The sequence below is a fragment of the Parambassis ranga genome, chromosome 21 (assembly GCF_900634625.1).
Source record: "Parambassis ranga chromosome 21, fParRan2.1, whole genome shotgun sequence".
NCBI lineage: Eukaryota > Metazoa > Chordata > Actinopteri > Ambassidae > Parambassis > Parambassis ranga.
This window is the reverse complement of record NC_041041.1, coordinates 5,632,463-6,782,900: the sequence shown is the minus strand read 5'-3', so window position 1 is coordinate 6,782,900 and position 1,150,438 is coordinate 5,632,463. Positions and strand designations below refer to the sequence as shown.

The 1,150,438-nt window shown below is 40.7% G+C and overlaps 94 protein-coding genes, 17 long non-coding RNA genes and 5 pseudogenes across 140 annotated transcripts; 35 read left to right on the top strand and 81 right to left on the bottom strand.

Annotated features, from left to right (window-relative positions):
- Positions 1-22,649: 22,649 nt before the first annotated feature.
- On the bottom strand, positions 22,650-23,802 carry LOC114426762 (trace amine-associated receptor 5-like). The gene is made up of 2 exons (XM_028394369.1): positions 23,627-23,802; positions 22,650-23,460 (listed from the first exon to the last, which is right to left on the bottom strand). Exons 1-2 carry the CDS (start codon positions 23,800-23,802, stop codon positions 22,650-22,652), a joined length of 987 nt encoding a protein of 328 aa, XP_028250170.1.
- Positions 23,803-26,253: 2,451 nt separating this feature from the next.
- rubcnl (rubicon like autophagy enhancer) lies at positions 26,254-32,667 on the bottom strand. The gene is made up of 17 exons (XM_028394368.1): positions 32,573-32,667; positions 31,630-31,723; positions 31,160-31,538; positions 29,819-30,066; positions 29,606-29,706; positions 28,977-29,283; positions 28,873-28,906; positions 28,691-28,796; positions 28,475-28,611; positions 28,327-28,391; positions 28,170-28,209; positions 27,987-28,064; positions 27,639-27,759; positions 27,438-27,499; positions 27,210-27,363; positions 26,785-26,875; positions 26,254-26,505 (listed from the first exon to the last, which is right to left on the bottom strand). Exons 1-17 carry the CDS (start codon positions 32,573-32,575, stop codon positions 26,417-26,419), a joined length of 2,109 nt encoding a protein of 702 aa, XP_028250169.1. The 5' UTR covers positions 32,576-32,667; the 3' UTR covers positions 26,254-26,416.
- Positions 32,668-34,610: 1,943 nt separating this feature from the next.
- lrch1 (leucine-rich repeats and calponin homology (CH) domain containing 1) lies at positions 34,611-82,330 on the top strand. Of its 4 annotated transcripts, none has more exons than XM_028393185.1 (19): positions 34,611-34,958; positions 53,605-53,749; positions 56,342-56,468; positions 56,651-56,756; positions 60,403-60,539; positions 60,903-61,033; positions 63,111-63,198; positions 63,773-63,878; positions 64,382-64,497; positions 65,292-65,362; positions 65,554-65,640; positions 65,757-65,834; positions 65,969-66,005; positions 68,465-68,537; positions 69,358-69,480; positions 73,600-73,709; positions 73,864-74,001; positions 74,080-74,157; positions 78,359-82,330. In XM_028393185.1, the coding sequence occupies exons 1-19, from the start codon at positions 34,733-34,735 to the stop codon at positions 78,464-78,466; spliced, it is 2,085 nt and encodes a 694-aa protein (XP_028248986.1). In that variant the 5' UTR covers positions 34,611-34,732; the 3' UTR covers positions 78,467-82,330. The 4 variants fall into 4 exon arrangements, with proteins under 4 accessions (XP_028248986.1, XP_028248984.1, XP_028248987.1 ...); XM_028393183.1 differs by lacking the exon at positions 78,359-82,330 and adding an exon at positions 76,306-78,350; XM_028393186.1 differs by lacking the exon at positions 69,358-69,480.
- Positions 82,331-82,763: 433 nt separating this feature from the next.
- On the bottom strand, positions 82,764-85,549 carry esd (esterase D/formylglutathione hydrolase). The gene is made up of 9 exons (XM_028393704.1): positions 85,452-85,549; positions 84,870-84,944; positions 84,701-84,789; positions 84,483-84,581; positions 84,098-84,222; positions 83,890-84,009; positions 83,665-83,763; positions 83,419-83,586; positions 82,764-83,129 (listed from the first exon to the last, which is right to left on the bottom strand). Exons 2-9 carry the CDS (start codon positions 84,935-84,937, stop codon positions 83,049-83,051), a joined length of 849 nt encoding a protein of 282 aa, XP_028249505.1. The 5' UTR covers positions 84,938-84,944; positions 85,452-85,549; the 3' UTR covers positions 82,764-83,048.
- A 43,386-nt stretch (positions 85,550-128,935) lies between these two features.
- Positions 128,936-161,986, top strand: htr2aa (5-hydroxytryptamine (serotonin) receptor 2A, genome duplicate a). Its single transcript, XM_028393993.1, has 3 exons — positions 128,936-129,368; positions 150,433-150,633; positions 161,130-161,986. The coding sequence occupies exons 1-3, from the start codon at positions 128,936-128,938 to the stop codon at positions 161,984-161,986; spliced, it is 1,491 nt and encodes a 496-aa protein (XP_028249794.1).
- A 12,532-nt stretch (positions 161,987-174,518) lies between these two features.
- LOC114426637 (interferon-induced protein 44-like) lies at positions 174,519-179,072 on the bottom strand. Of its 7 annotated transcripts, XM_028394165.1 has the most exons (12): positions 178,984-179,072; positions 178,799-178,850; positions 178,178-178,210; positions 177,815-177,847; positions 177,452-177,484; positions 177,089-177,121; positions 176,954-176,987; positions 176,285-176,486; positions 175,833-175,985; positions 175,588-175,756; positions 175,222-175,322; positions 174,519-175,151 (listed from the first exon to the last, which is right to left on the bottom strand). In XM_028394165.1, the coding sequence occupies exons 2-12, from the start codon at positions 178,815-178,817 to the stop codon at positions 174,990-174,992; spliced, it is 972 nt and encodes a 323-aa protein (XP_028249966.1). In that variant the 5' UTR covers positions 178,818-178,850; positions 178,984-179,072; the 3' UTR covers positions 174,519-174,989. The 7 variants fall into 7 exon arrangements, with proteins under 7 accessions (XP_028249966.1, XP_028249968.1, XP_028249967.1 ...); XM_028394167.1 differs by lacking the exon at positions 177,089-177,121; XM_028394166.1 differs by lacking the exon at positions 177,815-177,847.
- Positions 179,073-192,434: 13,362 nt separating this feature from the next.
- Positions 192,435-196,522, bottom strand: LOC114426653 (interferon-induced protein 44-like). The gene is made up of 9 exons (XM_028394192.1): positions 196,482-196,522; positions 196,297-196,348; positions 195,864-195,875; positions 195,735-195,768; positions 195,100-195,301; positions 194,784-194,936; positions 194,515-194,683; positions 192,845-192,945; positions 192,435-192,766 (listed from the first exon to the last, which is right to left on the bottom strand). The coding sequence occupies exons 2-9, from the start codon at positions 196,313-196,315 to the stop codon at positions 192,605-192,607; spliced, it is 852 nt and encodes a 283-aa protein (XP_028249993.1). The 5' UTR covers positions 196,316-196,348; positions 196,482-196,522; the 3' UTR covers positions 192,435-192,604.
- A 5,569-nt stretch (positions 196,523-202,091) lies between these two features.
- LOC114426668 (interferon-induced protein 44-like) lies at positions 202,092-203,184 on the bottom strand (annotated as a pseudogene).
- A 3,255-nt stretch (positions 203,185-206,439) lies between these two features.
- LOC114426659 (uncharacterized) lies at positions 206,440-209,022 on the top strand. Its single transcript, XM_028394203.1, has 8 exons — positions 206,440-206,493; positions 206,822-206,839; positions 207,015-207,043; positions 207,602-207,652; positions 207,823-207,865; positions 208,077-208,190; positions 208,349-208,546; positions 208,635-209,022. The coding sequence occupies exons 2-8, from the start codon at positions 206,830-206,832 to the stop codon at positions 208,841-208,843; spliced, it is 654 nt and encodes a 217-aa protein (XP_028250004.1). The 5' UTR covers positions 206,440-206,493; positions 206,822-206,829; the 3' UTR covers positions 208,844-209,022.
- Positions 209,023-247,014: 37,992 nt separating this feature from the next.
- LOC114426643 (interferon-induced protein 44-like) lies at positions 247,015-256,987 on the bottom strand. The gene is made up of 10 exons (XM_028394179.1): positions 256,959-256,987; positions 256,774-256,825; positions 249,766-249,798; positions 249,403-249,429; positions 249,268-249,301; positions 248,603-248,801; positions 248,151-248,303; positions 247,906-248,074; positions 247,561-247,661; positions 247,015-247,490 (listed from the first exon to the last, which is right to left on the bottom strand). The coding sequence occupies exons 2-10, from the start codon at positions 256,796-256,798 to the stop codon at positions 247,329-247,331; spliced, it is 903 nt and encodes a 300-aa protein (XP_028249980.1). The 5' UTR covers positions 256,799-256,825; positions 256,959-256,987; the 3' UTR covers positions 247,015-247,328.
- A 4,004-nt stretch (positions 256,988-260,991) lies between these two features.
- Positions 260,992-267,474, bottom strand: LOC114426666 (interferon-induced protein 44-like). The gene is made up of 9 exons (XM_028394210.1): positions 267,399-267,474; positions 267,262-267,300; positions 267,101-267,145; positions 266,980-267,013; positions 266,388-266,589; positions 262,193-262,345; positions 261,948-262,116; positions 261,593-261,693; positions 260,992-261,522 (listed from the first exon to the last, which is right to left on the bottom strand). The coding sequence occupies exons 5-9, from the start codon at positions 266,442-266,444 to the stop codon at positions 261,331-261,333; spliced, it is 672 nt and encodes a 223-aa protein (XP_028250011.1). The 5' UTR covers positions 266,445-266,589; positions 266,980-267,013; positions 267,101-267,145; positions 267,262-267,300; positions 267,399-267,474; the 3' UTR covers positions 260,992-261,330.
- A 7,536-nt stretch (positions 267,475-275,010) lies between these two features.
- LOC114426662 (succinate--CoA ligase [ADP-forming] subunit beta, mitochondrial) lies at positions 275,011-280,811 on the bottom strand. Its single transcript, XM_028394208.1, has 5 exons — positions 280,622-280,811; positions 279,441-279,583; positions 278,588-278,708; positions 276,949-277,037; positions 275,011-276,650 (listed from the first exon to the last, which is right to left on the bottom strand). Exons 1-5 carry the CDS (start codon positions 280,779-280,781, stop codon positions 276,576-276,578), a joined length of 588 nt encoding a protein of 195 aa, XP_028250009.1. The 5' UTR covers positions 280,782-280,811; the 3' UTR covers positions 275,011-276,575.
- A 19-nt stretch (positions 280,812-280,830) lies between these two features.
- LOC114426639 (interferon-induced protein 44-like) lies at positions 280,831-283,621 on the bottom strand. The gene is made up of 6 exons (XM_028394172.1): positions 282,969-283,621; positions 282,228-282,429; positions 281,777-281,929; positions 281,532-281,700; positions 281,177-281,277; positions 280,831-281,106 (listed from the first exon to the last, which is right to left on the bottom strand). Exons 1-6 carry the CDS (start codon positions 283,130-283,132, stop codon positions 280,945-280,947), a joined length of 951 nt encoding a protein of 316 aa, XP_028249973.1. The 5' UTR covers positions 283,133-283,621; the 3' UTR covers positions 280,831-280,944.
- A 47-nt stretch (positions 283,622-283,668) lies between these two features.
- On the bottom strand, positions 283,669-284,176 carry LOC114426685 (uncharacterized). Its single transcript, XR_003669385.1, has 3 exons — positions 284,166-284,176; positions 283,981-284,001; positions 283,669-283,782 (listed from the first exon to the last, which is right to left on the bottom strand). It is a non-coding gene; the product is annotated as an uncharacterized LOC114426685 (long non-coding RNA).
- A 7,937-nt stretch (positions 284,177-292,113) lies between these two features.
- On the bottom strand, positions 292,114-296,205 carry LOC114426654 (interferon-induced protein 44-like). Its single transcript, XM_028394193.1, has 9 exons — positions 296,169-296,205; positions 295,984-296,035; positions 295,548-295,559; positions 295,418-295,451; positions 294,784-294,985; positions 294,461-294,613; positions 294,193-294,361; positions 292,524-292,624; positions 292,114-292,445 (listed from the first exon to the last, which is right to left on the bottom strand). The coding sequence occupies exons 2-9, from the start codon at positions 296,000-296,002 to the stop codon at positions 292,284-292,286; spliced, it is 852 nt and encodes a 283-aa protein (XP_028249994.1). The 5' UTR covers positions 296,003-296,035; positions 296,169-296,205; the 3' UTR covers positions 292,114-292,283.
- Positions 296,206-302,474: 6,269 nt separating this feature from the next.
- LOC114426651 (interferon-induced protein 44-like) lies at positions 302,475-308,365 on the bottom strand. Its single transcript, XM_028394189.1, has 9 exons — positions 308,356-308,365; positions 308,171-308,222; positions 307,468-307,497; positions 307,328-307,361; positions 306,660-306,861; positions 305,989-306,141; positions 305,744-305,912; positions 305,389-305,489; positions 302,475-302,641 (listed from the first exon to the last, which is right to left on the bottom strand). The coding sequence occupies exons 2-9, from the start codon at positions 308,187-308,189 to the stop codon at positions 302,480-302,482; spliced, it is 870 nt and encodes a 289-aa protein (XP_028249990.1). The 5' UTR covers positions 308,190-308,222; positions 308,356-308,365; the 3' UTR covers positions 302,475-302,479.
- Positions 308,366-310,658: 2,293 nt separating this feature from the next.
- LOC114426892 (uncharacterized) lies at positions 310,659-318,642 on the bottom strand. Its single transcript, XM_028394574.1, has 15 exons — positions 318,515-318,642; positions 316,868-317,063; positions 316,265-316,364; positions 315,951-316,113; positions 313,374-313,502; positions 313,176-313,203; positions 312,828-312,911; positions 312,691-312,729; positions 312,524-312,589; positions 312,403-312,436; positions 311,811-312,012; positions 311,377-311,529; positions 311,126-311,294; positions 310,902-311,002; positions 310,659-310,820 (listed from the first exon to the last, which is right to left on the bottom strand). The coding sequence occupies exons 1-15, from the start codon at positions 318,629-318,631 to the stop codon at positions 310,659-310,661; spliced, it is 1,743 nt and encodes a 580-aa protein (XP_028250375.1). The 5' UTR covers positions 318,632-318,642.
- med4 (mediator complex subunit 4) lies at positions 315,030-322,625 on the bottom strand. 2 transcript variants are annotated; one of them, XM_028394200.1, is made up of 8 exons: positions 322,500-322,625; positions 321,686-321,752; positions 321,240-321,410; positions 320,897-320,954; positions 320,712-320,798; positions 320,499-320,630; positions 320,108-320,317; positions 315,030-315,041 (listed from the first exon to the last, which is right to left on the bottom strand). In XM_028394200.1, the coding sequence occupies exons 1-7, from the start codon at positions 322,571-322,573 to the stop codon at positions 320,145-320,147; spliced, it is 762 nt and encodes a 253-aa protein (XP_028250001.1). In that variant the 5' UTR covers positions 322,574-322,625; the 3' UTR covers positions 315,030-315,041; positions 320,108-320,144. The 2 variants fall into 2 exon arrangements, with proteins under 2 accessions (XP_028250001.1, XP_028250000.1); XM_028394199.1 differs by lacking the exon at positions 315,030-315,041 and having other exon boundaries at positions 319,036-320,317.
- A 1,119-nt stretch (positions 322,626-323,744) lies between these two features.
- On the top strand, positions 323,745-336,685 carry LOC114426656 (integral membrane protein 2B-like). 2 transcript variants are annotated; one of them, XM_028394196.1, is made up of 7 exons: positions 323,745-323,984; positions 333,935-334,066; positions 334,364-334,438; positions 334,772-334,921; positions 335,074-335,184; positions 335,364-335,514; positions 335,808-336,685. In XM_028394196.1, the coding sequence occupies exons 1-7, from the start codon at positions 323,901-323,903 to the stop codon at positions 335,894-335,896; spliced, it is 792 nt and encodes a 263-aa protein (XP_028249997.1). In that variant the 5' UTR covers positions 323,745-323,900; the 3' UTR covers positions 335,897-336,685. The 2 variants fall into 2 exon arrangements, with proteins under 2 accessions (XP_028249997.1, XP_028249998.1); XM_028394197.1 differs by having other exon boundaries at positions 334,367-334,438; positions 335,808-335,949.
- Positions 336,686-338,118: 1,433 nt separating this feature from the next.
- Positions 338,119-350,010, top strand: nek5 (NIMA related kinase 5). Its single transcript, XM_028394145.1, has 24 exons — positions 338,119-338,243; positions 338,614-338,749; positions 338,864-338,960; positions 339,040-339,137; positions 339,339-339,422; positions 340,717-340,787; positions 341,274-341,360; positions 343,182-343,236; positions 343,537-343,650; positions 343,721-343,807; positions 343,916-344,009; positions 344,455-344,549; positions 344,644-344,702; positions 344,970-345,137; positions 345,389-345,467; positions 345,629-345,742; positions 345,846-345,926; positions 346,022-346,108; positions 346,414-346,494; positions 347,042-347,119; positions 347,203-347,377; positions 347,479-347,592; positions 347,674-347,785; positions 347,872-350,010. Exons 2-24 carry the CDS (start codon positions 338,627-338,629, stop codon positions 348,182-348,184), a joined length of 2,466 nt encoding a protein of 821 aa, XP_028249946.1. The 5' UTR covers positions 338,119-338,243; positions 338,614-338,626; the 3' UTR covers positions 348,185-350,010.
- On the bottom strand, positions 348,589-353,040 carry LOC114426631 (GDP-Man:Man(3)GlcNAc(2)-PP-Dol alpha-1,2-mannosyltransferase-like). Its single transcript, XM_028394159.1, has 6 exons — positions 352,915-353,040; positions 352,472-352,693; positions 351,842-352,044; positions 351,527-351,695; positions 350,735-351,408; positions 348,589-350,317 (listed from the first exon to the last, which is right to left on the bottom strand). Exons 1-6 carry the CDS (start codon positions 352,968-352,970, stop codon positions 350,034-350,036), a joined length of 1,608 nt encoding a protein of 535 aa, XP_028249960.1. The 5' UTR covers positions 352,971-353,040; the 3' UTR covers positions 348,589-350,033.
- A 2,812-nt stretch (positions 353,041-355,852) lies between these two features.
- Positions 355,853-362,968, top strand: lcp1 (lymphocyte cytosolic protein 1 (L-plastin)). The gene is made up of 16 exons (XM_028394157.1): positions 355,853-356,010; positions 358,867-358,965; positions 359,132-359,280; positions 359,367-359,490; positions 359,594-359,726; positions 359,818-359,899; positions 359,971-360,136; positions 360,296-360,438; positions 360,532-360,627; positions 360,815-361,010; positions 361,097-361,175; positions 361,307-361,421; positions 361,542-361,675; positions 361,835-361,955; positions 362,051-362,175; positions 362,278-362,968. The coding sequence occupies exons 2-16, from the start codon at positions 358,902-358,904 to the stop codon at positions 362,408-362,410; spliced, it is 1,860 nt and encodes a 619-aa protein (XP_028249958.1). The 5' UTR covers positions 355,853-356,010; positions 358,867-358,901; the 3' UTR covers positions 362,411-362,968.
- A 220-nt stretch (positions 362,969-363,188) lies between these two features.
- cnot11 (CCR4-NOT transcription complex, subunit 11) lies at positions 363,189-366,954 on the bottom strand. The gene is made up of 7 exons (XM_028394162.1): positions 366,031-366,954; positions 365,609-365,773; positions 365,257-365,409; positions 364,711-364,913; positions 364,366-364,568; positions 363,837-363,933; positions 363,189-363,631 (listed from the first exon to the last, which is right to left on the bottom strand). The coding sequence occupies exons 1-7, from the start codon at positions 366,347-366,349 to the stop codon at positions 363,434-363,436; spliced, it is 1,338 nt and encodes a 445-aa protein (XP_028249963.1). The 5' UTR covers positions 366,350-366,954; the 3' UTR covers positions 363,189-363,433.
- A 380-nt stretch (positions 366,955-367,334) lies between these two features.
- Positions 367,335-386,450, bottom strand: LOC114426633 (abl interactor 2-like). Of its 2 annotated transcripts, XM_028394160.1 has the most exons (11): positions 386,317-386,450; positions 380,197-380,364; positions 376,943-377,119; positions 376,593-376,610; positions 375,971-376,074; positions 372,728-372,880; positions 371,884-372,008; positions 370,911-371,075; positions 370,732-370,812; positions 370,444-370,629; positions 367,335-370,358 (listed from the first exon to the last, which is right to left on the bottom strand). In XM_028394160.1, exons 1-11 carry the CDS (start codon positions 386,431-386,433, stop codon positions 370,183-370,185), a joined length of 1,470 nt encoding a protein of 489 aa, XP_028249961.1. In that variant the 5' UTR covers positions 386,434-386,450; the 3' UTR covers positions 367,335-370,182. The 2 variants fall into 2 exon arrangements, with proteins under 2 accessions (XP_028249961.1, XP_028249962.1); XM_028394161.1 differs by lacking the exon at positions 376,593-376,610.
- A 498-nt stretch (positions 386,451-386,948) lies between these two features.
- On the bottom strand, positions 386,949-389,848 carry tmem237a (transmembrane protein 237a). The gene is made up of 10 exons (XM_028394173.1): positions 389,779-389,848; positions 389,571-389,699; positions 389,330-389,432; positions 389,004-389,158; positions 388,288-388,408; positions 387,980-388,171; positions 387,811-387,884; positions 387,653-387,740; positions 387,375-387,496; positions 386,949-387,016 (listed from the first exon to the last, which is right to left on the bottom strand). The coding sequence occupies exons 1-10, from the start codon at positions 389,846-389,848 to the stop codon at positions 386,949-386,951; spliced, it is 1,122 nt and encodes a 373-aa protein (XP_028249974.1).
- Positions 389,849-395,691: 5,843 nt separating this feature from the next.
- enox1 (ecto-NOX disulfide-thiol exchanger 1) lies at positions 395,692-462,317 on the bottom strand. The gene is given in 18 exon segments (XM_028394156.1): positions 395,692-397,355; positions 398,197-398,282; positions 400,445-400,544; positions 401,083-401,139; positions 402,387-402,494; positions 403,220-403,440; positions 403,595-403,712; positions 405,225-405,331; positions 408,750-408,962; positions 412,358-412,591; positions 412,665-412,842; positions 412,844-412,872; positions 413,472-413,639; positions 419,788-419,925; positions 420,722-420,861; positions 440,259-440,291; positions 459,739-460,034; positions 462,241-462,317. Coding segments are annotated over 15 exon segments (2,001 nt in total). The 5' UTR covers positions 420,834-420,861; positions 440,259-440,291; positions 459,739-460,034; positions 462,241-462,317; the 3' UTR covers positions 395,692-397,223.
- lacc1 (laccase (multicopper oxidoreductase) domain containing 1) lies at positions 462,109-465,453 on the top strand. The gene is made up of 5 exons (XM_028394164.1): positions 462,109-462,753; positions 462,876-463,054; positions 463,129-463,294; positions 463,399-463,624; positions 463,749-465,453. Exons 1-5 carry the CDS (start codon positions 462,255-462,257, stop codon positions 463,945-463,947), a joined length of 1,269 nt encoding a protein of 422 aa, XP_028249965.1. The 5' UTR covers positions 462,109-462,254; the 3' UTR covers positions 463,948-465,453.
- A 2,651-nt stretch (positions 465,454-468,104) lies between these two features.
- Positions 468,105-476,875, bottom strand: lmln (leishmanolysin-like (metallopeptidase M8 family)). 2 transcript variants are annotated; one of them, XM_028394154.1, is made up of 16 exons: positions 476,509-476,875; positions 475,341-475,441; positions 475,215-475,245; positions 474,781-474,863; positions 474,450-474,567; positions 471,981-472,159; positions 471,628-471,733; positions 471,423-471,517; positions 471,204-471,321; positions 470,860-470,967; positions 470,587-470,774; positions 470,343-470,475; positions 470,102-470,261; positions 469,572-469,702; positions 468,976-469,186; positions 468,105-468,890 (listed from the first exon to the last, which is right to left on the bottom strand). In XM_028394154.1, the coding sequence occupies exons 1-16, from the start codon at positions 476,647-476,649 to the stop codon at positions 468,793-468,795; spliced, it is 2,001 nt and encodes a 666-aa protein (XP_028249955.1). In that variant the 5' UTR covers positions 476,650-476,875; the 3' UTR covers positions 468,105-468,792. The 2 variants fall into 2 exon arrangements, with proteins under 2 accessions (XP_028249955.1, XP_028249956.1); XM_028394155.1 differs by lacking the exon at positions 475,215-475,245 and having other exon boundaries at positions 476,509-476,521.
- A 4,915-nt stretch (positions 476,876-481,790) lies between these two features.
- On the top strand, positions 481,791-486,467 carry LOC114426647 (interferon-induced protein 44-like). The gene is made up of 8 exons (XM_028394184.1): positions 481,791-481,906; positions 482,304-482,327; positions 482,425-482,458; positions 483,807-484,008; positions 484,858-485,010; positions 485,172-485,340; positions 485,928-486,028; positions 486,107-486,467. The coding sequence occupies exons 1-8, from the start codon at positions 481,885-481,887 to the stop codon at positions 486,275-486,277; spliced, it is 876 nt and encodes a 291-aa protein (XP_028249985.1). The 5' UTR covers positions 481,791-481,884; the 3' UTR covers positions 486,278-486,467.
- A 1,196-nt stretch (positions 486,468-487,663) lies between these two features.
- Positions 487,664-489,079, bottom strand: LOC114426682 (uncharacterized). Its single transcript, XR_003669382.1, has 4 exons — positions 489,051-489,079; positions 488,398-488,436; positions 488,071-488,304; positions 487,664-487,873 (listed from the first exon to the last, which is right to left on the bottom strand). It is a non-coding gene; the product is annotated as an uncharacterized LOC114426682 (long non-coding RNA).
- A 5,005-nt stretch (positions 489,080-494,084) lies between these two features.
- Positions 494,085-622,458, top strand: LOC114426641 (interferon-induced protein 44-like). Of its 2 annotated transcripts, XM_028394175.1 has the most exons (8): positions 619,001-619,103; positions 619,337-619,357; positions 619,469-619,502; positions 619,848-620,049; positions 620,243-620,401; positions 620,687-620,855; positions 621,654-621,754; positions 621,840-622,458. In XM_028394175.1, exons 1-8 carry the CDS (start codon positions 619,082-619,084, stop codon positions 622,050-622,052), a joined length of 921 nt encoding a protein of 306 aa, XP_028249976.1. In that variant the 5' UTR covers positions 619,001-619,081; the 3' UTR covers positions 622,053-622,458. The 2 variants fall into 2 exon arrangements, with proteins under 2 accessions (XP_028249977.1, XP_028249976.1); XM_028394176.1 differs by lacking the exons at positions 619,001-619,103; positions 619,337-619,357; positions 619,469-619,502 and adding exons at positions 494,085-494,159; positions 494,497-494,521.
- On the bottom strand, positions 499,948-502,448 carry LOC114426661 (uncharacterized). Of its 2 annotated transcripts, none has more exons than XM_028394206.1 (5): positions 502,264-502,448; positions 501,414-501,489; positions 501,197-501,298; positions 500,860-500,969; positions 499,948-500,604 (listed from the first exon to the last, which is right to left on the bottom strand). In XM_028394206.1, the coding sequence occupies exons 2-5, from the start codon at positions 501,487-501,489 to the stop codon at positions 500,569-500,571; spliced, it is 324 nt and encodes a 107-aa protein (XP_028250007.1). In that variant the 5' UTR covers positions 502,264-502,448; the 3' UTR covers positions 499,948-500,568. The 2 variants fall into 2 exon arrangements, with proteins under 2 accessions (XP_028250007.1, XP_028250006.1); XM_028394205.1 differs by having other exon boundaries at positions 500,754-500,969; positions 502,264-502,423.
- LOC114426624 (uncharacterized protein DDB_G0283697-like) lies at positions 505,679-908,726 on the top strand. The gene is made up of 27 exons (XM_028394144.1): positions 505,679-505,965; positions 507,419-507,477; positions 508,761-508,925; positions 509,266-509,341; positions 509,462-509,554; positions 509,965-510,065; positions 510,765-510,938; positions 511,269-511,344; positions 511,460-511,561; positions 631,938-632,038; positions 632,380-632,598; positions 633,173-633,248; positions 633,558-633,658; positions 634,004-634,243; positions 634,794-634,869; positions 675,784-675,885; positions 676,557-676,657; positions 677,007-677,228; positions 677,733-677,808; positions 902,700-902,798; positions 903,284-903,360; positions 903,706-903,924; positions 904,748-904,921; positions 905,251-905,326; positions 905,439-905,540; positions 906,614-906,829; positions 907,005-908,726. The coding sequence occupies exons 2-27, from the start codon at positions 507,454-507,456 to the stop codon at positions 907,217-907,219; spliced, it is 3,303 nt and encodes a 1,100-aa protein (XP_028249945.1). The 5' UTR covers positions 505,679-505,965; positions 507,419-507,453; the 3' UTR covers positions 907,220-908,726.
- On the top strand, positions 520,472-532,231 carry LOC114426649 (interferon-induced protein 44-like). The gene is made up of 8 exons (XM_028394186.1): positions 520,472-520,623; positions 521,010-521,033; positions 521,131-521,164; positions 522,540-522,741; positions 530,484-530,642; positions 530,801-530,969; positions 531,491-531,591; positions 531,677-532,231. The coding sequence occupies exons 1-8, from the start codon at positions 520,602-520,604 to the stop codon at positions 531,836-531,838; spliced, it is 873 nt and encodes a 290-aa protein (XP_028249987.1). The 5' UTR covers positions 520,472-520,601; the 3' UTR covers positions 531,839-532,231.
- Positions 532,723-534,821, bottom strand: LOC114426672 (uncharacterized). The gene is made up of 4 exons (XR_003669371.1): positions 534,729-534,821; positions 534,060-534,098; positions 533,733-533,966; positions 532,723-533,535 (listed from the first exon to the last, which is right to left on the bottom strand). It is a non-coding gene; the product is annotated as an uncharacterized LOC114426672 (long non-coding RNA).
- On the top strand, positions 542,915-547,871 carry LOC114426678 (uncharacterized). Of its 3 annotated transcripts, XR_003669377.1 has the most exons (4): positions 546,724-546,762; positions 547,197-547,299; positions 547,401-547,560; positions 547,776-547,835. It is a non-coding gene; the product is annotated as an uncharacterized LOC114426678 (long non-coding RNA). The 3 variants fall into 3 exon arrangements; XR_003669378.1 differs by lacking the exon at positions 546,724-546,762 and adding an exon at positions 542,915-542,929 and having other exon boundaries at positions 547,401-547,871; XR_003669376.1 differs by having other exon boundaries at positions 547,401-547,871.
- Positions 557,947-575,013, top strand: LOC114426650 (interferon-induced protein 44-like). 2 transcript variants are annotated; one of them, XM_028394187.1, is made up of 8 exons: positions 557,947-558,169; positions 558,429-558,458; positions 558,567-558,600; positions 558,925-559,126; positions 572,901-573,059; positions 573,232-573,394; positions 573,975-574,075; positions 574,171-575,013. In XM_028394187.1, the coding sequence occupies exons 1-8, from the start codon at positions 558,148-558,150 to the stop codon at positions 574,330-574,332; spliced, it is 873 nt and encodes a 290-aa protein (XP_028249988.1). In that variant the 5' UTR covers positions 557,947-558,147; the 3' UTR covers positions 574,333-575,013. The 2 variants fall into 2 exon arrangements, with proteins under 2 accessions (XP_028249988.1, XP_028249989.1); XM_028394188.1 differs by lacking the exons at positions 557,947-558,169; positions 558,429-558,458; positions 558,567-558,600; positions 558,925-559,126 and adding exons at positions 571,375-571,469; positions 572,104-572,127; positions 572,227-572,260; positions 572,540-572,741.
- Positions 578,360-578,919, bottom strand: LOC114426683 (uncharacterized). Its single transcript, XR_003669383.1, has 3 exons — positions 578,844-578,919; positions 578,628-578,728; positions 578,360-578,404 (listed from the first exon to the last, which is right to left on the bottom strand). It is a non-coding gene; the product is annotated as an uncharacterized LOC114426683 (long non-coding RNA).
- Positions 595,386-599,565, top strand: LOC114426646 (interferon-induced protein 44-like). The gene is made up of 8 exons (XM_028394183.1): positions 595,386-595,608; positions 595,868-595,897; positions 596,006-596,039; positions 596,353-596,554; positions 597,105-597,263; positions 598,179-598,347; positions 598,794-598,894; positions 598,985-599,565. Exons 1-8 carry the CDS (start codon positions 595,587-595,589, stop codon positions 599,153-599,155), a joined length of 888 nt encoding a protein of 295 aa, XP_028249984.1. The 5' UTR covers positions 595,386-595,586; the 3' UTR covers positions 599,156-599,565.
- Positions 600,967-604,224, bottom strand: LOC114426660 (uncharacterized). The gene is made up of 5 exons (XM_028394204.1): positions 604,096-604,224; positions 602,773-602,848; positions 602,569-602,670; positions 602,115-602,342; positions 600,967-601,954 (listed from the first exon to the last, which is right to left on the bottom strand). The coding sequence occupies exons 2-5, from the start codon at positions 602,846-602,848 to the stop codon at positions 601,731-601,733; spliced, it is 630 nt and encodes a 209-aa protein (XP_028250005.1). The 5' UTR covers positions 604,096-604,224; the 3' UTR covers positions 600,967-601,730.
- LOC114426687 (uncharacterized) lies at positions 613,037-613,547 on the bottom strand. The gene is made up of 3 exons (XR_003669387.1): positions 613,518-613,547; positions 613,170-613,271; positions 613,037-613,054 (listed from the first exon to the last, which is right to left on the bottom strand). It is a non-coding gene; the product is annotated as an uncharacterized LOC114426687 (long non-coding RNA).
- LOC114426669 (uncharacterized) lies at positions 627,405-629,557 on the bottom strand. Its single transcript, XR_003669368.1, has 4 exons — positions 629,409-629,557; positions 628,629-628,667; positions 628,299-628,535; positions 627,405-628,134 (listed from the first exon to the last, which is right to left on the bottom strand). It is a non-coding gene; the product is annotated as an uncharacterized LOC114426669 (long non-coding RNA).
- Positions 638,444-753,281, bottom strand: LOC114426642 (interferon-induced protein 44-like). 2 transcript variants are annotated; one of them, XM_028394177.1, is made up of 9 exons: positions 641,826-641,923; positions 641,359-641,397; positions 641,220-641,240; positions 641,100-641,133; positions 640,594-640,795; positions 639,544-639,702; positions 639,175-639,343; positions 638,757-638,857; positions 638,444-638,664 (listed from the first exon to the last, which is right to left on the bottom strand). In XM_028394177.1, the coding sequence occupies exons 1-9, from the start codon at positions 641,842-641,844 to the stop codon at positions 638,500-638,502; spliced, it is 909 nt and encodes a 302-aa protein (XP_028249978.1). In that variant the 5' UTR covers positions 641,845-641,923; the 3' UTR covers positions 638,444-638,499. The 2 variants fall into 2 exon arrangements, with proteins under 2 accessions (XP_028249978.1, XP_028249979.1); XM_028394178.1 differs by lacking the exons at positions 638,444-638,664; positions 638,757-638,857; positions 639,175-639,343; ... (4 more) ...; positions 641,359-641,397; positions 641,826-641,923 and adding exons at positions 748,790-749,360; positions 749,462-749,562; positions 750,022-750,187; ... (3 more) ...; positions 752,900-752,935; positions 753,142-753,281.
- LOC114426652 (uncharacterized) lies at positions 654,368-661,139 on the top strand. Its single transcript, XM_028394191.1, has 8 exons — positions 654,368-654,440; positions 656,907-657,013; positions 658,082-658,207; positions 658,467-658,488; positions 658,616-658,675; positions 659,422-659,502; positions 659,616-659,849; positions 659,984-661,139. The coding sequence occupies exons 1-8, from the start codon at positions 654,428-654,430 to the stop codon at positions 660,199-660,201; spliced, it is 861 nt and encodes a 286-aa protein (XP_028249992.1). The 5' UTR covers positions 654,368-654,427; the 3' UTR covers positions 660,202-661,139.
- On the bottom strand, positions 661,419-674,537 carry LOC114426681 (uncharacterized). Of its 2 annotated transcripts, none has more exons than XR_003669380.1 (3): positions 674,409-674,537; positions 672,578-672,667; positions 661,419-662,068 (listed from the first exon to the last, which is right to left on the bottom strand). It is a non-coding gene; the product is annotated as an uncharacterized LOC114426681 (long non-coding RNA). The 2 variants fall into 2 exon arrangements; XR_003669381.1 differs by having other exon boundaries at positions 672,578-672,952; positions 674,409-674,474.
- On the bottom strand, positions 687,430-688,907 carry LOC114426636 (GTPase IMAP family member 4-like; annotated as a pseudogene).
- On the top strand, positions 692,558-696,541 carry LOC114426644 (interferon-induced protein 44-like). Its single transcript, XM_028394180.1, has 8 exons — positions 692,558-692,719; positions 692,911-692,946; positions 693,036-693,069; positions 693,834-694,035; positions 694,837-694,989; positions 695,148-695,316; positions 695,774-695,874; positions 695,970-696,541. Exons 1-8 carry the CDS (start codon positions 692,692-692,694, stop codon positions 696,138-696,140), a joined length of 894 nt encoding a protein of 297 aa, XP_028249981.1. The 5' UTR covers positions 692,558-692,691; the 3' UTR covers positions 696,141-696,541.
- On the bottom strand, positions 697,038-699,181 carry LOC114426670 (uncharacterized). The gene is made up of 4 exons (XR_003669369.1): positions 699,125-699,181; positions 698,470-698,508; positions 698,162-698,395; positions 697,038-697,964 (listed from the first exon to the last, which is right to left on the bottom strand). It is a non-coding gene; the product is annotated as an uncharacterized LOC114426670 (long non-coding RNA).
- On the top strand, positions 702,812-706,702 carry LOC114426645 (interferon-induced protein 44-like). The gene is made up of 8 exons (XM_028394181.1): positions 702,812-702,881; positions 703,073-703,108; positions 703,198-703,231; positions 703,996-704,197; positions 704,999-705,151; positions 705,310-705,478; positions 705,935-706,035; positions 706,131-706,702. The coding sequence occupies exons 1-8, from the start codon at positions 702,854-702,856 to the stop codon at positions 706,299-706,301; spliced, it is 894 nt and encodes a 297-aa protein (XP_028249982.1). The 5' UTR covers positions 702,812-702,853; the 3' UTR covers positions 706,302-706,702.
- LOC114426674 (uncharacterized) lies at positions 707,199-709,308 on the bottom strand. Its single transcript, XR_003669372.1, has 4 exons — positions 709,252-709,308; positions 708,634-708,672; positions 708,326-708,559; positions 707,199-708,128 (listed from the first exon to the last, which is right to left on the bottom strand). It is a non-coding gene; the product is annotated as an uncharacterized LOC114426674 (long non-coding RNA).
- LOC114426680 (uncharacterized) lies at positions 717,033-727,980 on the bottom strand. Its single transcript, XR_003669379.1, has 6 exons — positions 727,779-727,980; positions 727,011-727,089; positions 718,695-718,773; positions 718,499-718,574; positions 718,071-718,253; positions 717,033-717,925 (listed from the first exon to the last, which is right to left on the bottom strand). It is a non-coding gene; the product is annotated as an uncharacterized LOC114426680 (long non-coding RNA).
- LOC114426686 (uncharacterized) lies at positions 718,092-725,420 on the top strand. The gene is made up of 3 exons (XR_003669386.1): positions 718,092-718,159; positions 721,166-721,172; positions 725,410-725,420. It is a non-coding gene; the product is annotated as an uncharacterized LOC114426686 (long non-coding RNA).
- Positions 746,572-747,856, top strand: LOC114426677 (uncharacterized). Its single transcript, XR_003669375.1, has 4 exons — positions 746,572-746,613; positions 747,189-747,227; positions 747,300-747,533; positions 747,732-747,856. It is a non-coding gene; the product is annotated as an uncharacterized LOC114426677 (long non-coding RNA).
- On the bottom strand, positions 786,684-796,471 carry LOC114426626 (enolase-phosphatase E1-like). Of its 7 annotated transcripts, XM_028394146.1 has the most exons (20): positions 796,307-796,465; positions 795,668-795,724; positions 795,238-795,332; positions 795,014-795,055; positions 794,567-794,642; positions 794,155-794,255; positions 793,501-793,716; positions 792,922-792,997; positions 792,509-792,609; positions 791,854-792,072; positions 791,274-791,349; positions 791,058-791,159; positions 790,607-790,704; positions 790,003-790,078; positions 789,787-789,888; positions 789,336-789,433; positions 788,732-788,807; positions 788,576-788,635; positions 787,802-788,017; positions 786,684-787,604 (listed from the first exon to the last, which is right to left on the bottom strand). In XM_028394146.1, the coding sequence occupies exons 2-20, from the start codon at positions 795,684-795,686 to the stop codon at positions 787,396-787,398; spliced, it is 2,058 nt and encodes a 685-aa protein (XP_028249947.1). In that variant the 5' UTR covers positions 795,687-795,724; positions 796,307-796,465; the 3' UTR covers positions 786,684-787,395. The 7 variants fall into 7 exon arrangements, with proteins under 7 accessions (XP_028249947.1, XP_028249948.1, XP_028249951.1 ...); XM_028394147.1 differs by lacking the exon at positions 795,014-795,055 and having other exon boundaries at positions 796,307-796,463; XM_028394150.1 differs by lacking the exons at positions 792,922-792,997; positions 793,501-793,716; positions 794,155-794,255 and having other exon boundaries at positions 796,307-796,471.
- Positions 835,642-837,158, top strand: LOC114426664 (interferon-induced protein 44-like; annotated as a pseudogene).
- Positions 838,045-840,154, bottom strand: LOC114426671 (uncharacterized). Its single transcript, XR_003669370.1, has 4 exons — positions 840,098-840,154; positions 839,443-839,481; positions 839,137-839,370; positions 838,045-838,938 (listed from the first exon to the last, which is right to left on the bottom strand). It is a non-coding gene; the product is annotated as an uncharacterized LOC114426671 (long non-coding RNA).
- LOC114426684 (uncharacterized) lies at positions 855,533-858,534 on the bottom strand. The gene is made up of 3 exons (XR_003669384.1): positions 858,457-858,534; positions 857,691-857,769; positions 855,533-855,593 (listed from the first exon to the last, which is right to left on the bottom strand). It is a non-coding gene; the product is annotated as an uncharacterized LOC114426684 (long non-coding RNA).
- LOC114426676 (uncharacterized) lies at positions 863,566-864,740 on the top strand. Its single transcript, XR_003669374.1, has 4 exons — positions 863,566-863,624; positions 864,180-864,218; positions 864,291-864,524; positions 864,722-864,740. It is a non-coding gene; the product is annotated as an uncharacterized LOC114426676 (long non-coding RNA).
- Positions 866,468-870,385, bottom strand: LOC114426648 (interferon-induced protein 44-like). The gene is made up of 8 exons (XM_028394185.1): positions 870,252-870,385; positions 870,010-870,045; positions 869,887-869,920; positions 868,406-868,607; positions 867,674-867,826; positions 867,350-867,515; positions 866,791-866,891; positions 866,468-866,694 (listed from the first exon to the last, which is right to left on the bottom strand). The coding sequence occupies exons 1-8, from the start codon at positions 870,271-870,273 to the stop codon at positions 866,536-866,538; spliced, it is 873 nt and encodes a 290-aa protein (XP_028249986.1). The 5' UTR covers positions 870,274-870,385; the 3' UTR covers positions 866,468-866,535.
- Positions 874,459-882,030, top strand: LOC114426675 (uncharacterized). The gene is made up of 4 exons (XR_003669373.1): positions 874,459-874,517; positions 881,341-881,379; positions 881,452-881,685; positions 881,884-882,030. It is a non-coding gene; the product is annotated as an uncharacterized LOC114426675 (long non-coding RNA).
- On the bottom strand, positions 877,926-884,563 carry LOC114426667 (interferon-induced protein 44-like). Its single transcript, XM_028394211.1, has 4 exons — positions 884,144-884,563; positions 883,578-883,678; positions 883,051-883,480; positions 877,926-877,936 (listed from the first exon to the last, which is right to left on the bottom strand). Exons 1-3 carry the CDS (start codon positions 884,208-884,210, stop codon positions 883,310-883,312), a joined length of 339 nt encoding a protein of 112 aa, XP_028250012.1. The 5' UTR covers positions 884,211-884,563; the 3' UTR covers positions 877,926-877,936; positions 883,051-883,309.
- LOC114426655 (uncharacterized) lies at positions 896,180-908,726 on the top strand. 3 transcript variants are annotated; one of them, XR_003669367.1, is made up of 8 exons: positions 896,186-896,266; positions 896,441-896,483; positions 897,296-897,412; positions 897,562-897,625; positions 897,753-897,857; positions 898,813-899,046; positions 899,211-900,118; positions 908,272-908,726. XR_003669367.1 is itself a non-coding variant. In XM_028394195.1 (7 exons), exons 1-7 carry the CDS (start codon positions 896,256-896,258, stop codon positions 899,441-899,443), a joined length of 780 nt encoding a protein of 259 aa, XP_028249996.1. In that variant the 5' UTR covers positions 896,180-896,255; the 3' UTR covers positions 899,444-900,213. The 3 variants fall into 3 exon arrangements, 2 of the variants coding, with proteins under 2 accessions (XP_028249996.1, XP_028249995.1); XM_028394195.1 differs by lacking the exon at positions 908,272-908,726 and having other exon boundaries at positions 896,180-896,267; positions 896,469-896,483; positions 899,211-900,213; XM_028394194.1 differs by lacking the exon at positions 908,272-908,726 and having other exon boundaries at positions 899,211-900,213.
- A 2,081-nt stretch (positions 908,727-910,807) lies between these two features.
- On the bottom strand, positions 910,808-919,857 carry LOC114426630 (TGF-beta receptor type-2-like). The gene is made up of 8 exons (XM_028394158.1): positions 919,657-919,857; positions 916,683-916,830; positions 915,268-915,479; positions 914,453-915,189; positions 914,227-914,364; positions 914,007-914,148; positions 913,705-913,832; positions 910,808-913,544 (listed from the first exon to the last, which is right to left on the bottom strand). The coding sequence occupies exons 1-8, from the start codon at positions 919,709-919,711 to the stop codon at positions 913,362-913,364; spliced, it is 1,743 nt and encodes a 580-aa protein (XP_028249959.1). The 5' UTR covers positions 919,712-919,857; the 3' UTR covers positions 910,808-913,361.
- Positions 919,858-920,078: 221 nt separating this feature from the next.
- Positions 920,079-923,018, bottom strand: LOC114426663 (TGF-beta receptor type-2-like). The gene is made up of 4 exons (XM_028394209.1): positions 922,876-923,018; positions 921,501-921,648; positions 921,148-921,350; positions 920,079-921,073 (listed from the first exon to the last, which is right to left on the bottom strand). Exons 1-4 carry the CDS (start codon positions 922,928-922,930, stop codon positions 920,952-920,954), a joined length of 528 nt encoding a protein of 175 aa, XP_028250010.1. The 5' UTR covers positions 922,931-923,018; the 3' UTR covers positions 920,079-920,951.
- Positions 923,019-923,038: 20 nt separating this feature from the next.
- Positions 923,039-926,357, top strand: LOC114426658 (alpha-aspartyl dipeptidase). 2 transcript variants are annotated; one of them, XM_028394201.1, is made up of 9 exons: positions 923,039-923,169; positions 923,607-923,791; positions 924,350-924,438; positions 924,843-924,917; positions 925,044-925,123; positions 925,223-925,396; positions 925,896-925,955; positions 926,033-926,115; positions 926,193-926,357. In XM_028394201.1, the coding sequence occupies exons 2-9, from the start codon at positions 923,697-923,699 to the stop codon at positions 926,257-926,259; spliced, it is 723 nt and encodes a 240-aa protein (XP_028250002.1). In that variant the 5' UTR covers positions 923,039-923,169; positions 923,607-923,696; the 3' UTR covers positions 926,260-926,357. The 2 variants fall into 2 exon arrangements, with proteins under 2 accessions (XP_028250002.1, XP_028250003.1); XM_028394202.1 differs by lacking the exon at positions 923,039-923,169 and having other exon boundaries at positions 923,574-923,791.
- Positions 926,358-927,420: 1,063 nt separating this feature from the next.
- On the bottom strand, positions 927,421-950,799 carry itgav (integrin, alpha V). The gene is made up of 32 exons (XM_028393039.1): positions 950,223-950,799; positions 947,755-947,885; positions 941,729-941,820; positions 941,138-941,252; positions 940,856-940,917; positions 940,510-940,558; positions 938,857-938,979; positions 938,592-938,636; positions 938,382-938,425; positions 938,020-938,076; positions 937,156-937,208; positions 936,504-936,579; positions 936,294-936,423; positions 936,060-936,157; positions 935,829-935,922; positions 935,679-935,724; positions 935,232-935,339; positions 934,882-934,937; positions 934,642-934,796; positions 934,234-934,371; positions 934,087-934,154; positions 933,834-933,978; positions 933,653-933,745; positions 933,423-933,502; positions 932,475-932,555; positions 932,197-932,302; positions 931,834-931,992; positions 931,620-931,751; positions 931,374-931,487; positions 931,171-931,278; positions 930,887-931,006; positions 927,421-930,768 (listed from the first exon to the last, which is right to left on the bottom strand). Exons 1-32 carry the CDS (start codon positions 950,387-950,389, stop codon positions 930,676-930,678), a joined length of 3,138 nt encoding a protein of 1,045 aa, XP_028248840.1. The 5' UTR covers positions 950,390-950,799; the 3' UTR covers positions 927,421-930,675.
- A 5,668-nt stretch (positions 950,800-956,467) lies between these two features.
- On the bottom strand, positions 956,468-957,433 carry LOC114426891 (olfactory receptor 6K3-like). The gene has a single exon (XM_028394573.1). The coding sequence runs from the start codon at positions 957,431-957,433 to the stop codon at positions 956,468-956,470; it is 966 nt and encodes a 321-aa protein (XP_028250374.1).
- Positions 957,434-960,021: 2,588 nt separating this feature from the next.
- Positions 960,022-961,743, bottom strand: LOC114426878 (olfactory receptor 51L1-like). The gene is made up of 2 exons (XM_028394539.1): positions 960,844-961,743; positions 960,022-960,054 (listed from the first exon to the last, which is right to left on the bottom strand). Exons 1-2 carry the CDS (start codon positions 961,741-961,743, stop codon positions 960,022-960,024), a joined length of 933 nt encoding a protein of 310 aa, XP_028250340.1.
- Positions 961,744-963,278: 1,535 nt separating this feature from the next.
- On the top strand, positions 963,279-964,205 carry LOC114426877 (olfactory receptor 4A15-like). Its single transcript, XM_028394538.1, has one exon. The coding sequence runs from the start codon at positions 963,279-963,281 to the stop codon at positions 964,203-964,205; it is 927 nt and encodes a 308-aa protein (XP_028250339.1).
- Positions 964,206-967,570: 3,365 nt separating this feature from the next.
- On the bottom strand, positions 967,571-968,518 carry LOC114426876 (olfactory receptor 51L1-like). The gene has a single exon (XM_028394537.1). The coding sequence runs from the start codon at positions 968,516-968,518 to the stop codon at positions 967,571-967,573; it is 948 nt and encodes a 315-aa protein (XP_028250338.1).
- A 1,369-nt stretch (positions 968,519-969,887) lies between these two features.
- Positions 969,888-970,805, bottom strand: LOC114426875 (olfactory receptor 6N2-like). The gene has a single exon (XM_028394536.1). It carries the CDS (start codon positions 970,803-970,805, stop codon positions 969,888-969,890), a length of 918 nt encoding a protein of 305 aa, XP_028250337.1.
- A 2,117-nt stretch (positions 970,806-972,922) lies between these two features.
- Positions 972,923-973,843, bottom strand: LOC114426874 (olfactory receptor 6N2-like). Its single transcript, XM_028394534.1, has one exon. The coding sequence runs from the start codon at positions 973,841-973,843 to the stop codon at positions 972,923-972,925; it is 921 nt and encodes a 306-aa protein (XP_028250335.1).
- Positions 973,844-976,092: 2,249 nt separating this feature from the next.
- On the bottom strand, positions 976,093-977,013 carry LOC114426873 (olfactory receptor 6N2-like). The gene has a single exon (XM_028394533.1). It carries the CDS (start codon positions 977,011-977,013, stop codon positions 976,093-976,095), a length of 921 nt encoding a protein of 306 aa, XP_028250334.1.
- Positions 977,014-978,730: 1,717 nt separating this feature from the next.
- On the bottom strand, positions 978,731-979,666 carry LOC114426872 (olfactory receptor 6K3-like). The gene has a single exon (XM_028394532.1). The coding sequence runs from the start codon at positions 979,649-979,651 to the stop codon at positions 978,731-978,733; it is 921 nt and encodes a 306-aa protein (XP_028250333.1). The 5' UTR covers positions 979,652-979,666.
- Positions 979,667-985,894: 6,228 nt separating this feature from the next.
- LOC114426871 (olfactory receptor 6N2-like) lies at positions 985,895-986,830 on the bottom strand. The gene has a single exon (XM_028394531.1). It carries the CDS (start codon positions 986,828-986,830, stop codon positions 985,895-985,897), a length of 936 nt encoding a protein of 311 aa, XP_028250332.1.
- A 6,204-nt stretch (positions 986,831-993,034) lies between these two features.
- Positions 993,035-993,961, bottom strand: LOC114426870 (olfactory receptor 6N2-like). The gene has a single exon (XM_028394530.1). It carries the CDS (start codon positions 993,959-993,961, stop codon positions 993,035-993,037), a length of 927 nt encoding a protein of 308 aa, XP_028250331.1.
- Positions 993,962-996,974: 3,013 nt separating this feature from the next.
- LOC114426486 (olfactory receptor 10K1-like) lies at positions 996,975-999,668 on the bottom strand (the record flags this gene model as incomplete). Its single annotated transcript, XM_028393919.1, has 2 exons — positions 998,743-999,668; positions 996,975-996,996 (listed from the first exon to the last, which is right to left on the bottom strand). Coding segments are annotated over exons 1-2 (948 nt in total), but the record flags the coding sequence as incomplete, so codon positions are not given.
- Positions 999,669-1,001,748: 2,080 nt separating this feature from the next.
- Positions 1,001,749-1,002,675, bottom strand: LOC114426868 (olfactory receptor 6N2-like). The gene has a single exon (XM_028394528.1). It carries the CDS (start codon positions 1,002,673-1,002,675, stop codon positions 1,001,749-1,001,751), a length of 927 nt encoding a protein of 308 aa, XP_028250329.1.
- A 1,750-nt stretch (positions 1,002,676-1,004,425) lies between these two features.
- Positions 1,004,426-1,005,346, bottom strand: LOC114426510 (olfactory receptor 6N2-like). Its single transcript, XM_028393966.1, has one exon. The coding sequence runs from the start codon at positions 1,005,344-1,005,346 to the stop codon at positions 1,004,426-1,004,428; it is 921 nt and encodes a 306-aa protein (XP_028249767.1).
- A 998-nt stretch (positions 1,005,347-1,006,344) lies between these two features.
- On the bottom strand, positions 1,006,345-1,007,265 carry LOC114426470 (olfactory receptor 6N2-like). The gene has a single exon (XM_028393901.1). The coding sequence runs from the start codon at positions 1,007,263-1,007,265 to the stop codon at positions 1,006,345-1,006,347; it is 921 nt and encodes a 306-aa protein (XP_028249702.1).
- A 1,851-nt stretch (positions 1,007,266-1,009,116) lies between these two features.
- Positions 1,009,117-1,010,070, bottom strand: LOC114426867 (olfactory receptor 10K1-like). The gene has a single exon (XM_028394526.1). It carries the CDS (start codon positions 1,010,068-1,010,070, stop codon positions 1,009,117-1,009,119), a length of 954 nt encoding a protein of 317 aa, XP_028250327.1.
- Positions 1,010,071-1,012,068: 1,998 nt separating this feature from the next.
- On the bottom strand, positions 1,012,069-1,013,025 carry LOC114426865 (olfactory receptor 10J4-like). Its single transcript, XM_028394524.1, has one exon. It carries the CDS (start codon positions 1,013,020-1,013,022, stop codon positions 1,012,069-1,012,071), a length of 954 nt encoding a protein of 317 aa, XP_028250325.1. The 5' UTR covers positions 1,013,023-1,013,025.
- A 2,091-nt stretch (positions 1,013,026-1,015,116) lies between these two features.
- Positions 1,015,117-1,016,034, bottom strand: LOC114426863 (olfactory receptor 6N2-like). Its single transcript, XM_028394517.1, has one exon. It carries the CDS (start codon positions 1,016,032-1,016,034, stop codon positions 1,015,117-1,015,119), a length of 918 nt encoding a protein of 305 aa, XP_028250318.1.
- Positions 1,016,035-1,017,176: 1,142 nt separating this feature from the next.
- LOC114426416 (olfactory receptor 51E1-like) lies at positions 1,017,177-1,018,106 on the bottom strand. Its single transcript, XM_028393807.1, has one exon. It carries the CDS (start codon positions 1,018,101-1,018,103, stop codon positions 1,017,177-1,017,179), a length of 927 nt encoding a protein of 308 aa, XP_028249608.1. The 5' UTR covers positions 1,018,104-1,018,106.
- Positions 1,018,107-1,018,798: 692 nt separating this feature from the next.
- LOC114426862 (olfactory receptor 4M1-like) lies at positions 1,018,799-1,019,740 on the bottom strand. Its single transcript, XM_028394516.1, has one exon. It carries the CDS (start codon positions 1,019,723-1,019,725, stop codon positions 1,018,799-1,018,801), a length of 927 nt encoding a protein of 308 aa, XP_028250317.1. The 5' UTR covers positions 1,019,726-1,019,740.
- A 1,455-nt stretch (positions 1,019,741-1,021,195) lies between these two features.
- Positions 1,021,196-1,022,152, bottom strand: LOC114426413 (olfactory receptor 51E1-like). The gene has a single exon (XM_028393800.1). The coding sequence runs from the start codon at positions 1,022,150-1,022,152 to the stop codon at positions 1,021,196-1,021,198; it is 957 nt and encodes a 318-aa protein (XP_028249601.1).
- A 948-nt stretch (positions 1,022,153-1,023,100) lies between these two features.
- Positions 1,023,101-1,024,042, bottom strand: LOC114426861 (olfactory receptor 4M1-like). Its single transcript, XM_028394515.1, has one exon. The coding sequence runs from the start codon at positions 1,024,025-1,024,027 to the stop codon at positions 1,023,101-1,023,103; it is 927 nt and encodes a 308-aa protein (XP_028250316.1). The 5' UTR covers positions 1,024,028-1,024,042.
- A 1,181-nt stretch (positions 1,024,043-1,025,223) lies between these two features.
- Positions 1,025,224-1,026,201, bottom strand: LOC114426859 (olfactory receptor 6N2-like). Its single transcript, XM_028394514.1, has one exon. It carries the CDS (start codon positions 1,026,199-1,026,201, stop codon positions 1,025,224-1,025,226), a length of 978 nt encoding a protein of 325 aa, XP_028250315.1.
- A 5,023-nt stretch (positions 1,026,202-1,031,224) lies between these two features.
- On the bottom strand, positions 1,031,225-1,032,196 carry LOC114426858 (olfactory receptor 6N2-like). The gene has a single exon (XM_028394513.1). The coding sequence runs from the start codon at positions 1,032,194-1,032,196 to the stop codon at positions 1,031,225-1,031,227; it is 972 nt and encodes a 323-aa protein (XP_028250314.1).
- Positions 1,032,197-1,033,877: 1,681 nt separating this feature from the next.
- On the bottom strand, positions 1,033,878-1,034,888 carry LOC114426856 (olfactory receptor 4D6-like). The gene is made up of 2 exons (XM_028394511.1): positions 1,033,983-1,034,888; positions 1,033,878-1,033,901 (listed from the first exon to the last, which is right to left on the bottom strand). Exons 1-2 carry the CDS (start codon positions 1,034,883-1,034,885, stop codon positions 1,033,878-1,033,880), a joined length of 927 nt encoding a protein of 308 aa, XP_028250312.1. The 5' UTR covers positions 1,034,886-1,034,888.
- Positions 1,034,889-1,036,987: 2,099 nt separating this feature from the next.
- On the bottom strand, positions 1,036,988-1,037,923 carry LOC114426429 (olfactory receptor 4D6-like). Its single transcript, XM_028393825.1, has one exon. The coding sequence runs from the start codon at positions 1,037,918-1,037,920 to the stop codon at positions 1,036,988-1,036,990; it is 933 nt and encodes a 310-aa protein (XP_028249626.1). The 5' UTR covers positions 1,037,921-1,037,923.
- A 1,239-nt stretch (positions 1,037,924-1,039,162) lies between these two features.
- LOC114426415 (olfactory receptor 11A1-like) lies at positions 1,039,163-1,040,089 on the bottom strand. The gene has a single exon (XM_028393805.1). It carries the CDS (start codon positions 1,040,087-1,040,089, stop codon positions 1,039,163-1,039,165), a length of 927 nt encoding a protein of 308 aa, XP_028249606.1.
- Positions 1,040,090-1,044,434: 4,345 nt separating this feature from the next.
- Positions 1,044,435-1,045,364, bottom strand: LOC114426443 (olfactory receptor 11A1-like). The gene has a single exon (XM_028393847.1). The coding sequence runs from the start codon at positions 1,045,359-1,045,361 to the stop codon at positions 1,044,435-1,044,437; it is 927 nt and encodes a 308-aa protein (XP_028249648.1). The 5' UTR covers positions 1,045,362-1,045,364.
- Positions 1,045,365-1,046,749: 1,385 nt separating this feature from the next.
- On the top strand, positions 1,046,750-1,047,676 carry LOC114426482 (olfactory receptor 6N2-like). Its single transcript, XM_028393915.1, has one exon. The coding sequence runs from the start codon at positions 1,046,750-1,046,752 to the stop codon at positions 1,047,674-1,047,676; it is 927 nt and encodes a 308-aa protein (XP_028249716.1).
- A 2,489-nt stretch (positions 1,047,677-1,050,165) lies between these two features.
- LOC114426855 (olfactory receptor 11A1-like) lies at positions 1,050,166-1,051,093 on the top strand (annotated as a pseudogene).
- Positions 1,051,094-1,052,971: 1,878 nt separating this feature from the next.
- LOC114426430 (olfactory receptor 11A1-like) lies at positions 1,052,972-1,053,898 on the top strand. Its single transcript, XM_028393826.1, has one exon. The coding sequence runs from the start codon at positions 1,052,972-1,052,974 to the stop codon at positions 1,053,896-1,053,898; it is 927 nt and encodes a 308-aa protein (XP_028249627.1).
- A 946-nt stretch (positions 1,053,899-1,054,844) lies between these two features.
- Positions 1,054,845-1,056,044, top strand: LOC114426854 (olfactory receptor 11A1-like). Its single transcript, XM_028394510.1, has one exon. The coding sequence runs from the start codon at positions 1,055,118-1,055,120 to the stop codon at positions 1,056,042-1,056,044; it is 927 nt and encodes a 308-aa protein (XP_028250311.1). The 5' UTR covers positions 1,054,845-1,055,117.
- A 4,513-nt stretch (positions 1,056,045-1,060,557) lies between these two features.
- On the top strand, positions 1,060,558-1,061,484 carry LOC114426428 (olfactory receptor 6N2-like). Its single transcript, XM_028393824.1, has one exon. It carries the CDS (start codon positions 1,060,558-1,060,560, stop codon positions 1,061,482-1,061,484), a length of 927 nt encoding a protein of 308 aa, XP_028249625.1.
- A 4,801-nt stretch (positions 1,061,485-1,066,285) lies between these two features.
- On the bottom strand, positions 1,066,286-1,067,200 carry LOC114426608 (olfactory receptor 4B1-like). The gene has a single exon (XM_028394124.1). It carries the CDS (start codon positions 1,067,195-1,067,197, stop codon positions 1,066,286-1,066,288), a length of 912 nt encoding a protein of 303 aa, XP_028249925.1. The 5' UTR covers positions 1,067,198-1,067,200.
- Positions 1,067,201-1,068,900: 1,700 nt separating this feature from the next.
- Positions 1,068,901-1,069,828, bottom strand: LOC114426853 (olfactory receptor 11A1-like; annotated as a pseudogene).
- Positions 1,069,829-1,070,666: 838 nt separating this feature from the next.
- LOC114426852 (olfactory receptor 11A1-like) lies at positions 1,070,667-1,071,593 on the bottom strand. The gene has a single exon (XM_028394508.1). It carries the CDS (start codon positions 1,071,591-1,071,593, stop codon positions 1,070,667-1,070,669), a length of 927 nt encoding a protein of 308 aa, XP_028250309.1.
- A 2,884-nt stretch (positions 1,071,594-1,074,477) lies between these two features.
- LOC114426851 (olfactory receptor 2T27-like) lies at positions 1,074,478-1,075,416 on the bottom strand. Its single transcript, XM_028394507.1, has one exon. It carries the CDS (start codon positions 1,075,414-1,075,416, stop codon positions 1,074,478-1,074,480), a length of 939 nt encoding a protein of 312 aa, XP_028250308.1.
- A 5,810-nt stretch (positions 1,075,417-1,081,226) lies between these two features.
- Positions 1,081,227-1,082,398, top strand: LOC114426847 (olfactory receptor 10AG1-like). Its single transcript, XM_028394498.1, has 2 exons — positions 1,081,227-1,081,270; positions 1,081,432-1,082,398. The coding sequence occupies exons 1-2, from the start codon at positions 1,081,227-1,081,229 to the stop codon at positions 1,082,396-1,082,398; spliced, it is 1,011 nt and encodes a 336-aa protein (XP_028250299.1).
- A 2,162-nt stretch (positions 1,082,399-1,084,560) lies between these two features.
- On the top strand, positions 1,084,561-1,085,502 carry LOC114426846 (olfactory receptor 6N2-like). Its single transcript, XM_028394497.1, has one exon. It carries the CDS (start codon positions 1,084,570-1,084,572, stop codon positions 1,085,500-1,085,502), a length of 933 nt encoding a protein of 310 aa, XP_028250298.1. The 5' UTR covers positions 1,084,561-1,084,569.
- A 4,212-nt stretch (positions 1,085,503-1,089,714) lies between these two features.
- Positions 1,089,715-1,090,641, bottom strand: LOC114426844 (olfactory receptor 52A5-like). The gene has a single exon (XM_028394494.1). The coding sequence runs from the start codon at positions 1,090,639-1,090,641 to the stop codon at positions 1,089,715-1,089,717; it is 927 nt and encodes a 308-aa protein (XP_028250295.1).
- Positions 1,090,642-1,096,268: 5,627 nt separating this feature from the next.
- Positions 1,096,269-1,097,210, top strand: LOC114426843 (olfactory receptor 11A1-like). Its single transcript, XM_028394493.1, has one exon. The coding sequence runs from the start codon at positions 1,096,278-1,096,280 to the stop codon at positions 1,097,208-1,097,210; it is 933 nt and encodes a 310-aa protein (XP_028250294.1). The 5' UTR covers positions 1,096,269-1,096,277.
- Positions 1,097,211-1,099,410: 2,200 nt separating this feature from the next.
- Positions 1,099,411-1,100,337, bottom strand: LOC114426842 (olfactory receptor 13C2-like). The gene has a single exon (XM_028394492.1). The coding sequence runs from the start codon at positions 1,100,335-1,100,337 to the stop codon at positions 1,099,411-1,099,413; it is 927 nt and encodes a 308-aa protein (XP_028250293.1).
- A 4,813-nt stretch (positions 1,100,338-1,105,150) lies between these two features.
- On the bottom strand, positions 1,105,151-1,106,065 carry LOC114426141 (olfactory receptor 13C2-like). The gene has a single exon (XM_028393332.1). It carries the CDS (start codon positions 1,106,063-1,106,065, stop codon positions 1,105,151-1,105,153), a length of 915 nt encoding a protein of 304 aa, XP_028249133.1.
- Positions 1,106,066-1,109,555: 3,490 nt separating this feature from the next.
- LOC114426841 (olfactory receptor 6N2-like) lies at positions 1,109,556-1,110,470 on the bottom strand. Its single transcript, XM_028394490.1, has one exon. It carries the CDS (start codon positions 1,110,468-1,110,470, stop codon positions 1,109,556-1,109,558), a length of 915 nt encoding a protein of 304 aa, XP_028250291.1.
- A 5,432-nt stretch (positions 1,110,471-1,115,902) lies between these two features.
- Positions 1,115,903-1,116,817, bottom strand: LOC114426143 (olfactory receptor 6N2-like). The gene has a single exon (XM_028393333.1). It carries the CDS (start codon positions 1,116,815-1,116,817, stop codon positions 1,115,903-1,115,905), a length of 915 nt encoding a protein of 304 aa, XP_028249134.1.
- A 3,621-nt stretch (positions 1,116,818-1,120,438) lies between these two features.
- LOC114426144 (olfactory receptor 6N2-like) lies at positions 1,120,439-1,121,353 on the bottom strand. The gene has a single exon (XM_028393334.1). The coding sequence runs from the start codon at positions 1,121,351-1,121,353 to the stop codon at positions 1,120,439-1,120,441; it is 915 nt and encodes a 304-aa protein (XP_028249135.1).
- Positions 1,121,354-1,125,502: 4,149 nt separating this feature from the next.
- On the bottom strand, positions 1,125,503-1,126,417 carry LOC114426557 (olfactory receptor 6N2-like). Its single transcript, XM_028394050.1, has one exon. It carries the CDS (start codon positions 1,126,415-1,126,417, stop codon positions 1,125,503-1,125,505), a length of 915 nt encoding a protein of 304 aa, XP_028249851.1.
- Positions 1,126,418-1,128,250: 1,833 nt separating this feature from the next.
- On the bottom strand, positions 1,128,251-1,129,165 carry LOC114426622 (olfactory receptor 6N2-like). The gene has a single exon (XM_028394140.1). The coding sequence runs from the start codon at positions 1,129,163-1,129,165 to the stop codon at positions 1,128,251-1,128,253; it is 915 nt and encodes a 304-aa protein (XP_028249941.1).
- A 2,872-nt stretch (positions 1,129,166-1,132,037) lies between these two features.
- LOC114426618 (olfactory receptor 52K1-like) lies at positions 1,132,038-1,132,949 on the bottom strand. The gene has a single exon (XM_028394136.1). The coding sequence runs from the start codon at positions 1,132,947-1,132,949 to the stop codon at positions 1,132,038-1,132,040; it is 912 nt and encodes a 303-aa protein (XP_028249937.1).
- Positions 1,132,950-1,137,219: 4,270 nt separating this feature from the next.
- Positions 1,137,220-1,138,167, top strand: LOC114426839 (putative gustatory receptor clone PTE01). The gene has a single exon (XM_028394488.1). The coding sequence runs from the start codon at positions 1,137,223-1,137,225 to the stop codon at positions 1,138,165-1,138,167; it is 945 nt and encodes a 314-aa protein (XP_028250289.1). The 5' UTR covers positions 1,137,220-1,137,222.
- Positions 1,138,168-1,141,020: 2,853 nt separating this feature from the next.
- LOC114426233 (MAGUK p55 subfamily member 4-like) lies at positions 1,141,021-1,148,434 on the top strand. The gene is made up of 19 exons (XM_028393496.1): positions 1,141,021-1,141,042; positions 1,141,474-1,141,595; positions 1,141,669-1,141,746; positions 1,141,881-1,141,964; positions 1,142,040-1,142,171; positions 1,144,565-1,144,646; positions 1,144,733-1,144,818; positions 1,145,005-1,145,076; positions 1,145,171-1,145,367; positions 1,145,528-1,145,586; positions 1,145,898-1,145,915; positions 1,146,160-1,146,201; positions 1,146,485-1,146,559; positions 1,146,777-1,146,944; positions 1,147,139-1,147,219; positions 1,147,448-1,147,541; positions 1,147,639-1,147,747; positions 1,147,859-1,147,993; positions 1,148,073-1,148,434. The coding sequence occupies exons 1-19, from the start codon at positions 1,141,021-1,141,023 to the stop codon at positions 1,148,253-1,148,255; spliced, it is 1,839 nt and encodes a 612-aa protein (XP_028249297.1). The 3' UTR covers positions 1,148,256-1,148,434.
- Positions 1,148,435-1,150,438: the final 2,004 nt, after the last annotated feature.

The following is a 1,150,438-nucleotide window of genomic DNA, read 5'->3' as shown; positions in this document are numbered from 1 at the left end:
AAAGCCCTTTTCCTGATTTGGGGGAATATTCCTGTTTTGCTCAATAGCGCCACCATTATTGGGGGCAGGACCACCAAATCGTCATCACAAGTTTAGAACGCCATCATAGTTATACTACACCCATTAGTTTGGTGAAAAAGCAATTTTCCTCATTTGGGGGGAATTTATATTTCCTGTTTTACTCAATAGCGCCACCATTAATGGGGGCAGGACCACCAAATCGTCATCACAGGTTCAGAACGCCATCGTAGTTATGCTACACCCATTAGTTTGGTGAAAAAGCAATTTTCCTGATTTGAGGGGAATTTCCTGTTTTGCTCAATAGCGCCACCATTATTTGGGGCAGGACCACCAAATCGTCATCAAAGGTTCAGAACAACATCATAGTTATACTACACCCATTGGTTTACTATAATGGCGTTCTGAAATATATTAGAGACATTATTTAATATTTCTGTAGCATCATTATTTCGGTATTGCACTTTGTAGACGTTCCGGAGACGACCAAATCTACTTCTGCTCTGCACAGAGGCACATATAACATATCTAGCGCAGATGATAGATGTTTGGACAACATTCAGGCTGTAGCTTGTTGTCTACAGTACCATGATAGGACACATGCATTTTCATGACCTTACAATGTGTCCTTTATTGCAGACTGTAAGTAAGCACACCACAACTCTGCAAACAGAGAGGGTTTTTCCAGAAGCCTCCCATTACATTAAAATGATATGTGTGACAGGTTTCCTATCTGTAAGAAAAAAACAATAAAACAATGAAAGTTGAAAAACTTCACAAACAGGTCCACATTTAATTAACTTGGACTTTGTCACATGTTGCAATACTTGTCAAACTTTCATGTTATTCAGTCAAAACATCATGTTTAAAACTTTTTTTCCCAGCAGCTCCCCAGATATGTGTGACAATAAAAGTTGATGTTCAGAGTTTGGAAAGTTATAAAGATAACTTTTGTTAACAGCAACAACAAAAACAAATTAAGTAATCTCTCCAAACAAACAGTAATTAGTTGGGAGATGAGTTGTTGCACCTCAGAGATGATGTGCTCATTAAAACTTCACACTTCACAAACAGGTCCACATAGAATTCACTTGGACTCTGTCACATGTTGCAATACTTGCCAAACTTTCATGTTATTCAGTTCAAACATCATGTTTGAAACTTTTTACTCAGCAGCTACTTGTTACTGGTTTTATGTGTGTATGAAAAAAAGCAAGAATACAACAAAAGTTGATGGAAACAGTCCAGGAAGTTGCAAAGATGCTGCTGTTTGTATGTATCATCCCTTATCCCCCACATGCTTTAATGCTACATGGATTCATGACCACAACTGAACGAAGTTCTTGACATGTTTCATGAGTGAGGCCTTACTGACAGCTCACATTCACACATGCACACAAATAAAATGTAATTTTTATTTTTGCACAGACACACATGCTGCATCTTGTGGTTTAATCATTACCCATTTTATATTGTGCACATTTTGGACATCTTTTCTCCATAAAACACTGTTTATGAAAGTACGCCTTGCACACTGTAAGAGAGAGAGAAGATATTAGTGGAGTTACTTGTATTTTCACCACAAACACAGTTTTAAAAGATCTGTGTCATTTCTGTCTGACCTGTCCCCACCTGATCTTAGTAGCAAGCTGGTGGCACGCATGGCTGCAGCAGCTTACGACTCTCAATTTCAGTGCTCTTTTTGTTTTCTTTCTTTATTGTTTTTTTCTTTTAGTGAATGATTGGCACTGTGAACATCCAGTACACCCACCAGATGCTTTTGGATATCAGGAACCAACATCAGATATCTGTTTATATTTTTTATGTGTGTCTATGCAGAGGAGGAGGAAAGTCAGGCATCTAGTGACCATCTACAAAGTGCAACTAAAATAATGATGCTACAGAAATATTTAAAAAAAGTCTCTAATATACAATGTTGGACCACCAAATCATCATCACAGGTTCAGAACGCCATCATAGTTATACTACACCCATTAGTTTGGTAAAAAGCAATTTTCCTGATTTGGGGGAATTTATATTTCCGGTTTTGCTCAATAGCGCCACCATTTTTAGGGGCAGGACCACAAAATTGTCATCACAGGTCTAGAAAGCCGTCATAGTTATACTACACCCATTAGTTTGGTGAAAAAGAAATTTTCCTAATTTGGGGGGAATTTATATTTCCTGTTTTGCTCAATAGCGCCACCATTAATGGGGGCAGGACCACCAAATCGTCATCACAGGTTCCAAACGCCATCATAGTTATACTACACCCATTAGTTTGGTGAAAAAGCACTTTTTGTTATTTGGGGGAATTTCCTGTTTTGTTTAATAGTGCCACCATTATTGGGGGCAGGACCACCAAATCGTCATCACAGGTTCAGAACGCCATCATAGTTATACTACACCCATTAGTTTGGTTAAAGTACCAAACCAATGGGTGTAGTATAACTATGATGGTGTTCTGAACTATATTAGAGACATTTAATATTTCTGTAGCATCATTTTTTCGGTTTTGCACTTTGTAGACAGTCCCTAGACGCCCGACTCTCACATATAAAATATCTAGCGCAGATGATGGATGTTTGGACAACATTCAGGCTGTAGCTTGTTGTCTAAAGTACCATGATAGGACACATGCATTTTCATGACCTTACAATGTGTCCTTTATTGCAGACTGTAAGTAAGCACACCACAACTCTGCAAACAGAGAGGGTTTTTCCAGAAGCTTCCCATTACATTAAAATGATATGTGTGACAGGTTTCCTATCTGTAAGAAAAAAACAATAAAACAATGAAAGTTGAAAAACTTCACAAACAGGTCCACATTTAATTAACTTGGACTTTGTCACATGTTGCAATACTTGTCAAACTTTCATGTTATTCAGTCAAAACATCATGTTTAAAACTTTTTTTCCCAGCAGCTCCCCAGATATGTGTGACAGGTTTCCTGTCTGTAAAAAGAAAACAATAAAAGTTGATGTTCAGAGTTTGGAAAGTTATAAAGATAACTTTTGTTAACAGCAACAACAAAAACAAATTAAGTAATCTCTCCAAACAAACAGTAATCAGTTGGGAGATGAGTTGTTGCACCTCAGAGATGATGTGCTCATTAAAACTTCACACTTCACAAACAGGTCCACATAGAATTCACTTGGACTCTGTCACATGTTGCAATACTTGCCAAACTTTCATGTTATTCAGTTCAAACATCATGTTTGAAACTTTTTACTCAGCAGCTACTTGTTACTGGTTTTATGTGTGTATGAAAAAAGCAAGAATACAAGAAAAGTTGATGGAAACAGTCCAGGACGTTGCAAAGATGCTGCTGTTTGTATGTGTCATCCCTTATCCCCCACATGCTTTAATGCTACATGGATTCATGACCACAACTGAAGGAAGTTCTTGACATGTTTCATGAGTGAGGCCTTACTGACAGCTCACATTCACACATACACACAAATAAAATGTATTTTTTTATTGTTGCACAGACACACATGCTGCATCTTGTGGTTTAAGCATTACCCATTTTATATTGTGCACATTTTGGACATCTTTTCTCCACAAAACACTGTTTATAAAAAAACGCCTTGCACACTGTAAGAGAGAGCAGATATTAGTGGAGTTACTTGTATTTTCACCACAAACACAGTTTTAAAAGATCTGTGTCATTTCTGTCTGACCTGTCCCCACCTGATCTTAGTAGCAAGCTGGTGGCACACATGGATGCAGCAGCTTACGACTCTCAATTTTAGTGCTCTTTTTGTTTTTTTTCTTTATTGTTTTTTTTCTTTTAGTGAATGATTGGCACTGCGAACATCCAGTACACCTGCCAGATGCTTTTGGATTATCAGGAACCAACATCAGATATCTGTTTAGATTTTATATGTGTGTCTATGCAGAGGAGTCGAGCGTCTAGTGACCGTCTACAAAGTGCAACTAAAATAATGATGCTACAGAAATAAAAAAAAAAGGCTCTAATATACAATGTTGGACCACCAAATCATCATCACAAGTTCAGAAAGCCATCATAGTTGTACTACACCCATTACTTTTGGTGAAAAAGCAATTTTCCTGCTTTGGGGGGAATTTACATTTCCTGTTTGCTCAATATCGCCACCATTATTGGGGGCAGGACCACCAAATCATCATCACAGGTTCAGAATGCCATCGTAGTTAGACTACACCCATTAGTTTGGTGAAAAAGCAATTTTCCTGATTTGAGGGGAATTTCCTGTTTTGCTCAATAGCGCCACCATTATTAGGGGCAGGACCACCAAATCGTCATTACAGGTTCAGTACGTCATCGTAGTTAGACTACACCCATTAGTTTGCTGATAAAGCCCTTTTCCTGATTTGGGGGAATATTCCTGTTTTGCTCAATAGCGCCACCATTATTGGGGGCAGGACCACCAAATCGTCATCACAAGTTTAGAACGCCATCATAGTTATACTACACCCATTAGTTTGGTGAAAAAGCAATTTTCCTGATTTGGGGGGAATTTATATTTCCTGTTTTGCTCAATAGCGCCACCATTAATGGGGGCAGGACCACCAAATCTTCATCACAGGTTCAGAACGCCATCGTAGTTATACTACACCCATTAGTTTGGTGAAAAAGCAATTTTCCTGATTTGAGGGGAATTTCCTGTTTTGCTCAATAGCGCCACCATTATTGGGGGCAGGACCACGAAATAGTCATCAAAGGTTCAGAACACCATCATAGTTATATTACACCCATTGGTTTACTATGATGGCATTCTGAACTATATTAGAGACATTATTTAATATTTCTGTAGCATCATTATTTCGGTATTGCACTTTGTAGACGGTCCCGAGACGACCGACTCTACTTCTGCTCTGCACAGAGGCACATATAACATATCTAGCGCAGATGATAGATGTTTGGATGAAATTAAGGCTGTAGCTTGTTGTCTACAGTACCATGATGGGACACATGTATTTTCATGTCCTTACAATGTGTCCTTTATTGCAGACTGTAAGTAAGCACACCACAACTCTGCAAACAGAGAGGGTTTTTCCAGAAGCCTCCCATTACATTAAAATGATATGTGTGACAGGTTTCCTGTCTGTAAGACAAAAAAAACAATAAAACAATGAAAGTTGAAAAACTTCACAAATAGGTCCACATTTAATTCACCTGGACTTTGTCACATTACTTATACTACAATACTTGTCAAACTTTCATGTTATTCAGTCAAAACATCATGTTTAAAACTTTTTTTCCCAGCAGCTCCCCAGATATGTGTGACAGGTTTCCTGTCTGTAAAAAGAAAACAATAAAAGTTGATGTTCACAGTTTGGAAAGTTATAAAGATAACTTTTGTTAACAGCAACAACAAAAACAAATTAAGTAATCTCTGCAATCAAACAGTAGTCATTAGAGAGATGAGTTGTTGCACCTCAGAGATGATGTGTTCATTAAAACTTCACACTTCACAAACAGGTCCACATAGAATTCACTTGGACTCTGTCACATGTTGCAATACTTGCCAAACTTTCATGTTATTCAGTTCAAACATCATGTTTGAAACTTTTTACTCAGCAGCTACTTGTTACTGGTTTTATGTGTGTATGAAAAAAGCAAGAATACAACAAAAGTTGATGGAAACAGTCCAGGAAGTTGCAAAGATGCTGCTGTTTGTATGTATCATCCCTTATCCCCCACATGCTTTAATGCTACATGGATTCATGACCACAACTGAAGGAAGTTCTTGACATGTTTCATGAGTGAGGCCTTACTGACAGCTCACATTCACACATGCACACAAATAAAATGTATTTTTTTATTGTTGCACAGACACACATGCTGCATATTGTGGTTTAAGCATTACCCATTTTATATTGTGCACATTTTGGAGATCTTTTCTCCACATAACACTGTTTATGAAAGCAGGCCTTGCACACTGTAAGAGAGAGAGAAGATATTAGTGGAGTTGTATTTTCACCACAAACACAGTTTTAACAGATCCGTGTCATTTCTGTCTGACCTGTCCCCACCGGATTTTTGTAGCAAGATGGCGGCACACATGGATGCAGCAGCTTACGACTCTCAATTTCAGTGCTCTTTTTGTTTTCTTTCTTTATCGTTTTTTTTCTTTTTGTGCACGACTGGCACTGCGAACATCTAGTACACCCACCAGATGCTTTTGGATATTAGGAACCAACATCAGATATCTGTTTCGAGTGACTTTCACCACACACACAACATTTCAGAAGACATAGCGAGATCGCCAGGCCCTCCGTGGATTGTTATCGTGTCTGGGAGGTGGCGCAGATGGAGGAGGGAGAGGAAACAGAAGCAGGGCTGCAGGTCCAGCGCCATGCTAAGGCTAAGAAACTACCAACAGTACAAGCGGTTCGGTAAAGTTAGAAACAGACTGACAGATTGAACTTCCGGGTTCAATAACTCACGCATGACACATGTGAGGACATGATAATGCATGTGTCCCATCATGGTACTGTAGACAACAAGCTACAGCCACAATTTTATTCAAACATCCATCATCTGCACTGGATATTTTATATGTGTGTCTGTGCAGAGGAGGAGGACCATCTACAAAGTGCAACTAAAATAATGATGCTACAGAAATATTAAATAACGTCTCTAATATACAATGTTGGAACACCAAATCATCATCACAGGTTTAGAACGCCAACATATTTATACTACAACCATTAGTTTGGTGAAAAAGCAATATTCCTGCGTTGGGGGAATTTATATTGCCTGTTCTGCTCAATAGTGCCAGCGTTCCCATGTATTGCTGTAACATTGCAAATTACTATTTAATTAGTATTCTCCACTATGAGATCAGTAAAGGACTCTTTTTTATCTTTTAGTTTGAAATATTGGTGTGTGTCAGTCTTCATCATAATTTCACCATCATCCTTCCACAATTAATTAGAAAAATAGAAAAAAAATCTTTAAATACAAATGTAATTTTGTCAGAATCTGACATAATATGCCTAATAGGTGTATACCTAACGACCCCCTACATCTACATCATGTCATCTACCTACTGCAAAGGTCTCTGTCACCTGGAGAAAGCTGGGAGCACTGTGAGGATCATGTTTGATTTTTGTGTGTTCAACACCATCCAGCCCACTTTCCTAGGAAACAAACTTGTGTGGACAGGGGTAGACGACCACCTCACATCATGGATACTGGACTACTTGACAAATACACCACAGTTTGTAAGGACACAGGGCTGTGTGGCTGACGTGGTCATATGCCGCACGGGAGATCCACAAGGAATTGTCCTTGCTCCCTTCCTTTTTACACTCTACACTGCAGACTTCTGTCACCTCTCACCGAGCTGTCATCTACAGAAGTTCTCTGATGACTATGCAGTGGTCGGCCTTATCACAGACAAGGATGACATGGAGTCATCCATGACTTAGTAGACTGGTGCAATGGAAACCGTCTCCAGATCAACGTAGCTAAAACCAAGGAGCTAGTGGTGGATTTAGGGGACTGGACATTAAGATAGTGGACTCTTATAAGTACCTGGGTGTTCATCTGAACAATAAACTGGACTGGTCTGACAACACAGCTGCACTTTACAGAAAGGGCCAGAGCAGACTCCAGCTCCTTATGACACTGTGGTGGCATCTGCCATCTTGAAGTGGTCTGCTGGAGCAGCAGCCCCTCAGCAGCAGACAGGAAGAGACTGAACAGACTTATAAGGAAGGCCAGCTCTGTCCTGCGGAGCCCACTTGATCCAGTGGAGGAGGTGAGAGATCGGAGGATGCTGGCAAAGCTTTCCTCCCTGATCTAGAACACCACTCACTCCATGCACAGCATGGTCACATCACTGAGCAGCTCCTTCAGTGACAGGCTGCTCCATCCACACTGTTTGAAGGAGTGCTATCGCAGGTCCTTCCCTGCTTCCCTCAGACTGTACAATCAGGTCTACTCACAGTGGATTATGTGTATATGTATGTGTACATACAGTATGTATGTATGTATCCCACACTTAGCTAAAGCCACACTACTTCCTGTATAATAACTTGGATCTTGTCATACAGTGCAATAAATGTAAATAATTTATTTTTACAGCTCTTATGTATATAATGTAAATTGTCATTTTCACCACACTGGATCATAATGTGCAATAACAATTCAGTACTACAAGTCATTTTATTCTGTTATTTAATCAAGCATTCATCTATCTTGTATGCATTTTTATTTATCTATTTTTTAATATTTTATACAACCAATCAGAGGAAGACTCTGTGTCCCTCATTTTGTCCACTGTCTTGCAACCAATCAGAGGAAGACACTATGTGTGAGCAAATCATAATCCAGCTCAATCCATCTGCAATTATGAACTGCTTGTTGCAATTACCTTCAGTGTTCAGTGCTCTATGGTATGAAGAGTGGAAGAGTGAAATGGAGGACAGAAACACTTCAAGACTTCAGATATTTCAATTCTGATTTGCAGTTTTGCCTGAGGTCTTGGTAAGTTGTGTAATCTTTTTTATTTAAATTGAAAATTTGATTGAAATACTTGTGTACCTCTGCACACACAAATACACATAGAGTACGTATTAAGCTTGATCTGGTTAATTGAAGTGGCTTTATGCTTTTGTTCACAATGTCTACCAAACGTGAATTTAGTTCTGTCTCTCCCTCTTTGTCTAGAAGAAAATGGGAAGATTCAAAAAAGGGCACAAAGCCCAGAGAAAAGACTTGTGGACAGAAGCTGGAGGAGTAGAAGCACTAGTCAACACATTTAAAAGGGCTGACATCACAAATCAGGATACAAATTACTCCTCCAAAGTCTGGACTGAACTCTCAATGATGATATTTGGTCATGATCACAACAATAACAACCAGCACTGGCTCTGGGTCATTTGGACAAAGAACAGGCATGGAGTAAGGGACTTAATCATGAAAAACAATCCTGAAGAACAGACACAGCAAGAACCATTTAAAGAGGACAGTGGCACAGAGGACCCATCTCAGAACATAAATTACAATCAGAATGACAATAAAAGGCAGACAAAAAATGAGAAGACATCAGGTCAGAGTGAGGCTCGGCCCAAGAAAGACATAAAAGGAGAAGAAAATATGTTAGCAGCAGACAATGTGTTACCTGACAATGAAGGGGTCTCAAAAAATCAACAATGGAGAGAGGTGCCAGTTGTTTCCAGAAGATTCAAAATTTCAGTTAACAGCGAGACATGGAAAACCATTGCACCTTTGCATGGCTCCACAAAGCTGAGACGGCCATGGACTGACATACTTTACAGGAGTTTCAGAAAAAAGAATCCTTGCTGTACCCTTGCATTCAAGAGCCAAAACATTAAAACTCCACATAAAATCAATAGTCCCTATTTAAACATTACAGCAGTCTGCACATTCCCCACCTGCAATTCAAAGTATATTTTCAAAAGGAAATGCAAGCCAGAAGAGAACACTACTGTCACAATTGCAGTGCTACAAAAAGGGACAATCACCCACAAGATAAATGAAAGGAAATCCAGGCCAGCAATGAGGACCAGAAGAGGGAGAATTGCTAAAGCTCTCCATAAAGGTGTTAGCAATTTTTTTACAGTAAACCTAAAACAACACCAGCTGCTGAGCTAAAAGGGGGAGACATGACCCGCAGCCTGAACAAAAATGTGCTTAAAAATATACGTTCGGAAGCTGGAAAAAGGGAAAGACTTCATGAGGATGTTTTTATGGAGATGTATCTCACCCAATCTCTCATGAAGGAATGTGATTTCAAGTACCACAAGGTGCCTGGATATATACAGCACTATCAGGTTGATCCTTTTGGAGTACATATGTACACCGAGACTGGAGTCAGCATCCTTATGCAGCACCTTAAAAGGGGAAAAAATGTAGCTCTATATCTACATGCTACAGGGAATGTGGTATCCAAGGTCCCTAATCAAAGTAAACGACTGTTATATTATACCCTAACCCTTCCAGGTTGTGGTCGAAATGCATCCCCCCTCCCAGTCTGTGAAATGCTGACAAATGAACACCCCATACCAACAATCACTTTCTGGCTAATGCAGTTCCTCAGAAAAGTCTCACAGTACACAACCCTGAAAGTAAAACAGGTTGAAACGGACTACAGTTGGGCACTACTGCAGAGTGTCCTTTTATCATTCAATGGGGAGAGCATCGACAGCTATTTAGACAGAGCTTTTGCAATCTGTTACAAAGGGAATACAGAGAAGGACATGAAAACATTCACAGTCTTACACATATGCTCTGCACATGTGATCAAAGCTGTTAGTAATGCAATTGGAAAAAAAACTGCAGATAAGGACCTGAAAAATTTTGCCACATTTGCATTCGCCAGGTTACAAAACTGTACTTCAATGGCTGCAGGACTCACCATCGTCCGTTCTCTCTGTCATGTCTTAACAGCCAAACACAACAGCAGTTGTGTCCAGAAAAATCTGGAGACGTTGCATGACTTAATTAAAACAAACATCATTCCAGACATAGAAGAAACAGGAAACACTGACACACCCCTAGTTCTGGAAGATGATGAACAAAGAAGAAATGTCAACACCATTGTTGGACGATCTCCCTTTACACATGTGTTTAAGAGCATCTTGGACGAAGTACAGATAGAAATGGAAGAGGATTCAGAGACCTCACCTCCTGAGGACAATCCATACTTCTGTCCTGCAATCCTCGATGTTCTCTTTGAAAACTACCTTGGCATATTTCCCCTTTGGAGTGGTCTACTGTTGGGAAAAGTGAAAAGGTATGCATGTGACCAAGAAAACCAGATCATCACAACGAAAACCAGAGACACAAACTGCCATGTGGAGAGATGGATTGGAATTGTTAAACATTGTATTCTGAAAAAGCAGAGGCGCCTGAGGCCAGCAGCATTTGTTAGACGAATGTATGGGTCCTTACAGGGAAGATACAGAGAGCATATCATGTATCATAACTTCTCTGAAAACCTGGTCTTTGAAACTATGCTGCCAGATATAAATCTGTCTCAGGAAGGCTGGGCAAAGTGTGAAAAAACAAAGCCCAGCACTGGCAGGTCTAAATTTTATACTGTCCCAGTCAGTGTACCAAAGGACAAAACCACTTTGCTCAAAAGAAAGAAGAAAGAAAAGAAGAATACTGACAAGAGGGGCAAGAGCAAAGAACACACAACTGAGGCATCAAAGTCAGCTGCAGAGGTACTTTTGTAAAAATAACAAAATACTTTTATAAACACTACAATTTACTGACGATTGGACAGAAACTACAATGCAATACTAAAAATATGAAAACAGAAACAAATTGCCAGCTCCCAATAATGTTCACTCAGAAGAGGTCTGCTTGAATTTCTCCTCACTAACATAATTTTTTGTTTTTGCTATTTAGGTCGATGTACTCTGGGCTAGCAAACCAACTGAAGTTGTTGTGGCTGTTGTACGGTACCCTGAGCAGAAGCAGAAATTCACCCTGCGGCACTATGAATTTCAGAGCTTGAGGCCTGATGAGCTCATCAATGGAGAGGTAGGCATCTACCTCACAATTACATTTGTGTGGCATTAAAATTTGTTTAATCATGCAATCTTTCCAAAAGGTAATGGAGTGCTACATTAGAGCAATCCTCAATACCAGTGATGCAAGAGTTTATCAGATGAACCATTACACAATAGGTGTAATTCTCTATGGCACCAGAGAGCAGATGGCCAGGCAAGGGTTGAAAAAGGTGAGTGCAACTACACTTCAGTATTGTGGTGTGGATATTGGTGGGATGAGACACCAGCAAATTAAGAAAGATAAAACATGCACTATAAATACAAACTAACACCAGACACAATAGAAATCTTTACAGGGAACTTCAAGGGTGACAGACCTGCTGGGATATGTTGATAATCATTAGTATTGTTGTAAATGGGATTTTTGTAATAGCCTGGGCATACTAGCAGGGAGGAAGGGAAGATAAGTGACCTGCAGATGCAACATTGTTCTATTTAAAGTGAGCACCACTTACTTCAGTCCAGTCAGATTAGCATTCAGTATTCTACATGTAGACAGGATGCAAAAAAGCAGTCAAGCACAATAAAGAGTAATGATACTATGAGGAGTTTTTTTAAATAGTATATTTATAATCACAGCATCATGTTTTTGTAATCCTGCGGAGGAAACATCTATGCTATGCACAATGTTTCAGGTCACATTCGATGACTATGATGGAGCCATTGGATTTGTCAATGTAGGAAATGTGCACTGGAAGTTTGTGGTAAGTATACAGCCATTAATGCAACAGCGATTCTTTTTCACTTAATATATATTTTATTTTATTTCTTTCTTTCATTTTATTATTATTTTGCATTATTTTATTATTATTTTTGTTGATTGTATGATTACACATGGTATGACTTAATGATATATATATATTTTTTAAAACAGTTTCTGCATGCCCTGTCAAACCACATTTTTGTAGTGGATCCCATGCAAGTGGATGAATCGCATGAAGTGGAGGACAGCAAAAATGCTGCCTATAAATTTGGGTAATGTTAAGGAGATTAGAGGAAGCATACACTAAGGACACCTTAAAACAATACAGCATGTAACCAGTGTAGACCAAAAAGTATTTTCCATCTATCCTGCAGGCAGTATTTCAACATGCGCCGAAACAGTCTCGGAAAGGAAGACTGGGTTAACATCAAGTGGCAACCTGGCAAAATAACCCACACTTTCCAGAGAGACAATACAAGCTGTGGGATCTTTGTAATGCAGGTAATGCTTGGCAGAGAACAAGATTTTTGTTATATATTGTATACCAAGAAGTATATAATGTCTTGTTATTCTTCATACAGATGGCCAAGCTGACAGTGCTACAATTTCCTGAAGTACCCCAGCTATTTCACATAGATTCATCACAAGAATCTCTTCAAAACTTGCGAAGAGATATGGCAGAAGAGATTATCAAGGCATCAGGTATCAGGTGTCATAATATATGATTATATTGGGCACTTACTCCAAACTATGTTGTAATACCTTTTATTGTCATTATCTTTCATTTTTTAGATTCCAGGGAAAGCTTCTGTTCCTTCTGTGGAAATGAAGACTTGCCAACAACAGCTGAGGATGCTATTTGGGTAGGAACTATTCCTTCATTGTTAAATGTCAAATGCTAATCCAAGTGTTGGATAATTTATACTCACTAGAAATGGCCAAAATTCCAATATAATGTTAAACAAACAGGATTCTTTACTACTTTCAGTTTTCAGTTAGTAAATTAGTAATTCTACTGTCTGTTTTTATCCCCTTATAGATCCAGTGTGACACATGTAAACGGTGGTTTCACACACACTGCCTTGGACTAAATGCTGCACAAGTTCCAAAGGAAGAGACCCCTTGGAACTGTGACTTGTGCAATATGTCACACTACATAAAGACATTTTTGTGACTGTATTTATGTATTTGTTTCTATTTGTTGTAGAATAACCACCAGGAAATGATTGTGGAAGAATGAAGGTGAAATTATGATGAAGCCTGACACACACACCAATATTTCAGACTAAAAGATAAAAAAGAGTCCTTAATAATGTTAATTTGCAATGTTACAGCAATACATGGTAACACTGGCACTATTGAGCAGAACAGGCAATATAAATCCAAATCAGGAATTGACTCTTCCCCTGCTCCGGACAGAGGCACATATAAAATATCTAGCGCAGATGATGGATGTTTGGGCGAAATTTAAGTTGTAGCTTGTTGTCTACAGTACCATGATGGTACTGACCTCATGAGGTCATCCATAGAGAGGAGGTGCAACTGCACCAACAGGTGAGCAGGAAGCTGCTGAAACTCAGCCACCAACCTAAAACACAGATACAGATACTTGTGTTGGTTGTGTTTAAAGCTGCAGGCTGACAGCAGCTTCTTTATGTCCATCAGCTATTCCTGCATTTCCTAAATGAAAAACACAGAATGTTATGAAGTTCACATGAAACTCCGGTTCTTTGTTGTCAGTTGTTAAAATATTCTACATTTTAAAAGACAACTGCTAACACTAAATATTCAGAGAGTGACAATGACATGTAACTAATAATTCTGATTGAACTCACCCTGAGCTTGTCCAGCTCTTTCACTCTGCTGTACAGCGTCTTACCAACACAGCTCAGGTCAAACAATGGCTGATGCCAGACTGAGTCCAGCAAACATTTAGTGAAATCACTCACAGAGTACCTGCAGTATTAATGATATTCCATCAATAATCCTTGGAATTGGTTGTGTGAAGTCTCTTAGCTCCAAAATGACATTTCTTGTTTGATTAATCTGTCTTAATCAGTTGTCAGAAACCAGAACTTAAAACAAGAAATTTAATAATGTCTCCTCTAATTTTTTCAATCTGTTGCCATAACAACAGATGGAAGTAACAGTAATGGACAACAGTTTCATAGTGATTTTCTGTGATTTTCTTTCTGAAGTCCCAGCAGGACAGAACTCGACCAGGGATCAAGGACTCAAAGCCACTGTGGCAGCAGTCACAGAAATACCTGCCAAACAAATGCAAATAAATGACCATTACATGGTGTATGATTTTATTGCAGATTGTAAGTAAACACACCACAATTCTGCAGAGAGGTTTTTCCAGCAGCTCCTCATTACATTAAAATGATATGCGTGACAGATTTCCTGTCTGTAAGAAGAAAACAAAACAACAATAAAAGTTGAAAAACTTCACAAACAGGTCCACATAGAATTTACTTGGACTCTGTCACATGTTGCAATTCTTGCCACACTGTCATGTTATGTTATTCAGTCCAAACATCATGTTTGAAACTTTTTACTCAGCAGCTACTTGTTACTGGTTTTATGTGTGTATGAAAAAAGCAAGAATGCAACAAAGTTGATGGAAAAAGTCCAGGAAGTTGCAAAGATGCTGCTGTTTGTATGTATCATCCCTTATCCCCCACATGCTTGACCTAAGTCAGGCCTGAAAACTCTACTGTTTACTGCAACTTTCTCTTAAATTCTTTAACTGCACTTTTCTCACTTAATCGTCCTGATTTTATTGTGTTTTTTTATTATTTTATTCTTTTTATGATTGTAATTTCCTTCTTAATTTAATGTTTTAAAATGTTTTTATTCTGTGATTTTATCCTATGTAAAGCACTCTGGATTGCATTGTGTATGAATGGTGCTATATAAGTAAACATTGCCTTGACTTATGTGTGACAAGTTCCCAGTCTGTAAGAAGAAAACAATAAAAGTTGATGTTCACAGTTTGGAAAGTTATAAAGATAACTTTTGTTAACAGCAACAACAAAAACAAATTAAGTAATCTCTGCAAACAAACAGTAATCAGTTGGGAGATGAGTTGTTGCACCTCAGAGATGATGAGCTCATTAAAACTTCACAAACAGGTCCACATAGAATTCACTTGGACTCTGTCACATGTTGCAATACTTGCCAAAACTTTCACGTTATTCAGTTCAAACATTATGTTTGCGACTTTTTACTCAGCAGCTACTTGTTACTAGTTTTATGTGCGTATGAAAAAAAGCAAGAATACAACAAAAGTTGATGGAAACAGTCCAGGAAGTTGCAAAGATGCTGCTGTTTGCATGTATCATCCCTTATCCCCCACATGCTTTAATGCTACATGGATTCATGACCACAACTGAAGGAAGTTCTTGACATGTTTCATGAGTGAGGCCTTACTGACAGCTCACATTCACACATGCACACAAATAAAATGTAATTTTTATTTTTGCACAGACACACATGCTGCATCTTGTGCTTTAGGCAGTACCCATTTTATATTGTGCACATTTTGGAGATCTTTTCTCCACAAAACACTGTTTATGAAAGCAGGCCTTGCACACTGTAGGAGAGAGAGGATATTAGTGGAGTTATTTGTATTTTCACCACAAACACATTTTTAACAGATCCGTGTCATTTCTGTCTGACCTGTCCCCACCTGATCTTAGTAGAAATATGGCAGCGAGTGTGGATGCAGCAGCTTACGACTCTCCATTTCAGTGCTCTTTTTGTTTTCTTTCTTTGTCGTTTTTTTTTTCCGTTTTGCGCGCGATTGGCACTGCGAACATGCAGTACAACCACCAGATGGTGTTGGATATTGGGAACCAATTGGATTCGAAGTGACTTTCACCACATGCACAACATTCTAGAAGACATAGCGAGACCGCCAGGCCCTCAGTGGATTGTTATCAAAAAGGCGTCACAGACGGAGGAGGGAGAGGAAGCAGAAGCGGGGCTGCAGGTCCGGTGCTATGCTAAGGCTAAGAAAACAACAGTACAAGCGGTTCGGTAGACTTAGAAACAGATTGACAGGATGGAACCTGGTTCAATAACACACATGACACATTGTAAGGACATGAATGCATGTGTCCCATCATGGTACCGTGGACAACAAGCTACAGCCTAAATTTCGTCCAAACATCCATTATCTGCACCAATGTGTCCTTTATTACAGACTGTAAGTAAGCACACCACAACTCTGCAAACAGAGAGGGTTTTTCCAGCAGCTCCCCATTACATTAAAATGATGTGACAGGTTTCTGTCTGTAAGAAGAAAACAATAAAACAATAAAAATTGATGTTAACAGTTTGGAAAGTTATAAAGCTAACTTTTGTTAACAGCAACAACAAAAACAAATTAAGTAATCTCTGCAAAGTAGTCAATAGAGAGATTTGTTTTTGCACCTCAGAGATGATGTGGAGAGTCAGGCATCTAGGTGCCATCTACAAAATGAAACTGAAATAATGATGCTACAGAAATATTAAATAACATCTCTAATATACAATGTAGGACCACCAAATCATCATCACAGGTTCAGAACGTCAAAATAGTTATACTACACCCATTAGTTTGGTGAAAAAGCAATTTTCCTGATTTGGGGGGATTTTTACATTTCCTGTTTTGCTCAATAGCGCCACCATTATTAGGGGCAGGACCACCAAATCATCATCCCAAGTTCAGAACGCCATCATAGTTATACTACACCCATTAGTTTGGTGAAAAAGCAATTTTCCTGATTTGGGGTGAATTTGTATTTCCTGTTTTGCTCAATAGCGCCACCATTATTGGGGCAGGACCACCAAATCGTCATCACACATTCAGAACGCCATCATAGTTATACTACACCCATTAGTTTGGTGAAAAAACAATTTTCCTGATTTGGGGGGAATGTATATTTCCTGTTTTGCTCAATAGCGCCACCATTATTGGGGGCAGTACCACCAAGTCGTCATCACAAGTTCAAAACAACATCATAGCTATACTACACCCATTAGTTTGGTGAAAAAGCAATTTTCCTGATTTGGGGGGAATTCATATTTTGTGTTTCGCTCAATAGCGCCACCATTATTAGGGGCAGGACCACCGAATCATCATCACACATTCAAAACAACATCATAGCTATACTACACCCATTAGTTTGATGAAAAAGCAATTTTCCTGATTTGGGGGGAATTCATATTTTGTGTTTCGCTCAATAGCGCCACCATTATTAGGGGGCCGTACCATCAAATTGTCATCACAAGTTCAGAACGCCATCATAGTTACACTACACCCATTAGTTTGGTGAAAAAGCACCAAAGCATGGCGTTCTGAACCTGTGATGACGATTTGAATGTCCTACATTGTATATTAGAGATGTTATTTAATATTTCTCTAGCATCATTATTTCAGTATTGCACTTTGTAGACGGTCCCTAGACGCCCGACTCTACTTCTGCTCCGCACAGATGCACATATAAAATATCTAGTGCAGATGATGAATGTTTGGACGAAATTTAGGCTGTAGCTTGTTGTCCACAATACCATGATGGGACACATCTATTTTCATGTCCTTACAATGTGTCCTTTATTGCAGACTGTAAGTAAGCACACCACAACTCTGCAAACAGAGAGGGTTTTTCCAGCAGCTTCCCATTACATTAAAATTATATGTGTGACAGGTTTCCTGTCTGTAAGAAGAAAACAATAAAAGTTGATGTTAACAGTTTGGAAAGTTATAAAGATAACTTTTGTTAACAGCAACAACAAAAACAAATTAAGTAATCTCTGCAATCAAACAGTAGTCATTAGAGAGATGAGTTGTTGCACCTCAGAGATGATGTGCTCATTAAAACTTCACACTTCACAAACAGGTCCACATAGAATTCACTTGGACTCTGTCACATGTTGCAATACTTGCCAAACTTTCATGTTATTCAGTTCAAACATCATGTTTGAAACTTTTTACTCAGCAGCTACTTGTTACTGGTTTTATGTGTGTATGAAAAAAAGCAAGAATGCAACAAAGTTGATGGAAACAGTCCAGGAAGTTGCAAAGATGCTGCTGTTTGTATGTATCATCCCTTATACCCCACATGCTTTAATGCTACATGGATTCATGACCACAACTGAAGGAAGTTCTTGACATGTTTCATGAGTGAGGCCTTACTGACAGCTCACATTCACACATACACACAAATAAAATGTAAGTTTTATTTTTGCACAGACACACATGCTGCATCTTGTGCTTTAAGCATTACCCATTTTATATTTTGCACATTTTGGACATCTTTTCTCCATAAAACACTGTTTATGAAAGTACGCCTTGCACACTGTAAGAGAGAGAAGATATTAGTGGAGTTATTTGTATTTTCACCAATAACACAGTTTTAACAGATACTTGTCACTTCTGTCTGACCTGTCCCCACCTGATCTTAGTAGCAATATGGCGGGGCGCATGGATGCAGCTTACGACTCTCCATTTCCATGTTTTCTTTCTTTGTCATTTTTTTTCTTTTTGTGCACGATCGGCACTGCAACATCAGTACACCCGCCAGACGCTGTTGGATATTGGGAACCAACATCAGATATCTGTTTCGAGTGACTTTCACCACACACCAGCATTCCAGAAGACATAGCGAGACCGCCAAGCCCTCCGTGGATTGTTATCGGGTCTGGAAGGTGGCGCAGATGGAGGAGGGAGAGGAAACAGAAGCAGGGCTGCAGGTCCGGCACTATGCTAAGGCTAAGCAAACAACAGTACAAGTGGTTCGGTAAAGTTAGAAAAACAGATTGACAGATTCGAACTTCGGGCTTCAATAATTTACACATGACACATTGTAAGGACAAGAAAATGCATGTGTCCCATCATGGTACTGTAAACAACAAGCTACAGCCTAAATTTCGTCCAAACATCCATCATCTGCACCAGATATTTTATATGTGCCTCTGTGCGGAGCAGGAGGAGAGTCGGGCATCTAGGTACCATCTACGAAAAGCAACTGAATTAATGATGCTACAGAAATATTAGATAACATCTGTAATATACAATGTCGGACCACCAAATCGTCATCACAGGTCCAGAACGCCATCATAGTTATACTACACCCATTAGTTTGGTGAAAAAACAATTTTCCTGATTTGGGGGTAATGTATATTTCGTGTTTTGCTCAATAGTGCCACCATTATTGGGAGCAGGACCACCAAATTGTCATCACAGGTCCAGAACGCCATCATAGTTATACTACACCCATTAGTTTGGTGAAAAAGCAATTTTCCTGATTTGGAGGGAATATATATTGCCTGTTTTGCTCAATAGCGCCACCATTATTGGGGGCAGGACCACCAAATCGTCATCACAGGTTCAGAATGCCATCATTGTTATACTACACCCATTAGTTTGGTGAAAAATCAATTTTCCTGCTTTGGGGGAATTTACATTTTGTGTTTTGCTCAATAGCGCCACCATTACTGGGGGCAGTACCATCAAATCGTCATCAAAAGTTCAGAACGCCATCATAGTCACACTACACCCATTAGTTTGGTAAAAAAATTTTCCTGCTTTGGGGGGAATTTATATTTCATGTTTTGCTCAATAGCGCCACCATTATTGGGGGCAGGACCACCAAATCATCATCAGAACTTCAGAACGCCTTCATAGTTATACTACACCCATTAGTTTGGTGAAAAATCAATTTTCCTGATTTGGGGGGAATTTATATTTCCTGTTTTGCTCAATAGTGCCACTATTATTGGAGGCAGGACCACCAAATCGTCATCACAGGTTCAAAACGCCATCATAGTTATACTACACCCATTAGTTTGGTGAAAAATCAATTTCCCTGCTTTGGGGGAATTTACATTTTGTGTTTTGCTCAATAGCGCCACCATTACTGGGGGCAATACCATCAAATCGTCATCAAAAGTTCAGAATGCCATCATAGTTACACTACACCCATTAGTTTTGGTGAAACAGCAATTTTCCTGATTTGGAGGGAATATATATTGCCTGTTTTGCTCAATAGCGCCACCATTATTGGGGGCAGGACCACCAAATCGTCATCACAGGTTCAGAACGCCATCATAGTTATACTACACCCATTAGTTATGTGAAAAATCAATTTTCCTGATTTGGGGGGAATTTACATTTTGTGTTTTGCTCAATAGCGCCACCATTATTGGGGGCAGTACCATCAAATCATCATCACAAGTTCAGAACGCCATCATAGTTACACTACACCCATTAGTTTGGTGAAAAAAGCACCAAAGCATGGCGTTCTGAACCTGTGATGACGATTTGATGGCCCAATTTGTATATTAGAGATGTTATTTAATATTTCTGTAGCATCATTATTTCGGTATTGCACTTGTAGACGGTCCCTAGACGCCCGACTCTACTTCTGCTCTGCACAGATGCACATATAAAATATCTAGCGCGGATGATGGATGTTTGGACGAAATTTAGGCTGTAGCTTGTTGTCCACAGTACCATGATGGGACACATGCATTTTCATGTCCTTACAATGTGTCCTTTATTGCAGACTGTAAGTAAGCACACCACAACTCTGCAAACAGAGAGGGTGTCCTAATCATGTTTGAAACTTTTTACTCTGCAGCTACTTGTTACTGGTTTTATGTGTGTATGAAAAAAAGCAAGAATACAACAAAAGTATTCCATATATCCATTTCATTTCCACAGGAAATATAAGTATTTAGGAACTATTTACAGTAGTTTGAGTGGAGTCATAGAGGATAAATAAGCATTATGAGAACAGAATTCCATTTATAGACTCTTAAATATGCTGCACGTCACACTTATGTGTTTATGGACGTTTTTTCAGTGACTGGATCCGTGTTATACCTGTTATAGTTCAGTTTGTGAAGTTCACTACAATCTATCATCACAAGTATCCTGGGATTTCAGAGGGGCAAGGGGTCATAGCAGCTACTTTAGCTGGCCATACCACCACCACACGGCTCAGACTATGTGCAGTTATATGTAGTCTGGCTTATCAAACCTCACACAGGTTGGACAACCTCACAAAAGTTGCCAATGTCTATTTAATTTTCATGCCACAGACATGACTCACAGATTATCTGCCAGCACTCTTTTCATCTACCACATGATTGCAGCAATGTTTCCAGCAGTAAAGACCGTGTTCTTGAATCAGGGGCCAGCTATGCCTGGCAGTATTTGATTGTGGTGCTGTAGGGCCTCTAGTGGTGGGCAGCAGTCATCATCTGAAGGTCTTATTGTGTATATGGGACTTGAGGTTTTACCTTGCAGAGTGATGGGAGGCCTTTGTACATTTACAAGTAGAGAAATCAAAGGACCAAAATGCTTCTGCATAGAGGAGTCACAGGAAGGGAGTACGAGTGTGAGAATGTAATAACATGCACAGATGTTACAATAACACCAAATAACTATCAGTTTTAAGAACAATTCAATTAACTTAGCTGTTTTATTGTGCATGCCGAGCCATATTTGAATGGCCTTCAAAATTGGACAACATCGTCATACCATTTTGAAACAATCAGTCTACAAATATGTCTTTCAAAGGATCAGGCCCTGTAATTAGGATTCAGCTTCGACCTGTCAGTAAGCAGCACTAAGTGAAGCAAAGTCAAACTGTCCACTTCCACAACCTGATACAGAATTGTGTAGTGAGAGCAGACACACATCTTTTCTCAAAGTTCAATACTTTTAAAAGCAAACTGTACAGATGCAGGCTTCTTCACAACCTCTGTTCAAAGAGAGTGATAGTTTTCTTTTTTTGGTGGCATTGCAGTATGTTGCCACATGCCGCACACAAAAATTGGTATTATTTATGTGTAATATGCTTTAATGAGCTTAAGTCCTGCTTTTTGAAAAAGCCACAAGCGGCCTTTAACCAAGAACTACCCTATCCACTGTCATCTTTCAGTGAATTCTGTCCTGCAGTGTTATAAAGTGCACATACACTGTGTTTTCTTAGTTGTGTGAGGAGTGAGCAGAACAGAATCTAAATATGACAAAGCTTTTAATGAATCATTTTTATTTGACTTTTTCATCTAAACCCAGACTGACCCATATTCATGCTTGATCAAGACTGGGCAATTCTTGTCTGTTTTTAAGCTCTTGGTCTGAGCTGTAACCTGCTGTGGGGAAGGTATGACAATAAAGCAGTGCTTATGACTGTTGTGTGCAATAACAAAGCTGTGAACAGAGAGAACATGGGCCACAATCAAAGAGTTAGACCATTAATGATCAGAATTAAGAGCTTCCAAAATCAAGAGGAAGCAACAAATATAAATCAGTACAAAATGTACTTTTTTAGGATTTGTATTGAGTAAATGGAAATCTTTGTGGAGCAGGCACTGTCTCCTGTGTCTGTGTCTATAGTATGTTGGCCACACGGGAGCCCGGCTGCAGAATCTGCAGAGTCATGACAAGTTTAACAGCTTTTCTGAACCAGCGGTAGAACAGTGCATAGATCACAGGGTTTAGACATGAGTTAAAGTAAAACAGAAAGACCAAAAAAGATGCAAATGAAGTATTGACCACACTGTCCACAGCAAGAGTGTAACAGTAAAATGGGCAGAAACACATTATATACACAACCACAAGAACACCCAGAGTCCTGGCTGCTTTCAGCTCAGACTTCTTTGTTGTCACTGAAACCTGCAGACTGACAGCTGTAACATGAGAGCGCATGGTACGAGCCTGAGACACAGCCACAACAACGACTCTCAGATACAGAAATGCGATGATGGTCATTGGAATAATGACGGATAAGAACAGGTCAACAGTTCCTGCAATGTGATCAATGACTAACACACACTCTCCATGGCAGGATTTAGTCCTGCCTGGTTGAATCAGGATATCCTTCATGTAGAAAAGGCTGTAGAGAGCAGCACAGAGCCAACACACACAGACACACACTTTGACTCTTGTCACAGTAACTCTGGTGGAGTAATGCAAAGGGTCACAGATCGCCACATAGCGTTCAGTTGATATGAGAACAATGTTTCCTATAGAAGCACAGACAATATTTCCGTTTAGATAATAGTAAAGAGAGCACATGATATCACCGAGAACCCAGCAGGAGGTTTTTCTAAAGATTTCTATCGGCATCAGCAGGAGGCCCACAAGAAAGTCTGAGACGGCCAGAGAGATGAGGAGGATGTTAGTGGGAGTGTGGAGCCGCCTGCAGGAGAGAAGCATCAATTACACATTAATCATGTCTATATGAATAAAAACATGACACTGGTGCAGCTACAGCAGTAGAAACTTTACAGTTATGATTCAAATACATCAAAGAGTATTGCTGATCACATAAAGACATAAATTTCAGCTAAGAAGGTAATCTCTGCCTGAAGTGGGAGACTGAGATGATGACGAGCAGATTGAGAGATACAGTCATCAGAGAGACCAGCGACAGCATGATGTTCAGCAGCACAGCTTCAGTCCAGGGAAGTGTCGGCTTCCTGCAGGAGGCATTTAGGAGTTGTGGGAAGCAGAGCGCCACTCCAGCCTGAGCCTCCATCATCAGGACTCAGAACTCTTTGTAGCATAGCTTATTTATCTCTTTCTGTGATCCCTCCTCTCCAACTGTCTCTTTACAACCAACGTGGCAACGTCCAGGGCTCAGACTTGAAGCCAATGCAGACATATTTGCAAATCACACTGCAGCCACTAGGGGCTGGCTCCAAGAATGAGTCAATCCCCGATTGTCATGTTAAAATGGACAACTTAACAGCAGAAATAAACCTGTTTACAGCCTGGCTCAAAAAACAGTTTCTGGCCCAAAATTTTGTGTATTGATTTGCTGCACCCTTCAAAAGGACACAGCCCTTGAGTCTGGCAGAAGCCAGATCCCGTTGGTTGGACAAAAGGGGGATGGTGGTTTCTGTTGATCTTTGAAGTAGTGGTTTGTTTCGACACCAGGTGCAGAAACCTCCACAGGTCACTGATGTTACCTGGAGGTGGCTGTGACAACCTCTTAGGCCTCAGCCTCTCAGGATCTTCTTGATAGAAGAGATTCAGAGAGACGAACATGATTGGCAGTCATCCAGGAATTCACAGAACCATCATCTGTTTCAGTCCTTTCAGGCTGTCAGTGGCAGTAAATGGAGTGGATGAGTTGTAGACAAAGTTTCACGAGGAACCACACCCACCTGTCACTCATTGTGTGGAAGCCAATGGGAGGACTGCTGATGCCAGTGCAGACCCTGAGGCCACATTCAGACAATAGAATCTGGAGAAAGTGCAAGTCATCAACCAGAAGGCTGCTGCACAGACTTCCTGCAATGAGACACCCCGCATTGCTGCCCAAGATGTAGTCACTGCCCTGGTAGAGTGACATCTGATTATCATGCGGTGCTTATGACTTTTCCGTGCACTGAACAGAGTGAATGTGAACCCTAATTGACCAACAATATGCAGTTAAACCATTAAAGGTAAAATCAACAATCTAATTAAGGTTATTCAATCTGTTTTTAATTCATTAAGTCTGTGTCTGTAAATGCAAGGGTCACAGGGTTCATTGATGAGTTAAAGTAACACAGAACGACCACAAAAGAAGTATTGATCACTGTTATAAAGGCATAACAGTGATATCAGATACACAGCCACAATGACAACCAAAGTCCTGGCTGCTTTCAGCTCAGACTTCTTTGTTGTTACTAAAAACATGAAATGTGTGCCAACATTCCCAGAAGCCTTACCAAGGCCATCCCTGACCTACATGTGGAGGGATGATGTGGTTCATGTGCTAGGTGACAAGTGACAAGGCCTTACCAAGGGAATCACCTCTGACCATAGCTAGTGAACACTATGACTACAATGAACGACTGCAGGACATCAGGACCGTACAGATATGAGGTATTCATGAGAGCCTTCCCTACTTTCCACTTCAAAGACAGCATCAATTGAAGGCCTACATAGGTCTGATCTTCATAGTCCTTGAATGTCTATAAAGGACCTCCTGTCCTGTTGTTATATACAAATCTTTACTCTTTAACTGTTGTAGTTCAGTTCACTACAATCTATCATCACAAGAATCCTGGGATTCCAGGGGGGTAGGGGGGGCATGGCAGCTACCCTAGCTGGCCATACCATACCATATTGTACACAAGACATGAGGATAATCTGTTCACACACACATGAATGTGTGCAAGCAGGTAACTTAATTATATCAATTAAAAAGTTAACATGGACGTCTGTGGGTATTGAGTTCTGAGAAAACAACTATTGCACCAACTATTGCATCACATGTTGGTGTGGTGGCTGCATCATGTATTGTTTTTTAACACCTTTGATTGCAGCAGCACCTCAGAGGTTGAGATGTCATCATCAGAACCTCATCAATGCAGGTGTGAACACTTTCTGTCTGGAGGGGGTTCAGAGTGCTGCCATTAGGAGCAACTAATGGGTTGCAAAACACAGAAAAGCTCATGGGACTCAGGGAGGTGTGTGTGTCAATTTTTGATGGTAGTGGATTAGAGGGTGGGTATGTCTGTTGGGTCTGTTAATGGCAAAAACAACAGCAAAAAAAATTAACAAAGTAATATTTCCAAACAGTGAAGTTGTGCTCATTAAAACTTCACACTTCACAAACAGGTCCACATAGAATTCACTTGGACTCTGTCACATGTTGCAATACTTGCCAAACTTTCATGTTATTCAGTTCAAACATCATGTTTGAAACTTTTTACTCAGCAGCTACTTGTTACTAGTTTTATGTGTGTATGAAAAAAAGCAAGAATACAACAAAAGTTGATGGAAACAGTCCAGGACGTTGCAAAGATTCTGCTGTTTGTATGTATCATCCCTTATCCCCCACATGCTTTAATGCTACATGGATTCATGACCACAACTGAAGGAAGTTCTTGACATGTTTCATGAGTGAGGCTTTACTGACAGCTCACATTCACACATGCACACAAATAATGTGTAATTTTTATTTGACACACATGCTGCATCTTGTGCTTTAGGCGGTACCCATTTTATTTCCACAGGAAATATAAGTATTTAGGAACCATTTACAGTAGTGAGTGGAGTCATAGAGGATAAATAAGCATGATGAGAACAGAATTCGATGTACAGGTAAGCAGCGCTTTTACCGTATAGACTCTTAAATATGCCGCACATCACACTCGTGTTTATGGACGTTTTTTCCTTGACTGGATCCGTGCACACTTTGGACATCTTTTCTCCACAAAACACTGTTTATGAAAGCAGGCCTTGCACACTGTAAGAGAGAGAGGATATTAGTGGAGCTATTTGTATTTTCACCACAAACAGTTTTAACAGATCCGTGTCATTTCTGTCTGACCTGTCCCCACCTGTGTCTCACTGCTCTTGAATCAGCAGTTTAAAAAATTAAGTGGAGTTCATACTTTGCGTCTACCTTTGATTTCAATATCAATGGCTGAGTACTGGCATTTGTATTGATGTCCTTGCTGTTTTGTTTTCTCACCATGAGCTCACATAACCAGGACATCACGTGAGTAAAGAGGTCTGTGCTTACCTGTACACCGTTTACATATGTCTCTCTGAAAAGGGAAAATTATCTCTTTTTCGCGGCAGAACTCACAGATGAAACCTCGAGCCAGACACAGCTGTGAGACAGAACAAACTATAAATAAAATACAGAGGCTGGATTCCACTCAATTATCATTCTGACATATATCAAAAGGTACATCAACAGGTTTTGCGCAATCGCCCATGCTGCCAGCAGGGGGAGACACATTTTGTAATTTCTAGCTTCAAAAATATTTTATTAGTCAGGGGTAATAAAAATGGGTTTTTAATAAATGGTCTGCATTTATAAAGAGTGTTTCTACTCACTCAAATCTACACAAACCACTTAACACTGGTGCACGTGTACCCTGACCTACACCAGGGTTTCAAGTGCTGGTGGGCATAATCATGGCAATAACAGAATACACAGACCTCACAGTGTTCAACATGTTCGATGGCAGCATGCAGCACCGCTCGGGCCTGTGCCCCCAAATGACCTTTCTTCACCCTCATGAGGTCATCCATAGAGAAGAGGTGCAACTGCTCCAACAGGTGAGCAGGAAGCTGCTGAAACTCAGCCACCAACCTAAAACACAGATACAGTCACAAAGCCGCTTGTGTTGGTTGTGTTTAAAGCTGAAAGGGGTAAAAACACTTTACCCTCCAGATAATCTGCAGGCTGACAGCAGCTTCTTTATGTCCATCAGCTGTTCCTGAAGTTCCTAAATGAAAAACACAGAAAGTTCACATGTAACTCCGGTTCTTTGTTGTCAGTTGTTAAAATATTCTACATTTTAAGACAACTGCTAACACTAAATATTCAGAGAGTGATGTGTAACTAATAATTCTGATTGAACTCACCCTGAGCTTGTCCAGCTCTTTCACTCTGCTGTACAGCGTCTTACCAACACAGCTCAGGTCAAACAATGGCTGATGCCAGACTGAGTCCAGCAAACCTTTGGAGAAATCGCTCACAGAGTACCTGCAGTATTAATGATATTCCATCAATAATCCTTGGAATTGGTTGTGTGAAGTCTCTTAGCTCCAAAATGACATTTCTTGTTTGATTAATCTGTCTTAATCAGTTGTCAGAAACCAGAACTTAAAACAAGAAATTTAATAATGCCTCCTCTAATTTTTTCAATCTGTTGCCATAACAACAGATGGAAGTAACAGTAATGGACAACAGTTTCATAGTGATTTTCTTACTTGCTGAAGTCCCAGCAGGACAGAACTCGACCAGGGATCACGGCCTCAAGGCCACTGTGGCAGCAGTCACAGAAATACCTGCCAAACAAATGCAAATAACCAACTATTACATGGTGTGTTTTATTGCAGACTGTAAGTAAACACACCACAACCTTATACTGGGTAATAACATGTTATTATCACCTGCCGAGGTAGTCACAGTAACGGAGTTTTTTGATGTACTCTGCAAACAGAGAGGGATGCAGAGGTCACACTTTGTTTATGACTGTCTGTGCTGGCCTGTTCTGTCTTTGTGTTTCATGTGTTGGACTTTTTGTGTTTCCTGTAATTCTGCACTCACTTGGTTCTACCTCTGTACCACAGCCTGCACACAAAAAGTGTTGCAAAGCCACAATGTCACTTCGTCTGGAGGAAGAAGAGACAGACAGTGAGCTATTAACATATTAATCACAGTAAATTTTCTGGCCCCCGTTTCTTGCTCTGATGACCTGTGTGTTGGCTGAACGGTGAAGATGATCTGGAAACGTGGAGGCGCCCAGGTCAGAGATCCTCTCATCCTGGTCCTAAGTCGGATCTCCTCCGTCAGGCTGTTGCTGCTCACTGCCACCTCGCCAGTGCCTGGCAACTGGTGACCATAGAGAAAAGTGGATAGCAAAGTCTTTATAACGTAATAATTTTCTGAGTGGCTGGGTATGTGTGCTAACCTCCTGAAGGGAGCTACGGAGGCTTAGCCTGCCACGCCGAGGCTGATGGGAAGGAAGCCAGCTCCTCTTGAACTCCATCACCAGCTGCTGGGCCAGACACTCCGCACTACATTATGGGATGGTGCAGTCAGACATCACAGCTCAGTGGAATTTACTTAAAGTAATTCATTGTGTTTTCTTACTTTCTGGGCAGCAGTGTGTTGTTGACACCACAGTCTGGAATTTAAACGTACAAGTGAGAATAAAATAATTCCTACTTTCTGTCATGGAGAAGGTATCTTTTTACCTTCAAATCCACTGTCAGTGGAGAGGACAGAGAGCATCTTCACTTGAGGTTCAATCTCATCGCTACCTGTGTGTGCGTCTCTGTGTGACATCCCCAAGTCTTCATCTGAATGCTTGCTATCCTCCTCTTCACATATTTGTCTGTGTGGCCGACGGGCCTGTGAGGAGTCCGTGTGTATCTGTGTACTTGTCTTGCAGTGTGTGTGTGCTTCCTCCATCTTGGAGGTCTGCCCATTGAAGCTCAGAGTCCACTTCACACTTTCCAGCACCTCCAGCACCATGTCTACCACAATGAAATGGGAATTTTCCTGTGCACACAGACATCATCATTAGCATCTGCACCATTGTTGTGTTTCTAAGTAAGTAAGGGCCTCTTTTGTGCAACCTGCCATGTTGGCTGGCTAAATGTTTGTGGGCTAGAAAAATTCAAACTAAATGAGAAGTGTTCTTTTCAGATCCTCTCTCCATTTGGAACTGCTACTTCCAAAAGTGAGTGAATCCCCTATAGGACTTAATGTTAAAAAGTTCAGCCTGACAGCAGAAAAAAAACCCTGTTCATTGGCTGGTGCTATGTTTTAACTCAGTGTGTCAGTATTTACTGTATAATGGTGCTAGAATTCATTAACGCACCTTTTCCAGCTCACAGCTGGTCCTGAAAATGCCTGCAGAGAAATCTGGGGTACTGCTGCACCTCCTCTCTTTGGTGTGTTGTGTAGAGGTGGAGAGCAGGCCTGGGCGCGCACACACACACACACACACACACACACACACACACACACACAGGATAGATGTTAAGTTTAACAAACTACCTACAGCTGGACACACTACTGAGAGCACTTTCACCTGTTGTCCGAGCTGCACTGTGGGCAGTTAAGCTCCGGCCTCTGTGCTCGTCAGCTGCTCCCTGTTGTCCACTGTAGAGGCCAGTCAGACCACTTAGGAGCCGGTTAAGATTTGATATTAAAGAAACACAGCGTTGCTTCTCTTCTGCCTGGGCTGGGGACGAGGAAGGTTTGGAGCTCAGATCTTCCACACTTTTAGCTGATAGGCTCCTCTGATCCAGAGATGGTGGCCCAGAGACCCGAGCTGAGCTATCAGGAGTGATATTTGACTTTAGTCACAGCAAACAGACGTAAGGGTGACAAAACAATATAATCCATCAGGGCTGCCAGTTACTGTGGTTTGGAGGATACTGAATTGATTTGGCTTTGGGATTTTCCAGCAGAATTGAAAATCACTGTTCCTCCTTTTCACATTAAGGTAAATCTTACAAAGCTTCTTTATTTATCATCTCAGTTCCTGTTTCATGACATAAACCAGCAAGTATCAGAAACGTAAAACTAAATTCAGGCCTCTGCAAACACCTGTCCACAAGCTGCAGACATGTAGCTCAAAGCACAGCACAAAGACACACACAAGAGTTTTCCTTTTACCAGCACACTTCATTAAAAATACTGTGGCACCACCTAGTGGAACTACCAAAGAATTACAGGCAGCAGCTTTTCTTTTTATCATCTATTTTATATTTCATCTATTTATATTTATACTGCAAATGTTTTTTACTCCTTTTTTATATTACTTTTTGTTATTATCTGGATTGCTTTTTTCCTTTTTTCTAAATCTTAGGATTTTTATAGCAAATCAGAATTTTCACTTAGCTTTTGCATACCTCTACCAAACAGTCTGTCCACTCTTAATTAAGATCTATCTAAGACTTTAAACGTCATGTTAAGCATCACGCTGAACTTAAACCCTTCGGGTATAAAATGTTAACACTTGAGCATTTTATGTTATTCAACACTTCTTTGAGGTGTTATCATATTTAGCTCGAGAATTCTTTAAATTAGAGTGAAGAAAGTGCCTTTTGAGGTTACTGCTACCCATGACCAAAAAGTTGAATCCAAATGAACACTTGAATCAAATAAATAAAATTAAATAAAGTCTATTGTGTTTCCAAGAAGAGAAAGTACTTATGCCAAGGTGTACTGAGATACTGCACACACAGCTTGTGATGTTGACCTGTGCACATGTTTTTTTAGTGCGTGACCACCAAATTCTGAACAATTGAGATCTTTATGTTAAGATCTTTTTTAAGTGAAGTTTTGTTAAAGCATACTTAAAATATTGTGTTTAGACAGGCCCAATAATAATAACAAAGTCAATCACATTAGATAGTGACATTACCTTGGGGTATCGGCTTCCCCTCCGTGCCAGGAGATGGGCCTGTGGTGTTTGGAGATGACCGGACTGCTCCTGGGAAGGTGGAAAGTTTCATCCTCTGGGCGCAGAAATTTCTCTTTACTCCTGAATGACTCCACAGGTTCAAAGTTATTTTTACTGCCCTCCTCTCTTTCATCACTGTGACTTGGGTGTGGGTTCAACTGGGATAGGCAGGACCGTCTGAAGCCTTTGCGATGTTTCCTCTTGCTGAAAGTTTGATGAGGGGAAACTTCACTTATATCAACTTCTCCTCCAGCTGTTTCTATTGGTGACAGGGTTAGAACTGGGATCGAAGTTCGACAGGGTGACAGCTGGTTTTGAAGCAAAAGATTTTCTGTAGTTTCTTAAGAAAAGACAAGAATACAGATTCATGAAAAAACAGGCTGTAAAATACATGAAAAAGGACGAGGAAGTCAAAGAATAGTGGATCTTACCTGCTGCAGGAGTCGGTGGCTCTGCGGAGTCCAAACACCAGCTGGCATGGCTGAATCTGCAGAGAGAGGCGGACATACCACCGCAGCTTCCCATCTGTGCAGGAGAGACAAAGTTTCCTGATGACTGCAGCTTTATTACAAACTTCCTTACTCAAAGAGCTGTAAGGAAACAGCGGTTTATTGTGAGTTTATCAGCACTCTGGTGGGTCTGCTTGGCCTTTCAAAGCAACCGATCAGTACCATAAAACAACCCATCAGCAAAAAAGTCAAAGGCTGAAGATCATTGCACACAATAACACTGTGCGAATGTGTGTGGACATACATGTTTAGGTATGATAGTAGTGGGGAGATTTAAGACTTTTATACTTTTCTAAATTATCACTGGAACTCCCAGTGTGGAGCAATTCAAACGTTTGTCAACATGCCAGAGGCTGGTGTTCATCCCATGGTGATGAGGTTAATGTCTTTAAATGTACACTTTTTACACTCCACTTCTTTGTCTAGATTAACTTATATTAAGTTTTGGTGATTTCAGTTGCAACAAGCTGGGGGAGGTTTAGGCATATTTAGGGACACAACGGTATGTAGAGGCGCTTGAAATGCTGCTCCACCACCTGACCACAGCCACCCTAATTGATTAAAAAGCTGAAATTTTCTAATCTAATCTAATACAACACCGTCAGTCTCAAAGGTCCTCAGTTAACCTCATTTTAAATAGCACAATTACACTATTTTCTATGTGTTTGTCCTCAATATTTAGCCAACAAACACATATAAAAAGCTTATCTTAATTTAAACAGCAAACAGTTTCCTGTTTGAATGCAGAAGCAGACTCTGATTGTGAGTGATAGCGTCTTAAAGATTTCCTGTTTCAGTTAGAGAACAACACCAGAGAGCAGAGGCAGCACTGACCAGAACACAGAGATCATCAGGCTATACTCACCATTCTGACGCCGAGTCCAGTCTTGTCTAAGCCTCTTGGCTTAGACAAGTCTTCATCCACAACACGCTATGTAGCTTCAGAAAGGAAGAGAGGCGGCAACTTATCACAACTTCCTGTATTCAGTAGCGCTGTGTACTTTCTGTGGCTGAGTCAATTTTTTTTTTTTAACACAGGAACACAGTGGCCAAAAAACTCTTGATACAACTTTTATCTGGTGATTCTGTAATGCTTAAATTATCCTAAATATACTAATAACTAAAATGCATTGTTATAAATAGAACTACAGAAATTTAAAGTGCCATATAAATAAACAAAAAAAGAATGATCAAGGATGAAAAAGTATATTTTAACTTTTAATATTCACAGGAGTTGCATGTTACTTTCAAATGAGCATCTTCCTCAATTTAACAATAAAACAACTGTTCAGCAAAAACCATTTGCATCCCTGCACTCAGCAGACTGACTTACTGTCACGTCAGCTGGCGGGGGAAAGAGGAAGTTATAGTTAAAGTCGAGTATCAATGTGTTTGATTAAGCTTAAATGAGAAAAAAACCAGAAGCAGCTCAAATTTAGCCTTTCTGCAACTGAAACATAAACAAAGACAATGTTCCTGAACCGGGCGGGTGTTTTCAGAACCGTGAGGGCATTATTGTTTAGTCAGAACATTCTGAGGATATTTGGAGGTGATTTAAAGGGCTCAAATCAGGACATTTATTATCAGGCTAAAAGAAGGAGTCTTCTTTGCTTTTGTTGTGTCTGTTGCTGCAGGCCCAAGAGTGTGAAGTCATTTGGTCACATGGTCCCCGTATTGTAGAATTTCCTTCTCAGTGAAGAAATTCAGAATAGACTTCTTACACATAAGGCTCTACATGGACAAGCTCCACTTTACCTTCAGGAAAGGTAAAAACCTATATAAATAAAACTGAATTCAATCTCAGTGGGTTTTCATGATCAGCTGACAGTGGATTCAGTCATTGCTGGATACAAATTCAGTCAAGTTATGTTTGTGTGTCACTTTCGGGGAGGCAGACTGTTGTAATTGGGGACTAAAGCTGTGTCCCCCAAATGGGAAGAGACTGAAAATGTGTGCAGGCCTGTTAGCTCTTCCAACAGGGACACCCAGAATGGTCACATTATAAACAGACATTGTGATGACATCATATGAAAGTGAAGATATGTTGATAAAGTGAAGCATGGCAATTAGGTCAACATTACAGTCAGTCTGTGGGGTGTGTTATGTGATAAGTCAGCAGAGGTCCAAGTACAACTGTGGGTTGGCACACATACCGTTATCACTGATCAGCACTGTATATCTGCTGATGCTAGCCTGTTATGCAATCAGCTGAATCAGCACTGCTGCTCCCCCATGGAGCCCTCTCACTATCACACACCTCACCCCTCTCACCCACACACAGGCTGCAGAAGATGGTATAAATAAAGGTTATTTAATAAAAAATGTGCTTTCATATTACAGCATTTGGCTAAACTAATATTTGCAGATTGTGATAATAAAAACACTAAAATAAAGGCTGCTATCCCAGGATACCAGGAAACGTTATGCATCCTACATTATCAATCAGGTGTAACGGCATTTTGTGGAAAAGCTATAGTAAATGTTGACATGTTTTTTTTTGCCCAGCAGAGGATGCTATTCCTCAAGTTTTTGCTGCGGTTTTAATTTCCAATGAGCCCAATGAGCATCCGCAGCGAGAAAGCTGCGCCAAGTCAAAAGAAATGCAAAGTGAGACCGGAAACGCAGAGGACGAGTGCAGCTCCAAAATTAAAATACTAATGTATTTATAGATATTAACAACAAGTACTGTATAAATAGTGTTACACATCTACAAAAGCACATAATTAGGTTGATACATCTCTTTAAACTGCTCGAACATTTTAATGAAAAATATTGCTTCTTTCTTCACTGTAACGTTGTGCGTGGTGTCTTATTTTGAAGGTTGGCGCCGGATGTCGAGGCTCGCGTGTGTTTTGACGTACCGACGCAGCGGCGACAACTAGGGAGGAATGTGAACGCGCGTCACGGGCACGCCTGGGAAGTCAAGAGTCCCGCTGTTCGCCTTAACGTTAGCTTACTCCGCGCTGTCTCCCGGAATATAACCAACCCACACACGCAGCGGTGAAAGGCGGAGAGGTGGATAATTATGGCGACGTTGGGACCGGAGTCGGCTCGCCCTCCTCTCGCCCAGCTCGGCTCTTCTCCCTCGATCCAGAGTCACATCGGCAGCGCAAACCTGCCTCCTAACCGGGGCTTGGAGCGGGCGCTGGAGGAGGCGGCGGCCAGCGGTGTCCTCAACCTCAGCTCCCGAAAGCTGAAGGAGTTTCCCCGGACAGCCGCCAACCACGACCTGACCGACACGGTGGAGGCAGGTAAGGATATCCCCTGGTACATCTTCTCGGCCAGCGTTTGTAACCCGGGAGAAAATACCCGGTGCTCGGAGGTAACGGACCCCTGCTGTAACGCGTTATAGCTGCGTGGTCACATCCCTCTGTCGCCGCTGTACTTTATTTACATCGCGGTGTGTTTCTTAGTGTCTGTTCAAGTAGCCACCCCGGACCTGGTGCTGTGTATTTGAAACTTTCGCTTTATTGTAAAGCAGACGCACTGCTGACCTGAACCTCACCGCAGGTAACAGTGTGGGTGACTAGGCTCATCTGTCATTAGTTGATGGCTTTGTGGGTAAATGTGTTTCTGTCAAGTCCTGACTTGTGTGGAGCGCTACAGTGGAAGTGGGCATTGGAGTGTTTATCAGGGATATGACTTTTCAGTGGGCCTAGAGTGGAAATCCCCACCACTTCCTTTTAATCCATTTTCAGTAATACAGCGGCATGGTCAGCAGGGTGAATCCAGACACGCTCCTATTGTGCCGTTGTATTTTGAAAAAATTGTCTTTTGTCGCAGTTATAAGTAGAAGATGTTCCTGTGGCATGAACATGACATGGCAGTGTTTTTCTTAAAGCACATGTTATTGTGTATATCAGGTGTCCCAGACACAATGAAGTCTTAAAGTCTACCTGTACTGTGGTGGTGTGGTACTGCAGCCCGGTGTCCTGAGAAAGCAGGGGCTATTTCACCTTCTAAAAGGGTGGTGCTGTTCACAGTGGCTTCTCCGTCTCTCTTTTCTAATAACGTATCAGGTCAACGCTATTACGGTGTTTTGATCTAAGAGCAGGGTTTATGTCCGGTAGATAGTAAAGTCCGGGGTTGCATGGTTGTTGGTCATTTTTAATCCCTGCAGCAGCACTGATTTACTATTTGTTATTTGTTTTCACTATATGCTCAGGCATTACACGGATCCATAGGGTTAAGCTGATTTTGCTTTAAAAGTGCAGGACTTGGCAGTACGCTGGAAGCATCACACTGTAAAGGCTTTCACACTTTTCACTTTTATCCGATGGCCTGGTTTATTTGTACAAAATTTCAAATACAATAATGTATTTTTTTTCTGTATTAAGAGGGACACCGGCTCTAAACAGACAGACTTCATATGGCAACACAAACTAAGAAAAGCTGTTTCTCCTCGCAGCAGCATTAATAAGAGGCTCTGCTGTGTTACAGACTGAAAAGCCTCAGTGATGTCATGCTGCTCCAAACTTTGTTTATGTGCACTAGGAAAATAATTTGGCTTACATAACCGCAGCAGTTCACGTTTACAGAAACACACACAAAGCAGTATGAAGTAGAATTATGGAAACAGCAGTAAAGTGAGTGACCTTGCTCAACAGGTTTACAGTGCCACTGATAAAGGCTAAATGCTTTTGCATCAAAGTTTCAGGATACAGTCTGCATTTATGCTTCTCTCAGCATGCTGACTTGCTCATCAACAATTTACCTGAACACTGACAGGATTTCAGGGGGTTTTAGCAGCTTTTGTCCACAGCTGTGAGTGTTTGATTTGAGATTTGTTGTTACTTGCAGCTGGATGGCTAAACATGTTGATTTTGAGTCACAGAGTCTTAAATGTGTTTCTCAGCATCTCTGCAGCAAGGCCGGTTCTACGCAGGGGCAAGAGGGGGCAGTGCCCCCTCAACTAAATGTCTTGACCCCTCAATTTTTAGAAGTTGAGAAAGCACATGTAATATACTCACAAATTTATTATATTACATGGTGACAAAATGATAAGCGGTAGTGGAAAAATCTGACAAAAAGGGTCGCTTTTTACCATCCTTCCCTCGTGTCTGTCCGTCCGCTGTGTCTATTCACAGGCTGCAGCGCACACACAGACTCACACCCTGAACCCTCAGTAAACATCCAATCACCCTCCGTATGCAAGCGAGTCAAGACGTAGCCTAACGGCGTAGTGTCAGATTTCAGTGTGGTTACGAAGAAGACTTTGAAAAAGCTGCAGTGTTACAATGAGCACAGAGATGTGTCCACGTCTGCTGAATGTGACAGACTAAAGACAAATGAACACTGTCTGATGGACCCCTACATAAAGCCCCGCCCCAGACTGCAGTTCTACACTGTTCGTATCATCACAGCAGTTTTTACTGCTTTTGCTGCTTTCAGCAGGACACAAACACTGTAATGCATCAATTTTCAGAGCTTTTAAAAAGTGTGGTGCTGCTCCTACCTGTACTAACAGTAGTAGCAATATTACTGCCGCTAGTACATCAGACAGCTGCCATTACTACTACTAGTCTTACTTTAGATGAAACTTTTTGGAGAATTAGACCATCCAGATAAATGCTATGTTGTTGATTGATAAAATCTGGATGAAGGACATTTTATTTTATTCTATTTATTTTATTTTTATTTTTCAGTTTCCCCCCTGAGGGGTTGCCACCTTACTGTGGTCAAGGGGGTGGGACACCCAAGCTGGACAGGTCTGAAGGCAGAGGCCTGACAAAGTGCAATCCACTTCTCCAGGCTGGCTTTTAACACAGCTAACAACCAAATTCAGCAAGGAAAATACTGTCACTATAAGAACAGAGAAAAAAAGTGCTTTAACATCAAGTGTACACATGATGCCCCCTTCACATTTCTGACTGTCTAGAACTGGCCCTGCTCTGCAGCAAAGGGAGGGAAGATAAAGTTAGCATGACCTTTTCATTCAAAGGTCAGTCCTAAGGCATTTATTAGTTTCTGATGATGTAGTCAAACATTTCAGACCTTATTTTTTTGGGACAAAATACAAGGAACAGTGTTGCATTACGTCAGTTTCCTGCTACCCAGCCTTGTATTAGGGGTCTATGGTTAATTTGATTTTCACTATTTGGCCAAAAGCAATAAAACAGATGCTACAGATGTTAGATGCTGATAGTTCACTCATTCTTTTTTTAAATTTAAAGAATTATTAACTAATTATTAATGCTCTCACTCAGCTTTTTAGAGTAATAGACAGATAATATATCACTGCTGTTCCTCTGGGAGAATGTGTGCAGCCTGCACTTTTGAAATATATTTACTGGTTGTTTCATTTAGAATTCTAGGGTTCATCAAGCTTTTATGAAACAGACCCTCAAAAGCTCAATAAATGCAAAACATGCAACCACACACAATTCTCAAGTCGCACTTGGCAAAATAACCTCCAGAACAGACATGCGTGAATATCACTGACATGCTGACAGACACACTGGCTGATAGTAGTAAATGACTGTGTGCTGAATCTTCATTGGTGAAGATGAAGTCGTCTCTGATCACTCGACAACTACCATCAACCCCCATGAAATGAAATTAGATGAAAGAGAACAGAGTGAGTCACTGTGATGGATTAACACATGGTGAATGTGCTCATGTATACACACACACTGGAGCAGTCTCTCTCTCTCCTCTATTTCTCTCTCTCTCTCTCTCTCTCTCTCTCTCTCTCTCTCTCTCTCCTCTATTTCTCTATTTCTCTCTCTCTCTCTCTCTCTCTCTCTCTCTCTCTCACACACACACACACCCACAGGCACCCTCACTGTGCTTCAGCCTAGTTTCATATCAGCAGCTACACAAGCCTCAACTTGTAGTGAACCACAAATGGGAGCTGGTTTCTTTTTACCTTCCTCCCACTAACTCATTCTCGTAATGAGAGGTGGGTTTTTGCTGGAAAAGAGCTGGTTTTAGAATGTTTATAACTGTTCCCATGGGATGGGTTTAAATACAACAGTAGTTGTATAGTTTAACCTCCTTTTGCAATTTGGATTTGTTTCTACCTTATTTCACATTTCTCTGCTCAGTAACTTTTCATGTAAAAGTAACTTGCAGGTTACAGTTATACGAAAAGGGAAACCAATGATAATAATGGTATTAATATTAGCAGGAACAACTAATGACATGAATAGGACATGTCAGAAGATGTGGAACACTTCTCAGCTCACCTCAGGGAAACAGGAAGCACAAAGATGACATCTAAAAGCATATATTGGACTATTGTTACAGGTGGGCCCAGAATAAGCACACAACCATATATCAGTATAGAAAACAAACAACACTACTGTGCACACAAACTAAACTGTGCAGACCTGGGTCTGTTACTTATAGTCAGTTTGCGAAGGAGTCTGTTTCTCTGGAGCGGAGTGTATTCAGTTCAATCCTACCAGATTCTGAAGTTGTTCAGGTCACAGCTCTTCCTCAGGAAGTCTTCCTCAGCATCTCTTGTACTCCTCTGTGAAGTCCTCCACAGTCTCTGCTTATTGCGAAGATCTCAATTAACCAAAAAACATGACCTATGGATGAGGTCAGAGAAGAATTACCTTATGTTAACTCTATGAACATACAATAAACTTAAAACTTATTATCACCATCTCTGTTGTACAATATATGTAGTCCTCCTTAGTATCAAATTTTAGTTCAGAAACAAATGCAATGCCTAGCCTAGAGTCACAATTATAGTAAGAACTCTATTAGCATACCAATAAAACAATATAGATCAAGTCAGAAAAGAGACCCAGTCACTGATGCTCCTCCCTAATGTCTGCAGTCTGCAATAATTATCACTGCTGACAGGGAAAATCTACCAGCAGAATCAACACATTGAATGAAAGTGTTTATGCGTCACAAACCGTGTCTGCTTACGAGCAACATGTCTTACAACCAACAACATATCCCGTTTGGAAAGTTTAACAAGGCTAGCAGAATCAAATGGGGATTTACATGACAACATTTAGCACATAAGCTAACGGACTTTAGACGCTAATTTAAATGCATGCTGGCGAACCTTCAGATGCTAATTTAGCCGCGTGCTAGCGGGCATTTAGACGCTAATTAGCTACAACTGTTAGCACACTCACCGGGGCAATGCATCAGCACACAATCTGGCAATGGCGTCCTTCCTACTCTGCGCACAGGCTGCTCCGACGACATTTAGTCCACACCGCCGTTTAATAATGTCACATAATGCATACATTAATAAAAGGAAACGCCGTATTAACTTTGTACTTTTGTACCGGTTTCCCTCGATTTTTTAACCACTGTTGCTGACGTTACCGGACTGACTCTAGTCTGTGTTTTACTTCCGCTGGCGTGACCAAACAAGGTCAAGGGGAGGGCTAACACGTCTGATTGGCTAGATGAACGAAACCTTCAGTTTATTGAGTATTTCACATTTTAACTGCAATAATTTGAGCATACAATCATTAATTTGAATGGATACTCTATTCATATAGTTATTTATTTGTCTGTCCTTCATTTAGCTTATTTCCCATGTGGGTTACGTAAACATCACAGAGCCATGTTAAATGAGATAGGTTGAAGAAGACATATGAACATAAATAATTTATTGTATTAAGACTGAGAAAATGACTAATTTGAACTTTTGTGCATGGTGAGTTTAAAGGCTGAGGCATAAGCACATGTGGAGTCAACAACATGCTGACTGCAGATCACTGTCTATGTGTGATTTACAAGAAGGACATAATCCTTCTTTTTTTTTTAAGTTGGATTGTATTTCTTGCTTCCAGGAACAGAAAGGGTGAAGGAAGTTGACTTCCAAACTAATCCAACCAGTTTGTCTGTTCTCACATGTGTGGTGGTAAGAATGGGAACTGCCAAACCATGACATTATATACACATGACTGTATATGTTTTTCTTGGGATCCTTTAATATGGTAGTAAATGATGATAACATTCTCAGGGGAGATGATGAATCTAGTAAGAGGAAGGAGCATGAGCAACTATTTGGCACCCACATATATATTTCACTTAATATCAAAGAAAAATTACAAGCAATAGCCCAGATAAGAGTGGCTTGAATCAGAGGTCGGATATTTGATATAGGTTTAAGGTGATATCTTCAAATGCTGACCACATGTGGAGTGTTCTGTGTGAGTCTGCTGGTGATCATCAAATCATCATCTGCAGCAGTTGTTTTTAGCAGCAGACACACACAGTGTGTTCCTGCTGAGTTGACAATTAACAGCATTTCTTTATCTGCAACACTGAAAGGTTGCACCCCTAATTCTCCTGATGAGGGTAAAATATTAAATATCCACAGACTGCTGAAGCAGCAAGAGAGCAGATAAAGGAGAGTGCACAGCATGTGCAACCATGCGTGTCTGCACAGCTTGCATGCACACACATGCCCTTACTTTGTTTTTTTAACATGTATGTATGTGTTTTTTTAATCTGTAACTAGAAGACCAACAGTGTAGTAGCCAGGAGATAAACTGTAAATGAAAATCTCTTTGAAAATGTTAGATGTAATTGGAATAACTAAAGTAATGAAGCTTCTGTATGTAAGAGATCAAACACATACAGTATGAACTTCTGTCTTACCTGCTACATTTGAGTCCTTGTCGCCTAATTAATGATCATGGAAGAAATAATTCTTGTAATAAAATACAAAATTCATTCATTTATTTTTCATGGGACATTACAGATGCCTGGGGGCACCTGTTAATGTAGAGTCCTGAGAGTGAATAATGCATTCGCAATACTTACTACATACTAAAACTACTAGAAAAATCACATTTAAATATTTTGCCCTAGTCTGTTATGGGTTTTTCAGCTTGTGTGTGCCCATGTCCCCATTAGCACAGCAGCAGACCCCTTCCCACCACGTTCCCAGGTGCAGACAATACACATTTTTGCAGCGTTTGGCAGTTTTTCAGTGGACACACACAGTGTTCAGCTTCATACTGTACGTGTTTGTGTACTGTACTCAGCATATTTTTAGGCATTTAAAATGATCTGTCTTCCTGCTGCCATGTAATCATGGGGTCAATACAGTACAGTTAACATACGTGCAAACCCACTCTGACACCTCTTTACAATCAGAGTGGAGTACTGGTTCCAACAGAGTCCATGAGGCTTTTTTGTATTCTATTCACTTCAAGTTGAAAATCTCTTAACATTTTTTTGGAAGGTGTTTCTGTCTTCGCCATTGTTCTTTTCAAGTAATCAATCATATGGGCAAAAAAAGAAGCTTGCTCTAGCTGTGTGGGTCTCTGCTGAGCTGTAGGAGGAGATGAATTACTTCAACAAAGACAGACACGTGCATTTGTGGAAGCAGATCATCCGGATCTGAATGTTGCTGACGAGCGTAATGCTTTCTGCCTGAGAGCTGCTGAAAAGTATTTTTTTACAGTACACTTAAGGTCCTTTTATTCAATCTGCAGCCTGACAGTAAACCTAAACATATGTCATAAAGAACTATCTACAGGCACAAGAACAAGTAGTCCTGCAGCAGATGGCCTGACACACACACACACAGAGATACACACACACACCCCACAGGCCCACAGAGCCCTGATCTTAACATCACAGAGCCAGTCTGGATTACATCAAGATATCCACGTATGATTCTTTTTCCTTGCAGCAGTTTCTTGTGGAAGTCACAACTCAGCAGCAATAATACATGTGCAGTGTTAGATGCAGTGTGATGTAAAGCACACACATTTTTAATGTGTGTGGATGGATACATAATGAGCGCCCGAGGCATGATTTACCTCCCCTGGGTTTACCACCGTTACTTCCTCAACCTCACTGCTCTTCCTTCCCATTCATGTACTTCACACACTCACATCTCACACACTCACACTCACACACAGGAAGCTGTGGATTTCCAGGAATGTGTTGGGGTGTCAGGTTGGAGGAGGGTCTGTCCGCTTTGTGTTCCTGCCACACCTGAATGTAATGACAGCTGGCATGGCAACACACATACAATAGCTCAAAACATCTTTTTGAATGTAACATTTTTTTTAAAGAAAGAAATGTACAAATGTATCAGTGCAGATGTTTTATTGTTGATATCCTGTTTACACATGCTGCGTGAGTCTGACCCTGACCTTCACCCTCATGAATACATCATTTAACATCACCTCTCACGTTAATCTTCACATTAAACCCCTCCACATTGATTTGTTCACAGCAGGCTGTAAGTGGGAGGGCCAGTGCTTCATGCATAGTGAATGAAGCAGTTAATGGAGCAGTTAATGGTTTTTCTCTGAGGAATAGACAGCTACAGAGACACCAGACAGAGTCAGAGGAGAGCAGCAAAGAATGATGGTCAACTCCTTTTCCACAGACCTACATTATTGGGCTATAATAATACAACAGAAATTTGATCGAAACCTTCAAGCAGTTTCAAATACATAGTTAAATCTTATAATCTGTTTTTCTTAATTTTTCAACAAAGAATCTGCCAAAAATGAAGCATCTGTAAGTGTATACCACACAAAGATACTTAGCCACAGTGACTAAAAATGTGACAGGCATCTAGAAACTGGCTTGGGTTTAAAGGGTTAAAAAAGTAACTATTTTGTGGTTATCTTCAGGTTTTGAACTAAAGCAGAAGCCAACCTGAGGATGGGTGTAGTTGTGATTATCTGACACTGTAAGGTGGAGTAGCGAGATGCTGGTCTTCCCTCCAGCACAGAGACAGGAAGTGACCGCTCCCCACCCAATTGTTTTCAGGAGGCAATGCCTTGGATTTTTTCCTGTCAGGGAAGCCGAGGATCTCCCACCTCCCAGAGCTGTAAAGTACCACTACAACTACAGCTATGCTTATTTTGTTATTCAGGCCTACCAAAGTTAGGCAGTGTCTTATCCGGCTATGGAAGCCTGAATGTTACACAATGCCACAGATTTTATACGCAAACAGGCAGGAGGTCCTTAAAATCAGTAGGATATGCCTTTTTGGGAGCTTCTCTACATTGTTTTGATTTATCCAGCAGCTGTTGAGATATTTCAGTCTGGCTTAAAATGCAGTTACTGTCATATGGAGATTTATTAGAGGTCTGATGACACTACATCAATCTTAAATCATAATGTTCACATTTTTAGATCTAAGCCTTGTGCAGGAACATTCTTCTGACTCCTTTATTTGAAGGTGGTCTTTGGGCAGAGGTCAATAGATGTAAACTTAACTCTACATCAGAGGAGGTTATGCCTTTGCAGTGGGAAACCTGATCACTGAGCACAGCAGGAAGTGGTCTTTGTTTTTGATATCTGACACCAATGAACCGGGCTGTGACCGCCGGCTGCCACATCGTTTTACACACTCAGACCAAGACGATGACGTGAGGCATTACATCGTATGTTTGTACGTGTAACTTGAGTATTTTATGGTGTTGCAGTGGTGCAGTTAAGGATTGAGGTCATAACTTTGTGTCAGTGTTTGTGCCTAAATGTTCTTTTTTATCAGTTTCTCATCTGCTGCAGCTGTACTCTGCTAAGATCAGACAGCCTCTCTGAAGTTTCTCTGTGGAGCAGAAACTCCACTCCAGACTTCTAACTCGAGATGTAATCCTACATCTCCTCCCTCTTCAACACATGGATCCATTAGACGCCAGTACTGGAAAGTTACCTTTGAGTTTTGGTGCACATATTTATGTTAAGATCAGTCCACATCAAAACCCATGACTTCCCCTGTGGTGATATACAGCTAGATTGTTTTATTGATTGATTTTTGAATAAGACTCACCAATAAGTGAGTTATGGGCCTGGAATTATGTTTTTAATATGAACCCTGTGTTTAAAGATCATTCTTTCTTTATTGTGTAACAAACATACAACATACATGTCTAATGGATTGGGGAAAGAAAATGAGTTCATCTCCTGTATTTCGGTTCATTCTGACAGACACTGAACCCACCGAATAAATAAACAGGAACAGTCTCTCATCCCTCCAAATGTAGGCCAAATTCACCCCCAAAACACACACACACACACACACACACACACACCTCCATCTTCCACTTAAATCCTTCCAGCATCATACTGGCATCCAGACGCGCACACACATCCATAACCAGTTCGTTGTGACAAGCGCACACACTTTCCATATCCTTTTCCTTCAGGCTTATCCTAATTCACCATGAAGCACATGCCAGCATATATAAATAAATGTTCACATATGCTCAGATACACACACACACACACATGCACGCAACAAAATAAATCCACATCCAGACGGATGAAATGCAGTGGCTTCTCTGCTCAGACGTAAACTCGCTTACCCAGGTGTGACACTGTGATGGTGTTTACACTGGGTATTTGTTTGTGATGATGCACTTAATGAGAATTATTGCAAACAGAATTAGAAAGCTTCTGGTTCCACAAATCTTGTTTTTTTGCCTTCATTATGTGCATATCATTCATGTTGATATCTCTTCATAGAAATAGAAATGACTCATTCCTGTAAGTACAGTATGTGAGAGTCTGTGAGGACCACAGACCCTGCAGAAGTAATAATATTTAGATTTTTAAAGGCTTCATTACCCAGACTTTATGTAGTCGCAGTAATCGTGTTTGTGTGTCTGTGTGGCTGGTGTGTGTGTGTGTGTGTGTTTTGATGGGAGTGGGAGGTATTCTGTGAGCACGCCATCCCCTGCAGCCCTGCCAACGGCCACACACAGACACACACACACAGTTTGGTGATATGCTGACAGCAATGAAAGATGTGGGTCAGTGGTGGGGGGGTTTGTTGTTGCATTTGATGATGAGGCGTGTGTGTGTGTGTGCCAGCAGCAGGGTGGTGTATGTTGACAGTGTGGCTGGTGAATTGCCAGTTTGAGGAAACTCCCCCCTCTTTAATCCTGTTAATGCCTCTCTGTGCCAGCTCTCTTCCCCTTTTCCCTCTGGTGGTCTTTTTTCCCTTTCTTTCTATTTTTAAATGTTGCCCCCTCCATCTCTCACCCTGTTTGTTCTGTGTCACTCTGTTCATCGGTCTGTCTTCACTGTAAATTCTTCCTTCCTATCCTTTTGCTAAAATCAGTCTCAATCAATCTCACTTGGATGCCTTTGTGGCACATATTTGTCTATTTAATCACCTTTTGTTGGTTGGTTGGGTTGTTTCTATTGGTTTTTATGGAAAAGCAAGCCTTTTCTTATCTGTAGCATAAAGGTATTCTATTTGTTGTTGGTTTTCATGACTTGACTAAAGACAACAACATGTTTGTGGTATGTGTCAAAACAACAGTGAAAATTAAAATGCCATTTTTTGTTTGCAGATCAATATTTTGTATACATATATATATATATATATATATTTGTACAATAATTTGTCTGTGGCTATAACCCCACCTCATAATCATAGCCCCGACCCTGTAAATCCACTGTATGACTAATCCATGACTGTCTGCTGGTCACTGGGTCAGACAGACAGACAGAGAGAGAGATCCCCCCAGCTTTTTATGCACACACACACACACACACACACGCTGCTTTTGTGTTGTGTGATTGCCAGATGGAATGCAGCTGAGGCTGTACACTGCTGCATGTTATGGACAACTACAGTACATAGCATCTGTACATCAACGGTGTTTATGTGGGGTCCCCTTAGTTCTAAAGTAGTTGAATGGGGTCCAAATTACACTAACTAATACAGTGACCAGTAGACAGACAGTCGCTGTTTCTTATCAGTTGTCTCACAAAAAGGCAGTTCATATTTGATTAAGTTTGTCTTCAAATACAACATACAATTAAATTGCAATGAAACATGCAAAATAACCTATAGACAGTTCAGGTGTGGCAATGCTGATTATAGACCTGAAAGACTTTGGGCATTGGGGAGATAACTGAGGGTTTTATCCTTATATCCCCCAAATGAAGTACAATCTCATGTTGTTTCTGTAGCTACTGTATTTTCTAACACTGTTGAGCTAAGTTATGACTTGTGTGTACATGTGTGCACATGAAGAAGAACCTCTTTCTGGGTGTTCTCCTTGCGTCCTAATTTTCTATTCGAGGAGGCAGGAAAAAAGTGGGACGAGCAACAGAGCAGCAGGAGGATGGAACATTGTTCCCCACTGTGACATGAGTAAATTATGAGACAACAAAAACAAACACACTGATTGTTTTCTTTAGGTTTGTTCTGTCCTTAAAAGGAATTAAACCTCTTTGTCTGTGTGTGTTATAGTGAGCTGTTGTGCACACACACAGAGAGTTAAGTTGAGTACGGCAGTTTGAGTTGATGTGGGTGGATGTTCACTTGAACTACTCGTGCTCTGTTATATAACAGGCAGTTCACGTCAGTTGTTCTGGAGAACAAAACATAGAGATTCAGAGACAAATGAAGTGAAGCGGGACGGGGAGGGTGACTGTCTAAGAGGGAGGACGGGGAGAGAAGAGTGAGACCTCCAAACAAGCTCTCATTTCAAAAACACAAATATTGTAGTATACATATATAGTGAGCTTTATTCAGTACTCAATTCTTTATGCCATGGTAAAATAATAATTATGGATTTAGTCATTCATGTTATCATTTAGCCTTGTCTTCATTCAGGGGCTGCATCTGATAAAAGATGCAAACTATGACAGCGAGGCATCTTGTAGACCTTCAAAATTGCGCCAAGCGTTAAATGAGACAACAGAGATTTAGCCTATAGCTTCTGCTGAATGCTGCACTACTGGAAAAACAATAGTGTAGACAGGAAGGAAGTGTTTTTTGACCTGTAAACAAGACTGTATGTCTGACTGTAGTGTTAGCAAAATGTGCGCAATTTAGCAGCCGTGCAGATATATGGGTGTAGTTCTGATAGTGGTAACTGTATGTTGGCTTCCAGACACAGCTCATTTCTCACTTTTTTCTTAAAGATAAATCAGAATCAGAATTAGAAATACTTTATAAATCCCAGGGGGTATTTCCTATAATGCTTAAAGGGATGAAAACAGGAAGTTTACATCGTTTCAGTGTGTTATGCTCTGGACCTCTTCACTTGTAAACCTACATTATGTCGAATAAGTGCAATGGGAAACATATTGGTTAAGCTATCAGCTAATAGCACTTGCAGTGCACTCATTGCGTAGTGCTTAGTGCATTTATTTGACATAGAAGCAAATCTGTGGTGATACTCAGCCATGCTTTGCTTTTCAATGATTTCCAGACAGATTTATGGATATTAATTAAAAATGCACACTGTGTCATTCAAACTCCAGCTGTCTTGTGTGTGGAGCAAATTTCAATATTGAACCTGTTTTTAAATCCTGCTCCTTTAGCATGATTTTGCCTTCTATAAGCACATTGATAAGCACAATTCATTATAACTGTCACAGTGAGAGGAAGTCCTGATATGAAGAAGGTCAGCGTGGTCTACACTGTTTTTTTTCTACTGTTACTTCTGTCAGTAGACGTCTCTGCTGGTAGTAGAAATGGTTTTTCAGAGGCCAAATAAACACATGAGGAATGTTCCAGTAGCACAGGAAAACAGTTTGGTTGGTGTGTGTGTGTGTGTGTGCGTGCACATTTTCCTGCCATAAACAGACCTTATAAAGCCAATCTCAAGTGTTTTAATAGGCCTTTTTTGTGAATGTGTGTGAGGTTGCGGCAGATGGACATGGGTCGAGAAATAGGTCACGCAGAATTCTTGTGGGAGGACAAGCCATTCCCATACACACACACACACACACACACACACACACACACACACACACAATCTATGTTTAGACCTGGCAACACAGACTGCAAATATGCATTTTTTGCTCTCAGATAAATATGAGAAACACACACACTCGTGCCCACATATTTGTGTAGCCACTGATGCATATATCATCACACACATGGATGTATTCACAGACATGTAAGTCTGCATCGATGCAGAAAGCCTTACATGGTTGTCATAGCGACTTCAATTTCTGTTATCCTGCTTTTATATCTTTTGGTCTTTTTTTCTTACCCTCTGTTGTGTAACAAATGTATTTTCTGCCTTGTCTTTGTTTAGTCCTTCTGTTGTTCTAACATTTTAATTTAACTTGCCCAGAAAAGACAGGTTTAGCTATCACAAATGCAGCAGGTTCTTCCTTTATTTTCCTCCCCAGTAGCACCTTCAACATCCCAAACCAGCTCCACCCGTGAGAGCAAACTGTTTCCTTTTCAGTCAGCAAGTGGTGAGAACATTGCCAAGAAAAACTACTTCTGTCTTTGGGAGGACTCTCATTTCTTACATAAAAATGCCTAACCTTAACCTCACTCCAACACATAACCAACATTTTATCCCTCAAACATTTGGTATGTGTTATGGGCTGTAGGACCAGCCAACATATCATCATAGCTTTATGTTAATACTGATAGTAGTAATAGGTGGATAACTGTATTCTAGTGAGATTTATTAGGTCATGAGATCACACCATGATCCATCTAGCTGAGTTTGAAGCTATTGGTCTGTGGTGATCCACAGTGTCCTGTGCAGTTCTGCTCTCTCTTGAGATTAGTGCTAAAAGTAAACAAGTAAGTAACTGTTGTGTCCGCATATTACCTTAGTTTGTTTGAAAAGTGCCATTTCATTTGTGTGTGTGAGTGTGTTAGCTGACATGTGTGAGTAGTTATGTGTGTGAAGCAGTAACCGCAGAGCCACTGCAGTCTTCACTGTGGTTTTTCCCTCAGCTGTATAATCCCTGACTCTTCATTTCCTCTCCTTATTATTCTCAGGTTTGTTCTCATTACTCCTCCTCTCCTGTTATCTCACTATTTGCTTTGCTTTTTAGTTACTGTGGTCACACTTTTGATAGTTTTTGAACTCTACAGTTTTTGTTTTGAGATTGTATTTATTTTGGTAGTGTTGCTTTGTACTATTTTTGTACTTGTGTGTGTGGAGTAAAGCCTGTCATTACTTTACTGCAGGGAGGAGACCTGCCTTTTCCTGTAGAACCAGAGGATGCAGCTGCAGCACACACAAAGTGTAGACTTACTTTAGAGGTCTCCAAACAACTGACTCTGCAGAATCTAGATTTTAACAAATTGGAACAGCTTATTAAAAAGCTGAAGAAATCTTCTAAAAAATGACCAGTGTTTATGTAGCTAGCACCCTCCTGTGCTTGTATGAACCTGTTGCCATGGCATCCAAGAAAATGGAGTGGGTACCTGTTGCAGTCGGACAACAACACCAGCTCATAATGCTTAATCAACACATACAGTGGTTATCATATATACACTTTAAATAGATGTGAACTTTGTCTTTCTTTATCTTCTCTTTGATTTGACCTCCATCCCTTCCTGTTGTCCTTCCTTCCTTTTTCCTTCACTGTTGTTGTTAGTTGACAGAGCTCTGTGCTAATCAGTGGGCAAGAAAACATTCTTGTGTCTCAGCTGCTCAGCCTCCACATTCCTGCAGTGTTTGTACAGTGCATGTCTTTGTACAGCAACTGTTCCATAATTGCTGCTGGTCACACAACCACAATAAATGTGCCCTGTGTTTTTGATTGTCTGTAAATCATAGTTAGTTTGGTTACTAGACCTGGGTTAACTAATCTGGTGTTTGTGCTAGATTCACACGTCTGGTTGTGTAGGCTTCAGTGAGCCCATTACCCCAACTCAGGTAATTTCCTGATGATACTACCAGCTAAGGTGCTAAATAGTTGTATTTTTGTGGTCATTGCCTAAAGGAGCATGTGTGTATTACACCTTTTCAACTAAACATAAGCTGATTTAAGTTTGGTCTAAAGTTCATGTCGTCTTCTGGCACATTCTCTTTCAACTTCTGGAAGTCTAAGATCGCACCTTGGCAGCAACACAGTGACATTCTTCATTACCCTGCTGATGCCATTTCCTGCTCATAGGAGAGGGAGAGTGTTGCTATTAACACAGGAAGCCCCACGCCTGCCTTACAGGGCGTGGTGTGTATATTTGTGATATTTGTATTTACAGATAAAGGACTTTCTTTATCCTCATAAAGAAGACAAACATGTGGACGGCCATCGTTATCAGCAGCTGGAAATCAAACCTGAAGCTGCTGTGCTGCCATCTGATGCTGCAAGTTCAAACATGTTAACTGGAGAGAATTTGGCCTCTTAACTCAGCTGGCGTCCCATGTAAAGGTTTTGAGATTTAGAAGTTGTGGGAGAATCTCAGAGGTTACAGGAGGACTGATTGATTACTGGTTTGATTTCCTAGATGCCCTGCTATTTCCTGTACAGCTTCTAAAAGGGAATGGGGGCTTTCTGGGGGTTAGGGAAGTAACATAGACCATGTGGAATTGGTTAGGCAGGTTATTTAGTTGTTGTGTTAAAGGTAGGGTAGGAGATTTTGAAAACTTAGTGAGAGTCAGCCATATTTTTAACGTAAACACACGCCCCTTTCTCTTGGAGTTCACCCCGAAGCCACGCCTCCCAACCAGTCTGTGACTTCGGCCATCATGCACGTACCTATCTGGTGCAGGAAGAGAATGACAACCAGCCAATACTCCGCAGTGGTGCGCCTCGCTGGATTGGCTGATGTTTTTAGCGTTTTATAGCTTCCACAAATGATTCATATTTTTCGTTTTAAAGCAAAACTGCCGAACTAATTGGTTGCTATCGGATTGTAAAGAGAAGTTACACTAATTTAACAAAAAGCGCATCAGAATGAAATCTCCTACCCTACCTTTAAGGGAATAACAAAAACAACAACAAAAAAACAATCAATAAGCAACACTCAAATAAACAAGTAACACAAAAAAGAAGCCAGGCTTACTACGGCAAAACAGCATGTCATAACATGACAAACAAGAGTTCAAGACAGCAGCCTCAATTTAAAAATACTGAGAACAGTCACACTAAACGATTATGTCACATTTTCCCTCTTGGATGACTCCACTGACTTTATTTAAATATAGTACTGTCTGATAAACCTGCTGAACCCAAAATATGCAGGCAGGTTTGAAGTGTGGTATTTAAAGTAAATCCTGCACAGTATTACTGTGACAAACTGTCAGAACATGAACAACTCCAAGACTCTGATGACCTATGCTTTGTAAAGAAAATAGAACCAAATAAATACTGATATTTCATGAAAAAATGAATCATTTATTCTAAAAAGCATAAAAACGGGAAAATCACAACAGGACTACACATGCCCATGTGGCTTTGACAGTAGTAGTAGTAATAAAAGTGAGTGAAACAAAGAGTGTGTGTGTGTAAATGACCTGAGGCTTTTATCATCACATCATGTGCTGACACATTCAAATGTAAACTGACAGATGTGTGTCTGTGACATCGAGGTGTCCCTAATGTGTCTCTCTTCCTCTGTCTGTGAGGTTTTTAAGGTCACAGAAGTGTTCATCCCACATCCCACTTTTTAATTAGGAGGTCAAAGAGACTTACAAACACACGCATACACACAACTGTCATGACTAGCTGTATGAGTTGCCCTGCTGCCCTTTGCTTTTAGGATGAAAGTAGGACTGACTGGCTGTTTGTTTTACACTCACATTGTTTTAAACAGGTTTCAACTGTTGCCTGTGGTGTTGATGATCTTATGTATCTGTGAGTTTCAGCAACAGGAACACCTTTGCTCATGGCGATCAGTGGCCTCTCAGTCTAGTTTGATTAGTTTTGAGAGTAAAGGTAAAGGTCTGTGTTTTTCTAAACATTTGTTGATTACATCTGTTCCTCTATCTGCACCCTGAGGCTTTGCTCTGTAAATTATAGGTTTATTTAGGGAAGATACTGAACTAAAGCTGAAGGTCAATCAGCACCCTACACCACTAATGTGTCTTCTCATGTTTACTAATGACTCCACAACACTAAACCTGATTCGTATGAAAGAGGACGTGCTGCATCTTAATTTAACTTTTAACTCTTGACTCCTTATACTGAATACTACTACTTTTTCTATGATTGTTGCCACCAGACCATATGAACTCTTGTTCTTTGTTTTTGTTCCCTTAACAAAGAAGAAATGTTTCTTAGAAGCCTGAGAGTTCAGCTGCTGCAGAACAATGTGGAATAATTGTCCTGACATTTCTAGGCCTTATTTGGCGGCAGCTGATAACTAATGTTGATGCTATTGTTGCCAGGCAACAGCAGGATGTGATGTCACTAATCCTGGCCTTAAACTGCTGACCTCTGCCCCTCGGACAAATACTGACTGCCCTGAATCTGACAACAGTTGTCAAACTGTGAATTTTTGAACCCCATATTTTCAAATGTAGGATTTGATGTCCAAATGTACGTCTTACTAATTGTGTTAAAGTACTCAAAGAGATTGTGTTAGTTCCATTAAGGGTTAAGGACTTTTTTCAATGAAAATTTATTCCAAACAGTGGAAAAATGTTTTAAAACAGCTTGGGGTTCAAAGGGTTCAACAGCTAAGCAGATTTTATCAGAATGTTGTGTCAGAGGAGAGTCAATCGTTGGTCTGACTAAATCCCCTTTTTTTTTGCATTCATACCGTGTGATCTCATATTATCATATAATGACATACTGCAGTGTGGAGTCTGCTGGAACACTCACTGAGACATTTAAAAAAACTTTCACAACCAATTTACTATTGCAGCGATCATTTGCAAATATAACAACTAGGATGATTTACTGCAGTACAGAAGCTATAAGAGGTCGCCCTAAGAAACAATCACTGACTGATGTCGTAGACCAATCAGCATCCTGTAAAGTTGGAGAGAAGTGACTGTTCAAAAAGCCCTTCCTTGTGTGCTAGCAGTTCTTTTGTTAAATATAAACATGTTTTTATCTGCATAGTTTCTGTTCAGATGTCAGAAATCTTTCTCCCATTGTGGAACTAATAAAGGATTATCTTATCTCAGTACAATTTTAAGCCATTAGCTGTGTTTCAATGATTAAACTTGCCCCGGAGATAAGGTGTTAAAAACACATCAAGCAGATGCATCCCTGTTTGTTCTTTAGATGTCATCTTCTGATCTATTATTTTTTATGCTGCAGATCTGTCAAAGAACCGACTGACTGATGTCCCCTCGGAGGTCTGCCACCTGGTTGCCTTGGAGACACTGAACTTGTATCATAATTGCATCAGGACCATCCCAGACAGCGTCATCAGCCTGCAGTCGCTCACCTCCTTAAACCTCAGGTATACACATCGACACACTACTGAATTTATAGTGTGAAACAGAGGCTGTTTACCAGATTCTGCATCCTCTGTTGCATTCTGGGTACTATGCATCAGTGTTGTTTATGAACTGTAAGCTTATTTCCCTCTCAATATACACAGGCATCCTTCTGTTTAAGTGCCAAAATTAAACAGTCAGCTGAAAAATGTTACGTTCATAATATTTTTTATGTGTACTGTTCATTTTTCCAGAAAACTCGCTTCCATTAGTTCCACATATCCCAAACATTTTTGCAATAGAAAGAAATAAAGTTGAGCTTCAGATACACACTCTCGTGCAAAGTGAGACGTTCTTTTCTTTCATGCACTATTTTTTTCATTTAAGTGGATGAGAATTGCGTAAGAGAGTGTCCTCACAGAGATACAAAGGCACACGTGTGTGTAGCTGTAGTCAGAGTTGTGCCTGCATGCTCTGAATACAGCACTGAATCAGAGTGACGAAGCAAAAATAAAACGGCATTATTGTGCTTTTAATGTGAGCAGACTCTGGCATTGTGTGTTGGCTTAGGGTCGCAGCGCTTCCACTGATCTGCCTGTCACTGCAGGTGTGTATGTGCGTGTGATCTCTAACTGGTGCTGTGCTGGTAGAGGAGGTCATGGATTTGTGTGTATGTGATGCACCAAGCTTGTTAAATCCAAAGCATGCCAAGTGTCAGCACACACAGCTGGTGTTCAGTACACTATAAGTTGACTCACACACACAGAGCTTCACACACAGTGCGCTCTGTCACACACACACACACACAGCTTCACACACAGTGCACTCTGTCCATGCTGTGTTTAAAGGTCAAGGTGTTCCTGCTGTCTCTGCTCTCTGCCAGAGAAATATTTTTGTCTCCTGATTTATTTTACATGGACCACCGCAATATCAAAGCTGCGTGTGCAATGCAAACATTCCTGCAGATCCTTTACTGCATTCTGTCGTGTCACTTTTGTTAAAGTTTGTCGCAACTGTCAGGCTTTGTTGCAGCATCAGCATCATTTACACAATGCATCTGATGCTCCTCATTATCTCAGCTATGAAACCACTGCCTGAAGCACTCTCTGTGTTACTCTCTAGTCCTGTGGACTCTTATTAGCTGCGAGTGCAACATTTGAGGAAGTGATGTTAAACTACAGCCAGTTTATTTTCCAGCTGCTCCAGTGCAGCCTGAAATAAAACTGCATAGGCACAGTCTGACAGTCTGCCATGTTTCCAGTCATGGTGCTGTCACAGAGTGCATTGATAATTTAATGCAAAATCACACTTCTCCTCTCCAGGAATAAAGAGCAGTTTTATTTTTAGGGCCTTTAAAGTCAGACAGCTCACATCTGAAGTACTTCTTTTAGTTAGCTGTTTTTTTTTCTTTACACAAGGCTCTATTATTGTTCTGGATTTTGTATTTGTTTTATGGTTATTTGACAGTTTATGGTCTTAATCCTCTGCTATTTATTAACATTTTTTTAAAAATAACACAGATTCCAGCCATAGAAGAAACAAAGGATTCCTCGTGTGACCCACTGTGTTGATATATTGACATGAATGGAAGTAATAAACTGACCAACAGATGGCGATAAATACCCAATAGGATTTTCAATTTGTTAACAAAAACATAATCAAAAATAAAAAAAACTTTTTTTAAAGTGAGATTATTACAGATATTTTTGCACTTTCTGAAGGTGGAATATGGAAAAATGGAATGTACAGAAATAATGCAGTCTCACTGTCTGTGAGTGTGCATAGCTGGATTAACTCACTTAGAAGTTTCTTGCAAGCTATTTTCAGAGCTGAGTCAGAGGGGGTTTCAGTTTTGTGGTGAAACTGTGTGTGTCCAAACAATATGTGTGTCTTATGTGTGCTTGCTTGGTAAGAGATTAAAGACACAATTTGGTTTGCTTTTAGTCTGTCTGATTTATTTATGCAGGACGCCTGCTGTGCTGCACAAGCAAAACATATATTTTAAAAAAAAGACAGTGATGTTTTAACTATGAGGAACTGTTCCCCGCTTTTAATGCTATATAAACTATATTACAGTTACAAACACCACACTGTCAAACACAACAAATACTTCAAATGCCACACGAATAAAACAAAGTTGAAGTGATCTGAAGCCAAGTTGTCGTATTTCTGTGTGTGTGTGTTGGAGCTTACTTTTACATACACACACAGAAACAGACATGCAGAGTAAGTGTCTGTGTGAGATATTTCTTCCCATGAGGCTCATAAGTTGAGTTCACATGGGGTGAGTTCACACTCACTCTGCAGTGAGTGTGAATATATAATCACAATAACATAGTCTGTTAACGTCTCTACATTTCATTTTAATCATGCAGTTTTTTCTTACGGAGTTTACTGCTATGCCCTCTTTTTCACTTCCCTTTACGCATTCGATTATAGTGTTATTTGTTTCAGACGAGAGCTGTTTGTGTTTGAATTTATTTCATGCCATAATCACAACATGTTGAATAAAAACAAGAAAAACAAATCAATTTTATGAAAAAAATGTTTTTTGTTATGTTGAAATTCTAATTCCAAGATTTGTCTTTTGTTAATGAATGGTGTTTGTGTTGCAGTCGTAACCAGCTGAGCTCTCTGCCAGCCTGCCTGTGTGGTTTACCTCTGAGAGTCCTCAACGCCAGCAACAACAAGCTGGTCAGCCTGCCAGAGACCATCGGACAGCTGCACAGGCTCATGGAGCTGGTAGGACTGTTTATATGATGTTTGTCACCCGAGTCTCGTCCTGAGGCAACCTTATCCTTACTAGTTTTACTGCACCAAATGTTCTGCTAAACTGGGATGTCATTTTCTGACATAATATTAAAAATGCAAATATGTGCATGAATAAATGTTACTAACATGATGGCTGTTCTTGCCCTCTGCAGGACATCAGCTGCAACGAGATCACAGCTCTTCCTCGTCACATCGGCCGACTCAAAGCCCTGCGAGAACTAAATGTCCGCCGAAACCTTCTCTGCGTCCTGCCAGAAGGTATAATAACAACAATAATAATACTAAAGGACATTTTTCAGGAACTGTAAGCAAAAATGGTGCAACACTCCATGATGTCAGCCATAGTGTGGACGGTCACCCCATCGCCATTTAGAGTTTGACGAAAAACCTGGTTGATACTAATATAGGAAAAGATGTGGAGCATGAGAGGAGCTGACACACACCTAGCAGCCATTCAGTTTGAGGAACTGCAGTTCTTGTAGTTCTGCATCGATTTCATTTCAGCCCTAGTAGTTGCTACTTGTGGTGCTATTCAGCCCAGATTGGTCCTTTTATCCTTCTGAGCTGAAGACTACTAGCTTAAAGTATGTTCTTGGGTTACGTTGCGACAGCACACAGTAGGTTGGTAAGATTTGTTTGGGTGTGTAATTTAGGCTAGACTGTTGAACTTTACTATTACTGGTGTTGAGTCTTATTGAAAAGTCGAGCATGATCTGCAATCAAACATAGAAATGGAACAATCCTTCCCCCTTTATGAGAGAGGGGGGAGTTGCCTATAAGACCACAGAGTCCTCTAAATGCACTGCCCCACCCATCCCGTCCCCAAAAATATACTTAACCCGCAGTGTGACCGTCAGGCGACCTCCAGTCCCCAAAGGTTTGACAACAACAACTGCAAACCTCTGGAGCTCATGTGGAAAGACATCACCCAGTCTGACTGCTGATCGGCTGAGGCCGCAATCAGCCACACCAAAACTGAGTTTTAGAGTTAATAAGAATGGTCCTGTTAAGTTCCTTTTCATTTGAAAACTGAGCAGGCAAAAGCATTTAAACAGTTTCTGCCTCTGTTGTCAGTCGTCCAACATGGTGGTGGGTCTTTGATAAACAGACCGGAGAACTGTCAGGCTGCAGATAGTCCATCAGAATGATGAACGACTGCTTTCTGGGTGATTCGTCCAGCTTTACCCCTGTGCCTCAGCTCTTCCAGTCTGTTTGGATTTATCGCTCTATTTTCCTAACTTGGCATATGCTTGTCCTTTATTATTATGACTGTCCCTTAGACTGACTGATGAGCTTTAAACTGGCTCTACAGCCTGATGCTACAGCGACAGGGAGGCTTAGACCAGACAGACTGGACGGCAGCCCCAACAATGGGAGGGATGTTGTTTTTGATTTAATATCCGTTGAGCCTGTGCAGACTTCATTGCTGCTCCGGAGAGTCCCTAAGATAAGACCACCATGACTGTTTTATGGGTTTCTTAAGGGCCGGCCAAGCTCAGAGTAGCAAGTCGGTGAAATCTGAACATCAAAACTTAAAGTAAAATCATCACTATTTTTTTTACTAAGTTCAGATCTCACACAAACAGCTGATCCTATGGCCCTGTGAAGCAGAGTGAAGCTGCAGTAATCTCTTAAGTTTGTACCTCACAGTTAACACAACAGTCACCTTAAGAATTAAAGCACATACTATGACCAGTAAAAACAATCACATTAGTCCAGTTCTTAGATCTCCATATGGCTTTTCTGAATTAAAACACTGCTACTGGTATAGAGGAGGTGTTCTCTAAAATACCAAAACACAAAGAAAAACTGAATCAGTGTAGACGCAAAGCAAGAAACTAGAATTAAACAAACATCATCTATTATCATACTTAGTAGAAATATGACCAATTGAGTCATTCCATTACCCCGCCAGCAATAAGAAGTGGCTAGAATCTAGGAGAGAATTGATGGAAACAAAGCAGCTACTATGACCACCCTCACAGAACAAAACCTTTCTTCTGGCATGGCATCTGAGCCATGTCCCCAAACTATCCCCACACAGTCCTGGTAGAAACCTTTGTAGCGCATGATGCACTGGACGTCTGTGTAGCTACAACAGCTAGCTGGTTAGCATGCTAATTCAAAAGTTATCACTACAGAACAACACAGATGTGGAGACCTAAGGTTACAGCTTCATCCTTTGTCATTGTCAGTGTGGTGATGCTGGTCATGCTTATTATAGTCTGACTGCTTTATGATAAAATTACTATTTCTCTTGTGTGTTTTTGGCAGAGCATTTTGTCTTTAAGTTGTCCCAGCTGACCCCGCAGCAGCAGTGATGATTGCCTACATAAAATATTCTAGTGTATTTTTATCCAGAAACCAGACGAATGCTTTGTGGTGTCGCAGCGCTCTCCATCACTGCCGACATTATTACTGCCTATGAAGCGTTTTAATTATGAGACGCTGTCAGGAAGAGTTTGTAATGATCACTGTCAGAAATGATGGGGTCTTAAACGACGCGTCATTAGCAGTCAGCAGGATATGGTTTCTGTCCACAAACCCACACATCAGTCTGAGGAGCTTAATGCTGAAGACATCATGTAAACACACACACACATACACACACATGCAGGCATCCAGCAAAGTAATGTTTTGCCTAAAAATACAACTATGAAAAATGTTTACAGTAATAAAGCTAACACACATTTTCATTTTCAGTATTTGTCTACATTGATTACTTTTGCATATACTTATGCAACAGTAATCATATCATTAGAGTTGTTGCTCAGCAACTGCAGTTGTAAACAATTAAAAGAGGCGTTCCTGGTTTCTCAGGTATTTTAGATTTAATGGGGAATGAACTTCACGAGAACAGAAACGGCTCAGCTGCAAACAATTACACACCTCCTCTGAACATAACAACAGCCACATTGTTCTGTCTGATGGGAAACATGTTGGCGGATTGAGCCATGTGAGTGTGTCTGTGTAGTCCACTACAGATTAACACAGTTCAGCAGCTGACTTTAAACACTTCATGGACACATTGTTTGAATCAGTCTTTGTGTGGTTGCTCCTTGTAATGTAGTGTTTGTTGTAAAACACAAGTGTGTTTGCACATCCTTTAACCTCACCCTGTATACCATATGCACAGCTTTTGTCCTCAAATTCTGTAGCTCTCTGAATATAAATCAATGACATCAGGGAGGTGTCTGATCAGTCTGAGGGTCTGATTCAGCCTGCAGCACCATGAAGTGTTCCAAAAGACTAATAGACTATTCCTAGGCACAAAAAGAACTGACGGTCCAAACATCAACAAGATAAAAGACAGTGACTGAATTAAATGCCCTAGGAGTAGAAGATCCTTCAGTAGAGCCAAAGCTCCAAAGGGATTTAAATGAGTCCTCTATTCTGTAAGAAGTGGTCTTAAATGTTCCCTGAATATCATCATCTGCAAAAAATGCAGTGCAAAACAATGCTTCATGTTTTCTTACAGGCCCCTCAATCCCGATCACAAAACTAAGCACCATTTCCACTGCTGGAACCTTCCTTGCAACTCTTTAAGGCTGATTTTGTGGACACTTACTGTCAGAGATAGTACTTCTGAGTAACCCTGAACACAGCAGGACAAGGCTGATTGATTCTGGTTAAAAGCAAAGGAAAACAAGGCCTAAACCAGTTCCTGTACTGGAACTTTATTTAGACCTAGGTTCCTGCAATGGAATTTCACAAGTAGCAGAACTGAGCTTTGATGAGAAATATTAATATCACAAACAATTTCTCTATTTACATGCTTTGTCCTAAGTGTTTTTAATCTAACACCATGTTGTAAACATTTACTTTGTGATGTACATGCAGTGGTACATCTGATGTGAAAACCAGCTGTTTAAGTGTTTGTGTGTGTGTGTTTTTCATTTTTCAGACCTGGCTGACCTTCCTCTGGTGAAGTTTGATTTCTCCTGTAACAAGGTGTCCACCATCCCAGTGTGTTACAGGAAAATGACACAGCTGCAGTCGCTCCAGTTAGAAAACAACCCACTGCAGAGTCCACCTGCACAGGTACACACACACATGAACACATATATAGAAACGTCTCAGTATGCATTGCACTGTGTACAACTGTGTATGTGACAAAGAAAGTTGATTCTAATTATATGCTGTGGTATGTACTTGCCACCCAAAGCCAAAAATTATGTAAGGCATTATTTTTGAGGGCATCGTCACTTTACCTGACCTGAAATCCTATTCTACAGTGAACAAAGCACTATGGTAAGCACTGTGTGTGCTTACCTATGAATATGTTAGGTACCAGCTGCAAGAACTACACACATCATTCTGACTCAGCAGTCAGAGCGTACATGGAAATATATAAAAAGAAAACACTTTTCTTAGAGCTGATTTATATCGTTTCTCTTCCTTCAGATCTGTATAAAAGGTAAAGTTCACATATTCAAATATCTGAGCATCGAGGCATGTCGCAGTGAGAAGATGCCTGACTCTCTCTACCTGCCTGTCATGGAGCGACTCAGCTTATCACGACCCACCACCGGAAGGTCAGTGAAGCCCGAGAACAAAGTCTTTGTGCAATCTGTTGAAGCCAAAGTGTTTGGCCATTGTGGGAAGGTGAAGCCAATATATATATTTTTGTCTGTATAATGTTACTGTATGGTCACACACCCATGCATCATTCTTGTTACACTTCCACAAAGGTGCTGCAGCTGGTTTATGGTCTCCTAGACAAGCTGAAGAAGATGTATAATGTAAAGATTTCCCTCATGTAGCCCAGTTTATTTTTGGTTTGTTACTTTGACAATTAGAACGAAGGGTATAGAATCAAAAATGTCTTTATCACAGTTGTTGACATTGTCTACATCAGTTCAAAAATTTGTTTTACTGGAAAGCTATGATTTAATGCCACCTGAGGGCCTCCAGCATGCCTGCTAGACCAACTTTTCATCACCTCAAAGCTGTTTATTTGGTTTGGTTCTACTGCCACTGTGTGCTGTGATCTAAGCTTCCTTGGTTTCTCAATCTTGAGCCAAATCTACTATTAGTCAGCTGAAACCGATCCATTCTCCGTCTCCCTGCTGGGTCATGCTGACTGTCTGCCACTGCAGTTCAGTGAAAGGTTAGGCCACAAATCCAGTCATCAGTGACAAAAGAAATTGTGATAGATGAATGAAGGGGATGCAGACGTACATTTAAGGAAGTGAGTAATTGAAGACAGAGTAAGTCCAGCTGAATGAAGGAGGGGTAGGCGACAAGAAAATCTGGCTGCTTCAGGTTTTCTGTCAGTCAGATGAAACTGAGCCGAGCTCTCAGAGGAGGCTGAACTCCGTAAGTCTGCACACATAAAACACTCCCAGTGTGTGGGGTGAAGAAATGGTCTCTGTTCTCTGGTGGAAAATACTCACATATGCAGCAGTGCAAATAATACACATTATTTGTCATCTTTTTCCTGAGCTCCCTTATTTTCTCCACACTGTAGTGCATAGTAAAATATTTCTCTTTTGTAATAGCCACATATTTGTCATACAGACAGACCAAAACAGTTTTTGTAGCAGGCTGCAAAAATGTTTATTTCTGGGGTAAAATTGGATTGGACATTAATGTGGAGGACTAATGGGGACTGGATTACTTTTGGAGCCAGCCTCCAGTGGTCTCTTGAGTAACTGCAGTTTTTGGCAGTTACCTGTTAGCTTCAATTCTCAGCCCAAGTGGTTATGAAAGACAACATAAGGCTCCAGGACACCCATAATGCAACAATCTTTGTAGTTTCTTAGCCTCGACTCATTCATCTGCATCTCTGTCTTTGCTGTATCACTGCTTCAAATTCTCTTTTCTCTTTCTCTAAAATGTCCCTTTCTCTTTTAAGTGGTCAGTTCATTTTTATAGGTTTTGTTAGTGGAGGTTTAGACATGATGATGCCCAGTAACTGTTTTAGATAAATGGTCTGTGGAAGGATAAATCAATGTGGTTGTAAATGGTGTCGTTATTCTATTTTTCTCTTCGGAGAGCAGATTGCTGCTATTTTTAAAACTCCATTAACATCAATGACCTTAAAAGAAAACTGAAAGGCTCAGTTTACCATCGACACTGATGAAGGAAAAGAAAAGAAAAAGCAAATAACAGGGTTAAAGATGTTCTATTTGCATCTACTGACAGAGGATCACAGTTTCATGGTTTTATCTGTCCACCCCCCCTGTTAATCTACCATTAATAAGTCATGGATAGATGAATGGAAGGATGGATGTATAGATAGATGAAGGAGGTTAGTAAATTCCTGCAAACTGAGGTCTGCTAAAGGTCCCAAAGGTCATACTTTTGTGAACCCTGCAGAAACCCCATACATCCATCTACTTCAGCGTCTGCAGGTCATGTCAGAAAGGTGAGCCGTTCAGATCAAGTTCTGTCACAGTGAAACACATGTGAACAGATACAGTCCTGAGCAAGAAATCAGGATTTAAATAGCGGTGTGAACACATCCTGAGGGAGACAGAGAGAGAGGGAGAGAAGAGGAGGGAGTTAGGCTGGCTGATTCACTGTGGCTCTCTTATAGCACACAGATACACACCTCCTGTGTGTGTGTGTGTGTGTGTCAGATGTGTAACCTGTGTTGTGTGTCTGCAGTGTGGAGGACATGGAGCAGCAGAAGAAGCAGGACAGCGACTCAGGAGTCGGCAGTGACAATGGAGACAAGAGACTGTCTGCTACAGAGGTACAGTGTCTGTGGGTGTGCAATGTGTGTTTGTGTGCCTTTATGCCTGTGTATTACTTTATCTAGATGCTATGCCTATTTCATTTACATGTTTCTATGCATTTTTGTATTCAAACAGACAGAGCAATGGTCATTTCTGATACTTTATCTGTTTCCTTTATTTATTGTCAGATTTCTAGCTGTATGTTTTTTTTCTGTTTGTATATTTATGTCAATCACAATTGTTTTTTTTTATTTCTGAGGTCTTTCTGCTAAGCTAAGCGGTCACTAAATTGTTACATTTTTATTGACTTCTATGTTGTCTTATTACAAGAAAACTGTAAGATAGAAGATTTATTTTAAATTTAATATCCTGAAATTAACTTATAACATCTGTTTGTGCTGAAGTTATACCAGGTATGTGTTAGAATTAAGGTCTCTTCTGCTAACGTTAATTTTATATCTGCTAATCTAAGACCAGAACATGCTTGGAGATTGACCAGTTATTTATAGTGATATATATATTTTTGCATTACATTCAGGCTTTAGTTTCAGCTCTAAATATGTTTATTGTTTTTGGGGTGGTTTGTTGCAGCCATCAGATGAAGACAGTCTGAGTCTTAATGTGCCAATGAGCCACATCACTGAGGAGGAGGGGATCAGCAAAGACGACTCCAGCGAACACATCAGCTCCCTGTCAGGTACTCAGACACACACAGTCTCACACTGATAGCAGACAGGATGAGGTGGTGATAGACAAACACTGTTGCAAAACTAACCCTTTCTCAGGAAATCCTCTTGATAATTGTGATTGACGTTTGTTGTAGGTTTGCTTCTCTAACCCGTCATCTGAGTGTCTGACAGTATCTGGGCTGTTGAACTCTATTAAGGAACAGCAGCAGCTCCCTAGACACACAGTTAAAATAGACTTCAATCAGCCTTAATCAGGTTAGAGCTGATGGAGGGTCACATTAACTGAGCTGGAAGGAGTGAAAAGAGGGAATGTTACACTATATTGATTGAATTACAGTCATTGAATGCGTCATACTATGATGCATTCACGGACAGGTGAATTAATGATTATTTTTGTTTACAGTTTCTGGCTACCGTTCCTCTGATGATTAAACAGGCTGCCTCATATGCAGCTTTTAACATAGTGGTTGTTGATTTAAGATTTTAAAAATTCATGGTTTTTCCATAACAGCGGACCCAAACTCTGACTCGGTGCGTCTGATTGAGGAGAGCCCTACAGAAGCCCTGAAGGACCAGTTCAGCTACAGAGACTCTGGACTCAGCTCTCGCTTCCTCAGCTACATCAAGGCAAGTTGTGATGTTGTCACGCTTCTCCTCCTCTCTGTGTTTATCAAAGATTGATGCAGTAAATGCTTCACTTCATGAATAATGCCCCTCTCAGACTGGTGTTATGTAAAACTGTCATTTTAGGCTCCTGGAGTCTGTGCTTTGTTTTAAATGGAGCCTGCAGCCTAAACTGTTACCTAATGGCCGTTAAGTTTTAGACTTTGTAGAGTTTGTTGTTAGTGGATTTGTCATTAACAGGCTCAACAGTGCAGCAGCTACACTGTAAAACATGTGGTGGATATAAGCAGCAGCAGATGGCTTAAGTGGAAGAAGACACATGGAGCAACTAAGCTTAATAAGCTTATTAATATATAATTTATAACACTTATATATTTATAACTACATATTTTAGTTCCACAGTTCCTCTTCATATCTGTGCCAAACTGTAGTTAACATAATAACAGATAACACACCAGATATTCTGCCCTCTGGTCATTTTTATTAGAACTCTTTAAATTTTACACATTTGTGGTGTAAAAGTTATATAAGTTTTGTATTGTAATTGTAAAATTGTAAAACTACAGATCTTTTCTCAATCTTGACGATAAATATAAGAGAATAAGTTTGTTTTTTTCACATTCAAGACAAATCAGAAACCAAAGAGTGCTGGTGGTGTTTGTTACAATGTCCCTGTTGTATGGGGAGATAGTGGTAACATCTCTGAATTTTGACCAATGGCAGAGCGAGTCTGTGGATCATGTGACGGCTGCAGCTGGTACTGATGTGTTTGTTTGTGTGTATGTGTGCATGTGCAGGGTCGGACAGCAGCAGATTTCGACGAGCCCCTCAGGATAGAAGAAGACTCACACTGGCCAACAGAACAGACGTAAGTTCATCTATTATTGAAGTACAGTGGAATTTTTGATGTACTAGTACATACGTTTTTCCACTTAAAGCTGCTTTCTACTTTTAGTCCCACTATATTCAGGAGAAAAACGGTTCCTATTTAACAGCCTGTTTTAAAACGATGCTTCTGGTTTATTATGTATAATCAGGGTTATGTGTTTGTGGTTTTAGGTCAAAGGTCTCAGGGAGCACACAGCTCCACATCGACATGATCAACCAGCTGAAAGAGGCTGTGGAGCTCCTGCAGGACCCCAGCAGGTGATAAGAACACCTGTGTATTTCAGTATAATAAATACTATACTGCGTGAAATACAACATCATAAAAGAAAAAAATGGAGTTTAATTTGTAAACCAAACATATTTTTGGTCATCAGAGTGAACTCACAGCAGGAGGATCTGTGTGGAGTCCAGCTCTACCCAGTGGAGATGGTCACAGTGGATGAGTCACTCAAGTAAGATCCATCTGTCTCTGCCTTAATTTCTGCTAATGGAGTTATGTCTATCACAGCCATTCAATGCAGAGTTCACTCTGTAAACAAAATGCTCACCTTCATATCTCATTTCTTATTCTGCTGCTTCTCTTCAGTGGACAGGACAGTGATGACGGCACCACGACGCCAAAGGTACAGTGTACAGAATCTATAAATCAATAGAACATAGAACAGCAGAGTGTCATCAGCATGCAAGATAATAACTGACACCAAATTGTTACGATACCTCTTGTCTGGAGAGATTTGTACATACACAGTTAGAAAGTGACAAATGCCTGCCACAATCCTCACACTGTCTGTTGGTTTGTATATTGATTCAATTATTGAAGGGAACAAATTCAGAAATTTTTTTAAATCCTACGTATAGTGACGTGAAATGTAAGGACATTTCTCTGCAGAGCGGAGCCGGCTCTGAGTGGGACAGGCTAGTAAAGATACTGAAGATATTGTGTCATTATCTTCAGTAATGTGCAAACAAGAGGGCAGCAGTGGTCATTCAGGATCCAGCAGATAAGGTCACAACTTGTCACTAACAGGCGCACAACCCCTCTCTCGTTCTCTGTACACACTCATGCACACTCACCTCCTCCCAGGTTCCATTAAGATATACCTGAGGGCCAAAGCACAAAACCTCCTCTGTGAAAACTTTCTCAAGAAAAAGTAAAAAATCGTGTTCTTTTTTGCAAAATGCTATATATTAAGTATACCTAATATATAATGCACATGTTTTGGACCATATCACTAACATGTAACACATACCAACAAGGTATTGGTTCCTTTAGGTAAAAAGGAAACTTTCTAGGCTGGTTTTTATTTACTACCCAGAAGCAGTTGTAGCTTCAGTTTGATGCTCTGTTCCAAACTAAACATAGATACCTGAATATGTGTAGGGTTTAGTTACCACAAATAAAAAAATCTTTTCTCCCACTCAAACTAAGGACAAAAAACCCTTTAACACAAGTGTAATCTGGATCTGCCCATTTGGAGCTGCCTCCAGTCTGCACAGAAGTCCTTTTTATACTATCTGAATATTATCTCTTGGTAACTATAGTCGAGCGGTAGTTCAAGTACAGTAGGTCCTAAAGCATTTTGGATCATTATAAAGCCTGTAAGTGTGTAAGTAATACAGAATAAACGTTTGATGCGTTTTGTGGCAGCGCTTGGAGGAAGGTGGCTATGAGTTCCAGAAGAAGAGACAGATGATTCTAGACAAGGCCAGGTTTGAGGCCCAGCTTGCATGCCGGGAGTATGAGTGGCAAATGTCAATCAAGGTAACCATAGCAGCAGACCATCCATAGGCTCTGTCCTGCCCCTCAGAGTGAGCTGTCTGCAGTCGTGCTTCCTAGTGAAACGACGGCCTTTTACTCGTGTGTCTGTTTGCTGTGAGTTACTGTGTTATTGCCACACCGTGCGTTCACATGTGTTACGTTTCATCCAGCAGCTGGTTACACATGTGAACAGAGTGGGAACATGTTCTTTACGGCTGAATCGTTTACCAGTCACTCCCAGGCTCTCCTGAGAAATAACTAGAAGCTCAGAGTTAATAAATATTTTCTTAGCTTGTGGCTGGTGAACAGGCAGTTTCCTGTCCTGCATGTCAATGTGTAGATTTATCTATAGAAGTGGCTGATGTGTGATTTTGAGTCTTTGTGTTCCTATTTGTTTTAACCACTCACTGTTTCTTTACACACAAACCAACTAGGAGTAACATGTTAATTAGCAGTGGAGTTTAACACACTTTCAGTCCTAATGCCAAGTTAGGCTAACCTAATGGTCTGGTCTGGTTTGAGCCACTTGAAGAGTTTTTGTTGCTCGTCTGAGCCATAACTCATCTAGCTAGCAGCCCACAGCTCATCCAGCTTGAGCCCTCCTGGGCTGCGGTCCTTTTTGGCTGCAGATCTTTGAAGCCACCACCCATCCAACTTGCAACTCTTTCAAGCTACATCTCATCTGACTTGCAACTTCTCTGGTCCACATGAATTCCAGATTGCAACCAGCTCATCTTGGCCAAAGCTCTTCTGGATCTTACCTTGTCTGGGCTGAAGATTTTCTGGCCCTCAGTTTATCTTGGTCATAGCTCATGAAATGATAAATTGGCCTAGATTAGCTGTGAAATGTCTTTGAAGAACTCTAACCAGTCAGTTTAAGTTACAACATGATCTGGATGAGTGAGAAAACAGACATATTCTCACTTCAGGTCAAAGCCCACATGTAAAAATCTACCGAGTAAACATTATAGAACACCACCTTCAGACTTAAGTTCAGTGTTTTCTACAGAAACAGCTGAAGACTGAAGTGTAGATTTAAAAGAAAAAAAAAAAACACATCTCCTTTGTTGTCTCTTAAAAAGAGCACAGCAAAGAAGGGAGGGAGAAGGTGGAGTCCTCTTTGAACCATTATGGAGGTTAACTTTAGGTCATTGAATCATGGTAAAAAGGCGCATGTGTTTCTGTGTACTTTAATACCTCTGTCGAGTTTTTTGTTTGTCATCATGTCTTTGCAAACTGTACATATAACACAGAACAGAAAATATCAAACATCTGCACAGTGAATCGTCTAAAAACTTACAGTTTATATTTCTGTTGCTGCAGAGACACGATCGATCTCCAGTCAGCGGACCTCATTCCTTCTCCAGCCCGCCGTTTGGACTGAAGCCTCGATCAGGTGAGTTGAGTGTGTGTCCGGCAGCCGGACTGCCAAAGACACAGACAGGTCAATACAGTGGTTTTTCTGAACATTGATTTATTAAATGAGTGAATCTGAACCACAGATTGTGACACTGTTGAAATGAAGCAGCCAAAGTCTTTTAAAATTTAGACATGATTTTAAGGTGACAGGTTGTTACTGTCACTGTTGTGTCAGTTGATAACAGGTTAAAAGAATACATACTGTATGCTAGTGTTAACCGATATCGGCTTTATTTGTAGAATCGCAGTAAACTTCAGCTTCATGCTTTTTTAGTTGGCAGCCATTCAGCTTTTGTTTGTTAACCATTGCCAGTGTTGCTAACTGCTAATGAAGCTAACATGATGCTAACAGCATGTCAGAGTGATCTGTAATGTGAAATGCCACTAATCTTTTTTTTTTTTTATTTTGTGCTGTTTTGTGTTGTGTTGTCATCTCATTTTTTTCCTCCTTTTCATATTTTCCTTTTCTGATATATTTGTTCAATTCCGGCTCCTTCTTTTATTTCTCCTGCATGATTTTGGATGTTACAACCACAAACACATCTAACCTGACCTTCCTGCATTTTTGAATCAATATCTGCTTTATTGATTCCCTGCCTACTGATTTTTCTGGAACTTTCTCCTGGTGTTTTATGGGATGTTTTCGTGGAATGAACTTTGCCTTGCTGTACTTGGTTGACTTGGTCCAACCCCTCCCCCTCCCCCAATCAACCACCCCCTCCACCACCTTCCTGCACTACACACGGCTCCACCCACACTTCCTGCGTTTCTGGTCACTTCACACTTTCTGGTTGTAGCCCCGCCCTCGCTGCCCTGCTCGCCCCCTCCTTCCTGTCTCGCCCCCTCCCTCCTCTCACAGGCCTCGCCCCTCCATAGAGATACACATCGTAGCCATGACGACGGAGGCATGCACAGCCGCGGTAGGTTCCTTCTTTCTCCGCTAACCGGCCAGATCACACACATGTGGACTCCTTTCTCTGTCTCGGTGAAGGGCGCAGTAGGTGTTGTGGTCATGTTTTGTAATGTGTTGGATCTGACAGAGACTCACTAGCTCCTCCACCTGGTCTGGAGGCCCAAAGGAACATGTTAAGCGATTTATTTGTAGCTCACTGACAGCTTTCTTCTTATTTCAGTCCACCACTGTCACTGTGTGTTTTCTCTGGCCATATGTCAGTGCGTTTTATATTCGCTGCTGTGTGCATGTGTGCACTGTGCGTGTGTGTAGTAGCAACAAACTCTGATCAAAGTGGAGCTTCACCACACTCCACTTTCATCTCCAGCTGTTTGTGTGTGTGTGGCTGTGTGTTTGAGTGGCTTCAGCTGGTAAAAGTTAAATCTAATGTGTCTGTGTGTGTTACTGCAGCATGGTTGTGTGCACATGTGTCAAGAGTCTTTAAAAGAGTAATTACAGGGTTTCTAAAAAGTCTGAAAGTTGCTTTCTTTGTCATTAAAATGCATTAATGTCACTTCAAAAATCCAAAGACTTTTAAAATAGTCAATTTTGAATGAGCGAAAGATTATCAGAAGCAGAATTATGAGAGGGTCTTCAATGAGATTTTAGACCACAATCTCTGTGGCTTCAGTGGCTTCAGATTTTCAGCATATAAAGATATTGTTTTCCATTGTAACATTGTGATATTCTACTCTGTTAGCCCTAAGTCTTTGTCCTGGTTTCCTTCCTGAGAAATGGTTTGCAGATGATGCTTGTCCTCTGGGACTTCTGCTGATTGGAGGTTTCCATTCTTTATTTATCAGACTCAGTTTCTGAGATGAAGCTTCTTTTTTTGTCAGTCACTGAGCAAAGCTTGGTGTATGGATCTTATAATGATCTGCCTGATGGTGCATTGGAATCAAGTGACCCAGAAGTATTTGAGAGCTCCGTGCACTGCCTCCTTAGAAGCCTCCAGTAAAGCTTAATGAAGACTCTGCTGCTTTAATGAGCAGTGTTCTGTCTGAAACACGAGGTAGAGCCATGTGTGTAACAAGTGAACAATGGCTGCAGGTTGATTTCATTGAACCTCTGATGAGTCGATTACATCATCTGAATGCTGTGAAAAGATTTATAACAATGTAGCCTGCATGTGTTTTGTATTACATCTTAACACACTGTGAGCGATCAGAAGCCATATTAGGAAAGTGTGATGCATCTCCAGTTGTGCCTGCTGTTGTGTTAAACATCTGCACTATGAATGAGTCTGGGTTTTGTCTGTGTGTGCTGGTGTGTGTCTATTTTTAGCGCCTATATTTTAAGTGCTGGATAATGGTCCCTAAAGGAGTATCCTACTTCCACTAGAATGGAGTCCAAGATTTTAGATGGATCACAGCTGTGTGTGTGTGTGTTTGGTACTTGTGTCTGTTGTGAGGACCAGTCCCTGTTTTCTATACTGGCGATGTTTTGTTCGGCCCTCAAAGGCCTCAAAGAGAACTCTTTGAGGGTTCTGGTTAAGATCATGTTTGATGTTTAGTCATGATCATTAAGGTGGGACAGGATGCATTATGTCAACGAGGGTCCTCACAAAGGTAGAATGATGGGTGTGCTTCCTCTTAGGGCGAGCTGTGTTTTAGTCAGATGGTCCATAAAAGGCTCTGATCTGTTGGGCGGACTGTGAGCTGCTAAACTGTTCACACACTCACTGTAATAACTTCTGAATGTTAACAAAAAGTTTTAGGAGTTTGGTCATGTTGCAGGATCATCAGTTATTATGACATCACTTGGAACTTTTGTGGATGTGGCTTTCTAATTGTGTATTTTTTAACAAGCCTTCTCTGACCTCACCATTGTGTTTTGACTCGCAGTAGGAGGAGTTTATCGTGTCTCGAGTCTGCCAAATGTGTCCACAAATGTGGCATTTTAGGACACAAGAGCATGTGCTGCTTCCCAGCACTGGATGCTCAATGGGGTTGCCATTATTATGTATGATTATTTATGATTGAAACCCCAAGAAAAAACAAATCTGCCTGCATCTGATTGGACAAAGGCTTTTGTGTGTGGGTTACACTAATTTTGCTGTACCTTACTTTTACCAATAATGTTTACTTGTTCATATATTTTCATATGTTTGTGGCCAGAGTATCAAAAGGCAGCGAGTAACACTAGATGATTTGAATAAAGAAGCCACAACTTCTGATTTATTTGTTCATTTCTGCTGCAAAGTTATATGAAGATATTTTAATGAGGAAGGAATTTTTTCTTGAAGTAAGTCCACATCTATGAGGAGTCTTGTGACCCGATGCAGTCAGAAGTCTATAGAGATCAGCTTGGCATTATTACAATGAAATATTTTAGCAGCACTGATGGTGAATTAATGGTGCTTTTTAAGTCCTGTTCATTGAATTTTTACTTCAGTTATCTGACACACATCTGCAGCATAGAGCCATGTTCTCCTCATAAATCAGTCCGTCTCTGCTCCGCCTAAGGTGATCTCACTGTTTGACGTGATAAGAACATTTCTCTTTCCTCTTTGGTGTTTTACAGGAACGCTCTCCCTCTGAAGCCGTGTATGTTTCTACATGATAGAGGCTTACGTGTGATGCGATTATGACTAATGGTCTATAATGGGTTCAGGCCTCAGGGAAAGTGACATCACACTTCCATCATCACTGCTCCTGACCTCATTAACAACCAATCATCACCCTGTGCATGTGATCAGTATAAATGTTTTCAACAGAAAAATTCTTCTCTACGATTAATGTGCAGTGAAAAGCTGGAAGAAAAATATTTGTGAAAAAGACACAAAAACAAGATGCACAGATGGCATACACATTTCTAGAGAGAAGGATGAGAAGTAAAGGGAGCTTATAAATGACTTGACATCGAAGATAAAACTATTTACCCCTCATTTATCTCCCAATTCTGTTCGCCCTCAGTCTCCCAGAGAGACTTCATGTCAGTCAGGATTATCCATCAACAGTCAGACAAACAACTCATTAATGAGTGTGTGTTCTTCAAATATGGCAGCGATTTGTGTGCGTGTGTTTGCACAAAGGTTCAAATACACACAAAAATTATTTGTATCAAAGAGAATTTTCACAGAATTTTCACAATTGAAAAAATAAAAAAAAATGTGGACAAACATGACGTCCCTAAAGGTTTTCTGAAGTGGTGCAACCAGCCTGCTGCTCTTATGTCCCCTACTGCTGAGACTCTTTAGCTCCCTTCTGTGGCTGCTGTGTGGAACTGCACTGACACTGTTCAGCTTCATTCAGGCAGAATTATGTGTAGAAAATAGGGCAGCGAGGAGGTGAATGATTCAGGCCTCAGTAGAGTGTGTGTGGGTGTGTATTTTGGATCAGTGTGTGTGAAGAGGCCAATCATGTTTCACACTTGCTTTCCTCCTACACACCGTCAGGGGGAAGCTGCTTCTCTGAGCCTCACAGCATCTGCAATTCCTTGTTGTTTTAGGTACTTGTTGTTGTTTGTTTGTTTGTTTTTGTCATTATAGTGACATAAACATATTTTGGGGACTTTGCTAAATTGAAGTTAAAGCATTTCTCTGCTTTTGCTATTTTCTCCTTGGAAACAATGACATATTCCTGCACTAGTTCTTTTAGGTTGAAACTTAAAAGTCACAGATGCCTGTGATAAAGAGTCATTCATCATTTTCCAGCCTGTTTCTCTGCACATTGTCTTCACATGACCGCCCTGGTGACAGACTGGAGCTGTGGCTGCATGAGTGAATGCTGCGCTTGCATAAGCCTTCTGCATCATTTATGGTAGAAATGCTTATTTCTGTGTCAGTGAAGATCTGCACTGGATTAAGTAATGTGTGTTCGACCAAACGTTACTCAGATGTTTTCTGCATCCCGCAGCTGCTCACGCTAAATCTGTTACCTTAGAAACAGATATTACTTATTTCTGTTAAAAAAATCTTAGTTGTGTTTTAAATCATGTCGGGTCTTTGGCATCAGAAAGATTCTCTCAGACTTTGTTCATTAACACATTTTCTCCCCCTGAGCGTCCCCACTGTCTGAGTGTATGTCAAAGTCTGATCCCTTTAGTAATGTTACCTGTCTTGTTGTTGTTGTTGTCGTCACTGCAGTGTTCCTGCGGAGCCACAAGAGTCTGGAGTCTGTGGATCCTCAGTTCACCATGAGGAGAAAGATGGAGCAGCTGCGAGAGGAGCTGGAGCTGATGGAGCAGCTGAGAGACGTGAGACACAGTGATTAAAAGACGATTCTGCTGATTTATAAACATGAATAACTTCTGTCTGCCAATGTCTGCCATACTGATGGTCTGTAGTATGCAAGTCTTGTAAGAGTTTCTCACTCACATCTGTTTCTTTTTACTCCTCATCCTCATTCAGAGCATTGAGAGCAGGCTGAAGGTCGTCCTCCCTGAAGACCTCGGCTCATCTTTAATGGACGGCGTTGTGCTGTGCCATCTGGCAAATCACATTCGCCCACGCTCTGTTGCCAGCATACACGTCCCCTCACCTGCAGTGGTATGTCTAACGAGGAAAAAAGAGCTGAGTGTGAGTTTTTTGAGATTTTTGTGTTAAAGTTTTGATTTTTGCCTCCAGCCCAAACTCAGCATGGCCAAGTGTCGGAGGAATGTGGAGAACTTCCTGGACGCCTGCAGAAAAATAGGCGTACCTGAGGTAAGACACGCTCTTCATTTACAATAACCTGTTGAGAACAATACAAGGCGACTCTGAACCGGGGGTTGATTTCAAGTTTCATTTCACTTTATGCCGAGATCATTTATTCTAATTTTGAGAAGTAAAAACGTGTTGATCAAATGGCAGCAGTTCCAGATATTTTGCAGATCAGTCCAACCTGAAAACACCCCCCAGTTCTTCAGAGAAACTCTCGCCCAGTCTCAGTTATTGACTAAGACTAAAAAGGAAGTGTAAAAGTGTCCTGCAAAAAATATCTCAATGAGATTGACATTGTTAGCAACATTAGCAGCTAGATTCTTTGCAAGACACTAAACATCAAACCAGACATGGGAGAAAGGCTGGCGGTTCTATACAACAACAACATATGTATAAACTCCTGCTATCAGGATTAATAACAAACATTAGTACTTTTCTGCAAACATCTGACTAAACTCGAGAACCACTCAGCTTTTCCTCAGGACTGGTTTAGTTTCCTCCTTTTTGTTGTCATGGCTTTTAAACAAGTTTAACATTGACACATAATGCTGATTCATCACTGCTGTCATTGCTGCCTGCGGCTTCCAGCTCCCTCCATCATGACAGGAGTCAATCAAAACATCAGCTTCTGTCTGAGACAGAGCTGCCTGGTTTATTTTGTGTGTCCGTGTGTGTGTGTTTGAGAAAGACTACATATTACAGGGGATCTTACTAGTAAAGTCGCTCTTTATTCAGGACATGTATCTGTCCATGTACTGTTCACACACTTTGACTGGTGGGACTACAGGAATAAGAGGAAAAGCACCGGCTGCTACTCTTTGGCTCTTTACCTAGCTGGGTTAGAGCTTATCTCCTGTTAAAACACAATGGGCAAAGAGGTGCGTTCACAGGCTGCTAGGACTATAATAATAATATAATGTTGTTCACATATCCACTAATAAACCAGAAATGCAAATGATGGAAGATGATTAACCCTCTGAGCTCCAAAAACCCTCTGTCAGGTTTGAAATGTATGCTTTCTTTAGAAAATACTCCAAATGACAACCACTTATCACTGGATAATCCAACTTCCTGATGGATCTTGAAAGCATCGTACATGTCCAAAAATATAAGATACAAAGATACATTCTTTACACAAACAATGTTCTGTTTAAAAAGTTAAACAAAGAAAAATTTAACATCAGAAACACACTAAAAAACTTGGAATTCAGAGGGTTACATCATTACAGGATTGTTTCTGTTTTATTTATTATAATTGTTTTGATATTTATGTTGTATTTTTTTTAAATGTATATTTTATTTATACAATGTTTTTTGTTAAAAAAAGATGTCCCTTCTTTGTTTGGAGCCGTTTTATCTGTTTGACCTTTGACCTCCATCGCTGCTTGCTGCTGACTGTCTCCAACCTCTGTGTGGATGTTGCTAACTAGCTGCTGCCTACTTACCTGCTGCCTGTATGTATATATCTGACAGCGCTTCTCCGAGTTAACGTGCTTCTGTGCTAACATGCTGGCCTGCTGCACCAGCTGTCCCACCTCTGCTTCACCCTCCCATCTCAGGGCTGCTTACTGGGAGAGGAGAGAGGATGCTTCACCATCCTCTCAGTAAGCAATCCCTCCTTGCTGCCATGGTAACCCTAGGCCTGCATCCGCCTCTCTACCCACCAGCTCACACTCTTGTCTGTGACCTTTGACCTGTGTCCATTGGTTAACCTCCTGCCTTTTCTTTCTCTTTTTTACTTCCTGGCTGGATCGCAACATGTCTTCCTCCTCTTCTCGTCTTTTTCTGGGCTGTGTCTTTGTTTTTTCCTCCTCTTTTGCTCCTAAATGATTTTTTTTATCTTTCCTTATCTGTAATAATTTATATCCTCCGTTTTTGGTTACCCCTCCCCCTTTTTGTTTTTTTTGGAGAATATTATTTTTATTATTTTTTTGTTTCCTTCCGCTTCCAACTTTTTTCTTCCTTGTTTCCTGCTTACACCCTCACTTTCTTCTCATTTCATTATCCTCTATTATTTACATTCTCCATATTGTTTTTCCTTCACTCCCATCCACTTCCTTGCATTATTTTTTCCCCTTCCTACCGCCTCCTCCATTTTTTTTTTTTTTTTTTTTTTTACATTACTATCCCCGTTCCTAATGGGGTCACCAGTCATCCCTTTGTTCGCCTTACGACATCATCCAGTGCCGCCTGCAACCAGTCCGCACAACAGTTCGAGCACTGGTTGCCTTGGACACAGCTTCTCCAGACAGGAAGCCAGAGAAGGCGATCTCTGCGTCAAACCCTGCCTCCCTGCCCCGGGCATCAGGGCCACCCTCGTTGGTGTCTGTCACCACTCAAACTCCGCCTCCCAGCTGGCAGATCTGGGACATTATTGGCTCGAGCCTGGTGCACATCCTCTGCCTAGTCCTGCTGTTCGTGGCCTATACTTGGAGCGAGTTGACGTAACTGTGACGACAACTTCCAGTCTGTCACCTGCCAGCCCCGACCCTCCCTCCGCCCAGGCTCCTCCTCCTCTTCCTCCTCGCTGCATTTATGTCACATGGCAAAAATCTAAATTAAATGCCTGTATTAAAAGATCTGCAGTTACACTGACAAGTGCTGCTTTCAATGCACAGAATAACATCTAACTTTGAATATTTCTGAATTCTGAACAAATTTTTTCATCCCTGTCCCATGTGACACAAATGCAGCATCAGCACGAGCCGATGCCGCTCTCCCCTACCGTGTCGCGTTTGTGTCTTTGCAATAAACTGACACAGAAACTCTGAAGCAGCAGCAGCAGGACGTATGGAGCAGCAGGTTGTTACTTGAAATCACTGATGTCTTATCAACATGTCGTCCAGCAGAGACAATCAGAGGACTGAGAGAGTTTAGTGATCAGGCTGATTAGTAAGATCCAATCCGACCTTTGTTCACTCTTAGTTCATTTAATTCTATTTTATATGTATAGAATCTGTTACAATTAGACTTGTCTTTATGCACTTAACAGGAACCCAGAGTCTGACCCCTGAACTAGCAGTTAAGGCACCAGTTGCAAGAAAAAAACACACCCAATGTTGAGCAGGACCCTGAGCAGTTACAGTTTTAGATGACTGATGTAACGTTTATGGATTTATGTCATTGAAAACTGCAAATCAGCACAGAAAAAAACAATGGCTGGTTTGTACAGGCTTCAGCTTTCTGGGGGCGCAAGAAGGACATGGTGGGATGATCACGAGTGTGGAGTGCTCTTTCTCTCTACATGGTGAAGACAGCAGAGCAAGCATGAAGGAGCCTTTAAAATGGGTCGGCCTTGTTGACCTTTAAAGGATGCAGTGGATATGCACTGAGGCACAGTTAGTCTGTTGTTCTGCTGCCAAATGCTTCACCTGAGTCTTTGTTTTATCTGATGGTTTCCTGCACGTCTGAAGGTCAGACTGACTATAGTTCAAGACTTTAATCTGGACTGTGTAAGCACATGTATCCTGAAAGGAGATGCACATGTTGTTTTCTAAAGTGGGATTATACACTGAGCAGGAGGCCATTGTAATATGATTTAAAACTGTGTTTTGTGTTGTTATTTGCCCAAATACAAGGAGTATGACGAATATTTATTTTAAGAAAATTGCACAAAATACACAAAATCTGAAGGGCTACAGAGACTACAGAGGTTTGTGAAGTTAGCTATAAATTAGCCAGTATAAGCAGTTTATGTTCAGGAGTTTGAGATGTTGCGGATTAGCACGTGTTTGTAGTGTTGAGAGGAATTAAAGAAACTTTGCCCAGTGCAACTTTAAATCACAGTTGGCTGTCAGATTATTTTCTCCTGTCAGATTAGTTCAAACTGAATGAATACAGGCCTGAAAATGTATATTATTCCCTGTTTGTTTATTTTCTGATGCCACAGCCTCTGCACAGATTTCCTGTAAAATGTATTTTTTATGACTAGTGTATGATGTTTGTTAAAAGCTGAGGTAATAAATGCAGTTTAGGGATGTTTTCTGCCCTGCAGTGTCGTTGTTCAGGCAGGTGTAAGAAAGCATTCACTCCATGTAAGTGACATAGAGAACAGCTTCCTCTTTACAGTTCTTATATTACCACCAGGAGATCATATGTTGGATTTACTAACACACTAAATACTGTGTGTCTCCTTTCTACCTCTTTGTCTGCTGTTGTCTCTCCTCCTCCTCCTCCTCTTCCTCTCCCGCCTCTGGTCTCCCAGGACAAACTGTGTCTTCCTCACCACATCCTGGAGGAGAAGGGCCTGGTGAAAGTGTGCATCGCGGTGCAGGCTCTGGTGGATGAGGCCTCCTCCAAACACCTGACGTGAGCAGCAGCAGAGATGGGACAGAGCTTTCACCTACTGAGACTCACACAACCAGATCAGAAGCATGCTGCTGTAACACTCCTCTGCAGCCGTGTTTTTAATATACAGTATTTAAGGATGCAGAGTGGTGATACGGTAACTGAACCCATCAGTGTTGGATTTATTAATAATTCATAAAGTTCTGGGTGATTTAAGGATTTAGAATCACGTCAAGCAGAGGGACTGATGGGAGAGCAGCATCTGACTGAGTGACCATAAATCACTTTTATTCAGGTAAACACATGGAAGACATAGTAACTAACTAAAGGGCAACAATACAGATTCCACATTTCTTAGTTTGCGACTTGACTTTGAAATTCTTACACTGAAGGCAGAGAAAAGTTAGATTTGTGAGAGTAAAGTCAAAATATTTTGAGAAAAAAATGAGAAAAGTCAATTTTATGAGGAAAAATCATGAGTTTTAAGGTTTATTATGATTTATTTAAGAAACAAAATGTGAATAAAGCTGTAAATTTAGATGACTTTATTCTTATAAAATTATGAGGTTTATCTTTAAAAAAACACTTTATTTTTTAGTATAATTTTTGTTTGCTTCATTCTTTTAAAACACTGCAACATTTTTCTTAAAATCTGCACCTTTTTTTGGGATTTAACTCTGGATTAGAAGTGGAGTTGACAGAGCTGTCAGATAATATTTAGTCCAGTGTAATGACATCACGCTCTCTATGCACATTTACACAAAATACTTTTTTAAACCACCTCTCTATAGATTTTTTCCCCAGTGAGGTTTCTGATGAAGTGTTTCAGTGTGCAACCGTCACGAAACCAAAATATTCTAACGCAGAGGGAGACAGCTTTTACCTACCATTTGTATTTAAAGAGGAAGATATTTATAATAGAGAGGCTGAGAGGTTTGAGTTGTATAAAGTTAAGGAGAAATAGCCCAAAAAATAATTTTCTCTAATATATTTTAGGCATAATTGTGTAAGTTTTCCAACATTTTAATGCACGTCCCTAAAGTGCTATGGGACACTAATCTGTGTGTTTATGGGATTGTTTGGTCCTTTCTCACCTGCATCCTATCATGTTTTGAGACTTTGTAAGTGATGCTGCTTAATGTTTGTATGGAGTGCAGTCTGCTAATGTGCCAAACACACGTCACCATATTTCAAAAGGCAAATCACACTTTAAACACAGCCGAGGTCATAGATGGATCACTGAACAGGGCCAATGCTAAAATTTCCAAGTAGCCGTTTAGTCACTGTGAACTCATTTTTTGTCCTTCACAATTAATGCTATAATTAGAGATAATTCTACCATGTCTGTGTGGAGGAAGAAAATGAAGGGAAAAAAAGTTGCATTTCTGATGACTTCACTGATTTTAGAAACATTATTTTAAGTGCCCACAAATATTAGATATTTATCAAATAAAATTGATAACATAAATTATCTATTATCTATTATTTTACAGCTTCAACAAATCAGATTTTCCTGCAGCCAAACTTGTGTGCCAAACATGATGCATTCAAGGACCATTGGAAAATTTAATTTGTGGCAATAATCCCCAGGTTTTGAGAAGAATCAGAATCAGAAGAAGAAAAAAATAAAACAGGGCATTGAAGACAGGAGACTAAATCCAGACAAAATAACCAAAACATGCAGTCACCACAAAAAAATGGCCGATAGATCAAACAGTGGAAGGAATGAGGGGCCTCATTCAGCAATCTGTCCATGACTGACAGCATCACGCCTGTGCTAGTGACACCTGCAAGTCTTTCTATTTACACATTAACACTGATTCTCTGTCAGCATCTGTACTGCATCGCAGTAAACGAATATCAAAGTCTGATTTTTATGTCAGAATGAAGTGAGTGTGTGTGTGTGTGTGTGCTCAGAGGGGTGGGGCAGCAAGGATGAGATTTCATGCAGTCACACCTCCGGCTCACACAGTCTGGACTGGGTAGGGACTGCTAAAAATCGAGTTTTTTCTTTAAATTGCTGCTTTTGTGGATAAATTAGAAATTTGTTGTTGGGTGTTCAGACCCGTGAGCTTCAGGAGCTGTTGCTGTGTGAGAGTAGAGACTGTGACTCAGGGTCAGTTTGGATTTACTACACTGTTGATGCCTCATTCCACAGCCTGCTACGTCAACCGTATTTCTAAGTGTGTGTCTGAAAAATTAAGGTGTTGCATTATGTGGCAATGCAGACCTGGCACATAGCATGGTTTTAAAGGGGCAGTATGCACTTTTTTTTATCATCATCAGGTGTCCAACGTTAGCGCCTTTTGAAAAATTGGACTCGTGAAATCAAAGCAGAATCATGGCCTGTGGAGCCACTTCTTCACCAAAGAGGACGAGGAAGTAGAGTTTGAGTTAATGTAAGCACAGCAGCCAGCTGCATTTTGATCAGCACCTAATGAGATGAATGGTGGCACGCTGAACTGACTCTTAGCTCCATCTCAAAGATGCAGCACTCTCTAAACTCCCACAAAGCAGACTAACAGCATTTTAAATCAGAGAGGAAGCCTTAGATGGCTGGCTGCTGATTGTTTTTATCAACACAGGTTGTTGTTGGCATGCAAACTTCAGTATATCTCTGCACAAACACAAAGGCATTATAGTCATCATGGTGTAGCTGATATGTATTATTTTGTTGGTTGTGGTTCCTTTTTAAACCAGATAATTGTAACGTGTGTAAGGTGTTTTTTTAGGGCTGATTACCCACGAACAGTTGTTGCCATGGAAACGTCATGCCAAAACTCCCGATGTGAAAGTATAGTGAGTCACTGCCCCTGTAAAACCAGCGTGCTGACCAGTGTTGTGTGAACACATGAAGCAGCGGCCTGTATGAATGATCAATGAGGAGATTTTTTTTCTGTTCAGCTTGGTATCCAAAGCTACTTAAACAGTCAGCAGTAAAAGCAAAGAAAAATCAGTAAATGCTTCCACTGGATCGATTTGACAGTTGCCAAAACAAACTTTTTTTCTGTCTTGTGATAAAACTTTATTTAAAATTATCTATTTATCACAAGGATTTTTTTTGTCTTAGAATAGAACTCAGTTTGTTCATGTACTGTATATTTCACCAGAAAACACTCAGAACTTTAAACACCTCGTCCCATAACAGTAACTTGATTAAAAATTAATTAAAAGCTCACATTTCAACACTATAGGCAGCTTAAACTGTGCCATGATGTTCTGATAACAGTATTATTATTTAAAAATCTGTGAAATAAAAAATGAAAAATGTCTCCCAGACACTTCGCACATTCCTGATCTTTGAGAAAATTCTGCATAAATAAGGGAGACAAATGAATTTAGTTGATCTTCTTCATGAATCAGATATTTCCACAGTTCTACAATCATCACGGCGTTTCTGGGGGAAAAAGCAATAAAACCCAAGCAGCTGCTTCGCCGACAGAATCTGCACTTTAAACTTGTGTATTGATTTCTTTGTTTTGGCAACTGAGAAAATCTTAAATGACATTTAAGAGGAGAGTTAACGTTTGAAATGTGACGTCGGTGTAAATAGTGTAAATGTGTGCGTGTCTTCTTTTGTATGAATATTTTGTCCAGAAACAGCCTGTATTCACACTTTTGTACTTTTTCTGACTGGGAGCAAATTTATTTTTATGTGACATCTTTTCAGGTTTGTTGAACATTTTTGGATGTAAAACACCCTTTTGTAACTCTTTGTGAACGTTTTTTGTGTAATTTGTTGTACAGCAGCTCAGAGCTACATGCATGAAACGTACCTGTAACGTCGCCTTAACTGCTGTGAATACTGTAAATACTGTACTGTATCACTTTATCAGTAAACACCTCACTTGTCCAAACAAACAATTAAACTGCTTCATGATTACACCATTAAACACATTTACACCATAATTTAAAATATATAGTCACATCGAAATCATGCTCCATTTGCTTTTTTAAATTCAGCTTATCCCATCATTTTATGCCTTAATTTTACTATGATAATATTTATTAAATTATATATATATTTTATATATATTATTATATATATATTTATTAATTACAAAATTAAAGTAATAATAAATTGAATATATATTATACAAATAAAATAAATAATATAATATATATAAAAAATATATTTGTGGGTTTGACATCTGATGATATTAATTAAATACATTTTTGATTGGAACAAAATACTTCTGATTTTAGATAATAACCATACATTTATAAATACTTAAAGTTAGTTAAAATTAGGTAGGATTATACTATTTAATATTAGTCTACTAGTCTATGTTGACAGCTTTAGTGAACACAACACAATAAAATAATTAACTTTACTTTTTATTCTTGCTGCACAGACAAATGCAGAGAAAAGTCCACATGATCACTTGACATGTAAAAAACACAGTAGCCGTAGCTACCCCAAAAAAACTGTTCCTCTTTTTGTCTGAAACTTCAGGTAAGTGCTGTTTAGACTGAAGGCACGCAGGTGTCTGTCTGTGTAGCAATGGTAACAACCTGCTTTGTTTTAGTGATTTCATTGGATTTGATTCTGTGGGAAGGAGGCTGTTAGTGTGAGAAGCGGGTTCACTGAGAAGCGGACGGACAGCTCAGGCGTTCAGGTACTTGGCGTGGTGCTTGATGTGGTCATTGATGAAAGAGTAGATGAAGAAATAGCTGTGGTCGTAGCCCTGCAGGAAGACACACAGCGCCAGAGTTAAACACATCGAGAAATTAGTTCAAAATCCTTACATTATTATATAATCAGCTGACATACACAGTTTCCTCTAACTGTAGATGTACCGTGTTAGTACTGGTAACACAGAGATTGAATCCGGGCAGTTACTCTCTAAGGATCTCTATAGCATCTTAAAACAAAATCTAGAATCTAAACACATAATAAGTTTAAGTATAAACTAATTAGTTTCAGATTCCAACGTCAACCTGTGCTTTAATTGTGATAGTACTATAGGAACTAACTGGCTGCAGCCTAAAAACGACGGGGATTTTCTTCTCGGAGCAGACTGCGATCAGGTTGTCAGGCAGCAGCTGGCTGGCTGACAGGAACTGGTCATCTCTGCCCTGATCGATGAGGATGTCCAGCTGAGGGCCAGAGTACGATGCCGCCAACACAGTGGCATCATATGCCTGAGGGAAACAAAAAAATTAGAATATGAATTCAATCACCTTACTCTGTCAGGGAAACAGCTTTTGCAGTGGTCTTACCTCCCAAGTGGAGCGGTCAGAGCCCAGGTACCCTGAGAAGGCTTTCTGTCCCCAGGGACACTGCATTGGGTTACAGATGGGGGCGAAGGCAGACACCGCCTGCAGGAGACATCACCATCACTAACACACACACACACACAATACCTTCGACTACAACTAGAGGAAGAGCTCTGCTGGAAGATTAACTGCACAGAAAACCAAAGAACATGTCAGAGGATCCAATACCTTGTATTTACCAGGGTTCTTCAGGGCACAGATGAGTGCCCCATGACCGCCCATGGAGTGACCACTGATGGACATCTTGTCTGGGTCGGTGGGGAAGTTAGCATTGATCAATTTAGGGAGCTGTTGGAAAAAAATATTCACAATCATCAGTGAGCGTGAAACGAACATGTGCTTTCTTTGTTAATGAAATGACAGAAATCTGCAGTGCCTCCTCAGTGATGTAGGAGTACATGCAGTAGTTAGTCTTCCAGGGTTCCTGGGTGGCGTCGACGTAAAAACCAGCTCCAGTGCCAAAGTCCCAGCTCTCGTCTTCACCCTCGATGCTACAGCCGCCTAAACCAGGAGAGGAGGAGAAGGTTTCAGCGCTTTCAATGTGAGTGTACTCCACTTATTCCAGTAAAGTTTGTGTTAAGGAATACAGGCTGAACACAAAGTGTTGTGTAGTCACAGGGAAATCAGAAAACTCACAGACTACCGATACTGTTATATTAGCTGCAGGACATACACGACATTTGAACTGTAGCCTGAAGACAGCGTGACTCATTAAGCTGCTTTAATTGTGCTTATGATCTACTAAAGGTGTGATGTCGTACGTGGACTGGTATCTGGAGCTACGATGATGAGGCCATGCTCTGCAGCAGTGAGCTGACTGCCAGCTTTGGTGATGAAGTTCTGCTCCGTACATGTCAGGCCTGCAGAGAGATAAAAGATAAACCAAGAAATAAATAAATCTGCACACACACACACACACTAAAAACACTGAACAATAATCATTTCCTATATTTATCATCTAATTTGCCTGGAGACTCACCAGAGAGCCAGTACATGACAGGACACTTGTCTGTCTCCGCTTTGGGAGGAAGATAGACTGCAAACTTCATCTTACACTTCAGCTCAGTGCTGCAGGGAGAAAATACAAATGTGTTTACTTTTATACACTTACAGACTCACTGGGACATGTGAAACTCTTCTTCTCTCACCTCTCATGTTCAAAAACCTTCTGGAAGCCACCAGCGCACTTGTTGGAGGACACTTGTGTGAGGGCCATCTCTGATCTGCCAACAACACAACACAGAAAAGTGAACACAGGAGGTTTACTCCATTCATGACCTTTCATAAAGTATATACATGTTTTCTTAAATCAACAACTATGTTTAGCCTTCGTTATTTACTATGAAATCATCATGTTACAGTTTAGACAAGCACAAGTCAATCATTGTTATACCAATACCTGAATAACTTTTGCAGTGATGCATACAAACGAACGCCCATTAATCCACACTGTGAACAGCAGGTTGTACTTTCAACATGCCGAATAGCACACAACAGCTTTATAAACTTAAAATGCATTGTACATGCTAAACTAGTGTTCGTCTTCTAGGTCAAACTAGTCTGAATTAGAAACAGTGTTTGGCGTGCACCATATGGGGGCGTGCAGAGATTAGCAAAACAGTTAGCTCATATGAATGTGATTTCAAGTCGTTACCTTCTACTTACAGAGGCCTAATTTGCATTTCCTAATTCGTGTTGAAGTCAAAATACAAGTTTCTCTCGGGACATACCTTTTAAAATCACTGTATCTCGATGCAAATGTGTGCTTTGCTAACTTCCCCGCCGGGTGCAGACAAGAGCGTCTAGAGTCCAGCAACGTCTGAGTCAACGTGGTGACGTCAGCTCTGACAGCTCCACTGACGAGCTCGGTACGTACAATACGTACCGTGCGCTCCTAGACACTAGATGGCGCCGATTTCTTTCTGATGTTCCGTCATGAAAAATGTTATTTACTTTTTTATTAAAATTCTTAGGATCGTGTACAAATACAAATTGCTATATTTTATATTTATATTCACAACAACAACAATAATACATGAGATATAATCAATTCATATCAATTTTATTTTTTTTAAATGGTGTATAAAAAGATTTGGCAATATCATATATAATATTGTGAGTATTTTTCAACATATTTCTGTTTTAAAAATAAATCGATAGTAGGCTATTTCCAGAATAAATATACATTGATTATGTTTTACAATTAAAATGAAAAATCAGATTGGACTGATATCATTCATGTAAAATATTTACATTGGAGTATCAAGAAAAAAGTGAGAACATGTTTGCATAAAGCCTTCATCCATGACTGAGAAACTTAATGAGATAGACTAAATATTTCAGCTCATATATCATAATGTTCAAAGAAAATGTTAGATATGAGTTAAGCCACTTGACGGAAGACCTGTTACATATGTCACGGTTGAATGCTGAAAATTTGCAATTACACAGATAATTAGGCTTTAAATAAGTAAGTAACCCTATGAAGCCTCCTGTATTCTTTTATGCAGCAGTCTGTCTTCAAGCATGGTCACCTGTAACCATTGGTAACCACATTTCTAAAAAAATCTACTCATTGAAGCAAATGTGACAGGGAAAAATTAAATCACTGTCCTACTGTGACTTGTTTGCATTCAGTCAACAGCATCATCTCTCTCCAATAAAGCCAAACTTTGTTTATCTGTTTGTGAGTCACTCTGTTTCTCTGCATCTCTGCCTGTGTGTTTTTTACACCAGCCGCCTCACACTGTCAGTCTCCGTCTCCTCTGTTCGTCTCTCCATATCATTACTTTCCCCAGCAGCCTTCACCTTTCTGGCTGTGGCCACAGAGCACAATTTAGATTGTAAATTATTTATTAATTTATCACACAGTGATATTTGTGTCCTGCCTCTCTGTCTGTGCAGCTGCTTCCTAAATTAGACCATTTCAAATCATCCACTGCCCCCGCGGCTGCCCGCCCACCCACCCACCCTAAAAAAACAGATTAAATTCACTCAACATCCTCAAACACACTCCCTGCTCCTGACATGATTACGGTTACGCCTGCAGACATGCACCATGTGCACTAAAACACAATTTGTCACACATGACTATTTTTCTGCTTATAAAGGCTGTCGCTCACACAGTCCATCAGGTGGCAGCGGCAGTGTGCAAAGTGCCCACGAGCAACGGTAACATTTCCAGGAAAAGTTGTATTTGTAGAATAATGGTGTGTCTTTCTTTAAAAGTTTGCAGAATAAAGTTGATATATTTTGAAAACCAGTGGTAATATTTAAACATTTTAAAAAATAAAGCTGAAATATTTAAAAATACAAATGTTTTATGAACACATCATATCAGAATAAAAATATGAAAAATATAACTATGAAGGAGATGATAAACATAATAAATATGTCTTTTTGACCTATTAAAACAGTTGGACACACACACACACACACACACACACCATTGTTATCGCATGTTTCCCATAGTGGCCATTAGCAGCTTAATGGATTCTGCTGATTAAAATCACAACATCCTGTCAGGTGCTGACAGACTAATCATTGGCTCCTCCCATTCATCACACACTTGAGCGTGTGCTCATGTGGAACAGTCATACTGTGTGTTAACACAATGAGATTGTGTGGGACAGCACAGACAGGGTCCAATGTTTAAGATTCGATAAGTTCAACAACTGTTTCCTTCTCCCATGTGCTTTAATATTGACTAATGTCGATATCACTAAATTTACAACAGAAAGTAATTAAAAAAAAGCATTAATTGCCTATATTAATACATATCTGTTAAATAATTATGACTCATTTGAGCAAAGCTATTTAAGTACTGGAGGACAACCAGTACCACCAACAGACTGTTAGCATATAAATGATACATTAAAAATACATAATTCAGTTTTTTCTGTCAAAAATTAGCGATTAATGACTTGACATGTGACATTTTTAATTTTTTAATTTATATGCAATTTCAATCAATTCAAAAGTGCTTTTTAAGTGGCCATTCTGTATGAAACATGTAAGTGTTCTGTTATTCCTGTAGTACACACTAAACTGCACAAATACAGCGGTAGAGACATAAAGTGATCACACAGAGAGTCACAAAAGACACTAACCAACCACAGTGACATAAAACAGCAACAAAATTATAAACAACTGCAAAATAAAAGCAGAAAACAAAGAGGGGAAAAAGTGATGATAAAGAAGCTCATGGCACCCGCAAAGGGTCAGAAAGGGCATGAGGAAACACAATCAGCAAAAATACACAAAAAGAAGAGACGAAAATATCAACAATGATAAAAAAAAATGACTAAAGCCATCATAAAAGAGAAAAAAGAAAGCAAAACAACTAACAAAAGGTGCAAAACCATTAAGTTAAAAGAGTTAAAAGTAGCTAAAAGTACACACAAACAGAAACAAAGACCACAGCACCCTATGGTGCAAAGAGAATAAGCACATGTACTGATAAAGCTGTGATGAATCATCAGTCAGTCAGAGGGGACTGATGGGATTGGTGACTGTACTGGAACAGGATGCGTTCTGTCGCCGTATCATCAAAGTCACAAAGCCTTTGATGCAGCATCCACAGCTAATCAGATTGGAACAAATACTAAATAGGTTGAGGCTCCTGTCTGAGCGCTCAGCCCGGCCCGCTAATTACATGTTCCACCATGTTAATCAAATAACACGCTATCACTTTACCAGCAGGAGCCAGAGCGAGACGCAGCGCTGAGGGTTTTCCATTCACAAGGTTGAACGTCTGCCCTCATAACTGGCTTCAGGGATATGAAATAATGGACGTCTACCTGTCTCATCTCTTAAAACCCTGAGAGGTTTTTACACACCATTACCAGTCAGTGCAGTGACTTCACATGCATTAGGTCGTCTACTTACTTTTTATATTTCAATTAAGAGGATCACACACAGGATCAGACAAATGAGATTCAATAGGTTTGTGCAGCATTTAGCTGCCATTTACCTGATGTTGTATTATGTGTGAATGGTGAATTTATTCACAGCAGGATTTTTTAAGCTTTTTCAAGGCTGCTTCAGGCTACTCTTCATGTGTAACCTCCTGAATTACAGCAGAAAATACAGTGCATGCAACTGCATCTCTGCCTGTCTGCACGTATTCTTCAATTTTACTGGAGGAGTTAGTAGGAGTAATGGTCAGGTTGGAAGCTCTTCAATGCTTTCATGCTTTATCACAGACCAACCGCTATGTGCTGAGGCGGAGGAAAGCAGGAGTGTCAGTCATTTCTTCCCTGAGGCGCTGAGATGCTCCTGATCTGAGGGGGGGGGAGGAACCGTCTCAGAGAGCAGCGCCTGGAGGGAGCACACAGAGTTCTTCACTCTAAAGCATGAGGGTAAATAGGACTGTTCTTAATCTGATGTTTGTTTGGTCAATGGAAAGACACAGCTGGTGGGTAATAAACATTTCTCTGGCTCTGTAATAGTTCTTTGGTTTTAGTAAAAGTGTCTTTAACACTCACATTTTCCACAAGATACCTGCTAGATAGCTTTTAAAGCTCCTCAGTGGTGTGTTGCGTTTCCTTTTTTGGCGATTTGTAGATCTGATTGGTTGAAAGCAGCCGTTAATAGAATGCCAGATAACTGGTTTGTTGTTTTGGCAATACGGCTAATTGTGACCGTATGTTATTTTTAGAGTAACTGACAACAGATTCGTTATATCGTCAGATTCGTTAATATTTGCATGGGCTTCATGTCTTAGAGGTTGCTGCTTAAGAGACAAAAAATGACCATAAGGACACTAGAAACAACAGAAAAGTGGCAAAAGTGGCTGCACAGAGAACCAAAACAGCCGTGAAGAAGCCGAAAGCAACACAAAAGATTCTGAAAAGAAGCACAAAGATGCAGAATTTACAACAAAAAGACAGAAAAGACACAGAAAAAGGACTTAAATGAACACAAGAGGACAGAAAGTGATGACAAGATAACTCAAAACGACTGAACGATAACATACAATTCAAACAGTATTTCTAAACCTTTTCCTCTAAAGGAAGATATAACACAAAAAATAACTATAAAGATGCTGCAATTATTTAAAGACCCTGACACGAAGTATTTTATTTCTTTTCTAACAACACACTGATCCTTTGCCTGGTAGAAAGTGTGGTTGACACTGCTCCTTGTTGGTTTTACCAGGATAAAACTGTATTTTGTTGTCACCCTGGTGAAAAGATTATTTGACAGCTCTGATATTAGGAAAATATACATGTTGTAATTAAATGTTTGACATTTAAGGGGAACCAGGGGAACACATTAAGTTGAGGAAATGTTATAGAGGGAAGTAAACAGAAGATGGAAACAACAACTGTGCACCTATTCAGAAGCTGAATGATAAACAAAGCACATATAGTATGTGACCTGTTCAACTCCTCTTTGGCTGGGTAAACAGGAGGATGCTGTGGCTCTGTACCAGATTCACTGGAACCACAGGCTTGTTTACAGTGTTATAGTTGAACAATCTGTTTTCTCTTACAAGACACTGCATCTTCTTTGTCTCAGCAAAGACAAAACCACACAGTTCCCAGCATGCTGCTTACACTGCTGTGTTGAATTAAGTTTCTTGTAGTGCTGACGTAGTTTTGGTTGAGGGGTTCGTTTGTGGTTAACCTTTAGGAGGAGGGACTTTGGTCTGGGGGAAGATAAAGTTTAGGTAAAGGGTCAAAGAAACAAAAAGAGTTCTCACACGAACAAACTGCCCCAAAACTTACACACTCCATTGACGGGTTTGTCCATCATAAATTTCCCACTGGGGCTCGATAAAGTATCTGTTGCAGCTTTGACCGTTTTTTTGTAGATGTTTGTTGTTTCTTTATGGTTCATTGCATTATTGTATCTTTGCGGTTCTTTGATTTGCTTCAACAAAAACAGGAAACAATACCCTGCTTATTATTTCAGTTATTTCACATATTGTTTTGGAGTAAAAGAAAAAAACATGACATAACACCACAGACATCCTCCATTACATCACAGTTACCGCTTGAAATCTGTCTGTTAAGCTGCAGTCCAATGGCCGACACATTACATCAGGGTTTGTTTTGTGTTGTCATGTTTTCCCAGCAGGAGATGCAACAACACAAAACTGACAAAAAATTATACAAAGCAATAGAGGTTAATTGTCATAAGACCCATCAGGATCCGATGTGTCTGTGCTAATCAATGCTGAAGCTCTGGTAATTGATCAGAGCTGAAGACAATCCTGTGATGCTCATCTGATTACTGCCTGACAAACAGGATTAATGTGAGTGACGCCACTGTTTGATCTGAATACCTCAACACCTTCAGAGCCTTCAGATCAGAGGTGGGAGTCAGCATCCCACTGGCTGTTTGGACAGATCTGATGATGATGTATACAAATACGATAAATATGATAATTTGTTGTCTTGAAACACACCTTGAAAATCACCATTAAATACCAGTGTACTTAAAGGTAGGGTAGGAGATTTTGAAAACTCAGTGAGAGTCAGCCAGATTTTGAAAGTAAACACACACCCCTTTCTCTCGGAGCTCACCCCCGGCCATCATGCACGTTCCTCTCTGGTGCGCGCAGAGCAGGAAGAGAGCAGCCAACCAGCCAATAATCCACGCAGGGTTGCCTCGCAGGATTGGCTGAAGTTTTTAGCGTTTTATAGCTTCCACAGATGATTAATATTCTTCGTTTTAAAACGAAACTGCCAAACTAATCGGTTGCTATCGGATTGTAAAGAGAAGTTACACTAATTTAACAAAAATGCATCAGAATGAAATCTCCTACCCTGCCTTTAAAACACAATACAGGGTGTGAAAGAAATCAGTTGGCTCAAGTGATATGATAATTTGAGATCAGTGGTTTTGAAGTCACACTCATTGGGCTATGACAGAAAGTACATGTTGCGGAAGATGTGTGAGGCGGCTAAATCCTGCCAGGATTATTTATAAACTCATATATATTCATGTTGTTCCTCGTAGCAGATTCACCAGTGTGAGCTTCACCATTCGCCCTAGCTGATCTCATGTGTATGGGTGTGTGAAGCTTAATTTAAACTACATGTTTTAACTAAAAAATTAATAAATAAATGAATAAATTTTGGCTGTGTTGTAAACTGACAAGTATAAAACAAACTACTGTGCACAAGTCAACCTTGTTTGACTAGTGCGATCAGAGTCTACCATGGCTCAGGCAGAGAACAGATTCCAAAGTAACTTGAATCATGACTCAACACAAAAGGTTGTGTGAGAAAGAGTGGGATCCTTGTGTGAGCAGTTTTCCTACTTTGGCTACAAGCAAGCTACAAGACACTGTGTCCAAATGAATTTATAATATTCTTGTTTCCAATTTCACATTCTACTGCAGGCAAAGTTACCCCTATCCTTGAAAATACTCATGCATACAGAGACCCAAGCTGTGGAAACAGGAGACGATGAGGATGTTCTGTGTTTGTCTAGCCACACTTGGAGCTGAACCATGAAGACCACATGGTCACACAGGCTGCTCAGACAGTAAAACAATGTGTGCTGAAATCCCTGCTGAGTTCTGTACTTCAAATAGCCTTCTCTTTTAAAAATAAATAAATAAATAAATAAATAAAAATATTAAACATGAGTGGGTGAGGAAAATCTGTGTGTGTTTTCAACAGTCAGCCTCCTTCACACTTGAGTTCTAACTGATATCTGAGTAGTTCTGAAGGGCTTTGACTTAAATGTGATGAGAATGTTACAACACTTTGGCACAGCGTTGCCAGATGTATCACCAGGAAATACAACATGAAGTCCTTATTTCAGTCACTGACAACGGAACACAACGGACAAGCGCTTTGAGACAATTTCTGATTGTAAAATGCGCTATATATATAAAACTGAATTGAATTGAACATTTGTGTGTATTTCTCCGACTGTATCTCCATATATTGATGGGGCGGGCTCGCTGTGATGCCAAAAAAATGGCAGCAACACAACAGTAGTGATATTCCATGTTATACCAAATACAATAATGAAAGTTAAACTTAACACCACCAGATGAAAACAAAACAGGGGTTCTGGGGGACTTGAACCTCAGACTCTGTATCAGTTAATAATCAAATAGCATCAGGGAATACAATCATATATTCCATTACATAACATAATGTTGTATGTCGGGCAGTACGTCCATATATTTTCTCAGCTTAAACGTAGCGTGTCATGGTGTTTTTTTTCTTGACATGTTGGATTAGACAGAATTTCACAATGAGCCAAGATCCACAACTCCTGTGTCTCGTATAGTCTTGAAATGCAGAGCAACAGAAACAGACAAAACAGCTGCAAAGGTACGTTAAATGACTAAGCAACTGACATGAAGATACTAATAAAATTACACCACAAAACAATTTCAAGGACTCAAAATTAATAAATAGAGACATAAAGCGATGCACAAAATTACAGCATGCCCATCCACACACACTAAAGCTGGATCCATACTCCGCGAGACAAAGAGCGGAGAACGCGCTCCACGGGTGGTAAGAGATACAAAAAAAAGGTCTTTTCCGCACTGAGGTACCATACTCCGCGAGACGCGTGTGTGCAGAACTCCTCATACGGCCCGCCCACTAAACTATAAGGAAAGACTTTACTGAGTTTTTTAACACACCACAAGGACTTGTGCCATGGCAAGAGGGTATTATACAGAGAGGGTGCCTGCAACAGCGTGAGATGTCCGGCGATGAGTTGTGAAAATGCGACATTAAAAGTAACAATAGCAAAGATTCAGTGTTTGTGCTAGCCTTTATGACCACATTTGCACATCTACTGTGTTCCAATGTGCCTGCGACACTTCAAACTGTCCGGTGATGAGCTGTGAAGATGCGACATTAAAAGTAACAATAGCAAAGATATACAGACATTGTTAACGAGCCTGTTATGCCCGGGTATGTAGGAGTATATAGAATGGTAATAACAGTCACCATCTGGTATGTGTGAACGGCTGTCTGGAGTTATTGGTGACAAATCACCCTGACTTGCCTTTCTTTCTTTCTTTTATTGCTCATCATGCAAACCAGTATGGTCTTATCTAAATCTGTTGAATCAGTGCTGTTTACACACCTACCTATATACCTGGAGAGGCTCTTGCGCTTCTCCACTTTCATCACGCCCACAATAAATTCCGACCAATCACAGCATGGTTGCCGCACAGCCTTGAAAGACAAAGTTCGGCCCGGACCCTGTGCACAAAAGTGCGGATCAGCGGGCGGTCAGAGACAAAAAATGACGTCATTTTGTGGGCGTAACGTCTGCAGGGGGGGAAAATGTCTTTGTCTCGCGGAGTATGGATCCAGCTTAAGCCAGCCATGGTATGTAAAAGGTCAGGCCACCTTCTTCCATCACTCTGTGGTCCAGTTTTGATGCTCACATGCCAATCGTAGTCGCTTTAAGACATGGGTCAGCATGGGTGGCTCGGCAGCACCATGTGTTCCGACAACTTTTCTGTCAGAACCAGCTTTGATGTCAGCACTTTGAGCTACAGCTGTTTGTAGGATCAGACCACACGGGTCAGCCTTTACTTCCCACATGCATCAGTGAGCATTGGCTGTCCATATAGTGACCACAGCAGAGCGGGAACTTAACATTAGAGCTGCAGTTTTGGCAATGCTTTGACAGTCATCTTGCCATCACAATCTGGCTCTATGCACAATTCCTGCCGCTTGTCCATTTTTTCAGCTTCTAATATCAACTATGAGAGCAAAATGTTACTTACTGCCTGCTATATCCCACCTACTAACAGGTGCCATGATGACCAGATAATCAGTTATTTCCCTGTCTTTGCTTCCATGTTGATATTTGTGTGATATTTAAAGAAACTCTCTGAAGGTATTTCTGAGATATTCATCATTTTCAGGGGCCAAAAAATAAAGAAGAAAAATAGTCTTTCAGGTTCATGAGGCCAAAACATCATTTAACCTCAAGTGAATGGATGTATGGAGTAGAAATGGTTGTGCAAAATGTTCCACTGTGCAGCTGTAGAGCAATTATATTAGCAGGACAAAGTTTGGAAAATGTACAACGGGACGTGGTTTTCCACTAGTGAAATAAAAAGCTTCCAGTCTACTTCTATTTCCGAACCTCAGCTCAGTGAAAATTCCTTTTTGTCACAGGATGTGATGGATTGTTTCTGAGCTTTATGAACCATAGGTGTAAAAACACATGGAACCGCCAGCCACGTTGTGTGTGAGCAGTTTCTGGGAAATCTGGAAGAATCTGAGGAGAAACTCGCCGTTAATAAAGAAGACCATTTCCTCTTTCTCTGCCTTCATTTGTCTCCTATTCCCACAGAGTCCTCCCTCTCTCTGATGCCCTTCAGACCATCTAAAAGATACTAACAGGGTCCTAATGAACTGGATGGTGGAGGCAACATGGACTCCAGCCCAAAGGGACTTGTTATAGTCCAACGAATCCTCCTTAACTCATTACAATATACATTCAGCTGCTGTAGGACTCATTTCTGTCTCCTTCCTGTACTGCAATGATTAATGGCTGCTACTGCTGCTGCACTATTAAAAAGAATTTCACAGAGGAATGATGAAAATAATCTGACAGCTGGGACAAAACAAAAAGTTACATGAGTTAAACAGACAGAAAAATAAAAATGCAAATACCCCATTACATTCAAAGGATCATTTTGAAGTCCTGATGTGTCTATGCTGTAAAATGGTCAGTTCAAACTTAAAACAGTAGTAAAGGAACCAGATGGTTCACGATGGGTTATAATCACAGCTTATCTCAGTATGTAAAAAATGTTCACAGCAGAAATGAACATGTTCCAACAGCCTGGTACAAAAAACATTCTGGTCTCAAGTGACAAGTTCTCTTCTAGTTGGTGAATTTTTTTTATAACTCACTCGTTTTAATCATATTCAGACTTAAAATTACGCAGAATTATGGGCGTTGCTGCTTTGAGTGACAGGCGGTTGCCGTATCACATCGCAAGTTTCCTGCTTCCGTGATCGCCCGACCTCCTAAACTCTGCTCGTGCTCCCCCTCTTTGTCCGTATTTGGAGTTTTGGCAGACGTGACGCGGCCAACATGGCGGCAATCGGAGTGTCCCGGAGTGACATCATGGAAGCGTTGCCCAAAGTTTTTACTGTCAATTGTGTAGACAGAACAGCGACAATGCAGATTCACCTCTCAACCTTTACTGCACTTTTCCATCATGGCAGTGCTTGCAAGAAGGAAATTTTGGCCTCACTTTCGTACAATATGCAGCACTGTTCGCCTGTTGTACTGTCACTCGTCATGCCAGATGCTATTCATATACTGACCTGAGCATTATACATTATTTGACAGTCCAACTCATTGCAATGCTGTGAGAATGCATTTGATGGTGTTTCACACAGACATTGAATGGGAGGCATGAGAATGACAGGTCCTATGGACATATAGCTCTGGGCTAGAGACATCTCTAATTCAAAGCAATGGTGCAGGGTTACTCTATAGTAGCAGCAACATGCCCACACGTGCAGCACAGTATCTCACGTGGGATGGAGTAAAATGTCTCCACATGATAAATGACCAGCACAGGTGAGGTAAAGTGTAGAGACACTGGTGATCCAATTCTGTTACATGGTTTAAGTCTGTGTCAAAAATAAACCAGTATTAACGATCCACGTTTTATGGAGTAATTTTGTGAGCTATATGTCAGCAGAATTAAAGCTGAGGTGGCTGCAGGTTGAATGTATTAACGGTGGATTTATTTTCCAGTGGGTTGCACTGCACACAGACACGGCATTTGTGCAGGAAAACAACGCCCGATTCTAGGAGTTCTAAGTGAATTCCAGGGAATCTCTGTGGGGAGATGAACAGCACGCTTCAGTCTGAGGTGGGACTGGAAAGAAAAAGCTTGTTAAATTCTGGGATGATCTGACTGGACTTTCCATCATTCTGCCTCTGACGGGCTTTTCTTCCAGCAGCAGTCACAGACTGTTTGAGGAGCTGGATCAGAATGACTGGATTCACAAACATAAATCACCGGCTTCTGATTTCTGAATGCCTCTCAATAAGCCTTCTCTGGTTCTTTCCATCCTTCTTTATCGAATCCCTTATGTAATGATTTTCCCTATTGTTTTCTTTCACCTTCTCCTTCTCTCCTCATCTTTCTTTCTTATCTTTCAGTCTGCTTGCCTGTGTTTCTTTCTTGCCTCATACTTTGTCTTTCTCTTTTTTATTATCTTTGTTATTTGTCTTCTTTTTTTCCCCCTTTTCTCTGTTCTTTCCATCCCTTATCTTTTTCCTTCACTTACCTCCCTTTTCTCTCCTCTCATCTTTTCCTTTCCTTCCTCAATGTTCTGCCTCTTCTTCTTTCTTTCCTTCAACCCTTTGTCTTAGTTTGGATCCTTTCATCTAAGAGTTTCATGCTTTAACAGCACAAGATTAATGATCAAATTACATGGGGGAAAATGGCAGAAAAATATCTTACATCCAACAAAATTCATTCTTTATTATTACTGCTCATGGAATTTTTGTTTAATTTTGTAAAGCTTAAAACTTATTCTATATAAATATGGAGAAATCTATTTGTACCATGTCATTATTTTTTATATATTAGTATCAAGGTCAAAACTTCTTCGTGTTGGTAACTAAGTATGACTAAGTTTATTTTAGGTTTAAATTTTTACGAGTGGTACAAGTACGAAAGAGAGCTGTTTATGTTCCTGTTAGAAAACACCACCATGTGCAAGAATTCTAAGTTTGTTGCCTTTTTTTGAACATGTTTAGAGATTAAATCAAATTCAACAGTTTACTGATGGCATCTCAGAAAGGAAATCTCCTGCAGGGAAGCATGAATGTCATGCTGTAAAAATGAGACATCAAATATCATCATCTGCACACCACAACACTTTCAATAAAAGTTCTGACCTTTTCGCGACCTTTCGCCGTCCCCCATATGTATTCAGCTCAGTTCTGTCAAGGAGGAGAACAAAATGGCTCCAGATGGTGGGTTTGGTTACAGTCGGAGAGCCAGCGGAAGCTGAGCCAAACAGAGAACATGGTCAAAATATAAAACATAACAGAGTGTCTAGCAGGCTTTAATTTCTGTAACTTATTGAGTATAAGAGGATTTGAGTTCCTGTTAAAATGGAAATATTTGTAAAACCTAAAAGAACCCTAAAAAGTGAGGAAATGGTAAAGCATACACAGCTGTTCACACTGGGGAAATCAATCTGGCTAGAGCGGGATTCAGGCCGTATCTGGATATATCCTGATTGTTTTCTAGCCGGATTGTCTCAAATATGGCTCAGGTCTGAACGCAAATGCAGCTAGAGAATCCGGTGAGCAACGTGATACTTCTGCTTCACGGGACCGTGTCCGGGTTGTGTACAAAAGCTGTATGTAAACAACAGCCGAACCCGAGTTTATTTTCCACAGGGCTACAAAGGAATAAACTGGGACGGGACAAAAAAAAAAAACGCATGACGCATGCGCACGTGGGGTCCTACCATGGCCTGAAGGGACTCTGTATATTACGAGGCGCCACCTAGCGGTTTGGAGGACAACAAACAAGCCGGATTAAGCCGGATTGAGTGCGGACACGAGTGTGTGATAGCCAGATTTGAAAATAGGTCTGAATGTATCCAGTTTAAAGACTATCCAGATACAATCCTACTTTAGCTGGATTAACTTTCTCCAGTGTGAACGGGGCCTCAGCTGCCACGACCCTGCTGCTATCAATGCAAGTCCAGGACAGCAAGAGAAAAAGAAGTGACAAGTTGATCAAGGTTGCAGAAGACAAACTAATTTTTCCATCGTCACAAAAACTAGGCTGAAACAGCTACAATATGAGAATGACATCCAATAGCAGTTGTGACACCTGACATAGGGACAGTAAAGGGTATATCACTCTGGATTGTCATATACTATATACTTTAACATATACTGTAACTACAGTCTGAACTTCAGGTTGCTTGGTCTCACACATGCTTATGCACACTTACACTCAGCAGGCTGACCTTTGCGCAGGTCACTCCTGCCTGCCTGTCTCAGCTCTCATGTCGCAGCCAATTACAGCTGCTTCCTGCTCGTCTGACAGGATTTGAGCAGCCAATCATAGCCAATCAATGTCAGACAGGAGCGAAGCAACAGCAGCTGTTGCCATGGTAGCCAAACGCCACATCAAGACAAACCAGACCTCAGCCCATTTAGCCGTAGACACACACACTGTGTGGATTTACATGAGCACAGTTTATTGTGCAGACTGTCAGACGGTCGTATTTGCTCTCTGAGACGCTCCTTCAATCCTTCTCCATTTGTCTGACTGACAGCTTGCTCTCCAGCTCTGAACGCGCTCCCTCTGTCAGAGCAGTAGGAGAGAATAAAAATGGTATTTCATTATGTTGGGCTTTAGCGCTATGAACTCAGCGGAGTCACATCCAAAGTTCCAAACTGCCTGGAACTGGCCTTCACGATTTATTGTATTGTTATCGCAATGTGAACGTGCTTGATAAACACATTGCAAAGGCTGGTCCAAAATGTGATAAGTTTTGTTTACATGTGCTGTGCTCATCCTGACATTTGGCCAATCAGATGCAGCCCTGGACACATAGGTCATGCATGCACATTGTTCAGATCAGATGACCATTGAAGGCTGGCTCTAAAAGTGAGTCAGTCCCTACAGACCTCTAGCTCGTTATATAAAAAAAAATTGCCTCTAGAGATACTTTCACTCTATAGATAAAATCCCCTACATTTATTTATATTATCTCCTTAAAATAGGCTTAAAATTATGCATAATTAAGGGAGTGGATCCTTTACAGGTTTTATGGCCTATATTTGAACCAGGCACCAAGGGGAGACTGATATATTTAGACTTACTTCTGGGGGCGCTTGTCAGTCTTTGTGGGCTGCAGTCTATAATTCAGATTAATGTGACTAATTCAAAAGTAATTTGGTCTGGAACATTTAAAGAATCTTAGTGTCACTCCACCAGAGTCCATAACAAAAGAGCTCAATTTTACGTAAGAAAGACTAAAAAAAAATGGTAAGGGCTAAAATGCAAGACAATAACACAGTCAAACCAGAGGAATATACTGTACATACAATATGCATACCAAGTGGATAAGCAACACTTGCAGAAGTACAAACTTAGATCGACGCCTCTCTATGCAAACAGAAAACAGGTTATTCAGCAGGAAAGACAGGGAAAGTGAAGGTTTGTTCGAATTCATTCGTTTTTGCCGTGTGTTTCCTCATATTTGTGTGTTTTTTGTGCATTTGTGCAGGCTGATGACAGAGCGAGTGTTTGTTTGCAAAGTGTGTCAGCCTGTTTGGGGAAAGTCCACATGGAAAGTCTGTTTTCTGTGTGAAGAATTTATTGCTGGAAATACAGAGGCTGCTGTAAGGGACGGGAATAAACTTGAGTGTGACAGACAGGTATTTCATATCCAGATCAGCCACACAGAGCTCCATTCAGCTGTCAGAGACACTCAGCCTCACATGGTACAGTCAGAATATTAACATCACTGCAGCCGGGAAAAGAGGAACCGCTCTACCTCAGAGTGGAAAAAAAAAGGCTAGGCATTTTCTAAGACATTAGCATGGTTTCAGAGTCTTGCTTTGCAACTTTAGTTTGATATAAACATACAATTTTTGTTGTGTCATATTTAGGTTTGTTGAAATGTGTAATTTTGTAAGGTATTATATATTTGCTGGAGCCTAACACATTTATCAATGGGCCAGCGGTAGGGGACACCCTGGACAGCTCCATCGCAGGGCTGAAAGCAACCCTAATCTTCATAATAACACAAACTGTCTTGGATGCTTCCCATTCTGTCCCTCCAAAGGCAGCAAGGTGCTGTGGAGCACCAACACTGTCTCTGATGATATATAATAATTTAAAACAGTCTGTTTGTCTGTGTGGTGTCCCAGAAACGTGACGGGCAGAGAGGATGACATTTATGGGGTTTGTAGAACTTCTTGAAAGAACTTGAAATAGTCCAGGAGGCAGAGATGCATCGCTCTTCTCTTATCTAAATCTGCAGACAAAGCCTGCAGTGTTTCACACTTTTGTGATTCTAGCACTGCAAAGGTCCTACTGCTGAGTGTGTGATTCTGTCTAATTTTATACACATTTTATGTTTTTTAATTGCTTGCAGGTTTGCAGATCGTCTTTGAACCACATATTGTGAAGAAACACCAGATGGAACACTTTTAATTTTTAATTATGCAGAAAAACAGACTTGTTTTCATTTCCTACCATAGTCGTATTTTCGGTTTTCATTATTTTTATGTAATTTTAGTAAAGATGTATTTCTGTATGGAGTTTTGGGGTTTTCAGATGCCCTGATAATAATCCTGTTTCTTCAATCATGTCATTTTCCAGCTGTGCAAAATGTGACTTTTGATTGAAAATGGATTAGGTGGAAATGGTTTTTGCTAGTCTGGTGAAAACAAACAGGATGATCAAGCCCCGTAGGACAGCTGCAAACACCACATGTGTGTATATCGTCTATATCACAACAAGAGGCTGCTGGGTGTTGTCGTGACCTTCCCTGGTCACCCCGGATTGTCAGATTCCGTCTCCTATATTCAGAACATTGAGTGAAAGAAAATACCCTGGGTTTTGTAGTTTCGCCTTTTGCAAAAGGGAGAACACTCAGTGAACACAGGCCTTTCAGTCTGCTTCACTCCCGTCCATACGTGTTCTGCCCCTCCCTAGACACAGGCATGTTTTATTGAAAGTTGAGGTACATTTGCATAATAGATAAACAATTCTTCAAGACCCTCGTTGGTATTCCCATATTGGGACATGTTGCCCTTTTATCCCCACCTACTAATTATCATAATTGGTCTAACATATTTATGACTGTGAAAACACTTTGTCCCTTCTATGTTGGATGATTTATCTTACGTCCATGCCTCCTAGTGCTTCGGCCTTCACCGCATCAAAGAGTTCCTCCCTAACTCTCTGTAAAAGTTATAGATGTGTTTTTCTCTAAGTGTAAGCTTATATAATCAAATACATATGTGGTCTATATCATGTCATTGCGTAAATAACCTTGTATACTTCACAGTGTCCATGTTCCAAACATGTGGAATCTACAGGACTGTACTCAGTCAGTTCAGCTCACTTTCTCGTATGTAGTACCCATCACAGCCACCAGGCGACCGAACTCCAAAAGTGAGTCAGTCTGATCCACATAGAGTCCTGTGGTCAACTGTCCACAGCACTAATGTTTACAGCCTCGTACAAAAACAGTCTCTATAGATAGGTTATATTAACGCTTGAGCTTTCACATAATTGTAGGTGAGGCCATAGATGTTTGTCATCTCTTATGTTAGCCCTGTGATAGACTGGCAACCTGTCTAGGGTCAGGTGTACCTCACTTCTTCCCTACAGCAGGGATAAGCTCCCCCTTGACCTTGTATTATAGGACCAAGTAGTTAAGAAAATGAGTGTCCATGTGTGATAGTAAAGAACATCGATATAATAATAAAGAAATATATCATAAGTCTTTTACAGTTACCTTTCCTACAGAACAGGCCTATACCTTGTTCTTTTACTAAATAAACAGCCTTATGTTATTTTATTATCTTATTTGTACGGCGGCACATCACAAGATGCACACAGCAGGAAGTAAAACCTAAGGTGGAACAACACCCTGCATCCCTTTGCTCAGAGGTACAGACTTATTTAGGAAGCAATTTTCCAAACAAAGCACAGAAGTGAAGTATGTGCAATTATTTCAGCAAGAGGCTGCGAGAGCAGCAGGATGATTAATGGTAAGAGTTTGAGGTTCAGTCACAGGCGAAGCCGAACATTGCAGGGTTATGGTGGTCTGTTATTCTCTGGAGGTTTGGAGCTGCAGAGTAACTAAATGATGCTTCTGCTTGTTTAGTCTACACTCTGGGAACTTGTTGCAGTCCTCAACTTGATGGCCGCAGCAGCCCAGAGGGCTCGGATGGTAAAAGACTTGTCAGAGATGTATTTTGGTCCCACAAGCAGCACAGGCAGCAGCACTTTAAACTCTGACACACTGACAGCTCCTGTGTTACTGTATGCTTAGTTTTCTCAGTCTTTGTTAGAGTTGAGATATTTCCTGTGTTCAGCATTCACCTAACAGGCATAAAAAATGTTTTTTCATGTCTTTCCAGGACATTAATTCTCTGACTGTGGCTCAAAGGCTATAAAGAGGAACTTGTGTCTCCCCTTTCTGACAGTGAGAAAAATTACAGTGTTGCTTTAATAAATTAGACAATAAATTATCGTCTTATAACTGTGGAAATGTATTTTTGCTCCTGAGCTAGTAGTGTTGTGTTTATTCTAGTGATTGGAAAAGGAAAGATGGCTGTTACTGGGCATTACAAATGCCATCGATTCTGTAAAAAAATCTTCTGCGCTGCAAGACGCTCCCAACATTCAGGCCTCCTGATAATCAGCTCAGTCTGTTTTAGGCTGAGTCTCTCGGCCTCCCGTGGAGCTGTGCTTGTGTTTCCAGCACTCGTCAATTGAAAAAAAGAATAATCTGACTCTGGTGTCACTTCATTAGTTCGCCTCACACAGAGACAGAGTAAGCCTTCAGCAGGGATCTGTGTATGACTCACATGTGAGAGTGATGATGGTGAAGGGCAGGCGCACATTCGCCTCTTGTTACACACTCCTTGTGTTCATTACAGTGCATGCAAAGACTGCCGTTTCTTCTTATTACCATGTTTTTTGCATTTAACTGAGCTTGAAGAGTTTTTTTTTTGCTTTTAAAGGAAGGGTTTAGATTATTGGTTTTATATTAAACCTGCTGATTGTGGACAGTGAAATGTTTAGAAATACTACAGATGATAAAATGCTGTCTTTGAAGTTTAGCCCTAAACTCAAACACTTTTCTATGCTTATGGAGACACTGATTAATGGATGCCAATTTTATCCACCATTAAATGACTTTCTGTGTGTTATTAATTCAGCTTTACTTTATTAGCTCGTTAACATTTATTAATTCTGCTACTTTTTCATTTGCTCTTTAATATTGAAAAGTATCAATAAATTATCTCATGTCTACATAAACTGCGCATTAATCATGGTAAAAGGAGAAGTCCATCTGAGTCTGATATAAAATGCTTTACATAAAAGGGATTTGCAAGAAGTGCTGTTTAATTATTCAGAGGTTTAATTAAATATAGAGAAGCACTGGAGCAGGCGAATGAGTGTTTTACTGACAAAGAACGCAAAAACAAAAGGAGAAAAGGACATAAAAATAAGTGGCCATGTCTCAACTGACACAAACTGCAGTTCCTGGAATGGCCACCTGAGGCTGGCTTCAACAGCAAGTCAGTCCCCAAAGACCTCTACGTTTCAACCTCTGATTATCATCTGTGTACTCCAGTTGTTGCTTTCAGAAAGCTATGGGTTTCCAGGTGATGACAGCTGGGATAATCCATAACCTGCTTGATCTATATTATATGGACAAACGTATGTGGACACCAAGCTGTCATACGTGTTAGCTGGCATCCATTTTTTGGTGACCTGCCCAGCCCTTTCAGCATTTGTAAAGACAAATGGAGAGTGAGGAGGTCAGGCAAGATCATAAGAAAATCAGGTGAGATCATTTCTCTCCTTTTTTTGTGCCATTTTAAAAACAAAACTGACAAACACACAAGGTCATCAGCCAAATACTTATTACAACCAAGTTTGATAGTTCAAACATTTTCCTCTGGTTTGATTGATTATCAATTAAGTCCTACAGTTAATAAGAGCGGTCATGTTTGCGTGGCCTCTGGATGGCAGTGATACATTTTTTAGAGTCAAGAACCAGGAAAGGATTGTCCACTTTCACTCAGGTGGTGAGTGATTCACCGGCTAGTGCTACTGAAACAAGAACCTTCCTGTTACCCATAATGCTAGTGTTTAAAACACTTGCTACTTACGGTGCATAGCATCCCTTTCCCTGAAGTTCAGCTCACTATATCCTGTGGCATGATCTCCCTTGTGTCACTTGTAGCTTTGCATTGATTGTTGATTAGCTAAGGCCAGCTACTGACAGACCTCTAGACAACTAACACAGTGACATCACAGTCTTGGACATGATGGTGCCATACATGTTATGAAGAAAATGCTTCACAGATAAATCCGTCATTATTTTTTAGATAAGTAATCAAAAAATGAAATTAAAACAAACCAGCAGGATGCAAAAGTTTCACACTGTATATATTCTCTATTGAGAATGTATTTGAATGCCTTTCTTTCTGAGAGCCACTTCCAAAAACACCAAAACCCAAACTCACCTCCAAGTAATCATAAGAGAAAAAGTTAAACGACCGTGTTGACATTTCCACAAGGTGCCAGATCCCATGCTGGGTATTTTAGAATGAGCATGTAAACGGGGCCCCCTCACCCACATTGTCTAACTGTTTTTTTTTCCTGCAGGATCATTACCAACAGTGTCTGAGTCTGAATCAGTCCTGTGTTAAAAAAAGAAGAGGTTAATTACTCTTCTTCTTCTGTCACATGTTTACACAAACATAGACACATGCTCAAAGGCACACGGTGAGCCACCTGAAGGGTTTCACAGTCTAATACAGAGTTTGACTGACGGATGGTATTTGGGAGCGTGAGCCAGGGGAGAGAGGCACAGCAGTCAATATTCAGGATGAGAGACGGCGAATCACGAAAACACTAACAGCACCGACACACACACACAGCAGCGCAGGCACACATCTCCACAGGGAAGGAGTGGAGATGAATATATTTTTTGACTTCACCTTCAGGTTTATGTGTTTTTTTTCCCTCTAAAGCTGACATTTTAGATTTACACTCTTCATGTAAGTATTTACATATAAATGAAACATGTCCATAAACGCATCACAAGGAGCCCTACAAAATTAATTACTTTCCATCATTTACTATATGATTTCACAGGTTATCTGCATTCCTTTTAAATTAAAACTAAAACTAAACAGAAAAATAGCACAGCTTGCAAATGCTCTAGGTTGTAAAGTATGGTTGAAATTTACTCTGAATAAACAGGACAGCAGGGTAGAGTTAGAAAACAGGGTTATATTATCCATATGTATAAACTATACACACTTCCTTCCTGAAGTAACGTTCAGAATCCTACCACATCGACAGCAGGGTAGATGGACCATGCAGGATCTCAGTCCAAGTGCTCAGACAGGTAGCTCGCCACTCTCCATCAGGGGACAGAATCCAGGGCAAAGCTAGGTCCGATCCAGCATCCAATAATCCAAGGGAGTCAAAACACCCAGCCTGTAACATAACAGGTGGCTTTTAGCATATGCATATCTTATGTTACTTTAACTTTGTATTCCTTTTAACTGTACAGTTTACCTCAAGTTCAATATCACATCAAGTACAACACAACATTACCCACATAACCCATGAATGTGGGATAATTGTAGCATCAAAATGTTGAAATATAAATTATTGGCTCAATATTGTTTGTCATAAAGCAGGAAGGCATCACGAGGGAGCACCGTGAGGACCAGATGGACACTGTCCACCACCAGGTTTGTACAAAACAACTAGGTAAGGTAGACTGAGGACACCTGATATGTGGAGGTTGTGAGAGAGTGATGGGTATAGCTGATCTGTCCATGTCAGTGTTCTGAAACACTCTTCACCTTCCTGTACTCCTTACCATACCCTACTATATACAGTACATGTGATGTAACAGGATGCAAGTTACTGCATATATATCCATACACTGAGTGGCAAAATGGAGCTTTTGGGACTTACTGCTCCATGGGACTCTATTCATTCAGAACTATCTCCTATAAAACAAGAAGTTGCAGCCTGTCCAGGAAATTGTTTGGTTTGAGAATTGATGTTGACATTTCCTTTCACACCAAAGTCAGATATAGCCCTAACCCTAAATATAGCCTGATCTCACCAATAGAGTTCTGAATAGAGGATAACTAACTTTTAGTGAATCCAAATATAAGAAAGTTTTAACACGGTCTAACAAGATGGTCTCACTTTTGGAGTCAGTCTCTGTGGACATTAGAGGAACCGCTGTTACGCCACTTTATTTCTCACCCTCTTCATCCGAGTATGATTCCATCCAGGGTCCTAATAGTGTTAAAGTCTAATAAAAGTGAGCGCCAGATGACAAATTTGAACTTCTTCCAAATATCAGGGAGAAAAACTTTTCCTCTTTTAAATGGCAGCCTTTAGAATGGTAAGAGTACCGTATATACTGCAGTGGAAACAGGTGAAGTGAAGATAAAGAAGCAGCGAAGTGTGACAGCAGAAAAAGGAAGAGGAGCGGAGACAGGAGACGGTTCTGCGGAGGTGCTGCCAGGAACTAATTCTGCTTAATCTGTCTCACCTACAGCCGACGGAAACAAACTGGCTAATGGGCTTAGAAAGCAAAGACAGTGTGCATGTGTGAGGGGGGGGGAGTGGGAGAGAGGAATAAGTCGAAACAGGTGAGGATCAAGATCAGAGTGGAAGAAGAAAGTGCAGACTTAAAGAAGGATATAAACAGAGGAAGAAGAGATAGACAGACTGAGGCGACTGTAAATCACAGAACAGAAAACGACAGATAGAAGGAAAGTATTAAAGTCTTCTTGAGCTCTCTGTGTTCACTCTGCCTTAGTCATTATTCTGCAAAGTGTTTTTAACAGATTTACAAAGATCAAACAGGTGTGGCTGCAGGTCTCTGGAGCTCCTAATATGTGTTACAGTGAAGTTTTTTGATCGTCACAGCTGAGTAATCTCATGTGTCACCATCTTGGCAGCACTTCAGTTCATCCTAACTCCCAGTTAATGGGTTTGATATTAAAGGTAGGGTTGGAGATTTCATTCTGATGCACTTTTTGTTAAATTAGTGTAACTTCTCTTTACAATCCGATAGCACCCGATTAGTTCGGCAGTTTCGAAAATAAAACGAAGAATATGAATCATCTGTGGAAGCTATAAAACGCTAAAAACATTAGCCAATCCTCCGGGTGGACCCTTGGCTGGTTGTCACTCTCTTCCTGCTCTGCGCACCAGAGAGGTATGTGCATGATGGCCGAAGTCACAGACTGCAGCTCGTCTTCAGGTAATGCGTCCATGTGATTGGGAGGCGTGGCTTCGGGGTGAGCTCCGAGAGAAAGGGGCGTGCGTTTTCTTTCTAAATCTGGCTGACTCTTACTGAGTTTTCAGAATCTCCTACCCTACATTTAACTTCAATCAATCATTACAAAATCTCTTCACTTCTGATCTATAGACACAGGACCCACCACTGGGTCCTGATGCACTGATAAAGGTCATGTGACACACCAAATGACGGCTCAGTGAACTTTTCTGTTTCTTAATGGGCTTAAATATCAGCTCATTGGTCAGCAGTAATACATCAGGCACGGCAGCTCTAATAGAAGTGCTTTAATAAATACTCTATGGACACACAGTGCCATTATTCTTCCATTTCACAGGAATAAAACCTCTGTGTGGTCTTTAAGCCAGCATGCAAACCTGGAAGAATTCCCCAACCGGTCATTTTGAGAATACAGACGCACGGTCGTAATGTGTGACTTTGGTAAGGAGGAAGAATTTTGTGGCTGAACATCAGGGTAGCGCTTGCTGCCATGGCCATGAAAGCTGCTGGGCCAATGCCAAGGCCGTTATTCAGCCCCACGTTTCTTTTCTCCATTCACCCTCCCTTTTCCTCCTGTGACTCATGCAGTCATCAGGTATGAGTCAGACAGCCACATGCGCAAGCACCGACAGTCGTGTGCAGCCTGTGGACACACACACACGTACAGATAGAGCAGCGAGGAAACACAAAAGGTGACAGAAAACAAACAAATGTCCACATCAGTGCAGAACATCTCTGTTTATACTACAAAGTATGATGTGTTTGTGTCAAGCCATTAATGTCTCATGAAGGCTCAAACCTTCACTGATTACAGGAGATTCACATAATCTAAAAAAGCTGCAAGAACAAAAGAGAAAAACTAAAAAAAAATCTTCTGCACTGATGCAATTAATTAAATTATTTCCTCTGGATATTTTTAAGCCAATTAATCCAGAGTGCAGTGCTGGGACCTTCTGGTGGTGTAATGCATAATACATTGGGGATATAATGTGTCAATCCCTCTTTCTTTTGATGTCTGAGCTGTTCTTCAGGATGCTATCTGTGTGCAGTTCCTCCATCTGTTTCTCTCTGAATCTCAACATTTTTCAGTAAAGCTGATAACTTGCAGGGGGGAAGTTTCAGCAGACACTCTGTCAGTGTCTAGAAGCACAAACAACACAAATCACAGGACGAATGCTTGACTTCTGAAAACAACTTGATAAAACAATAATCTCTGCGGGTGTCTTCAACAACCTTATATGCTTACGTTTGTTATTAACTGCACAAAATGATGTGTGCAGAATAAAATGTAGATCCTGTGTCCACCTCATACTATCAGTCCCACATTCAAACCGGCCTGTGTTGCACTTTGTGTTTAACAAATGTTAAATGCATGCTAACACAATCGACTATATGGCGAACACGGTAACACTGCTAAACATCAGCATGATGCTTGTATTGTCAAGGCAACAGAGTCATAGCAGAGCTGTTCTATTTACACTTATTTGTGCTATAGCCCTCAATGAATATGAGTTAATGGAGCTAAAATACTTATTTACACCTGCATGTGGACAATGTTGTTTTGCTAATATAGTGTCAGTTATGTATAAGAACTTAAAGCTTGAAGGTGATTTTTTTCCAGATGTATCGTTTTAACCTCATGAACGTTATTTTGGGGCTCCATGTGGATCCCTTTGATTCATAGAGAAGATTGAAGCAAGGCGTCTGGACGTGTAGAGTTTTCTTGAAGACGTTTCGCTGCTCATCCAAGCAGCTTCATCAGTTCTAACTCTTATATTCAGTCCAGTGCAGTGAGGAATGATCTGATCTGTACATTGGAAAAACAACCACTCCACAGAAGAATGGCTCAGCACAGAAGAGCCACCTCCTCAGGACGAGACCCAGCTGTTCACCTCCACCTCAAAGACAAAAGACACTCCTTTGAGGACAACAATGTCCACACTTTAGACAGAGATGAAAGGTGGTTTGAAAGAGGAGTCAAGGAAGCCACCTTCCTCAGACATCAGACATCATCTTTCTACCACATACAATGCAGTGCTTCCATCCATTCCCAGGAAGTTTGCACATACTCACAGTAAGAACAAAGGGCTGTCAACCAGTCCCCCTCCAGCAGTTAGACACACCTGGCCCAGGCAGCCAGATCATCACAGGTAATTATGGAAACATTTAGTGCTTTAAGTTTTACCCAGACCCACCCACTGAGGTCAGTAACCACATATAAACCATGTTTCCCCACCAAACAGTTAGAACTGATGAAGCTGCTTGGATGAGCAACGAAACGTCTTCAAGAAAACTCTACAAGTCCAGACGCCTTGCTTCAATCTTCTCTACGTATTATTATTACCTGTATGACTGAGAATCTTCATCAACATCCCCTTGATTCTGGACTATCAAGTATGAGGATCAGGGAGTTCTCTTGGACCTTGACTAATGAGTCTTCCTGTGTAATATCATCAGTAAGCAGGAAGTAGACTAAGACCTTACTAGAAAGAATGTCGAACAATAGTGTCCAAAGCAGTGTGTGTGATGCTGACAGACAGAAAAAAGTAATATATAGAAACAGTGGGTTGATTTAAAAGTGTGGGTTGTTGCTAAATGGCTTACACTACATACAAGTCATTCTACTGGGAAAAAAACATAGTTTAAAAAAGTACCATAACGCAGATCTTCTCGATGCATAGCAGTTGTATACATATGGTTGCTCCCTAGCTGCTAGCTGCAGCTGTCCCTTGTGGCACAGCAGCCAAAGAAAAATGACTCCATCAAGGAGAAAGTTATCAGTCTAAAAAACATCAAACATTCCCATAACTGTCACGCTACTGAGATCACATGGTGCTGCACTGCTTACTCCATGAAATGTATCAGCCCACACACACACTAAAAATCTTACAGCCAATAATCAGTAGCCAGAGGCACCATGGCAGTGTTTAAGTTCACTATGCATGAGACACACTTAGATTTATCAATTCTCTTTCAGGTCAGACTATGATGATGTCGCTGTCTCGATGGATGGATGGGTTTGTATGATCTGCTAATCTAAAACACAGCACGACAATAACTTCTGTCACAGCAAACAAACCCAGTGGATGAGTCACGTTGCCACAGCACATTTGAGTCTGTGACGCAGAACCGAGTGCCGATTCTGATCTATTAGAAGCTAGCCACCCCACAAAGATGCAGGTAAAGCAGGCAACTTGGAGGTATACATTTAAATTGGAGTCAGAGCGGAAGAGAATCCAAGATGAACAGATGTGTGTCAGCTGTGAGCTATTATTAATCCTGCGGGGAAGTGAGGGCGGCTGATTCCTGCAAATAACATATCTCTTACATAAGAAAAACACTTTAAAGGAAGGATTTCTGCATCATAGCTATCACACCATGTGTGTGTGTGTGTGTGAGGGTCTGGCCGGCGACCTCTTCTTCTGAAAATCCTTTTAGGAACCAGTCAGGGGACCAAAAAGTGCTTCAGTTCCATCTTCCTCATTCTACAGCTGGAAAGCTCTCTGATGTGTCTTCATGACACCAGGATCTCATTCGTCATCTCATTTTCTGCTTCACTGGAAAACATTTAAAACTCTTTAAGATGTTGATTAAAACGATGCAGAGGGTCCCGCAGTTCAAAAGATTTCACTCTCACTTCGCCACTTCAAAGACACCAATTTCTCTCCTGCTGAACACTGAATCTGTGCTGGGAGATCAGTTTATTAAAATTTATAGGAGTTTGGTGGGGAGAAGGCAGCATCATACCTTCATTTTCCACTTTAAGGATGAAGTGAATACATTTTAGACTCAACCTGACATTTTTTGAATGAAAATAAACTGGATTTTGAAAAAAAAAATTACACATAAATGTATAAAAATATCTCACATTTTTACAAATAAAATTCTCTGACTGTGTGTAATTGAATGACTGAATGGAGGAAAATTGTCACTACAAGCCTTTGAAATGGTTAATATATCCGGCACTCTGCTCTTTATATTACATTAAACCTGTGTTAGCTGAGAGAACAGGTTTGTGTAAATGTTTAAAGGTCTTAAACCCAAACATAACGCATAACGCGTATGATTTCATTGTTGTGAAAATTGTCTGTCTTCTGACCACCTGTGTGTTGTATTGTTGTATTTTGTCGCTTTGATGTGAGCGTATCCATGGATCAAACTGAGGACAAAGAGAACCTCCATCAACATTTTTATCATCGCATCATTAAACACAACATGATACCTGCACCATCTCCACTCTGCCTGCTATTAGTGCGTGAGCTGAGAATTTAATTAAATCAGAGACAAAATGAGGACATTCAGAGCCATGAAAGGGGAGAAAGTGGACTTCACTTCGCTCTTGTTCTCCTGCCTCCTTTAAACTACACCATATTTCATAATTACACTTGTGCCTGGCTGGTTTTATTGGCTGTTGTAATTAGCTTGGCATATTGATAGAGCTTCTGCGTGAGTGTTGCTAAATAACAATGAATACTGAATTAGATTTAAAAAAAAAAAAAAAAAAAAAAAAATCAATGGGCAACAAACTACACACTCAGAGATAAGAATGGAAATAAGCAAAAAGGTCATACTGCATATACTCGCAGGTGATTTGTAGCTGAAAACGTGTTGTATACTAGAAAATTAAATGTGTGCGATGCAGAGTAAGAGTATGCCAGAGTAAGTTGGCTGTGGGCTTCTCTCAGTTTCCAGCATAAAAGTGAAGGTCACTGGGAATAATTTTTGAAAGACAAATTATGTAAATAAATGAGGGAAGAGGGGAGCAGGAGATTGACAGGCGGATTGGGGCGGTAATAATGAGGTCATTACTCAGGTCTGTTGTGATCAAGAGCTGAGCCCCAATTTACTGGTTGATCTACGTTCTTACTCTCATCTATGGCCAAGAGCTTTGGGGTAGTGACACAAAGTGGCTAGAATGATCTTTGTTGCAGGGTAGATGGAGCTGCTGCTCCACTGCATTTAAGATGAGCCAAGGTGGTCCAGGCTCCGGGTAAGGATGCCCACTGGACACCTCCACATGTTCAACTGGGAGGAGATCCTGGGGCTGACCCAAGATGGGGTAAAGATGAGATGAGATAAATAATCCCAAAGGAAATTCTTGTGCCAGAGGGTATCAAGTTATAGTATAAAATACAGTTAAGTACAGGGTATAAGTGTCACTAAAATCCAAATCAGAGTACAGTACGCAGTATGAGCACAATATACAATGCATGGATACAAATATAGACCAGTGGAGGGAATGACAGTGATACATGACATGATCATCTAGCTCTTCTCCCTACAGAAAGAGGAGGAGTTATACAGTCTGAAGGCCACTGGCAGGAAGGACCTCCTGTGGCACTCTGTGCTGCTCCTCTGTAGTCTGTTGAGTCTGTTGGTGTCGGCCAAAGATGGGGATTTTATCTCTCAGCTGGCCTGGGAATGCCCTGCCCCCCCCCCCCCCCCCCCCCCCCAGACGAGCTGGAGGAGGTGGCGGGACGTGTGGGTTTCTGCCGCCCCCAGGGCCTGACCCCAGATCAGGGGAAAAAAATGGATGCAACTGATCGAACAAGATTTAATTAGGAAGCTACGAATCTGTCACAGTTTTTAGATACTAGGTGCATCATCATTGAATAAATGTCCTCCAAGCTATTACAGCAGTGATATTGTGTTTTTAATAACAAAAACATAAAGGTCTGTTTTGTGCATGAATGCATCATTAAATTGGAGAACTGTCCTCCTGAGGAGACTTTATGATAATGCAGCTTTGCATCACAGTTATCATTATTCTTACAGTGTACTAGTAAACAGTATACATAATATACCAGAAGCATCCAAGGTCCCCGGCTACACTCAGAGCATGACCTCACTGGCTGCATTTATAATTTTCATAAAAGGTGCTTAAATTTGAATTTGCAGCAGGACTCGGTTCAGTCCTTAATGGATTGTAAACAAAAATAAGAACGTAGATGACTCAGCTGTGATGCCATATTTTCACAGTTTAAGTAAATAGCATGCATCTTGCAAATATTGAATGTTTGGCTGCATTTGTTGTGTAGAAACAGATTACAGATACAGATAAATTATGTAAATAATGTTAGCGTCTGTCTCTCTCCCTCTCACACACAGACACAAAGTGCACAGAATCATAAAAAGATTATTTAAACATCACCCAAAAAAGTTTCATTTCTCAGCAGCAGATTTGAATTTAGACACTCAGAAACTGTGCTAAAGCTTTTATGCAATCCTATCAAGCACCGTGCCTTAAATATCCTTTTAAATAATGTGTTTCAGATACACAGCAGCTACGCAGCTGCTGAGGAAAACAGGCTTTTTATACAAAAGGTTTTTGTTCTCTGAGCTCTATCAGATTTAAGCGGACGGCAGCAACCAGCTAAATACACAGCAAATATTTAACAACATGTATATAACATGTGTGGTGTGTGTGTGTCTGTGCAGTCACTGAACTCCTGTAAATCTGGTGTCAGCATTTCACCTGAGTGACAGCTTTAATTGGCTTCAGGAGGCAGAGTGAAGGCAATAAGGTGAACACACACACACACACACTTTGTGCATATGAGCATGTGACAACAGAAACGTGAGCTGATGAAAATGCAGCAGAGGAGCTGAAGATGAAATGTGGAGCTGAACCTAGGCGCAGCGTCAAGGTCACAGTAACACCGACAGCCGCTCATTCTCCAGCTTCCTTTGACACAATGTGTTTGAACTAATCAAGTCCTTTGAAAAAAGTCTGTCAGGATCTGATATTTGCCTAAATGTTAAATTAAACACAAATAAAACCGCCACATAATAAGAAACCCTGACCTACATTTCTCCTTCTCTTCTTTGACACACACACACAGACACACATGCACATTTTTTTTTTGCCTCCGCCCTCCTCTGTGAGAGTCACAGTATAAAAGACTCTTCCAGCAGCATTGATTGGTGATGCATTTTAAGCCTGAAGGATAATTTGGGTTCAGATTGTGTCATAAAATCCAGCAGGTTTCATGGCTAAAGCAATTTTCCCACTGTAGCCTGTCAGAGGAAATAAGCTGCTCATAACGGGACAAAAACGTCCTCCACATGGAGTATTAATGGACTTTCATGTGTTTTTATGAAGTGAGGTATGCTGGACACGTACACACACACACACTCACAGTCTGAGGAGACTGGGGGTCTTCTCTCGACTCAAACTGACTTCTGTCATTGTATATTTAAAAAGAAGACAAGACAGACTTTTGCTACATTCTGCTTTACAAACTTTTCTTTCCAGTTTTGGTCCGGACACACTGGGCTGTACTGTCACGTTACATAACACAACAAATCTGGTCATTTTCAATTACGCCAAATACGACAGATGGTCATGCTTCAGCCGCAAGGCCAGGATGGCACATCTGACCCCGATGGCGTGGATGGATGGCTTTGTGTTAGTGCTTTATGACCCGTTACAAACATCACTGTCAGTTTCACTTGTGGTGAGGGCTGGGCATTAGAGGGCGCTCTCAAGATGACAATGAACGGTACCCATACGATTCTTTGTTACAAGTTTTTGATATGAATCCATGGCTTTAAAAATCTAGTAAAATCACACACCACACGCCACATGGCACGTTACAGCATCTGCCATTTTGATTTAAAGCATCCGGCGAGCAGCAGCATCTGAGCTCCTATAAATAGATTTATATCTGAGTCTAACTTTGGGTGCCATCAAGGAAAGGTCTCCTCTCACAGACCAATCAGTCACCCTAACACTTGATTTTGGTAAATCTCTTAAAATATCACAATCAATCGGACTGAAGATACGACAGAGCGCAGCAGGTTTTCTGTGGAAAGTGTTAAAACCTCCTCGGCAGCTTTCAGACCACAGAGGACAACAGCTGAGATGTACCACCTAATAATGAAAACTTATCAACAGGGAATTTACAGGACTGTGCTGTGACCAAGTTCCTTCATAACATTATTTTCTGGAAGCAACTTCTCATATCTGTAAACGGTCACGTTCTCAGGACTCATGGAAAAAAAAAAACTACTTTCAGTTTTCATTTCTCACTTTATCCACTGAGGCTTGTTGGGTGAAAGAATTTATTCTGCATGGTGTTAACATGCAGTGTGTTCAGATATATAAGTTTTCATGTTTATATGTGTTTATCGCTTAATAATGTGATTTTCATAAGTGTTTATGTGTTAGGAAGTTTTATAGAAAATCAAAGTAATTTGAGGATACTGAATGTATTAATAAGTAATTTCATAGTATGTCATATAACGTTGTTTTCTGCAGTTCAGGCTGTGGCAGATGAGATCAGTTGTTCTTCTGCTCTCTGGAGAGAGCTCCGGTTGGTACGAGATGGTCATAAATTCAGACTAAGGACAGCAGCACCTTTGACCTGATAAAAGCCAGATTCTAAAGGAATGTGTTTTTCTCCTGAGTACCCAGTTTTATGGTCACCCCCAGATTGGACTCACAACCTATGAGATTTAAGGAATTGGAGTTTTACCTTATTTGGCAGTAAACACTAATGGTCTAGTTGCTGTATGAACCAGGGTCTGCAGGGGGGCGGTAGATGCCCCTGTGGGCCGGCAGGCAGGAACGCCCATGGGGTATATCAATGTGTGAATTCCATGTCCAGTGGTTGTTGCATTGTTCGTTGTTGCTGTGTGGTTGTTTGTTCTTGTTGGTTGTCCTGTTCTTGTGTTGTTCTTGTTTGGTTCTTTGTGTGCAACAACCCAGAGCTCTGCGACTCAGAATTTGCCTCATTGTTTAATAAATTATAATTTTGAGACCAGAATTTATCCGCTCCTTCCTTACAAACTAATTCAGGGGGTGATCAGAAGGAAACAAGGGGATTTTCACCCCGACAATTTGGCGCCCGAACAGGGACTTGAAAGGAGTGTGGGTCAAATGACATCTTGCCTGACGGAGTGACTACTGGCTGGCCAATAATAACAAGGTAAGCAGATACCTGTTTAATCAAAATTCTGCACATTGGACAATCTAAATTAAGTAGTCACTGGGATGGGTACGGTGTTTTAGAGTTCAAATTGTAAGAGGCAGATTGTAAGTCTTAATAAGTGAAGTAAAATGAGATGAAGTAAAAGAAAATGAGATGAAGTAAAAGAAAATGAGATGAAGTAAAAGAAAATGAGATGAAGTAAAAGAAAATGAGATGAAGTAAAAGAGAAAATGAGATGAAGTAAAGGAGAAAAAGGAAAAGTGACACTGAGAGAGATATTAACCAATTAAAAATAAAAAGAATAAAAAAAGGGTTAATACAATAACGTGAATGAGCGTTATGTCATTGGGAGTGGCATCCCCCACTATGTTTGGACGCGAGCATAGATAAGCTCGGTTGAGAGCCCGAGGGAATTTGATGACCCCTGAAAAGAAAGAATGGATTGGCAGTAATAGAATCAAAGTGTGTTAAATGAATGAAAAAGTGAAAAACTTGATGTAAAGATTGGGCGTAACCAGAACAAAAGCGGATTGGCAAAAATAACGATTGATTGGCAATAAGTTTAAAATGTTTTAAAACATTGGCAATAAGTTTCAAATATAGGCCTAGGTAAATTGAGAAAGCGCTGTATTGTTAAGGAAAAGATAAACCGGTGATTTGTTGTCTTGTCTTGTCGTGGTTGTTTTATGTACTCCGCGCTGTCGGAGAATTGTTGTGTTTGAAACTGATTCTGCGCTGGCAGAGAAGTGAGTTTGTACAGAGTGTTTGTTGTAAGTTGAATGAGTGACATGTGTGTGTGAAAGTGTGTTTAAGTGAAGGTGTGTGACTCTGTTGCCAGAGTCACAGTGAGGGATAGAAGAAGGCACATATAGAAGGTACATTTTTAACATACAGCAGGTACGCAAGAAGGATTTGGTGAGTGGTAATCATGTCTATGTGGAAGACAATTGATGAACAGATGAGTAAGATGTTGAGCCATTGCTGCGGACAGGCAGGACCAGAGGGACAACAGAAGGCTGCAGCTAAGATGGAAGCAGCAGTGTGTACAGCAATGACAGAGCAGGGAGTGAAAGGAGATGATAAAAAGCCACTAAAAAGTGTGATTGCAACAGTGGAGAAGAGAGTTAAACTAGAGAGAGAGAGAGGAGGAGATTATTAGATTATTAGTGTTAGAGACAGTTGAGTTGAAGGAGGCAGTGCAGGCTGATGAGGAGAGACGTAAGATTCTATATCAGGCATATCTGTGCTGCATAGATGATGATTGTAAGGAGTCTGGTAGTACCACTGACATTAAACAGGAAGTAGAGAGCGAGGGAACTCAGGGGGCGGAGATACCGCCTCCCTATTCACCAGCCTCTGCTGTAGCTTCTGCTTGCCTCAGACCCCACTTCCTGGGATGTACCCCATCATGACTGTCCCTGATGGGAGGGGGCGAGTAACAGACAGACAGATAGGAGTGAACTCTAGTCAACCTGGTGCCCAGCAGCACTGGTATAGACAGGCAACAGAGGAGGGGCTTCCCCTGTTGCTTCAGCAGGCCCAGAAAAATGACCCTGATTTACCAGGAAGTGATTCTATTGCTTGGGAGAGACATGTTGTACACCATATGAATCTACACACAGACACAGAGACCATGGAGATGAAAAGGCTGCAGACACAATTATTAAAGCTGCAGTTAGCTCAAGCTAGAAAGAAAGCAGCATATCAGAGGAAAATGAAGAAATACACCCCTGCATCACAGAGGGTGGTTCAGCCTCAGCCTGCTCCCCCACCTCAGCCACAGTCCCCAGTTGTGGGAAATCTTGATATGTATTTAACCCCATTTTGGGTCACCCGCCCCCACTATCAAGGTGGGTGGGGTCAATATCATAGAGGAGGTAACTGGAGGGGAAAAGAGGGTGGCCGTAGGGGAGGGGGGCATGGAAAGGGTGGATACAGCGGTTTGAGTGGAGGTGACTGCTTCTATTGTGGAAAACCTGGCCACTGGGAAAGAGACTGTCACTACAAGCAGCCCCGTCAGTGACCTCAAGGGGCTCCCTGGTATCCTCCCCAGGGAAATGGCTGTCAAAGATCACACCGGCATCTCAAATCATTTCGTTGGTTGGCTTCTTTTGGGAAACCTTTGCCATTCACAGAACTTGTGAAACTGTGTTAGCAGCACCACAGACATTGTTTCATTCGCTCCAGCTCATCACCAGTGAATCTGATGCCCAGAGACTGGAACCTCCATTATGTGCTCCCCAGATGGATTAATAGTGACTTTTCTTACTGGACAGACTTTTTATGCTCCCAGAGTGTTGGAGTAACTGGACAGTGGCTGATGAGAACCACTATGATACAGATGTCTTGTGAAGATATCTGCTGGACTCGTTTTTACCTGAGTCTCCTTAAGGGGGCGGTCTCCTCAGTCTATTCCAGCTGTGGAAACCCTGGATAATGTCTTTCTGACCCTATAGGCTGTCCACTGATCCCTGTAGGTTATTCTCTTCTATGACAGGTGTGAGGATCTCTTCTATCAGGAGAGGTTCTACCTCCTAATGAGAGGGACTACATTGGTCCATCACAGCAGATAAATTGTTTGTGACTGAGGAGGGAGTAGCTGCTGACGTATAGTTAACACCAGAACAGTTTTAAATGGCTCAAAATGGCAGATAATAGTGTGCCACTTGTTTGCTTAGTCATTGTACCACACATAATATTAAAGAATTAAGCTCCATGGTTAGGAAATGTAAAGCTATTTCTAATAAATAGGCACAGAGGATAGGTGTTTAGAATTCTTCATCCTTTAAAGCTTATTAGGTTGCCATTCATACAGTAGAGGCATAATAAGGCTCAGGAGATGTTAGCCACACTACCACATAACATCTGGTCTTCATCATTTATTGATGTAGGTTTTGTGCCTCCTGTACTCTTGTCTCTTTCATTGTCTCAACTTCCATACCGATCTGGCTCACCTAGATTACTTTTTATCTTGATGTTTCTGAAACAGGTGGAGCTGTGAATGGTGTTCTGTTTCAGAAAAAAGAGGGTGAGACAGGATTAATGTATTTGAGTTTTAAACCGGACAATAAACTGTTTGATTAACTATTACATTCCACAGCATGGATTCCCAGAATGGATCTCATTTTAAGAGTAGACCTGGAAAAGGTGGAGCAGACTTTAGGCCTAAAACATAGGTATGGTGCAGTGTATCACCCACAGTCACAGGGAAAAGTGGAAAGGATGAAACTACAACCTAAAACAAAAATTGGCTAAAATCTGTGCACAGACCAAATTTATATGGGTTCAAGTATTGTCTATTGTATTGATGTTCTGTTAATCACGCCATATAATGTACACCCTATGAGCTTCTTACAGGTCGACAGTTTCCTGGACCAGCTGGCCGGCTGAGACTGAAGAAGTATGCAGTATGGTATTAATATAAACCATAATATAATGAATTTAAAGCTTTGGTGCTAGTATTTGTATTAAAGGAGAAAGGAGAGATGGAGAGTCCAGAAGGAGCCACACACAGCTGAGTGGGTCCTCCTGAAGGTGATAAAGAGAAAGTGGTCGGAGCCAAGGTGGACAGGTCCTTACCAGGTGGTGGAGCGCACCTCCCACGCGGTGTGGCTGAAAGGCAAAGGAGACACCTGGTATCACTGGAGCCAGTGCACCCCAGCTACAGAACCAGGGAGAACGCTGAGCGACATCCAGCAGCAGCAGGAGGAGGAGAAAATGAAAGGGGCAGAATAATCCCCTGAAACCAGGAGTGTGACCAGTAGGTAGTCTACCCTACTTGGTTGAAGAGGATGAGACGGTGAATACACATACATGAGCAATCATCAGGATCAGCGTGGGACTAAGAGTGATAGGCGAAGTTAAGCGCATCACTCCAACTAAGGGTGATAGGCGAAGTTAAGCGCATCACCCCACCAGGAGACGAACCACAGTCATCAGTAAGGTCAGCTGTCGAAAGGAAGGTCTAAAGTTTCAGGAGCAGAGGTTCTAGTTCCTGTATTAAGAAAACTCCGGCTGACAAGATGGGACTGTGGGGTAACTGGAGGGTGTTGGGAGCTTGTGTTTTCATGTCAGTAGTTATTGTATCTTTGACTTTATTTTTGTGTGAACATAATTATTTTGTCAGTTTTCCAGGATCCAATGGTAAGTCAAATCCAGGGCCCAGCACACGCAGGGTGAGGAGAGCACCAGGGACAGGAGGAGATGCATGTGTGAGAAACGGGGGAGGTATAGAGTTAGACTACTATAAGGGTTCAGAGTTCTCTTTTATCTTTGATTTGTGCGCAGTAATCAACTGCGGGGGACATAATGTGTCGTGGAGACAGTATGGCGTCTATGTTTGTGGATTGGGGTGGCAGCACACAAATTGGGCACCTAAAAAAGCTAAAACCACCTCAGGCGGGCGGATCTTGTTCAGTGGGTATTTCCATATACAAAGAGATTGGAGCTGCACGCAGAATCCCATTATGTTATCAATTACTGGCCTGGACCACAACCCTTATGTTAAATCTTCCGGAGTGCCTGGCCAATGTTGGGACTCCTAACCCGACATTGTAGTCCATAAGCTCACCCCGTTTGCTGTATTAGCGTAATCTACTGGATATGAGGATGATAATATTTGGCTCGGATGGTAAAACAGGTGAGGGAGCAAAATATGTCAGGTTGTGTTGCCTGTGCATCAGCGAGGCCCCACCTGTGCACTGAACCTGCCCCATTATATCCAGACGATGCATGGGGATTTGATTTCAGTACAGGACCGGATGACTTTGGATATGTTATTGGCAGAGAAAGGAGGTGTATGTGCTATGTTTGATGAAATGTGTTGTACGTTCATTCCCAAAAACACTGCTCCCGACGGTAAGGTCACTAAAGCTTTAGAAGGTTTGAGAACTCTTTCCAGTATGTTGCATGAGCACTCAGGGATAGATAACCCCCTGGACGACTGGCTGATTAGGGTGCTGGGACCCTGGAAGGTGGTAGTATGGTATGTCACTAATCACTTCTTTTGCAGCATTCTTGGGTATTTTGACTACATGTGGTTGTTGTTGTTATATTCCCTGTGTGCACTGTTTATGTAACAGGTTAATTGTGTCAGCAATTGAAAAGAAGGATTCAGGTTTTCATTCTCCTTCATATCAGATGCCTCTGCTGGCAGCAGAGGTGCCCGTGCCAGGTGACGACGAGGAAGATTTGTTGTGAGCTCTTATAAGAGCTCAAAAGAGGGAATTGTTGGGTGAAAGAATTTATTCTGCATGGTGTTAACATGCAGTGTGTTCAGATATATAAGTTTTCATGTTTATATGTGTTTATCGCTTAATAATGTGATTTTCATAAGTGTTTATGTGTTAGGAAGTTTTATAGAAAATCAAAGTAATTTGAGGATACTGAATGTATTAATAAGTAATTTCATAGTATGTCATATAACGTTGTTTTCTGCAGTTCAGGCTGTGGCAGATGAGATCAGTTGTTCTTCTGCTCTCTGGAGAGAGCTCCGGTTGGTACGAGATGGTCATAAATTCAGACTAAGGACAGCAGCACCTTTGACCTGATAAAAGCCAGATTCTAAAGGAATGTGTTTTTCTCCTGAGTACCCAGTTTTATGGTCACCCCCAGATTGGACTCACAACCTATGAGATTTAAGGAATTGGAGTTTTACCTTATTTGGCAGTAAACACTAATGGTCTAGTTGCTGTATGAACCAGGGTCTGCAGGGGGGCGGTAGATGCCCCTGTGGGCCGGCAGGCAGGAACGCCCATGGGGTATATCAATGTGTGAATTCCATGTCCAGTGGTTGTTGCATTGTTCGTTGTTGCTGTGTGGTTGTTTGTTCTTGTTGGTTGTCCTGTTCTTGTGTTGTTCTTGTTTGGTTCTTTGTGTGCAACAACCCAGAGCTCTGCGACTCAGAATTTGCCTCATTGTTTAATAAATTATAATTTTGAGACCAGAATTTATCCGCTCCTTCCTTACAAACTAATTCAGGGGGTGATCAGAAGGAAACAAGGGGATTTTCACCCCGACAGGCTCTGAAAGAACTCCATGTGCCTGGGGGCTGAAAGAATCCCTCCAACAATGAGAGCATGTAATCCCTCGCATGAACTCAGTATCAGCTAAACGTGTGTTTACTTCAATAACCAGGCATGGAATTGTGAAAAAAAAAAATCCTTTATGTCCAGCTCTGCTATTCTAAGAATAAACATGCTCACAGGGTTAACTGACAGCGAAGGAAATGTGCATTTATGGCACATTTAGTGCATGTTTTCGCAGCATGACCACTTGTCTGTAAGATTAGTGGTTTTAGGATAACAGCAGACTGCTGCCGTCTTCCCTCCGTCCTTATTTATCTCTCTCTGATTAAAAACATATTCTGTTTCACGCATACTATTTTCTTCCTCTTCCTTATCTTTGATTTCTTGCTTCACTTGAGGTCAGACATGTGGGTGATTTCCCTGTGTCTGATACAATATCTGAGAGAAAAGAGGGCCTCACTAGCAGGAGTTGAGCATCAGCGTTTCAACTTGTGATTATATCAGATTTCACTACCCTGACCAAAAAGCAAGCAAAGGAATTCAAAGAGCTTGTTATGTTTAAAGGCCATGTGGACGACAAGTCATGCTATGAGTCTTTAATTGTGTTGTGTGTCAACAAAGTGATAAAGTAGCTCAAAAACCACAACTGTAACATTTCAGATCAGCACCTTACCTTCTAGAAGAAAGGTGGAGGTGAACAGGTTGGTGGTGTTGATCCGCCCGTCCTGCAGACTGGACGGTCTAATGGAATCCAAAGAACTCCCACACTGTTAAGTTAGTTGTTTGCAGGTGCAGGTGTAGCCTGTGCTAACAGCTAGCCAGTTACAACTGTGTCTTCTTCTTCTCTATTTTATACTCTCAAGCAACATTACACTGAGTTACTGCCACCTAGTGTCAAAAAGTGAAAATGTGCACACACTGAGTTTATTTAAAGGTAGGGTAGGAGATTTCATTCTGATGCACTTTTTGTTAGTGTAACTTGTCTTCACAATATGATAGCAACCAATTAGTTCACCAGTTGACCGCTGCAGATAAGAACTCCACCAGCTGTCCCTGCCCGGTACCATGCAACTCTGCAGCACTGTCCATGCAAAGAGGAAGACTCTTACTCCTACCTCAATCATCTGCTCTGCTCATAACAGTGGCTTCAACAGTCCAGCATTAGGGTATGAAGTCCAGGACAAGCATGAGAAAAATGAAGTATGGTCTTTTAGTTTGAGTTATGTGGCAGAAAATAGGTGGAGAGAAACAATGTGAGCTGCACATGAGCTGAGAGGGTTAACAGGTGTAGCAACACTAACATGACTGATCTCAAGCAGCCCAAAAGGAAAAAGCTTTATGATCAGTGTAAACACTGTGCAAATACACACACACAAGTCAAATAATAGTATAAGAAGTCTCACAGCCACAGTCCATTAGATATTAGATGTGCTTTAATGCCATTATTCCTGCTGGCGTTACACAACATGACACAACAAATGAGATGGAAATGCAGAGAGACGGAGCGATAGAGAGGCTGAAAGACAGTCAGCTAGAAAGAGAACAAAACCAAGTAAATGACGGAGAGCGTAAGAGACACTTGGAGACTCAGCGAGTGAACAAGAGAGACAGTAATTACCCTTCTGACAGAGCGGGAGCATAAGGAAGAGATGGAGAGAGAAGATGAGTTAAAGAAGGAGATGGACTGCAAGGAGAGATTCAATCTGAGTCATACGGAACACTTAATGTCCATGATGTAGTTTTAAATAAAAACTTCCTCAGTGGAATAACATGCAGCACAGAAAGAGATGATATATTTGTAAGGTGGTAAAAATTACTGTATATTTTGACTTTTTAATGTTTTTTTTTTTACCATGCAGCGAAATTTAGTTAATGTCAGGTCCATGTCATACAGATACATGACAGCTAGTTGACCAACTACCCACCAGTTGAAAACACAGACTGCATATAAAGGTGGATGAAATGGCTCTGCCTCCACATATTGTGCAAAGTTGTGGGCAAAATAATAAAATAATAATATAGTCTGTGGAGCAGAGGTCAAGAGGTGAAGCTGCACAGTGTCAGGGACAGTCCTACATCAACTTTTTGCTTAGCAACTAATTAAATATGAACATTTAAGGTTTGAAGTCCTAAACCATTTCTAGATCCATGTTTCCTCCATGTTGGTGGCAGCGCTTATGACCTATAACACTGCAACCAGCCACACTGTAGAGGCAATAGAGACACACTGTCCTCACTCTTGGTGAGCTGCCATGCTGTCCATCTTTATATACAATCTATGGTTAAAAGTACTTGTTACAGACTTTTTTGGTATTCTTCATGGCTAAAATCCACATCACAGAAGGCGATACATAAGTTTGTATCATGGGTCATCACAGCTATATAATCTGGCATCATCCACTCAGTTTGTAGCCTTAGTGCTTTGCCGGCTCCTTCTAACTCAGCTACACTTTATGCATTTGGAGTTGGTTCATTTGTAACATCAGCTGGCAAAGCAGATGCCACGTTATGCATTTTACAAGCCAGAAGTATATCATGTTTATTTTCTTTGAACATGAAAGTCTCTGGTGATTGACTCGCTTTTTAGAGCTTGCCTCAAGTGGTGAGGTTGATTTCACGAAATGCAGTTTTTTGGCGCTTTTGCTCTTTGAATCCTGCATAAAAATGTACAACAGGACCAGAAATTGGACTCTCCACAGATTCACTCCTTACTTTGTTGTCTCTTGAAGTAACCAGCAAGTGTCTCTGATAAAGCCTGCATGATGATCACAGACAGGTTAATATGATTATGACCAAGAGCACACTTGCTGTGTAAACACATTTAAACACCCTCACTGACAGTCTTTGCTAATTGTTAATTACTGCTGTGCTGCTGACATTTTTCTTTCGTTTCCCTTTAGGAGAAGCTAAAGCCGTTTTATTCGGCAGAACAGCTGCTGAAATAAAGGACACGTCTTCAGTAAAGCAGTTAGAAAAATTACATGGGAGATTATAAAACATTTCTTTCTGTTTCTCTCTTTGTCTGACTGGATCGCTTTCTTTTGCTTCACCCTTTCTCTGACTCACTTAATAGATGGTCTCTGACGTAACCACCATCTCATGTTCATCCTTTATTTTCTGTGCAGTTGCAGAAAGGAACATTGGTAGAAATGAAATTTTAGTTAGTGTAGTCTTTCTTAATTGTGTTTTTACTAATTGGAATAAATCGTGTGTATTTTTGCATCAGTCAATGCTGCCCTCTCTCTCTACAGCAGTAAATAATGAATTAATGTCTGTAATTGGATGATTTTCTCTCCATGCCCTCCTCACTCACTGCCAGGTTATGAGTCATTATTACTGCCTTTAGTGTGAGAGGACAGATCCATTATGAAGAATTATTTAGTGTTTACTTTTCACAGCAGTGTGGCCGCCTGTATACCAAATACACAGTTTGGTTTAGAGCCTCAGATCCTCTATCCAATTATAAGTCAGCACACGTGTGCACAAGTCTCTTTAATTAATCAATGGCACAATTCACACGCCGGTATGATAAATGGAGGGCTTTTCTGAGTTTTAAAGGTTACATACTGTATAAAAGAATTTTTTAAAAAGGGTGCGCCAATTAACAGGTCACAAATTTCACAGAAAAAAAAAAAAATTAGACCCTTCCAGACTGTAAACCTGAAGACCTTTAGTGTCCATTTTCCAGATTAGGTTCTTTAGTGAAAGTTGGTGTGAATGAGACAAGGCCAGACAGTGAATCATGTTTTAGAAGGGGCAGGAGCTGTAACCATGGTAACCTAGGTGCAAACCATAATCCTGTAATTTCATTTTTTTTAATCCAACCACGGGATTCTGTGCTGAAACCCAGTCAAATAGAGAATGAATGTGTTTTAAAACAGCAGGAAGAAGCTGCGTAAATGAATAATGCATTTCAATGTAAAGTGCTTTGAGTGCCCAGCAAAAAAAATGCTATATAAGACCAATGCATTACTATTATTATAATAGCAGGAAAAAGCTAAAGTAGAGTGCCAGTGAACGGCCAGCATATTAGCATTCTCCATCCCCCTTTGAAACTCCTTTGTTGCAGGTGTTGGCCAATTTGATAATGACAAAGGATAAAGGAATGACTGATGTCTCTGTGGAGAACTTGGGAGATATATTTCACTACACCAGGGCTGACTTCCATTGCTGACAAAAAAGCATGAAAATGTCAAAATGTGCAGTTCCTCAAGTGGCCACTTGAGGGCTAGAGGCAAAAGCAAATCAGTCCCAAAATTATCACAGGAGAACTTTTCATCACATCACAATTGTGCGATCATTTTTTTTTTTAAATATACTGTGCGTCAATAACATGTCTTAGTTCCTTATCTTAACTAATTACTTTAACACGGGGGCAGAGATACTAAAATCTTCTGTGCAGCAACTTCCCCCAGCTCCTCCTCGGAGTTCTCTACCCCCTTCCTGCCAACTCTGAGATATAATCCTGAGATATAATGTAGTCCTGGACCCTGCCCAGCTGGTCGGCCTGAATGGGTATCCTTATTGGGTGCCTGAACCACCTGAAATTGTTACAATATTGAGGCGGAGAGCAGATACTTTGAGCTTAGAGATTTCCAGACTTCTTACCTGAGAGTAAACCCAGCCACCCTGCAGAGAAAACTCATTACAGCCTCTGTTGTTGGTTTTGTTTTAGGGACTGACTGGTAAATCTCCATCACTAAGCTTTGTTGTGTGAACTGTCTTGCTGTATCAGAGTATGCTACATCCAACAAAACATTAGAGTGAATGAGGGAGTTCAGTCTGAACCAACAGGGCTTACAGACTGAGAGGGGAAGAGGGGAAGGTGGAAGAGAAAAAGACACAATAAATGGGAGTGAGAACAAGAGACACTTCAGAGGGAGAGAGAGAGAGCCAATACGGTATGAGGGAGAGAGAGACCCTGGATAAAAAGAGAGAGAGAGAGCAGGAGATCCAAGTGAGAGAGCTGCAGAGAGAGAGAGAGAGGAGCAGCGTGTAACAGCGGAAAAGCACTCAGCTCCTGATCACCAGCGAAGACGACTCAACAACTCAACGACACTCTGGAAACCTAAAAACCACATGAAACCTCTTCAGTCTGCTGCTGGTTTACAGGAGCTTTCCTCTTCATCATCCTCATCCTCGTCTACTTCTGCCTCTTTTTTTAGTTTCGGGAAAGTGACAGGACGTGGAAATGTACTAAGACGGAAAGATGGAACCAGATCTGTGTTGGTTCTTGGAGAGTGACTGACATTTTCCACTGAGGGCTTCTGCAGGCAGGAGGAGGAACAATATTAAAGGAATATTTAAGATCTCTGGAGGTCTGACATTGTTTTTTTGTGTGTGTGTGTGTGTGTGTAGGTAACACAAGAGAGGAGAAAGTTAGTCTCTCTCTCTCTCACACACATGCAAACACACACACACGTCACATACCATCATGTTTATCATCCATCTCTGTCGGCATCTCTCTCACAGGTGCAGGAATGACTTCAGAGGAGACAACAAGGACACACACACACCTGACAACACACACATACAGGCAGTACATTACATCTCTGAAGGAGTGTGAACCCAAACTCACTCCTGAACTGAAAGTCATGTGTCTAAAAATGCAAAACACTGACAAAGACTAAAGGTTGTCCCAGACTTTACTAATATTTTGAACATGAGCGCAGCTTCGGCGAGCCCGGACTTCAAGGATGTGAAACCTGCAGCTGCCTTTGCTCCAGCTTCAAATGGATTCTATAATCAGAAGATTAGAAGACTGTTTTTTAAGCTGACTCAACACATGTGAGTAAAAAAAAAAAAAAAAACGTCTGGTTTTGGATCTTTAAAGCAACTGGAACACTTTTGTTTGTTTTTCCAGGACCACGTGACACAGTGGCGGTATAAACTAAGCAATTAAATTTGTATGCATTGTCCTTTGAGATGGAACAGCTGCTCTTTTTGTTAGGCTGAATTCAGCTTCATGCTATTTTGGTTCCCCGTGTGGAGCTCATCTGTTGATCCTTTGACAGCTTTCTGAGATGATGGAGTAAATAAGTGATATCGAATTACCGTTCATTACCTTCGTGATGAATGGTGTTGTATCTGTTGTATTCACCTGAGCATGGAAGCAAGTAAATGATGCCCACACTTTCCTCCTTCCTACTCTACGCTGACCCATTTTCCAGGCAGCACTCCTGAGGTGTTTGTCTCCGTCGACGCCATGAACCTGCGAGCTGGCAACGTGTCAGAGTGGATCTCTAACACAATCAGATCGGTTACCGCGCTGGAGTCCAACCCCTGGCCTCCACGTGGGTTCGAGGACGGCACGCTCAGAATCGGTAATGCATCGACCTACGGGTGCCACGGGAACGGCATTGACGTGCCGCTGGGAAACTCGTCGCACCGTAATGCTGGAGGAGCTTATGGAGCTCCATGCCCTCCCTCGGAGATGCCAGTAGAAAAGAACTGGGCAGCTTTGCTGATCTTAGCCGTCATCGCTGTCACGGTCATGGGCAACATCCTGGTGATCCTGGCGGTCTCCCTGGAGAAGAAGCTTCAGAATGCCACCAACTATTTCTTGATGTCATTGGCAGTTGCTGACATGCTCCTGGGCATCTTGGTAATGCCGGTTTCCATGGTGACCATTCTCTACGGTAAGCATTGTGCGACACTCATATTGGGCTTTATTAGGTTGACATTTGGTGTGTTGCTGACTGGAGTCCAACAGGCACACTTGGATGGATGAATTGTTAGATGACTAAACAAACTGCACCTGCCTGCATATTTAAGCCTTCATTCACTCAGTTAAATCCGATACAGAAAAATGTGTCTGGATCATATGTTTCAATGCTTAGAATATGGGGTAATGTGACCAGTCAGATGTAGTGCATGTGGACAGATGGAGAGCAGCAGCATGGATGTAGGTGTCCCCTCTTGTTGTTATTGACAGTGATATGTGTGTGTGTGTGTGTGTGTGTGTGAAGTGCTGCATCATTGCAAAAAGAAAAGTGGCAAAGCAGACACATGCACAGAGATGAAAGGACCAGCCAGATGATGATCAATGATTTGCTACAGGCCCATATTAACCCTCCCAACCACCCACTTTATACACACACTCCATCCATGTCATAAACATGTCAGACCATTCCTGCTCTGCTGGAACAAAAACATGTATTGATTAGTTTGTTATTGTTTGATCAAATGAGGTGCGTGTTTCTATTTTTCCAGCTCGGTGCATTCATAGCTCACTTCTAAACTTACACTGATGATTTCTGCGTGCCAGACGGAAATGAATCTGCAGAAGGTGATGATGCAGCTGACACTTGATAACAGTTTGTGTAGGCTACAAGCTGAAAATGTCAGAAAACATGTTCATTCAGAAAATGGCCCCGCTGTGTGCTGTGCTGTGATATTGGGGTTATTACTGCTGATGAATCTATGTGAAGGCGGCTGGTTTTATAGCCTGCAAGCAATGTATTCTGATCTCACCTACAAAGAAAATGTACCAAGTCAGCAAAGAATACTGATGTGAACACTATGTGCTATAACAATGGCACAGAATTTGAGGAAAAATTGTTATTGTCACCGATAGATCAATCACTGATAGATTACATCGATTTAATGCTGTTTAATTGTCACTAATTTGTTCATATAGGTATGGACAAACCTTCTGCAACATCCTCCACATATTTCTAAAAGGAGGTGTTGAGTCAGTGTGGGAGGTTTCAACCAGCTGGCAGCATCTGAGTCCACCTAGATTTGCAGTTAATCCAAGTACGGGCACAGAATAAGTCAGATTACTTTAAAATTTTGTAAGTAGTCTGTCAACATATTTATTTCTGCTGTAAAGTTGCAAGCTTTCAACATGGAGATTGCTTTAGCAGTCAACCCTCTTGTGGTCACTTGAGGAATTGCAGAATGACACCTGAGCTTTAACAAAGCTTCCCTGCTTCCTCTTAATAGACCCCTGAATATGAACCTCTGTTTGGATTGTCTGCTAATATTCTGTGTATAAAAGAACACAAAAGAGACAGAGACTAAAAATGATGACACCGAGCCTCTTTCAGTCTGTGGGGCTGTTACATGTTTGTGCCTGGAGGCCTGTTGTCTTATCATCCATCCATGACAGTCAGACAAACAGCACCTTTGCCCCAGCTCTCCTCTATATGTAAGTACTGCTGTCACTCTCCTGGTGGTTCAGGTGGCTGCTGATTAATACTGTTTCCTTTTCTCTCCTGTCTGTCACTGTCTCATTCACACACACACACACACACACACACACACACACACACACACACACTGATAACCTCCCAGACATACGATGCTTCCACCGCCCTTCACTGTTGCCCATTTCTAGCTGATCCTCAATCTTCTTCCCTCTGTCTCTGTAAATGTCACGAGCCGCTGCTCACATAAGAAGCTTTAAGCCCTAAGTAGCAAATTCATTTGCATGAGAAGGAACGCGGTAAATTAGTCAGAGGGGAAGAGCGCTTCCAAAAGAACGACCTGCAGTGCTTATTACTCGCCTTTAATGAGAAGACAAAGGAACTCATTAGCTGCGCTGACGCCAAACACAAACACGCACCGCAATTATTTTCCTGTGTTGGTACACGGCTGTTCACTTAGTGATTCAGAAACCAAACACAGAGCTGTTTCAGGTCCAGAGGGCATGATGATGATGATGATATCACCGCAGATGAACGATCTATGTGTGTGTGTGTGTGTGTGTGTATAAGATGTGTAGAAGATTAAAGGTGAAATCAAGAGATGAGGGTGTGAGTGGTTATTACTGAGGTCACGGATCAGTTTGTGCCACAGAGCTTGACGAGATTAGATTATTAATGGGGTCATTAACGAGGTTATGGAGCCCACTTTTTTATAAAGTGACATCACAGGCATGGCTGCATGTGTCCTGGTATGAAAGTCCTGCAGACCTCCTCTGCTGAAACAATATCTCCTCTTTTGTTGTGACTTTTTTAAACCAACATTATTAGAAGTTCATGATTATTGTGGCCAAAAGAGATTCAATCTTACTGTAACACATATGTTATATCTGGGGTATAAGGGACCTGTTTATATCCTCCTCTAAAGGGATGCCACAAACATAATATAACATAATAAATAATACATCGTGTGAATTTAAATCTACTTTTATCATGAATGAGAATATTACCAGAAACATGGAGGAGCCTAGATTTTGTCAAAATCTGGCTCTTGCAACAAAAGTGCAGTCAGTATATGTCTGAATGAGGGTAAAAGTGTGACCACAGGAAGAAGCTCAGGAGATCTTGCAGGCCTAAATTTAGAGCCTCCTGAGCCTTACCTGCTCAAGTATGTTACACCTCTAACCAGGTTTAAGCCCCTACCCAGCAGCTACTGGAGATGACAGAGGGAACAAACACCAAAGAAACATACTGATCTGTTAGTGACATCACAGACTGCAGCAGAGCCCCTATTTAGATATATATCGGAGGACTCCTGCTGCCATCATCAGAAGATCTCCTGTCGCCATCCGTTGTAATTTTAACTGAGCACCCATCAGCAGAGTGGTATTCAGCTCTGTTATACCCTTGTAGGTTTTGTCATGTGGTCATGGGGATGATTTTATGGTCTGTAAAGGCTGCCAAAAGGAAGCGGTGAATGATTTTTGGTTAAAACGCTCCGCCGGACTGTCGCTCAGGAGGCCGGGGGTTTATGTCTTCTGTCAGGTTGTGGCTGTTTCATGAGCCGTCACTTAACATTTCTTTCACTTTGCGTCTCATAATCCATCCATGCCTGCTAAAATGTTACCGACCAGGGATTTCAGAAACCCTCTATGCTCCTAAAATGTCATCATCACTTTTTGCTGTTGATATAATCTGACTTTAGAATTCTTTCTCTCAGCAAACATTACATTAAAGGCCTGTTCTCCTCAGAGTCACTCTTATTTCCCCTGGCGCAGAGATGTCTGATATGAAGCAGTATATCAGCATGTCACATACATATCAGCTTACCAGCCGGATGCCAATACTTACAGATTTGGCTCTGTGTGTGTTGGCGGGCAGCCCAGTGATGACTTAGAGATCCAGCTCTGCCCTATTTGACTAAAACAAACAGTTTAAGGTCTCCTGGGAAATTAGGGATTAACCTAGCATTGTGTCTGTGTGGACACAGTGGACAAAGACTTCGTTTCCTGTCCTTGTTACATGGAGGACAAATACACTTAGCAGTTTTGCTTTTGTCACATGGCCCCTGGGGATGAGCTGTCAAAATAACGCAGACAGACTGATGTGATTTTTCACCTTGCACAATCCTCCTGACGCTCCATTCAGGGCTTTAAAGAGCTTGAATAACTTAGGGTTTCACTTGACTAGAGTCTGCCCCCCTGATAGTTGAAGATGTTCAGGTATCTTAAACAGAAAGCGACTGTCACCAGCTCAATTTAAACAGATTGTTCCTTCTTATTTAGAAGAGGTTCTGTTTTTTTTCCTCTCGTGAGACTGACTGCACACAAATGCAAGTTGAAGGTTTTTCAGACCCAGGTCAGCACACAGCAGACTTTAGATGTAAACGCTGCGCTGGTTTTCTCATAGTTTATCATATTTGTTGTTGCAGTTCATGTGAAAAGCCAAAAATAGAATTCTTGCCTAATTACCAAACTTGAATACTAAGCAGCGAGCTAAAAAACAGAAACGCTAGAGATGTTGATGTGTGATTTCTCTGACCTGGAAACAGACTTTCACTGGAGCAGGAATAAAAGTGTCAATTGGTCGGTGAGTCCACCAGACAATCTTTTAAGAGTCAGATACAGACACCAGACCCGTCCAACAGAGGAGAATGACTGACAAGCAGCCCCTGGTCTGAATAGTAGTAAGGAGTTCTTATAGTTCAATAGCTTCTATGGCCAGATCCACTAATGGCTTTACAGGGTTCACACAAATGTGCGATGGAGAACAAGTCAGGAACCCATGAGGAATGAGTAGCAACTGTGTATTTTGTGTGTTTGTTGTCCTATTTAAGCCATGCGGTGTTGTTAAAGGGCCATCTTCACCTGTAACCCCAATCAATGCGTGTCATTCTATGGTATAAAGTGACACATTAACGGCTGAAGTGCTGTGATATTTATACCACAGCTCCAATCAGCCAGAGTGCGTAGTGTATGCTGTTTGATTTCAGAAACCTCTCCACACACTCCTGAATGAAAACAGAGTTTGCTCTGAGCATAAAGCTTAGCCCCCCTGACCACCGACACCCACTCAGGACGTGGCTTTTGTGATTCAGTTGCTTGGTAATCAATGCTTTGGTGCAAAAAGCCTTTGGTCCTTTGGTCACTAGAGGCAACAGAGAAAAAACAGAGGACCTGTGGGAACACAGTATTCCAGTCTGAGCTCAGTGGGTGCTGAGTCCTCTACTTCTTCAGCTCTTTCCTCCACACAACATAACTGATTTAATATTGTATTGATTTTATTTTTTCTTTTCAGAATTTTAGGTTCATTTTCCTCACTCCTCATTGTTCCTCTGGGCTTTAATGTCTTTCCTCTTGGTAGACTCCATTCATCCATCACTCCTGTCTGCCTTCCCTTCCTCTGTTTCCGTTGCGATAGCCTTCCTCTCAGAGGGTGTCTGACAAAACAAAAAAAAAAACAAAACAACAAAACAAAACAAAAAAACATTTCTGAGGCAGGGCCTTCAAATGTTGTCTTCTTCCTTTGGACGGGCAGATGAGCAGGATGAGGTTTACTTAAAAGATTAAAAGTCTGTTCTGTGGATCCCTCCGCTTTACAGTTTTAACATGTTTAATCCTGTGTTAGAATATTCTGTGAGACGCGAACGTATATGAAGCCAAAACAGAAAATCTTCATTTATTTACTGCTTGGATGTGTTTTACAAGCGCTTGTTGTCACCTGAGATCGCCTGTCAACAGATGGCTTCTACTTTATTTGCACTGAATCCACTAGCAGATTATAAAAAAAGCACATTTTCTTTCCAAAGTTTCACCATTCATCACGGCTAGAAACAGGCAAACGATTCCATTGGGAAAAAAACATCAGGATTTCTCCATCAAACTGACTTTATCTACATGTGTAAAGACTCTAAGCACAACTAGAAAGCCAAATATGATCACTACATAAATTCATTATTTTTGATTTTTTTTGATTATTTTTGCTGATTTGTGCTGAAATACATTACGTGTTTTAGTTCTCTCTACTTCTAGGCATGATTGTGCTGTTTCCATAGAGGTGGAGGACTTTATATTGCAGTGAACAATGAGCCCAAAGCAACTTAAAATGTGACAGGAATGCAAAAAACAGAGGTGCTGCTGCTATACAGCTGCTAAAAGTATGATAATAATATGCTGATTTTGATCCATATTTCACAGGTGATGCAATGTTTACTTGCTGTTGATAAAAAAAGGCAACAAACCCCCCAATCTCACACACCACTGACGCAATCTCATTAAAAACAAGCAAGAAATCAACAGTCTGAATGTGTTAAAATTCTGTACTGTAGCCAAACTCCATCTGTAGCCTCTGTAAATCACAAACTTTAATCAGTCCCTCTGCTGCCTGCTGCTTCGTCTCAGCATCACTTGATTGACTTGAACATTAATCAAGAGAAATAATGGGCTGGAAACTCCTATCGACACATTCAAATTCTTGGAAATATCCCAAGTATGTCACTGCAGAGAATACAGCCTGACATATGTGGCTCATGCCTTCATGCAGCCCTGCAATGCCACCATTGTTCCAGCTTTCCTCCAGCTTTAATGCTCCAAATATTCATTATCACCATCTCCAGCCCCTCCACTCTGCTTGGTGTTGGACAGATTGACATTTCTGTCTTTAGTCCCCTGCCAGCACAGCAGCTAAATATGCAGGGACTACAATGAGACAAGTGCTGGACAGGTGAACCAAAAGGCAGAGGCTTAATGACATCAAACTGAGACTGAAAAGGTTAAGTAGATGTAACAATGCTCTGGAGCACTTCCTATCCATATAAAGGTTTCTGACAGGCTCTGGACACAGTTTACTGTAATAATCTGAGCTCGCAGTTTAGTCTGAGAAGTAGGGTGGGCGTAACAAGTCTTACGCAACAGTAAAAAACTCCTCAGACGTTGTCCTGGCGACTTCCTTGATGAGGCAGTTCAGCGCCCGGAGCAAAAATAACCCCTAATTCCTCTCTTGATGGAAGGAGGGATGAGGAAGCAGAAAGTGAGTGAAAGAGATGTGAGATAGAGCCCCAAGTGGAAAATAGCCTGTGTTGTGCTCATCCATTTGTGTTCAACTGCATGAGATAGAGAAGATTTTTCTTTTTTGTGTCTGTGAGCCGCAGAGAGAAGCACAAAGCAGCATGAACAAAAACACAGCAGCAGCAGCAGGCAAGCGTTCAAATCACCGGCCTCACTCTTCCCCCCCTCTCTCACTTGACCAGATGGAACAAAAAAAAACAGATGCAAACAAAAGGGCAGAGCCATTATCAGCCTCTGTTAGCCAGATGTGAGGAAGCAGGGCAAAAGGTCAAGATGTAATAGGAAATGTCAAAATAAGAGCATGTGGGGTGGTCAGCACAAAGAGTACGTAATGAGGAGAGGAGGGGAGCGTGAAGAGATAAAGGCAGGTCCCGAAGTCATTTAAGGCTAAACAAAAGCTAACATCTTATGTAATATAGCGTTTAATGCAGAAACAGACAGCCCTGTTCAGCCAAAGAAGGACTGATGGTGTCAATCTACAGCAAACCCTGTGGATTAAACCTAACCCTAATTTATAGAAATCCATGCCTAACCATAACCCTAACCTATAATGGGTTGAAAAGTAAAATAAACGAAAAACAAAAACATTTATCATTTCACATAATTCAAAAATAATTAAATTCTGAAAAAAAAGGTGCCAGATTGTAAATTGCAGTAAGAGTAAAATATGAGATTAAATAAAATGTAAAACTAAGACAAAAAGGAAAATTGTGTTTAAGTCAAAATCATGCGATGAAAATTCCCAAATTTTGCTGCTGACTAAAAGATTTTAGAGAAAAAACTAAGTTATTCAAAACAGAAACTACACATTTTGACTTTTTATTAAAAGAAGATCCAATTAATAATTATTTATTAAATAATAAATAATGGCAATAACAGATTTAAAAAAAAATAAATTTGTATCTTCAATGTCAAAACTCTTATATGAAAATTAGAAGAAAAAAATTGTCCACTGTAAATTTCATCTAATTTTCACATAGTTAATAAACTCAAAATCTGTAAACTTTGTATCAATGGAGTAAAATTCAGATGCTAGAAACAAGTGTGTTTATCAAGTAATATTGGATTCACATCATAAACTCGTTGCCTTCACTTTTAAAAACTTTTCTACTTCTTTCTTGTGAGCAGCGTATAATTAATGTTGAATAATGAGGGCTTATGATGACACGCCGCCTTGGCACGCTGTAATTTAGATTGAATGAGTTTGCTTCAGTCTCAGGGGAGGAAACTTGGACTTGGATGAAAAAATCTAAGTCCACTGAAGACAAAACACCATCATCTCCCATGTGCAGGCGTCACAGTGTTGTAGCTGTGTCTGAGTGCGGCCACAGGTGTTCAGACCTCTGAGGCCTTTTTTGTGTTTATTGCTGTGACTTTACTCCACCTTCGTTTTGCATCGCTGCATGGCTCTCTGCTGTCCAGCCGTGTGTTTCTTTCACAGCTGCTGCAGCTGTCCTCTGTTCCCCTCTTCCAATTACCGTCTGATGCATTATTAAAATAAATTACTGCAGCTCTTCTATTATTTTTGATTATTTTTCCCAGTGATTAAAAACAAATCTTGTTTCAGTGCTAGTGAATATGTTAACTTCACATGTTCCCAGAAAGTTCTTTTTTAATGGGTTTTCCATAACATGAGTTAGTGCAGCAGCATGGAGCTTGTTACTGCTGTAGAATAATTTTATTAAGTCACTATTTAATGTCTTTACAAGATTTGATGCTCACATGCTGCAGAAATATTCTCATGTTGTTTTTGTTATGGCAGCTGTTATGGGATATTTAATAATAGAAGTGGAATGGAAAAATCTGACTTAAGAGCAGCAACTGTTCCAAGATGCACTGAAGTAAGTCCATGCATCCATCCGTTTTTTTTAACCCGCTGCAGGGCAAACACACAGAGACAGACTCATGCTCACACATACAGCCTATTCACAGTCCCAGATTAACTTAACATGCACGCCTTGCAAGTGAATCCACTGTGATGTCTAAAGTCTGATTTTTACACTGCAAGCTATGTGGTCATATGCTGTGTGCACAAATAAAACTACACATATCGCCCTCCCAACAGCTCCCTCTGTTGACATTTCCTCTTGGTTCCTTTGCTAACATTGTAACTGATACTAACAAGGCAGCAGCAGGTTATTTCTTGCCAGATATTCTTGCTATCTGTGTCTGCCATATGTGCCCACCATGGCATGCCGGCATCTCTCCCAACACTCTGTCAAGGCTGAAATTCCGTCCACCTCTGAACTGGGTTATGTGGCATCCGCCAGATGCAACACATGGTTATGTTTATGCTAATAGAACACATGGGATGGTCAGTCTCAGTGCTCTCCAAGACCACCAACAACCCGTCACAAACTGATCAATGCCAAATGACCAGATCACTGTCATTTGCCTGTCAGTGGTTCTAATGTTGTGGGTAATCGCTCATGGAGGAAGATGAGTTAGGGAAGAAGCAGCTAGAGGAGCTTCCCTACAAAGCTGCTTTTAAAACAGCAGCTAGTGGTTCATTATATTTGAAATACACAGCAAACCGATCTAGCTGCTTTTTTTAGAGTAGACTTGGTCTCTGCACTAATTAACAGTGACAGAAAAGTTTGCTGTTTGCATTAAACAAACATCAGTTGCAAAGTTTGGGATGTTTTCAATAAATAATAAATTGGCGATGTTCATCCAGTAAACTGACGAATGTGCCTACAAACAAACAAAATGAAAAAAAAAGTAAACTGAAAATTAAATCAAGTTTAAAAAAATAAAGGTACAACAAGACATCACATACGGGTCAAACACACATGGACAGAGACCCCGGGGCAGAACCAGAACATGCTGCAGGGATTATACAGCATATCCCATCTGACCTGGCAGCTTATCCTTCTGCCACCATGAGCTCGACCTGGCTGGATAGATGGATGAATGGACTTTAAACCTCATTCAGTGCCTGAAAAGGAGGAAAAAAGAGAAGAATAAAGCCTGGATAATATGAGGAGTGTACCCTGAGGTTTTCCTGAAAAAGCTAACAGAGTGGAGTTGAGCCCATTTTGCCTGGTAAACCTCGCTCTGCAGAGCAGTGAGTTTATCCTTAAGCGATCTCTTCCTGCCTTCAAATATTAATTAGATTTCTGTTTCATGAAACAGGATAATCTCTCTATGAATATATTTTGAATGTGAATTATTCTTTTTACCTTTGTTTTCATGTGCCAGTGTTGTAAGTGTGTACATGTGCACTCGCGTCGTCTGATCTCACTGTGTTCATCGTCAAAGCGTTTCATGTGCAGAGCAGATTCTCTCCCGGCTAATTAAACGTCTGTTTAATTCTTTACTGTTTTGCTCTGAACTGTTCTACAGAAAGGACAATTACAGCAAGGCCGCCATGATGACAAAGTTCCCTACAGCAACAAACACACACACACAAACTGGCAGATGCACACAGGAAGCTGGTTAGGGAGGACAGAATACACCGAAACACTTGTTTTGTTTTGCTGTGTGTTGATAGTAAAACCGCATGGTTGCCTTCCAATAGGTAAAAGTGGCAAATTTACAGTTTCCCAATCATAAATAAATAAAAAGCTCCACCAAGAGACACACGACAAACATGAATAGATGATAAAAAATGCAAAATATATTAGAAACACACAATAAAAAGTGCCGGTTTTCTTCCTTCTGTCATGAGAAACACATTCCTGCATTATAAAATGTAAGCTTTCCCTGGAAACTGTTCTAGAGTATGAAATTGGCATTCGCGTGTAAATTACAAGACCCCTGTATAAAACACAGACTTTACCATAAGTGGCTGTGAAATCATTTTCTTTGTCTCCACTCTGACTAAGCCAATGGAAACTGATGTGATTAGATGAGACGGCTGCTTGACAGACAAATGACTCTTTTTGTAACATTATCAATGGAGCCGATTATGTGCTGTCAGAACATAACACAGACTGAAACAAAGGTGTGGAAGCAGAAGAGAGAAACCGCTGTGAATTAGCTGCACCTCGTGCTACATCCTATTTATGGGAGTAATTTAAAATCACAATGGTAGTCTTCTGACAAAAGGTCAAGAGTGCTACGTCACTGTAGCTGAGCAGGTTGAATGACAATTACAGCTACAGCTAGCACCTTGTATCACACCCACAATAACTTTAAAGCTTTAAGACGGGCGGGTAGGAAAAATAAGAAAGATGAAGAAGTACGATAACTAGGAAGGTAACAAAAGCTCATCCTCACCAGGAAAACATAACATGAGGTCAACATTTAAAATAAAAGTTAACAGCTTGTGGTGTCAGGGGGCTTGAACCTGAGACTTCTCTGTCCCCCACCTCAGATGATGTTAGGCAGTACAATCATATGTCAGATTAATGTTAACGTTGTCAGGTGATCCCTATGTTCTGACAGGGGAGGGCAGGATAAAAACTTTGTGATCCTCAAAAGAAACAAGAAAAAGCAACCAATGAACGAAGTATCTGGCACACGCAACGCTAACAAAGTTATTCACCACTGAGATTAACCTACACAGTCTCAGGCTATCAAAGTATCACTTTACATTGAAAACATTGGATTGAACACAATTTGCATATTACTTCTGAGTCATTCATTAAGTGCCTGCTGTTGCAAACCACCTTTGGAAGCCTGAACGTGTGCATGAAGCGGTCAGTGTGGGTGGGAAACATGAATCACAGGAGCTCACGGCTCTCATCGCGCTGATGTTTATACGTCTTTGTTGTGGCTGCAATCAACGCTCACTGTGTACTGATTACAGTCATTAGAGCTGTTATTTACAGTTACATTAACACTCAGAGCGTCAGCCCTTAGCACTCAGGAGAAAACTTCTTCACGTGGACCAGCAGTCACTAATCGTGAACATCAGCAGTCAGTGCTCGGCTCCATAAATGTCAGATAATCCGTGGTGGCTCCAACCTGTACTGGACTCTAATGGACAACACAGCTCCTGTTTTTAGTTAAGATGTCTGTAGTCTATATTCTGTGTTCATATTTAAACACACAGACGTCAGACTTTATTTAGAAGCTGTAAAAAGTCCACTATTCACTAACTTTCAGCAAGAAAAATACAGTATCTGGCTTGGCACTTAAACGCTTCATTATGTTCTGCTCTGTCTGGTGTTTGCTTCAACTGACCGAACATGACACCGTCAGGCTAATGACAGCGAACCAAAACAGCCCAACTTTGCAAAATAATGAGATAAAACTTAATTTAGAGCCCGGTGAAGCTGAGGAGAGCTGCACATCCAGTTAATAAACTCATAAATGGATCTAAATAAAAATGGCGTGTGTGCACTGAAGGTGTTTCACATTTGTTCTTCTGGGATCATTGATCAATACATTACTTGTTCATTTGATTAACTTCATGTCTAATTTTGTTAACCAAAGTGTTTGTAAGTGCTCTTCTTATGAGGAAAACCGTTAAAGGTTTAATGTGACTTTGCTATGAGGCGAAGTCTTTCATTTTTCTGAAGACTTTAATACCAGGCCGGTTTGTGTTAGCGCCTTTGTGAATGTTTTCATTTATCCTTAGCTCGTCCTTCATCTGTAAAAACCTTACCCTTCCCTCAGTCATTATGAGACCTTTTATTTAGTATTCAGGACTTAGCTGTAAGTCAGACATCCTCAGTCTCTCCTGACTTTATCTTCACCTTAACTTTCTCTTTGTCCTCAGGCAGCTGGTGTGACACATTAATGTCGGTAAAAGTCAGTGAAGACAAGCGGAGCAGACAGCCCCTAACAGGGAGGCAACAGCAGTGTTTGAATTCGTTTTGGCATCTGAGGTGAGACCTATGTAGCGCCCTCCTGTGGCCACATAAGAGACTCAAGAAAATGGTGGAGAAACTAGTTGCAGATGGAAGAATTTCTCCACTGGATGAACAGAGCCTATTCAATCTCCTGTGTTTTCCCCTCCTGCCTCTTAAAGCCCCTCCCCCCTCTGCATCAACAGATAAACATTTTATTACGAGGCTGCTTCAACTCGAGGGATTTTTTTTTACTGCGGCTGTTTTTAAAGTCGTTTACATGCTGGAATTCGTTAGCATTCAGCACCAGCACACTCTTGTGAGTCGTCAGCGCTCCGTCACAGATGTCGAGGTCGCAGAAATCTAAAAGGGCATCAGATGCCAAAACACAATCAAGATGTGACAAAAGCCTGACAGGCTGATCGGCTGAGGGATTAGTATATTGTAAAGGAACCGGTGTCAACGTGGTAACAGTGAGCTTTACCAGATCCTGCTGCTTACTGGGGCAAATACAGACATTTACCATCTCTGTTCATTTTCTGGTTCTTTCACTATAACTGTTCATTCACTTGGGTTCAGTCTGGTTTCAATTTTCAGTGCTCACCCTGTATTATGACAATAATGACATTAAGTAAACACAATCTCACCAAACCAAGCCTCCTGCTTAAATCCTTGATCCTGAGTTAATCCACTGTCCGCTAGGCACATAGATCCACACTTTTAAATGATGACAAAGGTAAACTCCAACCAGGAAAGGGCCCACACGCTGCTTCACCTGCTGGCATCCAACAGAAGGAGTCCACCTGTGATTGGTGGAATTGGACACAGGAGAGGTCAGCGTGGGAGCTGGCTGAGTCCGAGCAGGAGGAGGATGTGAGGACATCTGGTGGCCAGGCAGGATATGATGAAGCATAGAATAACAAACGTGTACTTATTATTATTAGTCTTGTGTGGTGTGCAGCCTTGATGTGGGAATGTTTTGGCCTTTGTTTCGTTTTCCACTTCAGCTACTCGCTGACGACATCTCAGCCTCTTCTCCGCTCTCATTGTTCTACTTCCATCCACATTGATTCTCCCTTTTGTTGCTGCCATCATCATTTTGTTGTTTGGATTCTGACTCCAGCCGGCTGTCTGCGCGTAAACTCACAGAGACGATAACACTTTGGCAATTTGCCCAGCTCTTCTCTCTCTCTTTCTCTCTTCGCAGTCGACTCTCTGCTCTCTATTGTTCGGCTTCCCCCTCGTGCTGTCATCCCGCTGCCTCAGGAGAACGAGCGCTCTTGAAAAACCAACACAATCAACTTACTTTATCACCACAAACATACTTTGGATGCAACCCATGGAATAATTACTCGCACTTCACACGCACAGCTGAGAGTTTCTTTTAGTCGTGCTGGGTGCTGTGGTTCTCTGCAGGGGAACAATTAGAAAATATATATCTGCAGCGCAGCATCTTCGCAGCATCTTCCTGCCTAGAGACGGAAAATAAAACAGTATTTAAATGTAAAGTTGTCTTGCAGCTTAGTCAGCAGCATGAGCGTGCTTGCAAAATGAGGAGCAGGCCCTTAAGAATACAATTCAAAAGTTTCTGTGTGTAAATATTGACTCATTGAGTACAGATGAATGATCCAGCATGTGACTCATAGTGTGAGGTCACAGCTGTCACCAGCTTTTAGGCCTTGATAGAATTTTAACAGGTTGAGCTAAAATTGTCCAGCATACAGTTCCAATTTTGTTCCAGACTCTATAAATGTTACACAATAGTATGTACTGTTCAGTTGCTAAAGGAAGATGCTACAGGAAAGGTTACATATATGCAATGGGTTGTGGAAACAGAAATGAATCTCTCTTATTATTATTTTTAAAACTTTATTTAAGAGAAAACTCAAGGGCAAAATATGGAAAATACAATGACTCACTCATGTTCAGTATTTAGTCAGGAATTAGAGAACTTGATTCATGACTCATGACAAGTATGCAGCATATAAACAATAAGGCAGCTCCACTTGAGCTCTTATGTTTGGCTTTTCTAATGCTGATATTATTCCTATTGGTGCAGCTTCTGCAGTTGCTGTTCCGGTCTGTCGTAATAAAGAAAGAGCTGTGGTCATGAGCTCTGGGTAGTGACTGAAAGAATGAGATCGTGAATACGATTGAAGGGTTGCTGGGCGCTCCCTTAGAGATAGACCGAGGAGCTCGGCCACCTGAGAGGAGCTCAGAGTAGAGCCGCTGCTCCTCCACATTGAAAGGAATCAACTAAGGTGGCTTGGGCATCTGTTTCAGATGTCCCCTGGACGCCTCCCTGGGGAGGTGTTCTGGGCAAGTGACTTAGGAAACGGTGGAGAGACTGTGTCTCTTGGCTGGCCTGGGAACGTCTTGGGATTCTGTGTCCGGTGAGAGGGAACTCTGGGAGTCTCTGCTTAGACTGCTGCCCCCGCAAACCGGCCCCGGATTAGCGGTTTGAAGATGGATGGATGGATATTATTCCTCAATTTTGTTTCCATTCTTGACTTGTTTCCACATTTCTTGATCTAAACCCTCATGGCTCCACAACAGTAACTGATATCCTTGGTTGGATCAACTTTGAATTTTAAAAATAAACACACACGCCACCTAACAGCATGAGCTTCCTGCTTCTGCGACTGCCTGCCTGCCTCAGCTACACTCACACTCCACCTCTTTGCCAGTGAGTAAAGAATAATCGTACACAGTCAAAGGGTCCAACCAGCAGCCTCCTGCAGGTCATTTTACTCAAACAAGCCTATATACAGTTTTCTAAGTCAGAAACAATCAACTCAACTCTGCTGCATGTTCTCAGTGTTACACCACTGTCTGTAGTATTGAGGGTACGTCAGCGTAAAGTCCTCTGAGTGTGTGTTCTTGGCTTCATCTCCTGACACCAGGCAGAATTACTTATGATCTAAACAAGTCAGATTTTGCGGAAGAAGCTGAGCCAAGCCTGGTTTGAGATTTCTGAAGTGTTCTGATTCAGGTGTGTGTAACGTGAGTCACTGATAATAGTAAGACTCCATGCTGCGTGTGTTTGTATGTGATCTGCGCGGCTCCACAAACTCTCCTCCTCCTTCTCCAGATTCCAGTCTTCCCTCTGCTCCTCTTTCATCAGATGTGTTCGTGCCCCCGCGGGAGCTCATTTTCCTGCTCTCCATTTTCACTCTTCTTCTATCAATTATTTTCATATTTCTTTACTTTAGAAAGCCTGCACAGTTGGCCATGAACCAGGCCATCTCTGAGCCTTTGCATGATGATTCATCATTTTCTCTTGCTGTTCAATGTTCTTTTTCTCCTCTTAATCAGGACTCATATCCACAGTCCCCATGAAGACGAAATTCGTCTTTTGATGCGATGATATGTAGAAATATTATTGTATATATTGTTTTAGAATGGGTTCATTATTTTGTTTAGTACAATCCAGTGCAAATTAATGCTAACGATCGTAAGGATTGTATTGGAGGAGCAGAGAAAACCCTACATGTCCACTTGCCTCGTTTCAACCTTTTGAATTACCAGAGTTTTTCAATGCTAGTAATGCTACACTTAGCCAACCTCGTGGCCAGCTCATTAGCCATGTAAGCATACTCTGCTAGCTGTAACTTAGCGATAGAGCATTGATTAAGCGTGATTCTGAACTGTACATTAACCCTTTGTTTGCATGCAGCAATCCTTACATGCATAAGGCTGCAATTAGGACTACTTTATTAAAATAAGCATCATACAGCACAACATGCCTCCTCTCAAAGCTCCAGCTAAAATATAAACTTTAAAAAAAAGTCACACTCATTTCTCTTCTATATTTTAAAAATGAATGAGCTTTTGTGTGTATGAAAGAGTCATCTGTGTAACAGCTGGCACATGTTCGGGTAAACTTCACTGTAATGAGTTCCAACAACAAACACTGAAGTAAAAAGGACATGTGGTTAGCACAGAGCTAAAGTTAAGATGACAAAATGTGGGTTATTTCACCGGAAAACCTGCACTGTGGTTAACAGTCTGCGGCAATGAGTCCGTGCAGTCACCCAGATTTAACCTCCCTCAGAGACGCCCGGAGAGATCGAATCTCTTCATGTTTGTGTCCATCAGTGAATCGATCCCCTGGTCCTCCTGTTGTTCCTCTCTCTCCATCAAAAACTCTAAAAAGACTTAAAAGCCTGACCCACTGTTCACCTCAACAATTATAACAATGACAGCACTGGAATCAGCCTGCTATCCCCGCTGGATGGCAGGGTAAATGTTGCAGCTGTAAATGTTTGATGAAAGCTTTTTATCAGAATGAAAATAATGTTTGCTGTTATTTGATTAATAAATTGGTGGTTGTGGGTTTTTTTAATTGCGCATTTAGAGCAGAAGTGGACAGACAGTGCGGGGGATGAAGGGCAGGACTACTCACCACTCTGCCCAACACATGTTTGAAAGTAAATTTAAATTTGATGTGCAAAGTCCTTAAAAGTCCCTTTCATTCTTCTGAAATCAATTAAATTAATTTTATTGTGAGGTTAGCTTGTCTGCGGGGACTGACTCACTTTTGGAGCCAGCCTCAAGAGTACACTCACGGAACTGCAGTTTTTGTCTGTCCTCAGCATTCTGTGAGGAAGTAGCAGCAGCAGGTCACAGAATCGGACTCATCTATGCAGCTCCTTCCAGGCCCAATGAGGAAGTGGCAAACACTGCAGTTCCCCCTGTAGCCTATGGGGGTTAGCTCCAAAAAGTCAGTCAGTCAGCAAAAAATATACATGTTTACAGCTTTGCGCAAAGAACATGACTTGGATTGCAGCTATTATTGTTTGACCAGTCGTCTGTCACCTGGACAGGAGTAAAAGTCTGAACTCTTGTGTGGAGCTGACAGGGTCTAATTGGTGTCAGGCACTGAAAAACAATGTCACAGCTGCAGCATTTCTCCTGTGGTCTGATTCCTCTGAAGGTTTTACAAGCTGGTGAAGTGGCAACATCGAACTCCCGGTGGCTCTTTAGGAAGAACAAGGCTGAGGTGACAATGTCAGAACATGTTGAGTATGAAACCATAGCAGCAGCTTCATGTGGACAGCTCTCTCTGTCTGCAGCAGCAGCAGGCGTGGGAGCAAACAGTCACATCTCAGCAGGTCCTGAGGGACGTTCTTTCTATTTTTTGGTGGATTTTGTGTGTGTGTGTGAGGTTGTATGGAGGAAATCTCTCAGCGAGAGATAATTCACTGTGGTTCCAGGTCATTGCCATCAGAGGTTGCAGAGCCGGTAATAATGTGATACTTTATCAGTCCCTGAGGGGGAATTGTCTTTTCTCTTTGTGCCTCTCTGTGGGGATCTGAGAAAGGAGGATCAGCTGCAGAGAAACATTGCTTTGGTGTATTTAGGTAAAAACAAGTGCAAAACCCACAAAGTTTTGATTGTCTATGAGGCCAATTATTTTAGTTCATCTAATAAAGATCGACTGAGGACACCGGCTCAAACACAGCTCCACTTTTGTAAAGATGGGAAACATTTCTACACTTTATACCAGAGACTGCATATAAAGATGGACGACATGACAGCTCCCCAAATGTGAGTCCGAAACTTTGCCCCCTAGTGGCTGGCTGTAGTATAGGTCATAAGGGCCCACCCACTCTAATTATTTGGACTCACAAACATATACAAATATGACAGAGATGTTTTACATTTATTTTTGTAATCCTTCTGATGCCGCGATTACATTTATTAATTTATATTTTTTTGTGTTTTGCAATCAAACAACATAGTTTTTGATTATTATCTTACCCTGCCATCCCTGTAAGGTTCTAATGCAGATGGGACATTGTTCACTTCCTTTGCATAGAGGACAGACCTTTGACAGAGTTCATAAACCATTAAGCACACAAAGGGAACATTATGCTAGCACAGACCAAAGCGTCTAACACTGTATATGCTGGACCTCGAGTGCAGGAAAAAATGGAGGCCATAGAGCAGCAGAAAGAAGGCTGTTTATGACTAATGTCAGAACATAATGGGCCTAACTAAGAGAGAGGTTTTAATGTAAAATAGAGTGAAAGAAACAGCACAGACAAAAATAATTCTAGTGCAAGTTCAGGGTCAGACAAGGACAGTGATGTAAAACAAGAAGGACAAATATGCAGAAATAAGGGAGGAAAGCAGAGAACAAGAATGCCAGCAAAGAGGATGAGGAGGTGGTGACCATGGCGACGTCGAACAAGTCGGATGACTCATCACCTCCTCCCAAATAATAAAAGCCTGGATCAGGTCGTCCCTCACCTGTTGCATTATAGGAGAATGGCAGAGACTCAGGAAGAGGAGGAGGAGGAGGAGGGTGGGCACAAGCTCCATCGTGGCCCTGAAGACGATGGTGATGATCTGGCTCTAATCCTCTCAGTTATGGGTCTATTTTTGTCAACACCCTCAGGATTGATTCTAGGGGAAAAGGTGGCACCTAAGCTGCAAAAAAAAAAATCTCCTTAATGCAGACAGGGATTTGTCTTCTTGGACTGTCTGTGGATTCTCTGAAATGAGCTGATTCACTGAGTATCCTTGAATTCTGTCGTGTTGCTAATGCAAAAATACAAGCCCTTAAAAAGTCTTCCTCTACATTACATTAAAAGGGTGTTTCCTTCAGCTTCAACTAGGACAAGTTGCTGTTGGACATAACTAACGTTTTGTAGTCACGATGACAAACATAACAGACGATGGCAGACAGCAACTAAAGAGACTTACATATCAGAAGGTATCACATTCCAGGTACCATTTCAAATCAAGCATGTTAGCTAATAAAAACTGACACAATACCAAATAGCAAGACAACAGCCATTGATTCTACAGTAGAGGAGAGCCAGGACAGGAGGCTGGGTGCAGTACAGGTTATAAACCTCACTTACTCCTGGTTAGTGGATCAGACACAGACCTAATTCACTACTAAAGTACTCCTCACATCGCTTTTTTCCAATGATGATTTATGGCTTGTTGGCTAGTTTTATATCAAAATAATCTGTGTGTAGATGGTCAGCCGCTCAGGAAAAGCTTTGCTGCTGGTTCAACATGGAAGTGGATGAGTGTTGGTCGGAACAGGAATGATCCAGCTTCACCTCTCGACTATTACTAAGCGGTTTCTGGTTCTAAGATGGCGTCTTTTTCCAACTCTGCAGCGTCCACAGTTATTTTGGCCAAACTTACATACAATGGTTGGAGGTAGACCTGTATTGTCCATCTCCGTGTACAGTCTATGACAGCAGCAGATACCTATGGGGCCAAAACTGCAATTTTAATTTTTCAAACAAACAACCAAAATAGATAATTACACTGATACTAAGTTTGGTCATCTTGAACAGACCCAACAGACACTAAAACACAAATATGCTATCTTATTGTCTCCATTAACAAAACTCTAATAGTGTACTCGTGGTCACAGTAACATGTCTAGGTCCCTCCTGTCTTTCTGTTGTGCTTTACTGCTGCAGCCTCACAGAGCTGCAGGTTCTTTTAGAATCTGTTTTTATGAGGAAAGCAGTGAGGCTCTTTTTTCTCTTCCTTATCTTTTCCACTCTGACTTTATCCTTGATGTTTTCAGCGCCTGTGTGATGCTGTTTGAACTGCATCATAGGAAATGGCCTCTATGAATGAACCCACCTTGATGCATAGAACATAAAGAGCCTTCTCATATTCACAATATTGTATAATATAATTTTCATCAGCAGCTTCAAGACCAATTTACAGGACTATATTTAGAGACGCAGGAGCAGCATGCTGTGTGTGTGATGCATGGTTCCAGCCCGTGCACCTGCAGCTCAGACAGTGGTGGATGTAGCTGGTGCGTGCTCTCAGTTTGTGGTGGGTCTAAAAGCCTTCGGCCTTGTTCCATCTGTGTGACTCATTCCATGTATTACCGTGTGGTCACTGTGTAATTAGCTTTTTAGTAGCTACCAACCGCTGAGTGCATGACAAACACAGTTACAGACAAGCTAATCATTAATTATTACAGACTGTAGTTTGACTGAAGACAAACACAGATGTCCCAGCATGTTGTTAGTTTCTACCAGACACTACAGTATTTACCATATGTTTGAAGACAGAAAAAAACTAAAAAAGCAACACTTAATTGATGCATACAAGGCTTGAAATCCACTTAAATCTTTATTATAGAGTGCTCTTCCTGAAGACAAACAACAACTATTTTTCAGCTCTGTACCTCTGGGGCTGAACAAATGCAGCTATGATGGAAGTGCCAAAAACTGCAATTTCTCAAATGACTACTTAAAAAAGGCTGGTTCATAAAAGTGACTCAATTCCCACAAACCTCCATTCTAAGGGCCTGGACTCCATAGATTTTCCATAGGTGTGTCTATGAGCGAGAATGATGTCTGTATTTGTGTTGTAGCCCTCCAACAGACTGGCACCATGTTCATGGAGCTCACTGACAGCTACGTCAGTTGGAGTATAGTCCAGCCCCCTTGCAGCCTTGTACAGAATAAAGTAGGTGGAGAGGTTGGGTGGATGGAAAATAAACCGCCCCAAAACAATAAATATCAGACCCAGATTGTTTCTTTTTTGTTGCAAACACACAGATCTCATTAAGCCACTCCAGAGTTCTGGAGCAACACCACCTATTTCTATGAATATTCAGTGGTTACACCCACCCAAACAGGCTACACTGGACTACATTGCACTGAAGTTTTGTCCCATGTGATAATGGGTGCAGAATGTATTTGTCCAATCAGTACTATTGCCGATTCACCGAATTATTTCTCTCTCTCTCTCCAGATTACGGTTGGCCCCTTCCCTCTGACCTCTGCCCCATCTGGATCTACCTGGATGTCCTCTTCTCCACAGCATCCATCATGCACCTCTGTGCCATCTCACTGGATCGATACATTGCCATACGAAACCCGATCCACCACAGTCGCTTCAACTCCCACACCAAGGCCCGCGTCAAGATCATGGCCGTGTGGACGATTTCAGCAGGTGAGTGGACACACACAAAAACACAGCTACACATTCATATTGTCTCAGTAACATGATGAGGTAGCACCTGGGCGTCAGGTTTAATACCGAATATCATTATATAGAAATAATGATGAGATCTGATGGAGATGAATCTGAGGCTGAAGAATGAGAATGACCATGCAAGCCAATTACGCATCTGAAGAGATGTTCTAACTAATGGGGGGATCTCACAGCTCTCTCAGCTACTGCCACCCTGACTATATAAACACACAAGTAGAAAATTACACTCTGCTACACTGCATACAATATATGAGCTGCTCTGAAAGTTTTAATATTGTTTTGCTTTATGCGCAGCCACATGACAACAACAACTCTTATTTTCCTCGTTACTGCCTTTACACATTGTTCTTGTTCTCTTCACCAGAGCTTTTTTTTCACAGAAACCTTCAGGTTGTGTTTAAACATTACAAGCAACACTCATGCAGTTCAGAAAGGTGATGTTAGAATAAAGAAGACAAAGCAAGCATTCAAAACAGAACAAGCCTCTAATTAAATGAAATGTTCGGGGATATGTTGGAGTTCAAGAGGTTTGGTCTGTGTTTGTTTTTTTGAGGATATGAGCACACAGAACAGAGGGGAAGGGAACAGGTTTACATTTCAAAAGGCAAACCTTGTGTGCCCACATTCAGAGCGGCCTTTGGTTGCTCTGACCATGAAGAGATTCTGTTATACACGTTGCTTGCTTTCAGCCTTTTGCATCTGTTTGCTTGATTTCTCCTCCCTGTGCTCACATTAGCTGAGCTGACCCAAATAACAAATTACGGACTCTGCAGCTAGTTGATGTCATTAATGGCTTGTTAATATGATTATAAATGGTCCCTGACACAGAGTGATCACCTCAAACTTTGTTCCATGTTAATGTTGGATCTGTTTACTGTCTTACCACTAAGTTCTGCAAAGCTTTTATTTCTGTTAGCTGCAGCCGGTTCATGACAATAAAGTGAACACAGGCTTCACTTCTGACGTGCTGACTGTTGTACAGAAGAGAACCTGTGTGGCTGTTCTGTACTTCCTCTTATAGTTTTAAAAGCTATATTGCCTACATAGCAAATGGAAAATACTGCTATTTATAACCAAAACATATAAAATACTGCACTGAACACAGCTGGAAACAGTGGTGGTCAAGGATAAAAAAACAAAGAAAAAAAAAAAGAACTAAATTTCCTGTCCTTTGAGTATTTACCTGTGTAAGTGTGAATGAAAATAAAGAGAGTGCACTCACTGGGATGCCAGTCAGCCAGTCAAGGCACACAAGTGATGTTTATGACTTGGTATAATTTTCTATGGAGGACAGGGAACAATCAGGTCCTGATAATTGGCTTCTGCCTGCCTGGCCCATTTCCAGCTGTTCAGGTCAATGGGCCTAGATGAGCAGGAAATGTAATGATGGGCCTGCAGTGATGGAGGTAAAGCAGCGTACAGAGTACCTCTGCACGGACGTTATTTACACTCACTGAGTGAAAACAGCATCAAGATTTCTGCACAAATCTGCCATTGCAAGTTTCAACATCGCGCTCAGATCTGGGAAATGAATAGCCGCTTAAAAATGAAGGCAGCAAAAATCAGCTGTTAAGCACAAAATTAAGATTAAGATTAAGATTACCAACGACGCTGGCTTTTTCTTTAAAAATGAGGTTCACAACTATGCTGGAATGTATGGTAAAGCTACTAAAAAGCACATTTCTCACCCGACTTTCAGAACTTTGGGGTTTTGTATGTTTACTTTTTAACTAGGTTTAACTTCACTTTTCTTCAGAAGGCTAAAACTATCTTCACACCACCTGTGCTGCTGACACTTCAACATGCCTCCACCACAAGAAGATATTTATTTTTATATTATTTATTTAAAAGGAAAAAAATCAGTGGCCCTTTGCTGCGTTGCCCACGCCTGATCAAGCTTAAACACACATGCTTTCATAATAATTAATAATTAAAATGAAAAATGGCAGAAAGGTTAATTCTTCTGCAGGAGGCAGTTTAGATTTTATCATATTAATAGATGGCAGAGAAATTACTGCTGGATGTCAGAGCCTAATGATTAACAGCAGACATAACTGAATTATCCTGATTTTACGTGATAAGAAGAGTGACGCAGACCTGGTGGGGACACAGCTTTACCAAGAGCTGTCAGAGAATAAAATGTCTTTGTTCACATAATTATGAGTTCTGCAGCAGAATTTAAAGTTCATAGAAAAAAACTACCCTACTGTTTTTGTCACCAAACCAAATAAGCCTCCCTCATTGTGTTGACTCCAAACATTATTGACCAGAAACAAAGGCACTAATTTATCTGGAGCGAGCTGTCAGCCTCGCCTGAGGTCTCCGAGCTCCTCCCGAGCTCTGCGTTTGCATCCACTTCATTATCGCGAGTGTCATCGTGTGCTGCGGCTGCTAATCACGACTCATGCCAGAGCTGCTGATGGCTAATTTAGCTTTCCTTCCTGGTCCAGATCCAAGACATGATAGCTGAATCTTCCCACTAAACTAATGCAGTTATTTCACTGAGATCCACTTTCTTCTTATTTTACCTCAACACAAACAGAATTTAAGTGGCAGAAAATGAGGTATAGCAGTGCAGATATGACCTTTAATGCAACAATGGCAAATTGAACAGCCTAAACAGAAAGAAAAAAAACCTTATTGGAGTTTTATAAAACCTGCTTCAGACATTCATACAGAAAATAAATTCCAGAAAGTAATTTCCAGATATTTGTCAGTAATTGCTTTTCTTCACTTTATTGTATATTTCTACATTTAAGGTTCCAAAAACTCACCTTTCACACTAACAAGATTCTGTAAAAATAAGAAGATTCTGCCCTTCTCCACACGACCTGGAAGCCACGATTGACTGATGACCAACAGTCACATGATAACATGTCTTTGTGTATTTAGCTGATTTACAGGCTTCTAAAGTTGATGATTGGAGTAGAATGAAAACACGGTTTGTAAAGACTGTAAACATATGCAGTGAATGCAGAGCCCTCTGACACTGCACACACTGCGATACTGCTTTAAATGAATCATCCATCACATATCGGTGCCACTGGGCACCTGTCTGATAGCGCTACATTCATTCTGAAGAATGACAACAAACCAGAGCAGTGATAAAGACCTATATGCTGCCACAAGAAAAACCAGGCGTACAGTAGCAGGTGGTCTGATCCCCACAGAGTCCTGATCTCATAATTTCGATTATACAAAGAGACAGCGGACACGGTATCTACAGAAGAAGTGTACTCAAAGATATAATTGTTTTGTTCATGTGCAACTGAAGCGTCAAAATACAAATTATCTACAGCTGGTAACAGACCCTGCTTCTTGCTGATACAATGCACTGAAAAGACTGTAAAATGTTGCTTAATCTGTTTTAGATTAGTGCTGTTACATAATCATGTCTGAGGGTTGACCAAACATTATTCACGGTGGTATTTTTTTGAGAGCGTGCTCACTTCACTTTTACTGCCTAAAACTGTTACACACTTCTGTTTATGCAAACACCTCAAGGCAAAACCTTAAAAAAGACTCCACAGAGTCGACAGGAGGACGCGCTGACTAATGTGATGCAGGCATGGCGGGCAGCAGGTCTCACCCTCAGGCGCCATGGCAGCAGCCTCAGTGCCACGCTACACTACCGCCTACAAGCCCAATGAGATCATCTGAAGGTTCACTTAGCAGGGTTTAATTTTTATTTGCACCGCAACTTGGTTTCCCCCCTCGGGTTTGTCAGGAGGAGGAGGAGGAGGAGGAGGAGGGAGTGCTGCGGTTGCATCACAGGAGTTTGGTGGTTGGTGTCCAGTCATGCTTGTTAATGTTCCCGCGGTGCGCCATGTTTACGCTCTGATCTGATTAGACGTAACATGAGGACTTACACACTGTTGCTCTGAGGAGAGGAGAGGGGGTGTGCATGCACTCACTGAAACGCATGAATGCATGTTTATGGTGTGTGTGTGTGTGTGTTTGTGTGTGTGTACACATCTCCAAAATTACATAATCCACAGTGAAATCTTCACACGTTTTCATCATGAATTACTCTGCAGTGCAGCAAAGTCTGTCTAACTTCATTCTGATGCACTATATTAATTTAGTTCATATTTTACAATCATTTCTGCAGCTACAAGAAGGAAGTGCATTTGTTTACCCTCCCATTTAAACCAGGTCAAAAGTTATTATAAATTTATAAAGATCATTTTTTTTTCTTTCTTTGTAATTCTGCGTGAGATTTGTGGAGGAATACAACTGTAAACTGTAAATAAACACAGATGACATGACAGCTTTCTTAAAGTCAGACCAAAATGTCTGGATTGCCCCCTAGTGGCTGGATGCAGTATAGGACACAAGCCCCGCCTCCTCTCTGTTAGGTTCGGTTGACCGTCACAGTTAAAGGAGCCAGAAGGATGTAGCTCCCAGTGACAAACAGCAATGAACTCCACACACCTGTGCGAGTGTGCAGAACAAAGACATCTTCAAACACTCTTGTGAATCTCCAGCGGTGCCTGTTGCACATGAACACGACGCATATTGATCCACTGGAGTGGAAACGTCCTTCGACACAAACCACATTCATTACAGACCATTTCCTGCGAGGCTTGTTTTCACTTTTCTGCTCAGTGAAGTCTGAGGAAAGACATCTGCGTCACTCAGGAGGCCCGTTTTTTATTTATTTAGTTTTTCTTCCTAACTTATATTTGTTTAAATAAATAATCACAAGGGAGGAAACTACCGACCGAGCTGTGGGACAAAGAGACAACACTGTGTTTAAATGTATTTAGACTGAGAGTTAAATAAAGATCTGCAAAACACAACAAATTAAGTTACTGTCCAACAGCTGAAAATGTGTCTTAAGACTTCCAGCACTGGCGCTCTGTCACCAAAACAACATTTGTCACTTGTGATCCGAGTGTCTTACAGCACTGTCTTCAGCAGGAATTAACGCTCTAATCCGAACAAACCCTCTAAATACACAGCCTGGCAACATGACAGAGCTCGAGGGAGGAACTGAGTGCGGAGAGAAGAAAGTCTATTGTGTGTCTTTTTATTTTTAAGTGTTCATGGTTGTGTGGGTTTTAAGTGCTCATCCTTCTCTGTACGACCCAGAAACTGATCATCTCTTTATCACAACCAGCAGAATTCACCAGTTCTTATCAGGATTTGGACTTGGGTACAGAGCCCACGTTGTTGCCTGAGGGCAGATCTGGCACGGGTGAAAATTTTAGAACTAAAAAGTGAACATTTCTCTGCAGAGTTTCTCAAAAAGGATTTTCAGCCATTTTCTGTGGAAGCTTTTTTTACTCACCACAGTTGGACTGTAAACACTCTCTTCTTCCTCGTCTTTCTTGTACCTTTCACCTCCACTTCACTTCTCACACTTCACACCGGTTATGGACAATGGTTAGAAATGACTGCTTTTATCAAATGACTGCAGCGTAATGAAAAGCACTTTAACAGTTACAGGCGTGAGTCATTTTGTGCTTTCAAAGTGAGGAGTGCAGACCGACTGAAATGCTGTGCAGTCTTCTCCTGAATCTGTCTGCCTGGAGGAAGTCTCTCTGTGTCCTCTCTCATCTCTGTCTCATGTTTTCTCCCACTTTTATCTCCTCCATGTCAATGTTCTTTACTTGTGTCTAATGTTTCATGTATTTGGGGCTGAGGCTTTGGCATCCGGGAGACACAGAGGAAGACCAAAAGTGCTGACAGAAATTACCTTTTGATGTCTGTGATTCAGTGTGATGGATGCTTGAGGGGGCTTTCTGAAACACACAGTGAATCCAGGCACTCGTATCAACAATGTCACCTCCACAAATAACATCTGATGTGCCAGAAATGAAGCAGACAGCAGTTTAAGGCTACTAATGATATTTTCTGTCTCTTTGTATCTTCTTCCTTTGTGTCTTCTGTGTTCTGTCAGCCTCAGATAAAAAAAAAAATATGCCTGTGCCTCATCAGAAAAATGAATCACCTGCTCTGTCACATTGACAGCAGACAGCCTGTATTCACCATCACGTTTCATTTTGTAATGAGGAGCCTGATGGCACCTCAACATTTACCCTGAATATTATTACCATGGAGGTAATAACAGGGTCTCAAAGCACTTATCTTAGTGATGCTGTGGTTTTTTATCTGTCAGTCAAACACTGTGGGCGGGTTAGTGTTTCTGTGGCTGGGTACACACTCATGACTTTCCCAGTCTTAACAGGTTTTCAAAAGACTAGGAGGACACAGACAGACACAGACCGGCTTCACCAGATTTTTATGACAATGGGGGTCACACATCAAAACAAACAGGTTTGGATCAGGTAGTGGAGGAGTCGATTATTTTCCTGTGTCCCACCCTCTCTTTTCATTGGCTGTTGGCAACACGTGTTTGCAATTGGGTCGGTGAACAGTTCACACTGCCACACAGCATCCAGACTTGGCCCAAAAATTCAAACATGTTTGATTGACTGCGACTGAGGTCGGGTCCGTTCCCCTCACACACTAACAGATTTTGGTGCCAACTATACATGACAAGTCCAACTAGAGCAGACTGGTTCAGACTTCAGAATCTGGGTAAAATCGTGTAGTGTGTCTCCAGCTTTACCTGCAGGTCACAACTTGTGTAAAGTGTAAAACGATCGCAAATACGAAGAAATATGAACCAACCAATGAGACACAGAAAATACTCAGAGAAGACAACAGAACTGACCACAAAGACACAAGAACCAGCGAGAAACAGAAACGGGAAGATGGATAAGATGGAAAAAAAAATCACTAAAAAAGATATCTAAAAAAGGATCCAACAACACAGGATCCAGAACGAGCCAAGCTGATGATAAAGACACAAGCCAACAGGAAGGAGACTGCAGAGAGACTGCAGTGTTCCAAAATTAGAAGAAAGAAAAATGATGAGAAAAGTGATAAAAAATTAACACAACAGAAAAAACGATACAAATGGCTGTGAAAAGAGACAAACGAGCCACAAAGAATTTCGGACAGAAAAAGCACCACTGATTACAAAGACTATATGTAATGGAAGAGAGACTGCAAAGTCATAAAACATTTACGTGAAACAGAGACAAAATGGAGAAGCACAAAGAGACAGAACTGATTGAAAAACATGGTAAATAAATACAAATAAATGGATATTGACCATGAAATGAACACAGTTGTCTGCAAGGAAACTTACAAAGGCCAATACAAGATGCTAAATGGCTGCAAAGAGCTGAAAATCGACCACAAATGGACTCTGAACTGTCAGAGCCAGTCTGACCACAAAGACAGAGGAGTGGATAAAGACGACTCAGACAGAGACTTAAAGACTAAACACACAACAAAGACACAAAAAGAGATGCAGAATTAACACAAACGGAGTCCACCTGACTCCTGCTTAATCCAGATATGGGCAAATAAAGGGGCAGTTTAAAGTTAAACTGGTGAGTTATGTGTATTATTTTTCTTTCTGTACCACTCGGTAAACATTTTTCTGTGCATTTTCAACATTGAGGTCTTTGGGGATTGACTCAAATTTGGATCCAGCCTCAAGTGGACACTGCTGGAACTGCAGTTTTTGGCACTTTTTTGCACACACTGGCTTTAGACCTCACGCAGTAAAATACAGGAAGTCTAGACTTGATGCAGTCATGTGCAGGCTGTTATCACAGATGATATACAGATATACAGAGCATGCTTCACTTGGAGCCTTCTGATGTGGGAGGATGACAGGCTTCCCTCCCACACACACTGACTCACAGCGTCACCATGTGTTTTTGTAGCCATTTTTTCCCATCACAAATAAACCAACACATTGATCAGTTCATATTTCAGTATTTTCTTTCAAACTGCACAGAAAGTAAATGTGTGTATAAACACACCATCCAGCTGCTTTTAGGTCAGACTACCCAGACTTAATGAGAATTATCCCGGCTTGACCCTCCTTCTCTCACCATGCAGCAGCATTTAAGCCTCCCCTCGCTGTGCCCTCCTCCTCCTCATTCTCCTTCTATCCCCATCCTTTTCTCTCACTTCCCTCCTTTTTGCTATGAGCTGGTAATGAGAACCCAGCGTGAGGAAGATTGCTCAGTTTATCTCCTCCAACCACAAACACCTGCTGGTATCATGGCAGTTCATTCATACAAAATATATATATATATATATATATATATATATATATATATATATATATATATATATATATATATATATATATATATATATATATATATATATTTTTAGCAAAAATATTTTGTTATACACTCAACAAAAATATAAACGCAACACTTTTGTTTTTGCTCCCATGTTTCATGAGATGGACTTGAAGATCTAAACTTCATTCCAGATACACAATATTACCATTCCTCTCAAACATTGTTCACAAATCTGTCTAAATGTGTGATAGTGAGCACTTTTGCTTTGCTGAGATAATCCATCCCACCTCACAGGTGTGCCACATCAAGATGCTGATCTGACATCATGATTAGTGCACAGGTGTACCTCAAACTGCCCACAATAAAAGGCCACCCTGAAATGTGCAGTTTTGTCTCACAGCAAAATGCCACAGATGCCACAAGCATTGAGGGAGCGTGCAATTGGCATGCTGACAGCAGGAATGTCAACCAGATCTGTTGCTCGTGCATTGAATGTTCATTTCTCCACCATAAGCCGTCTCCAAAGGCGTTTCAGAGAATATGGCAGTACATCCAACCGGCCTCACAACCACAGACCACGAGTAACCACACCAGCCCAGGACCTCCACATCCAGCAGGTTCACCTCCAAGATCGTCTGAGACCAGCCACTCAGACAGCTGCTGAAACAATTGGTTTGCATAACCAAACAATTTCTACACAAACTGTCAGAAACGTCTCAGGGAAGCTCAACTGCATGCTCGTCGTCCTCATCGGGGTCTTAACCTGACTCCAGATCGTCGCCGTAACAGACTTGAGTGGGCAAATGCTCACATTCGATGGCGTCTAGCACGTTGGAGAGGTGTTCTCTTCACGGATGAATCTCGGTTTACATTGTTCAGGGCAGATGGCAGACAGCGTGTGTGGCGTCGTGTGGGTGAGCGCTTTGCTGATGTCAATGTTGTGGATCGAGTGGCCCATGGTGGTGGTGGGGTCATGGTATGGGCAGGCATCTGTTATGGACGAAGAACACAGGTGCATTTTATTGATGGCATTTTGAATGCACAGAGATACCGTGATGAGATCCTGAGGCCCATTGTTGTGCCATACATCCATGAACATCACCTCATGTTTCAGCAAGATAATGCACGGCCCCATGTTGCAAGGATCTGTACACAATTCTTGGAAGCTGAAAATGTCCCAGTTCTTGCATGGCCAGCATACTCACCGGACATGTCACCCATTGAACATGTTTGGGATGTGCTTGACCGGCGTATACGACAGCGTGCACCAGTTCCCACTAATATCCAGCAACTTCGCACAGCCATTGAAGAGGAGTGGACCAACATTCCACAGGCCACAATAGACAATCTGATAAACTCTATGCGAAGAAGATGTGTTGCACTGCATGAGGCAAATGGTGGTCACACCAGATACTGACTGGTTCTGAGTCCCCAGACCGCCAATAAAGCAGAAACAAAATGCACATTTCAGGGTGGCCTTTTATTGTGGGCAGTTTAAGGTACACCTGTGCACTAATCATGATGTCAGATCAGCATCTTGATGTGGCACACCTGTGAGGTGGGATGGATTATCTCAGCAAAGCAGAAGTGCTCACTATCACACATTTAGACAGATTTGTGAACAATGTTTGAGAGGAATGGTAATATTGTGTATCTGGAATGAAGTTTAGATCTTCAAGTCCATCTCATGAAACATGGGAGCAAAAACAAAAGTGTTGCGTTTATATTTTTGAGTGTATTTGACTTTACCAAAAACAGAAACAGGAAATTCAATCTATTATCACCTTTCAGGAACAACACAGATATAGAATTAATAATGAGGCTTAGTCGAAATTAGAGGGAAGGCAGGTGGCTAAACGGCACTGTGCTCCCACACCATGACAGACTGACGAATGGAAAAATTTTATTTTAACCCCAGACTTTGTCTGTCTATGTTTAATAGTGAATGGTCAATGTCACATTAATCTGCCTGTCTATTGAAATGTTTGTAGAATGTTAAGATTTAAAGTGTAGTGCCTGTACTCGAGGTGGAGGAGAAGATCAAGGTGAGATCAATGCTGGAGTGAGAATAAAAATACATTGAGAGCAGAGCTGAGACGAAGAGGTGAGGATGAGGATGAGCAATCAGGTGCATCAGCTCCACCAATAAGGCCTGAGCATAGGAGAACACACGAAATAGCATAATCATAACAGATGGATTGATGAAGTATGTGAATGCTTCCACTCACCAGCCGGCACTAATCTTCTCTCAGTCAGACAAACACTAATATTTACACGAGTCACAGATTGTTCTCAGTTTGTGATTTCTTCTCTGCTGTGTTATTCTCTCTGCAGGGATATCCATGCCGATTCCTGTGCTGGGACTCAGAGACCACTCCAAGGTTTTCAAAGATGGCAGTTGCCTGCTGACAGATAACAACTTTGTGCTGGTCGGCTCCTTCGTGGCCTTCTTTGTCCCTCTTACCATCATGGTCGTCACCTACTTCTTGACCATCAACGCCCTGCAGAACGAAGCCACCCTCTGCTTGGACCAGCTGGTACCACGGCCCAAATGGAGCACAACCTTCACCCTGAGCTTTCTGCCGCAGACCTCGCTGTCCTCTGAGAAACTCTTCAGGCGCTCCATAAGCCGGGAAGCTGGAGGCAGGGGGAGCAGTGGTGGACTGGGCGGGGCCCGCGGGAGCGTCTCCGGCTCGCTGTTTGGGCGTCGCACCATGCAGTCAATCAGCAATGAGCAGAAGGCATCCAAAGTCCTTGGGGTGGTGTTTTTTCTCTTTGTGGTCATGTGGTGCCCCTTTTTCATCACCAACGTGTTGGTGGTGGTGTGCGACCCAGCCGTTTGTGACGCAGCAGTCATGGGAGGCCTGCTGAACGTGTTTGTCTGGGTCGGATACTTGTCCTCTGCAGTCAACCCGCTGGTCTACACGCTGTTCAATAAAACATACCGGGCTGCGTTCCTCCGCTACGTCCGCTGCCAGTACCAGCCAGAGAAGAAACCTCTGCAGCTCATACTGGTGAACACCATCCCGCCACTGGCTTACAACTCCACCCAGCTTCCACTGGGAGACGTTGGGAAGCTAAGAAACGGAGCAGTGCACTCCAGCAGCGATGAGAAGGAATATTCTTTACCGGGGCAGGAAATAAATAAAAAAGACAAAAACCACGGAGATAAAGACGAGAGCTGCGTCTGAAATCAAACATTTAAGGTCCAGCTGGTGAGTGGAAAAAAACTTTTCACCTCTGCAGTCCAACTGTGATGATAGAGGAATTTAAAGTGCCAAAGACAAAGTGCCTCCCTGTCAGGATTTTAAATTCAGAGCAACATGAATTCTACATTCAAACATTTATCTGGAAAGATTTATACTAATTTTTGTTGACCATTTTCATATTGGCCAATAGATTTTCTTTTGAATATGAGAAACCAAAATCTGTTACCCGATTTGTTTAAAACTAACAAATTATAACCTGATCTGTTAAATTTTCTCAGTACCTGCAGCTACCTAAACTGTTTATCTAATTACAGGCAAACTGGTGACATTATAACATAGAGGTTTAAGGAGATTGACTCACTTTTTGGCCAGCCCTCAAGTGGTCATTTGAGGAACTGCAGCGTTTTGGTATTTCTGCTCAGTCATATGGGACTAATCTAAAAATAATGTGACGCAGATTATCTCCACACTGAAGGACTTTCAGTGTGCTGTCGATTGTTTAAGTGTTGGATGCACAGTCTGCTATTTCTGCCACATAATGACCTCAATTAAAGACTATTAGACTATCAGCTGTTTTTAGAACTAAAGGTGTGAAAGAGACCCTTCTGTTTTTATGGTTTTGCGAAGACATTAAAAAAAAAAAAACAATATTGAGATAGACCCTTTATATATAAATGTATTTTTAAAATGAAAAAGATTTTGGTTCTCAGTTCCCACTATCAACAATGGAGATCTGTTGGCCGATAAGTACACACAAGCGTTTACCCCAAAATATGACCAATAAACTCAAATTAGTAGTCTGCACACTGCCAGAAAAATTGAAATTGGTCTCACAAACTTTTCGTTTTTCACACAATGAGCATATCTTCAAATGGTTTGAGACAGGCACGTGGCTCCTACAAAAAAGCGACTCCTATTTTGTAATAACTGTTCAGGAAAAAAGGGATAAAACAACAACAAACTTCCTCGAATAATTTAATTTTTCTTGGATGCTCAGCTGAGCCATGACCTCAGCTCCCCCTTTCATTTTGACCAGCTCGGGTGGCTTCTACCTCCCGTCGTACTTTTGGGTGGATCAGCGGGGATTAGACTGGATTTCCTGCCACCTTATCAGATGATGGTGTTGAGGAGGGAGATCCAGGATGAGCCTGACACACCGGGAGTCCAGACACTGGCAGAGGTCAGATAAGCTGCCAAAAATACAGAGAAAGAAAAAACCTGCTGCTGCTTCTGTAGAAAATAATAGAAAGAAGGAGAAAATGTATGGAGAGAGGTGGCGTAAATAAATCTATATTTGTATTTTGTGCAGATATATGTGAATAAATGTATATGACTGTTCAGGTTTAAAAGATTTTATTTACAGGTGAGCAGGTGATTATTGTACATGATGCAGTATGAAGACTGTAAAATGAGATTAGGGTGGAGAGAAATGAAGACGTTTCTATGGTCATTTTTTTTTTTATAACACATCAGCACAGTTGAATTTTTTGCAGTCTTTACACATCACAACTAACAGGCCAGTGGCTGCTTAAAGATTGACTTAAAATTTGGCTTCATCAAACAGAGCCTGAAAGTGTATTGATGTGCCACGGATGTATTATCAAAGCTATATACGCTGATGCCTGAGCTGAGCTGCAGACATTGACTTTGTCCTCTAATGCTCGATTTATTCCTCAACATCGAGCCAGGAAGCCAGAAGCTGAATTTATCGATGCCTTACGTCATTGCCTGACATCCATCTCCTCAGAAATTTAACTACACGTCACTGCAACACTGATGACAACAGCTACAACAACAACAACTCATTCAGCCTCAGACAGTCCAGTACCGCTACAACTCAGATATGAGCCACTCAGACGTAAGAATTTCCATACAATGATGTGTTTGTAGGTGTATACCTATATGCACCTACAAACACACCAGGTGTTCTCATTTGGCAAAACCATGAATCAAGTTCCCTACTCTTTTGCTTTATACTATTTAAGTTATATTTATGTATAAAAGAGGAAAGAATTGTATTAAATATATACATTTTGAGGGCCTCAGAGTAGACAAGGAATAGTTTTGTGGTTTAACAAACAGCTTTCAAATGAGTACAGTTGATCTGAATGAATCTAAAAATATAAAATGTTTGATTCACACCATGTAGTGTCACTGATATTTAACGTTTAACCACATAAAGTGAACAAAGCTCACGATGTGTGGACATGAGGTGCACAATGTGCTCCAGCTCTGTTACTACATCCACAGCTCGACCGCCACGTTAACCCCTTTTCAGAGCGTCTGTTATGAAATTATTTTGTTTACATTTAAATATAAATATAACACGTTTACTTTTCATGGCTCTATTAGAATACATTTTTAATTTTCTTTATTTATTGACATAAATGTGGACAAAAGTGGGAAAACAAATTGTTGCTGTTGTTACCTTTAAATACAGAGATGTCTCGGGGTCGTCATGCCAACAATAGTTTTTATTACTTAAAAACATTTATGATGTTTTTTTGTCTTGTTTTGTTTTTGTTTGTTGTAGTTTTTTTTTTGGACTTGTGTCAAACAGTGTCCACACAGCAGGGGGCGCTGCAGAAAGAAGAAGTAAAATAGTAATGTAAAACAAAAATGTCACATTTGGCTGCAAATTTGAAAACAAAGAAAACTTGGCTTTGATAAGTGGAATGTAGAGAACAGGCTGAAAGTATCTCAGGGTGCAGTTAAAATGAAGAGACGAGGCTTTTTGCACTAGATGTCAGCGACAGTCTCCTGTTTGAAAACGAAGCAAAAAGCACAAGGTGGAGCCGTTATTTACCGTCAGTACAAAAAGCAGCAGCCGAGGAAAATGGATTCAGCTGCGCGTGAGACTGCTTTTAAAGAACAGTAATGAAGTAAGAGAAACATGAGCTCAGCGGGGGCCTGCTTTTAGCTCCACAGCAACATTCAGCAGTGATGCACTTTCTTCTGCCTGCTGAGTGGAAGCCTGTATCCACACACAGAAACAAAGAATCCGTTTTTTTCTGGTCAGCTGTTAATATGCTGAACTCTAAGAAGAAATCAGCGGGCTGATCCCTTTATGTTCAGCGAGTGAATAGGTGCTTATGAATCCCGTGAAGGAACAGAGACAGGGGACAGAGGAAAATTAGGTTTCTTCTTAAAATCCTGGTCTTAAATTAATTGTTCTTCTATTTTCTTCACACTACAGGGGGTGCTGGAGCATGTCCAACAGTTTGGCAAACACATATAGACAAACTGTGGGGCTGCGTCCAATAAAGGACACGTATTTCAGGCTACTTCAAAAATTCATCCAACTAATGCATCCTTTCTTCTTGTCTTAACAATAAAATCAACATTTTGATCTTTTGCAATCCAACATATCCTGTGACTCATCGCATGCTGGTAAAAGCTGGACTCTTTTTACAATAAAATACAAACAAACAAACAGCAGACTCTAACGGCCAAAGAGTAAACTCTGAATGTAAATATCAACTGCATGTTGCTAGGCAACACGAGATGCACATAATAATATTCACGCTAGGGTGTTCCCATGATAAGGTGTGACATTTGAGGTCTGCACCTGAACTCACAGCAGTGTGCTGTGTGGAGGACGCAGCCCCTAAAGTAATTATTTCAAAAAACTATTGTGACAACCTTTTCAGACAAGAAAAAGATGTGGTGAGTCAACGAAAACAAATTTACAGCTGCTGAAAATATAGGAAAATGAAATGAAATCAACATCACATGGTCTAACAGAACATTTGATCGTATCGCCTGATGTCATCCAATCATGGGACATGATTGCAATGCAGCAGCAAAATGCCATGTTGGGAGACAGGTCAGGAAAATTGGGAGGCTGTCATTCAGGAGTCTGGGGTTCAAGCTCCCCGACACCGTGAGCTGTTCTGTTTTCACCAGGTGCCAGGTTTTAGTTTTATCACCACAGTAAGACCAGGATGTAGAAACTGAATTTTCCTCCCCCCTCAGCCTGCTTTGCGTCAGTGCGGACATGGTGGGCAAAGTACTCTCATCATGTTTTGTTGGTCTGTTTTTGTTTTTTAATGACTCGGACCCTCTCAGATGATGTAGCTGCTCTGTGTGTAGTTCTGTTGCTGTTGCAGTGCTGTGAAGACCACCAACACCTTCCTGCTGATGTAACGCTGGTCTCTGGTTTGGAGGTGTTTTTCTAAACTAGTGTCTATTTTGGAATTTGATGTTTGATGGTGACAGTCACGTTTCTTTTGTATGTCAACTGTTTCTGTTTCAGAGTAAAGACACAAACTGGAGATAAAGTCTGTGTGTGAGTTTTAATTGGTTATGTCTGTCCTAATAAATCAAGAACATTCCGTTATCATATGCGAGTTTAACCCTGGCAGCACAGATCCCTCCTGAGCCGGACGCAGCTTGTTGTGATGTGAAGCAGCATCACATTCCTGACAGCCGAACACTCCCCTCATTCACATTCACGAAATAAAGTGGGTCACTGAGAGAAACAAGCTTAGGAAGAAAATCAGAGGCTGTGCTTGCATGGAAAGCTGCTTCACATTCACCTGGTTTCTCCAAACATCTGTGTCACCTTTCTGAACCAAAACTGGAATATTTGTGTATTAATAATTTATGTTTCCTCAGCCTGAAAAGGATTTTTCTTTTCTTATTTTTTTTCTTCCTGGATGAAACACTTGAAACAAGAGCTCAGTGAGAGGACAGCAGCATGACCGTCTTACAATACAAGATGATGTTAACAAAAGACAGTCCATAAAATGATGAAAGTGCTTCAAGAAAACAAAAGTTGTGCATATTATTATGAATTGAACTGAAATGAACTGTGGCCAGGAGTTCTGTGGACCCATCACATTGGAGATTCCAGCTTAGCCCTCATTGTAATTGTACTATATAGTAGAAAAAGATCCACGGAGACAAGGCAGCACATGTGGTATACAGGGCTAGAATTATCCTGACTTTCCCCTCAGGATCAATAAAGTATCTATCTATCCATCTATTTATCTATCAACAAGGCATATAGGAGTGTTTTGTCTTGAAAACCCTGAACCTAAGCCACATTCTTTATACAATACAACCAGTTGTTTTAATGCCTAACCCCAACCATGAGTAAAAAAGGAAGTGAAAGTTATGTTTAACATGGACATATCAGATGTGTTGCTATTAGCAATGAAGAGAAAAAAATCTAAGCTCTGCGGCTCACATCATAACAACAGAAAGAACAAAGATATTTATATCACTCTTTAATTAACACAGAAGTTATCAGTGCACGACAACTGTCTTTAAAAAAATCCCAGGACTGAAAGCTGCATAACATCCAGACAGGACGTGTTTAACAAACAATGTCTGACTCACTGCTCATTAATCAAAGTCGTGGCTGTAACTATGGTTACCCCTTAGCAGACTGCAGCCATGATGGTTTTATATATAATAATGCCTTGGTGATGGGAGAACATTCAGTTTATGTTTTTATGATGTAACGCATTAATGTTTTTATCCCCTTGGGAACGTGAGCTGAAGTCTATTCAACACCGTTTTGTAGTGATTGTGTGCGTGATCGATGACCGATGATTTTCTACTAATGAAGCTGGAGCTTCTGTTATGGAAAGAAAAAAATAAGCCTCATATTGTCCTGATCTGACTCGCCCACAGCGAGTACTGTCCAACCATCCAATTTGTCGCTGTGAAGAATTTATCTTTGCCCATCTGTCTTCTGCTGTTTAAAATAGCACAAGCACCAAGAGCGGCACACACACACACACACACAAGCTTTCATCCAAGCATTCACGGCACCAAATGATTAGTTTTCTTTAAAATACTCTATCTGTTATTGTCAACATTAATTATGCTGTCCTCACCAAAAGGTGCCATTGCAGGCAGTGTCCTTTGAGCTAGACAGCAAGCAGAACAGGAGAAGCCTCCGAGGGTCAGACATTGTGATGAGTTGACAGGCTAAGACACACACAGTTGTTTCAAAAACACAAATATTTCAAAAAGCAATAAAGAAACTATAAACCTACAAACTACTCAAAAACATAATCCTACACAAAAAAGGCAGCCACACACACAGGACTACATGTTGATGAAGATTCTCAGTCATACATGTCATTTTCATTCAGAAGGTTAAAGTGAGGCAACCGGAGCGGCGACACATATTCAAGATAACACTACATGACGTTCTCATTAAATTATTCCTAATAATATAACCAAAGCAAACAAATAACAGAATAATATAAACATGACTTACAGATGGTGCTGTTTTGTGGTGTTGTAGTACAAGGACTAACCAGATTGTGCTGTGGTGTGGTTCACTGTTCAGGCCAGAAGAACTAAAGCACAAACAAACACACACACAAACTGTTTCCTGGTTTTGACTTCCTATTTCCTGTTTGATAGTTCACCTGGGACCTATTTTTCAAAGTGCCACTAGGTGGCGATCTAGAGAGTGAAGCACAGCACATGAATAGTTATTGCTGTGTTTCTGTATTTCTATCTCTTTGAGGAGCAGGCTGTACATAGAGAGGGCTCTTGAGAGGGAAGGTATTTTAAAAGAGGGTCATTTTTAGAAAAAACTTACAAATAATAAAGGCCATTTAAAACATAATTGATGGATGACTGAGTTCACTTAGCAGGTCCTGTAGAAATTTGACGTATTCAATTCCATTCACTTTTATCTGTAAACAAAACTGTTTCTAGGCACTAGAAACTATATAGTCTGTATGGATGACATGACAGCTCCCCAAAGGTGAGTCCACACATCTAAAGAGCAGCGCCTCCTCACCAGGAAAACCTCACATGAGTCTGCAGCCAATGCAGCAGCTAAAGATGTATGCAAGAAGTTAAGCAATGGGTGTGTAACCAACATGGCAACATGATGGGAAACCCAGAGCCTGACCCCCATGCAGGGAGTACAGAAGGCAGCGCAGGAAGAAGACTGCATCCCAGATCACTGGACCATAGCTAAAGACTTTGCTTTGGTGATGGCAGTCCTGACTTTTATGGCTTTAATGAGAAATTCCACACAAGTGAGTGACTTCAACCATTGGGGATCAAATGTTTTGGTTTGTTGCTGCAAAAAGATCAATGAAAATGAGTGAACAGGTGGGTCTTTTTACACTCACAGACATTTTGTGACTGGTTCTGTTTCCAGCTGTGTCAGCTATTAGTGCTGAGGAGTGTATAATCCTCTGGGTGGGTCATAATCTACCAACCTGCATTCAGTGTGTGCAAATTATGGTCGTGAAATGTCAGTCAGCATGACTGCTGTGATTGGTGCACCTGCTGCTACACACACACACAGTTATATCCCCTTTCTTTAAAGTGTGTTTGTTCCGTTTGAGCCATAAATTATTCAAACAGTCAATCAGTTAAATATCTTTCCTCCCTGGCTTAAAACATGTTGAAATGAGGCAGAAACGGAAACATGGAAGAACTTCTCGCTTCACAGTAACCAGTTCACACCCTATAAAAATGAAATAAGTGAGGAAATGAGTGTCTACAGTGCAGAAGTGCCACTGTCCCCTTACTCATTTTCTCTTAAGGATGCAGCAGTATCTTAGGAGAGGTCGTTATCAAGCACGCAGAGTTTAGTTTAAGTGGTTCTAGTGAGCATGAAGTAATTAAAGGATTCCTCACAAATCCCTTCAGAGATAGACGTAGGCAGAAGAGGGGATTAATGACAAATCAGAGAAGGGGAAGGAGGGGGAGATGAAACGAGAGGGGGGAAAAAGGCAAAATGTACCATAAAGACAAATATCAGACGAGAAACCCTCAGGAGGAGACGAGAAACAGGACGAGGAGTCAGAGGAGGGCAAAGAAGGAGAGGGTGGTGAGATGAGCAGAGATGACACTGGACAATATAAGCAATTCTTTGTCAATATATTTCATAAATGATATCTGACAGTTTTCATGCCACCCGTCCTTTTTTCCACATCTTTCCATCACTCTCCCCTCCCACAGGATGAGCTGACTGTGGCAGACATCAGAGAAAAACAAGCTGTCTGTTGTTCCCTCCGGAGTCTTGTACAGAATTGTAAATCAATCTCACCGTCTGTACATGGACTCCCAAAGCCAAAGAGAAAACTCAGTGTCTGCATCGGATTCTGTTTAATATGCAGAACGTTTCAAGAGTAAAAGATTTTTTCTTTCAAAAAAAAATCTATGTGGTCTAATGCAAGGCAATGTGACAGTTATGGGGGTGTTTCAAGTCTTACTATGGCGGGAAGTAAACTTGTAGATGCTAATAGTTACTTTAAAATGTAGTCCTGATCGGGAACAGACTGAAATACACAAGGTACAAGACACAGGTGAGAAATAGGGCAGGGGAAAGCAATCACATAGGAGGGGAAAGACTAGGAAGTAAAACAGACGAGGATACACAAGGAAACAGGACTTTCAAAATAAAACAGGAAAAACAAGGAGTCTCGCTCTCCTATATCTGACATGATTTGTGACTGAAAGGCAGCTGTGGCCACATACCATGCTAGTTAGCTCGCAGGCTAGTTACTGTGTCACCTTTGTCACAGAGGTGCATCACTAACATTTATTTTTAAAAAACATGTCATGTTATATTGTTTAACTTAAGTGACATCTTCTTCTGGTGACTGTTGAAGCAAATACGTGTTACTCTAAAACAAAAGAACAACTTTCACGTTTTAGAGGTCACGATGCTGAAGTCATCCAACATGGCGGCACTGTGATTACACCTCTCCTGATGACACCCTGAAGTCACACAGTCAGATGTCAATAATTACAGTGTTTGTTTTCATCTTGTTGTTCGGCTCTGTTTGTCTGATCCTCATCGTTTCTCAAAACCTTTTAACCAAAACAAACAGATTAAAGCTTTTCAATCCTCCTGTAGGCGACAAATCTAGCTAATGAATTACTTGACTGAACACAGCAAAGAGAGATACATTTGTATTGTGTCTTGGATTATGAGTTTATCAGAAGGTTTTTTTAGGTTAAATATTGGCTTTGAGCGTCTCGCTGTACTGAATCCCTAAGGTCGCGTTTTCGAACAATATAAACAATGACAGAGATTTCAAAGTGAACCAGAGGGCGTGTCGGCAGGAAGAACATTTTACCCATTCACTGCTGATCTCATCTCTGCCTCAGCCTTTAGGCTCTGTGAGGCTATTGATCATCATCTGCATGTGTGGTTTGACTGCATTCTTCGCTATGTCCTCTGACTTAAACTAAATTTGTGGAGCGGCTGTTTATCACTGTGACATTTACGTATCAGCAAAAGTTCAATCATCACTCACAGCAGACGGCAGATTGATGTCTGACTGCCAGGAATTCATGAAGTGCTGCGTTGCTACTTTAAATTGTATGGAAGAAAAAATTCAACATGACAAGAGAACTGACTCATTTATGAAGTCAAAATTAACTTAAAAAAAAAAATATTTCAATCAGGAGATCAAGTTATGAAAACATACAAATTTATTCAAATTAAGTTCAAATAGAATGTGTTTTGCCGTTTAGACCCCGAAGTAAGATCATCCATGAAGAGGGAAGAAATGGAGGTGAAGCAGAGAAGGGAAGAGAGATTTCATTTCACCACCACCAGATATTTTAGTCCTTGAAAATGGACTGAAATATGTGGCCTGAAGAAATAAAGGTGTCTGAAGGTGTCAAACCTCAAAATTCCTGTGTGATGGCCCACCTTAGAGTGGAGACATTAGCGGTTGTACTGGCCTCCTGGATGGATTGGATGACACAGCCCAATGTAACCATGTGTCATCCATTGGGGATGTATTATCAACAAAATGTGGCGTTGTTTGGTCAGGATGCATCAGAACGTTTGTACCAGATTTAAAGGAATAGACAACCTGAAAACAAAACATAACGGCATGAGAATGATGAGTCACAAATATGACTTAAAACTTCAGCTCTGAAGTTTGTGTGTGTGCAGAAATAATTAAAGGGAAAATCAGAACTGGGAAATGGTGCTCAGTGAAGTCTGGAAGAAGTTCAAGGACAATTTTAAGTGTTGATTATCACATTTTCCATCAGAGCATCTCTTCATTTGTACACGTGTCCCCAGAGAGACCTCCTCTTCACACAGCTCTTATCATCCAAGGAGGGAGAATAGTAAGCAAGGCGAGGTGGGAGGAGGAGGAGGAGGTGGAGGAGGACAGAATGACATGTGCTTTAATAAAACAACACATAAAGCATAAAAAAGTACAAAGGGAGAGCTCGCCTCACTAAACTGAAGCTCTCACACCCACACTCACCCACAGGCACACAGATTCACAGTGTGTGTATGTGTGTGTGTGTGTGTGCTTCTGATTACTTTTTCAGTTTACTTTAAAGTTTGTCAGCAGGTGATGTGGACAGGCAGGTGTGTGTGTGTGGATGGGGGGGGGGGGGGTCTTTTAGATGTGATGACAAGAAGAAGCACCAAATCTTTTATGCACATATTTTCCAGAATTTGTGACAGCTGAAGGGAAACTTTAGCCTTGTAAAATATACTTAGTACTGCAGAAGTGTCCTTTAACCTAAACTAGGTTAAACTGGGTTGTCTATCCCAGCTATACGGGTGAGAGGCGGGGTACCCCCCTGGACAGGTCCGCAGTCCATCACATGGCAGCACACAGACAAGCAACCATTCACACTCACACTCTCACCTACCGGCAATTTAGAGTCACCATCTGAGCTAACCTCAGCATCTTCAGTGATTTTTTTATTTTTGTTTTTATTGATTGTAATTAGCTTCTGTCAGACAGTGACTGACAGACGGTTCAGCCAATCACTTGCCAAGTATAACTATAAACAGCACTGCAGGCTGCGGTTTGTCTTTGGGGATGAGCTGTCCCTTTGACATACAGATTGCAGCCTTTGTTATAATAACAGGGCAGGTCTCTGTCATCTCAGGGTCCCTCTGGCTCTTCTTCCCTGCTGTGACTTACCACCAGACTACATTCAGCCTGCCATTTTTCCCCTCCTCCTTCTCCCACAATTCATAGCATTACTGCCCACCTGTGACTCTTCAGCACTGCCTAGATGAGTAATGGCCTAAAAAGGCCTAGAATGCTTTGCACTTAAGCCAATTAAAGCCTTTTGAAGGTACGTATGAACGTATGAAAACAAAGGAGTAGCACATCAGAAACACTCTGAGACATCTCAGAGGAATTACACTGCAGCTTGCAAAGAAACAACTCATATCTCAAAAGTTCACCAAGAGTTTAAAGCAATGCAAAAATCAACACAAAGATTCACTTTGCTGCCGCTAGTCCACCGAGGATGACAATCCATTTCACTGAACTGGTGTAAAAGTTTCTGTAAAGCCTGATGTGGACATTCCCAAAGAAAGAAAAGAGAGAGGTTGTCATGGTGACTTTCTTTTAGTCTGCTGCTAGGAAACATGTGATAATTGGCCCTGATAAATACAAAGAAATAAAAACAGTGCAGAATTTAAAGCTTACATATGCACACACACACCATTATTTATACAACTGAGGGATGCTCACTGTGCTGTTGGACTGCCTCAAAAGCTTAGGTTTTCTGAAGGTGCATGTTTCCACTGAAGAAGCACTCGACTCAGAGGCTCATTCAAGGTTGGTGCAAACTTTGTGGACCACAAAGGATACTCATCCTCCTGAGGATGCAGTCACACACTCACACACCCTGACCTGCATCATGTTCTGTTATAATTATTCTTCCCATTAACCACTCAGTCTGTGCTGACTAAAGGAAAAGGCAGCCTGCACACAGGGAACAAAGTCCATAACACAGACAACAGGTGCACGGGGAGGATAGAGCCAGGCTGGAACGCTGGGCTGCTGATTTAGAGGAGAAACAGGTGAGCTGATGGGAACACTGGGAGCAGGTGAGGAGGTGGGCGTGGTAGACAGATGACTTGAGAGCAGAGAACAGAAGGCATGATATTATCAATGAACCCTCAGATTAAACTGATATCACCACTGTGTATGCATGTGTTGGTAAGAAACCTTCCAGCAGTGCATCATGTTTGGTGCACAGTTCAGTCTATATTACAGCACCAGCCAACTGTTAGCTCACCCCTCCCATTATAGATTCATAGTGAAGATATCAAACCCGTAAAGGAACATAATATGAAATTGTGCACTTAACATAAAAATGTTCATAGTTTTTCGCCCATCCGCAACTATATATGTGTTCCTCATCGATCAGCTCCTTTGCTTGACCAAAAATAATCAAAATATGGTTACTTCCTGTTTGAAGCATTTGAAAAAGCAAACATAACACAAAGCCTCAGATCAGAAAAACTTGAATTAGTCATTAAAACTTAAAAATGTGCGGCTCATTGTTTAAAGATGGCGGTTGAGGGGCTCAATATTTCAAGAATTAACCCCTTCAGAGGGCCTTCTTGATGGGTCCAGCTGGGACTGAGGTTGACAGAGAATGTGAGATAGAAATATGATCAATCATCCTGATCGCATTGATTATTTGTTTTACTGCAGAGTGAGCCGCTTCTTAGTCGATTGTCTTTGTTCACATTTAAAATAAAAGAGTTTAATCCCTGAGGAAAACTGATAAAAATATGTATCCCAATTATTTAAAGACTGCAGTATATACTTTAATATTTAAAAAGATAGTCGCACTTCCACATTAAAATGTTGTGATTGGAATTTAATTTTTGGGGCACACATCTGTAAGATGGTAAATATTACACGCTGATGAATGATTGACACATTTAGTTATTTGGTATCCGAGTCAGAAGTTGCTTTAATTCAAAGATATCAAAAAGATAAAACACAAAACACTCAGCCAAAAACCTGACACAGTCCAATTCAACAAATAGTCTGAGAAGGTTCTTATTTTTGGTCATTTGCAAAGCTAAAAGCTAGCCTATTTATTCAGATTTAAAACAAAATGTACATATGTGTGCATGTTAAACATCTCTGCTTCGATGAACTCAGTCACTACTACATGCATAAGTAAAAGCAGCCTGCTATTGTTTTACATGTGGTTATTATGCTGTTTGTCATGCAGCCCTGCAGCAGGTTCTGTAGGTTTACAGTGTGTTCGCAAAGTCCTCTCCAAAGTCAATGATAGCTCTCAGTGCACTCAGGATCAGAGTGTCGACATCATCATTCAGCAGGGTTTCTGTACAGTAGTTCTTCATAGGAAAGATGCAGTTGAGGGGAATTCCCACTTTTCTGCTGAAATCCTCAATCTAAGTTTGAAATAATGAAGGTTTCAGTTTAAGTTGTGTTCAATTGTTCAATTGTTCAGCTGAAACTCACCTTTGTCTTCAGATATTTGCTCTTGAATGTGTTCGTCAGATCTTTTTCAACTTCCTCACAGGCCTCATCAATTTTTGTGAGGACAGCGATCTGTGGAATACCTGTAGATACACAGATTGACTCAGATATTGTGCCTGCATTGACTTAGGCCCAGTTCACACTGGAGAAAGTCAATCCAGCTAGAGATGTAAGCCAATCCGGCTAGATCCATGGATCGAGGTCTATCCGGATATATCCGGATTGATTTCCCCAGTGTTAACGGGGTCTAATTACTGACCCCTGAGTGACAAATATTTGAATATTATGAAATGATCATGATGAAACTATCATTAGTACTTTAACTTTAATCTATTAATCTGGTCTTACCCAAAGCACTGGCTGCCTCTCTAATCTCCCTTATCTTTTGCAAAAAACCATCTTTCATCTCTCCTACATTAGCCGAGTAGAGACAGACCAGAACATGGACTCTGTCATCGGGAGAGGGTTGAGAGACGTAGCCATGGTCACTAGGTGTCAGTGGAGATACAGAATTGAACTGCAGAATGAAAAGATTTAAATTATAACTAATGCATGTCTGAGATTTACACATGCGTTAGGTGTGACATTTGTACCTTGTAACCCTCCTTTACATGTCCCTCCAAGGCCAGTTTGATGTCCTTGACATGGACTCCTCTTCCTGTTCCTTCCTCCAGACCCATGACATCATTAAAGACAAAAGGATAAATGTTCCCTCTGCCTTCTCTCTGGATGGTATGAGTTTTAAACTGAAACACACACACACAAATGATTGTGGTGCACCTTCTGCAAAACAAATTCTAGACCAATCAGCCTCCTGTGACAAGCTCTGACAGTTATAGGTGTGTTTTAAGTATATTCAGAGGTTCAGTTTTTGCATGTGCAAATATTTTGGTATTGCTTTAATGCTCATATTTGCCCTTCGGCATCATCAAAAGTCTGCTGCTCTCTAGCTTTCAAAGATCTTTATCAGCTTGGTGTGAGTGTAGTGCACATGCAACACTGAATATGTGCCAACACATAAGTGGATAGACATGAGTTTACACACCTTTTTAGTAAAACTGATTTCAGAGTTGTCTGAACTGGCCAAAGCTGGAATCACAACTTTCCTTCGAACGACACTGCTGACAGAATTGATGAAGGTGGACTTTCCAACACCAACTGGACCATGGAGGAGAACTCTGATGTGTCTGACGGCCTCATTTTCAGGTTTATAATTCTTCACATAATCCAGATCACTCGCATTGTTTCTGTAAAAATGTGGCAAAGATTCAAGACAGACGTTTTCACAAAGTTACTGTATGTGGGGAAAAAGGCATGCCTGGTCTACATGTCATCTCAATGATCAAACTGTCAATATCAATAATAAAGGAGTGACTAAATGAAAGAATGTGCCAGTAAATGCATAATAATGTGGGCAATGGCCAACATAAAATATGAGATTAGTTTACATGTAAATTAAGTTCTGCATTTATTTAAAGTTGTACTGATGTGCTTAATATTTTTATTCATGTGTTTTTACATTTGTTTTTTTTATAATAATACAAAAACACCAATAAATCAATACATTAACTCCATACAAAGTTAAAAATGCTTTGACAGAATGTCTGCAGCTTTCAGGTCATCTTCAGCAGGTCGTCTTATCACTCTGTCTGTATGCAACTTATAACCATATATTAATTAAGTAATGTGTCTACAAATGAAGTAATTAACTCACCCCCATGATACCTGTCTCCACGGAGTCCTAAGAGCTGGTATGACAAAAATGAAGATTTAAAGCATTTAATTTTCTGAAGAAAAATAAAATAATATTAGGTCATGAATTATTAACAGAAATCATGTTCTAACTTACTGGGTGGAGAAGGTGGTGGTCGGGTTGCAGGTTCTATAGAAGAAGACAAATGCAATTCATTGTGAAACAAAAAGTAATTCATTGTACAGTTAAAATAAATCATTCAGGATTATGTTTTAAAACAAAAGAAAAAACGAAATCTAAATTAATTACATAAATAATATACAGTAGCAGTCAGGCACAGGCAAACCAGGCAAAAGAGAAAGGGGCCCTCCCCTTTCTCTTTCTCACAGGGGACAGTTCCCCTCTGGGTCTCCCAAATGGAACGGACAAGTGTTGTTGATTTAAAGCATTTAATTTTCTGAAGAAAAATAAAATAATATTAGGTCATGAATTATTAACAGAAATCATGTTCTAACTTACTGGGTGGAGAAGGTGGTGGTCGGGTTGCAGGTTCTATAGAAGAAGACAAATGCAATACATTGTCAAACAAAAAGTAATTAATTGTACAGTTAAAATAAATCATTCAGGATTATGTTTCAAAACAAAAGAAAAAACGAAATCTAAATTAATTACATAACTAATATACAGTAGCAGTCAGGCACAGGCAAACCAGGCAAAAGAGAAAGGGGCCCTCCCCTTTCTCTTTCTCACAGGGGACAGTTCCCCTCTGGGTCTCCCAAATGGAACGGACAAGTGTTGTTGATTTAAAGCATTTCATTTTCTGAAGAAAAATAAAATAATATTAGATCATGAATTATTAACAGAAATCATGTTCTAACTTACTGGGTGGAGAAGGTGGTGGTCGGGGTGCAGGTTCTATAGAAGAAGACAAATGCAATACATTGTGAAACAAAAAGTAATTAATTGTACAGTTAAAATAAATCATTCAGGATTATGTTTTAAAACAAAAGAAAAAACGAAATCTAAATTAATTACATAACTAATATACAGTAGCAGTCAGGCACAGGCAAACCAGGCAAAAGAGAAAGGGGCCCTCCCCTTTCTCTTTCTCACAGGGGACAGTTCCCCTCTGGGTCTCCCAAATGGAACGGACAAGTGTTGTTGATTTAAAGCATTTCATTTTCTGAAGAAAAATAAAATAATATTAGATCATGAATTATTAACAGAAATCATGTTCTAACTTACTGGGTGGAGAAGGTGGTGGTCGGGGTGCAGGTTCTATAGAAGAAGACAAATGCAATACATTGTGAAACAAAAAGTAATTCATTGTACAGTTAAAATAAATCATTCAGGATTATGTTTTAAAACAAAAGGAAAAACGAAATCTAAATTAATTACATAAATAATATACAGTAGCAGTCAGGCACAGGCAAACCAGGCAGCCGACCGGGGCAGCATTTTTTCATGACACATGGGAGGTGGCCTTTCTCTTTCTCACGGGGGACAGTTCACCTCTGGGTCTCCCAAATGGAACGCACAAGTGTTTGTGCAGGATTGCTTTCATTGTTTTGCAATAACATGGCTGCTTGAGTCAGAATTCTGAGAAAAAAGTTAGAATTCTGACTCTAATCACAGAAGAAGCAACCTTTTTTGCCAGTGGCCCTGATCCTCTTCTGTCATATAAAATAAAATAATATGCAGCAGAAAATAAGGAACATAGCACACAGAATTAATCAAGTAAAATCAAGTAAAATAATAATAAATTACATATAAACAGTCAAATTTCAAAAGGCTAATGAATTGCTGCATCATCTAATAGAGATTAAAAGCAGCTAAATGCTGTGCATGTGGTTTCATGTAACTTACTAGATTCTGAACCACCCATGGCTGGAGAAGAATAGAAATTACAGTGAAGTCCCTGAAATAAAACCATTATGAAGTTAGTTACTGCAGGTAACTCACATCAGAACTGGTAGATATCAATGAAAATACATGTATTCTCAGAAATGTTGAGCTTAATAAATATAAATATGTTAGAGAAGAAGTCTTACCTTGATGATGCTGATGCTGATGTGAAAAATGACTGAGGGATGCTGCAGCTAGAAACCCTTTTATAGAGCACTCTTCCACTTCCAGTTTCTATTCATTATTTTTGTATCTAGGATAAGTCATGTGGTTTACAAGAAATCCTGGTGGGAGGTGAAGAACGGAGGGGAGGGGGGATCTTTATCCAAGAATACTAAAGGTGTCACACAAATGCCTTAAACAACATGTTGCTGGTTCATAGTAGAAGAAAACAGAGTTAAAGTAAATGACACGTAAACAGACACATTTCAAATGACTAATGCATCGTCACCATTAGATGATGTGTTTCATAATGGAGATGATGTTGATGAAGACTCTCAGTCATCCAGGTCATATTCATAGAGAGGAGCTGTACAGTTTTCTTGAAGACGTTTCACTGCTCCTCCAGCAGCTTCATCCCTTCTAACTGTTTGGTGTGGAAACATGGTTCTGGGTAAAACTCACAAAACAATGGTTCTAATTACTTCATACTTACTGTTGGTCTGACTGACTGTGTCTGGTGTGTCTAATGACGAATGGCTAACGGCTATGAGATTAGAGAGCCCATTGTTGTTGCTGTGACCCCCCCCCCCCCCCCCCCCCCCCCCCACACACACACACACACACACACCACCACCACCAAACAGAACACTTTACAAGTCCAGGCGCCTTGCTTCTAATGCCTTAATGGAGAGGATGCAGCATTTGATTGACTGGTTTCCATTAGATGATGCAGATGCAACATCAGCTAATGGAGATGATGCAGCATCTTTAAACTGCAATTGAAAATGAAAGTGAAAGTTTGAGGGTGCTCTATAAAGGAGCATCATTCCACTTTTACTCTTCACTCAGCAGCAGCAGCAGCAGCTCTTCAGGCATGGTGTAGGAGTCACAGAGCATGTGTCTGCATGTTTACTATGTGATTGGCTTTTAGTTTCCACTTTGATTGTAAGATCATATTTTTGTTTTATTGTGATATCTTATTTTATATATTTAGATTATTTTTCTTGTTGCAAAGCCAATACAACTCTTTTCAATACAAATGTACGAGTGCCAGTGTTTCTTTTTACAGTCTAAATGCGTGTTGTCATTGACAAGAGTTAAAACACTGTTCCTGTTTAATCTGGTGCCTGGTGATGACTATGGACATTTGCTATACATGATTGCTTCTGCTCACTGTCTTCACAAGCTAATAGTGTTTGCCATGGGGCTCTAATATTCACTACTAACTGTGGTCCCCTCACTCACCACCACTCACAATATTCTTCATTGTAAAGTTAACAGGACGTCTTTACATGCTTCAGTCATTGGTACATGTTCATTTACAAAACCATTCTGGGTATCACTCCTCCCTATCTCTCCTGAGACACTGAGAACTGGTCTGAAACTTATCCCAAAGTTGTCTTGGGTGTTAATGTTTTCTACCATGAGACTGTGAATGGGTTATTGTCCTGTCAAGAAAACAAAGATGCAGTCAAAGTAGTAAAAGAGCTTCTGGAAAAAAAAAACTCAAACTCCTCATCCAAGTGGTGTCTTTTGATGTAGTCACACCAGCTGACAGTGGCACTGGTTGTTGTTTTTCTCGGCTAAAAGCATAAACCCTGATATCTCCCTAATTAATATTAACATTCCTATTTAAAATGTTTAAAATGTTTTGAGTAACACAGACAACATCTGTGAATGAAAACATGTAGTTTTAAATTAAAAACAGAAACATGTCCTGGATATGATGGTTCTAGAACACATCATGTGTGATGTAGCCTTCAGTGTGAAAATATAAAAACAGTAACAGCATATATGTCTCAAATAAAATGTTTGACTGCAAAGCTGCACAGAGACTGCTTATTACAGCATGTAACAGTAACCTGTTTAACACTGATCCCTGAGGAGCCAAGAATCCGCCACTGTTCATGAATAAAAGCTTCAAACCACTTTTTTGTTACTTGTGAGTCTTTGTCATGTTGCATGCACAGTGGACTGGCACAGCTTTTGTCATGTGTCCTATAGGAACCTGCAGACTGAGTCACAGATGCAACACACACCTGCAGCTCTGCATGTCAAGGTGGAGATATTTCACTAACACAGCAGCCCAGAACACAGTGGTACAACCCTCCAGGGCCAAATGTCAGAATAATGAGTGCTGTTGTAGTAAAATTAATCTTGATCTGATGTACATGTTCTCACATTGTAATTGTCAGGATTGATAAGCAGGAGGACACAAGTGCAGGACAGCAGGCAGCAAGGTGGACAGACAACACACAAGACAAACACCAGCACCGAGTGAGGGGAAGATGCTCATGATACACAGAGGGAAGGGAGAGACAATGAGGCACAGGTGAGAAACATGAGGGAGGAGCAGGTAATAGGAGGAGGAGGGAGCACACAAGGAAGGGGAAGACAGGACACCTGAAAAGAGAGGGAGGTCAGTGATTTCAAAATAAAATAAGAAATAATACAAACACAACAGAACTACAAAATAAAAGCCCTGGTACATGGTGAAACCCTGACTAATGTTTTTCAGTATTCACACACACACTGAATTCACATTCAGTCCTCTTCACCAAAACACAACCTGTCATCTCATAGTTTAACAGATCTGTGGAGGTTAAGTTGTCATGGTGACACTGCTGCAATGTCTCCATTCAAAGTATCACACACTCTGACAGGGGAGAGCACTAAGAGGTTAATTAATGTGACACAGGTGAGAACAATAAGGTTGAGGCAGGCAATCGATAAGGAGGAAGTACAACACACAAAGATAAACAAGGAAAGCAAACAGGAAACAACCAAAACAGGGCAAAATAAACCAGAAAAAACCAGGAACATCAAGGATTAAATGAAAACCAAACCAGCTGAAGCAGCGATCATCACAGTGATGATGCAGTCCCTTTCTCCAGACTAATATCTTCTTTAAAGACAAAGAAAAAGGTCCTCTCTTTTTTCCTTTTAGATCGTGTCAGATAGAGCAGTCACACTCTAAATTTCTTTACTTGAAACTGGCTGTGTGTCACAGAAGAGGAAGAGGAGCAACTTAATGTATCAGGGGAATGAGGCCTGCCAAGAGGCTGAGGACCAGACTGCACCAACACAAAGGGCGGGCCAAGACTAAAACACGGTGTCGCCCCCGCTATAGTTGACCAATCAATTGTTACTAAACCTAAGGAAGATCTGCATCCTTCTGGAAGGTTGGTTACAATTAACTGCTTGCAGCCTGTGCTTTTCCAAAAAGAAAAGGTCTTTGTACAAGCATGATTGCTTGATGCACTATGTACAGCACCAACTAACCACTTCTCCCTGCACTCAACTGTGCAATACCTGTTTGTTATCATAACTTTACTGTACGTTTTATTGGTGGTAAATGTTATGTATCCTACTCTAATGTTACCTCTATTGTATAATGTATTGTTAGTTTACTTTATAATGGAATAGTAGGTTATGTATTCTGCCGTTCATGTGCAAAAATCTCGCCATCAAAACAGGGCTCCGCTTACATCAGGTCAAAGACTGTATCGATGCCCCATCTTCCAAAATGTTTTTCCCTGAGCAAACCTGGTGATGAACAGCTGATCATAATTAAACGGATTTGACGTCACTTTGTTGATAATTAACTACCGGTGCTTCATTCTATTAATATACACAATGTAAATAAAGATTACAACATAAATAAATGGCTCTAATACCATGTACACTGCTCAAAAAATAAAGGGAACACTTAAAAAACACAATGTAACTACAAGTCAATCACTCTTCTGTGAAATCAGCCTGTCCAGTTAGGAAGCAACACTGACTGTGAATCAGTTTCAGCTGCTGTTGTGCAAATGGAACAGACAACAGGTGGAAATGAGAGGCAATTATCAAGTAGTGTAGTGCAGCTCATCCAGCCGCTCATCCAGATGCTGTGCGAAGGCTGTCCCAATTCGCCAAAATTCAAAGGGTCCTTAAAATGCGTCCTCCTTTTGTCTGAATTCAAGGATGCATCGCTACCATCCTTCGTGGCCTTACATATCCCAAGATGCTTTGCGGGCCTATTTTTTTCAACAGTACAATGACGGACAAAGCGAGCGGCACCAGCAGTAGTGCCGAAATCACATTTAAACGTAAGTAAAGGGCAGTAGTTTGAGGGATTTTTAAAATGCTAGTAGTGATAGCAGCATTAAAAAACATGCAAAATTATCGTTATTACATCAAACGGTCATTTTGCCTGTTGTCATTTTGTTGTAGGAGGAGCAGAGGGAAACAGATGAAATCTTACAATTGATAACGGAGGAGATGAGGCTGGAGAGGGAGAGAGAGAGAGAGAGAGAGAGAAAGAATGGACAGACTTCAGCTCATTGGAGAGGATGGTGGACAGGCTGTGATTTTTGTTTGATGTTGTGTTATTTAAATGGTTACTTATTAAATTGTATATTACATTGTTATTGTCTTTGTGTTCCTAAACTCTTCTCACCTTGTTACATTATGTGTTTTATTACCTATTTATAATTTAAGTAAACTTTTGAGCTTCTCAGTGACAACAGTAAATCATTTATTGTTCTGTTATGTACAATGTTTACAAAGATACACTTTGAACATTTCTAACTATTTACCAGTAGGCAATATTAAAATGTACAGTTTATTATTTATAAAAGATCAGCAGAAAATACTATTTACAAATGTGATGGAGCTCAGGAGGGGAGGGGAAAAAGGGTGCCAACAATGCCACCCAGGGAGGTGAGGGCCTCAACCCGGGAAATGAAAAAGGGCACACAGGTTTGACTCACACACAGGGCAAGGGTCGGGTACCATAAAAAGAAGATTTAATTACAAAAAGAGTAGGATCCATATACCATGTTTAAAATTAGTTATAAAATATGTTGCCAGTTCAGTAGGTGAGATGGGTTGGGATGGCCCTGCAAAATAAATAAATACTGACAAGACTGAGGCTCACCAAGGCAGAGGGACAAACCAAAAAGGAATCAAACTACACCTGTGACACTACACTACACATGACTGTAAAGTTTCTATTGGATGAAGTATGTAGGAGATACAGTCACAAACACATCTATTTCCTGTGTGTTGGCGAAGGGTCAACTTTGTGGTGGCGGCACAGCCAGACCGTGTGACGAAGTGCTGCGTTTTTGATAACATCTGGTCCCTAATGCCTTAAGAGTAAACAGATCAAGTTTCAGATGGATTGGACAAATCCACTACAAGGAGTTCATAAAAGTGTGGGGAGAAAAAAATGCAAAATGGCATGGTTTTTCCAAAATGGCGGACTTCCTGTGCGTTTTAGAGGATACCTCCAAGAGACTTTTCACGGCTACAGGTGTTACATATGTGTACCAATTTTCGTGTGTGTAGGTGAAAGTGCAACCCACATGTCAAAGTAGGGGGCGATGGAGAGCCATGTGGCCACGCCTGCATGTGCATATAATTATATCAATCTGTTCAGAATGACAGGCTCAGCATGCCTGATTTTTTTGATCCACACTGGATGAAGTATGTGGGAGATACAGCCACAAAAACATCAATTTCCTGCGAAGGGTCAACTTCGTGGGGGCGCCACAGCCAGACCGTATGTGCTGCGGTTTTGATAACTGTTGGTCCTTGACCCCTTAAGGGCAAGCACAGCAATTTTCAGCCCAACGGAGCAAGTCCCTTAGGGGGAGGGCACAAAACCGCGGGAAGTGCAAATTGGAACATGGCGTGGTTTTTGCAAAATGGCGGACTTCCTGTACGTCGTGGAATTTCCGTCCAAGAGGCTTTTTTTCTTGTCACAAGGCGATACATCAGTGTACCGAGTCTGAAGTCTGTAGCACTTGCGGTGAATATTTTCACACTTTAGGGGGCGCTGCAGAGTCATGTGGCCACGCCCACCAATGGTGACAGTGGCAAGTTGCGATTTTCGTCGGGGGATTTTGTGCCAAATTTGGTGAGTTTTTGAGCACGTTCAGGGGGTCAAAAATGCAATGCGGAAGAATAATCAAGTATAATAATAATAAACGCTTGCATTTCAATAGGGCTCTTGCACCATTCGGTGCTCGGGCCCTAATTACTTCAACAGAGCGGTTTTCAAAGCAGCTTAAAACATGAATAGCTATAAAATATGTATCCTCACCCTCCAAAGGTGATGATGGTCAGTACATCTCCTCCAGGACAGACAGCTGGTCCTGCCAGGGAGCACCACTGGCTCCTCCAACCAGCAGTAATTCTCTGGTGTAGTGACATACCAGAGGCACAAAGGTGACGTGCAGCGCTGATGCTTAATGACACATTAAAGCAGTGGTTTCAGGGTTATTTGCAGGGTTCTTACACATTTAGCTATTTAATTTAAAGTATTAAAATTACAAACAGACCCTGTATGAAGTCCTACAATTGAATAAAATTAAAATTTAAATTTAAATTACATTTAATCATATTTGTCAATCTACTGGTTATATGGCTAGCGTTTGCTCAGTAGCTGGTATATTAATTATGATCAATAATATGGGTTAAATAACAGCTTAACGTTACCTCCCCACTGCCCTCTCCCAGACTGAAGAAAATGAGCTGTCACCGGTTTTGCTGCTGCTGGAGCCGCCTCTCTTCCTCTTCCTCCAACAACAAATAAATATATTAAAAAATTCAAAATTTCTAAATTCACACTGTTGTCCCGTGTCTCTGTTGTCTGTTGTCTCATTTGTTGTATAGTCCGTATTGTGTCGCTGTTGCTGCTTTTGTTTTTCCTGGGCTTGGGGGCAAAAGTTATGACGTCGCGCCACAATCAGGAAGTGCTTTGAAGGCTAGACTGTCCCATTTACCAACGGTTGAGGATCCTCAGGAGCAAGATCAGGAGCATCCTCTCTCAGAGTGATGCTGAAAAGCTCATCCATGCTTTTGTCACTTCAAGACTGGACTACTGCAACTCTTTATTGTCAGGATGTCCACATTACTCCATCAACAGTCTGCAGCTGATCCAGAACGCAGCAGCTAGAGTTCTGACAGGAAGCAGCAAAAGGGATCATATCTCTCCTGTTCTAGTGTCTCTTCACTGGCTCCCAGTGGATTCAAGAATACACTTCAATATCCTTCTTCTAACCTACAAGGCTCTTCATGGACTTGCTCCATTGTATCTGCAGGACCTGATTGTACCATATAAGATAAGATAAGATAAGATAAGATAAGATAAGATAAAACTTTATTAATCCCGAAGGAAATTCTTGTGCCAGAGGTATCAAGTCACATTAAATGCAGTTAAGTACAGAGTATAAGAGTATAAGTGTCACTATAATCCAAAATAAGAGTACAGTACGCAGTATGAGCACAATATATGATACATGGATACAATATGGAGATGTAAGGTGCTAAGTAAACATAAACATAGACAAGTGGAGGGAATGACAGTGATGCCTGACATGATTATCTAGCGCTTCTCCCTACAGAAAGGGGAGGAGTTATACAGTCTGATGGCCACTGGCAGGAAGGACCTCCTGTGGCGTTCTGTGCTGCTCCTCGGTAGTCTCAGTCTACCGCTGAATGTGCTCCTGTAGGACAGCAGTGTGTCGTGCAGGGGGTGAGACGTGTTGTTACGAATACTGAGGAGTTTCCTCAGTATCCTCCTCTCTGTCACCTCCACCACAGACTCCAGCTCCACTCCCAGCACCGAGCCAGCCTTCCTAATGAGCTTGTTGAGTCTGTTGGTGTCGGCCGTCTTCATCCTGCTGCCCCAGCACACTACAGCATAGAAGATGACGCTGGAGACCACCGAGTGGTAAAACATCTGCAGCATGGTCTGGCAGACGTTAAAGGACCTGAGTCTCCTCAGTAGATACAGGCGACTCTGTCCCTTCCTGTATATTGCCTCTGCATTTGTGGACCAGTCCAGTTTGTGGTCAATGTGGACACCCAGGTATTTGTAGCTGTCCACAATGTCCACGTTGGTACCCTTGATGCTGACCGGGTTTGGGAGTGTCTGGTGCTTCCTGAAGTCCACCACCAGCTCTCTTGTCTTTGTGACATTCAGCTGCAGGTGGTTCTGTCCGCACCACTCCACAAAGCTGTCCACCACACTCATATACTCCGCCTCCCGACCTCTGCTGGTACAGCCCACAATGGCAGAGTCATCCGAGAACTTCTGCAGGTGGCAGGACTGTGAGCAGTGTCTGAAGTCCGATGTATAGAGTGTGAACAGGAATGGAGACAGTACCGTGCCCTGGGGTGCCCCCGTGCTGCTCACTATTGTGTCCGAGACGGTGTTCCTCAGCCTCACAAATTGTGGTCGACCTGTAAGATAGTTAGTGATCCAGGTGACCAGTGGGGTCTCTACCTGCATGTCCAGGAGCTTCCTATTCAAAAGGGCAGGCTGCACGGTGTTAAACGCACTGGAAAAATCAAAGAACATGATTCTAACAGTGTTACCTGCCTCCTCCAAGTAGGTGTGTGCTCTGTGCAGCAGGTAGATGATGGCGTCCTCCACTCCAATACGGGGCTGGTAAGCAAACTGCAGGGGGTCCAGCGATGGTTCCACAACAGCACGCAGGTGTTTCAGGACCAGCCTCTCCAGAGACTTCATCACATGTGAAGTCAGAGCAACTGGTCTGTAGTCGCTGTGTGTGCTTGGATGTTTGGTCTTGGGCACAGGAACAAGGCATGTTGTCTTCCACAGGGCAGGGACAGTCATCAGGCTCAGACTCAGGGAGAAGATGTGCTGGAAGACCCCACACAGCTGTGTGGCGCAGTCCCTGAGTACTCTGGGGCTGAGTCCGTCCGGTCCTGCAGCTTTTCCCGGTCGTAGGCGACTGAACTCCCTCCTCACATCTTCTGTGGTGATGGTAACTGTGGACACAGAAGAGTAGAGAGAGAGATCTGATGGGGGAGGGTGGGGGGTTGTTAATGGAAGGTGGGGTAAGGGGGGCAGGGTGATGTTATTGATGGGAAGGTGAAACTGGTTAGTATGGTTAGGGGGAGGGGGAGGAGGAGGAGGTACATTGTTGTTATCGACAGGTGCTAATGGTGCATCACAGGGAGGGGGAGGGGGAGGGTGGTCAGGGAGTGGACTATCAAACCTGTTGACCAGGTTCAGCTGGTTGGCCTCCTGCATATCTCCATCCATCAGCTGGTCAGAGATCCTATTGTGGCCGGTGATGGTTCGCATGGCACTCCATACCTCCCTCAAGTTGTTCCGGGCAAGTTGGCTCTCCAGCTTCCTCCTGTAGCTCTCCTTGCCCTCTCCAATCTTCTCCTTCACCTCTGCCTGGGCCCTCCTCATCTCCTCTCTGTCTCCCCTCAAGAAGGCTGTCTTCTTTCTGTTGAGTGATGCCTTGATGTCCTTTGTCACCCATGGTTTATTGTTTGGAAAGCAGCGTATTGACCTGGTGGGGATTAGTGAATCTGTGCAAAAATTAACATATTCTGTGATACAGTCTGTGAGTGTGTCTACATCCTCACCGTGGGTGTCACAGAACACATCCCAGTCAGTCACCTCAAAACATCCCTGCAGGGTCTCCAGGGCTTCCGGTGTCCACCTCCGTACAGTTTTGGTGGTCACCGGCTGCCGCTGTACTGCTGGTATATACTGGGGTTTGAGGTGGACTAGGCTATGGTCTGATCTGCCCAAGGGAGGGAGAGCTATGGAGCTGTATGCCTCTTTAACATTAGCATACAGTAAATCTAGAGTTTTATTTTCTCTTGTTTTACAGTCCACAAACTGCTTGAAAGTGGGCAGAGTTGATTTCAGATTAACATGGTTAAAATCGCCAGAAATCGCTATGAAGGCATTAGGGTGCTGGGTCTGAAGCCTCGCGGTCACAGAGCTGATGACGTCAGTAGCCCGCGACGCCTCAGCCGAGGGAGCAATGTAAACAACAGCTGTGTCCCAATTCAGGGTCTGCATCCTTCGGAGGACGCAGCCTACGCGGTCTCAGGAGGCCGCGTCCTCCTGAGGATCCTTCGGAGGATCCTCCACCGTTGGTAAATGGGACGGTCTGGCCTTCAAAGCACTTCCTGATTGTGGCGCGACGTCATAAATTTTGCCCCGGGAAAAACAAAAGCAGCGACAGCGACACAACACGGACTACACAACAAGCGGGACAACAGTGTGGATTTAGACATTTGGAATTTTTTAATATATTTATTTGTTGTTGGAGGAAGAGGAGAGGCGGCTCCAGCGGCAGCAAAACCGGTGACGGCTCATTTTCTTCAGGCTGGGAGAGCGCAGTGGGGAGGTGACGGTAAGCTGCTGTTTAACCATATTATTGATCATAATTAATATACCAGTTACTGAGCAAACGCTAGATATATAACCAGTAGATAGACAAATATGATTAAATGTAATTTATATTTGATTCAATTGTAAGACTTGATACAGGGTTTGTTTGTAATTTTAATACTTTAAATTAAATAGCTACATGTGTAAGAACCCTGCAAATAACCCTGAAACCACTGCTTTAATGTGTCATTAAGCATCAGGTCTGTCACTGCACCAGAGAATTACTGCTGGGTGGAGGAGAGTGGGGCTCCCTGCAGGACCAGCTGTCTGTCCTGGAGGAGGTGTACTGACCATCATCACCTTTGGAGGGTGAGGATACATATTTTATAGCTTTTCATATTTTAAGCTGCTTTGGAAGCCGCTCTGTTGAAGTTATTATTTTTATTTTTGCCCTTTTTAAAAACATCTTTAGTAACATGGCAGCCGCCGATCGTCAGCTCTGCAAACCCTGATGGACGATGTGGTGGACAGAGGAGACAGGCACCCCCCTCCCCCAGATGATGTCCCACTCACAGCCAGAGGACTCCAAGGTCTTCACCGTGGCATCATCCAGTCCAGCAGCACCAAGGACTCCTGCTCAGCCAAACATTTATATATATGTTCTTTGTGAATAGTATTTTCTGCTGATCTTTATAAATAATAAACTGCACATTTTCATAATGCCCACTGGTAAATAGTTAGAAATGTTCAAACTGTGTCTTTGTAAATATTGTACATAACAGAACAATAAATGATTTACTGTGGTCACTGAGAAGTTGTTCAAAAGTTTACTTAAATTATAAATAGGTGAAAACACATGATGTAACAAGGTGAGAAGAGTTTAAGAACACAGAGACAAGAACGATTTAATATACAATTTAATAAGTAACATTTAAATAACACAGAACATAAAAATCACTGCTGTCCACCACCCTCTGTATGAGCTGAGGTCTGTCCGTTCTTTCTCTGCTCTCTCCTCTCTCCCTCCTTCTCTCTCCTCTCTCTCTCCCTCTCTCTCTCCTCTCCCTCCCTCTCCAGTCTCATCTCCTCCGTTATCAATTGTCAGGTTTCTTCTGTTTCTCTCTGCTCCTCCTTCAACAAAATGCCAACAGGCAGAATGACCGTTTGATATAATAACCATAATATTGCTCCTCACGTGAACTATACTTTATACTATACTACAGTAAACAGTCCAGAAACATTCAATCAAAGCGTTTAGTTTTAGCGCCTCGTATCAACAGGACGTCATGTTTGTAAATATAAAACTCATTTTTTTAATGCCTTTTTTAAAACTAGCATTTTAAAACTCTCGAACTACTGCTCTGTACTTACATTTAAATGTGAATTCGGCACTCCTGCCGCTGCCGCTCGCTTGGTCCGTCATTGTACTATTGGACAAAAAGTAGGCCCGCAAAGCATTGTGGGATATTTAAGGCCACGAAGGATGGTAGTGATGCGTCCTCCAAATTCAGGCAAAAGGAGGACGCATTTGGAGGACGCATTTGAAGGACCCTTCGACTTTTGGCGAATTGGGACAGCCTTCGCGCAGCTTTGTGACGTAAGCGGCCTTAAAATGCGCACTGCGAAGGATGCAGACCCTGAATTGGGACACAGCTAACGAGTACAATGGCGTGAGAGAACTCTCTGGGCAAATAATATGGACGTAGACTTACCGCTAGCAGTTCAATGTCCGGGATGCACACACGCTCCTTTACCGTAACGTGTCCAGGGCTGCACCACCAGTTGTTCACGTAGAGCGCAAGTCCCCCTCCTTTCTTCCTGCCGCTCTCGGTGCAGTACCTGTCCGCCCGTACCAACTGAAAGCCGGCTAAACTCACGGTAGAGTCCGGTATGTTTGCGTGCAGCCACGTCTCTGTAAAGCACATTACAGACGCCTCACGAAACACACACTCGCTCTTTGTGAGAGATGTTAACTCTTCCATCTTATTACCCAGTGATCTAACATTACCCATGACGATAGAAGGAAGATACGGCTTGTATCTTCTTTTCCTCAGCTGTCTTCTTTTGCCCCCTCTGCTTCCGCGTTGTTTCCTTCTTAGTTCTTTGGGGATTTCGTGTCGCTGGCCATACATCCCGCTGTGCTGGAGATTCATCAGCTGATCCCTGGTGTAAACAATGGAGCCCTGGCGTGTTTCCGTCACGGCCGAGACGCGGCATGATAAAAGTGCTCCAAAAGCGATGAAGACCACGAAGAAAGTCTGAAAAAGACGCATTATTGCAGTGCCTGACCGCTTATACTTCGATTTAGTACGAAGTAGAGTGTTTAGAGTAGGAATAAATTACGAAAAACAACTTAATACACCCGCGGTGTGCGGAGCTTCTCTGGCTGGCTGCTACCGCGAGGCCGCGCCGGAAGCTGATATGTTCTTAATAGGACACTCAGATCTCTGAGTGCAGGTTTACTTGTTCCTAGGATTCATAAAAGTAGAATGGGAGGACGAGCTTTCAGCTATCAGGCACCACTATTATGGAACCAGTTACCAATCTGGGTCCGAGAGGCAGACACTGCCTCCACCTTTAAGACTTGGACTTAAAACGTTTCTGTTTAGTAAGGCTTACAGTTAGCCTTAGACCTAGTGTGTAGCACAGCTATGCTGCTCTAGGCCTACGTTGTCAGGGGGCACAAACATGATCCACTGAGCAGTTTCCCTCTCACCCTCTGACCTCTCCTTTACTCTCTTTAGTCTGGCTCACACTGGTCTCAAGACCTGCATGCTGACCTGCAGTCCGGCCTGTGAAGTCTGTCTTGCCCTACATTGTCGGGGGGCACAAACATGATCCACTGAGCAGTTTCCCCCTCACCCTCTGACCTCTCTTCTACTCTCCTTAGTCTGGCTCATACTGGGTAATATCGTCTCATAATCTGTGTTTACTGTCTTCCTCGTAGTTCTGTGCCTCGCTCTCGCTCTCTCTCTGTCTCTTTACAGGTCTCAACACCCATGCTGACCATGCTGACCTGCAGTCCGGCCCCTGAACTCTCCTGTGCTCATCGACTTCACTAGCCCCTGCTGCTCATCTTTGCTATCAAATTACTATCACTACTTATGGACTGACGATATATATATAGATATCCATTACAATGTAATCACTGTTTCATCTTGATGTCATGTTTGCTCTGTACTGTACCATGTTATTTTGTCCCCAAAGTATTACACTATGTAATGAGATAAGATTTTCAACTGGAATATTTCATTAATTGAGATCTAGGAGGTGTTATTTTAATGTTCCCTTTATTTTTTTGAGCAGTGTATATTGTTTTATCTTATCTTACTTTTTGCTACTGCATCTGTGTAATAATACAATTTCCCTAATGTGGGACAAATGTTTTCTTAATTTTTATCATGCAATATTTCCCATGCAGCCCTGCAGCAGGTTCTGTAGGTTTACAGTGTGTTTGCAAAGTCCTCTCCAAAGTCAATGATAGCTCTAAGTACACTCAGGATCAGAGTGTCGACATCATCATTCAGCAGGGTTTCTGTACAGTAGTTCTTCACAGGAAAGATGCAGTTGATGGGAATCCCCTGGCTTCTACTGAATTCCTCAATCTATGTTTCAAAGAAGAAAGATTTCAGTTTGAGTGTTAAATTGTGTTTATTGTGTAAACAGATTTGTCTGAAACTCACCTTTTCCTTCACATATTTGCTCTTGAATGTGTTCCTCAGATCTTTTTCAACTTCCCCACAGGCCTGGTCAATTTTTGTGAGGACAGCGATCTGTGGAATACCTGTAGATACACAGATTGACCTTTTTCTCAGATTATGTTAAGAATAGCTCATCTATTCAGAAACATGTCTGACATAAACCATTTCTAACTGCAATTCGCTGGAGTCAATTGACACGCCTGCGCGTCTTTTTCGCATGGCCAATTTAAGATGACGTAGCAGCAAGACACAGCGTCGCTGACGCAACCAATCAGAAAATGTTTATGGCACCACGTGGAATTTAGTTGCTAAGGGAAGATTGTGGGAGAAACGCCGGCGAATGACAGACAGTGATAGCAATAGCGAGTTTTGACAATGGACAGATTTGTGATATTTAGCGTGTTTGGAGTGTATAGCTAGTGTGTGGTGAAGTGTGTTCAGTGTGATTTAGTCGTTTTATTGTTTTGTGCGCCATGAGACGGCCTTTGAATGTGGAGCAGGCAGTGCGGCTCTTCTTTGAACTGGAAGGCGCAGAGTGAGACACGTGGACAGCGTCTGAGTTTGATGACGTCATCATCCGTCATGATCCGATGACACCCTGGAAGTGTCAGGCCTGTGATGTGCCCCTCTGTGTTGTGGTGGACAGGAACTGCTGCTGTACAAAAAACGAGGCATTTACTGCATTCAAGGGTAAATAGTTGTAAATAATTTTGTTTTTTGCTACATTTGTACATAATTTTTTAAATGTACAATTTGCATAAGCATTCTAAGTTATAAAAATAATTTGTTAAACATGTTTGGGGTTTGCACAGTAAAAAATCTAACTTTTTCCCACTCTGATTTTATATTATTTTAGGTCCAGTGTGTTAACACAGTATGTCAAAATGAAAAAATAACACCATAGTCACACTTGTGGGGTTGTACTGAAAAGAATGACACTAAACAAAGCAAGGTGAACCATTTTTAAGCTGAAATATAAAGATAAAATTAAATGTAGTCAAAACGGACCATTATACACATGACTCCAGAGGGCTAAATTAGACTTAGGTTATCACATTGTTTTAGTTCTGGTGGATCAACTTTACAGTTCATGTTTCTGTTTCTGCTGAGACTCTAAAATTATTATTATTTTATACATAATTGATACTTAATTTGTTCCTAAATTGACTTGATGATCCTTGAGCCACAAATATGTTTATTTACAGCATATTGTGATGAAGTTGTTATTAATTTGGTATTTTATTTATCTGTTGTAATTAATCCCTCAAAACCCGCCTAATAATGACTGCATACTATAACATAATATGTTTCTGCTCATGTTAATTTGTGTTTGGTTGGTGCATTCATGGCACTGTATTGTCATTTGGGGGCAACAGTGGTAGTGGCAGTGGTATAGCAGGGTTGTCCAGTAACCAGAAGGTTGGTGGTTCGATCCCAACTCCTCCCTAGTAACTGTTGTGTGTTCTTGGGCAAGACACTTCACCCTAGCCTGCTAGTCATTGTATGACACTAAAGAATTTCCCTCTGGGGTTAATACAGTATCTAAAATAAATATTGTTATTGTTATTATTATTATTGATATTATAATTATATTATTATTTATATTGTTGTTGTTGTTAATAATAATAATAATAATAATAATCTGCTCTCACCCAAGTCACTGGCTGCCTTTCTAATCTTCCTCATCTCCTGTAAAACTCCAGCTCCCATGTCTCCTACATTAGCCGTGTAGACACAGACCAGAACATGGACTCTGTCATCAGGAGAGGGTTCAGAGACGTAGCCATGGTCACTAGGTGTCAGTGGAGATACAGGATTGAACTGCAAAATATAAATTGTTAAATTAGATATTACTACAACTAAATTACCACTTAATACTAGCACAATTTCAGACCTGCTTTATTCAGGTGTTCATTTGTACCTTGTAACCCTCCATCACATGTCCCTTCAAGGCCAGTATGATGTCATTTTCATGGACTCCTCTGTCTTTTCCTTTCTCCAGACCCATGATGTCATTAAAGACAAAAGGATAAAAGTCCCCTTTGCCTTCTCTCTGGATGGTATACGTTTTAAACTGAAACACACATAAAAAAGTTATGTACAACACTCAAAAACAATAAAAGGAAAACTTAAAGCAATTTCAGTATACTCAAAAGGCTATCTGCTGCTTTCTAGCTTTCAGAAATATACATAGCTAGCCTATATAAATATATATATATATATATATATATACATACCGTTCTAGTGAAACTGACTTCAGCCGTTCTTGCACTGGTCAGGGCTTGATGGGCCATTTTCCCTCGAACGACACTGCTGACAGAATTGATGAAGGTGGACTTTCCAACGCCAACTGGCCCATGGAGGAGAACTCTGATGTGTGTGAAAGCCTCATTTTCAGGTTTATAATTCTTCACATACTGCAGATAACTCTCATTTTCTCTGTAAAAATGTGGCCAAAAAAAGGACAGATGTTTTCACAAAGACACTATATGTGGGGGAAATAAGGCTTGTCTGGACTCAGTGATAATGAATAGGCATCAGCCTGTTAAACTCAATAATGAAGGAATGACTAAATGAATATATGTGCCAGTAAATGCACAATTAATGCAGGCAATGGCCAAAATAAAATAGTTCTGTAGCCTATTTACATAAAATTGTACTGATGTGTGTAATTCATGTATTTTTACATTTGTTCTGTATTTGTATTTTTATAATACAAAATACATTAATACATCAATAAATCAACTCCATATAGAATGTCTGCAGCTCTGGTTCCTAAACACAAAGATAAATCAATGATCATCCTATTGCTCTTGATTTTCTACTATCAGCAGCTAGTACAATGTCAACACAAATTAAGTCATTTACTCACTCCCATTCTACCTGTCTCCATGGAGTGGAAAGAGCTGGTATGGATGAAAGAGGAAACATTAAAGAGTTAATTTTTTAAGGAGACAATAAAAATAGTAATGATAATTACAGAAATTATGGTCTAACTTACTGGAATCAGGTCCTACAGAGAAAGACAAATGCAGTACATTGTAAAGGTTAATTGTACAGTTAATAATTCAGGATCAGCAACATAAAGAAATCTATCATATCAATTCTAAAAATTGCATTGCATTATGCATTCATTTTTATTGCTTAAATGATGATGATTAGGGCCACTGGAAAATAAAAAAGGTCATGGGTTTGAAATTAAAGTCAGAAAAAGCCATGCCCTTTTTTTTTTAGTGGCCCTGATCCTCTTCCATATTATAAAATAAGATGATTTTCAGCAGAATCCAACAGTGAAATACTAATAAATAGAAAAAAGCTGAGTTAATGTAAACAGACTCATTTCAAATGGCGAATGAAATGCAGCAGCATCTAATGAGAATAAAAGCAAGAATCGTGTGTGAACTGTGCTGTGCGTCTGGGTTCATGTCACTTACTAGATTCTGAATCATCCATGGCTGGAAAAGAATAGAAATTACAGTGAAGTCCCTGAAATAAAACCATTATGAAGTTAGTTACTGCAGGTAACTCACATCAGAACTGGTAGATATAAATGAAAATACATGTATTCTCAGAAATGTTGAGCTTAATAAATATAAATATGTTAGAGAAGAAGTCTTACCTTGATGATGCTGATGCTGATGTGAAAAATGACTGAGGGATGCTGCAGCTAGAAACCCTTTTATAGAGCACTCTTCCACTTCCAGTTTCTATTCATTATTTTTGTATCTAGGATAAGTCATGTGGTTTACAAGAAATCCTGGTGGGAGGTGAAGAACGGAGGGGAGGGGGGATCTTTATCCAAGAATACTAAAGATGTCACACAAATGCCTTAAACAACACGTTGCTGGTTCATAGTAGAAGAAAACAGAGTTAAAGTAAATGACACGTAAACTCATCAAAGCCACAAAAACAAGATCTACTAACAACAAGAAGAAGGACAACACCCGGCGGAGAAAGAACATCTCCATTCCATCCCGGTTCATTTCAAACCTATGACAACACTGAGACAGAGACTGGTTCGCCCTGTTAGATCCCGGGAATAATCGTCAGCTCTCCGTCTACATGGGGTCCTGGTGCCTTAGTCAGAAGGGTATTACCCTAGCATGAATTCTAAAGACACACTACTTAAGCTGAGGGCGGGGTAACTCGCCTGGCTTCTAACCACTGTTAATCCTGACGTCTGCCCTGCTTCCTCCCTCGCACTGATGCAACCACGCAGGTAGGCTTACCCGTAGCCGGGACCGGTGGAGGGCCCCCGTCAGTTGTGGTGGCTTACCCCTAATGGATCTGTGCACTTGGTACGTGCCAGGTTAAAATTTAATGGCTAGGAAAATAAGCCCTAAGGACATAAATGGTAGTGGACTCCTAAAAACTAGTGTGACCCCTAGAGCTAGATGTTGGAACACGTCAAAAAAGTCATTACCTAGAGTTTTACTTCCATGAGACTGTGGTGTACTATCACTAGGGAAAACAGGAGAATTCTGAATTTTGAAATATTTATTTTGTATGCAGGTTCAGCAAAGCAACAGCCCTTGAATTCAAATCAGGTAATTCCAAAAAATCCAAAAAATCATCAAAATTATCTAGATTGTAAACGCAGCGCAGTCCTCGTCCGGTGTAGAAATCCCGGGTTTATAGTCCTTTTTGCAAAGACAACCTATAATAAATATAGACAAGTGGAGGGAATGACAGTGATGCCTGACATGATTGTCTAGCGCTTCTCCCTACAGAAAGGGGAGGAGTTATACAGTCTGATGGCCACTGGCAGGAAGGACCTCCTGTGGCGTTCTGTGCTGCTCCTCGGTAGTCTCAGTCTACCGCTGAATGTGCTCCTGTAGGACAGCAGTGTGTCGTGCAGGGGGTGAGACGTGTTGTTACGAATACTGAGGAGTTTCCTCAGTATCCTCCTCTCTGTCACCTCCACCACAGACTCCAGCTCCACTCCCAATACCGAGCCAGCCTTCCTGATGAGCTTGTTGAGTCTGTTGGTGTCGGCCGTCTTCATCCTGCTGCCCCAGCACACTACAGCGTAGAAGATGACGCTGGAGACCACCGAGTGGTAAAACATCTGCAGCATGGTCTGGCAGACGTTAAAGGACCTGAGTCTCCTCAGTAGATACAGGCGACTCTGTCCCTTCCTGTATATTGCCTCTGCATTTGTGGACCAGTCCAGTTTGTGGTCAATGTGGACACCCAGGTATTTGTAGCTGTCCACAATGTCCACGTTGGTACCCTTGATGCTGACCGGGTTTGGGAGTGTCCGGTGCTTCCTGAAGTCCACCACCAGCTCTCTTGTCTTTGTGACATTCAGCTGCAGGTGGTTCTGTCCACACCACTCCACAAAGTAAGTAGGTGTGTGCTCTGTGCAGCAGGTAGATGATGGCGTCCTCCACTCCAATACGGGGCTGGTAAGCAAACTGCAGGGGGTCCAGCGATGGTTCCACAACAGCATGCAGGTGTTTCAGGACCAGCCTCTCCAGAGACTTCATCACATGTGAAGTCAAAGCAACTGGTCTGTAGTCGCTGTGTGTGCTTGGATGTTTGGTCTTGGGCACAGGAACAAGGCATGTTGTCTTCCACAGGGCAGGGACAGTCATCAGGCTCAGACTCAGGGAGAAGATGTGCTGGAAGACCCCACACAGCTGTGTGGCGCAGTCCCTGAGTACTCTGGGGCTGAGTCCATCCGGTCCTGCAGCTTTTCCCGGTCGTAGGCGACTGAATTTATTAGATGTTTTAACAATTTATTAATCATTACATCATGAATTACTGTTAATTTCTATGTTAATACTTCAGCCCATAGCCTTCTTTAAGGGGAAGTTAATCCTGAGATCTCAACTCCACTTGACAACCCGAAGGATGAGACTCCCAGGGAGAAACACAGAAATGTGATATATGCAGTCCAGTGCAGTGATGAATGCTCTTATCTGTACATTGGAGAAACTAAATTATGCAGCATTTGATTGAGTGGTTTCCATTAGATGCAACATCAGCTAATGGAGATGATGCAGCATCTTTAAACTGCAATTGAAAGTGAAAGTTTGAGGGTGCTCTATAAAAGAGCAGCATTCCACTTTCACTCTTCACTCAGCAGCAGCAGCAGCTCTTCAGGCATGGTAGGAGTCACAGAGCATGTGTCTGCATGTTTACTATGTGACTGGTTTTCAGTTCCCACTTTGATTGTAAGATCATATTTTTGTTTTATTGTGATATCTTATTTTATATATTTAGATTATTTTTCTTTGTTGCAAAGCCAGTACAACTCTTTTCAATACAAAAGAGTGCCAGTGTTTCTTTTTACAGTCTAAATGTGTGTTTTCATTGACAAGAGTTAAAACACTGTTCCTGTTTAATCTAGTAAATATCTAGTATTTGTAATGACCAGCTATCTGTTAGGGAGCATATTCAGTATGTTACTAAAATACGAAAGCTTTCATTAGGATTTTATTACACAAACCAGGCTTGTTTTCCATCTGTGTGAAACTGAAATTAGTGGAAACAACCTTTTTGCCTGGTGATGACTATGGACATTTGCTATACATGATTGCTTCTGCTCACTGCGTTCATAAGCAAATAGTGTTTGCCATGAGGCTCTAATATTCACTACTAACTGTGGTCCCCTCACTCACCACCACTCACAATATACTTCATCTATACATGCTTCAGTCATTAGTACATGTTCATTTACAAAACCATTCTGGCAGGGACATGCAGAGACCGTTGGACGGGCAGGTGCTCAAAGTGAAAATAGGGCACATGGACCATGAATTTGAAACACCATTTAGGACATATAAAGATAATGTGTTAAATTGAATTTATAAGCTGTTACAGTATTGGGAGGGGGAGGGGGGTCTAGGGGTCCTCCCCCAGAATATTTTTCATGAAGTAGAAGCCATTTCCTGCATTCTGGTGGATTTCAACACCTATTTTACCGACAGAAGTAAAAGCTTAACTCAACAACTATTACTGAGAGATTCAATAATACCTCCTTATTTATTTTAAGCAATGATGACAAATACAAAACAAACTGAAAAGAAAACAGCTCTGTCAACCAAGATTATTATAATAAAACAGGTTTACATCTGTTACTTTCTACCTCTGTGCCACCATGACTATAGGCCTAACCACAAAAGCTACATTTCTGTTTCACAGTATTCCCAATGAGACCTTCAGCTGGATTGTCAGATCTTAGAGACTTCACAGAACAGATCAGATTAAACAGATGGGGCACGTTGTGGATCATGTGACTGACCAACGTAGATCTAAGTTATTATCGGTCCATTTACTATTATTTTGGACCACAGAGAGTGGTCACACACAATAACAATATAAAATAAAATAAAAATTAACTTTGACAAAATGGCACTTTGGGCCTCAAAGCTAAACGGGCGGGTGCTCTAGCAAAAGGCTAAGTAAAAAAATGAAGAAATCTATATGTAAAAAAGAAGAACTGTTAGTTCAGCTTTCTGTTTTTGTTCTAAGGCGGAGAAACAGAAGGATGTCCAAGGTCAACCTAATAATGGTATGTTCCTTCTTACTATTTTAAGGTCAAAATATTTCATCTATAACAAACTAAAGACATTGAAGACACAGTTACCCTGTGAGAGTGCTAAATGAATGGTTGTGGTTTGTCACAGTCAGCTCCACCCTGGGAATATATGTTTTCTCTGGGTGCTAGCTGCTAGCCGCTGACTCCATTTTCAGTCTCCAGGCTGTATGCCAATCCGGTTTTTACTGTTTGTTGTTTTGTCATTAATCAGAACTCAATGCGCATGCATTGTGTGTTTTCTTGTCTTGTGTCGCTTGTGTCGTTTTCTTTTTTTCAGTTCAAAAAGCAGTTTATTCCTTTGTAGCCCTGTCGGAAATAAACTCGGGGCAAAGCTGTCGCAGTTCAACAGTTGTTTACATTTACAGTGACAATTATTATTAAAACAGCCATATTAGCCAATTATGATAAATGATGCATTAAAACTGAAATGTTACTCTCACCAACTGAATAAGCTGCCACCACTTCCTCCAGAGGTAAACACACTTTCATACTCCTGTATAGTGCTGTTTCAATCACTTTACATGTTGTCAATAATAATCAATTTCTACACACAGATTTTATGCTGATGTAGGTCACAGTGTTACTATGAAGAAATGTAAAAAAGAACTGTTAGTTTAACTTTCTGGTTTCGTTCTAAGTTGGAGAAACAGAAGAAGGCTGTCCCAGATGACCTTTATAATGGTATGTTCCAGCTTATTATTTTAAGTTCACAATATTTCATCTGTAACATGTTGTTGTTTTGTCATTAATCAGAGGTGACCATGAAACAATTTTTAAATCAAATCCTAATCAGATGAAAAAAATAAAAAAGAAGTTACTGAATTACAGTTACTAGTCACACCTGCTGGTGGCTGTTGTTCTTTTTCTGCTGAAACACAGAAAACATTTAAATGGTTCATCTTACTTATTATCAAGTATAAAATGTGTACTTCAGTACAGACATATGTACTAATGCATAAAATAAAAATGTATAACTTGATACTTCTAATTGTATATTAATGTGTGTCACATTGCATAATAATGGTTTGAGACAGTTTGATAACTGTCATTTATCAAACTATCATAACATTCTATTAGTCCTGAAACATGTCATGTAAAATGTTTAATTTAGTGGGAAACTAACAACACAATGTGTTTCAAACAAATTTTTGAGGGCACAGTGACTAAAAAGGTGTGCAGAAAATGCTTATATTACTGTGTGTATGGGCCACAATCAATCATCAATGATCAATCATCCTGATCGCATTGATTATTTGTTTTACTGCAGAGTGAGCCGCTTCTTAGTCAATTATCTTTGTTCACATTTAAAATAAAAGAGTTTAATCCCTGAGGAAAACTGATAAAAAGATTTATCCCAATTATTTAAAGACTTCAGTATATACTTTAATATTTAAAAAGATAGTCGCACTTCCACATTAAAATGTTGTGATTGGAATTTAATTTTTGGGGCACACATCTGTAAGATGGTAAATATTACAGGCTGATGAATGATTGACACATTTAGTTATTTGGTATCCGAATCAGAAGTTGCTTTAATTCAAAGATATCAGAAAGATAAAACACAAAACACTCAGCCAAAAACCTGACAGTCCAATTCTAAAAAAATCTTATTTTTGGTAATTTGCAAAGCTAAAAGCTAGCCTATTTATTCAGATTTTTAAAAAAAAATGTATATATGTGTGCATGTCTCTGCTTCGATAAACTCAGTCACTACTAGATGCATAAGTAAAATCAGCCTGCTATTGTTTTACATGTGGTTATTATGCTGTTTGTCATGCAGCCCTGCAGCAGGTTCTGTAGGTTTACAGTGTGTTTGCAAAGTCCCCTCCAAAGTCAATGATAGCTCTCAGTGCACTCAGGATCAGAGTGTCGACATCATCTTCCAGCAGGGTTTCTGTACAGTAGTTCTTCATAGGAAAGATGCAGTTTTTCCCACTTTTCTGCTGAAATCCTCAATCTAAGTTTGAAATAATGAAGGTTTCAGTTTAAGTTGTGTTCAATTGTTCAAATGTTCAGCTGAAACTCACCTTTGTCTTCACATATTTGCTCTTGAATGTGTTTTTCAGATCTTTTTCAACTTGCCCACAGGCCTGGTCAATTTTTGTGAGGACAGCGATCTGTGGAATACCTGTAGATACACAGATTGACTCAGATATTGTCCCTGCATTGACTTAGGCCCAGTTCACACTGGAGAAAGTCAATCCAGCTAGAGATGTAAGCCAATCCGGCTAGATCCATGGATCGAGGTCTATCCGGATATATCCGGATTGATTTCCCCAGTGTGAACGGGGTCTAATTACTGACCCCTGAGTGACAAATATGTGAATTTTATGAAATGATCATGATGAAACTATCATTAGTGCTTTATTAATCTGGTCTTACCCAAAGCACTGGCTGCCTCTCTAATCTCCCACATCTTTTGCAAAAAAACATCTTTCATGTCTCCTGCATTAGCCGAGTAGAGACAGACCAGAACATGGACTCTGTCATCGGGAGAGGGTTGAGAGACGTAGCCATGGTCACTAGGTGTCAGTGGAGATACAGAATTGAACTGCAGAATGAAAAGATTTAAATTATAACTATTGCATGTCTGAGTTTTACGCATGCGTTAGGTGTGACATCTGTACCTTGTAACCCTCCATCACATGTCCCTTCAAGGCCAGTTTGATGTCCTTGACATGGACTCCTCTTGCTGTTCCTTCCTGCAGACCCATGACATCATTAAAGACAAAAGGATAATTGTTCCCTCTGCCTTCTCTCTGGATGGTATGAGTTTTAAACTGAAACACACACACACACAAATGGTGCACCTTCTGCAAAACAAATTCTAGACCAAGCAGCCTCCTGTGAGAAAGATCTGACAGTTATAGGTGTGTTTTAAGTATATTTAGAGGTTCACTTTTTGCATGTGCAAATATTTTGGTATTGCTTTAATGCTCATATTTGCCCTTCGGCTTCATCAAAAGTCTGCTGCTTTCTAGCTTTCAAAGATCTTTATCAGCTTGGTGTGAGTGTAGTGCACATGCAACACTGAATATGTGCCAACACAAAAGTGGATAGACACGAGTTTACACACCTCTTTAGTAAAACTGATTCAGAGTTGTCTGAACTGTTCAAAGCTGGAATCACAACTTTCCTTCGAACGACACTGCTGACAGAATTGATGAAGGTGGACTTTCCAACACCAACTGGACCATGGAGGAGAACTCTGATGTGTCTGACGGCCTCATTTTCAGGTTTATAATTCTTCACATAATCCAGATCACTCGCATTGTTTCTGTAAAAATGTGGCAAAGATTCAAAACAGACGTTTTCACAAAGACACTGTATGTGGGGGAAAAGGCATGCCTGGTCTACATGTCATCTCAATGATCAAACTGTCAATATCAATAATAAAGGAGTGACTAAATGAAAGAATGTGCCAGTAAATGTATAATAATGTGGGCAATGGCCAATGTAAAATTGTTATGTGACGTGTGGGGTTTTAATAGGACCCAGGCGCAGACAAAAATAATGTTCAACAATAGGAGCTTTATTCAAAGCTAAATAACAAAAGCAGTCCAGAGGAGCAGGTAAACGAAAGGAGGGCTACTGGAAACAGTGCCAGACAAAAGGTAAAAAGTACAAAATAAACACAAAAGAATAAACCAAACCAAACCTGAGGATGATCGGGGAAACATGAGGAAACACGGAGGAAGAAGAAGGACGAAGAGGTGGATCACAAGGGAGTACACACGGGGGTGCACACGGGGAATCACAAGGGAAGAACTGACAAAGACAAAGGGAAGGCACAGGGCTTAAAAAGAGGAGAGACGACACAGGTGAACACAATTAGGGAGGAGCTGATAATCAGGGAGGAGGCTAGAGGAGGAGAGAGGGAAGGACTGAGGAGCAGAGAACAGGAGGGAGGAGGAACAGAAGGAGAGAGGGAAGGACTGAGGAGGAGCAGAGAAAGAGGAGGGAGGAAGAGAAGGAGAGAGGGAAGGACTGAGGAGGAGCAGAGAAAGAGGAGGGAGGAAGAGAAGGAGAGAGGGAAGGACTGAGGAGGAGCAGAGAAAGAGGACAAACACTGAAAACTAAATAACAAAATAAACAATATAATAAAAGACAAGGAGCCAAGACCCTGGCTCATGACAAAAATATGAGATTAGTTTACATGTAAATTAAGTTCTGCATTTATTTAAAGAGATGTGCGTATTTTTTTATTCATGTGTTTTTACATTTGTTTTTTTTATAATAATACAAAAAACACCAATAAATCAATACATTAACTCCCTACAAAGTTAAAAATGCTTTGACAGAATGTCTGCAGCTTTACCTTGAACCTAAACACAAAGATAAACCAATTTCATGTGTCTACAAATGAAGTAATTTACTCAACCCCATTGTTAGAGCCATTTATTTATGTTCTTTATTTACGTTTTCTATATCGATAAAATGAAGTCTAGTAATTGGCAAAGTGACGTCAAATTAGGATCAGCTGTTTTATCACCAGGTGAGGGGGGTGGAACAGATGCTTTGTTTGCTCGGGGAAAGACATTGTGGAGGATGGGGCATCGACACGGTTTTTGACCTCACGTAAACTTTATTTAATTTTGTGGAATCAAATTGAAGCCAAATAAAACAATGGATTGAGCCGAGCTTCAGTTTGTCATTTTTGAAATGTGTGTGAGTCAAGGAAGCGGAGCCCTGTTTTAGTGGCAAGATTTAAAGAACATGAACGCCATAACACCCATGATACCTGTCTCCACGGAGTCCTAAGAGCTGGTATGACAAAAATGAACATTTTCATCATTTTTTGAAGAAAAATAAAATAATATTAGGTCATGAATTATTAACAGAAATCATGTTCTAACTTACTGGGTGGAAAAGGTCCTCGTCGTGGTAGGGTTGGAGGTTCTATAGAAGAAGACAAATGCAATACATTGTCAAACAAAAAGTAATTAATTGTACAGTTAAAATAAATCATTCAGGATTATGTTTTAAAACAAAAGAAAAAACAAAATCTAAATTAATTACATAAATAATATACAGTAGCAGTCAGGCACAGGCAAACTAGGCAGCCGACCGGGGCAGCATTTTTTCATGACACATGGGAGGTGGCCTTTCTCTTTCTCACCGAGGACAGTTCCCCTCTGGGTCTGTCAAATGGACGGACAAGTGTTTGTGCAGGATTGTTTTCATTGTTTTGCAATAACATGGCTGCTTGAGTCAGAATTCTGAGAAAAAAGTTAGAATTCTGACTCTAATCACAGAAAAAGCAACCTTTTTTGCCAGTGGCCCTGATCCTCTTCTGTCATATAAAATAAAATAATATGCAGCAGAAAATAAGGAACATAGCACAGAGAATTAATCAAGTAAAATCAAGTAAAATAATAATACATTATGTGTAAACAGACACATTTCAAAAGGCTAATGAATTGCTGCATCATCTAATAGAGATTAAAAGCAGCTTTGAACAATGCTGTGCATGTGGTTTCATGTAACTTACTAGATTCTGGATCACCCATGGCTGGAGAAGAATAGAAATTACAGTGAAGTCCCTGAAATAAAACCATTATGAAGTTGAAGTCACATCAGAACTGGTAGATATCAATGAAAATACATGTATTCTCAGAAATGTTGAGCTTAATAAATATAAATATGTTAGAGAAGAAGTCTTACCTTGATGATGCTGCAGAGAAAAGGGATTGAGGATTGTGGCAGCTGAAGACCCCTTTTTATAGAGCACTCTTGCACTTTTCCTTTCAGTTTGTATACCAGGATAAGTCACATGGTTTACAAGAAATCCTTTTGGGGTCTGGGGGGAGGATTAATTATTTGTTTAAGGATGTAAAAGGTGTCACACAAATGCTCTGCTCATAATTCATATCTACAGTTGTGATGTGATTTCTCAGAAATTTTGAGATGAATGTGATAGTGTAAATAATGGTAGGGGAAAAAAATATTATTTGAGTTCAAAATGTAGTGGTTTGAGTTTTGAGAAAATGAAACTGAAAGTTTTCCTATGCCCTATAAAAGCATGCTGTCGTTCAGTTTCCACTTTCATTCTTCACTCTGCAGCAGCAACAGCTCTTCAGGCAAGGTAGGTGTTTCTCTTCTGAGATAGATAGATAGATAGATAGATAGATAGATAGATAGATAGATAGATAGATAGATAGATAGATAGATAGATAGATAGATAGATAGATAGATAGATAGATAGATAGATAGATAGATAGATAGATAGATAGATAGATAGCATTGAGAATAAAACATTGGAAAAGCTAAAAGTAACACTAAATCTACTAAATTAGCAATAAACCGAGATTTGGCATTGAAAAAATTCTAATAATATTATGTATTTTTTATTGATTTATTTCTTCTTCATGTCAGTTTTCATCTCTCTTCATCTTCATCTTCCTGATTTTCAGATCAAATCATGGCTGACAGTAAGAGGAGCCGACTGCACACGACAGAAGCACCACATTTATTTTGTTATATGTACACTTTTAAAGCAATGATTAACTTGTTATCAAAGCTCTTCCTGTAATTCCTCACATCTTTCTACACACACACATACACAGACATCTGTCTGCTTGTCTAACACCAAATCTGTTTTCCCAGATTATCCATCCATGGATCCATCATCACAGGTAAGATAAGATAAGATAAGATAAGATAAGATAAGATAAGATAAGATAAGATAAGATAAGATAAGATCTGAGAGCAACACAAAGTCCCTTATACATATACCTTTCCATGTTTTAATAATTTTGGTTAGCGAACATAAGGGAAGTGTTAGGACATTGAAATTACATTCAATAGAAATGTTCATTAAAGACACATGGATGAACTGATTTTAATTTGCTGGTCAAAGGTTATGGTGATATTAGAAACATGTTTTTGTTTATAACTGAACTGAAAATCTGAACACATTTTCTTTGGAATTCAAATAAATTCCATCACAGATCAAGTGATTCAACATGGTGGTCAGACATCACAGCTCACTGGACAAAGTAGCCTATATGTATTTAGCCATAGCTCAATAACTCCCCTGATAATTGCTAAGGGCTACTAATTATTAAAACAGCCGTATTAGCCAATTATGATAAATGATGCATTAAAACTGAAATATTACTGTCACCAAAAATGAATTCATGAGTTCACTTCAATGAAGCCCTGTGATGTTATATCTTTGTGTCTGTGACCAGGGAAGACCTGAGCGTCCTGTTTCCAAGCAGCTGCCTCCACTGCCTCCAGAGGTAAACACACTTTCATGTATATACTCACACATAATGCTGTTTCAATCACTTTACATGCTGTCAATAATAATCAATTTCCACACACACATCTTAGCTGATGTAGGTCACAGTGTTACTATGAAGAAATGTAAAAAAGAACTGTTAGTTTAACTTTCTGGTTTCGTTCTAAGTTGGAGAAACAGAAGAAGGATGTCCCAGAAGAACTTTATAATGGTATGATCCAGCTTATTATTTTAAGTTCACAATATGTCATCTGTAACATGGTTTTGTTTTGTCATTAATCAGTGATCAGAGGTGACCATGAAACAATTTTCAAATCAAATCTTAATCAGATGTGTCTTGTGGTACATTTTATTTTTAACACTGTCACCTTCTGTCTCAGACATCATGGCCTAAACATACACCTCTGTTCTTCACTTTACAGCTGTAGGCGTTAGTTTGAAGCACTATCAAGACTACAACAAGGACCACAACATCAAGAAATTCTTTGATACTTTTAAATCCTTTATAGATTCAAAACCAGATGTGTCCAATGCAGGTGTGTATATCTGTGTAGAAAGACTCACACTGGTCTTCTAATTTTGCTGAAGTGACTCTTCATGTTTTGCAGCTGAATCAAAATGGTGGAGGTTTCCAAATGTGTTCAGTTATGTAGGTGAGTGTCTCAGCTGATTTTTGTTGCATTTTGTTGTATAGGAATCACAGTTAGGATCCACACAGTGACTACAGGGAACACATACGGGCCTGATAAGGCTCTGCTGGCCCAAGTGAAGGACAGTGGGCGTATAACACTAGAGGAGACAGACATGTCCAGATGCCATGTCATCATTCTCTTCTGTCAAATCAGCTCTCGTCCTGGATCAGATGTGCAGTATGCCATGAGTGACCTTCCAGGTAATACAACAGCTTTAGTTTCCTGTCATTTAGTTTCTGTATTTCTGGATCACCTCACATTCTTCTCCTTCCTCTGTACTGTCAGCAGGTGACAAACCAGTCATCCTGGTTCTGATGCACCACTCCCGAAAGGCCTACTACACAGACACTGAGAACTGGTCTGACACTTATCCCAAAGTTGTCTTGGGTGTTAATGTTTTCTACCATGAGACTGTGAAAGGGTTATTGTCCTGTAAAGAAAACAAACTTGCAGTCCAAAAAATAAAAAAGAAGTTACAGAAATACATTAGTCATTAGTCTACATTAGTCTAGTACACTAGTCACACCTGCTGGTGGTTGTTGTTCTTTTTCTGCTGAAACACAGAAAACATTTAAATGATTCATCTTCCTTATTAGTATCATGTATAAAATGTGTACTTCAGTACAGACATATGTACTAATGAATAAAATTAAAATGTATAACTTGATGCTTATAATTGTGTGTCACATTGCATAATAATGATTTGAGACAGTTCGATGTATAACATTCTATTGGTGCTTAAACATGTCATGTAAAAAAAAAAAAACGTCATGTCCTTAAACATGTCATGGGAAACTATAACAACATCTAAAACTCATTTTTGAGGGCACAGTGACTAAAAAGGTGTGCAGAAAAGGCTTATATTACTGTGTGTATGGGCCACAGATGCAGCACAAACCTACACCTGCAGCTCTACATGCCAAGGTGGAGAGATTTCATTAACACAGCAGCACAGAACACAATGGGCCTCATTCACAAACAGTGTTCTGTGCTTAGTCTGTGTGTATGGTCGCACAAATCCAGGATAATTTGTTCTTAACAAATTTAGAACTGCCTTAGGTAAGCAGCTTCCTTAAATTGGTCGGTGCGCAGGTTTCATGACAGTCCCCGAGCAACAGGCAAGTAATAAGCATTTTCTGCACACGTTTTTAGTCACTGTGCCCTCAAAAATTAGTTTTAGATGTTGTTATAGTTTCCCACTAAACTGAACACATTGCATGACATGTTTAAGGACCAATAGAATGTTATACATCAAACTGTCTCAAATCATTATTATGCAATGTGACTCACACATTAACACACAATTACAGTGGGGAAAAAAAGTATTTAGTCAGCCACCAATTGTGCAAGTTCTCCTATTTAAAAAGATGAGAGAGCCCTGTAATTTTCATCACAGGTATACCTCAACTATGAGAGACAAAATGAGAAACAAAAATCCAGAAAATCACATTGTAGGAATTTTAAAGAATTTATTTGCAAATTATGGTGGAAAATAAGTATTTGGTCAATAACAAAATGTCATCTCAATACTTTGTTATATACCCTTTGTTGGCAATGACAGAGGTCAAACGTTTTCTGTAAGTCTTCACAAGGTTTTCACACACTTTTGCTGGTATTTTGGCCCATTCCTCCATGCAGATCTCCTCTAGAGCAGTAATGTTTTGGGGCTGACGCTGGGTAACACGGACTTTCAACTCCCTCCAAAGATTTTCTATGGGGTTGAGATCTGGAGACTGGCTAGGCCACTCCAGGACCTTGAAATGCTTCTTACGAAGCCACTCCTTTGTTGCCCGGGCGGTGTGTTTGGGATCATTGTCATGTTGAAAGACCCAGCCACGTTTCATCTTCAATGCCCTTGCTGATGGAAGGAGGTTTTCACTCAAAATCTCACGATACATGGCCCCATTCATTCTTTCATTTACACGGATCAGTCGTCCAGGTCCCTTTGCAGAAAAACAGCCCCAAAGCATGATGTTTCCACCCCCATGCTTCACAGTAGGTATGGTGTTCTTCGGATGCAACTCAGCATTCTTTCTCCTCCAAACACGACAAGTTGAGTTTTTACCAAAAAGTTCTATTTTGGTTTCATCTGACCATATGACATTCTCCCAATCCTCTTCTGGATCATCCAAATGCTCTCTAGCAAACTTCAAACGGGCCTGGATATGTACTGGTTTAAGCAGGGGGACACGTCTGGCACTGCAGGATTTGAGTCCCTGGCGGCGCAGTGTGTTACTGATGGTAGCTTTTGTTACTTTGGTCCCAGCTCTCCGGAGGTCATTCACTAGGTCCCCCCGTGTGGTTCTGGGATTTTTGCTCACAGTTCTGGTGATCATTTTGACCCCACGGGGTGAGATCTTGCGTGGAGCCCCAGATCGAGGGAGATTATCAGTGGTCTTGTATGTCTTCCATTTTCTAATAATTGCTCCCACAGTTGATTTCTTCACACCAAGCTCCTTACCTATTGCAGATTCAGTCTTCCCAGCCTGGTGCAGGTCTACAATTTTGTTTCTGGTGTCCTTTGACAGCTCTTTGGTCTTGGCCATAGTGGAGTTTGGAGTGTGACTGTTTGAGGTTGTGGACAGGTGTCTTTTATACTGATAACGACTCCAAACAGATGCCATTAATACAGGTAACGAGTGGAGGACAGAGGAGCCTCTTAAAGAAAAAGTTACAGGTCTGTGAGAGCCAGAAATCTTGCTTGTTTGTAGGTGACCAAATACTTCTTTTACTGAGGAATTTACCAATTAATTCATTAAAAATCCTACAATGTGATTTTCTACATTTTCTTTTCTTATTTTGTCTCTCATAGTTCAGGTATACATACACTCAACAAAAATATAAACGCAACACTTTTGTTTTTGCTCCCATGTTTCATGAGATGGACTTGAAGATCTAAACTTCATTCCAGATACACAATATTACCATTCCTCTCAAACATTGTTCACAAATCTGTCTAAATGTGTGATAGTGAGCAACATCATGATTAGTGCACAGGTGTACCTTAAACTGCCCACAGTAAAAGGCCACCCTGAAATGTGCATTTTGTTTCTGCTTTATTGGCGGTCTGGGGACTCAGAACCAGTCAGTATCTGGTGTGACCACCATTTGCCTCATGCAGTGCAACACATCTTCTTCGCATAGAGTTTATCAGATTGTCTATTGTGGCCTGTGGAATGTTGGTCCACTCCTCTTCAATGGCTGTGCGAAGTTGCTGGATATTAGTGGGAACTGGTGCACGCTGTCGTATACGCCGGTCAAGCACATCCCAAACATGTTCAATGGGTGACATGTCCGGTGAGTATGCTGGCCATGCAAGAACTGGGACATTTTCAGCTTCCAAGAATTGTGTACAGATCCTTGCAACATGGGGCCGTGCATTATCTTGCTGAAACATGAGGTGATGTTCATGGATGTATGGCACAACAATGGGCCTCAGGATCTCATCACGGTATCTCTGTGCATTCAAAATGCCATCAATAAAATGCACCTGTGTTCTTCGTCCATAACAGATGCCTGCCCATACCATGACCCCACTACCACCATGGGCCACTCGATCCACAACATTGACATCAGCAAAGCGCTCACCCACACGACGCCACACACGCTGTCTGCCATCTGCCCTGAACAATGTAAACCGAGATTCATCCGTGAAGAGAACACCTCTCCAACGTGCTAGACACCATCGAATGTGAGCATTTGCCCACTCAAGTCTGTTACGGCGACGATCTGGAGTCAGGTTAAGACCCCGATGAGGACGACGAGCATGCAGTTGAGCTTCCCTGAGACGGTTTCTGACAGTTTGTGCAGAAATTGTTTGGTTATGCAAACCAATTGTTTCAGCAGCTGTCTGAGTGGCTGGTCTCAGACGATCTCGGAGGTGAACCTGCTGGATGTGGAGGTCCTGGGCTGGTGTGAGGCCGGTTGGATGTAATGCCATATTCTCTGAAACGCCTTTGGAGACGGCTTATGGTGGAGAAATGAACATTCAATGCACGAGCAACAGATCTGGTTGACATTCCTGCTGTCAGCATGCCAATTGCACGCTCCCTCAATGCTTGTGGCATCTGTGGCATTTTGCTGTGAGACAAAACTGCACATTTCAGGGTGGCCTTTTATTGTGGGCAGTTTGAGGTACACCTGTGCACTAATCATGATGTCAGATCAGCATCTTGATGTGGCACACCTGTGAGGTGGGATGGATTATCTCAGCAAAGCAGAAGTGCTCACTATCACACATTTAGACAGATTTGTGAACAATGTTTGAGAGGAATGGTAATATTGTGTATCTGGAATGAAGTTTAGATCTTCAAGTCCATCTCATGAAACATGGGAGCAAAAACAAAAGTGTTGCGTTTATATTTTTGTTGAGTGTATGATGAAAATTACAGGCCTCTCTCATCTTTTTAAGTGGGAGAACTTGCACAATTGGTGGCTGACTAAATACTTTTTTTCCCCACTGTATAAGCATCAAGTTATACATTTTAATTTTATTCATTAGTACATATGTCTGTACTGAAGTACACATTTTATACATGATTCTAATAAGTTAGATGAATCATTTAAATGTTTTCTGTGTTTCAGCAGAAAAAGAACAACAACCACCAGCAGGTGTAACTAGTTACTGTCAGGGGTTGTGAGATGGCGGACACAAATGCAGACTTAGCCGGAGGTGAAAACAAACTCAGTTCCTTTAATATAAGCCAGGGTTCGGTACACTGGTGATCAGTCCACGAGGCAGAGGTATCCAAAAAGGCAAAGGCAAAAAACAGTAGTCAAATCCAATCCAAGTCACACACAAGAGAATCCAAAACTTACTCGAAAACACGTAGGGAAAATCACAAGAGCGGAAAGGCTACTTGGACAGCTGTGTCGCATGGCTCACAAAAGACTCACAAAACGAATTGGCAACAAGGGGCAGGAAACACACAGGCTTTATACACAGGAAGACAATTGGACACAGGTGAAGCACATTAGGGCGGAGCAGGTAATCACAGGAGGGGGAAGGGAGCACACATGAGGAAGGGGAAGTAAACAGAACTGAAACACAAGGGGAAGATCGAGTTTCAAAATAAAACAGGAAGTAACTAGTAAAACTAAAACTAATAAAAACAGAAAATGAACTACAAAATAAAAGACCTGACTGAAACCATGACAGTTACTGTAATTCAGTAACTTCTTTGTTATTTTTTCGACTGCATGTTTGTTTTCTTTACAGGACAATAACCCTTTCACAGTCTCATGGTAGAAAACATTAACACCCAAGACAACTTTGGGATAAGTTTCAGACCACTTCTCAGTGTCTGCATAGTAGGCCTTTCGGGAGTGGTGCATCAGAACCAGGATGACAGGTTTGTCACCTGCTGACAGTACAGAAGAAGGAGACGAATGTGAGGTGATCCAGAAATACAGGAACTAAATGACAGGAAACTAAAGCTGTTGTATTACCTGGAAGGTCACTCATGGCATACTGCACATCTGATCCAGGACGAGAGCTGATTTGATAGAAGAGAATGATGACATGGCATCTGGACATGTCTTGTCTCCTCCAGTGTTAGAAACCAACTGGACGTTTGGGCCAGCAGAGCCTTATCAGCCCCATATGTGTTCCCTGTAGTCACTGTGTGGATCATAACTGTGCTCCCTATACAACAAAATACAACAAAGCATTACCAGTGCACAAAAATGGGATCACAGCCAGCTACACGTTGGCTTTCATCGTCTTTCAATCCAGTTGTTCTCAGAAATGAAATAACCACATGCTCACTGCAACAAATGTCTCCACGTTACTTCAACACGCCCCATTTCCCAGCCTTTTCATAAGGAAATGCGGACGCACACAATCATATCAAGCACTGTTGCATTACAAAAAAACTTTTATCGATCAAATAAACGTGCATGTCGACATAGATGGTAAATAATAATATAATAGTGATCGTTTCCTAAAAAGGTTTATTAAGGGCCAAATCGCTTAGAGAAATGCGTGAATTGTCAGGGAGAACACAGTGAACACAGGCCTTTCAGTCTGCTTCACTCCCGTCCATACGTGTTCTGCCCTTCCCTGGACACAGGCTCGTTTTATTGAAAAGTGGAGGTACATTTGCATAACAGATAAACAGTTTTCCAAGACCTTCGTTGGCATTACCATATTGGGACATGTTGCCCTGTTATTCCCACCTACCAATTATAATATTGTTATTTATGACTGTGAAATGTTTATGACTGTGTTTTCCTCCTATGTTGGATGATTTACCTTACGTCCACCTTCACCCCACAAGGGGTCCTGGAATGTAAACATTCTTCCTGACTCTCTGTAAGAGTTATAGATGTGTTTTCTCTGAGTGTAAGCGTATATAATCAAGTACATATGTGGTCTATATATCATGTCAGTGAGTAAATAACATTATATACTTCACAGAACAATAAGGTTGAGGCAGGCAATCGATGGAATCGAGGAAGTACAACACACAAAGATAAACAAGGAAAGCAAACAGGAAGCAACCAAAACAGGGCAAAATAAACCAGGAAAAGTTCAATTTCACTAAAACAACCAGGAACATCAAGGATTGAATGAAAACCAAACCAGCTGAAGCAGCGATCATCACAGTGATGATGCAGTCTCTCTCCAGACTAATATCTTCTTTAAAGACAAAGGAAAATGTTCTCTCTTCTTTCCTTTTAGATCGTGTTAGAGCAGTCACACTCTAAATTTCTTTACTTGAAACTGGCTGTGTGTCATCTAAACATCACAGTAATCCATCCAGGCAGTTACTGGATACTGAGATATTTCAGGCTGGACACCCCATCATGACAATCAGCAATGGTGAAATCCATCTACAAGATGAGGCGTGTTTGTGTTGTAAATGAAGAAGAACGATTCAACAAAAGGACAACAGAAAAGGAAGAGGAGCAACTTAATGTATCAGGGGAATGAGGCCTGCCAAGAGGCTGAGGACCAGACTTCACCAAAACAAAGGGCAGGCCAAGACTAAACCATGGTGTCGCCCCCGCTATAGTTGACCAATCAATTGTTACTAAACCTAAGGAGGATCTGCATCCTTCTGGAAGGTTGGTTACAATTAACTGCTTGCAGTCTGTACTTTTCCAAAAAGAAAAGGTCTTTGTACAAGCATGATTGCTTGATGCACTATGTACAGCACCAACTAACCACTTCTCCCTGCACTCAACTGTGCAATACCTGTTTGTTATCATAACTTTACTGTACGTTTTATTGGTGGTAAATGTTATGTATCCTACTCTAATGTTACCTCTATTGTATAATGTATTGTTAGTTTACTTTATAATGGAATAGTAGGTGTTGTGTATCTGTGTTGAGGGTGTTGGTGTTCTGTGTTTTTGGGGTGTTGGTTGTTCCTTTTTCCCGTAGGGGGCGCTCGGTCCCCATGGTGGGAGCGCAGTGGAGCTTGGCTGGAGGCGGATCTATGACACCTCACTTCCTGTCGGTCCTCCTTTAAAGCTGGAGCGCGACTTATCTTCGACGCTGGATTGTCTCCTTTCGTGGTACACTCTTGCCGCAGTTCTTAAGAAAGGAATTCTTTGATCAGTCGTTTTTTGGGAAAAGATTTTGAGAAAGACTCACGGTGCTCTCTGTTCTGTTTCAGGTACGAACTTTGGATTCATTGTACTCCTCCAGCCAGTTGCCTGCGCCTCGCCACCTCATCTTCATAACAATTCTGTAACCACTTGTAAATATTAAAACTCACCGTAAAACGCCACCCTCTCATGTCCTGCTTTTGGGTCCTACACTGAAAGCCTTACAGTACAATCCAGCCAGCTATGGACCCAGCGGACACTGATCCAATAACCAAGGCCCTGAGTGCCCAGGGCATAACCATCGGCAGGCACGAGACTCAGATTTAGGAAATGGCTGAAAGCATTCGCGGCCTAACCCACGCTGTCAATAGGATGCAGGCCCAACTCACTCAGCTGACTACTCGTCTGCTAGGCCCCGAGGAGGCCTCACCGGCACCTGGTCCATCGTTAACTCCAGCCCCGGCATCTACACAATCACGTGAGCCAACTGTTCCCCCACCTGAACCCAACTCAGGGGATCTAGGGACTTGTAACCGCTTTCTTTTTCAATGTTCGATTCTGTTTGGTCAGCAGCCAGCTCAGTTTACCTCAGATAATGCTAAAATCTGTTATATGGTGAACCTATTGAGGGGCAAGGCTAGTGATTGGGTAGCGGCTCTGTGGAAAGGGAATTCCCCTGTGTTACACTCTTTTGATTTATTTGTCACCGAGATGCGCAAGATTTTTGATCACCCAGTTCAGGGTCGCGAGGCAGAGGAACGTTTGCTGAGTATCCGCCAGGGGGCTAGATCAGTGGCTGAGTTTGCGGTGGACTTCCGCATTTTAGCTGCAGAGGCTGGGTGGGAGGATCAAGCGTTACGGGGGATTTTTTATAAGGGACTCTCGGATAGAATTAAGGATGAACTCTCACACAGGGACGACAGCTCCTCCTTTGATGCGTTGGTTGCTACCGCTATTAAGTTGGATAACCGTCTTAGGGAACGGGGTCGAGAGAAAGGAACTCCCCAGGGAGCTGGTGTCAATCGTCCATTTACTCGAACTGGCCCTATAGTTCCGGTTTCTACCTCTCATGTTTCTCCGGTAATTACGGATGAGGAGCCCATGCAGTTGGGCAGAGCTAAGCTGTCTCAGGCTGAGAAGCTCCGTCGCTACGAGGAGAAGCTCTGTTTGTATTGTGGAAACGCTGGCCATTTCAAATCCGTCTGCCCAAACTCTCCGGCTCACCACCAGTAGAGGGAGCTCTGGTGAGCCGAACAGCCTCCCTATCCTCTCCTGTGCAGTCAGGTTCAATTGACTCTACCTGGTGTTCTCCTTTTTCCTTCTCAGACCTTGTCGGTTTTGATTGATTCCGCTGCTGATGAGAGCTTTTTGGATGAAGGGCTGGTTTCTAGTTTAGGATTGTCGGTGGAAAAATTAGAAACAACGAAATCCGTTAGTGGCCAAAATGTGGCCATTCAAAGCATTATCTCCCATCGCACCGTTCCTGTGACATTGCTTTTGTCTGGTAATCATAGGGAGACTGTCAGGGTTTGTGGATGATGTGGACACAGTCGCAGAGAGCAGAGCGGTTAAAATCCAAAGAGTCTTTATTTAAAGGCCAGGAGGGCAAAACAATACAAAACTAAAAATCACACTTGTAGTGGCAAAACTGGGTGAGGCGAGAACAAAACACTAAACTAGCAAAACAAGAACAAAAAACATGACATAACCTGGATCACGTGGCGTAGCGTAGCATGGCATGGCATGGCAAAAAATGGAGACAAGACCTAAACACAAGCCCCTTGAGTGATGACGAGACAAACTGGCAGAGAGTGCAGGGAAGACAAAGACTAAATACACAGGGACCAGGGAAGACAACGAGACACAGATGACACACATGAGGGCAGGGCTGGTAATCAACAAGGAGGGAAAACACAGGAAGCAAAACTCAAGACAATACACAGGGAGGACAGGGCTACCAAAGTAAAACAGGAAACACAAGACAAGACTAGACAACTAAACAAAGACCCAGAACTACAGGAAAAATAACTATAACTAAACACAGATTAAACTAAAAACCCAAAACAAGTAATCAAAACCATAAACAAACACCAGATCATGACAGAACCCCCCCTTCAAGGAAGGCCCCTTCAAAGCCCACCAGCGAAGGAGACCCTCCAGGGTCCGGGCGGAAGACCACCAGCGAGGACGAGGCCGCGGACCCTCCAGGGTCCGGGCGGAAGACCACCAGCAAGGACGAGGCCGCGGACCCTCCAGGGTCCGGGCAGAACACCAGCGAGGAAGACGAAGCAGAAGACCCTCCAGGGTCCAGACAGGAAGCCAGAGCCGAAGACGAGGCAGGGGACCCTCCAGGGTCCAGACAGGAAGCCAGAGCCGAAGACGAGGCAGGGGACCCTCCAGGGTCCAGACAGGAAGCCAGAGCCGAAGACGAGGCAGGGGACCCTCCAGGGTCCAGACAGGAAGCCAGAGCCGAAGACGAGGCAGGGGACCCTCCAGGGTCCAGACAGGAGGCCAGAGCCGAAGACGAAGCAGGGGACCCTCCAGGGTCCCGACAGGAAGCCAGAGACGAAAACGAAGCAGGGGACCCTCCAGGGTCCCGACAGGAAACCAGAGCATGGGACCCTCCAGGGTCCCGACAGGAAACCAGAGCAGGGGACCCTCCAGGGCCCCGACAGGAAACCAGAGCAGGGGACCCTCCAGGGCCCCGACAGGAAACCAGAGCAGGGGACCCTCCAGGGCCCTGACAGGAAACCAGAGCAGGGGACCCTCAGGATCAGGGCTGGAAGCCAGAGTTGGGGGTTCCCCAGTGACTGCACCAGTCGCTGGGGCTGAGAGTCCTTCTGGGTCAGGGCATGGACCCAGATCTGATGACCCTCCAGGGTCAAGGCTGGATGCACCCCCAGCATCCAGACAGGTGACCTCCAGTATCTCTGCCACCCCTGTCATGGCAGGAAGTCCTCTGCGGGGGGCACTGGAGGTCTCTGTGGCAGGTGACGCCGTCTGGAGCCCGCCCTCTGGCCGAGACGGGAGGAGCGACGCCATCTGGAGACCGCCCTCTGGCCGAGGCGGGAGGAGCGACGCCGTCTGGAGCCCGCCCTCTGGCCGAGGCGGGAGGAGCGATGACGTCGTCTGGAGCCCGCCCTCTGGCCGAGGCGGGGGGAGCGACGCCGTCTGGAGCCCGCCCTCTGGCCGAGGCGGGAGGAGCGACGCCGTCGTCTGGAGCCCGCCCTCTGGCCGAGGCGGGGGGAGCGATGCCGTCTGGAGCCCGCCCTCTGGCGGCACCGGAAGGGATGGCGTCATCTGGAGCCCGCCCCTGGGCGGCCCCGGAAGGGATGGCGTCATCTGGAGCCCGCCCTCTGGCGGCCCCGGAAGGGATGGCGTCATCTGGAGCCCGCCCCTGGGCGGCCCCGCAAGGGATGACGACATCTGGTGCCCGCCCCCGGGCGGCACCGGGAGGGATGACGACATCTGGAGCCCGCCCTCTGGCGGCACCGGAAGAGATGACGTCATCTGGATGGCTGATCAAAAGGTTCACCCCTGTGCTTTCTTCTCTCGCCGACTCTCCCCAGCAGAGAGGAACTACGACGTCGGCAACCGTGAGCTGTTGGCTGTGGTTATGGCGCTGCAGGAGTGGCGGCACTGGCTGGAGGGAGCGGAGGTTCCATTTTTGGTGTGGACCGACCACAAGAACTTGGAGTACGTTCGCTTTGCTAAAAGACTCAACCCACGACAGGCGAGGTGGGCACTGTTTCTCGGTCGCTTTGATTTTACACTCACCTATCGCCCTGGCTCTCGGAACACTAAACCTGATGCCCTGTCCAGGCAATTTTCCCTGGACTCGTCCCCCACAGAAACCCCCCCCATCATAGCCCCTTCCTGCATTGTTGGAGCCGCAATATGGAGTATTGAATCCAAGGTGAAGGAGGCACTGAAGGAGGTGGAGATCCCCACCGAGTGCCCTGAAGGTCAGCTCTTTGTACCCACTGATCTCCGACCTGCCGTGCTACAGTGGTCTCACACTTCTAAGGTCAGCTGCCACCCTGGCATGCGCAGGACGCTTTACCTCCTTCGGCAACGGTTCTGGTGGCCCCGCATGACCGAAGACACACGGGACTATGTCAACGCCTGCTCTGTCTGTGCTCGTGGGAAGTCCAGTCATCGCCAACCAGCGGGCTTGTTGCAACCCCTCCCCATCCCTCACCGACCCTGGTCTCACATCGCGGTGGACTTTGTCTCGGGACTTCCTGTTTCCCAAGGTAACACCCTCATCCTCACAGTCGTTGACCGTTTTTCTAAGGCTGTACATTTTATTCCTCTCCCCAAGCTACCCTCTGCCTTGGAGACGGCAAGCCTTCTCTCGGACCACGTTTTTCGCCTTCATGGTTTACCCCTGGACATTGTGTCCGACCGGGTTCCACAGTTCACATCTCAGGTTTGGTCCGCCTTTTGTAAATCCCTGGGTGCATCGGTCAGTCTAACCTCCGGTTATCATCCCCAGTCAAACGGCCAGACAGAACGTACTAACCAGAGCCTGGAAACCGCCCTCCGCTGTGTGGCTGCCCGTAACCCTTCGTCATGGAGCTCTCAACTAGTGTGGGTGGAGTATGCACATAATTCCCTCTCCAATTCCTCCACAGGGATGTCACCTTTCATGGCTGCCTACGGCTTTCAACCCCCATTGTTTCCAAGCCAAGAGAAGGAGGTGGCTGTCCCGTCGGTGCGCGCCCATCTCCGCAGGTGTCGCGGAGTCTGGCGGACGGTTAGGGCTACCCTCATTCGGTCATCGGCCCGGTCCCAGCGGGATGCCAACAAGATACGTAGGCCGGCACCCAACTACCAACCGGGCCAGAAAGTCTGGCTGTCCTCACGTGACCTCCCTCTCCAGGTCTCCTCCCGCAAGCTGGCTCCTCACTACATCGGGCCCTACACCATCGAAAGGATCATAAATCCCTCCTCGGTGAGACTCAAACTGCCTTCCTCCCTGCACATTCATCCCACCTTCCATGTCTCTCTGCTGAAACCGTTCACCCCCAGTGATTTGTGCCCACCTCCTGACTCCCCACCTCCCCCCCGACTGGTCGATGGACACCCAGCTTACACTGTCAAGGAGGTGCTGGACGTGCGCCGCAGAGGGCGTGGATTTCAATATCTGGTAGATTGGGAAGGATATGGTCCCGAGGAGTGGTCCTGGATTTCCCGCAGCCTCATTCTGGACAATGATTTATTGAAGGACTTTTATACCAGGTTTCCTGGGAAGCCTGGCCAGACGCCCGGTGGCGTCCGTTAAGGGGGGGGTACTGTTGTGTATCTGTGTTGAGGGTGTTGGTGTTCTGTGTTTTTGGGGTGTTGGTTGTTCCTTTTTCCCGTAGGGGGCGCTCGGTCCCCATGGTGGGAGCGCAGTGGAGCTTGGCTGGAGGCGGATCTATGACACCTCACTTCCTGTCGGTCCTCCTTTAAAGCTGGAGCGCGACTTATCTTCGACGCTGGATTGTCTCCTTTCGTGGTACACTCTTGCCGCAGTTCTTAAGAAAGGAATTCTTTGATCAGTCGTTTTTTGGGAAAAGATTTTGAGAAAGACTCACGGTGCTCTCTGTTCTGTTTCAGGTACGAACCTTTGGATTCATTGTGCTCCTCCAGCCATTTGCCTGCGCCTCGCCACCTCATCTTCATAACAATTCTGTAACCACTTGTAAATATTAAAACTCACCGTAAAACGCCACCCTCTCATGTCCTGCTTTTGGGTCCTACACTGAAAGCCTTACAGTAGGTTATGTATTCTGCCGTTCATGATGTTTAAAAATCTCGCCATCAAAACAGGGCTCCGCTTCCGTGACTCACAAAAATTACACTGAAGACTTGGCTCAATCCATTGTTTTATTTTGACTTCAATTTGTATCCACAAACAAAAACAAATTATATTTACATCAGGTCAAAGACCGTATCGATGCCCCATCTTCCAAAATGTTTTTCCCTGAGCAAACCTGGTGATGAACAGCTGATCATAATTAAATGGATTTGACGTCACTTTGTTGATAATTAACTACCGGTGAAAATACCGCTTCATTCTATTAATATATACAATGTAAATAAAGATTACAACATAAATAAATGGCTGTTCAGTAGGTGAGATGGGTTGGGATGGCCCTGCAAAATAAATAAATACTGACAAGACTGAGGCTCACAGGGCAGAGGGACAAACCAAAAAGGAATCAAACTACACCTGTGGCACTACACTACACATGACTGTAAAGTTTCTATTGGATGAAGTATGTGGGAGATACAGTCACAAACACATCTATTTCCTGTGCGTTGGCGAAGGGTCAACTTCGTGGTGGCGGCACAGCCAGACCGTGTGACGAAGTGCTGCGTTTTTGATAACGTCTGGTCCCTATTGCCTTAAGAGTAAACAGATCAAGTTTCAGATGGATTGGACAAATCCACTACCAGGAGTTCGTAAAAGTGTGGGGAGAAAAAAATGCAAAATGGCATGGTTTTTCCAAAATGGCGGACTTCCTGTGCGTTTTAGAGGATACCTCCAAGAGACTTTTTTTCACGGCTACAGGTGTTACATATGTGTACCAATTTTCGTGTGTGCAGGTGAAAGTGCAACCCACATGTCAAAGTAGGGGGCGCTGGAGAGCCATGTGGCCATGCCCGCATGTGCATATAATTATATCAATCTGTTCAGAATGACAGGCTCAGCATGCCTGATTTTTTTGATCCACACTGGATGAAGTATGTGGGAGATACAACCACAAAAACATCAATTTTCTGTGTGTTGGCGAAGGGTCAACTTCGTGGGGGCGCCACAGCCAGACCGTATGACGAAGTGCTGAGGTTTTGATAACTGTTGGTCCTTGACCCCTTAAGGGCAAGCACAGCAATTTTCAGCCCAACGGCCCTCCCCCTAGGTCCCCTAGGGGGAGGGCACAAAACCGCGGGAAGTGCAAATTGGAACATGGCGTGGTTTTTGCAAAATGGCTTTTTTTCTTGTCACAAGGCGATACATCAGTGTACCGAGTCTGAAGTCTGTAGCACTTGCGGTGAATATTTTCACACTTTAGGGGGCGCTGCAGAGTCATGTGGCCACGCCCAGCAATGGTGACAGTGGCAAGTTGCGATTTTCGTGGGGGGACAATTTTGTGCCAAGTTTGGTGAGTTTTTGAGCACGTTCAGGGGGTCAAAAACGCGATGCCGGAGCCGGAAGAATAATCAAGTATAATAATAATTAAAGCTGCAAGCAGCGATGACGGGCCCTCGCAGCCCTTGTGGTCCGCGGGACCAGCAGCCGCCGCCTCCCCTATCGTCCCACGACCTCTCTCCCAGCTGTACCGGCACGAGCTGTGGTCTGCAGGGCAGAAGAGTACAGCAAAACACACATGTACAAAAGACAGGTCCTCCGGTCAGTAGGTGGCGTAGGTGACCGTAGCATGTCAGCATGTCAATCTGTGCAGCGTCCGATGTTAAGCATGACTGTAAAGTTTCATCCACATAGGATGAAGCATGTGGGAGATACAGCCACAAATACATGTATTTCCTGTGCGTTGGCGAAGGGTCAACTTTGTGGTGGTGCCACAGCCAGACCGTGTGACGAAGTGCTGCGTTTTGGATAACTTTTGGTCCCTGACCCCTTAACGGTAAGCACACCAATTTTCAGCCGTATCAAGCAATTCCACTAGGAGGACTTTGCAAAACTGCGGGGTGTGCAAATTGGAAAATGGCGTGGTTTTTCCAAGATGGCCGACGCCCTATAGGGGGTGGAATTTTTTTTCCAAAGGCATGTTTCTTGGCATGAGGCGATACATCAGCGTACCAATTTTCATGGTCGTAGCTGTTACGCTGAATATTTTCAAATTCCAGGGGGCGCTATAGAGCCATTTTGCAAGTCACTGTCATGGCGACAGTTTCAGATCGCCATTTTTCGCGAACCAGAACTGTGTGCCAAATTTGGTGAGAAAAAAAGAGAATAATAATAAACGCTTGCATTTCAATAGGGCTCTTGCACCATTCGGTGCTCGGGCCCTAATTAAAGCTGCAAGCAGCGATGACGGGCCCTCGCAACCCTTGCAGTCCGCGGGACCAGCAGCCGCCACCTCTCCTATCTTTCCACGACCTCTCTCCCAGCTGTACCGGCATGAGCTGTGGTCTGCAGGGCAGAAGAGTACAGCAAAACAAACATGTACAAAAGACAGGTCCTCCGGCCAGCAGGTGGCGCAGTGACTGTAGCATGTCAGCATGTCAATCTGTGCAGCGTCCGATGTTAAGCACATCCACATAGGATGAAGTATGTGGGACATACAGCCAAAAATACATGTATTTCCTGTGAGTTGGCGAAGGGTCAACTTTGTGGCAGCGCTACGGCCAGACCGTGTGACCAAGTGCTGCGTTTTTGATAACTTTTGGTCCCTAAGCCCTTAAGGGCGAGTGCACCAATTTTCAGCCGTATCAAGCAATTCCACTAGGAGGAGTTCACAAAACTGCGGGGTGTGCAAATTGGAAAATGGCGTGGTTTTTCCAAGATGGCCGACGCCCTATAGGGGGTGGAATTTTTTTTCCAAAGGCATGTTTCCTGGCATGAGGCGATACATCAGCGTGCCAATTTTCATGGTCGTAGCTGTTATGCTGAATATTTTCAAATTCCAGGGGGCACTGTAGAGCCATTTTGCAAGTCACTGTCATGGCGACAGTTTCAGATCACCATTTTTCGCGAACCAGAACTGTGTGCCAAATTTGGTGAGTTTTTGAGCACGTTCAGGGGTCAAATTTGCGTCGAATGACGCGGAAGAAAAAAAGAGAATAATAATTAAAGCTGCAAGCAGCGATGACGGGCCCTCGCAGCCCTTGCGGTCCACGGGACCAGCAGCCGCCGCATCCCCTATCGTCCCACGACCTCTCTCCCAGCTGTACCGGCACGAGCTGTGGTCTGCAGGGCAGAAGAGTACAGCAAAACACACATGTACAAAAGACAGGTCCTCCGGTCAGTAGGTGGCGTAGGTGACCGTAGCATGTCAGCATGTCAATCTGTGCAGCGTCCGATGTTAAGCATGACTGTAAAGTTTCATCCACATAGGATGAAGCATGTGGGAGATACAGCCACAAATACATGTATTTCCTGTGCGTTGGCGAAGGGTCAACTTTGTGGTGGTGCCACAGCCAGACCGTGTGACGAAGTGCTGCGTTTTGGATAACTTTTGGTCCCTGACCCCTTAACGGTAAGCACACCAATTTTCAGCCGTATCAAGCAATTCCACTAGGAGGAGTTCACAAAACTGCGGGGTGTGCAAATTGGAAAATGGCGTGGTTTTTCCAAGATGGCCGACGCCCTATAGGGGGTGGAATTTTTTTTCCAAAGGCATGTTTCCTGGCATGAGGCGATACATCAGCGTGCCAATTTTCATGGTCGTAGCTGTTATGCTGAATATTTTCAAATTCCAGGGGGCACTGTAGAGCCATTTTGCAAGTCACTGTCATGGCGACAGTTTCAGATCGCCATTTTTCGCGAACCAGAACTGTGTGCCAAATTTGGTGAGTTTTTGAGCACGTTCAGGGGTCAAATTTGCGTCGAATGACGCGGAAGAAAAAAAGAGAATAATAATTAAAGCTGCAAGCAGCGATGACGGGCCCTCGCAGCCCTTGCGGTCCACGGGACCAGCAGCCGCCGCATCCCCTATAGTCCCACGACCTCTCTCCCAGCTGTACCGGCACGAGCTGTGGTCTGCAGGGCAGAAGAGTACAGCAAAACACACATGTACAAAAGACAGGTCCTCCAGCCAGTAGGTGGCGCAGTGACCGTAGCATGTCAGCATGTCAATCTGTGCAGCGTCCGATGTTAAGCATGACTGTAAAGTTTCATCCACATAGGATGAAGTATGAGGGAGATGCAGCCAAAAATACATGTATTTCCTGTGCGTTGGCGAAGGGTCAACTTTGTGGTGGCACCACGGCCAGACTGTGTGACGAAGTGCTGCGTTTTTGATAACTTTTGGTCCCTAATGCCTTAAGAGGAAGCAGACCAAGTTTCAGGTGGATTGGAGATATCCTCTAGGAGGAGTTCGTAAAAGTGCGGGGAGTGAAAAATGCAAAATGGCGCAGGTATTGTAAAATGGCGGACTTCCTGTGCGTTTTAGAGGATACCTCCAAGAGACTTTTTTTCTTGTCTAGAGGTGATACATATGCGTACCAATTTTCATGTCTGTAGGTCAAACGGGGAAGCAGATCTCATTCAAGGGGGCGCTACTGAGCCATGTGGCCACGCCCAAATATGACGATGAGGTGATATGAAAAGGTGTACAGGGGCTGATGTCATGATAGAGTAAGAGGCAGGTAGGATGAACAAATCAAGAAACACAGCAGCTTTCTCTATGGTGGCGAAGGGTCACCTTTGTGGCGAGGCCCCGCCCACACGGTGTAACATCGAGCTGTGTTTTTGATAACTTTTGCTCAGCCATGTCTTCAAAACCAGGTGACAAAATCTCAGGTCTGTCAGAGTATTTCCCTAGGAGGAGGAGTTCAAATACAAGGTGTGGAAAATGGAAATCAGACTGAACATAATTCATACTGCCAGTAGGTGGCGCTCTGAGAAAATCAGCTCATTAGCATATCAATCTGTTCAGACTGACAGGCTCAGCATGCCTGATTTTTGTCATTGACATTGGATGAAGTATGTGGGAGATACATCCACAAACACATCCATTTCCTGTGCGTTGGCGAAGGGTCAACTTTGTGGCGGCGCCACGGCCAGACCGTGTGACGAAGTGCTGCGTTTTTGATAACTTTTGGTCCCTAATGCCTTAAGAGTAAGCAGACCAAGTTTCAGGTGGATTGTAGAAATCCTCTAGGAGAAGTTCGTAAAAGTGCGGGGAGTGAAAACTGCAAAATGGCGCAGTTTTTTCAAAATGGCGGACTTCCTGTGCGTTTTAGAGGATACCTCCAAGAGCCTTTTTTTTTGTCTAGAGGTGATACATATGCGTACCAGTTTTCATGTCTGTAGGTCAAACGGGGAAGCCGATATTCATACCGCCAGTAGGTGGCGCTATGAGAGTTTGTGGGCATTAGCATATCAATCTGTTCAGAATGACAGGCTCAGCGTGCCTGATTTTTTTTCATTTACATTGGATGAAGTATGTGGGAGATACACATCCATTTCCTGTGCGTTGGCAAAGGGTCAACTTCGTGGTGGCGCCACAGCCAGACCGTGTGACAAAGTGTTGCGTTTTTGATAACTTTTGGTCCCTGACCCCTTAAGAGCGAGTGCACCAATTTTCAGCCGTATCAAGTGATTCCACTAGGAGGAGTTCGCGAAACTGCGGGGTGTGCAAATTGGAACGTGGCGTGGTTTTTCCAAGATGGCCGACGCCCTGTAGGGGGTGGAATTTTTTTTCCAAAGGCATGTTTCCTGGCATGAGGCGATATATCAGCATACCAATTTTCATGGCCGTGGCTGTTACGCTGAATATTTTCAAATTCCAGGGGGCGCTGTAGAGCCATTTTGCATGTCGCAGTCTCCACGACGGTTTCAGATTGGCATTTTTCGCGAACTGGGGCAGTCTGCCAACTTTGGTGAGTTTTCGAGCATGTTCAGGGGGTCAAAATTGCGCCCAATGACGCGGAAGAAACATAGGGAACAATAATAATTAAAGCTGCAAGCAGCGATGATCGGGCCCTCGCACTCCGCGCGACCGCCCCCTCCCTGTCACGCCGTCCCTTCCCTCCTCTGCTCCCCCCACTAGCTGCGGTGATTTTGCCAGCGGTGGGAAAAAGCCGGCAGACAGAAGCAGAGATGTGTCAGTACAACAAATCTCTCAATATATGTAAAAATTGTTAGTGTGCAGTAACCTCCTCTTTACAGTAGGTGGCGCTGTCCACAGATGTCCACACGGGGTCGGGGTCGGGTCTGTATCACATGTAAAAAATTTGAGGATTTTAGGAGCATCCGTGGTGGAGTTATATCAGTTGCAGTACCGTATGTGTCCACTGGGTGGAGCCAGACACCATGAGAATAGTGGAGACCCGTCTGTGCATCAAACCTCAAAAAACATTTGATTCATACATGAAAAATGTCCAGAAGCAGTTACTTCCGGTTTCCTGTAGGTGGCGCTGTGCAGGTGACTCATGAGCATGCAGACGTGTGGGGAGACGGACCGTTAGGACATGAAAAAAATTTGAGGACGCTAGGACGATGCACGGCGAAGTTATAAGCAGTTGATGTTTCATGGCGAATGTTCAACAGTCGCCACCGCCACGGGCAGCATGATACAGAAAACCACACAGGTGTCTCTGTGGGACGTCAAATCTGTGATCCTCATTTCGCTGTGTAATGACAGGGAAGGATTAAACAGAGTGCATGTCAGTGAAGAACATGGCACTTCCTGTCTCCACCACAAGGGAGCGCCATAGATCATGATGACATAGAGACGTTCAGGGAGGGGCTCTGACCATGTGCAGAAAGTTTGAAGCCGTTTGGAGCAAGTATGTAGGAAAGAGAGCTGTTCTTGTATGAATGGTGAAGTGACGCCACAGCGGCCACGCCCTTTAACTTAGAGAAAAGCTTTTGATAACTTTTGATCAGCATGGTCTCTAGGTGACAGCGACCGAATATGAAGTCAATCGGTCGAAATCCCTAGGAGGAGTTCGTCCGCATACCAAAGGTGGAAATCGCTGAAATTTGACCGCCTAAATCAAAATGGCTGACTTCCTGTGTGGTCTAGATCAATGGTGCAAGAGACTTTTATGTGCGCCTGGACGTGTTCTGTGTGTGTGCCGATTTTTGTCTTACTACTCCAAAAAAACCCCTATGGAGAGGGGTATTTTAAAAATTCAAGGGGGCACCATTGAGCCATTTTGCCCCGCCCACTTACGAGACCCCCATCAGTTGCTAGTACATGCCCCCGAGAATGTGTGTATGAATTTTCATGATCATAGAAGGTCGTTAAGGTCATTAAATACTCAAACGTAATCTCACGGCGAAGGATCGACAGTTGGCGCCCCGCCACATGGACACCATTGCACGCAGCTTCACGGCCTTCATAGTGTAGCTTCACCAACTAGTTGGGAAGGTTCTAGAGGTGAAATGAAGTTGATGCTGTCAACTATGTAGGAGCAGTACACGTCAGAGTAAAAAGAGGCCATTTCCTGTTACCAGCAGGGGGCGCCACGAGTAATCAGAATCAGAATCAGAATCAGAATCAGAAATACTTTATTGATCCCCGGGGGGAAATTGAGTAAGTAAGGGTAAGGGTAAGTAAGTAAGGGTTTCAACAAATGGAGGTGTTCAGGGCGGAGCCCTCGTCATGCTCATAAAGTTTGAAGACGTTTGGACGTTTGGATAAAGTATGCAGGCGTGAGAGCCGTTCAAAGTTACATGGCGAAATCATGAATCATCGCCAGACTTTGGCGAGCCACAGAGGCCACGCCCTGTAAGTTAGAGAAAAGCTTTTGATAACTTTTGATCAGCAGGTCCTTTAGGTGACCTCCAGCAAATTTCAGGTCAATCGGGTCAATCAGCTCTAGGAGGAGTTCGCTCACATACCAATGGTGTAAATCGCCATTTTCCATCCAAGATGGCGGACTTCCTGTTGGGTTAAGGTCATGGTGTCAAGAGACTTTTTGGTGCGTCTTGGTATGATAAACGTGTACCGATTTTCGTGCACCTACTCCAAACTAAGCCAAATGCGAGGGGTGTTTTGAAAATTTCAAGGGGGCGCTGTAGAGCCATTTTGCCCCGCCCCTTTGCAGCGACCACAAAATATCAAATTTTTCGCCACCCCTGATGAGTGTGCAAAGTTTCGTGAGTTTTCGTACATGGCAAAGGGGTGAAAAATGCAGTTAAACAGGCAGGCAAATAATAATAATAAGAATAATAATAATAATAATAATAAACACAGCAATTACAATAGGGCCTTCGCACCACTCGGTGCTCGGGCCCTAATTAAAGCTGCAAGCAGCGATGATCGGGCCCTCGCATTCAGCGCGACCGCCCCCTCCCCGTCACGCCGTCCCTTCCCACCCCCGCTCCCCCCACGAGCTGCGCCAATTTTGCCAGCGGTGGGAAGAAGCAGAGATGTGTCAGTGCAACAAATCTCTCAATATATGTAAAAATTGTTAGTGTGCAGTAACCTCCTCTTTACAGTAGGTGGCGCTGTCCACAGATGTCCACACGGGGTTGGGGTCGGGTCTGTATCACATGTAAAAAATTTGAGGATTTTAGGAGCATCCGTGGTGGAGTTATATCAGTTGCAGTACCGTATGTGTCCACTGGGTGGAGCCAGACACCATGAGAATAGTGGAGACCCGTCTGTGCATCAAACCTCAAAAAACATTTGATTCATACATGAAAAATGTCCAGAAGCAGTTACTTCCGGTTTCCTGTAGGTGGCGCTGTGCAGGTGACTCATGAGCATGCAGACGTGTGGGGGGACGGACCGTTAGGACATGAAAGAAATTTGAGGACGTTAGGACGATGTACGGCGAAGTTATAAGCAGTTGATGTTTCATGGCGAATGTTCAACAGTCGCCACCGCCACGGGCAGCATGATATAGAAAACCACACAGGTGTCTCTGTGGGACGTCAAATCTGTGATCCTCATTTCGCTGTGTAATGACAGAGAAGGATTAAACAGAGTGCATGTCAGTGAAGAACATGGCACTTCCTGTCTCCACCACAAGGGAGCGCCATAGATCATGATGACATAGAGACGTTCAGGGAGGGGCTCTGACCACGTGCAGAAAGTTTGAAGCCGTTTGGAGCAAGTATGTAGGAGAGAGAGCTGTTCGTGTATGAATGGCGAAGTGACGCCACAGCGGCCACGCCCTTTAACTTAGAGAAAAGCTTTTGATAACTTTTGATCAGCATGGTCTCTAGGTGACAGCGACCGAATATGAAGTCAATCGGTCGAAATCCCTAGGAGGAGTTCATCCGCATACCAAAGGTGGAAATCGCTGAAATTTGACCGCCTAAATCAAAATGGCTGACTTCCTGTGTGGTCTAGATCAATGGTGCAAGAGACTTTTATGTGCGCCTGGACGTGTTCTGTGTGTGTGCCGATTTTTGTCTTCCTACTCCAAAAAAAACCCCTATGGAGAGGGGTATTTTAAAAATTCAAGGGGGCGCCATTGAGCCATTTTGCCCCGCCCACTTACGAGACCCCCATCAGTTGCTAGTACATGCCCCCGAGAATGTGTGTATGAATTTTCATGATCATAGAAGGTCGTTAAGGTCATTAAATACTCAAACGTAATCTCACGGCGAAGGATCGACAGTTGGAGCCCCGCCACACAGACACCATTGCACGCAGCTTCACGGCCTTCATAGTGTAGCTTCACCAACTAGTTGGGAAGGTTGTAGAGGTGAAATGAAGTTGATGCTGTCAACTATGTAGGAGCAGTACACGTCAGAGTAAAAAGAGGCCATTTCCTGTTACCAGCAGGGGGCGCCACGAGTAAGTAAGGGTTTCAACATATGGAGGTGTTCAGGGCGGAGCCCTCGTCATGCTCATAAAGTTTGAAGACGTTTGGATAAAGTATGCAGGCGTGAGAGCCGTTCAAAGTTACATGGCGAAATCATGAATCGTCGCCAGACTTTGGCGAGCCACAGAGGCCACGCCCTTTAAGTTAGAGAAAAGCTTTTGATAACTTTTGATCAGCAGGTCCTTTAGGTGACCTCCAGCAAATTTCAGGTCAATCGGACGACAGCTCTAGGAAGAGTTCGCTCACATACCAATGGTGTAAATCGCCAAAATCGCCATTTTCCATCCAAGATGGCGGACTTCCTGTTGGGTTAAGGTCATGGTGTCAAGAGACTTTTTGGTGCGTCTTGAAATGATAAACATGTGTACCGATTTTCGTGCACCTACTCCAAACTAAGCCAAATGCGAGGGGTGTTTTGAAAATTTCAAGGGGGCGCTGTAGAGCCATTTTGCCCCGCCCCTTTGCAGCAACCACAAAATATCAAATTTTTCGCCACCCCTGATGAGTGTGCAAAGTTTCGTGAGTTTTCGTGCATGGCAAAGGGGTGAAAAATGCAGTTAAACAGGCAGGCAAATAATAAGAATAATAATAATAAACACAGCAATTACAATAGGGCCTTCGCACCACTCGGTGCTCGGGCCCTAATAATAAACACAGCAATTACAATAGGGCCTTCGCACCACTCGGTGCTCGGGCCCTAATAAACACAGCAATTACAATAGGGCCTTCGCACCACTCGGTGCTCGGGCCCTAATAATAAACACAGCAATTACAATAGGGCCTTCGCACCACTCGGTGCTCGGGCCCTAATAATAATAAACACAGCAATTACAATAGGGCCTTCGCACCACTCGGTGCTCGGGCCCTAATAATAATAAACACAGCAATTACAATAGGGCCTTCGCACCACTCGGTGCTCGGGCCCTAATAAACACAGCAATTACAATAGGGCCTTCGCACCACTCGGTGCTCGGGCCCTAATAATAATAAACACAGCAATTACAATAGGGCCTTCGCACCACTCGGTGCTCAGGCCCTAATAAACGCTTGCATTTCAATAGGGCTCTTGCACCATTCGGTGCTCGGGCCCTAATTAAAGCTGCAAGCAGCGATGTCGGGCCCTCGCAGCCATTGCGGTCCGCGGGACCAGCAGCCGCCACCTCCCCTAACGGCCCACGACCTCTCTCCCAGCTGTACCGGCACGAGCTGTGGTCTGCAGGGCAGAAGAGTACAGCAATACACACATGTACAAAAGACAGGTCCTCCGGCCAGTAGGTGGCACAGTGACTGTAGCATATCAGCATGTCAAGCAGTACAGCGTCCGATGTGCAGCATGACGGTAAAGTTTCATCCGCATAGGATGAAGTGTGTGGGAGATACAGCCAAAAAGACATGTATTTCCTGTGAGTTGGCGAAGGGTAAAGTTTGTGGTGGCGCCACGGCCAGACCGTGTGACGAAGTGCTGCGTTTTTGATAACTTTTAGTCCCTAATGCCTTAAGAGTAACCACACCAAGTTTCAGGTGGATTGGAGAAATCCTGTAGGAGGAGTTTGTAAAAGCGCAGGGAGTGAAAAATGCAAAATGGCGCAGTTTTTTCAAAATGGCGGACTTCCTGTGCGTTTTAGAGGATACCTCCAAGAGACTTTTTTTGTTGTGTAGAGGTGATACATATGCATATCTATTTTCGTGTCTGTAGGTCAAACGGGGTAGCAGATCTCAGTCCAGGGGGTGCTGCTGAGCTATGTGGCCACGCCCACATGTGACGATGAGGTGATATGAAAAGGTGTACAGGGGCTGATGTCATGATAGAGTAAGAGGCAGGTAGGATGAACGAATCTAGAAACACAGCAGCTTTCTCTATGGTGGCGAAGGGTCACCTTTGTGGCGATGCCCCGCCCACACGGTGTAACATCGAGCTGCGTTTTTGATAACTTTTGCTCAGCCACGTCTTCAGAACCAGGTGACAAAATTTCAGGTCCGTCAGAGTATTTCCCTAGGAGGAGTTCGTTCAAAGAAGAGGTGTGGAACATGTATAATCAGCCTGAACACAATTCATACCGCCAGTGGGTGGCACTATGAGAGTTTGTGGTCATTAGCATATCAATCTGTTCAGAGTGACAGGCACAGCATGCCTGATTTTTGTCATCCACATCGGATGAAGTATGTGGGAGATACAGCAACAAACACATCCATTTCCTGTGCGTTGGCGAAGGGGCAACTTTGTGGTGGCGCCATAGCCAGACCGTATGACAAAGTGCTGAGTTTTTGATAACTTTTGATCCCGAAGGCCTTACGGGCGAGTGCACCAATTTTCAGCCGTATCAAGCAATTCTCCTAGGAGGAGTTCGCAAAACTGCGGGGTGTGCAAATTGGAACAAGGCGTGGTTTTTTCAAAATGGCGGACTTCCTGTACATCGTGGAATTTTCACCCAAGAGGCTTTTTTTCTTGTCACGAGGCGATACATCAGTTTACCAAGTCTGAAGTCTGTAGCACTTGCGGTGAATATTTTCACACTTTAGGGGGCGCTGCAGAGGCATGTGGCCACGCGCGCCAATGGCGACAGTGTCAAGTTGCGATTTTCGTCGGGGGACAATTTTGTGCCAAATTTGGTGAGTTTTTGAGCACATTCAGGGGGTCAAAATCGCGATACCGTGGGTGGAACGAGAAATACGTATAATAATAATAAACGCTCGCATTTCAATAGGGCTCTTGCACCATTCGGTGCTCGGGCCCTAATTACTTCAACAGAGCGGTTTTCAAGCAGCTTAAAACATGAATAGCTATAAAATATGTATCCTCACCCTCCAAAGGTGATGATGGTCAGTACACCTCCTCCAGGACAGACAGCTGGTCCTGCCAGGGAGCACCACTGGCTCCTCCAACCAGCAGTAATTCTCTGGTGTAGTGACATACCAGAGGCACAAAGGTGACGTGCAGCGCTGATGCTTAATGACACATTAAAGCAGTGGTTTCAGGGTTATTTGCAGGGTTCTTACACATTTAGCTATTTAATTTAAAGTACTAAAATTACAAACAGACCCTGTATCAAGTCTTACAATTGAATAAAATATAAATTACATTTAATCATATTTGTCAATCTACTGGTTATATGGCTAGTGTTTCAGGAAGTGCTTTGAAGGCTAGACTGTCCCATTTACCAACAGTTGAGGATCCTCAGGAGGACACCTGCGTAATATTACTAAGATCAGGAGCATCCTCTCTCAGAGTGATGCTGAAAAGCCCATCCATGCTTTTGTCACTTCAAGACTGGACTACTGCAACTCTTTATTGTCAGGATGTCCACATTACTCCATCAACAGTCTGCAGCTGATCCAGAGCAGCTAGAGTTCTGACAGGAAGCAGCCAAAGGGATCATATCTCTCCTGTTCTAGTGTCTCTTCACTGGCTCCCAGTGGATTCAAGAATACACTTCAAGATCCTTCTTCTAACCTACAAGGCTCTTCATGGACTTGCTCCATTGTATCTGCAGGACCTGATTGTACCATATGTTCCTAATAGGACACTTAGATCTCTGAGTGCAGGTTTACTTGTTCCTAGGATTCATAAAAGTAGAATGGGAGGACGAGCTTTCAGCTATCAGGCACCACTATTATGGAACCACTTACCAATCTGGGTCCGAGAGGCAGACACTGCCTCCACCTTTAAGACTAGACTTAAAAATTTTCTGTTTAGTAAGGCTTACAGTTAGCCTTAAACCTAGTGTGTAGCACAGCTATGCTGCTCTAGGCCTACGTTGTCGGGGGGCACAAACATGATCCACTGAGCAGGTTCCCTCTCACCCTCTGACCTCTCCTCTACTCTCTTTAGTCTGGCTCACACTGGTCTCAAGACCTGCATGCTGACCTGCAGTCCGGCCCATGAAGTCTGTCTTGCCCTACATTGTCGGGGGGGGCACAAACATGATCCTCTGAGCAGTTTCCCCCTCACCCTCTGACCTCTCCTCCACTCTCCTCAGTCTGGCTCATACTGGGTAATATCGTCTCATAATCTGTGTTTACTGTCTTCCTCGTAGTTCTGTGCCTCGCTCTCGCTCTCTCTCTGTCTCTTTACAGGTCTCAACACCCATGCTGACCATGCTGACCTGTGCTCATCGACTTCACTAGCCCCTGCTGCTCATCTTTGCTATCAAATTACTATCACTACTTATGGACTGACGATATATATAGATATCCATTTCATCTTGCTGTCATGTTTGCTCTGTACTGTACCATGTTTGTATCATGTTTGCTCCTCTCTCTCTCTCTCTCTCTCTCTCTCTCTCCTTCATCCTCTCTGTCCTGTCTCCCTCTTCTTCTCCTCTACCTGGCCGACTAGCAGCAGGACTGGTTCCCCCTTAAGTTGACGGGTCCTGCTCAAGGTTTCTTCCTCTTAAAGGGAGTTTTTCCTTGCCACAGTGCTCTTAGGGGGGTTCGGGTTCTGGGTCTCACGCTCTGAGTTTCTGTGAAGCGCTTTGAGACAATTTCTGATTGTAATATGCGCTATATAAATAAAACTGAATTGAATTGACACGGCCCTCTGAGACCGCGCAGGCTGCATCCTCTGAAGGATGCAGACCCTGAATTGGAACACAGCTATACAGGCACACACACACTACTGAGCCTCATTTTGACTTGCCTTGAGGAACTTCCACTCAAGTTGGATCAGCCTGTAATGTGATTTTTCACTTTCATTTTGAGTATGGTTCCAATTCCAAACCTCCATGGGTTAATAATTTTGATTTATATTGATCATTTCAACATTTTTATGTTATTTTGTCCCCAAAGTATTACACTATGTAATGAGATAAGATGTTCAACTGGAATATTTCATTAATTGAGAGCTAGGAGGTGTTATTTTAATGTTCCCTTTATTTTTGAGCAGTGTATATTGCTTTATCTTATCTTACTTTTTGCTACTGCATCTGTACAATAATACAATTTGGGACAAATGTTTTCTTAATTTTTATCATGTGATATTTCCCATGCAGCCCTGCAGCAGGTTCTGTAGGTTTACAGTGTGTTCGCAAAGTCCTCTCCAAAGTCAATGATAGCTCTAAGTACACTCAGGATCAGAGTGTCGACATCATCATTCAGCAGGGTTTCTGTACAGTAGTTCTTCACAGGAAAGATGCAGTTGAGGGGAATCCCCTGGTTTCTGCTGAATTCCTCAATCTATGTTTCAAAGAAGAAAGATTTCAGTTTGAGTGTTAAATTGTGTTTATTGTGTAAACAGATTTGTCTGAAACTCACCTTTTCCTTCACATATTTGCTCTTGAATATGTTCCTCAGATCTTTTTCAGTTTCCCCACAGGCCTCATCAATTTTTGTGATGACAGCGATCTGTGGAATACCTGTAGATACACATATTGACCTTTTTCTCAGATTATGTTAAGAATAGCTCATCTATTCAGAAACATGTCTGACATAAACCATTTCTAACTGCAATTCGCTGGAGTCAATTGACGCGCCTGCGCGTCTTTTTCGCATGGCCAATTTAAGATGACGCAGCAGCAAGACACAGCGTCGCTGACGCAACCAATCAGAAAATGTTTATGGCACCACGTGGAATTTAGTTGCTAAGGGAAGATTGTGGGAGAAACGCCGGCGAATGACAGACAGTGATAGCGATAGCGAGTTTTGACAATGGACAGATTTGTGATATTTAGCGTGTTTGGAGTGTATAGCTAGTGTGTGGTGAAGTGTGTTCAGTGTGTAGTGCAGTGTGATTTAGTCATTTTATTGTTTTGTGCACCATGAGACGGCTTTTGAATGTGGAGCAGGCAGTGCTGCTCTTCTTTGAACTGGAAGGCGCAGAGGGAGACACGTGGACAGCGTCTGAGTTTGATGACGTCATGATCCGTCATGATCCGATGACACCCTGGAAGTGTCAGGCCTGTGATGTGCCCCTCTGTGTTGTGGTGGACAGGGACTGCTTTTTGAAGTGGCACAAATAATTTGTGTGACACCTGTACTGTGTATAATACTTGTAAATAGCTGTACAAAAAACGCCTGAGGCATTTACTGCATTCAAGGGTAAATAGTTGTAAATAATTTTGTTTTTTGCTACATTTGTACATAATTTTTTTAAATGTACAATTTGCATAAGCATTCTAAGTTATAAAAATAATTTGTTAAACATGTTTGTGGTTTGCACAGTAAAAAATCTAACTTTTTCCCACTCTGATTTTATATTTTCTGTGTGATTTTAGGTCCATTGTGTTAACACAGTATGTCAAAATGAAAAAATAACACCATAGTCACACTTGTGGGGTTGTACTGAAAAGAATGACACTAAACAAAGCAAGGTGAACCATTTTTAAGCTGAAATATAAAGATAAAATTAAAAGTAGTCAAAACGGACCATTATACACATGACTCCAGAGGGCTATTAGGACCCAAAGTGCCATGAATGCACCAACCAAACACAAACTAACATGAGCAGAAACATATTATGTTATAGTATGCAGTCATTATTAGGCGGGTTTTGAGGGATTAATTACAACAGATAAATAAAATACCAAATTAATAACAACTTCATCACAATATGCTGTAAATAAACATATTTGTGGCTCAAGGATCATCAAGTCAATGTAGGAACAAATTAAGCATCAATTATGTATAAAATAATAATAATTTTAGAGTCTCAGCAGAAACAGAAACATGAACTGTAAAGTTGATCCACCAGAACTAAAACAATGTGATCACCTAAGTCTAAAAACGGTGCTCTACAAATATTAAAAGCTATTATTATTATTATTATTGTATTGTTATTGTTATTATTGATATTATAATGTCTTTTCCTTTCTCCAGACCCATGATGTCATTAAAGACAAAAGGATAAAAGTCCCCTTTGCCTTCTCTCTGGATGGTATACGTTTTAAACTGAAACACACATAAAAAAAGTTATGTACAACACTCAAAAACAATAAAAGGAAAACTTAAAGCAATTTCAGTATCCTCAAAAGGCTATCTGCTGCTTTCTAGCTTTCAGAAATATACATAGCTAGCCTATATATATATATATATATATATATATATATATATATATACATACCGTTCTAGTGAAACTGACTTCAGCCGTTCTTGCACTGGTCAGGGCTTGATGGGCCATTTTCCCTCAAACGACACTGCTGACAGAATTGATGAAGGTGGACTTTCCAACGCCAACTGGCCCATGGAGGAGAACTCTGATGTGTGTGAAAGCCTCATTTTCAGGTTTATAATTCTTCACATACTGCAGATAACTCTCATTTTTTCTGTAAAAATGTAGCCAAAAAAAAGACAGATGTTTTCACAAAGACACTATATGTGGGGGAAATAAGGCTTGTCTGGACTCAGTGATAATGAATAGGCATCAGCCTGTTAAACTCAATAATGAAGGAATGACTAAATGAATATATGTGCCAGTAAATGCACAATTAATGCAGGCAATGGCCAAAATAAAATAGTTCTGTAGCCTATTTACATAAAATTGTACTGATGTGTGTAATTCATGTATTTTTACATTTGTTCTGTATTTGTATTTTTATAATACAAAATACATTAATACATCAATAAATCAACTCCATATAGAATGTCTGCAGCTCTGGTTCCTAAACACAAAGATAAATCAATGATCATCCTATTGCTCTTGATTTTCTACTATCAGCAGCTAGTACAATGTCAACACAAATTAAGTCATTTACTCACTCCCATTCTACCTGTCTCCATGGAGTGCAAAGAGCTGGTATGGATAAAAGAGGAAACATTAAAGAGTTTTTTTTTTTAAGGAGACAATAATAATAGTAATGATAATTACAGAAATTATGGTCTAACTTACTGGAATCAGGTCCTACAGAGAAAGACAAATGCAGTACATTGTAAAGGTTAATTGTACAGTTAATAATTCAGGATCAGCAACATAAAGAAATCTATCATATCAATTCTAAAACTTGCATTGCATTATGCATTTATTTTTATTGCTTAAATGATGATGATTAGGGCCACTGGAAAATAAAAAAAGGGCATGGGTTTGAAATTAAAGTCAGAAAAAGCCATGCCCCTTTTTTTTTTTTTTTTAGTGGCCCTGATCCTCTTCCATATTATAAAATAAGATGATATTCAGCAGAATCCAACAGTGAAATACTAATAAATAGAAAGAAAGCTGAGTTAATGTAAACAGACTCATTTCAAAATGGCTAATGAAATGCAGCAGCATCTAATGAGAATAAAAGCAAGAATCGTGTGTGAACTGTGCTGTGCGTCTGGGTTCATGTAACTTACTAGATTCTGAACCACCCATGGTTGGAAAAGAATAGAAAATACAGTGAAGTCCCTGAAATAAAACCATTATGAAGTTAGTTACTGCAGGTAACTCACATCAGAACTGGTAGATATAAAATACATGTATTCTCAGAAATGTTGAGCTTAATAAATATAAATATGTTAGAGAAGAAGTCTTGATGATGCTGATGCTGATGTGAAAAATGACTGAGGGATGCTGCAGCTAGAAACCCTTTTATAGAGCACTCTTCCACTTCCAGTTTCTATTCATTATTTTTGTATCTAGGATAAGTCATGTGGTTTACAAGAAATCCTGGTGGGAGGTGAAGAACGGAGGGGAGGGGGGATCTTTATCCAAGAATACTAAAGGTGTCACACAAATGCCTTAAACAACATGTTGCTGGTTCATAATAGTAGAAGAAAACAGAGTTAAAGTAAATGACACATAAACAGACACATTTCAAATGACTAATGCATCGTCACCATTAGATGATGTGTTTCATAATGGAGATGATGTTGATGAAGACTCTCAGTCATCCAGGTCATATTTTTCTTGAAGACATTTCACTGCTCCTCCATCAGCTTCATCATTTCTAACTGTTGGGTGGGGAAACATGGTTTATATGTGGTGGAGGACCTCAGTGGGTGGGTCTGGGTTAAACTCACAAAACAATGGCTCTAATTACTTCATACTTACCTGTGTTGGTCTGACTGACTGTGTCTGGTGTGTCTAATGACTAATGGCTACAGACTGAGACTAGACAGCCCTTTGTTCTTGCTGTGAACATGTGACTTGGAGTGAACCTTCCTGGGAATGGATGGAAGCACTTCATTGTATGTGGTAGAAAGAAGATGCCCTGCAAATGTTTAGCTACCCCAACTGGGCACTCATCAAAGCCACAAAAACAAGATCTACTAACAACAAGAAGAAGGACAACAACCGGCGGAGAAAGAACATCTCCATTTCATCCCGGTTCATTTCAAACCTATGACAACACTGAGACAGAGACTAGTTCACCCTTTTAGATCCCGGGAATAATTGTCAGCTCTCCGTCTACATGGGGTCCTGGTGCCTTAGTCAGAAGGGTATTACCCTAGCATGAATTCTAAAGACACACTACTTAAGCTGAGGGCGGGGTAACTCGCCTGGCTTCCAACCACCGTTAATCCTGACGTCTGCCCTGCTTCCTCCCTCGCACCGATGCAACCACGCAGGTAGGCTTACCCGCAGCCGGGACCGGTGGAGGGCCCCCGTCAGTTGTGGTGGCTTACTCCTAATGGATCTGTGCACTTGGTACGTGCCAGGTTAAAATTTAATGGCTAGGAAAATAAGCCCTAAGGACATAAATGGTAGTGGACTCCTAAAAACCAGTGTGACCCCTAGAGCTAGATGTTGGAACACGTCAAAAAACAAAAAAATCATTACCTAGAGTTTTACTTCCATGAGACTGTGGTGTACTATCACTAGGGAAAACAGAAGAATTCTGAATTTTAAAATATTTATTTTGTATGCAGGTTCAGCAGTTTAAGCAAAGCAACAGCCCTTGAATTCAAATCAGGTAATTCCAAAAAATCCAAAAAATCATCAAAATTATCTAGATTGTAAACGCAGCGCAGTCCTCGTCCGGTGTAGAAATCCCGGGTTTATAGTCCTTTTTGCAAAGACAACCTATTTTCCAAACATCATCATACTGCAGATGTTTACTAACCAATTGTACAACATTTCGTCTTACTGCAGATATATTTTGACCAATGGTCAGCATAATGATATCACACCCTTTTGAATATGCATTTCTTCAGAAAGATAATCTGAGAGATTCATTTGATTATTATATATTAGATGTTTTAACAATTTATTAATCATTACATCATGAATTACTGTTAATTTCTATGTTAATACTTCAGCCCATAGCCTTCTTTAAGGGGAAGTTAATCCTGAGATCTCAACTCCACTTGACAACCCGAAGGATGAGACTCCCAGGGAGAAACACAGAAATGTGATATATGCACTCCAGTGCAGTGATGAATGCTCTTATCTGTACATTGGAGAAACTAAATTATGCAGCATTTGATTGAGTGGTTTCCATTAGATGCAACATCAGCTAATGGAGATGATGCAGCATCTTTAAACTGCAATTGAAAGTGAAAGTTTGAGGGTGCTCTATCAAAGAGCATCATTCCACTTTAACTCTTCACTCAGCAGCAGCAGCAGCAGCTCTTCAGGCATGGTAGGAGTCACAGAGCATGTGTCTGCATGTTTACTATGTGATTGGCTTTTAGTTTCCACTTTGATTGTAAGATCATATTTTTGTTTTATTGTGATATCTTATTTTATATATTCAGATTATTTTTCTTTGTTGCAAAGCCAGTACAACTCTTTTCAATACAAAAGAGTGCCAGTGTTTCTTTTTACAGTCTAAATGTGTGTTGTCACTGACATATTCAGTATGTTACTAAAATACGAAAGCTTTCATTAGGATTTTATTACACAAACCAGGCTTGTTTTCCATCTGTGTGAAACTGAAATTAGTGGAAACAACCTTTTTGCCTGGTGATGACTATGGACATTTGCTATACATGATTGCTTCTGCTCACTGCCTTCACAAGCAAATAGTGTTTGCCATGAGGCTCTAATATTCACTACTAACTGTGGTGCCCTCACTCACCACCACTCACAATATACTTCATCTATACATGCTTCAGTCATTAGTACATGTTCATTTACAAAACCATTCTGGCAGGGACATGCAGAGACCGTTGGACGGGCAGGTGCTCAAAGTGAAAATAGGGCACATGGACCATGAATTTGAAACACCATTTAGGACATATAAAGATAATGTGTTAAATTGAATTTATAAGCTGTTACAGTATTGGGAGGGGGGGGGGGTCTAGGGGTCCTCCCCCAGAATATTTTTCATGAAGTAGAAGCCATTTCCTGCATTCTGGTGGATTTCAACACCTATTTTACCGACAGAAGTAAAGGCTTAACTCAACAACTATTACTGAGAGATTCAATAATACCTCCTTATTTATTTTAAGCAATGATGACAAATACAAAACAAACTGAAAAGAAAACAGCTCTGTCAACCAAGATTATTATAATAAAACAGGTTTACATCTGTTACTTTCTACCTCTGTGCCACCATGACTATAGGCCTAACCACAAAAGCTACATTTCTGTTTCACAGTATTCCCAGTGAGACCTTCAGCTGGATTGTCAGATCTTAGAGACTTCACAGAACAGATCAGATTAAACAGATGGGGCACGTTGTGGATCATGTGACCGACCAACGTAGATCTAAGTTGTTATCGGTCCATTTACTATTATTTTGGACCACAGAGAGTGGTCACACACAATAACAATATAAAATAAAATAAAATAAAATAAAATAAAATAAAATAAAATAAAATAAAATAAAATAAAATAAAATAAAATAAAAATTAACTTTGACAAAATGGCACTATGGGCCTCAAAGCTAAAGGGGCGGGTGCTCTAGCAAAAGGCTAAGTAAAAAAATGAAGAAATCTATATGTAAAAAAGAAGAACTGTTAGTTCAGCTTTCTGTTTTTGTTCTAAGGCGGAGAAACAGAAGGATGTCCAAGGTCAACCTAATAATGGTATGTTCCTTCTTACTATTTTAAGGTCAAAATATTTCATCTATAACAAACTAAAGACATTGAAGACACAGTTACCCTGTGAGAGTGCTAAATGAATGGTTGTGGTCTGTCACAGTCAGCTCCACCCTGGGAATATATGTTTTCTCTGGGTGCTAGCTGCTAGCCGCTGACTCCATTTTCAGTCTCCAGGCTGTATGCCAATCCGGTTTTTACTGTTTGTTGTTTTGTCATTAATCAGAACTCAGAGGTGACACTACAGTTTAAATCAGGCACCAGTAAATGTGTTTTGTGGTAGAATCTACAACCTCCACACATTGTTGAATAACACCTGTCTTCTGTGTCAGACATTATGTCTTAAACATGCAACTCTGTTCTTCATGCATTTTTGTTGTATTTTGTTGTGTAGGAAGGGTTAGGATCCACACAGTGACTACAGGGAACACATACGGGGCTGATAAGGCTCTGCTGGCCCAAATGTCCAGTTGTTTACTGGAGGATACAGACATGTCCAGATGTGAAGTCATCATTCTCTTCTGTCAAATCAGCTCTCGTCCTGGATCAGATGTGCAGTATGCCATGAGTGACCTTCCAGGTAATACAACAGCTTTAGTGTTCTGACATTTAGTTTCTGTATTTCTGGATCACCTCACATTCTTCTCCTTCGTCTGTACTGTCAGCAGGTGACAAACCAGTCATCCTGGTTCTGATGCACCACTCCCGAAGGGCCTACTATGCAGACACCGAGAACTGGTCTGAAACTTATCCCAAAGTTGTCTTGGGTGTTAATGTTTTCTACCATGAGACTGTAAAAGGGTTATTGTCCTGTCAAGAAAACAAAGATGCAGTCGAAGAAATAAAAAAGAAGTTACTGAAATACCAGAAATACCATGAAGACAGGTGTGTTATTCTGTAGTCACACCAGCTGACAGTGACACTGGTTGTTGCTAAGAACAGAAACACTAAAATGTTGCTAAATAATATCATTCCTATTTATAATGTGTTTTCTGTAACACAGACAACATCTGTGTATTAAAAAAAGTGTAGTTTTAAATTAAAAACAGAAACGTCCTGGATATGATGGTTCTAGAACACATCATGTGTGATGTAGCCTTATTACAGCATGTAACAGTAACCTGTTTAACACTGATCCCTGAGCAGCCAAGAATCCTCCACTGTTCATGAATAAAAGCTTCAAACCACTTTTTTGTTACTTGTGAGTTTTTGTCATGTTGCATGCACAGTGGACTGGCACAGCTTTTCTCATTTGTCCTATAGGAACCTGCAGAATGAGTCACAGATGCAACACACACCTGCAGCTCTGCATGTCAAGGTGGAGATATTTCACTAACACAGCAGCCCAGAACACAGTGGTACAACCCTCCAGGGCCAAATGTCAGAATAATGAGTGCTGTTGTAGTAAAATGAATCTTGATCTGATGTACTGGGATCATGTTCTCACATTGTAATTGTCAGGATTGATAAGAAGGCAGACACAAGTGCAGGAAAGCAGGCAGCAAGGTGGACAGACAACATACAAGACAAACACCAGCACCGAGTGAGGGGAAGATGCTCATGATACACAGAGGGAAGGGAGAGACAATGAGGCACAGTTGAGACACATGAGGGAGGAGCAGGTAATCACCAGGAGGAGGAGGGAGCACACAAGGAAGGGGAAGACAGGACACCTGAAAAGAGAGGGAGGTCAGTGATTTCAAAATAAAATGAAATAATACAAACACAACAGAACTACAATATAAAAGCCCTGGTTCACGGTGAAACCCTGACAGTAATGTTTTTCAGTATTCACACACACTGAATTCACATTCAGTCCTCTTCACCAAAACACAGCCTGTCATCTCATAGTTTAACAGATCTGTGAGGTTAAGTTGTCATGGTGACACTGCTGCAATGTCTCCATTCAAAGTATCACACACTCTGACAGGGGAGAGCACTAAGAGGTTTATTAATGTTACACAGGTGAGAACAATAAGGTTGAGGCAGACAACGCCCCCCCCCCCCCCCCCCCCCCCGCCCCCCGCACATGCTTTGCCGATAACTAACTTACCGGTACATCACTCTATCAATATATACAATGCAAATAAAGATTACAACATAAATAAAAACCACTAAGGTGGTGCCTCGTAATATACAGAGTCCGTTTGGGCCGTGGTAGGCTCGCATGTGCGCATTCATTGTGTGTTTTCTTGTCTTGTGTCGCTTGTTTTTCGTTTTCTTTTTTTCAGTTCAAAAAGCAGTTTATTCCTTTGTAGCCCTGTCAGAAATAAACCCGGGGCAAAGCTGTCGTAGTTCAACAGTTGTTTACATTTACAGTGACAATTATTATTAAAACAGCCATATTAGCCAATTATGATAAATGATGCATTAAAACTGAAATGTTACTCTCACCAACTGAATAAGCTCAATTAAGCTTTGTGACGTTATATCTTTGTGTGTGTGACCAGGCAAGACCTGAGCATCCTGTTTCCAAGCAGCTGCCACCACTTCCTCCAGAGGTAAACACACTTTCATACTCCTGAATAGTGCTGTTTCAATCACTTTACATGTTGTCAATAATAATCAATTTCTCTACACACATTTTATGCTGTAGGTCACATTGTTACTATGAAAAAATATAAAAATTAACTGTTAGTTTAACTTTCTGGTTTCGTTCTAAGTTGGAGAAACAGAAGAAGGATGTCCCAGATGACCTTTATAATGGTATGTTCCAGCTTATTATTTTAAGTTCACAATATTGCATCTGTAACATGTTGTTTTGTCATTAATCAGAGGTGACCATGAAACAATTTTTAAATCAAATCCTAATCAGATGAAAAAAATAAAAAAGAAGTTACTGAATTACAGTAACTAGTCACACCTGCTGGTGGCTGTTGTTCTTTTTCTGCTGAAACACAGAAAACATTTAAATGGTTCATCTTACTTATTATCAAGTACAAAATGTGTACTTCAGTACAGACATATGTACTAATGCATAAAATAAAAATGTATAACTTGATACTTATAATTGTGTGTTAATGTGTGTCACATTGCATAATAGTGATTTGAGACAGTTTGATTTATAACATTCTATTAGTCCTGAAACATGTCATGTAAAATGTTTAATTCAGTGGGAAACTAACAACACAATGTGTTTCAAACAACTTTTTGAGGGCACAGTGACTAAAAAGGTGTGCAGAAAATGCTTATATTACTGTGTGTATGGGCCACATACGTATGTGTATGCATGTGTTGGTAAGAAACCTTCCAGCCGTGCATCATGTTTGGTGCACAGTTCAGTCTATATTACAGCACCAGCCAACTGTTAGCTCACCCCTCCCATCCAATGGATCAGATGGCTCATTGTTTCATTGTTTCATTCTAATCATTGTTTAAAGATGGCGGTTGAGGGGCTAAATATTTCAAGAATTAACCCCTTCAGACGGCCTTGGGTCCAGCTGGGACTGAGGTTGACAGAGAATGTGAGATAGAAATATGATCAATCATTCTGATCGCATTGATTATTTGTTTTACTGCAGAGCGAGCCGCTTCTTAGTCGATTGTCTTTGTTCACATTTAAAATAAAAGAGTTTAAATCCTGAGGAAAACTGATAAAAAGATTTATCCCAATTATTTAAAGACTTAGTATATACTTTAATATTTAAAACGATAGTCACACTTCCACATTAAAATGTTGTGATTGGAATTTAATTTTTGGGGCACACATCTGTAAGATGGTAAATATTACAGGCTGATGAATGATTGACACATTTAGTTATTTGGTATCTGAATCAGAAGTTGCTTTATTTTAAAGTGAGGCAAAAGGCAGAAAGATAAAACACAAAACACTCACAGTCCAATTCTAAAAAACAAACAGTTTGAGAAGTTTCTTATTTTTGGTCATTTGCAAAGCTAAAAGCTAGCCTATTTATTCAGATTTAAAAAAAAAGTACATATGTGTGCATGTTAAACATCTCTGCTTCGATGAACTCAGTCACTACTAGATGCATAAGTAAAATAAGCCTGCTATTGTTTTACATGTGGTTATTATGCTGTTTGTCATGCAGCCCTGCAGCAGGTTCTGTAGGTTTACAGTGTGTTCGCAAAGTCCTCTCCAAAGTCAATGATAGCTCTCAGTACACTCAGGATCAGAGTGTCGACATCATCCTCCAGCAGGGTTTCTGTATGGTAGTTCTTCACAGGAAAGATGCAGTTGAGGGGAATTCCCACTTTTCTGCTGAAATCCTCAATCTAAGTTTGAAATAATGAAGGTTTCAGTTTAAGTTGTGTTCAATTGTTCAAATGTTCAGCTGAAACTCACCTTTGTCTTCACATATTTGCTCTTGAATGTGTTCGTCAGATCTTTTTCAACTTGCCCACAGGCCTGGTCAATTTTTGTGAGGACAGCGATCTGTGGAATACCTGTAGATACACAGATTGACTCAGATATTGTCCCTGCATTGACTTAGGCCCAGTTCACACTGGAGAAAGTCAATCCAGCTAGAGATGTAAGCCAATCCAGCTAGATCCATGGATCGAGGTATATCCGGATTGACTTCCCCAGTGTTAACGGGGTCTAATTACTGACCCCTGAGTGGCAAATATGTGAATATTATGAAATGATCATGATGAAACTATCATTAGTGCTTTATTAATCTGGTCTTACCCAAAGCACTGGCTGCCTCTCTAATCTCCCTCATCTTCTGTAAAACTCCACCTCTCATGTCTCCTGCATTAGCTGAGTAGAGGTAGACCAGAACATGGACTCTGTCATCGGGAGAGGGTTGAGAGACGTAGCCATGGTCACTAGGTGTCAGTGGAGATACAGGATTGAACTGCAGAATGAAAAGATTTAAATTACAACTATTGCATGTCTGAGTTTTACGCATGCGTTAGGTGTGATATCTGTACCTTGAAACCCTCCTCTACATGTCCCTCCAAGGCCAGTTTGATGTCCTTGACATGGACTCCTCTTCCTGTTCCTTCCTCCAGACCCATGACATCATTAAAGACAAAAGGATAAATGTTCCCTCTGCCTTCTCTCTGGATGGTATGAGTTTTAAACTGAAACACACACACACAAATGATTGTGGTGCACCTTCTGTAAAAAAATTCTAAACCAATCAGCCTCCTGTGAGAAAGCTCTGACAGTTATAGGTGTGTTTTAAGTATATTTAGAGGTTCACTTTTTGCATGTGCAAATATTTTGGTATTGCTTTAATGCTCATATTTGCCCTTTGGCTTCATCAAAAGTCTGCTGCTTTCTAGCTTTCAAAGATCTTTATCAGCTTGGTGTGAGTGTAGTGCACATGCAACACTGAATATGTGCCAACACATAAGTGGATAGACACGAGTTTACACACCTCTTCAGTAAAACTGATTTCAGAGTTGTCTGAACTGGCCAAAGCTGGAATCACAACTTTCCTTCGAATGACAGTGCTGACCGAATTGATGAAGGTGCTTCCAACACCAACTGGACCATGGAGGAGAACTCTGATGTGTCTGACGGCCTCATTTTCAGGTTTATAATTCTTCACATAATCCAGATCACTCGCATTGTTTCTGTAAAAATGTGGCAAAGATTCAAGACAGACATTTTCACAAAGTTACTGTATGTGGGGAAAAGGCATGCCTGGTCTACATGTCATCTCAACGATCAAACTGTCAATATCAATAATAAAGGAGTGACTAAATGAAAGAATGTGCCAGTAAATGTATAATAATGTGGGCAATGGCCAATATAAAATATGAGATTAGTTTACATGTAAATTAAGTTCTGCATTTATTTAAAGTTGTACTGATGTGCGTAATATTTTTATTCATGTGTTTTTACATTAGTTTTTTTATAATAATACAAAAAACACCAATAAATCAATACATTAACTCCATACAAAGTTAAAAATGCTTTGACAGAATGTCTGCAGCTTTCAGGTCATCTTCAGCAGGTCGTCTTATCACTCTGTCTGTATGCAACTTATAACCATATATTGATTAAGTAATGTGTCTACAAATGAAGTAATTAACTCACCCCCATGATACCTGTCTCCACGGAGTCCTAAGAGCTGGTATGACAAAAATGAAGATTTAAAGCATTTAATTTTCTGAAGAAAAATAAAATAATATTAGGTCATGAATTATTAACAGAAATAATGTTCTAACTTACTGGGTGGAGAAGGAGGTGGTGCAGGTTCTATAGAAGAAGACAAATGCAATACATTGTCAAACAAAAAGTAATTCATTGTACAGTTAAAATAAATCATTCAGGATTATGTTTTAAAACAAAAGAAAAAACTAAATCTAAATTAATTACATAAATAATATACAGTAGCAGTCAGGCACAGGCAAACCAGGCAAAAGAGAAAGAGAAAGGGGCCCTCCCCTATCTCTTTCTCACGGGGGACAGTTCCCCTCTGGGTCTCCCAAATGGAACGGACAAGTGTTGTTGATTTAAAGCATTTAATTTTCTGAAGAAAAATAAAATAATATTAGGTCATGAATTATTAACAGAAATCATGTTCTAACTTACTGGGTGGAGAAGGTGGTGGTTGGGGTGCAGGTTCTATAGAAGAAGACAAATGCAATACATTGTGAAACAAAAAGTAATTAATTGTACAGTTAAAATAAATCATTCAGGATTATGTTTTAAAACAAAAGAAAAAACGAAATCTAAATTAGTTACATAAATAATATACAGTAGCAGTCAGGCACAGGCAAACCAGGCAGCCGACCGGGGCAGCATTTTTTCATGACACATGGGAGGTGGCCTTTCTCTTTCTCACGGGGGACAGTTCCCCTCTGGGTCTCCCAAATGGAATGGACAAGTGTTTGTGCAGGATTGCTTTCATTGTTTTGCAATAACATGGCTGCTTGAGTCAGAATTCTGAGAAACAAGTTAGAATTCTGACTGTAATCACAGAAAAAGCAACCTTTTTTGCCAGTGGCCCTGATCCTCTTCTGTCATATAAAATAAAATAATATGCAGCAGAAAATAAGGAACATAGCACACAGAATCAATCAAGTAAAATCAAGTAAAATTAAAGCTGCAAGCAGCGATGATCGGGCCCTCGCACTCCGCGCGACCGCCCCCTCCCGGTCACGCCGTCCCTACCCTCCTCTGCTCCCCCCACGAGCTGCGGCGATTTTGCCAGCGGTGGGAAAAAGCCAGCAGACAGAAGCAGAGATGTGTCAGTACAACAAATCTCTCAATATATGTAAAAATTGTTAGTGTGCAGTAACCTCCTGTTTACAGTAGGTGGCGCTGTACACAGATGTCCGCACATGGTCGGGGTCGGGTCTGTATCACATGTAAAAAATTTGAGGATTTTAGGAGCATCCGTGGTGGAGTTATATCAGTTGCAGTACCGTATGTGTCCACTGGGTGGAGCCAGACACCATGAGAATAGTGGAGACCCGTCTGTGCATCAAACTTCAAAAAACATTTGATTCATACATGAAAAATGTCCAGAAGCAGTTACTTCCGGTTTCCTGTAGGTGGCGCTGTGCAGGTGACTCATGAGCATGCAGACGTGTGGGGGGACGGACCGTTAGGACATGAAAAAAATTTGAGGACGCTAGGACGATGCACGGCGAAGTTATAAGCAGTTGATGTTTCATGGCGAAGGTTCAACAGTCGCCACCGCCACGGGCAGCATGATACAGGAATCCACACAGTTGTCTCTGTGGGACTTCAAATCTTTGATCCTCATTTGGCTGTGTAATGACAGGGAAGGATTTAACAGAGTGCATGTCAGTGAAGAACATGGCACTTCCTGTTTCCACCACAAGGGAGCGCCATAGATCATGATGACATAGAGACGTTCAGGGAGGGGCTCTGACCACGTGCAGAAAGTTTGAAGCCGTTTGGAGCAAGTATGTAGGAGAGAGAGCTGTTCGTGTATGAATGGCGAAGTGACGCCACAGCGGCCACGCCCTTTAACTTAGAGAAAAGCTTTTGATAACTTTTGATCAGCATGGTCTCTAGGTGACAGCGACCGAATATGAAGTCAATCGGTCGAAATCCCTAGGAGGAGTTCGTCCGCATACCAAAGGTGGAAATCGCTGAAATTTGACCGCCTAAATCAAAATGGCTGACTTCCTGTGTGGTCTAGATCAATGGTGCAAGAGACTTTTATGTGCGCCTGGACGTGTTCTGTGTGTGTGCCGATTTTTGTCTTCCTACTCCAAAAAAACCCCTATGGAGAGGGGTATTTTAAAAATTCAAGGGGGCGCCATTGAGCCATTTTGCCCCGCCCACTTACAAGACCCCCATCAGTTGCTAGGACATGCCCCCGAGAATGTGTGTATGAATTTTCATGATCATAGAAGGTCATTAAGGTCATTAAATACTCAAACGTAATCTCACGGCGAAGGATCGACAGTTGGCGCCCCGCCACACGGACACCATTGCACGCAGCTTCACGGCCTTCATAGTGTAGCTTCACCAACTAGTTGGGAAGGTTCTAGAGGTGAAATGAAGTTGATGCTGTCAACTATGTAGGAGCAGTACACGTCAGAGTAAAAAGAGGCCATTTCCTGTTACCAGCAGGGGGCGCCACGAGTAAGTAAGGGTTTCAACATATGGAGGCGTTCAGGGCGGAGCCCTCGTCATGCTCATAAAGTTTGAAGACGTTTGGATAAAGTATGCAGGCGTGAGAGCCGTTCAAAGTTACATGGCGAAATCATGAATCGTCCCCAGACTTTGGCGAGCCACAGAGGCCACGCCCTTTAAGTTAGAGAAAAGCTTTTGATAACTTTTGATCAGCAGGTCCTTTAGGTGACCTCCAGCAAATTTCAGGTCAATCGGGCTACAGCTCTAGGAAGAGTTCGCTCACATACCAATGGTGTAAATCGCCAAAATCGCCATTTTCCATCCAAGATGGCGGACTTCCTGTTGGGTTAAGGTCATGGTGTCAAGAGACTTTTTGGTGCGTCTTGGTATGATAAACATGTGTACCGATTTTCGTGCACCTACTCCAAACTAAGCCAAATGCGAGGGGTGTTTTGAAAATGTCAAGGGGGCGCTGTAGAGCCATTTTGCCCCGCCCCTTTGCAGCGACCACAAAATATCAAATTTTTCGCCACCCCTGATGAGTGTGCAAAGTTTCGTGAGTTTTCGTGCATGGCAAAGGGGTGAAAATGCAGTTAAACAGGCAGGCAAATAATAAGAATAATTAAAGCTGCAAGCAGCGATGATCGGGCCCTCGTACTCCGCGCGACCGCCCCCTCCCTGTCACGCCGTCCCTTCCCTCCTCTGCTCCCCCCACGAGCTGGGACGTCAAATCTGTGATCCTCATTTCGCTGTGTAATGACAGAGAAGGATTAAACAGAGTGCATGTCAGTGAAGAACATGGCACTTCCTGTCTCCACCACAAGGGAGCGCCATAGATCATGATGACATAGAGACGTTCAGGGAGGGGCTCTGACCACGTGTAGAAAGTTTGAAGCCGTTTGGAGCAAGTATGTAGGAGAGAGAGCTATTCGTGTGTGAATGGCGAAGTGACGCCACAGCGGCCACGCCCTTTAACTTAGAGAAAAGCTTTTGATAACTTTTGATCAGCATGGTCTCTAGGTGACAGCGACCGAATATGAAGTCAATCGGTCGAAATCCCTAGGAGTTCGTCCGCATACCAAAGGTGGAAATCGCTGAAATTTGACCGCCTAAATCAAAATGGCTGACTTCCTGTGTGGTCTAGATCAATGGTGCAAGAGACTTTTAGGTGCGCCTGGACGTGTTCTGTGTGTGTACCGATTTTTGTCTTCCTACTCCAAAAAAACCCCTATGGAGAGGGGTATTTTAAAAATTCAAGGGGGCGCCATTGAGCCATTTTGCCCCGCCCACTTACGAGACCCCCATCAGTTGCTAGGACATGCTCCCGAGAATGTGTGTATGAATTTTCATGATCATAGAAGGTCATTAAGGTCATGAAATACTCAAACGTAATCTCACGGCGAAGGATCGACAGGTGGCGCCCCGCCACACGGACACCATTGCACGCAGCTTCACGGCCTTCATAGTGTAGCTTCACCAACTAGTTGGGAAGGTTCTAGAGGTGAAATGAAGTTGATGCTGTCAACTATGTAGGAGCAGTACACGTCAGAGTAAAAAGAGGCCATTTCCTGTTACCAGCAGGGGGCGCCACGAGTAAGTAAGGGTTTCAACATATGGAGGTGTTCAGAGCGGAGCCCTCGTCATGCTCATAAAGTTTGAAGACGTTTGTATGAAGTATGCAGGCGTGAGAGCCGTTCAAAGTTACATGGCGAAATCATGAATCGTCGCCAGACTTTGGCGAGCCACAGAGGCCACGCCCTGTAAGTTAGAGAAAAGCTTTTGATAACTTTTGATCAGCAGGTCCTTTAGGTGACCTCCAGCAATTTTCAGGTCGATCGGGCAACAGCTCTAGGAGGAGTTCGCTCACATACCAATGGTGTAAATCGCCAAAATCGCCATTTTCCATCCAAGATGGCGGACTTCCTGTTGGGTTAAGGTCATGGTGTCAAGAGACTTTTTGGTGCGTCTTGGTATGATAAACATGTGTACCGATTTTCGTGCACCTACTCCAAACTAAGCCAAATGCGAGGGGTGTTTTGAAAATTTCAAGGGGGCGCTGTAGAGCCATTTTGCCCCGCCCCTTTGCAGCGACCACAAAATATCAAATTTTTCGCCACCCCTGATAAGTGTGCAAAGTTTCGTGAGTTTTCGTGCATGGCAAAGGGGTGAAAAATGCAGTTAAACAGGCAGGCAAATAATAAGAATAATAATAATAATAATAATAATAATAATAATAATAATAATAATAATAATAATAATAAACACAGCAATTACAATAGGGCCTTCGCACCACTCGGTGCTCGGGCCCTAATAATAAACACAGCAATTACAATAGGGCCTTCGCACCACTCGGTGCTCGGGCCCTAATTAAAGCTGCAAGCAGCGATGATCGGGCCCTCGCACTCCGCGCGACCGCCCCCTCCCCGTCACGCCGTCCCTTCCCTCCTCTGCTCCCCCCACGAGCTGCGGCGATTTTGCCAGCGGTGGGAAAAAGCCGGCAGACAGAAGCAGAGATGTGTCAGTGCAACAAATCTCTCAATATATGTAAAAATTGTTAGTGTGCAGTAACCTCCTCTTTACAGTAGGTGGCGCTGTCCACAGATGTCCACACGTGGTCGGGGTCGGGTCTGTATCACATGTAAAAAATTTGAGGATTTTAGGAGCATCCATGGTGGAGTTATATCAGTTGCAGTACCGTATGTGTCTACTGGGTGGAGCCAGACACCATGAGAATAGTGGAGACCCGTCTGTGCATCAAACCTCAAAAAACATTTGATTCATACATGAAAAATGTCCAGAAGCAGTTACTTCCGGTTTCCTGTAGGTGGCGCTGTGCAGGTGACTCATGAGCATGCAGACGTGTGGGTGGACAGACCGTTAGGACATGAAAAACATTTGAGGACCCTAGGACGATGCACGGCGAAGTTATAAGCAGTTGATGTTTCATGGCGAAGGTTCAACAGTCGCCACCGCCATGGGCAGCATGATACAGAAAACCACACAGGTGTCTCTGTGGGACGTCAAATCTGTGATCCTCATTTCGCTGTGTAATGACAGAGAACGATTAAACAGAGTGCATGTCAGTGAAGAACATGGCACTTCCTGTCTCCACCACAAGGGAGCGCCATAGATCATGATGACATAGAGACGTTCAGGGAGGGGCTCTGACCACGTGCAGAAAGTTTGAAGCCGTTTGGAGCAAGTATGTAGGAGAGAGAGCTGTTCGTGTATGAATGGCGAAGTGACGCCACAGCGGCCACGCCCTTTAACTTAGAGAAAAGCTTTTGATAACTTTTGATCAGCATGGTCTCTAGGTGACAGCGACCGAATATGAAGTCAATCGGTCGAAATCCCTAGGAGGAGTTCGTCCGCATACCAAAGGTGGAAATCGCTGAAATTTGACCGCCTAAATCAAAATGGCTGACTTCCTGTGTGGTCTAGATCAATGGTGCAAGAGACTTTTATGTGCGCCTGGACGTGTTCTGTGTGTGTGCCGATTTTTGTCTTCCTACTCCAAAAAAACCCCTATGGAGAGGGGTATTTTAAAAATTCAAGGGGGCGCCATTGAGCCATTTTGCCCCGCCCACTTACGAGACCCCCATCAGTTGCTAGTACATGCCCCCGAGAATGTGTGTATGAATTATCATGATCATAGAAGGTCATTAAGGTCATTAAATACTCAAACGTAATCTCACGGCGAAGGATCGACAGTTGGCGCCCCGCCACACGGACACCATTGCACGCAGCTTCACGGCCTTCATAGTGTAGCTTCACCAACTAGTTGGGAAGGTTCTAGAGGTGAAATGAAGTTGATGCTGTCAACTATGTAGGAGCAGTACATGTCAGAGTAAAAAGAGGCCATTTCCTGTTACCAGCAGGGGGCGCCACGAGTAAGTAAGGGTTTCAACATATGGAGGTGTTCAGAGCGGAGCCCTCGTCATGCTCATAAAGTTTGAAGACGTTTGGGTAAAGTATGCAGGCGTGAGAGCCGTTCAAAGTTACATGGCGAAATCATGAATCGTCGCCAGACTTTGGCGAGCCACAGAGGCCACGCCCTGTAAGTTAGAGAAAAGCTTTTGATAACTTTTGATCAGCAGGTCCTTTAGGTGACCTCCAGCAAATTTCAGGTCAATCGGGCTACAGCTCTAGGAAGAGTTCGCTCACATACCAATGGTGTAAATCGCCAAAATCGCCATTTTCCATCCAAGATGGCGGACTTCCTGTTGGGTTAAGGTCATGGTGTCAAGAGACTTTTTGGTGCGTCTTGGTATGATAAACATGTGTACCGATTTTCGTGCACCTACTCCAAACTAAGCCAAATGCGAGGGGTGTTTTGAAAATTTCAAGGGGGCGCTGTAGAGCCATTTTGCCCCGCCCCTTTGCAGCGACCACAAAATATCAACTTTTTCGCCACCCCTGATGAGTGTGCAAAGTTTCGTGAGTTTTCGTGCATGGCAAAGGGGTGAAAAATGCAGTTAAACAGGCAGGCAAATAATAAGAATAATAATAATAATAATAATAATAATAATAATAATAATAAACACAGCAATTACAATAGGGCCTTCGCACCACTCGGTGCTCGGGCCCTAATAATAATAAACACAGCAATTACAATAGGGCCTTCGCACCACTCGGTGCTCGGGCCCTAATAATAAACACAGCAATTACAATAGGGCCTTCGCACCACTCGGTGCTCGGGCCCTAATAATAAACACAGCAATTACAATAGGGCCTTCGCACCACTCGGTGCTCGGGCCCTAATAATAATAAACATTACAATTACAATAGGGCCTTCGCACCACTCGGTGCTCGGGCCCTAATAAACACAGCAATTACAATAGGGCCTTCGCACCACTCGGTGCTCGGGCCCTAATAATAATAAATTACATATAAACAGTCAAATTTCAAAAGGCTAATGAATTGCTGCATCATCTAATAGAGGTTAAAAGCAGCTAAATGCTGTGCATGTGGTTTCATGTAACTTACTAGTTATTGCCCACCCATTACCCATGGCTGGAAAAGAATTACAGTGAAGTCCCTGAAATAAAACCATTATGAAGTTAGTTACTGCAGGTAACTCACATCAGAACTGGTAGATATAAATGAAAATACATGTATTCTCAGAAATGTTGAGCTTAATAAATATAAATATGTTAGAGAAGAAGTCTTACCTTGATGATGCTGATGAGAAAAATGACTGAGGGATGCTGCAGCTAGAAACCCTTTTATAGAGCACTCTTCCACTTCCAGTTTCTATTCATTATTTTTGGATCTAGGATAAGTCATGTGGTTTACAAGAAATCCTGGTGGGAGGTGAAGAACGGAGGGGAGGGGGGATCTTTATCCAAGAATACTAAAGATGTCACACAAATGCCTTAAACAACACGTTGCTGGTTCATAGTAGAAGAAAACAGAGTTAAAGTAAATGACACGTAAACAGACACATTTCAAATGACTAATGCATCATCACCATTAGATGATGTGTTTCATAATGGAGATGATGTTGATGAAGACTCTCAGTCATCCAGGTCATATTCATAGAGAGGAGCTGTACAGTTTTCTTGAAGACGTTTCACTGCTCCTCCAGCAGCTTCATCCCTTCTAACTGTTTGGTGTGGAAACATGGTTTATATGAGGTGGAGGACCTCAGTGGGTGGGTCTGGGTAAAACTCACAAAACAATGGTTCTAATTACTTCATACTTACTGTTGGTCTGACTGACTGTGTCTGGTGTGTCTAATGACGAATGGCTAACGGCTATGAGATTAGAGAGCCCATTGTTCTTGCTGTGAAACCCCCCCCCCCACCACCACCACCACCACCAAACAGAACACTTTACAAGTCCAGGCGCCTTGCTTCTAATGCCTTAATGGAGAGGATGCAGCATTTGATTGACTGGTTTCCATTAGATGATGCAGATGCAACATCAGCTAATGGAGATGATGCAGCATCTTTAAACTGCAATTGAAAATGAAAGTGAAAGTTTGAGGGTGCTCTATAAAAGAGCATCATTCCACTTTTACTCTTCACTCAGCAGCAGCAGCAGCAGCAGCAGCTCTTCAGGCATGGTAGGAGTCACAGAGCATGTGTCTGCATGTTTACTATGTGATTGGCTTTTAGTTTCCACTTTGATTGTAAGATCATATTTTTGTTTTATTGTGATATCTTATTTTATATATTTAGATTATTTTTCTTTGTTGCAAAGCCAGTACAACTCTTTTCAATACAAAAGATTGCCAGTGTTTCTTTTTACAGTCTAAATGCGTGTTGTCATTGACAAGAGTTAAAACACTGTTCCTGTTTAATCTGGTGCCTGGTGATGACTATGGACATTTGCTATACATGATTGCTTTTGCTCACTGTCTTCACAAGCTAATAGTGTTTGCCATGAGGCTCTAATATTCATTACTAACTGTGGTCCCCTCACTCACCACCACTCACAATATTCTTCATGGTAAAGTTAACAGGACGTCTTTACATGCTTCAGTCATTGGTACATGTTCATTTACAAAACCATTCTGGGTATCACTCCTCCCTATCTCTCCTGTCTTTTAAGAAAATGCAATCCCAGCTTTGACTACAAGTATTTGTTTAATTGGAGGAACTGAAGAATATGTGATTCAGTTGAACCTCATTTCTTCTATAACAAAATAAAGACATTGAAGACACAGTTACCCTGTGAGAGAGCTCCTTCATGCTTTGTTGTATTTTGTTGTATAGGGAGTACAGTTCCACACAGTGACTACAGGGAACACATACGGGGCTGATAAGGCTCTGCTGGCCCAAATAAAGGACGGTGGGGGTCTGAAGGAGACAGACATGTCCAGCTGCGATGTCATCATTCTCTTCTGTCAAATCAGCTCTCGTCCTGGATCAGACGTGCAGTATGCCATGAGTGAGCTTCCAGGTAATACAACAGCTTTAGTTTCCTGTCATTTAGTTTCTGTATTTCTGGATCACCTCACATTCTTCTCCTTCCTCTGTACTGTCAGCAGGTGACAAACCTGTCATCCTGGTTCTGATGCACCACTCCCGAAAGGCCTACTACACAGACACTGAGAACTGGTCTGAAAATTATCCCAAAGTTATCTTGGGTGTTAATGTTTTCTACCATCAGACTGTGAAAGGGTTATTGTCCTGTCAAGAAAACAAAGATGCAGTCAAAGTAGTAAAAGAGCTTCTGGAAAAAAAAACAAACTCAAACTTCTTGTCTTGGTGGAAGCAGAGGTTGAAGAGTCTTTGGATGTAGTCACACCAGATGACAGTGGCACTGGTTGTTGTTTTTCTCGGCTAAAAACAGAAACCCTAAAATCTCCCTAATTAATATTAACATTCCTATTTAAAATGTGTTTTCAGCAACACAGACAACATCTGTGAATGAAAACATGTAGTTTTAAATTAAAAACAGAAACATGTCCTGGATGTGATGGTTCTAGAACACATCATGTGTGATGTAGCCTTCAGTGTGAAAATATAAAAACAATAACAGCATATATGTCTCAAATAAAATGTTTGACTGCAAAGCTGCACAGAGACTGCTTATTACAGCATGTAACAGTAACCCGTTTAACACTGATCCCTGAGGAGCCAAGAATCCTCCACTGTTCATGAATAAAAGCTTCAAACCACCTTCCTGTTACTTGTGAGTCTTTGTCATGTTGCATGCACAGTGGACTGGCGCAGCATTTGTCCTATAGGAACCTGCAGAGTGAGTCACAGATGCAGCACACACATGCAGCTCTGTACAACCCTCCAGGGCCAAATGTCAGAATAATGAGTGCTGTTGTAGTAAAATTAATCTTGATCTGATGTACTGGGATCATGTTCTCACATTGTAATTGTCAGGATTGATAAGAAGGCGGACACAAGTGCAGGACAGCAGGGTGGACAGACAACATACAAGACAAACACCAGCACCGAGTGAGGGGAAGATGCTCATGATACACAGAGGGAAGGGAGAGACAATGAGGCACAGGTGAGACACATGAGGGAGGAGCAGGTAATCACCAGGAGGAGGAGGGAGCACACGAGGAAGGGGAAGACAGGACACCTGAAAAGAGAGGGAGGTCAGTGATTTCAAAATAAAATAAGAAATAATACAAACACAACAGAACTACAAAATAAAAGCCCCGGTTCAGGCTGAAACCCTGACAGTAATGTTTGTCAGTATTCACACACACTGAATTCACATTCAGTCCTCTTCACCAAAACACAGCCTGTCATCTCATAGTTTAACAGATCTGTGGAGGTTAAGTTGTCATGGTGACACTGCTGCAATGTCTCTATTCAAAGTATCACACACTCTGACAGGGGAGAGCACTAAGAGGTTTATTAATGTTACACAGGTGAGAACAATAAGGTTGATGCAGACATAGTAGTTTAGTAGTACAGTAGTTTACATTTACAGTCACAGTTATTATTAAAACAGCCATATTAGCCAATTATGATAAATGATGCATTAAAACTGAAATGTTACTCTCACCAACTGAATAAGCTCAATGAAGCTTTGTGATGTTATATCTTTGTGTGTGTGACCAGGGAGGACCTGAGCATCCTGTTTCCAAGCAGCTGCCACCACTTCCTCCAGAGGTAAACACACTTTCATACTGCTGTATAGTGCTGTTTCAATCACTTTACATGTTGTCAATAATAATCAATTTCTACACACACATTTTATGCTGATGTAGGTCACAGTGTTACTATGAAGAAATGTAAAAAAGAACTGTTAGTTTAACTTTCTGGTTTCATTCTAAGTTGGAGGAACAGAAGAAGGATGTCCCAGATGACCTTTATAATGGTATGTTCCAGCTTATTATTTTAAGTTCACAATATTTCATCTGTAACATGTTGTTTTGTCATTATTATTATATTGTTACTTATAATTGTGTGTTAATGTGTGAGTCACATTGCATAATAATGGTTGGAGACAGTTTGATGTAGCTGGGACTGAGGTTGACAGAGAATGTGAGATAGAAATATGATCAATCATCCTGATCGCATTGATTATTTGTTTTACTGAAGAGTGAGCCACTTCTTAGTCGATTGTCTTTGTTCACATTTAAAATAAAAGAGTTTAATCCCTGAGGGAAACTGATAAAAAGATTTATCCCAATTATTTAAAGACTGCAGTATATACTTTAATATTTAAAAAGATAGTGGCACTTCCACATTAAAATGTTGTGATTGGAATTTTATTTTTGGGGCACACATCTGTAAGATGGTAAATATTACACGCTGATGAATGATTGACACATTTAGTTATTTGGTATCCGAATCAGAAGTTGCTTTAATTCAAAGATATCAGAAAGATAAAACACAAAACACTCAGCCAAAAACCTGACACAGTCTAATTCAACAAACAGTGTGAGAAGGTTCTTATTTTTGGTCATTTGCAAAGCTAAAAGCTAGTTTATTTATTCAGATTTAAAAAAAAAAATTATATGTGTGCATGTTAAACGTCTCTGCTTCGATCAACACAGTCACCACTAGATGCATAAGTAAAATCAGCCTGCTATTGTTTTACATGTGGTTATTATGCTGTTTGTCATGCAACCCTGCAGGAGGTTCTGTAGGTTCGCAGACGGTTCGCAAAGTCCTCTCCAAAGTCAATGATAGCTCTCAGTGCACTCAGGATCAGAGTGTCGAAATCATCATCCAGCAGGGTTTCTGTACAGTAGTTCTTCACAGGAAAGATGCAGTCGAGGGGAATTCCCACTTTTCTGCTGAAATCCTCAATCTAAGTTTGAAATAATGAAGGTTTCAGTTTAAATTGTGTTCAATTGTTCAAATGTTCAGCTGAAACTCACCTTTGTCTTCACATATTTGCTCTTGAATGTGTTCTTCAGATCTTTTTCAACTTGCCAACAGGCCTGGTCAATTTTTGTGAGGACAGCGATCTGTGGAATACCTGTAGATACACAGATTGACTCAGATATTGTCCCTGCATTGACTTAGGCCCAGTTCACACTGGAGAAAGTCAATCCAGCTAGAGATGTAAGCCAATCCGGCTAGATCCATGGATCGAGGTCTATCAGGATATATCCGGATTGATTTCCCCAGTGTGAACGGGGTCTAATTACTGACCCCTGAGTGACAAATATGTGAATATTATGAAATGATCATGATGAAACTATCATTAGTGCTTTATTAATCTGGTCTTACCCAAAGCACTGGCTGCCTCTCTAATCTCCCTCATCTTCTGTAAAACTCCACCTCTCATGTCTCCTGCATTAGCCGAGTAGAGACAGACCAGAACATGGACTCTGTCATCGGGAGAGGGTTGAGAGACGTAGCCATGGTCACTAGGTGTCAGTGGAGATACAGGATTGAACTGCAAAATGAAAAGATTTAAATTACAACTATTGCATGTCTGAGTTTTACGCATGCCTTAGGTGTGACATCTGTACCTCGTAACCCTCCATCACATGTCCCTCCAAGGCCAGTTTGATGTCCTTGACATGGACTCCTTTTCCTGTTCCTTCCTCCAGACCCATGACATCTTTAAAGACAAAAGGATAAATGTTCCCTCTGCCTTCTCTCTGGATGGTATGAGTTTTATACTGAAACACACACACACAAATGATTGTGGTGCACCTTCTGTAAAAAAAATCTAAACCAATCAGCCTCCTGTGAGAAAGCTCTGACAGTTATAGGTGTGTTTTAAGTATATTTAGAGGTTCACTTTTTGCATGTGCAAATATTTTGGTATTGCTTTAATGCTCATATTTGCCCTTCGGCTTCATCAAAAGCCTGCTGCTTTCTAGCTTTCAAAGATCTTTATCAGCTTGGTGTGAGTGTAGTGCACATGCAACACTGAATATGTGCCAACACATAAGTGAATAGACACGAGTTTAATTAATAATAATAATAATAATAATTGAAACCTTTATTAGTCCCACAATGGGGAAATTGCTCCAAAGAGCACCATACACCAGTGAGTACACTGGAGGCTATGCAGGTAAAGTGTATTGTCCAAAGACACACAACAGTGACTAGGGAGGAGTTGGGATCGAACCACCAACCTTCCGGCTACAGGAAAACCCTGCTATACCACTGAGCCACTGCTGCCCACAACACACCTTTTCAGTACAACTGATTTCAGAGTTGTCTGATATGGCCAAAGCTGGAGTCACAAATTTCCTTCGAAGGACACTGCTGACAGAATTGATGAAGGTGGACTTTCCAGCACCAACTTGACCATGGAGGAGAACTCTGATGTGTCTGATGGCCTCATTTTCAGGTTTATAATTCTTCATATAATCCAGATCATTCGCATTGTTTCTGTAAAAATGTGGCAAAGATTAGAGACAGACATTTTCACAAAGTTACTGTATGTGGGGAAAAGGCATGCCTGGTCTACATGTCATCTCAATGATCAAACTGTCAATATCAATAATAAAGGAGTGACTAAATGAAAGAATGTGCCAGTAAATGTATAATAATGTGGGCAATGGCCAACATAAAATATGAGATTAGTTTACATGTAAATTAAGTTCTGTATTTATTTAAAATTGTACTGATGTGCGTAATATTTTTATTCATGTGTTTTTACATTTGTTTTTTATAATAATACAAAAAACACCAATAAATCAATACATTAACTCCATACAAAGTTAAAAATGCTTTGACAGAATGTCTGCAGCTTTCAGGTCATCTTCAGCAGGTCGTCTTATCACTCTGTCTGTATGCAACTTATAACCATATATTGATTAAGTAATGTGTCTACAAATGAAGTAATTAACTCACCCCCAAGATACCTGTCTCCACGGAGTCCTAAGAGCTGGTATGACAAAAATGAAGATTTAATACATATAAACAGTCAAATTTCAAAAGGCTAATGAATTGCTGCATCATCTAATAGAGATTAAAAGCAGCTAAATGCTGTGCATGTGGTTTCATGTAACTTACTAGATTCTGAACCATCCATGGCTGGAAAAGAATAGAAATTACAGTGAAGTCCCTGAAATAAAACCATTATGAAGTTAGTTACTGCAGGTAACTCACATCAGAACCGGTAGATATCATCGAAAATACATGTATTCTCAGAAACGTTGAGCTGAATAAATATAAATATGTTAGAGAAGAAGTCTTACCTTGATGATGCTGATGCTGATGTGAAAAATGACTGAGGGATGCTGCAGCTAGAAACCCTTTTATAGAGCACTCTTCCACTTCCAGTTTCTATTCATTATTTTTGGATCTAGGATAAGTCATGTGGTTTACAAGAAATCCTGGTGGGAGGTGAAGAACGGAGGGGAGGGGAAATCTTTATCCAAGAATACTAAAGGTGTCAAACAAATGCCTTAAACAACACGTTGCTGGTTCATAATAGTAGAAGAAAACAGAGTTAAAGTAAATGGCACATTTCAAATGACTAATGCATCGTCACCATTAGATGATGTGTTTCATAATGGAGATGATGTTGATGAAGACTCTCAGTCATCCAGGTCATATTCATAGAGAGGAGCTGTACAGTTTTCTTGAAGACGTTTCACTGCTCTTCCAGCAGCTTCATCCCTTCTAACTGTTTGGTGTGGAAACATGGTTTATATGAGGTGGAGGACCTCACCCTGACAGTAATGTTTTTCAGTATTCACACACACTGAATTCACATTCAGTCATAGATCCTCCAACAGATCTGTGGATGTTAGGTTGTCATGGTGACACTGCTGCACTGTCTCCATTCAAAGTATCACACACGCTTTGACTGATTTCTGTCCCTTTACTACAAAATGTCCGGTTGTATGAATTCAAGCTCACAGCACTGAATTAAAAGAAGTTAGAAATTAAAAATACTATAAAACGCAACAACCACTCTGCCACAAGCAGAAAACACTCATCACTAAATTATATCACATTTATCTGCAGACTCACTGCCCTTACTTACCTGGAGGCATTGATCAAAATAATCAACAATCAACATACCATATGAAGAGAAGCCAATTCCAGTTCAGCACTGTGGAGCTGAGTTACCACTAGCTGGCTAACCAATCCTGCCTCGTCTCCACTGGCTAACAGAGAACAATGATACATATTTGTTTTGTCCAACCTGGCCACTGTTTGACATACTACACATGTTTGTAGCATGGATCATGTTGATAAATGAAATGACAAGCTAACCAAGAGAACTTGGACAAAATAGAAGGTAATGAGGAATCTGTATGGAAAAAGTTAATATTTTTATTGCTGTGTTATTGTTTATGTTAGCCACATTGAATAGTATGAATTATGATGATTATTTTATTTCAGTTTTTCAGTCATTTGTGACATTTGTCAGTGAAAGCTAAAAGCTAGAGCATGCATTCAAATTTTTATAAACCATATATATGCGTGCATGTTAAACGTCTCTGCTTTGATGAAGAAGAGGACCCTGAGTCAACTACTAGATGATACACATATGTAAAAATCATGCTATTATTTTACATGAGGTTATTCTGCTGTTTGTCATGCAGCCCTGCAGCAGGATCTGTAGGTTTACAGTGTGTTTGCAAAGTCCCCTCCAAAATCAATGATAGCTCTCAGTGCACTCAGGATCAGAGTGTCGACATCATCATCCAGCAGGGTTTCTGAACAGTAGTTCTTCACAGGAAAGATGCAGTTGAGGGGAATCCCCAGGTTTCTGCTGAATTCCTCAATCTAAGTTTAAAAGAAGGACGTTTACACTGAGTGTTAAATTGTGTTTATGGTGTATTTGAAACATGTTCAGCAGAAACTCACCTTCGTCTTCAGATATCTGCTCTTGAACGTGTTCCTCAGATTGTATTCAACTTCCTCACAGGCCTCATCAATTTTTGTGATGACAGCGATCTGTGGAATACCTGTAGATACACAGGCCGACTCAGATGCTGTCCCTGCATTGACTTACTGACCCCTGACTGACGAATATATGCAGAAATTATCATGATGAAACTATCATTAGTACTTTATAAATCTGGTCTTACCCAAGTCACTGGCTGCCTCTCTAATCTCCCTCATCTTCTGTAAAACTCCTGTCCTCATGTCTCCTGCATTAGCCGAGTAGAGGCAGACCAGAACATGGACTCTGTCACCGGGAGAGGGATGAGAAACGTAGCCATGGTCACTAGGTGTCAGCGGAGATACAGGATTGAACTGCAAAATGAAAAGATTTAAATTACAACCGAGTACAAGTACTAGTAGTTTCAGACATGTATTAATTAGGTGACATTTGTACCTTGTAACCCTCCATCACATGTCCCTTCAAGGCCAGTTTGATGTCCTTGACATGGACTCCTCTTCCTGTTCCTTCCTCCAGACCCATGACATCATTAAAGACAAAAGGATAAAAGTTCCCTCTGCCTTGTCTCTGGATGCAATGAGTTTTATACTGAAACACACACACAAAGATTTATGTCCAGACCAACCAGTCTCCTGTATGGAAGCTTTGCCAGCTATAGGTGTGTTTTACGTACACTGAAAGGTTCAATATCTGCATGTGCAGAAATTTTTTTTTATTGCTTTCAGGCTCATATTGGCACTACAGAGTCTTCAAATCTGCTGAGTGTTGTCCACATGCAACACAGCTATGTGTGTGTGTGTGTGTGTGTGCCAACACATCAAGTGGCTAAACATGAGCTTACACACCTCTTTAGTAAAACTGATTTCAGAGTTGTCTGAACTGGCCAAGGCTTGATTGGCCATTTTCCTTCGAACGACACTGCTGACAGAATTGATGAAGGTGGACTTTCCAGCACCGACTGGCCCGTGGAGGAGAACTCTGATGTAACCGACAGCCTCATTTTCAGGTTGATAATGGTTCACATAATGCAGATAACTCTGATTGTTTCTGTAGAAATGTGGAAAAATTCAAGACAGATGACTAAATGAATGGATGTGCCAATAAATGTAAGCAATGGCCAATACAACATATGACAGTTTATATGTAAATAAAGTTCTATTTATTGTACTGATGTATTTTCCTTTGCATTTGATGCATATTTGTGTATTTTTTTTCATTTGTTCTGTATTTGTATTTTTATAATAATACAAACTAAATTGATAAATCAACTCCATACAAAGTTAAAAATGCTTTGACAGAATGTCTGCAGCTCTGGTTCATAAAGATAAAGATAAACCAATGTCGTGATCATTATCACCATCTGTATGCAACCTATAACCATATATTGATTATCTACTATCAGCAGCTAGTACAATGTCTACATATGAAGTCACTCACCCCCATGACTCCTGTCTCCACGGAGCTCTAAGAGCTGTTATGGAAAAACCGCAGGTTTAACGCATTGAAGGAGAAAATAAGTCATGGGTGAATGATTAACAGAAATCATGTTCCAACTTACTGGATGGAGATGTAGGTGGTGGTGACGGTGATGGGGTTGCATAATCTGTAGAGAAGACTGCAAGTTCTATAGAGAAAGACAAATGGCGCGTGCATGTGTGTGTGTGTGTAATACTAATAAGAGGATTATGGATTATTAACAGAGATCAGGTTCTAACATACCAGGAGTTGTGCATGATGACGGTGCTGGTTCCTCATAATCTGTAGAGAAAATTTCAGGTTCTATCAAGACACACACATGCTGTGTGTGTGTGTGTAAGAGGATTATTAACAGAAATCATGTTCTAACCCTAACTTACCAGGAGGTGGGTATGGTGCTGGGTTTTCATCACCTGTACAGATTTCAGGTTTTTTTTCATCATCTGTAGAGGTGTTATCAGGTTCTATAGAAAGACAAATGCCATGAGCACACACACATGATTTATTAAAAAAAGGTTACATGTATGTTAACGTATTGACGTCATCACAACATGAGACAGCAGCAAAATTCCAAGTAAGGAGGTCGGTTTGGGATGGTGGTGGTACATGCAATGTGGATGGCTTTCTGGGTTCAAGTCTCCCTGACACCATGAGCTGTTTGGTTTTTGTATGCTAAGTTTAGTTTTTTACCCTCGTGTAAGTTTTTTAATTGCTGTTGGATATAGCATAGAAACTACCGGTTAAGTTTATGCATTACAAACAAGTGGTTAGGTAAAGATCAACTTAAACCACACAAACCTGTAACAAGTAGAAGTACTCCATTCGAGTGGTCACCATTTTCAGCTGCGAGTCCCTGTGCAAATCTTCACACGGGGCCATGTGTTCATGTTCACCTCATGATTTGTTTTCTTGTGACCATGGCTGTCTGCAACATAGAAGATGGATAAACTTTCTGTGATGTCACTCATAGGTTTCCATCTGTCAAAGCAATCGCACCCTAAAATTCCCATCACTTTACGCAAAGTTGTCCATGTTGGTTTCCACTTCTATAAAGGAATACAAAGCAATGTGCTGAATGTTTAAGTCAGTGTTGTTATATGCGCCGCTGAGACAGAAGAGGACTGCTCTGACCAAACTCGAATATTGAATTACACAAGTAAAGGATTATTGAGAGGTTCCCGTATTAACCTTGTACCATAACGTTTTAGGTCTGTCTTCGGCTTGTATGATAAATATTCTGCACATGCTGAAGAGTTTCCAGCCTCATTTGTTTGTGCAGCGGTCCTGATGAAAGCCCCCGGGGCTGCTTTTAGGGCACAGAAAGTGAAAAAATAAGTGTTGTTAAACATTGAACTGTCGCACTGATGGAACGCTTCCCCCTCTCACTGCAAATGCAGCTGCTGTGAGCGTGTGTTTCTGTAACATCCACCTGTGAATCTGGTTTTTATGACTCCAAACCCCTCCGTGACAAATCCTCTGTCCCCCTCTTTCCCCTGCATGTCGGTGGCTCTACAGAAATGACTTTCTGTCCTTCCAGTCTGTCGACTTGGTGAACGGAGCAGCTTCAGGGTGTAATAACTCCTGAATGAAGAGCCGCTGGGGCCAGAGAGCTAATTTTAACTCTTCACATAATAGCAAGAATTTAAAGTGGGCGAAAGTGAACCTGCATGGCCTGCTGAGGAGCTGTGACAGAGACGCACAGCGGGGCACAGGGAAGCAATCGCGGCAAAGTTCACAGCCATGTGAGTGATGTGCTCTGATATAGAAGTGCTATTCCTGGAAGGCACAGGCTGAGTCACACTTCAGACAGATAACTTTTCTTTCTAATCACCCAAGGAAATCTATATGTTTATCAGTCTGATATATGGGAAAAGGAACGTCCTGTTAGTATTTCTTTAAACCTATCGCAGTCACTGCTAAGCCCCAGGATGTATGGCACCTCTACAAAATAGTGTCAAGGGAACTTATTTAAGTGGCAAGCACTAACATCCTGTGAAAGAAAACACCAGAAATACCAACTGTAACACTCTGAGTTTTACATGGACCTCTTATCTGACCGCATCTGACATATAGAGGCACATACAGACGACCTCTATCCTGTTTATTGAGCAGACTGAACACTCCGTCTGTCATATTGATAATCGTTCAGCTCTATACTACTTTACCACAATAAAACTACACAGCCTGTCCTCCTTATCAGTTTATGCTATTATTCCAGCCTCAGACCTGGTACATATCCAGGCTATATTCTAGGGTCATGGAGTTCAACCGATTTAAAGAAGTGCTGCTGCTCCAAATCAGTTGAACCCCAGAGGGCCTGGAGAGATAGCTGACTGATGTATGAAAAGGCCCTTCATAAAGCCAGACCAGTTTATTATAATTCATCAATAATAGAACAACCCACGTTTTCAAAGTCACTAATGACCTCCTCATGGCATCAGACCATGGGCTTCTCTCTGTTCTTGTTCTACTGGATCTCAGTGCTGCCTTTGACACCGTAGATCACAGCGCTGCAGATTCTCAAGCAATTCAGGGAAATCAGTATCCACATCAGATGTTAAAGTAACAAAAGGCCTATATGGAACATGAAAATGGAATTGATTAAAATTCATACGCATTAATAAGCAACATACTGCAGTTCACTTCACAGTCACATTGTTGTTATTAATAAGAGATCTGGCACCATTCCTACAAGCTCCCATGACATGTTTTGTCATGGAGATTGTGGTAGAACACCAGGCAGTGCGTGCTTGGGTGTGTGACAGCTCTATCAGCGGGCAAGTCATTCATCTATATTTATAAATGCAGGATCCACCAACCCTTTTCTTCCTCTTTACACTGAGGAGAAGAGAAAAACAGCGGCGTGAGTCATCACCACTCCTCCACCTGCAGGGATGGAGACAGAGCGAGCAAGCCTTTCTGATGACCAGAGAGAGAGAGAGAGAGAGAGAGAGAGGGAAAACGATGTCTTTTCATTGAGGAACAGGTTGCTGGTATTGAAGGTGACGGCTCACACACACACACTTCATATTTGAATCAACACCCGAACCTTTGATGAGCCCAAACACTCTGCATTATGATAATAAACCTGCTTTTGTTGTTTTTAAGGAGCAGTCTGGTGGTTTTCAGTGTGCTCTCAGCACAAAAAACCTCCTGAGATCTTCATGTTTTTAGCAACATAGCTCTTCGACTTAATGTGAAATGGAGTGTGCCAAAAGCTGCCATTCTTCAAAGGTCCTCAAAAAAGCCATTCAATCATCCACATCTGCTGCACTCACGTTTGGACATGACATCACAACACTGCGCTTTGACCTTTGACCCTCTTGTTACATAACAAGTATAAAGAAATAATGAGCAGAGGATCGTGGGTAAGAAGAGCCAGAAAAGCAGCCTAAGTGTCAAAATCACTTGATAGAAATACCACATGTGACGTCATATATACTAGTATTATTTCTGTGGCTGATCAAACATACTGATTATAAACTGTTATTTTTTTAAATGGCTAAAGTTCATAACAATAAAGGAGGCTTCTACCTGCTGACGGTCCCATCACCTGCAGGTGGTTTGTGGGCGGGGCTGAAGTGTCAGTGTAACTGGAAGCACCTGAGCCTCTCCATCTGTGCTGCGTTTCATATCAGCTCCGACTTACACAACAAGTTTTATAAATAAAACAGCAAACATGCTGCCTGTCTGAAAGAGGCCGTGTTCATTCATTTAGAAGTTTTAGTGTTTTAGTTTGATGATTCGAAGCAGCATCATTTAGTGAAGAAGAGGACTCTGTCTTTCTCTCCCTTTAATCAATTCAAATCGACGTGACACTGATGAATCTAATTTGCTGATGCAATATCAGACAGATGGTTTTATCCTATCAGCTGGGAAACATCTGCTGCAGTGTCTGCTTTCTTTTCCTACACATCGCCGTCTGATCACTGGCACAGACACGATGAGGAGATGAAACGATCTCTCACCGCAGACCAGCAGAGCTCCCTGCTAGCACGAGATGGGACTCTCACGATGTGGCAGCTCGTCTACACTATCAGTGCATTGAAGAAATCATCTGTGCTGATAACAAACCAATGAACCAGGGCCTCTAAATTTGTGCTTCATAGAAATGAGCGTTCGGGCTGATTAAACCTATCCGTAGCAGCTTAATCATTTTGTGGTTTGGATAAAATGGTGTCTGTAGAGACATTTGCACCTTGGTACTCCAGCACTAGAGCAACTTTAACAATAGAAAAAAGAGCAAGTTACCCTTTAGCCAGCCCCTAGAGGCCTGTTGTAGGGCAGACAGTTTGGAACAGAAGAGCTTTTTTGGTGGTTTAATGTTGGATAAAGGTGCACAGACAGAGGTGTTTGGCCTCATCTCTTCTTGTTTTGAACAGAGATACAGGCACTGGCTGACTCCCTAACACTGAGGATTCACTGTGAAACAACAACATCACTCTTTTCTGTAGGTACACACAGGCCTCTATTACATTCAAGGAATATCTCTGGTCTATACTCATGACTGTAGGCATGTACGTGTAGCTTGAATCAAAAGTGTGGCATCTTAACAACTCTTACAAATCAGAGGGGAGCACCGCAAAGAGCAGGTGATGGGGAAGATCTTCCCTCACACAGCCTCTTTAACACTAATGATGTTTTACCATTATAATGGGTCAACTGAACAGGACTCCTGCACTGAATGCAATCCTGTACCTTACTGTCTGTACAGTCACACAGAACACAGAACTTCCCAGCTTAGTCTGGAAACTTTTCATTTCCAACACAGTATGTCTGTGAGCTTTTTCTAAAACTGACCCAAAGTCCGCATTCCACTGTGACCCACCCACCTCACAGAGGCCGACTGGCCTTATCACAAGTTAAGTAAATGAAATGGAAGCAGTAGAACTCCCATAAACTTTGAACCTTATCAGCCGGGAGCAAACAGCCTCCGAGCCGCCTGCATTCACGCTGCAAGACCTCCATCAATGTCTGCAAACAGGCAGATACAGAGGAGGGAGAGGCTGCACTGGGGAGATGAAGAAAGGAGATGTCAAGAAACCATTTATCTGAGAAAAAAAAATAATCACATTAACAAGAAGTAGTTTGTAGTTTTCAGGGCGAATCAGCTGATGTTTCAAAGAAAAAATTTTTGCTGTCAACAAGACTGTCAGGGCTGTTAGTAACAAATGTAAAAGCATGCAATGCACATTTGGTATTCTGTATATTAGCACATACACTGCCCCAGTTTGTAGTTTAACCCCAGTGCATTCTGGGTGTTAAACTTCTGTAGCACCATTTAAAAAAACATTTCACCTCTCTGCTCAATAGTCCCTCAAGTTTTAGTCCAGCAAGCTGAGAGCACAGTCTATAGAACACAGTTGATGTATGGCTAGATAGCTCATTAGCAGTTAGCCTAATATTTTTGAATTTAGGAGTATAATGCACAGGAGTTATGCTCCATGATATTCAATGGAGCTGAAGGTCTACAGGGATTGACTCACTTTTGGAGCCACCCTCAAGTGGCCAATCAAGGAACTTCTTCTGCTTGTATTTCAAGATGGCAGCAGCTATTCCTCCTGCCATATTTTACTGTCATATAGTTGAAGGAATTAGAAAATATAGGTTAAAAAAAACATGTGGAATTGAGCCATCTGCAGCATCCTTCTCTTTAATGTGTTTTGACTTGTGTCTTCATTCAGAGTCTCATTAGAGAATTTGAAAGCATGTTTTATTTACTGCAACAAAGTTTGATTTATCTATAATGTAGACACCAGCTGTGCTCAGTGATTTACAGGCAGACATAACTTTCAGTGAATAACACAAAAATGATGTTAAATATGTATCAGTTCTATTTGAACTGAAGAATATATTCTAAGTTTTTAACGCTAAAAGGTTAATGGCTGCTCGCTGTTCTTCTGCTGCTGGACCAAAGCCAGTGCCTACCAGCCGCTGGCTCTAGATTAAGGTTTTGCATGCGAGCAGAGTCGCCATCAGCTACAGCTGGGAGAAGAGGTGGGAGTCCAGATATGATCCATGTTGACACTTCAAAAGATCAGTGGAGGTGGAAGCATTTCATTATTAGTGGTGATGTCACCATGTTAAAATAATGCATTACAGGAATTTATACTTTTTGGCAGTTAGAAGCTAAGAAAACATGTAGCCTAAAAATTATCTGAAATAATTTTTTTTTATGTGTGCCTTAACACGGCAGAAAACGATGTAATGAAACATCTTCTATATGATCAAAATCCTCTCTTCTAGCCGCAGGATCAAAAGTTGTGCCTCATACAGAGGAAATTGTGGAACAAAAGGCCAAGCAAAGACTTCAAAGACATAATTTGAGTAAAGATCTGAACCCAGCAGGGAGTTCTCTGATGACTTAACCCAGCTTTTCATCTTCTTTGCTGTGACAGGAGCATCAAGCACTCAGAGGTCACGTTTCAGTATTAAAACGCTGTTTTCATGCAAGTTCACAGCCGACATATCAGCAGACACCTCTGGCCATATAAAACAGTTTGTATGTCAATGGCTCTGACCTTCTTGCCTTCACAGGAAGTGGGAGTGATGGCCTTATAGGCTGCTTTTGATCACATAAGAGGCTCTATGTGTGTCTATGTGCTCACTTTGCATTCTTTTAATGTTTGTTTGTAGTTGTATTATGTTTCTGTAATGTTTAATGACTTTTAACATAAAGTACATTTAGCAAGTAAAAAATGCACAAAGTGCTATGTACACAGATGATTCTCATCAATAGCAATGTCACCGAGTAGAGAAAACATTTAAAGTCTATGATAATTGGCTTGAGATTCAATTTCAAAAGCAGATTGACAACGTTTTGGGCAAACTGGAAAGATGTAGGTCTGTTTTAGGGAAATTGATACAAGATTACGCCACTTCACGAAGTCAGACAAGTTTTAAATGTTCTGGTTATGTCGCATTTAGAATATTGTTTTCCAATTAGGTCCAGTGCCTCAGCAAAAGAAAAAAATGACAAGAAAAAATGACAAGTGGTCCAAAAGGAAGCGGCATGTTGTGCTTTAAAGCATTTGTATGTAACTAAAGTAAGAGATACATTCAGTGGGTTGTGTTGGCTAAGTGTTTGACAGAGTGCCGACAGTTATTATTAAGAATATACTGACATTGTGTATGAGAGGTTTTCTTCTCATTTTGCTCAACACAACTATCAAATAAGTGTGTAACTGAAAGACGGCTCATGCTAATAAGGAAGCCTATAAAGAAAGGGCAAGTCAATTATAGTAATAAAGCAACATGATAAGGGCAGACCGCGAACATCTAAATAATCAATGATAACAATGCCGACACAATCGGTTGTAAACTTTATCTGTCTTTATATTTAATCTAACTTTATCTTTTAATTAGCAACATTAGCCATATTGTCTAGAAGCAGGTGTAAATTCTTACTTTAGTTTATTTCCACACATTCCTGATCCTGATCCCCTCTTTGAGGAACAATGGTTAAACAGGAAGATGGCTCTTTTTATGGCTCTGCTTCAGCTGTGTTTAGTCTTTAGTAAAGACTCTTTACTTAAGAGTTAGGTAAGTATCTTGACTCTTTAGTTGCCCCCCCTGTGGTTATGAGGGTGGTCAGGGCTGCCTGATCACCCTCATAACGATGGAAACTGCACCTGGCACAAACTAAACATTATCCACCTTTTTTTCTGTTTGCATTTACTTGAGCAGAGTTTGACTCATCAAGTGTTCATTTTTTATAAACACAAACAGAGTCAACAGCATTTTAACCCGCTGTCACTATACACCCACTCCTGTAATCAAAAGCCATTACAGCCGGCCTGCATGACTTCAAACATAACCTGTAATCAGAGCGTGCTCCATCAGAGTTGATGCAGTGCACAGATGGAAATATGTGAACAATCTGCTGTAACAAAGATCCTTTAAATAAAAAAAATAAATAAAACCTGCTTACCCAGCTGTGTCCCCAGTGTATATCCTCATGTCCAAAAACACAGGCACCCTGGACAAAGCACAGACATTCTGGTGTTCTCTGTATTTATTATTTTTTCTTGCTGTTGTACTCTTAACAAGGAGCATAAATATTTTACATAACGAGAACATCAGTTTGGTTATTTACAAGATAAAATAAATGACTTACAACTCACAATGTGTTCGGAGCTCTGGAGGAGGGGGGAGGAAGAGGAGGAGGAAGAAGAGAAAAATAACTACAGCCACTTTAGTGTTTGGCTGAGAGTACACATCCAACCGTACAGAAACCAAAAAGGAACTATAGAACATGGCTGCCGTTCTGTGGCGCGATGGCAGACTGAACATGCACGAGGCCTGTTTGACTCTGGAGCAGCTATATTTTCCAAAAAGCAACCTAATAAATAAACAGAAATTTCCAGTGTCTCACACAGGCAACAGTCCATTTCTTGTAACTTTAAAGATCCAAAGAGAGGAAAAAAAGCTGCAGCAGTAGTTTAAACAGACACCTCCACAGAGGGCTGCATGTGATAAGCTGTATGGTCTGGTTTTTAGTCTCTCTGGTGAACATCAGCTCAACATACGCTTCAGACATTTTAGGGATAAAAGTAGTTTTATGAGCATTTTCAAATGGTGTACAAAACATGTGGTCAGTATATCTGAAAAAACACTGCGAGTGGAAATAAAGATGGATGAACCTTCCATGGGTGTCGCCATCTTGGAAGTGCCTACCTCTGCCTAAACCCTGTAGTAAAGATAGCTGTGATTCTTCTACATGATCACCCACACACAAGTTTCACTGCACCTGAGATGGAAAACGCAGAGAAGGAAGCCTGCATCAATCCGATACACCACTACTCAGATTCCAGACAAACCAATATGGACATGGCTCACTTCATGTGAAGCCTTCAAGTCAACCATGGTGATCGAGTCCTAAAGTGTGAGGATGTGTATTGTTCCGTTATTAACAAGAACACTGAGACTCTTTCCTAAGTGCGAAGCTGCAGCCTGTGTGTGTGTGTTTTCAGCACACCTTTACATAATACTTAGAGACAACACACCAGGAAGGCACTCATGCAAAATGGTGGGTGTTTATGAAACTGGTGAGAATGCAGCTCTTTAGCTCTTTCCTGCAGCGACTACTCTACTCTCTAACACATCATTCCTCATCTGTCGTCTGAAATCAAACAGAAAAAGTACTTCAGCTCCTCTGTGTTTCTTTATTTTTTCTGTTACTTAGGTCAGACAAAATGTTCCCAAAAGGTACCAAAGTAAAAAAAAAAAAACAGACCAGCTCACCATGAGCCTTCCTGTCAGAGAGGAAGAGAGTGAAGATTTGTGCGTATCGACTCAAGTGCAACATAGGATTGTAAAGTCGGGTCGAGGTGAGACAGGACACAGAGATACCAAGCATGCTAAATAAAAACAACTGGGTGCCAACTCTGTTCAGTGTGAAACCTGTTCAGATATGTGCCATTGCGCCACAGAGTCTAATGGAGGTCAAGAGGAAACTATGTGTCCTCTCTGGAGGTTTTTCATCTTGCTGTCGGTTTTGGGAGTGGTGGGTGTCCAGGAGAGGGACGTGATGGAGGAGAGGGGGTGAGGAGGATTCTTTAGATGGGCAGCTGGAAGCTGATGTCCACTTGAGCTTCCTTTGCCAGAGTGACGATTTCAGAAAGCTTTACAACCTTTGAACAGACGGAAGAGACAGAGAAACTTAAAACGTCTGTAAAGGCATTTTTATCAATATATAAAAAAAACATTTCTGAATAAACAGCACTGTCCTTTTAAATGTATCTAAAAATACATCTGAAGACACTCAAACCTCACTGTGACATTAGCACACACACACACACCCTCTACGTCCACATGTACAGCACACACACACAGGTGTACTTCAATTCTTTTTAGACCACAATGCACCTGTGTACCATGTAAATCACATCAAATTTATTATGTTGATTGTGTGTGTCATCATGTGTGTACCATTTTGGCAGCTTCATCCAGGTCGTCGCAGGCCAGGATTTTCAGCGGACTGGCAGCGATCAGAGCTTTGGCATCGTCCACTCTCGTTCCTAAAAACAAATCAATAATTGTATCCAACTTGAGTTTCGGGAAAGCGGAACAAAAAGTTTAGGCTGTTATCCATTTTCCATAAAACAAAAATAGTATGTGTGCGTATTACAGTCACATTACTGCTAATAAGACAGACTTTCAGACAGTGAGGCCGAGCTGCTGCTGCTTCCGTAGTTTTCAGCTTTAACAGCAGCTGTGGGAGGAAGGAACAACCTCCAGCAGATGCTTTTCAAACTTGCCATCATGGCTCGCTATGTGGCCATGGCAACCACAGACCGGAAAAGCAACACAGGTGCTGATTCTGCAGGCTGTGTGCCAGATTCATCAGTTCATCAACACACCCAAAATGAGGTGACGCTGATTCAAAGACCTTCGATCTGGAAGAATCAGACTTTGCTTTCCAATTGCCCTTGAACACATCATGTGTGACCTATGTCTCAAAGTGTCCAAAAGCTGGAAGGAAAAAATTGAATTTCATTCCATACTGATACATCATGCACAATGACCTGATCAAAAGCAACACAGAGTGTTTGGTGTTTCTGTTTGTTTGCTCTCAGGCTCCCCATACTGAATGCACAATACCACATAACTTGTCGTGGAACGACACTCTCCCATAAACAGTGTTGCATATTTATTTTATTTCTAATTCAAATGGCTCTAGTGACCTTTGTCGGATGTGTGCCTTAAAGCCTGTTGTGTAAAGTTCCCTGTGTTTCTCCAAGAAACACTTAGTTACATAGCAGAAGTGACCACCCACATGAGCTGATTTGCCATCAAAATGCTTTTGTAAGCATATAAGGGAAAACAACTGCATAGTCGCACTTTAAAGAAGAAATATATGAAACTGAAGCTCATCTAAAGTTTTATTTATATAAAATGTGCTGCAGTTAAAATCTTGGCAGCAGGATCCTCAGCAGAGGCAGTCTGAGGTGACACTGTCTTGATTTCAAAATAGAAAACAGGAGCAGAAAATGTCGCCCTGAGGAAAACTGAGAAATGTCAGCTCCGTTTAGGCTCCAAACACCCGACTACACCATTTCACTGTGCTTGCAAATTTCGCCGTCCTGAATTGAATTAAGAAGCAAAAATAAAACTGGCAGCCAGCTGGAGTTCTGTGGAAGGCCGGGTACAGACAAAAAGGACGACCTCCCCTGACAGTACAGTGCCTCCTAAAAGTGTGTATATCACAATAATCCACAGCTCGTTTGGGTTCGCCGCTCTGTGCATGTTTTCAGGAGCCAGACTTTGAAGTAGAAAGCATCAAACGAAACAGACACAAGTTCCCCCCTCAGCGCTGCCAGCTGCTGCCTGTTAGCTGCAAGTGAGAAGTGCTCGTTTAGAGTGGTGAGGCTGAAGGCTGTGCTCCATCCAGCACATAGCAAACTTTTGATTTTAGGTGTTTAGCCATGAAACACATAGATTTGTTACAAAACCCTATCCTGTTTGTCTTCAGTTTCCCTTTTTGCTGCAACAACATTTTAGTAGGACACCTGCCTGTAAGGAGACCCGGGTTCCAGACCCACACTGGTTGTACGACTGTGTTTTGTACCTTGTAACCGTACTACGATGGGGATCTTGAGGTCCAGGTCTCTAACAGCCATGATGATGCCCTGGGCAATGACATCACACCTCATAATGCCTCCAAAGATGTTGACCAAGATGGCCTGAACCTGAATGAGACACGCATTAAAAACATACATTAAACTCAGACATTTTTTGGCTTCAATTATAATACTGTATTATAAGTTAGTCAATCATGGCTACTTTGTTTCATTAAGGATTTCTTACAGAATGATGTTGCATTCTGCATGATGCAAATGTGGGAGACATTAGAATTTAACCGGGTTTGATCAAATGTCACAATTTTAAGATTAGATTCACTCAGTTCTATGACATACATGATGCATTCAAAGACTGTCTCAAAGTAAGCATGCATCTAAACTAGTATTTGGGTTTCAGAGGCTTCCATGATACTTCCTATTTCCCTGTCTAATGGTAACGACCAGCGAACTGGTGCCACCTGCTGTTTGTACCTCTTATTGCCATCATGTAATTTTAGATGATCAATTACAACAGGGGCTACAACTTCTAATTGCTTTCTTATTATTGTTTGGTCAATAAAAGTCTCAAATAGCTGAACCACCTCTGAAAAGTAAAGAGATGTTTTACAAGCCTGATTTACATCTCAACTATTTAATCTTTTCATGCCCTTTAACTAGCTGAGCTGGTTGTCACAATACCACAATTTTAGCTTGAAAAATGACTAAAGCACCTTTTTGAAAAGGATAATTGGGTGTGCAGCTTGACTTAGAACTGCTGAAATCAACACAACAAGACACCAAGAAAAAACAAGGGGGGCACAGAGTGAGAGCCAGCGGTAGCAGCAGCAGGTGTGTTTTTACCTTTCTGTCAGAGGTGATGAGTTTGAAAGCCTCTGTGACCTGATGAGCTGTGGCTCCACCTCCTACGTCCAGAAAGTTGGCAGGCGTGCCACCATGAAGCTTGATGATGTCCATGGTGGCCATGGCAAGACCGGCTCCGTTGACTAGAGAAGAAAAAGCCCATTGGTTAGCTCAGGCAGGTGCATGATTTTATTTTGCTGATCTAAAGGTAAAAACACTCTCTGTTAAACAGACTGGTATTAAGCATGACTATATGGTTAGAATAAAAAGCTGAGGCTGATGCTCTTCAAACTAGAGAAGCTCAGGGATGCACCTCACGACAGTGACAAGTCTGAAACTTTGCTGAAGATTATGTCAAAACAAAGTTTTTTTAAAAAACAGGTCACTAAAGCTGCACTGACTTCAAAAATCCACACTCTGCACTCTGCAGTAAGACAAACTCATCCCTCATGGTTACATGTTGTAACACATCATGTCAGCTATGAATTTTTAAACCCACAGTTGTCATCGTCAAAGCCCAGTTCAGCCGAACGATGAAATAAAGCATGATGTGGTACTGAGAGAAGCGTTGGGGGGCTGTCTCCTGACAAAACAAAGCCATATAACAGCACAACTCAACACAGAGAGCGTGCAAGTAAATCCAGCTGTCTGTAGGGAGGAGGAGGGGGAGGATGAAGAAGGATGAAGACGAACACACTAGCGGCGATAAAGGCACAGGCCACGCAGAGAAACTCTGGCTTGTGTTGCCTCCATAACCACTTCCTGTTTTGTTGTGCAGCATTTGTATTTGTAATTACAGTTATTACCAAAAGGCCACAGCAATTATGAGGCTGTGTTTAACAATTAGAACACAGGAATCCACCAAGTGCATTATGGGAAGAGTAGTATCTGCTGTTGTTGGGGTTTGACTTGAGGCTGAATCTGACAACTGCTTCTGCTGCTTCAAATGTGACAATTTAAATTTTGTTTTGGAATTACTACTCTTAAAATTAATCCTAGGATTAGAATCTTGTCATATTTATGTGAAAAAATGACTTGTCAAGAGCTTTTATTTTAAACCCCCACAATATTCCAACTTCTCTAATTTACTACAGAAAAATCACAAGGTCTGAGGGGCTGGAACCAGCAGATATTGCTTTTTTTTCATACATAACTAATTGAGATACTGTCATGACACTGACCCAGGCAGCCGATGGTTCCATCCAAGCCGATGTAGTTGAGATCAGCCCTGGCAGCCTGGCGGTCCCGGGGGTCCTCCTGAGTCCAGTCCTGCATGTCAAACACCTTCTTTTGTCGGTATGCTGCATTAGAGTCAAAGTTGATTTTGGCGTCCATGCACATCACTGCAGACAAAGATACACATGAGGTTCTGCCATTAGAATATAAAGTCTCTGCTTCGATGAACTCGGTCACTACTAGATGCATAAGTAAAATCAGCCTGCTATTGTTTTACATGTGGTTATTATGCTGTTTGTCATGCAGCCCTGCAGCAGGTTCTGTAGGTTTACAGTGTGTTCGCAAAGGCCTCTCCAAAGTCAATGATAGCTCTCAGTACACTCAGGATCAGAGTGTCGACATCATCATCCAGCAGGGTTTCTGAACAGTAGTTCTTCATAGGAAAGATGCAGTTGAGGGGAATTCCCACTTTTCTGCTGAAATCCTCAATCTAAGTTTGAAATAATAAAGGTTTCAGTTTAAGTTGTGTTCAATTGTTCAAATGTTCAGCTGAAACTCACCTTTGTCTTCACATATTTGCTCTTGAATGTGTTTTTCAGATCTTTTTCAACTTGCCCACAGGCCTGGTCAATTTTTGTGAGGACAGCGATCTGTGGAATACCTGTAGATACACAGATTGACTCAGATATTGTGCCTGCATTGACTTAGGCCCAGTTCACACTGGAGAAAGTCAATCCAGCTAGAGATGTAAGCCAAACCGGCTAGATCCATGGATCGAGGTCTATCCGGATATATCCAGATTGATTTCCCCAGTGTGAACGGGGTCTAATTACTGACCCCTGAGTGACAAATATGTGAATATTATGAAATGATCATGATGAAACTATCATTAGTGCTTTATTAATCTGGTCTTACCCAAAGCACTGGCTGCCTCTCTAATCTCCCTCATCTTTTGCAAAAAACCATCTTTCATGTCTCCTGCATTACCCGAGTAGAGACAGACCAGAACATGGACTCTGTCATCGGGAGAGGGTTGAGAGACGTAGCCATGGTCACTAGGTGTCAGTGGAGATACAGGATTGAACTGCAGAATGAAAAGATTTAAATTACAACTATTGCATGTCTGAGTTTTACGCATGCGTTAGGTGTGACATCTGTACCTTGTAACCCTCCTCTACATGTCCCTCCAAGGTCAGTTTGATGTCGTTGACATGGACCCCTCTTCCTGTTCCTTCCTCCAGACCCATGACATCATTAAAGACAAAAGGATAAATGTTCCCTCTGCCTTCTCTCTGGATGGTATGAGTTTTAAACTGAAACACACACACACAAATGATTGTGGTGCACCTTCTGCAAAACAAATTCTAGACCAATCAGCCTCCTGTGAGAAAGCTCTGACAGTTATAGGTGTTTTAAGTATATTTAGAGGTTCACTTTTTGCATGTGCAAATATTTTGGTATTGCTTTAATGCTCATATTTGCCCTTCGGCTTCATCAAAAGTCTGCTGCTTTCTAGCTTTCAAAGATCTTTATCAGCTTGGTGTGAGTGTAGTGCACATGCAACACTGAATATGTGCCAACACATAAGTGGATAGACATGAGTTTACACACCTCTTTAGTAAAACTGATTTCAGAGTTGTCTGAACTGGCCAAAGCTGGAATCACAACTTTCCTTCGAACGACACTGCTGACAGAATTGATGAAGGTGGACTTTCCAACACCAACTGGGCAATGGAGGAGAACTCTTATGTGTCTGACGGCCTCATTTTCAGGTTTATAATTCTTCACATAATCCAGATCACTCGCATTGTTTCTGTAAAAATGTGGCAAAGATTCAAGACAGACGTTTTCACAAAGACACTGTATGTGGGGGAAAAGGCATGCCTGGTCAACATGTCATCTCAATGATCAAACTGTCAATATCAATAATAAAGGAATGACTAAATGAATGAATGTGCCAGTAAATGCATAATAATGTGGGCAATGACCAATATAAAATATGAGATTAGTTTACATGTAAATTAAGTTCTGCATTTATTTAAAGTTGTACTGATGTGCGTAATATTTTTATTCATGTGTTTTTACATTTGTATTTTTTTATAATTGTTAGGGTTTTGGCCCGCTGGGCCTTTTTGCTGTCTTTTTTTTTCTTTCAGGCACGCCAGGGCGCTCGGTGGCAGCAGCAGGTGGGGTGGAGTTCAGCAGATGATTCACACCGGAGGGTGATCCTGTGATTAGTCCACCAGTACTTAACACCTGCATCTGGCCCAGTTCGCCGCCAGTTCTTCGTCAAATCTTCAGCGGTAGTACTGATTCTCTCCTGTCTTCTTCTGTAGAAGCTTTGTTATTCACCTGGCTTTTTCCTGTTTCGACAGAGGCGCTTCCTCCCTGTGGCTGCTGCTCCCCTGGCGTGCCTTCCTCCACAGCAAGTGGCTGGATCTCCTCAAGAAGGACGTTTTGAGTTTGAATACAATCGAACAGTGTAATAAATCTAATTTTGTTTTCTGAATCCGCATCTGGATCCTCCTTTTACCTGAAACTCCCAACAATAATAATACAAAAAACACCAATAAAGCAATACATTAACTCCCTACAAAGTTAAAAATGTTTGACAGAATGTCTGCAGCTTTACCTTGAACCTAAACACAAAGATAAACCAATTTCATGTGTCTACAAATGAAGTAATTTACTCACCCCCATTGTTAGAGCCATTTATTTATGTTCTTTATTTACGTTTTCTATATCGATAAAATGAAGTCTAGTAATTGGCAAAGTGATGTCAAATTAGGATCAGCTGTTTTATCACCAGGTGAGGGGGGAACAGATGCTTTGTTTGCTCGGGGAAAGACATTGTGGAGGATGGGGCATCGACACGGTTTTTGACCTCACGTAAACTTTATTTAATTTTGTGGAATCAAATTGAAGCCAAACAAAACAATGGATTGAGCCGAGCTTCAGTTTGTCATTTTTGGAACGTGTGTGAGTCAAGGAAGCGGAGCCCTGTTTTAGTGGCAAGATTTAAAGAACATGAACGCCATAACACCCATGATACCTGTCTCCACGGAGTCCTAAGAGCTGCTTGAGTCAGAATTCTGAGAAAAAAGTTAGAATTCTGACTCTAATCACAGAAGAAGCAACCTTTTTTGCCAGTGGCCCTGATCCTCTTCTGTCATATAAAATAAAATAATATGCAGCAGAAAATAAGGAACATAGCACACAGAATTAATCAAGTAAAATCAAGTAAAATAATAATACATTATGTGTAAACAGACACATTTCAAAAGGCTAATGAATTGCTGCATCATCTAATAGAGATTAAAAGCAGCTTTGAACAATGCTGTGCATGTGGTTTCATGTAACTTACTAGATTCTGAACCACCCATGGCTGGAAAAGAATAGAAATTACAGTGAAGTCCCGGAAATAAAACCATTATGAAGTTAGTTACTGCAGGTAACTCACATCAGAACTCGTAGATATCAATGAAAATACACGTATTCTCAGAAATGTTGAGCTTAATAAATATAAATATGTTAGAGAAGAAGTCTTACCTTGATGATGCTGCAGAGAAAAGGGATTGAGGAATGTGGCAGCTGAAGACCCCTATTTATAGAGCACTCTTGCACTTTTCCTTTCAGTTTGTATACCATGATAAGTCACATGGTTTACAAGAAATCCTTTGGGGGTCTGGGGGGAGGATTAATTATTTGTTTAAGGATGTAAAAGGTGTCACACAAATGCTCTGCTCATAATTCATAATCTACAGTTGTGATGTGATTTCTCAGAAATTTTGAGATGAATGTGATAGTATAAATAATGGTAGGGGAAAAAAATATTATTTGAGTTCAAAATGTAGTGTTTTGAGTTTTGAGAAAATGAAACTGAAAGTTTTCCTATGCCCTATAAAAGCATGCTGTCGTTCAGTTTCCACTTTCATTCTTCACTCTGCAGCAGCAACAGCTCTTCAGGCAAGGTAGGTGTTTCTCTTCTGAGATAGATAGATAGATAGATAGATAGATAGATAGATAGATAGATAGATAGATAGATAGATAGATAGATAGATAGATAGATAGATAGATAGATAGATAGATAGATAGATAGCATTGAGAATAAAACATTGGAAAAGCTAAAAGTAACACTAAATCTACTAAATTAGCAATAAACCGAGATTTGGCATTGAAAAAATTCTAATAATATTATGTATTTTTTATTGATTTATTTCTTCTTCATGTCAGTTTTCATCTCTCTTCATCTTCATCTTCAGATCAAATCATGGCTGACAGTAAGAGGAGCCCACATGACAGAAGCACCACATTTATTTTGTTATATGTACACTTTTAAAGCAATGATTAACTTATCAAAGTTATCAAAGCTCTTCCTGTAATCCCTCACATCTTTCTACACACACACATACACAGACATCTGTCTGCTTGTCTAACACCAAATCTGTTTTCCCAGATTATCCATCCATGGATCCATCATCACAGGTAAGATAAGATAAGATAAGATAAGATAAGATAAGATAAGATAAGATAAGATAAGATAAGATAAGATAAGATAAGATAAGATCTGAGAGCAACACAAAGTCCCTTATACATATACCTTTCCATGTTTTAATAATTTTGGTTAGCGAACATAAGGGAAGTGTTAGGACATTGAAATTACATTCAATAGAAATGTTCATTAAAGACACATGGATGAACTGATTTTAATTTGCTGGTCAAAGGTTATGGTGATATTAGAAACATGTTTTTGTTTATAACTGAACTGAAAATCTGAACACATTTTCTTTGGAATTCAAATAAATTCCATCACAGATCAAGTGATTCAATATGGTGGTCAGACATCACAGCTCACTGGACAAAGTAGCCTATATGTATTTAGCCATAGCTCAAGAACTCCCCTGATAATTGCTAAGGGCTACTAATTATTAAAACAGCCGTATTAGCCAATTATGATAAATGATGCATTAAAACTGAAATATTACTGTCACCAAAAATGAATGCATGAGTTCACTTCAATGAAGCTCTGTGATGTTATATCTTTGTGTCTGTGACCAGGGAAGACCTGAGTGCCCTGTTTCCAAGCAGCTGCCTCCACTTCCTCCAGAGGTAAACACACTTTCATGTATATACTCACACATAGTGCTGTTTCAATCACTTTACATGTTGTCAATAATAATCAATTTCCACACACACATCTTAGAATAATATAATAGTGATCGTTTCCTAAAAAGGTTTATTAAGGGCCAAATCGCTTAGAGAAATGCGTGAATTGTCAGAGCGACATGACTGTAATCAAATTGGCTCATTCATTTCTATTGGCGCTCATGTCCGTGCTGTCCACACGTATTAAAAACGTGGTGTCCCTACGAAAATGCCCCGCATTGACTTTCTATGGAGACAGTTTTCCGTGGTGCCTGCACGTAATTTCACTACTTTTTGTGTCGGTGTCACGTAATTCAGTGTTAACAATTCGTGTGTATGTCACGTATTTCTGTGAGATCAGGTTGTGGATGATCCACTTGGTTCACTGGAAGCATTGGGAACCTGCACAGAAAGCAGAGACACAGACATACACACAACAAACGAGTACTGGCACGTAACAGATAGAATCCGCGGGCCATAGAAAATCCGACCACAGACCGCAGTTTGGTCACCCCTGGTTTAACAGATCTGTGGAGGTTAAGTTGTCATGGTGACACTGCTGCAATGTCTCCATTCAAAGTATCACACACTCTGACAGGGGAGAGCACTAAGAGGTTTATTAATGTGACAAAGGTGAGAACAATAAGGTTGAGGCAGGCAATCGATAAGGAGGAAGTACAACACACAAAGATAAACAAGGAAAGCAAACAGGAACCAACCAAAACAGGGCAAAATAAACCAGGAAAAGTTCAATTTCACTAAAACAACCAGGAACATCAAGGATTAAATGAAAACCAAACCAGCTGAAGCAGCGATCATCACAGTGATGATGCAGTCTCTTTCTCCAGACTAATATCTTCTTTAAAGACAAAGAAAAATGTTCTCTCTTCTTTCCTTTTAGATCGTGTCAGATAGAGCAGTCACACTGTGAGAGTTTACCGCTAAATTTCTTTACTTGAAACTGGCTGTGTGTCATCTAAACATCACAGTAATCCATCCAGACCGTTACTGGATACTGAGATATTTCAGGCTGGACACCCCATCATGACAATCAGCAATGGTGAAATCCATCTACAAGATGAGGCGTGTTTGTGTTGTAAATGAAGAAGAACAATTCAACAAAAGGACAACAGAAGAGGAAGAGGAGCAAAGACCTTTTCTTCCAAAAAGAAAAGGTCTTTGTACAAGCATGATTGCTTGATGCACTATGTACAGCTAACCACTAACTAACCACTTCTCCCTGCACTCAACTGTGCAATACCTGTTTGTTATCATAACTTTACTGTATGTTTTATTGGTGGTAAATGTTATGTATCCTACTCTAATGTTACCTCTATTGTATAATGTATTGTTAGTTTACTTTATAATGGAATAGTAGGTTATGTATTCTGCCGTTCATGTTGTTTAAAAATCTCGCCATCAAAACAGGGCTCCGCTTCCGTGACTCACAAAAATTACACTGAAGACTTGGCTCAATCCATTGTTTTATTTTGACTTCAATTTGTATCCACAAACAAAAACAAATTATATTTACATCAGGTCAAAGACCGCATCAATGCCCCATCTTCCAAAATGTTTTTCCCTGAGCATGAACAGCTGATCATAATTAAACGGATTTGACATCACTTTGTTGATAATTAACTACCGGTGCTTCCTTCTATTAATATATACAATGTAAATAAAGATTACAACATAAATAAATGGCTCTAATACCATGTACACTGCTCAAAAAATAAAGGGAACACTTAAAAAACAATGTAACTACAAGTCAATCACTCTTCTGTGAAATCAGCCTGTCCAGTTAGGAAGCAACACTGACTGTGAATCAGTTTCAGCTGCTGTTGTGCAAATGGAACAGACAACAGGTGGAAATGAGAGGCAATTATCAAGTAGTGTAGTGCAGCTCATCCAGCCGCTCATCCAGATGCTGTGCGAAGGCTGTCCCAATTCGCCAAAACTCAAAGGGTCCTTAAAATGCGTCCTCCTTTTGTCTGAATTCAAGGATGCATCGCTACCATCCTTCGTGGCCTTACATATCCCAAGATGCTTTGCGGGCCTATTTTTTTCAACAGTACAATGACGGACGAAGCGAGCGGCACCAGCAGTAGTGCCGAAATCACATTTAAACGTAAGTAAAGGGCAGTAGTTTGAGGGATTTTTAAAATGCTAGTAGTGATAGCAGCATTAAAAAACATGCAATATTATCGTTATTACATCAAACGGTCATTTTGCCTGTTGTCATTTTGTTGTAGGAGGAGCAGAGGGAAACAGATGAAATCTTACAATTGATAACGGAGGAGATGAGGCTGGAGAGAGAGAGAGAGAGAGAGAGAGCAGAGAAAGAATGGACAGACTTCAGCTCATTGGAGAGGATGGTGGACAGGCTGTGATTTTTGTTTGATGTTGTGTTATTTAAATGGTTACTTATTAAATTGTATATTACATTGTTATTGTCTTTGTGTTCTTAAACTCTTCTCACCTTGTTACATTATGTGTTTTATTACCTATTTATAATTTAAGTAAACTTTTGAACTTCTCAGTGACAACAGTAAATCATTTATTGTTCTGTTATGTACAATGTTTACAAAGATACACTTTGAACATTTCTAACTATTTACCAGTGGGCATTATGAAAATGTACAGTTTATTATTTATAAAAGATCAGCAGAAAATACTATTTACAAATGTGATGGAGCTCAGGAGGGGAGGGGAAAAAGGGTGCCAACAATGCCACCCAGGGAGGTGAGGGCCTCAACCCGGGAAATGAAAAAGGGCACACAGGTTTGACTCACACACAGGGCAAGGGTCGGGTACCATAAAAAGAAGATTTAATTACAAAAAGAGTAGGATCCATATACCATGTTTAAAATTAGTTATAAAATATGTTGCCAGTTCAGTAGGTGAGATGGGTTGGGATGGCCCTGCAAAATAAATAAATACTGACAAGACTGAGGCTCATCAGGGCAGAGGGACAAACCAAAAAGGAATCAAACCACACCTGTGACACTACACTACACATGACTGTAAAGTTTCTATTGGATGAAGTATGTGGGAGATACATTCACAAACACATCTATTTCCTGTGCGTTGGCGAAGGGTCAACTTCGTGGTGGCGGCACAGCCAGACCGTGTGACGAAGTGCTGCGTTTTTGATAACGTCTGGTCCCTAATGCCTTAAGAGTAAACAGATCAAGTTTCAGATGGATTGGACAAATCCACTATGAGGAGTTCGTAAAAGTGTGGGGAGAAAAAAATGCAAAATGGCATGGTTTTTCCAAAATGGCGGACTTCCTGTGCATTTTAGAGGATACCTCCAAGAGACTTTTTTTCACGGCTACAGGTGTTACATATGTGTACCAATTTTCATGTGTGTAGGTGAAAGTGCAACCCACATGTCAAAGTAGGGGGCGCTGGAGAGCCATGTGGCCACGCCCGCATGTGCATTAAATTATATCAATCTGTTCAGAATGACAGGCTCAGCATGCCTGATTTTTTTGATCCACACTGGATGAAGTATGTGGGAGATACAGCCACAAAAACATCAATTTCCTGTGTGTTGGCGAAGGGTCAACTTCGTGGGGGCGCCACAGCCAGACCGTATGACGAAGTGCTGCGGTTTTGATAACTGTTGGTCCTTGACCCCTTAAGGGCAAGCACAGCAATTTTCAGCCCAACGGAGCAAGTCCCCTAGGGGGAGGGCACAAAACCGCGGGAAGTGCAAATTGGAACATGGCGTGGTTTTTGCAAAATGGCTTTTTTTCTTGTCACAAGGCGATACATCAGTGTACCGAGTCTGAAGTCTGTAGCACTTGCGGTGAATATTTTCACACTTTAGGGGGCGCTGCAGAGTCATGTGGACACGCCCACCAATGGTGACAGTGGCAAGTTGCGATTTTCGTCGGGGGACAATTTTGTGCCAAGTTTGGTGAGTTTTTGAGCACGTTCACGGGGTCAAAAACGCGATGCCGGAGCCGGAAGAATAATCAAGTATAATAATAATAAAAAACGCTTGCATTTCAATAGGGCTCTTGCACCATTTGGTGCTCGGGCCCTAATTACTTCAACAGAGCGGTTTTCAAAGCAGCTTAAAACATGAATAGCTATAAAATATGTATCCTCACCCTCCAAAGGTGATGATGGTCAGTACACCTCCTCCAGGACAGACAGCTGGTCCTGCCAGGGAGCCCCACTCTCCTCCACCCAGCAGTAATTCTCTGGTGTAGTGACATACCAGAGGCACAAAGGTGACGTGCAGCGCTGATGCTTAATGACACATTAAAGCAGTGGTTTCAGGGTTATTTGCAGGGTTCTTACACATTTAGCTATTTAATTTAAAGTATTAAAATTACAAACAGACCCTGTATCAAGTCTTACAATTGAATAACATATAAATTACATTTAATCATATTTGTCAATCTACTGGTTATATGGCTAGCGTTTGCTCAGTAACTGGTATATTAATTATCATCAATAATATGGGTTAAATAGCAGCTTAACGTTACCTCCCCACTGCCCTCTCCCAGCCTGAAGAAAATGAGCCGTCACCGGTTTTGCTGCCACTGGAGCCGCCTCTCTTCCTCTTCCTCCAACAACAAATAAATATATTAAAAAATTCAAAATTTCTAAATTCACACTGTTGTCCCGTTTGTCTGTTGTCTCATTTGTTGTATAGTCCGTGTTGTGTCGCTGTTGCTGCTTTTGTTTTTCCTGGGCTTGGAAAAACAAAAAGCAGTTATGACGTCGCGCCACAATCAGGAAGTGCTTTAAAGGCTAGACTGTCCCATTTACCAACGGTTGAGGATCCTCAGGAGGACACCTGCGTAATATTACTAAGATCAGGAGCATCCTCTCTCAGAGTGATGCTGAAAAGCTCATCCATGCTTTTGTCACTTCAAGACTGGACTACTGCAACTCTTTATTGTCAGGATGTCCACATTACTCCATCAACAGTCTGCAACTGATCCAGAACGCAGCAGCTAGAGTTCTGACAGGAAGCAGCCAAAGGGATCATATCTCTCCTGTTCTAGCGTCTCTTCACTGGCTCCCAGTGGACTCAAGAATACACTTCAAGATCCTTCTTCTAACCTACAACGCTCTTCATGGACTTGCTCCATTGTATCTGCAGGACCTGATTGTACCATATGTTCCTAATAGGACACTCAGATCTCTGAGTGCAGGTTTACTTGTAGTTCCTAGGATTCATAGAAGCAGAATGGGAGGACGAGCTTTCAGCTATCAGGCACCGCTATTATGGAACCAGTTACCAATCTGGGTCCGAGAGGCAGACACTGCCTCCACCTTTAAGACTAGACTTAAAACTTTTCTGTTTAGTAAGGCGTACAGTTAGCCTTAGACCTAGTGTGTAGCACAGCTATGCTGCTCTAGGCCTACGTTGTCGGGGGGCACAAACATGATCCACTGAGCAGTTTCCCTCTCACCCTCTGACCTCTCCTCTACTCTCCTTAGTCTGGATCATACTGGGTAATATCGTCTCATAATCTGTGTTTACTGTCTTCCTCGTAGTTCTGTGCCTCGCTCTCTGTCTCTTTACAGGTCTCAACACCCATGCTGACCATGCTGACCTGCAGTCCGGCCCCTGATCTCTCCTGTGCTCATCGACTTCACTAGCCCCTGCTGCTCATCTTTGCTATCAAACTACTATCACTACTTATGGACTGACGATATATATAGATATCCATTACAATATAATCACTGTTTCATCTTGCTGTCATGTTTTCTCTGTACTGTACCATGTTTGTATCATGTTTGCTCCTCTCTCTCTCTCTCTCTCTCCTTCCTTCATCCTCTCTGTCTCCCTCTTCTTCTCCTCCTCTACCCGGCCGACTAGCAGCAGGACTGGTTCCCCCTTAAGTTGACGGGTCCTGCTCAAGGTTTCTTCCTCTTAAAGGGAGTTTTTCCTTGCCACAGTGCTCTTAGGGGGGTTTGGGTTCTGGGTCTCACGCTCTGAGTTTCTGTGAAGCGCTTTGAGACAATTTCTGATTGTAATATGCGCTATATAAATAAAACTGAATTGAATTGACACAGCCTTCTGAGACCACGCAGGCTGCGTCCTCTGAAGGATGCAGACCCTGAATTGGAACACAGCTATACAGGCACACACACACTACTGAGCCTCATTTTGACTTGCCTTGAGGAACTTCCACTCAAGTTGGATGAGCCTGTAATGTGATTTTCCACTTTCATTTTGAGTATGGTTCCAATTCCAGACCTCCATGGGTTAATAATTTTGATTTATATTGATCATTTCAACATTTTTATGTTATTTTGTATTACACTATGTAATGAGATAAGATTTTCAACTGGAATATTTCATTAATTGAGAGCTAGGAGGTGTTATTTTAATGTTCCCTTTATTTTTGAGCAGTGCATATTGTTTTATCTTATCTTACTTTTTGCTACTGCATCTGTGTAATAATACAATTTCCCCATTGTGGGACAAATGTTTTCTTAATTTTTATCATGTGATATTTCCCATGCAGCCCTGCAGCAGGTTCTGAAGGTTTACAGTGTGTTTGCAAAGTCCTCTCCAAAGTCAATGATAGCTCTCAGTACACTCAGGATCAGAGTGTCGACATGATCATCCAGCAGGGTTTCTGTACAGTAGTTCTTCACAGGAAAGATGCAGTTGATGGGAATCCCCTGGTTTCTGCTGAATTCCTCAATCTACGTTTCAAAGAAGAAAGATTTCAGTTTGAGTGTTAAATTGTGTTTATTGTGTAAACAGATTTGTCTGAAACTCACCTTTTCCTTCACATATTTGCTCTTGAATATGTTACTCAGATCTTTTTCAGTTTCCCCACAGGCCTCATCAATTTTTGTGAGGACAGCGATCTGTGGAATACCTGTAGATACACAGATTGACCTTTTTCTCAGATTACGTTAAGAATAGCTCATCTATTCAGAAACATGTCTGACATAAACCGTTTCTAACTGCAATTCGCTGGAGTCAATTGACGCGCCTGCGCGTCTTTTTCGCATGGCCAATTTAAGATGACGTAGCAGCAAGACACAGCGTCGCTGACGCAACCAATCAGAAAATGTTTATGGCACCACGTGGAATTTAGTTGCTAAGGGAAGATTGTGGGAGAAACGCCGGCGAATGACAGACAGTGATAGCGATAGCGAGTTTTGACAATGGACAGATTTGTGATATTTAGCGTGTTTGGAGTGTATAGCTAGTGTGTGGTGAAGTGTGTTCAGTGTGTAGTGCAGTGTGATTTAGTCGTTTTATTGTTTTGTGCACCATGAGACGGCCTTTGAATGTGGAGCAGGCAGTGCGGCTCTTCTTTGAACTGGAAGGCGCAGAGGGAGACACGTGGACAGCGTCTGAGTTTGATGACGTCATGATCCGTCATGATCCGATGACACCCTGGAAGTGTCAGGCCTGTGATGTGCCCCTCTGTGTTGTGGTGGACAGGAACTGCTTTTTGAAGTGGCACAAATAATTTGTGTGACACCTGTACTGTATATAATACTTGTAAATAGCTGTACAAAAAACGAGGCATTTACTGCATTCAAGGGTAAATAGTTGTAAATAATTTTGTTTTTTGCTACATTTGTACATATTTTTTTAAATGTACAATTTGCATAAGCATTCTAAGTTATAAAAATAATTTGTTAAACATGTTTGTGGTTTGCACAGTAAAAAATCTAACTTTTTCCCACTCTGATTTTATATTTTTTGTGTGATTTTAGGTCCATTGTGTTAACACAGTATGTCAAAATGAAAAAACAACACCATAGTCACACTTGTGGGGTTGTACTGAAAAGAATGACACCAAACAAAGCAAGGTGAACCATTTTTAAGCTGAAATATAAAGATAAAATTAAAAGTAGTCAAAACGGACCATTATACACATGACTCCAGGTGATCACATTGTTTTAGTTCTGGTGGATCAACTTTACAGTTCATGTTTCTGTTTCTGCTGAGACTCTAAAATTATTATTATTTTATACATAATTGATACTTAATTTGTTCCTACATTGACTTGATGATCCTTGAGCCACAAATATGTTTATTTACAGCATATTGTGATGAAGTTGTTATTAATTTGGTATTTTATTTATCTGTTGTAATTAATCACTCAAAACCCGCCTAATAATGACTGCATACTATAACATAAGTTTCAGCTCATGTTAGTTTGTGTTTGGTTGGTGCATTCATGGCACTTTGGGTCTTAAAAACGGTGCTCTACAAATGTTAAAAGCTATTATTATTATTGTATTGTTATTATTATTATTATTATTATTATTATTAATAATAATAATAATAATAATAATAATAATAATAATAATAATAATAATAATAATAATAATAATAACAATAATAATAATAATGATAATAATAATAATAATAATAATAATAATAATAATAATAATAATAATAATAATAATAATAATCTGCTCTCACCCAAGTCACTGGCTGCCTTTCTAATCTCCCTCATCTCCTGTAAAACTCCAGCTCCCATGTCTCCTACATTAGCCGAGTAGACACAGACCAGAACATGGACTCTGTCATCAGGAGAGGGTTCAGAGACGTAGCCATGGTCACTAGGTGTCAGTGGAGATACAGGATTGAACTGCAAAATATAAATTGTTAAATTAGATATTACTACAACTAAATTACCACTTAATACTAGCACAATTTCAGACCTGCTTTATTCAGGTGTCATTTGTACCTTGTAACCCTCCATCACATGTCCCTTCAAGGCCAGTATGATGTCATTTTCATGGACTCCTCTGTCTTTTCCTTTCTCCAGACCCATGATGTCATTAAAGACAAAAGGATAAAAGTCCCCTTTGCCTCCTCTCTGGATGGTATATGTTTTAAACTGAAACACACATAAAAAAGTTATGTACAACACTCAAAAACAATAAAAGGAACACTTAAAGCAATTTCAGTATCCTCAATCCTGCTTTCTAGCTTTCAGAAATATACATAGCTAGCATATATATATATATATATATATATATATATATATATATATATATAAATACATACCGTTCTAGTGAAACTGACTTCAGCCGTTCTTGCACTGGTCAGGGCTTGATTGGCCATTTTCCCTCGAACGACACTGCTGACAGAATTGATGAAGGTGGACTTTCCAACGCCAACTGGCCCGTAGAGGAGAACTCTGATGTGTGTGAAAGCCTCATTTTCAGGTTTATAATTCTTCACATACTGCAGATAACGCTGATTTTCTCTGTAAAAACGTGGCCAAAAAAAAGACAGATGTTTTCACAAAGACACTATATGTGGGGGAAATAAGGCTTGTCTGGACTCAGTGATAATGAATAGGCATCAGCCTGTTAAACTCAATAATGAAGGAATGACTAAATGAATATATGTGCCAGTAAATGCACAATTAATGCAGGCAATGGCCAAAATAAAATAGTTCTGTAGCCTATTTACATAAAATTGTACTGATGTGTGTAATCCATGTATTTTTTACATTTGTTCTGTATTTGTATTTTTATAATACAAAATACATTAATACATCAATAAATCAACTCCATATAGAATGTCTGCAGCTCTGGTTCCTAAACACAAAGATAAATCAATGATCATCCTATTGCTCTTGATTTTCTACTATCAGCAGCTAGTACAATGTCTACAAATTAAGTCATTTACTCACTCCCATTCTACCCGTCTCCATGGAGTGCAAAGAGCTGGTATGGATGAAAGAGGAAACATTAAAGAGTTAATTTTTTTAAGGAGACAATAATAATAGTAATGATAATTACAGAAATTATGGTCTAACTTACTGGAATCAGGTCCTACAGAGAAAGACAAAGCAGTACATTGTAAAGGTTAATTGTACAGTTAATAATTCAGGATCAGCAACATAAAGAAATCTATCATATCAATTCTAAAAATTGCATTGCATTATGCATTTATTTTTATTGCTTAAATGATGATGATTAGAGCCACTGGAAAATAAAAAAAGGTCATGGCTTTGAAATTAATGTCAGAAAAAGCCATGCCCTTTTTTTTTTTTAGTGGCCCTGATCCTCTTCCATATTATAAAATAAGATGATATTCAGCAGAATCCAACAGTAAAATACTAATAAATAGAAAGAAAGCTGAGTTAATGTAAACAGACTCATTTCAAATGGCTAATGAAATGCAGCAGCATCTAATGAGAATAAAAGCAAGAATCGTGTGTGAACTGTGCTGTGCGTCTGGGTTCATGTCACTTACTAGATTCTGAATCACCCATGGCTGGAAAAGAATAGAAATTACAGTGAAGTCCCTGAAATAAAACCATTGTGAAGTTAGTTACTGCAGGTAACTCACATCAGAACTGGTAGATATCAATGAAAATACATGTATTCTCAGAAATGTTGAGCTTAATAAATATGAATATGTTAGAGAAGACGTCTTACCTTGATGATGCTGATGTGAAAAATGACAGAGGGATGCTGCAGCTAGAACCCCTTTTATAGAGCACTCTTCCACTTCCAGTTTCTATTCATTATTTTTGTATCTAGGATAAGTCATGTGGTTTACAAGAAATCCTGGTGGGAGGTGAAGAATGGAGGGGAGGGGGGAAGTAAATGACACGTAAACAGACACATTTCAAATGACTAATGCATCGTCACCATTAGATGATGTGTTTCATAATGGAGATGATGTTGATGAAGACTCTCAGTCATCCAGGTCATATTTTTCTTGAAGACATTTCACTGCTCCTCCATCAGCTTCATCATTTCTAACTGTTTGGTGGGGAAACATGGTTTATATGAGGTGGAGGACCTCAGTGGGTGGGTCTGGGTTAAACTCATAAAACAATGGCTCTAATTACTTCATACTTACCTGTGTTGGTCTGACTGTGTCTGGTGTGTCTAATGACTAATGGCTACAGACTGAGACTAGACAGCCCATGTGTGTGCTGTGAACATTTGGCTTGGAGTGAAACTTCCTGGGAGTGGATGGAAGCACTGCATTGTATGTGGTAGAAAGAAGATGCCCTGCAAATGTTTAGCTACCCCAACTGGGCACTCATCAAAGCCACAAAAACAAGATCTACTAACAACAAGAAGAAGGACAACAACTGGCGGAGAAAGAACATCTCCATTCCATCCCGGTTCATTTCAAACCTATGACAACACTGAGACAGAGACTGGTTCACCCTGTTAGATCCCGGGAATAATCGTCAGCTCTCCGTCTACATGGGGTCCTGGTGCCTTAGTCAGAAGGGTATTACCCTAGCATGAATTCTAAAGATACACTACTTAAGCTGAGGGCGGAGTAACTCGCCTGGCTTCTAACCACCGTTAATCCTGACGTCTGCCCTGCTTCCTCCCTCGCACCGATGCAACCACGCAGGTAGGCTTACCCGCAGCCGGGACCGGTGGAGGGCCCCGTCAGTTGTGGTGGCTTACCCCTAATGGATCTGTGCACTTGGTACGTGCCAGGTTAATGGCTAGGAAAATAAGCCCTAAGGACATAAATGGTAGTGGACTCCTAAAAACCAGTGTGACCCCTAGAGCTAGATGTTGGAACACGTCAAAAAAGTCATTACCTAGAGTTTTACTTCCATGAGACTGTGGTGTACTATCACTAGGGAAAACAGGAGAATTCTGAATTTTAAAATATTTATTTTGTATGCAGGTTCAGCAGTTTAAGCAAAGCAACAGCCCTTGAATTCAAATCAGGTAATTCCAAAAAATCCAAAAAATCATCAAAATTATCTAGATTGTAAACGCAGCGCAGTCCTCGTCCGGTGTTGAAATCCCGGGTTTATAGTCCTTTTTGCAAAGACAACCTATTTTCCAAACATCATCATACTGCAGATGTTTGCTAACCAATTGTACAACATTTCGTCTTACTGCAGATATATTTTGACCAATGGTCAGCATAATGATATCACACCCTTTTGAATATGCATTTCTTCAGAAAGATAATCTGAGAGATTCATTTGATTATTATATATTAGATGTTTTAACAATTTATTAATCATTACATCATGAATTACTGTTAATTTCTATGTTAATACTTCAGCCCATAGCCTTCTTTAAGGGGAAGTTAATCCTGAGATCTCAACTCCACTTGACAACCCGAAGGATGAGACTCCCAGGGAGAAACACAGAAATGTGATATATGCACTCCAGTGCAGTGATGAATGCTCTGATCTGTACATTGGAGAAACTAAATGATGCAGTATTTGATTGAGTGGTTTCCATTAGATGCAACATCAGCTAATGGAGATGATGCAGTATCTTTAAACTGCAATTGAAAGTGAAAGTTTGAGGGTGCTCTATCAAAGAGCATCATTCCACTTTCACTCTTCACTCAGCAGCAGCAGCAGCAGCAGCTCTTCAGGCATGGTAGGAGTCACAGAGCATGTGTCTGCATGTTTACTATGTGATTGGCTTTTGTTTTTCACTTTGATTGTAAGATCATATTTTTGTTTTATTGTGATATCTTATTTTATATATTTAGATTATTTTTCTTTGTTGCAAAGCCAGTGCAGCTCTTTTCAATACAAATGTACGAGTGCCAGTGTTTCTGTCTAAATGCGTGTTGTCATTGACAAGAGTTAAAACACTGTTCCTGTTTAATCTGGCGCCTGGTGATGACTATGGACATTTGCTATACATGATTGCTTTTGCTCACTGTCTTCACAAGCTAATAGTGTTTGCCATGAGGCTCTAATATTCATTACTAACTGTGGTCCCCTCACTCACCACCACTCACAATATTCTTCATGGTAAAGTTAACAGGACGTCTTTACATGCTTCAGTCATTGGTACATGTTCATTTACAAAACCATTCTGGGTATCACTCCTCCCTATCTCTCCTGTCTTTTAAGAAAATGCAATCCCAGCTTTGACTACAAGTATTTGTTTAATTGGAGGAACTGAAGAATATGTGATTCAGTTGAACCTCATTTCTTCTATAACAAAATAAAGACGGACAATGAAGACACAGTTACCCTGTGAGAGAGCTCCTTCATGCTTTGTTGTATTTTGTTGTATAGGGAGCACAGTTCCACACAGTGACTACAGGGAACACATACGGGGCTGATAAGGCTCTGCTGGCCCAAATAAAGGACGGTGGGGGTCTGAAGGAGACAGACATGTCCAGCTGCGATGTCATCATTCTCTTCTGTCCAATCAGCTCTCGTCCTGGATCAGACGTGCAGTATGCCATGAGTGAGCTTCCAGGTAATACAACAGCTTTAGTTTCCTGTCATTTAGTTTCTGTATTTCTGGATCACCTCACATTCTTCTCCTTCCTCTGTACTGTCAGCAGGTGACAAACCTGTCATCCTGGTTCTGATGCACCACTCCCGAAAGGCCTACTACACAGACACTGAGAACTGGTCTGAAAATTATCCCAAAGTTATCTTGGGTGTTAATGTTTTCTACCATCAGACTGTGAAAGGGTTATTGTCCTGTAAAGAAAACAGAGATGCAGTCAAAGTAGTAAAAGAGCTTCTGAAAAAAAAAAAAAAACTCAAACTCCTCGTCTAAGGGGTGTCCTTTGATGTAGTCACACCAGCTGACAGTGGCACTGGTTGTTGTTTTTCTCGGCTAAAAACAGAAACCCTAAAATCTCCCTAATTAATATTAACATTCCTATTTAAAATGTGTTTTCAGTAACACAGACAACATCTGTGAATGAAAACATGTAGTTTTAAATTAAAAACAGAAACATGTCCTGGATGTGATGGTTCTAGAACACATCATGTGTGATGTAGCCTTCAGTGTGAAAATATAAAAACAGTAACAGCATATATGTCTCAAATAAAATGTTTGACTGCAAAGCTGCACAGAGACTGCTTATTACAGCATGTAACAGTAACCTGTTTAACACTGATCCCTGAGGAGCCAAGAATCCTCCACTGTTCATGAATAAAAGCTTCAAACCACCTTCCTGTTACTTGTCAGTCTTTGTCATGTTGCATGCACAGTGGACTGGCACAGCTTTTGTCTTATCGGAACCTGCAGAGTGAGTCACAGATGCAACACACACCTGCAGCTCTGCATGTCAAGGTGGAGATATTTCACTAACACAGCAGCCCAGAACACAGTGGTACAACCCTCCAGGGCCAAATGTCAGAATAATGAGTGCTGTTGTAGTAAAATGAATCTTGATCTGATGTACATGTTCTCACATTGTAATTGTCAGGATTGATAAGAAGGCGGACACAAGTGCAGGACAGCAGGCAGCAGGGTGGACAGACAACATACAAGACAAACACCAGCACCGAGTGACGGGAAGATGCTCATGATACACAGAGGGAAGGGAGAGACAATGAGGCACAGGTGAGACACATGAGGGAGGAGCAGGTAATCACCAGGAGGAGGAGGGAGTGCACGAGGAAGGGGAAGACAGGACACCTGAAAAGAGAGGGAGGTCAGTGACTTCAAAATAAAATAAGAAATAAACACAAACACAACAGAACTACAAAATAAAAGCCCTGGTTCACGGTGAAACCCTGACAGTAATGTTTTTCAGTATTCGCACACACTGAATTCACATTCAGTCCTCTTCACCAAAACACAGCCTGTCATCTCATAGTTTAACAGATCTGTAGAGGTTAAGTTGTCATGGTGACACTGCTGCAATGTCTCTATTCAAAGTATCACAAACACTCTGACAGGGGAGAGCACTAAGATGTTTATTAATTTTACACAGGTGAGAACAATAAGGTCTATGCAGACAACCCCCCCCCCCCCCCCCGCACGTGCTTTACCGATAACTAACTTACCGGTACATCACTCTATTAATATATACAATGCAAATAAAGATTACAACATAAATAAAAACCACTAAGGTGGTGCCTCGTAATATACAGAGCCCGTTCGGGCCGTGGTAGGCTCGCATGTGCGCATGCATTGTGTGTTTTCTTGTCTTGTGTCGCTTGTTTTTCGTTTTCTTTTTTTCAGTTCAAAAAGCAGTTTATTCCTTTGTAGCCCTGTCGGAAATAAACTCAGGGCAAAGCTGTCGTAGTTCAACAGTAGTTTACATTTACAGTCACAATTATTATTAAAACAGCCATATTAGCCAATTATGATAAATGATGCATTAAAACTGAAATGTTACTCTCACCAACTGAATAAGCTCAATTAAGCTTTGTGATGTTATATCTTTGTGTGTGTGACCAGGCAAGACCTGAGCATCCTGTTTCCAAGCAGCTGCCACCACTTCCTCCAGAGATGTAAACACACTTTCATACTCCTGTATAGTGCTGTTTCAATCACTTTACATGTTGTCAATAATAATCAATTTCTACACACATTTTATGCTGATGTAGGTCACAGTGTTACTATGAAGAAATGTAAAAAAGAACTGTTAGTTTAACTTTCTGGTTTCATTCTAAGTTGGAGAAACAGAAGAAGGATGTCCCAGAAGACCTTTATAATGGTATGTTCCAGCTTATATCCAACGTATATTTCATCTGTAACATGTTGTTTTGTCATTATTATTATATTGTTACTTATAATTGTGTGTTAATGTGTGAGTCACATTGCATAATAAAGGTTTGAGATAGTTTGATGTATAACATTCTATTAGTCCTGAAACAGTGACTAAAAAGGTGTGCAGAAAATGCTTATATTACTGTGTGTATGGGCCACATGCGTATGTGTATGCATGTGTTGGTAAGAAACCTTCCAGCAGTGCATCATGTTTGGTGCACAGTTCAGACTATATTACAGCACCAGCCAACTGTTAGCTCACCCCTCCCATCCAATGATTTTCTTTTTTTATTATAGATTCATACTGAAGACATCAAAACAGGAAAACAGGTAAAGGAACATAATATGAAATTGTGCACTTAACATAAAAATGTTCATAGTTTATCACCCATCCGCAACTATATATGTGTTCCTCGTCGATCAGCTCCTTTGTTTTACTAAAAATAATCAAAATATGGTTACTTCCTGTTTGAAGCAGTTGAAAAAGCAAACATAACACAAAGCCTCAGATCAGATGGCTCATTGTTTCATTGTTTCATTCTAATCATTGTTTAAAGATGGCGGTTGAGGGGCTAAATATTTCAAGAATTAACCCCTTCAGACGGCCTTGGGTCCAGCTGGGACTGAGTTTGACAGGGAATGTGAGATAGAAATATGATCAATCATCCTGATGGCATTGATTATTTGTTTGACTGCAGAGTGAGCCGCTTCTTAGTCGATTGTCTTTGTTCACATTTAAAATAAAAGAGTTTAATCCCTGAGGGAAACTGATAAAAAGATTTATCCCAATTATTTAAATACTTAATATATACTTTAATATTTAAAAAGATAGTCGCACTTCCACGTTAATATGTTGTGATTGGAATTTAATTTTTGGGGCACACATCTGTAAGATGGTAAATATTACAGGCTGATGAATGATTGACACATTTAGTTATTTGGTATCCGAATCAGAAGTTGCTTCATTTCAAAGTGAGGCAAAAGGCAGAAAGATAAAACACAAAACACTCAGCCAAAAACCTGACACAGTCCAATTCTAAAAAACAAACAGTTTGAGAAGTTTCTTATTTTTGGTCATTTGCAAAGCTAAAAGCTAGCCTATTTATTCAGATTTTTTAAAAAAAAAATGTACATATGTGTGTATGTTAAACGTCTCTGCTTCGATGAACTCAGTCACTACTAGATGCATAAGTAAAATCAACCTGCTATTGTTTTACATGTGGTTATGATACTGTTTGTCATGTAGCCCTGCAGCAGGTTCTGAAGGTTTACAGTGTGTTTGCAAAGTCCTCTCCAAAGTCAATGATAGCTCTCAGTGCACTCAGGATCAGAGTGTCGACATCATCATCCAGCAGGGTTTCTGTACAGTAGTTCTTCACAGGAAAGATGCAGTTGAGGGGAATTCCCACTTTTCTGCTGAAATCCTCAATCTAAGTTTGAAATAATGAAGGTTTCAGTTTAAGTTGTGTTCAATTGTTCAAAATGTTCAGCTGAAACTCACCTTTGTCTTCAGATATTTGCTCTTGAATGTGTTCTTCAGATTTTTTTCAACTTCCCCACAGGTCTGATCAATTTTTGTGAGGAAATGAACTTGGGGGCAAAGAACATGGACTCTCTCATCGGGAGAGGGTTGAGAGGCGTAGCTTCCTCCAGAGGTAAACACACTTTCATGTATATACTCACACATAGTGCTGTTTCAATCACTTTACATGTTGTCAATAATAATCAATTTCTACACACACATCTTAGCTGATGTAGGTCACAGTGTTACTATGAAGAAATGTAAAAAAGAACTGTTAGTTTAACTTTCTGGTTTCGTTCTAAGTTGGAGAAACAGAAGAAGGATGTCCCAGAAGAACTTTATAATGGTATGTTCCAGCTTATGATTTTAAGTTCACAATATTTCATCTGTAACATGTTGTTGTTTTGTCATTAATCAGAGGTGACCATGAAACAATTTTTAAATCAAATCCTAATCAGATGAAAACATAAAAAAGAAGTTACAGAATTACAGTAACTAGTCACACCTGCTGGTGGCTGTTGTTCTTTTTCTGCTGAAACACAGAAAACATTTAAATGGCTCATCTTACTTATTATCAAGTATAAAATGTGTACTTCAGTACAGACATATGTACTAATGCATAAGATAAAAATGTATAACTTGATACTTATAATTGTGTGTTAATGTGTGTCACATTGCATAATAATGGTTTGAGACAGTTTGATTTATAACATTCTATTAGTCCTGAAACATGTCATGTAAAAAGTTTAATTTAGTGGGAAACTAACAACACAATGTGTTTCAAACAAACTTTTGAGGGCACAGTGACTAAAAAGGTGTGCAGAAAATGCTTATATTACTGTGTGTATGGGCCACATACGTATGTGTATGCATGTGTTGGTAAGAAACCTTCCAGCAGTGCATCAAGTTTTGTTGCACAGTTTAGTCTATATTACAGCACCAGCCAACTGTTAGCTCACCCCTCCCAGCCAATGTGTTTTCTTTTTTTATTATAGATTCATACTGAAGACATCAAAACCGTAAAGGAACATAATATGAAATTGTGCACTTAACATAAAAATGTTCATAGTTTATCGCCCATCCGCAACTATATATGTGTTCCTCGTCCATCAGCTCCTTTGTTTTACTAAAAATAATCAAAATATGGTTACTTCCTGTTTGAAGCAGTTGAAAAAGCAAACATAACACAAAGCCTCAGATCAGATGGCTCATTGTTTCATTGTTTCATTCTAATCATTGTTTATAGATGGCGGTTGAGGGGCTCAATATTTCAAGAATTAACCCCTTCAGACGGCCTTCTTGATGGGTCCAGCTGGGACTGAGGTTGACAGAGAATGTGAGATAGAAATATGATCAATCATCCTGATGGCATTGATTATTTGTTTGACTGCAGAGTGAGCCGCTTCTTAGTCGATTGTCTTTTATTAAAATAAAAGAGTTTAATCCCTGAGGGAAACTGATAAAAAATGTATCCCAATTATTTAAAGACTGCAGTATATACTTTAATATTTAAAAAGATAGTCGCACTTCCACATTAAAATGTTGTGATTGGAATTTTAGTTTTGGGGCACACATCTGTAAGATGGTAAATATTACACGCTGATGAATGATTGACACATTTAGTTATTTGGTATCCGAATCAGAAGTTGCTTTAATTCAAAGATATCAGAAAGATAAAACACAAAACACTCAGCCAAAAACCTGACACAGTCTAATTCAACAAACAGTGTGAGAAGGTTCTTATTTTTGGTCATTTGCAAAGCTAAAAGCTAGTTTATTTATTCAGATTTAAAAAAAAAAAATTATATGTGTGCATGTTAAACGTCTCTGCTTCGACACTACTAGATGCATAAGTAAAATCAGCCTGCTATTGTTTTACATGTGGTTATTATGCTGTTTGTCATGCAACCCTGCAGGAGGTTCTGTAGGTTCGCAGAGGGTTCGCAAAGTCCTCTCCAAAGTCAATGATAGCTCTCTGTGCTGTCCTCACACCACGTAACTATATAGAGCTAGACAGCCACCGAACAAACTGAACAAAGGTCCCCAGACAAGGCTTGCTTTTCTTGGTTTTACTGAAGATCTTTGATGAACAATGTTATTTTTTGTTTTTGTAAAAAGACGAATGTTTCCCAAGGCACATGCGCTTTTAGCCACATTCAGCGTTTGCATGAGTCGTTTTCTCCCTTATTTTACTGACTTGTTGCTCACAACATTGCCGGAGAAAGTACAACAAAGATATGTGCCAGGTAAGAGCGCTCACTCGTTCGTGTTTCCAAACACACAAAATCAACAAAGAGGGTTTGTACAAAAGATGTCTCACTCTGATCAAATTTCAACCCATAAAAATATTTTAAACAATTTTAACATGAATTTACTTCTATTAATTAACTGCTAAGTTATTTAAACCTTATTTATGCAACTTAATTCCACCATAAACTAATGCCTTTAACCTAAAGGCATCACACTCTCAGTGCATTCAGGATCAGAGTGTCAACATCATCATCCAGCAGGGTTTCTGTACAGTAGTTCTTCATAGGAAAGATGCAGTCGAGGGGAATTCCCACTTTTCTGCTGAAATCCTCAATCTAAGTTTGAAATAATGAAGGTTTCAGTTTAAATTGTGTTCAGTTGTTCAAATGTTCAGCTGAAACTCACCTTTGTCTTCACATATTTGCTCTTGAATGTGTTTTTCAGATCTTTTTCAACTTGCCCACAGGCCTGGTCAATTTTTGTGAGGACAGCGATCTGTGGAATACCTGTAGATACACAGATTGACTCAGATATTGTCCCTGCATTGACTTAGGCCCAGTTCACACTGGAGAAAGTCAATCCAGCTAGAGATGTAAGCCAATCCGGCTAGATCCATGGATCGAGGTCTATCAGGATATATCCGGATTGATTCCCCCAGTGTGAACGGGGTCTAATTACTGACCCCTGAGTGATAAATATGTGAATATTATGAAATGATCATGATGAAACTATCATTAGTGCTTTATTAATCTGGTTTTACCCAAAGCACTGGCTGCCTCTCTAATCTCCCTCATCTTCTGTAAAACTCCACCTCTCATGTCTCCTGCATTAGCCGAGTAGAGACAGACCAGAACATGGACTCCGTCATCGGGAGAGGGTTGAGAGACGTAGCCATGGTCACTAGGTGTCAGTGGAGATACAGGATTGAACTGCAGAATGAAAAGATTTAAATTACAACTATTGCATGTCTGAGTTTTACGCATGCCTTAGGTGTGACATCTGTACCTTGTAACCCTCCTTTACATGTCCCTCCAAGGCCAGTTTGATGTCCTTGACATGGACTCCTCTTCCTGTTCCTTCCTCCAGACCCATGACATCATTAAAGACAAAAGGATAAAAGTTCCCTCTGTCTTCTTTCTGGATGGTATGAGTTTTAAACTGAAACAAACACACACAAATGATTGTGGTGCACCTTCTGTAAAAAAATTCTAGACCAATCAGCCTCCTGTGACAAGCTCTGACAGTTATAGGTGTGTTTTAAGTATATTTAGAGGTTCACTTTTTGCATGTGCAAATATTTTGGTATTGCTTTAATGCTCATATTTGCCCTTCGGCTTCATCAAAAGTCTGCTGCTTTCTAGCTTTCAAAGATCTTTATCAGCTTGGTGTGAGTGTAGTGCACATGCAACACTGAATATGTGCCAACACATAAGTGGATAGACACAAGTTTAATTAATAATAATAATAATAATAATAATTGAAACCTTTATTAGTCCCACAATGGGGAAATTGCTCCAAAGAGCACCATACACCAGTGAGTACACTGGAGGCTATGCAGGTAAAGTGTATTGCCCAAAGACACACAACAGTGAGGGAGGAGTTGGGATCGAACCACCAACCTTCCGGCTACAGGAAAACCCTGCTATACCACTGTGCACCTGCTGCCCACAACACACCTTTTCAGTAAAACTGATTTCAGAGTTGTCTGATCTGGCCAAAGCTGGAAGAACACGTTTCCTTCGAACGACACTGCTGACGGAATTGATGAAGGTGGACTTTCCAGCACCAACTTGACCATGGAGGAGAACTCTGATGTGTCTGACGGCCTCATTTTCAGGTTTATAATTCTTCACATAATCCAGATCACTCGCATTGTTTCTGTAAAAATGTGTCAAAGATTAGAGACAGACATTTTCACAAAGTTACTGTATGTAGGGAAAAGGCATGCCTGGTCTACATGTCATCTCAACGATCAAACTGTCAATATCAATAATAAAGGAGTGACTAAATGAAAGAATGTGCCAGTAAATGTATAATAATGTGGGCAATGGTCAATATAAAATATGAGATTAGTTTACATGTAAATTAAGTTCTGCATTTATTTAAAATTGTACTGATGTGCGTAATATTTTTATTCATGTGTTTTTACATTTGTTTTTTTATAATAATACAAAAAACACCAATAAATCAATACATTAACTCCATACAAAGTTAAAAATGCTTTGACAGAATGTCTGCAGCTTTCAGGTCATCTTCAGCAGGTCGTCTTATCACTCTGTCTGTATGCAACTTATAACCATATATTGATTAAGTAATGTGTCTACAAATGAAGTAATTTACTCACCCCCATGATACCTGTCTCCACGGAGTCCTAAGAGCTGGTATGACAAAAATGAAGATTTAAAGCATTTAATTTCCTGAAGAAAAATAAAATAATATTAGGTCATGAATTAATATTATAACAGAAATCATGTTCTAACTTACTGGGTGGAGAAGGTGGTGGGGTTGCAGGTTCTATAGAAGAAGACAAATGCAGACAAATGCAATACATTGTCAAACAAAAAGTAATTCATTGTACAGTTAAAATAAATCATTCAGGATTATGTTTTAAAACAAAAGAAAAAACGAAATCTAAATAAATTACATAAATAATATACAGTAGCAGTCAGGCACAGGCAAACCAAGCAGCCGACCGGGGCAGCATTTTTTTCATGACACATGGGAGGTGGCACAAGCAAAGTGGCTGCTTACTGAGCAAGTGCCTTGCACAGAAGCTGTGTGAGAAAGAGAAAGGGGCCCTCCCCTTTCTCTTTCTCACGGGGGACAGTTCCCCTCTGGGTCTCCCAAATGGAACGCACAAGTGTTTGTGCAGGATTGTTTTCATTGTTTTGCAATAACATGGCTGCTTGAGTCAGAATTCTGAGAAAAAAGTTAGAATTCTGACTGTAATCACAGAAAAAGCAACCTTTTTTTGCCCGTGGCCCTAATCCTCTTCTGTCATATAAAATAAAATAATATGCAGCAGAAAAGAAGGAACATAGCACACAGAATCAATCAAGTAAAATCAAGTAAAATAATAATAAATTACATGTAAACAGTCAAATTTCAAAAGGCTAATGAATTGCTGCATCATCTAATAGAGATTAAAAGCAGCTAAATGCTGTGCATGTGGTTTCATGTAACTTACTAGATTCTGAACCATCCATGGCTGGAAAAGAATAGAAATTGCAGTGAAGTCCCTGAAATAAAACCATTATGAAGTTAGTTACTGCAGGTAACTCACATCAGAACTGGTAGATATCAATGAAAATACACGTATTCTCAGAAATGTTGAGCTGAATAAATATAAATATGTTAGAGAAGAAGTCTTACCTTGATGATGCTGATGTGAAAAATGACTGAGGGATGCTGCAGCTAGGAACCCTTTTATAGAGCACTCTTCCACTTCCAGTTTCTATTCATTATTTTTGGATCTAGGATAAGTCATGTGGTTTACAAGAAATCCTGGTGGGAGGTGAAGAACGGAGGGATCTTTATCCAAGAATACTAAAGGTGTCACACAAAGGCCTTAAACAACACGTTGCTGGTTCATAATAGTAGAAGAAAACAGAGTTAAAGTAAATGGCACGTAAAAAGACACATTTCAAATGACTAATGCATCGTCACCATTAGATGATGTGTTTCATAATGGAGATGATGTTGATGAAGACTCTCAGTCATCCAGGTCATATTCATAGAGAGGAGCTGTACAGTTTTCTTGAAGACGTTTCACTGCTCTTCCAGCAGCTTCATCCCTTCTAACTGTTTGGTGGGGAAACATGGTTTATATGAGGTGGAGGACCTCAGTGGGTGGGTCTGGGTAAAACTCAGAAAACAATGGTTCTAATTACTTCATACTTACCTGTTGGTCTGACTGACTGTGTCTGGTGTGTCTAATGACTAATGGCTAACGACTATGAGACTAGACAGCCCATTGTTCTTGCTGTGAACCCCCCCCCACCACCACCACCACCACCACCAAACAGAACACTTTACACTTCAAGAAAACTTTACAAGTCCAGGCGCCTTGCTTCTAACGTCTTAATGTAGAGGATGCAGCATTTGATTGAGTGGTTTCCATTAGATGAGGCCGATGCAGCATCAGCTAATGGAAATCATGCAGCATCTTTAAACTGCAATTCAAAACTTTCCTGTTACTTGTGAGACTTTGTCATGTTGCATGCACAGTGGACCGGCACAGCATTTGTCATTTGTCCTATAGGAACCTGCAGAGTAAGTCACAGATGCAGCATACACCTGCAGCTCTGCATGTCAAGGTGGAGATATTTTACTAACACAGCAGCCAAGAACACAGTGGTACAACCCTCCAGGGCCAAATGTCAGAATAATGAGTGCTGAAAATGAATCTTGATCTGATGTACTGGGATCATGTTCTCACATTGTAATTGTCAGGATTGTGCAAGTGCAGGACAGCAGGCAGCAGGGTGGACAGACAACACACAACACAAACACCAGCACCGAGTGAGGGGAAGATGCTCATGATATACAGAGGGAAGGGAGAGACAATGAGGCACAGGTGAGACACATGAGGGAGGAGCAGGTAATCACCAGGAGGAGGAGGGAGTGCACGAGGAAGGGAAGACGGGACACCTGAAAAGAGAGGGAGGTCAGTGATTTCAAAATAAAAGGAAATAATACAAACACAACAGAACTACAAAATAAAAGCCCCGGTTCAGGCTGAAACCCTGACAGTAATGTTTTTCAGTATTCACACACACTGAATTCATTCAGTCCTCTTCACCAAAACACAGTGTGTCACCTCATAGATCCTCCAACAGATCTGTGGATGTTAGGTTGTCATGGTGACACTGCTGCACTGTCTCCATTCAAAGTATCACACACGCTTTGACTGATTTCTGTCCCTTTACTTCAAAATGTCAGGTTGTATGAATTCAAGCTCACAGCACTGAATTAAAAGAAGTTAGAAATTAAAAATACTATAAAACGCAACATCCACTTTGCCACAAGCAGAAAACACTCATCACTAAATTATATCACATTTATCTGCAGACTCACTGCCCTTACTTACCTGGAGGCATTAATCAAAATAATCAACAATCAACATACCATATGAAGAGAAGCCAATTCCAGTTCAGCACTGTGGAGCTGAGTTACCACTAGCTGGCTAACCAATCCTACCTCGTCTCCACTGGCTAACAGAGGACAATGATACATATTTGTTTTGTCCAACCTGGCCACTGTTTGACATACTACACATGTTTGTAGCATGGATCATGTTGATAAATGAAATGACAAGGTAACCAAGAGAACTTGGACAAAATAGAAGGTAATGAGGAATCTTTATGGAAAATGTTAATATTTTTATTGCTGTGTTATTGTTTATGTTAGCCACATTGAATAGTATGAATTATGATGATTATTTTATTTCAGTTTTTCAGTCATTTGTGACATTTGTCAGTGAAAGCTAAAAGCTAGATCATGCATTCAAATTTTTATAAACCATATATATGCATGCATGTTAAACGTCTCTGCTTTGATGAAGAAGAGGACCCTGAGTCAACTACTAGATGATACACATGTGTAAAAATCTGCTATTGTTTTACATGAGGTTATTCTGCTGTTTGTCATGCAGCCCTGCAGCAGGTTCTGTAGGTTTACAGTGTGTTTGCAAAGTCCCCTCCAAAGTCAATGATAGCTCTCAGTGCACTCAGGATCAGAGTGTCGACATCATCATCCAGCAGGGTTTCTGTACAGTAGTTCTTCACAGGAAAGATGCAGTTGATGGGAATCCCCAGGTTTCTGCTGAATTCCTCAATCTAAGTTTAAAAGAAGGACGTTTAAGCTGAGTGTTAAATTGTGTTTATGGTGTATTTGAAACATGTTCAGCAGAAACTCACCTTCGTGTTCAGATATCTGCTCTTGAATGTGTTCCTCAGATTGTTTTCAACTTCCTCACAGGCCTCATCAATTTTTGTGATGACAGCGATCTGTGGAATACCTGTAGATACACAGACCGACTCAGATGTTGTCCCTGCATTGACTTACTGACCCCTGACTGACAAATATATGCAGAAATTATCATGATGAAACTATCATTAGTACTTTATAAATCTGGTCTTACCCAAGTCACTGGCTGCCTCTCTAATCTCCCTCATCTTCTGTAAAACTCCACCTCTCATGTCTCCTGCATTAGCCGAGTAGAGGCAGACCAGAACATGGACTCTGTCACCAGGAGAGGGATGAGAAACGTAGCCATGGTCACTAGGTGTCAGCGGAGATACAGGATTGAACTGCAAAATGAAAAGATTTAAATTACAACCGAGTACAAGTACTAGTAGTTTCAGACATGCATTAATTAGGTGACATTTGTACCTTGTAACCCTCCATCACATGTCCCTTCAAGGCCAGTTTGATGTCCTTGACATGGACTCCTCTTCCTGTTCCTTCCTCCAGACCCATGACATCATTAAAGACAAAAGGATAAAAGTTCCCTCTGCCTTGTCTCTGGATGCAATGAGTTTTATACTGAAACACACACACAAAGATTTATGTCCAGACCAACCAGTCTCCTGTATGGAAGCTTTGCCAGCTATAGGTGTGTTTTACGTACACTGAAAGGTTCGATATCTGCATGTGCAGAAATTTTTTTTTATTGCTTTCAGGCTCATATTGGCACTACAGAGTCCTCAAATCTGCTGAGTGTTGTCCACATGCAACACAGCTACGTGTGTGTGTGTGTGTGTGTGTGTGTGTGTGTGTGTGTGTGTGTGCCAACACATCAAGTGGCTAAACATGAGCTTACACACCTCTTTAGTAAAACTGATTTCAGAGTTGTCTGAACTGGCCAAGGCTTGATTGGCCATTTTCCTTCGAACGACACTGCTGACAGAATTGATGAAGGTGGACTTTCCAGCACCGACTGGCCCGTGGAGGAGAACTCTGATGTAACCGACAGCCTCATTTTCAGGTTGATAATGGTTCACATAATGCAGATAACTCTGATTGTTTCTGTAGAAATGTGGAAAAATTCAAGACAGATGACTAAATGAATGGATGTGCCAATAAATGTAAGCAATGGCCAATACAACATATGACAGTTTATATGTAAATAAAGTTCTATTTATTGTACTGATGTATTTTCCTTTGCATTTGATGCATATTTGTGTATTTTTTTTCCTTTGTTCTGTATTTGTATTTTTATAATAATACAAACTAAATTGATAAATCAACTCCATACAAAGTTAAAGATGCTTTGACAGAATGTCTGCAGCTCTGGTTCATAAACACAAAGATAAACCAATGTCGTGATCATTATCACCATCTGTATGCAACCTATAACCATATATTGATTATCTACTATCAGCAGCTAGTACAATGTCTACATATGAAGTTACTCACCCCCATGACTCCTGTCTCCACGGAGCTCTAAGAGCTGTTATGGAAAAACCGCAGGTTTAACGCATTGAAGGAGAAAATAAGTCATGGGTGAATGATTAACAGGAATCATGTTCCAACTTACTGGATGGAGATGTAGGTGGTGGTGACGGTGATGGGGTTGCATAATCTGTAGAGAAGACTGCAAGTTCTATAGAGAAAGACAAATGGCGTGTGCATGTGTGTGTGTGTGTGTGTGTAATACTAATAAGAGGATTATGGATTATTAACAGAAATCAGGTTCTAACATACCAGGAGTTGTGCATGATGACGGTGCTGGTTCCTCATAATCTGTAGAGAAAATTTCAGGTTCTATCAAGACACACAAATGCTGTGTGTGTGTGTGTAAGAGGATTATTAACAGAAATCATGTTCTAACCCTAACTTACCAGGAGGTGGGTATGGTGCTGGGTTTTCATCACCTGTACAGATTTCAGGTTTTTTTTCATCATCTGTAGAGGTGTTATCAGGATCTATAGAAAGACAAATGCCATGAACACACACACATGATTTATTAAAAAAAAGGTTATTAATTTACAGGTAAAAATGATTATATTCAAAGCCACATATACTGTAAACATTCAAATATACAGTTATATTAAGGCCTGGAAATGAACTATACCAAAACATAACTTGTGATCAAGAACAATGAAGGATTTGTCTTGTCTAGAAAAACAACATGTGGGAGGAATGACGTCTACCAAGGGAAATACGATTCCTCAAACCTGATATCCAACCTGTATTTTGTTTAGACAACAGTTTTACCTGTGAGAAATCAAACACCGTCTCCCTTGTGATTTAACCATTGGGGTGCTCACTGCAGCACGCATGCACACACACACACTCTCCTCTTCGATTTCTCCTGCAGCTTAAACCACACAGTTGGAACATCTCCAGTCTGTTTTGTGACTCATTTCATCTTCTATTGATTGTACCTTGACAGCCTGCTCCATCTTAATGCCCTCCACAATGTCGATGGGCTCCTTCACAATAGCATCTGGATTTTCCGCTGCGACATCTTCAATGTTCACACCCCCCTGTGAGCTGCCAATCAGCACAGGGCCCTGTGGGACACAAATGGAAGGAACGGGAAGTTAAAATACTCGACAGTAACTGCAGTATTTCAATTATAAAACCCGTGTAAATCAAGCATCTATTAGACAGGATTTCTCAGCGGGGATGTAACATTACGTGCCACCCACCCACACCTCCTTTTTGTCAGTGAAATTATTGCTCCTGCACTTATTTAAATTTATGTATGAAACCCATACATAACACCTCTCAATACACAGCCAGAAACTAGAAAGGAAGAATGATTTGATGATCCTTGGATGCAGAAAATTTCATTATTTTTATAACATCTTAAGCCTTTGCCTTTTGAAGAAAAAAAACAAAATCAAAGAATTTTTTTGTGTGTTATATCACACAAAGATATGTTTGTTTATGGTTTGTTTACTTTGTGGTGCAACAAACCCACTGTGACTATAAATGTGGTGACTGCAGATGCAATGGCTGTCATTGCAAAAATGATCTATTTACAGTGACACAAAAAACATTGTTTCTGAAATCAGATATTCCTCATTTTAACTTACAATATGACACAAACTATGTCTCAGTACTAATGTGTAGAGAACATTAGATCACAAAGCACATTTAATGAGAGGCTTTGCTCCAAAGACTCCCACCTGAGGACAATTTCTTTGTCTTTGCTCTGCTGTGGGCGAGATGATTACCACTAAGAAACCTCATCTCTGCTGAGTATCATTCAGTATCCATTTCTCTATATAGTAATAGCATGTATAAATGATCATGTATGATAATTATATAGTACATACATTTAACTGCTCTTATATGTAGTTGATACTTGAAACCTCTTCTTTCCTCTTGCAAGACTGGATTGACTAAATTTATTTTTCCAGTTTCAAGCTAGCTGGAATGGAATTGTTTTCTTTACCTTTGTAACACTGTGCTGCCATCTAATGGTGGAGATCAGATAAAATCTGAGACAACAGCAGGAATTCCCTTTCCTAACTCCTGTGTGAGCATGTTTCATTGAAGAACACATTCCCACCATTAAAATGTGTAGTTTTCTTTAATTTATCATCTACTTGTAGCTACAACAGAGACACTTACAAACATCTAATTTCACTCATCTCCAACTTAGTAGTTAAGAATTTCAGAAGCTGATACCCGTCTTAATTTAGGTGAATGGGTAACGTGCTTCCCAAGAGGTTAAGGAAAAGACAGTTAAATGATGTCAACATCTGGTTGCTGAATTATAAGAGTACATGTGCCATTTTAGGGTAGCAGAAACAAGCTGGAAAATAAGGAATTTATGCAAGGACAAAAAATATATGCATCCTTTAACTACTGTACTATCACATGATGTGTAATAACTAAGCTGATGAGACATCAATAAGAGCTGAAGATTCAGACATTCTATGCTTGTTTGCTTAACACTGAAAAACAAGATAACGACCAAACATGTTACATGATGGTTTGATTAAGGTGGAATTTTCTGTTCTCTCTTGCTGTTTATTGTTATTTATGTCTGTGTGTCTGCTTGTGAGGGGAAAGGGGTTGATGTCATGTGTTGTCTTGGTCTTTAATACACAGGGAATAATATATGTCTGCTGCGAAAGATGAAGCAGGTAGAGGAAAACGTCGTAAACAAAAATTACAGGCGTTAAAGTCATAAGTAGTAGTGTAGTGATAAGAAAGACTTTATTTCCAGTATAGACTGGAAACAGTTTGTTGTTCTTTTATAAATGTTAGACCTTTGTGCAAAAACGGAGAATTCATTATTTTGAATTCACAGAGCCTGGTGGCCATTTGACCATAGTTATTATTGCTTCAAGGAATTTGTTTAGGTTAAACTAATGACTGTTCTGTCGTTCTACACCACTCCCTCCATCTACATAAGTAAAGAGACTAAGAATATACCCGTGTGTCCTCTTTATTCTATTGGGAATCGTTGTATTAAGTTCTGGCCGACACACTGTCAGTCTCACACACAAACGTGACAAAGTGACAGAGCATCACTGCCAGAGCAGTACGGCTCTGCGGCTGACTACAAGCAGGTTTGGTGGAGCTGCTTTATCATTGGGTCATCGAGCTGTCTCAGTTTGCTGCAAAAACAGACCCGCTGAACTACATGGACAGAAGTTTGGACTGCTGTCTTTATTAACTACATAAGTAAAGATACTTGTACTTTTAATACTCAAGTACAAAACATATTGAAAACTTTAATACATTTACTCGAGTATGATGCTTAAAGACTTTTACTCAAGTCATTTTTTGGATAGAGTATCTGTACTCATTTTTTGAGTGTGCCCGAGACAGACAGTATACATTAATTTAAGTTTTATATATATGACCATATTTATTGTTTTGAGGACCCTTCTCCTTGGATTAATGGTATCTCAGGGAAACAGAGCATCCTGCCCTCAAAGAGCCTCACCTATGGATCAAAAACTGTGCAAACTATTCAGCACAAATGAGTGTGTCCTCACCTGATAGGATCTCTCCATGGTGATCGCAAAGTAATACTCTCTGCGTGGGTACCTGCGCTCACAGATGAACACTTGGTTGCAGATACGACCCGCCTCCCCAGTCTGCTTGGTGTACAGCTTTCGACCAATCATCTGAGACGAAATGTCTCTGGCCTCCTCTGGCCTGGAAAGAGAAGAGATTACAATGGGGTTTTCCATGCCTACATTTATGGTTGCAGAATGCCATGTCATAAACATTTTATAAATGAACCCTATATTAGATATTATCTATCTATACAGAATTGAAACCAATGAATTATAGAACGATTACTTACGAGTAGACGATCCTCACTCCTCCCTTCAGTCCACCCTCAAATGTCCCCTTCCCTCTTCCACCAGCCAGCACTTGAGCTTTCACCACCAGATCCTTTGAACCTATCAAACACAAACACACACTTATGAGTTCTTTGTCAATGTTTGGCCCCACACACATCAATATGAGCATCTGCTGTTTGTTTTGTACATTAACTCATTACTTCACATGCGCCTTAGTAAGCACAACACCATTGTCGTATTAGAGTTAAAGCGGGTGTGTGTTGTTTTCAGCTAGTGCAACTTCTTACTATCCTGGAATTGAGAAAGTTGAGGCGTCAGCTGACACCACTGAAGCAGCAGGAGGCTATATTTAGATTGGGTGTATGTGAGTGAGTATGTCTATAGTGAACACAGACACACATGCACACAAAGGTCATAAGAGGTAAGAAAGGGCTCTGTATATTTAGGTCCTTAAAGTTTAAACTGTAGATGCTGAACCTCTGTCTCTCTACAAAAAGGTGTTTTGACACCAAGACTTGTTGATATGGTTAAAAATAATGACTACGAGAACCATAAAATTGAACATGTTGTTTGTAACTTTGATCAAGCTGAGCACAGCATACCGATCTGCTTAGCCACAGAATAGGCCTCCTCCGAGGAGCTGGCCACCATGCCATCCGGCACAGAGATGCCAGCCTCTTTTAGCAGGCCAATGCTCATGTACTCGTGTAGGGAGAGGTTCCTCTGCTGCTGCTGCAGATGGGGAGGTTGTAAATGAGACACATGGCCAGCAAACAGACCTGAAGTACCACAGAGAACCTGGAGACAAAGGGGGAAGCAAAAAGAGGAGGCAATGAACTCCCACCAAATGATGTAACCTGTTGAACAAATAAAGTCCTCCTTTTACAAAGCTTTAAATACAGAACAAAGCTGAGTGTCTTCCATTTAACAGAGGAAAAGTGTTTACAGTGACTGCCAACCGTGGGGAATCGTTTAAGGATGTGAAACAAAGTGTTTCTCAAACACAGTTTAAAATAAGTCAGCTGACCGTCATAAAAGAAAAGTAACGGCCTTACAGCTACTGTATTATTGATCAGAGCTGCAACAATTAGTTGATCAATAGAAAACAACCAGAAACTATTTTGTTTATTTGTCATGCATTTTCACTCAAACCTGAGTGTTTTTTTGAAAAAAAAAGGATATCTGAAGATTTTGCTCTTTCTCGACATTTCATACCCGGAACAACTGATTAAACGAATAATCCCCAGAATGTATTTGTACTTTACATTTACATCAGTATCTAAACAGCAAACACATTAGGTACTAGGTGTGGTGTCCAATTCAAAAACATAGTTTGCATCTATTTTTAGTTTTAAACAAACAGCTGTTTTCACTCGTTTTAGCCAATCAGACCTGCCTGCTTACATGAAGTTAGGTTTCAGAGAATGATTTAAGAGTAAGGAGGTACATTAAACACACACTATTATCTTGCTTGCATTGGTGCAAAACAACATCTACATAGCAGTAAACATAAGTCAGCCATTTATAAGAAGAATGCACGTGACAGGTAAATGACAGCTGCTGCGGGTATTTTCTCTCTGCAGCTGAAAGACAGTTACAGGTTATTTTGTCAAGGTGTGCAGTGTTTACAGAAACGAGATGAAATGACTGCATGCGGGTTTTTTTTTATTACATTTTAGTGGGGGCCCCAGTAGCAGATGCCCGCTCTCGCCGGTTGTTAATTCAGCTATGGGTCTCTCCCTTGGTTTTCGTGCCGTATTGTGTGATGTGGTGACAGCTTGTATCTGCAGTGAAAGCTTTTGTTTGTGCTCATTGAGGCTGAGCGGATTTGTACTGATAACTTTCCAAGAGGACTCAGCGAAGCTGCAGGACAGATGTAATGGCGCAGAGCTGTTTGTGGGATAACAACTGCCGGTGGAGGTCAATCTGATCTTCGCTGAGCATATCTGCTAAACAACGCTGTTTTTATCAGTACGAAATACTGTGCGATAGAATGGACTGAGGCCCTGGTGATCCTGTGGGTGTTCATTAACGTTTCTATAACTGTGACAGCCAGCTACGCTAACGCTAGCTCGGTGCTACTTAGCATGTTAGCCAAAAACAACGCAAACTCAATGGAGATGAGCTAATGTCAAATTTGACCCTGTTGGCTTTTGGAGAAGTTGTGTTTATCAGTAATGTGTTTGACTGTCAGGGATACATTTTTCTAAAAGCCAAACACCTTCCCGTCAATATAAATACACACTCACCTTGGAAGCGGAGCTAATAGTGTTTCTGGCCCCTGAAGTTCTCAGGCTAGCCGTCAAACGGCCGCAGATCAGGGACGTCGCCATGTCTCCTTCTACAGTGGAGTAAATAACGCGCATGCGTAGCGAGCCTCAAAGTCGGCTTCCCCTATGACACATTCAAATGCTATTGGGAAATATATGTTAATTTTACAATGAATGCTTAAACACTTTTTTTAGGCTCGAAGTTGTTCTCTAAACATATATGAGAAGTAAATGCAAAACTCACATGTGATGTTTAACACCATGAGGGGACAAAGATTAGTTTAACAGTAACACACAAAATTTAGACTACACAAAAACTTACCCACCCTAAGAACTCCTGAAAGCAGCACAGAAAGAGGTTGTAAATATAGCCTCATTCTGACCTTTAGCCCAGTTTAACACATTTTTAACTCTCAAACACCTGTAATTTCATCATTGAAGTTATTTAGTGAGATTGTGATTCTAGGCACTTGTAGTATACAAACAAACAAACCGCCAAACTTATTCAAAAAAGTATTTATTTACAAGACTGAGTATATACAAACTTATTTACACAGCATTTGTCATGAATGTCACACAAACCTCCCCTTCAGCACAACAGTCAACTGCAACAGACAAAAGGTCACACAAATCAATTCAAATGTCACCAAAAATCAAAAAACTTGCCATTTGCAAATTAGTTTGTTTAAACTATACAAGGGTTTCTCAAACTGGTGTACATACATGTTGTTAAAGGAACAATCTGACATTTCAGGAAAGCAGAAATTAATATAATTCTCTTATCTGTACAGTAAATACTGAGCTACAGCCAAAATTGCCAAAGACAGGAAATGGGTGTAAAGAAGGACCAGCTAATAAAATGGTAAAAGTTTTGTTTTTCCAACAAGATTAGCTGTTTGTGAAGCTAATCTATTAGTTGTTTATTGATTATCACATCCTTGCTCTACATAAATCAACAAAATAAATAAGTCAATTGTGGCCTGGCTGCAGGTTCATTCCGTATTTACCAGACAGATATAACAGCAATTATTAATCTCCTTATCCAACTCTGAGAAAGAAAGCGAAACATGCTTTACAAAATGCAGATAAACACAATGACAGATTCACCTTGATGAAAAAACACAAAATCTGACACTATGCTCTTTTAGTTCTTCCAGGATAGAAATTCAGGCACACCTGAAACTTAACTTGGGCACAATGTAAACAACACTTCTCAGTCTGATAATAGCCACAGAAAGTGCTTGAAGCTGCTATGACAAGACTTCATGAGGGAAACTACATGCCACTCATACAAAATGTCCAAAATAAAGGATGGACTTTATTTATAAGAGAGGACATTAAAGCTCTACGAAGACTTTATATTTATTTTTAAAATCACCGTCTGTTACAAAGATGACTCCACTAAGGGACGTTTAGTTACTGATGGCTAGTCATGGTTAAATAGCTGAATTACCGTAACAGAATTTGATTAATTTTTTTATCTAAAACACTAGTTTGATTATTGCTTATGAGTCTTTATTTAGGCTGCATTTTAGGTAGATATGCTAGCTCACATGTTCGCTCTATGGTGACCTCTCAAACGCATGCACACTTAGTCTGTCTCTGTCTTTCAGTCTGAGTCACTGCTGCTGCTGGAAGAATCCGTCGACATGGCCTCCACATCATCCTCGTTCTCCTTGTTGTGACCTGGCGGCTCCAGCCCAAAGTCGTTGCCATGGTGAGGAGGCAACATCCCCACTGAGATGTCCGAGGACTGCCAAGGGTAGTGAGGCGCTAGGATGTCTAAGGAGACATGGGAGAATGTGGTTATTCTCCGATATGTGATCATTATTTCTTTGCTGGGAGCACTCAATCTGTTTTATCCATTTTAAAATGTGTTCAGTGTGTAAGATAAGATTCTAATCTTCTAACCTTACGTAAAAACCTTGTTTGACTCATTCTTAAAACTATCAGTTGGGCTTACCAGGTAGCCTTCCTGCAGCCAGAGCGTCACCTGGAAGATGTCCATTTACACCATTGGTCGGCAGGTTGGCCATGTGACCCAGCATTCCGCTGCGCATTTCCAAATCAGTGGGATAAGGTCTGCGTGGATCACCTGACATCAAAATGTGCATAAACAGTTAGAGAACAAAGATATGGCTTTCACAGGCAACCAGCAGTAACTTATGGTTCCTACCTGGCACCCAGTTGAGAGGAGCACACACAGCATTGCTGGCACTGATTCTGTGGGCATACTTAATTATTTCTTCTGATGAGATGCTTCCTGAAAGACGAAGTACACAACCTGACTTTATAAAAAATCTCTGGAGACAAAACCAGAGTTAACATCAACCACAACATTCATCAGGAGTGTTTGCTCACCTTTCCTGGCTTTGTCAATGGACTTGAGTTTCTCTTTTGCCTGGTAAACAGCAGTGGCCTTAAAAAAAAGACACAGAAACATTTTAAATAAAACCTACAGTCATCTGAGTCAAACAGGTTTCAGCACTGTACAGTAAGGAAGACAAGGCACTGGAAGTGGAATAGTGTGTCTCTACAATCATGAATAAAAACGTCTTCAGTCGAGATTGGAACTTCCAAGGGACAACTCCAGCCTTCTTGCTTTTATGCTCTTGAATAAAAAACTCTGGTTGACTGAGGAATCTTCATTAAAACATGAATAAAATCTCAGCAACTGTTAGAAACAAACACAACTTAAACTTACCAGAATGTGTTCAGCCTCCTTGAGCTGTTTCTGGAGCTGCTGGATGTCACTGTCTCTCTTCTCCACTTCCTTCTCCAGCAGCTGCATCTCCTGGTGAACCTTCCCCTGCTGCTGAGCCACCTCCATCAGCTCCTGAAACTCTCTGTCCCTTTGCACCAGCAGCTCCAAGATCTGACCACAGGACATTATATTTTTTGAATGGTTTACTTGTATAAACACATACACAGAACAGCCCAGTATCACGCTCCTTCACTCACCACTGTATGTTCCATGATTAAACTTTATATACAGATTACTGTAGTTCAAATGTAAAATATTTAAAAAAATACAACCAGAAAGTAAAAAAAACAACCTCAATAAAGACATAAACTCAGGGATTTTTAAACTTAATACAAAAAAAGTACAAATAACCCAAGCGGGTTTATTTCTTTGCAGTGTTGTGTTACCTGTGTGTCCTCTCCTGGCTGGGGTAGTTTCTGACTTCTGGACAGAGCCAGCATTTCTATCAGCTCACTGTAAAACACACACACACATACAGTAATACTGTGCAGAGGAGCAAGATACTACAAAATCTAATGAGCTTGTAGTTGTTTTTCATCTCTTCTTGTGTTTTTAACATCTTTTCACACACTGGGCATAAAAACAGACAAATAATTGATCAAAAACATGTACAAGTAGAGCCTAGTCCAGCACAGTTAGTTTGCCACCATAGTTGGCTGATTTTCCCCACAAATGCAGGATCACTCACTGCAAACTATTGCGGTTGCCCCCAGTAAGTTTCCTGTTGCCCACTTTTGAAAGTTGTTTTTGGTCACGTTGAGTCTGTGTGGCGTTTTTTTAAATTATTTTGTATTTCTTTGTGGTAATTTCATTACTGTTATTCTTGTTTTGTCGACGCTTGTATGTTTTCGTGATATAATCAATCTGCTTATTAAATTAAAATGATATCTTAACCTCAGTTGCGAATCTGAATCGCCTCACAGGTGAAAGATATTACAAGGAGGCTGCAAACACCCCATAGACATCAATATATGGTTATATGGTTAATAACAAACATTCTGTGTTGGTCAGATTTACTATTCCAGTTATAATTTCCTATAGAAGAGCACAATGGTTTTCTCTGTGCCCGGATATTAATACAAACTGTAAATGCCAATTCTCAGGCTCTGACTTGTCAAACAAAAAATAACAGAGGAAACATTTCCTGTGTAAAGGACAACAAAATTATAGCAAAATAAACTACATAAAGTTTGACTTTACCGTGATAAAACTTCCAAATCATCCAACACAGAGAGCAACCGCTCTTTCGTTGATTTCTCTGCCACCGCCGCCATGTTTAGTTTTCTCCAGCTTCTTCTGCGCAGGTCAGGAAGTATTCTTCTTCTTTTGTTTTAGCAATCAACAACCAGCTTAGGCGCATTAACGCCACCAACTGGACTGACATGTGAAACAGGACATAATGTAGAAAACTCGTAGTTTTTATGTGAATAATATATCTATATTTTAATGTTGTATAGAACATGAAGTATTACGTGTTCATTTTTTTGAGTTGCAGTGTGTGACAAATTTTATTGAAGAGTAACTGCTCAACTTTATTTCATAGCTATATATATTTATGACTGTATATAAATGTGACATTATCACACATGTAAGATTAATGAAAAAAGATGAAAGATCACTTCTGTGGTTCTCATTATGAAAAAAAAACACATTTTTATTGACGTTGTAGCGCCTATATATCCATAAATTTAACATTTATGGATATAAATATTTAACATTACATGATTATGCAAGCAAGAGATGAGGCTTTACTAAAAAAGGGCATTTACTGAAGCAAATGTAAGTTTGATTGCTGCAGCTGAAGCATTGCTCTGAATTGCTGGAGAATCAGAGCAATTCATTTGTATGGCTTTGTATGCCTCTGTGTCCGCCTGTCACCATGGTAACAGCAGAGGAGACCTCAAAAACCACTCCTACTTTGAGAGCCTGGCATGCAGAAACGATTTGGAATTAGAAAATTCTGAATACAAGTTTGATAGAGCAGCATCTAATGAGTGTTTTAAGACTAAAATGGAGTCTGTAGCTTGAAATTTGTAGGAGGAGATACATTTGGCAGATGACTCTCGTTGAAGGGCTCTCACAGACTCCCATGTTAAAAATGACACCGAAATTGCTTAATATTTGAAAAACTATCATTTTTTTTTAAAAAAAACTTGAAGGTGACCCGGAATGTCCTCTGTGAGATGAACATTTTGATAGTTGAATGGCTGAAATCGGTCAATGTATGCTGAAGATACGCTGCGCCAAAAAAGGTACGAAAGAAGAAGAAGAAAGAGGGTGAAGAACAATAGTTTGATTGCCTAGCAACGGCAATCAAAGGAATTACATGATTATGCAAACAAGAGATGAGGTTTTATTATCTTTCTATTACAGGAACTGTTAGCACACGCCAAAAGCTGTTGTGGTTTTATTTTGAAAAACCCAACGGAAGTCGCTCTAGGTCTCTGCTGGCTTGATCTAACATTCTGGCAACAGATCAGACTTGGCCGGAGTGAAGTGCGACTTTTTCACTTCGGAGCAAATTTGTTCTGTTTTTGCTTGTCTTTACATCCGTTTCATCGTATTTTCTGCTTTTGGGAGGTTGTCAGCGTTTGTTCCAGGATGGTTAAAGTGTCTTTTAACGCGGCTTTGGCACAAAAGGATGTGAAGAAGGACGCCGAAACTCTTATTCCCGAGGAGGACAAAGTGAGTAGAAAATGGCTAACTGAGCTAACGCTAACTCAGCTTTCAGCTCACTGAGATGAGACGCAGTTTATATTTGATGTGCAGGCAGACACTCGCACTAAAAACCAGTGTCACAGATGTCTAACAGAATCTAATTAGTAGCTCTCTTACCTTAAATGCCTCATGAGGCGTTTAATGTAGACGTTGTATATGGTTTTCCTGTTTATAACACAATATTTCTGCTTTTCACCGAATTCCCATGACCTTTTAGGTTAAAAAATCTCCTTCATTCTCCCCTCTACTTCATTTAAGCAGTGGCATTATGAATAGAGGATTTAAATGCAACGGTTTCATGGCATTTAAAAAAAAAATCAATACATTTTGTAGCAAGGTTTAAGTTTATGATGCTAAGTGTTATTGAATAGTGGAAGACAATGCTCCCACTAAATGGAAGTAAACATGTGCAAAGCAAAGGTTTCACTTTTGGACTTTTGGTTTTCTATGCTGCTCTGTCTCATCCCGTGTTATCATTTTGATTAGAACTTCCAAAGTGCGTCACTCCTGCAAAAGAGAAAGCACACAAAATGGGGAAGTGCACTTTCCCCACTCCACATTTTATCTGCTTTTAATCCTCTGCAGTTCTCAGTAAAACACTGACATTATGAGCATTGCAAAATAAAGAGTTGAACCTTTAGGTTCATAAAAGAGGATGCTCACTTCCTCTTTTGGTGGTTATGTACACAGGTTTACAGATGGTTTATAAATATAAGGCAATAATGGATTCATTTAACATTTGCCAGAAAGGTGTAACTGAACTACATTGCTGTCATTGTGTGTGAGTTCTGTAGTTGAGTAACTCTGCTGCTGGTTTAGAGCTGACTGCTGAGGCATGTTGTGACTGAGGGTAAAGTCCTGGTTGTTGTCTTGCTCTGTCTCCACCCTGTCGTGAAAGGAGCGGCATGGTTTCTCTTTCAGGCTGTTGAAGGAAATTTCAACTCTGCATACTGAGAGGCAGATGTGTTAAAGTCAGAAAATTGCATCTTCTGTAAACAAGTTGCAAAAGAAGTTACAGAGATATAACTGAAGTGAAATAACCTTAAGTGTAATTCTGGATGATCAGCTCTTGATCTTGTTTTGACTGTGTCATGTCTCATATGTGTGGAGTAGGTCAGAAGAGTGTCTCTAGTTCACTGCATGTGTGAAAGGTGCAGACTTTCTCACTGTTGTCTGGTGGCAGCAGACTGTACTGTGGTGGCGTGTTGTGGTTTTCACCTCTCTGTCTAAGTTTCACTCTGAGTGTTATCGTGCTTTTGCGGGCTGAAGTTTTCCCCTCAGAGGAATGAAGTTCACAGTAACACAGCAGATTCTGTACTGTGGGTGGGAGCGGGTTTTTGAACTTGTAGAAGAAGTTGCATCTGCAGCAGAAAACTAAGCAGCAGCCCTTTTAATGAGGTCTGAGTCCTTTCAAATCCCTCACTAAACCTCTTAACAGAACTGTTTAGTCCAACAGGAATACTCTTCCTTTTGCGGCGCCTGAGCAGCACATGGTTAATTTTAGTGAACCTATGCTCATTTTTTTGGTATTTAAAGTGTGTATTCTTGTTTAGATGGTATACAGACGGTTGGTGGGAAATAAACTGGTTCAGCTCTGCCTCAATTTGTTTGATGGTAAACTGAATGGTGTGAGGTTTCGCGTCATAGAGAGAACGAGACACATAAATGTTCCTCTGGTTTGTTGGAAATGATAACAGTTGAAGTTTTCAGGTATTGTATAAGGGAACTTATTAATATGTATGTTAATCTACAATGAAAGTAGTTGTCACAGTAAAGTGTAGCGTTCTGTTATTGATTTGCATACTGAGAACGCTGTTTAGACAGAAAGGTTACCGAGTTCAGTCCATCTTAAAAGAGATCAAAATCATCACTCGCTACAGCTGACGTCTGTCCTAAAGTGAGCTTATCATCCACTTTCCTTCATGGAAACTTTCCTTCTGCTCCGCTTCCGGGGCAGGAAGCAGCTCTGCTGGTTGGACTGCACAGGTCCAAACAGGAAGCAGCAAATCTTGGAAAAACAATGAATGACTTTTATATAAGGAAAAAAAAAGTAATATTACCTTCTGGAGTTTCAGCTGCAGTGTTTGCTCCACTTTTAGACACAAAATTATTTTTAAATTCGGAACATTTTATCCATTTTCATTTACCTATTTTCTTCCCATTTGTTGTCTGATCTTTGGGTGATATTTGGCAGCTAAACAATAAATCAAGTAATCAATTAATCTATAACTCATTGCATACATGCATAGAAAACTGTCTTTACCCCTATCAGGTCCTGTTTCCACCTCTGTGTCTCATTGTTTACTTGAACAGCACTTTTTTCTTTTGTAAATGAGAAGCATGCTGGTTATTTTTTTTTTTTTATCCGTGTTGATTAGTTAACATCAGAGCCAAGTCATGTGATGGAAAAATAGCAGACAGGAGACTGGGACTAAATTAGAGGAGTGTACCTGATGACAGACAAATGATGTAACAGTAGAACTCTGTAGTTGAAATTGTGGAGTGATGGCTTGCGAAGATGCCGTCTGAATAAATGTGGGTATTTTACTGATGTCTTTGCCTGTCATATTTGAGAGTTTCCTTTCATTTCATTAGTGGATTCTGCCCAGGGTAAGCATTCAGTGTCAATGCAGGAAGTATAGTCCATATCGACCTTATGCGATCCAGACGTTTTATTCAATTGTTCCATTCCTGTTTGTCTTTGAACTTCTGTTGTCTCTTAATTGTTAAACTGAAGGACTTGGCTCACACAAAAAGGCTGCGAATGATTTAACATTTACAAAAAGGGTTGACATGCTTCCACGCACCAAATGTTTTGCAACTAGGTCAACTGACAACGTTTTAATTGCCAGCCACTTTTTTGTTTGTTTCAGTTTTGCTTCCTCCCGTGTGCTTTCACTCCATTATTTACTGTCATTCATATCATGTTTCAGTTGATAGATGATCTTCGCCCCTGAGAAATTTAAACAGCCACTTTTATATTGGATTTCATATCCGAGAATGGGCAGTTAAATTATTTCCCCAGTCGTTCATATGCAGGTTGCTAGGAACAGACCAACGCACAGCCTATGTGCTTTCTGTAGTAACATAAATATTGCATTGCAACGACTTGGCTCCACAGTGGCTAGTTGGACATGGGTGTATTCAGGGAAAAGCTAAACTAAGCATGAATGCTTAGCCTAAATATTTAGCTTGATCTGTTTTTTTTTTTCCATCTATTAATGTCTTAGCAGCCGCTTTTAGTAGCAGATGGACTGGGTTTAGCTGATTGTTAAACCTATTAAAAACTGCCTGCAGAAGATTGATTCTGCTGAAGGAAACTGTAGGCACTACAATGCAGTTTTTGTGGCTTGTGACTTGATATTATCTCTGCGAAGAGGTTTTCTTTTTGGTAAGGCCACATGTATGTGTGTGCACTGTTAAACATTTCCTGCTGGGAGTCTTAAAGTGGTGATTAGCTGCTGAAAATGTGGAGCTGATTAACATAAAATTGACGCACGATGCAAATAATGTTTTCAATATTAACATGCCATGTAACAGGAACAGTTCGTGTGCGTAGAACTGCATTACACATCAGCACTCCTGCGTAACAGTCTTTAAATTATGTCGAAAAATAAGACAATTATAAATAGAAGACATTAACATGATTAAAGATGGCCTTAGATAGCGGGTAGAGGAAAACCACAAAAATAATCTCCAGTTGAAGGTTACCATTGGAAAGCACCTGGTTTTATCTTGCTGCATGTTAACACATCAGACTGGCTGAGCCAGCAGCAGCTGCATCGCTCAAGCCTCAACGTTGAGACTCGGTGCTGAAGCTGCGCTGCTGTATGACAGGGCCATGTGAGTGGTGCACAGTAAAGATCGCTTTTCACAACACTGTTCTCAAATGAACTCCAGCTGTGGCAGGTTGTGGAACATGCATGTGTGTAAGCCCCTACTGTATTGTTTATAAGAGGAAGCAGGTACACCGTAGTTGTCCTTAGCTGGCTTAATGTTTTAAAGAGAGAATGTTTATATTGAGTATATTGATTTGAAACTTCGGAAAGTTCCTCAAATGGTCGCCTAAAGTCGTCTCCAAAAGCTAGTCAAGTCAGTCCTCAGAGACTTCTATGTTAAAAGGTCCAACTAAACTGCAGCAATAAACATTACAGTTTACAAATCACTCTTCAGTACAGTCTATGGTCTTTGGTGCATGTTGATCTTTAAGTATTTCAGATATTTAAGCAGTGCTAGCCATAAAGAAACTTCACATGCTGTCTCAGTAGAGAGGATGTTGGCTGATGTTTGAATAAGCCATGACAGATTTAACCAAGCGTACTTTTTACTTGAAAGTTGTGGGTAACTGAAACGGTTGAATGCACTCTTTTCTTTTAACTTCTGATGTTTGGTGAGCTATGGTTGAAGTTGTTCCACCCACACACAGAAACAGAAATGTCACAGATGTACAGAGATTAGAGAGGGAACTATAACTAGAATACTGATGCCCTGCATAAGTGGAAGTCAATTTCAGAGAAGCTGCATCACTATTCCAAAACTAGGTACTGTAATTGTGTTGCTTCAGGGCCTGAAGAGGCTCCATCTTCATTCCCACCATACGTTTGTACAAAATCTGCTCACGAGTCAAATTTATTGCAAATGTTTTGGATTTATCCTGCCGTCACAAAACACGAAGTCAACTGGACACCATCTCCGAACTGACATCCAAAAACATATGACAGTATGTCAGCAGAACGTGAAAAATCTCACGATACAACTGATTGTGAACATAATCACAGGGACATCCTTTGTACCCCCCACTATTCTCATACATACATCTTCATTTAGGCCAGGAAAAATAAATATTTAGCAGCAGAAGATCATTAGAAGATGTTAAGAAATTCAGCAGTTTTAGGTTTTGGTGTCTAACAGGCAAATCCGGTGTTGATTTTTCTGCATTGAATTTTGGAATAAGGCCTCAGGCACATGATCACAACAAGAAGTGTCTACATGTGGTTTCTTTCTACAGTCAGCTGCAGGGTAACACCTGCAGTCAGCACATCTCGATACAGCTTCCTTCCTGTGATAGTAGGCTGTCTCTGTGTATATTCGTACCCGCTCAAGCATCTCAGACTGTAAAACCACATCTACTCCTATGATCACCTCAAAAGAAGACACACTAAAAATCCAGCCTTGGCAACAACTTCGTTCTATGTAAAAATAAAGGCACTTTAGTGTATTTCAGAATAATCATTTTATTTAACCTCCCTTATTTCGCTCTTGCTGAACAATTCAAATTTTTGCATCCAAAAGATGAAAGTGTTAATGTAATGATTAAAAAAAACATTTGGCCCAGTGAGCGTCTCTGAAGATCACATCAATTGCGTTCAGCCTTAACACACAGCATTGTTTTAAAGTTAAGTTTGGCTGTCCAATTAGACATATTAGCCACCTACTTTTGCTTCATTGTTAAAAATTCCACCGTGAACACACCTTGTTTTCTCTATGCTTTGAGGACGAGCCAATGAACGTTGAACCCCGTTTCCTTGTTACTTACGTCCCTCGGCTGCTAACGCCGCTTATTGCCTTTATGTTTCTGATCTCTGATGAAGCATGTGGACTGCTTGAAAAGGATTACAGTCTAATCAGTGAGATAGAGACTGAGTCAAAGAGCTTTAGCTGCCTCCCACCGGGCGCTGCCCGACCACTAAAACTCAAGAAGAGGGAGGATTAACCAGCCAGGCAGACACCCTTCACCTAGAGCAGAGCTGCTACTCTTTATAACCTAACAGCTGCCTCATACCATGATGATATCAGTGCAATCATTTGACCAGTTCTGTATTGACTTTGTCAGTGTATTTTCAGATCCTGGTTACGTGTTTAAAATCCAAATGTTGTAATAGTGGAAGATCAGGACTATTTTATAATCCCCTAATTGGATTTGTAGCAAATAGATTTCAGCCCTTGCCTCAATCCCTCTGTAAGTCTACCAATAAATCTACTTTTAGGTCTTTGAGAGTAGCACAATAGGAGGAAACTCAATCAGCTCTAGCCTTTTAATGAGGATATTCTTTTTTGTCATATATTTCTTAGCATCTTTCCTTCCAGCTAACTTGACCCAGTAGCCACCTTCTCCCAGAGAACTGAATGCTGCTCAGACCAGAGGATGGTGTTTCATGTGTTAGCGCTGGTAGACTGAAATTAAAACTCTTCGAGTCACTGATACTCACCTGTCTCTACAGAAACAGAAACACAAGCTCTACTCAGGTGGACCGATGCTCAGGTTGATCCACTTAAGACATTTACTATAAGACTGAGCCATGTTTAGGATCAGGGAAACCAAAACATTTTACATTTACATTTGAAATAAAATAAGTGCTGTCTTTACATAATCGGCTACCATGTTCTAAAGCTACTTTTGGCACAGATGTAATCCATGTTCACTGTGAATAACATCAGCTAATAATATCCTGACCTGACACAGAGATAAATAGTGCAAGAGACAACAAACCTAATTACCTAGAAAATGTTGGTCCTTATTGGATTCTCCCGACTGGTTGGTTCATCTGAAAGATGTACACAAAGATGGTGATTGATCCCTGTTGTAGTACATATCATCTGGTAAATGCTTTACCAGATGACCCTCTATCAGAGTGTAAACCAGCTGCCTCTGTCCTCACCACAGTGATTCCGGTGACTGCCAGCTACGACACAAATAGGATTTCAACCTTGCTAAATGTATTGCGGCATTGATTTTCTTGATGAGGTAGCTGACTGCGTGTTCTTACTTTTTGACATTATCTGTTTTTCAACAGTTCAATAATGAACACGACACGTTTGCTCTGAAATAGGGCTGCAACAAACGAGTATTTTGCTAGTCGGGATACTCGTCGATTATTTTTTTGATTATTTGGGTAATCTGATCACAAGTAAATCGTTTTGCCATAAATACGGCTGCAGCTGATAGCTGCTTCGCTGGTGGGCGCCTACTTTGGCCCGCTGCTTTGTCATTGCTTCAGCCCGTGACTGCCTTCATGCCCGGCACCAAAACTGTGTGTGTGCTGATCACCCCACTGCACCACAAGCCAGAGAACCAGTCTCAATGACGTCACTAACGAGTCATCGAATACTAAATTAGTCGTCGATGCATTTTGCCCTCGAATAATTGTTGCAGCCCTACTCTGAACACTGATGGATTTTTTTTAATTATGATGCTAGCTAGAAGGACCTCATTTATCTTTTTTGTGCATTTCTGACTGTGAGTGATGTCTGCATACCTCACTGTGTTGACAGTGGAGTGTTGTAATAAATGTGTGCGCCTGTGTGTGCTGTAGTTATGAAATGTCAGGACCTGTTTTGTCTTGTTGTAAGTATTCTTATCTGTTTGCTTAGAACACGTCTGCTTTACCGTCCTGTTTTGCATTCAGTTCCCTTTTCTTTTGCAATATGCTAATACATTTTTTGGGAAGTTGAGTTTAGCCATCCAATTAGACATATTAGCCATGTATGTTTTGCAGCTGATGGACAAAGGCCCCAGGAAATGTTCCCTTTTTGTGTCCTTTAGTCAGCTAGTGGGCTTGTCAGACTGACCACATTAGATCAGCCTGTCTGCACTTTGTTGAAGGTTTTGCCCTTACTTCCTCTTGTCCCTTATGTTTGGCTCACATTTTGCCACACATTGTCAAACATCTGCTTTTTGGTTTGTGTTTTTGTATTATCCCCACCCAGAAAAAGCATTACGTTGCATTAATTCTTTCCGAATGTTGAGCTAAAAAAAAAAAAACACTGCAGTTTCTCTCCTGTAGCCAAGATGTTTATTCTGTTTTGTTTTTTATTGTGGTCAGAAAGCGCCGACTCAATTCCCACATTTATCAAGTTGTAAACAGTGTGGACATGCTGAAATGCATTCTCTCAGATGGTACTGCTCTACTAACCAAAGATGAATGTCAGCTGTCCTGAGTGCAGAAGTGTTTTGCTGCTGATGTCAGGAGTGAGTGCTGTTAGAAAAACCAAAGAAGACTTTAAAAAGCTTTCTGATGCAAATTGTGTTGTTCCATTTTGATGTTTATTAGCATTAGTAGGTGTAGCAGTTCTAGCCATGCTGTAGAAATGACTTTGTAGAAATGACTATGACTTTACAAGTTTTAATTTTAACTCTTTTAAAAAAGAGGAAGTAGGAAGTAATATCAGCAATAAGCAGATTTTCAGCTCTGCAAACGTTACAAAAGTAACAAAGTGTGCACAGTGTTCTCTTATGGGGATGAGCATTTTGTGTCGTTTGTAGCGTTAGCATATTTTGGCTAGCAGGTGTTTTTGGTCCACTTGTAAGGAACATAACATGTTACTGCCATGGAGAAAATCAATTAATGACATCTTTCAATCTGCATTGGGTGATTAATCAAAAGAGAGTTTCTTTAACATGTAATACTTAACTGGAAGGGATACAGTAACAACAGCTAATATTCTAGGAGAAAGACATCAAAGATGTGTCTTGAAAACAAGCTGGGAAATTCTTAATTCTGTTTTTCAGAACTGAAGCCACATGGTCTATTTTCAGACTTTAAAAGTTAAAAAAGGAAACCACAACCAAGCAGCAGAGCTGCAGAAACGTTCATGTTAATCATTCCAGCATGTGAAAGGTTTTTTTTTTGCAATTTAGCAGGAGATGGTGAAAGAGAGAGACTTGTTGAGGCTTGTTCTAAAAAAAAAAAAAACCTTGGTTTTTATCAGAGTCCACCGACTGCTGATAAGCCTTTGTTTTTCTTTTCAATATTTACTCCCAATCTTCATTTCTGCTCTCAGAATCTCACGTTTCTTTGGTGTGCACACAATACATTTGTTGTATTAACCATTCTTTTCCATAAAAAAAAAAAATACATTGGAATAGAAAGGCAACTTGACTCTACAGCCATGCTAGCATAGCAGTCCTTTCAGGATTTTAGCTAAATGCATCGATACATCACATTGATTATGTCATGTATCAATGTCATTCCGTCCACTGGTCTATAATTGTATTTATTTAGCACCTTCTCATCTCTTATATTACAGCCATACAACACATACAGTGCTCAGTCATATTGGTTACTGTACTTCTGTTTTTTAAGTTTTATCTTATGCTGCTGCACTGGTAAAAGGTAAAATTCTTTTTTTTTTGTTTAAAACCAAAATACGACTTCAGCAGACAATTTTTTTTTACCTAAGAAAACAGTTTAACACGTACAGTTTAACATAAAGATGACCACGCACTAAAATACAGAAACAATGCATTTAAAACTAAAATCTTATCGATATCTGTAAGAACATCACCTTATACGTAAAATTTGAGAAGTCAGCAAAGTAGTTCCAGCTGTGACTCTGATGTAACTGCACATCACCTCAGCACCGGCCAAACTGCTTTTGTCAGATTTAAGTGACAGCATGGCTCCAGTGGCACACTTTTGCTTTTTCTTTACCGGTATTGTTCAGTTTGCCTCCCTCTGTGATTTGCATCCTGATGAGTCACGCCGAAGCTCTGTGTGTCTGAAAAGGGAGCCTCCTTCATACCATCTAAAGACGGTCTTTGTTTTCATACATAGACACACAGTCACACACACTCCTGCCTCACGTCACACCCTGGCCCATGGCTGTTGTCACTCTGGAGCATTTCCAGGCCCCCAGCAGGTCTGGCTGTTCTGCTGCAGTCTGGCTCTGAGATCAGGAACTCTGATGATAGTAGAGATGGGTTCAGTTTTTGTTAGATTTAAAGCCACTTATCAAAGACAACCATGTTAAAATTATGTAAAAGTAATTATACTTTACCTGCATATTTCCAGTTTGTGTGTCAGAATCCTGTGAGGAAAGATTGGCAGTTGCAGCATTTGCTTTAAAAGTATCTATATGTAGGTCTATGCTAAAAACACAATCCCATTTAATTGGCCACTGTCTTCTCTCTCCTGCAGGATGCCGAGGCTGCTCTCATGGTGCGTCACCAGTCCCGGGCCTGGTGCTGGTGCATGTGCCTGGGTCTCGCCCTCATGCTCTCTGGGGTTGTGGTGGGAGGAGCCTACCTGTACCGCTACTATGTCCTAGAGGTGAGCAGCCAGCCCCAAACAAAAGGGTGGGAAAGTACCTAATGTGAACGATAACCAAATATCCAAGTGTTTAAATACAACACGGAGAAGAAAGCTTTGGCAGGCCATGTTAGGGATTTAATATTTGGTTGTTGTTACGCCAGGACCCCAAGAGTTTGATGGAAGCAGATCAGGATCTGAAACACCCGCATCACAAGCATAGAGCTGATTATATAGAACAGTACTAAAGTATTAAATAATATTTAAGTAATGCAGAGACGTTAGTTTGTCATGTTTCCCTTCTTACCTTTTCCCCAGCAGGAGGGCCAGGTGTTCGTGTGTGGCGTTAACTACCGCGAGGAGAACTTTATGATACATGAGGAGGAGGAGGAGGTAAGATGCAGTTCATTTGTTTTTAATCATTACAGGTTGAGTCTGCAGTACCAGCAGAGTTCTGTATCTCTCCCCCTTTTGAGGTTTTGTAATCTTTCACATAATCTTATAGTCAGTTTTGCACACTCGCTAATGTCAAATATTTCTAAATACTCTGAACAAATATATATTAAATGATTAATACATACCAATATATAATTAATATATCAATGATGACGTCAGTGGTTCAAGCAGTGTTGCCATATTTTCAGCTCGGGCACGTCCTTTGTTCAAACCACCGTCGGTGAGTAATTCCTGGCGGTAACTCAGCAAACTCACAGATCTTATCTTTAGGTGGAGGTGGAGCTGCAGAACGGGTTCCACCTGCGGCAGCTGGAGGAGAGGATCAGAGTGCTGGAAAGGGAGGAGGTGGAGCTCATCAACGTGCCTGTGCCCGAGTTTGAAGACGGAGACCCAGCAGACATAGTCCATGACTTCCAAAGGGTGAGGCACCTGCAGAGACAGAAAAGACCAGCTAATTTTATTCTGTCAGTCAGAATATAATTTTCATTCTCTGTGTTAAACTCGTACATGTACTCATGTACAGTACCAGGGCAGGATAATAAGTGGCATGTTTTTTTTGTTTTAATCCTTAGATGCTGACCGCTTACCTGGATCTGAGTCTGAACAAGTGCTACGTCATCCCGCTTAACACCTCCATCGTCATGCCTCCCAGAGACTTCTTGGAGCTGCTTGTCAATGTCAAGGTAAGATATGGCTTTCCTGCAGGCTGATGTAGCACCTTTATTTACCTGATTTACCCTGACAGTAACACGGGTGTGTTGGTCGTTGTGAAATTGATGAGAAATTAGTTTAAAATCAGTTGAAGAAAGAAATTAACATGTTTATAAGAGTTTAAGAGCTGTGTCATTCCTCCTCTGTCCAGGCTGGCACCTATCTGCCTCAGTCTTACCTGGTCCATGAGGAAATGATGGTAACCGAGCGCCTGGAGCATGTCGACCAGCTTGGCTACTTCATCTACAACCTCTGCCGTGGCAAAGAGACCTACAAGTTGCAGCGCAGAGACAGGATTCTGGGTAAGCACACGAAGACCCTCAGACATTGAGAGATTCCTTCTTTGTAGTAAACATCTGGGGACCTTCAAAAAAGTATTCCACAGCACCATTAATGTCAGCATCACAATCAAAGTGGTGACCACTTGTCCTTCTATGTCCTCATAAACAGACTTGTACTTGTAGGACTTGTAGGACATACAGTCTCCGTCACTTCAGCCACAAACATATCAATCGCCCCTTTTCCTTAACCCTGAAACAAAGTGTATTTGTACAAAATGCATCATTATAATCTATGCTCTGTGTGTGTCTCACAGGTATGCAGAAGCGTGAAGCCCTGAATTGCCACAAGATCCGTCACTTCGAGAACAAGTTTGTGGTTGAGACTCTTATCTGTGAGCCTTAAGATGCCTCGTCGCCTCACACCTGCTCTTACAGTCACTGGCGTGCAGTGAGATTGTTGTTAAATCCTCACCTGTCTTTTTTTTTTCCCCTGTCCTTTACTTCAGGTAGTTTGAATGAGTGAGTGGAATAAAATGTGAAGCTGTTTGATAATAGTCATTGATTGTGATAAGAAAAAAAAAATAGGTGAAAAAAAAAGTGATTATTTTTCCACTTTCTGTATCGGGGGAATCTTCTGGGAATCTTTTCAGAAAATAACTAGCTCAAAGTCAGCTGAGTATCCAACAAGTAAGTTATTTTAATCAGCATTTATTGTAATAGATAAACACGGGCAGGTTTACTGGCTGCCTCTGCTTTAGTTTAAATATAAAGTTTCAAGAGAGAGGGCAGCTTTTATACTGCTCACCCTGTGCTCTGAAACTCATCAGTCCAGGGTGACTCTTTGTTGGCGTTTTTGCGTTTTGTCTGCTGTAGCTATTAATACACTGCACCTATTGTTTCTTAACTGGAAAATGATCTTAAAGTAAGAGTGTGGGGGCGTGGTTCTCTTCTTGTTTAGCTTTAAAAGTTCAGCGTGAAACCAGAAAAGAAACAAATTTAAATAGAAGGGCGAGAGCTCACAGGAAAGCACACGCTTATGTTAAAATCTTTTTCACAGGGGTTGTCTTTGTTTTTTTTTGTTTTTTTTGAATGTGTAATTTTTGGATAACTTTTCTTGTCAGACTAATTTGTGTATATAATCTCTTTAAAGATATGATCAGACCAACACAATAAAGAAAATGGGGAAAACAAACAGTGGGTGCCATTTTGTTTTTCTGTGTTTTAAGTCTTAAGGCTTCACTGATGTCCTAGAAGAAACTGTAAGGTTAAAGCTTTGTGGACTTTATAACACTGCAACTTCAATTAATCTACTCTTTGCTACATATTTCACTTGATCTAGTGAAATGACTTAATACTTGTGTACTTTTACTGCCGACAGTACTTAATTTAAAACAGAAACTGCTATAAGAGTGCAATAATACTTCAGTACTTCTACCTGTTTAATGATGTGTACACAGAGTTGGTAATACTGCCGTGAAGGACTGAAGTAACACAGGACGTACTGGCTGCCATGTTCATTGTTGCGTAGTCACCACATGCAACCATCACCTCTGAGGATCAGCTGTCACAGCAGGCTCTCACCCAGCGTGTCATTTGATCAGAGTGGAAATTTGTCTGTGATTACATCACTAATCAGAGGGCCTTGCACAGAAGCATCATGGGAAATGGGCCAGGTGTTTAGCAGTGGATGGAGGGTCACCTTGAGGCACACTGTCCTATAACTGCAGACAGAGTTTACATCGCACTCAACATTAATGAATGATTAGGAGGACTAGGAAGAGAGATCACTTTTAGCATCAGTATTGATTATATTGATCTCCTAATGATTGTGCCTATTAGTCAAGCTCTTCCTAACTGATCAGGTTTGATGTCAGGGCACCTACACGTTTTTTTTTTTGTAAACAAAGACAATATCTTCGTACATATTTCAGCCAGTTTTTAAACTCGACATTCACTGCCCCTGTTTTTTGTCGTTTGTGTCATTCTGAAAAAAATAATTATGTTGCACACAAAAGATGCTAGAAGACATCTCCTAAAAAAGTAAAAAGTAATGTAACAGTAATAGACCTGTGATGATTTAGGTGGACTGTTGTTCACCCGTCCTACCTGTAATCGGAGCTGAAGGCTTCATAGGGAGTGCAAAGACCTGATCCTTATTTAAATCCCTAGCATGGCGGCAGAGGTTTGCTGCTTTATTCACAGTCACAGATCATGTTGCTGCTGTCAGATTTTAGCCATCACACCCCAGAATGATATTCCAGGCAGCCGTATACAGCTATTCAGTGTCTGTCGCTGCATCTGGGAGGGAAAAAAAGAACAAATATAATACTTGCTATTGATATAAGCTATGTTTAGTTGTGTTGATTTAATAAACATTTTTGTTAAGCACCACCTGATTACCAATATTTAATTATATCAGCCTCAGGTCCAATAAATGTGAAGTATTAATTTACACAAATGTTTTGTTGACCCACTGTAAAATAGAAAAACACAGAATCTTAAAAAATGTGCTGTCAATACTGTGTAAACTCAATGTTGTTAATATTCTGGAAAGGTAGTTTGTTGTTTAAAAAAATAAGACAAACGCAACTACATCTCCCAGAATTCTTTATCTTCGCACATCGCGCTTGCCATACCTGAAACGCCTTTTTCCTCTTATAGAGTTTTCAGACACTCTTACGACTTTAAAAGTCGTCGTCGTCGGTTTTGCTTCAGTATGTGACTTCCACGTCTCTCAACTTTCTTAGAAGGTAAGATTAAAGACTTTACTTTGAATTAAAATATACGAACTAAAACGAGTGTTTTCTTTATCGACATTAACTCGAGTTAGCATGCTAACTGGTAAGCTAGCAGCCTGTTCTGTCGTCTCCATGGCAACGGGCTTGCTGAAATGGATTCCTAACCAGACTTTAGCCGAAACGACACATCTGAAAACGTTTCCCTACTTGCATCCATATTCAATAATAAAAAAAAATAAATTTGTTGTAATTTTAAGCATAAAAAAATAAAGAAAAACTAAATGGTGTATGGCAATGACAATAGCTTTAAGACATCCCCAGCAGCTAAAACTGTTTTACCATCATATTTCTGTGTAAAATGTTATTCTGTGGATGGTTACAGTCTTCCAAGTGTTATGAACAACTATGAGGTCATCCGTCAGATTGGAGAGGGTGCGTTTGGGAAAGCCTTCCTGGTCAGAGACAAAGGTGGAGGTGATGGCAGACAGTGTGTGGTCAAAGAGATCAGCCTCAGGAAGGTACAACAACATTTTTACCATCTGCAGGGAATCACGCTGCTTCACAAAACTATGTGAAAAGAATCAAAGAAGACTTTCACATTTTAGTGCTGAATTGTTGCGTTTGCTGCCCAGATGTCAGCGAAGGAAAAGGAAGCGTCCAAGAAGGAGGTGACACTGTTGTCAAAGATGAACCATCCGAACATTGTCGCCTTCATCGGGTCGTTTCAAGGTGAGCGTGTGTGTGCAAACCTCTGGGGAGGAGATGTAATCTGTGAGGTCTGTTTCAGTGTCACCTCATGTCTGTTTAGAGAGGGGCAGCCTGTATATAGTGATGGAGTACTGTGATGGAGGTGATCTTTTGAAGAGGATCAACATGCAGAGAGGAGTTCCTTTCACTGAGGAGAAGGTACACCTGACTAATAATCACTTAAACTATTCTGGTTTTATGTTAAGCTGGATTGTATGAGGTATGTCTCAATATAACAATGTGACTTCTAGAATAAAGAAAAAGGTCCTCATAGCACACAAAGTATGTATCTATACACACACAGCTGTGAGGACACTTTACTGCCTAAATATGAGTAAAACTGAGCTGTATGTCTCTCAGATTGTGGACTGGTTCGTTCAGATCTGTCTGGGCCTCAAACACATCCACGACAGGAAGATTCTGCACAGAGATATCAAGGCTCAGGTACCTGACCAGTTTCACTGCTGCACACACACACACTCACACACCATCAAACTGTTAGGCTCACAAGATCCCTATAGTTGGTTAATGGCCAGTTAACAACCAGAAACTGTGGGATGAAGGGACAGGGTTGTGAACAGGTGAGAGCTGTTGCCTCACTAGTTGACTAGTTGACTAATTGACAGCCCATCGTTAGAGTTTGAGTGGGAGTGAAGTCTGCTAGGAAGGGATGAATGGACAGAGTTGTAAACAGGTGAGAGCAGATGCCTCAGCCCTCCCCCTCTGTTTAGAGAGGGTTTTTCCAATTTCACATAGATGGCTTCTTTGACTCCTCTTTCATACCATCTGTCCTCCCTGTCTAGGATTTGGACATTATTATCCTCAAAGGAATGACCACTGTCTTTGAGGTGGAGGTGAACTGCTGAGTCTTGTCCTGAGGAGGTGGCTCCCCTGTGCTGTGCCATCCTTCTGTGTAGTGGTTGTTTGGTTTCACCAATATAGAGATCAGAGCATTCCTCACTGTACTGAACTACATAGATTACATTGCTCTGTCTGTCCCTGGGAGTTTTGTCCTTGGGGTGGACCAGTTTTTGTCTCAGTGTAGAGCTGGGTTTAAAGTGTACTGGGATCTGATGTGCATTGAAAAATTAGAAAAATTAGAGTGGTATTGATTTTGTTTTTGGCTGAGTTCAGACCATAGGTTGCAGGACTCCTTGTGGCTGAAGACAGTTCATCACAACAACGTCCTCCTCAGGCTACAGATGCCTCACATGATGAATAATTGGGTTCAGTTCATGTGTTTTGGAACAAACTATTTTGTAAACAAAGTTCTTTGGCTGAGATCCAAACTGCTGCTGTTGTGTTATTATTAAATAGAGAACTCGATCACAGCCATGCTTCAGGCCTGCAGGGTTTGAAACTAAACTAAGCTTTGTAACCCACCGACGGCACATATACATGATAAACATCATCCACGCAGCCTGAAGTTAAGATTTTTAATTAACAACTATTAGCGGTACAGAGTTGACGGTTGTATCCAGCTGAACTGTCCTGAGAGCTAAACAAAGACTTCGCTGTGAGCCAACTCTCAGAATATCTCAACACAACCGACCACAGCCCACATCTCTGTTCACAGCCATCGCTATCTTTCATCAATCATATCTGTTTTCACACATGCAGCCAAGTGCGTGCACACACACACACAGACACACACACACACACACACGCTGTATGCACAGTCGGGGTTTTTCTTGCTGAACACAGACATGCTTTCATTGCTGCTCTCCCTCTGCTCTAGAATATCTTCCTAACCAGCGGAGGGATAAAAGCAAAGCTGGGAGACTTTGGAATTGCGAGAATGTTGAATAAGTAAGTCAGTGTCATCTTCATGCACACACACACTCACAGTGCAGCTGTCTGTCACTGAGCACTCTGTAACACATGGAAGAGCTCCAAACAACTGATTATCATTCCACACACTGTCGACCCGGACATGTAAACACATAGTTGTGGAAGTAATGGTTGGCCTGCAGTGTTTGGGGACTAAAGAACAAGTTAATGGAATGCTGTGTACAATAATAATACTACTAATCATACTTATAATGAAGTTCTGGCCGCCATGGGTCAACAAGTGTTGGAGGGATTTCAAGAAAAGTTTACACACGGCTCAGTTTAACTCCCGGTAACCAGGAAAGGTACCCCTTAGACTATAAATATCTACCTTTGTTTGTTCAGCTAAAATCATGACTTTGCTCACAGGCTATGATGTGGTATATATAGGACACCAGGTACACCCTGACATAGACTTTATGTCCTGAACCCTGACTCAGTGTGCTTTGTTTGTGAATGGTGCAGCACCATGGAGCTGGCCAGGACCTGTGTTGGGACACCATACTACCTTTCCCCAGAGATCTGTGAGAGTCGGCCCTACAACAACAAGACGTATGTATGCGTGTGTGGCGAGGCTGGGGGAAGCAAAGTTAGGTCGACATATTTACAACCGGCAATGCCACCTAGAGGTGAAAGAGCCTAGGACTCCATTACAATATTACACAGGTTCTTTAAAAACCAGGGGTGAGCAGAATTAAAAAAAAACACAGAGAAAGTAATTAAAGTTATTACAAAGGGTTTAAAAACTATCAATAAAAGATCAAATTAATCAATGAGGAAAACCAAATAAACACAGCAACTTAAAACTCACACAAAGAGAAAACTGCTCCAGACTAGAAAGGCTCAGATTGATATTGTTATTATTCTCAAGCAACAGCCGATGGCAGGACAATTACAGTTTATCAGGATTAAATAAATGGCTTGGAATATTATTGCATGTATTTGGCAGAAGATAAATAGATGTACTTATCTGAAGGAAGGGTGGAAAGTGTCCCCACCTTCTCCACTTTGAAGCTTCCCCCTCTTGCACCACGCGTCTCTGTAGCATCACTGGCGTGCTGATGACTCGTCTACCGGTACTGGAGCTCCTCCAGGTCCCAGTGGCAGATGTGCATGTTCTGGGTGGAGGCTAATCCTCCTCTTGCGCTGTCCTCCATCTCCTCCGACCGCTGATCCTCCAGGGCTTTGCTCTCCTAGCGTCCTCAGCTTGTGCACCTGCTCTCTGTTCCTTCTGCCTGCTCCTGCTTCACCTGCCATCACTTCACTTAATTGGAGACAATAAGCAGTTCAGGGGCAGTAGGAAAAAACACAATCCATGCAAATAAACCTACATAAAAACACAACTGCAAGATGAACAGCTAAATACGGGCTCTTACCACTACATACCTAAAAAGAAAATAACTTTGACTGTGATGAAAATACTCAAACAAACACTGCCACACAGACCTTAAAGAAATTTATGTGTAATGTTGGAGTATTGTTGTGCAGTGTGGAAGTGGGACGTAATACTGCCTGTGCCAAAAATAAAAAAAATAAACATTTCTAAGATAAGAGAGGGTGAAGGTGAAGGTGAAGACAGCCCCACCTTGGGAATCCTACTCTGCTTAGTTATGGTGGCCGGACTTTGATTGGACAATGTCTGTTGAGGGGAGGGGCTTAACTCACTGCCCTGTGGTAATTATTTAGAGAGGTATCCCCCCTTTTTCAGTACATCAGCTTGTACAAACATGTGCTGAGACACACATTCCTACCAAACTCATACAGAAAGTCTCTACTAATTGTTCTGTTCCCTCTGTGTTTGGATCTTTGCCCTGCTCAGCCCTGTGCGCTTGTTTTGAAACATCTGAGGTCAGAGGTGCTTCCTCTTTCCCACAGACCCACACACACCAGCACACATGTCTGCAGCATGGTTGAATTCCTCTTTAACATAACCTAGTACACACTAATCTACTGTAATACTAAATTCGTCAAGGGTCCTTTAAAAAAGGTCAAAAATGTTCTCACTCTAAAGTCACAAAAGTACAACTAATGGAGCACAGATACACACTTCTACACATACTGGGTTCAGAGCCAAAAAAATCAAATGCCCTGTTCCTTGACTTTTCTGTCTATAGCTGTGCTCTGATTGGCCACTGCTCCCAGCTCTGCAGCTTTGTTTCTAATGTCTCCGGGGGACACATTAATGTCTGCCTGAGCATCCTGTTTCAACAAGAAAGATGTGGAGTTACACAAGATGTCCTTAAAGTGATGTTTTATGACTTCACAGGAGCACACCCTGAATCCATGGAGTTTCACAACGTCATGCTGGGATAATATTTGGGCTGATATGTTTACATGAACGTCACAGTCTCTGTGTGTGTGTCTTCTCTGCAGGGATATCTGGTCTTTGGGGTGCGTCCTCTATGAACTCTGCAGCCTGAGGCATCCTGTGAGCTTCACCACACCCTGCACATCAGCAGCTGCTTCTCTTACACACACACAGAAAGAGAGACATAGCTCTCTGAGCTAATGCTAATACTACTACACAGTATACAATACTACTGCAAAAAAGCCTGCATGGAGTGCTCATGCTGGGTGCATTAAGAGAAAATGGGAAATGTAGGCTACTCAAAATACTTCACAAATTCACTGTGCTCCTGTCTTCGAACCACTAATTCTCTTGATGTGGTAATAGTATCAAAATCTGTGTGTGTGTATGTGTCTATTTACTTCTATTATTCACTTGCAGTTTGAGGGCAGCAGTCTGCGTCAGCTGGTCAGTAAGATCTGTAAGGGCCGCTACAACCCGGTACCTGCCCACTGCTCCTATGACCTTCGCCTGCTGGTCACCCAACTCTTCAAGGTCAGGTTATGTCAGTTTTTATCGATTCAGTTAGAACGACTTATGATGAACTGTTGTTTTTTTTTTTTAGGTAAATCCCCGGGACCGTCCCTCGATTAGCTCCGTCCTCCGACGTCCATTCTTAGAAAAGCACATTAGTAAACACCTGGACACTTTGGTAAGTATTTTTCAGGAGAATACTTGTTGTAATGTTAGGCACAAAGAGGTTAGAATAACGCTGCAGCCATAGATACATAACTGTGTGTTTGGTTTCCTGTTTGTGCAGGTGATGCAGGAGGAGTTTAGCGAAACTGTGCTACATCGAAACAGAACAGCTTCACAACCTACAGAAGCAAGAGCAGGAGCAGTGAAAACACCAGGTAGAACTGTAGACTCACAACTATGAACACGTTTTTTTAAAGTTCCTTGGCAGGAAGCAGCTTTATATAGTGAGAAGAGACAGCAACATGGCAGCAGGGAGAGAGCATTGCAATTGTTATGACTGATTTGATAGCTCTTGTCCTTGAGAGCTGTGGTGCCACCCTGTGGTTATTTACTGTAACACAAGCATCAGGGAAACTCAGCATTCATCAGACGGGCTGAATCCTGAGTGTAAGCACATCACAGCTCTGGCACATGGTGTGTTTGGTAGTATCAGACCTTTGCCTATCTTTTTTTTTTTTTTTCACAAATTCTTGAGGCAGAATATTTTCAGGTCATTACTGGACACTGACAGACTGTAAAATATGTGTGTATGGATTTATGGAGACGTAAAGAGACAGAATCTCTCCTTATGATTGTAGCTGAGTCTCTCCTGTTTTCTAGATCAGGCACAGAAGATGAGAGGAGCCAACAAGAGACTGCATCCTAAACAAGAATGGAGAGTCCCACTCAGAATACAGAACCCTGCCCACAACACAGTAATACTACTACTACTGCTACTACTGCCACTGCTACTACTACCGGTACTACTGCTACTAAATAATGATAATAATGTTTTTTCTGTGGCTGCAGCCTCTTCATCAAAGAGTAGCACACTCAGGTGCAGGCACAGAGTTTACAGGGAACCAAAGGTGAGTAAAAATGTCCACAGAATGGGCTCCCATTAACCCATCATCACATGAACCCATTCCTGCAGCAGCTGATTTGGATCTAGTAACTTGATTACTGGCTTAAAATGGAAGGAGACACAATTCTATTTAAATAAACCAGTATACTACCGTAGATACATTAAGGTAGGTATTTAGGTTATTAGAAACATTCAGTTGTAATAAATCACATTTGAAACATTTTTACCCGAAGCATGGTCATTCATGTAAAACACACACTACTTATCACAGGTTTAATGGTCAGCAGCCCACCAGCCATTACAACCACTACCATGCCCAGCTGGACGCCTTCCAGAGGAGGAATAAGGAGGACCTTCCTCCTCCTCCTCCTCCTCCTCAGGAGAGAGCAAAGGATCACTTTGAAGACCAAGCTGCTCCACTATTGGAACCACACCAGCTGTGAGTGACCAAGATATCACTGTATCTCATAACACATCAGCCAAGATCTGCAACTAAAAATACTTTTATTAGAGATACATTTCTGGAAATTACCATGTCCCTGTCTTAATCCTGTTAAACAAAATGATAAATAAAAACAACTGTATTTCTCTAAAAACTACCCTTTAAAAGTCATAGTCCTTTTAAGGTTTTTGTAACTCAATATTTTGCTGATGTTATTCCCGCTGTGTTGTCTCCATTGTGTCTGTCAGTGTGGCTGCAGCTCGTAATGAATACCTGCAGAGGAGACAGGAAGCTAACCAGTACAAGCTGAGGGCAGAGAAACAGCTGGTAGGACAAAGCTCTGCAGAAGAAGGCAACAAATTGTCAAATCAAATGCTGGAAACTGTTAACTTTTCATTTCTCACTGGCTGCTGTAGAAAATTAAAGGGACAATATTCTGCCACCATTTAGCTCTTCTAACCTTTGACCTTTTCTTCTATGACTACCAGGGTTTGCGTCCGTCTACAGCCGAGCACAGCAGGAAACCCGGTGGTCAGGACCAGGGTGTGGGACGACCTGAAAACCAGCACAAACCTCAGGACAGAAGACAGGAGGGACAGCAGGTGGGACACATAGCGGCAACAAGGAGCCGCAACTTTTATCTGAACTGTCCACTTATGTTCAAAATCAAGATTTGACAATATGTGTGTGTGCTGGTGTGTGCAGGAATATCTGCGTCAGCTGGATATCATCAGACTGCACTATCACCAGGAGATGAGACAGATGAGGCTGCGAGCTGAAGCAGAGGTAAACAGACAGACTAACACATCCTGGGTACTGTCATTATCTTGGCAATGAAGTAAAGCTCTTTATATTTTAATGGTTTTATGTGTCATGCTCAGTCACAACACAAACATGGCACCTTTGTAGTGGAGAAACCCAGAGAATCTACAGACAGCAAAGAGCAACAGAAAGCAGTACCTGCACAGGTAAACACACCTCAGACACACATTCTCCTGGTGTGAGACAGTTAAACTTCATTTAATGGTGAAGATACTATTAGAGAATTGTTTTAGTGTGTGACAAATAATCACTCAATCTCTTAATAGTTAACTTATCCATGACTTATATAAGAAAAAATAGAGCCATATGTCAAATATCACGTTTGTTTTTATATGGCAGTTTTAGTAAATGTACATATTAGTCATGTGTGACACATTTACATTCATTTATAAGTTAGACACAGTGTTCTATGTTCTATGATGTTTCCTTCTGGCTTTGGTTCCTGCTGCAGGACATTGAAGAGGCGCTAAGACAGATCAGAGAGGAGAACAGAGATCAGAGGAGAGAACTGCAGACAAAACACAAAGACAAGGTAAAATGATATCACCCTGTAGGAGCTATTTGCCGCTTTGTTTATTTTATGTTGGGTTAGTATCTATTTGAATATTTTGTTTTATTTTTGGGTATTATTTTGTATGTTTATTTAAGGTAAATTTGTTATTGATTAGTTTACTTTATTTTTATTGTTGCGATTTAGTGTCACTAGGGGGCGCCAAGATATATAGGTTTGCAGGTAGACACTAGTAGACCTTGAATGCACCTGGGTGGGCCAGTGCAGGAGAGACAGCAGGGACACATTTGTCTGTTGTTTGTTTGCCTGAACACGGACTGAATAAACCCGCCAACAAAATGATTAAGAATGACCCATAGTGAAAATACCCATAGTGTTTCTTTAACGTTTCAAATATTTTTTGACAAATAGTCACTACACACCTAAACACTCCTCATCAGGCTTGCTGGTAATTCAACATCTGTTCCCAGAACATTTGAATATTTCAGACTTCACTTTGCACCAATTCACTGTATCTGAGCTTCTGATCATCAGAAGAACTCCATCTTCTGCTCTCTTTATGCATCAGAAAGGAATCATGTTTGAGATTCGGTTAGATGGTGAAGAGATGAAAGAAGAGCCAGAGGAGGAGGAGGAGGAGGAAAAGGTGAGAGATGAAAGACAGACTGTGAGAGGAGGGAGCTTATCAGAGCTTTTTACCACTTCACCATTCTCTCTATCCATTAACAGGAAATGGACCTTCTGAACCGTACTCTGAGTTTCCAGGAAGGGGAGGAGTTAAAACTTAGGGATTGGTTGGAGGTGAGGAGAGGGTGGAACCAAAGAACTCCTCAGACTCTGCTGAATGCGCTTGCCAACATGGATGTGAACTCTGTCTACAACACAGCAGTGGAGGCGGAACGAGGTGAGACACACCATGTCATCATGTAGATCTTTAAAATGGCTGATCAGAAGTTAAATGTTTTAGTGTGGTATATGCTGCGTGTGTGTATCCGCTACCTTCAGAAGAAGAGGAGGAAGCAGGTCGAAGGCAGTGGGGCGACGGCCCCCCCAACACCCTCCTGAATGCTCTGGCTCAGGCTGAGCTGACATCGTCCACTCTGGACTCAGTGACCGCAGGTGGGAGGCTGTTACTGTAAAACAGAAAAGAAAACAGATGAGGCCAAGGCTGAGCTCATGCTGAAGTTTCTTTGCTGTTAGATTCAGAGCCAGATCAGAGAACAGAGGAGGAGGAGGAGGAGGAGGCGGCGGAGGACTCTGACGTGGAGATGGATGAAGAGCGTCTGGAGCCGAGGTCAGACGATGACGACACGTAAGTCTACACTCCTCACGGTTCACTTAACTCTGTACCTGAGTAATAGTCCATCTTGACCAGGCTAGTCCTACGTTTCTCCTCAGGAACTTTGAGGAATCAGAGGACGAGCTCAGAGAAGAGGTTGCAGACTCCATGAGGAACCTGTTTGTCATGGAGAATGACAGCTCCGAGGAGGAGAGTACAGAGGCAGCCGACGGGAGGGAGGAGAAGCAAAGTGGAGAAACAGTGGGCACTTCAGATTCTCAACAGATCCAAACAGAGGTCAAAGAGTCATGTGAACACATTACAGCAAGATTGTTTAAACCTGAACCTGGGCATGACAATCAGCTGGAGTGCCCAGGTGAATCCCAGACAGAGGATAATACAGCTTTAGATAAGCAGCAGCAGACAACCTGAGTGCTCACACACATAAACGACCGAGTTAGAGTCGGAGATGCTCTGTCTTTGTCTGCATGTTTATGTGATTGCTTTAAAATCCTAGTCTGATTGGTCCAAAGGCCCATCCATCATTCAGCATTAGCTCTACAGGTGGAGAGAAGGAGGGACATAAGAACAAAAAATGAAACATTCGATTAGATGCAAAATACATCCTCAAGTGCAGGAAGAGAATATAACAATATCTACATCTACTGTCAATGTTGGGCCACATAAGACAGAGTGGAGTCTTAGTGTGGTGGAAAAGTCTATTTAATTTCAAATACACTGGAAGTTAGATAACATTAGTAAGTTAAATAATTTTGTCAATAACACATAAATCAAATTAAGTTAAATTAAATTAAACAAGCACATAATCTCAAATGATTTATGATTGCATTTATTGCAGTATTAACTCCAAACTCCCATTCTACATAGACAGACTTCAATAGCAGTAACGTGTCATTAAAGGAAAGATAATTTAATATTTTACATATACTTGTACTTCCATGCTTGTACCTCATCACAAACAGGAATGCAGAATGAAGAGAAAGGACATTTAAACAACAGAAATTTGGCCGTCAGCTTGACTCAAACACACGGTGGTGTTAGGTGCTTCTTGCATAAACAGCAATAAAATAAGCCTTCATTAAACCACTTCAAATATGTTAGTATAGACTCAATATAATCTATTCTTGCAAACATCTAACTCGGAATGCAACTTTAAATGAAATATCTCCACTGAAAAAACCCAAGAGAGCAAAGATGCAATAAGTCCGGTTTGGCTTTGCTCAGCAGAAACACTGGAAGAAAGAGGAACCGTTAGCCTTCCCCATCGGACAACCACTCCAAACGTCTGATTTACATCTTGTTAGACTGGAAAAAATACAACTGAAATATCACTGAAAATCCAGTAAGAAATGATGAAAGGGCATGTACTGATCATTCAAAAACATCAGGCTTGTGTAGAGGGGTCTTGTGTAGGGGAACCCAGGTGGTTTTTGGATATTTTGGTCATTTAGCATGATTGCAAACAAAACACAACATGTAAATCAGACATGTTTGGAACACACAGTCCACGCTTTCAGTGTGCCCAACTAGTCTTGTCTGTTTCTTGACAAAATGTATGTAATTAATATAATCATTTAACATTTCCCGAAGGTATTCCAAACTACAAATTCAAACTTCCCACTGGGAAAAGTGTGACTGAACTTAACCTTGAGGTCTCTTTTAATCTGTAATATCACATCAACACATTAAAGGACCATTGTGTAGGATTTAGTAACATCTAGTGGTGAAGTTACAACTTGCAGCCTACTACTGGAAAACCCTTCAGAGTCACCAGAAGTGGTCACGTTACTTTAAAAAAAGACGGCCATTCACTTTGTCCAGTTTGGGTTACTGTAGAAATATGCTGACACAACATGGTGCAAAAGCCACATATTAATTTTAAATGATCAAAAACAAATATGTGATTATGAAAACATAATTACAAATACAAGGATCCATCTTTGCGAACTGCCCCCCTAAATCCTGCACACGCCTTTAAATTGTGAACTAAAAGTGATTTCTACATTTGGTTTTCCAAACTTATGTCAGATCTTGCCTTGCTACATGAACGTCTTCATCGTGTTTGGTAACGACTTTTACACCCACAAGAGTTTGACACATGCACAGTTTCTGGATTTATTTTTTAGGATGAATGAACTCTTCCACTGTGTGACACTTTAACTGTTAACTTTTTCTCATCTGGATATGCTCAACCCTACTTATATGTGTAAAAGAAGATAAATAATGTCCCTGGTGGACACCAGGCTTCGTCTGTTCTTCCTCATCGCTCAAGTTTACTCATCAGAGACTCCGTGGCTGAGAGGAAACAAGCCTCAAACTCCTGGTCAGAGAATCGCTCCACAGAGTCCCGAGCATTACGACGGATTTCCAGTCTAGCTGATGGCGACAGTGCCAGAATGGTTTCCATGGCAGCAGCGTAGCTGTCCTCACTGTCGGCAAGGAAACCCGTCTGTCTGCCCTCATGTGGCACCACAATATCCAGCTTTGGACCACCGGACTTGTGGGCGAGAACGATTGTGCCTGCAGCCATACACTCCACCACACCTAGAGAGAGAATCAACATCTGAACCAGCTGATCTCAAACATAACCAGTCCCCACTGAAATGACTAATGGAGGCGGTTTGTAAGCATGTCACATCCTGAAATTGGCAAAACTTGATAAAGTGTAACAACAAATGCCGTGTAGTTAGCTTAATTTCAAAAGTTCCTCCTCTGTAAAGTATCTTTTTAAGACCTCTGACAAGTCTGAGTTAGAGCCATCTCATATTAAATCAGCCTCACTGAAAGCTATCACTCACATTAGCTCAGTAAAAATCCCCAATTCTCAATTCTTCAATTTCAACAAAGTCATTTTTACTTCACTTTTGTGTTGAGGTTATGGTAACTGTATCATAATACTTGTGTGTGTTTTAGGAATACAGATTTATGAACTGTGATCATGTGTGTATTGGTTGTCTTTACCTATGCCAAAGTGTTCATTCCACATTGTGTGCAGACCGATGGTGGCGTTCACCAACTCTCTCTTCAGCTCCTCAAATGGGATGTTGAGTTTGAACTCAACACGGTCACTGACGCCCAGCTCCTGACAGAGTCCCCGTAGCATCAGAACCCTCTCTTCATCCTCCTGGTTCCTGCATCCACCAATCAGCACCAGCCGCAGTGACTCCCTCCCCCCAGGCCCATCACCCTTCCTGTCCAGCAATTTGCGAAAGGCCCTGATCTGCAGCTGGTGGTCCTTCTCCGGCCTGAACTGACCAACTGACACGATGGAGTGGGACTTCCTGTCCCCTCCTCCTCCTCCTCCTCCTCCTCCTCCACCCACTTCTCCGTCTTCCTCTCCACTCCCCAGCTCTCGTCCAAGCTCCTCCCAACCCTCCTCCATCTCTTCATCCTCCTCCTCCTCCTCGAGTGGGATGTTCAGGAAGGCCCTGACATCGCAGGGGGGGTAGACAATGCTGGTGCGATTTGGGGCACGCCACAGAGCCAGAATGTGGCCCAGCGTCCAGGTGGAGTTAACCATGATGACATCACTGCAGGACCCAGCCAGACCATACAGCAGAGCAAAGCAGCAGTAGTACACCACCTTGACCGCACTCAGCATAGGATTCCTGGAGATGAAGTCAGCGTTGTTGAATCTGGTGGAGGAAGACAAATAGTTGGTGTTCTTTTCTGTGAGGGCATGTGCACAGTTAGGACTTATTTCTGGTTTGTTACACTTCACATTATGGGGTGCCCAGAGGTGTTCAGTGTTACCTGGGGTTCCTCTCTCTGACCACAGACAGCATGTCAGTGCTGACAGTGGGATAGTGGACATAGCTGGCCACCTTGCAGCCTCCCAGGTAGCGGAAAATTGGCAGAGTGAAGGCGTAACCCATCGAGTCCACATACAAGTCAGGAACAAAGGCTGTCAGCGCCTCCCACCCTGAAACACACAAAGACGAATTTAACTCCTTGTCCTCTGCCCAAGCCATACATAAGAATTAGTATGTAAGCACTAAAAAACTGATATTGATATTAAAAAAAAGGATTTTTTTGATGACCCCAATTTAATTTCTGGCCCGGCCTTACCGAGGAACATGGAGCCAGCACTCTGGCCCAGCAGAGTGAAGTGAGGGTATGAACCGGCCTCCACAAGCATACGGTGACGCAGGAAGACGAAAGTGACTGGTCGAGGCAGCGTGATGTTGAAACGTTGTCTGGCTCCATCCAGAATCTGCTCACCAGTCACTCCCTGATCGCCAGTGTAAACCACAAAGGAGATGCCGGGGTATCTGAGATAAGGAGGTAAAAACATACATTCAGTGATACACGCTGAAATCCTCAGGCAGTGCAGGACATGCCCAGCGGTGTTTTCTTAAATAGAAAAAAGTTTATTTTACAATTACTAGTTTTGAGCTGTGATTCTGGTCTAAGGATTGGATTATGCTCAGAAAAGTATGTACATTTCAATCTGTTCTAACTCCCTTACTTGCTCACATGGAGGTAACAGAAATGAACATTTTAGCTCCTATTACATGACATCGACCCTAAAGACAAATCACTCACACAACCCTTCAACAGCAATGTGAGAATAAAAGCACAGAAATTAAGTACAGGTGGAAGGACTCCTGTTGCTACCAGACCTCTTCTGGTGAGGTATACTCAACATTTACTTCCTCATACAACATTAGCGAAGTCAAAAGTTTAAAAGGTTGTTACCGTTGCATGAGGGCTCTTAGAGAGCACCAGAGAACCCGCTCCCCGCCTCCTCCGGCGTTGCAATACGGATGGAAGAAAGCTACCGCGGGGCCGTCGTCCAGAGCTCGACGGGCCTTGCGGCGGCTCTGCAGCCACAGGCGGATCCCCAGCAGGAGCAGCAGGAGAACGAGGGTGAGGAGCAGGCTGAGGTAGGCGCATGGCACCACCAGAGACCACAGCAGCCTGCAGAGACAGGGGTGACAGGTCGAGTAGACGGTCAGTAGCGACTGACGTTAGAGGTACGGCTGTTGTTGTTTCTGTGAGATTATCCAGCTAGATGCTAATTAGCTTAAGTCATACTCGCCTCATTTACATGCGTGACTTCAAATTACATCTGTGCGACATCACTGTTTTATAAAATTTATTACTTAAGTACAAAAACCAAGAAGGTATGAGACATTTACCTCATCAGGTCGCAGAAACACAGCGATAAGTGGTGGTGGTGTTCGTGTCCTGCCATTTTGACAAACACAACACTTGAGGTGACATAAGCGGAAGTTGCTGTCAGCTGACCAAGCTGCTACTCTGCGATTGGCTAAGAGTTTGTTTACCTACACGTATTCGACACATGACTTTTATTTAATCGTTTAAGAACAAAATTATTAGGAATTGCACACGTAATAAGACTAGTGGACATCTTGTATGTTTTTACAGTTTTATCACAAAAAATATTGATTTATTTTGATTCTGTTTTACTTTTTAAAATTTGTTTATTCATTACAATATAGAAATTGAAACTCACATTTAAGACAGCATTTAGTTAGGGTTCATTTACGGTATTTGTTTGTGTGTAAGGGAGGCAATACCCTGGCGTCACACCAGGGCCTGCTGCTGCTGGTTTTTGGTAAAGTCTGTGGAGTTGACTGGGAGTTGTGGTGGGAACTGTGATGGCTCTGAAGGAAGTCATTGAGGCAAAAAGCTGGTGATGGAGCTTTGAAGCGCTTATCTGCCAAAACAAAAGATTGCTTTTAATAGTCCATAAGTCATGACAAAGGAAAAGCATCATGATTAGTGATATGACACGTGATATCTCCAAAACTCACAATAATCAAGAGTAATATAAATTTAAATGTGAAAATATGTGATAGTTGTATTAGTGTATTCTTATTGAACTGTCATCTCTGTTGTGCTTTATCTTTAAACAGTGTTACCTGTCTGGAGGAAGTTTAGTAGAGGGTTTCTGAGAAAAGTCTGTGATGATTTATGGGGGAAACCCTCTGTCTGTGATGCAGAGGTGTGGGGCAGCAGGGGAGTAGGAGGGGCCGCCTTCAGGGTACAGGTGTCAGGCCTGCTGGATCCTCTCGTACCTGCATCACTGCTCTGATCCATGAGAATCACTGCAGGAGGACAGATATGATAAGATATAATTTTACAACCCCACATCTCTCTGGGACAACAGATGCTCTTGATTTCACTGGCGTTTGGAGGACGACGAACAGAAGTTGCTCCCAGGTTAAAACGGAACCATGAGTAGTTTAGAGGTAATGGACTCTCATTGGAACTCTTCTGCTGTAAGATGTAAGGCTTCTGTCTGCGGTGACTCACCAGTCTTTGTTTTACCTGAGGGTCTGAGAGCAGGAAGATGTTTCCCCATTAGAGGGAACCTTTTGGGGGGTAGAGGCTTCCGAAGGAGACAGCTGTGTTCAGAAGACATGATGCCTGTGGATAATATGCAGGAGGTTTTATTAAGTGTAGAGATTGTAAACTTTCACTTTCTACCTTCCATACATTTTGCATTGAGCATTAAAATGTGGCATGAAGATAATATGACCAAAAGCAAAAGTTTTACAAGTTATAAGTAAAAGTTTTGTTGATGATACCCGACTAAAAGTAAACAAGTATTATCAAATCCTCGTAGTTGATACAGGAAGACGTTATTTTCCGTGTCATACTTCGACTGTAAATAATACCATCTGCAAATCATAGAAGAAGGAGCTCCTATAGGTCACTTTAACACATTTTTAATGGCAATAATCTGACGAGCTGTAAATAAATCGCAGAGTCGCTGCAGCGCCTACCTGCCGCGGAGCTTCCTGGTTTAGCAGACTCCTTAACAACGGCCCCTGTTGCTAAGGATCGTCTGCCAAAAACTGATTTCCGTCGCGGGAGCGCGCACGGAGTGTCTGTAGCATGAGCTACTGCTGTACGGATGTTTGGTCTCATCCATTCTGCTGCAGCGCACACATACTCCTAACTCCATGCCAGAAAGTGAGTAAGGCCTCTATAGGGTGCCTGAGTGGTTTTATTCTTGTCTGTTAAATGTGTCAGATTATAATCCAACCAGCCCAATCTGTAGGCCTACCTGTTCCTTTAAAGAACCATGCACCACATAAAGCAGTGACAGCAGTTTTAACAGCAGTAAACCATGAGTGCATTACACTCCAAAGGGCAGTCCAATCCAGCTGATTAAGGGTTAAGTCAGGGAGGAGAAGACATGGTACATGACATGCAATGAAAGATACAAAGATGTAATGTAGAGTCAAGACAAAAGTCAAGACTCAAGTACTTTTGAGGCAGAAATACCCACTTGGGCACTCTGTGGAGGCTACAACCACTTTTTGGCAGGTGGAAAACAACACTTTTGAAGTTTATTAACCCTTTAAAGGGGTCTTCATGGGTATAAATGGGCTGGTTGGATTATAATCTGTTAAATATCACTTTTGAGGCAGAAATAACCACTCAGACACTCTGGTGCGATTTGGGACGGTGGGATAGTGGACATAGCTGGCCACCTTGCAGCCCCCTTGCAGGCTGCTGTAAAGTTTTTTCCCCTAATGGTGAAGCGTCGTCAAAGACAATCCTTGAGTCCAGTTGCCTGGATTTAAACTCTTGGACACGTCTTGAAGCTGTTGTACACACAGATCTTATCTGCTCTCAGGTGTCATTGTCCTCTCAGTGCACAGCTGTCACAGTGTTCTATAGATTTTTGTATGCTCCCACATATAATATGCACTACACAAGAAGTCCTACACACTAGTCCTCAACTGAAGCAGACATGGACCTATGAAGATGAGCTTCACTATTTACTCTGAGTCACCACATCTAAGGGAAAGTATTCAGTGACCCTGTGCCTGATTCAAGGGAAGACCACAGTGCTGCTGCTGTGAGGATTTACTGTTTCTAATCTAGTTGGCTGTGGTGACTGCTAATAAATTTAGATGATATTGATATTCATAAATATCAAACTAAAACTAAAAATGATTGATTAATTTGATGTGATTTGTTAATTTGTTCAGTGAGGGCATGGGGGGGTTACCTTAACTCAAAGTGCATTGCCATATAAAGACAAAACCTTTCATTCCTGTTTCTGAAGCATCGCATGTCACTTCCTTCCTCGTAGATTTGAATAGATGCGTTGTCGCCCTGCTTTCGGTGCAGAGTCAGTGCGCTGCCTGTCAAGCTTTGAGCAGCACAGCAGTCCAGCTGTGGAAACGGGAGACAGACAGACGGACAGACGACGTGCTCGGACATCACCAGCATCCTCACAGCTCCCCTCTCAGGTAAAGAAGGCGATCAGGTGGCATCACGGCCACATACAGGCACCCTGAATGCATCACTGCAGACTGAGAGGGCAGTGTTGGATTCTTTTTGTTAAAAAAAGGGCACAAAAAGACAAAAAGAGCTGTGTGTGACAGTCTTTTATGACACAAATCCTGAACTATCTTTCAGTGCAGGTTAAGTTTCCTCATTAAGATTAAGATTAAGATAGATATATATATTATAAAATAGACTACCAACATGGTAAAGCTTTGTGCATACCTGACTTTAAATCAACAAATGACAAGATTACAGCAGCTAGGAAGTCAAAAGTTAGGGCCTACAAGGGGAGGAAGAAGAAGAACTTAAACCGCTGCCATGAGCTGAAAAGGAAGTTTGTGGTTAGCTTCACTTCAACTGCAAAAAATCCCACTGAGCAGCATGGGTGAGCAGAGGTGTCCCTCACTGTCCAAGGAGTGGTTAATACTTTATGTGTAAATGATAAGAAGAAGCTGTTATAGATGTATCTATGCTCAATGAAAGGAGAGCATGTGTGAGGCGTGCTGATGAGGATTAGCACAGGCAAATGCAGTCACGCTGCTCTGAGTCAGACCTGTTTGATTCTTCTTTTTGTGTGTTTCTGTAACTTACCGCCTTTCATATAATCATGATACATCGTTGAGGTATGAGCTCCTGTCAGATGACATGCTGACACTAAAAATATATTCTTAAACTGAATGCAGAGGCCTCACTTTCTCTGAGCATGTGCTCTTTGTTGGACTTTATGATAGGAGACAGTCTGGGTTATGGAGGATTTTCTGTGTGCTGGTATCTGTTATAAGAGGGCGATGGTTGTTGGAGTAATTGGTTTTATTACTGTGAGTGCAGACTGAAGAATGCAACCTATGAATTGAGACACAGCTTCAGTGTTTGTGCAACATACATTTCTAAATTTCTTCATCAGACTGGTTGGTCCACTTTTTGGATCAGGATCAGCTTCAAACAGCTGTCAACAGAGAGGCTTTAAAATCGGTAAATATGGTAAATAAATCAGGTTTCTGGGTTTTCGAATCATTGTTATTTTAATGGAGTGTGAACGTTTTGTTAGATAGAGTGAAAAACTAAAAACATGCAGACACAAATAGGAGGCAAAGCAGACAAAAGAGTGAAGTCACCATGACCACAGCTTATCAGCTCCAAGACATCTAACAATTAGCTCACACACTGAGCTGAAGAGAAATTAATTTTAACAGTGATGAGACCAATACTTTCATTTCTGCTTCTGATCTGTAGCCTGCTGCAGGACTGACTTCTCTGTTTCACCTACTTTAGACCTTTAAAGAGTTAGAAACAATGTAGCATAGGAACCAAAACAAAACAGACCGATTGTGCTAAAACAAAACAGTGTGAGCGGAGCTGAGAACAGGCCGGAAACTCATAAATGACACCTATGATCTCTGAGCCGAAGCAGCCTGCAAGTTACTGAGCTTATCTGGAAACTCTGAGTGGAGCAAACTGCAGCAGACGTATGCATGCATTTGTTTCTAAATACATTTCATAGACTTTTTTAATTTAAAAAGCCTTTTATGCTCATATTGTATTTGCAAAGATGGCAAACATCCTCTACAGGCATGCTAACGAACACTACCGCCTGTCTTCTTGCTCTGATTGATTCAGTTTAACCTGTGGTAGACAGTCAGAGCTGCTCACAGTCACAGGAGCACTTCTAAATGTATCAGATAATGGAAAGATTATCATCATGTCAGGTTGTTTCTGCTGCAGTAACACAGGAAGTTACATCACTCCGCTAAAGGCAGTCGTCCTCTTCTGAACACCTTCCTCCTCAGTGTCTCATCATATTCACAGATACTTGCCAAAAATGGACCTTCACTCACAGTGAATAATCTCAGCCTAAAATAAAATGTTGAGCGTGTGCGTCATGTGATCAGTGACTTCTCAGAACTGCTTCCTCATCTGCAGATTATCTCTGTATTAAGTGCAAACAACACTACATCATCACCATCATTTTAGAACAGGTCATTTGCATAAAAAGGACAAATAATAGAGACCAAATCCGCTTTAGACATGTTTCTGACATTTTAACATGGTGGTTTAAGGAAATTGACTCTCAGATTGCGAGTCAGTGAACACAACTAACAACCAAAGAGCAGTATACCTGACATCAGATGCAATCATGACAATAATACAACAATAATTTGTGATTTTTCTATCGTTATCCTGACACAGTGTCAGACGTGTGAGAACTGCAGTCTTGTTTGCAATGACCGGACATTACAGCGTTTGTGCAAGCTTCAAACAGCTGCAGGCTTTATTGCAGAGATTGATGTGTAAATGTTAACCATTTGCATATTTTAAATCAGATATGAGCATAAAGGTTTAAAGAAGCTGACATTTAGAGTTAAGGATGAGAAATAAAGAAGTGAAAAAAAACGTGTTCCAGGGATTAAATGTCTTTTTGTTCTGTGGTTCCACTCTGGCCTGAAGTCTCACAGAGATTAGGCAAATCAATTAACAAATGTCTGCATGCAACAACACGCAATAACAAAGTGTGAGGGTAGAATTTCTCATTGGAAGTGAAAGTCTGCAGCCTTCACTTTGCAGTAAAACCAGTGGAGACTGGTATGTGGCCTGAATGTATCGCTCACAGCGGCAACAGTCACACTTCTCTGTCAGGCAGGAAGTGCAACAGAAGCAGGAACTTGCAGTAAGGCAGAAGTGAGATCTGTGTTTGCATCACAGCACAAAATCTGGAGATGCCGTCACCGGAGTTCCTCCTTTTCTGCCTTTGTTGAGCATGTCTACTTCGTCCTGTCTGGTTTTTAACTTTTTATTTTAAAGTGTTTCTCGTTCTGCGTCAGTTTCAGGTTCCACTGCTGAATTAGGTTTTTCCAACATGGCCGCCACACCAATCACTCCCGAGGAGCTGGAGGAATTAAGAGAAGCTTTCGCTAAGATAGGTAAGAGAACCAAAAGTGTAGCTGTGATTTATCCTCGAGTTTCTGATAGATGAATGTTCAGAGAAAACCAGAAAATCATATATTCATTGAAGCTATGCAAAAAATTGAAATTTTCTGCCATAAGTATAAGTCGGTCCCTGTGACCTTTGACCCCGTCCTCTCCCAGATGTGGACAACAATGGATACATCAGCAAAGATGAACTTAATGAGCTCTTCAAGGCCGCTAACCTGCCGCTGCCCGGCTACAAGATCCGAGAGATCATTCAGGAGCTGACCAAAAGCAGCAGCCAGCTCACCTTCGACGAGTTCACTCAGGTCAGTCAGCAAGTCAAAGGCCACACAGGCAAACAGAAAATATAAAGATTTGATCAAATTTCATTTATTTTTGTCCCCACCGTCAGATCGTCCACGGGCTGAAGAGCACCGAGGTGGCGAAGACCTTCAGGAAAGCGATCAACAAAAAGGAGGGAATCTGTAATGTGGCGGGAACCTCGGAGCAGTCGGGCACTCAGCACTCCTACTCAGGTCTGAATACACACTCGAAGCATAGCAGAGGGCAGATCTTCCTCTTAATAAAATGACTTAGGTGAGATGGTTTATGCTGATGTTGGATTCCTCCTTTCTGCAGAGGAGGAGAAGGTGGCCTTTGTGAACTGGATCAATAAATCTCTGGAGAAGGATGACGACTGTAAACATGTTCTGCCCATGGATCCCAACAACAACGACCTGTTCACAGCTATGGGAGACGGAATCGTCCTCTGGTAAAGTCCACTTTACATTAGACAAACACAGGAGGAATGCTGTCAGTCCACCACTAACGGTCCTGGCTCTGGTTTTTCTCTCCTTTATCAGTAAAATGATCAACCTGTCTGTGCCCGACACCATCGATGAGAGAACCATCAACAAGAAAAAGCTCACACCTTTCACCATCCAGGTGAGCCACGGTCAGACTCGCCCCTCTTCACTGTGTGAAGCCAGCAGCCTCACTAGTCTCTGTTCAAACAGGAAAACCTGAACCTGGCTCTGAACTCAGCATCTGCCATTGGCTGCCACGTGGTGAACATCGGCGCTGAAGACCTGAAGGAGGGCCGGCAGCATCTGGTCCTGGGTCTGCTGTGGCAGGTCATCAAGATCGGACTGTTCGCTGACATCGAGCTGAGCAGGAATGAAGGTGGGTGTTCGACAGAAGCAGAAAGACCTCACAATAAAAAAATGACCAGACCCTCTAGAAAATGATGATTTACGGGCTAATATAAAAACAATGTGTAGGTATTATTACATGACAGGACAGAAGATGAGACTTTCCTAAACGCTTCTTATGATGTTTTAGCTCTGATTGCTCTGCTGCGTGATGGAGAGAGTCTGGAGGATCTAATGAAACTCTCTCCTGAGGAGCTGCTTCTGCGCTGGGCCAACTATCACCTGGAGGAGGCCGGCTGTGGCAAGATCAACAACTTCAGCTCCGACATCAAGGTGATCACTGCCTCACACACACACTCTTACACACTTTAAATGTAACATGCTTGCAGTGAACCGAGCTAACATCCTTAAACTATTTTGTTTCAGGACTCAAAGGCGTACTACAACATTCTGAACCAGATTGCACCCAAAGGAGACGAGGAGGGAATCCCCCCCATCGCCATCGACCTGTCAGGACTCAGGGTAAGTAACTTACCCATATAAGGCAGCCATATCGATTTTGGTGTATGCTTCCATTTTGTTTATTAAATTTTAAGTCTGAAAAATCATTCATTCATGTTTTCTCTATTTTACATATTATAATTCTGTGTACTGGTAGTTGGTCTTTGTTCCTGACATGCTGCTGTCCTCCTTGTCCATTCCTCTGCAGGAGAAGGAGGACCTGAAACGTGCCGAGTGCATGCTGGACCAGGCCGAACGTCTCGGGTGCAGACAGTTCGTCATGCCCGCAGATGTTGTCCGCGGCAACCCCAAACTCAACTTGGCTTTTGTTGCCAATCTGTTCAACAAGTACCCGGCTCTGAAGAAGCCAGAGAACCAGGACATCGACTGGAGCTCCATTGAAGGTGAGGTTTTGTTCAGTCACAGAAAAGGTCCACGCTGCAAACAGCGGCTTTTTGTTTTATTAAAATCAGGGCTGATTTTTCTGCAGGTGAAACCAGGGAGGAGCGTACGTTCAGGAACTGGATGAACTCACTGGGAGTCAACCCTCGTGTCAACCACCTCTACGCGTAAGAAAGTCTCCTTTAGCACTCATTTACCACCTGGCAGTATCTCCATAAATGTATACATATGTTTAACTTATATATACACATTATACATATTATATGCACACTTCAGTAGAAATGTGTGTGTATTACAGAGACATCGATGACGCCCTGGTGATCTTCCAGTTGTATGAGAAGATTAAAGTACCAGTGGACTGGGAAAGAGTCAACAAGCCTCCATACCCAAAACTGGGCAGCAACATGAAGAAGGTACAACAGCTCATCAATCTCTCTAAATTCATTAATAGTTTGGTTTCAAATTATGATGCGTTACCCAAGAGTAATTGATTTAATAAAGAATGAGGCTAAAGTAAACCGTGTGTGTTCCAGCTGGAGAACTGTAACTACGCAGTGGAGCTGGGCAAAAAGGAGGCCAAGTTTTCTCTGGTCGGCATCGCGGGTCAGGACCTGAACGCAGGGAATCGAACCCTCACCCTCGCTCTGCTCTGGCAGCTCATGAGAAGGTAACTATTGACTCACAGCCACTCGCAGCTATCCCAAAACTGGTGTAGTATTAAGTAGGAAGTAGGAAGCATTATGTTGGATTTACAGCGGTTCAGAATATTTACTTCAAAAAAGGTCTGCAGCATCAAGACACATAATTAAAATACTGTTTTCTTCAGGTACACTCTGAACATCCTGGAGGATCTGGGCGACGGTCAAAAAGTGATTGATGACACCATCGTGGCCTGGGTCAACGGCACACTCACAGAGGCTGGAAAGGGCACCATCTCCAGCTTCAAGGTAACAAACAGCTTAGTAAGCCTAATAGCCAACAATGACAGGTTAAGACCATGTTTGCAGACCAGAACATTTTGTAAACTGCTGTTTTCGTGTAGGATGGCTCAATCAGCAGCAGTATGCCGGTTCTGGACCTAATCGACGCCATCCAGCCCGGATCAATCAGATACGACCTGATAAAGGCTGAAGACCTGACCGAAGAGGAGAAACTTAACAATGCAAAGTATGTACACATGATTTTAAACAAATATACGCAGAGTAGTTCTTGTTACTTTGCCCTATTTAAGCAGTAAAGGAACCTAACATGGTCTCACTGTGTTGTCAGGTACGCTATCTCCATGGCCAGGAAGATCGGTGCCCGGGTATACGCGCTGCCCGAGGACCTGGTGGAGGTCAAGCCTAAGATGGTGATGACAGTGTTTGCCTGCCTCATGGCACGTGGCATGAAGAGAGCATAAAGACCAGAGCAACCTCCCATCAGTGACCCCGAACAACCCCAACTCTGATAACAGCTCAAAGGGTGAAGAGATGAGCGACATAATGAACTCCCAGTTAGTCCATAAGTCTTAACATGGTGTGCACTGATGTCTGTTACATTTCTCTTAGATTTACTTTAAAGCACAAACCCTTTAATTTCCGAGTTCTACAAATCGCAGAAATCACGCAGTTCAGTTGAAAGGGCCACAGTACCACCTTAAATCACAGTATTATTTCACTGATCTTTTTAGCATCTTCTGTCAGCTTCAGGCTAAATCTCAACTTTTACATGTGAAGATTTGCTTCTGATCTGAATAGGTTAGGTTTCAGTACCTGTTCACATGTGAGAGGCATTAGAAGATGTTTTAATTAAACCCCCTTCTATCTGCTGCACTGTTGTTTTTCTCTAATATTTAAGTGAAGACTTATATTTCCCCTTTACATTGACCATTTTTTTCTGTTATCACCTGCCTACATTCCAGATCAGGAAGTCTCTTTCCAACCTACACAAAAAATAAACTGATTTTTTTTTTATTAAATCAGTGTTGTTGTTTGATGTCCATACTTTCAGCTCCTCGAGTCACACACATATCACAACATATAGAAAATGTAGTTGGAATTACTGAATAATAAATGATCCAAACTGATAATTACACTGTGATACCAAATGCAGAAATAGAATCTGTGTAGGTGCCCTGTTTGCTGACCTGATAAAGCAAATGAATGAAGGGACAGCCTGAAAGGCTTGATTATCAGTCTGTTTAATTACAGAAAGCTCACAAGGTTTCATTTCCATTAGGAAGTGCAGGTAAAAGAGGACAATGTGGGGTCAAAGTTCAGAGGCAGGACTGGACTGCAGATCTGAAGAAAACCACCACATTCAGTATTTACAATGTTTAGTCTGGTTCCTGGTACACCAACCTGCTCCTTTAAACAAGCTGTGTTCAGAGGGAGGCACTGTATCAGTGACCCACCTGGGCTGTGCAGTCTTTCTTTGAGGATCACTATTTGGCAGGTTTGGCCTCAGCTGGGTTTTCTCCGGTGTCCAGGGTCTTGAGGAGGCGGAAGAGTCCCGCTGCCTCTCGGATGCGGCTGAACTCGATGCAGAAGGCCTGAACCTCAATAAAGAGGTCCTGAACGTTAATGATCTTGTTGCGGATGAGCGATTGGAGGAAGACACACACCAGGCGGACCAAACGGTTCTGGAAGACAGAAACAAACTGTTTTTATCTATGATGAAACATTACAACACCCTTTAGAACAATTCAACTACCACTGTCAAGTGTTTAGGAGTTATTTTAAACTACTGAAATTACTTTAGTTTAAGAGTATCTGCCGCTACAGTATTGTGTCATCCTTATATGCTTTTTAGGAATAACCAACCACTATGTTCAGTTTGTATCGTACCTGCATGTATTTGTCTTTGATTTGCTCACAGGTGGAGATACAGTTGGAGATGTAGAGGTGAATAAACTCTGGAGGGAGATCCACAGCTGTGGTCAACCTGAAGAATGGAGAAAACACATTATGAATCAACTGTCTGGGCTTAGAGCCGTTTCTGTGCTGGTTTTCACATGTTAGTCCTACACCTCTAGTGAAACAGTACAATTACAGCACAACAGAACGTGTTGTGCTGTGCATCATAACAAAGTTAAACCATGAACATTAATCATAAGAAGGAAAAAGGAAAGTTGAATTATTACAGCTTATACAAACCAGTTCCTTACATTTACTCTGCACATCAACTGTAGGAGTGTGCAGATGAGCAAAGCAAGCACTCACTAAAATTTGTGACTGCTGGTCAGTCGTATCTTTTTAGTTGAGCTGAGGAAGGCAGATTTGTTTCTCTTCTTAAGAGAATCTTCACAGTGCAAATTATTTATTTTAATGATCATATTAACGTGGTTATGTTTAGGTTTAGTGAAGACTCTCCCACCTGTTGACGACCTCCATGGAGTGCAGCGACATGTCCATGTTAACCAGCACTGAGAAGTACTCTGTGATCTGGCTGCTCTGCATCAGCTTCAGCAGCATCTCAATGGCCACCAGAGGATTGTTCTCCACCAGATCAGGCAGCTTTGCAGGGGACAGGCCTATGTGGTAAACCAGCTTTGGGTCCTTCTCCAGCTCAGCCAGCAGCTGCAGATACAAAAAAGACGTTACGACTTGAAATGTGTATATATGACAGTTCACTGACCATGTTTTGGTCAGTGTGGTTGAAGAAAGGAGCTTCAGTGCCTATAGGAAAAAAACATTATGTGACAGCATGTTGTTAACCCACCTGTGACTGCTGCTGAGCGGACAGCGGGCTCTTGAAGGCCTTGGACATGATGCGTTTAATCTCCACGCCAGTGCTGTTCTTCACGCACATTGAGCGGTCCCACTGGATGCTGTGGTCTGGCTCAGTTGGGTTAAGCCATGCCAGCTCATCCTCACACACATGCAGCGGAGGAGGCGGCCGGATGAACTCTGGGCGAAAGTGACCTGTGGCGACAACCAGGTGGATGTACACGTTTTAGATTTTTAGAACAAATTCCAGGCTGCTGGGAGTTTTGGCAGCCATGATGACATGCAGCTATAAAAAAATGTCCTCATATTCAGAGAGTCAGCACCATGTGTCAGGATGTGAACAGCAATGAATTTTAATCACAGGACATCACAAAAGTTCAAGTTCCCTGTTTCCTGGTTAAAAGATATAAACTCACATCACATCCCTCAATCACTTTTTCTTTACAGTGCATGTTGAAGTTAGTGAGTATGGATGGTTTTGCTGCCATTCTAAAAAAATAAACTCTCAAAAATGTAGAATCTCAAAATAAATACTCACTCTCTAGTGGAGGACGAGGCCCTGTGACCAGAGACTCTATGATCTGATTGGCCACTGAGCTGTCGAATCCTGAGTTGGAGGAGTCTGGATCAGGGTCGTTCAAGATACTGGGGAAGCTGGCCTTACTCTGAGTGGGCAGCTCTGACTGACGCTCTAGAGAACAACAACAACGGTACATCAACACAGGTCATAGGTGAACATACTATATATCTGAGTAAATATATGAGCATTTAAGAAACCTGAGTCCTAGGCTGCTGTGATCATCTGACACAATGTGAACAACATAAGAGTGCCACACATGTTGTCACAGAGTTGCGGTGGATCAGTGTCAGTGTTCAGTGCTCATACTGACCTGCTAATGCCAGCTGCAACCCACTGATGTCTATGGACTGGGGCATATTGCTGACATCCATGCAGGACACCTGTCTGGGCGTCTTCTTGAAAAGATCCCTGGGCGGTGCCAACATCAGCTGGGACAGGAAGAACTTCTCAGGCTGGGTGATGGGAGGCAGGAAGCCTGGACACGAAACAGTCAAGCAGGATGGAGTGTAAATGGATGTTCTCACATGAGATCACGCTTACTGTGCTACTTTCTCAAGAGTATCTTATCACTGGTTTCATTAGGAATAGTGAAAAATAAAGTTATAGCTATATATACATTGTTTAAAAAACAGCACAGGCCAAGAACATGTTTCAACTGATAGATGGCTAAAGGCTGGCAACTTTTGAGCAACTTAATTTTCTGAAATAATCTCCATAAATATGCAGACATACCGGACAGAACCTTCTCCTGCTCCTCCCCGGCAGGTGCGGGGTTTAGCAGGTGAGCGAAAACGGCGGCGAACGGATTGGCAGCCAGCGGCTCTGTGCGGTACATCTCCCAAAGAAGATAGAGGGCTGTGAGACGCTGCGGGGAGCTGGGCAGTAGGTCCGGCTGCTGGAGAAGCATGACGAGCACCGACCCCACCCTGAAGTGCTCCGCTTTCCCAAAGTAATGGTGAAAGTGAGTGGAGAGGTTCTCGAAGGTGTTAGTGCTAGCCTCCTCCGAGATGATGCTCAGCAGGTTGGACAGTTCCTTCGGAGCCAGCGTCATGGTCTCCTCACCTGGATTTGTTGATTTACCTGGATAGTATGTTTTCAGTTAACACGATAAAACCTGCATCCCTGTAGTGAACTCGGAGTTAATTCATGTTTGAGGAAAGAATTTGGAAAACTACAGGCTGAAAGTCACACGAGCAGTTAGCAACGAGTTAGCTTAGCTAGCATAGCAGCGCTAACTAACAAAATCGAAGTCACCGCAGAACTAAAACGTGCCGGACTTATTCCGCACTGAGCTGTTTGTTACCTACATAACAGTCATATAAACCCAGCCAAACCCAAACTAAATGAAATATCCACGTTTATCGAGGCGTTTTACGGCTGTTACACCCGGGCTCAGCACCAGTCTTCTGCCGTTTAAATTCAGATTTGACCCACTCGGCGCGGGGCATTATGGGAGACGTAGTTTTGTGGTCGGGGTTTTACTTTTCTCCCGATGGTATGCTTTACTTTAAACGTTTTGACTGTAACTGTCCACAGTGTCTGATTAGTTTCTTTGTTCATAAAAAAAGAAACTCCCCAAAACGACGCTTAAAAATAAGCAACAAGAAAATGGCAGCAGATTAGAGCGCCTGACTAACTACAGTCTTCGTATACCCAGAAGCCTTTACGGTCTCTTTTCCGGTGTTTTGCCTTTTCAAAATAAACCCAATGGTAAAACTAAAACACTAGAAAGTGCAACAGAATAAATGAGTAAATAAATGAATAAATCTCTAAATGCAACTATTATCTTAAGCTTGGCTGTTGATAGTTTTTCAGAACTTTTTGTATCCATGTTTCATTCATTTCCTTATTCATTCATGCATTCATTCATTTGTTCTCATTTAAAAATTCCATTCGTTTTGGTTATTTTTAATGCCTTTGTGTATTAATCTAATATTAAATTACTGCTTTCCATTGAACAGCTGTATGATCACAGTTAAAACTGACTAGTATGAAAGGTACAACAGTATATATATACATAAGAAATTAGACACATGAATTGTTATAACATTTACTTAGTAATTTCACTTTTCTTTAACAAAACAACAATGTGCTTTTATTTGTGATTCACTTTGGAAAGCAGAGAGTTTCTCTAGACACCATGTTTTACCAGGAGGATCCTGCAGACTGGCAGAAAGAAATGTCTGAATTCCTTGATTTTATTGCAATATATATAATAAGAATTTATTTTACGTGGTAAAAGTAAACTTAGAATAAAGTTCTCTATCTATTTTAGATGCAACTTGTATAAGAGTTTTATTTAGTTTATTTTGGACCCTGGGGATACCAAATGGTTCCTGGTAAAGTGAGTCTCAGAGAAGCTTTCTGTAACATTTTACAGATTACCTCATTTCTTATTCCACACTTTAAAGGGATAATGCAGGCAAAGTAAAAACCAGAGTATGTCAAAAACAACAGCAAGTTGTTAGTCTAGTCTAAACTAGTCACAAGTTTGATCCACAACACACACATTTCTACCAATATATCATATATTTAAAAATATGACAATTTAATGAAAGCACTTTGTACTTAAAGCTAAACAAAACATTGTCAATACAATTATTTTAGGACATCAGCTTGGTAGGCATTTTCACCTCTCACTCATTTTATAAATTGATAATCAATAAATTGAAAAAAATAAAATAAAATAAAACTAATCATCAGTTGCAGCCCAACTGCAAATAATATCAGTGAGGGCTTTAAGAGCTTTTGATACATACATAAACTGGTAGAAAATAGAACTATCTGTAGTGCTAAAACTGAGAAAATAATTTTTCTCTGCACACATCACCAAGTGTTTTTCATACTCTGGTTTTTTAAAATGGTAAAATGCCTCTTAAATAACACTGTACAAGGTCACACTGTTTTCAGGTCCATAGTCACTTCAGTTAACAAGGGAAGGTTTGGTTCATACTGGTACATCGCACACACACACACACACACACACCTGCAGTCACATCATGACAAACATACACACGCATATATGGCACAAAAATATCCCCCTTCATCTCAGAGTCCGTCTGAAGTCCAGGCACAAAGACTCTTAAAGGGCCAGAACAACCAAAAGGGCCAAACTGCAGAAAGACATCACAACCTCAGCTGTTCAAACTCACAGAACAAATCAAGTTGGTAGTGAAACTATAGAAAAAAATATAAACATAAAGAATATGAAAAATGGGGAATAAAAACGTCAGTTATATATCAGGCATGCAAGCAAACACGCTGTAAACTTCAAAACTGGCAACTGGTCCAGAATCTCCACTAGGCGATTTGTTCAGGTCCACTTCACCACACAACAAAACCACAAGGAAATAACAAGGCTCAGAGGTCAGAGAACTTCTCATACCTGTGAATTCAGGATAAATAGTTCAGTGTCCTGGGGGCAGTTTGGAATAAACTGATCAATAGCTCACTATAGGCGAGTTCATAGCCTTGTGATTGATGCAATTTGACATCATTAGTTTCGTCACACATCAATAATGACTTATCTGTTTAAAGTTATATTGTTTAGGAAGCCTCTGATAATAATAATATTCATTTAATGCTGCAAATGTTCACAAAGTCAGACCTAAAAAAAAAAAAACAACATCTAAAAGGGCAGAGCCTTGAATTCCCTAATTCAGAATAAAGAGTTAAAAAGGCTGGACGGCAGATTATGAAAAAAATAAAGACTGCAGTATTTTAATTTATCTATTTATGTATGAATCTATAAAACAGCACTCTCCCTTTGAATCATATTCTGCAGTATCTGCCAACAAAGTGTGCTCTCAGCTATCTGATCAATAGGCTGATAGGATAAACAACACATCACTAATTGATGTGTGACATTAAGGATGTTGAACAACAAAAAAAATCATGGCACAGCAAAATTCCAGCTCTAACTGAAAACTGTCAATCACAGCTTGATGGCATCAACCTAAGCTAAAAAGTCACTCGTACACCTGGACTGATATTACTCAAGTTCCTTCTGCTAATGCAGTTTGATTGGACTAAAGCTTTGTGATGTGTAGTGTTCTTACAATAAATAAGGCTAAAGAAAAAACTGGAGTTTTTTTAAGGCAAAAGAAAGATGAGAAGGGGGAATTTTTGTTAATCTTAATTGTTGCCAGGAATGTAATCACTGATGTTCAGAATGTTTGAACAAAGATCTGCATGTGTATCTCAGTGTACAGTAAAAGGTCGGAACCTAGAATGAATTTCTTACGGTCAGAAGAAAACTGAAATCTTTGCTCGTATCTTGAAGCACTGGGCAACTTTACTTTTTGTTATCAGGTGGTTTGATTTGTTGTTGGACATTGTCACTGAAGGTTAATTCTTACTTTATGTTATTGCTTTGGAAGCTGGTTTAGAAAATGTGGCTATAGCTGCTATCATACTGCCTCCTCTGATTATTCTATATCAACCAAACCTAAATAATAAGGATGATCTGATGAAATTTGTTTCAAACCACATTAGCCTGGAAACAACTTATTCAAAGTGGGTCAGACTGTTGTAGGAACACAGTCCTATTACTGCTAAAAGATGAAGCACAATAGTAATTTTTGTAAATTAAAAATATGTAGAGGAGAAAGAATCTGAACAAAAATTCTTTACTGTGCTTTTGGAATTTAGCTGGTGCGATGCAGGCGTAGTGTAAGACACCTGACAGTCCTCCAACAGGAGAACTGCAGTGTATGTTAACAAAGAACCCCCACTGCAAGGCTGATAAGAGATGACAGAAAGTCTGTCCTATACTAGTACTAATAAAGTAATTTTAGTGTGTGAATCTGAAGGCGCCCAATACAAAAGTGGAACTGGAGTCTGCATTTCCCTTCTAGTTCAGATTGCAGCTGTTGTGACTACACCTCAGTCGGCATAGTGCATGATGGACTCCACATAGTTTCCTGGGAAGAGGCCAGTGGTTGCGTTCATCACTCCCTCAAACCAGCCGTCCTCGTTCTTCTTGATGACATAAATGATCGCTCCTTCCTGAAATGACAACTCATCCTCCTTGTCAGCAGCGTAGTCATAGATTGCAACCACTAGGGGGCAACAAATACACACCAAAGTATTATTGGCAGAACTATATATTTACATAAAACACAAATTCCTTATGTGTAATAGTACCTTTCTCCAGGTAGTTTCTGGGGGCCCATGGCGGGTCTTCTTCAGCATATGGGTCATTGTACTCCACTACTGCTGAGTCCTCCTCTTCATGTCCATCCTCCACTGGCTGAGGAGTGGGCAGGGGCTCCTCTGGCCCTGACTGGCTCTCAGTGGCTGGCTGAGATGGGGGAGGAGGGGTGTCTGAAACTGGAGGTTTCAGACAGCATTATCATTTTCAACAGGCTGATAAAGACTTTTCATTCTATATGTTATGTCCTGTTTCATTAGTAAGACACTAAAACTACTTACTGGACTCCTGAACTCGAGCAACAAAACCCATCAGAGGAAGCTGAGGGGTGAACTGGAGCAGGGATGGAGGCGGAGGGGAGGCTGTGAACACACCGTTCGTTATTTTATGACAATTTATTTAACATTTTTCTTTAGTAAAAATCACAGCCTGCAGTCTGACCTGGTTTAACAGTGCATACCTGGGCTCTGGTTGTAGTAGGGACCACCATTGACCTGGTTTTGTGTTACTATTGGCTGGCCAGTCACTGAAGGTGGGCGGCGGTATGGCAAGGACCCGCCCACCTGTGGGGTCTGCTGTCGAGGCTGAGGCCTGTTCATGCTGTAGAACTGAGGAACGAAAGGACCTGACATAACAGAAAGGGACACTGTTACACCTTTTCAAACTGATTAAGATTTGATGGGTCTCCTCAACAACTGACTGTTGTCTGTTCAGTACTCAGAAATAAACAGAGGAACAGAGAAGAGAGGAGCTGGAATTAGAGAAACACTAAGTGAACAAGAAGGGCTGCAGTGATGAAGAAACTCACCTTCGGGAGGTGATGAGGAAGAGGAGGAAGAGGACAGTGGAGGAGGGGCAGAAGGAAGGAGAGGAGACAGTTCCGACTGGACCTCGGACGTGCTGGGGGAAGGGTTAGAGGGTGGGGAAGCATTGGCATTAGGCGTGTTTGATTGTGAGTGCGGTTGAGGAGATGATTCAGCATGTTGTGAAGGGGAGTTTGGAGGCAAGGGTGCATTGGGTTGTGTTAAGGTTGTAGTGGACGAGGAGGAGGAGAAGGAGGAAGGTGTTGGAGACGGGGATGGGGAGGAGTTAGGAGCAGTGGAGGAGCAGCTAGCTGGTCCAGTGGTTGGGGAAACTTCAGGAGAGAAGGAAAAGGAAGATGAAAAAGGAAAAGCAGGAAGGAGTTAGGAAGTACGTTAACAGAGGGAGCTAAGATGTTATTACAAAAACATTCAAACCACTCACTAAGAAACATGCTGTTAATGTGTGTTTTTTTCTGGAATATTTAAAAAATGCATTATCATTATCCCCTCATGATGTGTCTTGACAAGAGAAGAAAAATAATAAACGGAGAGTAAAGAGTAAAAGGACCAGGAAGGACAGAATCATAGAGAAAGATGGGTATGCGTATCTGTGCATCTCTGTGTTGCTACCTGGGAAGGTGGAGGGCGGGGAGGGTGTTGGTACAGCAATGGGAATGCCCACACTGCCGCTGCCGCTGTTCTCCCTGCTGCTGCTGCGACTGCTGCTGCTGGGATGGCTACCTCCACTGCTGCCACTGCACACACACACATCAAATCTTATTCTCATGTTCTCTGCTCCTCCTGGTTTGCCTCTCTGACAAAGAGTTTGAACCAGCTGCACAATGAAATGTGTCCTACATCTACTGTAATTACTTATCAAATTCTGACTTACAAACAGTACACTGTACAAGCAAAGCATTAGTAATTTACTAAACAGATATTCAAATGAATGACAGACAGGAGAAAGAAGGAAAGAGGATGGCTCGCTGATGAAAATGAGACAGACTGCTCCCTGTAGAGCAACAGCAGCAGTGAGTCCAGTTAATGTCGCCACAAGCAGATGAAACAGTGAAAAGCTGAGCAATAGTAAGAAGTCCACAAGGTTGCATACAACTGCAGAGGAGTTAAATAAAGCTGTAAATGAATAAGTAAATTAAAATAAAGTTAGTTAGTGAATGCAGAGCAGATGGAAGCAGTGGGTTAGCATTGTGTGTCCTCTATGGTCTCGCAGCAGCGACAAAGAAACGAGATGCTGCTAAATAAAACCACAGAGTAAACACTAGACAGCAGCAGATTAAACACACTGAGAAGCCAAAGCAGAAGAGTATGAAGAAGCCGCCTTCATTAATGATATCTAAATAAAGGTGACATTTCATGTTTGGAAGTGATGAATGTCAGCCCTCTTTCAGTGTTTAAAAGGATGAAGCCATGAAGTCCAGCTCTGGCAGCCATGTTTGCAGGCTGACCCAGCTACCTGTATGTTCGGGGTCGATGGTTGAGGGTGGCAGTGCGGGCCGGACTCGGAAGCTGCCCAGCTGCCATATTGTTTCTGGTTGGGCTGGAGACATAATCATTGGGCACCACTGGGGGGCGCACTGGCTCCAGTGTCCTGTAGGGGGAGTTCTTCCTGTACATGCAAGAGGTATGGGTGAGGACGGGAGCGATGGGAGACACAAGCCTGTTTCTGATGAATATGTCCAAGTCATAGACATGTCCCATATATAATATATATATATATTATATATATATAATATGCCAGCTACACCAGAATGTATTTCCTGCAAGATTCTGAGATTATATCCTATGAGCAGCCTGTAAATGCTGTCCAAAAATAAATCTAATGCCAGCAGCTCCTTAGTAATTTATTGCTGCCTCTGATGTTAAATTTATCTGTGGTCAGTTCAGAACTAACCAACCTCCTCCTCCTCATATTCTACATTAAATGTATGTTCTGTAAAAGACTGAATGAGCAAGAAAACACTGTCTTATTATTATATTAATATTTCAATAACCTAAAAATGACACAATTTGCTAAGTATTTGGTTAATGTTGTTGTGCCAGAGTCACAATAACATGTCAATAAATACTGATATTAACTGTCTTACTCTGTAACACCATAAAAAAAGGCCATGATTAAATTAAATGAGAGATTAAACAGTCACAACCACAATCAAGAAATCACATCAAGATTGATAAGTAATTATGCATTATGTCTGCATTATAAATGTGCTGGGTTTCGTCTTTTTTCTTTCTGTGGGAGAAAAGCAGGAGTCTGTTAAGGTCATGTTTAAAGGTCAGGATGTATTTTTAGAGAATTTCAACTCCTACCGCATCAGAAAAATGTAGAGAAAAAAGGACAAATGAGTCCAACGAAGACATTTAAAACATCTAAATCAGACTGTGGAGACAAACAGCAGGCACGTTAATACATTTAGGGTAATTTCTCCTAAAATGAAGCCTATGTCCCATTTTTCACCTCAGCAAATCTATTTCAATTGATTTAAAACCCATATGTATTTTGAAATGAACCTCTGTCATCAGCTTATTGTCATTATTGCTTATTGGACAAAGGTTTATATGGAAACTACTATGGCAAGAGAAACAAACTGATACAGAGGTACTGCTGTTTACCCTGGAGCCTTTTTATGCTGTATCTGTTTACCTTTTGTCCAACTGATGCCATATAAATTATTAATAATTGGCTATTGGCCTCACTTTGATACTGAAGAAAATATAAACTTCAGATTTCCAGTCTAATGTGATTAGATTCTGCTACCTGTTACAACTCCTGTAATTTCACAAATCCCATCTGCAATGTTAATTTTGTTTGAGTGTTGTTCAGACCACAATACAGAATATTAAATGCTCCTCTGAGTTGTTGATGTGATGTGTGAGAAATGTGTGTGTGTGTGTGCGCTGTCAGAAGGCCTGCTGGCTGCAGCATGATGCCAACTCACTGCTGTGTATTTGCCTCTTGTCTCTGCATGCATATTTGTGTTTCTGTGCATGGACAGACGCACTTGGCTTGTTGAGCTTAGTTCCAACCAACTGTTAATCTGTATCTGTTCACTGTTTCTTCCATCTCTTTCTCTTCTTACAGGCCTGAATATCAGACATTTTCTAAACATCAGCTGTGAAAAGGGTCGTGTTTATAGCCGAGGAGAAAATCATTATGTAATCATTACAACAAAATTGGTTTTGAAATAAGAAAGAAGCATTGTAACAAGGATTATATATTGCATAATAGGTGCAAAAATATTATTAGGCTACTTGTTTATGGCATTTTCAAAAGGTAAACAATCCGATTATTCTATTAACATTCAGAGCACAACAGCCGGCTGATCAGCAGGTTACAGGAAACAGAAAAGAACACTGACAGGCAACAGAAGGGCTGAATGGTGCTCTGCCAGATGGCTCTCCTACCTTGCTGCACACAGAAATACACGCAGCTTGTAGTCAAAATAAAAATAGCTGGAAAACGGGTTTAGATAAGAAGAATTATACAACCAATGCATTAGATATTAACCTACAGTTAGCAAATGTTTAGCTTAGCCAATGAAGTTTCTCAGTCATCCAGGTCATATTCATTCAAGAGCTTGACGTGAGGCAACTGGACTTCATCAGTTCTGATGAAGCTGATTGGATAAACAGCAAAACGGCAAAACTCCAGTCCAGTTGCCTCACTCTGGAAAGTTAAGCTTCGCCTAACGTTAAGAACAGTAACAGGGAGAAGGTGACAGCTTGAGTTTTTCAATTTAAATGGTAAATGGTCTGTACATATAAATCACCTAATGATACCCAAAGCACTTTACATTACCTCACATTTACCCTTTCATGCACACAAGCGCACACACATATTCACACACCAACAGTGCAAAAAATTACAGATTAAAAAAATTACATTTACAAACAAGGAATAGGGGGTATGTGTCAAAAAATTCTCAGTAAGGAGCAGGTGGCCATGTCTGTAGCTTTTATGCTAAGCTAAGCAAACAAACTGCTAGCTATCACTTCACCTGTCTTCTGTAGCGTATAAAAGTGGTGTGACATTTTAGTTGAAAGACTATAGATGGAAAGAGAGAGACCTTATTGCCCTATTCTTCTCTACTCTGTGGAACTCCCACCGTTTGGGTGCTGTAATACCAGAGAGAGAGTGTGAAAAAGAGAAAGACGAAGGTGTGAGGAGGAGATATAGTAGAAGAGATGCAGATGGATGCACAGAAAAGATAGACAAGGAAACAAATGAAGGATAAGGAAGTGTAAATAAGAAAAGGAGAGAGGGAGAGGAAGGAGAGATACAGCTGGGTGACCTAGATGTTTGAGGGAAGAGAACACAACAAGCTTTCACAGCGCATGACGTTATTCCTCAGAGCACTGCGTTCACTGGGTGGGTGTGTGTGTGTGTGTGTGACTCCTTTCTGCCGGGTCAAATCTGTAATAAGCTCGCCGCAGGATGTTCTGATAAACACACACAAACTGCAGTGTGATATTTCAAAGTCAGCACAAAGAATAATATGTGCATCTGTGAAAGCAGATTTATCTTTGTAATTCTCAATTTGCAATTATACAAATATTTTTGCCAAACTAAACTGATGTAAATCCATGTGAAAATAAATAACTTACATAAAAACATAAAGACACAAGGCAAACACACATCAAAGGATCAGTCGAGATGAATTTCAGACAGACAGAGAGGGAGTGTTGGTTGGCTACGTACCCTAAGATGCCCTTCCCTGCCCTTGGAGGACTGGGTGGTTTTTGTGTTGGAGGGTTGGACCGGGACAGACCCCCTCCTAGTTTCATGTTCTGCTGGCCGTTCACCTGTGGAAAAAAAAAAACATACAATAGAGGTTAGCACTTTGAATAGCCTTTCAGAAAGTCTCCTGCTGCTTGGACTACAAGACCTCTGAAGGCGCTCTATCAGTAGTAGGTTCTTTAAGTTTTGTACGTTTTCAGGTAGAGCGGACTTGCATTAGACTAAGATACTTAAAGCCTCACTGGGGCCCAGTCATGGTTCACCAGTGTGTTCACTTCTGACACCACCAACCACGAACTTTTCACCACTTCACCAGCAGTGAATGCACACATACCAATTAAAAATGGCTTTGGATTATTAAGACACACACTGAGGGCAAGGCTGACAGATATCTGTGGGGTGTGGTTTAATTTGCTAGGACTGAATATAAGGCAGGACCCATGTAATGTCCAATCAAAACAGACAGCAGAAACAACATCACTGTGCTATATTAAGTAGAGTCAGACTGGCCAATTTTATTTGTGAGTTTAGGCTTTCAGATGCATGTTCTTGTACAGCATGTAGGTGTGTAGTACATCCTTACCTTGAACCTCAACAACCACTTAACACGTCAATGAAAGCAAAGAAAACAGGAGAAAGAGAAAATATCTAGAGGTTAGTTACAGTGCAACAGCATCATGCAAACATTATCAGGCTGAGACAGACACAGACAAAAGATATATATGTTGCTGGGAAAAGATGTGATGTAGCTCTGACAATGAGATGCTATGCACTCAAATACTTGTAAAGACAGTGAATTAATGCTATTCAGCCTACGTACAGGTTTCTCACACTATACATGTTTAGTGAGACAGTGACTGTAAGGAGTCATACATGCAAGTTTAGATCCAAATCACATAGACAAGTTTAACATCCAAACCAATTTCTACTGACCTTAACTCCATGTCCAATGTCATCCAGCACACCGTAGTCGATGGGCTTCCTAATGTATCGCACTGGCCTCTCCGGATTGGCTGGAGCAACAATTTTATGAGAGCGGGACGTGTTCTTGTTGGTTGTCAGGATCCCAATCTCCCGTCTCGCCACCTTCTCCTTGTGAATGTCAACAGTCTGAGAGGAGATTAGAAAGAAGATGGGGAGACAGTGGTTTCATCAGTGAGGAATCAAATGGTACTATGTGGTCCCTGTAAACACACCTGGCCTGGAAAACACCTGTACATGAATGCAGCACAGACAGAAATTTACCATAGATAACAGATATCAGATTTTATTGTGCGATTGATCCAATCAGATTTCAGTGGTAAACCACTGTGCATATGCTACAAGTCATCCAGCAGCATCAGCAGGATGTGAATGTAATGCAGTAGATATTTTGTTTTTATGGAGAAACAGACAGGCCTATAAAGCCTATTCATATATACATAGAGATTTAGAGAGAAGCAAAAAAGGGATACATGCTGACTTTTTGATTTAAATACTACCGAAGAGCTTCTGTATATGTTAAAAATGCACCACACCAACCAAACTCCAAATTCCTTTTGCACTGGTTGTGCCTTTTGTGTCAACATTTGACTTGACAGTTCTATCTCACATAAAACCTGCTTTATTAAGCGTGTTCATTAAAGGTAGGGTAGGAGATTTTGAAAACTCAGTGAGAGTCAGCCAGATTTTGAAAGTAAACACACGCCCCTTTCTCTCGGAGTTCACCCCGAAGCCACGCCTCCCAACCAGTCTGTGACTTCGGCCATCATGCATGTACCTCTCTGAAGCGCGCAGAGCAGGAAGAGAGTGACAACCAGCCAACTATACGTGCAGGGGCGCCTCGTAGGATTGGCTGATGTTTTTAGCGTTTTACAGCTTCCACAGATGAGTCATATTCTTAGTTTTAAAGCAAAACTGCCGAACTAATTGGTTGCTATCGGATTGTAAAGAGAAGTTAGACTAATTTAACAAAAAGTGCATCAGAATGAAATCTCCTACCCTACCTTTAAGCACATAGACAGTGTGTAAAAACCCAAAGTGCATTCAGTGTGAGAAACACATTTCACACTGCTCCATGCTCACACACTGCCGATATTTTTGGAGGACTGTATTTTAATATGGATGAAAACCTGTTCTTCAAGCCTGGAGTCAGCCATGTAATAACAATGCACTAAAATTCAGATACAAGAATGATATGTTATTGTGAAATAAAAACCACAAGACAGAAAACAATCTCCCCTTCAGAAAACAACGGATGCTTGTTTTCTTCTCTCTGCTCTTCTTGAGTAAATATTGCTTACTGCACTATGTAGCTTTGTGTCATCTGGCCTGCATATAAAGAAGCAGTCTGTGCAAAGAATCAGTGGAAGTCGATGACAAGAGTAGATGTGGTTGAAAATAAATCCTGCTTTCCCAGATAGCTAACAACCTCCAGGATGCCACCATTGTGTGGGTTTCACACAGAAAACAAGAGATGTAGGTGTTTTGACATGGTGTAAACTGCACAGATGAGCCAAAATATGATGACTCATATGCAAGAATATAAATGATGATCATTTTAAGCAGGTAAAAAGAAAAAAAACCTTGACAGTACAAATGTAGTTAATATGACAGAAGCATAATACATCAGGTAGTAGATTAATAATATAATAAATAATAAAAAAACACATAGGAATTAAACACCTGCCACCACCAGAGAATCTCTGAAGACATTGAGTATCTGAACAGTTACAAATACAATACATAGACACTACAGCGATTCACTTGTCTTGTGCTGTGAATGATGAACTTGAGGAATATTTTACCCCACAGACAGCATCTGATGTGTGTGTTTGGACGTGTCTTCCGCATGTTACACGACTACTCTGCCGATTACGGCAGCATGAAATGCAAAATACATCAGAAATGAAAATCTCAATGTAATTCCTTATGTGAGGAAGCCTCACTGCACAAAGTGCTCGCCTACATAACAGATGTGACTGTGTCTCACTGAACAGAAAGTGGTAATTATGACGCGCAACCACAGCCCGGCCTGACATAACAGAGAGAGAAGCATCTCATTATTTCTGCGCACAGAGTATTCTGATTATACTGATTATTCGGAGGTCTGTGAAGGAGAATAAACCCTCTGTACCACTGTTAACTACGGTACTTACTTTATTCCTCTGAATATACAGTTTCTCTGTAGAAGGATTTCAATGTGAATCAGTGAATACAAATATTTTGTCTAACAGAAGTATTTACTGTGCACTGAGGGACAATTCTGCTTATATTTTTTAAAGCTTATGAGGTTTGCTTAGGAATATGAATATCCTGGGCACAGCTGTAGTGTGAGATGTGTGGGTGCAGAGTGTTGTGTAAGGCTGATGGGATCACAGGCTAAACTACTAGGTGCGATCGCGCCTACAGGTGGTTTTATTTATTATCAGACCAGTTGACAAACAAAGAAGACTTATTTTCACAAATCGTGCATTAAATAAGATAATCTGACTTCCTGCAGGAATTTGATATTTTCGACATACAAAAAAGATGGCTACATTTATTTACACATGTCATGCTACTTTTGCTCATGGTTTTGATGATGGCATACAGGAGACACAGTAATATTTACATGGAACATCACCTTGGTGAGAAAATTTCCTGCCTACTTGTTTTTTTTAGAGCTTAAGATGGTGTTGAAGAAATATCTACCCAAGTTAACACACTCACCAACTAGCTGTGGACAATGCTGTAGTACCACTTACCACAGTAAACTGGGTTTTGAGTTGATGTAGTATCTAGTGTGTTCTCTGTACAACACAAGAGGAAGTAATACAATACTTTGTCTCTAGTACAGAAATCATCCAACTACAACCTGTATGATGAACTGAGAACTGTTTCTGCCATGCACTTTAACATTCCCTGTTACTATTTTAAGTGCACAATGCTTGCTTGAAATAAATAAATTAAATAAAAGCATAGCAGGGTCCAGAGAGGCTGAACATAAATGACCCTGCATGCATACATGATTACATTGCATGTTTTTTCATCCATTAGCTCTTCTACTATGCACAACACAGGCTTTTATGCAGCATGAGTACCCATGCATCTGTACTGTACTCACTTTTTTAAACCAAGTTTCAATTTTTTAGTTACAGTGTGCGTGCAGATACCTGGCCTAGATTAAAAAAAGTTAGTGAGGAGATAATACTTAAAGGTCACCAGACCTGTGAAATGTGGTTGACAGAGCTCTCCATCCGTCGAAGTTGTGAAGCTTGGATGTCCAGCATTTGTAGCACATTGTTGGCCAGTGTGTTGATGAGGTAGGCAACGCTGGCCAGAGACTGCGTGGTATAGCTCTTCGTCTCCTCCAGTGCTTGATGCTTGTCTGTGGACTACAGGGAAAAGGGAAAGATTCAGGACAGGAGTCCCACAATGATATATGTATTCATGTTTATTACTGATAACCTTTCATTTTTATTTCCATTGACTGTGACAGTTATTTTCTTGATTAATTAACAATAACATCCTAGAAAATCTGCCTGATAAAACAACAACAATATACACATAGAGACACATTCAGCATTTTATCAAGACAGTGAGTGTGTGTGTTTGCCAGACCGCACTTGTCACTGTGTATCATGTTTGCATGTCTACTGTATATGGGTACGTAACACAGTAGTGTGAATGAGGAATATATTTGTGAGAAACCTTAAGCACAAACAAGATTCTAGATTCAAGTTTGACTTAGTGTCAGGCATTTACCTGTGATGATTAGTGTTGAGGTAGAGGCCTATCAGGGAAAGCAATACACCCACTACAGTCCTCACAGCTATGGAAAACTAGCACGTGTGTGTGTGTGTTTGGTGGAGCACAATGTAGGTCACTGCAAACTCATTCATGCCCGAGGTTGACAAGAAACACACTGACACCCCATGTGTGTCTCTCTAATACACAAACACACACACAAGATATACGACAAACACTAACACATGAAAGACATTACACCAGACAGCACAAATGCAAAACACACACAGCACTTGTCATAGCTTCAGATGACCCAAAGCCCTACATTTTCAGTCAGAGGTCCAATCATTATCAGGTTTCTTGGTTTCTTCAAAATCATGGTTACAAAAAACTGATTAGGCTGTAGTAGCTGTGTAGTGATGCCTATGTATTACACACAAAAAAGTCCCTAAGGAAATTGTAAAGCTAAACGATGAAGCCCTTGCTTGCACTTGGGACTAATTCCCCCCATTGGGATGGCAAAGCATCCTTTTAGCACTGTGTCTGAGATCCTTAAAGGAGTAAATGAGGCAGTGAGGATGAGTGGACTGATTTAGCATTTGCATTGTGTAACGAGCAGAGAAGTTGAAGCAGGGACGAATTCTGCAATCTCTGCAAAAGCTGTAGCCAGGAAAATGTTTTAGTGCTGTAGGTGCGATTGTTGTGAACGCCTTCCTTAAAATGTAGTACAAATATAAGGCATAAACATAATTCCCTCTCCTTGTTTGCTCCTTGCACTTTTTCTAGATCATCTCTTCCTCCTTTCTACTCCACCCACATTTTATCACATCATTCTTATATCTCCTGTTTTTCCTTCTCTCTTTCCCATCAGCCATCTGATGTCCTGTTAGCAGTGACCTAGTTGGAGGGCTGCCTCCTCTGGCCTAAGGCGAGGGCAGAGCCACACACACACACACACACAGATGCTGTTGATGATTTTTTTTTCATTTCCAAGTTCGTGAATCATATCAGATCTACGTGGAATAATATGCATGCTCTGATTCCTCTGACCTCTTTTTTTAATTAAGACAGACTAGTCACATTCCTGCTGTTCATTTTTTCTGTGTAAGGATATAAGTACAAATCAGCTGACAAGATTTACACAGAAGGAGCTTTACTACACAGAGATGTGGTGACAACAAATGCTGTTAAGTAATCTTAAAAAATGATATTACATTAAATAGCTACTGTGGAGCATACATTTTAGATGTTTGGCAACTGATTGGTCTCAAATTCATTATACATCAAACTATACAGCCATATTTTATCCATCTGAGCAAGGACTCGCTGGAACAGATGGTCTGACCACCACAAAGTCTTAATCCCAGCATCATAAGGGCAGTGAAGGACAGAAGTGGCAGAAGACGCTTGGAACAACAAAGTACTTTGAAAAACTGTGAGCAAGTGTCTGCTGCTGGTCCTACAGGACACTCCTGACAGTTCAGTCTATTTCCTCTGGAGGGGAAATAACTATCATTTAACGCAATTTCCCCATTGTGGGACTAATAACGGTATTCTTAATCTTAATCCTAATAGTTATTTTAAGTCAATTGTACATTTTGAAGCTTCAATCACAAAATTATACATTATACATCGGTTCAGACTAGCAGTAGGCAACCGAAACACAAATTACAATAGAAATGAGAGCTAAAACCAGAGCAGACCTTTTGACCTTTCATCAAACCATAAAGGTCTCAGTACTGTAACTAATAACGCTATGAATCTTGTTTGCACCTTCACACAACAAGACGGCCACCAACGGCCAACAGTCTGCTTTTACCTTACAAGGACAGGTCCCTCTCATTGTGTGTGTGTGTGTGTGTGTGTGTAACTGCTACAGAAGGCATTCTCACTTCAAATGTACCCTTGTGTTGGTAATGTTGAGACATTGCAGCATTATGTTGTGTTCATGATGCCCCCTCTGCAAGCTGCAGCTCTGACGTCACAGCTGATTTCTATCAAAGCTACTACCAGTACATGTTTTTCCAAGGTAGCTGTTTCTTGTTTGTTTATCTAAAATAAAACCTTATTACTCCAATTCAGCATCATCTTTCTTTTATTTGGTGTCTATGCAGACAAACATGTGACCATGGACTGCACATGCTCCGCCTGTACAAAAACTGACATGTTTTGAACATGAAGATGCACATGGCTGTAATGGAGATTTAATTAACTGTGCAACACTAGTGGAGTATCACATAACTGTTTCAAATGAAAAAATATGAACTCAGCCTGCACACATGATCAGCCCTGGTCTGCCAAGCTTCTGATCACCAACTCATCTTCCTCAGCCTGTTTAGCGCCCACAGGCGCTGTTTCTGGCACCAGTGCGAAAAGTGAAGGCAGATACTTCAACTGGAAAACCAATTGCCATGGTTCCCAACCCAAAACACACACACACACTTACAACCAGCATCTATGTCCAGCCTCCTGCAGTGGGACCATGTGTTTTCAATGAGCAGCAGGAGGTCGAGTTACATTACAACTACCTCTGCTGTCAGCTAACTGGTACCAGCTGTGCAGCACCCAGAAGGAGCAAAACAGAATAGGACTGTATGTGCGTCTGTGTTTGCACATGCTCAGTATGGTCCAGCTCAGGGCTCCCACTAAAGAAAAATGAATGATGCTCATTAGATGCTTCATTTGCTGACATTTGAATAAATGTCTAAGTTTCTCTTTGAAAATAAGACAGCAGTTATTTAAGACTCCACCATGGCTATGTAAACCTGCGTCAATAGCTCATACGGTGGAGATGGGTGTGGTGTTATATTGAACACCTTGGTCTCCCACAAGAAATGTGAATTTCATGTATTCATACCAGACAATGAAAGGAGACTCAAGGAATTTTCAGTACTTGAGCAATTTTCTCAACACATTATTTAATCAATAAATGCTTCTAAAATTGCAACTAATTTTTTAATGAACGTTTTCATCAAATGAATGTTCATCAAAAATAAATTAAATTACTGCACTGTAATACACATTAAAAAAATATACAAGCAATCTCACAGAGCTATAGGCAGTCAGAACCAGATGCTTCGACTGAGCAGAGCATTGAAATTAACTTTAATTATCAGTTTAAGCAAAGACAGTACTTTAATTATTAGTTTTAGCAAAGACAGAACAGGAAAGTCAGCACAGCAGCTCATCTCCTGCTAGTAGTGCTTCCTGACATCAGCCTGATAGCGACAGACAGCTGTTAGCGGCTCAGCAGCTACAGACAGATGAAAAGTGGTCCCATACACCCATTACTTTGCCTCGTTTCAAAAGTAATATATCGTTAACAAATATAAACAGAGAAGCGCATGAGGGTTTGGGTAACATAACAGCCTCTACTTTGTAGCCACCAGTGTGCCCACTAATAATGTGCTTTCGCAAGGCGATGACTGTACTCTGAAGAGTGTTTGTGAGTGAAAGGATTCTTCACTCTGTAATATCATTGCATGGCCGCTATTTAACTGTGTTTTTCTTTAATTCAACAGAGAAAGCCTCTTTTAAAGCAAAATGCAGACATATATATATGTCTGCCCAGTAAATAAATGATAAATCTGATCAGCAGCTCAGACAGTTTTAGTAATAATATGAACAGTATTGTTAACGGTATAATGACCAGCTGTCCAGATTTAAAGTAATCTATAGAGATTGAATGCTTTGGCCACTTTACTTAGGAGGTGGCCCAACAGGGTCAAGAATAGCTTAACATGGGTCAACCCTGAATCCGAACATTTAGCCCATAAAACAGGATCAGCACTGGATTATGTAACAGTTCACATCATCTGCTGGCAGCAGCAATGTAGGCCATCCACTGATGTTAGGCCACATTTGGACATGTAGTATGAACGATTTAATGAAGTAGATTATTTTATTTATTTATTGAAAAGTCGTGATGTGATTACGGAGAAGAGAAAGCGACTGCTCACACAGACGGAGGAGAGTGTTATGAGTCATCTCAGTGACAGCAAAGGAAGGTGAGAGGGTGTAAAGGAAGGAAGAGACACAGCAGGAAAGGAAAAAAAATGGAATAAGAAAAGAACAGGAGAGAAACAAACATCGACATATGGCACACAAAACGGGTATGTAGATGTGCCGTCCAAAGACCCACACGAATGTGAGCAGTTAAGTAAATCTACACCAGACACACAAATTACAGTAACAGTTTGTGTAGTGCCGCATGTAGCCATCAGTAAGGCGAATAGTGGCATTTGTTATGTATTCAGGGATATATAGAGCCTGCAGAGATGCATCGTACACCGCCTGTGTGATACCCTTGTAGAAAAGTAACCATTACTGTTTCTCTTGGCTGACAGCAAAAGTCAAACATGCAGCTGTACAAATGTGGTGAATATGAAATGTGGAGATGAACAGGTGTGTATTTAGAGCCAACTGAGGAAGAACAGTTGTCCCCGACAGCCTTGCCTGCCCACGTATGCTCACATTAATGCCACAGTCTCCTCTGAACAAACACAAGAGGAAGAATTGCAGCAACTGGTTTCTCACTCACTATCCTAAGACGCTTATAACTCATGGTGAGGATATGAAGATTATCTGTCAATTCATGTCCTGATCATGTCCATATTGTGTTAATCATTGTAAAAGATTTCCTCCATCCATCAACAAATCTTTTCAGGTATATATATTTGGTTTATTTAATAATTAGACTAAGACTTAGATTAAGGATTTAACAGCTAAAAAACTTTACATTAGAACTGTGCAGGGAGACTTTGTAAGACCTGATCAATTAAATGATTGACGAATCTGCAGTATAAGGAAATAATTCAATCACCTTGTGATTTTGTCTAAAAAAATCTATGTACCAAAGTATATGCTTGGTTGTATCATCCATTTAAGACCTTACAATTGAACACTTAATTCAGCCAAGGTACCCTATGAGGGTACATAGAAGGTATTAAATCATCACATCTCCTGTTTAAAAAGCTATAGACTATTGTTTTAACATTATAGATAAAAGGAGTCCATTCTCTAATGGTGTCTGGTGTCAATGGGGCAGTAAACCGCCACATCCGCCTCTTAGTATGTTGTCAAACCAAACTTCCGTCAACAAATCTCTGTTTAAACATGTCCTGCCTATTTGCAAATGTTACACACGTAGTATGAGACATTTTACGAATACAATATACAGATATGTAATTCGGCAAGTATAAAATGACATATCACTTTCTAATTCGGCAAAATATGAACTTTTATAACTATCCAAGTCACATCCATGACATTCCCACTGTCACGTTCACCACCTTCCCTCAGTCTATGGCAGTTGTAAAAGTTACATTTTTCACTAGAACAGGCGTGTTTTAGTGCAACAACAAGAGGCCACGCTGGGTAAAAGATCTCAGATATTCAGAGATTCGAATTTAATTCAATTCGGCGTGAGTTTTATTCCCATCATTTATATGTAAGCTAGTGGTAACATAACGGATTTTTTTTTTGGTACAGTCATTCCATCACTCCTCTCTCGCTCCAAACCGCCCACTCCCTGCTGACTTTACCTCGATGTTATTAGAAGTGAATTTATACACCGGGTGTTTGAAATAACCACCACATACCTGGACATAGTTGCTTTCGCAGTACTCGGCTACTCTCTCCAGGTTAGTAAAACTGTCCAGTAACGCTCTCCGTCCCGCAGGAATTTCTTCCTCCAGCAGCATCTGCAGCTCCGCCATCTTTACATGATTTTTTACTACTAACGGCTGCGGCGCGTGCTGACTGGATGCTTCTTGCTGCTTTCAGGGACTGTGGGAAAGACCACAATTATAATATACTGAATGGGGAAAGTGGGTGTTTCTGTCACAATCGGTTTGGCGAGCGAAAGATACGTTTAAGGGGTTACAGTTCTAAACGGAAAACTGGAAATGGTTAGCAGGGGCATTAGACTGTTAATCTTTTTGCGTAGAAAGTCAATAAAATGATGACACACAACAATGACATACAAATCAAAGCCGTAGTGACTGTTATCGATCGAAATGACAACAAAGCCTAAACACAACCAGTAAGACATACAAACACACAATGACTACAATGACAAAAAAAGTCACAAAAATGAACTGACACCAATGACCGGGCATGTGTTGGATTTGTTTATTTACAAAAAATCATACTCAGTGAAACAAAGAGCTATCGTACAAAAACATACATTAAATAAACACTGATGTTAAGACAGATACAGGGTTGTTAGGGTTCAGGCAGGTATCTCCACGTTCTCCTCTCCTCTTGGGTATCCCTCCACTTCCATTGTCATCAAAAACTCTGCAAAGGACAACAAAGGTTATCATGTTGCATAATTCTAGGAATCTAACGCATGAACTTGGAAACTTGTACGTTTCTGCGTGCAGACACTGTAAATAAAATGTGAACTGCTTCGATTTAGTGCCATCTGGTGGTTGAATAAAGAATAACACCATGATTATAAAAAGGAAAGCAACAGAAAAAAATGATGCTATATAAACTAATGTGGGACAAAAGCTATTTTTTTGTCATCCCCATATACAAAGGGTATAAATCAAACATAACAGAGGATGTGGAATCATTATTACATTTTAACAAATCAACCCTGGTCAACCTAAAATAAATGTGTTATTTCATCATCTTCAACATCTTCACATACCTTCTGTGTAGTCGATGTCCGGCCGTGTGGAGACAATGGCCCAGGCAAGGCCCACCAACAGCGCCACCACCAGGTTGACAACAATCCAAGGCTGTAGGATCTGCTGCTCTGAACCTGGAGGCCTGTGGGACAGGAGGAGGGTGAGAAGTACATCTGTATCAGCTGTTAAGTCTAACTTTGTTTGTGGACCTAGCAGCTGTAATCAGGCTTATTGAATAAATGCTGATCATCTCCTCACTAACAACCAATTTAGTCAATTATATTAGGAGAGCCCTCACCATAGAGTCTCGTTGGAGGTAGGATAGAGGTTGATGCGATCGCTCGTCATTTGCTGACTGAGGGACAGGATCAGGGCTATAAAATACACTGAGCACAGAGCCATGTTGTTAAAACACTTGTCAGGATAATTCTGCCCTCATCTTTGCTGCACACTTACAGAAAGAAGCCAGAGCAGCAGGGTCCAGTGTGAGGAAGCCTCTCAGGGCCATGGAGGCCTTCGCCAGATTCACTCTGCAGATCAGAAAAAGAACAAATCGGTTTATTTTGTCCAGCTGACAAACATTTGCCTATCAGACAATAACAGCAACCATCTCTTACACACAGACCTGTCGAATGCAGACACAGTGCTGATGGCCAGCAGCAGGTAGAGCAGAGACTGAGCTGGGTAGGCCAGAGCATGGTACTGCTGCAGCAGGTTGGGCAGTGTGGTCAAATGCTCGCCCGCCAACACATACACAACTATGATGTTCCATACTGCGTAGCCGGCCAGGAAACCATGAGAGAACAGACCGATCACCCTGCAGGTAGAGAAGACCGCACAGGGATACATGTAAACCTGGTGTAAGGACTACATAGCTGATCAGTGCTGCACAAACCATTTCAGGAAATGAACTCAAATGAGACAGCTGCAGACCTGAAGCCGCCGTGGATCCTCATAGCAACATCTCTGGTGGTCCAGAACTGTCTGGGGTCCATGTAGTCATCCATGAGCTCTGAGTGTCGGAGCTGCTCCACTCGCTCTGCCTGGAAACGTCCTGCACACACAACCATGTTTCCATGACAACACATTAAACAGAATACCTACTTTAATCCTAAATTTAACCCCATTAATCAGACTGGACATTAAAATAAACAAAAAATTACAACATTAAAATAATGACTTTTTGTTCCAGAGAGAGACAGAGGCAGGCTTGTCCCCACTGTGACACAAGCTTAGGTGAAGTAGCTGTTGTTTCTGACACCCCTACAACCTTCAACATATAATTGCTGTAGCATTATTTAAATTGAGTTCTGTGGTCATTTTAAGCCTGCAGAGAGTCAAGCCAGCCAGAGCAAACACTCTGAGAGTGGCTGAGGAGATTTGGCGTGTCGGGTAAGGCCAGTGACCCACATAGACAACGTCACTGCTTCTGAGAGATTAAAGAGGGTGATTGTGCCAACCATTGCCAATGGGAATGTATATTTGCAAAAATATGACTATTCTATTCTATAATTTGTGTTATATACTCTATGGTTTATTATACTAGAAGTACAGCATTCAACAGCCTATGTTTTCTACATTTCTGTATATATTACTAGCTCTATTTTATGGCTGCTGTATTGTAAATGTTAAATATGAATTAGACTCACGGTTCCTTTCAACAAAGACTTTGCCAACAGGTTGACTGTGTCCGTGTGGGGCGGAGAAGAGGGAATGCTGGGGGATGGGTGACTGGGCATCTTTAATGATGTCGTCATCTTCGGCTCCCAGTTCATTGCTGTAGTGGTCCGTCGTCTTTGCCTTCCTGTCAGGTTACACGAGAAAACAGGATTTGTGCTGCAGTTTCTGGCCTCAGGATTTTTTTCCCCATCCATCTATCTTAGCAGCAGGTTAGCTTAGCTTAACAGGAAGCAGGGGGAAAGTTATCTTGACTGTGTCCGTCTTGACTTAGTGATGGACTTAATAAATGACTCACCTTTTCCTTTTTGTCCTCCTGGTTACAGGAACAGCCATTTCTTCTCCATCTACGACTGACTCAGTGTTACCGTTTGGTACTTCACTGTGCTCCATTTCTTGATCTGACAAACAAAACAAGATGAAGATTTCTTAACGCTGTGACACCAGCTGCTTCCTGTATCAAATATGAAGTATTGCTTACTATCTTTAATTTAATAGAATCCAACTTTTCACCTAAAAGTCGGTAAGAAGTTTTTTACCGATTGTTGGTGCCTTCTTCTTTTTCTTCTTCTTCTGTGGTGCTGGTTCCTGAGGCTCTGGGGTCAAAGGGTCTCTGCTGTCAGAGGGGCTCCTATGGATCGTTTCCTCCATCTCCACCTCCAAGCCCACTAGAACAGAGCAGAACAGATATTAAAATAGATTCTAACAGAAGAAGAGTTGCGTGGAGCTTCAGCCTTCTCCTCCCACCTTCTCCCTGCTCTTCTCCATCATTGACCTCCTTCTTCACCTTCTTCTTCTTGCTCTTGACTGTTGGCATGGTAGCGTTTCTCTGTGAGAAGATCAGAAAGTTGAAAACACAAACAACTGTTGGCTCATCGTTTTGAGGGTAATGTGGGTCAGTCAGTCAATTGATGTTTAACCACGATCCTGAGGCTGCCAGGTGGTGATGGCTGTTAGAGTTAATTAGATTAGCCCGAGCAATGAGGACAGGTGGAGGAGCAAAGCTTCAAGAAGCACAGCACACGCTAGGTCTCACACACTAACACAAAAATACAAGATGATGTTTACTATATTCCCTTTGAACTGACAATTAATAGACAGTTTACTGACTTTGGAAATCTTCTTTCTGCTGTTGCACTGCAACCAGTGTGTTTTCCTTATTTATTTTTCCTCTAGTGTGAGTCAGTCATCAAAACTGACATAACTCTCACACCTGTCCATAAATATGAAGGCATAATAAGCAACAGATTATCTTAGTTTAGCGTAATATAAATACTACAAACACCTAGCCAGGTTCTGTCAATCAATAGCGCATCCCAACAAGCAGGGTGTCTTGACTGTGAGTAGACATGACACTAGCTAATACAGCTATACACCCACAGCCAGTCTTCCAAGAGAAACATCTGTGAAACATCTGACAGGGCACTTTTCGCATGCAAATAAAGTTTAGTTTAGTTTTGGGAATGGTCTACTTTATATTTTCCCAGAGCGTAGATCTAGTGTTCAGTTTCTAAAAGACCTGTGGACTTTATGTGAAGCTGCTGTCCTCCTGGTTGTAGCTTGATGCTTAGTTCCCACTCCAGACTTGACAGTGATTTCAACCTGGATCTAATTACTGTCAGTGTCCAATAAAAGAGGCGCAGGACAGACACATGTCTGAGATGTCACCTCATCTAACCAGAACCTTCACAAACCATCAAAATTCTCCATAACTTTACTATATATAATTTACAATTAACTACCAGAAAACACTTGATCAGATGTAAAACTGTGACTTAGTAGTATTACTGTCTTAAAACTTAAAATATTTTATTTTAATACAACATATTTTAAAGGTAATTACAGTTTTTAAAGAGTTCTTAAAGAGATTCGAGCTCACCTGTGCAGCTAAGTTTGTCTGCGCCTGTGAAGACGGCACACTACAGACGGTCCTCCCCTGTGTCTGATCTTATCAAGCTGAAGCAAAGTGTCTTAGAATGAGCATTTCAAACCCCCCCACCTTTCCCGTATGTCTCTGTCTTCAGGCCTCGATCAGTCCCAAAGGCGTATTCCAGATGACTGCTGTACTTTTGAAACAAGAATTTGAAGCATAAATAAAAAGAAAGCAGGTAGAGTGAAGCAGGCGGCGCAGATACAGAGGGGTGGAGGAGGCTCATGTGCAGCTTTGAGACACTGGGGTTTAGAGTCGCAGGTGGATCATGTGCTGAGCCTCTGGGAGCTTTGTGGTTGGTGGAGTCAATCTGATGCCACCTGCTGGCAGCGTTTCAGATTGGCCATGGATGCCGTCTAATCCCTCACCTTCTTTGCAGTCTTTTCTTTAGCCGATCCAATCACTTGTTACTCTTTTGAGTCTGCGGTCAAACTCTCCTCTCTGCTGTTTCCCTGTCAACATAGTTAAATCCTGAAATATATTGCCAGTGTAACAATGTCTCAAAACAATGTGGGAGTATATTGTATATACATGCTATATGTCAACAGGTGTGCTGATACATTCGGAGATTAACAGGTTAAAAGTAAAACCTTCACACAACAGAAACCAGGTCACCAGAACAAATCTTATTAGACCGACACAAACACACACACACAATCACACTGGACACATAGAGCCTGGAGTGTGACAAAAGTAGAGGAGGGCGTGATTGGAATAGTGGCAGAAGAAGAAGTAGTAGGTGATTAAAAAAAAGTTTAAGGAGAGGTAGAAGAATATTCATGTCAACAAATTAAACCTCTTTTGTGAGTGTTGGTGAAAGAGCATGCCAACATATAGACAGTTACATTTCCACACCCACACTCTTTGCTTTGTTCTGTTGTGACTCACTCACTAGTGTTGTGTGGATGACAGTCAGGCTGAATGATGCACGGAGAAGATGCTAATCCTCCTGTTAAATCGGCTGAGCTACATCTGTTCTGCCAAGGATTAACCTGAGGAACACAGAGTGTTTTACGCACAATGTCCACACAAACTATTGGATTCGCGCTCTATCATGGCTGTTGGCTACATGTGTCCAGAACCCGCTTGGTCGCACCACTTTTTTCTTTATGAGACTTTCTCCTTTGGAAAGGGTACTTCAAAAAGTTCAGATCAAGATCAAAATGCTATTTATTTTAATGCAAGTGTAATATTCTACTCCACAAAAAAAGACAAAACCAACATATCCTACAATTAAAGTGTGCCAACGCTTAATGGTGTGCAGTTTCAGTGCATGGCCACAAGGTGTCAGTCAAACCATCCTGTATAGTTGGGGCCTCAGAGCTGAGAAATGTTCTTAGGGGGATGTTGTTGGGATGATGTGTTCAGTTCAATGTGATGAATCAAACCAGCAAACACAACAGGCTCCAGAAGTGAAGTCAGGGATCAGATACCCTGTAAATCAATAATAAATACTGTGATGTAAAAACCTCCAATCAAAAACTCCGCTCCCAACTTCTCCATGTGGTAATCTCCGGGTTTCTGGTTCCCACTGTGGAGAAATGTTACCTGTGCTTTGTGTCTGACAGATCTCAGATCATACTCAGGTGAAGCGAACATTTTACCACTACAAAACACTGACCAGAGGTTGCTAAGCAACTGTTGTGCAGCATTGTTATTCTCTTGTCTTTTTACAGTGACAAGATGCTGCATCAATACTCCATGCATGAGACCTCATCAACATTTCAGAGGTGTCTTTATTTTGATGAGCGGCAGGAGCTTCCAGCCAATCAGTGACTGTGGCTCTGTGGTAGTATAAATATTTAAGACATCCTTTCGAAAGGCAATACAGGAACACTTGAGGTTACAGTGAAATACTTAAATAGATACACTATATACTTATTGGAAAAGTACAACATATAAAGGGGGTAGGAGAGGAGGTAACATGGTATTTTATCAGTGGTTTAGGGCACTCACATTAAAAATAAACCACCTTATATTCAGAGGTGAGGGATGCTGATATCAGTTTTCCAATATCAGCAATATTCTAGAAACAATGTCACAATTTTGGCAATGTAATACAGTAAAAAAACATTGTAGGCTATTGATGAATCTAATAATAGTATAAGGCTGTTGAGGATCTTTGAAAGTTAGCAAGTAGTAGTACATTGAAATGCACATAGCTGCCACTACTGCCTTACAGAACACCGGTTGGTCTACACCTCCCACGGATACCACAAGCACTTAGCTTCAAGCCTTATCTCGTTTGAATCCTGCTTCCTCATAAGGTAAGTCAACCTGTCAATTAGTCAAGTCAACCGGGCTAAAACAAATGTCAATACTGCCATTACCAGAAATACTAATGTACAACCCAACAGTGGTTCTGTGTAACAAGCACTTTATCACTTCCTACTCCTGGTTTATACGCCTCACTTAAAAAAACCCCTGCAGGATCTTTGCTCAGTGTTTGGACGCACCATTAGACGCCGTCATTTGCAGTCACACGCACAGCTGTCAGGCAGAAGCATCATCACAATAACCTACATACAATTCCACACAAGAGATTTCCCACAGTAATGGCTGCCAGGTGTAATGACAAGCAGGCGTTGGTGACACAACATGACAGCGGCGGGGGATATGAAGGAACGTCTCAACACCGCACTTGACAAAGAGAACACAAAGAGCTGTGGCTAATTACAGCCGCTGTCAACAGGCTTCATTAGAAATGCAGTGCGGCTAATGGAGGGCTGCTCCCTCTGCCTCCTCACAATGCGGCTGCTGCCACCGCACACATTATTAATAGACAAGAAGTGTGCAAACACACACACACCTACAAACACATACTTCCACACCAGCATGAACAGGTTGTTTTTTTGGGGCTAGAAGCTGATATTTACTTTAAAACAAGGCACTAAAACAGAAGTCACATGACAAGATGTCCCAGCTGAGGTAACTGTAGATACATGAAGCTAATTGCAGGAAAGGTGGTAACATTAAGTGACTAAACGGCAAAGACAGGATCAGATTTTGCTGTGATTTATTTTTAACAACAGGGATCTAGATTGATATAATTATGGAAATACCGAAATGACACAATGTGATGCTCTTCCAGCCAAACAAAAGCACCTGGTGAACACGAGGACTGAAGCCACTGCCAGATGTTGTGTACAAACAGAGCCTTGAACATGGAGGGCCTTCAGAGAGAGGGAAAATGCTGCTGTTGACACAGTAAAACCTAACAGAGCCATAAATACTGCAGCCAGCCCTTACTCCTCTCTCCTGCACAGGCCGATGGTGATTATGCACGTTCCCTCTTCAGGAGTAGTGTATAAATAGTAAAGCACTGCCCCAAATTGTGAAATTGGTTTCTTTATTCTGCCAGGCCCTGAGGAAACAGAAGCAGCCATGTAAAATCTTTCAGGCTGCTGCTCAAACTTGTGGGCGAACAGCAGCAGTGGGGGTGTAGCAGTTAGCGCTCGGACGGCACGTTCCTGTCTGTAAATTAATAATGCAAAATGACTGCTGACAGCAGCCCCCAAAACACAGTGAAACTGATACGGGGATGAACAAATAGTGTTTGGAAATGATGCCGTTTAAGAGTAACAAGGTTAAATTGTAGAAATGAGATAATTTGGTGCATCAAGGATTAGAAATTACCAATGTACTAAATTATAAAGTAGTTAAAAACAGATAATGTCATTTCATATTATGGGAATCATCACTTTACTACATGATAAGTTGCAATTTGCTGTAAATTACAAGAGAGGGTTAACTCAAAGAGTTGTTAAATATTATTTGATATTATCATAATGTAAAATATATATGTATTATATTACAATAACAATGTTAGAGTCTACTATATTGTAGGCAAATGTGTTAGACAATGCAAGTGCATTGCACGATGGTTGTGCACTATATGCATTGTATCAGCCTCAGCTCAGTAATATTAGGCTGCAGGCTTCAGGGGGAGTATGCTGCGACAGAGCCTGCAGCCTTGCAGTAATAAATCCATGAAAGGTTTGCAGGAACTTCAGTGATTCCTCTGTGGGATTCATTATCTTCAGCTGAAAGAGATTTATAAAAAAAAATGTGTTCAGTCTATAGGTTTTTAAAAAACATTCAGATTGACTCAGCGAAGCTCTGGCCAAGGTTTTTTTATTTAGATCATCCTCAGCACAGACATACTGTACACCCGTGTTCATCACTGCCAAGAGCGTGTTACGTCTGTGTTGCATCAGTATCACAGCTCTGTCATCGTGAACAGATTTTTACATCACCCTGTAAACTGGATTATCCAGACTCAGTAAAAGACTGATAAAAAGATACGATGAAAGAGTTAAAGTTCCCAGCAGAGTGCTACAAAAATCTGCTTTCTTGGAGAAAAAAAGTAGAATTTTTGACTTTTGCGAAAAATTATCACACAAATGATCCTTAATCATCTCTTTGTAGTTTTAAAACATGTCTGGAAGCACTGTGGTCTCCTTTCTACAGACATCCTTATATTTCCTCTTAACTCTGATCAGAACAGTATTCACTAAACTGTTACTAACTCTACTAAGTTTTTAAAAGAAAAGAGGAGGCATCGCATTTAATCGCATTTAATTACAATATGTAACGTTTGGCAGTGTGACATTGCGGTCTGCTGCCTTCAGTGAACAGCTTCTTCATACAGTATAATGAAATAAATTAAGAGGAATGATTGGATTTACTTACTCTGATCATCTTTTCACATAACAGTTTCTTTTCTCTCTCTTTCTATGTTCTTATGCAGTAATCATCACGTGTTGTCTTCCAGTGTCCAGGATCTCTGCAACAGGCATGAAGTGTTTTCACACTTACTCGCTCAGATTATTTCAAACATCCAAAGCAGTGTCCATGTTTTTTTTAATGCAAAAATATGTGGCAGTAAGAAATTAATGGGGTACTGTGTTTATACACCAGCTACAAAACTGTCAACCATCAGCAAACGAATGAATATTTTCTGCATCAGAAATGGTTCTAAAGATGTCTCCTTGATGATGTGTTTGGCATCAACACGTACAGATATTACTTTTATTATAAACAAAGCGCTCTCCTAAATTTCTGAGGATGGAAACTTTCATCAGGAGCACCAGGATCATCTAATGTCCACTGGGGCCTTGAAGAAGTGATCAATCTGAGTGATGACTGTTGCATGTAGACTTCCCTTGTATGATCCCTGAGGATAAATCATTTTTTTGCAGCTTCCTTCATAGATGATAATGTACTGCTTCTCCATCTATCCATTCTGCAAACTGTTTAGTCCCTCAGGATCACAGTAGCATCAGAGACACACAACAACTTCCTCCACCTCTTCCAGGGGCATCCCAAGCTGCTACAACGGCCTCTGCAGCAAGTTCTGAGTCAGCTTCTACGGCCTCCTTCCAGGTGCACGGCACACTTCTAGAGACACCTCCATTAGCTCCTCTCAGTGTTGATGAACAGCACCGCTGCTCTACTTATACTCATTTTCTTTGCTTTATGGCTCAGCTCTGAAAAAGATCAGCAACTGCATCAGTGACCCAGCCTATAGGGTTAATGCCATGGCCTCTTCCTCCAGCAGATAGACTCTCTACCCTCACCACCTTGAGGTAGTATGACATCCTTATACAGTGGAGAACCATGGCCTCATATTTGAATGTTACCGTTTGCATTCATTTGCTTTTTTGTACTTGAAATCATTTTTTGAAGGTTTTATGAGAATCCCTAGACGAGATGTTGCAGCAGATACACTACCATACTGCAACAGGATTATCATCAGCTGCTGATAGAAAATATACTAAGTTGTTTTATTAGATGACAGTTTTAGAGTTGGTGTGTAAACCCCTTTCAAACGGCTCTATCTGAGGTCCCATCATACCCAGCAGACACTCCCCTGAACAACCAGCTTCTGATGATCAATCCAGGAAATGAGGTTCATGAAATCTCTTAATGGTCAGCTTTGGTATAACTGTTTTACTGTCGCTCTCTGTTGATTGGCTGTACCAACAACAAGACCACCAAAATCTCTCATTCAGCTCAGGCAGTGAGCTGGTGCTTCGTGTGTGAAAAGAAACATTATTTCACATCCTGAAGTCAATTTCTGGGATTCTGTCCGAGGCCGCCTTTCCTCAGTTTCCAGTGTGTGTTTGAATGAACTTCATTGTCCAACACACAGCTTTTTGTGTGAGGGAAACGCGCACACACCTTGGATTAAAGGTGGATTTTTTCATATGTCCATTCACGTCTATGTGTCCTCCCAGCATTTGTGTGCTCTGTGCCTGCGTCACGCCGAGCTGAGGCTGTCAAAACCGCAGAACTTCCAACGTTTCTCCAGAGTGGCACCAACGCCACTCAGCTCCTGCTTGAACATATTGGGCAGACGGATCATGAGGCGCTCCAGCTCCCCAGCAGATACCTGAGAGAAGACAGCAGAGAAAAAGACTTCTAAGAAGCATGTTGCACAAGAGGAAAAGATGGATAGTCCTTAAAGGTAGGGTAGGAGATTTCATTCTGATGCACTTTTTGTTAAATTAGTGTAACTTCTCTTTACAATCCGATAGCAGCCAATTAGTTTGGCAGTTTCGCTTTAAAATTAATCATCTGTGGAAGCTATAAAACGCTAAAAACATCAGCCAATCCTCCGGGTGGACCCTGCGTGGAGTATTGGCTGGTTGTCACTCTCTTCCTGCTCTGCACGCACCAGAGAGAGGTACGTGCATGATGGACGAAGTCACCGACCGCAGCTCATCTTTAGGTAATGCGCGGCCATGTGATTGGGAGGCGTGGCTTCGGGGTGAGCGCCGAGAGAAAGGGGCATGTGTTTACTTTCGAAATCTGGCTGACTGACTGAGTGTTCTCCTACCCTACCTTTAAATGCATCACAAGTGACATGCCTTTTTTGGATTTTGGATTTGCATTCAGAAAATGTTGCACAATGTTTATTTTAGTGTTTGTGAACAATGTGCCTATTAGCTAAAAAATGTGACATAAATTCTCCGAAAGCAACAATCTAGATGCATAAACAGCACTGCAGGCCACAGGGTAAAATGTAAATATTTCATTTTGGAGTGAACTATCACCCTTTAAAGTGCAGTTAAGCTGGTGACTATGTTGAAAAAGAAAAAGCATCACAGCGGTTTAGTAGTCTGCTGAGGAGAAAATCCTTATTCCTCAGCCACTGACCTTCAGGATTGCAGGTAATTGAAGTGCTGCTGAGAAAGTATTTACACATTGTGAATGTTGTTGACCTTCTTTACCTTTGAGTCCAATCTCTGTATATAGGACCACAAATACTCAAGGTTGGCCCCAAATGGATGCACATGGAGGAAGGTGGATATGATGCCTGGGAAGAAGAAAACAATGCTTTCAATTGATTAGATTTAGAGTTGACCGTTTTAATAAATGAGAACAGAGGCTTGGCAAGAGAGAGCAGACGGAGAGCTGACAGAGAGATAAGATCCACTAGAGTGGTTATTAGACGTAAAGTATTCAGACTCCAGCAGTGAAGCCAATCTGCATCGTCTCACGAAGCTCTGCACAATAAACAAATGGCAGGGTGGACCCATAAAAAATGCTGGCCGGAGCAGAAACTCTCCTCTGAAGTTGATTACTCCTGAGAGGTCCCTGCAAAGGTAGGCAGTCGTGCAGAAGGAGTAGGGCGAGGAGGAGGAGGGTGAGGAGGAGGAGGAGGTGGGGGTGAGGGAATAGAGTGGCGTCCCCTGGAGGATCCAGCACAGCCAATATTTATTTCCTTGATTTATGTGGCGAAACGCTGGCAATTACAGACGGGCCTAATTCAATTCCTTCCACCAGGCCTGCTCACATGGAACAGTGCCACCAGAGGAGAACAGTAGGGTGAAAGAGGAGGTGGTGTGTATGTGTGTGTGTGCAAATTTTTGCACCAAAGAAACTTTAATCTTTAACTCAAAGGGAAAACACACTTTAACTGAAACTTAACTTAAGAGGTCCAGGAAACTGCAAAAAGTCACAGCAGTGATGTGTACATCTGTGGCTTCGGGTTGCAGCAGGTGAGTTACACAGTTGTCATTACATACGTGTACAGTTCAGCTCTTTGAGAGATTATGCAGAAGTCTGTGGAGTTTCTGTTTCAGGTGAATATAATATAAAGGACAGTAAACCACTTATTGAAACCAGAAAGCAAAGAACAATCCAAACGGTGGAAACAGTCAGTGAAGTCTGCTGACTGGTCCTAGAGAGGGGTCACACTGTGACAGGGGCTCACCGTGGTGATCTCTGACACCGCTATAGGAGATTTAGCAAGAGCAGTGCTCATCAGTTGTCTGCCCTGTGCACCTGATTTGTCCTGTGAGACTCCTCCCTCTTCCTCAAGATGAAGAGGGAGCTAAGTGATGGTCATTGTGATAGTGACAATGATGTGATTGCTGCAGTAGAGTCCTTAATGGAGGTTTAAAATGAGTGGGGAAGCAGTCATCACAGGAGATGGAACTGATAGGTGCAGTATAAGATCAAATTTTGACATTTCTCTTCATTGCTGCTTTAATGCATAGATTATTAATGTGTAATGTATGTTCTAATGTTTTAATCCTCCATTTGATTGTGTCTGCAAAAGGCTGTGTGTTTGTGTTTGATGGAAATCTCCCAGCAGCTTGCAGGCAGCCAGGGAGGAAGACAGAGCACTCCTCTCTCCTTCATATTTGGATTTTCTTGGCGCCGCTAAGAGAGATAAATGTGCTGCTGTTTCTCCTGCTCTCTCTGCTGCTGTGTGGACGAAGCAGCACAAATACAGACCACTCTGTGTTTTTCTCCTCGAGCTGCTGCATGGCCTGCACAACATAAGGGCTTATACCACAGCAGCATAAATGAATTCAGTCCAGCTGCCGTGCAGGCCCTGCACAGAATTGATAGAGAGGAAAAGAAGAGACAGGAGCAGGGTTTGTGTTTCAGCGTCTCCTGTATGTAGCACAGGGGTTTGAGCCTGCCTCACTGCTTCTGGCTCAGATCTCTCTGAACCAGACAGCAGAAAGTGTGTTTGTGTATGTAGGATGAGTTAGGTGTCAAGTGCTCTTGTGCATTTCATTTATGTGTCGGGGTGTTCAGTCATCTTCCAAACACTCGCAGAGCCCTGCTGCGCACTCAGCTTACACAGCAAATCAATCCAGAGACGTGTAGTAGAATGAACAGCACTGCCTGGAAATTAAGAAAGGTATCAGAATGATTCAGCCAAAGATTTCATATTCCCAATGTGTGTGTGTAATCCACCTGGAGCTGCGTGCTGCAAGGGTTTATTGGCAGCAAACGCTGCAGCAACAATCAGTGTATTCACACATTCTCCGTTGTTCAGAGGTGAATGTGAGCAAAGCCTGAGCAGTTCGAAATCAAAACACAATACTGAATAACACATTCTTCAGTATAAAATCACTTTAAGTAGTCATTTTCTGTGTCATATGTGCCTCTCCATGCTCTTTCCAGGAAATTATCAGGTATACTTGCAACAGAAAACACTCTATCAGCAGCCATATTTACCCAGAAGCAGTGCCTCTTTTTCTGATGCAACTCCTCTTGGAATAATTTCACTCCTCCTGTCTCTGCTGTGGTACAGTGAAGGAACGCACCCATTGATTCCCTAACAAAACACACACAAACACACACATATCACACATGGCTGAGGAAAAAAAAACTCATACAAGCCAATATGAACCTGAAAAACATGCAGGTAAATTTACTTGGAGTGTTATAGTCCTGGACCCTCTTCCACCCAGCACTTTTTTACACACTTAAATATGCATAGAGTACGTAGACAAACATGCTAGTACAACCTCATCATTTAGTAAAAAGCATCATAACTCACTGCAGCGTGCAGCGTGTATCTTTGTCCTTCTGACTTCAATGTGTTAACACTTCAGCAGCTTCATCTCTTACACACATAGTACACTATATACGTGCAGTATGTGGAAATGTGTGCGTTCTTTTGGTCTTAAAGTGCTGTGAGAGGAGACCTATGGGAGCAGACCTGCACTCTCCTTCTGCTACTGATGTTTCACTTCAATCAGCTCTGCCCTCGGACTCACTGCATACCAGAGATGCTCTCCAAGAAATTATTTATCTATTACTTTTATAGAGGCTCATTATTTAAAACCATCTTTGAGTCATCTGTTTTTTACCTTTTCATGTAGCTCTCCATTGGGCCAGTCTGATGAGTCTCCATTACTGCTCAGCAGCTACAGAGACACACAGAAAACAGGGTGTTTGAGGCTTGTTATTTTCAACAAATACACCCACATAAAACCTTTTAGCTTCCACCAAAGAGGAGAGATAAGTGAAGAATTTAGGTTTGACGCTATAAGCTAGCAGCTTAGTAATATTTATACTTTTGTACGCTAATATGTAATCCGTGTTTGATGTCTGTTTTCATGTATGTTGTGTGATCTTTCTTTATCCACTGGTATTTATAGATGGCACACACCGCTCTCCTCTCAGCAGGAACACACCCAGAAAAACATCCTGTCACGGCTGTTGCCATAGCAGCACTCATGTCCTTCCAAACCCCCCCCCTTCATCCCTCCATCATTTTACACCTGTGTGCTTTTTCATTATACCAAAAGGAAAACAGGAAAACACACATTTCAGGAGAGAAAGAGGAATCTGTGCACGGTGCTTCTCTCAGAAATGGCCTTTTCAGATGATAATGTTACTGTTGGTTTTATCAGTGCACCAACAAAGACCAACATCTGAATCACAACATATCACCTCATCTCCTTTGTGCTTTGTGTTTAGATAGAGTGAACAACCAGCCAGAACCTGCGGGTACACAATGTTATAAATACCTGCAGTGAAGCCTACATTTGTACGACAAATGGCTCTGCAGAGGCAAATATGAAGATAACAATAAACAAAAGACAAGCTACGGACACAAAGATGAATCAACAGCTTATCGACTGGCAGAAAATCATTAGACCATAAATAAGTTATACATAATAACACCGATGAACACATTCAGAACAGGATAGAATAGACATAATTCTGCAAAAACTACTAACAACATTCACAGCTCCTGTAGCAACCTAATTTTAAGGGCACATCCAACAGCTTCCATCATATAACTCTTCTGGACCATACACTGGTTATAATAAATATAATCTAAATCTTAATAGTTTACTTTAATGTTGGCCAGCAGAAAATTAAACATGTATTACAACACATATTAATATGTTGTTCTTTCTTAGACAAATAGCATTACTTGTAAATGTGATAATCCTGCAGATGGCAGCATGCTACATACATGTAATATCAGTATGTAACATCAGGTAAGAACATTTTTCATTGTAAAACTCCATGGATGGATGGATGGATAGATGGACAGACAGAAAGAGAGATAGATAATCAGGGTTCAGGGAGCGACCTGAACAAATAAAGCTATGATATAATAGCAAAATAAAAACAATCGGATGTGAGTGGGAATACTGACCTTGTCTCTGAGAACGAGCAGTTCCCCCTCCAGGTAGCGATGCTCCTCTCTCGCCTGCTCCAACTCAGCCTCTTTACTCGTCAGCTTCTCCTGCAGGCCCAGGAGTTGCTGTGAATCAAGAAAGATGTGATGTATTAATGTATAAATCTGCGATAAATGATATTTTTTAACAAAACACTTATTTAGTTCATCACAGTGAGAGAACAAAAACTGCAGCAGGTGACAAACAAGAAGCGACAGTAGCGTGACTTTCTCTCACAGGAGTCAAGTAAGCAACATTCACAACAAGCCAGCAGGGCACAGTGTGTGTGTGTTGTCTCTAATGTGGCTTGTTCTGTCAGTGCTGTCAATTTAAATAGAGAAAGACAGAAAGTCAAGTCAAATCAGGCTAAATCATAGCAAACAAGCTCTGTGCTCTAACAAAGCTTTTTGTGCTGCTCCATGAAAGCAGTGGAGTTAGGAACTGTGGGAGAGCTCTGAGCTTTTTGGTTTTTATTTCATTTGTTTGCAGTAAACTACCTACTATTCTGGTAAAAATCAACAGTCAACCAAAGGCATGCAAGGGTGAATTTAGAAAGAGGAGAGCCAGAAATGTTTTCTAGTAATAATTAGGTCAAGAATTATATTAGTTTCATCCATTTTATCTAAGATAGATGCATTTCTCAGGACATTTACTGGCTTAAAATGTGAAAAAAACAATGTTCAACAATTCCCTCTTCCAAAGGTAGAACAGAATTTTTACTCTATGGTGGTTTGGTTGGTTGCGACTTCCTCCTCTGTCTGACAAATACTGTACACCCAGAAGAAGAGTGGGTCCCTGCAGAGATCCCTACCTGCTGCATGCTGTGCATGCTCTGTTGTAGCAGCTGGATCTGAGCCTCTGGGCTGTGAGCGTGCGTGTGTGTCATTGTGTGCAAATGATCGTCATCAGGACGGCTGGCTCGGCTCTGCTCTTTCTTCAGCAGCTCCACCTCGTTCCTGTAGGCATCCAGCTGCCAACGCAGGGAGTCGTTCTCCTCCTTCAAAGAGGCCTGAGTCTGCTGATCACAGACTCCTGCAGAGAGACAGGGAGAAACTTCCTTCACTTTACCTGCATAAACCTCGGTGGAGGTCAGCGAGTTAGTGGACTGTTGGATTCTCTCTACTCAGAAGGCTAGAATTTGTGTGGCTGAGACAAAGTGATGAACACACACATTATACCAACATACCATTTTCCTCAGTGCGCAGCTTCTTACAGGGATTTTCATCCGAATCATCATCTGACATCTCCATCTCCTCCTCTCGTCTGATGCCCATGATCTCTTCGCTGTGTGCGTTTCTCAGCTCCTGAAACACCACGATCAGCAGACACACAGAGCCACAGCAGGCCTCAGCATCATCATTCATCAATTAAATGTAACATGTGTTGTGATTATCTTTTAGTCCGGAGTGAAGAGGGTATACGTCTGGGCCAAGTGTGTAGTCACAAAGAGGATATTAGCAGTTCCTGGTCGTGTTGTGCTCAGGCAACTGTTGCTGGATTACTCTGACGCTGAATAAATTCATTATCTCTTCATTCCTGAGCTGGAAATTCTACAGCACAGAATATAATATGCCGCCTGTTTCTATACAATCAGTAAATCCACAGCTGTTGCTATAGTGATACATCGACTTACCACAAACACTAACCATTAAAGGAGGGGCTGCAGCATGCTACACATCTGACCAGGTGTGCTGTTAAACCAGTCACTGTCTCTTACCTCTTCTTCAATCAAATCTCAGATACTGAGCTGACTTGGTGAAGCTTCAGCGTGGTGGGTTAATATCTGTGCAGCTAAACATGAGATAACTGAGCACATATCAAGAAGTTACAATTACATACTAAACCAGAGGAAATAAAAACTTCCTAGTTTAGCTGTGTTTCATTTAAAGTGGGAAGCCACTTATTTCAAGTAGAGGGATCAAGTTGGAGGTTTGAAGCAGAAGGTTAGAAAGAACCCTGACAAACCGTGACCTCAAATTCCAAGATGGCTGCCCTGCACATCAATAGCAGAGCTTTCACTGCTATAGATCCGACTTGAAAGCACCTCACCTTCCCTGATGCTAGTCTACATAAAAGCTGCCATACAATACGGCTTAATGACACTATGTGTGTCTCTTTTTAGAGTCATAAACACACAGTACTGTTCTATCAGTAGACATATTTCCACAAGTTTGACTTCGCCTAATAATCCCAATTTGTGTTATAAAGTATTTCATATTGGCTAATTCAATCCAATCAAATTTGATCTATGTAGCATTTTTTTAATAATATGATTTATTGTTTGCACAGTTTATTGTCCAAACTATATTTAAAGTATTTTACTTTATTTCCTGGATTATTATTGGTTATTGAACTGTCATTGTCTCCCACTGAATGACTGAATTTAACTCCATGCAGAGCAACAGGCTGCTGTTGTGTTGCTGCTGCATGCCCTGGAGTGCTGACTGAGTTTTAAAAAAATACTCCTTTACACACAGCATCCTCACAGTCATACTTAGATTCGACTCTTGATGAATAATTGATTGGGGACTTAACCCTGGAAATCACTGTTGCCATAGCAGCGCCTCATACTTTCTCAAGATCTTTGCTTTACATCTGGGCTGCAGGAAGAAGGGGAGGTTGAGATGATCAGAGGCTGCTGTCTGTCAGTCTGTCTGTCTGCGAACATCCAGCAAAACAACAACAAGGGCCGCTCAGTACAACAAATCCTACAGGACTGCCTGTCAGCTCTCTCCTGAGGGTTTCAGAGAAGTGTCAGCAGAGAGGAGCGCAGTAGGCCGGGGGTGGGTGGAGAGAACAGAAGAAGGTATACCAACCTCACACTGCTTGCGCCAAATGTCTATGTTCTTGCGCTGTGCTTTTGAGAAATGGTCCCATGCCTTTTGCCTGGTGGCAGCGGTGAAAACGGTGGTGATCTGCTCGACTTTGGGGTGAACAGGGAGAGGAGGAGGAGGAGGGAGGAGGAAGGAGGAGGAGGAGGGAGGAGGAGGGAGGGTCAAGACAAAACAAGCCGTTTATGTAGCGTTGTAGCACTGACTGACTGGAACAGCAGTCAGAGGAGAGACCGTGGACATGCACTGAGCACAGGCTGGGTGATAATTAGGGGCAGTTCACCAACTAAAAATGAATGTGCACCCAGTGTGGATGTAAATTAGGAGGAAACTGATGTGAATTCATGATTTCATATTAATCACTATTTTTTTTTTATTTATCCTCAAATGTAATATATTGAATAAGAAAACAAATGTGGCTGAAGCTAAATTTTAGTTGATTTCCTAGCAGTGCTTTGTATAAATGTAGAATTTCACTGCACAAATTTTGGGAAACAAGAACTCAGATGCAAAAAAAATACAATATATAATAAATACGTTGTTTAAAATATTTATCACATCAATGATTTGAGACACTCGTATCACAGAATTGGATCAATGGCACAGAGATCTACGTTCAGAGTGACCTGCAGCCTGATCTGACCATCTCACCTACAAGGATTATGAAGATGGTCACATGCGATTGTGAATCATATTTACTTGAACCAGAGCTCAGCAATTAAGTGAAAAAAGACAGAGAAAAGATGAAGACAGAGAATGTTAAGACTCTGAAAGATACCTTAAAGCCAGGGACCTGATTTGATAGAAGACCTGGAGAACAGATAGAATCCTTTGAAGTAGAATTTCAATAGAGAGTGCTTTTTATTACATCGCAGTCTTGCTGCAGAGGCTCCTTCAAATGTTTCCTGAGAGCATCCTGCCAGAGGCTTCGTACCTATCCTGATTGCACTCCACAAAGGAATTAAAACCAGAGGAGGACAAATGTAAGGGCAGCTGTCAGGGTTGCTAGGTGACGGCAGCAATGCTTCGACAGCTGGTGACGCAAACACCAGGACAGAGCACGGTTCAACCTCTTCCCCTTTGAATCCTTTGAAGGATGTCACAGCCAGTGCGCCCCCCTATAACATCCATCAACATTAGTGTCTTACAGACTTCAGGCTGTTTCACAAAGAGATAAGGCTCTTCTTCATGCCACCAACCTGGTATAATTCAGCCTTTAAAGGACATTTAGCTCAGCCCTTCCGTTAACCCTTTAACACAATGGTCGCATTATTAGACGACTTAGTGGTCACACTGCAAGCAAACTAATGTGAAGGTTTTAAGGCTTTTTTCCTCTAGATAAATTGTTTTGATTGAGTCTTTGTTTCCCAAAGTTTTATAGTGCAAAAGGTAAAAAAACAGTTCTTTCAGAGTGACGGATATAAAGCGTGTGTCGTCCGGTCTCTCTCCTGGCCAGTGCTCTGTACTTACATCTCATCACTTGCAGCTTCACTTCCTTCAGGACTGACAAAGGCAGCATTTTTTTTTTCAGAATGGAGGGTGGACTTTTGGATACACATTATAAGAACTGCCACATGGCTTATCACACATTTACATTAAGTCCAATCTAAATAAATAAATAAAGAACCAAAGTTTGAACATGTAGCTGGAAACATCCGTTCTGAGTGAAAATGCTGCCTTTCCAAAGTGTTGCTCTGACACATGTTTTCAGTTTTATTTTTCAAACCTGAATAAACATAAAACAAAATCAATTTCAAACATCTGTGTCTGAATAAAGACAGTCAGACAAAAAGATACAGCATGTGAAAACTCAGTAACAGTATAACACTTACCCATCATGCCATGTTTATACATGTTGGAGTGCACAGTGATCTGATAGCAAATATCCTTTATATTATGAATTATCTGCTGTGTTGAATCTGCATTAAATGATATTGTTTCTAATGTTATCTTTTGTGGTTGCATTTTCATGTTAACATCATATCCTTGAGATATTTTAGATCTTTACACTAAAAAGATATTTAAATTAATCAAAAATAATTTCCTATCAAAGCAATTTTTAAAAAATTGTTGGATATTTTTAATAGTTTAAATAAAATCAATAATCAACATTGGAGCTTTTCCAAGCAGACTTTTCTCTTGTGAGTCTGAGAAAACAACACAAACACATAGAAACATGTATTCAGTTCTGTGTGCTGTTATTGTGAAGTAACTACCCCCTACGTGGACAGGAAATATCACTTAATGCAGCTTTAAATATACAGACTGCATGAGTACTGTTTAACCAGGCTGACAGTAGATACCAGCGGCTGTGTGCCTATCAGCCTCTGTGTTGTGGCATTTCTGCAGCCGGCCTGTAAAAAGGTCAGAACGCTGTCATGCTGTTGACTCTGAAACCTCTGTGCGACTGACCTAATCAGTGCCACACAGTGAGCTGAAGATAATGGAGCTGATGGTGAGACGGATGGGAGGGTGTTGTCATGGAGACTGGGCCGAGATGCTTCCAGAGTAAATGACTCAGATCGAGGCTTCAAAATGAATGTGGGGAAAGCGGTTTCACGGTCTGGCCCCCGGTAATCTGCGACCGCACCACACCCTGCAGCTGTGCGAGCGACTGCAGTCACTAGCAATGGATAGTGACGGTTTGTTGTGGGAATTATGTAGAGATAACAATTATTAATCAGCCTTACAACTAAATTATATTTCAGAGAAATTGCCAACAAAATCATCAAATCAAAAACCTCATCCTCAAATCCTTGTTGTCAGCAGCAGCTGTCAACATTTGAGATCACGGTCCGTGGTTAAATCCACTGTGCATTATTCTGGATTATTCGACAAATTGTAAAGTATTAGACGTGAGCTCTATGTGTCAACACATTTTGTAACATTAATAACTGTTCCAACAGTAGATAACTGCTACATGTTGCACAGCATGTTGACCAATAACATGTTTTTGAAGCATTAAACTGATCTTTCAGTGTCGTGATGTCACTTTAAATTGTTGCTGTTTCGTTCAAATTCGCTAAAGAGTTTTTAATGAATGCAGAGAATGTTATAGAATAAAAGCAATCCACATGTTTACGACCTCCTTCAAGGTCCAAGTGTCGCAGGACTAAGAGGGCACAAGTGGGTGACATGGCTTTACTTAAGTCTGCTGCACACAGTGCATCTGATACTAATTAACAGATGTTGGAGTGAGTAAAAATATGATTAATTTAGCTATTAAATTAGCCTTCTCTGTCAATATAGAAATAAATTGCATCTGACTGGACAACTACGTAAACCGGATGGATTTTCCTCCTAGTCAGAGGTTTAAATTTTTTTTTTTTTGTCTTTGAAAGAAGTGAAAAATTATGAAACAGAGAAACATTTCTGAATAAGATGCCAGGAGTCAAACTTACCTCAATAACTGCACAGGTCAGTTATTACAGTGAAGATTTCTCCACATGTGACCCGTCTGTCTGCCTGGAAGGTTCTGACTGAGTGTTTCAAATAATAAAGTGTCCTTACATTGTGTTAATATGGCCATCAGGGCGTTCTTGTAGACCTCTTTGGCATTCTCCATCTCCTCCTCGTGCTGAGCTTTCTCACTCATCAGCCGGCGAACATGGCTGTTGGCGGACTGGACCATGGAATAGAAGTGATTGGCTGTCCGGCGGTTGACTTCGCCCCTGTCGATCCAGGTGAGCAGTACCGCCATGGCTTCACTGAACTTGTGGTCATCTGCAGAGACAGTAAGAAATTAGTTAACTGGCTGAGGAGTAGACTTTTAGATGTATGTAACTCATCAGGAGTCAGGAGTCAGGGTCATGCAGAAGCAGAGCTGGTGATGCAATCACTATAGGGAAGACTTCTGTAGACCATGGCCTTCAAAGGATGTAGAGTTTTAAGTTCATGATTTCCAGGAAGCATCCGCCCACATAGGCTGCATCAAAGGATGCAGTTAGACTTTCAAACGGGATCCCTCCCCTCCTGCCACTGAGTCCCATCCTGGCGTCCTGTTTCACTCAACATCACTGCAAATGGTGACTGAAGTGTGCCATGTGAAAGCCATTTCATGGGACCTTTAACATTCAGTCAGGCTAAACAAACAGCAGAGCAGCTACTGAGGACTAAAATCTTTCTCGAGGGGCTCTCACAGTTTCATGGCTCTGTGAACCACGCCACAGCTGCTGAGCACAAAAGGCATTTTTGATTTTCAAACTTTTCAAGCAAAATTGTGAGCTGCACTTTGTCTCAGTCATAAGGAGCGCCTGAGTCTCCACGGGCCTCCATCCAGCGCGTTCTCCTCCATTTGAATAATAATTGAACGGTGCCACAGAGCCGTGGACGACAGCAGAACAGAGTGAATTAGAGAGCATTTAATGAGCTCAATACCCACTGCAACACAACCTGTAAGAAGACACTTTCCCTCGCTCTGATAAAGCCCCATTCATACACAGCAGCAGATTACAGTCACATTACAGCGAGCACAATGAAGCGCTGCTGAACGGGGACGACTCGGGGAATAATGGAAATTTATTTCCCCCGCTGTTTGAGGTGAAGAATGAATTGAAAAGGGTTATTCAGAGAGAAAACATGCTTGTTTATGTTGGATATTAGAGGATGCATGGGAAAGCCGCACCGAGGCTGAGGTTCTGTTGTTAAATGGGGGAAGCAGAAGCAAATACTGAAAATCCAAGGAACATGCCGCTGGTTACTCTGAGGCATGGAGACAGGAAGACGGAGAGGAGGGAAGGAGAGGGAGGAAGAGAAGGCTGATCTAACTAAAGGTCACATCTTCGTCTTTGAACAGTGACAGAAAATCCTCCATTTATCAATATCTGTAAATATTCTCCACAGGTGGTTTTTAACAAGCCTTTAATCGCAGGTGGGCACCACTCAGTGACCATTAAACAGAAAGAGATAGACCTAAAGATGCATAACACCGGATGAGAAGTGATTTTACATGCACTTACACACATGGCCACAGGAGGGCTTATAGATACGTAAATGTTGGTCATACAGCAGCTACAAAAACTTGAAATACTTTGCACTAAAACTATACTAAACAACAACTAAGCAAGTAGCTCTGAAGGCCAAACCTGCAAACCTAAGGGAATGTTGGACATGAAGTGCTGTTCCCACAGGGAGTATTGCTATATCCACCATTAGCCTCTCCACCCTTTTCCAGACTTGGTCTTTATGGCCTAAAACCTTGGCCAAATGACAACAAATTCTTTTGTTTATGTGTGAGGGTGTGTTCTGATATAACAATGGTGAGCTCAGTCTGTATAATCCATCAGTTCTGCGCACTAAAACTGCAGATACAGTTAGCTACAAGCACAACAGGCTGAAGTTCTAAATGATCTGCATTAAACAGGTGGCATCAGGCTGTTTAGCTTGGTCTGTTCCACGGAAATATTTCTACACACTAAATACTCTCATTGATAATGTTATATATTGGTTGCCCAGCAACGGATTAGTAACATCCAGTAATATAATGTGGGTATGAAGATTAAAAGTAAAGAAAATAGAACATAAAATATGATTTAAATATGTTATGTTTTAAGTTGAAATATGGCTCTAATGTGGCATGATGTAATCCTACAGAAGCACAATAATAACACAGAATGCTGATGTTTAGTTCTGATCACTCAGTAATGTAATAAATAACAGTAATGAACCTGTGTTGGATTTCATTGAGATTAAATTACAAAAGTGATTCCAGCCCTTGTGTGTGTTTTTATTCACAGCATTCATCAGCCTCCAACTGCCAATATTTTCAGTCAAGGGAAATAAGATTCAGTGCTGGAGACATGAAGGAGGAGGAGGAGGAGGAAAAGTGACCTTCACACTCCTCCATAGCAACATCCTTCATCACTCCTCACTCATCCACACCCTGTTCACCCTGTGTCTTCTTCAAACCTCCTCATGTGCAGATAAAGCAGGTAAAAGGCAGGACAGAAGGAAAAGGTCTCTGCATTAAACCTATTACACAGAAGATAAATGAAGGAGAATGCAGCACCTGCTGGGAAACAGGGCTGGTTTAAAATAAAATAAAATCACAGAAGCTCACTGAATCTCTTATACCTGCCTTTGAAATGTCATTTGAATTATTCATTCTCATGATTCATTCTTTTAATAAACATACTCCTACTCATGTCCAAAACAGGTCAGAGCAAGAAGTACTGCATACAGTGCATACCAAGCAGAGGAAAGATCAGCATGCAGCAAAGACTGCTGCATGCTGATGGTGGTCTGTAATATTTATCTAGCGCCACCATTTGTTCATGTAAACAGTAAAGAAAGATGAGTTGGCAAAACCTGCACTTTCTCTAACGGCCACTAGAGGGTGGCTCCAAAAGTGAGTCAACCCTTACAGACATTCAGTTCATGCCTTCATCAGAAGATCATCATGAAGCTGCTTGGATAAGCAGCAAAACTTTGATGGACTCTAACAAATCCAGCTGTCCTGCTTCAAGCTCTTGAATGAAAAATTAACTAGGTGACTGAGACATGTCCTCACTGATCTCTGTAAAAATGTCCACTTCGACAGCAGAAGGAAACATGTTTACAACCTCTCTACTCAACTTTCCTGACAAAAATATCTTTGAAAGTGACAGAGCTGAATAAATCCATGGAACATGTTTTTTTGGAAATAAGGTCCAGAACAGATCTGGCAGGTGCAACCATGGCCTGTTAACCATCTCCACTTTCTGACAGTGCTCCAGTGTGTGACTGCCTCATGCTGCTGCAGTGTTGTTTGCATCTAGCTCCCAGTGGCTACTAATGGGGATAAAGAATATCAATAATTGTGCAGCTTCCTGAATGATTAATTTACCCTCGCTATTAGATACCACAGCAGGCAATCCAAACAGGAGATTACACAGTACACACACACACACACAAACACCGAGCAGCAGATGTGCTGACAATCAAATCTGAAGCGTTGTTAACTGTGACCTCTAAATCCTCTTTGACGAGCCGTACATGGTTTTACACTGTTTGCAAAAAGTGATTTTCAAATAACTGTATCCATGACGACACCTGCAGATTTAGTTCTGTTTGCTGAAACACATCCGTCCTTTCACCTGCGTGGATGTGAAACCGCACACACCTCCGTCAGGTCTGCTCACCTTTCAGTCTGTCTGCTAACAGCCCCGCCTCGTGCTCCGAGTAGTGCACAATGGGAGGAGGGGATGGAGGCCGCAGGCGGTCTTCATGCATGGTGCGGCGGTGTCTTTCTTCTCTGGCCAGTAAGCGCTGTTTACACTCCCACTCATACAGGTCGTCTCTGGCCTGAGCGAAGTCCACGTGGATCTTCCCAGAGTCCTTCTTATCAGTGCTGGATCCAATACGCATCCGATACCCTGATGGAAAGAAAAAGATGACAGGTTTCCACCGCAGGAGCGACTGGAGGAGAAAATCTGACCGTGTGCTCACCTGATAGGTAAATGGCCTTGTCCACCATGAACTCCTCGCTGAAGCGGATGTGGCAGAAGTTCTTCTTGCTCTTGCGGATAGCAGTGATCTCACCACACTGGTCAAACACCTCCCTGATGATGTCTTCTGTTGCATTCTCTGGCAAACCTCCAACAAACACTGTCCTACAGCCGGGGGGGCCGTTCCCGTGTCGAGGGTGGGGGTAAATCTGAAAGACAATAACATGACCTGTATCATGAGAACATCATCAGCTCCACCTCTGCTGATTTAAAAGCCACACAGTTACTTAAAATGTGGCAAATAGGCTGAAATGTTTCCAGTTTGTTGTCAAGTTTAAGCAATAACGTAAAAATGTTCTAGGTTCTTAGAGGACGTGGCCTTCATAGATATAATGGTCAGGCGGCTCCTTGTTGCTGTTGCCATTTGGAAGTATTCAGTCTTCAAATGCAGCCATCATAGCACTGTCCAAATATTGTTCCAGTCTTTCCTTTTTTATATCAGGTGATTAAATGTATAGTATTGAAGCAATGCCAGCGCAGAGCATTGGTCCACACAGACAAATCTGACACATCACGCTCACTGACGTAAATGTTGATGCATCCACTGGGGAAACAGTGTGTCAGTGTCAAGTTTTCTCTTGATATCCTCACCTTCCTGACCATTATTTTATTTTAATCCCAATATTTGCCAACAATAATGGCTTAATGACATCATGCATCTCTAATCAAAGAAGCCTTTGTTATGTTTTGACTTTGTTGCCCCTTAGCAATGCATTGTGTGTGTGTTTAGAGTGTTTGGGGGTCTTACTTGGGTTTTGAGGGAAGAGGGTGCAGCTCTTACAGTGGATGATCTCCTTGATGACAGGTATGTCAGAGGGAACGGGCGGAGGAGGAACCAGGCTGATGCCAGCCATCATCGGGTTTATGGGTGTGATGAGGCCAAGCCCAGGTTCGAATCTCTGGATACACAGAGAGTCTGCAGGACACAACGACAAAACCACAGAAGTGAGATTTTTACGCTATATGAAGGGAGTATTTGATTTAAAAAATATATCACAAAGCTTAAAAAACTCTAGTTTAATATGTCAAATGCTAAAAAGAATCTCAAGCAGGAAATGATAAGAATAAATCATCTCTGTCTGCAGGAGTCCAGAGATAAGAGTAAAAGCTGATCTATGGAAAAAGACAATAAATATCAGTGTGCTAATGGAAAATGGAGGAAGAGGAACATTTGGTGAGAATGTGAGAGAGAGAAGAAGAAAATGTGTTCTCCAGGACACAGAGAAAGTGAGAAAGAAGAGGAAGATAAACAGTGAGAGGGCCGAGGCGACATGAGCGATGCTTCAGCTGTCTGAGTTAAAATAGAGCAGTCAGGGGTGGAGGAGGGCGACATGCATGTTCCTATCTTCATTGCTGCAATAACACAGGAGCAAGAGGAACAAAATGTCAGCAGAAATCCCCCCCTCCCACCACAACCACAGTGAAGTGATTCAAATCACAGGCGAGGGACGCTGTCACACCAGGAGCGGACAAACGTCGCTTGGAGTAATCTAATAAAAATGAGTGTTTCTGTTGGTGCACAGTGTAGAGGACTGATAGAACACAGCACTGATTCAGTGTGAAAGCTTTTACGTCTGCTGGTCTGAACAGTCAGTCTTTGCCCGGAGCAATCACACAGGAAGTGAGGCGGTTTACAGAAAGGACCTACAGAAAGTGGTTAAAGGTAGCAATGACCACCACCATACCTGTCAAAATGGCCACTACTAAGCTGCTCCTTTACGTGTCTGAGGGTGTAAATCTGGTGAGCAGATGAACTGCCTTTACCTTTCTCACAGAAATCTCACAGATTTGGATTGTTCTATATTCTGGTGAACCCTAATCTCATCCATGGTTACAAACTACTACACAAACACCTAAAAAATGGCAGATTGTCTCTGTTGTGCGCTGATTTTGACTCCAAGGAGTTTCAGAGCCCAGTGAGGTGACGGCTTGGTCATTTGGAGTTTGTTGTGGGTAACTGCATGGGCACATTCTTGGGATATACCCAGTTTTGTGCCAATGTACCACAATGTTATTAGATCATGTAACAGATCTTATTGGTGGTTTTCTGTGTGGTGATGGACGAAGGTCGTCCTTTGGGCTCTTTCTCCATGCTGAAAGAAGAAGCTCCATGATACTACTCATGGTACCGAGGTGACAGATGAAGGCAATGTCGTCCATTTACTTCAATCCTTCTATGCAATCACTCAAAGACTGCATGTGTATGTATTTTGCAGCAGACAGTGTATTTATGGTCCTTAGAGGATAAGATTAGTGTGGACTAAAGTCAGAACGATTGTAGAAATAACTGCTGAATACATTTCTTCTGTTCGATGGATCGGCCCCTGAGGTGTCCTCACTCACTGCTGTGGTGACACTGATGCCTCCATGAAGGAAGTGATGAGGCCTACTCTCCAAATATCAGCTCTTTTATACATTTAGTAACATTACACTGGGAAAAAAATGATACTGCTTGTGTAATCTTTATAAATGTATTATTGGAGGATAAATGTTTTCTAAGCAGGTGTTCACCCAGCATTAGGGAACATTGAATGCTGCAGGCTACAGAACCATAAAACATTTGTTACTGCACAGCATTTTGTTTGGTTAAAAGAGAAAAAAAAGCCACACAAACACTCTTTACTAATGATCTCCAGGCTTATAAAATGGAAAAACAAAAACACTCTGTGAGATTATCTGCCATCAATCTGAGCATGTGCGGGCGGGATGGAGATTCTTCGGGTCTAAGGAAAACTCATTAGAGCATCGGTTGCGATAACCTCGACAGGTAAATTACACATCTCCGTGCCACACATTCATCATAATCACACAAGGTTGTTTTTTTTGTTGTTTTTTTTTCTTTTTTTGCTTGCAGCTATTTTCCCCGAGCCAGAGCGAGTCGAGCCAGGTTCATTTCTCTGGCTGCAAGCTCTGCTATGACTGCCAGAGACACACACACACACAGGAGGAAAAAAATGAAACCCAGAGCCAAGAAATTCAGAATAAAAGAAGAATTCATGCCTTTAATTGTGATTATTTTACAACTGTGTGTTTTTAAAAAGCACCAAGAGACACGAGCTGCAGCAGCCAAACTGAAAAAAAACATCTGACTGTAATTAACCTGAAGGCGAGAGCTCATCGTTCAGGACACGTCAGGACACACCCTACTCAGACAAACATGGACTGTAATCTCAATTTAAAATCAACGTCTAGCTGTGAGCTGGTCTCAGTTCAACAGATCTTCAGTGTAAGTTAGTTCACAGCTTTCCAACATGAATACACATTGAACCTAGCCACTAAGACAGTGACAGTAAATATCCTGGAAAACCACCTGCATCAGCACAATCTGTAGCTTTAGCTTAGCTTCATTCAGTGGGAACTTCTGCTCTGTCACATCTGCTTCCTCTCTAACAAACTGTCAAGCTCAACTCGATGTTTAATTTAGGGTCACTTCTCTGCTCCAATGATCCTTTTGACCACCTTGTCTGAGCCAATCAGTCATTCTCATCCTCTCCTCTTTTAAATCTCATTACAGCTCATCATCTCTCCTGATTTAATTGTCTTCAAAACAATATAAAGACAATTAAACGTGCAGGGAAATAATGAGAAAAGAGCAGTGTGTCGATGTGGAAAGTATTATGTTATGTCTGCATATCTATGCCATGTCCATATCTACAGACATTCTCCATGGATGTCCACTGCTCTCGTTCCCATGAGGGAAATGCAACACAATTGAAGCACATGCAGTTCAGGTTTAATCTTTGTCGACCTTCTTAAGGTGCCATCAGGTTGGGTTTCAGTGACAGAACCTGAAAGGGTTAAACTGTCAGACACGGCTGGTGGCAGCTAACAGCAGCTGTCGCTCATTACCAGCAAGAATTTGATGAATAAGCAAGAAAAAAAATGATAGGGTTTGTAGCTAATTCACATTCTTAGAGTTCAGTGTCATTTCCTGCAGTAGTTGCACATTTATCGATGTACATTTTCCCTGTAGTTAATCAGAATGAATCGAGCAGAAGGATGAAGCTCATGGTAGAGTCTCCCAGGGTGAACAGGTCTGCGGGGAAGATTCAAAGTAACTCCATCCACAGACCCCTAATGAAGAATAACAACAATGGAATGTTGAGTCCCCTGGCTGGGGCCACACCCTAAGGAAGGGCTCACTGGTGGAGTACCTGGTGGCTGGGTCCTCTGCCATGTGGCCTGGCCGGAGACAACCCAAATAAACCACCTGGGTCCCATTAACCACAAGAGGGGCCTTAGAGATCAGGTGCAATGTGACTTGGGTGGTGGCCATATGCTGGAACATTGCGTTCCGCTGCTAAAACTGGCTCTCGGAATTGCATCTTAATGTGGAAAATATAAGGACACACAGACTCTGAACAGGTAACACAACCACCTGACTGAAATCCAGTCTGTAAAGCAGAGACTAGTCTGTTTTCACTGTGTGAATCAGAAACACACTGAGAAATAAGGACTACAATAAAGGAGCATTGATCAGTCCATGGAAGACTGAGATTATACCACTCCTTTAGAATTTGACCTGTGTCGCTGAGTTTCAGGGCTTTTGATATAAACAGCCTTGATATAAGATATGCTGGGGTGTGCACAAAAATGCACCAGAGTTGGCTGTGGTAGGGGAGACGGGATGGGAACCATGTGAGGATTGCTGGAATATGTGCAGCTCAGTGATGGAAGCGGTTACATGATACAGAGAAAAAAAGACAAGGAAGATATTTAACAAACAAGAAACACAGATGTATTTGTTGCTCCGAATGCGGTGAAAACTATGATGAAAAATGGGTGCTGAGAATTATGGTGCCAGTAACAGCTTTTTATGAGAACCATGCAGAGCTTTGTCAGCCCGTCCACACCAGGAAAACAACAGGAGTTGTCAGCTTTTTAAGGCAATCTGCTCGCTCTCTGTATCCTTCTTGTAGAAAGTTTATAACTATGGACACAGCGTCTATGATGCTTTGGAGACTCATAATAGCATCATAGAAGCATGGAGCCCCATCTATTTCTATGGGAGGGTCCAATCATCGCCATGTTGGCAGCATCACAGTCTGCCTAAATTCCAAATACAGGCAAAGAAGTGGAGTGTGAGTCGAGCTGAGTCAGGCGGCCAGTCAGGGAAACAGGATGTTTGTGCTGTGAGTCAGGCTGTAAACCATAAACCATATTTCTGTGGGGTGAACTGCAATTTTTAACACTAATGATGCATCAGCTGTGATACAAATGAATACAGGTATTAACCTGTATTCATTTATATCACAGCTTGTAACCTGCTATGTTTGTGTTGCTGTAAAGTGCCTGCAGACAATTCTAATTTTTAAAGATACAACAAATAGCTACAAAATAATGAATGCAAACAAAAAATAATGAATGCAAACAACAGATTAACACAATCCCAAAATGATGAGACACTTTCTGTGCAGGTCCTCACCACAAACATTTCACTATGCATTGTACTATGTACAACTATGTAAATAAACAAATTGATTTGATTTAATCAGATAAATCCTTTCTCATCTCACAACCAACCCAAACACTAATTTTGGAAGCTTTTTCTACTGATACATGAAGCTCTGTTATGGAGGTTTCTCTAATTCAATGTATCAATGATGAGGAGAATACAGTTTCAAGAGAAGGGTTATCTTAAGAAGGAGATCAGAAAGAAAAAAGGAAAAGGAAAAGGAATACAAAGTGATTATATTCCAAGATCACTACGTTACTATTACACTGCTGCTGAGCAGATTGCTCTTTAGTAACCTCTCTGCTGTTTTGAATAGGGTTACACAAAGTTCAGCGCGACGGGTGCAAAACTCATCTTTAACATTTTTTGACAATCAGCTCTTCATGCTAGGGAGGCCTTCTCTAGTGTCCTTGAAGACACTGAGGTGCTGAGTGAAACTCTCACACACAGTGGAACAATAGAAATCAAAACAGCTCACAGTCTAAAGGCTGTTGATATGAGACCGGAGTCCTTGTACTGTAGCAGGCAGAGATTTTTCCAGACGTTTCAAACTGTGACACTGTGCTAAAGAGGGCTGGGCTGGAAAAACATTCAGCAGAGACTGCAGCATCTGGACGTAATAAATACTTCTGTTGTCCTCATTTCTTGATATCTAAACCATAACTCTAACCATAACCGAGACGTGTGTGTGCTGCTGTCCCTCAGCGGTGTGTACTGTGTGGCTCTGTTCCAAACACGCTCACTTGTTATTTCAACAAAAAACTACACAAAGCACTTGGTTTCATTTTCTCTTTCTCTGGGCTTAATTTCACCTCAGAATCTATTTATGAAATTGTTTTTTCAGACGTGGGGATTTGTACTATATAAAGGCCTGATGGGGGCTGTCATTGTGGGGGTTTAATAAATGGGTTGTGTGAGTGTGTGTGTGTTAAGCCCAAAATAATTGAATGCATGGATTTAACAGAGTGGAGCTGCGGCGAGGAGACAAGGAGCTGCTATAAGGACGGACTGAGAGCAGCACAGCAACCAAACTCTAACTGGCCCAGAGTGGAAATATTATCATGATGACATGATAATATCACGGTGACGATGTGATGCTGATTAGACTCCAACTCTGGCAACAGCAGCAGCACCCCTCCCTCTGTAAAACTCATGTGGGAATGTTTAAATGATGAAAATTTGATATGTGTGTAAGGGTCATTTGAGCCTAAATCATAAAAACACATGTTTCCACCAAAGAAAGGAGAGTGAAAACGTGATGTGACACAATCTGTGGTCTCCTGGGCGATAACCTGCCTCCACTGTTATGTACTCTGATCCTTGCTAATGGGAAAAAATGAGGAGAAATAACTTGATTTGGAAAGCTAAGCAGTTTAGTGAATATTTCCAACTCGAGTCAATTACTGGTGTGATAAAAACACATTTAACAAATTCACACTGTAATTTTCACTCTCATTATGAATCACAGAAAGGAAAAAGCAAGACGATGAAGAGGACAACACACAACAAAGTCCAGTTCCAAGTGAATCATGAGCACTATGCCTCTGACTGTTCCAGATTAAATGATCACCCAGCAGGAGGTGAAACAATCTCAGAGAGAAAAAGGTACCTGAAACCAGCGGCTGCCCACCGATGCCCACCGGCATGATGCCCAGGTTGTTCATGGCTGTAGCCCAGGCTCCATGATCCGCGACGGGGACGCTCAGGTGGTTCTGTTCAACCCCCAGACTCCCTACACCATCAGCTGCTGCAGCAGAGAGAGACAAGGAAACTCACATCAGAGAGACACTCCAGTAAAAGACAGATTTCTTTTTTCAGAAGATTAGGTTTGAAAAATGGGTGAAAAACTACATTAAATATTGTGCTTTGAGTAGGAAGAGCACCGATGTCTGATTCTGGATGCTTGTGTGTGTGTGTGTGTGTGTATACCCTTCTTATATCATTCGATTGGGCTTGGCTGCTCTGCAACTTCCTTTGTGGCTATTGTAACATCTTTTAAATTGGTTGGAGGCCCTCTCCATCTATTTAACCAACATGGCAACCACTGAGGATAAGAAGTGGCACATTGTCCCAGAGTGTTGGGCCATTACTGCTCTGCATGCTGCCATATACTCTACGTCAGTGACAACACAAAAAAATCAAGTGAAAGTGCAGAAGAACACAAGCTATGTAAGCTTTAATGCTGCTGTGCTGGTGAGTGTTTTCAGTCGCTTTGTAGTCAGTCTGTTTGTGTTTGGTTTGCATTAACCTTCAGGAGCTTCTGAAAGATCCTGTGACATGTTTTGCTGCCACAGAGAAACTGAAAGGGGAGTTGTCAAGAATTATAGCTGCCTGTTAAAAACACACTGAAGACTGTGTGAGTCTGAGAGTGACAAGTGTTACATCTGTACAGGAGAAAAGGCTTTACTTTCCTGAGATTTATGGTATTTCTGGGAGAATCTCCCAGCAACGTCAAAGAGTTTCCCATCCGTTCTCAAACAATAAATGTTGTGAAAAGAAGCAGAGTCTTATATTAAAGCTCTCAGTGTGTTTTTGTTACGTACCACTGGCCATTGCAGGTGGTCTTCTCTCTCCTCTTCCTGCAGTCCTGTCATCAGTTCCTTCCTCTGGCTGATGGAGGGATGGATCGACGACTGGACGAACAGTTGGGCTCATCCAGTCTCAGCCGCAAATCACAGTCCAACTGCAGAAGACACACACAAGGTAAAAGAAAAGGTTAATAAAGAGTTAAAATGATGCCAAAGTCAGAAAACTAATCCTTGAGGCCAGAGATGAATCATGAAGCCAAGAGTTGACGCAAAACCAGAGAAATCTTCTGGTAATTAGGAAGCAAAGTTACGATCCCAGCTGCCTTTCCACACACACACACACACACACACACACGCATACACACCCACACACAGTCTTTGATTTATATATTCTGACACTCTTCAGCAGTATAAACTCCTTTTTTTTTTACATTAATATTCACACTCACACTCACACACACGCACATGCGCGTGCACACACACACACACACACACACACACACACACCCTTTATTAGTGGGCTGGCATCTCGCTCATTACCAGATCCCCACCCCTGCGCTGAGCTGAGCTGTCGAAGCCACATGGAAAACATCACAGGAACAAACTGACAGCACTCAGTGGCTCCGACAAATCCCTCAGTTCTGTCTGACAGGACCAAACTCTGCAGCATCCATATCAATTATTAGCAGAAATCATGCAGGGCAGCAGCACTGTTGTTTCTGTCTTAGTGTGTCCTGTGGCAAATTCACACACAACTTTTGTTTGTTTTGTTACAGCTTTTAATGTTTTGAAAATTCCTTGCAAGACGTTTTTGCTACATAATGATTCATCTGACGGTGATTCATTAAACTGCAATTTTTAAGAGGAAACCATGGAGCCTTTTTCTTACCCAATCATTCTCTCATAGTGCTGGAATCATTCCCAGAATGCACTGGGATTAATGGCCCTTTTCACACAGATGTGTTGCCTGTGCTTGTGCTTAATTTAGGCCCAATTTCCACCATTAAAAAAAAACTGAGTGATGCTCGCACTGAAATGCCTGAGAGGAAGTAATTTTATCAGTTGGCATCTGACGCATGCTAGGTGATTATTGACCAAATATCCAGATCAATTTGAGAGGAAATGTTGGATAATTTGATGGCTACCATGACAACCAGTATCAACCACACCACATCTATAAAACCACAGGAAGGCTCAGATACATAAAGAAGCTGATTCAAAAGCAAATAGCAAATATCATTAATGCATCATGGGCTTCCTGCTGATGTCAAACAGCCTCCTCAGCTTGTCATAAGCTTCATCCTCCGTATGGCTGGGGACCTCATTCTGCCTCCAGGGTGTGTGTGTGTATGTATGTATGTGATAATATTTGTCATTTATTTTTCAGCTGGGTGTGTGAGCGTTCAGCTTTAAGGTGTATGGGTGTGCATATCTTTACTGCAGCTCTGTCTAAATGACTGCTTCTTCCACTTCCACAATCAAAAACTCTTCTGTTGTGCAGCCACAGCATGTTTATTAAAACTGTCCAATCATCACTTCTATAATGGAGATCCAGGCCTGCAGAGAGTTCGGAGTCTGACTGGAAGTCCTCCTGAACTACATGTCGCAGTGCGTAGTAGCATTCATGGAAAGTTGTTGACATGACTGTGTCGCAATTAAAGCAGGATGTGTTGAAGGGCTCAGCTGGTTTCCTGGTGTCAGATGTGAATAATGGTGATTACTGCAGAACGGAGTGGGCTGACAAAGAGAGAGAGCAACGTGTTCGGCATGCCAAACTCTCTGAATCATCATCAGAACATCAAGGATACAGGCATGACTTCATTAGACATTTCACATCAACGCTTATGCACTGTTGTGTTGGAAATAAAACTTGGACACCTGCATTCGGATTACATGATATTAAGCTCCTGTTTTTCTGTGAACCGGCTGCTCCTCTTCAATAAATGTGCTAATCCAACAAAAGCTCATCAAATGTGAGATGTCCACCCTGTGAAAGGTATTTTGACCAAACACTGCAAAAAAATATGGACAAATCTTTTGGGATTTGTCCATATTTCTGCTGCGGTATTGATTATAAAGCTCTACAAGGCTACTGTAGGTTGTAGCCAACACCAAAACAACACAACCCAGCTCAGTATTTCTAACATCTAGCATGCAACTGTGCCATTAGTCTATAACACAAAACAGGGACGTCAACACACCCACCTCCTTTACTCTTGACCAATCACAGCTGTGCTATATTTCCTAACCTGTTGTCACAGGTAAGAAACAAAAAACTTTTCATGACACATTTCACTATGACAGCACTCCAAAATGGCGAAGACACTATATAGGACCCTATATAGTGAGTAGGGTGTGATTTCAGACACAACTTTTGATTCACTATCTTCAGGATGATGCATTCATTGACATCAGGAACTTAGCAAACCAATTGTGCAATTGCAATAACAATGTCAAAACAACAATATTTAGGATGAGTTTTAATGTTGATGAAGATTCTCAGTCATCCAGGTCATCATACGTAGAGAAGATTGAAGCAAGGCGTCTGGACTTGTAGAGTTTTCTAGAAGACGTTTCGCTGCTCATCCAAGCAGCTTCATCAGTTCTAACTGTTTGTTGGGGAAACATGGTTTATATGTGGTTACAGACCTATGTGGGTGGGTCTGGGTAAAAACTTAAAAACTGAAAAAACAATAGCACTAAATGTTTCCATACTTACCTGTGATGTTCTGGCTGACTGGGCCAGGTGTGTCTAACGACTGGCTAACGACTATGAAACTGCCGGAGGGGGACTGGTTGACAGCCCTTTGTTCTTGCTGTGAGTATGTGCAAACTTCCTGGGAATGGATGGAATCACTGCATTGTATGTGGTAGAAAGATGATGTCTGAGGCCACCACCTCTGTTAAGGGAAGGTTTTTCCAGCTTAACATAGATGGCTTCCTTGACTCCTCTTTCATACCACCTTTCCTTCCTGTCTAAAATGTGAACATTGTTGTCCTTTTACCAGCAGAAAATACAGTATATGTAGAAATGTAATCAAATAAATAAAATGTAAAACAAGGTCAAGTGGAACAAACGTGTTAGTGGCTGAGACGAAGAGTTGAGGTGGTGGTGAAATGAGATTTTCTAAATTTGCATGAGCCTGAGAGCGATGCAGAGAAAGAGCTTATGTAAAGTATGACATGAGGCAGAGCTGCTAACATCTCCTCCACTGCTGTCAGCACACACACACACATTACACACTCCTTATCCAGGTAAGAATCGCATGTTTAATGGGCTGCAGCAGGCAGTTTCTCTGAAATCTACACGGACACAAACACCTCAAGCTATGTACTATCTGCAGTAACGGTCTCTTTATCCAGCTGCTTCCTTGTTTGTCTAATTTGTCTAATTCTCTGTATATGTGTGTGTTTGGAGATGTAATGTACCAACACAGACTTGAAGAATTCCTCCTCTCTGATGTGTTTTCTGCAGAGTCAGAAGGTTTCAGAGCATTTTCTCAAAATATACCAACGCATGTAGACACACTGTAAGCGTGTCAGGTTTCTTATAAAGGTATTGCAGCTCAGAACCCTGCTTAAGGTCTTGAGGTTCTTCCTCATGCAGCAGATAAGTCTGTTCTAAACATGGAAAAGAGGTGTTAAAGTTAGAAGTGTTTTTTTCTTGGATCTCAGTCTGTCATCCCACCGCCTCCTTCTTCTGAGAGCCGCCCGGACGATGCCAAACTCCGCTGGGCTTTTGCGCTCACTTTCACGCACCATGAAATATTCACTGCTGAATGCATGTCCTGTTCATTATTCATGAGCTCACTTGATCTCTGAATCATTCAGACACATACACACACACAGTCATAGATTTATACTGAGGAATGCTTATTTCAATACAAACACAGAGGTTTACAGTGCATTAGTGTGTAGTCCACTGCAACAGCATCTATTAGAACCTACTGTTGGCATGCACGTGCATATGGAAAACTGTTTTTGTTCCTACATGCCCTACACTGACATTAGCACATGTTCTTAAATGCAAGCAAACCTGCTACAAAAGCTGATCGATGGCTTTTCCTGATGCCATTAACGCACCATCAGAAAGTCTGCACTCGGTAGAAACTGGTCTACAAAACATCGCATTGCTGCTACAGCAGTAAAAAGCAACATGGTATAGTTGTCTTTTACTTCAATTAACACTGATTGAAGACATTTTTGTGGCAGAGAATGAAGAGAGTCACCAAATTCATTGACAGGTCGTCGGCTAAAATTGGCATCCTGACCTCAGTGTCATGTATAATCAAAGCAAAGCACCGCTGATGAATACCTGTGACTTAGTGGGCCTTAGTGGTATTTTTTACAATATAAAAAAAGGCTTTGCTTACCCTGCTACCACCAACAACCAAAAAAGTAACAGAAAGAATGGATAGAGTCATACTTGCTACCCTTTTATCATTTCAATATTAGAGCCTTTCCTGTTTTTCTTTTTCTTATCGCATTCCCTGAATGCTCTCAGTCTCGCCACACAACTGCAGCCTTAAAGTCAAACACTTCTGAGAAAGGGGCTAAATTGGGGACAATCTGCAGCTGAGGGTCTTGCTGGAGCTCTTTAAAGTGCGACACACGTGTGGCTGTTCAGCCTCAGACGGAGTCCAGGATGTCCATCTTTTTAAAGAAATGACCCATAAATCAGAATAAAAGTGTCATGCTTCTCTGCTGCTTTTAGACACACACTGTTCCACTTCTTCAAAACGCATCGAGGGACCTTCCACAAATTCCATCTGCATTAAAAATGTTAATGGAGCATGGCAGCAGTCCCTGATGAAAATCTGTAAACATTCAATCTTCAAAGACACCACAGTTCTAAGATGCCCTCCACTCAACAGACCACTGATAACTCATTACAGATCAGCCTTTCCTTCTGCTTCAACAGAGCGCACCAAAGCTCCACATGCACGAGGCAACAAAGTCCTCAGAATTGCTTTATTTCACATCACGACTCCCATTTTTATTAAGTCCACAGATGCTGCGTTGGTTGGCAGAAGCGAGCAAATGAAGGGTTCATGTCAAGGGAGTCACATCTTCCTGCTTCACTTCACTCACACAGCTGAGAAAGCACCATATTTCTGTACTTACAGCTCACAGCACCACATGCAACATGGGGCCTAAAAATACAGCTCAGGAAGGAAGCGGACATGCAATAGCTGCAGACTTATAAGCAAGGCATGGAATGTGGATTGGTTTTTTTTTTGCTGAGAAGGGTACAAATATCACAAATTCCTAGAAACCATTCCAGTATTGAATTACACTGGAGATCCCATTTACATGCATTCCATACTAAGATCATCACCACACATCACTTTTAGGCAATTAATATTGTATCAGCCACAGAGCGTGCAGTCTGTTTCACACACTGAGCGTGGAGGCCACTGTATAATTCTTTATGAATATGCATGGCATACTGTATATAGCCGCATCCTCACGAGGCACGCTCTGTATCTATGGAAACACTGATGGAGACTGGGTTAGCTGCTGCGCTCCAACATCCAGCTTCAGTAGTAAACATTATGACGCTTTCCCTAAGAGCATCATTGTCAGTATTCACCACCTTTCTGCAGAGATCAGGACTGAAGCAGAAGTAAACACAGCTACCGATGACCTCTGTATGTTGCTGCTCTGTGGACAAACCTCTAAATACATGATAATGAGGGTTGAGGAGGTGAGAGGTCCAAACTCTGGAACTGTCCTTCCACTGAAAACATGTCTGTTGGCTCACTGACTGAAGTAAACAGGGAGTAAAGATCACTGTTTATCTGCATTAGTCTGTCAGGTAGAGCTCATGTTTATTATGTATGTATGTTAGCATGATCACTGCAACCCTCTTTGAATGTTACCACCCCATCAAATGGCTTTCATCAGTTATTATTGCATGACTGTGTTCCAGATGTCTGTTCTACTCACTGAGGAGAGTCATGTTGATTTTGGATTATTTGCTGTTGTGGTCTTTATTGGGACCAGGGTGATGCAGAACCCAAACACAGTAGTAGGTGCCTCCATTATCAGTCACCACTCAGGCATCATATACCAGCTTTGTATGATTTATATATCACCTTCTGTCTGTTTATATCACATAAGAATATATGATGACACACCTTCAGATCTATTGGCTATTGTGCCCTAGTAGCACTGATAATTGCCATTAAATGGACTGATAACTTGGAAATTACTTTACCCTTGTTGTGTATGTTGTACTTTTATCTACATCAGGTTTGAAAACAGTAACGACCAGCAGCTTCCAGTGTTGACTGACCCATCCACCCACCCTACTCTGCTCCATTCACTGACTTCACCGTGCTTCTGTAACAGTGTCACCTGGCACCAGAGGGCACAGCTAATTCACCATTCGCATGGTATTTTTGTAGCACTTCCTGTAAAATGTACCGTATTATACAGACTATAAGTCGCACCGGAGTATAAGTCGCACCAGCCAAAAAATGCGTAATGAAGAAGAAAAAAAACATAGATAAGTCGCACCGGACTATTAGTCGCACTAGCAGACCAGCGTAAATCACTACGTTTTAAGCATAATGTTGCCTCTTGAATTCCTCTTAACTTAAGTGGTACGGCTGCAGGGCATTGAGAGTGAGACACACGCATTTCAACAAGTTCTCACACGGAGAAATGATTAGCTTCACCGCACAGAAACTCCTATAAACATCCTGTAAATGAGTTAAAGGCAGACCTGTCGGCCTATCGGCTCAGCTGCAAGCACATGTTCCATGAACGTCCGCATCACCTATGCTCAGAATGCAAAGTGTGGACAACTGGAGGCGGAAGAGAACCGTCAGGAGAGGGACAGAAGAGCTACCATTATATTTGTAATGGGACGTCAGGACACAAGGCTAACTAATTGTCTATTTTTTTCATATATAAGCCGCCCCTGAGTATAACCCAGCCAAAGGTGTGACTTATAGTCCGGAAATTACGGTAATATAGACATATTTCTGGTTTGAATCAATGAGAACTGTCATTACCTTCCTCTTCTTCCTCCTCCTTCTCAGTGTTCTTCAATGTATTCAGAAAAGAGAGTGTAAAGACTTTAATCTATGGACAGAGTGCAGGGCCTGCCATTTTCAATGTGACTGGGACTCCCTCTTTACCCTTCAACTGAGAGACAGGGTCATGGCCCAGATATCAGTCAGCGCTCGCTGCAGCAAATTACTTCTAATAAAGCCTTTAGAAAGGCACCATTAACCACAGCGACAGACAGAGAGAGAGAGAGAGATGGGCTGTAGCTGTGGCCGCAAATCCAATCAGCTGCAATCACATCTTTGTCCAGAGAAACAGGCTGGCTCAGACCCTGTAATGATCACCAAAGGAAGGGGAGCATTTTGCATTTACCATCTGAATAGCCATCAGTGTATAGAAAACATCTTGGCAGGGCTTGTTTCTCTCTTAGAAGCCAAATCAGTTTGAAAAGGAGTAACATTTATGCTAAAGCAATTAGCCGATTAAGCAGTCAGAAAACAGAAGATTGATCTACAATAGATTTAATAAGGCATTAGTCAATTAAATCAATTAGAATGTGCCTATTGTAAATGCTGTTGAAATTACAGTATTATGTTTACTGTGTCATCGGTGTTTGTTTTCTGTTTTCCTGGGCTCCTTTTCCTCCACAGTCATTACCACTTCATCAGGTTACTGCCCTGTAGTAAGACTCATAATTAGCCGCTGCCTAAAATTAGCAGAGAAAAGGCTGCATCAGCGAGGGACAAGAAGCAATTAACGGCTGGTGCTGAGGCCAGTTGCCGACACGAAGGCCGAGGACAGGATGCAACAAAACACTCATTCTGTTTCTGCCTGTGCGTCACGTGGTCGAACACTAATGCTGATGCTGATATTCTGTGCTGAGCTTCACACTGCCTTCCAGGTTTACACTCTCTGTCGTTGTCTCATAACTCTCACACATTTCTGTGAACTTTTCCTATTCAGAACTGCATTAGCATTTCCTGTAATCACTCTGTAATGTCACCCTAGTTCAGTGTGAATTCTCTGGTAGCCGACTGCCTCTTGGCAGCAACTGATTTCCAGTTAATCCAAATACGGGTAAAGAGGTGGAGCTGTGTCTGACAGGTAAAGATCTGTGAAGGAACCTACCTGTCACTCAAACAACCACACCCTTATTGTGTAAGTTGACTATGATTTAAACAGTCAAGTTGTCGTGTACGATTGTTTGGGAATGGAAATAGACGTTTGTTTCACTATTCTCTGAGCTAAAATGAGCAAATGACACAAGAAAATAACCTGTGACCTCTCCAGGATGTACCCTGTACCCTCTCGGTTCCAGCCTTTGAGCCAGTCTAATAAAGCAGGTTAAGGTAATGGAAGGTTGGATCAAAATTATTCTGTGATATTCGGATCTGTGACAAAAACCTGAATATTTGTTTTAATGTGCTGACATGAAAAAAAAAATCCAAATGTATCCCCATTAAGAACACTGCAGGCTATTAGACTGAAGCTCACTAAGCAGGCAGCTAATGTACAGTTTTGTGTCAGAGCAGAGAGCTACATTACTAAGAGCGCTTCATGCATCTCCGTTACAGTGCTGCTGCTCTTTAGACTCCGAATCAATCCACCGCGGATTGCTTAAAATTCAAGCAATGCTATTAGCGTGGCCGCAGCTTGTGTTTCGAATCCATTTAATCCACTTAGGACCTGAGAGGCAGCAGGGAGGGAGGGGTCAATGCAGCAAAGAGTAAAAGACAAACGAAACGCGAGAAACAGATGAAACCTGACAACTGTTTGCCTAATAAGAACAGGCAACATGTCATTAGGCAGGGCTTGTCAGCTGAAAATAAGCCTACTCCAGTCACGGGTATAACTACACAAATCTATATCCCAAAACTAGAAAAAGAAGATAAAAATCTTGTGAAGATATTTCACTCTAACTGAGCTGCAGGACTATAAATCCTCCTCACTTCTATGAAGATGTCACGTGACACACTCGGCTTGCATCATTCCCAGCACACAGTGTGCCACAGGGCAGTGTTGGTGTTGGTGACTACACAGCTCAGCTGAGCAAGACAACCCAGAGATTCAACCACCTCTAATCTGAGACAGCTTTAACATTTACATAAGTTTAAATAGAGTGTGTAGAGGATCAGATCAGTCAGTCTATAAAGGGATGTACCAAGATTCAAAATGTTAACCAGCAAAATTAGTGATTAGTGATGTACTTGTAACTCAGTTTAGGAAATGTTATACTTGACCTGGGTATAAATGGAAAATGTGTTAATGGTCCATTATTGACACTGATGTGGTTACAGAATCTGGAGAAATAACAGCTAAAGACCTGTATCAGTGACCTCTATGTAAAGAATTGTGTTGTGCCGATGCCCAAGTTAGCATGCTTACCCGCTAACCACACTGTGTAAACCACCAGGTGGGATTTCATTTTCACATTTGCTCTAATTGTGACTACTTCTGCCATTTGCAGGCACACAAACGACCTGCAGGGATCTGTTCATGGGATGACAGTGTTGATTTTAATTGTGTGCAGTGTTTACCTCTGCACCAAGGCAGTGTCACACACACATGTCCCCAGGGCAATGAATTTTAAATGTCACAGGTCTGTGTGAGATGAGGTGTGTGTGTGTGTGTGTGTGTGGGTGGGTGGCAGAGCCTCCAGCAGGCGACAGAGCTGAGTCACAGAAAATGACCAGATGGTGTTAGAGACCAACAGAGAGGAGAGAGGGAAAACAGCAACAAGGAAAGAGAGAGAGAGAGAGAGAGAGAGAGAGAGAGAGAGAGAGAGGGTAAAGAAACACACACAGAGAGAAAGCAAGATAGAGAGAGGCAGAGGAAGTGACAGGGAGAGGGAGTGTTTTGTAGCTAGCATTCCTCCAGCCGTGACTGCTCTCTGCATTTTAAACACCTTCCCTTCTGTCGCTGACAGACTGGGCTCTGCAGGACGGACCAATTAGCATCGTTCACACACACACACACACACACACAGAAAATAAATCCTGCCTATGAATATTTACATTCGTCTGGCAGAGAGACAGGAAGGCCCATCCACGTTTTGACCACAGAGAAAAATCCACAAACGGACGTAAAGCAACAGCAGTGATTAACATTTCAGTCCAACTCAACAGACCACGGAAGACAAGACAGCCTTAATCCACATCTAGAGGAGCAAGAATAGAATAGAATAGAATAGAATAGAACAGAATAGAATAGAATAGAATAGGGACACAATGAGCGCCTGTAATCTCGCTTTGCTTTGCTTAATTCTAACTAATGAGTGTTAAAATCACTGTGCAGTAAGTAATGAGTCTACGCTCATGTTAGCGGCGAACACACTCACAAGCAGGTGACACAAGGATTTCTTTCTTTCCCCAGAGCTTGAAGAAATGAGAAAATAACCAATTTCTCACTTTATGAAATAATAATAATAATAAATAAACAGCAGTTTGAAGGGGCAGAGCTGTAGTAGAACTATTACACACATTAGTCACTCTATGATGATGGAAAACAATTAAGGTCAAAAGAATCAACCACTATTTTTTAAAAAAATTATGCAATGCAGACTAATTTAAAAACACACCTCTTCCACACAAAATAATAAAAATGATAATAATATAATAAAAATCTTAGAAATAATGTGTGATATTTCAGTGTGTGTATAAATGACAGCAGACTGTGATGTTATTTTGGGAGATTTGCTGTGATTTTTCTTGGAAAGAGTCACCCAGAACTGAAGTAGATCAGAGGCGAACCAGTTCTTTCTGCCACTGCCTCCATTGCTTCATGTTGATCAGGTCTGTGTGCCGAACACATCAGAATTTGATCAATCAAAAATATAAAAACAAGCTTTCAAAAGTCATGGCATGCCAAAACTAAGGAAACACAGGAAGCAGAAGATGCTGACAGACGTGTCCACATACTTTTGGCCAGAAAAAAATAACAGTGGAATGAGGAGGAAAAAGAGAATAAATGAAAGAGAACAGATGAAGTAACAATGACAGAAAATTAATGTGAGCAGTGTGTGTGTGTGTGTGTTCGCAGCCTTGTATTATATTCATGCTAAATGGGCTGATTGACAGGAGCAGCGGGCTGAGGCGGCACCGTCTGTTCCCATCCCCTCTAATTACAATCAAGGAGAAGGAAAAGTGGCAGAACCCGCCGCTGAGCCTCCTCTGTGCTCTCACAGCTGCCATCAGAGCCGATACCGAGGCTGCTTGTCAGGACCTGGACGCGACTCGGATTGCTCTGATTTGGACCAGACACAATAAAAGAAAGAGGGCTGCATCTCAGAGTAATTTAAATCAAGCGTGTCTGCATGTAAATATGAGTAAAACAGCTGCATGTGGAGCTTCATGTGTTTGATTGAACATCACAAAGATGATGAAATCATATCAGTGCTGATCAACAGATGTTTCAAACTTTAGAAACAATCCAGTAAACAACACTGGCCTCATCATACTGAGGACATCTGCCATGTTAAACGCTTTGAATCGAATCCTGCTTTAACATGATGTACCCAATCACAGAGACAAATAACATCCAGACAATGCTGATGATATCAGACGGCACACGGGGAGGAGAGCAAGTGACAGAGCAGGTCCTCCAGCAGCAGGTTCTCCAGAGGTCTGACATCACGGTCAATGGATGCTGAACTTACAGACAAAGATGCAATGGAAACAGTGCTAGGATTAGCATGTCATGTTTAGCGCCTCATTACTTATTTATACAGGTTGTTGGGCCACCTCGCTGTGGATTATTTTTACTTTCAGATTAATATGGCACATCAAAAAGCTGGAACTATGTTTGGGAGTGTGTCGAAAAAATAAAAGTCTGCAGCGGTTTGGATCGAGCGACTTCCAGAAATCTGATGAGAGGTCCAGATGTTTTGGCTTTTTCACCACCACCATTCATGTGTGTCTATGAGAGAGTGTGTGTTTGTGTGTCTGAGTGTGTGTGTGTGTGTGTGTGTGTGTGTGTGTGTGTGTGTAGACAGAGAAGAAGTGAGGGCTGATTTAATGTACATTAACCCCAATTTCTGAGCACAGATTGAGGTCAGTTAAACTATAGAAAGACAGGAAATAAAAAGAACTTCTTTCTTTTTCGTGTGAGGACACTCGCTGACATCATGAATTCCCTGCATCTCCTGGTCTGATACCCTGAAGCAGTCTGGCTGATTCCAAAGTGAGGATTGGCCAAACTGTCGTCACCTCCAAGGGCTGACATTCACATTAGTCCTCACAAAGACAGAGATAAAGAATAAACAGCACACAGCTGTTAAATATGAGGAAAAGAGGAGTAATAGAACAAAGCCGGACACATGCAGTCATTCCTCTCTCTGGTCAATTCTGTTTTCCATCTAAACCCTTCAAACCCTTCAACCTTCTGCTTGAGTTTTACTCCGACTGGGTGGAGTTCTCAGTCATAGAACAGTCCAGACTCTGAGCCACAAACAGCACCAGTTCACCTTTAGAGTCAAAGTCAACTCAGACCAGAACAACTCCACAGCTATGTTTCTTTTGAAATAATACACAGTATCTTCAGCTTTACATGTGCCCTACTGACTCTGTGCAAGCTGGTGTACAATGCAGTTTAGTAATAATGATGACTCACTGTCCCACAAAATCTGGTCCAGAAGCTGATCTATCTCCTCTAAAACGAAGGCAGAATCAGAAAACACACAGCCTGTCTCTCACGTCAGACACATTTCAGTGAACCTTTTTTCCAAACCAGCTCCGAGTTGGTGCAGTCTGAGGCCAGGAAGAGTTTGTGCTGCAGCAGCACAGTGTAACCAACATAATTCCTATGCTGGTTTGTCAATCATAAATCATCAGTATGTGGTGGCTTGCTTGTTTCCTATGCCAGGAAGTGCTACAATCATCCTGGGCTCAGTAGCCGCCATTTTTCATTGCTGCTGGAGAAAACCTTCTGAAGGTTCCAGATTCCTTCCAAAACAATCTTGATGTTCTGCAGTTGCTGGACCTACTCTAGACAAGAAGTATGCTGAAAAATAAATGAGATAACCAACAACATTTGCCTCTTCTGTCATCACATTTTGGCCTTGTGCAGTAATCTTCCCTCCAGTTTGCCTGGAAAGCCTCCAATGGAGGATTTTGATCAGACGCTGAAACCAACTGAACTTCCTTCTTGTGATATGAAGAAGCAGCTCGGCTCTCTGCTCCCTCCTGAGCTCTCCATCCCATCCCAGGAAACTCATTCCAGCTGCTTTTATCTCATCCTCTTGGTCACTACAGACTAAATAAAAAGCTTTGCCTTCAGGCTCTGAATATCTCTCTCTCTGCAGTGAAAAGAGTCGACAGTGAGCTTTGAGCTTTCCCCTCACTGAACGCAAAACGCAAACAAGTACCCCTCCATTTCACTTTCAGACTCTAGCTTCTCTTTGCAGACTGCTGATGCTGCAGAGGAGCTGCAGCTCCAACAAAAGCAGAGCAGAATAAACTGGAGCGCAGAGAAAGGAAAACAGATTACTGCTTCATCACAATGATGCTTATATTGCCGAAGAATAGCAGAGGAATCGCAGCGGGGGTACTTTTCTTTTCTTATCACCACCAACACACTTTTGAGTTGTGAACTTGGGATAATTCTGTTTTTTGTAAACACAGAGAAACAATAAAAGTTTATTCAGCCGGGTTGGTACACAAACATCTGAAGCTGTGCTGAGCTAAAGCTGCATCACTTTACCTGGAAACACACATACAAATACATTCATTACATTACATTACATCACTACATTAGCCGGTCCTCACAAGGACTGTAAGTGTACACACTCTCACACACACACAGACACGGACCTTCAGAGATGTGTCTCTTAAATGGAAGCACTGTTGCGTAGAGGCATGTATTCAAAGAGCAGGCAGCAACTTCTCCTCATCTGATTCACACCAGCAATTAAAGAGCAGCCAGATGCCTTTGGGGGAGGGGATGAGAGAGGAAGAAAGAGAGAGAGAGAGAGAGAGAGAGAGAGAGAGAGAGAGGGAGAGAGAGATGGAGGGAGGGGAAAAAAAAAATCAAGGGAAGCATCAGATCGAGAGGCGATAATGCTTCCCTTTGTGCACTGAAAGCCCCCTTTTGCTTCCTCCTACATGCAGATAGATGCTTTGTGAGGCGTGCGACTCCATTGTCACGTTCTGCACCAGCTCAGCTCAATTTGATTTGTCAATTGGGACGCATGTGCACAGAGATTTCATTGTGGCTCGATGAAAGAGACGGCAGGTGGAGATGCATCATTTTATTAAAAGAAAAAAAAAAAACGTTGAGTTGAGCCTACTGTATGAATAATAACCGATGTGATATTACACCTGTTTGTGTCAAAGCTGGCGGATGTGATTCTTTGTCACTGAGCATCAAATACCGGGTCACTATTGTGTTAAAAGACTCCTTTCTCTGTTTATTTCATCTGAGCTGCTGCCACTGATTCATACCAGCATCACACCACAGGGTGTTAAAGGGAGGCAATTAATCATTTGTTCCAGCACAAAAATAATATGGAGGACGGTTTCTGCTTGGTATATTGGTTTGGAAAAACTGAAACCGATTTTTAAACAGGAAAAAGGCATAATTAAATTGTGGTTTTTGAAACACAGGTCCATAAAAATGTTGGTTTCATCATTTCCTGAATACAGACGCAACTGGACTTTTTGTCTGATTCATCAGAAAACATTTGTGTGTTGCAGAGGCAGTGTGTGGTTTCATCTGGAGGACGTTGTCAGTTATAAAAAGAGTAACCAAGCCCTGCAAACTGAAGTGGGATATAAACTATACAGCATGAACACTTCTCTCCTCTCTGAGGTCGACTGCGGTAAAATTCCACTGAACTTCTCACCCGATCTTGGAAAGTAAAGCCCGGCCATCCTATGAAGAAATCTAATTTTAACCTACTCTCAACCAACAGCTAACATCCATATTAATGAATGTACTTGAAGCAAATTCCAAACTGGAAAAAGGAGGCGTTCAACAAACACAAAGTACACAGATGCTCCCATTGGGATGAATGGACTTCCCATTGACAAGCTTAGCATACTCATACGGACAAAGACACACACACACAGTGGCCACAAGAGGCAACAATAAGCCATTTCCACTCTCACTGAGATTATGGGATGAGAGTCTTGGGTATGGGTTACCATGGTAACAACACCTGTTCCCGTCCACAGTATAATTTGCTGTCTGAAAATGGGCAACCGACACAAAACATGGCATCTACGACGTCTAGAACACTAACAGAACCATGGTGTCCTCCAAGAGTATTTTCTTACATATCAATAACAACCTCACAGGTTATAATGTCCAAATGATGTTGATGTCCAAACCTAACATTCAGCCATGATCCTTTTATTGTAATGGTCAAGCTGCTGCAGCATGTAGGTTTTCCACCGCTGCAGTTATGCTGAGTTTACAGGTTTAAACTTTACTCTGTGATGCACGGCTGTAGTAGCTCACAGTGGACAACGTAATGTTTCTGTAGCTCATTTAAACAGGCATATCTGAAGTCACCATAATGCTGCTGCTGCGCGGCTGTAAGCAGTAAAATATGTATAAAAGGCAGCCGCAGACTTTTAGTATCTTGACATTTTTACAGAGTCAGGACACATGTAAAGGAGTCCTGGACATTTTGCTAACACGGTTGATGTTCTTCTGCATCACCACGTTCATGGATCTGACACCGCCGTCTCCTCCTGCTCACATAAAGAATTAAACGGGACCAGAGGACGGATTTAATCCCTAGACCTCCCTGACCAGAGAGACACACACACACAAGTCTGTGTGAAGATCAAGTGTGTGTCAGTGAGAGAAGAGGCAGTAGCAGAAATCTGTGTGTGTGTGTGTGTGTGTGTATGTGTGTGTGTGTAGTGTGGTGGACGTTCAGAGAACAGAGGACACCTCAAGGTTGAACTGCATGGTGGTAAATTATTCACCAGGAGGGAAAAACACACACATACAGACACACACTCATGCTGCAGTAAGTATACATACAAAAAATGAGTGAATATGGTTGTTGTTAAAAATGTAACACGTGCTGGATTCCATGTTTATCTACATAATCAGGACGGCTCTGACACTGGTTCCAACTTTTCTGTTGTACATAGTAATCTGTTACATTTAGCATATACTGTGTGTAGTAAGTATTGTGCTCTGTTGTGTTTCCTGACATTACAACACTAAAACGTCTTCAATAACAACTAACTGGTGTTACTACTCTGTAATAACTCTGTAATAACAGCTGCTGGCAGGAGCTGAAGAGGCTACCTCTACCTCCACTCACCTGTACAATAACTGTTAATATGTATAGTTTTTTTTATTCTATTCTATTCTATATTTTATTGGTAGTCTATTTTATAATGTATATATCTTTTCTTAACTTATCTGCTGTTGCAAAAATGCAGTTTCCCCATTGTGGGACTAATAAAGGTTTTCTTAATCTTAAGTAAAGGTCAGAATATAGTTCAACAATTAAAAGAAACAATGACTGTCAGTATGGAAACAGCGTGTTGAAGTTTTTCTCACACATCCCCTCACTACAGTGTCGCTCCACAGTAACAGATACATATACGGCATGATGTGGGAGGAGAGAAGAAAATAAAGCTGAGATGTACACCTTAAAATAACTTATCAGACTTTTCTTTGCAGACAGGACAGGTGACAAAGTCACATTACATTACATTGTTTACAATAATAACAACGTACATATGTGCAAATGTAAAGTATTTCGCTCTGTAATCCATTTGTTATTTGAAAATGTAAATAAACATCTTTGCACTGATCACCTGATCTGCACTATGACCTTATTAGACCCTGACTTTCTATCCATCTCCTCCTTCACCAGAGCTGTGCTGTGACCTGTAACTTTCCATTTCGATGAGCCTGTGGCAAAAAGAGCAGGCTGCCCAGAATTGATCTGTTTTTCCTCAGGTTTTATAGAGGGCAGGAGGGAGGAGGACAAGTCAGATTTTCCCTCAGCTGGATGGCAGGCAGCAACTGGTCTAGACATGAAATCACCAACCACAGGATGAGACACAGAGAGGAGAGAGGTGAACGCTCCCTGCTGCACCCAGAAAGCAGCACAGAGCCACTGAAGCCTCAGACATACTACAGCTGATCCAATTAACATGGCTGTATGTGAACACACTCAGTTCTTATGGATAGTTGGCCTTCCTAGATCTCTGTGTACTTTCTTGAGTGTCCTGGTCATTATTCGGTTGTCCTGCTTATTCTTTGAGCAGCACCCAGTGCTATCTGGTTCTATTGTCTTGGAGTCACGGCAGAAATCTCTACAACTAAAAAACTGCAGCTCACATCAGAACAGATGGACAGAATGCACTGCATGCATGGATGAACCTCCTGTGATGTCAAGCTTATTATAGGAGGCACCAGCTGTCACCATCTTGGCAGAGCCCTAGTCTGTCTTACACCATAATAATCAATATATAGGCAAAGAGGTGGAGCTCTGTACAATAGTCATGAACAGGGAAATCAACTATAAATACCAAAACTAGCACAGGGCTCACTACTCACACCTATGGCCAATTTAGAGTCCCCACCTACCCTATATCCAGATTATTGATTGGTGGGAGGGGTTAATTTACTTGAGTGCTCCCTGTTGGTGTTACCTCATTCTCCAATCCAGCATGTTGCAACTATCACCCCTGGGTGTCAACAAAGGAACCGTCTTCCTCCCTCAGAAACTTGCAGTATCCCAATCCTTAAATCTATAGTATCTCTGCGCTGAACTCATAAAGAGGAAATATTCAGCTTTTCACCTCATTGTGCAGACTCCTCACCTCCTCTGAACATCTTATTTTCATCTGATTCATATCTCTCTTTCTGCCACATCCACCCGCTTCCGCCTTCCCTGGCATTCTACTCCAATTGTGTTTTTCTTACTCGCCTTTCTGTTTTTCTACCCCTCTCTCCTTTTTCTCTCTCTTTTCTCGCCTTCCTCCTCACCAGTCACCATGATGAAGTGGCCAGTGAGTGGCCGTCTCTGCTGGTAATCACCACGGTAACTCATGGCAGCACCGCGGCGCCGGCAACACGCCATCCATCACCGCCTCTACTGCTGCAGGAAACTGATATATCAAGATGTAAATTCTGGCCCTGCTACTGCTCCCATAGCTTCTCTACTGTCTCCAGGGAGGAGGAGGAGGAGGAGGAGGAGGAGGAGGAGAAAGGATGGAGATGATGGGGGAGGAGAGGTACAATGAGAAGGAGAATAGTGAGGAATAGAGGACAAATGAGAGGTGAGGCTGATGAGGAAAGGAGGAGTGAAAAAGAACAACATGAGGAATATACTGCAGCAGAGGAGATGGTGAAGAGGACACAGCTACAAAGAAAAGAAGAAAGAAGAAGTTGAGGGAGGAGAAAGCTGAATGTCTGATGATGGCAGCGGTGTTAATCCATCCTAATCCAGCCTTATTAGTTTCTCTCAGCCTGCTGTAAACACACACACAGACACACACACACCTTCCACTCATGTGTTTTACAGTGGTGGTAGAAGTACTCAGATCATTTAGCTTGGACTGAGGAGGGAATCTCATATATTTCCCTCAACGCTGCTGCTATAAATGCACGAGTACTTTTCCAGAACAAATTTCCACTCATGAAGCCAAAAGATCTCACACATCCTCCTGGAGGAGCTGCAGGCTGGCCTTCAGCCGCCGTGGACACGGTGCCACAGCTCACAAAAAGCTAATGGAGGCTCTAGAAATTTCCACTTTGTCCAGAATAATGTGAAAATCTCAACCAGAAAAGACGAGAAGCATGTGACTGTGATTACTGTGCCGACTAGTTTGGGTTTGGAAGGTGTGGAAGGTCTGTGTGAGAGCAGCTGTGAGCAAGATGTGACAAAATATCAAATATATGTCTCTAATAATGAGTACATAAAAAAATCAGGCATTTTAATCACCTTCAAATTCAACAATTACTGTTGTTTTTCTAGTGAAGGAGGGCTGCATGATCAGCTAAGTGATGAAATCTGTAGCTGTATTTTGGCATTAAAGCAAAATTTATCAATACTGGAAACAGGAGAGAGCATCGTTGTACATGGATAAAAAATTTAACACATCTTGTGCAAACAAATGTTTACATGTTGTTTTAGATAGCAGAGGCCTGAAGGAAAACTGGTCCATAATTTAACAGTAAACCAAACTTGCTTGTGTTCCTTCCATGTCAGCAGCGAAAAGCTACATTTGACTCTTGAACTGATGGAGAATCCCTCTAATGCAGACAAGCTGATGACAACATGAATCACATCAACGCCTCAAATTCCGCACAGACTTACAGTGTTGACGGTCAGATTACTATAAAGTCTCCTGTGTGTGTGTGAGAGACTGTGTGCAGTGATGTTACAGTCAAGTGAGTAATAAAGAGCAGCTGTTAAACCAGGTGTCAGCATCGATGTGGCTGGATCCTTAATGATTATCAAAACACATGATGAACACAGAAAGAATGAAAAACCAGCATCAATAAAAGTGCACATCTGCCCACACCAGCAACAAACAACCATAAAGGCAAAAAGACTTACTGTTGTGCTGCTGCGGCTCTCGTCTGAGGGTTCCTGCAGAGACAGAGTTCATCATTAGTTTTAAAGGTCCTGAGTGGAGAGTTTCATGCTGTCCTAATGAAGTAAGTGTGTGTGTGTGTGTTGAGATCTCTTCAGGTTTCAGCCATGACATCATCTCAACCCTCCCAATCCCCTGAAGCAACGCACTGACGCTATGAATGTTAATATGTGCTGGTGAATAAAAACCACTGCACGATTTATAGCATCCTGAGGCTGAGAGCACTGCGCACACACACACACAGCACCAGCTGGGCAGTACTGACCTTTCTAAATAAAGGGTATGCTACAGAATCCCAGAGGAAAACAAAGGCAGTAAAACTGTGTGTAAAAAGAAACAACACAAAGAACCAATCAGATGTCGACAAAAAAAGTCTGTCTGTCCTGCTGACAAAAGGTCAGCTCATCTCACAGACAACAAGGACTCAGCCAACTAGAACCAGCAGAAAGGACATCACAGATCTATACTTAGTATGAAGTATAAACCAGCTTGTAAAGTGGACTAATGGACCTCTATGGAAACCATATAACTCATAAAGAGGTGTGTAAAATTACAGATTATATGTGTAAAATGTGTTTTAGGATGGTCTTTGCCCAACCCCTTACTTTTTTTTTCCTCAATGCCTTAACCAGTAACTTAAACAAAACGTAACTTAACAGCAGGTGAAAACACAACAGCTCTCAGTGTCGGGGGGACTCAACCCCAGACTCCCATACCCCCACAATCCACATCCTGCCTCTTAACAAGAACTTTTGCAGCCGTATCGATCTTATGATTGGATAACATCAGTCAACACAATCATGTGTTGTATCTGGCAGTTACAACACATGATTACAACACATGAGGACATGTTGGCATAGTTTTTGCTGAATTTAAATGGACAGCAGGAAACCTTCAGAGGAGACTTTCTTTTGAAAGTTATGGCACCTCGCTTCTGTCTCAACCTCACACAAATTTGGCCACAGAGGTGACACAGAACTGTAGATAGATCTTTGAGAGAGTTGCCATCATCTTGTGCAACTCTGCACTAAACCACTGTGACAACAAGCAAATAAAAACATTACTATGTTTTGCATTCTCTTTCTTTGTATGTAACAGCCATGACCTGCATCCTGAATTTTGTTGACCTGTTGTCAGGCTGGAAAAAAGTGATGATTATTATCTGGAGGACGCTTTATGAAACGTAATTTTAAAAGTTAAATGTATGACAACTGTTAAGGCATTAAATAAATTAGTTGTTGATATTAGCTGAGCAGCATGTGAACAGAAAGTGACTGATTAATGTTTAGTGCTCAACCAAGTGAAGAGAACAGCACGTCTGTGCCAGAGCAGCCCATATGGCAAAGACAGTCCCCGAGCCAAAGCAGTCCAGACTGGAATGAACCAGAGCAGCTCCGCTCTGCACGCACACTGTACCAGTATGATGTCACAGGAAGAGACTGGACACCGAGCAGGACAACAAGCGCTCCTCTTTGCTTTCACGAGGGCCAGTGTGGAGTATAATAGTTGTAGTTCCACAGAATAAAAAATGGACGTGTTACCAGGAAGCCTTCCACACAATGATGAAACGCACAGTGTGGAAATGACACCTGAATACTGCACACACCTGAACAGCAGGTGAGCTGTTGACCCTCCCTCTCCGTCTTTATTTTAGCTCTTGTGCTTCTTTTATTTCTCTTCCCTTGTTCTCAGTATGTGTTTTATTTATCTCCTTGTTTTCACTCTCTCATTATCACCTCGGCACCGATTGGTATGCAAATGATGAATAAATCAGCATATGACTAAACGAGATCATCTCTCTGCTCTGCAGCCTGATTGCACTTATGAAAATGAGGTTGATGTATGTAGATCGTACAGAGACGCAAATCACATTGTGGGCAGTATTAATCCGTTAGTGACCCTGGATTATATAACACACTTTTTTTTATTCAAATCTGCACTTGTTTTTTTTTTTTTTAAAGCTCTAATGTTTTTATGTGGAAAAAAATATGGAGGGAAAAATTCCACATTTGTGAGGTTTTCAGCTGCCACAGAGAAAAAGGAAAGGTGGTGCCACAAATAGGTTTTTGCCTCAGTGGGAGAAGTGCAAATGAGAGAATCAGAATCAGAATCACCTTTGTTGTCATTGCACAGCACAACAGCCTCTAAAACACTCACACCCACATACACCCACACCTAAACACGAAAATACTGAAGAGCTTCTAGTATCTACAGGTATTCACAGGGGCTGGGCCTTGTCCTGACGAAAATGGTGACCAACCAACAGTTTTTTTTTCCTTAAAATGTGATAATGTTATGAATTTGTGTATTTCTTTGCCTATCCTCTTGCACTGTTTAAAAAACCTAACAATCAGTCAGTTTTTTTTATGCCAAATTCAGTCAGGCAAAAACAAAACTTAACAGCAGCTTGTTGGTGTCAGGGGGGCTCGAACCTTGGACTCCTTACTTTGAAAGCTGTATCAGCCCCACGTTTGGTTGACATTTGGTAATACCATTATACAGTATGCTCCAGTGACATGATGTTGTATGTTGGCCAATATGTCAAAATCTTAGTATAACCATATAAACATAACCATGTGATGTATGTGGTGGATGCATTTCTTTTGTATTCCATGATTATGATACTAAATGAAATGAGGACTTCTTGCATCATTCCCTTCTGCAGCTCAGCATTAGCTCCTTAAAATACTTACTTATTTCAATTATATAAAGAGTGAAGTGACAGGTGGATAACGCCACAGGATTTTTTGGATTTACCAAAAATTCTTCCGTTAACCCAGCATTTGGTTTGTCCATTCAGGGCTAATGCAGCGATCATTTGTCCTATAAAAGTGTTAATAAATATAAATTGAACAGTAGCTGTGTATGAGTCCTATCCACCGATTCTATTTTCAGACTTATTTGCAGTCTGGTCCATTTATAAAGTGTTTAGCAGCAGAACAGGATTTAAGTCCGACCCGCCTGACACCTTTATAATTACTGGATTTAAACCTCAGCAGACATGTGAGGTCTCAGCCAGCTTCTAACGCAGGTCCTCATTCATAAATATAACACATTTCTATTCTAACTGTTGGAGAAAGCCGCACAAAGAAATGAGCTGATGGGAGTAAATTCATCTGCACTGAGAGCAAAGAGAGAAATTCCAGACAGCGCCGGTCTGCTTTCCAAAACAAACGTCCAGGTCTCTGCAGCCTGGACCCTCAATTCATCACACACTGTTGTCTGCTGCAAGAAAACGCACCAACTAATTGTGTGGCTCGTGTGCTTTTTCCTCTTTGCGTTGATCAATCACAGAGGGGGTGAGCGGTGGAGAGCGGCTAGGGGCGATGTAACCGCATCGCACCTATTGGCACCATCCATGTTCTGGTGAGCCCTCGTATAAATCACCGTTAATGACACCAAGATACAGAGAGACCAAGAAAATACCAGGGGATGAAGAAGAGGAAGAGGAGGAGAGAGCAGTTGGGCTAAATATTCTGCTCACTTTCCTCTGCACCTAAACCTAACCAGGTAGTTTGGATGTCTATTCCTGTAGGTAAAGAGCTTCTAATATTTATATAACAATAAGGAATGGAATTAGCTGACTCCATTTTGGATCTAGGTCCATCCTGGATAGCTACGTGTTTGGACATCAGGTTAATCTTAATTCTTCACTCATTTGGTAACATATTCCCTGATTTTTTTTTTTAATTTATTAGTTGAACAGACTCAAGAGAAACTTTCCCACAGACGCCATCTACATCTGATCAATATTTGGGGCTTATTAAGCTCTTAGCTGTGAAAAAGATCTTCCACTATTTAACAATGTGTAAAAAAATCAGCTCTAAAAGTCAATAAAAACACATCTGCTTCATGCATCATTTTTATTTTGGAGCAACATCTTATAATTATTCATTATAAGGCTTGTATCAATGTTAATGTTACTTCATTTAGCAGCTGCTGTTAAATACTGATGTTTCTGCTCAAACAAAATAACAAAAAAAAGAAAGCAGCTGCACACACGATACATAATTCATGTCTCCGATCAGAACACTGTACATTAAAGCTTTTCTTAATTGGCAGTTTATATCTATTTGTACACATTTGAAATGATCTGAGAGGTTGTTTGCGCAGGAGATCAATTTGCTGAAACACTTTAAAGAAAAGCTATAGCCTGCAGGCAGTTAGCTTAGCTTAGCATAAAACGAGAAACAGTGGGAAAGTGCTAGCCCATCCGTCTTTTTTAATGGCATCAATGAGAAGCTGCTTCCACTGCTCTCTGTAGATCGAACAGAAAGAGGAGAGATTTAAAGGTTTGAGCTTTCACATGGATGGATATTTTTATATCAGGCTCAGCCCGGTGTGCAGCAGGACAGACGGAGACGGAAACAGACCTGTACGCTGTGTGAACCAGCAGAAAACAGCTCTAATCGTGATTTCCCCGCCCCCCCGTACAATGAGGACAGGCGGGGTATGTGATTTGATGTGATGTGCAGAGAAAGGCTGGTTTGCTTTGTAAGTGGTGATCCAAACACTCTGCTACATTCACTTTGCTGCTGACATACAGCTGGATGGATGGCTGCTTTGAATTATACAAGAACCAGAAACAACTGTTTGCAGGTGACCGAAGAGTTAATGACTGTTAAGGACAGATTATGACATGACCTGCTTACACACACACAGATGGCTTTACACTAAATATCTGCTCATCTTTTGTCTTATTTGACTCCTAAGTTTACGCCTCTTTTGTATGAGCCTTTATGGTTTTTGGAGTATTTTCATGTGTACAGCTGCTTTCATTCTTTCACTTTAAATCCATCACATTTTTCTCTACCTGCACATCTGTGGAAACAGCATGATCACAGCTACAAGTAGAGAGAGTTCAGGCATGTCTTTAGTGCCCTGTAACACATTTATGAAGATATAAATCATAAAAACATGAGCATAAAGGTGTCTTTAATTTTACCAAAAACAAGCAGATCAGCCATCCATTCACTGATATTTTTGTCACATGTCTGCTAATTGTATGTGAATTTTAAAGCTGATTCTGGTGGTTTTGAGATTCTCAGGCTTTCTACAACAGACTTGCAGTGGCCCAGATATACAAATGTAGCCTAAAAATACACAAAACAATTCAGATTTTCCACAACTTCACAACGTAAGAACGCGTATAAGAAAAAAAAGAAAATTAAATTTAGAAAGAACCTGTGAATAAATTTATTTACCATCCATCACAGTGAATTGGAGCGACGCAGCTGACTTCAGTTCGTTCAGCCAATTGTGTAAAGGAGATCCCTGCTTTCCTGTGGAGCTCACTGCCTGAATGCTCTCCAAAGTAAATGATCATTTAGAGATTTATTAATCTTCTCAGGGCTGCTTGGTGCAGACCTGCCTGACAGACACACACGCATTTCTCCTCTCATTCAAACAGACACACAGATTTTGATCCATTCACCCACCGAGACACACACACACACACAGGTGGGTCATGTACACAGGATGAACCATCTAATCAACCAATCAATCTCTGCTTCTCATCTGCAGCAACATGGATTTCTGATTGTTTAGGTGATGCATAAATAGATACATTACAGTATAAATAGAACAATACTAGTGCTGAGCAGACATTTATCTCTGTATCCATGAACTTCTATTGATATGTAATTAAGCTGCAACATAAAAGCTTTAAAAAGTTGTTGAAGCTATTGTTGGCGACCAAGAAAATGAAGTGTAAGAAGCTTTTTCAGGTGACCTTCGCCTCAAATTATGACACGACACACGAGGGACCTTTCTCATAAGGGGGACATTCTTCTATTAGAGCTAAGTTAGAGACTATTAGAGACATGTGACGGACGTACACAAGTACATAAATCAACAGGAGAACCTAAAGGACATTCAGCTAACGTTTGAATTTACCCTCACCATTTTCGGCTCCCATGGTGAGAGCTCCACACCAGACACATCTGATATGCACTTTATAAACACAAGCACAGGTGGGCATCAGATCTATACACACTTCAGTGGCCCAGAACTTCCACTGAAATCTATCGAGCTACGATTCTGACCAAATTTCGGACACTTCCTTCATCTAAAGTGGCTAAAACTTTGTGCACCTCTCTGTGCATCAGCCGTGGGGGAGGAGCCTTCCTTGTGTGCCGACTCCGCTCATAAATCATGTGTCAAATTATAAGTTGTCAGTCGTGGGAGAATTGTGTTGCTGCTGCCTCATGAGGAGTCATGTTCACTGCTGAACGCAGCATTGACTTTAATCATGTCCAATTACAGCACAGTGCTGCGTGCCCACATACATAAATCATATAGACGAGAGAAAAAGAAAAACTATCACCTTTTGATGTTGGGCTCAAATTGAATTCAGAAATAAGCCATCACGCACTTATTACTCTCCATGAGACACAGCTGATTATCCCTGTGTGCTCGAATGGAAATATTCCCGAATGAGAACAAAGAGATTTCACGGCAGCTCCATCACCACCACCACCACTTCCACCACTCTCTCACACACACACAAAACATGGATGGAGACGTACACAGGCAGGAGTCCCACAGGACGTTCATGGAGACTCCCTCCAATAAAGAGGATTATAGATTTTGCCCTGTGCACCCGAGTGTTTCCAATGAAATAACGGCCTCCTCCTGCATAACTCATTAAAATTTAAACCATCCCCCTTTCAGCTGAATATCACTGTACTGCTCTGCATGCATTACAGTCCTTGCATGGGAAAATAACCCCGCCATGCTGCATGAGAGAGTGTGTGTGTGTCTATTGCAAGGGTGTGAGAAAATTAGAAAGGAAGATAAGAGGAAGTGTGAGTGAAAATGCATTTCTATCCTTGGTGGCCCTGGAGGCTCAGTGGATGGTTAAAGATTTCTCCCCCTCACCACTCTCTCTCTCTCTCTCTCTCTCTCTCTCACACACACACACACACACACACAAGTCTTAAAATAAGGAGGAGGTAGCAGTGAGATGAATGTTAAATTTAATTTTTTTCTCTAAGCTGAAGATGAAGGCAGGAAACACACGGTTATGTTGAAACAGCATGTCACCAGGATTGGGGAGGGGGGCGCACACACACACACACACACACACACACCTCTAAATGTAACATACAATATATCAAATATAAAAAAGATAAGCAGATAAATCTGCACATTTATGATTTGAAAATGATCCTGTACTGGAAATATAATATGCTTTTGTTTTTTACAGACTTCACAGTGGAAAACTCTCAGCTCAGTTTGTGGCGATATAATAATGAGCCCTTACAATGTGTTGAAAAATGACTGACAGGTTTCTGGTTAAATTCCAGCAGCTGATCACTCTCTGGCTCTGCCTGCATCACTGAAACAACACTTCACATCCTGAGGAAAACCCTGCAGACAGACCGTGTGTTGCTTTAGCTGTGGTTTTAAAAAATCTCTTAACAAGGACTCCTCAGTCTGACGATTAAAACAATGACAACCAGTGGAAAACAGGAGGAAACGTGGCTCGTAGTGGCTCAAGATCCAATCTGGAACAAACCAAGTGACCACGACACAGGTGACACAGACCAACCAAGAATGAAACAGACCAGCTAATCCAGAGTGAAACAGACTTATCTGATCTAACAAGGATCATACTAACTAATCCAGAATGGAAACACCCAATCCAGATTTGATCCAGAAGGATGAACCCAGCTGATCTGGAGTGGAACAGAACACTTTGTCATACAGTCGCACAGTCTGATCTCATTTTAAAACACCCCTTTGACATCTTTGTTGTGGTCTAGTCTTTAGTTTGATAATCTAAAGTACCGGTACACTATTGATCTGATCAATTAGGAAACTCAATGAGAGGACACACAAACATGCTACATGAGCCCAATCTCTGCCAGTTGCTATGCAACCTGATAACTCAACGATTTGTGGGATGAAGTGAACATACATCCTCCCGTCTTTCCGACTGTATTTTCTTTCATGTCATGTCATGTGTGGGGTTATTGCTTTTCAATCAATCAAAACAATTTGCATGATGACTTGACATGCTCGCTGTTAAACCAATTATCAATATGTCACTGAATAGAAAAGTATTAATTGATTTCTTTTGGGGGGAAGGGGACACTTATTATTTTGCAAATATGCAAATAAATTAGTGAAATCAGAGAGCTGCTCTAACCAAACAGCTAACAACAACTGTCCTGATAAACCTTTTAACAGTTTGATGATTTAAAGCTTTCACTCCATGCCTGAAAGGGGCTTTAGAGTGCGCTGTACAATAAAACCAGGGAGTGAATCACCTGCTTTAGATGTACATCAGTGTGTGCCTTAGCCATGCTCCACATACCACAGACAGCAGGCACAGACAGAAGAAAAGATGTGGCCTATTTAACCTTCTGTGTTCCATCTCCTCCAGCTACAGTCAGAAAGGCTGAGAGATGAACTCTGACAATACGGTGCAGACTTCCTGTGCTGCGCAGGAGAACAATTCAAAAATGTGAGCATGCATATTTAATGTGCAGAGCACCGGGTCTAACAAACAGGAGAATACAGTATCGAGCGACCCTGCAAACTCTTCGAGCAGATGTAGAAATAAAATCTGTGGAAAAAGCTCAGGTCATTAAATAAAGAGGCTGCATTTCTAAGGACAAGCTCCATTAGGTTTGGGGTCGGTCGAGGACTAAACACACGAGTCCAGCTCAGTGGGAAAGAAAGTCGACTTTCCATCAGCTGCACGGCCAGAGAGTTGCCATGAGAAACAAAGATGCAAACACAGTCGGATGGAAAAGTGGCTGGGCATGGATTTATTGTCTCCAGGCCAGGCTGGGCTCTGTGGTCACCAGGTGAGCTCAGACAGAGAGGGATTCTGGGAGTTGTAGTGCGATGTGAGAAGTGGCTGTAGGGGACGAGAAGCCGTCCAACAGCATTTATCTGTGAAGTCATCAGAGCAGAAGATGCTCTCAGCAGCCATTACTGTCACAAACACAGAGCGGCCTGCAAGCAAACACACACACACACACGTAAACACAGCCGAGGCATCATGCACTCTACTGACTGCTTCTTGTCTGTCTGAACTTTAATTAATTTATTCTTGACTCTTGTAAAGGTCGACCATGTTGAGCCGGTTAAATCTGTAAAAACCTCTGGTTTAGCGCTTCAGTGTGATATTTCTCTACCACCGAGGAGCAGAGAACCAGCGCTCTCAGTTCATGGATTTAATGTTTGGGGATAACGTCTGGCTAACATGTGGCCTTTATGGGTCAGAAAAATATGTAAATGAGAACAATATGTTTCTTGACAGCGGACTCATTTTCTGCAACTGAAATTAAAAACCAAACAAGACCTCTTGTTCAGAGTTGAAAGCCAAACATTGAAGGCATTATTGCTCTCTGTACCATGAAGCGTGATGGGGAGAAAACACTCTCATAATCATTCATCTGTGAAACTCTACAGCTTCAACACATAGTCTGCTTAAATCTGAACCTCAGGCGAAGCCTACATTCCTGGTAACCTGGGCAGAACTGGCTGTAGCCTATACAGAATGAGGCCTTATATCACATGAACAAATAATCACAGAAAGAAACAATGAAGGTGTGCTCACATCCCCTGGCAGTGTCACACTATGTCAAACTGTGGTGGTACCATCACTGTTACCATAGCAACCTATCCCAGCATAGGCCACCTGATCATGGAATGATAAACAAAGGTCTGTAGAGTGAGATTAATTGTTTTTTTTTTAGCTTGCTGCCTGCTGTTCTGATGAATTGGAATCATTTCATGATGTGATGTTTTCTTATTGTTGTGGCTTTCTGGCTGCAGTCATGTTGTGGATGTATGTCGAGTGAGTGCTTGCCTTGATTGTGAGGAGTCTCGGGTGCCTCGTGGAAAAGAGATCTTTATCTTAAGAGCCATATGATGAGGATGAAATCAGGTGCAACAGACTGAGAATCACGGTTATTCTGTAAACACTGATTTATCTGATGATACAACACACATGTTGGCCCAGTCTTACAAGTGACTAAAGCATCTGACTTAGCTCTAAGACAACAGACACATCACAGATCTCAGTGATGAGCACACAACAAAAGAAAAGCATTAAACCCTTCTTTATAAATTTGGAGCTGGTTCTCCAAACTCTGCCCTACTTGGCATCTGGTTCAAACACTTGGAGAACCCTGGGAATATCCACATCCTGGGGCTGTTGTTTTTCCAACAGAACAGTAAAGAAACTGACACTGGCTTAACTTTTCTCCTTTAAACCACGATGCTGTTCCGCTCAGGTGATAAAAGCATCAGTGCTGGCTGGTATCAGCTGTCTCAGCTCCACTGGAAGATTGCATGGACATTGGAACTGGTGGAAATCAGGGCAGCTGCAGTGTGTTCATTAGGACAGCGCGGCAGAGAGCTGTCGGTGTAACGGAGGGTTTTGGCAGGCTGCAGGCAGCTTGTTCCCTCTATTGTTCCCGCCGCTGGACGGTGTAATGATCCGTCTTCTTTGTCCAGAGCAGTCTGCTGCGTAATAAAAGCTCATCCCTCACTGTCTGTGAGTGTCAAACTGATGCCACTGCAGGCTCAGTGTGTGTCTCATGTATATATATTATATATAGGAACACAGTCCCACTGTACTTTGGTTCAACATGCCTATTGCAGTAAATCTGTGTGTATATATATATATATATATATATATATATATATATATATATATATATATATATATATATATATATATATACATACAAATGTGTTTTGACAGAGACCGTTACTGCTGCAGTGACAGAGGAGGTTGTCCAATTATCTGCCCGACTGAAGATCAGCTTTTCATAATTTTACCAATTATTCATTCATCTTCACTTTGTCTGATTTGATTAGTGATTAAATAAAATAATTAAAACTGTCCTGCTCTTGGTGTCCCACTCACCACCACACTTTACTGTGAACTTCACCACAAACCTCCAGGCACGTGCTGCGACTTAAAAACTGAACGTTTTCCTTCAAATTCAATCATTGGGATTTTTAGCATCTGGCAGCATCGGAGGAAGCAGCAAAACCATCTAAAGGAAAATAAAAAACGTGACCACAGCGAGGCCCGGATAAATCTGAAAAACATGACAGAATCTCAGCAGACACACACACACCAACGAAACAAAGAGCTGCTGTGTGTGAATGTGTTTGTCTGCCTCAATTAATCTAACATTTATACTCATTGTGTCAAACCTCTGATGTTTAACACACCTGCATTTAACCCTGCTCATGTGCATGTGTGTGTGTGTGTGAGAGAGAGAGAGAGAGAGAGAGAGAGGAAGAGAGAGAGAGAAGGGTGAGCGAGAGCACAAAAAATGAAAGCTGTGTCATCCTTCTTCTGGCCTAATGGGAACAGATAGAGCTACTGCTTCTCTACACCACAGCTAAAACACACACACACATATCAGAGCACACTCTTAAATCAATGCATTGATTTTCATTTTATAGAAGCAGATTATTGTCCTTAGAACATGAGTAATGCATGCACACACACACACACAAACACAGATGTGGCCGTCAGAGGAGAAGCTGAAGCGGCATGAGGCAAAGACGCTGAGTGAGGAGAAGGAAATCAAACATTTTAAGCTGAGCTGACTGTAGAGCTTCTGTCATCACCTCATGTGTGTTGTCAGACAGAGTCTGTGCTGGAAACTGCTGGTTAGCATGAGGTCTCTCTATCTGCATTTCAGTTACATTTTCAATAGACACCTGCTCTCCCTAACAGCAGAAATGGAACCAAGTGTGCATGAGAAAAAAATGCGGCAGTATGTGAGTGTAGTGACAGGAGTCCAGCACATATACTGTATAGAAATGACTCTCAAAACAACAAAACATGACGCAGCTGAACAAAGCGCAAACACATCAGGTGGCCGCAGGTGGGCACCCTTAGGGTCTCTTTCTTTGATTAGGTTAAGAACACTTGGTTAGGTTTAGATTATTAATAAAAACAAACAAACAAAAAATGGCTTGGCTGTTACCATGGTAACAACTCCTGCCTCTTCTACAATATAATGTGTTGTCTCATCATCTGGGTCATGGAGTACTTTTCCTTTAATAAAGCACTTTCACTGAAGTGTGTCAGACTGCTGTTCACATTGAAAAGTGATGACAAAGTGCTTCATTTAAGTCCAGTATATGTCAGGCTGTGACTATGAATCTCCTGATATAACAAAATCTCCTTTATGAATAGATAGATAGAATAGATGTGTAATGCAGATCTGCAGCAGTAACAGGATCTGCAGCTGTTTGTTTCTACCCGTTGCATTCAAACAAACGTCCTCAGCTCTGCATACATATTACATTTTCCTGCATGCATGTTAAGCTTCAGCTGAGGACGACTGGTGTCTCTGCATAGGACATGCACACAGCCGTATCTGACACAGTGAGGACCTGCAGACGGAGCTGTTTAGCACATTGTTAGGGGTTGACACCGGTTCATCCAGTGTGGAAAACTGGGCCTGGTCCACCTCTGGTCCTCAGCCACAGCACCATCTTTACTAAGTGTGAGCCTCCAACACAAATGGGATTTTAAATAGGGTCCCACCGTGACAGACCACAATCTAATTACTCCACCAGATCGTCTCGCCTCCCAATGTTGAAATAAAAGTATGACTTCTCCAGATCCAGCATGTGTTCTTGATTTGAGCGTTGCCTGCACATATAGAAGCTGAGAGGAAGGCGGATGATGTGTTTGATTTTAAATTGAAGAGAAAAGCCCAGCAGGCGCATCACAGCATCCATCCAGACAATCTAAACAGCCAAGAGTAAAGGCAGTGCAGACAAATTAGATATGGATTGAAACCACGTCAGGAGGCAGTTTGAGCCACAATCTGGCCATAAGCAGATAGGGTAAATCCCAGAGGACCTTTCCTGCATCTGTCTCTCTCACATATGCTGCGTTTTATCCCCACGATTTAAACCACGTCCACAGTGGGCTTGTTAAGGAGATCTGACTTAAATAAAAACACCACTTCATAAAAATACATTTAAATACCTGTATGGTGGAGCTGAGAGTTTAAATAGAGCCGTTTATTATTTGAATTTTTTAAAATGCTAAATATCAGATATGTTAAAGTCAATTCCCAATACATACTAATGTATTTTCTGCCACTAGGGGGTCCAAACCTCAGAATATTCAGATTATAATGATAATATATGATGATCAAATTTAAAAATTATGTCAATTCAGTAAACAAACAAATCTTATAGTTTCTTGAATTTAAATGTTAGACAGTTTGTTTATTTTATTGGTTTTTGAAGTTGTTTTTGTCTTTTTAAATGTGAACCTGTGTTGAATACTTGATTCTGATTGGTTCTTATTAGGAAGGAAACACAATAATTCATTTTTAGGTTCTGGATTGCTGGGACGACATTTTCAAGACTTGAATATTAGAAATGTTTACAATTTATTTTGTTGACAAAATAGATCAATCAATAAAGAAAATGGACAGAAAATAATGAAGCTGTGTGTTGTGTAATGCTGCAGCCTGATTTTAATCTGAATGAGTCATAGCTAAAGTTTAGAATGAATGCATGTTTGCAACAAAACAAAGGACAGATGGATCAATAATTAATAGTAATCATTAGTTTCCAGACCGAGTCAGCTGCTGCCTCTCAGACACACAGGAAGTAAATCCTATTTCCTCCTCTGCCGCTCTCTGCAGCTTTCAGTACAAATCAGATTTACTTGATGTGCAGCCAGAAAAAGACCACACACACGCACACGCACACACACACACCAGCCATTGTGTGAATTAGACAGCACTTCAGTCACAGCAGCTCTTTCCCTCCGGCTGCTTCCTCCATCTCACTGATGGCCGAGCCTCGTTTGATGTGCTGCCGCTTGCTGAACTCCTCCCTGAGTGTGTGTGTTCATTCTTGCATCATGTGTGTCTAGCTTAGTCGATTGACTGTTTAAAATAAGTTTATAAAAACATGCAGTTTAGATGCCAGGGCTGCAGTTAGAAATTTAATGAAAAAAATCATATATATATCATATAAATCAATATAAGCTTTGTAAAATCTCAAGGATAGGGTTATACAGACACTATATTTTATTATTAAACTATTATTATGTCCATTTTTATTTTACTTTACAATTTATCGTCTGCCGAATGAATAGTCGATTGATTAGTCGGATGTTTAATCTGCAAAATTAAACCTGACGGTGTTCTCTGAGGCTTGGACTGTTTGTCAGACATCTGATGGCCATATATGGTTTTGGTTTGGATTGAATGATAAATAATAAAAAAGAAACGACAGAGAGTAGAGTAGTTGTGAGTTGCAGTACGACTATGTGAAGAGACACTACGAGCGTCTGAAAGCCTGGAAGCTTTGTGGATTGACAGTAATGATTCTGCCTCCATTAACATGAGGAGGAAGCTCGCTGAGGGTAACTCTGCTATCCTGACCTCCTTCGTCCTGCCTCACACAGTCAGAGCTGCTCTTCACAGAAGAAACCCTGAAGACATCATGAAAACTGTGATTTTTCAAAGAAAATCTGGTTTTGGCTTTTGTGTTACATGTTGTGTTTTGTTGTAGGGTACACAACCGAGAAATGAAGTCAGCAGGGAGGAGACAAAAACGTTCAGAAAGGGACCCAGTCCCACAGACCACCATGATAAAATCTCCAATATAATAAAAAATGAATAGATAATTCACCTGTTATTATCAACTCTGCACATTTTTGGGTTGGCTCAGTTCGATTCTGTGTCTGAGAAAAAATGATCACATCAGACTCTCTATCACAGAGTGAGCTGGCAGCAGTCTCCTCAAGTTTCACCTTTATTCATTTGTCAAATTGGTCTCTAAAAAAAGAACAGAATTAGCTTTTCACACGTATTAATGTGTATGCTGGATCAAATGACTCTCAAAAGGTGAAGTTTAACCTCCACCTCTCCTGACAGTCCAGACTGCAGTTTCAGGTGTGATCTTTCTCTTCATATCTGCCTCCTGCGAGCCCTACATCTTATGGGACTGTGCTATTAAATCAGATATTTTCCTTCACTCGTTAATCATCGCCGTCTCTGTCTGAAGCTCTGATGTTAGTAACACTCCAGCTTTGAGAACATCTGTCTCTTAGCATCAGACCTGGCTGCTCTCTGGTGCAGCTTGAGTGTATCACACTGCTCTGTAAATACAGGAAGCACATGCATGTGTTCCCTCAGCCCAGACGCTGCCCTCCTGCTCACACCGAGCTGCTCATAAATCTCTGATTTCTGTGGCAGCCAATGAAAAGCAGCTGTGGGGGGGCTGCTGTGGAGCCACAAGTCAGCCCTGATGCTGAGTCTCTCTTCTGGATCAATACACGGTGATTGTAAGGACACTGCCTTGGCTTCATCGATTCCCATCCACCTTGTCCTGACCTTAACCATCCCAACAAAAAAAACACACCATAAAAGGATTCTCCTCTCTCATGAAAACACTTATTTTCTCTGACTTGTTGAGAATTTCATGACAGTCTCTCCTTCTGTAGAAAGGGCAGGAGCTGCTGCAGTTGACAAACTAAGTTCTATGTTTCCATTAACGCTGCCAAAAAGAAAGTGAAAGTGATGTCAAAGAGAAAACAGCAGCCAAAAAGGACGTGCCACTTCTTTCCTGCTGAATCCCAAAGATTCCTGATGGGTGCTACCATCTGAACCTTCAGAAGGTAAACTCTACAAGTCCAGATGCCTTGCCTCACCCTTCTGAATGAATGAGAATCTTCATCAACATATCATCTGGACCATCTACATGATGCTGACCATGCATTCAACATGTGATCATAAAAAGCAGCTGATACTTCTAGGCTGTGGAAAGGAACACTGTGCATGTATCCAGAGCCCACCGGTGCTCATAATCAAATAGTGTATGTCACATAGGTTTTTATAAACAAAAACATCCCTGACAGATGAGAAAATTCAGCCTTTTTAAATGCAAACAAACTTTATCCTAACTCTTGATGGCGTGAGAGAAGGGTTGTTTGTGTCATGTCATGAAGGATGAACTAAAAAAAAGCAATAGAGAACATGAAGTCTGCACAGTTATTGTCACTGTTCTGCTCACATACTTTATTTGTGAGCATGTATTGTCTAAAACATCCAATTGTCAGTACAATTAACTACAAATATATAAAATGAAGTGGTCATCGAATGATCTATCGGTAGAAAAAAATGGTCTTTACGTGAACTTGCCAGTAAAAATTTAGGTCGCGATTTTTAAAAAGGGGGTCCCTAGTAATAAAAGTTTGGGTCTAAAATATAAACATTGTTTTTTTTCTTTGAGTCTTTTATGATTGTAGACTGTATAAACAGAACAGGACAGCATAAAAGCACAAAAAGGAGATTTCCTGTCCTTCTATGCAGCAGGTGGATGTGAGGTTTGTGCTGAAAAAGCAGTGACACACACAGAGAGATTCTCTCTCACACACAAATGCTGGTTCAGTCGTCTCCTGTGAATAATTCCTGCCGTGGTGGAAGCCAGCCTAATGCTCCCACAGTATCTCAAAATACCACCGCAATTAGCGACAGTCGTCCCCATTGAGCGCTGCAGCGTGGGGTCAATTAACGTTTGTGAGGTGGCGTGGCAGAATCTGCAAAAAGACATGAAGAGGATGGATAATCGCATTACGCAGGCTAACAGGCTGCTTTTGCAACACGCTGTAATGAGATGCAGAAAACATAATCACAACAGGGGAAAGCCGAGGAGCTTTTTCCAGTCCAGCCTGAGAACAGGAGGATTCACTGTGATGAAGGATGGGGAGCTCATCAGCCATAGCCTGCAGGAAGTGTGGCGGGTTATGTGGCTGCTGTTGTCCCTCCGATTCCCCCCGTTCAGCCTTGGACCTCACACGGCCTCGGCATCTGCCGGCCGGCGGGCAGAGCGGTGTCAAATTCTGCTGCAGTGACTCCAGAGCTGAGATTCAGCAGTCACACCATCGTGTCAGCTCATGATGTAACAGCCGGCTGTTTGCCTGCAGACAATATAGAAGCTGTTTGTTGATGATGATGATGATGATGAGTGGTGTCTGTGTTTCCGCTGCCTCCAGGGAATCACTTGTTTTAATGTCACTCATTCATACTGACACCATGACGGACTCAGCTCGGAGCCACACTCTGACTGATTGATTAATATGGAGCTTGAATGACCTTAGAGGCTGTGGTTAATGCAGCCACGGAGCATCACCAGGTTTCCTGTTGATCTGCATCGATTACATCACTTATCACTGCATCACTGCATATAAGTTGATCTTAAGTGTCAATCCATAGATTTCATATTGTCGAAGAGTTCGAGTGCCTGCTTTATTTTGGATCAACCAAACTTCTCTAAAGGGATTTTATCTCATCTGGCCTCAGGATCCACAGATCACAGGTGTTCAGGTCCATCAAAATATGGATATGAAAGCGCTCCATGACACTGTTTTCTAGATCATCTGCAGCCAAGCTTACATTTTTAGTGAATTTAAGGTGATTTTTATTTTCTTCTAAGGCTTTCTGTTCCAAAAAATGAAATACAATCATGACTTTGAATTCACCCGTCTCTATGTGGCTGATGTATCTGTGCAAAACTGCCACCAAAGGTCCACAGAAAGAGCTGAAGGGCTGGACGCTGCTGCTTTCTTTCAGCTGTACTCAATGCCTACTTGAAAACTACCTGGTTAGGTTTAGGAAAAAAAATCTTGTTTCGGGCTAAAAGACCATTTATTTGTCTCTGCTATTAGAGATAGATACAGCCACAGGAGGGCGCCGGTCACGCACAGACTATAGGGCTTTTGGAAAACCTTGAAGAATCAACCTCCTTTTCCAGAGAAGAGCAAGTCAGTTTTCTGTCATAATACAAAATCGTCACCACAGTAGTGCATAAAGACTTCATGAAAAAGGATTCAGATCTGATAAAATAGAATATGTTTCAGCAGCAGCACACAGAAAAGACCCAAGATAAGCCAGCAAACACCTCATACTCAGAGGAGGTAAACATGCACGACCCTATCAGGATAAGGAAAGCAGAACAAACAGGTAGAATATGAGCTGTGAATGTGATCTTTCTAGGTGTGTACATTCTTAAGAAAAAATCCATCAATGTGAAATGCTGACCTAACAAACAGTCCTCCTGCAAAGCCACAGAAAAGCAGAACAACTGGCAGCAGCAACAGCAGCACTGCCTATCTTCCACCAACAAGCACAAAAGGTGATCTTAATACAGATATACAGAGCCACGGGCCAGGAGCCGGTGTCCAGACAACTCATCCAGATGACATGATAAGGCTTCAAAGGAGATTTGTTTGAGATTTGCAAATATTGAACATGAATCAACCAAAATGAAGATGTAAATAGATGTTTTTTAGCAAGTGAGAAACATTCAGTGATATTTTTAAAATGTGACTACTGGCTGATTAAAGATAAAAAAGGTTTTCTGTCCAGGAAACTGAGCTCAGAGTTGGCTGATGTACCCGGATGAACCCTTTACTCCACTAAAACCTGCTTCAACTGTCACACTGTTTGTTTGCTGCCCTCACACTCTGCTCCTCTCCACGGTGCTGAGGACGTCACCCAGGCGATGTGTTACCAGGAGCATCATGTTTGTGAACACAGATCCAGAGCTGCTGCTCAGCATCAACATGCTGTAACTTAAAAGTGCCCGAGCTTTATTTTAATTAACAGATTTAGAAAGAATTTCCTGAAGCTTTTACAGAAAAAAAGATAAGATGAGCTGTTACGTGCCCCATTTTGGACATTCTTCTACCCTTTTAACATCTTCTAATAATTGCCCATGTTCTACTTTGAAATGATTCTTGTAGTTTACAGCAAAATATCCAGAAATATTCTTGGATTTTATGGTTTATGTGAGAGCAGGTGAGTAATATGAGCGTAACTATGACAAAATCGCAGCTCTGTGTGCAGCTGAAGGGTCGTCAAGGTGACTGGAAACCAAGGGCATCCCTCTCCTCCCCCAAACCAAACACTTCCATCAGCAGCAGCAGCAGAAAAATTCCACCAAATGATACAGGAAGGTGGAGCAGATCTAAAAGAAAAAAAGAAACCTCCAGCATTCTCTGGAAGCAGAAGTGCTGACCCAACCTGAGAGAAACATTCAGAAGCTGTTTGCTCGTCTTTTCTTTCTGATAATTAGCTTCTGACTTCACTTTTAATTGGAAATCTGTTGAACAAAAGCTGGATGCAGACAGAGGCTCATTGTTACACACATCCCTCCTCTGTGTGTGTGAGTGTGTGTGATGGATAAAAACAACACAACATATGGTAGAGCATGATAAGGGCTCACTCTGCATCAGATCAACTTATCAATCACCTTTAATATTAAATGTGATTTTAACGCCTCACTTCAGTCCCTGTTGTTCCTGTAAGTGATGCTGAACTGAGCTCCACAGCGCAGCGGGCTGACAGACAGGAGCGCGTCAGCAGCACGGGCAAAATAAAACACACATCATAAACCAGAGGATTTTTTTTTTCTTACCGGATCACACGGTGAAGGATCCGACCGGAGCTCCGGAATGTGCGGGCGTCAACGCGGTAAAATCCCGGTGCTGGTGCTGCTGTGGAAGCCGGATCCTCTCTGTCTGCCTCCTCTCAGGCGCTCTGGTGCATCTCAGACACCGAGCCGCCGCAGCTGATGCCGCTGATGCTGCTGCTGCTGCCTCCGGTAGGATGGAACCCGGGGGCGCGCTTCACCAAGAGAGTGAGGGAGAGACGTGCACGACAACCTGGTCTGGTCACTGTCAGCGTGTACCGACCGGTGGAACCGGGGATACACTAAGAGAGAGAGGGAGGGAGGGTGGGACGGAGAGAGAGAGAGGGATGGAGGGAGAGGAAGGGGGAGGGTGTGAACTGGGAATACAAATGTAAACAACGCGATGCAGATCAATTATTATTACTAATAATCATTCATTAGAATCCAAACAGACAGAAAAGTAGATGCATAATAATTGATTAATTATTCAATTCTTTAAGCTTAAACAGAAAATAAACAGAAAATATGTATAGAGCTGACACCATCAGTCACTAAGGCTTAATGATTGACAAAAAATTCATTAACAAGGACCTAATTATTGATTAATCTGATACCTGAGAGGTGAACCTGCTTTTCTAATGTGGAGATGTGCTTTTTCTTCTTTTGGCTCTTAGTCAGATAAAAGCTTGGTCACACTTTGCAACAAACAGCACTAAGGGCCCTTCAACAAGCCAGGGGCTACACCCTCTATCAATTCATCCAAACACTACAGAGTACAGCATGATCCAGCTTTCACCCAGAAACACACACTGGGACATGTTTGGCTGATGGAGGCATTTTGCTGCACGGCTGTCACACAGGAATTAATTATAGGAGTTTTTTTTCAGATGCTATAACTTTTAAGGGGTTACCTGGCAACCTGGACTATGTCACTAATGACTGCACAACCATGAAGTTCAGATTATTTGTGTATTTTATAAAGCACCAATACAACACAGTCACAGTCTATAAGAAGTTTGCTTCTAACATCTTAGCTCTATCTCTCTTCTTTAGTCTGTGAGGTGAGAAAGAACCGTCCCACTGCAGAATAACAAATACATGTTCATAATGAATTCCTCCTCAGCAGCACATAGTAACCTTGGCAGGAGAGATGACAGGGAGCTTCAGTCCCACAGGAGGACCATGGCAGGAAAACAGAAAGACGTCCTTCTGCTGCTGCAGCAGTGGACACGTCCAGCAGGGACCAGGCTGCATGTGGTCACATGTCAAACAGGGACTCTGTCACACTGTGCAGTGTGTGTGTGTTTATTCTGCACCCTCCAATGCCTGAGTGTGCAGTTGTAAAGATGTGGTAATAAAGTGTGTTAAAGGTGGACATTATGAAGCTGAGCTGGACTTCTGGTGACCTCTGCTGGTAGTTGGTGCAAAATACACCAATTAGTACACCAATGTTGCTTTCTCTTTACTTTTCTCTAATTTATACATTTATAAATCACAAATATGGATATTAGAGATGCACTGAAGTGATTTGTAGCTATTAATAGAGGGTTGTAAAACACACAATATTTCCTCTGAAATGTGTAAAGTACAGAGGTGAGAACATTGAGCTGCTGGGTTTGTTGCATTAGTATACGTTCTGTACATTTTACCCACAACCAAACCAGACAAGCAGAGGAACAGAGTGCTGAGCTTCAGCTGCACATGCTGCTCTGACATCTGTTAGAATGAGGAAACTCAGCCTGTGTGCATGTGCAAACCTGACAGAGAGGATGTAGGAATTTCCTAAGGTTGTCTGTGTAATTAACACACACACAACATCACGCACAACACTACAGGAAGCAGAGGAAAAGTATTGCTGATTCTCAAAAGACACAAGACAAATACTGCACTGAACCCTGAGCTACACAACAATATTAACTCCATTTTTATGAAATAAGAAAACACAAACATGTCATGTCAAACTGCATGACAACTGAAAGACAACCAGCACTCAACCCCATTCAGATATCTACCACTTCCATGCACACCAAACTTTATTATGTAGAAAAACTGTCAGGGTCCTCACTGCTGTAATGGCAGATCATGATGCACGAAACCCACTGGAGTATCTACTATTTTAATTAATTCAGGAACATCAATACAAAACTCCATTGAGGAATCTACAGATTTATTCCATCTTAGATGAGAACAAACACTCTGTGTCTCGGTTTTGGTGTTGTTTTTTGGTATGTTAAGTCACTATTGTGCAGAAAACGTACTTTACACGCGCCCATTTGACCCAAACTTTATGCAACAGTCAGCAGAAGTGGAGGAAACGCTCAGAGGAGAATTTCCACTCAGGGTGAGGGCTTTCCACTCTGGGCGGAGCGTCGCTGCAGGCGCCCGGCGCAGGAAGTGCGGAGTCACGGCTGTAGTTTCTGTGTGATTTCAGCTGTCAAACATGTTCCTGCTGCTGCATATAAGAGGGGAGGACTGCAGCTGTGTGCGTGTGTGACACTTCTCATTTACCTCGGCTGTCCACGATGAGTCAGGCCGTGCTGGTGGACCTGATCCACGGCTGCTGCCCAGCTTGTACCGGCTCGTCTCCATGGGAGGAATGCGCTCCAGACTCGCACGTCTTCCTGCTGTGCGGGAAACGCTACCGGGACAAAAACGGCTTCTCGGACACGTTTCTAAGCTCGTGCAGGAGCACGCAAGTTCTGGACTCTGCCTCCATTACAGAGTGTTTGTACCGATTTAAGCAAACTATAGACCAGCTGGAGCTGAGCTCGGTCCGGGTCTTCACCAGCGAGCAGGGCCGAGATGTGATGGCTGTGTTCCAGAGACTGCTGTTCACGGACGTGTACACATTTCATTACACGGTGGGTCCTGTGGACAGCCTCACCTGTCCGAGCTGCAGAGGCTCCGCCCACACTGACACACCTGGTGCAGGAGTCCACGAAGAAGAAGTGTCTGCGTTTCTGCAGCAGCTGTCTCCACTCAGAGGGGAAGTCAGAGTCCTGAAGTCCACCCTGGTTCCAGGTCAGATTCAGTAATGGAGATATGGATACATTTTACACAGGATAGGATGGTATTAGTTTTACCTTAATCAAAAATGTTTCATATGTTTATGTTGAATGTGTTTTCTGCCTCTTTTATTTCAGACTGTTTTGGTCACGGCTTCAGCACTCGTTCGGGTGGTGTGTCCTACATCCCGACCCTTTCCTCTTTGAATCTGTTCAGCAGCAGCAAGAGGAGGGACCCTGTCGCCATGGTGATGGAGAACAGACGCCGGCTGGCCCTCCATGCTGGTTTTCACCCTCGGCTGATGCGTCTGGTCAAGGTACTGATCAGAAGATCAACCTGCCTCCTAGCAGGGTGTTCGTCAGGGTATCATGAAATGTACATTTCCTGCAGGTGAACCATGCCAGTGATGTCTGGGTTTTGGGGAAAGCTGAGCCAGAGAGCTATGATGCCATGGTAACCAATCAGACAGGGGTGGTGTTAGTAGCTCCAGGGGCCGACTGCATGCCGATTCTGTTTGCTGATCCAGTGTTAAAGGTCATCGGAGTCGCTCATGCAGGTGGATTCATCCTGTGTTCGAAAATAAAGTTAAACAAGTTAAGACAGTAAATAGGCTCCAGGAACACATTACTCTGTACTTTATTGACTGGATTTAACTTACAGGCTGGAAAGGGACCTTGATGGGTGTTGCCATGGCTACCGTGGATGCCATGGTGACTGAATTTGGTTGCAAGGTGAGCGACATCGTGGTGGCAGTGGGACCATCTGTGGGGGCATGTTGCTTCACCCTGGACAGAGAGCAGGCCCTGGACTTCACACAAATCCACCCAGACTGCACCCCTGATCCAGAGTCAGCCAGGCCGCATGTCAACATACGCCTCGCCAACAGGTAGGGCTCAGAATGACAGAGCAACAAGAGAAATAAAGGGTACCTGGAGTGGTACTGCCCAGTCCTGCACAGGTGGAATGATAATAAAAGCTCCGCAAACCAACTGAAGTGTGTCATTTTGCAGAATCCTCCTCCAGAAAGGTGGCGTCCTGCCTCAGCACATCCAAGATGACACGGTGACAGACCGGCCCTGCGTGACGCCCTGCACCTCATGTCAGCCTGAACACTTCTTCTCTCATGTCAGAGACGGACTCAACTTCGGCACGCAGGTGGGCTTCCTGTGGATCAAAGAACCAGAAGGACTGGCTGGATCCAAAGCATGACAGTCAGACGGACCAACAGCAGAGATGTTAGCTGGACTTTGATGGTCTAAGAATCCTGTTGTTGTTATCTGTAATTTTGACAGACGTACTTAATTCTTTAGAATTAAAAAAGGCACTCTTTAAGAGAGGTCACAATGATACAGCTGGAGAAACAGGCTGATAAATGAGCTCCTCTTCTCTTTTTTTTGTGTAAACAAGCCACTTCCTAAACCATTGACTTTAAGCCTTAATCCAATTTAAGCTGGTGTGGTCTATACAAAATGTCATAAAAGAGTCCAAACTGTGCACCTCACAAATATATTACTATGTTTATTTCTGCTGTAAAGTTGGACATTTTAACATGGGAGTCTATGAGGATTCACTCTCTTTTGATGGTGGCCTCAAGTGGCCGTTGGAGGAACTGCAGTTTCAGAGAATTCGGACATTTACTCTGCTGTCATTCTTGTGCTTTAATGCAAGTTACACAGACCTGTGTAAATCCAGCCCTGGTCATTAGACATCATACAGAAGCAGTAAAAGCCAGGTGCAGTATTTTAACAAGCTCTGCTGATGAACAGTGACTGTTAAATATCTGCATAATGTTGCACAACTTGTAAAGCAGATTAATTTTAATGTCAAATAAATTTTCTAACTGCAGCATTAAGGTTCCAGCTGAGTAGATTTTTATTTGACAGGTGAATTAACAGCTGCAGCTGGAGTTAATGTGCAAGCAGGAGGTCATTCAAACAGCTACTGTGGCCAAACAGCAGAGAAATATCACTTTTATCTGCACTTTTTTGAGTCTGGAGCACTGAAAACATTCAGATATACATAAATACAACACAAGACAAAAGACGGGAGGTTCAGGGATACAGGCAGCTTTTATTTTCAGTCTTGATTTGTCTTAAAAAGCAGCCCTTTTCTAGGAAATAAAATAAATACAAAGATAAGCCGAGTAATGAGTGTATCTGTGATGGAACAGCCTCATCACTGCATAAAAATTACAATAAAGTCTTTAGTTTTCAGGACCAGAATTTCACCAGTACTGACTTAAAATGTTTATTTTTCAACAGTGCAATTTCAGCCATCGCAACAAAACAGTTCATTTTAGGTGTAATTCTATGGATTTGAGGTCAGGTAACAGTCCATATATCATTAAACAAACAATGCTTCCAGCACAGAACACTGATCCAACAGTTCTGATGACAATAAACACACAACAACAAAACCTCCTTTGGCATCCAATCACCTCACAGATTCTCAGCCAAACAGAAAGGTCCTCCAGCGTTAAGGCCAGTTCTTTTGGTTTAGTGCAAACACAGACAGGAAAAAAATTGCAAGGTGTTCAGGCTCCAACATCCAGCTGCAGTTTCAACACGAACACACTACAAGACGAGGTTTATTCCAAAGCATGGCATTCAATTCAAAGTGTTCTATTACCTAATACTAAATTTTAACTTTGGAAACATAAAATCCAATATCTTTATAGTACTGCATCTCTTATCTATTGTCATTTCCTGTCCTGTAGTGAACAACAACAAATCATCATTCATTCATCATTATTATTACCATTGTCTGTAAAACTGGGGGGGGAAATCTGAATACATTTTCCTTCCTATGAGACCACATGTAGTACAATCTCTATCTCTTTAATTTGTTTTCTGTTCACATTTTGGAATGAAACCTTTGAGTATAAATTCAATGCAACCAGGAAACATGATGAAATTAGTCCTCATTTTGTCACACAATGGTCTTCTTTCAGCATCACTCCTCATACAACCAAAGTCTCTGACATCAGCCAGCAGTAATAAAAAAAACAAAAACATTTGCCTGGAATCGCATCATTACTTCACCTCACCGTCACAAAAACACAAACAGAAAACACATGTTTCTCCATCGTACATTAAAAGCACATTTGTTCTGCTTCAAACATTAACTATAACGCACCATAACAACTTGTATTTTGGCTGTAATTCCTCCAGCGTCTGAACACTGCATTTGTCATCGTTCTCATTTAGCAGCTCAGTTGACAAAGATGTTCAAATGAAGCTGTTTAAAAATCAATAACGCAGCAAATGTACAAACTGCAGAATGTTTCCTTCATTGTAGAAATGATCAAAACAATCTGTTGTTAGTAAACAGTCTTAAAACGATTTTTTCTTTATTTACATTATAATATTAAGCACCATTGGATTCCTGCCAGTGCTGAATCTCCTTTAGTTCCAAAAAAATCTCAGCGGCACCAACACGTTTTTGTTCCTGTAACGTATATGAACAATCTCATTTTTCAGCATCCTCCTGTGATTATTGTCCTGTCCTGTGTGTTTTAAAAAGAATCTCAGTCTTTGCTTTCATCTGTTGGGAGTCTATTAGTGTTGCCTGAAAATGAGACAGAATGACGGGGCGTGGACACAACTGCGGTTTCTTCCAGGCTTCCAGTAAGTCAAACCAGCCACGGATCTCTCACACTGAGATAATGATGTGTACCTTGCCTGAGTCTGGTTGTGGTGTCGTGCAGGTTAGAGAACGAACAGTACAGCAGCTTCCCCAGGGGAACAGGAACCACAGTCTGAATCTGAAACACAGCTATTGTTCAGATGTTGCTGACGGGTCAAATGTGCTGGCTTTTTTCCACCTGGAACTGCAACCGGGTTGTTTTTAATGCTGTTTGTGGCCAATAATAAGCAAGAAAAAGCTATGACCCAGGATATTTCACAACCAACTGAACAACAACCAAGAAGGTGACATTTAAAGTCAAATTATATGTGCAATATATCCGCAGCACTTTGCCTTTGCTGGAGAAACTGTGTCCCCTGGGGAAGTTTTAAAACGTTACAGTACTTCTTAGTAATTTAGTGCATTCTGCATTGTGTTTAGTCTCCAGTGACCAGAAAGCAGGTTTGATGAACCCTGAACTCTGCTGAAACATTGTTGAATTATCTGGTATTCCACTGAATGTTGTCTCATATAAACAGAAATGACAGTAAAGTGCATGTTGAGGAATGAAGCTGACGACATGACAGCTGCCTTAATGGGAACAGTATCAAGTTATGAAGGAAAATTTTAGTCTTAGACAGAAACCCTGACACCAACGAGAATGTTTCCATTGAGATAACGAACGTCAACGACACAACAATGGTGTGTCTATCTGAATGTAAGTGAGCAAATGAGGTAAAGAATTAAAAACTCCTTCCCAGAAAAGGCTGAAAAACTTCACCCCTGCCTGCCTCTTAGGAAGGTTTCACACTTATATATATACATTAAAAGTTTAAAAGATCTTTCAAGCTTATAAAACTTTAAACAGCTACACCCCCCCCCCCCACAGATCCATCAGTTGTCTCATCAGAGGAAGAGGATTGTTCCTTCAGCTGATTAAAAAAATGTTTTTAGGTTTAGGACTCATCCAACCAGCAGGCCACCAGATGACTTTGTTTTTTGGTTCCTCTTGGTTTGTATTTGTTGATTTGATTGATGAAATGACAAAGAAATCCATTTTGTAGAGAGAGAGGATCTCCACAGTCAAGATCTTCAAATATGTTCAGTCCCATAAGAAATATATTTTCAGTCACTATAGGAAACATAGGATCTGACGAACCAGAAGAAACCAGAGGGAATCCATCAAGGTTCTAGTCTGTGATCCTGGGGCCAAATAAATGATCTGGCTGGCTGTCATTTAAATCAGAGTGTTTACATGCACTGAAGTGACCTGGCTACCCAAATATACAGTACAAAGGATGCACCGACACAGAAACCAGCATTAGGTCCTATTCTTATTTATTATTTACCTTCAGAGTATCCATGTGGTGTTTTTGATTGATGAACGTGACTTTATTAAACGATTGTTTTGACTATAAAATGTCCAAAAAAGCCAAATAAAAGACATTAATAATTTAATACCACAAATATTTTTATTTGATTTAAATTAGATATATTTTATAGAAAACATACCAATAATATAATATTTGGTAGAATGTGTATTTTTAAGCACTTAAAGGTAGGGTAGGAGATTTCATTCTGATGCACTTTTTGTTAAATTAGTGTAACTTCTCTTTACAATCCGATAGCAACCAATTAGTTCGGCAGTTTCACATTAAAACGAAGAATATTAATCATCTGTGGAAGCTATAAAACGCTAAAAACATCAGCCAATCCTACGAGGCGCCCCTGCGCAGAGTATTGGCTGGTTGTCACTCTCTTCCTACTCTGCGCGCACCAGAAAGGTACGTGCATGATGGCCGAAGTCACAGACCGCAGGTCGTCTTCAGTTAATTGATTGATTGGGAGGCGAGGCTTCGGGGTGAACTCCGAGAGAAAGGAGCATGTGTTTACCTTCGAAATCTGGCTGACTCTCACTGAGTTTTCAAAATCTCCTACCCTACCTTTAATAAAACTACAATGAAGAATAAACTTTCTTTATGTTTCATGCATTCACGGTAAGCATAGCTGGTTCCTGTTGATTAGACTTTGAAAAGAAAGATTAGCTGCCACATGAATCTCTTACTGTACGCCCTCTACTTCTGTTGGTTTCTGTGATCCACTAAATAGATTACAGCATCCTGTTTTCTCTTTATAAATAGAAGTAACCAGGCCTCGTGAGTGCATGTAAACACACTGATCGACACCTGAATGGAGCTCCAGCAAAAGAATCCCTGACAATGCTACAATCATGTCATAAGAGAAAAAAAGAAAAATGACAAGTGTTAAAGGTCCCGAAGAAGGAAAGATGAAAAAAAGGACGTAGGAATGAAGCTCGAAGAACAGAGGGGGGGAAACAGATAAAGGGAAAGAGAAACAAATCCTCGATGGACTACAGTACAGAGAAGAGTTCAGCTACCTTGGTGTGTAAACGAGTCTGTGTATATTTTATCAGCTGCTGCAGAGTAGCAGTCCAGCCACTAGGGGGAGCAGGTTGAGCAGAAGGAGCCACAGAGTGATGGCCAGACCTGGAGAACTGGAGCACGGATCTACAACAAACAAACAGCTTCTTAATAACAAGACAAGACAGCCAGAACAGACGTCATATGATTCATCTGATGTGTGACAACTGACCAATAGGGTTACTCCTGGAGGTGTTGATGGGTGGGAGCTGGTGGGGGAGCGGGCAGTCATCACAGAAGTCGGTGCAGGCAGGGCAGATGAGGACACCGTTGTAAACCCAGTCATTGACTCGAACACTGACACTCAGCAGCTGACCTTTACGGGAGCAGAGGAAGGAGCGATCCTGAACGTAGACCGTCAGGCCCTGAAATGAACATGACACCTGCACAGAAAGTTAACATGTTAAAGGAATAGTAATAGCATAAGGAGATATTTGATGCAAAAATATCCATTGGACCTGGTTATTTATTGTTGTGCTGCTCTTACTCTCTTCTCTGGGTTTCTCTTATCTTAAATCTAGCTTCTTGCTTTTTGTTTACCTCCACGTTTAACTAGAATGTTGACTTTTGCTGATGGGCATCATGCCCTGCCCAGCAGTTTTTAAGTAATGCTCAGAAGCACATTAAGTGCAGCCCATTTCTGGCAGTGAAAATACACATACACATCTTGAGCACAAAGAACCTTTGACAGCGCCTGTAAGCCTATTTAGTAATTCATACCTGTATATGAAGGTACACACATGAAAATGCCCACAAAACAGACAGCACCTTGTAGCATCCTGAGCCCCAGTCCGGGTACGTCATCTTCCGGGTGCATTGTTCCATCACAAAGGCTGACTTCTGGTACAGACACACAGAGGTCGGTCCATACTGCTCTGCTCCATAATTCCTCCACCAGTCTGAACACATACAAACACAAATATTACACTTATTATATATGCAGATAGTGTGTCTCTCACACAGTCTTTACTGAAGGAACTAGTCATCACACAACTTTTCAAAAGTGACAATATGAGATTAAGACCAGCTGTGAAGAGAGAAACAATGACTCTACACTGCTCCTTTTTATACAAACATTTAAAAAACAAAGCCCAACTCTATAAAAGTCCTACAGGAGAGAATCTTAATATTGTATCATAAATTGAAAGGAAATGAAAAGAATCATTGTTAGTCTGTGGGGCTGTTTTTGAATATATTCTCAGTCTCACTGGTCCCTCTGTGATGTGTTTTTGGAGCTTGAGAGACCTCTACAAGCACAGAGAAACATCAGAAGGAAAACTTCAACATGTGAGAGTCACCTGGCTGGTTCTCAGACACTCTGCAGTAGGAGTTCCTCTGGTATTCCCCGCTGAGGTGCCAGCTGAACTCCTGACTGAAGGGACAGTAGTCCGCGATCTCCACAGCCCCCCCAAAGAACGGCAGCTGATCAGCAGCCACGTCTGGGATCCGCTCAAAATACTGACACACAAAAACACACAGAAAGTCACTAATGGATAACATGGTGCTCGTTTTTATCTTGAATATTTCTCTCTCATGTACCTGGTACTCCAGTGGCAGCTCCTGGAGGTATTTCTGCAGGTTGCAGACAGCTACAGCCAGCTGGTCCTGTCTGCAGGTCAGCTGCAGAGGAGAGGCTCGGACAGTGTCACAGTATGGAGTCACAGCGTGTCGCCTGCAACAACAAAGACAAACTGTGAGGTAAAACTCTGACTGGTGCTGTGAGTTTTAAAATTAAAGATGATGTTCAATGTGATCCTGGGAAACTAAAAGGGACTGGGATGACCTCTGTCTCTGCCTGTCCATCCAGAACTTGCAGCTCTTCATGACGAAGTCACAACCAAGACCGCGGCCCCAGTCCAACCTCTGAGCCAGGCTGTAGTTGGCTCGATACCAGCCGGTGTCCTCCATGATGGCCAGTGTCAGCCGAGAAAACACTCGGTTCTGAGTGTGGGAGCCAGTCATCGCCTCGTTCTGAAGGAGTAAAAAAAAAAACACAAAAAATGAACACACGGGAGAATCCTGAAAAAAAAGCTACAGAGAAAGAACATGTGATGACCTCCAGCAGTCTCTTCTCCCAGTGGTTAAGCTCAGTTCCTGTCCCTCCCTGGTTCTCCAGCTCCATCCCCTCCAAGATGGGACAGTTGAAATGTCTCCTCGCCTCCTCCTGGAAATAAACAGCTCAGTCACTCCTGCCATCCATCAACTGTAGCAACAGCTGTCTTTTTAGTCCCTCTAATGAGACGTATAGGTCACATTTCTGTCAGCAGTTATACACTGGACATATTAATCCTTGTAATACAATCAATTTGGTGACACAGTGACAGGGTTAGCCAAGATAAACAAATTATTTTCCTTCAACAATGTTAGGAAGAACTGTGGCTGACACAAACTGCTTCTTACCACAACACGAGGAGTTACGAGAACATGTACTTGGTGTCGGACCATCACTCCCCCTCTGATGTCCCACAGCCTGTTCACCCTCCTGATCACTGCCTCGCTCCACTGGTACAGACCCAGGCTGACACACAGGTTTAAAATAAGGGGTTAGAGCACAACAGACTAATCACACCACGGAAGACATTCAGCACACAGATGCACCTCAGCTGATTTTGTATTCACCTTTCATTAAAGGCGGGCAGGCCACTGGCGAAGCGAGGAGTCAGAGGTTTACCCTCATCGTCATGATAAAAGGCAAACAGACCTGCTGAAAATCCCTGGTGGACAGAGGAGAGGTTCATCTGTGATTTTTCCGTCTAAACAGTGTGATCAGTTCTTTGTAACAGTAAGAAGCACAATTTGACAGTAACAATGTTGGCATACTGACCAGGGCGTGGATGATCTCATGTTTGACTGTGGAGAGCATCCCCTCAAACTCCTGTGGCTGAGAGGAGATCATAGCTGGACATAGATTGGCATAGCCTGCGATTGGTCTGAAAACACACACATATTAGCTTCTGATGACACAAATTAGTTTCAAGCATCTTTTGCATCCCTTTCTGACCAGCTTACTAGGATAAAAGTTGTATTTTTAAATATGATTTTTAATTGTGTTATGCTGCACTAAGATATGTCTGAGGACATAGCAGTAAAACAAATCACTGAAACTGTAACAGGAGTGGAACACTGGTTCTACAGGTCAACAAATCAGTGTCTGTACACTGTGTCTTCTCCTCCTACCTGTCTAGCTCTGCCTCCAGCTGGCAGTAAGCAGCATAGGCCACAATGTTCTCCTGCCCACAGCGCTCTGTGGTGATGCCACTGACATAGAGTACAAAGTCCGACCCCTCCACTCCAGGACCATCTGGGGGTCCAGAGGGACCGCATGACTTCCCGGACTCACTGCACACCTTACATTGCTAGAAGAGGAACACATACCAACAGAAACAGAAAATTCATAATATAAAAAATAAGTCACAGATATGTTTAAAATACTTTAACGCAAACATTTTCAGTAACGATCCCCTGATGATCAGCAGTTATGACAGCCAACATAAGCATTGGTTGTAGTGTTATTATTAGCTCCTGCGTCTTAAAAAATAATCTGATTAACATCCTGAATATGTCCTCCTTTTATCCCTCCAACCTGCCACTCTGCCCTTCAGTCTACCCACCGTAAGTATGACAAGGGCTGTATAGACTGTCTACTAGTTGTAACGTTGATTCTGTTTCCTCCTGGCACATGATTAATGCTTCTTTGGTTTTACAGTGGACCCCAAAAAATGGTAAATTAAGCATATTTTTCCATAAAACTAAAACAGGACATTCCCCCCTATAACTTATAGCTAAGTTTGATGAGTTTTCCACATTACATCAGACATATGAGGGTTTTGTTTGTTATGTGTGCTCAGCCTGCACGAGTGCAGTTTTACCACTGAGAAACTTCAGTGGTAAACATAGATAACATCAACTGATTGGCATTTAGAGCTAAGTTTAAGTACACTCAACAAAAATATAAACGCAACACTTTTGTTTTTGCTCCCATGTTTCATGAGATGGACTTGAAGATCTAAACTTCATTCCAGATACACAATATTACCATTCCTCTCTAACATTGTTCACAAATCTGTCTAAATGTGTGATAGTGAGCACTTCTGCTTTGCTGAGATAATCCATCCCACCTCACAGGTGTGCCACATCAAGATGCTGATCTGACATCATGATTAGTGCACAGGTGTACCTCAAACTGCCCACAATAAAAGGCCACCCTGAAATGTGCATTTTGTTTCTGCTTTATTGGCGGTCTGGGGACTCAGAACCAGTCAGTATCTGGTGTGACCACCATTTGCCTCATGCAGTGCAACACATCTTCTTCGCATAGAGTTTATCAGATTGTCTATTGTGGCCTGTGGAATGTTGGTCCACTCCTCTTCAATGGCTGTGCGAAGTTGCTGGATATTAGTGGGAACTGGTGCACGCTGTCGTATACGCCGGTCAAGCACATCCCAAACATGTTCAATGGGTGACATGTCCGGTGAGTATGCTGGCCATGCAAGAACTGGGACATTTTCAGCTTCCAAGAATTGTGTACAGATCCTTGCAACATGGGGCCGTGCATTATCTTGCTGAAACATGAGGTGATGTTCATGGATGTATGGCACACAATGGGCCTCAGGATCTCATCACGGTATCTCTGTGCATTCAAAATGCCATCAGTAAAATGCACCTGTGTTCTTCATCCATAACAGATGCCTGCCCATACCATGACCCCACCACCACCATGGGCCACTCGATCCACAACATTGACATCAGCAAAGCGCTCACCCACACGACGCCACACACGCTGTCTGCCATCTGCCCTGAACAATGTAAACCGAGATTCATCCGTGAAGAGAACACCTCTCCAACGTGCTAGACGCCATCGAATGTGAGCATTTGCCCACTCAAGTCTGTTACGGCGACGATCTGGAGTCAGGTTAAGACCCCGATGAGGACGACGAGCATGCAGTTGAGCTTCCCTGAGACGGTTTCTGACAGTTTGTGCAGAAATTGTTTGGTTATGCAAACCAATTGTTTCAGCAGCTGTCTGAGTGGCTGGTCTCAGACGATCTCGGAGGTGAACCTGCTGGATATGGAGGTCCTGGGCTGGTGTGGTTACTCGTGGTCTGCGGTTGTGAGGCCGGTTGGATGTACTGCCATATTCTCTGAAACGCCTTTGGAGACGGCTTATGGTGGAGAAATGAACATTCAATGCACGAGCAACAGATCTGGTTGACATTCCTGCTGTCAGCATGCCAATTGCACGCTCCCTCAATGCTTGTGGCATCTGTGGAATTTTGCTGTGAGACAAAACTGCACATTTCAGGGTGGCCTTTTATTGTGGGCAGTTTGAGGTACACCTGTGCACTAATCATGATGTCAGATCAGCATCTTGATGTGGCACACCTGTGAGGTGGGATGGATTATCTCAGCAAAGCAGAAGTGCTCACTATCACACATTTAGACAGATTTGTGAACAATATTTGAGAGGAATGGTAATATTGTGTATCTGGAATGAAGTTTAGATCTTCAAGTCCATCTCATGAAACATGGGAGCAAAAACAAAAGTGTTGCGTTTATATTTTTGTTGAGTGTACATTCCAACACATTAGCTAGTGTTACTCTACTGTACAGTTAATTTATCTAGAATCTATTAGTAGTCATCCTGACCTGCAGGTGGTGCTGTGGCACGATAACAGGACCGCATCGGGTGACATCTGCACAGGCATCCTGGCAGTAGCGATGAGGGTCATCTCTCTTCCTCATGTACTGGTTGGTTGCACATTGTCTGGGGCGATAGAGACAACATGCAATGACATTATATTAACTCTGCAGCATAGGATGAAACTCTTAGATGTTACCAAACAGACTTAGACTAGAGAATGGTCAAGGCATCTAAGTGTTATATTTGAAGCGGTATTGACTCGTGACAATACACTATAATCAATTCATGTATGACTCTTAAAAGTCTCTTTCCAGTGTTCTTAAACAGCACACACACCTGCTGAGCAGCACAGGTCCCACCCTGCGCCTCACACTGAAGGTGGTCTGCAGGTAGTCGATAGCTTGAGGAAACAGGTGATCCTGAGGAGGGACACAATAACACTGTTTCAATCTGTCACACCTGGGAGCACACCACACCCAGTCCTGATGTACAATCATACCATACATCACTTTAACTACAGCAGCTCAGGTGGTGGCATGTTCATGTCATCGGGCAGCTAAGAGCCAAATAACCACAGCCACAACTGAAAATATAAACAACTGCAATTGTGTGGGTCTAGATGCAGAATGGATACAACTCTGGCTGATTTGAGATGTTTAAACCTAAAAAATCTGTGAAAAAGTGAATTCAAGTTGGCCTTTAGCTTCCACATTAGGAACATGGAACACTTTCTTTGAGGCTGTTGGCCATATTAAATACTTCATCCTCACCTTCACCAGCCTCCTCTTGTCTGCAGGAAGCCTGTGAAGAGAAAGTACATAAGCCCCTGACAGAAATCTTCACATGCACACCCTCCTTGTTCATAACTAGTTAGTTACAGTTACTGTTGTACTCACTGGTCAACACTGCTGTCGTAGATGATCTTTATCTTTAGCTGAAGGTTGTCAGGAGAGCTTCTCTTCGTCAAACGCTCAGGCTTCAAGTACACATGAACAACCTGAGAGAGGCCAGCAGACACAATAAGAAACCAAAGAACTCTGACATTAAAGCAACTCACAGAAAATAACTACTTGTTTTTTGCAATCATACTACTCTAGGCTGGGCAACACAGATATTATAATCACAAAGTCAATTTCTATTGTCGTATTCTCTTGTCTTTAAGTGCCAGAACTTACAGTCAATATTTGTTCTGCCACAGTGACAGAAATCTAACCAAACCATATTTTTGTTGCAATCTCATTTACCAAATTCTAATTTAGTTTTAAATAAAATGTTATAAATATAAATTATTATGCTTACGCAGAAATCGGCTTTTATTTTGAAGAAACCCACCCGGATGTGTTACCTTTACTGTTGCTAGGGGAACGCAGGATAAGAAAGATGTGTACAAAATCACTGTTCACACAATTCAACTGTCCGAATGATGCTGTAGACTGAACCTAGTCAAACACATAACACCGTACTGCATGTTCATGTAAGAGTTGGAGTTACTTTACGGCAGATTGGGACCATTAGTAATGATATACAACACAATAAACTGTACTGTACAGTAAGTGAAATCACACGACAGTCCATAAAAAAGCTAAATAGTTCGCTACATTACTGCTTGCACATAAATGCATCAGTAATAATCCAACGGTGTGACATATAAAAACAAAACACTAAATGCCAAAACAGAGATCATTGTATTCTGTAATTAAGCATCTTTTAGCATCGCGTAGCTACTACTTGTGTCCGGAAGGGCTTAGAGTGTCTTTATTATAGCTACTTATCCAAGAATAACGCTTTACCACTGCTTAATTGCCTGCTAGCTAACATGTTAGCGTATCAGTTGTGTGCGATTGATTCTATTTAACGCGGTAATGTAAATGCATTTTTTCAAATAATCAATATTATTATTGTGCCAGGAATATAAAGACGTGTCACGTACCGATAATATTAGATATAAATCAATTCATGAATTAGGTAAGTAGCTAGCAGCAGCTAGTGTGCTAGCTGGCTGCTGCACTGCCACTGTGTTAGCTTAGCTTATTTTAGCTTGTTGGATGATAAGCCGGGGCTCACCTCGATGGGAGAAGGGGGTCGATGTTTGCAGGGACCGTGACAGCTCGCAAACACGGGCAGGAGGGACAGGACGAGGGCAGGGCCGAGGAGGAGGAACCAGGTCACGGACGGTTTGCCATCCACGCTCAGCCTCGGCTCCATCCTCCGACCTGCCCGACAAGAGGGTCTCGGCAGCCCGAAGTCAACAGAACCTCCGCCGGTCTCGGTCCGGTCCCCTCAGTGCTCGTTTCATTCATCGCTTGCAGGGTGAATCATATCATATTAGCTTCCCGCAAAACAGCCGAGTTCTAGCTAAACAGAACTGAAGAGTAGAAACGGTAACGATGGCAGTGAGGCCGGCCGGTGTGTCGGATTAACTGGTGCCCAAATTAACTGGTGACCGAGTTGGTGCGATACAGATGTAACGAGGGCGTGTCTCTGTAGGACCCGTTTCTGTTCAAACCAGGAAGTAAACATCGGGAGTTCTTCTTCCATAAAATTCTGTTTTTACTCGTTTTAGGAGCAACAATGAACGTGACGATGTCGGCCAGCATGTAACAGCATGTTCAGCGTCCTCAGCTGTGTGGAAAATAAATATATTATGAAGCCAAATTTAAAAAAGAAAACGCGGTCACATCTTGAACCGATGGAGGTTTGTTAACAGGGTCAATAGAGACCATACATAGAACCTGCTAGTTATGGTCGGGTAGATTTTCTATGGCCGTGATTGTTGATTCCTGACCCCCAGGAAAATAATCTTGCAATATACTTGAATAATAGTCCTGATTGTGTCTGTTATTAGAAGACAGAATCCACGCATCTTCTGTGGATGTGGGCTGTCACAGTTTAACCTGGCTGTGGAGGTGTGGACCACGGCGCTGCGTGGGATTCAGCCAACATTCATTGGGTCATATCAGTGCTGTACTGTTTACTTTATGTGTAGGTTACACCACCAATCAACAGTGTCACTACACAAACGCTGCTGATAATGTTAACAATATATTTAACCATGAACGTGCATTCTAAGCAGTATTGTCTGTATCGGATTATTTGGTGCCGCAGTATTTTGAACAGGCAGATGCGCGGACACCAAACACCTCTGTTGACACCGCTGAACTTTTTGTTGTAATAAAAAACTCATATTGTTGTCTTTCTGGTCACGTTTAAACAGATGAACAGCAATAAATGAAAACGTTTATCAGCTGGGGCTACACTCATAATGCTCAGCTCAAGAAGCGATGACGTACGCAGCGATAATGTGCGAGCGTCTTCACCCAGGTTAACTGGTGACCCTCGCACCTGGCGTCCAAACAACTCTGTATGAAGTAGCTCAAAGCGGCAGATAACTCTTAACTCCTCCTTATTAACTTGTGTATATGACCAATGACGACGTTTGAATCCTGCAGAAGAAAGTTGCCACCCTGTAACACACACACACAGCTCTGTGTTTGTGAACATTAATCAGTGATTATGTTGATTATCCATATATTCATATGGATTTAGTCTCATGTAGTGTCTGTCCATATTTGTTTCATTGATAAAACACAAACATGGTCCTCATTAAAGTGTGTATTTCATGTGTGTTAATGGAGGAAGGTCCATGCTGTGACCGCTGTGATGACTCGAGCACCGAACGCAGGGGTCAGAAACCTTCAGCATGAAAAGAACCATTGGGCCTTTTCTCACCGAATAAAGCCACAAACCCCTCAGATAAAACTGTTTGACAGAATATTAAACGTTTTATGTTAATATCATGAGAGCATCTCAATCTCCAAAGAAACAACAACACTATGACAAAAACATCATTAATAAATACAATACATTTAAATTAGAGGCCATTATTTATTCACATTGTTATTTTTCTTTGTTTTTTCCTTCTTTTCAAACATGAGCTCGCTGCATGAGCCACAGAGGGATGAAAGAGCCGCATGCGGCTTTGCATTACGTCCTATTGCAGTGCATTGGCCCACTAATAAATGATATCATGGAACTTTTTATTTAGCATTTAGGCTAGAGTCAAAATCTGATTTACTTATTTATTTTAACTTTACCATGTCAAGTGACGTCAACACATTTTTCTGAGTTTCGGTCTGATCTGTGAGACTTTTCAATGTTTAAACTCTGCAGGGGATGGTCAGGTAACAGCTCCAAGGTGCTCCGGATTTTTCAGGTGTTTCTGTATTTCTTTGTACGGATAACAAAGCCCCACCTTCTTCAGAACCATCATCTTCTGCTGTATTGGAGTGCACTTTCCTTCCAGGGCCCATTTTAGGGCTAAACAAACATGGTTTATTAGTAAAAGTATTGAACTCATTGGTGACCTCAGAAACACACTCTAAGATAACTGGTGAATGCTATCAGAGAGTTACTGAATGATCACACTGTTCATGTAGGAACACAAGCTGCTTCTCACCCGTCAAGACGCCAGGTGCGAGGGTCACCAGTTAACCTGGGTGAAGACGCTCGCACATTATCGCTGCGTACGTCATCGCTTCTTGAGCTGAGCATTATGAGTGTAGCCCCAGCTGATAAACGTTTACATTTATTGCTGTTCATCTGTTTAAATGTGACCAGCAAAACAACAATATGAGTTTTTTATTACAACAAAAAGTTTAGCGGTGTCAACAGAGGTGTTTGGTGTCCGCGCATCTGCCTGTTCAAAATACTGCGGCACCAAATAATCCGATACAGACAATACTGCTTAGAATGCACGTTCATGGTTAAATATATTGTTAACATTATCAGCAGCGTTTGTGTAGTGACACTGTTGATTTGTGGTGTAACCTACACATAAAGTAAACAGTACAGCACTGATATGACCCAATGAATGTTGGCTGAATCCCACGCAGCGCCGTGGTCCACACCTCCACAGCCAGGTTCAACTGTGACAGCCTACATCCACAGAGGATGCGTGGATTCTGTCTTCTAATAACAGACACAATCAGGACTATTATTCAAGTATATTGCAAGATTATTTTCCTGGGGGTCAGGAATCAACAATCACGGCCATAGAAAATCTCCCCGACCATAACTAGCAGGTTCTATGTATGGTCTCTACTGACCCTGTTAACAAACCTCCATCGGTTCAAGATGTGACCGCGTTTTCTTTTTTAAATTTGGCTTCATAATATATTTATTTTCCACACAGCTGAGGACGCTGAACATGCTGTTACATGCTGGCCGACATCGTCACGTTCATTGTTACTCCTAAAACGAGTAAAAATAGAATTTTATGGAAGAAGAACTCGCGATGTTTACTTCCTGGTTTGAACAGAAACGGGTCCTACAGAGACACGCCCACGTTACATCTGTATCGCACCAACTCGGTCACCAGTTAATTCGGGCACCAGTTAATCCGACACACCGGTAAAAGGAGTAAATATGCAGCTGACCACAGCTGATGGCGCTGGTTTGTTGCTCTGTGTCAGCTGAGTGATAGAGGCGGACGAGCTCCGAAGATCGCCTATTGGCGAGAGGAGGCACTACAACGAAGATGATCGCTGCCAAAACAAAGATCGTCTGAAAACAGGATGAGTTTTACTGAGAGAATTTTTGCCTCATGCTGTGGCAGCATTAATCCGGCAGGGGGAGACAAGGAGACAAAAAAGTACACACAATATCTAAAACACATTAAACAATTAAATTAACAATTACAGAACTACTTTATTCACCCCATGCTGTGAAATATTAGTGTTTATAGCAGTAGCATACAGGCACTTGGCATACATTATACTGGATGCATGGTTCAAAGGATACAGGAATTAACAATATGGCTGTGTCGTCACAAATAGACACTAGACTAGATGAATCCTCCAGTGCTATCAAATCAAGGTTGAACATATTGTATAATAAAATGATGGCAGGTAAAGGGATGTTGAACAGTTGAAACCCACTCATCCACCTCCCTTAAATAGGCCACAGGGATGTATTTCCCTTGTTGTGAGAAGCTCCTCTGCCCATGCACCCCAAGATGACTTGATATCTTTTGGTAGAACTGGGCCATCCTGCTCCTATCCTGCTCTTTTAACCACAGCTGTTGCACAAAACCTGACCTGATGTCCCCACCTAAGCACAGAAGGACATCAATCAGAGCAGCTAAAACTAGACCAGTAACAAACTAGACATGTGACAATGAAATCTGAGGGAGGCAATTCTCGCCATTAAACCGTTACTGTAGTGGCGATTTTACCAGCCTTCAGCCACTCGGTTGGGTGCAGGGGATGTTGTTTTCCTACGCGCTGTTATTTCTAAAATGAATCGTTTGATGCTTCATAATCTTTGGGTGAGGTTCCCGTTTATTGTTAACAAAGTATTTGATCATGATTACAAAACAGAAAAAACGTGTCAGCGGTAAAAACCGTACGACCTCCCAGCTCTCATACCTGTCTGATGCTTACCTGAATCACCTGTGTTCATTTAAGCCTTACCCACCAACCCTAACCTGCCATCTAGCGACAAACAAAGGCAATTACACGTTGACTTCATGGCTCCTACAGACAGACATAAAGAAAAAGATTTAGAGTTCCTGCACAATTGTTGTCTTCAGTAATGGCAACTTTATGGAAGACAACCCTGTGTCTTTAAACTGAAAGAACAAAGAACACAGTCCTATAGGCTGTGTCAGCAAACGACAAAAGAAAACAGGAAGTAAATTAAAATAAATAACCAAAAAACCAAATTACAAAATAAAAGCTCTGGCTCAAACCTGGAATCCTGACAGTAGACTATGTATGTAAGAGTTTTTCCCTGTATTTTTTTGTTCTTTTGACTTGAATGTATATTAATGTTTAGAATTTATTAGGTTTTATTTTATATTTTTTATTTTACGCTCACTACTTTACCTTATTTGTATTTCTGTCTTTTTTGAGTATACATGGAGCACCTCGAACGAAAACAATTTCCCCCCTGGGATCAATAAAGTATTTCTGATGCTGCTACAACTTAATTTCTATGTGGGGATCAATAAAGTAAAGTCCTAATCTTAGTTAAATAAAAAAACAAACAAAAATGCTGCACACACGAATAAGTCAAACGCTGCACTTACAGCACCTGTGTTTTGGGTTTTAATGGTAAGACCTTTATATGTTTTATTATTTAATTTGATTTGATTTTATTGCATTGTTTCAGATTTTATTTTCACTTCATCGGTGGAAAAACTACGTGACATCATTTGGTCCATGTTTTTACCCTGTTCTTCTTCTATGTTAATTTTTAACACATAATAAAAGGTGAGTGAGAGAGAGGGCGAGACGGAGAAAGGTTCCTCATGTATGCTGATTGTCTCACAGCAGGGGAAAGTGAAAGTCAAAGTTACATCCAGTCACGATCACATACAAGACAAAAGCGAATTTTTAACAGCGCAGCTGTGACAGCAAAGACAGCAAAGACAGCAGAAGGATGGGCAAAAATCAGTCTACGGGTGAGGCTGTTTCTGTATAGATTATACATTGCTGTTATTTTATGGTGATGGACACAGAGAAGGTATTTTCTTTTGTTTGAATTTTCTGTAGCTGGTACGACTTTATTTAAAAAAAATGATTATGCAGGGTCTAAGAAAAAGGAAGGCATCCTTAAGCAAATAAAAATAAATAAATAAATAAATAAATAGTGTAATGAAGACATTATATCATTTTGATTTTCGACACTACATGACAGAGTTTGGCAATTTAATTTTGCGTCCCAGCCAAGTCCGTTATTTCCATCCAGTCCATGAATCGTTGCTTGAAACTGAATATAATGTAATATCTATTAACAAACAGTCACTGTTTTATAATCCTTTGATTTGACTTAAATATTGTGACTTGGATCTGTTCCAGAAAAACAACCTGCTCCTTCTCCGCGTAAGATCTGTTTATTATTATTCAAACTTATTTCCATCATTGCAGCCTGAATGATGTTCATGAATGTGTCTCTTCTTATCTGTAAAATTCTCCTCAGTTCTTGATGAGCCATGGAGGAAGGTACCCTGGGGGTGAGTTTATAGTTTTGATGTTTTTGTGTGGTGGCACTTTGTTATGAAACGTCAGTTGAGACATTAATCACACTCAGACATGATGAGGAGAGAGACGACTGTTTGCAGACCTGTTCCGGATATGCAGACGGAAGTTAGCTCTAATTTTCTGTTTGCTTCAAATCAACAATAAGAGCAGAATGAACTAACAGTTTGATCTTTAAAGAAAAGGTGTTTTGCGAGCTCGAATCAAATGTTGTTATAGTTGGATAACTGTTACTTATCGAAACAGGCAGTCTAATGTCTGCTGTGTGGAAAACAGCAGATTATAATGAGCTAGATCATTTTAATATTATTATATATTTAAGTAAATTGTAATACTAACAATTAACAGTTTAATATTTACTCTGTACAATTATTGCAACTGTATATAAGGCAGCATTACTTCTGACTGAGTACACTAGTCTTCCTCTTATAGTTTAATCAACAGCAGATGGGGAGGCTGAAACAATTTTATTCGCTTATTACTAAACAAAGTAGACAGAGATGACTGCAGGAGCCATGAGCTCCACCTGTAACTGCCAAAGAGGACTGAGTCATGAACAACTTGTTCAAACCTCCAGGTTTATTTATTGACTCTGGATCCATGAGTCCTTTTCTCAATTAACTTGTTCGGTGAGTCACTATTTTGACTGACTTTGAAGAAGGGAGGAGGCAGCTTTGTCTCTCTCTCTCTCTCTCTCTCTCTCTTGTCTCTGACTCTATGCAGTAATTATTATCATGTAATGTTAAAATAATTAAAATAATGTATTTTAAATTTTTTTTATTTTCATATTTGAATTAACCTCTGAGGGCTGCCAAACCTGGAAAAACGTATTCATATACAAATAAATTGACGATATATGTGTGTGTGTGTGTTGCATAGCTAATTACAAAAAGTTGCTATGTTTAGATTAACCTAGAGTTAAGTGCATTATGCATTGTATGCTTATGAATAATGTTTGAAATAATAGTTTTATTTTGTATCTTATTTAATAGTGAATGTAAATGAGTTTGATAGTGTGTGACAGAATGACATATCAAACAGCCTCATGTGTTTTCCTTGTGACACCATCACATGTAGACACAATGAAAGTTAACATGTTAGTGACATTTTTGAACACTGTAAACTCTCATCCTCACATTGGCCATAGAACAAAGACATTCAACCTGGAAGACTTTGTCCTATGTGTCCTATGTCAGACCACACTTCGATTGTTTTCAGCTGTTATTAGGTTTAGCTAAAGGTTTGTTCTTGTGACGTGTGTGTATGAGTGAAAACCACCAGGCCCATATTTTTTTTTTATTCTAAAATTATCTTTCTGATCAGAAACAATAAGGAGAATCTTCAGTATGTGCAGAACTACAAGCCAGAATATGAAAACATCAAACACCTCAGAGTTCTTCTGCACGGCCCAGTTGGAGCAGGAAAGTCCAGCTTCATCAACTCTGTCAATAACGTCATGCGACGCAGAATTGGGATTCCTGCTGCAGCCTCTGCAACCACCAGTGATACAAGTTTCACCAAAAAAGTGAGCTGCCTCACTATGTGTGATGGACACAATATGTTTGTCTGTCTTTAGTGTAGTGGCTGTATTTTGTGTTTGTTAGTGTGGGTGGGGTTTTCTTGACAACATAATCTCTTTACATTGGCTCTTTACAGGAATTCTACAAATTTGTCATGCACACATCATGCAGTCAAAAACTTGTAGCTTTCTACTATTATGACTGTTAATTACTCCTTGGGCACTAAATAAATGGCCTATGTTCCTATGGCCTATGCTCCTTCTGTACCCAGAAGAAATATTAGCCATGTAAAAAAGAATATATCATCTCAAGGGATCAGTTATGAACTGGATCTTACACTTGGTAATGTCTCAAAACTGAAGGATGAACTGATTAATTTTTTGTGATCAAAGGTCACTGTGACCTCAAAAAGAAAATTCATTCACTAATTGGGACAACTCTTAAATATCTAACTGGAAAAATGTGAAATGTAACTTCACTGTGACATATTCTTCAAGCATATATTCTCCAATCATCCATCAGTATATCAGGCTCAGAGTGTTAACACGGGAAGAAGGCAACAAAATTACCGTAGTGAAATTTCAATTGTCGCCTCACACAAGAAACAATGTTAAATATTACAGGATCCTTGTTTGTCTTGATGCCAGTGATGACAGTGTGTATAACTGTGTTTTCCTTTGACTCCTTGATTTCCCCAGTTTATTTAGTTTCTAGTGTTTTTAGAGTGGATATGTTGTATTTCCTGTTTTATTTTGAAAGTCCGGTTTTCCCTGTGTGCCTGTGTTGACTTCTTCTTCATCTTGATTGGTTCAACTTGTGTCTTGTTAACCTTTGTGACTTTCCTTGTGTTTCAGTATGAAACTCATAGATTCCAGATAACAAGAGAAGGCCAGAAGACATATTACCCTGTTTTCTTCAATGACATGATGGGTATGGAGGAGAACAGTGGCATTTCTCTCAAAGAGATCGAACTGGCCATGAAGGGACATGTCAAGGAGGGTTACAAGGTACATCTGTCATTTTATTTAATCAAACTTACAACACAGTTGTTAAGACTCCATCATTCATCTAAATACAACCAGTAGCCCTTCCTCATGGAGCACAAGAGTGAGCAGCTGCTGTCCTAGGCCACACTTTATGTTAAAATGTATTTTTCACTGTTTTCCAGTTCAACCCAGTTACTCCACTGTCAGATGATGGTCGTGATTACAACCCAGCTCCCTCTGAAGATGACAAAGTTCATGTTCTGGTTTGTGTTTTATCTGCCAACATGCCAACAATTACACCGTCCATTCTGCAGATGATGAGCAGTGTCAGACAGACAGCCAGTGACCTGGGTAAGAGCTCTTGTCAGGATGTTGTCACATTTCTTTTTCTGAATGTCTCCACAATGCCAGCCTGCACTCACCAGACAAACTACATCAGTGGTTGAATTTTTATCAGCTGGAATTCATTTTTAAGAATCGTCCTACGATTATGTGTGTTTTAGTGCAGAACACATCACCATTGTAGTATTGTATGTAAGAAATTTTTTTGCAGATGAAAGTTTTGTATTGTAACATTTCACTAATTTTTTCTTCAATTGATCAAACAGAAAACAAAAGTTGGTTCAAGATAAGAGAAAAGACTTTAGACAAAAACTCCCCCAGTGGCAATATACCATTACAGTGATATAACTCCTAATATGTAAACTCTTTTTTTGATTCTATTGTATATTTTTATTGGTAGTTTATCTTATTATGTATATAGCTTCTTTTATCTTTTGCTTTCTGTATCTGCTGTTGCAAAAATGCAGTTTCCCCATTGTGGGACTAATAAAGGTATTCTTAACCTTAATCTTAATATATTTGATTGTTCAATTAGCTGTCATTCTTCAGGTAATATATCCAATCTATCAAAAATTTCAATTTCTGTGTGTCTGCAGGAATTCCTCAAGTGGCGATGATTACCAACATTGATAGAGCCTGTCCTGAAACAGAAAAAGACCTGAAGAATGTGTACAAGAGCAGACACCTGCAGAAGAAGGTCAGTTACTGACATTCACGAAACTAAATTATTTCATTTTATTATAAAATTATTTCAGATAATTTTGTTTACATTCAGATAAAAACATTCAGCTCAGACGTAGGAATCCCAATGACTTGCATCTATCCAGTGAAGAACTACTGCCATGAGATCGACCTGGACGATGACGTGGACACTCTGATCCTGAGTGCTCTGAAAAACATGATCAACTTTGGAGAAGACTTTATTGAAAAAAAAATAGCCGTGTGACTTACATACAGGAAATAAATGCAGGAAGTGTGGGTGAGGGAAATCTCTGTATTTGAAAATCAGCTTGTGTCTGTAGGTGAGATTTGTATGTTATTTCTTTCTCTTTGTGTTGTTCATGCATGTCACATGCTTAATAAGATAAGATACAAATCATCAAGTTAGAGTTTAAATATGTTTTGAATTTTAATGCCATCGGATATTTGTTTATCTTTATGGGTGGAGTTGAAATGATCTCAGTCAGGTGAGACGCACGGGTGTGTCTGTGTTATCAGTTGGGTTGAAAGGCTGTGTCAGTTCCATGCTAAAGAGTTTTTTGTCAGTGTAATTGTTTTTTTTGTGATGAACTTTAGAGATGTGCAGAAGAATAAATGAATGTTTGAGTCTTCTTTCTGTCCTGTGAGTTGCCACAGAGCTATGAAAACAATGGGTTTGGGTCATGCGCCCAATAATTGTGCATCAATGTGACAACCAGACTTTCAGCTTTATGCTGTAAAAGTTGTAGCAACTGTACTGCTGCCAATAACTGTACAACTACTGTCTAATAATGTAAAGTTAATATGGTGTCAAATTTTCCAGGTAATTAAAATAATCAATATGAATATGAAGTGAAAAAAATGGTTTGTGCCACTTCCATTGTTATGTAAATGTTATGTTATGTGTTATGTTACCTTTCTAAATTCTCCAAGGAGATGCAACATAAATCATATACTTCACAAATCAATACTTCACAAGTAATATTATTAAAATGCTCATATTAAATACATGTAAATAAATTACTAATTAAAAAATAAATATCAAAACATGTTTTTGTCCATTTATTATTGCAGATATTAACATTATAACAGGCAGATTCCACTGATAATGCTCATTTATAAGCTGACCTATTCTCAGTTTTTTTGTATTGTCCCTTGAGAAGTATAGAAACTAAATCAGACACATATAAGTCTGGAAAAAAACACAGAGATAATACAGGCAAACAGTACATGACAATGAATTACACTACATTGTGTTATATTGTCCAGACTTTTAATGAAGAAAGCTGGAATCATAGCCAGTTGTGTTGTTTTAAGCTCTTGATTTAATATGAGCTGATTAAATGGGATTCTTAACAGACATTTAATTCCATTACATTATGCTGCAGGAAATCACATGTATGATGCAGCAGTCAGCAACGTATGTGTTCAGAGTAAATCCCTGCAGCAGAATGTTTAGATATTTACATATCCACAAACTGGACGCAACCATTGACAACTTATCAAGGAATGGCCGAATACCAAACGACCAAGAGATTTCAATTGCTGGGCAAATAAACCTTCAGAAACACAACCACCAACCCGACCACAACAACAACAGAAGACACTAAAATGCATACAGTCCATGCACATTTACTGTGTCTGTGTAACTCTTCTCGTATTTCTCTGACAGAATGATTATTTAGTTCACAATGAAGTAATCCTCTCTGAGTCTCATGGATGAGAACAGGAGCCTCCAACACAAACCTTGGATCTTCAAACCATTTCCTTCCTCCGCATGCATACTCCTCATCTATGGTGTGATGCATCAGCACCACAATGACTGGTTTATCGTTGGATGACACTGAAAGGCCAGAGAGACAATTGCATAACATTAAAAAGAGGAACATACAGCTGCAAACATGATCCCATTTAAACTCCAGATTACTCTCTCAGTACATCCCCACATTCATCACTTCATTTAACATTAAATATCTGAGGAATGACTTTGAAATGTCTAAAACAAATGCAAATGTATCCAGATTAGTCTCTCTCCATTACCTGCTGCATGTCTCTTGACTGCTTCCACATCAGAGCCAGTACGGGATATGATTGGACAGAAGACAATGATGACATCACAGTCCTGCAGGGATGATGTCTGCACCCATGTACATCCTCCCTTTAATTTATCCAGTATGGTGTCATCAGCACTGAGCGTGTCACCCGTAACAACAGGGTGAATCTTGATTTTTTGCAGACACATCACAACTGACAATGACCCCAACAGTTCAGTCACTGTGAAATGATTAAGAATAGCTACCATTAGTGTTCATATTCATATTAACGCTCAAAGATCAAAGATTCACTGCACATTAGCAGATGACTCACCTCTTCAGTTTAACTCTACAGGAGTGGATGCTGTTTCTTCTAATGGGAGACACAGTTTACAGACATTTATTAACACATGCATGACACAAAGTTCTGTTGTTTTCTGCACAGACCTCTGTATAAACCACCACATCACAGTTTGTCTTTTAAAAAAATGTAATGGCTCATGTCCACACAATGCATTGTGGTTGGGTGATGCATCTTATTTGCATAGTTCTTATTGAGATGAGGCTAATTCTATTATGTTTGACAGTCACGATATATATGCAGAAATATATATTAAAAAAACTCTTCGCAAACATTCTAGCCGTTTTGTACAGACATGCTCGTTACTCTCACACATAGTATTTTGTGTCGGTGTGCACGAAACAATAGATTACATTACATGATTGTTTCTAACAGGATGTGACTGCGTGGGTGTTTGCATAATATAAATAAATATAATATTTTTATACAGTTTTTATACAGTAATTTACCATGCAAATTACTTTAAACGTATTGGAATTAAAGTAAGACGTTAACAACATATGTCACATCAACATCAGGCTGGTAATGCAAAAAATTACAACATTTTACTACAATAAATTAGAATGATTTTATTTTATTCTGTTTCGATCACGTAAAGTTTAATAAAAATTTGAGGTGACACTCACCGACGAACTGATCAGCTGCGCTCGCTTTATGTGACTGTGTCTTTATAACCGGATCTAGTGTCCGCTTTCTATTCACAGTTTCACTTTCATCGCGTGACTTAGAAATTGTTTGGTTATCGATTTTGCGCGATAAAAGGAGGGACTTATAGAAGACTGTTGATGTCGTGCACGCTGTCAAAGCTGCGTGGCCTACATGTCTTCGGTTATAGCTTAAAAGAAAGACTTGTCTGAAATGTTAAAGTTTGTGAAACGGAAATGATCACAACTGTGGCCAGTCTGTCATACAGGCTTTTGTTTGCAGGATTTCTGTGCCTTAAGATATTTATGTTGCAAAGAGACTTAAAACACCTGCACTCACGAAACATGAGAATACAATAGAATAGAATAGTATAGAAATATTTTATTCATCCCAAGCTGGGACATTTTTCTATTACAGCAGAAAAATACAGGCACTCAGCATACTAGCCTCTAGGAATATAAAATATAAGTACAAAAACAAAAGTGTGCAGTTTGACAGTTTAAACCTAAACATCCTGTGACACAAGGTTGTTGGACATGTTGGCAAAATACACCATAAACAGTCTCCGCTTCAGTTCTCACACAGAGCAGACGGATGTGTTTTATTTAGCGCAGTATGCTCAAGTCTTGTGTTATGTTCCGCTCCTCTCTTGTGCTGCCCTCTGCTGGTGTCATTGTGTCTACATTTGTTTTCTGTATTGAATGCAAATATCCCTGTTATCTACTCTTCCTCTTTGTTTTGAAAGATGCCCTTTGATTATTGGCTTTACTGGATTCTGTTATCATGCATTGATACTGATACAGAAACACTGTATTGGCCTCTGCACTCTCATGCCGTACCCAATAAACCCAAGAGTCCCACTTTGTGGAAACACTTCATTCTCAAACTCGAGCACAAAAACTTCGCTATCTCTCCTTACACTGTGTCATGAAAAACAAGGTCTACATACCGATGGTTTTACACAACACAAGTACATTTATTTAATCAATCAAAATTACTCAAAGCTGACTGTAAAGGGTGTGTGTGTGTGTGCAAAATGTTATACAGTTGAATACAGGAATACTGGTGATTTAATGTGAAGAGGGAAATGACTCGATGGTTCTCTGCAGTATTATAGTCTCTCTGACTGCTGTCAAGTAATGACAGTTGTTCGAAGAAGGAAGTGACGAGTTTTTTGCATGTTATGACTATAAAAAATATCTAACTAGACACTATCATTATGGAAAAAACTTAAATAGTGTAATCAAGACATTATATAATTTCATGACAGACATAGTACGTCAGAACCAAGTCCGTTATTTCTAAGGTCCATAAATATATCCCTTGTGTTGTCAAATTGATCAAGATGTCTTCTTTATGTGCTGCAGTTTTCTCAAGCTGCTTTCTACATCTGCTTTAATTCACACTCAATATGTGACATGTGTTTCTAAACACATTATATTGAATTTAAACCTTTACATTCATTATGGACATTTTGGCTCATGTGCAAATGAGTATGAGCCACCTTCTTATTGAAATAAAATAATTCACATCAGAAAAGAGGTCATAACTAAATGAAGTAATACAACTGCACTAGATGCACTAGATAGATCAATGTTAATGGAAATGTATCAATGAATATGTAAATTGTAAAGAGACATTCTTTTGTTTATGTGTACTCAGTTTTGATGTAGCTTAATTGTGCTGTTGTTTTTACTGGAGTGCAGTGTTTTGTTTCAACCACAGTGAGGCGCAAGTCTGTAAACTAAACAAAGTTTCAGTGCATTTTGTTTTGGGTCACACCCATTTTTATGCATTTTTTTAGTCTCTAATAAATATGCCGAAGACGGCTAAAGAAAATCATTGCCTCCTTCAGGTTCTTACCCGAGTTTAACGCTGGTGATGCTGCAAAGCTCAACATAAACGTATATCTAATAAATGCAATAACAAACAGTCACTCTTTTGTACGGAGCCCCTCTGATGACAAAAAATAAATAAATCGTGGCCATGAAATATGATGCGCAACGATTTAGAATTACGTGCGCACGTTATACATAATTCGTGGCCACAATGTATTTATTTTTTGACCATGTCATCAGAGGGGTTCCATAGTTTTGTAATCCTCCGATTGAACTTAAATATTGTGACTTTATCCAGAAAAACAACCTTCTCCTCCTCTTCCTCCCCGTAAGATCTGTTTCTGAACATTATTCAAACTCATTTCCATCATTATTCATTCTGTGTCTCTTGTTTTCTATAAAATTCTCCTCAGTTCTTGATGAGCCATGGAGGAAGGTACCCTGGGGGAGTTTATAGGTTTTTATTTGTCACTTGGGGTTTGCCTGTGACACCACATGCATGTAGACACAAACAGGGTAAAAATGTGTCACCATGTGCTTTCATACATGATTCTTTTTTATGATGTTGACTCTTGTTTGGTTTGGCTAAAGACCCACATTTGTTTTTTATTCTAAAATCAGATATAATCTTTTTGATCAGAAACAATCAGGAGGTTCTTCAGTATGTGCAGAACTACAAGCCATAAAATGAAAACATCAAACACCTCAGAGTTCTTCTGTACGGCCCTGTTGGAGCAGGAAAGTCCAGCTTCATCAACTCAGTCAGCAACGTCATATGACGCAGAAATGGGATTCCTGCTGAAGCCTCTGCAACCACCAGTGACAGAAGTTACCCACCCCCCAGTTACCCACCCCCAGTTACCGTCCACCCCAAGCACCACCAGATTCACACCAGTTCAAGGCCTCCTCTCTCCTGCTCTCTAGCTTCTCCACCACCACCAGGTCTAGACCAGGGGGGTCTTCTGATCCAGCTTTGAGATAACTTCTTCATAAAATGCACTATATAAATATAAATCGAATTAATAAATCTTTTCTCATTTAGTTTGCTGAGTCTCTCATGATTGAAACTTCAGAGGAAACCTGCAGACTTTTTAAAATTTTTTTTTTTTATTTTAGATACTTTAGTAATCCCAGAGGGAAATTTGTTAAGGCTGCTGCCAAGCAGTGTCATACAATGACTAGCAAGTCTAACCACAGGTTAGGGTGAAGTGTCTTGCCCAAGAACACACAACAGTGACTAGGGATTGAACCACCAACCTTCCGGTTATTGGACAACCCTGCTATACCACTGCGCCACTGCTGTCCCTTGAAAATGTGAAACAACTGTGTAAAAGTTTTGTCTGTCTCTTGTAACTCTTGCCTCATGTAACTGTGTCACTTATGTAGAGGAAATAAATCCAGGAAGTGAGGATGAGGGGAGCTGACACTCAGCTTGTGTATGGATATATATGGATATATGTAGATTAAGATTAAGATTAAGAAACCTTTATTAGTCCCACAATGGGGAAATTGCATTTTTGCAATGGCATACAGACAGCAAGGGATAAGTTAGGAAAAAGATATATACAATATAAAATAGGCTACCAATAAAAGATATATACATTATAAACAGTTTACATATTTAACAGTTATTGCACAGGTGAGTGGAGGTAGAAATGGTATATAAACTGTACATAGTGCAACTAAATAAATAACAGTAAAATAAAAGCACACTGTGGTGTGTAAGTATTGCTCCTATCAGAAGTGTTTATTATAGAGTCTGACAGCAGCAGGAAGGAAAGACCTTCTGTATCTCTCCTTCACACACCGAGGGTGGAGCAGTCTGCCACTGAAGCTGCTCTGCAGGGCTGACAGGGTGTCCTGCAGGGGGTGGGACTCATTGTCCAGCATGGATGTTAGTTTTGCCAGGACCCTCCTGTCATATATATGTATATAGAAGTACTTTACTGAGGGTCTAAAACTAGACCAGCAGGAGGCGCCTGTTAACTATTTTAAGGAGGACTAGAACTGCAAATTATTATAAGGTTGTAAATTAGGTAAGGTTGGTCCTGTAAGGGCTTTGCTCAGGTCTTCTGGTCTTGTTTCCTCTCATCAGGCTAACCCTTATTTGTGTTCCAACATTTCATGTCCCTCTGGCAACTGTGTACCTAATCCCTGACAATAGCAGGAGGGTGCCTGACTAAATAAACATCAGTGGATTTGCCATTGTTCTTCTGGTAAGCACAGGCTTAAGGTGTAACAAAACAGCTTCAATAAAAGAAGTGAGAAAACATCTGTGAACTTTGTCATCTGGATCAGGAGCTATAGTCACAATCACAAGTGTCGCCAGCATAGATGCAGAAAAAAGACAATAAGCTTCTTTTACTGTTTTGGTGAAACTTCTGTCACCAAGCCTGGTTACAGAGGCTGACTGAGTTGATGAAGCTGGAGCTTCCTGCTCCTATTGGGCAGGACAGACGAACTCTGAGCTGTCTGATGTTTCATTTTCTGGCTTATAGTGCTGCACATACTGAAGATTCCTCTCTATAAACTAGAAACTATAATAAAACATTATTGTGGTTCACACTCACAAACCACTGAGCCACTGCTGCCCAAAATTTGCCCAGAATTATTCAAACAGAAACAAACAGGCGCACAGTCTATGGAGCATGGACTACAAACAGGAACAGAAGCATCGCGACCTGTTTTACAAATATTATACCCCGTTAAACTAATATAAGGACAACAGTGGCGCAGTGGTATAGCAGGGTTGTCTAGTAACTGGAAGGTTGGTGCTTTGATCCCAACCCCTCCCTAGTCACTGTTGTGTGTTCTTGGGCAAGACACTTCACCCTAGCCTGTGGCGTGCCTTGCTAGTCATTGCATGACACTGCTTGGCAGCAGCTGAAAAGAATTTCCCTCTGGGATTAATACAGTATCTAAAATAAAAAAAAAAATAAAAAATGTGATCACGTGTTAGCTTTGTTTTATAAGTGGCAGTGTATTAAAAAATGATGCTATGGCGGCACAACATATATGTGTTACCTGTTGATGTTTGTACTTGCGTAATTTTAGAAAACTGCATCCTAACATTAAACATTTGGCTAAATCTTCCTCCTCAGATACATCGGCTTATGAGGGTGGAGTGTTTTTCTCAAATATTTGAGAAAGTGAAACTGACAGATTTATACTTGCTCACGACCACATACAGGACGAAAGCACATCTTTTCTGCAGCAACAAAAACAAGAAGATGGGCGCTTTTAGCTCTAAGGGTAAGACTGTTTCTGTTTACATTATAGAGTTTTGTATTGTTATTGTTTTATTGTTTTTTGAAGAAGAAGAAGAAGGATGTGATTTTTTTGCATTAGTTGTTAGGACTTCTATAAAAATAAAAAAAATACAGGCTGAGAGATTCGCCCAAGTTTGTTTTTAAAGTTCATGTAAAAGTTGAAACCGATAAGTATAATGTAATATCTAACTGAACTTAAATATTATGACTTTATCGGTTCCAGGAAAACAACCTGAGCCCTTAGTAAGATCTGTTTATTATTACTCAGTCTGAATGATGTTCATGAATGTGTCTCTTCTTGTCTGCAAAACTCTCCTCAGTTCCATGGAGGAAGGTGCCCTGGGGGTGAGTTTATAGTTTTCTTATGCTTTTGTGTGGTGGCACTAGGTTGAAAGCTGCATAAATCATATGTCAGACATCATGAAGATAGTAAAGGCTGTCTGTCTCTTCTGAACACTGTAATCTCTCATCCTCATACTTCCACAGACAAAGAAAAACGACAAGTCCAAACATTAACCTGAAAGCCTAGTTTTGTGTCCTATGTCAGAACATGTTACTTTTGTTTTTAGCTGTAGTTTGGTTTGGCTAGAGATTGGTTCTTGCTGTGACATGAGTGAAAACCACCAGACCTGCATTTATTTATATGATATAATCTTTTTGATCAGAAAAAATGAGGATGATCTCCAGTATGTGAAGGACTACAAGCCAGCAAAAAAAACATCAAACACCTCAGAGTTCTTCTGTACGGCCCAGTTGGAGCAGGAAAGTCCAGCTTCATCAACTCTGTTAACATCAGCCTGCGACGCAGAAATGCGACTCCTGCTGCAGCCTCTGCAACCACCAGTGATAAAAGTTTCACCAAAAAAGTAAGAGAATAAGAAATCTTACTGTTGTCTCTGTGATACTTGTAGCCAGAGACTTTATGTTTGTTTTCTGTCCCATAACAATAAACAACTGCATATTTCAGTGTAGTGGCCAAATTTAAGCATCAACCTGAAGCTGCTTCGTTAGTGTAGCTGGGGTTTTCTTGATGCTTGTCTTACAGGAGTTAAAACTAAACTATATATATATAACTAAAGTCCAAATACTGTGCATGTATCATGAATGAGTGTTTATTAACAGCCCACAGCTGTAACAGTGGAATCCATTATGCCTCAACTTCATCCACTATCAAACAGATGGCATATCCATACCTGTTTAACACTCTCATTGCACTCTTATTCTGCTGTTAATTATGCCTTATGGCACTATCACTGCCCTAAATAAATTAGTAGTTACATAGTATAGTAGTAATAATAGTATTCTACTATCACAAGATGATGCAAATAAGAATAAAATCTTCTTCTGAAGAAGAAGACTGCAGAAAGCAGTCGAAACATGTCAAGGTAAAAACACAAAACACTGATCTGTTTTGACTGACTGAATACTCTTATGGTATAAAAAGGTGAAGACCAAATGAATCTTGTTGAAATATCAAATGTAACTTTACTGTGACATATTCTTTAAACTGCTATGTTTGACGAATATGTCACAGTTTGTAAAAATAATGACATTTTAAACGTCCCCTCACATTTACAAGAAACATTATTAAATAAACTAAATACAGGGTCCTTGTGTGTTTATTAAGACTCATTTTACAAATTGAAAATCTGCAACTATTATTATCTTTTCTTGTGTTTTAGTATCAGACTCATAGAATCAAGAATGGACGAGGAGACGACAAGACCTTTTACCCTTTTGTCTTCAATGATATCATGGGTGTGGAAGACGGTATGGCCTGCGGTGTTCTTCCTGAAGACATCAAACTGGCCATGGAGGGACATGTGAAGGAGGGTTATGTGGTACAGCTGCCATTTTATTAAAACTAAAGATTCTTTCTGCCTGAGTTTTTACCATTGTCTGTATATATACATAGTCTGTAAACATAAGGATTGGATCAGCTATTTGCCATTTATGCTGTGATAAAACAAAGCAGAAAGGTTTCAGAGAATAGATCTTATTTAATCCTCAGAACCCCAAAACTACCACATGTGACAAACAGTTCTATCAGAGAAAAAACTAATTGAGGTATTTCTTCATAGTCACTTTATTACTAGTGTCACTGAAAAAGATACTCAAAGTTCTGGAACCCTTACAGCCATTAGGACTCCATTATTCATTCAAATACAGCCAGCAGTCCTTCCTCATAGAGCAGAACAGTGAGTAGCAGTTCTCACACTGTTTATGTGTTTTCATTGTTTTTCAGTTCAACCCAGTTTATCCACTGTCAGAAAAAGACTACAACCCAGCTCCTGCTCCTGATGACAAAGTCCATGTTCTGGTTTGTGTTTTATCTGCCAATACAACAGAAATTAAGGAGTCAGTTCTGCAGAAGATGAACATTGTCAGACAGACAGCTGCTGACCTGGGTAAGAGTTCCTGTCAAGATGTTTTCATACTACTTCTATTTTGTACTTCCAAACTGCACTCACCAGACAAACCACAGTTCAATCCACAGTTTGGTTGAATTTTGAATCAGTTGTATGGTGTTGGCATTTATGAAACTACGCATCCTCCTGCATTTTAAGAGGAGTCATCATTGTGGTAAATTGTGTAAGATAATTGTGCAGAAGCTTGTTGCAGATGACAGAAAACTGCATTATTACATTTCTAACTTCTACCTTCAGACCTGATCAAACAGAAAACAAAATTGGTTTATTGATCCCCAAGAGGCAATGTAGAAACAGAAATAACATAACAATAATATAATGATAAATATATTTAGTTGTTTAATTTGTTATTCTTCAGTTATTAAATCAAATAAATCACAAATAATCATTATTTATGTGCCTCTGTGTCTGCAGAAATTCCTCAAATAGCATTAATTACCAACATTGATGCAGCCTGTCCTGAAACAGAAAAAGACCTGAAGAATGTATACAAGAGCAAACACCTGAAGAACAAGGTCAGTTTCTGACATTAACAGAAATTTAATGATTTTATTTTATTATCTAAATATTTCAGATTCATAGCATTAAGTATTATTTTGTTCACATTCAGATGAACCAAATCAGCTCAGCAGTAGGAATCCCATTGAACTGCATGTTTCCAGTGAAGAACTACAGCCATGAAATAGACGTGGATGATGATGTGGACACTCTGATCCTGAGTGCTCTGAAAAACATGATCAACTTTGGAGACGACTTTGTTGAAACAAATGTACCTGTGTGACTTCTATAGAGGAACTAAATCCAGGAAGTGCGTATGAGGGGAAGTATAAACTCAGCTTGTGTATGTAGGTCAATGAATGCATGTTAACTGGTTTTCTCTAGAAAGAACAGTAGGTTCTATACTTATCCTTCGGTTTGTGAAACCATAATTATATACATTCAAGTGAATTTATACTCAGTTAAAGGACATTTGACAAACATTTTTTTCATTTTACATTTTGACAAAATTGTTTATGTCCAAACTTATTTAGATATATATAGAATATGCAATATTCAAAGTTCAAGAAGTAGCACACTGTACAAAATCTTAAAGGATGTGGTTATGAAACATGGGTATATAGTTTCTTTAACATAACGTCTTACAGTCTGAGTAAAAATTAAGGGTAGGGTATGAGTAATTTTGAGCCTAACCATATGTGCGCATGTTTCCATGGCCTTGCTTCTATATTGCCAACAGGTATTAAAGTGCCCTCTTTTTTATTATAAAAATTAAGATGTGCTGGAAGCAATTAGAAGCTTGTGATTTTGGAGTTTCATCCACACAGTTTTAGGAGGCAGAAAACATTTATCTTCTGATTGTACCTTGTTTTATTGTATTCTGTTATACATAAGCACCTTTATTTATGTATTATTCTAAGTATTTTAATGTTAAGCACTTATACCCTTATAAATGTGCTATATAAATAAACTTGACATTGACACGAAATGCTCCTCCTTCTCTCCCCTCTCTCTTGACCCATGACAGCACCACTACTAGGCCTGGAACATTAACTACAGGGTTTTCAGTGTTTTGTTTATTTATTTATTTTGTAAACACAAACGATTTGTGTGGATGTAGTCCAAAGCACATACAGTGGCTTGCAAAAGTATTCATACCCCTTGAACTTTTCCACATTTTCTCACATTATTCCCACAAAAATAAATATATTTTATTGAAATGTTATGTGAAAGACCAACACAAAGTGGCATACAGTTGTGATGTAGAAAGAAAGTTAAACATGAGTTAATTTTTTTTATTTGTTTATTTAATTTTTTTACAAATAAAAAACTGAAAGGTGCAGTGTGCAAAAGTATTCAGCCCCCTTTTCTCTGAGTGCATCCAATTGCCTTCAGAAGTTGCGTGATGATTTCTGACTGATCAAATGTTGACCTAATGACTAGATAGAGTCCACCTGTGTGTAATTTAATCTCAGTCCAAATACAGCTGTTCTGTGACGGCCTCTGTGGTTTGTTGAGAGGATATTGGGGGGCAAACAGCATCATGAAGTGCAAGGAACACACCAGACAGGTCAGGAATAAAGTTGTGGTGATATTTAAAGCAGGGTTAGGCTATACAAAGATTTCCTAAGCTTTGAACATCTCACAGACCACTTTTCAGTCCATCATCGGCGAATGGAAGGAGTATGGCACAACTGCAAACCTACTGAGACATGGTCATCCACCTAAACTAACAGGCCAAACAAGGAGAGAACTGATCAGAGACGCAGCCAAGAGGCCCATAGTGACTGTGGATGAACTGCAGAGATCTACAGCTAAGGTGGGGGAATCTGTCCATGGGACAACTATCAGTCATGCACTGCACAAATCTGGACTTAATTGAAGAGTGGCATTAAGAAAGCCATTGTTAAAGTAAACCATAAGAAGCCATGTGAGTGACCTAGCAACCATGTGGAAGAAGGTGCTCTGGTCAGATGAGACCAAAATTGAACTTTTTGGCCTAAATGCAAAATGCTATATGTGGCAGAAACCTAACACTGCACATCACTCTGAACACACCATACCCACTGTCAAACATGGTGGTGGCAGCATCATGCTCTGGGGCTGCTTCTCTTCAGCAGGGACAGGGAAGCAGGTCAGAGTTGATGGGAAGATGGATGGAGCCAAATACAGGGCACTCTTGGAGGAAAACCTGTTGGAGTCTGCAAAACACTTGATACTGGGGCGGAGATTCACCTTCCAACAGGACAACAACCCTAAACTTAAAGCCAAAGCTACAGTGGAATGGTTTAAAATGAAACATATTAATGTGTTAGAATGACCCAGTCAAAGTCCAGACCTAAATACAATCGAGAATCTGTGGCAAGATCTGAAAACTGCTGTTCAGAAACATTCCCCATCTAATTTGACTCAGTTTGAATTGTTTTGCAATGAAGAATGGGCAAAGAGTTCAGTCTGTAGATGTACAAAGCTGGTAGAGACATACCCCAAAAGACTTGCAGTAAAAGGGGGTTCCACAACGTATTGCCTCAGGGGGGCTTAATACTTTTGCACACTACAGTTTTCAGTTTTTTAATTGTAAAAAAAAATGAACTCATGTTTAATTTTCTTTCTGCTTCATAATTGTGTGCCACTTTGTGTTGGTCTTTCACATAACATTCCAATAAAATATATTTATGTTTGTGGTCATAATGTGAGAAAATGTGGAAAAGTTCAAGGGGTATGAATACTTTTGCAAGCCACTGTAGGTCTAATAGCTATTATCATTTTGAGAAAAGTCTCTCAGGGAAATGGGACTGGAATTCACAATTAGTACGTAAAATGAAAAAGTACAAGTTTCAGAACTTCAAATTCAGAATATTTAATAGGGGGTCAAACAATACATCTTTGATTAGAAGATCAATGTACAAAACAGGACATTAATTCATCGACTTCAGGAACTGCCTTAAAGTGACACCAAAGTGAGTAAATTTAAACTTTTTACAAGACAGGTGCCAAATACATTACACTGGTCAGCCAACATTCTATGTTTCAATTCTGTGACATGCTAATGTGTTTATTATTTTTATTTTTATTTTATTTTAGATACTTTATTAATCCCAGAGGGAAATTCTTTACGGCTGCTGCCAAGCAGTGTCATACAATGACTAGCAAGGCGCGCCACAGGCTAGGGTGAAGTGAAGTGCCAGTTTCAGCAAACACTGTTTACGTTATTAGTGTTTACTGTTTACTCCTGCTCCACTGTGATACTGCCCTCTGTGCTGAACGACACAGTATCTCACATTTGATTTTTGTAGGGATTGCGAACCTGATCTTTTATTCTACTGACAGCCTGTCGATTTTGTGCACATTGAAGTAATCCTCCCTGAGTCTCATGGAAGAGAACATGAACCTCCAACACAAACCTTGGATCTTCAAACCATTTTCTTTCTCCTGGTGAAAACTCCTTATCTCTGGTGTGATGCATCAGCACCACAATGACTGGTTTATTGTTGGATGACACTGGAAGGCAAGAGAGAAATATCAGATGAACAGAAATGTACAGTTTAAAACATTATCACACTAAAACAAGTAGAATTACATATCTAAAGGATGTTTGATATGAAATCCACACACACATACACATATCTCAGTGACCCTCTGTACATTACCTGCTGCATGTCTCTTGACTGCTTCTGAATCTGAACCAGTACGGGATGTGATTGGACAGAAGACAATGATGATGTCACATCCCTGCATGTTTTTTGTCTTCCTAACCTGTTTTAATGACCTCCATTTTCTTCTCTTCACTTTTTTCACTATGGTTTCATGAGCACCATAAGTCTCTCCAGTTTTGACATAGCAGAACCGTGGTGCCTGTTGTCTTGCTGAGAATGAGAAATAAAGATCCCATTAATGTTTACACATTTATTTTACATTTTGACTACATATGTACAAGCATTCGTACAGAGACCTATATGTTCATCCTCTGATCACAAAATACTACATCATGTAGGGCATTTTAACTTGCTAGCTGCACAGAGACAACATTTGCGATGAATAATACGATATTCAGATAAATGTGATGCAGTAAATAACTCCTTATATGTATAACCTGTTTCTGGTTTCTTTGAAGGTAAACTGGTCACCACAACAGTGAGCAAATCCAAAACATCACTGTGAAGAATCTGAGGTTTTTTCATCAACTCTTCAACATCTGCAAAGCAAACAAACATTTACTGAACACTGTCACATGAACACAAACTGTGTCAGACCTTACAAGGGGAAAGATAAATAGAAAACAACAAACAAATGTAAATAGTTGAACATACGTGGAACACATTCTTTGATTTCAGACCCCTTCAGTTCTCTTAGGATGTTCTGCAATTTCTCTTCATCCACAGCCATCTGCATTTGAAACAGTACAACAGTATTATTTTCAGAGGTAATAAAGTACATTCACTTAGGTATTCATTGGTAATTATACTTCACTAAAATGATTTCCTGAAGCAAAGCTATCCCAGCTAACTTTGGGTGAGAGGCGGGATACACCCTGGACAGGTCACCAGTCCATCACAGGGCAACACACAGACAGATAGATGTTGCTTTAACAAGTATAAATTACACTTACTTAAGTGGGTTAGGTTTTAAAGCCAAACTCAGTTAACTCTGTTAATTAAATTGTATATAAACACATTTATTTGATCCAACAACTCACTTTGAGTGCTCTGCCTCTGACCATGAAATTTCCCTCTCCTCCTATCAAAGAAATAACTTTGCAGTTCCCACACTATTGTCAGTAACTGAAACGAAGTTGTAACTTTGGAAACAATCATTCGTTTGATTACTCGTTTCTGGGGAAAAGAGGTAATGCCGTTAGTAACGACATTTATTTATAACTCCGTTATTCCCACTACTCTAACATATCACTGCCTGCATGGCGCAATAATTTGGTTCCATTAAACATTAGAACACATAGGAGATATTCGCCTTCGGTGGCGTGAGAGAATAACGTTTCAACCATTGACTGGATCAGTCTGAAATAAACTGCGTAAAATCAGAAGAGACATTTGAGAGATATATCTGAACACGGGTGTAAGCTTTAACAATAAGACTAATACTATAATAATAATGGTTACGGGTTTAATGTTAATATGTCTCGAAATATAAGATGAAAATTACCTGTACGTTTCTTCGTCTCTTCCGCGTCCCTGCGAATAATTCTTTACACAAACATCCTGCTCCTTTTCACCAGTTTCACTTTCGCGCGTGACTTCAGAGAATTGTTTATGTGGCCACGGTCTCGCTGCAGGAACAAAGTAAAATGAATGAATCCACTCTTCCTTGCTGCGGAGAAACATCAAGGCTGTGTCAATCACTCACTCTACTACAATACTCCAGTCCAGGAGAAGGTGCAAGCCACCCAAGAGGCACCCACACCTTCAAATGTGACAGAGGTGAAGGCTGTTTTACTATTATAACAAGTTCCTGCATAATCATGTCAACTGCTATACAAAGAGTGGGGAGAGGCACAAAAGGTTGATTTTGAAAAATCAAAAGAGATGATGCAGTCTGCAGAAGTGGTGCATTACAGCAGATAATGACATTGTGCTGTTGTGTGACACATCACATGGAGTAGGTGCCATGCTGCCACATCACATGACAGATGGAACTGAGAAACCCATAGGATTCACCTCACGAACATTAAATGTAGATGAGAAGAACTGCTCACACTTAGCTAAGGAAGGACTAGCAGTGATGTTTAGGATAAAACGTTTCCACAAGTACATTTATGGTCGGAAATTCACTATAGTGACAGATGACAAGCCCTTGTTGTTGCCCTTGATGCAGGCCGTACCACAGATGGTCTCACGTAGAATCCAAAGGTGGGCAGTATCCTTGAGAGCCTATGAATACACGATAGTGTATAAAGAATTCCTGTGGATTATGCTGGACCATTTATGGAACAGGTGTTATTTTGTGCTTTATTGATGCACATTCAAAATGGATGGATGTGTCCCCAGTGAACTGCCACTTCAGCCACCACAATTGAGTGCCTGTGTACTTGTTTCATGGACTGCCTGAATTGTTAGAGTCTCATAATGGCACTTGTTTCACCAGCACTGAATTCAAAGACTTCCTGAATAAAAATGGTATCGATCATGTGTCACACTACCATGTTGCCAGTAATGGATTAGTGGAGAGAAGGGTACAGACATTTATCAATCAATGTTTCTGCATAAGACTTCCATGACTTCCCTCTCCAACCTTGATCTAGGAATCCTCAGTTTTTCTTTCACATACACTTAGACTAAATCTTGATGAGGTTGAAATGTACCAAAACTGTTTTTCCAAGCTTTCTGGTGTAAACGCCATAGGGGGTCTGTTGAGACTGGTACTCACACAGGTTCATATGATGGATTTTCCATTTTTGGTCACTAGAATTTGATACAGCATAAATCACATTTTCCCTGGCTGAATCCACAAGTAAATACTAATAATGCTACAATTAATTACATGTAAACAAATTGATTACAAATATTAATCAAATCTGATTTGGGCCCATTTATTATTGGCTATTTTTGTCATGACAATATTGACAGTAACAAGGAGAAAACATGAAATATTGAACAATGAAATATCAAACACTTCCATCTGATCACCTCTTGGAGTCGCTATAGAGCTGTGAACACCAGCAAAGCAGACATCACATGCCATTCTTGGTTACACTGATCTTACAGATCTCAGGATATTATATCATTAACAACCCAATAAAGCAGAAATATTCTTGGTAGTTTTTTAAAACTATACTGTACAATTCTGTATGTAAATTGTAAAACACACCAAACACATGCACAAATTCACTACAATATTGCTGTGTGGGCAGTCAGCAACTTATGCGTATGTACAGTATGTTCAGATTAATTCCCTGCAGCAGAATGTACTTCTATCCACACATTGGACCTAACCATTGCCACCTTGTCAGGGAATGGCTGAGTATCAAACGACCAACTGATTTTAATTCCTGGGCAAATAAACCTTCAGAAACACAACCCCCATGTATACAACAAATGAAAACACTAATACCACTAAGATGCATAAAGTAATTTGCGTATCTGCACATTTACTGTGTCTGTGTAACACTCCTCGTATTTCTCTGACAGAATGGTTATTTAGTTCACATTGAAGTAATCCTTCCTGAGTCTCATGGAAGAGAACAGGAACCTCTAACACAAACCTTGGATCTTCAAACCATTTTCTTCCTCCACTTGCATACTCCTCATCGATGGTGTGATGCATCAGCACCACAATGACTGGTTTATCGTTGGATGACACTGAAAGGCCAGAGAGACATTATCCCATTTAAACGCCAGATTACTCTCTCAGTACATCCCCACATTCATCACTTCATTTAACATTAAATATCTGAGGAATGTCTTTGAAATGACTAAAACAAATGCACATGTATCTATGTGAGTCTCCATTACCTGCTGGATGTGTCCTGACTGCCTCCACATCCGAGCCAGCACGAGACAGGATTGGACAGAAGACAATGGTGATGTCACAGTCCTGCAGGGATGATATCTGCACCCATATACATCCTCCCTTTAATTTTTCCAGTATGGTGTCGTGAGCACCGTGGGTCTCACCCGTAACAGCATAGTGAATCTTAACTATGTGCAGACACATCACAACTGACAAGAACCACAGTGGGATGTTGGCTGTAAAAGGATTAACAATTGTGACCATTAGTGTTCATTCATATTAACACTCAAAGATTCACTGTACATTAGCAGATGACTCACCTCTTCAGTTTAACTCTACAGGAGTGGATGCTGTTTCTTCTAATAAGAGACAAAGATTACAAACATTTATTAACACATGCATGACAACGTCAGTCCACATCTGCACAATTTGTCTTTTGAGGAAATTGAATGGGCCCAGACTCTGGTGGCTCATGTCCAAATCTACAACAAAACAATGAAATCCTAAACTGATGAGAAATCCGAATGTTTTACTGTAAATCTTCCATCACGTACAGTTTACTGGAAATTTAAGGTAAGACTTACCAACGAAATGATCAGCTCTGCTCACTTTTTGTCACTGCGTAACTGTAAACGGATATCCTGTTCCCTTTTCTTTACAGTTTCACTTTGACGTGGCTTACCAGAAATTGTTTGCTTATTGCTGTTGTAATTACAGTCTGAGTGACTGGAGGGAGGACTGGTTGATTGGGTTTGTGGATTACTATTGCAACAGCACATCATCATTGTTATAGAAGACTGTTGCTGTCTTAAAGCTGCATAGACTTAAGTTTATGTCTGTGATTAAGAAGGCATATACCACTCTCATAACACCGTGATAAAAACTAAAGCCCCGAAAACAGTTGCATTTTATCCAGGTTACATATACACATAAATCGTATGCATGCATGCAATGAAGATGACGTCTTGGTCAAATGATTCCTTGACCAAGAAAAACGGATGCAAATTTGTGAGTTTTTTTCTAGCAAATTTGCTACTTTAATCTCAGATTATTAGACCCGCCCTCCTTTTCCGGGTCAGTATTTTTTTTTCTTACAATGGCCCTAATACGCCGTCGTACAAATAAAACAAAAGCAATCCTATATACAATATAAACAGAAACAACCTTACGCAAAGAGAAAGAGGAGTTCAATGTCTTTTTTGCAGAATTGCTGTAAAAAAAAAACCGCTTACTCTATATGTATGATCCCGACTACAAAGACATCAGCCAGTTTCTCTTTCACTTTCCCCGCTGCTGTGAGACCTTCACCATACAAGGAGGATAGACAGAGGATCAAACAGCTTATTGTTTTCTTTGCAGCTGACAAAGACAAGGGACGCAGAGACGCGTGAGTAAGAGGTCTGTCCTCACATTTTCACTAAACTGCGTGATTGAGACACATTTAAAGTTCATTGTTACATGTTCATTTGTGGAACTTGTGGTTAGTAAACGTCATTTGATGTTTTCTTATTGCGGCAGAACAGTTGATGCGGCACAAACAGACAAATGTCAATGTGGACCTTTGGCTTAAGAGAAGGCTAATATCATTTCAATAATTAATGTATGTTGTCGTGACCTTCCCTGGTCACCCCGGATTGTCAGATTCCGTTTCCTGTATTCAGAACAGAGTGAAAGAAAATACCCTGGGTTTTGTAGTTTCGCCTTTTGCAAAAGGGAGAACACAGTGAACACAGGCCTTTCAGTCTGCTTCACTCCCCTCCATAAGTGTTCTGCCCCTCCCCTGGACACAGGCTTGTTTTATTGAAAGTTGAGGTACATTTGCATAATAGATAAACAGTTCTTCAAGACCCTCGCAGGTATTCCCATATTGGGACATGTTGCCCCTTTATCTCCACCTACTAATTATCATAATTGGTCTAACATATTTATGACTATGAAACCCTTTGTCCCTTCTATGTTGGATGATTTATCTTAGTCCATGCCTCCTAGTGCTTCGGCCTTCACCGCATCAAAGAGTTCCTCCCTAACTCTCTGTAAGAGTTATAGATGTGTTTTTCTCTAAGTGTAAGCATATATAATCAAATACATACGTGGTCTGTATCATGTCATTGCGTAAATAACCTTGTATACTTCACAATTTATTGATCAAGGAGTTTGCTGGCTCCAAAATAAACTTTACAATTTTATATGGGCGGGGCGTGCGTGACGTGAGTAAAAGGGGAAATTCTTGTTGTTGAATAAGAAGTGGCCTAGGCCAAAATTGAAAACTTAAATGATACATAAATACATACATACATACATAGAGCGCATGTGTGTATTGCATGTGCAACTCAGCATACAGTTACGTATGATATGTTCAAGTCAAAGTTACTTGTGTTGGAACAAGTGTGTGTACACATTTTCTTATCGGTGTGATGAAAAATGTTGTAGTAAATAACTGTACTCGTCTTTCTGTTTCTTGAAGCCAAGGCCTTTGGTCGACTTTTAGTGATAAATATGTCATTATAGCAAAAATGAATGACTGGATGAACAGGTGGATGAATAAATATCAATTTTGTCATACATTTGGTTGAATTTAGCTTTTGATGTATTGAGCTACTGTAGCTTCCACCAGTCGTCCACCTTAGGAGCTCTTTTAGGCCAAAGATGCTTCATGAATAACTGTTATCTAAGAAAACTCTCAGTGTGCTCATTCTGAGAATGATCCTAGAATTCTATCAGTAAAGGCCTCAGTGTGAGGAACCTTCATGAACATGATCTGTGGTTTGAACACAGTCTTGTAGCAGCACATAGCAACACAAATCTGTGCAGCACCTGGAATATCAGCAACATGTAACACTTGTTTCCACAGATCAACACAACCAGCTGGAGACATCACAACCTGACATGGATCGAAAGAGTGAACCACCTGTAAGTGCACTGTTTTTACTGCTGACCAACCAGCACGAATACCACTACTACTACTTTGATTATGCACACATTGTGATATTAGTGTATTATAAGTGTCAGGGAGGTTGCAGACGGACTCAAGCACAAGACAGGAGACAGGCAGAGGGTTAAATTAAAGTAATTTACTGTGCCTGAATACTCAGGGAACACAGTTCAAAAGCACAAGATCTCAGGGCAAAAACACAAGTGCGGTGCTAGCCGGCAGGAGGGAAAACCACACAGGGTTGAGTCACCACAGTTCTCAAAAGACAAACTCAAATGGTCTCAAAAACACACCAGGCAAACAAAATACAAAAATACTAAGGCTTGGAAAGTAACTCAGGCTACTGGAGAACAGGACGGCTGGAAGTCAGGTAGTAGACGAGACGAACTGGCACCAAGTGAGGGGAAGACGTAGACTATATACACAGGGATCAGGGCAGACAAAGGCGCACAGGTGAGGCACATTAGGGAGGAGCAGGTGATCACCAGGCGAAGGAGGGAGAACACGAGGAGGGGGCAGTCAAGACACCTGAAATGAGAGGGAAGTCAGTGATTTCAAAATAAGGCCGGAACTAAGGGCAGACATAATCAAACAAACTACAAAACAACCTCCCTGGCTCATGCTGGGACCCTGACAAGACTACAGACTAGTATTCAGACAGGGTAGCCTTAAGAATATCCACAAGGAACAAAAAGTCTACCAACAAGACGACCCAATAAAGAAAGGGGAGCACAGGACTTAAGTAGACACAGACAACAAGACACAGGTGAAGTAAAACACAGAGGAATACACAAGGAAGACGGGACCTTCCAAGTAAAACAGGAAGCACTAGACACAACAACAACACAGCATGGACAAACACCGCAAAGGACGACAAGAGCCACTAAGAACTAAACAAAAACCCAGAGTAACAAAATACCAAGCATACAGCTGCAAAGAGAATAATGACAGAACACAGGATTAATCAGAAAACCAAACCAAAGAGAACAAAGTACAAAAGAAACACAGGATCATGACACTGTGTGGAACATGAAACCAGTATTCTGTAGTTCTGAATGATGAGTCCTGAGTGAAGTCTGATCTCTGATGCTGTATGAATCAAACTGCAGATACAGACTGACCTCTAATAACATGTGAACACAGGACTTGTTCATCTGCTGCATCATTAAAGCTCAGGGAGACATCACAGCTCATACTGTAAGAAGACTTGATTTAATCTGTTCTCTAACACATCATCAAACTTTGTATTGTGTCTGCACAGGCTGCAGAAAATATGGAGACATCACCATCACAACCTGACTGTTCAAAAGACACATCTGTTAACAGGACAGAAGAAGAACAGTCTGATGTGTCTTCACATGCTGCAGATACTCGGACACTGATGTGTCCACATTGTGAAAAACATCTAGCTGAGTTTACTGCTAAGGTCAGTCGTGGAAAACTATTTTTATATTTATCTTCAAATGGACATAAAGATTAAAAAAGGTAAAAAGGACTTGAAGCTTCTCCATTAATGTTCAGAACATTTTGTCCTTTAATCAAAAAAACAAACTAATGCAAATATGGAATGATTTTTGAGACAACTCTCTGTCTAAACAACTGATTTAATAAACAAAGAATCCATTCTGACCAAAAATGTAACGTGACATGTGAATACCAAGTGAGTGAATTTACTTTATTATTTCCACCAGTAGAAACAGCACAAAGATCACTCTGTCATATGTCTTCTAGTCTCTGTGTTCACATGTCTTCTGTTTCAAATGCAGATGGCTGAGGATGAAGAGAAATGGCAGAAGATCCTGGAAGAACTGAAGAGGTCTGAAATCAAAGATTATGTTCCACGTATGTTCAACTATTTACATTTGTTTGTTGTTTTCTATTTATCTTTCCTCTTGTAAGATCTGACATCGTTTGTGTTCATGTGACAGTGTTCACTTCAGTAAATGTATGTTTGTTTTGCAGGTGCTGAAGAGTTGAAGAAGAAAAGTCTCCACAGTGTTTTGGCTTTGTTTGCTGATGTAGTGACCAGTTCACCTTCAAAGACACCAAGAGCAGGTTATCCATATAAGGAGTTATTTACTGCATCACATTTATCTGAATATCTTGTATTATTCATCACAAATGTCTCTGTGTAATATTTTTAACATCACTTTTTATGGGTGGATGAATAAATATACATTTTGGTTGAATTAAAAAATTAGCTTTTAATGTAGTGAGCTACTGTATCTTCCACCAGTCTTCCACCTTAGGAGCTCTTTTAGGCCAAAGATGCTTCATGAATAACTGTTATCTAAGAAAACTCTCAGTGAGCTCATTCTGAGAATGTTCCTAGAATTCTATCAGTAAAGGCCTCAGTGTGAGGAACCTTCATGAACATGATCTGTGGTTTGAACACAGTCTTGTAGCAGCACATAGCAACACAAATCTGTGCAGCACCCAGAAACATGTAACACTTGTTTCCACAGATCAAGACAACCAGGCTGCAGACAATACAGAGACATCACAACCTGACAGTCCAGAAGACGAGGATAAACCTGATGACATGGATCCAAAGAGTGATCCACCTGTAAGTACACTGTTTTTACTGCTGACCAACCAGCACAAATACCACTACTACTACTATGATTATGCAAAAATGGTAACAATTTAAATCTAAATTTCTTAAATTAACACAAACCCTGAGTGTAACAGGAATATTACTGTCACTCTCTGGGAAATAAAAACACCACAGGGTCATTTATGTGAAATCATCCACTTTCAGGAAGACCCCCTCAGATATTTTTAGAAAATTCACTGATGTACATCTATCAATATTATGGAGAAATCCAGAGCTTTAGGTCTGTAAGTTTAACCATTTGCAACATACAGCCCTTTGAAATATTAGTTCTTTAGTTTTTGGCTGATTTGCTGTCAGCCAGGTTAAAGCTTTTACTGCATGTACAGCTTTTCCCATAGAATCAGAGAATGTAATCACTTTTTTCTATCTAGAGTTGATATGTGGTGCAATTATAGTGATAATATGTCTCTACCAGGAAATACCTCCAGTATATTTATATCTTATAAATAAATGCCACAGGTAGTGTGTCTTTTGCTGTTTTTACTGCAGATACAGACTGACCTCTAATAACATGTCTAATATGAATGTAGGACTTGTTCATCTGCTGCATCATTAAAGCTCAGGGAGACATCACAGCTCATACTGTAAGAAGACTTGATTTAATCTGTTCTCTAACACATAATCAAACTTTGTATTGTGTCTGCACAGGCTGCAGCAAATATGGAGACATCACCATCACAACCTGACTGTTCAAAAGAGACATCTGTTAACAGGGAGGAAGAAGAAGGACAGGCTGCAGACTCAGACAGTTTGAGCCATCCACACTCTAAGAGACAATTTCCAGTTGACACTGCTGCTGCGGCCATGATCCAACAAAATGAAGTAAGAAAGAGCATTTAACATTAAATGCACATAAAGATTTAAAAAAGGGTGAAATGGATTTGGAGCTCCTGCATTAATGTTCATAACACATTTTCATCTTCACTTAAACTGGCTTAAAAACAAACAACACAAACCTAAATGTGTGAGTCAGACCAAAAATCAGCATTTTTAAAACAGCAGCCAACAGGAAACATGCTGATAGTAGTGCCTATGAGTAAAAAAAAGTGAATGTACTTTTGTTACCTTCCACCAGTAGAAACAGCACAAAGATCACTCTGTCATATGTCTTCTAATCTCTATGTGTTCACATGTCTTCTGTTTCAAATGCAGATGGCTGAGGATAAAGAGAAATGTCTGAACATCCAGAGAGAACAGAAGAAGTCTGAAATCAAAGATTGTGTTCCATGTATGTTCAACTATTTACATTTGTTTGTTGTTTTCTATTTATCTTTCCTCTTGTAAGATCTGACACAGTTTGTGTTCATGTGACAGTGTTCAGTAAATGTATGTTTGCTTTGCAGGTGCTGAAGAAGTGATGAAGACAATTCTAAGTCTCTACAGTGATGTTTTGGCTTTGTTTGCTGATGTAGTGACCAGTTTACCTTCAAAGACACCAAGAGCAGGTTATCCATATAAGGAGTTATTTACTGCATCACATTTATCTGAAAATCTTGTATTATTCATCACAAATGTATCTGTGCAGCTGAAGAGTCAAATGTCTGATTTTTTATTCAGCTACAGTTTGAGACAAATTTGTACTTTCTGCCTCTGTGAGTACAAAAGGTTCTAAATAATGTAGTGGTTGTGATCAGAGGATGAACATAGAATAGAATAGAATAGAATAGAATAGAATAGAATATACTTTATTAATTCCTTTGGGAAGGTCCCTCAGGGAAATTTGGGTACCAGCAGCAATACAACAACGACAGTCAGAGAGCCTCTGTGCAGATGTCTGCAGCCGGTCATCCTCCATCTTTTTCTTAACCTGCTTGTCCTGTGCAGGGTCACAGAGGAGCTGGAGTCTCTTCCAGCTGCCTCACACTCTGAGGAGAGGCAGAGTAAAGATACCAGCAACAATATAAAGATTTTACAAGTTTGTTGTGGTGCAGACTGTAAAGTGTATGTGTTGTGAGACACCTGCTATTATTACTTACATCTACTGTTGTTGTCCCCTAAGGGAAAATCTTATGGCACAATACAGAATCTTTTTCTTCTAAGATGCATGTTTGTATGAAATTTGGTCTTTTAAGTAGTTTAAAGTTCTGATTTCAGTTGAAAGTCTTCCAGCACCACTGACATGTTCTCCTCTTTTCTAATGATGGTACATGTCCATGAGTTCAAACCTCACACACATCACCATCATTTGAAATATTCTCAGATTACATCTTGAACAATGTTCAGCACATGTTCTTAAAACATGTTAGGGGAAAAAGTCATGCAGATCCTGAATTGGCCTTCATTTATTTTGTTTAGTTTTGTTTAGTTTAAAGAGGAGTTCAGATGCATCTTTTGAATAAACCGCTTAATATCCCTTTAAACACTACTCCCAGAAACCATTGCACGGCTGCTCACATTGATCTAATGAGCGATTAGTATATAAACCATGGACAGTGTGGAGCATTAAAGGGTTATCTCTTCTAAAGACAGACTCAGTCAGGCTGTCCTCTTCATTCAGCCTCTCTTCCGTGGTTCAGTGTTCTGGTTGCTATGATGATTTTCAGGTAGAGGCTCATGTTCAGCTGCTCAAATGAAACTTGAATGAATGAATGAATGAATGAAACAGAAGTATAAATTTGGCTCAATTCATAAATGTACATGTGTTAATGAATCAACATTAATGCAATGATTGTTTTTTATTTTCAGCAACGTGGTTTCCAAAAGTGATTTACTCCTGTGTCGTTACTGGTGAGACTGTTGGTGCTCACAGGACCATACAAGAAAAGGTGGAGAAAAGAAGCTGGACCTCAACAACTCGGGTGGAGAGGACAGAAAGTGTGCAGGAATGTGACATCATCATTGTCTTCTGTCCAATCACATCTCGTATTGGCTCAGATGTGGAAGCAGTCACGAAACATGCATCAGGTAATGTACAGAGGGTCACTGAGATATGTAAAGTTAAGGTTAAGATATCTTAAACATCCCTCAGATATTTCATGTTAAACAAAGTTCTGAATGTGGGGACGTCCTGAACCTCTAACCTTATGGTCTTAGTGGGATAATGTTAAAACATTTCTGTTCTTCTTGCTTTGCCTTTCAGTGTCATCCAACAATAAACCAGTCATCGTGGTGCTGATGCATCACACCAGAGATAAGGAGTATTCACCAGGAGTAAGAAAATGGTTTGAAGATCCAAGGTTTGTGTTGGAGGTTCATGTTCTCTTCCATGAGACTCAGAGTGGATTACTTCAATGTGCACAAAACGACCAGGCTGTCAGAGAAATACAAGGAGAGTTATACAGACACAGTAAATAGTGATGGTCTTAATCATAGTTTAGTGGTTTTTTTCCAGCTTTGCAGCCACAAATTTATATCACTTAGTTTGATCCTTTGCTGTTTTGTAGCCATGTGGTTACATCCAGTGTGTGCACCATGAGTGTGTGGATGTGTTAATAGCTAAACTCATACTGATAGATGGCTTCACTCTGAACATACATACATGTGACCTGCCCTCCACACACTTTGTTTGAAGTGGAACCAATGTAGTTACTTTCCATTCTTAATATGTAGGATACATGTGTGAACACTTGTGTAACTTATACAACAGAAAACAAACATCCTCCATTTTGTTTCAGCTCTGTTTGAGTTTCCACCCAGGTGGAAGGTGACAATCTAACAGTTTAAGACTTGAATAACATTGCTGAATTTGGTGCTTTATTGAGCCACACACCATTTGTGCATAGCTATATTTGGTGTGCATGTCTACACAACAGCAGAGGCCAGACTTCACCTAACAGTGAATAAATCTCAGATAATTTGTTAACAAAGTAAAAAACTAAAGCTGATAATAGGAAATATTTAATTAAAGTGGCAGTAGAGGAGGAGGCAAAACCACTAACATACAGACTAACATACAGAGTACACTATGTTGCATTGTATTATTATATATTGATACCAGTTCTTTAGTAAAATTAAGCAGACAAGCTGATACAGGACAGTCTTCATCATCTGGAATGGGTTACATTTGCTACAGTGACCAAATTAGTGCACACATAAGCAATTTCCCCCTGGGATTAATAAAGTATTTTTGATTCTGACTATACTGCCCATACAAAATGTTAATTTTTAAATCATGTACTTCATTTGTTGATTGGATGCGAGCTGATGAATGTAATTCTCCACAGTGTGATATAATGTAATTCATTGTCATGTAATGCTGCCTGCTTCTATATCATCTCTTCATCTGTGTTGTTTTTAAGCTTTATATATGTCTGAGTTTGTATTTATTTTGAGGGACAATGTGAAAACTGAGGTCTACTTCTAAAAGCATTTACAGCTCTGTAGCACCTCCCAGAGGTTAGAAGATGGAACTGTATATATTGTTTAATTAATTGGTAGCCGTTGCTAGGCAATCAAACTATTGTTCTTCACCCTCTTTCTTCTTCTTTGTTATTCTTCCGTACGTATTTGGCGCAGCGTATCTTCAGCATACATTGACCGATTTCTACCATTCAACCATCAAAATGTTCATCTCATAGAGGACATTCCGGGTCAACTTCCAAGTTTTTTAAAAAAAATGATAGTGTTTCATTAGGCAATTTCAGTGTCATCTGCCAAATATATCTCCTCATACAAATTATAAGCTACAGACTCCATTTTAGTCTTAAAACGCTCATTAGATGCTGCTCTATCAAACTTGAATTCAGAATTTTCTAATTCCAAATCGTTTCCGCACGCCAGAGGGGTTTTTGAGGTCTCCTCTGCTGTTACCATGGTGACAGGCTGACACACAGAGGCATACAAAGCTCTGATTTGCTCTGATTCTCCAGCAATTCAGAGAAATCCTTCACATCAGCATTCAAAGCAATGCTTCAGCTGCAGAAATCAAACTTGCATTTTCTTCAGGAAATGCCCTTTTCTAGTATTTAATGTTTCCTGTTACTGTATACAGTCAGTGTCTGCATGACATAAAATGAACAATAATAAATGGACAAAAATCAGATTTGATTTTTAATCAATGGGTAACTTGATTAAATGTATTCACTTTAATGTAAATAAAGGTTTTTTTATTTTAAAGTTACTGGGTTCATGCATTTACTTACCCTTACAAAAGTAACACATAAACACCAGAATATACTGTGATCAACTCCCAGTGACCGCAGAAATGACATTATGTTCATGGATCCTGAAGCCTGACTGTCCTATGAATGAGTGAATGCTAAGCAGTGAACATAGGATGGTTCAGTGCTCTGCACCTGTTACAACCTTTATGTTTTCATTCATTTTGCCACAAAAGTACTTTGTAAGTAGCAAACCTCTTCCATCTACAGCCAGCTCTTCACCTGATTCTTGTTTTTACAGCCACTAAATTTAAATGATCACATTTTAAACGTTGATCATTTCAATCACCTGGAAAATTTGACGCCATCTCAGACTTATGGAGAAGAGAGCACCATGTTCTGTTATTCTGTTAACAACTGTTGACAGTGAGGAAGTGCCAAAAGCTGCAGTTCCTCATGTGGCCACTCAGAATAGAATAGAATAGAATAGAGTTTATTTGTCACATGTACAAGTACAAACATACTAGTACGTTAGGAGTACGCCTCCAAGCCACAGCCATCCGGCGCTGAAATCTCCATAGAACTGTGTGTTAAACTCAACTTTTACAGCAGAAAATTGCTTTTTCTAGATAATTTCCAACCAGTTCATTATCAAGAATATAAAATATTCTATTGTGTGTCTCCAAACAATATGACTTTTAGCTGTGGCAAGATTGTTTTTTTCAATCACTAACAAGCGCTTAGCCATTCTTCAGATACTTTTTCTAAACTCTTAACACAGACACACACCGACAAAACACAATCGGCCAATTGGTTAATTTTATTCTCAAAGACATGTTTTGTTAAATATACATATATAACTCTTCGTTTCAAAATACAATAAATCTTTCTCTAACACACTAACTACCAAAACACTGGAAATCATGTGGACTCAAAATGAAATCATTCTGTCACACAAAAACATGTGCTTTCACTTCACATAGTACATGCAGTCAATCAAAGTGCACAAGGCTTAAAATACTGGCAATTGTTAGCATTACAAAAACTGCATAGACTTTGATGTTTCAGTTTTACAGGTCTTTGCATGCAAAACATGCAATCCACCGTTTTTACACTATATTTCTTGGTTGGGAACTGTATGTCCACATGTAATGTTCACATTCTTAAGCTTTCCAGTAAAAAGTCAATTTGTTGTTTTTTTTTTACTGTATACAACAACACTGTAGAAACATTGTTTGTGATAGAACAGAAAAAGTTTTATTGCTTAGAGTGAACAAAATATTCATGAAACTGTTACGTGCTGGTACTCGTTTGTTGTGTATGCATGTCTGTTATGTGTGTCTCTTTGTTTTCTGTGCAGGTTCCCATGTGCACTTCTGGTGAACCAAGTGGATCATCCACAGCTGAGTCCAATTGGTCCTCATTAGCACGCCTATATCAGCTGGAGGTGTGCACATGGCCGGAGCCAGTGGGCCAACTTGCGGGCGTGCGCACACACACCACGTGTCTTTGAGCAAGATGATCAGTACTAATCGTTTCTGTTTTGCTTTTGTGCTTGCTTTGCCGTTTTGTTATCTCTTTTAATAAACAAATATAATGCACAGTCACTGTTTCCGTCTGCTGTCTCCTCCAGGCCTGGGTAACATTATTGTTGCTTCCCCTCATCCCCTGGACTAACCAGGGAATCTAGGATCCTATTGAGGGAGAGTTCCAGCGAAGTCTTGGTGACTATGTAGCTTTGTGGTAACCACATTGCCTGCTGGGAGCCTGGTGGTGAGTGTGAGCTTTAACCCTATTGACTGTCTTCCCAGTTTAGAGTAGGTGAGTGCCCAGCTGGTCTCCTCGCAGTCCTTCCATCGGACACTCTTTTGTTATTTTGCTTTTCTTGTTTTTGGAGCTAATCCTGGGCGGGGATCCAATTCCCTGGCGGGGGAAGGCTTTCCACAGCCTTGGCTGCTGGAGACACCTCGAGCCCAGCACGCTCCAGAAGACAGATAGGTGAGTTGCTTGGGCAGGAACTGGGACAGTCTGTTTGTCAACTCTGTAAGGTTAAGCTTGTGTGTTAGCGTATGCTTTGGTCCGTGTTTTCTCTGATGTAGGCAGAGGTGTGAGTGTGTGTACACTTCATTGTGTTCTCTGCTGTGAGCAGGGGTGTGTATTCGCAAGCGCTTAAACTTTTGCGTGTTTCTCTGCTGTGGGCAGAGGTGTTCAATCATGAGAGACTCAGCGAACTGAATGAGAAATATTTATTAAGTACAAAGTTTGAATGTGCATTGGCGTCCTAGACACCGTCATGAAGACCACATCCGAAAAGGGGGGAAAATACAAGAGGAGAGGCCGCTGGATCAGAAGATTCCCCCTGGGGTCTAGACCTGGTGGTGGTGGAGAGCTGGAGGGCAGGAGATAGGAGGCCTGAACTGGCGTGGATCTGGTGGTGCTTGGGGTGGAGGAGGGTCGCTGGGTTCGATCAGAAGACAGCTGGAGAGGAGATGGAGACTTTTAAATTTCGTGCTACGCTGGGATTGGTCAGGAGAGGGATGGAAAGCGACAGCTGATTGGTGAGGGAGGTGCTTTCTATTAAGCGCCTGACTAAGAGAGCGGAAGAGAGGAGGAGCAGAGGAGTGAGGGATAGAGGGATAGAGGGAGAAAGATTAGGAAGCGGATAGGGATAAATGGTGAATGATGGGGAGTCTTCCTGATTAAACTTACGCTAAGAGCTACATTAGTGGCTGTGGTGGTAGCGTGTGTGGCCGTTTGGCCCGTGATTCCATTAACTAAAAGGCAGAACTGGTTCTGTGGGCAGAAGTTAATTTCTGTTTCGTGTAGTAATGGGATCACTTGTATGTGTGAGGTCTGAGTTTCAGCTGCAAGCACATGCTCCATAAATGGACAGCTGAATGCATGCACATAAAACAGTTTAATATTGTTATGTGGAGTTGTGTTTTAAAGGACCCAAGTGCAGGCAGAAGCAAAAGGTGAGCTTTAATCAAAGCCAAAATGCAAAACTCTACACAAAGTCCAAAGGTTCAAACAAAGCACAAAACGAAAACCAAGGAAAGGAAAACCAACCGAACAAGCAATAATCCAGGAGGTGAACAGGAGGACGGGAGGACAAAGGCTAAGGACTGGGGGTAGAGAGACAAACGATCCAACAAGAACAAAAGGGAGCACAGGACTTAAATAGACATGGGAGACGGGACACATGTGAACACGATTAGGGTGGAGCAGGTAATCACAGAGGAGGGAAACAAGAGGAAGTAAACACACAGAGAAGACACAAGGAGGACAGGACTGTCAAAATAAAAGAGGAAGCACAAGACAACACTACGAACACATATAAACCGTTCCCCACCAAACAGTTAGAACTGAAGCTGCTTGGATGAGCAGCGAAACCTCTTCATGAAAACTCTACAAGTCCAGATGCCTTCCTTCAATCTTCAAAAAAACAAGTAGTTCACTTACTGACATCTTCAACCGATTGAAAGCACCTATGAAAAGATGGACTCAAATTTGGCCTTCCAAAAACAGCTCATTCATGAGACTGATATATGTTTACAACCCACATATGTGTAATATTGAATCATAAATAAATTACTCAACTCAACTCAGCTTTATTTATAGAGCACTTTAAAATCAACCCTGTTGGCCAAAGTGCTGTCCACCAATAAAAAAAGCATAGAGTTAAAAGCCAAAGAGAGAAGGTGTGTATTCAGAGAGAATTTAAAAGCTGCAAGAGAGTCAGCCTGCCTAATGTGCAGGGGCAGATTGTTCCATAGTTTAGGGGCAGTGACTGAGAAAGCACAATCACCTCTCGATTCCATCTTTGTGTCTGACTAAACTGAAAGATCTTCTGATGAATGATCTGCCGACCTGAGAGCGCATGAGTGTTAGGTAAAATAACCCAACTCCGTTACACCATCTGCAAACAGAGACCACAGACAACTTCTTGTTTTACTTGCAAGGAGAGTGACCCCAGAGACTGCTCAGTTACAATCTCCGAACTCACTCTGAAACAGTCTCTGGCTCGCCTGCCTTTTATTGAATGTAGGAGTGCCCTATTTTTACAACATTGTTACTAAGGGGAAAAGGGAAACATCTTGTTCAGTATCGAAACCACTCTTTTCATATCTTCACTGACACCCTTCTCGAAACCGTGGTGTGCTTCCTTCTCGTTTCTTGGTGAAGTTGCTCCACTGCCCCCGCCGTGACCTGTCTATCAGCTATTTACATGCAAGCTGGCTACAGAAGATAATGCATGATACGACACGTCTACAGAAAATAAGGAACACTTTTATAAGAATAAATGTATAATCATTAAAGAATAACTCCAACAATGAGCGAGTGTATGGCTGAAGCAGGTTGGACAGATCGGCATCACATTTATCTGAATATCTATCTATCTATATCTATATCTATCTGAATAAAGCTCAATGTCCCTTAAAATGATACATTACCAGAATGTATTGAATGGAGCCTCACTTTCATAAAATGAATGGGAGACATGATGCATGGAAGCATGGAAAGTTAAAGTTTTATTACCTGATGAAGGCTGACCTCTTCACCCAGCCTCTTCTCAGAGACACTGGGTTAGATTTAAAAAACAAAATATCACACAAGGCGTGGAATCAAATTGTGGCCTAGCGAAGCAAGAAGCAAAAAAACAAGGCAGCAGTCAAAAACAGGGCTAGATCATAACATGGCATAGATGACACCAGGAGAACACAATCTGTGGCAAGGCAAGGCTGGCAAGGCTAGAGCACAGAGACAAACTCACATGGATCACAAGACGGACTTGCACAGAGGGCCAGAGAAGTCAAGGAGACACAGGTGAGACACATTAGGGGGAGCAGGTGATCACCAGGAGGAGGAGGGAGAACACAAGGAAGGGGAGGTCAAGACACCTGAAAGGAGAGGAGAGACGGTGATGACAAAAGTAAACAGGAAGTAAATCAGAATAAATAACCAAAAACCAAACTACAAAACAAAAGCCCTGGCTCAAACCTGGAATCTTGACAGTAGACTATGTATGTAAGAGTTTTTCCCTGTATTTTTTTTTTGTTCTTTGATATGCTGCTAATAAGTCAAACGTTGCACTTACAGCACCTGTGTTTTGGGTTTTAATGGTAAGACCTTTATATGTTTTATTATTTGATTTTTTTTGTTTTTTTGGTTTTATTGCATTGTTTCACTTCATCTGTGGAAAAACTACGTGACATCATTTGGTTCATGTTTTTACCCTGTTCTTCTTCTATGTTAACACGTAATGTAATTAAAAGGTGAGTGTGTGAGAGAGGGAGAGACGGAGAAAGGTTCCTCATGTATGCTGATTGTCTCACAGCAGGTGAAAGCGAAAGTCAAAGTTACATCCAGTCACGATCACATACAAGACAAAAGCGATATTTAACAGCGCAGCTGTGACAGCAAAGACAGCAAAGACAGCAGAAGGATGGGCAAAAATCAGTCTACGGGTGAGGCTGTTTCTGTATAGATTATACATTGCTGTTATTTTATGGTGATGAACACAGAGAAGGTATTTTCGTTTGTTTGAATTTTCTGTTTATTTAGCGGGTACGACTTTATTTAAAGAAAAACGATTATGCAGGGTCTAAGAAAAAGGAAGGCACCCTTAAGCAAATAAATAAATAGTGTAATGAAGACATTATATCATTTTGATTTTCGACACTACATGACAGACTTCCGCAATTTAATTTTGCGTCCCAGCCAAGTCCGTTATTTCCATCCAGTCCATGAATCGTTGCTTGAAACTGAATATAATGTAATATCTATTAACAAACAGTCACTGTTTTATAATCCTTTGATTTGACTTAAATATTGTGACTTGGATCTGTTCCAGAAAAACAACCTGCTCCGTCTCCGCGTAAGATCTGTTTATTATTATTCAAACTTATTTCCATCATTGCAGTCTGAATGATGTTCATGAATGTGTCTCTTCTTATATGTAAAATTCTCCTCAGTTCTTGATGAGCCATGGAGGAAGGTACCCTGGGGGTGAGTTTATAGTTTTGATGTTTTTGTGTGGTGGCACTTTATTATGAAACGTCAGTTGAGACATTAATCACACTCAGACATGATGAGGAGAGAGACGACTGTTTGCGGACCTGTTCCGGATATGCAGACGGAAGTAGCTCTATAATTTTCTGTTTGCTTCAAATCAAGAGCAGAATGAACCAACAGTTTGAGCTGTAAAGAAAGGGTGTTTTGCGAGCTCGAATCAAATGTTGTTATAGTTGGATAACTGTTACTTATCATAACAGGCAGTCTAATGTCTGCTGTGTGAACAACAGCAGATGATAATGAGCTAGATCATTTTAATATTATTATATAATTAAATAAATTGTAATACTAACAATTAACAGTTTAATATTTACTCTGTACAATTATTGCAACTGTATATAAGGCAGCATTACTTCTGACTGAGTACACTAGTCTTCCTCTTATAGTTTAATCAACAGCAGATGGGGAGGCTGAAACAAGTTTATTCGCTTTTTACTAAACAAAGTAGACAGAGATGACTGCAGGAGCCATGAGCTCCACTTGAAACTGAGTCATGAACGACTTGTTCAAACCTCCAGGTTTATTTATTTACTCTGGACTCATTTTCTCAATTAACTCGTTCAGTGAGTCACTATTTTGACTGACTTTGAAGAAGGGAGGAGGCAACTTTGTCTATATAAAAGACTCTAAGCAGTAATTATTATCATGTAATGTTAAAATAATTTGTTAAAATAATTAAAATTATGTATTTTAAATTATTTTATTTTAATATTTGAATTAACCTCTGAGGGCTGCCAAACCTGGGAAAAATGACAACTATTCATATAAATTGATGATATGTGTGTGTGTGTGTGTGAGTGTGTGTGTGTGTGTGTGTGTGTGAGTGTGTGTGAGTGTGTGTGTGTGAGTGTGTGTGTGTGTGTGTTGCATAGCTAATTACCAGTTGCTAGCATGTTTAGATTAACCTAGAGTTAAATGCATTATGCATTGTACACTTTTGCATATGCATAATGTTTGAAATAATAATAGTTGTTTTATTTTGTATCTTATTAGTGAATGTAAATGAGTTTGATAGTGTGTGACATAATGACATATATCAAACAGCCTCATGTGTTTTCCTTGTGACACCCTCACATGTAGACACAATGAAAGTTAACATGTTAGTGACATTTTTTAACACTGTAGAACAAAGAACAAGAGAGCAAAGACATTCAACCTGGAAGACTTTGTCCTATGTCAGACCACACTTTGATTGTTTTCAGCTGTTGTTAGGTTTAGCTAAAGGTTTGTTCTTGTAACATGTGTGTGCATGAGTGAAAACCACCAGGCCCACATTTATTTTTTATTCTAAAATTATCTTTCTGCTCAGAAACAATAAGGAGAATCTTCGGTATGTGATGGACTACAAGCCAGAAAATGAAAACATCAAACACCTCAGAGTTCTTCTGTACGGCCCAGTTGGAGCAGGAAAGTCCAGCTTCATCAACTCTGTCAATAACGTCATACGACGCAGAATTGGGATTCCTGCTGCAGCCTCTGCAACCACCAGCGATACAAGTTTCACCAAAAAAGTGAGCTTTGTCATGCACACATCATGCAGTCAAAAACTTGTAGCTTTCTACTATTATGTTAATTACTCCTTGGGCACTAAATAAATGGCCTATGTTCTACTACCCAGAAGAAATATTAACCACGTAAAAAAGAATATATCATCTCAAGGGATCAGTTATGAACTGGATCTTAGACTTGGGAATGACTTAAAACTGAAGGATGAACTGATGGGAGGAGGTAGTTCAGTCGCCTACGACCGGGAAAAGCTGCAGGACCGGATGGACTCAGCCCCAGAGTACTCAGGGACTGCGCCACACAGCTGTGTGGGGTCTTCCAGCACATCTTCTCCCTGAGTCTGAGCCTGATGACTGTCCCTGCCCTGTGGAAGACAACATGCCTTGTTCCTGTGCCCAAGACCAAACATCCAAGCACACACAGTGACTACAGACCAGTTGCTCTGACTTCACATGTGATGAAGTCTCTGGAGAGGCTGGTCCTGAAACACCTGCATGCTGTTGTGGAACCATCGCTGGACCCCCTGCAGTTTGCTTACCAGCCCCGTATTGGAGTGGAGGACTCCATCATCTACCTGCTACACAGAGCACACACCTACTTGGAGGAGGCAGGTAACACTGTTAGAATTAGGGATGTCCCGATCAGGTTTTTTTGCCTTTGAGTCCGAGTCATTTGATTTTGAGTATCTGCCGATATAGTCCCGATCCGATACTTTCAAGATTCTCCATAAGATCAATAAACTTTAATTTCTAAAGAACATTTAACACTGGAAAGGCAATCATCAACATTATTATTATTATTATTATTATTATTATTATTATTATTATTATTAATAATAATAATAATAATAATAATAATTAAAGCTGCAAGCAGCATTGCGGGCCCTCGCGCACCTTGCGATCCGCGGGGTCATCGCAGTCTTCTCTCCTATGCTCTCGTCTCCTATACTCTCCTGTCCTATGCTCTCCTCCTCTCATTTCCACAGATATACAACGAACACGTTTACAACCAAACTTTCCTGCTACCAGTAGGTGGCGCTATGACCATATCATCCTATTAGCATATATATCTGTTCACACTCAGGTCCATAGCAGTACTGTAAGATTTTGTCCACATTGCATAAAGTATATGGGTAGTACTGCAGAAAACACAGCAAGTTCCTTTGTAATGGCGAATGGTCAACTTTGAGGCCACTCCCCTGCCACATGGTAATACTTTTGAAAGAGTTTTGGAATGCGTCTATTCCCTATGGTGTCCTGAGTGGACACAGTGAATTTCAGCTCAATTGCATAAAGTATGCGAGGCGTGAAAAGTTTTGAAGCAGGGTCACAAATAGGCACAAAATGGCCACAAAAGTCAAAATGGCGGACTTCCTGTTGGGTTTGGAGGGGGGGTCCAAGAGACTTTTTTGTGCGTCTTGGGGTGATACACATGTGTGCTAATTTTCATGATCCTGTGTCAAACTGGCCAGAGGGGCTACGCGTTAGGACAAAAAATACAGGGAGTTCCTTTGTAATGGCGAATGGTCAACTTTGAGGCCACGCCCCCACCACACTGTAATACTTTTGTAAGAGTTTTGGAATGCGTCTATTCCCTGTGGTGTCCTGAGTGGACACAGTGAATTTCAGCTCAATTGCATGAAGTATGTGAGGCGTGAAAAGTTTTGAAGCAGGGTCACAAATAGGCAAAAAATGGCCACAAAAGTCAAAATGGTGGACTTCCTGTTGGGTTTGGAGGGGGGGTCCAAGAGACTTTTTTGTGCGTCTTGGGGTGATACACATGTGTGCTAATTCTCATGATCCTGTGTCAAACTGGCCAGCGGGGCTACGCATTAGGGCAATAAATACAGTGAGTTCCTTTGTAATGGCGAATGGTCAACTTTGAGGCCACGCCCCCGCCACACCGTCAGACTTTTGTAAGAGTTTTTGAATGCGTCTATTCCCTATGGTGTCCTGAGTGGACACAGTGAGTTTTAGCTCATTTGGATGAAGTATGCGAGGCGTGAAAAGTTTTGTAGGAGGGTCACAAATCGCCAAAAATTAACAGAAATTTCAAAATTGCGGACTTCCTGTTGGGTTTGGAGGGGGGGTCCAAGAGACTTTTTTGTGCATCTTGGGGTGATACACATGTGTACCAATTTTCATGACCCTACTCAAAACAGGCCAGGGGGGCAGGCAGAAAAACCTATGAAAACACAACATTTTGTGTAGCCAGTAGGTGGCGCTCTGTCAAAGCCTCAATATTGTTGTATAGATGTGTTTAGGGTCAGACTCTGATCATACATGTGACATTTCGTACAGATCGGACAGAAAACGAAGAAGTTATAGAGACTTTCTGTGTCCTCAGAAATGGTCAAACTTTGAGGCCACGCCCCGGCCACACCGTCAGACTTTTGTAAGAGTTTTGGAATGCGTCTATTCCCTATGGTGTCCTAAGTGGACACGGCGAATTTCAGCTCAATCCGTTGAAGTATGCGAGGCGTGAAAAGTTTGGCAGCAGGGTCACACATCGCCAAAAATGGCCACAAACCTTCAAATGGCGGACTTCCTGTTGGGTTTGGAGGGGGGGTCCAAGAGACTTTTTTGTGCGTCTTGAGGTGATACATATGTGTGCCAATTTTCATAATCCTGTGTCAAACCGGCCAGAGGGGCTACGCGTTGGGGGCGCTATAGAGCCATTTTTATATGTGCATTTCAAAAGTCAGCAAATTTCAAAATTTTTCGGGCGAATGAATTTTTCTACCAAGTTTGGTGAGTTTTTGGGCATGTTAAGGCCTCCAAAAATGCGATCTCGGAGGGGAAAAAAAAAAAAAAAAAAAAAAAAAAAAAAAAAAAAAAAAAATAATAATCCTAAGGGTTTCAATAGGGCTCTTGCACCATTCGGTGCTCGGGCCCTAATAATAATCCTAAGGGTTTCAATAGGGCTCTTGCACCATTCGGTGCTCGGGCCCTAATAATCCTAAGGGTTTCAATAGGGCTCTTGCACCATTCGGTGCTCGGGCCCTAATTAAAGCTGCAAGCAGCATTGTGGGCCCTCGCGCACCTTGCTATCCGCAGGGTCATCGCAGTCTTCTCTCCTATGCTCTCGTCTCTTATACTCTCCTGTCCTATGCTCTCCTCCTCTCATTTCCACAGATATACAACAAACACATGTTTACAACCAAACTTTCCTGTTAGCAGTAGATGGCGCTATGACCGTATCATCCTATTAGCATATATATCTGTTCAGACTCGGGTCCATAGCAGTACTGTAAGATTTTGTCCACATTGCATAAAGTATATGATTAGTACTGCATAAAACACAGCGAGTTCCTTTGTAATGGCGAACGGTCAACTTTGAGGCCACTCCCCCGCCACACGGTAATACTTTTGAAAGAGTTTTGTAATGCGTCTATTCCCTATGGTGTCCTGAGTGGACACAGTGAATTTCAGCTCAATTGCATGAAGTATGTGAGGCATGAAAAGTTTAGAAGCAGGGTCACAAATAGTCAAAAAATGGCCACAAGAGTCAAAATGGCGGACTTCCTGTTGGGTTTGGAGGGGGGGTCCAAGAGACTTTTTTGTGCGTCTTGGGGTGATACACATGTGTGCAAATTTTCATGATCCTGTGTCAAACTGGCCACCGGGGCTACGCGTTAGGGCAAAAAATACAGGGAGTTCCTTTGTAATGGCGAATGGTCAACTTTGAGTCCACGCCCCCACCACACCGTAATACTTTTGTAAGAGTTTTGGAATGCGTCTATTCTGTATCGTGTCCTGAGTGGACACAGTGATTTTCAGCTTGATTGGATGAAGTATGCGAGGCGTGAAAAGTTTTGTAGCAGGGTCACAAATCGCCAAAAATTAACAGAAATTTCAAAATGGCGGACTTCCTGTTGGGTTTGGAGGGGGGGTCCAAGAGACTTTTTTGTGCGTCTTGGGGTGATACACATGTGTGCTAATTCTCATGATCCTGTGTCAAACTGGCCAGCGGGGCTACGCATTAGGGCAATAAATACAGTGAGTTCCTTTGTAATGGCGAATGGTCAACTTTGAGGCCACGCCCCCGCCACACCGTCAGACTTTTGTAAGAGTTTTTGAATGCGTCTATTCCCTATGGTGTCCTGAGTGGACACAGTGAGTTTTAGCTCATTTGGATGAAGTATGCGAGGCATGAAAAGTTTTGTAGGAGGGTCACAAATCGCCAAAAATTAACAGAAATTTCAAAATTGCGGACTTCCTGTTGGGTTTGGAGGGGGGGTCCAAGAGACTTTTTTGTGCATCTTGGGGTGATACACATGTGTACCAATTTTCATGCCCCTACTCAAAACAGGCCAGGGGGGCAGGCAGAAAAACCTATGAAAACACAACATTTTGTGTAGCCAGTAGGTGGCGCTCTGTCAAAGCCTCAATATTGTTGTATAGATGTGTTTAGGGTCAGACTCTGATCATACATGTGACATTTCGTACAGATCGGACAGAAAACGAAGAAGTTATAGAGACTTTCTGTGTCCTCAGAAATGGTCAAACTTTGAGGCCACGCCCCGGCCACACCGTCAGACTTTTGTAAGAGTTTTGGAATGCGTCTATTCCCTATGGTGTCCTGAGTGGACACGGCGAATTTCAGCTCAATCCGTTGAAGTATGCGAGGCGTGAAAAGTTTGGCAGCAGGGTCACACATCGCCAAAAATGGCCACAAACCTTCAAATGGCGGACTTCCTGTTGGGTTTGGAGGGGGGGTCCAAGAGACTTTTTTGTGCGTCTTGAGGTGATACATATGTGTGCCAATTTTCATAATCCTGTGTCAAACCGGCCAGAGGGGCTACGCGTTGGGGGCGCTATAGAGCCATTTTTATATGTGCATTTCAAAAGTCAGCAAATTTCAAAATTTTTCGGGCGAATGAATTTTTCTACCAAGTTTGGTGAGTTTTTGGGCATGTTAAGGCCTCCAAAAATGCGATCTCGGAGGGGGAAAAAAAAAAATAATAATCCTAAGGGTTTCAATAGGGCTCTTGCACCATTCGGTGCTCGGGCCCTAATAATAATAATAATAATAATAATATGAATGTTGATATTATTATTATAGTAGTGGTAGGCCTATTACCATCGCTTATCTGAGCATAGTCAATGGAGTCATGAGCAACAGAGCCAAACAACACGCACTCTCTGGGAGTGGGCTCACCTGTATGCACATGTGCTTGTGTGCGCACGCGTTTGCGTTTGCATGTGTGTATGCGCATCAGGCCGCTGCAGACAGCTGCAGTGAATTTTACAAACGGCACCATGTAGACAGAAACACATAGAAACTGACAGCATGGCACCAGAGGACTGGGCAAGAGAACTAGAATGGGTGGCGCTGCCGCGAGTGCCGCCAGTGAGAAGGCAGAGAACTTCACTCGTACAACGCGGACTCTCTCTCTGAGAGCAGGTTCTATACATGAGCATGTTTAGTGTAGTGGTGAATTGTGGCAAAGTGTTGAAACGGTGTTGAGCAGCTTCACAGCTCTCTGTGTTGCTGTAACGTCCAAGCCCTGCAGCGCTGTGACGCACGTGGCGACGCAGACAGCGAGCTGACCATGGTCTGCTCAGAACATCCCGTAAACTTCACACAATGAGTTAAAAAATAATAACTACCTGTTGATTTGACACATTTTAAGACAGAAGCCACGGCCATATAAAGTCCGACAGCCTTTATACGCTACGACGCACCGGAGTGACGCCTTTTGTCATCTAGTCTCTTGGACAGCGAGAGGGAGAGAGAGAGAAAGAGAGGAAAACAAACCAGCATGCAAATGTAATTTATCGCGGCGAAAAACTTATCGAGCCCATTTAATTTATCGTGCAATTAATTGATTTGTTGTTTATCGCGACAGGCCTAGTCATACCCCTACACTACAGGACACAGAGCCACCCTGCACAGAAGGCGTTAACTTTGAGAGCCCTCATAAATATATATCCGAGTCCTGATCGGGAGGTAACATCCGATTCCGATCGAGTCTGAAATCACGTAATCGGGCCCGATTTCCGATCACGTGATCGGATCGGGACATCCCTAGTTAGAATCATGTTCTTTGATTTTTCCAGTGCGTTTAACACCGTGCAGCCTGCCCTTTTGAAGAGGAAGCTCCTGGACATGCAGGTAGAGACCCCACTGGTCACCTGGATCACTAACTATCTTACAGGTCGACCACAATTTGTGAGGCTGAGGAACACCGTCTCGGACACGATAGTGAGCAGCACGGGGGCACCCCAGGGCACAGTACTGTCTCCATTCCTGTTCACACTCTATACATCGGACTTCAGACACTGCTCACAGTCCTGCCACCTGCAGAAGTTCTCGGATGACTCTGCCATTGTGGGCTGTACCAGCAGAGGTCGGGAGGCGGAGTATATGAGTGTGGTGGACAGCTTTGTGGAGTGGTGCGGACAGAACCACCTGCAGCTGAATGTCACAAAGACAAAAGAGCTGGTGGTGGACTTCAGGAAGCACCAGACACTCCCAAACCCGGTCAGCATCAAGGGTACCAATGTGGACATTGTGGACAGCTACAAATACCTGGGTGTCCACATTGACCACAAACTGGACTGGTCCACAAATGCAGAGGCAATATACAGGAAGGGACAGAGTCGCCTGTATCTACTGAGGAGACTCAGGTCCTTTAACGTCTGCCAGACCATGCTGCAGATGTTTTACCTCTCGGTGGTCTCCAGCGTCATCTTCTACGCTGTAGTGTGCTGGGGCAGCAGGATGAAGACGGCCGACACCAACAGACTCAACAAGCTCATTAGGAAGGCTGGCTCGGTGCTGGGAGTGGAGCTGGAGTCTGTGGTGGAGGTGACAGAGAGGAGGATACTGAGGAAACTCCTCAGTATTCGTAACAACATGTCTCACCCCCTGCACGACACACTGCTGTCCTACAGGAGCACATTCAGCGGTAGACTGAGACTACCGAGGAGCAGCACAGAACGCCACAGGAGGTCCTTCCTGCCAGTGGCCATCAGACTGTATAACTCCTCCCCTTTCTGTAGGGAGAAGCGCTAGATAATCATGTCAGGCATCACTGTCATTCCCTCTACTTGTCTATATTTGTGTTTACTTAGCACCTTACATCTCCATATTTGTATCCATGTATCATATATTGTGCTCATACTGTACTCTTATTTTGGATTATAGTGACACTTATACTCTTATACTCTGTACTTAACTGCATTTAATGTAACTTGATACCTCTGGCACAAGAATTTCCTTCGGGATTAATAAAGTTTTATCTTATCTTATCTCTTATCTTATTAATTTTTGGTGATCAAAGGTCACCGTGACCTCAAAACGCAAATTCATTCACTAATTGGGACAACTCTTAAATATCTAACTGGAAAAATGTGAAATGTAACTTCACTGTGACATATTCTTCAAGCATATATTCTCCAATCATCCATCAGTATATCAGGCTCAGAGTATTAACACAGGAAGAAGACAAAAAAAATTACTGTAGTGAAATTTCAATTGTCGCCTCACACTTACAAGAAACAATGTTAAATATTACAGGATCATTGTTTGTCTTGATGCCCAGTGTGTATAACAGTGTTTTCCTTTGACTCCTTGATTTCCCCATTTTATTTAGTTTCTAGTGTTTTTAGAATGGATATGTTGTATTTCCTGTTTTATTTTGAAAGTCCGGTTTTCCCTTTGTGCCTGTGTTGACTTCTTCTTCATCTTGATTGGTTCAACCTGTGTCTTGTTAACCCTTGTGACTTTTCTTGTGTTTCAGTATGAAACTCATAAATTCCAGATAACAAGAGAAGGCCAGAAGATGTATTACCCTGTTTTCTTCAATGACATGATGGGTATGGAGGAGGGAACCAACAGTGGCATTTCTCTCAAAGAGATCGAACTGGCCATGAAGGGACACGTGAGCGAGGGTTACAAGGTACATCTGTCATTTTATTTAATCAGACAGACTTACAACACAGGACTCCATCATTCATCTAAATACAACCAGCAGTCCTTCCTCATGGAGCACAAGAGTGAGCAGCTGCTGTCCTAGGCCACACTTTATGTTAAAATGTATTTTTCACTGTTTTCCAGTTCAACCCAGTTACTTCACTGTCAGATGATGGTCGTGATTACAACCCAGCTCCCTCTGAAGATGACAAAGTTCATGTTCTGGTTTGTGTTTTATCTGCCAACATGCCATCAATTACACCGTCCATTCTGCAGATGATGAGCAGTGTCAGAGAGACAGCCAGTGACCTGGGTAAGAGCTCTTGTCAGGATGTTGTCACATTTCTTTTTCTGAATGTCTCCACAATGCCAGCCTGCACTCACCAGACAAACTACAGCAGTGGTTGAATTTTTGATCAGCTGGAATTCATTTTTTGCAGATGAAAGTTTTGTATTGTAACATTTAACTATTTTTTTCTTCAATTGATCAAACAGAAAACAAAAGTTGGTTCAAGAGAAGAGAAAAGACTTTAGACAAAAACTCCCCCATTGGCAATATACCATTACAGTGATATAAATAACTCCTAATCTGTAAACTCTTTTTTGATTCTATATTTGTATTGGTAGTTTATCATATTATGTATATAGCTTCTCTTATCTTTTGCTTTCTGTATCTGCTGTTGCAAAAATGCAGTTTCCCCATTGTGGGACTAATAAAGGTATCCTTAATCTTAATCTTAATATATTTGATTGTTCAATTAGCTGTCATTCTTCAGGTAATATATCTATCAAAAATGTCGAAAGCCATCATTATTTATGTCTCTGTGTCTGCAGGGATTCCTCAAGTGGCGATGATTACCAACATTGATACAGCCTGTCCTGAAACAGAAAAAGACCTGAAGAATGTGTACAAGAGCAGACATCTGCAGAAGAAGGTCAGTAACTGACTTTCACGAAACTTAATGATTTCATTTTATTATAAAAATATTTCAGATTCTTTTTTACATTGTTTACATTCAGATAAAAACATTCAGCTCAGACATAGGAATCCCAATGAACTGCATCTATCCAATAAAGAACTACAGCCGTGAGATCGACCTGGACGATGACGTGGACACTCTGATCCTGAGTGCTCTGAAAAACATGATCAACTTTGGAGAAGACTTTATTGAAAAAAAATAGCTGTGTGACTTACATACAGGAAATAAATGCAGGAAGTGTGGATGAGGGAAATCTCTGTATTTGAAAATCAGCTTGTGTATGTAGGTGAGATCTGCATGTTATTTCTTTCTCTTTATGTTGTTCATGCATGTCACATGCTTAAATAAGATAAGATACAAATCATCAAGTTAGAGTTTAAATATGTTTTGAACTTTAATGCATATCGGATATTTGTTTACCTTTATGGGTGGAGCTGAAATGATCTCAGTCAGGTGAGACGCACGGGTGTGTCTGTGTTATCAGTTGGGTTGAAAGGCTGTGTCAGTTCCATGCTAAAGAGTTTTTTGTCAGTGTGATTGTTTTTTTTGTGATGAACTTTAGAGATGTGCAGAAGAATAAATGAATGTTTGAGTTCTTTCTGTCCTGTGAGTTGCCACAGAGCTATGAAAACAATGGGTTTGGGTCATGCGCCCAATAATTGTGCATCAACGTGACAACCAGACTTTCAGCTTTATGCTGTAAAAGTTGTAGCAACTGTACTGCTGCCAATAACTGTACAACTACTGTCTAATAATGTAAAGTTGATATGGTGTCAAATTTTTCAGGTAATTGAAATAATCAATATGAATATGAAGTAAAAAAATGAAGGTTTGTGGCACTTCCATGTTATGCAAATGTTTTGTCTTTCGGACTTCAGTCTTCATAGCAGGACCAAAAATGAACATTTGTCATTTTTTTTACAGTTACTAGGATGCTCACAGTATTCTGGTGTTTATGTTATGTTACCTTTCTAAATTCTCCAAGCAGATGCAACATAAATCATATACTTCACAAGTAATATTATTAAAATGCTCATATTAAATACATGTAAACAAATTACTAATTAAAAAAATAAATATCAAAACATGTTTTTGTCCATTTATTATTGCAGATATTAACATTATAACAGGCAGATTCCACTGATAATGCTAATTTAGAAGCTGACCTATTCTCAGTTTTTTGTATTGTCCCTTGAGAAGTATACAAACTAAATCAGACATATAAGTCTGGAAAGAAACACAGAGATTATACAGGCAAACAGTACATGACAATGAATTACACTACATTGTGTTACATTGTCCAGACTTTTAATGAAGAAAGCTGGAATCACAGCTTTAGCCAGTGTTAGCCAGTGTTGTTTTAAGCTCTTGATTTAATATGAGCTGATAAAATGGGATTTGTCTTAACAGACATTTAAGTCCACTACATTATGCTGCAGGAAATCACATGTATGATGCAGCAGTCAGCAACGTATGTGTTCTGTGTTCAGAGTAAATCTCTGCAGCAGAATATTTAGATATTTACATACCCACAAAAGACGCAACCATTGACAACTTATCAAGGAATGGCCAAATACCAAACGACCAAGAGATTTCAAATGCTGGGCAAATAAACCTTGAGAAACACAACCACCAACCCGACCACAACAACAGATGAAGACACTAAAATGCATACAGTCCATGCATATTTACTGTGTCTGTGTAACTTTTCTCGTATTTCTCTGACAGAATGTTGATTTAGTTCACATTGCAGTAATCCTCTCTGAGTCTCATGGATGAGAACAGGAACCTCCAACACAAACCTTGGATCTTCAAACCATTTCCTTCCTCCACTTGCATACTCCTCATCTATGGTGTAATGCATCAGCACCACAATGACTGGTTTATTGTTGGATGACACTGAAAGGCCAGAGAGACAATTGCATAACATTAAAAAGAGGAACATACAGCTGCAAACATGATCCCATTTAAACTCCAGATTACTCTCTCAGTACATCCCCACATTCATCACTTCATTTAACATTAAATATCTGAGGAATGACTTTGAAATGTCTAAAACAAAGGCAAATGTATCCAGATTAGTCTCTCTCCATTACCTGCTGCATGTCTCTTGACTGCTTCCACATCAGAGCCAGTACGGGATATGATTGGACAGAAGACAATGATGACATCACAGTCCTGCAGGGATGATGTCTGCACCCCTGTACATCCTCCCTTTAATTTATCCAGTATGGTCTTATGAGCACCAAGTGTGTCACCCGTAACAACAGGGTGAATCTTAACTATTTGCAGACACATCACAACTGACAATGACCCCAACAGGTCGGTCACTGTGAAATGATTAAGAATAGTTACCATTAGTGTTCATATTCATATTAACACTCAAAGATCAAAGATTCGCTGCACATTAGCAGCAGACTCACCTCTTCAGTTTAACTCTACAGGAGTGGATGCTGTTTCTTCTAATGGGAGACACAGTTTACAGACATTTATTAACACATGCATGACACAAAGTTCTGTTGTTTTCTGCACAGACCTCTGTATAAACCACCACATCACAGTTTGTCTTTTAAAGAAATGTAATGGCTCATGTCCACACAATGCATTGTTGTTGGGTGATGTGTCTCGTTTGCATAGTTCTTATTGAGATAAGGCTAATTCTATTATGTTTGACAGTCACGATATATATGCAGAAATATATATTAAAAAAACTCTTCGCAAACATTCTAGCCGTTTTGTACAGACATGCTCGTTACTCTCACACATAGTATTTTGTGTCGGTGTGCACGAAACAATAGATTACATTACATGATTGTTTCTAACAGGACGTGACTGCGTGGGTGTTTGCATAATATAAATAAATATAATATTTTTATACAAACAGTAATTTCCCATGCAAATAGCTTTAAACGTATTGGAATTAAAGTAAGACGTTAACAACATATGTCACATCAGCATCAGGCTGGTAATGCAAAAAATTACAAATTTACAATAAAAACAATACAATTCTAAATTGACGAGGAATTAGAATGATTTTATTTAAGTCTGTTTCGACCACGTAAAGTTTAATAAAAATTTGAGGTGACACTCACCGACGAACTGATCAGCTGCGCTCGCTTTATGTGACTGTGTCTTTATATGATCTCATGTCTTTTCTATTCACAGTTTCACTTTTATCGCGTGACTTAGAAATGGTTTGGTTATCGATTTTGCGCGATAAAAGGAGGGACTTAAAGAAGACTGTTGATGTCGTGCACGCTGTCAAAGCTGCGTGGCCTACATGTCTTCGGTTATAGCTTAAAAGAAAGACTTATCTGAAATGTTAAAGTTTGTGAAACGGAAATGATCACAACTGTGGCCAGTCTGTCATACAGGCTTTTGTTTGCAGGATTTCTGTGCCTTAAGATATTTATGTTGCAAAGAGACTTAAAACACCTGCACTCACGAAACATGAGAATACAATAGAATAGAATAGTATAGAAATATTTTATTCATCCCAAGCTGGGACATTTTTCTATTACAGCAGAAAAATACATGCACTCAGCATACTAGCCTCTAGGAATATAAAATATAAGTACAAAAGCAAAAGTGTGCAGTTTGACAGTTTAAACCTAAACATCCTGTGACACAAGGTTGTTGGACATGTCGGCAAAATACACAATACACAGTCTCCGCTTCAGTTCTCACACAGAGCAGACGGATGTGTTTTATTTAGCCCCGTATGCTCAAGTCTTGTGTTATGTTCTGCTCCTCTCTTGTGCTGCCCTCTGCTGGTGTCATTGTGTCTACATTTTTTTCTGTATTGAATGAAAATATCCCTGTTATCTACTCATCCTCTTTGTTTTGAAAGATGCCCTTTGATTATTGGCTTTACTAGATTCTGTTATCATGCATTGATATTGATACAGAAACACTGTATTGGCCTCTGCACTCTCATGCCGTACCCAATAAACCCAAGAGTCCCACTTTGTGGAAACACTTCATTCTCAAACTCGAGCACAAAAACTTCGCTATCTCTCCTTACACTGTGTCATGAAAAACAAGGTCTACATACCGATGGTTTTACACAACACAAGTACATTTATTTAATCAATCAAAATTACTCAAAGCTGACTGTAAAGTGTGTGTGTGTGTGTAAAGTGTTATACAGTTGAATACAGGAATACTGGTGATTTAATGTGAAGAGGGAAATGACTCGATGGTTCTCTGCAGTTCTCTCTGACTGCTGTCAAGTAATGACAGTTGTTCGAAGATGGAAGTGACTCGAGTTTTTTGCATGTTATGACTATAAAAATATCTAGACACTATTATTATGCAAAAAACTTAAATAGTGTAATCAAGACATTATATAATTTCATGACAGACATAGTACGTCAGAACCAAGTCCGTTATTTCTAAGGTCCATAAATATCTCCCTTGTGTTGTCAAATTGATCAAGATGTCTTCTTTATGTGCTGCAGTTTTCTCAATGTGTTTCTAAACACATTATATTGAATTTAAACCTTTACATTTATTATGGACATTTTGGCTCATGTGCAAATGAGTATGAGCCACCTTCTTATTGAAATAAAATAATTCACATCAGAAAAGAGGTCATAACTAAATGAAGTAATACAACTGCACTAGATGCACTAGATAGATCAATGTTAATGGAAATGTATCAATGAATATGTAAATTGTAAAGAGACATTCTTTTGTTTATGTGCACTCAGTTTTGATGTAGATCTGTTTCTGAACATTATTCAAACTTATTTCCATCATTATTCATTCTGTGTCTCTTGTTTTCTATAAAATTCTCCTCAGTTCTTGATGAGCCATGGAGGAAGGTACCCTGGGGGTGAGTTTATATGTTTTTATTTGTCACTTGGGGTTTGCCTGTGACACCACATGCATGTAGACACAAAAAGGGTAAAAATGTGTCACCATGTGCTTTCATACATGATTCTTTTTTATGACAGTGGCATTTCTCTTAAAGACATCGAACTGGCCATGAAGGGACACGTGAGCGAGGGTTACAAGGTACATCTGTCATTTTATTTAATCAGACAGACTTATAACACACTTCACAGCTGACATTTTTAACATCATTAAAAATCTTGTTTAGATGGATGAGAAATCCAGATGAAACATACAGGAAGTGTTAGGCACTAAAGATTATTTTGGTCTCTGTTTCTACCACTGTCTGCATAAACATAAGGATCAGATAACATAATTTTTGCTGAATCAAACTAATAATGTTTGATCACAGTGACTTCCAGTGATCAAGATACTCAAAGTTCTCATGTCATCCTTTCCAATCCATACTCCTTCCATCTTCTCAGTACACTCTCCTCACTTGTTAGCACCTCTATCTGTAATCACCTCTCTGTCTCACTAACCTGTCATCTCCTTACCTTGTGTGTAACCTGGTGTGTTGTATGCTTTCTGTTTGACCTTTGCCAACACCCCTTACCTCCCTTTTCAACCCAGTATTTTCGCTGTCAGAAGATAATCGGTTCTACAACCCAGCACCCTCTGAAGATGACAAAGGACATGTTCTGGTTTGTGTTTTATCTGCCATGTCAACAATTACACCGTCCATTCTGCAGAAGATGAGCTGTGTCAGAGAGACAGCCAGTGACCTGGGTAAGAGATCTTGTCAGGATGTTGTGGATGCTCTCATTCATCCAGGTCATGTTTAAATCAAATACACTGGACTCATTGCTTCCTCAGTTCTACCTGAGACAGTCGGGGAAGTGGCGAAACATCTTCAGAAAAAAAAATCCATGAGTCCAGTTGCATTAATTTAAACTCTTGGTCTGCTTGTCAGGATGTTTTCACACTCCTTTTTTGAATTTGTTCACAATTATATCAGGTACTCACCAGAAAATATCTGTCATCTATCTCAGACTGTGTTTTTTTCCTAAACCTGATCAAACAGAAAACAAAAGTTTCCAGTGAAGAACTACAGCCATGAACTTGACCTGGATGATGACATGGACACCCTGATCCTGAGTTAACTGTGGAAGAGGTGTTGCAGATTTCCGAGCTCCACTGATTGTTGACGTCAGACTTTTTTCTGAATTCATATTGAATTCCTGTTGAAAACCTTATTAATTTTAGATTAATAGGGAGGTCGATAGATGTTCTATTCATGCTAATGCTACAGTACATTGGATGTTTTCTTTGTTCAGTGAAAACAAACCTGGTCCTTCAATCCAAAACTAATGAATGCCATGGATGGAGCACCCAGGAAACTAAAAACAATCGCAAATTACATTTTCCAGGATATTAAACACAGTATGTTGAACACATGCTCACACAGCTCTATAGACTCAAGGAGCACATGTTGCAGCACAAAATCAAGTGGCTGATAGAGCAGTTCCATCTGCATGCTAGGGAGGAGGCAGCCATTCAGCCTGTAGTTTCACCCCCCTAGCACACCATCCTCCATCTACCCCTCAAACTCCATTCACAGACTTTCATCAGTGTTCATCCGCAGTTACCACAGTGAAAGCAACTCCTAGCCCAGACATACCTATTCTCTCTATGAAATCTCTCCACAGCCAGTTGTTGGGACTATTTTGGTTATTAGAATAGAATAGAAGAATAGAATAGAATGACTTTTATTGTCACTATACACAAGTATGGTACAATGAGATTAAAGCCGTCAACCCATTTCAATGCAAAAAAGCAATTTATAAAAAGAGTTGTATGAAAGATATTAAAAAAGAGACATTAAAAAAGATATGGTCATGAAGGAGGGTTACAAGGTACATGTGGCATTTTATTAAAACTAAAGATTCTTTCTGTCTGAGGTTCTACCATTGTCTAACATTATACCATTGTCTGTATATATACATATAACTATGCTGGTGTGCAGTGTTTGTATATAATTCATCTTTTATTTTTGCTGTACCATATTCCATTACCATCAATGCTGGTGTGCAATGTTTGTAAATAATCCCTCTGGTGTTGTACTGCTGCTGGTACCCAAATTTCCCGGAGGGACCTTCCCAAAGGGATTAATAAAGTATATTCTATTCTATTCTAGTCTGTAAACATAAGGATTGGATCAGCTAATTGCCATTTTTTGCTGTTATAAAACAAAGCACAATGGTGAAAATCCTCAGAACCCCAAAACTACAAACTTCTTTTAGAAAAAAACTAATTGAGGTGTTTCTTTAATAGTTCAGTGAGCAGCTGCTTTCACACCGTTTATGTTAAAATGTGTTTTTCAAAGTTTTCCATGTCCTTCCTCATGGAGCAGAACAGTGAGCAGCAACCATTGTGAATGTGTTTTCACTGTTTTCCAGTTCAAAGAAAACAATCCACTGTCCAATGGTGATCAAGTATATGTTCTAATTTGTGTTTTATCTGCCAATGCAGTAGAAATTAAGGATTCAGTTCTGCAGTGTCAGAGAGACCTGGGTAAGAGTTCCTGTCAGGATGTTTTCACACTTCTTTTTTGTATTTCTTCACAATTCCTGTCTGCACTCACCAGACAAACCACAGTCGTGGTTGAATTTTGGATCAGCTGGTGTTTATGAAACTAAGCATCTTCCTGCATTTTAGGAGGAGTCATCATTGTGGTAAATTGTGTAAGATAATAGTGCAGAAGCTTGTTGCAGATGACTATGTTAATCCAAACTGTAATTGATTCCTAGACCTGATCAAACAGAAAACAAAAGTTGGTTCAAGATAAAAGACTTTATTGATCCCCAAGAAGCAATGTAGTTGTTACAGCAGCAGGACAAACAGAAATAGCCCCTAATATCTTTAGTTGTGAATTGGCTGCAATTCTTTAGTTATTAAATCAAATCAATCACAAATAATCATTTCATCATCATTTATGTGTCTGTGTCTGCAGGGATTCCCCAAATGGCAATAATGACCAATGATGATGAAGCTTGTCCTGTGACAGAAAAAAAGACCTGAAGATTGTGAACTTGAGCACACATGCAGGACAAGGTCAGTATCTGACATTTACAGAAAGTAAATTATTTAATTTGATTACCAAAATAGTTATATTAGATTCAAAGCTCTAAGTATCATTTTGTTTACATGCAGATGAAAGAATTCAGCTCAGCAGTAGGAATCCCAATGAAGTACAGTCTTTCCAGTGAAGAACTACAGCCATGAAACTGAACTGGATGATGACGTGGACACTCTGATCCTGAGTGCTCTGAAACCAATAATTATCTTTGGAGATGACTTTGTTGAAACAAATGTAACTCTGTTTCACATCAGCCACCACTCACCCCTATCTGCTCCCCTAATCTCTCTCCTTCTATCCCTTACTTTACTGCTCTCCCTCTCTCCTACCTCTCACTTAGTCAGGTGTTTAATAGAGAGCACCTCCCTCACCAATCAGCTGTCGATCTGTCCCTCTCCTGTGAAATCACAGCTTAGCAAGAAATGTAAAAGCCTTTCGTCTCTTCTCCAGCTGTCTTCTGATCATCTCCGGCAAACCTCCTCCACCCCAAGCACCACCAGATTCACACCAGTTCAAGGCCTCCTCTCTCTTGCTCTCTAGCTTCTCCACCACCACCAGGTCTAGACCAGGGGGGTCTTCTGATCCAGCTTTGAGATAACATCTTTGTAAAATGCACTATATAAATATAACTCGAATTAATAAATCTTTTCTCATTCAGTTTGCTGAGTCTCTCATGATTGAAACTTCAGAGGAAACCTGCAGACTTGAAAATGTGAAACAACTGTGTAAAAGTTTCGTCTGTCTCTTGTAACTCTTGCCTCATGTAACTGTGTCACTTATGTAGAGGAAATAAATCCAGGAAGTGAGGATGAGGGGAGCTGATATTCAGCTTGTGTATGGATATATATGGATATATGGATATAGAAGTACTTTACTGAGGGTCTAAAACTAGACCAGCAGGAGGCGCCTGTTAACTATTTTAAGGAGGACTGGAAATACAAATTATTATAAGGTTGTAAATTAGGTAAGGTTGGTCCTGTAAGGGCTTTGCTCTGGTCTTCTGGTCTTGTTTCCTCTCATCAGGCTAACCCTTATTTGTGTTCCAACATTTCATGTCCCTCTGGCAACTGTGTACCTAATCCCTGACAATAGCAGGAGGGTGCCTGGCTACATAAATATCAGTGGATTTGCCATTGTTCTTCTGGTGAGCACCGGCCTGAAGGTGTAACAAAACAGCTTCAATAAAAGAAGTGAGAAAACATCTGTGAACTTTGTCATCTGGATCAGGAGCTATAGTCACAATCACAAGTGTCGCCAGCATAGATGCAGAAAACAGACAATAAGCTGAACTGTGACGTTCTCTTACTGTTTTGGTGAAACTTCTGTCACCAAGCCTGGTTACAGAGGCTGACTGAGTTGATGAAGCTGGACCTCCCTGCTCCTATTGGGCCGGACAGACGAACTCTGAGCTGTCTGATGTTTCATTTTCTGGCTTATAGTGCTGCACATACTGAAGATTCCTCTCATTAAAAACTATAATAAAACATTATTGTGGTTCACACTCACAAACCATGCAAATGCAGTCCATTAATACCAAACTGAAAACAAAAGTAAAATGGTCTGACATAGCAGGATAGCTTTTGTTCTATTTGCTCATTCTTCCATAAGGTTTATAGAAGGTCAAACTGAGGAGAATTTTCATGGACAAAGGAGACATTCAGAATGAATAATGATGATAAAGTCAACCTTTAACACCTTTAAAACCTTTATTAGTCCCACAATGGGGAAATTGCTTAAGCCCAGCAAAGAGCACCATACACCAGTGAGTACACTGGAGGCTATGCGGGTAAAGTGCCTTGCCCAAGGACACACAACAGTGACTAGGGAGGCATTGGGATTGAACCACCAACCTTCCAGTTATTGGACAACTCTGCTATATGACTGAGCCACTGCTGCCCAAAATTTGCCCAGAATTATTCAAACAGAAACAAACACAGGCGCACAGTCTATGGAGCATGGACTACAAACAGGAACAGAAGCATCGTGACCTGTTTTACAAATATTATGGCTTAATTAATAGGGAGGTCGATAGATAGATGTTCTATTCATGCTAATGCTACAGTACATTGGATGTTTTCTTTGTTAAGTGAAAACAAACCTGGTCCTTCAATCCAAAACTAATGAATGCCATTGATGGAGCACCCAGTAAACTAAAAACAAATTACATTTACCAGGATATTAAACACAATATGTTGAACACATGCTCACACAGCTCCATAGACTCAAGGAGCACATGTTGCAGCACAAAATCAAGTGGCTGATAGAGTAGTTCCCACTGCATGCTAGGGAGAAGGCAGCCATTCAGCCTGTAGCTTCACACCCCTAGCACACCATCCTCCATCTACCCCTCAAACTCCATTCACAGAGTTTCATCAGTGTTCATCCTCAGTTACCACAGTGAAAGCAACTCCTAGCCCAGACATACCTATTCTCTCTATGAAATCTCTCCACAGCCAGTTGTTGGGACTATTTTGATTATTAGAATAGAATAGAAGAATAGAATAGAATGACTTTTATTGTCACTATACACAAGTATGGTACAATGAGATTAAAGCCGTCAACCCATTTCAATGCAAAAAAGCAATGTATAAAAAGAGTTGTATGAAAGATATTAAAAAAGAGATATAAGAAAAGATATGGTCATGAAGGAGGGTTACAAGGTACATGTGGCATTTTATTAAAAATAAAGATTCTTTCTGTCTGAGGTTCTACCATTGTCTAACATTATACCATTGTCTGTATATATACATATAACTATGCTGGTGTGCAGTGTTTGTATATAATTCATCTTTTATTTTTGCTGTACCATATTCCATTACCATCTATGCTGGTGTGCAATGTTTGTAAATAATCCCTCTGGTGTTGTACTGCTGCTGGTACCCGAATTTCCCGGAGGGACCTTCCCAAAGGGATTAATAAAGTATATTCTATTCTATTCTAGTCTGTAAACATAAGGATTGGATCAGCTAATTGCCATTTTTTGCTGTTATAAAACAAAGCACAATGGTGAAAATCCTCAGAACCCCAAAACTACAAACTTCTATCAGAAAAAAACTAATTGAGGTGTTTCTTTAATAGTTCAGTGAGTAGCTGCTTTCACACCGTTTATGTTAAAATGTGTTTTTCACCGTTTTCCATGTCCTTCCTCATGGAGCAGAACAGTGAGCAGCAACCATTGTGAATGTGTTTTCACTGTTTTCCAGTTCAAAGAAAACAATCCACTGTCCAATGGTGATCAAGTATATGTTCTAATTTGTGTTTTATCTGCCAATGCAGTAGAAATTAAGGATTCAGTTCTGCAGTGTCAGAGAGACCTGGGTAAGAGTTCCTGTCAGGATGTTTTCACACTTCTTTTTTGTATTTCTTCACAATTCCAGTCTGCACTCACCAGACAAACCACAGTCGTGGTTGAATTTTGGATCAGCTGGTGTTTATGAAACTAAGCATCTTCCTGCATTTTAGGAAGAGTCATCATTGTGGTAAATTGTGTAAGATAATGGTGCAGAAGCTTGTTGCAGATGACTATGTTAATCCAAACTGTAATTGATTCCTAGACCTGATCAAACAGAAAACAAAAGTTGGTTCAAGATAAAAGACTTTATTGATCCCCAAGAAGCAATGTAGTTGTTACAGCAGCAGGACAAACAGAAATAGCCCCTAATATCTTTAGTTGTGAATTGGCTGCAATTCTTTAGTTATTAAATCAAATCAATCACAAATAATCAAGCTATCAATCAATAATGAAGCTTGTCCTGTGACAGAAAAAAAGACCTGAAGATTGTGAACTTGAGCACACATGCAGGACAAGGTCAGTATCTGACATTTACAGAAAGTAAATTATTTAATTTGATTACCAAAATAGTTATATTAGATTCAAAGCTCTAAGTATCATTTTGTTTACATGCAGATGAAAGAATTCAGCTCAGCAGTAGGAATCCCAATGAAGTACAGTCTTTCCAGTGAAGAACTACAGCCATGAAACTGAACTGGATGATGACGTGGACACTCTGATCCTGAGTGCTCTGAAACCAATAATTATCTTTGGAGATGACTTTGTTGAAACAAATGTAACTCTGTTTCACATCAGCCACCACTCACCCCTATCTGCTCCCCTAATCTCTCTCCTTCTATCCCTTACTTTACTGCTCTCCCTCTCTCCTACCTCTCACTTAGTCAGGTGTTTAATAGAGAGCACCTCCCTCACCAATCAGCTGTCGATCTGTCCCTCTCCTGTGAAATCACAGCTTAGCAAGAAATTTAAAAGCCTTTCGTCTCTTCTCCAGCTGTCTTCTGATCATCTCCGGCAAACCTCCTCCACCCCAAGCACCACCAGATTCACACCAGTTCAAGGCCTCCTCTCTCTTGCTCTCTAGCTTCTCCACCACCACCAGGTCTAGACCAGGGGGGTCTTCTGATCCAGCTTTGAGATAACATCTTTGTAAAATGCACTATATAAATATAACTCGAATTAATAAATCTTTTCTCATTCAGTTTGCTGAGTCTCTCATGATTGAAACTTCAGAGGAAACCTGCAGACTTGAAAATGTGAAACAACTGTGTAAAAGTTTCGTCTGTCTCTTGTAACTCTTGCCTCATGTAACTGTGTCACTTATGTAGAGGAAATAAATCCAGGAAGTGAGGATGAGGGGAGCTGATATTCAGCTTGTGTATGGATATATATGGATATATGGATATAGAAGTACTTTACTGAGGGTCTAAAACTAGACCAGCAGGAGGCGCCTGTTAACTATTTTAAGGAGGACTGGAAATACAAATTATTATAAGGTTGTAAATTAGGTAAGGTTGGTCCTGTAAGGGCTTTGCTCTGGTCTTCTGGTCTTGTTTCCTCTCATCAGGCTAACCCTTATTTGTGTTCCAACATTTCATGTCCCTCTGGCAACTGTGTACCTAATCCCTGACAATAGCAGGAGGGTGCCTGGCTACATAAATATCAGTGGATTTGCCATTGTTCTTCTGGTGAGCACCGGCCTGAAGGTGTAACAAAACAGCTTCAATAAAAGAAGTGAGAAAACATCTGTGAACTTTGTCATCTGGATCAGGAGCTATAGTCACAATCACAAGTGTCGCCAGCATAGATGCAGAAAACAGACAATAAGCTGAACTGTGACGTTCTCTTACTGTTTTGGTGAAACTTCTGTCACCAAGCCTGGTTACAGAGGCTGACTGAGTTGATGAAGCTGGACCTCCCTGCTCCTATTGGGCCGGACAGACGAACTCTGAGCTGTCTGATGTTTCATTTTCTGGCTTATAGTGCTGCACATACTGAAGATTCCTCTCATTAAAAACTATAATAAAACATTATTGTGGTTCACACTCACAAACCATGCAAATGCAGTCCATTAATACCAAACTGAAAACAAAAGTAAAATGGTCTGACATAGCAGGATAGCTTTTGTTTTATTTGCTCATTCTTCCATAAGGTTTATAGAAGGTCAAACTGAGGAGAATTTTCATGGACAAAGGAGACATTCAGAATGAATAATGATGATAAAGTCAACCTTTAACACCTTTAAAACCTTTATTAGTCCCACAATGGGGAAATTGCTTAAGCCCAGCAAAGAGCACCATACACCAGTGAGTACACTGGAGGCTATGCGGGTAAAGTGCCTTGCCCAAGGACACACAACAGTGACTAGGGAGGCATTGGGATTGAACCACCAACCTTCCAGTTATTGGACAACCCTGCTATATGACTGAGCCACTGCTGCCCAAAATTTGCCCAGAATTATTCAAACAGAAACAAACACAGGCGCACAGTCTATGGAGCATGGACTACAAACAGGAACAGAAGCATCGTGACCTGTTTTACAAATATTATGGCTTAATTAATAGGGAGGTCGATAGATAGATGTTCTATTCATGCTAATGCTACAGTACATTGGATGTTTTCTTTGTTAAGTGAAAACAAACCTGGTCCTTCAATCCAAAACTAATGAATGCCATTGATGGAGCACCCAGTAAACTAAAAACAAATTACATTTACCAGGATATTAAACACAATATGTTGAACACATGCTCACACAGCTCCATAGACTCAAGGAGCACATGTTGCAGCACAAAATCAAGTGGCTGATAGAGTAGTTCCCACTGCATGCTAGGGAGAAGGCAGCCATTCAGCCTGTAGCTTCACACCCCTAGCACACCATCCTCCATCTACCCCTCAAACTCCATTCACAGAGTTTCATCAGTGTTCATCCTCAGTTACCACAGTGAAAGCAACTCCTAGCCCAGACATACCTATTCTCTCTATGAAATCTCTCCACAGCCAGTTGTTGGGACTATTTTGATTATTAGAATAGAATAGAAGAATAGAATAGAATGACTTTTATTGTCACTATACACAAGTATGGTACAATGAGATTAAAGCCGTCAACCCATTTTGATGCAAAAAAGCAATTTATAAAAAGAGTTGTATGAAAGATATTAAAAAAGAGACATTAAAAAAGATATGGTCATGAAGGAGGGTTACAAGGTACATGTGGCATTTTATTAAAACTAAAGATTCTTTCTGTCTGAGGTTCTACCTTTGTCTAACATTCTACCATTGTCTGTATATATACATATAACTATGCTGGTGTGCAGTGTTTGTATATAATTCATCTTTTATTTTTGCTGTACCATATTCCATTACCATCTATGCTGGTGTGCAATGTTTGTAAATAATCCCTCTGGTGTTGTACTGCTGCTGGTACCCGAATTTCCCGGAGGGACCTTCCCAAAGGGATTAATAAAGTATATTCTATTCTATTCTAGTCTGTAAACATAAGGATTGGATCAGCTAATTGCCATTTTTTGCTGTTATAAAACAAAGCACAATGGTGAAAATCCTCAGAACCCCAAAACTACAAACTTCTATCAGAAAAAAACTAATTGAGGTGTTTCTTTAATAGTTCAGTGAGCAGCTGCTTTCACACCGTTTATGTTAAAATGTGTTTTTCACCGTTTTTCATGTCCTTCCTCATGGAGCAGAACAGTGAGCAGCAACCATTGTGAATGTGTTTTCACTGTTTTCCAGTTCAAAGAAAACAATCCACTGTCCAATGGTGATCAAGTATATGTTCTAATTTGTGTTTTATCTGCCAATGCAGTAGAAATTAAGGATTCAGTTCTGCAGTGTCAGAGAGACCTGGGTAAGAGTTCCTGTCAGGATGTTTTCAAACTTCTTTTTTGTATTTCTTCACAATTCCAGTCTGCACTCACCAGACAAACCACAGTCGTGGTTGAATTTTGGATCAGCTGGTGTTTATGAAACTAAGCATCTTCCTGCATTTTAGGAGGAGTCATCATTGTGGTAAATTGTGTAAGATAATGGTGCAGAAGCTTGTTGCAGATGACTATGTTAATCCAAACTGTAATTGATTCCAAGACCTGATCAAACAGAAAACAAAAGTTGGTTCAAGATAAAAGACTTTATTGATCCCCAAGAAGCAATGTAGTTGTTACAGCAGCAGGACAAACTGGCCCGTAATATCTTTAGTTGTGAATTGGCTGCAATTCTTTAGTTATTAAATCAAATCAATCACAAATAATAATTTCATCATCATTTATGTGTCTGTGTCTGCAGGGCTTCCCCAAATGGCAATAATGACCAATGATGATGAAGCCTGTCCTGTGACAGAAAAAAAGACCTGAAGATTGTGAACTTGAGCACACATCTGCAGGACAAGGTCAGTATCTGACATTTACAGAAAGTAAATTATTTAATTTTATTACCAAAAAAATTATATATTAGATTCAAAGCTCTAAGTATCATTTTGTTTACATGCAGATGAAAGAATTCAGCTCAGCAGTAGGAATCCCAATGAAGTACAGTCTTTCCAGTGAAGAACTACAGCCATGAAACTGAACTGGATGATGACGTGGACACTCTGATCCTGAGTGCTCTGAAACCAATAATTATCTTTGGAGATGACTTTGTTGAAACAAATGTAACTCTGTTTCACATCAGCCACCACTCACCCCTATCTGCTCCCCTAATCTCTCTCCTTCTATCCCTTACTTACTGCTCTCCCTCTCTCCTACCTCTCACTTAGTCAGATGTTTAATAGAGAGCACCTCCCTCACCAATCAGCTGTCGATCTGTCCCTCTCCTGCGAAATCACAGCTTAGCAAGAAATGTAAAAGCCTTTCGTCTCTTCTCCAGCTGTCTTCTGATCATCTCCGGCAAACCTCCTCCACCCCAAGCACCACCAGATTCACACCAGTTCAAGGCCTCCTCTCTCCTGCTCTCTAGCTTCTCCACCACCTCCAGGTCTAGACCAGGGGGGTCTTCTGATCCAGCTTTGAGATAACATCTTTGTAAAATGCACTATATAAATATAAAACGAATTAATAAATCTTTTCTCATTCAGTTTGCTGAGTCTCTCATGATTAAAACTTCAGAGGAAACCTGCAGACTTCAAAATGTGAAAAAAACTGTTTAAAAGTTTCGTCTGTCTCTTGTAACTCTTGCCTCATGTAACTGTGTCACTTATGTAGAGGAAATAAATCCTGGAAGTGAGGATGTACTTCTGGACAGAGGTACAGGAGCATAATAACTCACACCAACAGAGACACAGCTTCTTCCCCAGAGCTGTGAAATCCATCACCCCACTTTCCCATACACATCCCACCCACCCAAAGACTGAGCAATAAGTCTGTACACAGACAGACTGTACTTTTGAACATTAATATGCTGCAATATATTCATACTGGTTCATTTTAATTAATTAATTAATTGCAAGTTAATTTGCACTGTTAGTTTTACTGCTTTTATTCTTCATTCTATTTTATATTTATTTAGATATATTTTGCCTTTTTTTTCATTCCATGTGTGCTGTCACGTCCACAGCTCGGCTAGGGCGATTAGGGAGGACGTGCACTAAAGCAGTGGATTACTTTGAATTATTAAGGAAAAATAAAACCACTGGCAGACGGAACTCAATGGTATGCATGTTTTTACTCACGGTTGTGGTGCAATACAAAAAAAAAAACAGGTTTTAAATCAAAACCTCACAACCAAGAAAATAAAACTACAAAAGTTGTGAAAAGAAAATCAAGCAGGAACCCTGCTGGGGAATTAACATTAGAAAACAGGGCAATCTAAGGAGAACACAAAACTATCCAACTCGAGGGATTATCACAACTATACAACAAACAAAAATCTACTCTAACAGAGCGAAACATACACAAGGCACAAACAAACTGAAAACTACTCCACAGAGCGACTCACTCACACAATAGAAGACAGCACAGCAAGGCTAAGTCTAACACAGGTTCCACAGATCAAATCTTATTCTTTTCTTTCACAATTCACACACGGCACGGGGGAGAACAACCAACACACCCTACACAAACCAAGTCACTAACAAATTCTCCCCACGACGCAAAGTCTCGCGGGTCCTTTTATATGAGGCCTCGTCGACACTCGTGTTGCATTGGTCCATGCTCTCCCAGACGAACCAATCAATTCAATTCAATTCAATTCAGTTTTATTTATATAGCGCATATTACAATCAGACATTGTCTCAAAGCGCTTCACAGGAACCCCCCTAAGAGCACTGTGGCAAGGAAAAACTCCCTTTAAGAGGAAGAAACCTTGAGCAGGACCCGTCAACTTAAGGGGGAACCAGTCCTGCCGCTAGTCAGAGAGAGAGAGAGAGGGAGAGAGAGAGAGAGAGAGGATGAAGGAGAGAGAGAGAGGAGAGAGAGAGAGAGAGGAGAGAGAGGATGAAGGAGAGAGAGAGAGAGAGAGAGAGCGAGAGCGAGAGATAGGAGCAAACATGATACAAACATGATACAGTACAGAGCAAACATGACAGCAAGATGAAACAGTGATTATATTGTAATGGATATCTATATATATCGTCAGTCCATAAGTAGGAATAGTAATTTGATAGCAAGGATGAGCAGCAGGGGCTAGTGAAGTCGATGAGCACAGGAGAGATCAGGGACCAGACTGCAGGTCAGCATGCAGGTCTTGAGACCTGCAAAGAGAGAGAGCGAGAGCGAGGCACAGAACTACAAGGAAGACAGTAAACACAGATTATGAGACGATATTACCCAGTATGATCCAGACTAAGGAGAGTGGAGGAGAGGTCAGAGGGTGCTCAGAGGATCGTGTTTGTGCCACCCGACAACGTAGCGCAAGAGAGACTTCACGGGCCGGACTGCAGGTCAGCATCCAGGTCTTGAGACCAGTGTGAGCCAGACTAAGGAGAGAAAAGGAGAGGTTAGAGGGTGAGAGGGAAATTGCTCAGTGGATCATGTTTGTGCCCCCCGACAATGTAGGCCTAGAGCAGCATAGCTGTGCTACACACTAGGTCTAAGGCTAACTGTACGCCTTACTAAACAGAAAAGTTTTAAGTCTAGTCTTAAAGGTGGAGGCAGTGTCTGCCTCTCGGACCCAGATTGGTAACTGGTTCCATAATAGCGGTGCCTGATAGCTGAAAGCTCGTCCTCCCATTCTACTTCTATGAATCCTAGGAACTAGGGCAGTGTGCCGACGGTGCAGCCATTTGCATACACAAAATCACACTCAATACGGCTCTGAGGAGAACATCACTCACTCCCCTCCTAAGGACCTCAGGGGCCATGACGTGCCTTAAGCCAAGAGCTGCTAAACAAAATTTCATTGTGCCTTGCATAATGACAATAAAGATTCTTGATTCTTTACTTATAACACAAACATATTCATATCCTGGCCAAATTTTGAGTGAAAGTGAATTTCTGCTCAGTTAAAGAACCTGTTCTGGTTCAAAGTGACAAAAGATTGTAAAACATTGTGGTGAAGAAACTATTAAAAAACGTCTCATGGTTTATTTTTTCCCCCCCATTTTCCATTTTGACAAAATTTTCCATGTCCAAAATTATTCATACACTTGATCGTACTGCACAATTTTCAGAATATGCAATCTTCTGCATCATTATAATCTGTTCTAGGATATTTGAATCAACCATAACTTGAGAGGCAGGGACAAATTAGTCTTTTTTTCCAATTGCAAGTCTTAACTAAGACCCTGTTTACACATATTTGTTTTGAAAAACAAATATTCCCTTCCACCGTTTTCCAAAATAACATCATGCACACATCATCATTTTAAGCAGCATAAATACGCTCCCAAGAGTGATCATAACTACGCCAGGCCTGTGAATAGCAGTGTAGGCAGAAGGAGAAAGCCATGCAAGCCAATCAGAAGCCTCATCGACACAATCTGGCTCTTTGTGTGAGAAGTTGTTCCAAACTTGCTGAACCTGGAGACCTGCAAATGCAAACATGTAAAAAGTGCTTACACCAACAGAAATGCAAATGCTACAGCCTACTCTGGCAGCCGTACTACACAAAAAAAGTTCGCACAAACTGACATGCAGACTGCCGCAAACTGTGTTTTTCTCAGTTTTTGTCAGTTCACATTGAAATGCGAATACAGCATTTTCCAAAATGCATGTCAGTTCGCACAAACTGACATGCAGACTGCTGCAAACTGTGTTTTTCTCAGTTTTTCTCAGTTCACATTGAAATGCGAATACAGCATTTTCCAAAATCTCCACTTTCAGAACTCTTTTTAGAAAGAGTTTTTGAAAACTCCATTTATGTGTAAATGAAAGGCACAAACGAAGAGCAAAGTCTCAGTTTTTCAAAATACCTGGTGGTCTAAGACCAGTGAACATAGTGAGGACCTCTGGCTGCATACTGTTGATGCTTACAAGAAGGGAAAGACCATAAAGGTTTTCCAAAGTTTCCAGTTTCCAGTAGCCACTGTGCAAAAGCAGTATTAGTATGTGGTAGGAATTTATTAAACAAAAGCCAAACTCCAATCTCCAAAACCAAAAGGCAAAGACAAAATCCAAAATAAAAACAAAATAAGAAGAGCAAACACTAACCAAACAATAAGAATAATCTTAAGGGTGGAGAGGAGGGGAAGACACAGGAGGACTCAGGAACCAGGAGGAACATGGAGGACACGACACCAGGGTAAACAGGTAGATGATCTGATAAGAACAAAGGGAGCACAGGACTTATGTAGACAAGGGTGACAAGGCACAGGTGAAGACAATCAGGGCAGGGTAGGTAATCACAGAAGGTGGGAAACCACAGGAAGTAAAACCAGGGAAAACACAAGGAGGACAGGACTTTCACAAACACGAGGGAGTTCATATTAGCTTCCCGCAAAACAACCAAGTTTTAGCTAAACAAAGCTGAAGAGTAGAAACGGTAACGATGGCAGTGAAAGGACTAAATATGCAGCTGACCACAGGTGATGGTATTGGTTTGTTGCTCTGTGTCAGCTGAGCGATAGAGGCGGACAGCACTACAATGAAGATGAAGTCTGCGAAAACAAAGATCGTCATAAAACAAGATGAGTTTTACTGAAAGCTTTTTTGCCTCATGCTGTAGCAGCATTAATCTGGCAGGGGGAGCAAAGAGATAAAAAAACAGCCAACTCCTCTACAGATCCCTCCCTTCCTTCTCGTCTGCCTCAGTATTTGTTGTTTTCTTCCCCCATCCTCTGTATCCATGAAAAAATTCCATCACGTTATCACGTGTACTGTAATCAAGTGTCAATGTATTATGTGATTGTATTGTTTGTATGTATCGCAATCTGCAAATTTATTTTCGAGAGCCAAAAGGGTGCCTTGAACGGTCGCCCTGGTGCTTTTAGTGCACTCTTGTACTAGACACTAAGGCATATTCCTAGTAATGTGTTTCCTCACTTACATGGCAATAAACTCGATTCTGATTCTGAGATAGTCAAGACTCATTAAAAGACTTTATGGCAGCAACATTGTGTTTTAAAAGGAGACATAGCAGTCTGTTTGACAAAAAACAGGACACACAGTATGTTTTGGAGAAATAAAATGTGTATTAAAATAACAATTATAGAATAGAAGTACTCAGGATCTAAAACTAGACCAGCAGGAGGTGCTTGTTAACTGTTTTAAGGAGGACTTTGATATCTACAAATTATTAGGATGTAGGTTATAAAGTAGGTAGGTTGATCCTGGAAGGGCTTTTTTCTGGTTTTCTGGTCTTGTTTCCTCTCATCAGGCTAACCCTTATTTGTATCATTTCATGTCTACATGAAATGTAGGCTACATAAACATCAGTGGATTTGCCGTTGTTCCTAGATCTAGATCAGGAGCTGGGTTGTAGTCACAATCACAAGTGTCGCCAGCATAACGCAGCAAAAAGACAATAAGCTGAACTGTGATGTTCTCTTTGGTGAAACTTCTGTCACCATGCCTGGTTACAGAGGTTGACTGAGTTGATGAAGCTCAAGCTTCATGCGCCTATTTGGCTGGACAGAAGAATTCTGAGCTGTCTGATGTTTCATTTTCTGGCTTATAGTGCTGCACATACTGAAAATTCCTCTCATTGTTTCTGATTAGTGTTGATGGGATTGAGAAGACCCTCAAAGTACTCTTTCCTCCGTCGAGGTCAACAGTCCCCACCTCCACTGAATACAGTGTTGGCAGAGTACTGCTTCCCCCTCCTGAGACGCCGGACGGTTTGCCAGAATCTCTTTGGGGTTGACCGATAGACCTCCTCCATGGCCTCCCTGAACTCCTCCCAGGCCCAAGTTTTTGCCTCTACAACTGCTCTCGCTGCAGCACACTTGGTCTGCCGATACCTATCAGCTGCTTCAGGAGCCCCACAAGCCAACCAGGCTCCTTCTTCAGCTTGACAGCATCCCTGACCTCCACCACCGGGTCCAGGGATTGCCGCCGCAACAGGCACCGGAGGCTTTGTGGCCACAGCTTTGGACAGCCGCATCAACAATGGAGGTGGAGAACATGGTCCACTCCGACTCAATGTCCCCAACCTCCCTCGGAATCTGGGTGAAGCTCTCCCGGAGGTGGGAGTTGAAGATCTCCCTAGCAGAGGGTTCGGCCAAATGATCCCAACAGACCCGCACAGTATGTTTGGGCCTGCCGGGCCTGTCCAGCCTCTTCCCCCGCCAACGGATCCAACTCACCACCAGGTAGTGACCAGTTGACAGCTCAGCCCCTCTCTTTACCCTGGTGTCCAAAACACACGGTCGAAGATCAGATGACACAATTACAAAATCGATCATTGACCTCTGGCCTAGGTTGTCCTGTGCCAGGTACACCGATGGACACCTTGTGCTCGAACATGGTGTTCGTTATGGACAAACCATGCCCAGCACAGAAGTCCAATAACAAGACACCACTCGGGTTCAGATCAGGGAGGCCGTTCCTCCCAATCATGCCTCTCCAGGTGATTTGCGACTTGGACACTTTTCTCTATAAAATAAATGTAAGAAACACAAATAAGTATAACAAAATACATATTTACACATTATGATTACTTCATTTCTTATTGTCATTATATATATTATTTTTCAGATGGTTCCAGATGCTCCAGGTAATTTCCCACAGATTTGTCCCACAATGGGCAAATTGCGTTTTTGCAACAGCACAGTTACAGAAAGCAAAAGAGAAGATAAGAAAAGCTATATACATAATAAAATAAACTATCAATATTATGCAATACAATCAAAAAACGGTTTACAGATTAACAATTACTGCACAGATGATTGGAGGTAGAAGTGGTTTGTAGAAAACTGTACATAGTGCATCAAAAGAACAGATAAGTAATTTAATAGTGTGGTGTGTGAATATTGCACCCATCAATCCAGCTGTTCATCTGTGGAAAAATCTTCTGCCAGTGACTCTGAAACAGCATCTCAGTCTATAATCTTTTGTTATAATTTCAGAAATAGTCGCGCTGTAAATGTCTCTTTTGTCCCTGCAATAGTTGTGTGGCAAAAGTTGAAAAATGAAGCTGCGCTACATGAAATAAGTGCTGTTTACTGTGAGCGTCTGAGAGCGAGCTCCCCTGTTCATCCGGAACGTCTTCGACGTAACTTCCGGGTTAGCGTAACAAAACATAGCACCGCTAATAAGTCAAATAAACGTTTCCAGTAAGAAATAACAGTGTATAACAGGGGTATGCAGAACAATGCACCTTCCGGCTGAGATAACAGTCCGCTACGCGTCTATTATTGCGTTCAGAGCCGCTTTTCAGATGTGTAGACGACTCAGCTAGTTAGTGGAGATACTTCTCTTGTCTTCAGAAGACATCTTTGATTCACCACGTCAGAGGCACAAGGCTCTACAATTGGATATTTGAGCCCCTAGTGATGTCGCTCGATGGTCCGATTGGACACTGACTTGCCCGTAGAATAATACAGCCAGTCTACATCACACAGACATGCCTGAAGTGTCCTCTTTTCGAGGAAAGAAACAGAACGTCTCTAGCTATTACTTTCCTAATGTATGAGCGACTTTGTAAGACATATGCTCTCATGTCGTATACGACGTGGTCAACTCCGAAATAATCAAGATAATAATAATAAATAAAATATTGCCGCAAATTATAGGGGGGCTTTGGATTATTTTAGGGGGGCTGAAGCCCTATTTTAGGGGGGCTGAAGCCCTTATTTAAGCCCCCGACAACATAGCTCCTAGGATCATCTGGGCACTCAAACCCCTCCACCACGATAAGGTGGCGGTCCGTGGAAGAGTCCAAAAGAATGCGATTGCGAATACAGGCGGCCGAAATTAGTTTCCTTCGAAGGGTGGCTGGGTGCTCCCTTAGAGATAGGGTGAGAAGCTCAGTCACCCGAGAGGAGCTCGGAGTAGAGCTGCTGCTTCTCCACATCGAGAGGAGCCAGCTGAAGTGGCTTGGGCATCTGGTTCGGATGCCTCCTGGACGCCTCCTTGGGGAGGTGTTGCGGGCATGTCCCACTGGGAGGAGCCCCCGGGGAAGACCCAGACGGGGTGGAGAGACTATGTCTCTCGGCTGGCCTGGGAACGCCTTGGGATTCACCCAGAGGAGCTAGGGGAAGTGACTGGTGAGAGGGTGTCCCTGCTTAGACTGCTGCCCCTGCGACCCGGCCCCGGATAAGCGATTGACGATGGATGGATGGATGTTTCTGATTAAAAAAAAATCGAATAAGCCATAATTGTGGTTCACACTCACAAACCATGCAAATTTTATATTTATTTTGTCTTTTATGAACAGATTATTATCATTATTACTAGGGGTGGAACGGTTCACTAAATCCACGGTTCGGTTTGTATCACGGTTCTGAGGTCACGGTTTTCGGTTCGGTTCGTTCACATTGTTGAGGATTTTTCTACTTTTAACACTCTGAAAATACCAGAGATGAGTAAAAAATATATATCCTAATTATCCAACATTCACCATATTTAAGAATCAGTTCAGTGTTTCCCCTATCATTATATCAGGTCAAGTCAATTTCATTTCTTTTTAATTTCTATATAGCACCAGATAATAACAGAAGCCATTTAAGAGAACCTTTCCTATAGAACAGGTCTACACCTTGTTCTTTTATTAAACAAACTGAACAGCTCATGTTATTTATCTTATTTGCACGGCAGCATGTCATTTCTGTCTGCGCACAGAGGCCCGATGCGTGTACACACACAGATATATGCACAGACACACACAGACAAACGCAGACACATGTGGGCACATACTCCCACCGTCGGACAGAGAACGACATGCTAGTTGGATAGTCTGAACTCTATGACTACGCTAGACTAAGCTAAAGGTGCTAACGGTTTTTATTTTTGCCATTGAAATATGCATTACACATATTTACATCCCGCTCTGTAAGCATTGACGGGACCAGCGGCAGCTTTGCTCACAGTTGGAAGCAGAGTGCTGTGGGTCTCTCTGCTCTGCCTGCATCTGAACCTGCTGCGTGAAGCTACAGAGACTGACTGGCTGTGAGTGTTTTGATGCGAGGAGGAGCTCACAGCTGCTGCTTGTCGAGGACAGTAGCCTGACTGCAGAATGATTTCACGTCAGTCTCCAAACGTCACCAGAGAGTCACTAGTTACTTTTGATAAAAAAAAGTGTGAAAAGTGCCAAATGTAGCGAGAGAGACGCCAAGTTGCCAACACTCGTCTCTATGCTGTGGTAAAAACGCCTCCCTGTATTACTTGATGCGCATGTCCAGAACCGAACAGAACACGCAACCCGAACCGAAAAACGTGTACCGAACGGTTCAGATTTTTTTCCTGAACCGTCCCACCCCTAATTATTACAAGGAGAGTGTTACATATAATTGTATCTTCTGTGCAGATTTTGCAGAGAAACAAAACTCACCCTCCGGGGCCGCTTTCTCCATGGTTCATCAAAAACTGAGGAGAATTTTATAGGGACAAAGGAGAAATTCAGAATGAGTAATGATGATAAATTCAACATTTATTCAAACAGAAACAAACACAGACGCACAGTCTATGGAGCATGGTATTACTAGTATAACGTAGGTTTTTGTGATCATGTGTTAGGTTTGTTTTATAAGTGGCAGTGTATTAAAAAATCATGTGTTGACGTCACAACATATTACCGTTTTCGCAACACTCCTTGTGTTTGGTATAAACTGCCTGTTGGTGTTTATACTTGCTTACTTTTAGAAAACTGCATCCTAACATCAAACATTTTTTCTAATCTTCCTCCTCAGCACATCGATTTGATTTTAAAGATATTCACAGATAACATTCAAGTTTAAGAGAGATGAGTGACTGATGATGAGAGGAGAGGGGCATTCTTCTTTGCTGAAGAGAATGCTGTTCGGAACACTTATTAACTTATTAACCTTCCCCCTCTCAACTGACTGTTACCACTTTCTTGATTAATTTTTTTCCCACTGTCACAAAAATATAAAAAAACTCAAAAAGTTCACATACTTTCAAGCAGCACTGATATGTAAAAGTTACGGTCTCCCGTCTAGTCCAGGGGATGAAGGGAAGCAAAATAATCTTTCCTAGGACAGGGAGGCAGAAACAAGCACAGTAATGCACAAATACATAAACTATTGAACAAAACAACAAGATCAGCACTGTAATATCACCTCGCTCCTTTCCCACTGGTCGGCGGAAACGCACATTCCGTAGGTCTATACATCCACAAGTTGGCCTACTGACGGCGGCCATGCAAATGCATGCAGCTTACAACACAATTATAACCAGTTTTTGTCTCTGAGACAAAAACTGGTTCATCCCAAGGACAAAACTCAGACAGACAGAGCGATGTAATCTATGCAGTTCAGTACAGTGAGGAATGCTCTGATCTTTATATTGGTGAAACCAAACAACCACTACACAGAAGGATGGCACAGCACAGGAGAGCCACCTCCTCAGGACAAGACTCAGCAGTTCACCTTCACCTCAAAGACAGTGGTCATTCCTTTGAGGATAATAATGTCCACATTCTGGACAGAGAGGACAGATGGTTTGAAAGAGGAACCAAATAAAAGCATCCACAAACGTCTGCAGTATGATTTCTCTACTCTATCTGTAGTCAAGTCATGTCAAGACAGATCCTACTCCAGATAACAGCTGAACTTTCAAGAAACCACATGGCTTACAAGGGTGGAGGTTTGTTCTACATATTGTAGTGAAACTGAAAGATTTATATCTGGTCGCGACCACATACAAGTCTAAAAGCAAATATTTACTGCAGCAACAAAAACAAGAAGATGGGCATTTTTAACTCTAAGGGTAAGCCTTAACCTTATAGTGTTTTGTATTGTTATTATTTTATCATGTTAGACACAAGAAATGTTTTTGTTTGTTTGAAGAAAGAAGTGATTTCTTTGCATTAGTTGTTGCAACTTCTCTAAAATATGAAAAAATAAAAGGTTAGGCCACTGAGAAAACCTCAACAACTTTGCCTAACTCATCTCATTTTCAAAGTTCATGTGAAATATAAATATAGTGTAATCTAACTAAATCTAACTGAACTTAAATATTGTTCCAGACAAACAACTTGAGCCTCCTCCTCCTCCCTGTAAGATCTGTTTATTATTATTATTATTATTAAGAATCATTTCCATCATTATTCATTCTGAATGATGTTCATGAATGTGTCTCTTGTTTTCTATAAAATTCTCCTCAGTTCTTGATGAGCCATGGAGGAAGATACGCTGGGGGTGAGTTGATATTTTTGTTCTGCTTTTGTGTGGTGGCACTTGGCGGTAAATCATTAAATCATACATCAGGCATCATGATGAAAGAGACAGCTGTATGTCTCATCCTCATATTTCCACCGACAAAGTGAAAAACAAAAAGTCCAAACATTAACCTGAAAGATGGTTTTGTGTCCTATGTCAGATAACTTTGCTTTTGTTTTCAGCTGTTGTTTGGTTGGGCTAAATGTTTGTTCTTGTTGTGACTGTGTGTTCTAGAGAGTCACGAGTCATGAGACCCACATTTATTTTTTAATTCTAAAATTTAGATATAATCTTTTTGATCAGAGACAATCAGGCGGTTCTTCAGTATGTGCAGAACTACAAGCTGGCAAATGAAAACATCAAACTCCTCAGAGTTCTTCTGTACGGCCCAGTTGGAGCAGGAAAGTCCAGCTTCATCAACACAGTCGGCGACATCATGCAACGCAGAATGACGAATAGTGCTGCAGCCTCTGCAATCACCAGTGATAAAAGTTTCACCAAACAAGTGAGTGAACTTTGAATGTTCAGCTTATTGTCTCCTGCGTCCTCTTTGATGGTTGTATGTCAGTTTGTTATGTTTGTCTGTCAATTTCATAAACAACTGTATATATCTACAGTGGCTTGCAAAAGTATTCATACCCCTTGAACTTTTCCACATTTTCTCACATTATTCCCTCAAAAATAAACATATTTTATTGGAATGTTATGTGAAAGAACAACACAAAGTGGCACACAATTATGAAGCAGAAAGAAAGTTAAACATGAGTTAATTTTTTTTTTTTTACAAATAAAAAACTGAAAGGTGCAGTGTGCGAAAGTATTCAGCCCCCTTTTCTCTGAGTGCATCCAATTGCCTTCAGAAGTTGCCTGATGATTTCTGACTGATCGAATGTTGACCTAATAACTAGATAGAGTCCACCTGTGTGTAATTTAATCTCAATCCAAATACAGCTGTTCTGTGACGGCCTCTGTGGTTTGTTGAGAGAATATTGGGGCGCAAAAAGCATCATGAAGTGCAAGAACACACCAGACAGGTCAGGAATAAAGTTGTGGTGAAATTTAAAGCAGGGTTAGGCTATACAAAGATTTCCTAAGCTTTGAACATCTCACAGACCACTGTTCAGTCCATCATCGGTGAATGGAAGGAGTATGGCACAACTGCAAACCTACTGAGACATGGTCATCCACCTAAACTAACAGGCCAAACAAGGAGAGCACTGATCAGAGATGCAGCCAAGAGGCCCATGGTGACTCTGGATGAACTGCAGAGATCTACAGCTAAGGTGGGGGAATCTGTCCATCAGTCATACACTGCACAAACCTGGACTTTATGGAAGAGTGGCATTAAGAAAGTCATTGTTAAAGTAAACCATAAGAAGCCATGTGAGTGACCTAGCAATCATGTGGAAGAAGGTGCTCTGGTCAGATGAGACCAAAATTGAACTTTTTGGCCTAAATGCAAAACGCTATATGTGGCAGAAACCTAACACTGCACATCACTCTGAACACACCATACCCACTGTCAAACATGGTGGTGGCAGCGTCATGCTCTGGGGCTGCTTCTCTTCAGCAGGGACAGGGAAGCAGGTCAGAGTTGATGGGAAGATGGATGGAGCCAAATACAGGGCAATCTTGGAGGAAAACCTGTTGGAGTCTGCAAAACACTTGATACTGGGGCGGAGATTCACCTTCCAACAGGACAACAACCCTAAACATAAAGCCAAAGCTACAGTGGAATGGTTTAAAATGAAATATATTAATGTGTTAGAATGGCCCAGTCAATGTCCAGACCTAAATACAATTGAGAATCTGTGGCAAGATCTGAAAACTGCTGTTCAGAAACGTTCTCCATCTAATTTGACTCAGTTTGAATTGTTTTGCAATGAAGAATGGGCAAAGAGTTCAGTCTGTAGATGTGCAAAGCTGGTAGAGACATACCCCAAAAGACTTGCAGCTATAATTGCAGCAAAAGAGGGTTCCACAACATATTGCCTCAGGGGGGCTGAATACTTTTGCACACTACAGTTTTCAGTTTTTTAATTGTAAAAAAAAAATGAACTCATGCTTAATTTTCTTTCTGCTTCATAATTGTGTGCCACTTTGTGTTGGTCTTTCACATAACATTCCAATAAAATATATTTATGTTTGTGGTCATAATGTGAGAAAATGTGGAAAAGTTCAAGGGGTATGAATACTTTTGCAAGCCACTGTAGATGATATTCAATGTGATCCTGGGAAACTAAAAGGGCCTGGGATAACCTCTGTCTCTGCCTGTCCATCCAGAACTTGCAGCTCTTCATGACGAAGTCACAACCAAGACCGCGGCCCCAGTCCAGCCTCTGAGCTAGGCTGTAGTTGGCTCGATACCAGCCGGTGTCCTCCATGATGGCCAGTGTCAGCCAAGAAAACACCCGGTTCTGAGTGTGGGAGCCAGTCATCGCCTCGTTCTGAAGGAGTAAAAAAAAACACAAAAAATGAGCACACATGAGAATCCTGAAAAAAAGCTACAGAGAAAGAACATGTGATGACCTCCAGCAGTCTCTTCTCCCAGTGGTTAAGCTCAGTTCCTGTCCCTCCCTGGTTCTCCAGCTCCATCCCCTCCAAGATGGGACAGTTGAAATGTCTCCTCGCCTCCTCCTGGAAATAAACTGCTCAGTCACTCCTGCCATCCATCATCTGTAGCAACAGCTGTCTTTTTGGTCACTCTAATGCAGGGGTGTCCAAACTACGGATTTTCTATGGCCCGCGGCTTCTATCTTAAAATGTGTTATTTTTGGCCCGCCAGCCAAACAGAGTAAATCATACAAAATCAACTGGCAATTCTTGTTTTTGTTTTTAACTTATTGTGTAACGTTTGCATCATGATTCTCTGAGCAGAACATTATCACTCTCTGTTGCTCCGGTGCTGCAGGGCTGTTGTTGGTTCCAGCTACGCAGAGGGCTCCGAAGGTGCACAACACCGGTTCAGCACTTTGACACAATTCACTACGAGACTAAACATGCTTCTGCATACAGCCTGCTATTAGAGAGCTTCTGTACAAGTGAAGTCCTCCAAAACTACGGAGCCCCTCCTTACATGGTAAAAAAAGAAATAAATTGTGGCCACGAATTACGTATAACGTGCGCACGAAATATTGTTATTATTAGTTTTAGTATAGTAGCCCTATTAGAATTCTTGGACGGGGCGCATGGGAGCGGGATGCCCGGCCAGAGAGCAGCCTCCCCGTGCAGCAATGAGCGTCCCTCTCTGGGGAATGTGCCGGAGTACTGGGGGGTCCAGGAGCGCAGGGGAGTGGAGCGGAGCGTCCCTCTCCCTGTCCATCGTGTCGCTCCCTGCTGCCCGCTCCTGCCCGCACCGGGCAGCAGGGAGCGATGCTAGAGCCATTAGAGAAGTTAAAGCGACATGATGGAGCGGGAGAGGGACGCTCGTTGCTCCCTGCTGCACGGGGAGGCTGCGTCCTGGTCGGCAGCCTGCTCGGGCCTTTTTACCGGCGGCTGGAAAAAAGCAACTCTCCAGAAATGCGAACATTTGTAAACCATGAATTAGTTTGTGTCGTGTGAGCAGACTGTCTGTTATAAACTGTGATGTTTTACTGGAACAGCAGAGCAGTCCGTCTTTGCTTGTTCTCTGTTGTTAAACTGTCAGCTGTACAGTGAGACGCGTCACTTCTCTCAAACTGACTCCGTCATTCAGTACGCATCTGTCGTAAGGCACGTCATTACATTTTTACATCTCGTTGACATGCACTGCAAACCTGTGTAAACATTAAATTACCAGACCCTTTGAGATCAGCACTAAATGACTCCTACCTGGTCTACCTGACATTTTACTGATGTCTGCTGCTCCTAAACCAGACCTGCCACATATGATCAGATCTCACCTTCACAGTAGAGTCAATAACTTGCCTGTTGCTCTGTTATCACAACCACACAGTTTCTGAATGTTTTAAATTTATGCTGTAAATTCAGAACATTTTCTGATCTGTCACCTGAATGCTACGATGTTATTTTGTTTGCTGTGTAAGATGTAATATATTACAAAACAGCATACACATTTTTTTATTGTTTAAAATAATGACATCGGGGACTGTTGGCCCTCAGACACTTTCACATTATCGAATCTGGCCCTCCCCGAAAAAGGTTTGGCCACCCCTGCTCTAATGAGACGTATAGGTCACATTTCTGTCAGCAGTTGTACACTGGACATATTAATCCTTGTAATACAATCAATTTGGTGACATGGTGACAGGGTTAGCCAAGATAAACAAATTATTTTCCTTCAACAATGTTAGGAAGAACTGTGGCCGACACAAACTGCTTCTTACCACAACACGAGGAGTTACGAGAACATGTACTTGGTGTCGGACCATCACTCCCCCTCTGATGTCCCACAGCCTGTTCACCCTCCTGATCCCTGCCTCGCTCCACTAGTACAGACAGTAAAACAAATCACTGAAAGTGTAACAGGAGCAGAACAATAGTTCTACAGGTCAACAGTGTGTCTTCTCCTCCTACCTGTCTAGCTCTGCCTCCAGCTGGCAGTAAGCAGCATAGGCCACAATGTTCTCCTGCCCACAGCGCTCTGTGGTGATGCCACTGACATAGAGTACAAAGTCAGACCCCTCCACTCCAGGACCATCTGGGGGTCCAGAGGGACCGCATGACTTCCCGGACTCACTGCACACCTTACATTGCTAGAAGAGGAACACACACAGAAACAGACAGACATAAATTCATAATATAAAAAGTAAGTCACAGATATGTTTAACATGCTTTAACTCGAACATTTTCAGTAACGATCCCCTGATGATCAGCAGTTATGACAGCCAACATAAGCATTGGTTGTAGTGTTATTATTAGCTCCTGCGTCTTAAAAAATAATCTGATTAACATCCTGAATATGTCCTCCTTTTATCCCTCCAACCTGCCACTCTGCCCTTCAGTCTACCCACCGTAAGTATGACAAGGGCTGTATAGACTGTCTACTAGTTGTAACGTTGATTCTGTTTCCTCCTGGCACATGATTAATGCTTCTTTGGTTTTACAGTGGACCCCCAAAATGGTAAATTAAGCATATTTTTCCATAAAACTAAAACAGGACATTCTCCCCTATAAATTATAGCTAAGTTTGATGAGTTTTCCACATTACATCAGACATATGAGGGTTTTGTTTGTTATGTGTGCTCAGTCTGCACGAGTGCAGTTTTACCACTGAGAAACTTCAGTGGTAAACATACATAACATCATCTGATTGGCATTTAGAGCTAAGTTTAAGTACATCCCAACACATTAGCTAGTGTTACTCTACTGTACAGTTAATTTATCTAGAATCTATTAGTAGTCATCCTGACCTGCAGGTGGTGCTGTGGCACGATAACAGGACCGCATCGGGTGACATCTGCACAGGCATCCTGGCAGTAGCGATGAGGGTCATCTCTCTTCCTCATGTACTGGTTGGTTGCACATTGTCTGGGGCGACAGAGACGACATGCAATGACATCATATTAACTGCAGCATAGGATGAGACTCTTAGATGTTATCAAACAGACTTAGACTAGAGAATGGTCAAGGCATCATCAAGTGTTATATTTGAAGTGGTATCGACTCGTGACAATACAAACACTATAATCAATTCTTGTATGACTCTTAAAAGTCTCTTTCCAGTGTTCAATCCTTAAACAGCACACACACCTGCTGAGCAGCACAGGTCCCACCCTGCGCCTCACACTGAAGGTGGTCTGCAAGTAGTCGATAGCTTGAGGAAACAGGTGATCCTGAGGAGGGACACAATAACACTGTTTCAGTCTGTCACACCTGGGAGCACACCACACCCAGTCCTGATGTACAATCATACCATACATCACTTTAACTACAGCAGCTCAGGTGGTGGCATGTTCATGTCATCGGGCAGCTAAGAGCCAAATAACCACAGCCACAACTGAAAATATAAACAACTGCAATTGTGTGGGTCTAGATGCGGAATGGATACAACTCTGGCTGATTTGATTTGTTTAAACCTAAAAAATCTGTGAAATAGTGAATTCAAGTTGGCCTTTAGCTTCCACATTAGGAACATGGAACAATTTCTTTGAGGCTACTTCACCAGACTTCACCAGCCTCCTCTTGTCTGCAGGAAGCCTGTGAAGAGAAAGTACATGAGCCCCTGACAGAAATCTTCACATGCACACCCTCCTTGTTCATAATTAGTGAGCTACTGTTGTACTCACTGGTCAACACTGCTGTCGTAGATGATCTTTATCTTTAGCTGAAGGTTGTCAGGAGAGCTTCTCTTCGTCAAACGCTCAGGCTTCAAGTACACATGAACAACCTGAGAGAGGACAGCAGACACAATAAGAAACCACAGAACTCTGACATCAAAGCAACTCACAAAAAATAGCTGCTTGTTTTTTGCAACCATACTACTCTAGGCTGGGCAACACAGATATTATTATCACAAAGTCAATGTTTTCTATCGTCTTTAAGTGCCAGATGTAAACTTACAGTCAATATTTGTTCTGCCACAGTGACAGAAATCTAACCAAACCATATTTTTGTTGCAATCCCATTTACCAAATTCTAATTTAGTTTTGAATAAAATGTTCTAAATATAAGTTATTATGCTTATGCAGAAAATGGGCTTTTATTTTGAAGAAACCCACCCGGATGTGTTACCTTTATTGTTGCCTTTATTGTTGCTAGGGGAACGCAGGATAAGGGTGAAAGATGTCTACAAAATCACTGTTCACACAATTTAACTGTCCGAATGATGCTGTACACTGAACCTAGTCAAACATCTAACACCGCACTGCATGTTCATGTAAGAGTTGGAGTTACTTTATGGCAGATTCGGACCATTAGTAGTGATATACAACAAACTGTACTGTACAGTAAATGAAATCACATGACAGTCCATAAAAAAGCTAAATAGTTCGCTACATTACATGAACACTGCTTGCACATAAATGCATCAGTAATAATACTATAGACATATAAAAACAAAACACTAACAGAGATCATTATATTCTGTAATTAAGCATCTTTTAGCATCGTGTAGCTACTACTTGTGTCCGGAAGGGCTTAGAGTGTCTTTATTATAGCTACTTAACCTTAAGAATAACGCTTTACCACTGCTTAATTGCCTGCTAGCTAACATGTTAGCGTATAGCGTAGTTGTGTAGATTGATTCTTCCATATAATGTTAAAAACAAATATTTAACGCGGTAATGTAAATGCAGTTTGTCAAATAATCACTATTATTGTGCCAGGAATATAAAGACGTATCATGTACCGATCATATTGGATATAATTTAATTCGTGAATTAGCTAAGTAGCTAGCAGCAGCTAGTGTGCTAGCTTGGCTGCTGCACTGCCACTGTGTTAGCTTAGCTTATTTTAGCTTGTTGGATGATAAGCCGGGGCTCACCTCGATAGGAGAAGGGGGTCGATGTTTGCAGGGACCGTGACAGCTCGCAAACACGGGCAGGAGGGACAGGACGAGGGCAGGGCCGAGGAGGAGGAACCAGGTCACGGATGGTTTGCCATCCACGCTCAGCCTCGGCTCCATCCTCCGACCTGCCCGACAAGAGGGTCTCGGCAGCCCGAAGTCAACAGAACCTCCGCCGGTCTCGGTCCGGTCCCCTTAGTGCTCGTTTCATTCATCGCTTGCAGGGTGAATCATATCATATTAGCTTCCCGCAAAACAGCCGAGTTCTAGCTAAACAGAACTGAAGAGTATGTTGATGAAGATTCTCAGTCATCCAGGTCATCATACGTAGAGAAGGTTGAAGCAAGGCGTCTGGACTTGTAGAGTTTTCTAGAAGACGTTTCGCTGCTCATCCAAGCAGCTTCATCAGTTCTAACTGTTTGGTGGGGAAACATGGTTTATATGTGGTTACAGACCTCAGTGGGTGGGTCTGGGTAAAACTTAAAAAACTTAAAAAACAATAGCACTAAATGTTTCCATACTTACCTGTGATGTTCTGGCTGACTGGGCCAGGTGTGTCTAACGACTGGCTAACGACTATGAAACTGCCGGAGGGGGACTGGTTGACAGCCCTTTGTTCTTACTGTGATTATGTGCAAACTTCCTGGGAATGGATGGAATCACTGCATTGTATGTGGTAGAAAGATGATGTCTGAGGCCACCACCTCTGTTAAGGGAAGGTTTTTCCAGCTTAACATAGATGGCTTCCTTGACTCCTCTTTCATACCACCTTTCCTCTCTGTCTAAAATGTGAACATTGTTGTCCTCAAAGGAGTGTCCTTTGTCTTTGAGGTGGAGGTGAACAGCTGAGTCTTGTCCTGAGGAGGTGGCTCTCCTGTGCTGAGCCATTCTTCTGTGGAGTGGTTGTTTAGTTTCTCCAATGTACAGATCAGAACATTCCTCACTGCACTGGACTGCATACATTACTGTGTTTCTCCCTGGGAATCTTATCCTTCGGGTGAACCAGTCTCTGTCTCAGTGTTGTCATAGGTTTGAAATGGACCGGGATGTCATGGTTGTTGAAGATCGAGTTTCTCTGATACTCCTGACACATATGGAATGGAGATGTTCTTTCTCCGCCTGGTGTTGTCCTTCTTCTTGTTGTTGGGGGGTCTTGTTTTTGTGGCTTTGATGAGTGCCCACTTCGGGTAGCCACATGTTTGCAGGGCCTTCCTGATGTGGTGTTGCTCCTTCTTCTTCCCCTCTGAGCTGGTGGGTACAGTTTGTGCTCTGTGCTGCAAGGTCCTGATGACTCCCAGTTTGTGTTCCAGTGGGTGGTGTGAATCAAACAACAGATACTGGTCCGTGTGTGTGGGTTTCCTGTACACTTCCACATTGAGGCTCCTGTCCTCCTCAATGTGTACTGTGCAGTCCAAGAAGGCCAGATTGTTGTCCTTAGTGTCCTCGCGAGTGAACTTGATGTTGTTATCCACTGCGTTGATGTGTTCTGTGAACCGTTCCACTTCGTTGGTCTTGATTTTAACCCAGGTGTCATCCACATATCTAAACCAGTGGGTGGGGGTGGTTCCAGGATAGGAACTCAGGGCTCTTCTCTCCACTTCTTCCATGTAGAGGTTGGCCACAATAGGAGACACAGGTGATCCCATCGCACAGCCGTGCTTCTGTCTGTAAAAGTTCCCATTGTACTGGAAATAAGTGGTGGTCAGGCAGAGGTCCAGCAGGTCACAGATGTGGTCTGGCGTTAGGTTGGTTCTCTCCTTGAGTGTGCTGTCTTGTGTGAGGCACGTCCTTACCATCTCTGTGGCTTCTGATGTAGGGATGCAGGTGAACAAGGAGGTGACATCAAATGAGACCATGGTGTCGTCTGGGTCCATTTGGATCTTCTCCACCTTGTTCACAAAGTCCTGAGAGTTGTGGATGTGATGTGGTGTGTCACCTACCAGTGGTGTCAGGAGTTCAGCCAAGTGCTTAGCCACGTTGTATGTGACTGAGTTTGTGCTGCTGACGATGGGTCTGAGGGGGACTCCTTCCTTGTGTATCTTGGGGAGTCCATACAGGCGTGGAGTGGCTTCCCCCGGATACAGTCGAAAGTAGAGCTTGCGGTTGATGATTTGGTCCTTCTCCAGTTTTTGTAGGTAGCTGACTAGTTTCTTCTTGTAGTTTCCGGTGGGGTCCCTCTTCAGTGTCTCATATGTGGCTGTGTCACTGAGGAGATCTGTCACTTTGGAGTGGTAGTCCTGTGTGTTGAGCACCACTGTGCATCTTCCTTTGTCTGCTGATAAGATGGTAATGTCCCGGTCCTTTTGTAGTGCAATCAGGGCCTTCCTGACTAATAGCACTAAATGGAAACATTTAGTGCTATTGTTTTTTAAGTTTTTTAAGTTTTACCCAGACCCACCCACTGAGGTCTGTAACCACATATAAACCATGTTTCCCCACCAAACAGTTAGAACTGATGAAGCTGCTTGGATGAGCAGCGAAACGTCTTCTAGAAAACTCTACAAGTCCAGACGCCTTGCTTCAACCTTCTCTACGTATGATGACCTGGATGACTGAGAATCTTCATCAACATGTTGCCAATCACTTTGGGAAGGACACCCTACGATTGGTGAGGGAACATGAAAAGACCTCTAGGAAACTGGCAGACTACAGGAACCACCTACGCTTCAGCCTGAGATGCAGACAGGAAAAGTTAACCCCGAACAGCCTACGTCTCGGATCCACTGTCAAGGGCCACAGAGCAGACACCATCCTGCAGAAAGCCCAGAACCAACTCCTCAACGAAAGGATCAGACAGATCAACTTCACCATAGACGCTCTCTTGGTCACCACGGAGCAGACAAGATCACAGCTTGCCACCCTCCTACCCAGCGAAGTCATGGATGAAGTCATCAAACTGACTGAAAAAGTCCAGACAGCACAGCACACCAGGGGTAAGGAACGACAAAAACGCAAATTCCATAAATTGAAAACTGTTTCCTCTGTTAAAAATGCAGCTAACCTTCACACATGGAGGAGGGAAGACCACTCACTGCCACAACAGGACACCCAGGACAAATGGGTAAAGAACCTTTCAGACAGACAACTGAGCCAGCCAGAAAAAGACGTGTTGGCCAAAGGACTCAACTTTGCCATCTCGCCAGAGCAGATTCCAGTGGTGGACCTCATCACAGCCACAGAGTCAGCCATCAAGAACAACAACCTGACAGACACAGAAGCTGAGCAACTCCGCTTGAAGGTCACATCCACACTCTCCACTGCTAAAGCACCGCCATCCAACCTCTCCAGTGATGAAAGGAAGGCCCTGATTGCACTACAAAAGGACCGGGACATTACCATCTTATCAGCAGACAAAGGAAGATGCACAGTGGTGCTCAACACACAGGACTACCACTCCAAAGTGACAGATCTCCTCAGTGACACAGCCACATATGAGACACTGAAGAGGGACCCCACCGGAAACTACAAGAAGAAACTAGTCAGCTACCTACAAAAACTGGAGAAGGACCAAATCATCAACCGCAAGCTCTACTTTCGACTGTATCCGGGGGAAGCCACTCCACGCCTGTATGGACTCCCCAAGATACACAAGGAAGGAGTCCCCCTCAGACCCATCGTCAGCAGCACAAACTCAGTCACATACAACGTGGCTAAGCACTTGGCTGAACTCCTGACACCACTGGTAGGTGACACACCACATCACATCCACAACTCTCAGGACTTTGTGAACAAGGTGGAGAAGATCCAAATGGACCCAGACGACACCATGGTCTCATTTGATGTCACCTCCTTGTTCACCTGCATCCCTACATCAGAAGCCACAGAGATGGTAAGGACGTGCCTCACACAAGACAGCACACTCAAGCCCGTGCCGCTGCCGCTCGCTTGGTCCGTCATTGTACTATTGGACAAAAAGTAGGCCCGCAAAGCATTGTGGGATATTTAAGGCCACGAAGGATGGTAGCGATGCATCCTCCAAATTCAGGCAAAAGGAGGACGCATTTGAAGGACCCTTCGACTTTTGGTGAATTGGGACAGCCTTCGCGCAGCTTTGTGACGTAAGCGGCCTTAAAATGCGCACTCCGAAGGATGCAGACCCTGAATTGAGACACAGCTACGGTAACGATGGCAGTGAGGCCGGCCGGTAAAAGGACTAAATATGCAGCTGACCACAGCTGATGGCGCTGGTTTGTTGCTCTGTGTCAGCTGAGTGACAGAGGCGGACGAGCTCCGAAGATCGCCTATTTCAAGATGAGGCACTACAACGAAGATGATCGCTACCAAAACAAAGATCGTCTGAAAACAAAGATGAGTTTTACTAAAAGATTTTTTTTGCCTCATGCTGTAGCAGCATTAATACGGAAGGGGGAGCAAAGAGATAAAAAACAGCCAACTTCTCTATAGATAGTCAAGACTGATTAAAAGACAAACTTTATGGCAGCAACATTGTGTTTTAAAAGGAGACATAACAGTCTATTTGACAAAAAAAAAACAGGACACAGGGAGAAATAAAATGACATAACATCAATTCAATTCATCAACAGAGGCTGACTTCTGAGCTGTCTGATGTTTCATTTTCTGGCTTATAGTGCTGCACATATAGGATATCCCTCTCATTAAAGAACTAGAATAAAACATTATTGTGGTTCACACTTACAAACCATGCAAATGTAGTCAAGAACAAACTTTCAGCCAAACAAATTGTTTAATACCAAGCAGCAGCTGAAAACAAAAGTAAAATGGTCTGACATAGCAGGATAGCTTTTGTTTTATATGCTTATTCTTCTATAAGGTTTATAGAACTGAGGATGGACAGGAGAAAGGAGAAATTCAGAATGAGTAATGATGATAAATTCAACATTCATTCAAACAGAAACAAAGGCACAGTCTATGGAGCATGGACTACAAACAGGAACAGAAGCATCGCGACCTGTTTTACAAATATTAAGGCCCATTTAACTATAACTATACATAGGTCACATGTTTGTTTTTTAATTGGTTGTGTATTCTGGCCTTAGTCACTATTTTGTTGCTATGTGTTTTGACTAATATTTGTATATTATGTTATCTTTTTATTAGTTCTGTGGTGTTTGTTGGTCATCACAGTAAAACATCAGTAAAAATACAATTTTTGAACATGACATCAATAATTCACAAGGACAGAGCAGTTGAGTTTCAGCTGCATGCAGCGTCTATCTATCTATCTATGTTCCAGAGCACTGTTAAACTTTCGAGAAACCACATGACTTATGAGGGTGGAGTGTTTTTCTCAAACATTTGATGTTCTCACATCAAATGAAAGTAAAACTGACAGATCTATATGTCGTCACATCCACCTACAAGAAGAAAGCAAATCTTTTCTGCAGCAACAAAAGCAAGAAGATGGGCAATTTTCACTCTAAGGGTAAGACTGTTTCTGTTTACATTATAGAGTTTTGCTGTTGCTATTATTTTATTGTGTTGTTTGAAGAGGGAAGTGATTTTTTGCATTAGTTGTTAAAGGTAGGGTAGGAGATTTCATTCTGATGCACTTTTTGATAAATTAGTGTAACTTCTCTCACAATCCGATATAGCAACCAATTAGTTTGGCAGTTTCTCATTACAACGAAGAGTATTATGGTAATCATCTGTGGAAGCTATAAAACTCTAAAAACATCAGCCAATCCTCCGGGTGGACCCTGCACGGAGTATTGGCTGGTTGTCACTCTCATCCTGCTCTGCGTGCACCAGAGAGGTACGTGCATGATGGCCGAAGTCCCAGACCGCAGCTCGTCTTCAGGTAATGCGCGTCCATGTGATTGTGAGTCGTGGCTTCAGGGTGAGCTCCGAGAGAAAAGGGCATGTGTTTACTTTCAAAATCTGGCCGACTCTCAGTGAGTTTTCAAAATCTCCTACCCCATCTTTAAGACTTCTATAAAAATATAGGCTGAGAGATTCGCCCAACCCAGTTCATTTTTAAAGTCCATGTAAAAGTTGAAATCGATAAGTATAATGTAATATCTAACTGAACTTAAATATTGTGACTTTATCTGTTCCAGGAAAACAACCTGAGCCTCCTCCCCGTAAGATCTGTTTATTATTATTCAGACTTATTTCCATCATTACTCATTTTGAATGATGTTCATTATTTTGTCTCTTTTTTTCTATAAAATTCTCCTCAGTTCTTGATGAGCCGTGGAGGAAGGTAGCTTGGGGGTGAGTTTATATTTTTGTTCTGCTTTTGTGTGGTGGCACTTGGCTGTAAATCATACCTCAGACATCATGATGAAAGAGACAGCTGTCTGCCTCTTCTGAACAATGTAAACTCTCATCCTCATATTTCTACCGACAGAGAAGTGAAAAACAAAACGTCCAAACATTAACCTGACAGACCGGTTTTGTGTCCTATGTCAGGAAATGAAAAGAAAATGAGTGAAAACCACCAGACCCACTTTTATTTTTTATTCTAAAATCAGATATAATCTTTTTGATCAGAAACAATCAGGATATTCTTCAGTATGTGCAGAACTACATGCCAGCAAATGAAGACATCAAACACCTCAGAGTTCTTCTGTACGGCCCAGTTGGAGCAGGAAAGTCCAGCTTCATCAACTCTGTTAACAACGTTATACGACGCAGAATGACAATTCCTGCTGCAGCCTCTGCAACCACCAGTGGCAAAAGTTTCACCAAAAACGTGAGAGAAATTTAAAGGTTCAGCTGGTTGTTGCCTCTGTGATGCTTGTAGCACCCAAGAAACATTATTAAATAAACTAAATACAGGATCCCTGTGTGTTTATTCAGACTCATTTTACAAATGGAAAATCTGAAACAATGATCTTTTCTTGTGTTTTAGTATCGGACTCATAGAATCCAGATAGGAAAGGGAGCCGACAAGACCTTTTACCCTGTGGTCTTCAATGACATCATGGGTGTGGAAGATGGTAAGGACTGTGGTGTTTGTCCTGAAGACATCAAACTGGCCATGGAGGGACATGTGAAGGAGGGTTACGTGGTAAATGTCATTTTATTCAAACTAAAGATTGTTTCTGTTCTAGAAGTTCTAGAACCCTTACAGCCATTAGGACTGCATCATTCACATTCAACCAGTAGTCCTTCCTCATGAAGGACTACTGAACAGTGAGTAGCAGTTCTCACACTGTTTATGTGTTTTCACTGTTTTTCAGTTCAACCCAGTTGCTCCACTGTCAAAAAAAGACTACAACCCACATCCGGCTCCAGATGACAAAGTTCAGGTTCTGGTTTGTGTTTTATCTGCCAATGCAGCAGAAATTAAGGATTCAGTTCTGCAAAAGATGAGCTGTGTCAGACAGACAGCTGATGACCTGGGTAAGAGCTCCTGTCAGGATGTTTTCGTACTTCCTCTCTTTTGTATTTCTTCACCATTCCAGTCTGCACTCACCAGACAAACCACAGTAGTGCTCAGCTGGTATGAAACTCAGCATCGTCGTTGTCATTGTGGTAAATTGTAAAAGATAATGGTGCAGAAGCTTGTTGCAGATGACATTATACTGCATTGTTACATTTCTATTGACTATGTTAACCCAAACTGTAATCGATTCCTAGACCTGATCAAACTGAAAAAAAAAGTTGGTTTATTGATCCCCAAGAGGCAATGTACAAACAGAAATAACCCCTAATATATTTAGAATAGAATAGAAGAATAGAATAGAATTGTCCCCTAAGGGATAATCCTTTTCAGACAGTAAGCAGCAGGCGTCTCACAATACACACATTTCTAAAAAAAAAACAAAAAACAACAGCAACAACAACAATAACAACGACAAAGAACACATAGAGCTGTGGGCCAGGCGTCTGTCACAGGAGTTTATTTGTTTAATTGGCTGTTGTTCTTAAGTTATCCAACCAGTCACAAATAATCATTATTTGTGTGCCTCTGTGTCTGCAGAAATTCCTCAAATAGCAATAATGACCAACATTGATACAGCCTGTCCTGAAACAGAAAAAGACCTGAAGAATGTGTACAGGAGCAGACATCTGCAGAAGAAGGTCAGTTTCTAGCATTCACAGAAACTAAATGATTTAATTTTATCTTCAAAATATTTCAGATTCATAGCACTATGTATCATTTTGTTCACATTCAGATGAAGAAAATCAGCTCAGCAGTAGGAATCCCATTGAACTGCATGTTTCCAGTGATGAACTACAGCCATCAAATTGACATGGATGATGATGTGGACACTCTGATCCTGAGTGCTCTAAAAAACATGATCAACTTTGGAGATGACTTTGTTGAAAAAATTTAAGTGTGTGACTTATGTAGAGGAACTAAATCCAGGAAGTGTGGATGAGGGGAAGTTGAAACCCAGAATGGGTATGTAGGTCAATGAATGGATGAATGTTAAAATGGTTTCTTCTACAAAGAACGGTAGGTATGAAACTGTTGACCATAGTTGAGCCCAAAATTACCCTGGCCACAAAGGATAATTAAAGACTGTAAAACATTGTGGTACAGAAACTATTGAAAAAAGTTTTACGACATTGTCCATGTCCATGTGCAATCTTCTGCATCATTATGACATATTCTAGGACATTCTAATCAACCATATATTGGGGGGGGGGGTGTCAGTCTCAGTTGCAAGTCTTGATTAAGATCAAGGAACTTATTGCTCGCAAGAAGTGCAGGAGGCTAATTAAAGACATTTTTTGTGACAAACTGTGAAGTAAAACAAATTTATGAAACATTTTTCAATAGTTTCTTTACCATAATATCTATAATTTTGGGCTTAACGTGTGTGTGTGTATGCGTCTATATTGCTTCTATATTGCCAGGTATTAGCAAGTGCTCTCTTTATTGTAAAAACTGATGGGCATGTGTTCAGAATCAGAATCGTGTTTATTGCCATGTAAGTGAAGGGGGTTCACATTACTAGGAATTTGCCTTAGTGAATGGTGCATACAAAGAACATACAATAATTAACATGCAATAAGATAAAAACTAAGATAAAATTAAGTAAATAAACTAAAGTAAGGCTAAATTGACATGACATAACAGACATGACATAACAGACATACAATGAACAGAACACAAAATGAATGGCGGATGAAATGGTAAACATAGACCCTTATATGAACGAATGGAACAGTGTAATAATGTAGTAATGTACAGGTACCACATGAGTCGGTGAGGTGGTACTAATGTGCAAGTAGTGCAAGATGGAGTAAACAGTGCAAATAGTCATCATTGTGCAGTGACTATACTAAAGTGTCCTTGTGAAGTGACAGTACAGAGCAGTGCATTAATTACAGTTTAACAGTCCAACAGCAGAGGGGAAGAAGCTGTTCTTGTGGCGTGAGGTTCTGGTCCGAATGGACCGTAACCTCCTGCCTGAGGGGAGTGGCTCAAAGAGTCCGTGTCCAGGGTGAGAAGGGTCAGCTGTGATCCGACCTGCACGCCTCAGAGTCCTGGAGACGTACAGGTCTAGGATAGATGGCAGGCTGCAGCCGATCACCTTCTCAGCAGAGCGCACAACACGCTGCAGTCTGTGCTTGTCCCTGGCAGTGGCCCCAGCGTACCACACTGTGATGGAGGAGGTGACGATGGACTCAATGATTGCCGTATAGAACTGAACCATCATTCTGGCTGGCACCTTGAGTTTCCTCAGCTGCCACAGGAAGTACATCCTTTGCTGGGCCTTTTTGATGAGGGAGCTGATGGTGAGCTCCCACTTGAGGTCCTGGGTGATGGTGGTACCCAGGAAGCGGAAAGAGTCCACTGTGGAGATGGGGGTGGCTGTCAGGGTGACGGGGGTGATGGAGCTGGCACTTTCCGAAAGTCTACTGTCATCTCCACTGTCTTCTGGGCATTCAGCTCCAGGTTGTTGTCAGCACACCAGAACACCAGACGGTCCACCTCCCTCCTGTAGGCAGACTCATCCCCGTCTGAGATGAGTCCAATGAGGGTGGTGTCGTCAGCAAACTTAATCAGCTTGACAGACTGGTGGCTGGAGGTGCAGCAGTTGGTGTACAGGGAGAAGAGCAGAGGGGAAAGTACACAGCCTTGGGGGGTACCGGTGCTGATGGTCCTTGTGTTGTGTTGGCAGCAATTAGAAGCTTGTCTATAGCTAAATGTGAGTCTGTCTGTTTTCATCTCTTCTAAGACCAAGGAGATGAGCTTAGTAGCCACAAAAATTTTGGGTAGCTGAATATGCTTTAAAAAAAAAAAACGGGGTCCCACAGTCGTAATAGATTTCAAACGTTGTTTCAATGTTCCCATGTGGTAAGAACCGTGACATTTGGCCACAGGTACCTTGCAACACATGTTTACGCTTCCTCACTCACTCACCCACTAACTCACTCATTCCGAAGTATTCTACTCAAGCAAGTGTAGAGGGACAATCTTGTTGCTAGTATCAGTATGCTTGCAGCAGCAGGGTATTATAATTCTTAATAATTACTTTTTCTTCTTGTGAAAGTATAGCAGGCTGTTTCATTACTTAAGAAAACACTTTAGTTTCGCAGAGCAATACACGGATAAGGAAGAAGTGGGTACAACAGAGAAGGTGCAGCCCGCTCTGGAGCCAGATCACCAATAGAAACTCTTCTCTCTTCCACCAGCAGAGGCCCTGCCCATTTAAGCACACTGAAGTTGCAAGCAAAACTTCTGAAGTTGCCAGCAAAGAGGAATGATTTTCAAACAAGATAATAATGTTTTTAACTTACAAACATTAGTTTCTGGTTGCAAATATGTTTTTTATTGAATAATAAAGAAACAATCTCCATACATAGGTTTAATACCTATTCTCATTTTGAGAAAATTCTCTCAGGGAAATGGGTCTGGAAATCAGTATGTAAAATGCAGTAAAAGAAGTTTTAAATGGAACGTGTGTTTCTGTGAAATTAATTAAAAAATTATAAAAAATTACCAAATCCTTTTTGTCTTTTTATTATTGTGCATTATACAGATATTGACATGTATAACAGGGAGGAAACATCAAACAGTTCCATCTTCTGTCCTCTGTGAGGCACTACAGAGCTATGACTACAATGCACATTCAGAAGTAGACCCGTATTTCTCAGTAAGTGGTTTTATTGTTCATTAAGATGTATACAAACTAAATTAATTTAGACATAAAAGAAAAAAAACAAGCGGAGAGATGACGGGACAATCATTACATGCTCACTGACTGACATGTAGGCCTATGGCACAGCTGTGCTGAATACTCAGTTTATATGGGCCAGTTTTGTTATAGCTCCAGACTGGACTGATACTGACTGATATATAGAGTGGATCACATCCGATCAAGACCGTTCCATGCATAAAGTCCAAATATTTAAAAATGAATGTTCTGTAATAGCAGGATGTGCAGTGATTTGGTCATGATGATGAAGAGTTGAGTTCAAGTTCATCATTCAAAAAAAAAAACTTGCAGCAATATCCTTTAATATATTCAATAATAATGAGTGTGCTGTTTGGCATTCTGTATTGTAATGTACTTTAAGTCTAAAAGAGGTCAAACAATACACCTTTGATTAGAAGATCAATTTATAAAACAGGACATTCAGGACAATTTAAACTTATTACAAGATAAGTCAGGTGCCAAAGACATGAGCATTACACTGGTCAGCCATCATTCTAATGATTCAGAAAAATATTGTTTACATTATCACAGTTTGTATAATAGCAAATCATCTGATCATTTTGTTTCCTGTTAAGTGAAATCTAACTCCTGCTCCACGGTAGCACCACACCCTGTGCTGACACAGTGTCTCACAGTCGATATTTGCGGTGTTTGCGTAACTGCTTTTTTATTTTTTTGACAGCCTGTTTATTTTGTGCACATTTGAGTAATCCTCTCTGAGTCTCGTGGTAGAGAACATGAGCCTCCAACACAAACCTTGGATCTTCAAACCATTTTCTTTCTCCTGGTGAAAACTCCTCATCTCTGGTGTGATGCATCAGCACCACAATGACTGGTTTATTAGTCGATGACACTGGAAGGCAACAAAGAAATATCGAATGAACACAAATTTACAGTCTTAAAAATTATCACACTAAAACCACATTACATGTTTCGGTGATCCTCACATTTATGTAACATTACATGTCTAAGGGATGTTTGAAATGAAATGACAAAACGAACAAACATATCTCAGTGACCCTCTGTACATTACCTGCTGCATGTCTCTTGACTGCTTCCACATCTGAGCCAATACGGGTTATGATTGGACAGAAGACAATGATGATGTCACAGTCCTGTGGGGTTATTGAAGTCCGTTTTTTTTTCTTCTTCACTTTTTGCACTATGGCTTCATGAGCACCAAAAGTCTCACCAGTACGGACCCAGGAGAATCTCACTGTGGGACGAAAGCTATAACCTGATGAAGACGCTGAGAATGAGTAGTAAAATTTCCATTAATGTCTACACATTTATATTACATTTTGATTACACATATGCAGGCATTCGTGAAGAGGCTGATGTTTATCCTCTGATCACCAAATTCTACATCATGTAAGACCAAGAGAGAGACAACATTTGTAATGAATAAAAAAGATATTCAGATAAATGTGATGCAGTAAATATCTCCTAATATAGATAACCTGTTCTTGGTTTCTTTGAAGGTAAACTGTCCAACCAATCAGTGAAGAATTTCAAAACATCACTCTGGAGAATTGGATTTTCTTCATCAACTCTTTAGCATCTGCAAAGCAAACATGCATTTACTGAACACTGTCACATGAACACAAACTGTGTCAGATCTTTCAAGAGGAAAGATAAATAGAAAACAACAAACAAATGTAAATAGTTGAACATACATGGAACACAATCTTTGATTTCAGACTTCTTCAGTTCTTCCAGGATCTTCTGCCACTCTTCATTCTCAGCCATCTGCATCTGAAACAGTAAGTAATATTATTTTCATTGGTGGAAAGTAATAAAGTAAATTCACTTATACTTCACTGAAGTATTTCCATCCTGTCAGGTTACGAAATCAACCCTGGTTCTCTGAAATGAGTGAGGTATCTTATTTTGGGACACGCCCTCCATACTGTCCCCCAGAAGCCTTTTTTACTCTATGCCAGAACTGACTGCCTGCTGCCCAGATGGGGGACTTCCTGATTAGAGCATCTGTGAGTGACACAACCCACCACTGAAATGGTCTCATGTGCTGATGGCCAAATAGAATAACAGACAGTAGGGTGAAACACACTTTGAACTACAGCATCTCCCCATTGCAAAAAAGTGCCAGACAATGGCTTATGTTTTGCTCTCTGGGATGTGCAGAGAGACTGGACAGATGTAACCACCAGGCTGTCTCCTGAGCCACTAATAGCCTCATAGACTAGCAACAGCGATGATGAATTCAGGGCCCTCACAAATACAGCCACTGTCTTGTCGATCCAATTCAGCACTGAACCCCCTTGGGCAGGGTTCTTTGCGGTAAGAGGACTGCTCCAGGACTGGTTTGCCTACTCAAGGCACTCGAGGAAATATCTGCTTGGTGGGGAGTTTGGTGCCAGGGAGCCTCTTTCCTTTGTAGCAAGACGTAGGGGTCTCTATCAGGTTGTCAGGCCAAATGATGCCCAGCTTTGCAGCTGCTCTCTTGCAGACTTCATGCAGGCCCCTGCTGGTGGTCAGATTTGGAGTTCTGCTGAGAGTGTCACCCACTTTCTCAGGCTCTTCTTACTTATCCCCCTCAGAGCCAAAGATAATGCACTGCTTCTCATAATTAGTCAGCAGGTTAGCAGCATTGAGTTGGTCGCCTCAGCTTGCTGGTGTTTCCCTGTGTGTCTTCCATCAACTCTAGGTAATGTTTACCCCAACCATTGAGCCACATCGGTGATGCTAGTGGTGTGGCATGCCAGCGGGCATTACAGGTTTTGTTGGAGAGGTGTGCACAGTGCTTACACAACATCAGGGATGCTATTCTGTCCTGGGCATGTTACAGCCCCAGACAGCTAGCACGTACTGCAGTATCTACCCCAGACATCTTGTTACCACACATGCACGTCTTGGTGGGAAGCCTGTCCTTGTCCATGGTGAGTGAAGGTACAGGTTCCTTTCCTAATCAGCCCCATAAGTAAAAGAAAAGTAATAGGCTGTAGATAGAGTGACCAGCTGGGGCATCTATTGTTTGGAGACAGACCAACTGACTGACTTAAAATCTTTATGTCCATTTAAATCTAAATGCTCTTTCTTACATTTTCTTCAGAGATCAGAGACATCAGGACTCATTATTCAAAACAGCAGTTATAAACTATCAAGTACATTTGCTTACGTTTATGGAATTAATATTAATGGAATCCCCCTGTTCACATTAACTACTGTAATAATTCTAACACTCCTATGTATTAAAGTAATCTAAGTGCAAAGTATGTGTTAAATTAAATAATTAAACTCAATTTTGTTTGTATAGCGTCTTTTACCATCAGAGTAGTCTCTAAGTGTTTTACAGAGACCCAGACCCTGACCCCTGAGGAAACACATGAAGGCAAAGAGTGGCAAGAAAAACTCCCTTTTAAGCAAGATGTATTAGCTTTTGCAAGAGGCCTACAATGTTTTGCTGATTTGGTGTAAGGTTTTTTTATTTGTGTGTAGAGTGCACAAATAACCAATAGTTACAGAAATGTGCTTAAGCAATCAGAAAAAACTGTAATAAAGACTTTGTTTTGCCACGTGGCCGCCCCATGATTCTGCATCTGTGTCGGCTAGGGTATTTCCAAGGTTTTTTATATTTTTATATTTCTTCTATTGCTTCCCATCTTCTGATAACTACTCTAAACAAGGTAAGAATTTGAATTTTGTTGCTTCTAAGCACAAAGTGTGTTTTATATGCATGTTCATGGTTAGTGGCTGGTTGGACAGCAGTTTTAGTGTATTTGTTTGGTTTAATTACTGGCAGCAATGTGCATGTATTTTTGCCGCCTATATAGCTAAAGCAGGTTATTTGCACATTTATCACTCAAAGGTTGATATTTTCCATGCAGTTGCAACGGCAATATCATTGCTAATATTTTTATTCTGGCATATAAGTAAAAAGTAGTCATTTTTCTGCACTGCCTGAGCAAGCATTTTGGGGCATGTTCTGGTTGTTGGAGTTCAGGAGGGAGTGGGACTGACTGGCTGCAGGTGCTGTTATAAAGGTTATAACCAAGGTTATTTTGCAATTGGAGTCCGACCAGTCTTAGCGCAGCGCACGCAGCGGCGTCTTTATGTTTATGTTTTATGTTTTTATATTCAATATAGGCGTCTACACATCTCCTGCGGTATAAAACGAATACCAACAAATGATTGAAAGCCGTCCACAACTACCAAAATGACACGTTTCTTTGCAGCAACGAGTGGATTACATTTTACTTTGTTCCTGCAGTGAGACCGTGGCCACATAAAGAATTTTCTGAAGTCACGTAGTTGCACGAAAGTGAAACTGAAAAGAAGCAGGATCTTATTGTAAGGGATTATTCACAGGGAAGCGGAAGAGACGAAGAACTGCAGGTAGTTTTCTCTTCATATTTCGAGACATATCATGCCGTGCATGAACATTTGCTGTTTTATGTTTGTGTAATGTATTAGTCTTATTATAGAGTCACTGCTTACACTGGCTCTGTAGACAAACGTATTTTTCATCCGTTTTAGAAGGTCACAATGTAATACTGAAATAACATTTCTCAAATGTCTCTTCTGGTACAACGCAGTCTATTTATGATTTGTCATGGTTTCTTCCTGTTAAAAAAGAATAAAACGCGATCTCACCAAACTCCAGTCGTTCGGGTAAAATCCTTTTTTGTCCTGGGGTAATCCACTGTTTTTGGTAAATCCACAATGTCCGTAGATTCCACTTAAATCGCGGTAAATCCAGCCAGGGAAAAGGCCCAAACGCTGCTCCACATGCCGGTGTCTTTCAGTAAAAGGTCCACTCATCCACCTGTGTCTTCCGTGTGTCTCCTGTGTCTTCCCGTGTGTCCTCTGTAGAGACATTTAAATGTTCCGCACAGGGATCCCACACCTCCGCAGCGTAGATTGGCAGGTGACAAATATACATACATAACATTTATACATGATGAGAAATAATAACCTTGTTTCTCTAATTTCTGGCACAGCCATGTAAAAAGGTGATTATGAGGCAACCTTTACAGGTGTATTGTATGCTTTCTGTTTGACCTTTGCCAACACCCCTTACCTCCCTTTTCATTGCAGTTCCCTGTGTTCTTGTCTACTTTCTTCAGTCTTTCCTCACAACATTCTTCCTTTTTCAGCTTCAACCACTTGGTCTCTATCATTCCTCTCCTGTTCTTCCTAGCCAGCAGAGTCATCCTGCACACCACCATCTGGTGTTGTCTGGCTACACTCTCTCTGGCCACCACTTTGCAGTCAATAGGCGCTCTCAGATTTCTTTGTCTACATAGGATGTAGTCAACCTGAGTGCTCCTACCACCACTCTTATATCTTATATGTAACTCTGTGATTCTCCTTCTGAAACTACAGCTATTTCCATCCTCTTAGCAAAGTCCACCACCACCTGACCTTCTTGGTTCCTTTTCCTCACACCAACCATGCCCATCACCTCTGTCTTCCTCACCAACATGCCCATTGAAGTCTGCTCTGATTACCACTCTCTCACCTCTGGGAATGCTCTCTATCACTCCAGAGTCTCCCTTCCTCTTCTAACTCACAGCCTACTGAATGGTGATTTGCATGCTTATCATTTTGCATGATTTACGGATGCCCTTCCTAACACAACCATTTCTATTTATCTGGGCTTGAAGGCTGGCACATAAATCTCAAGCTTGAGACCCCTGTGGCTAGATCCTAGTCCACACTTTATGTTAAAATGTGTTTTTCACTGTTTTCCAGTTCAACCCAGTATTTTCACTGTCATAATCGGTTCTACAACCCAGCACCCTCTGGAGATGACAAAGGACATGTTCTGGTTTGTGCCATGTCAACAATTACACCGTCCATTCTGCAGAAGATGAGCTGTGTCAGAGAGACAGCCAGTGACCTGGGTAAGAGGTCTTGTCAGGATGTTGTGGATGCTCTCATTCATCCAGGTCATGTTTAAATCAAATACACTGGACTCATGGCTTCCTCAGTTCTACCCCTGAGTGAGACAGTCGGGGAAGTGGCGAAACTTCTTCAGAAAAAAAAAATCCATGAATCCAGTTGCATTAATTTAAACTCTTGGTCTGCTTGTCAGGATGTTTTCACACTCCTTTTTTGAATTTGTTCACAATTATATCAGGTACTCACCAGAAAATATCTGTCATCTATCTCAGACTGTGTTTTTTTCCTAAACCTGATCAAACAGAAAAAAAAAGTTTCCAGTGAAGAACTACAGCCATGAACTTGACCTGGACGATGACATGGACACCCTGATCCTGAGTTAACTGTGGAAGAGGTGTTGCAGATTTCCGAGCTCCACTGATTGTTGACGTCAGACTTTTTTCTGAATTCATATTGAATTCCTGTTGAAAACCTTATTAATTTTAGATTAATAGGGAGGTCGATAGATGTTCTATTCATGCTAATGCTACAGTACATTGGATGTTTTCTTTGTTCAGTGAAAACAAACCTGGTCCTTCAATCCAAAACTAATGAATGCCATGGATGGAGCACCCAGGAAACTAAAAACAATCGCAAATTACATTTTCCAGGATATTAAACACAGTATGTTGAACACCTGCTCACACAGCTCTATAGACTCAAGGAGCACATGTTGCAGCACAAAATCAAGTGGCTGATAGAGCAGTTCCATCTGCATGCTAGGGAGAAGGCAGCCATTCAGCCTGTAGCTTCACACCCCTAGCACACCATCCTCCATCTACCCTCAAACTCCATTCACAGAGTTTCATCAGTGTTCATCCGCAGTTACAGTGAAAGCAACTCCTAGCCCAGACATACCTATTCTCTCTATGAAATCTCTCCACAGCCAGTTGTTGGGACTATTTTGGTTATTAGAATAGAATAGAAGAATAGAATAGAATGACTTTTATTGTCCCTATATACAAGTATGGTACAATGAGATTAAAGCCGTCAACCCATTTCGATGCAAAAAAGCAATTTATAAAAAGAGTTGTATGAAAGATATTAAAAAAGAGACATTAAAAAAGATATGGTCATGAAGGAGGGTTACAAGGTACATGTGGCATTTTATTAAAACTAAAGATTCTTTCTGTCTGAGGTTCTACCATTGTCTAACATTCTACCATTGTCTGTATATATACATATAACTATGCTGGTGTGCAGTGTTTGTATATAATTCATCTTTTATTTTTGCTGTACCATATTCCATTACCATCAATGCTGGTGTGCAATATTTGTAAATAATCCCTCTGGTGTTGTACTGCTGCTGGTACCCAAATTTCCCGGAGGGACCTTCCCAAAGGGATTAATAAAGTATATTCTATTCTATTCTAGTCTGTAAACATAAGGATTGGATCAGCTAATTGCCATTTTTTGCTGTTATAAAACAAAGCACAATGGTGAAAATCCTCAGAACCCCAAAACTACAAACTTCTATCAGAAAAAAACTAATTGAGGTGTTTCTTTAATAGTTCAGTGAGCAGCTGCTTTCACACCGTTTATGTTAAAATGTGTTTTTCACCGTTTTCCATGTCCTTCCTCATGGAGCAGAACAGTGAGCAGCAACCATTGTGAATGTGTTTTCACTGTTTTCCAGTTCAAAGAAAACAATCCACTGTCCAATGGTGATCAAGTATATGTTCTAATTTGTGTTTTATCTGCCAATGCAGTAGAAATTAAGGATTCAGTTCTGCAGTGTCAGAGAGACCTGGGTAAGAGTTCCTGTCAGGATGTTTTCACACTTCTTTTTTGTATTTCTTCACAATTCCAGTCTGCACTCACCAGACAAACCACAGTCGTGGTTGAATTTTGGATCAGCTGGTGTTTATGAAACTAAGCATCTTCCTGCATTTTAGGAGGAGTCATCATTGTGGTAAATTGTGTAAGATAATGGTGCAGAAGCTTGTTGCAGATGACTATGTTAATCCAAACTGTAATTGATTCCTAGACCTGTTCAAACAGAAAACAAAAGTTGGTTCAAGATAAAAGACTTTATTGATCCCCAAGAAGCAATGTAGTTGTTACAGCAGCAGGACAAACAGAAATAGCCCCTAATATCTTTAGTTGTGAATTGGCTGCAATTCTTTAGTTATTAAATCAAATCAATCACAAATAATCATTTCATCATCATTTATGTATCTGTGTCTGCAGGGATTCCCCAAATGGCAATAATGACCAATGATGATGAAGCTTGTCCTGTGACAGAAAAAAAGACCTGAAGATTGTGAACTTGAGCACACATGCAGGACAAGGTCAGTATCTGACATTTACAGAAAGTAAATTATTTAATTTGATTACCAAAATAGTTATATTAGATTCAAAGCTCTAAGTATCATTTTGTTTACATGCAGATGAAAGAATTCAGCTCAGCAGTAGGAATCCCAATGAAGTAGTCTTTCCAGTGAAGAACTACAGCCATGAAACTGAACTGGATGATGACGTGGACACTCTGATCCTGAGTGCTCTGAAACCAATAATTATCTTTGGAGATGACTTTGTTGAAACAAATGTAACTCTGTTTCACATCAGCCACCACTCACCCCTATCCGCTCCCCTAATCTCTCTCCTTCTATCCCTTACTTTACTGCTCTCCCTCTCTCCTACCTCTCACTTAGTCAGATGTTTAATAGAGAGCACCTCCCTCACCAATCAGCTGTCGATCTGTCCCTCTCCTGCGAAATCACAGCTTAGTAAGAAATTTAAAAGCCTTTCTTCTCTTCTCCAGCTGTCTTCTGATCATCTCCGGCAAACCTCCTCCACCCCAAGCACCACCAGATTCACACCAGTTCAAGGCCTCCTCTCTCCTGCTCTCTAGCTTCTCCACCACCACCAGGTCTAGACCAGGGGGGTCTTCTGATCCAGCTTTGAGATAACATCTTCGTAAAATGCACTATATAAATATAAATCGAATTAATAAATCTTTTCTCATTCAGTTTGATGAGTCTCTCATGATTGAAACTTCAGAGGAAACCTGCAGACTTCAAAATGTGAAAAAAACTGTTTAAAAGTTTCGTCTGTCTCTTGTAACTCTTGCCTCATGTAACTGTGTCACTTGTGTAGAGGAAATAAATCCTGGAAGTGAGGATGTACCTCTGGACAGAGGTACAGGAGCATCATAACTCACACCAACAGAGACACAGCTTCTTCCCCAGAGCTGTGAAATCCATCACCCCACTTTCCCATACACATCCCACCCACCCAAAGACTGAGCAATAAGTCTGTACACAGACAGACTGTACTTTTGAACATTAATATGCTGCAATATATTCATACTGGTTCATTTTAATTAATTAATTAATTGCAAGTTAATTTGCACTGTTAGTTTTACTGCTTTTATTCTTCATTCTATTTTATATTTATTTAGATATATTTTGCCTTTTTTTTTCATTCCATGTGTGCTGTCACGTCCACAGCTCGGCTAGGGCGATTAGGGAGGACGTGCACTAAAGCAGTGGATTACTTTGAATTATTACGGAAAAATAAAACCACTGGCAGACGGAACTCAATGGTATTTATGTTTTTACTCACGGTTGTGGTGCAATACAAAAAAAAAAAAAACAGGTTTTAAATCAAAACCTCACAACCAAGAAAATAAAACTACAAAAGTTGTGAAAAGAAAATCAAGCAGGAACCCTGCTGGGGAATTAACATTAGAAAACAGGGCAATCTAAGGAGAACACAAAACTATCCAACTCGAGGGATTATCACAACTATACAACAAACAAAAATCTACTTTAACAGAGCGAAACATACACAAGGCACAAACAAACTGAAAACTACTCCACAGAGCGACTCACTCACACAATAGAAGACAGCACAGCAAGGCTAAGTCTAACACAGGTTCCACAGATCAAATCTTATTCTTTTCTTTCACAATTCACACACGGCACGGGGGAGAACAACCAACACACCCTACACAAACCAAGTCACTAACAAATTCTCCCCACGACGCAAAGTCTCGCGGGTCCTTTTATATGAGGCCTCGTCGACACACGTGTTGCATTGGTCCATGCTCTCCCAGACGAACCAATCAATTCAATTCAATTCAATTCAGTTTGATTTATATAACGCATATTACAATCAGACATTGTCTCAAAGCGCTTCACAGGAACCCCCCTAAGAGCACTGTGGCAAGGAAAAACTCCCTTTAAGAGGAAGAAACCTTGAGCAGGACCCGTCAACTTAAGGGGGAACCAGTCCTGCCGCTAGTCAGAGAGAGAGAGAGGGAGAGAGAGAGAGAGAGAGGATGAAGGAGAGAGAGAGAGAGGAGAGAGAGAGAGAGAGGAGAGAGAGGATGAAGGAGAGAGAGAGAGAGAGAGAGAGAGAGAGAGAGATAGGAGCAAACATGATACAAACATGATACAGTACAGAGCAAACATGACAGCAAGATGAAACAGTGATTATATTGTAATAGATATCTATATATATCGTCAGTCCATAAGTAGGAATAGTAATTTGATAGCAAGGATGAGCAGCAGGGGCTAGTGAAGTCGATGAGCACAGGAGAGATCAGGGACCAGACTGCAGGTCAGCATGCAGGTCTTGAGACCTGCAAAGAGAGAGAGCGAGAGCGAGGCACAGAACTACAAGGAAGACAGTAAACACAGATTATGAGACGATATTACCCAGTATGATCCAGACTAAGGAGAGTGGAGGAGAGGTCAGAGGGTGAGAGGGAAACTGCTCAGTGGGTCATGTTTGTGCCCCCCGACAATGTAGGCCTAGAGCAGCATAGCTGTGCTACACACTAGGTCTAAGGCTAACTGTACGCCTTACTAAACAGAAAAGTTTTAAGTCTAGTCTTAAAGGTGGAGGCAGTGTCTGCCTCTCGGACCCAGATTGGTAACTGGTTCCATAATAGCGGTGCCTGATAGCTGAAAGCTCGTCCTCCCATTCTACTTCTATGAATCCTAGGAACTAGGGCAGTGTGCCGACGGTGCAGCCATTTGCATACACAAAATCACACTCAATACGGCTCTGAGGAGAACATCACTCACTCCCCTCCTAAGGACCTCAGGGGCCATGACGTGCCTTAAGCCAAGAGCTGCTAAACAAAATTTCATTGTGCCTTGCATAATGACAATAAAGATTCTTGATTCTTTACTTATAACACAAACATATTCATATCCTGGCCAAATTGAGTGAAAGTGAATTTCTGCTCAGTTAAAGAACCTGTTCTGGTTCAAAGTGACAAAAGATTGTAAAACATTGTGGTGAAGAAACTATTAAAAAACGTCTCATGGTTTATTTTTCCCCCCCATTTTCCATTTTGACAAAATTTTCCATGTCCAAAATTATTCATACACTTGATCGTACTGCACAATTTTCAGAATATGCAATCTTCTGCATCATTATAATCTGTTCTAGGATATTTGAATCAACCATAACTTGAGGGGCAGGGACAAATTAGTCTTTTTTTCCAATTGCAAGTCTTAACTAAGACCCTGTTTACACATATTTGTTTTGAAAAACAAATATTCCCTTCCACCGTTTTCCAAAATAACATCATGCACACATCATCATTTTCAAAAAAGTTTCTGTTTACATTAACCCGCATAAATACGCTCCCAAGAGTGATCATAACTACGCCAGGCCTGTGAATAGCAGTGTAGGCAGAAGGAGAAAGCCATGCAAGCCAATCAGAAGCCTCATCGACACAATCTGGCTCTTTGTGTGAGAAGTTGTTCCAAACTTGCTGAACCTGGAGACCTGCAAATGCAAACATGTAAAAAGTGCTTACACCACCAGAAATGCAAATGCTACCTGGATTGCTTCCATTAGGCTATAGCCTACTCTGGCAGCCGTACTACACAAAAAAAGTTCGCACAAACTGACATGCAGACTGCCGCAAACTGTGTTTTTCTCAGTTTTTGTCAGTTCACATTGAAATGCGAATACAGCATTTTCCAAAATCTCCACTTTCACCAGAGTTTTTAGAAGGAGTTTTTGAAAACTCCATTTATGTGTAAATGAAAGGCACAAACGAAGAGCAAAGTCTCAGTTTTTCAAAATACCTGGTGGTCTAAGACCAGTGAACATAGTGAGGACCTCTGGCTGAGAAAGACCATAAAGGTTTTCCAAAGTTTCCAGTTTCCAGTAGCCACTGTGCAAAAGCAGTATTAGTATGTGGTAGGAATTTATTAAACAAAAGCCAAACTCCAATCTCCAAAACCAAAAGGCAAAGACAAAATCCAAAATAAAAACAAAATAAGAAGAGCAAACACTAACCAAACAATAAGAATAATCTTAAGGGTGGAGAGGAGGGGAAGACACAGGAGGACTCAGGAACCAGGAGGAACATGGAGGACACGACACCAGGGTAAACAGGTAGATGATCTGATAAGAACAAAGGGAGCACAGGACTTATGTAGACAAGGGTGACAAGGCACAGGTGAAGACAATCAGGGCAGGGTAGGTAATCACAGAAGGTGGAAAACCACAGGAAGTAAAACCAGGGAAAACACAAGGAGGACAGGACTTTCACAAACACGAGGGAGTTCATATTAGCTTCCCGCAAAACAACCAAGTTTTAGCTAAACAAAGCTGAAGAGTAGAAACGGTAATGATGGCAGTGAAAGGACTAAATATGCAGCTGACCACAGGTGATGGTATTGGTTTCTTGCTCTGTGTCAGCTGAGCGATAGAGGCGGACAGCACTACAATGAAGATGAAGTCTGCGAAAACCAAGATCGTCTGAAAACAAGATGAGTTTTACTGAAAGCTTTTTTGCCTCATGCTGTAGCAGCATTAATCTGGCAGGGGGAGCAAAGAGATAAAAAAAAACAGGCAACTTCTCTACAGATCCCTCCCTTCCTTCTCGTCTGCCTCCGTATCTGTTGTTTTCTTCCCCCATCCTCTGTATCCATGAAAAAATTCCATCACGTTACCACGTGTACTGTAATCAAGTGTCAATGTCATTATGTGATTGTATTGTTTGTATGTATCGCAATCTGCAAATTTATTTTCGAGAGCCAAAAGGGTGCCTTGAACGGTCGCCCTGGTGCTCTTGTACTAGACACTAAGGCATATTCCTAGTAATGTGTTTCCTCACTTACATGGCAATAAACTCGATTCTGATTCTGAGATAGTCAAGACTCATTAAAAGACTTTATGGCAGCAACATTGTGTTTTAAAAGGAGACATAACAGTCTGTTTGACAAAAAACAGGACACACAGTATGTTTTGGAGAAATAAAATGTGTATTAAAATAACAGTTATAGAATAGAAGTACTCAGGGTCTAAAACTAGACCAGCAGGAGGTGCTTGTTAACTGTTTTAAGGAGGACTTTGGACCTACAAATTATTAGGATGTAGGTTATAAAGTAGGTAGGTTGGTCCTGTAAGGGCTTTTTTCTGGTTTTCTGGTCTTGTTTCCTCTCATCAGGCTAACCTTTATTTGTGTTCCATCATTTCATGTCTACATGAAATGTAGGCTACATAAACATCAGTGGATTTGCCGTTGTTCCTAGATCTAGATCAGGAGCTGGGTTGTAGTCACAATCACAAGTGTCGCCAGGATAACGCAGCAAAAAGACAATAAGCTGAACTGTAATGTTCTCTTTGGTGAAACTTCTGTCACCATGCCTGGTTACAGAGGTTGACTGAGTTGATGAAGCTCAAGCTTTATGCGCCTATTTGGCTGGACAGAAGAATTCTGAGCTGTCTGATGTTTCATTTTCTGACTTATAGTGCTGCACATACGGAAAATTCCTCTCATTGTTTCTGATTAGTGTTGATGGGATTGAGAAGACCCTAAAAGTACTCTTTCCACCGTCCAACCACCCCCTTCGTTGAGGTCAACAGTCCCCAACTCCACTGAATACAGTGTTGGCAGAGTACTGCTTCCCCCTCCTGAGACGCCGGGCGGTTTGCCAGAATCTCTTTGGGGTTGACCGATAGTCCTCCTCCATGGCCTCCCCGAACTCCTCCCAGGCCCGAGTTTTTGCCTCTACAACTGCTCTCGCTGCAGCGCGCTTGGCCTGCCGATACCTATCAGCTGCTTCAGGAGTCCCACAAGCCAACCAGGCCCGATAGGACTCCTTCTTCAGCTTGACGGCATCCCTGACCTCCACCACCGGGTCCAGGGATTGCCGCCGCAACAGGCACCGGAGGCTTTGTGGCCACAGCTTCGGACAGCCGCATCAACAATGGAGGTGGAGAACATGGTCCACTCCGACTCAATGTCCCCAACCTCCCTCGGAATCTGGGTGAAGCTCTCCCGGAGGTGGGAGTTGAAGATCTCCCTAGCAGAGGGTTCGGCCAAATGATCCCAACAGACCCGCACAGTATGTTTGGGCCTGCCGGGCCTGTCCAGCCTCTTCCCCCGCCAACGGATCCAACTCACCACCAGGTAGTGACCAGTTGACAGCTCAGCCCCTCTCTTCACCCGGGTGTCCAAAACACACGGTCGAAGATCAGATGACACAATTACAAAATCGATCATTGACCTCTGGCCTAGGGTGTCCTGATGCCAGGTACACCGATGGACACCTTGTGCTCGAACATGGTGTTCGTTATGGACAAACCATGCCCAGCACAGAAGTCCAATAACAAGACACCACTCGGGTTCAGATCAGGGAGGCCGTTCCTCCCAATCACGCCTCTCCAGGTGTTACTGTCACTGCCCACGTGGGCATTGAAGTCTCCAGCACCCCTCTCAGAGACAGTAAGAAGGTCAAGTACTCTACACTGCTGTTCGGCGCATATGCCAAAACCACAGTGAGAGACCTCTCCCCAACCCGAAGGCACAGGGAGGCGACCCTCTCACATACTGGGGAAAACTCCAACACATGGCAGCTAAGCCGTGGGGCTATGAGCAAGCCCACACCAGCCCGCCGCCTCTCACCATGGGCAACTCCAGAATAGAAGAGAGTCCAACCCCTCTCAAGGAGTTGGGTTCCAGAACCCGAGCTGTGCATGGAGGCAAGCCCGACTATATCTAGTCGGTACCGTTCAGCCTCCCGCATAAGCTCAGGCTCCTTCCCCCACAGCGAGCCAGTTTCTGTGTCCAGTGGTCAGGTCGCCGAGGCCCCCGCCTTCGACTGCCACCCAATCCACTATGCACCGGCCTCTTACGGTTCCTCCCACTGGTGGTGGGCCCATGGGAGGTCGGCCCCACGTTGCTCCTTCGTGCTGAGCCTGGCCGGGCCCCGTGGGGAAAGGCCTGGCCACCAGGCGCTCGCATTCGAGCCCCAACCCCGGGCCTGGCTCCAGGGTGGGGCCCCGGCTGTGCCATACCAGGTGACATCACGGTCCTTGTATGGTCTCTCTTCATAAGGGGTTTTTGGACCGCTCTTAGTGTGACCCAACACCCAGGACCTGTTTACCTTGGGAGACCCTGCTGGGGGCATTAAGCCCCCAACAACATAGCTCCTAGGATCATCTGGGCACTCAAACCCCTCCACCACGATAAGGTGGCGGTCCATGGAAGAGTCCAAAAGAATGAGATTGCGTATACAGGCGGCCGAAATTAGTTTCCTTCGAAGGGTGGCTGGGTGCTCCCTTAGAGATAGGGTGAGAAGCTCAGTCACCCGAGAGGAGCTCGGAGTAGAGCCGCTGCTCCTCCACATCGAGAGGAGCCAGCTGAAGTGGCTTGGGCATCTGCTTCGGATGCCTCCTGGACGCCTCCTTGGGGAGGTGTTGCGGGCATGTCCCACTGGGAGGAGCCCCCGGGGAAGACCCAGACGGGGTGGAGAGACTATGTCTCTCGGCTGGCCTGGGAACGCCTTGGGATTCGCCCAGAGGAGCTGGAGGAAGTGTCTGGTGAGAGGGTGTCCCTGCTTAGACTGCTGCCCCTGCGACCCGGCCCCGGATAAGCGATTGACGATGGATGGATGGATGTTTCTGACTAAAAAAAAATCGAATAAGCCATAATTGTGGTTCACACTCACAAACCATGCAAATTTAATATTTATTTTGTCTTTTATGAACAGATTATTATCATTATTACTAGGGGTGGAACGGTTCACTAAATCCACGGTTAGGTTTGTATCACGGTTCTGAGGTCATGGTTTTTGGTTCGGTTCGTTCACATTGTTGAGGATTTTTCTACTTTTAACACTCTGAAAATACCAGAGATGAGTAAAAAATATATATCCTAATTATCCAACATTCACCATATTTAAGAATCAGTTCAGTGTTTCCCCTATCATTATATCAGGTCAAGTCAATTTCATTTCTTTTTAATTTCTATATAGCACCAGATAATAACAGAAGCCATTTAAGAGAACCTTTCCTATAGAACAGGTCTACACCTTGTTCTTTTATTAAACAAACTGAACAGCTCATGTTATTTATCTTATTTGCACGGCAGCATGTCATTTCTGTCTGCGCACAGAGGCCCGATGCGTGTACACACACAGATATATGCACAGACACACACACACACAGACAAACGCAGACACATGTGGGCACATACTCCCACCGTCGGACAGAGAACGACATGCTAGTTGGATAGTCTGAACTCTATGACTACGCTAGACTAAGCTAAAGGTGCTAACGGTTTTTATTTTTGCCATTGAAATATGCATTACACATATTTACATCCCGCTCTGTAAGCATTGACGGGACCAGCGGCAGCTTTGCGCACAGTTGGAAGCAGAGTGCTGTGGGTCTCTCTGCTCTGCCTGCATCTGAACCTGCTGCGTGAAGCTACAGAGACTGACTGGCTGTGAGTGTTTTGATGCGAGGAGGAGCTCACAGCTGCTGCTTGTCGAGGACAGTAGCCTGACTGCAGAATGATTTCACGTCAGTCTCCAAACGTCACCAGAGAGTCACTAGTTACTTTTGATAAAAAAAAGTGTGAAAAGTGCCAAATGTAGCGAGAGAGACGCCAAGTTGCCAACACTCGTCTCCATGCTGTGGTAAAAACGCCTCCCTGTATTACTTGATGTGCATGTCCAGAACCGAACAGAACACGCAACCCGAACCGAAAAACGTGTACCGAACGGTTCAGATTTTTTTCCTGAACCGTCCCACCCCTAATTATTACAAGGAGAGTGTTACATATAATTGTATCTTCTGTGCAGATTTTGCAGAGAAACAAAACTCACCCTCCGGGGCCGCTTTCTCCATGGTTCATCAAAAACTGAGGAGAATTTTATAGGGACAAAGGAGAAATTCAGAATGAGTAATGATGATAAATTCAACATTTATTCAAACAGAAACAAACACAGACGCACAGTCTATGGAGCATGGAATACAAACAGGAACAGAAGCATCGTGACCTGTTTTACAAATATTATGGCCCATTTAACTAGTATAACGTAGGTTTTTGTGATCATGTGTTAGGTTTGTTTTATAAGTGGCAGTGTATTAAAAAATCATGTGTTGACGTCACAACATATTACCGTTTTCGCAACACTCCTTGTGTTTGGTATAAACTGCCTGTTGGTGTTTATACTTGCTTACTTTTAGAAAACTGCATCCTAACATCAAACATTTTTTCTAATCTTCCTCCTCAGCACATCGATTTGATTTTAAAGATATTCACAGATAACATTCAAGTTTAAGAGAGATGAGTGACTGATGATGAGAGGAGAGGGGCATTCTTCTTTGCTGAAGAGAATGCTGTTCGGAACACTTATTATATTAACCTTCCCCCTCTCAACTGACTGTTACCACTTTCTTGATTAATTTTTTTCCCACTGTCACAAAAATATAAAAAAACTCAAAAAGTTCACATACTTTCAAGCAGCACTGATATGTAAAAGTTACGGTCTCCCGTCTAGTCCAGGGGATGAAGGGAAGCAAAATAATCTTTCCTAGGACAGGGAGGCAGAAACAAGCACAGTAATGCACAAATACATAAACTATTGAACAAAACAACAAGATCAGCACTGTAATATCACCTCGCTCCTTTCCCACTGGTCGGCGGAAACGCACATTCCGTAGGTCTATACATCCACAAGTTGGCCTACTGACGGCGGCCATGCAAATGCATGCAGCTTACAACACAATTATAACCAGTTTTTGTCTCTGAGACAAAAACTGGTTCATCCCAAGGACAAAACTCAGACAGACAGAGCGATGTAATCTATGCAGTTCAGTACAGTGAGGAATGCTCTGATCTTTATATTGGTGAAACCAAACAACCACTACACAGAAGGATGGCACAGCACAGGAGAGCCACCTCCTCAGGACAAGACTCAGCAGTTCACCTTCACCTCAAAGACAGTGGTCATTCCTTTGAGGATAATAATGTCCACATTCTGGACAGAGAGGACAGATGGTTTGAAAGAGGAACCAAATAAAAGCATCCACAAACGTCTGCAGTATGATTTCTCTACTCTATCTGTAGTCAAGTCATGTCAAGACAGATCCTACTCCAGATAACAGCTGAACTTTCAAGAAACCACATGGCTTACAAGGGTGGAGGTTTGTTCTACATATTGTAGTGAAACTGAAAGATTTATATCTGGTCGCGACCACATACAAGTCTAAAAGCAAATATTTACTGCAGCAACAAAAACAAGAAGATGGGCATTTTTAACTCTAAGGGTAAGCCTTAACCTTATAGTGTTTTGTATTGTTATTATTTTATCATGTTAGACACAAGAAATGTTTTTGTTTGTTTGAAGAAAGAAGTGATTTCTTTGCATTAGTTGTTGCAACTTCTCTAAAATATGAAAAAATAAAAGGTTATGCCACTGAGAAAACCTCAACAACTTTGCCTAACTCATCTCATTTTCAAAGTTCATGTGAAATATAAATATAGTGTAATCTAACTAAATCTAACTGAACTTAAATATTGTTCCAGACAAACAACTTGAGCCTCCTCCTCCTCCCTGTAAGATCTGTTTATTATTATTATTATTATTAAGAATCATTTCCATCATTATTCATTCTGAATGATGTTCATGAATGTGTCTCTTGTTTTCTATAAAATTCTCCTCAGTTCTTGATGAGCCATGGAGGAAGATACGCTGGGGGTGAGTTGATATTTTTGTTCTGCTTTTGTGTGGTGGCACTTGGCGGTAAATCATACAGACATCACGATGAAAGAGACAGCTGTATGTCTCATCCTCATATTTCCACCGACAAAGTGAAAAACAAAAAGTCCAAACATTAACCTGAAAGATGGTTTTGTGTCCTATGTCAGATAACTTTGCTTTTGTTTTCAGCTGTTGTTTGGTTGGGCTAAATGTTTGTTCTTGTTGTGACTGTGTGTTCTAGAGAGTCACGAGTCATGAGACCCACATTTATTTTTTAATTCTAAAATTTAGATATAATCTTTTTGATCAGAGACAATCAGGCAGTTCTTCAGTATGTGCAGAACTACAAGCCGGCAAATGAAAACATCAAACTCCTCAGAGTTCTTCTGTACGGCCCAGTTGGAGCAGGAAAGTCCAGCTTCATCAACTCAGTTGGCGACATCATGCAACGCAGAATGACGAATAGTGCTGCAGCCTCTGCAATCACCAGTGATAAAAGTTTCACCAAACAAGTGAGTGAACTTTGAATGTTCAGCTTATTGTCTCCTGCGTCCTCTTTGATGGTTGTATGTCAGTTTGTTATGTTTGTCTGTCAATTTCATAAACAACTGTATATATCTATATCTTGGTGTGGTGGTCATATTTAAGCCACAACCTGAGGCTGCTTTGTTAGTGTAGCTGGGATACTCCAGATACTGTGCAGGTATCATTAATGTTTATTAACAGTCCACAGCTGTAACAGTCAAATTCATTATGCCTAAGCAGCCTCATTATACTAATAATGAAACATCTAATAGGAAAAAAGTCAAATATAACTTCACTGTGAGATATTCTTGAAACATATATTATCCAAACTGCAACGTCTTTTATGTATAGAGTATAAATGCATACAGTAACTAAAAAGAAAAAGAAAATACTGACATTTTAAACCTCCCCTCACATTTACAAGAAACATTGTTAAATATAATAAATACATGATCCTTGTATGTTTCTTTAGATTTATTTTACAAATGGAAAATGTGAAACAATGGACAAAAACAATCACATTTTCATGTGTTTTAGTATCAGACTCATAAAATCCAGATAACAAGAGGAGCCAACAAGACCTTTTACCCTTTTGTCTTCAATGACATCATGGGTGTGGAGAATGAGACTGCCAGCGGCGTTCATCCTGAAGATATCAAACTGGCCATGATGGGACATGTGAAGGAGGGTTACAAGGTACAGCTGCCATTTTATTAAAACTAAAGTTTCTTTCTGTCTGAGTTTTTGTCTGTTTTTTTTATCAATGTCTATATAAATCCTCTTAATTACAAGGGTTCTTTTTCCCAAAAAGGAGAGGAGAGGAGGCCTGTCAAAACACACAAAAATTAGATTGAATGCCATTCTTGAACCCTTTGGAGCACATACAAAAGCTTGGTATTGTTGTCTTGGTAACACTCTGAAGTATTTACTTGAGCTGATCTGATTTCATGTGACTGTAACTGGTACATAGATAGAGAGGTTTAAACACTTAGAAATCTCATTTGTTTTGCCTCGCCTAGATATTTTTTATTTGAATATAAGGTTATCTATTAGCTGCATAAGTATTCATGGACTAAATACAATTATGTATCAAAAGTGTATCATGTTTCCTACTTCCAGTTAAAATATTAGAACAATCTTATTAAAAATGACTGTTTTACAGACATTTTCTCAGGCGCACAGTGTGAAAACACTACATTCAATAACTGTAATATGTCAACACAACTCATGTAATCTACAGTATATAAACACTTTTATTTACTGTTTGCAAGCTTTTTTCTTTCTTCTTTTTGCCTTCCAGACTATAACATAATTAATTAACTGTGCCTTTCAGTGCGATGGAACACTGGAATGGTTAATAAGATAAGAATTTAAGCTTCTAACGGTATCCGGGATGTGGTATAGCTTAAACAGAGTGGACAGAGTGTCTGTGAGGGTGAAATGTATCCTGGGGGGTGTCTAGTAGTACTGGAAACAGCCGGAATAACCTCATAGCCGCCGGGACTACATCATTCATTCAAATACATCCAGCAGTCCTTCCTCATGGAGAAGAACAGTGAGCAGCAGTTCTCACACTGTTTATGTTAAAATGTTTTTTTCCCTGTTTATCAGTTCAACCCAGTATCTTCACTGTCAAAAGATGATCATTACTACAACAAAGGTCCTGCTCCAGATGAAAAAGTCCATGTTCTGGTTTGTGTTTTATCTGCCAATGTGGCAGAAGTTAAGAAGATAATTCTGGAGAAGATGAACAGTGTCAGAGAGACAGCCAGAGACCTGGGTAAGCTCTCCTGTCAGGATGTTTTCAAACTTCTTCTTTTTTGTATTTCTTCACAATTCCAGTCTGCACTCACCAGACAAACCGCAGTCGTGGTTGAATTTGAATCAGCTAGTGTTTATGAAACTAAGCATCTTCCTGCATTTTAGGAGGAGTCATCATTGTGGTAAATTGTGTAAGATAATGGTGCAGAAGCTTGTTGCAGATGACATCGCATCGTTACATTTATGTTGACTATGTTAACCCAAACAGTAATTGATAGACCTGGACCTGATCAAACCGAAAACAAAAGTTAGTTCAAGATAAAAGACTTTATTGATCCCCAAGATTTAATGTAATCATTACAGCAGCAGGATCTAAATATCTTTAGTTGATAATTGGCTGTTATTTTTGAGTTATTAAATCAAATCAATCACAAATAACCATCATTTATGTGTCTGTGTCTGCAGGGATTCCTCAAATGGCAATAATGACCAACGTTGATGAAGCCTGTCCTGTAACAGAAAAAGACCTGAAAAATGTGTACAGGAGCAGACATCTGAAGAACAAGGTCAGTTTCTGACATTCACAGAAATGTAATGATTTTATTATCAAAATATTTCAGATTCAGAGCTCTGATTATCATTTTGTTTACATGCAGATGAAAGAATTCAGCTCAGCAGTAGGAATCCCAATGAAGTACATCTTTCCAGTGAAGAACTACAGCCATGAAATTGAGCTGGATGATGACGTGGACACTCTGATCCTGAGTGCTCTGAAAAACATGATCAATTTTGGAGACGACTTTATTGAAAAAAATGCACCTGTGTGACTTATGTAGAGGAACTAAATCCAGGAAGTGTGGATGAGGGGAAGTTGAAACTCAGCTTGTGTATGTAGGTCAATGAGTGCATATTAACTGGTTTCTTCTAGAAAGAACAGTAGGGTTTATACTTATCCCTCAGTTTGTGAAACCATATTTGTATACATTCATGCCCTGGCCAAATGTTGAGTTAAAGTGAATTTGTACTCAGTTAAAGGACATTTGAAGAACATCTTGTATTTTGCATTTGTGTTTCCATGGCCTTGCTTCTATACTGCCAACAGGTACTAGCAATTGCCCTCTTCTTTATTATAAAAAATAAGATGTGTTGACAGCAATTAGAAGCTTGTCATTTTTTTGTATAGGCGTTTCATCCACACAGTTTTGAGAGGCAGAAAATATATATTTTTTTAAACCTGGTCCCAGAGTCAATTGATGTCAATGTTGCTTCCATGTTTCCATGTTCTCCTCCCAACTTTTAGATCTTTACTCAAGGCACACTTGTTGGTTTGATTGCTGCTAGGCAACAATCAAACTCTCGTTCTCTTCTTGCTTCTTTTTATTAGTTTGATTGCCATTGCTAGGCAATGCTAGGTATCTTCAGCATACATTGACTGACATTCAACTATCATTATATGCCATATCATATATATGTATATATATATACATATATATATATATATATATATATATATATATATACATGTATATATATGTATATATATATATATCATATATATATATCATATATATGCCATTCAACTATCAAAATGTTCATCTCACAGAATTTCGGTGTCATCTGCCAAATGTATCTCCTCCTACAAATTTCAAGCTACAGACTCCATTTTAGTTTTCATTCATTAGATGCTGCTCTATTAAACAGAATTTTCTAATTCTGAATCATTTCTGCAAGCCAGGCTCTCAAAGTTGGAGTGGTTTTTGAGGTCTACTCTGCTGTTACCATGGTGACAGGCTGGCACACAGAGGCATACAAAGCTCTGAATTGCTCTGATCCTTCAGCAATTTAGAGCAATCCTTCACATCAGCATTCAAAGCAATGCTTCAGCTGCAGCAATCAAACTTGCATTTTCTTCACTGACATTGACTGATTTCAACCATTCAACTATCCAAATGTTCATCTCACAGAGGACATTCCGGGGACTTTTTTTTCAAAAAATTATAGTTTTTCAAATATTAAGCAATTTCTGGATCATTTTAAACATGGGAGTCTGTGGAGGAGCCTTCAAAACCACCTTCAACTTTGACAAGTAACTAGTTGAGATATCATTCTGTTCAGCTCTTCAAGGCGGATTTGTTCAAATATGTTTCGTTTTCAAAATATTCAAAAGCCATTTTACATTGAAGTCTATGAGAGAGCCCTTCAACGAGGGTCATCTGCCAAATGTATCTCCTCCTATTAAGATTTTAAACTTTTCAAAATAAGAGCTTCTTCTTTTCAAATTCTTAACCATGCCAAATGCCTTTTCTAGTTCACCTTGGCCTTTGCCTGAGTATTGGCAACTCTTTGGGGTGTCTTATGATTGTACCTTTGTTTTATTGTATTCTATTCTATATAATCACTTTTATGTATCTTATTGGTCTAATTTTATTCTAGTTATTTTAATGTTAAGCACTTGGCTATGCCCTTAGAAATGTGCTATATAAATAAACTTGACATTGACATTGACAAGAAATGCTCCTCCTTCCCTCCCCTCTCCCCTAACCCATTACTGCACCACTACTAGGCCTGGCACATATACTACAGGGTTTTTAGTGCTTGATACATTTATTGAAACAATGCCTTATTTACAGAAAATGTAAAAAATGCAAAAGATTTCTGCGGATGTAGTCCAAAGCTCATAGATCTAATAGCTATTCTAATTTTGAGAAAAGTCTCTTATATGTATTTATCAACTTCAAATTCAGAATATTCCATCTTCTGTCCTCTGTTAGGCACTACAGAGCTATGACAATCACATTCAGAAGTAGACTAATAAATACAAGAAAAAAACAAATGGAGAGATTACAGACAATCATTACACCTGCTCACTGAATGACATGTATGGCACAGCTAACTACTCAGTTTATATGGCTCTGCAGAGTGGACTAATATATGAATGCTGCTCTGACAGTGGATCCCATCCAGTCAAGTCCAATTCTTTAAAAATGAATGTTCTGTAATAACAGAATGTGCAGTGATTTGATCATTGCTAATAAGGCCATAATAGCTGTATTATAGTTCACCAATGTACTTCAAGTCTAAAAGGGGTCAAACAATACATCTTTGAAGATCAATTTACAAAACAGGATATTCACTCATTAACTTCAGTAACTACCACAGGGAGTAAATTTAAACTTTTTACAAGATAAGACAGGTGCCAAAGACACAAAGACACTGGTCAGACATCATTCTATTGATTCAGTTCTGTGATATGCTAATATGTGTATAACAGCCAAGTGCTGCCAGTTTCATCAAATATTGTTTGCATTATCAATGTTTGCTTGTTGTTTTAATAACAAATCATCTGATCATTTCGTTTTCTGTTGAGTGAACTCTTGTGACACTGCTGACTGACACAGTATCTCACATTAGATTTTTGTAGGGATTGCGAACCTGATTTTTTATTTCTCTGACAGCCTGTTTATTGTGTGCACATTGCAGTAATCCTCTCTGAGTGTCGTGGAAGAGAACATGAACCTCCAACACAAATCTTGGATCTTCAAACCATTTCCTTCCTCCTGGTGAAAACTCCTCATCTCTGGTGTGATGCATCATCACCACAATGACTGGCTTATTAGTCGATGACACTGTAAGAGAGAAGAAATATCGGATGAACAAAAATGTACAGTTTTAAACATTATCACACTAAAACAACAACACAGATCATTTACAATGTAGAATTACATGTCCAAGGGATGTTTGATATGACACACACATACAGTATCTCAGTGACCCTCTGTACATTACCTGCTTCATGTCTCTTGACTGCTTCCGAATCTGAACCAGTACGGGATGAGATTGGACAGAAGACAATGATGATGTCACATTTCTGCACGGTTTTTGTCTTTCTAACCCATTTTAATGACCTCCATTTTCTTTTCTTCACTTTTTCCACTATGGTTTCATGAGAACCATAAGTCTCCCCAGTAAGGACATAGCAGAATGTGGGTTTAAACCGTGGTGCCTGTTGTCTTGCTGAGAATGAGAAATAAAGATCCCATTAATGTTTACACATTAATTTTACATTTTGACTACATGCAGAACCATTTGTACAGAGACCTACGTTCATCCTCTGATCACAAAATACTACATCATGCAGGGCATTTTTAACTTGCTAGCTGCACAGAGACAACATTTTTAACAAATAATACAAGATATTCAGATAAATGTGATGCCGTAATTAACTCCTTATATAAATAACCTGTTCTTGGTTTCTTTGAAGGTAAACTCTTCACCAAACTAGTGAAGAAATCCAAAACATGACTGTGGCGGATTGGTCTTTTCTTCATCAACTCTTCAGCACCTGCAAAGCAAACATACATTTACTGAACACTGTCACATGAACACAAACTGTGTCAGATCTTACAAGAGGAAACATCAAACAAATGTAAATAGTTGAACATACATGGAACACAGTCTTTGATTTCAGAGCTCTTCAGTTCTTCCAGGATCTTCTGCCATTTCTCTTCATCCTCATCCATCTGCATTTGAAACAGAAGACATGTGAACACAGAGACTAGAAGACAGAGTGATCTGTGTGCTGTTACTACTGTTGGAAAGTAATAAAGTACATTCACTTAGGTACTCATTTGGTTTTTATACTTTAGTATTTCCATAATGTCAGGTTAAGAAATTAACCCTGATTATGGAACATGCCCTCCATACTGTCCCCAAGAAGCCATTTTACAGGGGGAGAGCTTTTAAGTGTAACCAGCAGTGATCATTAGGAAGCTGCTTTGGGCCTGGGTTGTTTGAGTCTATCTCAAAGTCTTAAGTCTTATTTGCACAACAGAAGTAAAACTTTTGTTTCACTTGAAAGTGCATTGGCTGTGTTTCTATTTTGTGGGATGAGGAATGTAGAAATGTCTATCTGAATCAGTGAAAATAAATATATCAAATGAATGACATGGACACTCATCAGTATACATTAACAAAAATTACTGTACACTAATCTACACTGTAAAGGCCACTTATGCCACTCACTCATATTCTTAAAATGTATCACTTTTGTTCCAGCACACCCCTTATTCTTAAATTGAAGAATCGTCTCTGTATTATTCGGACAGCTTGTAACCAACATGGAAACACACATTGTTTCTGGGCATGATGCATGTCACACATGCATTCTTACTTTTTATCTCAACGAGGGAAGTGTCATGTTACCCCTGGTACCTTCAGTTAAAAAACAACACTGCCCTCGGACTTGCCATAGCAGTATGTGTGACGTTTTTTTCTTTGTTGGCTTGTGCACCTCTCCGTGCATATGTTTGTCTGAACTTTGCAGTTCCCACACAGCTTGCTCGGTTGAAGTAGTACATTTATTGTCAGTAACTGAAATGGCATTGTAACTTTGGAAACAATAATTCATTTGATTACTCATTTCTGAAAAAAAATAAGTAAAAAAAAGTAACGACATTTATTTATAACTCTGTTATTCCCACTACTGTAACATAGTACTAACATATCACTCTTCCTGCATGGGGCAATAACATAGGAGATATTTGCCTTCTGTGGTGTGAGAGAATAACGTTTCACCCATTGACTGTACACAAACTGCGTAATATCAGAAGAGACATTTGATTGCTTTCCAAAATTGGGTGAAAAACACATTCCCATAAACGTCACACACAACAAGCGATGAGAATAAGACTAATACATTTAAACATAAAACACAAACATCAAATGTTCATGTGTATTATTATGTCACGAAATATAAGAAGAAAACTACCTGTACTTTTCTTCGTCTCTCCCCCGTCCCAGGGAATAATTCTTTACACAAAGATCCTGCTCCTTTTCACAGTTCCACTTTCGCGCTACCACGTGACTTCAGAGAATTGTTTATGTGGCCACGGTCTCGCTGCAGGAACAAAGTAAAATGAATGAATCCACTCTTCCTTGCTGCGGAGAAACATCAAGGCTGTGTCAATCACTCACTCTACTACACTACTCCCTGGGCGAGAGACATGCAAAGAGATGATTAACTTCACCGCACAGAAATTCCTATAAACTATCCTACGTTTTAAGAGGCTGTTACCTTTTGGTGCAGAGACCTTTGGGGGCAGGTGCTCAAAGTGAAAAAGTAGCACATGGAGCATGAATTTGACATATCATACAGAGACACACCGTACAATATAACTGGTTGAATCGTAGCAATACTTAGGCTATTCATAGAGGGGATAAAGAAGGGGTGGAGGTATAGCCTATATCCACAAAGCCATAATTCAGGCTGTGGCCTACTTTCATTTAGGTTGTATGAAGATAACGTGTTAAATTGAATGTAGAAGCTGTATATATTTATATATATATAAATATTTTATATTCTATATAATTTTTAATGAAGTAGAAGCCATTTCCTGCATTCTGGTGGATTTCAACACCTATTTTACCTGCAGAAGTAAAGGGTTAACTATTACTGAGAGATTCAATAATAACTCTTTTTTTAAGCAATTTTTTAAGCAATGATGACAAATACAAAACCGAAAACGAAACAGTTTATGGTGGTACTACACTAACAGATTATTAGAACAAAATATGTTTACATCTGTTACTTTTTAACCTCTGTGCCACCATGATTTTAACCATAAAAACACATTTCTGTTTCACTGTATTCCCAATGAGACCATCAGCTGGACTGTTAGGTTTTAGAGACAGACTTCACAAAATAGATCAGATTAAACAGATTAGAAACAAATACTGATACTTCTAAAAGTAGTTCACCATAAATCTGTGCTGATTTGTCATGCTTGTGTTGATCAGCAATTGGCCACAAGCAGTTCAAATGAAGTGACTGAAAAAACAAAGGGAGGGATCAATATAGAAGGAAACTTGCTCCCTGTCTCTCACTGCTGTCTTGCCCTAGCTATATGTGTCAGCGTTTCACCAAGAGCTGGACACAAGCGCACGAGAAAGAGCAGTTGTGGGCAAAAAACAGTCTTTTATTCCTGACTTGAAGTCAGAGCAAAAAGCAGTGACGTATAACAAAAAAATCACTTCACTAGGTGAAAGCAAAACTAAGTATCAGTATCAGAAACAACAATGAAACAATAATTTGCAAAGTTCTCTGCTGGATAGACAGATCTGCTGGCCAGGCTGGCAAGGCAACGTGACATTACACGAGGACATACCAAGACGAACTAGCACCGAGTGAAGGGGGAGACAGACTAAATACACAGGGATCAGGGTAGACAACTAGAAGTGTGACACATGAGGAAGGAGCAGGTAATCACTGGGAGGAGGAGGGAGAACACAAGGAGGGAGGACGTCAAGACACCTGAAACGAGAGGAGAGTCAGTGATGCAAACAAAACAGGAAATAACAGGAACAGGAAATAAAACAGGAAGTAGCAGAATCACAAAACAAACCAAACTCAAGGCAAAAGCCCTGGCTCAAACCTGAAACCCTGACAATATGCCATGAAGTCCGCTTGCCTCACCTGGCAACAAGAAAGAAAAAGAAATTTTCTGATTACAGGTAACAGGAGTCTTTGGTCTTTGGTGAGTCTAGCACTAATACTACTAACTGTCAAATCTATTGATTCTGACTATTCAATAGAGGTGTCAATCACCCTAATCAACCCGTTCATTGCAAAGTTATGAGTCTGCCAATTTGTTGTAGTATTAGCTTAGCATTAGGTGGGCGTGGCCTATCTGCTTTATACATCTGTTGTAACCTATAGATGTGTAATAATGTATGTATACAAGTAAAATGTGATGTAACACCAATAGTGACTTAAAAGTGAAATATATAGTTTGGTTCATTAAATTCCAAGACCTTTAAAAGTTATGTCTACATAGGTTGGACTAAACCCTCTGTAATTTTGTTTCCCTTATTTAGAATGAAATAAAAACTTGGCAGACATAATGTCCACAAGCTTAGCTAGAGATGAAAATAATTGGGTGCTGCAGTTGGGTCATTTTTAAGGAGATATTTATTGTAAAAATGTAAATTTTCCACAGACAAGAAATTTTTTTTTTTTTTTGCTTTGTGCCATCTTAATTTACAAACAGCCAGAGGCATAGAAACTAATACTTACACATCTCACATACACAGCAAATCTCCCAGATGTTCCCTTTATTATGACACCAAAATTATTCAAATACCACTTGTGGTTGCTGAGCTATACTCTATTTATTTTGGGCATGCCTTTTTTTAAGCTGATGCTTTAAAAATGGGCTTAGGGTGGAAGGGGTTTTAACTAGCAGCTATAAATTGTTAGAGGTGTGTGCAGTCAGACATCACACTGGACGCTCATGGCTCACTTCACTTCATCAGTCATCCTGGAAAACTACACTGTGCACAAGCATACCGGCACTGCAGAACTTGCTCACCGGACCAGCAGTTTGCTCCCTCGGTGGCTGACCGTCTCTAGCAGCTTAGCTGAGTGGTGAGGAGACATGTGGATCAGACTCACACTCACCATCAAAGACCAGGTAAATTTATACATTTATAAATAAACAGCAGCCAACAGGCTGCCATTTTTCAGCCGTGTCAGGCCAAAGAACAGAACGAAACATGGTTGGAAGCTGATGAGGTGGTACTCAGTGGTGAAAAGTGGGAGGAGCCAGCAGCTATTGAAGCTGTAGGCAGTTCAGAGACTGAACAAAAAACTATAACTATTACAAATCCAGTGAGGAGACAGTCAAAAAGGGAAACTAAGTTGCCCAGTTACCTTAAAATCTTTCAGTGGAGTTAAGGGAGTCTTATCAATAATATTGTTGGCACTGTAAATGAGTTTAAACAACACAGTTACAATGTTCCTGTAAGATGTATGGTAAATTGCACGAGGGCGGAGGGTAACTGGAAAATGGGAGAATTATATATTTGCCTGTGTTACAAACCCTGGCTTAAAGGGAAGCAACACAACAAGAGAACCCCAAAAACAAAAAACAATTCAGTGTGTTTATTAACGAAAGTTCTAGGGGAGCACAAAAACAAAAGGTGGGGAGAGTAGCAAACCTGCTCACAGGCCATCTGCAGCAGGAGTGGGGGAGAGAGAGATTGGGGGAGGTGTAATGGCTTTTATAGCCTGCTCACACCTGCAGGGACGTCCACCTGCAAGAGACAAAACAGCCACACCTACAACATTGCCGGGTTCTAACTGGGAAACCTCAGACAGTTTGGGTTGGCAGATACACATCCAGCACCACCAAAATGAACCTTTGTGCCTCACATTCTGTGCCTTGTATTTTCTGTGTGGCATAGATACATATGTTTATACCTTATATTTATTCCTTGTACTTAAGTTCTTAAGTGAAATGTTGTGGGGCTGAGAGTAACACAATTTCAATTCTTTGTATGTCCACCATTTGTGCAGTATTGACAATAAAGCTGAATTTGACTTTGGTATGGAAGCACTCATTGACAGTAAAAACTATGGACAGAGCTTCCGTGATGTCACCCGTTTGTTTCTGAAGAGCCGTTCTGAGACTCGGTGGGAGGTTCCGGGGCGAGATGACCGCCGCCATGTTGGCAGCGTCATGTTGGCAGCGTCATGTCCGCCAAAACTCCAAATATGGACAAAGAGGGGGAGCACGAGCGGGTTTAGGGGGGCACAGGTTTCACAGGTTTCAGGAAATCATTTCAGAGACCCCCCCAACCCCCAAAGGGCCAATATTAAGTCTGTATTATTATCGGGTCCTGCTCAAGGTTTCTCGGGTCCTGCTCAAGGTTTCTTCCTCTTAAAGGGAGTTTTTCCTTGCCACAGTGCTCTTAGGGGGGTTCCTATGAAGCGCTTTGAGACAATGTCTGATTGTAATATGCGCTATATAAATAAAACTGAATTGAATTGAATTGAATTATTGTACTTTGTCTGAGAAATGGGCTCAGATGGGCCCTCTGTGATAAGTGATGAGTGAAAAGGGCTGTATCAATCAACGTTTCTGCATAAGACTTCCACGACTTACCTTTCCAGCCTTGATCTAGGAATCCTCAGTTTTCCTTTCTTAGACTAAGACTTGGTGATTAAGTGGTTGAAAACTCAAAAAACTGTTTCCAGGCTTTCTGGTGTAAAAGTTGTGGGAGGTCTGTTGAGACTGGTACTCATCATCTCAACATCTGTACTGTCTTCTCAATAATGTAAAGGTATATGGTGTCAAATTTTCCAAGTAATTGAAATGATCAATATTTAAAATATTTGGTGCCCTCTTGTCCTGTGACCCTGCAGTGCAGGACAAAGTGGGTTCAGATGATAGATGGTCCCTCTTGTAGTTGTTTGAATTTTTGTTCATGTCAAATGTGCTGATGAGGAGCTTCCTGCAGGTGGAACAGGTTTTAGCCCCTACTATTGGTTTGAATATCAAGTATTAATCAAATCTGAGTTTGGCCCATTTATTATTGTCAATTTTTTGTCACAATGATAATGATAGTATAACAAGGAGAAATATTTCATTGTTGAAATATTCAACAATGAATTGAACAATGAAATATCAAACACTTCCATCTCCATCTGATCACCTCTTGGAGTTGCTACAGAGCTGTGAAAACAAGCAAAGCAGACATCACATGCCATTCTTGGTTACACTGATCTTACAGAACTCAGGATCTGCTATCATTAACAACCCAATGCTCATAAACCAGAAATATTGTTGGTAGTTTTTTTAAAAGTATACTGTTCAGTTCTGTAAGATCATGTAAAACACACCAAATACATACAAAAATTATCTACAATATTGCTGTGTGGGCAGACAGCAACTTATGCATATGTACAGTATGTTCAGATTAAATCCCTGCAGCAGAATGTACTTTAACATATCCACACATTGGAAGCAACCATTGCCACCTTGTCAGGGAATGGCTGAGTATCAAACAACCAACTGATTTTAATTCCTGGGTAAATAAACCTTCAGAAGAAAAAATAACACAGCAAACAAAAACACTACCATAAAAATGCTTAAAGTAATTTGCACATCGGAGTAATATGCATATTTACTGTGTAATTCTCCTCGTATTTCTCTGACAGCCTGGTTATTTTGTGCACATTGCAGTAATCCTCTCTGACTGTCGTGGAAGAGAACAGGAACCTCCAACACAAACCTTGGATCTTCAAAACATTTTCTTCCTCTACTTGCATACTCCTCATCTCTGGTGTGATGCATCAGCACCACAATGACTGGTTTATTGTTGGATGACACTGAAAGGCCAGAGAGACATGATCCCATTTAAACTCCAGATTACACTCTCATATCTGAGGAATGTCTCATAAATGTCTAAAACAAATGCACATGTACCTTCTGGATGTCTCTTGACTGCTTCCACATCTGAGCCAGTACGGGTTGAGATTGGACAGAAGACAATGATGATGTCACATTCCTGCAGGGTTGATGTCTGCACCCATGTAAATATTCCCTTTAATTTTTCCAGTATGGTGTCATCAGCACCACAGGTCTCACCCGTAACAACAGGGTGAATCTTGACTATTTGCAGACACATCACAACTGACAATGACCCCAACAGGATGGTTGCTGTGAAATGATTAAGAATAGTTAATCCTAAACTGATAAGGAATGATCAGAATCAGAAAATTGATTTGAAACTTACCAACTAACTGATCGGCTCTGCTCGCATTTTGTCACTGCGTCACTGTAAACAGCAATCCTGTTCCCTTTCCTTTACAGTTTCACTTTGACGTGGCTTATCAGAAATTGTTTGCTTACTGCTGTTGTAATTACAGTCTGAGTGACTTTAGGGAGGACTAGTTGGTCGATTTTGCGGATAACTATTGCAACAACACATCATCATTCTTATAGAAGACTGTTGCTGTCTTAAAGCTGCAGACACTTGAGTTTATGTCTGCGTTATAGACAAACGGAAACGGACATAATCACAACTGTGGCCAGCCTGTCATACAGTTTTGTTTGTAGAATGAGTCTGTCTGTGCAAAGAGAGTTAATACATACTCTTGCATGAACAATACAAAAACACCAGACTAGTCTCGAGGTTGTTGGACATGTTGACAAGACACGCGATAAACAGTCTTTTCTTGGTATCAATTCTCTCTCCTATACTGATCCGCTCTTCTCTTGTGCTGCCCTCTGCTGGCGTCATTGTGCCTACTTTGTTTCTGTTCTGTTTCTGTCCCTGTTATGTACTCATCCTATTTTTTTGCCACTCTTTAAAGATGTGTCTTTTGATTTGCTACCGCTTTACTGAATAATGTTATCATATATCAATACTGATATTATCTTGTTTAACTGCCTGCTTTGCTAATTTATCTGCCCTTTTATTCCCTATGATGCTGTGATGTGCTAGAACCCACATAACAGTTACAGATATGTTTATTTTGAGCCTAAATATTTCTTCAATTTTACTGAAAATACAGTTTTTCCTGTCTTTGGGATATGCAAATATCCCACCGATTGGCCATGCACAATGCCTGGAGGATATTTGCACAGACAAGATGGTCTATAATATGTTCTCATAGAACATCCCACATCTTAATTCCATACAACACTCTTTGATGAACAGTACCACGCATTTAAAAGTTTGTTCAAACCATTCCCCTCGCTTAAGGTGTTTGATGTTCAGGATGGAGTATTGGAGTATCATTCAGGGATAGGCACAAGATTGCCGAGATTGTGGCATTGACTTAAAATGTGGCAGCAAAGACTCCTCTAATTCGACATTATACTGTCATTTGATGTGATGCACAATAAGTCAACATGCTGTACAGTTTAAAGACATTCAAGTCACAAAAGATACATAAAATAAAGATATTTCTTCATTAGTTGCAAACTTAATATTGTTATCTTGGAAACAATGCTTGTTTTTAAATTTAGACTCAAATTTAGACTCAAATTTGAAATCAAACGTCTGTTGCTTTTTGCAATCTTGGCAACATTTTGTGCTTTATTTGTATGTATGGTAATATAATTACAATCAAAGTTATTTATTTTATAAGAGTTATTGCAAATAAGTTTACTAGCCTAGTTTACTAGTTTGTGGTAAATTCTAATTTGCTATTGAGAATTCTGAGATGTTAATTATCATGTACTGTAAATAGAAGTCAGCACATCTAGCAGTCAAACCTAATTTATAGATTTAAACATTGAGTTAATGCATGAGTCTACAAAATATTTTAGTCCACTTCCTTGACAGAGGTTAATCACCAAAGGTTTGGATGCCTGGGGGCATAAGCTTTCTGATCTAGATGTCCATGCGATTCCTGCTCTTTCATCATTCAACAGAATGCACACAAAAACATGTGCAGACACCCCGTCACCCCCTGCCGTCATCTTGGTCTGTGAGATTAACCATCCATCATCTAGTAACCCTGCTTCGTCCTGCAGTGCAGGGTCACGGGGGGCTGGAGCCTATCCCAGCTAACTATGGGTGAAAGGTGCTGGACAGGTCACCAGTCCATTGCAGGGCCCTGTCAGATCTAAAACATAATCTCTTTGATCTGTCATTCTCCTTCCTAAAGTCATAAAACAATAAAACAATTAAAAAGCCATAAATCACCATTCTGACAGAGTGGTGTGTATATCTCTCAGATATATCAAGATATAACATATAACAAAATACCAGACCAATACTTTGTATAGAATAGAACAGCAATTACAATGACTGCAGCTTTAGAATGGAAAATATATTTTTGTATGTATGTACAAATAACAAATTGATTAAAAAACAAGGTCCATAAATGACAGTAAATCTTTTTGTTTATTCAGTATTGTTTATTCTACATGTTATGTTGATATGTGTAACAAGGAGGGAAAATGTAAATTTAAATACAACACACCTGAAATGAGAGGAGAGCCAGTGATATCAAAATAAAACAGGAAGTACACAACTAAAACAGTAGGTGGGTGTGTTAAGTAGAAAATGAACATTTTGTCCTCAATGTTGATGTTATAATGTTAAAGCAGTCTTGTGTTTCTGGCTGTGTAGACACAGATTATGCATATGTACTGTGTAAAACCCTGTGAATTCTACTAAAATAAACTGAAAAAACATGCATATATTAATGGTTCACACATTGTTTACCATATTGGCTCATAGCCATAGATCTGCAGAGAAAAAAAACAACAAATGGTTTCATTTTCTACCAATCTGTGCCAAGAGGATGGCAGCAAATCCAATAAGTATAACCCCTAAGGTCCAATAAGGCCATTGAGTTTTACTGTGTCTGTACAACACTGCCTTTATTTCACTCACTGCCTGTTTATTTAGTTCACATTGAAGTAATCCTCTCTGAGTCTCATGGTAGAGAACATGAACCTCCAACACAAACCTTGGATCTTCAAACCATTTTCTTCCTCCTGGTGAAAACTCCTCATCTCTGGTGTGATGCATCATCACCACAATGACTGGTTTATTGTTTGATGACACTAAAAGAAAGAAAATAAATATTAGATTATATTTTCAAAGGGGGACAACGCTTCAAATGATACACTAAAAACTTTATGATTACTCTCTCAGTACATCCCCACATTCATAATTTCATTTAACATAAATATCTGAGGAATGTGTTTGACAAAAATTACCTTCTGGATGTCTCTTGACTGCTTCCACATCTGAGCCAGTACGGGATGAGATTGGACAGAAGACAATGATGATGTCACATTCCTGCAGGGTTGACGTCTGCACCCGTGTACATGTTTCCTTAAATTTTTGCTGTATGGTCTCATGAGCACAGAGCGTTTCCCCCGTAACAACAGGGTGGATTTTAACTATGTGCAGAAACATCACAACTGACAATGGACACAACAGGACAGTTGCTGTGAAATGATTAACAATTACCATTAGTGTTCATTCATATTAACACTCAAAGATCAAAGATTCACTGCACATTAGCAGAAGACTCACCTCTTCAGTTTAACTCGACAGGAGTGGATGCTGGGAGACACAGTTCAGATTTATTAACACATGCACAACACAAGTGTTTTGTTGTCTTCTTCACAGACCTCTCTGTATAAACATAAGCCACCATTTCTTTTACAGACCCACAATCAGTCCACATCAGTTTTTAATATAGAAATTACATTTATACAATATCTTTCCCATTTCCACTGACAAAGCTTTAAATTGTACAGATTTGGCTTTGAACAGATTTGAATATGTCATGTGAATTCATGAATAAATCATAGGCGTGCGAGTCATACTCAGATAAAACAATAGCAATACTACATATAATATAAACAGAAACAGCCTTACACGAAGAGAAGGAGGAGTCCATTGTCTTGCTTTTGCAGAACTGCTGTAAAAAAACCGGCTTCCTCTTGTATATGATCGTGACAACATAGACATCAGCAAGTTTCACTTTCACTCCCCCCCCCTCCCCCCGCTGCTGTGAGACCTTCACCATATAAGGAGGATAGACAGAGGATCAGACAGCTTATTGTTTTCTTTGCAGCTGACAAAGACAAGAGACGCAGAGTCATGAGTAAGAGGTCTGTCCTCACATTTTCACTAAACTGCATGATTGAGACACATTTACAGTTCACTGGCACATTTAATTTGTGGAACTTGTGGTTAGTAAATGTCATCAGTAGATGTTTTCTTATTGCAGCAGAACAGTTAATGTGGCACAAACCATAGAAACAGACAAATGTCAATGTGGACATCTGGCTTAAGAGAAGGCTAATATCATTTCAATAATTAATGTATGTATTGATCAAGGAGTTTGCTGGCTTTACAATTTTATATGGGCAGGGCATGCGTGGCGTAGTTTCTGTTTTAAGTAAAAAGGTAAATTCTTCATGACAAAAGAGCAGAGGGACTTCTGGGTAATCATTAAAATGTAATAATGTGATCAAGATACGTTAACAGTAAATCATTATGTCATCTTAGGATATTGTTGCCTGAGAAGCGGCCTGGACCAAAATTGAAAACTTCAATGATGCATACATATATACATAGAGAGAGCAAGTCAGACATATGAAATGTTCAAGTCAAAGTTATATGGGTATTTGTGTTGGAACAAGTGTGTGTACACTGTGTTTAACTCTATTTTTCCTAGATGGGGAATGGACAGTGAGTACAGTTATTTACTACAACATTTCTCGATGGAAAATGTTGTAGTAAATAACTGTACTCGTTGTAATGTTTCTTGAAGCTGAGGCCTTTACTTGACTTAGTGATGTGAAAAATCTTTGTTTACATATGTCCAACCTGAAGGCAAAAGAACCTTCCACCAAAGGAGGGATAAAACAAAAACACAAAGCACCACAACAACACACAGTGCATTAAAAACTTTAGCGTTTCGTCTTCTTGATTGTATGAATGTAGTTCTGAATAATGAGTCCTGAGTGAAGTCTGATCCCTGATGGTGTATAAATCAAACTGCAGATACAGACTGACCTGTAATAACATGTGTAATATGAAAACAGGACATGTTCATCTGTGCATCGTTAAAGCTCAGGGAGACATCAGTGATGGATTTAACTCATGACTCATGCCCAGTTTTGCTGCACTGTGACTATGTTTGGGGGATTGTTCTCTCTGTTTTATATGGATAAACTTCAGTGGAGTATAAATACTAAATGAGTGAATGTACTTTATGACTTTCCACCAGTAGAAACAGCACAAAGATCACTCTGTCATATGTCTTCTAGTCTCTGTGTTCACGTGTCTTCTCTTTCTAATGCAGATGGCTGAGGATGAAGAGAAATGGCAGAAGATCCTGGAAGAACTGAAGAGCTCTGAAATCAAAGACTGCGTTCCATGTACGTAGGATGTAGTATGTAGTATCAACTATTTACATTTGTTTGTTGTTTTCTATTCTATTCTTGTAAGATCTGACACAGTTTGTGTTCATGTGACAGTGTTCAGTAAATGTATGTTTGCTTTGCAGGTGCCGAAGAGTTGAAGAAGAAAATTCAAAGTCTCCACAGTGCTGTTTTGGCTTTGCTCACTAATGTGGTGACCAGATTACATTCAAACAAGCCAAGAACAGGTTATCCATATAAGGAGTTATTTACTGCATCACATTTATCTGAATATCTTGTAGTATTCATCACAAACAGATGTTGTCTCTGTGCAGCTGAAGAGTCTAATGTCTTGTCAGGGCTTGTGTGGATGAGTGGACACAGATGCAGGATGCAAATCAGTACAAAATCTTTATTTAAATGCCAGGAGGGCAAAAGTTCAGAGTTCTAAACACAAAATCACACATGACGTGACAAAAATTCTATGAGGCAAAAGACAAGGCAAGACAAAGTAGCCTGAGAATGGTGAGGTCAAGGCTGGCAAAACGTGCACACATTCCCAAGGAGACAAGACAAACTGGCACAGAGTGAAGGGGGAGACACAAGCTGTGTCTCGTTTCAGGGTCTGCATCCTTCGGAGGACGCAGCCTACACGGTCTCAGGAGGCCGGGTCCTCCGGAGGATCCTCAACCGTTGGTAAATGGGACGGTCTGGCCTTCAAAGCACTTCCTGATTGTGGTGCGACGTCATAAATTTTGCCCCGGGAAAAACAAAAGCAGCGACAGCGACACAACACGGACTACACAACAAGCGGGACAACAGTGTGGATTTAGAAATTTGGATTTTTTAATATATTTATTTGTTGTTGGAGGAAGAGGAGAGGCGGCTCCAGCAGCAGCAAAACCGGTGACGGCTCATTTTCTTCAGGCTGGGAGAGCGCAGAGGGGAGGTGACGGTAAGCTGCTGTTTAACCATATTATTGATCATAATTAATATACCAGTTACTGAGCAAACGCTAGCCATATAACCAGTAGATAGACAAATATGATTAAATGTAATTTACATTTTATTCAATTGTTAGACTTGATACAGGGTTCTGTTTGTAATTTTAATACTTTAAATTAAATAGCTACATGTGTAAGAACCCTGCAAATAACCCTGAAACCACTGCTTTAATGTGTCATTAAGCATCAGGTCTGTCACTACACCAGAGAATTACTGCTGGGTGGAGGAGAGTGGGGCTCCCTGCAGGACCAGCTGTCTGTCCTGGAGGAGGTGTACTGACCATCATCACCTCTGGAGGGTGAGGATACATATTTTATAGCTTTTCATATTTTAAGCTGCTTTGGAAGCCGCTCTGTGGAAGTTATTATTTTTATTTTTGCCCTTTTTAAAAACATCTTTAGTAACATGGCAGCCGCCGATCGTCAGCTCTGCAAACCCTGATGGACGATGTGGTGGACAGAGGAGACAGGCACCCCCCTCCCCTAGATGATGTCCCACTCACAGCCAGAGGACTCCAAGGTCTTCACCGTGGCATCATCCAGTCCAGCAGCACCAAGGACTCCTGCTCAGCCAAACATTTATATATATGTTCTTTGTGAATAGGATTTTCTGCTGATCTTTATAAATAATAAACTGTACATTTTCATAATGCCCACTGGTAAATAGTTAGAAATGTTCAAACTGTGTCTTTGTAAATATTGTACATAACAGAACAATAAATGATTTACTGTGGTCACTGAGAAGTTGTTCAAAAGTTTACTTCAATTATAAATAGGTAATGAAACACATGATGTAACAAGGTTAGAAGAGTTTAAGAACACAGAGACAAGAACGATTTAATACACAATTTAATAAGTAACATTTAAATAACATAGAACATCAAAATCACTGCTGTCCACCATCCTCTGTATGAGCTGAGGTCTGTCCGTTCTTTCTCCCTCCCTCTCTCTCTCCTCTCCCTCCCTCTCCAGCCTCATCTCCTCCGTTATCAGTTGTCAGGTTTTCTTCTGTTTCTCTCTGCTCCTCCTACAACAAAATGACAACAGGCAGAATGACCGTTTGATATAATAACGATAATATTGCTCCTCACGTGAACTATACTTTATACTATACTACAGGAAACAGTCCAGAAACAACATTCAATCAAAACGTTTAGTTTACAGCGCTTCGTGTCAACAGGACATCATGTTTGTAAATATAAAACTCATTTTTTTAATGCTACTAGCATTTTAAAACTCTCGAACTACTGCTCTTTACTTACATTTAAATGTGAATTCGGCACTCCTGCCGGTGCCGCTCGCTTGGTCCGTCATTGTACTATTGGACAAAAAGTAGGCCCGCAAAGCATTGTGGGATATTTAAGGCCACGAAGGATGGTAGCAATGCATCCTCCAAATTCAGGCAAAAGGAGGACGCATTTGAAGGACGCATTTGAAGGACCCTTCGACTTTTGGCGAATTGGGACAGCCTTCGCGCAGCTTTGTGACGTAAGCGGCCTTAAAATGCGCACTCCGAAGGATGCAGACCCTGAAATGAGACACAGCAATAGTCTCTGGTGTCCCTTCCTCGTGTTCTCCCTCCTCCCGGTGATCACCTGCTCCCCCCTAATGTGACTCACCTGTGGCTCATTGTCTTCCCTGCTACCTGTGTATATAGTCTGTGTATCCCCTTCACTCGGTGCCACTTTGTCTTGTTATGTTTGTGGGTTTATATCTGAATCCAAGCCTTGCCAGCCTTACCTCGGATTGCGTTCTCCAAGTACTCATTTATGCCATGTCAAAATCCTGTTTTGTTTTTTTGCTTGCTGCCTTGTTCTTGAACCTTGCCTTGCTATGCCATGTTTTTGGATGCCTTGCTGAGTGTGATTTTTTTTTATATTTTGGCCTCCCTGGCCTGTAAATAAAGACTGCTTTGCTTATTAAACTGCTCTGTGTTGCCGCATCTGTGACCTCCCCCTGCACAAACCCTGACAGTGTGAGTCTGTAGTTCTGAATGATGAGTGCTGAGTGAAGTCTGATCTCTGATGCTGTATGAATCAAACTGCAGATACAGACTGACCTCTAATAACATGTGAACACAGGACTTGTTCATCTGCTGCATCATTAAAGCTCGGGGAGACATCACAGCTCATACTGTAAGAAGACTTGATTTAATCTGTTCTCTAACACATAATCAAACTTTGTATTGTGTCTGCACAGGCTGCAGAAAATATGGAGACATCACCATCACAGGGGCGGAGTGGCCAAGATGTAATATAAACGTTTTATTACAGTATGGAAATATTAATAAATAACAAATAAATCCTAGCCTACTTCTTGTCCATGCCTGTTTTTTTTTTTTACCCCGGGCTACTGCAGACTCAGTGGGCTCTGTCACTCTTTCCCTTCTCTCAGCGTCTGCTTCACCTATAAAAACAACTTTTGTTACATCTTTTTTACTTACCAGCACTCCATTCAGCTGTGCCTGTGCCCTGCCTAATTTTGATTTCATCAATATCGTCTGCCTGGCTTTGCTCCACAGATACTACAAAAAGCAAGCCATAAAGGAATTCTTTTACAGCACACTTATTATACATTAAATTATGTATTTATTATTATTTATTACAACATTTAGATTACACTTTTTAAATATATATTATGTAATTAATATTTCAATAGCCATTGCCTATGTATACAATGCATGAACATTTATTTTTCATATGCTAGCCTATAGTTTAGTTTAGTTAGTTACCTGTGAACTAGATTCTCTTCCCCTCTGCTCTATCTTGTCTTTATTTATTTTTTATCTATCTACTGCATGAAGAAAGCAAAAATCTGCAGTGTGATTTCACCAAAAGCTAAGGAGTCCTCGACTGTAGTCAAGTCATGTCAAGACTTGACTTCAAATCCTGCTTCAGAGAACAATTGAATTTCCAAGAAACCATGCGACTTACGCCGGTGGAGGTGGAGGTATGTTCTAAATATTCTGTTGTCACATCCAGTGAAAGTGAAAGTGACAGATTTGTACCTGTTCACGACCACATACAGGACTAAAGCAAATCTTTTCTGCAGCAATAAAAACAAGAAGATGGGCATTTTTAGCTCTAAGGGTAAGACTGTTTCTGTTTAGATTATAGAGTTTGATATTGCTATTCTTTTATTGTGTTGGACACAGAACTTGCTTTGTTTGTTTGAAGAAGGAAGGGATTTTTGTTCTCATTAGTTGTTAGGACTTCTCTAAAATATGACATGTGTACCTACAACAAGTTCATGTAACAGTGAAACTGATAAGTTTAATGTAATAGCTGACTAAACTTAAATATTGTGACTTTATCTGTTCCAGAAAAACGACCTGAGTCTCCCAGTAAGATCTGTTTATGAACATTATTCAGACTCATTTCCATCATTACTTATTTTGAGTGATGTTAGTGATGTTAATCATTGTGTCTCTTGTTTTCTACAAAATTCTCCACAGTTCTTAATGAGCCATGGAGGGAGGAGCCCTTGGGGTGAGTTACATTTTTGTTCCCATAATTCTGGGATCAAATATCAAAGAAGCAAGTGAAAAATAAAAAGTCCAAACATCAACCTGAAAGATGGTTTTGTGCCCTATGTCAGATCACTTTATTTTTGTTTTTAGCTGTTGTTAAGTTGGGCTAAAGATTGGTTCTCATTATGACTGCAAGGCTCTTAAGTCTCGCGCACTGAGAGTGAGATGTCATCTGCCGTATGGCGTTTTCAAATATTTTAATGATCTCCACCCCATAACTTGCTCAACCTATCAGCCTATCAGCAGAGAAGATGAATGGCCACACTAATTCCTTGCTAAAATCACATATAATCTTTTTGATCAGAAACAATGAGGATGATCTCCAGTATGTGAAGGACTACAAGCCAGCAAAAAGAAACATCAAACACCTCAGAGTTCTTCTGTACGGTCCAGTTGGTGCAGGAAAGTCCAGCTTCATCAACTCTGTTAACATCATCATGCAACGCAGAAATGCAATTCCTGCTGCAGCCTCTGCAATCACCAGTGATAAGAGTTTCACTAAAAAAGTGAGTGAACTTTAAATGTTCAGCTCATTCTCTTGCTGTCTCTGTGATGCTTGTAGCCAGATACATGTTTGTTGTCTGTTTTAAAATTGACATAAACACCTCAGTACCTCAGTATAGTGGCCATATTTCAGCCACAACCTCAGTTTACAAATGGAAAAATATGAAACTATTATTATCTTTTCTTGTGTTTTAGTATCAGACTCATAGAATCCAGATAGGAAGAGGAGACAACAAGAAATTTTACCCTTTTGTCTTCAATGACATCATGGGTGTGGAAAACGGTATGGACAGTGGTGTTTGTCCTGAAGACATCAAACTGGCCATGAAGGGACATGTGAAGGAGGGTTACAAGGTACATGTAATTTTATTAAATATTTTATTTATTCTTTCTGAGTTTCTACCATTGTCTGTATAAACATAATGATTGGATCAGCAAAACATCTTTATTGCTGTGATAAAACAAAGCAGAATGGTGGAATAAGGTTTCAGAGAATGGATGTCCTTCAATCCTCAGAACCCGGAAGCTACCATGTGACAGTGCATACATTCATTCAAATACAGCCAGCAGTCCTTCCTCATAGAGCAGAACAGTGAGCAGCAGTTCTCACACTGTTTATGTGTTTTCACTGTTTTCCAGTTCAACCCAGTTGCTCCACTGTCAGAAGGTGATCAGTACTACAAGAACAAACCCTCTGAAGATGACAAAGTCCATGTTCTGGTTTGTGTTTTATCTGCCAATGCACCAGAAATTAAGGATTCAGTTCTGCAGAAGATGAGCAGTGTCAGAGAGACAGCTGCTGACCTGGGTAAGAGCTCCTGTCAGGATGTTGTCACACTGTTGCAGATGACATTATACTGCATTGTTACATTTGTATTGACTAGTTAAACCAATCTGTAATTGATTCCTAGACCTGATAAAACAGAAAACAAAAGTTGGTTCAAGATAAACGACTTTATTGAATGTAGTCATTACAACAGGAGGGCAAATTTCCCCAATTCCCAAAATCACCTCCACCTCAAAGACAAAGGACTCTCCTTTGAGGACAACAATGTTCACATTTTAGACAGGGAGGAAAGGTGGTTTGAAAGAGGAGTCAAGGAAGCCATCTATGTTAAGCTGGAAAAACCTTCCCTTAACAGAGGTGGTGGCCTCAGACATCATCTTTCTACCACATACAATGCAGTGATCCCATCCATTCCCAGGAAGTTTGCACATACTCACAGCAAGAACAAAGGGCTGTCAACCAGTCCCCCTCCGGCAGTTTCATAGTCGTTAGCCAGTCGTTAGACACACATGGCCCAGTCAGCCAGATCATCACAGGTAAGTATGGAAACATTTAGTGCTATTGTTTTTTAAGTTTTACCCAGACCCACCCACTGAGGTCCTCCACCACATATAAACCATGTTTCTCCACCAAGCAGTTAGAACTGATGAAGCTGCTTGGATGAGCAGCGAAACGTCTTCAAGAAAACTCTACAAGTCCAGACACCTTGCTTCAATCTTCTCAACCCCTAATCTATCTTTAGTTGTTTAATTGGTTATTCTTCAGTTATTAAATCCAACCAGTCACAAATAATCAGTATTTATGTGTCTGTGTCTGCAGGGATTCCTCAAATGGCAATAATTACCAACATTGATACAGCCTGTCCTGAAACAGAAAAAGACCTGAAGAATGTGTACAGGAGCACATATATGCAGGACAAGGTCAGTATCTGACATTCACAGAAATTGATTAATCTTCAAAATATTTCAGATTCAGAGCCCTAAGAATTGTTTTGTTCACATTCAGATGAAAAAATTCAGCTCAGCCATAGGAATCCCACTGAACTGCATGTTTCCAGTGAAGAACTACAGCTATGAAACTCGCCTGAAGGACGACGTGGACACTCTGATCATAAGTGCTCTGAGACCAATGATCGACTTTGGAGATGACTTCATTGAAAACATTGTAGAACAAAATGTGGAGGAAGTAAATCAAGGAATTGAGGATGAGGGGAGATGAAACTCAGCGTTGGCCTTGGCCTTGCTTCTATATCACCAACAGGTATTAGCAAGTGCTCGCTTCTTTATATATAATTAATATGGGCACATGTTGGCAGCATTTAAAAGCTTGTCTATAGCTAAATAGGAATCTGTCTCTTTCCGTCTGTTCCCGGACCTTGGCCTCCACAAGGAGCTGAGTTTAGTATCCACAATTGCTTTTAATCATATGGGCATTATATCCACACAGTTTTAAGAGGCTGAATACATTTTGTTTTTCTTTTTCTTTTTTGAAACCTGGTCCCAGAGTCAATAGATATCTATGTCGCTTCCATGTCTCTGTGTGGATGGAGCCCAAAGCTCATAGGTCTATAGCTATTCTCATTTTGATAAAAGTCTCTCAGGGAAATGGGTCTGGAATTCATAATCAGTACATAAAATGGAAAATGTTTTTTTGTTGAAATGAACATTAAAAATGATCAAAATGACCAAATCGTTTTTGTTTTATTGTGCATTATATCATACAGATATTTACATGTATAAGAGGGAGGAAACATGAAACATTGAACAGAATATTTAATATAAAACAGTTCCATCTCCTGTCCTCTGCAGGCACTACAGAGCTATGACAACAATGCACAATATGAATGCTGCTCTGAGAGTGGATCACATCCAATCAAGACCACATATAAAGTCCAATTCTTTATAAATGAATGCGCTGTAAAAGCAGGATGTGCAGTGATTTGGTAATGATTATAAAGACTGTCTTCAATCACAATAGTGGCTACAAACACCTCAAGGTAGTTTCACTATAAAGAATTGGCAGCAATATCCCTTAATAAAATAACAATGAGCTGTTCAGCATTCTGTATGTAATTTGCCACTAAGGCAAAAGTTGCTGTGTTATAGTTACCAATGTACTTTAGGTCTCAACGGTCAAAAACTAAATTCGATAGTGACACCAAAGTGAGGAAATTTAAAGTTTTTACAAGACAGGTGCCAAAGACATGAGCATTACACTGGTCAGCCAGTCCAATGTTCTGTGATATGCTAATATGTGTATATTAGCCAAGTGCTGTCTGTTTCATCAATTATTTAGATTATTAGTGTCTGCTTGTTGCTTTAATAATAAACTATCTGATATCATGTTGTTTCCTGTTAAGTGCTCCTCTGTGACACCACACCTCCTGCTGACAGCCTAGTATCTCACACTGGATATTTGTGTAAATGCTTTTTTATTTTTTTGACAGCCTGTTTATTTAGTTCACAATGCAGTAATCCTCTCTCAGTCTGATGGAAGAGAACATGAACCTCCAACACAAACCTTGGATCTTCTAACCATTTTCTTTCTTCACATGGATACTTCTCATCTCTGGTGTGATGCATCAGCACCACGATGACTGGTTTATCAGTCGATGACACTGAAAGGCCAGAGAGAAAAATCAGGTGAACAGAAAATTACAGTCTTAAAAGTTATCACACTAAAACCAAAACATGATGTGTTTAGGTCACATTTAGAACATTACATATGCAAGGGATGTTTAAAATATCAAAAAACACACATATCTCAGTGACCCTACATTACCTGCTTCATGTTTCTTGACTGCTTCCACATCTGAGCCAATACGGGTTGCGATTGGACAGAAGACAATGATGATGTCACATTCCTGCACATTTCTCGTGCTCTTCATGTTATAAAATAAGATAAGATAATCTTTTATTAGTCCCCCAAAGGGGTAATTCACAGTGTTACAGCAGCAGCATCACACGTAAGAAGAAAAAAAATAGCAAAAAATATAAAAGAAATAAAAACAACAGATAGATAGAAATAAAATGTGAATGTTTAACAGGACCCAAACGCAGACATAAAAAAGTCCAACAAAAGGCGAGCTTTATTAAAGCCAGGTCCAAAACTGAAAAACTCCAAAGGTACAAACACAGTGCAATAAAAAGACACAGGCAAAAAGAACAAACTAACCAGACAACAGGAATAATCCAAACAGTGGACAGGCGCACACATGAAGACTCTATCTATGGAGGACATGCGTGATTTTAGCATGGACATGCATGAGATGACACGGTGGGGAGACAAACAGGGTTGACTAGCAGGTAAGACAGCAGACGAACCAACAAGAACAAAGGGGACAACCAGACGTAAATAGAAAAAAGGTGAAGAGACACAGGTGAACACAATTAAGGCAGAGCAGGAGATCATGGAGGAGGGAGGACAGGACTTCAACATAAAACAGGAAGCACAGGACAACACTACGAACACATGAGGGAGGGAAGGAGAAGACACAAACAAGGGAGGTCAGGGGAGGAAGGATAAAGTACAAATTACCAGTGAACGTGCAAAACACAATTAACAAATTACAGATTGATCAAACCACAACACCTCACCTTTTTAATTAGGGCTTTCTTCACTTTTTTCTGTATGGTGTCCTCAGCGCCAAAAGTCTCACCAGTAACGGCACAGAAAAACTTCACTGTTGGAAAGCATTCACAGTGCTCCGCCATCTGTATTTGAAACAGTACAACAGTATTATTTTCACTGGTGGGAGGTAATAAAGTGCATTCACTGAGGTAATCATTAGTATTTATACTTCAATGAAGTATTCCCTGATACCCTGATTCTGGGACACACCCTTCATGCTGTCCCCCTGAAGCCAGATACTGACTCTTTATGTCCATTTAAAGCTAAATGCTCGTTCTCACATTTTCTTCAGAGATCACAGGCATCAGGACTCATCATTTTCATCTAGCTGAGGGAAAATCTCTCTGCCAGATGTGATGACTTTGGATTCACTGGATCATTCATGAGCCCTTCACTATTATACCAGGTGTAGTGTGCTAAGTTCTCTAAAATGGACCGTCTAAAAACACATGAGAGGAACCGACTGTCTGCTGAAAGCAATTCGTTTGATTACTCATTACAAAAAATCAATGCTGCACACACTCAACACATCCCTCTGTCTGGGGCAGTAATCTGGTTTCATTATTGAACACAGGAGGTATTTGCCTTTGGTGATGTGAGAAAAAAATGTTTCAACCATCGCATGTATACAAATACACTGTGTAGTATCAGAAGAGACATTTGAGAGATGTTATTTCATTATTACATTATGACCCCAAAACTGGGTGAAAAATACATGTTCCATAAACGCACACTGTTTCTGTTTAGTTATTTATCTGAACACGGGTGTAAGCACTGACATACATTTACACAAAGGTAACACAAACAGCAAATGTTCAGTGTATTAATTGTTATTGCTTTACTATTAATATGTCTCGAAATATAAGAAGAAAATTACCTGTAAGTTTCTTCTCCGCGAATAATTCTTCTTTACACAAAGATCCTTTTCACAGTTTCACTTTCCTGCAACCACGTGACTTCAGAGAATTCTTTATGTTGTCGGGAACAAAGTTAAAGTAAAAATGAAATATTCAGCTCCTCCTGGCTGTTAACGCATAACAATAAAATCCTTACAGAACTGGTTTTTGATCCGGATTCTAATCAATTGTTGGCAGACGCTTCAGACCGCAGGGGCATGTTGAGGCGCGTGCGTGACGTCACCGTGCCATATGAACAAGCCTGTACACCGTACTGATATAAAAACAAAAACAACTGCAACAACAAAAATGAACTGCGCTCCATCAAACAAAACAAGAATGGCAATATCTACCACACTTCCGGTCTCCGCCTTCAAATTAAAATCACCATCTATGCGATCTAAATTATAGGGAGGAAGGAACATACACTGACTAAGGTTACAGACTTTCCCTCTTTCCTTGTTTTCATAACCTTGTTTCATAACATAAACTGAACAAATAAACAGTATGAATACAATTTGTGTAACAGTAAAAACTGTTATTGCTACCTGCACAAAAGCCAGTCTCCAGTTTCTCTCTCAAAGAGGTCGCATAGCATCCCTGAGAAGAAAACACCCATTATTTCGGTCTGAGGATATAGTGCAGCACATCAGGGACAGGTGAGGAGGGCATAAGCTGTATCAATAAGACATCCCTCCCCAACCTTGATCTAGGAATTCTGTTTTCATTTCACATACTCTTGGACAAAGACTTTGATGATTAAGTGGTTGAAATGTACCAAAACTGTGTTCAAGCTTTCTGCTGTAAAAGTTGTGGGAGGTCTGTTGAGACTGGTACTCATCATCTCAACATCTGCACTGTCTTCCCAATAATGTAAAGATCATATAGATCCACTGTAATGCAACCACAATAGTTTCAGCTTGTCAACATCAACAACCTGTCATGTTTGTTCTCTGTATTATCTGATGTTTGTTCCTCTCTCTCTCTCCTTCATCCACTCTGTCTGCCTCCCTCTTCTTCTAGTTCTGTACCTGACCTGACCTGTCAGCAGGAAGGTTCTCCTTCAGGAAGGTGATATGGTGACTAATACCGGTATTTAAAATATCTGATGCCCTCTTCTAGTTGTTTATGCATGTAAAAGGTGCTAACAAGGAGCTTCCTGTACGTGGAACATAGGTTTCTGTCCTTACTTTTAGTTTGAATAACAAAACAAGTGAAAAAATATGAAGGTTTGTGGCATGCTGTAAATGTTTTGTCCTCAATCCACCCCTTCAACCATCTTTTTCAGACTTCTTCATCTTCATAGCAGGACCAAAAATGAACATGTGTCATTTTTACAGTCACAAAAATTTGTTAACTGCATCACAGTATATTTTGGTGTTTATGTGTTATGTTATCTTTCTAATGCCGACCAGATACAACATAAACCATATTTTCCCTGGCTGAATCCACAAATACATAATATTAAATGCTATTACTAATTACATGTAAACAAATTAGAATGATTGATCATCAAATCCGATTTTGGTCCACGTATTATTGTTCATTTTATTTCATGCTAATATTGATAGAATAACACAACATATTGAACGATAAATATCAAACACTTCCACCTTATCACCTCTTGGAGTCACTAGAGAGCAGTGAACACCAGCAAACATCACATGCCATCCTTGGTTTCACTGATCTTTCAGAACTCAGGATCTTCCATCATTAACAACCAACTGACAATCCTCATAGAAGCACCTGTTCTCAGTAGTTTTTTAATACTTAGTATGCTGTTCAGTTCCAATCCCTGCAGCAGAATGTGTTCAGATTTAAACACATTGGACGCAACCATTGAAATGTTATCAGAGAATGGCCAAATATCAAACAACCAGGTGATTTCAATTCCTGGGCAAATGAACTTCCAGACATAAAACCAATGTGAATATATATATATATATATATATATATATATATATATATATATATATATATATATATATATACAACATATGAAAACACTAATAAAAACACTAAAATCCATAAACTCATTGGCATATATTTACATTTACTGTGTTTGTATAACTGTCTTCGACAGCCTGTTTTTATTTTGTGCACATTGAAGTAATCCTCTGAGTGTCATGGAAGAGAACATGAACCTCCAACACAAACTTTGGATCGTCAAAATTATCCGGTTATCATGGCACCTGTCAGTGGGTGGGTGTGTTAAGTAGAAAGTGAACATTTTGTCTTCAAAGATGATGTTAGAATGTTAAACCAGTCTGTTGTGTTTCCGGCTGCAATGACACAAATGTGTGTGTCATTGTGTAAATATTATGCATATGTATGCATTGTGTAAAATCCTCTGAGCCTAAACTATATAGTAAATTGAAATAATAAAACATCCACATATTACCACCACACTTTGTTTTGCCAGTACTCACAGAAATCATACATATGCGGAAGATCACACCACCATTGAATCATTTTCCATTCATTGAATTCTGCCAAATTGTACACAAGGATGGCAGCAAATCCGCTAAGTATAACCCCTAATGTAAGATAAGGCCATCGAGTTTTACTGTGTCTGTACAACACTTCAGTTATCTCACTCACAGCTAAATCATTTTTTGCACATTTAAGCATTCCATTTGTTGTTTCATGGAAGAGAACATGAACCTCCAACACGAACTTTGAACCCTCAAACCATTTTCTTTCTCCTGGGGAAAACTCCTCATCTCTGGTGTGATGCATCAGCACCACAATGACTGGTTTATTGCTTGATGACACTGAAAGAAAGAAAATAAATATTAGATTATATTTTTGAAGGTGGGGCAAAGCTTATACTAAAAACACACAATTACACTCTTGGTACATCCCCACATTAAAATTTCATTTAACATTAAATATCTGAGGAATGTATTTGAAATGACAAAAACAAATGCACATGTACCTTCTGCATGTCTCTTGACTGCTTCCACATCAGAGCCAATACGGGTTGAGATTGGACAGAAGACAATGGCGACATCACAGTCCTGCAGGGATGATGATGTCTGCACCCATGTACATCCTCCCTTTAAATTATCCAGTATGGTCTTATGAGCACCGTGGGTCGCACCCGTAACAACAGGGTGAATCTTGATTTTTTGCAGACACATCACAGCTGACAATGGCCACAGCAGGGTGGTCGCTGTGAAATGATTAAGAATAGTTACCATTAGTGTTCATATTCATATTAACACTCAAAGATCAAAGATTCACTGCACATTAGCAGCAGACTCACCTCTTCAGTTTAACTCTACAGGAGTGGATGCTGTTTCTTCTAATGGGAGACACAGTTCAGATTTATTAACACATGCACGACACAAAGTTCTGTTGTCTTCTGCACAGACCTCTGTATAAACCACTGTAGTCTAAACAAACGTCAGTCCACATCTGTACAGAATGGGCCCAGACTCTGACAGTTGGGTGGGTCATGCTGCATATTGTATTGAGTTGAGGACTAAGCTAATTCTGTCATGTTTTGACAGGTCAAAAATGAAGGACTACGAAATATTCGCCACATATTATTTTAGCATTTCCCCATAGTATTTCTACTGACAACGTGATAAAGTGAATCACATACATTCACCACTCACATATTGGATCATTTCCCGAATGAATAAAGTAATTTCCACTAGTGTAATATTTATGCAGAAATATATACAGTAACTCTCCACACACTTTCAAGCAGTGCTGTAGGCTACATACATTGTGACAGTTACAGGGACAGTATGTAGGTCTGCGTGCCACTTCGAATAGACAAAATGTCCATCCTAGCCTGAAATGGCGGATTTGTACGTGTGTTGTCTCACAAAGTAGTAAAGTTTTAAACAAAACGTTTGGCTACATGACATTGCAAATACATGTTTTTTGCATAAACTTCATGCAAACAGTAATTTCCCATTACTTTAAACGGATTTGAAACGAACTTTGCATGTCATACTGAATGCGAAGTAATGAATCAATCATACTCTTTTTCCATAAAATAATGGCAATACTACCTCAACAGAAACAGTCTTACCCGAAAGGAAGAGGGGTCCATCTTCTGGCTTCTGCGGCCGTGCTGTAAAACCTCGTTTTATTTTGTATATGACCGTGATTACATATAAATCAGTCACTTTCACTTTCACTTTCCGCCCGCTGCTGTGAGACACAAGGAGGAGGAAGCTTCTACCGAATTTCTCTGAAGTCACGTGGTTATAAAATCCACAGTGCGCTGGGTCTTCTGTTCAATCTGTTGTCTTTGCAGCGGAAGACAAGAGACGCAGATTCATTGGTAAGAGGTCTCTTCTTACATTTCCATTAAACTGCCGTGATCAAGACATGTACAGTTCATTACTACATGTTAATTTGTGTTAAGTTTAGGAACTTATTCACACAAATGACAATGTGGACATTTGACTAAGAGAGCTAGAAGCATTTCAATAATGTGGTGGCATATGGCACACAATGTATGTACACTGTAAAATGTAACAAGTTGACATTACTTTAAAAAAAAACGGATTGCCTTGAAATTATAAGTAAAAATAAAGTATGACATTAATTTTAAATCATTACAGCTGAGCAAACTTGACTATAGTTAAGTCAAAATAATTTGTCATAATAATTAGTTATAATTATATATACTATACTAGGCTATATACAATATCAGTTCAGATTACATCTGACAAAACGTCTGAGTTATGTAAGTAACTACTCATTAAAAGAAAAAAAGGTATCCTGCGAAATCTAAGTATTCATATTATGAGGAAAATATGAGGAAGCTGATACTGAGTGGAGGATTTGCACCGTAATGTGCATGTCATATAGCCAAGTGCCACCTAGTGTCAGGTACAGGTGTCAAACAGTGTGTTTAACACTGCTTTTACAGACTGGATGGTGAATACAGTTCTTTACTACAACATGTCTCACTGATGTGGTCATATTGTCACTGACTCTTAGTGATGTTAAACATGTTACTTTTACCAGAAGTGAAGGACTGGATTTAACAGTGGATGAATAAATATCTCTTTTTGGCATAAATTTGGTTGAATTTAAAAACATGAATTCATGAATTCATCAGCTCCTATCATTAAGAGAGAAAGAAGAAGAACAGTCTATTGTGTCTCTACAGGCTGCAGAGTCAGGCAGTGGGAAAGTTATAAAAAGAAGAACGACATTCAGTCATTGACGTTCAGATCAGTCCAACCACACCATCAGACCAAGATCCAAGAAGAAGAGGTAAAAAGTTTATCTTTAAGACTTTTTGTGTTTAGAACACATTTTCTACTTTACTGAAGTGAACCTTATAAGGACAACACTGTGTCTTAAAACTGATTTAAATGTTTTATGTCAGACAAAAAAGCAGTTTTAATAACACTCTGTCTGAATATAGTAACAGCCAACAGTGATGCAGTTCTGCTGCACTGTGACTATGTTTGGTGGATTGTTCTGTCTGTTTTATATGGACAAACTTCAGTGGAGTATAAATACTAAATGAGTGAATGTACTTTATTTCTTTCCACCAGTAGAAACAGCACAAAGATCACTCTGTCATATGTCTTCTAGTCTCTGTGTTCACATGTCTTCTGTTTCAAATGCAGATGGCTGTGGAGGAAGAGAAATGGCAGAACATCCTGGAAGAACTGAAGAGCTCTGAAATCAAAGACTGTGTTCCATGTATGTTTAACTATTTACATTTGTTTGTTGTTTTCTATTTATCTTTCCTCTTGTAAGATCTGACACAGTTTGTGTTCATGTGACAGTGTTCAGTAAATGTATGTTTGCTTTGCAGGTGCTGAAGAGTTGAAGAAGAAAATTCAAAGTCTCCACAGTGATGTTTTGGATTTTCTTACTTATGTGGTGAAGAGTTTACCTTCAAAGAAACCAAGAACAGGTTATCTTGTTATTTACAGCATTACAAATGTATCTGAATATCTTGTATTATTCATCACAAATGTTGTCTCTGTGCAGCTGAAGAGTCAAATGTCTGATTTATCACTCAGCTACAGTTTGAGCCAAATTTGTACTTTCTGCCTTTCTGAGTACAAAAGGTTCTAAATAACATAGTGTTTGTGATCAGAGGATGAACATGAGCCTCTGTACAGATGTCTGCAGCCAGTCATCCTCCGTCTTTTTCTTAACCTGCTTGTTCTGTACAGGGTCACAGAGGAGCTGGAGTCTGTTCCAACTGCCACAAACTCTGAGGCCTTTGTTTGACTCTTAGTGAGACTGGATGGACAGGTGGATGAATGAATATCTCATTTTGTCATAAATTTGGTTGAATTTCAACAAAGAAGCTTTTGATGTATTGAGCTACTGTAGCTTCCACCAGTCTTCCACCTTAGGAGCTCTTTTAGGCCAAAGATGCTTCATGAATAACTGTTATCTAAGAAAACTCTCAGCGTGCTCATTCTGAGAATGTTCCTAGAATTCTATCAGTAAAGGCCTCAGTGTGAGGAACCTTCATGAACATGATCTGTGGTTTGAACACAGTCTTGTAGCACCACATAGCAACACAAATCTGTGCAGCACCCAGAAAATCAGCAACATGTAACACTTGTTTCCACAGATCAAGCCAACCAGGCTGCAGACAATACAGAGACATCACAACCTGACAGTCCAGAAGAGGAGGATAAACCTGATGACATGGATCCAAAGAGTGAACCACCTGTAAGTACACTGTTTTTACTGCTGACCAACCAGCACAAATACCACTACTACTACTACTTTGATTATGCACGCATTGTGATATTTTACATTCAAATTTCTTAAATTAACTAAAACAAAACATGAGTGTAACTGTCAAACTGTTCTGGCTGCACAGTATGAAGAGATAACAACTCCATGAAAACAACTTTTTTAGCTTTACTGATTGTGTGAGTTCTGAACACAGGACTTGTTCATCTGCTGCATCATAAAAGCTCGGGGAGACATCACAGCTCATACTGTAAGAAGACTTGATTTAATCTGTTCTCTAACACATAATCAAACTTTGTATTGTGTCTGCACAGGCTGCAAAAAATATGGAGACATCACCATCACAACCTGACTGTTCAATAGAGACATCTGTTAACAGGGAGGAAGAAGAACAGTCTGCTGTGTCTCTACAGGCTGCAGAGTCAGACAGTGGTGAAAATATAAAAGAAGAACAACATTCAGCTAATGACACTGAGCTCAGTCCTAACAACCAGTCAGACTCACACCATCAGAAGAAGATCCAAAAAGAAAAGGTGAGAAAGACATTTATTTTTAAATGGACATAAAGATTAAAAAGAATGAAATATATTTGAAGCTCCTGCATTAAAGTTTAGAACAAATATTTGTCTTCACTGGAGTTAACCTCATTAAAACAACCCTGTCCTAATAAAACTGATTTAAAACAGTCCTGAATGTGTCAGTCAGACCAAAAAGCATTTTAATAACACTTGGTCTGAATATATCAGCAGCCAACAGGAAGAATGCTGATGGTAGAGGGGCAGGGTTGGAATCAGCAGCAGTAATCAGCTCTACAGATAATTACTGTTACCTCTCAGCTCATGTATGCTGCACAACGAACACGTTCCTAAAACCTGGACAGAGACACATCAGTGATGGATTTAACTCATGACTCTTGTTAGTTCTCCTGTGCTGTGACTATGTTTGGGGGATTGTTCTCTCTGTTTTATATGGACAAACTTCAGTGGAGTATAAATACTAAATGAGTGAATGTACTTTATGACTTTCCACCAGTAGAAACAGCACAAAGATCACTCTGTCATATGTCTTCTAATCTCTGTGTTCACATGTGTTCCGTTTCAAATGCAGATGGCTGTGGATGAAGACAAATGTCAGAAGTTCCAGAGAGAACTGAAGAGGTCTGAAATCAAAGATTGTGTTCCATGTATGTTCTACTATTTACATTTGGTTGTTGCTTTCTGTTTATCTTTCCTCTTGTAAGATCTGATCTTCCACCAGTCTTCCACCTTAGGAGCTCTTTTAGGCCAAAGATGCTTCATGAATAACTGTTATCTAAGAAAACTCTGTGTGCTCATTCTGAGAATGTTCCTAGAATTCTATAAGTAAAGGCCTCAGTGTGAGGAACCTTCATGAACATGATCTGTGGTTTGAACACAGTCTTGTAGCAGCACATAGCAACACAAATCTGTGCAGCACCTGGAATATCAGCAACATGTAACACTTGTTTCCACAGATCAACACAACCAGGCTGCAGACAATACAGAGACATCACAACCTGACAGTCCAGAAGAGGAGGATAAACCTGATGGCATGGATCCAAAGTGTGAACCACCTGTAAGTACTCTGTTTTTACTGCTGACCAACCAGCACAAATACCACTACTACTACTTTGATTATGCACACATTGTGATATTTTACATTCAAATTTCTTAAATTAACTAAAACAAAACATGAGTGTAACTGTCAAACTGTTCTGGCTGCACAGTATGAAGCGATACCAAGTCCATGAGAACAAGGAAAAACTTCTTTAGCTTTACTGATTGTGTGAGTTCTAAATACAGGACTTGTTCATCTGCTGCATCATTAAAGCTCAGGGAGACATCACAGCTCATTCTGTAAGAAGACTTGATTTAATCTGTTCTCTAACACATAATCAAACTTTGTATTGTGTCTGCACAGGCTGCAGCAAATATGGAGACATCACCATCACAACCTGACTGCTCAAAAGAGACATCTGTTAACAGGGAGGAAGAAGAAGAAGAAGAAGAAGAAGAAGAAGAACAGTCTGCTGTGTCTCTACGGGCTGCAGAGTCAAACAGTGGGAAAAATATAAAAAGACTACATTCAGCTAATGACACTGAGCTCAGTCCTGACAGCCAGTCAGACTCACACCGTCAGAAGAAGATCCAACAAAGGGAGGTGAGAAAGTTACATTTATCTTTAAATGGACATAAAGATTAAAAAGAATGAAATATATTTGGAGCTCCTGCATTAAATTTTAGAACAAATATTTGTCTTCACTGAAGTTAACCTTATTAAGACAACCCTGTCCTAGTAAAACTGATTTAAAACAGTCCTCAATGTGTCAGTCAGACCAAAAAGCATTTTAATACCACTTGGTCTGAATATATCAGCAACCAACAGGAAGCATGCTGATGGTAGAGGGGCAGGGTTGGAATCAGCAGCAGTAATCAGCTCTACAGATAATTACTGTTAGCTCTCAGCTCATGTATGCTGCACAAAGAACACGTTCCTAAAACCTGGACAGAGACACATCAGTGATGGATTTAACTCATGACTCAGTTCTCCTGTGCTGTGACTATGTTTGGGGGATTGTTCTCTCTGTTTTATATGGACAAACTCCAGTGGAGTATAATTACTAAATGAGTGAATGTACTTTATTACTTTCCACCAGTAGAAACCGCACAAAGATCACTCACATCACACATGTCTTCTGTTTCAAATACAGATGGCTGTGGATAAAGAGAAATGTCCGAAGATCCTGAGAGAACAGAAGAGCTCTGAAATCAAAGATTGTGTTCCACGTATGTTTAACAATTCAATTTATCTTTCCTCTTGTAAGATCTGACACAGTTTGTGTTCATGTGACAGTGTTTAGTAAATGTATGTTTGCTTTGCAGGTGCTGAAAATTTAAAAGCGAAAAAAGCATTTCAGCCAAATGATGCTGTGGTGGACAGTTTACCTTCAAAGAAACCAAAAACAGGTTATTTATATTAGGAGTTATTTACTGCATCACATTTATCTGAATATCTTGTATTATTCATCACAAATATCGTCTCAGTGCAGCTGAAGAGTCAAATGTCTGATTTATTATTCAGCTACAGTTTGAGACACATTTGTACTTTCTACCTCTGTGAGAACAAAAGGTTCTAAATAACGTAGTGTTTGTGATCAGAGGATGAACATGAGCCTCTGTGCAGATGTCTGAAATTTGGTCTTTTAAGTAGTTTAAAGTTCTGATTTCAGTTGAAAGTCTTCCAGCACCACTGACATGTTCTCCTCTTTTCTAATGATGGTACATGTCCATGAGTTCAAACCTCACACACATCACCATCATTTGAAAGATTCTCAGATTACATCTTGAACAATGTTCCTAAAACATGTTAGGTGAAAAATCAAAGTCATGCAGACCCATTTATTTAGTTTATTTTGTTTTGTTTAAAGAGGTGTTCAGTTGCATCTTTTAAATAAACAGCTGAGTTCTCATCTTTATAAAAATGAGGAGCAGCCAGCTCAATGCCCCTTTAAACACTACTCCCAGAATCCATTGAACAGCTGCTCACATTGATCTAATGAATGATTAGTATGTAAACCATGGACAGTGTGAAGCATAAAGGTTTATTTCTTCTAAAGACAAACTGAGTCAGGCTGTTCTCTTCATTCAGCCTCTCTTCAGTGGTTCAGTGTTCTGGCTCATACCCAGCTGCTGCCATGGTTGCTATGATGATACTCAGAGGCTCATGTTCAGCTGCTCAGATGAAACTTGTGAAACTAGAGATGACAACAACTAGTTTTACATTTGTCAACACTAATGCAAATATTGTTTTTCATTTTTAGCCTCATGGGTTCCCACAGTGACTTTCTCCTGTGTTGTTACTGGTGAGACTTTTGATGCTCATAAGACCATAGTAGAAAAGGTGAAGAAAAGAAGCTGGACCTTAACAACTCGGGTGGAGACAACAGAAAATGTGCAGGAATGTGACATCATCATTTTCTTCTGTCCAATCACATCTCGTATTGGCTCAGATGTGGAAGCAGTCAAGAAACATGCAGCAGGTAATGTACAGAGGGTCACTGAGATATGTGTGTTTTTGTGATTTTAAACATCCCACAGATATTTAATGTTAATGTACATTAGTTCTTTCATCCCTCTGTTGAGGCTCGTGTGGCTCTTAGAGGCCCAGCTGATTTGGGAAATAATAATGTGAATAAATAATAATAAATTAAATGTATTTTTATTTTTTCATTATTTTCGGTGTAATACTAATAACTTTGGAGACTGAGGTGGTCTTGTGACATTAAAATTAAACTTGTTTTAACATTTTGTAAAAAAAAAAAAAAAAAAAAAAGTGTCACCCTCACGTCCTGTATGTGACACCGGACATACTTGTTTAATACATAGACTGATATTATCCGAACACCTTCATGAAAATAACAAAGGATGCATTTGGAGTAATATCGATCTTTTGGATTCTCATAGTTGTACACACACTGAATTTCACTCTTATCAGAATAAAACCAGCATTTTTTTGCTAATATATAATAAACTACATGTTTAGTGTTCTCTTGAATTTACTGGTCAAATAGGATTTGTGGCTCTGAATGTGTTTTATTTGGTGGGAAACCAAATTGCTCTTTTAATGCTGAAGGTTGCTGGCCCCTGATCTAATCTTATGGTTTTAGGTTTAGGTTTCATATTTTGTTCTTCTCTCCTCCAGTGTCATCCAACAATAAACCAGTCATTGTGGTGCTGATGCATCACACCAGAGATAGGAAGTATCCATGTGAAGAACGGAAATGGTTTGAAGATCCAAGGTTTGTGTTGGAGGTTCATGTTCTCTTCCATCAGACTCAGAGAGGATTACTGCAATGTCCACACAACGACCAGGCTGTCAGTAAAATACAACAAGAGTTATACAGACACAGTAAATCTCTATGGTTTTGATTATAGTTCAGAGGTTTTATTTTCCAGATTGAAATCACTTCGTTTGATCCTCTGCTGTTTCGTGGTCATGTGAGAATATGGTTACATCCAGTGTGTGCACCATGAGTGTGTGGATGTGTTAAAAGGTAAACTCATACTGATAGATGGCTTCACTCTGAGAATACATACATGTGACCTGCCCTCCACCCACATTGTATTTGAAGAGGAAACAAACAATGTAGTTACTTTGTGTATATATTTGTTGTGCATGTCTACAGCAGAGGGCAGATTTCACCTAACAGTGAACAAAACTCAGATCATTTGTTAAGTAAAAAATAAAGCTGATAATAGGAAATATTATTTAATTAAAGTGGCAACACCACTAACAGACAGAGTACACTATTAGCATGTATGTATATTGCATTGTATTATTACCAGTTCTTCATAGTCAAATTAAGCTGATACAGAGCAGTCTTCATCATCTTGAATAGGTTACATTTGCTAAAATGACCAAATTACTACATACATATTATACTGCTTTTACAAAATTTTTAAATCATGTACTTCTTTTGTTGAATATAATGTAATTCATTGTCATGTAATTCCTGCTTCTATGTTATCTCACCATTTGTGTTGTTTTTAAGGTTTATGTATGTCTGAGTTTGTAGACATCTTGAGGGACAATGCAAAAACTGAGGTCTGCTTCTAAATGCATTCACAGCTCTGTAGCACCTCCAAGAGGTGAGAAGATGAAACTGTTTGATATTGTTTAATATTGTTTCTTGTTATACATGTCAGTGTCTGCATGACATAAAATGAACAATAATAAATGGACAAAATCAGATTAGATTTTTGTGTAACTTGATTAAATGTATTTAATTAAATGTAAATAAAAAATACTTTCTAACAAAGATAACACATAGCCAGCATATACTGTGATCAACTCCCAGTGACCGCAAAATTGACATTATGTTCATGGATCCTAAAGACAACAGTTTTATGAATGAATACAGGCTGAGCAGTGAACAGAGGATGTTTCAGTGGTCTGCACCATTTTTTTTTTTTGGGGGGGGGGTCAAATCTTTGGTGGGGACATGTCACCTCTGTCTTGCAACTACATATTTCACATACAATATATTGTATTTTATAAACACATACACACACACATACAAAAGGAATCTATTTCATGTTCAACTAAAATAAATGGATTCCTATTGCATCGTTAGGATACTGATGGCAGCATCATTCAGTTTAATAATGTTAAGCAGATTATTTAGGAAAGCAGATATTATTATGTATTATTATCAGTAGGCATTACTGTGTATATGTTCTCTATTTGGTGGAAGGAACAACAGCGAAACAGGTTGCAGCAGTTAACATCAGTACATAAAAGTAAGAACAGTACAGTTTCCTTCACTGTTCCCTCATAGCATAATCATATAATTTACATGCATCCCTTCACCTCCAAATACCAAACAGAGCTTCCCCACCTCTTGATTTTTTTTGTCCTTATGCAAGTTTTTCAATGAAGTCATCTCCAAAGTCGATCATGTTTCTCAGAGCACTCAGGATCAGAGTGTCCACGTCATCATTCAGGTCAATTTCATGGCTGTAGTTCTTCACTGGAAAGATGCAGTTCATTGGGATTCCTACTGTTGAGCTGAATTCTTTCATCTAAACACAAACGACACATAGCACTCTTGAAACTCTGAAACATTTTGAGATAAAATGAAATCACTTCATTTCTATGAATGACAGAAACTGACCTTCTTCTGCAGATATCTGCTCTTGTACACATTCTTCAGGTCTTTTTCTGTGTCAGGGCAGGCTGCATCAATGTTGGTCATTATTGCCATTTGAGGAATTCCTGCAGACACATGAATATTAATTATTCTCACTATGTAAAGCATGTTTTAATTTAAAAACTTAAGACGCTTACTTTTGTAAGCATGGTTTAGTAAACAAGCATGGTTTGGGTGATGTTACAAGGCAAACATTTTTCATCTGCAACAAGTTCCCACACTTTCTTTGAGACTAGCATTATTCCTGCATCAAAAGGCAAATTTAACAGTCATAGAATACCAGCCTATTAAATTGCCTTCAAAATTTGACTACCACAGTTGTTTAAGTAGAGCTGGAATTGTGCCTGAACCGATTCAAGAACGTCCTGACAGGAACTCTTACCCAGGTCATCAGCTGCCTCTCTGACACTGCTCATCTTCTGCAGAACTGACTCCTTAATTTCTGACACGTTGGCAGATAAAACACAAACCAGAACATGGACTTTGTCATCTGGAGCAGGAGCTGGGTTGTAGTCACGATCGTTTTCTGACAACTTTGATATTAGTTTGAACTGATAAACACAAAACACACACAAAAAACAAGTTCCCTGAAAGTTTCTTGACACAGTCTCCAATCTGTGGATTGTTTAATGTGAAACATAAACACATAAAACATGAATATTTACTCATGTAATAATATTTAAGAACTGTAATATATGTTGACAGAACTATTGCTCTGTATCTGTCTGATTAAATAAAATGGCACATGTACCTTGTAACCCTCCATCACGTGTCCCTTCATGGCCAGCATAATGTCCTCAGGAAGAACACCACTATCCGTCCCCTCTTCCAGACCCATGATGTCATTGAAGACCACAGGATAATATGTCTTTTTAGTTCCTCTTCCTGTCTGGATTTTATGTGTTTGAAACTAAAACACAAACAAGATGAAATGTTGATTTTTTTTTTTATGATAGTGAAATCATCTACAGACTTGTTTTTACCTTTTTCCTATTGTTCTTTGAAAGATAATTTTATAATGGTTGCAGACAGGGAGAGATTTACACCTCCCTCAGCAGAGCCAAAAACATCATCAGGGAGAGTTCCCACCCTGGTGGTTTGCCCTGCTACCCTCTGGCAGGCGCTACAGGTGCAGCAGGACAAGCAAACAGATTCAAAAACAGCTTCTTTCCAAAAGCTGTAACCACCCTGAACTCCCACATGCACTGATTTTAATGTGCAATACTACATAGCCAGATTGACAATATACAACATGTGCAATATATATATATATAAGTTATATATACTTCAAATGTATACCATGTGCAATATCCTCATACGAAATACTGTATATAGACCATATTTATATCTGTGCACCCACTCCTGTGTTTATATTGTAAATATTTGTTTTTTAATATCTTTTCTTTGAATAACATCCCATACATCTCTTTTTTATATATTGCTTTTTTATCTCATTGTACTTGTGTATAGTGACAATGAAAGGCATTCTATTCTATTCTAGTCTTATGTTATTTGTTAATGCGGATACCCGACTAAGTAGTTTGTAAAATTACACTTCTTACAGTTAAGTTGACCTTCAAAGTTTTTCCTTTAGAACTTTGTAAACTGTTAAAGTGACCTTTAAGATTCATCATAATGAGCGAATTAATTTTCTTTGTGAGGTGACTGACCACTAAAATCTATGTTTTTTCCTCCTTCAGAGTCAAGGCGATACGGTGATTTATAATTATGTTTAGAGAAGGATAATCAGCAAACATGATGCCTCAGGCCACATCATGAGCTGAAACTGAAGTTCTCCTACTTTTTTGGTGTAACTTCTGTCACTGGTGGTTGCAGAGACTGCAGCAGAAATTGTCATTCTGCGTCGTATGACGTTGGTGACTGAGTTGATGAAGCTGGACTTTCCTGCTCCAACAGAACCGTACAGAAGAACTCTGAGGTGTTTGATGTCTTCATTTTCTGGCTTGTACTCCTGCACATACTGAAGATTCCTCCCATTATCTCTGATAAGAAATATTATATTTAATTTATATAGTTACATAAATGAATCAATTAAATCCATTATGATATAAATGTCGGTTTTGATAATCGATGCTTACATAACAAGCAACGTCACAAAGATAAGATCACAAATGTAGTTTTTTTCTGCATTTTAAAGAGTCAGAGCTTATTCTGCTCACCATCATTTATATCTCCTAATCAAACATTATATGTTTTGTAAAATGTTCACATCTTTTCCTAAACCTATAGTTCTGATGCTTAACCACAATAGTTGATTTAAATTTACATTTTAAGAAGTAAACTTACCCCCAAGGTAAATTTCTCCATGGTTTATCAAAAGCTACAGATAATTTTACAGAGAGAAGAGACAAACGTTAACAACATTCAGAGTAATGATGGAAATGTAAATATGAACTACAGTCTTACTGGGAGGGAGTGGGGGTTCTTCTGCAACAAAGAACAGAATAGTAACTTTTTAATACTTAAGTGTCAACAAAGAAATAATTTGTTCTAGTCATCTTGCTTTTAAGTTTTTATTTGTTTAGTGGTGAATTATGTTACTTACGAGGAGGAGATCTCACAAACAATGTCTTAAAACGGCTTCCTAAAGAGAGAGAAAAATATAGAGTATGTCAATAAAGATTCTAACTCATCCAGGTTATTGCTTAATCAAGAGCTAGAAGCAGGGCAACTGGACATCAAAACTCTTTTGTCAATTACTAGTGCATTTGGAATTTCTGTTCTGTTTTATCGTCATAGATTTTGCCACCATTTACAGCAAAGTAGTGTAGTTCAATGTAACAAGAGTTTAAAAACATTATTGTAAAGTCAACAATTAGGTGAAAATATTTTAGGATCACAATGCAGCCCCTATACACACGGTTGATGTAACTTTTAATATTTTTAATAGACTACGTGCAGGTCTGCGGGAGTTAATGATTTCATTAAGGCATTGATTTGTTTTCTTCAGTTTTATTCATATAAAAAAGAACTACAGAAGTATTTTACTGAATAATCTCAAGAAGAACTTACTGATATTGGAGTCACTCATCCTTTTGCCGTCGCAGTGCTGTGACAATATCACCACAAACACAGCACTGTTCTTGTTGAAGAGCCTCCCTTACACTGTGACTCACAATAAATCAGCTCTACATTTCAATTGTCTCAGCCCTTCACAGTTTGTTGTTTATTCGTTTGTTGGATATGTGAAAGTGAAACTCTGAAAAGAGGCAGTGTCTTTATGTCACCGGTCATTTACTTTGTTGCAGAAGAAGAGCAGAGCTGCAGAGACTCCAGGGTAAGATGTGTCTTCTTGTATTTTTACTAACTGAAGTCTCTTATTGGAGTCAAAATTTATCATGTTGATTTTATTGTCATTTTAAAATCTTTTTATTCTTGCATGACCCATTCTCCAAGAAATGATTTGTTTACTGATTTTTCAGTAAACAAATAATCAGCAGATTATGATTTTAGAGTTTGTAGGTCTAATTGTACGCTGGTGACGATCGATTTAAAGTCACTGGTAAATTAAATTGTTTTATTGACATACTTCATGTCTGAGGATACACACTTTTTTAAAGGGACGTTTAGAAAAGTTTAGAATCTGTCTCTGAAGAGTAATTTCAAGATAAGCATAGGCTAATGAAATGCACATTGTACTCATCAGAGATGTTGATAGGACTGCTTGTGGAAATATGATGTTGTAACTCATTTGTAACTAAAAAAACTGATTACATAGATATCCACATACAGACAGAGTTATGACATTAAAAAAAATGATGAATTTGGGTTTGTGTCTGTTACTCATTCTCAGAAAACAGGCAACCAAGTTCAGAAATGAAGAAGATCTTCCCTATCATAATTGGTGAGACCTTTGGTGCTGATAAGGCCATACTGAAAAAACTCAAGTATAGAAAAAAGAAAAAAAAGGGACCCATTCCCCAACAGGAATGTGACATCATCATTGTCTTCTGTCCAATCTCATCCCGTATTGGCTCAGATGTGGAAGCAGTCAAGAGACATGATGAAGGTAATGAAAACACTTACATTACAATTTGTTGATCTATATATACAGATTGACAATGCTTTTTCAACCAGTTTTTGGTGAGCTGTTGTCCATATTTATACAGCCACTGTTTCCTTCCCCCGGTAGTAAATGTTCATTAATTGTTTCTCTCTTGCCTTCCAGTGTCATCCAGCAATAAACCAGTCATTGTGGTGCTGATGCATCACACCCGAGACAAGGAGTTTTCACCAGGAGAAAGAAAATGGTTTGAAGATCCAAGGTTTGTGTTGGAGGTTCATGTTCTCTTCCACGACACTCAGAGAGGATTACTGCAATGTACAAGAAACAAGAAAGCTATCAGGAAAATAAAGAAAAAGTTGCGCAAAAATTCTTTGCAGATTTTGTTGAGAAGATTGTAGCTATGTGGGCAGCTGTAGCTCGGATAGAAGAATGATTGTCCATGAAGTTTGTTTGTTGCCAGTCACTGGTTGTGCACTGATATGGTTGTTCTATTTGTGTGTTAAAGTGCTTACTTAGAGTATCTGCACACATGTCTTGTGTTGCTCTTGCAATTAAAGTAAGTAATGCTGCTTCTCTCTGTATAGAGTACAGTGAAACAACATCAAGGGTCCATTTCAGAAAGGACTTTAAACATTTGTGTCTTTATGCTGATTTGTATCTTCACCCTTGTGTGTGTGTGTGTGTGCCTGCTTTAACCAGTTTTTATATACTAAGAAACAAAAAAGAAAACTAGTGAGGAATGGAAGTCTCCTTGTCATGAATTATGTCACTGACAGTTGATTCTCTCAACTGTAAATAGATCTCATGTGTAAAAGCTCAATATAAAAATAAAGCCATGAATGTTTTCTACAGTGTTTTTTTATCAAAAGTTCATCACAATCACTTTTGTGCTCTGCTTATAAACAGTGATGACTGGTATGAATGGGCTAGTGGGGCTAAGCCCTCCCTACGTTATGCAATACAAGATGAGATGAGAAGTTGTTGTCTTAAGAACATACAAAAGTTTAATGTTTAGTTTTAGTGAAATAGCACCAAATAGGTAAAATAATAACACATGATATCTCAAAATGGGCTAATTTTATGCAGCCCGAGTGCATCAAATCTGCTTACTTATTTTCTGGGTATAAATGATTGACGGGTATCATGTTCATCCCTGACCATTTACGTTAACTTCATTTAGCCCACAGGCCTATCAGTTCTGACCAATTAGCAGTGGGCTAGCACCAGGTAAATGATTGACTGCTGTCGGTTCACGCCCCTGTGATCTACTTTTCATTTGGGCTGATTTCATTTAGCCCAACATCGAAGAAGAAGAAGGGGAAAAAAGGAGGCCGCTAACATGAATGAGGTGGAAGTATTTCAGCACACTCAAATGATTAAGTCTTTTTTACAAAGTAAAATGGGACAGGACAGACTGAATGTCCTGGCTATGCTCTCCATCGAGCAGGAGTTCATCAGAACACCAGACTTTAATGACATGGTCATTAAGATCTTTGCATGCCATAAAAGCCATCAGTGTGCTTCTTTTCAAATAAGGTAGGCCCCAGTTTATACACTGTTTAAATGACAGCAGCCATGCTGTCTGGCCTTTGTTGTGCTGTTATTCATTGTCTTATCCAGGGTCCAGTGGCCAGGTAATAACCACCAACAATATTACCAGAAAAGCTCCCCCACACCAACACAGATCCTCCTTATGGTTCATGGTGAGAACCACACATGTAGAAAACATTTGCTTACTTTTTCTGCATCTCTCAAAGACATGACTGGTGAAACCAAAAATCTCAAATTTGGAATCATCAGACCAAATACAGATTTCCACTGGTCTAATGACATTTCTTTTGTTTCTTGGCTTAAAAAATTTTCTTGTTGTTCTTCCTCAGTAGTGTTTTGTTTCATTTATTTATTTTGCAGCTATTCGACCATGAAAGCCTGATTCACGCATTCCTCTAACCAGCTGATGTTAGGATGTGTCTGCTACTTAAACTCTGTGCAGGATTTATGTGGATTTTGATCTGAGGTGCTGTTAATTGGTTTATGAGGCTGGTAACTGATAAACTTGTTGGTTTAACACTTTTGTGTTTACTACTTAATTACATATGTGTTCCTTTAGTTATGATGTCTTTGTGACATATGTAACAGAGGCAAATCAGAGATGACTAGAACCTTTTGTAGTGAGCTAGGTGACAGCAAAGCTACCATCTGTTAAACCAGTTACAGTGCATGTTTGTTTTAAAATGTTTGAGTGGAACAGAACACTGTGCTCTGATTATTAGATAATCTTTTGCCATTGTGATTACGAATCTAAAGATGCCATCAGTGAAACTGGCATTAATCTGGTATTTGGATAACTGAACTGATGTGTGGTTGACCACAATGGTGGAAAGGTGCTCAGAAGTTTCCATTGTCTTTCTAAAAGTAAATACATTAGTAGTAGTAGTAGGAGAAAAAAACTATACTCCAATAAAGTACAAATCAAGGTTTTTAATACTTAAGTACAATAGTGAAGTAGTCCTACTTTGTTACATTACATCACTGCAATACAATACTGTTTAAAAAAACATTTTATTTAAAATCAGCTTGAACAAAACATTGTGTTCTGATTAGTAGATAAACTTCTGCCATTGTCATGGCTAATCTCAAGATGTCATCAGTGAAACTAGCATTAGTCTCTTATGTGGACAGTCCACTGAGTAAGACGTCACAGGCTTGTCAGGCTTTTGTTTTTAAATCTAACTCACGCACCTAAACACAGAGATTGCATTGTTATTCTGGGTTTCGTTTTCGACAAAAGAAAATTTCAAGTAAGCACATCATTATTCAGTTCTTAAAACTATGGACTTTCATGCATCTTGGGGTGTTGTTTATCAGACTGTGGAAGAGGAGTGATCTGTTAAATTCAAATGTTCACCACTATTCAAGTTCTTCCAGAATATCTCCCAAACCTTTTGGGGTATTTCAGTTTCAGGTACTTAATAAAAATGAGAAATTTTGGTAGCCAATATAGAGAAGGTTAATGCAGATGATAAAGGCAATGGGCAACAGGTGCCTGTTTCCTTGAAAGATTGAAAATTAAAGCAGAATTAGATAGCATTGAGTTTATGTAATTACCTCTTTTAGAGCAGCTTTGGCAGGAGTTAGTTGGCTGTGTGGTCCGTACTGTTTGATGGCTACCTTTATGTGGATTTTGATCTGAGGTGCTGTTAATTGGTTTATGAGGCTGGTAACTAATGAACTTGTTGGTTTAACACTTTTGTGTTTAGTACTTAATTACATATGTGTTCCTTTAGTTATGATGTCTTTGTGACATATGTAACAGAGGCAAATCAGAGATGACTAGAACCTTTTGTAGTGAGCTAGGTGACAGCAAAGCTACCATCTGTTAAACCAGTTACAGTGCATGTTTGTTTTAAAATGTTTGAGTGGAACAGAACACTGTGCTCTGATTATTAGATAATCTTTTGCCATTGTGATTACGAATCTAAAGATGCCATCAGTGAAACTGGCATTAATCTGGTATTTGGATAACTGAACTGATGTGTGGTTGACCACAATGGTGGAAAGGTGCTCAGAAGTTTCCATTGTCTTTCTAAAAGTAAATACATTAGTAGTAGTAGTAGGAGAAAAAAACTATACTCCAATAAAGTACAAATCAAGGTTTTTAATACTTAAGTACAATAGTGAAGTAGTCCTACTTTGTTACATTACATCACTGCAATACAATACTGTTTAAAAAAACATTTTATTTAAAATCAGCTTGAACAAAACATTGTGTTCTGATTAGTAGATAAACTTCTGCCATTGTCATGGCTAATCTCAAGATGTCATCAGTGAAACTAGCATTAGTCTCTTATGTGGACAGTCCACTGAGTAAGACGTCACAGGCTTGTCAGGCTTTTGTTTTTAAATCTAACTCACGCACCTAAACACAGAGATTGCATTGTTATTCTGGGTTTCGTTTTCGACAAAAGAAAATTTCAAGTAAGCACATCATTATTCAGTTCTTAAAACTATGGACTTTCATGCATCTTGGGGTGTTGTTTATCAGACTGTGGAAGAGGAGTGATCTGTTAAATTCAAATGTTCACCACTATTCAAGTTCTTCCAGAATATCTCCCAAACCTTTTGGGGTATTTCAGTTTCAGGTACTTAATAAAAATGAGAAATTTTGGTAGCCAATATAGAGAAGGTTAATGCAGATGATAAAGGCAATGGGCAACAGGTGCCTGTTTCCTTGAAAGATTGAAAATTAAAGCAGAATTAGATAGCATTGAGTTTATGTAATTACCTCTTTTAGAGCAGCTTTGGCAGGAGTTAGTTGGCTGTGTGGTCCGTACTGTTTGATGGCTACCTTTATGTGGATTTTGATCTGAGGTGCTGTTAATTGGTTTATGAGGCTGGTAACTAATGAACTTGTTGGTTTAACACTTTTGTGTTTAGTACTTAATTACATATGCGTTCCTTTAGTTATGATGTCTTCGTGACATATGTAACAGAGGCAAACCAGAGATGACTAGAACCTTTTGTAGTGAGGTGACAGCAAAGCTACCATCTGTTAAACCAGTTACAGTACAGTTCTGCTTTAAAAAGTAAGAGCGTAACAGAACACTGTGTGATTACTAATCTAAAGACGCCATCAGTGAAACTGACATTAGTCTGGTATGTAGAAAACTGAACTGACAAGTGGTTGACCACAATTGAAAGGTGCTCAGACCTGCATATCAGATCAACAACCAAAAGTTTCCATTGTCTGTTTATCTGTCTATCCATACCACACTCTGATACAATACCAAGACGTACATGACCTAAAACTGCAAGAGTTCAGTGTAAATGTCGATCAGATGAGCCACCTGCAAGGCTGTTAACACCTTCTTAGTCAGCTCTTTACTTTATGAGCTGTGAAAGAGCAGGAGATCAGGGAGACACTGTTAATATTGATTCTGCATAAATTAAAGTGTAAAATTCCTCTTGTGCAACAGATGAATAATCACACAAAAAGACCACACAAATAAACTCTCTGGTGTTATTGCTCTTCATGAAAACATTCAGACTGATGAGTTAGAGTTGAGCGGCCACCTGCTGGCTATTACTCCTTGTATAATGACTAGGTTGCAAATACCTCTTGTAATAGTGTGTCTGACTCCTAGGACCATGGTTAAGGTCAGCAAGTGGTTGGTTGAGCTGGTTCAGCTGTTCTTGTTCAGCTGTTCTTGTTGCTTCTAACTCAGCATTGTAGGAAGAATTACATGATTTTTTTACCAAGCTGTGGCTGGACTGAACATGGCTGGGCAGGCCCTGCTGAACAAAGTGCTGAAAACCAAAAGAGAAGGAACAGAGTGATTCCTACCCTTCCAACCACCTATCATCCCCTCTAGTGGCCTCAGTGCAGACATCTATCAATGGAGTGTACTCGAACAAACTGTTTAAGCTCTCTAGAGCTAGTAAAAGAAGGCCCTTCGTAAAGCCAGGACAGCCTACTATTCATCACTAATAGAAGAAAACAAGAACAACCCGCGCTTTCTCTTTAACGCCGTGGCCAGGCTGACAAAGAGCCACAGCTCTGTGGAGCCTCGCATTCCTGCAGCTCTTAGTAGTGAAGACTTCATGAGCTTCTTCACTGATAAAATCACCACTATTAGAGGACAAATCAACCACAATCTCTCTGTGACCGCTGAGGATACACCGCCACTTCTGGAAACGGATCCTGATCTAACTCTGGACTGCTTCGCGCCCATCGGCCTCCCTGAGCTGACCACCAGCATCAGCAAGTCTAAACCTACTACCTGTCTTCTGGATCCGATCCCTTCACAGCTCCTCAAGGATGCTATTCCTCTGATCGGAGACTCTATATTAGGACAGATCAACTTGTCTCTGGGAACAGGATATGTACCACAGGCTTTTAAAACTGCTGTGATCATTCCGATACTTAAAAAACCTTCACTGGACCCGGACGTCCTAGGAAACTACAGACCGATCTCCAACCTCACCTTTATCTCCAAACTACTCGAAAGAGCTGTTGTTTGACTGACGCAGAACTTTGTGGACTGGTGTCAGCGAAACCACCTCCTGATCAATGCAGGGAAAACCAAGGAGATGGTGGTGGACTTTCGCAGACGACACTCAGCCCCCCCCTTACCGGTGAACATCCAGGGAATGGACATTGAGCAGGTGGACTCTTACAAATACCTGGGTGTTCACCTCAACAACAAACTGGACTGGACTCACAACACAGACGCACTGTACAGGAAGGGCCAGAGCAGGCTCTACCTGCTGAGGAGACTGCGGTCTTTTGGAGTGAAAGGGGCACTCCTGAAGACCTTTTATGACTCTGTGGTGGCATCAGTCATCATGTATGGTGTGGTCTGCTGGAACAGCAGCATCACTGAGAGGGAGAGGAAGAAGCTGGACAGAGTCATCAGGAAGTCCAGCTCTGTCCTGGGCTGCTCTCTGGACTCAGTGCAGGAGGTGGGTGACAGGAGGGTCCTGGCAAAACTAACATCCATGCTGGACAATGAGTCCCACCCCCTGCAGGACACCCTGTCAGCCCTGCAGAGCAGCTTCAGTGGCAGACTGCTCCACCCTCGGTGTGTGAAGGAGAGATACAGAAGGTCTTTCCTTCCTGCTGCTGTCAGACTCTATAATAAACACTTCTGATAGGAGCAATACTTACACACCACAGTGTGCTTTTATTTTACTGTTATTTATTTAGTTGCACTATGTACAGTTTATATACCATTTCTACCTCCACTCACCTGTGCAACAACTGTTAAATATGTAAACTGTTTATAATGTATATATCTTTTATTGGTAGCCTATTTTATATTGTATATATCTTTTTCCTAACTTATCCCTTGCTGTCTGTATGCCGTTGCAAAAATGCAATTTCCCCATTGTGGGACTAATAAAGGTTTCTTAATCTTAATCTTAATCTTGTAAATCAGCTAAACGACCACCTGTGTAGTAACAGTCTGTTTGATGCTTTCCAGTCTGGTTTCAGAGCCCATCACAGCACAGAAACAGCACTGCTTAAAGTCACCAATGACCTCCTCATGGCATCGGACCGGGGTCTCGTCTCTGTACTCGTTCTACTGGATCTCAGTGCTGCCTTCGACACCGTAGACCATCGCATCCTGCTACACAGATTGGAACACGAGATCAGGATTACAGGAACAGCACTGCGCTGGTTTAAATCATATTTATCTGACAGATTTCATTTTGTTCACACTAACGATGTGTCTTCCACAGGTACAAGGGTTAACCACGGTGTTCCACAGGGTTCTGTGCTCGGACCGATCCTGTTCACCCTCTACATGCTCCCTCTAGGAAACATCATCCAGAAGCACGGCATAAACTTTCATTGTTATGCTGATGATACCCAGCTGTATTTATCCATGAAGCCTGAAGACACGGAGCCGCTAGTCAGACTACAGGCGTGTCTAAAGGACATAAAGGACTGGATGTCCTCCAACTTTTTACTATTAAACTCGGACAAGACTGAGGTCATTGTTTTTGGACCGAAACATCTCAGAACTAGTTCATCAGATAATACTTTCTCCCTGGATGGAATTACTCTGGCCTCCAGTACGACTGTGAGGAACCTTGGAGTTATCTTTGATCAAGACATGTCGTTTGTCTCTCATATTAAGCAGGTCTCCAGGACCGCTTTCTTTCACCTGCGTAATATTACTAAGATCAGGAGCATCCTCTCTCAGAGTGATGCTGAAAAGCTCATCCATGCTTTTGTCACTTCAAGACTGGACTACTGCAACTCTTTATTGTCAGGATGTCCACATTACTCCATCAACAGTCTGCAGCTGATCCAGAACGCAGCAGCTAGAGTTCTGACAGGAAGCAGCCAAAGGGATCATATCTCTCCTGTCCTAGCGTCTCTTCACTGGCTCCCAGTGGACTCAAGAATACACTTCAACATCCTTCTTCTAACCTACAAGGCTCTTCATGGACTTGCTCCATTGTATCTGCAGGACCTGATTGTACCATATGTTCCTAATAGGACACTCAGATCTCTGAGTGCAGGTTTACTAGTAGTTCCTAGGATTCATAGAAGTAGAATGGGAGGACGAGCTTTCAGCTATCAGGCACCGCTATTATGGAACCAGTTACCAATCTGGGTCCGAGAGGCAGACACTGCCTCCACCTTTAAGACTAGACTTAAAACTTTTCTGTTTAGTAAGGCGTACAGTTAGCCTTAGACCTAGTGTGTAGCACAGCTATGCTGCTCTAGGCCGACGTTGTCGGGGGGCACAAACATGATCCACTGAGCAGTTTCCCTCTCACCCTCTAACCTCTCCTTTTCTCTCCTTAGTCTGGCTCACACTGGTCTCAAGACCTGGATGATGACCTGCAGTCCGGCCCGTGAAGTCTCTCTTGCTCTACGTTGTCGGGGGGCACAAACACGATCCTCTGAACACCCTCTGACCTCTCCTCCACTCTCCTTAGTCTGGATCATACTGGGTAATATCGTCTCATAATCTGTGTTTACTGTCCTCCTCGTAGTTCTGTGCCTCGCTCTCGCTCTCTCTCTTTGCAGGTCTCAAGACCTGCATACTGACCTGCAGTCCGGCCCCTGAACTCTCCTGTGCTCATCAACTTCACTAGCCCCTGCTGCTCATCTTTACTATCAAATTACTATTCCTACTTATGGACCGACAATATATATAGATATCTATTGCAATATAATCACTGTTTCATCTTGCTGTCATGTTTGCTCTGTACTGTATCATGTTTGTATCATGTTTGCTCCTCTCTCTCTCTCTCTCTTTCTCCTTCATCCTCTCTCTCTCTCTCTCTCTCTCTGTCTCTCTCTCCCTCATCCTCTCTGACTAGCAGCAGGACTGGTTCCCCCTTAAGTTGACGGGTCCTGCTCAAGGTTTCTTCCTCTTAAAGGGAGTTTTTCCTTGCCACAGTGCTCTTAGGGGGGTTCCTGTGAAGCGCTTAGACAATGTCTGATTGTAATATGCGCTATATAAATAAAACTGAATTGAAAAAATTGAATTAAAACATTTTTGTTCAAAAGACCACCAGTCCCTCAGGCCTTTTTATCTACATTTTCCACGAGACACCTGATAGCATGTGAAATCTCCCCCTTGTTGCTTCCTTGAAAAGACATGTTCCTGCAAAGACACACAGGTAAAACTACACCCATAAAGCTCCTGCAGTATAGCCAGTGGCGACACTAGGTCCAGGCAGGTTGACCTCCTGTTCCTGGCACATCTGTTGATTTCTTGGCCTGCAGCTGTTGGAACAACTGAAGAATTTATTCTTTGATAGTAAAACAGATCAGAAGAGAACTGCTTGCCATGTGAGGCTTCAGACACTGATATTGGATGAGAGCATCTCCAATATATGTTTGAGGTCAAGGCTCTGTGTAGAGTGGTCTTTAACGGCAAACCCATCCAACCCTGCCTTTATGAACCTTATTTTATACAATGGGGCACAGCCATGTTCCTCGCCCTTCTAGGCTGTCCTCTGTGAGGTGCTAAAAAGATATAATCAGCATGCTCAATCAGAAACCTACACCTCAAAGAGAGTGGTCATTCCTTTGAGGATAATAATGTCCAAATTCTAGACAGAGAGGACAGATGGTTTGAAAAGGGAGTCAAAGAAGCCATCTATGTGAAATTGTTAAAACCCTCTCTAAACAGAGGAGGAGGGCTGAGGCATTAGCTCTCACCTGTTTACAACTTTGTCCTTTCATCCCTTCATAGCAGACTTCACTCCCATTCAGACTCTAACGATGGGCCGCTAACTAGTTCTGCACATGGCCCAGACACAGTTTCTAGGCATTAACTGACTATTAACCAGCTATAGGGATCTTAGTCATGTGAGTTCCTGCAAGATCCAACCACAGAGGTCCTGAACACATAAAACTCAGATTTCCCACCAGAAAAGTAGCAGAACTGAAGAAGCCACTTGGGGGAGTGGCGAAACGTCTTCAAAAAACAATCCTTGAGTCCAGTTGCCTCGATTTAAACTCTTGGAAATGACTATGACCTGGATTAATGAGAGCATCCACAGATATATCAGAAACAGACCTACATTATTTTTCAATTCAATGTTAATTGTTTTGTTGTAACAATTGTTATAGTTTTTTTATTCTTAAATATGTATATAGCATAAAGTCAATTTATGTTACACACACACAAAGAAGATGATATAAAAGCGAACATTTTACATGCAGTAGTGCATTCATGGCACTATGTATTTATATTTGTTTGTGATGCAGAGCAGACTACTATGGACACTGCTCTGGTTACAGAGTGGAAATTAATATTTTGTAAAAGCAAGATAATGTGCAGTGATTTGGTCATTGTAGCAAATCATGATGATGATTGTCCTGCATCACCATGTCAGGTTAATTTTATTATAACAAACTGGTAGTAATTTCCCTCAATACAACACACAGTGCATTCTGTATGCAATTTGCAATATAAAGAAAAATATACATCATTTCTTATAGTTTATTAAGTCTAACAGGTTTTGAACATTACACCTTTGATTAGAAGATCAAAATACACAAATATTTTTTGACTTCAATAAGTGCCACAGAGAGTGAGTAAATTTTAACTGGACATTTTACAAGAAAAGACAGGTGGCAATGACATGAGAGATTACAAAGGGTCAGCTATCATTCTGACCACTGACAGGGAAGATAAATGCAACTGGTTATCATGGCACCTGTCAATAGGTAGATGTAGAACATGAACATTGTTTCCTCAAAGTTTGTTGTTGATGTTAGAAGATGGGGCTGTAGCTGCAGTCCATTCAGGACACACAGAGTATCAATAGCATAACAAACTGTATATTCTGAGTAAAACTCTCTCTGAGAGTCTGACCTCTCTATAAATGTATAGCTAATTACACATCATGGAGCACACGTTGTTACAACCACATTGCCATGAAGCAGAGGATCAAATCACCAACTGGTTTCAATTTTTGAGTCGCTCTACCACCACAACCACAACCACCATCACAGCTACAAATACAAGAAGTAAAGCCACTAAAATGTAACAAGGCCTTTGAAATTTGCTGTATCTGTGTAATTCTCCTTGTATTTTACTAATAGCCTGGTAATTTTGTGGACATTGACATAATCCTCCCTGAGTCTCATGGAAGAGAACATGAACCTCCAACACATTGTCATCAAACCATTTTCTTTCACCTGGTGCAAAGTCCTCATCTCTGGTGTGATGCATCAGCACCACAATGACTGGTTTATTGCTCCATGACTCTAAAAGACAAAACACAAATATTGGATTTTACATTCAAAAGGGGGACATAGAGCTGCAAACATGATCCCACAAACACAAAGATCTGAGGGATGTCTTTGAAATGACAAAAACCTAAACGTATCAATACGATATCAGCATCTGTACATTACCTGTTGCATTTCTCTTAACTGCTTCCACATCTGAGCCAATCCGAGATGAGATTGGACGGAAGACAATGATGATGTCGCATTCCTGCTGGGTTGTTTTTTCCATTTTTGTCCATCTTCCCTCTAATTTTTCAAGTATAATCTCATGAACACCGAAGGTCTGACCCATAACAATGGGGTGGAACTTAACCTTTTGCAGACACATTGAAGCTGACGATGAGGACAGCAGGTTGGTTGCTGAGGAATGATTAAGAATTGTTAGCATTGGTAGATTTTTACACATAAAAATCACTGAACATTCACTGTCCGTTAGTAGATGACTTACAGCTTTTATTTAATTTCAAAGTGGATGTTGTTGGTTTTGTTTTTCTGGACTCTTTTAAGAATTCACGTAATCTCAATGAATAGTAAATAGGCAGTTAATTATGTTCTACTTTTGTTTCATATTATTTATTTATTTATTTGCTTCCATTTCTTATATGCAAAGACATATGACATTAATTTTATGGTATTAAATCAATAAATGAGTCAATAAATAAATATGCTATTATGAAATAAAGGGGACATATAATGCTTATTCATTAAATTATGTATGTATTTATTTATGTATAATTAAACCGTTTTTTATATTGTTTACAGTTTATAATTGTGATATATTTAGATAGTTTATAATGATTTAAAAATTGGAAAATTGGAAATGAAATATCTAAAAAAAAATGATTAGAATCCGAATTAGAATTATGTTTGCGAACAAAGATTCTGCTGGATCCTTGTTTGCAAGTAACTATTTACGGTTAATGTTTTTGCTGTTCATGTGTTTCAATCAGGTCACCACAGTTCAATGAGAATATGAAGAGAGACCTCTTACCTAAGACTGCAGCTCTGCTCTTCTTTTGTCGTAGTCATTGTAAACAGCGCTTTATATGAAGAACAGCCCCTTTATCATAGTTTCACTTTTATGTAACCACGTGACAAAAAATGAAGTTGTTATATGATAGACTTACGGCATGGGGGAAGCGACAGTGAAACTTGATTAAGTTGAGTGGCAATGATAAGGCTTTTCCATAATAATTAATAATATTTTAGTCTACAGGAAAAGAGTATGTTGTATGATTTTTCAAAGGAGTCTCTATCTTGAGATGCGGGGCTCATGGGTCAGCACTGATAACAAATTATCCATCCACTATCTGAACCCGCTTCGTCCATAACATAACATAATATCGAAAAATAAATATTAGCACAATTTTAAGAACTTTTCATATAGCCTACAGTGCTCCTGATGCTTTTGTCTACTAAGAGGACAATATTGTCTACTAAGAGGACAATATTTATAAGTTGTTCTGAAGAATATTAAATAACAATTAAAAAAAAACCTTAACCCTTCAGATGTGACATAAATATTTCACGAGCCTTTGTGGTTGACGACAACTACCACGATTTTTTCATTAATAATAAACCAATCATTCATGTAGCCTATTTATTTAAGACTAAAACGATTTCCGTCATACAGGAGTTACACAATAAACTCTCTCCGAAAGCAAAGAGAAATCCAGGCGCTTTTATTCAATAATCTGTGTCATAATTCCTTGATCCTTCAGAAAACCATCTAGTTATTTTTCTCTTTAAGTAACTGTATTCAACACAATAAAATGATCCACACATGATATTTAACAGAAACAAGGTTACGACGTGATCTGTCCGTCATCTCCGTGGTGTAGCTGTTCGACCCACATGTAGTGAAATGTATTAGCCTACAGTATATTCATCATATCAGTTGGGTAGTTTCACTTTCGCGCCACATAAAAAGAACCGTTTAAAGTCACTTTGCGGCAGAAGGAGCAGAGCCACAGAGAATGGTAAGTCGATTGACATTCTCTACTGTATTGACGTGATCAAAACATATTAGCAACACAAGAACACACGATAATTAGGATCATATTGTTTTTTGTTTCGCGTTATATATATATATATATATATTTTTTGTAATCATTTGTCTGCAGACGTTTCATACATACCGCATCAAAATATGTCATGGTGTGACAAATGTTAAAGTTTATACACAAATGCTGTTACATTTTCAGGTTTTTCTTTTTATGCACATATGCACAAAACAGCCAGCTAATGTCAGTGTAATGTGGTCAGCAGGACCCAAAAATGTGATATTCAAAGGTTTATTTTAGAAAATGATCACAAACACTACGTACAAGAATTAGCACATAAGTCATTCAATTATTTATTCAAAACGCACTGCCAAATATTAAAATGACCATTGATATTGTATTGAAGGCTGCCTTCCACTCATCCCCCTCCCTTATCCTCACACAAGTGTGTGTGAAAATATGTGAGGGTTTACCTGTTTTTATGGTGAACTCACTCAGACTCCAGTAGTCAATTAAGGGACAGAGGTGTCATCCTGGAGGTGAGTATAGCATTCAGCAGACATGTTTCCACAGTATAAATAGTGTTCCCAATAAAAGATTGAGCAAACCTTCGAAAATGTATCTGATAAGTGGTTTTGAAGCTTAGTATGGAGGTGCCAAACGTTGCTATTTTGGCAGCTAGTTAATCCAATTCATCTTCATGAATATGACCCCTGGGTGTTACACATACTTGATGCTGTCCTTGTAGCAACAAAAAGTAACACAAAGCTGTGCAGCACCCAGAAATCATCAACATGTAACACTTGTTTCCACAGATCAATCCAGCTCCATCCAGGCTGCGGTAAATATGGAGACATCCCGACCTGACAGTCCAACAGAGAGGAATAAATCTGATAACATGGATTCAAAGAGTAAACAGACAGTAAGTAAATGTAAAGTAAGTTTTTACTGCTAACAACACAAATACCACCACCACTACAATGATCATGCACATGTTGTGATACTTTAAAACTTAATTTCTTAAATAATCTACATACAAAACACAAGTGTGACAGGAACATTACTGTCACTCTCTGGGAAGTATCCTATAAAGTCTGCCTTTGTATAATCAGTAAATCCAACATGGCATACACACATACACAACAAAAACACACCTTGTTGGCTGCAAAGAATCAAGAGAGAATGAGTCCATGAAAGAAGAAACAAACTTGAAGCTTCACTTTGTCTAGTACAAACTTCTTTAGCTTCACATCTTCTTGACGTGATTAAAGTGACTGTGTGGAACATAAACCAGCATTTTGTTTACAAAACACAAGTGATACAATTATTATGTAAACAAAACACTGATAATTTAAGTGATTAATTTGAACACAGAGAATACATGAGGTGATCCCATCAATGTAAACAAAGTTAGTGCATAGTTTATAACTGTAGTTCTGAATGATGAGTCCTGAGTGAAATCTGATCTCTGATGCTGTATGAATCAAACTGCAGATACAGACTGACTTTGTATTGTGTCTGCACAGGCTGCAGATACTTTGACACTGACCTGTCCACACTGTAAAAAACAATTTCCAGCTAGGTTTGCTGCTGAGGTCAGTACGAACAACCAGTCAGACTCACACCATCAGACCGAGAACCAAGAAGAAGAGTTAAGAAAGTGACATTTATCTTTAAACTGACATACAGTTTAAAAAAGAGTAAAAAAGACTTGGAACTCATGCATTAATGTTCAGAGAATGTTGTCTTCACTGAAGTTAACCTCATTAAAACAACTCTGTGCCTTTAACTGATTTAAAACAGTCCTAAATGTTTCAAAGTCAGACCAAAAAGCATTTTAATAACACTTGGTCTGAATATATCAGCAGCCAACAGGAAGCATGCCTCTGTCACTGCTCCATCATTAAAGCTCAGGGAGACATCACAGTAAGAAGACTTGATTTAATCTGTTCTCTAACACATAATCAAACTTTGTATTGTGTCTCTACAGGCTGCAGAGTCAGACCGTTTAAGCCATCAAAACTCTAAAACACAATCTCCAGTTGAGATTGCTTCTGCGGCCAGTCCTGACAATGTTTCAGACTCACACCATCAGGCCAAGATCCAAGAAAAAGAGGTAAGAAAGAGCATTTAACCCATAAGAACCCACACCCCTTTTTCCTTAAAGGAAAATTATGGGGCATATACCACAGACTAAATAGACCCCAAAGAACACATTTCTGATATTTCTTTCCAAAGCATCGCCTTCTTTAAATACCAAATGATTACCTAAGTGAATGTACTTCATTACTTTCCACCAGTAGAAACAGCACAAAGATCACTCTGCCATATGTCTTCTAGTCTCTGTGTTCACATGTCTTCTATTTCAAATGCAGATGGCTATGGATGAAGACAAAGGTTATGTTCCACGCATGTTCAACTATTTACATTTGTTTGTTGCTTTCTATTTATCTTTCCTCTTGTAAGATCTGACACAGTTTGTGTTCAGGTGACAGTGTTCAGTAAATGTATGTTTGCTTTGCAGGTGAAGAGTTGATGAAGAAAAGTCCAATTCGCCACAGTGCTGTTTTGGATTTGCTCCAAGGTTTTGTTCACAGTTTACATTCTATATAATGAATTACTTCCTGCATAATATTTATCTGATATCTGAATATTTAGTATTATTTATCACTGCCATGATCGCATAGTAGAGAATACTCAGGCAGAGGCAGAGTTAAATAGTCCAGATTTATTCAGTGGTCGATACACAAGATGGCAGTCCAATAAGGCAGAGTTACAAAGGGATAAGCAAAGCTAAATCAGGTAAAGCAGAGACTCAAACCAGGAGAGCTATAGACAAAACTACTGACTAGGACTAAGCTAAAGAACTAATCCAAAAACAGACGTAGTCAAAAATGAGAGGAAAAATAAACTAAGTCTGGAACAAGGTCAGGTGCAACTCTCGGTGGACACACAAGATGATCTGGCAGGGAGTGCAGGGGAAGCACACACTAAATGCATAAAGGAGGGAAAGACAATGAGACACAGGTGACACATTAGGGCAGAGGAGGTAATTAGCAGGGAGGAGCACACACAACGAGGGGAAGACAAGACCTGAAACGAGAGGAAGTGCTAGAACGAAATATATCCAAACCATCTGGAGGAGACCTGACAATCACAAATGTCAGAATTCAGTTTCACTTTGAGCCAAATTTGTACTTTCTGCCTCTGTGAGAGCAAAAGGTTCTAAATAACGTAGTGTTTGTGATCAGAGGATGAACATGAGCCTCTGTACAGATGTCTGCAGCTGATCATCCTCCATCTTTTTCTTAACCTGGTTGTCCTGTGCAGAGCCACAGAGGAGCTGGAGTCTGTTCCAGCTGCCACAAACTCTGAGGAGAGGCAGAGTAAAGATACCAGCAACAATATACAGTAAACAACAGATTTTACAAGTTTTTGTTGTGCAGACTGTAATTTCTTATAGACGACAACAACTAGTTTTTAAATGTGGCAATACTAATGCAATGATTGTTTTTCATTTTTAGGAATGCCATGGTTTCCCAGACTGATACCAAAAGTGATTTACTCCTATGTTGTTACTGGTGAGACTTTTGGTGCTCATAACACCATAGTAGAAAAGGTGGAGAAAAGACATTGGACCTCAACAACTCAGGTGGAGAGCACAACAAATGTGCAGGAATGTGACATCATCATTGTCTTCTGTCCAATCACAACGCGTGTTGGCTCAGATGTGGAAGCAGTCAAGAGATATGCAGCAGGTAATGTACAGAGAGTCACTGAGATATGTGTTTCTGTGATTTTAAACATCCCGCACATATTTGGGGGACGTCCTGAACCTCTGATCTTATGGTTGTAATGGGACAATTTCTGATTTTTCTCTCTTGCCTTTCAGTGTCATCCAACAATAAACCAGTCATTGTGGTGCTGATGCATCACACCAGAGATAAAGAGTTTTCGCCAGGAGAAAGAAAATGGTTTGATGATCCAAGGTTTGTGTTGGAGGTTCATGTTCTCTTCCATCAGACTCAGAGAGGATTACTGCAATGTGCACAAAACGACCAGGCTGTCACAGAAATACAAGGAGAGTTATACAGACACAGTAAATCTTGATGGTCTTCATCATAGTTCAGTGTTTTTATTTTCCAGATTTGCAGCCACAGATTGAAATCCTCCTCCTCATCCAGATCCTCTGCTGGTTTGTGGTCATGTGCCAATATGGTTGCATCCAGTGTGTGCACCATGTGGATGTGTTGATAGGTAAACTCATACTGATAGGTGGCTTCACTCTGAGAATAAATACATGTGACCTGCCCTCCACCAACTTTGTGGTTGAAGAGGAAACAATGTAGTTAATTTGTGCATATATGTGGTATATATAATATATATATATTCACCTAACAGTGAGCAAGAATCATTTGTTAACAAAGTGAAAACTAAAACTGATGATAGGAAATATTATTTAATTAAAGTGGCAGTATTTGGAGAAAACACCACTAACATACAGAATATTCTTTTATTCTATGTATGTTGTATTGTATTATTATATATTGATACCAGTTCTTCATAGTCAAATTAAGCTGACAGGCTGATACAGGACATTCTTAAACATCTAGAATGGGTTACATTTGCTACAATGACCAAATTACTACACACATAAGCAATTTCCCCCTGGGATTAATAAAGTTGTTTCTGATTCTGATTATACTGCTTTTACACATTTTTTTAAATCATGTACTTCTTTTTTGATTGGATGTGAGCTGATGAATATCATTCTCAACAGTGTAATATAATGTAATTCATTGTCATGTAATTCCTGCGTCTGTGTCATCTCTCCACCTGTGTTGTTGTTTTTAAAGGTTTATGTGTGTCTGAGTTTGTATACATCTTGAGACAATGCAAAAACTGAGGTCTGCTTCTAAATGCATTCACAGTTCTGTAGCACCTCCCAGAGGTGAAAAGATGGAACTGTTTGATATTGTTCAATAGTTAATGTTTCTTCTTATACATGTCAGTGTCTGCATGACATCAAATAAACAATAATAAATGGACAAAAATCTGATTTTTTAATCAATGTGTAACTTGGTTAAATGTATTCAATTAAATGTAAATAAATGGTCATCTCAATCACCTGGAAAATCTTAGATTTATAAGATAAGATAAGATAAGATAAAACTTTATTAATCCCGAAGGAAATTCTTGTGCCAGAGGTATCAAGTTGCATTACATGCAGTTAAGTACAGAGTATAAGAGTATAAGTGTCACTATAATCCAAAAATAAGAGTACAGTACGCAGTATGAGCACAATATATATGTATATATATATGATACATGGATACAATATGGAGATGTAAGGTGCTAAGTAAGCATAAATATAGACAAGTGGAGGGAATGACAGTGATGCTGTTGGTGCTCTCTTATAGAGAAGAGAGCACCAATGTGCAACAAGTGTTGACAATGAAGTGCCAAAAGCTGTTCCTCATGTGGCCACTTGAGGCTGAAATCTCCATAGAACTGCATGTTACCAGCACAAGTTGGCACAAAGTTAATTGTCAAGTGTTTCTCCAAGAATATTGTTCAATCTCAAATGAGAAATAAATCAAATTAATAACAAATAATTGGGCCCTTAAAAGAGGTCAACAGAACACAACTCTTAGAATAAGACAACAGAAATGAGACCTCAACTCAAACAGACCTCTCAACTAAGACAAACACAATAACACAATGGAAAGTAAACACCTCCACCCCTAGATGTAGAACATGGATGGTCTGGTCCAGGTCTCGCCCATACATCCAGCTGACTCCAACCTTCTCAGACCAGGAAGTAATGATAACTCAAAGACAGAGAAACAATGTTAAGTAACTTATGACAACCAAATGTGTGCACCCCATTTAGAATACAGTGCACTGCCAAAACAACAGCGAAATAAATTACCATGATGTTCTTGTCTCAGGCTGTTTTCAGGTCTTGAGGTCTAGACTTAAACAATTAACAGACAAACATACTGTATTGAACACAATATAACAATAGAAACACAACATCATACTGTACAATCTTATAGAAAGTGTATTATAGTTCACAGACACCCACCTTGTTCTCTGCACTGTTTTGATCAACCTGATCTCACAGAAATGTGACATACACACGGATTGTTAACATTATTTTTCGTGTCGGTGCCATGAATTACATGGCACCGACACGAAAAGTAGGGAAATTACCACGGAAAACTGTCTCCATAAAAAGTCAATGCGAGTCATTTTTGTAGGGACACCACGGTTTTTAATACGTGTAGACACCACGGACATGAGTGCCAATAGAAATGAATGAGGGACGGTTCGTATTATTATTACACAAACTATCTGCTGCTTGAAGCCGCTTCCTCAGCCGGACTACACGGAAGACATTATTCTTTTCGATCCTCTGTTTTTGAATTAAAGAAAATGACGATCTAAATGGAAAGACTACACAGTCAATCAAATGTGCCGATTTGCCGCTCGTGGTTACGTAAATTGCCTGCGACAACGCATGCATTTTACCAAGCGATTTCACCTAAATACAGCGATTTGGCCCTTAATAAACCTTTTTAGGAAACGATCACTATTATATTATTATTTAACACAAACGAACCGGCCCAACACGACCATCTATGGCGACATACACATTTATTTGATCGATAAAAGTTTTTTTTCTAATGCAACAGTGCTTGAAATGATTGTGTGCGACCGCATTTCCATATCAAATGGCGGGAAATGGTTTGTTCATATTGTTTTCTAAGTAGTTGTGTATTAATATTTAAATGGCACTTCATATTGGTAGTAATCACGACGGTAAACATATTAATATTATGATGTATAGTATTTACAGATAATATAATACAATAGTATTTATATCTGCAAAGTTTGGAAGAAGACTACCGGTATAAACCATATGGTTTCCACGGTAACGGACGTCACGTGTCGCCTCATCAAGCTGTCATTCATTTGACGGCTACCTGCCAACTATTTGCTAGGTTATATGCTACATGCTAACGTTAACTGTCACATCAGGCCAGCAGATTGACGTCACCGTCAGCTAAATGACGGCTGTTTGCATGGTGGTATCTCCACCACCAACATCTGTTCAACTTGTAGTTACTGTCAGTGAGTTGTCAATAAAATGCAAATAGCTGCACACTAGGAGCACATTTCTTCTTCACTTAAATGGCAATAAAACACGATTCTGATTCTGATGTTAAAAGCCAGGTTAGGCCTCAATCTACTGTATATGCTAGCAGCAGTTCAGACTAATCAGTTCCTTTTGAGGAACTACTGGCTGCATGGGCCTTTTAAGGAGTGACTTATATAAGTAACTTATAACTTAAGTTACATGCAAATGGTCACAATGACATGCTTTCCTTACTAATGCCATGTAACCCTCTTTTACATCAGATTTTATGTTTTACTGACACTGATTGTGGTCTGGTATAAAGGCATAGGGGCAGTTCAACAACTGTCATGTGTGACCTGTAGTAGCTGTTGCTTATTGGGTTGGAGCCTTATTCTTCCCATAGTGCAGCTTGGGGCCCTGTGTTTCCACAGGTAAGTGACACGCATGGTCCCACTTCCATGTGATGTCAAAAAGACACATGAGACCAGGCCGTTATTTCCGTTGCTCTGTGGTCCAGTCGGTCAGCATGGACACCTGACTTTCCAGAGGCTATCCCAAAAAACAGGGAGCTGCAAATCTGGTTCTGACAGAGTTCTTCAGGAGCTTTCAAGAACTTTGCAGATATAAATACTATTGTATTATAATATTATCTAAATACTATACATCATAATATTAATATGTTTACCGTCATGATTACTACCAATATGAAGTGCAATTTAAATATTAATACACAACTACTTAGAAAACAATATGAACAAATGTGCACCAGGCAAAAGATTGATACAGATAAATATGTAGAAGATTTTGGAGATGAAGTATACATTAAATGAGGAAACCAAGTAAAAAATAAACATTTATTTAGGTGAAATCGCTTAGTAAAATGCATGCGTAGTCGCAGGCAATTTACGTAACCACGAGCGGACCCGCAAGTTGCATTACCATGGCAACGTGACAACGCTTCCGACCAGAGCAACTGATAACCGACGTTAGCTTTCACCGTCTCAATCCAGTCGTTCTCAAAAATGAAATAACCACATGCTCACTTCAACAAGTGCCTCCACGTTACTTCTACACGCCCCATTTCCCGCCATTTGATAAGGAAATGCGGTCGCACACAATCATTTCAAGCACTGTTGCATTAGAAAAAAAACTTTTATCGATCAAATAAACGTGTATGTCGCCATAGATGGTCGTGTTGGGCCGGTTCGTTTGTGTTAAATAATAATATAATAGTGATCGTTTCCTAAAAAGGTTTATTAAGGGCCAAATCGCTTAGAGAAATGCGTGAATTGTCAGAGCGACGTCATGACTTTCATTTCTATTTCTATTGGAGCTCATGTCCGTGGTGTCCACACGTATAAAAATCTGCAGTGTCCCTACGAAAATGCCCCGCATTGACTTTCTATGGAGACAGTTTTCCGTGGTGCCTGCACGTAATTTCACTACTTTTCGTGTCGGTGCCACGTAATTCAGTGTTAACAATCCGTGTGTATGTCACGTATTTCTGTGAGATCAGGTTGGCATGTTAACATGAACTTTTACAGCATGGGGTAGCACAAAGTCAAAATATATGTCTGTGAACTATAATACTCTTAATAATATATATATATATATATATATATATATATATATATATATATATATATATTATAATTAGAAAGAGTATTATAGTTCACAGACATATATTTTCTTCTGTTTTGATCCTCCCACTGTGAGTTGATACTTTCTCTTTCCCCTGCGGTTCGACTGCACTGACATTTTAAGAGTAAAGGTTCATTTTTCTCCCAAGTCACGTCGTTACATGAAAGTTAAACTGTGAAAAGGAGCTGGATCTTTTTATATAAAGGTTTATTCACAGGGACTTGACGGCGTAAGAAGAACAGAAGAGACACAGACCAGCAGGTTGGTCTCCACTCACACTTATATTACAGTTTTTTCTGATTGCTTAAGCACATTTCTGTAACTATTGGCTATTTGTGCAAACCTCTACACACAAATAAAAAAACCTTACACCAAATCAGCAAAACATTGTAGATCTCTTGCAAAAGCTAATACATGTTGCTTACAGTTTTTTCTGATTGCTTAAACACTAACAATGATTCTTATAGCACAATTTCTAAAACTATTAATAGTTATAGCAAAATCACTCACTGAGTTTGCAAAACTAAAAGCAAAAAAACTGCTTTACACTCAGTTTGCACTTTTGTAACACACAATTTGCAAATGTATAAATATAATCCATTTCACAGCACTCTTTTTGCTGAACTGTAAACACAACTCACTGCTTTACACACAATTTCCAAATGATCAACACACTCCTAGTCAAACTACACACATGTATGGCTGGTATTTACACTATTTTGCCAACTGTCTGGCTACACTGTCACATGTGAGAACTGTTTTACATCATTAGTTCACTTTGCAATCAGCATGAGCTCTGTAAATAAGCCACAGGTAAGCTTCAGTGTGGAGAACAATGGAGGGAGAAGGAGACTGAGAAGAGTGAGAATTAGAAGAGGATGAGGACATGAGGAAGCAGGAGGAAGAGGAGGAGGACGAAGACTAGGAGGTGAATTTAGAGGAAGAGGACGAGGAGGGGAAGAGGAAGGAGGAAGAGTAAGAAGAAATAGAATTACTGATGTCATCAGAGCTACAATAGTGGATCATGTGATCAACCACTGAGGGAAGCTGGACAACGGGTTCAGCCTGAGCCGCTACACTGTAGCAAGCATCATAAGGACATATTGATGAGAATGGGTTAGTACAGTTCCCTCACACTAAGTTTTGTAGGTGTACCATACTCTAATGAGAAAGACAACAATACTGTACATGTAAAACTGAAACTGTTACTCCACAGAATTACTAGACATCCAGCATCTGGAAGGAGGCATGCGAGGATATGGACCAGGCATCATGTCAGGCCTGGATACGGCACTCCAGGAGACATGTTCCCCGGTGCCTTGGACTAGAAGACATTGCATGCATGTGATGTTGATGAAATTCTGTGGCCGGACCCAGAGAGACAATGAGACTGATTTTCTCTCTCTCTCTCTTTCAGTGAAATTGTATGTTTTCTTGTGTTTGTTTTGATGTGTGTGAATAAACATTCATACTTGAAATTTGAATCCCTGTGTGTTTATAGAACTATTTATGACAAAGGTTTGACCTCACATGGACAGACCTTGTGCACAGAGAAAGCAAAAGCCAGATGTGTTTTCAGTTGATACCATCAGTGTGTAGTTGGCACATTGTGTGCTTAGTAATATGATGGTTTGTGTTAACTGTGTGGTACAAAAATACCATTTTTACAAAGGTTTGAAGAGTTAAGCAAGATGTATTGGCTTTTGCAAGAGATCTACAATGTTTTGCTGATTTGGTGTAAGGTTTTTTTATTTGTGTGTAGAGTTTTGCACAAATAGCCAATAGTTACAGAAATGTGCTTAAGCAATCAGAAAAAACTGTAACTCTTCAAACCTTTGTAAAAATGGTATTTTTGTACCACACAGTTAACACAAACCATCATATTACTAAGCACACAATGTGCCAACTACACACTGATGGTATTAACTGAAAACACATCTGGCTTTTGCTTTCTCTGTGCATAAGGTCTGTCCATGTGAGGTCAAACTTTTGTCATAAATAGTTCTATAAACACACAGGGATTCAAATTTCAAGTATGAATGTTTATTCACACACATCAAAACAAACACAAGAAAACATGCAATTTCACTGAAAGAGAGAAAATCAGTCTCATTGTCTCTCTGGGTCCGGCCACAGAATTTCATCAACGTCGCATGCAATGTCTTCTAGTCCAAGGCACCTGGGAAAATATCTCCTGGAGTGCCGTATCCAGGCCTGACATGATGCCTGGTCCATATCCTTGCATGCCTCCTTCCAGATGCTGGATGTCTAGTAATTCTGTGGAGTAACAGTTTCAGTTTTACATGTACAGTATTGTTGTTTTTCTCATTAGAGTATGGTACTACTACAAAACGTAGAGTGAAGGAACTGTACTAACCCATTCTCATCAATATGTCCTTATGATGCTTGCTACAGTGTAGCGGCTCAGGCTGAACCCGTTGGCAGCTTCCCTCAGGGTCATTCCATGGTTGATCACATGATCCACTATTGTAGCTCCGATGACATCAGTAATTCTATTTCTTCTTACCCTTCCTCCTTCCTCTTCACCTCCTCGTCCTCTTCCTCCTGCTTCCTCATGTCCTCATCCTCCTCTAATTCTCACTCTTCTCAGTCTTCTTCTCCCTCCATTGTTCTCCACACTGAAGCTTACCTGTGTCTTATTTACAGAGCTCATGCTGATTGCAAAGTGAACTAATGATGTAAAACAGTTCTCACATGTGACAGTGTAGCCAGACAGTTGGCAAAATAGTGTAAATACCAGCCATACATGTGTGTAGTTTGACTAGGAGTGTGTTGATCATTTGGAAGTTGTGTGTAAAGCAGTGAGTTGTGCTTACAGTTCAGCAAAAAGAGTGCTGTCAAGTGGATTATATTTATACATTTGCAAATTGTGTGTTACAAAAGTGCAAATTGAGTGTAAAGCAGTTTTTTTGCTTTTAGTTTTGCAAACTCAGTGAGTGATTTTGTTAAAACTATTAATAGTTTTAGAAATTGTGCTATAAGAATCATTGTTAGTGTTTAAGCAATCAGAAAAAACTGTAAACTTATACAGTTTTTTCTGATTGCTTAAGCACATTTCTGTAACTATTGGCTATTTGTGCAAAACTCTACACACAAATAAAAAAACCTTACACCAAATCAGCAAAACATTGTAGATCTCTTGCAAAAGCTAATACATCTTGCTTAACTCTTCAAACCTTTGTAAAAATGGTATTTTTGTACCACACAGTTAACACAAACCATCATATTACTAAGCACACAATGTGCCAACTACACACTGATGGTATTAACTGAAAACACATCTGGCTTTTGCTTTCTCTGTGCACAAGGTCTGTCCATGTGAGGTCAAACTTTTGTCATAAATAGTTCTATAAACACACAGGGATTCAAATTTCAAGTATGAATGTTTATTCACACACATCAAAACAAACACAAGAAAACATACAATTTCACTGAAAGAGAGAGAAAATCAGTCTCATTGTCTCTCTGGGTCTGGCCACAGAATTTCATCAACGTCGCATGCAATGTCTTCTAGTCCAAGGCACCGGGGAAAATATCTCCTGGAGTGCCGTATCCAGGCCTGACATGATGCCTGGTCCATATCCTCGCATGCCTCCTTCCAGATGCTGGATGTCTAGTAATTCTGTGGAGTAACAGTTTCAGTTTTACATGTACAGTATTGTTGTTTTTCTCATTAGAGTATGGTACACCTACAAAACTTAGAGTGAAGGAACTGTACTAACCCATTCTCATCAATATGTCCTCATGATGCTTGCTACAGTGTAGCGGCTCAGGCTGAACCCGTTGTCCAGTTTCCCTCAGGGTCATTCCATGGTTGATCACATGATCCACTATTGTAGCTCCGATGACATCAGTAATTCTATTTCTTCTTACCCTTCCTCCTTCCTCTTCACCTCCTCGTCCTCTTCCTCCTGCTTCCTCATGTCCTCATCCTCCTCTAATTCTCTCTCTTCTCAGTCTTCTTCTCCCTCCATTGTTCTCCACACTGAAGCTTACCTGTGGCTTATTTACAGATCTCATGCTGATTGCAAAGTGAACTAATGATGTAAAACAGTTCTCACATGTGACAGTGTAGCCAGACAGTTGGCAAAATAGTGTAAATACCAGCCATAAATGTGTGTAGTTTGACTAGGAGTGTGTTGATCATTTGGAAGTTGTGTGTAAAGCAGTGAGTTGTGTTTACAGTTCAGCAAAAAGAGTGCTGTGAAGTGGATTATATTTATACAATTGCAAATTGTGTGTTACAAAAGTGCAAATTGAGTGTAAAGCAGTTTTTTTGCTTTTAGTTTTGCAAACTCAGTGAGTGATTTTGTTAAAACTATTAATAGTTTTAGAAATTGTGCTATAAGAATCATTGTTAGTGTTTAAGCAATCAGAAAAAACTGTAACAGTTAGTATGCAGCCTGTGAACATGAGCAGTTTAAACAAAGTGTTTTATACTTGTGTAGATACAAATGTATATACATAATTAATGTATGCCCTTAATCTGTAGGATGCATGTGTGAAGGCTTGTGTAACTTATACAGCAGAGAACAAACATCCTCCATTTGTTTCAGCTCTGTTAGAGTTTCCACCTAGGTGGAAGGTGACAACAACAGTTTAAGTCTTAATTACAGTTTTTTCTGATTGCTTAAACACTAACAATGATTCTTATAGCACAATTTCTAAAACTATTAATAGTTTTAGCAAAATCACTCACTGAGTTTGCAAAACTAAAAGCAAAAAAACTGCTTTACACTCAATTTGCACTTTTGTAACACACAATTTGCAAATGTATAAATATAATAAACTTCACAGCACTCTTTTTGCTGAACTGTAAACACAACTCACTGCTTTACACACAACTTCCAAATGATCAACACACTCCTAGTAAAACTACACACATTTATGGCTGGTATTTACACTATTTTGCCAACTGTCTGGCTACACTGTCACATGTGAGAACTGTTTTACATCATTAGTTCACTTTGCAATCAGCATGAGCTCTGTAAATAAGACACAGGTAAGCTTCAGTGTGGAGAACAATGGAGGGAGAAGGAGACTGAGAAGAGTGAGAATTAGAGGAGGATGAGGACATGAGGAAGCAGGAGGAAGAGGAAGAGGACGAGGAGGTGTAGAGGAAGGAGGAAGGGTAAGAAGAAATAGAATTACTGATGTCATCGGAGCTACAATAGTGGATCATGTGATCAACCATGGAATGACCCTGAGGGAAGCTGGACAACGGGTTCAGCCTGAGCCGCTACAATATAGCAAGCATCATGAGGACATATTGATGAGAATGGGTTAGTACAGTTCCTTCACTCTAAGTTTTTCTCTAATGAGAAAAACATCAATACTGTACATGTAAAACTGAAACTGTTACTCCATAGAATTGCTAGACATCCAGCATCTGGAAGGAGGCAGGCGAGGATATGGACCAGGCATCATGTCAGGCCTGGATACGGCACTCCAGGAGACATGTTCCCCGGTGCCTTGGACTAGAAGACATTGCATGTGATGTTGATGAAATTCTGTGGCCGGACCCAGAGAGACAATGAGACTGATTTTCTCTCTTTCAGTGAAATTGTTTGTTTTCTAGTGTTTGTTTTGATGTGTGTGAATAAACATTCATACTTGAAATTTGAATCCCTGTGTTTCTATAGAACTATTTATGACAAAAGTTTGACCTCACATGGACAGACCTTGTGCACAGAGAAAGCAAAAGCCAGATGTGTTTTCAGTTAATACCATCAGTGTGTAGTTGGCACATTGTGTGCTTAGTAATATGATGGTTTGTGTTAACTGTGTGGTACAAAAATACCATTTTTACAAAGGTTTGAAGAGTTAAGCAAGATGTATTGGCTTTTGCAAGAGATCTACAATGTTTTGCTGATTTGGTGTAAGGTTTTTTTATTTGTGTGTAGAGTTTTGCACAAATAGCCAATAGTTACAGAAATGTGCTTACAGTTTTTTCTGATTGCTTAAACACTAACAATGATTCTTATAGCACAATTTCTAAAACTATTAATAGTTTTAACAAAATCACTCACTGAGTTTGCAAAACTAAAAGCAAAAAAACTGCTTTACACTCAATTTGCACTTTTGTAACACACAATTTGCAAATGTATAAATATAATCCACTTCACAGCACTCTTTTTGCTGAACTGTAAACACAACTCACTGCTTTACACACAACTTCCAAATGATCAACACACTCCTAGTCAAACTACACACATGTATGGCTGGTATTTACACTATTTTGCCAACTGTCTGGCTACACTGTCACATGTGAGAACTGTTTTACATCATTAGTTCACTTTGCAATCAGCATGAGATCTGTAAATAAGACACAGGTAAGCTTCAGTGTGGAGAACAATGGAGGGAGAAGAAGACTGAGAAGAGTGAGAATTAGAGGAGGATGAGGACATGAGGAAGCAGGAGGAAGAGGACGAGGAGGTGAAGAGGAAGGAGGAAGGGTAAGAAGAAATAGAATTACTGATGTCATCGGAGCTACAATAGTGGATCATGTGATCAACCATGGAATGACCCTGAGGGAAGCTGCCAACGGGTTCAGCCTGAGCCGCTACACTGTAGCAAGCATCATAAGGACATATTGATGAGAATGGGTTAGTACAGTTCCTTCACTCTACGTTTTGTAGTAGTACCATACTCTAATGAGAAAAACAACAATACTGTACATGTAAAACTGAAACTGTTACTCCACAGAATTACTAGACATCCAGCATCTGGAAGGAGGCATGCAAGGATATGGACCAGGCATCATGTCAGGCCTAGATACGGCACTCCAGGAGATATTTTCCCAGGTGCCTTGGACTAGAAGACATTGCATGCGACGTTGATGAAATTCTGTGGCCGGACCCAGAGAGACAATGAGACTGATTTTCTCTCTCTCTCTCTCTTTCAGTGAAATTGTATGTTTTCTTGTGTTTGTTTTGATGTGTGTGAATAAACATTCATACTTGAAATTTGAATCCCTGTGTGTTTATAGAACTATTTATGACAAAGGTTTGACCTCACATGGACAGACCTTATGCACAGAGAAAGCAAAAGCCAGATGTGTTTTCAGTTGATACCATCAGTGTGTAGTTGGCACATTGTGTGCTTAGTAATATGATGGTTTGTATTAACTGTGTGGTACAAAAATACCATTTTTACAAAGGTTTGAAGAGTTAAGCAACATGTATTAGCTTTTGCAAGAGATCTACAATGTTTTGCTGATTTGGTGTAAGGTTTTTTTATTTGTGTGTAGAGTTTTGCACAAATAGCCAATAGTTACAGAAATGTGCTTAAGCAATCAGAAAAAACTGTAAGCAATCAGAAAAAACTGTAACATTCCTGAAGGTGGTTATTTATTGATCCCTATAACAGAGATAAACTACTGATCCTGTCTCACAGCAATCACCAAATCCTTTGTGTATAACCTTGATACAATTCTCTGTAGTGTAGGAGGAAGCTCTGCTTACATGAACAAAGACTTTGTCCGTTGTGGGACTAATAAAGGTTTCTTAATCTTCTTAATCTTTAACTGGTACAAAATCTCTGTCTGTGTTTCAGGTGTGAGACAAAGCCTCCATACAACATGGACTGGGAATATTTCCTTGCAGGTGAGCGACATTCAAAACACTGATTGTTTCCACAGACTAAACAGGATGAATGTGGACAAACCCTCCAAGATGTTACCTGTAGGTCTGTGACCAGCTGATTTCAGTCTGTGTGCTGCTCCTGCTGTCACCACATTGTTCTGTCTGAACGGTGGTGTGAGAGAAAATCCTATAAAGATAAGATGCTGTGTGATAACCTGTGTGTAAGAAAATGTCCTCATTATAAACAGTTTTAGGATTTCAAGTGCAAATTATCAGTGCTGGGAAACATCATGATTACAACCCCTGGTAGTTTTAACGCTGTCCTTGTAGCAACAAAAAGCAACACAAAGCTGTGCAGCACCCAGAAATCATCAACATGTAACACTTGTTTCCACAGATCAAGGCAGCTCCATCCAGGCTGCAGGGAATATGGAGACGTCCCGACCTGACAGTCCAACAGAGAGGAAGAAATCTGATAACATGGATTCAAAGAGTGAAGAGTAAGTGCACTGTTTTACTGCTAACAGCACGTGTTGTTTTACTTTTTTTAAACATTTCTTAAATAATCTACACACTAAACACACGTGTCTCTACAAAAACAAGTAATACAATTAATGTGTAAATGACACACTGATAAATTAAGTAATTAACGCAGAGATTACCTGAGATAATCCCATAAATGTAAATGTAAACAAAGTTACTGCATAGTTTATAACTGTGGTTCTGAATGATGAGTCCTGAGTGAAGTCTGAACTCTGATGTTGTATGAATCAAACTGCAGATACAGACTGACCTCTAATAACATGTGAACACAGGACTTGTTCATCTGCTGCATCATTAAAGCTCAGGGAGACATCACAGCTCATACTATAAGAAGACTTGATTTAATCTGTTCTCTAACACATAATCAAACTTTGTATTGTGTCCGCACAGGCTGTGGATACTCGGACACTGATCTGTCCATACTGTGAAAAACAATTTCCAGTTGAGTTTGCTGCTGAGGCCAGTACGAACAAGCATCAGGCCGAGACCAAAGAAGAAGAGGTAAGAAAGAGTATTTATCTTTAAATGGACATAAAGAGCTCCTGCATTTATGATGAGAACACATTTTTGTCTTCACTGACGACAACTTTGTCTTAAAACTGTTTTAAAAACAAAAAGTCCTAAATGTTTTACAGTCGGACCAACAATCTGAATTTTTAACAAAACTTGTCCTGGATACAACAACAGCTAACAGGGAACCATTCCAATGGTAATGGGGGAGACAGCGGATATATCAGTGATGCTGGATTCAACAATGACTCAGCCCAGTTCTGCCCAGTTCTGCCCCGTGCTGTTTATTCATGTTTGGAGGTTGTTCTGTCACTCTGTTTATGAAAATACTTCAGTGAAGTATAAATGCCAAATGAGTATCTAAAGTGAATGTAATTTGTTACTTTCCACCTGTAGAAACAGCACAAAGATCACTCTGTCATATGTCTTCCTGAATGAATAAATGACAAAGTGAAATATTGCTGTTATCTTTTTTCCACTAGTGTAATATTTATGCTGACATATATATACACAGTAACTCTCCACACACTTTCAAGCAGTAGCCTGCTGTAGGCACTTTGACAGTTACAGGGACAGTCATGTAGGCCTGTGTGCCACTTGGCCTACATGACTTCGTATAGACAAAATGTCCATCGTAGCCTGAAATTGCGGATTTATACGTGTGTTGTCGTAGTAAAGTTATAAACAAAACGTTTGGCTACATGACATTGCAGAAGCATGTTTTTTGCATAAACTTCGTGGAAACAGTAATTTCCCATTACTTTAAACGGGTTTGAAACGAACTGTGCATGTCATACTGAATGCGAAGTAATGAATCATTCATACTCTTTTTCCATAAAATAATGGCAATACTACCTCAACAGAAACAGTCTTACCCGGAAGGAAGAGGGGTCCATCTTCTGGCTTCTGCGGCCGTGCTGTAAAACCTCGTTTTATGACCATGATATACACTTTCACTTTCACCTTCCGCCCGCTGCTGTCGTGGAGTATGGAACAGCCTTGAGACACAAGGAGGAGTGGTTATGAAATCCACAGTGCGCTGGGTCTTCAGATTCCTGTTCAATCTGTTGTCTTTGCAGCGGAGGAAGACAAGAGACGCAGAGAGTCATTGGTAAGAGGTCTCTTCTTACATTGATCAAGACATGTACAGTTCATTACTACATGTTAATTTGTGGTAAGTTTAGGAACTTGTGCTTAGTAAACTTAATTTCTTATTCAGACAAATGACAATGTGGACATTTGACTAAGAGAGAGCTAAAAGCGTTTCAATAATGTGGCATATGGCACACAATGTATGTACACTGTAAAATGTAACAAGTTTACATTACTTTAAAAAATTAGAAAAACGGATTGCCTCGAAATTATAAGTAAAAATAAAGTATGTCATTAATTTTAACTCATTACAGCTCAGAAAAACTGTGACAGTAAAATTGACTATAGTTAAGTGAAAATAATTAGTCATAATAATTAGTTATTATATCTCTTTTTGGCATAAATGTAGTTGAATTCATGAATTCATCAGCTCCCATCATTAGAGAAAGAAGAAGAACAGTCTATTGTGTCTCTACAGGCTGCAGAGTCAGGCAGTGGGAAAGTTATAAAAAGGCGAAAAAGAACGACATTCAGTCATTGACGTTCAGGTCAGTCCAACCACACCATCAGACCAAGATCCAAGAAGAAGAGGTAAAAAGTTTATCTTTAAGACCTTTTGTGTTTAGAAGACATTTTCTACTTTACTGAAGTGAACCTTATAACGACAACACTGTGTCTTAAAACTGATTCAAATGTTCTATGTCAGACAAAAAAGCAGTTTTAATAAAATGCCTGAATATAGTAACAGCCAACAGGAACAAACAGCCATCAGTGATGCAGTACTGCTGCACTGTGACTATGTTTGGGGGATTGTTCTCTCTGTTTTATATGGACAAACTTCAGTGGAGTATAAATACTAAATGAGTGAATGTACTTTATTACTTTCCACCAGCAGAAACAGCACAAAGATCACTCTGTCATATGTCTTCTAGTCTCTGTGTTCACATGTCTTCTGTTTCAAATGCAGATGGCTGTGGATGAAGAGAAATGGCAGAAGATCCTGGAAGAACTGAAGAGCTCTGAAATCAAAGACTGTGTTCCATGTATGTTCAACTATTTACATTTGTTTGTTGTTTTCTATTTATCTTTCCTCTTGTAAGATCTGACACAGTTTGTGTTCATGTGACAGTGTTCAGTAAATGTATGTTTGCTTTGCAGGTGCTGAAGAGTTGAAGAAGAAAATTCAAAGTCTCAACAGTGATGTTTTGGATTTTCTTACTTATGTGGTGAAGAGTTTACCTTCAAAGAAACCAGAAACAGGTTATCGTGTTATATACCGCATTACATTTATCTGAACATCTTATATTATTCATCACAAATGTCGTCTCTGTGCAGCTGCAGGGTCAAATGTCTGATTTATTATTCACTTTAAGCCAAATTTGTACTTTCTGCCTCTGTGAGAACAAAAGGTTCTAAATAACGTAGTGTTTGTGATCAGAGGATGAACATGAGCCTCTGTACAGATGTCTGCAGTCGGTCATCCTCCATCTTTTTCTAAACCTGTTTGTTCTGTGCAGAGTCACAGAGGAGCTGGAGTCTGTTCCAGCTGCCACAAACTCTGAGGCCTTTGTTTGACTCTTAGTGAGACTGGATGGACAGGTGGATGAATAAATATCTCATTTTGTCATAAATTTGGTTGAATTTCAACAAAGTAGCTTTTGATGTGTTGAGCTACTGTAGCTTCCACCAGTCTTCCACCTTAGGAGCTCTTTTAAGCCAAAGATGCTTCATGAATAACTGTTATCTAAGAAAACTCTCAGTGTGCTCATTCTGAGAATGTTCCTGGAATTCTATCAGTAAAGGCCTCAGTGTGAGAACCTTCATGAACATGATCTGTGGTTTGCACACAGTCTTGTAGCACCACATACTGTAGCAACACAAATCTGTGCAGCACCCAGAAAATCAGCAACATGTAACACTTGTTTCCACAGATCAAGACAACCAGGCTGCAGACAATAGAGAGACATCACAACCTGACCGTCCAGAAGCGGAGGATGCACCTGATGACATGGATCCAAAGAGTGAACCACCTGTAAGTACTCTGTTTTTACTGCTGACCAACCAGCACAAATTCCACTACTACTACTTTGATTATGCAGGTGATATTTTACATTCAAATTTCTTAAATTAACTAAAAAAAAAACATGAGTGTAACTGTCAAACTGAGCTCAGTTTGACATGATAACAAGTATGAAATGATAACAAGTCCATCAGAACAAGGAAAAACTTCTTTAACTTTACTGATTGTGTGAGTTCTGAACACAGGACTTGTTCATCTACTCCACCATTAAAGCTCAGGGAGACATCACAGCTCATACTGTAAGAAGACTTGATTTAATGTGTTCTCTAACACATAATCAAACTTTGTATTGTGTATCCAGGCTGCAGAAAATATGGAGACATCACCATCACAACCTGACTGTTCAAAAGAGACATTTGTTAACAGGGAAGAAGAAGAAGAAGAACAGCCTGCTGTCTCTCTACAGGCTGCAGAGTCAAACAGTGGGCAAATTAAAAAAAGACTACATTCAAGTAATGACACTGAGCTCAGTTCTAACAACCAGTCAGACTCACACCATCAGAAGAAGATCCAAGAAGAAAAGGTGAGAAAGTGACATTTATCTTTAAATGGACATGCAGGTTAAAAAGAATGAAATATATTTGGAGCTCCAACATTAAAGTTTAGAACAAATATTTGTCTTCACTGAAGTTAACCTCATTAAGACAACCCTGTCCTAATAAAACTGATTTAAAAAAACAGGAAGCATGCTGATGGTAGAGGGGCAGGGTTGGAATCAGCAGCAGTAATCAGCTCTACAGATAATTACTGTTACCTCTCAGCTCATGTATGCTGCACAAAGAACACGTTCCTAAAACCTGGACAGAGATACATCAGTGATGGATTTAACTCATGACTCAGTTCTGCTGCACTGTGACTATGTTTGGGGGATTGCTCTCTCTGTTTTATATGGACAAACTTCAGTGGAGTATAAATACTAAATGAGTGAATGTACTGTATGACTTTCCACCAATAGAAACAGCACAAAGATCACTCTGTCATATGTCTTCTAGTCTCTGTGTTTACATGTCTTCTGTTTCAAATGCAGATGGCTGTGTATGAAGAGAAATGTCCGAACATCCAGAGAGAAAAGAAGAGCTCTGAAATCAAAGACTGCGTTCCACGTATGTTCAACTATTTACATTTGTTTGTTGTTTTCTATTTATCTTTCCTCTTGTAAGATCTGACACAGTTTGTGTTCATGTGTTCAGTAAATGTATGTTTGCTTTGCAGGTGCTGAAAATGGAGCGAAAAAAGCAATTCAGCCTCATGATGCTGTGGGGGACAGTTTACCTCCAAAGAAGCCAAGAACAGGTTATCCATATAAGGAGTTATTTACTGCCTCACATTTATCTGAACATCTTGTATTATTCATCACAAATATCGTCTCTGTGCAGCTGAAGAGTCAAATGTCTGATTTATTATTCAGCTACAGTTTGAGACAAATTTGTACTTTCTACCTCTGTGAGAGCAAAATGTTCTAAATAACATAGTGTTTGTGATCAGAGGATGAACATGAGCCTCTGTACAGATGTCTGTAGCCGGTCATCTTTTTCTAAACCTGCTTGTCCTGTGCAGAATCACAGAGGAGCTGGAGTTTGTTCCAGCTGTCACAAACTCTGAGGAGAGGCAGAGTAAAGATACATACAGATAAATATAAACAACAGATTTTATTTTTTTGTTTGTGGTGCAGACTGTAAGGTCCATGTTTGTATGCAATTTGGTCTTTTAAGTAGTTTAAAGTTCTAATTTCAGTTGATAGTCTTCCAGCACCACTGACATGTCCTCCTCTTTTCTAATGAGTTCAAACCTCACACACATCACCATCATTTGAAATATTCTCAGATTACATCTTGAACAATGTTCCTAAAACATGTTAGGTGAAAAATCAAAGTCAGTTTATTTTTGTTCTATTTAAAGAGGTGTTCAGTTGCATCTTTTAAATAAACACAGAAGTATAAATTTGGCTCAAGTCATAAATGTACATGTGTTAATGAATCAGTTTCTTTGTGTCAGCTCTTATTAGAGATGACAACAACTAGTTTTTAAATCATCAACATTAATGAAATGATTTTTTTTCTCATTTTTAGCAACGTCATTGTTTCCCACAGTGACTTTCTTCTGTGTCGTTACTGGTGAGACTTTTGGTGCTCATAAGACCATAGTAGAAAAGGTGGAGAAAAGACAATGGACCTCAACAACTTGGGTGGAGAGGACAGAAAGTGTGCAGGAATGTGACATCATCATTGTCTTCTGTACAATCACATCCCGTATTGGCTCAGATGTGGAAGCAGTCAAGAAACATGCAGCAGGTAATGTACAGAGGGTCACTGAGATATGTGTGTTTTTGTCATTTCAAAAATCCCTCAGATATTTAATGTTAAATAAAGTTCTGAATGTGGGGACATCCTGAACCTCTAATCATATGGATTTAATGGAATAATGTCTGATATTTCTGTTTGTCTTTCAGTGTCTTCCAACAATAAACCAGTCATTGTGGTGCTGATGCATCACACCAGAGATGAGGAGTTTCCACCAGGAGAAAGGAAATGGTTTGATGATCGAAGGTTTGTGTTGGAGGTTCATGTTCTCTACCATGAGACTCAGAGAGGATTACTTCAATGTGCACAAAATGACCAGGCTGTCAGTAAAATACAACAAGAGTTATTCAGACACAGTAAATCTCTATGGTCTTTATCATAGTTCAGAGTTTTTTTTTTCCAGATTGAAATCAATTAGTTTGATCCTCTGCTGTTTCGTGGTCATGTGAGAATATGGATACATCCAGTGTGTGCACCATGAGTGTGTGGATGTGTTAATATCTAAACTCATAGTGATGGCTTCACTCTGAGCATACATACATGTGACCTGCCCCACATTGTGTTTGAAGAGGAAACAATATATTTAATCTCTGCATATATTTGGTGTGCAGGTCTACACAACCGCAGAGGTCATACTTCACTTAACAGTGAACAAACATCAGATCATTTGTTAACAAAGTGAAAAACAAAAGCTAAGAATAGGAAATATTATGTAATTAAACTGGCAGCAGAGGGACACAACACAATCAAGCCACACAAACAGGAGTGAGGTGAAAACCTACATTTAACATACACCAACCTGCGATTGTAAAGTTAAAGAAATAATGAATGTCTAATTGAAGATAAGTAAACTAATGAACTATATTAAACTAATTATTGTATTGTTATTATATATTGATACCAGCCTGTAGTGAAATTAAGCTGACAAGCTGTGTGTTATGTTTCCTGTGGTTTTGTCTTGTCCCCTGTATTATTTTGATATAGTCTCATCTCCCTTGTGTTTCCCACATGTTTTACTTCCCCTGTGTTTCTGCCCTGATTGTGTCTTGTTGCCCTTGTCTATTTAAGCCTCGTGCTCGCCTTTGTTTGTGCTGGATCGTCCTGTTTGTTCATGTTACCTTGTGTGCTTCTTGTGGATTCCTATTTTCTAGTGTGCTCCTGTGTGTTTTTCCGAGACTCCCCTGGATTTACTTACCTGTTTTTAACTTCTTTTTGTGTTTCTGGATTTTGTGAAGAGGCATTAAAGCTCAGTTTTTGTTGAACATTTGTCATTTGATTTTGTTTGCAGCTGGGTCCACCTTTTTACTGAACATCCCTGACACTTCTTTTGTTGATTGGATGTGAGCGGATGAACTTGATTGGCTACAGTGTAATATAATGCAATCCGTTGTCATGTAATTCCTGCTTCTGTGTTATCTCTCCACCTGTGTTGTTTTTTCAGTGTTTGTATGTCTGACTTGGTTTCTATACCTCTTGAGGAATAACACAAAAACTGAGATCTGCTTCTAAATGCATTCACATGAATAAAGGTGCACAGAGAATAAAAAGAAGTGTTTCAATGCTCAGTTTTTCATTCATTTTGTACAAAAGTACTTTGTAAGGGCCAGACCTCTTCCATCTGCAGCCAGCTCTTCACCTGAATCTTCAGTTTTTACATGAACTACATTTAAATGACCACATATATTTTAAACTTTGGTCATCTCAATCACCTGGAAAATCTGACACCATCTTAGACTTATGGAGCAGAGAGCACCAATGTTCTGTTATTCTGTTAACAAGTGTTGACAATGAGGAAGTGCCAAAAGCTGCAGTTCCTCACATGGCCACTTGGGGCTGAAATCTCCATAGAATTGCATGTTAACATCAACTTTCACAACACCAAGCTTAAAAATAGTTTTAGTTTCTACATGATTTCCAACCAGTTAATTATCAAGCATTTCTCCAAACATATTGTTCAAATTCCACCAATAAAACATAAGTTTGACCTTTGAATTCCCCTCAGGGATCAATAAAGTAGTATATATCTATCTATCTTGATGTTCTTATCTCAGGCTGTTCTCTGCACTGTTTTGATCCTCCCACCGTGAGTTGATACTTTCTCTTTCCCCTGCAGTGAGACTGCACCGACATCTTAAGAGCAAAGGTTCATTTTTCTCCAAAGTCACGTCGTTACATGAAAGTTGGATGCATGTGTGAACGCTTGTGTAACTTATACAGCAGAGAACAAACATCCTCCATTTAGTTTCAGCTCTGTTAGAGTTTCCACCCAGGTGGAAGGTGACAACAACAGTTTAAGTCTTAATTAACATTCCTGAACGTGGTGATTTATTGATCCCAATAACAGAAATGAACCACTGATCCTGTCTCACAGCAATCACCAAATCATTTGTGTATAACCTTGATACAATTCTCTGCAGTGTAGAAGGAAGCTCTGCTTACATGAACAAAGACTTTGTCCTTTAACACTGAGGTCATGAACCCATTTCTGCAGTCCACCGTCTGTGTGAATGGCTTGCTATAGTCAGGCAGGGCTAAAACAGATGATCCCATAAGTAGCTGTTTAACTCTGGTGAAAGCCTGCTCAGCTACTGTGTTCCATGACAACTTGTCATGGGCTGCCATGGGGGTCTCGTAAATGAGTGTGGTCAGTGGATTTACCACCTGAGCGTAGTTGGGAATCCAGCTCCTACAAAAATTAGTCATGCCTAAGAAAGACATCATTTGTCTCTTTGTGACAGGTCTTTGTGCTGTGAGGAAGGCCTGCTTTCTGCTCTCATCCAGCGTGCGGCCCTCCCCAGATAGGTTGTAACTATTGACAGTAAAAACTATGGACAGAGCTTCCGTGACGTCACCCGTTTGGGAGGAAACTCACGCTGTCATACGGCAACTGTCTGTCACTCAAGCGGCAACGCCCATAATTATGTGTAATTTTAAGTCCGAATACAATTAAAACGAGTGGGTTGTAAAAAAATTCACCCCCCTACAATTGACACTAGAAGAGAACCTATCATCTGAGACCAGAGTGGTTTTTTGTACCAGGCCGTAAACATGTTAATTTCTGCTGTGAAGTCGGCCATTTTAACATGGGAGTCTATGGGAAATTACTCGCTTTTGGAGCCAGCCCCCAGCTGTTGCAGCGTGAATTACAAGTTTTGACACTTCCACATGGGCTTCAACTTTGAGCCCCGAAGGTTGCCGCTTGGTTGTAACCCAAATATTGAACCCGTCTCTTCCAAACCCTTGAACCCTTGTGACCCTGGGCCGCAAGATAACACAGGAGGGCCAGCGTGTCCTCTTTGCACTGTTTCTCTGTGTTTGAGCAGACAAGTATATCATCAACATACAACTGTTATGCGAGGTGTAGGTTTTTAACAGGACCCAGGCGCAGACAAAAATAAAGTTCAATACAGGGAGCTTTATTCAAAGCTAAAACAACAAAGACCAGAGAAGCGGGAGAACAAAAGCAGGGCTACTGCAAACAGTGCCAGTCAAAAATGCAAAAATGCAAAAAACAAAAGTACAAATAGAAATAAAACACAAAAGAAAGGAGGTCAAAAACAAAGCCAAACCTGAGGAAGATGGGAGGACAAGGAAACACGGAGGAAGAAGGAGGACGACGAGAAGGTGGGAGGCAGGATTCACGCAGGATTCACGCAGGATGCACATGGGGTTCACAAGGGATCACAAGGGAAGAACTGGCAAAGACAAAGGGAAAGCATAGGGCTTAAAAAGAGGAGAGACGACACAGGTGAACACAATTAGGGAGGAGCAGGTAATCAGGAGGAGGGAACTGGGAGGAAGTAAAACTGGCAGGGAGACGTACAGGGAAGACAGGACTACAGAATAAGACAAGGGGGCACAGCAACACTGAGGACAAGAGGGAGGAAAGAGGGATCAGAGAAGGAGGAAGACCAATAACAAAAATACATAACAAATGATCAGAGAACAAAATAAACAGGACCATCCACAACAACAACAGTATCTGACTCCCGGAGGGGGGTGTGAATTTGGCAAGGTTCGTCGACATTGCTTGTGAGATATAGTGGGACTCTCACAGTAACCTTGAGGTATTCTTGTGTATGTATATGTTTTTCCCTCAAACTATAAAGCAAACCAAAATTGGCTGTCTGTATGCACAGGGACAGAGAAAAGTCAATCACAGAGAAAAAGTTACTGTCAGTACGCACATCATTCAACAAAGTATGTGGATCAGGTACCAAAGGGGCCCTGGGAATTACAGCTTGGTTTACAGCTTGCAAATCTTGAACCATCCTCCAGCCGGTGGATGGAGCGGCTTTTTTAACCGGGAACAGGGGTGTATTACATGGTGAATCAGCACATTCTCTAATAACACCAGATTCGAGTAAGGCCTTTATTGTGGGTTTGATTCCCTCTGCGGCCTCTGGCTTAATAGGATACTGTCTTTGAAAAGGCTTGTAGGAGCTTTTTGGAATTATTTTTACAGGCTCTGCGTCCTTTATAGTGCCGACATCAGCAGGTCCAGTGGACCATAATTTGTCAGGTACTACTGTTAAAGCGCTGTCCTCCTCAGAGGAGAGCAGGAACAGGCCTCAGCACTGTGACTTTTCACTCAGGTGCACAGCTTTCACTGCGGTTGTGCACCAGTTTAGTCTCTGGCTGTACATACACAACTCAGGGGAGAAGTAAAGGCCCATCTTCCCCTGCACAGGATTCCAATCAATTGATCAAAATAAATGTTAGTGATTCTGATCTTCGCAGAAGCGGCCTTAAAAAACTTGTGTTCATACTGGCTGTCTGACCCATGTGTGTACTTGTAGTACATTGTGCAATGCATGTCAGTGGGTTGCTGGACAGTGGCGGCAGGATTAGCCACTGCTTTAGTGAGTTTAAACAATTCTTCAGCAACCGCCCCTGGTCCAGTGACTGTCAAATCCAAACTATAATAATAATTTGGGTCCGCGTCCTGTTGGTGTGGGGACAACTGCAATTCCTAGTGTTGACATTATATCTCTCCCCAAAAGGTTAATAGGACATCGGTCAGACAGCGCTGGTACTGATAAAAACTCTTTGCTTAGCTGCCCGCTGGCAGACTTAACAAACAACCAGTCTGAAGAATTTTTGTCCCTGGCATGTGGCACAGAATGGTTTAGTACAGATATAGTGGCACCTGAATCACAAAGTAACTCGACATATCTACCATCAATAACAACCGTAATCAATGGCTGCTGTTCCTGAGACAATAGCACATCTAGATGGTGTAGTTCAAGGATATGTTTTGTATCGTCTGTCTCATTTTGATGTGGTGTCTTTGAGAGTGTAGCATTAACGTCTGTGTGCATGAGTGTGTGTGTCTGTGTTGTTGTGCGTGATCTGATTCGTCGGTCAGTCATCCGGATCCATCCCGGGGCTGCCAGCCATCACCCCCTCTGTCCTGTCTCCTTCCTCTCCTTGCTTTGCAATCACGGGCCCAATGCCCAATTTTTCTCATATTACCTCGAAAATAAACATCACATGCATTAGAATCATCCTGATCATTATCAATGACTAAGTGTCAACTAAGTGTTTTCGGATGAAGTTTCTCACGGGCAAAGAAAGGCCATTCAAGAACGCTGTCTTTAATTGCTGTGTGTATGGTGAATCCTCAGCATTCTGTTGTGGGCCTGGTGGTGTCATGCCGCTGTGTGTTGTTACAACCGGCCTAGGGAAACCTAGTTGTAGCATAAAGTGACTCTTCCCTCCTGTTCCAATTCCCAAGGTATATATGAAAGATATCAACGACGAATGGAATTTATATAAATTTATTTATAAACGAACCGAGACAACAGAAACCTTCAGGGTGAGCAATGCCAAAATAACAAACAAAACAAATAAGGTTCTCAGCTCCTGTCTTTCCTGAACAAAAAAAATAGATTCAAACAAAAATACAGGTGACTTCCCTGACTTCCTAACAAAAAAACAGGAGAAAACGAATAAACAAAAACGGCTTTGCCCCTACTCGAATGTGTCTGGTATGTAGTAATAATTTAAATTCAATTACTCTAGGTAAAGCGAAAATCAAACGACAAACCTAAATTACACAAAATACTATTCACAATTTAATGTCCAATGTATAATCAAAAAATCGAACGCAGTCTTCTCGGGATGTGGAGCGGAGGGCAAGAGCATCGGGTGGCTGATGTGGAGGGTTTTTAAATTCAGAGCCCATCTGTGTCCTCCAATCCTCGAGCTCCACGTCATCCAGCTGTAGAACCAATAGTATGCTCCCCCCTGTTGGCGGGGAGGGAGAACACTCACACACACAGAATATATGACTCTTGTCATAACAGTGTATTAAACACTGCTTGCAGTCGAGCGAAATAAGCTGCTATGGACGTACCTTCCTCCTGCCTGCAGTCATTGATGACTGTGTAGTTGGGACCGTGAGTCCAGTGAGTGACACAGCGCATTAGCAGTTCATCCACTCTCTCCCTTAAAACTTCATCATTAGGAAGGTGGATGTTTCCGTCATCTCCATTTGGGTTCCAGGTACCTACCACCTGGTGCCAATCTACCCCCAATATAAATCTGATGCAATCTTCAATTTCTGCAGCATTTAATTTAAAGCTCTTAGCTAAGCTCATTATGTGACGTCTTTTTTTTTTGGATGAGGAATGCCGTCTACAGCCTTCCGTATGTCAGCCTGTGACCAGGCTCTATACACCTGAACCATATCGGGCTGACCTGATGTTCTGAGCCACGGGGGTTTGGCATCTCAATTAGTGGGAATTCATTAACATTAACTGGGTTTAGCTTTAGGTTTAGTTGCTTGTGTGGTTGCAGTGTGGTAGATTGTGCCTGACCTGGTTGATGAGAGTTCTCCTTCAGGTCGAGGTTGTGCAGCGGCATCTGTTGTTTGAGAAGTGGTAGAAGAGGAGGCAGTTAGAGCGGAGGCAGTTGGAGCAGAGGCCTCTTCAGGCTGTGGAGGAGGAGGAGGAGGTGCGGACGGAAAGGAGTGGTTGTGCATGGGCTGAGGATAGAGAGGGGTGCAGTGCCGGGCCCCGGGAGTGGAGCCCTCCTCGCGCACCACATCCAGAAATCATCTTCGTCTCTGGTGGAAAAATGCACATCTGACACCTTTTTAGTAGCAATCTGTTCACTTGCTTGTCCCTTTCTTCTCTGTCTATTCTGCACTTCCTTCAGCCATTCTCTCACCACCGACAAACCTTCTTTTTTCTCTTTCTTATTATTTCCTTCACATCTTCCTTAAGAGCCACCAGCGTTTCACATTGTCTCACAATCAATCGACCTATCCATACTTCTCTTCCCACTTTGGCGGGAAGTGGATTAAAGTTTCACCCTTAGTCTGCATATTTTTCGCATCCCCACTGAGGGTTACTTTCTCTTGTTTTGTTTTAGAGCTATTTGACCCCATTATTGTCAAATACTCAAGCCAGTCAGTTTTTATGGAGTTCACCCGAGCAACTGACCCGTATGCAAATGAGTGCAGAGAGTTTCGTTATCACCGTGAGGTATGAGCTCTCTTTACTCAATGCTTAGACACTTGAGACTTCAAAGGATCGGTCAAAAAAGTTTTTTTTTCTTTTTTAAATTTTATTATATATATATATATATATATATATATATATATATATATTTTTTTTTATTATTTTATTTTATTTTATATATTTGTATATTTACTATTGTAACCCCCCTTTTTTTAACTTTTAGGCCTGTTCTACTCTGTACTCAAAAGTACTCGGTTAACCCTTCGCTAAGTCCGCGACTTAACGGTCCAAACAAAACTCACCCTTTCGGTTAGGCTTAGTCCGCGACTAAGACTTCCTCTGTAACCCTTTTAGTGACCCCGTCACTAACATTGCTCCTTAAAGAGCCCCTTCAAAAACCAAAATCATCAAAAGAATGAATCTTTAAAATGAAAAAGTTGCCCCACCTGGACTAAAATTCTCATGAACGAGTCTCTGGTGTACTGAGTGTGAGTCCCCGACTTATACACTCCCCCCTCTTTACCCTCGGGAAAAGAGGATTTCTGCTAGCAGTGTTCTTGCTCCGGCCAAGAATAACCCTGTTTCTTGCTATGGCCAAGAATAACCCTAAAAACAAACAAAACAAACAAACATTTTTCTCACCGGTGTACACGAGAGTGAAAGACAGCAGGTTCAAATGAGGATCCCGTCAGCTCTCCCTCCTCTAGTGACTCCTTGCTTCTAGCGGAGGCAAGGCCCTCGTCAGTGTGCACTATCAAGCAGCCGCTAGAGAAGTGAGTGCGTATTGGGATCCGGCTCGAAGGACCAATTTATGTTAGAAAAATACACAAGAGATAATAGCTGGAGTTCACTCAAGTGTGTTTATTCCTGCAGGAAGGAGCAGTCACATACACAGACAGTTGCCTCTGAAGGAGTGCTCAAGGTCTTTTCAGAGCAACTCCCTTCTTATACCCTCTGTTATCTGACAGACACAACTTCTTAGAATACACACATCTTAGAATACACACATCTTAGAACAGGCACAAGCATAATCATAAAATAAGATCACAGAACTATGATAGTAATTGATTAATCACTATACACTATAATTAATTGTGAAAAACAAATTAAGGTAGAAATCTTCTAACAATGATCTTGCCGCCCAACTTCACTAGATTGGCAATTAGTGCCACCACGCCATTCAACACGGCATTTACGTCAATCTTTTCAGCTTTCTCTCTGGCCTGATTTTCATGCCTGGAATGAAGATTGTTTCTTTCCTCTTTCAGGTCTCTGTCATGTTGTTCCTGCATTCTTTCCATTGTGTTCTTTAACTCCCTCTGTCTCTCCTCTCTCTCTCTCTGTCTCTCTTCCTCTCTCTGTTCCATTTCTCTCCTCCTCTCCTCATCCATCTCCTCTTTCATCCTCATCCTCTCCTCCTCCCGCTCTTTCTTCTCCCTCTCTCAGCCTGGAGTTGCTCACTGATTTTCTGCCTCTCCTTGTCATATTTTTCTTGTATTTGTCTCTCCATGTACTCTCTTTCTCTGCGTATTTCTTCTTCCTGTTCTTTCAGGATGCGTTGTTTCTTCTCTTTGATGGCCCTCTCAGCCTCTTGGACCATCTCGTTGGTGTAGTGGCTTCCCCCGTTCTTCTGGACTATCTGTCTGATCTTGTTGAGCAGCTCAGTGACCTGAGGCTTGTGGTCCTGCAGCTTATTATTGAAGACATGGTACTGGTTGTTACATCTGTCCACAAGTTCCTGCAGTTCTGCGCTTTGACTCAGGAATTGTTCAATAGTGGTATCTTCCAGCTTGTCACCATGAGTAAAGAGAATCATGCTGTATCTGACTGCAGCAGCACCAAAGATGTTGTGAATCATCTGCACCGTATGCTTTTCCTCGTCTGTGAATCGGCCCAGTCTGATGATCACCAGGAAGATGTGGGGTCCAGGAGCACTGTAAGTGATGCACTGGCTTAGATCTTTAATTGTTTTATCCTCACCAAACCTGGTGTCAAAGAGACCAGGGGTGTCAATGACAGCCACCCTTTGTCCATCCACTGTAGTTGTGCCTTTACTACAGTCCACAGTCATGGACATGGCACTGAACTTGGACTCAAAGCACTTTCGTCCCAGTATAGTGTTTCCTGTGGCGCTCTTCCCATTTCCAGTCTTCCCCACCATCACAATCCTCATCTCCTCATCATTTTTCATGAGAGATCCTGTGGACAAAAATGAGTGGGGAATCAGAGACAAATAACTGAGAAAGACCTGAATTTATAACAGACATAATACATTATGACTTACCAAAGTTGGCCATGTTTGTCTTGGAATTGTCCTGTTGAGGTTAAAGATGCAGTGTAGAGTCTTCAGAAGAAGTGCAGACATATAGGACCGGAAATGACTGATGATTCACAGTGAATGTGAAACTGAACCTGTCTGGATCTTTCATTTACAGTACAGTATAGTACAGTGTTTACTGACACAGTTTAAAGTCCTCAGTTCTTCACTCTCTCACGAGGCCGGTTCTAGGCAGGGGCAGGAGGGGGCAGTGCCCCCTCAAATCAAATGTTTAGAAGTTGAGAAAGCACATGTTAATATACTCACAAAATTAATATATTACGTATTGACAAAAATCATCGGTAGCGGAAAAATCTGACAAGAAGGGGCACTTTTTATTAGCGTTCCCTCGTGTCTGTCCGTGTGTATTCACAGGCTGCAGCACACACACAAACCCTGAGCCCTGAGTAAACATCCAATCAGCGTCCGTATGCAAATGAGTCAGCACGTAGTCTAACGGTGTAGTGACAGGTTTCAGTGTGGTTACGGAGAGGAAAGACATAGAAGAAGCTGCACACACGCATCTCGGGGAGTGTGAATACTCCGTGCCCTTGCCACCTCGGGAGCGAGGAGAAAGTTCTTTGTTCTCGTGGAGCATGCTCCCAGCTCTACAACAAGCACAAAGACGTATCTATGTCCTCTGAATGTGACAGACTGAAGACAAATGACCGCTGTCTGACAGAGCCGAGAGCCCTAAAGCCCCGCCTCAGACTGTAGTTCTACACTGTTCTGTTTCACATCACCACTGCAGTTTCTACAAAGCCAGCTGACTTAATTTCCACTCCAGCTCTAGCAGGACACAGACACTGCAATGCATCCATTTTATGTGAAAGTTTTTGCAAATGGAAATATGAGACTGTGGTTGTAAAGTGGACAGGAGTCGTAGCCTATAAGGTGTGCAAAGTTCGGCCGTCAGATTTAATATGGCCCACAGCTTCTGTCTTAAAACGTGTCAAATCAACAGGTAGTTCTTATTTTTTAACTCATTGTGTAACGTTTACGGGATGTTCTGAGCAGACCACGGTCAGCTCGCTGTCTGCGTCGCCACGGTGCGTCACGGTGCTGCAGGGCTTGGACGCTGGTTACAGCAACACAGAGAGCACTGAAGCTGCACAACACCGGTTCAACACCTCGACCCAATTCACCACAAGACTAAACATGCTTATGTATACAACGTGCTATCAGAGACAGTCCGCGTTGTACGAGTGAAGTTCTCTGTCTTCGTACTGGCGGCACTCGCTGCAGCGCCACCCATTAGTCATCTTGCCCAGTCCTCTTGTGCCATCTCTGCTACCAGTTTCTATGTGTTTCTGTCTTCATGGTGGCGTTTGTAAAATTCTCTGCAGCTGTCTGCAGCGGCCCGATGCGCATACACACACGCAAACGTGTGCGCACACAAACACACATGCAGACACATGTGCGCACATACAGGTGAGCCCACTCCCAGCAGCAGGTAGAGTGCGTGTTGTTTTGCTCTCTGTTGCTCATGACATGCTGGGTTGACTTAACTCCATAGCCTATGCTCAGATAAGCTATGGTAATAGGCCTACCCCTACTCATATTAATAATAATATCAACATTAGTATTAATATTCAGAATAATAATAATAATAGTGTTGATGATTGGGGCCTTTCCAGTGTTAAATATTCTTTAGAAATTAAAGTTTATTAATCTTTGAAAGGGTGTACTTGCATTATATGTCATTATTATATTAGTTGAACATGGTCTCAAAAGACAATATTATCGCTTATCGCAATAATTTCTCTTGGCAATTAATCGCCCAGCAAAATCTGTTATCGTGATAGGCCTGTTCATTACATGATCTATAGCCTATCTGCTGTGCTTTATATATTTTAGTGTTACTTTTATTCATAAGACTACCTTTTAGTTTTGTAAACTTAAACTTACCTTAGATGAAATGTGTTTGAGAATGAGACCATCCAGATAAATGTTATGTTGTTAATTAATAAAATATTAAGGATATTTTATTTATTCAATGTTTATGTTGCAGTTTTCCCCTGAGGGATCGCCACCTTATAGTAGTCAGGGGGATTGCGTGCCTCAGTGCTATACCAGCAGAAGCTTAGTCTTCAGGTGGGACTCACAAGTTGGACAGGTCTGAAGATAAAAGCCTGACAAAGTGCAATCCACTTCTCCAGGCTGGCTTTGAACACAGCTAACAACCCAGCACAGCAAGGAAAATACTATCACTATAAGACCAGAGAAAAAAGTGTTTTAACATGAAGTGTACACATGATGCTCCCTTCACATTTCGGACTGCCCCCTCATACATGCCTGTCTAGAACCGGCCCTGCTGTGTTCTTTCTTCTTTCAGTTTAAAGACACAGGGTTGTCTTCCATAAAGTTGCCCTTATTGTCTGTCTAAAGCTAACCTCTTCTACTTTGATGGCAGCCTGACTGTGAGAAACTTGTTGTTTGGACTAACCACAGCATGAAACTCATCTGTAAATTGTTTTGCAATGTGTACAGATCAGTGTCTGAGTACCAGACTCTGCAGCCTGTGAAGAGGAACTCCTTCACCTGGACAAGATTACAAGATTAGATTGTTACAGTCACAACAAGGGAAACGTACCCTGTTTTTTGTCAAATAGAATCATTTTAAAACACAATGTTGCTGCCATAAAGTCTGTCTTTTAATTAGCCAGATTAATCCTGCTAAACAATCTTTCAGTAAAACTCATCTTGTTTTCAGACTGTTACAGGCCATTCCTTTTTTCTGGTATTGAGGCTTTGTCTCACACCTGAAACACAGGCAGAGGTTTTGTACCAGTTAAAAGACAAAGTCTTTGTTCATGTAAGCAGAGCTTCCTCCTACACTGCAGAGAATTGAGGATGTGAGGAAGTGCCAAAAGCTGCAGTTCCTCACATGGCCACTTGGGGCTGAAATCTCCATAGAATTGCATGTTAACATCAACTTTTACAACACAAAGCTTAAAAATAGTTTTAGTTTCTACATGATTTCCAACCAGTTAATTATCAAGCATTTCTCCAAACATATTGTTCAAATTCCACCAATAAAACATAAGCTTGACCTTTGAATTCCCCTCAGGGATCAATAAAGTAGTATATATCTATCTATCTTGATGTTCTTATCTCAGGCTGTTCTCTGCACTGTTTTGATCCTCCCACCGTGAGTTGATACTTTCTCTTTCCCCTGCAGTGAGACTGCACCGACATCTTAAGAGCAAAGGTTCATTTTTCTCCAAAGTCACGTCATTACATGAAAGTTGGATGCATGTGTGAAAGCTTGTGTAACTTATACAGCAGAGAACAAACATCCTCCATTTTGCTTCAGCTCTGTTAGAGTTTCCACCCAGGTGGAAGGTGACAACAACGGTTTAAGTCTTAATTAACATTCCTGAATGTGGTGATTTATTGATCCCAATAACAGAAATGAACCACTGATCCTCACAGCAATCACCAAATCCCAAATCCCCTGTGGGGATCAATAAAGTAAAGTCCTAATCTTAATTAAATACAACAAAATGCTGCACACACGAATAAGTCAAACGCTGCACTTACAGCACCTGTGTTTTGGGTTTTAATGGTAAGACCTTTATATGTTTTATTATTTGATTTTTTATTGGTTTTATTGCAGTGTTTCAGATTTTATTTTCACTTCATCGGTGGAAAAACTATGTGACATCATTTGGTCCATGTTTTTACCCTGTTCTTCTTCTATGTTAATTTTTAACATGTAATAAAAGGTGAGTGTGAGAGAGAGGGCGAGACGGAGAAAGGTTCCTCATGTATGCTGACGGTCACACAGCAGGGGAAAGTGAAAGTCAAAGTTACATCCAGTCACAATCACATACAATACATAATCACATACATTTTTAACAGCGCAGCTGTGACAGCAAAGTCAGCAAGGACAGCAGAAGGATGGGCAAAAATCAGTCAAAAATCAAAGGTGAGGCTGTTTCTGTATAGATTGTACATTGCTATTATTTTATGGTGATGAACACAGAGAAGGTATTTTCTTTTGTTTGAATTTGTTTTGCATTAGCTGTTACGACTGAAACTTGAATATAATGTAATATCTATTAACAAACTGTTTTATAATCCTTTGATTTGACTTAAATATTGTGACTTGGATTCCAGAAAAACAACCTGCTCCTGCTCCTGCTCCTTGTCCGCGTAAGATCTGTTTATTATTATTCAGACTAATTTCCATCATTACTCTATTAGTCTGAATGATGTTCATGAATCTGTAAAATTCTCCTCAGTTCTTGATGAGCCATGGAGGAAGGTACCCTGGGGGTGAGTTTATAGTTTTGATGTTTTTGTGTGGTGGCACTTTGTTATGAAACGTCAGTTGAGACATTAATCACACTCAGACATGATGAGGAGAGAGACGACTGTTTGCGGACCTGTTCCAGATATGCAGACGGAAGTTAGCTCTATAATTTTCCATAACTGTTTGCTTCAAATCAACAATAAGAGCAGAATGAACCAACAGTTTGATCTGTAAAGAAAAGGTGTTTTGCGAGCTCGAATCAAATGTTGTTATAGTTGGATAACTGTTACTTATTGAAACAGGCAGTCTAATGTCTGCTGTGTGGAAAACAGCAGATTATAATGAGCTAGATCATTTTAATATTATTATATAATTAAATAAATTGTAATACTAACAATTAACAGTTTAATATTTACTCTGTACAATTATTTCAACTGTATATAAGGCAGCATTACTTCTGACTGAGTACACTAGTCTTCCTCTTATAGTTTAATCAACAGCAGATGGGGAGGCTGAAACAATTTTATTCGCTTTTTACTAGTCATGAACGACTTGTTCAAACCTCCAGGTTTATTTATTGACTCTGGACTCTCATACTCATATTGGCCATAGAACAAAGACATTCAACCTGGAAGACTTTATTTGTGTCCTATGTCAGACCACACTTCGATTGTTTTCAGCTGTTATTAGGTTTAGCTAAAGGTTTGTTCTTGTGACATGTGTGTGTATGAGTGAAAACCACCAGGCCCACATTTATTTTTTATTCTAAAATTATCTTTCTGCTCAGAAACAATAAAGATAATCTTCAGTATGTGATGGACTACAAGCCAGAATATGAAAACATCAAACACCTCAGAGTTCTTCTGCACGGCCCAGTTGGAGCTGGAAAGTCCAGCTTCATCAACTCTGTCAGTAACGTCATACGACGCAGATATGGGATTCCTGCTGCAGCCTCTGCAAACACCAGTGATACAAGTTTCACCAGAAAAGTGAGCTGCCTGACTATGTGTGATGGACACAATATGTTTGTCTGTCTTTATTGTAGTGGCTGTACTTTGAGTTTGTTAGTGTGGGTGGGGTTTTCTTGACAACATAATCTCTTTACATTGGCTCTTTACAGGAATTCTACAAAGTTGTCATGCACACATCATGCAGTCAAAAACTTGTAGCTTTCTACTATTATGACTGTTAATTACTCCTTGGGCACTAAATACATGGCCTATGTTCTACTACCTAGAAGAAATATTAACCATGTAAAAAAGAATATATCATCTCAAGGGATCAGTTATGAACTGGAACTTACACTCGGGAATGTCTTAAAACTGAAGGATGAACTGATTAATTTTTGGTGATCTAAGGTCACTGTGACCTCAAAAAGCAAATTCATTCACTAATTGTGACAACTTAAATATGTGTGACATATTCTTCAAGCATATATTCTCCAGTCACCCATCAGTATATCAGGCTCAGAGTAACACAGGAAGAAGACAAAAAAAATACTGTAGTGAAATTTCAATTGTCGCCTCACACTTACAAGAAACATTGTCAAATATTACAGGATCATTGTTTGTCTTGATGCCAGTGATGACAGTGTGTATAACTGTGTTTTCCTTTGACTCCTTGATTTCCCCAGTTTATTTAGTTTCTATTGTTTTTAGAATGGATATGTTGTATTTCCTGTTTTATTTTGAAAATCCAGTTTTCCCTGTGTGCCTGTGTTTTACTTCTTCTCCATCTTGATTGGTTCAACTTGTGTCTTGTTAACCCTTGTGACTTTTCTTGTGTTTCAGTATGAAACTCATAAATTCCAGATAACAAGAAAAGGCCAGATGACATATTACCCTGTTTTCTTCAATGACGTGATGGGTATGGAGGAGAACAGTGGCATTTCTCTTGAAGAGATCGAACTGGCCATGAGGGGACATGTCAAGGAGGGTTACAAGGTACATCTGTCATTTTATTTAATCAGACAGACATACAACACAGGACTCCATCATTCATCTAAATACAACCAGTAGTCCTTCCTCGTGGAGCACAAGAGTGAGCAGCTGCTGTCCTAGGCCACACTTTATGTTAAAATGCATTTTTCACTGTTTTACAGTTCAACCCAATTACTCCACTGTCAGAAGGTGATCATTACTTCAACCAAGCTCCCTCTGAAGATGACAAAGTTCATGTTCTGGTTTATGTTTTATCTGCCAACATGCCAACAATTACACCATCCATTCTGCATATGATGAGCAGGGTCAGAGAGACAGCCAGTGACCTGGGTAAGAGCTCTTGTCATGATGTTGTCACATTTCTTTTTCTGGATGTCTTCACAATTCCAGCCTGCACTCACCAGACAAACTACAGCAGTGTTTTTTTTTTCTTAAACTGATCAAAAAGAAAACAAAAGTTGGTTCAAGATAAGAGAAAAGACTTTAGACATAAACTCCCCCATTGGCAATATACCATTACAGTGATATAAATAACTCCTAATATGTAAACTCTCTTTTGATTCTATATTTGTATTGGTAGATTATCATTTTATATATAAATAGCTTCTCTTTTTTTTGCTTTCTGTATCTGCTGTTGCAAAAATGCAGTTTCCCCATTGTGGGACTAATAAAGGTATTCTTAATCTTAATATATTTGATTGTTCAATTAGCCATTAGTCTTCAGGTAATATATCCAATCTATCAAAAATTTCAAAAGCCATCATTATTTATGTCTGTGTGTCTGCAGGGATTCCTCAAGTGGCGATGATTACCAACATTGATACAGCCTGTCCTGAAACAGAAAAAGACCTGAAGAATGTGTACAAGAGCAGACATCTGCAGAAGAAGGTCAGTTAATGACATTCACAGAAACTAAATTAATTCATTTGATTATAAAAATATTTCAGATTCAGAGCTCTAAGCATCATTTTGTTTACATTCAGATAAAAAAATTCAGCTCAGACGTAGGAATCCCAATGAACTGCATCTATCCAGTGAAGAACTACAGCCATGAGATTGACCTGAACGATGACGTGGACACTCTGATCCTGAGTGCTCTGAGAAACATGATCAACTTTGGAGACGACTTTGTTAAGAAAAAAACAAATGTATAAACAAACTGTATAACTTGCACACAAGAAATAAATGCAGGAAGTGTGGATGAGTGAAAGCTCTGTATTTGAAAATCAGCTTGTGTCTGTAGGTGAGATCTGTATGTTATTTCTTTCTCTTTATGTTGTTCATGCACGTCACATGGTTAAATAAGATAAGATACAAATCATCAAGTTAGAGTTGAAATATGTTTTGAATTTTAATGCAATCGGCCATTTGTTTATCTTTATGGGTGGAGCTGAAATTATCTCAGTCAGGTGTGTCTGTGTTATCAGTTGGGTTGAAAGGCTGTGTCGGTTTCATGCATAAAGAGTTTTTTTGTCAGTGTGATTCTTTTTTTCTGTGATGATCATTAGAGATGGCTATACTGTGATACAGAAGAATAAATGAATGTTGGAGTCGTCTTTCTGTCCTGTGAGTTGCCACAGAGCTATGAAAACAATGGGTTTGGGTCCTACCACTTGACCCAAAAATTGTGCATCAACGTGACAACCAGACTTTCAGCTTTATGCTGTAAAAGTTGTAGCAACTGCACTGCTGCCAATAACTGTACAACTACTGTCTAATAATGTAAAGTTAATATGGTGTCACATTTTCCAGGTAATTGAAATAATCGATATGAATATGAAGTGAAAAAAAATGAAGTGGCACTTCCAGAGAACTGAAAAGCATGCTGTAAATGTTTTGTCTTTCAGATTTCAGTCTTCATGCAGGACCTTAAAATGAACATTTTTCATTTTACACTAGGATGCTCACAGTATTCTGGTGTTTATGTGTCATGTTACCTTTCTAAATTCTCCAAGCAGATGCAACATAAATCATTGAATACTCCACAAGTAAATATTATTAAAATGCTATTATTAATTACTATTAATAATTGATTATAAATAAACATCAAATCTTTTTTCGCCCATTTATTATTGTCCTTTTATGTCATGTAGGGTCATGTAGCCTAGATATTAACAGTATAATAGGAAGATATATAATATTGAACAATAAAATATCAAACACTTCCACCTGATCACCCCTTTGAAGTGCTACACTGATACACAAGTGTTACTGATCTCAGGATCTGTTATTATTAACAACCCACTGATAATGCTCATTTAGAAGCTGGCCTATTCTTGGTAGTGTTTTTTGTTTGTTTGAGAAGTATACAAACTAAATCAGACACAAATAAGTCTGGAAAAAAAACACAGAGATGATACAGGCAAACAGTACATGACAATGAATTACACTACACATTGTCCAGACTAGACAGGAATCTAGAATCATAGCTTTAGCCAGTTGTGTTGTTTTAAGCTCTTGATTTAATATGACATGATTAAATGGGATTCTTAACAAACTTAATTCCATTCCATTATGCTGCAGAAAATCACATGTATGGTGCAGCAGTCAGCAAAGTATGTGTTCTGTGTTCAGAGTAAATCTCTGCAGCAGAATGCACTTTAACATATCCACACATTAAACACAACCATTGACAACTTGTCAAGGAATGGCCGAGTACCAAACGACCAAGAGATTTCAATTCCCGGGCGGATAACACTCCAGAAGCACAACCACCAACCCGACCACAACAACAAAAGACACTAAAATGCATACAGTCCGAGCATATTTACTGTGTCTGTGTAACTTTTCTCGTATTTCTCTGACAGAATGAGTATTTAGTGCACATTGCAGTAATCCTCTCTGAGTCTCATGGATGAGAACAGGAACCTCCAACACAAACCTTGGATCTTCAAACCATTTCCTTCCTCCGAGTACATACTCCTCATCTATGGTGTGATGCATCAGCACCACAATGGCTGGTTTATTGTTGGATGACACTGAAAGGCCAGAGAGACAATTGTATAATATTCTCAAAGAGGAACATACAGCTGCAAACATGATCCCATTTAAACTCCAGATTACTCTCTCAGTACATCTCCACATTCATCACTTAATTCAACATTAAATATCTGAGGAATGACTTTGAAATGTCTAAAACAAATGCAAATGTACTATGTAAGTCCCTCTCCATTACCTGTGGGATGTCTCTTGACTGCTTCCACATCAGAGCCAGCACGGGATATGATTGGACAGAAGACGACGATGACGTCACAGTCCGCCAGGGATGATGTCTGCACCCATGTACATATTCCCTTTAATTTATCCAGTATGGTCTTATGAGCTCCGAGTGTGTCACCCGTAACAACAGGGTGAATCTTAACTATTTTCAGACACATCACAACTGACAATGGCCCCAACAGGTCGGTCACTGTGAAATGATTAAGAATAGTTAGTGTTCATTCATAAGATCAAAGATTCACTGCACATTAGCAGCAGACTCACCTCTTCAGTTTAACTCTACAGGAGTGGATGCTGTTTCTTCTAATGGGAGACACAGTTCAGATTAATTAACACAAACATTTGTTGTCTTCTGCACAGACCTCTGTATAAACCACCATTTCTTTTGCAAACTCACATCAGTTTGTCTTTTAAAAAATGTAATGGTTCATGTCCACACAATGCATTGTGGTTGGGTGATGCGTCTGATTTGCATAGAGTTGAGGACTTTGTTTGACAGTCACGATATATTTAAAGAATATAAAGAATATATATATATATATATATATATATATGTATATATATATATATATATATATATATATATATATATATATATCTTCACAAACATTCTGGCAGTTTTGTACAGACGTGCTCGTTACTCTCACACATAGAAACAATAGATTGCATTACATGATTGTTTCTAACAGGACGTGACTGCGTGGGTGTTTGCATAATATTATTATTATTAGAATAGTATTGGAATTAAAGTAAGACGTTAACAACATTATATGTCACATCAGCATTAGGCTGGTAATGCAAAGAATTACAAATTTACAATACAAACAATACAATTCTAAATTGACGAGGAATTAGAATGATTTTATTTTATTCTGTTTCGATCAGGTAAAGTTTAATAAAGCTTTGAGGTGACACTCACCGACGAACTGATCAGCTGCGCTCGCTTTATGTGACTGTGTCTTTATATGATCTCATGTCTTTTCTATTCACAGTTTCACTTTCATCGCGTGACTTAGAAATTGTTTGGTTATCGATTTTGCGCGATAAAAGGAGGGACTTAAAGAAGACTGTTGATGTCGTGCACACTGTCAAAGCTGCGTGGCCTACATGTCTTCGGTTATAACTTAAAAGAAAGACTTATCTGAAATTTTAAAGTTTGTGAAACGGAAACGATCACAACTGTGGCCAGTCTGTCATACAGGCTTTTGTTTGCAGGATTTCTGTGCCTTAAGATATTTATGTTGCAAAGAGACTTAAAACACCTGCACTCACGAAACATGAGAATAGAATAGAATACAATTACATTATTCATTTTGCTATTGCAGCAGCAATATCCAGGCACTCAGCATACTAACATACATCTAACGGTAGAAATAAACAGTATAAACATTATTTACATCAAATAGGAATATAAAATACAAAAACAAACATCCTGTGACACAAGGTTGTTGGACATGTTGGCAAAATACACAATAAACAGTCTCCGCTTCAGTTCACACACAGAGCAGACGGACGTTTGCCTCGGTTCAGTGTTTTATTTAGCCCAGTATGCTTAAGTCTTATGTGTTCTGCTCCTCTCTTGTGCTGCCCTCTGCTGGTGTCATTGTGTCTACATTTTTTCTGTATTGAATGCAAATATCCCTGTTATCTATACGCATCCTCTTTGTTTTGAAAGATGCCCATTGATTATTGGCTTTACTGGATTCTGTTATCATGTATTGATATTGATACAGAAACACTGTATTGGCCTCTGCACTCTCATGCTCACTCTCCCAATAAGCCCAAGAGTCCCACTTTGTAGAAACACTTCATTCTCAAACTCGAGCACAAATCCTTCAGTGTCTCTCCTTACACTGTGTCATGAAAAACAATGTCTACATACGGATTGTTTTACACAACACAAGTACATTTATTTAATCAATAAAAATTACTCAAAGCTGACTGTAAAGGGTGTGTGTGTGTGTGTAAAGTGTTATACAGTTGAATACAGGAATACTGGTGATTTAATGTGAAGAGGGAAATGACTCGATGGTTCTCTGCAGTATTACAATCCCTTTGACTGCTGTCAAGTAATGACAGCTCACTTAACAGCCAGTCCGTTACATCCTGCTTCTGAGCACAGCTGAACTTTCGTTGCAACCACAGTGAGGCGCAAGTCTGTAAACTAAACAAAGTTTCAGTGCATTTTGTTTTGGTTCACGCCCATTTTTACTAGTTTTTTTAGTCTCTAATAAATATGCCGAACATCATTGCTCAAGAAAATCATTGCCTCCTTCAGGTTCTTACCTGAGTTTAACGCTGGTGATGCTGAAAAACTCAACATATACGTATATCTAATAAATGCAATAACAAACAGTCAGTGTTTTGTATGGAGCCCCTCTGATGACAAAAAATAAATAAATGATTCTTGATGAGCCATGGAGGAAGGTATCCTGGGGGAGTGTTTTATTGTCACCATGTGCTTTCATACATGATTCTTTTTTATGATGTTGACTGTTTGGTTTGGCTAAAGACCAACATTTATTTTTTATTCTAAAATCAGATATAATCTTTTTGATCAGAAACAATCAGGAGGTTCTTCAGTATGTGCAGAACTACAAGCCAGAAAATGAAAACATCATTTTCTTTGTCTCTAGCTTTCTCACTATGATGGTTGTAGCCAGAGACCTTATGTTTGTTGTGTGTCCGTCCCATTCAGGAATGTCTTTAAACTGAAGGATGAACCGATTAAATTTTGATGATCAAAGGTCATTGTGAACTCAAAAAGCAAATTCAGTAATTTTCTCAAATATCTAGGTAAAAAAAAAGTCAAATGTAACTTCTTCAATATTCTTCAAGCATGTATTCTCCAATTATCCATCCACTCAGTAGTGTTTTTAGGGTCAGACTATTAACACAGCAAGAAGACTTAAGCTATTAGAACCATAGGAAATATATAACTAAAACAATATTACCGTAGTAAATATCCCCCTACACTTCAATTCAATTCAATTCAATTCAGTTTTATTTATATAGCGCATTTTACAATCAGAAATTGTCTCAAAGCGCTTCACAGAAACTCAGAGCGTGAGACCCAGAACCCAAACCCCCCTAAGAGCACTGTGGAGGAAAAACAAGGAAAAACTTTTAAGAGGAAGAAACCTTGAGCAGGACCCATCAACTTAAGGGGGAACCAGTCCTGCTGCCAGTCGGCCGGGTAGAGGAGGAGAAGAAGAGGGAGACAGGACAGAGAGGATGAAGGAAGGAGAGAGAGAGAGAGAGAGAGAGAACGAGAGAGAGGAGCAAACATGATACAAACATGATACAGTACAGAGCAAACATGACAGCAAGATGAAACAGTGATTATATTGTAATGGATATCTATATATATCGTCAGTCCATAAGTAGTGATAGTAATTTGATAGTAATCAAAGCAAAGATGAGCAGCAGGGGCTAGTGAAGTTGATGATGCAGGCTTTGGGACCTGCAAAGAGAGAGAGCGAGAGCGAGGCACAGAACTACAAGGAAGACAGTAAACACAGAGTATGAGACGATATTACCAGTATGAGCCAGACTGAGGAGAGTAGAGGAGAGGTCAGAGGGTGAGTTGGAAACTGCTCAGTGGATCATGTTTGTGCCCCCCCCAACAACGTAGGCCTAGGGAGAGTTCAGGGGCCGGACTGCAGGTCAGCATGCAGGTCTTGAGACCAGTGTGAGCCAGACTAAGGAGAGTAAAGGAGAGGTCAGAGGGTGAGAGGGAAGCTGCTCAGTGGATCATGTTTGTGCCCCCTTACTTACATGAAACATTGTCAAGCTTGACCTTTGAATTCCCCTCAGGGATCAATAAAGTAGTATATATCTATCTATCTTGATGTTCTTATCTCAGGCTGTTCTCTGCACTGTTTTGATCCTCCCACCGTGAGTTGATACTTTCTCTTTCCCCTGCAGTGAGACTGCACCGACATCTTAAGAGCAAAGGTTCATTTTTCTCCAAAGTCACGTCATTACATGAAAGTTGGATGCATGTGTGAAAGCTTGTGTAACTTATACAGCAGAGAACAAACATCCTCCATTTAGTTTCAGCTCCGTTAGAGTTTCCACCCAGGTGGAAGGTGACAACAACGGTTTAAGTCTTAATTAACATTCCTGAATGTGGTGATTTATTGATCCCAATAACAGAAATGAACCACTGATCCTCACAGCAATCACCAAATCCCAAATCCCCTGTGGGGATCAATAAAGTAAAGTCCTAATCTTAATTAAATACAACAAAATGCTGCACACACGAATAAGTCAAACGCTGCACTTACAGCACCTGTGTTTTGGGTTTTAATGGTAAGACCTTTATATGTTTTATTATTTGATTTTTTATTGGTTTTATTGCAGTGTTTCAGATTTTATTTTCACTTCATCGGTGGAAAAACTATGTGACATCATTTGGTCCATGTTTTTACCCTGTTCTTCTTCTATGTTAATTTTTAACATGTAATAAAAGGTGAGTGTGAGAGAGAGGGCGAGACGGAGAAAGGTTCCTCATGTATGCTGACGGTCACACAGCAGGGGAAAGTGAAAGTCAAAGTTACATCCAGTCACAATCACATACAATACATAATCACATACATTTTAACAGCGCAGCTGTGACAGCAAAGTCAGCAAGGACAGCAGAAGGATGGGCAAAAATCAGTCAAAAATCAAAGGTGAGGCTGTTTCTGTATAGATTGTACATTGCTATTATTTTATGGTGATGAACACAGAGAAGGTATTTTCTTTTGTTTGAATTTGTTTTGCATTAGCTGTTACGACTGAAACTTGAATATAATGTAATATCTATTAACAAACTGTTTTATAATCCTTTGATTTGACTTAAATATTGTGACTTGGATTCCAGAAAAACAACCTGCTCCTGCTCCTGCTCCTTGTCCGCGTAAGATCTGTTTATTATTATTCAGACTAATTTCCATCATTACTCTATTAGTCTGAATGATGTTCATGAATCTGTAAAATTCTCCTCAGTTCTTGATGAGCCATGGAGGAAGGTACCCTGGGGGTGAGTTTATAGTTTTGATGTTTTTGTGTGGTGGCACTTTGTTATGAAACGTCAGTTGAGACATTAATCACACTCAGACATGATGAGGAGAGAGACGACTGTTTGCAGACCTGTTCCAGATATGCAGACGGAAGTTAGCTCTATAATTTTCCATAACTGTTTGCTTCAAATCAACAATAAGAGCAGAATGAACCAACAGTTTGATCTGTAAAGAAAAGGTGTTTTGCGAGCTCGAATCAAATGTTGTTATAGTTGGATAACTGTTACTTATTGAAACAGGCAGTCTAATGTCTGCTGTGTGGAAAACAGCAGATTATAATGAGCTAGATCATTTTAATATTATTATATAATTAAATAAATTGTAATACTAACAATTAACAGTTTAATATTTACTCTGTACAATTATTTCAACTGTATATAAGGCAGCATTACTTCTGACTGAGTACACTAGTCTTCCTCTTATAGTTTAATCAACAGCAGATGGGGAGGCTGAAACAATTTTATTCGCTTTTTACTAGTCATGAACGACTTGTTCAAACCTCCAGGTTTATTTATTGACTCTGGACTCTCATACTCATATTGGCCATAGAACAAAGACATTCAACCTGGAAGACTTTATTTGTGTCCTATGTCAGACCACACTTCGATTGTTTTCAGCTGTTATTAGGTTTAGCTAAAGGTTTGTTCTTGTGACATGTGTGTGTATGAGTGAAAACCACCAGGCCCACATTTATTTTTTATTCTAAAATTATCTTTCTGCTCAGAAACAATAAAGATAATCTTCAGTATGTGATGGACTACAAGCCAGAATATGAAAACATCAAACACCTCAGAGTTCTTCTGCACGGCCCAGTTGGAGCTGGAAAGTCCAGCTTCATCAACTCTGTCAGTAACGTCATACGACGCAGATATGGGATTCCTGCTGCAGCCTCTGCAAACACCAGTGATACAAGTTTCACCAGAAAAGTGAGCTGCCTGACTATGTGTGATGGACACAATATGTTTGTCTGTCTTTATTGTAGTGGCTGTACTTTGAGTTTGTTAGTGTGGGTGGGGTTTTCTTGACAACATAATCTCTTTACATTGGCTCTTTACAGGAATTCTACAAAGTTGTCATGCACACATCATGCAGTCAAAAACTTGTAGCTTTCTACTATTATGACTGTTAATTACTCCTTGGGCACTAAATACATGGCCTATGTTCTACTACCTAGAAGAAATATTAACCATGTAAAAAAGAATATATCATCTCAAGGGATCAGTTATGAACTGGAACTTACACTCGGGAATGTCTTAAAACTGAAGGATGAACTGATTAATTTTTGGTGATCTAAGGTCACTGTGACCTCAAAAAGCAAATTCATTCACTAATTGTGACAACTTAAATATGTGTGACATATTCTTCAAGCATATATTCTCCAGTCACCCATCAGTATATCAGGATCAGAGTAACACAGGAAGAAGACAAAAAAAATACTGTAGTGAAATTTCAATTGTCGCCTCACACTTACAAGAAACATTGTCAAATATTACAGGATCATTGTTTGTCTTGATGCCAGTGATGACAGTGTGTATAACTGTGTTTTCCTTTGACTCCTTGATTTCCCCAGTTTATTTAGTTTCTATTGTTTTTAGAATGGATATGTTGTATTTCCTGTTTTATTTTGAAAATCCAGTTTTCCCTGTGTGCCTGTGTTTTACTTCTTCTCCATCTTGATTGGTTCAACTTGTGTCTTGTTAACCCTTGTGACTTTTCTTGTGTTTCAGTATGAAACTCATAAATTCCAGATAACAAGAAAAGGCCAGATGACATATTACCCTGTTTTCTTCAATGACGTGATGGGTATGGAGGAGAACAGTGGCATTTCTCTTGAAGAGATCGAACTGGCCATGAGGGGACATGTCAAGGAGGGTTACAAGGTACATCTGTCATTTTATTTAATCAGACAGACATACAACACAGGACTCCATCATTCATCTAAATACAACCAGTAGTCCTTCCTCGTGGAGCACAAGAGTGAGCAGCTGCTGTCCTAGGCCACACTTTATGTTAAAATGCATTTTTCACTGTTTTACAGTTCAACCCAATTACTCCACTGTCAGAAGGTGATCATTACTTCAACCAAGCTCCCTCTGAAGATGACAAAGTTCATGTTCTGGTTTATGTTTTATCTGCCAACATGCCAACAATTACACCATCCATTCTGCATATGATGAGCAGGGTCAGAGAGACAGCCAGTGACCTGGGTAAGAGCTCTTGTCATGATGTTGTCACATTTCTTTTTCTGGATGTCTTCACAATTCCAGCCTGCACTCACCAGACAAACTACAGCAGTGTTTTTTTTTCTTAAACTGATCAAAAAGAAAACAAAAGTTGGTTCAAGATAAGAGAAAAGACTTTAGACATAAACTCCCCCATTGGCAATATACCATTACAGTGATATAAATAACTCCTAATATGTAAACTCTCTTTTGATTCTATATTTGTATTGGTAGATTATCATTTTATATATAAATAGCTTCTCTTTTTTTTGCTTTCTGTATCTGCTGTTGCAAAAATGCAGTTTCCCCATTGTGGGACTAATAAAGGTATTCTTAATCTTAATATATTTGATTGTTCAATTAGCCATTAGTCTTCAGGTAATATATCCAATCTATCAAAAATTTCAAAAGCCATCATTATTTATGTCTGTGTGTCTGCAGGGATTCCTCAAGTGGCGATGATTACCAACATTGATACAGCCTGTCCTGAAACAGAAAAAGACCTGAAGAATGTGTACAAGAGCAGACATCTGCAGAAGAAGGTCAGTTAATGACATTCACAGAAACTAAATTAATTCATTTGATTATAAAAATATTTCAGATTCAGAGCTCTAAGCATCATTTTGTTTACATTCAGATAAAAAAATTCAGCTCAGACGTAGGAATCCCAATGAACTGCATCTATCCAGTGAAGAACTACAGCCATGAGATCGACCTGAACGATGACGTGGACACTCTGATCCTGAGTGCTCTGAGAAACATGATCAACTTTGGAGACGACTTTGTTAAGAAAAAAACAAATGTATAAACAAACTGTATAACTTGCACACAAGAAATAAATGCAGGAAGTGTGGATGAGTGAAAGCTCTGTATTTGAAAATCAGCTTGTGTCTGTAGGTGAGATCTGTATGTTATTTCTTTCTCTTTATGTTGTTCATGCACGTCACATGGTTAAATAAGATAAGATACAAATCATCAAGTTAGAGTTGAAATATGTTTTGAATTTTAATGCAATCGGCCATTTGTTTATCTTTATGGGTGGAGCTGAAATTATCTCAGTCAGGTGTGTCTGTGTTATCAGTTGGGTTGAAAGGCTGTGTCGGTTTCATGCATAAAGAGTTTTTTTGTCAGTGTGATTCTTTTTTTCTGTGATGATCATTAGAGATGGCTATACTGTGATACAGAAGAATAAATGAATGTTGGAGTCGTCTTTCTGTCCTGTGAGTTGCCACAGAGCTATGAAAACAATGGGTTTGGGTCCTACCACTTGACCCAAAAATTGTGCATCAACGTGACAACCAGACTTTCAGCTTTATGCTGTAAAAGTTGTAGCAACTGCACTGCTGCCAATAACTGTACAACTACTGTCTAATAATGTAAAGTTAATATGGTGTCACATTTTCCAGGTAATTGAAATAATCGATATGAATATGAAGTGAAAAAAAATGAAGTGGCACTTCCAGAGAACTGAAAAGCATGCTGTAAATGTTTTGTCTTTCAGATTTCAGTCTTCATGCAGGACCTTAAAATGAACATTTTTCATTTTACACTAGGATGCTCACAGTATTCTGGTGTTTATGTGTCATGTTACCTTTCTAAATTCTCCAAGCAGATGCAACATAAATCATTGAATACTCCACAAGTAAATATTATTAAAATGCTATTATTAATTACTATTAATAATTGATTATAAATAAACATCAAATCTTTTTTCGCCCATTTATTATTGTCCTTTTATGTCATGTAGGGTCATGTAGCCTAGATATTAACAGTATAATAGGAAGATATATAATATTGAACAATAAAATATCAAACACTTCCACCTGATCACCCCTTTGAAGTGCTACACTGATACACAAGTGTTACTGATCTCAGGATCTGTTATTATTAACAACCCACTGATAATGCTCATTTAGAAGCTGGCCTATTCTTGGTAGTGTTTTTTGTTTGTTTGAGAAGTATACAAACTAAATCAGACACAAATAAGTCTGGAAAAAAAACACAGAGATGATACAGGCAAACAGTACATGACAATGAATTACACTACACATTGTCCAGACTAGACAGGAATCTAGAATCATAGCTTTAGCCAGTTGTGTTGTTTTAAGCTCTTGATTTAATATGACCTGATTAAATGGGATACTTAACAAACTTAATTCCATTCCATTATGCTGCAGAAAATCACATGTATGGTGCAGCAGTCAGCAAAGTATGTGTTCTGTGTTCAGAGTAAATCTCTGCAGCAGAATGCACTTTAACATATCCACACATTAAACACAACCATTGACACCTTATCAAGGAATGGCCGAGTACCAAACGACCAAGAGATTTCAATTCCCGGGCGGATAACACTCCAGAAGCACAACCACCAACCCAACCACAACAACAACAAAAGAAACTAAAATGCATACAGTCCGAGCATATTTACTGTGTCTGTGTAACTTTTCTCGTATTTCTCTGACAGAATGAGTATTTAGTGCACATTGCAGTAATCCTCTCTGAGTCTCATGGATGAGAACAGGAACCTCCAACACAAACCTTGGATCTTCAAACCATTTCCTTCCTCCGAGTACATACTCCTCATCTATGGTGTGATGCATCAGCACCACAATGGCTGGTTTATTGTTGGATGACACTGAAAGGCCAGAGAGACAATTGTATAATATTCTCAAAGAGGAACATACAGCTGCAAACATGATCCCATTTAAACTCCAGATTACTCTCTCAGTACATCCCCACATTCATCACTTAATTCAACATTAAATATCTGAGGAATGACTTTGAAATGTCTAAAACAAATGCAAATGTACTATGTAAGTCCCTCTCCATTACCTGTGGGATGTCTCTTGACTGCTTCCACATCAGAGCCAGCACGGGATATGATTGGACAGAAGACGACGATGACGTCACAGTCCGCCAGGGATGATGTCTGCACCCATGTACACATTCCCTTTAATTTATCCAGTATGGTCTTATGAGCTCCGAGTGTGTCACCCGTAACAACAGGGTGAATCTTAACTATTTTCAGACACATCACAACTGACAATGGCCCCAACAGGTCGGTCACTGTGAAATGATTAAGAATAGTTAGTGTTCATTCATAAGATCAAAGATTCACTGCACATTAGCAGCAGACTCACCTCTTCAGTTTAACTCTACAGGAGTGGATGCTGTTTCTTCTAATGGGAGACACAGTTCAGATTAATTAACACAAACATTTGTTGTCTTCTGCACAGACCTCTGTATAAACCACCATTTCTTTTGCAAACTCACATCAGTTTGTCTTTTAAAAAATGTAATGGTTCATGTCCACACAATGCATTGTGGTTGGGTGATGCGTCTGATTTGCATAGAGTTGAGGACTTTGTTTGACAGTCACGATATATTTAAAGAATATAAAGAATATATATATATATATATATATATATATATATATCTTCACAAACATTCTGGCAGTTTTGTACAGACGTGCTCGTTACTCTCACACATAGAAACAATAGATTGCATTACATGATTGTTTCTAACAGGACGTGACTGCGTGGGTGTTTGCATAATATTATTTATTATTAGAATAGTATTGGAATTAAAGTAAGACGTTAACAACATTATATGTCACATCAGCATTAGGCTGGTAATGCAAAGAATTACAAATTTACAATACAAACAATACAATTCTAAATTGACGAGGAATTAGAATGATTTTATTTTATTCTGTTTCGATCAGGTAAAGTTTAATAAAGCTTTGAGGTGACACTCACCGACGAACTGATCAGCTGCGCTCGCTTTATGTGACTGTGTCTTTATATGATCTCATGTCTTTTCTATTCACAGTTTCACTTTCATCGCGTGACTTAGAAATTGTTTGGTTATCGATTTTGCGCGATAAAAGGAGGGACTTAAAGAAGACTGTTGATGTCGTGCACACTGTCAAAGCTGCGTGGCCTACATGTCTTCGGTTATAACTTAAAAGAAAGACTTATCTGAAATTTTAAAGTTTGTGAAACGGAAATGATCACAACTGTGGCCAGTCTGTCATACAGGCTTTTGTTTGCAGGATTTCTGTGCCTTAAGATATTTATGTTGCAAAGAGACTTAAAACACCTGCACTCACGAAACATGAGAATAGAATAGAATACAATTACATTATTCATTTTGCTATTGCAGCAGCAATATCCAGGCACTCAGCATACTAACATACATCTAACGGTAGAAATAAACAGTATAAACATTATTTACATCAAATAGGAATATAAAATACAAAAACAAACATCCTGTGACACAAGGTTGTTGGACATGTTGGCAAAATACACAATAAACAGTCTCCGCTTCAGTTCACACACAGAGCAGACGGACGTTTGCCTCGGTTCAGTGTTTTATTTAGCCCAGTATGCTTAAGTCTTATGTGTTCTGCTCCTCTCTTGTGCTGCCCTCTGCTGGTGTCATTGTGTCTACATTTTTTCTGTATTGAATGCAAATATCCCTGTTATCTATACGCATCCTCTTTGTTTTGAAAGATGCCCTTTGATTATTGGCTTTACTGGATTCTGTTATCATGTATTGATATTGATACAGAAACACTGTATTGGCCTCTGCACTCTCATGCTCACTCTCCCAATAAGCCCAAGAGTCCCACTTTGTAGAAACACTTCATTCTCAAACTCGAGCACAAATCCTTCAGTGTCTCTCCTTACACTGTGTCATGAAAAACAATGTCTACATACGGATTGTTTTACACAACACAAGTACATTTATTTAATCAATAAAAATTACTCAAAGCTGACTGTAAAGGGTGTGTGTGTGTGTGTAAAGTGTTATACAGTTGAATACAGGAATACTGGTGATTTAATGTGAAGAGGGAAATGACTCGATGGTTCTCTGCAGTATTACAATCTCTTTGACTGCTGTCAAGTAATGACAGCTCACTTGACAGCCAGTCCGTTACATCCTGCTTCTGAGCACAGCTGAACTTTCGTTGCAACCACAGTGAGGCGCAAGTCTGTAAACTAAACAAAGTTTCAGTGCATTTTGTTTTGGTTCACGCCCATTTTTACTAGTTTTTTTAGTCTCTAATAAATATGCCGAACATCATTGCTCAAGAAAACCATTGCCTCCTTCAGGTTCTTACCTGAGTTTAACGCTGGTGATGCTGAAAAACTCAACATATACGTATATCTAATAAATGCAATAACAAACAGTCAGTGTTTTGTATGGAGCCCCTCTGATGACAAAAAATAAATAAATGATTCTTGATGAGCCATGGAGGAAGGTATCCTGGGGGAGTGTTTTATTGTCACCATGTGCTTTCATACATGATTCTTTTTTATGATGTTGACTGTTTGGTTTGGCTAAAGACCAACATTTATTTTTTATTCTAAAATCAGATATAATCTTTTTGATCAGAAACAATCAGGAGGTTCTTCAGTATGTGCAGAACTACAAGCCAGAAAATGAAAACATCATTTTCTTTGTCTCTAGCTTTCTCACTATGATGGTTGTAGCCAGAGACCTTATGTTTGTTGTGTGTCCGTCCCATTCAGGAATGTCTTTAAACTGAAGGATGAACCGATTAAATTTTGATGATCAAAGGTCATTGTGAACTCAAAAAGCAAATTCAGTAATTTTCTCAAATATCTAGGTAAAAAAAAAGTCAAATGTAACTTCTTCAATATTCTTCAAGCATGTATTCTCCAATTATCCATCCACTCAGTAGTGTTTTTAGGGTCAGACTATTAACACAGCAAGAAGACTTAAGCTATTAGAACCATAGGAAATATATAACTAAAACAATATTACCGTAGTAAATATCCCCCTACACTTCAATTCAATTCAATTCAATTCAGTTTTATTTATATAGCGCATTTTACAATCAGAAATTGTCTCAAAGCGCTTCACAGAAACTCAGAGCGTGAGACCCAGAACCCAAACCCCCCTAAGAGCACTGTGGAGGAAAAACAAGGAAAAACTTTTAAGAGGAAGAAACCTTGAGCAGGACCCATCAACTTAAGGGGGAACCAGTCCTGCTGCCAGTCGGCCGGGTAGAGGAGGAGAAGAAGAGGGAGACAGGACAGAGAGGATGAAGGAAGGAGAGAGAGAGAGAGAGAGAGAGAACGAGAGAGAGGAGCAAACATGATACAAACATGATACAGTACAGAGCAAACATGACAGCAAGATGAAACATTGATTATATTGTAATGGATATCTATATATATCGTCAGTCCATAAGTAGTGATAGTAATTTGATAGTAATCAAAGCAAAGATGAGCAGCAGGGGCTAGTGAAGTTGATGATGCAGGCTTTGGGACCTGCAAAGAGAGAGAGCGAGAGCGAGGCACAGAACTACAAGGAAGACAGTAAACACAGAGTATGAGACGATATTACCAGTATGAGCCAGACTGAGGAGAGTAGAGGAGAGGTCAGAGGGTGAGTTGGAAACTGCTCAGTGGATCATGTTTGTGCCCCCCCCCAACAACGTAGGCCTAGGGAGAGTTCAGGGGCCGGACTGCAGGTCAGCATGCAGGTCTTGAGACCAGTGTGAGCCAGACTAAGGAGAGTAAAGGAGAGGTCAGAGGGTGAGAGGGAAGCTGCTCAGTGGATCATGTTTGTGCCCCCTTACTTACATGAAACATTGTCAAAAATAATATAAGATCCCTTTGTGTGTATTCATGTTTAATTTACACATGGAAAATGTGAAATGTGTATCACCTTTTCTTGTGTTACAGTATGAAACTCATAGATTCCAGATAACAAGAAAAGGCCAGAAGATGTATTACCCTGTTTTCTTCAATGACATTATGGGTATGGTGGAGGGAACTGACAGTGGTATTTCTCTTCAAGACATTGAACTGGCCATGAAGGGACACGTGAGCAAGGGTTACAAGGTACATCTGTCATTTTATTTAATCAGACAGACTTACAAGATACTTCAAGAGCTGACAGTTACTTCAAAATTTTAACATAATTAAAAATCTTGTTTAGATGGATGAGAAATCCAGATGAAGCATACAGATGCACAAATGCAAACAAACTCAGTTCCTTTAATGCTAGCCAGGGTTCGGTACACAGGTGATCAGTCGGCGTGGCAAAGGTACAAAAAACAAAAGGCAAAACCGTAGACAAGAATCCAAGCAGGGTCAATACACTAGAGAATACAAACACAGGGCTGAACACTGAAACACCAACAAAACTCACGAAAACCAACAAGCTGTAGAAAGGCTGTGACACTTGGATTACTCACAAGATGAACTGGTAACAAGAGGGAAACACACAGACTTTATACACAGGAGGGCGGGAAGACAATAGGACACAGGTGTGGCACATTAGGGCGGAGCAGGTAATCAACAGGAGGAGGGAACACACACGAGGAAGGAAGACAAAACACCAGAAACAAGAGGGAGAACAGTGACTACAAAATAAATAACTGGTAAAACTGGAACTAATGCAACAGAAAATGAACTACAAAATAAAAGACCTGGCTGAAACCATGACAACAGGAAGTGTTAGGCACTAAAGATTATTTTGGTCTGTGTTTCTACCACTGTCTGCATAAACATAAGGATCAGATAACATAATTTTTGCTGAATCAAACTAATAATGTTTGATCACAGTGATCAAGATACTCAAAGTTCTCATGTCATCCTTTCCAATCTTGGCTACTTCCTGCTCTACATTTTCCCATCATCCCCTCTTCTTTCCCAATCATTTGCCTCATTCATCAGCTCTTCACAATACTCCTTCCATCTTCTCAGTACACTCTCCTCACTTGTTAGCACCTCTATGTGTAATCACCTCTCTGACTCACTAACCTGTACAAGTCCTCTCCTGACCTTGTGTGTAACCTGGTGTATTGTATGCTTTCTGTTTGACCTTTGCCAACACCCCTTAACTCCCTTTTCACTGCAGTTCCCTGTATTCTTGTCTACTTTCTTCAGTCTTTCCTCACAACATTCTTCCTTTTTCAGCTTCAACCACTCTGTCTCTATCATTCCTCTCCTGTTCTTCCTAGCCAGCAGAGTCATCCTGCACACCACCATCTGGTGTGTGGTCTGGCTACACTCTCTCTGGCCACCACTTTGCAGTCAATAGGCGCTCTCAGATTTCTTTGTCTACATAGGATGTAGTCAACCTGAGTGCTCCTACCACCACTCTTATATCTTATATGTAACTCAAACTAAACTGTGATTTTCCTTCTAAAACTACAGCTATTTCCATCCTCTTAGCAAAGTCCACCACCACCTGACCTTCTTGGTTCCTTTTCCTCACACCAACCATGCCCATCACCTCCTCATCACCTCCTCATCACCTCCGTCTTCCTCACCAACATGCCCATTGAAGTCTGCTCTGATTACCACTCTCTCACCTCTGGGAATGCTCTCTATCACTCCAGAGTCTCCCTTCCTCTTCTAACTCACAGCCTACTTTACTACTTTGAACTTCAAACTTATTAGCCTGTCTGACACACCTAAAACATTCCTCACAAACTCCCCTTTTGGAGATGAACCTTTCTGTCTCCACTCCTTCTTCGAACAACAGCAGTCCTATTTCTGCTGGCAACCCTGTAACAGCCCAGGTGTTGGTCATTGTTAACCCTGGTGTCAATGCGGTACGGAAGCCTGAATGGTGATTTGCATGCTTATCATTTTGCATGATTGACCTGGGTAAGAGGTCTTGTCACGATGTTGTGGATGCGCTCATTCATCCAGGTCATGTTTAAATTGAATACACTGGACTTATGGCTTCCTCAGTTCTACCCCCACTACCCCCTGAGTGAGTCGGGGAAGTGTCGAAACATCTTCTGAAAAAAAAAAATCCATGAGTCCAGTTGCATTAATTTAAACTCTTGGTGTTCTTGTCAGGATGTTTTCACACTCCTTTTTTAATTTGTTCACAATTATAGCAGGTACTCACCAGAAAATACCTGTCATCTATCTCAAACTGTGATTTTTTCCTAAACCTGATCAAACAGAAAACAAAAGTTGGTTCATGTTAAGAGAAAAATACATTTTAGTTTAGACACTTTTACTATTACTAATTAATCCCAGAGGGAAATTCTTTACAGCTGTGTCATACAATGACTAGCAAGGCGCGCCACAGGCTATGGTGAAGTGTCTTGCCCACGAACACACAACAGTGACTAGGAAGGAGTCTTTCAATCTATTGAAAATGTCACAAAGCATCATTATTTATGTGTCTCTGTGTCTGCAGGGATTCCCTAAATAGCAATAATGACCAACATTGATGCAGCCTGTCCTGAAACAAAAAAGACCTGAAGAATGTGTACAAGAGCAGACATCTGGAGAAGAAGGTCAGTATCTGACATTTACAGAAAGTAAATGATTTAACTTTAGTACCAAAATATTTAGATTAGATTAAAAGCTCTAAGTATCATTTTGTTTACATGCATGTCACGTCCACAGCTCGTCTAGGGCGGATTGGGAGGACGTGCACTAAAGCAGTGGATTAATTTGAATTATTAAGGTGAAAAATAAAACCACTGGCAGGCGGAACTCAAGGTATTTATGTTTTTACTCACTGTTGTGGCGCAATAAAAAAAAAAACAGGTTTTCAAACAAAACCTCACAACCAAGAAAACAAAAACTACAAAAGTTGTGAAAAGAAAATCAAGCAAGAACCCTGCTGGGGAATTAACATTAGAGAACAGGGCAATCTTAGGAGAACACAAAACTATCCAACTCAAGGGATCATCACAACTATACAACAAACAAAAAACTACTCTAACAAGAGCGAAACATACACAAGGCACAAACAAACTGAAAACTACTCCACAGAGCGACTCGCTCACACAATAGAAGACAGCACAGCTCGGCTAAGTTTAACACAGTTTCCACAGATCGAATCTTATTCCTTTTTACACAATTCACACATGACATGGGGGAGAACAACCAGCACACACTACACAAACCAAGTCTCTAACAAATTCTCCCGACGAAGCGCAGTCTCGCGGGTCCTTTAATACAAGGCCTCGTCGTCACTCTTGTCCCATTGGTCAAATCGCTCCCAGACGAACCAATCAGGACGGTGTGCTGACGTTGCAGCAATTTACATACACAAAAATCACACACTCAATACGGCTTTGAGGAGAACGTCACTCACTCCCCTCCTAAGGACCTCAGGGGCCGTGACACCTCCCCCATCTAGAGTGACGTTCTCCTAAGAGTTAAACACAAGACACACAAAACACGAGACAAAGCATCGGCTATCACATTTTCAGTACCTTTCTTATGTACAATCTTCAGGTTATAGTCTTGCACTAACGTTGCCCAACGCATGAGTCTTTGGTTGTGGTTGTACATGTGACGCAAATACACAAGCGGGTTGTGATCAGTGTACACAACCAATTATTTTCCTGAGTCAAGATAAACTTCAAAATGTTGTAACGCTAACAACAATGCTAGGGTGAAAAAATGTAACTTATGTTACTTATAAGTCACACTTATGTGTGACTTATAAGTAACATAAGTTACATTTATGTAGAGGAACTAAATCCAGAATATGCTATATTCTAATCTACCATATATTGAGAGGCAGGGACAAATGAGTCAGTCTCAGTTGCAAGTCTTGACTAAGGTCAAGGAACTAATTGAGGACCTTTGGCTGATATTGACGATGTTCGCAAAGTGCAGGTGCAGGAGGCTAATTAAAGAAATAATTACATTAAACATTAGTTTTTTTGTGAAAACAAAAATTATGAAACATTTTATAATCATTTCTTTACCATAATATCTATAATTTTGGGCTTAACCATATGTGTGTGTGTGTTTTCACAGACCTGCTTCTCTATTGCCTACAGATATTAGCAAGTGCTCTTTTTATTGTAAAAATTAAGATGGGCATGTGTTGGCAGCTTGTGTATAGCTAAATGTGAGATTTCAAATGTTGATGAAGATTCCCATTCATCCAGGTCATAATTTGTAGAGAAGATTGAAGAAAGGCATCTGGACTTGAATAACTGATGAAGCTGCTTGGATGAGCAGCAAAACTTCTTCAAGAAAACTGTACAAGTCCATTTCAAATGTTGTTTCCATGTAGTAGGAACTGTGACATTTGGTCACCGCGGGTACCTTGCAACACTAAATGCCTCCTCACTCACTCACTCACTCACTCTGTGACTAGCAAGTGTTGTTGTTGTTGCTAATCAGTGTGCCTGCACCAGCAGGGTATTATAATTCTTTACCTCTTCTTGTGCAAGTATGGCAGGCTGCCCTATTTAGCGTAATTCATTACTTAAGACACTTCAATTTCACAGAGCAACACAAACAAATGTAACTCCATATAGATTAGGATAGGTTTAATAGCTATTCTCATTTTTAGAAAATTCTCTCAGGGAATGGGTCTGGAATTCATGTAAAGTGCAATAAAAGAAGTTTTAAATGGAAAGTGTGTTTTTGTTGAAATGAATTTAATAAATATATGAATTTCAAATCCATTAAAACAATTATCAAAATTACCAAAAAAAAATCCTTTCTGTCTTTATTATTTATTATATCATACAGATATTGACAAGTATAACAGGGAAGAAACCGGATATATTGAACATATTTAATATCAAACAGTTCTGTCTTCTGTCTCTGTGAGGCACTACAGAGCTATGACTACAATTCAGAAGTACACCTGTATTTCTCAGTAGTTTTTTAAAATGATTCATTAAGATGTATACAACAACTAAATTAATTCAGACATTAAAAAAACAATTAAAGAGATGATTACACATGCTCACTGAATGACATGTATGGCTGCTGTGCTGAATACTCACTTTATATGGGTCTGCAGAGTGGACTGATAATATGAATGCTGCTCTGAGAGTGGATCACATCCAATCAAGATGTTCCACACATAAAGTCCAATTCTATAAAAATGAATGCTCTGTAAAAGCAGGATGTGCAGTGATTTGGTCATGATGATGAAGACGATAAGCCAGAAGATCCATTTATAAAACAGGACATTCTTCCACTTCAGTTAATGTCTTCGTTAGTGATCCCACACTGAGTAAATTTAAACTTATTACAGGATAAGTCAGGTGCCAAAGACATGAGCATTACACTGGTCAGCCATCATTCTAATGATTCAGAAAAATATTGTTTACATTATCACAGTTTGGTATAATAACAAATCATCTGATCATTTTGTTTCCTGTTAAGTGAAATCTAAAACCCTGTGCTGACACAGTGTCTCACTATTTGCGGCGATTGCGTAACTGTGTTTTTAACTCATGTTGTATTTTACTGACAGCCTGTTTATTTTGTGCACATTTGATTAATCCTCTCTGAGTCTCATGGTAGAGAACATGAGCCTCCAACACAAACCTTGAATCTTCAAACAATTTTCTTCTTCCACTTGCATACTCTCCTACTGCATACTCCTCATCTCTGATGTGATGCATGAGCACCACAATAATTGGTTTATTAGTCGATGACACTGGAAGGGAACAAAGAAATATCAAATGAACACAAATTTACAGTCTTATACATTATCACACTAAAACCACATTACATGTCTAAGGGATGTTTGAAATTAAATGACAAAACAAACACACATATCTCAGTGACCCTCTGTACATTACCTGCTGCATGTCTCTTGACTGCTTTCACATCTGAGCCAATACGGGTTATGATTGGACAGAAGACAATGATGATGTCACATTTCTGCAGGGTTGTTTCAGTCAGTTTTGTTTTCTTCTTCACTTTTTCCACTATGGCATCATGAGCACCGAAAGTCTCACCAGTAACGACACAGGAGAATCTCACTGTGCGTTGAATAATAGTATAGTTAGTATAATAGTATAATAATATATATAGTTGAATAATAAAAATTCCATTAATGTCTACACATTTATATTACATTTTGATTACACATATGCAGGCAAATTCACCAAATTCTACATCATGTAAGACATTTTTAACTTCAGCTGCACAGAGACAATATTTGTGATGAATAATACAAGATATTCAGATACATGTGATGCAGTAAATATCTCCTAATATAGATAACCTGTTCTTGGTTTCTTTGAAGGTAAACACAACATCACTGTGGAGGATTGGACTTTTCTTGATCAACTCTTCAGCACCTGCAAAGCAAACATACATTTACTGAACACTATCACATGAATACAGACTGTGTCAGATCTTACAAGAGGAAAGATCAAAAGAAAAGAAAACAACAAACAAATGTAAATAGTTGTACATACATGGAACACAATCTTTGATTTCAGACTTCTTCAGTTCTTCCAGGATCTTCTGCCACACTTCATTCACAGCCATCTGCATCTGAAACGGTAAGTAATATTATTTTCATTGGTGGAAAGTAATAAAGTAAATTCACAGGTACTAATTTGGTATTTATACTTCACTGAAGTATTTCCATCCTGTCAGGTTAAGAAATCAACCCTCTGAAATGAGTGAGGTATCGCATTATGGGACACGCCCTCCATACTGTCCCCCAGAAGCCTTTTTAACTCTATGCCAGAACTGACTGACTGCCTGCTGCCCAGATGTGGGACTTCCTGTTTAGAGCATCTGTGAGTGACACAACCCACCACTGAAATGGTCTCATGTGCTGGTGGCCAAATAGAATAACAGACAATAGGGTGAAACACACTTTGAACTACAGCATCTCCCCATTGCAAAAAAAGTGCCAGACAATGGCTCATGTTTTGCTCTCTGGGATGTGCGAGACTGGACAGATGTAACCACCAGGCTGTCTCCTGAGCCACTAATAGCCCCATAGACTAGCAACAGCGAGGATGCATTCAGGGTCCTCACAAACATAGCCACTGTCTTGTCGATCCAATTCAACACCCCCTTGGGCAGGGTTCTTTGCGGTAAGAGGACTGCTCCAGGACTGGTTTGCCTCCTCAAGGCACTCAAGGAAATATCTGCTTGGTGGGGAATTTGGTGCCAGGGAGCCTCTTTCCTTTGTAGCTAGACGTAAGCGTCTCTATCAGGGTGTCAGGCCAAAAGATGCCCAGATTTGCAGCTGCTCTCTTGCAGACTTCATGCAGGCCCCTGCTGGTGGTCAGATTTGGGGATCCGCTGAGAGTGTCACTCACCTTCTCAGGCTCTTCTTACTTATCCCCCTCAGAACCAAAGATAATGCACTGCTTCTCAGAAATAGTTAGCAGGTTAGCAGCATTGAGTTGGTCGCCTCAGCTTGCTCCTGCAGGGATGGTGTTTCCCTGTGTGTCTTCCATCAACTCCTGTATGCCAGCCAGCATGATAGGTTTTGTTGGAGAGGTGTGCACAGTGCTTACACGACATCAGGGATTCTATTGTGTCCTGGGCATGTTACAGCCCTAGACAGCTATTACATACTGCAGTATCTACCCCAGACATCTTGTTACCACACATGCACGTCTTGGTCGGAAGCTTGTCCTTGTCCATGGTCCCTTCCCAATCAGCCCCATAAGTAAAAGAAAAGTAATAGGCAGTTGATAGAGTGACCAGTTGTGGCATCTATTGTTTGGAGACAGACCAGCTACTGACATAAGATCTTTATGTCCATTTAAATCTAAATGCTCTTTCTTACATTTTCTTCAGAGATCAGAGACATCAGGACTCATCATTCAAACCAGCAGTTATAAACTATCAAGTACATTTTCTTACATTTGTGGACGTCGCTAGCCCTATTTTAGGGGGGCTTCAGCCTCCCTAAAATAATCCAAAGCCCCCCTATAATTTGGGGCAATATTTTATTTATTATTAGTATCTTGATATTTTGGAGTTGACCATGTCGTATACGACACGAGGGCATATGTCTTACAAAGTTGCTCATATATCAGGAATGGTAATAGCTATTTAGCTATATACTCAGTATCCAATCGGACCATCGAGTGATATCACAAGGGGCTCAAATATCCAATTGTAGAGCGTTGTGCCTCCGATGTGGTGTAACGCTCGACCATAATTTACAGTCTACGTTACCACAAAAAAACAAACTAGGGACGTTACCAATTTCAATTGTTTAATAAAAAAAGAAAAGACCAACTTGGATAACTTAAATTTCACTGTCAACCACAGTGTCCTGTTAAAGGGCTTGCCCCGCAAAACAATACACTCCCAATAAGGAAACAAAGGTTTTTTCCTATTTAAGTATTTCTCACCCAACAAAAAATTCCACCCCTTTCCCACAAAACTCTCAACACAACAGGCAGTCCAAAAGGAGGCCAAAGGCACATCCTACTAAGAGAGAAGAAAAGAAAAAGAAAAATGTCCGTTTTCTTATCTGGTGGGTGGCAATGTCCATTCCAAATTAAAAGGTCCCATAAATCCCAAAGTCTTTCAAAAGGTAACAAAAATAAAGTCCAAAATACCAGTTGTAGCAAAAAACGAATTAGAAGCTTCTCCCTCACTCACCCTGGACACCAGGGGTTTCCATCCAGGCTTTGTGGTGAGGTGATTCTCTTCCCAGTCTTTATCCTCACTTCAGGCTAAGAGTCCCTTCTTGTGTAGTTTCGCTGGGGTCCACTTTTCCCAGAAAAACCCCCATGGGCCCTGAAGAAACACAGACCTCCTTCCTTCCTGGTCCTCAGTCTATCTCTCCCCCTCCCAAACTTTTCTCACTCGCCCTTTTTCAAATCTAAGCCCCACCCAGCTAACCTGCATGACACAGCAGGAAACAGGAAGGAAACGTACATATACTCATGCACATACATTTTCTCAGTTTTGTGGTGGTGCCACAGATCCCCCCCTTTGCCTATGGCATCTAGAAGGAAGACCCCAAAGAAAGGTTTGACATTTACCACATTAACCGTATCCTGTTTGCCTTTTTCCTCTAACCACCTGACTTTATAGTTAACAGGCCCTAGCCTTTTAATAACCTGCACTGGGCCTGTCCAATGTGGTGCTAGTTTTGAAGAAAAATGCTCAGAGGCTTTAGATATGGGGTGCGCCCTCACCCAGACCAGGTCTCCCTCTTGGAACTGAGCAAACCTCCTGCGGGCATTATACGACCTGGCTTGTCTGCTTTGGGCTTTTCCCATTCTCACTCTGACCTCTTGCGCCATCTGGTGCTGTCTCTCCAGCAGAGTGTATTGGGACTGAATAGGTGTGGGTGCTTGAATGAGCCTCTCCAAAGGCCCTTTCAAGGCCCTTCCAGTCATGAGCTCTGAAGGTGAATGTCCAGTGGTTTCATGTTTGGCTGTGTTGATGGCAAACCGGAATTCTGGTAACCATTTGTCCCAGTCTCGGTGGTTGTTTTGGATGAAGGAGGCCATCATGGCCTTCAGCGTCCGGTTGACCCTCTCGGTCAGGTTGGTTTGGGGGTGGTAGCTGGTTGTTAGTTTTTGCACAATCCCCCATGTTTTGCAAAGTTCTACCAGTAGGTGACTCAAGAACTGAGGCCCACGATCTGAGACCAAGTATTTAGGTACACCCCACCGGGTGAAAATTTCATTTTTTAAAACTTGGCAAACTTTGGGGGCCTTGCTGTCTTTCAGTGGAAACAGCTCCACCCATTTGGAAAAATAGTCCACAACCACCATCAGGTAAGTGTGCCCTTTCCTGCTTCTGGGAAAAGGGCCCATAAAGTCAACTCCAACCATCTCACCAACTTCCCGCACCACGGTTGATTGCAGAAAACCTGTAGGCTTGGAGTTCTCTGCCTTGTGCTGTTGACAGATGGAGCAGGCCTTTACATGATGCCAAACATCCCTCCTTACTGTCGGCCACCAGGCCACATCCAGGATTTTCAGGAGGGTTTTTAGCTGTCCCAGATGGCCCCCTACTGGCTTGTCATGGAAATATTGAAGGAAAGAATTAGTCAGTGACCCAGGAACAACCACCTGATATTTCTTTCCCTCCATCTTGGAAGGGACCGTCCGATACAGAACATCTTGCTGTACTTCCCAGCCAATCCGATCGTCAGGGAATGTTTGGGACCCAAACTTATCCTTTAATTCCTTTACGTGTTGATCCTGCTGCTTAAGTTGTGCCACCTCCGCCAGAGTTGTGGGGAGCTCCCTGCTGTGATGGCCATCCACCCTGGAAGCAGCTAGTGCCATCACACTCTGTTGCAGCTCAGTAATACGTGACAAAGCATCAGGCACAGCATTCACACATCCCTTCCTGTAATGAACATGGAATTGGAAGCGCTGTAGTCTCAGAATCCACCGGGTTAATCGGGATGAGGTCTTGGGATTGCTGAAAGCCCAGACCAAGACCGCATGGTCAGTGAAAACATCAAAAGTAACACCCTCCAAGTAGTGTTCCCATTTCTCCACTGCCCACACCACAGCCAGACACTCCTTCTCAGAGGTAGAATAGTTTAACTCTGCCCCACGGAGCCCCCTAGAGGCATAAGCAATCACCCTCTCTCCCTCTGTGGTGGTTTGGGTCAACACAGCTCCCAACCCCACGTCACTGGCGTCTGTATGAACCTGAAAGGGGAGGGACAGGTTAGGTTGGGTGAGCACTGGTTGGCTCTCTAAAGCATCTTTTAGCTTTTTCACAGCCTGTTGGCATTCTGGAGTCCAGTTCCAGGCCTCCCCTTTGCGCTGAAGCCGATTAAGGGGTGCAGCTATGTCAGCTAAATGTGGTATAAACTTATGATACCAGCCTACCATTCCTAAAAATCTTTTCAGTGAGGGGACGTCTGAAGGGGTGGGATACTGTGACACTGCAGCAGTCTTATCTGGATCAATAGACACTCCTTCTTTGGACACTATATGGCCCAAAAACTTCAGTTGAGATTTGAAAAAATTGCATTTCTTCAGATTCAAAGTTAGATTAGCCTGATGTAACTTACTGAAAACAGCCTCCAAGTCTTTCACGTGTTGCTGTGGGCTAGGTGAATACACGATTATATCATCAATGTAGACAAAACATAATCGTCCCCTCAGGTCCCCTAGGACCCGCTCCATCAGCCGCTGGAATGTTGCCCCAGCATTTTTAAGACCAAAAGGCATTACCTTGAAACGGAAGAGGCCAAAGGGAGTCACCACCGCCGTCTTGTCCTTGCTCTCCTCGTCCATTTCCACCTGCCAATATCCAGACCTCAGATCCAGAGTGCTGAAACACTGAGCCCCATGCAGAGACTCTAGAATGTCATGGATTAAGGGCATAGGGTAAGCATCTAGGGGTGTCTTAGCATTAAGGCGTCGGAAATCCACACAGAAACGATGGGAGCCATCAGGTTTCTCTATCAGGACTACAGGCGCCCCCCATGGAGAGTGACAGGGTTCTATGACCTCATCTTTCAACATCTTTTCCACCTGTTCCTTGATGATTTCCTTTTTCTTTGGGGAAACCCGATAGGCTCGGGTTCGAACAGGAACATTGTCCACGGTGGGGATGGTGTGTTTGATGACGTTGGTTCTGCCAATGGTGTCGGAGCAGACCGAGGGCCATTTCAGGGCCAGGGGTTGTATCATCTCTGGTAAAGCCTTCAGCAGGTCACAGTGCGTGGCTGGTGATTCCTGAAAAACATCAGCTACAGGGACAATGGGCATAGAGACATACAGATTCACTCTTGCTGCAGTTTTTTCCTCGACAGGAGCCCATGTCAATCGGCCAGGGTCCCGATTGATGAAAGGAAAATATGTCCACTTCCCTTTGACTTTGAGTCCATATCTGCGTGTGGCCACATCTATTTGAACCCCTGTTTTAGCCATGTAGTTCAGCCCTAGGATCAATGGGAAAGCCAGGTGCCGGTCATCCATTATATAAGTGTCCACCACCCACACAGTCCCATGCCACAAGTAAGCAAGTTTCACCATCCCGATGGCAGTGTGGGCTTTCCCATCTGCTAGCACAAAAGGGCGGTTAGCGCCTGCTTCCAACCGTTCCCCCCATCTGGTTAACTGTTGCCACAAACTGTTTTTCATTAGAGTGAAGGTACACCCGGAGTCCATGACGGCTTCTCCTCCATGACCCCGAGTTTCCACCTGCACCACCAGCAGATTGGGAGTCTCAGCCTCTGCTAACGCCATGTGATGGGTGACTAAGCCTTCGTGATCTTCTCTGAGCTTGGAGGTTTGCTTTTTCTTGTGTTTATCAGGAACCTTCTGACTGTTTACCTTAGCCCAGTAATCCTTTCTAGACGCCCAGTCTCTTTCTACCATGGAACCAACCTTTACTAGCTGTTCCACTGTATGACATGTGCCTCTCAGACTGCTGACTAAGGATGGATTACAATTGTTCATTATTCTTCGAACCATCTCTGCCTCGGTCATTTCGGGTTTCCACTTCAAGCATAAAGCCCTATAATCATAGGCAAAATCCCTTATACACTGATCTGGAGTTTGAACTAGAGATCTTAATCTCTCTTCAACCTCGGACATGTAGTCTGTGGGCAAAAAGGCACTCAGGAAGGCAGCTTTAAAGTCCTTCCAGTCTCTTATCTTAGCCTTTTCTGCCAACCACCAACTCCCAGCTGGACCTGTGAGAACAGCTGTCAAAGAAGCTATGAGCTCTCCGTGAGTCAGAGGTCTAAGAGATAGGAAATTTTCACACTGTTCTACAAACTTGAAAACTTCCGAGGCTTCCCTGTTCTCCCCAAACGTAGGAAAGGTGAGTCGGACAGGGGGTGTAGTAAGAGGTGAGTGTGAAAGAGAGTCACCCCTGGCAATTCCGCTGACATCCAGGGACCACTGAGGAAGGCCTGGAGAGCAGGGACTACTAGTGGCTTTCAGCTGAGTCAGTTCTCTCCGCCATTTTTCATCCCTTCTCAGCATGCAGTTAATCACATCCTGTTCCATCTGCTTCAGAGACTGTTTTAGCGTGCTCTCCAAAGCTTCGAATCTTTGGTCAACATATTCCCTAAAACCCAATTCTCTATTTAACATGCTCTCGCTGGAGGCGTGACAGAGTTCCTCCAGCTCAATGACTTTATTTTGAAGTAACTGCACGGAGTGGGTGAGTTCACCAGCCTCGCTACGCAGAGCAGCTGGGGCATTCTCGCGCTCACAGTCTTCTCCATCGTATCCATCATTATCGTCCTCCAAATACATGTCACTCAGGAGAGAGGATATTTCAGCCACTGGTTCTCTAAAAGTGACAAAATGCCTGTTTGGGGGGGAAAGCCTTCTTCTTGGGCTTAACTCGACTTCCTCTCTCTCTCTAACCCGATCTGGAGATAAAGAGCCAGGACTGCCCTGAAGCTCAATCTGCTTCCCCTCCGCCATCATGCACAATGTTTCTCACCAAAAAAAAATATGAAGCCACTTAGACTACTCACTCTAACCAAAGTAACGTCCCCGTACGGGCCACCATCTGTAACGCTCGACCATAATTTACAGTCTACGTTACCACAAAAAAACAAACTAGGGACGTTACCAATTTCAATTGTTTAATAAAAAAAGAAAAGACCAACTTGGATAACTTAAATTTCACTGTCAACCACAGTGTCCTGTTAAAGGGCTTGCCCCGCAAAACAATACACTCCCAATAAGGAAACAAAGGTTTTTTCCTATTTAAGTATTTCTCACCCAACAAAAAATTCCACCCCTTTCCCACAAAACTCTCAACACAACAGGCAGTCCAAAAGGAGGCCAAAGGCACATCCTACTAAGAGAGAAGAAAAGAAAAAGAAAAATGTCCGTTTTCTTATCTGGTGGGTGGCAATGTCCATTCCAAATGAAAAGGTCCCATAAATCCCAAAGTCTTTCAAAAGGTAACAAAAATAAAGTCCAAAATACCAGTTGTAGCAAAAAACGAATTAGAAGCTTCTCCCTCACTCACCCTGGACACCAGGGGTTTCCATCCAGGCTTTGTGGTGAGGTGATTCTCTTCCCAGTCTTTATCCTCACTTCAGGCTAAGAGTCCCTTCTTGTGTAGTTTCGCTGGGGTCCACTTTTCCCAGAAAAACCCCCATGGGCCCTGAAGAAACACAGACCTCCTTCCTTCCTGGTCCTCAGTCTATCTCTCCCCCTCCCAAACTTTTCTCACTCGCCCTTTTTCAAATCTAAGCCCCACCCAGCTAACCTGCATGACACAGCAGGAAACAGGAAGGAAACGTACATATACTCATGCACATACATTTTCTCAGTTTTGTGGTGGTGCCACAGTGGTATATCAAAGATGTCTTCTGAAGACAAGATAAGTATTTCCCCTGACTAGCTGAGTCATCTACACGTCTGAAAAGTGGCTCTGAACGCAACAATAGACGCGTAGCGGACTGTTATCTCAGCCGGAAAGAGCATTTTTCTGCATACCCCTGTTATATACTGTTATTCACTGTTATTTCTTACTGGAAACTTTTTTTTGTGTTTATATGTTTTGTTACGCTAACCCAGAAGTTACGTCGAATACGAATACAGTCAACCCTAGGACGTCCATGCTTACATTTATGGAATTATTATTAATGGAATCCCCTGTTCACATTAATTACTGTAATAATGCTAACACTCTTATGTATTAAAGTGCAAAGTATCACATTGTCACATCCGCACCTGCAAAGCAAACATACATTTACTGAACACTATCACATGAACACAGACTGTGTCAGATCTTACAAGAGGAAAGATCAAAAGAAAAGAAAGCAACAAACAAATGTAAATAGTTGTACATACATGGAACACAATCTTTGATTTCAGACTTCTTCAGTTCTTCCAGGATCTTCTGCCACTCTTCATTCACAGCCATCTGCATCTGAAACAGTAAGTAATATTATTTTCATTGGTGGAAAGTAATAAAGTAAATTCACAGGTACTAATTTGGTATTTATACTTCACTGAAGTATTTCCATCCTTTCAGGTTAAGAAATCAACCCTCTGAAATGAGTGAGAATGCTCTTTCCGGCTGAGATAACAGTCCGCTACACATCTATTGTTGCGTTCAGAGCCACTTTTCAGACTTTTCAGACATGCTTACATTTATGGAATTATTATTAATGGAATCCCCTGTTCACATTAATTACTGTAATAATTCTAACACTCTCATGTATTAAAGTGCAATGTATCACATTGTGTATAATTAAATTCAATTGCGTTTGTATAGCGTCTTTTACCATCAGAATAGTCTTTGTGTTTTACAGAGATCCAGACCCTGACCCCTGAGGAAACACATGAAGGCAAAGAGTGGCAAGAAAAACTCCCTTTTAACAGGAAGAAACCATGACAAATCAGAAGAGACATTTGAGAAATGTTATTTCAGTATTACATTTTGACCTTCTAAAACGGATGAAAAATAAATTTGGTTCAAACACAACAAACAATGTTTGTGTCTACAGAGCCAGTGTAAGCAGTGACTCTATAATAAGACTAATACATTACACAAACATAAAACAGCAAATGTTCATGCACGGCATGATATGTCTCGAAATATGAGGAGTAAACTACCTGCAGTTCTTCGTCTCTTCCGCTTCCCTGCGAATACTTCTTTACAATAAGATCCTGCTTCTTTTCAGTTTCACTTTCGTGCAACTACGTGACTTCAGAAAATCCTTTATGTGACCACGGTCTCACTGCAGGAACAAAGTAAAATGTAATCCACTCGTTGCTGCAAAGAAACATAAAGTCATTTTGGTAGTTGTGGTCGGCTTTCAATCATTTGTTGGCATTCGTTTTATACCGCAGGAGATGTGTAGACGCCTATATTGAATATAAAAATAAATAAAAACATAAAGACGCCGCTGCGTGCGCTGCGTGCGCTGCGCTCAAATCCTCTGTGTTACTCTGTTGCACATTAAAGCTGTGTGTCACTCCGACAGCCTGGACACTTGATAGGACTGTGTCTGCACTCGATGTTGACAGCCCACTGCTAATGCACTCAAACCTGTGGTGGCAAACATATATATCTGGGATTCTGGCACATTTTGCATCCACTTGTAGACTTTTGAACCGTTTTCTCTCTTTGCCCCCTTGCACGTTTGTGGTTTATTGTCAGACAGACAATCACTTCTCTTTAAGTCTGGTCGAACTCCAATTGCAAAATAACCTTGGTTATAACCTTTATAACAGCACCAGCACCTGCAGCCAGTCAGTCCCACTCCCTCCTGAACTCCAGAACATGCCCAAAAATGCTTGCTCAGACACACTACTTTTTACTTATATGCCAGAATAAAAATATTAGCAATGATATTGCCGTTGCAACTGCATGGAAAATACAACCTGATCTCACAGAAATACGTGACATACACACGGATTGTTAACACTGAATTACGTGGCACCGACACGAAAAGTAGTGAAATTACGTGCAGGCACCACGGAAAACTGTCTCCATAGAAAGTCAATGCGGGGCATTTTCGTAGGGACCCCACGGATTTTTATACGTGTGGACACCACGGACATGAGTGCCAATAGAAATGAATAAGCCGATTTGATACAGTCATGACGTCGCTCTGACAATTCACGCATTTCCCTATAAGCGATTTGGCCCTTAATAAACCTTTTTAGGAAACGATCACTATTATATTATTATTTAACACAAACGAACCGGCCCAACACGACCATCTATGTCGACATGTACGTTTATTTGATCGATAAAAGTTGTTTTCTAATGCAACAGTGCTTGAAATGATTGTGAGACAGCGTTTCATTATGAAATGACGGGTTTTTTTCGGGATTTCACCTAAATAAACGTTTATTTTTTTGTTGGTTTCCTCGTTTAATGGATACTTCATCTCCAAAATCTTCTACATATTTATACGTCTCAATCTTTTGCCTGGTGCATGTTTGTTCATATTGTTTTCTAAGTAGTTGTGTATTAATATTTAAATGGCACTTCATATTGGTAGTAAACACGACGGTAAATATACTAATATTATGATGTATAGTATTTAGATAATATTAAAATACAATATTATTTATATCGGCAAAGTTTTGAAGAAGACTACCGGAGATTGACCTTTGAATTCCCCTCAGGGATCAATCAATAAAGTAGTATATATCTATCTATCTTGATTTTCTTATCTCAGGCTTTTCTCTGCACTGTTTTGATCCTCCCACCGTGAGTTGATACTTTCTCTTTCCCCTGCAGTGAGACTGCACCGACATCTTAAGAGCAAAGGTTCATTTTTCTCCAAAGTCACGTCGTTACATGAAAGTTGGATGCATGTGTGAAAGCTTGTGTATACAGCAGAGAACAAACATCCTCCATTTTGTTTCAGCTCTGTTAGAGTTTCCACCCAGGTGGAAGGTGACAACAACAGTTTAAGTCTTAATTAACATTTCTGAACGTGGTGATTAATTGATCCCAATAACAGAAATGAACCACTGATCCTGTCTCACAGCAATCACCAAATCCTTTGTGTATAACCTTGATACAATTCTCTGCAGTGTAGGAGGAAGCTCTGCTTACATGAACAAAGACTTTGTCCTTTAACTGGTACAAAACCTCTGTCTGTGTTTCAGGTGTGAGACAAAACCGCAATACCAGAAAAAAGGAATGGCCTGTAACAGTCTGAAAACAAGATGAGTTTTACTGAAAGATTGTTTGGCAGGATTAATCTGGCAGGGGGAGCAAAGAGATACAAACAACAGCCAACATGTCTATAGATAGTCCAGACTCATTAAAGGACAGACTTTATGGCAGCAACATTGTGTTTTAAAATGATTCTATTTGACAAAAAACAGGGTACGTTTCCCTGTAACAATCTAATCTTGTAATCTTGTCCAGGTGAAGGAGTTCCTCTTCACAGGCTGCAGAGTCTGGTACTCAGACACTGATCTGTACATATTGCAAAACAATTTACAGACGAGTTTCATGCTTTCATGGTTAGTCCAAACAACAAGTTTCTCACAGTCAGGCTGCCATCAAAGTAGAAGAAGTTAGCTTTAGACAGACATAAAGAAAAAGATTTAGAGTTCCTGCACAATTGTTGTCTTCAGTAAGGGCAACTTTATGAAAGTGTGTGTGTGTATGCGTCTATATTGCTTCTATATTGCCAGGTATTAGCAAGTGCTCTCTTTATTGTAAAAACTAAGATGGGCATGCGTTGGCAGCAATTAGAAGCTTGTGTATAGCTAAATGTGAGTCTGTCTGTTTTCATCTCTAAGACCAAGTAGATGAGCTTAGTAGCCACAAAACTTTTGGGTAGCTAAATATGCTTTTTGGGGTCATTTTTTAGTGCAGCAGCTGTGCTGTAAAAAATGCTTTTGTCTTGTATGTGATCGTGACTAGATGTAAATCAGTCACTTTCACGTTCCCCTACTGTGAGACCATCAACATACATAAGAAAAACCCTCCACCACATTTGTTGTAAGTCGCGTGGTTTCTTGAAAGTTAAGCTGTGCTCAGAAGCAGGATGTAACGGACTCGCTGTCAAGTGAGCTGTCATTACTTGACAGCAGTCAGAGAGACTATAATACTGCAGAGAACCATTGAGTCATTTCCCTCTTCACATTAAATCACCAGTATTCCTGTATTCAACTGTATAACACTTTACACACACACACACCCTTTACAGTCAGCTTTGAATAATTTTTATTGATTAAATAAATGTACTTGTGTTGTGTAAAACAATCTGTATGTAGACCTTGTTTTTCATGACACAGTGTAAGGAGAGATAGCGAAGGTTTTGTGCTGGAGTTGGAGGATGAAGTGCTTCTACAAAGTGGGACTCTTGGGTTTATTGGGAGAGTGAGCATGAGAGTGCAGAGGCCAATACAGTGTTTCTGTATCAATATCAATGCATGATAACAGAATCCAGTAAAGCCAATAATCAAAGGGCATCTTTCAAAACGAAGAGGATGAGTAGATAACAGGGATATTTGCATTCAATACAGAAAAAAAATGTAGACACAATGACACCAGCAGAGGGCAGCACAAGAGAGGAGCAGAACATAACACAAGACTTGAGCATACTGGGCTAAATAAAACACATCCGTCTGCTCTGTGTGAGAACTGAAGCGGAGACTGTGTATTGTGTGTTTTGCCGACATGTCCAACAACCTTGTGTCACAGGATGTTTAGGTTTAAACTGTCAAACTGCACACTTTTGTTTTTGTATTTTATATTCCTATTTGATGTAAATAATGTTTATACTGTTTATTTCTACCGTTAGATGTATGTTAGTATGCTGAGTGCCTGGATATTGCTGCTGCAATAGCAAAATGAATAATGTAATTGTATTCTATTCTATTCTCATGTTTCGTGAGTGCAGGTGTTTTAAGTCTCTTTGCAACATAAATATCTTAAGGCACAGAAATCCTGCAAACAAAAGCCTGTATGACAGACTGGCCACAGTTGTGATCGTTTCCGTTTCACAAACTTTAACATTTCAGACAAGTCTTTCTTTTAAGTTATAACCGAAGACATGTAACCCACGCAGCTTTGACAGCGTGCACGATATCAACAGTCTTCTTTAAGTTCTGCCTTCTGCTTCTTACCGGATTACGGTAACGTATTGCGTCAGTGGGTAACGTACTGCGTCACTTCCTGTTTCGACACTCCTGTTTGTTCACTTGGTGTGCGCTGTTGGTGCTACGGACTTTCTGCATTAGACATATTGTGTTTGCTTTTATTGTGGTAATACACAAGCACCGTAGTGTTAGAGTTAAGTGCACCAGTTTCTGGGTTCCCTTCTCGTTTACCACTGTAGCGAAGCTTACCGTAACTTAGCGGTTAGCATTAGCGCTTAGCATGGCTTCTTCCACTCGCTCTGCATCTCCCTCTCCTGCTCACTGCACGGTGTGTGACATGTTCAGTTACTCCTCTGCCTCCTTTAGTGAGCATGAGGTGTGCACAAAGTGTAGTTTATTCACAGTCTTGGAGGCGAGGCTAAGCGAGTTAGAGGGTCGGCTCCGCATGTTAGATAATAGACCTGTAGCCGCAGCAGCTAGCCAGCAGCAGTTAGCCTGTGCGGACCAGCCTGCCTTAGCTGATGTTATCTGCACCCCGGCAGCCCCTGAGCAGCCGGGAAGTCAGAGAGGTTGGGTGGCGGTTCGAAGGAAGCGTAGCCCGAAACAAAGGCCCGTGGTTCACCACCAGCCGCTTGACATATCGAACCGTTTTTCCCCACTCGGCGACACACCCGCTGAGAAGCCGACCCTGGTTATTGGCGACTCTGTTCTGCGGCATGTAAAGCCGACACCAGCGGCTATAGTTAAGTGCATCCCGGGGGCCAGAGCGGGCGACATAGAGGGTAGCCTGAAGCTGCTGGCGAGAGATAAGCATAAATACAGTAGGATTATAATTCACGTCGGTGTTAATGACACCCGGCTTCGCCAGTCAGAGGTCACTAAAGTTAATATTGAGTCGGTGTTGTTGTGACCTAATCTGGTCACCCCGGATTCCCAGACTCCGTCCCCGAAGCACAGAACATTGAATGAAAACCAGTACTGATCAGTTTCAGTTTCGCCTTTATATAAAGGGAGAATGCACAGCTCAATACAGACCCCTCGATCTGCTCCTGCAGCTGACCATTTGCATTCTGTCCGTCCCATGCATTAGGCTCGTTTTATTAATCTGACAACAAGGTGTGGTTACATTTACATAGAAAGGCATAAAAGGTAATGTTTTTCAGTGAAACATGCATATTCAATAATCACAAGGTGGAAGGCGTATACGAAACTAAAAGACATTGAAGTTCTCCCACTCATATTTCTGATGTGAGGGTGTGTGTGTATTTCACAGATCCTCCTGTTACGGCCTTGAGTATATCTTGTCTCTTTGGTAAGCTTGTGTTTACATCTCTGGGTCAACTAAGGGGTTTGCAGTTCGAATATCTAAACACACCATTAAACATCAGAATGCTTTATGACCTCAGCCAGAGGTCTTGATCTATGAACAACCATACACTTTTACCATATATGCAGACAAACATATATTTTGACCAAGTTTGACCATATATTTCCACAATTCCCCCTTTTGGACTCTACTAAGAGTCCAACACAAAATAAGCAAAAAAGAAACAACAAACGGTCACATCAGCAAATAGAAAACACTGTGTGTAATCAAACAAAACTATGGGTAAAAGTGACATCTATATGTAACAACACTGTGAGTAAATGTCCAAACACCTGGTGTGTGTGTACGTGTGTCAAAACCATAAATGAAGGTGCAAAAAAAGAAAAACTCTGTGAAGAATGTAGTGTATTAAAAAACATATCATGTGAGTACATAAAACGAAACGTGATGGCAACGTTTAAATCCCTGCATTGAAAATCAGATCGTCCTCCAAGTCCTCTGCCAACAATGGGATAATATAAGAATAATATAAGTAACAAGTAGAACAGTATAAAGATTAATATAAAAATTAATATGTAGGATTACACCTCTGTCCAGGGAACTCGCAGTGTAACCAATAGATCAAAAAAATTATGAACAACCCTAATATGGTTATCCTAACAAGAAAACAAATACATGTTATACATCATAGTATGTGGGGGTATTTTAATCGGTCGGTCTTTCACCGTTCCCGCCCCAGATACTCCTAACAGCTCAAATATAATGAAAATTATCCTACAGTAAGAATGTTCAAAAGTGTGTCATTCAGCCGTCCACGGGTGGGTCTCGGTCCGTCTGCCTCGTCCATCCAGCCCCCGTCAGGTCCTCTGGTCCTCAGGATGCGTCTTCTTTCTTCGGATCCCTGGGGTTAGACTACCCGGGATCCTTGATCTCTGTCAGGGGATTATTCTGCCCCTTTTGTGACAGGATCTGTGTCTGAATCAGCCGATTCAGACTTCTGTGCCCTCAGATCAGTTTGGACGTCCTGTAGAGAGCGTTGAGGCTCCTCTGCGCCTGCGCACTGGCTCCAGTGATACCAGGTGTCCCCCTTTCCTCTCAGCCGAACCGCGTGAGAGGTGCGTTCCGTCACTTGGTAGGGACCGGTCCACCTTGGTTCCGACCACTTCCGTTTGATGACCCTCAGAAGCACCCAGTCAGCCTCAGGCGGAGCCCCGCTGGCAGCTGCTGGATGTCGGTCCTGTACCTGCTTGGAAAAGTTGGTCACCAAACCCTGCAGTTCGTGGAAATAAGCTTTAGAGGTTAACATCTGATCATCATGTTGCATCAAAGGAAGTTTAGAATGTGGTCCTGGAAAAGCTCTTCCTGTCTGCAATTCATGTGGTGTCAGTCCTGTAGAGTGATTTACTGAACTTCTGATAGACATTAGGGCTAAAGGTAATGCATCCAGCCAATTCATGCTTGTCTGCGCACAGATTTTGGCCAATTTTTGTTTGATGGATTGATTCATTCTCTCAACTTTGCCTTGAGACTGTGGGTGATAAACTGTACCAAAAGCATGTTTAAGTCCCAGCATTGCCTCCACCTGCTGGAGGTCTTTATTTTTGAAGTGTGTGCCATTGTCAGATCTGATCTTCTCAGGGAAACCATGTCTGGGAATGTAGGTGTTAATCAGGAACTTAATGACTGTTTTACTGTCCTCTCTTTTTGCAGGACAGGCTTCTGGCCATCCTGAGTATGCATCAACACACATCAAAATGTATCTGTATCCTCTCACAGAGTCAACCATGTCTGTGTAGTCAATGATTATTTCTCTACCTGTCTTGGTCTCTAGAGGATATTTTCCAATTTCTGGTTTGATAGTCGGTCTGGGGTTGTATTTACAACATTGGTCACATGTTCTGATCAAATACTGAGCCATGTCTTTCATGTAGGGGTGCCACCAGTGCTCAAGATTTTTCATCATCTGTGCCACTCCCACATGGCCTACCCCATGCGCTTCCTCCATGGCAGTCTGTCTCAGTCCAGGTGGCAGTATGGGGCGTCCGTCAGGCCCTCTCCATACTCCTCCTGTGTCAGTCGCCCCTCTAGCTTTCCACAGTGTTTTTTCCTGTGGAGAGGCTTTGTTTTGCAATTGCATCAAATCAGTCCAATCAACAGGGGGAGGCAAGTCTGTCTCTGAACACATAAAAATCATTCGCTCAACATAGCCTGCTGCCTGTTTTGCTGCCTGATCTGCTGCATTGTTTCCTCTTGTGACCCTGTCAGTTCCCGCTCCATGACCCTTGCACTTAATCACAGCCACTTTGCTAGGCAACAACAGAGCTTCAGCAAGCTCTCTCATTTCAGCCTCATGCCGTATAGGTTTGTTAGTTGCAGTGAGAAAACCTGCTCTCAGCCATTGTCCTAATTCCACATGCACTGCTCCTGCCGCATATGCTGAGTCAGTAAAAACATTGATGTCCTGTCCTCGACCTATCTTTAGTGCCTCAATCACTGCCCTCACCTCGGCTCTCTGCGCTGACTGCTGTCCCTCTAATCTTTCTGCTTTCAGTGTTCTCATTTCTTCCCCTGTGTCTTCAACAACCGCGTATGCTGCTCTGAGTCCTTCTGTGTCATGTCTAAAACAGCACCCATCTGTGAACAGATTTCTGGCCTCTGTTAGTGGTGTGGCCTGTAAATCCATTCTGACTTTTTCTTCTCTGGTTACCCTCTCTACACATGTGTGTGGCTCTCCAGCTCCTATCTGGTCTGCCATGTTGATGCCCTCATGTGTGAAGGTGATGTTTGGTGCTTCTAAAATCTTGCTCAACCTCCTCTGTCTCAATGAGGTGAGTGTGAATATCTCTGAGTTCACGTATGCCACTACACTATGTGTTGTCAGTACATACAGCTGGTGTCCCATGACCATGTGTGCGGTTTTTTGAATTAGCTTAGCTATTCCTGCTGCGTGTTGTGTGCACTGAGGGTGTCTTTTCTCCATGTTGTCCAGGGGGGCACCGATGTACATCAGTATTAGTCTTTCTCCCCCTTTTCTCTGGAACAGGATGCCATTGATGCAGGCATCCGTTCCAGAGACATCCAAATAGAAAGGTAAAGTGTAGTCAGGTGAGGCTAGTTCTGCTGCAGTGGCCAAAGATTGTTTAAGAGCAATGAATGCTTGTTCCGCGGCCTGCGTCCAATTTAGGCGAGCTGACACATTACGCATGCCATGTTCTTTGACAAGGTCTCTGAGAGGTTGTGTGAGGCCCGTGTAGTTAGCAACAAAGTTTCTACTGTAACCAGTCAGACCGAGAAATGAGAGCATGTCCTTCACTTTATCAGGACGCGGATGATGCAAAATGGTAGATTTGTGCAAAGGCGATATGCTGACCCCCTTTTGTGAAACAATGCGTCCTAAGAAAGCAACTTGTTTCCTGACTAATTGGAGTTTAGATTTGCTGACCTTAAAACCAGCTGTGGCCAGATGTTGCAAAACAGCCTGCGTGGCATCCAGGCAGATTGCTGCCGTTGGAGCTGCGATAAGAAGGTCATCAACGTACTGAATGAGTGTAGTGTTTTCTGGGAGGGTGCAGTGACTGAGTATCTGTTTCAAAACCTGATTAAAAATACCGGGGGAGAGCGCAAAACCTTGAGGTAGCCTGGTGTAGCGATACTGTGTTCCCTGATATGTGAATGAGAAAATGTCTCTGCATTCAGGTGCCAGAGGGAGACAAAAGAAAGCATTAGCTAAATCTATGCAGGTGAACCAGCTCTGTGAAGGATCCAGTTGGGCCAATGCCACGTATGGATTCGGAACTGGTACCGTGGGGGTTGACAGTACAGCGTTAATGTCCCTCAGATCATGTGCCATGCGATATTTACCTGTCCCTTTCTTTTCTACAGGTAGGATGGGAGTATTCCAGTCTGAGTGAGAGAGTTCCAGCACGCCATTTTCAAAAAGTCCATGAATAGTATCTGCAATGCCAGCTCCGGCTGCTGGCTTGTGTGGATACTGTGGTATCCACAAAGGGCCTGGTGTGTTAATCTGAAACGTCACAGGTTCACAGTCCACCAGACCCACGTCAGTGGGGCCGTCTGCCCATAAATGTGGTGGCAAGCTGTCAATCACAGCCTGTGCCAGAGGATGATCAGTTTTCTCTCTACCATGATGTCTAGCAAGCAGTTCATGTGCCAGAGTGACAGTGTTCATAGTTGAAACAGTTATTTTGTATGCTTTAGCAGATGGAGAATACATGATTTGAGGTAAAGGTGTGGGTTGCCAGTCTGATTGCCCCATGGCACGTTTAACCATGCCACCTAGTTCTTTGGCCTGGTGGTTTGGATGTACGGCTAATGAGACGTGGGGATGCCCTTCGTCACTCATCATGTACCAAGACATTTGTTCTGGAGTGAGGTCCACACCGGCTGCCACGCCCTCAGATGCCACAAAAATGTCTCGGACTGTAATAGACCAGTCCTGTCCCTCTAGGGAGTGCGCAAACTTCTCATGGTACCAATCAGTTTGCTGCCTGTCATAAAATAGAGTCACATGAGGGGGGTCAGGGGGAGAAACATATGGTTCGACCTGCGCTATCCAGGGCTTCCACCGCAGGTAGGCAGAAAGGATTCCTGGGTTCTGGGGAGTTTCAGGATGTAACATGCCCCAGTAGATGTCAGCACATGGGTCAGTCACAGGTCTCATCAGATATTGTCCGCCTGTGTCTGCAACATTACAGTGGAACATGGCGCCGTCCGGCAGTGTCACTGTCAGCCCGTCTGGGCCGCACAAAATAGATGCTCCAAACTTAATCAGCAAGTCTCTCCCCAGTATATTCAGAGGCAGAAGAGGTGAGTGTACAAAACAGTGTGAAACAGTCTGATGTCCCAACTGAGCAGTCATGGGAGTGGTTATAGGCAGAGTCTGTTTATCCCCAGAGAAGCCCATCACAGTGATAGAGTTGTTGGACAATTCCATAGAAGATGATTGAAACAGTGTAGAACAGGTGGCGCCAGTATCCACCAGAAAAGGCAGTGTCTCATCCTCTACTTGCATAGATAACATCGGGTCTGCCGTGCCGATGTAATCTGAGCTGCTCTGTGGGGTGTGTCATTGTTGTGAGAAGTCACAATCCCACTGTCCCCAGCCGGAAACAGGAAACTGTCCAGTGAATGTAGGTCCTGGGGGGCGGGAGGAAGCCCTCCGTGGACCAGACGCTGCACGTCCTCGGGCATACTGTCCCTGTCTGTGTGGACAGTCTTTGGCCCAGTGTCCCAACTCCTCACAGTAATAGCAGCGGTCACGACTTGGGTCTCCCCTCGGCTGTCCCCTAAGTGTTCCACCCCTTCCGCGCCTGCCTCTCCATCTGCCCCTCCCTGATCCGTACCCCCTGTAGGACCCCGTAGGCTGCTGATAATCAGGAGAATAAGGTGATGGAGGCACCCAAGGTGTGACAGGAGGTGCGTCAGAGCTTTCAGTGACAACCATGACTTTATTATTTTTATCTTTCTTTTTGTCATTGGCCTTCTGTCTGGCCTTCTGTCTGGCCTCAATTGTAGTTTCAATAATTGTGCTTGCAAATCCTGGACATCTTTACTGTCAGCTTGTGCTGCGTCTTGGGCACGTGCCAAATGATGCACTAGATGTCTCTCCCACACACTGGAATCACACCCTGCCATGTCTGGGTTATTATCCATGGCAGTTTTTACAGTCTCAGGAACCCCGTTTAGGACGGCGGTCCTGTACCACACCCTCTGAATGCCTGGGTTACCAGGGTGGCACCCGGTGTGTTTGATCCATGTGTCTTTGCTTTGATTAAGAAATTCTCTTGGACTCTGTTTGGGGTCCCATCTCAAAGTGGGAATGGCGGCTCCAGCAGGCAGAGGATATTTATGTCTTAGTGCTCTGCCTATTTCAGTGCTGACCTGAGTGAATGGTGTGTCATCTCTCTGTCTAGTAGTGGCGGCGTCCTCCTCTATGTCCCTCACTTCTGAAGCTGTAAGACACCTAGAAATAACGGCCCGAAAATCACCTAGAGCGAGTCTGTGGCCTGCTGTCAGACTGTCAAGTTGACTCAGCCACATTGCTCCACCTTCGGCCACTGGAGGTAATTTATCCACTAGTGCCTGTACATCACCTAGTGGGAATGGACGATATTTGATCTGGTGTTCAGTTTGAATCAGTGGTAACTGATAGTTGAGTGTCTGTGTATTATCATGTCCTTGGGATCTAGTTGTCATGTGGTGTGTTTTGCGTCTGTGTGCTAAGTGTTCGGCTTCATGTGTTTTCAACCACTCCTCAGTAGCCTTGGCCTGTCTCTGTAATAGTTCAAACGTCTCTCCCTGCTCCGCGGACCAAACACCCTCGACCTGCATCTGAATTCCAGCTGTCCTCCCTTCCTGTGATCCGTCTGTCCACACGCCTCCCACGTGAAGTGTAGCGTCTCCAAATTGGGGGTTAGCGTGTGCATATGTGTGTGGTGTTAAGTCCTGAGCTATAGCAGCCCGCAACTCCTTTAATTCCTCCTGCAACTGTTGCACCTTGTCTATTTCTCCCTGCTTTGTGTTCACAATGTCTGGTGTCTGTGTTCTGTGTGACAGCGGGGCTTCAGCTGCAACACATAGTGCTCCATCGCAGCTCAGTTCTCTGTCCTTTCGCAGCTGGAAAGGTGAAAGGGCAGGGGCCTCTGGAGGCCCTTCACGGGTGCTAACTCCCGAGGGTAAAGCAGACACACTACTCACTTGGGACGTGTGAGAGCTGTCATCAGACCACGCCTCAGAGGAATCAGGCATGTCTGTTATGGCCAGTGTGCCTTGAGTTATTTGTAAAACTGGATATAATCCAGCAGATGAATGAGAGGATGGTGGTGCAGTAGGAGGGGGTGGTGTATACGGTGGGGGATCCTTAGGTTTTTCTGCTTTGGCATCCTGTGTTTTGGGCTTCTCAGTCATGAGGTGAGTTACACCCTGACCTATTAAAGCCCATCGCGCCCACTGAGCTCTCTTCTCCTCTGCTTTTTCCTGCTCCCTCTTAAATCTCCCTTTCTTAGACCAACCACACTGCTCTGCACTCTTCCTGGCCTTCTCCCTCTCTGCCTTCGCTTCACCCTCCTTTCTCCAAAACTCCTTCTGTAAACAACCTCTATCTTTCATGCCACGGCCTATTTCTCCCAGCAAATTAATGACTGCCTCCCTCATCTGAGTCATCTCTTCAGATGCGGTTTTAGAGTCAAAAGCCTGATGCAGCGCTTTCTCTAAAATAATCAGTTGAGCTTCTACTGTTTTTAGTGGGCTGTTCGGACCCCACCCATCATCAACAGTGTCTCTGTTAAAATCTCCGTCCATGTCGTCAGTCATCAAAGTCTCAGTCATGTGATTACGTGAAAATTAAAACTAAAGCTTAATAATAATGTGTTATTTGCAAAACTGTGCTCAGAAGAGTTAACAAAACTATGATGTTAGAAAAGTTCAGAAACTATGTTCACATCAGAAATATATACAAAAGTATGTGCACAACAAAACACTAATCCAGTTCGTGAGTGAACCTACTTCAACAGGCCACTGCTTTACGTTTACACCAATTAAGGTTTCCAGCAGTGCTGCTGCTTCAGTTCACCTCGTCTCTGGCATTCATACACATTCCACACTCATGCTTTACCCATTTATACTGCGAGCTCGGTGTGTGTGTGTCAGTACTGTATCTTCACTTCTCTTTGTTTCTCTTTAGGGGTGCTTCATGAACTCACAGGACTTATTCTCTGGTCTTGCCGTCCAGTGTAAGAACGGCTCACAGTTATTTCATTATTTACTCTCTACTCTCTGGTCTTGTCGTCTTTATCTCAGACGACTCACAGTTTATGAGTCTCAAGAGTTCCTTTTTTTTCTAGATTCTGGCCGACTGAGAAATATGGCACGCTGTGTCCCTGGTACTCAGTCCAATGGATTCGAGACTAGCCTCTGTCCGTGACACCAGAATCTTATATATCTGTAATTTGGAAGCCTGTTGACTTACTTCAACTCCCGCCTAACTAGTGCGGTCATTGTTTCAGTTTCCAGTCAGTCCAACATGCATACCTTGTGTTTTCTGCCTGGTCTTGTTCCTTTTTCTCTCTTTTTTGTAGTGATTTAGGGTTCCTCAAGCCCCGGGCCTCAAACCCAGCTTTTCCGGCCCCTCGTCAGAGCACCGGTGGAGTCGCCACACTCAGGATTTTCTGCTACCCCTTTTTCTCTTATTCCTCTGCAGGCATTATTCCTCTGCAGGCATTATTCCTCTGCAGGCATTATTCCTCTGCAGGCATTATCCCTCTGCAGGCATCATTTACTTATCTCTTAAACAGCTGTAGTCATTACTCATTTACCGTAGTCATATACATTCACTTACGGTTATTTCACTGTAGTCATATTCATTCACATACAGTTAAATTCATTCAGTCAATGTTCTTTTTGCTTTTACAGACAGATTACTACTAAGACTCGGGACACGTTACATTTTAGAGTAGTCAATGCAGATATAAAAGGTCTGCTTACCTTATTGTTGGCGCCACGTGTCCTCTGTCTGTTCGTAATCGGCCCTTGTGTTCAATTGACGGATCTGAGGATGATTTTTTGCCCTTTGATCCCGGACGAGCCCCCAATTGTTGTGACCTAATCTGGTCACCCCGGATTCCCAGACTCCGTCCCCGAAGCACAGAACATTGAATGAAAACCAGTACTGATCAGTTTCAGTTTCGCCTTTATATAAAGGGAGAATGCACAGCTCAATACAGACCCCTCGATCTGCTCCTGCAGCTGACCATTTGCATTCTGTCCGTCCCATGCATTAGGCTCGTTTTATTAATCTGACAACAAGGTGTGGTTACATTTACATAGAAAGGCATAAAAGGTAATGTTTTTCAGTGAAACATGCATATTCAATAATCACAAGGTGGAAGGCGTATACGAAACTAAAAGACATTGAAGTTCTCCCACTCATATTTCTGATGTGAGGGTGTGTGTGTATTTCACAGATCCTCCTGTTACGGCCTTGAGTATATCTTGTCTCTTTGGTAAGCTTGTGTTTACATCTCTGGGTCAACTAAGGGGTTTGCAGTTCGAATATCTAAACACACCATTAAACATCAGAATGCTTTATGACCTCAGCCAGAGGTCTTGATCTATGAACAACCATACACTTTTACCATATATGCAGACAAACATATATTTTGACCAAGTTTGACCATATATTTCCACAGTGTGTAATTTAGCTAAAACCATGTCGGACTCCGTAGCGTTCTCTGGTCCCCTCCCGAATCTGACCAGTGATGACATGTTTAGCCGCATGTCCTCGCTCCGTCGCTGGCTGTCATGGTGGTGTCCAGAAAATAACGTGGCCTTTATAGATAACTGGGAAACTTTCTGGGGGAAACCTGGCCTTATTAGGAGAGACGGCATCCATCCCACCCAGGGTGGTGCAGCTCTGATTTCTAGCAACATAGCCAAGTTTATTAGACCAACCTGACAACCCAGGGTCGAGGCCAGGAGGCAGAGTCGCTGTCCTACACACCTCTCTGCTGCTTCTGGAGGACTGCCGCCCTCAGTTAGAAACACATTAAACACAAATACACATAGAAACACTAAGCTTAATAATGTTATTGAAGTGGTGACGGTCACACGTCCTCCCACAGTTCATCAAGCACACAAGTTAAGATATATTAATCATAATAACCTCATAAAAATACACACTAACACACACAAACACATAGAACAAGGTAACAGAACACTCAGGTGTGGATTGTTTAACATACGATCCCTCCACTCTAAGTCGCTCTTAGTTAATGATTTAATTGTTGATCATCACACTGATATACTTTGTCTCACTGAGACTTGGTTACAGGATGAAGAATATGTTGCTTTAAATGAATCAACTCCGTCCTGTTATATTAACTGTCATGTTCCTAGAGTTACAGGTCGCGGAGGAGGAGTGGCAGCAATCTACCGCTCCAGTCTTCAGATGAATCCTAAACCTAAGTCTACTCATACTTCTTTTGAGAGTCTCACTCTCAGCCTGTCTCACGGAAGCTGGAAGAAGTCAGAATTTGTTTTACTCGTCGTAGTGTATCGTCCACCTGCTGCTGCTTATTCAGAGTTCCTGCTGGAGTTTTCAGACTTCTTATCAAGTTTAGTGCTTAGCACAGATAAAGTCATTATAGTGGGTGACTTTAACATTCATATGGACGTCGACTCCGACAGTCTGAAGATTGCCTTCAACTCACTCTTGGATTCAGTTGGGTTCTCTCAGTTAGTAAATGAACCCACACACTGTCACAGTCACACCCTCGACCTGGTTCTCACCTACGGCCTGGAAGCTGAGAACCTGCTAGTGTGGTCTCAAAATCCTGTTCTTTCAGATCACTCATTAATAACTTTTGACTTCTCTCTTTCAGACCTACCAGCACCTGAGGAAAAGGTCTACTACAGCAGATGTCTGTCTGAAGACGCCGTAAAGCAGTTTAGGACAGCAATCCTACCAGTACTCCCCACAGTCCCAAGTACTGACGGGGGTACCAACTTAAATGTTACTCCTGCAGAGCTGGACCGCTTTGTCAACAACACTGCAGACACACTACACTCAGTCTTAAACAGGATTGCTCCACTGAAGAAGAAGAAAACTACAAACCAGAAGAGGCTAGCTCCGTGGTACAACTCAAACATCCGATCACTGAAACGGATTACACGTAGGATGGAGAGGATGTGGCAGTCCTCTAAATCAGATGACTCCCGGAGGATCTGGAGAGACAGTCTGCTGACGTATAAGAAGGCCCTTCGTAAAGCCAGGACAGCCTACTATTCATCACTAATAGAAGAAAACAAGAACAACCCGCGCTTTCTCTTTAACGCCGTGGCCAGGCTGACAAAGAGCCACAGCTCTGTGGAGCCTCGCATTCCTGCAGCTCTTAGTAGTGAAGACTTCATGAGCTTCTTCACTGATAAAATCACCACTATTAGAGGACAAATCAACCACAATCTCTCTGTGACCGCTGAGGATACACCGCCACTTCTGGAAATGGATCCTGATCTAACTCTGGACTGCTTCGCGCCCATCGGCCTCCCTGAGCTGACCACCAGCATCAGCAAGTCTAAACCTACTACCTGTCTTCTGGATCCGATCCCTTCACAGCTCCTCAAGGATGCTATTCCTCTGATCGGAGACTCTATATTAGGACAGATCAACTTGTCTCTGGAAACAGGATATGTACCACAGGCTTTTAAAACTGCTGTGATCATTCCGATACTTAAAAAACCTTCACTGGACCCGGACGTCCTAGGAAACTACAGACCGATCTCCAACCTCACCTTTATCTCCAAACTACTCGAAAGAGCTGTTGTAAGTCAGCTAAACGACCACCTGTGTAGTAACAGTCTGTTTGATGCTTTCCAGTCTGGTTTCAGAGCCCATCACAGCACAGAAACAGCACTGCTTAAAGTCACCAATGACCTCCTCATGGCATCGGACCGGGGTCTCGTCTCTGTACTCGTTCTACTGGATCTCAGTGCTGCCTTCGACACCGTAGACCATCGCATCCTGCTACACAGATTGGAACACGAGATCAGGATTACAGGAACAGCACTGCGCTGGTTTAAATCATATTTATCTGACAGATTTCATTTTGTTCACACTAACGATGTGTCTTCCACAGGTACAAGGGTTAACCACGGTGTTCCACAGGGTTCTGTGCTCGGACCGATCCTGTTCACCCTCTACATGCTCCCTCTAGGATACATCATCCAGAAGCACGGCATAAACTTTCATTGTTATGCTGATGATACCCAGCTGTATTTATCCATGAAGCCTGAAGAAACGGAGCCGCTAGTCAGACTACAGGCGTGTCTAAAGGACATAAAGGACTGGATGTCCTCCAACTTTTTACTATTAAACTCGGACAAGACTGAGGTCATTGTTTTTGGACCGAAACATCTCAGAACTAGTTTATCAGATAATACTCTCTCCCTGGATGGAATTACTCTGGCCTCCAGTACGACTGTGAGGAACCTTGGAGTTATCTTTGATCAAGACATGTCGTTTGTTATTAAGCAGGTCTCCAGGACCGCTTTCTTTCACCTGCGTAATATTACTAAGATCAGGAGCATCCTCTCTCAGAGTGATGCTGAAAAGCTCATCCATGCTTTTGTCACTTCAAGACTGGACTACTGCAACTCTTTATTGTCAGGATGTCCACATTACTCCATCAACAGTCTGCAGCTGATCCAGAACGCAGCAGCTAGAGTTCTGACAGGAAGCAGCCAAAGGGATCATATCTCTCCTGTCCTAGCGTCTCTTCACTGGCTCCCAGTGGACTCAAGAATACACTTCAAGATCCTTCTTCTAACCTACAAGGCTCTTCATGGACTTGCTCCGTTGTATCTGCAGGACCTGATTGTACCATATGTTCTTAATAGGACACTCAGATCTCTGAGTGCAGGTTTACTAGTAGTTCCTAGGATTCATAGAAGTAGAATGGGAGGACGAGCTTTCAGCTATCAGGCACCGCTATTATGGAACCAGTTACCAATCTGGGTCCGAGAGGCAGACACTGCCTCCACCTTTAAGACTAGACTTAAAACTTTTCTGTTTAGGAAGGCGTACAGTTAGCCTTAGACCTAGTGTGTAGCACAGCTATGCTGCTCTAGGCCTACGTTGTCGGGGGGCACAAACATGATCCACTGAGCAGTTTCCCTCTCACCCTCTAACCTCTCCTTTTCTCTCCTTAGTCTGGCTCACACTGGTCTCAAGACCTGGATGATGACCTGCAGTCCGGCCCGTGAAGTCTCTCTTGCTCTACGTTGTCGGGGGGCACAAACACGATCCTCTGAACACCCTCTGACCTCTCCTCCACTCTCCTTAGTCTGGATCATACTGGGTAATATCGTCTCATAATCTGTGTTAACTGTCTTCCTTGTAGTTCTGTGCCTCGCTCTCGCTCTCTCTCTTTGCAGGTCTCAAGACCTGCATACTGACCTGCAGTCTCTCCTGTGCTCATCGACTTCACTAGCCCCTGCTGCTCATCTTTACTATCAAATTACTATTCCTACTTATGGACCGACGATATATATAGATATCTATTACAATATAATCACTGTTTCATCTTGCTGTCATGTTTGCTCTGTACTGTATCATGTTTGTATCATGTTTGCTCCTCTCTCCCTCTCTCTCTTTCTCCTTCATCCTCTCTCTCTCTCTCTCTCTCTCTCTCTCCCTCATCCTCTCTGACTAGCAGCAGGACTGGTTCCCCCTTAAGTTGACGGGTCCTGCTCAAGGTTTCTTCCTCTTAAAGGGAGTTTTTCCTTGCCACAGTGCTCTTAGGGGGGTTCCTGTGAAGCGCTTTGAGACAATGTCTGATTGTAATATGCGCTATATAAATAAAACTGAATTGAATTGAATTGAATTGAATTTAAGTCCCTCCTTTTATCACGCAAAATCGATAACCAAACAATTTCTAAGTCACGCGATGAAAGTGAAACTGTGAATAGAAAAGACATGAGATCATATAAAGACACAGTCACATAAAGCGAGCGCAGCTGATCAGTTCGTCGGTGAGTGTCACCTCAAAGCTTTATTAAACTTTACCTGATCGAAACAGAATAAAATAAAATCATTCTAATTCCTCGTCAATTTAGAATTGTATTGTTTGTATTGTAAATTTGTAATTTTTTGCATTACCAGCCTAATGCTGATGTGACATATAATGTTGTTAACGTCTTACTTTAATTCCAATACTATTCCAATAATAAATAATATTATGCAAACACCCACGCAGTCACGTCCTGTTAGAAACAATCATGTAATGCAATCTATTGTTTCTATGTGTGAGAGTAACGAGCACGTCTGTACAAAACTGCCAGAATGTTTGTGAAGATTTATTTATATATATTTCTGCATATATATCGTCTATCAAAAATAATAGAATTAGCCTTATCTCAATAAGTCCTCAACTCTTTGCAAATCAGACGCATCACCCAACCACAATGCATTGTGTGGACATGAACCATTACATTTTTTAAAAGACAAACTGATGTGAGTTTGCAAAAGAAATGGTGGTTTATACAGAGGTCTGTGCAGAAGACAACAAATGTTTGTGTTAATGAATCTGAACTGTGTCTCCCATTAGAAGAAACAGCATCCACTCCTGTAGAGTTAAACTGAAGAGGTGAGTCTGCTGCTAATGTGCAGTGAATCTTTGATCTTTGATGAACACTAACTATTCTTAATCATTTCACAGTGACCGACCTGTTGGGGCCATTGTCAGTTGTGATGTGTCTGCAAATAGTTAAGATTCACCCTGTTGTTACGGGTGAGACACTCGGTGCTCATAAGGCCATACTGGATAAATTAAAGGGAATATGTACATGGGTGCAGACATCATCCCTGGCGGACTGTGACGTCATCGTCGTCTTCTGTCCAATCATATCCCGTGCTGGCTCTGATGTGGAAGCAGTCAAGAGACATCCCGCAGGTAATGGAGAGAGACTCACAAAGATACATTTGCATTTGTTTTAGACATTTCAAAGTCATTCCTCAGATATTTAATGTTAAATGAAGTGATGAATGTGGGGATGAGCTGAGAGAGTAATCTGGAGTTTAAATGGGATCATGTTTGCAGCTGTATGTTCCTCTTTGAGAATATTATACAATTGTCTCTCTGGCCTTTCAGTGTCATCCAACAATAAACCAGCCATTGTGGTGCTGATGCATCACACCATAGATGAGGAGTATGTACTCGGAGGAAGGAAATGGTTTGAAGATCCAAGGTTTGTGTTGGAGGTTCCTGTTCTCATCCCATTTAATCAGGTCATATTAAATCAAGAGCTTAAAACAACACAACTGGCTAAAGCTATGATTCTAGATTCCTGTCTAGTCTGGACAATGTGTAGTGTAATTCATTGTCATTTACTGTTTGCCTGTATCATCTCTGTGTTTTTTTCCAGACTTATTTGTGTCTGATTTAGTTTGTATACTTCTCAAGGGACAACAAAAAAACACTACCAAGAATAGGCCAGCTTCTAAATGAGCATTATCAGTGGGTTGTTAATAATAACAGATCCTGAGATCAGTGTAACACTTGTGTATCAGTGTAGCACTTCAAAGGGGTGATCAGGTGGAAGTGTTTGATATTTTATTGTTCAATATTATATATCTTCTAATTATACTGTTAATATCTAGGCTACATGACCCTACATGACATAAAAGGACAATAATAAATGGGTGGAAAAAGATTTGATGTTTATTTTTAATCAATTATTAATAGTAATTAATAATAGCATTTTAATAATATTTACTTGTGGCGTATTCAATGATTTATGTTGCATCTGCTTGGAGAATTTAGAAAGGTAACATGACACATAAACACCAGAATACTGTGAGCATCCTAGTGTAAAATGAAAAATGTTCATTTTAAGGTCCTGCATGAAGACTGAAATCTGAAAGACAAAACATTTACAGCATGCTTTTCAGTTCTCTGGAAGTGCCACTTCATTTTTTTTCACTTCATATTCATATCGATTATTTCAATTACCTGGAAAATGTGACACCATATTAACTTTATATTATTAGACAGTAGTTGTACAGTTATTGGCAGCAGTGCAGTTGCTGCAACTTTTACAGCATAAAGCTGAAAGTCTGGTTGTCACGTTGATGCACAATTTTTGGGTCAAGTGGTAGGACCCAAACCCATTGTTTTCATAGCTCTGTGGCAACTCACAGGACAGAAAGAAGACTCAAACATTAATTTATTCTTCTGTATCACAGTATAGCCATCTCTAAAGTTCATCACAGAAAAAAACAATCACACTGACAAAAAAACTCTTTAGCATGGAACCGACACAGCCTTTCAACCCAACTGATAACACAGACACACCTGACTGAGATAATTTCAGCTCCACCCATAAAAATAAACAAATGGCCGATTGCATTAAAATTCAAAACATATTTCAACTCTAACTTGATGATTTGTATCTTATCTTATTTAAGCATGTGACATGCATGAACAACATAAAGAGAAAGAAATAACATACAGATCTCACCTACAGACACAAGCTGATTTTCAAATACAGAGCTTTCACTCATCCACACTTCCTGCATTTATTTCTTGTGTGCAGGTTATACAGTTTGTTTATACATTTGTTTATTTCTTAACAAAGTCGTCTCCAAAGTTGATCATGTTTCTCAGAGCACTCAGGATCAGAGTGTCCACGTCATCGTCCAGGTCGATCTCATGGCTGTAGTTCTTCACTGGATAGATGCAGTTCATTGGGATTCCTATGTCTGAGCTGAATTTTTTTATCTGAATGTAAACAAAATGATGCTTAGAGCTCTGAATCTGATATAAATATTTTTTTATTATCAAATGAAATAATTTAGTTTCTGTGAATGTCAGTAACTGACCTTCTTCTGCAGATGTTTGCTCTTGTACACATTCTTCAGGTCTTTTTCTGTTTCAGGACAGGCTGTATCAATGTTGGTAATCATCGCCACTTGAGGAATCCCTGCAGACACACAGACATAAATAATGATGGCTTTTGAAATTTTTGATAGATTGGATATATTACCTGAAGAATGACTAATGGCTAATTGAACAATCAAATATATTAAGGTTGAGAATACCTTTATTAGTCCCACAATGGGGAAACTGCATTTTTGCAACAGCAGATACAGAAAGCAAACGATAAGAGAAGCTATATATATAAAATGATAATCTACCAATACAAATATAGAATCAAAAGAGAGTTTACATATTAGGAGTTATTTATATCACTGTAATGGTATATTGCCAATGGGGGAGTTTTTGTCTAAAGTCTTTTCTCTTATTTTGAACCAACTTTTGTTTTCTGTTTGATCAGTTTAAGAAAAAAAAACACTGCTGTAGTTTGTCTGGTGAGTGCAGGCTGGAATTGTGAAGACATTCAGAAAAAGAAATGTGACAACATCCTGACAAGAGCTCTTACCCAGGTCACTTGCTGTCTGTCTGACCCTGCTCGTCATATGCAGAATGGACGGTGTAATTGTTGGCATGTTGGCAGATAAAACACAAACCAGAACATGAACTTTGTCATCTTCAGAGGGAGCTCGGTTGTAGTAATTACCGTCTGACAGTGGAGTAACTGGGTTGAACTGGAAAACAGTGAAAAATGCATTTTAACATAAAGTGTGGCCTAGGACAGCAGCTGCCCACTCTTGTGCTCCACGAGGAAGGACTACTGGTTGTATTTAGATGAATGATGGAGTCCTGTGTTGTAAGTCTGTCTGATTAAATAAAATGACAGATGTACCGTGTAACCCTCCTTGACATGTCCCCTCATGGCCAGTCTGATGTCTGTAAGAGAAATGCCACTGTTCTCCTCCATACCCATTATGTCATTGAAGAAAACAGGGTAATATGTCGTCTGGCCTTCTCTTGTTATCTGGAATCTATGAGTTTCATACTGAAACACAAGAAAAGTCACAATGGTTAACAAGACACAGGTTGAACCAATCAAGATGAAGAAGAAGTAAAACATAGGCACACAGGGAAAACTGGACTTTCAAAATAAAACAGGAAATACAACATATCCATTCTAAAAACACTAGAAACTAAATAAACTGGGGAAATCAAGGAGTCAAAGGAAAACACAGTTATACACAGTCATCACTGGCATCAAGACAAACAATGATCCTGTAATGTTTAACAATGTTTCTTGTAAGTGTGAGGCGACAATTGAAATTTCACTACAGTAATTTTTTTGTCTTCTTCCTGTGTTACTCTGAGCCTGATATACTGATGGGTGATTGGAGAATATATGCTTGAAGAATATGTCAGACATATTTAAGAGTTGTCACAATTAGTGAATGAATTTGCTTTTTGAGGTCACAGTGACCTTAGATCACCAAAAATTAATCAGTTCATCCTTCAGTTTTAAGACATTCCTGAGTGTAAGTTCCAGTTCATAACTGATCCCTTGAGATTATATAATATTTTTTACATGGTTAATATTTCTTCTGGGTAGTAGAAAATAGGCCATTTATTTAGTGCCCAAGGAGTAATTATTATAATAGTAGAAAGCTACAAGTTTTTGACTGCATGTGTGCATGACAACTTTGTAGAATTCTTGTAAAGAGCCAATGTAAAGAGATTATGTTGTCAAGAAAACCCCACCCACACTAACAAACTCAAAGTACAGCCACTACACTAAAGACAGACAAACACACTATGTGTCCATCACACATAGTGAGGCAGCTCACTTTTCTGGTGAAACTTGTATCACTGGTGGTTGCAGAGGCTGCAGCAGGAATCCCATATCTGCGTCGTATGACGTTACTGACAGAGTTGATGAAGCTGGACTTTCCTGCTCCAACTGGGCCGTACAGAAGAACTCTGAGGTGTTTGATGTTTTCATATTCTGGCTTGTAGTTCTGCACATACTGAAGATTCTCCTTATTGTTTCTGAGCAGAAAGATAATTTTAGAATAAAAAATAAATGTGGGCCTGGTGGTTTTCACTCATACACACACATGTCACAAGAACAAACCTTTAGCTAAACCTAACAACAGCTGAAAACAGTCGAAGTGTGGTCTGACATAGGACACAAATAAAGTCTTCCAGGTTGAATGTCTTTGTTCTATGGCCAATATGAGGATGAGAGTTTGCGGTGTTCAGCAATGTAACTAACATGTTAACTTTCATTGTGTCTACATGTGAGTGTGTCACAAGGATAGAATTGATATATGTCATTCTGTTACACACTATCAAACTCATTTACATTCACTAATAAGATACAAAATAAAACTATTATTTCAAACATTATTCATAAGCATACAATGCATAATGCATTTAACTCTAGGTTAATCTAAACATGCTAGCAACTTTTTGTAATTAGCTATGCAACACACGCACACACACATATCGTCAATTTATTTGTATATGAATAGTTGTCATTTTTTCCAGGTTTCAAATATGAAAAATAAAATAATTTAAAATTGATTATTTTAACATTACCTGATAATAATTACTGCTTAGAGTCTTTTATATAGACAAAGTTGCCTCCTCCCTTCTTCAAAGTCAGTCAAAATAGTGACTCACCTGAACGAGTTAATTGAGAAAAGGACTCATGAGTCCAGAGTCAATAAATAAACCTGGAGGTTTGAACAAGTCGTTCATGACTCAGTCCTCTTCAGTCCTCCTCCTCAGTCCTCCTCTTTTTACTTTGTTTAGTAAAAAGCCAATAAAATTGTTTCAGCCTCCCCATCTGCTGTTGATTAAACTATAAGAGGAAAACTAGTGTACTCAGTCAGAAGTAATGCTGCCTTATATACAGTTGAAATAATTCTACAGAGTAAATATAACTGTTAATTGTTAGTATTACAATTTACTTAAATATATAATAATATTAAAATGATCTAACTCATTATAATCTGCTGTTTTCCAAACAGCAGACATTAGACTGCCTGTTTCGATAAGTAACAGTTATCCAACTATAACAACATTTGATTCGAGCTCGCAAAACACCTTTTCTTTACAGATCAAACTGTTGGTTCATTCTGCTCTTATTGTTGATTTGAAGCAAACAGTTATGGAAAATTATAGAGCTAACTTCTGTCTGCATATCTGGAACAGGTCTGCAAACAGTCGTCTCTCTCCTCAACATGTCTGAGTGTGATTAATGTCTCAACTGACGTTTCTTAACAAAGTGCAACCACACAAAAACATCAAAACTATAAACTCACCCCCAGGGTACCTTCCTCCATGGCTCATCAAGAACTGAGGAGAATTTTACAGATTCATGAACATCATTCAGACTAATAGAGTAATGATGCAAATGAGTCTGAATAATAATAAACAGATCTTACGCGGAGAAGGAGCAGGAGCAGGAGCAGGTTGTTTTTCTGGAACAGATCCAAGTCACAATATTTAAGTCAAATCAAAGGATTATAAAACAGTTTGTTAATAGATATTACATTATATTCAAGTTTCAGTCTTAATAAAGTCGTAACAGCTAATGCAAAACAAATTCAAACAAAAGAAAATACCTTCTCTGTGTTCATCACCATAAAATAATAGCAATGTATAATCTATACAGAAACAGCCTCACCCGTAGACTGATTTGTGCCCATCCTTCTGCTGTCCTTGCTGACTTTGCTGTCACAGCTGCGCTGTTAAAAATGTATGTGATTATGTATTGTATGTGATTGTGACTGGATGTAATTTTGACTTTCACTTTCCCCTGCTGTGAGACCGTCAGCATACAGGAACCTTTCTCCGTCTCGCCCTCTCTCTCACACTCACCTTTTATTACATGTTAAAAATTAACATAGAAGAAGAACAGGGTAAAACATGGACCAAATGATGTCACATAGTTTTTCCACCGATGAAGTGAAAATAAAATCTGAAACACTGCAATAAAACCAATAAAAAATCAAATAGTAAAACATATAAAGGTCTTACCATTAAAACCCAAAACACAGGTACTGTAAGTGCAGCGTTTGACTTATTCGTGTGTGCAGCATTTTGTTGTATTTAATTAAGATTAGGACTTTACTTTATTGATCCCCACAGGGGATTTGGGATTCGGTGATTGCTGTGAGACAGGATCAGTGGTTCATTTCTGTTATTGGGATCAATAAATCACCACATTCAGGAATGTTAATTAAGACTTAAACCGTTGTTGTCACCTTCCACTAGGGGTGGGCGAATCGATCTAAATATCGATAGTATCGATACCAACGTTAGGATCAGTAATTACTCGATACTGGCGTGATTAGATCGATATTTCTGTGGAAGTTTCTCTTCTATATCTTCAGCAACTTTACTCGCGGTGCAGACAGCGCTCCTCTCTCACTCTGCTCAGTGCGCAGGCACACTCCGCCCCTCCCCCTCCTTCTCCACTCGGCCGGAGCAGACGGAGCTCCTGATTGGCTGTAAAGTGCAGCTAGCGTGCTGGAGACAGCAGAGAGGAAGAGGAGCGCTGTTTGGAGTTATTTCACAGCGACAGACGAGAAGAAGAAACTGCTACTTGTGAGGTGCAGGAAAGCGACCTGCCACTGTGGAAACACAACTCATTTACACAAACATAAAGCAGCAGAGCCCAAAGACCTCGACCTGCAGAGTAAACAGAGGGAGGAGGAAGAGGCAGATCCCCAAACATGAACCAGAGACAGTGGTCACTGACAAAGGCTTTACTGCAAAACACTCATAAATATCCAGGTAGATGATTTAAAAAAGTGAAGGTTTAGATTCAGTAATCTGCAGCATGAATTAATATTGTCTTTCTGAGTGCAGTAATAAGACATGCAGTTTTAGCAGAATGACTGAACTGTCATATCACCACCTGAAATAAATCTCGTTTTTCTCAAATTCCAAAATATATCTAATAATGTAATTATATAAGTTTATATAATGATATTCAATTCAATTCAATTCAGTTTTATTTATATAGCGCATATTACAATCAGACATTGTCTCAAAGCGCTTCACAGGAACCCCCCTAAGAGCACTGTGGCAAGGAAAAACTCCCTTTAAGAGGAAGAAACCTTGAGCAGGACCCGTCAACTTAAGGGGGAACCAGTCCTGCTGCTAGTCAGAGAGGATGAGGGAGAGAGAGAGAGAGAGGGAGAGAGAGGATGAAGGAGAAAGAGAGAGAGAGAGAGAGAGGAGCAAACATGATACAAACATGGTACAGTACAGAGCAAACATGACAGCAAGATGAAACAGTGATTATATTGCAATAGATATCTATATATATCGTCGGTCCATAAGTAGGAATAGTAATTTGATAGTAAAGATGAGCAGCAGGGGCTAGTGAAGTCGATGAGCACAGGAGAGACTGCAGGTCAGTATGCAGGTCTTGAGACCTGCAAAGAGAGAGAGCGAGAGCGAGGCACAGAACTACAAGGAAGACAGTTAACACAGATTATGAGACGATATTACCCAGTATGATCCAGACTAAGGAGAGTGGAGGAGAGGTCAGAGGGTGCTCAGAGGATCGTGTTTGTGCTCCCCGACAACGTAGAGCAAGAGAGACTTCACGGGCCGGACTGCAGGTCATCATCCAGGTCTTGAGACCAGTGTGAGCCAGACTAAGGAGAGAAAAGGAGAGGTTAGAGGGTGAGAGGGAAACTGCTCAGTGGATCATGTTTGTGCCCCTGACAGCGTAGGCCTAGAGCAGCATAGCTGTGCTACACACTAGGTCTAAGGCTAACTGTACGCCTTACTAAACAGAAAAGTTTTAAGTCTAGTCTTAAAGGTGGAGGCAGTGTCTGCCTCTCGGACCCAGATTGGTAACTGGTTCCATAATAGCGGTGCCTGATAGCTGAAAGCTCGTCCTCCCATTCTACTTCTATGAATCCTAGGAACTACTAGTAAACCTGCACTCAGAGATCTGAGTGTCCTATTAGGAACATATGGTACAATCAGGTCCTGCAGATACAATGGAGCAAGTCCATGAAGAGCCTTGTAGGTTAGAAGAAGGATCTTGAAGTGTATTCTTGAGTCCACTGGGAGCCAGTGAAGAGACGCTAGGACAGGAGAGATATGATCCCTTTGGCTGCTTCCTGTCAGAACTCTAGCTGCTGCGTTCTGGATCAGCTGCAGACTGTTGATGGAGTAATGTGGACATCCTGACAATAAAGAGTTGCACTAGTCCAGTCTTGAAGTGACAAAAGCATGGATGAGCTTTTCAGCATCACTCTGAGAGAGGATGCTCCTGATCTTAGTAATATTACGCAGGTGAAAGAAAGCGGTCCTGGAGACCTGCTTAATATGAGAGACAAACGACATGTCTTGATCAAAGATAACTCCAAGGTTCCTCACAGTCGTACTGGAGGCCAGAGTAATTCCATCCAGAGAGAAAGTATTATCTGATAAACTAGTTCTGAGATGTTTCGGTCCAAAAACAATGACCTCAGTCTTGTCCGAGTTTAATAGTAAAAAGTTGGAGGACATCCAGTCCTTTATGTCCTTTAGACACGCCTGTAGTCTGACTAGCGGCTCCGTTTCTTCAGGCTTCATGGATAAATACAGCTGGGTATCATCAGCATAACAATGAAAGTTTATGCCGTGCTTCTGGATGATGTTTCCTAGAGGGAGCATGTAGAGGGTGAACAGGATCGGTCCGAGCACAGAACCCTGTGGAACACCGTGGTTAACCCTTGTACCTGTGGAAGACACATCGTTAGTGTGAACAAAATGAAATCTGTCAGATAAATATGATTTAAACCAGCGCAGTGCTGTTCCTGTAATCCTGATCTCGTGTTCCAATCTGTGTAGCAGGATGCGATGGTCTACGGTGTCGAAGGCAGCACTGAGATCCAGTAGAACGAGTACAGAGACGAGACCCCGGTCCGATGCCATGAGGAGGTCATTGGTGACTTTAAGCAGTGCTGTTTCTGTGCTGTGATGGGCTCTGAAACCAGACTGGAAAGCATCAAACAGACTGTTACTACACAGGTGGTCGTTTAGCTGACTTACAACAGCTCTTTCGAGTAGTTTGGAGATAAAGGTGAGGTTGGAGATCGGTCTGTAGTTTCCTAGGACGTCCGGGTCCAGTGAAGGTTTTTTAAGTATCGGAATGATCACAGCAGTTTTAAAAGCCTGTGGTACATATCCTGTTCCCAGAGACAAGTTGATCTGTCCTAATATAGAGTCTCCGATCAGAGGAATAGCATCTTTGAGGAGCTGTGAAGGGATCGGATCCAGAAGACAGGTAGTAGGTTTAGACTTGCTGATGCTGGTGGTCAGCTCAGGGAGGCCGATGGGCGCGAAGCAGTCCAGAGTTAGATCAGGATCCGTTTCCAGAAGTGGCGGTGTATCCTCAGCGGTCACAGAGAGATTGTGGTTGATTTGTCCTCTAATAGTGGTGATTTTATCAGTGAAGAAGTTCATGAAGTCTTCACTACTAAGAGCTGCAGGAATGCGAGGCTCCACAGAGCTGTGGCTCTTTGTCAGCCTGGCCACGGCGTTAAAGAGAAAGCGCGGGTTGTTCTTGTTTTCTTCTATTAGTGATGAATAGTAGGCTGTCCTGGCTTTACGAAGGGCCTTCTTATACGTCAGCAGACTGTCTCTCCAGATCCTCCGGGAGTCATCTGATTTAGAGGACTGCCACATCCTCTCCATCCTTCGTGTAATCCATTTCAGTGATCGGATGTTTGAGTTGTACCACGGAGCTAGCCTCTTCTGGTTTGTAGTTTTCTTCTTCTTCAGTGGAGCAATCCTGTTTAAGACTGAGTGTAGTGTGTCTGCAGTGTTGTTGACAAAGCGGTCCAGCTCTGCAGGAGTAACATTTAAGTTGGTACCCCCATCAGTACTTGGGACTGTGGGGAGTACTGGTAGGATTGCTGTCCTAAACTGCTTTACGGCGTCTTCAGACAGACATCTGCTGTAGTAGACCTTTTCCTTAGGTGCTGGTAGGTCTGAAAGAGAGAAGTCAAAGGTTATTAATGAGTGATCTGAAAGAACAGGATTTTGAGACCACACTAGCAGGTTCTCAGCTTCCAGGCCGTAGGTGAGAACCAGGTCGAGGGTGTGACTGTGACAGTGTGTGGGTTCATTTACTAACTGAGAGAACCCAACTGAATCCAAGAGTGAGTTGAAGGCAATCTTCAGACTGTCGGAGTCGACGTCCATATGAATGTTAAAGTCACCCACTATAATGACTTTATCTGTGCTAAGCACTAAACTTGATAAGAAGTCTGAAAACTCCAGCAGGAACTCTGAATAAGCAGCAGCAGGTGGACGATACACTACGACGAGTAAAACAAATTCTGACTTCTTCCAGCTTCCGTGAGACAGGCTGAGAGTGAGACTCTCAAAAGAAGTATGAGTAGACTTAGGTTTAGGATTCATCTGAAGACTGGAGCGGTAGATTGCTGCCACTCCTCCTCCGCGACCTGTAACTCTAGGAACATGACAGTTAATATAACAGGACGGAGTTGATTCATTTAAAGCAACATATTCTTCACCCTGTAACCAAGTCTCAGTGAGACAAAGTATATCAGTGTGATGATCAACAATTAAATCATTAACTAAGAGCGACTTAGAGTGTAGGGATCGTATGTTAAACAATCCACACCTGAGTGTTCTGTTACCTTGTTCTATGTGTTTGTGTGTGTTAGTGTGTATTTTTATGAGGTTATTATGATTAATATATCTTAACTTGTGTGCTTGATGAACTGTGGGAGGACGTGTGACCGTCACCACTTCAATAACATTATTAAGCTTAGTGTTTCTATGTGTAGTTGTATTTAATGTGTTTCTAACTGAGGGCGGCAGGCCTCCAGAAGCAGCAGAGAGGTGTGTAGGACAGCGACTCTGCCTCCTGGCCTCGACCCTGGGTTGTCAGGTTGGTCTAATAAACTTGGCTATGTTGCTAGAAATCAGAGCTGCACCACCCTGGGTGGGATGGATGCCGTCTCTCCTAATAAGGCCAGGTTTCCCCCAGAAAGTTTCCCAGTTATCTATAAAGGCCACGTTATTTTCTGGACACCACCGTGACAGCCAGCGACGGAGCGAGGACATGCGACTAAACATGTCATCACTGGTCAGATTTGGGAGGGGACCAGAGAACGCTACGGAGTCCGACATGGTTTTAGCTAAATTACACACCGACTCAATATTAACTTTAGTGACCTCTGACTGGCGAAGCCGGGTGTCATTAACACCGACGTGAATTATAATCCTACTGTATTTATGCTTATCTCTTGCCAGCAGCTTCAGGCTACCCTCTATGTCGCCCGCTCTGGCCCCTGGGATGCACTTAACTATAGCCGCTGGTGTCGGCTTTACATGCCGCAGAACAGAGTCGCCAATAACCAGGGTCGGCTTCTCAGCGGGTGTGTCGCCGAGTGGGGAAAAACGGTTCGATATGTCAAGCGGCTGGTGGTGAACCACGGGCCTTTGTTTCGGGCTACGCTTCCTTCGAACCGCCACCCAACCTCTCTGACTTCCCGGCTGCTCAGGGGCTGCCGGGGTGCGGATAACATCAGCTAAGGCAGGCTGGTCCGCACAGGCTAACTGCTGCTGGCTAGCTGCTGTGGCTACAGGTCTATTATCTAACATGCGGAGCCGACCCTCTAACTCGCTTAGCCTCGCCTCCAAGACTGTGAATAAGCTACACTTTGTGCACACCTCACGCTCACTAAAGGAGGCAGAGGAGTAGCTGAACATGTCACACACCGTGCAGTGAGCAGGAGAGGGAGATGCAGAGCGAGTGGAAGAAGCCATGCTAAGCGCTAATGCTAACCGCTAAGTTACGGTGAGCTTCGCTACAGTGGTAAACGAGAAGGGAACCCAGAAACTGGTGCACTTAACTCTAACACTACGGTGCTTGTGTATTACCACAATAAAAGCAAACACAATATGTCTAATGCAGAAAGTCCGTAGCACCAACAGCGCACACCAAGTGAAAAAACAGGACAGTGTCGAAACAGGAAGTGTCGCAATACGTTACCCACTCTCATATATGTATTTCAGTATGATTAATATGATTATGCTTTGGTGATAACTGTTGAAGGATCTTTATTCTTCATATTTAGGCTCCATGCAGATAGGTGTTAAACTTTTATAAAAGTATCTTAGTCATGCTGTTTCACCTACATGATTCACAAAGAGCCATGGCTGTCACAAGGAGCATTGCTGACATGATTGTGAAGTTAAAATTTCAAACAGTTCTGCACTTTTGTTTGCAGCTTGATTTACTTAACAAATGTTTCTTGTGTATTATTATTCTGCTAATCACGATAATCTATTTAAAGGCAAAAAAAAGAAGGCAAAAAAATGATTATTTATGATCATGAAATTTCAAAGTAAAAGTATCGGTATTGGTATCGGCGATACTGACCCTGTATTTACTTGGTATCGGATCGATACTGAAATCTTCAGTATCGCCCACCCCTACCTTCCACCTGGGTGGAAACTCTAACAGAGCTGAAACAAAACGGAGGATGATTGTTCTCTGCTGTATAAGTTACACAAGCTTTCACACATGCATCCAACTTTCATGTAATGACGTGACTTTGGAGAAAAATGAACCTTTGCTCTTAAGATGTCGGTGCAGTCTCACTGCAGGGGAAAGAGAAAGTATCAACTCACGGTGGGAGGATCAAAACAGTGCAAAGAACAGCCTGAGATAAGAACATCAAGATAGATAGATATATACTACTTTATTGATCCCTGAGGGGAATTCAAAGGTCAAACTTATGTTTTATTGGTGGAATTGTTTGGAGAAATTCTTGATAATTAACTGGTTGGAAATCATGTAGAAACTAAAACTATTTTTAAGCTTTGTATTGTAAAAGTTGATGTTAACATGCAACTCTATGGAGATTTCAGCCCCAAGTGGCCATGTGAGGAACTGCAGCTTTTGGCACTTCCTCATTGTCAACACTTGTTAACAGAATAACAGAACATTGGTGCTCTCTGCTCCATAAGTCTAAGATGGCGTCAGATTTTCCAGGTGATTGAGATGACCAAAGTTTCGAATATATGTGGTCATTTAAATGTAGTTCATGTAAAAACTGAAGATTCAGGTGAAGAGCTGGCTGCAGATGGAAGAGGTCTGGCCCTTACAAAGTACTTTTGTTCAAAATGAATGAAAAACTGAGCATTGAAACACTTCTTTTTATTCTCTGTGCACCTTTATTCATGTGAATGCATTTAGAAGCAGATCTCAGTTTTTGTGTTATTCCTCAAGATGTATAGAAACCAAGTCAGACATACAAACACTGAAAAAACAACACAGGTGGAGAGATGACACAGAAGCAGGAATTACATGGCAACCGATTGCATTATATTACAGTGTAGCCAATCAAGTTCATCCGCTCACATCCAATCAACAAAAGAAGTGTCAGGGATGTTCAGTAAAAAGGTGGACCCAGCTGCAAACAAAATCAAATGACAAATGTTCAACAAAAACTGAGCTTTAATGCCTCTTCACAAAATCCAGAAACACAAAAAGAAGTTAAAAACAGGTAAGTAAATCCAGGGGAGTCTCGGAAAAACACACAGGAACACACTAGAAAATAGGAATCCACAAGAAGCACACAAGGTAACACGAACAAACAGGACAATCCAGAACAAACAAAGGAGCACAATAGAGGCTAGGTTAGGATAGGCTTAAATAGACAAGGGCAACAAGACACAATCAGGGCAGAAACACAGGGGAAGTAAAACATGTGGCAAACACAAGGGAGATGAGACTATATCAAAATAATACAGGGGACAAGACAAAACCACAGGAAACATAACACACAGCTTGTCAGCTTAATTTCACTACAGGCTGGTATCAATATATAATAATAATACAATAATTAGTTTAATATAGACTTAATGTAGACTATCAACTGAAATCTGAACTTTAAACTACTTAAAAGACCAAATTCCATACAATCATTGGATTTTAAGGTCTGCACCACAAACAAACTTGTAAAATCTGTTGTTTATATTGTTGCTGGTATCTTTACTCTGCCTCTCTTCAGAGTTTGTGACAGCTGGAACAGACTCCAGCTCCTCTGTGACTCTGCACAGGACAAGCAGGTTAAGAAAAAGATGGAGGATGACCGGCTGCAGACATCTGTACAGAGGCTCATGTTCATCCTCTGATCACAAACACTATGTTATTTAGAACCTTTTGCTCTCACAGAGGCAGAAAGTACAAATGTGTCTCAAACTGTAGCTGAATAATAAATCAGACATTTGACTCTTCAGCTGCACAGAGACAATATTTGAATAATGAATAATGAATAATACAAGATGTTCAGATAATGTGATGCAGTAAATAACAGGATAACCTGTTTCTGGTTTCTTTGGAGGTAAACTCTTCACCACAACAGCAAGCAAATCCAAAACAGTACTGTGGAGACTTTGTCTTTTCTTCTCCAACTTTTCAGCACCTGCAAAGCAAACATACATTTACTGAACACTGTCACATGAACACAAACTGTGTCAGATCTTACAAGAGGAAAGATAAATAGAAAACAACAAACAAATGTAAATAGTTGAACATACGTGGAACACAATCTTTGATTTCAGAGCTCTTCAGTTCTTCCAGGATCTTCTGCCATTTGTCTTCATTCACATCCATCTGCATTTGAAACAGAAGACATGTGAACACAGACTAGAAGACAGCACAGTCAGTAAAGTATTTATTTGGTAATTATACTTTACTGAAGGAGAGCGTTAGAGAGAGAACAACCCTCAATTAAAGCTGCAAGCAGCATTGCGGGCCCTCGCGCACCTTGCGATCCGCGGGGTCATCGCAGTCTTCTCTCCTATGCTCTCGTCTCCTATACTCTCCTATCCTATGCTCTCCTCCTCTCATTTCCACAGATATACAACAAACACATGTTTACAACCAAACTTTCCTGCTACCAGTAGGTGGCGCTATGACCGAATCATCCTATTAGCATATATATCTGTTCAGACCCGGGTCCATAGCAGTACTGTAAGATTTTGTCCACATTGCATAAAGTATATGGGTAGTACTGCATAAAACACAGCGAGTTCCTTTGTAATGGCGAATGGTCAACTTTGAGGCCACTCCCCCACCACACGGTAATACTTTTGAAAGAGTTTTGGAATGCGTCTATTCCCTATGGTGTCCTGAATGGACACAGTGAATTTCAGCTCAATTGTATGAAGTATGTGAGGCGTGAAAAGTTTTGAAGCAGGGTCACAAATAGGCAAAAAAATGGCCACAAAAGTCAAAATGGCGGAGTTCCTGTTGGGTTTGGAGGGGGGGTCCAAGAGACTTTTTTGTGCGTCTTGGGGTGATACACATCTGTGCTAATTTTCATGATCCTGTGTGAAACTGGCCAGCGGGGCTACGCGTTAGGGCAAAAAATACAGGGAGTTCCTTTGTAATGGCGGATGGTCAACTTTGAGGCCACGCCCCCACCACACTGTAAGACTTTTGTAAGAGTTTTGGAATGCGTCTATTCCCTATGGTGTCCTGAGTGGACACAGTGAGTTTTAGCTCAATTGCATGAAGTATGTGAGGCGTGAAAAGTTTTGAAGCAGGGTCAAAAATAGGCAAAAAATGGCCACAAAAGTCAAAATGGCGGACTTCCTGTTGGGTTTGGAGGGGGGGTCCAAGAGACTTTTTTGTGCGTCTTGAGGTGATACATATGTGTGCCAATTTTCATAATCCTGTGTCAAACTGGCCAGAGGGGCTACGCGTTGGGGGCGCTATAGAGTCATTTTCCTATGTGCGTTTCAAATGTCAGCAAATTTCAAAATTTTTTGGGCGAATGAATTTTTCTACCAAGTTTGGTGAGTTTTTGGTCATGTTAAGGCCCCCAAAAATGCGATCTAAGGGGGGGAAAGAAAAAAAAAAAAAATTAAAGCTGCAAGCAGCATTGCGGGCCCTCGCGCACCTTGCGATCCGCGGGGTCATCGCAGTCTTCTCTCCTATGCTCTCGTCTCCTATGCTCTCCTGTCCTATGCTCTCCTCTCATTTCCACAGATATACAACAAACACATGTTTACAACCAAACTTTCCTGCTACCAGTAGGTGGCGCTATGACCATATCATCCCATTAGCATATATATCTGTTCAGACTCGGGTCCATAGCAGTACTGTAAGATTTTGTTCACATTGCATAAAGTATATGGGTAGAACTGCATAAAACAGCGAGTTCCTTTGTAATGGCGACTGGTCAACTTTGAGGCCACACCCCCGCCACACGGTAATACTTTTGTAAGAGTTTTGGAATGCGTCTATTCACTATGGTGTCCTGAGTAGACACAGTGAATTTCAGTTCAATTGGATGAAGTATGCAAGGCGTGAAAAGTTTTGTAGCAGGGTCACAAATTGGCAAAATATGGCCACAAAAGTCAAAATGGCGGACTTCCTGTTGGGTTTGGAGGGGGGGGTCCAAAAGACTTTTTTGTGCGTCTTGGGGTGATACACATGTGTGCTAATTTTCATGATCCTGTGTCAAACTGGCCAGAGGGGCTACGCGTTAGGGCAAAAAATACAGGGAGTTCCTTTGTAATGGCGAATGGTCAACTTTGAGGCCACGCCCCAACCACACCTTCAGACTTTTGTAAGAGTTTTGGAATGCGTCTATTCCCTATGGTGTCCTGAGTGGACACAGTGATTTTCAGATTGATTGGATGAAGTATGCGAGGCGTGAAAAGTTTTGCAGCAGGGTCACAAATCGCCAAAAATTAACAGAAATTTCAAAATGGCGGACTTCCTGTTGGGTTTGGAGGGGGGGTCCAAGAGACTTTTTTGTGCATCTTGGGGTGATACACACGTGTGCCAATTTTCATGACCCTACTCAAAACAGGCCACAGGGGCAGGCAGAAAAACCTATGAAAACACAACATTTTGTGTAGCCAGTAGGTGGTGCTCTGTCAAAGTCTCAATATTGTTGTATAGATGTGTTTAGGGTCAGACTCTGATCATACATGTGACATTTCGTACAGATCGGACAGAAAACGAAGAAGTTATAGAGACTTCCTGTTTCCTCTGAAATGGTCAAACTTTGAGGCCACACCCCGGCCACACCGTCAGACTTTTGTAAGAGTTTTGGAATGCGTCTATTCCCTATGGTGTCCTGAGTGGACACGGCGACTTTCAGCTCAATCCGATAAAGTATGCGAGGCGTGAAAAGTTTGGCAGCAGGGTCACACATCGCCAAAAATGGCCACAAACCTTCAAATGGCGGACTTCCTGTTGGGTTTGGAGGGGGGGTCCAAGAGACTTTTTTGTGCGTCTTGAGGTGATACATATGTGTGCCAATTTTCATAATCCTGTGTCAAACCGGCCAGAGGGGCTACGCGTTGGGGGCGCTATAGAGCCATTTTTATATGTGCATTTCAAAAGTCAGCAAATTTCAAAATTTTTCGGGCAAATGAATTTTTCTACCAAGTTTGGTGAGTTTTTGGGCATGTTAAGGCCTCCAAAAATGCGATCTCGGAGGGGGAAAAAAAAAAAAAAAAAAAAAAAAAAAAATTAAAGCTGCAAGCAGCATTGCGGGCCCTCGCGCACCTTGCGATCCGCGGGGTCATCGCAGTCTTCTCTCCTATGCTCTCGTCTCCTATACTCTCCTGTGCTATGCTCTCCTCCTCTCATTTCCACAGATATACAACAAACACATGTTTACAACCAAACTTTCCTGCTACCAGTAGGTGGCGCTATGACCGTATCATCCTATTAGCATATATATCTGTTTAGACTCGGCTCCATGGCAGTACTGTAAGATTTTGTCCACATTGCATAAAGTATATGGGTAGTACTGCATAAAACACAGAGAGTTCCTTTGTAATGGCGAATGGTCAACTTTGAGGCCACTCCCCCACCACACGGTAATACTTTTGAAAGAGTTTTGGAATGCGTCTATTCCCTATGGTGTCCTGAATGGACACAGTGAATTTCAGCTCAATTGTATGAAGTATGTGAGGCGTGAAAAGTTTTGAAGCAGGGTCACAAATAGGCAAAAAAATGGCCACAAAAGTCAAAATGGCGGAGTTCCTGTTGGGTTTGGAGGGGGGGTCCAAGAGACTTTTTTGTGCGTCTTGGGGTGATACACATCTGTGCTAATTTTCATGATCCTGTGTGAAACTGGCCAGCGGGGCTACGCGTTAGGGCAAAAAATACAGGGAGTTCCTTTGTAATGGCGGATGGTCAACTTTGAGGCCACGCCCCCACCACACTGTAAGACTTTTGTAAGAGTTTTGGAATGCGTCTATTCCCTATGGTGTCCTGAGTGGACACAGTGAGTTTTAGCTCAATTGTATGAAGTATGTGAGGCGTGAAAAGTTTTGAAGCAGGGTCACAAATAGGCAAAAAAATGGCCACAAAAGTCAAAATGGCGGAGTTCCTGTTGGGTTTGGAGGGGGGGGTCCAAAAGACTTTTTTGTGCGTCTTGGGGTGATACACATGTGTGCTAATTTTCATGATCCTGTGTCAAACTGGCCAGAGGGGCTACGCGTTAGGGCAAAAAATACAGGGAGTTCCTTTGTAATGGCGAATGGTCAACTTTGAGGCCACGCCCCAACCACACCTTCAGACTTTTGTAAGAGTTTTGGAATGCGTCTATTCCCTATGGTGTCCTGAGTGGACACAGTGATTTTCAGATTGATTGGATGAAGTATGCGAGGCGTGAAAAGTTTTGCAGCAGGGTCACAAATCGCCAAAAATTAACAGAAATTTCAAAATGGCGGACTTCCTGTTGGGTTTGGAGGGGGGGTCCAAGAGACTTTTTTGTGCATCTTGGGGTGATACACACGTGTGCCAATTTTCATGACCCTACTCAAAACAGGCCACAGGGGCAGGCAGAAAAACCTATGAAAACACAACATTTTGTGTAGCCAGTAGGTGGTGCTCTGTCAAAGTCTCAATATTGTTGTATAGATGTGTTTAGGGTCAGACTCTGATCATACATGTGACATTTCGTACAGATCGGACAGAAAACGAAGAAGTTATAGAGACTTCCTGTTTCCTCTGAAATGGTCAAACTTTGAGGCCACACCCCGGCCACACCGTCAGACTTTTGTAAGAGTTTTGGAATGCGTCTATTCCCTATGGTGTCCTGAGTGGACACGGCGACTTTCAGCTCAATCCGATAAGTATGCGAGGCGTGAAAAGTTTGGCAGCAGGGTCACACATCGCCAAAAATGGCCACAAACCTTCAAATGGCGGACTTCCTGTTGGGTTTGGAGGGGGGGTCCAAGAGACTTTTTTGTGCGTCTTGAGGTGATACATATGTGTGCCAATTTTCATAATCCTGTGTCAAACCGGCCAGAGGGGCTACGCGTTGGGGGCGCTATAGAGCCATTTTTATATGTGCATTTCAAAAGTCAGCAAATTTCAAAATTTTTCGGGCAAATGAATTTTTCTACCAAGTTTGGTGAGTTTTTGGGCATGTTAAGGCCTCCAAAAATGCGATCTCGGAGGGGGAAAAAAAAAAAAAAAAAAAAAAAAATTAAAGCTGCAAGCAGCATTGCGGGCCCTCGCGCACCTTGCGATCCGTGGGGTCATCGCAGTCTTCTCTCCTATGCTCGCGTCTCCTATACTCTCCTGTGCTATGCTCTCCTCCTCTCATTTCCACAGATATACAACAAACACATGTTTACAACCAAACTTTCCTGCTACCAGTAGGTGGCGCTATGACCGTATCATCGTATTAGCATATATATCTGTTTAGACTCGGCTCCATGGCAGTACTGTAAGATTTTGTCCACATTGCATAAAGTATATGGGTAGTACTGCATAAAACACAGCGAGTTCCTTTGTAATGGCGAATGGTCAACTTTGAGGCCACTCCCCCGCCACACGGTAATACTTTTGAAAGAGTTTTGGAATGCGTCTATTCCCTATGGTGTCCTGAGTGGACACAGTGAATTTCAGCTCAATTGCATGAAGTATGTGAGGCGTGAAAAGTTTTGAAGCAGGGTCACAAATAGGCAAAAAATGGCCACAAAAGTCAAAATGGTGGACTTCCTGTTGGGTTTGGAGGGGGGGTCCAAGAGAGTTTTTTGTGCGTCTTGGGGTGATACACATGTGTGCTAATTCTCATGATCCTGTGTCAAACTGGCCAGCGGGGCTACGCATTAGGGCAATAAATACAGTGAGTTCCTTTGTAATGGCGAATGGTCAAGTTTGAGGCCACGCCCCCACCACACCGTAAGACTTTTGTAAGAGTTTTTGAATGCGTCTATTCCCTATGGTGTCCTGAGTGGACACAGTGAGTTTTAGCTCATTTGGAGGAAGTATGCGAGGCGTGAAAAGTTTTGTAGGAGGGTCACAAATCGCCAAAAATTAACAGAAATTTCAAAATTGCGGACTTCCTGTTGGGTTTGGAGGGGGGGTCCAAGAGACTTTTTTGTGCATCTTGGGGTGATACACATGTGTACCAATTTTCATGACCCTACTCAAAACAGGCCAGGGGGGCAGGCAGAAAAACCTATGAAAACACAACATTTTGTGTAGCCAGTAGGTGGCGCTCTGTCAAAGCCTCAATATTGTTGTATAGATGTGTTTAGGGTCAGACTCTGATCATACATGTGACATTTCGTACAGATCGGACAGAAAACGAAGAAGTTATAGAGACTTTCTGTGTCCTCAGAAATGGTCAAACTTTGAGGCCACGCCCCGGCCACACCGTAAGACTTTTGTAAGAGTTTTGGAATGCGTCTATTCCCTATGGTGTCCTGAGTGGACACGGCGAATTTCAGCTCAATCCGTTGAAGTATGCGAGGCGTGAAAAGTTTGGCAGCAGGGTCACACATCGCCAAAAATGGCCACAAACCTTCAAATGGCGGACTTCCTGTTGGGTTTGGAGGGGGGGTCCAAGAGACTTTTTTGTGCGTCTTGAGGTGATACATATGTGTGCCAATTTTCATAATCCTGTGTCAAACCGGCCAGAGGGGCTACGCGTTGGGGGCGCTATAGAGCCATTTTTATATGTGCATTTCAAAAGTCAGCAAATTTCAAAATTTTTCGGGCGAATGAATTTTTCTACCAAGTTTGGTGAGTTTTTGGGCATGTTAAGGCCTCCAAAAATGCGATCTCGGAGGGGGAAAAAAAAAAAAAAAAAAAAAAAAAAAAAAAAATAATAATCCTAAGGGTTTCAATAGGGCTCTTGCACCATTCGGTGCTCGGGCCCTAAAAAAATTAAAGCTGCAAGCAGCATTGCGGGCCCTCGCGCACCTTGCGATCCGCGGGGTCATCGCAGTCTTCTCTCCTATGCTCTCGTCTCCTATACTCTCCTGTGCTATGCTCTCCTCCTCTCATTTCCACAGATATACAACAAACACATGTTTACAACCAAACTTTCCTGCTACCAGTAGGTGGCGCTATGACCGTATCATCCTATTAGCATATATATCTGTTTAGACTCGGCTCCATGGCAGTACTGTAAGATTTTGTCCACATTGCATAAAGTATATGGGTAGTACTGCATAAAACACAGAGAGTTCCTTTGTAATGGCGAATGGTCAACTTTGAGGCCACTCCCCCACCACACGGTAATACTTTTGAAAGAGTTTTGGAATGCGTCTATTCCCTATGGTGTCCTGAATGGACACAGTGAATTTCAGCTCAATTGTATGAAGTATGTGAGGCGTGAAAAGTTTTGAAGCAGGGTCACAAATAGGCAAAAAAATGGCCACAAAAGTCAAAATGGCGGAGTTCCTGTTGGGTTTGGAGGGGGGGTCCAAGAGACTTTTTTGTGCGTCTTGGGGTGATACACATCTGTGCTAATTTTCATGATCCTGTGTGAAACTGGCCAGCGGGGCTACGCGTTAGGGCAAAAAATACAGGGAGTTCCTTTGTAATGGCGGATGGTCAACTTTGAGGCCACGCCCCCACCACACTGTAAGACTTTTGTAAGAGTTTTGGAATGCGTCTATTCCCTATGGTGTCCTGAGTGGACACAGTGAGTTTTAGCTCAATTGCATGAAGTATGTGAGGCGTGAAAAGTTTTGAAGCAGGGTCAAAAATAGGCAAAAAATGGCCACAAAAGTCAAAATGGCGGACTTCCTGTTGGGTTTGGAGGGGGGGTCCAAGAGACTTTTTTGTGCGTCTTGAGGTGATACATATGTGTGCCAATTTTCATAATCCTGTGTCAAACTGGCCAGAGGGGCTACGCGTTGGGGGCGCTATAGAGTCATTTTCCTATGTGCGTTTCAAATGTCAGCAAATTTCAAAATTTTTTGGGCGAATGAATTTTTCTACCAAGTTTGGTGAGTTTTTGGTCATGTTAAGGCCCCCAAAAATGCGATCTAAGGGGGGGAAAGAAAAAAAAAAAAAATTAAAGCTGCAAGCAGCATTGCGGGCCCTCGCAGACCTTGCGATCCACGGGGCTATTGCTGTCTTCTCTCCTATGCTCTTGTCTCCTATACTCTCCTGTCCTATGCTCTGTTTTCCTCCCATTTGCAGAGATGTACAACAAACACATGTTTACAACCAAACTTTCCTGCTACCAGTAGGTGGCGCTATGACCGTATCATCCTATTAGCATATATATCTGTTCAGACTCGGGTCCATAGCAGTAGTGTAAGATTTTGTCCACATTGCATGAAGTATATGGGTAGTACTACATAGAAAAGAGCAAGTTCCTTTGTAATGGCGAACGGTCAACTTTGAGGCCACTCCCCCGCCACACGGTAATACTTTTGAAAGACTTTTGGAATGCATCTATTCCCTATGGTGTCCTGAGTAGACACAGTGAATTTCAGCTCAATTGCATGAAGTATGTGAGGCGTGAAAAGTTTTGAAGCAGGGTAACAAATAGGCAAAAAATGGCCACAAAAGTCAAAATGGCGGACTTCCTGTTGGGTTTGGAGGGGGGGTCCAAGAGACTTTTTTGTGCGTCTTGGGGTGATACACATGTGTGCTAATTCTCATGATCCTGTGTCAAACTGGCCAGCGGGGCTACACATTAGGGCAATAAATACAGTGAGTTCCTTTGTAATGGCGAATGGTCAACTTTGAGGCCACGCCCCCGCCACACCGTCAGACTTTTGTAAGAGTTTTTGAATGCGTCTATTCCCTATGGTGTCCTGAGTGGACACAGTGAGTTTTAGCTCATTTGGATGAAGTATGCGAGGCGTGAAAAGTTTTGTAGGAGGGTCACAAATCGCCAAAAATTAACAGAAATTTCAAAATTGCGGACTTCCTGTTGGGTTTGGAGGGGGGTCCAAGAGACTTTTTTGTGCATCTTGGGGTGATACACATGTGTACCAATTTTCATGACCCTACTCAAAACAGGCCAGGGGGGCAGGCAGAAAAACCTATGAAAACACAACATTTTGTGTAGCCAGTAGGTGGCGCTCTGTCAAAGCCTCAATATTGTTGTATAGATGTGTTTAGGGTCAGACTCTGATCATACATGTGACATTTCGTACAGATCGGACAGAAAACGAAGAAGTTATAGAGACTTTCTGTGTCCTCAGAAATGGTCAAACTTTGAGGCCACGCCCCGGCCACACCGTCAGACTTTTGTAAGAGTTTTGGAATGCGTCTATTCCCTATGGTGTCCTGAGTGGACACGGCGAATTTCAGCTCAATCCGATGACGTATGCGAGGCGTGAAAAGTTTGGCAGCAGGGTCACACATCGCCAAAAATGGCCACAAACCTTCAAATGGCGGACTTCCTGTTGGGTTTGGAGGGGGGGTCCAAGAGACTTTTTTGTGCGTCTTGAGGTGATACATATGTGTGCCAATTTTCATAATCCTGTGTCAAACTGGCCAGAGGGGCTACACGTTGGGGGCGCTATAGAGTCATTTTCCTATGTGCGTTTCAAACGTCAGCAAATTTCAAAATTTTTAGGGCGAATGAATTTTTCTACCAAGTTTGGTGAGTTTTTGGGCATGTTAAGGCCCCCAAAAATGCGATCTAAGGGGGGGAAAGAAAAAAAAAAAAAAAAATAATAATCCTAAGGGTTTCAATAGGGCTCTTGCACCATTCGGTGCTCGGGCCCTAATTAAAGCTGCAAGCAGCATTGCGGGCCCTCGCGCACCTTGCGATCCGCGGGGTCATCGCAGTCTTCTCTCCTATGCTCTCGTCTCCTATACTCTCCTGTCCTATGCTCTCCTCTCTCATTTCCACAGATATACAACAAACACATGTTTACAACCAAACTTTCCTGCTACCAGTAGGTGGCGCTATGACCATATCATCCTATTAGCATATATATCTGTTCAGACTCGGCTCCATAGCAGTACTGTAAGATTTTGTCACATTGCATAAAGTATATGGGTAGAACTGCATAAAACAGCGAGTTCCTTTGTAATGGCGAATGGTCAACTTTGAGGCCACACCCCCGCCACACGGTAATACTTTTGAAGAGTTTTGGAATGCGTCTATTCACTATGGTGTCCTGAGTAGACACAGTGAATTTCAGTTCAATTGCATGAAGTATGCGAGGCGTGAAAAGTTTTGTAGCAGGGTCACAAATTGGCAAAATATGGCCACAAAAAGTCAAAATGGCGGACTTCCTGTTGGGTTTGGAGGGGGGGTCCAAGAGACTTTTTTGTGCGTCTTGGGGTGATACACATGTGTGCTAATTTTCATGATCCTGTGTCAAACTGGCCAGAGGGGCTACGCGTTAGGGCAAAAAATACAGGGAGTTCCTTTGTAATGGCGAATGGTCAACTTTGAGGCCACGCCCCAACCACACCTTCAGACTTTTGTAAGAGTTTTGGAATGCGTCTATTCCCTATGGTGTCCTGAGTGGACACAGTGAGTTTTCAGCTTGATTGGATGAAGTATGCGAGGCGTGAAAAGTTTTGCAGCAGGGTCACAAATCGCCAAAAATTAACAGAAATTTCAAAATGGCGGACTTCCTGTTGGGTTTGGAGGGGGGGTCCAAGAGACTTTTTTGTGCATCTTGGGGTGATACACACTGTGTGCCAATTTTCATGACCCTACTCAAAACAGGCCACAGGGGGCAGGCAGAAAAACCTATGAAAACACAACATTTTGTGTAGCCAGTAGGTGGCGCTCTGTCAAAGTCTCAATATTGTTGTATAGATGTGTTTAGGGTCAGACTCTGATCATACATGTGACATTTCGTACAGATCGGACAGAAAACGAAGAAGTTATAGAGACTTTCTGTGTCCTCAGAAATGGTCAAACTTTGAGGCCACGCCCCGGCCACACCGTCAGACTTTTGTAAGAGTTTTGGAATGCGTCTATTCCCTATGGTGTCCTGAGTGGACACGGCGAATTTCAGCTCAATCCGATGAAGTATGCGAGGCGTGAAAAGTTTGGCAGCAGGGTCACACATCGCCAAAAATGGCCACAAACCTTCAAATGGCGGACTTCCTGTTGGGTTTGGAGGGGGGGTCCAAGAGACTTTTTTGTGCGTCTTGAGGTGATACATATGTGTGCCAATTTTCATAATCCTGTGTCAAACCGGCCAGAGGGGCTACGCGTTGGGGGCGCTATAGAGCCATTTTTATATGTGCATTTCAAAAGTCAGCAAATTTCAAAATTTTTCGGGCGAAATGAATTTTTCTACCAAGTTTGGTGAGTTTTTGGGCATGTTAAGGCCTCCAAAAATGCGATCTCGGAGGGGGAAAAAAAAAAAAAAAAAAAAAAAAAAAAAATTAAAGCTGCAAGCAGCATTGCGGGCCCTCGCGCACCTTGCGATCCGCGGGGTCATCGCAGTCTTCTCTCCTATGCTCTCGTCTCCTATACTCTCCTGTGCTATGCTCTCCTCCTCTCATTTCCACAGATATACAACAAACACATGTTTACAACCAAACTTTCCTGCTACCAGTAGGTGGCGCTATGACCGTATCATCCTATTAGCATATATATCTGTTTAGACTCGGCTCCATGGCAGTACTGTAAGATTTTGTCCACATTGCATAAAGTATATGGGTAGTACTGCATAAAACACAGAGAGTTCCTTTGTAATGGCGAATGGTCAACTTTGAGGCCACTCCCCCACCACACGGTAATACTTTTGAAAGAGTTTTGGAATGCGTCTATTCCCTATGGTGTCCTGAGTGGACACAGTGAATTTCAGCTCAATTGCATGAAGTATGCGAGGCACGAAAAGTTTTATAGCAGGGTCAGAAAACGGTAAAAATTACAAAAAAAAGTCAAAATGGTGGACTTCCTGTTGGGTTTGGAGGGGGGGTCCAAGAGACTTTTTTGTGCGTCTTGGGGTGATACACATGTGTGCTAATTCTTCATGATCCTGTGTCAAACTGGCCAGCGGGGCTACGCATTAGGGCAATAAATACAGTGAGTTCCTTTGTAATGGCGAATGGTCAACTTTGAGGCCACGCCCCCGCCACACCGTCAGACTTTTGTAAGAGTTTTGGAATGCGTCTATTCCCTATGGTGTCCTGAGTGGACACAGTGAGTTTTAGCTCATTTGGATGAAGTATGCGAGGCGTGAAAAGTTTTGCAGCAGGGTCACAAATCGCCAAAAATTAACAGAAATTTCAAAATGGCGGACTTCCTGTTGGGTTTGGAGGGGGGGTCCAAGAGACTTTTTTGTGCATCTTGGGGTGATACACATGTGTGCCAATTTTCGTGACCCTACTCAAAACAGGCCACAGGGGGCAGGCAGAAAAACCTATGAAAACACAACATTTTGTGTAGCCAGTAGGTGGCGCTCTGTCAAAGCCTCAATATTGTTGTATAGATGTGTTTAGGGTCAGACTCTGATCATACATGTGACATTTCGTACAGATCGGACAGAAAACGAAGAAGTTATAGAGACTTTCTGTGTCCTCAGAAATGGTCAAACTTTGAGGCCACGCCCCGGCCACACCGTCAGACTTTTGTAAGAGTTTTGGAATGCGTCTATTCCCTATGGTGTCCTGAGTGGACACGGCGAATTTCAGCTCAATCCGTTGAAGTATGCGAGGCGTGAAAAGTTTGGCAGCAGGGTCACACATCGCCAAAAATGGCCACAAACCTTCAAATGGCGGACTTCCTGTTGGGTTTGGAGGGGGGGTCCAAGAGACTTTTTTGTGCGTCTTGAGGTGATACATATGTGTGCCAATTTTCATAATCCTGTGTCAAACCGGCCAGAGGGGCTACGCGTTGGGGGCGCTATAGAGCCATTTTTCTATGTGCATTTCAAAAGTCAGCAAATTTCAAAATTTTTCGGGCGAATGAATTTTTCTACCAAGTTGGTGAGTTTTTGGGCATGTTAAGGCCTCCAAAAATGCGATCTCGGAGGGGGAAAAAAAAAAAATAATAATCCTAAGGGTTTCAATAGGGCTCTTGCACCATTCGGTGCTCGGGCCCTAATTAAAGCTGCAAGCAGCATTGCGGGCCCTCGCGCACCTTGCGATCCGCGGGGTCATCGCAGTCTTCTCTCCTATGCTCTCGTCTCCTATACTCTCCTGTGCTATGCTCTCCTCCTCTCATTTCCACAGATATACAACAAACACATGTTTACAACCAAACTTTCCTGCTACCAGTAGGTGGCGCTATGACCGTATCATCCTATTAGCATATATATCTGTTAGACTCGGCTCCATGGCAGTACTGTAAGATTTTGTCCACATTGCATAAAGTATATGGGTAGTACTGCATAAAACACAGCGAGTTCCTTTGTAATGGCGAACGGTCAACTTTGAGGCCACTCCCCGCCACACGGTAATACTTTTGAAAGAGTTTTGGAATGCATCTATTCCCTATGGTGTCCTGAGTAGACACAGTGAATTTCAGCTCAATTGCATGAAGTATGTGAGGCGTGAAAAGTTTTGAAGCAGGGTCACAAATAGGCAAAAAATGGCCACAAAAGTCAAAATGGTGGACTTCCTGTTGGGTTTGGAGGGGGGGTCCAAGAGAGTTTTTTGTGCGTCTTGGGGTGATACACATGTGTGCTAATTCTCATGATCCTGTGTCAAACTGGCCAGCGGGGCTACGCATTAGGGCAATAAATACAGTGAGTTCCTTTGTAATGGCGAATGGTCAAGTTTGAGGCCACGCCCCCGCCACACCGTCAGACTTTTGTAAGAGTTTTGAATGCGTCTATTCCCTATGGTGTCCTGAGTGGACACAGTGAGTTTTAGCTCATTTGGAGGAAGTATGCGAGGCGTGAAAAGTTTTGTAGGAGGGTCACAAATCGCCAAAAATTAACAGAAATTTCAAAATTGCGGACTTCCTGTTGGGTTTGGAGGGGGGGTCCAAGAGACTTTTTTGTGCATCTTGGGGTGATACACATGTGTACCAATTTTCATGACCCTACTCAAAACAGGCCAGGGGGGCAGGCAGAAAAACCTATGAAAACACAACATTTTGTGTAGCCAGTAGGTGGCGCTCTGTCAAAGCCTCAATATTGTTGTATAGATGTGTTTAGGGTCAGACTCTGATCATACATGTGACATTTCGTACAGATCGGACAGAAAACGAAGAAGTTATAGAGACTTTCTGTGTCCTCAGAAATGGTCAAACTTTGAGGCCACGCCCCGGCCACACCGTAAGACTTTTGTAAGAGTTTTGGAATGCGTCTATTCCCTATGGTGTCCTGAGTGGACACGGCGAATTTCAGCTCAATCCGTTGAAGTATGCGAGGCGTGAAAAGTTTGGCAGCAGGGTCACACATCGCCAAAAATGGCCACAAACCTTCAAATGGCGGACTTCCTGTTGGGTTTGGAGGGGGGGTCCAAGAGACTTTTTTGTGCGTCTTGAGGTGATACATATGTGTGCCAATTTTCATAATCCTGTGTCAAACCGGCCAGAGGGGCTACGCGTTGGGGGCGCTATAGAGCCATTTTATATGTGCATTTCAAAAGTCAGCAAATTTCAAAATTTTTCGGGCGAATGAATTTTTCTACCAAGTTTGGTGAGTTTTTGGGCATGTTAAGGCCTCCAAAAATGCGATCTCGGAGGGGGAAAAAAAAAAAAAAAAAAAAAAAAAAAAAAAAAAAAAAAAAAAAAAAAAAAAAAAAAAAAAATATAATAATCCTAAGGGTTTCAATAGGGCTCTTGCACCATTCGGTGCTCGGGCCCTAATTAAAGCTGCAAGCAGCATTGCGGGCCCTCGCGCACCTTGCGATCCGTGGGCGTCATCGCAGTCTTCTCTCCTATGCTCGCGTCTCCTATCTCCTCCTTCATTTCCACAGATATACAACAAACACATGTTTACAACCAAACTTTCCTGCTACCAGTAGGTGGCGCTATGACCGTATCATCCTATTAGCATATATATCTGTTCAGACTCGGGTCCATGGCAGTACTGTAAGATTTTGTCCACATTGCATAAAGTATATGGGTAGTACTGCATAAAACACAGCGAGTTCCTTTGTAATGGCGAATGGTCAACTTTGAGGCCACTCCCCCCGCCACACGGTAATACTTTTGAAAGAGTTTTGGAATGCGTCTATTCCCTATGGTGTCCTGAGTGGACACAGTGAATTTCAGCTCAATTGCATGAAGTATGTGAGGCGTGAAAAGTTTTGAAGCAGGGTCACAAATAGGCAAAAAATGGCCACAAAAGTCAAAATGGCGGACTTCCTGTTGGGTTTGGAGGGGGGGTCCAAGAGACTTTTTTGTGCGTCTTGGGGTGATACACATGTGTGCCAATTTTCATGATCCTGTGTCAAACTGGCCAGCGGGGCTACGCGTTAGGGCAATAAATACAGGGAGTTCCTTTGTAATGGCGAATGGTCAACTTTGAGGCCACGCCCCCACCACACCGTAAGACTTTTGTAAGAGTTTTGGAATGCGTCTATTCCCTATGGTGTCCTGAGTGGACACAGTGAGTTTTAGCTCATTGGATGAAGTATGCGAGGCGTGAAAAGTTTTGTAGCAGGGTCACAAATCGCCAAAAATTAACAGAAATTTCAAAATGGCGGACTTCCTGTTGGGTTTGGAGGGGGGGTCCAAGAGACTTTTTTGTGCATCTTGGGGTGATACACATGTGTACCAATTTTCATGACCCTACTCAAAACAGGCCAGGGGGCAGGCAGAAAAACCTATGAATACACAACATTTTGTGTAGCCAGTAGGTGGCGCTCTGTCAAAGCCTCAATATTGTTGTATAGATGTGTTTAGGGTCAGACTCTGATCATACATGTGACATTTCGTACAGATCGGACAGAAAACGAAGAAGTTATAGAGACTTTCTGTGTCCTCAGAAATGGTCAAACTTTGAGGCCACGCCCCGGCCACACCGTCAGACTTTTGTAAGAGTTTTGGAATGCGTCTATTCCCTATGGTGTCCTGAGTGGACACGGCGAATTTCAGCTCAATCCGTTGAAGTATGCGAGGCGTGAAAAGTTTGGCAGCAGGGTCACACATCGCCAAAAATGGCCACAAACCTTCAAATGGCGGACTTCCTGTTGGGTTTGGAGGGGGGGTCCAAGAGACTTTTTTGTGCGTCTTGAGGTGATACATATGTGTGCCAATTTTCATAATCCTGTGTCAAACCGGCCAGAGGGGCTACGCGTTGGGGGCGCTATAGAGCCATTTTTATATGTGCATTTCAAAAGTCAGCAAATTTCAAAATTTTTTGGGCGAATGAATTTTTCTACCAAGTTTGGTGAGTTTTTGGGCATGTTAAGGCCCCCAAAAATGCGATCTAAGGGGGGGAAAGAAAAAAAAAAATTAAAGCTGCAAGCAGCATTGCGGGCCCTCGCGCACCTTGCGATCCACGGGGTCATCGCAGTCTTCTCTCCTATGCTCTTGTCTCCTATACTCTCCTGTCCTATGCTCTGTCTTCCTCTCATTTCCACAGATATACAACAAACACATGTTTACAACCAAACTTTCCTGCTACCAGTAGGTGGCGCTATGACCGTATCATCCTATTAGCATATATATCTGTTCAGACTCGGCTCCATAGCAGTAGTGTAAGATTTTGTCCACATTGCATGAAGTATATGGGTAGTACTACATAGAAAAGAGCAAGTTCCTTTGTAATGGCGAACGGTCAACTTTGAGGCCACTCCCCCGCCACACGGTAATACTTTTGAAAGAGTTTTGGAATGCATCTATTCCCTATGGTGTCCTGAGTGGACACAGTGAATTTCAGCTCAATTGCATGAAGTATGTGAGGCGTGAAAAGTTTTGAAGCAGGGTCACAAATAGGCAAAAAATGGCCACAAAAGTCAAAATGGCGGACTTCCTGTTGGGTTTGGAGGGGGGGTCCAAGAGACTTTTTTGTGCGTCTTGGGGTGATACACATGTGTGCTAATTCTCATGATCCTGTGTCAAACTGGCCAGCGGGGCTACGCATTAGGGCAATAAATACAGTGAGTTCCTTTGTAATGGCGAATGGTCAACTTTGAGGCCACGCCCCCGCCACACCGTCAGACTTTTGTAAGAGTTTTTGAATGCGTCTATTCCCTATGGTGTCCTGAGTGGACACAGTGAGTTTTAGCTCATTTGGATGAAGTATGCGAGGCGTGAAAAGTTTTGTAGGAGGGTCACAAATCGCCAAAAATTAACAGAAATTTCAAAATTGCGGACTTCCTGTTGGGTTTGGAGGGGGGGTCCAAGAGACTTTTTTGTGCATCTTGGGGTGATACACATGTGTACCAATTTTCATGACCCTACTCAAAACAGGCCAGGGGGGCAGGCAGAAAAACCTATGAAAACACAACATTTTGTGTAGCCAGTAGGTGGCGCTCTGTCAAAGCCTCAATATTGTTGTATAGATGTGTTTAGGGTCAGACTCTGATCATACATGTGACATTTCGTACAGATCGGACAGAAAACGAAGAAGTTATAGAGACTTTCTGTGTCCTCAGAAATGGTCAAACTTTGAGGCCACGCCCCGGCCACACCGTCAGACTTTTGTAAGAGTTTTGGAATGCGTCTATTCCCTATGGTGTCCTGAGTGGACACGGCGAATTTCAGCTCAATCCGTTGAAGTATGCGAGGCGTGAAAAGTTTGGCAGCAGGGTCACACATCGCCAAAAATGGCCACAAACCTTCAAATGGCGGACTTCCTGTTGGGTTTGGAGGGGGGGTCCAAGAGACTTTTTTGTGCGTCTTGAGGTGATACATATGTGTGCCAATTTTCATAATCCTGTGTCAAACCGGCCAGAGGGGCTACGCGTTGGGGGCGCTATAGAGCCATTTTTATATGTGCATTTCAAAAGTCAGCAAATTTCAAAATTTTTCGGGCGAATGAATTTTTCTACCAAGTTTGGTGAGTTTTTGGGCATGTTAAGGCCCCCAAAAATGCGATCTAAGGGGGGGAAAGAAAAAAAAAAAAAAAAATAATAATCCTAAGGGTTTCAATAGGGCTCTTGCACCATTCGGTGCTCGGGCCCTAATAATAATCCTAAGGGTTTCAATAGGGCTCTTGCACCTTTCGGTGCTCGGGCCCTAATAATAATCCTAAGGGTTTCAATAGGGCTCTTGCACCATTCGGTGCTCGGGCCCTAATAATTAAAGCTGCAAGCAGCATTGCGGGCCCTCGCGCACCTTGCGATCCGCAGGGTCATCGCAGTCTTCTCTCCTATGCTCTTGTCTCCTATACTGTCCTGTGCTATGCTCTCCTCCTCTCATTTCCACAGATATACAACAAACACATGTTTACAACCAAACTTTCCTGCTACCAGTAGGTGGCGCTATGACCGTATCATCCTATTAGCATATATGTCTGTTCAGACTCGGGTCCATAGCAGTACTGTAAGATTTTGTCCACATTGCATAAAGTATATGGGTAGTACTGCATAAAACACAGCGAGTTCCTTTGTAATGGCGAACGGTCAACTTTGAGGCCACTCCCCCGCCACACGGTAATACTTTTGAAAGAGTTTTGGAATGCATCTATTCCCTATGGTGTCCTGAGTAGACACAGTGAATTTCAGCTCAATTGCATGAAGTATGTGAGGCGTGAAAAGTTTTGAAGCAGGGTCAAAAATAGGCAAACAATTGCCACAAAAGTCAAAATGGCGGACTTCCTGTTGGGTTTGGAGGCGGGGTCCAAGAGACTTTTTTGTGCATCTTGGGGTGATACACGTGTGCTAATTTTCATGAACCTGTGTCAAACTGGCCAGCGGGGCTACACATTAGGGCAAAAAATACAGGGAGTTCCTTTGTAATGGCGAATGGTCAACTTTGAGGCCACGCCCCCACCACACCGTAAGACCTTTGTAAGAGTTTTGGAATGCGTCTATTCCCTGTGGTGTCCTGAGTGGACACAGTGAATTTCAGCTCAATTGCATGAAGTATGTGAGGCGTGAAAAGTTTTGAAGCAGGGTCACAAATAGGCAAAAAATGGCCACAAAAGTCAAAATGGTGGACTTCCTGTTGGGTTTGGAGGGGGGGTCCAAGAGACTTTTTTGTGCGTCTTGGGGTGATACACATGTGTGCTAATTCTCATGATCCTGTGTCAAACTGGCCAGCGGGGCTACGCATTAGGGCAATAAATACAGTGAGTTCCTTTGTAATGGCGAATGGTCAACTTTGAGGCCACGCCCCCGCCACACCGTCAGACTTTTGTAAGAGTTTTTGAATGCGTCTATTCTCTATCGTGTCCTGAGTGGACACAGTGAGTTTTAGCTCATTTGGATGAAGTATGCGAGGCGTGAAAAGTTTTGTAGGAGGGACACAAATCGCCAAAAATTACCAGAAATTTCAAAATTGCGGACTTCCTGTTGGGTTTGGAGGGGTGGTCCAAGAGACTTTTTTGTGCATCTTGGGGTGATACACATGTGTACCAATTTTCATGACCCTACTCAAAACAGGCCAGGGGGGCAGGCAGAAAAACCTATGAAAACACAACATTTTGTGTAGCCAGTAGGTGGCGCTCTGTCAAAGCCTCAATATTGTTGTATAGATGTGTTTAGGGTCAGACTCTGATCATACATGTGACATTTCGTACAGATCGGACAGAAAACGAAGAAGTTATAGAGACTTTCTGTGTCCTCAGAAATGGTCAAACTTTGAGGCCACGCCCCGGCCACACCGTCAGACTTTTGTAAGAGTTTTGGAATGCGTCTATTCCCTATGGTGTCCTGAGTGGACACGGCGAATTTCAGCTCAATCCGTTGAAGTATGCGAGGCGTGAAAAGTTTGGCAGCAGGGTCACACATCGCCAAAAATGGCCACAAACCTTCAAATGGCGGACTTCCTGTTGGGTTTGGAGGGGGGGTCCAAGAGACTTTTTTGTGCGTCTTGAGGTGATACATATGTGTGCCAATTTTCATAATCCTGTGTCAAACCGGCCAGAAGGGCTACGCGTTGGGGGCGCTATAGAGCCATTTTTATATGTGCATTTCAAAAGTCAGCAAATTTCAAAATTTTTCGGGCGAATGAATTTTTCTACCAAGTTTGGTGAGTTTTTGGGCATGTTAAGGCCTCCAAAAATGCGATCTCGGAGGGGGAAAAAAAAAAAAAAAAAAAAAAAAAATAATAATCCTAAGGGTTTCAATAGGGCTCTTGCACCATTCGGTGCTCGGGCCCTAATAATAATCCTAAGGGTTTCAATAGGGCTCTTGCACCATTCGGTGCTCGGGCCCTAATAATAATCCTAAGGGTTTCAATAGGGCTCTTGCACCATTCGGTGCTCGGGCCCTAATAATAATCCTAAGGGTTTCAATAGGGCTCTTGCACCATTCGGTGCTCGGGCCCTAATAATAATCCTAAGGGTTTCAATAGGGCTCTTGCACCATTCGGTGCTCGGGCCCTAAAAAAAAATAATAATCCTAAGGGTTTCAATAGGGCTCTTGCACCATTCGGTGCTCGGGCCCTAATAATCCTAACGGTTTCAATAGGGCTCTTGCACCATTCGGTGCTCGGGCCCTAATAATCCTAAGGGTTTCAATAGGGCTCTTGCACCATTCGGTGCTCGGGCCCTAAAAATAATAATCCTAAGGGTTTCAATAGGGCTCTTGCAACATTCGGTGCTCGGGCCCTAATAATCCTAAGGGTTTATAGGGCTCTTGCACCATTCGGTGCTCGGGCCCTAATAATAATCCTAAGGGTTTCAATAGGGCTCTTGCACCATTCGGTGCTCGGGCCCTAATAATCCTAAGGGTTTCAATAGGGCTCTTGCACCATTCGGTGCTCGGGCCCTAAAAACATAAATTACAATAACCTTAAAAATAAATACAGTAAAAGTAGTTACAGTTGTTTTGTTTCTAAATTAGTTTTACAAATAGGCATTACAGTTTTCTACCACCAATTTAAATCTTTTCTTCATAAATTTGTTTGAAGGGTAAATATTGTTCATAATTTTAAAGTGGACTTCTTTACATTTTGGAGAAATCTGTAATTTTAAATATTTTGTGTGAATAGCTGCTATTTCAGAAAGATTATAATTTTTAAGAATGAGTGAGTTTTTTGTTATACCTGGATATAATGTATTTATTAAGTAGGCTACTTTTTAAAACATATATTGTTACATTTATCATTTATTAGGTCTAAACCATCTATTTTCACTTTATGTAATTTTGGGGTTGGTATATTCACCACATTTTTTAATTAACTGGATAAAGACTGTAGCTACTACGTCCAATACATGCAGCTACCGGCTGATGTCCAATGTTTGTTTGACATGTATTTGAATGAATGAAACGGGATTCTATCTTGCCGTAAAATAATATTGGTTTATTAACTCTTGACTTAGATTAAATAAATTAAAGTTTCAACTTCATAACAACAAAATAATACCGTTCACCAAGCAATCTTCATACAGTCAAAAAACTGTTTGCTTCCCCATTCATCAGCCCCGGATGCTTTAATTTTCCCCACTTAAATCACCTATGGCAGCCTGTGGCACTGCCACGGGCACACCCCTTTAGCGTCCCCTAATGCCTCTGACACCTATTTACAATTACTCAAACATATGGCTCTTACAAAGACTTTTGGGATATTGTGAACCCTTCTTATAGATCTCATCAAAACAATTCAAATTTGGCCTTAAAATCCTTTAAATCTCTAGAATGTTGCCATTTCCATCCATAAGGTGTATAACAGACCAAATCTGTTTTGTCATCCAGCCTTCTATAAATATAGATTTCCTCCTTCACAGCCTGAGCTGCACTGCAGTACTGGAAGGCACACCTCTGGAAGGCACACCTGAAGATTTCCTTCACAGCCTGAGCTGCACTGCAGTACTGGAAGGCACACCTCTTATTGGTTTGAAATTGGTTAACTTCACCATGGCAACGGACCATTGACAGCAACGGACACTGAAACGAAGAGCCCGCCCACTTTTCTCTTTAAAATGTCCAGTCAGCATATGTTTGAACACAAGTGACAAAGTGCAGAGTGCACTTGTTGTAGCCATTTTTGATTGCTATAGGCAGGCACTGGACAAAGTTGTTGTGAAAGTTGTTTCATCATTATTGTTATTTTCATTATACTTTGCTACACATAATGAGTCCATATTAGTTAGGGGTTTATGAGAAGAGGAGGTTATGTCATAAGGGCTGCACCAGGTTTTTATGAACAGGAAAATGTTTGGAGTAGCCAGGAGGGTTAGAGGGGGTGGCAAAACAGTTTCTTGACCACCTTTGGCCAAGCTTTATTAATTTTGATTTACTTTAATTATTTTGTATTGTAATAGCCTAAACCCTTGTTGTTGGTTATATAAGTTTGAATGCTGCCACCACATTTGTTAATCTGGTCTGGTCCGGCAGTCAGAGATCAGGAATGGGTTTTAGGCCAAGACGTTTATACAAAGAATCAGGTTACACTTTTTTTTCATAAATCAATAGAACAATTAAAAAGAACAGAAACATCCCTCTTTACTACAGTATTTTAAGACCTTTTTTGTTCAACTGTGGAAAATGAAGAAAGAAATTGAATATAACAAAAGATGTGTTGGAGGTGTGTGTAAGACGGCCACCCACCCAACTACAAGACAAGACAAAGAAAAAACAGAGACAGCAGTGAAATATAAACATATCATATCAGTTCAGCATAAAGCCATGGTTGTACCTCACTTTAAAAACATAGCAACATAAGTATCACACATACAGAATCAGAATTCATTTATTGATCCCAGAGGGACAGACATATTTTCAAGAAGACAGACAGAAGAGGCAAATGAGATAAAATAAAGGAGATATCGTTAGGCCTAATTGATAATTTAACTAAAACTAACATAAATACATTAAGCTACACACATGTCACTTTGAGCGTTGTGCTGTTTCCACAATTAGTAACAATAGGCTAGCATTTGAAAAATAAATGTTCATGTGTTGTATATATACACATTTGCTATTGAAATTAAATTACATATTATATAATATATGCCACACCATAACACTTTTGAAAGAGTTTTGGAATGCGTCTATTCCTAATAGGGTTGGGCAATATTGGCCAAAAAATTAATTGTGGCATTTAGCCGATAACAATTAATTTGACGATTAATTGATGACAATTGCACTTACATGTTTTTAACTCTAAATCGGCACAGGGTTCTAGAATGATACCGACAAATCATCAGTCAAGTTAACTATTTCATTCTAACAGATTAAACTGGTAAGTAGTGATTAGTCACCAACCAGCCATGAAATATTTATTGATAACAGATGCACAAACTGCTTCAAAATAATAATGAAGCAAACATTTAAAGTAACTTTGTCCTTCAAATGATCTTATCTTAAGGTCACAGAGCAGTGCATATCAACATTAAAATTAAACAGGACAAATAAGTTCAGAAAAGTCACATCAGTGATTATTTCAAGTTAAAAAATGTGTCTGTGCAAATTAACCTATGACTGGAATATGTCCCACACTAGTGCATGTTTTCATTCAGCCTGTAGAACAGCAGCAGAAAAACAAACAAACAAACAAACTGGACAATTTCACATTTAAATGTATGTCTGTGCAAATCAACCTGCCTTACGTTCTTCCTTAGTTTGGTTGTAAGCAGCACAATGACTAAACGTATTGCGGATTGTATAGTGGATAGAGTGGAATTCTGTCCAATATGTGCTGGAGGAGATTTCGCTGTTGTAATGTTTTCTATCTTGCTGTGGAGTCCATAAATAAAGATCGGAGTTCATTCTTTTGATACAAGCAAAAATCCAGATACTACGGCAACAACCAACGCTCCACGCTTCACCTAATGCATGCGTGGCACTATATACAGCTGTAGCCGGCGTTGTGGCCTTGTCGCGCTTTCTTCGGCTTTTTTCGTGCTCCAGCTTATGGTGACAGACGTTGAACCTCTGTTAGGAACGTGCTGCTCCGCATCACTTAACTGAATACCACTGCCTTTATTGTGTTTATCACTGCCATTATTGTTATTGTGGGCTCACATGTGCGCGGGTGATGGTGAGAGTACGTCGCACACAAAAATGCATCATCATGACGAGGCACTAATCGCCGTAATCGATAAGTGGCAAATATTGAGAGTTTTTCTGACGATTAATTGCACATTATACGATTTTGCACAAGCCTAATTCCCAATGGTGTCCTGAGTGGACACAGTGAATTTCAGCTCAATTGGATGAAGTATGTGAGGCGTGAAAAGTTTCGTAGCAGGGTCACAAATCACCAAAAATGACCACAAAATTCAAGATGGCGGACTTCCTGTTAGGAACTAGAGACTTTTTTGTGCAGCTTGGTGTAACACACAGGTGTACCGAGTTTCATTACTATACACAAAACAGGCCAGGGGCGCAGGCAGAAAAACCTATGAAAACACAATATTTTGTGTAGCCAGTAGGTGGCGCTATGTCAAATCCTCGATATTGTTGTATAGATGTGTTTAGGGTCAGAGTCTGATCATACATGTGACATTTGGTACAGATCGGACAGTAAACACAGAAGTTATAGCGACTTCCTGTTTCCTGTGAAATTGCCAAACTTTTAGGCCACCCCCCGGCCGCACCGTCAGACTTTTGTAAGAGTTTTGGAATGCGTCTATTCCCTATGGTGTCCTGAGTGGACACAGTGAGTTTCAGCTCAATTCCATGAAGTATGCGAGGCGTGAAAAGTTTTGTAGCAGGGTCACAAATCGCCAAAAATGGCCACAAACTTTAAAATGGCAGACTTCCTGTTGGGTTTGGAGGGGGGGTCCAAGAGACTTTTTTTATGCGTCATGAGGTGATACATATGTGTGCCAATTTTCATAATCCTGTGTCAAACCGGCCAGAGGGGCTATGCGTTAGGGGGCGCTCAGGGGGAAACTCAGAAAATTTTTCAGGCGAATGAGGGGGGGGGGATAATAATCCTAAGGGTTTCAATAGGGCTCTTGCATCATTCGGTGCTCGGGCCCTAATAACAACAAAAGAACTCAGGATCGTGACAACAATCCATTCATTTCAAACTGCACATTTGGTAAAAGCAGTAATGTGGACATTGTAGCAAATGTAAGCCATTCAAGATGATGAAGACTTTCCTGTATCAGCTTGTCATGTTATTTTCACTGGTATCAATATATAATAGAAAGCAACATACATGCTAATAGTATACAGTTCAGTTCAGTATGTAATTCACTGTCATTCCAAAGGAAAAAATACAAGAAGTTTTTCATAGACATTCATTATTTCTTTAACTTTAATCACAGGCAGGTGTACTTGTCATGTTAAATATTTGTTTCCCCCTAACTCCTGTTGCTGTGGGCTTGTTTGTGTTGTGTAGCTCTGCAGTATGCTAGTGTGTGTAAATCAAATTATATATTTTTTCCTCATTATTTCATTTCCTCATTATCAGCTTTAGTTTTCCACTATGTTAATAATTTGTTTAACTGTTAAGTGTAATCTGACCTCTGCTGTTGTGTAGACATGCCCATCAAATATATGCACAAATTAACGACATTGTTTCTGTCTCCAGTGAAGCCCTCTAGTATGAGTTTAGTTATTAACACATCTACAAACTCATGGTGCACACACTGGATGTAACCATATTGGCACATGACCACAAAACAGCAGAGAATCAAACTAAGTGATTTCAATCTGTGGCTGCAAAGCTGGAAAATAAAACCACTGAACTATGATGAAGATCATCAAGATTTAGTGTGTCTGTATAACTCTTTGTATTTCTCTGACAGCCTGGTCATTGTGTGCACATTGCAGTAATCCTCTCTGAGTCTGATGGAAGAGAACATGAGCCTCCAACACAAACCTTGGATCTTCAAACCATTTTCTTCCTCCAGGTGAAAACTCCTCATCTCTGGTGTGATGCATCAGCACCACAATGACTGGTTTATTAGTTGATGACACTGGAAGGCAACAAATAAATGTGAAATATGAGATGATATGTACGAACAGAAATTTAGTTCTTTAGTGTTTAACATTATCCCACTAAGGTTAGAGGTTCAGGACGTCCTCACATTCAGAATCTTATTTAGCATTAAATAACTGAGGGATGTTTAAAATGACAAAAACACACATATCTCAGTGACCCTCTGTACATTACCTGCTGCATGACTCTTGACTGCTCCCACATCTGAGCCAATGCGGGAAAAGATTGGACAGAAGACAATGATGATGTCACATTCCTGCACACTTGAGCTCTCTGTCCAGATTCTATTCTCCAGTTTGCCTACTATGGTCTGATGAGCACCAAATGTCTCACCAGTAACGACACAAGCAACTTTGGAAACTGGTGTCACTCTGGGAATCCATGACCTTGCTAAAAATGAAAAACAATCATTGCATTAATGTTGATGATTTAAAATCTAGTTGTTGTCATCTCTAATAAGAGACACAGATTCATTAACACATGTACATTAATGAACAGAGCTAAAATTTATACTTCTGTGTGACACAAGTTTCATCTGAGCAGCTGAACATGAGCCTCTACCTGAAAATCATCATAGCAACCAGAACACTGAACCACTGAAGAGAGGCTGAATGAAGAGGACAGCCTGACTCAGTTTGTCTTTAGAAGAGATAACCCTTTAATGCTCCACACTGTCCATGGTTTACATACTAATCATTCATTATATCAATGTCAGCAGCTGTGCAATGTATTCTAGGAGTACTGTTTAAAGGCTGGCTGCTCCTCATTCTGATAAAGGTGAGAACTCAGCTATGACAGCTATTCACAGAGCATCTTTCTCTAAATGAAACAGATTTTAGGTTTTTCTCCCACACAGACAGAGGCCAGAGACAGCATTCATGATAACACAATATAATCTGATATCAGATAAATGTAAATCAGCAGTAAATAATTCATTATATACATAACCTGTTTTTCTTTTACAACATCGAAAACAGGAAAACATTCCAGTGAATATGTTCTGATCACCTGCAAAGCAAACATACATTTACTGAACACTGTCACATGAACACAAACTGTGTCAGATCTTACAAAAGGAAAGATAAATAGAATTGTTGAACATACATGGAACACAATCTTTGATTTTACACCTCTTCTGTTCTCTCTGGATGTTCTGACATTTCTCTTCATCCTCAGCCATCTGCATTTGAAACAGAAGACATGTGAACACAGAGACTAGAAGACATATGACAGAGTGATGTTTGTGCTGTTTCTACTGGTGGAAAGTAATAAAGTAGATTCACTCAGGTACTCGTAGGCACTACCATTAGCATGTTTCCTGTTGGCCGTTATTTTATTCAGACTGTTAATGCAGAGGTTTGGTCTCACACATCCAGGTCTATGTTCTATGTTTTTAAACACAAGGTTAAAATGTGTTCTCATCATAAATGTAGGAGCTCCAGATCTTTCTCACTGAATTATCAGAATGTTTTGTTCACATATTATTTGTGTTAATGGTGGATTTGTCATGGTGAATGAATCCAGCTGTAACAAAGGACTATGTGTTGATTTCCCACAGAGTCACAGTAATATTCCTGATACATTCATGTTTTTGTATTTAGATTATTAAGAAGTTTCATGAAGTGTCAGAGTGTGCATCATTAAAGTACTAGTGATTGTATTTATGCTGTTAGCAGTAAAACAGTTTACTTAGTGATTGTTGGTTCACCTGTGAATCATTGTCATCAGATTTCTTCTGCTCTTTTGGTCCGACAGGTTGTGATGATGTCTCCATCTTTTGTGCAGGCTGGGTGGAGCTGTCTGCATCTGTGCAAACAAGTGATACATGACGCTGATTTCTGGCTGCTGCACAGATTTGCGTTGGTGTTTGTTGCTACAGTACAGTATCAACATATGTGCAGCAGCCAGGTGTTGTATTCATGAAGTTTGCCAACACTGAGAGTTTGTACTTAGTGATGAAATTCTAAACAATTAAAATCAGACCATTTTCTTAGAATGTTCTTGGATGACAGCTATTCACAGTGCATCTTTGTCTAAATGAAACAGAATTTAGGTTTTTCTCCCACACAGACAGAGGCCAGAGACAGCATTCATGATAACACAATATAATCCCATATCAGATAAATGTGATGCAGTAAATAACTCCTTATATGAACAACCTGTTTTTAGTTTCTTTGAAGGTAAACTCTTCACCACATCAGCGAGCAAATCCACAACATCATTTGGGTGAATTCGTCTTTTCCTTATTACATTTTCAGCATCTGCAAAGCAAACATACATTTACTGAACACTGTCACATGAACACAAACTGTGTCAGATCTTACAAGACGAAAGATAAATAGAAACAACAAATAAATGTAAATAGTTGAACATACATGGAACACAGTCTTTGATTTCAGAGCTCTTCAGTTCTCTCAGGATCTTCTGCCATTTCTCTTCATCCACAGCCATCTGCATTTGAAACAGAAGACATGTGAACACAGAGACTAGAAGACATATGACAGAGTGATCTTTGTGCTGTTTCTACTGGTGGAAAGTCATAAAGTACATTCACTCAGGTACTCGTAGGCACTACCATTAGCATGTTTCCTGTTGGCCGTTATTTTATTCAGACTGTTAATGCAGAGGTTTGGTCTCACACATCCAGGTCTATGTTCTATGTTTTTAAACACAAGGTTAAAATGTGTTCTCATCATAAATGTAGGAGCTCCAGATCTTTCTCACTGAATTATCAGAATGTTTTGTTCACATATTATTTGTGTTAATGGTGGATTTGTCATGGTGAATGAATCCAGCTGTAACAAAGGACTATGTGTTGATTTCCCACAGAGTCACAGTAATATTCCTGATACATTCATGTTTTTGTATTTAGATTATTAAGAAGTTTCATGAAGTGTCAGAGTGTGCATCATTAAAGTACTAGTGATTGTATTTACGCTGTTAGCAGTAAAACAGTTTACTTAGTGATTGTTGGTTCACCTGTGAATCATTGTCATCAGATTTCTTCTGCTCTTTTGGTCCGACAGGTTGTGATGATGTCTCCATCTTTTGTGCAGGCTGGGTGGAGCTGTCTGCATCTGTGCAAACAAGTGATACATGACGCTGATTTCTGGCTGCTGCACAGATTTGCGTTGGTGTTTGTTGCTACAGTACAGTATCAACATATGTGCAGCAGCCAGGTGTTGTATTCATGAAGTTTGCCAACACTGAGAGTTTGTACTTAGTGATGAAATTCTAAACAATTAAAATCAGACCATTTTCTTAGAATGTTCTTGGATGACAGCTATTCACAGTGCATCTTTGTCTAAATGAAACAGATTTTAGGTTTTTCTCCCACACAGACAGAGGCCAGAGACAGCATTCATGATAACACAATATAATCCCATATCAGATAAATGTGATGCAGTAAATAACTCCTTATATGAACAACCTGTTTTTAGTTTCTTTGAAGGTAAACTCTTCACCACATCAGCGAGCAAATCCACAACATCATTTGGGTGAATTCGTCTTTTCCTTATTACATTTTCAGCATCTGCAAAGCAAACATACATTTACTGAACACTGTCACATGAACGCAAACTGTGTCAGATCTTACAAGAGGAAAGATAAATAGAAACAACAAATAAATGTAAATAGTTGAACATACATGGAACACAGTCTTTGATTTCAGAGCTCTTCAGTTCTCTCAGGATCTTCTGCCATTTCTCTTCATACACAGCCATCTGCATTTGAAACAGAAGACATGTGAACACAGAGACTGGAAGACATATGACAGAGTGATCTTTGTGCTGTTTCTACTGGTGGAAAGTCATAAAGTACATTCACTCATTTAGTATTTATACTCCACTGAAGTTTGTCCATATAAAACAGACAGAGCAATCCCCCAAACATAGTCACAGTGCAGTAGAACTGGACTGTGTCATGAGTTAAATCCATCACTGATATATCTCCGTCCAGGTTTTAGGAACATGTTCTTTGTGTCTGAGAGGTAACAATAATTATCTGTAGAGCTGATTACTGCTGCTGATTCCAACCCTGCCCCTCTACCATCAGCATGCTTCCTGTTGTTTAAATCAGTTTTATTAGGACAGGGTTGTCTTAATGAGGTTAACTTCAGTTAGACAAATATTTGTTCTAAACTTTAATAATATAATAATAGGAGCTCTAAATATATTTCATTCTGTTTAATATTTATGTCCATTTAAAGATAAATGTCACTTTCTCACCTTTTCTTCTTGGATCTTCTTCTGATGGTGTGAGTCTGACTGGTTTTCAGGACTGAGCTCAGTGTCATTAGCTGAATGTAGTCTTTTTATAGTTTGCTCACTGTTTGACTCTGCAGCCTGTAGAGAGACAGCAGGCTGTTCTTCTTCTTCTTCCCTGTTAACAGATGTCTCTTTTGAACAGTCAGGTTGTGATGGTGATGTCTCCATATTTTCTGCAGCCTGGATACACAATATAAAGTTTGATTATGTGTTAGAGAATAGATTAAATCAAGTCTTCTTACAGTATGAGCTGTGATGTTTCCCTGAGCTTTAATGATGCAGCAGATATTATATCATATTAGACATGTTATTAGAGGTCAGGCTGTATCTGCAGTTTGACTCATACAGCATCAGAGATCAGACTTCACTCAGGACTCATCATTCAGAACCACAGACTCACACAATCAAGAAGACGTAAAGCTAAAGAAGTTTTTCTTTGTTCTCATGGACTTGTTATCTCTTCATACTGTGCAACCAGAACAGTTTGACAGTTGCACTCATGTTTTTTTTAGTTAATTTAAGAAATTTGAATGAAAAATATCACAATGTTTGCATAATCAAAGTAGTAGTAATGTTATTTGTGCTGGTTGGTCAGCAGTAAAAACAGTGCACTTACAGGTGGTTCACTCTTTGGATACATGTCATCAGGTTTATCCTCCTCTTCTGGACGGTCAGGTTGTGATGTCTCTGTATTGTCTGCAGCCTGGTTGTCTTGATCTGTGGAAACAAGTGTTACATGTTGCTGATTGTCTGGGTGGTTGCACAGATTTGTGTTGCTATGTGGTGCTACAAGACTGTGTTCAAACCACAGATCATGTTCATGAAGGTTCCTCACACTGAGGCCTTTACTGATAGAATTCTACGAACATTCTCAGAATGAGCACACTGAGAGTTTTCTTAGATAACCGTTATTCATGAGGCATCTTTGGCCTAAAAGAGCTCCTAAGGTGGAAGACTGGTGGAAGATCAGATCTTACAAGAGGAAAGATAAACAGAAAGCAACAACCAAATGCAAATAGTAGAACATACGTGGAACACAATCTTTGATTTCAGACCTCTTCAGTTCTTCCGGGATCTTCTGACATTTCTCTCTATCCTCAGCCATCTGCATTTGAAACAGAAGACATGTGAACACAGAGACTAGAAGACATATGACAGAGTGATGTTTGTGCTGTTTCAACTGGTGGAAAGTAATAAAGTACATTCACTCATTTAGTATTTTTACTCCACTGGAGTTTGTCCATATAAAACAGAGAGAACAATCCCCCAACCATAGTCACAGTGCAGCAGAACTGAGTCATGAGTTAAATCCATCACTGATGTATCTCTGTCCAGGTTTTAGGAACGTGTTCTTTGTGCAGCATACATGAGCTGAGAGGTAACAGTAATTATCTGTAGAGCTGATTACTGCTGCTGATTCCAACCCTGCCCCTCTACCATCAGCATGCTTCCTGTTGTTTAAATCAGTTTTATTAGGACAGGGTTGTCTTAATGAGCTTAACTTCAGTGAAGACAAATATTTGTTCTAAACTTTAATGTAGGAGCTCTATATATATTTCATTCTGTTTAATATTTCTGTCCATTTAAAGATAAATGTCACTTTCTCACCTTTTCTTCTTGGATCTTCTTCTGATGGTGTGAGTCTGACTGGTTGTCAGGACTGAGCTCAGTGTCATTAGTTGAATGTAGTCTTTTTATAGTTTGCTCACTGTTTGACTCTGCAGCCTGTCGAGAGACAGCAGACTGTTCTTCTTCTTCCCTGTTAACAGATGTCTCTTTTGAACAGTCAGGTTGTGATGGTGATGTCTCCATATTTTCTGCAGCCTGTGCAGACACAATACAAAGTTTGATTATGTGTTAGAGAACAGATTAAATGAAGTCTTCTTACAGTATGAGCTGTGATGTCTCACTGAGCTTTAATGATGCAGCAGATATTATATCATATTAGACATGTTATTAGAGGTCAGTCTGTATCTGCAGTTTGATTCATACAGCATCAGAGATCAGACTTCACTCAGGACTCATCATTCAGAACCACAGACTCACACAATCAAGAAGACGTAAAGCTAAAGAAGTTTTTCCTTGTTCTCATGGACTTGTTATCTCTTCATACTGTGCAGCTAGAACAGTTTGACAGTTGCACTCATGTTTTTTTTAGTTAATTTAAGAAATTTGAATGAAAAATATTACAATGTTTGCATGATCACAGTAGTAGTAGTGGTATTTGTGCTGGTTGGTCAGCAGTAAAAACAGTGCACTTACAGGTGGTTCACTCTTTGGATCCATGTTATTAGGTTTATCCTCCTCTTCTGGACTGTCAGGTTGTGATGTCTCTGTATTGTCTGCAGCCTGGTTGTCTTGATCTGTGGAAACAAGTGTTACATGTTGCTGATTTTCTGGGTCCTGCACAGATTTGTGTTTCTATGTGGTGCTACAAGACTATGTTCAAACCACAGATCATGTTCATGAAGGTTCCTCACACTGAGGCCTTTACTGATAAAATTCTAGGAACATTCTCAGAATGAGCACACTGAGAGTTTTCTTAGATAACAGTTATTCATGAAGCATCTTCGGCCTAAAAGAGCTCCTAAGGTGGAAGACTGGTGGAAGATCAGATCTTACAAGAGGAAAGATAAATAGAAAGCAACAACCAAATGCAAATAGTAGAACATACGTGGAACACAATCTTTGATTTCAGAGCTCTTCTTTTCTCTCTGGATGTTCTGACATTTCTCTTCATCCTCAGCCATCTGCATTTGAAACAGAAGACATGTGAACACAGAGACTAGAAGACATATGACAGAGTGATGTTTGTGCTGTTTCAATTGGTGGAAAGTAACAAAGTACATTCACTCAGGTACTCGTAGGCACTACCATTAGCATGTTTCCTGTTGGCCGTTATTTTATTCAGACTGTTAATGCAGAGTTTTGGTCTGACTCACACATGCAGGTCTATGTTCTTTGTTTTTAAACAAGGTTAACATCAGCAAAGACAAAAATGTGTTCTCATCATAAGAACAGATAAAATCAAGTCTTCAAGATCAAGGGTCAAGGATTCTATCATGGAAATCTCTATGTTCACATTAATTACTGTAATTATCAGAATGTTTTGTTCACATACTATTTGTGTTAATGGCGGATTTGTCATGGTGAATGAATCCAGCTGTAACAAAGAACTATGTGTTTATTTCCCACAGAGTCACAGTAATATTCCTGTTACACTCATGTTTTTGTATTTAGATTATTATGAAGTTTCAGAAGTGTCAGAGTGTGCATCATTAAAGTACTATTGATGGTATTTATGCTGTTAGCAGTAAAACAGTTTACTTAGTGTTGTTGGTTCACCTGTGAATCATTGTCATCAGATTTCTGCTCTTTTGGTCCGACAGGTTGTGATGATGTCTCCATCTTTTGTGCAGTCTGGGTGGAGCTGTCTGCATCTGTGCAAACAAGTGATACATGACGCTGATTTCTGTCTGTTTCGTGTTGTTGCTACAAGTACAGTATATTTGCAAGATTCCAAGCAATAAGTAAATACATTTTTCTTGGATAACTGTTATTCACAGAACATCTTAAGTATGAAAGAGCTCCTCAGTGGATGACTGTTGGAAGTATGGAGCTCCTCTTACCTTCCACCTCTTATCCTGTATTTGTAACTTGGAGTTCAAGTGGACTCAAACAGTACCAAAGTGATGTTGGTGCTTTAATTTTGAGTTTCAAATATAGTGATGTGTTTATTCAGTCTTTAGAAACGTGTCTGCCCAATCTCACTCACCTCCAGATGAATGGCTCATGTTGTTTTGGGTAGAAAAGGAGCAGCTTATTCTCACACCTGAAACAGAGACAGATGCCAATGGTACGATTTTTTAGTGTATCAGTTGGCTCATGGACAGCCTCTTTGCATCATCTTTTCTGTCACTGTCAGACTGAGAAATCCTACCGACAACACACTGATGTGAGTATTTGCGTTTCACAAAGTCATTTGTCTGCTATAGACGAGAGTTGATATTATGCGTGCGCTGCAAAAGTTTGAGACAAACCAGCCGTCGCTTAAGGCGCTGTGCGCGCTCCCGCAACGACAACTAGTTTTTGGCAGACGATCGAGTTTGACACCTGGTTTGATTTAACGATTAAATCATCACGATAAAATCTTATTATTGCACACAATAGCAACATATATCCTATATATTCTGCCGAGATATTAACATCTGCAAGTGGTTTGTAAAATAGTTAATGTAATAGCTAAAATTTCCATTCTTCTTCTACTTTCTGTCGCAACATGGAATTAATGAAGTTTAATAAACACAACATCTTAAAATAACCACAAATTAACATAACAACAACAACATAATAATGAACTGTTAATGTGTCTCGATCACAGCAGTTAAGTGAAAATGTGAGACAGATTTCTTACCCACGACTCTCTTGTGTCTCTTGTGTTCCTCTGTTGCAAAGTCCTGCCAGTTATATGAAGACCCCGCCCCTGTGCACTTCACTTAACCGCGTGACTTACGAGAAACACAGTATGGTTAAAGTGAAACTGACTGATTTATATTTGGCGACGATCTCAAGTATTAAGTATTTCTACAGCACAGCGGCGAACGCAAGATGGGCGGTTCTGACTCGGGTTTGGTTGGTTTGGAATTGGTTAACTTCACCATGGCAACGGACCATTGACAATGGACACTGAAACAAAGAGCCCGCCCACTTTTCCTCTTTTGCTCAGTCAGCGTATGTTTGAACACAAGTGACAAAGTGCAGAGTGCACTTGTTGTAGCCATTTTTGATTGATATAGGCAGGCACTGTACAACATTGTTTATTTAAGTTGAGTCATCATTATTGTTATTTTCATCATACTTTGCTACACATAATGAGTTAAGGTTTACGGGAAGAGGAGGTTATGTCATAAGGGCTGCACCAGGTTTTTATGAACAGGAAAATGTTTGGAGTAGCAAGGAGGGTAGAGGGGGTGGCACTCCTGAAGACCTTTTATGACTCCGTGGTGGCATCAGTCATCCTGTACGGTGTGGTCTGCTGAAACAGCAGCATCACTGAGAAGGAGTGGAAGAAGCTGGACAGAGTCATCAGGAAGTCCAGCTCTGTCCTGGGCTGCTCTCTGGACTCAGTGCAGGAGGTGGGTGACAGGAGGGTCCTGGCAAAACTGACATCCATGCTGGACAATGAGTCCCACCCCCTGCAGGACACCCTGTCAGCCCTGCAGAGCAGCTTCAGTGGCAGACTGCTCCACCCTCGGTGTGTGAAGGAGAGGTACAGAAGGTCTTTCCTTCCTGCTGCTGTCAGACTGTATAATAAACACTTCTGATAGGTGCAGTATTAACACACCACAGTGTGCTTTTATTTACTGTTATTAGGGCCCGAGCACCGAATGGTGCAAGAGCCCTATTGAAACCCTTAGGATTATTAGGGCCCGAGCACCGAATGGTGCAAGAGCCCTATTGAAACCCTTAGGATTATTATTAGGGCCCGAGCACCGAATGGTGCAAGAGCCCTATTGAAACCCTTAGGATTATTATTTTTAGGGCCCGAGCACCGAATGGTGCAAGAGCCCTATTGAAACCCTTAGGATTATTATTTTTAGGGCCCGAGCACCGATTGGTGCAAGAGCCCTATTGAAACCCTTAGGATTATTATTAGGGCCCGAGCACCGAATGGTGCAAGAGCCCTATTGAAACCCTTAGGATTATTATTAGGGCCCGAGCACCGAATGGTGCAAGAGCCCTATTGAAACCCTTAGGATTATTAGGGCCCGAGCACCGAATGGTGCAAGAGCCCTATTGAAACCCTTAGGATTATTATTAGGGCCCGAGCACCGAATGGTGCAAGAGCCCTATTGAAACCCTTAGGATTATTAGGGCCCGAGCACCGAATGGTGCAAGAGCCCTATTGAAACCCTTAGGATTATTATTAGGGCCCGAGCACCGAATGGTGCAAGAGCCCTATTGAAACCCTTAGGATTATTTTTTTTTTTTTTATTTTTTTTTTTTTTTTTCCCCCTCCGAGATCGCATTTTTGGAGGCCTTAACATGCCCAAAAAGTCACTAAACTTGGTAGAAAAATTCATTCGCCCGAAAAATTTTGAAATTTGCTGACTTTTGAAATGCACATATAATTAAAGCTGCAAGCAGCATTGCGGGCCCTCGCGCACCTTGCGATCCGCGGGGTCATCGCAGTCTTCTCTCCTATGCTCTTGTCTCCTATACTCTCCTGTCCTATGCTCTCCTCTTATTTCCACAGAGATACAACGAACACATGTTTACAACCAAACTTTCCTGCTACCAGTAGGTGGCGCTATGACCGTATCATCCTATTAGCATATATGTCTGTTCAGACTCGGGTCCATAGCAGTACTGTAAGATTTTGTCCACATTGCATAAAGTATATGGGTAGTACTGCATAAAACACAGCGAGTTCCTTTGTAATGGCAAACGGTCAACTTTGAGGCCACTCCCCCGCCACACGGTAATACTTTTGAAAGAGTTTTGGAATGCATCTATTCCCTATGGTGTCCTGAGTAGACACAGTGAATTTCAGCTCAATTGCATGAAGTATGTGAGGCGTGAAAAGTTTTGAAGCAGGGTCAAAAATAGGCAAACAATTGCCACAAAAGTCAAAATGGCGGACTTCCTGTTGGGTTTGGAGGCGGGGTCCAAGAGACTTTTTTGTGCGTCTTGGGGTGATACACATGTGTGCTAATTTTCATGAACCTGTGTCAAACTGGCCAGCGGGGCTACACATTAGAGCAAAAAATACAGGGAGTTCCTTTGTAATGGCGAATGGTCAACTTTGAGGCCACGCCCCCACCACACCGTAAGACCTTTGTAAGAGTTTTGGAATGCGTCTATTCCCTGTGGTGTCCTGAGTGGACACAGTGAATTTCAGCTCAATTGCATGAAGTATGTGAGGCGTGAAAAGTTTTGAAGCAGGGTCACAAATAGGCAAAAAATGGCCACAAAAGTCAAAATGGTGGACTTCCTGTTGGGTTTGGAGGGGGGGTCCAAGAGACTTTTTTGTGCGTCTTGGGGTGATACACATGTGTGCTAATTCTCATGATCCTGTGTCAAACTGGCCAGCGGGGCTACGCATTAGGGCAATAAATACAGTGAGTTCCTTTGTAATGGCGAATGGTCAACTTTGAGGCCACGCCCCCGCCACACCGTCAGACTTTTGTAAGAGTTTTTGAATGCGTCTATTCCCTATGGTGTCCTGAGTGGACACAGTGATTTTCAGCTTGATTGGATGAAGTATGCGAGGCGTGAAAAGTTTTGTAGCAGGGTCACAAATCGCCAAAAATTAACAGAAATTTCAAAATTGCGGACTTCCTGTTGGGTTTGGAGGGGGGGTCCAAGAGACTTTTTTGTGCATCTTGGCGTGATACACATGTGTACCAATTTTCATGACCCTACTCAAAACAGGCCAGGGGGGCAGGCAGAAAAACCTATGAAAACACAACATTTTGTGTAGCCAGTAGGTGGCGCTCTGTCAAAGCCTCAATATTGTTGTATAGATGTGTTTAGGGTCAGACTCTGATCATACATGTGACATTTCATACAGATCGGACAGAAAACGAAGAAGTTATAGAGACTTTCTGTGTCCTCAGAAATGGTCAAACTTTGAGGCCACGCCCCGGCCACACCGTCAGACTTTTGTAAGAGTTTTGGAATGCGTCTATTCCCTATGGTGTCCTGAGTGGACACGGCGAATTTCAGCTCAATCCGTTGAAGTATGCGAGGCGTGAAAAGTTTGGCAGCAGGGTCACACATCGCCAAAAATGGCCACAAACCTTCAAATGGCGGACTTCCTGTTGGGTTTGGAGGGGGGGTCCAAGAGACTTTTTTGTGCGTCTTGAGATGATACATATGTGTGCCAATTTTCATAATCCTGTGTCAAACCGGCCAGAGGGGCTACGCGTTGGGGGCGCTATAGAGCCATTTTTAGGGCCCGAGCACCGAATGGTGCAAGAGCCCTATTGAAACCCTTAGGATTATTATTTTTAGGGCCCGAGCACCGAATGGTGCAAGAGCCCTATTGAAACCCTTAGGATTATTATTAGGGCCCGAGCACCGAATGGTGCAAGAGCCCTATTGAAACCCTTAGGATTATTATTAGGGCCCGAGCACCGAATGGTGCAAGAGCCCTATTGAAACCCTTAGGATTATTATTAGGGCCCGAGCACCGAATGGTGCAAGAGCCCTATTGAAACCCTTAGGATTATTAGGGCCCGAGCACCGAATGGTGCAAGAGCCCTATTGAAACCCTTAGGATTATTATTTTTTTTTTTTTTTTTTTTTTTTTTTTTTTTTTTTCCCCCTCCGAGATCGCATTTTTGGAGGCCTTAACATGCCCAAAAACTCACCAAACTTGGTAGAAAAATTCATTCGCCCGAAAAATTTTGAAATTTGCTGACTTTTGAAATGCACATATAAAAATGGCTCTATAGCGCCCCCAACGCGTAGCCCCTCTGGCCGGTTTGACACAGGATTATGAAAATTGGCACACATATGTATCACCTCAAGACGCACAAAAAAGTCTCTTGGACCCCCCCTCCAAACCCAACAGGAAGTCCGCCATTTGAAGGTTTGTGGCCATTTTTGGCGATGTGTGACCCTGCTGCCAAACTTTTCACGCCTCGCATACTTCAACGGATTGAGCTGAAATTCGCCGTGTCCACTCAGGACACCACAGGGAATAGACGCATTCCAAAACTCTTACAAAAGTCTGACGGTGTGGCCGGGGCGTGGCCTCAAAGTTTGACCATTTCTGAGGACACAGAAAGTCTCTATAACTTCTTCGTTTTCTGTCCGATCTGTACGAAATGTCACATGTATGATCAGAGTCTGACCCTAAACACATCTATACAACAATATTGAGGCTTTGACAGAGCGCCACCTACTGGCTACACAAAATGTTGTGTTTTCATAGGTTTTTCTGCCTGCCCCCCTGGCCTGTTTTGAGTAGGGTCACGAAAATTGGTACACATGTGTATCACCCCAAGATGCACAAAAAAGTCTCTTGGACCCCCCCTCCAAACCCAACAGGAAGTCCGCAATTTTGAAATTTCTGTTAATTTTTGGCGATTTGTGACCCTCCTACAAAACTTTTCACGCCTCGCATACTTCATCCAAATGAGCTAAAACTCACTGTGTCCACTCAGGACACCATAGGGAATAGACGCATTCAAAAACTCTTACAAAAGTCTGACGGTGTGGCGGGGGCGTGGTCTCAAAGTTGACCATTCGCCATTACAAAGGAACTCACTGTATTTATTGCCCTAATGCATAGCCCCGCTGGCCAGTTTGACACAGGATCATGAGAATTAGCACACATGTGTATCACCCCAAGACGCACAAAAAAGTCTCTTGGACCCCCCCTCCAAACCCAACAGGAAGTCCACCATTTTGACTTTTGTGGCCATTTTTTGCCTATTTGTGACCCTGCTTCAAAACTTTTCACGCCTCACATACTTCATGCAATTGAGCTGAAATTCACTGTGTCCACTCAGGACACCACAGGGAATAGACGCATTCCAAAACTCTTACAAAAGTCTTACGGTGTGGTGGGGGCGTGGCCTCAAAGTTGACCATTCGCCATTACAAAGGAACTCCCTGTATTTTTTGCCCTAATGTGTAGCCCCGCTGGCCAGTTTGACACAGGTTCATGAAAATTAGCACACATGTGTATCACCCCAAGACGCACAAAAAAGTCTCTTGGACCCCGCCTCCAAACCCAATAGGAAGTCCGCCATTTTGACTTTTATGGCAATTGTTTGCCTATTTTTGACCCTGCTTCAAAACTTTTCACGCCTCACATACTTCATGCAATTGAGCTGAAATTCACTGTGTCTACTCAGGACACCATAGGGAATAGATGCATTCCAAAACTCTTTCAAAAGTATTACCGTGTGGCGGGGGAGTGGCCTCAAAGTTGACCGTTCGCCATTACAAAGGAACTCGCTCTATTCTATGTAGTACTACCCATATACTTCATGCAATGTGGACAAAATCTTACAGTACTGCTATGGACCCGAGTCTGAACAAATATATATGCTAATGGGATGATACGGTCATAGCGCCACCTACTGGTAGCAGGAAAGTTTGGTTGTAAACATGTGTTTGTTGTATATCTGTGGAAATGAGAGGAGGAGAGCATAGGACAGGAGAGTATAAGAGACGAGAGCATAGGAGAGAAGACTGCGATGACCCCGCGGATCGCAAGGTGCGCGAGGGCCCGCAATGCTGCTTGCAGCTTTAATTATTTTTTTTTTTTTTCTTTCCCCCCCTTAGATCGCATTTTTGGGGGCCTTAACATGCCCAAAAACTCACCAAACTTGGTAGAAAAATTCATTCGCCCTAAAAATTTTGAAATTTGCTGACGTTTGAAACGCACATAGGAAAATGACTCTATAGCGCCCCCAACGCGTAGCCCCTCTGGCCGGTTTGACACAGGATTATGAAAATTGGCACACATATGTATCACCTCAAGACGCACAAAAAAGTCTCTTGGACCCCCCCTCCAAACCCAACAGGAAGTCCGCCATTTGAAGGTTTGTGGCCATTTTTGGCGCTGTGTGACCCTGCTGCCAAATTTTTCACGCCTCGCATACTTCATCGGATTGAGCTGAAATTCGCCGTGTCCACTCAGGACACCATAGGGAATAGACGCATTCCAAAACTCTTACAAAAGTCTGACGGTGTGGCCGGGGCGTGGCCTCAAAGTTTGACCATTTCTGAGGACACAGAAAGTCTCTATAACTTCTTCGTTTTCTGTCCGATCTGTACGAAATGTCACATGTATGATCAAAGTCTGACCCTAAACACATCTATACAACAATATTGAGGCTTTGACAGAGCGCCACCTACTGGCTACACAAAATGTTGTGTTTTCATAGGTTTTTCTGCCTGCCCCTGTGGCCTGTTTTGAGTAGGGTCATGAAAATTGGTACACATGTGTATCACCCCAAGATGCACAAAAAAGTCTCTTGGACCCCCCCTCCAAACCCAACAGGAAGTCCGCAATTTTGAAATTTCTGTTAATTTTTGGCGATTTGTGACCCTCCTACAAAACTTTTCACGCCTCGCATACTTCATCCAAATGAGCTAAAACTCACTGTGTCCACTCAGGACACCATAGGGAATAGACGCATTCAAAAACTCTTACAAAAGTCTGACGGTGTGGCGGGGGCGTGGCCTCAAAGTTGACCATTCGCCATTACAAAGGAACTCACTGTATTTATTGCCCTAATGCGTAGCCCCGCTGGCCAGTTTGACACAGGATCATGAGAATTAGCACACATGTGTATCACCCCAAGACGCACAAAAAAGTCTCTTGGACCCCGCCTCCAAACCCAACAGGAAGTCCGCCAATTTGACTTTTGTGGCAATTTTTTGCCTATTTTTGACCCTGCTTCAAAACTTTTCACGCCTCACATACTTCATGCAATTGAGCTGAAATTCACTGTGTCTACTCAGGACACCATAGGGAATAGATGCATTCCAAAACTCTTTCAAAAGTATTACCGTGTGGCGGGGGAGTGGCCTCAAAGTTGACCGTTCGCCATTACAAAGGAACTCGCTGTGTTTTATGCAGTACTACCCATATACTTTATGCAATGTGGACAAAATCTTACAGTACTGCTATGGACCCGAGTCTGAACAGATATATATGCTAATAGGATGATACGGTCATAGCGCCACCTACTGGTAGCAGGAAAGTTTGGTTGTAAACATGTGTTTGTTGTACATCTCTGCAAATGAGAGGAGAGGAGAGCATAGCACAGGAGAGTATGGGAGACAAGAGCATAGGAGAGAAGACAGCGATAGCCCCGCGGATCGCAAGGTGCGCGAGGGCCCGCAATGCTGCTTGCAGCTTTAATTTTTTTTTTTTTTTTTTTTTTTTTTTTTTTTTTTTTTTTCCCCCCTCCGAGATCGCATTTTTGGAGGCCTTAACATGCCCAAAAACTCACCAAACTTGGTAGAAAAATTCATTCGCCCGAAAAATTTTGAAATTTGCTGACTTTTGAAATGCACATATAAAAATGGCTCTATAGCGCCCCCAACGCGTAGCCCCTCTGGCCGGTTTGACACAGGATTATGAAAATTGGCACACATATGTATCACCTCAAGACGCACAAAAAAGTCTCTTGGACCCCCCCTCCAAACCCAACAGGAAGTCCGCCATTTGAAGGTTTGTGGCCATTTTTGGCGATGTGTGACCCTGCTGCCAAACTTTTCACGCCTCGCATACTTCAACGGATTGAGCTGAAATTCGCCGTGTCCACTCAGGACACCATAGGGAATAGACGCATTCCAAAACTCTTACAAAAGTCTTACGGTGTGGCCGGGGCGTGGCCTCAAAGTTTGACCATTTCTGAGGACACAGAAAGTCTCTATAACTTCTTCGTTTTCTGTCCGATCTGTACGAAATGTCACATGTATGATCAGAGTCTGACCCTAAACACATCTATACAACAATATTGAGGCTTTGACAGAGCGCCACCTACTGGCTACACAAAATGTTGTGTTTTCATAGGTTTTTCTGCCTGCCCCCCTGGCCTGTTTTGAGTAGGGTCATGAAAATTGGTACACATGTGTATCACCCCAAGATGCACAAAAAAGTCTCTTGGACCCCCCCTCCAAACCCAACAGGAAGTCCGCAATTTTGAAATTTCTGTTAATTTTTGGCGATTTGTGACCCTCCTACAAAACTTTTCACGCCTCGCATACTTCCTCCAAATGAGCTAAAACTCACTGTGTCCACTCAGGACACCATAGGGAATAGACGCATTCAAAAACTCTTACAAAAGTCTGACGGTGTGGTGGGGGCGTGGCCTCAAACTTGACCATTCGCCATTACAAAGGAACTCACTGTATTTATTGCCCTAATGCGTAGCCCCGCTGGCCAGTTTGACACAGGATCATGAGAATTAGCACACATGTGTATCACCCCAAGACGCACAAAAAAGTCTCTTGGACCCCCCCTCCAAACCCAACAGGAAGTCCACCATTTTGACTTTTTTTTTGTAATTTTTACCGTTTTCTGACCCTGCTATAAAACTTTTCATGCCTCGCATACTTCATGCAATTCAGCTGAAATTCACTGTGTCCACTCAGGACACCATAGGGAATAGACGCATTCCAAAACTCTTTCAAAAGTATTACCGTGTGGTGGGGGAGTGGCCTCAAAGTTGACCATTCGCCATTACAAAGGAACTCGCTGTGTTTTATGCAGTACTACCCATATACTTTATGCAATGTGGACAAAGTCTTACAGTACTGCCATGGAGCCGAGTCTAAACAGATATATATGCTAATAGGATGATACGGTCATAGCGCCACCTACTGGTAGCAGGAAAGTTTGGTTGTAAACATGTGTTTGTTGTATATCTGTGGAAATGAGAGGAGGAGAGAATAGCACAGGAGAGTATAGGAGACGAGAGCATAGGAGAGAAGACTGCGATGACCCCGCGGATCGCAAGGTGCGCGAGGGCCCGCAATGCTGCTTGCAGCTTTAATTAGGGCCCGAGCACCGAATGGTGCAAGAGCCCTATTGAAACCCTTAGGATTATTATTTTTTTTTTTTTTTTCCCCCTCCGAGATCGCATTTTTGGAGGCCTTAACATGCCCAAAAACTCACCAAACTTGGTAGAAAAATTCATTCGCCCAAAAAATTTTGAAATTTGCTGACTTTTGAAATGCACATATAAAAATGGCTCTATAGCGCCCCCAACGCGTAGCCCCTCTGGCCGGTTTGACACAGGATTATGAAAATTGGCACACATATGTATCACCTCAAGACGCACAAAAAAGTCTCTTGGACCCCCCCTCCAAACCCAACAGGAAGTCCGCCATTTGAAGGTTTGTGGCCATTTTTGGCGATGTGTGACCCTGCTGCCAAACTTTTCACGCCTCGCATACTTCAACGGATTGAGCTGAAATTCGCCGTGTCCACTCAGGACACCATAGGGAATAGACGCATTCCAAAACTCTTACAAAAGTCTGACGGTGTGGCCGGGGCGTGGCCTCAAAGTTTGACCATTTCTGAGGACACAGAAAGTCTCTATAACTTCTTCGTTTTCTGTCCGATCTGTACGAAATGTCACATGTATGATCAGAGTCTGACCCTAAACACATCTATACAACAATATTGAGGCTTTGACAGAGCGCCACCTACTGGCTACACAAAATGTTGTGTTTTCATAGGTTTTTCTGCCTGCCCCCCTGGCCTGTTTTGAGTAGGGGCATGAAAATTGGTACACATGTGTATCACCCCAAGATGCACAAAAAAGTCTCTTGGACCCCCCCCTCCAAACCCAACAGGAAGTCCGCAATTTTGAAATTTCTGTTAATTTTTGGCGATTTGTGACCCTCCTACAAAACTTTTCATGCCTCGCATACTTCATCCAAATGAGCTAAAACTCACTGTGTCCACTCAGGACACCATAGGGAATAGACGCATTCAAAAACTCTTACAAAAGTCTGACGGTGTGGCGGGGGCGTGGCCTCAAAGTTGACCATTCGCCATTACAAAGGAACTCACTGTATTTATTGCCCTAATGCGTAGCCCCGCTGGCCAGTTTGACACAGGATCATGAGAATTAGCACACATGTGTATCACCCCAAGACGCACAAAAAAGTCTCTTGGACCCCCCCTCCAAACCCAACAGGAAGTCCGCCATTTTGAAATTTCTGTTAATTTTTGGCGATTTGTGACCCTGCTACAAAACTTTTCACGCCTCGCATACTTCATCCAATCAAGCTGAAAATCACTGTGTCCACTCAGGACACGATACAGAATAGACGCATTCCAAAACTCTTACAAAAGTATTACGGTGTGGTGGGGGCGTGGACTCAAAGTTGACCATTCGCCATTACAAAGGAACTCCCTGTATTTTTTGCCCTAACGCGTAGCCCCGCTGGCCAGTTTGACACAGGATCATGAAAATTTGCACACATGTGTATCACCCCAAGACGCACAAAAAAGTCTCTTGGACCCCCCCTCCAAACCCAACAGGAAGTCTGCCATTTTCACTCTTGTGGCCATTTTTTGACTATTTGTGACCCTGCTTCTATACTTTTCACGCCTCGCATACTTCATTCAATTGAGCTGAAATTCACTGTCCACTCAGGACACCATAGGGAATAGACGCATTCAAAAACTCTTACAAAAGTCTGACGGTGTGGCGGGGGCGTGGCCTCAAAGTTGACCATTCGCCATTACAAAGGAACTCACTGTATTTATTGCCCTAATGCGTAGCCCCGCTGGCCAGTTTGACACAGGATCATGAGAATTAGCACACATGTGTATCACCCCAAGACGCACAAAAAAGTCTCTTGGACCCCCCCTCCAAACCCAACAGGAAGTCCACCATTTTGACTTTTGTGGCCATTTTTTGCCTATTTGTGACCCTGCTTCAAAACTTTTCACGCCTCACATACTTCATGCAATTGAGCTGAAATTCACTGTGTCCACTCAGGACACCACAGGGAATAGACGCATTCCAAAACTCTTACAAAAGTATTACGGTGTGGTGGGGGTGTGGCCTCAAAGTTGACCATTCGCCATTACAAAGGAACTCCCTGTATTTTTTGCCCTAACACGTAGCCCCGCTGGCCAGTTTGACACAGGATCATGAAAATTAGCACACATGTGTATCACCCCAAGACGCACAAAAAAGTCTCCTGGACCCCCGCTCCAAACCCAACAGGAAGTCCGCCATTTTGACTTTTGTGGCCATTTTTTGCCTATTTGTGACCCTGCTTCAAAACTTTTCACGCCTCACATACTTCATGCAATTGAGCTGAAAATCACTGTGTCCACTCAGGACACCATAGGGAATAGACGCATTCCAAAACTCTTTCAAAAGTATTACCGTGTGGTGGGGGCGTGGCCTCAAATTTGACCATTCGCCATTACAAAGGAACTTGCTCTAGTCTATGTGGTACTACCCATACACTTCATGCAATGTGGACAAAATCTTACACTACTGCTATGGACCCGAGTCTGAACAGATATATATGCTAATAGGATGATACGGTCATAGCGCCACCTACTGGTAGCAGGAAAGTTTGGTTGTAAACATGTGTTTGTTGTATATCTGTGGAAATGAGAGGAGGAGAGCATAGGACAGGAGAGTATAAGAGACGAGAGCATAGGAGAGAAGACTGCGATGACCCCGCGGATCGCCAGGTGCGCGAGGGCCCGCAATGCTGCTTGCAGCTTTAATTATTTTTTAGGGCCCGAGCACCGAATGGTGCAAGAGCCCTATTGAAACCCTTAGGATTATTATTTTTTTTTTTTTTTTTTTTCCCCCTCCGAGATCGCATTTTTGGAGGCCTTAACATGCCCAAAAACTCACCAAACTTGGTAGAAAAATTCATTCGCCCGAAAAATTTTGAAATTTGCTGACTTTTGAAATGCACATATAAAAATGGCTCTATAGCGCCCCCAACGCGTAGCCCCTCTGGCCGGTTTGACACAGGATTATGAAAATTGGCACACATATGTATCACCTCAAGACGCACAAAAAAGTCTCTTGGACCCCCCCTCCAAACCCAACAGGAAGTCCGCCATTTGAAGGTTTGTGGCCATTTTTGGCGATGTGTGACCCTGCTGCCAAACTTTTCACGCCTCGCATACTTCAACGGATTGAGCTGAAATTCGCCGTGTCCACTCAGGACACCATAGGGAATAGACGCATTCCAAAACTCTTACAAAAGTCTGACGGTGTGGCCGGGGCGTGGCCTCAAAGTTTGACCATTTCTGAGGACACAGAAAGTCTCTATAACTTCTTCGTTTTCTGTCCGATCTGTACGAAATGTCACATGTATGATCAGAGTCTGACCCTAAACACATCTATACAACAATATTGAGGCTTTGACAGAGCGCCACCTACTGGCTACACAAAATGTTGTGTTTTCATAGGTTTTTCTGCCTGCCCCCCTGGCCTGTTTTGAGTAGGGTCATGAAAATTGGTACACATGTGTATCACCCCAAGATGCACAAAAAAGTCTCTTGGACCCCCCCTCCAAACCCAACAGGAAGTCCGCAATTTTGAAATTTCTGTTAATTTTTGGTGATTTGTGACCCTCCTACAAAACTTTTCACGCCTCGCATACTTCATCCAAATGAGCTAAAACTCACTGTGTCCACTCAGGACACCATAGGGAATAGACGCATTCAAAAACTCTTACAAAAGTCTGACGGTGTGGCGGGGGCGTGGCCTCAAAGTTGACCATTCGCCATTACAAAGGAACTCACTGTATTTATTGCCCTAATGCGTAGCCCCGCTGGCCAGTTTGACACAGGATCATGAGAATTAGCACACATGTGTATCACCCCAAGACGCACAAAAAAGTCTCTTGGACCCCCCCTCCAAACCCAACAGGAAGTCCACCATTTTGACTTTTGTGGCCATTTTTTGCCTATTTGTGACCCTGCTTCAAAACTTTTCACGCCTCACATACTTCATGCAATTGAGCTGAAATTCACTGTGTCCACTCAGGACACCACAGGGAATAGACGCATTCCAAAACTCTTACAAAAGTCTTACGGTGTGGTGGGGGCGTGGCCTCAAAGTTGACCATTCGCCATTACAAAGGAACTCCCTGTATTTTTTGCCCTAATGTGTAGCCCCGCTGGCCAGTTTGACACAGGTTCATGAAAATTAGCACACGTGTATCACCCCAAGACGCACAAAAAAGTCTCTTGGACCCCGCCTCCAAACCCAACAGGAAGTCCGCCATTTTGACTTTTGTGGCAATTGTTTGCCTATTTTTGACCCTGCTTCAAAACTTTTCACGCCTCACATACTTCATGCAATTGAGCTGAAATTCACTGTGTCTACTCAGGACACCATAGGGAATAGATGCATTCCAAAACTCTTTCAAAAGTATTACCGTGTGGTGGGGGAGTGGCCTCAAAGTTGACCGTTCGCCATTACAAAGGAACTCGCTGTGTTTTATGCAGTACTACCCATATACTTTATGCAATGTGGACAAAATCTTACAGTACTGCTATGGACCCGAGTCTGAACAGATATATATGCTAATGGGATGATACGGTCATAACGCCACCTACTGGTAGCAGGAAAGTTTGGTTGTAAACATGTGTTCGTTGTATCTCTGTGGAAATAAGAGGAGAGCATAGGACAGGAGAGTATAGGAGACAAGAGCATAGGAGAGAAGACTGCGATGACCCCGCGGATCGCAAGGTGCGCGAGGGCCCGCAATGCTGCTTGCAGCTTTAATTAGGGCCCGAGCACCGAATGGTGCAAGAGCCCTATTGAAACCCTTAGGATTATTATTTTTTTTTTTTTTTTTTTTTTTTTTTTTTTTTTTTTTTTTTTTTTCCCCCTCCGAGATCGCATTTTTGGAGGCCTTAACATGCCCAAAAACTCACCAAACTTGGTAGAAAAATTCATTCGCCCGAAAAATTTTGAAATTTGCTGACTTTTGAAATGCACATATAAAAATGGCTCTATAGCGCCCCCAACGCGTAGCCCCTCTGGCCGGTTTGACACAGGATTATGAAAATTGGCACACATATGTATCACCTCAAGACGCACAAAAAAGTCTCTTGGACCCCCCCTCCAAACCCAACAGGAAGTCCGCCATTTGAAGGTTTGTGGCCATTTTTGGCGATGTGTGACCCTGCTGCCAAACTTTTCACGCCTCGCATACTTCAACGGATTGAGCTGAAATTCGCCGTGTCCACTCAGGACACCATAGGGAATAGACGCATTCCAAAACTCTTACAAAAGTCTTACGGTGTGGCCGGGGCGTGGCCTCAAAGTTTGACCATTTCTGAGGACACAGAAAGTCTCTATAACTTCTTCGTTTTCTGTCCGATCTGTACGAAATGTCACATGTATGATCAGAGTCTGACCCTAAACACATCTATACAACAATATTGAGGCTTTGACAGAGCGCCACCTACTGGCTACACAAAATGTTGTGTTTTCATAGGTTTTTCTGCCTGCCCCCCTGGCCTGTTTTGAGTAGGGTCATGAAAATTGGTACACATGTGTATCGCCCCAAGATGCACAAAAAAGTCTCTTGGACCCCCCCTCCAAACCCAACAGGAAGTCCGCAATTTTGAAATTTCTGTTAATTTTTGGCGATTTGTGACCCTCCTACAAAACTTTTCACGCCTCGCATACTTCCTCCAAATGAGCTAAAACTCACTGTGTCCACTCAGGACACCATAGGGAATAGACGCATTCAAAAACTCTTACAAAAGTCTGACGGTGTGGCGGGGGCGTGGCCTCAAACTTGACCATTCGCCATTACAAAGGAACTCACTGTATTTATTGCCCTAATGCGTAGCCCCGCTGGCCAGTTTGACACAGGTTCATGAAAATTAGCACACATGTGTATCACCCCAAGACGCACAAAAAAGTCTCTTGGACCCCGCCTCCAAACCCAACAGGAAGTCCGCCATTTTGACTTTTGTGGCAATTTTTTGCCTATTTTTGACCCTGCTTCAAAACTTTTCACGCCTCACATACTTCATGCAATTGAGCTGAAATTCACTGTGTCTACTCAGGACACCATAGGGAATAGATGCATTCCAAAACTCTTTCAAAAGTATTACCGTGTGGCAGGGGAGTGGCCTCAAAGTTGACCGTTCGCCATTACAAAGGAACTCGCTGTGTTTTATGCAGTACTACCCATATACTTTATGCAATGTGGACAAAATCTTACAGTACTGCTATGGACCTGAGTCTGAACAGATATATATGCTAATAGGATGATACGGTCATAGCGCCACCTACTGGTAGCAGGAAAGTTTGGTTGTAAACATGTGTTCGTTGTATCTCTGTGGAAATAAGAGGAGAGCATAGGACAGGAGAGTATAGGAGACAAGAGCATAGGAGAGAAGACTGCGATGACCCCGCGGATCGCAAGGTGCGCGAGGGCCCGCAATGCTGCTTGCAGCTTTAATTTTTTTTTTTTTTTTTTTTTTTTCCCCCTCCGAGATCGCATTTTTGGAGGCCTTAACATGCCCAAAAACTCACCAAACTTGGTAGAAAAATTCATTCGCCCGAAAAATTTTGAAATTTGCTGACTTTTGAAATGCACATATAAAAATGGCTCTATAGCGCCCCCAACGCGTAGCCCCTCTGGCCGGTTTGACACAGGATTATGAAAATTGGCACACATATGTATCACCTCAAGACGCACAAAAAAGTCTCTTGGACCCCCCCTCCAAACCCAACAGGAAGTCCGCCATTTGAAGGTTTGTGGCCATTTTTGGCGATGTGTGACCCTGCTGCCAAACTTTTCACGCCTCGCATACGTCATCGGATTGAGCTGAAATTCGCCGTGTCCACTCAGGACACCATAGGGAATAGACGCATTCCAAAACTCTTACAAAAGTCTGACGGTGTGGCCGGGGCGTGGCCTCAAAGTTTGACCATTTCTGAGGACACAGAAAGTCTCTATAACTTCTTCGTTTTCTGTCCGATCTGTACGAAATGTCACATGTATGATCAGAGTCTGACCCTAAACACATCTATACAACAATATTGAGGCTTTGACAGAGCGCCACCTACTGGCTACACAAAATGTTGTGTTTTCATAGGTTTTTCTGCCTGCCCCCCTGGCCTGTTTTGAGTAGGGTCATGAAAATTGGTACACATGTGTATCACCCCAAGATGCACAAAAAAGTCTCTTGGACCCCCCCTCCAAACCCAACAGGAAGTCCGCAATTTTGAAATTTCTGTTAATTTTTGGCGATTTGTGACCCTCCTACAAAACTTTTCACGCCTCGCATACTTCATCCAAATGAGCTAAAACTCATTGTGTCCACTCAGGACACCATAGGGAATAGACGCATTCAAAAACTCTTACAAAAGTCTGACGGTGTGGCGGGGGCGTGTCCTCAAAGTTGACCATTCGCCATTACAAAGGAACTCACTGTATTTATTGCCCTAATGTGTAGCCCCGCTGGCCAGTTTGACACAGCAGCGTTAAAATTGGCACACATATGTATCACATCCAGACGCACAAAAAAGTCTCTTGGACCCCTCCTCCAAACCCAACAGGAAGTCCACCATTTTGACTTTTGTGGCCATTTTTTGCCTATTTGTGACCCTGCTATAAAACATTTCACGCCTCGCATGCTTAATCCAATTGAGCTGAAATTCAATGTGTCCACTCAGGACACCATAGGGAATAGACACATTCCAAAACTCTTTCAAAAGTATAACCATGTGGCGGGGGGCGTGGCCTCAAAGTTGACCATTCGCCATTACAAAGGATCTCGCTGTGTTTAATGCAGTACTACCTATATACTTTATGCAATGTGGACAAAATCTTACAGTACTGCTATGGACCCGAGTCTGAACAGATATATATGCTAATAGGATGATACGGTCATAGCGCCACCTACTGGTAGCAGGAAAGTTTGGTTGTAAACATGTGTTTGTTGCACATCTCTGCAAATGAGAGGAGAGGAGAGCATAGGACAGGATAGTATAGGAGACAAGAGCATAGGAGAGAAGACAGCGATAGCCCCGCGGATCGCAAGGTGCGCGAGGGCCCGCAATGCTGCTTGCAGCTTTAATTTTATATTGATTTCTAATTATTTTTATTTATTTTATACATGCCCGGAGGTGTTCCGGGCATGTCCCACTGGGAGGAGGCCCCGGGGAAGACCCAGGACGCGGTGGAGAGACTATGTCCCTCGGCTGGCCTGGGAACGCCTCGGGATTCCCCCAGAGGAGCTGGAGGAAGTGTCTGGTGAGAGGGAAGTCTGGGTGTCCCTGCTTAGACTGCTGCCCCCGCGACCCGGCCCCGGATAAGCGGTTTGAAGATGGATGGATGGATTTCTAATTATCTTTTACTATTGTTTTGTAATTTAACATTTATTATTTGCTGGTTAATTTGAATATAGAGAAGGTTTGATTTTATTTAAAAATGTAGAAGAAGCATGTTTTATTTGAGTTTGTCATTGTTATGTTCTACTGTTCTGTTAATACAGCAACAAAACCCTACTTTTCAAGATGCCGTGTGGGATACATTAAGGGGCTATATGGGGTCTATAATTTCTCACTAACAATTCGGACAGAAATACAAAATGGTGGAGGCTCTATATAGGGCCATATGTAATGATTAGGGAGTGATTTTGGACACAGCCCAGACGTTTTTAATGAGATGTCAGAAAAGATGTGGCTGAGAAACGTACACAGCAGGGCTCACAAGTCTAAATGTTTGCTTGGAGGGACCACGTGCTTGCAGTTGAAACTCAGACCTCACCTGGCAACAAGAAAGGAAGAAGGAGAAAGCCTCTTTGTGTCAGAAGTTGTTCCAAAATCGCTGAACCTGGAGACCTAACATGTCTCTGCTCCTCTGCATAGTAGGAGGAGCTGTATTTGCAAATGCAAACATGTAAAACTGCTCACACTAACAGAAATGCAAACGCTTCCATTCCAATGCTTCCATTACTAAACTACAGCCTGCTCCAGCAGCTGTACTACACAAAAAAGGTCACACCAACTGATGCGCAGACTGCCGCAAACTCCGTTTTTGTCAGTTCACATTGAAATGCGAATACAGCATTTTCCAAAATCTCCACTTTTGCTGGAGTTTTTAGAAAGATTTGTTTTCAGAGGCAAAAACTCTGTTTATGTGTAAATGAAAGGCACAAACGAAGGGAGTCTTCATTTTTCAAAATACCCAGCTATGTGTAAACAGGGTCTGAATCATTTCCCCATATGAGAAATGAAATGTGTGTGGCAAGCCCAATACATGAGACTTGAGAGCCCTGGTTCATACTGTTGTCTCTCTTTGATCCTCTGATGTCTCTCTTCCTGACACCGTGAAGCAGAATTCACCAAAAGTTGTTCACTAAGGCCCCGTTCACACTGGGGAAAAAATGTGGCTTAAGCAGGATTCGCCACATCCAGATCAATCCAGATGTGTTTTTTCTGAGTGTGAACACCTCGAATCCAGCTGTATCCAGTTTGATTTCAATCCGGCTAGATCCACCCACGAGAGGTGGATCTAGCCGGATTGGCTCAAATGTGGCTCAGGTGTGAACGCAAATGTGGCGAGCGAATCCGGCTAGCGACATGCTACGTCCGGTTAGCGACATGCTACTTCCGGTTAGCGACGTGCTACTTCCGGTTCACAGGGCGCGGCACAGGACAAAAAAACGCATGACGCATGCGCACACCGCGGCGTGAACGGACTCTGTATATTACGAGGCGCCACCTAGTGGTTTGGAGGACCACAAACATGCTGGATGAAGCTGTATTGAGTGCGGACACAAGTGTGTGCTAGCCAGATTTGAAAATAGGTGTGAACGCATCCAGCTTAAAGGCTGTCTGGGCTCAATCCTACTCTAGCTGGAATGACTTTCTCCAGTGTGAACGGGGCCTAACAGGATCTGGATCAGACTTTATGTCTGTAGAGAGCTCAGAAAGTCTCTAGTTTTGGATTCTGAACTCTGTGAGCCTCGTAGAAGAAATTCAGCCTCTGATGTCTCTTTCAGCTGAACCTGGCTACTCTGTTTGTTCACAGGTTAAAAACCAGCTCAGTGCAGAAAAGCTGACTGTTACAGTCTCTGAGTGGTCCTGGTCTGAGACTGACTGAAGATGGATGTTGGTGTGGAGGAAGAGGAGGACAGAGCAGGACCACCAGGATCCATCTGTGAGTCTCTGAAGAGTGACCGGTCCAAAGATCATCCTCCACACTTCAGTGCTGAACCTGGACCCTTCAATCCAAAGTAAGAGACCTGCTGCTGTATGTGTCTCATGTAAATCACTAATTAGAATAGTCCCAGGCAGAATAAAAAAGTGCAAGATTTTTTTTTTTTTTTTTTTTTCTCTTTTAGAGAGATCCCAGTCAAAACAATTAAAGGCCTCTCATACACCAAAAGCTGGGCATTATCAGTAACATCTGTAGACTCATCAATGACCAAAGACAGACATTGTAGGAGCTATATATTATTGATGCATATTATTGATATATATTCATGAAGAATCTCAGTCACAATCCTCACATCCTGCCACAAAACCGGGCACTCACTCACCTGCTAATAATCTAAATGCACCCCTTGTTGTCTACCCCATTGATCATGGTTGGCAATACACACCCTCTGTTAGAGCATCACAAAGCATCTAGAATCCATCCCCACCCCCTAGTGCAGGGGTGGGAAAACTATGGTCCGCGGGCCACATACGGCCCGTTTGCCTTTTTCACGTGGCCCGCCAAAGATTGGAATAAAATTGCTCAAATCAAATATCATAATTGTGACAACATCATTTGACCTTTTCCTGTAATGCCTGGCATTCCACCAGGTGGCGCATTAGGCGCAGCGATACAGTGACTTGATTTTGAGGTGCCCGGGCTGCTCTCAGTTATTACTCTGCTACTGTTCTGAACACGTCTGCAGCAATGAGTGGGACAAAGAAAAGAAAAGTCGACAGTGAGTGTGGAGTGTTTAATAAGGAACGGCCAACTAAATACTTTTTCACTGAAGTCCGGTCAAAGGCTGTATGTCTTATTTGTCAAGAAACCCTTGCGGTTTTTAAGGAATACAACATCAGCCGTCACTTTTCGACCAAGCATGCTAATTATGCTAACAACCAGTCAACGCAAGAAAGGCCAGCTATCGCACAGAGATTGACAGCTAGTTTGCAGGCTCAGAAAAACACCTTTACCTGACAAACTGCCATCCAAGAATCAAGCACGAAGGCAAGTTATTTACTGGCATTCAAATTGGCAAAGACCAGTAAGCCTTTCTCCGGAGAGTTCCTCAAAGAGTGCATGGTAGAGACAGCAGCTGTTTTGTGAAACAAAATACAAACAAACAAGCGGAGTCATTTACATTATATTCTTTGGCACTGGACGAAAGTAATGACATAAAGGACACCACTCAGCTTTTAATTTTTATCAGAGGGATTCATGGCCATTTTGAGATAACGGAGGAGTTTTTGGCCATGGAATCCCTGAAGGGGAAAATGAAGGGGGAGGACTTGTACAACAGTGTGTCGGCGTCCATGGAAAGGCACAAGCTACCTTGGAGTACGCTCTTCAATGTTACCACAGATGGATCGCCAAATCTGACAGGAAAAAATGTCGGATTGCTCAAAAGAATCCTGGACTGGGTGAAAGAGGACAACCCTGAGCAGGAAGGCGTTTTCTTACACTGCATCATCCACCAGGAAGCACTGTGTAACTCTGTATTGCAGCTTGACCACATAGTGAAGCCAGTTGTAAAACTCGTAAAAACTTTATTCGAGTGAGGGGACTTCAGCATCGTCAGTTTATTAAGTTTCTTGAAGAAACTGACGCCGATCACCAGGAGCTCAAACACGAGATTATCTCATTTTTGGAGCTACTTGGGAAAGTTGACAATTTCCTGAGCTGAGTGACACAGATTGGCTTTGTGATTTAGTGTTTGCTGTAGACATACTGATGTACCTGAACGTGAAGCTACAAGGGAAAGACCAGTTTGTGCATGATATGTACACAAACGCCAGAGCCTTCAAACCCAAGCTCGCCTTATTCTCAAAACAAATGTCAAACAAGAAATTCACTCATTTCCCCACACTGGTGACCCTGAAAGAGGCCCCTCGAATTCTGCCGTTGGTTCTCTGATTTTGACAAAATTGACAAGTCACTTCAGCCGGTGTCATGTCCCTTCACACAAGATCCTGAAACAGTACCAGAAGAGTTGCAGTTGGAACTGATTGATCTCCAATGTGACATTGTCATGAAGGAGAAGTTCAACTCTGTTAAACTGGATGAGTTTTATGCTTCATTAAGTGCAATTTCCAAACATCCAGAAGATAGCACAGAGGATGCTGGTATTGTTTGGCTCTACATATGTGTAACTGTCTGGAATAATACATCCCGTCTCCCGGTGTTTAATGTGCACGTCCAGCCACTGTAGCGCTGTGATCAATACTAGGATTAATTTTTATTGCCACCTTTTGGACAGATACGCTCCTCTGTGCACCGTGTTTCTCCTTCCAGGAGCTATTTGCCAGTTGCTCATCTAAACTGTCCATCGTCGTTGTACTTCCTCCTTCTGTCTGTTCTGCACCTGAAGAAGCTCTTGCGCTTCTCCACATTCATCACCCCCCACAATAAATTCCAACCGATCACAGCATGGTTGACGCACAGCCAAAGTTCTGCTCGGCCATGTGTCCGACAGCCATGTGTGAGAGAGCTGCACAACGAGCGGTCCAAGAGAAAAAATTACGTCCCAACTATGGCTGTGTCATCCGAGTACTGAAGGTGACACAACTCTAAGCAGTACTGGAAGTCAGCTGTGTAGGTGGTGAATAAAAAGGGAGACAGCACAGTTCCTTGAGGAGCCCCAGTATTGCTGGTCAGGGTGTCAGACACACAGCTCTGCAGTCTCACAAACTGTGGATGGCCTGTCAGAAACAAAAAAAGTTGTATCTTTACACTGCTCTGGGTCTGCTTATCTTCTCAGACCCACTCTGTGATTGTAAGTCCACTGTATACTGTATGCTATTAAAGGTAGGGTAGGAGATTTCATTCTGATGCACTTTTTGTTAAATTAGTGTAACTTCCCTTTACAATCCGATAGCAACCGATTAGTTCGGCAGTTTCGCTTTAAAACAAAGAATATGAATCATCTGTGGAAGCTATAAAATGCTAAAAACATCAGCAATCCTATGAGGCACCCCTGCGTGGAGAGTTGGCTGGTTGGCTGCTCTCTTCCTGCTCTGCACGCACCAGAGAGGTACGTGCATGATGGCCGAAGTCACAGACTGCAGCTTGTCTTCAGATAATGCACGTCCATGTGATTGGGAGGCGTGGCTTTGGGGTGAGCTCCGAGAGAAAGGGGCATGTGTTTACTTTTGAAATCTGGCTGACTCTCACTGAGTTTTCAAAATCTCCTACCCTACCTTTAAACAATCAACTACAGCAAACTTGGAATACAATGTTAGTTGTAGACACACACACTGACTGCACTGAGTTAAGGTAGCGATCAGGCTTCCGGACCAACACAATGACCACCACTATACGTTACTTGCATAGATGAACTAAGACAAATTATTTTCCGTATATAAATAATAATTATTGGACCAACTAAGTGAAATTGGATAATTTCCTGCGGCACACCTGGTGATCTCTCACGCACACCGGTTGAAAACACTGCACTAGTTAGTTGTTTATGTTGCAGCTTTAGATCAAGAATGACCACTGAGCTGCCCTCTTGTAGGAAACAAAGGTTTTATTCTACCTTCTCAGTCAATTATACACAGATTTGTGGTAGCTCCTCACCCCAGCGATCCGTCACCTGCCGGGGGACCAGTAAAACTCAGAGCCAACGTTCCAAACAGGACACTGACGCATTCAATGTAATCTAGGAATTTAAAACACTGCCACAATAATAACAAATATTCTAAATGAAAACAAAACACATTCAGTAGAAGAAATAAATAAGTAGACATAGGGGGTGCTTGTAAACTGCACAACAACCTCAAACTTAACAACAACACATAAGTCATTAGATCCACTCACATTTATTTATTAGGTCTGGTTAGGTCTCCAGTTAAATTGACTTCCCTGAAAACCACCTAGATGATAAACATAGAATGTCAAGAGAAGATCAAATGTTCCTTGAGTTGGTGACCAACTCAGCAAAACAGGTGGATGGCCATTACCAGATTGCATTACCTTAGAGGAGCATCAATGTCAGCATGCCAAATAACAAGAATGATGGAAAAGTATGGTATATACCACACTATGGAGTTTTATCATTCCACTAAAGGAAAGATCATAGTTGTATTTGATTGTAGAGCATGATACCAAGGAACATCACTGAACGCTCAGCTCCTACAGGGCCCTGATCTTACCAGCTCTCTGATTGAAGTTATGACCCAATTTAGGAAGGAGACAGTTGTCATCATGGCTGACATCGAGTCTATGTTTGATCAGGTAAGGGTCCCTCCTGATGACACTGACCTGCTCAGGTTCCTCTGGTGGCCATAATGGACAGTACGCGCCTTGTAACTCTTGTTAGCATAATAATTAGGGGCCGCTGTGCCATATATTTTTATTGTGCACGAGTCCTTCTTCCATTCTGCAATTACATGCAAATAATTTACCAGTAGGTGTAGTAGTGTTGGAGCCATTTATTTATGTTTATCAGAGAAACCAACTGACTCAACATTTATGATATGAATGCTTCTGAGTCTGTGTAATTTAATACTTAAGTAAAAGGGGCATGAGAAAGAAGGGTCATGCCAGACATTGTTCAGAAAAACGGTGTGCTTTAATTAAAATGTTGATAGGACAGTGGAAAACATATAAAGAAGTGCAGAAAATGATAGGCTGCTCAGCTAAAATGATTTCCAATGCTCTAAAATTGAAAGCCAAATGAGAGACCTGGAAGAAAGACTACCGTTCGAATGGATCGAACCATAGCCAGAATGGCAAAGACTCAGCCAATGATCAGCTCCAGAGAGATGGGAGATGATCTGAAGTTACCTGTGAGTGTGTGAGTAATGTGACAATTAGAAGACATTTGTGTGAGGCTAATCTATTGGCAAGAAGCCCCCGCAAAGTCCCACTGTTAAAAAAAAAGATGTGCTGAAGAGAGGAGAATTGCCAAAGAACATATTGACCGGCCTAAAGAGAAATGGAGAAGCATTTTAATGTAAGTAAGATTGTTCTTTTTGGGTCCAAGGGCCACAGACAATTAGTCAGAAGACCCCCAAACCAAGGCATAGTACACTCTGAAGACCGTGAAGCATGGTGTGGTGCAAGCATCATGATATGGTGCTGTTTCTCTTACTATGGTGTCGGGCCTATTTATCGCATACCAGGGATCATATATCAATTTGCTTATATCAAAATACTTGAAGTGGTCATGATGCCTTATGCTTGAAGAGGAAATGCCCTTGAAATGAGTGTTTCCACAAGACAATGACCCCAAACACACCAGTAAGCAAGCAGCGTCTGGGTTCCAGACCAACAAAATTAAGGTTATGGAGTGGCCAGCCCGATCCCTGGACCTTAATCCAATAGAAAACTTGTGGGGTGACATCAAAAATGCTGTTTCTGAGGAAAACCAAGAAAATTGTGGAAAGCTGTCAAATCATCCTAGGCTGGTATATCTGTTTACAGGTGCCAGATGTTGGTCGACTCCATGCAGCACAGATGTAAAGGAGTTCTCAGAAACAGTGGTTATACAGCTAAATATTAGTTACGTCATTCACAGGAATGCTAAATCTTAATGTTTTTTTTACTTTATTTAGTAACTATTAAAGTTTGTAATTTTTCTGTAAAGTAATTAAAATATTGATACTTTTTTCTTCATTTTTTGATGTAAAATATAAAGTGCAGTATTCCCAATGAATGGAAATCAAAATATAAAAGGATTTTGAGCTTTATTCACTTTTAAAAAAACACTGCTATTATTTTGAACACAACTGTATTTCTCTGTCATCCGTGTGTCTTCCTCTCTGCTCCTCAGGACACTCAGGGTAAGCAAGTGATTTGATTGGCTCAACTAAGTAAAGCTATTGTCATATTAATTTGCACCACCCTCAATAGTTGACAAACGCCTGTCAAAGGCATACCCAAATTAAACTACAAGCTGTTTGTGAGCCCTTAGGAGTATGTGCAAAAGCTTGGTCTCATTGTGAAGGTAACACTCTGAAATTTTTATTTTAGCTGTGTGATTTACTGCAATTGCAAATGGTTAACAGTGAGAGAAGTCTAAACACAGAGAAATAAAAAGATTTTGTAGCTCGCCTAAATTTTTTTTGTAAAAAAAGGCTGCTTGACAACTGGAGCATGGTGATGTTGATTAGATGACAATATAGTGACACAGGCTGAAGTCGTACTTTTCCCAGTTAAAAGTAGATAGTAATTGGACAAGAAATGACCATTTGGGACAGGTTTTTCTGTAGGTATTCCCAGGCGCTCTCCAAAAAGTGCCATTTGGAGTCTCCAAATGGGAACCTGCTTCCCTCTGCTCTGGTTAACATCCCGCCCTGCAGCAGCCAATCAGATCCCTCCTGCATGTGTGGACAGGCTGACAGATGTACGAGGCTTCACTGACGCCCAGAAGGAGGAGTACTTCAGGAGAAGATTCAGTGATGAAGAGCTGTCCAGCAGAATCCTCCCCCACATCCAGACCTCCAGGAGCCTCCACATTATGTGTGCAGTCCCAGTCTTCTGCTGGATCACTGCTACAATTCTGGAGCACATGTTGACTACAGAGCAGAGAGGAGAGCTGCCCAAGGCCCTGACTGACATGTACTCACACTCCCTGCTGGTCCAGACCATCAGGAATAAGCACAAGTACCATGAGGGACATGAGACTAGTCCACAGGAGTTGACGGAAGCTGACAGGGAAGGTCTTCTGAAGCTGGAGAGGCTGGCCTTTGAACATCTGGAGAAAGGAAACACCATGTTCTACCAAGAAGACCTGGAGCAGTATGGTCTGGATGTCACAGAGGCCTCAGTGTTTTCAGGAGTTTGTACACAGATCTTCAAAAGAGATAGTGTGATCTTCCAAAACAGTCTACTGCTTTCTTCATCTGAGCATTCAGGAGTTTCTGTTACACCAACAGGAACTCTAAGGTGCTGAGAGAGTTCCTGCAGGACTCAAAGTCAGAGTCTTTACTCTGGAAGATTTTTAGGCACAATAAAAAGAAAGATTCCCAAATCTCATCTCTAAATGGCTTCCTGAAGAGAGTCCTGGTGAGTCCTGGTTACCCTCCAAGGTAAAAAATTGCCACCTGGACGCTTCCTTCATGGCCTCTCTCTCCTAAGAGGCCTGCTGGGTCAGACAGAGACCAGCCCAGAAACCATCCAGACAGTCATCAACAGCCTGAAGGAGATGAACACTATGAAAATCTCTCCTGACAGAAGCATCAACATCTTCCACTGTCTGATGGAGACGAAGGACCTCTCAGTCCATCAGGAGAACCAAGAGTTCCTGCAGTCAGGGACCAGATCAGAGAAGAAACTCTCTGTGTTCCACTGCTCAGCTCTGGCCTACATGCTGCAGATGTCAGAGGAGGGTCTGGAGCTGGACCTGAGGAAGTACAACACAACAGACCAGGGACGACAGAGAACAGCAGGAAGGCTCAGTGAGTCCAGATCTGATGATGATTATGAATCAGTGTAGAGTAGTGGTTCAGGTCTTCACAGATCCACACTGATTGGTTCTTCAGAGGTCCACGTGTTCATTGGAACATATGTTTTTGTCTCAACAGTTTCTGTTTAAAGCTGTTAAATGACGTTTTATTGTTGTTTCTAATCATTGTTCCATTTGACAGACATTCTTCTGCTTGTGTGTGTTTCTATACAAATCTGATAATTGTTGACATCAGTGTGTAACTGTAGCTGCAGCAGCTGGCTCAGTAAGAATAAGTAACACTCAGAATGTGTCTTTGATGAAGACGTCCTCATGGTGACTCTGTGGACTCAGACGTGGGCCAGATCTCACTGACAGACTGTGGACAGTATGGGGGCCTGAATGGAACTCCATGTTCTCTGCCTTCATCTGCAGATTACAGCACAGATTAACAGTCTGATGAGGAACAAACACAGTCAGATCAAATGAGCTGAACCACTGATGTGTTGAGCAACATGTCTAGGATGTGTTCGTCTGTCTTCAGATGAAGTCCATATAAAGTGTCCTCTTTCATAATAACATGTTTTCTGATGTTTCTGTCATCACAGACTCTTTGATTGTGGACTCTCAGAGACTCACTGTGAAGTCGTGGCTTTAGCTCTGAAGTCCAACCCCTCCCATCTGACAGAACTGGACCTGAGCTACAACACCCTGCAGGATTCAGGAGTGGCACAGCTGTGTTCTGGACTTCAGAGTCCTCACTGCAGACTCTGAGGTCAGTTCTCTGTTATTATTTATGATCAGGTTTATGAAGAATGGATGTCCAGTTTGTCTTGGACTGCACAGAGCACCTGTCAGGACTCACAGACAGTTTAAATGAAGGAGCATCATGGTCCTTCATATCCTCAGGTGTCTCCTCAGTCCTTGATGGTCTGATGACAGATAAGCTCCTGTCTGGTGTTCACAGGTTCTTTAAAGAGTTGTTGGTGTCAGTGATCACTTTCTGTCAGAATCAGATTCAGAATCGTGTTTATTGCCATGTAAGTGAAGGAGGTTCACATTACTAGGAATTTTCCTTAGTGATTGGTGCATACAAAGAACATATAATAATTAACATGCAATAAGATAAAACTAAGATAAAATTAAGTAAATAAACTAAAGTAAGGCTAAATTGACATGACGTAACAGACATGGCATAACAGACATACAATGAACAGAACATAAAATGAATGGCGGATGAAATGGCAAACATAGACCCTTATATGAACGAATGGAACAGTGTAATAATGTAGTAATGTAACAGGTACCACATGGGTCGGTGAGGTGGCACTAGTGTGCAAGTAGTGCAAGATGGAGTAAACAGTGCATCATTGTGCAGTGACTATACTAAAGTGTCCTTGTGAAGTGACAGTGCAGAGCAGTGCATTAATTACAGTTTAATAATCCAACAGCAGAAGGGAAGAAGCTGTTCTTGTGGCGTGAGGTTCTGGTCCGAATGGACCGTAACCTCCTGCCTGAGGGGAGTGGCTCAAAGAGTCCGTGTCCAGGGTGAGAAGGGTCAGCTGTGATCCGACCTGCACGCCTCAGAGTCCTGGAGACGTACAGGTCTAGGATAGATGGCAGCCTGCAGCTGATCACCTTCTCAGCAGAGCGCACAACATGCTGCAGTCTGTGCCTGTCCCTGGCAGTGGCCCCACTGTACCACACTGTGATGGAGGAGGTGAGGATGGACTCAATGATGGCCGTGTAAAACTGAACCATCATTCTGGCTGGCACCTTGAATTTCCTCAGCTGCCGCAGGAAGTACATCCTCTGCCGGGCCTTTTCGATGAGGGAGCTGATGGTGAGCTCCCACAAAAATAAGAGTACAGTACGCAGTATGAGCACAATATATGATACATGGATACAAATATGGAGATGTAAGGTGCTAAGTAAACATAAATATAGACAAGTGGAGGGAATGACAGTGATGCCTGACATGATTATCTAGCGCTTCTCCCTACAGAAAGGGGAGGAGTTATACAGTCTGATGGCCACTGGCAGGAAGGACCTCCTGTGGCGTTCTGTGCTGCTCCTCGGTAGTCTCAGTCTACCACTGAATGTGCTCCTGTAGGACAGCAGTGTGTCGTGCAGGGGGTGAGACGTGTTGTTACGAATACTGAGGAGTTTCCTCAGTATCCTCCTCTCTGTCACCTCCATGGGTGGTGGGGGTGGGGGTGTCTGTCAGGGTGAGGTGGAGCTGGCACTTTCCGAAAGTCTACAGTCATCTCCACTGTCTTCTGGGCATTCAGCTCCAGGTTGTTGTCAGCACACCAGGACACCAGATGGTCCACCTCCCTCCTGTAGGCAGACTCATCCCCATCTGAGATGAGTCCAATGAGGGTGGTGTCGTCAGCAAACTTAATCAGCTTGACAGACTGGTGGCTGGAGGTGCAGCAGTTGGTGTACAGGGAGAAGAGCAGAGGGAAAGTACACAGCCTTGGGGGGTACTGGTGCTGATGGTCCTTGTGTCCGAGACATTCATCCCCAGCCTCACATGCTGTCTCCTGTCTGTCAGGAAGTCAGTGATCCACCGGCAGATGGAGTCTGGAACATGCAGCAGGGACAGCTTGTCTTGGAGGAGAGCTGGGCGGATTGTGTTGAAAGCAGAGCTGAAGTCCACAAACAGGATCCTAGCATAGATTCCCGGGGAGTCCAGATGCTGCAGGATGTAGTGAAGGGTCAGGTTAACAGCATCGTCCACAGATCTGTTAGCTCTGTAGGCGAACTGCAGGGGGTCCAGGAGGGGGGCTGTGATGGTCTTGAGGTGGGACAGTACCAGGCGCTCAAAGGACTTCATGACTACAGACGTCAGTGCCACATGTCTGTAGTCATTAAGACCAGTGATCCTTGGCTTCTTGGGAACTGGAACTATGGTGGAGGATTTGAAGCAGACTGGCACATGGCATGACTCCAGAGAGGTGTTAAAGACACTGGAGTCAGCTCGTCTGCACAGTGTCTTAGGGAGGAGGGGGACACACCATCAGGTCCAGGAGCTTTGCGGAGGTTCAGTCTCCTGACCAGCCTGTTAACATAAAGATGAGAACTCATCTGTTTATTTAAAAGATGCAACTGAATGCCTCTTTAAACAGAACAAAAATAAATTATATGAATGAAGCTAGATTTAGGGTCTGCATGACTTTTTCACCTAACAATTTTAAGAACATTGTGCTGAACGTCTAGTTTGAGAATCTTTCAAATGATGGTGATGTGTGTGAGGTTTGAACTCATGGACATGTACCATCATTAGAAAAGAGGAGAACATGTCAGTGGTGCTGGAAGACTTTCAACTGAAATTCAAACTTTGTAACAAATTTCATACAAACATTGACCTTACAGTCTGCACCACAAACAAACTTGTAAAATGTGTTGTTTATATTGTTGCTGGTATCTTTACTCTGCCTCTCCTCAGAGTTTGTGGCAGCTGGAACAAACTCCAGCTCCTCTGTGACTCTGCACAGAACAAGCAGGTTTAGAAAAAGATGGAGGATGACCGACTGCAGACATCTGTACAGAGGCTCATGTTCATCCTCTGATCACAAACACTACGTTATTTACAACCTTTTGCTCTCACAGAGGCAGAAAGTACAAATTTGTCTCAAACTGTAGCTGAATAATAAATCAGACTTTTGACTCTTCAGCTGCACAGAGACGATATTTGTGATGAATAATACAAGATGTTCAGATAAATGTGATGCAGTAAATAACAGGATAACCTGTTTCTGGTTTCTTTGGAGGTAAACTCTTCACCACAACAGCGAGCAAATCCAAAACAGTACTGTGGAGACTTTGTCTTTTCTTCTCCAACTTTTCAACACCTGCAAAGCAAACATACATTTACTGAACACTGTCACATGAACACAAACTGTGTCAGATCTTACAAGAGGAAAGATAGATAGAAAACAACAAAGAAATGTAAATAGTTGAACATACATGGAACACAATATTTGATTTCAGAGCTCTTCAGTTCTTCCAGGATCTGCAATTTGTCTTCATTCACATCCATCTGCATTTGAAACAGAAGACTTCTAGTCTGTGTTCACATGTCTTCTGAAGGAGAGCGTTATTCAAAAATGAATACAGGGAAACAGAACTTGGTCACAATGTGTTTGCTGACACAGCCTATAGGACTGTGTTCTTTCTTCTTTCAGTTTAAAGACACAGGGTTGTCTTCCATAAAGTTGCCCTTACTGAAGACAACAATTGTGCAGGAACTCTAAATCTTTTTCTTTATGTCTGTCTAAAGCTAACTTCTTCTTTGATGGCAGCCGGACTGTGAGAAACTTGTTGTTTGGACTAACCACAGCATGAAACTCGTCTGTAAATTGTTTTGCAATATGTACAGATCAGTGTCTGAGTACCAGACTCTGCAGACTGTGAAGAGGAACTCCTTCACCTGGACAAGATTACAAGATTAGATTGTTACAGTCACAACAAGGGAAACGTACCCTGTTTTTTGTCAAATAGAATCATTTTAAAACACAATGTTGCTGCCATAAAGTCTGTCTTTTAATGAGTCTTGACTATCTATAGACAAGTTGGCTGTTGTTTGTATCTCTTTGCTCCCCCTGCCAGATTAATCCTGCTAAACAATCTTTCAGTAAAACTCATCTTGTTTTCAGACTGTTACAGGCCATTCCTTTTTTTCTGGTATTGAGGCTTTGTCTCACACCTGAAACACAGACAGAGGTTTTGTACCAGTTAAAGGACAAAGTCTTTGTTCATGTAAGCAGAGCTTCCTCCTACACTGCAGAGAATTGTATCAAGGTTATACACAAATGATTTGGTGATTGCTGTGAGACAGGATCAGTGGTTCATTTCTGTTATTGGGATCAATTAATCACCACGTTCAGGAATGTTAATTAAGACTTAAACTGTTGTTGTCACCTTCCACCTGGGTGGAAACTCTAACAGAGCTGAAACAAAATGGAGGATGTTTGTTCTCTGCTGTATAAGTTACACAAGCTTTCACACATGCATCCAACTTTCATGTAACGACGTGACTTTGGAGAAAAATGAACCTTTGCTCTTAAGATGTCGGTGCAGTCTCACTGCAGGGGAAAGAGAAAGTATCAACTCACGGTGGGAGGATCAAAACAGTGCAAAGAACAGCCTGAGATAAGAACATCAAGATAGATAGATATATACTACTTTATTGATCCCTGAGGGGAATTCAAAGGTCAAACTTATGTTTTATTGGTGGAATTTGAACAATATGTTTGGAGAAATGCTTGATAATTAACTGGTTGGAAATTATGTAGGAACGAAAACTATTTTTTAGCTTTGTGTTGTAAAAGTTGATGTTAACATGCAACTCTATGGAGATTTCAGCCCCAAGGGGCCACGTGAGGAACTGCAGCTTTTGGCACTTCCTCATTGTCCTCATTCCTCCTTCACTTGTTAACAGTTAACAGAACATTGGTGCTCTCTGCTCCATAAGTCTAAAATGGCGTCAGATTTTCCAGGTGATTCCAGTGATTGAGATGACCAAAGTTTAAAATATATGTGGTCATTTAAATTTAGTTCATGTAAAAATGTTGTGTTGACAATGAGGAAGTGCCAAAATCTGCAGTTCCTCACATGGCCACTTGGGGCTGAAATCTCCATAGAATTGCATGTTAACATCAACTTTTACAACACCAAGCTTAAAAATAGTTTTAGTTTCTACATGATTTCCAACCAGTTAATTATCAAGCATTTCTCCAAACATATTGTTCAAATTCCACCAATAAAACATAAGTTTGACTTTTGAATTCCCCTCAGGGATCAATAAAGTACTATATATCTATCTATCTAGATGTTCTTATCTCAGGCTGTTCTCTGCACTGTTTTGATCCTCCCACTGTGAGTTGATACTTTCTCTTTCCTCTGCAGTGAGACTGCACCGACATCTTAAGAGCAAAGGTTCATTTTTCTCCAAAGTCACATCGTTACATGAAAGTTGGATGCATGTGTGAAAGCTTGTGTAACTTATACAGCAGAGAACAAACATCCTCCATTTTGTTTCAGCTCTGTTAGAGTTTCCACCCAGGTGGAAGGTGACAACAACAGTTTAAGTCTTAATTAACATTCCTGAACGTGGTGATTAATTGATCCCAATAACAGAAATGAACCACTGATCCTGTCTCACAGCAATCACCAAATCATTTGTGTATAACCTTGATACAATTCTCTGCAGTGTAGGAGGAAGCTCTGCTTACATGAACAAAGACTTTGTCCTTTAACTGGTACAAAACCTCTGTCTGTGTTTCAGGTGTGAGACAAAGCCTCAATACCAGAAAAAAAGGAATGGCCTGTAACAGTCTGAAAACAAGATGAAAACAAACATCCTCCATTTTGTTTCAGCTCCGTTAGAGTTTCCACCCAGGTGGAAGATGACAACAACAGTTTAAGTCTTAATTAACATTCCTGAACGTGGTGATGTATTGATCCCAATAACAGAAATGAACCACTGATCCTCACAGCAATCACCAAATCCCAAATCCCCTCTGGGGATCAATAAAGTAAAGTCCTAATCTTAATTAAATACAACCAAATGCTGCACACACGAATAATTCAAACGTTGCACTTGCAGCACCTGTGTTTTTTGATTTTTAATGGTAAGACCTTTATATGTTTTAGCAGGGGAAAGTGAAAGTCAAAGTTACATCCAGTCACGATTACATACAAGACAAAAGCGACTTTTTAACAGCGCAGCTGTGACAGTTGTGACAGCAAAGACAGCAGAAGGATGGGCAAAAATCAGTCTACAGGTGAGGCTGTTTCTGTATAGATTATACATTGCTATTATTTTATGGTGATGAACATAGCGAAGGTATTTTCGTTTGTTTGAATTTGTTTTGCATTTGCTTTTACAACTTTATTTACAACTGAAACTTGAATATAATGTAATATCTATTAACAAACAGTCACTGCTTTATAATCCTTTGATTTGACTTAAATATTGTGACTTGGATCTGTTCCAGGAAAACAACCTGCTCCTTCTCCGCGTAAGATCTGTTTATTATTATTCAGACTCATTTGCATCATTACTCTATTAGTCTGAATGATGTTCATGAATCTGTAAAATTCTCCTCAGTTCTTGATGAGCCATGGAGGAAGGTACCCTGGGGGTGAGTTTTGATGTTTTTGTGTGGTGGCACATTAATCACACTCAGACATGATGAGGAGAGAGACGACTGTTTGCAGACCTGTTCCAGATATGCAGACGGAAGTTAGCTCTATAATTTTCCATAACTGTTTGCTTCAAATCAACAATAAGAGCAGAATGAACCAACAGTTTGATCTGTAAAGAAAAGGTGTTTTGCGAGCTCGAATCAAATGTTGTTATAGTTGGATTGTCAGGAGTCAGGTTTGAGCCAGGGCTTTTATTTTGGTATTTTGTTATGTTATCCTGATTCTTGCTTTATTTCCTGTTTCTGTATTTACTTCCTGTTTTATTTTGAAATCACTGACCTCCCTCTTGTTTCAGGTGTCTTGACTTCCCCTTCCTCGTGTGCTCCCTCCTCCTCCCAGGGATTACCTGCTCCTCCCTAATGCGTGCCACCTGTGTCTCATTGTCTTCCCTGCTCCTCTGTATATCTAGTCTGTCTTCCCCTCACCTGGTGTCAGTTTGTTTTGTGTCCTTGCGGGTTCATGTCGTCCTCTCCACGCCTTGCCAGCCTTCACAGACCTCGACCTCACGCCATGGTAAAACCTTGCTTGCCTTGTCCCCTTTTGAATCTCATGCTAAGGAGAACGTTTTTGAATTTTGGAACTGACTGAGTTCACCTTGATTTCTTTGTTTGTGGAAAATAAAAGACTTTGATTGTTGAGAACCACTCCTGTCGTGCACTTGTGTCCTCTCCTCATCGCTGAGCCCTGACATTACAAACTGACCATAATGGACACAGCAGACAGTGAGTCGGTTCAGTCGGCCTTCTCTGGGCATGAACGCCATCTCAAGCAGCAGGAAGAGCAACTCGAGCACCTCCACCAAGCCTACGTGGAGCTCTCAGGGAACACCGAACGGCAGTACGACGCCCTGAGTGATCAGCTCAGCAGGCCCGCCCACCTGCTCCAACAGCGGCAGCCTCCTGCTAACCCACCTGCCATCCCAGCGGAGAACGCCGACGTCGCCGTGCCTTCACCTGCTTCCGCACAGCCATCGACCTTCCAGATCCCCGTGGCCCTTCCAGAGCGCTTCTCGGGCGAGTCAGGTGACTGCCGCACATATATTACCCAATGCAGACTGCTGTTTGCTCGACAACCATCCGCCTTTCCCACCGATGAATCTAAGATCTCCCTCTTCATCTCCTGTCTTTCCGGACGGGCTGAGGTCGCGGGCTACGGCGGAGGTGGACAACGCCACACCAAACTGCGCTACCTACAAGACCTTCATTGCTGCCTTCTCCCAAGTTTTTCAATGATCTCGGCCGGGTAGAGAGGCAGCCCGCTCCCTGTTCAACCTCTCGCAAGGAGCTTGCAGCGTGATGGATTATGCTATTGAATTCAGATCTCTAGCCACAGACAGCAGGTGGAATCAAACTACTCTGTATGACGCCTTTTTGAATGGGCTTTCAGATCAGCTTCAGGACAGGATGATATCCGTGGACTTGCCCCCCACACTTGACAATTAGATTTCTTTAGTGACTAAGATAGAGAACAGACTACGTGATCGACATAAACCTCCGTGTTCTCCTGTTAGGGCGAGCAACCTCACTCCTTCACTAACACCCTCTCATTCATCCTCCACAGGTGAGCTTCCACCAGCCACGCAGGTAGAAGAGCCCATGCAGCTGGGTCGTAGCCGCCTTACCCCACTCCAACGGGAGCACCGGAGGCGGTCGGGTGAGTGTTTTTACTGCGGTCAGAAGGGTCACATGGTTGCTGCTTGCCAGCTTCGCCCAAAATGCCCCCGCTCGTCGATAACTGTGGGCAATCTGATGAGCGGGGGCCCATTGCCCACAAAAGCAAATTCACGTGTTTTGGATGTTTCTATTCTGTTTAAGGGTGGCTCTCTTCCCACCAAAGCGCTTGCGGACTCCGGGTCCGAACAGAACCTTCTTGACTTCGAGCTGGCCAGACAGGTGGGCATACCTATGACTCCCCTGGATAAGTCCATTCCTGTCACTTCACTAAATGGAAATCTGGTCTCCACAGTAACATCTATCTCTGCCCCCATTCATTTAGTAGTTTCTGGTAACCATCATGAGTTCATTAAATTTTTCATTTTTTCCTCTCCCCAAAACCCAGTAGTTCTTGGACACCCCTGGTTCGTTTTGCATTAATTGACTGGCCCTCCAGCCGAATCACGGGCTGGAGTGATCACTGCCACGCCACCTGTCTGCGCTCAGCTCGACACCCAAGCTATGACCCTCCTGACTTGGTGGAAACGCCGCCCTCGCCCGATCTGTCTCTGGTGCCTCCAGAGTATCACGACCTCTCTCCCTGCCACCTCACCGCCCATATGACTGCCCCATTGACCTCCAGCCCGGAGCTTCTTTGCCTAAGGCCAGGCTGTATAGCCTGGCAAAGCCAGTGTCCAGAATCTTGTTAATGATGTTCTTCATGACTTCCTGTATCATTTTGTGTTCGTCTATTTGGACGACATTTTGGTGTTTTCCAGGAGCGCCACCGAACACAGGCGGCATGTTAGGATGGTGCTCCAGAGACTGCTTGAAAATAAGCTGTTTGTGAAGGCTGGCAAGTGTGAATTTCACTCACCCTCTGTTTCCTTTTTAGGTTACGTGGTGGCGGGAGGGGAGGTGAGATCCGACCCGGGGAAAGTCAAAGCCGTGCTGGAATGGCAGACCCCCGACAGCCGTAAACAGCTTCAGAAATTCTTGGGGTTCGCGAACTTCCTGAGGAGGTTTATCCGGGGCTACAGCACGGTGGCGGCTCCCCTGACAGCTCTCACCTCCCCGGCAGCTCCTTTTGTTTGGACACCTGAGGCAGATGCTGCCTTCCGCCACCTTAAGTCTTTGTTTTCTTCCGCGCCTGTCTTGATTCAGCCAGACCCCTCCAACCAGTTCATTGTCGAGGTTGACGCCTCAAACTATGGGGTTGGGGCGGTCCTATCTCAAAGGTCAGGGCAAGACAACAAGGTGCACCCTTGTGCCTACTTCTCCCGCTGGTTCACCCCGGCGGAGAAGAATTATGATGTAGGCAATAAAGAGCTTTTGGCCATCAAGCTGGCCTTAGAGGAATGGCGTCACTGGTTGGAGGGGGCAGAACACCCCTTCGTAGTCTGGACAGATCATAAAAACCTGACCTACATCCGCAGGCCATGGATAACTGTTACTTATCGAAACAGGCAGTCTAATGTCTGCTGTGTGGAAAACAGCAGATTATAATGAGCTAGATCATTTTATTATTATTATATAATATATAATTAAATAAATTGTAATACTAACAATTAACAGTTTAATATTTACTCTGTACAATTATTTCAACTGTATATAAGGCAGCATTACTTCTGACTGAGTACACTAGTCTTCCTCTTATAGTTTAATCAACAGTAGATGGGGAGGCTGAAACAATTTTATTGGCTTTTTACTAAACAAAGTAAAAAGAGGAGGACTGAAGAGGACTGAGCCATGAACGACTTGTTCAAACCTCCAGGTTTATTTATTGACTCTGGACTCATGAGTCCTTTTCTCAATTAACTCGTTCGGTGAGTCACTATTTTGACTGACTTTGAAGAAGGGAGGAGGCAACTTTGTCTATATAAAAGACTCTAAGCAGTTATTATTATAATGTAGTGTTAAAATAATTCATTTTAAATTATTTTATTTTTCATATTTGAATTAACCTCTGAGGGCTGCCAAACCTGGAAAAAATGACAACTATTCATATACAAACAAATTGACGATATGTGTGTGCGTGTGTTGCATAGCTAATTACAAAAAGTTGCTAGCATGTTTAGATTAACCTAGAGTTAAATGCATCATGCATTGTACGCCTATGAATAATGTTTGAAATAATAGTTTTATTTTGTATCTTATTAGTAAATGTAAATGAGTTTGATAGTGTGTGACATAATGACATATATCAATTCTATCCTTGTGACACCCTCACATGTAGACACAATGAAAGTTAACATGTTAGTTACAGTTTTGAACACCGCAAACTCTAATCCTCATATTGGCCATAGAACAAAGACATTCAACCTGGAAGACTTTATTTGTGTCCTATGTCAGACCACACTTCGATTGTTTTCAGCTGTTATTAGGTTTAGCTAAAGGTTTGTTCTTGTGACATGTGTGTGTGTGGTGAGACGCATGAGCACCCTCTGTTGGCCTCCTGGTTGTTGTTTTGTTTTTCCCTTTGCTTTTTCTTTCAGGCGCTCTGTTCAGGCTGCAGCTTCCTCTGGGCGGAGTACTGGGCTGATTGGTCTCACCTGTCCTCCTTCCACATCAAGTTCCCCGCCTATTTAAGGACCTCACTTACCTGTCTTCCTCGTCAGTTCTTCAACTCACGTCGTGGTAACTAGACCGACCCTCCTGAAACGTTGTTTCTTCAACTGCTCGTACTCATCCTTTTTTCCGCTTACTAGGAGCCTCAGCCTTGGTCCCGTCCAATCTTCCGCTGCAGTCTCCAGAGCGCCTGTAAGGATTCCCACCGTCGTGGACTTTGTTTTCCTCGAAGACCTTTTCGCCGTCGTGGTTGTTTTTCGTTTTCAGCAGAGAGATCTTTTTCGCCCTAGCGGTTGTTTTTTGTTCTGTAAAATAAATCCGATCATTTTGAGACCTGCATTTGGATCCTGAGTTTATTGGCACATAACAGTGTGTAAACCACCAGGCCCACATTTATTTTTTATTCTAAAATTATCTTTCTGCTCAGAAACAATAAGGAGAATCTTCAGTATGTGCAGAACTACAAGCCAAAATATGAAAACATTAAACACCTCAGAGTTCTTCTGTACGGCCCAGTTGGAGCAGGAAAGTCCAGCATCATCAACTCTGTCAATAACGTCATACGACGCAGAATTGGGATTCCTGCTGGAACCTCTGCAACCACCAGTGATATGAGTTTCACCAGAAAAGTGAGCTGCCTCACTATGTGTGATGGACACAATATGTTTGTCTGTCTTTAGTGTAGTGGCTGTACTTTGGGTTTGTTAGTGTGGGTGGGGTTTTCTTGACAACATAATCTCTTTACATTGGCTCTTTACAGGAATTCTACAAAGTTGTCATGCACACATCATGCAGTCAAACTTGTAGCTTTCTACTATTATGATAATTACTCCTTGGGCACTAAATAAATGGCCTATGTTCTACTGCCTAGAAGAAATATTCACCATGTAAAAAAGAATATTATCTCAAGGGATCAGTTATGAACTGGAACCACTGACAGTAAAAACTATGGACAGAGCTTCCGTGACATCACCCGTTTGTTTCTGAAGAGCCGTTTTGAGGCTCGGTGGGAGGTTCCGGGACTTGATGACCGCCGCCATGTTGGCAGCGTCACGTCAACTAAAACTCCGATTATGGACAAGAGTTGTCACTAATTGTGACAACTCTTAAACATGTGTGACATATTCTTCAAGCATATATTCTCCAATCATCCATCAGTATATCAGGCTCAGAGTATTAACACAGGAAGAAGAAAAAAATATTGTAGTGGAATTTCAATTGTCGCCTCACACTTACAAGAAACATTGTTAAACATTACAGGATCATTGTTTGTCTTGATGCCAGTGATGACACTTTGTATAACTGTGTTTTCTTTTGACTCCTTGATTTCCCCAGTTTATTTAGTTTCTAGTGATTTTAGAATGGATATGTTGTATTTCCTGTTTTATTTTGAAAGTCCAGTTTTCCCTGTGTGCCTGTGTTGACTTCTTCTCCATCTTGATTGGTTCAACCTGTGTCTTGTTAAGATGTATTACCCTGTTTTCTTCAATGACATGATGGGTATGGAGGAGGGAACCAACAGTGGCATTTCTCTTAAAGACATCAGACTGGCCATGAGGGGACATGTCAAGGAGGGTTAAGTGGTACATCTGTCATTTTATTTAATCAGACAGACTTACAACACAGGACTCCATCATTCATCTAAATACAACCAGTAGTCTTTCCTCATGGAGCACAAGAGTGAGCAGCTGCTGTCCTAGGCCACACTTTATGTTAAAATGCATTTTTCACTGTTTTCCAGTTCAACCCAGTTACTCCACTGTCAGTAGGTAATCGTTACTACAACCGAGCACCCTCTGAAGATGTTCATGTTCTAGTTTGGGTTTTATCTGCCAACATGCCAACAATTACACCGTCCATTCTGCAGATGATGAGCAGGGTCAGACAGACAGCCAGTGACCTGGGTAAGAGCTCTTGTCATGATGTTGTCACATTTCTTTTTCTGAATGGCTCCACAATTCCAGCCTGCACTCACCAGACAAACTACAGCAGTGTTTTTTTTTTCTTAAACTGATCAAACAGAAAACAAAAGTTGGTTCAAGATAAGAGAAAAGACTTTAGACATAAACTCCCCCATTGGCAATATACCATTACAGTGATATAAATAACTCCTAATATGTAAACTCTTTGTTGATTCTATATTTGTGTTATTATTTATTTTATAAATAATAATATTATCATTTTATATATAAATAGCTTCTCTTTTTTTTGCTTTCTGTATCTGCTGTTGCAAAAATGCAGTTTCCCCATTGTGGGACTAATAAAGGTATTCTTAACCTTAATCATAATATATTTGCTTGTTCAATTAGCCATTAGTCATTCTTCAGGTAATATATCCAATCTATCAAATATTTCAAAAGCCATCATTATTTATGTCTGTGTGTCTGCAGGGATTCCACAAGTGGCGGTGATTACCAACATTGATAGAGCCTGTCCTGAAACAGAAAAAGACCTGAAGAATGTGTACAAGAACAAACACCTGAAGAACAAGGTCTTTCATGAAACTAAATTATTTCATTTGATTATAAAAAATATTTCAGATTCAGAGCTCTAAGCATCATTTTGTTTACATTCAGATAAAAACATTTAGCTCAAACATAGGAATCCCAATGAACTGCATCTATCCAGTGAAGAACTACAGCCATGAGATCAACCTGAACGATGATGTGGACACTCTGATCCTGAGTGCTCTGAGAAACATGATCAACTTTGGAGATGACTTTGTTAAGAAATAAACAAATGTATAAACAAACTGTATAACTTGCACACAAGAAATAAATGCAGGAAGTGTGGATGAGTGAAAGCTTTGTATTTGAAAATCAGCTTGTGTCTGTAGGTGAGATTTGTATGTTATTTCTCTCTCTTTATGTTGTTCATGCACGTCACATGCTTAAATAAAATAAGATACAAATCATCAAGTTAGAGTTGAAATATGTTTTGAGTTTTATTGCAAACGGCCATTTGTTTATCTTTATGGGTGGAGCTGAAATTATCTCAGTCAGGTGTGTCTGTGTTATCAGTGTTTTTTTCTGTGATGAACTTTAGAGATGGCTATACTGTGATACAGAAGAATAAATGAATGTTGGAGTCGTCTTTCTGTCCTGTGAGTTGCCACAGAGCTATGAAAACAATGGGTTTGGGTCCTACCACTTGACCCAAAAATTGTGCATCAACGTGACAACCAGACTTTCAGCTTTATGCTGTAAAAGTTGCAGCAACTGCACTGCTGCCAATAACTGTACAACTACTGTCTAATAATGTAAAGTTAATATGGTGTCACATTTTCCAGGTAATTGAAATAATCAATATGAATATCAAGTGAAAAAAATGAAGTGGCACTTCCAGAGAACTGAAAAGCATGCTGTAAATGTTTTGTCTTTCAGACTTCAGTCTTCATGCAGGACCTTAAAATGAACATTTTTCATTTTTACAGTCACTAGGATGCTCACAGTATTCTGGTGTTTATGTGTCATGTTACCTTTCTAAATTCTCCAAGCAGATGCAACATAAATCATTGAATACTCCACAAGTAAATATTATTAAAATGCTATTATTAATTACTATTAATAATTAAAAATAAACATCAAATCTTTTTTCTCCCATTTATTATTGTCCTTTTATGTCATGTAGGGTCATGTAGCCTAGATATTAACAGTATAATAGGAAGATATATAATATTGAACAATAAAATATCAAACACTTCCACCTGATCACCCCTTTGTGTGCTACACTGATACACAAGTGTTACTGATCTCAGGATCTGTTATTATTAACAACCCACTGATAATGCTCATTTAGAAGCTGGCCTATTCTTGGTAGTGTTTTTGTTGTCCCTTGAGAAGTATACAAACTAAATCAGACACAAATAAGTCTGGAAAAAAAACACAGAGATGATACAGGCAAACAGTACATGACAATGAATTACACTACACATTGTCCAGACTAGACAGGAATCTAGAATCATAGCTTTAGCCAGTTGTGTTGTTTTAAGCTCTTGATTTAATATGACATGATTAAATGGGATTCTTAACAAACTTAATTCCATTCCATTATGCTGCAGAAAATCACATGTATGGTGCAGCAGTCAGCAAAGTATGTGTTCTGTGTTCAGAGTAAATCTCTGCAGCAGAATGCACTTTAACATATCCACACATTAAACACAACCATTGACACCTTATCAAGGAATGGCCGAGTACCAAACGACCAAGAGATTTCAATTCCCGGGCGGATAACACTCCAGAAGCACAACCACCAACCCGACCACAACAACAAAAGAAACTAAAATGCATACAGTCCGAGCATATTTACTGTGTCTGTGTAACTTTTCTCGTATTTCTCTGACAGAATGAGTATTTAGTGCACATTGCAGTAATCCTCTCTGAGTCTCATGGATGAGAACAGGAACCTCCAACACAAACCTTGGATCTTCAAACCATTTCCTTCCTCCGAGTACATACTCCTCATCTATGGTGTGATGCATCAGCACCACAATGGCTGGTTTATTGTTGGATGACACTGAAAGGCCAGAGAGACAATTGTATAATATTCTCAAAGAGGAACATACAGCTGCAAACATGATCCCATTTAAACTCCAGATTACTCTCTCAGTACATCCCCACATTCATCACTTAATTCAACATTAAATATCTGAGGAATGACTTTGAAATGTCTAAAACAAATGCAAATGTATCTTTGTGAATCTCTCTCCATTACCTGCGGGATGTCTCTTGACTGCTTCCACATCAGAGCCAGCACGGGATATGATTGGACAGAAGACGACGATGACGTCACAGTCCGCCAGGGATGATGTCTGCACCCATGTACATATTCCCTTTAATTTATCCAGTATGGTCTTATGAGCTCCGAGTGTGTCACCCGTAACAACAGGGTGAATCTTAACTATTTTCAGACACATCACAACTGACAATGGCCCCAACAGGTCGGTCACTGTGAAATGATTAAGAATAGTTAGTGTTCATCAAAGATCAAAGATTCACTGCACATTAGCAGCAGACTCACCTCTTCAGTTTAACTCTACAGGAGTGGATGCTGTTTCTTCTAATGGGAGACACAGTTCAGAGTAATTAACACAAACATTTGTTGTCTTCTGCACAGACCTCTGTATAAACCACCATTTCTTTTGCAAACTCACATCAGTTTGTCTTTTAAAAAATGTAATGGTTCATGTCCACACAATGCATTGTGGTTGGGTGATGCGTCTGATTTGCATAGAGTTGAGGACTTATTGAGATAAGGCTAATTCTATTATGTTTGACAGTCACGATATATATAAAGAATATATATATATATATATATATATATATATATATATATATATATATATATATAAATCTTCACAAACATTCTGGCAGTTTTGTACAGACGTGCTCGTTACTCTCACACATAGAAACAATAGATTGCATTACATGATTGTTTCTAACAGGACGTGACTGCGTGGGTGTTTGCATAATATTATTTATTATTGGAATAGTATTGGAATTAAAGTAAGACGTTAACAACATTATATGTCACATCAGCATTAGGCTGGTAATGCAAAAAATTACAAATTTACAATACAAACAATACAATTCTAAATTGACGAGGAATTAGAATGATTTTATTTTATTCTGTTTCGATCAGGTAAAGTTTAATAAAGCTTTGAGGTGACACTCACCGACGAACTGATCAGCTGCGCTCGCTTTATGTGACTGTGTCTTTATATGATCTCATGTCTTTTCTATTCACAGTTTCACTTTCATCGCGTGACTTAGAAATTGTTTGGTTATCGATTTTGCGCGATAAAAGGAGGGACTTAAAGAAGACTGTTGATGTCGTGCACGCTGTCAAAGCTGCGTGGGTTACATGTCTTCGGTTATAACTTAAAAGAAAGACTTGTCTTAAATGTTAAAGTTTGTGAAACGGAAACGATCACAACTGTGGCCAGTCTGTCATACAGGCTTTTGTTTGCAGGATTTCTGTGCCTTAAGATATTTATGTTGCAAAGAGACTTAAAACACCTGCACTCACGAAGCATGAGAATAGAATAGAATACAATTACATTATTCATTTTGCTATTGCAGCAGCAATATCCAGGCACTCAGCATACTAACATACATCTAACGGTAGAAATAAACAGTATAAACATTATTTACATCAAATAGGAATATAAAATACAAAAACAAACATCCTGTGACACAAGGTTGTTGGACATGTTGGCAAAATACACAATAAACAGTCTCCGCTTCAGTTCACACACAGAGCAGACGGACGTTTGCCTCGGTTCAGTGTTTTATTTAGCCCAGTATGCTCAAGTCTTATGTGTTCTGCTCCTCTCTTGTGCTGCCCTCTGCTGGTGTCATTGTGTCTACATTTTTTCTGTATTGAATGCAAATATCCCTGTTATCTATACTCATCCTCTTTGTTTTGAAAGATGCCCATTGATTATTGGCTTTACTGGATTCTGTTATTATGCATTGATATTGATACAGAAACACTGTATTGGCCTCTGCACTCTCATGCTCACTCTCCCAATAAGCCCAAGAGTCCCACTTTGTAGAAACACTTCATTCTCAAACTCGAGCACAAATCCTTCAGTGTCTCTCCTTACACTGTGTCATGAAAAACAATGTCTACATACGGATTGTTTTACACAACACAAGTACATTTATTTAATGAATAAAAATTACTCAAATCTGACTGTAAATGGTGTGTGTGTGTGTGTAAAGTGTTATACAGTTGAATACAGGAATACTGGTGATTTAATGTGAAGAGGGAAATGACTCGATGGTTCTCTGCAGTATTATAGTCTCTTTGACTGCTGTCAAATGACAGCTCACTTGACAGCCAGTCCGTTACATCCTGCTTCTGAGCACAGCTGAACTTTCGTTGCAACCACAGTGAGGCGCAAGTCTGTAAACTAAACAAAGTTTCAGTGCATTTTGTTTTGGTTCACGCCCATTTTTACTAGTTTTTTTAGTCTCTAATAAATATGCCGAACATCATTGCTAAAGAAAATCATTGCCTCCTTCAGGTTCTTACCTGAGTTTAACGCTGGTGATGCTGAAAAACTCAACATAAACGTATATCTAATAAATGCAATAACAAACAGTCAGTGTTTTGTATGGAGCCCCTCTGATGACAATAAATAAATAAATGATTCTTGATGAGCCATGGAGGAAGGTATCCTGGGGGAGTGTTTTATTGTCACCATGTGCTTTCATACATGATTCTTTTTTATGATGTTGACTGTTTGGTTTGGCTAAAGACCAACATTTATTTTTTATTCTAAAATCAGATATAATCTTTTTGATCAGAAACAATCAGGAGGTTCTTCAGTATGTGCAGAACTACAAGCCAGAAAAATGAAAACATCATTTTCTTTCTCTCTAGCTGCCTCACTATGATGGTTGTAGCCAGACACCTTATGTTTGTTGTGTGTCTGTCCCATTCAGGAATGTCTTTAAACTGAAGGATGAACCGATTAAATTTTGATGATCAAAGGTCATTGTGAACTCAAAAAGCAAATTCAGTAATTTTCTCAAATATCTAGGTAAAAAAAAGTCAAATGTAACTTCTTCAATATTCTTCAAGCATATATTCTCCAATTATCCATCCACTCAGTAATGTAGCTCTCAGCGTAAGTTCAATCAGGAAGACTCTATTTCCCATCATTCACCATTTATCCCTATCCGCTTCCTAATCTTTCTCCCTCTATCCCTCACTCCTCTGCTCCCCCTCTCTTCCGCTCACTTAGTCAGGTGCTTAATAGAAAGCACCTCCCTCACCAATCAGCTGTCGCTTTCCATCCCTCTCCTGACCAATCACAGCTTAGCACGAAATTTAAAAGTCTTCGTCTCTTCTCCAGCTGTCTTCTGATCGAACCCGGCAACGATTCTGCGCTGCTCTACGCTGCAATCAACTGGCATTATTCCTCCTCCTGAACTCACTTAATCCAACATCAGATCCAAATTCCGTCTCCCCTGCACCCGCGCCGGCAGCGGCTCCCGCGGCCGGTAAAAGGAGCGAGAAGTCAGCCTCCTCTGCTCCCAGGGCTAAACGAAGGAACGCTTACTCTCCTGCTGCCGCTACTCCACTTATTCCCTCGACACGCTCAATCAAACACTGCCAGTGCCAGTCTTTGTTTCTTCAATCAGTCGACCTCCACCTGAAGGCAGTCGTAGAGTCCACATCTCCTGCTCCTGCGGTCCCTGCCGATCCAGCCACTCGATCTCAGCCGCCGATCTTCCGTTCTCCTTCACCATCTTCCTGCTACACTCTGGCGTCTGCTCGGCCTGCCCCTCCTATAGGTAGGCCTTTCATTTCGCAATCCGCTAACATATGAGGGCTTAATTCTGCAGGCAGGGACAATATTTTAGTAAACCTCATCCCGCAATCTCCTCAGCGTCATAAATCTGTGGCATCTAGCTAAATTCTCAGCCGTCCTCATCTGCAGATCCCCGGCTGTCAGCGATCTGATCCATCGGGCAGTTTCTAGTCTTTCAGCGTCTTTCAGGATGTATGTGCTCAGTTTTCCCGGAGAGACGCCAAGAATGAACTATCTAGCTCTTTACCGGAGACCCCCATCTCAAATAGCCGGAAAACATATTCTATCAATATCACTTCCAGTAAGCAGCGCTTATTCTCACTATTCGGCTAGTAGCCTGGTCTGCGGACTGGACTCCGAATTTGGCCATGTTCGCCGGGGTCCCAAATGATCTCGGCAATGCATGTAGCACTCGCGGGCTCACTGCTCCGTGTCCCTCTGTGCTTCAGCCTACCGCCATGGCATTCAGCATTTAACCTTTTCTCAATCTGCCACAGATATACAAGGCCGTTATATTTTGAATGGCTGTCACCTCTCCTCATCTGTAGCGCCTACAAGGATACGCACCCCAGGTCAGTGCGCAGTACGGTTTTCAAATCCTCATTTCGCGTTTGTCAACTCTCTGGTTCATGTCTGTTTTATTTCCTCTCAGTTTCTCAGGTTAAAAAAAAAAAAAAAAAAAAAAATCTAATCAGCACGATATGAAAACTCAATAGTCTCTGAACAGAAAGAACTAGAAGGGCTACTGTATATAAATCCCCTCCGCTCTCGTCTTCTCGTACAAGCCCCATCGGCATAGCCACACGCAATACTCCTGCAGAATGGCTTTATTCGATCTGTCCGCTCCTCGCTCCGGCCCATTTCAGCAATTAGTCTGATTACGCCGAACTTTTGTCCCCTCTTTATGGCAGCGGATAGCGCTTTAAATTTATCTATTCATGGGCCTGGGAGCCGACTTCTCTGACCCATTTAGATTCCTCCATTCACCTGTTGCATTGGAATCTTTTCGGCATTAAGCGGGATTTAAAATATATATATTTCACCGTTCGTCTCATTTGCATTAGTACCTGCATCTTCAATCTCGCGTCAAAGCCCTATGCCAGATCCTGCTAAAGAAGCTAGAGTTCCCTCTATGCTCACATGCTGGATGATTTCCTCCTCAGAAATCCCTGTTTAGTCATCTTCGGATCAGCTGCATGGAGCTTACTGCCTGACGTGCGTAATTTATAACGCGAGTTGATCCACTATCGATCATGACGATGACGTAGTCTGCATATTAAGTAGCCATGTGCTCGTGTTTACATGTATTAGACAAGCGAGTTCGCTATGCCGTCGTTAATGGGTATTTTGCTACGTTTAAATTCATATGGTTTGACAGGTCAAACGGTTATTAGTTTAAAAATATATATAATAATGTATTCAGTTACTGAATACAGATTACATGCCCAAAACGTAATTTGTAATGTATTCCGTTACATTTCTCATTCTGAGTAATGTATTCTGAATACTTGGATTACTCACACATTGAATTGCATTTTAAGTGATTGAACGCAGCCATCAGCCCCTGCTGACTACAAAGGACGCGATAAAACATTCAATAGAAAATGTCCAGATTGTTCCATCAGTGTTCTATTTAGAGAAACAGAAACGGAACGTAATGACAGAATAATATTTTTAAACAATGCAACCAAAGTCATTTTACACACAGAATCGATGTCAATGTCAAACAGACCCATGTATAAAACCAGCTGACTGCAATCACACGTTCATACTTAAATGTTCATCAGCATCAGGTCTGGACGGAGTTAACTAGCAGCTAACGGCTAACTAGTTCACTTATCAAAGTGACGCTAACGGTGAACCGGCATCATGTCGGAGGAGCATCAAGTACGCAGCGATTCAGACTCTGACCCCCATCAGCCCGGCTGCTCCGTCCTCTCTGTCGCCCGCACCTGCAGCAACACGGGAAAGTACCGTCATGCAATCCACTGATTTCATCAATGTAACAGTATTCTGATTACCATCTCTTTAGAGTGTAACTGTAACGGTATACAGTTACTCATATCTTGTATTCTAAATACATAACGTCGGTACATGTAATCTGTTATCTCCCCAACACTGCGTAGGGCCAACCTTTCATATTTCCCCTCAGGATGCTCCTCCGCAGTTCCTATCTTCCGTCTCCATGTTGCCTTGATCCAAGGCTGCAGCGTGATCTGCGGATCTGGTCTCACCTGCTAAGAGCTCTGCAACATGTTGATGAAGATTCTCAGTCATCCAGGTCATCATACGTAGAGAAGATTGAAGCAAGGCATCTGGACTTGTAGAGTTTTCTTGAAGATGTTTCGCTGCTCATCCAAACAGCTTCATCAGTTCTGCATCATGTGTGCGTTCTTTTAATGATGACGTAGTGCATTCATCCAATTCTCTCGGGTTGTTCCAGATGGAGCCCATCTGTGGGTTTTGGGGGGTTCTTTCCTCCAAGGCCAGTGATTCGCTAGATGCCGGGCTTTAAATTCTCACAATTCTGTCTCTTCGGTGCTGCATGCAATCTATCCCATAGCCGGGCTTGCTTCATTTGGGTTCATCATTGGAAACGCATTTAATTCAGATAAGGGTGCTCCTGGTGGTTCATACTACCTCACATCAGAACCTTGTCGGCTCACATGCATTTCAATTTCAGGTTATTTCTCAAACCTGCAGTTATACTATTAAAGGCATTCGAAGGCTTCTCCCTCTCCTCTAGAATCTCCGTGGCCTATAACCCTTTCAATTCTCCACTAATTGGTTTCAACCCAGATCAGGTGTATTTCTCCTTCTGTTGATTCTCCCCTGGAATCTCTCTTCGCTTAGCTTTTGGCTTTCTTAGAGTAGGCCTCCCATTCGTTCAGTCCTTCTAGAAGTCACCTTCTCAGAACTAGTATTCCATCTAACCACTACAGCTGCCGTTACACCCTAAATGCAGTGGTGCATGTTCAGAAGTCATAGCCTGCATTAATTCATCCTTCTGTCCTTTTAAATCCATGAGCGGTTATTTACAGGTTGCCCCAATTTAGATCCTCAAGTCCCTCGGTTATCACAGGAATCTCCCTCTGTCTAGGAACTGGTTTTATGCTCACTTCATACAACCTCTCTTCAGATCCCCATTATCCCCTAATCATCATTAGGGTCATTCCTTTAGAATAGGTGCAACTACTTCAGCAGCAACTCAGTGGCTCCGGTTCATGCAAGGCCATTTAGCTATGCTATCACAGCAGTGGGTGCTTTCATGCAGGCCATATAACTATGCTATCATAGCCAATGGGCTTCGTTTCACGCAAGGCCATTTAACCAATTAATTCCTGCTAATGGCACGCTCAGTCATCTTCTCTCTACACATTCATCTTCAGGCCCACCTGGCCTAGCTGGTAGAATTGTTAATCGTATTACGTGATTTCATCATTATGTGAGTTTTCATCATATTACTGGTGGTGGTGTAATGCTCGAATCATGTATGTTATCTCCATGCCCTCCTTTTCTCTATCCTTTCAGCTTTCCCTCAAGCTTTATAATTAATGTACTGTCAGCCAGTGGGCTTCGTTTCATTCAAAGCATTATCCGTGCTTCTCAGCCAGTGGGCTTCGTTTCATTCAAAGCATTATCCGTGCTTCTCAGCCAGCGGGCTTCATTCTGTCAGCTCAAGGTATCTCCTCCATCCCCGCAACCACTTGGTCAATGATCTTCACTTCCTGTATTCTCCAAAACACCGAACATGTGCTCGTATCTCAGAAATCTCCGTCCCTGGTGAGTTTCACCTATTACTGCTGTATCGTCAATTCATGTCTGCTAACTTCATTCTCACGGCATTCCCTAGGCCTCATATTAATGCACCTTCTACTGGCGGGCTTCATTCACGCAAGGCCTTAAATCAATGCATTCATAGCCAGTGGGCTTCGGATCTTATAAGGCCATTTAGCTATGCTATCACAGCAGCGAGTTTTATTTCAGACAGGTCACTTAATCAATGCCATCATGCCAGCGGGCTTAATTCATACCAGGCAATATATCTAAGATATTCCTGCCAACGAGCACGCTCCGTCATATCTCACCACTCGTTTACTTTCAGGCCCTTCTGGCCTAGCTGATATGCTTATTAATCATATTATTGGGGTGATTCCGTTATGTAAGTTTTCATCACTTACTGGTGGTGGTGCAAATCTTGAACCATGCTTAATTTCTGATTAGGCTGTATAATCAACACAATTTCAGCCTGTGGGCTTCGTTTTAGGTTTCATTTTAACACAATCTCAGCCGTTGGGCTTTGTTTAAACAAATTCCTTTTTCCATGCTTTCCCGTGCTTCCTTAGCTTGAGCACATGCTCGCTAAACTCTCTCCATGTTTTCATCAGCTCGAGCTCACGCTCGCTAAACCTCTTCTAACGCTTTCCTCGACTTCCTAAACCCTCCTCTTCCTATGCTGTCTCTAGCTTAATCCCTAACTCGCTAAGCTCTGTTTCTCCTTTCCCCTTTCAAGGCATCAAGTCCGTAGATTGCTGTCATGTTATGCATTCTTTTAACAATTGTCTTTCATTTTACATGATTTCCATCTAGAGCCCAGATATGTAAGTATTGACCTCAATTCTCATCTCTCTCTGTTTTGGGGGGATCTTATGATCCAGCAGCCTCTCCTCTTGCGTTTTCCCCCCTTTCCGGATGTGGTCTTCACGATGGGGTCTAGGACGCCAATGCACATTCAAACTTTGTTCTTTAATAAATCTTTCTCATTCAGTTCGCTGAGTCTCTCATGATTGAAATGTAGCTCTCAGCGTAAGTTCAATCAGGAAGACTCTATTTCCCATCATTCACCATTTATCCCTATCCGCTTCCTAATCTTTCTCCCTCTATCCCTCACTCCTCTGCTCCCCCTCTCTTCCGCTCACTTAGTCAGGTGCTTAATAGAAAGCACCTCCCTCACCAATCAGCTGTCGCTTTCCATCCCTCTCCTGACCAATCACAGCTTAGCACGAAATTTAAAAGTCTTCGTCTCTTCTCCAGCTGTCTTCTGATCGAACCCGGCAACCCTCCTCCACCCCAAGCACCACCAGATCCACGCCAGTAAGGCCTTCTATTTCCTGCCCTCCAGCTCTCCACCACCACCAGGTCTAGACCCCGGGGGGGATCTTATGATCCAGCAGCCTCTCCTCTTGCGTTTTCCCCCCTTTCCGGATGTGGTCTTCACGATGGGGTCTAGGACGCCAATGCACATTCAAACTTTGTACTTAATAAATCTTTCTCATTCAGTTCGCTGAGTCTCTCATGATTGAAGTGTTTTTAGGGTCAGAGTATTAACACAGCAAGAAGACTTAAGCTATTAGAACCATAGGAAATATATAACTAAAACAATATTACCGTAGTAAATATCCCCCTACACTTCACTTCAATTCAATTCAGTTTTATTTATATAGCGCATTTTACAATCAGAAATTGTCTCAAAGCGCTTCACAGAAACTCAGAGCGTGAGACCCAGAACCCAAACCCCCCTAAGAGCACTGTGGAGGAAAAACAAGGAAAAACTTTTAAGAGGAAGAAACCTTGAGCAGGACCCATCAACTAAAGGGGGAACCAGTCCTGCTGCCAGTCGGCCGGGTAGAGGAGGAGAAGAAGAGGGAGACAGGACAGAGAGGATGAAGGAAGGAGAGAGAGAGAGAGAGAGGAGCAAACATGATACAAACATGATACAGTACAGAGCAAACATGACAGCAAGATGAAACAGTGATTATATTGTAATGGATATCTATATATATTGTCAGTCCATAAGTAGTGATAGTAATTTGATAGTAATCAAAGCAAAGATGAGCAGCAGGGGCTAGTGAAGTTGATGAGCACAGGAGAGATCAGGGGCCGGACTGCAGGTCAGTATGCAGGCTTTGGGACCTGCAAAGAGAGAGAGCGAGAGCGAGGCACAGAACTACAAGGAAGACAGTAAACACAGAGTATGAGACGATATTACCAGTATGAGCCAGACTGAGGAGAGTAGAGGAGAGGTCAGAGGGTGAGTTGGAAACTGCTCAGTGGATCATGTTTGTGCCCCCCCGACAACGTAGGCCTAGGGAGAGTTCAGGGGCCGGACTGCAGGTCAGCATGCAGGTCTTGAGACCAGTGTGAGCCAGACTAAGGAGAGTAAAGGAGAGGTCAGAGGGTGAGAGGGAAGCTGCTCAGTGGATCATGTTTGTGCCCCCTTACTTACATGAAACATTGTCAAAAATAATATAAGATCCCTTTGTGTGTATTCATGTTTAATTTACACATGGAAAATGTGAAATGTGTATCACCTTTTCTTGTGTTACAGTATGAGACTCATAGATTCCAGATAACAAGAAAAGGCCAGAAGATGTATTACCCTGTTTTCTTCAATGACATTATGGGTATGGTGGAGGGAACTGACAGTGGTATTTCTCTTCAAGACATTGAACTGGCCATGAAGGGATACGTGAGCAAGGGTTACAAGGTACATCTGTCATTTTATTTAATCAGACAGACTTACAAGATACTTCAAGAGCTGACAGTTACTTCAAAATTTTAACATAATTAAAAATCTTGTTTAGATGGATGAGAAATCCAGATGAAGCATACAGATGCACAAATGCAAACAAACTCAGTTCCTTTAATGCTAGCCAGGGTTCGGTACACAGGTGATCAGTCGGCATGGCAAAGGTACAAAAAACAAAAGGCAAAACCGTAGACAAGAATCCAAGCAGGGTCAATACACTAGAGAATACAAACACAGGGCTGAACACTGAAACACCAACAAAACTCACGAAAACCAACAGGCTGTAGAAAGGCTGTGACACTTGAATTACTCACAAGATGAACTGGTAACAGGGAAACACACAGACTTTATACACAGGAGGGCGGGAAGACAATAGGACACAGGTGCGGCACATTAGGGCGGAGCAGGTAATCAACAGGAGGAGGGAACACACACGAGGAAGGAAGACAAAACACCAGAAACAAGAGGGAGAACAGTGACTACAAAATAAATAACTGGTAAAACTGGAACTAATGCAACAGAAAATGAACTACAAAATAAAAGACCTGGCTGAAACCATGACAACAGGAAGTGTTAGGCACTAAAGATTATTTTGGTCTATGTTTCTACCACTGTCTGCATAAACATAAGGATCAGATAACATAATTTTTGCTGAATCAAACTAATAATGTTTGATCACAGTGATCAAGATACTCAAAGTTCTCATGTCATCCTTTCCAATCTTGGCTACTTCCTGCTCTACATTTTCCCATCATCCCCTCTTCTTTCCCAATCATTTGCCTCATTCATCAGCTCTTCACAATACTCCTTCCATCTTCTCAGTACACTCTCCTCACTTGTTAGCACCTCTATGTGTAATCACCTCTCTGACTCACTAACCTGTACAAGTCCTCTCCTGACCTTGTGTGCAACCTGGTGTATTGTATGCTTTCTGTTCGACCTTTGCCAACACCCCTTACCTCCTTTTTCACTGCAGTTCCCTGTGTTCTTGTCTACGTTCTTCAGTCTTTCCTCACAACATTCTTCCTTTTTCAGCTTCAACCACTTGGTCTCTATCGTTCCTCTCCTGTTCTTCCTAGCCAGCAGAGTCATCCTGCACACCACCATCTGGTGTGTGGTCTGGCTACACTCTCTCTGGCCACCACTTTGCAGTCAATAGGCGCTCTCAGATTTCTTTGTCTACATAGGATGTAGTCAACCTGAGTGCTCCTACCACCACTCTTATATCTTATATGTAACTCTGTGATTCTCCTTCTGAAACTACAGCTATTTCCATCCTCTTAGCAAAGTCCACCACCACCTGACCTTCTTGGTTCCTTTTCCTCACACCAACCATGCCCATCACCTCCTCATCACCTCCTCATCACCTCTGTCTTCCTCAACAACATGCCCATTGAAGTCTGCTCTGATTACCACTCTCTCACCTCTGGGAATGCTCTCTATCACTCCAGAGTCTCCCTTCCTCTTCTAACTCACAGCCTACTTTACTACTTTGAACTTCAAACTTATTAGCCTGTCTGACACACCTAAAACATTCCTCACAAACTCCCCTTTTGGAGATGAACCTTTCTGTCTCCACTCCTTCTCGAACAACAGCAGTCCTATTTTGCTGGCAACCCTGTAACAGCCCAGGTGTTGGTCATTGTTAACCCTGGTGTCAATGATGCGGTACGGAAGCCTGAATGGTGATTTGCATGCTTATTCATTTTGCATGATTGACCTGGGTAAGAGGTCTTGTCAGGATGTGTGGATGCGCTCATTCATCCAGGTCATGCTTAATCGAATACACTGGACTTATGGCTTCCTCAGTTCTACCCCCACTACCCCTGACCGAGTCGGGGAAGTGTCGAAACATCTTCTGAAAAAAAAAAATCCATGAGTCCAGTTGCATTAATTCAAACTCTTGGTGTTCTTGTCAGGATGTTTTCACACTCCTTTTTTAAATTTGTTCACAATTATAGCAGGTACTCACCAGAAAATACCTGTCATCTATCTCAAACTGTGATTTTTTTCCTAAACCTGATCAAACAGAAAACAAAAGTTGGTTCATGTTAAAAGAAAAATACTTTTTGATCTCCAAGTGGCAATGTAGTCATTACAGCAGCAGGATGAGACTGTGTAAAAGCACAAATAGAAACAACAACTAATATCTTTAGTTGTTCAATTCTTCCGGTAATATATCCAATCAATCTATTGAAAATGTCACAAAGCATCATTATTTATGTGTCTCCGTGTCTGCAGGGATTCCCTAAATAGCAATAATGACCAACATTGATGCAGCCTGTCCTGAAACAAAAAAGACCTGAAGATTGTGTACAAGAGCAGACATCTGGAGAAGAAGGTCAGTATCTGACATTTACAGAAAGTAAATGATTTAACTTTATTACCAAAATATTTAGATTAGATTAAAAGCTCTAAGTATCATTTTGTTTACATGCATGTCACGTCCACAGCTCGTCTAGGGCGGATTGGGAGGACGTGCACTAAAGCAGTGGATTAATTTGAATTATTACGGTGAAAAATAAAACCACTTGCAGGCGGAACTCAAGGTATTTATGTTTTTACTCACTGTTGTGGTGCAATAAAAAAAACAGGTTTTCAAACAAAACCTCACAACCAAGAAAATAAAAACTACAAAAGTTGTGAAAAGAAAAACAAGCAAGAACCCTGCTGGGGAATTAACATTAGAGAACAGGGCAATCTTCGGAGAACACAAAACTATCCAACTCAAGGGATCATCACAACTATACAACAAACAAAAAACGACTCTAACAAGAGCGAAACATACACAAGGCACAAACAAACTGAAAACTACTCCACAGAGCGACTCACTCACACAATAGAAGACAGCACAGCTCGGCTAAATTTAACACAGTTTCCACAGATCTAATCTTATTCCTTTTTACACAATTCACACATGACATGGGGGAGAACAACCAGCACACACTACACAAACCAAGTCTCTAACAAATTCTCCCGACGAAGCGCAGTCTCGCGGGTCCTTTAATACGAGGCCTCGTCGTCACTCTTGTCCCATTGGTCAAATCGCTCCCAGACGAACCAATCAGGACGGTGTGCCGACGTTGCAGCAATTTACATATACAAAAATCACACACTCAATACGGCTTTGAGGAGAACGTCACTCACTCCCCTCCTAAGGACCTCAGGGGCCGTGACACCTCCCCCATCTAGAGTGACGTTCTCCTAAGAGTTAAACACAAGACACACAAAACACGAGACAAAGCATCGGCTATCACATTTTCAGTACCTTTCTTATGTACAATCTTCAGGTTATAGTCTTGCACTAACGTTGCCCAACGCATGAGTCTTTGGTTGTGGTTGTACATGTGACGCAAATACACAAGCGGGTTGTGATCAGTGTACACAACCAATTATTTTCCTGAGTCAAGATAAACTTCAAAATGTTGTAACGCTAACAACAATGCTAGGGTGAAAAAATGTAACTTATGTTACTTATAAGTCACACATAAGTGTGACTTATAAGTAACATAAGTTACATTTATGTAGAGGAACTAAATCCAGAATATGCTATATTCTAATCTACCATATATTGAGAGGCAGGGACAAATGAGTCAGTCTCAGTTGCGAGTCTTGACTAAGGTCAAGGAACTAATTGAGGACCTTTGGCTGATATTGACGATGTTCGCAAAGTGCAGGTGCAGGAGGCTAATTAAAGAAATAATTACATTAAACATTAGTTTTTTTGTGAAAACAAAAATTATGAAACATTTTATAATCATTTCTTTACCATAATATCTATAATTTTGGGCTTAACCATATGTGTGTGTGTGTTTTCACAGACCTGCTTCTCTATTGCCTACAGATATTAGCAAGTGCTCTTTTTATTGTAAAAATTAAGATGGGCATGTGTTGGCAGCTTGTGTATAGCTAAATGTGAGATTTCAAACGTTGATGAAGATTCCCATTCATCCAGGTCATAATCTGTAGAGAAGATTGAAGAAAGGCATCTGGACTTGAATAACTGATGAAGCTGCTTGGATGAGCAGCAAAACTTCTTCAAGAAAACTGTACAAGTCCATTTCAAATGTTGTTTCCATGTAGTAGGAACTGTGACATTTGGTCACCGCGGGTACCTTGCAACACTAAATGCCTCCTCACTCACTCACTCACTCACTCTGTGACTAGCAAGTGTTGTTGTTGTTGCTGTTGTTGATCAGTGTGCCTGCACCAGCAGGGTATTATAATTCTTTACCTCTTCTTGTGCAAGTATGGCAGGCTGCCCTATTTAGCGTAATTCATTACTTAAGGAAACACGTCAATTTCACAGAGCAACACAAACAAATGTAACTCCATATAGATTAGGATAGGTTTAATAGCTATTCTCATTTTAGAAAATTCTCTCAGGGAATGGGTCTGGAATTCATGTAAAATGCAATAAAAGAAGTTTTAAATGGAAAGGTGTGTTTTTGTTGAAATGAATTTAATAAATATATGAATTTCAAATCCATTAAACAATTATCAAAATTACCAAAAAAAATCCTTTCTGTCTTTATTATTTATTATATCATACAGATATTGACATGTATAACAGGGAAGAAACCGATATATTGAACATATTTAATATCAAACAGTTCTGTTTTCTGTCTCTGTGAGGCACTACAGAGCTATGACTACAATTCAGAAGTACACCTGTATTTCTCAGTAGTTTTTTAAAATGATTCATTAAGATGTATACAACAACTAAAATTAATTCAGACATTAAAAAAACAATTAAAGAGATGATTACACATGCTCACTGAATGACAATGTATGGCTGCTGTGCTGAATACTCACTTTATATGGGTCTGCAGAGTGGACTGATAATATGAATGCTGCTCTGAGAGTGGATCACATCCAATCAAGATGTTCCACACATAAAGTCCATTCTATAAAAATGAATGCTCTGTAAAAGCAGGATGTGCAGTGATTTGGTCATGATGATGAAGACGATAAGCCAGAAGATCCATTTATAAAACAGGACATTCTTCACTTCAGTTAATGTCTTCGTTAGTGATCCCACACTGAGTAAATTAAACTTATTACAGGATAAGTCAGGTGCCAAAGACATGAGCATTACACTGGTCAGCCATCATTCTAATGATTCAGAAAAATATTGTTTACATTATCACAGTTTGGTATAATAACAAATCATCTGATCATTTTGTTTCCTGTTAAGTGAAATCTAAAACCCTGTGCTGACACAGTGTCTCACTATTTGCGGCGATTGCGTACTGTGTTTTTAACTCATGTTGTATTTTACTGACAGCCTGTTTATTTTGTGCACATTTGATTAATCCTCTCTGAGTCTCGTGGTAGAGAACATGAGCCTCCAACACAAACCTTGAATCTTCAAACAATTTTCTTCTTCCACTTGCATACTCTCCTACTGCATACTCCTCATCTCTGATGTGATGCATGAGCACCACAATAATTGGTTTATTAGTCGATGACACTGGAAGGGAACAAAGAAATATCAAATGAACACAAATTTACAGTCTTAAACATTATCACACTAAAACCACATTACATGTCTAAGGGATGTTTGAAATTAAATGACAAAACAAACACACATATCTCAGTGACCCTCTGTACATTACCTGCTGCATGTCTCTTGACTGCTTTCACATCTGAGCCAATACGGGTTATGATTGGACAGAAGACAATGATGATGTCACATTTCTGCAGGGTTGTTTCAGTCAGTTTTGTTTTCTTCTTCACTTTTTCCACTATGGCATCATGAGCACCGAAAGTCTCACCAGTAACGACACAGGAGAATCTCACTGTGCGTTGAATAATAGTATAGTTAGTATAATAGTATAATAATATATATAGTTGAGTAATAAAAATTCCATTAATGTCTACACATTTATATTACATTTTGAGTACACATATGCAGGCAAATTCACCAATTCTACATCATGTAAGACATTTTTAACTTCAGCGCACGGAGACAATATTTGTGATGAATAATACAAGATATTCAGATACATGTGATGCAGTAAATATCTCCTAATATAGATAACCTGTTCTTGGTTTCTTGAAGGTAAACACAACATCACTGTGGAAGATTGGACTTTTCTTGATCAACTCTTCAGCACCTGCAAAGCAAACATACATTTACTGAACACTATCACATGAATACAGACTGTGTCAGATCTTACAAGAGGAAAGATCAAAAGAAAAGAAAACAACAAACAAATGTAAATAGTTGTACATACATGGAACACAATCTTTGATTTCAGACTTCTTCAGTTCTTCCAGGATCTTCTGCCACGCTTCATTCACAGCCATCTGCATCTGAAACGGTAAGTAATATTATTTTCATTGGTGGAAAGTAATAAAGTAAATTCACAGGTACTAATTTGGTATTTATACTTCACTGAAGTATTTCCATCCTGTCAGGTTAAGAAATCAACCCTCTGAAATGAGTGAGGTATCGCATTATGGGACACGCCCTCCATACTGTCCCCCAGAAGCCTTTTTAACTCTATTGCCAGAACTGACTGACTGCCGGCTGCCCAGATGTGGGACTTCCTGTTTAGAGCATCTGTGAGTGACACAACCCACCACTGAAATGGTCTCATGTGCTGGTGGCCAAATAGAATAACAGACAATAGGGTGAAACACACTTTGAACTACAGCATCTCCCCATTGCAAAAAAAGTGCCAGACAATGGCTCATGTTTTGCTCTCTGGGATGTGCGAGACTGGACAGCCACTAATAGCCCCATAGACTAGCAACAGCAAGGATGCATTCAGGGTCCTCACAAATACAGCCACTGTCCTTGTCGATCCAATTCAACACCCCCTTGGGCAGGGTTCTTTGCGGTAAGAGGACTGCTCCAGGACTGGTTTGCCTCCTCAAGGCACTCAAGGAAATATCTGCTTGGTGGGGAATTTGGTGCCAGGGAGCCTCTTTCCTTTGTAGCTAGACGTAAGCGTCTCTATCAGGGTGTCAGGCCAAAAGATGCCCAGATTTGCAGCTGCTCTCTTGCAGACTTCATGCAGGCCCCTGCTGGTGGTCAGATTTGGGGATCCGCTGAGAGTGTCACTCACCTTCTCAGGCTCTTCTTACTTATCCCCCTCAGAACCAAAGATAATGCCACTGCTTCTCAGAAATAGTTAGCAGGTTAGCAGCATTGAGTTGGTTGCCCTCAGCTTGCTCCTGCAGGGATGGTGTTTCCCTGTGTGTCTTCCATCAACTCCTGTATGCCAGCCAGCATGATAGGTTTTGTTGGAGAGGTGTGCACAGTGCTTACACAACATCAGGGATTCTATTGTGTCCCTGGGCATGTTACAGCCCTAGACAGCTATTACATACTGCAGTATCTACCCCAGACATCTTGTTACCACACATGCACGTCTTGGTGGAAGCTTGTCCTTGTCCATGGTCCCTTCCCAATCAGCCCCCATAAGTAAAAGAAAAGTAATAGGCAGTTGATAGAGTGACCAGTTGTGGCATCTAATGTTTGGAGACAGACCAGCTACTGACATAAGATCTTTATGTCCATTTAAATCTAAATGCTCTTTCTTACATTTTCTTCAGAGATCAGAGACAATCAGGACTCATCATTCAAACCAGCAGTTATAAACTATCAAGTACATTTTCTTACATTTGTGGACGTCGCTAGCCCTATTTTAGGGGGGCTTCAGCCTCCCTAAAATAATCCAAAGCCCCCCTATAATTTGGGGCAATATTTTATTTATTATTATTATCTTGATATTTTGGAGTTGACCATGTCGTATACGACACGAGGGCATATGTCTTACAAAGTCGCTCATAATCAGGAATGGTAATAGCTATTTAGCTATATAGTCAGTATCCAATCGGACCATCGAGTGATATCACAAGGGCTCAAATATCCAATTGTAGAGCGTTGTGCCTCCGATGTGGTATATCAAAGATGTCTTCTGAAGACAAGATAAGTATTTCCCCTGACTAGCTGAGTCAGCTACACGTCTGAAAAGTGGCTCTGAACGCAACAATAGACGCGTAGCGGACTGTTATCTCAGCCGGAAAGAGCATTTTTCTGCATACCCCTGTTATATACTGTTATTCACTGTTATTTCTTACTGGAAACTTTTTGTGTGGTTTATATGTTTTGTTACGCTAACCCAGAAGTTACGTCGAATACGAATACAGTCAACCCTAGGACGTCCATGCTTACATTTATGGAATTATTATTAATGGGATCCCCTGTTCACATTAATTACTGTAATAATGCTAACACTCTTATGTATTAAAGTGCAAAGTATCACATTGTCACATCCGCACCTGCAAAGCAAACATACATTTACTGAACACTATCACATGAACACAGACTGTGTCAGATCTTACAAGAGGAAAGATCAAAAGAAAAGAAAGCAACAAACAAATGTAAATAGTTGTACATACATGGAACACAATCTTTGATTTCAGACTTCTTCAGTTCTTCCAGGATCTTCTGCCACTCTTCATTCACAGCCATCTGCATCTGAAACAGTAAGTAATATTGTTTTCATTGGTGGAAAGTAATAAAGTAAATTCACAGGTACTAATTTGGTATTTATACTTCACTGAAGTATTTCCATCCTTTCAGGTTAAGAAATCAACCCTCTGAAATGAGTGAGAATGCTCTTTCCGGCTGAGATAACAGTCCGCTACACATCTATTGTTGCGTTCAGAGCCACTTTTCAGACTTTTCAGACATGCTTACATTTATGGAATTATTATTAATGGAATCCCCTGTTCACATTAATTACTGTAATAATTCTAACACTCTCATGTATTAAAGTGCAATGTATCACATTGTGTATAATTAAATTCAATTGCGTTTGTATAGCGTCTTTTACCATCAGAATAGTCTTTGTGTTTTACAGAGATCCAGACCCTGACCCCTGAGGAAACACATGAAGGCAAAGAGTGGCAAGAAAAACTCCCTTTTAACAGGAAAGAAACCATGACAAATCAGAAGAGACATTTGAGAAATGTTATTTCAGTATTACATTTTGACCTTCTAAAACGGATGAAAATAAATTTGGTTCAAACACAACAAACAATGTTTGTGTCTACAGAGCCAGTGTAAGCAGTGACTCTATAATAAGACTAATACATTACACAAACATAAACAGCAAATGTTCATGCACGGCATGATATGTCTCGAATATGAGGAGAAAACTACCTGCAGTTCTTCGTCTCTTCCGCTTCCCTGCGAATACTTCTTTACAATAAGATCCTGCTTCTTTTCAGCTTCACTTTCGTGCAACTACGTGACTTCAGAAATCCTTTATGTGACCACGGTCTCACTGCAGGACAACGTAAAATGTAATCCACTCGTTGCTGCAAAGAACATAAAGTCATTTTGGTAGTTGTGGTCGGCTTTCAATCATTTCTTGGCATTCGTTTTATACCGCAGGAGATGTGTAGACGCCTATATTGAATATAAAAATAAATAAAAACATAAAGACGCCGCTGCGTGCGCTGCGTGCGCTGCGCTCAATCCTTCCTCTGTGTTACTCTGTTGCACATTAAAGCTGTGTGTCACTCCGACAGCCTGGACACTTGATAGGACTGTGTCTGCACTCGATGTTGACAGCCCACTGCTAATGCACTCAAACCTGTGGTGGCAAACATATATATCTGGGATTCTGGCACATTTTGCATCCACTTGTAGGCTTTTGAACCGTTTTCTCTCTTTGCCCCCCTTGCACGTTTGTGGTTTATTGTCAGACAGACAATCACTTCTCTTTAAGTCTGTGTCACGGCCCCTGAGGTCCTTAGGAGGGGAGTGAGTGACGTTCTCCTCAGAGTCTTGCAGAGTCTTGCTGAGTGTGATTTTAATATGCAAATTGTGCACCGTCGCCACCCTTGCCCTGATTAGTTCGTCTGGGAGAGCGTGGACCAACTGGAACGAGAGTGTCGACGAGGCCTCGTATAAAAGGACCCGCGAGACTTTGCGCCCTGGGGGAGAATGTGTAGTGACTTGGTTTGTGTGTAGAATGTGTTGGTTGTTCTCCCCCGTGCCTTGTGTGTTGTGTAAGAAAAGAGTAAGATTCGATCTGCAGAACCTGTGTTAACCTTAGCCTTGCTGTGCTGTCCTCCATTGTGTGAGTGTGTCGCTCTACGGAGTAGTTTTCAGTTTGTTTGTGCCCTGTGTATTGTTCTCGCTCTGTTAGAGTAGTTTTCTGTTTGTTGTACTGTTGTGATAATCCCTCCATTTGGGTAGTTTTGTGTTCTCCTTAGATTGTCCGGTTCCCTAAGGCTAATTCCCCCTGTAGGATTCCTGCTTGATTTTCTTTTTACAACTTTTGTAGTTTTATTTTCTTGGTTGTGAGGTTTTGTTTGAAAACCTGTTTTATTTGTATTGCACCACAACCTTTGAGTAAAAACATAAATATCATTGAGTTCCGCCTGCCAGTGGTCTTAATTTCTTCTCAATTATTCAAATTAATCCACTGCCTTAGTGCACGTCCTCCCTAAACGCCCTAGCCGAGCTGTGGACGTGACAGTCTGGTCGAACTCCAATTGCAAAATAACCTTGGTTATAACCTTTATAACAGCACCAGCACCTGCAGCCAGTCAGTCCCACTCCCTCCTGAACTCCAGAACATGCCCAAAAATGCTTGCTCAGACACACTACTTTTTACTTATATGCCAGAATAAAAATATTAGCAATGATATTGCCGTTGCAACTGCATGGAAAATACAACCTGATCTCAACAGAAATACGTGGACATACACACGGATTGTTAACACTGAATTACGGTGGCACCGACACGAAAAGTAGTGAAATTACGTGCAGGCACCACGGAAAACTGTCTCCATAGAAAGTCAATGCGGGGCATTTTCGTAGGGACCCCACGGATTTTTATACGTGTGGACAGCACGGACATGAGTGCCAATAGAAATGAATAAGCCGATTTGATACAGTCATGACGTCGCTCTGACAATTCACGCATTTCCCTATAAGCGATTTGGCCCTTAATAAACCTTTTTAGGAAACGATCACTATTATATTATTATTTAACACAAACGAACCGGCCCAACACGACCATCTATGTCGACATACACGTTTATTTGATCGATAAAAGTTGTTTTCTAATGCAACAGTGCTTGAAATGATTGTGTGAGACAGCGTTTCATTATGAAATGACGGGTTTTTTTCGGGATTTCACCTAAATAAACGTTTATTTTTTTGTTGGTTTCCTCGTTTAATGGATACTTCATCTCCAAAATCTTCTACATATTTATACGTCTCAATCTTTTGCCTGGTGCACGTCTGTTCATATTGTTTTCTAAGTAGTTGTGTATTAATATTTAAATGGCACTTCATATTGGTAGTAAACACGACGGTAAATATACTAACATTATGATGTATAGTATTTAGATAATATTAAAATACAATATTATTTATATCGGCAAAGTTTTGAAGAAGACTACCGGAGATTGACCTTTGAATTCCCCTCAGGGATCAATAAAGTAGTATATATCTATCTATCTTGATTTTCTTATCTCAGGCTTTTCTCTGCACTGTTTTGATCCTCCCACCGTGAGTTGATACTTTCTCTTTCCCCTGCAGTGAGACTGCACCGACATCTTAAGAGCAAAGGTTCATTTTTCTCCAAAGTCACGTTGTTACATGAAAGTTGGATGCATGTGTGAAAGCTTGTGTATACAGCAGAGAACAAACATCCTCCATTTTGTTTCAGCTCTGTTAGAGTTTCCACCCAGGTGGAAGGTGACAACAACAGTTTAAGTCTTAATTGACATTCCTAACGTGGTGATTTATTGATCCCAATAACAGAAATGAACCACTGATCCTGTCTCACAGCAATCACCAAATCATTTGTGTATAACCTTGATACAATTCTCTGCAGTGTAGGAGGAAGCTCTGCTTACATGAACAAAGACTTTGTCCTTTAACTGGTACAAAACCTCTGTCTGTGTTTCAGGTGTGAGACAAAACCTCAATACCAGAAAAAAGGAATGGCCTGTAATAGTCTGAAAACAAGATGAGTTTTACTGAAAGATTTTTTGGCAGGATTAATCTGGCAGGGGGAGCAAAGAGATACAAACAACAGCCAACTTGTCTATAGATAGTCCAGACTCATTAAAGGACAGACTTTATGGCAGCAACATTGTGTTTTAAAATGATTCTATTTGACAAAAAACAGGGTACGTTTCCCTTGTTGTGACTGTAACAATCCAATCTTGTAATCTTGTCCAGGTGAAGGAGTTCCTCTTCACAGGCTGCAGAGTCTGGTACTCAGACACTGTGCACATTGCAAAACAATTTACAGACGAGTTTCATGCTGTGGTTAGTCCAAACAACAAGTTTCTCACAGTCAGGCTGCCATCAAAGTAGAAGAAGTTAGCTTTAGACAGACATAAAGAAAAAGATTTAGAGTTCCTGCACGATTGTTGTCTTTAGTAAAGGCAACTTTATGAAAGACAACCCTGTGTCCTTAAACTGAAAGAAGAAAGAACACAGTCCTATAGGCTGTGTCAGCAAACACATTGTGACCAAGTTCTGTTTCCCTGTATTCATTTTTGAGGGTTGTTCTCTCTCTAAGGCTCTCCTTCAGTAAAGTATAATTACCAAATAAATACTTTACTGACTGTGCTGTCTTCTAGTCTCTGTGTTCACATGTCTTCTGTTTCAAATGCAGATGGCTGTGGATGAAGACAAATGGCAGAAGATCCTGGAAGAACTGAAGAGCTCTGAAATCAAAGATTGTGTTCCATGTATGTTCAAATATTACATTTGTTTGTTATTTATTATTATGAAACATTTTTCAATTGTTTCTTTACCATAATATCTATAATTTTGGGCTTAACGTATGTGTGTGTGTGTATGCGTCTATATTGCTTCTATATTGCCAGGTATTAGCAAGTGCTCTCTTTATTGTAAAAACTAAGATGGGGCATGTGTTGCAGCAATTAGAAGCTTGTGTATAGCTAAATGTGAGTCTGTCTGTTTTCATCTCTTCTAAGACCAAGTAGATGAGCTTAGTAGCCACAAAACTTTTCTTGTATATGATCGTGACTAGACTGTAAATCAGTCACTTTCACGTTCCCCTGCTGTGAGACCATCAACATACGTAAGAAAAACCCTCCACCACATTTGTTGAAAGTCGCGTGGTTTCTTGAAAGTTAAGCTGTGCTCAGAAGCAGGATGTAAACGGACTGGCCTGTCAAGTGAGCTGTCATTACTTGACAGCAGTCAGAGAGACTATAATACTGCAGAGAACCATCGAGTCATTTCCCTCCTTCATATTAAATCGCCCAGTATTCCTGTATTCAACTGTATAACACTTTACACACACACACACACACCCTTTACAGTCTGCTTTGAATAATTTTTATTGATTAAATAAATGTACTTGTGTTGTGTAAAACAATCCGTATGTAGACATTGTTTTTCATGACACAGTGTAAGGAGAGATAGTGAAGGTTTTGTGCTGGAGTTTGAGGATGAAGTGCTTCTACAAAGTGGGACTCGGGTTTATTGGGTACGGCATGAGAGTGCAGAGGCCAATACAGTGTTTCTGTATCAGTATCAATACATGATAACAGAATCCAGTAAAGCCAATAATCAAAGGGCATCTTTCAAAACAAAGAGGATGAGTAGATAACAGGGATATTTTCATTCAATACAGAAAAAAATGTAGACACAATGACACCAGCAGAGGGCAGCACAAGAGAGGAGCAGAACATAACACAAGACTTGAGCATACTGGGCTAAATAAAACACATCCGTCTGCTCTGTGTGAGAACTGAAGCGGAGACTGTTTATTGTGTATTTTGCCAACATGTCCAACAACCTTGTGTCACAGGATGTTTGTTTTTGTATTTTATATTCCTATTTGATGTAAATAATGTTTATACTGTTTATTTCTACCGTTAGATGTATGTTAGTATGCTGAGTGCCTGGATATTGCTGCTGCAATAGCAAAATGAATAATGTAATTGTATTCTATTCTATTCTCATGTTTCGTGAGTGCAGGTGTTTTAAGTCTCTTTGCAACATAAATATCTTAAGGCACAGAAATCCTGCAAACAAAAGCCTGTATGACAGACTGGCCACAGTTGTGATCATTTCCGTTTCACAAACTTTAACATTTCAGATAAGTCTTTCTTTTCAGCTATAACCGAAGACATGTAGGCCACGCAGCTTTGACAGCGTGCACGACATCAACAGTCTTCTTTAAGTCCCTCTTTTATCGCGCAAAAATCGATAACCAAACAATTTCTAAGTCACGCGATGAAAGTGAAACTGTGAATAGAAAAGACATGAGATCATATAAGAGACACAGTCACATAAAGCGAGCGCAGCTGATCAGTTCGTCGGTGAGTGTCACCTCAAAGCTTTATTAAACTTTACCTGATCGAAACAGATTAAAATAAAATCATTCTAATTCCTCGTCAATTTAGAATTTTATTGTTTTTATTGTAAATTTGTAATTTTTTGCATTACCAGCCTAATGCTGATGTGACATATAATGTTGTTAACGTCTTACTTTAATTCCAATACTATTCCAATAATAAATAATATTATGCAAACACCCACGCAGTCACGACCTGTTAGAAACAATCATGTAATGCAATCTATTGTTTCTATGTGTGAGAGTAACGAGCACGTCTGTACAAAACTGCCAGAATGTTTGTGAAGATTTATTTATATATATTTCTGCATATATATCGTCTATCAAAAATAATAGAATTAGCCTTATCTTAATAAGTCCTCAACTCTATGCAAATAAGATGCATCACCCAACCACATTGCATTGTGTGGACATGAACCATTACATTTCTTTAAAAGACAAACTGTGAGGTTTATACAGAGGTCTGTGCAGAAGACAACAAATGTTTGTGTTAATGAATCTGAACTGTGTCTCCCATTAGAAGAAACAGCATCCACTCCTGTAGAGTTAAACTGAAGAGGTGAGTCTGCTGCTAATGTGCAGTGAATCTTTGATCTTTGATGAACACTAACTATTCTTAATCATTTCACAGTGACCGACCTGTTGGGGCCATTGTCAGTTGTGATGTGTCTGCAAATAGTTAAGATTCACCCTGTTGTTACGGGTGAGACACTCGGTGCTCATAAGACCATACTGGATAAATTAAAGGGAGGATGTACATGGGTGCAGACATCATCCCTGGCAGACTGTGACGTCATCGTCGTCTTCTGTCCAATCATATCCCGTGCTGGCTCTGATGTGGAAGCAGTCAAGAGACATCCCGCAGGTAATGGAGAGAGACTCACAAAGATACATTTGCATTTGTTTTAGACATTTCAAAGTCATTCCTCAGATATTTAATGTTGAATTAAGTGATGAATGTGGGGATGTACTGAGAGAGTAATCTGGAGTTTAAATGGGATCATGTTTGCAGCTGTATGTTCCTCTTGAGAATATTATACAATTGTCTCTCTGGCCTTTCAGTGTCATCCAACAATAAACCCAGCCATTGTGGTGCTGATGCATCACACCATAGATGAGGAGTATGTACTCGGAGGAAGGAAATGGTTTGAAGATCCAAGGTTTGTGTTGGAGGTTCCTGTTCTCATCCATGAGACTCAGAGAGGATTACTGCAATGTGCACTAAATAAATATTCTGTCAGAGAAATACAAGAAAAGTTACACAGACACAGTAAATATGCTTGGACTGTATGCATTTTAGTGTCTTTTGTTGTTGTGGTCGGGTTGGTGGTTGTGCTTCTGTAGTGTTATTCACCTGGGATTTGAAATCTCTTGGTCGTTTGGTACTCAGCCATTCCTTGATAAGGTGTCAATGGTTGTGTTTAATGTGTGGATATGTTAAAGTGCATTCTGCTGCAGAGATTTACTCTGAACACAGAACACATATGTGGCTGATTGCTGCACCATACATGTGATTTTCTGCAGCATAATGTAATGGAATTAAATGTTTGTTAAGAATCCCATTTAATCAGCTCATATTAAATCAAGAGCTTAAAACAACACAACTGGCTAAAGCTATGATTCTAGATTCCTGTCTAGTCTGGACAATGTGTTTGCCTGTATCATCTCTGTGTTTTTTTCCAGACTTATTTGTGTCTGATTTAGTTTGTATACTTCTCAAGGGACAACAAAAAAAACACTACCAAGAATAGGCCAGCTTCTAAATGAGCATTATCAGTGGGTTGTTAATAATAATAATAGATCCTGAGATCAGTGTAATACTTGTGTATCAGTGTAGCACTTCAAAGGGGTGATCAGGTGGAAGTGTTTGATATTTTATTGTTCAATATTATATATCTTCCTATTATACTGTTAATATCTAGGCTACATGACCCTACATGACATAAAAGGACAATAATAAATGGGAGAAAAAAGATTTGATGTTTATTTTTATATTAATAGAAATTTATAATAGCATTTTAATAATATTTACTTGTGGCGTATTCAATGATTTATGTTGCATCTGCTTGGAGAATTTAGAAAGGTAACACGACACATAAACACCAGAATACTGCGAGCATCCTAGTGACTGTAAAATGAAAAATGTTCATTTTAAGGTCCTGCATGAAGACTGAAGTCTGAAAGACAAAACATTTGAAAACAGCATGCTTTTCAGTTCTCTGGAAGTGCCACTTCATTTTTTTCAATTCATATTCATATTGATTATTTCAATTACCTGGAAAATGTGACACCATATTAACTTTATATTATTAGACAGTAGTTGTACAGTTATTGGCAGCAGTACAGTTGCTACAACTTTTACAGCATAAAGCTGAAAGTCTGGTTGTCACGTTGATGCACAATTTTTGGGTGCATGACCCAAACCCATTGTTTTCATAGCTCTGTGGCAACTCACAGGAGAGAAAGAACTCAAACATTCATTTATTCTTCTGTATCACAGTATAGCCATCTCTAAAGTTCATCACAGAAAAAAACAATCACAATGACAAAAAAACTCTTTATGCATGGAACCGACACAGCCTTTCAACCCAACTGATAACACAGACACACCTGACTGAGATAATTTCAGCTCCACCCATAAAGATAAACAAATGGCCCATTGCATTAAAATTCAAAAACATATTTCAACCTAACTTGATGATTTGTATCTTATCTTATTTAAGCATGTGACATGCATGAACAACATAAGAGAAAGAAATAACATACAGATCTCACCTACAGACACAAGCTGATTTTCAAATACAGAGCTTTCACTCATCCACACTTCCTGCATTTATTTCTTGTGTGCAAGTTATACAGTTTGTTTATACATTTGTTTATTTCTTAACAAAGTCGTCTCCAAAGTTGATCATGTTTCTCAGAGCACTCAGGATCAGAGTGTCCACGTCATCGTTCAGGTCGATCTCATGGCTGTAGTTCTTCACTGGATAGATGCAGTTCATTGGGATTCCTATGTCTGAGCTGAATTTTTTCATCTGAATGTAAACAAAATGATGCTTAGAGCTCTGAATCTGAAATATTTTTTTATAATCAAATGAAATAATTTAGTTTCGTGAATGTCAGTAACTGACCTTCTTCTGCAGATGTCTGCTCTTGTACACATTCTTCAGGTCTTTTTCTGTTTCAGGACAGGCTGTATCAATGTTGGTAATCATTGCCACTTGAGGAATCCCTGCAGACACACAGGACATAAATAATGATGGCTTTTGAAATTTTTGATAGATTGGATATATTACCTGAAGAATGACTAATGGCTAATTGAACAATCAATATATTAAGGTTAAGAATACCTTTATTAGTCCCACAATGGGGAAACTGCATTTTGCAACAGCAGATACAGAAAGCAAACGATAAGAGAAGCTATTTATATATAAAATGATAAACTACCAATACAAATATAGAATCAAAAAAGAGTTTACATATTAGGAGTTATTTATATCACAGTAATGGTATATTGCCAATGGGGAAGTTTTTGTCTAAAGTCTTTTCTCTTATTTTGAACCAACTTTTGTTTTCTGTTTGATCAGTTTAAGAAAAAAAAACTGCTGTAGTTTGTCTGGTGAGTGCAGGCTGGAATTGTGAAGACATTCAGAAAAAGAAATGTGACAACATCCTGACAAGAGCTCTTACCCAGGTCACTTGCTGTCTCTCTGACCCTGCTCATCATATGCAGAATGGACGGTGTAATTGTTGGCATGTTGGCAGATAAAACACAAACCAGAACATGAAGTTTGTCATCTTTAGAGGGAGCTCGGTTGTAGTAATTACCGTCTGACAGTGGAGTACCTGGGTTGAACTGGAAAACAGTGAAAAATGCATTTTAACATAAAGTGTGTCCTAGGACAGCAGCTGCTCACTCTTGTGCTCCATGAGGAAGGACTACTGGTTGTATTTAGATGAATGATGGAGTCCTGTGTTGTATGTCTGTCTGATTAAATAAAATGACAGATGTACCGTGTAACCCTCCTTGACATGTCCCCTCATGGCCAGTCTGATGTCTGTAAGAGAAATGCCACTGTTCTCCTCCATACCCATTATGTCATTGAAGAAAACAGGGTAATATGTTGTCTGGCCTTCTCTTGTTATCTGGAATTTATGAGTTTCATACTGAAACACAAGAAAAGCACAAGGGTTAACAAGACACAGGTTGAACCAATCAAGATGAAGAAGAAGTAAAACACAGGCACACATTCTAAAAAACACTAGAAACTAAATAAACTGGGGAAATCAAGGAGTCAAAGTGTCAAACACAGTTATACACACTGTCATTCACTGGCATCAAGACAAACAATGATCCTGTAATATTTAACAATGTTTCTTGTAAGTGTGAGGCGACAATTGAAATTTCACTACAGTATTTTTTTTTGTCTTCTTCCTGCGTTACTCTGAGCCTGATATACTGATGGATGATTGGAGAATATATGCTTGAAGAATATGTCACACATATTTAAGAGTTGTTACAATTAGTGAATGAATTTGCTTTTTGAGGTCACAGTGACCTTAGATCACCAAAAATGAATCAGTTCATCCTTCAGTTTTAAGACATTCCCTTCCTGTAAAGAGCCAATGTAAAGAGATTATGTTGTCAAGAAAACCCCACCCACACTAACAAACTCAAAGTACAGCCACTACACTAAAGACAGACAAACACACTATGTGTCCATCACACATAGTGAGGCAGCTCACTTTTCTGGTGAAACTTGTATCACTGGTGGTTGCAGAGGCTGCAGCAGGAATCCCAATTCTGCGTCGTATGACGTTACTGACAGAGTTGACGAAGCTGGACTTTCCTGCTCCAACTGGGCCGTACAGAAGAACTCTGAGGTGTTTGATGTTTTCATATTCTGGCTTGTAGTTCTGCACATACTGAAGATTCTCCTTATTGTTTCTGAGCAGAAAGATAATTTTAGAATAAAAAATAAATGTGGGCCTGGTGGTTTTCACTCATACACACACATGTCACAAGAACAAACCTTTAGCTAAACCTAACAACAGCTGAAAACAATCGAAGTGTGGTCTGACATAGGACACAAATAAAGTCTTCCAGGTTGAATGTCTTTGTTCTATGGCCAATATGAGGATGAGAGTTTACGGTGTTCAACAATGTAACTAACATGTTAACTTTCATTGTGTCTACATGTGAGGGTGTCACAAGGATAGAATTGATATATGTCATTATGTCACACACTATCAAACTCATTTACATTCACTAATAAGATACAAAATAAAACTATTATTTCAAACATTATTCATAAGCGTACAATGCATGATGCATTTAACTCTAGGTTAATCTAAACATGCTAGCAACTTTTTGTAATTAGCTATGCAACACACACACACACATATCGTCAATTTATTTGAATAGTTGTCATTTTTTCCAGGTTTGGCAGCCCTCAGAGGTTAATTCAAATATGAAAAATAAAATAATCTAAAATTAATTATTTTAACATTACATGATAATAATTACTGCTTTACTGAGTCTTTTATATAGACAAAGTTGCCTCCTCTCTTCTTCAAAGTCAGGCAGAACGAGTTGATTGAGAAAAGGACTCATGAGTCCAGAGTCAATAAATAAACCTGGAGGTTTGAACAAGTCGTTCATGACTCAGTCCTCTTCAGTCCTCCTCCTCAGTCCTCCTCTTTTTACTTTATTTAGTAAAAAGCGACTAAAATTGTTTCAGCCTTCCCATCTGCTGTTGATTAAACTATAAGAGGAAGACTAGTGTACTCAGTCAGAAGTAATGCTGCCTTATATACAGTTGAAATAATTGTACAGAGTAAATATTAAAATGTTAATTGTTAGTATTACAATTTAATTAATTATATAATAATAAAATGATCTAGCTCATTATAATCTGCTGTTTTCCACACAGCAGACATTAGACTGCCTGTTTCGATAAGTAACAGTTATCCAACTATAACAACATTTGATTCGAGCTCGCAAAACACCTTTTCTTTAAAGATCAAACTGTTGGTTCATTCTGCTCTTATTGTTGATTTGACGCAAACAGTTATGGAAAATTATAGAGCTAACTTCTGTCTGCATATCTGGAACAGGTCTGCAAACAGTCGTCTCTCTCCTCATCATGTCTGAGTGTGATTAATGTCTCAACTGACGTTTCATAACAAAGTGCCACCACACAAAAACATCAAAACTGTAAACTCACCCCCAGGGTACCTTCCTCCATGGCTCATCAAGAACTGAGGAGAATTTTACAGATTCATGAACATCATTCAGACTAATAGAGTAATGATGGAAATGAGTCTGAATAATAATAAACAGATCTTACGCGGAGAAGGAGCAGGAGCAGGAGCAGGTTGTTTTTCTGGAACAGATCCAAGTCACAATATTTAAGTCAAATCAAAGGATTATAAAACAGTTTGTTAATAGATATTACATTATATTCAAGTTTCAGTCTTAATAAAGTCATAACAGCTAATGCAAAACAAATTCAAACAAAAGAAAATACCTTCTCTGTGTTCATCACCATAAAATAATAGCAATGTACAATCTATACAGAAACAGCCTCACCCATAGACTGATTTGTGCCCATCCTTCTGCTGTCTTTGCTGTCACAGCTGCGCTGTTAAAAATGTATGTGATTATGTATTGTATGTGATTGTGACTGGATGTAACTTTGACTTTCACTTTCCCCTGCTGTGAGACCGTCAGCATACAGGAACCTTTCTCCGTCTCGCCCTCTCTCTCACACTCACCTTTTATAACATGTTAAAAATTAACATAGAAGAAGAACAGGGTAAAAACATGGACCAAATGATGTCACATAATTTTTCCACCTATGAAGTGAAAATAAAATCTGAAACAATGCAATAAAACCAATAAAAATCAAATAGTAAAACATATAAAGGTCTTACCATTAAAACCCAAAACACAGGTACTGTAAGTGCAGCGTTTGTCTTATTCGTGTGTGCAGCATTTTGTTGTATTTAATTAAGATTAGGACTTTACTTTATTGATCCCCACAGGGGATTTGGGATTTGGTGATTGCTGTGAGACAGGATCAGTGGTTCATTTCTGTTATTGGGATCAATAAATCACCACGTTCAGGAATGTTAATTAAGACTTAAACTGTTGTTGTCACCTTCCACCTGGGTGGAAACTCTAACAGAGCTGAAACAAAATGGAGGATGTTTGTTCTCTGCTGTATAAGTTACACAAGCTTTCACACATGCATCCAACTTTCATGTAATGACGTGACTTTGGAGAAAAATGAACCTTTGCTCTTAAGATGTCGGTGCAGTCTCACTGCAGGGGAAAGAGAAAGTATCAACTCACGGTGGGAGGATCAAAACAGTGCAGAGAACAGCCTGAGATAAGAACATCAAGATAGATAGATATATACTACTTTATTGATCCCTGAGGGGAATTCAAAGGTCAAACTTATGTTTTATTGGTGGAATTTGAACAATATGTTTGGAGAAATGCTTGATAATTAACTGGTTGGAAATCATGTAGAAACTAAAACTATTTTTAAGCTTTGTGTTGTAAAAGTCTATGTTAACATGCAATTCTATGGAGATTTCAGCCCCAAGTGGCCACGTGAGGAACTGCAGCTTTTGGCGCTCTCTCATTGCACTTGTTAACAGAATAACAGAACATTGGTGCTCTCTGCTCCATAAGTCTAAGATGGCGTCAGATTTTCCAGGTGATTGAGATGACCAAAGTTTAAAATATATGTGGTCATTTAAATTTAGTTCATGTAAAAACTGAAGATTCAGGTGAAGAGCTGGCTGCAGATGGAAGAGGTTTGGCCCTTACAAAGTACTTTTGTTCAAAATGAATGAAAAACTGAGCATTGAAACACTTCTTTTTATTCTCTGTGCACCTTCATTCATGTGAATGCATTTAGAAGCAGATCTCAGTTTTTGTGTTATTCCTCAAGATGTATAGAAACCAAGTCAGACACACAAACACTGAAAAAACAACACAGGTGGAGAGATGACACAGAAGCAGGAATTACATGACAATGGATTGAATTATATTACACTGTAGCCAATCAAGTTCATCCGCTCACATCCAATCAACAAAAGAAGTGTCAGGGATGTTCAGTAAAAAGGTGGACCCAGCTGCAAACAAAATCAAATGACAAATGTTCGACAAAAACTGAGCTTTAATGCCTCTTCACAAAATCCAGAAACACAAAAAGAAGTTAAAAACAGGTAAGTAAATCCAGGGGAGTCTCGGAAAAACACACAGGAGCACACTAGAAAATAGGAATCCACAAGAAGCACACAACGTAACACAAACAAACAGGACAATCCAGCAAAAACAAAGGCGAGCACAAGGCCTAAATAGACAAGGGCAACAAGACACAATCAGAGGTCGGGAGGCGGAGTATATGAGTGTGGTGGACAGCTTCGTGGAGTGGTGCGGACAAAACCACCTGCAGCTGAATGTCACAAAGACAAAAGAGCTGGTGGTGGACTTCAGGAAGCACCAGACACTCCCAAACCCGGTCAGCATCAAAGGTACCAACGTGGACATTGTGGACAGCTACAAATACCTGGGTGTCCACATTGACCACAAACTGGATTGGTCCACAAATGCAGAGGCAATATACAGGAAGGGACAGAGTCGCCTGTATCTCCTAAGGAGACTCAGGTCCTTTAACGTCTACCAGACCATGCTGCAGATGTTTTACCACTCGGTGGTCTCCAGCATCATCTTCTACGCTGTAGTGTGCTGGGGCAGCAGGATGAAGACGGCCGACACCAACAGACTCAACAAGCTCATTAGGAAGGCTGACTCGGTCCTGGGAGTGGAGCTGGAGTCTGTGGTGGAGGTGACGGAGAGGAGGATACTGAGGAAACTCCTCAGTATTCGTAACAACACGTCTCACCCCCTGCACGACACACTGCTGTCCTACAGGAGCACATTCAGCGGTAGACTGAGACTACCGAGGAGCAGCACAGAACGCCACAGGAGGTCCTTCCTGCCAGTGGCCATCAGACTGTATAACTCCTCCCCTTTCTGTAGGGAGAAGCGCTAGATAATCATGTCCGGCATCACTGCCCATACTGCGTACTGTACTCTGATTTGGATTATAGTGACACTTATACACTTATACTCTGTACTTAACTGCATTTAAATTGTAACTTGATACCTCTGACACAAGAATTTCCTTCGGGATTAATAAAGTTTTATCTTATCTTATCTTTTCTTATCTTATCTTAAATTCCATACAATCATTGGATTTTAAGGTCTGCACCACAAAAAAACTTGTAAAATCTGTTTATATTGTTGCTGGTATCTTTACTCTGCCTCTCCTCAGAGTTTGTGACAGCTGGAACAGACTCCAGCTCCTCTGTGACTCTGCACAGGACAAGCAGGTTTAGAAAAAGATGGAGGATGACCGACTGCAGACATCTGCACAGAGGCTCATGTTCATCCTCTGATCACAAACACTACGTTATTTAGAACTTTTGCTCTCACAGAGGCAGAAAGTACAAATGTGTCTCAAACTGTAGCTGAATAATAAATCAGACATTTGACTCTTCAGCTGCACAGAGACGATATTTGTGATGAATAATACAAGATGTTCAGATAATGTGATGCAGTAAATAACAGGATAACCTGTTTCTGGTTTCTTTGGAGGTAAACTCTTCACCACAACAGCGAGCAAATCCAAAACAGTACTGTGGAGACTTTGTCTTTTCTTCTCCAACTTTTCAGCACCTGCAAAGCAAACATACATTTACTGAACACTGTCACATGAACACAAACTGTGTCAGATGTTACAAGAGGAAAGATAAATAGAAAACAACAAACAAATGTAAATAGTTGAACATAAATGGAACACAGTCTTTGATTTCAGAGCTCTTCAGTTCTTCCAGGATCTTCTGCCATTGGTCTTCATTCACATCCATCTGCATTTGAAACAGAAGACATGTGAACACAGAGACTAGAAGACAGCACAGTCAGTAAAGTATTTATTTGGTAATTATACTTTACTGAAGGAGAGCGTTAGAGAGAGAACAACAATCAAAAATGAATACAGGGAAACAGAACTTGGTGACAATGTGTTTGCTGACACAGCCTATAGGACTGTGTTCTTTCTTCTTTCAGTTTAAAGACACAGGGTTGTCTTCCATAAAGTTGCCTTTACTGAAGACAACAATCGTGCAGGAACTCTAAATCTTTTTCTCTATATCTGTGTAAAACTATCTTCTTCTACTTTGATGGCAGCCTGACTGTGAGAAACTTGTTGTTTGGACTAACCACAGCATGAAACTCGTCTGTAAATTGTTTTGCAATATGTACAGATCAGTGTCTGAGTACCAGACTCTGCAGCCTGTGAAGAGGAACTCCTTCACCTGGACAAGATTACAAGATTAGATTGTTACAGTCACAACAAGGGAAACGTACCCTGTTTTTTGTCAAATAGAATCATTTTAAAACACAATGTTGCTGCCATAAAGTCTGTCTTTTAATGAGTCTGGACTATCTATAGACAAGTTGGCTGTTGTTTGTATCTCTTTGCTCCCCCTGCCAGATTAATCCTGCCAAAAAATCTTTCAGTAAAACTCATCTTGTTTTCAGACTATTACAGGCCATTCCTTTTTTCTGGTATTAAGGTTTTGTCTCACACCTGAAACACAGACAGAGGTTTTGTACCAGTTAAAGGAAGGGAGGGACAAAGTCCCTCCTTTATCGCGCAAAATCGATAACCAAACAATTTCTAAGTCACGCGATGAAAGTGAAACTGTGAATAGAAAAGACATGAGATCATATAAGAGACACAGTCACATAAAGCGAGCGCAGCTGATCAGTTCGTCGGTGAGTGTCACCTCAAAGCTTTATTAAACTTTACCTGATCGAAACAGACTTAAATAAAATCATTCTAATTCCTCGTCAATTTAGAATTTTATTGTTTTTATTGTAAATTTGTAATTTTTTGCATTACCAGCCTGATGCTGATGTGACATGAACGTTGTTAACGTCTTACTTTAATTCCAATACTATTCCAATAATAAATAATATTATGCAAACACCCACGCAGTCACGTCCGGTTAGAAACAATCATGTAATGCAATCTATTGTTTCTATGTGTGAGAGTAACAAACATGTCTGTACAAAACTGCCAGAATGTTTGTGAAGATTTATTTATATATATATATATATATATATATATATATATATATATATATATATATATATATATATATATATATATATATCCACCCTTTACACCCTTTACTGAACATCCCTGACACTTCTTTTGTTGATTGGATGTGAGTGGATGAACTTGATTGGCTACAGTGTAATATAATGCAATCCGTTGTCATGTAATTCCTGCTTCTGTGTTATCTCTCCACCTGTGTTGTTTTTTCAGTGTTTGTATGTCTGACTTGGTTTCTATACATCTTGAGGAATAACACAAAAACTGAGATCTGCTTCTAAATGCATTCACATGAATAAAGGTGCACAGAGAATAAAAAGAAGTGTTTCAATGCTCAGTTTTTCATTCATTTTGTACAAAAGTACTTAGTAAGGGCCAGACCTCTTCCATCTGCAGCCAGCTCTTCACCTGAATCTTCAGTTTTTACATGAACTAAATTTAAATGACCACATATATTTTAAACTTTGGTCATCTCAATCACCTGGAAAATCTGACGCCATCTTAGACTTATGGAGCAGAGAGCACCAATGTTCTGTTATTCTGTTAACAAGTGTTGACAATGAGGAAGTGCCAAAAGCTGCAGTTCCTCACGTGGCCACTTGGGGCTGAAATCTCCATAGAATTGCATGTTAACATCAACTTTTACAACACAAAGCTCAAAAATAGTTTTAGTTTCTACATGATTTCCAACCAGTTAATTATCAAGCATTTCTCCAAACATATTGTTCAAATTCCACCAATAAAACATAAGTTTGACCTTTGAATTCCCCTCAGGGATCAATAAAGTAGTATATATCTATCTATCTTGATGTTCTTATCTCAGGCTGTTCTCTGCACTGTTTTGATCCTCCCACCGTGAGTTGATACTTTCTCTTTCCCCTGCAGTGAGACTGCACCGACATCTTAAGAGCAAAGGTTCATTTTTCTTCAAGTCATGTTGTTACATGAAAGTTGGATGCATGTGTGAAAGCTTGTGTAACTTATACAGCAGAGAACAAACATACTCCATTTAGTTTCAGCTCTGTTAGAGTTTCCACCCAGGTGGAAGGTGACAACAACAGTTTAAGTCTTAATTAACATTCCTAGTGTAAGAGGTGTAGGAGTGTAGGAGGAAGCCCTGCTTACATGAACAAAGACTTTGTCCTTTAACTGGTACAAAACCTCTGTCTGTGTTTCTGGTGTGAGACAAAACCTCAATACCAGAAAAAAAGGAATGGCCTGTAACAGTCTGAAAACAAGATGAGTTTTACTGAAAGATTTTTTGGCAGGATTAATCTGGCAGGGGGAGCAAAGAGATACAAACAACAGCCAACATGTCTATAGATAGTCCAGACTCATTAAAGGACAGACTTTATGGCAGCAACATTGTGTTTTAAAATGTTTCTATTTGACAAAAAACAGGGTACGTTTCCCTTGTTGTGACTGTAACAATCTAATCTTGTAATCTTGTCCAGGTGAAGGAGTTCCTCTTCACAGGCTGCAGAGTCTGGTACTCAGACACTGATCTGTGCACATTGCAAAACAATTTACAGACGAGTTTCATGCTGTAGTTAGTCCAAACAACAAGTTTCTCACAGGCTGCCATTAAAGAAGAAGTTACCTTTAGACAGACATAAAGAAAAAGATTTAGAGTTCTTGCACGATTGTTGTCTTCAGTAAGGGCAACTTTATGAAAGACAACCCTGTGTCTTTAAACTGAAAGAAGAAAGAACACAGTCCTATAGGCTGTGTCAGCAAACACATTGTGACCAAGTTCTGTTTCCCTGTATTCATTTTTGAGGGTTGTTCTTGTCACGACCTGGTGTTTATTTATGGTTTTGGTTTTCCTTGTTTTGGGTTTTTAGGTTGATCTGTGTTTAGTTATTGTTATTTTCCTGTAGTCCTGGTGTTTTGTTTCCTTGGGTTTGTGTTTAGTTGCCTTGTCTTGTGCTTCCTGTTTTACTTTGATAGTCCTGTCCTCCCTGTGTATTGTCTTGAGTTTTGCTTCCTGTGTTTTCCCTCCTTGTTGATTACCTGCCCTGCCCTCATGTGTGTCACCTGTGTCTCGTTGTCTTCCCTGGTCTTGTGTATTTAGTCTGTGTCTTCCCCTTTGTCCTTGCTAGTTCGTCTCGTCTGTGTGGGCTTTGTTTTGTTCCCGGTCTCGTCCTTGCCATGCCATGCTATGCTTTGCCCAAGGTAGTCTCTTTGTTCATGTTATGTTTTTGAACCCTCGCTAAGTATCCTAGTTTTTGCTTTTCTAGTTTTGCCACGTGTAGTGTGATTTTCAGTTAGTTATTTTGTACTTTACCTTTTTGACCACGACAAGTGATTTTTAGTTTTGTATTGGTTTTGCCCTCCTGGCCTTTAAATAAAAGACCTTTTGGATTTTAACCGCTCTGCGTCCTGCAACTGTGTCCTCACCTCATCCACAAACACTGACAGTTCTCTCTAACGCTCTCATTCAGTAAAGTATAATTACCAAATAAATACTTTACTGACTGTCCTGTCTTCTAGTCTCTGTGTTCACATGTCTTCTGTTTCAAATGCAGATGGATGTGAATGAAGACAAATGGCAGAAGATCCTGGAAGAACTGAAGAGGTCTGAAATAAAAGACTGTGTTCCATGTATGTTCAACTATTTACATTTCTTTGTTGTTTTCTATTTATCTTTCCTCTTGTAAGATCTGACACAGTTTGTGTTCATGTGACAGTGTTCAGTAAATGTATGTTTGCTTTGCAGGTGCTGAAGAGTTGTTGAAGATAAGACAAAATCTCCACAGTACTGTTTTGGATTTGCTCGCTGTTGTGGTGAAGAGTTTACCTCCAAAGAAACCAGAAACAGGTTATCCTGTTATTTACTGCATCACATTTATCTGAACATCTTGTATTATTCATCACAAATATCGTCTCTGTGCAGCTGAAGAGTCAAATGTCTGATTTATTATTCAGCTACAGTTTGAGACAAATTTGTACTTTCTGCCTCTGTGAGAGCAAAAGGTTCTAAATAACATAGTGTTTGTGATCAGAGGATGAACATGAGCCTCTGTGCAGATGTCTGCAGCCGGTCATCCTCCATCTTTTTCTAAACCTGCTTGTCCTGTGCAGAGTCACAGAGGAGCTGGAGTCTGTTCCAGCTGTCACAAGCTCTGAAGGGAGGCAGAGTAAAGATCCAGCAACAATAAAAACAACAGATTTTACAAGTTTGTTTGTGGTGCAGACCTTAAAATCCAATGATTGTATGAAATTTGGTCTTTTAAGTAGTTTAAAGTTCAGATTTCAGTTGATAGTCTACATTAAGTCTATATTAAACTAATTATTGTATTATTATTATATATTGATACCAGCCTGTAGTGAAATTAAGCTGACAAGCTGTGTGTTATGTTTCCTGTGGTTTTGTCTTGTCCCCTGTATTATTTTGATATAGTCTCATCTACCCTTGTGTTTCCCACATGTTTTACTTCCCCTGTGTTTCTGCCCTGATTGTGTCTTGTTGCCCTTGTCTATTTAAGCCTATCCTAACCTAGCCTCTATTGTGCTCCTTTGTTTGTTCTGGATTGTCCTGTTTGTTCGTGTTACCTTGTGTGCTTCTTGTGGATTCCTATTTTCTAGTGTGCTCCTGTGTGTTTTTCCGAGACTCCCCTGGATTTACTTACCTGTTTTTAACTTCTTTTTGTGTTTCTGGATTTTGTGAAGAGGCATTAAAGCTCAGTTTTTGTTGAACATTTGTCATTTGATTTTGTTTGCAGCTGGGTCCACCTTTTTACTGAACATCCCTGACACTTCTTTTGTTGATTGGATGTGAGCGGATGAACTTGATTGTCTACAGTGTAATATAATGCAATCGGTTGCCATGTAATTCCTGCTTCTGTGTCATCTCTCCACCTGTGTTGTTTTTTCAGTGTTTGTATGTCTGACTTGGTTTCTATACATCTTGAGGAATAACACAAAAACTGAGATCTGCTTCTAAATGCATTCACATGAATGAAGGTGCACAGAGAATAAAAAGAAGTGTTTCAATGCTCAGTTTTTCATTCATTTTGTACAAAAGTACTTAGTAAGGGACAGACCTCTTCCATCTGCAGCCAGCTCTTCACCTGAATCTTCAGTTTTTACATGAACTAAATTTAAATGACCACATATATTTTAAACTTTGGTCATCTCAATCACCTGGAAAATCTGACGCCATCTTAGACTTATGGAGCAGAGAGCACCAATGTTCTGTTATTCTGTTAACAAGTGTTGACAATGAGGAAGTGCCAAAAGCTGCAGTTCCTCACGTGGCCACTTGGGGCTGAAATCTCCATAGAATTGCATGTTAACATGAACTTTTACAACACAAAGCTCAAAAATAGTTTTAGTTTCTACATGATTTCCAACCAGTTAATTATCAAGCATTTCTCCAAACATATTGTTCAAATTCCACCAATAAAACATAAGCTTGACCTTTGAATTCCCCTCAGGGATCAATAAAGTAGTATATATCTATCTATCTTGATGTTCTTATCTCAGGCTGTTCTCTGCACTGTTTTGATCCTCCCACCGTGAGTTGATACTTTCTCTTTCCTCTGCAGTGAGACTGCACCGACATCTTAAGAGCAAAGGTTCATTTTTCTCCAAAGTCACGTCATTACATGAAAGTTGGATGCATGTGTGAAAGCTTGTGTAACTTATACAGCAGAGAACAAACATCCTCCATTTAGTTTCAGCTCTGTTAGAGTTTCCACCCAGGTGGAAGGTGACAACAACAGTTTAAGTCTTAATTAACATTCCTGAACGTGGTGATTTATTGATCCCAATAACAGAAATGAACCACTGATCCTGTCTCACAGCAATCACCAAATCCCAAATCCCCTGTGGGGATCAATAAAGTAAAGTCCTAATCTTAATTAAATACAACAAAATGCTGCACACACGAATAAGTCAAACGCTGCACTTACAGTACCTGTGTTTTGGGTTTTAATGGTAAGACCTTTATATGTTTTATTATTTGATTTTTTATTGGTTTTATTGCATTGTTTCAAAAAAATACTGTAATGAAATTTCAATTGTCGCCTCACACTTACAAGAAACATTGTTAAATATTACAGGATCATTGTTTGTCTTGATGCCAGTGATGACCGTTTGTATAACTGTGTTTTCCTTTGACTCCTTGATTTCCCCAGTTTATTTAGTTTCTAGTGTTTTTAGAATGTGTGCCTGTGTTTTACTTCTTCTTCATCTTGATTGGTTCAACCTGTGTCTTGTTAACCCTTGTGACTTTTCTTGTGTTTCAGTATGAAACTCATAAATTCCAGATAACAAGAGAAGGCCAGACAACACATTACCCTGTTTTCTTCAATGACATAATGGGTATGGAGGAGAACAGTGGCATTTCTCTTACAGACATCAGACTGGCCATGAGGGGACATGTCAAGGAGGGTTACACGGTACATCTGTCATTTTATTTAATCAGACAGACTTACAACACAGGACTCCATCATTCATCTAAATACAACCAGTAGTCCTTCCTCATGGAGCACAAGAGTGAGCAGCTGCTGTCCTAGGCCACACTTTATGTTAAAATGCATTTTTCACTGTTTTCCAGTTCAACCCAGATAATCCACTGTCAGACGGTAATCGTTACTACAACCCAGCACCCTCTGAAGATGACAAACTTCATGTTCTGGTTTGTGTTTTTTCTGCCAACATGCCAACAATTACACCGTCCATTCTGCATATGATGAGCAGGGTCAGACAGACAGCCAGTGACCTGGGTAAGAGCTCTTGTCATGATGTTGTCACATTTATTTTTCTGAATGTCTTCACAATTCCAGCCTGCACTCACCAGACAAACTACAGCAGTGTTTTTTTTCTTAAACTGATCAAACAGAAAACAAAAGTTGGTTCAAGATAAGAGAAAAGACTTTAGACAAAAACTCCCCAATTGTCAATATACCATTACAGTGATATAAATAACTCCTAATATGTAAACTTTTTTGATTCTATATTTGTGTTGGTAGTTTATCATTTTATATATAAATAGCTTCTCTTTTTTTTGCTTTCGCTTTTGCAGTTTCCCCATTGTGGGACTAATAAAGGTATTCTTAATATATATATATATATATATATATACATATATATATATATATATATATATATATATATATATATATATATATATATATATATATATATATATATATATATATATATATATAATTACATACATATATATATATATATATATATATATATATATATATATATATATATATATATATATATATATATATATTATATTTCTGCATATATATCGTCTATCAAAAATAATAGAATTAGCCTTATCTCAATAAGTCCTCAACTCTATGCAAATAAGATGGATCACCCAACCACATTGCATTGTGTGGACATGAACCATTACATTTCTTTAAAAGACAAACTGTGATGTGAGGTTTATACAGAGGTCTGTGCAGAAGACAACAAATGTTTGTGTTAATGAATCTGAACTGTGTCTCCCATTAGAAGAAACAGCATCCACTCCTGTAGAGTTAAACTGAAGAGGTGAGTCTGCTGCTAATGTGCAGTGAATCTTTGATCTTTGATGAACACTAACTATTCTTAATCATTTCACAGTGACCGACCTGTTGGGGCCATTGTCAGTTGTGATGTGTCTGCAAATAGTTAAGATTCACCCTGTTGTTACGGGTGAGACACTCGGTGCTCATAAGACCATACTGGATAAATTAAAGGGAATATGTACATGGGTGCAGACATCATCCCTGGCGGACTGTGACGTCATCGTCGTCTTCTGTCCAATCATATCCCGTGCTGGCTCTGATGTGGAAGCAGTCAAGAGACATCCCACAGGTAATGGAGAGAGACTCATATAGATACATTTGCATTTGTTTTAGACATTTCAAAGTCATTCCTCAGATATTTAATGTTAAATGAAGTGATGAATGTGGGGATGAGCTGAGAGAGTAATCTGGAGTTTAAATGGGCTTATGTTTGCAGCTGTATGTTCCTCTTTGAGAATATTATACAATTGTCTCTCTGGCCTTTCAGTGTCATCCAACAATAAACCAGCCATTGTGGTGCTGATGCATCACACCATAGATGAGGAGTATGTACTCAGAGGAAGGAAATGGTTTGAAGATCCAAGATTTGTGTTGGAGGCTCCTGTTCTCATCCATGAGACTCAGAGAGGATTACTGCAATGTGCACTAAATAATCATTCTGTCAGAGAAATACGAGAAAAGTTACACAGACACAGCAAATATGCTTGGACTATATACATTTTAGTGTCTTCTGTTGTTGTTGTGGTTGGGATGGTGGTTGTGTTTCTGTAGTGTTATCCACCCAGGAATTGAAATCTCTTGGTCGTTTGGTACTCGGCCATTCCTTGATAAGGTGTCAATGGTTGTGTTTAATGTGTGGATATGTTAAAGTGCATTCTGCTGCAGAGTTTTACTCTGAACACAGAACACATACGTTGCTGACTGCTGCACCATACATGTGATTTTCTGCAGCATAATGTAATGGAATTAAATGTCTGTTAAGAATCCCATTTAATCAGGTCATATTAAATCAAGAGCTTAAAACAACACAACTGGCTAAAGCTATGATTCTAGATTCCTGTCTAGTCTGGACAATGTGTAGTGTAATTCATTGTCATGTACTGTTTGCCTGTATCATCTCTGTGTTTTTTTCCAGACTTGTGTCTGATTTAGTTTGTATACTTCTCAGGGGACAACAAAAAAACACTACCAAGAATAGGCCAGCTTCTAAATGAGCATTATCAGTGGGTCGTTAATAATAACAGATCCTGAGATCAGTGTAACATCAGTCAACATCAGTGTAGCACTTCAAAGGTGTGATCAGGTGGAAGTGTTTGATATTTTATTGTTCAATATTATATATCTTCCTATTATACTGTTAATATCTAGGCTACATGACCCTACATGTTGCTACAACTTTTACAGCATAAAGCTGAAAGTCTGGTTGTCACATTGATGCACAATTTTTGGGTCAAGTGGTAGGACCCAAACCCATTGTTTTCATAGCTCTGTGGCAACTCACAGGACAGAAAGAAGACTCAAACATGCATTTATTCTTCTGTATCACAGTATAGCCATCTCTAAAGTTCATCACAGAAAAAAACAATCACACTGACAAAAAAACTCTTTATGCATGGAACCGACACAGCCTTTCAACCCAACTGATAACACAGACACACCTGACTGAGATAATTTCAGCTCCACCCGTAAAGATAAACAAATGGCCGATTGCATTAAAATTCAAAACATATTTCAACTCTAACTTGATGATTTGTATCTTATCTTATTTAAGCATGTGACGTGCATGAACAACATAAAGAGAAAGAAATAACATACAGATCTCACCTACAGACACAAGCTGATTTTCAAATACAGAGCTTTCCCTCATCCACACTTCCTGCATTTATTTCTTGTGTGCAAGTTATACAGTTTGTTTATACATTTGTTTTTTTCTTAACAAAGTCGTCTCCAAAGTTGATCATGTTTTTCAGAGCACTCAGGATCAGAGTGTCCACGTCATCGTTCAGGTTGATCTCATGGCTGTAGTTCTTCACTGGATAGATGCAGTTCATTGGGATTCCTACATCTGAGCTGAATGTTTTTATCTGAATGTAAACAAAATGATGCTTAGAGCTCTGAATCTGAAATATTTTTTTATAATCAAATGAAATAATTTAGTTTCTGTGAATGTCAGTAACTGACCTTCTTCTGCAGGTGTCTGCTCTTGTACACATTCTTCAGGTCTTTTTCTGTTTCAGGACAGGCTGTATCAATGTTGGTAATCATCGCCACTTGAGGAATCCCTGCAGACACACAGACATAAATAATGATGGCTTTTGAAATTTTTGATAGATTGGATATATTACCTGAAGAATGACTAATGGCTAATTGAACAATCAAATATATTAAGATTAAGATTAAGAATACCTTTATTAGTCCCACAATGGGGAAACTGCATTTTTGCAACAGCAGATACAGAAAGCAAACGATAAGAGAAGCTATTTATATATAAAATGATAAACTACCAACACAAATATAGAATCAAAAAAAGTTTACATATTAGGAGTTATTTATATCACTGTAATGGTATATTGACAATTGGGGAGTTTTTGTCTAAAGTCTTTTCTCTTATCTTGAACCAACTTTTGTTTTCTGTTTGATCAGTTTAAGAAAAAAAACACTGCTGTAGTTTGTCTGGTGAGTGCAGGCTGGAATTGTGAAGACATTCAGAAAAATAAATGTGACAACATCATGACAAGAGCTCTTACCCAGGTCACTGGCTGTCTCTCTGACCCTGCTCATCATATGCAGAATGCACGGTGTAATTGTTGGCATGTTGGCAGAAAAAACACAAACCAGAACATGAAGTTTGTCATCTTCAGAGGGTGCTGGGTTGTAGTAACGATTACCGTCTGACAGTGGATTATCTGGGTTGAACTGGAAAACAGTGAAAAATGCATTTTAACATAAAGTGTGGCCTAGGACAGCAGCTGCTCACTCTTGTGCTCCATGAGGAAGGACTACTGGTTGTATTTAGATGAATGATGGAGTCCTGTGTTGTAAGTCTGTCTGATTAAATAAAATGACAGATGTACCGTGTAACCCTCCTTGACATGTCCCCTCATGGCCAGTCTGATGTCTGTAAGAGAAATGCCACTGTTCTCCTCCATACCCATTATGTCATTGAAGAAAACAGGGTAATGTGTTGTCTGGCCTTCTCTTGTTATCTGGAATTTATGAGTTTCATACTGAAACACAAGAAAAGTCACAAGGGTTAACAAGACACAGGTTGAACCAATCAAGATGAAGAAGAAGTAAAACACAGGCACACATTCTAAAAACACTAGAAACTAAATAAACTGGGGAAATCAAGGAGTCAAAGGAAAACACAGTTATACAAACGGTCATCACTGGCATCAAGACAAACAATGATCCTGTAATATTTAACAATGTTTGTGAGGCGACAATTGAAATTTCATTACAGTATTTTTTTGAAACAATGCAATAAAACCAATAAAAAATCAAATAATAAAACATATAAAGGTCTTACCATTAAAACCCAAAACACAGGTACTGTAAGTGCAGCGTTTGACTTATTCGTGTGTGCAGCATTTTGTTGTATTTAATTAAGATTAGGACTTTACTTTATTGATCCCCACAGGGGATTTGGGATTTGGTGATTGCTGTGAGACAGGATCAGTGGTTCATTTCTGTTATTGGGATCAATAAATCACCACGTTCAGGAATGTTAATTAAGACTTAAACTGTTGTTGTCACCTTCCACCTGGGTGGAAACTCTAACAGAGCTGAAACTAAATGGAGGATGTTTGTTCTCTGCTGTATAAGTTACACAAGCTTTCACACATGCATCCAACTTTCATGTAATGACGTGACTTTGGAGAAAAATGAACCTTTGCTCTTAAGATGTCGGTGCAGTCTCACTGCAGGGGAAAGAGAAAGTATCAACTCACGGTGGGAGGATCAAAACAGTGCAGAGAACAGCCTGAGATAAGAACATCAAGATAGATAGATATATACTACTTTATTGATCCCTGAGGGGAATTCAAAGGTCAAGCTTATGTTTTATTGGTGGAATTTGAACAATATGTTTGGAGAAATGCTTGATAATTAACTGGTTGGAAATCATGTAGAAACTAAAACTATTTTTGAGCTTTGTGTTGTAAAAGTTCATGTTAACATGCAATTCTATGGAGATTTCAGCCCCAAGTGGCCACGTGAGGAACTGCAGCTTTTGGCACTTCCTCATTGTCAACACTTGTTAACAGAATAACAGAACATTGGTGCTCTCTGCTCCATAAGTCTAAGATGGCGTCAGATTTTCCAGGTGATTGAGATGACCAAAGTTTAAAATATATGTGGTCATTTAAATTTAGTTCATGTAAAAACTGAAGATTCAGGTGAAGAGCTGGCTGCAGATGGAAGAGGTCTGGCCCTTACTAAGTACTTTTGTACAAAATGAATGAAAAACTGAGCATTGAAACACTTCTTTTTATTCTCTGTGCACCTTCATTCATGTGAATGCATTTAGAAGCAGATCTCAGTTTTTGTGTTATTCCTCAAGATGTATAGAAACCAAGTCAGACATACAAACTGAAAAAAACAACACAGGTGGAGAGATGACACAGAAGCAGGAATTACATGACAACGGATTGCATTATATTACACTGTAGCCAATCAAGTTCATCCGCTCACATCCAATCAACAAAAGAAGTGTCAGGGATGTTCAGTAAAGGGTGGACCCAGTTGCAAACAAAATCAAATGACAAATGTTCAACAAAAACTGAGCTTTAATGCCTCTTCACAAAATCCAGAAACACAAAAAGAAGTTAAAAACAGGTAAGTAAATCCAGGGGAGTCTCGGAAAAACACACAGGAGCACACTAGAAAATAGGAATCCACAAGAAACGCACAAGGTAACACAAACAAACAGGACAATCCAGCACAAATCTAGGCGAGCACGAGGCCTAAATAGACAAGGGCAACAAGACACAATCAGGGCAGAAACACAGGGGAAGTAAAACGTGGGAAACACAAGGGAGATGAGACTATATCAAAATAATACAGGGGACAAGACAAAACCACAGGAAACATAACACACAGCTTGTCAGCTTAATTTCACTACAGGCTGGTATCAATATAATAATAATACAATAATTAGTTTAATATAGTTCATTAGTTTACTTATCTTCAATTAGACATTCATTATTTCTTTAACTTTACAACCACAAGTTGGTGTATAATGTTAAATGTAGGTTTTCACCTCACTCCTGTTTGTGTGGCTTGATTGTGTTGTGTCCCTCTGCTGCCAGTTTAATTACATAATATTTCCTATTCTTAGCTTTTGTTTTTCACTTTGTTAACAAATTATCTGATGTGTGTTCACTGTTAAGTGAAGTCTGACCTCTGCTGTTGTGTAGACCTGTACACCAAATATATGCAGAGATTAAATATATTGTTTCCTCTTCAAACACAATGTGGGGCAGGTCACATGTATGTATGCTCAGAGTGAAGCCATCACTATGAGTTTAGCTATTAACACTCATGGTGCACACACTGGATGTATCCATATTCTCACATGACCACGAAACAGCAGATCAAACTACTAAGTGATTTCAATCTGTGGCTTCAAGGCTGGAAGATGTTCGAGTTTTACTGTGTCTGAATAACTCTTGTTGTATTTTACTGACAGCCTGGTCATTTTGTGCACATTGAAGTAATCCTCTCTGAGTCTCATGGAAGAGAACATGAACCTCCAACACAAACCTTCGATCATCAAACCATTTCCTTTCTCCTGGTGGAAACTCCTCATCTCTGATGTGATGCATCAGCACCACAATGACTGGTTTATTGTTGGAAGACACTGAAAGACAAACAGAAATATCAGAATATTATTCCATTAAATCCATATGATTAGAGGTTCAGGATGTCCCCACATTCAGAACTTTATTTAACATTAAATATCTGAGGGATTTTTGAAATGACAAAAACACACATATCTCAGTGACCCTCTGTACATTACCTTCTGCATGTTTCTTGACTGCCTGCACATCTGAGCCAATACGGGATATGATTGGACAGAAGACAATGATGATGTCACATTCCTGCACACTTTCTGTCCTCTCCACCCGAATTTTTTTGGTCCATTGTCTTTTCTCCACCTTTTCTACTATGGTCTTATAAGCACCAGAAGTCTCACCAGTAACGACACAGTAGAACGTCACTTTGGGAATCCATGATGCCAAAAATGAAAAACAATCATTTCATTAATGTTGACACATTAGTTGTCACTAAACTAGTTGTTGTCAACTCTAATTACAGCTGACACAAAGAAACAGATTCATTAACACATGTACATTAATGAACAGAGCTAAAATTTATACTTCTGTGTGACACAAGTTTCATCTGAGCAGCTGAACATGAGCCTCTACCTGAAAATCATCATAGCAACCAGAACACTGAACCACTGAAGAGAGGCTGAATGAAGAGGACAGCCTGACTCAGTTTGTCTTTAGAAGAGATAAACCTTTAATGCTCCACACTGTCCATGGTTTACATACTAATCATTCATTAGATCAATGTGAGCAGCAGAGTACTATTTAAAGGGGCATTGAGATAGCTGCTCCTCATTTTGATAAAGATAAGAACTCAGCTGTTTATTTAAAAGATGCAACTGAACACCTCTTGAAACAGAACAAAAATAAATTAAATGAATGAAGCTAGATTTAGGGTCTGCATGACTTTTTCACCTAACGATTTTAAGAACATTGTGCTGAACAACATGTAATCTGAGAATCTTTCAAATGATGGAGATGTGTGTGAGGTTTGAACTCATGGACATGTACCATCATTAGAAAAGATGAGAACATGTCAGTGGTGCTGGAAGACTTAACTGAAATTCAAACTTTGGACCAAATTTCATACAATCATTGGACCTTACAGTCTGCACCACAAACAAACTTCAACAAACAAACAAACAAAATCTGGTGTTTATATTGTTGCTGGTATCTTTACTCTGCCTCTCCTCAGAGCTTGTGACAGCTGGAACAGACTCCAGCTCCTCTGTGATTCTGCACAGAACAAGCAGGTTTAGAAAAAGATGGAGGATGACCGACTGCAGACATCTGTACAGAGGCTCATGTTCATCCTCTGATCACAAACACTATATTATTTAAAACCTTGTGTTCTCACAGAGGCAGAAAGTACAAATGTGTCTCAAACTGTAGCTGAATAAAAAATCAGACATTTGACCCTTCAGCTGCACAGAGACGACATTTGTGATGAATAATACAAGATGTTCAGATAAATGTGAGGCAGTAAATAACTCCTTATATTGATAACCTGCTCTTGGTTTCTTTGAAGGTAAACTGGTCACCACATCAGTGAGCAAATCCAAAACATCACTGTGGAGACTTAGAAATTTCTTCTTCAACTCTTCAGCACCTGCAAAGCAAACATACATTTACTGAACACTGTCACATGAACACAAACTGTGTCAGATCTTACAAGAGGAAAGATAAATAGAAAACAACAAACAAATGTAAATTGTTGAACATACGTGATGGTGATGTCTCCATATTTTCTGCAGCCTGTGCAGACACAATACAAAGTTTGATTATGTGTTAGAGAACAGATTAAATCAAGTCTTCTTACAGTATGAGCTGTGATGTCTCCCTGAGCTTTAATGATGCAGCAGATGAACAAGTCCTGTGTTCACATGTTATCAGAGGTCAGTCTGTATCTGCAGTTTGATTCATACAGCATCAGAGATCAGACTTCACTCAGGACTCATCATTCAGAACTACAGACTCACACAATCAAGAAGACGTAAAGCTAAAGAAGTTTTTCCTTGTTCTCATGGACTTGTTATCTCTTCATACTATAACAATGTGTGCATAATCAAAGTAGTAGTGGTGGAATTTGTGCTGGTTGGTCAGCAGTAAAAACAGTGCACTTACAGGTGGATCACTCTTTGGATCCATGTCATCAGGTTTATCCTCCTCTTCTGGACGGTCAGGTTGTGATGTCTCTGTATTGTCTGCAGCCTGGTTGTCTTGATCTGTGGAAACAAGTGTTACGTGTTGCCAATTTTCTGGGTGCTGCACAGATTTGTGTTGCTATGTGGTGCTACAAGACTGTGTGCAAACCATAGATCATGTTCATGAAGGTTCCTCACACTGAGGCCTTTACTGATAGAATTCTAGGAACATTCTCAGAATGAGCACACAGAGAGTTTTCTTAGATAACAGTTATTCATGAAGCATCTTTGGCCTAAAAGAGCTCCTAAGGTGGAAGACTGGTGGAAGATACAGTAGCTCAATACATCAAAAGATATTTGTTTAAATTCTGTCAAATTTATGCCAAGATTAGATATTTATTCATCCACCTGTCCATCCAGTCATTTAATCGTGGCTGTCATTTAAACAAATATTTTCAACATCAAGAGTCGATCAAAAGCCTTAGCTTCAAGAAACAGTACGACCACACCAAGGAGAAATGTGGTAGTATGAATAAATTAATAATTTTTATTTTTGGTTTTATACAATGCAGTACAATTACGCAATTTACCTCAAAACCAAAAAGGGAATAGGCTGAAGCATCTAGCTTATTTTTGCCTATCCTTAAATTCCCCAAAATGTCAGCCAAACAAAGACATTTCCATATTGTCATTAATTAACTTATATTTTAAATATTTTCTAGACTATAACAAAAAACTGCTTGTTTTGAAATTATCACCAAGCTCATTCCACAGTTTTATGCCTAAAACAGAAATACATCTACGCTTGACATTAGTTCTTACTTTACATCTCTCAAAAATAAATAAACTTCTCAAATCATAATGCCCATCTCTGAATTTAAATAACTCTTGTAGGCTAGAAGGAAGATTTTTGTTCATGAAATGGTATTTGGTATCAATTTTCAAGTATTGGATTCCATGAAAAGCTTATGTTCACAGTATGAGGCTTTGTTTATGATTCTTATTGCTCTTTTTGGAAGCTTCACTACTGGATCAGGAATTGTTTTACCAATATTTCCCCAAATTTCGGCACAATATGACATATGATGAGTACAATATGAACAGACATTTTTTATTTAATTCGTTCTTAATTCTATAGATTATGCCTATAGCTTTAGATTTTACTTACTTTTGATATATTCTATATGTGGTTTCCAATAACTAACTGTACTCACCATCCATTCACCATCTCGTAAAAATAATGTTAAACACAGTGCACACACTTGTTCCAACCCATATAACTTTGACTGAAACATGTTATACATGTGTGCTGACTTGCACATGCAATAGCCTACACACACTCTCACACATACATAGGCTATGTAATCATTAACTGTAATAATGTGATCAAGACACATTAACAATAAATCGTTGTCTCTCATCATCAAATTTTTTTCTAACTAACTTTCAGAAACTACGTCACGCACGCCCCGCCCATATAAAATTGTAAAGTTTATTTTAAAGCCAGCAAACTCCTTGATCAATATATACATTCATTATTGAAATGATATTAGCCTTCTCTTAAGACGTTTGTCTGTTTCTATGGTTTGTGCCGCATCAGCTGTTCTGCCGCAATAAGAAAACATCAAATGACGTTTACTAACCACAAGTTCTACAAATTAACATGTAACAATGAACTTTAAATTACTTCAAATTAGTGAACTTACTCACGACTCTGCGTCCCTTGTCTTTGTCAGCTGCAAAGGAAACAATAAGCTGTCTGATCCTCTGTCTATCCTCCTTATATGGTGAACGTCTCACAGCAGCGGGGGGAGAGTGAAAGAGAAACTTTGCATTGGTCTTATATTGCGCTTTTCTACTCAAAGCGCTAACATTGAGATGCATTATTCTTTCACACCACATTCACACAGTGGCAGTGGTAAGCTACCAGTGCTCCCCAGGGGAAGACATGGCTGCCAAGGTGCGCCTCCGACCACCGATTCATTCATACGCATTCATACACCAGTGAGTGCACTGGAGGCAATGCGGGTAAAGTGCCTTGTCCAAGGACACACAACAATGAGCTAGGGTCGAACCGCCGACCTTCCGGTTATTGGACAACCCTGCTCTACCACTGAGCCACTGCTGATGTCTTTGTAGTCGCGACCATATACAAGAGGAAGCGAAGCAAGACAGTGGACTCCTCTTCATCTTTGCGTAAGGTTGCTTCTGTTTAGTTCAGGGGTCGGCAACCTGCGGCTCCGGAGCCGCATGAGGCTCTTTCATCCCTCTGTTGTGGCTCCCAGGCAGCGAGCTCATTTTTGGAAAAAAAATAATAATAATGATGTGAATAAATAATGGCAGTTTAATTTAAATGTATTTTATTTTATTCATTTAGTTTTTTCATAGTAATAGTTGTTTCTTTGGAGATTGAGATGCTCTCGTGACATTAAAATAAAACTTTTAATAATTTGTCAAAATATGCGTCACGGTCACGTCCTGTACGCAGCACCTGTGACACCGGACAAACTGGTGTTCGACAGCCTACATGGAATGACATTCCTGACACTTATATGAACATGGAAAAGTAGCCTATGGATCCCCATACTTGTGCGAGCTGGTGTTTTCCATCATGAACTACATGAAAAAGTAAACATCGCTCCAGCCTCACAGATCAGAGCTCAATCCTTCGTGAAAATCAAGTCTTACAGCCCTGAAATGGATACGATACACTGTGCAGTGAGTTTCAAGAGCAGAACTTACATTAACGAGGTGAAAGAAATAATTACACAAGCTGTTATTCTGAAAATACATATTTTTATATCGGACCCTGAACTACGTGTTTCATAATTCAGGTTGACTGTAGCCTACGGCATGGAGGAAAATAATGACGGCACACTGAAATCAAAATAACATATAAACTGGCATTTTTTGTTCAGATAAATATTATATCTATCTATATTAGGCCTATATATAGATTAATATTACCTTCAATTTAGTGGTCAGATAGGTGTAGATTAGTAGTTAGGGGCTTGTGGCTCCGCGTGTGCTTTATTCAGTGGGAAACCGGCCCAAATGGCTCTTTTAATGCTGAAGGTTGCCAACCCCTGGTTTAGTTTATAGCCTATATAGTATTGTGGCTCGAAAAATATAATTATTGATAAATGATTATGCGACCGCAAACAGTCATATCCCATCACATGTAACCTTTTGTTTGGTGCACACGAAACTGTGTGAGACTTGTACGAATCCGCCATGCCATAGTAGGAGAGACATTTTGTCTTGTTTTGTGAAGAGTTTGTTTATAAATATGTCTGCATAAAAATCGCAACAGTGGAAAAATAAAACAGAAATATTTCACTTTGTCATTTATTCATTCAGAAAAATGATCCAATATGTGTGTGGTAAAAAGAAACCTGAAGGATTATCACTTTATTTAAAGCCAAATCTTTCAAGGCTTTGTCAGTGGAAATAACATGGGAAAGATATTGTATACATGTTTTTTCAATATTAAACTGCACAAGTCATCCAGTTTTAACATGCTCAATGCAAGTGAGACATCCAGCTCAAAGCTCCTCAAACTGCAACATATCCCACCCAACCGTCAGAGTCTGGGCCCATTCTGTGCAGGTCTGATGTTGTGAGTTTGCAAAAGAAATGGTGGTTTATACAGAGGTCTGTGCAGAAGACAACAAATGTTTGTGTCATGCATGTGTTAATAAACTGAACTGTTTCTCTCATTAGAAGAAACAGCATCCACTCCTGTAGAGTTAAACTGAAGAGGTGAGTCATCTGATACTGTGCAGTGAATCTTTGAGCGTTAATATGAATATGAACACTAATGGTAACTATTCTCAACCATTTCACAGCGATCGACTTCTTGTGGTCATTGTCAGCTGTAATGTGTCTGCAAATAGTTAAGATTCACCCTGTTGTTACGGGTGACACGCTCTGTGCTCATAAGACCACTGGATAATTTAAAGGGAGGATGTAGCTTTGCAGTGTGTGTTAAGTATAATAGGGTTATTCTTTGTTTAGGTTTTTTACTCAGTATGTGGGTTCCAGGGCATATAAAGGAGGCAATTAAACCGGATAATCAATAATCAATATTGATATATGATAATAGCAGTAGTAGCATAGTGGTAGCAACTCAAAAGACATATTTAACCCTTGTGTGGTACCCGTTTCAAATTTTTACAAGAATAAAAATGTTAGAAGTATACATTTGTTCTACCTGAAACTCCATGGGCTTAGCTTATTTTCTGTGATAAACATGTACAAAAAAAAAATAATTGAGCACACTTGCTACTATACCCCACACATTTACATCCTTCATATGGTATTCGGGTCACTTTGACCCACATAGATAGATGTACACACACATTAAGCACATCTAAGCACAGAGAAGCTCTCTGATCTCATTTTCCCGCTCTCTTGACACTGTGCAATATTTTGTAACATTCTGTACATCAAAGACACTATTTGTATTACACATGCTCATTAAGGGGAGGGGACAAACGATATAAATAGCTCTACTTCACAGTAGAGAATCTTCCACTCTCAATATGACCAAAAGATTCAGCTGTCAGAGGGCTTTAGAGCTCATATTTGAAGAGAGCCAGTCACACAGCAATGTGATAGAGGAAAATGTCTCAGAATATGAAGACAATTTAGAAATAAATTCTGATTCTGAGAGTGAATTTGAAGATGACCAGGAACAATCCAGATGAAGCATTACAAGGAGCTGCTGAAGCAGCCCAAGAGCCAGCCACTGGAAGAGGCCCACAGACATCTTTGTCAAAAAATGGAAAGGCTGTATGGTCTTCATCCCCAGTGGGAGAACCCCCTCGCTCAGCTGCTAACATAATGTGGATTGTACCAGGGCCCACAAGATTTGCAGTGACGCATGTTCAGGATGTAAAGTCATCCTTTGAGCTGCTGATTCCTCACTCAATTCAGAAAATTGTTCTGGATATGATGTGTTTTTGGTGAGCAGTGGAAAGAGGTGGATTTCATGCATCTGCATGCCTACTTTGGCATCTGTCATCTGAAAGTCTGTGGGATGCTGAGACAGGGAGAGCGATTTTTAGAGCCACAATGTCTCTGAAGAGCTTCCATGTATTTTCAAGAATCATCAGATTTGACAACCAGGAATGAAGACCTGTAAGACAGCGTGGGGACAAGTTGGCAGCAATCCGCACTGTGTGGGACCTGTAGGTGGACCAGCTTCCCCGCTTTTACAACCCTGGGCTCAATGTAACCGGGGATGAACACCTTGTGGGATTTACAGGCCCTTTCAGGCAATATATGAGCTCAAAACCAGCAAGGTATGGCATCAAAATCTGGGCTGCCTGTGATGCTGTTTCATCTTATGCATGGAACATGCAAATTTATACAGGGAAGCCAGAAGGAGGAGTTGCTGAAAGAAACCAGGGAACATGAGTGGTGTTAGCTTCTCAAAAGAAAGCTGACAATGGTTGGTACCTCAGGTAGAACCTACCTGAGGTTCTAACTGTGAAGAAAAGGCCTGTGCATTCCTCTAACTTCCTGTTCACAGTCAACACTGCTCTGGTGTCTTACATACCAAGAAAGTTCAGAGTTATGTATGATTTGACAGTGACAGTGGATATTAAAATTACAAAAACAAATTTCCATTTTTAATTGTGTTCTAGTAGGGGTGATTGCAATAATTTAACATATATGTTGTCTCTGTTGTTTGAAATTGAGATAAAAGTCATATATGTTAATGGCTTATGAAGTTAAATTTTGATTTGTAATTGCTTTTAACACCCCAAATATGTCCCGGGTCAATTTGACCCGAGGGATACCAAAGGGTCCCAAATGTGACGAAAACACAAGGGTTAAAGACTGGCAAAAAAATAGGATGAGAAAATAACTGACATTTGCACTCAATTCAGAAAGAAGTAGGCACAATGAAACCAGCAGAGAGCAGCACACGAGAATAACATAACACAAGTAAGACTTGTGGGGGACTGAACCAATCCTTGATCATTCTTGAAAAATGCGAAATAACTGTTTATAAAAAGAGACAGAAATTCAGATTTAAATCAATAAGCACCTTTATAATATGTTAAAAGATATAAGCAATATTAAAATCACCAATAAATGTAAAAATACTTGTTTGAGTGTCACAATGAAGACCATAACTACAGTGTGTTGGGTGTTCAGTAATTTGAAAGTTGTCTGATTTCGTTTTATTTTGATAGTTCTAACCTCCCTCTAGTTTGTGTAACTCCCTCCGGCTGATTACCTGCCCGGTCTAATGTGTAACTGTGTCCCGTTTTACTTCCCTTCCCTCGTGTATAGTGCCTGTGTCTCCCTGCACTTGTCGTCAGATCGTTGTGTCTATATTGATAAAGATGTTGTTTTGTTTTTACATGACACTATGAACTGTGTGGAATACAGTGAGATTGGATTTTTACAACACGCACACACCCACAGAGAAAGAGATGAGATATGAAAGATTAGATATGAGATATGAGTGTGCCAGTCTCAGCATTTACTGAATTTTGTCAGAGAACTATTCCATTCATGACATAATGGAGTTAAAAAGAAATCTCCTGATATCAAATACACATTAATATCATAAGAACAGTTTTTGAAATTATTTTTAAACAACTTTTACATGTTTTTACACTGTATTCAACTCAACAGCCATCCTCCTACTTCTCACAGTCCTTGAACTTTGTTCACTCCAAAACATTCAACTGGTTTCACTTTTGACTCCTCCCCTGCAGCAAATATATATATATTTATATATATATAATATATATAATAAGAATAACCACCAAATTCTTGTAAGTCACGTGGTTACATGAAAGTGAAACTATGAACAGGGGGCTGTTAAGACCTTTGACTTGAAAGAGTCGAAGCAGAGCAGAGCTATGGAGTCAAAGGTAAGAGCTCTCTCCTCACATTCTCTTTAAACATTAACAGTAAATCATTACATGGTTTCTGATCATGTCCAGAATTTATCGCTTTTGTTGATAAACTGTTTTTAAAATGAAAATGTTCAAACGTTTTTATTCTAAATCTGGATTCAAATCATTTGTTTGCACGCTTCATTCTCCCTGAATGTTGACAACATGGATTCACAGGAGAGTCCACAACAAGTAAGTAAACTGTTTCTACTGTGAGAAGTGACGCATGCCAACCTGCACAAGTGCAAGTGCTGCTACTAAGACTTTTATTATGTACACATTTTGTTCATTTTCTTTAAAAACGTCACAATAAAATATACAAAATAAATAAAAACCCAGTGAGAGTGACAGGAATATTGCTCCAGAAAATACTGTTATAGCTGAATTTATTCACTGTTGAACTGTAAATATAAGCAAAAAGTGCATGCTGTATAACTGCAGTGATGTCTGGTCTCTCGTGATGTATAAATCAAACCCTACACTGCAGTTACAGACTGATTTTTAATAACATGTTTACACAGGAAATCTTCTAGGTAGTTTAGTGGTTATATTTCCTGCATGTGCAGCTCTATGGGCATCTGCAGCTCAGGTGGTGGAGTGATTGTACACTTGCTGTTATTAGTTGGTGGTTTGGCCATGTGCTGATATGGTTGCAAACAATGTGTGCACCATTGATGTTTTTAATCAAACTCATCACCGAAGGCTTCACTCAGAGCATATGTAGCATAGCTTCCCTACCACCCGTAGCATTGCCTGTTTTAATTAATATCAAAACAGTGTTCTTGGTGTGTTATCAGTACTTGGTCAGATGATAGATATCAAATGGCAACATGATAACAAGCACTCACAACAGCTACTAGACCAGTAGCCTACTTACGAACTATTATTCACTGAGCCCTAATAATGTGCCAAATACAATAGCATCTGTTCCCATCACTACATGTCAGGGGAAAACTCTATCATTCATTTTATAACACATACACAATCTTATTGTTTCTCCACAGGCTGCAGACGCAGACACTCAGACAGTGATTAAATGTCCAAATGACAATTCAGCTACTGGAGACACTGATGATAGCCAGCCAGGCTCACACAATCAGGCTGAGACCCAAGATGAAGAGGTAAGATAAGCACTTGGCACTAAATGGACATGAAGCTTAAAGAAGAGTGAAAAGATGTGATGTGAAGAAGATGTTGAGCTCATGCACTAATTCAAATGGTACACTGGCACTGGTTCGTCACTTGCACAAATCTTCACTTTTAAATACAGATGGTCAAACTGCAGTCTATTCTAAAGAAACTGAAGTGCTCTGAATTTGAAAACTGTGTTCAAGGTATGTACATTTATTTATTGTGTTCTTGTTATTTCAATATTGTAAGTTCGCTTACAGTATGTGAGACGATTAGTATACAAACAGTGTTTCAGTGACAGTCTGCACTAGGTGTTTGTTCTCTCTGCAGTTGTTGACGATTTGATGAAGAAACCGCAAATTCTTCACAGTGATGTTTTGCACCTTCTCACCGCTTTCGTGGATAGATTGCCAGAGAAAGAGGAATCAAAGCCAGGTGATCCACACATTCTGTATAGAGAAATATTTACTGAATGTCATATGTTACAGATATAGAAATTTCTACATTAAATACTATTTTGTGATCAGACCCACTAATTGTTTTGTGCATGCTCCAACCAGCAAAGGTACCAGCTGGTATGTGTCTGACGAAACTTTTAAAGGTAGGGTAGGAGATTTCATTCTGATGCACTTTTTGTTAAATTAGTGTAACTTCTCTTTACAATCCGATAGCAACCAAAAGCTATAAAACGCTAAAAACATCAGCCAATCCTCCGGGTGGACCCTGTATGGAGTATTGGCTGGTTGTCACTCTCTTCCTGCTCTGCGCAGCACCAGAGAGGTACGTGCATGATGGCCAAAGTCACAGACCACAGCTCATCTTCAGGTACTGCACGTCCATGTGATTGGGAGGCATGGCTTCAGGGTGAGCTCCGAGAGAAAGGAGCGTGTGTGTCTCTCTGAGTTTTCAAAATCTCCTACCCTACCTTTAAGGAAAAGAAAAAACACTAATGTGTAGCGTAAAATCAACATCATTGCTGTTAAAACATGCTGCACCACTGCCAGCTAAATAAGGGTTAAACAAAATGCTGGATGGTATGTATTGTTAATATAGTGACCATGGGCATTTGGCTCTAAGTGTTTACTTCCATTTTCTTTTGATCATTGGTGGTCAGATGTTAGCCTTGTTTACCTTGGCTGTATCTCAGCACTCAACACCTTCTGGGCAATTCGGTTAGGTTGCAGATCTGCAGTTCAACATGACAGCACTGGAAGATAATGGGTCCCTGGTAGCTTCTTGATTCTTCTCTTTGGCAGTTAATTTGTGTTTTTTTCCATATTTCTTGTGACCCTGTTGACTATTTGCAACAAAATGTTTAATGTTTTTGTTTCATTTTCAAGAGTGCACGATGTATAAACACTAATGGTGACAATTGTTAATCATTCCTCAGCAACCAACCCATCATCTTCATGGTGGGATTTGATGTATCCGTACAAAGTTAGGGTTCATACTGTTGTTACGGGTCAGACATTTGGAGCTCATGAGACCATGCTGGAAAATTTGAAGGGAACATGGACAATGGTGGAGATGACAAGCTTGGCAGAATGTGACATCATCATTGTCTTCTGTCCAATCACATCCCGTACTGGCTCTGATGTGGAAGCAGTCAAGAGACAAGCAGCAGGTAGAGAATTGCATAGATGCAGTATCATTTGTTTTTGTCATTTTAAAACATTTCTCAGATATTTATTGTCCTAGGACATGTAACGTTTGTGTTTTTAGTGCAATACTGCTGCATCTATATGTTCTACGTTTGAAAATAAGCAAGTATTTCTCTTTACCTTCCAGTGTTTTCAAACGATAAACCAGTAGTTGTGGTGCTGATGTATCACATCAGAGATGAGGAGTTTTCACCTGGAGGAAGGAAATGGTTTGAAGATCCAAGGTGTGTGTTGGAGGTTCATGTTCTCTTCCACGAGACTCAGAGAGGATTACTGCAATGTGCACAAAACGACCAGGCTGTCAGAGAAATACAAGGAGAGTTATACAGATGCAGTAAATCTCGATGGTGTCCATTATAGTTTAGTGGTTTTATTTTCCAGCTTTGCAGCCACAGATTGAAATCACTTAGTAGTTTGATCTGCTGTTTTGTGGTCATGTGAGAATATGGTTGCATCCAGTGTGTGCACCATGAGTGTGGCTGTGTTAATATCTAAACTCATACTGATAGATGGCTTCACTCTGAGCACACATACATGTGACCTGCCCTCCACCCACATTGTGGAAACAATGTTGATTTTTGCATATATTTGTTGTGCATTACAGAACAGCAGAGGGCAGAGTTCACTCAGATCATCAAACTAAAGCTGATAATGAGGACATATGATAATAGGAGTTATTTTTAACTAAAGTGTACAGCACTTGGAGGAAACACCACTACCATACACACACTAGCAACACGCAGAGTGACACACAAACAATATCTACCAGTTCTTTATAGCTGACAAGCTGATACAGCGTAGTCTTGAATGGGTTCTATGCTGTCCTCACCAAAAGGTGCAGTTGCGGGCAGTGATTTTAAGATAGACAGCATAACATATTTCACTGTCATGTAATTCCTGCTTCTATGTCATCTCTCCCTCTGTGTTGTTTTTAAAAGGTTTATGTATGTCTGAGTTTGTATACATCTTGAGGGACACTACAAAAACTGAGGTCTGCTTCTAAAAGCATTCACAGCTCTGTAGCACCTCCCAGAGGTGAGAAGATGGAACTGTTTGATATTGTTCAATATTTATGTTTCCTGTTATACATTTCAGTGTCTGCATGACATCAAATAAACAATAATAAATGGACAAAAGTCTGATTTTAAATCAATGTGTAATTTTATATATATATATATATATATATATAAAATTCTATTTTAAAGTTACTTGGTAACAAAGGTAAGACATTAACCCCAGAATATACTATGATCAACTCCCACTGACTTGTGGAGCAGGGAGCACCAATGTTCTGTTACTGTTTACAATGAAGAAGTGCAAACAGATGCAGTTCCTCATGTGGACACTTGAGGCTGAACTCTCCACAGAACTGCATGTTAACATGAACTTTTACAGCATGGGGTAGCACAAAGTCAATTATATATATATATATTATAATTAGAAAGAGTGTTATAGTTCACAGACATATATTTTCTTCTCTGCACTGTTTTGATCCTCCCACTGTGAGTTGATACTTTCTCTTTCTCTTTCCCCTGCGGTGAGACTGCACCGACATTTTAACAGTAAAGGTTCATTTTTCTCTAAAGTCACGTCGTTACATGAAAGTTAAACTGTGAAAAGGAGCTGGATCTTTTTATATAAAGGTTTATTCACCAGGACTTGACGGCGTAAGAAGAACAGAAGAGACACAGAATCCAGCAGGTTGGTCTCCACTCACACTTATTCTAAACTCATAACAGTTAGTATGCAGCCTGTGAACAGGAGCAGTTTAAACAAAGTGTCTTATGCTTGTGTAGGTACAAATGTATTGCTCTTAATCTGTAGGATGCATGTGTGAAGGCTTGTGTAACTTATACAGCAGAAAACAAACCTCCATTTAGTTTCAGCTCTGTTTGAGTTTCCACCCAGGTGGAAGGTGACAACAACAGTTTAAGTCTTAATTAACATTCCTGAAGGAGATGATTTATTGATCCCTATAACAGAAATAAACTACTGATTCTGTCTCACAGCAATCACCAAATCCTTTGTGTATAACCTTGATACAATTCTCTGCAGTGTAGGAGGAAGCTCTGCTTACATGAACAAAGACTTTGTTCTTTAACTGGTACAAAATCTCTGTCTGTGTTTCAGGTGTGAGATAAAACCTCCATACAACATGGACTGGGAATATTTCCTTGCAGGTGAGCGACATTCAAAACACAGATAGTTTCCACAGACTAAAAAGGATGAATGTAGACAAATCCTCCAAGATGTTACCTGTAGGTGTGTGACCAGCTGATTTTAGTCTGTGGTGTCAGAGAAAATTCTATAAAGATAAGATGCTGTGTGATCTAAGAAAATGTCCTCATTATGAACAGTTTTAGGATTTCAAGTGCAAATTATCAGTGCTGGGAAACGTCATGATTACAACCCCTGGTAGTTTTAACGCTGTCCTTGTAGCAACAAAAAGCAACACAAAGCTGTGCAGCACCCAGAAATCATCAACATGTAACGCTTGTTTCCACAGATCAATCCAGCTCCATCCAGGCTGCAGGGAATATGGAGACTTCCCGACCTGACAGTCCAACAGAGAGGAAGAAATCTGATAACAAGGACTCAAAGAGTCGAGGAGCTGTAAGTGCACTGTTTAATTTAAGTAATTAACGCAGAGATTACATGAGATAATCCCATAAATGTAAACAAAGTTACTGCATAGTTAACTGTGGTTCTGAATGATGAGTCCTGAGTGAAGTCTGATCTCTGATGCTGTATGAATCAAACTGCAGATACAGACTGACCTCTACTAACATGTGAACACAGGACTTGTTCATCTGCTGCATCATTAAAGCTCAGGGAGACATCACAGCTCATAATGTAAGAAGACTTGATTTCATCTTTTCTCTAACATATAATCAAACTTTGTATTGTGTCTGCACAGGCTGCAGAAAATATGGAGACATCACCATCACAACCTGACTGTTCAAAAGAGACATCTGTTAACAGGGAAGAAGAAGAAGAACAGTCTGATGTGTCTCCACATGCTGCAGATACTCAGACACTGATGTGTCCACATTGTGAAAAACTTCTAGCTGAGTTTACTGCTGAGGTCAGTCGTGTAAAACTATTTTTATATTTATCTTCAAATGGACATAAAGATTAAAAAAGGTAAAAAGGACTTGAAGCTTCTACATGAATGTTCAGAACATTTTGTCCTTTAATCTAAAGAAAAACAAACTAATGCAAATATGGAATGATTTTTGAGACAACTCTCTGTCTAAACAACTGATTTAATAAACAAAGAATCCATTCTGACCAAAAATGTAAAGTGACATGTGAATACCAAGTGAGTGAATTTACTTTATTACTTTCCACCAGTAGAAACAGCACAAAGATCACTCTGTCATATGTCTTCTAGTCTCTGTGTTCACACGTCTTCTGTTTCAAATGCAGATGGCTGTGAATGAAGAGAAATGTCAGAAGATCCTGGAAGAACTGAAGAGGTCTGAAATCAAAGATTATGTTCCACGTATGTTCAACAATTTACATTTGTTGTTTTCTATTTATCTTTCCTCTTGTAAGATCTGACACAGTTTGTGTTCATGTGACAGTGTTCAGTAAATCTATGTTTGCTTTGCAGGTGCTGAAGAGTTGAAGAAGAAAATTCAAAGTCTCCAGAGTGATGTTTTGAAATTCTTCACTGATGTGAACAGTTTTCCTTCAAAGAAACCAAGAACAGGTATCTATATAAATAATAATAAATATTTACTGCGTCACATTTATCTGAATATCTTGTATTCATCACAAATATCGTCTTTGTGCAGCTGAAGAGTCAAATGTCTGATTTATTATTGAGCTACAGTTTGAGCCAAATTGTGACAAATATTTGTATAATATTTTTAACATCACTTTTTATGGGTGGATGAATAAATATAAATTTGGGTTGAATTAAAAAATTAGCTTTTGATGTATTGAGCTACTTTATCTTCCACCAGTCTTCCACTTTAGGAGTTCTTTTAGGCCAAAGATGCTTCATGAATACTGTTATCTAAGAAAACTCTCAGTGAGCTCATTCTGAGAATGTTCCTAGAATTTTATCAGTAAAGGCCTCAGTGTGAGGAACCTTCATGAACATGATCTATGAACAGTCTTGTAGCACCACATAGCAACACAAATCTGTGCAGCACCTAGAAAATCAGCAACACGTAACACTTGTTTCCACAGAACAAGACAACCAGGCTGCAGACAATACAGAGACATCACAACCTGACCGTCCAGAAGAGGTCCAGAGTGAACCAACTGTAAGTACACTGTTTTTACTGCTGACCAACCAGCACAAATACCACTACTACTACTTTGATTATGCACACATTGTGATATTTTATATTCAAATTTCTTAAATTAACTAAAACAAAACATGAGTGTAACTGTCAAACTGTTCTGGCTGCACAGTATGAAGAGATAACAAGTCCATGAGAACAAAGAAAAACTTCTTTAGCTTTACTGATTGTGTGAGTTCTGAATACAGGACTTGTTCATCTGCTGCATCATTAAAGCTCAGGGAGACATCACAGCTCATACTGTAAGAAGACTTGATTTAATCTGTTCTCTAACACATAATCAAACTTTGTATTGTGTCTGCACAGGCTGCAGAAAATATGGAGACATCACCATCACAACCTGACTGTTCAAAAGAGACATTTGTTAACAGGGAAGAAGAAGAAGAACAGTCTGCTGTCTCTCTACAGGCTGCAGAGTCAAACAGTGGGCAAATTAAAAAAAGACTACATTCAAGTAATGACACTGAGCTCAGTTCTAACAACCAGTCAGACTCACACCATCAGACGAAGATCCAAAAAGAAAAGGTGAGAAAGACATTTATCTTGAAATGGACATGCAGGTAAATAAGAATGAAATATATTTGGAGCTCCTGCATCAAAGTTTAGAACAAATATTTGTCTTCACTGAAGTTAACCTCATTAAGACAACCCTGTCCTAATAAAACTGATTTAAAACAGTCCTAAATGTGTCAGTCAGACCAAAAAGCATTTTAATAACACTTGGTCTGAATATATCAGCAGCCAACTACCGCTACTACTACTTTGATTATGCAAAAATGGTAACAATTTAAATCTAAATTTCTTAAATTAACACAAACCCTGAGTGTAACAGGAATATTACTGTCACTCTCTGGGAAATGAAAACACCACAGGGTCATTTGTGTGAAATCATCCAGTTTCAGGAAGACCCCCTCAGATATTTTTAGAAAATTCACTGATGTACATCTATCAATATTATGGAGAAATCCAGAGTTTTAGGTCTGTAAGTTTAACCATTTGCAACATACAGCCCTTTGAAATATTAGTTCTTTAGTTTTTGGCTGATTTGCTGTCAGCCAGGTTAAAGCTTTTACTGCATGTACAGCTTTTCCCATAGAATCAGAGAATGTAATCACTTTTTTTCTATCTAGAGTTGATATGTGGTACAATTATAGTGATAATATGTCTCTACCAGGAAATACCTCCAGTATATTTATATCTTATAAATAAATGCCACAGGTAGTTTTTTCCTATGTCGTCTTTTATTGTTTTTACCGCAGATACAGAGCTCTAATAACATTATATCTGCTCCATCATTAAAGCTCAGGGAGACATCACAGTAAACTTTGTATTGTGTCTGTCTGCACAGGCTGCAGAAAATATGGAGACATCACCATCACAACCTGACTGTTCAAAAGAGACATTTGTTAACAGGGAGAAAGAAGAAGGACAGGCTGCAGACTCAGACAGTTTGAGCCATCCACACTCTAAGAGACAATTTCCAGTTGACACTGCTGCTGTGGCCATGATCCAACAAAATGAAGTAAGAAAGAGCATTTAACTTTAAAAGCACATAAAGATTTAAAAAAGGGTGAAATGGATTTGGAGCTCCTGCATTAATGTTCATAACGCATTTTCATCTTCACTTAAACTGGCTTAAAAACAAACAACACAGACCTAAATGTGTGAGTCTGACCAAAAATCTTCATTTTTAAAACAGCAGCCAACAGGAAACATGCTGATAGTAGTGCCTATGAGTAAAAAACAAAGTTAATGTACTTTGTTACTTTCCACCAGTAGAAACAGCACAAAGATCACTCTGTCATATGTCTTCTAGTCTCTGTGTTCACATGTCTTCTGTTTCTAATGCAGATGGCTGAGGAGGAAGAGAAATGGCAGAACATCCTAAGAGAACTGAAGAGCTCTGAAATCAAAGATTGTGTTCCATGTATGTTCAACTATTTACATTTCTTTGTTGTTTTCTATTTATCTTTCCTCTTGTAAGATCTGACACAGTTTGTGTTCAGACAGTGTTCAGTAAATGTATGTTTGCTTTGCAGGTGCTGAAGAGTTGAAGAAGAAATTTCTAAGTCTCCACAGTGATGTTTTGGATTTGCTCACTGATGTGGTGACCAGTTTACCTTCAAAGAAACCAAGAGCAGGTTATCAATATAAGGAGTTATTTACTGCATATTCATTTATCTGAACATCTTGTATTATTCATCACAAATGTCGTCTCTGTGCAGCTGAAGAGTCAAATGTCTGATTTATTATTCAGCTACAGTTTGAGACAAATTTGTACTTTCTGCCTCTGTGAGAGCAAAAGGTTCTAAATAACATAGTGTTTGTGATCAGAAGATGAACATGAGCCTCTGTACAGATGTCTGCAGCCGGTCATCCTCCATCTTTTTCTAAACCTGCTTGTCCTGTGCAGAGTCACAGAGGAGCTGGAGTCTGTTCCAGCTGCCACAAACTCTGAGGAGAGGCAGAGTAAAGATCCAGCAACAATTTAAACAACAGATTTTACAAGTTGTTTGTGGTGCAGACTGTAAAGTGTATGTGTTGTGAGACACCTGCTACTATTACTTACATCTACTGTTATTGTCCCTTAAGGGAAAATCTTTATGGGACAATAAAGATTATTTTTCTTCTAAGATGCATGTTTGTATAGAATTTGGTCTTTTAAGTAGTTTAAAGTTTTGATTTCAGTTGAAAGTCTTCCAGCACCACTGACATGTTCTCCTCTTTTCTAATGATGGTACATGTCCATGAGTTCAAACCTCACACACATCACCATCATTTGAAAGATTCTTAGATTACATCTTGAACATTGTTCAGCACATGTTCATGTTCACCTGAATTGACCTTCATTTATTTTGTTTATTTTTGTTTATTTTAAAGAGGAGTTCAGTTGCATCTTTTGAATAAACAGCTTAATGCCCCTTTAAACACTACTCCCAGAATCCATTGCACAGCTGCTCACATTGATCTAATGAATGATTAGTATGTAAACCATGGACAGTGTGGAGCATTAAAGGGTTATCTCTTCTAAAGACAAACTGAGTCAGGCTGTCCTCTTCATTCAGCCTCTCTTCAGTGGTTCAGTGTTCTGGTTGCTATGATGATTTTCAGGTAGAGGCTCATGTTCAGCTGCTCAAATGAAACTTGTGTCACACAGAACATGTACATGTGTTAATGAATCAACATTAATGCGATGATTGTTTTTTATTTTCAGCGTGGTTTCCAAAAGTGATTTACTCCCGTGTCGTTACTGGTGAGACTCTTGGTGCTCATAAGACCATACAAGAAAAGGTGGAGAAAAGAAGCTGGACCTCAACAACTCGGGTGGAGAGGACAGAAAATGTGCAGGAATGTGACATCATCATTGTCTTCTGTCCAATCACATCTTGTATTGACTCAGATGTGGAAGCAGTCAAGAAACATGCAGCAGGTAATGTACAGAGGGTCACTGAGATATGTAAAGTTAAGGTTAATATATTTTAAACATCTCTCAGATATTTCATGTTAAACAAAGTTCTGAATGTGGGGACGTCCTGAACCTCTAACCTTATGGCCTTAGTGCGATAATGTTAAAACATTTCTGTTCTTCTTGCTTTGCCTTTTAGTGTCATCTAACAATAAACCAGTCATTGTGGCGCTGATGCATCACACCAGAGATAAGGAGTATTCACCAGGAGTGAGAAAATGGTTTGAAGATCCAAGGTTTGTGTTGGAGGTTCATGTTCTTTTCCACAACACTCAGAGAGGATTACTTCAATGTGCACAAAACGACCAGGCTGTCAGAGAAATACAAAGAGAGTTATACAGACACAGTAAATAGTGATTGTCTTAATCATAGTTTAGTGGTTTTCTTTCCAGCTTTGCAGCCACAAATTTATATCACATAGTTTGATCCTTTGCTGTTTTGTAGCCATGTGGTTACATCCATTGTGTGCACCATGAGTGTGTGGATGTGTTAATAGCTAAACTCATACTGATAGATGGCTTCACTCTGAAAATACATACAGGTGACCTGCCCTCCACACACTTTGTGTTTGAAGTGGAACCAATGTAGATACTCTCCACTCTTAATCTGTAGGATACATGTGTGAACACTTGTGTAACTTATACAACAGAAAACAAACATCCTCCATTTTGTTTCAGCTCTGTTTGAGTTTCCACCCAGGTGGAAGGTGACAATCTAACAGTTTAAGACTTGAATAACATTGCTGAATTTGGTGCTTTATTGATCCACACACCATTTGTGCATAGCTATATTTGGTGTGCTTGTCTACACAACAGCAGAGGCCATACTTCACCTAACAGTGAACAAAACTCAGATAATTTGTTAACAAAGTAAAAAACTAAAGCTGATAATAGGAAATATTTAATTAAAGTGGCAGTAGAGGAGGAGGCAAAACCAACATACAGACTAACTTACAGAGTACACTATGTTGCATTGTATTATTATATATTGATACCAGTTCTTTAGTAAAATTAAGCAGACAAGCTGATACAGGACAGTCTTCATCATCTGGAATGGGTTACATTTGCTACAGTGACCAAATTAGTGCACACATAAGCAATTTTCCCCTGGGATTAATAAAGTATTTCTGATTGTGACTATACTGCCCATACAAAATGTTAATTTTTATGTACTTCATGTACTTTCATGTACTTCTTTTGTTGATTGGATGTGAGCTGATGAATGTAATTCTCCACAGTGTGATATAATGTAATTCATTGTCATGTAATGCTGCCTGCTTCTATATCATCTCTTCATCGTTGTTTTTAAGGTTTATATATGTCTGAGTTTGTATTTATCTTGAGGGACAATGTAAAAACTGAGGTCTGCTTCTAAAAGCATTCACAGCTCTGTAGCACCTCCCAGAGGTGAGAAGATGGAACTGTATATGTTGTTTAATTAGTTTGATTGCCATTGCTAGGCAACTATCAAAATGTTCATCTCTGGATGAATCGTTCAGAATCATTTCCGCACACCAGGCTCTCAAAGTTGGAGTGGTTTTTGAGGTCTCCTCTGCTGTTACCATGGTGACAGGCTGACACACAGAGGCATACAAAGCTCTGATTCTCCAGCAATTCAGAGCAATCCTTCACATCAGCATTCAAAGCAATGTTTCAGCTGCAGCAATCAAACTTGCATTTTCTATAGGAAATGCCCTTTTCTAGTATTTAATGTTTCCTGTTACTGTATACATGTCAGTGTCTGCATGACATAAAATGAACAATAATAAATGGACAAAAATCAGATTTGATTTTTAATCAATGTGTAACTTGATTAAATGTATTCAATTTAATGTAAATAAACGCTTTCTATTTTAAAGTTACTTTGTAATGTGGTTCATGCATTTACTTACCCTTACAAAGGTAACAAATAAACACCAGAATATACTGTGATCAATTCCCAGTGACCGCAGAAATGACATTATGTTCCTGAAGACTGACTGTCCTATGAATGAGTGAAGGCTGAGCAGTGAACAGAGGATGTTTCAGTGTTCTGCACCTGTTACAACCTTTATGTTTTCATTCATTTTGCCACAAAAGTACTTTGTAAGTAGCAAACCTCTTCCATCTACAGCCAGCTCTTCACCTGAATCTTGTTTTTACATCCACTAAATTTAAATGATCACATTTTAAATGTTGATCATCTCAATCACCTGGAAAATCTGACGCCATCTCAGATAGAATAGAATAGAGTTTATTTGTCACATGTACAAGTACAAAAATACTAGTACACAGCGAAATTACGTTAGGAGTACGCCTCCAAGCCGCAGCCATCCGGCGCTGAAATCTCTATAGAACTGTGTGTTAAACTCAACTTTTACAGCAGCGAGCTTAAAAATTGCTTTTTCAAGATAATTTCCAACCAGTTTATTATCAAGAATATTGTTCAAATTCTTCCAATAAAATATAAACTTGACCTCTTGTGTTTTTCACTCAGGTCTTCTCTTAGTTTTCAACAGTCTCCAAACAAGATGACTTTTAGCTGTGGCCGAGGATGAGCGTAATGCAGAGGAACTCCGGGTGGGAGGTTTTTTTTTGTCCTATCAAACCATATGAATTTAAACATAGCACAATAGCTATTACGACTGATTGAAGAAACAAAGACTGGCACTGAAGTGTTTGATTGAGCATGTCGAGGGAATGAGTGGAGTAGCGGCAGCGGGAGAGTGAGAAGCCACTGCAGGCGCGGGTGCAGGGGAGACGGGATTGGATCTGAAGTTAGATTGAGTGAGTTCAGGAGGAGGAATAATGCCAGTTGATTGCAGCATAGAGCAGCACAGAATCGTTGCTGGGTTCGATCAGGAGACAGCTGGAGAAGAGACAGAGGCTTTTAAATTTCTTGCTACGCTGTGATTGGGCAGGAGAGGGATGGATCGACAGCTGATTGGTGAGGGAGGTGCCATCTATTAAACACCTGACTATGTGGGAGATCACTAGAGGGAGTGCAGTGCAGTGAGAGAGTGCGAGGATGGGGAAGAGGGAAGCGGATAGAGATAAGAGGTGGATGATGTGAAATAGAGTCTTCATGACTGAACTTACACTGAGAGCTACATTATGCACACATTGTGATATTTTCATTCAAATTTCCTACATTCAGCTAAATACACTGAGCTCAGTCCTGACAACCAGTCAGACTCACACCATCAGAAGAAGATCCAAGAAGAAGAGGTGACAAAGACATTTATCTTTAAATGGACATGCAGGTTAAAAAGAATGAAATATATTTGGAGCTCCTGCATCAAAGTTTAGAACAAATATTTGTCTTCACTGAAGTTAACCACATTAAGACAACCCTGTCCTAATAAAACTGATTTAAAACAGTCCTAAATGTGTCAGTCAGACCAAAAAGCATTTTAATACAACTTGGTCTGAATATATCAGCAGCCAACAGGAAGCATGCTGATGGTAGAGGGGCAGGGTTGGAATCAGCAGCAGTAATCAGCTCTACAGATAATTACTGTTACCTCTCAGCTCATGTATGCTGCACAAAGAACACGTTCCTAAAACCTGGACAGAGACACATCAGTGATGGATTTAACTCATGACTCAGTTCTGCTGCACTGTGACTATGTTTGGGGAATTGTTCTCTCTGTTTTATATGGACAAACTTCAGTAGAGTATAAATACTAAATGAGTGAATGTACTTTATTACTTTCCACCAGTAGAAACAGCACAAAGATCACTCTGTCATATGTCTTCTAGTCTCTGTGTTCACATGTCTTCTGTTTCAAATGCACTTTTGATATTGTTCAATATTTAATGTTTCCGCTTATACATGTCAGTGTCTGCATGACATAAAATGAACAACAATACATGTACAAAAGATTTTTAATCAATGTGTAACTTGATTACACATTTCAATTTAATGTAAATAACATTCCTGAATTTCCCCTTTGGGATTAACAAAGTATCTCTAAAAACCCACTTTCTATTTTAAAGTTACTTTGTAACAAAGGTGACACATAAACACCAGAATATACTGTGATCAACTCCTAGTGACCACAGAGATGACATTATGTTCATGGATCCTGAAGACCGACAACAGTCTTATGAATGAAGGCTGAGCAGTGAAGAGATGTTAAAAAGTCCACACAGACTGTTTCAGTGCTCTGCACCTGTTACAAACAGTTTTAACATTGCACTAAATTTGAATGACCACATTTTAAACGTTCATCTCAATCACCTGGAAAATCTGACGCCATCTTAGACTTATGGAGAAGAGAGCACCAATGTTCTGTTATTCTGTTAACATTCTGTTGACAATGTTAAAAAAATGCAGTTCCTCATGTGGCCACTTGGGGCTGAAATCTCCATAGAACTGCATGTTAAAATAGTTTAATAAAAGTTTTCTAGATAATTTCCAACTATTTCTCCAAGAATATTGTTTAAATTCTTCTAATAAATCATACACTTGACCTTTGATGTCCTTGTCTCAGGCTGATTTCAGTTCTTTATGTCTGGAGTTATTGGAGGAGTTAATCAGTTACGTACAAACATACTGTTTTCTTAAAGCCTGAAGTCCATAAAACCAAACCTACAAAAGCTACAAGAGCAATAAAACTAACAAAATACGAACAGAGATATAAAAAAAACAGGAACAAACCTGGACAGAGAAGGCAGGAGAAACAGAAACTGCTGAAACACTGAGGACTGGGGATCATGGGAACAGGAACAACACAGGTTAACAAGACACAGGTGAAAACAATCAGGGCAGGTAACCAACAAGGAGGGAACCACAAGAGGAAGTTTAACACGCAAAGACATAAGAGGAAACTAGAATTTCAAAATAAGACAGGAAGTGACCTAAAGCAGGCAAAAAAATCAAAGCCAGGAAAACAACTGAGACATGATTCAAAACAACAGACAATAAAAGAAGAGCCCAAGGGCTGCACAGGACCCTGGAGGGGACAGAGACCAGGGACTCAGGGACCAGGGGAATCTGGTCTGTATGTGCATGTTCTCCCGGTGCCGTTGTTCTAATAATATAATATAATCTTTAATCTGACCTTGAGGTTTTTGTCTCAGGCTGTTTGAGGTCTTCTCTTAGTTTCAATGATCCAAACAACATGAAACAGGTTCTACTCTGTAGTTCTGCAGGTTTGTGAGGAGTTTTACTTCCTGTCTGTGTGCTGTGTTCCCACACTCTGTGACAGAGGCTGAAACTTTGAACTTCAGACAGAGTTAAATGTGATTAGTGCTGGAGGATCCAGTCTGACTGAAGTATGAGACTGTGACTGATGGCTGTAAGGGACTAATGAATGAACTCTCTGTCTGATTACATTAACTCCTCTTTGACTCTGGGAAAAATCAGCTGGAAGTAAGACTGAAAGAAAAACCTGTGTCTGTGATTCCACGGCGTAAAGTCCAAGAGGTTAAAACCTAACACTCGCCACACTCAGTGGTCACTATAAGTGCTACATAATGGAATGGTTTGAAACAATTACTGATCCATATAAATATTATATAATACTTAAGCAACATGTTTCTGGTTTGTCACTGTCTGTGAATCTATGCTTACAAAACATCTTTAAATTTAACAGCAGTTTTTCCTCAACAACACGCCTTGACATATTTTGTAAGTAACTGGGCGTTTCTCCTTCATTTTTGTCTGTGTTGTGGTCACACTTTTTTTTTCAGACCCTAATGAGAAAATCGGTCATGTCATGTGACCTCAAGCACAATAAAAAATAAACCAGAAACCCTGACTGTGTGCTATTTTAAGTTCAAATGAAAACAGTTAAAAGACTCATCAAAGTCATTTCTGAAGTCAAAAAGGAAAAATTAAGATTAAGATTATGTAACCCTAACCCATACTAATCAATTCCCAAATGTACTAAAATACAGGTTTGAAAGTGGCCCTCAGTGAAAATGAAGCTTACTTGTGTAGTTTGTTAGAATGTGTGACTTCCTCTGAGACTGAAATGTATCTGAAAGATGACTGTAGCTCTACACAAGCTGTACAAAAACAAACTTAATCGTCAAAAAGAACAACAGAATGATGATGTCATCATGTAGTGGTTTGTATTCAGTAAACTGTGAGCACTTTGGATGACCTTCTTTTCCTTTTCCATGTCCCAGCAACAACACAAACTTCATAATAATTATGTATAAAACTTTCAGGCCCTGTAATTATTGACTGTCTGGAGTCAGATAACTGCATGTAGTGCCTTCTAATCAGGCACAAATGTACTCCACAGGGTTATTCATACATGTATAGTAATGAACACTATTACATAAAAATACAACAAAACAAAAATGGAGACCAGCTCCAAAGAAATGAATTATTTTCATACAACAAACTGAGTGTGCGTCTCTGCCAGCAGATCTATAGCAGGAGTCAGATCCAGAACCAGTGTCAGGCAGGGGATCATGGGATATGACCTGTAGTGCCTCTTTGTACCTGTAGGAGGAGGAGGAGGAGGAGTGAATCCAGTCATTGTGGAGTCCTTCTCGTCTCCTTACTCCTGCCCCCCTCCTTCCTGCTCACCTTCCTCCCCTCTCTCCCCCTCTCCTTCTTCCTCCTCCTCTTTGTCCCCCTGCTGAAGGGCGTTTAATCGCTCCACCACACAGTGAGCAGTGAGTCTGGCCTCAGGGTCATGATCCCAGCACTCAACGATAGTTGAGCAGAAGACGCTCATCCCCTGTTGGACAGCGAGACAGTTGAAGACACAAACTAACACTAACAAGAGTAAAAAACTCAAAGGGTCTATGAGTGATTATCATTATCATTAGTAGTATTTTGGAGGTTATTTTGTGACTCGTGGTATTGTGTTGTTGTGTTGCAGTTGGACTCTTTCTGACCTGGTGCTGCAACCACGCTGACGGGATGTCCGGCCGGCCCCGGTCCCTCAGCACCAGGTCTCTCATACTCTCCACACACGGCTGCTCACAAACTTTGGAACCAAACGCCGGCTCATAGCTCTTCACCTCTGCACCAACACAAATATCAACATACACAAACCTATTCAACTACACATTTGTTTACAGCTGGAAACACTCTGATTACCTTGGACTGGCCAATATCGAGGACTGAGCTTATCACCTGAGTTCCTGAGTGTAAAAAAAAGCACAGGCAGACAGGCAGTTCTCTTGTTGTCTCTTACCTCCGATAGCGTGACAGCGGGAGGACATCTCCCACAGGACCAGAGCCATGGAGTACACATCCATCTGTTTGAAGGCCTCGAGGTCTTCCAGGTTCACCCTGGACTCAAGCACCTCAGGTGCCATGTAGCGCGCTGTCCCAACCTGGACAGGAGGAATCCACACATACAGGTCATGATACATACAGATGAGCCATTGGTGCATTCAGCCCACACAGCTCACCTGTCCGCTGTTGGCGAAGTCATCCACCGTGAGGGAGAGGTCCAACCTTAAAGCCAGACCAAAGTCACACAGTGCGCACTCCTTCCTGTTCTTTACCACAACATTACTGCCCTTTAGATCCCGATGGGCGACTGGCACCTACCGTACAGGAGACCAGCAACAAAAATCATGATCATCAAGACTGGTACAAATACTCAAATCAGCATGCAGCTTATGTTGAGTTTACCTTTGGTGCCCCGCTTGGTGTGGTGTCACTGTGGAGGTGAGCCACTCCTTTAGCAATGCTGCCTGCCATGGCAACAAGCTCCTCCCAGCTCAGGATGTTAGATGCGAGGAAGTCCTGCAGGTTTCCAAGGCTGTGATAGGCCAAAACCAGCCAATAAGTCCGGAGCGTGTGTCCCGGTGGACCCCTTTCCTCAGCTGCCAGGAATCGCACCACGTTGTCATGCTGCAACTCAGAATCTGAGAAGATGGAACACTCGTTCCTCCACGAGGCATATTCAACAGCTGGAAACACCTTCACCGCCACCGTTTCATAGCTGCTGACTCCGCCTCTCTCACCCTGCAGCAGGCGTCCTCTCCATACCTCCGCAAAGCGCCCCTTCCCCACCAGCCCCTCCAACTTGATGGGCAGCAGTTCGACTGGCTGGCCCTGCCAGTCTGTCATAATGGTGTCATTGTTATGAGATGGCACCTTAGCATTAGACTCCTCCTGTTCAGTCCCAGGACCCATCACTCCTCCTCCTCTATCTCCTTGGGCACCACGTGGCAGGTCCAAAGCCTGGTAGAGCTCTGGGGTGCATTTGGTAGCCCAGTCAGGGCGCACAGGAGGACCGGGTTTGTCAGGGTGGCGTATGCGGTAGAAGTAAAAGGCAACCGTGGCAACTATGGCAACCAGGATAGGAGGCACCAAACTGACCACCACCACGGGGATCACATCCTTACTCTGCAGCCTGGAGAAACCTGCAAGAACAAATACTGTCACTCACTCATTCATCTGTGTTCTCATCCATTCATCAGTTCACCCCTCCCTTTGTTTACCATTGGCTCCCTTGTCGAAGATGAGTTTGTCGTTACATTCGTGATCACCCTGGCAGCCGCAGACCATCATGTCTCCATCCTCTGCAGGCTGTGGGACCACGTGACACTCCCGGGAGGTGAAGTTCAGCAGCAGGCCAGGGTCAACGCCCTCCAGTGGCAGAGTGGGGCGGTGACACATTGTTTGTACCATCACTGTGTTGTTAGTCTTCCTCCTGAAAAATAGGGCAAACGAAAAAACTAATTATCACATAATTTGCTTGATTCATTAACAGAAGAGGCCTGAGATCTGTCTGTAAGGGTCAGACCAGGTGAGACAGTTCTCACAAATGAACAGCATTAAAAGCAGCTTTAGCATGTCTGCTTATTTCTGTGCCACCACAAAGTTCTTTAAAACCTTCACTTCTCAACATAGAATCTGAAGTGAGATGGGAAGTAGCTCAAACTTGTAACTAAAAACAGTACATGAGTAAAATAAGGGAAGTAGGACACTGAGTGTGAGCTTGGCCTGGATGAACTCGTTCCCCTCTGCTCTCTTCTCCTCTGTCAGTTCTTTCTTATCTCTGGTTTCCTGTAGAAGCCTGGGAGGGTCGGCTGGGCGTGCTGACGTGAACAGGAAATGAGATGGGGGTGCAGCAAGGGGGATCCCAGCACCAATCAGCAAAAACTTTCCAGTCATAAAGGCAGCAGTGGCAGTGGAGTGGTGAGGAGGTTTCAAGCTCCACGGATTCTGTCTAACATGGAAAACAACTGAGAGGAACCGAGTACGAAAACACTAAGGCACGAGTTTCTTCATGTGTTTTTTTCCTGCAACAGTAGCACTGAGAGAAATCACTTCATGATGTTTCATAATGATGATCAAAAACATGCTGGAGCAGCTCAGCTGTACTCTTCTATTCTCTGCTGGCTCACTTTGAAGAATAACAATGATGTCCCAGCATTTTTATGGACACAGAGTGCTTTGGGATATATTATTTTTTGTTTATTTCACTTCTCTTTTACTGAACAAGGAACATAAATCACTAAACATTTATCCAGATAAAGACACGACTAAAGGAAAAGGAAAAATGTGAGTGTACGTCTGTTGTTCTGCAATGTACTACTTTGACAGCTCCATAAACCTGTAAAGGTAAAAATGCAAAACAACAAAAGAAGATACACAACAACCAATAAAAAAACACAAAACAACACAAGAGGATACACAACAACCAATAAAAAACAGAGGAGGATACACAACAACCACCCAGAGATACAAAACAACAACAACATACATGTTACCACTGTAAGGCTCCAAACAGCCACTCAACATAAACATCATCTACAGATCACTATATTGATCAATCAATCTACAAACTTGAACCTGTGGTGTGTGTTTTCATGGTGTGTTTTAGGTCTACTGTAATTAAGAAGAGTCTCACCATATGGCGATGCAGATCTCCTCAGTGATGTTGCAGAAGGAGGACAGGTTGCAGCCACTACTGCAGACGCTGTCTTTGCACACTGGACTGGACACGTCACACCACTTACAATAGTTGTAGTTCAGCCTGAATGAGCGGACCGGGATACCTGCAGGGCGACAGACACAAGTCAGACAGCAGCATGGGACATTCCAACAAAGTCAGATTTATGTGGGGAATGACATGCATATTTATAGGGTACAGTTCTTAGATTTAGGCAGCTCAGTGTGTGTGTGTGTGCTGTGTACAGCATCATATCATATAAGCAGGATATGGGTGTGTTTCTTTAAACCTAAACAACATTCGCATGCAGCCAAACAAGCTGAAGCAAAACTCACTTTCATCACAGTATTTGTGTTTTGTTGTCGCTGTGTATCTGAATATCTGCAGTGTGTGTGTGTGTGTGTCTGTGCTTCCCTGCCACATCATGATCACACCCAGATGACACAAAAATGACAGCTCAACAAAAACACTACACACTGTCCTTCTACACTTGTGAGGACCCTGAAGGTATCATCACATAAAATACTCACTCAAAATGTTCAGTATGTAAAAGTACTGCCAGGCATCTAAAGTACTTTTTCCCAGCAGCTTTTTGCTTAAAAAAATAAATAAATGTAGTGGAAAAATATATTAAAGTCAAAGCATAAAGTGATATAAAATGTGTGGGTCCTCACAAAGATACACACAGAACAAATACACACACAAACAGAGATGCCAGTGTTGCATGCATATCTGCGTAAACACTCAGTCAATTACACACACAAACCCAAACCACACTGCATCATAATTATGTACACACATACAGCATTCTACACATAAACATACAGCACTTCATTACACATACACACACACACACACACACAGCAGAAGCTGTTCCAGATGTTTCTTCCAACTGAGGTGAAGACAAAGGAAGAAAAAAAAACAGAAAGAGCTGAGAAGCAAAAACTCACTGTAATTAAAATCAGCAGCACATTGTGTGCACACACACACACACACACTTAAAGCTATCTTTGTGAGGGCCAGTGTGAGTCTGTGGAAAACACGTACAGCTGGTACCATGATATAACAGTTCAGAAATAGCTGTAAAAACAAAACAAAGGCTAAAAAAGACTTTTAAAAAGATATTAGCATACAAACTAAAATGAGCATAGCTTAAATGTGTGCAAAGTGCACAAAAATGCTCAATATGTTGTGGTATAGATATCTTTATTACCATAAAAAATAAAATGACTGCTATTTTATGCCTGTTCTTTTTTTAATTTTCAAACTTGTTTATTTATTAAGGTCATTTTCAATGTAAGTTAATGATCAACGATAAAGATTTTGTAAAATAAATGTGAATAATGTGACACCAATCCAAAAAATTAATAGTTGTGGACAATAAAACTAAAGATAAAATACTAAGTAACTATCATTAAATCTTAACTATTTCTGCACAATATGTTGTTCTCAGTCGTCCCTCTGAGGTCACTGAGGTTACGTTCAGGGCCGGCGGCCTCAGGAGGCATTGTGTCAGCGAGGGTCCTCACAAGGACAGACCTACAAACATGAGCGTGAGCTCCTCCAGGAATAAATTGAAGCCAGCAGTGAGCTGCGCTCAGAGCCAAGTTAGCATCCAGTGCTCCGCCCTCAAAGGCTCATGGGAAAACGAAGCACTCCACACTCAGAGGAGGCCCTCTCTATCACAACTGCCGGTTTATTCACTACACACACACAAAAGATTTATGTGCATACACACAGCACTCAGGTCACTGTGTGTTTTATGTCCCAAAGAAGAAGAGTTTGACTTTTCTGAAAACTTTCTAGCTCACACTTAGACATTCAGATTAATCTTAGCTTAGCTTAGCATAAAGACGAGATCATACTGCCAGCCTGGAAGTGAAGAGAAGCTTTTCTTTGTTGGACCATCTTCAGTTTTTAGATGGTTTGTCTTGTTCTCTGAGGGGAGGATAAAGGAAAGCTACTATGACTGCTGCTTTTGCAGTGGCTGTGTGTGTGTGTGTGTTGTTTTTTTGAACTTTATCCTAAATTGCCATCTAAACAATTACTTGTGCTACACACCCTCCTGTGGATAAAAAGATTCACATCATTTCTTTCCTACAGTTTGTGACCACAAATAAAAAACACTTTGTTCAATTTTTTCTTCGTTAATGTCTCAATGTTTAGCTGCTGTATAATTGACACAAGCACACACTTTCTTCCAGTGCCAGTCTCTGTCTTCTCCAATGTCTTAATCATTGCCAAGAAGCCAGTGTGTGTGTGTGTGTGTGTGTGTGTGTGTGTGTGTGTGTGTGTGTGTGTGTGTGTGTGTGTGTGTGTGTGTGTGTTTATTCATAAGGCATTTCAGATACACTCACTCTTTGTTAAATATGAGATAATGGGCTGCTTTTAAAGACTGTGATGAAAACACATTGATTTACAGCACAGACCCACATTTATAACACAACTATAATACGTCATGCTTTTATTTTGAAATATATTTTCTAATTTAATCAGTTTAAATCCAAGAGAATATTTAGTTTCTCATAAAAAACAGTTTATACCATGATTACTGAGTCTGAGTATTAATCAGATATCTGTGGATGAGGATTTCCTCAGCAACATGTGTGAACCAATCAAGATTCAGAATTTTGCCACATGAGACAATAAAATAGCTCCACCTGCAGGATCAATAATCAAAAAGTAAGTTTTACTACACAAACTGTTACTGCTGATACTTTATGGTGACCATAAAACTTTTACTAGTGATACTTCAATGATGCTGAAACAATCTAACCTGCCTTTTACTTTCAGTACTTTGGACTTTTGTTAAAGTATCCGAGTACTTCTCCCAAAACAAAACCCTCTTCCCTGAGCTCGGCCTTTCAGACCTCCACAAACAGCTCCCAGGAAAAGTAAGTAAGAAAAAGCCCGGAGATAAGGCAGCACTCACAGGCAGTCAGTAGGACGAGGATCCCGGTCCAACCCGTCCGGCACCGAGACATCATTAGCGGGCGAAGTCGTGCCGGAGAAAGCAACGGGCGCTCGATCAGTCGTGGTGTCCGTGTGTCGGTGTTCAGCCCCGGTTCCTCAACGTAAAATCTCTCATGTATGCAGAGAGAGAAGTCCAGATGTTTTTCATCCAGATGTGGCTTCGCCCCGCCCCCCGCTGCTGCTGCTGCCTCCGTTTCTGCGCCTGACTCCTCCACGGAGTGACGCACAGCGGCGGAACCAGAACTGTGTCAGTGGAGGAGCGCTGGTTACAGACACAACGATCTGCTTTAAGATGCTTTTAAACTTCAGACGACTTATAAAAAAGTGTTATAAAACTTTATTGACAAGGTTGAAACAGGAGAAACGAGTTAAAACAAAATATTTGTTTTTGTATTTTTCTTGATTCATACATTTTATTCATAATGTCACAATTAAATATTTACAAGCAGAAAATTAACATATTTCACTGTTTTTTTGTTTTTCAATACAAGATATTAATATTTTTAAGAGTAATTTTAGTAATTAAAAAAAATACTTTCAAAATCAAATCAAATGATATATTTTAAACTGAATAATGACTGTATTTGTTTTCAGCTTTCAGTATTTTTTCTGCATAAGCCTCCCTGTTTTTCCCCATGAGCACCAGGGCCACCACAAGGCACATTCAAAGCCCGGCAGAGCTCTGTTGTGTGTTTGGTGGGAACACAACAGGGTGTTGGCAACTAAGTTAACCCGGACAGGAGCCAGACTGACCATCGTCCTAACTCTGCAGCCCATGAGAAGCCTGCATGAAGAAATACTGTCATAAGAAATAAAGCTGAAACACTGTGAGCTCTAACAGGTTTATTCCAGCTCATTAGTCAGACTACAATGAAACCACAACACAGGAAGAAGGGTAAGATGATGAAGAAGAGGAAGCCTTTAACCTCATGGAACTGGTCCAGGGTTTACAGCAGGAGGTGGTGGAGATGAGAAGATGTTCTCAGAGCTTTATTTTGTGTAGAAGTGATGCATTACAGTCAGAAGAAGAAACGATGCATGCCTCCTCTGACACCAGGAAACACCCGGTGTTGTTGTGCTGCAGCTGAGAATCTCCACAATGTGTGATCCACTGCTGGAAACCATCACTGCCACAGTTCAAAAGTCGCTGACTCCACCTCTCTTGTCCTTAAGGAGGTGTGCTCTCCACACTCTGCCACCTGACATGTAAAAGTCTGGCAGAGCTCTAAGGGGTGTTTGGTGGGCCAGTGAGGGTTAACTGCCTCGTCGTTTATAGTAGAAGTACAACGTGACAGCAGTAACTATGGTAACCAGGACAGGAGACAGACTGATCACCACCACCAGGATCAAATCCCTACCCCGCAGTCCAGAGAGTTCTGCAGAGACAAATCAATTCATTCATTCACCTGTTCATCAATTCAGTCATCCATCTGTCCATCCATTTGTTTACCTTTGTGAAGGTGGAATTCATCGTTACACTCGTCACTGTCGCAGCCACAAACCATCACAGCTCCCTCCTTGGTCGGCTGTGGGACCATGTGACACTCAGTGGAGACAGAGTTCAGAAGCCGAAGCCCAGGATCAACGCCCTCCAGAGGCAGAGTGCGGTTATGACACATTGTTTGCACTGTCACCGTGTTATTGGTCTCCCTCCTGAAAAAGAGGACAAATATGAAAGCAAATTATGAAACAACAGTCCAAAGCAAACAGAAACAAACAGATGAAAACCCACTATCTTCAACACACAACATGTATGTGTGTCCTGCAAAGTACCTACAAAGTGTCTGTAAATGAAAGTCTCACCATATGGCGACGCAGATGTCTTCATAGCTGAAGCAAATAGCAACCATATCGCAGTTACTGCGGCAGACACCGGCTTTACAAACTGGACTGGACCCATCACAAACCATGCAGAGAGGAGGTGACTGAGAGACCATGACAGACTGCAGACCTGCAGGGAGACAGATGAATAAAGCAAATAAGCACCAAAATCAAAGCTCAAGCATTTACCCCACAGGTTCACTGTTCACTGGACTACAAGGCTAAAGCAATAAAGATTCATGATTGTAAACAAATAATAACATTAGCATAAATGAGCATATGCTAGCAGCAAGCTGTAGCCTACATATTCCTATTAACATAACAGCATAAGACAAAAACAAACAAAAAAATGCATATTTCTACATTATTCAGATCAGTTTTAGAGTCAAAGATGGAAAAGATGTGATGATCATAAAGTTTTTGTAGAAATCCAAACGAGTTGAGACAAACACTGTGCCTTTGAATCATCCTACAAAATTTCTTAGAATGCTGCCGTGGATGACGTGGATTTCCCTAAAGCTTCAGCCTGGAAAAGTTCCAGGACGTAGGGTATGTCATGATGCAGACTGTCTTAAAGGAGTCGGTCTCATCGTCTGAGGCAGGCATACATCACAGCTAGCAGCTTTACACCAGGTAGTGGTGCTCCTTAATGTGCATCACACTTTTTATATATTTCAGTATTCTGGCCTGCTTTACATTTCAAGCATTTATGCTGAAATATTTAAATCATTTTACTATATTTTTATAGCTCCACTTCCACAGCAGCTGGTCTGCTCTGTGGTCCTCTTCTGCAAATACTTTAATAAATAAATGGAAGAGCCATAGGCTATAAAATGAATTACATATTAGTTTTCTTTGTTTCCAAAAGCAGCATTATAATATTTTTTTTTGTTACATATTAATGCTGTGCCTTAGTATAGTAAACAGCCTCAGCTCCTCTCTTCCTTTTCTGTAGTTTAAAACTACTGTAAATAAATACATAAATGGGACATACTGCTATTTATATCTACATATGTAATATAAATGGCTTTCCAAATAGAAATAGAGATCCAGATAACAATATTCACCTAACTGTCATGGTGTTCTGTTCAATAATGCTGCCAGTAACATGACTCAACAGGAGAGTCTAGCCTAAACCCTAATCATAACCTTAAACACGCAATGTAGCCTAACTCAAATCAACAGAATACCGTTTCAGTTCAGCCCTGGTCTTTCTAACTTGTACCAGACTGCCATGGCGGGTTGTTGGCCTACTTCTACTTTAATAAAGTTGCTGATTTGTCCTCCTCCACCCTTCCACTCAGCCTTTCAGACCAGAGAGGGGGGAGAGAGAACCCAGAGATCAGGCGGCACTCACAGGCAGGCAGTAGGATGAGGATCCCGGTCCAGCACGTCCTGCACTGACCCATCATCGGCGGTAGAAGTCGGTCTGAGAAACGAAGGGGCGCCGTTAGGTCAAACTCCTAAACTGCTCGGCATCTGTCAGTGCTGATAGCGTATTCAATATGCGAAGAGACAAGTCCAGATGTTTTTCATTCAAGTGCCCCCCCCCCCCACCCCGCGTTTGTAGCCCACGCCTGACTTCCCGACATGTGTGACGCAGAGCAGAAACCAGGACTGAACGCTGAACTCCAAAGAATCCTCAGTACAGGTGTGTGTCGTTCATTGAGGAGATGAACCGAAAATGATTTCATGTTATTATATTATAATATATCCTATTATAATAAAACAGTGATACAGTGATACCAGGAATCAGAGGTCTGTTAACAGAAGAAGGGAAAGCTGTTATGATAGATTAAGGCAGCAGAGGAAACTTTTATTGTGAAAGAATTTCACCGGAAGTAGGCTACTAGGGTTGTACCGCAGGTTAAAAAGACGAAAACACAACCCCTAATAATAATAATAATAATAATAATAATAATAATAAATTTATATTTAGAACTACAAATATTAAAAGTTGCTGATGGTTTGTAGTTTTGGAAGAACAGACCCGCGTTTCCGGTGACACACACGCACGCACGCACGCACGCACACACACACACACACACACACACAGTTTATGTGTGTGTGATATCTGTGGAATCACAGCTGAACTCTGACCCGGACCTCTGGACTCCGCTGCCGCCGGGGTTCTTCCGCCTCTGAGCCGGAGCTCCGACAGTCCTTCATCGTCCCGTCATGAAGAGGAGGCTCCTGCTGGTGTCCAACTCCACCCTGCACGGCAGCGGGTACCTGGCCCACTGTCAGCAGCAGATCTCAGACTTCTTCGGGAAGTAAGTTTACTGCAGCTAAACACAGAGTTCAGACAAGAAGCGAGTGAGTCACACAGACAGGCAGCGAGCTCCATTCATAGAACAGAGAGTTTAGAGCTTGTGTCGTCATTCAGCCAGCTGATGTAGATTCATACAATGTTTGGGGTTTTCTGTACAACAAGAGTCACGTGGAACATTCGGCACACAAAAATCAGCTGATAACATCAGTAGATGTAGATCAGGGCTGATCTGTTTTTGAATAAGTCTTCTATCAATTGCTTAACAGCTATTAAAAACGACAGATTTGTCAGCGGAGTTCTGCAAAAAGTTAAATCCACGGTGAACCATTAAATCTGTGCTAATGTTCTCAAAAATGTACTTAAACAGAGCAGAGGCTCCTGCAGCGCTTCAGTGTCAGACTATAAACTTTATGGACACTTAGGTGATAAAGATCTGGAGTTCTGTCAGTGTAGTGTGCAGATATTTGACATTTGGTCAAATTATCCTATAAATGTTCCAATGTATTCACTCACTGCACCCCTGTGTGTGTGTGTGTGTGTGTGTGTGTGTGTGTTTCAGGGATGTGAAGAGAGTACTGTTTGTTCCTTATGCTCTCCATGACAGAGACGCCTACACCAGGACAGCCAGGGACAAGCTGAAGACTCTGGGTAGGACTGTGTTAAACATTCATCAGTTTATGGTGTTATGTAATAATATGTCTCAATAATATGTCTGTATCATTAGATAGTCCCTCTTTATATTTTCTTTTGTGTGGTAATTTTTCAGATTCATTGTGCTTTTTACTGTTTTATGCATTTTTGTGTCTTTGTATATTGTTGTACAGGTTTTATAGTGTTGTGTTTTTCTGTGTGTTGTTGTACTTGTGTAAAGGTAAATCAGCTGTGTGTTATTATGTGCACTGATGCTGTTTTTTGGTGTAGTTTTGTAGGATGAATCCACTTTTTTCTTTCTCTTGTTGCATGGTTGCTCTCTGTGTCGTCCCACCCTGTGTTTTTTTGTGAAGGTGGATCAGCTGTGTGCCGTATGTGCTAACAGGTGATGTTTCCCGCAGGTTATGAGGTGGACGGCATCCACGAGGCCTCGGATCCCGTCGAGGCCATTCGGAAGGCTGAGGGCATCTTTATTGGTGAGTAATGACCCTGTCTGCTCTCTGCTGTGCGGCCTCTCTTCCCTCTTTCACTTCCAGCTTCTTCTTCCTGTTTTCTCTCTCATTCCTTCACTGCACCCCCTCACTTAGTGTTTCTGTTTGTAGGAGGAGGAAACACCTTCCGGCTGCTGAAGAGCCTTTATGACAACAAGGTGCTGACGGAGATCAGGAAGAGAGTGATGGAGGTGAAGCACACATTAATGTCATTATCATTATCAAAACGCCACAAACACCCATAATGCAACACTAGAATCAATCACAGGATCCTCCCCCTTTCTCTCCAGGATGGTGTCCCCTACATGGGCTCCAGCGCTGGCACTAACGTGGCCACAGTCAGCATCAACACCACCAATGACATGCCCATCGTCTACCCTCCATCCTTCTCCGCCATCGGCCTCGTCCCCTTCAACATCAACCCACACTACCTGGACCCCGACCCCAACAGCCGCCACATGGGGGTGAGCCGCTCGATCAGTAATCCTGTTTAAAGAGTCACTGACTTGTTTAAACTTTCACAGGATAAGACTGCAGCAGTGTAACAGGACACAGCATTTGTCAGCTATTTAAAGTGATAATTTTGCTTATCAATAGCTATAAACCTGCTATATCAGCACTATCAGCACCTCAGTCTTTGATCACTGCCTTCAGGTCAAAGAAGAGCTGACATGTTTAAGACTGCTGTGCGTTGTTAAGGACACAGCTCCTCCTAGTGGTCACTGTTGGTTACTGCAAACTGTAAAATCAATATGTTTGTGTTGTTATAATAATACATCATAGATTTTTCAGCACTATGTACCTCAGTCAGTTTTAGCACATTACAGTAATAGTTCTCACTTTATTCATGGTTCCACAACAAACAGGAAGTGCTAATAACTCAACATCCTTTTAATTGTCTGTATTTTGACTTTGTTGTGATTCATTACCTTAGAAAACATACTTAACCTACTTCTTGTGCAGGAGACAAGGGAGCAGAGGATCACACAGTACCACGAAGAGCCTGATACTCCATGTGTCCTGGTGAGTGACAGGAGTCAGAGGTGACAGATGAAACATCAGCTCATATAGCACAGATGTTATTTTGCTGTTGTTTTCAGGGTCTGAGGGAAGGATCCATGCTGCTGGTGGAGGGAAACAAAGCCACACTACTCGGAACCACCAAAGCCAGACTGTTCATCAGGTAACACACACACAGACACACACACAGAGACACCAAGTGAACCTCACTCACATCAATAACATTGACATATGTTTCAGGGGGAAGCCCACAGTGGAGTATGCTCCAGGCACTGACCTCAGCTTCCTGCTGACAGACACTCACTGACCAATCAAAGTAAGGCAGGTGGAGGTGGAGGTCACCATATAGATGACGTTCATTTTTTTTCTGTGAATAAACAGAATAAAATATATTTTTGGCAAACATCCAGTGTGTCTTTGTGGTAAACTCTAACTATACATGCCAAATATTATTTAGCATGTGTCGGGGATGAAATTCCCCTTGTTTCTTCTGATCACCTTCCAGAGTTGGTTTATGAGGAAGGAGCGGATAAATTCTGGTCTCAAGATTACAATTAATTGAACAATGAGGCAGATTCTGAGTCACAGAGCTCTGGGTTGTTGCAACACAAAGAACCAAACAAGAACAACACAAGAACAGAACAACCAACAAGAACGAACAACGCAACAACAACTGGACATAGAATTCACACATTGATATACCACAGGGGCGTTCCTGCCTGCCGGCCCACAGGGGCATCTACTGCCCCCCCTGCAGACCCTGGGTCATACAGCGAATAGACTATTAGTGTTTATTCCCTAATAAGGTAAAGCTTCAATTCCTTAAATCTCATAGGTTGTGAGTCCGATCTAGGGGTGACCATAAACTGGACACTCGGGGAAAAAAACACATTCCTTTAGAATCTGGCTTTTATCAGGTCAAAGGTGCTGCTGTCCTTAGTCTGAATTTATGACCATCTTGTACCAACCGGAGCTCTCTCCAGAGAGCAGAAAAACAACTGATCTCATCTGCCACAGCCTGAACTGCAGAAAACAAAGTTATATGACACACTATGAAATTACTTCTTAATACATTCAGTATCGAATTGATTTTCTATAAAACGTCCTAACACATAAACACTTATGAAAATCACATTATTGAGTGATAAACACATATAAACATGAATACTTCATGTTAGGGGCACACTTCTATATATGTGAACACACACTGCATGGTAACAGTGCAGAATAAATACTTTCACCCTTCACATGTTAGCATAAGCTTACCAGACGAGAGCAACTGGCAGGCGAAATGTGAAAGGTTAGAAATGATAAAAACATTACCGTGCAACGCGCCTGGATTCCTGTGAGGTTACAGTTCAGTACATTCAGCACACTACAGAATACTCAGATTACTTCATAAATAGTTAAGGAGAAACAACACAAAACTCTTAAAAAGAGACTTACTATACACAAAGAGAAAAAAGACTAACATGTGAACAGTTCAGTTTATTTCAGGTGAAATCATCTCTTTATGAAATTGTTAATCATTATTCTCTATGTGAAAGAATACATACATCAAAAATAGTCAACATTTTTCTTGTGGCAGAAAGAAAGAAAGACAGAGTGGTATTAAATATAAAACATCAACCCCTCAAACAAAACAAAGACACACTGCTACAGGACTGGAGTCAGATCCTCCTCCTCACTCAGCTCAGCTTTAACTTGAACTTTTACAGACAGTATACCGGCTGTTAACATGATGTTTAGAAAAGCTGGACTGACTGAAGTGAGGGTGAAATGACTTCAGTCCTGTTTGAACCCTGGTAATGAGAAAGACGTGTTAAACCAGTTTACACACCAACTGTAGAAAAATCTTTATAAAACGTTTTAACAGTGCAGTAAAGCCACTCTGTCAGGACTCAAAGTCGACCTCGTCAAGATACCAACGGCCAAAGATCAGTGCTCACACCAAAAGACTCTCATTTGTATCAACATACAGCTCTCTGCTCATGAGAAAGGAAATTATTAAAAAATATTCGTGGAGGAATTTAGCAACATTTCATCGGCTGGGATTTCTGTCAGTGTTTAATTGAAGATGCCTGCTATATTTCCAAGAGTTTAAATCGAGGCAACTGAACTCAAGGATTGTTTTTTTAAAGACGTTTCGCCACTCCGAGTGGCTTCTTCAGCTAGAATTTCACAATTTTTTGACTAAATATCAAAAATAAGAAAATACAAAATCATCAGGTCTGAGAAGCCTCGAGAAACAAATGATTGAAAGAGCTGCAATAAGAAGTAATTAAAACACAAATGTAATTTTATTTATCAGTTTACTGATCTGTTGATGGACTGAGGGGCAGGCATAAGAAAAATGACTGAAATCTAAAATGTTATTATTGAATTACTGATTGGCGTTTAAAATCTACGAATCTCCCTCCATTAGGAACTCAACATCTGTCTCTGTGTTAAAAAAGACAACAAACTCTTGTACATGTGAGCACTGGTATCAGGATTAACTGTATCTGCAGTTATTCAGCGATACCACCAGTAGTATTAGTGCATCTGTAACGATGGCATAGTGACACCTAGAGGCAGCAGAGTATAATACAGATGGACAACAAAAACCGAGAAAAAAAAGAAAAAAGTATAACTGTGGAGTTACTTTTTTGTAAGCATTGAGTGGATTAAAACTATCACCAACCTTTAACATTAATTCATTATGCAAACCCAATATGGGTAAATAGCATCTTTTTTTTCTTTTTTAATACTTTAACACACACACACACTCATTCAAACACACACAGTCATAGACTCTTAAAACAGCAACCTGCCTTTATCATGTTTTTGTTTTCTGCAAAGCTGCCAGTCACCACTCTGAAATCTGAGGAAATAATACTAATAAAAAACACAAAGGTGGAGGAACAAACAGGCCTCAGTGCAGGAAGAGCTGGGAACGCCTCAACTGTAAGTAAGTGTGTTAAGCCCCGCCCACTCTGTTTACTGATGCTAAGGCTGCTCTAGCCAGTGACTGAAAAGATCTGGTTTGAGAGATAAATTCAAATTTTAGATTATGTCCAATTATTACAAATAACACTTTTAAAGATTTAAATGGCTAACATGCTTTATACACTGCCATACAAAGTCAAAGCACACTAGCTCAGCACACTCACTGCACTCTTACCCAAATAAAGAACTGTGTGGCTAAACTCAGTGGGTTATATCACAGAAAGCTAGCTGCAGAGTTAGCCAGCTAGCTTCGCCTAAAAGACATTTTTGATGTTTTTGTTTTTCAGTTTGTTCTTCCACATAATTTAAACACAGAAGCTAATTCAGCATCAACGTACTAAAAAACAACCGCAGAGGTTGTGATTAGGCTGCGGGGTTGTATGACCGGTCAGTTCTACAGGACGAATTCTAAACGCATCATCACTGATTTTGAAATGAGATGGACCCCCTATTGCAACTATGATTGCTTTGTACAACATACAAAAACACAAAATAAAAATAACCACACCCCAGCAGCATCCCAAAGCAGAACTCCTAACATGAGGAGTTCAAACACGCCCCCAAACACAAAGCAGGAAGGAAAAGTGAGGGTGAATATATTACTGTAACACTCAAACACAAATGCATCTGTATCCAACAACAGAACCCTGAATTCAGCTATCAGGTATAATCAAAGTTCATATTGCTATGTTATTGCTGTTTTGATCACAATCATTCAGGACACTAACAGAAGAATCGGTTTAACAGAGCTGATAGAGGAGATGGTGCCGTTTGACTAATCATCTGCTGGAGTGTCATTGTTGGCACTGCTGCTTTTTCTGATTTAGCTGATATAGTTTGTTTTTATTGTACATTTTCATTCATTTAATCATATTTTTTTCTTTTCACTCATCAATAACAGTCATCAATATTTTAGCAGTTTGTACTCTTGGTACCTCCATCTCAACCCAAAAGTATTATTCAGAAAAACTGATTTAAAACTGTTTTAAATGTTTCAGCAGTTTTGGACTCTCAGGGCAACAAGCACCAGAAATTCATCAACCATTTAATGTTTGGACCAAAAAAAATGTGCAAATTAAATATCAGGTCATATGCTCTGGTGCTGAAAGTCTCCAAGTGATATTACACTGTCACCTCAACAACACAGTGAACACAAACCCAAGAAGCATCCAGACATGGTAAAGGAACAGTTCAACAGATTGAGAGTGGTTCTTCTTCTCTCATGGTCTGAACATCAAACATAAAGCTGAAGCCAATTAGCTTAGCATAAAGACTCCAGACAAAGCTAGCTTAAAATGCCTGGTTATTATATATTACACCTATGGATGTCCAGAGAAAGAGTTACATTTGTTAACGTATGCATTTAATCTGATTTCATGTCACCACGTTTCAAGTCCTCATGCTAAGCTAATGCTAATCAGCTAGTGACTGTAGCTTTATATTTAGTATCATATGAGAAGATCTGATTATCTGACTCACAGCCATAGAAGTAAATGAATGCTTCAGTGTTAAAACTGACACGATGCAGCTTTTATCTCAAAATGATGAACTGCTCCTTTAACTTTTTAAATTATGCTTCTTGTTTGGCACCTACACAATAAGACAAAAAATTAAAATATTAAACCAGTACCATTATCCTCCAACCAACAGTCAGTACAGTGAAATTCTCTCAGAGGCCTTTTTTACCCTGATTTCTCCTCCTCTCCTGGACTTTCAGTTCAACACACTTTGACCTTTACGCATCAGTGTTGCCATTTTCCTCTGGCTGCAGCTGTTCCTTCTCTGTGCAGTCCTCCTGCGGGGGGCGCACTCTCTTAAAGAAACCCAACTGAAGAGTGAAAAGACAAATCAGAGCTGTAGCATCGCATGTGATTTTTCTCTTGACCAACCTATAGTCCAATGAAACGGTCATGATATGAGTCATGCCTACAGTGTTCGTTCCTCACCTTGTACATGATGAAGATGAGCAGCGCCAGCAGCAGCAGTCCTGCCAGCACAGCCAGAGCCACCACCCATCCTGGCACTGCCTGAGGAGCTTCAGCCACCCACATCACTGACAAACTCACCTAATAACACACACACACACACACACACACACACACACCTTTAATACAGAATACACCCTCTGAAAACTGAAGGTGTGTTTTCTTTAAGTGTAGAAACAGCTGCATATGACCACCAAAAATAATAAATAATGATATTTAAAACATCTTTCGAGTGTGCATCTTACGGTGGTGCTGTTGGATGGTAGCTCTGACACCAGGTTCTTATACGGCATCTCAATAACACTGAAGGAGGCGGTAGACCGAACCACGTACGAACGATTCTGGTTCTCAGTCTGGAAAGAAACAAAAAACCAATATGCTCAAACAAGCCAAACATGGTGAAATAAATTTATACTGAAAGATTCTGTTTGTTTGTTTGTTTGTTTACCCTGAGGAAGTTGTCAACAGCCAGTCTGGAGTAGATGAAGAGGATGGCGTTTTTCCTCCTCTCCAGTCGTCCAACCTGACACTTCAGCCGCAGACAGTCGGCTGTTGTGCAATCCTACACAAACACACAAAGAGGCTTCAGATGTCAAAGTGTAGTCCGGCTTTAGTGTCAGGTGTGAGGAAATGCTTAATGTCGAATCAAAGAGTGTGTGTGCGTATTTGTGTGTTTGTGTGCGTGTGTGTGTACCAGTGTCTGCAGGTCGTTTGGTCCATCCCTGGACTCCAGGTCTCTCTTGCGGACATGGTTCCTGGTTCGTCCCTCTGTGTCTCGTTCTCTGGGTGGAATGACGCTGGTGTTCTTCTGGGTGGTCAGCGGGTTCTGACACACACACACACAGCTTGTACTATGCAGTTGATGCCTAGACCAATGTGTACAAACGTCAGTTCATTCTGTGTCTTACAGAAACGTTGAGCGGGTTGATCTCCATGTCTGTGGTACAGTTGATGGGTCCCTCTGTCTCATAGCTGGTGATGTAGAGCAGAGAGCCGTTCTTAAACTGGTAGGGCCACTCCACCTCAAGCGCCGCCTTACTGATTGTACTGGGCCCGTTGTTCTGGAGCTGTGGGGGAGCGACTGTGTTAGAATGATCTCAATACAAATTACAGAGATTGGTAGAAAAAGCTCGATAGTGGCACAAAGACAGGCTCTGACTGATCGACTCCTCGGTTAGTTGAACAAATGTTCCCCCAGCCCTCACTCCTTTCTGATGTCTGTGCTCAAAGCGCTTAAGAAGACCGGTATTAGGCAGTGTGTGTTCATATACCTCATAGACGTGGACTATTTGTGGTCCGATGTCGTCTCCGATCACTGGGCGCTCTTTAGGTTTCCAGTTGGCGATAGGAAGCAGCACCTGACTTGGAGACGAGGACCTGGGAAGAAACACGCAGATTATTTAGAACAATCTGGGTCTCTGTGAGCCAAGTGAATAAGCTTTGAACACAGTGCTGATTATATACATGAACGTGGCCATGTAATCCAATTTAAATTTAAATTAACTACTGACAGGCTTTTGTTTTGATTCGTTGTGCATTGTACGTTTACCCTCTGATAGAGACTTTAGCGAGCACAGCCAGCTTGGTGACACTGGAGATTCGAGGACTCACGTTGTCAAACTGGTTTGAGCTGAAACACAAACATCATTAAATGACTCCCAAGTGATAAACAAATGAAAAACAAAACTTGCATGAATGTGGATCCAGTACAGGCAATATATCTGCACTGCAGGGGCACTGCTTCCTGACAGGAATACTGACGTCCTACATTAACAACTTGATGTATTAGAAGGAAATGTGTCAGAGCTTTATTACTAACACAGTGTTGTTTAAGGACAAAAGTGGTGACTGTCAGCTTGCAGGGAACTCCTGAGTCAGTTAAACACCAGCAAAAACTGCCATTCAGTAAGAGTGTTTCAGAGTGCTGCAGTAACCAAACACTGCTGAAACCTTTCATTATCATAGCTCCCTCCATCTCCCCCTCTCTCTCCCACAAAAACACAAACACACAGACTGACAGAGGAATGTGAAGACTGACTGACTGCAAGCTGCTTCCTTTACTTTCAGGCTTTTCGTCATTTAGATGAGTATGAGGAGGAAACCCTGAGTGCCCTTAATGAAGTCAGTTTGTTGGGTAGCTACAAATCCTCACCCCACATGTACACACTCAGCCAACAGTCAGTCATTTTATATCTTTAATCATTTATTTTGTGTTTTATCCCTCATTGTTTACTTTCTTTACTACATACTTCTGTGAAGTTGTAAAATATGATTCACACCTCTCCATGTGAACACACAAACCAACGATGTCATATTGAATTTAATACTCTACTTCCTACAAAGTTCCACTTAGTGTCCTGTTCTTCTGCCAGCTACAAAACAACGATGACAACAAGCCCCACCACGCTTCCTTTAGCTGCCAGCAGGTGGCCCAAATATCCTCTGCTTCAACAATGTGAGTTGGATTTTGCACAAAAACAAGCAGACACGGTCATACCTTACTATCTGCAGGTCAAACTTGACAGATGTGTCCTCCTCTGACAGCTGGTGCACGCTGAACCTCAACTCAGCCAGCACCTGACCAAGGACAGCACAGGAAGCAGCCGAGCACCAATCAGGAAAAGAGCAGCAAGACGAAATAAATAAGCAATAAAAACACACTTAAAACCTGCCCTATTTAGCCTTTAAACATTGTAATGTAATCATTGATGAGGTGTGATCACTGACCTTGGTACCTCCTTTCATGGGGTTTCCCAGATCACACACCACCATCTTAGTCTGATTCTCCTTCTTATAGGCACAGGACAGCCTGGACAGAGTCTATGAAAAACAACACACCATCAGATCTTCATAACCTACATAGTAAAAATCTCACTCTTATGAGCAGCAGCGTGATCGGAGATGCTACCTGACTGCGGACAACCCCTGTGAAGTCAGCCTGTTGTGGTGGGTAGACGTGGAGTTCGGCTTCATAGGCTCCCTCACCCTGATTCTCAGCGGTGATCTCCAGGGTGAGAGCATTATCATCACCGATGTAGATCTCGTCACGGTCACTGGAACAAAGCAAACAATTAACTAAATCATCAAATGATATTTCTGTTTTTTTAAGATAAAACAAAGACTTCATGTTGGTAATAAACTGAGAGCAGAAGGTTTCCCACCTCTTCACCGACAGCCTGAGGTCAGGTTTGCAGATGTTGTCATCTCCACAGTCCAGCAGGATGTGAGCCTGGGAAAGACAATAAAACACTCAGTAACAAAAAAAAGTCCTGCAAAACCCTGGGACCAATCGGGCACAGTGGCGTTACCTGCTTGGTGACGTTGGATGGGGCCGACATGTCGATGATGGGCAGCAGTCCGGTTTTGTCTGCAGCCAGCTGATAATCCAGATTATACTCCATAGCTACAGAGATGGGCGTGATCTTATCGCGGAACTCACGATCGTCCTGAGACAAAATATTGATATGTAAACTGTTTCTACCCTTATAAGCTACAAAAAGCATATATCTTACTGTGTATTGTAACTTTATTTATTTCTACTGTCTCTTCATGTAACTTTAAAATTACAATTCATAATATGTATTTGTTAAACATAAATATGCCTTAAAAATATGTGAAAAAAGGCGTTGGAGAGCAAAAGCTGTGTAATACAATGATCAAATGAAGATCCTTTTTTGTCTATGTGTAGATTTTTCTTGTTCGTGCCACTTCCTCACCCTCAGGAAGACGAACTGCTCCTCGCATGCCGGGCCTTTGTCATTGGACACTGTCATGTTCTTGGAGTACTGAAAGGTACGGCTGTGCAGGAAGAGGACACGTTTAGTCGCTTCCTTCTGCTTCAGACGGTCCAACATGAGGTCCACGCGAAAATCTTTTGAAAAAGTTAAAAACAAAAGAAAATGAAGATGTCTGAAAGTGAAAGAGCTTCAGTTGATGCACAAGCAGGTTTGACTTACTGAGAGTAGCAGGAGCTCCACGGCCGCTTGCCTTCAGACAGTACTTCACCTTGAAACTGAAACACAAACGTACATAATTATCTATAGCATTTCAAAGAACTGAGTAAGACTATATTACAAGATCAAATGATTATTTCGATTGTAGCAAAATGCTCTAGTGCTTTTATTTTGAAACTCAGAGTTGAAGAATATCCAGGAGAGAGATGGTGTCTCACTCCCCTAAGAAGTCAGTAAAAGCTTATGAAAAACAAAATTACACTCAACCAAGAAGGGCGTTAAATGAGATTTATTTACTGATTAATTGATTAGTTTTACATGGGCATGACTGAGGTGACAAACTGAGAACTCACCATGACACAGATGTGGTGGTACCAGGCAGTGTGCAGGTCTTTTCCTCTGGGTTGATGATCTGAGGTGTGATGTCTAAGGTGGCGTTCACACTGATCACTGGACGGGCTCTGCCACACACACACACACAAACTGTTCACTGAGGGCACTGACGGACTGATCTATTTGGTGCCGCTTTCTCTATTTGCTTGCCTTGAGCCCCCCCCCCCCCCCCCCACTACAGAAGCATTTATTGGATGTAACTGCACAAAAATACACCTCAAAACTCAGCAGGTTACACTGGTCCTAACAGCATCCATAAAGCCAGTAGGATGCAAACTGTAGGAAACAGCAGTGCTTTGATATCAGAGGTGGCCTTGCTCATTACACTCCTCAGCCTCCCTCAGCAGCATCACAGACACACATACAGCCACAGCAGGGGACTACACACACACACAGGATTTGATTACCTGTATAAAACAGCTTTGTCTGCTCCAAACACTCCAACTATTAAATCTGTGGGACAGAAACACACCTCAGCTTTTTTCCCACAGCAGCACTACAGATATTCATCAGACTCCAGCTGTGTCTACACACACTGTACAGGTGTGTGTGTTTACCTGGATATCCATTCTGGTCTATGTCAGTATTTCCAGTCATGGAGTAACCAAAGCTAGCAGGCATGTAGCTCGATGCCCATTTGCCCTGCAGGACCTAAGAGACATGGTACACAACAACTCTGTTTTGGATTTTATAGTTTGAAACTGTCAGTAGCAGCATAGCGTTAAAAGCACAAGTGGTTTTTAAACTCATGGTTTCTGGTTGAAGTTGCATCCATGGTATTTATTTACCTGTGAGGGTGAGGGGTCAGGCCCCCCAGGGCGGCCATTGTGGATGTAGACCAAACCATTGTGGTCAGGGCCTCCATAAGGAGAAGAAATAGCCACATCTATGAAGGAATAACAGAAAAAAGAGAAGAAAAGATTACAGACATGTTTTACTATGAAAACCCGGCAGTGGATATATTTCATGACTCCAGAATTATTATCTGGGTACAGGTTAGATCCTCTTTATGTCTCTTTTACCATTGTATCCATCCAGGTCCAGGTCTCCAAGTGCTGCGATGGCAGAACCATATCTAGCGTAAACCTCTGACCCCGTCAGCTTTTGAGCTGGGCGGAAGGAAAATCCGCCTCGACCCAGATACACAGATACCTGCAGATCACACAGGCGCAGGTGTAGTAAAGAGCAGCCAGTGTGGTAACAGAGTACAATTAAACCAACGTGATTCCTACCTGTCCCACTTCCCTAAGTTTTCCATCTGACCCTCTGTCCATGAAGAGAGGAGATCCAACCAGCAGATCAATCAAACTGAAAGACAAAAAAAAAACTTTCAAAATTAGATAATTGTCTCAAATTATTGCTCTGATTGTCTGATACCTGCATTCTTTACATTAAATTGTGGTCTTTTGTACTTTTATTTGTCACAGTACAATGTTTCATGGTGAAATGATTAGAAGCACCAGCTGTAACAACACTGCATATGGCAGAAATGTGTCTTAATGAAAATACTAGATGCACTGGTTGTTTCTGGATCTTGTTATTTCAGAGTGTCTGCTGAGTGCACATTTGAAAACCACACCTTCTGCACCGCCTTCTTCTGAAGCACTATAAACACTTTAGCTTTAAGATGTTTGAAGCTACTTTCTAGTACTATTGACACCAAAACCCACAATGTGAATCTTAAATCTGGTTTCACTTAGAGGCTATTAAAGCTCATGGTGGCAGGAGGAAGTACATGCAGTTCCTGAGGGCTGCCAGAGCAAAACAGAAGTGATAAAAGTGCCTTTAAATTCTGTAGCCAGGAGCTCCTGCAGTAGGAAATGACAGAGCTCCATTTGTTAAAGGACAGGGTAAGTATCAAAAAACAGATAAACATGCACTTACCCGTCCTTATTAACATCAGAAGCAGCTACTGAATGTCCAAAGTAGGCAGCCATCTATAAACAGAGAGGGATCGGATGAAATGATAAAGAATGGTGGACTGTAAGGCAAATTTTATTCATAAACAGATTTTATACCAAAATTAACACAAACATATTTGCATGGACGGCTGGTTAAATAAGGGCACAGCGACCTGATTCCTTCATTTTTTTAAAAATGTGTTTTACACCTCTGACACTCCATCCAGATTCATTATTGTTCCTTATAGGAAAGTCTTTGTGTGCCTTTAATCAATAGCATCAAATACACTCTTGTTTTTTCATACAGGTGAAAGAGCAATATAGTTCCTTTGACAGTTCATCAACAATTTCTGTGTCATGCAAGAGGTAGATTCAAACCCCCAATGCACCAACAAACATGAGATGGACATGATATCAGAGATGAGAAGCTCACAGGGAGAGGTGAGAAATTAAGAAAAAGCTTTAAGAAGAGACAGAAGTCAGAAGAAAAGAACAAAAAAGAATTCCTCAGAACCGGATCATCAAAGAGGGAGAAGCAGGAAACTGATAAAAGAGAAGTTGGTGGGTTCAGAGAGTGAGTTATGGGGGCCGGGCAGGAAAGTGAGGAGGAACTCTGTCATTAACTCCACTGATGACAGCCTCTTTCCCTCCAGGCTCCCTCCCTCTCTCTCACTGTTGCTGTAGCAGGAGACATTTATATTTTGACTCAGTATTCACATGCTCTACTGGACCTCAAAGTAACTTCTGCTTTGCACACTTATTTTATGACAATCAAATTAGCAGCGTTCAGCAGTGAAGAACACCTTCACTGTAGTTCAACCTGCACTGTAGGTGCTAAACATCTCACCTGGGAGCCTGTGAAGTTGACCATGGACTCCATGTTGAGACCGTTAAAAATGTTCACCTGAAACATCGACAAAACAGAACAGAACATCAGTCAAAGAAATACTGAGCGTGTGTCGTGTGTCATGAGGCGGGAGCTGAAAACACCCTCTTTATGACACAATAACAAGATGTCAATATGGATCTTGGTAATTGCATTTCATGCTAGAGAATGTAGTCAGTATTTATTTTTGTATTTAGTATTTATTTTATTTAAGTCTCCCTCCCTCAGAAATATAAAACATTGTACTTCTAAATGAACCACAGCCACAGTGATGAGAGGGCTTGGACTGTTGACTTTGACGAATGTGAACATTTAGCACTTACGTAACCCAGTGCCTTGTCTCCTCTGGGTACTCCAGTCACATAATCTGTGCAGGGGAGAGAAATAAGACATGAAATGAATCATCTTTACTTGTTAGGAACAAATTAGGAAGTTGTTCACTTGGACATTTAGACATTCTCAGAATCTGTTTGGTCACACTCTAAAGTTTCTTCAGAAGTAGTAATCATATCCTCCACTGGTTCTTCTCTTACCTTCTGTTCCGTCATCATTGAAGTCTCCAACTGTCACAGAGTATCCTGGTGAACACAAAGAAACACCGATTCACTCACTCGATTCACTATCAGCATATTCTTCAAACAACCTGGCTGTCTTTGGTAGATGCAGAGAACCTTAAAAGTTGTTTGAGTTAATACTTCACTTCTACAACTTGACATCTATCTATCTATCTATCTATCTATCTATCTATCTATCTATGTGTTATTTACAGATCGAGGTTGTGCATGTGTTTGTGTTTACCGAGGTAACTGTCATCATATTGGGCGCTGGCTGACTTGGTGGCAAACGTGTTTGAAAGGGGGGTGATGTATCCACTACTCAAGCGCTTAAAAATCTCAGAGATGTCATCGGAAATCAGCTGACCTGGAGAAGAGAGAGGAGGAGAATGTCAGATAGAGAGAAGAGAACAAGGAAAGAAAAAAGGGACAATCCGGAACAAGGCATGAACAGACGAGAAGAGTGGCCCAAACAAGTGGCCCAATCTGTCTGATTAGGATGCATATTAATAGAATAAAAGGGATACAGGCAATCAGAAACACCCAAAATTGCAGAAAAGGGAGGTGAAGGAGAAGAGAACAGCACTAAATGCTGAAAAAAAACACGATTTTAAACAAGTTTGTTTACAAGCTGATACACTTTTGGCTATGAAAAAAAACACACAACTGCTGTGTCTGGAGCCGCAGACACAGTGTTAACAGCAGTCTAATCAGGAACAGAGCTGTGTGTGTGTGTTGTGGTACAATCCTGTGCGGGTTTGTGTAATTGTGAGTGTTGACTCAACAGGAAACAATAATTAGGCTAACATAGCCCAGGAAGAGCCTCACCATACAGGGAGAAAACATGTGTGTGTGACTGACTCAGCGTTCAGGACACAGACACACCCTCTAATGTCAGACAACCAGGCAAACAGGGATTACAACACACTGCTGATACACAGACACACACATCATTTAAAGTCTAACCTGCCTGCTCATTAAGCTTAAGTTGTGATGATGCATGCTGAAAGTCCAGTTGCTATATTTACAGTCTGACCAACAGCATACTGCAGTATTTGAACAGGTTTGAGTAGGTTTTTAAAAACACCTGTGTGCAGCCCTAATTTATTAATAACATTTTCACATTTTCTTGAATGAGTGTGAACCCTGATTGTAAAAGATTACACTGATAACTCTGTGCAGCATTTTAAGCTGCCACTTCACTTCCATACAGCCATTCACTTTCCTTCAGCTGAGGGGTTGGGCCCCTCCAAGTAGTCACTAGGTTCACCTAAGATGACACATACATTATTGATGATACTATATTTGTCCTTCCTGAACATTCCAACACAACTTTCAGCATCAGCTGAAGTCTAGGAGTCTAGGAATAATGCAACAGAGTGTCGGCAATTCGCCAATATAGTGATGAATAGAATACTATTACTATACTGACCATAATTATTGATACCAGTACCCTTCCACCTATGAGCTGATCAGTATCTAAGCAGCTGCCCACATGCAGAGTCACAACATCAGGACAATGTCGTGACTTTTAGATGATGGTTTATGCCTCGCCCTACGCCCACTGATCCCCACAGTGATGCTGTGCCCACAGTGACGCAACACACCCTAATCACGCTGATCCAGCAGCAAAAAAAACCACTGACATAAAACTCAGCTGAAAGTCTGGACTGTCGCAGAAATCTTGTGGTGCACAGGAGAGGCTGCATTTTGGGGTCTGCTTTGAAGTGTTGAACAACACAAACTCCATCTGCTTACCTTTAACTGGTTAAAATTATTTAGAGATATAGAGTAAAGAGAGCTGGCCTGGATGTGACCTGTTTGAGTCACCACTCTTGCTTTAAGGCTGCAGTATCTCCTTCAAACCCACATATTCTCTGTGAGTGTTAACACTCACCCTGCCAGTAGAAGCTGCCGGGTCCTCCCACCACCACTCTGTTGTTCTTCTGAAATGAAAAAAAAGTTGAGAGCTTTCATGTCTTCTTCACTCCTGGGAGTAAAAGCACTAAACTAAGAACAGCATTAGGATTTAGATCAAAGCACTGCTGTGTCAAAGTACAACAGTTAAAGAACTAACTGAAGCAAGGCATCCAGTTAAAAAAGTTAGAAGCATTTGTTACCCTATTAATTATTCTACCTGCAGATAAATTCTGCAGTACTGGCCTCAGCTCACAACAAGGCAGCATGTTAAAATTAAATGCTGATGAAAGGACAGTTTTTCTGTATTAGCACTGGTTGCCTACCTTGAGGAAGTCAGCACTGAAGCCAGCTTGACAGAAGCCCTGACCCTCTGGTGAGTTAGCACCTGGACAGTCAGGTCAAATGGTAACATTAGAGAGTGGTAGACATCAAATTATAATAAGTACAGACACAATGTCTCTGTGTCCAACCCAGTCAGGATGTTACTTTTGATGGGTAAAAAAAAACATTAGGCATTGGCATTAGCTGGACACCTTAGCAAAGCAATTGTGACCTGCTGTGACATTGTGACAGACGTAGAGGACAGAGGGAAGAAAAGAACTCACTTGATCTACAGGGAGAGTACTCGACCACCTCGCCTCCTTTCTTCAGGTAACACGTTCCTACTGGTTCACGCTCGGAGACACCAAACGTTGACCACTGATACAGAGGAGCACAGGCCTGGAAACCCACACAAAGTAGATTTACACTAATGAACTCAGAGCCTGCACAAACACGACAACACAATGTGAAATAAAGCTTCACATTCAGCATATCATTTCACTGGAATGAGGATAGGTTGATTTATTTTTATTGAAAACTACTGTGTGAACCACAAAAATAATGTGCTTTCCCACTAAATATATATATATGCATAACCTTTAATCAGGATTTCCATGGTTCCTCAAGTACACTGTGATTTTCACTGCGGAACCAAAGATCTGGCCACTGGCACGATGATTGTCAGATATTACTTCTGTGTAATGGAATGGAAAGCAAAACCTACAGTTTGCAGTTCTGCAATTCCAATTCAAAAAGCTGGCCAAAATGGAACATATGGACATATGGGACAGTGGTTCATGGGGCCGATAGTCCATGTTTTAGCCATTATATCAATATTTGTTGATATACATTGATAAAATGTAGTGTTATTTTACCAGAATGTGTTCTCCAGAAGATCGCACTGACGCACCAAACCACTGCTTAGATTTAAACTCCATCTGAGCCCCATCTTTATTCTTTCTGTCATCTGCAAAAAAAGAAAATATGTATTAATTATTCGTTGATTTAAACGACAGGAAGACACAATATTAGAAACATGTTGCCAGCTTTCACAGACCGCAAGCATTAGTATGAGGTATTTTATATATACAGAGAAAAAAATCATTTGTCCATCACATTATTAAAGGTTATTTTTCAGTGGAACAAGACAGGTCTTTTTTTAACTTTCCATTCAAACAGGGATAAACTTATGTTTGGCTATTACGGCTGCTTTATGACACACACACACACACACACACACACACAGCTGAGGTTATATATGGCTCTTACAGTCTTAGGTCTCTAAGTCTGCCAACAGATGGGCAGACAGGGTGAATACTCAAGGGATGATTGGAGGAAATGGCAGGAGGAAATCAGGCACTGAGGAGTCACAGTGTGATGATGATGAGCTCTTACTTGCACCAAATATTGCACAAATATTACATAGAAGCCAAGGTTTCTTAAACTTGAACCACTGCTGAAGTGTCATTTGGTTTGTGATAGTTTTGGTGTAACACAATGTTTCCTAGTTCTACATTGCGAGACTTACACACAACTACAGACACTTAACACACTACAATTAACCCTTCACCACTTCATGACATCTGGGTCCCTGTGTTTACCTTATTATTCTGTGTATTTTAATATTTTGATATCCTCAAAATAGTAAAAAAAAACAGTGGAGCTTTGTCTAATTTTGAAGCGTTGTTTCTGTCAGCAGCTGGCCCTTCACTGCTCCCAGCCTGCAGCCAGGCGGCTAAACTTGTACTGTCTTCAAAGACCACACCACCAAATCCCAGAGGCACTGAGCCACTCACAGCCAAAATGTTTGGGATTTTGGGGAGGGGAAAACTCTGACAAGGCCCCAACTAAGCTTGGCTGATAAAAGTGGAACTGAAAGCATGTTAGAGCTCATCGGACATTGTAGCTGAAAGACAAAAGGATTAGTTTCCTCAGTTTGGCAATAAACAGAATATTTCATCCCTAATCTGTAATTATGGTGGTGAATCAGCCGAGCCACGATGCCAAGCCTTTCCTGCCAGCTAGTTACCATCTTAAGCGCCCTGTCGTCATGACAACAGACGCTGTCTCTTTGTTTGTTACTGTCAATGTTGTCAATGGAGGACTTAACCGAAGACACAAGTTCATGTCAACATTAACATCATGAGAAACAGGACTGAAGATCTGCAGCTGTGACAGCAGCTCTTGAATTTCCTCTCAGGAATCAATAAATTATCTATTCATCTATCTAGCTCTGTGATGTTTTATTCTTAAAGACATTTCTCTCAAAACTACATGTTTACCTCACAGTGGCACTAGAGGAGATTCTCTATCAGCTTATCATGGCGTACTCTAAACCAGACAGGTGGGTTTACACAATACACAATCAATGATTGATGGCGACTCATTTTTATAACTGATTTTTGAACATATTAACCTGCTGCATCTTCCCCAATAAGGCAGAAAAAATACCACGGCCCAGACTGGACAGAACATCATTTAAAAACCCCCCCCAGCAGGAACAAAGTGACACAGGCAGAATAAGGCAGGCTAACACTGAGTCACCGTCATACCACACAGAGACACACACACACACACACACACACACAAAGTACAAACACAAACTACACACACGCAGAAGAATTCCAGTTAATTCTCCTCTCTGGTCCAGTAAAGCTTTGGCCAGCAATCACGCAGGTCACATCAACAACAAAGGCCTCTATTGTAGGAGAAAACACACACACACACCCACACACACGGCTAAGAGAACTAGGCCACTCACTAACAGCGTTACAGCCTAAGGGAACAGAATCAGTGAATACTGGTACAGCCTCCAGACTCTCAGTACTATCAGGAGGGTAGATGCTTGCTGCTCCACCCGACTGTAACATCGAGCAACTCCATGCAGCTGAAAAGTAAACACTCTTTACAAACAGCCCGCTCTGCAAGATTTACTGAAGCTGTGGGAGACAAATTCACCTTTTATGGAAGTAACAGGCCTGCAACAGCATGGAGGCAACAGTTCAACAGGTATTCAGCTTTTTTTAAAGCTACACCAGTAACTTAGCAAAGCTGATATTTGAGCTTAAGTCATAAACGCTTTATATCAGCACATCAAACTACAGCAAGGGCCTGTGTGAAGAATGTGTGTATAAGTTCAAAGTTTGTCATTACTGTAGAATATTCCATAGCTCGCTCATGCTTCAAGTACTTACTCATATACAATATTTCTATAAATGGAGTCCGAAAAACCCACACTTGGCCCAACATCTCAGGTATGATGTGTGTGTTTAGATATGTTCCAAATTGCAGTCCAGACAAAGAACAAAAGAGAACTGCTGAAACATATTAAATTCTATAACAGCAGCTTCAGTAACTTAACACAACCAAAACAGAAAACAGATCTATAAGTCATATAAACAAACTAAAGTCTGTATATTTAATAAAAAACAATTACAATATTTTGCATAATTGGTCTCATACAATTTGAGACACACTGCTCTGTTGCGCTTTAAACAACCCAACTGCTGCAGAAATGCATCAGATTGGATTCAGTGTGAAAAGACGACCTTTATTTTAGTTACTTTATTACAATAAGTAGACTCTTCTATCTGAACTCTGCTCTTTCCTGACATATCTGAATGAGACCATTTTATGTGCAGTATAGGAAAATAAATTTGTGCATCAGGAGGGGGGCAGGGCGTCACTAGCATGTTTGTTACTTCCTATTTTCTTGGCTGAGGTCGCCCACAGAATACCAACCACACTGAACGACACAATGTCTGACAAACACACACACACACACACACACACACAGTCCTGTCTCTTTCTATTTACACTTCAGCACCTCCCTCATTCCCCCATGTCTGTCACAGTTTGCTTTCTTTCTTGAACTCATTCCCAGACTGACAGAAAGTGTTGTACCAGCTGAAGCTAAAAAAGGTTTAGTGCACATAAAGCCTGAAGATGAACCAGTAAATAAAAGCAAATGAGACAAATGTGCAATGGCTTAAAAAAATAATCCAAATGTTTCGGGTGAGAAAAGTTTTAGTTGCTGGCATCACTGCCGTTAGCTTAGCTTAACGTTGCCAATGCAGTTCAGTCTATCCAACTAGCATGTCATGAGCAATGAATTGTAACTGCACTACCATGTAGAGACAGAAATGACATGCAGTCGTGCAAATAGTATAAATAACATAAGGCTATTTAGTTTGTTTATTAAAAGAACAAATTATAGACCTGTTGTATAGGAAAGGTAACCTTAAATGAATTATAGAAATGAATTGATCTTCTTCTTCACACTGATTTAAACACAAGCTAACTTCAATTGATCAGATCAATGAATTGCCAAAAATGTCACACACCAAGCTGCTTAGGATATTTTAAAATGAGCAAGTAATAGTATGAATAGTTGCTTCTCACTGTCCCTAACTGCCAGGACTAACTTACAGGACACTGACTGGTCCAGACTGACTGTGGTTTGGCACTAAACACACAGACTGGAACCTAAATAGAGTTTATGGAGCTTATGATTTACATCAAAACTCACAGTGTACACAAGTCAGTGCTTGTTATCATCAGATGTGAATTGTGTGGCCCCAAGGAAGAAAGTCAGGTTGAAATTTTTCACTGGATCCTTTGGGTTTTTCTTTGAACTCAAATTTGGAGAAGATAAACAACCTAAGCCTGAATTCAAGGTACTGATACTCTGCAAGAAGGAAGAACAATCAGTCCTTAACCAACCGGTCCAGGCAAGTTATAAAAGTCATGTCTGCCACTGAGAGTAGTCACCTGTGTTGTTGGGAAATAGTGCAGCTGCAGCGGTGGATTAAAGGATAAGACCTGTTTTGAAATATTACCTCTCATACACTGTGCACTAGCTGATTGTCTTTATCATGAGGCAATACTGTCCACACCCACAGAGACAGTGATAAGCCAGCAATAAACCAGCTGAATGCATCGACATCCTAAATCTTCTGACACACAGGTGAGGTATTTATAATCAAGCATTATTCTAGTGTTTGCCTCATATTTCCGCTTTTAACAATTGGAAACATGCTAATCAAATGCAGATCAGTTCAGCAGCACCGCTAAGAAATTGGGGATAAAAATCCACGTTACTATTAAGATTTTCAATTAAAAAAATCACTGATGGAAATACAGAAATACAAAAATGAAAAAATAATATCTATAATTACACAATTCTGAAAAAAAATCAAAATATAGGGTGACATGTATTTGTTTTATTTATGTCATATAGAAGTTACAAAAGAAAATGAATTCATCGGAATGTCAACAATCCGGTCCGGTACACTCCTCATCATCTTTTGCTTTTTCACTAACCTGCAGTCTCTCAGACTGCTGTGTCTTTGTCAAAACTAAAACACTGTTTGCTGGCAATAATACTACACTCCCATATTCCCTCAGCTGATAAGAGTTCTTGTCTCACACATTCTTACTTTTTGTCCTTTAAAAATAATGTTCACCACATTTTAATTATGATAATATATCACCTTTTTTTGGCTGAGCCCTGACCAAGTAGAGCTATAGCAGCAAGATTCCTGAGCGTATTAAACTGTATTATGCTACTATGCTGGTTTTTCTTCACCTATTTGAGTGAAGGTCCTTGTTTTTCTATTAAAGGTATGTTTGGTCCTGTTGGCCCAAACCAAAACACAAGATTAGACCTGGCTTTGTAAGGTCACAGCTTGTTTGGACAGTTCTTCTGGTATGGTATTGTACAGCTTTACAAAATCTGCTCATCAGACTAAATGTTAATTATGAACTTTTGTAATATGCAGTGCCAGTGATATGTAGGCATGACATTTGTGTCATTACATCCTGTTTCTTGGTGTGTTTACAGACTGTCTGGAAGGAAACCAAGACCCACCACTTTAAGTTCACACTTAGTCATATGAACTGAAATACCACAGCATTTACCGCAGAGTTCGCTTGAAGTAGACCAAACCAGCCAAGTGAAAACATGCCTTAAAAATCATAAAGCAGATAGCAACAACTAGGACAACAACAACTTCTTCTTCAACACTTCTGATCCTTCACTCTCATTTGTTGCTGATGTTTGGGCCACCTGAGGACACTATGTCACAAACAGCAATGCAACAATGTAATGTGAAACGTTTTGATGTAGTATTTATGCTCTTTTAACTCCGGAGGGAAATATTTGCCTCAGATTGCTAAAAGTTGCACTATGTCCACCAGCTCATCTCTAACTGAAAGGTTCCTACCTTTGTGTTGCTACCACACACACAACCACAGAAAAAACTGATGCCTTTCTGCAGGATGATCACTTCATGCACTCATATGAAAAGGATAAACTTCATCTGAGGTAGTCACAAATGACTTACCGTAACTCCTTTATCAATCTAAAATTCAAAACATACTCTGATGCCTTCCTCCTATTACACCACCGTATACAGGAGGACCTCTTCAGGAGATATTTATACATGCTCCTGCCTTAATTGCACAATTATAAGTATTGCTGAAAAGAGTTGTTTGCTTAAACTGAGGACCAGGAAATGAGTGTTTATGCACACAGACACACACATTCACTGGATGAGCCCACGCGTCTCCTGTTCCTCCACACATTCCTGAATGCGTCCTGACACGAGGCAAACGGCAGCAGGCTGAGCAGAACTCTCGTTATCACATCAACAACATACTGTTACAGCAAACTGTGAAAGCTGCCGTGGTCTGTTATTAGCAATGAAAATAATACAGGGGTGAATTCAGTGATGTCCAGTCCAACCTGGGCTTTTTATTCATAAACACAAGGGAGCTGCTGGGGATTTATTCAACAGTCACAGGGTTGCTAAGGTGACCATGAGCCATTCAAGTCAGACAAAGTTGGGTCCGGACAGATACACTATGAACACAAAACATCAGTTGTGTCGAGGTTTGCTACCTGTGTTATCAAACTGTAGCTGCTGGCAGGCAGAGGAGCTCGTCCAGGGACAGCTGTACACCGCTCCCCTCTCCACAACGCTGCTGGGTGATGACGTGTTGGCCCGAGGAGCTCCAATCAGGACATCTGAGCTAAGGGGAGGAGAAGAAGATGTTTGATAACAGGAAAAAAACATAACCATTTCATATTCATATTTTCATTGAACAAATGGGTCCTGCATTGTTCCTGCAGCCCTCTGCATCCTCTAAATGTTAAGACCTCACAAACAAACTAGCCATTTTAGTGTCACTTTTTTATGTGTTAACAAAATTTTCTCAAATTTCCATGAACATTCTGGCATCAATGTGACAGTAAGAGTTAGGCTAAGATTCAGGACTTCCTCATCAGTCCTTGTGTTACAGGATCTTTAAGTATCTCCATGTGTCCAGTAATAATAAAGAAAATCAACTAAGGATGCTTGCAGGTGCAGGCTGATACAGAATATGAACCTTCCGAGGATCCTTACTTAAGGAAAGTTGTTTCTTCAGGGTCTCATTGACTTCATAAATTCTGTGGCTGTTTTTATAAGCTGACAAGTACAGACCATAACTGTTTTACTGTGTAAAACTGGTGTTGCAGCCCAGAGCCACAGTCATCCTGTGGCCACATCCACCACCAAACAGATAATAGTAAACAAACATCAGTGCTGAAAGACGCTCATTTTTTACTAAATATACAAAGAGATGAGCAGATCCTTTGGTTTCTTTTTATCAGATTTTTTGCTGCTTCCAGAACAGACAGTTTTTGTTCACAGCTGCTTGGTGTAATAAAGTGAAACCAGCAGATCACTACACTACACTCTGTGAAATGTTCACTTTTCACCAGGGACTCTGTTAGACCCAGGATGCTGATATATTTAGGCTGAGTCTGTTTTATTGATTGACGTGGTTTTTTTGTAGGCTGTTAGGAAGCACAGTCAGTGGGAAGAGATGAAAACCAAAGCAAATCAAGTCATCCGTCAAATCTATTTATTGATTTACGCAGCCCAGTATTTTCTGTTTGTCTTTTTTCCACAAAAAGTACTGATTTTAGAAAAATAATATGTGTGTTGGTCCCTGCTGTTTGGATTCTGTTTCAGTCATCTCAGCACATTTCTCTCTGAATTCCAGAACAAGGGGGGAAAGAGTTAAAAGACAACCAGTCTGGTCATGTTGAGAGCTGCAGTCAGAATTCAGGACGGACTCTATGATGACATCGCCTGTCCAACATTTGGGTGTGGTCTTTCAAATTATGTATTTTCAGAATGTCATAATTCAACAGGTCCGATGTTCAGAACTAGAACTAGTTATCTCTACACACATTCAGTACACATCAATATCTGTGGCTGGTTGATTAATAGGAATGTGATTATTTTTTAAGTTTAAGTCCAGAAACACTAGAAATGGTCTGTGCTTCCATCATACTAGTATGAGTATCGTGACTTTTATTAATAGCAACTCGAGTAACAGATTCCAGCAGTAATTTAATTAACTGGTGTTTCCCTGCCCGCTGTATAAGAAAGTCTATCCCTTTCTTGCAGCTCTGTCTGTCCTTCAGCTTCACATCGGATTATAAAACTAATCGCATATTTGACCAAATGAAGGCACGACACATTCATAAACCCACTTCTGGTGCAGACAGGAAGCTAAAACCACAAAAAAAAAATAGTCGGGGCACTTCTCTGTCGCTGAAACAAGATCAGCAGGGCGACTGACTCTTGACTGACTCTAACGATAAAGACAAAAAGAAAAAAGCTTTTATCTGCCTTAAATGTAGACTTGTAACTCCTATTGGCTGTCTATAAGAGGATTATATTGTTGACGATTGACAAAAAAAGAAGTCTTGACAAAAGTGCTGCAAGATGCCCAGGAGTATAATAAAACACTGGAAACACTTGCTTCATCTTGTAATTTGCAAACACCCCACTAGACTTCATGTAGCTTCAGGCTTTATTAAATCACTCTGCATGCCTGTGTGGTTTTAGGAGAGGCTGCAAATATGCACAGTCAAGTCACAGGTTTATCTGGAATATAGCAGCAAGGTGTGGAGCACCAGACAAACTCTGGTTTATGAATTCCGTTGTAGCCTTTTCTCCACCACCACTTTTACCACTTTAAGCCACAACAAGGTCGCTTAAATACTGTAATCCTGAGACTGAATGTGTTTACAGCTAAACTGATGATTCAGTTATCTGAAACATGTCAAGGAGACTAAAGAAATAACCTTGTTTTTTATGAATTAAAGTGCCTTTTCATGTGAAAGCTGTTGTGTAAGTGCAGCAGAAAGAACATGTTAAATGTTTTCTTTAAAATATAGTAAAATCAATCGTATTATGCAATTAAAATAACTTTTATAAAAGCAGAAGATGTGAGTATGTAAACATGTTATGTGACAGGACAGGCTGCCTGAGCATCCTCCACCACCACCATCATCTCTTATTGAAATCTTACCTCTGGCTGTTTGGAGGCTTAAAGAAGTCCACAGAGAAGCCAAAGTAGCTCCCAGAGGGTCCGGTGTACACAGAGGGTTTGTCCACATCCAGGTTGAAGGAGTCACCGCCGTGGAAGTGTAAACACGCCAGGACGAGCAGCCCAACAGCTGTCTGTCCTACTGCCATGGCTGCTGCTAGACACTCCGCGGTCTCACCGAGGAAAAACCCTGACTGCTAAAAAGATGCTGCCACTTGGTTAGCTAATTAGTTAGCTAGCCCGAAGTCCAGTGGGTTTGTTTCCACCCACAGCGTGTCACTCCAAAATCTCAGCCCTCCTCACAGGAGCTCTCCCCCGCAGCCGTGGGGAGAACAAGTCGTCATGTAAGCGTAAAATAGATTCCGTTACCGGTTTCTTCGGCAGCTAAAGGCCTTTACACAACAAGCAGGGCAACAGCAGAGAGCTTGGATTCAATCCAGTGGGTCGTTACGTCTGTTTTAGCCCGATAAAAGCAGCAAAACCATGGGAACAACCCCGGGGAGAGGCCGCGACTGTGACTGGGAAAGATGTGTGTGGAAGTGTGTCAGCGCAGGGCTTTTCCCGACGAGCTAAAGTCAAGCTACCGTTAGCAGAAAGAGGCTAAACAACATCCGGTCGATCCCTTTCACAAGAAAAGCATCACTTCCGGGTGCCCGGGAGCAGTTAAAAGAACGATATCAAACACATAAAACTTCAAAGTAAATATAAATGTATGGATTAGGATAATAGAAGTAAATAATCAAACAAAGCTTGAAAATACATAGTTTATCATTTTAGTTCTGGTGTGTTTATAGAGTCAGTCCGCAGCCTTAAGCAAGGACCTGCAGTAACATCACCACATTCTGCAGGTGAAGCAACTATCCATAAGTTTCTTTTAGAAAAAACACAAAAACATTGATTTAATTTTAATTTAATTAATTTAATTTATTTGGTTTAGAAAAATCTGTTAGCTGTGGATAAAAGAAGTTGGTAGGTAGAAGTCTCATATTTATGGTGTATCAATTCATAGGCGTCGCTACCATTATATCAGAGGGGGACGTGCCCCCCCCCCCCCCCCCCCCCCCAATGACATTGAATGAAATTCAATTTACACGGAACTCGTTTGAGGAATACAAAAATTGCTTGCATGCAGTGCTGGTCGAAGCTGGAGGAGGTAACGTCAGTGTCATCCCACAAAGTCCAGCTCATGCTGAAGCCTTACTGCTTTATCACATGGCCCCAGGTGACGTTAGGTTGATGTTAAATCAACAGAAAAGTTGGGAGGAAGCTGCTGTTTACTTTCAGTTACAGTAGACGGTTTTATTTGTCTGATGACATGTTGTTGTCTTTTCTGCTGCCTCCCCACACACAATGGACATGAGGAGATTCCTAACAAAGACACGGAGAGTTAGAGTTTTCAGCATTAACCCATATTGTAATGAGGCCAGGTTAGCTCCTGTTAGCCTGCTAGCTTCAGCCTCGCCTAGCCAGTGCACAGCCACCTGCTCCTATTCTTATCAGCAAGAATAAAATACATGTGATGAACCGTCAGGACACAGTGGAGCATTATATGAACAGGGAAACACTGATGTAGCAGATGAGGCAGGGCATCATTATAAACACATCCACAAGGTTTGTTGTGAATTCAGCAGTTTTATAAGCAAATAAAAATAAAGACATGCATTTATTTGTAAGTTAGTATTTTTAGTGTTTCAGTATTATCTGCATTAAGCAGTTTGGTTCATTTTTCTATGGGATTTGCCAGTTTTTTGTCTCTGTAAATGAGAGAAGGCCTCAGATATGGAGGCTGTTAGTGTAGTAGCACCAGTATGTTTGACAAAACTGTTGTTTCACTTGGAATTAGTTTCTGTTTGTCACCGAGTTTTTGTTGAATCTGTCTCTGAAATAGTCATTAAGTGTTTACTTCTGTAGGTAAAATAGTTTAACAACCTGTTAAAATCCACAGGAAATCGCAACTACTTCATATTATTATATTATATTTCATAATATACTGATGTACTTTTTTTCACCACCCACCCACAGAAGGTGCCCCCCCCCCCCCACATTTTTAATGCTTCCTACGCCACTGTATCAATTTCTCTTCCACATGCCGGTTAACATTCCCATCAGTGCATAATGGTGGTGGCTGTCAGTAAATGATGTTTGTTGTTGTGATCTTATGGTTATTTCATTTGTTCTGAACTTTGTTTCAAGGAAGTTTTGTAACACCTACCAAACCATTTGAGTTTGTGCAATTTCCCACCGCATTTACACGATGCTGTGCAGTTTATGCTTTTATTCTGAAGACCCAAACGTTTTCCTGTGTAATTCCGGTTCTGTGTGCGTGCCATTTGACGCATTGGATTCTAGACGCAGAACAGGAAGTTCATTCCGCAGCATCAGTCAGAGGGACAGACGCACTTCTGCAAAGACAAACAGGCGTCACTGATAACGAGGATAACGAGGATTTTTTTTGATTTAACTGTCATATCCTCTTCACTGTGCTGCTGTCACGGTTCCTTCTGGGGCATGGACTTGTGATTATCAGCTGTGAGACACAACTTAAAACATTTAGGGATGCAGCAACAGCTGTAGTTATAATGTCCTAATTTTAGTATTTTTATCCATAAAAGAACCTCAGTATACAACAGTTCAGAATATTAACACCTTAAATAATGTGACCTGTCACATATTGACGCTCCTTATAATGGAGACCTTCCCTTTATTGTTCATGTTGTGACTATGATGGAGACCTTTTATATTAATTTTGACTCTGGTATGTCTCCTATTGAACTCAAAATATAATAAATCCCAGATACATTACAGAGTCACTAAAGAAAGACCTTTTGTTCAGTCAGTTCCTTGGTCAAAATCTAATTCTAAAAAACAAATATCACATTCCTCAGAACAGAGAGTCTCAAGTAAAGACATACCATTCCAAGTTAAACCAAAATTTAACAAGAACAGCTGAGTCCAACAAGTTCCAAAACAAGTCTCTGTTCCGGAAAACAAGTCAAGACAGAGCAGTCCAGATTAAAATCTTCACTTTGTTTTATATCCAATACAAAGTCGTTTTCTGCTAGTTGATTCAGGGTCAAAGTTCAAATTAGTGGAGCTGCAGGCAGCCATGTTAGCTTGATAAGATAAGATAAGATAAGATAAGATAAGATAAGATAAGATAAGATAAGATAAGATAAGATAAGATAAGATAAGATAAGATAAAACTTTATTAATCCCGAAGGACATTCTTGTGCTTCTTCTTGTACTCAAGTTACATTAAATGCAGTTAAGTACAGAGCATAAGAGTATAAGTGTCACTATAATCCAAAATAAGAGTAAAGTACGCAGTATGAGCACAATATATGATACATGGATACAAATATGGAGATGTAAGGTGCTAAGTAAACATAAATATAAATGTATGAAGCCTCAATTTCTTCTTTCCTCAAAAGAACTGTCTTTGTACCGGCCTGTCGCCGTGTTGTCTCATCTGCCATAAGCTTCTCTGCCATTTTTAGCTACCATGGTGACCACATGATCAAAAGAGGGCGCAACTACCACACCATGCCAGTCCAAAGTGCAGCCGACAAATGCTAAATTAAAACAAGCCCTATTAAATAACATTAAGCCATATGTCCCCTAAAGTGTCCAACACCAGGGTTCTGCCTTCACGACTGACAAGACCCTACTCCGGGAAACAATACTGGACAGTCATTCTTGAAAAGTGTTTGGAAGGAGCAAGTGATTGGATGAACCATCTGTCACTCGTTCAGCTGATCACTTTGCTTCCTGTTGCTGTCACCTGTAACTGCCAGACGTTCCTCACAGCATGGTGATTGCTCTGATCCACCGTTTTTCTGGCAGCAGGCTTAAAGCCTCAAAGAGAGATTGTAGTATGAGCTCAGAGCACATGCTCCATGCCAGTTGCCATCAGCATGAATTACAAAAATCTGAAACGGGTCCAAAATGCACAAACACACTCATCAGATTCAAGTTTCAAGTCAAGTTCTCTTGGAACTTGTTTCTGTCTTGACACACAATCTGAATACACTCAGCTCATGTCTGCAGGTTGTTCTACACAAAGAATTGGCTGTGCCTCCAGAACTACACCCCAATGCTTTTCCTCACTGTACATGTAGTCATGTCTGTATACAGACCCAATGAGGAAGTGGAGGAGTTTTCGTCTTATTTGGCCATGAGCTGCTCTGAATAACTGCTACAATGAAGTGTGCGCTCAAGAATGTGTGGCAGAACTCCCCTGAGATTCATAGGAGGGGGAGGTGTGTGTGTGTGTGTGTGTGTGGTGTAATATATACAGCATGAGACATAATGTTGATGATGTAGGGCATCAAGATAAACATTTAGCCTGTCATGATTACATGTGTATGTGTGTGTAACATGTGTTTTATAGAGGAAACAGCATCAGACTTTGCAGAGAGAGAGAGAGAGAGAGAGAGAGAGAGAGAGAGAGAGACTGTTGTGTGTTTGTTTAAGACACAGATGGTGTAATGGACATTGTGTAAGGCATAACTATGCAGATTACTCACCATGTAGAGCACAGATGCATGTAAGCCTGCAAAGCTTGGTGCCCTGCTGAATGCCTGTTTTTATGAGGACCAGTGTGAGTATTAGATGGAAGACATTTTTGCAAAGTGAGGACATTCTGCTCTTTATAGGCTAAAAGTTGGTAATATGATGGTTCAGCCTGCAGCTGCTAATTGTTTTGACCACTAGGTGGCTGCAAATCAACTCAACCTGCTGTATTTTAAGGTAACAAAAAGTTCAGCAAGAGGCCTGTTTCAGACATAAATCCAACATCCCATCTCTTTAAGATTAAGAGTAAGATTACGATTAAGTATACCTTTATTAGTCCCACAATGGTGGTCTCCACCAATTTCTGAGGGACATGTGTGGTTCCTAGAGGTTCCTATAAATGTATGGATTTAGGTTTTAATTATTTCCAGGTGTGGATAAGTAAGAAAAAATTAACAGTTTACTGCTTTGCTTTTTGCTTTTTTGCTACTTTTATTTTCTGTTAAATGAATTAAAAACTATTAAAACATGTTTCCACCCATCTTTCTATGATGATTTTGATTAATAAGTTACTCAGTTTTCTCCTTAGAGGCCACTGTACACACCTCTTCAGTCTGGTGAGTACAGCCAACACATACAAACACACACCCTAATGGTGTACATTAGCAGCAGTGACATGATTTCAGTAGCTTTGCTGCCATCTATTGGTCAGACAGGAGGGAGCAGTGCATCTCATTTTCTTTTGCCCATCTCTGTCAAACTGCACAGGTAACATGAACATCTACAGCCACCATGCTCATCTCTGCTTCACCTCTAAGTAAGATTATTTTACAGAGGTAAAGACACTGGACTGAATCAGAGAAGTGCCACTGCATGCATCACTGTGTCATGGATAGTTTATAAATAATACACAAGACACTCAGGCAATTTTTGAGCTGTTGCAAATTGCACATTTTTCTTCACTTACTTCCTGTTAAAACAATTCACAAATTTGATCCTTCAGGAAGTAGAATCACAGATCTGTACTGATCATTAAATATATTCATCTTCAGTTACACATTTCTTCTGGCCTCTCTGGCCTTTTGCAGTATGATCATAGAATAAGCCTGCAGAAAGGTACTTAATCCACTAGATGGCAGCATAAACAAGCTATTTTTTGTTCAGTTAAGAAGGCTGAAAATACAAACTCATGACCTGAGAATCCACAGATGTTCTTGTTTGGACACACACGTGAGCAAATAAAGATAAAACATCAGAATCTCTCATTTGTTTTTAATTTGTTTGTGTCAGACATTAAGATTATATTTTTATATTCCAAATGGTTTTCTCCTAAAATCAGACTTCACTGTTGCACCAAAATGTTCCTCCAGGCTAACATTACTCTGCTCCGTTGATGTATTAGCATGTATAGTGAAAAGGTTACAAAGTTAGAAAAGAGAAAAACTTCCTTTAAACTCTAAAACTGTGCTGCTATTCTTTGTTGAAGTGCTTATTTTGTTGTGTAACATTCTTCACTGACACACAAACAGACCTGAACAAGGGAATCTGGTCTATATTATTCTACATAAAGACTATATTCATTCACCTTTGTCTCTTAATGTAACATTATAATGAAACAACCACATCTAAACACACAGGCTTTATATGACAGGTAGTTTGATATCATTGCACATGAAGTTATATAATTCTATGAACAGAGTGTGAATAACAGAGACTTAATGCTTTATGGCTGTCCCCGTGTGCTTGCTCTGTTTGTGTATCCATATGACACCAAAGATCGCTCGTCTGATCTGGGGCAGGTTCAGGCCATAAACCAGAGGGTTATTGATGGGAGGAATGATCAGAAACTCCAGAGACAGAACAACAATGAGAACAGTATTAATTTCATCTGCTTGTAGTCGACTCAGCGACAGCTCGCAGAACAGGGAAAAGGAATAGGTGACAAATGTGACGATGTGAGGCAGGCAGGTCTGCAGCGCCTTTCCTCTGTGTTCAGTTGAGCTCCTCCTGCAGACCACAAGAATACGCAGGTAGGTGTACAGGACGAAGAACAGAGGGGTAAGGATGGTGGACACGATGAATAGGCGGCCTACTATGTTGTTCACAGTTGTGTCCATGCAGGAGAGCTGAACCACAGACCAGTTAGAACAGAAAATCCTGTGCAGCTTGTTTCCACACAGAGGCAACAGGCTGGACAGATAGAGACAGGTGCCGACAACAAACGCAGGATAAACCACAGCAAAGGTCAGGAGGTGCACCACCATCCTGAAAGTCATCTTACTGTGATAGTGTAATGGATGGCAAATAGCCACGTACCTGTCATAGGCCATGACAGTGAGGAGAGTCAGCTCATGTGTGACATAAGTGTGAATAACATACATTTGACTGAAACAAGACACGCGTGAGATGAAGTTCCTGTCGCTCATTATGTCCATCAGAAACCTGGGGAAGAAGCCAGCCGAGCCCCACAACGAGTTCAAACACAGGCAGCAGATGAAAATGTACATGGGCTGATGTAGAGACTTCACAAAGCAGATCGTCATGCTAACCACGACATTAATGAAGATGATGGTGATGTAGATGAGCAGGCACAGAATGAAGAACAGGTACCTGAAAGGTCCGTAGTCAGTAAAAAGAGTGAACTGAAAGGAGGCTGACGTCAGGCTGGCGTTGTTTTGCATGTCTGCACGGCAGCAGAGCTTGAAGAGATGAGAGGTGTGGACTCTAAAACAGTTATAACACAAGCATGAGTTTGTGTCTGCTTCAGCGGAACAACAAAAGAGTAACATGGCATATGTTTACTCCCTTAAGCATTTGCAAACACAGCTGTAAACATGATTAAATCTTCAATGACAAGTGAGAGTGAGGCACAAAAATACCTGTTGAAGTTGCTTGACATGAATAAAGAATTATAAAATCAGACCACAGCCTCTCCTGATCAGATCTAATCTAACCAGAGGCAACTGCTGAGCATTTATTAAGGGAGTACAATCACGTGTTCAAACTCCCCCTTCTCATCAAAGTAAAGAGTGTGAGACTTTCATATCATTTAAAAAACAATAAAAACAAACAAAAAAACAATAGGTTTATTTCACATGAAGCCAAATCCTGGTGAAATGTAGTGAAATGTGAAGGGAATCTTGAAGGAAATAAATAAAATATAATAATAATGATTGCATTTCTGTCTGGTGGTTGGTGTGGGTAAACTAGCTTCATCAGAAGATGGCAGTGTAGGCAACATGCAATAACATAGCTGCAGTAAAAATAGAAGCAGCAGTCAGCATTTCACTGTTGTTCACCTCCTTACATTACCAGGATGTTTTCATCCTTCAAGGCCGAGTGAGGTTTTTGTGTCCTCCTGGTCCATGAATGTTCACTGTGCTTATTCAGTAAATGTGTTTCCACTGGGTCTTGCACATCAGTGAAAAACCACCTCAGGTTTACTGCAGATTAGAGGATTTGTTGTCTCAGAATACAGAGAATGAAACGTTCAGGCCTGTTTGCTTTTCCTCTGAGTTCAGCTGAGCTCTTCTTTGTATGGCGTCATTTAGCTTTCATCATCATGAAAACACTGCAGAGATGTCTCAGCCTGCTCGCTCTCTCTGTTTGAAACTTTTCCTCACTCTCGATATGTTGTTCCAACCAGAAATATGTCGTGGATGTAAGGCTCAACAAGACAGTTTACATTCAAAGTGGCCTGTGCTCAGGCCTGCCTACTTAAAACTGCCGCTAGATGTATTATTAAGGATTAGGAGAGACCTACGGGCCAAACCTTCTCAGTTGACAGAGGTGAGAAACATAATAATAATTGAAACCTTTATTAGTCCCACAATGGGGAAATTGCTTAAGGCAGCCGAGCAAAGAGCTCCATACATCAGTGAGTACACTGGAGGCTATGCATGTAAAGTGTCTTGCCCAAGGACACACCACAGTGACAGGGAGGAGTTGGGATTGAACCACCAACCTTCCGGTTACGGGACAACCTTGCTATACCACTGCACCACTGCTGCCCACAAAAAATGAGGAATGCTTCACAAATTTGCATGTCATCCTTGAAGAGTTCGGAGTGGAGAGATGGTGAAGACACAGCAAAGGACCACGAGCTGAAATCAAACCTGCTGCAATCCTCAGCTTATGGGTGGCCTGCTCCACCAGGTGAGCTGATTGGGCCTTTTAAAGACTACATCTTTCAAAGGATGGTTTCCTGGTATGTGAAATTTGCTTTGATTGTTTAATTTTTTTATTGTTTTAATGGCATGTCAGAGATGGTCTACACCACAAACAAGACCCAATTGTTGTATTGTGACCCTATGTTTATTTGTTTATATGTTTCTTAAAAATTAATAAAAACTTAAATGACAAAAAAGGATGCTTCCCTTTTATTGACAGACTGTTTCTGTCCCTCTGTTATCTTCACAACCAATATTTTACTGTTGTCATTGAGATCACATCAAGGGTCAAGCTGAAAGATGGATGTTGTCCTTGTACACTATGCGGTGGGCATCACGGTTGGTGTGGTCCCAGTGAGAGATGATACACAGGTGTTTTTGTCAGAGGTGAGTTAACAACAGGTTAAATGTTACCTTAAGCCATCATCACTCCCTGACCAAAGTGTTTTTGTTGCCTGAACCACAGAAGTGTTGGATGAGTAAGGATGATGCAAGGATTGCCGTCTAATTAGGGTCATTGTAGCTCAGGGATTTCCCATCAACAGGACTATTTGTTTATAATTTGTAAATAACTACAGAGCTCACACAGTCCTTTGGGCCACCTGTGGGTTGAGGTCAAAGATGTTATTGCCTCCTTAATGAGGTGGTGAATCTGTGCATCCCTGTGATCCTGGGGGCAGTGTTGGCAGCGGCAACAGTCTCCGGCCAAGTCTCCCAGGGCAAACCGGTCCCAGTGAAGGGACCAGACAAACCACAATAAGGCCCTAATGAAGTGGACACTTTGGACTTGTGTCATCTCCTTTGTATTACAAGAACCCATCTCCTATAACTTTTATTTTATTTATTTTATGAGCACCCAGAACAAGACAGAAAGCAACATAATGAACAGGAAGCGCCCACACACACATGAAATTTACATAAAGAAGATTTCTATCATCAGTGATGATCAAACTGGGGAAATATGAATATTTTCAAACTGGTTTTACAGACATAGAACACCTTGCTCCTTGTACAGGGAAGCTCAAACTCTTGGGCCTGGCCAACCTTCACTGTATTTTGTAATACAGTGAAGTGTAAGGACACTTGCAGAATGCTTTATTTTATTTCTTATAAAACTTTAGATTGATCACATGCTGCAGTTTGTGCAGTAAGCAGGGGGTAGTGACAGATCAAAAAAAGAGGACTTCTTAAACTCTGCATTAAATCATAACTGATAGGCCAATGCATGCATATGAAATATGAATATCATTTTTGAGGGTTTAACTTCTTCAGTGTATAAGAAGACTATGACAAAGGGATGAAATTCATCAGCCTTAAAGCAAAACAGAACCTCACACAATACAGAGAGAATAGTTCAGAGAGGCAGGCAGGTCTGCATGTCCTCATCTCTAAACTCAGCGAGTGAAGCTGTGTTTGAACATGACGTGTGTGTTTGAGTTACTCATATTCACATGAGGTGTTCATCTGGCATGCACCTGCATTAAAACTGACACATTGAAGGACTCCTGTACTTTAAGATCAGTTAGCCTTCAGTCTAATAAGCTTCCACACACAGGTTGCCTCTGGCCTGTTGGCCTCATGCTGGATACTGTTAGTGGCCAGCACTGGCAAACTCCTCATCTTTTCCTTTATTGTCCATAAAGTAGCAGGACTCTGCATCTCACCTTCTTCTAGTCGACATTGTTGGAAAAGAACATAGTTTGTTTCATGTGTGTGTTCAGTTGTAGGCCTGGAGAATCAAACTGAACTATGCATACACACCTTGTGCCACCCGAAAGATAGTAATAGATAATGTCTGTGTGCCTTATAAAACAATATGAGTGCATACACTGAACATATTTGTAAATTTAGTCGTTATGAAATGTAGAGTTTTACCTTTTGGAAGGATGTACTTTGTGAACCATCAGAGCTCTAAAAATCACTCGCCTGATCTGAGGCAGATTCAGGGCATAAACAAGAGGATTACTGACGGGGGGAATGATCAGATATTCTAAAGATAAAACAACCGTGATGAGTGGATTCATCTTATCAGCCTCAAAACGAGTCAGTGAAAGCTCACAGAATATAGAAAATGAATAGGTCACGAACGTGATGATGTGAGGAAGGCAGGTCTGCATCGCCTTTCCTCTGTGCTCAGCCGAGCTCCTCCTGCAGACCAGCAGAATACGCAGGTACGAGTACAGGACGAAGAGCAGGGGGATGAAGAAGGTCGTTACTGTGACAAACTGACCCGCTACATTATTTGCAGTTGTGTCTACACAAGATAGCTGAACCACAGGCCAGTTAGAGCAAAAAATCCTGTGCAGCTTATTACCACACAAAGGCAAACGAACTGAAAGATAGAGGCAAACACCACAACTAAACACAGGGTAGAGAACGCCGAGAAGTGCAAGACGTAAAACCACCTTAAACGTCATCTTACTGTGATAGTGTAAAGGCTGGCAGATAGCAACAAATCTATCATAAGCCATGATGCTGAGAATGGTCAGCTCACAGGATGCATATGTGTAAATAACGTACATCTGAACGAAACAAAATGGACGTGGTATGAAGTGAGTGTCGGACAGAATGTCCATCAGGAACCTGGGGAAGAATCCGGCCGAGCCGTACAGAGAGTTAACAGACAGCCAGCAGATGAAAACATACATGGGCTGATGCAGAGACTTTTCCAGACACACTGAGAGAATAATCCCAAGATTAGCAGAGATTATCAACATATAGAGCAACAGACACAGAATAAAGAACAGATATCTGAGCTGTCCAAAATCTGAAAACAGTGTGAACTGAAAAACGAGTGGAGGAAGACTTTGGTTGCTCTTCATGTCTGCACAACAGAGGGATGCATCTAAAAAAGGAACAAATGTGATGGAGGAAAAGAGACAAAGGTCATTTTATCATAAGTTAGAGTAAACCAAAAGTTACAACCAAAACTCAGGAAGTGGGGAAAGAAACTGGCAGATATGTTTAGGGTACCCCATCTTACCTGTCCCAACCTCACACCACAGCACAAAACTAAAAGCTAAGAACCCTAATGGCAGCCAAAGGACAACAGGCCGGCAGAGAGCGAGATCCACTGAAAGAGCGTCCTTTTCAAGCATTTACCCAGCATGCAATTGACCCGATTTCTCCACAGCTAAGCAGCCACTCCCCCACACAGCTGAACCCACTCTACTGGTGGACACCTGGAAGTAACAAGAACGGGGGAGGGGGAGGAAGAGAGACAAAACCAAAACAATACACACATACAGGCCAAGCCTCCATAATACATCAAATGTTCAACATCAAATGAGAGCTATTAACGGATGCTGGTGTGGATCGAGACTGAAGGTGCTGCACAAACTTCATCTTCTTCAGCGAGCAGCAACATAAACAGACAGTCCCGTGGGAGCTAAAACTGCTCACAAGATTGTTACAGTACAATCTGATGAGATTAGTTCCCTTAACACAAGTGTCTGTATGAGCTCAACGTCCGTAACTTGACTCTAGCTAAATAATGTAGCTTTCTGGCAACTCTTTGGTCAAATCTGTCATATGTACAGGACTTCTAGTGTCTATTGTACGGACTAGTTATATTTGGACTTAAAATTATGCCACGATCGCCTGAACTCCTCAAACTCCGCTCGTGCTCACCCACTTTGTCCGTATTTGGAGTTTTGGCGGACTGTGATGCTGCCAACATGGTGGTGGTCTACCGTCCCGGGGCCTCCCATCGAGCCCCAATCAGCTCTTCAGAAACACACGGCTGACATGACGGAAGCGCATAGTTCTTACTGTCAATGTGTACGACCCTTGAAATTTGGTGTATGGCAGCTCTCCAATGCTGAACCATTAATGACCAGCAGGGGGAGCTGGACGTGTTAGTGTCTGCTCAGATGCAGTTTTGTGAACTTTAGTTGTGCTTCTATGTGCTTTTTGGGGAAAAAGATTCTTTCTCCCAACAACCCTTCTAAACAAACTGTGCTTGTTCAGTCTTCTTCTAATTGTGTTGTCAATGACATCACCATGCTCAGGCGTCTGACAGCTCTTGTTCTCTTGTTGTGTTGTTCTTCAGTTATTTTTGTCTTAAATTGTTCTCATGTGTGCTGCACAATGATGTCTTTGCAAGGATGAAACATAAAAAAAGAAGGGTTTTATGTTGACTACTTATCATCAGCCTAAAAATCAAACAACAGGCCACATCATTAGATGTTCATGAAACCTCAAGAGTGACATGTTTATGTCAGATTAATGGGACGTGTGGAGAGTGAGGTAGATAAAAACAGACTCAAGTTTGCTTTTAAATTCCTGACTTAGTGTAGCACAGGTGCATGAATGTGCCATGTCAGATGTCAACAACATTTGACTTTAGATGATCTTCATGGATGTGGATGGTAAATTTAATGTAACACATATAACTCTTGATGGGTTTGTGGAACTCAGCAGATACAGATATCTTTATTTCATCATCACATTTACATCATATATTCTCATTATGTGTTTTAATTCTTCTATTGTGTGCATTATTGTTGTTCACAAAAACCTCCATGAGCCGATGTATGTTTTTATTGCAGCTTTGCTCATCAATTCTATTCTGTTCAGCACTCTGATCTACCCACAGATTCTGATTGATCTTTTGTCAGAGAAACAGATCATCTCTTACACTGCTTGTCTCTTTCAGTGGTTTGTAGGTTACTCTTCGACAGGTTCTGAATTTTGTCTTTTAGCAGCCATGGCTTATGACAGGTATGTGTCTATATGTAAACCTCTGCACTATGCAAACATCATGACAAAGACAACTGTCAGTGTTTTCCTGCTTTCAGCCTGGATTCTGCCTGCTTGTCACTCTGTAATTCCAGTTGTGCTGAGCGCCAACATGAAGCTCTGTATGTTTGTTTATGAGGGAATCATCTGTAGCAGCACAGTGTACAAGCTTCACTGTGTCAGCTCCAGACTATTACATTTGTACGGTGTGGTGGCTGTGATAAATGTTGTAGTGCTCCCTGTGGTTTTCATACTCTTTACATACACCAGGATATTTGTAATAACATTTAAAAGTTGCAGAGAGGTCAGGAGGAAAGCTGCACAGACCTGCTTACCTCACCTGCTGGTGCTAATCAGTTTCTCCTGTTTGTGTATGTTTGAAGTGCTTCTAGCTCGACTGGACGACAGTTTTCCTAAAACTGTACGTTTAATAATAGCATTACAAATAATTCTGTATCACCCTCTCTTTAATCCCATCATATATGGACTTAAGATGAAAGAAATCCATAAACATCTCCGGAGCTTGTTCATTAAAACACTCTAATGTGCAGCAAACTGTGCAGAGCAGCAATTTCTCTGAACAAAAAAGGTATTCAATGTAAATATGTGTTCTGCAGCAAACTGCATGTAAATATTTGATGCCACGTGTAGTTAATCATAAGTGCTTCAGTTTGTGTTTATCAGAAACCATCTTACCAGCAAACCAACACACACTCATGGTGTCTCTGTGTGTTATTGAGATTCATACTGACTGATGCAATATTCTATTTTTTATAACAAAATGACAGTCAGTATTTCTGGTTTTAGCTCGGTGTCTGTCAGGTTTTAGTGACACTTTAAGACTCTATAACACTGTAATATAATGAAAATAGTGTTGTGTTTGGGGAATTAATGGACATTTATGTTTTGCATTGTGCTTGGTGCCTTGCTTTTTCCTGCTCCCCCTCCTTTTATAGGTTCTTTTTTTAGTGTGGCTGGGCATGGCTTCCCGCTGGCTGGTGATTGGTGCACCTGTGTCTTGTCAACTCCACCTCACTCCTTAAATGTGTGGACCTCACTCTGACTCCGGATTGTTAGCAGTGACTGGTAACTCTCTTGCCGCTGTGACCTCATGATCTAGTTTTTCTTGGTGTTATTCCTAGTGTTCATCTTTGTGGTCAGTCAAGTGACTCTTGTTTTTTGATTGTTTTCGAAGGGACTGTTTGCAAATGCTCCTCCAGCCAGCCTGCCATTCACACCACCCTGCCTGAAAACTCCGGAGCACATTCATTGTGAAACCCTTTTTGAACTGTTAAACTTTATTGAACATCATCTTAACCATTCATTGTTGTAGTCTGCTTTTGTGACCTCGCCTGAAACAAACATAATGAAACTAGAACTCCTTAGAAGGATTTGTGTCAATGTGTGCACTGCTTTATTTGTTTTCATTACATTTCATACAAACGATGATTCTGATGATTCCTAGAAGCTGTTTGATGTAACTTATTGTATTAGCTTCAATAAAATACAGATAATTAACTACAATGCCATATTACAATCAATTCAAGTTGCAGTCATCCTGTCTGTGCACACTCATAGCACAAATCATATACTTGTACTATACACTATAATACTTGTAGTGAACCAATTTTGCATGATAATGTAGCATAAAGTCCATTCAATGTTTATACAAAGGAAGTCTTGATTGACCACTCAGTACACTACACACACTGCCACTACAGTGGCAAATTTTTGCAGAGGTGTCAAAACTTGTAGTTCACGCCACAACCACTGGGGGCTGGCTCCAGAAGCGAGTCATTTCCCATAGACTTCCATGTTAAAATGGCCAACTTCACAGAAGAAATGAACATGTTTACAGCCTGGTACAAAAAAACATCTCAACTGATAAGTTATATTCTCGTGTCAATACTACGGACTAATTATATTCAGACTTAAAATTATGCATAATTATGGGCGTTGCTGCTTTGAGTGACAAAGCGAGTTTCCTGCTTTCGTGATCGCCTGACCTGCTCAACTCTGCTCGTGCTCCCCCTCTTTGTCCGTATTTGGAATTGTGGTGGACTGTGACGCTGCCAACATGATGAGTTCCTTGGTCTTGCTGGTGTTCAAGAGCAGGTTGTTGTCAGCACACCATGTAGCCAGCTTCACGTCTTCCACACGTGAAACAGAGAGCAGCATCTTGTGCTTTATGGAGACCTGGCTGCGACAGGACAGAACAAAGTGCCTACCCGGCCTTAGGACAGTGCAGGTGGACAGAGACGATATGTGGAGCGGTACGGTACGTGTGTGGTGGTGTAATCCTGGGCATACTGTGAAGGAATGTTTCTGCTCACCACACACTGAACTGCTGGCTATGACAATGCATCCATATTATTTGCCATGAGCTTCCTCCCCTGCCTCTCACCTGTAGTTGTGGGCAGCAGTGGCGCAGCGGTATAGCAGGGTTGTCCCGTAACCGGAAGGTTGGTGGTTCGATCCCAACTCCTCCCTAGTCACTGTTGTGTGTCCGTGGGCAAGACACTTTACCTGCATAGCCTCCAGTGTACTCACTGGTGTATGGCGCTCTTTGCTGGGCTGCCTTGAGCAATTTCCCCATTGTGGGACTAATAAAGGTTTCAATTATTAATTATTATTATTAGTTAGCTGGGATAGGCTCCAGCCCCCTGTGACCCTGCACTGCAGAACAAAGCAGGTTAATGGAAGATGGATGTATAAAGGCTGCATATAAACTTGATGTGTTTGGCAGAATTTCAGTCATTTTGGAGCCAGCCCTCCAGAGGCCATAAAGGGAACTGCAGGTGTGGACAGCTCTGCTTTGGTTTCATTTCTCCGACTTGCATCAGTCATTTTTAGTTTAGTTAGTTGCTCACATCATCGTGTTATTGATCATCATGAGAGTGATGCTGGTATTGCAGTGCAATGACTTCAAGATTTCTACAAATAGAATGTGTATAGTTTAAAGTGTTTACATTCAAGCTGTATATAGTTTTAATATGTTTGCTAGTATTTCAAGTGCTATCAAAAAGGTATTTTATTCATAGCTACTGTACACCTACAGATGAATGAACTGCAGGGTGACACAGAACAAAAACACAACAATTTCAAACAAGTGAAAAGGGTTAGTGAAAAGGGTTGTTTGATTGCATTTGTCAAAAAAGAAAAGAACATAGTATGTTTCATGATGCAACAGTTGTGTAGTTTGTAGCCATGGAGTAGTCTTCACATTTATCATTAAATTCTATTACAAAAGCTTTAAGAAGTTAAAGGTAACATTCTCCTAATCCACAAATTACTGGATTTCATTACCAACTGACTGGTGACTGACCTAAAAGAAATATCAGTCCATGATATGACTTTCTCGCGCCACCATGAGGCATCTGTATCTGAGGTATTTTTTTTTCAAACACAAGAACAAAAAGAATATAATATGATGTGATGCAACAGTTGTGTAGTAAACATTTTAGCCTGAAGAACTATTTTTGTCTAAAATACAAAATAATATACACCTAAATACAGCTAAAAATACTATACAAGATTTAGCAAGAATTGACTTTAGATGATCTTCATGGACATGGATGGTAGATTATTGTAACATATGATGAAACGATTGAGTGGTCAATCAAGACTTCCTTTGTATAAACATTGAATGGACTTTATGCTACATTATCATGCAAAATTGGTTCACTACAAGTATTATAGTACATACTACAAGTATATGATTTGTGCTATGAGTGTGCACAGACAGGAAAACTGCAACTTGAATTGTAATATGTCATTGTAATTAATTATCTGCAATACTACACCTAAAATACAGTAATATGATTCTGATGGATGTCAATATGCCTTATAAAACAATATGAGTGCATACACTGAACATATGTGGAATTTTAGTCATTATGGAATTTAGTTTTACCTTTTGGAAGGATGTACTTTGTGAACCATCAGAGCTCTAAAAATCACTCGTCTGATCTGAGGTAGATTCAGGGCATAAACAAGAGGATTATTGATCGGGGGAATGATCAGATATTCTAAAGATAAAACAGCTGTGATGAGTGGATTCAGCTTAGCTTCAAAACGAGTCAGTGAAAGCTCACAGAATACAGAAAATGAATAGGTCACGAATGTGATGATGTGAGGAAGGCAGGTCTGCATCGCCTTTCCTCTGTGCTCAGCAGAGCTCCTCCTGCAGACCAGCAGAATACGCAGGTACGAGTACAGGACGAAGAGCAGGGGGATGAAAAGGGTTGTTACTGTGACAAACTGACCCGCTACATTATTTGCAGTTGTGTCTACACAAGATAGCTGAACCACAGGCCAGTTAGAGCAAAAAATCCTGTGCAGCTTATTACCACACAAAGGCAAACGAACTGAAAGATAGAGGCAAACACCACAACTAAACACAGGGTAGAGAACACCGAGGAGTGCAAGACGTAAAACCACCTTAAACGTCATCTTACTGTGATAGTGTAAAGGCTGGCAGATAGCAACAAATCTATCATAAGCCATGATGCCGATAATAGTCAGTTCACATGATGCATATGTGTAAATAACGTACATCTGAACGAAACAAAATGGACGTGGTATGAAGTGAGTGTCGGACAGAATGTCCATCAGGAACCTGGGGAAGAATCCGGCTGAGCCGTACAGAGAGTTAACAGACAGCCAGCAGATGAAAACATACATGGGCTGATGCAGAGACTTTTCCAGACACACTGAGAGTATAATCCCGAGATTAGCAGAGATTATCAACACATAGAGCAACAGACACAGAATAAAGAACAGATATCTGAGCTGTCCAAAATCTGAAAACAGTGTGAACTGAAAAACGAGTGGAGGAAGACTTTGGTTGCTCTTCATGTCTGCACAACAGAGGGATGCATCTGAAAAAGAACGCATGTGATGGAGGAAAAGAGACAAAGGTCAACAAGAATCCAGAGGATTCACTAAGTAAACCTTTAGAATAAAATGTGTGAGCATACAGGTGAAGATCCTGCTAATAGCTTTCACTTAGAGCTTGTTTTTGAAAACATAAAGAACACTTGAGGAGCAGATATTTCCCCCTGAAAAAAAAATCAGAAGAAGACACATTTTAACAATAAAAGCATTAAATAAAACCCTTAATGAATTCAGCTAGATGATCTAATGCAAAGATCAAAAACATCTGAGTGGTTTACCAATGTGGTAAGTGCAAAATAACACAGAGAAGGGCATCTATAAGAATAAAGGGGGTGGGGGGGGTGTTGCTCAATCTGGAGGTGGAGGGACAGAGGCCCTGATACCTCCTCCCATAACTACACACGTATGTGTTATAGTTTTTATACTAGTCTTTATATTGTGTGTTACATTATGTTGATGCTCTTGCACAATCTTACAATGTAATTTTCCCATTGTGCTACAAATAAAGGATTTTGAACCTTGATTTGTTTTTTGAACTTAATTTTCACATCCAGCCAGTCCAGCATTTCAAATTGCCTCAGCTGTTGGTCTAATATGCAAACTGAAAGGGGGAGTAGGGGTATGAATATGGAATGGACTTGTTGCATCACTTCTTGATTGTGGGGGTCAAAGAAACAGGGCCATAGTCATAGTAACAGGATGAGTGGTATACTGGAATGATGGTAGTAGCTTTGAGGCATGTGGGAGCAACAGCCTGGTTCAAGGAGGTGTTGCAAATGTGTGTGAGTACATCTCTGAGCTCTTCACACACGACTGGGTATGTTGGTCAACACCAGCAGCAGATCATTGATCCTTAATCTACTTCATGGGATGAAGAGCAGCAACAGGCCCTGTGTTTGATACACTGAAAGAAACCTGGCCTTTATCTGGACACACCAGGTGTCATATTTTATTTCTATAATAAACATATTACATGTGTGTTCATTGCCAGTGAGAAAAATAAAATAAAATAAACTCTTGGGAGTTTTTCATATTTATTGAAGAGCTTCTGATTCTGATTGTTTAAATGTAATGATTTAATGATTAGAGTGATCAATCAAGTCTTCCTTTATACACACATTGACACAAAACCATCTAAGGAGCTCTATTTTATGTTTGTTTCTTGCATACATGATTCAACTGCAGTTTATATCATTATATATTAAACACAGTGTTTAAACTGTCACTAAAACCTGACAGAAACTGGCATGTAATATTTACATGCAGTTTGCGGCAGAACACATATTTACAGTTAATACCTTTTTTGTCGAGCTGCACAGTTTGCTGCACATTAGAGTGTTTTAATGAACAAGCTTCGGAGATGTTTATAGATTTCTTTCATCTTAAGTCCATATATGATCGGATTAAAGAGCGGGTGATACAGAATTATTTGTAATGCTATTATTAAACGTACAGTTTTAGGAAAAGTGTCGTCCAGTCGAGCTAGAAGCACTTCAAAAGTACACAAACAGGAGAAACTGATTAGCACCAGCAGGTGAGGTAAGCAGGTCTGTGCAGCTTTCCTCCTGACCTCTCTGCAACTTTTAAATGTTATTACAAATATCCTGGTGTATGTAAAGAGTATGAAAACCACAGGGAGCACTACAACATTTATCGCAGCCACCACAAAAAAATGTAATAGTCTGGAGCTGACACAGTGAAGCTTGTACACTGTGCTGCTACAGATGATTCCCTCATAAACATATGTACAGAGCTTCATGTTGGCGCTCAGCACAACTGGAACTAGAGTCTGACAAGAAGGCAGAATCCAGGCTGAAAGCAGGAAAACACTGACAGTTGTCTTTGTCATGATGTTTGCATAGTGCAGAGGTTTACATATAGACACATACCTGTCATAAGCCATGGCTGCTAAGAGACAAAATTCAGAACTTGCTGAAGCGTAATATACAAACCACTGAAAGAGACAAGCAGTGTAAGAGATGACCTGTTTCTCTGACAAAAGATCAATCAGAATCTGTGGGTAGATCAGAGTGCTGAACAGAATAGAATTGATGAGCAAAGCTGCAATAAAAACATACATCGGCTCATGGAGGTTTTTGTGAACAACAATAATGCACACAATAGAAGAATTAAAACACATAATGAGAATATATGATGTAAATGTGATGATGAAATAAAGATATCTGTATCTGCTGAGTTCCACAAACCCATCAAGAGTTATATGTGTTACATTAAATTTACCATCCATGTCCATGAAGATCATCTAAAGTGAGATGTTGTTGACATCTGACATGCCACATTCATGCATCTGTGCTACACTAAGTCAGGAATTTAAAAGCAAACTTGAGTCTGTTTTTATCTACCTCACTCTCCACAGGTCTCATTAACCTGACATAAACATGTCAGACTCTAGAGGCTTCATGAACATCTACTGATTTAATATGTGACCTGTTGCTGTTTGATTTTTAGACTGATGGTAAGTCGTCAACATTAAACCCTTCATGTTTCATCCTTGCAAAGACATCATTGTGCAGCACACATGAGAACAATTTAAGACAATATAGTCTTAAATATATATATGTATATATATAGTCTGAAGAATCCCACAGTACTGACTGTTTTGTGGGCTAGGCAGGCATATGTTATATATATAATCTTGCTGCTCTTATAGTTGTTGCAACATCGTGATTTTCCTATTGTTGGACAAATAAAGGTTTTCTGGAACTTAATCTTAATCTCTATTGAGATAATAGTGACTCAGAATGAATGCATGATTGGTACTGGAGCTCTTGCACTCCTCAGTTTGGGTAGAAAGTAGTGTGATGCAGTGTTGTGTGTCCATAAGAGTTCTCCCATGATGTACAACCCTAGGTTTATGTTTTGCTGTTGATGAGACCCACCACTACTGTGTCATCAGCAAACTTGATGAAGAGGTGGGTGCACGATAGTGAATGATGTGTCGTTGCCAACTATGACTGCCTGTGGTCTCCCAGTAGCCAATAGCAGAGAGAGTGTTTTACATCCAGCCAGTCCAGCAGTTCAAAATGCATCATCTGTTGGTCTAATATGCAAACTGAAAGGGGGAGTAGGGATATGAATATGGAATGGACTTGTTGCATGACTAGCCTTTCACATCCCTTCATGATGGCGTGAGTCAAAGAAACAGGGCTGTAGTCATAGTAACAGGATGGGTGGTATACTGGGATGATGGTGGTAGCTTTGAGGCATGTGAGAGGTTTTACAAATGTGTGTGAGCACATCTTTGAGCTCTTCACACAGGACCAGGTATGTTGGTCAACACCAGCAGCAGATCATTGATCTTTAAACTACCTCATGGGATGCAGAAAAACAAGAGCAGCAACAGGACCTGTGTTTTATACACTTAAAGAAAGCTGGTGAACACTCCTGGCCTTTATCTGGACACACCCAGTGTCATATTTTATTAAATATTTCTATAATAAACCTATAACATTTGTATTCATTGCCAGTGAGAAAAATAAAATAAAATAAAATAATCTCTTGGGAGTTTTTCATATTTATTGAAGAGCTTTGTTTAAATGTAATGATGAGATGATTAGAGTGATTAATCAAGTCTTCCTTTGTATAAGCATTTAATTGACTTTATGCTACATTGTCATGCAGAATTGGTTCACTACATGTATCTACGGTTTGTGTTATGAGTCTGCACAGACAGTAAAAACTGCAACTTGACTTGTAATACGTCATTGTAGTTAATTATATGCATTTTATTGAAGATAATACAATAAGTTAAATCAAACCAAGAATCATCAGAATCATCCGTTTGTATAATGAAAACATAAAGCAGTGCACACATTGACACAAAACCTTTCAAGGAGCTCTATTTTCATTATGTTTGTTTCTTGCATACATGATTAAACTGCAGTTTATATGATTATATATTAAACACAGTATTTAAACTGTCACTAAAACCTGACTGACAGGTTTGTATTTCAGGGACAGTGCATGATAATTAACATATCTGTAAATATGAGTTTTTCATCTGTAGTCCCTAGACAGATGTTATTAAAAGTCATCCTAAAATAAAACAAAATATTATAAAATCAGTATATTGTACCTGGATGTACATATACAGACAAGATGGAGCCATATGACAGCAGTCATATACTGACTGTTGTTTTGTTATGAAAATTGAATATTGTATCAGTCAGTATGAATCTCAGTAACACACACCAGGAGTGTGTGTTGGTTTGCTGGTAAGATGGTTGCAGATAAACACAAACTGAAGGCATCAAATATTTACATGCAGTTTGCTGCAGAACACATATTTACATTGAATACCTTTTTTGTTCAGAGAAATTGCTGCTCTGCACAGTTTGCTGCACATTAGAGTGTTTTAATGAACAAGCTCCGGAGATGCTTATAGATTTCTTTCATCTTAAGTCCATATATGATCGGATTAAAGAGAGGGTGATACAGAATTATTTGTAATGCTATTATTAAACGTACAGTTTTAGGAAAACTGTCGTCCAGTCGAGCCAGAAGCACTTCAAAAGTACACAAACAGGAGAAACTGATTAACACCAGCAGGTGAGGTAAGCAGGTCTGTGCAGCTTTCCTCCTGACCTCTCTGCAACTTTTAAATGTTATTACAAATATCCTGGTGTATGTAAAGAGTATGAAAACCACAGGGAGCACTACAACATTTATCACAGCCACAAATCCGTACAATTGTAGTAGTCTGGAGCTGACACAGTGAAGCTTGTACACTGTGCTGCTACAGATGATTCCCTCATAAACAAATGTACAGAGCTTTATGTTGGCACTCAGCAAAACTGGAATTACAGAGTGACAAGCAGACAGAATCCAGGCTGAAAGCAGGACAACACTGACAGTTGTGTTTGTCATGATGTTTGCATAGTGCAGAGGTTTACATATAGACACATACCTGTCATAAGCCATGGCTGCTAAAAGACAAAATTCAGAACCTGCTGAAGAGTAATATACAAACCACTGAAAGAGACAAGCAGTGTAAGAGATGATCTGTTTCTCTGACAAAAGATCAATCAGAATCTGTGGGTAGATCAGAGTGCTGAACAGAATAGAATTGATGAGCAAAGCTGCAATAAAAACATACATCGGCTCATGGAGGTTTTTGTGAACAACAATAATGCACACAATAGAAGAATTAAAACACATAATGAGAATATATGATGTAAATGTGATGATGAAATAAAGATATCTGTATCTGCTGAGTTCCACAAACCCATCAAGAGTTATATGTGTTACATTAAATTTACCATCCATGTCCATGAAGATCATCTAAAGTGAGATGTTGTTGACATCTGACATGCCACATTCATGCACCTGTGCTACACTAAGCCAGGAATTTAAAAGCAAACTTGAGTCTGTTTTTATCTACCTCACTCTCCACAGGTCTCATTAACCTGACATAAACATGTCAGACTCTAGAGGCTTCATGAACATCTACTGATTTAATATGTGACCTGTTGCTGTTTGATTTTTAGACTGATGGTAAGTCGTCAACATAAAACGCTTCATGTTTCATCCTTGCAAAGACATCATTGTGCAGCACACATGAGAACAATTTAAGACAAAAATAACTGAAGAACAACACAACAAGAGAACACGAGCTACATGTCAGATGCCTGAGCATGGTGATGTCCTTGACAACACAATCAGAAGAAGACTGAACAAGCACAGTTTGTTTAGAAGGGTTGTCTTCTCTCTAAGAAGTACATGGAAGCACAACTAAACTTTGCAAAACTGCATCTGAGCAAACACTCATGGAACAATGTTCTCTGGACAGATGAGCCCAAAGTGGCGAAACCAAATAGCATTTCAGCAGAAACATCTCATACTCATTGTCAAGAACAGTGGTGTATACCTGAGCATCAATCAGTATCAGAGACGATCGTGAGGCCACCCATCCAGCAGCTAAAGTTTGGTAGAAACCGGGTAAATCAGCAGTACAATGAGTGTAGGGTGTCCAAAGTCTAAGACTTGATATGGCCCGCAGCTTCTGTCTTAAAATGTGAGATTGGTTTTAGGAGTCTTCACTGATCTGATCCAACCACAATCAGGTCCTAGAGCTCATTAGTTCCCTTAGCTCATGTGTCAGGTCAAGTGTCCATTTGTGTCTTACAACTAGTCCAAAATTGTCAGGATCCAGAGGGTTTTACATCCAGCCAGTCCAGCAGTTCAAAATGCATCATCTGTTGGTCTAATATGCAAACTGAAAGGGGGAGTAGGGATATGAATATGGAATGGACTTGTTGCATGACTAGCCTTTCACATCCATTCATGATGAGTCAAAGAGACAGGGCCATAGTCATAGTAACAGGATGGGTGGTATACTGGAATGATGGTAGTAGATTTGAGGCATGTGGGAGCAACAGCCTGGTTCAGGGAGGTTTTACAAATGTGTGTGAGTACATCTCTGAGCTCTTCACACAGGACCAGGTATGTTGGTCAACACCAGCAGCAGATCATTGATCTTTAAACTACCTCATGGGATGCAGAAAACAAGAGCAGCAACAGGACCTGTGTTTTATACACTTAAAGAAAGCTGGTGAACACTCCTGGCCTTTATCTGGACACACCAGGTGTCATATTTTATTACATGTTTCTATAATAAACCTATAACATTTGTATTCATTGCCAGTGAGAAAAATAAAATAAAATAAAATAATCTCTTGGGAGTTTTTCATATTTATTGAAGAGCTTTGTTTAAATGTAATGATGAGATGATTAGAGTGATTAATCAAGTCTTCCTTTGTATAAGCATTTAATTGACTTTATGCTACATTGTCATGCAGAATTGGTTCACTACATGTATCTACGGTTTGTGTTATGAGTCTGCACAGACAGTAAAAACTGCAACTTGACTTGTAATACGTCATTGTAGTTAATTATATGCATTTTATTGAAGATAATACAATAAGTTAAATCAAACCAAGAATCATCAGAATCATCCGTTTGTATAATGAAAACATAAAGCGGTGCACACATTGACATAAAACCTTTCAAGGAGCTCTATTTTCATTATGTTTGTTTCTTGCATACATGGTTAAACTGCAGTTTATATGATTATATATTAAACACAGTATTTAAACTGTCACTAAAACCTGACAGACAGGTTTGTATTTCAGGCACAGTGCATGATAATTTACATGTCTGTAAATATGAGTTTTTCATCTGTAGTCCATAGACAGATGTTATTAAAAGTCATCCTAAAACAAAACAAATGTAAGATTATAAAATCATCCAAGTTACATTTGATAAAGTGACAGGTAAAACATTATACCTGGACATACATATACAGACAAGATGGAGCCATATGACAGCAGTTATATATTGACTGTTTTGTTATGAAAATTGAATATTGCATCAGTCAGTATGAATCTCAGTAACATACAGATAAACACAAACTGAAGGCATCAAATATTTACATGCAGTTTGCTGCAGAACACATATTTACATTGAATACCTTTTTTTGTTCAGAGAAATTGCTGCTCTGCACAGTTTGCTGCACTTTAGAGTGTTTTAATGAACAAGCTCCGGAGATGTTTATAGATTTCTTTCATCTTAAGTCCATATATGATCGGATTAAAGAGAGGGTGATACAGAATTATTTGTAATGCTATTATTAAACGTACAGTTTTAGGAAAACTGTCGTCCAGTCGAGCTAGAAGCACTTCAAACATACACAAACAGGAGAAACTGATTAGCACCAGCAGGTGAGGTAAGCAGGTCTGTGCAGCTTTCCTCCTGACCTCTCTGCAACTTTTAAATGTTATTACAAATATCCTGGTGTATGTAAAGAGTATGAAAACCACAGGGAGCACTACAACATTTATCAAAGACACCAATCCGTACAAATGTAATAGTCTGGAGCTGACACAGTGAAGCTTGTACACTGTGCTGCTACAGATGATTCCCTCATAAACAAACGTACAGAGCTTCATGTTGGCGCTCAGCAGAATTGGACCTAGAGCCTGACAAGCAGGCAGAATCCAGGCTGAAAGCAGGAAAACACTGACAGTTGTTTTTGTCATGATGTTTGCATAGTGCAGAGGTTTACATATAGACACATACCTGTCATAAGCCATGGCTGCTAAGAGACAAAATTCAGAACTTGCTGAGGAGTAATATACAAACCACTGAAAGAGACAAGCAGTGTAAGAGATGATCTGTTTCTCTGACAAAAGATCAATCAGAATCTGTGGGTAGATCAGAGTGCTGAACAGAATAGAATTGATGAGCAAAGCTGCAATAAAAACATACATCGGCTCATGGAGGTTTTTGTGAACAACAATAATGCACACAATAGAAGAATTAAAACACATAATGAGAATATATGATGTAAATGTGATGATGAAATAAAGATATCTGTATCTGCTGAGTTCCACAAACCCATCAAGAGTTATATGTGTTACATTAAATTTAGCATCCATGTCTATGAAAATCATCTAAAGTGAGATGTTGTTGACATCTGACATGCCACATTCATGCACCTGTGCTACACTAAGCCGGGAATTTAAAAGCAAACTTGAGTCTGTTTTTATCTACCTCACTCTCCACAGGTCTCATTAACCTGACATAAACATATCAGACTCTAGAGGCTTCATGAACATCTACTGATTTCACATGTGACCTGTTGCTGTTAGACTAATGCTAAGAAGTTAACATAAACATGACACTGACAAAGTCACAAGAGTGCAAGGAAGGACTTTGGTGTAGGACAGTGGACTCAGGAGTCCGACGTTCAAGTCCCCTAACACCACAAGCTGTTTTTGTTTTCTTCCCACTTTTAAGTTTAATTTTTGATGTAACTTGATGTACTGGTTAAGGTCAGGCAATTAAGGAAGGCGTAAACTGTATGCAGGTGTATGGATGGAGCAGCAAAGATGCAGCTTTACCTCTCAACCTCTACTGCACTGTGCGTGGACGTGGGGTCTTCAGGGAATAAGATGGACGAGTTGTGGGCACTGATTCAGATACAAAGGGAGTACTGAGAGAGCAGCATCTTGTGCTTTATGGAGACTTGGCTGCGACAGGACTTGCTGGAACACAATGCCTTCATACCCAGCTTCAGGACAGTGCGGGTGAACACAGACGTTATGTGGAGCTGTACAGTGTGATCGACCGGTGGTGTAATGTAATGTTTCTGCTCACCACACACTGAACTGCTGGCTGTAAATGTGCATCCGTATTATTTGCCATGAGAGTTCTCCTCCATTATCCTGGTCAGTGCATTCTTCCAACAGCTGATGAGGCCTCAACATGTGACACGATACAAAATGCCATTGCTAAGTTTGAAACAAAAGAAGAGAGCCTCTGGTCTGCTGACAAGGATGTTAAGGATACAGCGCCAACTGAAGGTGGCTTTGAGGGAGCGAAAGGAATCTTACAAACTGGAGAACAGCGGAACAACATGGGGAACATGTGGGTGGGTATGAAGCAGAACAGGCTACAACATCAAAGATCGTCAGCAAGACGGAAGCCTTGAGAGAGCCAACGGACCCCCTGCTGGCCCTCCCCCCACTGGACCAGTCTTCACATCCTCGTTGTCACCCTCCTCACTCTTACGTTCCCACCCTCAGGGTGCTGCGGAGTGTGTACGCACACACTCCGCAGCACCCTACGGAGCTCCTTTTCAAACAGACTCATTCAGCTCCGCTGTCGCAACGAACAGTTCAGGGAATCATTCCTACAGTTTACAATGACACTGTACAACAGCTCACCTCTGTGTGACAGATGAGCTCTACTGTTATTTCACTGTTGCAACTTCAAACTTGTTTATTATTATTATTTATCATTGGCTTAACTACTGACTACTGCACTATTTATCTATGTCAGACATAAAGGTTCTAACAGTATCTAAGACTAACTGCAACATGCTTGCAACATGAGGACATCATTTAAAAGACTAATTCAGACACTTATCAAGGCTGTATGTATAAAAAAGGAGCTCACTGATAGTTGTATTAGAGTCATGCTTAAAGAGTTCAGACTCAGATTGACAAAAAATATATAACCTCTATTTAGTAACACAAGTGTAAAAGAAGTGTTACTAGAAACAACATACTGCATTAAAAGCTTTTCAAGATTCTAGAAAATGCAATTTATTATGACACAAAATAACAATCATCCAACTGATATGTTAATAAATTATACCATTTTGACAAACAGCCTCTTGAGGTGCTTATAAATCTCTTTCATTTTCAGTCCATATATGATCGGATTAAAGAGAGGGTTGTAGATTATAGTTTGTAATGACATCAAAAAACGTACAATCTGGGGAAAATCAGTGTCCATCCGTAGTAACAGCACATCATACGCACCTAAACAGGAAAAACTAATCAAAACAATCAGGTGAGGTAAACAGGTCTGTGTAGCTTTTCTCTTCACCTCTCTGCTGCTGTGATAGATGACTGTAAATATTCTGATGTATGTAAAAACTACAAAGAGCACAGGGAGAATCATAACATTCACAAAACTCACCAAGCCATATATATTTTGCACAGTTGATTGCACACACTGAAGTTTGACCATTGTGCTGTTACAAATGATTCCTTTGAAATTAAAGTTACAAATCTTTCTACTAGCAAACAGTATAACTTGGATTAACACTTCACAAACAGGAACAAGCCAGGCTAAAGCCAACAACACAGTGACTGTTCTTTTTCTCATGATAGATGAATATCTCAGAGGTTTGCATATAGACACATATCGGTCATAAGCCATGACTGCCAACAGCATGAACTCTGACCCACCTAAAGAGTAAAACGTAAAGAACTGAAAGAGACATGTTGAATATGTTATGACCTGTTTCTCTGATAAAATGTCACTCAGCAGCTTTGGGTAGAGAGACGTGCTGAAAAGAACAGAGTTAATCAACAAAGCTGCAATGAAAATGTACATCGGCTCATGAAGGTTTTTATGCATCCAGATGAGACACACAATGGTACAATTAAAGCACAATATCAGAATGTATGCAGTTAACATGATCACAAAATACAGATATCTGTATTTGTCCACTTCTACATACCCACCAAGAGTGATATATGTTACATTTAGTTCACTGTCCATTAAAAAAATTAGTAAATAAACTATTTAGACAAAATACTCTGATTTGTAATTACACATTATCATATGATCAGATTTATTCCCTCTTACCTGATCTTGACGTGCACTCTGTCATAAACAGACATACAACATGCTGAAAGAGCATGTAGTGTTGACTGCTTTTATCAGCATGAGCCACCCTCCATGGATCTCATTAACATCTTCACCCAGTATCATCAGTCAAAGTCCAGAGACATAACCCCAAATGTCAGAGGTGTTACACACTGTGTAACCAAGACAGCCCCACAACATCCAGAGAGGTACTCAGGGCAGATCTCATCCACCCTGGTGCCTTGCTGCCAGAGAGCTTTTTTAACTACCTCGGCAACTTCAACCCATGTGATAAACGAGTCCACCACTGAGTCCCCTACCTCTGCTTCTTCAATGGAAGACATGTTGGTGGGACTGAGGACATCCTTAAAATATTCCTTCCACTGTTCGACAACATCCCTAGTTTAGTTCAACAGCTCCCTGCCTCCACTGTAAACAGTCTTGGTGGAGTACTGTTAACCCCTTTCCATCATGCCTCTCAGATAAAAAGTCAATGAAAAGCTTTGGGTAGATGACAGTGCTCAGAAGAACAGAGTTCACCAACAAAGCAGCAATAAAAATGTACATAGGCTCATGGAGGTCCGAGTGAACCCAGATCAGATACACAATAACAGAATTGCTGCAGATTATCAGAATATATACTGTTAAAAGAAAAGAACAAAATAAAGAAATCTGTACTTGTCCACATGACCATCAAGAGTTACATATGTTACATTTAGTTCTTCATCCATGCATGCTGCCTGCTAGGCTGAATGGAAGTTGTTTACTTGTAACCTGCACTGTTCATTTAGTGCTACCTGTCATTGACCTCTGGGTAGGTCTAAAACTTTTTATTAGATTTCTTTCCTCTCCATTAATCTCAATAAACTACTGAAACCCCTACCTGTTATTGTCAACAGACTCTGAAGGCCTCTAAAGTTTGATGCTAAGTCCTCAAATGAAAAACAAAACTAAAGTTGGGACAAAGTTTATAAGACAACAATCATACAAATGATTTTCTACTGACATGTTTGGAAAATTCTCAGCTTTTGTCACAACCTGGTGTTTATTTATGGTTTTGTTTTCCTTGTTTTGGGTTTTTAGTTTAATCTGTGTTTAGTTATTATTTTCCTGTAGTTCTAGTGTTTGTTTCCCTGGGTTTTTGTTTAGTTCTTGTCATGTGCTTCCTGTTTTACTTTGGTAGTCCTGTCCCCCCTGTGCATTGTCTTGAGTTTTGCTTCCTGTGGTTTCCGTTTTTGTTTGATTACTTGCCCTGCCCTAAGGTGTACCACCTGTGCCTCGTTGTCTTCCCTGGTCCCTTTGTATAGCAGCTGTGTCTCAATCATTGACAGTAAAAACTATGGACAGAGCTTCTGTGACGTCACCCGTTTGTTTCTGAAGAGCCGTTTTGAGGCTCGGTGGGAGGTTCCGGGACGTGATGACCGCCGCCATGTTGACAGCGTCACGTCCGCCAAAACTCTCAAATATGGACAAAGAGGGGGAGCACGAGCGGGGTTTAGGGGGGCGGGCGATCGTGGAAGCAGGAAACTCACGCTGTGATACATCAACTGTTTGTCACTCAAGGGGCAACGCCCATAATTAGGCGTAATTTTAAGTCCGAATACAATTGAAACGAGTGGGTTGTAAAAAAATTCACCCCCCCTACAACTGACACTAGAAGAGAACCTATCATCTGAGACCAGAGTGGTTTTTTGTACCAGGCCGTAAACATGTTAATTTCTGCTCTGAAGTCGGCCATTTTAACATGGGAGTCTATGGGAAATGACTCGCTTTTGGAGCCAGCCCCCAGCTGTTGCAGCGTGAATTACAAGTTTTGACACTTCCGCATGGGCTTCCACTTTGAGCCCCGAAGGTTGCCGCTTGGTCTCAATTCAGGGTCTGCATCCTTCGGAGGACGCAGCCTACATGGTCTCAGGAGGCCGCATCCTCCAGAGGATCCTCCGGAGGATCCTCAACCGTTGGTAAATGGGACGGTCTGGCCTTCAAAGCACTTCCTGATTGTGGCGCGACATCATAAATTTTGCCCCGGGAAAAACAAAAGCAGCGACACAACACGGACTACACAACAAGCGGGACAACAGTGTGGATTTAGAAATTTGGAATTTTTTAATATATTTATTTGTTGTTGGAGGAAGAGGAGAGGCGGCTCCAGCAGCAGCAAAACCGGTGACGGCTCATTTTCTTCAGGCTGGGAGAGCGCAGTGGGGAGGTAACGGTAAGCTGCTGTTTAACCATATTATTGATCATAATTAATATACCAGTTACTGAGCAAACGCTAGCCATATAACCAGTAGATAGACAAATATGATTAAATGTAATTTATATTTTATTCAATTGTAAGACTTGATACAGGGTCTGTTTGTAATTTTAATACTTTAAATTAAATAGCTAAATGTGTAAGAACCCTGCAAATAACCCTGAAACCACTGCTTTAATGTGTCATTAAGCATCAGGTCTGTCACTACACCAGAGAATTACTGCTGGGTGGAGGAGAGTGGTGCTCCCTGCAGGACCAGCTGTCTGTCCTGGAGGAGGATCTGACCATCATCACCCTTGGAGGGTGAGGATACATATTTCATAGCTTTTCATATTTTAAGCTGTTTTGGAAGCCGCTCTGTTGAAGTTATTATTTTTTTATTTTTGCCCTTTTTAAAAACATTTTTAGTAACATGGCAGCCGCCGATCGTCAGCTCTGCAAACCCTGATGGACGATGTGGTGGACAGAGGAGACAGGCACCCCCCTCCCCCAGATGATGTAAATAGTATTTTCTGCTGATCTTTTATAAATAATAAATTGTACATTTTCGTAATGCCCACTGGTAAATAGTTAGAAATGTTAAAACTGTGTCTTTGTAAATATTGTACATAACAGAACAATAAATTATTTACTGTTGTCACTGAGACACAGCGCCTCGTATCAACAGGACGTCATGTTTGTAAATATAAAACTCATTTTTTTAATGCCGCTATCACTACTAGCATTTTAAAACTCTCGAACTACTGCCCTTTACTTACATTTAAATGTGAATTCGGCACTGCTGCCGGTGCCGCTGCCGCTCGCTTGGTCCGTCATTATACTATTGGACAAAAAGTAGGCCCGGAAAGCATTGTGGGATATTTAAGGCCACAAAGGATGGTAGCGATGCATCCTCCAAATTCAGGCAAAAGGAGGACGCATTTGAACTTCGACTTTTGGCGAATTGGGACAGCCTTCGCGCAGCTTTGTGACGTAAGCGGCCTTAAAATGCGCACTCCGAAGGATGCAGACCCTGAATTGAGACACAGCCAGAGTCTGTGTCTTCCCCTCTGTCATTGCTAGTTCGTCTCATCTAGTGTAGGGTTTGTTTCTAAGTCTTGTCCATGCCATGCCATGCCTTGTTCCTCGCCTACCCTATGTACTTCTGCCTGACCTCAGCATGCTCCAGGTAGCCTTGTTCATGCCATTTTTTTTGTTCTTGCCTTTTTACGCCATGTGCCTGTTTTTCTTAATCTAGTTTTGCCACGCAAAGTGTGATTTTTAGTTTTGTATTGCTTTGCCCTCCTGGCTTTGAATAAAGGAGCTTTTGTTAGCCTTAACTGCTCCATACCTCTGCATTTGTGTCCTCCCTCCTGACGACCCCTGACAGCTTTGAGGTTAAATTCACAGGTCAGGCTCCCAGAGGATTCTTTGAACTATATGAGCAGAATCTGTACTGTTACTGGCAGGTAATGAAGGCACTCCATCGTCACCGGGATAACTGAACATGATGTTTATACTCCTGGAAACAGCCATTGTGCATGTATCAGCCACCCACATGTTATGTGTTGTTGAGGGTGACAGAGGAGAATATTATTCTTTGTTATGTCATGTTAGGTGTCATGATGTTTTAATTCCAACCATGATCTCTACGTAAACCCAACCCAAGGACTGCCAGTCCACAAGTTTTCTCAACATCCATAGTGGGCCCCACTTCCACTGTCAGGCTTCTGCATTTGTGTTGTGCCTTGGTGTTGCCTTTGTGTGGCCCTTATCCTGAGCCTTTACAAGTAAGTGCTCACTGAACAGTGAGTGACAATAAAACAGACAAAACATGGAATTCACACTTTTCTGGTTTGATAAAAAGTTCATTCAGTCTTTGGAAGACCAAGGGGACATGTGATTGTGTGGTGCACAGGAGAAGATCAGAATGTGATTCAGAAACACAAAGTGCTTGAGCATGTCCCGCAGGACATTGTTAACAATCCTGAAGCACAGCTAGGGTGGTGGGGGACAAGCCAAAGGACAAGAGCTGGAAGTTGGAAGTCAAAAAAAGAGGTTTTTAGAGCTTGGTGGCACTCTGTGAGGCCTACTGGCTTTCTCCCTCAGTCTGTTACCTAACCCAATGGCCAAAACAATGAAATCCAGATAAGATCCCACGTAACCCATACACGTAAGTAAAAAGTACAAGAACTTTGATGGACTTCATGGCAGATGAGACACAATGGTAAGTTTCTGCTAATGGTACATTTGGATGTATTACAGCATGTCACATTTACAATACTTGAATAAGTAATCATATTCATCAATCATCAACCTGATCAATCTGAACATGAGACCAAAAAAGTCAACAGTGGGAGGAAGGAGTTGGGTGTAGGTCAGTGGACATGCATGCAATGTATTGGCCTTTCAATCAGGAGTCTGATGTTCACTCCCCTCACACCACCAGCTGTTTTGTTTTCATGTGCTATTAACTTTTTGCCCACGGTCAAGTTTAGCTTTCGAGTTTACCATATTTTCACAAATATAAGGTGCACCTAAAAGCCTAAAATTTCTCAAAAGTCTAACTGAATCAGGGGGTAGAGTCTGGGTGAGGCTGGGCCTCGCATTAAGGCCGCATTAAAAAAAAGGGTTTCAAATATTCAAAAAAGTACAACTGGTCCAATCGTCTCAATCTTTATTAATAACAGGTCAGAATAGGGATGCAAATTATTGATTAATTCAATAATCGTTAGTTGAATGACCTTATCGATCGAATTGATAAGAGGTGATTTTCCTGGGCCTGAATTTCCCTCAGTTTCACTAAGACTAAAAGCTAAACATTGTTTACTAAATAAACTGCATGTCATATTCGTCAGTGAGTGATTTGCTGTACCATTGGGGATACAGTACAGACAATGACATTTATGTAGGCTAGTATAACAAAATCTATTGTGCATAGAAATTAAATAAAACATGTCAAGCTGCTTTAACATGAAAATAAGTTGTTCACTGGCTCCTCACACAGACACATGTCAGGAGTCAGGCGTGTGTGCAGTTTGTTTACAGTGAGGGCAGCTACTGAGAACATGTGTTCCATTCAACTAGCATCCTGATTAAAAAGAAAGAAAGAAACTCCAAGTACTTCATGTGACCTGCGTATTCACAGCGAGCACAAATGGAAATGCTGATTAACACGCGGCAGTCTCCTAGTTTGATCCATTCTGGGACTATATTCTGACGGAGCACTGCTACATGCATACACAGAGATCACGCAGCACCTGAAAACACACACCGTCAACATACCAGCATGGCTAGGCTGCTGATAACTGTCCAACAGACAGCGCGTCGCTTGACACAGTTTTCAATGCGCGCTCTCTGTCCGCTGGTGCAGTACGCTCACATGTGTGTGCGCACGCCTGTGTGCGTGTGTGTGTGTGTCAGGGGGGGCGGAACTCCTCTGCAGCGGAGAAATGTGCGAGCATGCAGAGACAGAAACGACACGCCGAGCAGAACGGAGGCTGCCACTCCTATTCAAACTAAATATCAGAGAAATACTGACGGGCAATCAATAATAAAAATAAAATGCACAGAACAAGCCTCACTAAATAAGTGCGTGTGAGAAAAATGTGCGGGCCGCACTAACACTAAACTTTGATGTCAAGTGGGGGGCCACAAAATATCGGCTCCGCTACTTTGAGACCCCTGCGTTAGAGTCATGTTGATGTTGTATATAAAAGTTTAACCCCATACATTTGTTCTAGGCTATAAGAAAACTTATAAACTTTATGAAAAAATAAAGAGTTCAGAATCAAATTCTCAAAAAAATATAATCCTTGGTTTAGCAGTACAAGTGTAAAAAATGTCCTCAACTGTTACTAGAAACAACACACTGCATTAGAACATGTCATTTATTATGACACAAAATAGCAATCATACAATCATACAAGTGTTGTGTTTACCATTGAGACAAACAGCCTCTTGAGATGCTTATAAATTTCTTTCATTTTCAGTCCATATATGATCGGATTAAAAAGAGGATGGTAGATTATAGTTTGTAATGACATCACAAAACTGACAGTTTGGGGAAAATCAGTCTCCATCCGCAGTAACAGCACATCATATGCACCTAAAGAGGAAAAACTAATCAAAACAATCAGGTGATGTAAACAGGTCTGTGTAGCTTTTCTCTTCACCTCTCTGCTGCTGTGATAGGCGACTGTAAATAATCTCATGTATGTAAAAACTACGAAGAGTACAGGGAGAATCATAATATTCACAAAAACAACCAAGCCATATATATTATGTACAGCTGATTGCACACAGTGAAGTCTGACAATTGTGCTGTTACAAATGATTCCTTTGAAATTAACTTTACAAATCTTTTTACTGGCAAACAGTATAATTTGGACTGCCATTTCACAAGCAGGAACAAACCAGGCTAAAGCCAACAACACAGTGACTGTTCTTTTTCTCATGATAGTTGTATATCGCAGAGGTTTACATATAGAGACATATCTGTCATAAGCCATGGCTGCCAACAGCATGAACTCTGACCCACCTAAACAGTAAAACATGAAGAACTGAAAGAGACATGTTGAATATGATATGACCTGTTTCTCTGATAAAAAGTCACTCAGCAGCTTTGGGTAGAGAGATGTGCTGAAAAGAACAGAGTTAATCAACAAAGCTGCAATGAAAATGTACATCGGCTCATGAAGGTTTTTATGCATCCAGATGAGACACACAATGGTACAATTAAAGCACAATATTACAATGTATGCAGTTAACATGATCACAAAATACAGATATCTGTATTTGTCCACCTCTACATACCCACCAAGAGTTATATATGTTACATTTAGTTCACTGTCCATTAAGAGTTAAGGAAAAAAGCTGGATTTTTAATTAGACATTATCATATCATCAGATTTATTCCCTGTTACCTGAACTCAATGGACATTTGCATTAGATGAAATACTGTCATAAACAGAGACATCCAACATGCAGAAAGAGCATGTAGTGTTGACTGGTTTTATCAGCATGAGCCACCCTCCATGGATCTCATTAACATCTTCACCAGTTATCATCAGTCACAGTCCAGAGATATAACCCCATAGGTCAGAGGTGTTACACGCTGGACTGTTCATGTACAATTTGCTATGGGTAGATAGTAGAAGTTGGTATCATTATTCCTGGTGACAACAACTTGCAGTAAAAAATGTTTCATTTGGGTTCATATTGAAATGATAACCTCTTATAATGTGTATACTGTGTATACTGTGCTGCAGATCTATTACGTCATCCCTTCGTCATCGCATCCCATCTGATATCATCCCTTCTGGTGCCGCCCGAGGGCAGGCTCCAGGTCAGATTGACCTCTATCCCTGAGTTCTAGTTCCAACCCAGAAGGATCTTCAGCTCTAGTGACCTACCCTGTCACTAGAGGGTCCTCAGCTCTGGTTTCCTGTCCTGACATCCTCAGCTCTGGTTTCCTGTCCCGACATCCTCAGCTCTGGTTTCCTGTCCTGACCCTGGAGGGTCCTCAGCCCTGGTTTCCTGTCCCAACTCTGGAGGGTCCACAGTTCTGGTTTCCTGTCCCAGCTCTAAGTTCCAGTTACGACTCTGGTGGTCCATCGCTTTTGGGTTCTCTTTCCGACTCTGGAGGGCCTGAGTCTCCATGCCTGGTGGTCCGTGGTCTGGTTGCTGGGGGGTCTCAGTTCCTGGCTTCTTGTTCGAGTCCTGGGGAGCTCAAGCTTCGGTCTTTGGTGGGTCTCCTGTCCTTGCCTCTCATCTCCTGCCTCCTCCCTGAGGGGTTCCTGTCTCGACCTCCTCCTTTTGTCCGGACCCTGGAAGGTCCGCAACCTCGTTTTTGTGGTGCGTCATTCTGGACCCAGGAAGGTCCATAACTTTGGTGTAGGTGGTCTTTCGCCCAGACCCCAGAGGGCTCACAGCCTTGTATCAGGTGGGTCTTGTGAAGTATACAAGGTTATTTACGCAATGACATGATATAGACCACATATGTATTTGATTATATAAGCTTACACTTAGAGAAAAACACATCTATAACTCTTACAGAGAGTTAGGGAGGAACTCTTTGATGCGGTGAAGGCCGAAGCACTAGGAGGCATGGACGTAAAATAAATCATCCAACATAGAAGGGACAAAGTGTTTCATAGTCATAAATATGTTAGACCAATTATTATAATTAGTAGGTGGAGATAAAAGGGCAACATGTCCCAATATGGGAATACCTACGAAGGTCTTGAAGAACTGTTTATCTATTATGCAAATGTAACTCCACTTTTCAATAAAACAAGCCTGTGTCCAGGGAAGGGCAGAACACGTATGGACGGGAGTGAAGCAGACTGAAAGGCCTGTGTTCACTGAGTGTTCTCCCTTTTGCAAAAGTCGAAACTACAAAACCCAGGGTATTTTCTTTCACTCAATGTTCTGAATACAGGAGACGGAATCTGACAATCCGGGGTGACCAGGGAAGGTCACGACAGTCTCCTTTCCGACCCCGGAAGGGGTTCCTGTCATCTCTGCTTCTGGCAAAACCTCCTGGGCCCCTCAGACTTAATTTTTTCTGGGCTCCTGCCCAGCCCGCTGACTGTTTCCATCTTCCGTTGCCCCTGTTGCCCCTTAGCCTGGGCCTTCCTGAACTCCTCGACCAAAGATTATTTGCCTTTTGACTCTTAAGCTGTGTCCCAGCCAGTGTTTACTTGAAAGAGTGTTTGTATGTCTGTGGATGGTATATACTGAAGTAACTTCATCAGACATTACATACATAAGTTTTAACACCAACAATGACTACTGCAAAGACACATGAAACAGCACACAGATGCATGCACGCACACACACACACACACACGTATGCACACATACACACGTGTACAAACACATGCACACACACTTAAAACAGCCTACTGAACACAATTCAAAACACATCCACAAAACACAAGGATTTTATGCATAGGAATATAATGGGTTAATGGCTGATTTTAGTGGTGAACAGTAGAAAATGTCAAATTTAACTATTTTTTTCAAAAATGAAACCCTTACATCAAGAAATGCATGGTTATATGTTGTTATAGTTATGATATTAAAAAATGTAGTATTATAATAGGAGTTAATGGGACCTAAGTGGAAAATACCATTTTAAACTGCTGCTACACAAAAACTAATAATGCATCAAACTCAATATTTTGGCTAATCTTTGACCTATCCATGACAGATATAAATATAACGCTTCAGCCACCTAACTTTTGTTTTGTGGAAAATAACTCATTTTTTGTGTTTTCTTCATAAAAAAATTACTGTGACATCAAGTAATCAAACTGGCATTTAAAGGGTTAAAGGGTTAAATTCCTCAAAATGATTTAATGTTTGATAGTATTGAACAGGGCTGAAGTTGTTTAACATATTTATGCAGAAAAAGGAAGAAAAAATATTAATCTGTCAATTTTTTATAGCAGTTTTTTGGAAGTGGACTTTTTTGTCCCCTAATGACACAAAAGGGTAGTAAATTAAAGTGATGCCTGAGGGTTAATATTTATGTTGTTGGAGGAAGAGGAGAGGCGGCTTCAGCGGCAGCGAAATCGGCACCGACTCGTTCATTTCAGGATGGGAGAGCGCAGTGGAGAGGTAACGTTAACCTGCTGCTGTAATAACCCATACTATTGATAATAATTAATATACCAGTTACTGAACAAACGCCTGCCATATAAACAGTAGTTGACAAATATGATTAAATGTAATATGTATTTATTCATTTGTAAGACTTGAATACTTTAAACTGATTAGTTAAATGTGTAAGAACTGTTAACATTCACTAGAATTGTATCAGCTGTAAATCAATAGCTGTAGTTTAAACCTCTTGTTCTTACCCTCATGTCTCCAGACAGGGCTGATCTACTGCTGCATAAATGTACAGGTCCCTGTTCTACAAACCTTTTTTAACAATCATGACACCACCCAAGACCTCCGGCTGAGCAGAGAGTCCCTGGCGGTGCTGCTGGAGCTTCTACACTAGGAAAGAAGACAAGGATGGGGTGCCACAATGGAGACAACATCTGCCTGGGCGCTGGGGACATCATGGCCCCAGAGGATGGAGTGCAGGAGGACATGCCGGAGGATGAAGGGGAGAATGGGCTGGAGGCAGCCAGTGGGGCTCCCTGGCGGGATCAGCTGTCTACTGAGGTGTCTGCCCTGGAGTACGGTATGCTCGACCATGATTACTTTCAGAGGGTAAGTATAGTAATTTTATAGCTATTTCAATTCCAAGCTGTTGTGGAAATAGCTGTGTTAGAGTAATTATTACTTGGCTCTTTAGAATAAGAATCAGAATCGTGTTTATTGCCATGTAAGTGAAGGGGGTTCACATTACTAGGAATTTGCCTTAGTGATTGGTGCATACAAAGAACATATAATAATTAACATGCAATAAGATAAAAACTAAGATAAAATTAAGTAAATAAACTAAAGTAAGGCTAAATTGACATGACATAACAGACATACAATGAACAGAACATAAAATACTTGGCGGATGAAATGGTAAACATAGACCCTTATATGAACGAATGGAACAGTGTAATAATGTAGTAATGTACAGGTACCACATGAGTCAGTGAGGTGGTACTAATGTGCAAGTAGTGCAAGATGGAGTAAACAGTGCAAATAGTCATCATTGTGCAGTGACTATACTAAAGTGTCCTTGTGAAGTGACAGTGCAGAGCAGTGCATTAATTACAGTTCAACAGTCCAACAGCAGAGGGGAAGAAGCTGTTCTTGTGGCGTGAGGTTCTGGTCCGAATGGACCATAACCTCCTGCCTGAGGGGAGTGGCTCAAAGAGTCCATGTCCAGGGTGAGAAGGGTCAGCTGTGATCCGACCTGCACGCCTCAGAGTCCTGGAGACGTACAGGTCTAGGATAGATGGCAGGCTGCAGCCAATCACCTTCTCAGCAGAGCGCACAACACGCTGCATTCTGTGCCTGTCCCTGGCAGTGGCCCCAGCGTACCACACTGTGATGGAGGAGGTGAGGATGGACTCAATGATGGCCGTGTAGAACTGAACCACTATTTAATGCTGCTATCACTACTAGCATTTTAAAACTCTCAAACTACTGCTCTTTACTTACATTTAAATGTGAATTCGGCACTCCTGCCAGTGCCGCTCCCTTGGTCCGTCATTGTATTATTGGACAAAAAGTAGGCCCACAAAGCATTGTGGGATATTTAAGGCCACGAAGGATGGTAGCCATGCATCCTCCAAATTCAGGCAAAAGGAGGACGCATTTGGAGGACGCATTTGAAGGACTTTGACTTTTGGCGAATTGGGACAGCCTTCGCGCAGCTTTGTGACGTAAGCGGCCTTAAAATGCACACTCCGAAGGATGCAGACCCTGAATTGGGACACAGCTTTTCTGACCTTAAGCTCCATGTGTTATTGTTGGTCTCTCCTTGGTTTTAAACTAGTGGAACGTCTGGGAGCCGTTCCTGTCATGACCCTGTGTTTTTTTTGGTTTTGTTTTCCTTGATTTGGGTTTTTTGTTTTATCCTGTGTTCAGTTATTGTTATTTTCCTTGTAGTTGTAGGGCTGATGTTTTTTTTCTCTGGGTTTTTGTTTAGTTCTTGTGTTTCTTGTTGTCTTTGTTGTCCTTGCTATAGCTGTGTCTTTGTGTTTTACTTTGATAGTCCTGTCCTCCTTGTGTATTGTCTTGTTTTGCTTCCTGTGGTTTCCCTCCTTGTTTGATTACCTGCTCCTCCCTAATGTGTCTCCCTGTGTCTCATTGTCTTCCCTGCTCCCTGTGTATTTAGTCTGTGGCTCCCCTTCACTCTGGGCCAGTTCGTCTTATGATGTTCATGGGTTTGTCTTCTCGTCCAAGCCTTGCCAGCCTTACCTCTGGTTGTGTTCCTTGTATGCTCACGTATGCCATGCCGAGTGTTTGTTTTGTTTTAGTGTCTTGCTATTGCCTAGGACTTTGTTTTGTCAAGCCATGTTTTTGTATGCCACGTAAGTGTGAATATGTGTTTCTCTCCTGTGAGACTTTGATTCTGGGACCCCTGGCCAGTAAATAAAGACTGTTTTAACTTTTAAACTGCTCTGTGCTCTTGCATCTGTGTCCACCTCCTGCACAAACCTTGACAAAATGGCTGAAAGTTAACCTAAAAATGACCCTAAAATTCAGCAGGGTGTAACAAAAGTGGGCCCCAACACCCCCATAGGAACCAAACATCCTCAGCATTTACAGGAAGAAAGGGTCTGAATAATGTTGATGCTTTTTTCAGTATTCAGAAGAGTTTTACATGTTGCTATGCACATTAAATAACAAACTACACTTCATAAATACATTCATAAAAATGTAAATAAAATACTTGAGAAGCAATGATTAAAGAAATATTCATAAAGTCAGGTATAATTGACTAATGTATTTAAATGTTCCACAGAAGCAATGGTTACATAACCTTAAAAAACAGGCAGAAGAGATTTAGACAAATTCATCAAAGCAGTTAAGAATATGTACATTGTTGCTTTATTCTAAAACAATATACATGAAGTGTCCATATATCAGCATATGAGCAACACAAATCTGTGTGTTTTGGTCAGTCTTGTCTAGAATAAGATGGAACAAGCATTTTAATATGGTAGCACTGTACAAGCATGGCATTAGTATGATATTAATACTGTGCATTTACTGTGACCTTTATTGATCACTCTAGAAAATCTCAATGATATTTTAAAAGCAGTACAACACAATCTGTTGATAATGGGGACCAACATGTCAACACAGAGTTAAAGAAGGACAGCAAAGCCTTTATAATGCTGACATGTTGCATTAAATAATCTTTGGTTTATGTAAACATCTAATTCATAAATTCAGATGAGATAGGATGTATAGGAAGTCTTAATGTTGATATCATTACATCAGCAGGTTTGCTTGGTTACCTTTTAATGATCCTGTCCTTGTGTGTGTTGTTAATAACATCAGCATACTGTAACCTTAAATACTTTCAATATATCAACCATTATAAAGAGTCAACATCTTTGGACATCATTACTTGTTTCACCGTTAATGTATCAGATGTGTTTAACTGGAAACAACAGCCTCTTAAGATGTTTAGATATTTCCTTCATTTTCAGTCCATACAGGATTGGATTAAAGAGTGGCTGATACATGACTATTTGTAAAGTCATTATTAAATGTACAATCTTTGGAATGTCTGAGTCTAGCTGAGCAGTGATAACGTCATACGCACACAAACAGGTGAAGTTAGTCAAAACGATTAAGTGAGGTAAACAGGTCTGTGCAGCTTTTCTCCTGACTTCTCTGCTGCTCCGATGGGTTATCATGAGTATCCTGGTGTATGTGAACAGAATGAAAAGCACAGGGATGATTGCAACATTCAGCAAAATCACCATGTCATGTATAACCTGTGCTGTTGACAAACCACACTGAAGTTTGTAAACCGTATTGGTACAAAAAAGTCCTTTCAGACTAAAGCTGCAAAGTTTTTTAGTGGCACTGAGTCCAGCTGGCACCGCGACCTGAGAGGCCGGCAGGATCCATGCTAAAACCAGCAGAATGCTGATAGTGGTTTTTCTCATGATGTTCGGATATTGCAGAGGTTTGCATATAGACACATACCTGTCATAAGCCATGCCTGCCAACAGTAAGAACTCTGAACCACCTAAAGAGTAGAACAAGTGAAACTGAAGCAAACAGGCTTGATAAGAGATGATCTGCCTCTCCGATAGAAAGTCAATGAAAAGCTTCGGGTAGATGACAGTGCTCAGAAGAACAGAGTTCACCAACAAAGCAGCAATAAAAATGTACATAGGCTCATGGAGGTCCGAATGAACCCAGATCAGATACACAATGACAGAATTGCTGCAGATTATTAGAATATATACTGTTAAAAGAATAACAAAATAAAGAAATCTGTACTTGTCCACTTCCACATGACCATCAAGAGTTACATATGTTACATTTAGTTCTTCATCCATGTATGCTGCCTGCTAGGCCGAATGGAAGAGGCAGATATCAGTGGTGAATGTAAGTACTACTTGTACCTGCACTGTTCATTTAGTGCAACCTGACATTGCACCTCTGGGTCAGTCTAAACTTGTTTATTAGATTTCATTACTCTCCATGGATTTCATTAAACCCCTGGAACTCCTACCTGTTCTTGTAAACAGACTCTGAAGGCCTCCAAAGTTTGATGCAAAGTCCTCAAATGAAAAACAAAACTGAAGATGGGACAAAGTTTATAGGAGGGCGAGGCAAATGAATCCAGAGAGGATTATTTGAACTGTAGGAGCAGAATCTGTACTGTTACTGGCAGGTGATGAAGGCAGTCCATCATCACTGGGTTAACTGAATATGAAGTTGATACTTCCAGAGTGCTGGGAACCACCACCTGTCCTGTTCATGTATCTGCCACCCACATGTTATGTGTTGTTGAGGGTGACAGAGGAGAATATTATTCTTTATGTCATGTTAGATGTCATGAATGTTTGTGTTTTAATTTAAACCATGATCTGTACGTAAACCCAGCCCTGCTGTGTTTATGAAAAAATTGTGAAAACCATTTGATTACAGTAAACTACAGTAAACTGGAGATGATTGGAGCTTTTTGACAGGCCATGTTGTCCTGCTGGAAGTAGACATCAGGAGATGGTCCACTGTGCTCATAAAAGGATGGACGTGGTCATGATACTCTTGTAGGCTGTTAAAGCATTTTAAAGTGGGGACTATTTGACAAAAAGGTTATTTTTATTAATAGTCTTTGGAGGACCAGAGGGACATGTTGGATGTGTGGTACACAGGAGAAGATCAGAATGTCATTGTTTGTTGTTGCCACTGTGGACAATGTTATGTTTACAACTTAGTAAAATGCGCCATCTAGGGGTTGTTTTCTGTTTTCTTTATTTTAGATGCAGAAGAAGAACTCAGACAGGAACGTTTTTTTGTACACAAGGCATTATGCCCGGTTTACACTGTGCGATTTTGGGCTGTCGCAGACAAGACGAGCATCGTAGGAGAATCGTGGAGATATCTTTGGTCGTGGCTCAGTGAACTTAACTTAAGGGTACCAACGTGGACATTGTGGACAGCTACAAATACCTGGGTGTCCACATTGACCACAAACTGGACTGGTCCACAAACGCAGAGGCAATATACAGGAAGGGACAGAGTCGCCTGTATCTACTGAGGAGACTCAGGTCCTTTAACGTCTGCCAGACCATGCTGCAGATGTTTTACCACTCGGTGGTCTCTAGCGTCATCTTCTACGCTGTAGTGTGCTGGGGCAGCAGGATGAAGACGGCCGACACCAACAGACTCAACAAGCTCATTAGGAAGGCTGGCTCAGTGCTGGGAGTGGAGCTGGAGTCTGTGGTGGAGGTGACGGAGAGGAGGATACTGAGGAAACTCCTCAGTATTCGTAACAACACGTCTCACCCCCTGCACGACACACTGCTGTCCTACAGGAGCACATTCAGCGGTAGACTGAGACTACCGAGGAGCAGCACAGAACGCCACAGGAGGTCCTTCCTGCCAGTGGCCATCAGACTGTATAACTCCTCCCCTTTCTGTAGGGAGAAGCGCTAGATAATCATGTCAGGCATCACTGTCATTCCCTCCACTTGTCTATGTTTATGTTTACTTAGCACCTTACATCTCCATATTTGTATCCATGTATCATATATTGTGCTCATACTGCGTACTGTACTCTTATTTTGGATTATAGTGACACTTATACTCTTATACTCTGTACTTAACTGCATTTAATGTAACTTGATACCTCTGGCACAAGAATTTCCTTCGGGATTAATAAAGTTTTATCTTATCTTATCTTATCTTATCTTATCTTATCTTATCTTATCTTATCTTATCTTATCTTATCTTATCTTATCTTATCTTATCTTATCTTATCTTACATCGCACTGTGAGAGAGGTTCCACGATGGCCGTTGTCAGCATCTTGCGACCAAAGACAAGCTGAGATAAAATTCTAGCGGTGTCAGAAATTTAGGATGACTATCTCACAGTGTGACAGCTGCTATGACCTGTCAATCCGCATCCAAGTCTTCCTCCTCCTCCTCGTCGCATGTTGACTTACGACGTAACCTGTGGTCGCCTGCGATTCAGTAAATGGTCATCGTACAATGTGCATGCATCAAACTTGGCGATCATACCAAAGTTTATTAGATTCAAGTGGCATAGTGTGTCATGCAATGGTCTTATACGTTCGCTAAAAATCACACAGTGTAGAAAGACCATTAGATTGTGAGCTCACACAATGTCCCATACTCTGGAACAGTAGGTAGTGGTAATGCTCCTTTAAGTTGGTTGCCAACCGCTGTAAAACAAAAGGAAGAAGAAGAACTTAGACAGGAAGTTACTAAGAACAGTCTCACTGTAGTACACGGCAGTGCCTTTCCTCTGGTTTTCTCTGTTTTGGGTTTTCTTAAACTATCATCTGTAAGTATTACGCTGTACAAACCATCAGGTACAATACACACTGGCCTTTAAAAGCACGTTTGGTATTGTAAATGTGTCAGACATTATGCTAATCGTGGTGCTAAGGGCGATTGCTAATCGCTAAGCTAACGGGTATAACTTCCAGTTTACCTGTGTAAAGGCTGTTCCATACTCCGCGAGACAAAGAGCGGAGAACGCACTCCACGGGTGGTAAGAGATACAAAAAAAGGTCTTTTCCGCACCGAGGTACCATACTCCGCGAGACGTGTGTGTGCAGAACTCCTCATACGGCCCACCCACTAAACTATAAGGAAAGACTTTACTGAGTTTTTTAACACACCACAAGGACGTGTGCCATGGCAAGAGGGCATTACACAGAGAGGGTGCCTGCAACAGCGTGAGATGTCCGGCGATGAGTTGTGAAAATGCGACATTAAAAGTAACAATAGCAAAGATTCAGTGTTTGTGCCTTTATGACCACATTTGCACATCTACTGTGTTCCAATGTGCCTGCGATACTTCAAACTGTCCGGTGATGAGCTGTGAAGATGCAACATTAAAAGTAACAATAGCAAAGATATACTGTTAACGAGCCTATTATGCCCGGGTATGTAGGATTATATAGAATGGTAATAACAGTCACCATCTGGTATGTGTGAATGGCTGTCTGGAGTTATTGGTGACAAATCACCCTGACTTGCCTTTCTTTCTTTCTTTTATTGCTCATCATGCAAAACCGGTATGGTCTTATCTAAATCTGTTGAATCAGCGCTGTTTATACACCTACCTATATACCTGGAGAGGCTCTTGCGCTTCTCCACTTTCATCACGCCCACAATAAATTCCGACCAATCACAGCATGGTTGCCGCACAGCCTTGAAAGACAAAGTTCGGCCCGGACCCTGTGCACAGGAGTGCGGATCAGCGGGCGGTCAGAGACAAAAAATGACGTCATTTTGTGGGCGTAACGTCTGCAGGGGGGAAAAATGTCTTTGTCTCGCGGAGTATGGATCCTGCTTTAATCAGCTACGTATAGCATGCAGTTGTTATGGTTTGGGGCATATATATATATATATATATATATATACGCCTACTGGTTTTCCGCCTCAGACTGTTATCTAAATTGTGTAAGCCAGTGGTGAGGGGCTGGTTGAGAGCATATGCATATCCACTAATTCTAGGCTGGACATATTGCTGTGTTATGTGTGTTGTGTGTGGCCACAGCCAGCCTCTGTACAAAATCCCAACACAAAGCTCCAACTAGGGGTGGGTGATATGGCAAAAATTTTATATCACGATTCTTTAATGGTAAAATCACGATCACGATTTTATCACAACATGTTTTTAAATTGACACTAATTTGCATGTTTTTGTGTAAATGACTTAATGCTCATATGGTGCATCTTCATCAAATGCCTGCGTTATCACTGTTTGGGTATAGCGTCATTAACTGTTGCCTCTGTCTGCTTCTGATGTACACTCCCGTGCACAGAACTCCTCATACGGCCCTTCCACTGGACGCCTTGCCCAAGGACACACAACAACTAAGGAGGGGTTGGGATTGAACCACCAACCTTCTGGTTATTGGACAACCCTGCTCTACCACTCATATAAATTAATAACATGTAAATACAAATATCTTAGAGCATTCATGAAGTCAGTTATAGTTCACTAATGTAACCTGTTTACACCTTCCACAGTAGCAGAAGGTGTATAACCTTAAACTGTAGAGAAAATCCATGCGTGCACAGAACTCCTCATATGGCCCTCCCACTGCACTCACACACACACACACACACATACACAGCAGCAGCCTGAATATAGGTGGTGGTAATGTTCAGAGAGGTGGGCGTGTACGTGCTCGTAGCATGACATATGATAATACATACATATACACCATTCAGCACAATCTCTTAGAGCATTCATGAAGTCAGTTATAGTTTACTAATGTAACCTGTTTACACCTTCCACAGTAGCAGAAGGTGTATAACCTTAAACTGTAGTGAAAATTCATTGCAACCTTAAAAGACTTTACATCTAACTTTCAACCCTATACAGTGTCCTTAACTAAAAATATACAATTTGCCTTAAAACACACTTTAAAATACTCCAGAAATACCTCATTTAAAACTATATGAAAAGGTCAGAATGAAAGGAGAGTCACTGCATTAAAAACAGAAAATCATATCCAGTTTTATTGTGGCGCAAGTAATCATACAATTGTTGTCAGTCCATCCATTTTCTTAACCTGCTTTATCCTGTACCACAGAGGGGGCTACACCTTAACCCAGCTGTCAATAGGCAAAACGTATACTGTTCTAACAAACAGCCTCCTGAGGTGCTTATAAATTTCTTTCATTTTCAGTCCATATATGATCGGATTAAAGAGAGGATGGTAGATTACAATTTGTAATGACATCACAAAACGGATGATTTTGGGAAAATCAGTCTCCATCCGTAGTAACAGCACATCATACGCACCTAAACAGGAAAAACTAATCAAAACAATCAGGTGAGGTAAACAGGTCTGTGTAGCTTTTCTCTTCACCTCTCTGCTGCTGTGATAGGCAACAATAAATAATCTGATGTATGTAAAAACTACAAAGAGCACAGGGAGAATCATAACATTCACAAAAACAACCAAGCCATATATATTATGAACATTTGATTCCACACAGTGAAGTCTGACAATTGTGCTGTTACAAATGATCCCTTTGAAAGTAAAGTTACAAATCTTTTTACTGGCATACGGTATAAGTTGGATTAACACTTCACAAGCAGGAACAAACCAGGCTAAAGCCAACAACACAGTGACTGTTCTTTTTCTCATGATAGATGAATATCTCAGAGGTTTGCATATAGACACATATCGGTCATAGGCCATGACTGCCAACAGCATGAACTCTGACCCACCTAAAGAGTAAAACATGAATAACTGAAAGAGACATGTTGAATATGATATGACCTGTTTCTCTGATAAAAAATCACTCAGCAGCTTTGGGTAGAAAGATGTGCTGAAAAGAACAGAGTTAATCAACAAAGCTGCAATGAAAATGTACATCGGCTCATGAAGGTTTTTATGCATCCAGATGAGACACACAATGGTACAATTAAAGCACAATATCAGAATGTATGCAGTTAACATGATCACAAAATACAGATATCCGTATTTGTCCACTTCTACATACCCACCAAGAGTGATATATGTTACATTTAGTTCACTGTCCATTAAGAGTTAAGGGAAAAAGCTAGGTTTTTAATTACATATTGCCATATCATCAGATTTATTCCTTGTTACCTGAACTCAATGTGCATTTGTGCATTAGATGAAATACTGTCATAAACAGAGACATCCAACATGCAGAAAGAGTATGTAGTGTTGACTGCTTTTATCGGCATGAGCCACCCTCCATGGATCTCATTAACATCTTCACCCAGTATCATCAAAGACATAACTCCAAAGGTCAGAGGTGTCAGGGTGATGGAGCTTTGTGATATGTTGTGTTGTCCTGTTGGAAGCAGACATCAGAACATGACATCAGGGCCAGGCACACAATCACATCTTTCTCACAGGTGAGAAATATAAGGACGGGAAGTGAAACAATCTGAAATAAGAAGAGATGTAAGAACTTTTAACATAAAACAGGAAATGGCTGTAAATTAACCTAAAAATGACCCTAAAATTCAGCAGGGTGTGACAAATGGAGGTCAGCCCTAACACTGACTGCTGACAGTTCTGGTGTAAATAACAAACTATCCATTCATCCATCCATCTTCAACCGCTTATCCAGGGCTGGGTTGCCGGGGCAGCAGTCTAAGCAGAGATGCCCAGACTTCTCACTGCACACTTCCTGCTCTTCCGGGGAATTCCTGATGTGTTCCCAGGCCAGCCGATAGATATAGTCTCTCTACTGTGTCCTAGTTCTCTCCCAGGATCTCTTCTGGGACATGCCCGGAACACCAGCCCCTGGGAGGGGTCCAGGGGGGCATCCGAAACAGAATTCTCTCAATGTGGAGGAGCAGCGACTCTACTCCGAGCTCCTCTCGGGTGACCAAGCTCCTCACCCTGTCTTTAAGGGAGCGCCTAGTCACCAAGGAAACTCATTTTGGTTGTATTAGGGATCTCATTCTTTATCCAAAGCTCATGGCCATAGAGGAGCGTATATTGACCGCTAAATCGTGAGTTTTGCCTTTCGGCTCAGCTCCTTCTTTACCACAACAGACCGGTACAGCGACCGCATTACTGCGGAAGCTGCACCAGTCCGCCTGTGAATCTCCCGCTCCATTTTTCCATCCCTCGTGAACGTGACCCCGAGATACACAAACTCCTCCACTTGGGGTAGGAGCTCTTCTCCCACCCAGAGAGGACAAGCCACCTTTTTCTGGTCGAGAACCATGGTCTCAAATTTTGGAGATGCTGGTTCTCATCCCAACCGCTTCTCACAGGCTGCAAACCTTCGCAGTGCACACTGAAGGTCCCAGCTCAATGAAGCCAACAGGACATACTCAGCTGCAAAAAGCAGTGATGTAATCCTGTGTTTGCGGAACCAGACCCCCATGGCCCCTAGATATTCTGTCCATAAAAAGTATGAACAGAACAGCCCTGCCAGAGTCCAACATGCACCACTTATACCACAATACATTAATAAAATATAAATGAAATAATTGAGAAGTGCTGATTAAAGTCAGCTATAATTGACTAACTTAACGTATTTAAACATTCCACAGTGGTAAAACAGGTGTAAGACATTCATCACAACAATTAAAAATGTGCATCTATTGCTTTATTCTCACAGAACAGAATAAATATAAATGAAGTGTCTATATTTCAGCTTATGTGCAACCCAAATCTATGTCTTGGTCATTCTAGAAGCATTTTAATATAGTAGCACTGTACAAGCATGGCATTAGTATGATATTAATACTGTGCATTTACTGTGACCTTTAGTGAATCAATGCAGAAATCTCAATAATATTTTTTTAGTACAGTAGTTGTATTTATTTAGATTTACTTGGCATGCATAAACACAATCTCTTGATAAAGTCAACATACCAACACAGAGTTAAAAAGGACAGCAAAGCCTTTATAAGTCTGACATTTTGCAGCCATTAAATGTAAACATGTAATTTATGAATCAAATTCATTAATCCATATGACATACGATGTATAGGAAGTCTTAATAATAATGATATCATTACATCGGTAGGTTGGTGGATTATGTTTTAATTGTCCTGTCTTTATATGTCTTGTTAATAACATCAGCACACTGGTACCTAAAACACCTTTAATATATCCACCACTTTAAGTGTCAGATGTATTTGACTGGAAACAACAGCCTCTTAAGATGTTTAGAAATTTCCTTCATTTTCAGTCCATACAGGATTGGATTAAAGAGTGGCTGATACATGACTATTTGTAAAGTCATTATTAAACGTACAATCTTTGGAATTTCTGATTCTAGCTGCGCGGCGATAACGTCATACGCACACAAACAGGTGAAGTTAGTCAAAACGATTAAGTGAGGTAAACAGGTCTGTGTAGCTTTTCTCCTGACTTCTCTGCTGCTCCGATGGGTTATCATGAGTATCCTGGTGTATGTGAACAGAATGAAAAGCACAGGGATGATTGCAACATTCAGCAAAACCACCATATCTTGTATAAGCTGTCCTTTCAAGACATCACACTGAAGTTTGTAAACCGTATTGGTACAAAAAACTCCTTTCAGAGTAAAGCTGCAAAGTTTTTTATTAGCAATGATTCCAGCTGGCACCGCAACCTGAGAGGCCGGCAGGATCCATGCTAAAACCAGCAGAATGCTGATAGTGGTTTTTCTCATGATGTTCGGATATTGCAGAGGTTTGCATATAGACACATACCTGTCATAAGCCATGCCTGCCAACAGTAAGAACTCTGAACCACCTAAAGAGTAGAACAAGTGAAACTGAAGCAAACAGGCTTGATAAGAGATGATCTGCCTCTCCGATAGAAAGTCAATGAAAAGCTTCGGGTAGATGACAGTGCACAGAAGAACAGAGTTCACCAACAAAGCAGCAATAAAAATGTACATAGGCTCATGGAGGTCCGAATGAACCCAGATCAGATACACAATGACAGAATTGCTGCAGATTATTAGAATATATACTGTTAAAAGAATAACAAAATAAAGAAATCTATACTTGTCCACTTCCACATGACCATCAAGAGTTACATATGTTACATTTAGTTCTTCATCCATGTAGGCTGCCTGCTAGGCTGAATGGAAGAGGCAGATAATATCAGTGGTGAATGTAAGTAATACTTGTAACCTGCACTGTTCACTTAGTGCTACCTGTCATTGACCTCTGGGTCAGTCTAAACCTTTTTATTAGATTTCTTCACTCTCCATGGATCTCATTAAACCCCTGGAACTCCTACCTGTTCCTGTAAACAAACTTTGAAGGCCTCCGAAATTTGATGCTAAGTCCTCAAATTAAAAATAAAACTGAAGATGAGACAAAGTTTATAGGAGGGCGAGGCAAATGATTTTCTACTAACATGTTTGGAAAATTTTTAAAGGCCTTTTCTGCTTTAAATTTACTTTCAAGCTCCCGTTGAGGGTTCTTTGAACTATCAGAGCAGAATATGCTTGTGTTTTATTTCAAACCATGGTCTTTACCTTAACCGAATCCTGCTGTATTTGTGTATTTTATTTATGTATATTATTCATGTAGGTTTATAAAGCATTTTAAAGCTGGGACTAAGGAGGCTTTTTAAGTATAGAAATGATCACAGCAGCTTTAAAAGCCTGTGGTACATGTCCTGTAGCCAGAAACAGGTTGATCTGTCCTAATATGGAGTCTCCTTTCAGAGGAATAACATCCTTGAGGAGCCGAGATGGGATGGGGTCTAAGAGGCATGTAGTAGGTTTAGACTTAGTGATGCTGGTGGTCAGCTCAGGGAGGCCGATGGGCACGAAGCAGTCCAGAGCTAGATTAGGATCTGTTTCCTGAAGAAGCAGTGTATCCCCAGCAGTCACAGAGAGCTCATGGATGATTTGTTCTCTAGTATTAGTGATTTTATTGGTGAAGAAGCTCATGAAGTCTTCACTACTAAGAGCTGCAGGAAAATGAGGCTTAACAGAGTTGTGGCTCTTTGTCAGCCTGGGTATAGTGTTAAAGAGTAAGCATGGTTTGTTCTTGTTTTCTTCTATTAGTGATGAATAGTAAGTTGTCCTAGCTTTACGAAGGGTCTTCTTATACGTCAGCAAACTGTCTCTCTAGGCCCTCTGGGATTCATCTGATTTAGAGGACTGCCACTCTCCATCCTCTGTGTAGTCCGTTTCAATGATTCGATATTTGAGTTGCACCACAGAGCTAGACTCTTCTGTTTGTAGTTTTCTTCTTCAGTGGAGCAATGCTGTCTAAAACTGAGTGTAATGTGTCTGCAGTGTTGTTGACAATACAGCCAATCCACACCACAACATTCTTCATTTACTGTAAGCCTGAAACAGAGATTAAGGCCCACTTTGACTTTAATGTGGCGACATTTAGTTGAGATTTTCACCTCAAACAGACCTGAGAGCTCCAGTTCTCATTTATACAGACAGTAACAACATGTACCTTATAAAATAACAGACTTTAGAGAGACATTGTTACCAACATGAAATGGCGGCTCATTTTATTCAAATAAAATAAAACATGTTCAGTACAAAATCATTTAGAGTGTAGTGTTTTTTTCAGTGTCCTGCAGACGTACATTATCAATCCATCATTATGGGTGAGACTGCTTTGTGCCGATGCTTCCTGGTACCGACAGAAAGGAGGCTCAGCAGCAGAGTTCCAAATGTCACTGTCACTGTGCAGTCAGACTCAAGATACTTTCTCTTTACCAGTGGCATCACTCTTATCCTGGCACGTATTATATGCTGTCATTAATCAATACATCTTTACTGTGCAACATGTGAACTCTTCATGAATGAATATAGAACTGCTGTTAATCCTCATACATCAGACCCGTTTGACAAACAGCCTGTTGAGATGTTTATAAATTTCTTTCATTTTCAGTCCATATATGATCGGATTAAACAGAGGATGATAAATAACTGTTTGCAACGACATCACAAAACGTACAATCTGGGGAAAATCTATTTCCATACGCAGCAAAAGCACATCATACGCATACAGACAGGAGACATTGATTAAAACAATCAAGTGAGGTAAACAGGTCTGTGCAGCCTTTCTCCTCATCTCTCTGCAGCTCTGATATGCAATTATAAATATTCTGATGTATGTAAAAAGGATGAAGAGCACAGGGAAAAATATCAAATTCACAAGAACAACCAAGCCATATATGTTTTGCACAGCTGATCTCTCACAATGAAGTCTGAAAATTGTGCTGTTACAAATGATTCCTTTGAAAACAAAGAAACAGAGTTTTTTACGAGCACTAAGGATAACTTGTCCTCCAACTTCACAAGCAGGAACAAGCCAGGCTAAAGCCAGGAACACAGTGACTGTTCTTTTCCTCATGATAGATGGATATCTCAGAGGTTTACATATAGACACATATCTGTCATAGGCCATGGCTGATAGCAGTAAGAACTCTGACCCACCTAAACAGTAAAACATGAAGGTCTGAAGGAGACATGCTGAATATGTTGTGACCTGTTTCTCTGATAAAAAGTCACTCAGCAGCTTTGGATAGATAGCTATGCTGAGAAGAACAGAGTTAATCAACAAAGCTGCAATGAAAATGTACATCGGCTCATGAAGGTTTTTATGCATCCAGATGAGACACACAATGGTACAATTAAAGCACAATATTACAATGTATGCAGTAAACATAATCACAAAATAAAGATATCCGTATTTTTCCACCTCTACATATCCACCAAGAGTTATATATGTTTCATTCAGTTCACTGTCCATTAAAGCTGGATTGTTAATTGGACATTATCATGTAATCAAATTGTTTTTTATTCCGTTACCTGAGCTTGACGTGCATTAGATGTCAAAAACATAGACAGCCAACATGCTGAAAGAGCATGCAGTGTTGACTGGTTTTATCAGCATGAACCATCCTCCATGGATCTCATTAACCAACACTGATCTGGATTACCTCATAAAATTGTAGACAGAGAGCCAAAGGTTCTTTACATAACACTGTCATATTCTGATGTCCTTTGACAATCAAATTACTGCAGTATCAAGTTTGAGTTTATGCTGTGCTCAACATGTTTGTCACAGATCAGAATGTGACAAATAAAAAATCCATTTTGTTTATTATGAGACCCCAATCACTGCATATTACACAGATTATTATCATATGTAAATGACAGCTTGAGTGTTTAAGTGAACTGAGCAGATTTAAAGTGTCCTTATTCACACTGCTTTATGTATTGTGTGCATCAGCAGTAAGACCATGTAATCATCACATTAGCATACTGTATACAATAAATTGAATCACAGCATTCTTCATTTACTGTAAGCCTGAAGCAGAGATTAAGGCCCGTGTTTACTTTAATGTGGCCACATTTAGTTGGGATTTTCACCTCAAACAGACCTGAGAGCTCCAGTTCTCATTTATACAGACAGTAACAACATGCACCTTATAAAATAATAGACTTTAGAGAGACATTGTTACCAACATAATATGATGGTGACAGGGCTCATTTTATTCAAATACAATAAAACATGTTCAGTACAAAATCACTTAGTGTAATGTTCTATTTAGTGTGCTGCAGGCTTACATTATCAATCCATCATTATTGGTGTCACTGTTAAAGTAGACAGGGTTGCAGTCAGACTTGAGATACTTTCTCTTTAGTGGTGCATGTATTATATGCTGTCATTAATCAATACATCATTACTGTGTAACATCTGAGCTCATCATGAATGAATGTAGGACTGCTGTTAATCCTCATACATCAGACCCTTTTGACAAACAGCCTGTTGAGGTGTTTATAAATTTCTTTCATTTTCAGTCCATATATGATCGGATTAAACAGAGGATGATAAATAACTGTTTGCAACGACATCACGAAACGTACAATCTGGGGGAAATCCAATTCCATACGCATTAACAGCACATCATACGCATACAGACAGGAGATATTGATTAAAACAATCATGTGAGGTAAACAGGTCTGTGTAGCTTTTCTCCTCATCTCTCTGCAGCTCTGATATGCAATTATAAATATTCTGATGTACGTAAAAAGGATGAAGAGCACAGGGAAAAATAACAAATTCACAAGAACAACCAAGCCATATATGTTTTGCACAGCTGATCTCTCACAGTGAAGTCTGACAATTGTGCTGTTACAAATGATTCCTTTGAAAGTAAAGTTACAAATCTGTTTACTGGCATACACTATAACTTGCAATCCAACTTCACAAGCAGGAACAAGCCAGGCTAAAACCAAGAGCACATTCACAGTTGTTGTTCTCATGATAGTTGTATATCTCAGAGGTTTACATATAGACACATATCGGTCATAGGCCATGGCTGATAACAGTAAGAACTCTGACCCACCTAAAGAGTAAAACATGAAGAACTGAAAGAGACATGTTGAATATGTTATGACCTGTTTCTCTGATAAAAAGTCACTCAGCAGCTTTGGGTAGAGAGATGTGCTGAGAAGAACAGAGTTAATCAACAAAGCTGCAATGAAAATGTACATCGGCTCATGAAGGTTTTTATGCATCCAGATGAGACACACAATGGTACAATTAAAGCACAATATCAGAATGTATGCAGTTAACATGATCACAAAATACAGATATCTGTACTTGTCCACCTCTACATACCCACCAAGAGTGATATATGTTACATTTAGTTCGCTGTCCATTAAGAGTTAAGGGAAAAAAGCTGGATTTTAATTACACATTATCATATCATCAGATTTATTCCATTACCTGAACGACGTGTATTTGTGTATTAGATCAAATACTGTCATAAACAGAGACATCCAACATGCAGAAAGAGCATGTAGTGTTGACTGGTTTTATCACCATGTGTTATCCTCCATGGATCTCATTAACCAACACTGGTCTGGATCACTTCATCAGATTCTAGACAGAGAGCCAAAGGTTGTTTATGTTAAACTGTCATATTCTAATGTCCTTTGATAATCATATTACTGCAGTATAATATCTGAGTTCATGCTGTGCTCCGCATGTTCGTCACAGATCAGAATGTCACGAATAAATAATCCAATTTGTTTATTTTGAGACCCCAATCACTGCATATATTATGCATCTATTCTGGGGTTTCTTAAAGCATCATCTGTAAGTATTACGCTGTACGAACCGTAAGGTACAATATACACTGGCCTTTAAAAGCACGTTTGGTACTGTAAATGTGTCAGACATTATGCTAATCACAGTGCTAATGGCGATTCCTAATCGCTAAGCTAACGGGTATAACTTCCTGTTTACCTGTGTTAATCAGCTACATATAGCATGCAGTTGTTATGTTTTGGGGCATATATATACGCCTACTGGTTTTCCGCCTCAGACTGATATTTAACCTGTGTAAGCTAGTGGTGAGGGGCTGGTTGATAGCATATGACTCTACTAATTCTAGGCTGTCCACATAGCTGTGTTATGTGTGTTGTGTATGGCTGAGAACCAAAGCCAGCCTCTGTACAAAATCCCAACACAACGCTCCAACTAGGGGTGGGCGGTATGGCAAAAATTTTACGATTCTTTAACGGTAAAATCACGATCACGATTTTATAACGATTTGTTTTTACATTGACACTAATTTGCATGTTTCTGTGTAAATGACTTAAGGTAGCCTACTCTGTCAAGTCTCAAAAATTATCAGTAGATTTTAAAGGCAAACAACAACTCTGATAAAGTGCACTGAATATTAGTTTTCAATCAACATGAACATAACAATTACAGAACAAAATAAAGTTTTATTTCAAACAGGTTAAATAGAAGAATGTAATCATTTAAACAGACTGAAGTGTGCCTCCTATACAGTATTGAGACATAAGTAACTCTTAAAGTTCAATGTGATTTAGAACAAATGATCAAACTTTAATGGGAATCATATCTAAGGAAAAACGGAGCTGCTGCTGTCACCTCTGTCCATCGTTTACTAGAGTCCTCATATGGAGCATCTTCATCAAATGCCTGCGTTATCACTGTTTGGGTATAACGTCATTAACTGTTGCCTCTGTCTGCTTCTGATGTACACTCCCGTGCACAGAACTCCTCATATGGCCCTCCCACTGCACTCACACACACACACACACACATACACAGCAGCAGCCTGAATATAGGTGGTGGTAATGTTCAGAGAGGTGGGTGTGTACGTGCTCGTAGCATGACATATGATAATACATACATATACACCATTCAGCACAATATCTTAGAGCATTCATGAAGTCAGTTATAGTTTACTAATGTAACCTGTTTACACCTTCCACAGTAGCAGAAGGTGTATAACCTTAAACTGTAGTGAAAATTCATTGCAACCTTAAAAAACTTTACATCTAACTTTCAACCCTATACAGTGTCCTTAACTAAAAATATACAATTTGCCTTAAAACACGCTTTAAAATACTCCATAAATACCTCATTTAAAACTATATGAAAAGGTCGGAATGAAAGTAATCATACAATTATTGTCAGTCCATCCATTTTCCAACCATTTTCTTAACCTGTTTTATCCTGCACCACAGAGAGGGCTACAGCTTAACCCAGCTGTCAATGGGCAAAACATATACCGTTCTAACAAACAGCCTCCTGAGGTGCTTATAAATTTCTTTCATTTTCAGTCCATATATGATCGGATTAAAGAGAGGATGGTAGATTACAATTTGTAATGACATCACAAAACGGATGATTTTGGGAAAATCAGTCTCCATCCGTAGTAACAGCACATCATACGCACCTAAACAGGAAAAACTAATCAAAACAATCAGGTGAGGTAAACAGGTCTGTGTAGCTTTTCTCTTCACCTCTCTGCTGCTGTGATAGGCAACAATAAATAATCTGATGTATGTAAAAAGCACAAAGAGCACAGGGAGAATCATAATATTCACAAAAACAACCAAGCCATATATGTTATGAACATTTGATTGCACACAGTGAAGTCTGCCAATTGTGCTGTTACAAATGATTCCTTTGAAAGTAAAGTTACAAATATTTTTACTGGCATACGGTATAAGTTGGATTAATACTTCACACGCAGGAACAAGCCAGGCTAAAGCCAACAACACAGTGACTGTTCTTTTCCTCATGATAGATGAATATCTTAGTGGTTTGCATATAGACACATATCGGTCATAGGCCATGACTGCCAACAGCATGAACTCTGACCCACCTAAAGAGTAAAACATGAAGAACTGAAAGAGACATGTTGAATATGTTATGACCTGTTTCTCTGATAAAAAGTCACTCAGCAGCTTTGGGTAGAAAGATGTGCTGAAAAGAACAGAGTTAATCAACAAAGCTGCAATGAAAATGTACATCGGCTCATGAAGGTTTTTATGCATCCAGATGAGACACACAATGGTACAATTAAAGCACAATATCAGAATGTATGCAGTTAACATGATCACAAAATACAGATATCTGTATTTGTCCACCTCTACATACCCACCAAGAGTGATATATGTTACATTTAGTTCGCTGTCCATTAAGAGTTAAGGGAAAAAAGCTGTATTTTAATTACACATTATCATATCATCAGATTTATTCCAGTACCTGAACGACGTGTATTTGTGTATTAGATCAAATACTGTCATAAACAGAGACATCCAACATGCAGAAAGAGCATGTAGTGTTGACTGGTTTTATCACCATGTGTTCATGTGTTATCCTCCATGGATCTCATTAACCAACACTTGTCTGGATCACTTCATCAGATTCTAGACAGAGAGCCAAAGGTTGTTTACGTTAAACTGTCATATTCTAATGTCCTTTGATAATCATATTACTGCAGTATAATATCTGAGTTCATGCTGTGCTCTGCATGTTTGTCACAGATCAGAATGTCACAAAAAAATAATCCAATTTGTTTATTTTGAGACCCCAATCACTGGATATTAGACACTGCAGTTTAGACTGGGTCAGGCTAAACCTTTTTATTCGATTTCTTCCCTCTCCATGGATCTCAGACTCCTACCTGTTATTGTCAACAGACTCTGAAGGCCTCCAAAGTTTGATGCAAAGTCCTCAAATGAAAAACAAAACTGAAGTTGGGACAAAGTTTATGAGGGCAAGCCAAATGATTTTCTATTGACATGTTTGAAAAAAATTTTAAGGCCTTTTCTGCTTTGAGGTTAAATTCACAGGTCAGGCTCCCAGTGGATTCTTTGAACTATAGGAGCAGAATCTGTACTGTTACTAGCAGGTGATGAATGAACTCCATCATCACCGGGATAACTGAACATGAAGTTGATACTTCCAGATCTTGGAAGCAGCCACTGTTCATGTATCTGCCACCCACATGTTATGTGTTGTTGAGGGTGACAGACGAGAATATTCACGAATATTCATGTCATGAATGTTTGTGTTTCATTTTAAACCATGATCTCTATGTTAGGGATGTCCTGATCAGGTTTTTTTGACCTCGAGTCCGAATCTGAGTCATTTGATTTTGAGTATCTGCTGATACCGAGTGCCGATCCGATACTTTCAGGATTCTCCAAAAAGGCACTCATTGCAGCAAAATGTGTGTGTGAACGTGTGTGTGTGTGTGTGTGTGTGAGACGCTGCCGCCACACTGGGAGATTTCACACAGTCTGAAATCACGTAATCAGGCCCGATTTCCGATCACATGATCGGCTCGGGACATCCCTACTCCACGTAACCCAACCCAAAGATCGCTAGTCCACTTGTTTTCTTAACAACCACAGTGGGGCCCACTTCCACTGTCAGGCTTCTGCATTTATGTTGTGGATTTTGCCTTTGTGTGGCCCTCGTCAGCCACCTGAGCCTTTACAGGAAGTAGTGCTCACTGATGAACAGTGAGTGACAATAAACCAGACAAAACATGGAATTCACACTTTTCTGGTTGCACAAAAAGTTCTATTTCTCTAATAGTCTTTGGATTACCAGGGGGTCATGTGATTGTGTGGTGCACAGGAGAAGATCAGAATGTCATTCAGAAACACAAAGTGCTTGAGCATGTCCCGCAGGACATTGTTAACAAGCCTGAAGCACAGCTAGGGTGGTGGTGGACAAGCCAAAGGACAAGAGCTGGAAGTTGGAAGTCAAAAATAAGGGTTTTAGAACTTGCTGTCTATCTAGCTGTCTGAGTCTGTTACCACTGTTGTTTGGCTGGATGATCTGGTGGAAAATAAGAGCTGGGACCAGGAGAAACACAAACAGCCTTTGTACAAACCCCAACAAACACAAAGCTCCAACCTCTTTTTAGGGGTGCACATTAAAAACGTATTATAATAAAATGTAATGCAGAAGGTGTACTCTAGAACTCTAGATAAAATTCATTGCCACATTAAAACACTTTACCTCTAACTTTCAACCCTATACAGTGTACAGTAAAAATATACTCCATAAATACCTGAAGGTCAGAATGAAAAAAAAGTCACTGCATTAAAAACAGAAAATCATATTCAGTTTTATTGTGGCACAAGTCCATCCATTTTCTTAACCTGTATTTTTTTGTGGGGCTACAACTTAACCAAGCTGTCAATGGGCAAAACGTATACCATTCTAACAAACAGCCTCCTGAGGTGCTTATAAATTTCTTTCATTTTCAGTCCATATATGATCGGATTAAAGAGAGGATGGTAGATTACAGTTTGTAGTGACATCACAAAACGGATGATTTTGGGAAAATCAGTGTCCATCCGCAGTAACAGCACATCATACGCACCTAAACAGGAAAAACTAATCAAAACAATCAGGTGAGGTAAACACGTCTGTGTAGCTTTTCTCTTCACCTCTCTGCTGCTGTGATAGGCGACTGTAAATAATCTCATGTATGTAAAAACTACGAAGAGTACAGGGAGAATCATAATAATCACAAAACCTACCAAGCCATATATATTTTGCACAGTTGATTGCACACAGTGAAGTCTGACAATTGTGCTGTTACAAATGATTCCTTTGAAAGTAAAGTTACAAATCGTTTTACTGGCATACGGTATAAGTTGGATTAACACTTCACAAGCAGGAACAAGCCAGGCTAAAGCCAACAACACGGTAACTGTTCTTTTCCTCATGATAGTTGTATATCGCAGAGGTTTACATATAGACACATATCTGTCATAAGCCATGGCTGATAACAGTAAGAACTCTGACCCACCTAAAGAGTAATACATGAAGAACTGAAGGAGACATGCTGAATATGATATGATCTGTTTCTCTGATAAAAAGTCACTCAGCAGCTTTGGGTAGAGAGCTGTGCTGAAAAGAACAGAGTTAATCAACAAAGCTGCAATGAAAATGTACATCGGCTCATGAAGGTTTTTATGCATCCAGATGAGACACACAATGGTACAATTAAAGCACAATATCAGAATGTATGCAGTTAACATGATCACAAAATACAGATATCCGTACTTGTCCACCTCTACATACCCACCAAGAGTGATATATGTTACATTTAGTTTGCTGTCCATTAAAAACACCTTTTTTCGTTTTGTTGTTTCCTCAAACACAACATCCAAAATGCAGACTGTGGGTTTGGTCTTGGCTGGTTTTTATAGCATGAGCCACCAAAGATCTCTTCTAATCATCGCAACAACCTCATTAAACTCCAGAGTCCTAATCACATGGATTTAGATGACCTTGTTTACTGTGATGTTATATTTTTTGTGCCCCTTTAAACACAAGACTTGTCACTGTAGAGATAAACTACCGTAAATAGCGCCCCTTTCCATTACTCCTCTTTCCATCTGTATGTTTAGGCATTCTTTTAAATATGCTTATTATATGCATGTTATATCTGACAAACAACTTCTTGAGTTGGTCACCAGGTGTGTAGACTGTGAGATCATAGAGGTTCTACAAAGGGCAGTCAGGAGTGGGCAGGAGTTCAGTTCTAGCCAAAAATGATAGTCCATGGTAGTGGACATGGTCCCATGGGTATAGAACAAAAAGCACTTTCTCACCAAACCAGTGTTCAAGGACCGGAAAGAAGTATGGACCATTGACAGTCTAAAACTGTGGACGAAGCTTACGTGAAGTCATCTGTTAGTTAGTGTGAAAAGCCATTATGTGTCTCAATGCGAGGCCTCAGGACACTCCAGCCTTCAGCGTGTTGGCAGCATCACAGTCTGTGATGCAGCACCTGTCATTCAAAGCAGTCACACCCATGATTTTCTGCAATTTTAAGTCCTAATATCAATAAAAATAGTGAATTATAAAAACAATATCACCCTTCAATATAGTAGAGGAGACCTTATCAATTCAGACCAAAATCATAAATGATTATAAGAATCATTTCTGCTGCATTTTAACATGGGAATTGACTCGCTTTTGGAGCATGAACTGCAATTTTTAGCACTTATGCATTGACTTTATGACTTCAGGTCTAAGCCGAAAAGGTTGCCGCTTGCCATTGACATGGTGGAAGAACCCATCAACTTGGACACACATATGATGAACTTCACAAGCATGGGTCTTGATGAGGGCAAAAATGCAGCATGTCCTATAATACTCTTGTAGTGGTTTGGTAAACAAGAAAAGATGGTAATATCCCCTGCACCGTGTGACTGTGGTTTTATGGTGTTTATTTCTGACACTGAGGAACTTGAATTGGTCCACACTGCATGCGACCCCCTGTGTAAATAGTTGGCAGTGAGACTTAAAGGTGTCTCCAGTTGATGGCCTTGCAGTTGTCCCTGTATAGACTGGCCACATGTAACTGACACCAAGTAAGAAAAAGACCATCTGTGCAATAAAAAATGTTGGCCACATCGGGGCGCCAGATCAAACCTTATCGTGAATCTGTGCACAAACATTTGTGTTTTCTGCTCAAGCAGCAATCTAAGAAGTGTTAAACATTGCAGTTGATGCCACAGCCAGTACGGACTGGCTCAAAATATGAGTCAATTTTCATAGTTTTATCAACTTTACAGCAGAAATAAACATGTTTACAGCCTGGTACAAAAACTGTACATGGGGTGATTTTTTTATATAACTGAATAGGTTTAATTATATCCAGACATAAAAATACATGTAATTATGGGCCTGACTGCTTTGACTGACAGGCATGTGCTGTATCGCAGTGCAAGCTTTTCAGAAACTAATGTGTGATGTCACGGAAGCTTCATCCATAGTTTTTTACTATGGGTTCTACTCAGTTGAGAACATTTTGTAACAAGTTGGCACAAGAAAAAAAATCTTTAAGGATCTCTGTATCAGAGCTGTAGGCTGTAAAATGAAAACCTTCAAGTTCAAAGTGAGATTTTAGAAAGAGATAACAAAAGTGTAGGAAAAGATCTTACAGTGTATAAAATGTGTACATCGTCATATCTGCATACAAAGTGACTCAGATATAAGTGGGTTTTGTGTAAATGCTGGTATCAGTGCCAACATATTTGAAATAAGAGGTCATTTTATAACAAAAGACAGCATCCCCCATCATTTACTTCACTGTCAGCTAACATTGATCAGTCTTTACATCAGCCTTTGTCATGCTGATCTGAAGTCATTCTGAAGTCCGCCATGAGTCACTGTTCAGTTTAGTCTGTGTAGTCAGTGTTAATAAATTAAACCATTCTAACGAACAGCCTCTTGAGATGTTTATAAATTTCTTTCATTTTTAATCCATATATGATCGGATTAAAAAGAGGATGATAGATTACTGTTTGTAGTGACATTATAAAACGGACAATTTGAGGGAAATCAGCTTCCATTCGCAGCAATAGTGCATCATATCCAGCCAAACAAGAAAAGTTGATTAACACTATCAGGTGAGGTAAACAGGTCTGTGTAGCTTTTCTCTTCACCTCTCTGCTGCTGTGATAGGCGACTGTAAATAATCTGACGTATGTAAAAAATATAAAGAGCAGAGGCAGAAGCATAACATTCACAAAAACAGCCAAGCCGTATATGTTTTGCACAGCTGACCTCACACAGTAAAGTCTGAAAAGTGTACTGTTACATATGATTCCTTCAAAAGTAAAGTTACAGATTTTTTTATGAACATTCATTAAAAGCTGCACCGTGAATTCAAGTGCAGGCAGAAGCCAGGATACAGCCAAGAAAATACTGACTGTTCTTTTTCTCATGATAGTTGTATATCGCAGAGGTTTACATATAGACACATATCTGTCATAGGCCATGGCTGCCAACAGCATGAACTCTGACCCACCTAAGGAATAGTATACAAACCACTGAAAGAGACACGTTGAATATGTTATGACCTGTTTCTCTGATAAAATGTCATATAGAAGCTTTGGGTAGATGGTCGTGCTGAAAATAGCAGAGTTAATCAACAAAGCTGCAATGAAAATGTACATCGGCTCATGAAGGTTTTGCATCCAGATAATACACACAATGGTACAATTAAAGCACAATATCAGAATGTATGCAGTAAACATGATCATGAAATAAAGATATCTGTACTTGTCCACCTCTACATACCCACCAAGAGTTATATATGTTTCATTTAGTTCACTGTCCATTTAAGTTGGGTGAAGAGAAAGATTTTTAAAGATTATATCATCACATCATACACAAAACCATCTGATGTGATGTGGATGATTCTAAAGATTTAGAAAAGTGGATTAGGTGCTGACTTCTTTTATCGGCATGAGTCACCCTCTATGGATCTCATTAATCACCTGAACAACTTCCTCAAACTCCAGAGATCTGAACACACTGGTGTTTATGGCCTTGTTTAGTGAATGTTACTTAAACTTCTTAAAGGGGACTATCTTTGTATAATGGCTGCTCATGAATAGAAAGCGTTGACATGTCAATAAATATTTGTTAGAGAGTATTATTCCTTGTGCTTTCACTCCTAAATCCAAAAGCACTAAGATTAAGAAAGATAAAGAAAACCTTTTTGAATCCTAATGAATTATAAGCAATTCTTCACTAAGTCCAAGTGAGTTTGTTTAAAGTCTCTCCACCAGTGTCAAATGTGATGCTGCTCACTGTTGTCATGGCAACACAAAGACTGCTCCATGAGAAAAATCTCATCACAGTTGCAAAATGTGGCAGTTTCTAATATGTATTTTATTCATTCAATGACAATAATAATAGTTGTCAGTTCAATCAAGTGATTAATGTTTCATATCCACAAACAAATGATGTGATGCTGTAGAGTGTCAATAAAACAGAATGCACATTTTCCCAGACATCTGATATTTAATAACAAATAATACAGAGACAATAGGCCAGACAGTTTTGTGTTCATTTTCACCTTTGTCCTATTACATTATTTATGATGGCATGTGTAATATCATATTTTTACCCATAATACATCACCAACCATTCCCCAAGATATGATCTGGAGCTTTAAGCCTAGGTCTGATCAGCTCACTTTATTTCTTTTAAATCCTCACAGCTCTATCTGGACAATGCAGACCCTCTATAGTAATGAACACAAGAGAAACAGAAACATATGTGGGAAATCAGTGTTGATGAAGGGCCACCACAGTCTCATCTCCTCCCCTCTCATTCCAGCCATTTTTCCATGTGCATTTCATAAGATACATTATTTGATTATGTAAGCATCTTCTGAAAACATTTCTTTGACAATAAATACTTCATTGCTATTACATTTAAACAACTGTAGAGGGGGTGTATATCTGATGATGTATTAGTTTGTCTTACCTTGACAGAAAAGCCTCTTTATGTGTTTAGAAATCTCTTTCATTTTCACTCCATATATAATGGGATTTAAGATAGGGTGATACAAGATGACTTGTAATGTCATTATCAATCGTAACATTTTTGGAAAATCTGCTTCCACTTTCACAATAATGACATCATATGTAACCAAACAGGAAAAGTTAATTAAAACCAGCAAGTGAGGTAAGCAGGTCTGTGCAGCTTTTTTCCTGACTTCTCTGTGACTTCGGGATGTTATTATAAATATCTTTGTGTATGTAAAAAGTATGAACACAACAGGGAGTATTGTAACATTGACTAAAACAATCACACCGTATGCAGACAGCACTCTGGAACTCACACAATGGAGGTTGTAAGCTGAGTTGTTGCAAAAGATTCCTTTCAAAATAAAGTTACAGAGCTCGGTTTTAGCGCTCAGTGCAACTGGCACTGCAATCTGACAGGCAGGGACCAGCCACGCCGAGCCCAGGATGATGTTAACTATTGCTTTTCTCATGATGTTTGCATATTTCAGAGGTTTGCATATAGACACGTATCTGTCATACGCCATGGCCGCCAACAGTAAGAACTCTGAACCATTTAAAGAGTAATATAAAAAACACTGAAAGAGACAGGCTGAGTAAGATATGACCTGTCGCTCAGATAAGAAGTCAATCAGAAGCTTTGGGTAGATAGTCGTGCTGTAAAGAACAGAGTTCAGAAGCAAAGCTGCAATAAAAATGTACATTGGCTCATGAAGGTTTTTGTGCATCCAGATGAGGAATATGATGGTTAAGTTGCAGCAGAGTATCAGAATATAAACAGTAAACATGATCACAAAGTAAAGAAATCTGTATCTGTGCACCTCCACATGCCCACCAAATGTTATATATGTTGCATTGAGTTCCACATCCATACAGACAGTGATAGACTAAGACAGATTAATATACATACAGCAGCTCCACTTTGATGATTGTTTTAGTTACAGTTACCTGAACGCAGTGCATGCTCACCTTCACATTAGACTCCGTCAGTGTTTTTATTAGACTGCATCACTCTCAGCGGATCTCATTAAACTCCACTAAGAGCTGCTCACAAACAAACATGTCGATCAAACACTGGTGTAAGGTACACCACCAGGGTCAAAGGGTTAGAAGGTTTCATGGGACCCACAAGGTTTACTGGTGACCCTGTTGTGCTCTTCAGTAACTATCAGAATAACAGAACGCTGATTTGTGTGTGTGTGTGCAGTTGAAGATGAGCCACTGATTAGGTAAAACAACAATAGTTCAATAGTTTATATTTTTTGTGCATTTTCAGTAACATGTAGGTGCTATTTCTCTTGGGTCCTTTAATACATATAAGCTGTTTAAATATAAAGTAACAGATGTGGTCTGGATCTGAATTATTACATAGCAAGGCACAAAGTGTGAATATAGACAATGAGACTAATGCAAATGTCTTAATAACAAAGTTTTACCAGAAATATCAAGGGCTGTTGGGCTAAAAAATAAATTAATCACACCGGCTGAGATGTGTCTTTGTTGTGCTTTAGTCACAGAACTCATCTCTTCACATCTGTCTATAGAAAAATAAATGAGCAAATCCCCATTAATGCACTTTGCCTGGAAACAACAGCCTCTTGAGGTGTTTAGAAATTTCCTTCATTTTCAGTCCATATATGATCGGATTACAGAGAGGGCTGTAGATCACTATTTGCAATGTCATGACTAAACGTGCAGTTTTGGGAAAATCTGATTCCAGTTTGACTATAATGACATCATAAGTGAGCAGAAAAGAATAGTTGATTAAAACCAGCAGGTGAGGTAAGCAGGTCTGTGCAGCTTTGGTCCTGACCTCTCCACTGCTGCGATAAGCTATTATCAGTATCTTTGTGTATGTAAAGAATATGAAGAGCATAGGAAAAAGTGCAATGTTAAATAATACAACACCACCATATACTGACAGCGCTGTGGAACTCACACAGTAAAGAAGGTACATAGAATTATTGCAAAAAATCCCCTTCAAAGTAAAGTGACACAGTTTGCTGTTAATATTTAGTGCGACCGGCAACACAATGTGACAAGCAGGCACCAGCCAAGCTAGAACCAGGAAGACGCACACCGTCGTTTTCCTCATGATGGTCGGATACTGCAGGGGTTTACAGATAGACACGTACCTGTCGTAGGCCATGGCTGCCAGCAGTAAGAACTCTGATAAGCTTAAAGTATAAAACAGAAAAATCTGGAGGAGGCAGGTTTGGTAGGATATGATCTGTTTCTCTGATAAAAAGTCAATCAAGAGCTTTGGGTAGATATTAGTGCTGAAGAGAACAGAGTTCAGTGACAAAGCTGCGATGAAAATGTACATGGGCTCGTGGAGGTTTTTGTGAACAATAATGAGACATATTATTGTAGCATTACAGCAAATTATAAGTATATATGCAGTAAACATGATCAAGAAATAAAGGTATTTGTATCTGTGCACTTCTATGTGTCCACCAAGAATTATGTATGTTACATTTGATCCAGCATCCATTAAAATACAATATAACTGAATGGTTTATAATAAAGTAGACAAGCCTGAATTATGGAGTCTCTCATTTTCTCTGATAAAATGTCATATAGAAGCTTTGGGTAGATGGTCGTGCTGAAAATAGCAGAGTTAATCAACAAAGCTGCAATGAAAATGTACATCGGCTCATGAAGGTTTTGCATCCAGATGATACACACAATGGTACAATTAAAGCACAATATCAGAATGTATGCAGTAAACATGATCATGAAATAAAGATATCTGTATTTTTCCACCTCTACATACCCACCAAGAGTTATATATGTTTCATTTAGTTCACTGTCCATTTAAGTTGGCTGAAGAGAAAGATTTTTAAAGATTATATCATCACATCATACACAAATGACACACATGTGATGTAGATGATTATAAAGATGTAGAAAAGTGGATTAAGTGCTGACTTCTTTTATCGGCATGAGTCACCCTCATGAGACCCATGGATCTCATTAATCACCTGAACAACTTGATCTCTGAAACTCCAGAGATCTGAACACACTGGTGTTTAAGGCCTTGTTTAGTGAATGTTACTTAAACTTCTTAAAGGGGACTATCTTTGTATAAAGGTATGGTGCTCATGAATAGAAAGCATTGACAGCAGTCAATAAATATTTGTTAGAGAGTATTACTCCTTGTGCTATCACTCCTAAATCCAAAAGCACTAAGATTAAGAAAGATTAAGAAAACCTTTTTGAATCCTAATAAATTATAAGCAATTCTTCACTAAGTCCAAGTGAGTTTGTCTAAAGTCTCTCCACCAGTGTCAGATGCTGCTCACTGTTGTCATGGCAACACAAAGACTGCTCCATGAGAAAAATCTCATCACAGTTGCAAAATGTGGCAATTTCTAACATGTATTTTATTCATTTAATGACAATAATAATAGTTGTCAGTTCAATCAAGTGATTAATGTTTCATATCCACAAACAAATGATGTGATGCTGTAGAGTGTCAATAAAACAGAATGCACATTTTCCCTGATATTTAATAACAAATAATACAGAGACAATAGGCCAGACAGTTTTGTGTTAATTTTCACCTTTATCATATTACATTATTTATAATGGCATGTGTAGTATCATATTTTTACCCATAATGCATCACCAATCGTTCCCCCAGATGTAACCTGGAGCTTTAAGCCTAGGTCTGATCAGCTCACTTTATTTCTTTTAAATCCTCACAGCTCTATCTGGACAATGCAGACCCTCTATAGTAATGCACACAAGAGAAACACAAACATATGTGGGAAATCAGCGTTGATGAAGGGCCACCACAGTCTCATCTCCTCCCCTCTCATTCCAGCCATTTTTCCATGTGCATTTCAGAGATACATTATTTGATTATGTAAGCATCTCTTGAAAACATTTCTTTGACAATAAATACGTCATTGCTATTACATTCAAACAACTGTAGAGGGGGTGTATATCTGATGATGTATTAGTTTGTCTTACCTTGACAGAAAAGCCTCTTTATGTGTTTAGAAATCTCTTTCATTTTCACTCCATATATAATGGGATTTAAGATAGGGTGATACAAGATGACTTGTAATGTCATTATCAATCGTAACATTTTTGGAAAATCTGCTTCCACTTTCACAATAATGACATCATATGTAACCAAACAGGAAAAGTTAATTAAAACAAGCAAGTGAGGTAAGCAGGTCTGTGCAGCTTTTTTCCTGACTTCTCTGTGACTTCGGGATGTTATTATAAATATCTTTGTGTATGTAAAAAGAATGAACACAACAGGGAGTATTGTAACATTGACTAAAACAATCACACCATATGCAGACAGCACTCTGGAACTCACACAATGGAGGTTGTAAGCTGAATTGTTGCAAAAGATTCCTTTCAAAATAAAGTTACAGAGCTCGGTTTTAGCGCTCAGTGCAACTGACACTGCAATCTGACAGGCAGGGACCAGCCACGCCGAGCCCAGGATGATGTTAACTATTGCCTTTCTCATGATGTTTGCATATTGCAGAGGTTTGCATATAGACACGTATCTGTCATAAGCCATAGCTGACAACAGTAAGAACTCTGAACCATTTAAAGAGTAATATAAAAAACACTGAAAGAGACAGGCTGAGTAAGATATGACCTGTCGTTCAGATAAGAAGTCAATCAGAAGTTTTGGGTAGATAGTCGTGCTGTAAAGAACAGAGTTCAGAAGCAAAGCTGCAATAAAAATGTACATGGGCTCATGAAGGTTTTTGTGCATCCAGATGAGGAATATGATGGTTAAGTTGCAGCAGAGTATCAGAATGTAAACAGTAAACATGATCACAAAGTAAAGAAATCTGTATCTGTGCAACTCCACGTGCCCACCAAATGTTATATATGTTGCATTGAGTTCCATACAGACAGTGATAGAATAAGAATGATTAATATACATACAGCAGCTCCACTTTGATTATTGTTTCCGCAACAAGTGTGCAGTGTGTGCTCAGCCTCACAAACATTAGACTATCAGTGTTTTTATTAGACTGCATCACTCTCAGCGGGTCTCATTAAACTCCACCAAGAGCTGCTCACAAACAAACATGTCGATCAAACACTGGTGTAAGTTACACCACCAGGGTCAAAGGGTCAGAGGGTTCCAGGGTGCCCACAAGGTTTACTGGTGACCCTGTTGTGCTCTTCAGTATCTATCAGATACTATCAGAACTATCAACTATCAGAATAACAGAACGCTGATTTGTGTGTGTGTGTGTGTGCAGTTGAAGATGAGCCACTGATTAGGTAAAACAACAATAGTTCAAACAAGGCCAGGTCTTTTGGTCTTTTGTTTAACCACCCTGATCTCCTCCCCACACTGAATGTGTGGCTGCACAGCTAAGATGCCACATAAACATGTGTAATATAGATATAATATATTGTTTCCAGTTGTGACGTGTTAGGTCTGGCTAATTCAAAAACAGGCACAGCGGTGAAACTTTGATCTGATCTGATTCTACACTGGCTGAATGACTGACTTCCATCTTTATCTATATCACAATATTATGAGACTGGATGCTTGTGTTTATATTTTTTGTGCATTTTGTGTTATCAGTAACATGTAGGTGCTATTTCTCTTGGGTCCTTTAATACATATAAGCTGTTTAAATATAAAGTAACAGATGTGCTCTGGATCTGAATTATTACATAGCAAGGCACAAAGTGTGAATATAGACAATGAGACTAATGCAAATGTCTTAATAACAAAGTTTTACCAGAAATATCATGGGCTGTTGGGCTAAAAAATAAATTAATCACACCGGCTGAGATGTGTCTTTGTTGTGCTTTAGTCACAGAACTCATCTCTTCACATCTGTCTATAGAAAAATAAATGAGCAAATCCCCATTAATGCACTTTGCCTGGAAACAACAGCCTCTTGAGGTGTTTAGAAATTTCCTTCATTTTCAGTCCATATATGATCGGATTACAGAGAGGGCTGTAGATCACTATTTGCAATGTCATGACTAAACGTGCAGTTTTGGGAAAATCTGATTCCAGTTTGACTATAATGACATCATAAGTGAGCAGAAAAGAATAGTTGATTAAAACCAGCAGGTGAGGTAAGCAGGTCTGCACAGCTTTGGTCCTGACCTCTCCACTGCTGCGATAAGCTATTATCAGTATCTTTGTGTATGTAAAGAATATGAAGAGCATAGGAAAAAGTGCAATGTTAAATAATACAACACCACCATATACTGACAGCGCTGTGGAACTCACACAGTAAAGAAGGTATATAGAATTATTGCAAAAAATCCCCTTCAAAGTAAAGTGACACAGTTTGCTGTTAATATTTAGTGCGACCGGCACCACAATGTGACAAGCAGGCACCAGCCAAGCTAGAACCAGGAAGACGCACACCGTCGTTTTCCTCATGATGGTCGGATACTGCAGGGGTTTACAGATAGACACGTACCTGTCGTAGGCCATGGCTGCCAGCAGTAAGAACTCTGATAAGCTTAAAGTATAAAACAGAAAAATCTGGAGGAGGCAGGTTTGGTAGGATATGATCTGTTTCTCTGATAAAAAGTCAATCAAGAGCTTTGGGTAGATATTAGTGCTGAAGAGAACAGAGTTCAGTGACAAAGCTGCGATGAAAATGTACATGGGCTCGTGGAGGTTTTTGTGAACAATAATGAGACATATTATTGTAGCATTACAGCAAATAATAAGTATATATGCAGTAAACATGATCAAGAAATAAAGGTATTTGTATCTGTGCACTTCTATGTGTCCACCAAGAATTATGTATGTTACATTTGATGCAGCATCCATTAAAATACAATATAACTGAATGGTTTATAATAAAGTAGACAAGCCTGAATTATGGAGTCTTAATCAGAAGTTAAAGTTAGACTGTTCATTTAGAGGTACCAGAATGTGCACGGTGTGTCTTCTGATTACAGAAAACAAACTGTGCGGTGTTTGTGTGATGGTTTTAGTAGACTATGTCCCCCTCCATGGATCTCAGTAACTTCTTCGCCAAACATTGTCGTCAGCATCAAACTCTGGAGGCATAAACCCAGAGGAAGGTGCAGCCATCAGTGTTGTAAACATTTGCTTTTTATATTTAGTGGTCATACTTTTCGGAAGGACTTGATTTGTTTCAGGCCCTGCTGCATGTTTTGTGCTTTTTTATGAATAATTTGTAGTCATGATTCAACACATCTAAACTTTAATATTAAAGGAGTTTTCACCTGGAATATTCAGCTCTGCATGGGTGCTATCGTGCCTGTGCCTTGTAAAATCCATCAAGAACCCCTTTTGTTAATGCTAAGCTAGTTTAGCAGTCTGAACATACTGAACACACAGATGAACAATTTTCACTCACTCGAATGTAAATGTGTAAAAATATTTAATTTAAAGATGCATGTTTTAGTGATTCCTCTTAATGCTTTACTTTACATTTGTACTCATCTAGAGGGAACTATATTCCACTTCATTTATTAAGTTTAACTTCCACTACCATGTTTCCCAGCTCAGGTTACCTGCTGCTGCTCCTGCTCCTCTTACACCTAAGTGAGGCACCAGAAAATGTAGTTTTTAGCCTCCTTGTTTTCCTGCAGCATGACATGGATTTGAAATATATAAATGAATCCAAATCTTACCTAAACTTCTACATCTTAGACGGCACAGACTGATACCTACAAGATGGAAAAAATAATACATCCTCTCTGTGACCTTTATTGATGAGAAATAGCAACACAGGTATGAATGTAATCACTAGACATCGAGGATCTCAGCATCAAAATTTACAGTTATTGAAACACAGACAGACCAACAATAAGCACAGCAACAGTTGCATTGCTTGAAACAGTAAAAGGTGGTGGACATAATTACACAGTGAAGGGATTACAGCTGGAAGGAGCTACTGCCTGAGAGCACATACAGTTAGTAAAACAGTGAGCACGCCCTGTACTCTGTATCTTTACTAGTTAGAACAAATAAAGTAATGGAGAAAAAAAAAAACATTAAAACTTCACAGAGGAAATAACCGTGCAGCCCACATCAGAAGTGGAGTTTGCTCTGATGAACAGCCTCCTGAGGTGTTTGGAAATTTCCTGCATCTTTAGTCCATATATGATCGGATTAAAGAGAGGATGATAGATCACTAGCTGTAATGTCATTATAAATCGTGCAGTATTGGACAGATTGATTTCCAGTCGAGCTATAATGACATCATATGAGCACAGGCAGGAGAAGCTGATTAAAACCAGCAGGTGGGGTAAACAGGTCTGAGCGGCTTTTTTCCTGATGTCTCTGCAGCTCCGATAGGCAGCAATCAGAATCTTTGTGTATGTAAACAGTATGAAAAGCAAAGGAAGAAGCACAGTAGTGAGCACTATAAACGCACCGTATACTATGTAGCTTGCCTGTGATTTCATACAGTAAATTTTGGACATTGCATTGTTGCAAAAAATTCCATTCAAAGTAAAGCTACAGATTTCTAAACTGTTACCCAGCACGACTGAGGGGACAAGCTGGCATGCAGGCAGAAGCCAGGCGAGAACCAGCAAGATGCTGACTGTAGTCTTTCTCATGATAGATGCATATCGCAGAGGTTTACATATAGACACATATCTATCATAGGCCATGACTGACAACAGGAAGAACTCAGAACCGTTTAAAGAGTAATATACAAAACACTGAAGGATGCACATCGAGTAAGACACAACCTGCCTGTCAGATAAGAAGTCAATCAAAAGTTTGGGATAAATAGTTGTGCTGTAAAGAACAGAGTTCAGCAACAGAGCTCCTATGAAAATGTACATCGGCTGATGGAGGTTTTTGTGAATCCAGATGAGACACAGGATGGTAGAGTTGGTGCAGAGTATGAGAATATACACAACAAATGTCACCATGAAGTATAGAAACCTGTATTTGTCCAACTCCACATGTCCAACAAAAGTGATGTATGTTACGTTAAGTCCATGATTTGTTCCGTCCATTATGACTAAATGTTAAATAAGACAAGCAGATAAGAGAAGTGCAGAGAAGCCTGTACCTCAGTCACCTGAGTGTGTTCACTTCAAGTCTGTGAGACGTTTTTATCTGTGTTGATCCTTCTCCATGGATCTCATTAATCTGTTTACATGGCAGTGAGTTAAGTCGATATGTGACGTCATCCAGATTTTCATCATCCTCTAAAAAAGTATTTTCTTTCTTTTTTCTTTCTTCTCAGGTCATGTTAGAGTCATTTGAAGCACTCAGTAAGGTCCTGCTCAGTTTCACTGAGTCTGTGTTTTGTGTCTTGTCCCTAAAGATAAAAATAAAAAATGCTACTTTTATTTCGCAAAGCCATCTGTTTATTTCCACCATTGTTTTATGGTTCTATTAATCTCCACTCTTCATTGGGAACCTGCATTATTTATCTTTTAATGCCGAATTTGCATGAATTGTATATAAATAAATATGTACAATTATAGAAAAATAAATGAATGCTTATTTATGTATTTTTTATAAACATAATAAACACAGCCTGAGGATGGAGTAGGCAGGAAACTTGTGCCTTGTAATATCACATTAGGAAAATAACATATTATTATATTATTATTATAACATATTATTATATTATAGCGATATTTTATGGCAAATGGTGATTAGTGAACGCCTCTGTGATTGGTTGTAAAGCTTCCTGCTTCTATATAAGCCAATAACGCCCAGTTTCAATTTTTTTTTTAATAAAATCTTGCTTACAGCTATTAACCTCCACCCGTTTCACACGACAGTCACAAACAGTACGGCAGTAACTGGATAAATAACGACCACAACAACACACACAACAACGACCAAAAGAAAACACATATGAGGATGTAAGAACCAGCGAGAAGGCGGCGGGGACGTCCTCCAAGGAAACCTCCATTACCGTAAGCAAAGTTACACGACGCTAGCAGTGCTAGCTAGCTTCTGTTTGCTGTCTGCTGTCTGCCCTCTTTGCCGAAACCTCATAACTCACCTCAAGTGTGACTAAAAGTGATTTAGTGAACATTCGCTACATATATTTGGCCGAGTTTATGTAATTTTTGATTAAGACGGCAGGTTTCAGTAGCATGCTAGCTGTTAGCAACTTAGCTGGTTGCGCTAGCTAGCTATCTACATTGATTTTGAAGGTACAGGTGCGACCGAGGTTACACAACAGTTGAACTGTGAACAAAGTGTTAAGACACTGATGGAAGGACAGGTATCAGTATTTGTGAGGGAATTTCAGGCTTCATGGAGAGGTTTCAGTGGTTTTAAGGTGGTAGGTTGCCATGTACATAAGGCTCTTATGTTTGATAACATGTATAAAACCATCTGTTCGTTGTAGTCATAGAACCCCTCTCTAATACTAGTACTGGTCTAATACTGGTTTTGTGTATTGTAGTCGACCCTACTGGACCTCAGTGTGTTAAATAATATTGATAAATTATCATTTTGATCCCATTTGACAGTGAATCTGTTCAATAATATGGTGAAAATACATTATTTGAAAGTCTACACAGCCACTATTATATATATATATTTGAGAATCATGATGTAAACTGGGTACTAGTATTCAGGTTATGTTTATTTAGGATGCAGACAGAGAAACGGTGTTGGTATATTAATATTTGCTGCTTGAGTATTGTCGTCCTATTGTTGCATTTGCTGACAAGTGGTGTAAATGGTTGTGGTAAAGTGGCTTGTTGTATTTCTAAAAAGCCACCAGATGTCGCTGTACTCACTGACATGTTTTTGTTTGTTTTTGTCAGGATCAGCTGCAAGAGTGAAAACTCCATATGGCAGATTGATGGCCGGCAATCACAATGACCTGTTAGCCTGTGTGTATCATATCTGTTCTCTTCATGAGTCCACCATCTAGTGCAGGTAATTTGCAGTTCCCAAAAAACATTTATGGGCGGACTTTATATGGCCTGCAGCTTCTGTCTTAAAATGTGTCAAATCAACAGGTAGTTCTTATTTTTTTAACTCATTGTGTAAAGTTTACGAGATGTTCTGAGCAGACCACGGTCAGCTCGCTCTCTGCGTCGCCACGGTGCGTGACAGTGCTGCAGGGCTTGGACGCTGGTTACAGCAACACAGAGGGCTGTGAAGCTGCACAACACCGGTTCAACACTTTGACACAATTCACCACTACACTAAACATGCTTATGTATACAACGTGCTATCAGAGAGAGTCCACGTTGTACGAGTGAAGGTCTCTGTCTTCTTACTGGCGGCCCTTGCGGCAGCACCACCCATTAGTCCTCTTGTCCAGTCCTCTTGTGCCATCTCTGCTATCAGTTTCTTTTATGTGTTTCTGTCTACATGGTGGTGTTTTTAAAATTCACTGCAGCTGTCTGCAGCGGCCCGATGTGCATGCACACACGCAAACACACGTATATACAGGTGAGCCCACTCCCAGCAGCAGGTAGAGTGTGTATTGTTTGGATCTCTGTTGCTCATGACGTGCTAGTTGGTTTGACTTAACTCCATTGACTATGCTCAGATAAGCCATGGTAATCGGCCTAATGATAATATCAACATAATATCAATAATAATTATAATAATGTAGATGATTGGGGCATTTCCAGTGTTAAATGTTCTTTAGAAATTAAAGTTTATTGATCTTTGAAAGGGTGTACTTGCATTATATGTCATTATCATTAAATTAGTTGAACATGGTCTCAAAACGACAATATTATCGCAATAATTTCTCTTGGCAATTAATCGCCCAGCAAAATGTTGCTGTGACAGGCCTACCTAGTATATCTGTTTGAGAGTGTTAGTGTCACTTTCTTTCCAGATATTAAACACATAGTAACAACTGAGGGATATAACTACCACTAGTTAGGTGTATGGAGTTCAGTCTGTCCAACACTCATGTCATGATCAGTGTACTTAAATATTGTACATGTGCTCACTCTGTACAAGCAGAGCAAGGAAGAATTGTGTATTGAGCAATATTCTCTCTTTATTTAAAGCAAAAACCTGGCCTGTAGGATTGATCAACTACTCCACCAGTGATGGGAAGTAACTAGAAGAAACTACAGAGTTGAATTAAATACATCAGCCACCACTGCCAGCCTTACAGAGCTGAACTTCCGTCAGTACGAAACAAGGCAAGCCACAACTCTGAAAACAAATGTGCAGCAAATTCTGAACTTCCCGTGCATTGGCTGCTGGAGCTGGATGTTGGAGCTTCTTGTCGGACTCTGGTTTCCTCATACACCATCTCCCCTGGCCACCTGAATATGAGCCTTCAACCCAGCAGATCATCATACAGGTTGGTTGTTGATCCTTTAAATTCCTTCTTTTAAATAAGATGGTTTGGCACTCGGCCATAACAATCTCTAATGTTATGACGGATGAAGGGTTAGCAAGCCAATTTATATTCAGAGACTTTGATGACAGTGGTTGTCCTTATTTTGTGATTTGTTTTGTGTTTATAATGCTTAGTGGGTATTAAGGCAGTATATAAGAATGCTATGGTCCATGGGCACAGCCAGTTCAGTTCAGTGTTACAGGAAATCCAGAGGCAGACCAGCCTCACTGCAAAGCTGTTACCTTGGCAATATAGTGTTTCCCATATAGATGTTACATGTTGATATCCCTTACACAGTGAGCCTGTTTCAGCTAACATACAGATGACTTGTGTAGGAATACTTTAAACCATGTGCTACACTAGCTTTGAGCTTCTTTATCTACAGCTGAATTTCAACTTGAAACTCTTATATTACAAACCTACAAGAAAATGTATGGTCCAAACTACAGTTTGTATAGTGAAGTACACTGAAGTACACTGTAAGGTCCGATTCTTGATGCCTGCAGCCTGTAAACTGCTGTTAGTAGTGTTGCATCATCCAGTGTAATTTTCTAGTTTGATTGGTATTTGGTCCACAATGTGGACTCCGGGGTGGACTGCTGTGAAAAATGAATACGTCCTAAACATTGTTCCTGAAACAGATGGGTATTGAGATATATTAGTCTGCTTTTATCACAAGTGGGGACAGACATTATCCTCACTGCGAGGCCAGACTACTATTTCAAAAAATGGTCAAAACATTATCCCTTGTGTACCAATGACTTTTAATGACACCACTTTGTGACATCTGACCTTCTGATCTTGTTTTGTAAGACAGTGTGACAAAGGAAAGTATAGAACAAGAACACAGTACTCTTAGAACAAGATTTTACTACTTCAGTGGATTATTTTAGCATTTTGTGTATAACAGGTGATGAGAGCTTTGTGTTTAGCCAGCTACTGTTACATAAGGCATTTACAATCTTGACTACATAGCTTTCCGATTTGTCCACACACCACTGCAAAGCAAGTTACCAAGTCTTAGTGCTTTAGCTTTACTTACAGAATTACAGCAGCCTACAGCTGACACTAGGATTTTTGAATCAACAGATCCCACAGTTTTAACGTTCCTTTAGTGTCTAATCCTGTTTCTAATTTGTCTCATTTAAGCTTAGTTTTACTATTAATATATCATATATATATATCAAATGTAGTTTTGTTTTTACAACATTCATAGTGTATTCCACCACACAGAACCTTTTGGGCCTTTTTGTTATGAGACCAAAATAACAAGGACGAATCCTCTTGTAACACAGTTTGAAGAAACTGGATGGATTTCTTTTCCTTTCGATGTCGGCAATTTACTTGGCAAAAAAAAAACTTTGTCTTGAGCACTGCCAAAATAAATAAATATTTCTTTGTTTTAAGGGATTACAGGCATAAACATGAGAAAAACCTGCCATAGAGTATATGTTTGTTTTATACAATATTATGTTAAGTGTTAAGTATGAATAAGTCTGAATACATGAATACACCAAAACTACATAGCGAACATGATATGCACACATTAATTCAGTAACTCAATGCACACACAAAAGAATACACAGGAGCTTGTATATGCATTTAAGCACTATAATATAGTGGCAATGTCTAATATCAGGTTATTACTTTATACTAACATATTTAATATATAATATTTTTTTGTAACCTTATTTTGACATGAAAGAAAATTCAGATCTTTGAATCAACAGAGAAAATCTGACAGATAGTCTCTTCAGGTGGTATGATATTTCCTTCATTTTCAGTCCATATATGATTGGATTAAAGAGAGGATGATATGTGATTATATGTAACGTTATAATGAAATGTAGAGTTTTGTTATAATAGATATTTAGTCGAGCTATAATGACATCGTATGAGCACAAACAGGAAAAGCTCATTAAAACCAGCAGGTGAGGTAAACAGGTCTGCGCAGCTTTTTTCCTGATGTCTCTGCAGCTTCGATGGGCTGCTATGAATATCTTTGTGTATGTAAAAAGTATAAAAAGCATAGGAAGAAACACAGTAGTAAGTAGAATAAAGGCACCATAAATTATATACGTCGTTCTTGAGGTCATACAGTAAAGTTTGCTAAGCCCGTTATTACAAAATATTCCATTCAAAGTAAAGCTACAGAGTTTTAAATCGGCACTCATCACGACCGATGGCACAAGCTGACAAGCTGGCAGAAGCCAAGCTAAAGCCAGCAGAATGTTGACAGTTGTTTGTCTCATGATAGTTGCATATTGCAGAGGTTTACATATAGAAACATATCTATCGCAAGCCATGACCAACAAGAGCAAAAACTCAGAACCACTTAAAGAGTAATAAATAAAGCTCTGGATGCTACACAGTGAACGAGACACAATCTGCTTATCAGACAAAAAGTCAATCAGAAGCTGTGGGTAGATATTAGTACTGAACAGAACAGAGTTCATTAACAAAGCGGCAATGAAAATGTACATTGGCTCATGGAGGTTTTTGTGCATCCAAATTAAACACACAATAGTAGAATTAAAGAACAATATGAGAACATATACTGTTAACATGATCGTAAAGTACAGAAATCTGTACTTGTGTAATTCTACATGCCCACCAAAAGTGAGATATGTAACATTAAATCCATCATTAATTTGATCCATGAAAGCCAAACGTCAAGTAACAATAGCAGATTACAGGTATATGACTACAGACTGTTCATTCACTTTGTGTTTACCTGTACAGCTCAAGCCTTCACAAAGTGAACTGTCAGTCCTAGGAAACTATTTATTAGACTATTCTACCCTCCATGGAGTTAAGTAAGCTGTGACTGTGATTAACAAGAAAACAAACTTATCTCAGAAGTCCTGAGGTAGTTGACGTCAGTGAACCTTTACCATAGTTATTCCGGTCAAAACCTTCTATTTTAATGACATTTGTGTGTCATTAATTATGTCATTCTAACCTGCCAATTTGGACTCAAGCAGCCTCTGCTTGTTTTGGTTGCAATACTGTACAGTTTTATATCCACAACTGAAAAGTACTGCTGTTGGCAAGACAAGTTTTCCCTGCTCCCTGCTTGCCTGCTCGCATCGCTTTTGCTCGTCATAGTAGTCTTATAATAAAAAAACTACCAATGGTTGCCACACACTATCTAGTGACAAAGAAACCAGTAACATCACATGTTACTACTTATAGAATTGGTAGACAGGTCTGACGAACTAGAAATTATTGATGTTTTTCTTATTGTTGTACTTACACAAAATAATACAGCTTTAGAAAGTTACCAGGAACATCCTGTTGCATCCTATTATTTGTTAGTCACAACAACTCTCCATTTTCACACTCTGTTGGTATCTCATATTGATGGAACATACCAACATAATTACAAACATAATGATTTATTTTATACTAATCCTTTGCGGTCAATGACTGCCTTAAGTCTGAAACACATGGACATGACCAAATGTGTCCTTCTTTTAAATAACAAGTATTGGCTACTAACAAATTACTGTACCTGATTGTTTATAATAACTTGTTTTTATATGTGTTATGTGCATTGCATACTGGTATTGGAGAATACATGAATGAAAGTAAAGTACCAATCATTGCAGTATGGTGGCTAAACAGACACCTAATCCTTATGATAGCGTTTCAACAATGCAGCTTGGAGAGACTTAAAACTCTCTGAAGTTGAGCATTTGTGTATCATTTGCAATTCTATCATATGGAGGTTGAAAAAGAATAAAAAATTAGAATCATATGAACCTAAGCTTTATATCTTTACTAACTCTTTTTTTACTATTTAAAATGTATTGTAAATACATACATGAATAATAATACTAGTAGAGCAACTTTTTCCGGTTGCACAAATGTGCAGTCACAGTTTCAGTTTTTACATGGGGAATAATGGTGGGTAAGGTAATGCTGTCTGTTCTGTCCTTGTTTGTATTGTATTGAACATATTCATGGTGGTAGCAGTTCAGAGTGTCCAGGGTGTGAGTGGTCAATGTTGATCCTGTCTGCTTTCCTTAAGTCTGGTGTCATAGATGGAGTCCAGTTGTGGAAGCTCCATTTTTTTAAAACTTTTAAGATATGATAAAATAAGAAAATGTAAAATTTACAAAGACAGTAATATATCCTCATTAGAACACTAAGGAACTTCATCATAACAAAACAAGGACAAGGTGGTTAAAGATCTTACTGTTTATTCAGTACATTTTTCTTCGTTACACACATAGTTAATCAAAAAAAGCTTTTAGGGGTGAACGCATTTCCAATTTAAGGCAAGGTGTCTGGACTTGTTGAGTTTTTCTTGAAATCTACAAGTCCAGACGCCTTGCCTCAATCGTCTCTACGAATTATGACCTGGATGACGGAGAATCTTCATCAACACATTTTCAATTTATATGGTAAACAAAATTACATTTTTCTCTTTTTACAACAGACCAGCCTCTTAAGGTGTTTATAGATTTCTTTCATTTTTAGGCCATATATAATTGGATTGAGGAGAGGATTGTACAGAACAACTTGTAAAGTCATTATTAAACGCACAACATTGGGAAAGTCCAATTCCAGTCGAGCTATAATTGTATCATATGTACACAAGCAGAAGAAGCAGAACAATACCAGCAAGTGAGGTACACATGTCTCTGCAGCTTTTGTCCTGACATCTCTACTGCTTTTGTAGGTTATTATTAGTATCTTTGTGTATGTAAAAAGTATAAAAACCACAGGGATAAATACAATATCGATCAACATAACTATACCATATACAACAAGTGCTCTTGAGGTCTCACAGTGAAGTTTGTAAATGGAATTATTACAAAATATTCCTTTTAAAGTAAAACTGCAGTGTTTTTGATTAGCATTCAGTGCAGCTGTTAATGCAAGATGACAAGCAGGCACAAACCAAGCCAAACCTATGAAAATATTAATTGTTCTTTTACTCATGATAGTCGGGTATTGCAGAGGTTTACATATAGATACATACCTGTCATAAGCCATGGCTGACAACAGTAAGAACTCTGAAGCACCTAAAGAGTAATACATCAAAAACTGGAACAAACAGGCTGAATAGGATATGATCTGTCTCTCTGACAAAATGTCAATAAAAAACTTTGGATAGACTACAGTGCTGAACAGAACAGAATTCACTGACAGTGCAGCAATAAAAATATACATTGGCTCATGGAGGTTTTGGTGAAACCAGATCAGGTAAACAATAGTAGAATTACTGCAGATTATGAAAACATATACTGCAAAGAGAATTAAAAAATAAAGATATTTGTATTTGTGAAGTTCTACATAGCCATCAATGGTTATGTATGTTCCATTGAATTTATCATCCATTGTTATTATCAAAAATTAGATGTCCATGATCAAAATAGGCAGACGGCACAACAGGCATCAGATCAGACTGTTTAAAGTGTAGGATTCAAATGAAAGGTAATGGACCATCAGGTCCACTAACTCATCAGTGACAGAATTTTATAATACCCTTTTTTACTCTCTGAGGATCTCATAAAGTCTTCTGCTATCATGTAAACACATTTCTTCAACTCTGGAGACCTGAACTCCTACTTGTTGTGTTTGTACATAAAGTTTGTGAACCATTTAGAAGTTTCTGTGTTCCTGTAAGAGAGCCAATTTTCACACAACTCCTGACAGTAGAAAAAGAGAACCCAGTCAAACAAGTTAAACAAAAGTATTTCACTCTGTCATTTATTTACTGTGACATACTTAAAATTTCAAATTAGAATCCATCTGTTCAGAGGTGTCTTCAATCAATAGAACATGTCCCTAGCAAGTCTGATGTTTGGGATGTTCTGAGCCCTCATACAAAGACACTGCTCTCCACTAAGAGCACTGCTGTGCTTTGCTAAAGCACACATAGGCAAAGTAGAAGGGCACTGGAAACATATTTTGTGGACAAATGAGACCAGAATATAATTATTTTGCCTAAATGAGAATGTTGTGAGGAGGGATGACACTTCATTCCTGTATATGAACCTGCCCCATCTGTTAAATATAAATCCCCCAATATCTCAGATTTCAGCTGTTCTGTAGTGAAGATTAATTGAAAGACAAATTGAAATATATCTGTTTCATTTGTTTAATTGCGTTCTCTGTGTTACTTACAGGACTTGAAAATCAGTTGATGTTTTGGGTCATGCAGAAATATTGAGAATTCTACAGGGTTCACAAACCTTCAAGCAGCACTTTAGCAAAATTAGGTCGAACAGCGATCCATTGTTTCTGCTGTGGAGCAACCAGTTTTAACCATAATCTGTACATAACTATGAATGAAGCTTTCATAATGCCACCTGTAGATTTCTGAATAAGCTGCTTTGAGTCTCTGTGAGAGGCACAGACCATTGCCATGTTGGCAGCATCCAAGTCTACCTAAACTTCTAATACAGGCAATGAGGTGGAGTGCGAGTTCAGCTGAGGTGGGCAGCTGTGGAACAACACCTGCATGTCACACAACCATAATTTTCCTTTTGTAAGTAGATGTTAAAATATTCACCCCTATACAGTTGTTGGAAAAAAAAGGAATTTATAATAGAGACCAAAACTATTTTTGTGCCAGGCTGTAAACATGCTGATCTCTTCCGTAAAGTTGGACATTTCAACATGGAAGGCAATGGGGATTGATTTGCTTTCTGAGCCGATAAAACAGTCATTTCAAGACTTTTTGCTTTGATTCAACAGTTATGACAAAAGTGTGGCATTAACCATTGACTTAAGGCCGTTTTCATACTCACAAACTTTTGATGAATTATATTTGATGGAACACAGCAACATAATTACAAGCATAAAGATTTTCTTTAATACTAATCCTTTGTAGTCAATGACTGCCTGGAGATTAGAACACATGGACATGACCACACATGTCCGTCCTTGAAATTAGATTAGTCATTTGCCTAAATTACCCCATACAACTTTTTTATGTGCATTAAATACTGGTATTAGATAGTACATGACTATAAATAAAGGACTGAAATAACTACAAATGTACAATTGTACATTTTGAATTAATATTTGTTAGTTTTCTAAAGATCGGCCATCAGCATTGGCCAAAGAAAAACCCATATGGGTTGACCCCTACAGCTATTGACAGATGGTTATACATAATAATAATATGTATAAACTCTTACAACATTGTTGTTTGTTATTTTTAATGCCAAGATCAAAGTAAAGTCATTGATGCAAACTTATTGGTACATTAAAGAACTTGAGCACAACAAACAAACAACAGGTAGTTAACAGCTCTTTTTGGTAACCTATGATTACCACTCCTGTGGTAATCATTATAGGTTTTTCTTCAGTACAAAAATATAGTTTTAATCAACAGAAAAACAGATTAAGGATGCCTTTCTGGGGTAATTGGGTATGACCAACTGAGAGATGATATCATAGAAACAAATTTCAGTAATAAATACTAAAGAAAATCACATTTCCCTCTTATTACAATTACAGACCAGCCTCTTAAGGTGTTTTGAGATTTCTTTCATTTTTAGTCCATATATAATTGGATTGAAGAGGGGATTATACAGAACAATTTGTAATGTCATTATTAACCGCACAACTTTGGGAAAGTCAAATTGTAGTCGAGCTATGATTACATCATATACAGACAAGCAGAAGAAGCTGAACAATACCAGCAAGTGAGGTACACATGTCTCTGCAGCTTTTTTCCTGACATCTCTACTGCTTTTGTAGGTTATTATTAGTATCTTTGTGTATGTAAAAAGTATAAAAACCACAGGGATAAATACAACATCTATCATAACAACTACACCATATATAGAAAGCACTTTCGAGGTCTCACAGTGAAGTTTGTACACAGAATTATTGCAAAATATTCCATTTAAAGTAAAACTGCAGAGTTTTTGATTAGCATTCAGTGCAACCATAGAAGCCAGATGACAAGCAGGCACAAGCCAAGCCAAACCTAGAAAAATAATAACAGTTGTTTGTCTCATGATAGTTGTGTATTGCAGAGGTTTACATATAGATACATATCTGTCATAAGCCATGGCTGACAACAGTAAGAAATCAGAAGCGCCTAAAGAGTAAAACATCAAAAACTGGAACAAACAGGCTGAATAGGATATGATCTGTCTCTCTGACAAAATGTCAATAAAAAACTTTGGATAGACTGCAGTGCTGAACAGAATAGAATTCACTGACAGTGCAGCAATAAAAATATACATTGGCTCATGGAGGTTTTGGTGAAACCAGATCAGGTAAACAATAGTAGAGTTACTGCAGATTACGAAAACATATACTGCAAAGAGAATTAAAAAATAAAGATATTTGTATTTGTGAAGTTCTTCATAGCCATCAATGGTTATGTATGTTCCATTGAATTTATCATCCATTGTTATTATCAAAAATTAACCATAATGATTAAAATAGGCAGACTAGGCACAACAGGCATCAAATCAGACAGTTTAAAGTGTTCAAATGAAAGATAATGGACCATCAGGTCCGGCATATCATCAGTGACAGAATTTTATAAGACCTTTTTATTCTCCATGGATCTCATCAAGTCTTGTGCTGTCATGTAAACACATTTCAAACACACATCAACTATGGAGGCCTGAACTCCTACTTGTTGTCTTTGCACATGCACATGATCACTGGGGGCCATTATGTCTTCAGAACCTAGATCCTTAGGAAGTGTATTTATTAATTCTAGAAGTTTTAGCTAAATATATAACAATTTTGTCCAAAATTGTTATTTTGATGAGGTGCAAGAAGAATGAGGCTGTCGATTTTTATATAGTATAAGACAAAATTTAAAAATATTTCAAACACACATCAACTCTGGAGGCCTGAACTTCCACTTGTTGTTTTTGCACATCCCCTTTGCCTCCGGGGAAAATTTCACTAGTGGTCATCTAGTGACACACATGGTTGGATAGAGTAGAAGATGGGAGTTTGAAATGCCACGTTGATTGACCACTGGGGTCCATTATGTCTTCAGAACCTATACCGCTATAAATTTTTAAAAATGCAAAATGACAGAGAAAAACATCTCCCAGTCGACTAGTCAACTTATTAGTCGATTCATTCTGGTGGGGCAACTGCACTCGAGTGTCTGAGGACAGGTCATCCAGGAAGCTTCATCAATTCTGACTATTTGGTGGGGAAAGGTTTATATGTGGTTGAGGACGTCAGTGGGTGGATCTGTGTGAATCTGACATGTAGTAGTCTAAATACCTTAATAATCTTACCTTTGTTATTCTGAACACCCAGATCATTAGGAAATGCAGCAAGCAATGGCTCAACAAGAAAAACAATGGAGGGTTGTGGCTGTAACTCTTTACTTTGGAGGTCACCTTTTATATAAAGTCTGAAAAGCATATCTCACATAAAGGTTCTCTATGAGCTTTGTCTGCCTAAGTTCACAGCAAACACGCTTTAAATAGCTGGAATGATATGACCAGCCACCAAAACTACTGTATGTATGAACAACAAGATACATTTTCATAACTAATTTGTTGTAGAAAAAATCATCAACCATCTCTAAATCATAAATACTATAAAAAATCTGTGCATCATCATTATTACTGAGGAAAGGACTTTAAGCATTTCAAACACTAAAATGACTTGATGCATTAAGTCAGTTTGGTTTGGCAGAACAACCTTTTTAAGTGTTTAGATATTTCTGTCATCTTTAATCCATATATAATTGGATTAAAAAGTGGATGATACAAAACCACCTGCAAAGTCATTATTAAGCGTAAATATTTAGGGAAATCAGATCCTAAACGAACTATAATGACATCATATGCACACAAACAGGAGAAACTGATTAACACCAACAGGTGAGGTAAACAGGTCTGTGCAGCTTTTTTCCTGACTTCTCTACCACTTTGATAGGTTATTATAAAAATTCTGCTATATGTAAAAAGTATGAATAGCAGAGGGAGGAGGGCAGTCATTATCAGAGCAATAGCGCCAAATATTGACCTTGCTCTTGAACTGGTACAGTGCAGAGAGTAAATTGAATTGTTACAAAAAATCCCATTCAAAGTAAATATACAAACTTTCATATCAGCACTCAATATTGCAGGAACTGCTATCACACAGGCAGGCACAAGCCAAGCTAAACCCAGGAAAGTCCCAACAGTTCTTTTTCTCATGATCGTCGGATATTGCAATGGTTTACAAATAGACACGTATCTGTCATAGGCCATGGCTGATAACAGTAAGAATTCTGCACAGCCTAAAGAATAAAATATAAAAAATTGAAAGAGACATGCTGAATATTGTATGACCTGTTTTTCAGATAAAAAGTCAATTAACAATTTCGGGTAGATGTTGGTGCTAAAAATAACAGAATTCACAAGTAAGGCTGCAATAAAAACATACATAGGCTCATGGAGGTTTTCGTGAATCCAGATAATGTACACAATGGTAAAATTACAGTAGATTATTAATATATACACAATGAACATGATCACAAAATAGAGATATCTGTATTTGTCCAATTCCACATGCCCATCAAGAGTTATGTATGTTGCATTATAATCATTGTCCATAAATAATTTCTAAAGTAAATATTTCTGTAGTAAAACTAGGACACATTCACAAATACCATGGATTTTAATTCAAATATAATTCAACCTGTAACTCACAGACAACTGACCTTCCACATGTCTTGATGCGCGTTTCAAAAAGTGAATGGTCTAGTATCAGAAAGTTTTTATTAGATTGCTTCACTCTCCATGGAACTCATTAATCTCTACCAAAATAGATTGTAATAGGCATAGAACCTTGGAGGCCAAAGTGACAGAATTGTTTGACGTTTTTAATAACTTGGATGGAAGCAAGATTACAAGATACAACAGTGAACTTAATTACACATGTTAAACTTTGTGTAATATCCTTTTGTTCACTTGTATGGGCAGTAAAAATCCTGCACCTATTTATGCACGATTGTTCATATGCTCTAAATCAAAAATTGTATGAATAAGGAAAATGTGAAAGGTGCTTTGCATGTATACTTTTGGTTGCGTCAGCCAGTCTGTCATCTCATAAAAACAACAATTTCTAAATGTCAGACCAGAAGTGATATTTCTGTACAGTAAAGGGTTGAACCAAAGTTTTGCAGTTCTGAGCTTGAGTGTGCTGGGCACAGGACTGCTTTCCAGTTAACAGCCCTTCAGCTTGCCAGGCCTCTGCCTAAACCAGCTCTTTTGTTAACTTCAGTTAACTAGACCTCCGTGAGCTCACGGCTTTACTATCCTCTTGCCTGCTTCTGCACCTGAGATGGTAAGCCCCTAAAATGACAGGAAGTGAATTTCTTGGGCTAGTCAGCATTTTCTTTTTTTTTAAGCTTTGCATTTCTGTGGAGGCTCATTTGATGCTGTATCTGTGCCTGGGTTGCGTATTCAAGCCACCAGTGCCTATTATTCTGTAGCTGAATAATTAGCTGGCAGCATGAGCAGATGAAGCATCAGATTATAAGCTGTGGTTCACACCTGCCAGAATATTACCGTATTTTCGCAACCATAACTTTCACCGCATTATAAGGCGCAGTGTCAGTTACAGGGTCTATTTCTGTCCTCAGCACATACACAAGGCACACACATATAATACGCACCGTATTATAAGACGCATGCTACGCTAAAACATACCAGTACGTAAATAAAAAGGTAACAGGACAAAAACATTGAGTTAAGTCGAACTTTATTGTTGTGAAGGGACGACTTTGTATATAGTTTGATTACTCGCTGCATATAGCGCTGTAGCTCACAATAATTACATAATACAGATGCAGCGGTTTGTTACTCACACATTATTCTGCATAACAATTTGAAATGTGTATGTACAATTTTCTGTTTTGCTGCCGCGCCTGTGTGGCGTTTATCTTGTGCTCTGAGCTGCAGTGATGTACGCTCGGACCCTCGCATCTGAGATTTAAGACGGAGAGTTACATTGCGCTGCAGAAGTAAAAACCAAGGAAACCGCTCCGCATCCTCCGCAAGCCGCTCACATCTCTATCAGCAGCGATTCAGTAAAAACCGGCTGGATATCAGTGAGGAGAGCCGGTGCAACCTCTCTCTCGACGGTGGCAGCGACAGAGAAACAGCATGTGTGTTTCTATGGGCAGAGTAGTGGCTGCTGTTGAATGCCTGTTGTGATTCGAACTTTATCTTTACACTTTATTAATAAATAAAGACCATCTTCGGATATACGATGTCCCGCATTTTAATCAGATACACCACAGCGATTCCTAATTCATCCTTACCAGTGGCTGACTCTACAGAATATTTATTACAACAATGTACAATAAACAGGAAACAACTGCGCGAGTTCAAACCTGCCAGCTTCCCTCTCATCGCTGTCAGAGTCACAGCCACACACGTTGCCGGCTGGCTGTTCACAAATTATGCCAGCTTTCACAAAAGCTCGGGCAACAGTCACTGCAGAAACATGAGTCCACGCATCCACAATCCATTCACATATGCTGGCGTAACTTGCCCGGCACTGCCTCCCAGTAAAGCTGTGCTAGCTGTCTGCCATCCATCGCTCCTACGCTGCTCGCAACTTAACTTTGAACGCCCTGTTTACGCCGATGTCCAGTGGTTGGAGTTCTTTGTTAACCCTCCCGGGATTATGGCAAGCTCTGAATTCATCTGCTTCGCCTGGTTTTTTTACACCGGCGGTGAGACGGGCGCACGCGGAGTCGCGGATCAGCAGCGAGGGTGATGCGTGAAAAAAAATATCCGGTCTCTTTACATAAACTTCCCTGAGCCACTCTCCCATTTTCTCCTCGTCTCCTCGTTTCTTCTTAACGACAACTCCTGCTGGAAACTTTTCTTTAGGCAGCGTCTTCCTCTTCCATAGGCGGAAGTTTCTGTCCATTACCATGGCAACTGAGAACAACAGCGAAACCTGACTTCTCGTGCCCCGTGGCCCATATTGATACCGTGCTGGTCCCCGTTCTCTCCACAGTTTGTTTCACAAGGATGTCAAAAGCAAGGGGGACTTCATCCATATTGGTGATGTGGCTGGGCTGGATGTTTTTGCTGGCAATGTTGTCACTGCACTAGATGCGGAAGCTGGCCAGCTTTTGTTTGTAATCCACTGGAAGTTGCTGCGCCAGTACCGTAGCTTCAGCTAATTGGTGAATTGCTGCCAGCGTACGTAGTGTACGTGTTACGTAGTATCCATCTGATTGGTTCATCGCTGCTAGCGTATGTAGTGTAGGTATGATGTGGCGTTCAGCTGATCGGTGAATTGCTGCCAGCGTACGTAGTTTACGGATCACGTCCCCGTGTCTGGTACTCAACCCATACACAAGGCGCACCGCATTATAAGGCTAATATAATGTTAGACTTTTAGGTGCGCCTTATGGTCGTGAAAATATGGTACTTTGCCTTCCTTCTAAAGCTCTACAAAACCTAGAGCTTCCTACCTTCAGCTCCAGCTGTCAGTTTGATACGATCATCTACTTTCAACCAACTTTGACATCCATCAGGCACCTGCTCTGGTTTCAGCCTTGTGTTTGTCCTGCAACCTGCCCTGAGCAGTATCCTACTCTCCCAACCTTAAATTATTAACTTTGTAAGCACCATGTCTGATAGAAACATCATGGGTTTACTGTATCTTTATTTTCTAATCATTTTACTGGTTAATGATTTTGAATAAAACCTATTGAATAAAACCTATTGAGAATAGAACTATTATTTCAGTTGTTCTATTCAGGAACAGTATAGTGCAATGTAAAAATGGAAGTCAGAAACTGTGTCTAAGATCAAGGCTGGGTTTTTCAAGGTCAGGTAGTTCTGAATAAATAAGGACAAGGAAAACTGGACATGGCATTGCAGTGGTTAAAGTAAAGATAGTTTCTACTCTGTTATTCCTATCAATGCTTTGCCTGTTGTAATTGTCAATATTTAATATCTGATTTCCTAATGCAAGAAGAATATGATTTAACATGTATAACTCTAGGTTTGACATGTAGATGTTGACAATAACAGATAGCTTTACTTTATGAGTGTTTTCTGACTTCATGATGTAAGAAATACTTGCTATTGTAGTCAATTGTCACTTTACACAAATGTTTTTTTTTAAACATTGTGAAGTACCAATACATACAGACCATTTACCCTTTCTGTAGATACAAGGAGATTTAAATACTTGCTTGTCCAATTATGCAATGAAAGTTTACAGTTCTATATACGGTTATTCATTTTCATGTATTGCAGACAAGACCGGATTAATCAATTGACCATCTCTGAGAGGTTATGGTAGATGTTAGCAGAACAGTTTACAGCAAGGTCTGCTATGTAACTTAGTGGCAGTTTAAAACAATGTATTTGGTGTGTATCTGAAGACATAGGGCAGAGAGCCAAGTCTCAAATACTGGATAGCCCAGAACACCTTAATTAGAAGGACTGTATCTAGATATGTACAGATCTTTTATTGCTGCATCCCTATCAAACAGAAGACAAAAGGATACTTAGACAACATTTTACATAAAAGTTGATATTTGTGGATTCGTTCTCATGAACAGTGATTACTTATTAACTCAGAGTGCTTGAAGCTGACAATTAGGAAGTGATCGATCTACACCCTTTATCCAATACAGATGTCAAGATTATGCATGACCTGCTCTAGAGGTCAGTAGAGTGCTCTCACTTGAGTCAGTCATGGCATTGGTACCATCCATCAATGGAATATGCCCCTTTTTTATATAGCTGGAATGATATAACCAACTACCAGAAGTACTGCACATATGAACAAAAAGATTGTAATTTGTTATAGAAAAAATTACAGACTAACAAATAGAAAGACATTACTTCATAAATAATGCATTTATCATTATTACTGAGGAAATGACTATTAGCATTTCTAACACTAAAATGACTTCATGCATTAAGTCAGTTTGGTTTGGCAGAACAACCTTTTTAAGTGTTTAGATATTTCTGTCATCTTTAATCCATATATAATTGGATTAAAAAGTGGATGATACAGAAACCCCTGCAAAGTCATTATTAAACGTAAATATTTAGGGAAATCAGATCCTAAACGAACTATAATGACATCATATGCACACAAACAGGAGAAACTGATTAACACCAACAGGTGAGGTAAACAGGTCTGTGCAGCTTTTTTCCTGACTTCTCTACCACTGTGATAGGTTATTATAAAAATTCTGCTATATGTAAAAAGTATGAATAGCAGAGGGAGGAGGGCAGTCATTATCAGAGCAATAGCGCCAAATATTGACCTTGCTCTTGAACTGGTACAGTGCAGAGAGTAAATTGAATTGTTACAAAAAATCCCATTCAAAGTAAATATACAAACTTTCATAAATGCACTTATTACTGCAGGAACTGCTATCACACAAGCAGGCACAAGCCAAGCTAAACCCAGGAAAATCCCAACAGTTCTTTTTCTCATGATAGTCGGATATTGCAATGGTTTACAAATAGACACATATCTGTCATAGGCCATGGCTGATAACAGTAAGAATTCTGCACAGGCTAGTGAATAAAATATAAAAAATTGGAAGAGACATGCTGAATATTGTATGACCTGTTTTTCAGATAAAAAGTCAATTAACAATTTCGGGTAGATGTTGGTGCTAAAAATAACAGAATTCACAAGTAAGGCTGCAATAAAAACATACATAGGCTCATGGAGGTTTTCGTGAATCCAGATAATGTACACAATGGTAAAATTACAGTAGATTATTAATATATACACAATGAACATGATCACAAAATAGAGATATCTGTATTTGTCCAATTCCACATGCCCATCAAGAGTTATGTATGTTGCATTATAATCACTGTCCATAAATAATGTCTAAAGTAAATATTTCGGTAGTAAAAAAAAAATATAAAATATAATTCAACCTGTAACTCACAAACAACTGACCTTCAACATGTCTTGATGCGTGTTCAAAATTCAAAAAGTGAATGGTCTAGTATCCAAGTTTTTATTAGATTGCTTCATTCTCCATGGAACTCATTAATCTCTACCAAAATAGATTGTAATATGCATTGAACATTAAACATTGGAGGCCGAAGTCACTGAATTGTTTGATGTTTTACTCTAGGGTTTGATCAATATTAGATGATACAACAGTGAACTTTATTACACATCTTAAACTGTGTGATATACATTTTTGTTCACTTGTCTGCACCTGTCCACCTCAGACAAAATGCTTTATGCATAATTGTTTATATGCTCCAAATGAAAACACTTCTCAGGGTGCAATGTCCACTAGCCAGTTGACCATCATCTTATGAAAAAACAACATGTTTTTAAAGTCAGACCAGATGTGATGGGTGAGAATTCAAAGTTTAGCAGTTCTGAGATTGTGTGTGCTGGGCACCAACCTGCTTCCGAGTTAACTAGCCTTCAGTCTGCTAGCCATTTGTGTAATCAAGCTCTTTTGTCAACTTCAGCTTACTAGACCTCTGTGAGTCTATGACTTTGTCCAACTTCTGTACCAGAAATAGTAAGCCTCCCCTCTGACCCTGCCCCCTAAAATAACAGAAAGTTTCAATCTCTCAACCATCAATTTCAGTTCATTCTGTACCTTTCCCTGGGCTGGGCTTTGAAGCCAACAGGCCCCATCTATAATTGGATCTTGAGATGCTTGCCTCAGCAGGTGGCCCACCATATCATGGGCCTGTTGTTCACATCTACCTGAATGTGACGTTACCTTTCTTCCCGTGTTCTGCTTGACCATCATGCTGCCCTACTTCAGTTCCAGCCCTTTGTCTGTCCTGCAAACTGCTGTGACCAACAGTCTACTCTTCTGCTTCTTTTACAATAAATCATCTTGTTAAGCACCTGATCTTAGAGCGTATCCACTTTCACTGGTTAACAGTAAATTTGATTACAAAACTAAGTGATAGTACCAATTTTTCAGGTGTTTATTAATTTATTCAGAAACGGTATAGCATCATTTAAAAATGGAAGTCAAAACCTGTTTCCAAGTGTGACTTTTGTTGGAAAAGTTAATGAGATCCATGGAGGATGAGGCAGGATCATAAAACCAATTCGCTGGCACACAGGGTTCTCTTTCTGTGTTTAGGAGATGAGCATATAGCAGGTCTGTTCAAGATCGTGTATCTCTAAATGAATCTCTGTGTTTAGAGTAAAATCATTTTTATTCTATTATTGCTGTCAATAATTTGCCTGTTGTCATAATTTATCTAATATCTGATTTTCTAATGGAGGAAGAATATAATGTAACATATATAACTCTGGGTGGGCATGTGGATGTTGACAAATATGGATATCTTTATTTTATGATTGTTTTTATAGTATATGTTCTAATACTCTGCAGTAATTCTGTCATTGTGTACTTGATATGGATTCACCAAGATCTCCATGAGCCCATGTACATTTTTATTGCATCACTGTTACTGAACTCTGTTCTTTTCAGTACTAATATTTACCCAAAGCTTTTGATCGACTTTTTATCTGAGAAACAGATCATATCTTATCAAGCCTGTATTTTACAGTATTATATTTTTTATTCTTTAAATGGAGCAGAATTCTTGTTGTTAGCAGCCATGGCCTATGATAGATATGTGTCCATATGTAAACCTCTGCAATACCAGCGTATTATGAGAAAAACAACCATCAATATCTTGCTGGCTGTAGCTTGGCTTCTGCCTGCCTGTCAGCTTGTGGCATTAGCAGTAATCAGTGCAAATCAACCGCTTTGTAGCTTTACTCTAAATGTTGTCTTTTGTAATAATAATATTTACAAACTACACTGTGTGCCATCCAGAGCAATAACTGTGTATGGCTTATGCATTTTTCTAAATGTCATCGTTATGCCTATACTGTTCATACTTTTTACATATGCAAAAATATTCAAAATAACATATCGCAGTTGTAAAGAGGTCAGAAACAAGGCTGCACAGACTTGTTTACCTCACCTGCTGGTTTTAATCAACTTTTCATTCTATACTACATTTGATGTTGTTATAGTTCGGGTGAAGTCTGAAATTCCAAAAACAACTCATTTAATAGTGATTCTGCAGTTAATTTTGTATCATCCTCTTGTTAATCCAATTATATATGGATTGAAAATGAAAGAAATATCTAAACACCTTAAGAGGCTTTTTTGTCAAGGTAAAATTAACTGATCTTGTCACATTTCAGTGTCATATATGCTTCTATAAAATGAGTAAGTAAAGTGAAACATTTACAAAAGGAACTTTTTTCTTTGAAATATTTTGTATCTTATTTACATGTAATAATCATTAATATTTCCTAAATTGATGAAGAATATAATAACATATATAACTGTAGCTGGGCATTGGGATATCTTTATTTTGTGACAGTTTTTATAGTATATGTTCTAATACTCTGCAGTAATTCTGTCATCATGTACCTGATGTGGATTCACCCAGACCTCCATGAGCCCATGTACATTTTCATTGCATCACTGTTACTGAACTCTGTTCTTTTCAAAACTAATATCTACCCAAAGCTTTTGATCAACTTCTTATCTGAGAAACAGATCATATCTTATGAAGCATGTCTTTTTTCATGTTTTATGCTTTAAACGGTTCAGAATTCATGTTGTTGGCGATCATGGCCTATGACAGTTATGCGTCTGTTTGTTAAACTCTTCATTATCCAACTATCATAAAAAAAACAACTGTCAGTATCCTGCTGGCTGTAGCTTGGCTTCTGCCTGCATTTGAGAATGTGGCATTAACAGCATTGAATGCTAATAAAAAGCTCTGTAGCTTTACTATAAAAGAAATGTTTTGTAACAATTCAATTTACAACTGTGTATGATCTCCAACAATAAGTGCATATGGTTTGTGTGTTTTTATATATGTTGTAGTTTTGCTGACAGTCTTCATACTTTATACATATGCAAAAATATTTGTCATAACATATAAGAAGTCAGGAAAAAAAAGCTGCACAGACCGTTGTTATTGTTAGAGACAGGTCAAGTCAATTTAATTTCTTTTTAATTTCTATATAGCACCAGATCATAACAGAAGCCATTTAAGATAACCTTTCTTATAGAACAGGTCTATACCTCGTTCTTTTATTAAACAAACTAAAAGGCTCATGTTATTTATCTTATTTGCACGGCAGCATGTCATTCAGTCTCTGCATGGTTGTGCGTTTACAATTCACCACTGCTGTTTGCGCACAGAGGGGCGATGTGCGTACACACAGACACGTGCAGACAAACACACAGAGACACATGTGCACACAGAACATCTGTTTTTTGCCACCGTTGCTGATGACATGATAGTTGGACAGCCTGAACTCTACGACTACGCTAGGCTAAGCTAACGGTACGGATGTCTGTGTTTTTATTTTATTTTTGCCATTAAAATACGCTATTTACATCCTGCTCTATAAGCATTGACGGGACCTTCGGCAGCTTTGCGCATGGTTGGACGCAGAGTGCTGTGGGTCTCTCTGCTCTGCCTGCAGCTGAACCTGCTGTGTGAAGCTACAGTCAGAGTGACTGGCTGTGAGTGCGTTGATGTGGGGGAGGAGCTCACGGTCGCTGCTTGTGGAGGACAGTAGCCTGACTGCATAATGATTTCATGTCAGTCTCCAAAAGTCACTAGAAAGAGGCACTAGTTGCTTTTGACAAAAAAGGTTTGGAAAGCCACCAAATGTAGTGAGAGAGATGTCAAGTTGGCAACACTTGTCTCTATGCTGTGGTAAAATTGCCTCCCTGCATTACTTGATGTGCATGTCCAGAACCGAACAGAACATGCGCTCCGAACCAAAACGCGTGTACTGAACGGTTCGGATTTTTTTCCTGAACCGTCCCATCCCTAGTAATGGAAGACTGTGCACTAGCTAAGACACAATGTTAATATAGTTGTATATCAAGAAGCTGCAATATGACAATTAAAATTCCTGTAACATTAACATTTCCATTTAATTATCTTCACACTTTTTAAATTCAGTGGTAAATGTCCTTTAAATGTCTTATGATGAAATGGGAAATAATGCAAGGGGGTCTTGAGTATTGAGGTACTCATGAAAACCTTTATTACATGACAGACACAGAAATGGTTTTGCTAGAAACATTCAAGGTGTGAACATAATATACATAGTCAAGATGCATAACAAATGAATCAGTGTTTTTTTATTTATTTTTTATTACATATGTTCTGACATGGAGCCACATAATGGGGACTAGAATAACGTTTGTAATAAGCATATACCTAGTTACTGATTGACATACACCTGCAGTCCCCCTCTAAACATTGATGGCCTTTCCTCAGTGGAATTTTAGCAGCTGCTTGTTTGAGTGCAAAGTCAGTCAGCTTAGTCATGGACGAATTGTTGTCTGTATTTTCCCTGCGGCCACAGATGTGTAGTGTTGTTTTTTTAGTTGTTTGTCTCTTTGTTGAAAGTTTAATGAGATCCATGGAGGATGAAGTAGTCTTAGAAAAAGATAAAACGGCCTCAGACAGCGTCTGGATTTTGGAGGTGAGCTTTCATCGCTAAGGAGAGTAAATTTCACAGGTACGATAAATGAATGAATGAATGCATGAAGACAGGATAGTTTGAAGTTAACCATTGGATTTGTTTTTTACTTAAATATTCTATATCCTGTTAAAGTTGTCTTACTTCAACTTCCCAAATGGAGGAAGAATATAATATAACGTATATAACGCTGGGTGGGCATGTGGATGTTGACAAATTTGGATATCTTTATTTTATGATTGTTTTTGTAGTATATGTTCTAATACTCTGCAGTAATTCTGTCATTGTGTACCTGATCTGGATTCACCAAGACCTCCATGAGCCCATGTACATTTTCATTGCATCACTGTTACTGAACTCTGTTCTTTTCAGCACTAATATCTACCCAAAGCTTTTGATCGACTTTTTATCTGAGAAACAGATCATATCTCGCCAAGCTTGTCTTTTGCAATTTTTCATGTTTTATGCTTTAAACGGTTCAGAATTCATGTTGTTGGCAGTCATGGCCTATGACAGGTATGTATCTATTTGTAAACCTCTTCATTATCCAACTATCATGACCAAAAAAAACGGTCAGTATCTTGCTGGCTGTAGCTTGGCTTCTGCCTGCATTTGAGAATGTGGCATTAACATCATTGAATGCTAATAAAAATCTCTGTAGCTTTACTATAAAAGAAATGTTTTGTAATAATTCAATTTACAAGCTTCACTGTGTATGGTCTCAAACAATAAGTGTATATGGTTTGTGTGTTTTTATAAATGTTGTAGTTTTGCCAACAGTCTTCATACTTTATACATATGCAAAAATATTTGTCATAACATACCGAAGTTCTAAAGAAGTCAGGAAAAAAGCTGCACAGACCTGTTTACCTCACTTGCTGGTTTTGATCAACTATTCATTTTTCACAACATATAATGTTATTATTGTTAGAGTGGAATCTGATGTGTCAAAAACAGCACGTTTGATTCTGACTTTACAGCTGATTTTATATCATCCTCTCTTCAATCCAATCATATACGGACTAAAAATGAAAGAAATTTCTAAACATCTCAAGACATTGCTCTGTCAAGGTAAAAGGAACTAATGCTTTGATCAGTGATGATTTTTGTATGTAACAACTGCTGTGATCTGATCCCTGAAAAGTATTAGAGATTAGGATTGTTGTAAATACATAGTAAAGGTCAGCTGTATCAACCTCATGACTGATGAATTGTCTATTGTTTTAATCTGAGTGTTTTATTTAACTTTGTGGTAACTTTAACTGCACAAATATGGATAAATATTATTATGACTGTTATTTCTACATGTGTTTATTAGTTTCAGGTAGATGGGAATGTCACATACAGATGTGTGTTAACTCTCTTTCTCTGCTATTATCTTGTTAAAAAAATGCTCTCACTTAATGCATTCGAGTACTGACCTGTAGAGTCCCTGTAAGCAACTTGTCAGCCTGCAGAACAAACTATTAGAGCACATCCACCTACCTGAATCAGTATTTTTTTATTATAAATTTGCCACAAAGAATATCTGAATAAAACCTCTTAAAGATACTAATTAAAGCAACAACTGTACACTGTTATCTGAGATGTACAACTGCTAAAGCACACCATGCTTCGGCACTTACATCATTACTGAACTGAAATGCTAAATATGTTTCTGTCATAAAATCCAAGGCTGTTTGGTCTTGAGGTATACTTAGAAAAGCTTTTATTGCTACATAGAAACTAAGATTTTTCATGGAAACCCTTGAGAGATGGTAGATTAATATGTATGCCCAAGACACTTAACAAATCAATCAATCCTTCAGGGTTCTAATCTTTTTTTTTGCTTTTTTTGTTATGCATAGTCTTTTGGCATGGATCCATATATAATACAAGTAGACTGTAATGATAAGTAATTATCTGGAAATTGAATTAAGCTGCATAACATTAGACCAGCAGTCCCCCCGTTCCTGCTGCGCCTGAATGTTGCTCATTTATAGGGGCAGGAGCCTGGTTTCTTTTGCAGCGATAAGTTGGACTTGTTTCAGGTGAAGGTCTAACTCCTTCAGGGCTTCCCTATGTTGTCAATCCTTTTCATAATTATTATGGACAGGATTTCTAAGCACAGCCAAAATATAAAAGGGGGCCAGTATGGGGGCCCACAGGATCATGTCCTTGCTTTTTTGCAGCTGAGGAGGTCCTGCTGGCCCCATTAAGCCGAGACCTCCTGGTCTCACTTGAGCGGTTTGCAAGGTGAGAATCAGCACCTCCTAATTGGAGGCCATGGTCCTACTAAAGAAGAGGGTTATAGACCTTCTTGGGATTGGTGATGAGTGGAAGAGTTCAAATATCTTGTGGTATTCCTCACAAGTTGAGGGGGAAAGAAAGTAGCCTAAGCAGGGGATGTACTATCATAATAAGAGAAATAATTCCAAAGATGTTAAGTCTTAAGATGTCCAAAAACCTTCGAGAGGTTAAGATAATGTGCATACACAAGTTACATAAGAAATAAATCACTGGTATTTTTTAGATATTTCTTATGTTTTTGTCACAAAATGACAGTTGTTGTTTACCCAGTAACTGATGTCAATATATCGCATTGCAGAAGCAGTAGGAACAATGACCTCTCTTAAATAGAAGTTTACCAAAAAAATGCTATCTGAGTCAGTGACTTTAGTCACAGATGCTTTGTTTTCAGTTTGCCTGGGGCCACAAAAACCAAGTCAACAGTTGACACCATGTATGCCACTGCATGGAAATCTTAATGAGCTCCATGGAGGATGAAATAGTCTTATAAAAATATTTGCTGGCACAGACAGTTTCTGGGTTTTGAAGGTGACATAATGGTGAGTTTTAAAATCAGGTAACTGAATGAATGAACAAATATACAAGTGTTTTGAAATAAACCATTTTTAGAAAGACCTGTTTAAGTTCCTGTTAAAGTTTGCTCTAATAATCAACGCTGTTATTTGTCTTTCTAAATGGATGAAGAATATAATTTAACATATATAACTCTGGGTGGGCATGTGGATGTTGACAAATTTGGATATCTTTATTTTATGATAGTTTTTATAATATATGTTCTAATACTCTGCAGTAATTCTGTCATTGTGTACCTGATCTGGATTCACCAAGACCTCCATGAGCCCATGTACATTTTCATTGCATCACTGTTACTGAACTCTGTTCTTTTCAGCACTAATATCTACCCAAAGCTTTTGATCGACTTTTTATCTGAGAAACAGATCATATCTTATGAAGCTTGTCTTTTGCAATTTTTCATGTTTTATGCCTTAAACGGTTCAGAATTCATGTTGTTGGCAGTCATGGCCTATGACAGGTATGTCTCTATTTGTAAACCTCTTCATTATCCAACTATCATGACCAAAAAAATGGTCAGTATCTTGCTAGCTGTAGCTTGGTTTGTGCCCATCTGCGAGCTTGTGGCATTAACATCATTAAATGCTAATAAAAAGCTCTGTAGCTTTACTTTAAAAGAAATGTTTTGTAATAATTCAATTTACAAGCTTCACTGTGTGTTGTCTCAAGCAATTACTGTATATGGTTTGTGTGTTTTTACAAATGTTGTAGTTTTGCCAACAGTCTTCATACTTTATACATATGCAAAAATATTTGTAATAACATATCGAAGTTCTAAAGAAGTCAGGAAAAAAGCTGCACAGACCTGTTTACCTCACTTGCTGGTTTTGATAAATTATTCATTTTTCACAACATATAATGTTATTATTGTTAGAGTGGAATCTGATGTGTCAAAAACAGCACGTTTGATTCTGACTTTACAGCTGATTTTATATCATCCTCTCTTCAATCCAATCATATACGGACTAAAAATGAAAGAAATTTCTAAACATCTCAAGACGTTGCTCTGTCAAGTTAAAAAGAATTAATGCTGTGATCAGTGATAATTTCTTATGTAACTACAGTTTAGTGATGTGCTTGGATTTGAGCCCTGAAAAGTATTTGAGGTTAGAATTTTTGTTAATAACAACGTGATGATGATGTTTTTGTTGTCACAATCACAAATTTTATGATGAATCTTTAAATTTTAATTTTAATTAGCATATTGCTATCAATATTTCTACATGTATGGATGACTGTATAGATGTGAGTTCATTCCCTCTCTCTACTAAGCTCTATAACTTTCAAAGTATTTGATGACCTGTGACTTATTTCAGACCTTACTTTGTGAGCAACATTTTGGTCTGCGCAATACTTACTAGAGTACATCCACTTACGTACATGTTAGATTTTTATATTTTATGAACCACACATTTACCACAGTGGATACATCTGATTAAAAACTCTTTAAGCTAGTAATGGAAGACTGTGCACTAGCTAAGACACAATGTTAAAATATTTGTATTTTAAGAAGCTGCAATATGACAATTAAATTCCTGTAACATTAACATTTCCATTTAATTATCTTCACACTTTTTAAATTCAGTGGTAAATGTCCTTTAAATGTCTTATGATGAAATGGGAAATAATGCAAGGGGGCCTTGAGTATTGAGGTACTCATGAAAACCTTTATGGTTTGGTTTTGCTAGAAACATTCAAGGTGTGAACATAATATACATAGTCAAGATGCATAACAAATGAATCAGTGATTTTTTATTTATTATTACATAAGTTCTGACATGGAGCCACATAAGTGTGACTAAGATTACTTTTGTAATGATAAGCTAATACCTAGTTACTGATTGACGTATCCCTGCAGTCCCCCTCTAAACATCAATGGCCTTTCCTCAATGGAATTTTAGCAGCTGCTTGTTTGAGTTCAAAGTCAGTCAGCTTAGTCATGGACGAATTGTTTTCTTTATTTTCCCTGCGGCCACAGACGTGAAGTGTTGTTTTCAGTTGTTTGTCTCTCTTTGTCGAAAGTTTAATGAGATCCATGGAGGATGAAGTAGTCTTAGAAAAAGATAAAACGGCCTCAGACAGCATCTGGATTTTGGAGATGAGCTTTCATCGCTGATGAGAGTACATTTCACAGGTAAATGAATGAATGAATGCATGAAGACAGGACAGTTTAAAGTTAACCATTGGATTAGTTTTTTACCTAAATATTCTATATCCTGTTAAAGTTATCTTACTTCAACTTCCTAAATGGATGAAGAATATAATATAACGTATATAACTCTGGGTGGGCATGTGGATGTCGAGAAATATGGGTATCTTTACTTTATGATTGTTTTTCTTGTATATATTTTTATACTCTGCAGTAATTCTGTCATTGTGTACCTGATCTGGATTCACCAAGACCTCCATGAACCCATGTACATTTTCATTGCAGCTTTGTTACTGAACTCTGTTCTTTTCAGCACTAATATCTACCCAAAGCTTTTGATCGACTTTTTATCTGAGAAACAGATCATATCTTATGAAGCTTGTCTTTTGCAATTTTTCATGTTTTATTGTTTAACTGGCTGTGAATTCATGCTGCTGGCAGTCATGGCCTATGACAGGTATGTCTCTATACATAAACCTCTACATTATCTGAATATCATGACAAAAAAAACTGTCAGTATGTTGCTAGCTGTAGCTTGGTTTGTGCCCATCTGCGAGGTTGTGGCATTAACATCATTGAATGCTAATAAAAAGCTCTGTAGCTTTACTTTAAAAGAAATGTTTTGTAATAATTCAATTTACAAGCTTCACTGTGTATGGTCTCAAACAATAAGTGTATATGGTTTGTGTGTTTTTATAAATGTTGTCGTTTTACCAACAATCTACATACTTTATACATATGCAAAAATATTTGTAGTAACGTATCATAGTAGTCAAGAAGTCAGGAAAAAAGCTGCACAGACCTGTTTACCTCACTTGCTGGTTTTGACCAACTATTCATTTTTCACAGCATATAATGTTATTATTGTTAGAGTGGAATCTGATGTGCCAAAAACAGCACGTTTGATTCTGACTTTACAGCTGATTTTATATCATCCTCTCTTCAATCCAATCATATACGGACTAAAAATGAAAGAAATTTCTAAACATCTCAAGACGTTGCTCTGTCGAGGCAAAAAGAATTAATGCTGTGATTGACACAAGTTCTTATTTCCTGTAATAACAGTTGACTGCTGTGATCTGATCCTGTGAAGTGTTTAACGGATAGAATTTGTTCTGTTAAGGCACAGTAAAGGTCAGGTGAAGCAGCCTGATGACTGGTACCTTTTATGTTATAATCAGTTTTACTCTGAATTTATTGTAAAAATATGGTTAGTATATTGCTATAATTATTGAATGATAAAGTTTCTTCTGAATCTGAATGTCATGTAAATTCTCTTTCTACTAATGTTCCATGTACTAAAATGCTCTCATAACTTTTATAGCATTTAATGTGCTGGGACTTCAATCATTACTGAACTGTATAGTCCTTATGAGTAGTTATGTTGGCATGTGTAAAAAACTACTAAAGCATGTCCCCTTGCCTAACTGGGTATTGTCTTTTAAATATTTTTAGTATGAACACAAAGGATACATTTGACTAAAAATTCTGCAAAAGGAAGTAATAAAAACAATAACACTATGTAAGGTAAGGAAATCACAAAACTGCTTTTCTTTAACTGCGCAATCACTCTGAGTCTGTGAATATTCATCTGTCCTTATATAACATTTCTAATATAATGCTGTATGACAATTTTGAGCCCACATATTCCGAATTAAAACTGTCTCAAAACAGCACATTTTCAAGACCTAAGTGTCATAAAACCTGCAGGTGACTCACAACATGAGGTTTTGGCACTGATGATGATATAAAGTAAGTGATGATAATTTAGTAGTCGGGGTACTGTGAGGCAGTTGTGTAGAACTTATTATATTATATTATATCTTAGGACTAGCTTCTGTAATGTCCCCACTATGCATTTTGCTGTCATAGTCAATCTGACTCAATTATATACAAAAAATGTGCTCAAGATCAATTTGTATTCATAATAGCAGTTTCTCCACATGACTGAACTTGTAATTTGTGACCATGATATCAAAAAACCCCTTCCTTTGGAAAAAGTTACTTCAAAACTGAAGTGGGGACCACTATGCATTTTGCTGTCATATTCAATCTGACTCAATTATATACAAAAAAATGTGCTCAACTTGTAACTTGTGACCATGATATCTACAGGGTATCCGCAGGGTTTTAAAAAGTATTAAAAGGTGATAAATTAAAATTAAAAAAATTGAAGGGCATTGAAAGTTTTACATTTTGTTTTAGAGGCATATATTTTTTAGACTCTGAGGTGTCCTATTTTGATTGGTAATCTGCTAAAGTTTGTGTTAGTTTGTTTAAACGGTGGGCTTTTCCTCGCTTCACAGAAACTCAGAGCGTGAGACCCAGAACCCGAACCCCCCTAAGATCACTGTGGCAAGGAAAAACTCCCTTTAAGAGGAAGAAACCTTGAGCAGGACCTGTCAACTTAAGGGGGAACCAGTCCTGCTGCTAGTCGGCCAGGTAGAGGAGGAGAAGAAGAGGGAGACAGGACAGAGAGGATGAAAGAGAGAGAGAGAGAGAGAGAGAGAGAGAGAGAGCAAACATGATACAAACATGGTACAGTACAGAGCAAACATGACAGCAAGATGAAACCGTGATTATATTATAATGATATCTATATATATCTTCAGTCCATAAGTAGTAATAGTAATTTGATAGCAAAGATGAGCAGCAGGGGCTAGTGAAGTCGATGAGCACAGGAGAGTTCAGGGGCCGGACTGCAGGTCAGTATGCAGGTCTTGAGACCTGCAAAGAGAGAGAGCGAGAGCGAGGCACAAAACTACGAGGAAGACAGTAAACACAGATTATGAGACGATATTACCAGTATGAGCCAGACTAAGGAGAGTGGAGGAGAGGTCAGAGGGTGTTCAGAGGATCGTGTTTGTGCCACCCGACAACGTAGAGCAAGAGAGACTTCATGGGCCGGACTGCAGGTCAGCATCCAGGTCTTGAGACCAGTGTGAGCCAGACTAAGGAGAGAAAAGGAGAGGTTAGAGGGTGAGAGGGAAACTGCTCAGTGATCATGTTTGTGCCCCCCGACAACGTAGGCCTAGAGCAGCATAGCTGTGCTACACACTAGGTCTAAGGCTAACTGTACGCCTTACTAAACAGAAAAGTTTTAAGTCTAGTCTTAAAGGTGGAGGCAGTGTCTGCCTCTCGGACCCAGATTGGTAACTGGTTCCATAATAGTGGTGCCTGATAGCTGAAAGCTCGTCCTCCCGTTCTACTTTTATGAATCCTAGGAACTACTAGTAAACCTGCACTCAGAGATCTGAGTGTCCTATTAGGAACATATGGTACAATCAGGTCCTGCAGATACAATGGAGCAAGTCCATGAAGAGCCTTGTAGGTTAGAAGAAGGATCTTGAAGTGTATTCTTGAGTCCACTGGGAGCCAGTGAAGAGACGCTAGAACAGGAGAGATATGATCCCTTTGGCTGCTTCCTGTCAGAACTCTAGCTGCTGCGTTCTGGATCAGCTGCAGACTGTTGATGGAGTAATGTGGACATCCTGACAATAAAGAGTTGCAGTAGTCCAGTCTTGAAGTGACAAAAGCATGGATGAGCTTTTCAGCATCACTCTGAGAGAGGATGCTCCTGATCTTAGTAATATTACGCAGGTGAAAGAAAGCGGTCTTGGAGACCTGCTTAATATGAGAGACAAACGACATGTCTTGATCAAAGATAACTCCAAGGTTCCTCACAGTCGTACTGGAGGCCAGAGTAATTCCATCCAGAGAAAAAGTATTATCTGATAAGCTAGTTCTGAGATGTTTCGGTCCAAAAACAATTACCTCAGTCTTGTCCGAGTTTAATAGTAAAAAGTTGGAGGACATCCAGTCCTTTATGTCCTTTAGACACGCCTGTAGTCTGACTAGCAGCTCCGTTTCTTCAGGCTTCATGGATAAATACAGCTGGGTATCATCAGCATAACAATGAAAGTTTATGTCGTGGAACACCATGGTTAACCCTTGTACCTGTGGAAGACACATCGTTAGTGTGAACAAAATGAAATCTGTCAGATAAATATGATTTAAACCAGCGCAGTGCTGTTCCTGTAATCCTGATCTCGTGTTCCAATCTGTGTAGCAGGATGCGATGATCTACGGTGTCGAAGGCAGCACTGAGATCCAGTAGAACGAGTACAGAGACGAGTCCCCGGTCCGATGCCATGAGGAGGTCATTGGTGACTTTAAGCAGTGCTGTTTCTGTGCTGTGATGGGCTCTGAATCCAGACTGGAAAGCATCGAACAGAGTGTTCCTACGCAGGTGGTCGTTTAGCTGACTTACAACAGCTCTTTCGAGTAGTTTGGAGATAAAGGTGAGGTTGGAGATCGGTCTGTAGTTTCCTACGACGTCCGGTACTAGAAGAAATAAGTAGACATAAGGGTGCTTGTAAACTGCACAACAACCTCAAGTTTAACAACACATAAGTCATTAGATCCCTCACACATAAATTAACATTTTTGTCAAATTATCTGTCTAGCAGAAAAACTAAATAATCTGACAGTCGCATATATAGTAAATCAGAACAGAATAGCCTGTCTATGATTTTTTGAGGCACTCTATTGCAGGATCTCACTGAACATATCAGACAACGAGTGAGCGCTGTGCGCTTATCCGTCTCCAAGTGGGTTCTCCGCATCCATAGCGGCCTGGATCATTTCTCGTGCACGCTGCAAGGAGCATTGCGGGCCCTCGCACACCTTGCAATCTGCAGGGACATCGCTGTCTCTTCTCCTATGCTCTTCTGTCATATGCTATCCTCTCATTTCCAGAGACGTTCAACAAAAACATGTTTACAAGGGAAATTTTTTGCTGCCAGTAGGTGGCACTATGACTGTATTATCATATTAGCATATATATCAGTTCAGACTTGGGTCCATAGCAGTACTGTAAGATTTAGTCCCCATTGCATGATGTGGGTGGTACAGAAAAGATACAGCAAGTTACTTTGTAATGGCGAATAGGCAAATTTGAGACCACGCCCCTGGCAGTCTGTAACACTTTTGAAAAAATTTTGGAATGCGTCCATTTCCTATGGTGTCCTGACAGTGAATTTCAGCTCAATTTGATGCAGTATGCGAGGCGTCAAAAGTTTTGTAGGAGGGTCACAAATCGCCTAAAAACAGCCTAAAAAATTCAATATGGCCTACTTCCTGTTGGGTTTGGAGGGGGGGGGGGGGGGGTCCAAGAGACTTTTTTGTGCATCTTGGGGTGATACATATGTGTGCCAATTATCATGATCCTGTGTCAAACCAGCCAGAGGGGCTACACATTAGGGGGTGCTATAGAGCCATTCTCCCATGTTTCCAACCAATTTTTCTACCAAGTTTTGTGAGTTTTTGAGCATGTTAAGGCCTCCAAAATTGCACCATTAATTAAGTTGCTCTTGGTAGAAAGGTAATTAGATCCATGGAGGGTCAAGATGCCTCATAAAAACATTTCACAAACAGACAGTTCTCATTTGTAGGGATGAGCACAAGTATAACCTGTGCCCTAAGTGTCATTCTGATATTCTTTTTTATTATGTTCCCGTTTAATATTTGACTTAAGAAATGGATGAAGGATATAATTTCACGTTCTTAACTCTGGGTGGGCATGTGGAAATTGACAGATACAGATATCTTTACTTTATGATTGTTTTTCTTGTATATATTTTTATAATCTGCGGTAATTCTGTCATTGTGTACCTGATCTGGATTCACCAAGACCTTCATGAGCCCATGTACATTTTCATTGCGGCTTTGTTACTGAACTCTCTTCTTTACAGCACTAATATCTACCCAAAGCTTTTGATCGACTTTTTATCTGAGAAACAGATCATATCTCATCAGGCTTGTGTTTTACAGTATTTTATGTTTTATACTTTAAGTTGTTCAGAATTCCTACTGTTGGCCGCTATGGCCTATGATAGATATGTCTCTATATGTAAACCTCTGCAATATTCAATGATCATGAGAAAAAAAACTGTAGGTATGTTGCTGGCTGTAGCTTGGCTCCTACCTGCCTGTCAGCTCACTGCATTAGCAATACTCACTGCAAATCAAAAGATCTGTGGCTTTACTTTGAAAGTAATATTTTGTAATAATTCAATTTACAAACTTCATTGTGTGTGGTCAAGAGTAATATCTTTATTTGGTGCACTCATTTTAGTAAATGCTATACTTTTGCCTATACTGTTCATACTTTTTACATATGCAAAGATATTCATAATAACCTATAAACACTCTATAGAAGTCAGGAAAAAAGCTGCACAGACCTGTCTACCTCACCTGTTGGTTTTAATCAACTATTCATGTTTGATCATTTTTGATGTTGTTTTAGTTAGAATAGAATCTGATCTTTCAAAGACTGCACAGTTAATAATTACATTACAAATGATTTTGTATCATCCTCTATTTAATCCAATCATATATGGCCTGAAAATGAAAGAAATTTCTAAACATCTTAAGACATTATTCTCTCAATGTAAAATAAGTTAATTTTTTTCTGTAATAACTGATACAAGAATGTGTTATGTTTGGGTAAATTGATTTGTTTTAATGACTGCTCATCATGCTGCAGTTTCTACATGTTACATCATTTTGGTCCTGCAAATCACTTATAATTATATATATAATTGTATGTTGATGTTTTATTCCACTTTACATTTTCTGCATGCACATCCTGTTTATTATTAAATCAGAACATTTTCTGAACTGAACTTAGAGATGAGATTATATTACACCTGTTTTAGTACTTTCACAATGTTTTATACTTGCATTGATTAGATACATACATTACAAAGCAAACTGCAGCTTAAGAAAACCTGTGCAAATAGACACAGTAGTGAAGACCCTTCTTCTGTAATAACAAATCGGTAAATTACACTGTGATCTTTGTTTTATTATGATGTATTATTGCATAATTGGACTTGCTTTAATAACTGAGAGTAAATTATTTGAAAAATCAGTCTTGCAAACTAAACAAATAGTGCTCCTTTTCCTTCGTCTGTAGCTAGGCTATAGGATCCTGGTTTGACATGTTTTATAATTAAACACTATGAAGAGAGAGAGAGAAAGAGACAATAGCTCCGTTAGCCAACGTGAGTTCTCCTGCCATCAAATACAGCAGCAGGTACTTTGTTTAGTTTAGTTTTTTGGGGGTATTTTATGAAGTCCCCCTAACTCTAAATGTAATATAATGTAGGAGTTTTTTCACACATTACTCAACTTGTGACTTGTGCACATGATGAATAAGAAACCATTCCTATGAAATAATTTCTTTGAACTAGAATATGGTGTTATATAGAACTTGATAAACTTGTTTCGTTATGTTATTTATGTTATAGTTATCTGAATAACTGTTAATCTGTTACGTAACAGGACACCTATTGAGTTCGTTTTTATGTTTCATGTAGCTGAATAGCCATCAATGTGTCATGTTAGCATACCGTACACCTATTCAGCCTGTTGTTCTCTATTGTTATTATTATAACTTACCTTTCAAGATAAAATGTCTGTTCTTGGTCTTGGATTTGGTAAAATAAATTTCCCTCAAAAATGCGACTTATACCGGTATATGTTTATTGTTTTTTCTCAATTATGGATTTATTCACTCAATAGTTCAGTGCAACTTATATATATATATATATATATATATATATATATATATATATATATATTTGTCTTATTATAGTTAGGTGTGGCAAACCACAGCACCTACAAAATATGAGAGAGAGGGAGAGAGGAGCAAACATGATACAAACATGATACAGTACAGAGCAAACATGACAGCAAGATGAAACAGTGATTATATTGTAATGGATATCTATATATATCGTCAGGGGCCAGACTGCAGGTCAGTATGCAGGTCTTGAGACCTGCAAAGAGAGAGAGCGAGAGCGAGGCACAGAACTACGAGGAAGACAGTAAACACAGATTATGAGACGATATTACCAGTATGAGCCAGACTAAGGAGAGTAGAGGAGAGGTCAGAGGGTGAGGGGGAAACTGCTCAGAGTATCATGCTTGTGCCTCCCGACCACATAGGGAGGCATAAGAGAGACTTCATGGGCCGGACTGCAGGTCAGCATGCACGTCTTGAGACCAGTGTGAGCCAGACTAAGGAGAGGTCAGAGGGTGAACTGCAGGGAAACTGCTCAGTGGATCATGTTTGTGCCCCCTGACAACGTAGGCCTAGAACAGCATAGCTGTGCTACACACTAGGTCTAAGGCTAACTGTAAGCCTTACTAAACAGAAAAGTTTTAAGTCTAGTCTTAAAGGTGGAGGCAGTGTCTTCCTCTCGGACCCAGATTGGTAACTGGTTCCATAATAGTGGTGCCTGATAGCTGAAAGCTCGTCCTCCCGTTCTACTTTTATGAATCCTAGGAACTACTAGTAAACCTGCACTCAGAGATCTGAGTGTCCTATTAGGAACATATGGTACAATCAGGTCCTGCAGATACAATGGAGCAAGTCCATGAAGAGCCTTGTAGGTTAGAAGAAGGATCTTGAAGTGTATTCTTGAGTCCACTGGGAGCCAGTGAAGAGACGCTAGAACAGGAGAGATATGATCCCTTTGGCTGCTTCCTGTCAGAACTCTAGCTGCTGCGTTCTGGATCAGTTGCAGACTGTTGATGGAGTAATGTGGACATCCTGACAATAAAGAGTTGCAGTAGTCCAGTCTTGAAGTGACAAAAGCATGGATGAGTTTTTCAGCATCACTCTGAGAGAGGATGCTCCTGATCTTAGTAATATTACGCAGGTGAAAGAAAGCGGTCTTGGAGACCTGCTTAATATGAGAGACAAACGACATGTCTTGGTCAAAGATAACTCCAAGGTTCCTCACAGTCGTACTGCAGGCCAGAGTAATTCCATCCAGAGAGAAAGTATTATCTGATAAACTAGTTCTGAGATGTTTAGGTCCAAAAACAATGACCTCAGTCTTGTTTAATAGTAAAAAGTTGGAGGACATCCAGTCCTTTATGTCCTTTAGACACGCCTGTAGTCTGACCAGCGGCTCCTTTTCTTCAGGCTTCATGGATAAATACAGCTGGGTATCATCAGCATAACAATGAAAGTTTATGTCGTGCTTCTGGATGATGTTTCCTAGAGGGAGCATGTAGAGGGTGAACAGGATCGGTCCGAGCACAGAACCCTGTGGAACACCGTGATTAACCCTTGTACCTGTGGAAGAAACATCGTTAGCATGAACAAAGTGAAATCTGTCAGATAAATATGATTTAAACCCACGCAGTGCTGTTCCTGTAATCCTGATCTTGTGTTCTAATCTGTGTAGCAGGATGCGATGATCTACTGTGTCGAAGGCAGCACTGAGATCCAGTAGAACGAGTACAGAGACGAGTCCACGGTCCGATGCCATGAGGAGGTCATTGGTGACTTTAAGTAGTGCTGTTCCTGTGCTGTGATGGGCTCTGAATCCAGACTGGAAAGCATCGAGCAGACTGTTCCTATGCAGATGCTCATTTAGCTGACTTACAACAGCTCTTTCGAGTAGTTTAGAGATAAAGGTGAGGTTGGAGATCGGTCTGTAGTTTCCTAAGACGTCCGGGTCCAGTGAAGGTTTTTTAAGTATCGGAATGATCACAGCAGTTTTAAAAGCCTGCGGTACATATCCTGTTTCCAGAGACAAGTTGATCTGTCCTAATATAGACTCTCCGATCAGAGGAATAGCATCCTTGAGGAGCCGTGAAGGGATCGGATCCAGAATACAGGTAGTAGGTTTAGACTTGCAGATGCTGGTGGTCAGCTCAGGGAAGCCGATGGGCACGAAGCAGTCCAGAGTTAGATCAGGATCCATTTCCAGAAGTGGCGGTGTATCCTCAGCGGTCACAGAGAGATTGTGGTTGATTTGTCCTCTAATAGTGGTGATTTTATCGGTGAAGAAGCTCATGAAGTCTTCACTACTAAGAGCTGTGGCTCTTTGTCTACAAACTACTGTTTGTAGTCTTTATGTTACTTATAATTTGTTAAACTTTCCTGCTACCTCCCGACCGTAATCAGGAAGCACAGAGGAGCGATACACAGCTCCAGGGACAAGCAGCTTTATTCTGTTATTCGTCACGCTGTACATAACCTTATTGTTAATAAATCACTCCTCTCTTGAGCTGACAACTTTCTTTTCTTCTCTCTTACTCTTACACACATACACACACCGTCACGGGTACACGCACACAGGTACACACATGTCTCTTAATAAGACATGCCACTCTCATACATTCATATGAATGTTCAGTGTCCTCCTGATGTGTAGACATTTTAAAAAGGTTTACAAACTTACAAACGGCACAGCACACCATCATAGTGTGCATGGCAGAGCTGCAAGCAGAAAAACCCTGCTCACCAAAAAGAACACTGCCACCTGTCTGTAAAGCTTATGTGGACAACCCAGGGCACTGCTTGGAAAATATTTTGTGGGCAGATAAGAAACTATGACACTTTACTCCAGTATTAGAATTAGGCACCCTCTGGACACCTTCGGTACAAAAATTCTACATGCCCTAAAACTGCTATTAAATTGTCATACATCAATATTATCGTATCGTTTTCACAAGTAATTTGTTTGTGTATGTTTGAAATAATTTATAAATCAGCATCTGATTCATCAGTGTTAACATTTATTTTCCCAACTGCAACTTTGAAACCTTAAACAAAGAAGACAACAGAAAATAAGAAATATGAACAAATTTGAAACGGAATGATCCAGGCTTTGAATAATCCATGTATGTGTGTGGAAAAAAAGAGATAAATGGACTGAGAGTGAGAGGTGTGTGGGTTTATGTGTGTTGCAACAGAACTACACTATGACACATTCTAAATGCAAAACATAATTATAATAAGAACATCACAACTGTCTTAACAATGTACTTTTATTTTTTGAAATACCTTATAGGCAGCAGTCTTCTGTGTTTAGTACATTTAACATAGAGGCCTCCAGGTAACACTGCTGGATTTGATTAAGATAAAAAAAGGTATGAATATATCAAAATGCTAGAATAAAGTGACATCTGTTATAACTATTAATTTAGAATTTTAACAACACTTTAACAACAAAATGCTTTAAATGGTTAAATAGTGTGGCCCACAAGTTGCAGCCAGTTTTCAACTTCATGCTGTTAGAATAAGCAACATTACATTACAACATTACAATTTGAAATAATATTGGGAATTAACATAGAAGTCATTAGAGGAAGATTGCCAAAAAGATTAAATATACTAGTAATAAGTCATAATAGTGTAATTTACTGATTGAAACAAGTGATTGTTAAAGATTTTCAATTCTCAACAGAACAATTGTTTTAGGTGTTTAGAAATTTCCTTCATTTTCAGTCCATAAATGATTGGATTGCAGAGATGATGATAGGTTATTATTTGCAATGTCATTACAAAATGTGCAGTTTGTGAAAAATCTGATCCCAGCCTAACAATAATCATGTCATAAGAGAACAAGCAAAAATAGTTCACTAGAACAAGTAAGTGAGGTAAACAGGTCTTTGCAGCTTTTGATCTGACTTCTCCACAACTCTGGTAGGCTATTATGAGTATCTTTGAGTATGTAAAAGTTATGAAGAGCGAAGGAAAAATTGAAACATTAAATAGAACAACTAAGCCATATATATGTATTACTGGTGAAGTCACACAATGCAGATGGCTAAGTGAATTAGTACAAAAAATACCTTTCAAAGTTAAGTTGCAGAGTTTTCCATTAGCATTTATTAGAATCGGCCCACAAATATGACAAGCAGGCAGAAGCCAGGCCAAAGCCAGTAAGATATTGATGGTAGTTTTTCTCATGATAGTTGGATATTGCAGAGGTTTACATATAGACACATATCTGTCATAGGCCATAGCTGCCAGCAGTAAAAATTCTGAACTGCTTAAAGCATAAAATAAAAAAACCTGAAAGAGACAAGCTGAATATGAAATGATCTGTTTTTCGGATAAAAAGTCCATCAGACGCTTTGGATATATTACAGTGCTCAGTAGAACAGAGTTCAGTAATAAAGCTGCAATGAAAATGTACATCGGCTCATGTAGGTTTTTATGAATGATGATAAGACACATAATAGTGGCATTGCTGCAGATTATCAATATATACACTGTGAACATAATCATAAAATAAAGATATCTATATTTGTTCAATTCTACATGACCACCTAAAGTTATGTATGTTACATTAATTTCTGCATTCATGAGGATTATCAGGATTAAGACAATGAATAACCCAGTTTGACAAAGGTCTTACTTATGATTATTGCTACTTTGCCTGCCTTTACTCCTTTCAAGATATAACAAGCGCACGGATCTCAGAATCTCACTTCATCCATCAGACTGCTTCACCCTCAATGGATCTCATTATCTTTAATATAAAGAGGTGCGGCCATGTCAACAAGTTTATCAAACTGTCCTGAACTGACATGTGCTCGAACTTGTTTACATAAATGCACAGTCATGCAGTCTCACCAGGCAATAACACATGAGGTTAATATTTCAATTATGATGTCACAGCCTGCTTCATAACACTGAATAATGAATTAATACAAAACTGAGCAGAAAAAAGAGCACCTAGGCATCGCCATTTAGGAGTGTTTACAATAAGTTAATATCATTAACCAAAATAAAAATTTGTCAGAAAAATGCCTTTCTTTAACTTCTTATCAAAATATAGAATACATCAATCCAGAACTGCATAGTCTACCTGTCAGGAATGGTAAGTGGACACAGGCAGTAGACAGGAGGCAGAGTTCACAACAAAGTCCTTTATTTGGTCTTATGTCAGTATACAGAGGTCAATTAGGTAGCAATAGTACAGAGAGAACTAGGCAGGAGGATGGTCAGTCAAAGCAGGAGGATGGTCAGTCGAAATATAGTCAGGAACCAGGTAGTCAGCAGGCAACAGTACAAAAGGGCTAGGCTAAGAATTAGGGATGTCCCTATCTGATCACATGTTTGGAATTCGGACCTGTTAGTCTTGATCGGAATTGGACGTTACCTCCCGACCAGGACTCAGATATATGATGTGGAGGATGTTTTGCTCGCTTGTAGTGTAGGGGAATGGAAGTTACCCTTGGTGAGAGAGGTCCTGGGTTCGAGACCCCAATGACACGTGTGTGCATTTATAGTTTGCAATGCATAGCAGGCAGTTTAGCAAAGCAGCGTAGTTGTCAAAATGCGCAGTTGATGCGGCAGTGATAAACAGTGAAGTGGTCTGGACACTCACACACACTCGTACACTTACACACTTTTGCTTGCAATAACAGGCACAAGTCATTGTGGTAACATTTATATGCCCCGTGGCAGTGCGAATGCACAAGACAGCACATCAACATAATGATCGCAATGAGTGACCTGCCATTTGCCTTTGAAGAGAACCCTAAAAGTATCAGATTGGGACTCAGCATTGGCAGATGAAAATCAAATGACTCGGACTCAAGTGCAAAAAAGCCTAATCAGGACATCTCTACTAAGAATAGTTAGTTGAACACACTAGGGTCATACACTAATCACTCGAGGATGAAGTAAAAAAGGCTAAAGCTAGGTTAAAACCTAGAATAGGTTTATGTACTGGAATAAAGTGCAGTTCTGCCCACAAAATATATTCCAAGCAGCCCTCTGGTTTGTCCACATAAGCTTTAGCAACTACAGACTTTTTCTGCTTAAAGCTCTGCCATACACACTATGAATGTTCAGTGTCTTCCTGATGTGGACCCATGAACATTAACATTAGCCAATGTGAGAGGACTTTAGCTGCTTAGAGATTACCCTGGGTTTCTCTGAACATGCTAGGGTACTAATCACTCGAGGATGAAGTAAAAAAGGCTAAAGCTATCAATTTATCCAGGCATAATACTTTCTAAGAGTCACACTAATCACATCTTCTATTGGTTATTACAGAATTAAATTACTTTACATTGACAGAATAATGTCTTAAGATGTTTAGAAATTTCTTTCATTTTCAGGCCATATATGATTGGATTAAAAAGAGGATGATACAAAATCAGTTGTAATGTAATTATTAACTGTGCAGTCTTTGAAAGATCAGACTCTATTCTAACTAAAGCAACATCAAAAATGATCAAACATGAATAGTTGATTAAAACCAGCAAGTGAGGTAGACAGGTCTGTATAGCTTTTTTCCTGACTTCTATAGAGTGTTTATAGGTTATTATGAATATCTTTGCATATGTAAAAAGTATGAACAGTATAGGCAAAAGTACAATATTTACTAAATTGAGAAGCCCAAATAAATATATTACTCTTGACCACACACAATGAAGTTTATAAATTGAATTATTACAAAATATGACTTTCAAAGTAAAGCCACAGAGCTTTTGATTTGCAGTGATTATTGTTAATGCAGTGAGCTGAAAGGCAGGTATGAGCCAAGCTATAGCCAGCAACATACCTACTGTTTTTTTTTCTCATGATCATTGAATATTGCAGAGGTTTACATATAGAGACATATCTATCATAGGCCATAGCGGCCAACAGTAGGAATTCTGAACCACTTAAGGTATAAAACATACAATACTGTAAAACACAAGCCTGATGAGATGTGATCTGTTTCTCAGATAAAAAGTCGATCAAAAGCTTTGGGTAGATGTTAGTGCTGAAAAGAACAGAGTTCAGTAACAAAGCCGCAATGAAAATGTACATGGGCTCATGAAGGTCTTGGTGAATCCAGATCAGGTACACAATGACAGAATTACTGCAGAGTACAAAAATATATACAAGAAAAACAATCATAAAGTAAAGGTATCTGTATCTGTCAATTTCCACATGCCCACCTAGAGTTATATATGTTACATTATATTCTTCATCCATTTAGAAAGTCAAATATGCTGTAACAGCTTTACAGGAACTTTAAGTTCTTTCTAAAATGGTTTATTTTAAAACACATATTTACTCATTCATTCAGTTACCTGGCCTTGAAATTCACTGAATTGATGTCATCCTACTATCTGAACCAGTAAATGTTTTTATAAGTCTATTTCATCCTCCATGGATCTCATTAGAATTTCCATCAACAGTTACAATCATGTAGACAACTCTTGACTTCACGTATGTGGCTGCAGGGAAAATGAAAAACAAAGCATTCATAACTAAACTCACAGACTGTGTAAGATTGTAAGATCCAACATTTAGTTGAAATAAGGTCAGAACTTTGACTTGACTATTACTGAACTTTTTTCTTCTTTAACCATCCTTTTGTAAAATGACTTGCACAGATGTTGCTGCATGACCCACTTTGTCTTGACCTTACAGACAGATGTCTGTCAAATCGAGTAGTGTAATTTAGAATTCATAGTTTCAATTCAGGCAAGTCTTCCTGGGTCTGATTCAGTGAAACAGGCCCAAACCATCATACTACCACCACCATGTTGTACAGATAGGATAGAATAGGTTTACTTTATTTTTTTTTTCATTTATTATTTTAGATACTTTAGTAATCCCAGAGGGAAATTGTTTAAGGCTGCTGCCAAGCAGTGTCATACAATGACTAGCAAGGCGTGCCACAGGCAGGGCTAAGTGTCTTGCCCAAGGATGAAGTAAAAAAGGCTAAAGCTAGGTCAAAACATGCAGAGGTCATACAATCAATTTATCCAAGCACAATACTTTCTAAGAGTCACACTAATCACATCTTCTATTGGTTGTTACAGAATTAAATTTCTTTACATTGACAGAATAATGTCTTAAGGTGTTTAGAAATTTCTTTCATTTTTAGGCCATATATGATTGGATTAAATAGAGGATGATACAAAATCAGTTGTAATGTAATTATTAACTGTGCAGTCTTTGAAAGATCAGACTCTATTCTAACTAAAGCAACATCAAAAATGATCAAACATGAATAGTTGATTAAAACCAGCAAGTGAGGTAAACAGGTCTGTGCAGCTTTTTTCCTGACTTCTATAGAGTGTTTATAGGTTATTATGAATATCTTTGAATATGTAAAAAGTATGAACAGTATAGGCAAAAGTGCAATATTTACTAGACTGAGAAGCCCAAATAAATATATTACTCTTGACCACACACAATGAAGTTTGTAAATTGAATTATTACAAAATATGACTTTCAAAGTAAAGTTACAGAGCTTTTGATTTGCAGTGATTATTGTTAATGCAGTGAGCTGACAGGCAGGTATGAGCCAAGCCAGAGCAAGCAACATACTTACTGTTTTTTTTCTCATGATCATTGAATATTGCAGAGGTTTACATATAGAGACATATCTATCATAGGCCATAGCGGCCAACAGTAGGAATTCTGAACCACTTAAGGTATAAAACATACAATACTGTAAAACACAAGCCTGATGAGATGTGATCTGTTTCTCAGATAAAAAGTCGATCAATAGCTTTGGGTAGATATTAGTGCTGAAAAGAACAGAGTTCAGTAACAAAGCCGCAATGAAAATGTACATGGGCTCATGAAGGTCTTGGTGAATCCAGATCAGGTACACAATGACAGAATTACTGCAGAGTACAAAAATATATACAAGAAAAACAATCATAAAGTAAAGGTATCTGTATCTGTCAATTTCCACATGCCCACCCAGAGTTATATATGTTACATTATATTCTTCATCCATTTAGAAAGTCAAATATGCTGTAACAGCTTTACAGGAACTTTAAGTTATTTCTAAAATGGTTTATTTTAAAACACTTATTTACTCATTCATTCAGTTACCTGGCCTTGAAATTCACTGATGTCATCCTACTGTCCGAACCAGTTAATGTTTTTATAAGTCTATTTTATCCTCCATGGATCTCATTAGAATTTCCATCAACAGTTACAATCATGTAGACAACTCTTGACTTTACGTATGTGGCTGCAGGGAAAATGAAAAACAAAGCATTCATAACTAAACTCACAGACTTTGTAAGATTGTAAGATCCAACATTTAGTTGAAATAAGGTCAGAACTTTGACTTGACTATTACTGAACTTTTTTCTTCTTTAACCATTCTTTTGTAAAATGACTTGCACAGATGTTGCTGCATGACCCACTTTGTCTTGACCTTACAGACAGATGTCTGTCAAATCCAGTAGTGTAATTTAGAATTCATAGTTTCAATTCAGGCAAGTCTTCCTGGGTCTGATTCAGTGAAACAGGCCCAAACCATCATACTATCACCACCATGTTGTACAGATAGGATAGAATAGTTTAAGGCTGTTTAAGGCTGCTGCCAAGCAGTGTCATACAATGACTAGCAAGGTGTGCTACAGGCAGGATGAAGTAAAAAAGGCTAAAGCTAGGTCAAAACATGCAGAGGTCATACAATCAATTTATCGAAGCACAATACTTTCTAAGAGTCACACTAATCACATCTTCTATTGGTTGTTACAGAATTAAATTTCTTTACATTGACAGAATAATGTCTTAAGATGTTTAGAAATTTCTTGCATTTTTAGGCCATATATGATTGGATTAAATAGAGGATGATACAAAATCAGTTGTAATGTAATTATTAACTGTGCAGTCTTTGAAAGATCAGACTCTATTCTAACTAAAGCAACATCAAAAATGATCAAACATGAATAGTTGATAAAAACCAGCAAGTGAGGTAAACAGGTATGTGCAGCTTTTTTCCTGACTTCTATAGTGTTTATAGGTTACATACAATGACTAGCAAGGCGTGCCACAGGCAGGGCGAAGTGTCTTGCCCAAGGACACACAACAATGACTTAGGGAGGAGTTAGGATTGAACCATCAACCTTCCGGTTATTGGACAAACCTGCTATACGTGCACCACTGCGCCCGTGCTACCCCCAATGCCCCCAATTATTCCAGTTTATGTACTGGAATAAAGTGCAGTTCTTTCTCATCTGCCCACAAAATATATTCCAAGCAGTCCTCTGGTTTGTCCACATAAGCTTTAGCAACTACAGACTTTTTCTGCTTAAAGCTCTGCCATACACACTATGAATGTTCAGTGTCCTCCTGATGTGGACCCATGAACATTAACATTAGCCAATGTGAGAGGACTTTAGCTGCTTAGAGGTTACCCTGGTTTCTCTGTATCCTAGCGGCCTATCACATGAGTTGTTATAGGCAAAGAGTAACTAAATTAATAACTGACTGCATTTTTACTCATACATTAAATAATGACATGCAAATTAATTTCAATGGAAATTGAAAAAAATCCAAAATTAAATAATTTAAAATACATTACAGCTCACACTAGCTAATAGTGTCACTTGGTTCTATTTCATTTGGACAAGAGCAATTCACAGTAAGGCTACAAGCAGCTTTGTACCCTTAGATGCATCTGAGCCCAGTGTAGGTGATCATGAGGTCATTGGAGGTTTTGGGTCCATCACCATCAGACAAGTCATTTTTTTGTAGGTGACCTATCTGTGGTTTGCCAGACAGACACATCTAATTGTAAATTTAATCCACTAGAGTTACAATTTTGTAGAAATAGGCCTTTGCTGTCCAAGAAAATTCAATTTATAGATTTCAAAGGAATTTTATACAATTGTTTCTACACAACGTTATTACAATTAAGATCTTTCATCCAGTGGACGTCAATGTCTAATCAGTTCATTATTACATAAATAGAGTGTATTTAATTGTTGCAAAGATAACCTTTGAGCAACAAATTCTAGTTCAAAGAAATTATTTCAAAGGAATGTTGTCTTATTCATCATGTGCACAAGTGACAATTTGAGCAATGTGTGAAAAACTCCTACATTATATTACATTTAGAGTTTGGGGGACTTCATAAAATACCCAAAAAACTAAACTAAACAAAGTACCTGCTGCTGTATTTGATGGCAGGAGAACTCAAGTTGGCCGATGCAGTTATTGTCTCTTTCCCTCTCTCACGACTTCACAGTGTTTAATTATAAAACAATGTCAATCCAGGACTCTGTAGCCTAGCTACAGTTGAAGGATAAGGGGCACTATTCTGTGCTTATTTTGCAAGACTGATTTTTCAAAAGTAGTTGAAATTATTCTTGATGCTACCATCATCAGCATGAGAGGTTGGACAGAAGTCATAATATTAAACACTAACATTTACTGTCAGTTATTAAAGCAAGTCCAATTATGCAACAATATATAATATAAAAACAAGGAACACAGTGTCATGTACTGTATTTGTTATTACAGAAGGGTCTTCACTTCTGTGTCTATTTGCACAGGTTTTCTTAAGCTGCAGTTTGCTTTGTAATTTATGTATCTAATCAATGCAAGTCTAAAACAGTGTGAAAGTACTAAAACAGGTGTAATATAATCTCATCTCTAAGTTCAGTTCAAAAAATGTTCTGATTTAATCATAAACAGGATGTGCATACATGCAGAAAATGTAAAGCTGAATAAAACATACAATTTTATATATATATAATTATAAATGATTTGCAGGACCAAAATGATGTAACATGTAGAAACTGCAGCATGAGCAGTCATTAAAACAAATCAATTTACCCAAGCATAATACATTCCAAGGGTCACACTCATCACTTCTTGTATCAGTTATTACAGAGAAAAGATTTACAGTGAGAGAGTAATGTCTTAAGATGTTTAGAAATTCCTTTCATTTTCAGGCCATATATGATTGGATTAAAAAGAGGATGATACAAAATCATTTGTAATGTTATTATTAAATGTGCAGTCTTTGAAAGATCAGATTCTAGTCTAACTAAAACAACATCAAATGTAATCAAAAATGAAAAGCTGATTAAAACCAACAGGTGAGGTAGACAGGTCTGTGCAGCTTTTTTCCTGACTTCTATAGAGTGTTTATAGGTTATTATGAATATCTTTGCATATGTAAACAGTATAAACAGTATAGGCAAAAGTACAACATTCACTAAAATGAGTGCCCCAAATAAAGATATTACTCTTGACCACACACAATGAAGTTTGTAAATTGAATTATTACAAAATATGACATTCAAAGTAAAGCTACAGATCTTTTGATTTGCAGTGATTATTGCTAATGCCATGAGCTCACAGGCAGGTAGGAGCCAAGCCAGAGCCAGCAACATACCTACTGTTTTTTTTCTCATGATCATTGAATATTGCAGAGGTTTACATATAGAGACATATCTATCATAGGCCATAGCTGCCAACAGTAGGAATTCTGAACCACTTAAGGTATAAAACATAAAATACTGTAAAACACAACCTTGATGAGTTGTGATCTGTTTCTCAGATAAAAAGTCGATCAAAAGCTTTGGGTAGATATTAGTGCTGAAAATAACAGAGTTCAGTAACAAAGCTGCAATGAAAATGTACATGGGCTCATGAAGGTCTTGGTGAATCCAGATCAGGTACACAATGACAGAATTACTGCAGAGTATAAAAATATATACAAGAAAAACAATCATAAAGTAAAGGTATCTAAATTTGTCGACATCCACATGCCCACCCAGAGTTATATATGTCAAATTATATTCTGCATCCATTTCAAAAGTCAAATATGCTTTACAGGAACTTTAAGTTCTTTCTAACACATATTTTAAAACACATATTTACTCATTCATTCAGTTACCTGTCCTTGACATTCACTGATATGATGTCATCCTACTGTCTGAACCAGTAAATGTTTTTATAAGACTATTTCATCCTCCATGGATCTCATTAGAATTTCCATGAACAGTAACAATCATAGAGACAAGTCTTGACCTCATTTATGTGGCTGCAGGAAAAAAAACAAAGCATTCATAACTAAAGTCACACTTTGTACTCAGATTGATTGTAAACTTCAGTTTCAGGAAGGCCATTAATCTGTACTGGTTCAGGTGCTTCCACAACATTTAGTTGGAATAATGTCAGAACCTTGATTGACCATTACTGAACTTTGTTCTTTAACCATTGTTTGGAATGTTGAGCTTTCAGAATTAAAAAGAATTGAGAATTTTATCAGTTTTGTTTGGTACCTGGTGGTTGCTGAACAGGATTGTCAGGATTTTGTGCATTTATTTGTTCAGCAATTCAATTATAATTAAAGCTGCAAGCAGCGATGACAGGCCCTCGCAGCCCTTGCGGTCCGCGGGAGTCACAGCCACCGCCTCTCCTATTGTCCCACGACCTCTATCCCACCTGTACCGGCACGAGCAGTGGTCTGCAGGTCAGCAGAGTATAGCAAAACACACATATACAAAAGACAGGTCCTCCGGCCATATCAGCATATCAATCTGTGCAGAGTCAGATGCTCAGCATGACAGTAAAGTTACATCCACATAGGATGAAGTATGAGGGTATCTCCCTCATCCAAAAACATCTATTTCCTGTGCATTGGGGAAGGGGCAAAGTCATGGTGGCGCCACAGCCAGACGGATAAGTGCTGGGTTTTTGAGAAGTTTTGGTCCCTGATCCTGTAAGAGTAACCAGTAACCCGCATGTGCATATGGTTATATCAATCTGTTCAGAATGACAGGCCTAGCATGCCTGATTTTTTTCATCCACATTGGACGAAGTATGTGGGAGATACAGCCACAAATAATTTCCTCTGCGGTGGTGAAGGGTAAACTTCGTGGTGGCGCCACAGCCAGACCGTACAACGAAGTGCTGCGGTTTTGATAACTTTTGGTCCCTGACCCCTTAAGGGAAAGTGCAGATTGGGCAAGTCCCCTAGGAGAAGGTTTTTAGAGTGCCGGGAGTGCAAATGTGAACATGGCGTGGTTTTTCAAAATGGCGGACTTCCTGTACGTCGTGGAATTTTCGTCCAAGAGGCTTTTTTTCTTGTCACAAGGCAATACATCAGTGTACCAAGTGGCAGATCTGTAGCAGTTCCGGTGAATATTTTCACACGTTAGGGGGCGCTGCAGAGCCATGCAGCCACGCCGGCCAATGGCGACAGTGTCAAGTCGCGATTTTTGTCGGGGGAAAATTTTGTGCCAAATTTGGTGAGTTGTTGAGCACGTTCGGGGGGTCAAAATCGCAAAACCATGGGCGTAACCAGAATCAAGTATAATAATAAACGCTTGCATTTCAATAGGTCTCTTGCACGATTCAGTGCTCGGGCCCTAATTACAAAATTATTCCGATAAAGATGATGATCCACTGTGATATTTACATAGGAAAAAGGTAGAAATAAGAACAAATGTTATATTTGTAAACACAAAACATGTGTCCAAAGGGTTACATTACTAATAATGACAAAGCAACAAGCTGTTGGAAGTGCAGGAGAGTCCATCCATCCATCCATCCATCCATCTTCTACCGCTTATCCGGGGCCGGGTCGCGGGGGCAGCAGTCTAAGCAGGGACACCCAAACTTCCCTCTCACCAGACACTTCCTCCAGCTCCTCTGGGGGAATCCCGAGGCGTTCCCAGGCCAGCCGAGAGACATAGTCTCTCCACCGTGTCCTGGGTCTTCCCCGGGGCCTCCTCCCAGTGGGACATGCCCGGAACACCTCCCCAGGGAGGCGTCCAGGAGGCATCCGAACCAGATGCCCGAGCCACCTCAGCTGGCTCCTCTCGATGTGGAGGAGCAGCGGTTCTACTCCGAGCTCCTCTCGGGTGACTGAGCTTCTCACCCTATCTCTAAGGGAGCGCCCAGCCACCCTTCGAAGGAAACTCATTTCGGCCGCCTGTATTCGCGATCTCATTCTTTCGGTCACTACCCAAAGCTCATGACCATAGGTGAGGGTAGGAACGTAGATTGACCGGTAAATCGAGAGCTTCGCCTTCCGGCTCAGCTCCTTCTTCACCACAACAGACCGGTACAGCGACCGCATTACTGCGGAAGCTGCACCGATCCGTCTGTCAATCTCCCGCTCCATTTTCCCCTCACTCGTGAACGAGACCCCGAGATACACAAACTCCTCCACTTGGGGCAGGAGCTCTCCTCCGACCCAGAGAGGACAGACTACCTTTTTCCGGTCGAGAACCATGGCCTCAGACTTGGAGGTGCTGATTCTCATCCCAGCTGCTTCACACTCGGCTGCAAACCGTCCCAGTGCACACTGGAGGTCCCGGCTCGATGAAGCCAACAGGACAACATCATCTGCAAAAAGCAGAGATGAAATCCTATGGTTCCCGAACCAGATCCCCTCCGGTCCCTCGCTGCGCCTAGAAATTCTGTCCATAAAAATTATGAACAGAACCGGTGACAAAGGGCAGCCCTGCCGGAGTCCAACATGCACTGGGAACAGGTTTGACTTACTGCCGGCAATACGAACCAAACTCCTGCTCCGGCCATACAGGGACCTAACGGCCCTCAGCAGAGGGCCACGGACCCCATACTCCCAGAGCACCTCCCACAAGATGCCGCGAAGGACACGGTCGAACGCCTTCTCCAAGTCCACAAAACACATGTGGACTGGTTGGGCGAACTCCCATGAACCCTCCAGCACCCTGCGGAGGGTATAGAGCTGGTCCAGTGTTCCGCGGCCAGGACGAAAACCACATTGCTCCTCCTTAATCCGAGGTTCGACTATAGGCCTAATTCTCCTCTCCAGTACCCTGGCGTAGACTTTCCCAGGGAGGCTGAGGAGTGTGATCCCCCTGTAGTTGGAGCACACCCTCCGGTCCCCCTTTTTAAAAAGAGGGACCACCACCCCGGTCTGCCAGTCCAGCGGCACTGCCCCCGATTGCCACGCGATGTTGCAGAGGCGTGTCAACCAAGACAGCCCCACAACATCCAGAGACTTAAGGTACCCAGGGCGAATCTCATCCACCCCCGGTGCCTTGCCGCCGGGGAGCTCTTTGACTACCTCGGCAACTTCAGCACAGGTGATGAACGAGTCCACCACTGAGTCATCAGCCTCCGCTTCCATAATGGAAGGCGTGTTGGTGGGATTGAGGAGGCCCTCAAAGTACTCTTTCCACCGTCCAACCACCCCCTCAGTCGAGGTCAACAGCTCCCCACCTCCACTGAATACAGTGTTGGCAGAGTACTGCTTCCCCCTCCTGAGGCGCCGGACGGTTTGCCAGAATCTCTTTGAGGCTGACCGATAGTCCTCCTCCATGGCCTCCCCGAACTCCTCCCAGGCCCGAGTTTTTGCCTCTACAACTGCCCTTGCTGCAGCACGCTTGGCCTGCCGATACCTATCAGCTGCTTCAGGAGTCCCACAAGCCAACCAGGCCCGATAGGACTCCTTCTTCAGCTTGACGGCATCCCTGACCTCCGGTGTCCACCACCGGGTCCGGGGATTGCCGCCACGACAGGCACCAGAGGCCTTGCGGCCGCAGCTTCGGACTGCTGCATCGACAATGGAGGTGGAAAACATAGTCCACTCCGACTCAATGTCTCCAGCCTCCCTCGGAATCTGGGTGAAGCTCTCCCGGAGGTGGGAGTTGAAGATCTCCCTAGCGGAGGGTTCGGCCAAACGCTCCCAGCAGACCCGCACAGTACGTTTGGGCCTGCCGGGCCCGTCCAGCCTCTTCCCCCGCCAACGGATCCAACTCACCACCAGGTAGTGATCAGTTGACAGCTCAGCCCCTCTCTTCACCCGAGTGTCCAAAACACAAGGTCGAAGGTCGGCTGACACGATTACAAAATCGATCATCGACCTCCGGCCTAGGGTGTCCTGGTGCCAGGTGCACCGATGGACAACCTTGTGCTCGAACATGGTGTTCGTTATGGACAAACCATGCCCAGCACAGAAGTCCAATAACAAAACACCACTCGGGTTCAGATCGGGGAGGCCGTTCCTCCCAATCACGCCTCTCCAGGTGTTACTGTCACCGCCCACGTGGGCGTTGAAGTCTCCCAGCAAGATGACAGAGTCCCCGGTTGGGGTGCCATCCAGCACCCCTCCCAGAGACTGTAAGAAGGTCAAGTACTCTACACTGCTGTTCGGCGCATATGCCGAAACCACAGTGAGAGACCTCTCCCCAACCCGGAGGCGCAGGGAGGCGACCCTCTCACATACTGGGGAAAACTCCAACACATGGCAGCTAAGCTGTGGGGCTATAAGCAAGCCCACACCAGCCCGCCGCCTCTCACCATGGGCAACTCCAGAATAGAAGAGAGTCCAACCCCTCTCAAGGAGTTGAGTTCCAGAACCCAAGCTGTGCGTGGAGGCGAGCCCGACTATATCTAGTCGGTACCGCTCGGCCTCCCGCACAAGCTCAGGCTCCTTCCCCCCCAGCGAGGTGACATTCCATGTCCCCAGAGCCAGTTTCTGTGTCCGGTGATCAGGTCGCCGAGGCCCCCGCCTTCGACTGCCACCCAATCCACTCTGCACCGGCCCCTTACGGTTCCTCCCACCGGTGGTGGGCCCATGGGAGGTCGGCCCCACGTCGCTCCTTCGGGCTAAGCCCGGCCGGGCCCCGTGGGGAAAGGCCCGGCCACCAGGCGCTCGCATTCGAGCCCCAACCCCGGGCCTGGCTCCAGGGTGGGGCCCCGGCTGCGCCATACCGGGCGACGTCACGGTCCTTGATTTTGCTTGCCTCATAAGGGGGTTTTTGGACCGCTCTTAGTCTGGCCCATCACCCAGGACCTGTTTGCCTTGGGAGACCCTGCTGGGGGCATTAAGCCCCCGACAACATAGCTCCTAGGATCATCTGGGCACTCAAACCCCTCCACCACAGTAAGGTGGCGGTCCATGGAGGGGGTGCAGGAGAGTAAAAACAACATTATTTGTACACTAATGCATATGTATCTATAAAAATGTTTTTTAAAAAAGCATGTTTTGAGCTTCTGTGATATCGCAAACTGAAGCGCTGTTTTGGGTCTTGGTTTGAGGCTCCAGGATGCTCTGACCATCACAGTTAAACAAAACTCCAGATACAGACAATTATGGGGAGCGTGAGTGGGGCTGAGGTGGGTGGGCAGCCATGGGGGCAGGGATTTCATACTGTAGATATATGTATAGAGCACCCACCTGTCACTCAGAGCAGTCCTTCAATAATTTAAAGCCTGAATATAACTCAAATGAGTGAGTTAAAAAAAATTTATTGACCTTCTGTACACCTTCTGTTGACATTGGAAAGGTACTTATTAATAGAGAACAGAATCATTTGCTTCATGCCTGGGCCTAGTTGAGACACTTTAATCAGAAAGCAGTCTATTGTTTTTTTAGTCCATATGTTTGGTAAAGACACTACAGCATTGTGTGGGTTATTCTGTCATCAACCATTGCAGACTGAATTTAGTTCAGAACTGAAGTTAACTGGTTACATAGTTCACTGTGGTATTAGGTACACCTCAGTCCTGTGACTGTTTTGAATTGTTGTGGTTCAGAAAGTGCAGAGAAATGCACATTAGTGTAAACAAGGTCTGACACCTGTCAGTTCAGGCCTCTAGAGTTTGATGAAGTAGGTACATGGTAGACACTCTTCACAGAGGAGTTAATGAGATCCATAGAGGGTAAAGAAGTCTCATTAAATACACGATCTGACTCAACCAGTTCACTTTCTGAAGATGAATAAACACCTAGTACAAGTATCTGTAAGTGAATGAGACACTGAAGAGAGTAAGACTTATATATTCATCTATATTTCATTTCATTGTTCCTTGTTCTTATTTAGATTATTTTATGTCTTCCTATTGATAATGTTCATTAATGCAGAGATCAATGTAACATATATAACTCTAGGTGGTCATGTGGAGGTGAATAATTACAGATATCTTTATTTCATCATTATGTTCACAGTGTATATATTGATAATCTGCAGCAATGCCACTATTATGTGTCTTATCATCATTCATAAAAACCTACATGAACCTATGTACATTTTCATTGCAGCTTTATTACTGAACTCTGTTCTATTGAGCACTGTAATATATCCAAAGCTTCTGATTGACTTTTTGTCTGAAAAACAGATCATTTCATATTCAGCTTGTCTCTTCCAGGTTTTTCTGTTTTATTCTCTTAATAGTTCAGAGTTCTTATTGTTGTCAGCCATGGCCTATGACAGATATGTGTCTATATGCAAACCTCTGCAATATCCAACTATCATGAGAAAAACTACCATTAATATACTCCTGGTGTTGGCCTGGCTTCTGCCTGCTTGTCAGGTTTCTGTGCCTGTTATTGGACGTGCTAATGCAGAACTTTGTGACTTAACCCTGGAAGGTATATTTTGTAACAATTCATTTAACCATCTTTTCTGTGTGAGTTCCACGCCATTCTCTGTGTATGGTGTGATTGTTCTATTTAACGTTGTAGTATTCCCTGTGCTTTTCATACTTTTTACATACACAAAGATACTCATCATAGCTCATCGGAGTTGTGGAGATGTTAGATCAAAAGCTGCACAGACCTGTTTACCTCACTTACTCGTTCTTGTCAACTATTTTTGTTTGTTCTCTTATGATATGGCTATTGTTAGGCTGGATACTAAGTTCCCAAAAACTGCACGTTTTGTAATGACATTGCAAATAATAGCATATAATCCTCTCTGCAATCCAATCATATATGGACTGAAAATGAAGGAAATTTCTAAGCACTTAAAAAGGCTGTTCGGTCAAAGCAAACAAAAATGTAGACATTAACAGTAATTTTGGTTATTGTCCTATTGAAGCGATTGAAGAGCAGCTGGTTAGTGTTGAGAAGTTATTTAGATGCAGATTTATTTTTAAAGTTATCGTTTTCAGCAGTCACTCTTTTCAGTTTATGTTATAATAAAACATGCTCTCTGTAATGACATTCATATTTGTACTTTTGTCACTGACTGTATTGATAATTTGATTTGAAATCACAACCAATGAACAAAAGAGTTTTCTCTCTTTTCTCTTTTTCATGTGAAGTTTGCAAATCTGGATTAACTCATCCATACATTATTGAGAGCATGTTGTTATTTGAAATTCACAATATGACTATAATCACCTGCAACTATGTTGTTAAAAAAGGTATCAAATATTTTTGCTGGTGTATGTCATTTTTTTTCTCATTTATTGAAGTCAGCAAAGTAACCAGGATGATGAAGGGTTACACATAACAAACATAAAGTGCTGCTGCCTCTTAAATATTTGAAAAAAAGAAAAAGGAGAGAGAGAGAGAGAGAAGCAGCTTGATAAGACAGTTCTCATCACATCTTGTATTTTTGTATTTAGACTGTTTCATATGCTGTAGTAAGTTCTAGAAAAAACAATAAAATAACACTGATGTTACAGACACTGATGAGTGATAGCTATTCATTTACATTTCTCATGAATAAGTTGTCACACAACTGAAGTAATACTTCTTTTTTTAAATGTCATGGCATACTATCAATTTTCATATCACGAGTTTGAAACTGCTGAGAGACTTCAAAAGGGGAAATGGTTTAAAGTAAAAAAGTTTTAATTCAGTAATTAGGGCCAGAGCACCGAGTGGTGCATAATGTTTTTTATTTAGTTTATGATCAGTTTTCTGGCTTAGTCACCAGTCTCTAGAATTTACCATCCACTGATTCTAAGCCCCCCTTTGTTATATATAGTTTTTGTAAAGATCATTATGCCATTGTGCGATTGTGTAGGGCATCATATCATCAAGCATCTCAGACTGCAGAATATAAAGTTAAACAGTTATATAATATAAAGTTATACAGCCTATTTATCCAACATTCAACATATTTAAGAATCAGTTCAGTGTTTCCCCTATCATTATATCAGGTCAAGTCAATTTCATTTCTTTTTAATTTCTATATAGCACCAGATAATAACAGAAGCCATTTAAGAAAACCTTTACTATAGAACAGGTCTATACCTCGTTCTTTTATTAAACAAACTAAACAGCTCGTGTTATTTATCTTATTTGCACGGCAGCATGTCATTTTTCTCTGCGCTGATGTCTGCGCACAGAGGCCCGATGTGCGTACATAGACAGACACATGCACAGACAAACACACACACACAGACACACACCGTCGGGCAGAGAACGTGTGTTGCTTTGTCCACGGTTGCTAGTTGGATAGACTGAACTCTATGACTACGCTAGGTTAAGCTAACGTTACTGATGTCTGTATTTTTATGTTATTTTTGCCATTGAAATATGCTATTTACATCCCGCTCTGTAAACCATGACGGGACCTTCTCCAGCTTTTGCGCACGATTGGGCGCAGAGTGCTGTGGGTCTCTCTGCTCTGCCTGCAGCTGAACCTGCTGCGTGAAGCTACGGAGACTGACCGCTGCTTGTTGCGGACAGTACCTGACTGCAGAATGATTTCACGTCAGTCTCCAAAAGTCACCAGAGGAAGTCAATAGTAGCTTCTGATTAAAAAAAAAGTTTGGAAAGCCACCAAATGTAGTGAGAGAGACCCCAAGTTGGCAACACTCGTCTATATGCTGGGGTAAAAATGCCTCCCTGTATTACTTGATGCGCATGTCCAGAACCGAACAGAACACGTGCCCCAAACACGTGTACTGAACGGTTCGGCTTTTTTTCCTGAACCGTCCCACCCCTAGTAAACAAGGTCTAACACCTATCAGTTCAGGCCTCCAGAGCTTGATGAAGTGGTAACAGGGTAGACGCTCTTCACAGAGGAGTTAATGAGATCTGTAGAGGGTAAAGAAGTCTCATTAAATACATGATCTGACTCAAACAGTTCACTTACTGAAGAGGAACAAAACACCAAGTATGTAGGTGAATGAGACACACTGAACATAGTAAGACTTCTGTATTCATTTAAATATATTTGCTGCTTGGGACAAATTTTGACTTATTTAATGTCTTCTTATTGATAATGTTTATGAATGCTGAAATGAATGTAACGTATATAACTCTAGGTGGTCATGTAGAATTGAACAAATATAGATATCTTTATTTTATGATTATGTTTACAATGTATATATTGATTATCTGCAGCAATGTCACTATTATGTGTCTTATCATCATTCATAAAAACCTACATGAACCTATGTACATTTTCATTGCAGCTTTATTACTGAACTCTGTTCTATTGAGCACTGTAATATATCCAAAGCTTCTGATTGACTTTTTATCTGAAAAACAGATCATTTCATATTCAGCTTGTCTCTTCCAGGTTTTTCTGTTTTATTCTCTTAGTGGTTCAGAGTTCTTACTGTTGTCAGCTATGGCGTATGACAGATATGTGTCTATATGTAAACCTCTGCAATATCCAACTATCATGAGAAAAACTACCATTAATATCTTCTTAGTGTTGGCCTGGCTTCTGCCTGCTTGTCAGGTTTCTGTGCCTGTTGTTAGATGTGGTATTACAGAACTCTGCGACTTTACGTTAAAAGGTATTTTTTGTAACAATTCAGTTAACTACCTTCAGTGTGTGACTTCAGCAGCACTGCAAATATATGGTTTACTTATTTTGTTTAATATTGCAATTTTTCCTGCACTTTTCATACTTTTTACATACACAAAGATACTCATCATAGCCTACCGGAGTGGAGAAATCAGGACAAAAGCTGTACAGACCTGTTTACCTCACTTACTTGTTTTAATCAATTATTCTTGTTTAATGACTTATGATATGATCATTGTTCGGTTGCAATCTGATCTTTCAAAAACTGCATATTTTGTAATGACATTGCAAATAATATCATATAATCCTCTCTGCAATCCGATCATATATGGACTGAAAATGAAGGAAATTTCTAAACACCTCAAAAGGTTGTTCTGTCAAAAGTCTGGCAAAGTGTAAGAGTGTAGACATTAACAATATTTTTTATTGTAATAATTATGTGGCACATTGTTGGAAGTTATTTATGATGCAGTTTGATCTCAACAAATAAAAATAAGATTGAAGTAACTCTAACAGTGTCATTGAATAAATTGCTTCAGGTATTTTATTTAATTATTTTAAGTAATTTTTTACAATGAAATTGTTCAGTGTTATTTTTAAATGATTTATTTTACAACATGTAAATATGCCATATGTAAAATTGCAAAAGTGCCAAGTGTGAAGTTAAAGATTTTTTTACATACAGTGTACACTGACTGACATAAGTCTTGCCCTGTAAGCACATAGTAACTTCATATGTTCATTTAAGTTTATTTCTCACTTATTTGTTATAATCAAGATTTGGATTAGAGCTTCACCTGTGAAAATGATTTAATTAACACTTTCAACGTGTGTTTAAAAGGACCACTTTAAACTAGTGAGTAATTATTTGTTGTTCCTAGAATGCAAATTTGGGACAAGACGCATGTACATCCAGTGTATATGTATGTGAATGTCTAATCTGTGAGCCATAAAAAAAACAATTGTTTCAGGAGAGGTGACTGTTCTAAAGGAGGCCTTACTCAGATTAAAGGAGTTTATAGGCCCTGCTAATGATTTTACTTGTAAACAGCCCACTAGGTTAATAAAAGATAATATTTTGTTTAGCTTTCTATTCAGGATTTATTTTATGTTCCTTATGTTTAACATGCAACAGCTGAGCCAGTGAACAACCTATTTTCATGTTAAAGCAGCCTACGTATTGTATTTAATTTCTATTCACAATTGATTTTTGTTATACTGGCCTACATAAATGTCATTGTCTGTACTGTATCCCCAACGGTACAGCAAATCACTCATTAACGAATATGACAATGTTTAGATATTAGTCTTAGTGAAACAGAGGGAAATTCAGGCCCAGGAAAATCGCTGTTTATCAATTAATCGTTAATCGATCAATAAGGTCATTCAACTAACGATTATTGAATGAATCAATAATTTGCATCCCTATTCTGACCTGTTATTAATAAAGATTGAGACGATTGGACCAGTTGTACTTTTTTTGATTTTTTTTGAATAATTTGAAACCCTTTTTTTTAATGCGGCCTTAATGCGGCCCAGCCTCACCCAGACTCTACCCCCAGCGGCCCCCCGGGTAAGTTGAGTTTGAGACCCCTGGACTAATGCCATGGAGACCTCTGATAATATAATAGTTGCAGAGCTCATCTGCGATCTTATTCCTGTGCTGTAAAACTTAAAAGTAAAACTTCCCCCCACAAAATACCTAACATGTATTGCATAAATCTGTGGTCCAGTAATAATACCAGTCCTGTGCAAATAACCTCAGGAAGCATATGTCAGTTTAATAGGATCCCAAGTAGGATGCTTTAGATGTGTTAACTGTTCCTGCTAAAGCATCCCAACCAGGGCCGGTTTTAGACAGGCATGTATGAGGGGGCAGTCAGAAATGTGAAGGGGGCATCATGTGTACACTTCATGTTAAAACACTTTTTTCCTCTGGTCTTATAGTGATAGTATTTTCCTTGCTGAATTGGGTTGTTAGCTGTGTCCAAAGCCAGCCTGGAGAAGTGGATTGCACTTTGTCAGGCTTTTATCTTCAGACCTGTCCAACTTGTGAGTCCCACCTGAAGACTAAGCTTTTGCTGGTATAGCACTGAGGCACGCAATCCCCCTGACTACTATAAGGTGGCGATCCCTCAGGGGAAAACTGAAACATAAAAATTTAATACATAAAATATCCTTAATCCAGATTTTATTAATTAACAACATAACATTTATGTGGATGGTCTCATTCTCAAAAACATTTAATCTAAGGTAAGTTTAAGTTTACAAAACTAAAAGGTAGTCTTATGAATAAAAGTAACACTAAAATATATAGAGCACAGCAGATAGGCTATAGATCATGTAATGAACAGGCCTGTCACGATAACAGATTTTGCTGGGCGATTAATTGCCAAGAGAAATTATTGCGATAAGCGATAATATTGTCATTTTGAGACCATGTTCAACTAATATAATAATGACATATAATGCAAGTACACCCTTTCAAAGATTAATAAACTTTAATTTCTAAAGAACATTTAACACTGAAAAGGCCCCAATCATCAACACTATTATTATTATTATTCTGAATATTAATACTAATGTTGATATTATTATTAATATGAGTAGTGGTAGGCCTATTACAATAGCTTATCTGAGCATAGTCTATGGAGTTAAGTCAACCCAGCATGTCATGAGCAACAGAGAGCAAAACAACACGCACTCTACCTGCTGCTGGGAGTGGGCTCACCTGTATGTGCGCACATGTGTCTGCATGTGTGTTTGTGTGCGCACACGTTTGTGTGTGTGTATGCGCATCGGGCCGCTGCAGACAGCTGCAGTGAATTTTAACGCCACCATGTAGACAGAAACACATAAAATAAACTGACAGCAGAGATGGCACAAGAGGACTGGGCAAGAGGACCGTGGCGCTGCAGCGAGTGCCGCCAGTAAGAAGGCAGAGGACTTCACTCGTACAACGCGGACTCTCTCTGATAGCACGTTGTATACATAAGCATGTTTAGTGTCGTGGTGAATTATCTCCTATTTCCCTTTGCAAAAACTTTCACATAAAATGGATGCGTTGCAGTGTCTGTGTCCTGCTAGAGCTGGAGTGGAAATTAAGTAAGCTGGCTTTGTAGAAACTGCAGTGGTGATCTGAAACAGAACAGTGTAGAACTACAGTCTGAGGCGGGGCTTTAGTAGGGCTCTGTCAGACAGCGGTCATTTGTCTTCAGTCTGTCACATTCAGCGGACATGGACACGTCTCTGTGTTTGTTGTAGAGCTGGGAGCATGCTCCACGAGAACAAAGAACTTTCTCCTCACTCCCGAGGTGGCAAGAACAAGAACAAAGTTTCGGCGCGGAGTATTCACACTCCCCGAGATGCGTGTGTGCAGCTTCTTCTATGTCTTTCCTCTCCGTAACCACACTGAAACCTGTCACTACACCGTTAGACTACGTGTTGACTCATTTGCATACGGACGCTGATTGGATGTTTACTCAGGGCTCAGGGTATGTGTGTGTGCGCTGCAGCCTGTGAATACACACGGACAGACACGAGGGAACGCTAAAAAAAAGTGCCCCTTCTTGTCAGATTTTTCCGCTACCGATGATTTTTGTCAATACGTAATATATTAATTTTGTGAGTATATTACATGTGCTTTCTCAACTTCTAAAAATTTGATTTGACGGGGCAAGACATTTATTTGAGGGGGCACTGCCCCCTCTTGCCCCTGCCTAGAACCGGCCTCGATCCCAACTGTGGTCAGACAGTACAGGGAAGCCGAGATCAGCTCTGGCACTCCATTGCTTTACCAGCAGATTTGGAAGCTGCTAGTAAAGCAACTAGAGTCTTAAAGAGCCACAGCTTTATTATTTGTAGCTGTATATATTATATTTATATAATAATATATATTCTTATAGCTAAACACATGCATTGTGTCTATCCAAGTTTCTGACAGTTACAGCATGGCAGTCTATTGTGGAACTTAAAATAGGTTCATCCATGTGAAACTGATTTTGCTTATCCCGTGCCTATGCACCAGTTAAAACACAAATGTAGCAGCAAATTTCAATTACCAGAGGTTCCATGTATTGAATTTTGAGTTTTCTGCGGTTGTTTACATGTTAGTGGAGACTTTAATGAGACCGGTGGAGTATGAATCAGTTTGATTAAAAACAATCCACAGAGCCAAGCAATACTTGTAAAATGATCTGCCTACATTTTTAATTTACGTTTACATAGAAATTCATGCAAATGTAGAAACACGGGCATCTTTACTTTGTGATCATATTTACATCATTTAAATACTTTGCAGCCTTGTTCATCTCATTGTTTTCTATGGTGTCTTGTGTAAATGTGTTTAAAACACACACAAAGGGTACCAGTGTTACTTTATTCTTATTTTTCACCAACAAAAAGGGGAAGACAGTACTACACTGTGGTGCTGACAAGTGCCCTTGACTTAATGTTCATCTTTGCTTTATAGTAATCATATACTAATCATACACAACGCAACATCATTAATGACCATGTTAATTTAAATAAATAAAATCGTGTCACTCCTAATAACCTACTAAAATTACAGAAGAATAATCAATGCATTAGTTAATTATACTTACTTATATATCAGTGTGATTTGAGCCAGCATAACATTCTCTTGAGGTGTTTAGAGATTTCCTTCATTTTTACTCCGTATACAATAGGATTTATGAGAGGATGAAACAAAAGCATCAGTAAGGTTACTACAAAACGAACAGTTTTTGGAAAATCCGATTCCATTCGAACTGTAATCACATCATAAGTAACAAAACAGGAGAAGTTCATTAAAACCAGCAGGTGAGGCAGGCAGGTCTTTGCAGCTTTTCTCCTCACTTCTTTACCACCTTGAAAGACTATTATAAGTATCCTGGTGTATGTGAAGAGGATGAAGAACAGAGGTAGAATTAAAACAGTTATCAACAAGACTAAACCATATATTGATATTATTATAGAGGTCACACACTGATGCTTGTAACCTGAATTGTTGCAAAAAATTCCATTTAAAGTGTAGTCACACAGTTTTGTATTGTAATACAACAGAACTGACACTGCAAATTCACAAGCTGGTATAAGCCATGCTAAAGCCAGACAGACATTGACAGTTACTTTACTCATAATAGTTGGATATTTTAGAGGTTTGCATATAGACACATACCTGTCATAGGCCATGGCTGACAACAACGAGAATTCCGAACCCGCCACAGTGTAATACACAAAAGCTTGAAAAAGACAAGCTGAATAAGTTATAATCTGTTTTTCAGACAAAAAGTCCATCAAAATCTTCGGGTAGAGAGCAGTGCTGTACAAAATAGAGTTGATTAACAAGGCTGCAATGAAAATGTACATGGGCTCATGGAGGTTTTTGTGAAACCAGATTAAAATCACAACAGTGGAATTGCAAAACATTATCGCAATATATGCTAGAAACATGATCACAAAATAAAGATATCTGTATTTTTGCAGCTCCACATAACCGTTAAGAGTGACATATGTTACATTTAATTCAACATCCATCGATGTTCAACCAACTACACTGTCAACAGCAGCCAGATTGTGCAGCTTGTAACGATGAATTGAACATGTTGGAAAATCACAGAAAGTGTCGATGATTTTGGACTGTTTTTATCAGTCTCATTCATCCTCTACAGGGCTCATTAATCTTAATAACCTTACACTAACATGTAAACAACTTCAGGAAACTCCCACTGTTGCATTGCCCTGCCAAGGGAAATAACAGATCAATGTTTGATCCATCAAAGTCTAGTCTTCTGTGGACATGTAATATCAGCAAATAGAAATTTTCTATATTTCTCCATAAATATGACCCAAAATATTCCAAGTCTATTGTTACTATCCCTAAGAGCGGTCTATCAACAAAGATCAAGGTTATGCAAGGTTATAAAGAAAGGCTAAAGGCCTCTTTCACATCGGCTAATATTAATGTTCATTCATGTGAACAACCATGTTGTTGTATTTATTAATGCATGAAGTTCATGGCCCTTCCATGGACCGCCACCTTACCGTGGTGGAGGGGTTTGAGTGCCCAGGTGATCCTAGGAGCTATGTTGTCGGGGGCTTAATGCCCCCAGCAGGGTCTCCCAAAGCAAACAGGTCCTGGGTGATGGGCCAGACTAAGAGTGGTCCAAATATCCCCTTATGAAGAAAAGAAGAGCAAGGACCGTGACGTCGCCCGGCATGGCGCAGCCGGGGCCCCACCCTGGAGCCAGGCCCGGGGTTGTTGCTCGAATGCGAGTGCCTGGTGGCCGGGCTCTGGGGACATGGAATGTCACCTCGCTGGGGGGGAAGGAGCCTGAGCTTGTGCGGGAGGCCGAGCGGTACCGACTAGATATAGTCGGGCTCGCCTCCACGCACAGCTCGGGTTCTGGAACCCAACTCCTTGAGAGGGGTTGGACTTTCTTCTATTCTGGAGTTGCCCATGGTGTGAGGCGGCGGGCTGGTGTGGGCTTGCTTATAGCCCCACAGCTTAGCTGCCATGTGTTGGAGTTTTCCCCAGTATGTGAGAGGGTCGCCTCCCTGCGCCTTCGGGTTGGGGAGAGGTCTCTCACTGTGGTTTCGGCGTATGCGCCGAACAGCAGTGTAGAGTACTTGACCTTCTTACAGTCTCTGGGAGGGGTGCTGGATGGCGCCCCAACCGGGGACTCTGTCATCTTGCTGGGAGACTTCAACGCCCACGTGGGCAGTGACAGTAACACCTGGAGAGGCGTGATTGGGAGGAACGGCCTCCCCGATCTGAACCCGAGTGGTGTTTTGTTATTGGACTTCTGTGCTGGGCATGGTTTGTCCATAACGAACACCATGTTCGAGCACAAGGTTGTCCATCGGTGCACGTGGCACCAGGACACCCTAGGCTGGAGGTCAATGATCGATTTTGTAATCGTGTCATTTGACCTTCGACCTTGTGTTTTGGACACTCGGGTGAAGAGAGGGGCTGAGCTTTCAACTGATCACTACCTGGTGGTGTGTTGGATCCGTTGGTGGGGGAAGAGGCTGGACAGGCCCGGCAGGCCCAAACGTACTGTGCGGGTCTGTTGGGAGCGTTTGGCCGAACCCTCTGCTAGTGAGATCTTCAACTCCCACCTCCGGGAGAGCTTCACCCAGATTCCGAGGGAGGCTGGAGACATTGAGTCGGAGTGGACCATTTTTTCTACCTCCGTTGTCGATGCGGCCGTCAGAAGCTGCAGCCGCAAAGCCTCTGGTGCCTGTCGTGGCGGCAATCCCCGGACCCGGTGGTGGACACCGGAGGTCAGGGATGCCGTCAAGCTGAAGAAGGAGTCCTATCGGGCCTGGTTGGCTTGTGGGACTCCTGAAGTAGCTGATAGGTATTGGCAGGCCAAGCGTGCTGCAGCGAGGGCAGTTGTAGAGGCAAAAACTCGGGCCTGGGAGGAGTTCGGGGAGGCCATGGAGGAGGACTATCGGTCAGCCTCAAAGAGATTCTGGCAAACTGTCCGGCGCCTCAGGAGGGGGAAGCAGTACTCTGCCAACACTGTATTCAGTGGAGGTGGGGAGCTGTTGACCTCGTCTGAGGGGGTGGTTGGACGGTGGAAAGAGTACTTTGAGGGTCTCCTCAATCCCACCAACATGCCTTCCGTTATGGAAGCGGAGGCTGATGACTTAGTGGTGGACTCGTTCATCACCTGTGCTGAAGTTGCAGAGGTAGTCAAAAAGCTCCCCGGCGGCAAGGCACCGGGGGTGGATGAGATTCGCCCTGGGTACCTTAAGTCTCTGGATGTTGTGGGGCTGTCTTGGCTGACACGCCTCTGCAACATCGCGTGGCAATCTGGCTGACTGGGGTGGTGGTCCCTCTTTTTAAAAAGGGGGACCGGAGGGTGTGCTCCAACTACAGGGGGATCACACTCCTCAGCCTCCCTGGGAAAGTCTATGCCAGGGTACTGGAGAGGAGAATTAGGCCTATAGTCGAACCTCGGATTCAGGAGGAGCAATGTGGTTTTCGTCCTGGCCGCGGAACGCTGGACCAGCTCTATACCCTCCGCAGGGTGCTGGAGGGTTCATGGGAGTTCGCCCAACCAGTCCACATGTGTTTTGTGGACTTGGAGAAGGCGTTCGACCGTGTCCCTCGCGGCATCTTGTGGGAGGTGCTCTGGGAGTATGGGGTCCGTGGCCCTCTGCTGAGGGCTGTTAGGTCCCTGTATGACCGGAGCAGGAGTTTGGTTCGCATTGCCGGCAGTAAGTCAGACCTGTTCCCAGTGCATGTTGGACTCCGGCAGGGCTGCCCTTTGTCACCGGTTCTGTTCATAATTTTTATGGACAGAATTTCTAGGCGCAGCGAGGGACCGGAGGGGATCTGGTTCGGGAACCATAGGATTTCATCTCTGCTTTTTGCAGATGACCTTCAGTGTGCACTGGGGCGGTTTGCAGCTGAGTGTGAAGCGGCTGGGATGAGAATCAGCACTTCCAAGTCTGAGGCCATGGTTCTCGACCGGAAAAAGGTAGTTTGTCCTCTCTGGGTGGGAGGAGAGCTCCTGCCCCAAGTGGAGGAGTTTGTGTATCTCGGGGTCTCGTTCACGAGTGAGGGAAAAATGGAGCGGGAGATTGACAGACGGATCGGTGCAGCCTCCGCAGTAATGCGGTCGCTGTACCGGTCTGTTGTGGTGAAGAAGGAGCTGAGCCGGAAGGCGAAGCTTTCGATTTACCGGTCAATCTATGTCCCTACCCTCACCTATGGTCATGAGGTTTGGGTAGTGACCGAAAGAATGAGATCGCGAATACAGGCGGCCAAAATGAGTTTCCTTCGAAGGGTGGCTGGGCGCTCCCTTAGAGATAGGGTGAGAAGCTCAGTCACCCGAGAGGAGCGCGGAGTAGAGCCGCTGCTCCTCCACATCGAGAGGAGCCAGCTGAGGTGGCTCGGGCATCTGGTTCGGATACCTCCTGGACGCCTCCCTGGGGAGGTGTTCCGGGCATGTCCCACTGGGAGGAGGCCCCGGGGAAGACCCAGGACACGGTGGAGAGACTATGTCTCTCGGCTGGCCTAGGAACGCCTCGGGTTTCCCCCAGAGGAGCTGGAGGAAGTGTCTGGTGAAAGGGAAGTCTGGGTGTCCCTGCTTAGACTGCTGCCCCCGTGACCCGGCCCCGGATAAGCGGTTGAAGATGGATGGATGGATGGATGAAGTTCATACCTGACAATCTAAGTTTAAAAACTACATATGATCAAAAGTAATACTAAACATGTCAATATTTCATATATATTTAATGCCAACAAGAAAAAACACGGTTAACAATTAACCGTTAACCACCTTCAGTGTGTGAGTTTAGCAGCACTACAGATATATGGTATAGTTGTTTTTTTTAATCTTGCAGTTTTTCCTGTGCTTTTCATACTTTTTGCATACTCAAAGATACTCGTAATAGCTTATTGGAGTTGTGGAGAAGTCAGATCAAAAGCTGCACAGACCTGTTTACCTCACTTACTTGTTTTAAACAATTACATGACATTGCAAATAATACCATATAATCCTCTCTGCAATCCGATTCATTTCATTTCTTAAAAAGACTGTTTGGTTGAGGCAAAGCTAATATTTTAGACATTAACAATATGTTTTATTGTGATAATTATGTGGCACATTTGTTAAATTCTTGGAAGTTATTTATGATGCAGAATGATTTCAATAACTAAGCATATGATTGAAGTAACATTGTCATTGAATAAATTGCTTCAAGTCATTTTTTCATTTTTACAATGTTTTTTTTATTTTAAAATATGTATTATGCCATGAACAAATAAGGGTTTCTCTCTTTTTTTAATATCATGCGTTCTATAATAAAATATAATAATAATGTTCCATACAGATTTTCTGGTGTTGGGGCCTAGGAGGTTAAATGTAACAAACATTAACATGCTTTTGGCTTGAAAATATTTCATAAAAGACACATAAGAAGAACATATTTCTCCTCAAAATTCTCCATTCCTGATGACATCATCATACCATATGAATTTTCACAGCATGCAGACATACAAAAGACAAAAGCAAAAATAAAGTATTTTTTTATATATGATGTATGTATGTGAATATGTAATCTATGAGCCATGTGTCACATAAAAAAGATTGTGATTAAAGTATTGCTCTTCACTACAGAATCTCTTTCTCATAAACCCACACCTGCTATGCATATGACTAAAATGAGTGAGCCACAAAAACTGACGGCTGAACTCATTAATAAAGACTAAAACATTTTATTCATATTCATATTCATTCATATTAGTGGACTTTGGCTTGGGGAACTCTTCACATCTGAACTCATGAAAAACAACAGTCACACTGTCCACTGTTGTATAAACATACATATAAACAGTAGACTGGTCGATTTATTAGTCGATACATTCTGGCTCGACCAAAATCCTGAGCTAATGGGGGTGTTTTTGGCGCACCCGTTTTACAGGTAACAGTCGATCTTTGAACAACCTTCTTTTTGCACTACTTTGGTTTAGCCCGACCCACTAGAGACAGAGAGTACCGGCCCGGTGGTTTTCTGAATCTTTATTTAGTTTTGACCATGTCATTTAAGTCAGACCTCCTCTCCCATGTCAGAGACATCTGCAGTGTGGCAGCATTTCATGGAAATAGACCACAGAAAAAGTTTGCATCCTGAATTTCCCCTCGCAGATCAATAAACAGGGTTCTTGCAGGGTGTTAAAAATGTCTAAAATAACCCCCCCCCCCCCCCCCCCCCCGTCATATATTGTTTTTGTAAAGATTATGCCATTGTGTGATTGTGTGGGTCATCATATCATCAAGCATTTCAGACTGCAGAATATAAAGGTAAACAGTTATGAGTTATTGTGGTTTAGCAGGTGCAGAGAAATGCACATAAGTATAAACAAGGTCTAACACCTATCAGTTCAGGCCTCCAGAGCTTGATGAAGTCGCAACATGGTAGACACTCTTCACAGAGGAGTTAATGAGATCCGTAGAGGGTAAAGAAGTCTCAATAAAAATACATGATCTGACTCAAACAGTTCACTTTCTGAAGATGGACAAAACAGCAAGTATGTAGGTGAATGAGACACACTGAACATAGTAAGACTTCTATATTCATTTAAATATATTTGCTGCTTGGGACAAATTTTTGTTCCTTGTTCTTATTTAGATTATTTTAATGTCTTCTTATTGATAATGTTTATGAATGCTGAAATGAATGTAACATATATAACTCTAGGTGGTCATGTAGAATTAAACAAATACAGATATCTTTATTTCATGATTATGTTCACAGTGTATATATTGATAATCTGCAGCAATGCCACTATTATCTGTCTTATCATCATTCATAAAAACCTACATGAGCCAATGTACATTTTCATTGCAGCTTTATTACTGAACTCTGTTCTATTGAGCACTGTAATATATCCAAAGCTTCTGCTTGACTTTTTATCTGAAAAGCAGATTGTTTCATATTCAGCTTGTCTCTTCCAGGTTTTTCTGTTTTATTCTCTTAGTGGTTCAGAGTTCTTACTGTTGGCAGCTATGGCCTATGACAGATATGTGTCTATATGCAAACCTCTGCAATATCCAACTATCATGAGAAAAACTACCATTAATATCTTCTTAGTGTTGGCCTGGCTTCTGCCTGCTTCTCAGTGTTCTGTGCCTGTTGTTAGATGTGGTATTACAGAACTCTGCGACTTTACGTTAAAAGGTATTTTTTGTAACAATTCAGTTAACCACCTTCAGTGTGTGACTTCAGCAGCAATGCAAATATATGGTTTACTTATTTTGTTTAATGTTGCAATTTTTCCTGCACTTTTCATACTTTTTACATACACAAAGATACTCATCATAGCCTACCGGAGTGGAGAAATCAGGACAAAAGCTGTACGGACCTGTTTACCTCACTTACTTGTTTTAATCAATTATTCTTGTTTAATGACTTATGACATGATCATTGTTCGGTTGCAATCTGATCTTTCAAAAACTGCATATTTTGTAATGACATTGCAAATAATATCATATAATCCTCTCTTCAATCCGATCATATATGGACTGAAAATGAAGGAAATTTCTAAACACCTCAAAAGGTTGTTCTGTCAAAAGTCTGGCAAAGTGTAAGAGTGTAGACATTAACAATATTTTTTATTGTAATAATTATGTGGCACATTGTTGGAAGTTATTTATGATGCAGTTTGATCTCAACAAATAAAAATAAGATTGAAGTAACTCTAACAGTGTCATTGAATAAATTGCTTCAGGTATTTTATTTAATTATTTTAAGTAATTTTTTACAATGAAATTGTTCAGTGTTATTTTTAAATGATTTATTTTACAACATGTAAATATGCCATGAACAAAATTGCAAAAGTGCCAAGTGTGAAGTTAAAGATTTTTTTACATACAGTGTACACTGACTGACATAAGTCTTGCCCTGTAAGCACATAGTAACTTCATATGTTCATTTAAGTTTATTTCTCACTTATTTGTTATAATTAGGATTTGGATTAGAGCTTCACCTGTGAAAATGATTTAATTAACACTTTCAAAGTGTGTTTAAAAGGACCACTTTAAACTAGTGAGTAATTATTTGTTGTTCCTAGAATGCAAATTTGGGACAAGACGCATGTACATCCAGTGTATATGTATGTGAATGTGTAATCTGTGAGCCATAAAAAAAATGATTATTTCAGGAGAGGTGACTGTTCTAAAGGAGGCCCTGTAAACGTATTGTCACCTTTCTCAGATTAAAGGAGTTTATAGGCCCGGCTAATGTTTTTACTTGTAAATAGCCCACTAGGTTAATAAAAGATAATATTTTGTTTTGCTTTCTATTCAGGATTTATTTTATGTTCCTTATGTTTAACATGCAACAGCCGAGCCAGTGAACAACCTATTTTCATGTTAAAGCAGCCTACGTATTGTATTTAATTTCTATTCACAATTGATTTTTGTTATACTAGCCTACATAAATGTAGCAAATCACTCATTAAGGAATGTGACATGCAAATTTTATTTAGCAAGCAATTTAGCCGCTTATCATTAATCATTAATCAATCGATAAGGTCATTCAACTATCGATTAATTCATTAATCGATAGCCTGGTATGGAATACATAGGCAGATTCTCATAAACCCACACCTCCAAAGTTTTGTACTAATACCAACCTGGCACCCATATATGGGAGTTTCAGGGCTGATTTTCTTACTCTATGTTGAAGTAGATGTTTGACTAATGCCATGGAGACCTCTGATAATATAATAGTTGCAGAGCTCATCTGCGATCTTATTCCTGTGCTGTAAAACTTAAAAGTAAAACTTCCCCCCACAAAATACCTAACATGTATTGCATAAAGCTGTGGTACAGTAATAATACCAGTCCTGTGCAAATAACCTCAGGAAGCATATGTCAGTTTGATAGGATCCCAAGTAGGATGTTTTAGATGTGTTAACTGTTCCTGCTAAAGCATTCCAACTGTAGTCAGTACAGTACAGGGAAGCCGAGATCAGCTCTAGCACTCCATTGCTTTACCAGCAGATTTGGAAGCTGCTAGTAAAGCAACTACAGTCTTAAAGAGCCACAGTTTTATTACTGGTAGCTATATATATTATATTCTTATAGCTAAACACATGCATTTTGTCTATCCAAGTTTCTGACAGTTACAGCATGGCAGTCTATTGTGGAACTTAAAATGAGTTCATCCATGTGAAACTGATTTTGCTTATCCCGTGCCTATGCACCAGTTAAAACACAAATGTAGCAGCAAATTTCAATTATCAGAGGTTCCATGTATTGAATTTTGAGTTTTCTGAGGTTGTTTACATGTTAGTGGAGACTTTAATGAGACTGGTGGAGTATGAATCAGTACTTTTTTTTAGTTTACGTTTACATAGAAATTCATGCAAATGTAGAAACACAGGCATCTTTACTTTGTGATCATATTTACATCATTTAAATACTTTGCAGCCTTGTTCATCTCATTGTTTTCTATGGTGTCTTGTGTAAATGTGTTTAAAACGCACACAAAGGGTACCAGTGTTACTTTATTCTAATTGTATTTTATTTATTTAAGTTTCAAAGTATTAAACAATAATAAAATGTGTTCACCAACAAAAAGAAGACAGTACTACACTGTGGTGCTGACAAGTGCCCTTGACTTAATGTTCATCTTTGCTTTATAGTAATCATATACTAATCACACACAACGCAACATCATTAATGACCATGTTAATTTAAATAAATAAAATCGTGTCACTCCTAATAACCTACTAAAATTACAGAAGAATAATCAATGCATTAGTTAATTATACTTACTTATATATCAGTGTGATTTGAGCCAGCATAACATTCTCTTGAGGTGTTTAGAGATTTCCTTCATTTTTACTCCATATACAATAGGATTTATGAGAGGATGAAACAAAAGCATCAGTAAAGTTATTACAAAACGAACAGTTTTTGTTAAATCCGATCCCATTCGAACTGTAATCACATCATAAGTAACAAAACAGGAGAAGTTCATTAAAACCAGCAGGTGAGGCAGACAGGTCTTTGCAGCTTTTCTCCTCACTTCTTTACCACCTTGAAAGACTATTATAAGTATCCTCGTGTATGTGAAGAGGATGAAGAACAGAGGTAGAATTAAAAGAGTTATCAACAAGACTAAACCATATATTGATATTATTATAGAGGTCACACACTGATGCTTGTAACCTGAATTGTTGCAAAAAATTCCATTTAAAGTGTAGTCACACAGTTTTGTATTGTAATAAAACAGAACTGACACTGCAACTTCACAAGCTGGTATAAGCCATGCTAAAGCCAGACAGACATTGACAGTTACTTTACTCATAATAGTTGGATATTTTAGAGGTTTGCATATAGACACATACCTGTCATAGGCCATGGCTGACAACAACGAGAATTCCGAACCCGCCACAGTGTAATACACAAAAGCTTGAAAAAGACAAGCTGAATAAGTTATAATCTGTTTTTCAGACAAAAAGTCCATCAAAATCTTCGGGTAGAGAGCAGTGCTGTACAAAATAGAGTTGATTAACAAGGCTGCAATGAAAATGTACATGGGCTCATGGAGGTTTTTGTGAAACCAGATTAAAATCACAACAGTGGAATTGCAAAAGATTATCACAATATATGCTAGAAACATGATCACAAAATAAAGATATCTGTATTTTTGCAGCTCCACATAACCGTTAAGAGTGAAATATGTTACATTTAATTCAACATCCATCGATGTTCAACCAACTACACTGTCAACAGCAGCCAGATTGTGCAGCTTGTAACGATGAATTGAACATGTTGGAAAATCACAGAAAGTGTCGATGATTTTGGACTGTTTTTATCAGTCTCATTCATCCTCTACGGGGCTCATTAATCTTATTAACCTTACACTAACATGTAAACAACTTCAGGAAACTCCCACTGTTGCATTGCCCTGCCAAGGGAAATAACAGATCAATGTTTGATCCATCAAAGTCTAGTCTTCTGTGGACATGTAATATCAGCAAATAGAAATTTTCTATATTTCTCCATAAATATGACCCAAAATATTCCAAGTCTATTGTTACTATCCCCAAGAGAGGTCTATCAACAAAGATCAAGGTTATGCAAGGTTACAAAGAAACTCAGGGTAATCTCTAACCTGCTAAAGGCCTCTTTCACATTGGCTAATATTAATGTTCATTCATGTGAACAACCACGTTGTATTTATTAATGCATAAAGTTCATACCTGACAATCTAAGTTTAAAAACTACATATGATCAAAAGTAATACAAAACATGTCAATATTGCATATATATTTAATGCCAAAAAGAAAAAACATGGTTAACAATTCTGTTAACCACCTTCAGTGTGTAAGTTTAGCAGCACTACAGATATATGGTATAGTTGTTTTGTTTAATCTTGCAGTCTTTCCTGTGCTTTTCATACTTTTTACATACTCAAAGATACTCATAATGGCTTATCGGAGTTGTGGAAAAGTCAGAACAAAAGCTGCACAGACTTGTTTACCTCACTTACTTGTTTTAAACAATTACATGACATTGCAAATAATATCATATAATCCTCTCTGCAATCCGATCATATATGGACTGAAAATGAAAGAAATTTGGTCGAGGCAAAGCGTAATATTTTAGACATTAACAATATGTTTTATTGTGATAATTATGTGGCGCATTTGTTAAATTCTTGGAAGTTATTTATGATGCAGAATGATTTCAACAAGTAAGCATATGACTGACGTAACACATCATGCATTCTATAATAAAAAATAATAACAATATTAATGTTCCATACAGATTTTCTGGTGTTGGGGCCTAGGAGGTTAAATGTAACAAACATTAACATGCTTTTGCCTTGAACATATTTCATAAAAACACATATTGATAAGAATGAACATATTTCTCCTCAAAATGCTCCATTCCTGATGACATCATCATACCATATGAATTTTCACAGCATGCAGACATACAAAAGACAAAAGCAAAAATAAAGGATTTTTTTATTTACGATAAATGTAAGTGAATATGTAATCTATGAGCCATGTGTCACGTAAAAACGATTGTGATTAACGTATTGCTTTTCACTACAGAATCGTTTTCTCATAAACCCACACCTGACTTCATGACTAAAATGAGTGAGCCAAACTCAAAACTGACGGTTGAACCCATTAATAAAGACTAAAAAATTTTTTTTTGTACCAGGTTGTAAACGTGTGTATGTTATTAGAGGATTTTGGCTTGGGGAACTTTTCACATGTGAACTCATGAAAAACAACAGTCACACTGTCCACTGTTGTATAAACATACATATAAACAGTAGACTGGTCGATTTATTAGTCGATACATTCTGGCTCGACCAAAATCCTGAGCTAATGGTGTTATTTTCGGCGCACCCGTTTTACACGTAACAGTCGATCTTTGAACAACCCCCTTTTTGCACTACTTTGGTTTAGCCCGACCCACTAGAGACAGAGAGTACCGGCCCGGTGGTTTTCTGAATATTTATTTAGTTTTGACCATGTCAAGTCCTTTAAGTCAGTCCTCCTCTCCCATGTCAGAGACATCTGCAGTGTGGCAGCATTTCATGGAAATAGACCACGGAAAAAGTTTGCATCCTGAATTTCCCCTCGTCTTAAAAATGTCTAAAATTAAAAACTAAATTTAAGGCCTTAAAAAGTCTTAAAACGACCAGATTTTCACCCAAAGATCTTAAATTTAATCTTGTCAATTCTTAATTTTTTTTTTTTTTTGCTTTTGTTCATTCCTGAGAAGTGCTGGCCGCATAAAATCAGAGTAAAACACCACAATCAGAAGCTGCTTTTGCATTGTCTCTCTTTCTGAGGGGCTTGGATTGCTACCGTTGTTGGAACGTGGCACTACAAATCCTGCGATAACTGCTGGTCAGTTTGCCGCCATGTTTGAGATGCCTGCGTGATTAGTCACTTCGCCTTCTTGTTGTACAAAACATGGGGAAGTGTGTTTTCAATGAGGCTTGGCATGATAGCGATTTTCGCTGCTTGTTGCAAGCGGTTTCTTGCAACCAGCAAGCTCGTTGTAAATCTTGCAAGAGGACCATCCAGTTAGGGACCTTGGGTGTGAAAGCACTTGGGTCTCACTCCAAGGCGGACAAACACCAGCTTGCTGTAAATTAACTTACTAAAACCTGCAAGAACCCTGAATAAAGTGTCTATCATAGCTCAACTACAAACATCGCATGTCACCAAAAAACGGAAAGCTTCCTTGTCTGTTAAGGCTGTTCCATACTCCGCGAGACAAAGAGCGGAGAACGCACTCCACGGGTGGTAAGAGATAAAAAAAAAGGTCTTTTCCGCACTGAGGTACCATACTCCGCGAGACGCGTGTGTGCAGAACTCCTCATACGGCCCGCCCACTAAACTATAAGGAAAGACTTTACTGAGTTTTTTAACACACCACAAGGACTTGTGCCATGGCAAGAGGGCATTATACAGAGAGGGGGCCTGCAACAGCGTGAGATGTCTGGCGATGAGTTGTGAAAATGCGACATTAAAAGTAGCAATAGCAAAGATTCAGTGTTTGTGCCTTTATGACCACATTTGCACATCTACTGTGTTCCAATGTGCCTGCGATACTTCAAACTGTCCGGTGATGAGCTGTGAAGATGCGACATTAAAAGTAACAATAGCAAAGATATACAGACATTGTTAACGAGCCTGTTATGCCCGGGTATGTAGGAGTATATAGAATGGTAATAACAGTCACCATCTGGTATGTGTGAATGTCTGGAGTTATTGGTGACAAATCACCCTGACTTGCCTTTCTTTCTTTCTTTTATTGCTCATCATGCAAAACCGGTATGGTCTTATCTAAATCTGTTGAATCAGTGCTGTTTATACACCTACCTATATACCTGGAGAGGCTCTTGCGCTTCTCCACTTTCATCACGCCCACAATAAATTCCAACCAATCACAGCATGGTTGCCGCACAGCCTTGAAAGACAAAGTTCGGCCCGGACCCTGTGCACAAGAGTGCGGATCAGCGGGCGGTCAGAGACAAAAAATGACGTCATTTTGTGGGCGTAACGTCTGCACGGGGGAAAAATGTCTTTGTCTCGCGGAGTATGGATCCAGCTTTAGGCTGCCCCGTCCGTTTTGAGCATATGAACAGTGATGTATTTCATTGTTTTAGTCTAATAAATTGTTTTATAATTGTAGGCACCTGCGGCAGCACACTTCAGACATACCCAGACCACACTGGATGTCATTCATCAAAGCAGCACTCCTGTGATCAGTCTTGTTCTGTGCGCAGGACATGTGCAGAGTGAAACGATAGTGTCTGTAAATTATTATAACGTGAAAAAAACAATTGTCTAAATATTCCTCAGCAGGTTTTATGCTGATATCACTAGATGAGGGTATATTTTTCAGATATCCAGATGTATAATTTTGTGCAGATGCACATGATTCAAAACAATGTCAGAGTGTGTAATTAATTTCAGCACAAAAATAATCGGGTCAAAGCGATGTAATAGACATATTTGTAATAAACAAATTCAAATAAAGTTTTTATGTTACTACTACTGTTATTTGGTAACCTTTCCTGCTTCAACTCCCCCACCGTATTCAGGAAGCACAGAGGAGCGATACAGCTCCAGGGACGAGCAGCTTTATCTACCTGTGGTTCCTGTCTGTGTTCTGTCTTGCAGGGATCGTGCTTAGCTGTTAAGTTGCACCTGGTGCAGTGCCATGAAAAGGCCTTTGGCCCTCAGTTGTGTAGCCCCAACTCAAAACAAGTACATATTATATGCGTTTGTATTGTTTTAAGTTGGGGCTACACATATTTATTTGATGGTAACCCTACCCACAGTTTAATTGAGTTCATCCAATGAGCCAGTTTGCAACAAAAGCAATAATTATATTTTTTATTTAATTCTTAAGATTACAATCAACTAGACATTGTTTCAGCACATTTAAGATACGTCTACATAATTACAGGTTTATTGTTCTATACTAAATTAAATATTCAAAGTTTTCATTGTTTTATTATTTAAAGTTGAACATGTGACTATAAATCACTGCTTTATATGCCAATACATGTGTAAGTGATAATTATTAATGCTCAATAATGAGAAATCACTATATAGTTTATCTCTAGATAATGATGACAGATATTACGACATCATAACAATTTGCCAAACAACCTCTTGAGATGCTTGTTATTTTCTTTCATTTTCAAGCCATATATTATTGGATTAAAACGCAGATGATACAAAATCATTAGTAATGTCAGTATGAAATATACAATTGTTGGAAAATCATCAAGCTGTAGGCAAATTGTAAAATCAGAAAACACACATGTTCTTTAAGACAAAGATGTAGAAAGATTAACATTTAAACAAATACAAACATCAAAGTTCTCTGTTTTTCTGTAATCAATTAAAAACAATATTCAGTATGTAAATCACACATGTGAAGCTGTTCTCACATCCTGTTTTTAAAAGCAAAAATAAGTGTACAATAAGTATATAACACTGATAATAAATATCAGTGTTGATACATTAGACCTATTTACAAAACAACTTTAACAGATGTTTATTGATTTCCTTCATTTTCAGTCCATATATGATTGGATTCAAGAGAGGATGATACAAGATTATTTGTAATGTTATTACGAAAAGCACAGTTGTTGGAAAGTCAGTCTCCAGTCGAACCAGCAGTACATCATATGTAAATAAACAGAAAAAGTTGATTAAGACAATCAAGTGAGGTAAACAGGTCTGTGCAGCTTTTCTCCTGACTTCTCTGCTACTTTGAAAAACAACTATGAGTATTCTGCTGTATGTAAAAAATATAAAGAGCAGAGGGAGAATAGCAAGATTTGCAAAAGCAATCAAACCGTATATATTTAGGGCAAGTGAAGCGACACACTGAAGCTTGTGAATAGTGCTGTTACAAATAATTCCTTTGAAGGTAAAATGACAGAGTTTTTTATTGTCAAGTAATATAGGAGGTATTGACGTTTGACACACTGGCAGAAACCAAGCTAAGGTCAGTGTAATACTGACTTTTGTTTTTCTCATGATAATTGGATATTGCAGAGGTTTACATATAGATACATATCTGTCATAGGCCATAGCTGCCAACAGTAAGAACTCTGAGCAAGCCAGACAGTAATATCCAGACCACTGAAAGAGACAAGCTGAATAAGATATGACCTGTGTTTCAGATAAAAAGTCAATAAGAAGCTTTGGGTAAATCAGAGTGCTGTAGAGAACAGAGTTGATAAACAGAGCAGCAATAAAAACATACATCGGCTCATGGAGGTTTTTGTGAATCACGATCAAACACACAATAGTACAGTTACTGCACAATATCAGAACATATGCTGTAAACATGATCATGAAATAAAGATATCTGAACTTGTTCACTTCCACATATCCACCAAGAGTTATAAATGTTTCATTTAGTTTAGTTTCCATTTCGTTTTGGGTTTTTTGAACAAGCTGTATCATATAACTAAGCTTATGTTGCATTAGTCTTTGCTGTTACCTCACATTCAGGAGCACTGAACACTGACATGTTGTCTGCTCTGTGCACCGTTTTATCAGTCTCCTTTGTCCTCGATGGATCTCATTAAATCTCCATGATCTCTGTCATATGCAGAACTCTAGAGGTCTTGGTCTGAGAGGGATTGCAAAAATATTATAGTGATTATAGAATCTGTATTTAAATCTAAATAATAGCTAAAAATTAAATGTCCCTCTCACAGCCTTTTTTCCATGCAGGACTGCCTTTATTGGGCCTGCAGTGGAGGAGGCAACAGCCTCTCATTCTGGCAGAATGTTCTTATCAGAAAAATGTTACATAAGGTTTAATATTATTATTTAAAGGCAGGGTAGGAGATTTCATTCTGATGCACTTTTTTTAAATTAGTGTAACTTCTCTTTACAGTCTGATAGCAACCCATTACTTTGGCAGTTTTGCATTAAAACGAAGAATATGAATCATCATCTGAATGCCAAGTTAACATACTGGCGGATGGCAGAGACGCTACCAGCGAGTGGGAAAAGAAACACTGTATTTGGAAATGCCACCACCAGAAAACGGCTTGATGCAGAAAGATGTGAGACAAGAGTGTTTATCGACACGACTTTGCAGCGCTGGCTATGACTGAGAGAGCAGAAGCGGCTACAGAGTGCTGCTGTGGTGGGCACGGTTCTTCCACACAGGTAGGCAGCTTTCACCAGGCTGTTTGCTAACGTGATGCTAACAGGCTCTGATTGGCAGATTTCTGCGTTTCAAAGCAGGTTTTATTCCATTTACCATTTTTTCTGAGCTTCTTTCTGATGATCAGACAAACTTGATGTGGATACAAAGACTTTGTTCTTGTCGATGGTCATTATCATGGTTACGTCAGGGCTGCTAATCTTGCTACGTTGTCTCTGTGTTGTTGTAGCTGCGTCCTCAGCTCTGCTGAGGGAGAGCAGAGCAGCATCTTCTGTCATAGACCTGCTGCTGTTATCATTGTTCAGTTTACTGCTGCACTCTTTATGTCTTGCTGAAATTACTGTACATTGTGTAATTGTGATATTCTCTCCACAGCTCTGTGATCTTATGGCCAGACGCTGCACCAGACCAGTCTTCACCTGCCTGAGGACAGCACGTGATAATAATAATCACTGATTTTGTTCTATCATATATACGTAATGTATTTTATTTAACTGTTGCCAACATATCTGGTTTTCATTATTTGTGGAGCTTTTTTAAAATAACAAAGATTGAATATTTTCTGTAATAGACAACAAACAGTTTTTCAGTGAACAGATATTTATTCTCATGTATGATCAACAAAAAAACAACAAAAGCACCAAACATGTTAGAACATGAAGAAATAACAGGCCAGTTCTAGGTGTGGGATGCCTCCCTGCTATACAAGCCTGTGTGGGTCAGCATAAGGATGCACCAGTCACCAGGTTGTCCACAGCATCATCTGAGCCTGCAGCTCACTCAGAAACAACAGCTGGCTGCACCTGCTGCAGGAGGACCATGGTGAGGAGGTCAGAGGTCAGACTTGGTTCAGACGGAGCTCCAGCAGCTGAGGCTCAGGATTTGAATTCTGACCTGTCAATCAGTAAACAATAAACATTTATATATTGTCAATAAACAGAGCTTTACTGCCCTTGAACAGGTCTTACATATGATTGGTGTTCAGACTAAAGTAGAGCAGGTAGGTGTCTGGTGATGTGAGGTAGCTGAATATCTGTAGGGAGCAGACTGCTCTGTAAACAACATAAACACCAGAGGAAATGCACTGAAGATTCATACATCCAATGCTAACTGGCTGTGTAGCATCACTACCCTTGTTGATTAGCTTTACAGGAGTTCATCCATAACATAAACTGACTGCATAGGAACACACTGTGCTGAGCATTCAAAGCAAAGACAGTGTAGTGTCATGGCTAACATGGTGACTAGCTTTACATGACTGCTGTAGCTAGTTAGCCTGCAACACCGCACTCATTATTATATAAAGAGTATTACGCACTGTTTTCATACATTAACATTTTCGCTTGGCAAATCTAGCTTGCAATAACTGCCACATTTGTTGTTTATATTTGTTATGATGATGTTACATGTTTTTTACCTGTGAATGAGATCCGGCTGATGCAGGTTGCGGTGCTCGACCACAGTCGTCTTCTGTGAACACATACTGCGCATCCCTGTGATTAGGAGGCATGGCTTCAGGCTCAGAGAGAAGGAGGAACGAGTGTATTTTCAAATTCTGGCTGTTACTCACTGAGTTTTCAAGATCTCCTACCCTACCTTTAATAATCCTTGAAGACAAAATGGATTTCTTCGGCTGCATCTTTATGTATGTATGGGGGCATGAATAAATGTTTAGTCTTTAAATTTGTGTTCTTTTTAAAGAAGAAACACAATCTTTACCTTACCCTTAACCCCGTTTTTAACCTTAACCAGTAGTTGTGTGTGTGACCCGAACTGCAAGTAAAAATAAAACTACATCAAAAATAATGAGACAAACCATGGGCTACTGAGTGAAGGTGTACCGCACTGCCTGTCCTGCCCTACCTCCTAACAGCATCTTTTGCAGCCCCATGATTACTCCAGGCAATATGATGATGATTAATGTTAAACAGAGCCATGTGGCATATCTAGGGGATGCATATCAAAGAACATAGCTTTCTTTTCTTTTTTATCAGAATGTGTTTGATTCTGGAAAACCATCACGTCTTTTAAAGCTTACTTTATAAAAGGGTCCACTGTATCCTACCAGAGCCAATGTGCAGGAAATCCCACATTAAGAAAAGCATTGAAAAAACTGAGTTCAGTACGCTTCAGTGAAGAGATAGTGCCTGTGCCTCCATCATCAGGTATCTCCACAGGTGTTCTGGTGGTTAAATCTGGGCTTTGTTTTGACCTTTCAGTGGCAGAGACTAAGGCAATTTCAGTTTGTTCTTACCTGTATATTTTGAGCCATTTTATGCTGAAAAATCAGGTTTTTCTTTTTTTTTGTTATCCAGCAAGAGTTGTATATGTTTCATTTAGTTCACTATTCATGATTTTTTTTTCTTTTTTACAAAAGTTTACTGTAACAAGCTATTTTATGTTTATTTTGCGTTAAATTGGATTAAACACACATACACTAATCTGTACATATCTGTGTTGATCTAACAACATACAAACATCAGACATCAGTAACATACACATACATTATTTCCATAAGATCAAACCTGCATATGTAATGTAGGCAAACTGCTAAATCTGTCCTTCAAGTTAAATTCAAAAGTTAACACTTAAATCCACAAACCTAACATGCAGACAGTGCAAATACAAAAGTCAAAGTGTTTATCTTCAATATTGTCATCACACATGTGAAGCTGTTCTCACATCACATCCTGTTATTAAAAGCAACAGTGTACAACAAGTATCAGTATTGATACATTAGACCTATTTACAAAACAACCTCAACAGGTGTTTATTGATTTCCTTCATTTTCAGTCCATATATGATTGGATTCAAGAGAGGATGATACAAGATCATTTGTAATGTTATTACAAAACGCACAATTGTTGGAAATTCAGTCTCCAGTCGAAGAAGAAGTACATCAAAAGCAAGTAAACAAAAAAAGTTGATTAAAACTATCAAGTGAGGTAAACAGGTCTGTGCAGCTTTTCTCCTGACTTCCCTACAACTTCTATACACTATAACAAGTATGTTAATGTATGTAAACAATATGAAGAGCAGAGGGAGAATAGCAAGATCAAAAAACATAAACAAACCGTATATGGTTATGGCAACTGTAGTGACACAAGGTAGATTTTGAATTGTGCTGTTACACAGTATTCCCTTTAAAGTGAAATTACAGAGCTTTTTATTGATAAGTATTATAGGAGGGACTACACTGTGACAAAAAGGCACAAACCAAGCTAAAACAAGGATAATATTGACCTTTGTTTTTCTCATGATAATTGGATATTGCAGAGGTTTACATATAGATACATATCTGTCATAGGCCATAGCTGCCAACAGTAAGAACTCTGAGCCAGCCAGACAGTAATATCCAGACCACTGAAAGAGACAAGCTGAATAAGATATGACCTGTGTTTCAGATAAAAAGTCAATAAGAAGCTTTGGGTAAATCAGAGTGCTGGAGAGAACAGAGTTGATTAACAGAGCAGCAATAAAAACATACATCGGCTCATGGAGGTTTTTGTGAATCACGATCAGACACACAATAGTACAGTTACTGCACAGTGTTAGAACATATGCTGTAAACATGATCATGAAATAAAGATATCTGTACTTGTTCACTTCCACATATCCACCAAGAGTTATAAATGTTTCATTTAGTTTAGTTTCCATTTCGTTTTGGGTTTTTTGAACAAGCTGTATCATATAACTAAGCTTATGTTGCATTAGTCTTTGCTGTTACCTCACATTCAGGAGAACTGAACACTGATGTGTTGTCTGCTCTGTGCACCGTTTTTATCAGTCTCCTTTGTCCTCGATGGATCTCATTAAATCTCCATGATCTCTGTCATATGCAGAACTCTAGAGGTCTTGGTCTGAGAGGGATTACAAAATATTATAATGATTATAGAATCTGTATTTAAATCTAAATAATAGCTAAAAAATAAATGTCCCTCTCACAGCCTTTTTTCCATGCAGGACTGCACAGTGTTAGAACATATGCTGTAAACATGATCATGAAATAAAGATATCTGTACTTGTTCACTTCCACATATCCACCAAGAGTTATATATGTTTCATTTAGTTTAGTTTCCATTACAGTTAATAAAGATAAAAACAGATCAGTGTTACCTGATGTTGAAGGAGCCCTGTGTGTCTTGAACAGATGTCCAGCTTTATAATGAAGTGTTCAGCTCTGTGTGTTGTTTTGATTGGTCTGCTTCTTCCTCCCTGACTATGAAGTCATCGTCATGTGAGGAACATGACACTAGAGACATCAAGAGAAACTGTAGGGTCTAACGCAGTTCCTGAATGGTACTATATAATTACTGCGTGCTACAGCGCTATATGCAGCGAGTAATCAAACTATTTACAAAGTCGTTCCTTCATAACAATAAAGTTGCACTTAACTCACTGTTTTGCTCCCTTTACCTTTTTATTTAAGTACTGGTATGTTTTAGCGTAGCATGCGCCCTATAATACACTGTGCCTTATGTATGTGTCAAATACAGAAATAGACCCTGTAATTGAGACTGCGTCTTATAATGCGGTGCGCCTTATAGCCGTGAAAATATGGTAGTTATGAAAAAACCTTTAACCACTTAAATGTTGCAATAAATTAAATGTGATTCCTGTAAAATTACCAGAGAAGCCCAAAACGTTAGCAATCAGTCCTTCACGGCCTCCCAGAACTGTTATATCTTGCTTTGATGTGGTTATGCAGCAGTCAGCAATAACAGTATGACCACACGTCATACAACGGCAGGATGGACTGCCAAGGCTGATAGCTGGTCTGTGGTCTGATCCCACAGACAATCTGGACAGTGAATGTTTGTTCTGATAGAAAAATGTCAGGACACACAAATCATAGTTTGTTATGTATCAGGGTGGTCATAATGTTGTTTCTGATCAGCAAGCATCCATCCATCCATTTTTGACCGCTTATTCTGGGCTGTGTCACGGGGGCAGCACTCTAAGCAGGGACAACAAGACTTCACTCTCACCTGACACTTCCTCCAGTTATTCTGTGGGAATCCCGAGGCATTCCCAGGCCAGCCAAGAGACATAGTCTCCCTACCACGTCCAGGGTCTTCTTCTGGATATACTAACAGTGGGACCCCAGGGAGGCATCCAGGAGGCATCCACAACAAATGGCCGAGCCACCTCAGCTGGCTCCTCTCGATGTGAAGGAGCAGCGGTGGTCTTGGGTGACCAAGTTCCTCACCCTATCACTAAAGGAGCACCCAGCCACCTTTAGAAGAAAACTTGTTTTGGCCACTTGTATTCGTGATCTCATTCTTCGGTCATTACCCAGAGCTCATGACCATAGGTGAGAGTAGGAACATAGATTGACCTTCTTTACCACAACAGATCGGTACAGCGACTGCATTACTGCGGAAGCTGCACCAAACCGCCCAGAGCTCTCCTCCCACCCAGAGAAGACAAGCCATCTTTTTCCGGTCCAGAACCATGGCCTCAGACCTGGAGGTGAAAGCAGTGATGTAATCCTGTGGTTCCCAAACCCAACCCCCTCCAGCCACTTGCTGTGCCTAAAAATTCTGTCTATAAAAATTATGAAAACAACTGTTGACAAAGGGCAGCACTGCTGGAATCCAACATGCACCGGGAAAAGGTCTGACTTACTGCTGGCAATGCTAACCAAACCCCTGCTTTGGTCATACAGGGACCTGACAGCCCTTAATAGAGAGCCTCGGACACAGTCGAACGCCTTCTAAAAAATCCTTGATTTTTGGGTGAACTCCCATGAACCCTCCAGCACCCTGCGGAGGTTGTAGAGCTGATCCAGTGTTCCGCGGCCAGGACAAAAACTGCATTGCTCCTCCTAAATCCAAGTTTTGACTATAGGCCGAATTCTTCTCTCCAGTACCCTAGTACCACTACTAGTCCATCGGCACTGCCCTCAATTGCCATGCAATGTTGCAGAGGCGTGTCAGCCAAGACAGCCCCACAACATCCAGAGATTTAAGGTACCCAGGGCAGATCTCATCCACCCCCAGTGCCTTGCTTGGGGAGATTTTCAACTACCCCGGCAACTTCAGCCTCCATTTCCAGAATGGAAGGCATGTTGGTGGGATTGAGGAGATCCTCAAAGTACTCCTTCCACTATCCAACCACATCCCCAGTCGAGGTCAACAGCTCCCCACCCCCACTGTAATCAATGTTGGTGGAGTACTGCTTCCCCCTCCTGAGGCGCTGGATGGTTTGCCAGAATCTCTTTGAGGCTGACCGATAGTCCTCCTCAATGGCCTCACCAAACTCCTCCCAGGCCCAAGTTGTTATCTCTACAACTGCCCTAGCTGCAGCACACTTGGCCTGCCGATACTCAGCTGCTTCAGGAATCCCACAAGTCAACCAGGCTCAATACCACTTCTTCTTCAGCTTCTGGTGTCCACCACCGGGTCCAGGGATTGCCACCGCGACAGGCACTGGAGGCTTTGGGGCCACAGCTTCGGACAGCCGCATCGACAATGGAGGCGGAGAACATGGTCCACTCCGACTCGATGTCCCCAACCTCCCTCGGAATCTGGATGAAGCTCTTCCAGAGGTGAGAGTTAAAGATCTCCTTGGTAGAGGGGTCAGCCAAATGTTCCCAACAGACCTGCACAATACGTTTGGGCCTGCCAGGTCTGTCCAGCCTCTTCCCCCACGGATCCAACTCACCACCAGATGGTGATCAGTTGACAGCTCAGCCCCTCTCTTCATCTGAGTGTCCAAGACACATGGTCTGCACCAGTTAGGAACAGTTGTTAAGTGTGAGATCACCTAGTTTTTCAGTCGCCACACAAAAATCTGCTGAAGCCAATCAGTTAGTGTGTCCTCCTAGTATTTTCAAAATCTGTCAGGACTGTGAAAGTCATGTAGTGCGTCCCCAGCCTACGAGGAAACATAATCCTACAAACAGCTGAAAGTAACAAACTAAACTTCAGCCCATGCTACCTTCTCCTGAATCTTTCTCTAACAATAAACACATTTTACAAGAAAAACTACTTTTACTAAGGTCAAGTACTCCTGAGACAGACTCATGGATTTTGAGTCTTGATCAGGTCTGAGTACTTATCTTGGTAGTCAGAGATAAATTGAAATAGCACAAATAATAATTGAAAGTAGGTTGGTCATGATCAGTCAAACCTGTCTGGAGGAGATGTTTAATATAAACACCACTGTTTTGATTTATACTCTTGTACATTTCTTCTCCATTGTTTCTCCACTGATGAGGTGATATCACTGACAGGAGAGGAGGAAGGCCTAACTTTACCTGTGGACAATGATTCAGTAATGTCCTCCACAGCCTCTCTCAGATTGTAAAGTTACTTCATGGGCAGTGAAACACATGGGGGGAGGTCTATGGCACAGTCATGGGGCCTGTGAGGGGGCAGCAAAACAGTTTAAACTTTACTGAATGCTTCGGCCAAATCATAATAATCAGAGGGCACTTTAGACAGGTCTGGTGGATCTGGAGATGCCACTTACTAGCATCCCCTGGCCTATTGGTGAGCCTGATCCTTTGGGCACAGCAAGCTGCATGGAGAAGCAGCAAAATGTATTTAAGGAAATCTACAAGTCCAGTTGCCTCGCTTCATGAATGAATAAAAGATGCACAGCAATACAGCTTCGTGGTGAAGCAGAGACTATTTGAATTTAATATTGTCATCACACTTGTTGATACATTAGACCTATTTACTAAACAACCTCAACAGATGTTTATTGATTTCCTTCATTTTCAGTCCATATATGATTGGATTAAAGAGAGCATGATACAAGATCATTTGTAATGCCATTACGAAAAGCACAGTTGTTGGAAATTCAGTCTCCAGTCGAAGAAGAAGTACATCAACAGCAATTAAACAAAAAAAGTTGATTAAAACTATCAAGTGAGGTAAACAGGTCTGTGCAGCTTTTCTCCTGACTTCTCTACAACTTCTATACACTATAACTAGTATCTTAATGTATGTGAACAATATGAAGAGCAGAGGGAGAATACCAAGATCGACAAACATAAACAAACCGTATATGGTTATGGCAACTGTAGTGACACAGTGTAGATTGTGAATTGTGCTGTTACACAGTTTTCTCTTTAAAGTGAAATTACAGAGCTTTTTGTTGATAAGTATTATAAGAGGCACTACACTTTGACAAAAAGGCACAAAACAAGCTAAAACAAGGATAATATTGATATTTGTCACATTGTTCTTTTCTTTTTATCAGAATGTGTTTGATTCTGGAAAACCATCATGTCTTTTAAAGCTTATACTGTATAAAAGGGTCCACTGTATCCTGCCAGGGCCACTGTGCAGGAAAATCCCTCATTAAGAAAAGCATTGCAATACTCAGTTCAGTAAGCTTCAGTGAAGAGAAAGTGTCTGGGCCTCCATGACCGGGTATCTCCACAGTTGTTCTGGTGTGGTTAAATCTGGACTTTGACTCGGCCTTTCAGTAGCAGTCAGAGACGTGTCCTAAGGCAATTTCAGTTTGTTCTTACCTGTATATTTTGATTTTTATGCTGAAAAATCAGGTTTTTCTTTTTTGTTATTCAACCATTTGTCCTTTCATCTGTTCTGATCAAGTATCCCTGCCAGGATCTTTGGTCTTGTTACTACCCCAGTAGTAAAAGTCACAGGTTAATACTAGGGTAGTATAAACACATATGCTGTAAACATGATCATGAAATAAAGATATCTGTATTTATTCACTTCCACGTATCCAGCAAGAGTTATATATGTTTCATTTAGTTCACTATTCATGATTTTTTTTTTTAACGTTTACTGTAATGAGCTATTTTATGTTTATTTTGCATTAGATTAGATTAAACACACATACACTAATCTGTACATATCTATGTTGATCTAACAACATACAAACATCAGACATCAGTGACATACATGTTGATTTATTTCCATGAGATCAAAACCTGCATGTGTAATGTAGGCAAACTGCTAAATCAGGACATGTGTCCTTTAAGTTAAATTCAAATGTTAATACTTAAATACACAAACATCACATGCAGACAGTCCAAATACAAAAGTCAAAATGTAATTAAAAGCAACAATAAGTGTACAACAAGTATCTGTGTTGATACATTAGACCTATTTACAAAACAACCTCAACAGATGTTTATTAATTTCCTTCATTTTCAGTCCATATATGATTGGATTAAAGAGAGGATGATACAAGATCATTTGTAATGTTATTACAAAACGCACAATTGTTGGAAAGTCAGTCTCCAGTCGAAGAAGAAGTACGTCAACAGCAAGTAAACAAAAAAAGTTGATTAAAATTATTAAATGTGGTAAACAGGTCTGTGCAGCTTTTCTCCTGACTTCTCTACAACTTCTATAGACTATAACAAGTATCTTAATGTATGTGAACAATATGAAGAGCAGAGGGAGAATAGTAAGATCGACAAACATAAACAAACCATATATAGTTATGGCAACTGTAGTGACACAGTGTAGATTGTGAATTGTGCTGTTGCACAGTATTCCCTTTAAAGTGAAATTACAGAGCTTTTTATTGATAAGTATTATAGGAGGGACTACACTGTGACAAAAAGGCACAAACCAAGCTAAAACAAGGATAATATTGACATTTGTTTTTCTCATGATAACTGGATATTGCAGAGGTTTACATATAGATACATATCTGTCATAGGCCATAGCTGCCAACAGTAAGAACTCTGAGCAAGCTAGACAATAATATCCAGCCCACTGAAAGAGACAAGTTGAATAAGATATGACCTGTGTTTCAGATAAAAAGTCAAGAAGAAGCTTTGGGTAAATCAGAGTGCTGGAGAGAACAGAGTTGATTAACAGAGCAGCAATAAAAACATACATCGGCTCATGGAGGTTTTTGTGAATCACGATCAAACACACAATAGTACAATTACTGCACAGTGTTAGAACATATGCTGTAAACATGATCATGAAATAAAGATATCTGTATTTGTTCACTTCCACATATCCACCAAGAGTTATAAATGTTTCATTTAGTTTAGTTTCCATTACAGTTAATAAAGACAATGTTTAAAGAATACATTTAAAATATTTTAGTTATACCTCACTGTTACCTGATGTTGAAGGAGCCCCGTGTTTGTCTTGAATACAGATGTCCAGCTTTATACTGAAGTGTTAGCTCTGTGTGTTGTTTTGATTAGTCTGCTTCTCCCTCATTGGATTTCATAAAGTTATGAATGAATATGAAGACTATGAAGTCATTGTCACGTGAGGAACATGACACTAGAGACATCAAGAGAAACTCTAGGGTCTAACGCAGTTCCTGAATAGTAGTTATGAAAAACCTATTAAATTAAACCCATTAAATGAATGTTTAAACTTCGCAATAAATTAAATGTCATTCTTGTAAAGCTACCAGAGAAGCCCAAAACTTTAGCAATCAGTCCTTCACGGCCTCCCAGAACTGTTACATCTTGCTTTGATGTGGTTATACAGCAGTCAGCAATAACAGTATGACCACAGGTCATACAACGGCAGGATGGGCTGCCAAGGCTGATAGCTGGTCTGTGGTCTGATCCCACAGACAATCTGATGTAGCTGGACAGTGAATGTTTGTTCTGATATAAAAGTGTCAGGACACACAGATCATAGTTTGTTATGTATCAGGGTGGTCATAATGTTTCTGATCAGCAAGCATCCATCCATCCATCAATTTTCGACTGCTTATACTGGGCCGGGTCACAGTGGCAGCACTCTAAGCAGGGACAACCAGGCTTCCCTCTCACCTGACACTTTCTCCAGCTCTTCCGGGGGAATCCCGAGGCGTTCCCAGGACAGCCAAGAGACATAGTCTCTCCACCGTGTCCTCGGTCTTCCCCTGGGTATCCTACCAGAGGGACATGCCCAGAACACCTCCCCAGGGAGGCATCCAAAACAAATGGCCGAGCCACCTCAACTGGCTCCTCTCGATGTGAAGGAGCAGCAGCTCTACTCGAGCTCCTCTCGGGTGACCAATTTCCTCACTCTATCTCGAAGGGAGAGCCCAGCCACCTTTAGAAGAAAACTCGTTTTGGCCGCTTTTATTCATGATCTCATTCTTCGGTCATTACCTAGAGCTTATGACCATAGGTGAGAGTAGGAACATAGATTGAACTTCTTTACCACAACAGATCGGTACAGCGACTGCATTACTGCGGAAGCTGCACCGATCCGCCTGTCAGTCTCCCGCTCCATTTTTCCCTCACTCGTGAAGAAGACCCCGAGATACACAAACTCCTCCACTTGGGGCAAGGCAAGGCAATATTTATTTATATTGCACCATTCATACACAAGGCAATTCAGAGTGCTTTACATAAGATGAAATCACAGATTAAAAACATTTTAAAACATTAAATTAAGAAGGAAATTAAAATCATAAAAATAATAAAATCAAGAAAGTCAAGAATTTAGGAGAACGCTGCAGTAAACAAATGTGTTTGCAGGCCTGACTTAAATAAAGTGACTGTTTGAGCAGACCTCAGGTGTTCAGGAAGGCTGTTCCACAGGTGAGGGGCAGAATAACTGAATCCTGCTTCACTCTGTTTGGTCCTGACCCTGGGTACACACAGTAGGCCTGTCCCTGATGATCTCAGGCATCTGGATGGTTCATAAAGAACCAATAAGTCCAGGATGTATTTTAGTCCAAGACCATTCAGTGCTTTGTAGACCAGGAGTAGTTTTCAAATGCAGGACCTCTCCTCCCGCCCAGAGTAGACAAGACATCTCTTTCAGTGGCACTGCCCTCGATTGCCATGCAACGTTGCAGAGGCGTGTCAGCCAAGACAGCCCCACAACATCCAGAGATTTAAGGTACCCAGGGCAGATCTCATCCACCCCCGGTGCCTTGCCGTGGGGAACTTTTCAACTACCCCGGCAACTTCAGCCCCCACTTCCAGAATGGAAGGCATGTTGGTGGGATTGAGGAGATCCTCAAGTTACTCCTTCCACCGTCCAACCACATCCCCAGTCGAGGTCAACAGCTCCCTACCCCCACTGTAATCAGTGTTGGTGGAGTACTGTTTCCCCCTCCTGAGGAGCCGGATGGTTTGCCAGAATCTCTTTGAGGCTGACCGATAGTCCTCCTCCATGGCCTCACCAAACTCCTCCCAGGCCCAAGTTGTTACCTCTACAACTGCCCTAGCTGCAGCACACTTGGCCTGCCAATACTTATCAGCTGCTTCAGGAATCCCACAAGTCAACCAGGCTCAATAGCACTTCTTCTTCAGCTTGACGGCATCCCTGACTTCTGGTGTCCACCACCGGGTCCAGGGATTGCCACCGCAACAGGCACTGGAGGCTTTGGGGCCACAGCTTCGGACAGCCGCATCGACAATGGAGGCGAAGAACATGGTCCACTCTGACTCGATGTCCCCAACCTCCCTCGGAATCTGGATGAAGCTCTTCCAGAGGTGAGAGTTAAAGATCTCCTTGGTAGAAGGTTCAGCAAATTGTTCCCAACAGACCTGCACAGTACGTTTGGGCCTGCCAGGTCTGTCCAGCCTCTTCCCCCGCGGATCCAACTCACCACCAGATGGTGATCAGTTGACAGCTCAGCCCCTCTCTTCACCTGAGTGTCCAAGACACATGGCCGGAGCTCAGATGACACGATTACAAAATCGATCATTGACCTTCGGCCTAGGTTGTCCTGGTGCCAAGTGCACCGATGGACAACCTTGTGCTTATGAATCTTAAACTTGTGCTAGGGACACACTACACGTTCTTTTACCTGATTTTCCCTACGATTCCTTGCAAGCAAAGTCTGCACCAGTCAGGAGCAGTTGTTAAGTGTGAGATCACCTAGTTTTTCAGTCGCCACACAAAAATCTGCTGAAGCCAATCGGTTAGTGTGTCCTCCTAGTATTTTCAAAATCTGTCACGACTGTGAAAGTCATGTAGTGCGTCCCCAGCCTACGAGGAAACATAATCCTACAAACAGCTGAAAGCAACAAACTAAACTTCAGCCCATGCTACCTTCTCCTGAATCTTTCTCTAACAATAAACACATTTTACAAGAAAAACTACTTTTACTAAGGTCAAGTACTCCTGAGACAGACTCATGGATGTTGAGTCTTGATCAAGTCTGAGTACTTATTTTGGTAGTCAGAGATAAATTGAAATAACACAAATTATAATTAAAAGTAGGATGGTCATGATCAGTCTGTCTGGAGGAGATGTTTAATATAAACACCACTGTTTTGATTTATACTCTTGTACATTTCTTCTCCATTGTTTCTCCACTGATGAGGTGAAATCACTGACAGCAGAGGAGGAAGGCCTAACTTTACCTGTGGACAATGATTCAGTAATGTTCTCCATAGCCTCTCTCAGATTGTAAAGTTACTTCATGGGCAGCGAAACACATGACATCATAATAATCAGAGGGCACTTTAGACAGGTCTGGTGGATCTGGAGATGCCACTTACTAGCATCCCCTGGCCTATGGGTGAGCCTGATCCTTTGGGCACAGCAAGCTGCATGGAGAAGCAGCAAAATATATTTAAGGAAATCTACAAGTCCAGTTGCCTCGCTTCAAGCTCTTGAATAAAAGATGCACAGCAATACAGCTTAGTGGTGAAGCAGGGACTGTTATTTAAATTTAATATTGTCATCACACTTGTTGATACATTAGACCTATTTACTAAACAACCTCAACAGATGTTTATTGATTTCCTTCATTTTCAGTCCATATATGATTGGATTAAAGAGAGGATTATACAAGATCATTTGTAATGTTATTAAAAAACGCACAATTGTTGGAAAGTCAGTCTCCAGTCGAAGAAGAAGTATATCAAAAGCAAGTAAACAAAAAAAGTTGATTAAAACTATCAAATGTGGTAAACAGGTCTGTGCAGCTTTTCTCCTGACTTCTCTACAACTTCTATACACTATAACTAGTATCTTAATGTATGTGAACAATATGAAGAGCAGAGGGAGAATACCAAGATCGGCAAACATAAACAAACCGTATATGGTTATGGCAACTGTAGTGACACAGTGTAGATTGTGAATTGTGCTGTTGCACAGTATTCCCTTTAAAGTGAAATTACAGAGCTTTTGATTGACAAGTATTATAGGAGGGACTACACTGTGACAAAAAGGCACAAACCAAGCTAAAACAAGGATAATATTGACCTTTGTTTTTCTCATGATAACTGGATATTGCAGAGGTTTACATATAGATACATATCTGTCATAGGCCATAGCTGACAACAGTAAGAACTCTGAGCCAGCTAGACAGTAATATCCAGACCATTGAAAAAGACAAGCTGAATAAGATATGACCTGTGTTTCAGATAAAAAGTCAAGAAGAAGCTTTGGGTAAATCAGAGTGCTGGAGAGAACAGAGTTGATTAACAGAGCAGCAATAAAAACATACATCGGCTCATGGAGGTTTTTGTGAATCACGATCAGACACACAATAGTACAGTTACTGCACAGTGTTAGAACATATGCTGTAAACATGATCATGAAATAAAGATATCTGTACTTGTTCACTTCCACATATCCACCAAGATTTATATATGTTTCATTTAGTTTAGTTTCCATTACAGTTAATAAAGACAATGTTTAAAGAATACATTTAAAATATTTTAGTTATACCTCACTGTTACCTGATGTTGAAGGAGCCCCGTGTTTGTCTTGAATACAGATGTCCAGCTTTATACTGAAGTGTTAGCTTTGTGTGTTGTTTTGATTAGTCTGCTTCTCCCTCATTGGATTTCATAAAGTTATAAATGAATATGAAGACTATGAAGTCATTGTCACGTGAGGAACATGACACTAGAGACATCAAGAGAAACTGTAGGTTCTAACGCAGTTCCTGAATGGTAGTTATGAAAAACCTTTATTTTTAGTTTGAGAGTAAATTAAATGAATTTTTAATTGTTGCAATAAATTAAATGTCATTTTTGTAAAGCTACCAGAGAAGCCCAAAACTTTAGCAGTCAGTCCTTCACTGCCTCCCAGAACTGTTTCATCTTGCTTTGATGTGGTTATACTGCAGTCAGCAATAACAGTATGACCACAGGTCATACACTGGCAGGATGGGCTGCCAAGGCTGTTAGCTGGTCTGTGGTCTGATCCCACAGACAATCTGATACAGCTGGACAGTGAATGTTTGTTCTGATAGAAAAGTGTCAGATCATAGTGTAACACACAGATCATAGTTTGTGTCATGAGCCAGGGTCTTGGCTCCTTGTCTTTTATTATATTGTTTATTTTGTTATTTAGTTTTCAGTGTTTGTCCTCTTTCTCTGCTCCTCCTCAGTCCTTCCCTCTCTCCTTCTCTTCCTCCCTCCTCTTTCTCTGCTCCTCCTCAGTCCTTCCCTCTCTCCTTCTGTTCCTCCTCCCTCCTGTTCTCTGCTCCTCAGTCCTTCCCTCTCTCCTCCTCTAGCCTCCTCCCTGATTATCAGCTCCTCCCTAATTGTGTTCACCTGTGTCGTCTCTCCTCTTTTTAAGCCCTGTGCCTTCCCTTTGTCTTGGTCAGTTCTTCCCTTGTGATTCCCTGTGTGCACCCCCGTGTGTACTCCCTTGTGATCCACCTCTTCGTCCTTCTTCTTCCTCCGTGTTTCCTCATGTTTCCCCGATCATCCTCAGGTTTGGTTTGGTTTATTCTTTTGTGTTTACTTTGTACTTTTTACCTTTTGTCTGGCACTGTTTCCAGTAGCCCTCCTTTCGTTTACCTGCTCCTCTGGACTGCTTTTGTTATTTAGCTTTGAATAAAGCTCCTATTGTTGAACATTATTTTTGTCTGCGCCTGGGTCCTATTGAAACCCCACACGTCACATAACAGTTTGTTATGTATCAGGGTGGTCATAATGTTGTTTCTGGTCAGCAAGCATCCATCCATCAATTTTTGACCGCTTATTCTGGGCCGGGTCACGGGGGCAGCACTCTAAGCAGGGACAACCAGACATCCCTCTCACCTGACACTTCCTCCAGCTCTTCCGGGGGAATCCCGAGGCGTTCCCAGGCCAGCCAAGAGACATAGTCTCCCTACCGCGTCCTGGGTCTTCCTCTGGGTATCCTACCAGTGGGACCCCAGGGAGGCGTCCAGGAGGCATCCAAAACAAATGGCCGAGCCACCTCAGCTGGCTCCTCTCGATGTGAAGGAGCAGCGGCTCTACTCCGAGCGCCCAGCCACCTTTAGAAGACAACTTGTTTTGGCCGCTTGTATTCGCGATCTCATTCTTCGGTCATTACCCAGAGCTCATGACCATAGGTGAGAGTAGGGACATAGGTTGACCTTCTTTACCACAACAGATCGGTACAGCGACTGCATTACTGCGGAAGCTGCACCAAACCGCCCAGAGCTCTCCTCCCACCCAGAGAAGACAAGCCATCTTTTTCCAGTCCAGAACCATGGCCTCAGACCTGGAAGTGAAAGCAGAGATGTAATCCTGTGGTTCCCAAACCCGACCCCCTCCAGCCACTTGCTGCGCCTAAAAATTCTGTCTATAAAAATTATGAACAAAACTGTTAACAAAGGGCAGCCCTACCGGTGCCTTGCCGTGGGAAGCTTTTCAACTACCCCGGCAAATTCAGCCTCCACTTCCAGAATGGAAGGTGTGTTGGTGGGATTGAGGAGATCCTCAAAGTACTCCTTCCACCGTCCAACCACATCCCCAGTCGAGGTCAACAGCTCCCCACCCTCACTGTAATCAGTGTTGGTGGAGTACTGCCCCTCCTGAGGCGCCGGATGGTTTGCCAGAATCTCTTTGAGGCTGACCGATAGTCCTCCTCCATGGCCTCACCAAACTCCTCCCAGGCCCAAGTTGTTACCTCTACAACTGCCCTAGCTGCAGCACACTTGGCCTGCCGATACCTATCAGCTGCTTCAGGGGTCCCACAAGCCAACCAGGCTCAATACCACTTCTTCTTCAGCTTGACGGCATCTGTGACTTCTGGTGTCCACCACCGGGTCCAGGAATTGCCACCGCGGCAGGCACCGGAAGCTTTGGGGCTACAGCTTCAGACAGCCACATCAACAATGGAGGCAGACAACATGGTCCACTCCGACTCGATGTCCCCAACCTCCCTCGGAATCTGGATGAAGCTGTCCCAGAGGTGAGAGTTGAAGATCTCCCTGGTAGAGGGTTCAGCCAAATGTTCCCAACAGACCCACACAATACGTTTGGGCCTGCCAGGTCTGTCCAATTCAGATCCAACTCACCACCAGATGGGGATCAGTTGACAGCTCAGCCCCTCTCTTCACCTGAGTGTCCAAGACACATGGCCAGAGATCGGATGGCATGATTACAAAATCGATCATTGACCTTCGTCCTAGGTTGTTGGTGCCAAGTGCACAAATGGACAACCTTGTGCTTATGAATCTTAAACTCATGCTGGGGACACACTACACGTTGTTTTACCCGATTTTCCCTATGATTCACCAGTCAGGTGCAGTAAAGATCACCTAGTTTTTCAGTCGCCACACAAAATCTGCTGAAGCCAATCAGTTAGTGTGTCGTCCTAGTATTTTCAAAATCTGCCAGTACTGTGAAATTCATGTAGTGTGTCCCCAGCCTAACGGGAAAAAAATAATCCTACAAACTGAAAGCTGAAAGCAACAAACTAAACTTCAGCCCATGTTAGCTTCTCCTGAATCTTTCTCTGACATTAAACCCATTCTACAAGAAAAACTACTCTTACTAAGGTCAAGTACTCCTGAGACAGACTCATGAATGTTGAGTCTCGATCAGGTCTGAGTACTTATCTTGGTAGTCAGAGATAAATTGAAATAACACAAATTATAATTAAGAGTAGGTTGGTCATGATCAGTCAAACCTGTCTGGAGGAGATGTTTAATATAAACACCATTGTTTTGATTTGTACTCTTGTACATTTCTTCTCCATTGTTTCTCCAGTGATGAGGTGATATCACTGACAGGAGAGGAGGAAGGCCTAATTATACCTGTGGACAATGATTGATTAATGTTCTCCATAGTCTCTCTCAGGTTGTAAAGTTACTTTATTGGTAGCGAAACAGAGTAATGGGGCCTGCGAGGGGTCAGCAAGAGAGTTTTAACTTTACTGACTGCTTTGGCCAAATCTTAATAATCAGAGGGCACTTTAGACAGGCCTGGTGGATCTGGAGATGACACTCACTAGTATCCCCTGGCCTACTGAGCCTGATCCTTTGGGCACAGCAAGCTGCATGGAGAAGCAGCAAAATGTCTTTAAGAAATTTTATAGTTCAGTTGCCTTGCTTCAAGCTCTTGAATCAAAGATTAGTGGTGAAGCAGAGACTGTTATTTGAATTTTGTCTGATTTATACTATGAGTGCAACATTAATTAAATGCTTGTATCTGCTGTTTTTGAATAGGCCATCATGTTTAAAGTAGGCTAATGGACCACTTTATGATATAACATCTGTAAATGTTTGCCTTGAAATAACAACATAAAAACACATGAGTCACCAAAAGTTCCAGTGTTAACATGCTGAATCATAATAGTTTAATTAAAACAGAGATATAGTTGTTTATTTTCTACCAGAATGTTAAAACCTGCTTTTATACCGTAGACAAACTGTAAAATCAGAAAACACACATTCTTTAGGTCAAATCTGATCAAATGTTGACACTCAAACACAGTAAGAGACAATTCAGACAAATATAAAGATCAAAGTCTGTTTTTCTAAAATTAATTTAAAAAACAATTTTCAATATTGTCATCACACTTGTTGATATATTAGACCTATTTACTGAACAACCTCAACAGATGTTTATTGATTTCCTTCATTTTCAGTCCATATATGATTGGATTAAAGAGAGGATGATACAAGATCATTTGTAATGTCATTACGAAAAGCACAGTTGTTGGAAATTCAGTCTCCAGTCGAAGAAGAAGTACATCAACAGCAATTAAACAAAAAAAGTTGATTAAAACTATCAAGTGAGGTAAACAGGTCTGTGCAGCTTTTCTCCTGACTTCTCTACAACTTCTATACACTATAACAAGTATGTTAATGTATGTAAACAATATGAATAGCAGAGGGAGAATAGCAAGATTGACAAATATAATCAACCCGTATATGGTTATGGCAACTGTAGTGACACAGTGAAGTTTGTGAATTGTGCTGTTGCACAGTATTCCCTTTAAAGTGAAATTACAGAGCTTTTTACTGATAAGTATTATAGGAGGGACTACAGTTTGACAAAAAGGCACAAACCAAGCTAAAACAAGGATAATATTGACCTTTGTTTTTCTCATGATAACTGGATATTGCAGAGGTTTACATATAGATACATATCTGTCATAGGCCATAGCTGCCAACAGTAAGAACTCTGAGCCAGCCAGAGTGTAATATGCAAACCACTGAAACACACAGGCTGAATAAGATATGACCTGTGTTTCAGATAAAAAGTCAAGAAGAAGCTTTGGGTAAATCAGAGTGCTGTAGAGAACAGAGTTGATTAACAGAGCAGCAATAAAAACATACATCGGCTCATGGAGGTTTTTGTGAATCACGATCAGACACACAATAGTACAATTACTGCACAGTGTTAGAACATATGCTGTAAACATGATGATGAAATAAAGATATCTGTACTTGTTCACTTCCACATATCCACCAAGATTTATATATGTTTCATTTAGTTTCTTATCCATTACAGTTAATAAAGACAATGTTTAAAATGTTTTAGTTATACCTCACTGCTGCCTGTTGAAGGAGCCCTGAGTTCATTGAATACAGATGTCCAGCTTTATACTGAAGTGTTAGCTCTGTGTGTTGTTATTAGTCTGCTTCTCCCTCAGTGGATTTCATAAAGTTATGAATGAAGATGAAGACTATGAAGTCATCGTCATGTGAATACTTTGTATAATTTGTATTCTTTGTCTACTTCAAGTTTGTTGACGGCTGACAAACAACAAATTGATCCATTACCTTCAACCAACCGGTATGTTTGTTTAAAATCTAAACTTTTGTCATCACAGGAGTTTGATGCGTTGGTGTGACAAATCCTGTACTCTGTGATCGCTCATTAGGAGCAGTTATTAAGTGTGAGATCACCCAGTTTATCAGTTGCCATAGAAAAATCTGATGAAGCCAGTCTGTTAGTGTGTCCTCCTAGTATTTTCAAAATCTGTCAGGACTGTGAAATTCATGTAGTGTGTCCCCATCCTAAGAGAAAAAAAATAATTCTACAAACAGCTGAAAGCAACAAACTAAACTTCAGCCCATGTTAGCTTCTCCTGAATCTTTCTCTGACATTAAACCCATTCTACAAGCAACACTACTCTTACTAAGGTCATGTACTCCTGAGACAGACTCATGGATGTTGAGTCTCGATCAGGTCTGAGTACTCGTCTTGGTAGTCAGAGATAAATTGAAATAATTATAATTGAAAGTAGGTTGGTCATGATCAGTCAATCCTGTCTGGAGGAGATGTTTAATATAAACACCACTGTTTTGATTTGTACTCTTGTACATTTCTTCTCCATTGTTTCTCCAGTGATGAGGTGATATCACTGACAGGAGAGGAGGAAGGCCTAATTATACCTGTGGACAATGATTGATTAATGTTCTCCATAGCCTCTCTCAGGTTGTAAAGTTACTTTATTGGTAGCGAAACAGAGTAATGGGGCATGCGAGGGGGCAGCAAAAGAGTTTTAACTTTACTGAATGCTTTGGCCAAATCTTAATAATCAGAGGGCACTTTAGACAGGCCTGGTGGATCTGGAGATGACACTCACTAGTATCCCCTGGCCTACTGAGCCTGATCCTTTGGGCACAGCAAGCTGCATGGAGAAGCAGCAAAATGTCTTTAAGAAATTTTATAGTTCAGTTGCCTCGCTTCAAGCTCTTGAATCAAAGCTTAGTGGTGAAGCAGAGACTGTTATTTGAATTTTGTCTGATTTATACTATGAGTGCAAGATTAATTAAATGCTTGTATCTGCTGTTTTTGAATAGGCCATCATGTTTAAAGTAGGCTAATGGACCACTTTATGATATAACATCTGTAAATGTTTGCCTTGAAATAACAACATAAAAACACATGAGTCACCAAAAGTTCCAGTGTTAACATGCTGAATCATAATAGTTTAATTAAAACAGAGATATAGTTGTTTATTTTCTACCAGAATGTTAAAACCTGCTTTTATACCGTAGACAAACTGTAAAATCAGAAAACACACATGTTCTTTGAGACAAAGCTGATAAAATGTAGAAAGATTAACATTTAGGCAAATACAAACATCAAAGCTCTCTTTTTCTATAATCAATTGAAAACAATATTCAGTATGTAAAATCACACATGTGAAGCTGTTCTCACATCCTGTTATCATCCTGTTGAAAGCATAGTCAAATCTGATCAAATGTTGACACTCAAACACAGTAAGAGACAATTCAGACAAATATAAAGATCAACGTTTTCTGTTTTTCTAAAATAAATAAAAAAAACAATATTCATTATTGTCATCACACTTGTTGATACATTAGACCTATTTACTGAACAACCTCAACAGATGTTTATTGATTTTCTTCATTTTCAGTCCATATATGATTGGATTAAAGAGAGGATGATACAAGATCATTTGTAATGTCATTACGAAAAGAACAGTTGTTGGAAATTCAGTCTCCAGTCGAAGAAGAAGTATATCAACAGTAAATAAACAAAAAAAGTTGATTAAAACTATCAAGTGAGGTAAACAGGTCTGTGCAGCTTTTCTCCTGACTTCTCTACAACTTCTATACACTATAACAAGTATCTTCATGTATGTAAACAATATGAAGAGCAGAGGGAGAATAGCAAGATTGACAAATATAAACAAACCGTATATGGTTATGGCAACTGTAGTGACACAGTGAAGTTTGTGAATTGTGCTGTTACACAGTATTCCCTTTAAAGTGAAATTACAGAGCTTTTTATTGATAAGTATTATAGGAGGGACTACAGTTTGACAAAAAGGCACAAACCAAGCTAAAACCAGGATAATATTGACCTTTGTTTTTCTCATGATAACTGGATATTGCAGAGGTTTACATATAGATACATATCTGTCATAGGCCATAGCTGCCAACAGTAAGAACTCTGAGACAGACAGAGTGTAATATGCAAACCAGTGAAAGAGACAAGCTGAATAAGATATGACCTGTGTTTCAGATAAAAAGTCAAGAAGAAGCTTTGGGTAAATCAGAGTGCTGGAGAGAACAGAGTTGATTAACAGAGCAGCAATAAAAACATACATCGGCTCATGGAGGTTTTTGTGAATCACGATCAGACACACAATAGTACAATTACTGCACAGTGTTAGAACATATGCTGTAAACATGATCATGAAATAAAGATATCTGTACTTGCTCACTTCCACATATCCACCAAGAGTTATAAATGTTTCATTTAGATTCTTATCCATTACAGTTAATAAAGACAATGTGTAAAATGTTTTAGTTATACCTCACTGCTGCCTGATGAAGGAGACCTGTGTTCATTGAATACAGATGTCCAGCTTTATAATGAAGTGTTCAGCTCTGTGTGTTGTTTTTATTGGTCTGCTTCTCCCTCAGTGGATTTCATGAAGACATAAAGACTATTTATTGGAACATGACACTAGAGACATCAAGATAAACTATAGGGTCTAACACAGTTCCCAAATGGTAGTTATGCAAAACTTTTATGTTCAGTTTGAGAGTAAATTAAATAATAATCAGTCCTTCACTGCCTCCTACAACAGTAAGAATTTTCTTAAACTGCAGGCAAAGTGCTTTTTAGTCATTAATCTCCTGACTGACAGGAAATTAGGAAAATAGTCTGATCAAGTATGACTTATCTTAAAGTTTCGTCTTGCTTTTGATGTCAGCCATCAGAACAGTCAGCCATAAGAGTGTGACCACAGGTCAAACAAGGGCAGGATCATGGGCTGCAAGGCTGAAAGCTGGTCTGTGGGATCAGACCACAGATCAGACCAGCAAAGTCTGCGCCAGTCTCTACTAGGGACAGTCGTCATGTGTAGCCGGCACCAAAATCTGTTGGTACGTGAGGGGAACAGACCCGACCTCAGTCACAGTCAATCAAACAATGAAAACAGAGGGTGGGACATGGTAAATAGTGTCAGAAGATGACGGGAGGTAGCGGGAATATCAACACAAGGATCAACTCTTCCACTATTTGATCCAAACCTGTTTTTTCCTGATGTTTGTGTCCGAGCATAAAGCTGCACAGACAGCAGCAGCAGGCCGACCGTCCTCAGTCTTTGTTTACTTTTTCTTCCTCCTTCTTCTTCGAGTTTGCTGGCGGTTGGCAAACAACAAATTGATGCATTACCTCCACCAACTGGTGTGTTTGTTTACAGTTTAAGCTGCTGTCATCAAATAAGTTTGATGCATTGGTTTGACAAATCCTGTACTCTGTGATCCCTCATCAGGAGCAGTTGTTGAGTGTGAGATCCTCCAGTTGTTCGGTCATCATAAATAATCGGCTGAAGCCAGTCTGTTAGTGTGTCCTCCTAGTATTTTTAAAAGGACTGTGAAAGTTGTATAGTGTGTCCCCAGCCTAAGAGGAAAAAAATAATTCTACAAACAGCTGAAAGCAACCAACTAAACTTCAGGCCATGTTACCTTCTCCTGAATCATTCTCTAACATTAAACACATTTTACAAGAAAAACCACTCGTGTTGCATGGTTGCCATTTTCGGCTGCCATCAGGACACTTCACATACACTACCATTCAAATGTTTGGGGTCACTTAGAAATGTCCATAGTTTTTTTCAATGAAGATAAACATTAAAATAATCAGACATACTGTGTTATGTTGATGAAGATTCTCAGTCATCCAGGTCATCATATGTAGAGAAGATTGAAGCAAGGCATCTGGACTTGTAGCGTTTTCTTGAAGACGTTTATCTAATCGTGTTTAAAGGCTAAGTGATGATTAGAAAACACTTGTGCAATTATGTTAGCACAGCCGAAAAGTGTTGTGCTGATTAAAGAAACTGGCCTGGGTGACCCCAAATTTCCAGACAGTAACGTAAACACATGTACAGATCTCAACCCTAATGTTGTGTTCTCCTGGTAAGGATGAGCTGACGAGAAGATATTTGTCAGGGTTGTGTTTGGGAGAGAAAAAAAAACATTCATACTAAGGGGCAGGTACTCCTCAGTCAAACTCATAGATGTTGAGTCTTGATCAGGTCTGATTACTCATCTTGGTAGTCAGAGATAAATTGAAATAACACAAATTATAATTAGAAGTAGGTTGGTCATGATCAGTCAAACCTGTCTGGAGGAGATGTTTAAAATATTAACTGTTTTGATTTGTACTCTTGTACATTGCTTGCTTTTCCATTGTTTCTCCAGTGATGAAGTGATATCACTGATCAAGGAGGAGGAAGGCCTAATTATACCTGTGAACTATGATTCAGGTCTCAGGTCATGACAGGCTGTAAAGTTGCTTTGTGGGCAGCGGCACACATGGGGGGAGGTCTATGGGCCCTATGAGTCATAGGGCCTGTGAGGGGGCAGCAAAAGAGTTTTAACTTTACTGAATGCTTCGGCCAAATCATAATAATCAGAGGGCACTTTAGACGGGCCTTGTGGATCTGGAGATGACACTCACTAGTATCCCCTGGCCTCTACTGAGCCTGATCCTTTGGGCACAGCAAGCTGCATGGAGAAGCAGCAAAATGTCTTTAAGAAATTTTATAGTCCAGTTGCCTCGCTTCAAGCTCTTGAATCAAAGATGCACAGCAATATGGCTTAGTGGTGAAGCAGAGACTGTTATTTGAATTTTGTCTGATTTACACTATGAGTGCAAGATTAATAAAATTCTTCTGTTTTTTAATAGGTCATCACATTTAAATTAGGATAGTTAATGTCATAGACTCTTTTATGACCACTTTATGATACAACATCTGTAAATGTTTGCCATGAAATAACAACATAAAAACACAAGTCACCAAAAGTTCCAGTGTTTACATGCTGAATCACAATAGTTTAATTGAAACAGAGATATAGTTGTTTATGTTCTACCAGAACTTTAAAACCTGCTTTTATACCGTAGACAAACTGTAAATTCAGAAAACACACATGTTCTTTGAGACAAAGCTGATAAAATGTAGAAAGATTAACATTTAGGCAAATACAAACATCAAAGCTCTCTTTTTCTATAATCAATTGAAAACAATATTCAGTATGTAAAATCACACATGTGAAGCTGTTCTCACATCCTGTTATCATCCTGTTAAAAGCAACAATAAGTGTATAATGAGTATCAGTGTTGATACATTAGACCTATTTACTGAACAACCTCAGCAGATGTTTATTGATTTTCTTCATTTTCAGTCCATATATGATTGGATTAATCAGAGGATGATACAAGATCATTTGTAATGTCATTACGAAACGCACAATTGTTGGAAATTCAGTCTCCAGTCGAAGAAGAAGTACATCAACAGCAATTAAACAAAAAAAGTTGATTAAAACAATCAAGTGAGGTAAACAGGTCTGTGCAGCTTTTCTCCTGACTTCCCTATGTCTATAGACTATAACAAGTATCTTAATGTATGTAAACAATATGAATAGCAGAGGGAGAATAGCAAGATTGACAAATATAATCAACCCGTATATATTTAAAAAAATTGAAGCAACACAGTAAAGCTTCTGAATTGTGCTGTTACACAGTATTCCCTTCAAAGTGAAATTACAGATTGTTTTATTGATTGTGATCAGAGGAGGGACTACAGTATGACAAAAAGGCACAAACCAAGCTAAAATCAACAAAATATTAACATTTGTTTTTCTCATGATAACTGGATATTGCAGAGGTTTACATATAGATACATATCTGTCATAGGCCATAGCTGACAACAGCATGAACTCTGAGCCAGATAGACAGTAATATGCAAACCACTGAAACACACAGGCTGAATAAGATATGACCTGTATTTCAGATAAAAAGTCAAGAAGAAGCTTTGGGTAAATCAGAGTGCTGGAGAGAACAGAGTTGATTAACAGAGCAGCAATAAAAACATACATCGGCTCATGGAGGTTTTTGTGAATCACGATCAGACACACAATAGTACAATTACTGCACAGTGTTAGAACATATGCTGTAAACATGATCATGAAATAAAGATATCTGTACTTGCTCACTTCCACATATCCACCAAGAGTTATATATGTTTCATTTAGTTTCTTATCCATTACAGTTAATGAAGACAATGTTTAAAGATTAAAATAAAAATATTTAAGTTATACCTCACTGCTGCCTGATGAAGGAGCCCTGTGTTCATTGAATACAGATGCCCAGCTTTATACTGAGGTGTTCAGCTCTGTGTATTGTTTTTATTAGTCTGCTCCTCCCTCAGTGGATTTCATATAGATATGAATGAAGATGAAGGCTATGAAGTCATCGTCATGTGAGGAACATGACACTAGAGACATCAAGAGAAACTGTAGGGTCTAACGCAGTTCCTGAATGGTACTATATAATTACTGCGTGCTACAGCGCTATATGCAGCGAGTAATCAAACTATTTACAAAATCATTCCTTCATAACAATAAAGTTGGACTTAACTCACTGTTTTGCTCCCATTACCTTTTTATTTACGTACTGGTATGTTTTAGCGTAGCATGCGCCTTATGTATGTGTCAAATACAGAAATAGACCCTGTAATTGAGACTGCGTCTTATAATGCGGTGCGCCTTATGGCCGCGAAAATACGGTAGTTATGAAAAAACGTGTAACCATTTAAATGTTCCAATAAATTAAATGTAATTTCCTGTAAAATTACCAGAGAAGCCCAAAACTTTAATAATCAGTCCTTCACTGCCTCCTACAACAGTGAGAATTTCCTTAAACTGCAGGTAACATGCTTTTTAGTCATTAAACTTCTGACTGACAGGAAATTAGAAAAATAGTCTCATTAAGTATGATTTATCTTAAAATCTTGCTTTTGATGTCAGCCATCAGAACAGTCAGCCATAAAAATGTGACCTCAGGTCATACAATGGCAGGATCCTGGCCCATCAGAAATGGCAACCCTTGAGTTTGTTGGCCAACCACCAACAATCTCAGTTTGCCATTTCCGGCAGCCGACAGGATGGTTCACACAAACATGTGGAGACAACACCAACACACATCAACCAACTTGCAGACAACACTACCGTGGTGGGTCTCATTTCCAGGGGAACTACAGAAATGAGGTGCACCTTCTGGCCACGTGGTGCAGAGACCACAACCTTTCCCTGAATGTGGAGAAGATGACGGAGATCATTGTGGACTTCAGGAGAGCACACAGTCAGCACACCGCACAATGAGGGCAGCTGAGAAGATTATAGGCATCTCTCTCCCCTCCATACAAGACCTCTACAACTACGGCCTCAGCTGTAAGGCCCTCCACATTGCAGGAGACACCACCCACCCCTTGCACTGCTTCTTCAGTGAAATAAAGAGACTACGAAACCTCCAGGCCAGGGCCAGCAGACTGAGGGACAGCTTCATTCATCAGGCCTTCAGGAAGTGTTTGCCCCACCTCCCCCCTTTGCCCCTACACAAGAACTCTTGAGATAAGAACCTCATGTCGTGATGTCAGAAATTTAACGGATCACCCGATTGCTATTCTTGCGACGTTAATCACTTCTCATGAGCCCCGTACCCTCCACGAAGGATGCACAAGCTAAATTTTGGCGGGACTCAAAACAATCGTATGACTGAGAATTCAGGTCAACATCAGGCAGGGGCAGGTAGTCTGGAGCCAAACTCATGGATATTAATTCTTGTTTGGGTCTAAGTACTCATCTTGGTAGTCAGAGATAAATTGAAATAACACAAATTATAATTGAAAGTAGGTTGGTCATGATCAGATGAGCAGTGAACTGTATGTAGATTTTAAGTTGTGGAATGAACTGTGTGAATGAGCAAAGCTGTAGCACTATGCCCACTATTCCTCTCAGGGACAATAAAGTTCCATCTAATCAAATCTAACCAGTCAAAAATCAGGAGATGTTTAAAATGAATAGACACCTTTTTGTACTTTTCTTTTCCATTCTTTCTACAGTGATGACCTGGGATCAGGGTTTTTATAGCTTATAGAGGTTCAATGCATTTAGGATATGACAAAGTTTAAAGGAGTTTCGAGAATAACATAAAGTGGAGTGTGTGTCTCAAAGGGAAAAACTGTTTACAACTGACATGATGATGGTAGAGGACCACAACACATCCCCTTGAGCAAAATTGAGATCTGTAATATTGTAGTGACAGCTCAAAGCTGATGTAAGGATTCTGTAATGAGTGTCATCAGTGCCCTGTACTGACACACATGGGAGGTCTGTGTAAACAACAGTCCAGGCCTCAGGGGAGCGGTGTGAGTTCTGCTGTTGCAAATGGCTAATTATGACCCAGTGGCCACAGTGAGCTGGACTTGTGGGACCTGTGATCTAATGGAAGTCAAACTGATCCTGATTGTTATGAAACACGTCTGGAAGACCTTTGGCTTTTGACACCAGAGAATTGCTGGTGTAACAACTAGCTAAATGATGTAACTGTCACAAAAACAAAGGTGGTCAACAGGTCATTATCTCCTCTTTTTAATTGCTTGGAGAGCAATTAAAGTGAAGCTCAGCACTCACAAACATAATATTATTATTATTATTACCCCACAGCCTTTGACAGCAATACAAATATCAGCAATAATAGCAAAGTTTTTATGGTTTTATGTTGACCTTTAACCCACAAATGAAGATAGGACTGTTGTTAGCCCACATTAGGAGAATGAGTGCCAGTATTTACATATATTTAATTCGCTATCTTTAGATTTACAGCTTGCAATGGAACTGTACATCCAACCGTGTCTCATCCCACAACAGTTCACAGTAGTCGCAACATTTAGAACTGTTTTGTACACAATGACACAAATTGTTCATTGTTTCATTATGACATGCACATATATTTTAATATATTTTAATTACCTAAAAAAATACCTGTAATATAATGTTTTGTGCAGTCTGACATGAGTCATTTTTTATGACCACCGGCACAACAACCTACAACATTGCCCTGTTTTTTAACATTAACCCAGTTTTAAGGCCAACCCTAGTGTAAAATTAGATCCAAGTCATGGTCAGAACCCTCATTAGGACTTTCACCAAAACTACAGAAACAGTGCCATACAGTGAATGTGAACCCACGACTCCTGCAGCAGTCCATACTATGGTCCATACTACCTCCTAACTCAGACATTTTGTGTACATGAATGATTTTATTACGTGACCATTTCATGTAAATTAATGATGGTACATCTGACCCGATACATGCAAGGATGTCTTCTTTTTAACCAGTTAGAAGCTGTGATGATGCTTGCATCAATGTAGATCCACAAAAGGTCCTTTCTAAAGCCTTGAGTTGGAGTTCTTGTATAGCAGCACAACAAGGTGAACACCACAGATCTGCTCACTGCGTGAAGACTAAGGACCCCATCCATCATCCATTAAGCCGCTTTGTCCTGGGTCATGGGGGGGGGGGGGTGAAGTACGGGTGAAAGGCAGGGTACACCCTGTCATTCCCTCCACTTGTCTATATTTATGTTTACTTAGCACCTTACATCTCCATATTTGTATCCATGTATCATATATTGTGCTCATACTGCGTACTGTACTCTTATTTTGGATTATAGTGACACTTTAATGTAACTTGATACCTCTGGCACAAGAATTTCCTTCGGGGTTAATAAAGTTTTATCTTATCTTATCTTATCTTATCTTATCTTATCTTATTTATGGTAATCAAACCTCTCATAGATGACGGTACTTGTAAGCACATATAAAGCACAACTGACCTCTTTCTGCTAACTGAAAAGGAAACTCATTAGCCACAGGTAGCAGAAGATTTAAACATCAGTGACAACTGTCAGTCATATTACGTTGCCTGAGCAGCTCTAGGCATCTCAGCGTTTCATGTCAAATCCTGCACTCCTGGCTTTTTAATTCACATGGTGAGATTTCATCTAATGGTTGATGGAGTCGCAATAATGCTTTTTAATAGCAGGTGTGAAAGCGGAAAGGGGAAAGTGCTGCAGATCTGAAGGCCAGTGTCCAGATACACATATACATATATGTATATACATAATCACAGAAACATGAGTTGTTTATCCAGATTATCTAAAGCACTTTATTGGGAGGTCAAGCTGAAATGTCAGTATGTTTCAAAAGGTCTGTAATAATCCCGCATTACACGGGAAATCTGTGTGACCACAGCTATGATATAATGCTGTGCAAGATCTCAGATTTGTCTTTGCATACGTCTCCAAAACAAACATTCCCAGTGCTCGTCTTTTTTTAGTCAGCCGGGATATAAGACACACACAGTGCTGAAGACAACAAGAGAGTTTCAGCCATGTAGCTGCAGCACATCTTCTGCTGTTGAGATGGTATGGTATTAACTCGTGGCATCATAGGAGGAGGTTTTCTCTCATGCAACATGGATAATGTTTCTGCAGTGAGAGTTTTCACTTTGTCTGCATTCAATGACACTCTCAATCACAGAGCTGCTGTCTTCTGTGTCACTTTAATGTGCTACTGCGTCATTGTGTTTGCCAATGTCTCAGTCATTCTGACCATTATCCTAAATGAAAGCCTACATGAGCCTATGTATGTTTTAATATGTGCTTGTTGTATCAATGGACTCTATGGGACAGCAGGTTTCTATCCAAAGTTCCTGTCTGACCTCCTGTCGTCCTCTCAGGTCATCTCGTACACTGGATGTCTGTGTCAGGCGTTCGTCATGTACTCCTTTGTTTGCAGCGACACTTCTATTCTTACTGTCATGGCGTATGACCGGTACCTGGCCATTTGTCGGCCTCTGCAGTACCACTCCATCATGACGAAGAACAGACTCTCAAAGCTGGTCTTCTTCTCTTGGTTAATGCCTTTCTGCATTTTCTCCATTAACATCCTGCTGACGACCAGACTGACCTTCTGTGGTACTAACATTGAGAGACTGTTCTGTGTCAACTGGGCCATTGTTAAACTGGCCTGCCCCGGCATGGACACTTTTATAAACAATGCATTTGCATATACTACATTGTCTATCTATATTTTTCATTGGTTCTTTATTGTTTGGACGTATATGTACATAGTTAAATCATGCGTGCAGTCCAAAGAGGACAAGGTAAAGTTCATGCAGACATGTCTGCCACATTTAATCTCTTTAATCACCTTTTTTGTCATCGTGTTGTCAGATTTGATGCACATGCGATTTGCTTCTAAAGATCTTCCTGAAAGCTTTCATAACTTTGTTGCAATATCTGTACTCTTTATTCCTCCACTTATGAATCCTTTACTGTATGGGTTCAAGTTCAGTACGATTCGCAAAAGGATTCTGGTTTTAGTTTACCTGGGCAGGAAAAAACTGTTTGATTTTTAATTTTTATATATCTATGTTTGAAGATATGGAGAGTTTATTACAATTAAAATATCCATGATAAGTATAACACATCGTGCAACTTCCTAAATTAAATGTGTTTTATTCTAGAAAAAAAACCTGCATGTGACCTCGCATCAAAACACCGTGCTGAAAACAGTGATTTCTTTTGGCTGAATTGATAAATCAGCAACAAATCAAATATTTGACATTTATCATTAAACTTAGAAATTAACTCTATGACCTCTGGTTATTGTTTTAAAATAGAGGTCACATCGAAGTTTTTTCCTTACAAATAAAAGAAACTTTATCGTCCTTGTAAGACAGGTGTTTCCTAACACTTGTGCTTTGTCTTATGTCTACATAAGATAAGGAACATTTTTTGCTTGTATTGGTAAATAGTGTTATGCTCTAGAAGCTGCAGTATCTACTCTATGCTGTGTCTGTTTCAGCCTGCCGGCTTTTAGTGTTTCTTTTGGGGGTCATAGAGTTTGCACTGTCCTGTCCATGTGTGACCCAAAGCTCACCCATCAGAAGCTAGCAGCTGCAGACAAGGAGTCCACCAGATGTCTCTGTCCAGTCCAGCACAGCTACAGTGGCCTTTTCCTCCTACTTATGCCTAATTCCTCTGCACTGCCTCCCGAATGTCAGTTCAAACTAGCTACAAATCTGGAAGATCAATTATCAGATTTGGGTACAGGAAACATGGAAGGACTGCAAGCATTCATTTACACATTATGCAGCTCGTGATGTCTCTGTAGGCGGCCATGTTTTCTTATACAGTTTTCTGTTATGTGACCTCTCTCTCTCTCTCCCTGGTTTTGTCTCTCTTTCTAAAGGATCAGTGTTAATCTGTGAGGAGCTGACCCAGTGACCATTACCCTGCGATTTCCCCAAACACAAACACACACACACACACACACACATGCTGCATACACACAGCTGGTAATGGCTGGCCTCTTGAAGACCCAGATGTTGCAGTGGGATTTAATTTGTCACTATTATACTGTGTTGCCATCTTAGCACTGTGTTTCCTGCTGCTGCTAAACATGTCTGACCTGCTGTGTGTTTGTGTTTATTTGTCTTTATGGGGATGAATGTAAAGAAATGGGGGGGCATTGTGGGGTAAGCAGATGTTTGAGAGACCAGATGTAGCTTTAGGGTTTGTGTTAGAATGAGGATAAAGTGCTGGATAGTGCTTTATGTCCTCAATGGTTCTCACGACCATAGAAAAAACAAATGTGTGTGTTTGTGCAGCGTGTGTGTGGCTAAAAGCAGCAAAGAGTTAAGAAGCTTTGTGATCTGTTGGAGTACTTAAAGTGAGCGAGAGAATGAGGAACCATACAACGAAGAAGGTAAGGAGAGGTGAGTGCAGACTGCAGCAGATGGAGTGAGTGACAGGAGGGAGGACCACGGTAAGAAAAGATTTTATTAAATGCAAAAGAAATAGAGAATAAGTGAGGACAGGAGAATGAGAGAGAGAGAGACAGAGAGCGAGGTGGTTGGTGGATTAAGTCGGGTTAGAGAGGATTAGTGTCAGGTTTGGTTTGGTAGTAAACTCACAATCATGTCAGTCACCACTGTGACACACTCACACTGTTGATTCACTTCAGCTCAGAGATCACACAGTGAAACCCAACCGGGCCGCAGGAAGAGGAGGTAAGCCCATGTTTTATTCCACACTTAAAGGGTTGACAGTATTTAAGTAGATCTGTGTGTGTGTGTGTGTGTCTGTCCACCTGAAAACATAACTGATATGAAAACAACCTCCTGGTTTCTCTATGGGCCTTTGTGCTACCCTCCAACATGCTAACAGTGCTTTTATTGTTCATTCATTAATGTTTGTTTACTTGAGATCTTAATGACTACAGAAACTACAAGCCTTGTTGTTAAACCTTATAAATAATATACGTTCAGCACATAAAATAATAAATGTATATGATGACACTGTCTCATTAAGGTGTGTGTTGTGCCAGGGGCACAAGAGAGGACAGGTTAGAAAATATAGGAAAACATGAATAACATGCAGCTCACACATGTTTATAAAGAAATGGCTACAGGAGGAGGGTTGTGGAGTTATCACAGGGCAAAGCTGCAGACTTTCACTCAGTAAACACACACGTTGGACAGGATTAGCTTTAGTTTTACTCACTGTTTACGTTTGTTTGGTGCCACTCTTTCGTTATTTTACAAAAATACATAGATACGTTTGGGAAAATGTGGTTTTGATCAGATTAGATTAATAATACGTTGTTGATACACACTGATATTTCAGGCAGCACTATATTTATGAAGTCCTCTGACATTTCTGTTTATCCAACTTAAAACATTCCTGTTAGGGTTAACCTCAGGTTACAAAAACAGCCCTGCGCTTTAGATAGCTTACTTTCCGGAAGTTGCTACATGTGACTGTGTGACGTGATCATCTGACTTCATGACTCTCAGGTTTACTTTTGAAGCTCTTCCTGGACAGTGTATGTTTAAACGGAAGCTGAGCCCACATAAGGAGCTAAAGAGGAGGCGTAACCTTAAATTGGCTCACATTTAGTAACCTGATGCTGTACGAGGAAGGGACTAAAAATAACACAAGCTGTGTTTAAAACACGCCAATCAATAGATAAATATACCTGTTCAGGGTTTGATCAACAATTTCTAAGATAAGACTCACTTTTTGGTGGATACAATATCAATTCAATATACACTCAATACAGTACACACATTATGCAGCATAATTTGTGTATTTTTTATTATTTTTTTAAAGAAATTTGTGTTTGCACTTGTTCATTAAGTTTTTGTTTAATGTCTTTTCAGTGAAACAAGCCTTTCCCTCCTCCTCTGTGAGTCTGAACAATCACCATGAAACAAGACATGGAGGATGGTGAGAAACACACACACACACAGCTGTATCAGCTTCCCCTGGAACATCTGACCTCCATTGGCAGCATTCATTGTTCATTGTCGTTTTCAATCTCAATCCTGACAGAGGGCTTAATTTGAATTTAATCTGGTCTAAAACCTAATTCTCCCTCTGTGGGGTCAGGCCTTCTCTGTAATGTTAATCCCGTCTGTCCGTTTTTCACCTTCTGCTCGCAAGAATCTTCCAAATTCAAACATCTGCTGTGATACTACAGACTGCAGTCAATGCAGTGTTCTTGCCTGTTAGGATCGGTTGTTAAGTGTCTCCACAGCAAAGTTTCAGCGCATTTCTCTCAGAATTAGTTAGTGTTTTATTTATATAGATGAAAGAAAACACAATGCAGCCGCAGGCATTTTAGTAATGTAAGACCAGAAATTGTTTCCTGTGTTCAGGTGTCAGTGAGGTGCTGTCCGGTGTGGTTGAGGATGTCGGTCATGCCGTCAGTAAAAACATCAATGGCGCCGAGCTGTTGCAGGAACTGCTGAGCGCGCCGTGGCTGCACGCCCTGCTGAAGGTACCCGATCCAACAATCCTGCAGTTGTCTGCATGTCTGTATGCAGACTGATGATGTCATTTCCTTTTCCCAGATGTATGAGTGCCTGTTGCAGTTCCAGAGGCTGACACCAAGCCCCTTTCTGCCTTACGCATTAGGACTCTCACATGAGGTGTATCTACACACAGACACACAGACACGCAACCAGCAACGCAAGAAGAATTCAAAGCTTTAACTAGTTGAAGTTGAGCTGATTTAAATTGGTTTCTTACCATTTAACTGTGTATTCCTCTTACTGCTCATCAGGTCTTGACTATAATACAGAAGTCTCACTGTCCTTCGGCTGAAGCTAGAGAGCTTCACAGCCTCCTCGGCTCACCGCACATCCAGGTCTGTGTACTCATAATATTTATTTTAGGCACTCATATAGTCACTGATGTTGACTTCTGTGTCTGTTGCCATCAGGCTCTGCTGTCATCACATGACCGTGTTGCACAGTCAGACTATGAACCAGTCTTACCGCCGCTGCCTGATGATTTACCCGAGGATGAGGAGGCCATGAGGATTGTTTGTCTTGTGAAGAACAACCAACCGCTGGTGAGGGATGTTTTTATTTATGGTCTTTCTGTTTTTGCTGTGTTATGTGAAACAAGATTTCTTAATTTCTTTTTAATAATGTGTTTTTTGTGCGATGTTGCAAAAGATTTACAAAAACAAAAAATCCTGCTGCAGTTTGAAACCTCTCATCTTTCATTCACCAAGAGTGTAGAAGAGCGCAGAGGCAGTTTGGGAGATGGGGTAGAAGTGATTCGTAGCCGGTGGAGCAACCTGCGTCGCCTCACGTTGAAACACCTCGTCCCGGCGAGGAGGGCGTGGTCAGGCGAGGAGCTCAGAGCCTCTGAAAGCAAAGCCAGGCTTTTGCCATTTCCCAAAGGAGGCCAGCCCCGCCCCTTTCTCCCCCGCTATCAGTCCACAGGAAGTTGCTGTTTGTGTCCGCAAACTGAAGGACATTGGAAGAAAGTGCGCAACCAATCAGCTCCCTCAGTCTTTAGTCCTGCCACCTGGACTGGTAAGAGGAGGGATAAACGTCAATCCATGCGATCCCCAGTCATCCCTGATTACATCCATTCATTTTTGTTTTGGCTCATCTTTCAGAAGAAGTTGCATCAGTTCATCCATCATGTTTCTTCGTTGTTCTTCCCATCATTTGACTTTATTTGGAATTTTCTTACTGTGAGTGTTGCTGCACTGTTTTTTTTTCACTTCTTTGGTCCCCCTGTGTGGTCGATCATTTTCAGGTCAATCCAGGGATGATGGTGGGTCTACTGGAGGAAGCAGTGAGGACTACGCTTACCCTCCTGCACCAGTCCCAGCATACAGTCTCAGCCTTCCCAACTCTCCCATCTTGTACAAAAAGGGTGTTATGGGGGCACAATCAAGGAACATTCCCACACCGGGAAGAACCCCCTCTAGTCCTGGTCTCAGAGTCCACACTGCACCATGTAGTCCTGCAACTCAGCGTTCAACACGACAGCAAGGGGTGAGCACTCTTCCTACCCCTAATAGGCAACACCGGTATCAAAAAGGGCCTCAAGACAAAGAGCTTCCTTCTGTGCACTCTGCTACTCTGCGTCACAATGGATGCAACAAGCAACCAAAACAGGCGAGAAATGTGCAGCAGCAGCCCAAACACCATCGGCCTCCTCAGCCTCCTAAGCTGTCCAAACAGTGCAGCGTGGAGGAGCTCAGGTCCACCGTTCATACAGTGGCCAGCACTTTTCAGCACAGCAGTGAGGACGTACGCCACCTTGGCCAGAAAATGGTGGCAGCAACCGAGATGATCACAGACAACATGGAAGAGAATGCGCAGGCGCTAAACCTGCTTGCTGAGGTGGTCGACAAGCTCCAGGGGATCATTGTGGCTAATAAACATCAGGAGTTATCACCGCCGTGCAGGCCAAAGCATCATCCTGTACCTCCTCCAAGAGTCTCCTCTCTACCTCCAAAGGTAGTCCGCAAACCTCCCACACCGTACCCTCGACAGCTCTCACCTTCCTCTTCCTCTTGCTCCTCGTCTTCCTCAACTACATCCTCTGGGTCTTGTGCAGATGGCTTTGCAATGTCTCAGAGTCCAAAGCAATTGAATGGAGCCTCCGATCAGAGGGCAGGTGTTAGTGGCAGTAATGGACAAGTGAGGTTCAACAAAGCTTCTCTGGAGGACCAACAAAACTATAACAGCACCGGCTGCTTGAAAACAAAGAAGAAGAAAAATAAGTAGCCAAAGTGGAAGCAGACTCTTCTATTTTGCCTGCTGTGGTATTAGTAATAGACTATAGACCCTGATGGAAATACCTCCAGGTCTTTAAAAGCTTATGACCAAGAAGTGCATCGATCCCAACCATGACTTTATCAGTTCTTGGACAACAAACACTTCCCAGAGACCGGTTTTCTGATTATTGGAGTAATCCCTCAAAGGGGCAAAGACAGACGTTACAAGGTACAAAAAATGACGCTTCGTTCATCTGTATTTCCCATTTTTCATCCCACCATCCTCTAAGTTCATTTTGACATTTTTATATCAGCTGTATTTCATTCAGTCTCAAACCACATTCACATTGACAAGACACAATCTCTCTAAAGAATCAGTAGGAATGTAAGCTGGAGAGAATAAAGAAGAGAAGAAATGAAACAAAAGAGGATCAACCATCGAGCCTAGTGGAACTCCATCTCTCCTCATCTCATTTACAGCATGGACACACAATATGTAAACTTCCTGTCTAAGAACTTTGGCACTGTCAGAAAGTCCAACCCTGGTTTGTTTAGTCTGGCTATGAATATCATGTCAGCAACAGCAACAATAAATCATAAATCGTGTAAATATTTCATAAAACCACAACATGTATTAACATCATCTGCTTCCACTCTCAATCAGTCATTGATACTGTGTCTAGTCAATGTTGTTAAATTTGAAGTCACTGTCTGTTTGTCAGGGTGCAACAATAAAGAGAGACGAGGAGACAGGATGCATTTACATCGCCCGGGTGATTCATGGAGGACTGGCTGACCGCAGTGGTGAGATAGATCTCCGTAAATAAAGTGTGTGTGTGTGTGTGTGTCAGCAGGACTAGACACGGCTTAACAGTGTGTGTGTGTGTTAGGTCTCCTTCATCCTGGTGATCTACTGATAGAGGTGAATGGAAATCCAGTGGCAGGACTGGAGCCAGAACAGGTCATCCACATCCTGGTATGTCATGTGAAAAACAGCTGTTGACAGACATGTTGTTTTTCGAACTTTTAAAATAGATGATATTATAATGTAGTTTCTTTTGGAAAACTATTTGTACATAATATAAAAAAAACTAAGAAGTAGAAAAGATTGAAAAAAATAGTAATTTACTAAGTATTTGCTTCTTTTTAATCTCCCTGTCAGATTAATTCCCAGGGCACCATCTTGTTTAAAGTTATTCCAAATCCAGCTCAGATCAGCACCTGCCAGAAACCGGTGAGAAACACTCACATCATACTTCACACAGAAGAGCAATAAACACATACGTCTTTTACACTGACTATAAATATAACTATATTTTGTAATTCAGGTGTACATGAGGGCCATGGTGGACTACTGCCCCCTGCAGGACTCCTCCATCCCCTGTCCGGATGCAGGAATGTCATTCAGCAGAGGAGATCTGCTGGAGGTGGTCGACCAGACAGATGGACAGTGGTGGCAGGCCAGGAAGCTGCTGTCTGCCACGGCCTGCGCTGGTCTGATTCCCTCTGCCAGCATGCTGAAAAGGTGACGCACACACACACACACACACACACACACACAGAACGAGCTGCAGAACTCAGAGGACCAGCACAGGAAGCTTTTACCTTATTGTACTTGAAGGATCTGACCTCTTCTCCTGTTTGCAGCTGTCGTGTTTTTCACGTCTCTCTGTCTGTGTCTGCAGTAAACAGAGGGAGCACTGGTGGTGTCAGCCATTACAGGTTCACACCTGCATCCAACCCTGTAAGGACTCATTATTATCACTGATACTACATGTGCATTAGTAATATACTCAGCTGCTAGTTCTTAAGCAGTTTATGGTTTGAACTGGATGGGTAAACTCAGCACATGAATCAACAGCTTCGGCATGAACAGTTATAACAAGAAAATACTGATCATTTCTACATTTAATATACTGAAATATGCTGAGTACCGGTAGCTGTTAGTTCTTTGATTTACAACATGTGACCATGTCATTTTAAGTCAGCGTGTCTGAGAGTTTTCTCTCTCTCTCTATTTCCCCCGTGTGTAAATGTTAATGCTGCGGTCCTCAGTGAGCCTGTCTGATGATGGTGGGTTCATAATATTGCTGCTTTAACAGTTTGTTTGTATGTAAATGTGATTAAATAGTCCATTAGGCAGGTAAATTAATAGATACATTCCTAGTTATTCCTATAGTAACGTTATGTGTGAACTGCAGTTTAGAAATGTGGCACAAACATAGTGTTATACACGAGGAGTGTTAAGTCATCATGTTATCACTAGTTTGTGTATGAATAAGCTTTGAGTGACATCAGTCTGTATCTATGTCTCCAGAGGATAATCCTACACATGCAGAGGACAAACGCATCATAATGGGTAAAACATGTCAGACACACTCATCAATATATTTATTGATACAGTCTGTGTGGACTGACGTTCAGTTTGTTTTACTCCTTATCAACAGATCTGGAAGAAATAAACTTTGGTAGGTAAGTCTGTCAAGACTTGTGTAATGTCTGATTAACACTAATGAATCCTTCTTCTGATTTTCATGTTTTCTTCTTTGTGTTGTTTATTGATCTTGCAGTGAATTCATCGTTTTCTCTGTTTGATTTGTGTTAACTTGTGTGCTTAATGAAGATTAGCATTGATTCTTTAGAAGAGAATAAAGAGTTTAACTTTTTGTTTCCTTCAGAGGAGGCTGACTCTGACATCACTGATGGAATCTATCTGGGTAAGACACATTCAATGATCACATGATGAACACACACAGCAAGTGACTGCTCTGCGATAAAAGAATAAACAGAATGGAAACAATTTGCTTCTTACAAAAGAATTCTTAGAGCCTTTGTCTCCGCCTGCTGGCAGTGAGAGTAATTACAGAATTAGAACCAACAAGACACCAAGACATATTCAATAAATGAGTAGCTGAGGAGCGTTTTCTTCATCAGCTGGTTTCCGGCGGAGCTTCCGTCTTTGGAGGAGGACGTCTTTCAGGAAGAGACGACAGTCCTGCACCTCCTGCTCACCCAGCAGCAACGCTATGTCCACCCCCTATGAGGAGGTAGCTTTGTACCAGCGCCCCCTGCAGGAGAACCACAGGCTCATCATCCTCATTGGTGAGTGATGAATGAGTTAAATGAAATGCTTCAAAATTCAAATATACTGTATCTTTATACATAATTCACGTCACATTTTCAGTGATTTATTTTTCATCCGGTTGTCTGTCATGTTTATTCTCCAGTACGTTCATCACTGTCTACATTCATGTTGTGAAGTGAAGCCATTAATCGGTCAATGTTCTTCTGCACAGGCGCCTCTGGAGTCGGAGTTAATAAACTGAGGAAGAGACTCATCAAACTCAACCCGTCGACTTTCCAGGGACCCGTACCTTGTATGTGTCTATTACCACACTTCTTTAAAATGCTCCACAATCAGCTGCAGAGTCACATCTAAAGACACAAAAGTCCATTTTCCTTCATGTTGCTTCATTTATGAGTGTTTATGTGTTTTTATCCCAGATTCATGTTTTAATGTGTCTTTCCCATTCCCCCTTTTTAGCGGAGTTACCTCATGTATCTGCATTGTGCTCACAGTATCATGTCCATCTCTGTTCCTGCAGACACCACACGTCCACTCAGACCCGGGGAGCAGACGGGCAAGGAGTACCACTTTGTCACCAAAGAGCTGTTTGAGTACATGGTGTGTAACCACAGGTGGGCTTCTCTGTTCTGTCTCACATGTTTGTGGTGTGCTGATTTTTATTTCAATGTATATTAATATTTTGTTGAATTTGTTTGTGTGTGTGTTCAGGTTTGTGGAGTATGGGGAGTGTAAGGGACACCTGTACGGGACCAGCATTGATGCCATCGATGAGGTGCTGAAACATGGAAGGATGTGCATCGTCGACGTAGAACCACACGTGAGTTACATAAAGAAGAGAATAATAATCAAATTACATGTTCATGTTTTTTTCCTGCTAAATTTTGTTTTTATGGTTTATTGCTGTTTCTTGTTTGTTTGTTTGTTTTAGAGCATCCAGCTGTTGCGGACGAGGAAACTGAAACCCTACGTGATTTTCATCAAACCACCCAGTGCAGAAAGACTGAGACAAACACGGAAAGACGCCCGAATCATCACCAGCTACACCATCAACAGACCTTTCACTGTAGGAAAAGAACGTACAGACTTCCTAATTCATTGTCTAGAGGAGAGTGAATCACCGTTTTCCCTTTCTGTGCATGCAGGAGGACGACTTTGTGGAGCTTGAAGAGGCGTCGCAGCTGATGGAGGCGAAGTACAAACAGTTCTTTGACAGCGTGCTGGTGAACGACGACCTGCAGGACGCCTGCATGCAGCTCTGCTCCATCATCCAGCAGGCGCAGGACGAACCGCAGTGGATCCCCGTCAGCTGGGGCCGACCCGAGTGAAGCAGCAGGAGGAGCAAGAGGAAGAGGAGGAGACAAAACAAAGAAGGGATGAGATCAGCAGCAAAAGAGAGGAAAGAGAATGTGGAGAGACATCCAGGTGTAGAAAAGAAAAGCAGGAATAAGAACATGAAGGTTATGACATGATGATTTTAGCTGAGTCAGAAACACACTGATGAATAACAAAGGAAAGTATTGAGGCCTGTGAAAGCCTCTGTCAGTGTTGGCAGCACGGTAATGTAGCAAATTAGCTTCAGGCTAGAAGAGCTTAAATATGTAAGACTATAGTTACCTCATGTTGACTGTTTAAAGCTGTGCTTACAAGAATAATCCTTTTCAAAAAATAAATCCTAAGTTTTGCTTTTTTTTTAATGTGTGTGTTTTATTCAGCTAAAATACATTTTATGAATTGATCATCTGCAGCCTAAAATAACACATTTATAGGCTGAATTTGCAAGTACATAAATAACTGGCATTTACACAGCAGTGCCCCCTCTACTGGTGATGTGAATAAGTGCATCACCATCATGACAGTATAAGGATCAGTAAGCGGTGAAACATGTTTAGAAAAGTCTGATTTTTTTAACTGTTTTTGTTTTGTCCTTATTAGAAGCTGACATCTTTGAGACGAGAATCATGTGACGGCCTGTGTGCTGCTGAGCATGAAATCATTAGTTTGTGTCACAAAGTGTTTTATTCACCTCTGTGTCTCAAAAGGTGTTTTGTGTCATTGTGTCTACTATGTACCAATCTTCAGTTTTACCAGAAACAATACTGATGAATTAACTGTGTAAAAAGTGACTTTCACAAGACCAGCACACGATCAGCACAAGACTTTGTCTGTGGTGAGTATGTCTCAGTCGTCTGGTTCATTTCGTCCATGTGAACGTACAGACCGAGTTACTGTGTGTTTCTCCAGGCTCTTTGATGTGTCTTGTGCTGAAATCAGTGTCAAGCTGCTGGAACAGATCGAGGCCTTCAGCCCTCTGAACGGCTGTGATGACTGTGTGACGGTGAGAGCCAGACCTCTGTCTTATTTTTTACTCACAATTCCCTGCACTAAGGTAGGTATATACTAGGAATTGGCCTTAGTGAACTGGATCTAAAGTTGTGCAACATTATACATGCTTTGATGCTTGCATGCTTTATAGACAGCTCTTAATTCACTCCTGCGTTCTTTCTGATGGCCAGCAGGGGGAGACTGCTCATTGAAGCCTATAAGGACATGCCAGGGTTGTTTTAAACATCCATATGGCTGCCTTGTGACTGTACCCACAGCTTGTCCCTCTGCCCGTCTCTAGCGCCACCCTCCTGACTTTAAAAACCAAGATGGCAACAGCAAAAAATGTCAAACTTGAATCTTAATAGCCTTCAAATTTTCCTTATAAATGACCAAACATATTTTTATTTTGCTTTCAGAGTCAGTCTGCTTCTTAAAGTATAACATGATAATACAAATGCAGAAATATGAAAACAAAGTTTGAAGTGCAGCACTGCAAAAATAATCCTTCTAAATACATTATTTATTATTATTATTATTTATTTATTTATTATTTGAATTTAGAAGAATCCAATTTATTGAGTAACATATAATGTCAATGTCAGATTTATTTATATAGCACATTTATAAGGGCATCGCCCACCAAAGTGCTTAACATTAAAATACATAAAATAAACTCAAACTACACTCAACAAAAATATAAACGCAACACTTTTGTTTTTGCTCCCATGTTTCATGAGATGGACTTGAAGATCTAAACTTCATTCCAGATACACAATATTACCATTCCTCTCAAACATTGTTCACAAATCTGTCTAAATGTGTGATAGTGAGCACTTCTGCTGTGCTGAGATAATCCATCCCACCTCACAGGTGTGCCACATCAAGATGCTGATCTGACATCATGATTAGTGCACAGGTGTACCTCAAACTGCCCACAATAAAAGGCCACCCTGAAATGTGCAGTTTTGTCTCACAGCAAAATGCCACAGATGCCACAAGCATTGAGGGAGCGTGCAATTGGCATGCTGACAGCAGGAATGTCAACCAGATCTGTTGCTCGTGCATTGAATGTTCATTTCTCCACCATAAGCCGTCTCCAAAGGCGTTTCAAAGAATATGGCAGTACATCCAACCGGCCTCACAACCGCAGACCACGAGTAACCACACCAGCCCAGGACCTCCA

Coding starts and splice junctions, on each gene's coding strand:
- LOC114426762 (XM_028394369.1), bottom strand. CDS start 23,802: ATGATGGAGGCTCAGGCTGGAGTGGCGCTCTGCTTCCCACAACTCCTA. Junction 23,461..23,626: donor ATCTCAGTCTCCCACTTCAG/GCAGAGATTACC, acceptor TCTCTCCTGCAG/GCGGCTCCACACTCCCACTA.
- rubcnl (XM_028394368.1), bottom strand. Junction 28,210..28,326: donor TGGTACAGAGGTAGAACCAA/GTGAGTGCAGAA, acceptor CTCTGTTTGCAG/AGTACATCAAAAAACTCCGT. Junction 28,065..28,169: donor TACTGTGACTACCTCGGCAG/GTGATAATAACA, acceptor TTTGTTTGGCAG/GTATTTCTGTGACTGCTGCC.
- lrch1 (XM_028393183.1), top strand. CDS start 34,733: ATGGCGACGTTGGGACCGGAGTCGGCTCGCCCTCCTCTCGCCCAGCTC. Junction 56,757..60,402: donor TCTCTGCGTCCTGCCAGAAG/GTATAATAACAA, acceptor TTCATTTTTCAG/ACCTGGCTGACCTTCCTCTG. Junction 64,498..65,291: donor GCTTCCTCAGCTACATCAAG/GCAAGTTGTGAT, acceptor GTGCATGTGCAG/GGTCGGACAGCAGCAGATTT.
- esd (XM_028393704.1), bottom strand. CDS start 84,937: ATGGCCCTCACACAAGTGTCCTCCAACAAGTGCGCTGGTGGCTTCCAG. Junction 84,790..84,869: donor AAGGTTTTTGAACATGAGAG/GTGAGAGAAGAA, acceptor TTCTCCCTGCAG/CACTGAGCTGAAGTGTAAGA. Junction 84,582..84,700: donor TGTCATGTACTGGCTCTCTG/GTGAGTCTCCAG, acceptor ATCTCTCTGCAG/GCCTGACATGTACGGAGCAG.
- htr2aa (XM_028393993.1), top strand. CDS start 128,936: ATGAACCTGCGAGCTGGCAACGTGTCAGAGTGGATCTCTAACACAATC. Junction 129,369..150,432: donor CATGGTGACCATTCTCTACG/GTAAGCATTGTG, acceptor CTCTCTCTCCAG/ATTACGGTTGGCCCCTTCCC. Junction 150,634..161,129: donor CGTGTGGACGATTTCAGCAG/GTGAGTGGACAC, acceptor TTCTCTCTGCAG/GGATATCCATGCCGATTCCT.
- LOC114426637 (XM_028394165.1), bottom strand. Junction 176,988..177,088: donor ACCACCACCTTCTCCACCCA/GTAAGTTAGAAC, acceptor TTGTCATACCAG/CTCTTAGGACTCCGTGGAGA. Junction 175,323..175,587: donor AGAGGCAGCCAGTGCTTTGG/GTAAGACCAGAT, acceptor GTGTATCTACAG/GTATTCCACAGATCGCTGTC.
- LOC114426653 (XM_028394192.1), bottom strand. Junction 195,302..195,734: donor TGGAGACAGGTAGAATGGGA/GTGAGTAAATGA, acceptor ACATTTTTACAG/AGAAAATGAGAGTTATCTGC. Junction 194,937..195,099: donor AAGTCAGTTTCACTAGAACG/GTATGTATATAT, acceptor TGTGTGTTTCAG/TTTAAAACGTATACCATCCA.
- LOC114426659 (XM_028394203.1), top strand. Junction 207,866..208,076: donor CCCAGAAGAACTTTATAATG/GTATGATCCAGC, acceptor TTCACTTTACAG/CTGTAGGCGTTAGTTTGAAG. Junction 208,547..208,634: donor TGCCATGAGTGACCTTCCAG/GTAATACAACAG, acceptor TACTGTCAGCAG/GTGACAAACCAGTCATCCTG.
- LOC114426643 (XM_028394179.1), bottom strand. CDS start 256,798: ATGGGTAATGGGTGGGCAATAACTA. Junction 247,662..247,905: donor AGAGGCAGCCAGTGCTTTGG/GTAAGACCAGAT, acceptor GTGTATCTACAG/GTATTCCACAGATCGCTGTC. Junction 247,491..247,560: donor GCAAATATGTGAAGACAAAG/GTGAGTTTCAGC, acceptor TTTCAAACTTAG/ATTGAGGATTTCAGCAGAAA.
- LOC114426666 (XM_028394210.1), bottom strand. CDS start 266,444: ATGGCCAATCAAGCCTTGGCCAGTTCAGACAACTCTGAAATCAGTTTT. Junction 262,117..262,192: donor ATGTGATGGAGGGTTACGAG/GTACAGATGTCA, acceptor TTCATTTTGCAG/TTCAATCCTGTATCTCCACT. Junction 261,523..261,592: donor GCAAATATGTGAAGACAAAG/GTGAGTTTCAGC, acceptor TTTCAAACTTAG/ATTGAGGATTTCAGCAGAAA.
- LOC114426662 (XM_028394208.1), bottom strand. CDS start 280,781: ATGTGCATGGACGCCAAAATCAACTTTGACTCTAATGCAGCATACCGA. Junction 278,709..279,440: donor TCATCACCTCTGACAGAAAG/GTAAAAACACAC, acceptor TGTCTCATTCAG/GTTCAGGCCATCTTGGTCAA. Junction 277,038..278,587: donor CATCGTAGTACGGTTACAAG/GTACAAAACACA, acceptor ATTTGTTTTTAG/GAACGAGAGTGGACGATGCC.
- LOC114426639 (XM_028394172.1), bottom strand. CDS start 283,132: ATGCGGATTCAGAAAACAAAATTAGATTTATTACACTGTTCGATTGTA. Junction 281,278..281,531: donor AGAGGCAGCCAGTGCTTTGG/GTAAGACCAGAT, acceptor GTGTATCTACAG/GTATTCCACAGATCGCTGTC. Junction 281,107..281,176: donor GCAAATATGTGAAGACAAAG/GTGAGTTTCAGC, acceptor TTTCAAACTTAG/ATTGAGGATTTCAGCAGAAA.
- LOC114426654 (XM_028394193.1), bottom strand. Junction 294,614..294,783: donor AAGTCAGTTTCACTAGAACG/GTATGTATTTAT, acceptor TGTGTGTTTCAG/TTTAAAACATATACCATCCA. Junction 292,446..292,523: donor GCAAATATGTGAAGGAAAAG/GTGAGTTTCAGA, acceptor TTTGAAACGTAG/ATTGAGGAATTCAGCAGAAA.
- LOC114426651 (XM_028394189.1), bottom strand. Junction 306,862..307,327: donor TGGAGACAGGTATCATGGGG/GTGAGTAAATTA, acceptor ACATTTTTACAG/AAACAATGCGAGTGATCTGG. Junction 305,913..305,988: donor ATGTAAAGGAGGGTTACAAG/GTACAGATGTCA, acceptor TTCATTCTGCAG/TTCAATCCTGTATCTCCACT.
- LOC114426892 (XM_028394574.1), bottom strand. CDS start 318,631: ATGCGCGTTATTTACTCCACTGTAGAAGGAGACATGGCGACGTCCCTG. Junction 313,503..315,950: donor CCATGGAGAGATCCTATCAG/GTGAGGACACAC, acceptor TGTGTCCCACAG/GGCCCTGTGCTGATTGGCAG. Junction 311,295..311,376: donor ATGTGATGGAGGGTTACAAG/GTACAAATGTCA, acceptor TTCATTTTGCAG/TTCAATCCTGTATCTCCGCT.
- med4 (XM_028394200.1), bottom strand. CDS start 322,573: ATGGCGGCGGTGGCAGAGAAATCAACGAAAGAGCGGTTGCTCTCTGTG. Junction 321,411..321,685: donor AGCCAGGAGAGGACACACAG/GTAACACAACAC, acceptor TCCTGTGGTCAG/ATCTTGGAGCTGCTGGTGCA. Junction 320,955..321,239: donor AGGAGGCTGAACACATTCTG/GTAAGTTTAAGT, acceptor CTTTTTTTTAAG/GCCACTGCTGTTTACCAGGC.
- LOC114426656 (XM_028394196.1), top strand. CDS start 323,901: ATGGTTAAAGTGTCTTTTAACGCGGCTTTGGCACAAAAGGATGTGAAG. Junction 334,067..334,363: donor ACCGCTACTATGTCCTAGAG/GTGAGCAGCCAG, acceptor CCTTTTCCCCAG/CAGGAGGGCCAGGTGTTCGT. Junction 335,185..335,363: donor AGCTGCTTGTCAATGTCAAG/GTAAGATATGGC, acceptor TCCTCTGTCCAG/GCTGGCACCTATCTGCCTCA.
- nek5 (XM_028394145.1), top strand. CDS start 338,627: ATGAACAACTATGAGGTCATCCGTCAGATTGGAGAGGGTGCGTTTGGG. Junction 339,138..339,338: donor TTCCTTTCACTGAGGAGAAG/GTACACCTGACT, acceptor TATGTCTCTCAG/ATTGTGGACTGGTTCGTTCA. Junction 344,010..344,454: donor AGGAGCAGTGAAAACACCAG/GTAGAACTGTAG, acceptor CCTGTTTTCTAG/ATCAGGCACAGAAGATGAGA.
- LOC114426631 (XM_028394159.1), bottom strand. CDS start 352,970: ATGGCAGGACACGAACACCACCACCACTTATCGCTGTGTTTCTGCGAC. Junction 352,045..352,471: donor CTAAGAGCCCTCATGCAACG/GTAACAACCTTT, acceptor TCCTTATCTCAG/ATACCCCGGCATCTCCTTTG. Junction 350,318..350,734: donor GAATGAACACTTTGGCATAG/GTAAAGACAACC, acceptor TTCTCTCTCTAG/GTGTGGTGGAGTGTATGGCT.
- lcp1 (XM_028394157.1), top strand. CDS start 358,902: ATGGCCGCCACACCAATCACTCCCGAGGAGCTGGAGGAATTAAGAGAA. Junction 358,966..359,131: donor AGAAGCTTTCGCTAAGATAG/GTAAGAGAACCA, acceptor GTCCTCTCCCAG/ATGTGGACAACAATGGATAC. Junction 361,676..361,834: donor CTCTGGCAGCTCATGAGAAG/GTAACTATTGAC, acceptor TGTTTTCTTCAG/GTACACTCTGAACATCCTGG.
- cnot11 (XM_028394162.1), bottom strand. CDS start 366,349: ATGACGCTGGCTCCGAAGGAACTGTCCAACCTGCTGAGCATCATCTCG. Junction 364,569..364,710: donor CCGCTCAGCAGCAGTCACAG/GTGGGTTAACAA, acceptor TTGTATCTGCAG/CTGCTGGCTGAGCTGGAGAA. Junction 363,934..364,365: donor TCCATGGAGGTCGTCAACAG/GTGGGAGAGTCT, acceptor TCCATTCTTCAG/GTTGACCACAGCTGTGGATC.
- LOC114426633 (XM_028394160.1), bottom strand. CDS start 386,433: ATGGCGGAGCTGCAGATGCTGCTGGAGGAAGAAATTCCTGCGGGACGG. Junction 372,881..375,970: donor GCAGGGAAGGGCATCTTAGG/GTACGTAGCCAA, acceptor TTGCATGTACAG/GAAGAACTCCCCCTACAGGA. Junction 372,009..372,727: donor CATCGACCCCGAACATACAG/GTAGCTGGGTCA, acceptor GTGTGTGTGCAG/TGGCAGCAGTGGAGGTAGCC.
- tmem237a (XM_028394173.1), bottom strand. CDS start 389,848: ATGCCAACAGTCAAGAGCAAGAAGAAGAAGGTGAAGAAGGAGGTCAAT. Junction 388,172..388,287: donor AGGATCCACGGCGGCTTCAG/GTCTGCAGCTGT, acceptor CTCTACCTGCAG/GGTGATCGGTCTGTTCTCTC. Junction 387,017..387,374: donor GGACATCGACTACACAGAAG/GTATGTGAAGAT, acceptor TGTCCTTTGCAG/AGTTTTTGATGACAATGGAA.
- lacc1 (XM_028394164.1), top strand. CDS start 462,255: ATGAGTCAGGCCGTGCTGGTGGACCTGATCCACGGCTGCTGCCCAGCT. Junction 462,754..462,875: donor GAAGTCCACCCTGGTTCCAG/GTCAGATTCAGT, acceptor CTTTTATTTCAG/ACTGTTTTGGTCACGGCTTC. Junction 463,055..463,128: donor GGCTGATGCGTCTGGTCAAG/GTACTGATCAGA, acceptor CATTTCCTGCAG/GTGAACCATGCCAGTGATGT.
- lmln (XM_028394154.1), bottom strand. CDS start 476,649: ATGGAGCCGAGGCTGAGCGTGGATGGCAAACCGTCCGTGACCTGGTTC. Junction 470,262..470,342: donor AGCTGCCACTGGAGTACCAG/GTACATGAGAGA, acceptor TTTGTGTGTCAG/TATTTTGAGCGGATCCCAGA. Junction 469,187..469,571: donor GGGGCTCAGGATGCTACAAG/GTGCTGTCTGTT, acceptor CTTTCTGTGCAG/GTGTCATGTTCATTTCAGGG.
- LOC114426647 (XM_028394184.1), top strand. CDS start 481,885: ATGGGCAAAAATCAGTCTACGG. Junction 482,328..482,424: donor ACAACCTGCTCCTTCTCCGC/GTAAGATCTGTT, acceptor AATTCTCCTCAG/TTCTTGATGAGCCATGGAGG. Junction 482,459..483,806: donor TGGAGGAAGGTACCCTGGGG/GTGAGTTTATAG, acceptor CTTTCTGATCAG/AAACAATAAGGAGAATCTTC.
- LOC114426661 (XM_028394205.1), bottom strand. CDS start 501,489: ATGGCTGTGGATGAAGAGAAATTGCAGAACATCCTAAGAGAACTGAAG. Junction 501,299..501,413: donor AATCAAAGAATGTGTTCCAC/GTATGTTCAACT, acceptor TTTGCTTTGCAG/ATGTTGAAGAGTTGATGAAA. Junction 500,605..500,753: donor AGTCAAGAGACATGCAGCAG/GTAATGTACAGA, acceptor CTTGCCTTCCAG/TGTCATCCAACAATAAACCA.
- LOC114426624 (XM_028394144.1), top strand. CDS start 507,454: ATGGATCGAAAGAGTGAACCACCT. Junction 508,926..509,265: donor TAGCTGAGTTTACTGCTAAG/GTCAGTCGTGGA, acceptor TTTCAAATGCAG/ATGGCTGAGGATGAAGAGAA. Junction 677,229..677,732: donor AGAAGATCCAAGAAGAAAAG/GTGAGAAAGTGA, acceptor TTTCAAATGCAG/ATGGCTGTGTATGAAGAGAA.
- LOC114426649 (XM_028394186.1), top strand. CDS start 520,602: ATGGGCAAAAATCAGTCTACGG. Junction 530,643..530,800: donor ACGTGAGCGAGGGTTACAAG/GTACATCTGTCA, acceptor ACTGTTTTCCAG/TTCAACCCAGTTACTTCACT. Junction 530,970..531,490: donor AGAGACAGCCAGTGACCTGG/GTAAGAGCTCTT, acceptor CTGTGTCTGCAG/GGATTCCTCAAGTGGCGATG.
- LOC114426650 (XM_028394187.1), top strand. CDS start 558,148: ATGGGCATTTTTAACTCTAAGG. Junction 573,395..573,974: donor ACAGACAGCTGATGACCTGG/GTAAGAGCTCCT, acceptor CTGTGTCTGCAG/AAATTCCTCAAATAGCAATA. Junction 574,076..574,170: donor GCAGACATCTGCAGAAGAAG/GTCAGTTTCTAG, acceptor GTTCACATTCAG/ATGAAGAAAATCAGCTCAGC.
- LOC114426646 (XM_028394183.1), top strand. CDS start 595,587: ATGGGCATTTTTAACTCTAAGG. Junction 596,040..596,352: donor TGGAGGAAGATACGCTGGGG/GTGAGTTGATAT, acceptor CTTTTTGATCAG/AGACAATCAGGCAGTTCTTC. Junction 598,895..598,984: donor GCAGACATCTGAAGAACAAG/GTCAGTTTCTGA, acceptor GTTTACATGCAG/ATGAAAGAATTCAGCTCAGC.
- LOC114426660 (XM_028394204.1), bottom strand. CDS start 602,848: ATGGATGAGGATGAAGAGAAATGGCAGAAGATCCTGGAAGAACTGAAG. Junction 602,671..602,772: donor AATCAAAGACTGTGTTCCAT/GTATGTTCAACT, acceptor TTTGCTTTGCAG/GTGCTGAAGAGTTGATGAAG. Junction 601,955..602,114: donor AGTCAAGAGACATGAAGCAG/GTAATGTACAGA, acceptor TCTCTCTTACAG/TGTCATCGACTAATAAGCCA.
- LOC114426641 (XM_028394175.1), top strand. CDS start 619,082: ATGGGCATTTTTAGCTCTAAGG. Junction 619,104..619,336: donor GGGCATTTTTAGCTCTAAGG/GTAAGACTGTTT, acceptor TATCTGTTCCAG/AAAAACGACCTGAGTCTCCC. Junction 620,856..621,653: donor AGAGACAGCTGCTGACCTGG/GTAAGAGCTCCT, acceptor CTGTGTCTGCAG/GGATTCCTCAAATGGCAATA.
- LOC114426642 (XM_028394177.1), bottom strand. Junction 639,703..640,593: donor ACAGAAGTTACACCAAAAAA/GTAGGAGAACTT, acceptor TTTGTGTTTTAG/TTTCAAACACATAAAATCCA. Junction 638,665..638,756: donor GCAGATATCTGCAGAAGAAG/GTCAGTTTCTGT, acceptor GTTTGTGTTTAG/ATGAAAGAATTCAGCTCAAC.
- LOC114426652 (XM_028394191.1), top strand. Junction 658,489..658,615: donor GGCTATGGATGAAGACAAAG/GTTATGTTCCAC, acceptor TTTGCTTTGCAG/GTGAAGAGTTGATGAAGAAA. Junction 659,503..659,615: donor GATACCAGCAACAATATACA/GTAAACAACAGA, acceptor TTTCATTTTTAG/GAATGCCATGGTTTCCCAGA.
- LOC114426644 (XM_028394180.1), top strand. CDS start 692,692: ATGGGCAAAAATCAGTCAAAAATCAAAG. Junction 692,947..693,035: donor TGCTCCTGCTCCTTGTCCGC/GTAAGATCTGTT, acceptor AATTCTCCTCAG/TTCTTGATGAGCCATGGAGG. Junction 694,036..694,836: donor ATACAAGTTTCACCAGAAAA/GTGAGCTGCCTG, acceptor CTTGTGTTTCAG/TATGAAACTCATAAATTCCA.
- LOC114426645 (XM_028394181.1), top strand. CDS start 702,854: ATGGGCAAAAATCAGTCAAAAATCAAAG. Junction 702,882..703,072: donor AAATCAGTCAAAAATCAAAG/GTGAGGCTGTTT, acceptor CTTGGATTCCAG/AAAAACAACCTGCTCCTGCT. Junction 705,152..705,309: donor ATGTCAAGGAGGGTTACAAG/GTACATCTGTCA, acceptor ACTGTTTTACAG/TTCAACCCAATTACTCCACT.
- LOC114426626 (XM_028394146.1), bottom strand. Junction 793,717..794,154: donor ATCCAAAGAGTGAACCACCT/GTAAGTGCACTG, acceptor GTGTCTGCACAG/GCTGCAGAAAATATGGAGAC. Junction 789,889..790,002: donor AATCAAAGACTGTGTTCCAT/GTATGTTCAACT, acceptor TTTGCTTTGCAG/ATGCTGAAAATGTAATAAGG.
- LOC114426648 (XM_028394185.1), bottom strand. CDS start 870,273: ATGGGCACAAATCAGTCTATGG. Junction 870,046..870,251: donor GGGCACAAATCAGTCTATGG/GTGAGGCTGTTT, acceptor GATCTGTTCCAG/AAAAACAACCTGCTCCTGCT. Junction 868,608..869,886: donor TGGAGGAAGGTACCCTGGGG/GTGAGTTTACAG, acceptor CTTTCTGCTCAG/AAACAATAAGGAGAATCTTC.
- LOC114426667 (XM_028394211.1), bottom strand. CDS start 884,210: ATGCCAACAATTACACCGTGCATTCTGCATATGATGAGCAGGGTCAGA. Junction 883,679..884,143: donor AGAGACAGCCAGTGACCTGG/GTAAGAGCTCTT, acceptor GTGTGTCTGCAG/GGATTCCTCAAGTGGCGATG. Junction 883,481..883,577: donor GCAGACACCTGCAGAAGAAG/GTCAGTTACTGA, acceptor GTTTACATTCAG/ATAAAAACATTCAGCTCAGA.
- LOC114426655 (XM_028394194.1), top strand. Junction 896,484..897,295: donor CACAGGAGAGTCCACAACAA/GTAAGTAAACTG, acceptor GTTTCTCCACAG/GCTGCAGACGCAGACACTCA. Junction 897,413..897,561: donor CTGAGACCCAAGATGAAGAG/GTAAGATAAGCA, acceptor TTTTAAATACAG/ATGGTCAAACTGCAGTCTAT.
- LOC114426630 (XM_028394158.1), bottom strand. CDS start 919,711: ATGATGTCTCGGTGCCGGACGGGTTGGACCGGGATCCTCGTCCTACTG. Junction 915,190..915,267: donor CTTCGACAAGGGAGCCAATG/GTAAACAAAGGG, acceptor TTGTTCTTGCAG/GTTTCTCCAGGCTGCAGAGT. Junction 913,545..913,704: donor CAGCGTGGTTGCAGCACCAG/GTCAGAAAGAGT, acceptor GCTGTCCAACAG/GGGATGAGCGTCTTCTGCTC.
- LOC114426663 (XM_028394209.1), bottom strand. CDS start 922,930: ATGATGGGTCAGTGCAGGACGTGCTGGACCGGGATCCTCATCCTACTG. Junction 921,351..921,500: donor GACATCTGCGTCGCCATATG/GTGAGACTTTCA, acceptor CCTCTTTTTCAG/GAGGGAGACCAATAACACGG. Junction 921,074..921,147: donor TGAATTCCACCTTCACAAAG/GTAAACAAATGG, acceptor TTGTCTCTGCAG/AACTCTCTGGACTGCGGGGT.
- LOC114426658 (XM_028394201.1), top strand. CDS start 923,697: ATGAAGAGGAGGCTCCTGCTGGTGTCCAACTCCACCCTGCACGGCAGC. Junction 925,124..925,222: donor TCAGGAAGAGAGTGATGGAG/GTGAAGCACACA, acceptor CTTTCTCTCCAG/GATGGTGTCCCCTACATGGG. Junction 926,116..926,192: donor AAAGCCAGACTGTTCATCAG/GTAACACACACA, acceptor CATATGTTTCAG/GGGGAAGCCCACAGTGGAGT.
- itgav (XM_028393039.1), bottom strand. CDS start 950,389: ATGGCAGTAGGACAGACAGCTGTTGGGCTGCTCGTCCTGGCGTGTTTA. Junction 934,938..935,231: donor ACCACCACATCTGTGTCATG/GTGAGTTCTCAG, acceptor TTTGTGTTTCAG/TTTCAAGGTGAAGTACTGTC. Junction 933,979..934,086: donor CTCAGGCTGTCGGTGAAGAG/GTGGGAAACCTT, acceptor GCTTTGTTCCAG/TGACCGTGACGAGATCTACA.
- LOC114426891 (XM_028394573.1), bottom strand. CDS start 957,433: ATGCAAAACAACGCCAGCCTGACGTCAGCCTCCTTTCAGTTCACTCTT.
- LOC114426878 (XM_028394539.1), bottom strand. CDS start 961,743: ATGAAGAGCAACCAAAGTCTTCCTCCACTCGTTTTTCAGTTCACACTG. Junction 960,055..960,843: donor ATCTGCCTCAGATCAGGCGA/GTGATTTTTAGA, acceptor CACAAACTGCAG/CATGTGATCAATCTAAAGTT.
- LOC114426877 (XM_028394538.1), top strand. CDS start 963,279: ATGGATGTGGATGGTAAATTTAATGTAACACATATAACTCTTGATGGG.
- LOC114426876 (XM_028394537.1), bottom strand. CDS start 968,518: ATGAAGAGCAACCAAAGTCTTCCTCCACTCGTTTTTCAGTTCACACTG.
- LOC114426875 (XM_028394536.1), bottom strand. CDS start 970,805: ATGGATGGTAAATTTAATGTAACACATATAACTCTTGATGGGTTTGTG.
- LOC114426874 (XM_028394534.1), bottom strand. CDS start 973,843: ATGGATGGTAAATTTAATGTAACACATATAACTCTTGATGGGTTTGTG.
- LOC114426873 (XM_028394533.1), bottom strand. CDS start 977,013: ATGGATGCTAAATTTAATGTAACACATATAACTCTTGATGGGTTTGTG.
- LOC114426872 (XM_028394532.1), bottom strand. CDS start 979,651: ATGGACAGTGAACTAAATGTAACATATATCACTCTTGGTGGGTATGTA.
- LOC114426871 (XM_028394531.1), bottom strand. CDS start 986,830: ATGGACAGTGAACTAAATGTAACATATATAACTCTTGGTGGGTATGTA.
- LOC114426870 (XM_028394530.1), bottom strand. CDS start 993,961: ATGGATGAAGAACTAAATGTAACATATGTAACTCTTGATGGTCATGTG.
- LOC114426868 (XM_028394528.1), bottom strand. CDS start 1,002,675: ATGGATGAAGAACTAAATGTAACATATGTAACTCTTGATGGTCATGTG.
- LOC114426510 (XM_028393966.1), bottom strand. CDS start 1,005,346: ATGGACAGTGAACTGAATGAAACATATATAACTCTTGGTGGATATGTA.
- LOC114426470 (XM_028393901.1), bottom strand. CDS start 1,007,265: ATGGACAGCGAACTAAATGTAACATATATCACTCTTGGTGGGTATGTA.
- LOC114426867 (XM_028394526.1), bottom strand. CDS start 1,010,070: ATGGACAGCGAACTAAATGTAACATATATCACTCTTGGTGGGTATGTA.
- LOC114426865 (XM_028394524.1), bottom strand. CDS start 1,013,022: ATGGACAGCAAACTAAATGTAACATATATCACTCTTGGTGGGTATGTA.
- LOC114426863 (XM_028394517.1), bottom strand. CDS start 1,016,034: ATGGACAGTGAACTAAATGAAACATATATAACTCTTGGTGGGTATGTA.
- LOC114426416 (XM_028393807.1), bottom strand. CDS start 1,018,103: ATGGATGTGGAACTCAATGCAACATATATAACATTTGGTGGGCATGTG.
- LOC114426862 (XM_028394516.1), bottom strand. CDS start 1,019,725: ATGGATGCTGGATCAAATGTAACATACATAATTCTTGGTGGACACATA.
- LOC114426413 (XM_028393800.1), bottom strand. CDS start 1,022,152: ATGTATATTAATCATTCTTATTCTATCACTGTCTGTATGGAACTCAAT.
- LOC114426861 (XM_028394515.1), bottom strand. CDS start 1,024,027: ATGGATGCTGCATCAAATGTAACATACATAATTCTTGGTGGACACATA.
- LOC114426859 (XM_028394514.1), bottom strand. CDS start 1,026,201: ATGGACGGAACAAATCATGGACTTAACGTAACATACATCACTTTTGTT.
- LOC114426858 (XM_028394513.1), bottom strand. CDS start 1,032,196: ATGGATCAAATTAATGATGGATTTAATGTTACATATCTCACTTTTGGT.
- LOC114426856 (XM_028394511.1), bottom strand. CDS start 1,034,885: ATGGATGATAAATTCAATGGAACATACATAACCATTGATGGCTATGTA. Junction 1,033,902..1,033,982: donor ATAAACACCTTAAGAGGCTG/GTCTGTTGTAAA, acceptor TCCGTCATCCAG/GTCATAATTCGTAGAGACGA.
- LOC114426429 (XM_028393825.1), bottom strand. CDS start 1,037,920: ATGGATGATAAATTCAATGGAACATACATAACCATTGATGGCTATGAA.
- LOC114426415 (XM_028393805.1), bottom strand. CDS start 1,040,089: ATGGACAATGATTATAATGCAACATACATAACTCTTGATGGGCATGTG.
- LOC114426443 (XM_028393847.1), bottom strand. CDS start 1,045,361: ATGGACAGTGATTATAATGCAACATACATAACTCTTGATGGGCATGTG.
- LOC114426482 (XM_028393915.1), top strand. CDS start 1,046,750: ATGGAGGAAGAATATAATGTAACATATATAACTCTGGGTGGGCATGTG.
- LOC114426430 (XM_028393826.1), top strand. CDS start 1,052,972: ATGGATGAAGAATATAATTTAACATATATAACTCTGGGTGGGCATGTG.
- LOC114426854 (XM_028394510.1), top strand. CDS start 1,055,118: ATGGATGAAGAATATAATATAACGTATATAACTCTGGGTGGGCATGTG.
- LOC114426428 (XM_028393824.1), top strand. CDS start 1,060,558: ATGGATGAAGGATATAATTTCACGTTCTTAACTCTGGGTGGGCATGTG.
- LOC114426608 (XM_028394124.1), bottom strand. CDS start 1,067,197: ATGAATGCAGAAATTAATGTAACATACATAACTTTAGGTGGTCATGTA.
- LOC114426852 (XM_028394508.1), bottom strand. CDS start 1,071,593: ATGGATGAAGAATATAATGTAACATATATAACTCTGGGTGGGCATGTG.
- LOC114426851 (XM_028394507.1), bottom strand. CDS start 1,075,416: ATGGATGCAGAATATAATTTGACATATATAACTCTGGGTGGGCATGTG.
- LOC114426847 (XM_028394498.1), top strand. CDS start 1,081,227: ATGGTAGACACTCTTCACAGAGGAGTTAATGAGATCCATAGAGG. Junction 1,081,271..1,081,431: donor GTTAATGAGATCCATAGAGG/GTAAAGAAGTCT, acceptor GTTCTTATTTAG/ATTATTTTATGTCTTCCTAT.
- LOC114426846 (XM_028394497.1), top strand. CDS start 1,084,570: ATGTTTATGAATGCTGAAATGAATGTAACGTATATAACTCTAGGTGGT.
- LOC114426844 (XM_028394494.1), bottom strand. CDS start 1,090,641: ATGGATGTTGAATTAAATGTAACATATGTCACTCTTAACGGTTATGTG.
- LOC114426843 (XM_028394493.1), top strand. CDS start 1,096,278: ATGTTTATGAATGCTGAAATGAATGTAACATATATAACTCTAGGTGGT.
- LOC114426842 (XM_028394492.1), bottom strand. CDS start 1,100,337: ATGGATGTTGAATTAAATGTAACATATTTCACTCTTAACGGTTATGTG.
- LOC114426141 (XM_028393332.1), bottom strand. CDS start 1,106,065: ATGGAAACTAAACTAAATGAAACATTTATAACTCTTGGTGGATATGTG.
- LOC114426841 (XM_028394490.1), bottom strand. CDS start 1,110,470: ATGGAAACTAAACTAAATGAAACATTTATAACTCTTGGTGGATATGTG.
- LOC114426143 (XM_028393333.1), bottom strand. CDS start 1,116,817: ATGGAAACTAAACTAAATGAAACATTTATAACTCTTGGTGGATATGTG.
- LOC114426144 (XM_028393334.1), bottom strand. CDS start 1,121,353: ATGGAAACTAAACTAAATGAAACATATATAAATCTTGGTGGATATGTG.
- LOC114426557 (XM_028394050.1), bottom strand. CDS start 1,126,417: ATGGATAAGAAACTAAATGAAACATATATAAATCTTGGTGGATATGTG.
- LOC114426622 (XM_028394140.1), bottom strand. CDS start 1,129,165: ATGGATAAGAATCTAAATGAAACATTTATAACTCTTGGTGGATATGTG.
- LOC114426618 (XM_028394136.1), bottom strand. CDS start 1,132,949: ATGGATAAGAAACTAAATGAAACATATATAACTCTTGGTGGATATGTG.
- LOC114426839 (XM_028394488.1), top strand. CDS start 1,137,223: ATGGATAATGTTTCTGCAGTGAGAGTTTTCACTTTGTCTGCATTCAAT.
- LOC114426233 (XM_028393496.1), top strand. CDS start 1,141,021: ATGAAACAAGACATGGAGGATG. Junction 1,141,043..1,141,473: donor GAAACAAGACATGGAGGATG/GTGAGAAACACA, acceptor TCCTGTGTTCAG/GTGTCAGTGAGGTGCTGTCC. Junction 1,147,220..1,147,447: donor TTTCCAGGGACCCGTACCTT/GTATGTGTCTAT, acceptor CTGTTCCTGCAG/ACACCACACGTCCACTCAGA.